Raw genomic sequence first — 1,153,433 nt, 5'->3', positions numbered from 1 at the left:
TCCACCGTTGATTATCTCTCTTTCTCTGACTCCTTCCTGACATTTCAGCCGGTCACGAAGGAGGAGGAGGAGAAGGATGATATCTCTTTCCACCTCCTCAGAGACTGACAATATAAGGGAGACATAGCATGAAAAAAAGAAGAAAGGAGGAAAAAAAACAACAGTAGCAGCAGGAACAGGAAATATACTGGCATGGTACATATATGTGCCGATCATCTCGCATTTCATACATATATTTATATTTATAAAGTGCCACATTGATGTATGAGTGATAATGAATCAACTGCATTATTGAAAATATGTAAAACAGTGCAGACGCCTTCCTTACACATACACGTCCATACACAAGGCATGATGCATTGTTTTTTGTTTTTTTTCCAGCAGCTTATCTCTAACTATCAAACTCTTCTCTGAATAAGAATTTGCTGATGGCATGCTGCTGCATCTGAACACTATACAGTAGCAACGGCAGTAAAAAGAGTGGTGGTGGCAGGAGCTACATTCTGATTTTATCTGTGTGTGTCTGTGTGTGTGTGTCTGTGTGTGTGTGTCTGTGCGTGTGTGCGCGCGCGTGCCTCATCAGGAAGCAGTGAAGGAGAACCACAAGAAGAGGGAGATGGAGGAGAAGATCAAGAGAGCCAAGCTGGCGAAGGAGAAAGCAGAGCGCGAGAAGCAGGAGCGCCAGCAGAAGAAGAAGCAGCTGATTGACATGAACAAAGGTATGCCACTTCTCCCCGCGCCACCACAGAGGCAGAGACGCGCAGGCAGGTGGGGAGTTGGGAGGAGGAGAACAGGAGGGTGGAGAAGGGGGTTTCAGGGAATTGTGTTTCACACAGATTTGAACTCTGAAGGAAAGAGGATAATGTGTAGGAGTGGGGGGAGTCATCTTTTCTTTTTTTCGTTCGGCTGTGAAGGAATCTTATACTTACTCCCATAGCCGGTGCTCTGCTACCAAACAACAGGCAGATTATGCTACTTTTAGCTTGTTTTTTTTTTTTTTTTTTAGTCCACGGTATATTTTGCTCACATAGACAGAAACACTCTCTCCTATAGTAACATGCACATATATTTCTAAACAGGTAGCACATTTAAAGCTTGTATTTTATACTTTTGGGTGTCTACCAGTAAATGTGTACATGCTTTAACAATCAAAAAAGCAAAAGCATTTTTGTCACACTGCTCATTCCTGCAGCTATATTTCTCTGTTCGTCCTCCGTCTGAATTTGGAATCTTTTTTTCAGAGCCAATACAGATACCGAATATTAGTAATCGAGGAGAATGATAACCAATACTGGCTTCCAATATACATTTGCAGTTAAAGTAAAAATCTTGGTCTCAAAATTTAGAATATCCAGTGAGGGAATGTAAGTTAATACAATTTACCTGAGTGCCATCCTTGAGAACAGTTTAGAGGTTTACATTTTCTACTTTTGTACTCTACATTCATCTCATATATTTAGTTACTTTAAAGAATTAGATTGATTAGTGTTGATAGGATGTCACATGGGACCTATAACCAATAACCAATCAGATAGAGCTATAGCAATATCCAATATGGGACCTTTAAAGTCATAAATATCTATGTTGAGACATTGAGCGATACCACAGAGTGACAGATGAACGATGGTCCATCAGATTAATTAATTTTATTGGCAATCAGACACAAAAATACAGAGACCAATGCCTGGAAAATGCTGAACATCAGCCACCGACAATCGGTCTATCCCAAGTCTGAATGCTCTGTTTAAGCTCCTGTCGCTTTAAGACCGCCCTACTGGAAAAGCCTGCTCTGACTGGTCAGGCTTCACAAGCCTGAGCAGGCCACACCCACTGCATTTCTGATATGCACTGCCTGTGTTTTTGTAACCACAGCCGTGCTTGAGGACATTGCTGAAGGCAGAAACTGTAGAGTCGTGCCATCAGTTTCTGAACACGGACTGTGAGCATGTTGTGATTCTTCACAGTATTTATGGCAAATAGCAATTACAGCTGCTTTATAATCAAAAATAGAAATGGAAATTTGACTTTCTACAAATGGGATTCTTAAAGTCATAAATATCTATGTTATAATTTGGCAGTGGAACCAGTTATTGAACAGCATTAATCAGTAAACACAAATAGTTTATTTGCTCCCTCATAGACTCAGCAGTGGCACAAAAAATAGGTCATATCTGATAGGTGGCTGAGGTTGACTTATGAAAGAGGCTGAAAGTTGCTCTGTAGGTTCCAGCTCTAACACGATCCTGCTGCTGTTATTCGTTCATCACTGATCATGTGCAAGCAATGCAACAGAAAACGATTACTCCTCCAGTCTGAGACTGTTTACAGGCAGCCTGCTATATTTATTGTCGTGAATCATTGGAATCACTCTATTGTCCCCCAGCGATGCCAGTAAACCGTGTATTGATTAGTGTGAGTTGCAGTTGTTCAGACATGAAAAATTAGAGCGCCAGAGCCGTATTCCTGCATCTAGTTATGCCAATGACATTGTGAAGGAATTTCAAGGCTGAAGGGGCTTTTGCGAGCAGTCACTGCGGCCTTTTGTCCATTTTTCTGACAAACAGACTGGGATTTCCACAATTCACCAGCTTCTAAATGTCAGCGCCAGCCAAGGACCTCTCTGTAGCTCAGCCACGTTGGGAAATGTGACAAGACAGTCTTCAGTATGCCACAAGCTCTCCAAGATAATTGATGCATGCTTCAATTTTTTTTCTTTTTTTTTTTTTTTCATGAGAAGTGACCTCTTTGAAAGCTTCACTTTTAATAATCCAACATGGCTGCGCTGAAGGAGGCTGTCTACCCCTCTCTCTCAGTCTGGCTAACCAGATGGAGAAGGGGTTGAGAAAGTAGGTATGATATTAAATATTTCTGCCAGAGCAGATTTTGATCTCGGTTTCTGAATGCCGTAATATGACTCGCATAAATAAAACATGAGGATGACATGGGCAGCGTCGCCTGCAGCCTTGGAGATAGCGGGGATTGTCCTCCACACCAACACCTAGCTCATCGGACTGTCGCGATCACACTGACCTTGGCAGTTATGAAATACACACTTTTAAATTCATACGGTATGGAAGCTAGTCTGCTTTTCCGCCTGTCAAGGTTCTTACCTGCATTGACTACACATTTTCATTAAACCTTGAATAGCTCCTTTTTGTGTACTAACTTTTCTCTCTATGTGAAATGAAATCAGAGAAAGGACAATCCAGCGCGGAGCTATTTAAATGGATCCTGTGAATGGGAACGAATCTGAGCCAGAAGCAGGTTGGAGGTTACAGCAGCTCGCTGTACTCCTTGTGTTCTCTCACAGTTTCTCTCTTTAAGCTGTTTGGTTGGAACACACATAGCAGGAGAGTCAGTGTTTTCTCGTCGCACATCTTCCTCTTTCTCTGCCTCTACTCCTCTCCGGTTTGACAGCCTTGGCTTGAGAGTCTTGGCTTCCATTCTGCTCTAAAATTCTATGTGTGCTTCAGATATTTTCGAGGAGTTAGTTATTTGAGGAGACTTTGCGCATCAATTTTTCATGTCAAGCATCCGCCGTGTTCTCTGTGAAGGTTGATGAAACTAAAGGTAGTGTACCACGCAAATTCCTCTTACCATTAATTAATCACGGCCAAAACAGTTTTCACATTAATCTAGGTTTTAGAAGGTCAGAGGCTAATTGGAGCGCTGCAATGAAGTTGATTTGCCTGTTCTTGTCCTCATTATTTTTTTCATCACAATCGTGACTAGATAGATAGATAGATAGATAGATAGATAGATAGATAGATAGATAGACAAATGGATAGATAGATTGACGGACAGAACTGTTCACTTAAATATTGTACGTTTTAGAAATCCATTAGTGTGAACAGATGGGGTAAACATATGGCCATTGTATTATGAGAATTAATATACAGGTCAATAATTTATGTTTTATGGATTTACTGATTTACTCATTATCTTGCTTAAAAAACCATTTGATGGATCATACTATTGTGTTTAATGCAATTTCAAGAGGCTATTTTTGAGAAAGGATAGATTTTCTGTCATTCCACAAATTGCGACCTAATCCTCTCCGCTTGCAAATGATTAACAATGAAATGCATATTTAATGAGAGTTTAATTCATTTAGCTTTTGCCAGGATGGCACCAGGGTGGGTGGGCAGGGGCGGGGGGAGGGGGAGGGGAAACAGAAAAAATGCTTTTAGGAAACTGGTGTGAGAGAAAGAGATAGAGAAAGAGAGAGAGAGACAGAGAGAGAAATGATTTTCCTCCCATTTCCCAGTTGATAAAACTTGAGATTAAACTGAAAGTGCACTGGCGTGTGGACTTCTTCAACAAGCATGATTGATAGATGAGACAAGTGCGGAGCTAAACGTGTTTTCCGTGTGAAGTATTAGAAATCCTAATGTAGGAAATTGCTTATGAAATCATTACCCGGTCACCCCATTTGTTTTAATTTGCTCTAAGTGGATTTCCATATTCTCTTGAACTGACCAGATGTTCAACATTTACTAAATCACTTTACTTCCCTGGAAATAACTGTTGAACACTGTCGAATAAAGCCAAACTAATGCCTCCGTCTGAAGCAGAGGAAGATGGCTCATCACAGCAGGATATTTTTTATTGCCGCGTATGAAACAATGTCACGAGCAGCATGCCGAGTGTGTCAAGAGCCGGAGCATGGTAGAGCATCTGGACTTTGTTTCTCTAAGGCATTTGTGAAGAGTAGCGGGCCCCTCTGGCCGCCTGCTCGGCTGGCACCGCCGGGGTCAGTGCCCCCGTCTGGGGAAAGTGTCTGCACCCACATGTCAACCGAGTACCCCAGTCATATCCACTAAGCTTTGAACAGAGCCGGAGAGGGCACATGCCGCTTTGAGCACAATGCAGCTTGGCATAAGGCACATAGGAATAAACAAACAACCAGGAAAAATACAAGTTATTTGAACATTTTATTTAGTCCAGGCATTTTCTCCCAGGTACCACAGAGAAACTGTGAAGAACTTTGAGTTTAACATGTTTGCCGTCAACTTTTCTCCAGCCTACTTTATATGATACAGTTTTCACTGTGTGAAAAAGTAGTCGTAAGGTTGTGTAACAGCCTCCTTCACCACACGAACCTCTGAGAAACATTTTTTTATCCCCAACCCGAGGAATATCAAGTTCAGAAGCATATTGGTTGTAGCCGGGAGTTTTACAGCACCTTTTTATAGCTGTACCAACTGCCTGCTACCTGACAACACACATCAAATGTGATCCAACTGGACTCATTTTCTTAACTAACCTGAGGTCCCCAAAATAAAATGATCTGAGTAGAAAACAAACTTTCTGTGTTATCACTTTACTTAAACCGTAAAAACAAATTCAGAGGCTCCACAGATGCTGTTTTTATGATTAAGTTTTACCTGCGAAACGATCATTTTTTAACTACGTGAATTAGAGCCCACTCAGCCGCTTCAATCCAGCCTCGCAGCAGCTTGCAGACACCAGCAGAATGCAGACCTATGCACTGTGTTGCTCTGTGGGAATATTATAGTGGAGCAATAGGTTTCATCAAAGTGTTTGTGTTAATAAAAACCAGGCACACATTATTATCACCTTGAATGAAGCTGTCTTTGCTTTCTGAAAGTTGCATCCACCTCATGGTCATTATGTCTAAAAAACGACTACGCCGATTAGCAGTAAAAACAGAGGTCTTATTATGGTAAACCTGCTTTTAGTATGTATATTGTTCAGTGGAAATTAATCCTTCACACATCGTGTGCCCTCCTTTTCCTCTCCAAACGCATATTTTTGTGCTGGTGATCGTCGTCTAGGCACATTTCCCTTTCAGCGAGGCCTGCTAGAATGAGGTCTCCGTGTGTCTGTGATTCTCTGCAGAGAGCAGTTGGCATGTTGACAATGATGGGCCTGCAGCTTCTATTTATGCATCCTTCTTGTCAACCTTTCACACTTTGACGATGAACTAGTGCATGTTTACATAAATAAAAGTGGGCTCCGCTCAAAAAAAAACACACATTCGATTGACTAAACTCAAGCAAAGTAGTTAGATTTTAGTGCTTTTTGATCTTTTTTTTTTGCACACGTCAGTATTTTCTATATGCCTGAGCCTTACTCTGACATAGAGTGACTTCTAGATATCGACATAAGATGAACCACATCTACTCAAATTAACATTCATTCTTCGAGACTGACATTGTTATCGATTCTATAAAGCTATCTCTGGCTTAAATATTTAATATGATACGTGTCCAGGGTATGATATTTACCTTTGTTTCTTTCCTGTTTGTGCATTTTGTTTTTCTTTTGTTTACTGAAGCACATTGTCCAAATTCAAGTATCTATTAGTGTGGCATGCTAAACTAAATTGACATATTTCTATGCAGCCGGCTGACTGGTTGTGGCTGGCAGAGTCCTGTCAGGATTGACAGTGGCAGAGATGTGGATTGATGGCTTTGTGTGACACTGACAGCTGCCGGTAGGGCAGCGCATACCTGCGTCGCAGCCATGCCAGCTAGGTGATCTTAGACAAGCGCTGACAGGTGGCGGCGGGGCGGACAGGTTAGCTCTCTAAGTTTGCATAGTGTCTGTACAGCACAGTCGACATGGCAAACAATATTACCAGGGGAGATAGCTTGTAGAGGCGTGAAGGTCAGAAACCCGAGTAGATAAAAGAAATGTTTCTGAGAGAGATTCTCACCATTCCTCAGCTTAGATTGGGAAATGAAGGCGGTATTAGGGAATATAACGGACAAGGACAGACCTTTACAGAATGTAATGATGATATATGGTGCAATACCTCTGAATCTGCTGCCTGTTTATTCCCTGAAGTGTCATTTCTTTGTCACGCCACTGATGGCTGCCATGTCTGGTGATGTATTTTTAGTTTCTGATGAGTTATAAAAATGAAGGATCTTTCACTACATCTGCATACGGATGTCACAGCAGCATGATGCCAAACTCAAAGCAAATTGCTTTTTTCCCGCCACCCTTGCCTTTGAGCTGTGTCGATTCCGATTGCAGGAAGTGCCTGGCGTGCTCTGAAACTCCTCGGGTATGGATTGGTGGATTCCATCATTACCTTGAAAGACAGGAACAAGGGCACCGGGATTATCTGCTGTCATACATCCATTCTAATAAATAACAGCATATTAGATTGTGCCGTATCTCAAGTCGAAATCGGAATTCTGCCTTAGGTGATGATGACTCGCAGAATATGGCTGACTGCTTCGGCTCAGGTCTGTATGAGCAGACAGCATGAATAGAAACCTGTAGAGAAAGAGATTTATTCATACACAAACGACAGGCGAGGATTAAATATGTGTGATAGGCTGCAAAATGACATTTTTGTAATTGAAGATGATACAATGAAATACTCCAATACTCACGCTAACAGATTATAACATTTCCAATACATTTCCATAAATAAATGTCAGCAGGAGGAAAATGAGCCTTGCTTCATAGGAGGCCTCTTAATATTCTATGATAAATACCATAGTTCATTAGCAATTAAAGGCAACACCAGGGAATATTCCTGTATTTTTTGTCTGTCTGCCTTATGAATTAAATTGTCAAGATGAATATTTGTTGTTACTTTATTTTGTGGCACACCTTTTGTATCAAGAGAAAGACAAAGAACACGTGTCAGAGGGCACCTTGAGGCTTTTAATCACTTTTTATCTTTACCTTAATTCCTCTAAGGTCACAATCAAGGAAGTGAGACACGCATCAGATATCTGTCTTTCCTGTTTCCTCTCTTTTGTTCCCTCTTTGTCTCGCTCTTTCTCTCTGTGTGTCTCTGTCTCTCTTTCACACACACACAAACACTCGCCACACTCACCCCTCCATGTTCTTTTTCTCCCTCCCAGTGCTTTCGTTAATGTTCTTCTTCTCCTTGGTGAAATCAGCTCAGGCTCAGTTGAATCTCATTAATTTGTGGGTGGTTCAAGTGTCTGATCATTTCCCCTCCCAGATCTGGACCTCACTAGTCACTTTACAGTCAATCAAACCTAATTACCCTCACTACAAAGACCATCAAATCCCATTGTCAAATCCATTTAGCTTCCCCAGACAACACCGCCTTTCACTGATGCAAACAGCCCATGTGTGGGTTGGTTCAGATGTTATCTTGATCTGGATTCCAAAACTCGGTATCCGCCGTCCAAATGGGCCACCCGTGTAAAATGAGCAGTCTACACTTCCCCGGATGGATGAAACCCAAAATATTTACAGCATCTCAGTACAACTGCACATGCCAAAGCCTCCTGACATCCCTCTTTTTGTCTCAGCTGATTCATTCAAGTGGCCCGAGAATGAACTTATATGCATGGTAAACAAAGGCAAGCATGATCAGAGCCAGTGCAGTTGGCATGGCACTAATAGATTGGGGCTGTTCTTTTCCATGTGCCAGAACAGCGCGGTAAAGGACTGGTGTTAGCTTGTTAAATGTGTTGGAGGTTTGAGGTTTAGCCGAACTGCAGTAAAATTGGCTGTTTCCTGCTCACCTCCTCATCTAACCAGCTCCCGCTGACTGCATCCTCTTTGACGCTTCCTACCCTGCAATATTTAAAACCAATCTCCTGTTAAAAAAAAATTTCCTTGAAGTGGATGAGTCACAAACAGTCCAGCACTATCCTTGAGAATAAATGCTGTAAGGGGCAGCCTTTCATCAGAGTTACAGCTTATTGTTGCCAACTGCTATTAGCTAGTTGCAGCTAGCAGCCCTCTTGGTTGACTCGAGCCTGCCCGGAGTCGGAGCTTGGGGCACCACGGAACTGTCGGTGAATGCTGGCAGGGAGTGACGCTGGAATGGACACAAGAACCAAGCAAGCAGGCAACAGAACCAGTTTCAGTAGCAACATACCCCGACTGAAATCACACGACGGGGGAACACTATCACTACTTCATTTTTTTCTTTTTGATTGGTGGAAATGGGCTTCCATGTAGACGTCTTTGATACAGTGTCAAAACTGTTCTTTACTCACATTTTGTTGAGAATTTAGGTCACAATTCAATTCCAGTTCTTTTATATTGCACTTTAAAAACATTTCAATGTGAATTAAGACCTGAAATGGTTCAGATTCCATTAAAGCCTCCATGTTTGCTTTGTAAATGTCTGACTTTAGCGACTCTCTGTGGTAGTATTAAAAAAACATCGCTAAGGTAGACAGCAGTGCACAACAATGTCACCACTCCCTTCTGAGGATCCAGCCTGAGCAAACTAGAACTGAAGTGAAAATCATCAACAAAGACTGCACCAATTTTCACAGGGATTATTTTGTCATTTCTATTTTTCTTTTTTCTTTTTTTTTTTAACACATGGCAACAGAAGCATTTGAAAGAATCTATAAATGCCTCAAAAATTGCTCACTGGAGCTTTTTTTTTTTATATAGTAGAAGATTTTACCACTGCTCTGATTTCATCGAGGGCAGATCAGAAAACACTGACACTGGATTAAAACGAGGTTGAAAAAACGAGACGGGTAGAGACACGGACGTGATTGAAGCTCAACACCAAACCAGAACAACTCTTATATTACACAGGTGCTGCAGTACCACTCACAGTGGAACCATTATTGAGCCTTATAAAAAAATTTAAAAAAAACCTCTAGTTTCTATCTAGTAGGCTGTAAGACCACACGTTGGATCAGTCCGACCCTGACATGGGTGCCAGCAGGGCCACAGAAGCCGTGACCCCATGTGGCTCAGAGAAAGTGTGTCAACTCAACATCTGTCAGTGCTGAGTTTGAGCTCTCCCTGGTGTGTTGGTGGTGTTACTGGGCAAACTAGCCAGAAGCAGTGGATAGATGGTGATAGCAATATGGTAACCTGGGGGGGGGGCCGCAGGCGGTAGAAGTGAATTATAGCAGAGGAAGCAGAGTGTGGTGACTGCTACGATACAAGCACACAACCCGCCCCCCCTTACCCCTTCCCATCTCCCAACCTCCCCTCCCTACTGTTTCTCACTTGGGGCCTGGCAGCATCCATCCAGATGGAGGGTTTATTTTTGTTTTTGTTTGTTTACTTATTCATGCATCCAGCTATTCGGGGCATCGCAGGGGCTTTCGTTCCACCACAGAATGCAAATCGCCACGGCGGCTAATCCACTTTCATCTCTCCCTTGTCGACATCCAACTTCTTTCCATGTTTCCCCCAGTCTCTTGCAGTCAGGACATCTCTCTTTCTTTCAGGGTAGGGGGATCAGGCCCGCAGTGACCAGGGCAGCACTGGCTGCTACACTTGTCTCTTCTTCATGCATGTCAGACACGATACACCTCCAGCCCCCCCGCCCCCATCTTCGAGACATTCTGCCCCCTTCACCACATTTTCCCTTCCTTCCCTGACCCTGGCGCCACACAGGGGCTCGTAGCGAGAGGAAAGTAGTATCTACACTGCCATTCCCCCTGGAATGGAGGGTTGCGGGAGCATCCCTAATTGAGTTAGGAAGGACATGAGTGGGTTTGCTCCATCAAGTTGTTACAGTAAAACAATCCAGTTTAATCAGCAGGCAAATCTGTCTTTTTTATGAGCCATCTTGCCCTTCCGTTCCCCTTCTTCCTCCTCTCTTTTTCCACTCACTAGTAAACACATGCACACGCACACACACACACACACACACACACACACACACACACACACACACACACCCCTACAAATTAAAGACCGGAGCCTGTCTGAAAAGTTTCTTGGGTCATTGTGTCAAAGCTTTTGTCAGGGTTGGGTGGTTGGACTGCGGGGAGACGGAGAAAGAGGAGAAAGAGTGAAAAACAAAGGGAAGACATCTAACAGGTGCATGACTGCTGTCCTTCGGGCACTTGTGTTCTCTGTGCTCTCTGTGGCAGTAATGGTCTCTGTCTGCACGGGTCTTAGGAGCTGCTGGGACTGCAGGTAAAGGGGGGGCCGAGGGGTGGGGGGGGGTGGGGGGTGGCCGCCACTCAACGCCAGACAGTAAGAGAGTAGACAGCAGAGCGGTAAGAGGAGGAGGAGGGGGGGTGGAGGTGGAGTAATGCAGGTGCTTGTGTATGTCTAGGTGGCTGAGCCTGAATTCAGATGTGAAAGTAGCACAAAACCAGGTGCATGCCAGCGAAAGTAGAGAGCAGACGAGATTAAAAGAAAAGTGCGGTTGTTGCTTCTCCACCTGGCCATAAAGCAGCACCCGCCCCTCCCTCCACCGAGGCCTTTGTTTCACGGCTAATGGTCCAGGTTAATTGCACAGGTGACTCTCTGTGGGGGAACAGATGGGCTCAAATGTGTTCAAAAACAATCCGCAGCAAGCTGAAAAAAAACAAAACAACCCAGGAAAGACTTGTTCCTCTCCTCTTTATTCTTCCTTTTCTTTCTCATCTTCTCTTAGGGTGACTCGGGTGAGGTTAAACTCTCGCTGTGTTTCTCTCACGCGGTGATTTCAATTCATCAAGCACAAGGCCTGTAAGCTCTCATTAGATCTCATTACAGTGCAAATTAGACTCAGGGACTGGCTACTGGAAGGATAGTGGATAGTAGCGGGTACTAGACATCTCTCCCATGCCCAATGTTCCTCATGTCGAACACTTTAATTTGGTTAGGGAGGAGAGTGCTGTGCTTTTATAAATTCAGAGGATATGTAGCTGTGATTTATTAAAATGTGTGACTATGATAAATGTCATTATTGTGTGCGCTTACGCTGTTATTTATCTTTTCAATTAACATGCCACTGTGGCGACCAATTTCACTTGTAGCATATAGGATGTCATAATTTGCCATTATACCAGAGGCCCGCACATACCAGACAGAAGCTTTTTAAAATTCGAAGAAATATTTGTCTCTCTTTTCCCCCATGAATCACGAAGGCTGCATGTGAGCCATCAGAAATTGAGTTCTCAATCGACCCACTCTGTTTTTTTTTTCCCCAGCACAACATGCAGGAGATGACAGATAGCAAATTGAATTTACGAACAGGCTTTGTTGGCACTGCTGCATAATTATAGGAATGCCATGCCTTTGGTGTTTAAAAAGAGAGTCCCAGCATTCCGTTCAGATACATGCGAGGTTTTCTGCTCGGATGATTGAGTGAAAAGCTTTGTCATGCTCTGGAGGCAACAGCTGCGCTTTCACTTTGCAGTTATATACATATTTTGAGTGTCGGCGATGACTGATTTTAATTGGCAGGAATAAACAAATTAGATGTCATTTTTTGCATAATGCAAGCTTAATTGTTGGATTCTTAATTGGTCTTTAAGATAAGGGATGAGAGTTTGTATTGATGCATCTATGACGCATCGTTTTTTTTTTTTGTTTTTTTTTAAACTCCTGGCTGGATTCCTGCGTGTCCTCTAACTGATCTTGCCAGGAGCAGCCATGAGTATAGGTCATCCTGCTGACATACGTTGGAGTACGCTCTCTGTCTGCCTCCCTTCAACTATCCATCCTTCGCTGTCTCGGTCTGTCAGGCTTACACTCACTTGTCAGCCAAGAAATCTTCACCATAAATTTAGATTAGTTAAGTGCAAAATATCCAACACACATTCCTATCTCTAAAAAAAAAAAAAAAAAAAAAAATGTGCAGGCAAGTTTCTTCCGTGCATGTGAGGGGTCTGAATGCCTGCGCTTGCATACCGCAGTGTATGTTTTAGAAATAATTAAATGTCACAGGGCTCAGGCCGTCAAGTAGCCAGGAAGGTGTTTTACGACCTCGTGTCTCGCCTCGCTCCGCTAGTCCCTCTCAATAACCCACTCCACCACACGCACTGCTGCACCCACAGAAACCCTCTTCACTTTTTCTCCCTAGCTGCCTCCTGTGCTCGTTCCCTTCTCTTTCTCCTTGTGTTCCACCACCTCCCTCACTCTTTGCTTCACATCTTCCTCCCCCAGCAGTGACACTTTTAGTACCTGTGCTTATTCTCTCCCCTCACTTTCCTCCGATGCAACTGTTGAAACTCGAGTTTGTGCTCTGCTGCTTGTATTCTTGAACAGCACATCCCTGCTGCTTTCTGCTTTCTTCGACTTTTTTATCTCAGTACTTTTTTTCCCTTCCTTTACATTTTTTTTTGGGTGGGGGGAAACTAATCAGGTGTGTGAAGTCTTTTATGCCAGTCCTGCTGAGAGCACATTAGTCTTGTTACCCCCCCCTCCTCCTAATTAGAAAATGTGATAGTGCTGCTTGTAAATATATTGCAGACTGAGCCAATCCCCAGGGCTCGCTGTTACATTTGGCACAGCCTGTGGGTGCAGCTACCACCTGATACTCAGGTAAAGGAGGGGAAGGAAGGCAGGAGGGATCAAAGGGAGAGATATGGAACAGGTACACCATTTCTCTCTAGGAGGTAGAGTTTCACAGAGCTTTATTTCTGCACTTAAAGGTTTAACTGTTTAAGAAAGTACCTAAAAGTGCAAAAGCCAAAACCATGTTCCACACCTCCACACGCTTTAATAAGATCATTAAAGGACCCCGGGGCTGTCTTTTGAGGTGGCCACCAAGGTGTTTCATCACTGGAAGGGTTTGTCAATGTCTTGGGTCTTAGCCCATCTTAACCCATTTAGAAAGCAATTTCCTGTGAGCAGAGGGGATCTTTCCTCTTGAGAAAGATCTTTGGGCATAAAAGGTTAGCTTTTCTGTAATTCCCCAGCATGCAATCTACCACTGCTGCTAATGAGAAGCGGATGAATATTTGCCCTAGGTTTAACAGCTCAAAATAAGACAAGAGTGAATTGCAGGAACGTGGCAGAAATGTCTGCTAAAGTGGGCAATGTTATTATAAGTAATGAAGAAAGTTTGCTCTGAGGATTACTGGAATAAGTGTAGTCAAATAGTATTCCGTTCTCTTTTTTTCTCTCTAAAGGCTTACCTTGTCTTTGCAGTTTTGTCAAATATATTCACATATAAACACTTATATATGTTAATAAGTTCATCGTCTGAAGGCTCATTTGTGCTCATTTCTTGCTGAGGGTAAGGCCTGCTCAGGTTTCAGCCGTGGCCCAATAGGACATAGTTAATTGAGCGCTCTGGGGTGACTGGGGAGTGTGTTTCCCATTTTAGTCATTTTGGTTCTTTGTGTCTGCAGTCCTCCCCCTGAACCCAAGTCAGACTACAGCTCCCAAGTTCTGGCCATTACAAATGATGAATTGTGCTACAGTTAAGCTAGAAGTAGGACAAATTGATCAAAGTGTCAGGTGCCCCCTGTGATGTCTAGGTCTCCATGAAGAAGGCAGTGAAGAAGGAGCTGTCAAAAAGTTTCTTGTGCCAAGGTGGTTGTAGATAAATGTTTACCTGCCACTTAACACGCTCTGCCTTCTGTCAGACTCACAATGTGTCCTTGCTAGCCTACATACGAAGAAGGAGTAGCTAAAGATCTTGGGAGTTGATACAGTTATAGCAGCTGCAAGTTGTTCACCATATTGTTCTTTGGGTCCACTGCAGACAAAACCCATGCCCCCCCCTTTTAAACCAATGAGCTTGCTATCTGAGGTGTAGTGCTGCAATTTGAGATAAGCACTACTTGGCTCGGCTTTGGTTTTGTTCTGATAAAGCTGGTCTAATTAAGCTTGATTTAATCGGGATTGCTTTTAAGCACAGCACACAGCCAGAACAGATACTTTGATTTCAAAGTAGCCCTTGGGAAGGACTTGAGGAAGAAAGAGAAGGAATGAGATAGAGAGCAAAATTAGTGAGTACGAGTGAAGAGTTGCTTTTTTGAAAATTTGCATGAGACATGTTTCTATTCTTGGTCTTCTTTTACTTGCATGAATGATTGCAGGTCGGGTGGTTTGTTGCTGGAGGAGAAGGGGAAAAAACATACGCGGCCCTGACTTTTTCTCTGGTAATGGCGGAATATCTGCCATTCTCTCAAATTAATAGTGTAGCATTCGGTGTCAACGTGTTTTGTTCATAAATTCAATTTGCTCGACTGTCGTGTCTCTTTGAGATCGCGCAAGACCAAAAGATTGATCACCCCGGTGTCGGGAAAAGTGCAGCACGATGAAAGTAGCAGTTGTCGCCACTTATTTTCTGAATGTTTCCCTTCAGCTCTGGCTGTAAGCACAGCAGAGAAAACAAGATGCCTGGACCCAGATGGTAAACATCGGGGAAGAGCTAGTTCACTCATGTACGCCAAAGAATTGATGGCCAAGTTTCCAGCTCTACAATAAGTCACTCTAATGATCCTATTTTAAAATAATGTCTGTTCTGGACCAGCATGATAAAAAGGGTGCCCCTCTGACTCATTAGTATCGGGGCGCAGAGATAGATGACCCAGATATAGAACCTAAGCTTATTTTTGAACCCCCGCTTCCATTGAGCAGTAAGCTGCATGTGCACAGTGTGGGCACAACTTGTCATGCTGTTGGCCTCGTAGCACTTTAAGTGTCTCCTACCTGTCTCCTCAGCCACGCCGACTGCCTCGAGTTCTCTAGTTTCATGGATCCACACGACAGCAAGAACGGTGGGCAGGGGGAATGTTTTTCGAAGGCCGGTCCTGGTGTCATTGACTGAACAATGATAGAGCACCCGGGTATTGAGCGGCTCCACACTAAATCTTTGTAAAGAGCACTTAGCTCCCCTGCGTTAGCCACAGAAAGAATATCTGTCAATGACCATCAGTGGATGCTTTCATCCTGAGGCTCCTCTGCCTGTATTAGTTGCTAAGCTCTAAGTGTATTTTTCCTCCTCGCAGCTTTTTAGTGGAAGAAAACAGACAGGCCTGAGTGACAGGCCTCTGTCTCCACACTGATGTAAAAGACTTGTTTATATCTCAATCAGAATCACGGCTCTTTCGCTGTGGTGTAAGGTGATTGTTCAAGCACCTGCAAATGGAGGGCATTTGCTTTTTCCACACCTGAATGCCGATAAATTAGACCTTGAAGTAACCATGAACATGTGCGTGTATCTGTTTGTGTGTACTTATTCGCATGTGTAGAGATGCGTTGATTAATCAATTAGTTGTACGATTTTAATAAAGGATTAATCGCTCCTTCAGTTTTAAAGAAATAATGCTAAACATTTGTCGGTTCCATCTTCTTACCTGACTTTGGGTTCTGGGAAGTTGTGATGAGCGTTTTCACAATTTTCTGACATTTTATTGACTGAGCAATCGTTCAGTTTATCATAAAATATCGGCAGCCCAGCATGTGTTATTATGTTCTTCATCCTGCCATTGTATGTAAACCTGCCTGTATGGTGTGCTTTCTTACAGAGGGTGATGAGACCGGAGTGATGGATAGCCTCATGGAAGCTCTACAGTCCGGAGCGGCCTTCCGCGATCGGCGAAAACGGACACCACGCAACGGTAATGCAGCAACAAGGATTCCATGTTCCACTTTATAATTGTTGTTGTTTCTGTCTTCCCGCTCAGTATCTGGCCACTTTCTCCTGTCTATCACACAGAAGCAGCTTTGCTCTCTGGTTGGTCTTTCATTAGTGTGTACTCCTGTTGTTTTGACCTTTTGACTCGATTCATTTCAAAGATTCATGACTGATGCCCACATAAAACATGTACAATACATACAGGAACATATGTGTATACAGACCAGGTGTCTTAGAAAACAAGCAGACGTGTGGCTTAGCGCAGGTCATTAGCGATTTATTGTCCCTTAGCCATTCATGAAGCACTTATTATAATGTAGCCACGCTGGCTGCGGTTGGACTGAGGCTGATTTAGTGTAATCCTGGTGTTAAAACATTCTGTTCTGCCATGATGAATGGCCGGTGCCCAGGGGAGTACCACCTAGTGGGGGTGCCAGGGTCAATTGATATGCAAGTCAGAGTTCTGCAGAAGAGCCACAGGTGCTGCCATCTCCACACTGGCAATCATGGTAGGGAAAAAAAAAAACAGAAGGGGGGTAAAAAAACAAAATCACACCAAAGCTTGATTGGATGATTCTGCCATAGACAGGCACACACTGCAAAGCAAGCAGTAAAACGCACAGGTTATTAAGACAGAGGAGATAAATTAATGTCGCAACCATATTTTTAGATTGCTGTTAAGCAATGAGAGGTTGTGGAGTTTGAGTAATTAACTTTAATATCAGCAAAAAGATTGCTATTTACTCTTACTCCTGCCTACAGATTAACTTGCTTTGATTCCACTATTGAGTGTTTAGGTTAAATATTAATAGAATGAATTTAGCGGAGGGTAATTGCTGTTGCTGATAACCGAGAATATTAGTAGTAACACATAAGTCATGTCCACCGCGGCTCTGCCTGTATCACACCCATTCTTACGCTCAGTAGAACAGAAAAACGTACATGCACAAATACTTTATTCTTGCTTCAACACCTATAAAGCTGCTCATCAACAAACATAACCAGCTCCAATCTTCTCCTGCACCTTGTTCATTCCATAGTTCTGTGTTTGGGTTTCCATACTCTGGGAGTGGTTCATTCCTGCCAAATATCTGAAACCTCTGATGCCTTTTTCTCTTTTCCTTTTATCTCCTCCCATCCCTTCTTTTCTTATCTCTCTCCATTTTTTTTCCTCTTCTTCCTTTATTGTTTTATCACCAACACTGTTACAGGTGATCAAAGTCCTTCCAGTCCAGGCTCTCGGTGGCCGGGTGCTAACTATGGTAACAGAACACTAGGTGTGTGTATTTAACTACCTTTTTTAACCCAGACCCAGCACCACCCTGCCCTCCTGCTGCACTTCCGCTGGCTGCATAACTCACATGACCTTCTTGTCAGAGCACTCAAACTGAGCTGGTCTACAACATGCAGAGTCCCGCGCTGAGTAATTGCATTTGAAGTCGTAGAGAATGAAATGCCAAAGGTAGAATATGTAAGATTTACTACAGTAGAAAAAAACTTCCTGATGACATAGCTCCTCGCTGCGTAAAGGAACTGCAGTTTATGAATAAATCAAAGCTAATTTTGCAAAATATGTAATGGGACATGATTTTTTACAATAATGTGTTTGAATAATTGAAACACACACAGAACTGAAGATCGCTGTTTCATGAGAACTCAGATTTCACAGTTGTCTGTGAATTGACTAATTACTCATGTGTACTAGCAAGATTTTGACAAACAACCAGGTTATAAGTTTCATAAGAAGATAATTCATAGTGCTGTTGTCTTTATTAAAGTATATTTAAAGCACAATACAAATCGAAAGCAATATGCCATTTAAAGTCTGCTCTCTATAAATGGTCATAAAGAGATAAATCCAGAGACAAAATGATGTGCTGCATTTATTAGAATAACAGCAGAAACTAATTCACACAGAATTATGGGAGGATGAGTAGATGTCAACGCCAGTGAAGGTCACATCAAATTGTTTCAATTGTAGGTGTCTGGAGTCTGTATTAACAAAAGCCTGCTTACAGAAAAAATACATTAATGGATGAGAACTTGCAGCAGATTTCATCACCTGGAATAGATTATTTTGGCCATGTTAAGACATCCTGCAGTAGAGGAAAAAAAAATGGACTGAGAGACTGTAATGGACATTAATGCCTGTACTGCTGACTGACAGGATGTAAATCTTACATTGAATACCTTTAATATTCAATGCAGTTAGATACACCAGTATTTAAGTCGCCCTGGTGTTGGCCAGTCATAATAATACAATCCCAATCGCGATCACGCTACTTGAGGGTTTTTGATTGGCTCAGTGTTATTTCTGACATGTAGAGCAGCTCCAGTTATCATCCGATTGTTGTGCTCTTAGTTACTGCTGTCACAGCATGATGTCACTTCCTGTTTTGTGGCGATGTTGCGGATGTGTTCTGAGTCTGTAGACCCTCATGCTTTGGCTTCTCACAATGGTTTTATGTGTCACATTCCTGTTTCCCCATATGTTCCCAAGTGTCACCTTGATTTGCACCAGCACCCCAGATGTCTCTTGCTGAACATTTCTTGCCTTTTATGGAATGTGTAAGAGCACTTTGGCTGAAAATGAATTGCCTGCGACTCTGGACTGATGTGTGTCTCCTACACTATGATATGTTTGATCTGTTTTTGTTGCATGTCCAAGTACCTTACATCATGCTGGTGTGTTCATAGATGAGAGCTTGTTAAGAGTATGTACAGTGTTTTTCCCCCCTGCAAGTCTTGTCCACCTCAGAAGTACTGGTCAGTTATTTTTGTACGTTGTGTAACTCTGAGAAAAAACAAAAGTTTACTTGTGAATATCTTTTAGTATATAATCAACAGAAGGCTCTTAAAGTATTTTAAAGTAAGCCAAGAGCAGGCCTTGGCAAGCTGACACCTGGCTATGAAAACTGTCTTTAAAGATGTGGAATGTTACCTCTTTGGTGGGAAGGAGCTGTTGCAAGAACTTGAGGTGTGAAAGTACCAGTTAAAAATAGTTTGGCTCACCTCTAAGCACAAAAACAGCTCTGAAATCAGAGTCCTCGACAGGAGTCCAGAGTGGGCATACGGAGTGACGATCGCTGGGTAGGTGTGACACTCATCTGTCTCCAGAATAGCATTGCTTTGTTCCATATTTCAGTGAATTTGAGGGATAAGAAATGTTCTGACTCACTGGGCTTTTGTGGTAAACAACAGTCTGAAGTGTCAGAAAACCACGGTTGTACAGAGGGAAGAACAATTAGGTTGATTGATGCCTGGACGGCTAGAGGATGCAAGGTTCTAACACTCAAGGAAGTCTTTTTCATTTTTATAAGCGTGGTCACTGAGGGAGTCAAAAAGCAACAGTGGGGTAAGGCACTCCTTTTTCAAGTTTGTGCCTTCTCTTTTATCCCATCTGTTGTTTTCTGAATGGAAGGGGCGGCTGAGAATTGGAGAATGTTGATTTTGTTGAACTCATTTCATCCCGTCTGTTTGCCTCCTGTTGGCTTCATCGGGCTGTGACCTTTAGTGTGAACTTGGTGGCTTGCAGCCAAATTTGAAATGGTTGGGATGAGAGTCAGCAACTCTCACACATTTTGGGCACACTGAGCCTAAAGGTAAAGCTCCCACTTTACCAGTCGAAGGTCCAACTCTCACCCTGCAAAACAGGTTTGGTAGGAATAGAGAGTTGCCCTTGCTTGCTGGGTTCCTCCTGATGGAAGCAGCCCTCAGTGGAAACACACATCTTTTGTGTTAACGCGGTTGTGGTGGGCTAGAAAGATCACCTTCCTGATATTTTGATGTATATTTGTCATGTCCAAGTGGCAGGAGATCCAGACGAGGAACGTGATGGCGGGTTGTGCCTTGTTTCCTTTCTTGCTGCCTGCGCCTGGGGTCCAATGCAACCTGGACCCTACTAAGAACCACTGAAAATGGTCTGCCACCTGCGCACTAAATGACGTGTCATGGGATCACTGTAAAATGAAATAGTGTTTGTCTCTGGTTATGAAAATGCTTGATATTAAATCAAATATTCTGTATGTCAGTGACCTATTTTATATTTTCTTGTGTTATTGCTTTGGTCTTATGATAGCTGTCTCTCCTGCATGGCATTGTGCATCAGACCTTTTCTCAGCATACTTTTTCCTCATGGGTTCCACTGCTATTCTACCAAGATGTATTATGCACTGACAACTCCGTGTTTGTTGATATGGAACCCGGACTGTGGTTTGATAAACAGCTGCATGGATTCATCACTCTGAGGTGATGAGAGGGGAAAATCCTTTTGACATGCTGGCTCCCAGGATTTTTTTTTTTCCAAATGGAATCTGGAAATGAGTTCAGCTGCTATAGAGCATAGGGGGGAATGTGCCTCATCTCATGGAAGAGGGCAAAATGAAATCTTTAGGCACAGTCTGAGGAAGAATTTTTAAAAGTACTTTCTGTACGGAAAAACAACTGAATTCCCACTGACGGAGGATTTGGTGACGAGAAGCGTGCCAGTCGCTTAAAGCTGTGTTTGGGTTGTTATTTCTTTGTGCGTGGTGGTAACTATCAACATTTTAAGCAGCATTTAAAGACGGATGGTGTAATTCTGGGTCAGTATAGCCACGTTAATGTTTATGTACTGTTGCTGTGTACATATTTGCTTTTCTCTCTGACTCGGGGACTGACAGCATTTCTGTCTCCGAATTTACTGCGAGGGAACGTTCTCCGAGCGGTTCTATCAGACAGTGTGCCAAATCTATTCATTCCTGCTTGTCATGTCTGTTGTAATCTCATGCTTTAAAGCTTGATTAACCTCCTGTCATCCTCAAACGAGCAGCGTGTACCAGAGAGAGTCTCTCAGAGTCACACAAGAATCTTCACTTGCGTCAAAGGAGTTCATTTAAACCCAGCGTGTAGTTTTTTTTTGTCGTCCCTCAGTCTACACTACACTCCAGCAGCCTACCTCAAGTGTCAGGGCTGAACACAATTCTAGGCGCCGCCAGTCACAATTACACCCAATTCCAGAAGCATTTCCTATTTCCTTGTCTCCACTTTGTGTAAGATGGAAAACCTAACCCGGGAGGCCATACTCATGTGTTATGCAATTACGGCAGCCAGTCCTAATTCAACACAGAGAAAGTGGATGAATTGATAGAGACCAGAAAAGCCACATTTCTGTAGTGGGCTCAGTCTCACTTCAGGGAGATAATATATGAAGTATGTTGTGGTGTTGAATCTGGTTGGTTTAAAACTAGATATATCAACTAATTTTTTGTTTTTTGTTTTGATCTTCACGAACTGTACTTCAAAATTAACTTGAACTTGAATAAAGATAAAAACAAGGTTTGAGTTGGCCCTACTCCTTTTCCATCTCCTATTCCCTCACTGGTGAGGCAGTTACCTGGGTATCTGGCAGGAGATTGGTGGGTAGAGAGCTGGAGCCTCTCATACATCCTGGCTCATTGATTTTCGGTCAGGGATGAAAGCCACAGACTCAGTAGGTCTTTCATACTGGGGGGCATCCCAAAAGACACATCAATCAGATTTCAAAGAGAACCAAGCCAATCTTATTTATTTACTGCCTTTTCAAAGTCATTACAATCCCAAACCAGGGCCTCTCTCCTCTCCTCACTCTGCCCCACTCCCCGACTTCACCTTCACAGGTCAGTCCATCAAAAGTTCCATCCTGTGTTCTCTGTAGTAAGCCTCTTAAGGACTTATTTGACATTGAACAGGGAGGGATCATCTCATGCCCATTAAAAAATACAGATGCGGTGATATAATGCTTGTCAGGGTTAAGGAATTTCAGCCCGACTATCTTATCCCCCGAAGCTTAGCAGTTAATTCAGTTGGTCAGGGCAGAGAGTGGGCCCCCTGTATGTTTAATGAAGATTAAATTACCTATTTTCTCTCATGAAATTTTAAAGGTAGAAAGGAGATGAATCTGCAAAGAGGCGAATGAAAAGACCAAAGGGGAGTGTCTTTACGAAGGAGATGCTGGCAGTGATTAAGAATGTCCTCTTCTTCTCCTATATCCCCCAACCTCATTCGTGACATAAATTATCCTTTTAATACTTATTACTTCTTTGTTTGTCATTCACATCAACCTGATGTAGACAACCGCAATATGTTCAGCCAGACAGCTATTTTGTCATCTTCCCCTCGATCTGCGGGGAAAGTCAGCCATTTGTTTCTTAAATTACATCACAGGAAGTGATAGTGATCGTAATTCCCTTAGCAATTAATTTGCTCACACATGTGTTGTACCCATCGCTTTATCTCTCTCTGGTTGTCTCTCAACCTCTATCGGTTGTTCTCCTGCACTGTTTCACCCACACACACACACACACGCATGCTTGTGACACATATCAGATAGGGACTGTTGCTGTAGGGTGTCTTCAAGTTGAGGGCAAAAGCCGTTTGCCTCCACAAGCTCCTGGCCTCCACTTCAGTTGATAGATGTTATTCATTGGGGCGGCCCTAGAGGCAAACCTACAGGAAGTGGATCTAACATGATTTGGGGACGAAGAGACCCAGAGGGTGTCGGTGCCTCTTGCTATAGCTCGGAAGGCTTAGTAGATGTGAGATATCAATAGAGTAGATGAGAGCAGAGCTCTGTAGAGACGTGCTGCTTGAAATCTATCACCTGCTTCCCATAGATAAGGATATTTATCAACAGCCAAAAGGAAAGGCAGATGGGAGGGAACTGAGGCATGGACAGCCACTCCATTTAAGATTTGACATCATAGGGCATAGACAAAGCCTTTGTCCCTCCCATTGACCCATAGAGCCTTTCTCTGGACCTGATCATTTTTCATCCACAGCAGAAACCCATCATGGAAATATAGATGAAGATTTTATGTACCATTTGAGTACCCTTGGCGCATAACTGATTCGTTGCTTGACTCTGCCAAGAGAGGACGTAAAGTAAGTGAGGTGTGACATGGAGCCATTTTGAGAGGATAAATCAAATCTTAATAAAAGGCAGTCTCTCCGAGTGGACACCAGGGGTCTCTCGCCCCTGCCCCAGCTGTTAAGTACCCCCTAAACCAGTCGCTGTTTAAATTATACTGAAGTTATCTACTTGAGTACAGGGTATCAACAGGGGACTGTCTGCGTGCCCTTTTGATGCAATTACGCCCTTTTACAACTCCCTGTCTGATAAAACTAGCTCCCAATGGCGATGCTTACTTTCTCTTTCCCTTTCTTTTTTTCTTTTTTTGAAATAAAGTCAATGACCTAGTGCTATAATGGACCCAGAGCTCTCAACACCTATGTCCAATATTGTCTCACTTTATTGGCACAGGGCCTCATTGATGTAAAAAGTACTCAGCCCTCCCGCCTAGTGGACCGTCAACGAATAACTGCACAGCAAAAACGTCTACTAACTTATCATATTCAATAATATCCTAGAGCGTTTGCAGTGGGCTGCTTTCTTTTTTCCTGCTCGCTCTCCAAACAATATTGGCTTTCAAGTATGTGGGCAGTTATGAAAGGTCACCCTAAGTGTAAATTGTCAATAGTGGATCAATTTTGGAGGGCAAATAAGCTTTGGAGGCCCCATAATGGAAGGTTTCATCTTATTTTTACCCAGGGCACATTCTCACAATAAGATTGATATCGTTCATTGTTTGATGAATTCCTAATAGACCTATAAACTTGCAGAGCTTAAAGCCAAAGGAATGCCTGTGGAAGCCAAATAAAGGGGAGGCAGTCGGACCATCCCACTATCTGAAAAATTGCCCTCATATAATTCCAATGGAATCTCGCCCAAGCCATCATGCTTAGTGTTGAAGGATGGGCAACTTGTGTCGGTTGAATTAAACCTTATTTATCGCTCATTAGGCATACAGCGGGGCCAACTGATGATCGGCTAGAGAACAAATAATGTGCTGTGGAATAGGATGCCATCCTGTATGGTTATGTGTTCCACTGACAATAAGAGGCACCGCTCCAATCAAATGCTTCTTCCTCTGCTGTCACGCTCATGCCTTTGTTTCTAACCTGCTTAATACGATGTGGCGATTACAAAAGTATAAGATATTATGTCCAGGCTGTTGTTTGCATTTGTGGTGTCAGCCACCATCTACAATCTGTCAGCCACAATGAGGTGAAATTAATATTTTACTTTCCCATTAGGAGGGCTTTATGTCAGTAATAGAGAGGTAACGGAAAGGAAAGGCAGACTGGGCGATGAGTGATAATAGCAATACCCAGTAATACAGATAAAGTGAAAATGTGTTGAAGAATGTTAAATGTTCTATTCAATAGGAAATGTGAATAAAGGTAATGCAAGGATAAAACACCATAAGGATATTAAAGAAATCACAATGTATATGATGCTCTGAGCTTGAACTGACTGACCAGATCTTGCGACATCGCTGATTTGTATCACACCTAACTTGGAAGTGTTACATGGTGAAATCAACATGTTTTCCGAAGGTGTTAATTAAGACATGCTTTCCTTTTCTGGAGTGCGAGGAAGTTCCATCTAAGAAGTAATTTGTGTATGCTGATCATGAGATTAACTGAAGACTGATAAAGAAAAAAAGCGTTTGTTTTTTTTGGGGGGGGGTTAAAATGAATAATGCAAAATTAGTGCAACTGCAATGAATGTGGCACCAAGAGAAAATAATATACATATATAATATGCAATATTTCATGTTATTTAAAACACTGAGCGACGATCTGCATGGCACCTTTTGTTCCTTGCTTAAAGGACAAACGATGTTGTTCATCGTACAAATTGAAACGCCCACTGAGGCAATGGGACTGTGATTTTAGGATATATGGTTCACATTTGTTAGTTCTTGAAGTCTGCAGTTCTTAAATTAGAACACAAAATGTTCAAACAAATTTGGACGTGACAGCAGGAAATTGCAGAGCAAAACAGACATTAAAGCTAAGTGATTAAAGGAAGTAACCTGACTGTGTCCTGCATGACTTCTTCACCACAATCTGGGTGACTACTAAATTCTGATTGGCTGGAGGGTGTCTATAATAAGTAATGGGCAGCTCATAAAAAGGTGAACAAATGCTATATTTCATTTAAAGAAAGCCGACTGTCCCTCTGAACAGGCCATACCAAGCAATCAGCTATTCAACAAACAACTTCAGGCTGCAGTTATTTGTTCTTAATGTGTTTTAATGATCCAGGGACAGTGACATAGCTGGTTAGCTAGCAAGTTCTGTTATTTAACATGCTGTCAAGTTATAATCACTGTTTGTCAACTGTAAGCAATGTTATTAACAAGAAATCTTGCTAGCATACCATTAGCTTTCTGGCTAGCAGCTGTGCCAAAGGGATAGATTACTGATATATGGTCACGATGTCAGGCTTTTACCCTCACATGATGTATATAATGTCATACAATCAATGTGCAAAACACAACTCAACTTCAGTTTTTAAGATTTCTTTACATTCAAGCCTGACTGCCTCTTTTGGTCGATGTGGGAATCAAAAGCAACAAAATCAAGCTAAAAAGGTTGATTATTTCTGACACTATGTTAGAAAACTGCACACCCTTCAATTAACACCAAGAAAAACAATTCCTCGCAAATCTGATAGCAGCAGTTAACCTCACACACCCTTAGAAGGATGTGCACAAATTTCACAGCCCAGGTGTTTCATTTACTTAATGTGAATATCTGCTGTTAGCAATCTTTGGGACTAACTGAACAACACAAATCAAAAGCTTAATAGAAGGCATGCATTGCTTTCCAGGCACTGACTTAAACGCTCATCTTTCAGGGTCGAAAATAAATCTGTGGTTTTCTTCCTGACGGTCATTATTGCAATCTGTGAAAATGTGCAGTCCAGATTTTCAAGACTTGTGTGCCGATACACGTTCACAGATAAATGTGATGAGAAATGTGATTTGACTCATATCGGAGAAAAAATATGTTTAGTGTGTTTGTCAGATTATTTGTAGGAGAGGGTGATGGATGACAAGTTGACATAATCAAGGACTGAAAAAAAAAAATGGAAGTCGTGCTGACATACATTGCGGTGAAAAGAGGTGCGTGCGTGACCGGGTGAAGGTAGAAGACAGAGGCATGGAGCTCAGTGAAATGGAACGTGTGGGCGTATGATTGACAGGCGTATTAATAGCGGTAGCGATAAAGAGTTAAAGAGGGCAGATAGACTGAGGGTTAAACGAAGGTAAAAAGCAGAATACCTCTCCACACACACACACACACACACACACACACTGGGCGTGCAATCAGCAAGAATGCTCCCTACGCTCAGGCACTCCCCCCTCCAGTCAAGCATGATTGTGCTTGACATGGTTCCATCACTAATGCTGACTGATGCCCATTTGCTAGGCTCTTCACATTTATTTATTTATCTGTTTATTTGCGTCAAGTTTTATTTATTGATGGGCCTCAAGGATATGATGGCAAATCTCCATTTGCTCACACGGGGAAGTAAGATGTGGCAGGCTATAAGGGTGTGCAACATTTACACGCGAGTGAACAAAAGACGGAGGGAGGACAGAGTTCACCTTTTTTATTTAGATTCCAGCAGTTGAAATAGCTGTTCCTCTCTGGTAATGGAAAAGTGATATGGCCCATTTAGTTACTTAGCACTAATCCCAATGGTTTAGCCGCTTCTCTATTTTTTCTTCCCTTTTATCTCTTTGTCTTTTCTCCACTCGTTCTTTTGACTTCTATTTGGTTAGAGCCTGATGGAAGGATTTGAACGGGGTCAAATTACTCCCTTGCCTGTATGAGTTTTCCCAGCTTCAGCTGCACTCTCTGCCACATTAAGTGCATGCAGCGTGTTGCCGTTCTAGTTGACCACCAAATACCCACGAGGGTTTTAAATGCGTGCTCTATTTAATGCCGTGTGTTCACATAACCTCGTATTCTGCCCAAACTTTTTTAAGATGTGGTCTCCTGTTTCGTCAGGCTGTTTTCGTTTTCTATTCGTAGTGTTTAATAAGATGTCCCCTTGCTTGTGATTGTTACATAGGATGATGCAATTAGAGCGTAATGAGTGTAAGTGTAATTGTTGTTTATTTTCACAATGACATATTTGCTGTTGTAAGCTACAGGGGGAACAGCGATGCTTAATTACCCACAAGTGTACAATTTGAGATCATTAGCTTTAGAAGCCAATATCTCTGGCCAGAGGTCTGCCAGAGGACCTCTGGTCTACTCTTGTAATGTGGTGGTGTAAGGAATGCCAAGTCGAAAACTGCTGAAGGGTCATTTTTTTTGAACATCCTAAATCTTAAGTTTCCCGTCCATGCTGTCCACGTCATTACATTTTCCGGACATCAGTTGACTCAATCTAAGATTTTGATTAACTTTTCAGTGGTAAGTCTTAGGTCAGCTCCGACAATATATACATGGAGATTTATCATCTTATCTTATAAGTTATAATGACATAAAAAAGTGGGTTAAAGGGAACTAAAAAGAGTTGGGTTTTCTTCAAAGTGTGGATCATTTGTCTGAGTTCAGACATTTGTCACTTTTGGGAAGTCTTGGTAGGTGAGGATAGGAAGGACGGGGAATCTGATGCCATTGTATCCCTGTCTTTGGGCTGAAGAGGAAAGAAATCACTTGCAACCCTACACTTTCTACCCCATGCCCAAAATAGTGTCTGGAGCTCGCAAAGCTCCGTCTCCAGCAGGAGCTGATTGACATCTGTGCTCTTATGGAGACAGGGCTCCCGCCCAACTGCATCTGCGTGTTTATTTGAATTCATCCAAAACAGTTAAACTCTTCTCTGCTGAGGAGGAGGGGAGGGGGAGAAAATAAACAAGAAGGGAACACAACAGCTTGGTATAATTCATGAATTCCATAAACGACAATGTTACTCCCCTTAGAGATGACTAATATGTCAAGTTTAAAAATAGGATGGTGTGCCACAGTTAAGACCCTGTGCCTCCAGTGAATGAGTATTAAGCAGATAGACGGTAAAGTGTTGAGATTTGTGATATGCTGATGCATAATTATGTCTGACTCAACTGTATGCTTATTTGGGAGTATATGTGTAAACTATATGTGAATTGTATGTGTTTTTCTATGTGTGCAGTTTTACTGTATGTAAACCAATCTGGATTTCCACGTGAAGTCCATAACCTTAAGTTAAATGCGGCAGGATGAGGGCCTGGGAAGTTGCCGAACAGTACGGGGGTCATGCATTAGTGGAAAGCCAGTGGAGGTTGCTGAGTTTGTAACATCTTCACCCTGCAGGCATTGCCAGCTAAGTAAAGGATGAGGCTGCACACTGCATTACCTCAACTATTATTTTTTTTTTTTTCCTTCTACTCTAGATGAGTTTCTTCCAGTAGCTCAGGTCACTGTTGCCCCGGGGCGGATTATGGCAGATGGGAGCTGTGATGTTTCTTAAGATTTCCGACAAGTGAGGATGGGAGTGTGTGTCTGGGTGTGTGTCCATACGTTTGATGTTGTTTTTTTTTTTGTGTGTGTGTGTGTGTGTGTGTGTGTTTTATTTGTGTGTGTGTGTGATTCTGCTTGCCGCCTATTTGTGGGAATGTTAACTGAAGCTTAGCGTTCCTTGGCAGGCCAGCGGTTGACCTGATTTCTGTGTCACAGCGTGACTCACGCAGGTTAGCTTTTTAAGGAGACAGTGAGGTCAGCGTGAATACTAAAGCCGCAGACATGTCGCCTGAATCTCATTCCATCCAGACGCGGACTCCGGCTGTGGCATAGCTGAATATGCACGCACAGTCACACATACAACATACATGTGGCTTCATATTTTGCGTCAGCTATGTATGCCATTCCATTGTAAATATTCAGCCACAATACACTGATCAGTGAGAGAGCATGTAAAATCGTTTATGATCTGCATTATTAAAGTCTCCTACATGGTAGGGCTCTTCCTTCCCCTCCAACTGATATCACCATTAATATGTTTACGGCAGTGGCAACAGTCTGTCTGAGAAATTGATTTTTCTTTTGCCAATTGTAAAACTTTTATGACAGTCAATATGGCTGAAGAAGCAGCCCCTCCATTATTTTACTGGATCTGCTGCTAGCTGAATAGATGGTTCCTGCTTATAAACCTTGAATAATTGAACAGGGAAATCAGTCAATGAGAGCGGGAGAGGCACAAGGTCTTGATGGCTTGATGGCCAAGATGACAGCTTGTGAAAGAAAAAGACAGCAGACTGATTAGCCAATGTGTCATGTTGCTTCATCGCTGTCTGTATACTGAGCTCTCTCATCTCATCTCCCCTCTTCCTCTCACCCATCCCCTTCTTAGTCTGTCCCTCTCCCTCGCTTCCTCCCTTTCTTCTCTTTCCTCTTGTGTTACTCAAATTTCTTCCTTATCAACCTTACTTTGCCCCATTCCTCACTTTCCCCCCTCTTCAGCCTAATGCCCTGTTTTCTTTTAATGCTTTATTTTTACTCACATCCTGTCTCCATCCATCCCAATGACCCTGTGTCACTCCAGGCAGAATTATTACTCTTGGATGGAACATCGGCTCAGTGGCGCCGTACTCTGCTCTCTCCGCATTATCCATTTATGGAGTATCCCCTTTTGTGGTGAGCCATCTTCCTATAGTCCAGTAATGATAGGAGTCTTGGCGACCCCGTGCATTTGCACTGTAATATAAGACATTCTCATTAGCCCGAGGATTGCGCGCTCTCTCATGTCCATTACATTAATTGCTACACATCACTGCCTGCCATGCCCGTCAGTGTTCGGTTACATCGCTGGCATCATTTGCCCTGCATCACCTTACTGGCCCAGAATTGCTTTGCCCAGAAAGGTGAGAAAGGTAATTGAAAAACGCTATGCAGAGAATTCGAGAAGATGTTTTTAGTCAAAAAATTCTCAAGGAGATAATCTTACCAGTTTGTTTGTGTTTTGTTACATGAGTGGATGCCAATGAAAAAGAAATGTTTTCAGATCAAATAAATTGAAGCCAAGTGCCCTTCCACCCCCGCACCATCCCTCTGTTGTCAGTCATCTCTTCCCATAATAGGGAAGCAGGCCGCTACCATAATTGCTTTGATGGTCCAGCCTGAACAAATCACTTCTGGGCATAAAGAGAAGCCTTGGAGATGGCAGCCAGAGAGAAAAGGTGCGAATGAATTAAAGCACTTTGCGTTCCTCTGGGGCATGTGGCCCAGATTTTTCTTCAGAAAAAAAAAAATATATAAAAATAAGGAGAGGAGGGAGTGTGGGGGTGGGGTGTGCCTCTCTTCCTTCAAGAATAAATGGCAGTAGAAGCAATAATACACATCGAGCCTCCATTATGCCAAAATGGAGAGCTTTTTCAGGGACGACACAATGGCACTGACATAGTTAACTGGCAGGTGGAGAAAGGAGGATTTCAGTGGAAATAATCTGATTTTGAACGGGGCTCCCATCTATGGGAGAACCTCTGGTCAAGCCTTTTGTGGAGGAACAAAAGTTTGGGCCTTTGGAAGCAAAGCTTTGAATGTTTTAGTAGAGCTGGGTGAATGGGCCGAGTGAATGGCCCCCAGTGCTGCCGACTGCACAGGCCGACGTCAGACAGAAGCTTGTGTAGCGCCACTCAGCTTCCTCTGGACCTGACAATGACAGAGTCAGGCCCTTTTTTTTTTCTTCTCTCTTCTTTTTCTTTTTTTTTTTAACCTTGAACCAAACAGAAGAGCTTTACTTAATAATCTTATCCGTCACTTCTACTGCTGGAATTGTATTCATAGTGAGTCTGCCAATCAGAATCATCTGCAGATAGTCTGTGAATGCAGCAGCATGATCTTAGGATATCATGTCACAACTATCCAGCTGTACTAATCTCTCTGTATAAAGAAACTGCAGCCTTATACATCCTGACTCATGGTTTGATCTGCAGAAAGGCAGAGGTGACAGAGGGTTGGAGATACAGCTGATATGGCTGGAAAGACAGATATTGAGTGAGCTTAGTGTAACATCACTGCTCCTATCTCAGAAAGCTGTGCAACGTTATTCTAAAATTGCATTTTGCTGTGAAACTGAAGTCTGGTGGCAGCTAGACAAAACTTTTAGTCCACTGTAAAGAACCAACGTGCACACGATCCAGATATGTTCATTATTCTATTCAGAAGCAGACGGGGTGTCTGAGGGGGAATCTGCCGTTCTCAGAAAAAGTTCAATTATGACTACAAGCTGCACAGGTTGAGTTGTCATGACTATGACACAAAAGCAGTGGGGCCATTTTACTAATCCTGCTGCAATCTCACAGAACCTTCAGGGGTCACAAGCCCCCAAATCAAGGCTCCATGGGTGTCTGGAACATCACTCTTTCCAAATAGCCTTGCCTTTTTTTTCCCATGCAGGCGAAGGCACGCCCCTTGTTAGTTCCACCCTGATCCATTTGCTTCTCTCAGTCACCCCACCAGCCCAGCCTGCACCCTCCAATTCCTCGCTATCAAAAAACAAATCTTTGACCCTCTTTTCAGCGGGTCTGGCTTTTGTTTGTGGTTGACAGCCGATTCAATCCATCAGAACTCCAGGTGCAGTTCTGTTGCAAAGGAGTCATTTGTCCGCATAAACGCAGACGGCTGATCGCATCAGACACTTGTATCTTTGGATATATGAAAAAGGACAAATATTAAACCTGTCAAATATTCGCATGTCATCTGCTTAAAGGGACATTTAGAAACAAAAATAATGAAAGTGGTGTATTTTCCCCCCAAAAGGAACATTTTGACAGAAGTCAACTTCAATGCCTTATTCTCTCCTTTCATGGATTTCTTTTATGTCTGTCTTGATGATCACCCTCCACATCACCCTATAAGGATGGAGCCGTGGTTATAATTACTTTTCATATAATCATTTTGCTGCTTTATTGTCGACAAGAGCGCAGTTTTCCTTGTCAACTTGAGTTAAGCACATTCATCTTATGCACTCATTTGAAGAGTGTTCTTTAACAGAAATGAGGTTGAATACATCCACACGCCACAAAGACCAACCGTTATCAGCGCCGACTAGCTAATTAAGGAGTCTCTACGACTTGTTACTTGCCAAGGAGTGTGCAGTGGGTCCGTCGCCATGTATCCGACCATGTGTTTCAGGGAAATGTCTAAGGCATTACATCTGCCCTCCCTCCATCCATAATTAACCTCCCCCCATTCATAATTCAGATGTGTTCTTCACACGTCTTCTGGTGATATGACATTATTTTGCAGTGGCTAAACAGACACCGTGGCGCCCCTGGTGCACGGGCATGTGTGCGTCTGCGTGACACACTTTTTCACTGTCGAGGCTCCGCCCCAGCCACAAGTGCAAGTTGGAAGCTGCCGCTGCTTTATTCTCTCTGTCATTATGCAGTTCAGGAGTGAGAATACAAGTTTGTCCTTTAAGTAGAATATTCACTTTTTTTGTTGTTTTTGTTTTCACAAGGACAGCACACCACCATGCTGTCAATTAAATTCCTCAGTGATAGCATTCATATTTGTAGCAACTCAATTCCATTGTGTAGTTTAAATTGTACAGCATGTGTTCCAAAGAAAATTAATGTGCATATTAGTATTTATAGCAAGACCTCATAACGCGGTTTTCATTGCGTATTATGAGTAATATGTTTGCCTTCTCAAGGACAGAAGTGTAGGACGGAGAGCCACAGAGAGTGAAAAAAGGAAAAGGTTGTGATAGGGAAAAGGAAGAAAAGAAATGCATGATGGCATCAGGAAGGACGTGGAAATGTCATGAGAGAGAGAGAGAGAAGAGCAGAGACTTAGAAAGGAGCGATGGGGAGAAGGGGAGTGGGCATCCCATTGCCAAAGCAGCACTCAATATTGTGTCCAGTCCTGAAGGATGTGACATATTTCTCCAGTCTTTGTTGGCTGTTTTAATCAGCTTACATATGTCCTGGATGAAAATTGAATTTGTCTGGAAGAGAGGAAGATACTATTGGCTCTACCACTGCCTCTTGATTATGTGTGCGTGTGTGCGTGTGTGTGTGTGTCTGTGACGGCTCGCGAGTGTCTGTCTGCGTGTATCTGAGCGTGCGTGCGAGCATTGTCCGCACCAGAGCCAACCAATTCATAACAGCATCGGATTGTGTTTCTCCCATATATCATTGTCAATGCAGCTCACCTCTGCAGTGCCAGCTTATTTAATGGCCAAGACCTAAACTCAGAGTGCACAAAAGACCCCCACATCCCTCCCTTTCCTGCCCATTTGCCCTCTAGCGTTTGGGAGTGTTTTTGTGTTTGTTACACCTGTGAAACAGACGTGTGTGTGTGTGTGTGTGTGTGTGTGTGTGTGTGTGTGTGTGTGTGTGTGTGTGTGTGTGTGCCGTTGTTTATTTTTCTTCTGTGTATTTTTTTTTTTACTGTATTGTTGAAGTATGTCAGTTTACAGAGCGAGAGCCACCTGTGATTCAACACATGACACATATCTCACCATATGCTTCCTTACTGTGCCGCTGAGACAGCTGGAGATAGCAACCCGCCTTCATACAGGCTTTAAGACGACTATCATATATGAAGGCACGCTCCATTAATGCGTCCGTCTACTCAGGGGTTTGAACAGTCTGTCTGGCACAGCAAGACTTTCCTCTGAGGAGTTCATCCCTCAACAGATCGCCACTTTATGGATAGCATCTTTTTTTTTTCTTTTTTTTTTTTTTTTATTATTTTGATCCAGTGCAATCTTTCTCTGCAGCCATGATTGATCACAAATATCACACAGTATGTTCCTGACGTGCAGCAGAGATTTTAAATAGGAAAGTGTTGCGCCTTTGAACTGCAGAGTGCACTGGAGTGAGTCAAGCATTCTGCGAGAAGCAAGGCCGAGATTATTCACTGTTTCCTATGATGCACTCTTGCCCTGTCTTTTGTTCATTGAAGTAGGCCATGTCAAGGAAATAAAAGGGGCAGCAGAAGAAACAGCGTGGATACAGACATCCTGCGGCGGAAAACTTCCTGCTTTGGTTGGAACGAAATATAGAAACCACTTTTATAAAAGAATATTTTCATATTCTCAAGCATTGAAGTATCCCGATGCTGCAGACGCAGTGTTGGCCGTACTGCGGGTTACTACAGCTTCCAATTCAACACAACCTCCAGAGTAGGTCACAGTTGCTCACAAATAACTAAATACAGTACCTGCTCTTTTTAGGTCACTTCATTTGCATGGGGAAGGGGTGGTGCTTTTAGGGAGGGGGGGGGGGGTGAGGTTATAAGGCATTCTTGATTCAGATGCAAATGGGACAGTTATCAGCAGCCAGGACCTGATGAATAATGGGATGTACAAAACGCACGGCCCTGCATAAGGAAATGAAAGAGCGCCTCTTTTCTGCCCCACTGATTTCATTATAGACACTATTATTGGCTTAGAATGGCAACATCTATTATCTAGAGTCAGAATGTGACCATTTTTTTTCTTCTTCCTTTTTTTTTTTTTTTTTTCCTGATGCGGACAGTCTTTTACTCCCGTCAAACCTCATCAAATATTGCTGCCCCAGATAGGGCAACAGGCACAATGTGCAGAGTGGGAGCCTCCAGGCGGTGGTCAGATATAGGAACTGTTAATGTGTCTTTAGCCTTGAGACGGAGCTCTGCCCTGATGACTGGAACTGGCAGTCTTTAGCAAGACCAGTAGCTAAATATACACTTTTAATGCCTCCTCAGTATCTGGTTATCATGCAGGAGTTAGATGAAGGATTTTTTGGTTTGTCTCTTTGGTCACTGGAAGCAGATTGTACCATGTAAGGCTGTAATATTTAAGAATTTGTCACCTGTCCAGTTTATACTCAAAACAAGTAGGTACCGGTGCTTTTCATTCAGTCGTCTGGCATTGAACCTCCAGGAAAACATTAGGTAGTGAGGGGAGGAACTGGGTAAACGTGACTTCACATCATCATTCCGGATGTTGTTTAACAATTGACAAACTCTGTGTTCAATCTCTAATTATTTTTAGCTGTTATCCATCTTATTATTGCTGTTATGCAGCTTGTATGGTAAAAACAAAAAGATATAGTAATATACTGAAACTGGACCACAAATGTTGAGCTGGGCCAGACAGTTTCCTGGAGACAATACCTTTAGAGGTGAATAAATGTTTTTAAGCTGCCTCGTTGATGGAGGACATTTCATTCTTTTAGACAGCTGAACAGCAATGACAAGACACAACATGACATTAAATGCATTGCTCAATAAATATATCCTGTCTGAAGCGCGGTGCTGTACCTGCCAAACTGAATTGCCCCCTGAATTGCCTGTAATATGGGGACACAAAAAAAAAAAAAAAGTGAAAAGTAGATCATTTGGAGTGGAGGATCTAAGAATAGAAGAGAGCCTGTGGCAGAGGGCAGAGGGAACGAGAAGGCAGACGGATCGGCTGTGAATAAGACTCACTGACAATGTGATAATACTTGAACTAACCTCCTGGGATGTGTAATGTGTTTCTTTACCTTAGCTAATGTTACCCTCTGACATTCTCGCCGAGTTCTCAAACATTTTCACCGCGTCCTCGTTTTAAACTGAATAAACACAAATTAGGTGTGGCTGTTCGCTGAATGCCAACTTGTGTATTTCGGTTGCACTTTAAGCCGTGTGTCACATCACAGAGGTTGTTAATAAGCACCGAGACGAGACTCGTATGTGTTCGTACCGCCGTAGTTCTTGCTATGAGAGAACATATTTCTGTTTATATACGAAACACTATAAGCGACGTAATTTCTTCCTGGTTTTCAGAGGAGTATTACCCACATGTATTCGAACATAAATGAGCAGAGCCTAAGAGGGAGGCTCTACAAATTTACATTCTGCCTTGCACTTCTTTTTGAAGATGCTCCCAATCTGCCTTTTCACATGCGCACAAATGGATGCCAGTACTATAAAAAAAAAAGAAAAAAAAGAATTCCATATTTGCGTGCTGGTCGGAGAATTTCTAAGAAACAGACAAAAGGCAGACCTTGGACAGTCTTTCCTTTCCCATATCCCAAGTGACTTCCCCAGAAGCATATGATTACAATACACCTCCAGTGTAATCCCTAAATTACCCAGCGCGATCGCTATCTGTCTTGCAAAAATTGAGTAAGCTGGCAAGGTGGCAGAGGAACAAAGTGGATAACAATATCTTTGCCAGCCGCGGCATAGGACAGACACTTTTATCGGAGAGCCCCTGCATGTTGTGAAGTTAAGCAAATTGGTTCTGCTTTCACTGAAGCACAGTGTAGTTTAGGTACCTTATAAAAGGGTTTACGACGCCTCTTGCCAGCCGAGTAGAAACATTCCATTCTTCACAGAAATATCTGGCTTTGGTTAGATTATGTCTGTTTCTATTCCTGTGCTTGGTGTGTTGGGGCTCAATTCGCCAGGCCCTTCACCTCTCAGAGCTTAGCCTTAATCTGCATTAAACGGAGGCCCGGAAAAAGACAGGAGTGATTATCACGACGTTATGTGCTCAGAAGCCTTTATTTAATAATTTGTTTTAATGTCTCCGACTGTGTTCAGTATGTCATCAGGATGGCAGAGTCAGAGGTTAGCTTTTTTTTAAAAATTATTTTAAGAGGATAAACAAATCATCTGTGAGAATGGAGGGAGACAACAGCTAAATTTCAAATCTCGAGAATTTCCCATTTAATTGTGTTTTATTCCTGTTCTTTACAGTCAAAATGCCAGCAGATTTGGCCGGCTTTGTAGGACAGCAGCTTGAGGTAAATGGGTTATAATTCAGCGGGAGGAAGAAAAAAAAGAGCTGTTAACAGGATCATCACAGGGGAGACACAAAGGGCTTCAATTAACTGATCACCTTTTATAATTTCACACAAACAGATGATGCATCATGAAGCATTTTCTTGCTCCCTGCGACGCTCACGCCTCTTCATTTGCTCAGAAGACATTGAGCTTTTAGCAGATTACTGCATTTCCTTGAAGTAGCCTTGTTCTCCTCACTTCCTCTCTCGTTTGCTTGTCACATTCGAGAAACCTTCAGGCACCTTCTCCTCAGCACACACACGTACAGACACACACACCTCCTCCTCCTCCTCCTCCTCCTCCTCCTCCTCCTCGTCCTCGTCCTCCTCTGGTCCTGTATGCGGTCCAAGTGATTGGATGAATAAGTTGTGCCATCCCATATGGTGGGCTGTCCTGCTGGATCTGATCACAGGAGTGAATGAAGGAGCCCATGAGTCACCACCGGTTTGTTCTGCCGCACTTGTCACGCTCTGCTGTCGCATAGTTCCCTCTCTCCCTCCGTCCATCCTGCCAGCCAACAGACGCCATGCCTTTTAAACTCTCTCGCCCTGTCGTTCACTGTCTTCCTCCCTCATGCACATCATAACTGCAATCTCTCGCGTGCACCCCCTCCTCCTCCCCTTCCCACCTCGTGCTCGCCCTCCTTTCTCTTCTTCTGTCTCTCTCCTTCCCTTTCTTCTCCGTCTCGCGACCTCCCCCGGATGAGGTAAAGCCCCACGCCCTGTTCCCTGACAGCCCTAAACGTCAGCGCCTTCCCCAAGCTCTGCACTTCCTTCACAGTCAGCGCCAACATCATTGTCATTTATAAACATTTTATGCCAGCTCTGTAGGGTAATGGCTAATTTCTCCCACCACACGGCTCTTCATTAAAAGTTTATTTTCTGTCAAAATGTATCCCAATCAAATTAGCTGCAGCTACTTGGACAACTTTGGTTTACCTCGGCATGTGTCTAACTTGCTCACTCTGATGTGTCTGTGGTTTTATTTTTAATCAGCGCAGATGTTCGTGTATTTGCTTGAAAAGCGCTAGTTTGATTCCAGTCAACATTATCTGGTTGAATAAGCGATAAAGCGCTCGGAGATGTCTTGATTTAAGAAGGTAATAGATGAGATTGAGGTGATGATTTTCAGGGACACGTATTGAAATTTCCCTCCAACAACTCCATTATTTCCCAGGATTAGGACACCTCACCGGTCATTACTGTGACTAATGTTACCCCACTGCCACTCATCAAAGACCACGAAAGAGTGGGCTGCGTTTAATTAACTGAAGACAAATAAAAAAAAAAATCAAAATGAGATATTTAATAAAGGACATGCTGGTCTTGATAATATCAGGCGTTAGATTTATTTAGCTAATGCTTTAATCCAAAGTGACTGAACCCAAAAACTTGCAAGAATCACACGCACAGATTTATCAAATAAGCACAAAGCTTAAAGTGATATCAGCCAACAAAGACAGAAACGAACAAGGACACGTTTGATAAGTTAGAAAAGGTGATTTAGACATGCTCAGGTGCAGCTTTACACACAAAATTATACCTATGCACACAAGCAAAATTTGAAATCCCAGACGGAAATGATTGACGGCAGGTGGATAAACGCGGGGCGGCCTGGTGAGTTTCATCGATATGAGTATAGGGTGTTGGTGATGTCAGCTACAGGAGGGCCAGTGCTCAAACTACCTGCACACCACTTGTGTTGTTCAATATTGGGGGAAATCGATGCATATCCAGCTCATCGCCCCGCGCATGTAAAAAGCAGCTCCCTCATCCAGACTCCCATTCAACACTGTTTCCCAATAACATTTTAAAGCCCTTTCATGTGTGGAGATTTCTTTTCTCTTCCTTGATGCCTTGCACCCTCCCCTCCCTCTTCTCCATAACACTCTCTAGTTTTCTTGCTTTTATTTATGTTCCTTTCTTCTTGAGTATTATTTTTCTGAAAAGGAAAATCAATACACTCCCTTTTTCAGCCGTGAGAAACAGCTGAGAAAGTAAATACTTACGATAAGTCTACAATGGTGTTTTCTGTTCAGTTTCCAAGTTTCTTTCTTCTTTTTTTTTCTTCATCTGAGTTAGTGAAAGTGTGCGTGCACTCCTGCTTTTCCTTTTTTTTTTTCTGATCATCTACTTTTGTCATGTCACCACAAATAAACCACCGGGTGCCGGAGTGGCTGATACCAGGAGCATATCATCGGCACGGAGCGACTGCACCGGAGATTGTGTTAGCGGTGTCTAAATTACTGCTCTCTGAGGTACTGGCTGCTTTACCATCATTAGCACGGCCATTACATAGATTGGTGAAGGAAGGGTGCTGAGGCTCTGGCAGGAGACCAGCTGAGTGTTCCTCAGGCTGGCAGGGTCATTCAGGAAGTGTAGTCTCACGCAGACACACACACACACACACACACACGCACACACAAAACCCCCTCCCACTCATTCTCTGGTGAGACCTGGCTGCAGCCTCCAGAAAAGCTGGAGATTAGGTGTGTGTGTTTGTGTCCGTGCACTTTTCCCGTAATTGTGAGGACCAGGTATCCTCATGACGATAGAAAGAGACGAGGAATAAAAAGATATTTGGCCATAACTTCCACCGAGTTACCGTGGGAGGCCAGGAGCTATGATAATTTTAGGTGGCAGGATTGTTTATGAAAGATTTGAATGCAAAATACAGTTGGTCCTCACAGACGTGGAACAATATGGGTCTGTGTGTGTGTGTGTGTGTGTGTGTGTGTGTGTGTGTGTGTGTGTGTGTGTGTGTGTGTGTGTGTGTGTGTGTGTGTGTGTGTGTGTGTGTGTGTGTGTGTGTGTGTGTGTGTGTGTGTGTGTGAGGAGGAGAAGGGGAAGGAGGGCAGTGAAGGGAGGTCGGAGTTATTAGTCCAAAATCTCGCCTAGGGCGCCAAATGCCAGGCCCGGAGGCAGTGAGCAATCATTCCAGTAAGACTGCTGCCACTTCTATCAAGTAACTCAACCTTTCATGAAAGAGACCCACTCTTCCTGTCGTCTTCTGTTACACAACCATACACTCAGCGGTAATGTGACCTCTGCCTATAACGTTACTTAGTTAAGGGAAGGTAAAGGAAGTGTTAATTGAGGCTGCGTTCCATCCAGAGCGCCGGGATGACATTTCACTTGAGCCAGGCCGGGTTATGAGCGATAGCTTCAAGAGTTTGTGTGCATAAATGTCGGAGAGAGGGAGATAAAATAAGGCACGGCTCTGTGTTTAGTCGATTACAGGGTGGATATGGGAGTGAGCCAGCTGAAATCCATGCAAAGCTGCATCAAGAACAAGGTTGGAGTGGAGAGGGTTCACCTTGCCAATAACATGACATTTTCCACCAGCAATAATGCAGGCTTAATTCGGCTCTGAAGAGCATCTGGTGCAAATTGGACATAGTTGCTCTTTAGCATCGCTCTATGAAGGATAGGCCCTCTATTTTTACCTCTCTCCAGTGTGATAATGGTGTCGAAGCCTGTTGGCATGATGGATCTGTATTTACATGACATTAACAGAATGTGGATTTACGTTAAAACGTATGCAACGAGAATTTCCGCAAAAGGAGACTGGAGCGCATTGTTGTGCACACGTGTACATATGTACATGCACCTGACTCTGTTGTTTGTGACCGTGTGTGTGTGTGTGTGCGGACCTGCGTGTATGTGGTACCTGGGTGTGTGTCGTCGGGGGCCACTGAGGAGGAGCATGTTAACCAGAGAAGCAGCCGGTCCACCAGATGTTCCAATTCCCACTAGGCTTGTCACAAGTGGACCTTTACTTCTCTCCCTGCAGTACACACACACACACACACACACACACACACAGGATTTCTTCAGCAGACTATACATAGTACATGCCCGGCAACACAGAAGGGAAAGCTACTTTATGCTGTTGCCACTGTAGATTTGCATACAATGAGGCTCTTGTTCAAAGGGTGCTACAGTGAAGAACATGTAAACCCACCTGCCCTGAACGATAAGCCTTTTTTCCTTCTCAGCGACAGTATTTTTGATGGTGTCCTTAGCAAATCGAAAGCGTTTCTTCACAGCGCTCGAGTGTGTATTGTAAATGTGTTGTGATTGAGTATTCTCAAAGCCAAAAGCATTCTTCACATACTCACATTATGGGCGGAATGCGGCGTATTTTCAGTGAGAAACTTTCTCTCATGAAGCTGCGCACACAGAGTAGCACTTCTGACAATCAATGTCAATCCCCTTGTGCTATTTCTCAATGCCACTGGTTTATTTGCTCCAATGCTATTGGCATAGTAGACTCATTCTTATCTTCATATACTATGGTTGGGTGCCTTTCATGGTGCCATGATCCTAGGTAGAGGATGTGGCCATTTGGAAATGTCATGAGAAAGGTCGAGACCATCATTGCGGCCCAGTTCAACAGGCTGATTTATGAGGTTCGAGCAAATGAAATATAGTAAGGGGCTAGTGGAACAAGCAGGCCCCTATAGGCACCCCAAAGGTCACCCAACTTAATTTCAATTAGGCCGAGGGGAGGCCAGGAAAATATGTCGCTGGTGGAAAGAGTGCTGAGGAAATGGATTTACTTGTAATGACATTGTGTTTATGGGGATTAAGATAAGGCTAATCAGTTGACGAAGGTGGCTACGCCAGTACAGTATTGATTGAAGAGTTTAGGAAAGAGATGCCAAATAAAATAATCATTCCACTGAATTCCACACAGCAGCACAAGTGACGTTGTTTATTATTTACGGAGGGAGAAAAGTGCAAGTCTCAGTGCTTCCTCCTCTCCCTATCAATCACTCTGAATTGTGGCTGCACTGAATCCCATCAATTACTGCTTTCTGTTTGACACATGCAACGCCAGTTCTGATTAGCCGACAATTCTCGGGAAATAGCAGCATTGTAAAGAACAAACGGCTTGACATTTTAAATATTTAAGTCAAAGTTTACCACCAAACCCAGATCCCTTCAACCCACCTCCCTATCACTGCATTTGTGTCACAGCAGCCCCCCCCCCCCTGCAAAAAGCTTCAAAATGAGTCACAAATTGTCAGCAAATGATTTCCTGCTCAGGGAGAATAACAGGGTCCCCACTCTGCCTTTGATTCAGGCTCTTTTTTCATCCCCTCTTTGTTTACCCATGCTGTCTAGCTGCCGCTCTTCTGGAATGCCTATTGATAGCTGTCAGACAGGGGGGCTAAGTAGCCCAGAGGGGGTAGTGCGGTGTGCGGTGTGCAGTTTGCGGTGGCACACAGTATGAATGTGTTAGAATCCATGTTGTTTTATCTTAATGGCTGATTTTATTTATTTATTTATTTTCGTCTCGTGCGCGGCACCACGTTTTCGCCTGAATCAGCGTTGTGCCCTCGTACACGCCGGAAAAAAAACCTCACCAGGTGTGTGCGTAGATCTGTCTGTCTGGGTTTTGGTGCATGTCGCTTTGTGTGTAGGCATTTGTGTGTGTGTCTTGTGAGGGTGATGTGGCATGGAGGTCACTTCTGTCAGATCCAACATCCAGGCCCATGCTGTGATGTGAAGGGCACTGTCAAGAGACAACCACAAGGCAGCACAGGTACAGCTGCCCCCAGTGCTCTTTTTCCCTCCGTGGCACACACACACACACACACACACACACAAGCGCATCGACGGGTGCACACAGACAAACACACCCAGCCCTCCTGTAAACTGACACACAGTGGTGGGAAAGCCCCCCTAGGGCGAAAAAGCCCTACTTGTTGACTGTTGCTGGTGAGTAGCCGCGTGATGCTTCATGTAACTGGGAAGACGGGAGCTTTGACACATTTGTGGCTTAACTGGGAGGATAGCGGCTCATGCAGATCATGTTTAGAGAAGAAAGGTTAGAAAAACAGCAACGACCTGTGGGTGGATGAGACGGAAATGCAAAGATATACGTACTCTGCAAGTGTGAACGGGTGACCTCTTTAGAATCCAGTTGTTTGTCGGACTTGAGAAGCTGCCAAAAAAAAAAAAAAAAAGATGATACAATGTAAAAAATAAAACAAAAAACGGCTGGAAAATAAAAGATGTTTTTCTTTACGTCTGTGAGTGGAATAACAAATCAGGAGGTCTGAGAGGTTCACTTATATAGAATAAAAGGCTTTGAATGTTGAGAACAGAACAGACTGTTTTGCTTTGTTTTGGGTTTTTTTTATATGTAGATGAACTAGAATCCAAGTTTACTTGAGGATAAAACAGACTGATCCCTTTCAACTGGCAGTAGGCAGGTTTTTTTGTTTTAATGTATCAATAAATGCTGATGGCACAATGTAATGGCCACGGGGCTAAAGTGACGCCATCGGTGTTTAGATTGATTCCCTTTAAACTTTGCTTTTGCTGTGCAGTTTTGTCTGCCAACAGGCACAAAGATGAAGGCTGACAGGCAATACAGTCAGGCTGGCAGCCTGGCACCATCTCCATTATAGACTAAATGAATGAATAAACTCACATTGTGCCCTGCGTCGTTTGTAGTCGATCCTCCGAGGAAGATTGAAACGATCAGTTTCATCTTTATGAAAGCGGCGCCAACTATAATACGGCTTGAAAGTGCCAGGGTGGGTGGGTGGTCGGGGATGAGGGGGTGGTCTGTGTCCACTTTAAGTTGAAAAAAAATAAAAAAAATAAACAACAAACATTACTTTGCGATCATGCATTTATTCAGCAGTTAATTATATAGTCAGAGTTCAACCGGCTTGTTGAAGTGTGTCAGAAGGAAGCATTAGCAAAATAGTGGTGGGCCAATCCAGAGGAACAATAGATGAAGAGTGATCAGTATAAGCAGCCACATCTGAGTATATATTTATATATAATACATGCTCATGTCCTTGGGGACGTGCTGGCGTTGGTTTGTGGAATGTGATGTGAGTGATATGTTTAGGAATGAGTCTTCTATTCCCCCGTAGGGCTGTGCCAATACAGATACCAGCATCAGAAAACACCTCCAGTACAGCCTAAAATGCCGGGTCGGTCTTTGCCCTGACAGGATACCAGCTGAGTTGTCCAGTGTCCAGAAATGGCGAGCAACGTGTGTAACTTCAAGCAAATATCAGAAAACCAACACACTGGTATTGGATCACTACTCAGTGTCGTTCAGGTTATTGGAATTGGTTTCAGGGAGGAAAGAATCTGAACATCTCTATCTCTTCACATATAAACCAGAGAAAGCTGGACCTGGACTGAGAAATGCAGCTAGCATAGGTTGAAGGGCAGAGGAATGGCTGTGTAGGTGTGTGTCTTTGTGCCTGCTGCGGTGTGTGTCGACAAATCTATCTCTCTCTCCGCATTTTCGTCACTCTCTGTCTGTGGCTGTTCTCAGGCTGTACCCCTCCAGTGTACACTATGTCCACACTGCGGGAGCGCAGCTCTGAAACTTTAATGCTAATTGATCCCAGCGAAGAAGTGTGGACACAGGTGTGTTGCCGCAGGCCCTGGCTCTGACATGGATGCCAAGGGATTCTGGGTAACCATGGGGCTTATAGGGCCAGAGCAGAAAGTGCCACAAACCAGGGCACAGGTGACCTAGTTCTATTCTAATCAGCACAGGTTTGATGTGCATAGTGTAGGTGTGTGTGTGTGTGTGTGTGTGTGTGTGTGTGTGTGCGTGTGTGTGTGTGTGTGTGTCTGTGTGTGTGTGTGTGTGTGTGTGTGTGTGTGTGTGTGTGTGTGTGTGTGTGTGTGTGTGTGCACCTTTCAGAGGCAAAAGTATAATGGGCCTTTTCAGCCAACTAGTACCAGACAGGAAGGGGCCCCAGGAAGTAAATCTGAAACTAAAAGTTAATTCAGTGTGTTTATGGCCGCGTTTAAACTTCACCTCGAGAACGATAAAGATTAGGAACATTAGCCCAGCAGAAACAAAAGCTGCCGAAACAACAGCAAGATTGTTCCTCCTCCCGAAACGTGCCTTTAAAAGCTCCCGTGGTGTAAAAGGCCCGCGAGATAAGATATGAGAGAGCTCACAGCGTAATGCTCCTGTGTGTGCGTGCTCACGTTTCAGTCATGTACTATATGTGTGTTAGCTCTTCAACAAGTATGGTAATGGTGAGCCTTTGAGCCCCAGGAAAACCCACATCTAAATCAGACTCAAGCTGCTGTGTAACTCCCAGATTTTCGCTCTAAGTTTGCAGTCCTGATTGTGTTGGTGCGGGTGGGCGGGCTGCATGTGTCTGTGAGCATGTGCGTTGGTCTGGATGGAAAAGAGACTTAGTGCTGCCAAGACGCAGGTGTGCGGATTAGGTGTGATCCCTTCTCATATTCTCAGTAGTATATCTTATTTGATGGCTTTCCTGCCATGTAAATCTTATCAAAAACTAGCTAACAATAGCACCACGTTGACAGACGCCCAAGCATCTGGCGAGCCAACGCTCTGAATGTTCAAACTGCTGTGAACAACCTGTCTTCAGAAAGAGAGAAAAGAACTAGTAAGGAAACTCGGGGGGTGTTGTGCGCTCATGTGTAGGTATTTGTGTTTTTTGTGTGTTCGTTCGTGAAAGAGGCGAGAGGGAAAGAAAGAGGGAGAGGGGGGAGGAAAGCGCATGTTGATAGCCTCATAAATCATGAAACAGATAGTGCTGTATCTTAACCAGTGTTGAGCCAGGTGATGGCATGATGATGATCTGAATGCGCCTCTGCGTCTCCTGTTTCAGCTACCTCCATTGCTCGCTCACTCTGCTCGAAGATAGAGAAAGATAGGAAGAAGGAGAGAGGGAGAGAAATAACTTTGGCCGGTACAGGGCCCCATTAAATTGTGATGAGTGGCCTCGGTGAGGGGCTCTGTGTACAGCACTTTATTCAGGAACGATCACTTATTTATAGGTGTTGGAATTGTGTTGTTTGCTTGTTTTATTGAAAACCTTGTGGGTAAAGTGGCGGCGGGGCCGCCTGGCATGTGAGCGCCACGTCTCTGGAGGGCATCCCTGCAGAAAAATCTTCCTCCTTGATGAATAAGTGAAGGGGACAGATGCATTTTTCATTCACACAGAATCCATTGTCGCTTGAGATGTCTGGTCGGTGGGTGTGTGTAGTCAACCTGCAGGCGGTTCAAAAAAAACACAAAAAAACCCACCTCATCGACACCGACTCAACGCAGGATGTATATTCACAAAAATCACACATGCATGCAAGAACACACCCACATGTGGTGTCGAAGTTGTGGCTACCATGGAGCTCTGATAGACGATGACTGTCAGATGGCGTTAAGAAAGATAGATTAATTAGTGTTTACTCTACCACAAGGCTCCAAGTGAGGTTATCAGTCACGGCACAGACACATCTTCCACCTGTTTACAGAGGTGAATTGAATTGAATCGTCTTTCTCTTGAAGTTTTTTTTTTTTTTCACCTTTCACAGTAAGGTTAATTTCCTGTGAGAAGAACAATAACAAAAAAAAAGAAAAACGAGGATTATAATGGTTTTCAATAAATCAGTGAATTTCAAAAGATGTTTACACTGATTTGATTTAAAAGTTACAGAAGTGTTTCACTTCTGCTGCTATTCTAGACCTTCTGTCTATATGTTCTGGTCTACCAACTCCACTTTAAGCCTTGTACACCAAAACTCACGTTGACAGTCGCACAGACGAGGCACAAGCAAAAACATGAAGGTAGCAAAGTGTAGCCCATCACAGGAAGGGGTTGTGGTGTTTTGTGTACATGAGGGAGCATCTCTCAGTATGAATGATTTATATTAAAAGAGAAAAGTGAAAAGTCTTTTCTGGATGCACACCCACCCTGTACACCCCACACACACACACACACACACACACACACACACACACACACACACACACATCACACACCCCTCCCCCATGCGAACAGAGGGGAGCATCTTCAGATGGCCAAATGGGTCTGATGGTGATGGCGTGGAGGAAAAGAGCGAGGCTGCTCGCTTGCGAAGCCTTCTATGATCTCCACCACCACTCTCAATGCGCGCTGGGACACATCAAAAAGGGAATTAATAAATAACACACAACACCATGTTTTATTAACGTGGGTAAGGCATCAGTGGCGAGGGGTCCTGAGATTCCTGAGATTCGATGGTGGCTCGGATTGTAGCTGGAAAATCTTGTAGCAGCCGTCTCACAAGTTGCAGTCTCTTATGTTTTTTATTTTCAGTTTTTTCGAGGAAGTCCTCATCAAGCTCGGTCATCAGAGACACAAAAAGTAAACTGCAGTCTAAACTGTATTCCTGACTTCTACTTCTGAATCACGTCGACTTGTGAATAGATTACATAATGATCACTGTGTGTGTTACAGCATGTTTGTGAGAATCAAATGAGGAAATGGTTATTTATTAATGCAGTGAGCACAACTTAAACTCCCAGCTGTACTATTGTATCTGTCAGTTTGTCTAACTCACTCTATATATATGTACAGTATGCATTTACGTATTGATTCATTACATGGTATGAAAACGTAGTCGTCAATACCTACCATCAATATGCACAGTGCCGGGTGATTATTTTACTGTTACTAAGACAGAAGGAAATTGACTACTAATATTATTAAGTAATCTTTTGTTTTTGTTTTTCATTAAAGCTGTAGGAAGCGTTTCAGCTGACTTCCTGTCCATTTTTGATCCCCTCCATCCTCTTGAAGTTAAGCACCTGCACGACTCCTGTTGTTTTTTTTCTCTTTGCCTCTTTCTTGTCTTTGGTTTTGTTGTATAAACCAAGAGTGTTGGAATTTGTAGTGTCCTGCCATTGTCGGTAAACAGGAGGATCATGATCTTCATTCTGAGCAGATAGAACCACCTCTGTATGGAGTTCTCTGTCCTGATTGGATAGAAGAAAAAAATATCTTTTCTCCTGTGTTTTCATGAACAGGAGGAAAGTCATGAGTTTCTGACCAAGCACTCTTACATCGTACATCTTATTATTATTGCTAATTTGGAGTAACACTCCACAAACAGTCTACATATTCAATTTGCAATTATGTCAGTAAACAGTGAGCAGCAGCAAATCTGCAAAATCGTGAAGCTGGAGCAATCAAATGTTGAGCAAATGACTCAGAGGATTTGATTCTCAAGATTTTCTATCGATCGTGTCGTCAATTTACCTACTAATTGTTTCAACACTACAGTGCAGTGTAATAGTAAGAGAACAGAGAGATTATGGACAGTGCTGCTCTTCGTTGTTTACACGGATTGACAAACATACCACGAATTCTTATAAAAAGAATCACCTCTGGGTGCTGATCTTCTTTACCAACTCTGTGGTTTTGACAGGAATCCAACACTATTCCTAGAGATGCTACTTTAGCTATATTTTTGTTTACAGCGAGGGAGTTGTACTGCTTCCTTAGCATGGCACAAACAGGTGTTTGTTTCTGTAACCCCGCTCTTGGAGTGAATGGAGGATGTTTTTATAGCCCGGCTTGTTTTATAAGTATTAATACTGTCAAGCAAGATGCCGAGATTCAGCTTGTCAGGTATTATATCCACATCGCAAATGGATTTAATGTATGTGTGCGTGTGTTTGTGTGACTGTAAGCGCGCGTGCGTTCGTGTGTGTCTTTGCGCGTCTTCTTGCGCGCATGTGCTGCCAAACTTATTTGTGTTTCTGAGTGTGTGTCTGAGCTTTATGCACCTGCGAGCGGGTGTTTGTGTGTCATCTCGAGCGCACTGTGAAGGTGTCATTGTGGAGCCGAGGCCCTGTAAGCTGTCAGACTGTGAGAGATGCTGCACCTCTAAAGGGCATGCTTTCTGGGCCTTTCCTGTCTATTATAAGCCCTGCAACACTCATCAAGGCTGTTGCAGTGCACCCCCATGTCCCTCAAGCAGCCACGGAGAAAAGCCACCTTTCTAACTAGGAGAGCCCTCGCCTCTAAAACTCACATACCCTTGTCTTCCCATTTTGACATGATAAACGCAAGCAGCAGTAATGAGGCGTCGGGTTGTCAGGGCATCCATTTTGTTTTTCTCAAATCTGAGTAGACGCTAAGAATCCTACCCGCTCTCCATCTTGAGACACCCAGCATCCTATTCAGTCCAAGCTCCAGCTCCATGCCAGTGTCAGGGGTTAACACCTCATGGCATCGTCGCATCATCTTGTTATTCACGCTCTTTAATTCAGACTCCAAGCCGATCTTAAATCCCTCATAGCGAGGGGCGGGATGTATAAGAAATGATTCATAACGCACAGGCTTTTGTGATAACACTCAGGAGTGCTAGAACTGAAGGTGGTGCTAGCACTGCAGCTAAGATAGACTGCACTGACGCTAGCCAAAGATTGAGACGTGTCGCTATCTCGCCATCTGTAACAGTCACGCCTGGCGTCGTCAGAAACAGATCGCCTTGATACCAGCCACATCAAATCTCCAGTTTGCCAAGCAAATAGAATAAAACAATCTATCGATCTTGCCCCACCTCCCCGTGTATCAACACAATCCATCTGTGTTTATCAGGCTATCTGGCTTCCTATCTTTTGTTGTCTGCAGGCAGGCATTCTTTTCTTTTCTTCCTTTTATTCTCTTCCTTCCTCCACCCACATTTGTTTGGTGATCCATCAGCCTATTTACCTTATCATGCTGCCAAACCATCCATTTACGCTCCCATCTGTCTGTCAAACTATATCTTAGCTTCCATTTGTCTAACTATCTCTCTGTTTACTCGTTCACCTGTCAATCATGTGGCTTGCCTTGGCTGCCGCAGGTACCGGCACTCATTTGGCTGATACTGTCTCTGACCCCGCTGGCAAAGATTATTGGATAATGTAATTAGATTCCCATCACTTCATCTAAAGTTTTTACATTGTGTTAACCACAGCGCTATGTAATTATAGTAATACAGTTATGCCTGATGACACAAGCCTATATATATCGATGAGGGTTGAAATATCCCGATAATAGAAGGGTGACCCAGTCTGATAGACAGTGCAGAGTGTTGTTCGCTAGTTAAGATGTCAAATATTCAAGTTTAGACTGTGTTCTGCACACAACATGTGATCTAGATAGCTCCCTGCACAGAATCCAAAAGGAAGCAGGTCACCGCTTTGGCTCGGTCCAGTTCAGATCCGGCCTCAGTGGAGCAAGCCAGGCACTGATGTCCATGTAGTCAGGGGGTCTGGCCTCCCACAGAGGCCCAATCAGTCTTATAGGGTCAGTGACTGGCCCCCCTAGGCAGCAGAGTGCCTTGGCCTGATGGATTACTCTCTCTCCTGGCTCAGGCCTGTGAATACGCGGGCCTCGACTACAGGCCCCATCTGTGCTCTCCATGGCTTCTGCATGCCTTGTGGTCATAGTCTCAGGCTGCTGGTGGAGCCCCAAATCAAAATCTTCAGTCTTATGTGTATATTCTGACAGCGCACAGAGCCCTCGAACAGGGCTCTCCTAGTGATGATCTTATCAACCTATCATACATATCTTATTGACTTATCAAAATATATAACACGATTATTCCTGCCGAGCTCAATACAGCCTGTTGTTAGAGACCATTTAATTTTTATTTTATTGCATTTATGTTTTATTCAGGATAATTTAATTTCTGTTTCTTATTCCGATTCCAATGTCTGAATATTCTTATTAAAGAGACATTATGAAAGTATTTTACCATAAAATGATGCTACAGTGTTTTGTGATGGGGTGAATGGTGTCTCTGTACCTTCTGCACTATGTACCTTCAAGAGACAAGTTTCCAACACAAAACATTGTTAATATGTAATAAGCTCTGTTTGTAGTTAGCACCAAGTTGTTACAGACCAGGGATTTAGATTTACAGTGCTGTTGTATTTAGAAGCTGTAGTGGCGCCAAATTGCACAAAAAAGCCAACATCTACATAATGATGCTTTAAACATTAAGTGCTCTTTTAGTGGCTTTTTTAGTGCTTTTCTCTTATCGTTACATTGTTAAAGTAGTATTAAAATAACCATACTATCACATATTGCAGTAATATCTCAGCGAGACCATTGCAGGCCGACCCTCCACATATGAAATGTACTTGAGTTAATTCAAGCAGTGGCTAGTCAATAACAAGAAAAGTATGCTACTTTTTTTTTATCTCATCGCTCAGGCATTTTCCAGGTTGCATTTGTTGCTTTTCTCTCTCTCATGATTTATTTATTTTTTTCCTGTCGATCACACAAAACTGGTGATGTGCAGATTCATTATGAGGTTTAAATGCAGTGGAAATGCTCCACTTGCTGTGCTGTGCACAATGTACTGCACATCCTAACACCCCTAGACTTCTGAGCTCCACTGTATGCTCCAGTGCTGTTCCAAAGTGGGGAGATAATATCAAAGTAAAGTAAACTCAAACTGCAGGCAAACAGGTGGGCAACGCTTAGCAGTTTTGGGGAGTTTACTCTCGAGGATATTTGTTTTCTTTTATGGTTATACTTAGGTTGAAGCCTGCCTCCTGAAACTTGACTACTGTGAGGACAATCATGAATGGGAGTTTTGCCTCAGGCACTGATCGATCGCAAAAGTGTTTTCATATAACTGTTCATTTGGGCTGTGTGTGCCTCTGCTGCATCCCAGAATGCCAAGAGGCATTGTTCCGTGACTGAGGAATCAAGTCCAGCGGAGATATTTAAAGGAGATTTCTGAACCTGAGGGGCCCAATGAGCGAGCGGTGCTGACAGTAGCGTGTCGGGCTTGTTGTTTTCTATCGGAAATGTAACATATGTTAGCCAAGCTTTGAAAAGAGCAGTGTTTTATTGTTTTGAATTACCACATAGAGCTCGAAGTGCATACGGGAGACCTCGGGTTTGCAGCCAAAAACGACGCACAAACTTTCCCTCTCTCCTGCAGTTTTGTCCCTGATAGAAACCTGTCAAAGCTCACCCACTGAGGAGATGAACTGGTACTTTTCATCCCTCCTAAGAGAAGCATTTCCATATGAAACTCTGCAGTGATTTCCTTCCTCTCCTGAAACATATTTTGTGCCAAGCAGTCAGGAGCCATTACTCTCAGGCCGAGCTCCTTTTCAGCGTGGTTGTTGAGCGGTAGTGAATGTGCGCACATTATGTGCAGAGTGTATGTGGAAGCATGATAGAGAAATAGGCTGCATTTAGGCACAGTATGTCTGACAATAAAAGCACTACAAGGAGAGATGGGGGAGGGAAAAAAAGGGGGGGTAATCACGGCTGTAGCAAGAAAATCGTCCTTAACTCCAGTTTTTTGAGTGACGGTGTACGGCCCACTTTTTTGTCAAAGGGACTTTTTGGAAAGTAAATGGAATCCGTTGATAGAAAGTCGTGAGAGGCTGTTGGGGGAAAGAATGGCTGCATTCACTATCAGGGTCAGTCGCCAGCACTGCCGAGCGTGCACACCACCGTACCCGCTGAGATAGAGTGGTGATAGACGCACGGGAAGATTAACCACATCCCCGCGCTGTCAAACCTGATTGCATGTGTTATGACCACCGTGCTCTCTGCGAACCTCTCCTCGTTACCGTTTATCTCAACAGACTGTCAGTTAAACTCACTCTGCCTCCGAACACTGTACACAGACTGTCAAGCAGGAACGTCACCTTTGTATATGCGCAGACCTAATCTGAAAACTATGAGATTCAGTGTCCATTTCGAGTCGGAGTTTTCGCTACTTGTGTTTAGATTGCTTTCTGTGCTTCCTGGGTGTTTAGAAATCACAAGTGGTGGGCCTTGTTGTAGTAAACATTGAGGTAATGTCTGTAATAAGAGGGGATTAGAATGGGAACGGTAGGAGAGGGCAAGAGAAGGAAATTGAAAAAGAGAAAAAAGGCGAGACAGAAGGGGAAGATGGCGTGTATTAGTGTGTGTGAGTGGGAGAATTTCAGTATCTTGCCTCAGCATGTTTATCCGGGCCTGTCTAAGGCATTTCCCTCTCTCATGCCAGTCCGATCGCCTCTGCCTGCTCCGGCATGCTGAGAAAACACACCAAAACACATCAAGCACCAGATTGCAGCCCCCTCGCTCTCAGATCCCCTGACATTTGTACACTCCTCTCATTCAGGTGCCCACAGGTAACACACAATGCTGCGTTTTGACTCTGAGGATCAAAGATGTGTCCTCTGTCTGTCATGTTCAGTGTACTTTCTGATTGAAAGTAACATGTTTACCACCCATGGAGTTTTAGGACACATATGTAATCAATGAATGAAAATGCTGGTGATGGAGAAACTGAATATAGCAACATGGTTAATTACATTAAAAAGATGCTTTGAAGAAAATAAAGTGGTTTTTCAATGACAGAGTGAACTAATCTGCTCAGATTTAAAATTTCCTATGAAGTTCTATATGCTCTATATCTCACCTATATGTTAGTATCAGGCCCAATAGTGGCAAAAAAAAGCCATTCTGTATGTCATTTTAATGGCATTATAGGGTTTTTAACTTCCAGGAAAAGCTTTGTTGTTTTATAATGATGCTGTGGTTGTATGAAGAGAGGAACGCCACTGGAGTAAAGCTCAGGCCCGGACCACGCGGCTTACTGTACAAAAGCATAACTTTTCTATAAACACCCCTTTTTATAACTTTATTCAGTGATTCAGGTGAAACTGGGTCATGTTTTATGGAGAAAACATTTTGCTGGTTTCCAGTCTGCTGGCCTCGGGCTGGACTGCCTCGAGCCACTCTGAAAAGATAACCTGACTTGTTGCAAAAGTAACTGCTAACAACTGTTCTGATAACCAGTTGCTTTTTAATGCACACCTCCTGATGGGGGTTGTAAGCGGCCTCCAAGAACGATGATGGACGGTAGTTACAGTTCTGAGGTGATTAATGGAGTTTCCTGGTTGACGGCTGCTGATAGCTTTGTTGTTAGTGCCGCTAAATGTAACGTTAGCTGTCGTTAGCTACGGTTAGCTTGGTTACAAAACTTGCACTGTGTGTCTGTACAATGTTATCATCTTTTGTTCCCTTTTGTGAGTGAAAATGCACTCCTTAATGCCTCAAAATAATTAAAACAGATGAAAATTAGATTGAAAAAGTGACTGATTGATGATTAATTGATTTTGAAAATACCTTTTGCGATGCAACCGCTACGTAGTGCAACAACACCTGCTTGTTTTCTTATGTTCATTTAGATTTTAACCCACTCAGACCTGCGTGTTTTTGTCACCTGATGGAAGATGACATTTTGTTTTGTTCGCTTTTTTTTTTATTAGATTGTCAGTGAAAGAGAAAGACACCAAACAATAAGCCAAGCATGTGGAGTGCAGCAGCTGAAAGACAATGTGTTTTGCCTGTAGCCCTTTAATCTCCCACCATGCCTCAGTGTGTATACCATTCAGCTAGTTGTTATAAATCAATGACTGACTTGTAGCATCAGATAAAAAGGGGTCACTGACGCTCTTTTCTTCTCTGACCCGCCATCCCGTCGCCCTTCCCCCGTTCTTTTCTCCAGTTCTCCACGACTGAACTCATCTTTTCTTCCCCCCTTGCACTATTCCCCCCCTCTCCTCCCCTCTCCTCCCCTGCTCCACGTTTGGGGTGATTACTCTTACCGGTGAACGAGGGGCTGTGTTTGCCGCGACTGTAGTTTTGCGATACCCAGCCCATAACTTTCAGCAGGAAGAAATAGCTTCTCTCCCTCTGCATCCCATTTATACACCATATCTTGTTCCTGTGTAGGGAGTTCCATTACTCTGTAGCTTGGAGGCTGGCAGAGGGTAAAGCGGAAAGGGGGGGGAAAGGGAGGCGGAGGAGATGAAAAGAGGTGATAGAAGGTTGCGGCTGTTGCTGTTGCTGTTGATGTAGACGCTCTCCCCCTCCGACACAGAAGCAAACACAACGTGCGGATGTGCAGCGAGCAGAGATCTAATCACCTTTATTATGTTTTATCTCATCAAAATATGAAGTGCGGAGCGACGCTGGCGAGAGAATTAGACAAAGGCGGTGACATGTCAGAGAAATCTATGCTCACTTGTTTAGCAGAAAGGAGACAGCGAACGCTTGAGAGTAGCTGCAGCTCCAGTCCTGCCTCGTGATGCATCCTGTTTCTGGAGCTATTTACACACATGATTGGTGATTATGTGAACCTGACCTCGTTATCGTGGCCTTGATGAATATGCCCACTGTGTTTAGATGTAGGCCTCGAGTCTGATTATACCCAGACGATCTTCAACTAACGTGGCATAATCCCTCAAAAAAAAAAAAAAAAAAAAAACGCTTCCTGTTTATACTGGCCACCGAGAGGTAATTCCTCAAAGTATCCCACGCTTAAAGTGTTTGATAGATGACTGGCAGCTTTTTCCTTTTTCTTGCGGATCACAGAGCCTTATCATGATGTAATTCCACGTAATTAGCCGAAGATGACAGTAACACAAAAGTCATTACGATATTTAATCTCTTTTGGGGGGGAAATCCACCGGGGAAAGTGCGGCTCCGTCGTCTATCATAACGCAAAGCGACATCTCACTGGAGGCCCTCCAAACAAGTCGGGAGAAGGTTGGAGTTTACTGCGCCGGCTTAAGGCCTCTGCTTTAGCTGTTTAGTAATCTTGGCGTCCTCCCCTCCTCCCATTACCCTTGTCTTATTCAGAGCCTCTCCCTTGTGGCAGGGATCATCATGATATACACGCAAGGATACGCTTGTGTGTGTTAGAAACAGAGGGGGTGTGTGTGCGCGCAATTTCCTCAAAGCGGTGCACTGTGCCGTTTCCCCGTGGCCCCGCTTGAACACTTAAGCAACAATGTATTTCCTCCTGTGTGTGTGTGTGTTTGTGGAAGACATAGTGTGTGAATTTGTGCGTGTGTGTCAGTGACTTCCCTCCTCGCCATCCGCGCACCCTCATCGAAATCCTCGGTGCATTTAGTAACAATTTTAGAGAAACGTTGCCAGCCAGCATTTAATTAAGTTCTGGTGTGCCAGCATCTCCCTGCTGTAACGTGGAATACCTGCTTTTCTTTTGTCAAATTTCTTCTCCCTGTTCCTCGTGCTCCTCTGTGTCGCGCCTACTGTAACTTGGAAAGACGCCGCCTCTGGGAGAAGCAGGTAAAGAAGCCATCAAAAAAACAAATGCAAGTAGAAAAGAGTCGCAATCAGTGCTCTGAAAAAAACCCGTAGAGTTTGTCTTTTGTGTGGATCTCTCCTCCTATCCCCCCGGTCTCACTTTGTTTCCCCTCTCTGTCTGAATGTGAGTGTGTGTGTGCTTGAAGAATTCAATTCAGTAGAGGCTAGTAGTAATGTTTCTCTCCCAGTAGAAATGGCTGCTGTTTGTTCAATTGTTGTGATAGATTGATGTGGGGTGGGAAAGGATGGGCTTTTATGCACCTGAAGATAGGAACAGAAAAGTCTTTATGAGAAGCCAATAGCTCTCCGCTCAAGGATCTTCTGATGGGAGATGCATTTTGCTGGAAATTTCTCCCGTTTTTCAGCAAAGTCTTTGACGAAAGCTTTCCCATGTAAACAGGCAATTGGGGCAAGACGCAATTACACCCGAAGGGACACTTTCTTTTTCTTGTTATTCCGTAAAAAAAGGCAGCCTACTGTTTGACATTGTTCCTGTAGGGATTCACACCAGGGATCTGCATTGTTTTCACTTTACACAACATATAAAATGTCTCTTCAGACAACAAAGCCAACAAGTGTGTGCTGTTGTTAAGTGCACAGTGCTCGTGTTAGTACCAATACACCTGTACTCTGAATCTATACCAAGGTCCACCATAAGTATGTGTATTGGTGAGGAGAGCTGCTAGAAGAGTGAAGGCTGGAGCTCTGTTTGCTAGGAACACAACAGACCGATTTGCTACAAACCACAGATGCAGAAAGACATACCTGACAAATGAAGGTTACTTGCTCATCAGATTAATTTTCTCCTTTTAAAAGAGAAGGTTAAGAGGTTAGTGGTTTTGGAGTTACTTGTGGTGAGCAGTCTGTGGCATAATCTGACGTGTAAGCTACAGTTTTCTGGTCCACGTCCGCGCAACATGTTAAAAAAAAAACTGTCAAAGTCACATGTCGGTCAGTGGATTTAAGATTCAAACTGTGAAACTTTACCTCCCCCTTGATTTCAGTTTTGCACATGAAGTTCTCTCTGGTCAGGTTTAATAATACGTAATATGCAACAACAGTTCAGACTTTCAAAATAAAGGCTACATGGTCAAGTTTTCAATAAGACATGATACACGTCTAATTAGACTTTCAAAATAAAGGCCTTATGGTACTTTGTTAGGTTTAGGAGAAGATCATACTCAGGGTTAAAATAACTACTTTTATCCTCTAAATCAAAGTAAATCCACTCAGGTAACTTAAATGACCTAATTTAAGTCACTTTCTTAGGTAACATAAATTATAAACAGATCATTCTTTACTCTTGGTCACAAAACGGGACATGAACTCTGGATAAGTCCTGTGAATAACCCTCCCAACCACCCACTGACTTAACTACTGCAGTAGAGTGGCGCTTAAAGGAGTGACACTGGAGAGGCAACTACAGCGTCCAGCTTAGAAGCACAGGTCCAGTGACCAGGCTGCTGTATTTGACTCGTTGGGAATGAGACCAGACTGGTCCATGCAACCGAAGAAGTAATAGAAGAATCTTTACAGTGTGAAAAAATGCAAAAGAGTGAAGAGTGGGAGTTGTGACAGAAAGATACAGTTTTTTTTTTTATTGTCACACAATATATATTTATGTTCTTATCACAGTTTTTAAAGGTTGGTTTTAATGGTGGTTAGTCTGTATATCATGTGTGTAGTGTGACTGAATTTTACACGTTGTTGTGCTTGACTAGAAGAAATAGTGCAGTCCTCATTCACTCCCCCCAGCAGTTGTGATCTTTATAGGTCTGTTTGTGGATTGCTCCCATTTGTCTTCTGTGATTTAACTTGTTTTTTCCAATTTATGTATTTTTTTTTGTTTTGTTTCGTCTTCCCTTTGATCCTTCCCCACCGTCTCTTTCCCATCCTATTTACAGTAATAGATGTAACCCAAGATGACCCCACATTAGAGACAAAGCGCCTCTATTCTCCCAGCTCGGATTTTAATGCTCCTCTGATAGACTGAGGGGTAAAGGGGACTGCTTGCAGAGAAATGAGGTCGCAGCAATTGGGCTTGCAAATGACTGACAAGGACGGATTTTGTATGAGCTACTTTTTCTTTTCTTTTTTTTTTTGGAATTCTGTCCTCGTTTTTTTGTGTACTATTGATGTAAGTTTGAAAGGAGCGAGGTTGTGTAAGTTCTGTTTATAGACTGAAGCACCTGTGGACGTAGAAATGAGTGCACGGATAAGCAGTGATGATGGTTTTTTTTGGACACGCTGGCCGAACATGTTAGTTTTTAACAATCACCTAATGCATATGGATGTATGTTAAACTGAAAGAAGAAGAGGATGCAGAGCCTTTTCCTTCCTCTCTCCATTCCCTCCTTGCCTCTTTCTCCATATCTCCTCCTGTGCACCATCTGCATTGTGCTTTGTATCCAATCTGAAGGAGTGCTCTCTGTTCTCCACTGTGAGGCTGGGAAACTGTGTCTGTCTGTGTGTGTGTGTGTGTGTGTGTGTGTGTGTGTGTGTGTGTGTGTCACATTTTTGTGTATGTGTTACTAGCCATCACAGTCACTCTCAGCTCATTACCTGACATGATGGATGGAGAGGGTGCCATTAAACAACGCCCAGCCCGGGACGCCTGGCACCCTACAGCTGGCACTGAGTAATGGGCATAGTGGTGGCGGCACGCTTGGAAACACCGGGGAGTCCTGTGTGGGTGTGCCTGCAGTCATCTCCATGGCTATGCTTCCTGGTTCTGTCCGGCCTCCACCTGCCACCTGGCTGCCCGGTGGATGCCATGGGCATTTCTGGGCAGGCATGGTTGGATAGCATGGGAGTCAGTGTTTGTATGACTCTGTCACAGTACTGGCAACTGAGAGGAAAAAAAAAACTCAAAAGCGATACTGGCTCTGCTTTCTGACATCAAACGCCACAGTAAAGCGCTGAGTGCCACCGATCCCCAGGTGTTTGAGCCACTTTAAACTTAGGATTTTGTCTTTATCTGCATTTCTATTAAAAGGTTTGCAATCCTGAATGACTGTATAACGCAAACAAGTTGTTCTCTGTCCCTCTGTGACCTGGATGTAATGTACATGCCGTCTTATCACTCTCCTGCCTCCCCCTTGTTTTCCTGTTTGTGTGTGTGCACCCGCATGTGTGCATTTACTTTGTCTCCTGTGCAATGCCGCATCTGATGTGAGAGTAGTCGAGGGGCTCTTGAGTGGAAGCCTGGATCAGGAGCTGAATGGAGTTACTATGACACCAGACACAAGCACCTCAACTCCAGCAGCTTCTTCTGTTTCTCCGTCCTCCCCTGCTGCTCGACTCTCAATCAGCCTGGATTTGCTTCATGTTGTTTCTTCTCCCCTCTCTCCGTCTCCTTTCTCTGCCTCACTATGTTTCTCTATACAGCCTTTCATTTAGTCGAGCTCTTTCGTGCCAGTATGGATCAATGTAACAACACATTTTTCTTGTTCTTTCTCAGTCTCACTCTATGTTTTTTTTTTTCTCTGCTTCTTTGTCGTCTCTTTCTCATCCGAACAGACAACCGCCGTGCAGTCCTGGAAAGGTCTCGTTCGCGCCACAACGCAAATCACCAACCTCGATGATCAGCCGCGCCTACCACAAGACGCTAGATAAGTGCCAAAGAGGCCTGCGAGGTGGAGACCAGGAAGACAACTGACGGAGGGGTGGACCACCCCTAACACACACGAGAAATTACCCACACACACACATGTACACACACACACACACACACACACACAACATCATGCAAGGAACACAAAAAAAGCCTAAAGGATCCACACGGAGCTGGAGAGTCTACAGAACACCATACACAGACATTTGATTTTCAAATTGTTGGTTCGACGCCTTACATATTTATTCAATACTTCTCTGTCAACGTTCATGTCCTGTCTAGATGGTTCATAAAAAGCAAAAATAATAATAATAATAATAATAGTAATCACATGTTTAAGGCTGCTGCAGTTTGAAATGAAAAGCTGTTTTTTTTTTCCTGACTTGATTTGAAGCCTTCTACTAATCAACATACCACAGTTCACACGCAGGTCTGATTTTTACATGAAACAACATGCAGTGTGTTGAAAAACCGACACTCTGCCGAGATGGACTGTACCATAGTGAGTGTTCGTCAACCCGGCAAACACACCACACACAGTGTATTCAACAAGAGGGAAGCAGGGCCAGCTCTCCCGTAAACGGAAGACAGGGCGAGGCTTACAACACCACCCGTGTTGGCGAGCCCACGACCTGCTGAACGGTGAACTCTTAACGAAAGAGGGAGCGGTTGCTTAAAGAATGTTTGGCTTTTTGTTTCCCTCCCTCCTTCGGTCAACATCAAGAGTCCACATGGATCATTTTTAATTTCATTTCATATCCCACAAGAGCCACGAGAGCCGAGGCCGTCACAGCATGTGACTCATGGATCTTAAAACTGTAATCTCCATTTTGACAGGATGCTTTTTTTTTTTCTCTTCTTGGTTGTGTAATATCTAACCAACGCCTCGGGGGTGCTGATCTCTGTCCCAAGGTCGCTTCTGCTGTTAACATGAGAGACTGACACATTTCTAAATGCATATAACTGCCTAGAGGAGCGAACATGACCCGCTGACCTTTCCTGCGGTCACACAGGTTTTCAGTGGGGGAGGCTTGATTATACAAGGGTATTAGAATGTTTCTTTTTTAATATTAATCTGTTTCATTGTTTGTGTTTTGTTCTATATGAATGCGCCCCTGAAAAAAAGTCGAGAAAATCACATCTGTTTTGGAGAAAAGCGGAAAAAGTTTGCTTCATATTCCCACAGCAGGTTTTCGATTGATTTTTTCAAATAACAAGTAAATAAAAAAAAAATAAATAAAAATAAAAATACAAGGTCTGCAGGATAACCAAGACATTCAGTTTTGCCGGAGCACATTTTGTTCCAACAGACATGTAATAAATATAAACAGGGCTAAGCAGCTTAAAAAATCCACAGCTGAGATTCCAATGGATCCGTTAATATTGCAGAACAAAATGTGAAATGTTTTAAGGCTCATCTGAACCACAGGAGATATTTTATTCATTCATTTAAAAAAAAAAAAAAACCTTTGGGAGAGAAGCAATCTGCTGAGGAAATCCAGTGAATCAAACACTAAAACCTATTAAAAGCCTGTTTCCTGGTGGGGATCTGCCAAAATACTTAACATCTTTTTCCCAATAACATCTCTGATGAAGCATTCTGCATCCAAACAAACACCTGATCGCTTGGTGGTCCTGTACAAAATAGCTGAAGCTCCTCTGTTATTCTTGGCTCCTCATGTGGGTCCCACCGTGGCACAGCTTCTCCACGTGAACAATTTATTCATATATTCATGCCCGGGGTGGCCCTGTCCCCTCACTGCCCCTTAACTGTAAGCAGATGCCACAAAAAAAACAAAAAAAACCCAACAGTTGAATCCACAAAGAGAGCAGGCACGGCTGGAATAATCGACTGAGGGGGCACAGAAGACAAGATGATGCTTGTCTTAGCGAGTGAGTCTCGCAACGCCCTCAAATTCCCCAGCACTAATGTCGTAAGCGACTCTCCCACCAAAACACAAGTCACCTTCGTAATACCATAACTCTGCTTTAGGCCTTTGTGTGTCTGTGTGTTTGTGTTTGGGGCGAGTGTGTGCTTGTGTGTGTGTGTGTGTGTGTGTGTGTGTGTGTGTGTGTGTGTGTGTGTGTGTGTGCGTGTGCCAGCTCAGTAATCGGAACAGGAACCCGGGCAAAATAGGATTCCGTGTGCTTGACTCCTGGGCTGAATAGATGGAGATTTTTCATTTAAACAATCTGCCAGTGCAGCTTGTGATGTGTCTGTTTCATGATGCCTCCCTCTCCCAGCTTGCATGCTTCCGAAAAATGCAATTTTACACATCATCTCGGCTCAAGGTGCATCCACAATGCTCCGAGAAGTCTGAATATTTAAGAAGACAATAATTCTCCTCTGAATATAAGGTTTTCGAGCAGTCGCACAGAGAGAGCGCAGAGAATGAGGTTTCCGCATAAGGGATTCTGCACAGATAGGAGTTTTTGAGGATGCGTTGTGTACAGCAGATATAGACGTGCCATCAAAGGCTGTGATTTCCTCTTTCTAATCACGACTTATCCTTTTGTCCTCGGCGCCACCACGCCTGTGCAGTTCAAAGTACTTAACAGGACCCTTTTTTAAAATATAAGTTCTCCATCAACGCCGACGTCTCACGTGACGCTCAGTGTTTGTTCACCTGCTGATTGGATACTGTACGCCGATGATAATTCCAATGTATATTAGTCTTTATGACTAATTTGACTTAATTCATTATTTAATCAATACTTTGTTTTTGTTCACATGTGCCAACAGAACACACAGTTCTCAGCATACAATGACAGAAAGTTCCTGTTTCTTTTTTTTTTTGTTTGTTTTGTATATCAAAGGGAGTACAGGTCTCTTTTTGTCAAAGTATAGAAAAGATTGTACAGACATAATAACTTCTTTTTTTGTAATTTTAGCCATCGTTTAATGAACAATGATCCCGTTAAGAACTGTCATTCAAAGTAGGAGATTTTGATGTGATTACAAAATGATAGTCGTGTGGTATTTGTTCTCTGAAACACTCAAACATCTTTTGTGAGATGTCATTTATTTGACGTTTTAAAGAAAAAAACTTAAAAAATAATAATAATAAAAAAAAATTACCTTTGTCATGATGCCATCATAGAACGTGATGAGCTAAAAGCTACAGTGTTCGCCATTGTAGAAGTTCCAGATCGCGCATCTTTTCCAGGCAACACTGATCCGTCATGGTTCCTGAGGGTTTTGTTTAGTTATTTCCTGTTTTATTTTGAAGTGCTCTTCTCACGCGCCATGTTTCACTCTAGATCCATGTTAGCCTCTGTACTGTTTCCCCAACGTCAGCCCTGTGGCTCCTGTGTCCCTCATGTTTCTCATGTTCCTTGTGCTTCTTTGTTTGGTACTTTATTTACTTTTTGTATTTTTTATGTTCTTTGTTTCTCAGCTTCACCCCTGCCTGCCCCTTTTGTTTTTGTTTCTTGGACTTTGTATTTTGGTATTTTGGATGGATTTCATTTTTCTATGTGGACATCAGCTTTTTGTTTTCACCTGCCTCCCTTTGTGTGTCTTGTGTTTGGATCCCTTTTAACCCTGGACAGTATGAACTGACCAATACCAACCCAGCAAACAAAAAAAAAATCTCTGGTGGAGGAGTTCAAGGAGTTCTGCTACACTTGTGTAGTGTTTGCAGTCAGCCGTCAAAAGCTCTTTGGAATTAGAGCGCAGGTTGAAAAAAGGGCGGGAAAAGGACGGCGGGAAGAAGTGAAAAACAAAACCTGACACGTGAGGAGAGATAAAACAGGAACTAACTAGACCAAAAAACTCAAACCATGACGTGATCACCTCGGACACTATGAATAGAATAAATGCACCGTAAAACTTTAAATGGCTGAAAACGTTAAAAGTTCAAATATTTTTTTCTCAATGTGAGCAACTACAGCAACGACTACTTTCAGTTGTAAGGGGAAACTTCTACAATGACAACATTCCTCATCGTCCCTGTAAAAGTGATTGTCGTGTCTCTCCCTCATTCCATCGTTTAGGATAATCAGACTGATGTGTTTTTTATAGGGAATAGCCGGAGAGTCTCAGGTCGAAGCGCCTGAACTGTTCCATCATCTTAGTGTGAGAATAAAAATAAAAAAACGGCCCTCTGTGTGCTCGGGCCCATCATCCCATCTGTCTTTTAGGTTGTGACTAACAAACCCCCGAAACCCTATGATATGACTTGTGCTCATGGTAATTGTGAGAAGAACGAGGAGGCAGGGGTATGAAGGATTTATCAGAAATCGTTTAAGGTGCCATTATGGTGGTGATTGGTGGTAATTAAAAAAGGAAAAAAAAAGTTTGTAACTCACACTCACTGACTGTGCACTTTACCTCACACGATCTACTGCTCAGGCGGAGAGAAAGAGAAAAAGAAAAAAAAAAGTTGTTTGAAATGTTTGATTACGACTTCGCCACTAACAGAGTGAACTATTTGCAAAGTATTTCTCTCGGCAAACAGTTCCAGCTGCCACATATCCACTTCTTTTCCCGCTTCGTTAGCGCTTGCTATTGATTTTTCCAGGAAGGCCGATCGCGGCTGAATCAACAAGCGGGCGCTCATAGCTGTTGACAAACCCTGTCCGACCGTGATGTGTAAGCTGCCATATCCCTGCCTACCTTCCCTCGTTGTCATCGAGTATGTTTTATTGTCTTAAGAAACATTTATATTTGTAACATTTTAAGTTTATTTGTATCTTTAAGAACATGAAAAAAACAAAACAACGAACTGGTTATGCACACTGTCCTTCCATAGGCTATGTAATGGAATATGATACTAAATAATAACCACTTTGTTATATAAACTGATTTCTGAAAGATACCGTTTGTCTCTGTGTCCTTTTTTATTCACACGTCAGAAGTATTGAAACGTTTTCCTTATTCAACTTTATTCTTAAGGTCTATTTCACCTTTTTGGGGTTTTTTTGTCACCGCTCGGGGTCTTAAACATTACATCCTCGGTGTACTTTGTGGCGGCGCAGAAGATACCTGCCCCGCGCTGACTTATGGACAGGGATTACAGAGAGCTCTAGGTGTTAGCGCATGATGAATGGGACAGCTCCTACCTATAAAAGCAACATATTTGGACCTTGGTGTCCCCGCTGCTTTATCTTCCGCAGTGTCAAAGGCAAAGTGATAATGCTGTCATGTCCAACGGCAGCTTAGGGAAATTACAACAGAGTTAGAGAATACATACACAGAAGAAATTGCCCTTTTTAATCATTTTTTTTTTCCCCCCAGACCTTCAAATCTCCCCAGTGCCCGCATGTTTCAGAGGACAAGGTGAGAAGAAATCCAATAATTTTGTCGTGATTTGATCGCGAAGGATTTGACGCGATAACCAGTGAAACGTTTTTGGGTTTTTTTCCAAGGTTTTCAGCTGGTGTCAAAAGAAACAATCATGCCTGATTCTATTACAGGCGACCTGAGTCTAAAATTAATAATACATGTGAGACCAGATTTTATTTTAGTGAACGTGGGAAAAGTCAACCGTGTGTTCATGTGTGCGAGCACTCATCGACGCTCGCCTCTCCTCGCTCGTGTGTTCCTCCCCTGTCTGGCTCTCTCGGTCCCAGGAGTGAGTGTCAAATGGCATCGTGGAGCTGTTCCTGTCCCAGCCCCTTAGCATTAACCCTCCCCTCCCAAACACACTCAGATCCAACCTCGTGTTCTTTCCTGCATGTGCCATGTCCCGATTCCATGCTGCAGCGTGACATCATAAAATAAAGGTTGATGTGTGTGTGTGTGTGTGTGTGTGTGTGTGTGGGGGGAGGGTGGGATTAAACCCGCGACCACGATGGCCTCTGTCCCTCGTATGTGTGTGTGTGCAAACGACATGTTCAGAAACACACAAAGCTCTCCTTCGCGGGAAAAAAAAAAAAAAAAATCTTGGGACTGATCTTCTCCGAGTCTCTCCTCCTCCCAGTGTGCAGCCAGACAGATGGAGATTCATCTCTCAACAAGCTGTGATCTGTGTTTAGAGATGTGTGCTGCAGAACACAAGTCTAATTAGGTTTATTGTTGATCTTGGGAGGTTAATTTGTACTTGGCTGCAAGTAAACATGCTGAAAGAGGCCAACCCTAGCTTCCCTTACGAGGCGGCAGCTAAAAAAGAAGAAGGCGGCTCTTTTTTTTTTTTCCCTTCCCTTCTTGACTTTCCAGGTGATTCAGAAAGATTACACCCCCGCGCTATATTTGTCTGGTCTGGTTTAATTGCGCTCCGTCGCGAGGGGGTGAGAGATCCGTCTTGGTTGGGATGGTGGAGCTAGAACTGAGATACGGACAGTGTGTTTGTCTAATGAGCTGAGGGTTACAGTGTGTGTGTGTGTGTGCGGCAGGTATTCTTCATTTACTTCACCCTCCCTTCTTCTTTATGTTTACGACCTCCAGGTAAGTTAGCCTTGTCGAGAGTCTGAGAAATGAGCGAGGCCCACACAAGTTCTCTTTTCCACTCCCCACCCTCCTTCTTCACACACAGCGGTGTTTCTAACGCGCTTGGTGACAGAGCAGTTGTCAGCGGGGAGTACAACATAATTATGTTTCATTTTGCATTTCCACCTACTTGAGAGTACGCAAACACGGAGGATGAGACAAAGCAGACAGTCGCGGTTCCCTCCTTACCTGAGCTAATTCTGTCGGAGGAGAGATCTTACTCGCTCTTGCTCGCTTGATAAATGTGCGCACGTGTTCGTCGGCGGAGGGATTTTCTCGTCCTAACGTTCTGCAGGTGTTCTCGGGCCCAGTGTCGTCTGTGTTTAAGTGTGTCAAACAGTCTGACCGTCTGTTGCAGGGGTCCTCAAACTCACCACACAAATAACAAAATAGCATTTGGTCAGTTTATTTCCAACCACATCTCTCACATCTCATGTCTGTAATAACTAACTATGAAAATGTAGAAGAACACTGAGGTGTCTGCACAGTTACACATTCAACGAGGCCTCTACGGAGCACTAAAACTGAATTTATCTGTCATGTCAGGTTCACAGCTGATTTAATGTACACATTTCCATACAAGCATGAAGAGACAATCCGGTCAACTTTAGGCTGTAAGTTCTGTAAATCTCTCATCAACAGAGTCAGGTAATGTCCAGAAGATGAGCTATTCCAGATGAAGTGGAGAAAGGTCACTCCTCTTTCTCCTACTGGATCAAGAGACCCTCAATACACCTAAGTGATCAATCAGGTAGGTGCGGGCAAAGGGAAAAAAGCCCCACACAGGCAGAGAAAATGGGGTGGTAAATGGTAGATTTCCTAAGGTCGAAGTTTCGAGAGGATTCCTGATGGAGCAGAGGGCAAAGCATTGGGCATTACTTTGTCATAGATTTGAGAATACCAGAGGGCGGCCGCCCTGGTTCGGACGCAGGCTTGAGATCTTTTTGAATAAAGATTGCTCTATCATTCCACCCAGCCTTGCCTCCGCAGATTCTTTTGTTAACACACGACACACCGACACCTTTGATGAAGACAGCCTGGAAACTACAATACAACAAGGAAATTATTGGAGAAAGACTACTGACTACCTGTTGATGCAATCTTTTCTTTATTAGAATTTTCAGAGAAATAAATGGAATATTGTCAATATTTCAGTAACAAATGAATGAAAGTGCTGTAATGAAAGAACACGAACAGAAGTAGCTGTCTGAAGAAAAGAAAATTGTCTGAAAATGATAAAAAGAATGAAAAATTAAATCTAAACTTTCCCATAAAAACAACCCATGTGGCCGTTCAGGTGTTGATGTCTGAGTTAACTGTGTGTACCTGAATGCACCATGCAGGTCAAACTTAGACACAGACAGACAGCAGAGGAGCGAATCACAGATAAATGTATTAATGAATAATATGTTTTTAATTTGGTTGCAGACATTGTAAGAAAACGTGGAGACATGGAGACTTTTTCTTTAAGCGATTTACTTGACAAATAGAAAACAGCGTAAAGAGAAACAAAATGTGGAGACTCTGCAGCAGCGAGAACGAGGCACTTTTAAGAGCTGACATTCTCTCAGCGCTAATGCATGAAGCGACAACACACGCCGCTCTCAGCGGTTAACATCACCACAGTGTCAACAACAGGAACATGAGCCACGCTGACATCGCATTCATCCATGGAAATGATCTCAAGCACCAAATCAAAAGAAAGGACACAAGCTGGATCGTTACAATGCTGCTAGTTTGTTCACCAGTGGCCAAATCTGGTACTGCAGCAAAATAAATCCAGTAAGCAAGCTGGTTTTCAACTAAGAACACACCAATATGGAGATCCTGGGTTGATACGATACTTAAAATAGCCATTTGGCCAATATTGATAAAGACCTTTTTAGATTTTTTTTAATTGTTATTTTTTCTCTCTTTTGTGTGTCGAAGGTGCAAAAACATTCATCCCCCCATTATGTATTACACGGTCTGTGCATATAACATTCATATAACAACCTTTAGATGAGCCTTCTTTCCCATGAGAAATGTTCTTCTTTCAACAAAATAAAAAATAGCCTCAAAAGCCTTTTAGCATGCTGTTCCACCACCTACTCAAGGAGGGGAATTTTTCAAATAAATTACTGTAATTCGGTTTGAATGTGGAAGAGCCATGAGTAGCCTCTCCATCCGCTGTGCGTCGAGTGCTGCTCATGCTCTTTGTTTAAGATGCTCATCAAAGCAGCGTCCTTTATATCTGAGATCCAGTGAAGTCGAGATGCACGATCAGACTCCCTCTGACAAAAGGATGGAATCTTGTGTCTTTATATCTTGCAAACTGCGAGTCGTCCAGCTTTGTACCGTACTGATACTCCGACACGGACGACATTTTCTTCCCCGTTGAATTGAAAGCGGTGTGTCTAATATCACTTTGTTGCTGTTGTTCCTGGAACATCATATTTAATGACAGCTTCAATGCCGACAGTTAAAGTCCAAACAGCAAGTAACAAAAGGGCAGACAACCAAAAAAAACAAAAAAAACTGGCAACACAAAGGCAGGCAAAGGAATATAACAAAGTAACACAGAAGTGAAAGACAAACCAGAAAACCACATGGAACAAATGGGGAGCACAGGGAGCACACGGGGACTGGAGAACAGGCACAGACGAGGGGTGGACGAAAACAGATGAACCAACGAGACGCAGACTGAAATGCAATCTAAACTACCGAGGGGATGAGATGCAGCTGGAGAGAAGGTGCTAACTAGACAGATGTGAGACAGGTGTGTGTGTGTGGGGGAGGGGTCAGCCTGGGGTGGAGCACAGGAGGGAAACAGCACACTGGGAACACGGGTGAGCAGGAAGTAGAAAGTTAGAGGATACGCAAGACCAACTGAATCAGAAAAGGGGCCCAAATTAGATCATCGTCACCTGCTGCAGACAAAGATGGGGCAATTATTGCTTGTGTTGTTGGATGTTGGAAATTACTTTAATTTAGAAATTAAAGAGGAGGGAAACCAGCAGATGTTTGCGCTGTTTGATTAATTTGATTAGTTGTCTCCGCACTAATCTCACGCCTGCCATCTTCACTCCTCTGCGCCCAGACTCAGTGTCATCTGACCACAACACGTTGGTTTTTACTCCTCTCTTGTCGGACACTCAAACCGATGATCTTGACTCTCTATCATGTTTTATATATATTTTTTTTTTCCTCTCTACCCTGGAGTCAGTGGGAGTCACTTGTCACCACGTTGGTCCAGTCGGCCCTGTCGGAGTGTAACTTCTTACAAATCAATATGTTGTTTTTTCTTTTTTTTTTCACTACATGAAATTTTAAAATGACCCCGACAGCAGATGTGTCTTCTTTGTCGCTGTACTTGAAATGATGGCTAGTCACACCGTGTCCAATAATGTTATTTGACACTGACTGATGGCGGTATTAACCTAACTCGGGAAATTGAATGCTGCCAGATTTTCTGCAGGAGCCTGTGCTTCAGTGTTGGTCGAATTAAAAATCCTGCATGCTTGCTATTGATCACTGGTACTGCTGCATTCAATACTGCTTCACCCCCTCACACTTCCAGGAGACATTGCTCCCAGCAGGGAGAGGGTCAGCTCAGAGGAGACTTCAACCTGTCAGAAAAAATTCACATCTCGCCCCTCATGCCTCCCTTCACCATCCAACCCCCTCTCTGTCTCCCACGTCTCCCATGCTCCCTCCCTGACACCCATCACTCCTCTTTTCCTCTGCTACCCTCCTCCTCTTGCCATTTGATTCAGATCACTGAGTTAGCCCCCGTCTCCTTTGTCTGAGGCTCCATTTTGCCTGGCAGATGGACAGGAGGAGATGGACTCACATCGAAGGGGAGAGAGTATGTGTGTGTGTGTGTGTGTGTGTGTGTTTTCATGAGATGGAAGGAGAGAAATGAAAGGGGAGCAAAAAAAATGCTGAAACTTTTCTGGGAGGTAAAAAATGTCAAACAGCAATGAAGTGAGGAGACTTTTATCTGTCAGACCTGCGTGAGGTCCTGCCTCTCAGACTGCTGAGTGACAAGACTGCAGTTTAAAGACAGCCGAGATGCGAAAGCGAGGGCGACAGAATGAGTTTACCTCTCGTTCGCTTAGCTTGTCATACAGTATCCGCCTCATCTGTATATGCCCTAATTTTACCTCAGCCAAATGTGTGATATCAAAGGAGGCCTTTTTTAAAAAAAAAAAAAAAAAAATTTCAAAATCAAATATTAACCCCCTGGGACGATAACGAGGCCGACAAAACTTTTACTTCAAAAGTAGTTAATGTTAGGAAGATTAGTAATCAAGTGTGTTGGCTTTTTCTGGTTGCATGATCTTTTTTTTTCCAAGTCTCACAATATGGCCCAAAAGTGGTTACAAATGGCTGACTCACTGTATACTCACTGACATGCCCTACATTACTCTACTACTAAGCTCATGCTCTTAGCCCGTGGCAGTGCCTCCACACACAGCGCAGATGCAGGGCCTAAGAATAGAGGAGGGATTGATGGATGTAGAAAGAGAGGAAGGGAGCTTGGTAATTGGGTAAGTGCCCTTCTGGATGTGGAAGCCTGAATAAAAAGTTTTTTTTTCTTTTTTTTTTTTTTCATAAAAAGCCCTCTTAGGATCATTTCACTCAAAAGTACATAAAAGCTCTTTCAAAGTTTCTCTGTGTTCTTTGCCCTCAACTGAAATAGTCCCTGCGGAGAATGCAGAAACACACAAACACTCACGCACTCTCTCCTGAAAGACGAGGATAAAAGGGTTGACCCCGCCAATACAAACTTACATGCAAGCACACGAGTACACACACAAACACACACACACATACACACACGAAAAACAGAAACACTCATAAAAAATAGAGGGCATTCCATTCAGGCCTCCGAACAGATTTTTTTTCCTCTCTCCAGTTCTGCGTCTTAACTCCAGATTATTAATAATGCTCTAGTTGAAACATAACAAGTCATTTTGCACTGAAAGGTTTTAAAGTGTGCCAGCAGGAAAAAAAAAAAAAAAGAATGGAAAAAAATGGAGACTTTTCATCTTTTCGTCGCCGCGCCCCAGCAGCAAATAATGACTGGGCGAGCTTCTGGAATGGCCATCAGAGATAACGGCGAAAGAGGGAAACGCATGATTTCACTCAGGAGAGACTTTTTGTCACTCGGCTGTGGAGGAGCGCGAGCGGAGAGAGACGGGATGAACTGAGCTGCTGTAACCTGGAGACATGATGTCAAACACAACAGTGCAGTGTCAGCGTTGAGCTAGCTTAACAAGCTGACAGACAGCTCACAAGTGAATTATTCTGCCGTTTCTTGTAACGATGCAGATAATGACTTTCCTCATATAAATTAATCTAGTGATTTCTTTTAAAAGGTCCCATATTATACAGTTTTTCATCAATTTCACACAGCTGTCAGAGATTCAACAACACTGTATTCGATATGCATTGTCCCAAACCCATCTGTGGTCCTGAATTTTAGCTGTCTAAAAGTTGCTGAAGTGAGCTGACAGCAGTCTGTTTGTGTGCCTGCACCTTTAAATGCTAATAAGCTCTGTCTGTCAACGCCTACTTGCCTGCTACACGCCCCTCTCAGGAAGAGGATGCCTCTTGTGCTAGCGGTAGCATGCGCTAATGTTTTAAGGTGGATGTATCGCTATGGTTTTCTGAGATGCTGTTGTTCAACCGAACCAGTTTGACCCAGAATTGGACCCAGATGGAGAGGCTCCCGAAGAAGTACAGACTGGCTGCAGCAGGACTTTTCAGAATGGTCAGTGTGTCTGTATAATGTTAGTTTGTTTGTATGTGTTGTTACAGTTACTACCATGAAGCTAATGGCTAAGCTAGCGAAAGCTGTGTTTGTCTCCAACACAGTCTCCAAACTCTTGGACACTGTTCACATCGTCTCTGTCTCCAGTCTGCACATGTTTACAGACTTTTTACTGTGACAACCAAGCTCTATTGTAATATCATCAACATTAAACTCTCTTTAAACGCCATTGCATAAGCGGACCGAAGTGGAGCTAACTAGTTAGTCAATGTCCAGCTGACTTCACCAGACTCATAGGCAACTGTAAATATAATCAAAGTGCGGCGACACTTACCTGTGGCTCAGGTGCAGTTGCTGGGTCCAGTATGGTTTGGACTGATCCTTTCAGTGTCAGTGTCGAGGCAAAGCCAGCTTTGTACTGACCCTCGTTACTGAAGCAGTCAGATGTGAAGTGGTTAGCACACACACACACACATACAAGCTAACACGAACCACAGCCGGCACGTTGTTGCTAAAAAATAAAACGCAACCACTGTCTCTTCTGTTGTTCTGTAGCTGGGACAGAATAAAGGCACTGATGACTTTTGTGCAAACCAAAGCTGATGTAAAGTGGCATTTTACTTACATTTACATTTTAGGGAATTTATCAAGTCCTTTTGACCAGATTGACAGTTATTCATACATATAATCATACACTGATGGTGGCGGCTGTCATGCAAGGTGCTAAACAACAGCAGGAGCAGTTTTGAGGTTCAGCATCTTGCCCAAGGACACTCTGACATGCAGACTGGGGGAATCGAACAAGCGACCCTCCCGTTGTACCCCTCAGCCTCCACTGCCCACCTGATATCAAGACACAGCCGTGGTTTCACATTCACATGTTCATCCGGCTGTAACACATCGAGTTAGTTTCTCTGATGAACCTTCATGTCTCGGTTGACGCGCTCACTCATGCTGCCGAGTGACAAATGAATCTGAGTCATGTACACACTTCTTCTGACCCCCACTGTGACCAAATATGCGCACAGCATGTCAGCACTCAGGTGACGCTGCCAACACCCCCCACACTGAGACGATGTATGACAACACGTCTTCCCCTCTCGCCCGTCGTCCTCTGCGCCCGGCCCACTGCGGTGGCACGCTCCCTGCATGTGTCCCGTCACCTACCCGCGCCTGCATCCCAACGCCGGGACTGTCAGTGTCACGGCATTGTGCTGTGTGTTCAAACTCTCTGCGACGTGTCCTTCTAGGGAGTGGAGGGAGTAACACAAGGTGACTGTTGATATTAGGATGTAGCATTTGCTACGCTGTGGCGCCTCCCTCATTGGTATTTCATGTAGAGCGCCGTCGCATTCGTCACGTTTCATAAACTTCCTTATTATTCACTGGCGGGGAGTAATTTTGCTCCGCCGCTCGCAGTTGTGAAAGTGAGATAGCGGGAGAGAGGGAGGCATGACACTCTGAAATCCTTCTAATAATCATTTCCCTCTCCCTCATACATGAACTTGTTTATCAGAAGAGCAGGTGGTTGAGTGCCACTCATGTCTCTCCGCAGCCCAAACAAGCGTTCACCTCCGCGACTCCGAGAGGTCGATCATCTGTGAATCCCCAGTACGTCCATCCGGGGGTCTGGGGATAATCAGCTGGCTTTCTGGAGCTTTGGCAAACAGAGTTGTCAGAGGAGTGACACATACTGTCACGCCTAAGGGGAGCGTGGACATGCCGAGGAGAGTAATTCATCAGTGGGTTCATGAACCAAGCAGTATCCCTCAGGTCCCATTGTTGCTCCGGAAGACACAAGGATCCGAGGATTTGCTCCCTCCGATGCTGATGGCACCGATGAATTGCTTAAGTGCACACCATATGCAGCAGGCAGCTCTCCACGTACACGTCCTTGTATATCTTTGTTTAGTTGCAGAACGTGCCCATAAAGACCAGCATAGCAGTGAGGGTTTTACGCCAAGCAGGTGGCCATGTTGTACTCGGCCAGAAAGCATAAAAAACAGGCTGCCCCCGGCAGCTGCCTGGCCGTAAAACACATTTATACCATGATGTCCGTGGCCGTCCCTAAAGTGTGCTTCAGGCTACGGGGCTAGAAAAAGTGGAACCTGGTGTATCAGATAAACTCGAGGCAACTCCAGAGTAAAAAAAAAAAAAAGAAAACAACAAACTTTGACCTTTGTAACAGAAGAGTTATTTTCCTGTTCTTGCTGAAGCTGTCAAAGTTCACTCCATATACCGTCTGTACAGTAAAGAAAGTCTACAGTAAGAAAAAGTCGTCTTCAAACTTTCTGTGTGGCTTTTCTCCCCCCCCTTCTGCTTTCAGAGGGTTTCTTTGTTCCTGGACCCCGGGCCTCCTCCCTTTCTTACTGTGTTCTAGAGTAAAGTGCCAGTGAAGCTGTCCCTAAGGCGGCGGACGCGCTGGAGCATTAAGTGTGCCACAAGGTAGACTGGCGTATTAATGGAGTCCGGTTAGAGCGGCTGACCTGTGAAGCAGTACGGTCAGCTGCTAGGTGAGCATGCCGCCGTTGTAAATCCCAAACAGGCGTCCCCTGTCTCTCTTTCTTTCTCTTCTCCGTCACGCCTATCAGCCACCACTTCCCCTCCATGCTGCAGCACCCGCACCGCCGCTAACAGAATGTCAAGTCAAGCTTTGTTACCGAGGCCTGACAGAGTGGTCAATAGGTTTTTGGATGTTCCGGGTTAAGGCTGTAATTGCCGCGTTTTTCACCTTCCGCTCAGCCCCGTAATGACAAATAATTGATAATTTCAGTTTTAAGGATTACGTTCATGTTCCCAGCCGGAGACGAGATGCTGCTGAAGTAGGTACATGACTAATGTTATCCCCCTGCTGGGATGCTATGATCTCGTCATACCTTGAGTTTGTGGCCCTGTGACACTTTTTAACCCTTAAATAACTGATGTATGTGTTGAGTTTATTAAGAATCTTAATGCTGAAGACATACACTTTGACATTAAACTCCATTAATTGATGTACTTTAAATTAAATTTGTCACAGCTAATAAAAAGTCCTAATAAAAAAAGTCCTTCTGTACTTTTTGCATATTTAGCATAGATAGTAAAATACTTTACTTGGGTAAAGATACATGACTTTTAACTTCAACTCCACTGACTCCATGACATTTGACTGACATCTTTATCTCAGGGATGTAACTTTTGATAATTTATTTATTTCTTTGGTCTATATGTGATGACAGAAAATGGTGAAAAAGGGGGCAATGAGCGTCTCTCAAGGCCCAAGATGACGTCCTCAAATGTTATTTTCTCAACAACCCAAAGATATTCAGTTTGCTGTCACAGATGAGTAAAGGAACACGAAAATATTCACTTTCAAGAAGCTGGAATGAGAGAATTTGTGAACGACCAATCAATTGATTATCAAAATAGCTGGTGATTAATTAAACAGTAGACAATCGAGTAATTGTTGTGACATTTCCAGATATTCAGAGCCGTCCTTTCCCAGTCGAGGACGCTGCATATAATCAGTCAAAACAAAATTAGTACCAAATACTTTGATATTGATTGATTGGCTTGATCGGATTCCAGCCTTTACAAGTGAGAGTTTTCGGGTTCCTTTACTCTTCTATGACAGTAAACAGAATTTATTTGGGTTGTTGACAAAACAAGACATTTAAGGACATCATGTTTAGCTTTGGGAGAGTGAGACAGTGCGACGTCTGTAGTGGAGGAGAAAGAACAATATCTTAGAGTTTAGATGAATTTTGTCAGGCGCTTTTAAAGACAACACATCTTTAAGATAGTAAATGACGAGTTTGTCGGTCAAAAAGAAGAGATCTGAGGCCTCACCTCGTGGTTCAGGGAGCTGTGATGTGCATTTGTGTGATGTATCATTTCCTTTGACACCTTAGACTAAACAATTAATCGTGAAAATCATCAGATGCTTGATTGATAATGAACATCATCATTAACTGCGGCCCAGATGTGGGTCTCTCTTCAGTCGAAGCACTTTGCTTCTACGGAGGCGAGATGATCACACAGAATTGTGGGTGTAAATACGTCTTTGTAGTTTTGTCACGGCATCTTCTTGACGGACAGTCTCAGGTCACCTCTATACATGTTATGTATCAGTCCCCGTGCCCATGTCTAAACCCACCTTGCAGAATTTGCTTTCAATAATGTATAAAAGAGGGCACAGACTTTGCATGTATTGTCAGGCGGAGGACATGATCCCTGACATCTGGAGCCCACACGGGGCTCACACTGAATGATAATGGCCTCTCCCCCTTTTGATAAATTATTAAATCCAAATTGTTTTGCAAACAAAACATATTTGTTAACACAATGAAATCTGGGGTGAAAGCTGGAGCTTTATCAATATTTAATGTTCACTGTAGACAACAATATAGCCTTTGGCCAGTTTGTGGTACATAATTAATGAAAGGGCAGCATAACTAACAATACATATAAAACCAACCTCTGCTGTCATATCACTGCAGGTTTTAACACTGCAAACAAGCGTCGCTGCTTTGATTTCGGCACTCGAGCGTTTATGTTCGACGCATGCTGATGAGGTGAGATTTCACCCCCCTCCCCCCCAAAAAACCATACACTTTAAAAATGACAGAAATGTGGAACGATTTATTAGCGCTCCACCGAGGCATTAATATTCATGTCCTGGTTGTCATCATTCATTCTAAACCATCTATTGTTCTATTGTTGATCTCATGATAATCGCTCCATATTTAGGCATTTTGATTGATTGGATATCAATGTCAGACTGCAGTTATGGAGATATGCCTGTGATTGGGCTGATTAATATTTGATTTCCTGTTGAAAGGTTGCCCCCCCCCCCCCTCACCCACCACCTCCCCTGCTCTCTTTTCCTCTCTTTCCTTCTGTCTGTGGCATCGAAGTGAGAGGATGGGAAGCCGGCACATTGAATATCAAGTGGCTGATTGGGGCTGTCACAGTGGACCCCAGTGGAGCCCGGTTGCCAGATGTGCTTGTCCATTGGTGTCAACAGCAGGATTTGTCTCTCGGGTTTGCGAGGGTTTGTCGGGGCGGACAGGCGGCGTGGAGGAGGTTGCCGAGCAGAGTGCTGTCCCCTCACTAGGGCCTGCCACTCATGCTGTCTTTTTCTCTATTCATCACTGTCAGTGGACTGCTGAGGCCGGTGTCTGATGACTATACCTAGCCTATGATGGCATCTCTCATGCCACATGTTCCACCTGAAATAAATCCCCCATAACACATGCCTTTGACTGACGTTCTCCAACGAGTTATTGTGTAACGATACCGCAAACATTGGCTCAGTTTTCCGTGGAGAGCGTGGTCCGTCCCACATGTGCGTATCCCAGAGGAGCACCCGGGTCGATAAACGCATATAGCTCAGGAATTAAAGGAAGGACGTTTTTTGTGCTATTGATTGTGTTTGTTGCAGAATGCTACTCAAATGTAGCTCAGTGTGAGAGACATACATAATAAGATGTAGCACTGAGAGGGGTGAAGGTGAGAGCCTTGAGCTTTTTTTTTTCTTTCTCTCCTCTTTTCCTTGTCCTATAACTCCGCTTTACCTGTGGGTAATGAATAGAAGCTGTTATGAAGCGAGGAGGAGCAGTTTGCTGCCGCATTTGAGGGGCACCTTCCTACATTTGGTTGTGTGTTTCAGACCTTGGAGAGCTCATTTAAACCCTACTTTATTGTTTCCAGCAGCAGCAGCAGCAGCACCTCAGCACTCCTGAGTGGTGCTTGTTGCTATGGAGGACGCAAGAAAGTGACGTGGCCACGCAGTCAGGATACGGAGAGGGAGGTATGTGTTTGCAGTGTGTGTGTGTGTGTGTGTGTGTGTGTGTGTGTGTGTTTATGTATACGTTTTGTGAAGGTGTGTTAAGTGTTTGCACTGTGTGTTAAATCATCCCTGCGCCAAGGTTTCTGCATTGTGCGTGTGTGTGTTTGTGTGTGTTTCGAGGCAGCCAGCAGAGCGAGGGGAGGGGGGAACATCTGCACACAGTGGCACAGGCCTTCTGCCTTTACACACGGCTCCTGCCGAGCAACGCTTCACGGCCTAGCAGGCTGTGACCTCCCAGAGGCTCCAGGGGAGCTCTTCCTCTTAAAAGCCAGCTGTGCCTCATACTTTATGCCCGCCAAATATTCCACAGTCCAGCTGTTCACCTGAGAAGCATGGAGCACAGACCTCTCACTTCCTCCATTTTATATTTTCGGAGAGGCATTGTGCAGGTTTAAGAGAGCATGGAGTACGGCACCTGTGATACCTTTGTTGTCGCTGCCAAAGCAACAAAGTTGGCCTCCCAATTTGCGTTCAAAGCTTCAATCCAGATTTCTAAGAAACATGTATTATTATATTGAACGCAGCTCGACCTGCTCATTTCGTTTTGAAACAGGTACAAGATGTAGAATAGTTTCTTATTTCCCATGGGCTCTTACTCTTTTTAGCAGTGCATGACCTCAGTCTAATATGTGAATGGGTAATCAACTCTCTCTATGTTCTTTTAAAAAAAAAAAAAACCTTTCCACACTCCCGATGTGATGGATGTGGTTGTGCGTGTGATGGAGAGAGTCGGCGGGTACAAGGAACAGTGTGGTGTTAAAGCGTGTCAGGTAACACCTCAGATCTACTTCAGAGGCAGATTTGAGGATGCACTTGGAGCAATCTCATTTAGCCTCTGATAACAAGACAAAGCTCGAGAACAGCAGAAGTGTCGTTTACTGAAGGTCTGCTTGTTATTGTAGAGATTATCTTCACAGAATCATCTTATTCATGTCCTTCAGTTAGAGTTGTGCTGGTGTCTGACTCCAGTGGAACAACAACAACAACAACAATCATTGTAAAACTGTACTTTTTCTGTTTAAGTGCCTCTCAAGTCACCCAAGGACACTTTACAGATCCAGGAAAGATGACTCAGACGTAATCAATACACGATAAAGTTTATAAAACTGTGGAAGGAAAGGGTTCATACTAAGGTAAAGAAATTGCAGCTATTCCTTATTCTGGCTTATTATAAATGAATGAAGACATTATTATAAATTATCTGTCATTGAAGCCCTCTAAATCCCACACACTGAACCTTTAAAGTAAGCAACAAAGGCGCACCGGCTCAGACCCCGAGGGAGAGCGTTCAATTCATGATCGACTTTTTTGTTTTCCAGCCACACGAGGATCGCATGATACGGTCATTTGTGGACATGTGCCGGCGTCTCCTGAATAATCCATCAAGGCTTTTAATGATGCCAATCATTCTTATTATGTGAATCAATGTGATAAATAAGACATATTTGCAGTCAAAAAATATTTGAAATGCTGTGTTGACTGACAGCTTTATATTGATGTGGAGGGTTTTTGCGTGGGTGTTGGGCTGATTTTTTTTTTTTTTTTTTTTTTAAACAACTGTAAGAGCCCCATGACTTGAAATGAATAAAGCATCTGGCTCCCTGTTGTATGCAAGTGAAGGAGGTAACGTAAAACTTAATTCCACAATCAGATATCCGCCTATAAGAAAATGACACTCACTGATGTTTGCACATGAGGGAGAAGGACTGACATGAGTTCCCCTGAAGTCAAAATGTTTTTGTGTTTATATGTTTTTGTCACACGCATCTCGTTACCATGTCCGACCCAAACACATGGGTATTTTTAAATGATATTTTAGAGTTTGCAACTTGGAAGAAATCATTTAAAATGTTAATGATTCAGCACTCGGGGACGTGAATTAAGTATTTATCCAGTAAACGCTTTTATTTATTTTGTGATGCTGCCATGGAACATCGCCAGAGGAGTGTGCTGCTCTGGACCGGACTTCACGGATCACCGTGCGAGAACACACTGTAGCTTTATTCAGTGATTTGTGGCTAAAACTGGGTCATGTTATATGTAGAATATATTATATGTAGCTTCTCAACGAACACATCCGAGAGCAACGGTGGAGGACAGTCACAGTGCCGAAGTGATTTCAGAATACTGACAGCTTTGTTGCTTAAGTAAGCACTAATTAGTGCTAAATGTTAGCTGCTGTTAGCTCTTTGGAGAAGCAGGGTCGGCAAATCAGCAGTCTGAGGTGGCATAACGTACGTTCCACACTATTGGCTGCTGCCTGTTTTTACAGGAAGCACGTAACTGTGCTGAAGCAAATAGCACTCCATTGGCATAGTTTCCGACAGTGTTCAAAGTCAGATGGATATTCATCAGCAGTGGTGGTTGTTGAATGTAGGCGACAACTACCATGAACCCACGCTACTTCACGACATCGTCAAACGCATTTAGTTGTTTTCGCTGTTTTGATTGAGCCCTGCAGCGAGCAGAAATTACACGCTGTGCATTTAGGACACTCGTGTATGAATAGTTCCCGGGTTTGAAGGCAGAACCGTTTGTGCTGAAATGTGTTTCACTCACATCAAGGAGCAGAGTATCGCCGGTGTATGAATATACTGTACAGGAGAGAAACACTTTACATGCAGCTGTAGAATTTCAACACTTGAAGAGCCCGTGTCAAGTGTCTCCTTCAAAAAATGCCTATGGGGCACAAAGCACTGTATGTCAGTCATGAACAGAGTCGGGACTGCGGGACACGGTGAAAAATTTGTTATAACAAGCTGCTGCCGGCTCTGACTGTGAAGTGAAGCGAATAAGAAGTGAGGAATAAGCAAACACATACGCCCGGTACATGTCTACTGCTGAGCAATTACAGGCCCAATGGGCAAAAGATGGGCGACATACTTTCGAGACCAGCAGCGTAGGTGTACTTCTTGGATCTGCTGCAAACAACTCGGCAACAAAAGGTGTATTCACTTCAGTGAATGCAGAGCTCACCTGTTGTATGCCTGCAAAGCCAAGTAGAAAGGTGACATTGAATCAGTTGATAAAAACACAGTATGGGTAAAGAAATAAACTGACCTTGAAAGAGGAAAATATGGGCTTGTTGCAACCTAAGAAAAACACATGTACATTATGATAAACCAAGAAGCATGCAGAAATACATGCACACAGTATTTGCCCTTTTTCCTGGCCTGTATGATCAAACTATGTCACCCTTTGGTCCTTTTAAGACTTCTTATTACTTACTCTGATTAGCTAATTAGGATGGAACAATGTGCTCAAACGCTCAATCAGAAATTAAGCAGCGTAATGAAGCAAGACAGAGGTTAGTAAGACGGCGAGGTTAGCAGTCAGCGAGAGTGCGACGCCTCACTTTCATCTGAGGGCGACAAAAGAGTAAGACGAGGAAAGAAAAACCCTCACAGTCATCCAGTTATCTGTGAGATGGGAAGTTAAGAGCTCCAACCTCACAGTGATTGATGACTCACATGGCAATGATATATAGGGTGCCCCCCATCCCTGTCCTATAATTTATGAGCAAGCTCGTTTAATTTGTCTGTGGCTTAATTTGGCCCATATATACCGTATATATATATATGACGTATGAACGTGTTCAGCGCTTGATGGCATATACTGTCTCGCAGCGGTGGCTTACTGAGACTAACATGTCCTTTGGCATAGACACCTTCGCCATCATCTGTCCAATCTACATGACCTGACAATTAAGCTAATAAGTGAAAATGGCACCTTCCCAATGCAATTTTAATGAGCACCATGTTGAGTGGTGTGCATGAGGAATCGTTAATGGGGGCCGCTTCTGATTCCCTAGCCGAGGGGGGAAATGGAAAATGCTCTTGAACTACAAGCCCACAGTAATTGGTCCGTGGTCTTACTGTGGTCCTTCTGTGTCAGTCAAAGTGCTGTTGTGAATTTGTAACGTTTACATGCTTTTACAGGTTTAACGCCAATATAACCGCCACTGAGGAACAAACACTTCGGTTGTTTTCTTTTTCTGATCTCTGTCACCAAACATGCAAATTCAAGTGTCCACGTGCCCTCCACTTCCACGCCATCCCCCATCCACCCCACCCCTGTGCCCCCGTGATCCATCAAAGCGCAGACCTCTTGGATGTCCCTGCGGTACGTAAAACACAATAAACAGAATAATTACCCTTTCAGTTCATTGTAAAATGCATCACTACTTTCTGCATGCTGATGCCCCACCACATACAGCTGGTGCCCCCTCTTTTTTCTTGCCCCTGGCCCTCAGACATCCTGTTGTCCGCCACTGGTGCCATCTCATATCGCATGTACATAATTTGAAACGTGATTAAAACTTTTGTCTCATCTGGATGTTAGAGCTGCTGTAGGAGTTGTTGTCGTCTTAGCTCACTTCCCGTCAGTTTTTGCAGTTAGCGGTCACCTTCCTCAGATAGATAGATAGATAGATAGATAGATACTTTATTGATCCCGGAGGAAATTCGCCGTCTGTAGTATAAAAGCCGTCACTGGGAGTGCCGGAATGGAGGAGGGATCACCTGTTCCACCATGGCCAGTGGAGGTTCCAGAAAAGGAGGACCCTTCTCTCTGCATGTTCATGAGCAGTGTTGGGTTAAATAAGATTACTGAATTAAAAGTAACTTCTTACATAACTGCCTTATCTACTGAGAAAAGTAATGCGTTAGAGTACTTTAGAGATACCAAAAATTACGGTAAGTCCCCTTTGCGACTTGCTGTGCATGTCAGTTTTGTTGTCCAGACGGCGCGTAGCCAACTGCACATGTGCCTTTGAATGCATTCAGTAGCTGTACCGTCATTTCGTAGCCTTCTTTACGGCCCACACTCTGCAGCCTGATAATAGACTCGGTCTCAGGCTCTTTATTTTGCTAACAGTCTGACAGCAAACTGGGCAGAGGCACACAGGCACAGCTGTTTCAGTGGGAACAATACACCACAGGCTCTTGTAGCCAAGGATAATGTTTAAAAATGCAACTAATGAACCCATAAACGTAAACTCTCACAATGTTAAAACAGCCGTTATCGAAGGAAAGAAGAGAAACATCAATATAACAGGTCATATAGCAAGCCGGGTCATATCGTCACTGGTATCGTTATTGCAAAAATAAACCTGCAGTATTTCAGTATTTCGAGGCATTACAGGCCACCTCGATCTGTGAGCATCTCCACTTGATATTATGAGAGGTGTGTTTTCCTCAACAGCCTTAATCTCCCTGCCACAGTAAGCTGGGAGGGCTTCGCGTTGTTGCCACACTTGGAAGTTTGTGAGGCTGCCATTGTATGTAAAGGCTCACTAATAGACCCCAGTGGGGCGTCATTCCTATTCCGCTCATGATGAAGACATTCTCCCTCTCTTTCACTTTTTTTGCATCTCTCTCTCTCTCTCTCTCTCTCTCTCTCTCTCTCTCTCTCTCTCTCTCTCTCTCTCCCTCCCTCGCTCTCAGACTTGATATTTTTCTCTTGGCGATTCTCTGCTCTGCCTGTGGGCCTGTGAAATGTCTCTGTCTGAGGAGAAGGCCTCCTCGTCCCTCTGGAAGCCATTAGAGAACCTTTATGAATATGTGCTGAAAGGGCGCTTTTTTTTTCCAGGGGTGGGGGACTCAGTGGGTGGTTAGTTGAGGGGGATTTATGTGCAATGTTATCATTTGCCTTAGATGCTCTTGTGAACCACCTACGAAACGTTGGGTTTCTGTTTGTCTTTTTCTAAGCACCGGTCCTTTTTCAATGCCACTCCTGTTCCCTTTTTTTTTTCGAGGTGCTGGTGCTGCTGAGTGACACTTGTGTTCAAGTGAAGTGCCTCTGTGGATGTTTTTTTACTGTACTGTACAAGCTGCATTGCCAGGTAGTATTGTTAAAAATGGCTGTCCTTCACAGGTAATGGCTTTCCTTTTCAGACTTTTACTGATATCTTCCTTTCTTATCTACTTTACCAGCTCTTTTTTTTTTTATTTGGAGATGGTAGTACAGAAAGTGTAACTTGGGGCACAAACAGAGAGAGTGCATTGTGTTTGGTAAGTGCAGCTCAATATAAGTGCATTTTTGAAGAAGGGAAAAGATGCAACAGGGCTCAGTTTTCACTGCTTTTATGCATTCTGTCCCCATGAAATAAATATCACACATGTTAAAAGCTTGTTCGTAAAATTGAGCCATGGTTAAATATTCAAGATGCTCTTGGAGAGATAGTAGCCAGGATGTACTAAGTGCACCACTTTACTTGTGGCATCTAGTTTTAAATCCGATTGGTTTGACTCTGTAGGCCTGTGGCTGTTTGTGTCTTTATTTGTATAGTGTGGCTTTTTAGCGAGATAAGCCTACGGCGCGATTCCCCTTCCTCCCTTCCTCTTGTTGATCTGTGCTCTTTGTAACAGGATCTCATCCTCGACGCTTGTGAATGCAGGCCTTTAAAATGAAGAGAGAATGAGAGAGGAGGCTGATGGTGGCGCGGCAGTGGTGGTGGTGGTGCTTGCCCTCTGCTTCTTTAGCTCATTAATTGTGGAGAGGGCAACTGTTTTGAGTCCTACCTGATGGTTTGGGCTGCAGGCCTGCCCGGGTCAGAAGAGAGCTCCAGCGCTCATGAATCATGCTGCCGGGGAATAGGAGCCAAGCTGAGCTGGGCGTGAGGGGGGGGTAAGCATTTCCACAAAGGCCTCTTTTGCAGCGCAGAGGTGCTTTGGAGGACCTGCAGGCTCAAACAATCAATCAGAGACCATTCTATCATAATTACACCCAGGGAGTCATGGTGCCGCGCTGCCCACACCTTGCAGCACGTACACCGTCTCCTACATCCCTCCCTCCGCCTTTTTTTTTTTTTTTCGTGAAGCAGTTGGTCTGATGCTCCTTTCCACTCCCTCAAGCAACCTCCATTATCGTCTTTTTCTCCTTTTCTGTATTTTTCCCAGCTCTTCCCCCATTATTCCCCGGTCATCCATTGCCCTCTGATTTGATCTCACGGGGGCAGTGTTCTGTTGTCACCGGGTGCAGCTTATGCACACAAACACACTCGGAGCATGCATATGCGCCCACACCATGTTGGCGACTGGTAGGTGGAGTGACGGCATCTGTGGGGGAGAAAGAGGTATGTAGGGCACAGTGTGTGGATAAAGTAATGATTTCTCCTTCACACCTCCCTTGCTAATTAGTGAGGGCTGCCTGCTGCCTTGAAGGGGGGGTGGTGTCTAGGGAGCCCTGCTATTTGTCTTGAAGAATTACCGACAAGGAATTCACGTCAGTCCTTAATCCCACAGATACTGGATGGAATTCAGCGTTTACCCGACCGCAGCCACCTGTCAATTCGATTTAATGATTATAATGATCTTTCTTTTCTTTTTAGCCTCCCCCCCAACTCCTCTCTGCAGCCACGCAACAGGGATGTGGTATAAGCTGCAGCCCACTTCACCTTCCCCTCAGAGTGGCTCCATGCTGCAGCATCCTCCAAACAGATGCGTCCACCATATTCCCCCATCATTTCGCATTTGTACCCTCGGCGTCTCTCCACTCTCGCTCGCAACTGTTGTTTCCTCCCGCCCCATACATTTGGAGAGCTGTCAGCACAGCGGCGACATCACTTAGCCCTGTGTCAAACCGTGAGAACAGATAGCAACTGTGTGTAAATATGACATACATTTCACACGAACGAGAGCTTTTAAATTTATGGCCCCCCCTTTTTTTTTTTTTTTTGGTTTTATCATTTTGTTGATGTAACTTGCCAAGGAGGAAAAAATGTAGAAGAGCTCTGGGATGGAGAGATACTTTAGATTTGTAATGGACAAAAAAAAAAAAAAAAAAAAAAAAAAAGGCGAGGTGGGTGTGTAGCATCTTAAAGATATACGTGATAGGTATTTGTGTGGGAATCCCATTAACATTATTTAGCCTGAGGTGGATCTCATCTCCATAGCAGCTGCATCTGACAAGCCCTGCCATGGCTGGAGAAAGAAGCCAATCATTAATGTCAGCCAGAAGAAAAAAGAAGTATTATGTTTCCCTGGAAGTGGCGCTCAGTAATGATGTCCATTTCCCTGCATTCTGTACTTTCCCCTACTGGGCTGATAAAGATGAAACTTTAATGGTCTCACTGGGTATATTGTTCTCATGTATTCCCAGATAGTAATGTGACACAGCAAAGGAAAAAAAATGTAATTCAGACAGGACGGGGGTCAGTGTGGGGTTCGACCGAAATACAAAACTGCAGCGATGTCTGAATGGGGATTTGCAGAAAGTATGAAAAACAACGCACGGTGAGAAAGAATATGTGTGACAACATCAGCCTCCAGAAGTCAAGAAGTTCATACAGTGTTACTTTGCTCTGGGAGGCCTTTTGGAGTACGTGTCGAAGTATCCTGGTCTCAATGAGGTCGTAGATTTCACATGTTTTCTGTCATCAGTCCAGGCTCCCCCCTTTCATTACATTCTTTAGGGTACTATAAGATGTGTATGCGTGTCTGTTTTGTACGTTGTAAGAATGCGAACCCTTTTGTGTCGTTCTCGCCTCTCATCGTTCCGTGGCTTCATTAAGTTGAATTCCTCTCACCTGGTGTGTCATTATCTGGGTCGTGTGAATGCCTCCGATCGACTGTGGCCACCATATGGTTGCTGTTTGTTTGGAGGCCTGATGATGACCTAATTCAGTTCAATTCAATTCTGTTCGGGATGGGGGGGGGGTGCAATTAAAAGGCACGTGGAGTAGTTAGTACACAGACACAAACAAGTTCGAATGTTGGTCAGTGGTCAAAAACATGTTGGCTTTCTTTTCTGCTGTGAAGGATTTTTAATGCTTTCTCCTTCATTTATTGACATTTCCTTTTTTGTAGTGCCTGGATTTCTTTGGTATCGCCCTTTAATCCCATTTTCCAAGAGCACCCGACACAAGTTTTGACTATACTGTGTTTTACTAAACAGCGCAACCAGTTGTTTTTCTTTACCTGTGATTTGACAGTAACCCTTTAAGACATTGACGGTGTTGCTTGTGATTCGGTGTTGTGCTCCTCCTTCTGCTGTATCAAACACACAATGTTTCGTAGCCACGTCACAGTGACAAAATAATGTAATCCGCTGTGTTTATACACTTGGTAAGAAGTTTACAATGGCTGTCGATAAAAACTAATTCACTCTGGATACAACCGTGAGTAAATCTCCAGCTTTGTGAAAGTTGTAATCTTGTTGAAACTGTTTTCGAGAGTGTTTAAAAAAAAAAAAAAAAAAGCTTCACGGTCATTTAAGAGGCTGCATCTTGTGGTGCTGGTAATTACTAATTATATAAGATTCTTCTTGGAGGTGTTTCTATTAGTTTGTCTACCTCATTTAAATCAGTAGAGGTACACTCAACACCACTCAGCAGTACAATTCACCGGTGAGAGGATGCACACACTCAGTGAATTCAAACCTTTCTGAAAAACAGTGTCATGAAAAAAACCTTGGTGAAGGATGCAGAGTTTTAAGTACCCAACCAGATTAGTTTTAACTGGATTTTGCTAATAAATGCAACCAAGTGGATCGTGTTAAATGTGTAATTTGTAAGGAAGTTGGCTTTTAAGTCTCATGCTGTGTCTCGATTCAGGGTCTGCATCCATCGGAGAGACCTTGTTAACCTCGTCAGCCGCTGTTAAATGGGACGGTCTAGTCTTTGGAGCACTTCCTGGTTGCGACTCCAGATGTTTTTCTCCTTACGTCACAATTTCTGCCACCCAGGCCCGTGAAAGTGACGATCTACATCACGCGATGTTCCATTTTCTCTCATTCTTTCTTCTTTTTCGGGCGTGCATAGAATCTTGGAATATGTGCGGCCACAAAGGATAGCAGCGGTGCATCCTCCGAAAAGAGGGAAAAGAAGGAGCATTTGTGGGCTGCATCTGGAGGAGCCTTCGAGCGGCGTTCTGATGTTAATTGGCCTCCAAATGCTCCTCTGAAGAATGCAGACCCTGAATTGAGACACAGCGTCATTCACATCTCTACAAACACTGACACCTTGGAATTGTGGGTACAAAGGCAGCAGCTTTGTCAGCTGATTGCATTGGGTCGCCTTCGACAAACTGGCAGCGCGAGTCTTTTCTCTTATTCGTAGCCTCCTTCTAGATGGCCTCAAAGCACAAGTTTGTTTTGTCTTGGATTGGATTCAAATGTCCATTACGTTTTTATTTATTGTCATTTAATGTTTGAGCTGAGTTTCAGGTCCCTCTGGATTGATTGCTGTGGATTCAGATCACCTGAGCGAAGTCTGTAGCGACCGGCTCCTAATTGTGAAATGAACGCAGCTTGGCCAATCAGACTGTGGTGAAGGCTTCAGAGAGGCGGGGTTAATGGCACCCAGCTCAGCCTGCAGACCTCATCCGAACAGTCAGTCACTCTGGTCTGCTCAGGCCCTGTTGAGATATCTTTGCTGCCCCTGTTCTTTCGAGTTGAGGGAAGTTTTGAGCCGTCTGCAGCTCAGTTGAGTCATCAGCAAAGGTCAATGTTCAACTAGGTTACCTGCATCAGGGCCGTTTGTGCAAGAGTTTTGCTGGACCTCTCAGCAGGTCCTGGCGCCTGCAGGGTTTCCTGTGTGTTTTGTCTTGTGGCTGAATCCCTGGATATCCAAGCCCCCGCCGTACACCTCATTTCATTGGGGACTGAGGAGGTGCTAAAAGAAGTGTATTTCAGTTTCATTATCCCCCAAAGAGGCATTGTTTCGTTTCCCCTGAAGATATTTTATTTTTACTATTATCCAAGTATGGTAGTGACCGTCGGTTTTCCCCATAGATATATATTTCTTTTGTTTATCCTTCTATGTGGCTTGGGGCTGGGTTGCAGGCATTTTGCTGTCAGTACCACCATGAAATAAGATAAGTTGTGTTTCTGTTACTGTTTAGAATGAGACGTGGAGCAAGTCCTCTTCCACAGAGTCCGCCATGTTTCGTAGCAGTCCACAACGCTGACTTGTGTTTCTGAGGAAAAAACTCACGTTTCAGGTTGTGGAAAAGACAACACTTCTCCTTTTTTATGTGATGATCCCACAGCACATTTTAAAGGGATAGCTCAGGGTTTTCTTTTCAGTGGGATGCTATAAGGGATTTATCCATAGTCATAGTTTCTGTTTCAAGTGTTGCGTTTCCTAAAATGTCACTGACTGCAACGATCATGACTTGTAAACGCGGTCACATACAGAACTTCTGCAGTGCCTCTCTCCCAGTTGCTAAAAAGTTTCCCTCTGTGTTTGTGAAAGTCACACTTAAAGTCCGCGCTGTGCCAAGATAACGGAGCAAAGTTCCACACGGGGCGTGTTGTCACGCACATACCCCCTCCCCGTAATGCAGCAGTGAGGCAACGATGTTTAAATGCCCCTGTGCCAGTGCCACATAAAATGGATGACACAGGCCTGGGCTAAGAGGCTTTGCCAAAGCTGTGGCTTACCAGTCTCACAGGTGTTAATGTGCACTCTGTCTGCCACCCGCACTGAGAAGATTGGGCATCGCACTCACTTTCTACAGCCACAGTGTCTGGCACCAAAGTTACCACCTCCCGCCCATCCTACTTTTTCCAAAAAACCCTGTTTTTTTTGGGGTTTTTTTTCTTTCTTTCTTTTAGGTTATGCGAGAGACACACGCATCTCAATGACAGACATTGCATTAGCGGCTGGTGGCAATCATCTCTGTGCCACGCTGAGTGAGTCTGACGAGTTAGTCTGGTGCTATGCAATGAGTGAGCAGAGCGATTCATTGGGTTTGTTTTGTTTTTTTTGTTTTTGTTTCATTTGTTTTTGTCTGACTATGGAAAAAAAGGGAAATGGAGAGGAGGAAGGAGATTTATTCCTGTGCCCATGGTAACAGTACAATGAATAATTCCTTTGAGATCATGTCTGAAAAAAATAAAATAAAAAAAGCATCGAAGGACCGAGGGGACTTATGGGCACTCTGAGTCTCTGATTGAGGGTTTGAAAAGAATCCACACATGAACTACAATCTTCAGTTTCTCTCTGACCATATAAAACACCTCCTTCACACAGAGTGGAGCTGAACCCAGGGGGAAAGCCTGTGATTATTAGTATCTCTCTTAATAAACTCTGAAATTACTTAATCAAACAACTGCACAGCTTCGACTGTGTCTTCTTCAGGTACCACCATCATCTGCTTTCAATCGTGCTCTCTCTCTCTGTCTCTCTCTCTTTCTCTTCCAGAGTGTAAATTGCTTGTGGGCTCTTTCTTCATTCTGAGAAGATGCTTGTAAACACAATTCACAATGTTAGCATCCTCTGGGCCGTGGCTTGTCTTGTGTGCATAATGTGAGGCTTTGAAGGAAAGTGAAAAGCCCTGGTCTAATGTAGAAGCAGCGGATGATAACAGGCTTTTTTTTTCTTTTTTTCTATTTTTTTTATTTTTCTTGGTATGACACGGCAACCAAAGATCCAGCTTTTTATTTTAATTCAAAAATGATCCTCTTTTCTGTCAGAGTGAAAAGAAGAAAAAAACGCTTTCCTTCTCCTGAAAACATGGACCGAGGGACTTGCATCACACTTGCATCATACCAAGCTATGAACAGACTGTCCAGTGTTGTCTAATTTATTTGTATTGATTGCAGTACTGTTGGAAAACAAAACCGAAAAGAGGCGGTAATTTTCACGTCATGGTCTATCCAACATTAATTATCTTATTAGCACTTTGAGATTATGTAAATGTAAAGGCAATCTAAAATTAAACAAGATTTAAATTGACTTTAATGGAATGAAATTCATAAGTTCACTTCTTGTGTTTCCGCCTTTACCGACACATCTCAGCACATGTTAGGATGCTTATTCAAATGCTGCTAAGTCTCTCAGTGCCGCCTATGGAAAGTGAGCTTTAAGTGGGTGAAGAGTGAAATCCCCCCTGTGTCTTAGTGGAATGGTGGGTCTGAGCAGACTGGATTTCAGCTCAATAGAAGCTGTAATTAGTTGTAATTTACGGGGCAACTCCTCCCCAGCGACCCCGCTGTGCAGAATCCCCTGGCCACTTGGAAAGATCATGTTTTCTTGCACAGTGCACGGCACTCAAATGAACCACAACACCGCCATAATGGCTTGCTCCCCACTGATTTGCCCACCTTGTGTAAGGTAGCTGAAAGTCACTTCCTGTGATGCTCAGTGGAGCGTACACGCTGCTATTTCCATCTATTAAGATGTGAAGGAGCAAAGGGTGCCCAAAAGCCGCCGCGAACACATCAATGACAAAAAGCGGTGGGAGCGCCTGGTAAAGTTGGCGGTAATGTGAAGACGTCGCTGCTTGATGTGTTTGGCTGCAGCTGACGATGTGTTTTTTAGATCTAATGATGCATTTGCATGTAATTCTCTGCGCTTGTTATTGTTCTGAAATCAGTCCAGATGCAATTCGAGCGCATCAATTTGGAGTCCAATGTTACTCAAGCAACTAATGGACTCTCAGGCAAAATGAAAATTGCTTCCTAATGATCTGACTAAGCTTGATGGGTGAATCTAAATTGATTAGTGTGCTAACATGAATGTGATATGGAATTAGCCTTTTGAGAAGTGTGATCATATTTTTCTGGTACTTGCTGACCCTATTACATTTTAGCATTGTAGCGTCTTACTAATAGCTTTTATTCTGAACTGTATGCAATCCAGACCCCTTTTTTTCCCTCCCTCCACCTCCTCCTCCTCTCATTGTGTTGATCAGAAAATATATGATGCTTTCATAGATACATGTTGTCACAGCCGTAATGGAGTAAAAGTGTTATGAATAGGCACATGAGTGTTTTCTGTGGCTAATGTAGCTCAGTGTGCCGTTCTCTCGCTGCGTGGTCTTCAGGATTTGAAAGGAACAATTCACAAGTTCGAGGGAATCAACAATCATAATGGGGACATAAAATGAAAAGACAATATACTGGTGTGTTTCATGCAACTCAGTGTTTTTTTTTTTTCTTCTTCATATCAGAATATTTGAAAGTGATTTACGTGACACTTCTCACTGCAATGTCAGTATGTTGCTTAATAAAGCTCAGTAATGACTTTAATCTTACGTATTTGGTTGAGATATATAAAACCACTGAATAAGTTCATAAACATTATTATTATTATTATTATTATTATTATTATTATTATTATTATTGTCATTGAAAGCCTACTTCCATTATTTGAGGTCTTTTTTTAGTTATTCAATCATGTTAATAAATTGTGCAGAGCTTTCAGAAGGTTTTTGTTTCAGCTGTTTTTGTTTTATTGCACTCTCGTGGATGAATCTGGATATGCGCTCAACATACGGCCTCTGTTGCGAGTTAACCCTCAAAAATTGGGTTGAAGCTTTTATGTTATTGCTATTTTTCCTACAGAAATTGTCTTGGATTGGGCCAAGGACCACGTAGTTCATAGATGCTGTGCTGCTTTTGTTTGTTTTTTTTCCATTTTTTATTTGCATGACTTTAACAACCATATAAAGAACTTGAGCGAATTGGAAATCTTATCAAGTGGTTGTGGGCCTGCAGAGCAACATAAAAGTTTATTTCAAGCAGCCACTGTACTTCAGTTCATATTAGTATGATATTAAATGAGACATGTTATGCTTTTTGCTTACTTCAGTGTGCTGTGTAGGTTCCTGTGCATGTAAAAGGTCTTGACAGTTAAAAGGCCTGAAGTCTGTGCTGACCGAAGCTCTTCTCTCCCACAGAAAACACTGCTCCTGAAGTGCTCATCAGTAGTTCCGCCTTTTAATTCTGTGACTTCTTGACATCACCATGTTACACATGTTGCACAACCTGTGCCTATATTAAATGTAGAAGTAAAGCTAACTTGAAGCTGAAAACGTGACAGAGCTCGCTCAGGCGTGTGTGTGCTGACCAATCAGAGCAGACTTTGTATTCAAACCTGAAAATGAGCAAAAAAATGTCTCCTATTTAAAGTAAACCTGCATAGATGTGATGTGATCTCACTGAAGCTTGGTCGTCTATTACAGCCAGTGTTTTTTTCCATGGTCACTCTGTGGTCGGAGGAGACTTCACTGAAAACTCCCTTGTTGCTGCATGCATGGACAAACAGCTGACGCCGATTTGAATATTTGTACTGAATCAAACTAAAACATATGTATTGTGCCTTCACCTGGCCTGCAAAAACTATGTTCCATAAGGTTTTTTATTCTGATAAGGTATGCAAAGATTCAAACATGTCAAGGACACATCTCAGAAATTAGCTCTTTTAAAATCAGCTTTTTGTCAGAGAGCAGACAATCAGTGACGGGAGACCAAGTGTCATGTATGCCTGGAATTTCCATTTAGGAGAAGTTGAAGCTTTGCGAAAAGAAGATATTTTTTCTTTCTCTTTTCTTACTCAATCAAAAAATAGTTGTAACTGCTGCTAACTGTGTAACATACAATAGAGTTTAGTTATTTAAGAGAGAAATTACAGCTACGACACATTTTGATATCACAGATATCTTCCTTCTGACCTTTAAACAACCCCAGGATCCCCCTGCTGGAGTCCTGTCTCCTCCAACTCGGCCCTTCTGCTGATGATCCTGTCCAGATGGTTTGTCCCTCGTTGTCACCAGAAAGGAAGGGACATGAAGGAGGTAGGGAGAGTGTGAGTAAAGCCAAGAAAAGCACTACACGGACCACCACAATGGGTTTGACCTAGATGTTACATGAGGGCCTCCTTCTTGGTATGAAGGACTGAGGGAACACTTGAATGCTGGCGTGAGCTGGCAGCTGGAGCAGAGCACGACAAGCGCCCATCACCCCGACTCGCATCCTCTTCCCCTTCGCCCGCTCATCCTCCGCTCCGCTCTCGACCCTTTACAGCGGCTCACCTCGCTGAGGATGAATAATGAATGTGACTAGACACATGGGTCAGAGGTGACGTGTCTGCGAGGGAGCAAATTCCTCCTTGATTAGTACATAAAAAGCCAGGCCCATCTGCCTCTTCTCCGGGATTTGACAGAGGTCTGGGCAGGAATGCCAGGAGCCGAGGGACGGCGGGGCAGAGACGGAGCCTGGGCGTCAGCGGGGGGGCGGGAGGGGTGGAAGTCCTCTACACCGAGCAAGGAGAGACCCACAGCGGGAGGGGGGCTTACTTTATCATCACCTCACATCACGCAGACTCGGCAGCATTGTAATGTGCAAAGCTTGAACTTGCCTTTAGGCATGTTAGTCTTAGTGCAGTGTATACAAATCAGGCTATCAAGCTTTAACTGGCAAGAGCGGCAGTATAACTGTTTTGTATGAACTCGTAAAACTTGAAAGTAATGGGAATTGTTTGAGGCTATCAATGCACAGGAATACATCTCTTTTTATAATCTACTCATTAATATTTGATCGCAGATGTATAATATTTCCATTCTTCAAGGATGGATTTGAAAAATGCTCACCCTTGTTCTATTGTTGCATTGCAGTAAGCAATGACTCATGCAGCACCTTCACATAAGTTTCACCTCGCTGTCCTGAGTACAGGCGTGGACGTTTCCTTCATTCAGCCAGCGGCCCTTCACCCATTCGCTTTATAACAGGCCAAAAAAAACAAGCTGACCGCACACTACCTGTGTAGAGGCTGCTAAATTACCCACACAAGGGTCTTTTAGAAAGTTCAAGGCCATGTACAACACCACCAAGAAGCTCTTGAAACTCCTGACCTCCCATGGGAGGCATCATTGATCTTATTAGTCTTTTATAGAAGGATTAACACTGCGAGCTCCTCTGTAGAGCTGTCCACTCATTTACGCCGATGGTTCAGGGCGCTGGGAAGTAAATTACCATACTGCATCCCATAGTAACAATGCAATATATATACACATGCCCTAAACGAGGCCAGAGATAAGCAAACATGTGGAGAGAGGAAAACACGGAGCAGGTTCACCTCGTGCAGAGGGAAGGAACATACCCTTCGGCGGTGGTTATAATTAATATGCTAAATTGAATTGCAATAATCGACTAGGGGACTAGCCTTGTGCTCTAGAGGTAGGATGATTAAAATGTTAGGCTTCAGTGAAGGGGTGATTGGGACCCTGGTGAATTAAGGATTGGATTTGATGGGAGACAATGCACCTTCTATTTTTCATTAATTAGCCTCAGATCCATAAAACCCGTGAAAGACTTCAATTGTGTATTACTCCAGCCTCTCAATTACATCCATTCATTAGCTCTGAATGGCCTCCTCCAAAGCATTATAGCACATGCATATGAGAATAAAAGAGTGAATGAAAGATTGAGTAGACTACCCTAATGCCACTGGGTCTCATTATTATATGGGGGGGAGTTTATGAAAAATGTTAAGATCCTTTGTCAAATGTCAAAAGGATGAATGTGCCATGGCCAACATCCAAAACAATACGTATTTGTGTGGAATGTCAAGTCATAAGTTTCTATTTATAACCTCTGCTGTCACATCTACACACAGACATCAGTCCATGTCAGCTAACCAAGCTGCAGGACCACCAATGTCTTTCCCAACTCAATCAGTGTTGGTTAGGTATGTGTCTGCAAAACCACAGATAAGTTAAAGTTTTTGTTTGTTTTAGGCGCAAGTTTCTATTCTTCATTTGTCCAGTGCCATGCTCATGCTCTGATAAGGTTTAGACACAAAAAACACTTGGGTATTGTTGGGAAAGCATCATGATTTTGCTTAAAACACCTGGTTTGGTCACCACAGTCATGGCTGGCCCAACTTCTGTGAATAATATCCGCTTTGGGTCGCCACTAACACGGCTGGAAAGGTCTCCTTGAAAACATCTGGTCTTGTAGCCACAAACACAGCTGGATGTGGCCCGACTTCCATTAACGAACATCCAGTTTTGGTCAATATAACCACAGCTGGATGTGGCCCACCTTCAAGTGAAAATGATCCAGTTTTGGTCACCAGACACGGCTTGAAATGTCCTGAATTCTCCTTGAAAACGCCAGGTTTTGTCGCCACGGCATCCATTTTCACGAGGCACTGGATCTTTCAACGAGCGGCTTCTCTAAGCACACATTCAGAGCGGCCTTTTTTTTATGCCATGTAATCATCTAAGACAAAGACCTCATCATGGTTGTAGATGAAGATATCCTTTTTATAATTACAAGCCTGCGAAAACAAGTTTTTACCGCAACCGCACAAGTGGATATTCGGAAATCAGCGGGATGCTCCTGAGATTTCAAACGCTGTTCGTGCAGGCTGCATATGCAAGGAGCTTTTAAATGAATAAAAAGTCTGAGTGCACTGAGTCCTGTTGTAGCTGTCTGTGGATGCAACTCTCTATTGGCATCCAACAATCTGTGATTAAAATCTCCTTTGACATTTCTTTGTTGCTGTGTCTTTGCCTTGCTCCGACTCAAGAATGGTTTTGTTTTTCCCCCACAGCCTGAAAAAAAAAAAAAAACAACAACAACAAAAAAAAAGCAGCCAAGCCAGAGGATTTACTACATTTTGTTTTGATGCGTACATTTCCTTAAGAAGATTACAAAAAAAAAACAAAAAAACAAGTGTTGTCATATATCCTGTTTGCAGCTCGTCTCCCTCTCTGTGCGTCTCACTCGGTGTGCTGTGCGACTGCCTGTGGGTGCATATATACACAGAGATAGGGAGAGGTGTAGTGACAGCATGAGAGAGGTGCACGGTTGTGTAATGAAACCCATAATTACAGGGTGAGAGACGGGTATTGTTCGTGCGATTGACAAGTCCCTTTCAGTCACAAGTGCAGTTTTCTGTCAGAGGCCTGTTTTTCTGTCTTTTATTTTTTCCTCCCAGAAGGCCACGGCACCTTCTGCTGCCGCACGAGGAACACAAAGGCATCACTCTCTCCTGGATGGGGAGTGTGCTCAGAGATAATGCATGATTTGCATTTAATTCTTGGATATGACAGGCTCCCTTATAGTACAGAGCAGCTCCGGGCCTAATTTACATTGTGTCCTTATCAGGTGCCATAAAGCTTTGTTAAGGGACAAACATTGGGAGAGTATGACATTTATCTGCGTGATGTGGTAGTGATATGGTTAGCCAGCGTACATGTGTATAGTGACAATAAAAACAGGCTGTTGGGGATATTGTAGTAAAGGTGCACCTGTGTACACCTTGTTTGAATGCAGCCAGTGCCTGTGTGGATGCTTTCCCTCTTTATGTTTACATCTGTGCTGACTGAGCTATAAAAGTGAGGAGCTACTTCCTCTTTCTGCCAGCAAAGATGAAAATGTTTTTCCAAATGTCAGATCTATTTCCCCATTCATTCTTTTTTTTTTCTTTTTTTTTTTTCTCTTTTCTCAAGAACAGTCTGCATGTAAAGCATCATTCATGTAATGATATCTCGGAGTATCTGCTTTCACACCTGCTTCTTCACACACTCCTCACCTCCTTCCAATATTTGTAAAAAGGAAAAAAAAAAAAAAGAATCATGTACTGCGAGCGCAATATTGTTCAAACTGCCTTCTGGTCCTTCAGCCCCTCCTGACAGTGTAAGCAATTCTATCGAACATGCTTTTTTTTTTCTTCTTCTTCTTTCTTTCTTCTTTTTTTTCATCCGACTAGTCTTCCAGAACAAAAGTTCATGACGGAAGCGCCTACAATGTCACATATCAGGTCAGTGCGTCTGGATGTGTGATTCCTCGGATATTACACATTTTTTAATTCCTCCTTACATGCCACTAGAGAACGGTGGGAGCAATGGCTGCCCATAATTGAGCCATATTGTTGCTGAGCTGAGGATTCTTATGGGAGCTGGGCGGACGACGGAGGAAAACACAAGCCTGACCCTGGAGACAGACAGGCGCAATCTGCTGTACATACCCTCAAGCTCGTACCCTCCGTTCTCCCATATCAATGAACTCCCTCCATTCTCCCAGCTTGCTGCAGTCGCCTCTTGCTCTCCTCCACCTGATTGCGGTACACGCAGACATTATTAACCCATTGCAGGTGTCACGCCTGGGCTGGTATCATCCTCCCCGATGAGTGATTAAACACATATGGAGCATATCGGCATTCCCAACGAGACCCCGGCAGCCAGCCCTGGGATATGTGCTCCTACTCGATTGCCAGGGCTCACCTGCCACCTGCACCTTTTTAAAAATTAATTTGTCACAAATCGGAGGCCAGGAAACTGCCCGGCTGTGTGCCACCTCCACTCGAGCCCAATGGCTTGAACACTATCAGGAGGGACGTGTCAGAAATGACACCATTGGGATTACACGTGATATATGTCGCTGTCTTATTGTGACACGAAGACGATCCCTGAAGCAATGGTGTGGTGTTTGGTGTTATCTTCCCGATTGCTCCTTCACACCAGAGCTGACTGAGCGTGTTAACCATGTTTCCTTTGTATGACATGTTACTGCAAATTAATTCCATCAGGACCCGCAAGCTATTTTCCCCATGAATTCCCCTTTTCCCCTTCTCTAAAGTTCAAGCACAGGAATACCTAAGGTCTGAAATGACCTTGTCCATTAGTACTGAAACTCACTGGCGCAGACAAGGCTGGAAATGTGCAAAGGTCACCCTAAAACCATCTGGTTTTGTCGCCAAAAACACAGCAGGAAATGTCCCATGGTGTCCTTCAAAACATTTGGGTTTGTTACCACAAACGCAACAGGAAATGTCCCGACTTCCATGAAATACATCTGGTTTTGGTTGCCACAGGATCAAGTGTTGTCACATTTGACAAATTATGATATAATGTGGTCCCTCATCATAATGCAGACTCAAAATGCGCCCACCTGCTAACCATGTTAAGCATGTTTCCTTTGCATGACATGTCCATTTGTTAAGTCCTCCTGTCAGTGGAGCGTTGGAGTAAATTAATTCCCTCTGGACCTGAACTTTGCTCTCCCTTGCATTCACTTTTCACTTTTTCTCCTTTACTAGAGTTAAAGCGCAGTCATGTCCGAGGTCAGAAGAGAAATGGCTCGTCTATTAGGACTGAAACTCTGTGCAGGAGTTAGATGGAGGACAGTTTGGTGGTGGCGAAAGCTTTGGTGCAACAAGAATTCCCACAGGAATCACAATTTGCAGGCAGCATTCCCCGACCCCTTCACAGTTTAATAACTCAATAGATTACCTGCCGCACTTTCCAAGGACATTAAACTAAGTCCTCCTCGGGATCGATGGGAAAGGGCTTTTTGGATATCAACGCTCAATACTGCACACTTCATTTCCCACACCACAGAGGCCCCCACATTTAATTATACCTCCTGAAAATGGTTTTAATTCCAACTTTGTACAGTTACGTAAAGTAGATGTCAATAAGAGGAGACAGAAACACGTCACTGTAAAGACAAAACGTCTATTCGCCCAAATCAGCAGCTGAGAAATGCAAGAGAGAGGATTAGAAAAACTCGGTAACACAATCCAAGCTGACATTTAAAACCTATATTAGGTAAATGGTTCAAACATTTCTTTATAGGCGATGTATTTCATTAGAAACAGACTGGCTTAAGTAGAGAATGTGAGAAATGGGCACTTATATTTCAGACAGGTGGCAGGTAGGGAGGAGTTATGGGCGGCCACTTGCTTTGTCAAAGGCAAAAAGGTCTTTGGAAGGTCTTTTTCAAGTGTGACACTCATTGCTGCAGACTATTTACTCACGCCTGTGCTTTTATTTATCGCGCGGTTCCACACCATGAATTATCTAATGTCTTATGGACTGTAAATTTCCCTAATGCAGTTCTGCGCCCTTCCTCTACACTTACCTACAAACATACGTGCGTGTGCACACAAGCACACACCACAATCATAATACCCCTGAAGTCACCCTTTTGTAGGACTACTCCCTCAGCTTTATTGAGTATTGAGGCGACAAAGTGCCCACATTTGCCTGCGTGTGAGGGGGGGCGTGATGAAAGCATCTGCCATAAGAACCCCTCGTGTCCTTTTGAGGCCCTTGTGAAAGCTGTAAAGCCGCTGTCACCGATCAATCAGGGAGAGTACCACAATATTGTTTACTAGTGCAGCTCATTAAGCAATGTAGCAGAACATGCTAACTTAATTTAAAGTGAGATTTATTGTGGCCTGGGCAGGAGGGGAACCATTGTCCCGCAGCTCAACCCTGTACCACTGTGGATCCGGGCTAAATTACAACTAAGAGCCGCTGATAAATTGCGCTGTCCTCATCTAACCTGCTTACCGGTTTCCAGATAGACAATAATGAAGAATCATTTGACACTGGAATGGAGCACGCTAAAGTTATTTGCCGTCGCGCTATCAAGGCTGGCTGTTAAAACACAGTAGCTAAGTTTATAAGTGGAAGTCAATTGGTAGCGCGTAGGGACGCGGACGAGACCGACTGCACTCGAAACTTCATTTCACTGTGCAGCGAGGAGGGGGAGGTAAAAGCAGTAACGTTTAGAACTGATTGCTTTTTGATTTTCGACTGCTTCTTTAAAATTAGAGTTTATGAAATTGGTACTTTCTCAAGATCAAAATAGACAATAAAGAGCAGATTTGTTTTCGCAGAACAATATAAAAGCCTCTGTGCTGCATAATTAGCTTGAGGATTATGAAGATGTTTAAAAATAAAAGAAGTACGGGCAGGCTGGCAACTCAAACACACACACACACACACACACACACACACACACACAGGCAGAGCACCACATCTGCGGAAGTGACACCGACACACTGACAGGCCTCCCACTGAGGACGAGGTCACACTGAAGCCCAGCGATCAGGACTCTCACTGGGGCGCTTTGGGCTGCTTCCCAGGCACTGGTTCCAGGGGCATCTCTCTAGCAGAGTGCCTCCGGGGAGTAGTCACACTTTTAAAAGACGGAAATTAAGTGGAAAAATGTCTGCTCACTCACTGATGTAATTATCTGTCCTGGATTAACATCTGTTCGCAAGCCTGAGTGCCAAGTCCACTTCAGCATGTGCCAGTGCCGCGTGGCAGTGGCGGGGTATGTGTACCTGTGTCTATTTCCAAACGCTGTGTATCTTGGCACCAGCTGCGGCAACTTTTCACTCTGACATCCTCCACCCATTCAACATCTGCGTATTTATGTGAACATCTTGGCTGCGGTCATTGAGAATACCAACGTTGTGACACAACCTAATCAGTTTTTCCAGTTTAACCATGACACTGGAGCGCAGGTTTTCTTTAGATGCAAATTATTGTACAAATTGCTTTTAAATTGCAACTTTTCCCCCTTTTTTTTATATGAAGTAGAACAAGAAATTAAATATAAAGTAGAATCATATTCGCATTCAGCAGTCAGCCATATTTACTGCTTTGGTATTTTCTGCCTACTCTCCTTTTATTATAGAATTAATCCAAGCAGGGACGAGTCCTCACAGATTATCCCTTCCTGTTGGTGGGAAGCCTCTGGAAAGCTCATTAGCATGCTTCATTTATCTATATCATGTGTGTCAAAGTGAGTGTCAGGGTGGGCGTTCACCTGGTGGCTTATTCCCACCTAAACAGCTCTGTTGCAGCAGAGCTCAGGTGGCCTGTGTGTACTACAGAACCTGCTTGATATTCAGCCTGCAAACCTGGGCTAATCCATTATGCATTGGCATTGTTATACTCCTTTTTACCCCCCCACCCCACCCCCTCTTTATTAGAAAGGACCAACTTTCCCCAGCGCTGCTCTAAGTGTGAGCTAAATGAAAGATTCCATCTGAGCTGTGGTTATTGACATGCAATAACCAAAGGATTACACCTGTCTAGCTGTGGAAATGTCATCCAATATAAGAGGGGGACGGTATGTATTTGGGTGACCCCCTCGGGTATACATGGCGAGTATTCCCGAGAATGCTCAGCCCACGGGGGAGCAAATTATAATTGAACTATACCATGGAAAAGAGAATTTGCATCTCATCTTGTTAACTGGGGCCTAATTATCTTTACTCTTTAGTTATTGGAGCAGAGGGGATAGAGCACAGTGTCCTCTCTATTAGATCAACTGTCTGGGGAGTTTTTTAGCTATAGGTTAATGAACTGCAGAATATCAGGCAGAATGCAATCACAGCTCAGCCAGTATCACCGAGGATATGATGTTTCTGAGCATGTGCATCGCGGCCGGGGGAGAGCGAGCTCTCGGGGGAGTGTACCCCTGTAGTTTGCAGAGATTGCATAATTGGCAACAATGCCATGGTGGTTCTCTCATATTCAATGCTCGATATGTCAAATCATCTGCCCTTGTTGCCACACAAACGGCTTTGGCTGGGGGATATCATCAAGTACGCTCATTACGATGCATGACATGTTTTACAGAGCTCAGTTAGTATAAGATTTGCGTAGCCTTTGGCTTGTCAAATGATTCTGTAATTGATTAGATTAATACTGATCAGTGCTAACATGGAGCACAGGGTGGACTGATGTCAGCATGGAGCAGATAATTGGATATAGTGAGCTGGCGTGAATGCATTATCAGTGATTAAATGGTTTGAAAACTGCTATTAAAGTAATTGAACAGTCACACATAGTGAGGAAGCAATCACTGATTTGATTTTTTGGGGGGGAATTGTGATGGATAATTATATAAATATATCATTAAAAGAAGGCCTTGCCTAACTTGCTACAATGCCCTTTGTTCTTGATTATGCCTTTGTGTCTATGGGGAGATATTTTTTATCCTGTTTTGAAATGTACTGTGAATCAATGACAGTTTTGCAAGACAAGAAAGTAGCATTTTGTTATAAAGATAATATGATATCATCAGGTATTTGGGTGAAAGTCATCTGTGAACCTTTTTGTCTTGTCCAATATGTCACCACCACCAAAATGGCCGCCAACTCTGCACAGAAAAAGTCTTGAAAAAAGGTGGAAATCACAGAGAAATCCAGTGAAGAGTGTTTGTCACATCTGTCGGCTACAAGGTTTTAATTATGAGATCTGGTGAATGTCAAACAGATGACGTCACCAACAGGAATGTTGGGGGCGAAGTCTTTGTAATCATGTTCACAGTCTTGTATTTGTTTAGTTTTGAGACAAACTGCAGCTTTCTCAAGTTTGACCAAGTATTTTTTTTTTTTTTTAAATACACAGGCATCATGTGTGTTTATGGCACAATTCAAACAGTGAAAGGAGAAAGACAAATGATTTATTTACTTTTCATTGGTGTATTTTCCATTTGAGGTTTGATTTTGTTTCCACAAAACGCCTTTTTAAACCCCACAAAGGTACAAAATCATGGATGAGACTTCATGCTCCTGCTATAGAAGCACATATTTGCTTTGGACAGCGGACCGTGGTGATGCTGCGGTTGACATCTTTTATAGACATGGTCATTCATCAAGGAGAGCAGAGGACGGAAACTTTAGCACACATGTCCAGCTAGGCCCGGTTAGCTTCAGTTAGGCTGAAACGTTTCAGGCTCAGGCTGACTGAACCCGTTCACTTTGTGTCAGCAGCAGCAGTGACAACATAGCCGAGGATGGATTTTAGCAAAAAAAAAAAAATACCACTGTCAAAACTCTCTTTTTCCCTGCCTGGCTTAATTACCACAGCTGACTTGCACTGGCCTTAAGTATGCTTGTTGGCGGGTGTTAGTCTTATTTCAACAATCTCTCCAAACCCAGCTTTACCGTGATGACAACTAGAAGGTGTGTGGCCACAGCTCAATTTCATGCCCCCTCTTCTCGGGTTTATTATCCAGAAGGTGATTAGCACCTATGCCACGAGGAGCTGAGTCCATTGAAATAAGCTGATTGTCCATCCTTAGCCAATGTTCTGACTGAATATGGATGGATTTATCACTCACAGCACTGTGGTCCTAAGCTTTAGTGGTTGGAGTGGACGGACTAAAATGGCTGCCGCTTGAAGGCCTCCCGCTGCGTCGTCTTTTGCTGGCAGGCTGAAGCCTTGGGCATGATAGCAAACCACCCCTTGTTGTTCTACGGGCTCAGTCAGCACTGGCAACATGAGGCCATGTGTGTAGAAAGAAGTAAAAAGAGACACCTTTCAGTTTCAACACACTGAGGTATCTTATCCTCCCTTCCAAAGCACAGTATTTGGGATTCTTTCCCTGACATCAGTTATTTGCACATGGGGCTCAAATAGCAGCAGGGAGCAATTGTGGATTTATCACAAAAGACTATTAAAGTGTGTGATTCATGTATCATATTGTAACACTGCCACTGGTATATTTGTGGTCAGTAAGCTAGGGTGCTAGCTTTAGCTCTACTTTGAAAACACTGCAGTTTGAACAGTTTAAAACTGAAAATGTGTATAATATATTACCTTCATACTTTTATTTTGGGTATCTGCTAGACAAGTCTTTCTCAAGACTCCCTTATCTGACCTTAAGGTTTAAACCCACATTATTTTTCTTATTATACTGTCTTTTGTTGCGGCACCTTCATTCGCACTTTGTCCAAAAGGGACTGCTCTGATAGGTCGGTGCTCACAGGTCTGAGCAGGCACCACCCACCGTGCTTTACACGGATAAGCAAGTTTACTTGTTGACTTTACGGTCATTTCATAACTGTGACTTCACAATCTTACAGGACTCCTGACAGCTAGTTTGAAAGCCTAGTTTCTGATACACATCTAATTTTCTGAGAACTGAGCATTTTGAAATGTCACTTTCGACAGCGTGAGACCTTTTTATATAATTTTTGTTGTGCTCATATTTGTTTTGTTATATATTTATACTTGGTATTCCTTCAATTCATGGTGCTGCAGTGATTATTAGTTTCATAATGAAACAAAGCCTCGAGGCAGACATTTTGAATGTGAGTATTTTTTTTTTATTACTGAAGTTTTTGAAGTTGTCATTTCAGCCCCAGATTGATTGTTGATTAGTTAAGTCGAGGTACATGCTTTCTCTGCAGAATCGTTCATCCACTCTACTTAACAGTTTGCGAATTTGCAGCTGAGGACCCGAGGAAGTACAATTTGGACACAGGACAAATTTAATGAGGCTTTTTTTTCGTATTAAACGGTGAACGTCACTCAGCGTGGTTTCAGCACAAACAACAAAAAAGTAGCAGTGCAAGGGTTTAGAATGTACTCAGAGAAAAACAAAATGGAGCCAGATTAAAAAAGGTATTATTAAATGAGATTGAATAGAATGAAAGATCTGTATGCAATGTGCATTTCCCGACATATACATACAGTGTATAGACCAACACAGACAAGTACCAATGTAATCATCCAGATTATGAATCGTAAATCTCGAAACATGTTTGGTATCAGGCCGGCCCAGATGAGCGCGTAAACAGTTCACGAGGCTTAAGAGTGGATCTGTAAACCCCTCACATTACCAGATAATCTGCGCCGATAAGCAAGTTCTGAAAAGACGCAGCGCTGGTACATGAGAGCAGGGCAAAATGAATAAATGAGCTTAAGCAAGAAGGTTAATAAGTATTGAAGCAACAGATTTATCTCCACGGGTGAGATACAGTGCCACAGTTATGCCTGCAAGTGACGGAGGATAATTGTCCAAGAAAGTCAGAACGCACGATCTGTCAAGTCACAGATGCCTTGAAGTTCTGTGACAGAACCATTCATTAGTATTTCTGATCGAGGCTCTGTATAATTTTCTGTGTAGCAGCAGGTCCAGCGCTTCTGTTGTTTTCATTTATTTTGCTCATCAGACTGAATCTCTGAGGACTCGATGCCATCTTATGGCCGTCTCCTCTCCAGCTGGTCCACAGGTGGCTAAGTACACTTTGCTCTTATTTGTCTGGCCTGCCTGTTCAATATTAGCCCGCTCTCCATCCGCGGAACGGCCCCTGATATTGTTATGAGAGGGGAGCATGGAATCAAGAAGAGCAAAAAGGCATTTGGCTGGCATTTCCCACCTTGGCTAAATCCAGCTCCTGGTGCCTGAGCCAGACTGTTTGGTTTCTGTGTGAGCATTGATGATGACACTGTTCCAGGTCTCCACCTGTGTCCTCCTCCTCTGATCAGTGCGGTGGCCATGCTGGGAAGGGATAAGCAACAGCAGGACGCTCTCATCTTTCCCTAGTCTTTCCGCGCTGATAAGCATGCAGAGATTATCAGGATTGTAAGGTGTTAGAATCTCAATCTTTCATGCTTGACCTAAGATTGATGTACATATGTCTCTTTGACTCTAGTGTTTCTGTTCTGGAACCTTTTATTTATGCAAAAAAACCAAAGTGATTTTCAGCAAATTATCTCGGAAATTCACGGCATATCAACAAAGACATCCTTGTTTATGTTCCTCCAATGGATTCCTGTTCAATGAATTATACAATTCTGGCATTGTCCATCAGTGTAGTGCCATGAGAAGGTGAACTATGTTATTAACGATAATTTTTAGTTGATGTTTTATTTTTTAGGATGCTCACCTAACCTTCATCCATTTTTTCTTTTATATTTCTTAATAAAAAGGCACTGTACAGTTTTGGAGAAGAAATTCAAACTTGGGTATCTAATATTTACAATGTTTTTGTAATAATACAAAGCAGCAAAACAAAACAAACAAGTAAAATTACATTTTCTGTCTGTTAATGTCTCCACAGCGTACCTCGACTTTATCCATGCACAGTTATTTGGTTAAGGAGATTTTGCAGAACGTAAATAGACGCAGCCATGTGAAAATAAGTAGTTGGGGTGAATATGCATCTAATTTTTAAGATTACTGATATGAAAAGAGCTGTGCATTTCTTCCAAACAGTGGTTACCTGTCATTAAGAAGGGCTGCCCTGTCATCGGGACTTAAAATCGCCTCCTCCTCCCTCTGAGCCTCAGACACAGACACAGCCTCAGACTCTCCCTCCCCTCCCGGCTGTCTACACATGATAAGGGTCGGCTGCTTTTGAGCTCAGTTCAACACCTATATACCAACATGTAATTTATATATCTATATATGGGAACTGTTAATTGATGTCGGGGAAAAGCTAAGGCATAATTATTTTCAAAATAAGACGAACAGCACACACCACTGGAAAGTGTTTCTCTTCGTGAGGGTTCTCAGGAAGCGGTGATTTAATTGGACACGTTGTGAAAGGGGAGCTGCAAATGAGGCTTAAGTTGCTGTTACTTGAACTTTGTGCACGGTGACAAGATGTGACGTGTTCAGTGCGCAACTGAATAGTCCTCCAAAGTAAATATAGTCCTGAATGCAAACATTTCCAGAGGAGTTCCATGATTAATACGCCGTATGTAGTTCCCTGTTTACCCTCATACCCAAACATAGAATAAGAAAAAGGAAAATAGAATAATGAGTTGTGGTAATCAAAAACAAGATATTTAATGACTACTTGGAAAATTAAATGATGATGATCTGATTTCAAAAGATAAAGCAAAGAAACTCTTGGCTTTGCATGAAACACAAGTGAGAAACATGTTGTATAGTTCCTGCCATAAAATGTCTGTAAATGTCCACAATGATTGTTACCATAGAAAGTAAAGCAAAAATAATACAAAAGTAAATATAAGTGAATTTCTTCCTTTCTGAGGCCATGCATTTCACTCCAACATATACAGCACAGTGGAACAGTTTTCATACATTTCCTGTTCATGTTCAAGCATTTTCTCAAATCTGCTTCATTTGCAACTTGCGTGGGCCCTCCGGCTGTGTTAGCAGCTCCTAGCTAGCTTGCTTGCAGCTTTGCCATCTAAGCGCAGTCACCTACAAAACACAAACGTGCAGGGTTTTTTTTTTTTTTCTCTAAGCGTTCAATCAGCACATGATGACGCTGCGAGAAGCAAAATGCACAACGCTCGTGACCTTGGTCGCATGACATGAGCACAGCGAGTGAAGCCACATTTACTGGAGGAGCAGGGTGGCCGTCCGATGGTCCATCCGTCTGTCTGTCTGTCTGTCTGTCTGTCTTATCAGAATGCCAATTACAAGTTTTTCTGCAGCGATATCAAGCACTGATAAACATAATTGTCAGGCCCGCGGCTTGGCACAACACTAAGAAGGAGACACAGCGAGGAGTCCGTGTTTGTAGATGAGCACGGGCGGATGGATGGACGGATGAAAGGATACAGAAAAAGATGGAGGCATGGCGTGCTCTAGGGGGGTGGGGGGACTCTGCAGTACCTGGTCCAAATAATGGGAAAGGCCAGCTGGGGCTTTTGGCAAACATATTTAGGACCTAGTGGCAGACCCTGAGCCCCCGAACTAATCCTGTTGCAGGTGATTATATGGAGAGAATTTGAGAAATAGGAGGACTACACCCCCTGATCCCTCTCCCCTATACTTCCTGTTTACTGCCGTGAAGGAGCTTTGAAGGGCGACATATGTTTAAACACACAATTTTACAAAATGGTTTATGAATCCATTTGTGTATAACGAATATGAATAATCTAACATCCTTTTTTATGTCATGATGCTACATTTGTGAGATTTCAGAGAAAACGCTCTAAAATCCTGATTAGAATTTTTCGCTTGAATGCGGCTGAGGAGGATGTTAAGTTTCATGGCCAGTGTCGAAGCACAAACACAAATGTTATTTCTCAGCGGTTCTTCTGTTGTCATGGCCAAATCATTATGTCGCATAAAAGAATCGGGGAAAGCGTTGCAACAGCTATTTACCATCCAGCACCTCACCTTGATGCTGAAAAGGACTGGCAGCATTAGACGCACGTGTTTTCAAACCTGCTGTTTTTTTTGTTTTTTTTCCAAGCGCCCACGCGCTGAAATCATCACCTGCCGTCTCAATCCATGTCTGTTCAAATTAGGCAATCAGGAGAGGACTGAAAGAGTCACATTTTTCCCCCTGGTTTTGTCAGGAACGATTGACCTACTTTGGGTCAAAAGGACTTCAAATTGCAATGTGAGCACTTGGGATGTTTAATTTAGATTTATTTAGATGCAGGTGTGCAGATGCATGGGGAAAATATAAGCTCTTCATTTTCACGCCTGCCTTCTTAGCCGTGTCTTCAATTATACAATCCAAACAGTGATGTAGACCCCCGAGAAAACATGGCAGAGTCACCCGTCACAAAGGGGGGAAAGCAGGTGCCTGTACTCGTTCTCCAAAATTCACACCTGACATCTCTTTCAAATGTTTGCATAAAAAAACACACCACACAGATGATAAACAGTTCGATTATGAGACAATGTGACGCAGCTCCTTCAAACAGGATACATCCATCACTGAGATTTCAGCGTGGAACTATATAAAGTTTGGCCCGGCAATTACGAGTAATTAAACTTAGCACATCTTTTTTTTTGTGGGTTGCAGTACTTTTCAACAAAATCAAGGCATGCCATTTAAGCCCCAGGGGGCCCTAAAATTACTTCTTTTCAGGTTACCTAAAGATATTCAAAAGGCAAATGACAAAATGGTCTCCTTTTTTTTTTTTTTTTTTTTTTGCTTGCTGCTATTCTCTTTCTCTCTGTTGCAAGTTGAGTGGCAGGTACGGCTTGTGACAAACAGGGCTTGTAACATGCTCTAAATCTGTCAGGGCTGATTGCACTGGCCTCATTTGACTAACGGCTACATTGAGGGAAAGAGAGGGAGAGATAGAGGGAAAAAAAAACAACAACATTCAGACACCATGCCCAGTTGATGATGAGATTATGAGCCAAAAATGTGTGATTAAATCTCGTTGGCCTCCCACAGCCATATGGGCTTTCACTGGATTGTACAGTAGCCTTTTATACATAGGGTCCCTAATCCTGCAGTGGATTACATACAGTATATGTGCAGTGTGGAGGTTTCAGTGCACAGAGCTGCAGCGATGGTATCTGAAGGTAGAGATATGATGGATTTGTCATTACCGATAACATAATGTCCCGCAAAAGCTTATTTTTCGGTCCCTGGCAGCTGAAAAAAGTGATGCATTGCATTTTATTGATTATATAACTTTTTGTCTAACCAGCAGCCATGTGTTAAAATCGAGGCACTACAGCATCTTCCATTATGCTCCACTCCTTTTCAGCCTTCATCCTTTCCGATTTTCTACTTTTGCTCAGCTGTGCTGTAGTTTATGTTTTGTGTAATAATACAATGGCACATCATCACGATCCAGAAACTTTTAAGATGGTTAAGTTGCTATGAGGAGCTGTTGACACAAGGTGAGTTAAACTAGCATTAGCAACTTAGACTTCTTCTAACTATACATGCTTTTTTTTTTATTTACAAGGACATGGAGCAATACACTATAATGGAAATGCCATATTCAGCAGGATGGCACTGACCTTGAATCTGACCTTAACATTACACAGTAAAAAATGTCCTTTTTAAGTGCCAGAATATCCATAATAACAAATACATTTATAGTAAATGTATTTATCTTCTTAATCCCTGAATCAATTTCTATGAAATAGCATTGGCATGATTTGAATCCATCTCAGTATTATGGTAGATAAGACATGATAAGTTGTCCTCTTGCACAGTGGTGTCCAATCACCGGGCCACAGACCGGTACCAGTCCGTGGGTCGTTTGGTACCGGGCCGCAGAGAAAGAATAAATACGTTATTTTATTTCCATTACATTGACGATCACACTCTGTCTGAACATCCGTCTGTTCCTCTTGACACGTACCCTGTTTCAGTCACGTTATACCCAAAAAAATAAGCCCTCAAGCTAGCTAAAATGAGTGGGAAACAAACGTCTTCGGAGAGCTACTTTGTGAAGGAAAAAGGAAAAGGCCCACTGATGAGATGAGAAACAGGAAGCTACATGTAGGCAGATGGACAACTGTCTTCAAGTTGGCTGATAAAGTGGCTGAACTGCAGCTGCTGCGGGAGACTGCAAATGATGGTGGCCTTATAGTATGTTACCTTAGTTACAGAGTAGACTGGACATAAGGAAGGCAACTCGGATGGCAATTATCTGTTGTATAATTGTATTTTACTACAGAGTAATCCAGCTTTTTCAGCTTTATCTCAGCTTTTACTGGAAATTTCATTTAAAAAATCTTTATTTAGAGACATCAAATTAAGAGAGAGAGGGAAATACAATCCCCACCAAAATAAATTGTGGGGTTTACCCGGCAGGTTCGCCCCCTGCCACTTTATAGACACAGTGCCACATATCATCCTGGAAGTAGCTTAAACAGCTATACTTGCTCAAAAGCTAGCTGTCACTCCGCTCAGCAAAAATAATCTCCTCCGGACCTCAGCCGACCAAAAACTCCCTGCTGAAGCATTTTACCCTCTGTGCTGTTAGAGGATTTAGTTATGTGACTGTTTGACTAAAATCTTTTGGCTCTTCTTCTTTTTATTTTATCTCCCTTTTTGTCTCATCTGCCAAACCCCCTCTCAAGTCGTGTTTTACGGTAATTCAGTTAAACATGGGCAGTCTGAAGAAACATAATGAGATTTACAAATATCCCACGATCAGATCTGACCAGGAATGCAGCGTGGGTCGCCTGTCGTCCGCCCTGGAGGGGTGAATGACATAAGCTTTAAAAGGTTTGGGGCGCGCGCCGTCCGTGACATGCGCTGTCTGTTTTGTTGATGTTTATTGTTTTATGCGGCTTTCCAATTCACTTTTATATCCACTCATGTCGAGGCTGTGTTTTGCCCTCATTTTCTGCCTCGCTGGGAACTGCGAGACGGGTGAGTAGATTTCTTGCTATCCGATGATGTGATGGCCACATGAAGAGATTGATAATGATGGATGAGATTGCGTCCCACTCGACCCCGGCGGTATTTGATGCTTTTTAGGGAAGGAGAGAGAGAGAGTAAGAAGCATACAGTAGACACATAGGGCCTCTCGTAACAAGACAAAGTGGGAAAATGTGGGGGATTTATATAAAAAGGATTAGTCTTGGCTGGTAATACATTTGGTCATTTTGCTTCATGAGGATTCTAAAATTAAAGCTTCATATGACATCTCATGGATTCAGAATTCATTTTGAGGCATTTATTTCAGTCTCGGCCTTTTCTCTCCAGCCCCTCTGTCCCCTCCCTCTCTTTCTCCCTCAGAGCCAAAGGGTCAGTGATTAAATGGTGTATTCTGCAGGGCGCTGCAGCCAGGTGGTGTGCGACACATCTGTTGTGTTAGCAACAGACACGGTTGTACCCAATGAGAACCATCCGATGGAGGAGGGGGGCTGGGACGGTCTCGGCCGCCGTGTTCCCATTTATTTATTGTCATCTGTTGGACACGGAGTCGTACAGTTCTTTACGAAACACAAACTGGTCTAATTGCTACAACCTCCACCGGCTTCCCGCACCTTCCACTCTTTGACATCCATCCATGATGTTACTGCCTGTAAAGACTTTACAAGACATCTATCCGATCCATCATATATATATATTGAAGCCAGTCTATCCACACCATGAGCTGATTAATAAACCGAAAATATCCCTTTTTATTTAAATTTAGTATATTGTGCTTTTGACTCCACCGTGTTTACTTTGTAGATTTCAGATGTTTCATAGAAGACAGAGTTGGTTGACAGAAAAGGTTTGTTAAAATTACCGTAAAGCGGCTCAACGGAACAATTTGTAGCAGTTTACACGTTACATAACATGAACCAAATGAAAAATTAAACCTTGTCCGTCACTTCACAGGATGTGACTTCATGCAGGTCACATGAACGTAAAAACGTAAACGGCAACTACATTCAAGGCACAGGTCAGCACTTTTTAAACTCCTTTTGAAAACACTCTTCACTGAGCTCAGTATTTTTCCGCCGTCTTCCAGGTCTCACCATAACCGAATGATTCACTTGAACCCTCACAGACTGACGCTGCCCTGACAGCTCTGTATGAAGACCTTTGATTTACCGTGGAGCATGCATCCTCTCAAGATGTATTTATGGTTAAGGTGCATGTATGTCAGCAGGCGTTTTTATTCATCATGTATTTTGTGTATTATTATTATTTTTTTTTTTTTTTTTCTTGCCACACGAGATGGAGACATTACCTGATATCACATGCCCCTCTGCGTTCATGGAGACGTTATAGGGTGGAACGTGTGAATGATTTATGTCGCGGTCTATTCCTCAGACAAACATTTCCATTACTGCAACGCTGATGCATGTTGATTGAAGGAAATATAGAGCATGATAGCCCACATCACCTGCTTTTATCTAAAAGCCTTGTTTGAGATGACATATTGTCTCTCTCCTCCGCAGAAAGGTGCTCAAGATATTTTTCTTTAACATTATTTCATGCCTCAGTCAAACATCTTTAGATATCCACCAATGAGTGGTGACATATAATTAGTTGAGTGTGATAAAAAGGCCGTTAACTCTTGAAGACATTCCTCTATACCATTGTCAAATGAATTGTGATAATGATATCTGATTTTTATTGGCATATATTTAATACTTCTTCCTCCCACTGCGTTTGATCTGCAACTCACCAGGCTGAAGAAAGAAGAAAAACAGTCTCTCTCTCTCTCTCTCTCCCTTTTTTTTTTTTTTTTTTTTAGATTTAATGGGAAATTGAGCTGGAGAAGTCCCAAATTGGGCCACATGAAAGCACAAAGCAGATCTTTTGTAGCTACTGTACCTTGTGTAGAAGTTATTTTTTAATGCCCTGGAGTGTGTCATTATGGATAATTTTGCAGCCATATTTTAATGAGAAATTCCTACAAACACTGTTGCTTTTTTTTTTTCATAGCATGAAGCTGTTGCACGTCTAAATACTATATGTGCTAAGGTGCCAAACGGCATTTCCTTTCGCCTGTAGGTATAACCTACAATTTTCCTTCTTGTCTCCATAACTGGCAACATAATGGTAGAGATGCTCCCTGCTTCAGCTCTGTGTATCTCTAAGCGTGCAGCTGCCGCCACCCTGCAAGCTCCAAATAATCCTGCATCCTGGCACAGCACTATAGCCTAAAATAATGGGTAGCACATTATCTTAGCTAACAACATATTTCCTTGTCAAGGGCAATTTGGCAATAGGCTTGATGTTTAAGGACTCATAATCATTGGAATAGCATCAGCTAAACACCCCTTCACGACTGTGCGAGCACGCACAGGCACACACACACACACACACACACACACACACACGCACGCTACAGCACACAGCGTGGTCTGTGATTGATTAGCACAGTGGCACTGGTACAATAGCTCGGAGGGGGTGCAATCCTTAAATAGAAGGTTTGAAGGAAGAGCAAGGCAAGCCAAGAATTCTGATCAGCTGCAAGAAAACTGTTCTGGCTGGTGTTCAAGTGCTAACACACAATCCGCAGAAGTAAAAGAAAAAACATATTTTTTTTTTCCTGCACAAAAGCTCGTATCTTACCTGACGATGTCTGTATGGACAGCAGTTGTGTTAAATGGGGGGGTTATCAGTCAATACCATGCTGCTTACTGATTTATCAATACTCTTTGATCAATACTTTTCCGTAACTTTAGAAAGGAAAGAGGGTGAATAATGTGTATCAAGCCATTTGTGCTTCAAATAATAAAAAGCAGGTTTATGTCAAAACAGATATTGTACTTTTTTTTTTAAATATACAAATACAGAGCGAGTCTTCTTCAATATTAAAAACATGTACAAACAGTATTTGGATTTAGTAGCTTGTCTACATCGTTTTATAACAAATTCAAGAGAGAGACGAGATATTCAGTGTAAGAAATAGACATGTACTCCTGCTCTGGAGAATCCACAGGATTAGGCAGACAGAAGAGAAATCACAAGTGTGATGTCGACAGTATAAGAAGTTAATAACGACGGGTTTAGAACATTGGATAACCGGTGTTACCTTGGCTCGAGGTTGATTCTGTCACATTATTAGTGGGATAAGAGGGGGCATTCAGATGAAAAAGAGTAATTCCCACACAAACATTTCATCTCTGCGTTGATTGCTTGATTAAGAAAAGGGTCTGTGTTTCGTTCACGGAAGGGGTTCTCCCAAGACACAACGCTGTGCCGGAGGTGCGTCTGCATGCAACAGCTCACCAAATCAGGATCACCGTGAGCGAGCAAAGTCATACAATATCTATTTATAATGACACAAAGGAAGACATTTTTCAAGTGGGGCCGTCACCGTGTCAGTGATGGAGGAGCAGCAGCAGTTTTGCTCAGGTGGTCCAAAAAAAATGCAAGACAATTTACTAATCTGTACCAATCCCTTAGAGCAGTCGGTCAAACAGTATGGATTCAAGGCGAGTTGTCAGAGAATAACAAGAAAAACTCACTTCTCAATGTGACGTTTACTGTGGTAGTTAACCTGTCGATAGCTCATAAGGCTGTGTGATAACAGGCAGGATTTAAAGAGTTTCTGGACACTTTTAGAACAATGCTTTTACATGTTGTTTATATTATGTACGAGCACAAAGATTCACATGGACGTGCGTGAGCATATTTGCAGCATGACTGACATCGTGCCAGTTATTTTGGTACTTACACTACCGGAAATATCACCCATGATTGTTTCCCCGGTAACCTCTGCAAGAGACTCGTGGACGGCGTAAGACTTGATGTTATGTAGCACTGCACCAACCAAAGCAGTGGAGAAGAAGACTGCTAGCAAGTAAAAAAACATGTGAGAAATGCACAATATGAAATATACACATACTCATAATGTAAACATAACTTTTGTTTCCTTACAAGAAAACTCCACAGGGCAATTTTTAGATGGCTTCCATTCCCTCTACGCTTACTTTCATAAATCTAAAGAAAGGAGCAGAAAATATTACCTGTCCGAATCTGGCCGACATAATTTTGTTTCTCCAAGATTCACCAAATGTTTTTACCAACGCATCGACCTTCCTCCAAAGCCTGTTAAACGTGAAAGATAATGCATATTTCTAAATCCAATGCGTGTGGATACATTTCCTGGAACAGAAGTACACGGCAACTCAGTACACGGTGATTTTACAGAAAACTGCTTGGACAAGTGGAAAATCACATATCTTCTCCCGGCGACTCCCTCTCCTCCCCTCAGTCATCCACCATTAGGCCGGCACAGTAGCAAAACCTGTTGGCAGCCGGAGCCGCGTTGCTACCTGCTGAAATGTAACTAAGACAAAGCTCCTTTATCTGCCCTGCTAGTCTGCTGTCCTCAGCACACAATTTACCATTCAGTCATTTAGCAGATGCTCTTATCCAGACCGAGACATAATGAGCACATTCAAATACGGAGGTGGCTGAGACGGCCTCGTATTTCCAGCGTGTCCTCCCAACTTTGTCAGATGTGAAGGACGCAGGTCACCGGCGGTGGAGGTCACAGGAGACCTGTCTGGATGGCAGCAGACTGGAGAGATTACTTACTTTATGACTCCCACTTTGGATTCCTCCCCCCCCCTCGTCCCGTCTTCCCTGCTTCTCCCTCGCTCCCGTTCTCACTGGATTTCTCATTTCCTATGTTTTTTCTACCGGCATGCCACATTACATTTTGAAGGTGAATCCCATAAATACTGAAATTACTTTGGAGGATAAATTACTCAGGAGGGGCAGTTTTTGTGTGTGTGTGTGTGTGTGGGGCCTGATTACCATTGCATGGAGCCCCCCTTGCTTCATTCTGCATCGACAGTGTCTACCACCGGAGATTCTCACAGCAACTTCATACATTCTGACGAGGCTAGCGCTCTATCTTCTTTAAAGAAATATTGGCTTAAACAAAGGACAAATGAAGGAACAGAGAAATGTGCTGATTTATCTAATCCTTTTTGAAATGTATATCATTTTCAGGTTTCTTCCCCGCTTCCCACATTTGTAATTCCGTCTCGATTTTTTTTTTTTTTTTTTTTATCTATGAAAACAGGCCCGCGAAATTAATCTCCTGAAGACTCTTGACAGGGTCACGTCCAGACCCGCAGACATCCCCAGCAGGTGCTCGCTCTGCGCCTCTCTATGCAACTGTGTGTGCAGAGTGTGTCTGTGTGCATGTACAGTTCGTGTGTGTGTCTTTAAATATGTATGAAAGTGTTAACCACCGTTAGTTTCCAGCACTGCATTTCACAGTCACTTCACTTTGCTTTCACCTTAACCTTGTTATTTTTTTTCCTGCACGTGGAAATTGGCTGGTTTAAATTTTATTAATGCGGCGAAGCAGTCAATGTAATTTTAAGTTAATCACAGGATATAATCAATATGTTAACCAGTAAACTCACAGGTTTTTTTTTTTTTCTAACATGCTCTGGAGGCTTTCCACCGACAACAAGCTTTGCACTGACAACATGAGCCATATTTTCTGTCTTAAATCCAAAAATATCTTAACTATCTGAACAATGATTCCGACATAATGTTACACAATAAGCTTGCGCAGCCTACTGGCATTAATTGAAGCAGTTGCCAAGCCGAACAATTACCAAGGCTGTCCTCTGAATAAAGCTCAGACACACTTAACGCAATCTGTGCCTGGTGGCCAAAAAAGAAAAAAGAAAAAAAGAAACGACCTGAGTAAGATTTGATATTGTCTAACATTTTATGTATTCTCCGCCTTCCTTCACATCCATGATGACATGTCAACAAGCGCCCACGTATGACAAGCACTCCATCTTGTGTGGGCGCGCTGAGAGTGTCAGAAGAATATCAAGCTACACCACCAACCCCCCCCCCACCCGTTCCCCACTCGCCATCCATCCCCTTGAGTGACGGTGTCCCTGCGATTCAAGCAGACAATAAAGTTCCAGTTTTATAATAGAGCTGGAGCAGAAAGATTTGAGGAGGGTGGGGGGGGGGGGGACCTAGCGAAAAGGTGAGATATCACAGTGTTACCGTACTGTAACAGCGGTGTGCAGTGTCATGTCCTATTTTAGTTTGAGAGCGAGGCTTCAGAAGCTCCGGTAGCTGAGATGTCTAGCAATACTCGCTGGTGCTCATTATGCCGTCCTCCGCTGTTGAGTCAAAAAATGTGAGTGGGTGTGGCATATTGGGAGCACTTTAAAATTCAGCTGACTGCTCTGAACAGTCAACAAACAAACAAACAAAAAAATACAAAATCTGAATCCAGGTTTCTTTTGCAAACATCTGTCATGGATCAACAGCCTCACTAATCCCTGATAAATGATGGTTATTCATCGTGCTGTGAACGGCATATTTGACCTATTTGGACATCAGAATGTCACCTGAGCATCGAGACAGGTTTTTACAGTGATGAGTGAAATGAATCTGGCTGGAGATTCATTCAGTTAAGCATAATTAAAATGGTTGACTTTGAAACACAGATGGAGTCAGCGCAGTGTAAACATTCCTATCCCCCCGCGCCCGTCATTAGTCAATCAGGACTTCTAACCGGAGAGTCTTTATGATTTATTTAAAGGAATTTGCTTGAGCCAGTGCGAGTCGCAAGGTTTTTTTCAGCCAACACACACACACACACACACACACATACACACAACACACACATATCCACCAACACCACCCCACACCCCCTACACACAGCCTCTCCACAGGCATGCCAGTACTGAGCGGTGCTTTCACCATACAGAGCAAAGGAGGGCCAAGCGGCAACTAGGGCAGCGGGGGCACAACCTGTTAGGGAACTCTGCTGCCAAGCTTCGAATAACATTTGGAGGTAGCCTTGACTGAAAGTGACTTTCAAAGTTTATCTCGCTGTTTTGCAAAAAAAAAAAAAAAAAAAAAAGCCCGTGTCCAGATGAAGAGTGCATGAAAAGCTCTTCAAGGTTCTTCTTTTGCAGATTTTTCTTTTATCCGCGCAGTCTAATACAGGTTTCAATTCAAAAGTAAAACTCAGATGATATCATCTGTGGAAATGTATCAGTCTAGTTTAATATTTGTTAAGATGTTCTTATAAGAATTCAATTTAGCAGCTCAATGCATCTCAAACAATGGGCTGTACTGATCTAAGCTAAGAGGTCTGTGTAGGTGTCTAATAGCCAGTGGCGGAAAAAACTACTCAGATCTTTTACTGAAGTAAAAGTGTCAATACCTCCAGTGTCAAAGTGAAAGTCCTGCATTCAGAATATATTAATGTAAAAGTACAAAAATAAAAAATCTGTATTAATTCTGCATTGCAATGTCTGAAAACAGCTAGACTGCAGCAGTCAGGCTGATAAACAGTAATCTCTTAGCTGTTAATCGCTCTGGGCCAGAGCAGAATCAGAAGTGATGCTAGGTGTTCATTCTCCAGAGGGTCCGGCTCTGATCCAGACTCTCTTGCCGGCTCTCATCAGCTGAGCCGTGGTTCCAGCCAGAATTACTTCATGTACCTCATCATTTATTATTTGGTTGAGTGTCACATCTGCAATCTGTAAATGTAGTGGAGTACAAGTACAAAGAAGAAAGGCGAATATAAAATGCATCCAAAGTGTTCTTAGGTACAGGTACTTTAGTAAATGTACAATGTTTACTGTCTTAGTTTAGCATATAAGCAGGCTAACATTAGCTAGCACCAACCCAGTCTGTTAGCTAAGTATGTTTCTGCAACATCACAGATAAATTCAAACTGAATCTTTCTTTATAGCGCAACTTTGTGTTTTGTTTAGGTTGGGTTTTCTGGTTCTCTTGTTATATTGCTATTTTTATGTTCTGGTTAGATTTATGCCCAAAACCAGACAGAAATGTCCTGCGGCGTCCTCACGTGATATGCCATGTTTGTTATAAATGTCATCCTCAGATGCACCTGTTGTTTGCAGAAAAGTAAACTGCCAACATTATTTCCTGGTGACCGGGCTGCCAATACTGTGGTACATGGGAGGATTTTGAAAATTGTATTATTGCAGATAGCTATAAATCGAAGTAATGCACAAATCTTTTTGGATGAGTTAAGGTGTGATGGTACATGAAAGTTCAAGGGAATCGCCAAAGTCAATTAGGATCCATCCAAACAAATTCATGGTCCTCAGAGGATGAAAACTAAGCAGGGAAAACGGGAACATTGTGGCTTAAACAATAAAAGGAATAATGAAAGACTGAATCATAATTTCATGGTGTATTCAATTCAATTTGTCCCCATATGGCTTTCTCCATCTCCACCATTCCTGCATGGATGTCCCATATTAACTCTACAGTTCATCAAGTGTACAAATTACTGCATTTGTAGGGTTTTTTTTCCCCCCCTCCCTGTGGGCTCACCCGGAGAACGTGTGTTGAGTCTATCTGATTTCACTTGGAATTGCATTGGCCAGAAAACCGCCGCCAAGTCATCAATCAACCTCAATTCGCTGGAAGTTTGATTGAATTTCATCATTTCCTTCAGTCTGAGAGGTCCTGGAGGTCGATAAGCCTGATATTTGTGCGAGAGCGTTAGTCAAATGAGTGCTACAAGAACAATCTGAGGGAGGAGAATGAACTCAAATCTTTGATTTCCTGCAATTGTCTCGGGATCTGAATCACGTGGAGCGACGCACACCTGTCTTGTTTCTTAATGTTGTGGAAGAATGATACACGAGAAAAACAATAAACGCAGAGCAGACACATCATTTGGACAATACAGAAGAAAACAACTGCTCCAAATGCTCTGTAACTGGGAAATAAACACGTCCACAATTACATAGGGCATCACAAATGTATTCTGAGTGTCAATTTTTCAACATGCCATGAAGTCTACATGGCAGAACATATTTTCATTTTATAGCGGAGCTCGCAATACGGCATTAGATAAACACAGGTGGTGTTTCATTTAAACATAATTTGTTTTTCTGATGATTTCGCCACAAATGTTCACGCCCTCCACTCGCACACCACGGAGGTGTTGGTAGATATATTGTCATAATATCTCAAAGTCACCCTCATCTTCCTGTGTACGACAACAGTAACTGTATTGTGTGAAATTACATTGGAAATAGTAGTTTTTACATTCTATTGTTTAATTTTGCTACGACGAATGATTCTGATGCCCCTCCCCCCGTCTTCCTTCTAATGATCTTTGATTGTGCACCACAAGGCTGAGGGTGTGGAAAGAGCAAACCAAAACCTATATTAATAGAAACATAATCTCCTCTTTCATCTTTAATTTTTCTCCGTCACATCAGAGCAATGTAGCACTCATCATCCTCTTAATTAGCTGTCAAAGTATGGCCGAGAGGAGTTCCAGAAAAGATGCTTCCCTTGACGCAGGACAATAGAGAAAATGGGGGACGGCTGGTTTTCTAGGATATTTCACCAGTGTTTTCCTTTATACTCTCTTTTTTTAAGGCCACAGATCTCCTGGGTGCTAGCTGTATCTATCCTGACTGGAAATGGAAAGGGTGAGAGGAAAAAGGTGAGGACACGAAAATTCATCATATGTGACAGACGTCTGGTCATGTCCCAGTGCCAACAGTCTCTTCTCCAGATATTACTTGTTCCTGCGGCCATGCTCAAGCAGACAAAAGACCTACATATCACTGAACGTTATGCTAAGATTAATTTAAAACGGTTGCAGATGAAATGTAACTAAATGTCAAGGTGCCCCCTGCAAGCAGCCGACACAAACGTAAGTGAACATATTCCGTCTCATGGATAAAGTTGCCTGTGTGTGTGCGTGTGTGTGTGTGTGTGTGTGTGTGTGTGTGTGTGTGTGTTAACATGGAGCGAGTGCCCTGGTTTGCACACAAACGCCTGTATCTCTAATTCTGATTGATTTTGTCTGGTTTCAGATGATATGAAGGATCCAAATTAATCTCCCATCTGGATCACATTGCAAAAACAACAGGGTCATAGACTACAATCGGGACAGATTCGTATATATATTTATATAGAAGTGCTACAAAGGGTCCTAATTTTAGTCCTCAGCCGGTATTTGTGAGATTTTAAATGATGACTCCTTCAGTTTGGATTAAGACACAGAATCAGCTTATGCTTTTATGGCATAACAAACAGACGGTGACACAGGACTAGATTTTTACTCCTCTCCCGTCACATTTGCATAAAAATACTCTCTTCTCGAGGTAAAGCAATGACTTTGATTTTGATGTGATGAGATGGGAAAAGTAGTTTACATTTTAAAGAAATCACAGTTTTACTTGAGAATAGTATTTACATAAAGGTAAGTTGGTGAAAATGTCCTGTAAGTTTAGGTTTCTGTGTCACATTTTATGTCAGGTGATAAATAATGCTGTTGTTACATTAAAGAACAACTGAAGGCTACAGATGCGTTCAATGTCAATCCGACAACGCCCGTTGATCATTCCACTGAGCCCTGATGCCCTAAACTAACTTTTGTCCATGCAAACAGACATTGCCGCCTGTGTGTACCACTGATAATCTATTCTAAATACACATTTATAAATAAGGCATTTTGTCTCAGTAGCTCCATTACAGTTAACTCAACATGAGACCAAAACTCAATCAAACACAGAAGACCACCGATAATCTAAATGAGCTGCAGTATGGACACTGTGGCAGAAATAACTGCCACTTAAACATCAGAATAAAACGCCAGAAACAACGGACAACACACAGAGATGGATCAAAAAATATAAACTTCTACAGCGTTTTAGCATTTACTTTATTTCCGTCTCTCGGCATCCTCACCAGGTGGTGCATTAAATCCCTTTTAGCTGTGCCGAGGCTCAATAATGACTGACAGAATGACAAGCACATGTTTTTTTTTTTTTTCAAAATAAAGAAAACGGCATTTATTCATATTAGAGCTGCATACTAATATATAACAACTGACTCCCATCCCGCGGGAACCCGACAGGATTCCTGGAAAAAGAAAAAAGTCAGCCTCTAATAACAAAGGATAAATGAAAAGTCTAAGAATGTCCATTAAAAACACGCTGTTAGCTCCACTGTAATAATGCAACTGAGAAATATCTTACACTTCAGTCAATTGTGTGTTTCTTTCCTGTAGTGTCTGTCTTTTATAGTGTGTGCTTGAACATCTCTGTGGGTGCTTTGTTAAATAGTCAAATAAGCAAATCAGATTGAACATTTTACAGCATCTTGGATTCATATGAATATTTTTGTGCTTTTTGATGTACTTCAGTCAAATGCTCTTATTTCCTCAAGCAGCTTTTCTTAACATCCTTACCCAAAGGTTATCTTTTAAGGGTTATTCTTAACTGAAAAGTTGCTAGACTAGAAAAAAACTATTTGGACGTGTTGAACCGACTGTGCGTTTATATCTGCGTTTCTTTTAAAACATGAACAAATATAATCCAATATTTTTTTTCAGTTATAATTTGAGACCACTGACAAGTGAGATTTCAAATTCAAGTTCATGAAACATAATAAGTAGAAAATACACCAAAACTCAGACAGTGTATAGCATGAGATCACTCAAAATAACAGTGTCACAAACATCATTAGTATTCAATAAGTGTGTGTATGTGTGATGAGGGTGCACATTTTCATCCACGCATGCACAATGATATGTACATATATAGGGGTCTCAGCTGTGTCTTTCCTGATGTGCAGGTGTTGGAATTCACATGTCTGAAGAGTCTCTCCATTACCAGGTTCAGCTCCGCTTTTTTTCTGCCTCATTTACAGCCTGATTGGAGTTTGGGCGCAGAGGCCAGGCTCTAATTCTCTCTCATAATGAATTAGTGTCATAATTAGTAACAGGGCTAACCTTCTTATTTCACAGAGCAGGAGTATCTGTCCCTCTACTTTTTTTTTGAGGTGTTTGTATAGTTTGTGTGTTCGGTGTGTTCGCGTGCGTGCGAGTTGAAAGGGTTTCCGCGCTGAGTGCCTGTGCATAATTTTCTGTTTCATCAGTAATTGTTGCTAATGAGATGTCTAGTGCTTCATGTGCCAGTGGATTGGGCACTTCTGTATATTCAATCCTGAAGTTCTTCTTTTCAGAGCATTTGGCTCTGTTTTTATATCCAGGTATAGACACCCTCGCAGTGCCAGGGCCCTCCTGCATTCTGAATATAATAGCAGCCTGAATGCCAAATGTCGGGGTTAATACAGCAGCTATGTCCCACCTGTAGCTGATGGGGAATTGCTAAGAGAGAAAAGGCATAACACTTAACAAAATAGCTACTGCTGCACAGCGGAGTTCCTTTATAGTGGAACTATTGGCTTTCAGCAGCGAGCTGCCACACCTCAAACTGAAGCTAAAGTACCGCTGTTGAGTTTATGACTCATTAGTGCCGGAGCTAAGGGAAAAGTTTTTCTCGTTAGAACAATTGTTAAGTGGGTAAAAGGCAAATAGCTAACTAGGCCTTTTGATTGACATGGAGGCAATTTTCACTGTGTTCCCAATTAGCATTCAGCTGTAAAACAAATACTGTAAGTAATCTGTGTGATCTCCAACTGGAGAGGCTCCTGATTGGGGAGAGAATGCGATCTCTGTTATCTCCCTGCAGTCTGATCTGAAATGATGGTGCACAATGCTCATTATTACTACCAGTGTGTACATTCGCATCAGAACTGAGCAATGCATGCTTTGCATGAGTTAGTACTGTTCACTGAGACGCTATATTGACACTCAAGACTCATGATAGAGGAAGAAAACACTAATGATACTGTTTCTAAATAGGTGGAATATGGTTGACAGGGAGGACACAGTTTGAATTCAGAGTTGTGAGGATGAAGCTCATCGCCATCACGGGCTTGTGGGAGCTTTACGTACATATAATAACCTACTCAGGTCATAACCTTACTCCTCATGTGAGGTGCTTGGAAATGACATATATATTGCAGTATGTTGTTGTCCAGAATTAAAGGTGCAATACATAAGAAATGGCCTTGTTCTGTTTGAAGGACGTGTGCTTTATGATGAGCTGCAGCCAAACTCGTCTTGAATTCAGAAGCTGAGCGGTTGTATTTTTTATCTGTGCAATGAGACAAATAGCTATAAAATGGTTTATTTTCTTGACATTTTGTGAGTTTAGCTTGTTTATAGCTGAGAAACATCTCCAAGCTGAAACTACACAAGGCTTGAGCTGATATCTTCTTCTGAGGTACAACGTGATATTTCAGACAAGCTGGGGCTAGCTGGTTAGCATGCTAACATCAATCAATATCGCTCCATCATAGTTAATAGATGTTTTATAACTTCAAAACTCGTAATTCTTCACATTCTATTGATTGATGTAGTAGTTTTTGAATGATACATATTGCAACTTTGAATAAAGATAGAACACCTTAAACAACCTCTAGTGCACCAAAGTAGACTGGCAATTGATAGAGTGCATACCTCAGCCAAGGCCCAACAGTCCCTTTACGTAGCCTAATTTGTATAAAGATGTTGAAAAATAAGGCTGTGTCTGGCAGTGTTATAGGAAGTTAGGAAAAACTCCTGGACGTGTCCCTTTCTCTGGACCCGCACCAACAGTTAAAGTGGGTCTATTCTGGGATGTGAACCGGCCTCGATCCAAGTTCACTGGAAATCCGTTCAGGACTTTTTGTCTGATTCTGCTCATAAACCAACCAACCAACCAGTGGAGAGAGGTCAAAGGAACATGAACTTGATGGTGCAGGTAAAAAAAAAAAGGCTAAATGTGTCCGTGAGACGACCTGCGATTAGCAATGTTAGCAGTATAATAAAGTCAACCCTCCTGAAGCCTGTTGGTTTGTGTAAGTCAGCAACACGTAATACTTAATCAGATCTGTTCATTAAACCCATCTGAATGCCTTACCATATCGTCTTGCCTTTAAATACAGCCATTAACAAAACTGCAGTTTTTCCAGATATATTACTTATTTCCTTTTTATTTAAACGGCACAGAAGCTCTATTTAAAAATTTCACTGATTTTGCCTCCCCAAAAAAAGAGTAGACAAATTAATTAAGAAATCTGTTTATACTGGGAATTTAATGAATCTGGGAATTTTACCAACATGGAAGGAAATCCATATTGAAACTGGCATTATCATGTTTATTATATCCAAACCTCAAACTACTGCACAGGGCTTTGTGCAGAAGCTGTTCTGTAGCTCCAGTACATACGGGCTGACATGGGAGTGGTGTATTATTTGCTGTTGTATGATGGATCAATCCCCAATATGTGAGAGGAAAAATGTGCAAATATCAATATTTTTTGGTCGATTTTGTCTGGTTTGAAGCTAAAAGGGGAAGTCGTGCCACACACCAGCAGCAGCAGCAGCAGCAGCAGCAGCAGCAGCAGCAGCAGCAGCAGCAGAGTTTTTAGGCTGTAAGTTGAGGGTAGAGTTTGAATCTTAACGTGACATCTCATCTAACTAAAGTTTAGAATAACTTTCTGCAGAAACGTACGCAACCTCTCATTACGTTGTGAAAAGGACTGAATATGCGAATCAGCAACATTCAAATCCCCTCATCCCCGTCGTTGGATTTCCATTAGATTAATCTTTAGAGAGATATGTAACTCGTATCAGCTTGCTTTGCGTCGGAGCGTATTGACACTATATCCAGCCAATGACACGAGGGCAGAAACTGTAGGTAATTCTACGCCGTGCAATTACTCCTCACCAGCTTGTGGGCAGGCAGTCAATTCAATCACATCCTTGTTATGTTCATATGAATATATATTCTTCCTAACTTGGAAAAAAAAACCTACTTCATTCACTGAATATAGATATGGGAAAGGCATGTCCAAATGGAAATGTTATTGAATGATTGATATAGCCCCACTGGAATATTCAATCACATATTTCGGTTAATGAAAATGGACAGAGTAGAATTGGGGGGGGCGGGGGGTGTAAGAGGAAGTAGTGACAGCTTATTTCTTTATATGAAATAGCTGAGGGTTTTTTAATATTCAGGGCTGAAGTCACTACACAGGTGAGGACATCGGCTCCGTGTGCCGAAGCTACACGACTTCCTCCAGCTCTGGAAATTTAAATTTCACCGCTCATTAGAGTTTTCACCGTGCTAGCTTCAAACTATTATGCTGTACTGAGTAAAAAAGTACATTTGACACAGGAATTAAGTTCCAAATTGGTGGGAGGATTAGTAAATAAAACCCACAAAATACTGGCGCTGATACAATTATACGGGCGCCGGTACCAGAAAATGAAACACTAAAGCTCTGTAATACATAAATCAGGACTTTGAGAAGCTTGGGATGTTCAGTTTCTATTGGGTCATGGCAGTGTTGGATCAAGATGTATTATATAAAGAAATAAAGGAATAGTTTATGTTTTTTTGAAGTGGGTTTATATGATGTGCACCCACCAGTTTGGAGAAGCAGTAGTGTTGCTGTGGAAAAGAGCGGCCGCACAAAGTATTTAATCCACATAAAGGTGCTATTGATAACATTCAGCCAGTCAGTGTGGTGCTCCATTTCAAGGTAAAACAACATACTTGATAACCCAGTAGCTAACAAAATTACTTTCACCATCCATCGTCTTTCCAGTTGCTGATCAATGGAAAAAGTGGTTAAATGAAAACTGCTGGTCTGATTCCTCACACAGAGATAAACAAAACAAATCATTTTGGACCCGACGAACATTTAAAAATGATTGATTCACACTCACAATAATGTTTTTTTTTAAGGAAAAGAGATACTTTTATTCTGCACCTCTCTCCAAGCTCTGCAGATATATTCTTTAAAATAAAAATGTTTGTCTATATAAAAATGTTATCGATATGACCTTTAAGGCAGCTGGTCAGTTCGTTGTTGTTGTTGTGTGACTTCAATCATCCAAACTATCCTTTTAAAACGCTGAAGGGCCCGACCGCCTTATCCATCAACTGTGGATAAGTACCTCATTCAACCGCACTTTAAAAAAAACCTACCCTTTTAACACCAATTTCTTTAAAAATGGATTGTTCTATAACACACGATTTACAGTATGTGATTCTTCACTACACTTGTGGGAATAATTAGTGAGCAGCGATGTAAAAAAAAAAAAAAAAAAGAAGGCGCAGGTGTCTTGTCTGTAATGACGGGGTGCAGACTGAGTCAATCAATAATCCATATAATGGCAGCGAGTCGCTCGGATGAGAACGTGATCGTTATTGGTCCGTCTATATCTGAGATATTCCCTCCACCGTCGCTGAAGTACACTCTGAGTGCACACCCGGAGTGACGTGATTAACATAACTGACAGTATCACATAAGACTCGCTAAGAACAAATGTCTCCTTTGTTATCATATAATAATTCTACAAGAGAATGAGGCGGGCTGCCAGTTGGCGACAGCAGCAGCTCTAAAGTCAGGGTGTGCATGTATCTGGCACAGATAGCGTTGTGTTTTGTGTATGTGTGTGTGTGTGTGTGTGTGTCTTTTGTGTGTGTGTGCAGCTGCGTACTGACTTCTACTGTATAGCCCCAATGTGTGTGATTGAATCCAGCGCTTTATTGTCTCAGTTCCAAATATGGTAATGTTTCTGACGGAGGAGTGCATCATCTGTTGGCTTTGTGTTTGACCTCCTTCCTCCAGAGCCGCTAACAGCCGACACAATTCATTTGCCGTTCTCTCTCTTGCATGTTTTTACTGACTTTCTCTACACGGCTGAGAGGGTTTAACGTACCTTTGCTGCGGAATGGTGCACGAGTGTTAACCTGCAGTTTAAAAGTTTTACGATCACAGCTAAAGTTTGGCTCCAGACACATATTTTCACGATACGATGTGGTTGGCTGACAGAGCAATGCTCCTGCGTAGCTGGTCAGCCTTTCTCTGAACTCTGAACCTCCCCTCCGGTCAAGTTCTTTCTGTCAGAGACCTATATAAATATAACAGTTGGTACAAATGGGAAACATGATGTCTCCCCACAGGGTGGCCTGCCTCAGTCTGCATAATAAAGTGAGGACTCAATCATATCTGGAGGGCCTCGGCATTGAACTCCTCCAAAGAAACAGGACCCAGAATGAGAAGTGTCTCGGGCACCTGCTAACATTCCCCTCAATGCCTCCCTTTGGAGGAGCTCCAGGCGCAGCACACTTGGGTTGCCACTGTTAGAATTGGAGGAATTTACTGTGAAAGAGGACGCCCAGCTGCTCCGCTTGCAGTGCTGCCACTGTGACCCTGGCACTGATGGGCAGCTCGAAACTGAATGGAGGAACATGCTAATACTTTCCTGATTCTCCAAATCTAAACTAAAAATTGGTCGCACATAAGGTATTTGCATTTGACCTTAATTATTAGTTAGTAAGCCACTTATTAGACCTTATAAGATGAATTAATATGAATTTCTTCTACATGTTAATTGAGCTTAACTTACCAATAATGTCATTTCTAAGTCTTCATTAGCTTTTTTAGTGTCTTATTAATTGTAATAACACTCTGTTTTGCAATCATTAACTTTTAGTAATCAATTTTAATAATTAACTAGCAGCAGCTGGATCTTCAGCGGGAACGATGCCTTATCAAAGTAAAAAAAATCCTTTTTTAATGCACTTATTAGAAGTGAATAATGCATTTTTGCTGGTATCGGATCTGAAGCCTGAACATCCTTATGCTGTTATTAACCCTCATACAGTCTTAGTAATGTTATTAGGCATTTTATTAACATTTAAATGCTGTCCATAAATACTTAATGAGTCATAAGTGTCTTACAAGACAATGATAACTGCATTATTACGTTAAAAAGCTAATGAATGGCTTATTAAGTGTTAATTAATGCTTTTTAGGACCTTAATATGAAGTGTTATCTCAGTCTGTGCTTTGATGCAGTTGAACTGTGTCTTGGACTTTTTCTTTTAATGAGCCGCAGCACATTTATCATCACTACCGCGTGGTTGTTTTCCCACTCGACAAGTTGTCCTACCTTTTGAGGACATTTTGGTCTCGTGCCCGTCACATCTATCCAACAGATAATCTCAAATTCCAAGCAACAATGGGATGGATTTTACACTTCAGTGAACCCCAGTAGTGCTGGTGTGTCACAGGATGCCATTTGTTTTAATTCTGGAGGGGCAGGCCTAATTGAAATAAACTAATTGGGGCTACAGTGCAAGGCCAGATATTAGTGAGAGCCTTTGCCTTTAAATACAATAAATGCTGACTCACATCAAAAGCAGAAACTCAAATTAATTCCACATTATCCAAACAACAAAACAAAAAAGATATTATAAGCATTAAACCGGTGAAATCTTTGTAATGTTTATACTAAGCGGAAGTGTTCTTGATTCACGCGGTGCAGACTTAAATGTGCCCAAATTGTGTTTAATGGAAAACGTCACACCAGTCATGTAAATCATGAACACATCTTTAACAACTTCAGTGAGGCCAAGGTAAACTGAACGTGCCTCCTGTCCAAAAGCCTGTCCGTCTTTTGCATGGCTGAGATGTTTTATTATCGCATGATTTGTGTCTTTGCCACTACACACAGTTCATCATCAGGGTAATAAAGATATCACTGTTAAGACTACAGTCAGAGGTAGTTAGTTATTACATGAGATAATGGCTTCACAGGAAGGAAACTTTGCCAAGGCCTGTACCAGAGAATGCAACCCTTCAGACCTGCAACCACTGTGGATGATATTATACAAAGATGGAGATGATGAAAACCAGCTGTGCTAACAGATGTTCATGTGGAATCCTGTTTCTCATGAAGGGGGTGTACAGCATGGGAGACCAGAGGGAGTCTGTTTGTATGTGAAGATAATTGCTGCATCCTCCTGTCCTGCTCCTCTAAGTCTGAGTTGTTTTCAACACTCAACTGCATTAGGGTTAATTATTAACGGATTCATTATTAATTATAATTAGCTCCTAGATTACACTGACATTTAGCCAGCACATGCGCTGTTATACAAGGGATTGCTCATGATTTAACTTGAATGTTGTTTTGTTGTTTCACTGAGACTTTGGCAGATTTTAAGCATTGTGCCAGTGAAGGCCCTTCGAACCCAGGAGAATAAACTGAACAAGAAAAACAGCTAAAAATAAGTTGAAAATGTCAAACGGGCTTTTTTAAACTGAATTTCTGGAAAGCTGACATTTTGGAAACACGGCTTTCTTGACAGATTAAAATAGCTTCCCAATTGTGTGCTGCGCTGGCTTCCTGGATGAGTTAAACGTTGACGTTCAGTGTTAGTTTGGAATAAATGGTTTGATTCTGATCAAAATGAACTAAGAATTACTTGAAAACCATGTCTATAATATGATTTCCTATTATATAATGTTGTTGATATAAATACATTGACATGGTTTGATCATAAATGGGCTGTTCACCATAAAATTGAAAATACAAATCAGCCATATTGAACTAGATGGTGTCTGGTTCGTGGAGCTATAAGTACCAAAAAACAAGCTAGCTAACGCTACAGCTCAGGCGAGGAGGACGCCATTAATATTTACATCCCGTGATGTCACGAGCACAAGCATGTACGCAGTGACACTGTGTTAAACTGCTCACAACACGGCCTGTGGAGTAACCGGGTCGTGATTTCTGGACAAAGACACTGCTGTCGAGTTTTTCAAGGAACTATGTTTCCCACCTGCCGAGTGCCGTCTACGTCTCTACCAGCCAATATCTCCAAAATTAGCAACTCGGACCAAAACAATCTATATGAAAAAATAAAATGTAAAATGTATATTTGATTTTGGGGTGAACTGTCCCCTGAACCATGAGACAAAAATTGCATGGCTTATGATATCAAATGCACAGATATGCTGGTGGTAGATGGGCGGATCAGAGGGAATCAAAATAGCTCCATCTAAAAGGGTTCGGCCTTTTTCCTTTATGGAAGTCAAAAAACGTGCGTCCAGACATGAATCTACAGACACAGGACGGCTGAACAGAGGCTATTCCCAAGGTGTGTTGTTTACTTGAGGTTGAGCTGCAGCAGCTGAGCTTTGTTCAGAAAAAAAGAAAAAGAAAAAAATTACTCAAAATAACCAATTATCCATCTTTGGCGGCGTATAGAACCATCCCCGAGCCCCAGAGGATGCCTGCAGTCCTGACACTGACAGAAACAACTCATGTCACACAGTCTAAATCTAGCTCTTTCTTTTTTTCATCCCTGCTCTCCTTTTTCTTCTCACTTTCTCTGTTCTGTTTGATTTGGTCTGTGTCCTTACGTCTGTCTGCTTTTACATCTGTCAGTCCGCTTTTATGTCTGCACGTCGACTCAAAGGCAAACAAGTGTTGTGTTGCCATCGGATCTAATAGATGGGAGAGTGTAAGCTTAGAGAAAACAGTTATACAGTAGTACAATAACATGATACGACTACTGAGGTGTGACACAGTGAATCACAGTTGGGGGAAAAAAAAAAATCAGATCTGTGCTTGAATGAACCCTTGGGTGTAATTATTGTACCGACGCTCTGTTTAATGTTTTTAATTTTACATGCGACTAGCTGAGATAGTAATTCATCATGTACAGTTGAAGGATGGCTGGGCCTTAAGCATGGGGGCGGATCAAACATTGATCAAGATACGCACATGCAGGTGCTCGGCTGCTTGTGTGTGACGGGATGGGAGGGCGGCTGTTCACAGTGTGTTGCTTGGCATAAAGTCATTCCAATGAGAAGGAAAGAAAGAGAGAGAGAGGAGGTGTAACAAAACTAGGCTGGAATGTGAAACGTATAAATAATGTATTCGTATTGATATTCATGATTTTTAACCCTGTACGCTACGTACCATGATGACATCACAGTACAACATTTCACATCACGTTAACATGTTTGATGCTGACTCTTCTGCTGTCAACCAGACCGTTTTCTATCCAAAGTATGTGAGATGTTTAATTTGACTGATCGTGCCTTAGTTTAACCTTAACAACAAAACCAAAATGTCTGCAATATAACCTTTTATTGATTTAAAGCATGATGATATTATCTGCTGCTTCACTGCATGTTAACAACAGATATTACCGAGACGACAACAACAACAACAATAACATGCACATGAGAACTTTATATCCAGAAATTCAAATCCTAAATTCTACCAGTACACCCCAGTCTAACGAATTGGCCACAGCTTTGCACCACAACTAGACAAGGTCCTGCTATACAATAGGTTTTTGACTGAGTGCTGTTGAAGAGACCTTGGGAGAATTTCCATTTCCAGTTTTGTGGCGACAAATACAAGATGTTGTCGACCAAAAGGTTGTAATATATCAGTGGTTTGCAGAAACATACAAATTCATTCTGGAGATCAGGGCCACAGACAACTATTTAACAAACAAACACCTGATATGTAGAAAGTTTATAGTTTCTCTCAAGGTAATTAAACTTGCAGGTACTGTATGTGGTTACATACAGAAAGCCCTGGTGTACATAACTGACATAACAGTGCTAATATTCTTTATAGCAAATTTCTGTCTTGTTTAAATTACTTAAGTAACGGACAGACTCCACTGTCTCAGGGTGTGTTCTCCCCAGGACAAAACTCTTAATACATTTTCTAATTAATAATCTCATCCTCATAAAAAAGTGTGACTGAAGTCATACTGTGGTGCAGACTGAGGTAATATATTAACATATCTCCAAGCCCTTCATTTTATCATTTATTGAATTTCATTGACTTAGACAATGGGTTTTCTTCCGAACCTTTGGTCTCGAGGTTTGCATTTCTGACAGCTCCTGTTGGTTTAGATGGTCTGATAGTGTAATAGGGACGGGGGATTAAAAAAAAAAAAAAAAAAAAAAGTGAAATCAGAGCTGAAAAGATGAGTTATTCAATTTCTCAGCCAATATAAAATTAAAAGCCAGCCGGGTTCGTCTGGGTCAAACGGATCGCTGCAAGTGACTGATCATTATAAACATGTTCTCCTTTTTTCATTAACATCTAATTGACAATAGTATATTTACATCTATCTGAATGACTGTACTGTGTATAATTCAGATCAACCAATAATACACTGCAGTACTGTACATGTAATTCAGAATCCTGAAGTTCTTCCTCATGCACATTTTTTTGGTTGTTATGTCTCCAGCGCTGGCAGCCGTGACTGTCTCATTATTTGAGTGGACGACATGAGTTAGCTTGAGGAACATCAGGTTTCATCGGCTCATTTTTTGGCAGTTTGTCATAATCTTCAAGGAGACTGCGTTTCCATTGAACGATAAGGCCTTTTGTGCCTGCAGCTCCAGACTCAGGTAGCCAAGTTGGAAGCAGATGGATTAAGTGTCATGGGAGTAAAGTTTTTTTTTTTTTTGGTTTTTAAATCATTTTTCCTTTTTGATCCATGGAGGCAGTTTATCACTGTAAAAACTGATCATAAAAGTGGCATATTTTGGACATCAAATAATAGTTTCAGCCATTCATCAAGCAGCAATGTCACAGATATACTGGTATCTGCTGTGTACTGATATCAAATGTGATATTAATACTGTCTTTTAATACAACATAATGCAGAAACAGATGCTCGGGGTAATTCATAATTATTGTCACGCTGAGATCAAAGATGGTGCACCCAATTGCAGGAGACAGCAGGCAGGAATTTCAGTGGATGAAGTTTATTCAGGATCAATGGCAGAAACAAGCAAACACGGCAGAAACAAGGCAACACAACGGCAGGAACGGGGAACCTCGACAGATGACTCGGCTAAGGCCTAACCAAAGAGTGGCTTAAATATCAGATAAACAGGAGAGGGAGGCGAGGACATGCAGTGCAGGTGTGGAGCACGAGAACACAGGAGGGAGACAAATGATGCCACAAGAATCAAGAAAAACCATAAAACACAGACCAAATTGCACTGAAAATGGTCTCCAACCAAAAATCACGGTTCCTCTGGATACTTCAGAGACCTTGTTGTGAGTGGTTCCATGTAGGGACTATTGTCTCTCTGTATCACTGCACAAAGGTAAACATGATCTACTGTTACAGCTCACTCGAGGAGGACGCCATTAATGTTTACATCCTGCGCTGTTTCGAGCACAGGCTACATGTCCGTGGGTAGACGCGGTGATACTATGTGATACCGCTCTGTACTACTGCTGGCCTGTAGGGGGCGCCCTTTAAAATCAGTTGGTAGAGCGGGGGTCCCATGTACAGAGGCTTTGTCCTCGCTACAGCGGCCCTGGGCTCGAGTCCCGGCCTGGGGCCCTGTGGAGTAACCAAGTCTACCACACTGAGCTGACAATGACAAATATTAAATTCACCAAAGTTCACTGATGCTATTTTAGACAGCTTATTGTGAAACTGCCTCAATTAGATATTCGATAAACGTTAACTTGAGGAATTATTGCAAAAATCATTATTGGAACTTTTTACCCTGTAATATCACCATTAGCATTGGAGTGTAACACGTAATCGCTAATAACACTCAACACATTAACTGATCGTGAAAATAATGGTAACTATAATCTTTCCAGTGGAAATACATAAGTAGAAATTAGCTTTTTTTTCCCCCCTGAGGACGTGTCCTCTGAAGCGGGAAGGTCACAGTTTGCAGACGATATTTCCCCCCTTCTGAAAAGTGATTTATTCATTCAGGGTAAAACGCCCAAAAGGAGTTTTCTAAAGGCAGCGGGGACATTTTAAAGCGAGGAGAATTCCACATACGAGGTCGGGAATGAATCATTTTTTTTGCCATTTTCCAGCGAACCATGTGAGAATAGTATGAATTCCCAAAAAAACTTCCACTTCTAATGTTCCCTGTTAAGCAGTGAGGTGGCATCAGATTTTTTTTTTTTTTTTTTTCAAGTCATATCAAGTGAATGTGACGGATGGCCCCGGAGAGCCGCGGCGGGGGAATTAAGAGAAACAGAGACATACAGCGTGTTGAAAATTAAGATGAAAATTGGGACGAATAGGCAGAAACGGGCTGCGGTTGGATTGGACATGGTGGTGATAGAATTCCACTGGGCAACCTTCTAATTAGTTCTGCTAGCCTGAGGCGCTGCATTGCCACTGGCCTCGCAGCATACAGAGTTTTTTTTTTTTTTTTTTTTCCAGCAAGGCCTCTAATAGAATGATTGACCGCCCGGGCAACGAAACTGATGGTTGCTATCATAAGCATAGAACTTGCATTTAATTACCTTGGGGTTTACAATGCATGATAAATACCCACATGCATAAAGATCGATAATTGGCATTCAAAGTTCCCCTTGTGAGGTTTTTTTTTTTTTTCCCCCCTCACAGACCTCATGCATTTGGTTCCATCACGAACCGATCTGTCCTGTTCAGCTAAGCATCTCTATCATCTCTTCCTGCTACCTGGCATGCAAAGTTTTTTTTTTTTTTTTTCAACGCCGGTGGATTCACGATGTCACAGAAACGGACAGTTATTTTGTCTCGCAGGCTCGTGAGTGATCCTTTCATTTTCCACTACCGGGAAACAAAAAAAAAAAGAAAAAACAGACTTCCTTTGTGCTGCTTCCTTAATTGGCCAGCCAGGGAAATCAGGCATTGGAATGGTGTCACGGAGAATGTGTGCTATCCCAATGAGCGAGCGGTGAAAGGGGGAACTTATCAGTGGCCGGCATCTTTGAAAAGCCTTTATGCTACTGGAGAGTCTATGCGGTTAAATGGATGGCGATGAAAGAGCGCCACGCCTTACTAACTAACACCTAATTATCACAGAATAAACATCAGGGATAATGATATATATATATACTGAACATAGCAGTTTGATGGGTGGTGCACATTTTATCCACCTGTCACTGGTTTCCCTTCCTCTTTAGTTAAAAACAGAATTACAGTATTGGAAAACATATCCGGGACAATCACTTGATCATAAACAGAGTCAGAGAGGCCATCTTTAGTGTCAGTTATCATTAATGTAAACCTCACAAACGTGTGGTAAACGTCAAAGTACGTTGCTTTAATTATCCAAATGATGTGAATTCACCCGCAGTCACTCCAGACTGTTCCTCTCATACGATATGGCCTCATTAATTCAGATTATATTCACACCTCTCAGGGTTGTTTTCACACATTTTCTTTTTTCTCTCTTTTTTTTTTTTCCCTAACAGGTCACACAAATGGACAAAGAGAACTCAGAAGGAAATGGGTAATTGTGCAGGCATTGAACACGGTTCCCTTTTTGAATACATCGCTCGCGGTGTTGATTGTTCTTCGCCGGTCATGTCGGATTCTTGCTTGAAATGAAGTGTCAACAGCCGGTTACAGTGTGCTCCTGCAATTCAAGACATAGATTCTCTATAGCACCCTTGAAGTTCCATCGCACACAATCCCTTTTTTGTTGGCCGTTGCTCATTGTTGTGCACTGGTGATGATTAATTGATATCCTTCAGCCAATATTCACTCACACGCAGCCTCACTATTTAATACAAATGTAGCTTTAAAGCTTGTTCCACCTCAGCACTCAAACCAGTAAGGAACAAAAAAAAAGATTAGCCTGCCTCTAATAACGTTACCTTAAGCTGCCTCATGTCAATGTTGACCTGTGGAAAAACCTACAGTACCTGAATCTGATTTAGATCTGAGGATTAAAAGGCCCGATCCGAAAACAGACTCAAACAGAGAGAGAACATCATCAGCACCCGCAGCAGCCTGATGTTCTATTAATTAACAAGCAACTACAGAGAAGAGCAATGGAAATAATAATAGCAATGTCCTAAAAAAAACAAATGTGAAGTCGACTAATTCAATAAATAATGTGTTCATTTTCTCAAAGACACCTCCTGCTTCAACAGTGAGGCGTTCTGTTGCCAGCTGAATGTTAGACGGTGTTAGCCTCAGCAGCAATTTCAGATTTAGTCGAAGTTTCAGTCTCTTAGATGAAAATGTTCATTAGTTTCAGTCACAGTTGAAACTTTTTCATCCTTCATAATTTTAGTATAGTTACAGTCGATGAAAAGTCACATTTGAATGCTCCAATGGTTGTTTTGCTCTTTAAGGGGCACTGTGTAGTTTTGGTGAAGAAATTCTAACTCAGGGTTTTAATATTTACAATATTAATGAGGTTATAATAAAAGCTGTTGTTTAAGGGAAAATAAGCTCCCCAGAACACTGCTAGAGAGTGGCAGGGTCCGCCACATATAAGCCAAGTAAAACAGTATGAAATGTTGTTGTCCTAAATAAACAAACTGATCTTTGTTTGTTTAGTTTGTGTAGGCATAAAAAAATCAGTCAATGAAGATATTTCTCCTCCTTCTCGAAACAACATACTGCACCTTTAAACAAATTAAATTGAGCTCATCAGAGCCTTTGTTGCATCATCTTCATGTTGGCAGATTTCTTTTTCAAACATACCAGAGAGTTTCATCTGGCTGTTGCACAGACTACATATGAAAATATGACCATAATCCAAAATAATTTTTTTCCACTTCGTTCTCATCTCATGGAGACAACACAAGGTCATAACCTAGTACAGACCTGGACTGCGTCTGGTCAAGATGTGAGTATGTTGCCAATTCAGCACTGGGTGGTGGAGTTTAGGATTATGATCTATCTTATGATCTATCTATGATCTGGGTTACTCACGTGCAAAAAAAACAGCAGAATATGCCTTTATTGGTGAGTGATAATGTAAGAATGAGCGCTGACTGAGGACATAAGAGGAAACAGTTTGGCGTAAAGAAACGTGCTGGAAACATTCGGGTGGATTCATTCGCCTACACTCCTCTGCCTGGACCGAAGCTTTAACAGAATCACTCAGTCCGTCATGGACAAGCGACTGTGAAGGGCTGACCTCGCTTTTGCAGTCCAGCCAAAAAAGGATGTCGATTAACATTTTCGTTCACAAAATTGTCACTGGTGACAGATGGACAGGAGCCCGTATGTATTTTTTTTTTTCTATTTAAAATCAATGAATCAAACAAAAAAAAAATAATCATTTCATAGCATATTTAATGGCATATTGACCTGCAGGCTCGAGACCCCTGACAGTAAAACGACACCCAACCTGAGTGATTGGACCTGAGAGCAATAATGAGTTGCAGTTTGGTGCCGAAGTTTCTCCTCAAGCGCAGGTCACTGTGGTAAAATGTTGACATGAATTCACTTTTTAGATTTTAACGTCATTTTAAAGCTCCTGCTAGTAAGATATTAATACTGTGCATCGGGTTTGAGTTCGATGAGTTGGGAATAAGACTCCAAAATCAACCGTCTTTAATGAACGCTCCAAAGACAAGGGGGGGGGAAGTCATGCGCAACACACACATACACACACAGATTCTCGCACACTGCTTTTAATGGCATACCCCATTGGCACACAAATGGCATTTCAAATCACTTATGGTGAGTTTGAAGATCGGCGGCCGTCTTTGTCCTCATCGAGAGTAATTAAGTCGTGGTTATAGCCGTGGTCGGAGCGGGGAGGTCTGGACCTGGATTGTCCGATAGTCTCTCAGCAGTGAAGTGTTGATGATTTCTTAAGGACGCCGCGTTGGACAAGGAGTTGAAGCCACTCTAATCAGCTCTGGCCACACTCCCTAACTTTACTCTCATTAAAGTTGGCAAGTGACATTTAACTACCACACCAGGGACTCCGCAATGCAAATAAATGGCACATTCAGTGTAAGAATTATAATGGCCTTCTTATTCCACTTTTAATGACCCAATCTAGTTTTTCAAAGTCACCCCCTGTGGAAGAGGGTAGGCTCGCCGCGCTCCTACAAGCCTTCTTATTGGCTAATAGGGAGCAAACGATGTCAACTCAACAGCGGAGGGATTCTCGGCAGCGAGGAGACGGAGAGGCTAAAAGCTCAATCACTTGCTTTAACTCCTCCGCTTCTTCCCATTTTTTTTTTCAAACCGGCTCTACGCGGTGCCCATTTGGATATTTTCATGCTACATTTCATACAGAGGGGTCCCTCTAATCCCCAGGCCCACCTAATGAGGAGGTAATGAAAAGTTAATCCACATAGCTCAACTCCACCTAGCCTTTAGCTAATGCTGCTTTTAACTCCAGCTCTCATTAACTTTTAAAACATGAGCCATTAACAGGTTGGTAGACTACCCATCGGCTGGCCTCCCAAGCACTCAGCCATCCAGCCGCTCACTGTGTCTGAACTTTAAAGCACAATTAAGGTGAGCGAGAGAATTTCTTGGTACACACTGACCCCCCTAATTAGGATACAGTCCGGATTTTCTGGAGCTCAGCTGTCACTGTATTGATTCCTCCTCGGGATTCTCTCGCTCACGGAGTGGTCAGGTTGGGCACGGAAACCCTGGTGGTGAAGTCTCTGACATCCTTTTAATTGGTGTTTAGGAAGCACATAAGCACAGTTTAACTTAACTGTCTGTGGATTTTTTATTTATTTATTCATTTATTTATTTTTTGTGCTGTAAATTACACCAACTTCTCCGCAAGTGGAATCTCAGATATTTGTCTTATTGCCTTCAGGTTTATTTTTTCAAGTTTTTCACCGCGGTGAGACGTATTGATTTGTTGTGAGCGGCACTCCATTTTCATTAAGGAAATGATTAATAATTGAAGAGGACGATTAAAAATGAATCACAGCCCACACACATCAGAAGCTTCACGGGGGGGAGGAAGGTCCGGTTGTGTGAAAAGAGACGCTGCCGCCTCCCACCTCTACCTAGAATTCAATGTTGCCTCCAATCAGGACCGCCACTGTTGTCTCCCCCGCCTATATATGACAACATCGGGCCGTAAAACATGTCCGCCCGAACCAACAATAAATAGTGATTTGATTACAAATGGTTAATGCAAGGGCAAACAAGTGTGTAAATTCTGCATTCCTGGGGCTTTCTTGACAGCTCTCAACTGATTACCAATTCATCATTTTTGTGCTGTGGTGACAGATACTTCTACAGCACTGTTGCTCTGGAGAATGAGAATGAGGTTAATGAATGTGGATCAGGCTAATTCCTCTGTCCTTGCCAGACCGCAGGCCTATAAAATACCCATATATACAGACCTGCACGGATGAGATGGTTTGTAGCAAAATGGAAACGCTCATGGCCCTCGTGGGACAGCCGAGCCGGAATAAAAGCACACGCCGCTGTCTTCTTCTGCCGTAATTGAGATAATGTCTTTCAGATGTTAAAAGAGTTGAAAAGGCAGCACCGTGAACGTCACATCCAAATGGTTTTCACGAGGGAAGTTGCGTAACCTCTAGATACCTTTTATACTTTCTACCAGAGGTAATAACTTAGGGTAAGCAGGAACAGAGCTCTTATGGCATGCCTGCACTAAACACTCCCAGTTTGATGGGGGGGACGGCACACGTTTATGTAAGAGAGGAGGCATGAGAGTGATCAGAACAGCTTCAAGTGAAGTCAACAGGCTGTGAACACATTTATGGGGATGTTAAGATCCTGTCCTGATTGGGCTTTGGCACGTCCGGCACCTCTGCACGACTTAAAATTAATCACACAACCCGGCCTCTGGATCCAAACACGCTCTCTCTTCAGATTGTTACAGGGTTCAAGTTATGTGGGACCCACGAAAGCGGTAAAATAATACATCTGTGGAGGTCGTTAATACATACATACAAACACTATTGTAATCACAAATAATGCATTTAATGTAATGAGTTGTATTGATTGTTAGTGGAGGCTGAAAGCAGAACTAAACCACCACACACGTTGATGAAAATATATGTGTATGTGTATGTGTATATATAAGGCATAATTATGAGATCAATTGATTTAGATTAATCTCAGAATTTTTAGTTTTTATCTCATAATCTTGATTTTTTCATCCAATAATTTTTACTTTTTAACTCAAAATTTTGACTTCCTATCACATAATTATGACTATAATCTCAAAATTACGAATAACAATGTAAATATTTTTTCCATCTATCTTTGTTCTTAGCCATTCCTTTTCTTTAACTGTGTTCGATAGGGTCTGAGTAGGGCTTCCATAAGTCCTTCTCCCTACTTCCCCCTTGCTTGTTATCGATTCATTAATCTCTGCCCCTGACTCTAGTTATTTTGGAGACCTTTAGAAAGTTAAGATTATAACTTGAACTCTGAATTGTTACAACACTATACTTCATGAAGAAGCGGGTATGGAAAAATACGGACTTGAATCTATGTGGTAAAATATTGCGGGTGTAAGGTGTCAGAAACACGGCTTTTAATTCAGATATCTCCAGGCTGCTACAGAGAGAGAAAAATCACTTACTGAAACACTGAAGTTCACTTCCCTCCCACTCCCAAAGAATCATCTTCCTTTCTCCTCGGGGGGCTGCCGATTATCTGTTGTCACACTCACAACGACAGTATTCCAGTTCCTATTACAATGTAGACACCCGTCTGGATGGGGAGAGATAGTATTTGATGCATTCCCTCATGATTTAAGACAGATTCAGTGACTAATTTATGGGCTGACTTTGTAATTGCAGAGGCACGCTTGCGCATACGAAATCTACCAATGAGTAATAGCCAGTGTGCACTGCCACGCTGCTACTGCCAGACAGTCAATTTTACATAGTTAGAAATCAATTTATGGATCTTTACCTTGGCTGTGTACGTGACGATGACTTGTGCGCCTGGAGGATCATTTTAATCTCAGCATATCAACCTTTTCTAATGAGAACAAAATAACAAATCCTGGCATTTATGTATTTTTGAAAAGAAAGTTTTCATTTTTGACTGTCTCATCTCTACATTTAAACTTTTAGATTAAGTTGTTAATTACACTGATTAATTGGAATCATCAATCATTAATTGGAACCATTAATCATCAGGAAATGAAAGTCAATACTTATCTCGTGTCGAACAGACACTAATGTGTTGTGCGTCGGAGTAATGATTATGGGCTGGGGACTGTTTGATATAATCAAGCAATTAGATATTACTTGTACTACTCAAACATAATCAGAACTGTGATCTTATCTCATATTTAGCATTAATTCATCTTTATCCAATGATAATATGATCTCCCCGAGAAAACAAATAGTGGTGGCAGAGCAGCAAATAGCAGTTTCATATACAGTAGCAGAAAACTTTCTTTTAATTAATATCACAGTGTGCGGTAATAACTGAAGAGCTCCCTCACACTCAGCTCAAACTCTAGAGAGAAGGAGCAACCAGTCGGCCCATGAATCAAGATCTGCTGAATCTCAATTTCACACTTATGAAATTAGCAGAGTCTTGAGAGACGAAGGAGGCATGATTCAGCACAATCCGGTTTCGACGATTGGGGAAAAGGGGTTGGAACGCGACCAGCAGCATGACAGCAGCTCTCAATATGTGAACCACATTTGAACCGAGTCATGAAGCAGAACAATAAATAGAACAATATATCTCCAGGCAGCATGTGAAAACTGCAAGTTTATATTAATCTGTGAGGATAAGGTGGTGTAGGCAGAATAAGAAAGACAGAACACAGGATGGAATGTAAACCACCGAGGACTGTGAAGGGTCTGGATCATCCTTAAAGCAAATTCTCTATCATTGTTTTGGGGGGTTTTTTTGGGAGGGAGAAAGAGGGAGGAAGCAATTCATCCGTGTTGTGTTGCAAGACAAAAAACAGTTGCTGTGTATACAAGCAACAGGCAAATCTTCAGATTGTTTAGTTTTCTTGCTTAATAATGTAAATATAAGAGGTCATGAACATTTTTCCAACCAGCTGCACTGATTGCAGAGAGTAAACAGGCCCTTCTTTTTTTTTTTTCAGAGAGGCATGATCTTTTCCACAGCGAGTGTGGAGGCCGAGGGGTAGGAATTACCAACGGGCTAATAGAGCAGAGTTTGCCTCACACTCCATGATTAATTAATTATCATTTTCTGCTTGATGGCTCTCTGAGGGCCATGGTGCTTTGCTGATGATGCACTGTCAGCATTTGAGGCTTATTACTGTGCCAGCCCATGTAAACCATATAGGACACTCTCCCCGTTACTTCAAATTACAGAGTCATAATTTCATAGTGAAAATGTAATTGGCACGTTCATTACGCTCTATATTAAAACAATCACGGAACATATGCAATTACAACAACCGCGGACACGTTGCGGTGAGTTGGTTATTTAAAGGGAATAGGTGTGTGCGGTACTCGTGCGCCGTTTAATAGTGAGACAGGACGAAGAATGTCCTTCCGTATATGGATTTCATCATTTATTGTTCGAGTCGTGACAGCGTCTCTCCAACGGCAAGGCTTAAGAGTATTCCCCTAACTGTGCTTTGAGTGGAGCAATTAATTTAGTCAAAAAATAATTTTGAGTCAGAATAGATAAAACATCGACTGGGATTCAACTTTCAGAAGTCTAATTACGAGAAGAAGGAAAAAAAAAAAAAAACAATGGAGATTAAAAATGTTTTTTGCGCTTTGACTCCTCGGTCGGTCTTGCATGGGCCGACTCGGGGCCCAGACACCGGTGAACATTTGGTAATGAATAAATTATGTCACATTTTGGTGGACATGTTCAATAAACGAGACTTTAAGACACCGACTGTGCTCGTGTCATAGCAACTGTTAATCCTTTTGATATTTTCCAAAAGACATATCAGATACAGGACATGGTTGTTTGGCTGAATGGAAGCTGTTTATAGCATTATGGGATATTTGTCTGCACACATTTGGTGGTTGCAGAGCAGTGAAATGAAGCCCTCATGGAGCCCTTGGCAAATCTAACACACCAGATGAAATATTGGAAAACTTTCTACTATCCAGATTGAATGCTGAGCATGCATTCGTTCATGCATCCCCACTGGGGCCACTTTGGCACATAAAAGCTATTCTTCTAACAACCTAATTTGGGTCATTTCACTGGACCAGTCATCTAAACAAGCTAACAGGCCCGCTGAGGTCTGGACAGAACAGCTTCAGTATTGCACATGGTATTAAAACCTTCCTCTAACTGAATATCAGATCACCGTACATTCTGCATCCACACAGCTCCCTGTTGTTACAGCCTCTATTTGTTTTCACACTGGTCGTGTTTGGTCATGATGAGAAGTGTGAATATGTTGGGAAATGTGTTTTTAAAAACACAAAGCTTTTATATTATCAAGCAAAACAAAGCAAAACAAAGCAAAATGTCAACACAGCAATTAAGAAAACTAATGGATTTTTAATAGCATGTATCAACTGATGTTGGAAAATACAACATCTTTGTTACTTTTCAATATTTGTAGAAGTGCGCGCTGGACACTGATGTGATGTCTGGGAGTGTCATGACATTTCAATAATAACAATAATCATTCATATTTCTAAATGAAATAGAGATATTGTGTTAATATCAGGTTGTGCGGATGCATCTTAAATCATTTAGATTTGCCTCTACTCATGTATTGTCATAATAAGTGGCAGTAAGTGTTATTGTCATTATTGTATCATGTAGTTAAATAAAAAACAAACCTGACATTGCAAAAGCCAGAAACATTAGCCAGCGAGCTCATGTGGCTAATATTGACTGCATTCAGAAACGAGCAATGTAGCTGAAATTTTCTCAACACAATTATTCAAGGAAACAACAATTCACCAACAACAGCACTATTATTATTATCAGTAGCCACACACTGTGGTAGTAGCTAGCTTGTTAGTGGCAGCCTGTGGTAAGTTATTCCCGCCACCGTCCTCGACAAAGTGTATATCACGACACCCCTAAATAGCATCAACTTGAAGTCAGTATTGACATTGAAAAGGCATATTTTTCTACTGAATAGTAATTATATGCCTAATTCATGTAATGTGTTCACAGTCACAAAATAGCTGCATGTTTCATTGTCACACAATCTAGACACATCCTGTGCACATGCCTGGAGCCTCCTTGCCACTAGGGGACCCAGAGAGACGGAAGAAGAACATCGCCGTCCTACGTTACTTAATGTTAAACATATATTTTAAAATGTTTTTAGAAATGTAAAATAATTTGAGATCTAAAACCAATTTCAATATTATATTTATATTTATGTATTCCTTTTTTAAAACATACACAATGTTAACTTTACTTTTCCTATAAATATGTCATGAACCAATTGTAAATATACAGAACTAAGCTAAATTGTTGAGGATAAAAACAATCATGTGGCAGTTGAGTCATTTTGTTTGTTGTCTGTATAATGTAATGTATGTGTATGGTACTGCCCAGTGTCATCACCCCGTTCACTCCCCTGATTTCATCTGACAACATTTAAAAAGTTCACTAAAAATATCATCAAATCACTCTCAGACTCCGCTGACGGTCGATAAAAAGATAATGTTGAATTATCGCCAAGTCCTAGCTACATCAACAACAAACATTTGCTCCCTAGATTATCTGGCTAATGTAAGCTCCTTCACAAGCTGCTTACCAGCCCTACAAATTAAATGCCTACATGCAGCTACAGCATTAGTGAGTTTTTGCACAGTGTAAAATCTCAGACTAGCTTTCAAGAGCCGCACATATGGAAGCTAAACAAAGCATGAAGTGCAATGTTGGTAGTTGAATGGGCCTAGGATTGTGGATGGAAGTGGTCAAAATGAATTATTATTCAGTATTAACAACAATACAGTCACAGAGGAGCGACTGGCATTGATCAATACGTGCACAATCCCTTAGGAAATGTTATGGGTACTTTGGCCAAAGAGCTGCTAAATTACTCATTTGCAGCTTTTAAATAACAAAGGAACAAAGGAAGATTAATTTAAAATATGCATGCAAGAAGACATGCTAACAGTGCAAAAGGCATGATGAGAGGAAGGTAACGCTAAAGGCTGGTGTATAGCTCCCACTTCAGAGAATCAAGGCAGCAGGTGAGGCTCTTCTAATTGACTGCTGAATGGAAAAAAAAAAAAAAAGGCGCCGTAATGAGTGCAATATAATCACCTGCTGACATAAGCAAAGAGTGGTGGAAATGCAGTTGGGTTGTATTAAGAACTCCAATCTCATAGGATGCAAAACATATGAAGAGGTAGGCATTTTGCACTGCTGGAGGACCATTGAAGCAGCATGAGTTCCTGTGCCAGATGAGATTTACTCGGCTATATATGCTTACATCATGAACAATTTCTCAACGTGGTGAAATCTCAATGTGGATCTCAATGATGAAACCACTTAATGCCGGATCTAATTGTGAAACGAAGTACAGAAACATTCCAGTGTAAGTCTCACACTAAGTCAGTTTTAAGGAGTCCTTGTTGGAAGGTTATCCTGACAGATTACTATGCGTCTGCACTCATCCAAGTCACGAGCAGGGCCGGATTACATGGACGCATTGCTTTAGGGCCGAGGCAGAACTTTGGACCCCCCATATGCACATTTTGATGCTAAGCAAACAAAGAAAATTCTGGAGTGACGCATTAATATTATTCTAAGGTATATAATTCATCTTAGCTATTTACATGTGGGAATTCACATGCAATTGGTTAACGATGCACTTACTAGAAAAGTAAAGCTAACATTTGTGATAAAAAATAAATAAATAAACTAAAAGTCCTCTTTGAAATTAGATATATCATATTAGACCCCTTAGAGTTCCTGATATCTTAAATGTAATTTAAAGCAACATTAGGTAACTTTTTTTACTTTAAAATAACAGCTTCAAAGTATAGTTGGAAGTTATTTGGGCCTCTGTCTGAGCCCCCTGGTGGCAATAAGGCCACACATGTGCCTGGATCCTGCCCAGGGCACGAGTCAGCAGTGTGTAAAAGACTTAAACATGTTCAGATGTGTAAAGAAGTTGATGTAATTCTCTGATCATTAGTCTGATGTTTTGACTAATGCTGGAAATAATCCAGAAATCAGCTCAGTAAATATGAAAATTAGTAACAAATATTCAAACAGGGTGAAGCCAACTACATTACTGAGATAATTCCAAAGTAGAATAAAAAATTCAAGCTCTTAATATTTTAGTGCCGAGCTTCAGCACAGATAAGTGATTATTGACGGGATGGGTGTTGTATTCTGCATAAGACTAATGTGATGTCAATTAGGCATTAATACAAATGTCTTGCCCTTTTCTGTAAATGTCTGATTTGACTCAGCAGTTAATATGCAGCCACTATGTGCTTGCACACAGGGAGAGTGTCGGGGTCCGCGGCTGGTTCTGCATGAAATTAACAGCGAGCTAATGGCCAAGCTGGGGAGGAACCGCTGAAGATGCTCGAATCTGCTTATTTTCCCTGAGTTTATCTGCTGCGAGTTGCAGATTTCCTATGCAACAGATATGCTAAATATAACAGCACCTGCCTGCCACCCATGTGATACATAAGCTGAGCTCTATTTTTTTAAAAGTTGTTGGTGTGTTGTGGGCGTTGTGTCGTCCGATAGCTTGTCAAAAGCTTGTCATTTGTTGCTCTAACGGCGTAAAAGTGCCATTCCCATGCCGGATAACACTGTATGGAGGACAGGTGGCAGCTGGGCCCATTAAGAGCTGCACAATGGCATGGAACAATGATGAAGCAGAGTCATTGACCATCGGGGAGTGCCGTGAAATGGCTACCATGTCATTGCACAAAGCCACTGGTCCATTCAGCCTTTTATGACACCTGGAAGGGCAGTCAGACTTCAGTCACACACAAGCTGGAGCTCAAGAAACACGGCTTCATAAAAAAAAAAAAAAAAAAAGCGCCGATCGTTTCTTTGGATGTTCTGCGAGCTCATCAGGCTTTGTGGGATTTTTTTGGGGGGGTAATTGCTGCAATTTCCTCTCATCTTAAACCAGTGACTTTCAAAACAATCTCCACTTTCATAGCAAATATTTATCAACATAAGGTCATGTTTGGGATGGTTGCTATCAGCACATGGTAATGTGCCAATTCGTGTAAAGGTCAAGATTTTGAATGAATGAATGAATTAGCACCTCCATTATCTCCCTCCTGCAAGCTGTGTGGAAGTAAACCCTGAAGGTTTTTTATTTTTCAGTCCGAACACATTCTGCAGGATACCAGTAAATGTGCAGCATCGACTCCCAATGAGTTAACCTTCATTTAGGTGGATTAACCTTCATTATACATGTAATCATTCTCGAGCACATTCTTATTTGCAGCATCAAGCTGTCAACGTCTGCACAGTGATTAGGATCCAGACAACACTCAAGAAACAAACCCGTTTCCTTGACATCACGCTGGACGTTAGATGACCATCGGGCTGACTCGAGGTTCACGGTGCTTGTCCGGCTGAAATTGCTATAAAGTGTTGGAACTGGCAGAAAACACAGCCTGTGTGAGCTGAACTTAGATCCCAGTGGGCTCGGCTCATGTCATGCAGTGAACTGTTTACATCCACAAAACTCGAGAAGCCTGTATCGTCTTTCGCAGCCCTATCAGGGACGAAGCTCAGCAAACCACAGTTTGACAATAATCAGAAGCACGAACTGTTGGACCAGCCGGTGGAAACAATGTGCCGTGTTCATCACCACCCAGTCCAGTCGGAGTAAAACGGATGTGTTCTGCCGTTTCAATAATTCTATTTATATCCAATTATGTATAACAAAACATGATGTTTGTTCCGTGATAAATTATTTCATATGCGCTAACAAAACCCAGTCACAGGAAAAGACCATGTGAGGGCACGGCTCCTCATCCATCCTCATTACTCATGCTCTCTTTCTGTAGAGGCTGAGGTATGATGAAGGCCTATCTTCAGGGAAAATGCTGTTTTACATCAATGCATCAGTAACTCCAAATTGCAAGTGAATTGGTCATATCCCCCTTTGGAAGTCTCCTTGGAGGGTGCGGAGGACCAGATCACATGAGTCATTCTGACTGTAGGACAAATGCAGCGTTATGAGCCACATATCACATGTTTCTCAAATTTTGCCCCTTTAAAAATTGTCATAATGTTGCACTGTTGTTTCTCTACTACTTTAGTTTCTCTATCTTATCATTGTATCTATAAAACTGATGCCATGTCGCGCCCCTGTATGATTGTGACCATTGATTTTTTTTTTTTCTCCCTCGGTTGCTTCCTGGAGGCATTCGGTTGCTCGAGCAGCTTGCAGAATGCCTAAAATAAGTCCTTACATTAGTTCTTTTTTTCTGTTGGTCAGCGTGCAGCCGCGACACTATCAAACATCTGGCAGGAGCAGTGCTTTCTGGATTTATAGTTCTGTGATCCCAACAATTCAGTAAATGCTTCTTGGTATTAGGGATGAATAATGGTAAGAGCGGCTGGGTTTGGGGTTGGCAAAGTTTTTACAGCATGATGTCATTGAGTGTGGCAAAATGTTCAGATATTTTCAGAAGGTCTAACTGTTTATTTACAGTTTGAGGGATTTAGACGACTTCTTTTATTTTTCGAGGGAACTATTGAGTTTTTAACTTAGTTTACATGTCTTTAAACCCGTCTGTCTTTTAATGTTTCCTCTCACTCGTGACCTTGTGAACTTTTGAAAATATTTTCTTTTTTTTTTTTTTTTTTTGGTAAAATCCCAGTACTGCTTGTAGTTGAACTTTTCCAGCAGTAAACTGAGCTGTTAGACCACAGACAACATTAAAACAAGGATCACAAATTACAGTTTTTATCTTTGTTTCACATTCCCAGGGGACAGGAACAGTCACACACAAGCAAAAATCACATTTTCACAGCACTGTTGATATCAATACTGAATGTAAACCGTATTTTTGAATGAATTCACACAAATAAAGAACTGATTTTTTCTAAATATATGGATCAAGGCTAATTTTTTGTATCTTTGGAACACAGGTGATAAAATATTCTACACTTTTTTTTTTTTTGTCTTTTCCATCTTTCCTGAACTGTCATCGATCATCGACGGCCATTTTCCTCAGTGTGGGAGGCTTGAATGCTGGGATAATGTCATTCTGCTGTTTTGCTAGGTTTGCAAGTCGTATAAGTGAAGGAAATCAGACACATTATCGATTCACTGCTTCATGATTGATCACTAACTGGAGAGATGATGGATATTTACATCAGCGTGCATCCACTTCCTTGCTGATATTACAATTGGGTGTATTTCACTCGGGGCTTGAATGTGCCAGATGTGCATTGCAGTGCGTTCATATTTTAGAATTAATTTCAGCATCTCCTGTCGTGTTGATTTACGCTATCAAACAGTAACATTAGCCTGGATGTTGTAAAATGCAAACGTTAGATGTTGTCCTCAGTCGCTAATCAATCAGGATGCAGTGAATGATAACCATTTGTCACGTTCTCTATGTTTATACTGGGAATACTTCTCTACAACAGTTGAGCTTCCCACCCTGAGTGTAATCACAGAAGAAAAAGGCCGCCATGTGAATAAGATCTATGAAAAAAAAAAACATTCTCAGTCCCAACTTAGTCAGATTCACCAGCTTGGCCTTAAGCTTCGAACTGTGATGCTCTTCATAACCTTCTAACATCAGTTTTGCACTTGAAGGTTTCCCCAGATATTCAGCAATAACACACCCGGTAAAATGCGAGATAGGTTTGTTTCTTCTCCACTTGAACTCCGACTATGCTGCTTTCCCTTTTTTTCTTGGTGGTACTGGTACTTGCATTCCACACATGGATTTTAAGTACTGCTTCCAATGCAGGCTATTTTTGTACCCTGAATGTCCTCAGTGCTGAACACATACTAATCTTCTTGCTCACTATGATATTAATGAATCGCGCTGTTTTAGTCACTTGTGTTTTTCGGTGAAGTCGTTGCAGCACTTGGTGAAGCAGACCATCGCTCGTGTTTAAGCAATCTGTGCTGAGACTTTGAGGGTATTGTTGGCACGGTGTTGTGTGTTTTGTCCCCGATGCCACTTTGTGATGCGATCACTCTTCAAGCGGATTCTTTAAGCTCGAGTTGAGAAAGTTTTCTGTGTTCATTGTCCCTTTATCACTTTAATAATTAATTTGGGCACCAACCTGAGAAACTGTTTGTTTTTTTGTTCTCTATTTTTCATGAGGTCCCTCTCTTTCACTGGCTCATCTCTCATGCTCTCCCAGGTCCTGGGCTTGATACTGATTTTCAGTCTTTCTTACAGTACAAGACAACTTTTGGTGGAATTTTTATAAAATATTTTCATTACATGGTTTTTTAAGTGTAATGTAATTTCTGACAACTAACACTGAGCCTTAGCACTCTTGTCGGTTTTACCAAGTGTGAAATTAATGACTATAAGTTTTCCTTCAGTGCAACAGGCTGCCTCAGACCCTCTGATATTTAACACAAATACCCTTTTCAAGCTGTCAGGCTCCTGTGCAGAAAGTGCAGAAACACAGGGCACACTTGTTTGAGGGCACGTGGATGAGTTGATGCAGCAGCTGTGCAGGATTTTGGCTTAGGCTCTCCGACCTACACACTCTGAATCTGGAGTGATCACTGGCGAACAGCAAAACTCACACACAGTAAGTAGCAGAGGACGTACCGATCACACTGTGTAAAGTGATGAGTAGGTCGTTCTGTGGCCAAAGATATCAAAGGAAAGTCTGTTAGGAATGTCTGTGAGAATAATTAGGTGGCAGTGTGGCTTGTCCATGTGTGCAGTTTGAACAATGGCCAATTTAATCCCACTTTTCGCGTTCTGTTTTCCGCCCACATTGCATGTGTTTTAATCACACAAAGATATAGATCAAAAAGTACATTTTGTTTAATCTGTTCATGCACCAGGTAACTCAGAACACAAATAGCTTGGAGTGGCAGCCAGAAGGTAACTTTGAGATATTTAGCAATCTTGCAGATTCTCCAACCAGCCAATGTTTACTATGATAAATAATAGGCAAAAATTTGGTTAGTTTTCTGTGATGGTTCTTTTTTTTTTCTCAGTCCCTGTGGAAGGAGAAAGTTAACAAGCCTGGCCACTTGTTCTTGTAGCTGTTGCCTGGTGGAGCTTTAAATAGCTGACGTGGTTATAAGTAACAGATTGTTGAAATCAAATCTCGCTCGTCACTTGCGTTCTGAAACGCAGGATCCGGGCCCACCAGTGCCTCCCTGAGTGATGGGAGCCTGGTCTCCCAAAAAATTGTGTGAAATCAGCAAGCTTTCTCAAAATGCAAATGTATGCATGAAAAAAAAAGAGTGGCTCACTACAAACAGCTAGCAGGTTGACATTGCGCCGCAGAGAAGTAAGGGTGATAGGAGAAGTGAATGGGTGGTGAACGTAGGCGAGGGAGAGATATTATCAAAAACTATACTGTTGAAAAAATCCAGGGCTGAATTGACACCTCTGTGACTCAGATTTAACACGAATCGAACATTATAAGCTTCACAAAAAGGTAGCTCTTATTTTAGGGCTGTTGCATTAGATAACGTTACAATATGCTGAGGGTGCTTTTATTCATCCGCCCCCAATATTTTTGCATAACATGAACTCTGGTGAGAGGTTCATTCCTACCTCATGCAAAAAAGATATTTGACTTTAACCAAGGTTAATTTTTAGCTATTTGTCTTTTGTTCAACATTGACAAAAAAATCTTGTTTAAAGGTTCAGTGCGTAGGATTTAGGCACTTCACCAGGTGATCATATTATTGTCTGTAGACAGATTTTTGTCAGCACAAAGCATCATAACAGTCACAGAATTTGTGTGTGTACAATTGAGATTAAAATGAAGATGGGTGTGGTCAGGTGTGACAGTCAAAATCACGAATTGTTTTTTTTTAAAAATGTATTTCCACCTGTAAAGCTAAACATGCACCCACAGACTGTTCTGTTCTTATATAATATCATCATCATGCATCGTTGAAAGTGACAAAGTTATGTTCACTCTCTCATCCGCGGAGGGGGAAGTTCGCTGAAGTCTCAGTCGTAGTTTGGGTTACTTGTTGTTTGTTACTGCGGACGTGTGGGTGTCTTTCACCACCGTGATGCACCGCCATGTTTTTTACGGTAGCCCTGAACAGACAAACTAAACACAGGTAATGGAGATGGACTTTCTTCCTGTTTTTAGTGGCCATCGAAGGGGAGGATGAGGCGAAGGGGTGTTTTGTTTGTTGCAATGTGCAACCTCATCGCTAGATGCCATTAAATCCTACACACATTTAATCCAAAATAAATCGGTAACCTTAAATCACAGCTCCCAACCTCATGTAGCTCAGTTGTGCCACTCTCTCGAATTAAAAAATGTTATAGATAGGGGACAGGAACATGTTGATAGTATAGCACATAGGATAAAGTGAATGTAGTGTGAAGTTACTCTTTAACAGAAACTTTGGTTACCTGAACCCTTCCCAAACCATGACCAGATCTGTTTGATTAGCTTACTCTATTCATTAGAAATGAACATTAAATGTATAATGACTGTATGTAGATGCCACAGAGGTCCACTTTGTGTTGTCGTCTCACAATTTGTTTATGCTAGTGGAACTCCTAACCTTTACATTTTTTGCAGAGCTTTCACTCATCCGGACAAATTGTATGTGACTGTGTTGAGATAAAGCATCGGTCAGACTATATGTTAACAATAGAAGGTGATGTCATTCCTGTCAGGTCCGGCGTGTAATTGCATTCTTTTTAGTGATCTGAATTTGACACCCAATTTTCAACAATGACAGTATAGTAATTGCTTTGAGAAGTCATGGCTGGGCTTTTGAATGGTATCAGAATACCAGCCGGCCTCCCCACCCACCTCACTCTACTCAGCATCCTGTCTATCTACATTGAAGTGCTATTACCGACGCCTTTCGTTCACTCAACCATGAGCCCCATTTGGAATTGCTCCACCGCTGTCAGACCCACCACAGGGTTTTTTTTTGCAGCATGGCTCCACATGAACAAGGTCTACTGTTTTGTGTAATCAAAGAGACACATATTGAGTGTGCTGAGATGCACATCAATTTTCAAATAATATTATTTCGTGTCTGATTCGATGCATATAAATACCGTGCCCCATCTGGAGAAAGCCAGGATAATTTCAGCTTTTTACAAATCTAAAACTGATAGCTGGAAAATGAAAACAATAGAGGGCACACTAAGAAAAAGTAAACATCCCACATATTCTTTCACCTACTCCCTACATGCCTGCTCATACACAGAGCAGAACCAACTGATCAGATTATCATTTGATTGGTCAAATGAATGATAAATAGCAATTTTGATAATCAATTAAATCAGAAATTGCTTCTCCATTGTGATACATTTGTTGCTCTCTTGCCATCATGTGAGGTTAAGTATAATAGTGAATAGTGTGGCTAAGCTAATGCCTGCCTTGTTTGCATGTAGCACAGCTGAAACTTCTCACCAGTCTTTGAGCACTGTTGTGTCAGACAGCAGCTGTTTGTTCCTCATATGGTGAGCAGACACCAACCAATGTCTCCTGACTGTCAAATACTTTGTTTCTGTATTTTTTGTTTTTTTGGTGGTCTTAAATTATATGTGGTGAGGTCCCTGACGTGGACTAATGGAGTCCATGAAGTCAGTAGTCACACAGTAGCTTGAAGTTCTCAACTGTGGTCAGACAAAACAAGCAATCTGGACACCATCACCTTTGGCTTTACAGTTGTGACGGGCATCATTACTATAATGTGACATTTTTCGTTGAATGTGAAAAGAAACATGGACATCACCCACAGGTGTCTGAGGAGCCATGATTCTCAGTTTGGCAGTTCAGGCTGTCTCCATGTTGGCAGTCCATGACTATGCATAACTCCAAGCTAACCAAAAACTCTGGAAGCCGTAGGGTGACCAGATGAGAATGAGGGACACATGAGAGTCATAACTCAACACTAAATTTATTTTCATTCATGATAAATTCAGTCATGTTTTTGTTTTTTTGGGCTGGGTCAGCGATGGATGGTTTAATGTCCCTGTTTTTTTTTTTCTCTTTTATTCAATGACGTTGTCGTGTAGCTGTGTAATTTAATTTGGCACTACTGTAGACAGCTAAAAAACAAAAACAAAAAAAGCCAAGATCAATTTAAGAAACAAAGTGCACCAAAGCTTCACTTTTATCTGTATTTAATGTTTAATTAATCAATAACTAAACAAAACAGGTTTGTTTTCGTGAGGATTCAGGACAACTGCTTTTAATCCAGGACTGTCAGAACTGCTTCATTGGGCCCTTTGGTCACCTGAGCAAGAGGTGAAGCGCAGATGGAACTGAATGATTATTGACAGCTAGCCAGACAGCTAGCAGCTAGCTGCTACTCAAAGCACCCACATACCTCATTTTTGGTAGTCTTAATATGATTAACACGAGTTATAAAGTTATGTTAAAAAATCATCCTTGTACAGATGTCATGAAATTAGCATGAAATTAGCCTTCGAGGCCAAAACTGTTTTATTTTGGTAACAGCGCTCTTGCTACTTGAGCCTCAAGTGACCACGTGTGTTTGGACATTGTCTTTATTTGACGCCCCTTGCATTCTGGTGGACATTGTCATCAATGGAAATCATGCATGTGGCTCCGAATTGCACAAAATAACAATTCCTACATAATGATGCTGTCACTATCCATGCTATTTTTACTTTGTGCGTGTCATGTCTGCCAAAGATCCTGTCTGTTATCACTACCAAATGATCTAAATGCTGTGCCTTGGCCTACAATTTATCATGTGATAATTAAAAATGAACTTAACTTGACACCGCTCACTTTTTTTTTTCCTGAAACATCACTATGGGGAGCGGGCCCTGTTTTCACTGAAGGGCTGGCAGTGGCAAATGTAATTAGATGGGGAGAATTCCTCCAGGTGTTTAATGGCTGCTCGCAAGGTCAGCACAGCCATGTTTAGGATGCCGTTCAGGCGTGAAGAGGAGGAGTCGGGCCTGGCTGACTGGTGGTGAGAGCGCCGCCGCCGTCCCCCCCCAGGTGACTCACATGAGTCCCACCCGCACCTCTCTCCATTGTTGTAAAATCTGACAGCAAATGGCAGGGGACTGTTGTCTGTCCAAACGCATTATAAGTCCACTGTCTGGGTTATTGAGAGAGGCTGCGCTCCTGCTTTCCCTAACAATCTCGGCGTGATATACGGACAATTCCATGAGATTACAGATGCACCCTGGCATATACAAGCAACCAGACTGATTAACCTTGAAGACCTGGGGCTCAGTGCAGCAAGGGGAGCGTGAAGAACACCAGTGTCAAAACGTAAATGAAAAAGACCTGTTGGAGGAGCCAGAAGAGGGGCCGTGCCTGTAGAACGGTGAGGGAGGGGAATCTAAAGTGAATCCTTAAGCAGTTTGTTTGGTTCTGCTGTGTGGCAGAGACTCTGGAGAGAGCCTTCCCATCTGTCCTGCTCTCACCTTGGCCAGTGTCTGCCAGCTTGGTCCGCTTGTCACATTTGAGTAGTTGCTGTGGGACTAGTCCACTGAGGCCCTGTCATAGACCACAGAGAGCAAGGCCCTATCATCAATCACACAGATGAGCAACATGCACCACAGGAACGTCTCTCCAATGATGGCCAGAGATGTAAATTCTTCTGACATGCGAAAATCTCATCAGCCAAAGACACTTTGTGGACAGAGCGAGACTAAATAAGAGACATAATATTGTAGTCGCCAATCTTGTATCCCGATCGACTTCACATGAATGCCAGTCACACCCACTTATTGGACTTATGCTGTGGTTTACTGGAACTAGGTATGTTTCCAAAAACAATTTTTGTTCAGTTATTATTTTTCGCTGAGAAGCCAATGAGCAAAACATCGCTGTAGTCCAAGGACATTTCAGGCCCAAAGTATTTTTTATTTATTTAGCATTTTTAGCTTTAAAGGTGCACTGTGTAGGGGGAAGACATTTTAATCCAAAGAGATCTTCATTGACTGATTTTTTTTCTTTTCTATTCGTTTTCTGAATAAACTAAATAAACAAACTGACCGTAAAGGACCACTCAATTTCATACTGTTGTACTTTGTATATATATGGCAGACCCTGCCACCTTTCTGGAGAACTTATTTTCCTCTTAGAATGGCTTGTTTATTCAGTTACACATATTTTTCAGTTTTTATTGTTACCTTATTACTATTGTAAATATTACAAATCTTAGTTCTGAATTTCCCCTCCAAAACTACATAGTGCCCTTTTATTATTTATGAACATTTTCAAATGAAAAGGATGAAAAGGATCATGTATATTTGATAGACAGCTCAACAATGGCGCTGCGAAGCAGCCAACTGTTATTTCAGTCTTCATTATTGCACTAGGTAATGTAGAGCCATGGCTATTATTCAAGAGTGTCTCGATAATAGTGTCAATGACACTAACCACATGCAGACGAACAACAAAACAAAACAAACGATACAGATTAGATTTGTCTCGACAAGTATATTAATGAATGCAAAGCATGAAATCTGCTGAAACATTCATAATAGAGACGAAATCTGTATTCCTCCATAGCTGGGGATGCAGACAGTACAAGAAACGCCTGATTGGATGGTCAACAGCTCTACTAATGATCCCAGCCCAGCATTCAACAAGCATACAAAAGACGGCGTTCGGGTTGAAAAATTGACCGACACTCTAGAAGCTGTCATTAACAGAGATAAATCTTTGTTTGTGACGTGATGTTAAGTTTTATATTTAGACCACATCACCTTGTCTTCCGAGGACAGTTCTGACATCGGTCATTTACGTCACAATGTCCAATTTATGGCATTTGAAATCCAGGCCCACCATTCTTGCTGATTAGGAGGTATTGTGCTCTGACAATGCACTAGACCTTGAATGAACCTATTCTTTATGACCCCATGATGTTTCTTTTGTTATTTCAAATTTGATTCGGAGTCTGGTCCAATTTGTCAGTACTGTGGCCTGGAAACTAACAAGAGACCAGAGGAACTAATGCAACTGCATTCTACCAAGAGACTAATGGAACTCATGCTGAATCACCTGTGAACATGGTGAGATAATTGCCATTTGGGAGACCCGAAGAGCATGTGGTGTTAATAAAGTCTGGGGAGCTGGAGGTTTGCCGCTGTCTGGTAATTGAAGAGTGAAATGCCATGTGACTTGGCCACGCATCAGGTAAAGAACCTAAAGGTTTATTCACAGGCACCATTATGAAAAAATGTGATCTTGCTTGGTTTAACAGGAGGTCAATTATAATGGAGTCGTGCTTAGGTTGTCACCACAAAGTGCATAATCAAGGGGTACCGCCGGGCTAACCGCTAATCCATAGCTGTGCACTTAAGCGTGCCAGGCTTGTAGCCATGGAGTGCAGTTCAATGTGTGCCCACGGTCTGGGTCTAAACCCTGGCCCTCTTGGTCTTAACACTGTGTGTGTGTGTGGGTGTGTGTGTGTGCGTGCATGGGTTTAAGCATGATCCTCCATCGAGGACGACACAGCTGTCAGTCAGGTAGCATATGAACACAGCATTAGCCTCCGAAACAGGTGAATGTCAGCATAAGATTGTCTTAAAAGCCACCTTTAATCAGCGAAGCCATCCTCTCGGCGATAAGTCGGCTTTGACAAGATTAACTTCACTCAGTCAGCACATCACAAACAGGTCTGGCCTTTTGAATGAGGACTTGGACATTTATGACTTTAATTATAGGGGAAGAGAAGCTGTGATGTAGAGGATCCTCTCGCGCTCCAGAGGATATATAGAATAAATAATGAGAGGGTGAAAAGAGCACATCAGTGGAAGGTCTGGAGTCATTCTGAACAGGCTCATCAGATGTCTGACTTTATGAGATGCTATACATTCTTTAAAAAATACAATCAGCAATTTCCTTATTAAATTAAGTTAAGTGATAAAACCAAACACTTAAATTTGATTGTTTTTTTTTAAAAAAAGGGTCTGGAAGTTAAAGCTGCTGTTGGATAACTTCCTGTCCCTCCCTCCTCTCTACGTCACCACACTTCAAGTGTTTTCTTTGCTCAACAAGATTGGTAGTATGAGCCGTTACTGGAATTAGTAGATCACTCTGTTCCTCCATCAGCAGACAGGATCGCCTGTTTATGGAGTTCTTCGTCCTGATTGGATAACGCTGATACCAGCACACTTCTACTGCATGAGCAGGAGGAGGAGAGACATGAGTTACTGTCTAAACACTCTGGAACAGTAGTTAAAATGTACAGTAAATGAACACATTACTATTTCTGTATCAGTCACACATTTTAGAAATTGTCAATTGTTGTCATCATAAAACATTTCCTAATGTGTATAGAATGTAAATAAAGTCAAGTTCCAATCTGATATATCAACAAAGACTATTCTCCGAAGCAAGTTTTATCCGAACAGTTTTTTGTTTTTTTTTTTTCAGAATGGCTTATCATTCCACCGTGCTCTCACATTTTATATGTTCCTCCCAAGTATCTGCATGAGAGATCTCTGATCTGTTTCCATGTTCAATCTCCACCCTGCAGACTGCATTGCCACTGTGAGCCTACAGCCAAATCAGAGCAGCACATCTGCCCACACAGGTCCGCGGCAAGGTCTAGTACCCAGTAGCACAGTGCCAAATTGCCAACTGTGATACACAACTTTCTGCTTCTTACAGCCTGGGACATAACTTAAATCAGCTCCAGCTGAAAAGCTAGATGTTTTTACTCGTCGTCCTATTTCGGGGAGAAATTCGGCCCATCAGCCTCGGCTCAACATCCTACTGATGTGCATCATGCTTCCCCTCAAATTCGCCTTACATAAAAGCTATCTAAATGGGTCAGAACCCTGCTGGAGATGAGCTTTGAACAGCTTGAGCAGGGCAAGGAAAAGAAAAATCACTGACAGAACTAACAACCTGATAGTCCCAGGGAATATAAAAACAAATGAGAAGACAAAGAAGACACTTTGGAGACTTTTAATGTGTCGAAAAAACAAATGAAATTGAGCAACCGCTACATGATGTACTGAACAGTTACGCAACAACAGCTGCAGACCAGCTTTCCAAGGTCGTCTTCCCACCACTGTGTGTGTGTGCCTGTGTGTGTGTGTGTGTGTGTGCATATTCAGATGTGTGTGCATGTCTGCAGACACTTACAAGTGTGTGTGTGTGTGTGTGTGTGTGTGTGTGTGTGTGTGTGCTTGCGTGTGGTGAATTGCCTTCGGTGATGCCTGAAAAAATATTAACCGGATACAGGCGATGTGGGTTACCAAACATTACTAACACTAGCCAGACATATTGCATTATCCAGGGTTGTGTAGCTAGAGGTTTTGTGCCTGTCAACATTTTATTAGTCACTGTTTTGTGCTTGGGTTTTGTCCAAACGCACCACTTTGAGGCATTTCCTCGCAAAGCTGGAGAGCCTCACAAGACAGCAGCACACTGGATATGTTGATTCCCTGTGCTGCTTTGACTCAGACACATCCTGACCTATTTCCTACCATGTCAACAGTATTGATCTTACTGTTCACCCCAATGAGGAGGATTTTAGTCTGTTATGAGATGGAATTAGATTCTTGTCACACAGACATACAATTACCGTGCCTTTCCATAAATACCCAAGGCTATCTCACTGGAATAATAAAAAGAAAAGAAAAGAAAAGAAAATCCATGATTTTTGTATTATCACGAACAGGCACAAAGAAAAGAACAAGAACATAATCAGAGTGACATGAAATGCAGACAGAAGTCGCCGTCGGTGCGAGAATAAAAGCTGTGTGTTTGTGTGAGTATATTCGTGTATATTTGTGGTCATTTACAAACAGTTTTTCTGTCCCCAGGGCCTCGGTCACATTAGCTGTGGGAACGTCTGTGCTAGCTTCAGCAAAAGTACAATATGTAAAAATGTAAAGTTTGTTTTAGGCCTCCTTCTTACATACTGTGTCATGATTTGGGTTTTTGTTTTTACTTATTTCCTGTTTTATTTTGTATGTATATTCTTGTGTGTCTTGTTTTGACTTTCTACTTCCTGTCTTTGTCTCTTTCCCGCCCTTGTTCTGTTTACACCTGTGTTTCATCTGTTAATTATTTGTGTATTTGTGTACTTAAGCCTTTTGTTTTCCCCTTATTCTTTGTCAGTTTGTCTGTTTCTGTTTCCCCATGTGTCTCCTGGGTTCTCTGTTTTGTTCCTCTGTTCCTGGTCCAGTCTTCATCTTGTCTTTAACATGCATTTGCTGCCTGTGTCCTTGTTGTGTAATCCTGGTTTGTACTTTTTTTTTTTTACTTAGATTACTCGTGTTTTGTTGCCAGCCTCTTTTGTCAAGTTACTTCCCTTTTTATTCCCTTTATTTTTGGATTCATGAACTGCAGCTCACTTTTTGTTTTCAACCCAGCGTGCCTCTGTTGTGTCTGCTTTTTGGTCCTAACCTTTCTTTACAAACCTTAACATACTGTACTTTTTCTTTTAGTTTGTCAGTTCAACTTTTCCAAAAAAACAAAAAAACAAAAAAAAAACCACAGAACTTCCAAAATATTTGAGGCACGTTTCTTAGCTGGCAAAACAAAAAAAAAAACAATGAGTAAAGGTTAGCTTCACCATGCTTGCCCTTCGCCCTCTGCCTTCCCTCTTGAGCTTTCACCACCTGCTCTGCGCTGTTAATATCCCTAACCCATGGATTCAGGATCATTGGTTTGTACAGGCCTTACCACAGAATCCCCATCAGATTAGCTGAACTATCTCTTGACCAATATGGGGTCTCAGTATCTCCAAAACCTGTAATGAGAAAACCAAGATTGAATTTGAAACTCAGTATGACCGGAAGGATTAGTGTGCAGCCCGAGACTTCTCTTACCTCAAAGATGTCTGCTGGATTCGAGCTGGAGGGGGGTTTGGAGGTGGGCTTTCTGTGATGACCTACATTTCTCCTAAACCGGTTGCAATACAGGGACTTAGGACATGGGCGATGTCTTATAATGTTGCTCCCTCCAGAAATGGAACCGGCGCGCAAGGAGGATTCAGTCAGCACTAATTTACCAGCGCTGAAGGAGGAGAAACTGTAAATGTCTGTTTCCAACTTGTTCGGCTCGACGGCACCGACACTTTGATTATTGAACTAAAGCCAGTATTTGCCAAGAAGACAACCAATCTAGCGCTGCACCGGATTACATTCCAACCTGCAGCGGAGGTTTTTTCGAATTACGCTTTGAAATTTCAGTCGCCACGTTTTATACGATCGCCCAGAAAGTAGGCGCATAAATAAATAAAGCCCTTGAACAAAATCCTAATTTTGAATAAAGTGATTCATCATCAGCAATTTTAAAACGCTTCCACCATATCTTCTTCGCCGGTATGAAAGTGATACAACTTGATCAAACGAATGCAGATGATCTCTTTTTTTGTATTGAAGTAGTTTAATATAACAGAGTTAGAGCCAGAGTGTTTTTGTTATTGTCTTGATTTAAATTTAATTTGTGGTGCCGTTAGTTTGCCGCTAGACCGCCCTGTTAGAGCAACATGATGTGGAAATTGGCGTTTTTGTGCGATTTGATGCCTCCCACAGCTTCTGAGTGCAACACCACAGTTGTAAATGAAAAATCTCAGGTATGTGACAATTTGCAAAACTCATTACATCGTAACAATTTCAATGTGTTTAAAACTTGTGTCTTGAAGTAAATATGTGTGTGATGCTGTGATCCGACCCCCTCAGTGCAGAAACATGTGATAGGGAGGCACAGTGGCTGAGACAGAGACACCATTCACCTTATTACGAGACACCGTGCAATCAAAATGATTCTGAAGCTGTTTGAAGCTTAATTCAAGGCAACATTAAAGTGACATAATGTTGCTTTAATGCAGGTTTGTGTCCATCTGTGTGCAGCCAGCAGGAGATTAAACACTTTTTTAGACTGGAGTGAAAAAATGCTGGCAAAACTCTAACAAATATGGTTTGGAGCAGAATATGTTGTGAAATAAAACATGTTGTGAATTTTGAAAAATAATTGCCTCTATTTATTTTTTATTCTTTTTCAATGATTTCTGACTTCACAACGCTTTGGAGTTACCGACAACGTCTGGATCACCATAGTTCAAAAATAGAAAAACAAATCCTATGCAGCGCCCACTGCAATGTGACTCTACAAACAGTATAACATAATAGCAGTGTGGTCTGTATCTTTATCAGCCACTGAGTTGAAAAAAGACTGAGTTGAAAAAGAATGAAAAGACAACCCCCCCAAAGAAAAAAAAAAGAAAAGCTGAACAACATTCGAATTTCAAATGTTGATTTAGAGCGCAAATGTCACGTTATGAATAAAGCGTCGAAAGGTTTCGGACTGTTCGACGCAGCCCTGAACTGCACATACATAAAACACACAAACACATCCGTTCAGGCACATTCAGACACTCGCAAACTCATTCACCAGTCCTCAATCTGGCCTTGAGCTCCGTCGGCCCTGCAGCGCGTCACATCGATAAGAAGAGTGAGCGTTGCTATCACATGGCCTCTCTCTCCCCCAGGGAGAAAGAATATCCAAAGTATGAAAAATAACAGTCATTTCCATGAATAATAAACTATGTCGTCACCCCCCCCAACACACATACGCGCACACACACACTGCATACCTCCTTTTATTCAATAAATAATCAAGTAGTTAGTGTTGCCTAGCAACCACATCATCAGTACCTGCATTGTTTTAACACACTGAATGATAGACTACTGGGCTCAAGTCCCACAGCACATTGTGGAATGTGAAGGTTCATGTTCAAGTGGTTTTTCGACAGTCTTTACTAGGTACCACTGCCTGCAGCCAAGTGAATGCTCCAAGAAAAAAGAAACGCAGCAAAGCGCATGTTGTGTTCTATTCTTACCTCAAAATTCCATACCACCCAGTGCACACAGGTGACCACAACAACATGGCGTTTGATAAAAATAGATCATTTCGGGAGTTTATATTTAAAATCATCCTTTGAGCAGCTGTGATCACTAAAAGCAGTAATTCTGCTTTGATACTGAGCCTTGTTGTCATCCTGCGCTCGAGTGTTATTGATGAATAAAAGTGCTGCAAGATTAAGATGCATTAATCTGGTGATAGGTGTTTAATTTGATGAGCAGGCCTAATTTAATGCCTGATTTTAGCCTCCTTTGTGCAGTACTCATTAGTATTAGACAACATGATTGAAAGAGTTCCTTTTACAGTGTGTTCTCTGTGCTCAAGAAGCCCACGGTATCACTCTCCCATTGGTTGTTTTCAGTGTGTACGGCAGCACGAAGGCGGACCCCTGGCAGCCTCTCAAATGCATCCTGTGCCCTTGAAAAATCAAGAATGGCCTGTTCACACGGCAAGTTATCTCCCAAAGTGAAGCTGACGTCTAATCAACACCTGCAACCCCTTTCCTTTGCCGCGTGTCCAAGTGAGACTTCAAAAGTTGTGCCAAGCCACATGCTCCCCGCTGTGTGCGAGACAGTAGTGGTGGAGAGGAGAGCGGAGCGGGAGAGAGATTTCTTATCAAAGCCCCCCAGAAGCTGAAGTTATTTTTTTCGCCATATGCATCGGATAGTAGCTGGGATGTGTTGCTGAAGCCTCACCTCCCTTTAATTATGAGGCGGCTCATCTCGCAGCCTATTCTCCTCCAGTGATTGTGTGTAACCCCGACAGACTGTGTTTACACACACAAAATATTCTGTTTTTTGGGAAAAACACAGCATCACTGCTGAGCTATTTAAACAGCTAAATATAATATAAAGAATATTCTGCGACTTGTCTGTTTACATGCAGCCAGGCAAACTCTGATGTAAGTGCCGTCACATGTCATTTCTCCTGTCAAAATATGGGGAAGTGGAATTTGCTGGAGATGATTGCGCCGTTTTGCTTCTTTGCATCAAAATACATCAGCGACTAATTTGTTCAACCCTTCTTTAATTGTTTCAACCACCTCTTTGAAGAGACTGGTGCTTTGGGATTCGCATGAACCATATATTTTGTAATTTATTTTAATCCGGGAGTAATGTTGAGATTCAGATCTAATTAATGAGTGAGACCAGAGTACAGAATAAAATCAAATCAAACTAAATTAAGTCAAAATAATAATGAAAACAGGTAATGGTAATGGCTATGACCAAGCAAAATAAGAGTCAAATGGGAGAAGATTTTAAAATACAGCCATGTAGTCGGTCATGCACACTCTCCTGTTGTGTTTGGATCTTAACTCTCACCTTGCAAACTGTTGGATTGTTGGTTCATGTGCCACACATTCATAGCAATACACAGAGCGGACTGTGAGTAGCAGCCAAACTGCAGTAAAAATCCCACCTGTGATGCACATTCTGCTTACTTGTCCACAGAATCCCTGACACCTGAGTAATATCAATACATCCACACATAAGGGCTGATTCAGAATATGCTGTTTACATGACTTTTGTCAAATTTAAAATAGTTTCATGTTTGGAAAAAAAATGAAATACCAGTGTGCATGTCAACATAGTGGGTGAAGTTATACGTGCTGTTCTCCGGCACCTGATTCACTCTCCTAGCCTGCAAAATGCACATGTGCTTTGTGTCATGCGACGCTCTATTGACCATTTTGAACTGAGCTGTTGATGTGTAATACATTGTTGTCTTAGGGGCAAAGATGTCTCTGCAGTCATATCACAGTGTTCCATTATCTGTGAGCCGAGATCATATTGTAGATGTCGGTCAGCGTATTGCCCGGGACCTATGCTATTAATGGGCTCCACCTCCATTGTCGACAGTCAACAGCGGAGATGAATACCGTCTTTGTCGAATAGGCTCAGCGTTAAGATGGTGAAAGGAGCTTATCAGTCGGGTGCTGCTTGCTTGTAATAATCAATTACAGGTGACTATGACTGACCTTGAAATGTATTGAATCTGCAGAAATACAATGAGAGGATTTGAATTGCACACGCTTGTGTAATGCTGCCGAGGATTCTCGACACACTGTGCTTGAACAAACCGACTGAATACGGCTGTGTGTGGATATATTCTTCTCTTGCCCAAACCTAATATCTTCCTGAAATGCATCGTCTCCCCTGGCCTTATCTCCCTCTCTCTCTCTCTGCTCTCGCCGCTGTAATTGTCGATGAGAAGCTTTTGGTGTTGCTGTTCCACCGGCAATAGCATGCAGAACGTGTATCCATCAATCTGTTCAGTTCTCCCTGAGCAGTTCCCTCACAGAAATCCGTTTAGGGCTTTTCTTATTGAGTGGAGTGTAGTGGAGTCCTTCTGGGGCTTCGGCTCTCTAACCTAGTTCCCCCCTCTGTGTCTTTTCAATGAACCCGCTCCCACTTGTGAATACATGCGCTCGCTGCGTAGGAATGGCAGACAGACCGGTGATTGATGCGACTGAGATTAATTAAGTGTGAACATCAGTGTCAATATCATAATTATTTGATGCAGGAGGTTTTTACAAGTCCTACCTCGCGTAGCGTCTGTGCACTGGCTGGAAATCGCTCCTGCTTTTGGGGACTTCAACACCTGCTTTTCACCCGTTTGAATGGCTCATCCATGTGAATATATATATATATATATATATATATATATATATATATATATATATATATATATATATATATATATATATATACACATATACATATACATATATAGGGTTTTGGTGTGCCTAATTAATCAAGCAGTCCTCGCCATACACGCCGGCGAGTAATGAGCTGTTCGTCGCAGAAAATGCATTTCAAAACAGAGGAATCTGTTTACTTCAACGCTCTCATACCACTCTTGAAAGAGTTGTTTACTGGCTTTCGTGTACCTCCCACGGATGAAGGTAGCTGTAATTGGGAAGCGCTGTTTGTTGTCATAGTTGTAGTCATAATACATTTTACATAACAAATGCATTTTGAAACAGAAGGAGACGTAGCTGGCTGTTAAGTCCTGTTCTTAGTGTGTTGCCGTAATTGGCGTGTCAGTGACTATCATAGCTTTGAACATGTAGCGCGCCGAGAGCACTGTCGAATACGACGTGCAGAAGACAGTCGAATGCAGGGGTTTGATGCTGCATTACCATCCAAATGTGCAGCCTGTACTCATGCTCGCCTCATGAGTATTGATGAAATGCACAGGAAACATACCTTACACTGCTGCTCACACTTGAAAAACCTACTCGCAGCCCTTCATGTAACCAGCTTGCTGTAATCTCGTTGTGCAGTAATAGCACCTGTGTTTCAATTATTCATTTCAATTGTTCCCAAGATTTTAGATGTATGTGAGGGGGGTATGCGTGCTGGGCCTTTCTGAGCTTTCAGGACTGATGAACTGAATTTAACGCAGCAGAGAGTGTACAGTGGGAGGCGTGTGTTCGCGTTTGATTTTCAAGAATCAAGCACAATTGACTAATGCTCAACTTTTTGTAAAACCAAATTATCTCAATTATATGAAGCTCTGCTTTTCGTTTTTTTTTTTTTTTTTTTTTTTTTCCCAGGCTTTCTCCATGTACAGGAAAACAGCAATGATACAGATTAGTTGCTAGCAAGGTAAGAATGTTTGAAAGAGGAACTCATTAAAATAGCTCCACCGCTGAGGAAGAATAATTGTAAGTCTCGTTGCGGCGGAAGACTTTGATCCAATTACGCGCGATATCAGCAGTCCAAGGTAGGAGTTGCGTGCTGTATCTTGAAAATCCAGTCTCCCTGTTAAATTGAAGGAAATGAAAAAAAGGGGTACCACCATCTGTATTTGTCCAAGAAATCTATACGTATGCAGCCATAGTGTCTGAATAAAGTCCTTTTCTCCATCTCAGAGGATAAACATTTTAGTAAAGCTAATGCATGTTTTTTTTTCTTATTTGCAATGAAACGCAAAAAGTGATCCAGGAACACCAACAAATCCTCCAAAAAACACATTTACCTGGGTATAACACAGTTCTTACTAAATTCAAATGGACATCAAATGGGCAATTTGGATATATGAACACATTCTGGTGTGACTGCTCATCGTTAGTGATGCTGATGCTTGAACATCAGCATTGACATTAACTGAGACTATAATTCCTGTAAATCAAAGATACCCTCCCACAACGTCCCCCCCCCCAGAAAAAAAAAAGACTGCGCAACAAAAAGCAGTGACCTGAAAGACAAAAAAGTAAGAAGCAGGGTGCAGAATTGGGTTAAAGGATAGTCCAGTCGTTATCTACTCGGATGAAGTCGCGTAGTCCACAGAACTATCCTGGAGCTTCGCAGCAAAACAAAAATGGAGCGTTCTCCTAAATAAACAGAGATAGACTCTCATACAGCTCGACAGCCATAATCCACGTCTCCCAAAAGCCCTGCAATCCCAAAGTGATTTGAAAAGACATTATTTTACACCCATTTTCAGGCTGAAGTCGTAACTGCAGCTGCTCAGCTAAAAGTGTCAGTGCTTACCCCACCCGAAGTGGGTACACAGGAACTGTGCTTCAAGGGTGTACATAACGTCTTTCTTCAAATCAATTTTGGATGTCATGGCTTCCAGAGACTGAAACCTGGACGAGCTTTATGGAGTCATTTTATTTTTTTTTTACAGCTGTTTTTTTTTTTATATATATATATTTCATTTTTTGTTTTGTTTTGTCTCTATCTCAGTTGTTTGGGAGAATTTTGCACGGCCTTCTTGCTTTTTGCTTTTTGCTTTTTGCTGTGAAGCTTCAGAAATCGGCTCCGGGAGTATATAATGGCAGAATTACATTTTTTTTTTTAGCAATCTCGCAAAACCATAAAGCCCTCTTTTGTCACAAATCGCCGCCTCGCACACACAGAGATTGATTGCGACGTCTATGAGGCAGAACTTACAGAAACACTTCTCTCATGTTGCGGATTGTTAGACGTGTGCTCGTCCTGCAGCGTGTCTTTAAAACATGTGTCCAGGCTGCAGGGGATCTCCAGTGACAGGAGGCATACGAGCTAATGTCTACATATCGACGCCGCTACGGGTGAGTGGTCCTCACGTCCTCCAGCTAAAAAGAAAATTCAGCTCTCCTGTCCAGTAATTTGACTTTTAAATAGCCGCTCACACGTACTAAAGGGAATCGTTCTGTCATTGTCATTGATCAACACATCAGTCAGCCCCCCCCCCCCCCCAACATTGTGCAGTGCCATGTCCTAAAGAACTACTGTAACATTTGGCTGAAGTATTTTGTCAATCAGAAATGCACCAGTCTTGCAGCAACCCCCACACCGCTTGACTTTTCTTCCCTGTCTGTGAGTTTGTGTTCCTCCTCTGTGAGCAGTGGGCCCTATAGTGCTTGCTGCTTCCTTGCTGTCTCTCCATTAGGCGCCTAACAGAGCGGTGGGCTGCGGCTGCTCTCTCCCTCAATGCTTCCATCTCCCTGTCGCCCTTCAGGTCTCATCGCCCTCGCAATGGAGGATCCATTCGCCATGATCCCAGGACACACACTGTCCTCCATTACCCATCCTCACAGCCCAGTGCATTCGGATCCCACTCCCAGGACCCGTACGGTCCGTGTGTGAGGGCCCATGTTTGCATGCGTGCAGGAGTCATGCATGTTCGTGCGTACGGTTGTGAGCTATTCCTGAGCAAGGACAGTATCTAGTTTCACTACCCCGACACACAAACACTGAGAGAGAGAGAGAGAGAGAGAAAGAGAGAGCGCTGAGTGAAAGATCAATAGGCCATTTCAGAGAGTTTTGTTTTTAGCCTGGATGAAGTCCATCTGTAGATTCCTTACACATTAACTGAATAAAAGACCTTCAGCAGCGACAAGTCATACCCCCCCGAGCCATCACGTAAACATTGAACATCTGCCATAAGCACTCCCAAGTCAACTATTAGCATCGCTGAATAGTTTGTAACGAGCGCGTTTTCCGAGAAGAAACTATGGCTGAAAGGCAACATTTGTGATTTACTTGCACAAAAAACTTTTTTTCCTGATGTTTTTTTAAAAAAAACTTTTTTCACCACTCAGAGTACTTGTTGCTGTTTGCCTGAAGGAGGGGAAGGAATAATACATCAGAAGTCTTACCGAGCAAACAAAATGTAGTCAGAAGTTTAAAAGTGTTTTGCTCTTTTTCAGTTATCCCATGCAACACGGACAAACTTTTAGTTTCACAGCATTTTCACATTTTTGATCAGTTGGAGATGTTATTGCTTTTAGGTTTTGTTCAACGTTTTCCAAGTGCTCCTTCTATAATATCACTGTATATCAGCATTATAAAAGTAATCAAGTCCGCTTTCTATGTTTGCATGTATGCACTGTATATATTAAAACATCAGTCTTACATCTGCAAACAGCTGGAGAACGTGCCAAAGCTGTAATGCTCCTCTCATTTAAATCACACTGCTGTGTCTTCGCCCAGAGTCACAAACACCCCCAAAAGTGAGATAACAAATTGTTTTATCCATAGGATCCAATTAAAAACTGTGAAATCACTGAAAGTCATTTGGTGTTTTGGATGCTTATCGCCACCGACTGCACAAGTGATTACACTTGCCAGTGAACTCGAGGAAGCCGGAGTGATGACAGAAGCCGGAATTTTAACATACATCCAGTTAAAGAGCGTCACGAGGAACGGCACGTTCTGATACAATCAAAGTCGGAAGCAGTAACTCAATATTCAGCTGGTCCTGTTCTCTGTTGTGTGGATTTTGTTGCTGTCACGCGTAGAAATACTGTACCATGAGTACAGTATTGAGTTTTTTTAAAACAGCATTCAGGGAATTAGGACTTGATTTATTTTGCGGCATGGCTCAAGGGATGGCAATGTTGGTTGGTTGGTTGGTTGGTTACATTTGCCCAGATTGAAATATCTCAACCTTTGCATGGATTGCCATGACATTCATGATCCCCTGAGGATGAACCCAACTGACCTTGGTGATCTGCTGGTTTTTCTTCTCGCACTAGCGTGTCAACATTTTTTTTTCCATCTCCTGTGAAATATCTCAACCTTCTACAAGCAGGATCAGCACAATATCTGACTTTGTGCCAAGAATATGAATTGTAAAGACTTGTTTTATTGACTTTTTTTCTGTAGCGCCTGAGGCTGCATGAGGCTGATGCTTTCAGTTCAAAGTTCATCTTCAACACTATTCAATGGATTGCGATAGCATTTGGTACAGACATTAATGCCCCCCGTCAGAAGTCTAATGAATCTGTCTACTCTACAGATTTTCATCTGCAGACATCATCAGTTCAAATGTTCTATGTTTCTGGTTTATGCCAGACCACCTTGAAAGCTGACGACCCTCCCATCAGCCTCTGCTGTATTTGGTGCTCAGCACTAATGAGCAAATGCTAGCATGCTAACAAACAAAATTTACTTGTAAAATATTCACCGTGAGTTCCTGTTACTCCTGCTCAACATCAACATGTTAGTATTGTCAGGACGTTAGCCCAAGATACAAGCGCATCCCCTCAGACAGACCAAGAAAAATACTAATGACGAAATGTATAAAACAATTATTAAAATAATAATATTCAACTAACTTATTATCGCCATCATAACACTGTTACCGTTATATTATTACATGCAGCTCATATTTTCAGCCCTGTTCAGCCCATTAGCCAGTTCAGTATCTCAAAAACTTGTAAAATGTTCCTCTGAGTCTTCTCAAACTTCTCCTTACCAATATCAATATCTGTGCGCAACTTTATTAGACAATTTCTCATTTCATGATTGTGTTGCAGACACGGTAAAAGATTTATTTGGGAAGGATCTATTTTGGTGCACGCTGCAGGTCACCAGAGACGACATTAGACTTGAATTGATTGACTCTCCCAGATTTCCAGTGTTTGCCCCTACACAGGGCCATCTGTGGCACACCACCACAGCCTTACCACGCCACAGAGTCATAAATAATAAACATGCATAGAGAAACAACACTGCATATTAGAGCAGTTGGACAAGGCTGAATTGTACAATCTCTCTCATCTATGTATTACCACGAATAAGGCAGAATTATTTAGGAAAGGCAGATAATCAAGAGGACAAGCCTGGTTATCAACAGCCGCAAGAGCAGCGCTCCTCAATACCATCCTGGTTGGATGGATTAGTGTTTCTTCAAACAGCAGAATTATCGTAATTTAGTGTAATAATTTCTCTTTTTTTATCTTGATGTACAGTGTTCAAAATACTATCTACCTTTAAGTACAAAGTGACTCTTCAGGAGTGTCTATAAATAGCAGTCGACAAACCACACAGATATTAGGGGATTTGATAATATCGAGGGAGAAAAAATTGCACATGTGAGCCAATTAGAACAGAAAATACTGAGTTGCTTAACCAGTGGCGCCATGGTGGAGAAATGTTCTTTTTTCTGTTTTTATAAGCTCATGTCAACACCAGTGCTACCAATTACACCAGACATGTTACATGAAATGATGCTTCTGGATAACATTTGACATCTCTGGAAAGTTAACTTTGGTCTGTAATGTTAGACATCCACCCCCGAATGACCCCAACAACTGTAGCTGATGTCCATAAATAAGATGAAAAGTGATGCTAACGCTAACCAGCTAGTAAGCGCCAGCTAAGGCCTTCAGGGAAATTAACTGAACAACAGAACACTGAAGATTATGTAATATTTGATTCCTTCAGTATATAACTGTAGCACCCATCCTCAGACTACATATGCATGAGTAGCATGTTTGGTATTTTACACACTGACTCCAAAACTGCAGCTTATGTCCACAGCTGAGTTGTAAAGTGATAGCTTGTTGTGCTGTTAGCTCCTTGTCAAGGCTCAAGGCTCCCTGTTGAATGAGTATTTTTCTCTTTTTTTGAATGTGGGCACTGATATGCAAAAATTAACCAACTTGGTTGCGTTTCTTTTATTTTTCTTTTGTGCGGTCACTTGGTATTCAGCATAATTGGTGCACGCCTGAGCACCATGCAACAACGGTAACACCAGCTACTGAAGAAAGCCTGCTCTTCATTCTGAAGAAACTGAAATCTTTTAATTATGAACTACCCTCAAAGCTCAGGACAAAAAAACACTGATATTCAGACTCAAACAGGGACGATTATTACGGTACAACTTTAGAGAAGAAAACTGAGTTGACATCTAAAGAGAGGTGATAGGGTTTCAAACTGAATTACATCCCTTTGAAAATTACAAGGTTATTAATTGAATTATGTACCTGATAAATCAGGTTGTGCACAGTGTTTGTCAGAGAAATGTCAGAGAGCAGCAAAAACATCAAGTGAATCGACAGGAATTCTTTCAGGCACACTGACTCCAGGTTAATAGTCTGGTTTGCAAGGCAGTACAGAAGGTCAGTGACATTTGTCTGTCTTTGTGGTGAATGAACAGGCTAACAATAGCACCTTTTGGGACACCACAGTGGTTCCTGCTGGGCTTAGGTCCTGCCAAGTACACATGATGCCATAGCTTCAGATTTAGCACATTACCTTTGTCATGTCACTGTTTTGCCCGTCCTCACTCTACTTTTCTGTTTTACCACCTTTAAAGGTACATTTCACTAACCTGGGCATACATTTAAACAGGGGAAGCTGGTTTAAACCTGACATCACCACGAGCATCCTGCACGCTTATGTATTCTTAAAGGAGACCTATTTTGCTTTGTCATTTTTTCCATTCCCTTCTAGCTTCTTGTGCATGTAAAAGATCTTAAGTTTTAAAGGCCCCGCCCACAGAAGCTCCTCTCTCCCACAGTAAACACAGCTCCTGAAATGCCTCGTCAGTATTCCAGCCTTTTACTTCCGCAACTTTGTGACATCATGCTACATCAAAATGTCACACATTATGATGTTATGCATAGCAACGCCTAAGAATTGATTTAGCACAGCAGCTCTGTAGTTGTTAGCAGTGCTGGCTCAGGCATGTGTGGGCTGACCAATCAGAGCAGACTTGGTATTCAGGACAGGAGCCTTAAAGAGACAGGAGCTAAAACGGAAAATTTCAGACAGGAGGGGGAATGCAGCAGCACTGGACACTCGGTTGTGTATTTGAGCACTAAAGCCTGTAAACCCAAAGTACACAAAAAATGACATATCTCCTTTAAGCAGGACAATAAATATGTGTTCATTTATTTATTTGAAGTGACATAATAACAATAATAATAATGACGATTGCAAAATATGTCAGCTCATTTGTTTTTATTACGGTGCAGTGCCAGAAGGACTGTATGAAATATTAATTCCATTTAAGCCAAATGAAATTTTTTGAGAAAAATAACCACTTCATTAATTAAATGGTTTTCTGAAAATGTGACCTCACTACATCACATCTGTTGTCTCATAACTGCGATGTTTTTCATGTTGATGAATGAAACACACATTTGAGAAACCTAGTACGTTTCTATCATTTCCCCCGGCAGGCAGCCGCATTTGTAGTTATTCGACGCCTAGCAATGATGCATACATAACCTTAATGTATTGGTGAGAAGCTCATATCACCCTGTTAACATCACTTAGTGCAAAAAAATAGATCATTCAAATGCGGCGCACAGCTAATTTGGTGGCGAAACATAAAAATCAGAATCTGGCAGCTCTGTTACTGTAAACATCCATCCTATTGCTCAGACGCCGAGACCAAATGGAGACATTAAATGAAAAGTAAGAGTAGCTGTGGGGGGGGGGGTGGAGAGGAGGAGGAGGAGGAGGCGGTGATAGATGAAAATGTGACTGGCAGATAGGAGGGGAGTTCGCCTGGCAGACAGGTGGGTGTGGAGAAGAGTCACACAACCATGAGGATTGCATAATGGCTGGGGAAGAGGAGGAGAAGGCCTCAGCGGGTGGTGGTGGTGGTGGTGGTGGGGAGGGACGGGACGCTTCCTGTGAATTACCAGCTACATTTATGAAGCGCTCCAGCAGCGGCATGCTAATGAAAGACTTGATAAGACAGCAGAGCAGGAGTCAAGTGCAAGTCCTCTGCTAAGGCATCATTTCTGCAAACCTATCCCTTTTTCTCTCCATTTCACAGCGATGACAGAGGACCTCTATCAGGACTCCGTAAAGCCTTTCACTCCCATGCGGTGGAATTTCATATTAAATGAGCACAGTTTAATAAAGTCTGTTCAAACAGCGCAAGATAGCGTGGGGTACGGGTTTAAAGGGTTCACCGTGGAAGGAGCAGGTCGTCCATCCTTGTGTCCCTTTTCCTTTTTTTCTTTTTCCGCTACATGCATAGTGCCTATAAGTGCCGCTCGCCTTAATGTGTGAGCGGCTACAGCATCGGTGGACGATCATGGACATAAAACATAGACAGAGGCCCGGGAAAAAAATCAATACCAGTGATGGCGGCCGTTTACTGTTTCATTATTCCAGATTCATGACCTACCACCGCCCCATGCTGTTGTTGCCCCCGGGCTAAGGCTCATTGTCACTCACATTTGCTCATTAAGTGCCAATCACACAGTACTCCAGGCTATAATTTTGCCAGCACTTGGTGGCACTGCAGATGTCACATAATGATCCCCTGCCTACTTCCTGCATAATTCAATGTAGGTGCAGTTGACAGAGTTTACCCTTGACAATGAACTCTGCCTTTGTGTAAACTGCGGGTGAATTGTGCCGACCAATTTTTTTTTTAATGTTTTTTTTTTTTTTTTAATATTTGGTTTCCTTTGTGGGCTGAATGAACATGTTGAATGATACACCTGCTACACATCATTTTCTAAGTTTTGTCAATATGTTTTAGCCTGCAAGGAAATGAATGTGTTCCCAGTGTGCTAGTTACATTTCATTTGCACTGATGAACAGCTACGCGTGCCCTGGAAAAAAACACCACCGTGAACCTTCCGCTTTGATGATATACAATCTTGTTAGAAGCCTGCATCTCATTGTAGATCACATTAAATACTCAGGTCTAGTACGCATTTATTATCCCCTTATGTGCATGGAGTAGGGGCAAACATATTCTTAGCTCTGATACCGCTGGAAGAGGACAGTGAGTAGTCATTAAGTGGATGGCATTGCTTCCTCTTAATGCAGAACTTACTGTATAAAGACCTTTCAACAGTCGGATGTAATAAAATACAGATAAAGGTTGATCCCGTGTGGGGGGGGCGATCTGAGTTCAGGTCCTATGGCCTCGCCAAATGAAGGCTTCAAAGAGGACATCTATACGAACGAGGCAAAATGGGACACTTTGTAATACAGAACAATTAAAAAAACATTTCAAGGTTCCCGTGGACGGCTGTGATTAAATTTGAAGAGGTGCCCCGGCGTGGCAGTGAGTGAAATGAAAAGTGTCATGTGTCAGCAGCCATGATCCTGACTTTAATTGACAAGTTGTCACAGTTCAGGCATTTGGGAGGCAAATAAATCATTCACAGCCCAGAGAGACAGAGACCTGAGACAATTCATGCTTCTGTTCTGACAAGTTAAAAAACACAGGGGTTGCAGAGTGAAGGCCAATGCGAATATGTGGAAAAGCCAAATGAGAATTGTACTATTTTGATGAATCTAAAAAGCCTTACACTCGTGCACACGGCCCCTGAAGGCTGCAGTGTTTAGGCTCCACTTGCAAATTGCAGTGTTGTAGCAGTCCCATAGTTTAAGACTTGCTAACTTTCTTTGTTTTGGGCTGATTTTCCAAAAATCCCTTCGGACTAAGTGCAGGGGATTCACATTACCTGTGCACTGTGCGGGGAGACTGACTCCTGATTGAGAAGTGGAAGTAAATTGGAGCATTTCCCGTCCCAGCCAATCAGGGTGTGACAACAGCCTTTTTGTGAAGGCTTAAAACAGGCGGGGAATCTCACACTCATTCTGTGTGTGTCTGTATATCTGTTTTGTAAAGTGCACTTCCTTGGAGCAAAACTCTGGCCAAAATGCACCTTAGGGTCTTTTTGTGAATGTCAAACCTTCATGTAAAAGCATAATTACAATGAAAGAGCCACTTTTAAGATTTACTGTATTTTCGTTTTTCGGGTCAAACTCATTTTCAGTGGGAGTGCTAGGGTCAAATACTATGTTAGTATCAAAATTGCTATTTTTTAAACACTAAGAAGGCTCGACACAACATGAAACTTTGCTCTTAGTATCACCAGGGTCTCTACACATGAACACCAGCATTGAGAACATTGTTTGTATACACGGAGTTTACTAAAATGAAAGCTTTTGAACAACTCATGTTATCAGTAGCTTGTGAGAAGTATCGATCTCTGAATGCAACGTAACATGGAGGACAGTTAAGGTGGAAAGGTCCTAAAGCTTAGTTCCATTTAAATGCACTGATAATTTGTCGTTTTGTCGTTAGCGAAAAACAATGTTGACCTTGAAGTTGAAAAAGGAGCCTCATATGGCGTCCTTTCATTTGGAGATCAACACTTCTCGACTGACAAGATGGTGGCGAGCGGAAAAAACAACTGCTAATGTGAGTAGATCAAAAACTTTCTCTTTAGTAAACTCTGTGTACACAAACTATGTTCTCAATGCTGGTGTTCATGTGTAGAGACCCTTGTGATACCACGAGCAAAGTTTCACCTTGTGTCGAGCCTTCTGAGTGATTTAAAAAGAGAGATTTTGACACTATTATAAAAGTGCCGTAGCACTCCCATTGAAAATGAGTTTGACCCGAAAACAAAAATACCGTCAATCTCAAAAGTGGCGCTTTCATTGTAATTATGCTTTTGCGTGAAAGTTTGACTCAGGTACAATCACAAAAAGACCCTAGGTTACATTTTGGCGATAAATTTGCTTTAAGCTTCCAGTGCCAGCTCTACAGTATATGTCCACAGTCTGGCTAACGTCGCTAATGGTATCTATCTATCTTAAACATCAAAATGCTAAAAAAAAAAAATTAATTAAATTAAATTCAAAAAAGGTATACAAAAACCAAAAGTAAACATTAACAAATTTTACACAAATCAAACTGGTCATGTACTTTCGGTGAATAATTTCAAACTCAGAATTTTAACATTAATATTTATTTCTTCCATGACTGAATAAACAAGCTGTTCTCAGAGGACAAATATGAGCCCAGAACACTGTGTGAAACTAGAGAGGTGGCAGGGTCCGCCAAATATATTAACTAAGTAAAAACAGTATTAAACTGTGTTGTCCTTTAAGGTCAGTATGATTATTCAAATTATTCAGTCATGCAAACAAAGAAAGTTTGTTTATTAGGTTGTTTTTATTATTATTATTTTATTTAAAAAATCAGAAAAAAATCAGTCAGGGGAGATTTTTCTCTTCTGATTAAAATTTCTTCTCCAAAACCTCAGTGCACTGGTAAAAGTTAAGTATTTTCTCTACGTTATGGGTGAAAAAAGCACTGAGACAACTATAGACTCACAGCCTAATGTAGAGCTGGCACTGGATAGCAGATGCTGGTAAGTTTAAGTATATTATGCACGTCGTTCCATCGTGAACAAGAGTGTGTGCTGCAGATTTAAACGTGTCTGCCTTTTAGAATCTCTAGTCTGAGAGCAAGTTTACATTATTTAGCATGTTCCTGGAGTGTCTGTGCATTCCCCCAACAGATCATAACACTTAATCACCGACCGAGTGAAAGTGTTGACTCTCAGTGCAATGTCGATGACAAACTCTCATCAGAACACCAATATGTCTTGTGCTAATTTATCTGCCTTGATCTCCCATATCGTTGCACCTCTCCTCCCACTTCTGCGGCTCAGAGCGCAAGAGCTCGAGCAAAATGGTGAGCTGATCTCAGATTCATTGCGCCGCTGCAAATATCAAACCCCTGCTAGATAAATCTTGTACTTGTATATGTGACTTTCATTGGTTATAGTTGCTCGTATGTGTATTGGGTTTGGGCTGGGAAACAACCAAACAGAAAAAAAATATATATATATTAATTTGAAGAAGTCACTTCAGCTCTGGGAAATGATCACCTATTTTTTCTTTCTTTTGTTTGACTTTGAAAGAACAAATCACGCTATCAAGAAAATAATCTGCAGAACAATCAGTCGTGACAATGATCCCAACTGAAATCACACTGTTAAAAGTCTCCACCGTCCTTGAAATGAACCTGTCTTCTCCACCAATTCAACCGAACGTAACTTCACCTCTTTTTCATGTTAATATTGCAAAAGAAATTGCAAAGAAAAAGTCAATGTGGCTTCGTATGAGTGCGGTTTAATTTTCAGTGTGTACGTAGTTGATGATTTGAGCTCGGACCGGCACGAAATTGAAGATCATGAAGAGGCTAATAGTCTCACGAAGTGTTTTACAGAAAAAAGCCAGTTGTGAGGCTTCACTCCTTCTGCCAAAACAAGCCCATTAAAGGGCAAAGCTTGTGTGAAATAGAGCAACCATCATCTCTTATAACTCCAGTCCTGCGTCCACATCAGAGAGCCCTTTAACTAGCTTTTTTCAGCTTTTCCATCACTGGCTGCATACATAATGGGTACGTAACGTAGAATCACAGATTTTACATCACAGGAGATGAAATACAACTCTGCTCGATCGGAAACTTTCAGTGTTTTTTTTCTTTGTTTTATTTTTTCATTGTGCCAATTAGAAAATAGAGTTTGAGAGAGCACGGCCTGTTTTTCATTAAGCTGTGGTTTTAATTTCTCACTACTAAACCTTCGGATTGCTTCGATTCCATAATTGACGCTGTCAGATACCAATCATTATGCATACTGCATGTGTAATTCTTCAGTAGAGTTTCTGAGAGATTAGGGCTGGGAAAACATCTGCCCTGACGAGTCAATAGCCTGCAGCTTTGCAGCCCAACCAACAGCTTAGCCTTGTTTATTGCTTGCACCATTTTGCAATTGTGTGAGGAAAAAAAAAAAACCTTTTAGTAAAACTTCAAACCTCCTCCAAGCATTTAACACATACAAGCATGAAAGAGCTGGAGCTACAAAAAAAAAGCGTCCAAGGTGATTTCACTGATTCATCATCCTCCATCAGTTTGTCTACGAGCAGAGAAGTATTTAACTAGCTCACAGTTTGTCCAGGAGGTAATTACGCTGAATAGAATCATTTTGTCAGCAGCATTTACTTGAACCACAAAATAAGCTTTGACATTTAACGATCTCGCTTTAGCTAAATAGGGTGGGCAGCTAATCAGAAAATTCATTATATTCAAATATTTGCCTGAAACTGAGATAGTTCTGCATTGATAAATGAAACACAATGCTGCTCAGTTTGTGGAAACACTTGGGAAATGATTTCATAATTCAATGCTGCCTCACTTGACAAAGGGAAATGTGTGATTTATTTCAGTAAACTTTGACAGTCAGCGACTAAACTTTACATTAAATATTCAGCTGAGTCTGTAATATATGATGCATTAGTATAGCTTAAGCAAACAGTATATCAGTGAAGAGAACAGATGTTCTTCAGTCTCACCGTTGTGATCAGAAAACACTCGCCAGCTTGAATAACATTTCTCTACATGTGTCTATCATCTGTTTCCTTTTTCCTGTAGCCCTAAACTTTAAAATATCCTTTTGACTTTTAATCACAACTTTTAATCATAGATAGACGAAAAGAACCCAAAGAAGTATTTCCGAAAGACTTGGATTTACCTTTCTCCTCCAGAAGCAGAGCAAGGTAAATGTTTCCCGGTGCCGACCTATTCTGGGGCATAGGAATAATACATGAAGGCTAAAATACAATGGTAAGCTCCTGCTAGCTACAGAGGCGCTGTGAACAAAAAAATAAAAAAATAAATAAAAAAACGTTTTTCCAGGTTGCTGCTTGAGAAGCAGTCAAATGTGAAGAGTTAAAGCTGCTCAGAGTGGCTAACAGCACTGAAGGGGCCAAAAAAAATCCCATTTCCATCTGGATTTGATTTAAAATGTAAACACACTTTGTTTCACCACCCAAATCACAGCAATGTCGCAACTCATGACGTGTCCACAGGCATTTTTCTAATCCCCACCACGTTCAAACAGTTACTCAAGTCTCTTTTTCTCTTTTCCTCTCTCGGCCCCTCAACTCTCCCTTTGAATTTCGAACCTTAATTGAATTCGATTCTAATATCTTTTGACACAAGTCATGCCGACAAATAAATAAATAAATAAGAGCCATTAATGAGGGGGGGTTACAAAAATCCCTTCTATCTCCCCCATTCTTCACTCCTCTGGGATCTGGCTCAATCTCAAGGCTGTTTTTGGCGATTAGGTCCTTGGTGTTCTCAGCTGAATGGCTCTTTTATCAGCCACTATGGCTTTTTTCTCCTTCTCGCCTCCCAGCTCAGTGTGAGAGGGGCTTAGATGCACCCCTCTCTCCATCCCCCCCGCTTTTCCCATGCTCCATTTCTCCCCCCTTCCCTCTCCTCTGCTCTCCTCTCCTGGAGGGACTGCCATCCAGCCTGTGTGTACAGATGACCCGCGTTATCATCAGCACCACAGCAAATGAATTTACTCCCCTCCAAGTCTCCGGAGATGGCCACCAACTCCTTCTTGTCTTTTACGGTGACACATAGCTATCTAAGTTCTCCTCACTTACACAGATGCACGCCACGGGTGCCGCTGATAAATGGAGAGACATGACTTATTATGTATGTGGACGGGGAGTGTGACACGAGATCCAGCAAAGGTTGTTACGGCTTCAGAGACCAGTGAAGGCAATAACTACACGTGTTACAGACACGAAGGAAGACCGATTTGAGGTAAATGCATTTGCCATAGGTGAATCATAATGTACTAAAAGTGCTGCAAAGGCTGGTAATTGTATGTCTTTGTGTATTTCCGCCCAGTTAGATGAGAGCACCACACGCAGCCCAATCACCGGAGGAAATGTCTGCAAAGTACGTTACATTAGTTAGATTGTTGTGTTTCTTCATTTTGCAACTTTACATTTCTTTAGCTTCAATTTGCAGTTTCTCTCTCGTCACAACACTTTGGCAAACATAATGGTTTGGCTTGAAATACCTGTTTTGGTCACCATAAACATGGCTGGAAATGTCCCAAGGTCAGCAACCAGTTTTGGTGCCATGAACACGACTGGATTGGCTTCCCCATAAAATATTTGGTTTTCGTCACCACTAACACGGCTGGAAATTGTCCTGAGGTCTCCTGAAATATATCCTGCAGTGTCACGCTTACGAAATGTTGAACAAATCCTGGAGCACAGGCTCTGATTGCGGTCACCGGCTTGGTAGCCTCGTCACCGTCGCCTCCTGATACGAAAGTCAGGTAAGAAACTGAACAGACAAACAAAATGTGACACGTTTTGCACAAACGTCAGTGTGGTACATCGCCTACGACACGTACGTATAGACAAACATTCAGTCCTAGTAAGTCAGCTGAAGCACACAGACCAAAATGCAGGCTCACACATCCAGGAACATGTTACCTGGTAATATGCATTCACAATAATGTGATGTGTGAGAAGAGGGCTGTGCTTCTTCGATGCCAATTATCACTGTAGTCTCATCTGTATACTAACACGCAGTTTTTTGCGAAACCTGTAAACACTGGGGATGGTAATTTTCAACCAATAAGTAGCTCAGCGTCTCTGTGAGAATCTACCACTTTTTAATGAGTACTTTGAATTATTGATTAAACAGAGGTTTCATTTGATGATGGAGCCAGGGAGGGAGCGCAGCAGAGACTGATGTTTACCACATCGACAATGCACGGCTCGACATGATGTTCTATACCTCGCGCTCCGTAAACTCCTTTTGTTTGGCAGCTGAGAGTAGATTGCCGATAAAAGGTATTCCAAAAAATGCCGGCTATGTTAAAGGACCGGCCAATTAGCATTGCATTTTTTTTCCTTCTGGGGTTGAAAACAGCTTGAAGAGAAAGATAATGAAGTGTTCTATTTTGCTCCACTATTTGTAGCTCCTTCCAGGCTTAATTGTGGCTAATTAGGCAGTGATGTGAGTATTGATAGGCAGTGAGGTGACACACCTTTTCAGGCAGCCACAAGAGCCATCAAAACAGCAGCTCGTCACAACTTCTGAATGTGTAAGAAGTTTCCTCAGTGCAATGCACTTAACGATTTGCTTTTGGAGTCATTATGCATAAAATAGCAGTTATATGAGTGTAATATCCAGGAGGGGGGGTTAAATGGGGCCAGAAGGCATTTTCTAGGCGGTCAGTGCTCCATCTAAAGGGGGCAATAAACACAACTGTATACACTGAGAGCAAATAATAATATTAAAAAGCAAGAGAGTGAACTTTACTTTGAATACACAATTATATTCTGCTTTTATAACACTCCACAAAAGATCTTAAGGAATTTGAATTTGCGTGGGTCAGAACATGGTTGGGTCGAGTTTAAACGTGCTGCTGACAAATATTTAGTAGATTTAATTGATACTGTGACAACAAATATTTAATGATGAGACTCATCGACTAATCGTGGTGATAAAGACAAATTCCTGGATTTGAATATTTACCATGTGATAGCATTAACTGGCGGCCAGGACGGTCACTTCTCAACTCCGATAAAGAAAGTGATCGAACATATATCTGACACGTTAATCTAACTGCTGAAGAAAAAAAATGGGCCGCACTTTGTGTAGTCTTGATCTAGAGAGATGTTTCACTGTGTTGTACGGTGTTGTCACAGAGTGGAGGTTCTTCACTCACAAATAATCTTTGAGCACAGACACTAGCTGTAGCGAGCACTTTAACCTGACAACTGCAAACTTATTCTGGTCCCGCAATCAAGTTACTCACAGACTTGACGTGAATTAGCAACAGCTGATATGATCTGCCACAGGCATCCTGTGTTATTTTAACCGGTGAGAGCGACAGCCAGTGCCAGCTAAAAATGACAAGCTGCTACCTGAGTGTTTGTAATGATAATTAGTGAATCCATGTATTTTGCCAGCCGCGGTGTCTGAACTTAGAGCAGCCCACTGCTGCGTCCAAATATTTATTCACATTCACGCTCTAATTTTCACTTGCATATGCAAACGGCATGCTCACAATGTGGAGCCAAGCTGTGGGAATATTAAAAAAAAAAAAAAAAAAAGCCAAGCTGCAATATTAGCAGGTGGAGGTGGGCAAAACAGCACAATTCCAACAAAGTTTAATAAAGAAAATATCAGAGTTTGATTGGCTTCATTTTTTGGTGACACTAACGCCTGAATCAGCCGCCACACAGATCCGCAATTGTAAACTCAGTATATGGCAACGATTAAGACTTAAGGGCTGACAGATAATCTAATGTTGAGTGCTCACCACCAAATGTAGCTCAAAGTAATTAAGTTTAGAAGATTTTGTGCTAAAAAGAAAATAGACTGAAAATGTCTGCTGACCTCCAGTGGTGTCATTTCTGAGTTTGCTGCAGTGATGTGTATGTGTAACGCAGGGTGTGTCAGTATTTGCTGGTGACTACAGGTTCAGCAGAGGACAGTGCTGATGCACACGGCTGAGGTCTGCTGCTCCTTAATAGTTTCTCATCTGTCAAAGGACGGCGGTTTCATCTGCGACAAACAAATAAAAACGACGTCCCTCATTGAAAAGTAGGACGAGGTGTGCAACCGACGTTATGTTTTTGCATCCGGCTCAATTCTTCTGTTTACTTGTTTATAATTGCTAACCGCGCCGGCAGCCTGTTGACTTCTCTGCGCTTGAAGTGCCACAAGCACATTTCATGCAATTTACCTCCTGAATAATTTCTAATTGATTGGGAATGAGGGACAACACCCGCTGATGTATTGTCGGAGTATGGGATCCTTTTAGGCAGCGAATTTATGGGGAGTAAATGTCCTCCATATTTCATGTTGTCAATTCAGTGCATGCCAGTAGCACTGCGTTTGTGCACATTCCCCCAGTCAGAAGGTTAGCATAATGCTGGTGCTATCTGCCACTTAAGTCCCTGGCTGAAAATGGGAGGATAGAGGAGCAAGGGATCAGTGTTTACCCACCTGGCCAATTAGAAGACAGAGAAACCTACAAGATGGAGTCTGCCTCCAGGAGCAGGTACTAGTCGCTGTTATGGCACTCAGCAGTTGCTAGGCAACACCATCTATCTGTTATTGAGCAAACTTGTTGTGGGTATGGCTATTATATGTATAAATCACTGGTAATCTCTACACTTCAGATAAGGTGTTGCTCACACACACACCCGCACACACACACACACACACACAGGCACACAAATAAAAAATAGAATGTGAGGTTTGATTTATTGTTGCAGGAACGTGTGAAATTGATCACCTCAGACTGAGTAAGATCAAGTAATGTAAATACATTCCCAATCAGAAGAAACATTATAATATGAGGGTCTCCGTATAAAAGTGAAAGCTCTGGGAAAAACATCACATTTTAAGGGAGCGCAGATTTATCAGCGGCGTCTAAATTGTCTGACGCTTCCGATTCGAGAGATTAATCTTATGTGAAATTCCAGGTAACAGTGCATAGTGTGTTGTAGTTTGCTAAAGGAAAGATGAGCTATGGGCTTCTGTAAGGGTTTGATATATGCACCGCTTGGCAGGGGGATGCGGCGTAAGCAGAAATGATGAGAGCGTTGACACGTTGGCATACATCACATGGAAAGCTGTAACAGCCCCGTAGAATCTATTCCGAATTAAACACCTACTTCAGTCTATTAGAACAAATATTCTAGGTGTTATAAAGACAAACTCCTAAATGCTATTTAGTAAATTAGCATTCGCTTTAATCATTTTCTGAGTGTATTCAAATGTTCTCAGAATCACACTTTGGGTAGCAGCACTTCATTTCCCAATTATGAATATTTCTGTACACTTAAACACTATTATCCAAATATTACCATGGAAACAAAACCTACACAGAAGATGAAGCAGTTAATACATCAACATCTCCGCTTTAGTTGGCTGGCAAAACCCAGCATTCAAATAAACACAGTGCGATTTTATCGTGTTTATTTTGGACCTGATGTGGTACCAACTTTTAAATTGAGGAGATGAGATCTTCCGTAATATAGATGTGAACGCAAACGCGCTGGATTTAATGATGTCCCCGTAATGCTGCTGACAATGAGACTTTGCCTGGAGAAATAAATATATTTATTGCAGGCATATATTACAAACAGTAAAAAAAAAATTCTGGATTAATGCACAAATTTTAATATCAGAGTTGGTCTGCATGATGCATTATACAGAGCGAGAGAGAGAGGGAGAGAGAGAGAGGGAGAGGGAGAGAGAAGAGGGCAACTGGCCAAATCATGTCTATTAGTCTATTTTCCCAGATCCCCTGCATGAAAGGTACACTCCCTAACCAGTGCATTTTTCCCCCGTATATGTAATTATTTTATTAAATATCATATCTGTCCTGCAGCCCACAGCTGCTCGGTTCAAAGGAAGTTTGGTATCACGGCCTAGAGCCCCGAATCACATACACACAGCAACATCCCTCTCCTCTCTCCTTCCCTTTTTTCTCACTCCGTCTTGCTCTCTCGTTCTCTCTCACTCACTCAGGCACAGTCCAGCAGTGCCAGTTTCGCCCCGGGCTGACTGATCACAGGAAGGAGCAACATTTTTGAATTCAGGGGAGGATTGAGTCACACAGTCCCAGCATCAGGCTCTATGTGTTACCCAGCTTTGCTGTTTCTTTTTTTTCTTCCCCCCCCTATTGCAGACCGCTATGATTCAAATGGAATTTTAATGGCCTACTCTGCTAACCCCGTATCATTGTCTCCTTCTATTTGTCTCTGGATTTGTCTCCTGCCTGATAATGCTCTTTGGGTTTCATTTTGGCATTTGCTTAGTCGTTTCATGCCAGGTATGTTGGTGGTCCGCTTGCAGAATGTACACGAAAGATCCTTGTGGTTCGTCCCAGAAATCTTATTGTGCTTTTTAAGCTTTTGACCCATTAAAATGGCAAGCGGTACCTGCTGAATACGCAAACTCCTCATGGCAGACTGCATATTTCCTTATTCTGTTCTCCATTTGATTGATTTTCATGAGCACGTCCCTCAGACTGAGAAGAATCCTGCAATTCCCTTGAAAATAATCATTTAAAAAAATTGCATAATAATGCAGGTGGATGGGAACCACATACACAACAACCTGTGGAAATATCTTGCATCTCCATGACAGGAATTAGATAATATTGAGAACATCACAGCGGTAATTTCTCCTCTCAGTAATGTAAAATACCAGGTTTGTTATATTAAGAATGGATTACTATATAGTTTAGTCATAATCTTTTACCCTAACAGTGGCATATCATGGCGCCAATATACATTAAATTGCAGGTGAAAACTTGCAGCCATTATAACCTTTAGAAACTATGGGGGAAATTACAATTCCTGTATTATGCAGGTATTGACATTCTCAACCAGCTGCCAAGCGTGGATGAGTTGTAATACCTCGAGGAGCTCACCTATTTATATTCATAGTCGTTCCCATACAGGAGGGGGCAGTGCAGTGAACCTCTCTGACTTCTGCCAGCGGAGGGATTCAGAGAGAGAACGATGTATAAAGTGAAAGTTTAAACCCCGGGCTTATTCACACAGAGACCGTAATCCTGACAAAATCTCCCTCTACCATCCTTCACAATCAACTTAAGGAGATGACCTTTGGTTATAGTTTCGGTCACACACTCCATACTCAAGGATGTGTTAAACAAGCAACCTAATCAATAGGTAGAGGTCATTCCCAAAGGTTTAAAAAAAAAAAAATGCTGAGAAAAGTTTCAACATGTGACGGCAAAAACTCCCTGAAGTGAAGTGAATTTCACACTGCTGCCAGTTGATGCAGTGTGAGACTGACTCCCAACTCCGTCTGCTTGCTTTCCATATTGTTTAAATGCAAAGTTTGGGGGTAGCGTTTCGAATGAGTTTCACACATGTTATGCAAATAATGTAATTTTGCATAAAAATAAATGCTGCTTTTCTTCTCCCCTTTCCCACCAGCACAGACACATGACACCCGTAGATGAAAAAAAATGGGGTTTGGTTCCACGCAGTGTTCCTCCTCCGAGCTGTGCAGGGCGGGTCATGTGTCTATAAATGAAGTGTTTTTGGGATATACCCGCTCCTAGACTCTGTCTGTCTTCCCTCCCCCTCCCACTCAATAAGCCTAGACCAAGACCAGACACAATCAACACAGCCTTGATAGGATTCAGCATTAGCCGACTTATCAAACATTTTCTCAGCAGCTGACTGACACGCGGAGTTAATGGGGATCCATTTAATCACAGAAACAAACAAATTAACCTTTAAATACCAGTAGGGACATTTAAGTGCTGGTTGCCCTCATTTTACATCTATTAGAAAAACTCTGGTCTCTTCGCTGTCTAACTCACAATCAACCCCCCCACACACACATATCGCTTTCGCTGCTGGCTGCAGCTGGGAAGCGAGGTGAGCCTGTATGTGGGACATCACAGAGCTCATTAATGTGACTGTGCAATCAAATCAGGTCAGATGGATGCATTGGTGCCTAGAGGAGGGATTTGATAGCCAGCTCAGAAATGCCTTATAATAAGTTAATTAGACATTCACTTACTGGTCCTGCAGCTATCCTATCACTTGATAGTTCCTTGATAGGGTTTGGGTCTTGAAAATTGAGTGTCACAGACTAGTGCCTTATCAGTCCCGCGAAGTAATAGGAGAGTCCTCATTAGGATTAGACACAGCCTGCTTCCTGACTTGGAATTTAACCATCTGAGGTCGTAAATACAACCATCACAAATAAATCAATTTGCAGCCCGATCCGGTAAAGACTGAGACATTAATTAAGGTTTCATCGGACTCTTGCAATATGTGACCCATATGTTTGCGATTCAGAAAGCAAAATACATGGCTGCCAAGCACTTGAGATGTGTGTGTGTGCGTGTGTGTGTGTGTGTGTGTGTGTGTGTGTGTGTGTGTGTGTGTGTGTTTATATATATATATATATATATATATATATATATATATATATATATAATCTTTTTTTTTTAAAGTCTGTTTTTGTTTGTTTGTTTGTGTTTTATCTAGGGGGATGACTGGATGTAAAGTCGAGTTCAAGGGATTATATTTCCCGCCCACACATTTGTACCGTTTGGCTTATATGTTATTCATGTCTGAATGTGATCAGAAAATCAAAACAACAAACAAAACAAACAGGGGGACAAACTGCATCGCTGTAATTTAGGATTGGAAACTGTCATCACTCTCACAATTGGCTGGCAGGTCCCTTTAAAACAGGAACTTGTACGGGACAACAGCTGCGTCTATTTTTGTCTGATTCTCGAGTGTAAATACTCGTACAAAGACAGCGCCATAATCAAAATCAAACTATACGTGTGAATATACTTGTAATTTACATCTAAGTCTAAGCTTTCTGTGTTGGTGGATTTTCATGTACAACACACACAAAAAAGGAGAAACACTGTACGCAACTGTTACTGTTAACTACACAATATGGTTACATTCAATAGAAGAAGAAAATGTAGGTTACTACATATAAATAAAATAATATTTTCCATGTATTGGAGCAATCACTGGTGGTATGTAGTACCTCCCACTAAAATCCACTAACATCTGGCTTTTGTCTTAAATGTGAACGTGTACAATCGTCATTCACTCCCACGTCACATGACTCGGCGGCTGTGATGGAAACGCAACACACGCCGTGACACGTGTTCAAATTAAGCTGTTAATACTTCTGCCTCTGTCTTTGTTTAAGTAGGGTTTAAATATCATTAAATCTGCACTGAGTTTGAAAGAGACTGATATAAACGATATTAAATAAGTAACTGACAGCTGTTCGTGGCTTCTGTGTTGCCTGACTGTGCCTCGTCAGCTGTCTGATCGCTACTGCGCTTGTGCAACTCACAACGGAGAGGAAAAAGAAGCTTAATGTGCGACTCCTCAGCAACATCTGTTTACTTGATTTTGACGGACTTTGCTTTGCAAAGTGTTGAGTGCCAGCTCCAAGAAAAAAACCATGTGCCTAATTCGAATGTTACAAGACTTTTTTTAAAACAAGTTTAGCGTCTTCCGGCTGTAGCCTGATGACGCGCTGCTTTCTGTGTCCCTGCTTTGCTCTTGTGATGACAAACGTGATGCACAAAGAAAAGAAAAAAGAAAAGGCAAACTCGTCCCCTGGCGATAGGAAATGAGTCAATTGCCTCTTTTAGCGGTTTACACACAAAGAAACAGCAGAAGGTTGGTTCAAAGAGAGACAGACATACAGTACCTGAGGGGTAAGTGAACTGGAAACTCTATACTGTGTTTGTCTAAGTGCGTTTGCTTTGTGAAACCCTGAGAACTTGTCAAGGTTGCACGCCACCTGTCGCCATACGCATGGCTGGGATAGGCTCCAGCCCTTCTTGACATTGAGCAGAATAAATGGATACAGAGAATGGATGGATGGATATAGTCCTTATAACAATAACATCTGTCTGTCCCCGGCTCTTTCCTTCTCTCCATTGATGGTTCTCCAGTGTTATCATTCTCGCAGAGCTGCAGGACTGTCACAAGGGTCCTAAACTCTGATACACCGTCAGTTCACAGGGGACCCAGTCCTTTTCCCTGAGCTTTAGTTTCAGTCATCTAGGCCCTATCCCTCATGGCTGCCGTCTCCGGGGAAAAGCCCAGACAAAGTGGCATCTGTGGAATTACAGGAAATCAAGGGTAACAAGATAACTTTGAAGAAATAAGAGCTGCTGGCTCAGTCGATGCAATGGTAATTATGTAATTCATTACACAGCACACACTGCATTGCAAAGGGCTATATGCACACTAAATACTAAATGACACTTAATGTGACCAGTGAATAATCAATATATCAGCTGAGTAAATAAGGAAATTGAGTCTAGCGTTCATCGCCTAGCCGAGGCTTTGTACTGCTGTTTACGCTGTCTTTTCTCCAAGGTAGTATCATGATATCTACAGTGAATTTCTAGTAATATATATCAGGCTGCGATCCTTCTGGGTATAGTAAGTCTATAATAAACAGGAAATCATGGAAATATGTTTGCACGACAACTAAATGGCCGGGTAGTCAATGTCAGGATCAGTGCATCTTGCTGCTGTTGTGATCGACTCGTCTGGACACCTCGCAGGCAGCTGGATTTGCGAGATCACAAATTAATCTTGTCAGGTTTCAGACGTCGTGCTTGTAACCAAACCACAGTGGTTCAGACCAGTCAGCGCCCCACGAGGACCAACCAGCAGCCAGTATAGTTGCTATGCGCTATAGCAGTGTAGTTCAGGTGTTAACGACCAGCTAGCGAATCATCTGTTCCCTTGAGACTGACAATGCCACCTCAGGAGGCTGATGTGTGCTGCTACAGCATTTGCTATATCAGAACTCGAGAGGATATTTCATCGAAAGAAGAGCAAAGAGGGGAACTTCAGGATTGTCTTGATGGGGAAAGTCTCTCAGTGGCTTCAGCGCGAGTTTAATACACCAGCCGACTCTCTTACAGCAGATCTGATTGGTTGAAGCACAGAAACATACAGATGGTTCATCCAATCACCTGCCAAGTTTGTGAAAGCTCCTGCCCTTTTCCCAACAGTTTTCCTCTCCGAGACGGCGCCTTTCCAGATGGCTCTATGTGACAAACCATATGGCACGTCAAGTTTGTTGTTTGAAACCACACCAATAATACTGATGCTTTACATAAAAGTTAAACATTGTCTCTGTTGCTTTTGGTCACTAGCCATGGATGCTTTCAAAGTTGTACAGATACAGTAAGTATGGAGGCTGGGTGTCATTGTGGTTGACCCACACAGTGTAGAGGGTCCAGGCAATGTTTCCCTGTACTGGACCAACTTGTTATACTGCTTAAATTACTTCTTTTTTTCATTTTTTTTTGCATTATTTTTGCATTAGTGCTGTTGTATCTATAGCCAGTTACTGACAGGTCTTTTTTTTAATCTGCTCTCCTCATCTTAGGCCTGCAGCTCACTCATTGGCAAAAATGTCAGCTCACCTGAGACCGCTGGCGAGGTCACTGGAGATCAAGAACCCACCTGCTCCACTTTTTTTTTTCCAAGGTGGAGTGGGGTTATGCCTCTGGCTGGCAAATGGCTGAGAACCACTTTAGTTAGAACAGTCAATTGTAGAGAAATGTATGAAATTGTATGCTCTACCATTTTCGCAGATACTCCGAAAAATTTGTCACTGTCAGCTTTTAAGAAATACACTCACCAAGAAGGTCTAAGAAGTTATTAAATCTAGTGATGCAGTTGCCAATTTAGGAGCCCTGCTGTAAGCAGCTCTGTTTTTCAGCTTTTGCACCGTTTCTGTGTTCAGACTGCGAGCAATCACTTTGCTGTGCTGCAGTCAGTGGGTGATTTGAGTTCACTGATTGATGGCTGTAGTGTCAGTGGTGTTGCAGCAGTAGGTGGAACACAGTGTACAGCAAGTCTACAGCATGTGATTAGCAGATGACGCATAATATTGCAGTTACACTCACAGTAATTTTTTTCTTTCCTGACATGTAATGAAATCATTTTGGCACCGGCCAATATTTCTTTAATCACTTAGTGTCGACCAAAAACCAAATTAAGCGCTGACTGTCTGAAAAGTCATTTATCGCCTATTTTACATACAAAATGCTCTTTATGAATTGGGCAACATTTCGTGTGGAAAGCGCTGCATTTTGGGCTTTTTGACTAAATTATCATAAACTAACTTTATTGTTTGTTTAGTGTGCACATTCAGGGAATTAATTTCAAAGATCAATTAAGGGAGTACAACAAAACATTTTCCTTTCTTGTTGGCAATCAACCAATGTAAATTGAGGCACTCATTAAGACCGGCATTGTAATTGTTTGGTGGTGTCATAGTTTGATTTACTCTCATCAATAAATAAAATACAATCACTGCTGTTTGATTATATCGTGTTTGTTATTCTCAAGTGATGAGATGGGGCTGCTAAGGAGGTAATGCGTGATTTACTCAAAAATGTAATTCAGGATAGATGAGAGTGTTCTTCACTGTCTGCGTCGTATAGTTACGGCTTATTATTCTTTTGCTGTGTGCCACACTGTATGGCGAGCTGGAAGAATTGGCATGGCTCTGCAGATTTGATGGCTTCACAATAGTAGAGGTGAAATAATTCTAGAAATGTTTTGCCCAGTGGTGTTTTGAAAAGGGCCATTTGAAGAACATAAAGAGCCAGAGGGAACATTTCTTGGAGGCAGAGTTTCCTTTGTGTTGTATCAATTTCTTATGGCGTGCCGTTGTATCCCTCCTCTAGTGGTGCATAAAGCCCCCCGAAAGGATTCCTTTAGGAGCCAACCTCCAGGGTTTTTAACTCTGAGTTTGTAAGTCATCTGCTGTGGGATTGTACAGTTCATGCAATTCCTTTATGTTAAAAGGGCTTCAGCAAACTCTGTTCATAATAAATTACTTGGGACATAATTGTTGCAAAGCAGCATATTCTCACAGTGTCACACAGACACAGATGAAAGTAAAAAGAAAAAAAAAAGTCAGAGCGCTATCTGATTATTCCGATCCAAGAGAATGCATGATTAGAATCCCGCTACGAACCGAATTCAGTTTGTGTTTATGAAAACACAGAGTCAAATATACATGTGTCATCGCTGTTTCACAAATAAATGAGCTTCTCCGGGGAGAAAAGACGGGGTCTAGATTTGCTTTTTAATCATCTTCGAGAGTCAAACCTCTCAAGCACATCTGTCATATACTAATTAGCGGAGGTAACAACTGAATGGATTGCTGTGTCGCTCTGTACAGAATAATACTGTATGTAATTAAAGGGTGACATCACTGACAAGGAAACATCCACAAGACCAGGACTCATGTTAGGTTCATGAGACCTTACAAGTCAATATATTCATGGGTGGATGACTTGAAGGTCCCATAGTGTCGAGATATCAGTAGCTTCGTTTTCCGAAACGGTCCCTTTAAACGATCCGTCAGGACTTCCGCAAGGTTGTGATGTCACAGATTTACAGTCACCTCCTTCAGTCACGCAAAACGCCGGCAGGGCCGATGAAGAAACATCAAGAGGCTGCTGACTCAGGCCTGTAAAAGCTGACCAATCAGAGAAGAGTGGGCTTTTGGGGAGGAAGGGCCGTAAAAGAAACAGGCACTGATATGGAGCATTAAGACAGAGAGTGAATGGAGGTGTATTGATGGAATGAGAAATATATATATATATATATTTATAATTAGAACCAACTTTAAAGTTCCCATATTGTGTCCATTTTCAGGTTCATGGTTTGTTTGGTTTTTTTTTTGGATTCCGAATCAACAACATTCAGATACTTTAAACTTAAAAGGAATCATCATTCATATATCAGGATTACCCAAACATCTTCATCACCTGGAGCTATTTTTTTTTTTTTTAATTTTATTTCAGTTCAGTTATTAAAAAGGGATGTAAGGTGTTTCCCAATGGTTCCGCACTAACTCGAGGCATTGCCGGTTGCATTTAACTGATTATATCAAGCTTTGGCTAACTTAGTAATGTAATATTAATGAGGGACAATTACCCGTAATGCGAACAACACTTTCCTGTCTTTGTCACCTATTAGCTTTTTTAAGAGGCGAGCCTGGACTGCAGGGGAGAACCACTGCTGGTGGCAGATACAGCCGCAGATTTATTCAGTCGGGTACAAGATTAATAATCTATTTTAAATTCTTCTCATGGTGAAGTATTGATAACGCACTATCCTTGAAGCAGGAGCTGGTGATTTTTAGCTGAACTGCTGGAGTTCAGGTGGCACCATTCAGCCGACCAGCGTGTCTGTTTTTCATTTTTCTAACAAGTTTTTCTTCACAGAGACTGAAGTGCCACGAGGTCAAGGAAAGATGTAAAGCAGAATTCATAAGGAGGTGGTAAAAAATGACACCTATAGTTCAGAGAGGAGTTTAACCAATGGGCAGTGTCATGATTTGCTGCCTGTCAGAAGTATTTTTAAATAAATCTTATTCCTAAGAAGAAATACCAAGAAACACCCAACAGAAAAATTACAGGAGACAATAAGACACAAAATTATCTACATATGGGAAGTTGACATGCCCAAATAACATTAATTTTTAGTATTTATAAAATATTGCACTCCAGTAAAATGAGATTAAACAAAGTAATACAGATACAGAAAAGTCAGCATAACGCTTTCAGGTTTTGTAACATAATGGATCTTTTTTCATATTTTGTGCTGCACAAATGTTGCCAAGCAAATATTTAATTGCATTAAATATTAATACATTTAAATGTGTCCCCATTCAACAGAGTGTTTTTCCAAACAAAGCAATAATTGGAATTAATTCCAAAAGAAGACCTAATCCATGAGCGCACGTATTAAATATACCTTTCCTTTGTTTTCACTCTCACATCAAAGCACTTCTGCTGCTCAGGCAAGTCACAGTCGACTGTCATTGATATAAATTGGGTTGACGGTTGAAGTATTAGAAACACCCCTCGCTACGATGCAGTACACTTGAACAGCAAAATAAAAATGATCACACATTTGGATCGACGCCTCTCTAACATTATAATCTCCATGAGGTAATATTTTAATGCAGGGTTGTGTGTATCAGACTGCATCTGTTGTAACTTTAAGAAATAAACTGGAAACTGAGCGTACATTTCCCCCTTTTAAAAAAAAGAAAGATTTGTCCTTGAAATTCTGCCAACAGGCAAATACAGAGATAATAATAATAATAATGGGGATGTAATGATAGTTATAACAGCAGCTGATCCTGACAGGTTTTGATCGCGCATAGCACTGATGCAGCGGTACACAACACATCGAGTCAGGACAGACTTTTATTTTGTGGATGTGTTAGTCTTTGGTCATGTGGTGTAATGGTGGAGTGGTGCAGCGTAAAGCAAATCAGTACAGCGAGATGTTACCAGATGAGTGATTATTGTCTTTCAAGGATGCACCTGCAGGTTGAATCAGTCATTTGTACGCAGTATTGTTTCGTCACGTGGATTCTTTCAGAGTGTATTTGCAGTGGGAGTTTAGTGCGAGGCGTTTAAGGCGTTTGGGACACACAGTACTGTGAATCTCTGAGGTTTCTCACAACATCAGACCAGAATTTTCGGATAAGTGCGCTGCGCCAGAGGGGACGCAAGCAATCTTCTGTTGAGGTGGGACCTATGACTCTGCTTGAGCTGGCGCAAATACGTTATGGCTGTGATGAATAGCTGTGCCAGCCTTGCTGAGTGACATTGAACCTGACTCAATAAGTATAAAGAGGGAGACTCTATCATTAGCACATTCAGTTCCATTCCATTGAAATATGCCGTCTCTTAATCACTCAATTATCCCCGCTTATTAGTTTCCGGCAGATATGGCCTTCCAAGGCCTGGATTTCACAGAAATACTTCGATGTCTTTCAATATAGTTTACCAACTGCCAAAGTGCTTCTTTACAAGTTTTTAATGGAGAGTGAGTTTACGGTTTTTGACAGGCCGTTAAAAAGATGAGTTCACCCAAAAATGAAAATTCGGTCATTATCTGGGAATTGACAGCAAAACAACACTCCAGCGTTCTTCTCAGCGACAGCGAGGTAGCCTTGGACGTGTAGACAACAACTGAAAACACACATAAAATGGCTCCATACAGCTTGTACAGCTTAAATCCAAGTCTCTGGATGCCCTCGAAGATCCCAACTTGGTTGGAGAATATGTTGTGTGCACCTTTGATGTGCGGTTGCATGAATATCTTCTTCAGTTGCTTACAATTGAAATAAGTCAACAAATGAATAGATGTCTTATAGGTGAAAGTCCTGTGTCTGACCCGTCCATCCACCAAAGCTAATTACCAATTATTTTTTCGATGTGGATGTACTTGCGTCTGATTTCAAGAACATAATTAAAATGCGTTTTTACAGACAAACATATCTAACATCAGATGGAACTGAAAAACAGCAAAAAATGCTGGAAAAAAAAAAAAATTCTGGTAACCTTGGAAAATATGGGAACGAGATCTCAATTCAAAAATAATGGTTTTATGGTTGAAGCTGGGCAGTCAGGCAGAGATGCATGGGGGCAAATGCACAATGTGGAGTAACAGTAATCATAATAACTATTAAAGGTGTCGTGTACAAGCAGGTGTTTATTTTAATTTACTACGATATTGTTCTTTTTCTTACGCTTTCTTGAAAAAACAGTTTTGCAGAGTGGATGCATGAACCACTGCCAGGATGTCCCAAAACTGTGCATCAGGAAAACATGTCTCCCACCGGCAGGTATATCTAAAACAACAACACAGGCTCTGACAGGCTTTAAAAGATTGGTCTTCTTCACCTATTCATCGATAGCTGCGTCCAGATACATCCAGTTATTGCAATTTGCATTTGTCTCAGCAGTCCAGCTCCTTTTAGCCAGTTGTCATGAAACATGAACACACACCGTCACACACACTCTTGACCTTCATGCCAAATTCCAAACTAAGGCTGTCAAAGTAGTTGGGGCATTTTTTTTTTTTGCAGACCAAACAGAGTGTCCGGCATTACAAAAATTAAGAAAAAAACATGTAACGTGTCTGTGAGGTAATCAAGCTGAGGCAACATTAAATGAATCACTTTCTGGGACTTTCTCAACCAGCATGCTTAGGGGAAATTCTGATTGCACCAACATGCATCATCTGAAGATAATGAATCCCATTCCTGCTGGTAGGGACCCTTCTCTGTTTGTGCAAACACACACCCGCCCATGTTACAGTGATCTGTTTACCAGGGCAGCCCTTACATCCGTTTGCCTTGGGTGCTCAAAGGCCCAAAGAAAAATATTTACATGTGTATTTATTAATTTCAAAGACTTTCATAAGGCCAGGGGACAAGTTCAAGAAAGTCAAGAAGAGAAGTCAAAAGTGCAGCTTTGTGGGGAGAACTGCGCTGCGTAGTGTTCAGTTGTTATGTAGCAAAACATCTATTTAAAATTGCTGCTTCAGAGTCTAATGGATCGTTGTTGAAATGCACAGTGCACATGCAAAGGGCCGGAAACTGTCTCAGCAGTCAACAGGGAACGAAGGCTAACCCAGAGGTTCTTGACCTTTTTTGTAGCCCAAGACCCACTTGACTGTTAGAAAATATCTGAAGATCACCTTTTCAAATACAAAACGGAAAAAACAAACACTTGTAAAGCGTTGTGCTTTCATCTCATGAATGCAAATAAATGCATTCATCGCTTTTTTTCCTCCCTGTTTTCGTTTCAAAGACCTGATCTATTTTGTGTCACTATACATCCAAGGCCACGACACCTGACTGTAGCGGCGATGCACAGTGAATAGATGGTTCGGCCATTAAGTATCTCTGACTTCTAACCATCTGAGCAGCAGTGATGCGGTTATATTATAATTGAGATTACTGGAATCCTGTCAAGAAACAACAGTTATTTGATGGCCGCAAAATAAATCCCCAACGAATGCTCTTGCCTTACATAGGGTGAAACTAAAACCACCCCAAAATAACAGAACTAAATCTGCATTTCTGTTTGTGGTAGACATTCTTATTATCTCCTGGTGAGAGAATAAACTCAATTGACAAAGCATTGAATATTTTAATGTAAGGCAATCACAGATTATCACATTACAAATTATACTAAGCAATAGACGAAGTAATACAGCAAGTGAGAGTGACGTCAACCATCCAGCTGAATAGGAACAGAGCTCTCGCCGCCTGAGTTGGTTAGAGAAGTCTGACATTTTCTCTGTGTTAAATCACAGGTTTTATGCATCAGGTTTACATAAGCTGGAGGTCTCTAGCCCCGCAGTTTTCTTGTTCGTTGTCTGCCAGGCGTCGGACTTCTTACTTCGTATCCAGAGGGCACGAGTTTGTTAAGACAGTTCATCCGGGGCCATTCTCCTCTCCTGAACCAAGAAACATGTTCTATAAACAGACATCAGCATTTGTACAAGAAGGAATCACTTTAGCTTATTCAGTTCAGGTCATCCTGTTCAGATTTCCCTTGCACTATTCACCTACATCATACAAGTGGAGCAGCGCAGCGAGTGTGCGAGGCAGAGGTCAGCTTGACACGTTTGGTTTCACTCCACATAAAGTAAACAGGTGTTGCAGGTGATTTTTTTTTTTCGTGACCAAAGCTTTGAGTGGCACAATGAAGTGTTCTCATGGAGTCCTCACAAGAGTGCCATTCGTTGTGACGTCAGACATCACATGCACTGAGGGAAAAAAACCCTCAATTTTCTACTGGAGTTGAAGTTAAAAGTTAGAAACAGCTAAATGTGAAGACAGTGACTAAGTAACCTTCAGTGTTAAAGTGGCTGGAAAGTCAGTTATGGTAGAACACTGCGGTGTAGCAAAAGATCTGTAAGTGGCAGCCGACCATTTTCTGGAAGGATGGTCAAGAAGCAATAACCAAGAAGACGTGATCCCTCCCACCAGTGATTAAAATCCATCGATTCATGACCGCGGCTTTTAGCGACTTCAGATGGAAATTGCCAGAGAAATTGATCCATCAGCCTGCAGTTTGCTGCATACTGAGCATCAGTACAATTGAGAACAACTGAGATGTGTATAAATACAGCTTTCACCCGTAGCGCCCTGTCATCCCAATACTATCACTCATGATTGTTTGTGTGTCTACATACATTTAAGTACACAAGCGGTCTCTGTGAACATTTCTGTGTCTGACAACCTTACATCATGAAATACTGATATTTTTATGGATTACAGCCTTTTATTTTGATCAACCGAAATCAATATGCATGTCTTCAGAAACACATTAAATAAAAAATCGAATCCTATCAATAATTGTGAAAGGCGCTGTTGTAATTGTTGATGCACAAACAACTGGAGCTAAATTGATAAGTCAATCAACAAATTGATGAATTCATCTGTGAAAATGACGATTGATTCGCTGCTTAAGTAATCACTGTATCTTCAGGGTTATTCTGACCTTTATAAGCTCAGACGCAGCAGTCTTCTGAGGACGAGCAAACTATGTCATCAAGCTTTATGTTCTAGCTTTTTGGATTTTTATAGACATTATACATACATAAAATAATGGTCTAAAAATGCGTCAATTTTCTTAATCGTCAGCCAAGTGTATGCAACTCAGTCTTTCACAATCATAGGGAAAAGCGCTGATCATACACGTGTGTTCATGTGCTGTTGGAATTATCTAACATTTTCTGTCCAGGAAAATTAAAATCGGAACAACAGTCTTGAGTACATTTTGGTGCACAAGTCACATGACGCTGAAACACAGCTGATGAAAGTAAACATCCGGTTGATGGTAAGAAGCTTTTGCCCAGGTCATGGATTAAATAGTCATCGTGTCGTTTCATTTGCTCTTCCTTGTTTCTCAAATACTGGAAACAGCAGTCAGCCCATTGTTGAAAATGCTAAACACCTTCACGTTGCTGTCACATTACAACGTGGCCACATGAAAACACTGAATTCGGGAGACGACTTCCTCCAAGATGGGAAAATAGACCATCAGAGGAGCGTGTGAATGCAGCATACTAATCAAGTACAAACGCTGAATATCACTTGTAGTTCTGTCTCTCAACTGTGCTTGTCTCTGTTTTTAAATAACTGTAAATGGACGGACAGATGGTGGAACGAAATGAAATCTACACGTGATGCTTCTCACATTTGACGGACCACCATAAATTTAGAAATAATCCAAAAACGATCGAGAGATTTATCAATACGAATATAACTGTTAGTTGCAGCAAGTCTACTTTTGCAAAGAAACAAAACAGACGATAACCACTTCTGAAACTGTCCAGGCCTGGATAATAGCATCATGTCAGTTACATCAGCAGGTCTGTCAGAAAAACACACAAAACCAGCAACCACATGCACGCACACTTAGCCCACATAATTTGATATGTGGACACCAAATGGATGTACAGAAAGGCGGTGTAAGATGGGAACCTGGCTGCAGACACTGACACAGCCCTGACAGGAAGCTTCCTGCATTTTGAAAAAAACAAAAAACAAAAAAAAACAAAAAACGAAACAATTCCCTCCCGCAGGCACACCGCTGCCAGCCGGTTCTGAGTGGGTTTCTGTGTAGCAGACAGCGCAAACACACAGTGATGTATTTGTGCGGGGGTACGTCAGTAGATTTGCGAGTGTGTGTACTACTTGTCGATTTGTGTTTGCGTGGCACGGGTTATCAAAGTTATGAGGAGGAGAGAAACAGGGAGAGAAAGAGATTAGGGCAGCAAGTCGGGGTCCAGGGGAGAGAGTGTGATTAGTGTATTAAGCATGCATCAGAGCCCCTCAGAGCTGTCTCGGAGAAGGCAGGGTGCCGAGATGAATAGCTTTAATATCCCTGTATTGCGATAGTGGAGCAACAGTTGTTTCCCATTGATGGCTTAGGGGTATGACCGACGTAGGCACTGACCTTTGGAAGGCAGTATGACAACCCCCTGTCCTTTCTACCCCAGAGCCGGTGACCCGTTGAGACCCTGGGGACAATGAACCCGCAGCGCCAGTGGGAAAAGTCCATGTATGTTAGAGGAACAAAAGCTGGCTAATGCACTGTTTTCTCTTTTCACATCCTGGTGGGGGTAATCTGACCTTCTGCCTCTTGTTTCAACATGGTGAAAGCAGCAGCAGTAAGACGCTGACCTCTTGGAGGCTTGTCCTCACTGCCAACCTCCCCCATGGACACAGGCACTTTATGTGTTGTCCCAGCCAAAAGGCGAAAAAAAAGAAAAAAGAGGATGATATTCAAATACAGCGAGGAATAAAAGGCAAGTTGAACAGAGGTATGATAAATGTTTGAATGCCCTCCCATTTTGAAACGCAGACGATGCAATCTTTTTTGTTGTCTGTTGCCAAACCTGCCTAATTCAGCCGAGGAAATGCTGACACGGCGGTATCAGTTTGCTGATGTGCTTTATGAAAACAGACCATTACTCTTCAAAGTAACCACGACGAGGCCCATCATAATGTTTCCTTTGAGCACAAAGACGCCAACATGTGTAAAGGAAATGGAATGCATTGATTCCACGAGCCGCCGCTTGTTTGTTTTTTTGTTTTTTTTTTCGCGGAGCCTTTTGTATGTAGACATAATCAACCTGAATAAGAACCGCTGGCACTTTGATTTTAAAAATAAACCTCCCCCTTTGAAGCCCAATTTACATCGCTGCTGGGTAACTGCCATGTTGCTCGCACCATCAAATGATTAATGGACGAACTAGCCAAGAAAGACCCGATCAATTAAAAATAGACACATTTGAAGCAAGCAAAAAATAACATTTAACACCGTGTCAAAGGCAGTTTTCTTCATATCCTCAAAATAGGCCCTATTTATTCTAATTAGCTGAAGCGAAACCTTTGAAATTATGTGCAAAGGTGTGTTTTAAATAAATAATAATTATTCACTTATTCTTTTCCCAATATCTCACAGTGATATCTTCAAGAAATGAACTGTCCTGTCCACTGAAAACAGAAAGTTCCAGTCTTTATTTTTCCAACTTCTGTCTCCCGATATTGACACGTGAAAAAAAAAAAGAAAAAAAGGCACAAAGTAATCTCAGTCATCTTCCACTTTCTATATACCCTCTATCTTCCCCCCCTCCTTTTCCTTCACAAAAGACAGATTTGAGTTGTTCAAGTGATAGCTTGAGTGATGGCCATCTTGGGAAATGAAATATTTGCTGAAACTCTGTGCCCTTGAAAGTTAATTCACAAGAACACGGGAGGTATAGTAGAAGCCGTGAAGGAGGACAGTAATGGGTTTTCTATCTTACTTTGTCAACTTTCCTCTTGTTTCTTTCACTTTGTGGTTCTATTCATTTGACGGTCAGAATGCATTTTTTTTTTCTTTTCCTAAAAAAAAAAGTTACTTAAAATAAATGTGCTCGTGACAGTACACGGTTGAAGGTTTGACCGTGAAACAACTGAAGATTTCAGCTGTATTTGAAATGTGGCCACAACTCCGGGCACAATGGAGCTCTGGTATTTAGAAATAAATACATTTAAGCACATTTTGGTCAGCGGATCAAATGACTCAATACACACAAAAAAGGCAATAGTCAAGTAGTACAATAGTCAAAGGTTAGTGATAGAGAGGTGGTAGTTTTTTCAAGGTCCAGTTACATTCCCATAACTCTGTCTTGTTCGTGGTGGAAGAGATTTGTTCATACGATACGATGCCAGTCTTTGTGAACCCTTGCTGGGACGGGATCTGACCTGAGTTCCTCCAGTTCCTCATTATTATAGTTTGTTTCCGGCCATTACACCGGTCTGAATAAAGTGCTTGGCGCCATGTTGGGATGTCATCAGAATGAGTCTTGATCAACTTGAATGACCAGCCATTCAAGAGTAGAGCTGCAGCGATTAGTATCGATATGTTGATTTGTGGGTTGGAAATCATTTAATCGCCAACTATTTTGAAAATCAGTTGAACGTTTTAGTCATTTTTCGTGCAAAAACTGCCAAACATTTAACTGCTCCAGCTTCCTAAATGTAAGGATCTGCTGTTTTTCTTTGACATTCATGACAGTGAATTAAGAGTGTTTGGGATGTCGATTATTAGTCGGACAAATGTTGCTATCTGAAGAAGTGAGTTTGGGCTCTAGAAAACTGTGATGAGCATATTTCACATTTTCTTAGGTATTTTATTTCAATAGTCAGGACAAAAATCAGCAGATTAATCAAATGTGAAAATATTAGTGTGTACTTTCATGGGTCGGGATCAATGAAAGAAAATGGTTTTTAATGCATCAAGACCTGTACTTTTTCTTTTTCTTTCACAATTTTTTGACTTTATGTGATGATTCATCGATAAAAAAAGTGGTTATAATTCAGTGTTGTATTGTATCTCCACAACCATGTGTGACTCAAACTCATATTAGGAGCTCGCTGAAGTGGACATTCATCTTCATATAATGGAAGCGATGTGAGGTATTCTGCCAAGCCTGAATGTTTTTGGTGGCTGCCTCCAGAATTTATGCCAATGTAAGAGAAGTGGTTCAGTATCAGCGACTGAGCTGTTTTCTACCCAATGGCCACAATAAATGTTGACAGTGTACGTTTCAGCAAAACCACAGGTAAGCTAGAACTTTTCTTTATGTTGTGACTTATCACAATCCTAGGCTTCTGCTCTGGTAAGGTTTAGGAAAACATGTTTTGGTTTTGGTCATCACAAACACTTCTGTGGAGCGCCGGGATTCCTGTCAAAAAGTTTTTAAAAAATGTTGTTAGTGTAAACACGGCTGTAAGTTGTCTGCAGGTCTCAGGCGATGTCGGGCCTACAGATGCTGCAACACGGCGCTCCCTCGTCAAACATATCCAGTGTTTTCACACTTGGAAATGTTAAAACGCAGACTCAAACTGTGGTCATTGGCTTGGGGAGCCTTCTCACGGTAACTCCATCAGCGTCCCCTCCACCTCCAGGTGTGACAGTCAGGTAGGTAGGTAAACATGTAAGACGAACGTGATATGGCATGTTTTGGGAAAATGTCAACACTGATTTATCCAAAGACACGTACACATCTGAGGGTTTCTGTGGTTTGCAGACACATTGACTGCTAACATTTTCATCCTGGGCGACTGGGCTTTTTGGAAGTGATGCGATCTGTTGCCCCAGACTTGAATGTTCAGAAATCATGTTTACTTTCTGACTTGCTCTCATGCATTTGGTATTTTGGTGACGGCCCACAGAATTGACTCAAATGTCTGATGAAAGACACGGTATCAGTGATCAGGCTGCACAGAGCTATTTTTTGAGGAGGGTGATGAAGATTTTTGCACTTGCACTGCCCCTCATGCTCAGGCTAGGTCAAAAGCTTAAGGTGCCAGATGCAGTCACATCTTCCCTTTGTGTCTGGCTTTACCAAGCAAATGCTAAAAACCAACTAAGCATTTGTGGATATGTCGGCTGTTTGATCTTTGATACAACCTCCCTCGGGCAGGATAAAGAGGCGGTATTTTTCCTTGTAGACACATTTTTTGACACCGAAGTGTCACAATGTGCCGAGTGCTGTGCTTTTTGAAGAGCCTCTGACTGCTTTTGAAGGGAAGGGGAGAGCTGACTATGACCGGTCATCACTGACACCGCACCGCATGGCGCTGGTTTACCTCGATAACAACAAAATTCTGTGGAGGACCATCGACAAGCTCAGCATCATAAGTGCAACGGCCTCTCCATCCTGAGGACCTGTACAGAAACCAGCCGCCATCACTGACTCTATTCCATCTCTTGCTGTAAACTGACTATTTTGCGGCAGCCATCCGCCATGAGAGCACCAGACTGTGGTCCATCATCCAATCAGCTGAGAAAGTGACCGTATGCGTCTCGCCCTGCTTTCAGGCCCGTGCGACACCGGGATCAAGAAGTGCACTTAAATACGCGTCTCTTCCCTGACCCCTCTCACGACAGCCAGGGCATTTTTCCGAGCTCTCTCGGCAGGTTTTATGCTTTAGAGCCGCCAGCGCTGCCGAGAAAAAGCAGCTATATTTCCAGAGAGCCATCTCCCAGTAGAGCAAAGATCTGAACCCTGGGACTCACCTACGACCGGCGGATGTTGCGGTACATGAGTACACTGGTGTTGATCTGCACATACGTCTCGACAATATATAGTAGCAGAGGAGCGCAGCTGTGGAGGCTCATCATGCCAGTTCTCTCCTCTGAATGTATTCACGCTTCTCATTTTTAGGTTTGCAAGCTTTTTTATAATTTTGTATTTTTGTGCATGGAGCTAACGCAGAGTGAGTTGTATCAGTGTATATATTGTGAGGTTAGGGTTACGCACTCATTCACGCCTAATGTAATTGGCAACCCTTCAGTATGTAATAACTGCATGTGCACAGGCACATAGGTTTGATTTTTGGTAAATGGAGTTTTTTTTTTTTTCCAAGTGGACAGCAAACCAAACAGAATCGATGTGGAAGTTTGTGTGTAAGTCTGCTATTTACTATAAAGACCCCATGCTAAACTTGGAAAATAATGAGAAAAAGAAAATGCAGTTCATACAAACTGCCAAAAAAAAAAAAAAAAAGGATACTTCCCAGTTCACCACAGTTATTTTGAAGAGACCTCTCTGGCTCTCCTAACCACTGCAAACACATACTCATCTACATTTCAGTAGAGAGAACACGTCCTTTACAACGGTGCAAGTGCCTCTTTTAAGTGTTTCATCATATTCCACAGATGGATATATCAACCATTTATCTGCTAGCTATAAAATTGGGTGCCAGATTTCAACCCCTTAAAATCCTGGACAAATCTTTGTTTGCAATGAACAAATAGAGGAAAAACATACCAAAGTTAGATTTACTGTAGTTGGACCTCAATGATGTTTCACTTCAGACCCATTTTCTCCCTTCCAGACAGCCAATTGCAGACCACAGACATGAGTAATTGGCCAAAAGTGTCAGTGGTTCATCTAAACCACCTCTTTGTTTACACTTCTGTGCTGTCTTTATGGCTCCTGCAGACGCAACAGCAGTGTGGTGTTCGAGGCAGTAATTGCAAGAGGTGAGAGGGCCAAGGCTCTCTGTGAGGCACCTGGGTGGCTCAGAGGTGACTGCAGTCCCTGCAGTTTGAAGTGCTGTCTGCTTGAGAGGAAAGTTGACCTTGACAAGACAGGAGCCTCTCTTTGCCTTGTGGGAAGAAACAGGAAGCGCAAAGGGTGTCTCCGCATGCCCACAGCGCATTGCTTAAACCTAATGGCAAATTGTCACTACAGAACACACCTCGGCCACAAAGAGATGTTTCGGGGGATCGAGGCAAAACTCGACCTCTCCTTGGTTGGACAGTCATTGCCACCGGGGGGGTTTTGAGTTTGATTCCAACAGTACCGTAGTTTATGGTCTCCAGGCACAACGATCTCGGCTGATTTGGTATTTCTCTTTTTTCCTGCCCTGTAAAATAAATAAATAAAGGTATAAAGAAAATGCATGGAGTGGTGCCCTGCTTCTGTTTATGTTGTGCTGCGTATTTCTTCAGGTGATGTCAAGTATAATGAAGCCAAAGCTTCACTGAACCAGGCCGACTGGTGGAAATACAGCTTTTATTTTGTTAAATTTATATGTATTCTACATTTTATTCACAGTAGTCAGTGTAATTAAATCCTGGAAACATTTGATACATTTATTTTTTTTACGATTCAGTTTCATCACTCCACACAATCAAGTCTCCTTCCCGTTCCAATTTGATGCCTCCACAGTTTTATTTATGTCTGTTTGATTCCCCTTAACCGTGTTACACTAAAACGTCCACTGCACCTATAAATTTCATAATTTATAGTTTAATTACACACTGTTTTTGACGTGCACGAATCATCAAAATCGTCAAATACAAATGTAGCCATGCCGTATATCACGTGTACAATATGCATATATGGCATCTACATCCGCCACCCGAAAGTAATATATCTTGTCATTCATTCACTTGTTATTTCAGCACTCTGCACATTTTCACTTTTGTATTCTTTTTTGTAATCAGCGGAAATAGTTTGACCTCTATACTCACATCGTACATTGTTGCACAATGTTTCTTTTTTTTATAAATGTTAACACGTGCACCAATTCTCTCCGCCTACACGTTGACATGGTAGTTAAATGTTTATGTTCACCTGTCTTCTCTCAGCTATGTCGTCCTTGGTTTCTTTTAGCTGCGTGTCGTCAGTATTTCTATCTAACTGAAAACTCTGTGTGTTATTAGACTGTGAGCAACAAAGAAAGAGTCAGATTCATTGTATACACAAGCGGATTCTAATGATGTTTCTGGTTGTTGCATTTATCTCGTTTTGTTCCTCATCCGTGGAAAAAAACACGTTTCATGAAACAGTATAGCCTGGATGAGGATCCAAAATGAAATTGCAGCTGGGCTTCCAAACAGGTACGGTACCCCTGTGTAGCCATTTTAAAGTGCCTCCTTTTTTTTTTTTGCAATCACACCATAATGTTTCATTCAGGAGCCATTTAGTACTGTTTATGTTTGCTGTCTTTCTCAGATTAAATTTCAAACAGGCTGTTAGCTGCTGTCATCACTCATCATTCAAGTGATATTATCTATGCATGTCACACCGCCAGCATTTTTCAGGTTTTAATTTGCCTCCCATAAATGTGACTGTTAATTTGTGGCTGAAGTAAAAAACGCACCGTAGCCGGTGAGGGATGATGAGATCTGTGATGTGAGTGAGTTCGTTGGGGAGGGAGGGGCGGCTTGTGTCTAAGAAAATTTAAATCAGACATCTTCTCAAAAGTATTAATTGTCTGTTACTGTTTTCTGGAGTATACAGTATTTTTGCAGGCGTGCGACACAATTAGAGGAATATGCAGATCTGCGACCACCCGGGGCTCTCCTGATCACTCCGTGCCAAATTTCTCATCTCTCTCCACTGTACAGTTTGCTAAAGCAAATTAAGTTCTTGTGGAGGGTAATTCACACTCCCTCTCTGTAATAAAAAGCACATTCCCAAAATCTCCCAATTTTGAATCACAATTCTTCTGCAGTCTGACTCTCAACCATCCAAACGCCGGCAGACTAACGCAAGCCGGACGTGCTAACTCCCTGCTACAACATCACGCTGCTGTTTATTGTGTAATTAAGGGCCCTTACATGTATATTGTGTTTGATTTAACTGCGGTGCGACCCCTGCTGATGTGAGTAAGATCCCGCCTTTGTTTGTAGTATAACTACTGTGACAAGATACTTTGCAATCAACCTTCCAATGAGGAGCTTTTCTAATAAGGCTCAATTTACTGTGCTCCAGTTAGATTACAAAATTGTTCTGGAAGCATTTCATTAATACAAATAAAGGGAAATTAGTATACAGCCCTGCTGTGGTATGATATGTTTACCACTCCCATTTAGTGAATTCATCAGCCTTTTGTGCTGATTATGTTCTGAGACTTGACTCGTGCAGCTGTCTTCACCTTCCAGCAAAACTTGACACAGCGTTACCAGTTTCAACCCTGCGAGATGTCAAGAAAAGCTGTTTTTTTTTTCTTTGTCTAATGTGAAAGTAAACTGAATCTCTTTAGGTTTGGCGCCGTCGGTCAGACCTAACAAGCGATCATAATCAACATTTCTTTTTTTCTATTTCCAGATTTTATGAATCAAACACTGAACTCATCGTGGACACGGGGAGCAGAGGTGCTGATGAGGCTGCAGTAGACCTTCAAACAGGGTAATATAAAACCTGTCAATTGATTGTCCACATGATATAACAAAGAAAAAAGGAAGCCTGGTTTGTCAGTCAAGTCTTTGAACCATACTGCAGATTCTGGAATCTCTGTTTAAAAAGACAAAAAGCCAGATCCGTGTTATGCATGCTCCTCTCCTCTATGACACGTCTTTACTGGACACAGCCAAGAAATAACTTCATGTGTAACATTTTCTTAGTTTAGAAGAAGGGCCAAATACTTCAGAATGTATCATAGATGTGGTTGAAAATGTTAAGATTGTCCTGACTCAACAACTCACAAAATCATTGGGTTTTATTTGGGAGTCTGGGGAATTTCTCTCCGTCTTTATCTCCTTGTTGTTGTTGTTGACTGCAGTTGCTGTTGCTGCTTTGACCTATAGTGCATACATATACTTATACTAGATATTAGTCATCTTGGCCATTCAAAGTAATACAAAAAACACATAATTTGCTACAACATCATTATAAACGGTGACCTCTCAGCACACTCAGCTCTGACTGACTTCCAGCCTCCCTGCAACTCACTGAGGAAAATAATTAGTGGAGAAGTTTCTGCAATGCGAGTAGTATTTAAAAAGTGCACACTGAATATGAATAGAATACTGTGATTCACAGCACAGGCTTTGTTTAATGTAAATTGCAAGAATGGTACAGTCATTTACTCCATAGATTTCCTGTTCTTGTACATATAGATTTTGCCAGAGTACACGCTGAACGAGGGCGTCACGCCTGAATCGTCCCTGTGGCAAGAATAAACTCAGCAAGTACTAACTGATAACTGATGCTAAGTTAACTGATGGCAGCACCTGTTGCTGATGTCGCTGTCCCGCACTGTTTTCACCAACACAAAGTTGACATTTTGGGTACATTTTACATGCGACCTCACCCCGATGCAGGATTGTCGAGCCATTCGTCACTTTCTGGAGGCTCACAAAACGAGTGTTCGGTGCTAATTAAGAAGCTAATTGGATGCACGTCGGAAGTATGAACCCGCCCGCTGACAGGTGAACTTCTCAGTGACAGTTTTATTTACACAGAGGCAAACTCAGACACAAATGTTGGTCATACTTGTCTGATACTTACTTTTCCGATTAGAAATGAACTTTTCTAATTAACTGGTTTGGGGAAATTCTTCTACTTGAGCTAAATCACACAGTTTAAATGCCAGTTTGAGCCAGTGGCTGCCAGCTTGATGGCAGCGCTGTCCTTTATTTTTCTTATTTCTATTCACTACGAGAGGGATTCAGAACTGCATCCTGCAGCTTCATTTGTGAGTTGAGCATGTTGTCTTTTCTCTATATGAGTTTAAATCAAAAGCCTGCTGTTTGTAACTACTTCGCTTTAGTTTGTACCGCAGATCTACCCGCATCCATGCCAACATAAGCTGCCACACTGTACTCTAAAATATACACTACCATGTCCTCACGTTTGAAATCACACCATTAAACACTATTAGGCCTAATGTCAAGAAGAGCATGGAAATCAAACTTGCGTTAAGTTGCATAATTGCAGCTTGATCTGAACGACTGCTGCAGCCCACCTCCACTTCAGCACTAACAAGTGCTACTCCACTCGCCGCAACAAAGGTAAAAGACTGTCAAAGAGCAATAACACCGACCGCTGAGCACAACAACCGGCTGATGTGACAGTGTATACTGCAGCTTCTGCAACCAGTGTCACATAGAGATGAATCCATAACAGAGCTGATGTTCATTATTAAGCATCACAAACAGCGCAACCAAGCCACGCAGACACCAGCCATGATGAACATCGGCGCTCTGAACGCAGCACGATAAACAAGCATCTAACCACCAAAGTGAAACACACTGCAGTGAGCCGTGGATGGTCTCACCTTCAGGGGGGTTGCGTTCCCTGACCTTGTGGGTGCAAACTGATCCAATCCTCAAAGGAACATCGATCACACCAGGATGGACTCCATAGCCAGCAATGACAGCACAGAGTCAGTCGGTTCTGAGCCATTGACAGCTTCACAGTCAATGCCAAACATGCTGATGGTGATTAAATCAGCAATTCTCTTGGTACAGTTTGTTTGGAAGGCAGCAATGCAACAGGTCACTGGTAAGGGAAGATATCTTCCCTGAAGGTCAGTGAACCACACGTCGGTCAGCCCCTTCTCAAAGGCTGCAGCAGCTTGAAGAGCAGCCGCCTCCTTGACAAGCTCCATTATAGATCTGCTTTAATTTGGGATCTGAATCAATATTGAAATCCTCCCGCTGATTCCCTGGCTGATCCAGTTGTCCTCATCGCCATTTTCAACGTGCCATCTCTGTGTGCGTGGAGCTGCTTCTGGCGGCATTCTTCTTCCGGCTTGTTCCGTCCCCTCTCATCTTTGCTTTATCTGCCCCACAGGAGCTGTCGTTCACGGGCCTTGCCAAGCAAACAGCACTTCCGTTTGCCGATGACAGCCACGATGCTGGCGGTGGGACTAATGTGTCTGCCCCAAACATTACCGCTATCTTTGCCACTGATGTCTGATTGTTGCAGCTCTTGGCGGTCAAGTTAACTGATGACAGCACCTGTTGCGGATGTCGCTGTCCCGCACTGTTTTCACCGACACAAAGTTGACATTTTGCATCCAACCTCACCCCGTTGCAGGGATTGTCGAGCCATTCGTCACTTTCTGGAGGCTCACAAAACGAGTATTTGGTGCTAATTAAGAAGCTAATTGGATGCATGTCAGAAGAATGAACTCCCCCGATGACAGGTGAACTTCTCAGCAACAGTTTTATTTACGCAGAGGCAAACTCAGACACCAGTGTTTGTCATACTTGTCTGATACTTAATAATACTGATTTACTTATCCACATCAAACTGGTTTGGTAAAATTCTTCTTCTTGAGCTAAATCACATTGTTTAAGCCCTCAGCCTGCGCTCCAGCTCACCGTCTCATCCTATCAGCAAAATCATTCTCACGATCAGTAAATTCACTTTTCAAGTCACGACCTGTTTGGCATCACTTTTGGGTCCACCTGTTCCTTGCTGCAACCGTTACAATCAATCCACTAAATCCAGATGTTAACCAAAATATAAAAAAGGGACACGAGGTGAAAACGTAACGTTCTTGGCAGCAGTAAGAAATCGCACTGACTGGGACCATTTTTCTGCATAATGAGAACTTTTATTTTTGATTTCTTTAAGCATTTTGTTAATACTGTAATTTACAGCAGTACTGTTTTGAGTGCAGGACTTATATTCCATAAGTTAAGGATCTGAATACCTATAGCTAGAGCTATAAAGTTAGATAGGAGAATAGATGTACAGAGCGAGAGAGAGAGAAAGAGAGAAGGAGAGAGTACACAACAATTACTTTGTTTGCAATCAGTAAATACAGCTCTCACAAGGCCCTGACAGCGTCCCAATGGATGAGACTCGTGGGATCTGTTCACAGATGACTGAGGGTTTAAAGTTTGTTTACACGAGCTTCAAAATCTGATTTACGTTCGGCTGATATGACTTGTGTTGCCTGGTTTCTGTTTATGATTATCACACTCAATTCCTCTGCTCCTTACAAACCTAGAGCGAGGTCTAATTACCCGCGGTTACAGTGCGATGCTGATGCATCACGGAGAGCAGAATTTTTAATTTAGCCGAACACGTGCACACAAGGTGCGTCCCACATTTTTTGCAAACGGTGACCTTGTTTGAATTCTCGGCTCCTGAAATGTTTTGATACGTGTACATGTCTGGCTTCCTCTCGCTTATGTCTTTATTCGCTGCGCCTATAGGACCGAAAATTATTAAATACTTGAGAGGGCTGAGCTGAATACGTCTCCTTTGAAAACAAGACTCTGATGGTTCTCACCTAAGAAAGAGGTTTTGCCTCGTGGGAAAAGCTTTTTGCGAGTTTTTCAAAGCGATACAAGATGAAGCTATCATTAGCATCTCCTTGGTATGAGCTGTGACCAAGGATACTATGCCTCTGGAAACAACACTTCCTGTGACATTCCACTGTTTGATTCTCTGCAGTAACCTTGGCAATTGCCTCAATCACAGGGAATTAATTCCAGTCATGCCACTCCCTCCCCCCTCCCCTGAGCTGTATCGGGCCCATGCATCGTACCACTGGCCCTGATTCACCCTGAACACCAGCCAAGCCCAACGATTTTCAGGTCCCCAGGCCCCTATTGGTATCTGTCTGCCTCCACTCTGGGCCAGTCTTTTGTCTGCACACACTTTTTCGCTGCCAGATTGTGGAAGTCCTTTTTTTTTTTTGTTATTTCTCACCAGATTCACAGTTGTTGTTTTCAGCTCCTATACGTGGCACTTATGGCACATATAGGATCTTTGCTTTTCAACCTAATGTTTTGCCAGGTGTTTCACAGAAAAGACTGGATAGTGATAAAACGCACAAATAACGCAATCTCTGTGCACATGGTCTTTTTAGACGAGATGAAAGCTGTGTTTACAAAGTAACAAACGCATTGAAGCAGAAATATGTGGCATGCGAGCTGATTTTAAAACTCGGACGCTGAAGCATTTGAAGCTATTATATCACATAATTAAATAATTCCTGTCACATCGATTACATTTTTGTCTGCGTGACGCACGAGTCAACATCGACATTGTTTTAGGAACAACGAGGCAAATCTGTGTCGTTTTAAAGAAACTTCTGAGAGCCTTCATCAACTTTAAAGAAACTTCCTTGAACGGGAGGTTTCCCTGTAAATACTGGTACTCGTTTAACAGCAGCTGTGCATCGGTAAATGTACATTCCATCAGGCCATGAAGCTCTTTTCTAAGGGCTTTTGGCAGTGATTAGTGCTCTCGGTCTCCATTTAGTGTTCAGTGGGCAAACAGCTGCTGCTTACTCCCATTGTGCTGAGCAGAGACATACAACTAAGCCTTCCCATTCAAAGGGACCATGTAGTTCTGCCATCAAATACAAGAGCTGCTGCAGTGCCAGGCAAGGTAGCCTTATTTCCACCACCTCAGCTTTGTAATGCACAATTAATGAGCCATCTCACATTGGTTAGACAAGGCCTTTTAAATACTGAGGTACTTTCAAGAGCACTTTTATTCTGGGGTCTTTTGTCACGCTAGACTGACCACCCAGAGGATGATTGTTTTTTTGTTTTTTTTGTCTGGGGCTGCTGTCTAATGGCATCCTCACCGGAAGCCATGATCCAAGCTCTTATAATACTCTGTTGGGAAGGATTTGATTAATCATAATTGACTATTGAGGGAGGTCACGTCACAGCTCGAAGGTCACACTTTCAAAAGCAGCTCGACCGGCTGGAGCCTTTTAGAGTTCGAGCGCTCTCTCCGTGTCTGCGTGGGTTTGCAGCAGAACGTAGTTAAGGTGAATATGAGACTATGAAGTTGTGGGCAGATGTGAATGTAAGGGTATGTTTGTGTTTTTGTACATCATAGCCCCGTGATATATGGATGACCTCTCTGGCTCCAGGCCCCCACCCGCCCCCTTCTCCTCCTCAATAGCTCTGAAAGGAGCAGTTCTGAGAATTAATGGATGGATGGATAATTGTCAAGTGAATCAAATGATACATGCTTTTAGCATGTAAGACCCAGTTACGGCTTAATGGGACAGTGTTTATGTCTCGTCTTGACCAGAGTTGTTTATGTCTTTTAGCCCCAGCCGGTTGTTGGTGGCTATTTTATCAAGACATAAAGAACATGCATAATGAAAATCGTGTTTGGATTTTTGTCAGGTCGCCATGATATATGTATGCTCATGTAAAGGAATGGTGACTGGGGGTTGAGTCTATAGTGGGAGGTTGTCTTGGACCAAAGGCATCTGTCTGATAGTGGCTGTAATTGGCTGCAGTGTGGCGTTATCTCATTAATATGGAGCCCAGGGGAAGGAGACAGCCAACTTCCCCCTCTGTGTTTGGTTGTTTGACTGTATCTCCATTGATGCTAAACGCAGTGCTCCCGGGGCACCCCATGCCTGTTGCCTGCTTCGTTAAAAACCAAGAAAATGAATATTAATGTCATACAGACTGGAAGCCGCAAGAGCAGAAGGGGGTCGTCAAGTCTGAAGGCTGTTACTGCCGATTTTCTGGGTTTACTTAATAGGGTCTATTCGGGAGGGTCTGATCCTGCAGGAGGGCACGCTCTATCAACGCCCAAAGTGCTGTTGACACCTTATTTCCCCCATCCAGAGGGGGATCAGGCCACACGGTGCCCCTAATCAAACACACCGGATGCATATGGCAGAAATGGCCAACTTGGAAATATATTACATACTATGGTATAGTTTTCGTGCAGTAATTCCGAGTGGCTACATACACACTGCGAGCAGTTGTGAGGGTGCTAATATATATTTATGGAACCCATCGGTGCAGAGTGGAGTTAATTGAGAAAACTGTGTGTGCATGGGTGACCGGAGCAGCTCCACTCTTCCAGCCTTGATCTGTGGAAGGCAGTAAATAGTGTCTGTAACCACCACTGTAACATTTATGACAGCTCCCACCGCCTGTTTGAGATTTACTTGACACCAGTAGCACCAGCAGGAAGACGTGTCAATTCATCCATAGATTTTAGTAAATAGCCACGGACAGCGGCATCACACTCTCATTCACCACCTGATGAACTTGCTAGAACTGCATAATATCGGATCAGAAATCTGAGAATCTTGTGAGCCTTTCTTCTGATTTTATTTGCAGATATTTGGAGAGGACACACAGATCCGAGAATAACTGCTGGAAAAAAAGAAACCCCCTGACAGGAACAGTCGGTGTAATACACTCATTTTTGCTTTCTTAAGTTAGCTGTGAAACAGATGATAGCACTCTTATCTTTGCATTAATTATGAATTTTTGGGCCTATTATCATAGCTTAGCATAAAGCAGGGGGGAAACAGCTCCTGGCTCTGTCCACATGTAAGATAATCTGCCTGCTAGCAAAACATCAGTGTGACAATTCAGGGTTTTGTATGGATTAAACAAATGAGATGTAACCTGTTAATTAGTAGTTTAGAGGTAGTGCTGGTTGGGTTTTTTTTTTGTTAGCTTTGGGCAGAGGCTAACTGATGGCAGGCTTTTGCTCTGAGCTAAACCGTCTCCTGGACTGTAGCTTCATATTTAAAGACATGAGAGTGCTGTTGGCCTTCTCCACTCACTCTCAGCAAATGAGCATTTTTTTTTTTCCTTAAATGGAAATATCTCTCTATGTTAGTGTGTAAATGATTTATACTTCAAGTCGGTCCGGTAGATGACATCAGCTGCGACAGGACTGTAAGCCTGTGAGTCAACTCAGACCGTCAAAGTTGCGTCCACAATAAATGTCACGTACAAGCTGAGGTTGTTTTTCCATCCGACAGCATGAAGGAGACAACTGATGGACATGGACCTTTTTGTTGAATGAGGAGATCCCTGTTCCCAGAAACACAGGACCAGGTGTCTCGTTCTGAATTTGGGATTTTGAGTTTACCTAAAAAGAAGTGCCAGCAGTAAATTATGTCTGAAATCATGGCTGACTATTTTACTGATCTGGATGAGACCTCGTGAGATGAAACTTAGAATAACAACCTCAGGCTGTCAGTGGCAAAAACAAGCACTTTTAGGGGACGTAACTCTGATGGTCGGAGTTGCCCCCGCAGGTTAGATCACTGCCACTGCAGCCACGTTGTGACTGCCAGTTTAAACAGTATGTTGGACTGAGTAGTATGAATCATTTACACTGAAACATGTAGATAGAGGGGCACAGCTTTAAAGATGCCTGAACGCCACTTTAACTATCCCTTAAACATCCTTTTGTCTGGTGTGATTCTGTTACACAATGTGCAGACAAACCATCATCCGCCGAATCATCCGCCACTGCAAGTGGTGCGTAACCAACACTGGGCATTTTCTATTTTTTTTTTTCCCCACAAACTGGCAACCATAAAGGTTATTGATCGGTTGACTGACCTTGGTAGATGCTGGAACCAACCTTCAGAATTTTTACAAAACAATACTATTGGACCTGACAAACATTGTAAAATTATTGATTTGCAGTCAGAGTATTGTGTTTTTAAGGAAAAGAGATACAACAAGCTCCCTAGATGTAAATCAACTAGACCTGAAAATAGATTACTGTATACCTACAGAGTAAGCTTTCTGAGAAGAATCATTCTGACATTGTCGGAAATGAAATAATACAGAAAATCAATGCTGGGTATAGTATTGTTACATAATCAACTATAAACACCTCATTAAGGGGTTGGCTGAAGAGACTGCCCCAAACTACTGATGTGTCAGTCCCTCCACCAGACGGCTATCTGTTAGCAACGAGCTGATGAATTATTAATTATAGAATACATAGAACTCTCACTCGGGAGCTGCTCTGTATCCTCACAGCAGACAACCGCAAAGGGACGCTCAAGGTCAAATTAAATAGGTTTCTTTGCCAACAATGTGCGGATGAAGACAGTGGAAAAATACCTATAATTGGTTTAAAACACTGCAGCGCATGGAAGGCTCCCTACTCGCCCCGCGGTCATATCTGCTCTTTTTCCAGTCGAATTTCAGCAGCATTAATAAAACTTCAATTAACCATCAGGGGTCCGTCTTCCGGCTCACCTTCCTAATCTAGTTTGATGGAAGCAGTTAAAGAATCAGCAGAGCCAATTTATGCTGCTTCCTTAAGCAGTGAGTGCCAGCATCAGATACTTGTAGTCAGAACAGAGATACCTTTTCTCTGTCAGACAAAGAGCTGCATCATGTAGCGTCTCACTTTCTTAACCCGTTTTTTTCTTTTTTTTCCCTTTAGCTTCCCCCATAATTTGTAGCTTTATAGACGCCGCCACGAGGTAGACCTGATGTCACACTGCTTAATAGGATCTGACCCCCGATGGTTAAATTATTTAGGTGCTTTGAAGAGAGAAACCCAACAAGCCTCCCTAATTGATACACCCACACACAAACACACACACACACTGCTGTGAAAGGGTATGTGGATCCCCAGCCTTGCAGAGGCCTTTTGGGCCCATTGCCATTCTTCTCCCAGCAAATTGGAGGTTTTTAATGAGCGACCACCTTGTTTCGCCAGCATTGTCTGTGGCACAGCCATCCACAGCTGGACTTTAGGGGTCTGAAAACCCTCTATTATGTCTCCTCAGTAAATTAAAATGAACTGCGGTAATAGATTTTATTTCTGTTCCAGATAAGTTCTCTATTATAAGTTTACTTATAGTTATATGTTAATGTGCGTGTGTAAGTATCCTAAATAAATGTCAATCTGGAAAAGGGTCCATTATCAGTTTAACTTCTTTTGTGATCGTTTTAAACGCATTTCTGTTCTGTTCTTCTTGTTGCTGCCTGTGTGTGTTTGTCGTAACATACGTCACATACGTTACTTGAATGATGTAGTTGCGCCATTCACATGATGTGAAATAAGTCACGTCATTTTATTCCCAGTAAAATCGACGTGGCGCCAGTCAGTCGCGTTCATTCGGCCCATTTTCCAAGTACAGTACAGCCAAGTATTAATTGTACCCAAACAGAAACAAACCGCGCGTGTTTGACGACATAAGTCCAAAAGTAACATGTCATAATATGTGAACTGTTTGCCAGCATGTTTTATTTTTATTTATCTATTCTAGAAAGAGCAACTACATTACCACATAATTTCCCCTTGGGGATCAATCAGTATTTCTGATTCTGATTCTGATCATAGCGCAAATACAAAACTTTTCTCAAAATAAAAATGAGGGTAATGCAGTAGGTCAGGGTTTGTGCAAAAACCAGCATAACGTATAGTTCAGTGCAAAAAAAAAAAAAAAATCTCAGTATGACACTTGGCTCAAATGTGAGATTACTAATCAACACATGCAACATTCTGCAGAGCGTTACACCACTTAAGATCTGCACTTTTATTATTAGATTTGATTTCATATTTTTACCGCAATAAGGAATTGCAGGTTTGTAAAGCAGCCCCCTTTCGTCCAAGTTGGCACCCTCGCAGAAGCCTAAATGTGCTGAGCGAAATAATCATCCCATCAATAACAAATCAATTTTGTTTGCCTCAGACATCACACTGTAATTCCACTCCACCTCTCTCCTCTCGGGGTATCTTCAGAACATTTGAAGGACTTGAAGGACTAGTGACCAGAGAGCAACAATGAACAGAACGCCATTTGTGAGCTTCATGGTGCGTAGGTAATAACATAACAGCATAATTGCTACACTTTCTTGAAAATAATCTTTAAGTCTTTAGCGGGACAATTGCTCACAAATATCACACCTCAGCCAAAATATAGAGTGCGCGCTGTTGTGTGGGTGTTGTGATGGCTGTCATGGTTTTTCTCATCTCTTGTCTGCAGTCAGGTGCATTTTTTAAAGGGCATTTGATGGTGCAGGGATTTGTTGTCTCCTTTAGAGCAGAAGATTTTGGTGAAGACAATATTGCACACAAGCAAAATGTAAGTATAGATAAAAATAAATAAACCTCAGATGTGTCAGTGCGCCACTGTTGTAGCCGTCAATCTCGACTTCAGTCACTTAAAACCAAACCTTTGAACGAAATGTTACAGATGTATGTTCTATTTCTCTCTTGTCACAACGCTGTGCTTATGTTACAGTTAGGTTTATGGACAAAAAAAAACACTTGGTCAGGGTTAGGAAAAATATCATGGATGTGTTAAAATACCTGTTTTGGTCACCAGGATCACAGATGGAGATGGTCCACCTTCCCATGAAAAATTGCTTGTTTTGGTCACCACAAAAATGGCTGGAAATGTCACCAGGTATTCTTAAAAAGCACCCATTTTGTTGCCGCAGAAACGTCTGGAAATATACCCAGCTGTTTAAAAATCTGGTGGTCTGACTGGACTTTGGCAGCCTTGTTGCCTTGTAGTAACGCCACCACCATTCCCTCCACCTCCTGGTGAGAAAGGTGGCCAACAGTATAAGCATATGATATGACTCTGATCGGCCACCTTTGATCTAAATGTCAACCGTGGACGTATCCGTGCTTTAGAGAAAGTTACCTGCTGACGTTTTATCCTGGTGACTGGGCTGGTGTACTTCATACAAGCTGTCGCACCACTTGAGATGGTTTAGTGGAGTTTATTTAGCGCTTGAACAGTTACATGAAAATGATAACAACTTCTGATCTCGGTCATTTTTTCGGACTCATCTCCCGCCGTAATCTATTTTGACCCGAATCTCATCAACAGCCTCACTACGGCGACTTGTGCCTCACTCGCCGGTTCATGCAGCTCCCCAGCGGAGTGTGCTGTACGCTCCAACAAGGGCCAATTGCTTTAACATTTCTACGCTTACTCCTCAGCGGCCATCTGCTGCTGCCTTCTTATGCGTGCCACTGTGTGAGTTAGCACAAGATAAACAGAAGAAATCCATCTCCTTAAAAGAAAGTGTATCAGCGCGTGTCGGCATGATCGATGTCACACAACTTCGACAGAGCTCTTCGCGGGACTGTAACAACGTGCAATAGCTCACCTGTGAGCCGTTCGTCTATTAACCGAGAGGAGCAGCTGCACCACTGTAGGTGTAAAAATCAATTTACGATCATGAGAAAACAATAATGAAGCATTTCACAATGATGCATGGTTTGTGTAATGCTAAGAGCTGTGTATGCTAATAATTCATTTGATTATGTTAACTACCAAGTCAAAGCTTATTGCACAGAGAAAATACGGCCAATCAACTCGGCATTAAGAGGCCTGAGAGTTCACTAAAAAGATGCTGTTAATTCATTATCACGGGTAATGGTCTTGTCTGTGTTTTAGACAATTAATCTTAATTTTTTCAAACGGAAATGCTTCCTGTCAATACGTGCGCGGAGAAGTGAAGTAGGTCTTGCGGCTGTCAGTTTGTCAAGCAAGGTAAGGGTGATTTAATGCACCGTCCATATGCTTAATCATGTAAAACACACAAACACGGCGGTGATTTGTTGGCTGCCAGTCTCTCCCCCCCCCAATATCCAGGGTGAGCCAGCGGATAGATCAAGCCAGCTGGATGTTCCAGGTCCACTTTTGCTTTAAAGCCATTAATCCAGGCCTCTCCTTGTGCTTTCGCATTGTTTTTTATTTCATGGACAGAAAAAAAGAATAAAAAAATAAATCCAATCTGATTCATTTGTTAGCACCACTTCTGCCAGTCAGTTACACTGAAAGTTGGATTCTGCAGGGTCAAATTAAAACCCAAACATGCTCAGTCGTCAACAGTAAACATTTTAATGAGGCGTATACATTATTGTTATAGATGTTCATTTAGTGTCTTATGTAGTAAACAAGGGAAGAGAAACTTGCTTGACTGGAATTCAAGAAAATAATAAATGGAGGTCAAACTCACGGGTTAAGTTCCATTGAAAAACAATATAATGACAATAATGTAATTCTTCTTTGTCCACTGGCCTGACGTGCAATTAATTTGTGTTTTTATCTATCAGTCCGCAGGTACAGCGATGTGTAAGTTTGCATGCCTTTTCTTTCTTCTCCCAGAAAACCAAATCGCACTTGAAAAAAAGAAGTCACGCTGAATTAAACTACACAGATCTGGTTTTATATTCTAGGTGCCATGCCAGGCGTGAATATGTATGAGTTATGCTCTCAAACTCTATTGTTGTCCATTTATGTAAAGTACTGTGAAGAGCCGGGTTCAAGAGCCAGGTATATTCCAAACATATTTAGCGTCGAATAGTTGGAGCTCCCTTTTTCCTCTCTCTTTCCGTCTACCTTTCATACATACATTTATATGTGCAGAGAATATAAACCGTGACACAGGTGACAAGTGATGAGGCAGGTGTAAAGTTAATTAACAAAGATGTCATTTTTCCCGGGGAAAAATGCATTGTTGAGAAAGTTCATGTGAATGTGTGCGTGATCGAGCAGCTCTCAAGGAGAACTTGTAACAATTAATATTAAACCAGCTGCCCTCTAACCTGAAGAATCTGTTCTACAGTATATTTTCTTCATATAGGGGATCACTCATGCTGCCACAATCAGTTGTTAACACCTTCCAATTCCAGTTCTAATTTATTAATCATTATTGGAAAGGACGTATATTTATGTATGTTTAATCCGGGACTCTAAAAGGTTAAACTTCACTGGTGTGTGGGTGGAACAAATATCAAACAAAGTTAGCAGCCCTGAACAAATGAAATGTCAGGGACACTACCTCGGCTCAAGCTCCCCTTCACCCGCTCATCATCTCCAGGCAGTCATATTTGTAGTCAGACATAAAGAGGGCAGACCAAATAGGCTTTCCTTCCCTGAGCTGACCTATTAGGACCCTATTATTTGAACTGCTGAATGAAAAAGTGCTAGGGTCCCTTCAACCCACCGTGAGAAGTTAAGGTCACAAAGTAAAATCCTCGGGTACTTTTCTCCGTCCTTTGGCTCCTGACTGTGCTTTCTCCTGTTTCCTCTGGCTGGCACGGTGCCTCGATTCCTCCCAGTGTGGACATTCTCTCCCATGCACCAACTCTGACTATCAAAACAACAGTCATTAGGCAAATTTGCTTTGGTGCAGGATTACGTTAATTATCATGGAATTATCACTTCATTAAAGCAGGCAGAGATAAATTATCTCTGATGAAACGAATGCAAAATGAGGAAATAATGATGAGCCCCCCCAAAAAAAAGAAGGGAAAAAAATTAAGAGACGAGTAGTTGAAGGAAATCAAGTCGTTGTGTTCCAGAGAGTTGGTCCCTGAGAGGCATTGCAGCACAACGCAACATGACAGTGCAAGTGGGTTTCCACCGAGAGGAGCGTGGACCACCCACCCCTTTATCCAATGTACTCCAATTTTCCTCCCCAAGCCTCAACACAGCCTGTACTTTTCGCCACAAATTGCAAGTATCATTAATCATGCCAAATACCAATTTTAATGAATGCCTGCATCAGCCCAGAAATGCTCTTTGTTTCCAGGCAAAAAAAAAAAAAAAAAAAGGGAGCTGCAGCAGGGCCGGAGCGTGATTTGTGAACAGCAATCACTCAATTGTAATTTCATGGTCACATGATTTGCACTGTTGACCTCACTGCAAACTCTGGTAAAATGATGAGTATTCAGATGACACCGTCCAACTGGGTTCATGTTGTGTGTTTGCTCGGAACAAAATTGATTAAAATCTGAGAAGCCTCGGCTGTAATCTTTGCTCATCGGTGAGGGCAGGGGCAAAAACAAATCTGGCAAATTTGCACTGATAGTTATTTATAAGACAGTGTCCACCATCTTAATATCGAATTAATCATGGAGCCGCCCTTGTTTTCATACGTTTTGGTATGTTCGTAGCATTATAGAGCAATTTTAACAACCGACTTGCTTGATTTAATGAAAGGACTGGCATGGTACAACTTGTTTTGACACACCATTAGCTCGTTCTTCCACAATCTTTTTAAGGCACTGTGGGAGGAAAACAAAACCCTTGGGGTGATCAGATTTTCTTTTCCCCAGTCTGTTTTTTTTGACTGCAGCACAAGGACACTGGTCTCTGCTTGATTTATAATCATTAGAATAATGATATTTCTATGGCAACATGTGCTGTAGCTGGGGTCCTGTCTTACCATTGCTGAGCAGTCTCTGCTGATGTGCTGTTAGAAACAAACAGAGTTCCTTCCAAGCTTCATACGCTACATGGGAGAGAATGACGGGAGAGAATCATTAGGATACATATATGCCTGTAGCTGAAACAAATTGTGTTTTTCACTTCTTGATGCAGCAGGTTTGATTATACATTTGTTGCTTATTCTTGAGGGCTGGGCTGTAATCTGTGATGTCAAGCTGACTGACAGATTGTTGTTCTGCTGACTGAAAAAAAAAAAAAAAGCTTTTGTCTAAATGGAGCAGAACAGTTTGTTGATTTGAGGGGGCAAGAACAATTCTTGTCTTTCAGTGCCTCAATTACTGACTCCAAATGCACTGGGAGAAAAAAAAAGTAGCATCTCCGTGTCACGCAAAAGGCAGAAAAATCTATCTCTGACAAAGGACGTAAGACCTCGTGTGAGAATAAGTTACAAATCAGCGTTTATGTAAGTGGCCTGATTATGAATCAGAAACAGCTAAGTGACTGTTCTCACTCCCAACACACCAAATACTGCAGTCTTGTCAGTGGCAGTATGCCATAAGTTTGACATGATACTTCTAGATGCATCTAGAGCCCAATCTTGACCTGCAGTAGTATGTTACATCACTAACACCAGTTATGTTAGGAGTCTATTGATTTTAAACCAAAGCATGACGTTTTCCGTAACCTTACCACGTATGTTTTGATGCCTAAACCTAACCAAGTTGTTTTGGTGCCTAAATCATGACCACTCGATCATCGACAAAAGTCAAAAAGTCAAAATTCAACATGATATGTGAACTGTATTTCAGCAAGTCTAACCAAGGGTTGCATATAGAAGTAGGTAAAGTCTCATTGTTTCAAATTTGACTAGCTGTGAGTGAGAATGTGTTTGATTGTTCGCTTAACTGAAGAAAGACTGTTGACAATCCAACATTTAGGTCTCTCTTTGTTGCTGTTACCAGTAACCTCCCCTCTTCCATTGCAGTAGCACTCTATACTGTGCTGTTCTAGGGACTTGATGAGCCGCACCACTGAAGCTGTAATACAGATTCAATGAAATCCCTTAAGGACCTTCTCCTAATGGTGGCACAGTGGTCCATAAAAATGCTAGTTTGCTTTGAAAATTGAGGTGCAGGTTCATTAGAATTTCATCCTGTTGAATTTGAGAATAAGCTCCCAAGTGAGTCATGGAGAGAGGCCAAGAGACTCACCAGAGACGGGGGAGGGAAGTTTATAATGCGCGCAGTTTCTCTTTGCCAATCCACACTAGGTTTTACCCTCTCTCCCTCTCCTGCAGTGTTGGTGGTATCACCCTGGGCTTCCATTGTTCTAGCGTTTCGTGGGGGGAAAACCTCACACCGGGCTACTTATTCTTCATGAGGTCACGTTAAACAGACACTTACTCCCCGGGGTCTTTCTGTGGCTTCCAAAAGCATTACATTGCTGGACTGGGCTGCATTGGCTATGCGAGTCAGGATGCCACATTCCAAAGAAGAATAAAGACTTTTGCACACCAATTTGAATTCAGTCATCAGCACTAAAGCGAGCACATCTGATTAAAACTAGAAGGAACCTTAAGAATGATCGGTCCAAAACGCACATGAGGACATCTGGCATTGTAAATGAATAGCATGGCTTCAAGCTTTGATAAACCTTCAGCTATTGTACGCTGAACCTGGGGATTTTACAGAGACGAATACTCACAGCATGGAGATATACAGTATACTCTACTGTGCCGACTATCCCAGTGTCGAGTAACATATTACATAAAACACCCACAAGAAATCTGTGAAGATGTATTTTTGATGATGCAGCTACTCGCCACCGTGGCCAGAGCACCGTGTTTCTATTCAGAAAGCGCTTTATTCCAGACACCGTTTCATGTTCCCCCTTCTGTGTTGCGGAGAAAATATGTCTCGAACAATTTCTATGACTTAGGCGCAACAAAAAAGAAACATGTCCAATTTCTTCCACCAGCTGCACTAGAAGCTACACACACCTGTAGTCAAAGCTCCCGGCGAGCCATTCACTTTTGTTCCGAGATTTAAATAACATAGAGAACAATAACCAGTGTGCGCTATACACACCGTTCCAATTCCACCTCTGTAATCTCTTATTCTTCTTGGCAGACTAGTGAAATCTATTCAGCAATTTTTTTTTTGTCACTGCCTCCTGAGAGGAGTACAATAGCATTTATTTACAGCTGTCTTTTGTATTCAGTATTTATACGTATATTTGTTACCATTCTATTTAAATTTAATTCGGTTGATAATTTGATTCATATTTGTGTCTCCGTATACTGACACATCTACACCTTTTGTAAAGTAACGTGTGATTGGTGGGAAAATGAGGATAGTCAGATCAAACTCACAAGTCGGAAGCCGATGCACAGGTAACGGGCTTCGAGGACTCGGAGTGTAAAAGTAACTCAGTGATGCAACAAAAAACAAGTTTCAAAAGTAACTAGCATTATCAGAAAATGTTCTTAATGGACATAATACATGTTGATACTGAAAATGTTTGCAAAACGGTATGATGATTTGGTATAATTATATCAAGTAAAGCTCAAAGCAAAAGGCAGGGTGAGATACTAATATGTTAAACGCTGTTAAAGTAAGAGGAGATGGTAACTGTATTAACACTTAAACTAAAACTTTCCCCAGCAGAAAAAGGGCTGCGTTGGTAGTTGTTTAAAGCGGCAATAGTTTAATACGTTTTCTCTTTAACACCATTATAACGGAAATGTTGATTGCACAATGTAATGGCTATAGAATAATGACACCATCAGCGTTTAGATTGGTTCCCTATACCTCGCTTTCGCTTTGCAATTTTGTCTGCCACTGGGCACAAAATCTCACAGGAATATGAGGGTTGACTGGCGAGCCGGCCTGGCCCCTCTGCTATCTGCTTTCACATCCCCATTATAGACTAAAGGGATGAACGCACTCCTGTCTTTTACTCAGTGAAGTACAATACAGGAGGTCCAGTTTGGGCACAACTCAATTACCAAAATAAATGTTAAGTTTCTTTGTGTTTCAAGTTTCTGTCTCTTTACATTCAATTTTCAATTTTTCTTATCCAACACTGTGTTTATGCTCCTTGTAGGTTTAGACACAAAAACACTTGCATGGAGTTCAGAAAATATCATGTTTTGGCCGCCGACAACACGGCTTCAGATGGCCAGACTTCCGTGATCATGGCTGGAATTTGTCCCCAGGTCTCCTTAGAAATATCCAGTAGTGTCACGCTTACAAATGTTGAAGTGCAGACTCGAATTGTGGCTTGGCAGCCATGTCGCCTGTAACGCCACTACAGTCCTCTTCACCTTCGGACAAGAAAGTCGGGCGATGAACATGTAATGAAACTTTGTGTAGAACTGCCAATATAGTACGTCTCAGTCTGAGGGCTTGTGCAGTAGTTTGTGATACTCCCTGATATGATTTTACACATTTGGAACGTTGTCGCAGCGGCAACTATTTCATATTTGGTTACCCATAATCAAGGGGTAGACGGTAGAAGTATGCTGCTCACATTACAACGCACAGGAATGTGTGCTTATTTGACAGGTGACGTGTCTTCGCCTCGCAGCGGAAAGTTTTACCTGGTTCAACTCGAGGGCAAGAACACAGCTGTGTGAGAAAAGCTTCGCTGTCATCGCAGACCGAGACACCGTGTACTCTGCTGAGATTGTAAAGAGCAGTTTAGCATAAATCTCTATTGCAGCTGTTGGTCACAGGGATACAGCTGAACCACGAAAAGGCCACTATCACTATCTCCAAAACATTTCATATTAATAATGAAAACAATCATGAATAATTTATGATCGTTAATAACCATTTTTTTTTTGTATCAGATGTTACTCATTTCTGTTCTCTGGTGCAGCTCAGGAAAAAGAAAAAGCCGCCTTGTTCTGTCACAATGGGACATCAGAGGGAAATTAATTAGGTGACATGCAGGACAAAACAAGTGGTTTTCATATTCCAGCTGCCAGCCTTTTATCTTCCCTCAGTTTAAATCACTTTGTTTGCTGTGCCAGCAGAGACATACACTATATCTTTCTTTAAGCACAATATGCTTTTTGTACAAACTGTCTTTTTTCCCTCTTGGAGCCAAATAACAGATCACAATAGGTAACCTGGTATATAAAGGGCTGTAGTGGCAATGGCAACCTCAACACTTTTGCTGTCTCTAGCAGCGGTCGAGTCGGAGCATTGAAGTTGAAAAGAAAAGCTTTCTTTTCTTAACAGGTGACATTTTTTTATGACGTATTTTTTCTAACAACTGAGAGACGGCGGCAGACTTTTCGTTGCCTCGTGGTCAGCTCAGTTCTTCTGTAAAAAAAAGATCAATCCTCAGAGAAAAAAAAAACGTTAACCAGCTGAAAACTGAAGTGCACGAGCTCTGGTCAACAGTCTCCACTGATGATTTGAACCTCGTAGTGTGAAGTAAAACAACAAATTAACCTACCGCTCCGCTTTGAACATGTCTAATCCAAGAAATCATTGTCAACTGAGCTGTCAGCTTAATAGTCGCAACTGCCCTCGTCAGCCAGTGATCTGTTGCTTCTAGAATAAGAAAAGAAAAAGGCGCAAAATAAAATACAGAGAAAAAGCACCGAATGGCTGTACGCCCGGCAGACAGGTCTCGCTCACTGACTGCTGATGTGGGCCAACAGGAGCCAAGCGGTGCCGGTCGCACAACAAACGCCGGTGTGCGACGGCTCTAAAGTGCTCATCTTCATTCACCATTAGCTCACCGCCTGCAGAGTATTGAGCTTTACAAGCCTGCCTACCAAGAAGTTTTTCTTTTTTTTTCCACTGTTGCATTCTTCCCTTACCTGCACATAATGGAGGCATTATTTCCCCTGAGCGCCCCCCGTTTGAAAACGGAGGGGAGAGAAACGAGCGGCGAGGCGTGTAAACTGTACAGCTTGCTTAAAAACATTATGTTATCTAGTCGCTGGGAAAAAAAATAAAAAAATAAAAAAATAAAAATCAATATGTCATCAAATGCATAGAGTTATGATCAATAAAGTAGGGTGAGTCAGAAGGTTGAAATGAAGGGAAAGATAAAAGGCTTGAAAACAATTTGGCTCGATTTGTGTTTCTTCTGAAAATCTTCAATCTGAACATACAGTGTTTTTTGTGTGTGTCTGCGTGTTTTTGTTTTTTTTTTTTTTTGTTAAAAGAAGACAAAGACCTCGCGCCCCCTGTGAAGGCTTTTGGAGATATTACATATTTCAGAAAAACTACTCGTCTTGTCTGAAAGGATACCTCAATAACCATGAGAACTGACATTTGAAGTGACATACTCCTTTGGTTTTAGCTTTTCACAGCACATTCTGGTCTCACTGTGGGCTGCAATCCATCTTTCTGAATAACTGTAGCAGTGGAACAACTCATCCAATCTTTTTAGTCCCCTGTACGTTCCTGGAAAAGGCTTAATTCCACTGAGACAGAGAAAAACATATTTGAGGGGACTCGGAAAGTGAATAAAAATGGCTCCTAAAGATTCTTGAAACATTTTGTAACATTTATTACCCAGTGTTTTCTGTCAATATGTTTCTCTCCGAAAGGGCAAAGAGGTCAGGGGACGTACCTGTGCCAGGGCAAAATAAATCATTGGCAAGCAGAGAGTTTGGGTCAAAAAATCACCCCCTCGATAATGCGTGTCCGTGGAGAAGGCCCGTGAGATTCATTGCTGTGCTCCCGCTGACAATAATGGAGGCTTTCAAAGGCCACAGTCTTTAATTTCTTGTCCCCGCTATCAGCGTTTTTATCCTCTGGAGAGGGGGAGGTCAACTGCCCCTGTTCCACAGCCCCACAGCCAGCATCCTGGGCATTAAGGGCTGAGAGAGGTGGCCGAGGTCAGGATGTGATTGCTGCTGGAGATGGCAGACTGAAGGGTTCCTGGGGCTCTTTGGACCCGTCTTCAACAAAGAGGCTTTACAAAGCAGCTCCCAGGTCAGTTTTATCAGGGCATCAGTAATGGTTATGATATGATCTGTCTAGCATCACGTCCAATTAAAGCTTGCTGGGGGAATGTGGCAGCCGCAGCTCCTGATCTCACTTGAGGGCTCAGCAGTGGTCAGTGAATGTAGACTATTGTTTGAGAGACTCATTTCAGTGGCGATCAAAGGTCCTTTGTGACTACCACAAAGGGAAGTGGCCACTGGCCAGGCCTATTAGATATGTAGTTGTGGTGGGGCGGCGGAGAGAGTAATCAGTCTTCCTACTGATAGCAATGACCAGCCCACTTCTCCCCGTGACAAAGACTAACCTCTTCAATACAATATAAAGCTATGAGAAAGGGTTATTCCTCTTGTTTGGATTGCCTTGTCTTTAGGCCAGAAAAAAGTGCATCCCTGAGAGTCTTCATAATTTTCTACTTTCTCTGGTCTCTGAGCTAATATCTCATTCATGGAGCTCGCTGCTTTCAAATGGCTGCAACTGTGGCAAAGCCTGGACTCTGAATTGTAATCCACAGCACAGCGCAAGTCAGCGTCCACTAAAGACCTCAAATCTCCGCCCAGGCCCAGAGCGAGAGCTGTGCAGATGTGGTGTGAGGACACACGCGGGGAGAGGTGAACCCAGCTCTGGGCTGATTTGACTTCCCTCCAGCAGGGATGATAATCGTCCTGCTTAAAGGTGTGGATCTGTGGCGCAAAAACCATTATCTGTTTAGCAGCTCATCCGGAGAGAATGTAGAAAAGTTGGGGAAATCGCTCGGGACTTAAGAGTAGTAACAGCTTTCTTTGAGGATACTTAGTAGTTTGTTTGTTTTTTAAAAATATGGGAAGTTCGAGCCAGAGTTTCAATGAATAACTGTCGGAGTGAAAAGGACCTCTGCACCTCGTGACTCCAAAGCCTCGACCACTTCACCTGCTCCTCGGCGGAGGAAAATTAGAGAAGAGATGTGAGCTTAAAACGCCCTAAGTCAGGATCTCATTTGCATGCCTGAAATAAAATGAGGCTGGCAAACTGCAGTGGGTGAGGGAGAGGAAATCATTATCTGTAGATACTGTACTTCAGGGCGCATTCATTGAAACACACAATCTCGTGAGGTGCTGCTGGACTTTTCGCGGCCACATCGAATTACAGATAAAACTGAATCAGCTACTTTCTCTGCAGCGACGGACACAAAGTTCTCACGCCGACGCCCCTAAAGTTAACAATCTACATCGGCTGACTCTTTTATTTCATGATCCCTGACGTGAAATAGCAAGACATCAATGTTACTTAACGTTGTCAGACATTTTGCTAGCTGTCCCCTAATCCCATGGTGAGCCGCCACCTCCAGCGGTTAGTGAAAAGGAGTAGTTTTGGTCATAATGAGGCAGGAGCAGCTGCAAGCCCTTCTGATAGAATGAGGTCACTGGAGCGACAGAGATCAGTGTGCCTGATAGGGGGGTTGGTTGAACGGGGGGGGGGTCTCATTGAAAAGAACGGGCGACAAACTATTTTGTATTGAAGGAATGCGCGGCTGCAGGCCCTCCTCCCGCTCCCTTTCTAACGCATGTCTGTGTCAGAAATAAATCATTCTAATTGTTCTCTGATTCCCCCTCTCACCGTTTTGCAAAATGATAATTTAAACATTAATAGGATGTTAATAGGATGTGTGTCCCGGTAACCTTTGATATAAATCTCGCCGTAATGGAGAATATTCTCCATGACCACCATGAATCAGGAGTAATTAAATATGCGTGGACAAGCACCATTTTGGGGATTTACAAATACGGCTCCTGCATTACAAATAAGGTTTGACCCGGGGGGATACTGTTGATATGGGAGACAAAGTTTTTTCTCTTCACGAGAGTTACTGCAGTATTGTGCAACCAGGCCAGTTTTTTTCTTGTTAATGAGACCGGCTTCTTCCTTTAAAATGCATGCTTTGCCCTTTAGTTTGAGGCAGGACTGTACCTTTAGCTGGGGCGCGTTTGTTATGGAGACCCAGGGGTCTAAACACGACTGAAAGGGCATGAGTAACTCATGCGAGCGGGGCAGGGCTCGAACAGTGGTATTGCCCATGAGAAGAGAACTTAGCTGGAAGAAACAAGATCCTCCTTATAGACTAATGGATGTGTTAGCAAGAGCGCTTTCAGACCAGCTTTCATGTTGGCTCCACCAGAGGGTACAGAGGGAATGGCAAATTAATTATAGAAATGAAGCCAACCTCCTTTTCTTATCATAGAGGGCAGCTGTGTGTTTCCCCCCTCGCCCGTTTCTCCTTCCTCTTCAGTCTCCAGCGCTGGAATGTGTCCTGTTCTACATCTTCTCTCAGCTTCTCCTCATCAATCCATACAAACTTACTCAAGAGAGAGGTCTGCTGTGTCCAGGGGAGGTGAAAAGTGGAGTCTTTATTGAGTGAAAATGTCATAGAGATGGTTGCAGCGTAGACCGGCAGAGAAAAAATAAAATAAAAAAAAAAGAATCAGGCTCTGTCTGCCTTTCAACTTATTTCATAGCTTTTAGTCCCTTCCTCTCAACGTCGACGAGCAAATCAATATTTCAAGTGGGATCTGGTGTTGTAATGACATCATACCGCCGGCTGTGAAAGCACAATAACCACCGGGCAGAATGCGAGGCTCAATGACAGGCTGCACGGTCCTGATCAGTGTCTGTGTTGTTGTGGTGTTTTTGAGAGAGATTTTTTCGAGATGTTAAATGTCTCAAAGTGGCACGCGTGACCCACTCTGGCAAATGAAAGGAGCGGTAGCGTCAAGAGATACATACGAGCGCACCCTCACCTCACTTGTTGGACCATTCCCAAAGGTCTGCTTCTGGAAATAATGGGAAAGAGCAACAGCCAACACATGGAATATTAATGTGGAGTGGGGAGCCAGCCTCAAACTCAAACCGTTAATTTCCGTTTTAACATGACAAATAGAATAGACATCACTCTTGAGTGTTATCATGCTGTTTCTCAGGCTTACACATCACATTATAGCCGACACAAATCCTGTTAGAAACAGAGAACTTGTTGCATGCTGCTTTGTTTTTTGATGGTTCGGGTGACTTCATGGTAACTTTGCTGCATGCACTCTTTTTTTATTTTGTCCTGTGGACTTATTTGATATAAAAACTATAATTACCCAAAAGAAGGAATTTCAGTTTTTTGTAGGTTTTCTGCTGACAGTACAAACACTGGTGTCAGTGCTGGCGATCCGATTGGTGCCTTATCTGTGTCGGTGGGCACAAAGTTAAATCACTTAGTTTCCAACAGCCTCAGTGCTCATATACGGAGCAGCAGCAGCAGCCACACAAGCAGTCGACCAGCTCACCGACACTGTTAGCCATCGCTTTGTCCCATCTGTTATTAGATGACTCTGTGCGGTGGCTTCTCCAGGTTGTGATTTAAATCATGTCATTTACAGAGTGCTGAGGTTACAGGAGGAGTGGTGCTCTGCGGTTCTGACAGTCTGGTCATTTACCGTTTACCACCTGGACCCATGGAATACAGAAAGTTAACGCTAGCAAGTCCCATCCTCGTGTATAATTAGGCACTGTTGCATCCTAAGAAGGACTCGGCCTTTTCGGTCTTCGAGGGCGAGTCCTTTGGAGAGACCTTGTTAACCGTGTCAGCCGTTGTTAAATGGGACGGTCTAGCCTTTGGAGCATTTCCTGGTTGCGTCACCAGATGTTTTACCCTTACGTCATGATTTCTGCCGCCCAGGCCCGTGATGTTGCCATTTTCTCTCTGTCTTTATTCTTTTTCTGGCGCACAAAGAATCTTGGGATATGTGAGGCCACGAAGGATAGTAGCGCTGCATCCTCCAAAAAGAGACAGCATTCACGCGGCATTGTGACATAATTGGCATTCAAACGCGGCCGACCCTGAATTGAGACACAGCATGTGAGTGAGTGTGAGCTGCTACTCACCCGCAAAAACATCACAATAGAGAGAGTCACTGTTAACCTCTTCTTCAGTTTGTGGCGTCCTGTCAACAGTTTTACAGACATCTCTTTTATCATGGCGGTCTGTGGGTTAAAATGCTTTTTGGGTTTCGGGGGGATTTTTCTCTGCAATACCGCGAGTGGCCACTGGGGAAGAATGGGGGCAGGGCTGAGGTTACAAAGGTTACTGCCAACGTGCCTGTTCAAAATAACTTAGGAGGTGAATAAGTGATGATAAAACATTTCTACTCTATTGAATGAAATGTTTTCTTATATTGCAAATGTAATATTTTAGTATTTGTAACAGGGAATTCACTGATGTTATAAAAGATCTTATTGGACACTCCTGGAATGAAAGCATTCAGAATTTACTGTTCTATTGATCAAGAAGTCATCCAAAAAGAAAAGATTAAAATAAAGAATTCAATAAAACTAAAATTTAATTAGATAGAATTCAACAGGCATTGGGTTTTTCTGAGAGACACCCGAAGGTGCTCTTACCATCCACAATTAAATACGGTGAGAAGAACAGAAGGTATTGTTTTAATAAAGGGAAAGCAAACATGGAGAGAGGCTTGATATCAAAATTAGAAATTGAGAACTCGAGAAGCAAGATGATTTTTCAAGGTTTTTTAAAAAAATATATGATTTTGTTCTCTGATGGTTATTAACAGCAACAAAACTGTCTCAAACATGTAATTCTCATATATTAAATAAGATTTTTGAGAGAGCAAAGAAACTTAAAATTAATAAACATGTTAATTACTGAATGTATATTTCTTTAAGACCATAACAATCCTAACACAGATGGTACACAGATGGTGAAAACATTTGCTGCCAAACTTTCCTCATCTTATAATCCTAGAATAAAATTGAATGGGCATATTTACAGTAACCTTCCTTGACTGGCGGGACCGCTTCAGGCACGGATCGGCAGCCCGTATGGATCAGGTACCGACAACTCCAAATGTTGAATGTTTCACTGTGATGGTATAAGTCACAAACCGACATAATATCAGCTTCTTTGGCCGAAGGCGAAACATGTTTTTAACTACACGGAGGCTATGAGGTGCTCCAGTCGGTAGCTCACCACGGAAGTTGACGGCTCGCCTCCCAGCGATGTAGGAAAAAAAAATAATAATAATAATAATAATCCAAGGGTCAGTCCAGTTTTGTGAAGTAAACAAACTCATCTTTAGACGCCCGATGCTCAGAGACCACCTCCACAAATAAGTCCAAAACTTGTTTTATCCTCACTCGCTCCAGAGTCATTACAATCTATAGTTCCAAACAGTGAGGAGAAGTCAAACCTCAGCCCAACTTTTAAAAATCGATTCGTGTTGAGTAAAGACAAGGACACAATGCAGGGAACATTTAATAGTTTAATTATAAGCTGCTGTATACATTCAGTGATTATTCCGATTTTCATGTTGCCAGAAGCCATGGGTGAGACCAGCAAAACATTCAGCTACAAGATCTAGTTTTGTTGTATGCAATTTGTCCATTTTTCATTCATATTTTTCCACATTGTACATAGTTTACTGCAAAGCAACATAAAACCACATTGCTGATGTGCAACACGGTTCTTTCAAGACCTTAGTTCGATCAAACACGATTCCACCCAGTCTGTTGTGCGGTGCTCGCAGGAGGGGGGGGGGCCTGTTCATACCACTCTGGTCTCAACACTATCTTTGAGATCAACTGAACACAGATGGCACATGGTGACAGCAGCGCGGAGCAAAGCTAGTCTGCACGTCCAAATGCCCTCAGTTGAAGCTGACAAAGTCTCGTTTAAACTCGACCGGGGCCAACAACAGGGAAGTCGACTCATTAGACAGATAAAATAGGTGGAACCCTGTTACCAGCTTGAAGAACACTGGGAGCCTTTTTGTTTCTCCTCCTTAGATACTAAGATTTAAGCAACATCCTGCAATCGTTAAGGTTTTGTTTGCATCTTTTTTTGGTTTTCTTTTTGCTATCTCACTCTAAGCTCATTGAACTGACACACTAATGTTGGTGCTGATAACGCTGTTTTTCTTTTTTTTTTTGTTGTTTCTTTTTCTTTTTTTTGTCTTTTTTGTACATTTTCTAGTAGCCCACACAGAAACTTGATGGCACAAGAACTGACCAATAAGAAACTCTTTACAACAAGGTAGACTGCAACAGTTGCCAGGAGGGGGGGAGCGGGGGGGGGGGTCACACAGTAAACAAAAAAATAATAATCCAAGTTCCATTTTTGAAAATAAAAAAAAAAAAAAACAAAATCAGGTTTTCAATATAAAAGCAAAAGACAAATGAACAAAAGCAAGTTAATTTCAAGTATAACTTACTCATAAAATAACTACACAGCATTAAATATTCTCATTATACATTTTTAAATTATTTATAAAATATATTTTGGCATATATGTTTTTTTTATTTTTGTGTTTGTGTAACAAACGCTACTGTAGCTTCAGTTGAACACCAATGTTTATTTGTTTTTTTTCTCTTGAAACAAAACATTAAAGGGATTGTCACATAACAACGGGTTATTAAAAATGATAATAGTAAACCCTATAGAGAGTTTCACATAGCAAGACATGAGTGACGATCCCTTCTATCCTAGCCCCATAGTCAAAAGTCAAAAAAAGTACAAGACCAGAGCACAAGTTTCTAATTTGTGCTCCACTGGCTACAATCAAGGTTGGGCACAGGAGATTTCAAAAGCAGGAAGTCTTTTTTCATACAACTCAATTCGAACACATGGATCTGTCTGTCCCACTTCCAGCGTTCAGGGGCGGCTGGGCAGATAGCGAGAGTTCATTTAGCTCCATCCTTGATAAAATATAAATACTGTAAAGACCTCACAGTCTGATGACACTAGGATGTCCTCAGGGAATACGCGGAGAAAGCTTCTCTTATTAGTCAGAGAAAAAAAATGGCAAATGAGACTGAGAGGCCTCCCTTCCCTTCTCCCGAAAGCACTGAAAACTGTTGAAGGAGTAAATTGAGGATATTTTAAGATGAATCCTGTGTACGTCTGTGGTTTGTTACATTGATGAAGCTCACTATACAAAGGAACAAAGAGCGATTTTGACAGCTAGAACAAACTGCAAAACCAAAGAAGGCAAATATCAGTTTGTGATACAAAAGTAGTTCAAAAGGCATAACTGTACTTAAGAAGTGGCACCTCGGGTGTCCAAACACGCAGTGTCCTGCTTTGGCGCAAAGGGCTGGAGAGCTCCGTCGGCCATGTCCATGCAGTCAACAGTAACCTGCCTGTCCACTGATTGCAGACTGATAGAAAGAAAACTGAACAAAAAGCAAACAAGGAAAAAGTACTGCGACTACAACAAAGCCACATCCACTACCTCGGCTTGAGCACACAACTAGCTGCAGCATACTACAGTTCATCATCCTCAGCCCGGGCTGGTTCGTGAATATTGTATACTGCAAAATGGGTGTGTCTCTCTACTTCCACAGCCTGACTTTCTTCAGTGTACACACAGCTATTGCGGGGTACATATATGTGAGTTTACACTGTATGTGTGTATGCATGTCGGTGTGTGTCGTAGAGAAGCTCGCTAAAGCACAATGTCCTTCAGGCGCTTGCTGCTGGGGGACTCCTTGTCTCGGCCATCGTGGAGAAGCGTGTTGATCTCCCTGACAGCTGGCTCACTGTCCTTCCCCTCCGGCTGCCGCAGCAGGCTGTGGTTGGCGATTCGCTCTGCGTCGCGGCATTTCAGCGTGTTGTAGGCAGATGACGGCTTGGACACCGGGCTCTTCAGGTGCACGGGGGAAGTGATGGGGCTGGCTGCCTCGCGACCGTTGCCAGCTTCACGGACAGCCCCTCCATTGGCCTTGGGGCTACACACCTGAGACTCCTGAGTCCGCTTCCCCTTTATCTCTCCCCGCTCCACGTCCTCAGGCCCATCCTTGCCGAAGGTGGCAAAAGTCCTCTTGATGGTGCCATCCTCGTAGTGGGGCACATCCACTGTGGTGGCCTCGATAGACAAAGCGATGACATTACGGGCGTGCTCAGGCGACTTGGCACGTGCCGGGATCGGGACGCGGGGCATCCAGCAGCGGTCAGAGTGGCCTAGGATGCGACACTCGTCCTGGCAGTGGAAGCCTTCACTGGGATCTGTGAGGGGACAGAGAAGAAAACACCACCGTTAGATTTCTCCAGCTTACATTTTCGACATTCCACTCAGACACTCATATTCACACACAGGTTCCATCGGATATTCTTTCTCCCACGTTTTCTCATTGATTTTTAACGACGCCAAGCCCGTCATGACAGAATAAATAAATGACAAACAATGCTGCGTTTTGTCTTTAATTAAAAACAGCCCAAGTCAAACATTTCTGAACGATTCGCTTTCCCTCGCAACGCACTCCTGCATCTGCTCGAGACCGCCGTCCTGTTAGCACTGCTCACTGATGACTAGAGCTGGATGTTTGGGGAACTTCTAATATGCCAATTAAATTATGTATTGTTAAATCAAAAGTCCATTTGCAGCTCTCGTATAATTAGGTTTTCTGTAGCAACACTGGATGAAAGGCAGGTTTAAACAGTGCAATCAGATATCTCGCTGAGAGACACCAGACGAGTTGCGGTGTTGTTGCCTAGTTCATCTCTCTCTCCCTCTCTGTCTCTGTCATCTGGCGCCGAGTTATAAATATGTAATGATGTTTAACGCCAGAGTGAAAAAAAAAAAGAAAGAGATTTGCCTGAGTCTGTATAACTGCACTCGTTTATACTTTGTTGTGTTGGAGGGGAAAGGACTTTCAAGACAATGTCTGCATCGCAACGACAACAACAAAGCGAAAAGTTTCTCAAAATGAAAAGTTTGTTTCGGGTCACACATCCGTCCACTCTCACCAGCTTGGAGGTGGTTTTGTCTAATGAAGATCTGATTTAAAAAAAAAAAAATGTTGATCAGGATAAAACAATCTTTATAGTCCTCGCTTTCAAAACGATTCAGCTCAGGAAAAAAAAAACAAAACACTGCAGCGCCTTTGTGTTTCCCACCTGCTCCGGTCTTTGAGAAAGAAACCTGCCACACAGACGCACGGTGACACATTTCTGCGCTCCCCTACTGCTTGTTTCACTCCGAGCGAGATCCATCCTCCGTTTCCAGAGGCCCAAGGTGACAAGAGGGGATTGTGAGAGGGATTGCCATCGACCCAAATGCATATGCTTACATCTGGCAATCGCAGCTTGACAGATCACCTAATTAAAATCACTAATGATCTGTTTTTCTCCCTTCTTTCCTGCGCTCATGAGAGGCACCTCTGCTTAGGCCCTGGGGATCGATATTTAAAGATCGGAGATGGGCTTTTCAGGGGCAGATATGCCAGGGGTGTCTCTCATAAAGTATAATCTGATGAGACTGACAGATAACGTGGTGACTAAATGACTGGATGAACGAGTAGAGGGTATCATGGGCCGTTTGAACCCGCCGTGCAGTCATCGTGCTCGAAGGGTGAAAACACCAGCGAGATGACGAGTGACCAGCACAAATGCCTCGGAGTGAGTCAGACGCGACGGAATTAGCTTCTATTCTTCACATAATGAACACACACTCACACACACACTGACAGACGTGGCATTCTCTGCCATAAATGCAGACTGAAACATCCACTTCCTTACAAGGGGCGCCATTGTAATAAGCATCTCCAATTCAGCCGCTCACACGCCATCTTACAGGATTTCTCGCCGTCCAAATCTTGAAATATTACTACACGCAATTATCCACATCCATACTGCAGCATAAATAAGCAGGGCTATAAAAAATAATCTCCATACAGTCACAATGATTTCATGAAAAAAAGAGCAAATTGAATATATTTTTCGGCGAGTTGCATTCTCATATGTATGGAGATTTGCATGAAGGCTGCCACTGGTCGGCAATCAAGCGGACAAAAGGGCAAGAAGCCGGCGGTTTTGTTTAAAGAGAAGGGATCCAATCAGAATGTAATAATGTAATCACAACAGAAAGTCTTTTCCCAGGTACCGGGAACATAATGGGAGGCCGATGAGTAATAATAATCATAAAAAAAAAGCAAAAACATGCCCACACGCTGGATTAGATTGTCCACTGCGACGGTATTTTTTAAAGCCCCTTTAAATCCCATGTTCTCTTCCTAATCCTCCATAACTGCTTTGTCATTAATGCATTTTGAACTTCGCCCTTTTTTTGCTGCCTTTTTTTTGTGAATAACAATTTTGAAAAAAAAAAAAAAAAGCTCGAGACCAGTCATATGTCAACGTAGAAATATATTTTTGCACCTGCTGCCATCGGGGGGGAACTCCATGTGTGATATGTACTTAAAAGTTGTTTGATGAATTTCAAACTCGTACACAAACGCTTCACGTCAGCTCTACATTTATTAACTCGCATTTATCCCCAAATCTTGGTTGACATGTTTGACAAAGTAGATTTTTTTTTCCCCCCTACTGATTAAAGATTTACAAGCATATTGGTAATGAATGCAATTTCCTCTAAATGCTTTGGCTTTTTTTTTTTTTTCCTGTAGCCCGGAGCACTTTCAAAAGCATGAAAAGCCTCGAGGCACAAAGAAATATACACAAGTTGTATGCTCTCTACTTAGCAGTGCATGCATATGCAGTGAATACCGTTTTTCTCCCCTCTTTTTCTTCAGAGGTCTATGGGAGAGCAACTGGGTTGTAAATGACATTGTTATGAAAGCCAAGTGCCATTAACGCTCACACATCCTGCCTCTGCTCAGAGCTTCATGAAGCGCAGATGTTGCTCCAAAAGAGCCACGCACAAAAAAAAAAAGGAAGAGACAAGATTTTAATAAGAAAGTGACAGGCCATCGACCTCTTAACAAAAACACAATCTCCTCCTATTTCTTAAAAAAAAAAAAAAAAAAAAAAACGAGCCGTGATAGAGAGTGATGAGTTAATGGCTTTTGCAGCGGCACTTGATTTTTTTTTGGAGTCAACACGTACAGAATAGAAGACGGGAGAAGGCGCCTCCCGCTGCGAAGCTATCGGGAAAATAAGCTTGCCAATCAGTTCCAGAAACCGATTTATAGTACAGTACGGTGCAGGATGTCACTGGGAACATTTCCTGTCTACGATTTAGCACCTATTAATTACAGCGGGAGCTCCATCAGGAGGGCGGAGGCTGCCTGCGTTTTTTTTAATTTTTTTTTATAAGCATTTCGCATTTAAAAACACAAACAAGTCTTAATGGCTCTGGAGGCGACGAAATCCACGAATCAAGTCGCACGGAGCTGCCATCACATCAGACGTTCTGCATTTTAATGCTGAATTAAGGTCCCCACCAAAAAAAAACAGGCGAGGAAGCACTTTAAATATGTATACTGATGAAAATGTCGCCACTTCGAAAGGTAAAAAAGCCACATTCCTCCTGATATAACTGGCCGTGTTTGTCTGTTTACCTGGAATAGCATCACTTTGCATCAGCGCGGCGAGAAAACCCACATGTTCCCTGCCATTTCGTCTCGCATCTGCAGCCTGCCAGCAGCCGATTCAATCCTGTCTCTTCCCCTCAATCAGATGAGGGCGTCTTAACTTCAAGCTGCAGCAGACAGATCCTTCAGCTCCAGCATGGGGCTCCCACAACCTGACAAGCTTATTGCTCGATTTACCCCGGTGCACCGCGTGTAATGATCCCTTCATGTCACACGGCTATTTGTTTGCCGCTAATGTAGGGAAGAAGAGGAATCAGCAAAAAATAAAAAGGACACATAAAAGGGAAGGGAAGTGTTCACTGAGAGAAGCAACACCCCCGGAAAAAACTCCCTGAGCCTTCGCCAGCTATTTTGCGTTGTGTTTGGCTAACGCGTGGCGCCTGGCTCGGGAAAAAAAAACAATAAAAAACGCTTCTCCCTCCAAGCCTCAGGGCTGAAAACAATGATGTAATCTGATAAAATGAGTGTAAGCAGCCGCAAGAAACAGAAGGCCGGACTGCAGGGCCAGAGACAGAGTCTGATGTGAACCCAGATTCAGGTGACAAAGTCTTCATTCTGTCTTTCTCAGTTTAACTGGAGCCACGAGGCGACGGGGACACGCAGCGTGACACAATTCAGTCAGTTTTGGTTTTGCAGCGTGATGAACCCTAAAAAGAAATTGGAACAGCAGCGTGGCATGATAAATCTTTTTTTTTTTTTTTTTTTACAAAGAATGTCTGCCACTTTTGGCTTGAACAACTTTTTTTTGTGTGTGTGTGTGTGTGTGTGTGTGTTTTCTCTGTATGCTGACATTTTGTTGCAGCCTAAACAATAAATATCCTGATTCTGTTTGTCATACTAAAGTAGATACTCTCCTGACCAGACGGCGTGATGAAGATGTCACTGTGATGTCACCAACGCAAATCATTTAGAGCGATTTTAACCCAGACACGAAAAGACAATCATTCATCTACAACAGCAACTCTTGATATCACCCTATGCGTCTCTACCCATCGCTGAGGGGGACTTGTATAAAAATCCAAAAGAATTCAAGCCACAGAAAATGAAATAAACGCGGCCCGGCTGCTCTTGACCCTTTCTGAGGACAGCCCGGGAAGACAACACTCCGGCGCTGCCGCGTCTGACTCGTGTACAGAAGGATTTTCGTCCACTCCTCTGCTCTCATCTCGGTGTATCTCTGACAGTGAGATGGCTGTTTTCTAATTGCTCTCCATATTAATTTTCCATCCTGGCAGTCACATGGCAAAGATTGATTAAATCTAAATTGTTACTACGGAGTCTTGATGGAGCCTGTGATGCAGAAGCTGAGGCTGAGGGAAGCATCACATGGGAGGGAAATTTTCATAAAATATGGCACCAGCAGAATAGAGGATGACTGTCAGCAGTCGGTTGGTGCCCCGAGTCCAAAGTGTGCTCGAGACCTAACAGGCTTGGCCCCCGCCTGATCCTAACACTGGGGACGGAGCTTAAAATCTAGTCTGCTCTAACTACAGTGGAGGGCAGTTCTCCGGCCAGCTGAGGCCGAGGCTTGGCCAGGCAGCCTCCTACACTACTCACCAGGGAGAGTCCAAGCACTGCTGTCATCCCAGCCAGCCAATTCAGTCTGTGGGCCATAAATCAGCCTGGAGGCCTGGCTCCTGCGGGAGCAGCAAGATGGAGTGTGATGGTCTTGTTTTTACAAACAGTAGAGGGGCACCCTTACTGCGCCACGCAAGCCATCATTCTCTACACAGCGCCGAGTCCTCTCCTTCTCCCCACAGCATCTGGTTCAGTCACATCAAGCTATCCCCCCCCGACACCCTCAGATTCATCTCTCGCAGCTCTCCACACAGGCCCATCCTTTATGCTTCTCCTCCTTCTGTCCTCCTCTTTCATCTCATCAGTGCTGCCGTCTCACGTACATCGGTGTAATTAAATAAATCCTTCACCCAAAAATCTCTTCCTCTCATTTCTGCCTATCCGACCAGATTTCCTTCAACCCTCTCAGTCAAATATTAATTGTCGAGGAAATTGGACTCACTGGGCAGCCTTGTTAGCACTGTCGTACTGCCGCTGCTGAAGCCAGGGGTTCGTGTGGCCCTGGTTCTATTTCTGAGCATTAGTACCAGTCAATTTGTCAAGAACGAATTCACTGTCTAATCCATCCAGCACTGCAGGGAGCGTCTGACAGCTTGTCACTTCCAGCGGGCCGGGTCCCCTGTCCTCCCCAAAAGCTCATGCAAAATGGCAAGTGAGACTTAATTTTGAGCCAATCTTACAGTGGCTACACTTTTGTCGATTATTGTTTATAAAGCTCAAAAAATGGTTCAAACCAAAATCTGCACATGGTTGCTCCCACTGTCTGTATCCCCTCCTCACTGCTGCTGCTGCCGCCAGCCCATCAGGCCCGGCCGCTCTGCTCTGCAGCAGGTCCTGCTATAAAGAATGAATTTCCAAACCGGTGTTGACAAACAATGCACTAGCTTCTAAATTGGTACAAACAGCATCTGTTTAACAGCTGTGTAACAGCAGCGGGGGAAAAAAAAAAGCAATCGCTATACTGTTTTATAAATCACTATGTCACCGCAGAGCACTGTTTTGCTCAAAAGCAGGACCACTAGCTCTGGACTGCTTGATGCAGTGGAAACCACGCGAGCTGGTTGTCATGATGACACACATGAGTGGGCTGGTTTCAAGGCCCCGGCAACAAAATACCGTTTCGCCGGGAGGATTCTCGCGCCTCATTGTGCCCCGCTCCCGCCATCACTGCCTCCCAGAGGATGGAGCGTCTCGGTAACAGCTCCGTGAGGCTCCAGAAGCATCACCTCTGGCTCCTATGATGGCGGACGTTACACCGCGGTCAGAGCTCGTGTCACGTTTTAGACAGTTTTCATACATCACATGAGTTAGTAACTGTTTAAATGTCTCAGTGTGAACTCTGGACTGGATTTAACCCAGGCAGAAGAGCATGACAAACTAAGTCGTCTGACTGCATAGGGCTCAGCTTGGCAGAACAGAAAAGAAAAGAGGTTGCATTGAGGCTCCAAAACAAGACACTTATGTGTCCACAAAACATCAGAAAAGCCTCTGGGAGGCAACACGGAGAGACTCGGTAAAGAAATCATGGCTGTTCTTGTGTGTGTGTGTGTGTGTAACCCCAGAATGAAAAGATCAACAAATCACCGCCCCAAGAGCGAAAAACTGTATCGCTGCCTCTGAATGATTTGTACCCTTAAAGCCAGAGGCAGAAAAAATGTCATGACTTTTTTTGGGGGGGGGGATGGAGCAAAAACTGCAACTAGAATCATTATGTTTTAGACCGATCATTTATTTTTTTCACAAAGGTGTCAACTCACATGAACAAAAATAGGCGGATTAAAAACTGCAAATTGTAAAAGAACTTGTAACACATCTGTGCTTCTCCTCTGCTGCGACATGACGACGCTCACCACACTCCAACAAGATATCCACTTAACAACTTCGTGGCAGTAAATTCGATAAATATATATATATTTTTTTGTGGACGTGTATAAGATTTCCAAGAAAAACTAATCAAGGATGTAATTCAGTGATGAATTTCATCAGAGAAAATTCATTTTTGGGTTATAAGTATTTTAAAAAAAGGGATAATTATTTTAAAATATGAAAGATATGTGATGGGGGGGGGAAAAAACGAATCCAATTAAAGTCAAAATGAAACTGCAACTTGAGCTCATCTCGCTCGCATAATTTGATACGTTCACCAGTTAAAGTGGGATATTGTGGGGAAGAGTCACGCAGGGAGGAATCGTTTAGAAGTGAGACAATTGTCGTTTTATTTGATTGAAGGCCCATTTCTTGTTAAAAGATTTGCTGTGATGTCGCGTTTATTGGTCGTTACCGGTTTCCAGACTAATTGTTAGTAAATTATGGCTCATGCTTGGTTGCTTGCTTGTCAACTGGGGTCAATCTTGACCTTCTATAAAGAATAAAAGATAATGTGATCTACAAAACCTGAGCTCTGATATTAGGTGTTCCATTAATATAATACAGGATATATTGGAGTTTTTCAGGTATTTCGATGCTTTCGTGGCACAACACACTGTCCGTAAAAACGAGAGGTGATTGTCACAATTATTAAACAACAATATTAACAATACAATCATTCAGACTGATTATGCTTTGTATTCATTCTGGAGCGAGGCAGAAGTTCAGCGGCTGTGTTGTGCTGTGATGTGATGTACTTCACCATAATGACACAGCAAATGTCACCCTTGTCAATTCGCGGCGTCCAAATTGCCCCTTCTAATGATGGGCTTCAAATTAACCTGTGTTCTGGTGCCCCAGACCCACAGCGGCAGCACAATGCACTCCCAAAACTCAGCACAGCAGGCCGCTGGCGTCCCAGATGCAGACCTGCCCACTCTGCCATGCCAGCCAGCCAGCCAGCCAGCCAGACCGCCTGCCTGCCTGCCTGCCTGCCTGCCTGCCTCTGTCTGCTTGGCTCGTTTCCTCTACAATGCATCGGCAGAGGACATCTTTAAATACACTGGAACAAATGCAGCATTTCTGTGTTTAAGCTTGACCGAGCTAGCAAGCTAATTTGCTCCTAAACCCCTGAGTCTGGGAGAAACAAGGGGGACAGAAACAGACTCCTAAATTACATTTGTGAATGGGGTAGGGGGGTGACGGAGGGTAGATGTACGGGGTGGAGAGAGCCAGGGATGGAGAAGGGAGGACATGTTGGTTTGGAGGACGGCAGAGCTGTGGACTGTGATCAGTGCTGTCGAAACATGGAGGAAATAACAGGTCACTGTGTCTTCAATCCCAAACCAGGAGAGACGATCAAAAAAGCAAAACACTTAACTCGATCTGTTATCAACTGGAATCACGGGAATATTAATCGGCAGAGGAGAAATGGCAGATCTCAAGGAAATAAAACACTGAATGATGGAAAACTACTTTTCCACATTTTCCACATTAAAGAGAGTTTACAGGTCATGTTTTTTTTCCACATATGCAGTAGTACTCCCCAAGATCCGTCAGCTCACTTTAAAGTGGAAAATTGGTGGCGTTACTCTTTAACAAAAGAGTCCAGTGACAAATTCAAGACGTCTCACCAACACCAAGACTTTCTATTGGTGAATCCACGTTTTCATCAGCGGAAAAAAAAACCCCACACAGCTCATCAAACGTGGGGGGGAATAGATTTATGATTTAACGGCTCTGACCGATCTATAACTCATAACCATCCTACAGAGAGAACCCATTACATTCTCACATTTGCCATAAAAAGATATTCCTCATGGTTTTCCACCCTTTTTTTTGATTATTTCTTGTTCCCTTTTCTCAAGTGCTATTTCTATTAGCCATCTGGAATAAACACAATACTTCAGCGCCTGTCAGCATGTCCAGCTCCAAACAAGTGGGGACGGCACACCGGGCGGCATACCAATATCTGAGGATTTCGTCTCCCTCTCGGTGAGATTCAGCTTCGCCTCAAAAGACTTGGCCTTACATAATTAATATAACGTGGCTTCTCATTCAGTCATGTTCACTTTGTGTCATCCAGGACTATGTGTTTTATATTCCATTTTATCTTGTCAGAGAGGCACCAGCACCGTCCCCCCCCACTCTCCCTCGTTTTCTCCACTTTTTCCCCTTCCTTCAGAAAAAGAAAGAAGAAAAAAAAATGTCTCTTTTCCCTACAATTTTAACAACCTCTGGAAGTAGGACACTGTAACGTGGTGGTGGTGGTGAGTGTGGTGGTTTGTAGTGTGGTGGGCAGGTTTAGCTCAGCAAGGCAGAAACACACACTGTACGAGGGGGCTGGGCCGCATTGAGACACAGATCATGATTTGAAAAGGCAGTCCCCCTGTTTCCCACTGAACCAGATTGACAGTGTCACTCAGGGTTGAGCGGCTCATGAAAGAAAATAAAGGAAACACAGCGAGGTCCTGGCTGCATTAGATTTACTCCTGCTGGGCAGCAGAAAAGCGAGAGGGAGGCCGCTCTAACACGTCCTATTTCCTCGTCACAGGGCCCATTCAGTTTGGCATCTGGGAGGCATGCTGCTTCACTCCCAGGTTCTCCATTATTCACCACAGTGGAGCCTGCACCATGATACCACTTAATATCAGACAGTCAGAACCAATGTCCGTAGCATTAGCCACCCACCAACCAGTGCTGCTCTATACAGAGGATTGTCAGCAGTGAGGCAGCCCATGAGCAGAGCTGCAGCTCGTACTGTAGATTGAAACGGAGGTGGGAGACTGAGTCTGAAGAAAAGAGAGGGAACTAATAGGCACATCTTTTCTGATTTGAGGAACACGACTATAGCATACATAAGAATGATGGCAGGGGTCTGACACAGTGGTAGTAATTGGATTTCTCAGGCCCTGTGCCCACTCATGATAACATGCTGAGCTGTGACATGAAAAGTCCTTATGTGTGGCGAGGGAGCAAGGTGCAGCCGAGTGGAAGTGGCAGGTGTCAAAGATCCAATTCCCTCGCTCCCGCTCGAATCCTCGAGCCCCCTTTCTCTGGAGACAGTGGAGGAACAACCTGCCCTGTGGTAAAGCCAAACACCAAGCTTGACATTCAGTTGCAAATCCAGGCTAGTTTAACCTACGTGGAGTGCAGTGGAGGAGGAGGAGGAGGAGGAGGAGGAGGAGGAGGAGGAGGAGGGAGGGTGAGCGAGCGGGGGGTGCTGGCAGCACTGTGGATATAAGAGGTCACGGCCTGATTGCTTGCTTTATTTATTTCCTGATGCTAATGTGAGCTGAATACAGAAGGAGCGCAGGATGTCTACGATGTGCCGGAGAACACACAAAGGACCCCGGGACCCCCCACTGCAGATCTCACAGAGGATGCAGGGTAGCGCAGTGTCTGGCCACGATTCCCTCCCCCCGTCCTCTGAATGCATCCCGGGCCCCGTCTTTAACAAGGACCGCATGAGAACAGGCACATCATTAAAAAGAGCCACTCTGAGACTTTCCTGTCTGCCATTAAACTTAACAACCGACCTCTCCCATTACCTTTTATCCTGCCTTTTAAGGAGGTGGGGGACAGCAGGGTTTGAAAAGTCACATTCGGCCGGCAGGAGACATCCAATGAATGGAGTCTGTCCTTTTTAGCCAAAAGCACATCAGAGGAACAAAAAAAGCCTCCCGGGGTGTATTGAAAGTTTTTTGTTGTTGTTGTTGTAACCTTACTACTGTACATATCAAGCAAATGAATGTACCAGTGAATTAGTTAACACATTAACATAGTTCACACTGACCTAATTTTACATAATATACTAATGTGATATGATAATGTGAAGTTATGCCAAGAAAGATGTGTGGTAGCCTTCAGGGAACGTCTCACTAGAATCACAATACAAAAACAGAGGACCTTTGTGAGTAGTGTTTTTTTTTTGTTTTTTTTTAATGCTGATGAATTTTCTTTAATTTGATTATCTACCACCGCTGGCTACGCCGCGCTGAATCCTGCTCGGCTCGTGACCTCTCTAACACATGAACATGATGTAAATACAGTTACAGAGAGAACATTTCAAGTAACAATCTTTAAAAAAAAAACTGACAGAAATCTAACGATAGCGTGTCGATAACAAGGTCACTGAGATTCTCGTGTGAACTCATTCACTGTGTTTGCACGCGCAAAAATATCCAGTTGGTTTTGGCCGTACTCTGAAACAAAGAGAATATTCCTACTAATGAAAATCAAACTAACATTCCTGTTTCCACAATTCGATTAACATGCACAGACTCCTTCTTGTGTTTCATAGCCACGCTTTTTTCATTTTTAACCCAGTTTAATATCTGTTATTCTGCATGTAAAAGATCTTGAAAGAAAACACTGCTCCTGAAACGCCTCATCAGCTGTCCCTTTAATACCTGTGACTTTGTGACATCACAGGGTCACACATCAGCATAATTAATGCCTGGTGGCTAGTTTTGCATGTGAGAACTGATTTTGCACAGCTGGGTCAGGCGTGTGCGTGCTGACCAATCAGAGCAGACTGGGTGCTGACTGGTCCCTGGACAGTTTGACACTAAAACATGTGTAAACCTACTTAAGAGAGTAACCCAAAATAAAATTCCGAAGCTGAAAACGAGTGTAATACATCTCCTTTGTGTTTCACCTTCCAAACATAAATGTGAATTTTTCTCTCGCAGAGCTGTTCATAAACAGACGAGAGGCCAAGTGTCACAAATTGCAGTGAAAAACACAATTTAGATGTATTTTTTCTGAAGACGCTGTCCAAAGAATGCTCCTAACATTTGTAAATGCGGCATTAGGAATAATGCAACAGTTGGAGTGAGGTCTAATTTAGGATATCAAAACGGAAAAATGCTGTTTAAGTGACCCGCATCAAATTCTGAACTCAGGTTGTGCACCGATCTTCAACCCGCTCAGACAACCATGTTCAGCTCAGTGGCGATGCACGTTTGCTTGTTCATTCATCGAATAAGAGTCACACAGAGCACAGGGAAGTGGGAGGTTCTTCAGTATGAAGACGTGTTGAAAGACAAAGCCCAGGCAGGGTCTAACAGAGACGGTTTGCCAAGACCAGGTCCTGGGGTGTAGCTCCCCAGGTCCCTGTTCTCTGTTTCTGTGCCTTCTCTCTCTCATCAATAGTTTATAATCTGGGTCACCAGCAGCCACAGTGTGCCTCCAACTACTGAGACCGAAACTCAAAATGTTGAATTACAACGTAGTGAGCTCATCCCAGCAAGGTCATCTCGGGGACAGCGTGGGGAACGCTGACACTAATTGGCGAATGAAGGATAGTAATGATGGAGGTGATTTGGACGACTTCTCCTTAACCTCTGTTTAACTTCTGCTGAGAGCGAATCCAAAAGAGCACATTTCTGCCATGCTGTGCTTCGCAGTGCATTCAGTGGTCTGTGCGAGAGGAATCTCTGCATTTCGACGGCTATAAAATGCTAGAGAATAAATTATTCTGACTGAATATACATGAGGGGAGCAGAATATGGAAATATTATAGCAGTATGCCTGAGGTAGTAACCTTTTGTTGCCACAACTGAGGAGGACGACATAACTTTACATATTCCTGCTACATATTCCGTCTGAGTTACAGTGTTGTCAGTAGAAACAAGGTGATGCCGACCAAGATAAGAAAAAAAAAGAAGAAAAAAAAAACTGGGGTGGAGATGACAAAGGCATTGGAGGAGACGCTGCAATGAAAGAAAAATAGGAAGTGGGAAATCTCAGTAGATTAAAGAGGATGGAGGTATCGTGTTTTTCACACAGAGAGGAAGTAATAGGGGTTAAAAAAAGAAATGCACATTGCTGCGGCACAGGAGACCCCCCCCCCTCCTCCCCCTCCTCCCCCTCCACCCCCACCCACATACTCCCTCACCCCAGCTGCAGTGATAAATGTCTCTTTGTATTCTGGACAGAAAACTGCGGGCTACAATGTACTTGTCAAAAGACAGCTGATTTTCCTCTTAAACAGAGCAGAGTATATTCCTAATCTTTCCCCTTCGTCACAGAGGGGAGAAGATAAAACAAATGCCTCGTGCCAAGACACATAATGCCCGCAAAAAAAATCTCTCTCCCCGTTCGCCGATGCGTTTCTGTCGGCGTGTGGCCGCGAAGGCGCTCGTGAGCCCCGTACGTGTCCGCGGCAGGTGAAGCCGCGGCACGTACAGCGTCTCTGTGCCGTTTGTGCTTTCCTTAAAAAAAAAAACAAAAACAAATTCCCAGCATCCTTAAATCCCCGCAGTATAGCCGGTATGGTTCCACTATGAGGGCTCATAAATGGGAGTCAGTGCTACAGGTAATGGAGCTGATTATAGCTATCTGGGCTACGGGCCAGCTGCCAGACTCTGCCCTGCCTGGAGGGAGCACAGGCCGCCTGGTGTCTGATATCCTGGGATCCCTGTAATACAAGCCTTGCTTTGGCAGTCACTCGGTGACTATTCTGCCCACTTCCAGCCACACACTGAGGCTCCTTTGAGTTAGTCTATGTGTATAATATGTCCTCATCAGGTTGTTTACTCCACATGGTATCGCGTCTAATAGTCATACCATTTCAGCAACAAGGCTGTGGTAAGTCATGCTTTTGTGAAGGTGTATTAAGGACTCTTGAGAGGAACTCAAGCTGTCACTGGAGGATCAGGGGCAGGTCTGGAGTTATCTGTTGTACGACTTTACTGTCGCGCACACAAGTTGCATTCCTGATGCAACAGACAACAATAGCAAATCAGTCGGAGACACATTCCCCTGGCGGCGCCACAAACATCTTCTTCTCAGCTGTTTCCTCAACCCCAGTAAATCTGGGAGACTAAAGATGTTAAGCGATACCACATTGGCGTCATCAAATCATCATTTCCAGCGCAGACGGTAATGAAATGTGTACTTTTCCGCACATAACAGGTACTGGCCTGGTTCAACTCCAACAACAACAACAAGTCTTTTAATTTTTAATAACAAATTCAAAGACAGCCTCAGTGATACCACAGGCAAAATTCCGCGCGTGCAGTCCGAGTCAAAAGAAAAGTAGAAAGCCTGCAGCTCCACTCGCAGACACATTTCCTGTGTGAGTGAAAGCAAACAACTGACATGTGCAAAGGTAACTCTGAGCGAAGATTGAGAGATTTATGAGAAGAGAGTTTTGAGAAACTGAACCTCAGAACACAAACTGAATTTTCTATTTTTTGGGGGTTTGGTGTTGAATCACTGTACTTAAGAATTCTACTGATATGGTGAAGAAGACTTGAAAATGTAAATGACAGTTATCAGGGCACAGAACCAATGACCTGGTGATCACGATAGTCTAAAACTTGCACACTTGCTGCTGCGTGCTGACCTGACTGTCCTCTTTGTTTTTGTCATATTTAACCAGCTGCTTGCGGTCTTTGTTACTTCAGAGTAAACAGATGTCATCTGGGAGCATTAACGGTGTGGACTGGCGCTGTCACACTCCTTGGACGGTCTCTTTAACCGCGTAACTTCATAAAAATTCAACAGGCAGGCAGGAAAAAAAAAATAAAAAACACTGATTACTGACATCAATTTCACCGCCAGGATATGGCTGCCTCTGCACTCGCACCGTTTGTGGGTGGGAGAGACATAAAGCACACCACGGCAGAGGAGGCTTTGTTAACCTCTCATTATGTTGAATTTACATCTTATCTCGGTAGATAAGATTATCACTGTAAAATGTAAATTCAGCTCGGATTACAATCCACGGCGGCGGGCCCACATCAGACTCCTGGAGGTACGAGATCCTCGTCCCACTGACGGCGGGGCACGGGTGAGAATGTCTAAAGCGCAGATCGCTGAGAGGTGATGACTTGATGGCTTCGGGAGAGTGACTGTTAAGAAACATAATGAGTACAACGATCTCATTTAGAGGAACGATCCTGTTCAGATCACTGTGTAATTATCCCGAGTAACGCACGTCCATTATGTTTCGTGCGCTTGAGGTAGAAGTGGTGCCGCAGCCACGAAGCCCTGTCTTCACCCTCCGTCTTATTACTGCTCGGCCTGTATGGCGGTGGAGAGGAGGTCGTGCCCACGCAGTGACCTCGAAGAATTAAACCGCAACAGTGCAGTTAGGGAAAAAATGGCCGCTGTCTCGACTCCTCCGACAAGAAACAGGATCAATCGGAGCCACAAAAGGCGAGTCGACTGGAGGCGATGCTACAGCTCTGCTGCTCCAATTTCACTCTATTTCCCCCTTTTAGCCACAGTATTTCTCCCCCTCGTGCCGTCTCTTTATCTGTCTCCCCCTCTCTCCCTCTCCCTCTCTCTCTTTTCTCTCTCTCCCCCTCCTCCGTCTCTGATTAACCTTTAAAGACACACACTCGCAGCCACACCTACACACTCCATACGCTGTGTACACACTCTCAGACGAGATTTAAAATTCAGGTACTCTCTCCTCCTCGCTTTAATACACACTCGGCCCCCATCAACTTCAGCACATTACCTGTTCTTAATCTCCTTCCCTCTGTCTGGGATCACCCTGATCCCCCTGTTTTCCCATCTGCTGTCGATTGGGGCCCCAGCTTGGCTAGGTGTTCAACAAACAACTGTGATTCGCTTGGTTTCTGCGGAGATTATTAACACACCTAGCATGCCACAGCATCATGAATAAGCAATGGAGATCCGGAGCCCTATTTTCTCTCCCTCTCCGTGTTTCCTCCCTCCGTCTCTCCCTCTCTCTCTCTCTCTCTCTCTCGCCCTGCCGCGTTGTGAACTGAATGCCAGGATTGTCTCGAAAATGAGCTGTCAGTGGAGGGCCTGCAATGAGATACATCAGGCTCATTGTGAGCCCTAGAAAATAATGAACTATTCCCATTTCTCTCTCTGATATGTTCAATACGCTATCCATGACAAGTGCAGAGAGATAAGCAGTCCCCTCTTGAGCTGATTAAATACACTGGGTACATTCAGGAGAGCTTTGGCAGAATGAGGGTTCGGGGGGGGGCGGGGGGGAAGATGCCATTAGAGTTTTACAACATTACTATATGTTTTCAGACCGCGGAAGGAGGAGAAGACCTTCTGCGAGTATTTTATTTGTTTGTTGTCTGTGTTGGCGTGAAAGAGCAGCTGGAGGCAGCGCTCGTAAAAACTTAGCGGAGAATCAAAACATGTCAAGTTTGTTTAGGTGCTTCTTCACATCTCTTAACTTATTCCCTCTCGGAGCTAACTAGAGAACTAAAGGGATGCGTTTGCACATGATTTTTTCAAGTAATTTGTTGTTTTACTCATGCAAGTGCCGCAAACAAACACTACCAAGAGGCCACGGCCGTGTTTTTAATTCAGAACAGGCGTTTAGAAAAAAAAAAAAGAGAAGCTGAGATATTTTTTTTGCGCAGAAAAATCCAGAGGGAGAACCAAAGCGATAGAGGGTCTCTGGTGTTTGGAAAATCAATATTGGCCCGCTCTGTTTTATTGCATTAGGTGTAATTTCAATAAGACAGAGACCTCGCAGAGTCACGCAATTTTATTCGGCGCTGCGAGCGAGATAAACCAGACGAGCACAGATGGACACAGCTTGAAAACGGCATTTTATTTCCTTATACTTCCTCAAGTCGCTTCCTCTCAGAGGCAGAATCTGCATCTTGGTGGTTCATTACAGACTTCACCACACCTGCCTGCGAGCATCCTCTCGTGGTGTTGATCGCACAACGTGTGTGTGTGTGTGTGTGTGTGTGTGTGTGTGTGTGTTTGCACTCCATCTTCCTTAATGCTCGCGTTGCACCGAGCTCTTTGTCACTGTCAGCCATTTTACCTCCACCATGGGTTACACATTAGATTAGGCAAATCCAAATCAAAATGGATGGTCCCAGTATAGAGTTTGTATGTTAACCTAATCACGAGACATCATAACGCAACACGTGTCGTCGCCAGGCCCCCCACCGCCACCACCACCCCCCCGAATCACGCCAAGACTTTCCAAGCTTAATCCAATCAAATGTTGTTTGAGAATCAGTCAAATCCCCTCCACACATTCACAGTCTTGGAGCGAGAGAATGAAAGCCAAAAAAAAAAAAAACGCTCCTACCTGTCAGAGAGATTGTTTCCCTCTTTTGCTCTTTTTATTTTCCCCCTCGCTCAGACTGCTTACTACACTCTCAGCTCATCTCTCCATCTCTGTCTCGCACACTCGCACACTCCCTCTCTCCCTCCCTCTCTCTCTCTCCTCCACCTCTCTCTCGTGTTGTCAGCAGAGCCCTGTTCCTGTTGCCTTTCCTGATTCTGACACCTGTCAGCATTTTCGTTAGTAGATCAGAGAACTGCAAACTAGAAATGTTCCCCGTGTTGAATTTAGGGCAAGTTTTGCAGCAGGAACATGTGAGGTGCTTTTTTACTCTTTCTTTAATTCAACAGGGGAGGAGGAGGAGGAGGAGGAGGAGGAGGAGGAGGAGGAGGAGGAGGAGGAGGAGGAATTGCTTGACTGGCACAAAGTTGGGAGATGTGGGTTGGAGATGTTTGCAGTCAGAGGCAGAAAGACGGAGAGACGTATGGAGGGAGAGGGAAGGAAAGAGAGAGGGAGGAAAGGAAAGGTGTGGAGGGGGGTGGGTGGGATGAAATCAATTAGGAACAGCGAAACCCTGCGGATCTACTGATGGAAGGAGGGAATACGGAGGAATCTGCGGCCCACGGAGGGGGCTTCCATTCCTGGGCTCCAGCTTCAGGCACACACCCATAGGGAGGCTAACAGATAGATGAGAGATATTCTCCAGAGGTGGAGGCCATGCGATGTGTCAGAACTAAAAGAGGCCCTTTCCCTGCTCCACCTAATTGAGCAGTCTCGGATCCCTTTGAGTCCAATAAGCTGCGAGGAGGGGGCGCTTTTTTTTTCTTTTTTCACTCCTGAAGAACACTTCGATATTGATCCGGTAATGATTCCGATACTAAGACCGCTAAAAAAGAAAAAACCTCTAAACCCGCAAATCGGACACTCGTGCTCTCACCCCCCCCGCCCCCTCCTGCCGAGATAACACGAGCGATTTAACAATACATGAATCTTAATCCTTAAAAAACCATGGCTCATCCATATCCGGGGGGAATTAAAGTGTGAGCTATGACAATCAAAGCAAGTCGGGGAAAAAAAATAGATTCAGCTCTCTTTGTCACCAGCCCCCTCGGAGTCTGTTCCCTCGCTTCTCCCTTGACACTAATGGTTCTACAGAGCCAAAGCTAGCATGTCGCACATTTCAACCAAATCCCCCCTCTCTAACTTCACAGACATGCCTATAAAGATAAAGAAGAATTCATTTTATATAGCTTCTCCTCAGTTTTTAGTTACAGCGATAGCGCCCATTTATATTCCACTGGCAGATATGAGTGAACCATTACATGTTAAAGATAGCCCCTTCCTTTATAGATTTTAGAGAGATTTAATGTAATTTGCTCTTCAGATACTTCCCCCTAAGCTAATCCGCCGGGTGAGGATATTTTAGGTCAGGTTTTCAAAAAAAAAAAAGAGCGCACACGCCGTCTGTAGATTCTTGGCAGGGATCCAGCGGAGAGGCATCAGATTTAAGTCAAAATCTCTTCACAAGCACTTCCATGAAAGTTACCTTGGTAGTGGCCGGGGCAATGGGGTAATGAGTAGCTTTGTTGAAACCACAGAAGAAGAAGAAGAAGAAGAAGAAGAAAAAAAAACAACAAAAAAATGCAGAACTCTGATGGACAAAAGCCAAAATATCAAATACAGAAAAGGGACAAGAACAAAAAAGATGCCCCCTGTGGTTCAGGGCCGGGGCTAGTTAGCAGCTGAGTCTTGTCACACAAATGCATTCCCACATGAAAAGCCCACCAGATGATGTGGACGCAGCGTCTTTGTGTAAAGGTAATGGCTCCTCTCCTGGGCAAACAGCACCTTTACATGACACTGGGAACAGTAAACATTTGCACTGTAAAAGCCCGAGAGTTTAACCCTTCCTCCTCCTCCCCCCTTTTTCAAGTTCCCTTTTTTTATTTTTGTTCTCGCCACTTATCAGCACATGAAAACAGAACAATAAAAGCACGGGGGGGAAAAAAAACCAAAAAAACAACAAGGCGCTTCTATCCTCGGCTCGTGTGTGTTGTTGTCCTTTGGCAATTGCAGTCTCTCAACTTGTTTTCTGCTTTAGCTGGCAGGAGAGGCGCACTGTACCACAGAGCTACTCCCAGAAGACTTCTTAGCAGCGGGGTGTTGAGAGAACATGCCTATTTGTTTTCTGACAATTCCCTCTATTCGCTCAATAGAACCAAGCAGATAGTGTCCATTTTTTTGTCAATTAAGACAGATGAGCTCAAAGTGGGAAACAAACAAAAAACCCGCACCGTCACACGAGTGTAACCGCCGCGCTCACTCTCACATTGTACAAACCTCCACTGTTCTATTTCTGCCTTTGCACTCGAGTCACTTTTGCACAGAGGAAAATGAAAGCAGGGAGGAGAGGAAGCTAGTGCTCTCCGGAGGAGGCCCACAAAATAAAAAAAATCTGATGATGAAAAATCCTCATACAACGGGAGAGACAGACTCAACTGCACGTCATGCTGAATCTGCCCATCGCTGTCAGCCCACCATGCCCTCTAACTATGTAATTAGACCGTCGAGATGGTAATAGAGGGACGATTTCATTTGCTCTGTCATTACATTTCTGCACGTGTAAGGATCTTTGGTCAATTCATTTAATAATTATGAACAGCCCTCTCATTACTCTCTGGTGTGACCACTGCTGCTGACTGACTCGCAAAAAAACAAAAGGGAGGAAAGACTCCAGTGGAGCCATTCTGTTGAGTCCTTACTGAGGGGAAATCGCCGGCCAACAGTGAGTCTGCAGCCGAGCGCGATGAAGAAGAAGAAGAAGAAGAAGAAGAAGGAGGAGGAGCAGGAGGAGGAAAAAAAAAAGAAAAGGGAAAACGCCAATAACAAACCGCCTAATTGTAATTCCAAACAGATACTTTGTTATCATCTATTTGTTCTGGTCAAAAGAACGGACGGCACTGTGAAATAGCCTCTTGTGCTGTTTACCAGCAGTGTGTTGCTGCATTACACATTCAGGAGGCATGCATCCGTTTTGCTGAAACAGATACAATCATCGCCGGTGTTAATGAAAAAAGAACTGCCTCAGAGAGCTTTCCCCACTTGTAATATTCTTCGTGTACATCATTTCTAATTGTCTCCGCTAATGAGATCCCACCACTTCAAGACCTGTCAGCATGCGGATGATGTTTTAAGACCTTTTTGCAGGGTTGCAGAGTAATTTCGGCCCCAGCAAACCGAAGGTCAACGAATCTGCTTTTTCATTGTTTTTTGGTCCCTGCTGGTCATGACGCTTCCCGTCCCCGCGCGTTTCCATCTGTATCTCCGAGTCGTTGCGATCCACCAAGGCGGATTCCATTTGTTTGACTCTGTTCTTGATTAACAGAAAGTGTAGGTTGCTGATGTCGTTACAGCGCAGTCAAACGACATCAGCAGCCAAATTGCTCCGAGTGAAGCATCTGGTGAGTTAAACATGCCAGGCTGCAGACAAGGAAGAGCCGACACTCGTCTATTACTGCTCCTTCAGCCACACCTACACACTTCACAGTCCACTGATGGATACAAAAAATGTTCGGAAAAAAAAAATAGTCGGATAAATAATTTAAATAAAAATCACATAATCTTCCTCCCTTTATGCATTTTTATCAAGCAGGGCTCCCTTTTTCGTTATCTCTCTTGCTCATTAAAATTTCTTCCCGATACGAGCTGAGGAGGAAGAAACGTAGAGCAGCGAGAGCGTCGACAGCCTCGCTAGGGCAGCGCTGGTAAAAAATAAAAAGGGAAGCCGAAATTATGTCGACGTTAGCTGCAAAGCAGAAGAAGAGAAGAAACTAAATTTGGCACAAGTCTCCCCCCCAAAATGGAGCATGGTGCAAGTTCAGATCCTGCGAGTGGCGTCTGCGAGAGCCGCCCTCCAGAGTGCGCTTTTAAAATAAAATGTCCGGTCTTCCCCTCCTCGCTCAGGATGAAATTGCTAATGTGAGTCATCTTTAAAATGTCTGCAATTTTCACACACGCCTGACTCCGGTGCTCCGCTGAGCTGTTGCACCTGTGCATGTGGTGTTTTTCCTTTTTTTGGCTCAGTAAATACCCTCAGGTGCATATCGTAACATCCTGGCCCGCTCCAGACAGCTTCATCCTGCCTTTTTTTTTCCCCTCCCGCACGAGCTCCCTCGCTCCCTCTCGCTGACCCGCTCTCCTCCCCCAGTCTGACTGGCAGTGGTTAAGAACGAACATGACCCTGTGTGCTGACTTCTGCCAACCAAGTGGATGTCTTTTTAAACGGTGAGTCAGAAAACGAAACATCAACATTAATTCCCTGCTAAATGATCCAGCTGAATAATGGATGAGGGCACGTGGAGATATGTAGATTTTTCCACCTTCTACCTTTGTGAGCCCTAATTGCTGCCATTCAGGCACATCAGAAGTCGGGCCCCACTTCAAGAGCAGACATGGCTACTATCAGTCAATAATGTTGCCTAAGCCTGTATCAAAGGCTAGCCTGAGCTGTCAGAGATCCCCCACATTAGCTGCTCCGGCAGGACATCAAAGACAAAAAAAAAAAAAAAAAACTGTGCTGTTATTCATACTTGCACATCTGAAGCCTGCGATGGGCTTAATGCACCTTAAAAGATGCTCCGGTGGCATGAGAAAAAAAAAAAAACAGACTCTCAGAATCTTTATCTTGAAACAGGCAAAACACACTCCAAAGGACAGCGAAGTCCTCTCAACACACACACACACACACACACACGCACATATATGAGGCCAGGTTTCCTTACCTTGGTCTGGCAGCTGGCAAACATTGGGGGGGACGGTCATGTTCAGCACATCATTGACAGCCGTGTCAACATAGTGTCCTCTCTGGACATCGTGTTCGCTGTCGGTCTGGTCGCTCTCCTCGTGGCCGCTGTCCTTCAGACTGTTCCCCTCCAGGTCCTTGAACGTCGACGTGCTACATGGGGGCCAGGAGGGAGGAGAAGAGGAAATGTTGATTAACTGTCACATCTCCTTCTCTCAGACGCCCTCCTTCCGTCCCCGTGTCTCTGATGGTTTGTGACGGGCTGTCTGTCTTTTTTCTAACCTCCCCCCCTCCACCCACCCGCCCACCACCACCGTCCCCTTTCCTGTGCGAATCCTTTGCCCTTTTACGTCGCCTGTTTCCATGAATTCAAAACAGACGATGAGGGTTTGTTTTTTGTTGTTGTTGTCGCTGTAAGTCTTAGCTAAATACTAGACTACAGCGAAGAAACAAAGCCTCGCTCCAGCCTCTACGCCTGCAGCCACCATGAAATAAGACGGAAGTTTAAATCTGCTGAGAGCCTTTTTCCTCGGATTAAGTGGACATTTTTCAACTTCACAGGCAGCAAGGCGGCGACGCGGGGTTGGCGTTTGAGACAGGGACATTTCGGATGGATGTGCCCAACTTCAAGGACATCGCGTTGAACAAACAGGAGGCGCTCGCTCACTACAATCAAACAAATACTGCAGTAATCAGGAATTCCTGGAAGGAAGATGGATGCAGGAAACGCTGGAAGCATACAAACTGAGCATCTGTCTTGTTTGGGGCTCACAGTCAATAAAGAGGGGCGGTGTGGTGGTGGTGGTGGTGGGAAAGAGGAGGGGGGGGCACAATCAACAGCTGCACAGTAACAGCGTGATTTCCCTTCATTTGATTTCCATCCCACTGGAACAAATTCCGCTTTTACAAACAACACTAAATAGGGGTGAATATATGAACATGTGCTTTTGCGGGAGGGAAAAGAAAACTATATATACGAATGAGTTCATATAAGGGGAGAGAAGAATAGATGGGAGAGGGGGGGTGACAAAAAAAAAGGTGGAGAAAGTGAAGGACAGTGCAAGGTAGCTGCATTCCCCAGCACCGGCCTCGCATTCTCCAAGCCTGGGAGGAGAGGACTGCAGGTAATGCTGGCTCTCTGATGTTATCACTGTAATTGCACCTGTCCCAGACCACAAGCTCACCGGCTCCTGAGGGGATTTCTTTGTAGTGTGCTGCAGAGGCCCACACTTGAATGCTCCTTGTTTACATTAATGCAGGGAATCTTTTGGGGGGGGGAAATTGCCATAATGGGTTTAAAAAAAAAAAAGAAAAGGGCCTCAAACAAAAGAAAGGAAGGAATGCCTCATGGCTGCGGGTAAAAGAAAAAGAAAAGGGAGGATTGTAGTTTTTCGAAAAGTGAGGCTTGTTCAAGAAACCTCAGCGGCTGGAGGGAACTACTATGTGACCCCCCCCCACACACACACACACACACACACACACCTGCATTCCTGCAAACCCTATCTAATGCTCAGGTGAAGCACAATGAAAACAGTTATCATTCTCTTTTCCTCACAGAGAAAAAAAAAAAAAGGAGAGAGAACGTAATTACCGGCTATTCATGATTCTGCTGTCTCCAAAAAAAACAGTAGAAGAAAAAGCAACTCCTGAATGTCACTTAATCGCCGAGTTGTTCCGAGCCGAAACCCGATGTGATTCAAGCCACGTGTGTTTACTAATGAACCTAATGAGGTTATCTGTGAATGTGAAAATCATTACTCGCCGATTTCTGCTGCTCTCTGTGATCTAATATTCTCGAAAGTACGAGGTTTGTGGCCGCTAAACGCATTACGGAGCAAATTCTATTTACCTCCTCCCTCCAATAAAAAAAAAAAAAATCTGATCCTCCCGTCGCGATTACACTGATTTGGAGAAAGAAAAAAAAAAAACATGCAGGAAACACTTGCAAACGGTAGCTGTGCACTCATTAGATAAAACAATTACTGATAACAGTGGTAACGAGGTGCTGGTAACAATTCCTAATCAAGACATACCTTTTAATGAGGTGGGCTCGGCTGTTCACGTAACTGGAGTCGATGGAATAATTCTCCGTCTGCAACAGAGCAATGCAGGGGGCGGGGGTGTGGATGAGATGGCGGGGTGGGGGGGGTCGTGGTTGAGGGATGATGGGGGGCAACAGAGAGAGGTACTTTTAATAATGGAAGCAACCAAAATAATGTTACCAGTAATTGGCTTTCAGTAGAAATGTTATTTTACACAAAGGCCCCGGTGAGCAGCCTCGGCTTTCAAAGGGCTGAATCCTATTCTCTTTCAAAGCACACACACAGAGAGGCTGACTGGGAGCTGAGAGCCGAGGAGAGTGCTGCAGTGAGCGCAGCCTCTCTTCTCCTCTTCACCCTCCCTGCTCTCTCCTTCCCTCGCTCCCTCTCCCTTCCTCCCTCCACTGGCGGTCAGCCCACTGTCTTTTAAAATGGAGTCATTAGGGCGGACAGACTCACACGCAGACAGAGGGAGAGGAAAAGTTTCCTTTTTTTTTCTTCTTCTTCTTCTTCTTCTTCTTCTTCTTCTCTGAACTCTTCACTTTGACCATGCTTGAGGAGATATTAATGTAGAAATATTTAATAAATAACCGGAGAAGTAGATGAAATTAAGAGCGTATCAGGGGAATCTTAACTCCGCAATTGCAGATGAAAAGGCTTTCAGAATATGCATACGATAGATCTCTGACCCACATTAGAGAACACAGTTCAAAGGCATCCTACATTCATTCCCCCCCCCCAACATTTATTTAGCAGAGGAGAACGCCTGACAAGTAAGAGAGCGCGGACAGAGGAGTTAGAGTACACTGAGCAGGTAGCCCCTCCTGCGTCTGCCAAGCGTCTCCTCACACTAGGTGAGATGTCAAGAGGGCCAAAGGGTATCGAAGCCTCTCAAAGGACTTTCCCAGTCCCGCGGAAAAGAGCCAGGATACGGACCTTTCGACAAACTTTGATAAGATGCAGGTGTTTTTCGACGAGACAGAAAGCAGAGCCTTCACTTAAAATTCCACGGCGCAGATACTGTATCCCGATAAAAGCTGCGAGTCAATGGCTGACTTCCGAGGGGAAGTCTACAGTACCCGTATCAAAGAACCAAAAAAAAAAGAGAGTCACCCCTATGATAAGAAAGGTTAATGCAGGCACTGGAGCACAATTGCTGATTATCAAGCGAGCTCTTGCGTTTGACACATGCCTGCTGGTGGGGCAGCGGCGGCCCCGCGCAGCTGTCATACGTGGTGACCAAACAGATTTGGATTAAAACTGGGCGTGCGACTGTGCGGACGCTCTCCCCTACCAGATGTTAATTGGGTTGAACGTTTTGAACTTTTACGCGGGCATCTCTGCGTGGAAGTGAAAGCACAACGCGGCAGAGGAGTGCGAGCAGCGAGGAGGACAGGTTAGGGTGGTGGGGGGGGGGAGCAGAGGAATTGTCAAACATTAGACCCAGTCTTCTTGGATCTCTTCTGAAATATACACAGGAATAAATAAAAATGATGCTGGCAGATCACAGCAGCCAATGTGTGGTGTTTACCTCTGGCAAAGCGCTCCCATGACCTGTTTGCAAAATGGAAAAGCTTAATGCTACCAAATACATGTCTTTGTTTGTTTAGATTCCTGGTACTGAAGACATTTTTTCTCATGGCTTCAAAGACAACAAAACTGCTGTGCGGCATTATTATCTGACTCACGCTGGCGCTGTTCGTGTCTCTTTAGTTGCTGTAAACTCTAAAAAGAAAAGAAAAAAAAAAGGGCTTGTATCTTTGCAGTGTTCTCCAAAGCGCAGAGGTCTACCTTCAATCATCAGAAGATAAGCTGTTGTTTGCCATCTCTCACCTCACAGAAGCCTAATTATTGTTTTGCAGAACGGAAAAAAAAAAAAAAAAAAACGATAAGCAACAAAGCGAGGGCAGGCCTCTGATTGGGGTTGGCTAAATTACGATGCAACGTGTTTTTTTTTTTCTCCGCTGAAGGTTAGCATCAGTCCGACTCCCTTTTTACCATTTACCCCTAATTAAACTTTAACTCATTACTATAGAGGAGATAATTCATAAAAAGGAATTTAATTATCATGTTATTATTAGCCCTTAATTTGGAGCGCGCCATGTTTGTTCTCTCGTATTACCCCTGACTCCTTTTGTTCCCGTTCAGCTCGACTCCATTAAATATCAAAGGTAACGACGGTGGCAACATCGTGCAACTCGGATTAAATTATTCATCAGACATTAACACATATTATTGAATTAACTCAGAAACAATGCCACATTTCAGATACGTGATACGGCGTTTAATTGCAGAAGAAAAAAAAAAGCCCAAAAAGATCCATGGCGGTTCAGATCGGTGACGTTTTCCAGCCGACGTATCGCGAAAGTGAACGTTTTGTGTTTCACCTGCGCTGCACTTTGGTCCCAGGAAACACAAATTAAACCGCCTCATCTTCTACAGTGGCTGCGCACATCCAGCTAGAGACTAATGAAATTGCAAGGCATGAGTAACAAGGGGAAAACTTTATTTAAAAAAAAAAAGACAAGATAGAAAATTTCTCGCGAATGTCACTCCGGCTGCAGCCTGTAATTGGTTTGGATGGCAGGTTTTTCTGTGCGAAGCGTGGCCTGAAGAGGAAAGGCGGTATGTCCCTGCTCTCAAGCTGTTCCAGTCCAGAAATGGAACTGTACTTTCCTTAATGCAATTCTCTCGCAAGGTTTTTTTTTTTTCCTTTTCTACATGGAGCTCTTTTAAGTGTGCGGTAGGTACAACCGAATGGGAACACTTCGCAGCATTCAACCATCTCTTTTCCCTGTAGCTCATCTAGAGCACAGCAGCTGCTCGTTAATCAGAGGATTCAAGCGGCTGATAACAACATTTCCTCTATTCATCAAATTGTCAGTGGAAATAAACAAACAACCAACATGCGAGGGCATAACCTTGGCCATCGAAGAGTCACTCAAAAGCGCCTATTCTAGGGGGGAAACAATTGGATGCATCAGCCCCGGCTTCCTGTAAAGAAATGTAACGTCTGCCCAAACATTTCTGAGCGACCTCAAATTGGAGGACATGTCAATAGATCTTGCTGGGAGGTCAAGTTTCAGGCAAGAGGATGAGGACTGCTTAACTACAGCGAGGACGCCACAAATGGCTCCTTAATCAGGTTGGACAATGTGTTGTTGTGATCTGAGCGGCCCCAGTTTGGCGGCCAGAGCCACTCTATCCCCATAATTATTGTTCCGTTTCATCTGGAGGACTGGAGGGAGGAATGCAGTCCCCGATGTCGCCGGGTGACTGATAGGTAGTGTCAGGATGAGTGTGGAGGGAAGTGGAAAGAGAGTGGCGAGAGAGAGACAGAGAGAGAGGGTGAAAATGGGGAGGAAATGGGTGAGACTTGACCTGCGGGAGGCTCGAGGTCCAGCTGCTGCAGCCCAGTAGCTTTTCCCCTTTTCACCCTCTCCAGTAAAACCTGAGGCGAGTGGGGACGACGGGCTCGCTCCTCTGCCACTGAGAGGAAAAGCAATCTCCTCGCCTAGTTGCTGCCGTAAGATTTGATTTGCCTTCCTCCCAGCGTGACAATTGGTTCTGTAGTCTGGATGCAAGTGTATTCATTGTGTGGGGGCATGGGGAGCAGCAGAGAGGACGGGGAGGGGTGAGGGGGGAGCGAAGACACCAGTTGTTACACCAGTAAACACCCGACAAGTTCAGCAGATGTCACAGAGATAGGGGAGAAAAAGAGAGAAAAAAAAATGTCACACAGCTGCCTTACTGTATGCATTATTGAGGCTGATACAGCATTTAAACAGGGAAGCAGCAACATGCACGAGCAACATGTTTTTGTGGAAAAGGGATGTGAAAGATAACTGCAACAACAATTTGTTTTTTGTTTTTGTTTTTTTAAATCACAGACGTTGCTTCCTCTTACGTCCATTTTACACATTTAAAAAAAAAAACAAAAAAAACAACAAGGGCTGTCGCAGATACAGAATGCTGCAGTTGTTATAAGAAATCTTCGCCCGCCTGTAACTCTGTCTGGATTAATTACCAGATCGACTGTATCTGGTATGAAACATAACTTAAACCTGCTTAAAAATAAACAAATAAATAAAAAACACAAACAGAAGGCATAATATAAAGCAGGGTGGGGCTGGATGTACGAGGCTGTGTCTAAAAAAAGACGACAAAAAAACATCTTAAAAAGAGGAGAAATTGATTACAGAAGCGACTGTTTTATGTCTGTCATGCGATGCGACTCTTGAACATCGTCAATTTAGCTGACAGACGACATCCAGGCACGCTTCCTTGTGGACACAAAATGCTCTTACTGCCACACTGAGAAGCACAGTTTAAACATAAAGAACAACAGGCCAGACGGAATCAATTAAAACTGTCAGATCGAATTTTTGCTGCTCGGTTCCATGTTTGAACAGTCTGGAGGTTTTTTTTGCGCCTCAGTATTCGCTTATTGTTGCTGCAGCTCATTCACGGACTCCCCACGGTCCCGGAAGGAAATGTTACACATTATGTGCCTTGTTATTGATATCCCACTGCTAAAGGAAGAGATGAGGGGAGAGAGAGATCCAGGGGGTTTACAGGACGAGTCGACTGCAATTAGGAAATAAAAAGGATTCATTACCCAGCTAGGTTCGGCAGTGGGAAAGTTAAAAGTGTGGTGATGGGTAAAATAAAAAAATGTTTTAAAAAATTAAGAGAGAGGAGGAAATTAGAGCAAAAACCTCACCGGATGAAGGATGGTCAGTGTCGCACGGCGCCTGTTTACAGATGCATGTATTCCCCCTCGTGTAATTTTGCAGGGAGGATGCGGAGGAGTGTGCGCCGTGTTCATTCGGGTGACTTTCTCATCCTATACGCTGCGACTATGAAAGGGAATGCTTCTCTTTGAGCCTCTTGCACATCCACATTCTTGCACACACAGAGACTCTCTCTCTCTCTCTCTTTCCCCGCTTCCCCACAAAAAAAAAAAAATGCACAGCTCCAACAATCCCCGACTCGCAGGGCTGAGCTGGCGCGCGACCACGACGCCTCTGGGTGCAGCACCTCTAAGCGGCTCACACTCGGTCTGTGTGACACCCACGACGAAGACACCGGGCCACCGAGGCACACCTGCGCAGACGGGGTTTATATATTTTGTCCGACATCCGAGGAGGGAGAAATGCACTTTGGCCTGCTGTGCTGCTGTAACCCTCCACCACCACCTCTGCCCTCTACCCCCCAACCATCATCACCACCATCTTCCCGATTATAGAATTTCCCATAGATCCTCTGCCATCTGCTAGATTATAGATTTCCCTCTTCCTTTATAGAGGGCAGGGCCCCTCAGGGAGGATCAGCGGTAAAAAGGGTGAAAGAGTGCCTGAGGCACAGCCATGGTTGTGGATGAGATTACATTTTCTATTTCTGCCTGCTAAAGGGGGGCTGCTGTGATGAATACAGAGAGTTGTTACCATTTAATATCAACTGGCTCCCCTGCAAACTCAAATTATACACAATCAATTGTGACAGAAGGGTACACGTGTGACAAATAACCTGCCACATTCTCTGCATCATTTCACTTCATCACCCATCAATTCACCCCAAACCCAGCAGCCCATTTGGGAATCAATCATGTTATGAAAGTGAGCGATTCTACTGAGAAAAAAAGGTTTTTAAAAGCTTCCTGGCTCCGCCGCTGCAGCGTGTACGGTTCTGCGGTCGTTTCTGCTGGGACCGAAAAAAAAAAAAAGAACACGTGAATTAAATGCTATTCTGAGGTCACTTGCGCCCTTGACCACACGCGCTAAGTGTCGAGCATTGTTTGAGCGAACTAAATAACAGCTCCTCGGGAACACAATGAAACAGATACGTAAACACAACACCAACTTCCTGCCTGCCTTTCTCCCTCATTTCTCTTGCCCGTCCTTGTAAAATTGAACAAATATTTGCTCATTCCAACCTAAACAATCGCCCCCCCACCCCCCCACCCCCCACCCCGCTCTCGTAAAGGGAGAAAACAAAACAAAAAAAAGGGCCAAGGCTCCACCTGTGTAGCGCCCACCGCATAGGAAACTGCAGATCGTGTGGCTGTCTTCTTTTCTGAAACAGAGACAACAGTTCAGACCAGTCTCCATGTCACTCAGGCCTACAGGCTCCACCGAGCCACAGAGTCCAGTTAGTAGAGATGTGATTAATTATACATACATTGATAGAAACAACATTCATTATTCATGAGCTTCTCAACGTCAAAGCTATTTCCCTCCCTTTCAGCATGATGAAAAGATTTTAAATAATAGGCCCCCTCTGCAGACGTCTGCATTCCAGCGGAGTCGGCTGACGCTAAAGAGGCTTAAGTCAGAGCTGTTGTCTTACCGAGGAATCACTGCTCAGGACCAACGTGTTTCGAACTGTCGGTGGCTGTGCGGGTTCCGGGGGCCGGTGTTTTCTGTTTTGTCTTTGTTCTTCAGAGACATGCCCGGTGCTTTTTAAGCCTTTCAGCCGGAGCCACGGCGTCCATTCAGAATGAATAGGCGTCTACAGTGTCACCAGGCGCACAAGGCCGGATAGAGTTTCAGCTTAACACCTGTTCAGCCGCTCATGTCTTCCTGCGCTTTTTTTCAGACTTATTCTATCTTCAAGTCAGGGGAGAAGAAAAAAAAAAAAAAAAAAAAACAAAAACAGAGTATCTCCACGAGATTACGATTCATGGTTTTTACATAGTAAAAAGGAAAAAGACTCGACTATCTGCGCCGTTTCCTTAAAGAAATCGGCTTAGTTTTTCTTAAAGCCCATGGAGCCTAATCAAACTCAAATAGCAGGAACTTCCCCTTCAGGCAAGTCTTGAGGGATTTTCTTTAATTTGGATGTCAGACTGAAAAGTTTGCACACTCCTCTCATCCAGAAATCCGTTAATGTGCGTATGGCGCCACATGAGAGGGGTAGGCGGTGGCTCCGGAAACGTTAAAGGGGGTTGAGCGTCTAATCCAGGTACACTTTGTGGTTCCTGCGCCGCCTGGGAATCGGCACTACAAACATATGGTTTAATGTTTTGTGGGAGAATTACTAGATAGCATTTTTCCCTCTCCTCAGTTGTGCCCTATATTAGCCAGTGTTGAGAGGGAGGGGAGGGGAGAGAGGACGCTAAATGAGAGCACAAGGAATTCCCAAAGGTTTCCCCCCACCTCCCCCTGGGCCGGGCCTTAAAAATAAACACTCAGAAACACTGCGTGATTATGTAAACACGTTCCCCACTTAAACGCTTACATGAGAGCCGCGACTGAATAAACAGCGCAACTCTGAGTCACTTTTGAAAAATCAGTAAACTTAGAATTAATTTTTGATCAACTCTAATACGCGCGAGGAGAGCCGGTCGACTCTCGACTCGCGCCTCGACAACACGGTGGAGAGCGGTGCGTTTTTTTTTGTTTTTTTTTCTCTTAGCGGCTTAACGGCGGCTGCCAGTCACATCGGTGTTTGCTGTAGTCTCTCTGTCTGTCTCTCTCTCTCTCCTTCTCTCCCTCTCTCTTTTTCTCTCGCTCACTGTGACAAGGCATCTTTCCAGACATTTTAGTTGGATGGAGATTTGCAGCAGCTCATTACAGACTGGGAGGCTCTGTGAGCGGATGCAGTCACTCGGAGATGGATTGAGTGGGTCTGTTTATTGACATGCCTTAATCTGACACTGGGTAAAGGGAATGAGTCACCGCCTCCAGACACACTACCACATCACAGCCACTCCAGCAAATAGGAGAGCCAGCGCCCAGGATACAAGTGGAACTTCATCAGCGCTCATTAATCCAACTACCTCAGGCCACTCGCTCAAACAAACCGTGTTTACACTGCGCGTTGGCTGGATGGAGGGGTGATGGAGCTTTTCAAAGGGCATGTGTGCAGGTGCTCGGATCCGCAACGCACACACACACACACAAACATGTACTCCAGACTCCAGCTCATCATCAAAAAAAGAAGAAGAAAAAAAAAAAAAAGCCAGCCGCCCTCCTAACCCACAACCTCCCAAAACATAATATCAGTGTGCACCAGCTGCTGAATCTCAGTCGACGCACTTTGTCTCGCAAATAAGAGCCGGTGCTCAAAAAATCAGGGGTAGACAATCGGGCTCAGTGCCAAAGTGCGTATCATAGAAAAAGGGGCTTTTTATTAAACAGATGGGCATACGAGATCTTTTTAGGTTGCATCACAACAAAGCTACTCCTATCAGTGAAGCCTAGTTAGCTTTTTGATCCTGTTTGCCGGTGCTTCAATGTGAAGCACATCTGCTGGTAATATTTAGGACGGTCTTTCTAGGCAGCTGTCAGCACCGGGATTGACAGCAGAGTATTAGCTGCTCGCACATCACCAACGCATCTGTAAATCCAGCTTGTTAGCAAGGACAGTGACAGGCTGCCATCAGGGCACAGGCGGAACAAAACAACAACCAACATTATGTGGTCCGATGCTGCCGCTTGGCTCCCATTACGGCGCCGTTTAGTGAGAGACGCCAACATGCGAGGCCCCTGTATTTTACAATCGACTGTAAATTTGCCCCCCACACACCCAAAAAAAGTTGCGAGTTGAGAAACGCGTGAAACGTGTAAGCCGGTCACAAACAACACTAAATCTATCTTGAGGGAAATGCACACATGCAGACACGAGCGAAGCAAAAAGGGGGACAAACAGCGAGCGAGTCGGGAGAGGAGACGAACACGACACAAATTTACAGTAAAACACACAAGTTCCTGCGCAAACACGCACACAGGCGGTCGCAGTGGGATAGGGGAGTCGGAGAGGGGGGGCCCTGCTGTCGCCGCCGTCAGGGACTGGGAGCCTGGCAGCTTGAGAGCAGGGCGAGCAGAGAAGGGGGCCAGATGCAGCGGGCTTGACCCACTCATTCGTGAGGGAGGGGCGGGGGGGGGGGGGGTTTGTTTCGCCAGCTGAAACACACAGGGATTAGCCGCTCTGACTTCATTTAATTTAATTTGTATTAGCGCCGTCTTTGGGGGCAAACATCGTTTTTCACTGCGGGGGGATACGCGGGGTCATGGAAAACAGCAACAGACGGTGGATCTCTGCCTCCCTACCCCTGCAGTGGATCCACAGGGGACTGCGAGGCACTGTATATTCCCAGACCACAGTCACACACACACACACACACACAGACACACACAGACACACACACACGTGCACACTCGACTCGAGCAGATATCTTGTTTCCCCCTAATTATGTCTATATTATGAAGTCAAGTCTGTCCCCATTGAAATGCATCGTAGACGCCCGCATCCACCTTTCCACAGCTTGATTTCTTGAAATGAACACCTTGAATCCTTTTGTTCTGCCACCATAAACAACATGTAGTAATTTTCTGTGCTTATCAAAGCTCGGCTCTGTTCACTTGTGTGTGTTTGTGTGTGTGTGTGTGTGTGTGTGAGTGTGTCTGCGTGTTGCGTTACGCTAAGCTGTTATCTAGCATGAACATATCTTAGGGGTGGATGTTTATCTCTGCTGATGCAGATTGGAGTTCTCTTTGTCTCAGTGCACTGGTACATAATATTATTTGTCTTTTGTTTTTTATTTTTCCCCCCCTGTCGTTTATTTCTCCGAGGCTGATATAGTTTGATATCCTATAGCAGAGAAATCATTTTAGTTACCGCCGGGCATCTAATGTGCTTTTACTTGTAATCTGGGAATTTAATAAATGAAAAGGAGAAGGGGGGGGAAAAAAATATCTGCACAATCGAATAATTCAACTCCCAGTTGTATCCTGCTGGAACATGACTTACACTTTTAAGCAGAGGAGGAAAAAACCAGCTGCAGTGAGCGAGCGAGCACCGAACATGCCTCCTCACGATCTACAATAGCTTTGTGAGAAGAAATATGGCAGCGATCAGCCTGCTGTAGCCAAAAGCCCGCGGTCATACCAAAGCGTCCTTTCTGTCTTGTGCAGGTGACACAGCCTGAGAGAAAGCTAATGTACCGTACACCGGGATAAGCACTTTTATTACAAAAACATCCAAAACATAAAGAAAAGAATGTGGGAGCTGACAAAAAAAAAATAATAATAAAAAACACGTTGCTTTGTCTCCGGCAGACAGAGAGGACTGTACTGCCGGAGCCTGCACAGACTCTCCGGCGCTCACTAGCAATCGTTTTCTTTTTTTTTTTTTTTCTTTCTCCCTCTCTCCCTCAGCCCCTATCAAAAGATGTTACTGTGTAAAATGTCAAAGAAAAAAGAGGCAAGAGAAGTAATCTCCTTCTCCTTTTTGATCGCAAGTGGAATAATTGGAACCCTCTTAGGCTCATTACATGAGTTGCCCGCCAGCCAAAAGACGGCTCCAACTGCCCCTCTCCATTCATGTTGGAGCTTTGAAAAATATCGCTTCCTCTGGTAACAACTCTTTATGAGATGCGATGACTAGAGGTCCTGGTACCTACACTAACGGGTAATCCTAGAATGCCTTTGAAAATACATCTTTCAGCTACCACTGTCAAACATCGATTCAGAGCGCTGGGGAGGAAACAGCAACAATCTGCCTCTGTAATAATGTCATTACGCATATTGCTCAGCGCCCCTCACTCTTTTTTTTTTTTTTTTTTTTCTGGCAATTCCTCTCAATTACGTAAGCTATTGCATACATGCAGCGGGTTCATTTGGGTCCCTATTACCAAAAAACCTGGTGTTCATTGTTATTACAACTGTGCTTGTAATTATTGTGACTCTAATTACTATTACTGTATTACCCAAATTAACCTTATTCTGGGTCTAGATCACGCGAGCCGATGGTAGCCAAGACATGTCTATGAAGAATGGCACCAATGTCCCTTCAGATAAATCCAGTATAATTAGCTGTGTGCCTTACAGGGCCTGTGTGATGGTAATAATTAGAGCTACTGTAGCAAAGGTCATGCAAAACAATTTAGAGAGGATGCCGGCTGCATGGGTAATAGGAAGCGAGGGGGGGGGCGACAAGAGGGAGGAGAGAGCCGGGATGACGGGTGGAGCCTCCTCTCTCTTTCCTCCCCCCCGTCTTTCAGAGATGGAAGACGTATGGCTGCTACTTTCACTCTGCGCTCGCTTCGTTTTTTAAGCAATGCTCTCAAAAATAATAGAAATTGAAAACCCATTTTAATGGCAGGTAGACTGCCAGCTAACGCAGTTTGAATGGATCCGTGATTAGATTTGAGGAAAGTGCTACAGGGTGTATCTGTGAACTGGTATCAGCTGCAATCGATTTGCTGCCTTTGAGGTGTGATAGCTGCCCCCGCTGTTGCATCTGTTCATTAGCTGGAGTTTAATGTGTTTATGCTTTCCCCCCTTAGTTATCGTTATTAATCGTGCGTTGTGTGTGTGTGTGTGTGTGTGTGAGAGCGACGGAGTCGAGAGAGGGAGCAAGATGTGACGCCTCACCCAAGTGCACAGGTTAATGAGCAGGGTCCAAAAATGTCGACGCCGAGGTAAACAAGTACTCACAGTGCGCTACTTCTATTTCTACGTGCCCCCCTGTGGCTTTGCAACTCCCAGGCTGCTCCTAAGCTGAGAGCTCAAGGTTCGCAGCCCGGCTCCGCCAGGGATTCGCTCTGCTCCCTCACCTCGCTTCCATCGCACCCTGATGAGATAAGTAACAGCCTCACCCTCAAATATAGCATCTCAAACAACACGTACGCCTATGTGTGCTAGATTGGTCCATATTCCCCCGCTGCAATGCCGACACCCACCCCAACCCCTCCCAGCTCCCCAACAACACGTCATTAGCAGTGGCTGATACAAACAGCCCTGACCTGGTAGCACGAACCCTTTTCTCCAGCTCCTGCCTCGGCTCGCCCATCGTCGTCTCGGCCATGTAAACAGCTGCTCGGCGCATCACTGTTCTGCCATGTTTAGCTCATTTATTAGAAATGAAATGTTTTGCATTGATCAACGAATCCATTGTTTATGTTCTTGGTTTCTCGGTGGGTTTTCCCGCCCTCCAGGCAGGAGCTGTTTGCGTTCATTTCACTGCAGCATTATAGACACAGTTGGACACTCTGGGAATTAGATGAGAAGATTGATGCCACTTATACCTTTGGCCAGCAGACAGTTAGCTCTGCTTAGCATCAAAGTGGGGAACAGCCAGGCAGAAAGCCATCAGCAACGAGCTATTAATAAACATGTTTCAGCTTATTTGTTTTAAAGGATAAGTTCACCGAAAAATTTGGTCATTATCTCCTCACCACCGTGCCGATGGAAGTCATGTGAAGATCCGTAGCCCACAAAACATTTCCAGAGCTTCACAGCATTCTCCTAAACAACTGACCTGGACTGTGCCGGACGAGCTGGACGGATGCACATTTCACATTTGAATTTGTTTGATTCTTTTTTTTCACATTTCAGAACAATTCTCCATCTATCTGAGTTGTTGAGCAGAACCCGCGACGCTGTCTCGCTGTGAAGTTCGAGAAACTTCACCCGACTTTTCCAGCAGCACGGGGGTGAGCAGATAATGACTGAATTTTCATGTTTGGGTGAACTTATCCTTTAATCTGTGCAAAACCCGAAGTCAAAAAAACAACAAGCTGAGGTTTTAATGAGAGTTATGTGCAGCTCTGTCTTGGCCGGGGAGACTCCAAGTTTGGAGACTCATGGTGACAACAACACAACAAAAACAATGTCAGACCGTTCCTTTGAATACATAAAAGGGGGATTAAAACAATTTCTTGTTGCTTTAATGGTCAGGTGTTACAGTGATCATTAGAGTAATGCTCGCCTCATCATTCAGATTTCCTGCTCTCCACAGAAAAAGAAGCACAGAATCCGTCGCAGCGTCCACTCTGTGTCCTCAGCACCACTGGCACTGACTGAGGATGAGATATCTTTACGACCATCTTTATGTTGTGAACATTTACGAACAAAGTAAATAATATTAAATGTAACCATACGGCAAAGTTTACTGTCATCAGCTTATTTCTGATTTCTTTCAATGGTCCAAATCCAACACAGCGACAAACAAACAAACAGGCCGGAGGTGCCAACAGCTGATGGTTATTTGGAAATGATTACAGGCAACCAGTGCTGCACCCAAAAAGCCACTGCTGGACTTTCGCTGCTTTATTCAGCGTGACTCTGTAAACTTGCGGATGAGAGTCACTGCGGTGGGAGCTGAGGCATGTGCTTTGATCCATATGCCTTTGTGACTGCGCGGGTTTAAAAACTGCAAATTGTGATTATCATTGATCTCAGTCATCAGATGCCTAATCTCTTTGACTCATATCTACACCGGCCACATTGGGTGACGACGCGCTGTCCTCCCCCACATCTAAAGTCCCAAACAAGTGTTGAGGGAAGCAGTGATAAGCAGGTCCTTATCCTTTTAAAGACACTCCCATAATCCAACAGTGGTGGGGGGAGGGAGGGGGCCTTCAGCTTTAAGGGATTTAGTCTGGATTATAGCTAGTCCTCCAAATTAAACCAAAAGTCAGCTTTCTGCAGTTGCTCATGCAAGCTGGCGACTGGCTTGTTACCAGCGCGACTAACAAGGAAAACAGCGGAGGTGTATAATTAGAAACCGCTCTCATTCAGCCACCAGGCGAACAAACGTAGATAATGCAGCAGCGACACTCGACCTGCACCGAGTACTCTGCCTTTTCTCTCCCCTTCCACATCACGTCCGACCTCATGTGAACACACTCAAAATGTCTTCCGTGCTGTGTACCTGACTCTCGCTGCCAACCAGCTTAGCCACAGACAAGCTCCTCAGCCAGGGCAAGGCTGCTCTGTCCCCACTGATGCTGCTTCCCACAGCAAAACAAGGCCAAATCTGGGGCTTAGAGGCTAAAATAATCATTACTGGGTAGCGAACAAATGAAAAGTCAGAACACTACTCCCATGTCTGTACTCCCCTACCACCCTTGGTATTTTGTCCGCTGTCCTATCGCACACAAACAAAAAGAGGGCAGCCACACATTAGCATTTAGGATGGAAAGCATTTTGGCCTGATGATGCTTACTGAGAGAAAAAACAAAGCTCAGACTGGAAATTGGAATAAACTATTTATTCTAGCCTAATATACATTTTTGCACCAACAGTTTCAGCGGGAAAATTTACTTATTATTCAGATTTAGAAGAGAATATAGACGCAACTCTCCTATCTTTGCATTAAATATGAGGCTAGAGCGGTTATCTTAGCTTAGCATAAGAAGGAGGAAACAGCTACAGTAGCTTGGCTCTGTCCAAAGGTAAACGAAAAATACAAATCTGCATACCAGCACAGTTTAAAAGTATAATATGTAAGAATTGTAGTTAAATGCATTTAAAGATGAACTCAGAATGTGAAGAAATGACAGTTTTGATGTTATGATGTTAGTATATTGTGTTGTAGTCCCAGTGCTAGCACTGCAAACACCAACATTCCTCTGGTGCCCCACGCTCCCAGTCCAGACCACTACATGCACGGCTAAAAGCTAAAGGAACAGTTATTTATCAGCAGTTAGCTGTAACTCCTGTGAGCTTGCTTAAGTTTGCTAATTGACACAATGACTCTTGTTTCTGGCAACACATACAGAAAATGGAGACAACAAGGATCATACGGACGATCAATCTCCTCATGTAACCCACAGCAAGCATTCACAAAAAGATCTTTATATTTCTTCAGAACTTGTTGTCGTTCTGGATTAAGATCAAGTTTTCTGTTTCTTTGATTTTAGAGAGCTAACTTTTGTAAGCTAGGCTTTAAACATACCAACCCCCTACAATCGAAAGCGCCTGCGTTTGCACCAACATACCCTTCTTTCTCCAAACTCACAAAGCAAGCTGCTAGCTGCATGGCTAAAAGAGCTAATGAGCAACAGATAAGTTCACTAATTAAAAGCTGAGCAGTTTATTGCTAGAGATAGCGGTTACTCTTGTGATAAACTGCCCCTATTTGTTTTGAATTTAACAGGTGGCGGATTCTTGCATATTGCACCTTTAATTTCCCAACTATTATATTTCATGATTGTACTTTGAGTCAATTTGATTCATTTCCAGTTAATGTTTCACAGATAAAGATTTGAATTAAAGCGTGTTCATCTTCCGTCGTCTGTCTTTATGCAGATGCATACAGTACATCATATACGATGTCGTCGCATTAAGAGTCCTTTCAACCCGCTTTGATTTAACAATCCTCGAGTTAGATAAGGGCACTCAAACTGCGCTCCACAGTGGCCTTCCCGCAGCGCTCAAACCTCTGTTGTTGAAGGACACAGATTGAAGCAGTCTTCCGTTTAACAAGTAAAGATATGTGGCCTTCCCTCCTCACTCCCCACAAGACTGAACCTGGAACAGCTCTCAAACAGACAGCAGGTACAGGAGAGTAATCTTGAACTAAGGAGGTTACTGGGGAAAGCTCTGAACTCAGAGCTCTGACAGAGGGCCAAGTGCTTTTCATTCATTAACGTGGCCACCTATGCTGTGGTATGTCAAATGGTGGACGTGAGGAGAAAGACAAAACTGACGTCCCATTGTGCTCCACAGCCAGACGCCGACCGAACCCCCGAATATTGTTTTCTGATGCCATAAGAGAGCACAAAGAGGCGGGCGAAGTCGTTATCAATTCCCTTGCAAGGCAATCACAACTATTATCATTAGTGGTGTTTTCATCCTCCGAGCTCAGCCCAGAGCAGATATCTAATCTTTTCCCTGACACACATTCTTGTCTTTCCAACTTGACCTGGTATCACTCGAGCAAAGAAAATGGTTTCCCGCCTCCCTGGAAACCAGATATGGGCGTAAATAACAGGCCCTCTCTGAAAAAAGCCCTAATCCCAGGAAAACAAACCTGAGCGAAACAGGGCCCACCTGAATTGCTTTCAGGAAAACTAGATAATCAAAATGCAAAACAGCCTTTGATAGAAAAATGAGTCGACTTCCAACAACAAATCCCCCTTCACCTAACATCAGCACATTCTCCACCTGAACTTTTATTTGTACGCCGTGTTTGGGCTTTTTAATGTAATCACACTGCATACGGCGCTCCATCAATGAGCCGGTCTGATTTATGTCAGCCCGAATCAGACTGACTGCCTGGAGCTTTACAGACATCATGAATGAGAAAAGGAGCCACACATTGAACACATTAGGGGTCCCACCGTCTCCTCAGACAGGGGGACAATGGGCAGGGGGGAGCGGAGATAAAGGAGGGGGATAACAGGAGTGAAGAAATGGTTGACGCTGATCGGGGGAAGAGAAAAGGGGGGAGAATGGGGGGAAAGAAAAGAAGAGGCCCGAGACACTGGCCACACAGGGCAGAAGGGAGCGCGAGGGCTCCGAGAGGCCTATACTCGGTCATAGCCCATTAGGCTGGCTTGGTGAAAATGCTACAGCTCATTACATGCTCTGCCTCTGTTCTGTGGATGAACAATGCACAATTACGCTACCCTGCTGCTCCTCCAGCCATACCGCTGCATGCCTCTGAGGCGGCCGATACTGCTGCTATAGCGGCTCGCCTGCCAACAGCCTCTGTTGCTCATCAAACATCCCATACATGCGCTCCCTAATGCGCATCCAGGTTTATGTCTAGAAACAAAAGGCGTCGTATGAAATTTGCAGAAAATGAAAAGGAGGGGAGAGAGAGAAGAGAGAGAGAGAGAAAACAGGAAAGGCTGCTCTGCCACCGGAGCAAACAAAACAAAGGTATAATGCAGCATTTGTGTGTGCAATACAATGACGGTCGCTGCCTTTTGTCTGCTCCGCCTTCTTCAAATTCTATAAAAAAAAAAAAGGTAGACATGTGACAAAAAGGGATAATACTTTTGTTCACAGCTGAATTAAGTTTCTCAGTGTCACGATTACGTGAACACCTCGCCAAAGTAAAAGAGCGTAAAGTGCCAGCAGACTACCTCGGAAAAGAGCCGTGACAACATCTGCAATGCAGCGAATAACTGAACTCAGGATTCATCTATCCACCAGCAAATTGGTTCACTTCAAGTCTTCCTCCCCCCCTTTTTTTTATGCAATTATGCATGCAGTAGCTGACATTTAATCTGATGGGGGGAAATGCTAACTAACATCCTCCTGCTCCCTCTTTGTTTTAGGCAAAAAACAGGACACTTGGAAAGGTCATTCTTCCCTGGTGTCAGAGCTGGAAAAGTTTCCGTTCTCAGTGAGTATTGTTATTACGTTTCACAGGCGCCCTTCCCCCGGCCCCCCTCTTCATTTCCCCATCGTTCAAAAAAAAAAAAAAAAAAAAGCCCCGGCATCAGCACTGAGGAGAAAGCCCTGGGAAATCTCCTAACAATGTGGCAACAAGTCTGGTAACCTGCAGTTCAGCTCAGACAGGACAGCCACCAGAAAGCGACTGATATCCATGAATTTTAATGAATGCCTTTTTTCCCCCCCTCTCTCTGCACATTTGGATGAAATTAGCTTTTTGGCCCACTCAAATCGTGACGGTCATTACCGGAGAATCATAATTATTTTTTTCTCGCTTTGTTTACTTTGTGGGAAACATTCTTGGTTTTGTTGTTGCACAACAGATCCGAAAAGGAAGAAAAAAAAAACAAGGAAATAATTTCCCCGAAGACTGATTGCACGTCTCTCGCTGTTTCTTATCTGCGAGGAGGGACACAAATATTAAAGCGTGTCAATGTTTTTTCTTTTCTGTGTACAAGCTTCTGTTTAAATAATATTCTTAAGCCAGAGGAACGGAGATGGGCACATTCCTCGACATGTGCTGGAAATGACAGAGCAAAAAAGTATTGTGAGCCTCCACAGCAAAGAGATTTCACTCTTGGCCATAAAAAGCCTTCGGTTATGTATTTTTAAAATATATAAGCTGACCTTTTCCGCTCCTATATTAATGCAACTACAGGCGTTTTCAACACAGCCAGCAAAATCAGCATTAATAAGAGATCCTGGAGCTCCTGTCATAAGTTTTCCCCGAGACTTTATTAGTCTCCCTTCAAACCCCAACTTAAAACTGCAACACAGAAACTTTGGTAGGAAATGTGTGAAAAAAGTCTCTCACGAAAACATCTGATGAATCCTTTTTCTCTTGATGGTAGATTTCCACACGTTTAACTGCCTCCGTGTTTGGAGACTCGGGAGTCCAAGGATTTCCACGAAAGGAAAACAGAACGCGATGTATTGGTGTCAGAGAGTTTCATTTGACGAATAATAAAAAAAAAAAACAACGCCGCAGGAAACTCATTTAAATGGGTAATTACGCGCACGCAGCATTGCTTGCAGGGCTTAACAAGGTGCGTAATGATGTCCCCCTTCCCCTGCGATAAACATCATCACAATGTCCATTTCCCTTCACTCCATTTAGCCGTCTCTCATTTACGTGAGCACCCATCAACCTATGAGCCCGGCGCCATTACAGCCCTTTTTTGCATTTGGATACGTGTCCAGTGGAAATCTTACGACATAAATTCTTGGACAGCCGAGGCCGTTGTGTCTTTGGCGCCTTTCATTTGATGCTTAATAGGCTTACAAGGAAAGTTAATTCTTTCCACATGACGGAGCTTTTAGAGTAAATTAAAATATATTTTCCTTTTTTTGGAGATGTTGTCTCAAACCGGGCGAAATTATCTCAAAACGATTGATGACTGATTAAGCTGATTAGCGCCGTATGTTCTCTCTTCTTTGTTTTGATGTAACCGGGTGCTTGTTTGTGTCTACTGATGTAGAAAGCAGCTTAAAAAAAATAATAAATGTCTGTCGTGGCGTATTTGGCCCACTGATGTTATCAACACATTTGATGATTTCATCTGGCATATCTCAAGGAAATAAAGTTTTTGGCAAAAACTCTAAAGTTATTCTAAAAACACACTATTGTTCGTCAATACTACTTTAAAATGTTTAGGGTGTTTTTTTCAGGAGGAAAGAAGACATCTTGTGCTAACAATAGAAACCTGACATTATTACATTCTGTAGAGGCTGAAAATGGTTTGTGCAATAAAACATCCTCCTCATCCCGATACCACATTTTTCGGAGAAAAATAACATGTTTCAGGCAGAAGCAATACAGGTTGAGTAAAATCATTGGCGCTCTATAAATAGACCTCGCTCCCCTCCCCTGTTCCTTCTCTGTCTCTCCTCGTTTTTCTAAGCCTCGGCGTTCCTCTACGCTGTTACTCCCTCTGTATGCTCCCCACCAGTCACATGTGGTTAAGGACACATACAGTGAAATGTGTACGTCAGACGCCACCGCGCGTGTTTTGACTCTTAAGCTGTTTGGCTGGATGCTCCGATCCTGACGAGAGGGTGGCAACCCGGCGGGCCCGGCTGCTTCTGACTGGCTGCCCGGGGTCGTTATGTCATTTCAAATCGTACCTCTGCACTATCGAGGGTGACATGCAGTGATGGGGCGTTGCGGGTTGGGGGGGGTCAAGGCTATAAAAACCCAACCGAGTGTAAATCTGGCACTGGTTTGTGCATGAAGTGAAAACCATCTTGTTGAGTAATGTCACCAAAATCACCCTCCAGCTTCGGCAGCTTCGCGTGTTAAACACGATGGGAGGAGCCGAGCGCCTCACTGTCACGCTGCTAATTCAATTCTGACAGACGAGACTTCATTTCACCTTATAAACACTGACACTTGAAAAGCTGAGCGTTTCTGAAGTCTCTGCCTTACAAATAACCTCTCTAAATAATTAACAGGTTCATCTGCCACTCAATCAGCGTGTTTCTGAAGCGTTGGGAGATGAAACGCTTCCTCCTCGAATCCTTTGAAAGGAAGATGACTTTAAAGAATGCTCCGTACACCTCCCACTCTTCCCACACATCAAAAATTAATTAAAGAAAAAGAAAACACTGACTCTAAAGATCAAGCAGTTATGTATCCCTCCTCCTATTGCACAATATCTGTAGATCTGTTGTTGTTTCGCTTCCACCGTGATTGACAAACTGTTCAGAGTCGAACATGTTCTGTATCACCAGAGAATCTGCCTGATGGTTTTTTTTCTCCTCTTAAAGCATTTTTGACAACACACTGGCTCCCCGCCCATCAGCTTCTCTCATTGTATAATGAATTACGAATAATTCAGTATCGCTTAATCATTAAATGTAAAAAAAGAGATATTTTTCATCAGATCGTTAATCTTTGTTTCCCGGGAGTGAGAAGAGATCATTTTGTACGTTTTAAAATCGTATTATGATGTTCATTTTAACGTCTACAGGGAACTAGTTTGCCGAACATGCCAAGTCTGGTCGACTTCTTTTCACTTCCAAGATGGCATTGAAGTCTGAATAGTGAAACTGACAGTCAGACAAAAATGAAATCAGGCACTGAACTTCTCCGATTTTGAAAGAAGTTCCAGCCGGCGTCAACAACGTGACAGCTGAGACGAGACGAGAGACGCCCTCGTGCTTCTCTGCTCTCCATGTTGTCCACTCCCAATTACACTTTCAACCAGCAAGTTGGCGTTCTCTACTTTCTGCCAATCAAAGCGCGTTCCAGGCACCAAACAAAACCTTGATTCTGCCTGATGAAGTCTGTCAAGGTGATCGTAAAAACTGAAGCTTGAGTTCTGCGGTTCAGCCGACAGAGCCGTTCAAACAAAGCAAAACTGTGAATCCGTCCACGCTGAGGAAATACAGCTGCGAGCTGCGGCACGTATGTATCATCCCCATTAACACTCGAGTCTTCTAATAAAAACCCAACACTAAAACCGAAAAGAACTATAAAGGAAATCTTATTAGCAACATTTATAGCAGAGCGTGTCTTAAACACCAGGGAATGGTGACAATATCCAAACAACATTATGAAGAGCACTTTAGACGCAGAATCACAACAATGTTTGATTATCGAAAAATGCCGGATTATGCCTCTCATCTCTCCGTCTCCGAGGCGGTCGTAACGCTGTAAACGATAATGTCACGGCCCATATTTCAAATAAATGTGTCACTCCTTAAGAAATACTGTGTGTGCGTGTGTATTCATGAGTGTGTTTGTGTGTGTGTGTATTCATGAGTGTGTTTGTGTTTGTGTGTGTATTCATGAGTGTGTGTGTGTGGGTGTGTGGGAGGAGATTGGCAGTTCTCAACAGATGTGTAGCATGCGCTGACAGCATGACGTCTACTTTGCATGCTCGATATGACACGTTTGAGTGCTGCCATGCATATTGTCCCGATGTGAAGTGATGGCGAGGGATGCGCGGCCTCCCCGGATCCGCTCCCTGGTTGTCTCCGCTGCGTCAACATCCCAACGTCTTCCTCGCCAACTAAGGGAGAAACGAGCAGCGGCCGCCGCGCTGAGACGCCCTTGTCAGTTGTTTTGTTTTTCCGACTCTTATTTTTTCTCATTTAGGTTCCTTTGAGCGACCGAGCAAACAAAGACAAACTGTACTATCCAGATCCCTCTCGTCTCAGAACCTGACACCGAGGTGCTCGATACAATACGGTTTCACTACAGCACCTGTAAAGGGAACATCGTCTGGAGGATGATCGCATCGATTATCAATTAACTCAACGTGTGAAGCGGAACCTCCAACCCAACATTGGACGATTTACACCACGTAGTCCCACCCCTCGTTTTTTTTGCTTGTTTAATTCCAATTCATTTATCGCCTTTTTTTCTGATCCATTCATCATCAGAGTAAAAAAAAAAATTTAAATCTGCAATCCCTTACCCGAATAAGGATAATCAATAGAGTAAGATAACTTATTTTTCCCCGCTATGCTCATTATCTGGAATCACAGGTGTGCGAAGCCTTAGTGCACATTACAAATTCAAAAACACATTCTAGCCAAAGGCCATTCCTTTACTGTATAATTGTCTCCCCCACCAAGTGATTCACTATAATTAAGCCATGGAAGACAGCTCTATTCTCCTGTGAGCGTTCATATTAGTGCTACCACCGGCAGGTCTAACAAACATCTCACAGCTGATGCTTTTCAAAACAATGGACAGCCATGTTCAGGGGGGTATATACCGGTACACGTTCTCACAAGGGAGAATACAATATACACAATGCAATTGCAGGTATGAGGCCTTTGGGGAGACCTGTCACTATTATCTTGGCCAAGGCTGCTCCGTGTGTGTGTGTGTGTGTGTGTGTGTGTGTGTGTGTGTGTGTGTGTGCCAGCGTGCTTTGTCTGATGCAGGAAGAGCTCGACTCCAGCTGCTCTGATGCAGGCAGGATGTGCGCTGCCCCACATAAACTAACAATGGAGGAGAACTTTCGCATCGATCAAGAAACAGAATTTGCAAACAGGCTCACATCCTCCTCACGTCCGTCGGCTGAGGCCTAATCTGACCTCGTGTTCTGCACGTCGGTGCCAGTGGTCGTTCTAATCTGCACGTTTTTTCGGAGGATAAACAAACAGGGAGACATCATCACGCCCCGGTGCAAAAACAGAAAAAAAAAAGAAAAAAAAAGCTCTTCCGCCGAGGATAAATGAATCATGGGTAATTATGAGGTTGCCCTCAGGATGAAAACAATTTTTTGGGGACAAAGCAGCCTGAGTAATCACAACAGTGCAGCCACTCATGTGTCCTAGCCAGTCAATGGGATACGGGTTGAGGACTTGTAGAGTCAAGTGGTTTCAAGCCCAAGCCTGCTCATTGTAACGAAGCAATTATCAGTCATTTCACCGCTGTTTGTTTGTGCTATAAATGGCATCGTAATTATACCGAAAACATTTTTTATTTAAGAGCAACATTTGTGCCCACTGTAGAGCTTCTGTCTCTCGCAAATGTCACAATGGGGAGGAAGGACAACAATGACAAGTGTCGAGGCGCTGGCCTGTCGGAGAGGGCGAGGCGCGCTCTCGCCTGCCGTTAAACTTTCTCAGTCACACGCACAGACACACGTTCCTCTTTTCTCAGTCCAGGGGGAAAATATGCAAAGGCCGGGTCAAAGAGATGTTTGTCGACATCATGTGCAAGGCGGACAGCAATGGAAGCTGCATGCTAAACAGGCCCAGCCTCTATCAAGCCGATCAACTGCCTCTAAGAAAATGAGAAAACGTGGTCGGGGCTCGGACACCTGGCACTGAGAAGTCTCTCAGCCTCATCCACTTCTCCCCGCGTCTCTATCTGCCCTCCTTTGCATATGGAATCATCAGAATCAATCTCCGGCCCCATTTGTCTCCCCTCTCCACTTCTTCACGAGGAGAAACAAATAAAGGCTCTACTAATCCTGCGGCAAATGTGCTTTCATTGGATGGTTAAGCCGCAGAGACAGGATGCTGCTGGACCCTTTTTACAACATTGGTCGATTTCTCTGTGTAGCCGGGCACACATTCATTTTTTTTTTTTCCTTCTTCTCTTTATTGGCTGGGAAACGGGCGGCGTTGACCTGCATTGCACTTCCTACCAGCAAATACAATCCCAGCATACGGATCACTGCATGTACCTGCTGAATCCCCCCCCACCTCTGCCTCCACTGACCAGATAACACCACAGGACAGCCCACTACAACATTCCTTCCACCTGTGTTACTCACACACACACACACACACACACACACTCGGTCGGAACCAGCTCAGACAGGCCCAGTAAATCAGCATGCCTGTAAGTAGGTCTCATTGACCCCTCAGGATCCATCGGTGCCTGGATCTCTCTGGATCATCCAGTCAATACATCAATATCCATCTTGTGTTTCTTGTTTTAAGACCCCCACTCCCAACCGCCTCCTTCTCACTGAATGTCAAGCAGAGATTGGAGTCATCAATTACAAGTGTGCCTGCCTGTGTGTGTGTGTGTGTGTGTGTGTGTGTGTGTGTGTGTACGAGGACCTGGAGCTTATTTGCTGCTGTCTATAGGAGTGAGCGGGACACACATTCTTATACAAACACACAAACACACACACAAACACGGACACGGATGCACAGTTTCTCTGTCAGGCACACACACAAACATGAAATGCCCCCCCCCCCTTTTGCTCCCGTGGGATCAAGGAGAAGTGGGTCATGAGGAGAAAGAGAGAGGCTGCCCCGAAAGAATCCAATAGACCAGTTCATACATACCAAAAATCTATAAACTAAAGATCAGCTGGTCGGCGTTCACTCTGTCAGCCTCGATAGTCTTTCAAGTCAAGACCTTTCGCCGCTCTGCAAGAGCCACGCATGGTACGTCAGGGGTAATTCGGTGGCTGGCTGGCTGTGCAGGAGCGGCCATGCGGGTAACACTGCAGCCAAATGGTCAGCACGCGGATGAAGCATTTAAGCAATGATTATTCTTTCTGCTAGCACCTGAAATGACGTGCAGCGGGGGCTGATTAGTCGGGTCAATACATCTGGCAGGTGCTCAAACTCCTGCTCCTGTTTTTTTGTGTGTGTGTTTTTTTTTGTTTTTTTTTGCAATAGCTCAGCACACACAAATAGGAAAGAGAAAAGAAAACAAGTGGTGTAGGAGAGGCCAAATAATCCACTTTGTCAGGCCTCCAAATTCTGCTTGGCAAAGCGCTCTCAGTCACAGGTCAGGCTCAGTGTCTCGGCCCTTTGAAATGCCTCGAAGGATTCCGCTCGGATCGACTGACATAACGTCACACATGCCATTTCAAATAGCTCAGCTTTCCATCAATAAACAGACAGACGTTTCACTGACACTACAGTCTGTGCTGAGATAGAATGCTAAATATCACTAGACCTTGAGATGTGTTGAAGGGTGCTGCATTAAATGTCTACATCTCAGCACCTCGGGCCTGCTGATAACAATTAATGGAAAAGAAGTCTGACAGAGCTGACTGGTGTTTTGTGAGTGATTTGAATCACTTTTTTTTTTTTTTCTTTTAAAAGCGAAGCCTCCCCTTTTCTTCTAAGAACCAGCCAAGGATTTTAGGAGAGAGCACAGCGGATTGTATCTCACCTCTGGCAGCGGCATGCCGTTGATGATGAGGTCTGGCTGCTGGTGGCTCTGCCCAGTGAACGGGTGCTGATAACCATGGTTGGGGGCCGCATTGCGCGAGTTCTGGTTCTCCACGTTGAGGAAGGTGCTCTCGGAGCGCCTGCAGCCCAGCGGCAGGCTCTGCTGGTGGTAGTCGAAGTAGTTGAGCGAGGAGGTGAGAGATGAGCAACTCACCACATTCATCTTGTCCGTCTCCTCGACGTCACGCGGCACCAGGCGGATGTCGTTCTTGCTCAGCTTCTTCTTCTTGCTGGACTTCTTCTGGTTGCCATATGAGTACTCCGCCACCCTGCGCAAGTAGAAGAAACTGAACAGACTCAATAAAGCAGTGTTCTGCCTTCCCCTCCCCCGTCCACACGGTCAAACAGCTCGCCATGCCATGCCAGCTAGGGCACTGTTCGACCATGGGTGCCAGACAAAGGCTCATTGCCCGTGTCCAGGGGTGGAACAGCACACTTAAGTGACTCCCCACTCCCCGGCTTGCAATGGAGCTGTCATCCCTTGTTTGTTTGCATTTGCATGCTCCACAATCGACATGTCACAAACAGGCAGACGATATGCAAACATGCCAAATACCACAGAAGCAAAGCACATAAAAAGGAACACACTGGTACTGAGCAGCACCACTACCGGTATATGCGATCATATTCAAAGCACACAGCCCACACTAATGCCATTTCTTTTCTTTTTTTTCGTTCATCATCAAGCGAGCCCACTAGCAACACGGAGTGCAGGAGAACTGCAGATTCAAATTCATTTAGCTGCTCTCTGTGGCTGCTGCAAAAACTTGAACCGAGCATTTTGACTTTAATAAGAGCAAATGAGCAACACGGCCATGTTTTATCAAAGGATCCTCAGACCGGGGCAAATATCCATTCTTCGCTCAGCTTTGCAGTTTTTTTTTTTCCACAAGAGAACAGATGCTATGCACTCTATAGTGATGACTAAAAGACTTCACTCGGCATATTCTATTTAATATGTGATGTCTTCTGCCATCTGCATTACTTCCAGCCCTGGGAGCTGGGAGCATGAGGTTTATTTTCCCGCTTAAAGCTCAGAAAATGAACCTGCAAATATCTGGAATGTGTCTCGCCTGTTCCTGAATGTCTCTGCTCCGCTGGCCCCCACTGGCCTTTGTTCCCCGCTAAAATGCAGCCCCTAATCCTCTGTCGCCTCTGAAATCACACTGGTTTAGAAGCAGCGCTGTAGTTTGTCTTTTTCATTTTTCTTTTTCGATTGCATCTTGAAAACAGCTCCCCCTCCCTCCCTCCACCCCCACTCTGCTCCCCCTCGATTCAGAGGAAAAGAAAATGGGCGGCTGTGAAAGGGTAGAAAATGCTCCTCATCTCTTTTTCATTTATCGTTTTATCTTTTTTTTTTTTTTTTTTAACATGTTGTCTGTCTGCTCTGGGCCCAACCGAAGCCGAAATCTGGGGAGGGGAAAATCTTCAGAGCTAGGCAAGACCGGCAGAGGACAAGCAATAAATTGGAGATAACTGCTCCTCATATTCGAGGTGGCGACTGAGAAGCAGAGCACATCAGTGCTGATTAAAGCTCCCAGCAGGGAGAGTGGCTCGCACGAACAGAGTAAAGCGCTCAGAGCAGCTCTGAAGCTTGGATTGGTTGTTGTCCATCACTGTTTGCAGATCAGATGTATAAGTTTGAGACGTGATGCTGCAGGAGGAACCTGTTGTGATCGTCAGCTCACTGTGAGGGCCGAGCAACACACACCGAGAGCAGTGTGTGTGGCTGCTTCCTGTTAACAGTCTGAAAGGTCAATAGTTTCTTTTTTTTCTCCCTGGTTTTTACAAAAATCATAATCCCTGATCTGTTTCGAGAAAATGACCAGAGCAACGCTGGCAAGTCGAGATTTTTTTGTTTTTTTTGTGTGTGTGTTTTTTTTCTCGACTGCACACTTGAAAATAGCCCGAGTTCACTTGAAAATTAACAAAATTATGTTTGGAGCAAAATATGATGATAGCTTCAGGTTATATTCTCAAATCCAATCTATATGTAAATTGATGGCAGTAATGTGGCACAGGGAAATCAAAGCCAGGGCTGATGATCAGATTGATGAAGAAAAAAAAAACAAACTGAATGCTCAAGATGCAAAAGTCTGGAAAATAATAATCTGCTCCTTCCTTCACAGGAAGCCAGGTAAACAGTTAATGACTGAGATTGTTATCTATCACCTAAACTGCATTTTATCTATTTATTTTTTTTAACATAGTTGGTCTGAATAGTCCTCTGTGCAGGAGCAGAAGAAGAAGCAGAAGAAGAAATGTGACTGATCCTGGAGGACTGTCCATAATCACACTAGATTAAAGCTGGTAACAGCCAATCAGCCATGGTGGACGTTAAATAATAAATGTCTGGGACTGCTATTGAGCCAGTGGGACGTTAATTGTCCGGCAACACGCCCGCAAATTGAACATGACAGTTGAACCGTCATATTTATGAGTCAATTGGTTACAATGGACGGATTAAATCAATCAATCACGTTTTTCCTGAGCGGAGAGCAGCGGGGGGCCTCAGCAGAGCTGAAAAGAAATCTGCAGTCCTCACAGTCCGGGGCCTCGACATGCTGCATGACAAAAGGCAAGGCACGAGCACGCACGGGCGCACGCTCTTTCTCTCTCTCACACACACACACACACACGCACACGAGATTGTCGTCAGTACCTGCAGTTGTACGTCCGGATCTCCTTGTTATCCCTCTTGCACTTGACCGCCACAAAGATCATGGTGACGAAGAGGATGGCGGCGATAGAGCCCAGAGCGATGATGAAGATGAGGGACAGGTTGACGGGTCCGATAGGCTCCTGCGCGTTCAGGTCCGGGGACAGGTAGACCACGATGTAGGCCGAGGCGGACAGGGAGGGCTTGCCGTGGTCCCTCGCCACCACCGTGATCTCGTAGGTGGACTTGGCGTTCTCGCCGAACATCCGGGTGGAGCGCACCTCTCCGTTCACCTGGTCGATCTCGAAGAAGGCCCTGTCCCCCTCCGAGATGGTGTAGGTCAGCCGGCCGTTCTCCCCCTCGTCGTAGTCGTCCGCTTTCACCTGGGTCACCATGTAGCCCACCAGAGCGTTTCTCGGGATGGAGACCTCCGCCGTGCCGTTCACCAGCGGAGGGTTCGTCATGACGGGCGTGTTGTCGTTCACGTCCAGGACAACGATGCGCACCGTGGCGTTGCTGGACAGGGAGGGGTTGCCATTGTCTCTGGCCAAAACTTTGAAGTCAAAAGTCCTGGTGTACTCATGGTCGAAGGATCTCATGGAGTAAATGCGGCCTGATGGGTTTATGCTGACGTATGTGTTTACATCCATGTGCTTAATCTCACCGGGGACGATGGAGTAGGAAACTGTGCCGTTCATCCCCAGGTCCGGGTCTTCTGCTGACACCGCGAGCAGACACGACCCGGGGAGGTTGTTCTCCATCACCATCTCTTGATAGTGTGGCTTGAGGAAGTGGGGAGGGTTGTCATTCTCATCTGTGACTTTGACTACCAGGGATTTGGTGGCGCGTAAAGGCGGGGTGCCGCTGTCCTCCGCCTGGATGGTCAGGTTGTATGTGTCCTTCTGCTCTCGGTCCAGCCGGCCGTCCACCAGGATGGTGGAGAAGCTCTCGTACTCTTGCAGCCTGAAGGGAACGTTGCCCTGCAGCCTGCACTGCACTTTGCCGTTCGCCCCAGAATCCTTATCTGACACCCTCACCAGCGCGATCACGTACCCGCGCTGCGCGTTCTCGCTAACTTCCACCATCTCCGTGTTGAGCGAGAGCAGACTGATGACAGGTGGGTTATCGTTCGTGTCCATCACGTTCACCGTGACTTTGCAGTGAGCCGGGATGGAGTTGGGACCTAAATCTTTGGCCTGCACGTCGATCTCGTATATCTGCGTCGTTTCGTAATCCAAAACCCCGTTGACGGTGATGATCCCGGTTCTGGGGTCAATCTTAAACGCGTCCCTCGTTTTCTCGGTGACGTAACTGTGAAACGAGTACACAACCTCCCCGTTGGTGCCCTCGTCGGGGTCCGTCGCGTTCAGGTCTATGACTAATGTGTTGATGGGGGAATTCTCCATCACGTTCACTGTGTACACCGTCTCGTCAAAAACAGGGTTGTTGTCATTAGAATCAATTACCTTGATGTTTAACTGGACCGCGCCTATCTTAGGAGGGTCTCCTCCATCCTCTGCGCTGATTTCATACGTGTAGTGGGACTGGGTCTCCCTGTCTAACGATTTCTGCACGACGAGCTCAGCAATTTTGGACCCGTCCCCTCTGGTCTTGATTTCTAGTCCGAAAAGCTCATTCGGGGTGATGGAGTACGACTGCACTCCAAAGATCCCCGAGTCCGGATCGCTTGCCCCCTCTAGGGGAAACCTGGTACCAGGGGAAGCGTTCTCAGAAATCTCAATGTCAATGTGGCTTGTCGGGAATCTGGGTGCGTTATCGTTCAAATCCTCAATTTCAACTTTGATGACACAGATCTCCATCGAGTTTGACATCACTTCGAGGGAAATGATGCACTTTGGGTTCTGTCGACAAACTACATCCCGATCTATTTTCATCTGGGTTGTAAGGATTCCGGCTGGACTGAGTTCCACCCATCGTGGCTCTGAATTGGAAATAACCCTCAAGTACGGGGGCTGCGGTGCGATCTGAAATCCTTGCTTTAGCGCGTCCTTTGTCACATTTCCAATCACCGACCCGGGCTTCATCTCCTCGTTTATTCCATACTTCAGGTTGATCACAGCCTCAGCCCCGACCCAAAACAAGAGCAACACAGCAATGAGTTGTATTAATTCCATCTCCTTGGTTTGCATTGTACCTGTTGAGTTTTTTTTTCTTCTCTCTCTCTCTCTTTTTTTCTTCCTCTGCCTAATAACAGACCTTGATTTTTACGCACAAAGATTTGCGCGTCGGAGAAAAACAGGAAAACGGCTCCAAATGAATCATCTCATTTAAAGTGTCCGGGGGGGGCGAAAAAAAAGAAGAAGTGTATGGGCGACGAATAGCTCGTGCGTGAGTGTGTGTGTTTGTGCGTAAATTATATCATGGTGCGAGAGAGCTGTAATTTGTAACAAGTGCCTTCGCCTATTTTACTCTTCTCAGGCAGAGCACATCCTCCGGTCTACTGCAGCGGGCGAAACATTGGGGACGACAGAGATGTGAAAACATGCTGAACCTTCCTCACAACACTGGGTTTAGCCCTGTAAATCCCTGCAGCTCGTATCAAGCGGCAAACTGCTCTTACACATGACTCACGATGAACTGTCCATTATTTTATATATATATATTTTTTGCTCAAGTCAAGGTGGAGAAAAGCTCAGACTGCGTAAAAGAGAATTCCAGTGAGTCACACACGCACAACAATAAAAAAAAAAAGATAATAATGAAGTCCAGAAAAATTTTAAGCAAAATCTTCCGAGCAGATGAAGTGATGAAGAAGTCCTGCGTTAAATTCTCCGCCTCGGTGCCAGCGGACACTCAGGACGCATTTTGGATAAACATCTTCATCTTTGGGTGATTTTTTTCTTTTCTTTTCTTTTTTTTTTACAGAGCAGTGGTGAAATGTCCTCTTCGGTCGGCAGCTTTGGGCTTTCAAACTGCTCTCTCTCTCTCACACACACACACACACAGAGAAAAAGGCTCTGCAGTGACAAAATAATTCAACAGCTTCAAGTCCGGATATCTGTGCCTAAAGAACGAGGGTGCAGTTGCAGGAATGTCTCATCACATCACTGAAGTCCCGATTACCTCTTTCTTTTTATTTCCAGCAGATTGGCTCTCCGGTCCCCTCCGCAAGTCTTTTTACTTACTAATTAATTTCCTCCGGAGGGGGAAGAAAAAGGGGAGATAGAAGGTGGGCTGCAACGTATCCCGATAATTAGTCCATGCAACGCTCACGCAAACAAAAATCCGATGAAAATGTAGCCGGTGAGGAGAAAAAAAGAAAGAAAAAACCCGATGCAGGAGCCTCTAGTGTATGTACAAAACGCATCTCATGTTGAGGCTGCAGCAGAGAAGTAGGAGCACTGGGCGCTTGTATCCAGCCCGGCTGAAGGCGAGGGAGAGAGAAGAGAAAGAGAGAGGAGAGGAGGAGAGAGAAGAGAGAGGGGGGAAAAAAAGAAATCACCACTCGTTGCCAGTAGGCTGTCTAGTTGACTCCGACGAGCGCTCCTCTCGCTTCACTGGTGCACACTGGCGGACGCGCAGCTCCGAGCCGAGCGCTCAGTCTCAGGACCCGCAATCCCCTCAGCCAATCAGGGGTTACACGGGAGGGCTGGGAGCTGCTGGTGGGTGGGGCAAAGTACAGCAATGAAACACGGGCCAACTACCTGTTCTCCTGCAGATGGACGACTCAACGGGCAATTACAAGCGTACAAGTTGAGACACTGGGCCGTGTGTTAGATGATCGTTAGAGGCGGTGGATCCAAAATAAAATAAAATAAAATAAAAAGCTAGGGGGGCCCGTGGGGGTCTTTGAGAGGAGGGGGTGCCAAAGAAGGGGAGGGAGGTGGTATGAGTATTTCTCTCAGCAGAGGAGATGCTGTGGATAACTTTTCCTCTGGTTTGTCCTTGTTGCTGCAGGAGTCTCGACGAGTCCACAAGTCGTACCTGAAGAATCAGAATCGATCGGTTTGTCCGTGAGCGCGCGTGTTGGGAAAGTTTGGTCGCCACCTGTGCGTCGGTGCCAACGCGTTAACGCGCGGCGGCTGCTCCCGCACGCCGCGCAGCCCCGGAGATGATCTATAGTGGCTCCTGCAACCGTGCGCATTTTATTACATCACTCGCACCCCAACGTGGCTCCTTCTCTCTCTCTTGTGCAGGAGGAGTTTGTTTTTTTTTCACTATGATGGACTAACATAACAGCTTAAAGAGGGAAATCTTGCCAATACGCAATAAGCCTCTTTCTTAGATGTCACGGGGAGAAAACAAACAAAAAAACAATAGCAATTACACACAGAAACACTGTGACACACATGGAGTCACATATTTATAATTCTCTTTTAAAAATCTGTAAAACAGAAAAAAAATAATAATAATGGCTAATGATTGCCTTCAGTTCGTTTAAGGTTAACAGATCGACTTTTATATTCAACGCCTTCTGGATGAACGCGTCACCAGCAGCCTGCTGGGTGATAAAGATTCCAACCCCATGAAAATAACAAGCGGCCTTCAGTGTAATTAAATCGTTTGTGTTCTTCAGCTGCGTGTTCCTGAAGGTTAATAACGAGGTGGGTGGACTCTGACCTCCAGTCTGTCGCCGCTCCTCCTCATCTTCATCATCATCATAATAAAAGCAACAACGAATCAATTATTAGCCATTATTTCTGGGAGTCCCACCTCTCTCTCTCTCTCTCTCTCTCTCTCTCTCTCTCTCTCTCTCTCTCTCAGGTTGACATCATATCGAGGCGCCTCGTCCTGACGTGACGTGAGCGCTTCATGCCCTGTCACGGATCAGCCAATAGAAAGTGAGGAAACTGCTGGCAAAAAAAAAAAAAAAAAAAAAAAAGATGTGGCGAGGTGGAGGGTGAATATAAAGTTCCACCAGTGTCCCCACTCCAGTCATTCAGATAGAAGTGTGACACAGCCGCACCCCCGACACACACACACACACACACACACACACACACACACTCCTCCCATGCAGCCTCTCTCTCAGCCTCCATCACATCCTTGTCGAGGTTCAGGCCGGTTTCAAAGTCACAAGGGTGACACCTAGCGTCCGCAGCTCCGCTCGGATCTGTCGCTGCAGCTCAGTCTCAGTCTCACAGCCCCAGACTGTCTGACCCCCCAGACTGGCTCCCCCCCCAATAATAATAAGTAAATATATATTTATATATATTTATATAAACCAACAACATGAAGACAGCGCGCCAGGAGGATAACAATGAAACACTGGCAAATCAATTCCCTCTTTTTATACCAGAAGAGAAGTCGGCAGTTTGACCACAATTAATATGCTGTTCAAGAGCTGAATCAGTTCGGAGCCATATCCAATCACTGCTGATCAATAATGACTGATTGAGCTGTTTAAGGGGGGGAAGGAGCAGAAGGTCAGTGTTGCGCAATAAGGACTTTTTTTCCCCAAATGTTTTTATTTATGATAAAGGTTTTTTTTCTTCTTCTTCTGGATAATAAACACATGGAGATCACCAGCAGCCTCACTGGGCCAATCACAGAGCAGAGCTGCTCAGATCGTTCAGAGTCCAGACATGTGAGACATGTAAATGTTTAGAATCACTCAGCACTCATCTGAGTTATGATCAGTGTTGTTAGGAAGTGAGTCAAAGTCACACTCAGGTGTGTAATCAGGATACACACACAGAAAGGTAACTGTATTCTGTTAAAGCTAGAGAGAAAATATGTAATTAGATTACAGTTACATTCATGATACTGGGGATTACCAACAGGATTACAGATTTAAAGTATATGTACATTTGTATTCTGTATTCGTCACTGAGATTTAATTAAGTTTTATGATTCATATTTTTTTTTACTGGTTAAAGTGATGTCACTAACTCACAGTCTTCAAGTATCAGAAGTGAGAGTGAACTGTAAACTTTGGGTCATCAAAGTATTTTCCTGGATGATTATCAGATCAGATCACACATTTTTCTGATTATTGGAATTATTATTTAATTTTAACCCTTGCTGTTCTAAAACAACAAAAAAGAAAACATAAATAACATTGTTAAAGGACACTGTTGCTGTCTCACTTCAGGGTCTGCATCCTTCGAAGGACCCGGCCTTTGCGGTCTTCAAAGGCGAGTCCGTCCAAATGCTCCTCCGATAGATGAGGATCCTGAATTGAGAAACAGCATGCGTCACTTTGGAGAAGAAATTCAAAATCAGAATTTTAACATTTACAATAGTCATGAGATCATAAAACAAACTCAGAAATATATTTTTTTTTATTCTCTGAGGAAGATAAGGTCCCCAGCACACTGAGCTGGGAAAGGTGGCAGGGTCCGCCACATATCAACAAAGTAAAACAGTATCGTCAGTTTGTTTATTCAGTTTGTTTAGACATGAAAATGAATACTGATCGTCTGATTCAAACGTCTTCCCCAAAACTGCATACTGCTCCTTTAATCTGCAAAGTAACTAGTAACTTAAATGATCTCATAGATGTAGTGGAGAAAAGAAGACCATTGTTTTCTCTCAAGTGGAAGAATGAATATCGGAAATATCACGGTACTTTGGGTAAGTGGACTTCCATTACTGATACTACTGCAGTAAAACAACAAGATGAGGTCAAACCATCTCCTGTAAGAGTCACTGCTAAACTGCTCAGATTGGATTTTGCTGGAGTGAAAACATTCTCACTTCTTCTTTGCATAATGTGCTATCATCTTTGACAAACAAGCAAAGTATCAACAAACAACTTGTTTGCTCTCCCGTAACACTTTTTTTCAAGACATGCTGCAGGAAAAAAAAAAAAAAAAAAAAGGCGGCAGAAGAATCCTAAAGCTCATAAATTCTTAATGCTGGCGAGTTAAACAACCGTAGGCGGCGGCGGGGGACTTTCTCCTCCTCGGGGCTTTCTGATGGCTGCGTACACAGTCGGATGGTGCGCTTGGTGTCTCCATCAGCCTGAGATGGTGTTACAGAGACCTGCTCGTGTGTTGCGATGTCAATTAGAGCACTTGTACTTATTGTTACGTGATGTCTGCGAGCGTTCAGGAGACGAGACGTCGAACGTTCAGTTAACAGGCGCGGGGACCTTTTCTTTATTGCACCTGGCGTTTGTCATGTATCCATGAGCCTTTTCCGGTATTATATTGTTCAACGGTGTCGAGCTTTTGAGTCGGTTCATGTCAGATGGGGGTTGAGTTGAGATTTCCACCATTAACCCTTCAACGTTAGGGGTTTTTGGGTCCAGTTCAGAGCCCTGAAGTGTCCGAAGAGGGTTAAAAATGTTCCTGCCGCTGCAGTTGAGGTGTCGCGGTGTGAGAAAGAGGCAACAGCACTGCCTGGAGCAGCAGCAGCAGGGCGGATCATAAACTACAGCGCAGTAATTTAGCCACAATCTATTTCTTTCTCTCAGAGAGCGGTGGCATATTTCATTTATGAGCTACAATCTACCTCCATATACTTCCTGCTGTTGACGTTCCTTTGTGTCCTGTATTGATTTTTTTGCCTCTATGTTAAAATCCTTAAACTTTCTGATGTGAGCGGCGGCGCGCTGACTGTTCAGCTTCTGGGTTTTTGGGGTTTTTTTGGAGATAAAGACGAAGAAATGACTGCGAGGAGGTGAATTATTCACTTGTCTAGTCGTCGTCCTTTTAATCTCAGTGTCTGACTGACTAGAGTTCACGTTCTGGTCTGATTTCTGGCACCTACATAGCGACCCTCGATAGTATTTACCCCAAAAATTAAATATGTCATACATAAATTGGTGTTTGAAACACAAAAACTGACTCTACCTGAGGTGCGATGAGTTTATCTCAGTGTTTATTGTATTTCAAGCTACCGCCAGTTGTTGTTGATGGAAAACAGGCAGAAAATAGATCCTGGTGTGCACTGCTTATGGTCTAATAACATTTGTTTATATGTAATGATATTTCTTCATTTAGCGTGAAGGCGTTGATCTCTAAATGCATCTCTTGAAACATGCACGTGGCGCTGTGAGCCGCTGTGCAGAGGTTCATTTGTAAACTGGAAGTCGGCAGGCAGAGCTCGGCTACTTAAGTCCATGGGAATTTCACAACCTCACACTGGTTTGGAGCATATTTGAAGCGTTTGTGGCGGAAAGCTTGAACCAGCGCAGTTGAAAGTACACAGAGAATGACTGATTTTATTTCATATCATTTTTTTTTTTTTTTTCCCCTCTGCTGCCAAGGAATGGCACGCGTCTGTAGTCTGTCCCTGCTGCTTGCTTGGAAAGGAATATCTAAGCTCCTCTGACAGATGCTGGCATTATAACCCCTGTGTCCTGTCTGGAGCTGGAACGCGGCCCCCTCTGCAGACACAGCCTTACAGGAGCTATAAGACAGCAGAGACAGACAGCGGCGCATTGATTCCGAATGGGCAGAGAGTGGCCACGCTTATTTTGGCCGGGGCTGGGGATGACGTTATTATTATGGTCCTCATCCATACAGCTTCTCAAAAAAATTGATTCCTCCTGAGCGCCCCTTGCCAGAGGCATAAAAAGGAAGGGGAACCGACAGGCTTAATCTATGGGCCTCTCGTCAATGACGATACGCCCTCCACTCCATTCCGCGCTGTGCCTGTCCATGATACATCAATTAGTATCAATGCTCTCCATCCATCGGAGGGTCCACAGAGTCCCCCAGGCTCGCCATCATGGCTGCTACAGAAAAATTGACTTTTTTTTAAAATTTTTATTTCTGCTCTTCTATTTTTTGTTGTTGATGTTGTTGTGCTCTTGGTTGTTGTTGCACCACTTTTAATTTAATCCTGTTTTTTAATCCTAATTTCCCCCAAAGCACTGGCCTGAGACGCCCATCAGAGTCGAGTTGAGCAAGAAAGATTACAAGTGGGTACAGCTTGGCCTGGTGTCATTCAGTCGGTGCTAATACCACTCAGTGCCATTTCTTTCCCTCCGTATCAGTGAGTGGAAAATAAAATGGAATGATTTGGTGTTTGTGCCTCTGCTGGGGCACCGCGCTTCCCCTCTATTATCTGCTGGAGAGAAAAACTTTAACTTCTCCCACGGCTGCTGCTGGTTACGCACTCGTTGGGCACAAGAGCTGGTTTCGATTTTCACATATTTGAGCTGATGTGTTCTGGTGAATTGTCAAAGGTTCTTTGCCTGAACAGACTCCTTCTTCTTCAGGTCTAATGGAACCAGCCGCTGTCGACTCGCCGTGCCGCGCTTTGCCTGACACGGCAGGAAATGGATTCAGATGGTCCGCCCTATTAGAATGGACGTGGCCCTTGATGCATGCAGATGCAAATGAATGGAGCGATTGTTGAGAGCGGCTGTTTGAAGTCGCGTGGTTGGTGGGAGCTCCTGATCATCAAGAGCCGCGTCGATTAAATATGCGGTTTGTTGATGTTTAAACAATTAATAATTAGTAACCCAATGACCCATTTGCTTCTGAAGTGAAACATGTTTAAGAGAAGCTTGTTCTATTCCTGCATAATTGGCGTAGCTGTTTATGCTGTTAGATGGCAATTAACAGACTTTGTGTACAGTGCTCACGTGTTTCAGAGCCAAATGTGCTCTCGCTGGCTCTCTTTGACTGTCTGTACAATAAAAAAAAGAAGAAGAAGAAGCAGTTTAAACTCTAAACGGCTTTATGTCAAAGGGCTCTCTTCAACAGCAATTTGGTTTATTGTATATTATTTAGAATATCACTTGTGTAAATTGCCATACGGTGACATTCAGTTCAAGCCGAGCGTGAGAGGAATATAGCCTCAACTTTTCTCGTTTTAGTTTCTTTAATTTTCCTGGAGAATAAATGCATTAATGCAGGAAGCCGAGCCGGATGTCAGATAATGTGATATTATGTGCGAAAAACAGCCCAATAGAAAAAAAAAAAACATTATCACAATCGATGAGACCATCGTGCGTCAGAAAAACTCCATGGTAAAGGGACATACTAAGAACATTTTGGTCCACTCATTGATTTTCTCCCTCCTCTGCCTGCGGGGGCTTGGTTTTAAAGGGAGAAACATGCTTTACAGATTGTCTGGGCGCCTCGCTTCATTGTTGATATTTTCCATTTACAAGTAGTTTTTCATTTTCCCCGCGAAAAAAAAAAAAAAAAAGTGGTTGACCTCTGAACAACAGCCATTTAGGCATCCCAGAATTGGGAAATCGAACATTTTTAAAAGGAGCTATGAAAGCTTCAGGCAACCCAAACTGGTAAAAAGATATTCATCCAGTCGGGCTGCTCGCTCTGGACTGAGACATTCATTACAGATTTTTGGGAGCTGCATGTTGTTGAACGCTTGGCTGCCTGAATGGAGATATTTAACAGTCCTTCCCTCCGGTTCCATAGCATGAGGCACAATGGGTGTAATCACAGCCACAATGCCAATGCCGGGGATTTACTTATGATCTAATTACCCCGATGTGCAAAAATCAGTTGTCTTTGTTAGGAGGCCCGTGTCATCAGGGAATAAAATACTACACACAAAAAAATAATAATAAAACCAAAATAGTCGCATCAACCCACGGCACCGGATAGACAATAGCCAGGGTCTGTGCCTGTTCACCTGGCGTACGGTCAATTAGCTTTATGCTGCTGTGTTTATTCAATGTCAGCTCTGATTAATCGGCACAACATGGTGGATAGGACACCTGAAAATGTAGTACGGTGCCTGGGTGGGACATCGCTGCCATCTGATACCATCTCCATGACACCGCGCTTATCTCGCCGCCCCCCTCGGGGGTGTTTACAGCTGTTTTCTCGTCAAGACAAATTAGCGTGGCTGTGTACCTGTTTCACCCCCCTCAGACTGAGCCGGTCACTACCTCTCGCCCGCGCCTTTCAGATCTGTGCACGCTCGGCCATTCTTAGTGGTATTTTGAAGTTGATGACACGTGTCAGTTTTAAAATAAATGTGTTTGTTGATCTTTGTATTCATAACCTGCGGATCCAAGAAGAGGGAAAACATATTGCTGGGATTTTTTATTCCCTCTCTAATCTGTCTATCTAATCTAATATGCCTTTTTTTTTCCCTCTCTGAGCGGCTGTGGCTGATTTAGCCGTGGTAATACTCTAAATCCTGACAAGCCTGACCGGGCCATGGTCTCTGAAATGAGGGAAAGAGTTCATATTCACAGGGGATAACTGGCCTACACACAACACGACGCTGCGCCCATCCATTCTGCCTGCCACTGGCTCCTTCTATCTCCCAAACACACCTAGCAGAGCAGTTGGACACATCTTATATTGAGATAAAACATTTCTGCATATTACTGTTTAAAAAAATGACACGACCAGGGTTCATCTGGTCCACATCCAGCTGAAGTGCGTCTATTACTACTTTCTTCTTCTTTCACCGCACTTTTAATAATTAGATGCTGGAATAATAGCTCTGAATTCTGTTGACTAAATCTGAGTTCTCACCAAAGCTCAACCAGAAGAATTTAGCAGAAAATATCTTGTTGATAATTAAATATTAGAGACTTCAGAAGCGAGAGATGTGATGTTAATAGGAAAACATGAAACATGAACCCCTGGACTTGACCTTTGTCGTGTATTTTGTTGAGCTGGCGCTTACGTTTACCAAAATGTTTGCAACAATTCAAATCCACAGAAATCCACAACAAAAACGGGGTGTTTCATTTGGTCGCCTGTCGCTATAACCTCCGGGAGAAAGTGACTCGTCGTAAGGTAAATAAAACTGAACCGTGTCATCTCATCTCTGAACATTTCTGCCTGCGTCAGATAGATTTTCACCAGCAAAGTTGGTGATCCAACACAGTTATGTCTCTTTTTTTCTTTTTTTTTCCTGAGACCACTAGAGGCAGAAATTACACACCGTGCATTTGGGACAGAAACCTTGGCAATACTGCTAAAAAGGTCATTGTCTACCAAATGTTGACCTCCTGCTGGTGAAAAATGAGGTTTCGTTAAGAAAATGACATTTTCCTTTTACACTGACCATGACGGTGTTGTTAGCAAACCCCAGGAGGGAAAGCACGGCCCCTCCTGCGGGCACCCATATGTTGTCTGCGTGATAGATGCGCCAGCGCGACGGAGAGGGGGAGCAATGTTTATTGCTTTTCATAATGTGCCACCAGTGCCATCATGGTAATGAGGACTTTGCCCTATGATTGTGCCGATTTAAAATGTTACACTTCATCACCTTAATACTGGGCTCCGGCAACATTTGATGGCACAGGCTCCATAAGGCTGGCCGCAAATTAGTAGGTCTTGTTATTTCAACATTAGCTTGTCGACACCTCATCTTAATTTCGCCGCCGAACAACATCTGAACCATATAAATGGAGACCTCGAACGCTTTGGCTGCCTGTGTCGAGCGGAGATAGGAGGTGAGAGCGTGTGTGTGGGTGTAGGCACACAGGCGTATTTGTGTCTATGCCACTATGTATGGATGCGAGTGTGTGTGCGTGTCAGCGTGTGTCGAAAAAAGGCATTCTGCTCCTCAGAGAGATGTGGATTCAAAATAACAGACACAGACATAGAAATAGAGGGAGAGAGGCAGCCAGAGTGAGCGGAAAGAGAGAGAGAAAAAAAATAATCTCATGCTATGTTATCCCTGCAAAACCTGACAAACCACCCCCGAGACTGATCTGGCTTAGCATTCAGTGTGGTTAGGGGCTTGTTTGTGCTCCTATGATTGGAACAGGCTGGCTAAGTTGGCCTCATAACAGTCCAGTCACAGTGGAGCCCCGGTGGAGTCACGCTGCCTAGGGATGGCAGGCCTGTCTCTATCTGGCCACAGATATCAATAAAGGCAGCAGTGCGGTCTTGTGGGAGACTGGACAGTCCAAATTTTCTCCCCCTGAAGGAGGGTTATTAATTGTCCCGATGTTGTATGTGTCCTGCTTGCACAACATGCTTTTTTTTTTTTTGTTGTTGTTGAACATTCAGAATTCCAGGCATGTATCCCAGAATGCAATTAGTCCTCTGCCATTAGATCAAGCGACACATGTCTTCTCGCCTCGTGCCTGGCCTGGAATTAGGGTGAGGGGAGGGAGAAAAGAAAGAAATTAGTATGGAAATTAGCTGTCTTCAAAGCCTTTGGCGGTAAAGGTGCTGTAAGGTGCTACAGGAAGGTGGCAGTTCCCTTTCGCAGATATCGCCCTGCGAAAGGGAAAAACGTGGGGATACAGGAGGATTGATTTCCTTGGGAGGCTCGTATCCCTCTGTGCAGTGTGGGATTAAGGAAATGGCACATGAAAGGCATATCATGCTGTTTGGTATACTCTAATTGTGCATGTGGTACGGAGTGGTCTGGGGTAAGCAGATTGTATTTTAACATCACACACTGATTTGTGATCCGTGGAGAGTAGGAACTCCTTAACATTTTTGAAATAAAACACATTAGAGTTTGTAATCTTTTATGAGCCCAATGGAACCGAGCCCGGGCCCAGGAGATGAGTCTGGATCGCCTTCTGATGTTTCTCTTCGCTTCCTCTGGGCATGAGGAAGGGTGGCGAGCTGACACGTGTTGACACTCCGCTGCAGTGAAACATCACGTCCTTAAAGGTACAGTAGGTTCATCTGAATCCAGAGCATTTCGACTGTGAATTCAACAGAGTAACATATCGTGTGTAGGTTTACTTCCTGTTTGATAAAAACCTTTTTGTACAATTTTAAGTGTTGCCCATGTAGTAATATCTTTTATACAATCACGTGTTTCACACAGTGGTGAACCTTGCCCGTTTCAGACCCGACCATGATGCTATCACCTGTAACCAGCTGACCTGTTCACTTGTGGAATGTTCCAACAGGCGTTTCCGGAGCATTTCACAACCTTTTCCTTTTCTTTTTTGTTGCCCTTTTTTCTTAGCTTGTTTGAAACATTTTGCTGGCATTAAATTTAAAATAAGCATATTTGCAAAAGTCAATGATGTTGATAGGCTCATACATTAGATATGGTGTCTTTGTGCTGTTTCCAAAAAGGATTATCTAATAGTCACATTCTGCTTTATTTCTGTTTCTGTTAAAAAGACGTGGCGTGCTAAAACCCGAAAGTCTTTTAATTGCAACGCCGATACAAAATAACAAATGAAGTTGTCAGCGCTTGTTATAATTCGTTCAACAATGCACAGCAGCAGACAGAAACGGATGCGTTTCAGCCCCGGGCCTTCTTCAGCGTTACCTTGGTGGCGCGCCAAACGAGGCCCCGGGCTAGAACGCGTCCGAAGTGTTATATACTTAATTGCGAACGCCAACAACTTCATTTGTTATTTTGTGATTATTGTTTCACACAGCGTCCCAGTTTTTTCATTTATCTATTTTTTTTTTCTTTGGGAAACATGGTTGTATTTTACTGTTTATTGAGTCCGTCATCCTTTCAGCACCAACGACAGTGTTCAGGGCGGATGATGAAGATTGTAGCGTGCAGAACCTGAGCTCCGGGTTAAAACACATTCCCACCCACGATAACGTGACTGACACTGAAGTGGAAAAAAGGGGAGAAATCACACCAAACTGCGCCTCCTACAGATCGAAAGAAGATGCTGGAATTTGAACTCAAAACAGCGTCATGAATGCATAATGGACGCCGGGGCTACTGTTGCCATTTATATACCGGGATTCTGTTGAGATGTGACATCAGCTGCAGTGAACAAGGAGCTACACGATGCTAATGTGAGAACAGTGTCAGACCTGAGGAGTAATAATGCCTCGGCCCGTCAGCTGTAGTGTGGCACAGTGTTATTCCTGTTTACAGTACGTTTTGATAACCTTTGAGCTCCTTTGCATGAGCACACACAGCTCGAGCGTGAGTTCATATGGTTATTCATACGGACTGGCTGCCGTCTGAATAGAATTTTCCTGTATAACACATGTAAATATTTCGTGGATTTGTATTTTTTATTTTTTTTATTTGTGCAATAAAGGGTTGAGTCTGCACAGGAAGGTCACGAGGATATAATGTTGAACCACAAATACGTGTTAGAACGACCGCAGTTCGAGGCTGCGTGTCGGCATTTTTGTAAACATCACACGACTGGAGAACATTTCCAAGCTTGTTTGTGTTCAACCAAAACCGGGATTTTTAGCCAAACCAGTGACGTTTTTTCAGACCATGAGCCTAAAGATGCTACATATGTAAAGGAATGTAATTAAACTTAAACTTTTACAGAAAGGTACTGAGCTAACATTTATTCTGGCCATTAGGTCGATCTGCACATATCTTTTAGCAGTGAACAGCTTCACAGCTTCAGGACCCGCCTCACACTGGACAACAAGCCCCACTAACACCAACTGACTTTTGGCCTAAGTGGGAAAGGGTATAGTTGGCATTCACTCCCAGGCCATATGACTCTGCAGTGGTAATGCATATTTATCTCTTCCGGCTCTGATCAGCTGCGATGAAACAAAGCACCAGAGGGAACTCACTAATTTCCGACCCTTTTCCAGCACAATGCTTTGGGTCACGTTGGTGTGTGGCACTGATCTCCATGCTGCAGTCTTCTGGCTTGTTTGCCATGTAAAGAAAAAAGAAAAAGAAAAAAAAAAACATGACACAAAAGAAAAAAGGCAGTCTTGTTCTTTAAAGGAAAGGTGTTTCAGAGATGTCCCATGGTCACAAATTTTCTTACATGTCAAGGCTACGTTCTCCATCTCTTTTCTACTTCTGCCAGATGTCCCCTCACTTCCTCTTTTATTTCATGCAACCTTAAGGCATGCTAAGGTCCTTAATACCTGAATATTTGAGATAGCTTCTCTTTCTGGCACCTCCTGGCTTCATTATCTCTCTTATTATGTAGTGTAGGGGTGGTGCTGCTCATTTTGGCAGGAGGCAATCTGGCCCCGAGGCTGTGGGGATTCCTTTCCCCCATGTGTCAGCTAATGTTTACCGAGGCCTGAGGACTGAGGATGGATCACAGGATTTCATAATCCACTGCCCATACAGTCGCGCAAGGGCAAAAAAATAATTCTCTTTGTGTCAACAGTTGTTTCATTCATGGGTAATTTCCCCATCGCTAGCCTCACGCTGCAGCCAGAGATAGAGACAGAGAGATAGAGACAGAGAGAGAGAAAGGAAAGAGATAGCGAGAGAGATGTCCACACTCAAGTGCTCTGCTTCCCTGGAAACCGCTTCATGATTTGGTTGTACAGCCAGGCTATTTGTATTCCACCTGAGTTGTTCCATCTCATTCATGTGTTTTAACCAACCATGTATTTGAATTTATGAGCGCCATATAAGTCAAGAGATGCATATTATGTCAGCAGTTCTTTTAAGGGAGGGGTAACATCTCTGAAATTGCTACTCGACAGTTTTCTTCTTGCTCCTTGGGCACTGGCCATTTTCCAAGACGTAGTTCAGGATCAATGCACTCTGAATGGCAGCACTGGAGGTAAAACTCCCTCAGACCCGAGCACAGACTGTGTAAATCTGAATTGCAGAAACGTATTATTTCATATGGGATAGAGCAGCGGTGCTCCCTCTGTGATACTTTCTCTTTTCTCTAATGGGTTTTTTTACCGCACATTAGAAAAAGTCCTGCGAAGGGACAGTTTCTGAGTAATGACAGATTAAAATGGTGCTCAGTTCGTCAAGGAAAAAAAAAAAAAAAGGCAACGAACAATATATCCAGCTCATCTGTTTCCAAACATACGCGAGTCTCAAACAAAATCAAATGTGACCTTTAAAAACAAGAACCTTGAAAAACTGTGCGATGGACAAATCGACAAATCATTGTCCTCATGCACAATCGTATCAAACCGCCGTGCGTGCATCCGCTCCCGATTAGTTCAACATCAGCCTCCATCGCCAGAAACATCTCTTGTTCAGGAGCTGATTAAGCTGGTCTGACCTTGTGAACTGCTGTAAATAAGATGTTCACTTATGTTCTGTCCGTGACAGTAACGTGATCTGATGTTTCAGTTTTTTGGAAATAAACAGATTTAGAGATGATTCTGAATTCAGCTGGATAAGAAGCAGCAACAAAACACTGGAACGCTGAAAACATACAGGCATCGTGCCAACACTTATAGAGAAGTTAGGCTGACGTAACATTGTCAGGTGAGTCGGCCATATCTGGTGTTGACGACTCTGGAGAGAAAGTTGATTGATGAGTCTACCTCCGCCGGGTAGTCAAATACCGACACTTTGTGTTTTTTCAATGACTAAAGATTGAAGTCTGCACTAAAACTAAAAAAATCTGATGATTACAGTTGACTAAAACTAATAGGTGTCACTGTCAATAAGACTAAGAACCAAATTAAAATGAACACCGGTTAAAGGATCTCTGTAAACGTAAGTGTCAGTTAGGGTTAAAACAAAGTGCGTATCTTGCTATTTTACTCATAAAAAAACTTGAATTTTTAAACATTTGATTAAATCAGGCATCGTTTCCATTGAGTAAACAACAATGGATTTGCATTTCTACAGCACTTTTCTAGTTTACTGACCGCTCAAAGCACTTTACAACACTTACAACTGCTCATCAGGAGCATTTCAGAGTTTCAGGATCTTGCTCAAGGACACTTCAACATGCAGCTAAGGGAGCTGGGTGTTTGGGCTGGCGACCTTCCGATTACCTGACGACCTGCTCTACCGCCTCAACTCTACTGGATTTTTTTTTTTTAATATCCCTTACCATGTTGCTTTGTAATGTGCAGTAGATACCTGCCAATAAGCAGAGTAGCATAAGACGGCGTATTAGCTGTACGTTGCATCCATCCTCCTGCACGTATGCGACTCAAACAACAGATCGTGAAAACATCGCTCCCTCACGCAGCGATCACCTGCACAAACACATGGACCACTTTTCTTACCCACCTTATTAAGTGCAGTCACACAACAGAGAAGGTAGAAACATCGTCTTCCAGCCTGTGCTGCAGCTGCACTGTTCCACTTTCCCATCAATATGTGTTTGTACTGCTGTCAGTGATACAACTTGTGTTCTCCTCTGCTGTTCCCCTCGGTGATCACAAAGGAGGAACAGCCCCACGCTGCCTGTGGGCCGGCCATCATGGCCCTTTGTAGACCTCGGGATGTACATTCTGCGCATACTTTGTGTACTTTTTCCTCTCCTCCGCTCTTGACTGATATCTGGGCTGCACAGGACTGCAAAAGCAGGATCATCTTAAGGTGGATAAAGGAGGACTTCCACTATCATAACCCTGTGGATTAACTGGTGCCTTCTCTATGCTGATATGAAAGTGCACTGCATTGCGGGCAGAGTATGCGAGCACTGCAGGCAGAGTGTATAAGTCAAAGGTGCATTGTTTGGCGTTGTATCAATGTGAACGGGTGACTCAGAGTGCTTTGCTGGTTGACTGGTCAGGTGGCAGAGGTACGCGCTTAATGACAAGCTGAAATAACTATACTTTATGGAAAAAGGGACGAAGTGAGAGAAGACACGGAAATGAAGCTGTGAAATTACCACTTAGATTCCATAAATAGCAGCTACATCACAGAAAAATGAAGCGGCACAATAAAAGGAAAAAGCAAAGACATTAGAAATATACTGCACCATTAGTGACCACCACTCTCAGCTACAACTCCTATAAACCACCGAGTACTGTAAGCTGCATTCGTGCCATTTTGTACCGACTGTCCGTGTGAGCGGGAGGGGGAAGGGTCACATCCGCCTCCCAGGTGTTGTTATGACTCTGGAAAATGTGACATTTCCGTGATATCTCCCAGGTGCCAGACAGAAATGCGCGGCCTCAACAAACCGCCGCCAACATTCTTGCAAAGCAACATTGTTGGTGGTTCGGTGTGAACAGAGCGAAATGTTAACACACATCACAGCCGATTCGGTTCCACTTAAAGCCACAGTCCAGCTAGTTTCGCTTTCCGTTTGAGGGTTTCACAAGCACAAAACATGAGTGTGGTTAAGAGCTGCCATTCTAGCCAGATCAGTGTCATCAGCATTGACAGCAACAGCATGGATATTAGCAGAGGTTACTCACGGGCCAACTGTGAATCATAGTGTACATTTAATGCCACCAGACAACTTCACCGCTTAACTTAACCCTCCGGTCTGATCGCCAACATCTGTCCGCTGCCACCAGAGCCCTTGAGAAGAGCGAGTCGCATGCCGGCCGTCACGTGACTCACAGAGACTTAAGATAACCTCCAGGAACTACTGAGAGGCTCCATGATCTGTCACTTGCTTTTAAAAAATTAAACAATGGAGTCAACGGAGATGACGCAGCTCTCTGTTCAAGGGCTCTGAGCGCGGCCTCCTCCGCTCTCACAGTCACGCTGCTCTTATAACCCACACAAGCCGAGCATGGAGTGACGCATGACTCTCAGGTTCTAGTCAGTTGTAGTCACATGTCCATTTTAGGTAAGATTTTGTAACTTTGAGCACACAATTAGGTAATTTGTCCAAAAATATTTGGCGAACAGTGTGGTTCATCAAAATCTGAAAAACATGAAATATCATAAAAATGGCCAAAATACGCAAAAGGGGTTTCAGGTCATAAATGCCCCGGAAACAGTCGTGACAGAAGAGAAAGCAACAATAGACCGCATCCCAAAATGGCTTCCTGATTTATGTCCCAACTACGGATGTTGATAACGCGTCGTCACTTTGCACAGCAGGAAATCCGTCAAAGCGTAATGTGTTCACTCAAGTCTTACGTTTAGATCAAAGCCGAGTCGAGGTGATAAAAACCCGCCTCCATTGCAGAGTCAATTATGCACCAGGTGTACACACTCCCACTGCACACAGAAGCCTGATTTTAGCGGGTTTAAGTGGGATTTTCAGGGAAGTGGAAAAGGGGTAAAATTGTACTCGCTCATAGATACCAGCAACCTAAACGCACCTGATACTTTTCATTAAGAGCTGTGTGTTATTCCCTCAGAGATGAATAAAACATTTTCAAACACACCATCTCGCAATGCTAAAGATTCCTGGATCCGTCCCTTCATCCAGATCCACAGCAAACGTTAACAGGGTCTGTTCTCATCCGAGTCTCATCCAAGTTTTGTGGAAATCCGTTTGGCGGTTTTTCCTTCATCCTGCTGACAAACCGACCAACCAACGAATGGGTGAAAACAAAACCTCCTCACCAAACGTGTCATGAATGTAGCAGGAGAACGTTCCACCATGCCTCTTTTGTTTTCCACGCAGAAGATCCTGATGTCGTTGCAGATCACTGGGAGGGAAAAGGATCACGTCTACTACCTGGCATATCCTGTAAAGTACTACAGAGCAAAGGGGGAAAGTGACTCAGCACAGTTTCTCTTTTGCTTACATGCTTTGCAGTTTTTTGTCAAGGTGACCCGATTAGGCCTCGTTCCAGCTGGACCAGGCTGGGTTAGAGTGCGCCTAATAACCTTTGGTGTGAATGACAAGCTGCGACACTTCACTGCACAGGCCGTATAACCGGCCACGGTGCTTAGAAAACTAATTGACAACTTATACTTATTAAGTTTACAGCCTATAGCTCATCATTCAGGAAAGTCAAGTTTCCATCTGTGAAGTGCAACAGCATGTCTGGGCCCCATCTACACGAGATGAGGTGAGAGATATCAGCAGTTTTATTTTTTTTTTTTTTTACACACACTCATTGATTTAACTGCTGTGTTCTCATATGTTTCATTAACTTTTGCAAGAAAATGATTGATTTTAGCAGTATGGGATCTCATCCGGCTCGGGGCAGTTTATAAATTGAATTGCAGTCTCAGGTTGACAGGCTGTTTGTTTACAGTATTTACACCAGATATGCATTATGACCTGGGTTGTGTGTGTGTGTGTGTGTGCGTGTGTGTGCACAAATGGGTTTCAATAGACATCATGTCTGCCCCTGATGGGTACTCAGAGCACTTTTTTTTTTTTTTTTTTTTTCCAAAGTGGGCTCCACATTCACTTCCTCGACCACACGCAACATCAGATTTCAAACTGCACAGCATCACCGGCGAGAGGAAGCCATTTCTGACATTACATCGTAAACAAGAGGTCATATAAGTGTGATACATCAACAAGCTGAAGGATGGTGGACCAATCGTGATGAGCATGACGAGACAAAAACAGAAAGAGAAACAGTAATTTAACATTTTCTAAAGAAAAGGCAGTGAGTCCGGAGCTCAGCACACTGACTGGAGGCTCACAAGCCCTCAGTGTTAGATAAGGTTGTAATAAGATATAGTCAAAGCCTGGCCACTAATCTGATATTTCACCTCAGCGAGAGATAGGAAAGATATAAAAACGTATGAGGAGTGGGCACTAAGAGGATTAGAGTATGGAAACGGATGTGTGCCGGCGTTTTTAATCCACTCATGCTTAACCCTTTTCAAGCTGCCCAATCTGCAACACGCAAACAATGATTATTTAGTCTTGCTTTCAATGGAGGATGGAGCCGTTGCTCTTGTTTGAGACTGCTAACTCCCTCCGAACACACACATACCCACACACTCACACGTGCACACACCACAGACACCTCCCTCCCTCCCTCCCTCCCTCCCTCATTTAATTTGATTTTGAGGTGAGCAGCGGACTGACAGGGCTCAGGTTTGATTAAGATTCTCTGTCCTGTAACAACGGAGCACAGGTCTGTGTCTCTGGTGAATCACTCTGGATTGAAGAGTGACATTTGGTGGTTGGTTTAGCAGATGTGTGTGTGTGTGTGTGTGTGTGTGTGTGTGTGTGTGTGTGTGTGTGTGTGTGTGTGTGTGTGTGTCTGTCTTTGTGTCACATTACTTTACATTTGCTCAGGTTGAACCTATGTATGTTCATGCAACCAACCGCAAAGCTTTGTGTGTGTGTTTTTTTTTTTTTTTATGTTTTGCATATGTGTGCATGCACTTGAACATGTCCCTGTCTGTGTGTATGCCAAGCGCTTAGTGGCTTAGTGCAACCTAATCTCACATAGCCACACTTGGAGGACGTGAGATTAAGTACATCCAGGCTGTCGAGGGCAATTAATCTTCCTTCCACATCCAGGCGGCGGCTTTAATTTCGGGGTGGGCTGATCATAGCTGGAGTGTGCTGTGTGAAAGGTGCAAACACACGTATTTGACCTTTTGACATATGTTAACGCTGATATTAGTTTCAAGGGAGCAATACCATGGAGGAGCCTTCTAGGAGGGATCGTTGCCGTCAAAATGAAGTCATCACTCTGGGAGAGACAGCTGTTACACGGGATATGAGCAGGCGAGCCCGAGAAAGCGGTCTCGTTCTGTCACGCGGGTTTCGCCCTGAGGGGTGGCGCCCAGCAGCCCACCAATCGTCGCTGTCTATCCAGACACGACCCTCGTGGCTGCACAGAGAGCTCTGAGGAAGAAGCGTGTATGTAACCTTACAGAAGGGCACGGCCATTAATAAATCGTGGTCCGTGGTGGGTGGCGGAGACAGGGAGAAATAACAGGTGTCAATCTTCATTACACGTGATCTGCCGCCTCTCCAAATTCCAAATTATTCCCCAATTAAGAAGAAAAATGAAGGCAAGGATGCTCTCTAAATCTGACATCCTAATTAATTACTTCCCTCACATGAAGAATTGACTCATACTTCATGTCACCTTGGGGCCCTCTTGTGCGCTTTGCATTGCAAAATTAGTCGAGAGACTCGCCGCAGAATAAAAGTTTCCAAAGTGGAAGCTGCTTTTGACAAGTTCCAATACTGCAAGGTATGATAATTACAGTTTGCTGCTTGATCATGTGCGATATCTGCATAGCTGTGTGCGCCAAGGTGTTTTCAAAATGCTTCAGTCAGTAACAGACAACACTCTGCTATTTAATATAACACGCCGATGATCGTGACGCCTGAAACTCAGACAGCCGCGAAGGCAGAACTCACTGAAGACATAATTGGCTATACTGTGAAACGGGCTCCAGTTTTTATTATCAAATCAGTTGTGGTGAATTAAAGCAGTGTCTTTCATCCTGTCCTCTCATTTGTTATTTAGTTCCCTCGTGCCTTCCCCTCCATCAATTCTATCCCAGATTGTAACAAGCAATTTCATTCGTACAATCAATTACAGGTTGATTGTAAACGGTTTTACTGTGAGAGGGAAGAAAAAAAATGGGGAAAAGATTAGAAATATGATTTTTACTTCCATTGGTAATGACAGAACAAAAAAAGAAAAAAAAAAACTGTCTCTCGCTGTCCTTCTCTTACCCTCACTTGTAAAGACATAAACACACACACACACACACACACACACACACACACACACACACACCACCAGAAAAATCCAGATCTTTACAGGCAACACAACAGATTTTCGCATAAATTTAACAATTCAGCGTAACTAGTGTCCTTGTGAACAGTGCAGTCATAGTTTTGCAGTGTTACAGATGGCCTGATAAAAAACACCCCTAAAAACCCTCATAATCATGTGTGCGACATGACGAGAGGACGGGAACATCGGGCGGCATTACAGGGCTTGGCTGCCTCCTCGCACAGGCCTACATCAGCCTGAGCATCTCATGCGTGCTGAATGTATGTCATTTGAGCTTAGAGCCAACGCCCTCCTTTGGTGCAATTTTTACACTTGGCAGGGTGATTAACGCATGTGATGCACTAAATCTGGGTTGCCCAGAAAGCACCACTGCTCGACAGAGCGGGACTCAAAATCCTCTCTGTCTCTCTTTTTTTTTTTTGCCTTCTGGCTCCTGAGGCTCAGACTGTGTACTATCTGTTGGACTTTTTTTTTTTTTTTTTTGCTTTTCTTTTGATGATCACCACTCAACAAATATTTGCCCCCCTTGAAAGACAGCCATGTTGTGTTATTTGAATTCATAAACTTCCTGTGTGTATTTGCATGTCTGTGCACCGCTGGGTGCCTCTCTTAGCTGTGAATGAGGATCCAGTATTTCCTTTTATTCTCTGATATATACGAAATTTGAAAGTAAAATGGTTCACATAACCTTTCAGAACCTCTTGTTCAGTGAATACTCTGAGCTGCAGCACTTCTCAGTCTTCCGGTGTGTGACTCAACTGCTTAGCAAATTGTCAGACATCCTACAAAGAGAATTATGGGCCCTGAGGGGTCTTGTGGAAATTGCACCACTGGCAGTTTTATCTGGGGGAGCTGCAGGGCCTAGACAATGCTCCACTTAAGTATGATGACAGACTAGAGGGGATGTACCCTGGCCCTTTCCATAAACTTCACAAAACCCTCACAGCTGAAAAAAAAAAAAAAAAAAACTCCTGGCATCCCCTGCTGAAGTTGTCGCCGAAGGGCAAAAGTCAACTCCGATAAATTTAGCTCATCAGCCAACTTGATGACAGAACGCTTATAACGTCTCTGAATGTGTTCCATTAGCAAAGTAAATCTAAATGTTGCCAGCCTTTAGTTTCGTGGCATTATACAAACAGTCTGTTCCATTCATTTGAACGGTGACAAGTCGCCGAGACAACAGCCGTGATGAATTCCGCGCGTGGAAATCATCCATCACAAATATGGGCTCCCGCTTGAAAACAAATCAAACTAAAAACGCGGACAGTTGACGCAGACGGACCACAGCCTGCAGGTCGGGGTGCATTCGCCTTTCGGTATGTTTGCATGTAGCCTGCTGCCGGGGATCATAACAGAGGCAGATAGCCCTCTAAAAGCCGGCACAACACACTCAGGCGGGCGTACGTGCTTTGAAGTGGTTTTAATACGCAGACAGAAAAATTCCTGCGGGGATCAAGACGAGACGCCAGAAAGACACAGCGGCACAGCGCGACTGCATCCAGGGAAGCTCCTTTCTTCTTCTTCATTCGCTAGGTTAACATGTTGTTTTGATGTTTTCCGCTGCCTCTGTGTAATATGAATTAAACGCCGCGCATTACAGCAGGAGAGAGAGACTATAGATATGTATGAGATACTGATGAGGTGCTTTTGTGTGTTGGCCCGTTTCTGAGGGTGTTTTATTACATATCACATCGCCTGGTCAAGTCATCAGGGCACGACCCAGGTGATAACAGACTGAGAATGTGTCTCAGAAAGGGGGTGTTCACTTTAAAATGTTAACTAATGCAATCGACCCAAAGAATAGGAAAGCATAATTTGTCTCTACACGATGAGCACTAAGAAAATGCAGGCAGCAATCACAGTATGTATCAGCAACAAACAGGTCTCGATGGTCTATTACATTTATATTTCACATTAACTCACAACAACTTCAGCATCAAAGCTTAAGCACGTGAAAAAGACCCGCTGTAGCTCTGGCCGCTGTCCAGACACTGTGCCTGCTGAAAACTGAACACGTCTCTGCAAAACCACAGATACATTCAGAACTTACATTTAAAGATGTTGCAACACTTTCATACACTTAGGTTTAGTTTTCAATTCTTCTCTTGTCACATCGTTAGGTTTAGGCACAAAAAAACTTAGGGTTATAGTTAGGAAAATGTCACATTTCGGCTTAAGATGTCTTTCGACAAAAACACCTGGAGACGATCACAGTACCGTGAAAAATAGCTGGTTTTCATTTCCAAAACACACGTCTAAATATATATTCTGCCATCCTGTGAAAAACACCTGGTTTTGTGTCCATAAAAACATCCCTGCAGATATCCCGAAATGTTCGTTTCCTATCAGTGTGTTGACAGCAGGCTGGTCCTCAGTGCAGAAGCAACGAAAAGAGCAAAGTTTTGAATTGTTTGGAAAAAAAAAAAAAACTAAACAGGGTTCAGAGGTCATCCCTTTACGCTTGTCTTCACTTCCGCAGGTCGGCTGAGTTGTGCAGCCGCCTGCTCTGGATTCAAATGTGTTCAACAAACACAAAAGAGCTTGTTGCTCATCTAGCAAGTTATGGTTAAGGTTTAAATGTTTGACTGAACATGGGTTTTCTCTTTAGCATCGAGCCGAGCCCTCCCTGGAGCGGAGTGTGGCAGGTGTTGCACTTTTGTTGACGTCATGGCCGAGTCCTCGGGGATCACCTGGCGAGTGTCAGCCAACGGGACGTACATAGATTTATGGATCAGACGAGCCTCACATCTAGTTGAGATCTACTAGCTTGACGGAGCTTTGGTCACTCTTGCATCACTCTCAGGCTTCACTGGTGCACAGAGACCCAAAGTTAGGCTTTTAGGTAACATGTCGGACTCTCCAGCGTTTGAGCAGTGAGCAAGGTGTTTTATCAATACCAGCTGCAGGGAAGTGAACCGAGCTACACAGCCTAACTTCTGACATTCAGAGAGCAGAGAGCTATGGAAGTGGAAGTGTTTCCTTTATTTCAATAGCATGAGAGATAAACAGTGGAAATGAGGCTGGCTGCATATGTGGTTCTAGTGGAGCCTCTTGCTGCCTGACCCGTCCATGGTGATGAATAATGAATGAGCAGGACAGAAGCAGTTACCATTTGGAGACAGTTTCCTGATGAATGATTACTGGCTCCATTGGGTCTGTATTTGCATAGGAGATGAAAATGTCGAGAGGAAGACACATGGCTGATACAGTCGTGGAGGCTGTAATACTTTTGACTGCTGAGCAGGCAACTCTTCTAATGTTATAATCAACTAGCATGGCTGGTCATAAGAGACCACACATAAAACAGAATAACGGAAGACGGGTGAGGGGTGCATGAAGTGACATTTCAAATGAGATGTATTTATCTGTTACGCTATTAAATGGGTTTGTCTGCTCCAGCAGAAATTCCGATTTATGTTTGTACCATTCTGTACAGCTGTTCCTTTAATAACCACATTCATTACCGGGCGACAGTTATTAACAGAGCAAAAAAAGGAAGGGAGAAAAAAAAAAAAAAAAACTCTGCACCCGAGGTGAAATCTCTCTGGAAACACACATCTAGACCCACCAGAATAATGAGGTAAAGATAATGATCACTTTTGCAGAAAAGGAAACAGAACCAGTTGATTCATCTCTCCGTAGGCATATAAAACCCGACTGTCACTGGAGTTTACTACAGCAGCCGCGCCACTGCGTGCCAAAATCTGCTAGTTGTGAAGTGAGGGAGATAAGGATTTCATGGTCATCGCGTCTCCTCACAAGGTGGTTGTGGTGCTGCGACGGTGTGTGTGTGTGTGTGTGTGTGTGTGAGAGACGGGATGGGCTGCAGCCTCTGTCTGGCCCTGCAGGGTGAGATGAAGTGTTCCTGTCAATGTCAGAACTCTGTTTACACCTCAGAGCAGCCACCTATGCCACCACTTCGCGCCTCGCCACGCAGAATCTCGCCCAGTTTGATCAGCTTTTTGAGTCGGCTTAATCTTGTCAGGCCTGACAATGAAGGCTGATCTCCTCTTTTCTTCTTAGCGGCGGAATCAGCCTACAGCTCGCCCTATTCAAACAGGGACCAAGATTCCCCCCCAGAATCCATAATCATTTCTACGAGGGATTTTTGGATGTATCAAACATTCTCAAGTAAAAAGCACTGATCTGCATTCATCCCTGCCATAAGCCGGCCTGGCTGAATGCAAAACGGTCCTGCTAAATTCTGACGGCCCCCCTCCCTCCACCCCTTTATAAGTGCCAAAGATATGCATACGGAGTAGAGAGATAAGTCATTTTCTTTTCTGTGTCGTTGAAAAGAGATGAGGAGACAAGTGTGTTTTAGTGCTCTCAGGGTCAGTTGGAGCTAAGAAAAAGACAGAAAGCAAAGGAAAGGAAAGCGCAAGAGAGCAGGTGGGAGCCATCATTACCACAAGGCTACTTAAAAATCCTCCGTTGAGGGCACTTAATAGAAGCATTTGTAATAGAGGCTTCCTTTCACTGCACACAGCGTTGGCAGAGTAAGAAGGAGATGCTCTTCATGTGGGTGGATGTGTATAGAGAGCACAGAGTAGATGTTCTGCCCCCCAGATGTTTGGCTCCTGTGATTGAAAAGAAAGTCAAATGAATGCCACACCGTATGCTTTTTCGTCTCTTAAGAAGGTAATGAGTGTTCCTGGTCTGGGCCACAATCTGGCCCCGCTCTGCGTTTAGCTGCACCGGTGAGTAACAAGGACAAGCTGCCACTTCCACACTCATTTAGGACGCTCTCTGAATTAGAATGCTAACATGAAGCCACCCTGACTCATACACGAAATGTCAGATTTGCGATGTGTATTTTGTACTACATCCTGTTTTCTGTGTGTTGTAAATTTCTTAATGTTCATAATGATACTTGAAGCCCTGACTGTGTATGTAGGATGATATAAAGGACCCCTTGTTTGTTCATAGGTAACATTATGATGCAGAGTCGTTATACTGATGCCAAGATCTTCATGTCACATCTCAGTGTAGTCAATGTTAGCGCGATGCTAACACAATGTCATTTTCGGCCTCAACATAAAGTATGTGTCGCTTCTCTTGTTGTCCTCCAGACCCAGAATGACTTAGCCTCAATGTGCATCGTTTGTCACTGTTCATAAAATGTGACATTGTGAATATATCCTTCCATTGCGTATTTAAAGTCCTTTTTTTGCCATCTGAAAGCTATATTGCCAGCCATGTATAGCCAGCTAAACAGGACCGGCATCGCCATGTTTTATTGTCATACTCGTCCAACCTAGCAACAGTAACTAAGGGGAGCGAGACCTGAAGGATCGGTCAATCGTCCCGATGTCTCATCAATAATATATGCCGTGTCACATGTTCCTAAAAGTCTGGCGAACGTATCCAGTATTTTAGCTCATCACAATGTTGGAACAAGGTCTTGAACAGTGGTCCCTGGCTTGGAAGGCGTCTCAGGTTGCCGTCCCGACACCACAATCCCCTCCGACATCTCATATTGATGTAACTGACCGTGACATGACATGTATTGTAGAAATGTTGATATGAGATGCATGAAATGTACATATTTTACATATCCTTGGTTTGCAGAAATGTACAATACCAACATTTTTATCCTGTCGACTGGGCTGATTATAGGATAGGATATTCAATGCCACTCTTAATGTGAGACATAAGTTTTGATGTATAACACTGTATTTCTCAATTAATATTAGTTATTATCACACTAGTGTCATTTACTAAGTGATTATTCTATTTAAAGACAGAAAAAATGACAATATTGACCTGCTCCAGCCTCTAAAATGTGAGTATTTACTGGTTTTCTATGGTTAATTGTTTAGACAACATAAAGTTATTTAAACAGATGTCAACTCGGGTACTAGAAAATAGTGAAGGTTATTTTTCTTCTATTGTCTTAAATTAAATAGACAGAAATAACTGATTAATTAAGAAAATAACAGGCAGACAAATCGATAACGAAAACAATCTTAAGTTGAAAAGCTAGTTGACGTAAAATGTATTAAACGCTTTAAGTGAACTCACTGAGTCTTCCTTAACAATAAAACTGTGGCCGTTTGATTCCAGTTCCACCCCCGAAATTTACAGCATCAATTTAAGCAAAGACTTTCTCAAAGCGGTGGCATGTAACTTCATTTGAAAGTACATGGATTCAAGCTTAAACTGATTCACGAGCGGAGATTTGCCAACCGTCAGCAGTAACTCAGCCGCGGCAACTAAAACATTTGCTAAGGCTGTTCTCTTAAAGACCACATTAAGTGAGAGATGGTGCACCTATAGAGCAAATAGAGCTCGGGCCAAAACATTCGGAAGAATTATGCTCGGCGTACACCGGAGCTGAATCAGGTCCCATCTCATATCCAGTCTTCCTTTGAAAAGCATTCATCATTTCGGTGAGTCATGTTGCACTCAGGAGCACGACATTTCCAACTGACAACCTCTTAGATTCCTCCGCTCGGAGGGCTTTACTTCCATTTCCCAAGGAAACATGCACACAAAGTCAACCCACCATTAACAATAATAAGTCTGTACTGCACAATCATTATGTCACAGCAGTTCTATTATAATTACATCAATGGATTCCTTTCCTGAGTAGTGAAGACAAACAGGGAAGGGATGAAAAGAAGCCTCTGTGGCAACAGGTAAGATTCAACCAGGTGCGAGCTGGTCACCAGAATACATACTGGCTTTATTGACAGAACAGCTGAAGACATGACAGGAAACAGGTTGAGAGAGAGGGGGAGTGACACAAGGGCCCCAGGCCGGGACTCGAACTCGAACCTGGGGCCGCTGCTGCTGAGACCACAGCCTCTGTACCCACTGAGCTAAACAGTTCCCCATACACGTATATTCTGTGCAGAGATAAGTTCAAACTAAACTTTATTTTTCTGTTTCTCTCTCGTCCCAAAGTTGTGCTTGTGCTATTTTCAATATTTGACACAAGAACACCTGGTAAGCTTTCAGGAAACGTTGTGGTTCGGTCACCAGAAAACACGGCTGGAGGTGATCTGACTTCCTGCAGAAAACAACTCGCTTAGGTCGCCACAAAACTGTCAGGAAAATGTCCTCACAGACTTGAACTGCAGCTGCAGTAGATATGACCGCTGCATGTCAGCGATAAGCGCGTCTGTATCTGTTCTGCCAACTACATTATCCGAGTCCGAAACCAGCGCTCTGACTGGGCCGGGCTGAAAACCAGAAGTGGGCTGTGCTTAAACCTCGACAAACCAGAAGCTGTTGATTTCAGCCTGAAACTGACTCAGCTTCTCATCACTGGGTTGACGAGAAGTTGCTATATTTATTATTCATTATAATGCTATTTAGAGAACCGTCTCAGAACTGAGCTTCAGATCAATGTTTTTGATCACGAGAGTTTGAAAGCTATTTACAGAACAAGTTTTTTGTTTTTTTATAAACTTGAATGAATAAACTTCAGTCAGCAGCCCGATGAGGATTGTCCTTCATCATGACGACGGATGTGCACACGTTTTACTTGGATGACTTGTGAAACAAACTGTATTCTCTATACCTTTACTCGTTTCAGTCGAGAACTCGCTCAGCCCTGTTTTAAACCATTTAAACAGAGATGGCAAGAGAAGAATGTGGCAGCAACATCGAGCAAAATTCAACCTTTAAAACAAACTTTAACGAGACTGGAAACTTATGAAAAAAGGTTGAATTGTGTCAGTCTCAAAATGAGTTCGACTGTGTTTTGTGCCCAGCTTTGAGATTTTTTAAGAGGCATTTCAGGGCACCGGTGGGAGTTTGGTCAGTGAAGCCTTCGTCAAAAAAAATATCAGTCTGACAACCTTTTTGTCCATGAAAGCAAACAAGAACAAAAAACGGCCGAGTACAAACCTTTAAAAACAAAACCTATGATGAAATGTATCACAACTTTCAGAAGCTGATTTAGCTGCTTGACTTGTTGCAATAAAAAGCATCATTTCACACACTGACATTCATACCTCAGCTGGTAACCTTAGCTCATTTTGACATTAGACAAGTGAGACTCTGAGGCAGCATTTATAGATTTATAGCATTTACTGTAGTAAACGTGATATCATCAAGAAAGTGAGTGAAACATTAGAAATACTTGCTGTCTTACTCTGGAATTCCACTGGATACATATGTGTTGCAGATCGGTGGACTTTAGGGGTTTAGCCTTCTGTAAATAATGGAATTACTGCTGAATTAGAGTCTGATGTAAACAGATAAACAGCGTCTTTCTGTCTAACTTTGTAATAGATAAGAAAGGCTGCAATCATAGTGACTGCAAATCAAAGTCACATCCAAAGTCAGAAGACAAAAAATACAAAAAATAACAATTTAACTTGACGTTAATACATTTTCCTTTCTGCTGCCTGAAGACAGTGTCTTGGCAGCAAACCAGAACGAGGACAAAAGGCATTCGGGGTGAACACTGTCCTCAGATCTGAAGAAGTGCCTCAGCCGAGGAATAAATGACTTCCTCTTAAACAGGCAGCGTTTCATTCAGCAGCGGAGCAGCGTTAGACCTACCAGGAGGACGACTCCTTTCTTGTTCACTCCCAACTGCTCCAATTTGAGAGCCAGCTCTGGGAAACGCCACCTCCACGATTTCCTCCTCACTCCTCTCTTGTGGGATTCATCCGTGAAGGCAAGAAGAAGAAGAAGAAGAAGGAGACGGCAGAGGTCTAATGGAGAGCTTCGTCAGGTGGTGCAGGGATCTGCTGCTCAGCGTCTGAGGCAGGAGCTAATGGGGTTGACTGTCACGGAGAGTCAGGTTATGTGCTGCTGTTTAACCATATTTCAGTGGAACAAGACATCTTTTGACACATGGATGAAGTAAATATTGATTGAAAGCACAAAGGAAGAGCGTCTGCCATCGCACGACCAAAACAGGAAGAGGGTTTATTTTTCTCCGGTCCTTAGTTGTAGCTATTCCGGGGAACAACTGCAGTAACAACTGGAGTTACTGTGAAGACTCTACACTGCACAAGAAAAATAACCCCTCAGGAAAAGAAAAGAGAAGAAGGCGAAGAGGGAGAGTGGGCTGTTGGGTCGCAGCCTTTTCCCCCCTCATACCTATTTCCCCTTACGACCAGGATTTAAGATGATTCAACACCAACATTTAATCTATTAGATCAGTAACAAAAACCTGCCCAGTCATTCATACAACTGGGCGTTTTGCTCGTCCTTTTATCAGAGCACTGAGATCAGGATTTATAGGTCAAGCTGGGAATCTGTTTTGCTGGTTGTTTTGGACATTAGCCAGGTTACTAGCGGTAATCGTGTGAGTATGGAGGTCAGGGCAGAAGACGTGTACCGCAGCACATATTCATCCCATCACAGTCCTGCTCTAAATGTTTGTGTTTTTATTTCGCATCATCTTTTCTCGGCATTAATCAAAAATTGTTAGTTGCGGAGGGAGGACAGACGTGTGTTACTACCCAAACACTCTCTCAACAGCCATTACTGTTGGAATGTAGAGAATTAAATAATGTTTGCAGCAGATTTAACTCTAAAAGATAACTGCAGTGTTGCAGCAGCTATTTCACACGAGTCACAGACACAACTGAGGGAGGTGAGAAACAAGAAATGGTATATAAATATGAACTGGAGACTTGATATGAGGGACAGGACCACGACTGTAAAGTGCACTGAACTCACTGCATACTGATCAACAATAGTACTGATTAATAATCACAGTAAACTGAGCAGCACATGGAAATAATACAAAAGGCCGTCAACTATTTAATGACTATAAATTCACAAAACGGAAATCAGGCACATGGTGGAGATCATTTACAGGAAGGGGAGATTAATTATTAGAGGAAAGTATTTCAAGTATGTTTATTTTTTCTGATTTGTGGCACCTTTCATGAGCACAAAAGGAATCAGCCAAATGTTGACATACATTATCGTGCTCATAACATCTGAGATAACGGCTGGCTCGGCTTCAGTGTTACCACTCGCTGTGCCTTCCCACTTGCGATTCTACACGTTTCGACCAAATGTGCTTTGCTGCGCTTCACTGTTGTAAAAGAAAAACCTGCATCTCTTCAGGCTAAAACTGTTTCACACAGGCAGCGGAGAAAAAGCAGCATATGCCACAGGTGGTTACTGGAGCTGAGGGGTGTGCCGACTTCTCTCCTTCAACTCTGGCCCTCGTTCTGAAGCGGGCGGTCGAGGCGGCGAGCGGGAGTCGGCTCCACAGGTTGAGCGCGGGGGTTAGATGTCGGAAGCGCTGGGCTCTTCTGGCTTAGAGGCGTAGGTCTGCGCGAGCATGCAAAATTGGCTGCGAGTTCAAAGAGAATCAGTGAGAGCAGGGAGTTGAGTTGAAACCTGTTATTTCTATCTCTCCTGCTCCCTGTTTGATTCCGACTCTCTCCCTCTCTCTCTCGCACTCTCAAGCCTTTTCTAATGATGACTTTATCTGCCTCCCACTGGAAGGCAGAGGAGCAGCGGCCTCTGGGCCCCGCAGCAACTAAGGTATCGGCATCGCAACTCATGCTTTCCTCTATCTCCGCTTTTCATGTCGGCCCTCATTTAGCTATTTAGCCTTGAATACGAACAAGTGGAATAATTTAAGGATGTCCAGAATCCAAAAAATTGCTGTCTTATACTCACCCCTGATTAACATCAAAAAAGTTTTTTCCTCCTCCTTCGAACTTGTCAAATGGAAAAGGATATGGATGTCAGACATCTGGGGAATAGCTGATGGACTAAATCTAAGCGCAGCGATGAGAAGGAATGAGATTAAATCTGTGTGCATACCTGTGATGGAAGCTTTTATAAAAGGAATTAACAGACAAATGACAAAACTCTTTGATCCTCTGCACATTTTTTCGATGACAAGACGGAAAAATCCTCCTCTTCATGTGCAAGGTGACGTTTGCTATAGGGCATATGCCAGCACACTGAATGGCAATGCACTTTAATGTGCGTGGAAACACAACTTGTGTCTCCAAAAGCTTCACAGATTAAGAAGGGTTTATAACACAAAGGTAAACCAGGGTGACTGTGCCGTGCAAAGTAGGACATTTTTCACACTTTCTTTCCCCCCTCACAGACGTGTTCTACCTTCATGGCGCTTCGGTTCACCAGCCGCTTCTTTCCACCTGCCAGCAATTAGCTTCACCAGGATGGTGCAACACACAGATCCAGAGCCCACTCTGTGCAGGAGCCCCCAACAACCGGTACAAGTCACGAGCGCAGCAACAAAGGTTGGGACCCTTGCCAGCGAAAAGAAAGTCTTTTTTTTTTCTTTTTGTTTGAAAATGACACAGCCAAAATTTCTCTCCTGTATCGACCGTGTGCTCGGAAAACAGTGATAACAATGTAGACAAAAAGTCTTTGTTTTCGGTCAAAGAATTTGAACGTGTCATATTTTGGAGTTATTTTCTTTATCGAGAACATTGTGGGGTTTTTTTTTTCTCTTTTTGAACAATCATCTTAGGGAGCTGGTGCACTATAACACTAGTAAATTATTCAACAAATGTGCAAAAGAATAACTGATACCATCTGTGATCACACAGTGTGAAAATCAAATTTAATCTCCACCAAAAACGTTACTGTATTATTTAAACAGAGTACAAACACGAATGCAGAGCGATCAGACGAGAGCAGCATTAACACGGGACGCACAAAGGTGCCAGAGCTGCTAAATGTATCGGAGGCGTTCATTAGAAAAAGGTAAAATGGAGAAAGGGAAGATAACTAACAGAGAATATTGTACGCACTAACATTCCTCTGCCCTCACTTTGCATGTACAGTAGGTGACAGCTGGCGGCGGGGAAAACACACTTCCAATAAAGGTTGAAGGCAGCAGTTGGCCTTTGAGGTTTTTACAGAAAACAGCGATGAGGACTGTGAAAATAACGCTGGATTAAACACAACACGTTAAATAATGATTGCCAGAAAAAAAAAAAAAAAAGATGAGGAGCCAGAAAGACGAGTTACCAAGAAGTACAAAGAATTCATTTGTACGGTGACAAGAAAACACAAAAACATAGATTTGTTGTCTACAAAATATCACCAAAGACTGACATTTTTAGGTACAAGACGATAAATAATCTTGTAAATGATGTAAAGACACCGTCAGTAAAATAAGTAAGCTAACAGTTAGCAACATGTTAGCCTCAGACAGCTTGTACAGCACTGAACCAACGAAGAAAAAAATACATTTAACATCCAAAATGAAGGACAGTTGTTATAAAACTGCGACGACAAATAGACAACCTGACAGATAAGAGACAGCTGTAATCATTTAAAGCAACATTATGCAGAAATGGCCCTTTTTGTGGGATTTGGTGCCCTGCAGTTACTTAAATACAAGTCAGCTCTGTAACAATTTGTCAGTGTGTAACGCTGTGATCCGATTTTCTCACTGAAGTCACAGACAGAGACACCGTTCACCCTAACATGAGACACTGTACCACCAAAATGATTTTGAAGGGGTTATTTTAAGGTCAAGAAGTGACATAATGTCGCTTTAATGGGCAGCAGACACCAGCTTCTGCTCGCTGGATCAGTCTCACAGACGGTTGCATGTAATGTGCCTGTATTCTAACTGCAGCCACAACTTACTCATAACATACTTCCAGCATTTCAAAGCGGTTCATCTCACCACAGCAGAAGCTGCGTTCATTATGCAACTATGATGTGTCCAAAAACACATTTTGCAAACAAGTACGGATCAAACTCTGTCGTCTTTATCCGACTCCTCCTGACTGTCAATCTCTCATTAAAAATGTCTCTTGAAAGTCGCGGTTAGCTTAATTATTCAATATCCTAATCCTGCGGCGTTGTGTAATCATCGCTGTGAAAAACATTTTCAAACCATTAAAACGGGCATGTGTTTGTATTTGTCGTCCTTGCTCCTTTCTTAGCCAAGGACTGATTTAGGCTATTCCAAACTTTACTTCTTTTTTTTTTTTTTTGCAAAATGCTTGTGGGTCTGAATTTAATTGAAACCCAATTAAAATCACAGCATGAAACCTCAAATAATAGTCAAGGGTTCGTCTTTAACCAGTGGAGTTTATAGAAATTGCCTCGTTCCCTTCACCTTTTTCTATTTCCTCTACATTTTTTTGATTTAACAGCTGCCACTTAGTAAAAAAAAAAAAAGCGCAGATGAGGGAAAGCTTTTGTAATGGCGCAGTGACAAACAGAACACACCGTGTGTGGCTGAGAACATCTCAAAATGCCAGACCGAAGATGTCTGATTCTTCTGCGAGCTTTTGTCAAATGACCTTGCTGGGCTAACAGGCAGAATCAGCAGCAGGTTCTCTTGGTTGTGATATCTCCAAGCTTACAGAAAAGTCCATTTGTTCTCTTTTCTACTGTGACCAGAGCTTTTTTTTTTTTTTTTTTTTTGGTTCAGCAAAAAAAAAAAAAAACAACATGTCTTTCAAAGGTTGTGCTCATTTAAGGGCTCCCAGTTGGGCAATGACCTGCCGGTTGGGAGAAGTGTGTGTACTCATTTTACTCTATGCTCCTGACCTGCCCGCCCGATCAATGGAAAAAAAAAACAGCCGACAACAAAACCAGAAAGCTGCATGTCAGAGGAAAATCTGGAGCACGAGGTCTCCCTGATTCAGTGGCCTGACGTATTAAAAATGTATGAAAAACCATTCAAACTCCATGTACTTGACCAGATCTCTTTTGCTGGTATATCAGGTGTTGCTATAAACTGGATACTTAAAAGAATTAAATTCTGTTTGAAATGAGTTTGCCCTTGTGCGCGCTGAAACAGCTGCATTCATTCCTAGCAGTGAAGAGATTCCTCAAGAAGTAAAAAGATACAGAGCATTAAATCCACAAAACTTTAGCAGGTGTCAGGCTTCAGAGGATAACTTCCTAAAGTACCACAACAAGCTACATTTTAGACAATTCAAATCAGTGTGAGGTGAATATGCCCTTATCTTCATTAAAACAGTTTGCTGTAATGAGTAGACGTGACGAGATCCCTTCCCAACACAATTAAAAAGTTAAGAGATAACGAGTAGAAACTCGACGCTAACGTGAAGCCTCAGCAGTCTGAGTTGGGTCAAATCAAGACGATCTTCCTCAAGTAAAACCAGGTATCACAGAATACAGATCTGTCTAAATTAGAGCGCTCTAATTACCAGCAGTGAAGAGAGACCTTCCCAATGCAGTGGGCTGTAGAAAAACTCAACTTCAGCCGAAGGTAACGCGAGGAGGCTTCAGCAGTGCGAGTTGGTCAAAACAAAAGGATATCTTCCAAAGTCTCGGTCTGAGCTGAAGAGACCGCGAAGCGTCCAGACAGGTTTCTCTGGTTGAGGATGAATTTTTGAGGGAAGAACGAGGATTGTGTGTTTCTCTGTCTTATCTGACATTGGAACAAAAGGCCTTGAATTTTAACTTAAAAGCTAAAATTACAACCACTGGACTGTTGTTCATTCGTGGTTAAATTGAATTAAAACTATTAAATACTTTTTGTTGGTTCTGGCGGCCCCTGTGGACACAAGCGGTACGACCACCACCACCTCGCTTCTAAAAACAGATCTTGAGAGTGAAAGAAAAGATGCGTACTTGTTTTCGAGACTGTATGATGAAAGGCGATGAGGTAATCTATCTATCTGTATTTACGTAAGATCAGTAACGGTGAAACAAAGTAAACCGTGAATCAGAGCTGCTTCTTTGTGATGAATCCCACCCAGGTAAGTCAGAATCAAACCTGGTGACAGACAATAAGAATAAATATAATAACGAAATGGATCTGCAGGCCGACTGATCGTGGCTTTGTTTGCTTACGTATACAGACATCAGTATTAAATTGTTTCAAAACCAGTATAAATTGTTTTTAAATAAAACCTCCTTGTACGTTTTGTTTTATTATCAGGCATCTAAAACGTGTCTTGTTGTATATTCTGTTTTACTGGATGTAAACTTTATTGGGTATTTGCAAGAAGTATTATTATTAGTCCCACAGTTGCTCAGCATTGTCTCTACTGTTAACATATTTTAGATTTGTCAGCAGCAGACAAACTGTCCGACCCCGAGCAATTACAGAATTGTACAGTTTGCTGGGGACTGCTGTAGTCTCAGACCTTGTGCTCTCAGTTCGGTGGGGTTTTTTTTTTCTTTTTTCATTGAGCAGGACATAGATTTTACCCTCTCACTAAAAAAGAAAGAAAGAAAGAAAACCTCACTGAGGCAGGATTTTCTCCTCTGCAACCGTGTAACAAGTTATGTGACTGCAGGTGAGCTATGGCCTAACCAAGCAAATTGACTGCGGGTGAGGCGTGAGGTGAGAGAACAACACTAATGTCTGCAGGTGAGAATACTCAGCCCTGTTCCACACACTGGTTAGAGAAAAGGGTTTTTTTGACATTTAGGCTGAGCTGTTGCAGGTCCCCGAACAGAGAAACATTATCCCTGTCAGTATTCTGCTTGTCTTGACAACATACTGCAGGTATTTTTTTTCTTTGCTTTCTCTGGTTTTCACAGACACAAAAACATTGGATGATGCAAGTGATGAATTGTGCATTTTTTTTGTTTGTTTGTTTGTTTGTGCTACTGAATCCAATTCAGACGGAGGAAGCTCCGTCACAATACCGCGACCGTCTAATTTTGTGACTTCACTCAAATTAATTTCATGACCTGAACAGATAAAGGTCAATATGATACCTATTATTAGTAAACAAGGACACAGATAACAGATAGTCGGTGCCACATTTGCAACGACAATCAAATAAAATTAAAATCAAAGTGTCAAAATGTGCAATACTTAGTGAAAGAATCTAACTACATACAATTCACTTGACTTCTGTGCTTGAAGTTGCACTTGAGTGTTTATATCTTCTGCTACTTTATACTTTTGATCCACTTCATTGAGGCAAAAATTGTATCTCTACTTTTATTTGATAACTCAGATTTGTGTGTGCTGAGAGGCTCTTACTTGTGACATGTGACCAGTCAGATGGCGTTGTAGGTGGGACAGATAGTGGGGAGGGATGCAGCTGCACCTGAACTGAAATGGCCCATTTTGAAATGAAAGGAAACACGTTGTGCTCATTTTCAGGTTCATAATTTTATATTGGGTTACTGATATAATAGGTTTGAATGCTTTAATGCTCAAAAAACACATCAGTTCTGTCGTTCTGTCCTGTGCAGCTGTACTGTATTAAAGAGACAAAAAAAAGAGAGTTTCAGATGGTCAAATACTTTTAATCCGCTGCATTGTGGAGGCAAAAATTGTACCTCTACTTGAATTTGATAACTCTAGTTACCAGATACTTTGCAGATTTCGATTTTTGAGTGCTGAGAAGCTCTTACTTGTGAAATGTGACCAGTCAGATGGTGTGGCACAAAGACTGGCCCATTCTTAAGTCAAAGGAAACATACTGTGCCCATTTTTAGGTGCATCATTTTGTTTTGGGTCACTAACAGAGTAAGTTTGAGTGCTTTATTGCTTAAAAAAATGTCAGTTTTCTTCTCCCGTCCTGTGCAGCAGCATCGTATTAACCTTCTGAAACTCCTTCTGAAACCAGTCAACTTCACTTCGACCACGAGTATTGGCATCAGTTTCTTTAAATGTGTGACATGGTGACATAGTGTGATGTCAAGAAGTCACGGAAATTAAAGGCGGGACTACTGACGAAGCGTTTCAGGAGCTGCAGGAGCAGCATGTTCAGTGGGACAGGGGAGCTCCTATTGGTTTGATTTTGATTTATGTTTGATTCATTTGATTGGAATCACACAAAAAAAATGATTGCGATCATTGAAAAAAAAAAAAAAAAAGAGTTACTGAGAGCCAGTTTTTGTTGTTTTGTGGTCGGTCAGCTGCACACCAGCTACTGACTACATCTCCAGAGCCGCTGAGGTTTTCATTACCTTTATTCTAATCATTAGAGGCAAAGAGTAATTTAGAATATACAATATTTTTACCCCTGAATAATACATTATCACTATTAGGCTCTTTTGCATTATTTGCAGCAGTCAGCAGTTAGTCCTCAGAGGCAATAATAATTATTCCGAGGTTTCACACGTGATCATGTGAGGACGAGTTACAGCTTTCTTTTGTATAATAAATACAGAGGTATTTATAGTTCGCACCAGCTACACAGACATCTTTCTAACGTGGCCTGCTGAGGCTGAAACCAAGTCGGTATGCATCACCATAACAGTGTGGACAACAGCACAATGCAATGGATGATCTTTCTTCGCAGCGGACAACTCAAAAGCACCGCGATCCCTTTTGGCAATATATAGCACATCGGTGTACAGTACAGTACTTTATATGCGGCTGTTTGATAGCGAAGGCGAGCCACTAACATATCTCACTTGTACCAGCGCCTGGAGACGCTGACTGTATTTCAAGCTGCACTTCAAGTTGCTTCCAGCGGTGTACCAAGCAGAGCATGTGTGGTTTATGAACAACATGTCCGCGCGTTTGATTTCTTGCCGCTCCGCGCCGGCCTCTCGCCCGCATCAACCTCGCTGCCCTCTCCCACATGCACAAAAGAAGGCGCTCTACCCGAGCTAGCAGAGGTTACATGCTGCATTCAGTACCATAGCTCTTCAGACAGATTCAGCAATTACCATGTGAGGGTAACACCCAGCGTTAACAGACAAACGGTGTTACTACAGCGCCGTACCGGGGAAAGTGGGTGGGTGTCGTGGTCGGTTTGGAGGTTGGAGATGGCTGCCGTCCATGTCGGTGTTCATTTTTTTCAGAGGCGGTCGGCGAAAATGAGGCGCACGAGCGAGGCGAGTGGATGTGCTGCTTTGAAGCTGAAGCAGCACGGCTGTCAGAGTCAGTCATGGATGGGATGTTCCTATCCACAGCCTATTAGAGAGCTGTTTATCAATGCAGCTGCCAATCAGGCCGACTCCTGGTTTGCCCATTCTAATCTGGACTTCATAGCTGCTACATATGGTGCAAGTTCTGTTCATTATGTGTGGCATGTGCTCCCCCTCATCCCGCTCCTAATGTGATTCCAGTGGAGCTGCAGGTAATCTGTGAAAGCCACAAGATTGCAATGCTCTTGTCTGCGCAGATGGTGGCAGGTGTGTGTGTGTGTGTGTGTTGGTGCCGGTGGGGGGAAGCAGAGGGAGGACAGAGTGGCATGAAAATAAAAGAGAGCTCCCACCTCAGTTACAACATAAAGAATTAATCTGGCTGAAAGTAGGTTTTGGTGTTGTGTCTCAACTCACTACAGTGTCACCGCACACCTAAACCAGCAGGGAATTTGTCACTACCCCCCCCGAACACTGAGCGTCCAATCCTAGCTTAGCATCATTACGAGGTATGGCAAGCCTCGACAAGCTCTGGCTTTCTTTCCCTGCAGCCCAGAAGGCTTTTCATTAGATGTAATGATTTGATAGGGAAAGAGACATTACACATAGAGAAAAGCACAATCATCCAATGCAGTGGATCCTACAGTTTAAGGCTGCAGACTGCCATCATCCCATGTTTGTGTCTAAAAAAAAAAATGAACAAAACAAAAACAACGTTATGACTCAAAGGTCCACGTCTGACTTTTATTTAAGGTCAGGGGTCCGGAGCGGATCAAGACAACAAAATATCAATTTGATCAAGTGTTTAATGTCACACCCTTCGCATTTCATGTGTTTGGTAACTAATAATAGAAAATATTAAACCTCACAGCGTCTTTTAGTCTTCATAACACCAGTTGTTGGCTGGGACTGGATGTGACCTGTAATCATCAGAGTTATTTAAGAACACACTCTCTCTACTTTCACACAATTTTCACTTGGTTTCCGGCATTTTCATTTGTTCCAGTGGCAGATTTAGTTTTTTTTACTTGATACAAGCAAGAGCCACCTTGTCCTCGTTGTTCATTAACATATTTATGAAATGTCTTTTCTTCCAGTGTGGAGTGAATTACAAAAACAACGCTGCGTCTTCTACACGGATCATCAAATGATGAGGATGCCGACTTCTTGTCTGAAACATGCAGCTTCATCTTAAGTCCGTTAACATGGTATGACACATGCAGCCATCAAGTGCTCGTGTAAAACCATTTTCTGTGAGGTAATTATCAGCAGGAGACATTAAAAGGTCAGACGGAGACAGGACTTTACACCCAGCGTTAGCTCAATCAACCAAGTAGTTTCAACTGCAGAAAGCTGCTCACGACGGTTGTATTTTCACACGGCAACGCTGTCTGTCACCAGCTACGAATGAGAAGCTGCTTGTGTCTGCGTCTGTCTGATTAAAGGACGCCTCGTTTTAAGAGTTATAAGTAAATCCGCCCAACGCTACAAGCAGTTTGTGTTGTGTGACAGTAGCTAAAGGTGGTGGGATCATTTGTGCCTCCTGTTAGTTGTTGGCATTGCTGAAAAACCACGCAGAAGTTGCTTACAAATATAAATATGCATTAATATAGGCTGCATTTACATTAGGTGACATTATTCTGCATGTTCTTTGCTAAAATATTCATCAGAAAGTAGCAACACCTTCTAAGAGAGCTCTCTGTGACCCCCGTATACCTCCCTCCATGATTTATTCCCGTTACTGATGTCTCTGTAAATAAGCAGGGACACATTGTAATCTTCGGGGGGTGAGCAGTCGGCTACAACGAGCTTTTCTTACATTTTTGACATTGATAGGCACGGCGTGATGGGAACCAAAGTCAAAAGAAGTTCTCCCGCTGGAACAAAAGGTGAGCGCGTGTGCCCTTCGATTTTTTTTTCTTCCCATTTGCATAAAGTTGAATTCAACTCAACTTCCTCCCGTCGCCGAGTCACCGCGATGTCTCCGCCCGGTGTCTGCCACTGCTGCACTCTCTGCCGCGCCCCGTCTTCTAGCACTCATTTAAAATGAATGAGAAGCACCATCTTTGCCTCCTGTTGTCTCTCCAGGTGTAAGCACAAAGCGAGCCACACTTAACCTATAAATATGAAATGTTGTTTGACTTGAACAGCACATATTTGCCTACTTACTGTAATCAACCATGATGCCACAAACAGTGGGTGAAATCAGCCCCGTTGCACTCGGCGTGTTTCTGCTCCGTTGCCGTTCCTTGCACCAGCATCTCTTACTGGGGCTGTAATTACACCACAGATCTCTTGAGTTGAAACTTGTGTTGTTTCTCAACACTTTGCTGAGTGTGGACCAATAAATGTAATCTCAGTAGGAATTTGGACCAGGCTTGCAGTGGTTAATAATTCAGTTCAGAGCTGGAGGCTTTCATTGAGGTGAACTATGCAGCAGTCTTGTTAAACATTCATGTTCCCAGCTATGCCTCGCCCCTGGAAGGCATTTGACCGCTAGAGCGATAACTCAAAAGGTAAAGGCTTCTCATAGATATTAATATCAATTTGATGTCTGTGGTGTCAGATCTGCCCCGACTCAACAGTAGCTGTGCTTCTCTGGGGGGGTGGGGTAGAGTATTTTCTTTCCCGTCCCCTGTTGCAAAGACGCTGTCTGTCTGTTTGCAGGCAATAACAACATTTGCATTTGTTTGTGTTATATGTTGTTAGTGTGCAACAATGCCCATGTGTCCTTTTAATTTTCTTGGAATGTAGAGAAAGGTTTAAGAGCTGAGAGGGGGGGCATCTGCCAAATAACTACAAAGCGCACACACACACACACACACACACACACACACAAAAGATCACAGCCCAGAAAATAATAACAAGGTGTGACACCACGAGCTCGGCTCACACACACCACGCACAGCATCATTAGTGCATGATCTCAGCTGGTGGGGCTTTTTTGGCAGGTATTATATTAAAAAAAAAGCAGCTGCCCCTCACTCATGTGTGAAGAAATATGAATGGGGAATAGAGAAGTTTAGCTTTCATTGTAGTCAACAACAATGAAGAATCAGCAGGGTGGCGATACAGACACCGCTTGACTGGAATAAATAAACTGCACAGTCACAAGTGACAGCTGCTGCACATGATTTCAAGGTGGAGCGTTTGTCAAATGTTTGTTTCTGCGGCGCCGAACAAAAACAACAACAACAAACACACAAACAAAAAAAAATATATATTATTTTGGCTTTTTGCTCGGGAGAAACTCTGTTCATATGTTAAAGCACAGGTACATCAATATCAGTAATGGATGCCAGTGAAGAGATTAAAGACAGGAATTTTGATCTTCCTGGTTTTTTTTTTCTCACACTGTTAAAGATATAGTGCGGCGCTGTCGAGCTGTGTCTCCGTTACCGCGACCCAGAGCGTGCTCATCAATCATGCTCACAGTACAACAACACAAATTAGTTCTTTTTGGGTGGCAGTGATTTATTAGAACGGCAGCTGGATATGCAAGACTAAATTGTTTTTCTGCACTTTCATAATTCATTTAATTCTCCAAACAACAATTTTCTGGCAGGTCAGTGTTGTGCTCAGGGTTTGAATTTTTCAAAGTAGTAGCTGATGTAATTGTTTTTTTTGGTTTTTTTTGTACTCGCCGACTAAGAAACTGAGCCCGTGGCTCCTGGTAACAGCGTGCATGCGATGGAGTAAATTCGACACAGTCCTCTTTAAATCTGAGGTACCTTTGCAGCCATCTTGCAGTATGTTTACCTCTAAACAAACAGCGCGCAGGTGACTAATTACATCCCAGAACCACAGCTCTGTCTGCACACCAGCAGGTACTGACCCAGTTTGTTCTTTTGTCACATGCAGATCAGATGCGTTCATGACACACACACACACACACACACACACACACACACACACACACACACACACACACACACACACACACACACACACACACAGTGTCTGCTCCCAGATCAGGCTTGTATTAACAATGTATGAACAAGATAAAAAGCAGCTGCCTGTTTCCACATTTACATTTCCCAAAAGAAGTGACGGAATGTGCCAAAATCATAGTCACTCATTAAAGAAAAAAAAATAAAAAATCATTAGCAACTTTGCCTCCCTGAATAGCCTGCTGTTTATACACTTCTTATTCTTATATTTGTATTGCTTGATATTTTCAAGAGGCAAACGTATTTGTCCAGATCTGTATGTTATCATTGAGTGAAATAAGGGCTGCACCTGCACAGAGGTGTGTGGAGTGGATGGTGGGTGTTCGGAGCGCAGGACCGTGACACCGGACAGGAAAGCAATAAAAACACTTTGGTTAATTTTAGGGGAAAATAGTGGTTTGAATATAAAGTAAACACTCTGTGTTGAAGTCATTTATGATTTTACAATATTTTATAAACCGCTAACCTTGAGAAATACAGTATTATCTTTGTTTTTCAATTAAATCATGTTCTGTATCTCTCAGTCGTCGACTCATTTCTTTTTCTTGTGGAAGCTCTTTTGGCTTTTCTTTTCTTTTAGTGGTCTTTCATCACTCGGCATGTTTGGTAGTATAAAACGCCAACGAGAGTGCTGGAATTGGGAGCCTTCGCGTGCTACCCTGCAGCCGATGTAGGTACCAGAACGGGAGGATCCGGCTCTGTCCTGATTGGATACAGTGGGCAGGGACACCAGAACATGTCTCTTCTCTTTCACTGCATGAGTGGGAGTTAGGAGAGGCACAGGTTACTGACAAAAAACACTCTACAACAGTGATTACTGTTGGAATATAGAGCTATTATTTTAGTAAGAAAATAACACCACACAGCAGCTTTTAACCAAGTGCTTTAAATGTGTAAACATAACCTTTCACAAGTTTAATCATGCTGTAGTTGTTATGGTACAAAATTGTATTGCAAGAGTGGATAACGCAGCAAAAATAAATGAAACACGTTGTTAGTCATCATTTAGCAGACGTGTTCTGTATAAATATTCTAGCTCAGGGGTTAAGACAGCATTTAAAAATAACGCCCAGAAGATAACAACAAAGAAAATAATGTTTCCTTATTAGGGTTGATAATTAACATTATATAACATTACATTCCTCGCAAAATGTATCTGTCGAGACATGGCTGTGGTCTCCAGTGTTTTCCAAACAACATGGAGGAACAGAAGCTCTTAGAGCCTGGCCATGAATAACACGGCCCTGCTACTCCTTCAGATGACCCTCCAAATTCAGACCCCGTCTGTCCTTCCCCCAACCCCAGCTGACCCTCCAGCTTGAATTGTTGTTTCCATCTTGTTTGCTTCTGCTACAGATGGCAATTTTGGCTTTGCAGCTTAAATCTGTAATGTATTCATCAGCAGGTTGTTTTGAGTGTAAACACCGGAATCAGATACAACATATAACAGTATTTAAACTAAACTAACTAAACTAATATCGTCTGAAGTCTGTAATGGCTCAGTTCTGTGTGTGATAAACCTCCGGCGTTGTTCAGAAGTTATTTTAAAACATATTAATAAGTCACACCGCTGCACTGGATGACACGTTCGTTCATTATGATGAACATGTTCCTGATGCCATACTTGCGAGCGTTCCGGTCAGTGCCTGAAAATAGCTCTCAACAACAAGCACTTTGTCCTCCTGTTTGAGTAATACTTGCTAAATTACAATGCCAAGGTGTTATTTACCTTTATATGAAACACTGTTAAATTGTGTACATTTTTGACCAGTAGAAACAAACACATTTGGGTCTGAGAGCTTCAGATAGAGTTTTGAAGTCGTAAAGAATTGAGGAGATGAACTAATGATGCTTTTGGTCTCGTTATTAGACTTGTATAGAATATCACCTTCATTACCCATTAAACTGACAGTGCGTAATTTCTGGAGGTCTCTGAATTGATACAATGACAAACAAAAGACAACGAATGATGTTGCGAAGTAGCACAGGATCGTGTAAAAACTGTGCCACGCTCGATGGCCCTCTTCCCCGCTCTCTGACCTGCTGTCAGAAGTTCTGGTGAAAGGCACAACATGAAGTGTGCCATTAACTTGAGCAAAATTACAGATTTCCAAGGGTTTGAGTGGATTGAACTGAATGGATTCAAGGTATATTATAATAGACATGTGAAGCCATTATACTTTATAACGGCACATAGCTACTCATTCATACATTCACAATCCTTTTAAAGCTTTTAACTATTATGCAGCATAAATGACTTCAAATTTAGACACGTTCGCTCTTTCATCTTGAGGGTGTTATTGATAACATCCAGCCACTCAACATGGCGCTCGACCGCCCCCCACTGCATTAGCGTTGCAACACTGCTGCCGTTCGAATCATCTGCTCCCTCCAGTGGTCGCCAATTTGTGCATTAGCTAAAGTTGCTAACGCTAGCTAGGAAATGTTAAAATTGCTAATACTAACTAGCATACATTGTGGCAGTATGGGCGCAGACTGTAGAACGCAGTCATTCTTGCATTTCTTTTCCACAAACTACGGTACGTGACTCTTGATTGCTGACGAAACACAGATATCACGTGATGCTGACGACATTATACTATTAGCTCGCAAACCTTGTTAGAACCTTGAACCAACAGAATTAATATTGCTATTAAAAATGATTAATTCACAATCATAATAAAGTTTTTAAACCTTTAAACCCCAAGCCAATTTTCTAGGGTTAGGGTTAGGGTTAAAAACCCGAAGGTCCCCCAGTTGGGGCTTAAAGGGTCAAGGAAAAGCAACCTTCCAACAAGCTCTGTAGAACAAAAATGTTATTAATATTACCTTCAGATGTACAACAACAACAGTCACTTGCAGGTAGAAAACTGGCGAGTGATTTGTTTTGTAGAAATCTGCGAACTTGGTTTGTTTCTGATGTCATTTTGAGCGTTACACCATAAAACGTTTAAAGATATTAACTTAAACATGGTGGTTCAACTCATGTGATGTTTCTACCGTGCTTTTTGCATGCACTGTGTTGCTTTGCTAGCATCTTTGATATCTACCCACCAGAAACATCTCAGAGTAACTGTGCGTTTGGGCTAAACTCGAGCTGTGGTTCTCTTTAATCTGCAGGTCAACCGGTAAATAATGTCTCCAGCCTAACATTAGTCAAAGTGATGTTATTAATGAGATATTAAAGCATCATTCATTTATTTTAGCAATGTAAACAAAGAAATCATAAAGACAGTTGAATTGTATGTACATCAGTGCATCTTGCAGAGCGTTACTATCTATAAGTTACAGATGTTACACAGGCTCACTGCAGAATTAGAACATTTCATACATTAACTCGCAATCAATCTAAACATGTCTTAAAATACATGCGGTATTAGTAAGATGTATGTTTGTGATAAAAGCTGTATGGATTATTATTAGTATCACAGATGTTTGGACATCTACAGCAGAACCTTACTCATAATATTCAAAGGCATGTATGTTTAGTACTGTGAGGTGTGGGCGGGACCCATTTGATGGAAATGACTAGAAGGCTGCATTTCAACAGAGGCTGTCAAATCTAGATATGTAAACATATGAGACTTCACGCAGCGACAAGGGCACAGGCGGAGAGATCTATCACATAGATGACACCCCAGGATTGTCTTTAAGCTTTCCTGGTGTTGCACACATAAATTAGCCCAAGCCGAGCTTGGATCAGTCAATTATGCTGGGGGCGGTGATTAGTGTTTGAACACAAACGTTTTGGAGGTGGGGATTATCCCTGTCAGCCCAGAGACCCCAACCTTCACCTCTACAAGGTGAAAATCTTGATGACTGCAAAAGGTTGGAATGAGGCTTTCTTCGTGTTTTAAGATCCATAAATTTAAACTGGAGCTCTTATAAATTTACCCTCCTGTTGTTAAATAAAAAATCACATTTCATATAATGATCACATCTCGAGGGGAGTTCAGAGTTTTAAAATGTTTAGTGCCAATAACGTTTATTAAAACCAGTACATTTTGCACACTCTGTTCCACTGGCTGTACAGACATATTATGCTGGTTAAAGGAGTGATTATAGCAGAAACAATTAATTGATTAATCAAAATTGATTAGCCTTTAGATACAAAAATCAATTAGCAACAATTCCAAATATCAAACGAAGCTGTTTATCAAGTGAGAGGAAAACAGCAATGAAATGTATTGTTTGTTTTGTTTTTTTCCCTGTTTTATATTATTGTAAACTTACTTTACAGGTGATGGTTGCACAAAACAAATCATTTGGATTTCTTCTCACAGATTTCTGGTGTATGATAGAAAGGCTGGGTAGGTCTTTTGCTTTTGTGTTGTCCTGTATTGTTGTTGTACATAAATAAAAAACGTGTCACAGTTGACATGATGGACTGTAGTGCTCAAACAGGTCTCAACATGTTTTAATCAACCCAACTCTATATTGTGGGCCTGTAAATGAATTGATTACTCGAAAAATGATCAGCAGACAACCAACAGTGGAAAAACTTAGCATCTGCAGCCCTAGTGGAGATAGCAGCAGGGTCCATACTTGATATGTCTTGTAAAATAACTCACATATAGGACATTTTAGTATGTTTATCTTTGCTGATTTCTTTTGTTGCTTTTAATGTGTCCTTGTTGATAATCTTGATTCTTTACGACATGTCTGTGTTTAAGTTCTTGTGCAGTCTATTCTGAGTCTGTCTGTGCTCACATGTCATCATTTAATTGGAAAGCTAGGAATGTTTTTATTAGATCCGCTGTTGTGAAATTGAGGGACTACTGAGTTTACACATCCTCTGCATGGTGTCAGTTTTGCCATTTGGTGAATGTGGGCAGTGTAAATTTCACGCCCTCCCTCATTTCTTTGCTTTCCTTTATAGAACTGGCTATACTGTAGCGAGGCTGTCCACATGCAGCACTCTAATGATTTTCTTTGTTTCGCTCATTCAAGTCGTAGATTACCATTGATTATGATAAAGGCAGTTTTAGTGGCAGGTGGTGCAATAAGACAAATTTATTCACCAATACGGCACATTATCATAACCTCTCTCTCCATCTCTCTTTCATTTATGTGCTCCCTCTCCTCCATCTCACCCCGCTCTTCCCCTCTTACAGTCATCTAATGCTGTTTATCTTTCTTAATCTACTGTATCTGTTCTTCGATCGTCCTGCTCATTCACCCTCACCCACTAACTGATGCAAGGCGCAGTAACTCACGAGGGAATTAACAGGTGAAATGTATGCTCTTCATCTCAACCGCTGCTGTGCTGCATTACACAAACCCGCCCAATGTCTTTCTCACAGTGCGCAAACAAGAAGTTTATATAATTAACTTTCAAAGACATTGTTGAACCGACCCGACATTATGGAGGAGGAGCTTTTCCCCCCCTTAACTCCAGGGGATTAAGGTAATGACACAGAAAGAAAGGAGTAGACAGGTGGCCCGCAAGACGTCTCCTCCTATTTCATACAGTAATGAAATTGAATTATAAACCTCTACTAATCTCCCTCACATAGGTTTGGAAGATATTCCCTCAGCTGCAGGTGTGCTGGAGCCCACCTGCCGGCACAAGTTATAAAGTCTGATTTACATTTCTTACTCAGGACTCAAGACTTACTCCTGACACCACTTCAGCTCTTACAGTCTTCAATTTAAATTGCTGGATGCACTACCAATGAGCCCCGGGGCTATATCAGCTATATGCATAAGTTGTGTCTGAACTCAGAGTATAAAGTCCACACTAAACGATACGTTGAAACTAAGTGGTTTGATACTCGGATAGTCATTTGGTTGCAACACTGAGGTGCAATGTTTATCTTAACTACTCTGGCGTGACGTCCAAACCACAGAAGCACTATTCTTTATGTAACGTTATTACCGTGTTGTCGCAGAATAATCTTTGAATGGGCTTGCAGCTGAAAATATCTTTCGTTAACTACCGTTAATCAACAAACATCCTCGTCTGTGAGGAGGGACCAGCACTGGTTTTAATTAATCTATAGTGCTTCAATATGGACGCTCCCAGCTAACATGTCATGTAAGTCACATAATATTGGTACTTTCTTGCAGAATAGGATGTCGCTTCACAATTCAAGAACTAGAGCTGGATAAGAAAAATCATGGAGTAACCAGCAAAATGCCTCAAACTTAAGCTGTTCAAAGCCCTGATTTCAGATCTTCTGACTGACTGGGAATGTTTTTAACTGCACTAAATATAATTGTGATACATTTTCTTCTGAGGTAAAGGTTATTAAAAAGAGATGTATCTTTGATTTTGTGCATTTGACAGTAGCCTATATGATTCGTCTATTTGTCCACATGAAATTGTCAAATGTTTTCAACAAAATCCTTGGACAAGATTTTGTACATTCAATTGCAGCTTGACTCTTTTCTACATGTATTTGAATCATATGCTGTAACCCTCTGGCCTCTCTTGACGTAAACCTGCATTTTTAGAGCACGTCACAAAAGCCTGACATTGCATTGGCAGCATGATGATATCCCTTTCACAACAGGTGATGGGGCTGTGCTCACACTTCACACAATAGCCTTTTCTCCACACAATGCTAACAATTACACTCACATACAGGAGGCTGCATTCCGTGCAGTGTACTTTTGCCACAATATGAATCTACAGGAGGGTGAGTGTCAAGCTGCATGATTCTCTAAATATAGATCAAGGCCACGCCAGTCAAGGAGGTGAGCTCATAACTGTCAAAGCCTGTGAAAGAGCGGTGGAAAGAGACAGGAGAGCACACACAAGCCTGCGGATGCTGGCTGCATTATTCTGTATGGAGGAGCCCCTCAGCATGTTTATACTCATTCAGCGAGACAGCTGTGGGCATCTCGAGCCTGCCTATGCCTATGTTTCTCCTAGGCTCTCTAAGCCAGCCCCATTCATCATCCTCCAACAGCCCTGCTCTAATTGGGCTGCATCCCCACCTGCTGTCACTCACCACCTCCTCCACATTGAGCCGGAAGAGATACAGATGTACCTGGTCCGGCACAGCCCTGTCGCAGCACACCAGCTTCTGCATTTGAATTGCATATGTGGACAGCTGAGCCCCGGCATGTACACTGAGCTGATCCCAGGCACTGCTCTCTCCTTTTCTCCCTGTTGGTACCTGCCTGTTCCTCTATCCACAGTGCTGTGGAAGCCTGGTAATGATGTGGCCTATCAGTTTAACTGGAGACGGGGCTACAACGCTCCAAGGCTGGAGACCTCTGTTCCCCGACATGGCATGGACATTAGACAATCCTCTCCCTTGGTTAGCATGTCTCTTAAAGTTTTGCAAGGCCTACTTTCATAATAGCTCTTGTCTTATTTGAGTGGAGCCTGGCACTTCAGATAAGAATTGCAGATACCCTTTAGCTGCCGAGCAGAGCTAGAAGACATCTAATGAGCCTTTGAGATTTCCCTGCTAAACCTACCATAAAATGCCCGACGTGCATGGAGACGTGGCTTCAATTTGTCTGAAAGGAATTCTGTGGTTTCAAGTTTCAGCATAATAGACAAGACAGCGACCAAAAGTCTCATTTGCTCAATTTGATTTTATTAATAAATAAAGGATTACCACTTTTGTTCAATGGAAGATTGGCTGAAGATATCTAAGGGCTTGGCTTTGTCTAGTTGGGCTAACCAAGAAGGAGATTTGCATTTGTTCAGTCTGTTCGTTTTCTAGATTCTGCGTCCTGTATGCTTAAATTCCCTGTCAAACATGGAAAATATCCTTGTCTAACCCCATTAATGGCTGACAGCAGCGAGAGCAGTGAGTCTTATATGAGTAAAGCCCATTTAGTCCGTTGTGAAACTGGCTGATACCAAATGCGTGGGCTTCCTCAACGTAATTTTATGATGCATGTTGTGGTTTCCCTCAAACTGTGAACTCATCAGATGCGCACCATATCGCGGTCAGGGTTTACAGGAAAACTTTTGACACGCACAACTGGTTTAGCGTTTCCCTCCAATTCTAACTCTGAAACTAGTATAATACTAATTTGTTTGCCCGGTTGTGTTGGAATGCGAACTGTAATCATTTGCGGCCGGATGGACGGGCAAATGGACGGATTAAGGGTTTCTTGGTCAACAGAAGTTGAGTTTCCATCCCACTGTTTTTTTCAAATGTTGCAAACAATTTTCTGCTTGGGTGATGTGGAAAAGTTGGTGTCTTGATAAAGGCAAAGTATAGACTGTACATACAAACATGTAGAGGCATCTGAAGCTCTATTAAGCAGAAACTCTCAAAGATCTTTGTTTTTAGCCGAATGACAAAGTAAACAAATCTTGTGCTTTATGTGCTATTCTTCCATATCCTCCAAAACAGCCATTTTTACTAAGTATGTACCCACTCTGACTTCAATCATTGGTTTGTTGGTAACTAGTTTAGCCTCAACTTTGGCATTACAGCATCATCTCGATTTTTGTGAGCCAGAAGTGACCACATTTGAACAAGAGGCTGGTATTTGGAATAGTGATGGGACCTTTCCAAGCTACTATTGATATCCACAACTCTTTACGGCTAGATTGAAATTGAGTCTCAGCATCAACTTCGTCTAACCTTAAACATAATGCTAACAACAGCAATAAAACCACCAAAGAAAAAGAAGATAACAGTTCTGGTATCCGCTCTAGTATCAACATCAGCAGATATCCAAATTCAGGTACTGTAATTGGATTGGAACGAGAAAAAAGTGTATCGGCACATCTCTTGCTGGGAAGGATTTCCTATTTGGATTTGACTGAGAACCCAAGGACATGTCAACTTGTCAGTCCAAAGGAAGCCACGCTCAAAAGGACACCTTGGATCATCATCTATGTTATTCTCAATGGAACCATAGTTTATTAGATGATGTATTATGATCATGCTGTATTGAAGAAGATGTGAAACTAGTGATTGAGAACATAAACTCCTTGGAAAACTGTTTACCGAGCTAATCAATCAAGTGAGAATTAACAATATTTCCTCATGAGCTTACGTTCAATCAGAAACCAGTTCAATGTTTTGTGATTTCTAATTCAATGTTTACTCCTTCTAATAACAAACCATTTCTATGATAACATATTTGCTTTTGGAAATGTTTTGGACATAGACTCAGGGTTTATATGATCACTTCTGGCAGCAAAACAACAAGGCATGACACACTACCAGTGGAGTGAATAGAGGGCTTGAGTGGATGAAACCAGAAGCTGTATTTCTCTCTCTGTTTCTCTCTCAGCTTCAATAGTCTATGCTAATGTGTCTTTTGTTCATCACAAACAGCAAACAACGGATATGAGATTATATGACGATGATCAACAAAACAGCAAACAGAAATCATGAGAAACCTTTTATCTTAATATCTATCCAGGATTTTTTTTAAAAATACATACAAAGCAAACTGACGGAGCTCAAACATCCCTCCTATATTTATTCAATTACACACTTACTCAGGCAGACCAGATGCTGCTGCCATATCCTGTCTTGTAACTTTTGAGACAAGAAAGTTTGAAATGTCAATTTTTATGTTTCAGGCATCAGAAGCATGAATACTGTTCTTCTTCCTGGAGACAACATTATGGTTTAAGTGATCTAACCATAATGAGGCGTCCGCTGTTCAGACAAAACACAGGATGTTGACTTTGATTGTGAAAACAGGGAGCAGTCATTTGAAGTTGCTTTGCATTGATGCAGAGCGCTCTGCAGGCAGCGGGTACATGATGAATCATGCAGTGAAATTCAGAGTCTCGAGGTCTGTCCCAATACCCAACTAGTCAAGTGCCCACTTTAGTGACGCATTTACGCTAATTGGATATAGTGTACACATACCTGTTAAGATCATAAGTAAGTGGAAAAAGGTTTTTCAGAACACACATTAATGACTTCGCCCATCACTAATGCAAATATATGGTCACGGAAGCAAACACAGTAAGTAATTACGAACTACTAATTAACCAACAAAACAGGAAAAGATTATGGAGGCTGCAGGATAGAAAAATAAAGTCATTACATTTAGAGATATCTAAAAGTTGCTCTGTAAGAGACAAACAATTTTTTGACGGACTGTTTCTTTGAGATAAAATGTGTTTGGTAAGGCAAGTATTTCTCAAATTTTGTGAACGCTAAAGGAAGAGAGCATGTTTAACCAACATGGTAATTATGTTGATACACTCGTGTGAATAACTTAACTTGAATCAGTTCAACGAGGAAAGATTTTCCATTTAACAGTAAGTGACAACCATCTGTTGAGGTCCTGTGAAAACTGCTGAGTGTTTGTTCACAGATGTTTAAATGGTTCTGTCTCTCCAGAGAAGAGAGAAAAAACACAACGTTTGACCCCAAATTAAAAACTGTATTTTTCATGTCACATTTCTTCAGCACTGGTGAACAATTTCAAGCTTTATTTGTCATCCAGTCCCATCAACATGTCCACATTCCCACTCATGACTACTTAGTATACGTTACTACATTATTACCTGGTTACTCAGCAGTACTGTTACATCAGTACTCATAGGTCGGACCACGGCCATCTTTCAATTCAGCCTTCATTCTGATCTCAAATACACACCTGTAAAGATTCCTAACTGAACCCTGCACGGTTGCAACACTGACCAATTCTGTCCACAGACAGACAAACAGACATCCTCATCAGAATAAATGAGCCGTACTGTTCAAGAAGGCAAGCAGCCTAATACGACCCATCTTGTCGTTAGGTGATGACCTCCAGTGGCATCAGAGGTGCAGTTCTATAAGAGTCTGTATAGGGGGGAGGTCAGGAGTGGATGGTCAGGTAAAACCAGAACAGGACTCTTATTCAAGAGACTGCTGTCCATGTCCAGTGTGAAACCTGAAGTCAACAATGGGTTATTTAACAAACCAAAGTCTGTCAGATACATAATGTACGGGAAGTAACCCACTGATTTTAAACCCAAACCACAATGTTTTACTGAACCTAACCAGACTCCAACCATGCAATGAAAGGCCGGTACGCCTGTCACTGTAAATCTAGGTCGGGCATGTCAAAACTATTCAACAAAGGGCCAATGTGGCTGCAGGTTTTCTTTTCAACCAAGCAGCAGCACACCAGACCTAACTCGTTTAATCAACTGATTTCAGACTTAAGAAAGTTGATTGGTCAAACTGTGTGCTCTTGACTGGTTGGAACAAAAACCTGCAGCCACACGGCCCTCTGTGGAATAGTATGGACACGTCTGCTTTAAGTGCTGTATCGCAGGCATCTAGATGTGTTTTAGTTTCCTGAAGACGCGTCACCTGTGGCAGGCTTTTAAAGTCTGTGTGGGGGTGTCCTTACAGAGTCGTTAAGGACACATGAGCTCTGAGTTTCTGAGTCTTTAGGGCCACTTGTGGGCCTTTGATGCAACCAGCCTTCATGTGGGTTTGTAGGGCTAGGTGAGCACAGGTGTGAACAGTTCTTAAGCTGTCCGGGGTGAGAACTCTGTACGGCATTGCAGGTGGGTGATAAGTAATGTCGTAGGCCACCTCCTCTGTTCAGAGATGGTCATTCCAGTTTGACATTAACTGTTTTACTCCTCTATCAAACCGCCCTGCTACCTAGTAGGTGGTTGTTGTTGTTTCTTATAGAGAACAGACAGAAAACAGAAGAGGAGGTCTACATCAGGGGAGTCATACTACTGTAAATATAATTATCATTGCAGTTTTCATAACTATGGCATATGAAATCCATTAATTACAGGGTCTGGTTCTTAGCTCCTCTCGTCTAACTCTAATGTTGGAGGCATATGACTGTTTTCAGCCTGAAACAGACACATTATGAACTCAATAACTGCTTTTACCTTCAAGTTAATTGATTATTGTTGGCAAACCAGCTTGAGAGTGCTTTACCACCAGCAGCTGGACTGTGTACTGGATACTTACAGCATTTAGATGGCATTACAGTAAATAACCAAGGTTTTTATTAGAGATGTCACATCACCCATTTCATTCTTCTACTATTTTTCCCCTGTGATTGTTAGCATATAGTCAGATATACAGTAAACAACATGAATCATAATTGAACACTATTATTTTTTACTGTGTGTGTGTGTGTGTGTGTGTGTGTGTGTGTGTGTGTGTGTGTGTGTGTGTGTGTGTGTGTGTGTGTATAATGAGTGCAGATGGTATATAATCACATCACGCATGTATGAAATTCATCTGGTCGCTGATGTAAATATAAACAAAAACAATGCATCATCCGGAGGTGATGCGTCCTCATCATCCGCCTCTACCCCTCCCAAACACTCACATCTTACACACACCACAGATATGAAGCAGTAATGCAAAGCAAAGCCATAATCATATGAATAGATTAATGCATGACGGTAAAACACATGGGACAGTCCCACCCAGTGCCAGCATCACACACGGTGCAGATTTAGTGCCAGATGTTAAACGCGTTAATGGGAACAAAGGATTACTCTAACCTTGTTGTTTTTGATTTTGCACTGCAGTGTTCTGCCCCTCCGACGCAGCTCTCTCTCCTGATGTAGGGGATGAGTGGGTCACCAGAGCAGATGTATGAGACCAAAACTCTTCCAGCCTCCCACTGCAGTGAATAAGTAAAAATCTTGTGGCGGCGTGTCATAAACATCTGCTTTAATATTCTCTTTAAGAAGCTGCAATTCAGCGTCTCTTATTTAATAAAGTCAGTTCTTGTTTGTTTTTCTCCCTCTTCTTTTTTTTTTTCCTGTTGCGTTAATTATGATGTCCCTTCGTTTGAATGGCTTTAGGAGTAAAATATGTTGCCGTGTCAGCTGTTATGTAACTGAAAAAATGGGTAGGGGTCAGACATCACTGGGAAATTGGACTCTAGAAGAAACTCTTGTGTTTGAAGTGCCGGCCACTCTGAGGGATAGTGCTGCATGTGCGGAGATATGCTAATGAGGACATGCTTTGATTGGGCCACCCACGTCAGTGACTCCGGCTGACAAAGGTGCACAAGGCTGCATCCGCCAGCCTCATTAAAGCCCTGTCCAATTATAGAATAGTAATTGATCGCCTGCTTTGTGTGTTTCTGCCCTCTCTCCTTGTCTCCAAAGTATGCTCGAGGTCAATTTAAAATGCATCAAAGCTGTAACATGGTTAAATCCCCACAGACAGTTGCTGGCCTTCCTTGGCTTTTTGTTAAGCGCATACAAGCACCTGCGTACTAAGTGTTGTCCCTGTTTTCCAGTTTATCACTGCCTCTGCTCGCATCCTGAACACGAATCGTGATGCTCTGGGGATTGTCAGGGCGAAATATGAAGGGCTTCTATTTGACTGCATGTAATGTAGAGTGGGTTAACCATTACAGCTCTGCTTTTTGTAAATAAAAGCTGGAGAATAAATAGGGTTCCCCTGGTGCGTGAAAAAAATGCGAATGAATCTGCAGATAACGCGAAGTCAACATAAGCAATTACAATGATCGTCGTATGCCGCACGTGGCTTTGCCTGTGTGTGTTGAAACACGGGTACCTGTAGGAGTGACTCTGTCAGTCAACCATGCTGAAATCATACTTTGAGCAAATATTCCCCACTCCACCCACTCCTCTGCTGGGCTGTTGTTTCAAACTGGGAGAAATGATTTGTTGTTTTCTTTTAGATGAGACAGGGTGGCATGGGATCCTGAACTCTCCCGCGCAAATAGAGAGAAATAAACATCGAAGCGAGCTTGTCACAGCCACCGACAACCATCAGGATGTCGAAACAACGCCGGCACAGACACAGCACTGCCTTCAGATCTCCATATTTAGATACGTGTGTGTGTGTGTGTGTGTACACACTCAGGAGGCTGCATCCTCCAACAAACTCGCACAGCCCAGGCTCTCGTATTGACAGGGACCAAGTTCAACTGATTCCGGAGTCAGTCAGTAGCAGAGGTCTAATTTATCTCTCAATTAGATCTCTGCTGCTGTATTGCCTCGGCCCGTCATGACTTGTATGCCGACCAAGATGGCTCCTCCGCTGCCCCATTATGAATAGAGACACTGCCTTGTGTGGTCTCATTATTAAATAAGTAAGGGGGATGGAGGAGGCAGACAAACGTTTTTAAGCCTTGTCGGAGAAGACGCCATGGCCATTAGAGGCTGAGCATTAACAACAGCAAGAAACAACACAAACCGGAGGAGGGGAGGGGTGTAGAGGCAGAGAGAGAGAATGAGCTGGACAAGAAAGAAGAGCTGTAATTATGGTAATATTGCCACCTTGTTATTATAGCCTGTATTGCATGAGGGCTGACAGGGAGAGAGTCAATGATACAGTCATATCATTTTTGTTAAGGTCTTACCTGTGTGTTTGTTTGTTTGTTTTTAGAATTCTGCAGCATTTGTGCATCAGGGATTATTACTGCTGCATCAAATGAAAGAATGATAAATGTGAGTTAAAAGAAAACCATCTCTGGACTTCATAGCAGCCCGAGCATCCTCAGTGGCAGGATTGAATACATTAAATGCAATATGAATTGTCCCTTTATTGATGCCATTCATTACAATGATGAAAGCTCTTGGTAATTATCAATTTTGTTTAAGCACATCCGAGAGCTTTGTGTGGCACGCTAATGGACGCCACCGGTGAAGCCAGTCATTCAGATTTGTGTCAACGAGTCATTAAGCTGCCTTTGAGGGAAGTCAGCAATCTGATCCATCATGGCAATAATGAGTCGAAGATGAACTCATCAATTTCACTCTCCCGAGCGCTGTGCACGGCTTATGGATAGCAGTCGCTGCCTATTCCTCTGTGACTCACTCTGCTCGCCACCTTACTCTCACCCTCTCTGTGACATCCTCACCTCTCCCCATGGGTCTTTTCTGTCGCGCCTGAACCATCTTTCCTGTCACCTTTTTTTTTTTTTTTCCTTGTTTAAGTCAAACTTCATCATCCAAACCACTTTGTTTCCATTTCTCGAATCTCATCAGCCCCCCGCCGCCCCCTCCCTCACAGATCAAACAAATGGATACGTCTCCAGCCAACGTGGCACCGAAGCTTATCCCCTCCTAACAGCAGCACACAAGTCATGTCGGCCCCAGACTTCCTTCACTGCGCTTCACGAAAAAACAATGCATCAAAAGAAATAAAACGAGCGAGGAAACAAATGTGTGTGTCAATAAGTATATTTTTATTGTCTTTGGTGTTTTCTTGAAGCAATTTTTGTTGAATAAATAAAGGTTGGAAACTTGACACTGTGCCTCTCTCTCTCCCCGGCATCAGCGGTAGGAGAAGGAGTGAGGGCATGACAACAGAGGGAAGAGAGTGGTTTGACAAAGTTAATTTGTTTTTCTGTGTTCATCTCTATCTCAGGGGATTTCCTGCATCTGAAATGAAATAAGCTGCCTTAAATTGCTTTGTTTTGATATGAAATTTGTTTGTACGGTCGAATGGTTTTTGATTCTGCACACTCCAAACACTACCTGACCTCAGAGTCTACCTTAATATGCAATTGTTCATTTAGCCTTTAAGAATATTGTTCCCACCTGTGACCCCGCACAGCTCCTGCAGTTTCCATTTCCTCAATCTGCAGTTCATCATGAAGCTGGCTGATCATAACCAGCACTTAATGATTCATGAACAGAGAAACTAATGGAGTACTTTACACGTCGTAATCGAATGAGGCCATTATGGGGGAAACTGGCTGCTTACTGGGGGACTTTGATCAAAGAGGGACTCTGGATATGATCATGAGATGCATCAGATGTGGAGAGATGGCACGGACTGACAGCCAGCTTTTTTGGACTGGAGGTCCGCATTAGCATGTCTTTGAAAGAGAGGGAGCACGCTGGTGCACATTTACTCCCAGGACCCAAGGTCAAAAAAAAACTGATGAGGTCTTCTGAAAGCAGACTCTTCAACTTGTCAACAGCCTTTCAAAAAGAGAGTAAGAAAAATGTTGTGAGGCCCTGATCGCAATGCCAAAAATAAGAGAAGAGAGGAAAGAAGCGACAAGCAGGACTCAGATTCCTAATGCCTAGTAATGCTCTTTGTCACTATCATCTTTTACAAGATAGAGCTCCAAATTAAGCACTCGCTAACCGTTGCTATGGTTATGGTATGGCTACATTTAAAAATAGTTAAGAGCGGCAGCTTAAAGGAAATAGAAAATTAACAATGGCTGTTGATCACAGACTGCTCGCAAACCAATATCTTCATTGTCATTTTGTCCACTAAACCCCGACCTACTATACCATGCTGTACTATATGTTCTATAATAACATCACAGCACTTCTGCCTTTGCATTGAAAGAACAGAATCTGATTATTTCAAACCCCAATGCTGTCAGTTTTCTTTGGGGTGGACAAACATTATTTGCAAAACCACATTGCGGTTACGTGTCAAAAAGAAAAATGGCCCATTCTGCATTTAAGAGGTATTGCATACACTTGTCAAGAGTTAGAGGAAGAAGGTCATTGCCAGTCTGTTTTCTGTAGAGTAGATATGACTCTGAAACTAGCAGGCGGTATGCTTAGCTTAGCATAAAGACTACAAACAGGCTTTTTCTAGTGACTAAAACATGCTCACAAGAACTAACTAACTTACTTTGTTTATTAATATCCCATAAAATGAACAAGACATAACCTGCTATTTATCGAGCTGTAAGGGTGCCTGTATTAAATAGAGACATGCTAACTTGTTGTTTCCAGACTTTATGCTAGGCTACTGGTTGGCTCTAGCTTCACATTTAGCATGCTAACATGCTAAATGATTAGCACCACCTAACTACCATGCAATACCATGTAGGGGAAGGGGTGGTATTAATCTTAGCTATTACATTTAGATTTTCAGATGAATTAAATAAGAATTTAATTTGATTCAAACTCTGAATAAAAGTGTAGTATAAAAAACTGAGTCATGTGTTTATACTGTGGGAGGAAGCATGTGAATCAATGTAAACATCACAAGGTTGACATATGTATTTTTCATATATTTATTTTACAGGGACATGCTCACACACACACACACACACACACACACACACACACACACTCATACACATCAATTATTACCAAAAGGGCACTAAATGTCTCCACTGCCTAAGAGGGGACCTCTGTTTCTGGTCATTTTGAAAAAAACTAAAATAAAATAGAAAAGCCTCTTATGATGTCATTTACAATAATATTACTTCAAATGTGTTATTTTAATCGTTTTCAAAGAAACTGCCAAGCGGGGACTTGCATCATTCTGTGACGTCTACCTATCAAAGAGGGGACTTCCATATGCACTGCACTCAGAGCTGTCCACACCCATTCTTTTACCTAAAGATAGTTTGTTTACTAAAGGGATTTATTTTCCTTGTTTCTTTCTTTAGTCGATAATTAAAACTTTGATGTCATTAACATTTAAACATTTCTCTGTAATACCGATATTGCAAAAACAATCAGTCACTTTAATGAAAAACAAGTTTTACCTGCAAATCAGAAGTAATTTGACTGCTTGCTCGAATATTAGTATAAGCATCTGTATTTACTTAGAGTTACGTTTAAGAGACCAATTACACCAGGAAACTAATTTTAAGGGGAATGCACGTTCAGCTATAAAACAATCCAATGAATACTCTTTAAACCTGATTTGTCATTCACACACACACACACACACACACACACACACACACACACACACGGACACTGAACCACCTCTCCCTCTCCCCCCTCTCTCGCTCTAGCTGTCTCCTGCTCTGCTGTATCTCTTAGCTCTGCACTCACTTCTTGGGTGCCAGCACTTGTTGGAAGGAGAGAAGTGTTGACAATTGTCTTCTCCTGCCTTGTCACCAAACAACTTTGTCACACTTCACTGCCAGCTTAATTCTCAGACATCCCTGTCAAGAAATGACATTTAATTTTCACACCTCTTCTCTCTGCTATTCTTTCTTTCATGAATTTTATTTTCGAGCACACACACACACACACACCCCCGGTGCATTCGCTGTCTGGCAGTATCGATATCTCTGACAGTATGGGAGTCTTTAACTCGAATGAACACCGCTGCTATCTTCGAGCTTGCTTCCATTTGTGTTGTATTATGACAAAGGTAAGACATATGTAACATAAAATGTCACCTCTATACCACATAGCCGTAGCATATCATATCTGTACATATAGCTACATCCATTTGCCCTCTTCTTCTCCTTCAATATATTATTATATTGAGTGAGTCAGTTGTACACAAATCCATTGTCCTGTTGGTTTAAGTGACTTTAAATATAAAAAAAGGTAGCTAAATAGATGTTCTCGTGCTATAAAGGCCCGTTTTTGATGCTGCTTTCTGTGTTTTTTGCTTCATTTCTTTCTTTCCCCATTTCTTCCTTAGCCCAGTAAATTAAAATGCTGCTCCACTTCTTAGTTTTTTCATAAGATTAGAGAGAGTGCATGTCCTAGTCTGTCGTTTTATCCTCCCCATTACATGTAGGATGAGAGCTTAACTTCCTAAGGGTTTCCATTTTAGCCAGGATCAATAGCCAAGTGCTCGTTGGCCCAAGTGACTCTGGTCCTCGGCGCTCGGTCTTCAGGAGTAAGCTGCGGTTTGACAGTGCAGCCCACATGAGCATGAAAATAGAGCTTAGAAGAACTGTGCGCGTCCACCTCGATTCCATTTCCTCTCCACAAGTTTTTGGGCCGTTATGACAGGTCCTTTTCATGGTTTAAGTAGGTGACTGGAGGGAGCTGATCCAAATGGCCAAAACAGCCCCTGGTTCATTATCAAGAGGCCTAGAATTTGAGATTATAGGTGATTACACTCATCCATCCCCTTTTCTGAAAAAAAAAAAAAAAAAAAAAGAAATCTGTTTAATCCCCCTCTCTGGTGCAGCTACGGAGGGCGCCCAGGGACGGCTGGCATCCATCACAAGCCTAAAAAAAGCACAGAACATACGGAACCAGGAGGAGCCCTGGCCCCGGCTTGCAGGGAAGAAGGCCAGTTGGCCGGCGAACAAGAGGTGCTGGGTCTGATCGGGCAGAGGGAGACGCCACTTGGCCGTAGATCACAGCGGTCAGTGGGGACATCGTTGGCCCGCCGGCTTGCGTGTGGAGCTCTCATGGAAAATGGGAGGGGGGAGCCGGGAGTTCAGTGTTGACCTTAGACTCTGAGCTGCAGCCGAACGCAGCAGGACTCTCCTTCCAACCACGTCCTCGCCGTCTCTGACAGCCTTGACTGACGGCTCTCAGAGCTGCATATTTGACACAATCTCACTCTCCTTCACTTTTCTCATGGATTCCGAGTCTGTTAAGTTCAGGTCATTCACAGATAATTTAACACCAATTATTTATTTTTTTTTTTTTATGTAAATAAGGTTTTCCACAGATTTTACAGCACAAGTGTTTGCACAATTCCCTGACCTGTTACAGAGACTAATAGAGGAAATCCACCCACATTACAAGTTTCTGAGCACATTGTTTTCTTGTTTGAAACCAGTCCTTTGAATCCTTGTGTGGATCCATGCAACAGGAGCCTGGTGAGCAGCCTCCATTTAAAGTTTGAATTGATAGACCATATTGATCACCTAGAGAGTTTTGCTCTCATTAAATGCTGCCGGTTAGGTCAAGTTCACACAGAGCCCTTGTCTGCAGTGTAATTCCATTTCAACAGGCCGTTGAGCTATTCACAAGGCATTTTGTGAGCTGCGAGATACAAATAACAAGACTTCTTTTCACCCCAGCTTTGGATATTTAGCATTTATTTCTTCCTTCTCTGTTTGCGAATTCATAGATGTCTGTAAGGAACAGAAATAACAAGCATATGAACAAACACTTGAAAGCGGTTTTAAAAAATCGTTGCAAGCTGTGCAGGGCTCCATGAATGAGGATTTGATTTGTTTTCATGCCATTTAAAAGGAATAAATAAGGGTATAGACTTGGAAAATGCTCGAGTTTTTTATCATCCCCATCTTGTCTCATACTAACAGAATATATTTGGGCTTGCCTTTCGCCCTGCGTGTGAACTTATCACATCATCATACTTTTGTTCTCCTTCTCTGTCATGTTCTGTCAAAAACAAATCAAAAAGGACCGATAAATAAAGCCAGAGGTTCTCAACCTTTTTGGTCCATGGCACCTTAAAAACACCTTAAAAGGCAGCAGTGTCTATATGCTACTCATGCTGAGGATTATTCAACTGGTATTTGAATGTAATGAATTTGTTTGTTTGTTTGATGGTCTGAATCAACATTTTCACCCAACATGACCTGCTGAAAATGAACAAATCACCTACTGGGTATCTATTCTGATAAGCAATAGCAATAAAGCTGCACTTGTTGTTGGGTTGAGTTTTGAGTTTTTCTTTATTTAATATTTGTTAGAGGCCTATCGGGCAAAACCATTCTATATTTCACGAGAAAAAACTAAACATTAGAAGAAACTTGCAGCTATGCTTTAGGATTAGGCAATCAGATAACATCACATTATGAACATGCACCAATGTATTGAATAGTAGAATAATCAACTGTGTAGGGGTCACAGATGGAAAGCATTTCTATTCACGAGCCACACTGGAAAACCATGGAAATAGGCTGTGTTGCTTTCATGATGCATCGGCATGAGGCAGACAGAAAACCTGACACTCATCGTTTCAATAGCAGAGCAACAGTAAATCTATAAAGCACCACCATCCGCTCTGCAGACAGAACTTGAGGCTGAATCCTTCCAGCCTTCACCTTTTTACAGGAGGCAGGATAAACAAGACAAAACAAATCTGACAAAATGGATGCAGCCAGATATTTCTGTGCTACAGCTCTTCTCATCGTGTCTTCCTGTGAAGATAAAGCAGTGAATCTGCAGACGCTCTCTTCTTTCTGTTTCAATTTTAAAAGGTTTTGAGGAAAAGATTTAAGGACAGATTTTAGTTGCGCTTAGCTTATAATATCATAATTACACCCTAATCAGGAGGAGTCTGCATCAGTGGCTCTCGCTTCTCTTTATGCCGCTCTTGTTCGCACTACAGACAGAAATCGTCTCTGAGTTCAGCAGTGTTTTTAATGAAATGATTAGGTGGATGACCCTATTTTGATGTTTTATCTCCATGGCATGCTTTCTGCCCCAGTTTCCAAGATACAGGCAGTCCACTGACCACGACGAGCTCTGCAGAATTACTTAAAGATAACGAGGGACTTAATGATCCTCGCTGATCTGCAGCACTGAAAACACAGATTAACATGCTGCTTGTCCTTCTTCTAAATTGTCTTGTTATTCCGGCACGACAGCAGAGGATCAAGAGACAGAGGTGACCGACCAAAGTCCCTTTGTACCTCAGCCTCTCGAAAACAACCTCTCTCTCCACCCCCTCCCTCACTTCTCACTCCTCTCCCCCACCTGTCAGGGCGACGCAGAGTGAAAGTCAGGTAAGGACTCTTAGTGCAGGGTGTCACAAACACGACGCGGATGAGGGCCAGACCACACTGCTGGGAGGAGGAACAGCCCTCTGACCAAAAGCGGTGCTCATGATTCATTCATTACATCGTTAACAGTTTCCAGAGTGTCAACAGCTTGTCTTTGAAGTGATAATCTTAACATTGAGGGTGTCCTTGAATTTCTTCTCTCTATTAAAATGGTTAATGGGAAATGATTTCTATAATTCAGCAAGGAGGAGTTCCCCGAGCCTCCTGTTAGTTAAACCATGTCTAATAAATCTGTGGGGAAAAGACAGAAAATATGGGAAGCTCCTAGAAAGCTTTGGGCATTTCCCTCTCAGTTTGCATTTCATTTTACTATACGTTGGCTCACACTATATCCAAGGAACATGCTTTTTTGGCAGCTCGCTAATAATCTTCTGCAGAAGCACTGCATAATGGTGGGGCTATTTTATCATTATGAAATGCAGTATATACAGCACGTTATGAATTCATTCTACAGTCTAAATAAAATGAAGGGGCAGCCACTTCATCCTGGCTTTTATGTTTAAAAATTCTAACTCAATATTTTGTTTTATCCTCTTTTTATTTACAATGTCGTTGTGAAGAATCCTTATTTTTTCCTTTGTTGCACCCACAAGCTGTGGAAGCTACAGCTGCATGACGGAGTGAAGAGAACTGATCCGCTGGCAAACATAAGATAGACGCAAACTGTAATTCCAAGAATAACAACAGAATCAGTCTCAGCAAAGGCCCAATGAGGACGTATTGTCACATTCAAGTGACAAAGCCCCCTGACAGAAGTAGGAGTTACTGTCTGTTGGGAGCAAAGCTGTGAATAAAATGATATAAAGTGACAAAGTCTACAGACAGAAGAGATCGGTGGGGTTGGATGAGCCAACAAAACAATTAGTCCTTGTTTCCTACTTGTACTGTAACCTTAAAGCAGTATTTAACTTTAGAGGAAGTCTTGGTTCTGTGGATTGTCTTTCAAGCTTAAAAACAAACTTTATGCAAAATAAGCCCCCCCCCGTAGTCATATTGGTAGAGATGCATTCAAAAGGTTTGGATTGCTGCCAGTACATCTTAGAGTGGAGCTGCTTAAGTTAAATCATTATGTATAATGATAATAATGTTGTAAATGACCATGCTCCCGATTATTTATGCTCCAATATGAAAATGGTTCACACACAACACAATCATAATGCGAGGGCCAGCGTTCGTTCATGTAAAGTACCCAGAGTCCAAAATGCAGCTTCAAGTACATTTATTTACACTGGTATGTTGTTATGGAGCAGTTTGCCACCTGTCATTATTAAACTTTTAAATTGTTGATGGTCTTTTAGAAATGAGGCCTTTTTAAGAAACAAGGTGACAAATGTATGATGAGTCATGTCTACACTTGCCATTTATTTATTTATGTTTTTACTAGATATGTATTTTATTTTCTCGTAACTTTTAGTAATTATTTTTTTCTTTGGATTTTGTCTGATAATATGTCAGTGTTCTTGTTTTTGTGTCGTATGTGTTGACACCGAGGATCATGCTGGAAATAAGTGTTATCACTTTAACATGTTATCCTTTGGATTTTTGTTTTCTGTCTTCAAATCCAAAAATCAATCAATCAAATTTTATGTTTAAATTTAAACAGCTGTTTCGATCACAAAATGTTTTTATTTGTGAAATGGTAAATTCAAATGAAGTTGGACATCAACACATGACGTCAACAACAACAGCGATGACGAACAACGCGTTTTGCCGCTTAATTTATAAAACTTGTTGAACAGAAGACAGAACGCCCTAAACTGCGAGCCAACCTCGGATCAATTGAGATTTACTTTTCCTCAGAAAAAGATTTAGTTCAAAAAAACAAATTAGCCAATCAAGTGAGGTGTCGGTGCAGCGAAGAAGAAGAATCTCCCAGCGGCTGTGAATCTCTCTCTCTCTCTCTCTCTCTAATTAAAGTCTAAGTTAAAGTTGACCTGAGTAATTTATGACTTATATCGACTTCTGTCTGCAAGCAAGGAATTGCATCATCATCCGTAAGTCTCCTCAAAATCCAACAGTTGCTCGTACTGGAGAGAGATGAATAAAAGTCACTTTTTTATTATAGACAGGTAGCTCATACCAAAAAAAAAAAATATTGTGATGAGGCAATACATCGCATTACAGTCAAAACATTTTATCGTAAATTATTCTCAAGAGACATCTTAAGCGTAAATTTCAAGTTATTTCAACACCAGTTCCAAAAACTCTTTTCTAAATTCTTGTTAATGTGAAAATAATGATCTTGTAAAAGTTGTAAATTAGCTTTCGGCAGATTATGCTTTATGTTGGAGTATTAAGCCGTACACTTTCCCCACAGCATGAATGTATGAATACTCATTCTGCTGTAGGCTACTTGCATATGTAACGGCGTCGGCTCACCATGAGCCTCAAGTGTGTCGTGCAGTTTGGAGCTCACGCTGGTCTTGGTCGTGACCTGATCTCAGTTTCAAGTGGCTACAACTGTGCTAGTTCTCTGAAATCTTTATAAAAACTCAATCTGAAGATCAATTTAGATTGATAGTTCTTTTGAAATATGATTTAATTTCCCATAAAGTACAAATTATCCTATCAAGTGTGGCGTCAGTGCAGTGAAGAGAAAGAATAACTCCAGAGGTTGTAAGTGTCTCTCTAATTAATGTGTTTCAGTAAAGCAAAAGTATGACATTCTGTTCTGCGTGCAAAAAAGACTAACTTTTAACGGTTTCAGAGGAACACGATTACAATTTGTAATATATGCTCTTAAGGTTTCTAAAAGGAGGGGAAACGTGTTCGAGCTCTAACTAAACAAATCTTATTAGAGCTATGGAGTATTAAATCATCCGTCAGCCATAAGCAGCAGATAATAAGCTGAACAAAAACAAAAAAAACAAAAAAACAACCAAACATATTGTGCATCCCTAGAAATTACTTTATAAAAGAATAAAAGCATCAAAGACAAGTCTGGAGAAGAAATCTAAAGGAGAACTACAGCACTACTAATGTTCAGACGACCGATAATCATGTTTTAAACAAAGCAGCGATGAAACGAGTCATGGTACCAAACATCACTGTTAATTTAAAAAAAAACCAAACATGTTAGTAGAGTCAAAAAGGAGATGAATATAATGGGGAACATCCGGCTTAAAAACCTGCCACATCAAGGAAATCTTTTAATACCAGCACAATTTATTTCCACCCTTCACCCTAAAAACACTGATATATTTCACTGTGTTATTCATTGTATGATTAAAGGCAGCTGAGAGCAGTGGTAACGATTCCCCCCGCAGTAAGCATAATCCAAGCTCATTTCAAGCTTATGTTCTAAGAGGGGACTTTAAACACAGGCATATGGTGATGGCTTTATATCATACTTAGTGATCCCAGCGGGGGGGTCTAATCAATAAAGGACATGATCTTTAGATGTACAAGTCTGCTTTTTGCCCAAAATCCCAAAAAATGGAGCCTCATGCCAGTGGCAGAACTGTCCCTGCCTCCGATCACTGGAAACTGAGCAAAAGTTAAGCAACTGTCAAACTGCAGCTTTTAATCATTTTGTTGTACAACGATGAAACAATTTATTGAGGGGCTTCAGCTCGGATCAGCGAGGAGAAACTGCACCCGTATGAAATAAACAATACAGTACAAAATGCATTTTTCGAGTATATATACGATGAAGGGGAAGACAGATAGTGATCTTTTATTGTCCCCAGTTTTCTTAGAGATACGCTCCCCCGCAGGACATGGTGTATGTTTAGTTTAGCTGGAGGTTGATTCAGAGAGGGAGATAAGCTCTGCTCTTCATAACTGGGCCATTTAGTCCCTTGTGACCCAGCCTCTCTGCCTTTGGCAAGCACATCACTTTATTGTGACCCCAGCCGGCAGCCAAACAGTCAGCCCATAAGCCATCAGTAATGAAAAGCACTAATTCCAGCCTAGTGAACACAAACAGAGAGGCCCCGCTTCATATTCACGCGCCGAGCTCCTTCCTTCGCACTCCTTGTCAACCCATTCATCCATTCATCGCGGTCGGACCACCTCCTGGCATATAGCATCCTCAATTTTCCTCGACAAGCAGCAGCACCCTCAAGGATCGTCTCAGCTGAAACAATTAAGTGGCCACGACCGTCGTGTTTGAAGTCATCAAGACATTTTTCCCTCTCGACAGAATGACTTAATTAGTAAACATTCACAGAACTTTATTTCCATTCTTTTTTTCTTTTTTTTTCTTTTTCTTTTTTTATCTTTTGATGATAGCGTTTAACGCTCGGGTGGTTCTTACACACCGAACACGTCATTCACATACAGCGGCTGACATTTCGAAGCGGTTTGATAAATTACTCCGCGTCTCATCCAACTGAGGCACTGTTTCCAGCCCAAAGCCAGAGATTAGGAAATGAATCTACAATTCCCCTGTTTAGCGATCACACATGTTTAAAGGTATTATGCACCCCCGGGAGACTTTGCATGTAATAAAGAGTGTATTCTCAGCCGGGTGCATTTGCCGAGGCTAGACATGCCAGCAGGGCTGCGCAGCCCACGTCTGGGTGATTCCAACAGCTGTTTCTGTGAGCCTGGGGAGCGAGCGTGTCAAGTAGGATGCCTTCTGCTGTCACAAGCTCCTCAAGGTGTTTATTAAAAAAATGTTAATGCCACCGGCGCAACACACACGTCGCGACTTGGCCCTCGTGACAAGGATCTGGCGGTGCCCAACTGTTTCCACTTGTGGGATGGAAGTGTGTGCTGGATTTTTCACGCCCACGCAGCAGGAGACGTTAGTGGGCAACATACTTCAGAGGTCCCCGAGGCCACGAGAGATTTACTTTAGATGTCTGAGTATCTCCAGCGTTGGGAAATATTGATTAGGCATTCTAAATTAAAGAGAGGGCGAATCGAATATTCACTTTGACACAAGTGGACAAACACACACACACACACACACACACACACACACACACACACACACACACACACACGCTGCCAGCAAACACAGACTCCCACTCCCCTTCCCTCCATCTTCCAGCTGAATATTGTTTTTAGTTATCTCTAAACTTTATTGTTTAATTCACGCCGACTGCAAGAGTGAAAAGCCGGCAATGATATCTTAGCCAGCCGAGCCAACGGGCCAGCGCTGATTTAGCCATGTCAAATGGAAGGCCGAGTTCAAGCTGACTTCAGTAATTTATGAATTTTATTGACCTCTGCCTGCAACCAAGGGATTGCATCAACATCCACCGGTCTCTCCCAAATCTGATCGCTGCTTGTGCTGGAGAGAAATACATGAAAGTCACATTTTTATTATAGAAAGCAAAAACCTGAATTGAGAGGAGGTAATATATCACATTATGATCAATATTTTTTCATTTCAAAGAATTCTTTAGCTGTAACTCCACTAAAATTCCCACTTTTACCAAAACTATCTGCAATTTCTAAATTGTTTTATGAGACGCTCGTGAACGTGAAGTTGTAAATGACCTTTCTAGTGACCGATAATGCCGGACGTTTAAGAACTGCTCCACTGAAATGTGATGTTTCTGAATATCTTTCATGTAACTGTGCTGCTTCTCTGTAAGCCATGTGAATTTCTCCCTTTTCATGCAGTTGATTGGGGTGAATGTTCAGCACTCATGATAGCGAGAGGAGAATTTGTGCTTTGAATCAGGCTGAAGGCGACTGGTGAATATCACTGTGTTTTAAAGCGTTTCACTCGGTATTTACTTGGTATTATTTTTCCCAGATGTCGTTAAGAGGAGGCCCGTTGAAATCCAGAATTTTTAGAAAACTCGGTGACAATAAACGACGATGAAGTTGTAATTAAGAACGCACCAGTTGTGAGATTACAAGCAGATGCAGATGTTTAAGACAACGATTTGGCCGACAGCTCCGAGCAGATACCAACGTCCCTTTTCTTTTTTTGAAATTATTGTTTATTTTGTTTTGGCTGTCATCTATTCTACCGTTTGTGCGAAAACAAAAAGAAAAATCTCAACTGTTTGAAAGTCAGTCACTCTTTCATTACACTGCAGGTGAAAGAGCACAAATTCAATCATACAAATTCATGAAACAACCTTTAATATAACCTTCTTTCAGAATGAAAAAAAAGGATTCTTTTCACTTGAGAAGTAAGAGCTTTAAAAGCTTTCTAAGCCTGCTATTCAATTACCGACTCAATGATAAGAAGTTTTCAGCACTCACATGGAATTACAAACCGTTGGCAGGGACGAGGGGAAACCAGCGGCTCATCAATGTGCCGGCATTAAATACGGATAAACATCGGCACCTACACGCCAGTAACAGTCAACGACGTGAATATCGATACTGTTCAATCAGTCCATCAGTGCAGCCGTTGTTGTAATGCATTCAATGATATTCGGCCGTCAAATGTCACATTCAACGCGGCTGAAATCGCCAGACAGCTCACGTAAAACCGTTTAAAGTCGGCAGTCGTTTTAATTGTGTTGACCTGCTTAATGAATTAATTTGTGTTTATCTTAACCAGCAGAGGTCACTGAGGTTAGCTGAAAGAAGAGAGTCAGAGTGAACTGGAGGAAAACAAGGGTAAGGAAAAAACAAAACAAATATCTGAATTGATAGAAAGCCTGTTGCTCACAGCAGATTTCTTTCTTTTTTTTTTTCTTTTTTTTCAAATGAGGGAAAAAACAAGACGATGAAACTTGGTGCTCTTGTTTTTGTTTCGGTGAAATATGAACTGCTTATGTGAGGTAAAAAAAAAAAGAGGAGGTAACTAACAGCGTACACCTTTTCGGTCAGTAAAATATTTTGCTCCCATCTGGGTTTTTTTGTTATGTATTTGTGTGTAATATAATAAACATATATAATATAAATATTGATGTGAACTGAAATGAACCGGTGGAAAACACACGCTTGATGAAGTCCTAAATGTATCTTCCTGCTCGCTGTTAAAATGTGCCTCTTACTTGACTGAAAAATGAAATAACTAAATGAACCTACTACTCCTCTAACGTCTTGTGCACAAGATTTTTTTTTTTTTTTTTTTTTTTAGCTGGAATCAGAATGAAATCTTATGTTGATGAAGAGGAAACATAGCCACGAGCAAAGTCATATCATCTAAATTTAAGGGGTTGGGTGACAAGGTACTTGACATGATCTTGTCCCCGTAGGCTCCCAAACAGCTAACCTGAGGGCAAGAAAACCAGTTGCCGGCAGACTAAATTAAACAATTTTCTCTCCGCCTTGTGTTTCTGTGGAGCAGGAGTACTGCTCTCAGTTTTTTTATGAGCTGGTACAGGTTTCTGTTTGTTGAGCTGCTGACAGACAGCAGACACAGAGCCCTGTGGTGGCAATTATAAATGCTTACAGCTTTGTTTCAACCTCTCGCCTTCAAACAAGATCTTTAATGAAATTAAACGAAGTGTTGTGAATGGGAGGTTTCCATAGGTCTATATATGAATGCTATCATTATACGAGCAGCAGTGACTCATTTGCAGACGAACAAAGAATCATATGCCCTCTTCAGAAACAGCGAGGTCTTATATGAACAATGGGCTGCACCCACGGAACACACACAAGCTATAGAGACCCTCGGCAGCAGTGTGTGTCTGCAAACCCACAGCCGTCACCTGCTTTAAGGCTGTCATTACTGTGACATGTGTAAATACACAGCATTACCACTAATGAGAAACAGAGAAGAGGCTGCCGCGCTGTCAGTCTCATCATGGCCGCCCCGATCGGCTCAATACCGCGCGGCGTGTTCACAAAGGAGCAGACACTATGTCACAGGTAACATGGACGGTTCATTCAACACTGTCTGACTATCAGCGCCCGGGTTGAGAGCTATATTCATCAGCCTGGCGTTAATTAATGCCCGCATGATTGAATGCGAGAGGATGGGGGGGTGGGTGGGGGGGTGGCAGGAGAGATAATGCACACCTACAGGTACAACACCGGCTCCACTCAAAGATATGATGATTAATTCAGTCTTGTCTTCCGCTTTAGAAATTAAAAATCAGACACGCTGTATTTTTGGTGTCAAATGCCTTGCTGAATAAAGCGAGAGTCATTTTGATAGTAATTAGAAGCCTGTTGGCGTCGGCAGCCGCATTTTACGACTTCTCAGACAGCTCCGAGACGCAGCCTTCCTCCGCTCCCCCCCCAACAACCTGTCAGTGGATCGGAGATAGACAAAAATGTACGCATGTTGTCGCAGACTTGGGGCTCTTTGATTGTAACAGATTGGCAAGGAAGTTGGCTATTTGAAAGTGGGTCTCTGGAACACCAGCTTTGAGGTTAGGGTTAAATGGGATTGCTCCCTTTGAATCATTTTGATGACCCACCACAGCTGAGTCTGCAGGTTGTCCTGCTTTCTTTGAAGCGTATTATGTGCCAGAGATTGAGCAGAACTCAGGGCTTATCACGCACGCAAGCACGCACACACGCACACACACACACAAGCTAATACACATGCACACACACACACACACACAGCCTCTCAGACTGTGGCTGGATGTGAGGTGACAGTTGAGGCAAATCTCCAGAGGAAGGAGGTAGAACTGCAACCAAATGAAAGGAGGTTACAAGGGAACGAGTCTGACATTGTTATTTAAAGAATAGACAAAAAGAAAAGATAAGAGTCAGTGACGAGGAATAATCTGTTATATTCCCAGACATTCTGGAGCGTACAAACAATAGCCTGTGAATATCAAATCAACCAATCAATCAATGTATCGGGAAAAAAAAACAGTTAATGCGGTGTGAAACGTAATTTAACAGAGCGTGATCATCCTTTCTGGTGATCAATAAAAACACAGTATATATTTAATGTTGTACCTCATCAACTTCAGTGATTTTTCTGAATATATACTCTACAGGTTTTATCAACTCTGTGTTGACTAAGCCTGAGATGGGAAACTGAGTTCAGCCTCAATTAGGGGCGTTCGTCAAGAATGAAAAAAAAAAAAAAAGCTGTCGTCAATGGAGCACCTATACCTTGACTCACCATGGCAACAGGTAAATGAAGCGCACCTGCCCCCATTTTCATTCAGCAGTCTTATAAATGTGATTGCACGCCGCCGCTGACCATGAAACACATCAGGAGTGAAGACAGGAGTGGAGGAAGAAGTCGATGAGTAGGTCCAGCACTAACAGACCCACGTTACAACACACACAGTGAATCCTCGTCCTTTTTTTATCTTCTTAATCTGTTTATTCTTCTATTTATTCATCTTGTTTTAGCTTGTTCTTGTTTTCTTATCTCTCTTATCCCCGTTCTGTATCGCTGCTGGTCTCCAAAGCTACCAAACAAGATTTCACTGTATGACTACAATGACAAATCAAGTGTTTTGTGCCTTATGTCTTTATCCAGCATAATCCACTTTTGTCATTCACCAGACTTGAATTTGCCTTAATGGATTATAAAGTGAATCTCTCAGTTTTTCTTTCTTTTTTTTTATTTTTCAATTGTCTATTTATTTATTCACTTGTAAGCCAACAACAACAAAATGCAAGTGGTGGCAGCCGAGGATGAAAATATGTATCAGACATCATTAGATTTATTTCCACCTGTGACTGTAAAGTCAACGTCCAATCGAATAATAATGATGTGGGTGATTTGTCGTTGAGAGGGCGGACTGCAAATATTTAGACGTCTGTTTTGCATTAAAAAAAAAAAAGATCTCACGGAAATAAATGACTATTGGTGTGAATTTCAACATAGTCGCTTGAATGCCGTCAAAACACGTTAAAACTACATCACAGACTATGATATAAAACGTTCCATCTGTGCCACAAATCACAACATGTTCAGTTGTTTCGCTGATCGTTGTCTAATGTGTCCGTGGCTTCATAGATACGTTTTAACAGCTACTTATTTTAACACTGACTGCGTTACTAATGTACAGTGGATGTGTCAGCGGAGGGGGGGCTGGTTGTCAACCTGACAGCTGCCTTAATGTTCGCACTTTTATAAAGAAGCAGAACAGATGTTATTGCCAGCGGAGGATGAATCGTTGACCGCATACTGACGACGAACGGGATGAATCCACAATGCCCACAGACTGCCGTCTCTGTCGTTCCTGATGACGGAATAATCACAGAAGCACTCGTTTTGAAGATTTTTAAGCTAACTAACATCGAGCAGGCATTTTGAGGACTCTGAAGAAGTGAACTTCTGCTGGCGTGCCCTTCGATATCGACTGTGTGAATGAGGAAACGAGACGGCATGTCAGGCCGCTGCTTCAGGCTCACCGTGAGGGGAGAAGTCGGACAGAAATTCAGGGTTTTGTTGAAGAAAAAGCTGCCAGCGAGCAGGTTAGGTGCAGCGGATCTCTCATGTCCATCGAGGTCAAACATCCGTAAACATCTTTCAAAAATCATTATCATCCGATTCTTTTTCTTCCAGTTCGACGCCGGGCAGAGGAAGTGCTATAAGCCAAAACAGCATGACTTCGATGGGAGATTCGCCAGAATGTAAACAACTCGGCTACAGCCTATGAACACAGAGGAAAGATGAATCCAAGTTCAGATTTCAAACATTCGCCAAGGTTCTTTATAATTAATTTTTCATCAGTTTACACCAGATTTCACACTGGTAATAAAGCTTGACTGGCTGGTGGCACCTTGGAAACCTGACAGGAGACAGAAACTAATGAGCGTGAGGTAAGAACCATAAAAAAACGAAGATCTGTCCGTCTGTCTGTTTATCTGTCTGTTAAGCACAACGACTTCACACTAGCAGCCCACGACACACACACACACACACACACACACACACACACACACACACACACACACACACAAAGCAGCACCAGCCCTGTTTTTAGCTGTTTAGCTCCACATGAGCTCCATCTGCACTCAAAGCCTTCATCGGTGACATGTGGCCTGTCCATTATTGCTCTATTAAAAGCTGCGCGCATGTCAATGGGTCTCACGCTGTTCCATAGCAAATATGCATCTTGTATTCTGGCAGAGAGATTAACAACATCAAGCGCAGTGATTTCTTTTAATGCCAGCCTGCCTTTGATACTTGGCGCTTGTATTCGGGCTCGACTGAGATCAGATCTTGCACAAAGTAAGTGTAAGATCACACTGTATGATGAGGGTGGTTCCCTCCAACATTTGAAAGAGCTTCGCTGGCATGATTATTATTCATTCAAGAAGTTTTGAGTTTGCACTTCCTGCATGCTCTTATTTTTTCTTTGTACTCAGGTAACGATGTATACAACTTCACCAAAATCTTTTCAAACGTAATTGGTTTTCCCCACTCGGCCGTGGCTTTCGTGTTCTCAGCTGCTCACCTGGATTCACTTGTGGATTAAAAAAAAAAAAACACAAATACAGGCACCAAGCCTGACACGTACTGGCACACTCTCACATGCACTGCCACATGGGCAAACAGACATGCAACACCTTTGTTTTTCTCTCTGTTTTCTTCCCCCCATCCCCCCACCCCCGGGGTCGTCCGTCAGCCTATTTTTGCCCTAGCCTGCTGTTACCTGAGGGGCAGCTGAAAGGTGGTAATGGAGGGCTGACTGAGGCCTGTCACTTCATGCTCTTTCACCCCGGGGACTCTGAGTGGGAAAGTAATGGCCAGGCCTGCCAGATGTAGCAGTCACTTTTAATCAAGTATACGGCTGTCACTCTGCCCGTATTGATCCCTGTGAAGTCCCCAGGCAGCCTGCAATCGGACCAGTTTCTACACCACTACAACTTTCCTCTCGCCTTTCAAACAACTCCCCATGTGGTGGCATCTCGGCCAAGTTAATCATAATCCAGCTCTGCCGTGAGAAAACAGCAGCCACAGAAAACAAGATCAGACGGGGTCATCGCCCCTGCCATTTACGATATTTGTCACTCACACACTCGTCCTAGCGCGTGTCATGATTTCATGTGAGGCACATATTTGCATGTAATTCAGGCTGCTGTGGCACCGGTGCATTCATGCACGAGTGTGAGTATTCAAAGACAGCACGCCCATTAGTGTTACAAGCTTAACGCATTAGGGAGCCAGAGCGAATCCTTCGATCTTCATTTTGTTTTGATGCGAGGTTCACATAAAATATCTCCAAGGTTAAGTAGCCACCGTGACGCCATATTTGTCTTGTCTTCACCTCCCTCAGCGAGAACACACACTGTTGTGACAGTGGGTGAAAGTCAGGATTTGGCACCTGGCTCCCCCCGCCAACCCCGTCTTTTTCCAGAGATCTGTTGCAAGGCTCTGGTTTTATTGTTCATTTGCTGAGGCCACAGGGGCTGACTATTACTGGGTCATAACTCGGCAGGATGATGAGGGATGAATTCTAATGTGGATCCATCACCAATAGGGACGGGAGGGAGGTGGCAGGAATGAGAGCTGGAGTCCTGGGGGAGATGGGAATAAAGTATGTCATGAGCACACACACGAGCACACACTTAAATGCAAACAGAGAAACACACACATAAACACAGGCGTATGCAGGCGCATGCACTGTCCTCTCTACTGGAAATATAAGATATGTTTATGCATAATATCCGCTCAGATGTGTGCTTCAGTCACATTTTTCTCAGGTTTCTGTTTGCAGCTGTTTTCCTGCTTTCATTGAATCCAAACTTCTTCTTTAACTATAAGAGAGAGAGAGAGAGAGAGAGAGAGAGAGAGAGAGAGAGAGAGAGAGAGAGAGAGAGAGAGAGAGAGAGAGAGAGAGAGAGAGAGAGAGTCACTGTTGTACGGAGGTCACTTTCCTTTCCTGCGCAACACCTTGCCGTTTTTTCCATTTGTGTACCAGTATCATGGTCGGCTGGAAAGAGGAGAGGGGTGAGAGTCTGCAGAATAATCTGCTCCACCATCCAGACACATGGTTGACTCCATGTGGTAAACCTCAGTGACAGATGCTTAGAGTAAGAGTAAAAGGAAAGGTGTTAGGCAATGACATGTGAAATAGAGGGCAGACTGTCGAGCCCCCTGCATTGCAGATGTACTCCACTGCGCCAGAGTGGACAGACAACACTGAGCAAGGCAGTGTGGAGACACACTGTTTGAGAGAATTTGGTGAAGGGGGATTTTTGTGACCCTGCATTTAAAAAAAAAAAAATAACTTGGGAATTCAAATCTTGGAGCATGAAGACGGAATATGTACAGAAGAAGCTGAATAACACAAAGGACAGAGAGGAATGTGAAATGATTCCACAGCCACATAAATCCGGCAGCCAGCAGCTGTAAAGCATATCTCATACGGAAAGTAAATTTTCTGTGCTGCTGCCAACAAAGTTATGGCAACAAAATGACGATTATTTTATTTCCGTCATAATATCGGTTGCTGCGGCAGTAAGTTGCAGTTATTCTCAGCCTTGTGTAGGCACAGAATAATTTGAAGTTGTAGGTTTTTAGTTCCATTTAGATTAAACTTTAATGATCCCTGTGGGGAAACTGGATTGTTGCAGCCGAGGAGAATAAGATGGAGCTAATAATAATAATACAACGGAGAGTACTGGAGGATAATTCAACAAGTCGCCACCAGCGAAACATGCTGAACATAATGCAGCAAATGAATAAAAATTATGGATCGTCTGCACTGAAGGGTTTATAGGTTTAAGAGGACTTTAAAGCTACTTATTCTCATCGCAGGAGAAGAAATGCGTGGAGGTACAGAATGTCCAGGGGAACAGAAATGCATATGCAAATATTCTTTAAGTCACTGTGATCACATCGGAGACAACATTGTAAAGAGCGAGACAGATAAGACATTTTATTTTTCATCTCAAAAGTTTCTTCTCAACGCTGTCGGCCGTCCGATTTTATTTTTTTTCTCTCTGGCTTTATCAGAACATCTTGTTATGTAAAGCACATCACAGGAAATTTCTATCGTCTGCACAGCTCCGCCATAATGCGAGCCATCACGGGTGACTTGGGGAGAATGCAGGATGAGTGGGGTCTGTCTTTGGGATTTGCAAGTGAAGTATCAGCCCTTGCTTCCTTACAACACACTGTTGCAGAATCCCTCTCAATCCCCTTCATGGTGGAACAAAGATTTTGCACTGTAGCTCTCATGGAAGAAAAAAATAAAAAAACACAACAAAAAAGAGACGTGGCTCCTCCAGTGCCTTCTGTCTTTTTCTGCAGGAAACAGACCGATGGCTCTATTAAAGCAGCAGCACCATACACCCTGGGTAAAATAGCTGTCAGATTTGTCACTTTCAAATGACATACCTATTAGGAGCTAATAAAACCCCTGAGCTAAGTTGAGCCAGCCGGCATACATCAAGGCTACGATTCAGCCGAGGGATGAGATGTTGAGGTGAAAGAGAGAAGGATATTTCTTCGCTTTTGTGTAAGCTTTTGTTTGCCTGTTCGGCCCCTGTCAAGTTAGACAATGCAGTTCCCTGAGAGTCTAATCGATGCTGCAAATGTCAAAGACTGGCTACGGTTGCATCGGGCTAAAACATGACTCTCAGTATGGCGTTGTTATCTGCTGGACAAAGACCTCGACAGCTGATGCCCAGGCCCCGGGGTAAGAGCCAACATCTGCAGAGGCTTTATCTTATAAAGTCTTCTCATCCACTCGATACCAATGATCCGCCCTAATCTGAGAGGTGTTGTTAATCAGGGAAATCTCTCGGTGCTAGCTGCCCCTCTGTGTGAACTGCATGTATGATAAGAGGCGAGAGTGGAAGGTGTGTTCGCTTGTCGTTTGGTAACTGTCAGATTTATAGTTTTAGAGCTCGTGATTACAGCTCAGAAAGAATCGCTTTTATTTGAGCGGTAATTATGTTTGCTCTTTGAAAGCTTCATCATATTGGATTTGTTAAACATGTGCTGGAATGCAGACGCGCGCACGGACACACACACACACACGCACGCACAAACACACACACCAAGAAAAGCAATTGTGATTCAGAGAGCATCTACAGTGAAGATTGCAGCGTCGCGTCATTAAGACAACTCCCCACCCAAGGGGATCGTAATTGTACAGATGCACAGTAAAATACCGAGCAACACACACACACACAACACATACAGGTAGCGTACCTTAATTGGCCTCACTCTCACAAGAGACTTGTATTTTTAAAATGCATTGTTATTGAAGACCAAAATTGTACTCAAAGCCTTCACTGTTGTGACGTAGTTTTCAATATATCACAGCAGATTTTTATCGCTGCAATAAAACTAGATTGGTCACAGAACACCGTCCTTCCCAAAGCAAATAAAAATTTCAGTAGTCTTGAAATTATAATGGGACTAAATAAATTTAATCAATCAATACATTGATTAGCAATTATACAGTGACGGCATTTTCTTACCAGAGTATAAAATGTTTAATGTGCTAAAAGATGACGACATGACTGGACCGACCATGGGAAGAGTATACAATCCACACTCAGCGTCTGGTTTTATGGATGATTATTATCTTCCATGACGGAAGTTTGAATCACACCGATTCTTTGAATTAGAACTAATTTCCATCACCTCCCTTTACAATCACGCCGTTGGTATGAGGAGGCTGCAGGGGCGGACGCTCGACACCTGCTTTTCACCTGTCAGCACTGAGTCTCACTGGGAGGGCATAGCACCCACCCTGCACCCCACTGTGCAGTCAATCAACCAATATAGGTCATAAGCGTAGTAACAAGGACAGAACTCTTCGCTGCTATTAACCCACACACAGCCAGTCGAATGTGTTGAAAAGCACAACAAAAACGTCGGTATCGCCAGTTTTTCCTCACGCTTTTTCAGTGCAACCTTGGCCAAGACAAATTATTGGTCTTGTGCAAAGTTAATTACAATTTTGTCTCAAACAAACAACAATCAACACCTCCTATCCTTAAACTTGTGGCTATCCTTAGAGTTTACTAGTTGCCATGCAACAGCTCACAGTAAAAAAAAACACAGCGAGTAAGTAACAACAGTCGAGTAGCTAGTCTCATTAAAAGTGACTAATCATATGTTGAAAAACACGCACGTCCACGCTTCATGCTTTCAGGGTCGACTTGCTCGAGTTACCACCGTCCCCACTGGACTCAGCAGGAATACAGAAGAACTTAAAAGGTGTTACTGACAACAATCCAACATTTATGTCACGATGCTGCTGTTGTTTGAATCATCTGCCCCTTCAAGTGGTGGCCAGTGATGCACAAACTCACACTGCTAACGCTAGCTAGCTATTGGCCACATTGCTACAATAGCTAAAGTTGATGTCACTAATGCTACTTAGCTAATGTTAGGGCAGTACAGTTGGACACATGATGTACTTTCCACAAACTGGCAACTACCAAGACTGTTGATGCTGATGAAACGTGGATACCACATGATACCAGTGATGTTATACTATTACAAAACCCTGTTAGCTACAACCAAAAGTCACAATTCTTACACAGAGGTGAAACAATCATTCTGGACCTGACAAGACTGACAGTCTTTCATTCATCCATGTATCTATTTTTATTCTGAACATCTCTACAATCTCAGCAGATTTATTTCCAAAATGATTTTGAAGCTATAAAAATGAAGATGTAAAATAGTTCCAATCCTTTAATACGTCTAAATGTCATGAGTACATGTTTGACAGGTGGCATATTTGCATATTTACCGTGTATTTTTACAAATACAAATAGTTCTTACTGAAAGTCAGAATAAGCTCCGATCTCAAACTTTTTCCCTGCTCTACAATGGCTCATTTAAACAACTTATATTTTGCTATTTTATATGTTATCAACATTATTTACGTTTGTGAACGGGACACTAATGGATGACCTTATTTCACCTCTTATGTTCCTGTATCTGTTGTTTTGTAAATTCTACTTTCAAGCAGCATTCAGCAGCCATGCCTCAGGATTACCAAATACAAGGAAACAACATCCATTCTCTTCTATCTATCCCAGACTTTCAGTGCCGAGGAGAGAAACAACCGGCCTCTTGCTATCCATCTCTTCCGGTACTGGAGGGGCTCTAGGTGATAAATTCAACTCTTACCAAAGCCCACTGGCAAGACACCAAGCACATGTTGTCCCAGGACAAATGCTTTTAAAGTGTATATTGTTCAGATTTTAGTGCTGTGTTCAGTTTTTGATACCTACTTCAATCACTAGAGAGTCGCATTATCATCTGTCAATGCATCCTCCAGACTTCAGGCTGGCTGATTACCCCATCATCCTGCCAGACATTGTACACACACTGAAACTTATCCAAGATTCCGACTACAAGACCACACAGATTCCACGGATCCCATTTGTCCCTTTAAGAAGTCTCACCTAGTCATCAACTAGGGATGGTGGGGGTGGAATCAATTTTTAGATGCGATTCGCTCTTGAAAGATTATGTCTCGATGTAGACAAGCCAGTAATCGGACATTTAAACGTAATTCTATACATCATGATTGCCTGTTTTTTGTCAGACCCGACCGTCTGTTCCTTTCCTTTCCGATGAACCAACTGGATGGTGAAACGTAGCAGTCATAAAACATGCGGTGCATTCACGTTCTTATTCACACTGCATCTTGAGTTTTGGTGAGGATGCATTGATAATGATTTTATTATCACAGCATAGCCTCCGAATAGAAATCAAATCGAAATATGAGGTGCCTGGAGCATTGGTTCTCCACCTAGGAGTAACGACCCCCCAGGGGATCGCAAGTTAATTTCCAGGGGTTTCCAGATGGTTGCGAAGAAAAAAATGAAAGAACATATTTTAGACTTGGGAACAGTTTTCACATTAGATTGCCTGTGCGACGGATACATTTGCCTTGAAATAGATTTTATTGATGGTGTTTATGAGAATCCTGTGCACAGGAGTTCTTCTTTGTGTTTCATTGTGGGACTGTCAGTATGGTGTGAGTCCATGTCCCAGTATTGGGGCGGGGGGGGGCTCGTAGACATCAACCTGATTTTTCTGAAGAGTCCAGCTTGAAAAGGTTGAGAACGACTGGCTGACAGATTCCAACCCCTATATCTCAGCGACATGCATACTGTACCTTTATCATACGCTCATAAAACTGCAAGGCTTAGGAAAACATTGAGGTTTGGGTTTTACTCGCTGTATTACGTCTATAACGTATAACAAATGCATCTTTGTTAAGTGATGTTACATTATGGTCATGATGTATCTTAACCACGTTGGAGTTTCAAGAGCACACATGAATGAAATGAATGAAATTTATGTGGTTGTTTCACTCAACCCTCCATCCCAGACTCTTTCTGCTACTTCTCTTCACATCCGCCTTTGCAGCCGAGGTTATCACTGCAGCCACTAGAGGTCGCCTGCCCACAACAAAACGTCCATATGGATTGTGATGAGCTGTTTTCATTTTCAGTCGATATGTTTTTTCATTCGTCTGATGAGGACAAGCTGTCGCAACATAACATTACATTACATTTGGGCTTTGTAAAGATTCAATCTTATATTCATGTCAACCAGAAAAATCTGAGAGTGCTGCTGCGCCTCTTGTCTAATCCTTGGAAAGAGATGAGATACATTTATTTCCCAAAATGCCACAAACTGTTCTGTTTAATGAGGAAGAAATCCAGACTTGTACAGGTAACAGCTTAATGAAGAAAAAAAAAATGCTCACTAAAGTGAAATTATCAATTTTTGTAAAAGATGAGGCTGGATAACTCGGACGTGCCATGTGTTAAAATACTAACAGCTCAATTTTCAGATTTTCTATGTATGCATCAAATTGACTCACACAAAGTGAATTCATGAATAGGACTTTAAGCAGTAGCCTCAGGTTTAGTATGCCCAGCCAGCCTTAAGCTTTTACACACAAGCGTGTCTAGCTGTGGATGCTCTAAATCCACCCAACATCTGCCTGATGTCTTGGTGAACAGACCATCGTCTCCCTTGTTCATCCTGCATCAACCTCTCAGGAGACCCTTGGCCACCTGTGACACACACACACACACACACACACACACACACACACACACACACACACACACACACACACACACACACACACACACTCTTCCTGCCCCACCCTTCCACCACATGAATAATGCATCATCAGACAGTCGGCAGTGAGCTAATGAGTCAATTGCTTAGAGAGCCTGTAGAGACGCCTGTTCCCTGTGATGGTTATACCAAGCCGTCCCCTCGCTCAGGTTGTACTCGCCACCAGATGTCCAAGGTGCGGGGTGATGAATTATGGGTCATCCCTCTCGCCACCCTTCTGCAGTGTCACCACATTAGGAGGCAAGAGCATGTGGTTTCCTATGTGGTTATGTGTCTGTGTGTGTGTATGTGTCCGTCCTTGCTCGAGGATAGACAACCGTTTATATGCACTTTCTATGAAAAGGTTTGGATCATTTAACTTTGATGATTTCTGTCTACTGAGGGCTGCTGCGGGTATTTAACTCTGCAACCAGATTATGTTCTCTAAGCATACGTACTGCCAGGCATGTGAGGAAACAGTTGTTATGATATAATAAGGTCTAAAACACAATCTGCCCGTGAGCGCGCACGGGAGGGGGATATACTATATGTATGAAAAATGCTTATGAGAGCAGATTTAAATGATTGTTTACGCATGCATGTGCGAACAAACGCTGGCCTGTGAATATGTGATCATCTTAACATCGAGCGTTGGTGCAATGCAGTTTTCTCTTTCACGGCGCGCATTCGCTGTATTTCAGATTATCATGCACATATTTGACCTTTTAATTCGTTGGCATGTGTTGCTAACTGCAACACAGTGACTCACTCTCTCTCTCTCTATCTCTCTCTTCAACCACAATTTGAAAAGCAATATCAACCATCTAAAACCTCACGATGAGCATGCCGGAAAAAAAAAAAAAAAAAAAAAGTGCGGTGCAGTGTGCAGCGAGGGGATTTAAAGTGTGACCGAAGCTCTTCCAAGGCGACTCTATTGAAGTCACAAGCGCTTGTGACAATTACAGCCAATTCCCCTCCCCAAGTCCACTCAGCCACTCTAACAGTCTCTCAGAGCAGAGAGAAGTTCTCCCAACGTCGGAGTGAAACTCTGTGTAAAGAGCAAGATTTCATTAATAATCCCTTTCAAAGTGAAACGTCTGCCTCCGCAGTTTTAGCATGATCCCACTGACAGTCGGGGCAAACTGCGAGGCCAAGTTGTAATTGGGGTGCTTGAGCCAGCATATAATGCCACAGAAAACTGTTTAACATGTTTAAACTTGGTCAAGTATTGCTAGCATTCTGTTGAGAGATTTCATAACCGTACAGTACACGGTTCACCGGCCAGCTACAGTGGGTTTCCATCAAAATCCAGTGTGTTGATTTTGTCCACGATTACTGCAGCTGTGCAACAACCAGGAAGCAGAAAACTGGGCTGGAATATAAAAAGGAAAAGAGCCTGAAGTCCAGCATGTGCAGGACTTTTGATTCATCGTTATATAAATGTTTTTCCTGATTTGTTATACTTGTGTTTACATTGTTCAGAAAGCACAGGCAATAAATCCAATTACATTGTAAAAGCATCAGTGAATTGCATTGACGTGGCTTTCAGACCAACCGCGAACAGTATGTCTAATGGGTATACCACACTCTAACAATTAGTGGAGAATCTCGCCTGTAAATATTCTCTGCGCCAAACTGTCTGGCTCCCGCTGACAGATCTTTATTAGCTTTAGGTGCCAGGAAGATGTGCATGTTTATTACCAACTGCTTCATCTATCTCACTGCAAACATCTACATTCTCTGATTCATAATTCAGAGCAGCCACTCACATTAAGATGAGCTCCTGACAAATGGTAAATATTTCATGACGGATAGCTCGACCAAAATAATCATCGCAACCAAAATAATCGAGCCCCGGCTTTCCAAAAGTGAAAAAAAAAAAAAAGAAAAAACTTAGATAGAGCTCAACCCAATCTCCTTCTTAACTCAGCCAAAGTGGCTCAAATTAATTTGAGAAAATTGTAAGGGTTTTTTCTACATCCCACATAATGAGTCGCTATTTCAAGCGATAGTTCTTACTCAGTAGAGATTTACTATTGGCCATGATTTCATTATGCATGCAACGTAGTCAAAACTCACACAATCAACATGGCCTTTATCTATTTACTTTGATTTCTGTAAATGGAGTTCTTGATGCTCCACCACCCTTCACTCTGAGCCAAATCAATGGTCGTTAACATCATGTGATTCATAGCCCGACAGTAGAACTTTATCACTGAGGTACTTAATTAATCTGGGCTTTCCGTTTGTACTAAAAGAACAAACCAGCACAGAAGATCCGCCAGCTCTCTCGCAGTCAGTCTATGAAATGTATTGGGAATAATTTCGCAGTTATTTGTAATTTCCAGTTGCAGGTTTTCAGGTGATTCTTCAAAACATGAATCAGGTCTGTAATCAGATAAATACGGGATAGTATTACTGCAAAATGCATGTAATGTATAATGAAAGTAGCTCTCAATATTTCATTTTATGCTTTTTCATTTTTTGTCCTGTTTAATAGGCTCTTGTGCATTTAAAAGATCTTGCAAGTTAAAAAGATCAAAAAGGTGCCGACCAACAGAAGTTCTTCTCTCCGACAGGAAACACTGCTCCTGAAACGCCTCATCAGTAGCTTAATTCTGTGACTTTTTGACATCACGTCGTCACCATGTCGCACACTTTCATCAATTATTGCCTGATGGCTAGTTTGGCACGTAAGAATTGGTTTAGAACAGCTGCTCTGTTGTTGTTACTGGTGCTGGCTCAGGCTTGTGTTATTTAACAAATCAGAGCAGACCTGATATTTAGATGGTGGGGCCTTAAAGAGACAGGAGCTAAAACGGAGCGTTTCAGACAGAGGGGGGAAAACAGCTGCAGCCCGGACAGAATGAGGAAACAGATGTGTTTTGAGCACTAAAGCATGTAAATCTATTCTAGTAATAACCCAAAATAAAATTATGAACCTGATAATGAGCATTAAATGTCTCCTTGAATAATTATATGTCCATGGTATATCTACCTGACTTGAATAAGACTTATTTGTTTTTGACTGTCAGTTTGAATTCAGCTGAACTGAACACTTTCATGGGTACATCTGTGTCTGTATTGCATGTTTGTCTTTGGATACTGAGGAAGAGTTTTACCAAAGTTTGCGAAGCCAGTGAAATAAAAGTTCATAAGAGTGTGTTGTCTCTTGGTATATGCTCAATATATGTGGGAAAAAAAAACATCATTGTTCATCAAACTCTCTTCCTTCAAACCAATATTTCTAAGTATAATTTTCTAAGGGCAACCAGTTTAACGTTCACATCGTGTAAAACTGCCCTTGGATGGATCAGGGTTGCTTGCGAAACTCACTTTCTTGGCCCACTTTTGAGCGATTCCAAACAAATCTTTGAAAAGTTTTGCTGAAGTCTTTAAAAAACTATAATATATATATAATTGAAGCTCAAGATCCTCAAGCTGCTGTTTTACTGGGCCTTTAAAGAGGCTCCCACACTGATGCCAATTCAGTGCAGATTCAGTTGGTGGGGTTGTTTTGGTTTCTTCTCACTATACGAGCAGGTATGAAGGGTTCACAAAGCACGTGTGAAGCCAATTATAAGAATGACACTATGGTACAAACATTAAGACCTTCGTGTCAGACGTAAGAACTAACTTGATTTTATATTGACAAAGAGTCTAAAAGCAGTTGCAGTGAATTTGTCAGATAATGTGTTATGCTGCCAAATAAATCAAAAGATAAACCAGGTTATTGTCAACAGATGCCACATATAGACCGAAACCATCAACGATCACTATGAATCACTCGAAAGATAACAATTTGATCTTCCACACTGATGAACAATAATGTTCTGTAAACAGTGGCGCCAAACACGCGCCGCACGCTCCAGCTGTGTCGGCAGCTTAAGAAAATGGATATTAATGGGCTGTTATTTCTGTATGTCTGCAGAGAAATAAAAAGAAAACCAGAAGAATTCAGTTTGATGAAAAGTTAGAAAAATACTCTGTTAGAGATGTTGTAGTTGTTGAGTGAAAATAAATTACGCTGGCAATTGTCAAAGAGGACGTCAGTAAAGACAAAACAAAATTCAGACGCCCCGTCAGAGCCGAGGTCATATCGCAGGTAAATTCATATCTTTTCACATGTAATTTGCAGCCTAACAAAGGTTAGGTAAGTGTTTCATTAGTTGTTTGAATCACCAAGACTGAATTTTTGGAGTAGACATTGAAAAAAGTGTTTCCTACATGCTATCTAGTGCCTATAAAACAGATATCCTTCAGTTACAGACCGATATCATGAACACTCCTATAACATTATTTTGAAGAGAAATGACCCCTAAAATTCTGCTAATTAGCGGTCCTGTCTGTGTTTCTGTTGTTCATTAAAGCGCTCTGAAAGTGACCCCAATGATGTAGTTTGTCATTGTTGTTGTCATTATAGTTGTGGTTTGGACTCTGGCTTCTACTTAATTTAAAATTATTTTTATATATTGATAAAATAACGGCAGGTTGAAGGTCGTGGGTTCAAGACCCAGCTGGGGAAGCGTCCTTCTGTGCAGAGTTTGCACGTTCTCTCTGGGTACTCCAGGTTCCTCCCACAGCCTAAAGACATCCAAGTGAGGTTAATTTGTCACTCCTGTGAATATGTAAGGCTTAAGTATTTAGTTGGAATGGTTGTGAAAAAGGAAAATATATGATATCACCAGACTTGTCCTTAAATTGAAAAGTCATGCAAGTCGCGCAGGGATCATCCTGTACTGTATCCGACTTTCCCTCTGCTCTTTTGGACCTTGTCACTTGTTGGAATATTACCTTTGCTCCAGTGCTGACAAGCGTCGTACTGGGATTCAACAGTCATCCTACCACGCTGAAACTTTTCTGATTTAAGTGCCACCGGAGGATGAATCACTGCCTTACTGTGCGGTGTGTCGTTCACCTTTTCCATGTTGGTCGCTCTCTATTATGCTACCGTTGTCTTTTATTTACAGCTGATATTTTCAGCCACACTTGTTACATACTTATGGAGCTTTTATAGAAGCTTCTTTCAAGTACCAGTAGTCATTTCCTGTTTGTCTGATATTGTGGTTCGAGTGTTGAATGTTTTTTTTTTTCTTTTTAAAGCAGTGCAGCAGATGTGTTTTGTTTTACTTTGTTTCAATTACGACCAAATTTGAGATTAAAGCCAGAAAAATGTTGCATTTTTAAAACTGGGACTGATTTGCATATTCAATTATCACTGAAAACACTTTATTTTTTTTGCACACAAACATCATCCAATTTAACCATTAATATCCACATTAGCAAACATCAGTCAACACGACAAAGACGCTACAGCCAATGCTAATTGCTCTGTGCAGGTGTAACAGGTGGACTAATTTCCCTAGTAAGGTATTACAATTTCCAAATCAGTGATTATATTACAGTTACTTTATCAAGTAACGCTGCACTGTTGCGTTGAAGAAAAAAAACAATGGAGGATGAGTATTTCACTTGAAGGCCACGCCTGGTGAGGTTCACTTCTGTTTCCACCCCTCAGCTGACATCCGGACAGGTAACAACAACAGCATCAGGTTGAGAGACTGGAGTGTTTCCTCCTGCAACGTTAGCCCGATTATTATTGTTCCAATACAGTGGATTCAGTTCTACAAAGAGCTGAATAAACAGGTTGTATATCACTTTGGGGTGGTAAAGTAATAACTTACAAACAAATTACTTTTGTGCCATGTAATAAGTAAACCTCTATTTGTGCTTCTTAATGGAGAAATAAGTCAAAAGACTTGTTTTGTGTCTGTGTGCAACTACTCCACTGCTTAAATTGGCCCCCAGGGACACATAAAGTATTTTGAATTGAACTGAATTGATTTGGTTAGATCCAAATTTGGACCTAATAGCAGAGCCAGATGAAAAGTCAAGGGATGACCTGAGTGATTACAGCTCTTTCTGAGGGGTCATTAATGCCAGTGCAGAAATTCATGACAATGCTGCCTCAACAGTTGTTGAGACGTTTTACTCAGGAGCACAGATGTAAACCTCAAGGTGGCGCTGCAGGAGAGGTCAGAGGATCACCAAAGTTTGAGTCATATTTCTCTGGGGCTATCAGTGTGTCTGCATACCGTGACGGCTCCACAGCAGTCCAGACGATGTGTTCATAAACGAGCCGCTGAGAGACTGTCTGTCATGTTCTTTGCAACATAAGCCTGTGATAGTCATTCAGTGTGAATCTTCAGAGAGGATTACCAAGTGCTTTGTGTTAAATGTGCACACTAATACAAAGAAAGCGAGCTAAAAGTGGTTGTTGCAGTTACACCATCACGATGCCACTGGCACCATCAGCGACATACTAAAAGGCAATTTAAATGAGGGACTCATAAATGTTAAAATGTAAAAATAAAAAATAAAAAACTATCCTTCAAGTCAGTAAATGTTTAATTCAAGTTCCTGAAGTGCTTTTTTCTTTAAGGATTCAGAGTCATCAGATGATTCTGGGTCAATACTCGCCTCTAGCTGTAGAATTTTTGTCATATTTAATGAAATGGGGAAAAAAAAATGCTTTAACCAGAAAAAAAAGGGGCCTTAACGTTCCAAAAAAAGGCCCCACAAATGTTTCTTTAATACGGCCACATGCTGCGAGATCCAGCTGAATCATTCATGATCAAATATATGTACACAAACACACACACCACTTCTATGTGTCAATTCATCTCTTCATCTCATCAATCACCATCTATTCATCACGTCCGCCGCGATGAGCGGTCGGTGGCGATAAGCGGTGATTGTTGCAGTGTTTTGTACGGGGCTTCAAAGCGGTCGCTTCACTGCAGCGTTGCCAGCACTTTGATGTGACTCGCCACGTTCCCCGAACAAAACCAACAGCGTCGTCTTGCCTGAGACCAGCGAGAGGCGACCGAAAAATAATAAGACGACAGAATTCAAGCCAGCAGCAGAGAGACACCACGTCTCTGGAGGTGATAATATCTACATCATAATTACATATCAAAACATGTTTATTGAAATCCTGTGATAACTGCTCAGTGACATTATCTATTACTGTGTCAAGGCCGCAAGCAAATACATGAAAACACGGAACGTACCCATTCGTATATCTGCCAAAAAAAAAAAAAAATCCAGGTTAATATGACAGTAATTATAAAAAATATGGTATTTATACTAAAAGACACGCTTGTTAGATTGAAACAGTTTATCTTGGATGTTCTTTATTTCATATTCAAAATAGCCTGATGTCTTCTTTTTTTTTCCTCTGACAACATGTAATTTTTCTGTCAAACGTCCAAACAGAAAAATCCTTGAATCAGTGGTGACCTGCTAAAAAAACAAAACAGAACGCACGCTACATGATGTTTTCTCATTAAACACATCTCTACTCAGAGCAGCCCCTTAATTTATTCATCTTACAGGTTAACTCTCCTTTTGGTTCTGAGTCCGTGTCTGTTTGATTGAAGTTGCCATTATGCTCGCACGGTTAGTGATGATGGAGACGGAGGGTTGAGTGGTTTCAGGCAACTTGGCAAGTAAGTTGAATAATGTTGTGTTTTAAGTTTCCCCTGAGATCTGAATATTTCCTTAGTGCTCTCCCTGAAAACGAACAATGAAATTTGGTTATAATTACAGGGAAATAAGGTCAGTGTTCAAAGATATTACATACTGTAAGAACTGTTTTTGAGTTTTTAAGAGGGTTGCATACTGTACAGAGTGTCTTAGCAGTTGCTGGTTCCAAGAGGAATTTTGTCGAAACCGCTGCTTAAATATTAATAACTCAAAAAAGTTGCAGTCTTTCCAATGTGGAGGCTTTTGCTATACTTGGTATGCAGGAAACAATGTTTTCTTGACCTTAAGTGGCAACAGCAGTATTTGAAACTTGAGACTTTTTTCATATTTTTATATATTTCTTTTTTTCAACCATGGACCAAAATAATTGTTAAACAGACAAACAAACCACTTTTGTTTACAGAAACCGAAAACTTTATAAACAGAAATTCAAGAAATGATCAAACCAAAAACTAACAGTGTTTAATTAGGACTCTATCTCTGCAATGTGCAAGAAAAAAAATAAATTGGTAATGTAATACAGACATTTGAAGGAAAACAAGAGGACGAGCGTTTTCATCCTGTATCAGTTATGTTTGAGTAATTTAGTTTCTCATTTATTCAAAAGCAATTATTCCAGGCCATGGAAATGATTTGTTCCCCCAAAAAACGTATTGTTTTATTGGCAGAAAATTATTAACATACAATTACAAAACAAACAGTACGCTGTGCTAATAACTCATTTATTTGCAAATATCGCCAGCAGTCCCCACTTGTATCTTACACTCGTAAAATGTCTGGTGAAGGAGGACAATATGAATCATCATCATTAAAATCTGGATCTGCTCCAGAAAGGTTCGGTGATGCTGCAGTTCCTTCCTCACCTGCTGAAGTTGTTTTATCTCTGCCTGAAACTTTTCTGCATTTACGTGATTAACATTTCACACTTTTAACTTGCAACATCTTGTTTCTTGAAAATACGTCAAAGAGACACAGAGCAGTTTATAAACCCTAAGCCAAACCTGTAAATCAAATTAGTTTTCATCCTACCTGATATCAGAGGCAGTGATTATCAGCAGGGATTAACAGAAATCACGACATAAGGTTTGAATATAAGCTGAGGTTTGCACATTGGATGCTGCCATGTTAATGGCGAGCACCATCGACACTGTGAACTCTAAGTTTTACAGCAGGTGGAGGAAAAACTGTACATCTGGAGCTGGTTAAGAGTAAAAAGTTGTGTTATCTTAGACACTTTCACACTCTTCTTCCTGTATTACTGGCAGAGCTGCCTCCACCCATCAGCGTAGCTCAGGACGTGGAGACATGACACAGAATGACCCTAAACAAAGCACGAGTAGCGTTTCAGACCTGTACTGTTTACCTCAGCAGTCTATGCCTCATCGGACCAGTCAATTTGCAGAGCCTCTATATGAACAGGGGCACGATCCATGAACCACACAAACAGAGTCTCAGACTGGCAGGACCCAGTCTTTTCCTCCACTGATGGAGCCAGGCAACACTGGGTTAAGCTGTTTTGATATCTCATCCTCCTCACATTGTTGGTGAGCAAGGTCATATGCTGCCAGCTCACTGGCCTGATTGGCATGGAAGGCAGACGGTCTTCTGGGGAGGAATGAGGAGTTCCTGCACATGCACACTTGGCTCATGAACAAGGTGTGGAGCTTAACCACATTCTTTGCTGAGGCTTTAGCAAGAAGAAAGGCCGTTTTGGCAGACGGCCCCTTTGACTAAGGCTTCCCCTCGGGTTCAAAAGGGAGCAGACAAAGCGCTTCTAGCACTCAAAACTTGGCTTCAATACAAATCCCACAGAGGAGCTCATAAGGCTTCTACCACCAAGTCCCCCTTAGAAAACAGATAGGAAGTCTGTGAAACCTTACAGTTTGGTTTCACACTCAACCATGTGGGCCACGATGGTGGCCACATGTACCTTCGAGGGAGAGGCTGATCTATTGCCATCCAGCAGAGAGTGCAGAGACTGCAATACGATTATCAAACTCTCAGGAGCAGATCCAGCCATTTGGAGGCCAAAGGCACAACTAGAGAAAGACTGTGCGTAGACGAAAGGAGGTCGACTTCATATGAGAGCAGGTTCTGGCTCATGGGGATGTACAACTGATCTGAGGCAACAAGCACTTGTAATAAAGAACATCAGGCCAGCAACAGTCTGTCACTCTGTCAGGCTCTAATGCAATCAGAGAGCACTATGGTCTCCTATAGCTCATTGGTAGCATAACCCCATTCAGCTGGTTAGCTAGAAATACAACCACACCTCCACAGTGTGTCACTCTCAATCAGATTTGTAAAAAACATGACTGAATAGCTGAGTGGTTGTTAATTGTTGCTGAGTGAGTGATCATGTTCTTATAAAGCATTAACAAATCATGAAATCTCATTCAGGGTTCTGATGCAAAGGGCCTAGTGTGGGCTCAACCAACAGATGTCGCTTGAGAGATTTCCAGCTATCATTTGTATGTTCCTGTCTGAGCTGGTCTGTTGTAATTGTAACTGTTAATCAGGCTGATATTTGGGATGCCGGCTTGTTTTAGTTCAAACTGATTCTGGATTAAATATATAGAAAAGTGTTCACAGGTCTTGGGGACAACCACAACACCTGTGAAAAAAAGGAGTATAAAGCCTTGTGTGGCTCCAGAGGAAGCTGCGTGCAGTCTGATAAACTGCCTCCTGTGATTTCACTTACTGGCAATATTGCATTGTGGGTAATGTAGTCCACTGGTCTAAAACATTGTTGGACTCATTGTGGATAGTTTAAAAACAATTAACCTAACCGATGAAACAGAATCAGGGACACTGTGCTAAAGTGCTCTCTTGGGAGCCAAAACGTGCATTAAAGTGCCCTCTTTGGTGGCAAAAACGCACACTAAAGTGCCCTCTTGGGAGCCAAAATGTGCGCTAAAGTGCCCTCTTTGGTGGCAAAAACGCACACTAAAGTGCCCTCTTGGGAGCCAAAATGTGCACTAAAGTGCCCTCTTCGGTGGCAAGAACACGCTGTATTTTCGCCCCTGCCCTTCAAAAATTCTGTGCACACCACTGGAGTTGGTTTAAGTTCTGCAGTATGTGTTGGTTAGTCTAGTTTGTGATTAATGGGGTCCGCCGCTCAATTCAGTATCTGATTGACAGTGTAGATTATTAGTAATTATTGATGCGTTAAATCAAAACATGCAGCAACTGTTTGCCTTTTTGAAGACAAATTGTAACTAATTTGCGATAGGCTGTTCAGGTTTTCCATTTCCTCACAGTTGAGGTTCACTTTCTCTGTTCTGTCTTCATCAGGTTATTAACCGGCATTTAAAAAAAATGTCTTAAATAAAGATTTTCCAGAATTTTTCATTGTTTAAGACCAGCTGGCAGCCAGGCTTGCAATACACTGGTGGACACCCTGTCATATTTTGCTCCCAGTGTTTTCAAGACTGCCTGGACTAATAAATGAGACAGTTCAGGCGGCTCACATATTCATAAGATGCACGAAGGCATCCACAACCTAGGAATCAGTTTTGTCCTTGAGACCCGTAACTGCAGCTGCAAACAAAGGCCACAGCACACAGTCTGCATACAAAAAAAATAAAAAATTCAGCTCACTCCACCGGACTTGATGTCATCAGATCATGTTCAAAGTGACGGTGGCAGCACAGACGAAAGGGAGCTTGCATACCCTCGAGGGTTTTATTGCATGTCGTCATCTTTGGTCACACACGATCTTATAAACTCTTGACCTGAATGAGGACAGAGGCGTGATGGATGGTCCCTAGAGGTGAGGAAGAAATAGTCCCGATGTAAAAAATGACTGGGTTACAGCGTGCATACATATGAATCACTCGGATTTCGAGACTGACACTGTGCCTGTGACCACCAACTAGTAATAAATCTACTAATTATTAGTCAAGAACGATTTTCCACAAACCAAGCTTATCATCCATTAAAGATCTTTGTGCGAATGTTTGCACTTGCAGAGACTTAAGTTGCTCTCTTCTGATCATTTGATGATTTATGAAAGCCAAAGGTAAAAAAAAAAATGTCTGGTTTGTTTGTGATGAACTGGTGTCATTATGTTGTCTGATAATGTTCAGCACAGATCACGGGTAATATGCAGTTTTTGGAGCCGATGCCGCAACAATATTAGGTAGTACAAGACTCCAATATTGATATGTCTGCAGGTGTATACACAGTTTTTGTAGCGATCCCTTATATGTTTATCAAACACTTCAATAAGCAAAACATTAGTGATGGAGACAGGATATTTTACAGTTTAACAATAAACTTTATTGTATAAAATGGCATCTATGAAATGAAACTGTAAAGTTTGTCAATCAAAATATAAAAAATCATCGTTGTTCTGCCTTGTGTTCTTTAAAAACAAAACATTTTCACTGTACACACTGATGCTGATATAACTAGATATATAATATGTAATGTTTATGTAACAAATCTCAGATATTTTTTAATGAAAATATTGACTTTATAGAACTACTTAGATATACATTTGTATTCTACGCAGTGTGGATCTACATGTATTTTGAAGTTCACCTCTTGTTGATTTTTTGTGCATTCAGTTAAATGTCAGGTGAGCAGAGGTTACTTCATCTTTCAGCAGGTTGACATAATGTGTCCGCGCCTTCCGAAACCATAATGACGCACAGTTAAAAATGTGTTTTATGATGTGACGTCTCAATGGTTATTAAAGGGCAACTTCACCAATTTTACACATTAAAGTGTGTATACAGCTCTTTTTGATAACTTCTACATACGTGAAAATGTGGAATAAAACCTTTTGTGGATCCAGAGGAAGCTGTATGTGTTCTGATAAATGTCCTCCAGTTATGTCACTCAGTGGCTAAGTTGCATTATGGGTAATGTAGGTGCCAGGTTCTGAAAAGAAAGAAGAATGCGTGGAATAAAAAAAGGCTATATCTGTCCAACAGTGTGATAGGAGTGCAATACCAGACCAGTGGACTGCTGCTCAAAAACCTGCTGCCAAAATTATCCACAATGCAACTTCAATGGAGGCAGTTTATCAGATGACACGTAGCTTCCTCTGGAGCCACACAGGGATATATATATATATATATATATATATATATATATATATATACACACATATATATATATATATATATATATATATATATATATACATATATATATATATATATATATATATATATATATATATATATAAATACGTACGTACGTACGTACCTACGTACATACATACATACATACATACACACACACACACATATATATAGATATATACACATATACACACACACACACACACACACATATATATATAGATATATATATAGTGGAGGGACTTTCATCATCACAGATATAATAACTGACATGTCGTTGACATTGTCACGCTTTAAAAAATGAAAAGTGTTGGTTGCAAACAGGAAACGAGTGGTCTCCTGTGTTAAGAGTCTTATGTCTGTTGATACAGCCAGCGACCCTGACCTTCCTCAGCAGACCTCATCGCTCTATAATAACAGCCTCTGACTTCCTTCTTTGCTTCCATCATTATCATTACAGCCAAGAGAAGGCTTTGACACTTGAACGTAAACATATATCATTTAGGGGGCACTTGTTATAACGACCAACGCTGCTGTTGTTGGTCTCCTTCTTGAGAGGGCAGTCTTTCGATGACAGTGAATGGTGGAGACGCACATCAGCCGTACAATGTTACGTCAGTATGTTGTGGAAATGTGTTGCGCTGTCATTAGCTTATATTTCTCACTTGCACAGTCAAACTGTATTGTCTTTCCTAATGTCTTACGGAACATAGCAGCTCTGCACCTACAGACAATGAGTGATCCCCCAGTAAAGTGGGATTACATCAACATGGAAAAGCTATTACACTAAGTAATAAAATACTCATAATTAGCTGGTTGCCACCTCGGCTGAACCAGCTAGACCCCAAGATACTGTGCCAAGTGTCACAGCAGCGTATAAAATATACATGATATTATACATACAGTATCAACCGATGTGTAGAAAGAAGCAGTAAATGTGCATTCAGGCTTCTACAGCATATGCATATTGCAGTCAGAGATGGGAGTGCGGAAATGTCATTGAATAATATTCCATTAAAAAGTAATGCTGAGTATTGTAATGGAAATGCTTGCAGGCTTTACGTGCCATAGTATAAAGGTTTGAGCAAACCCTGAAGTAGTGTAGGAATGTGTAACAACCCTCAGAAATAATAAATCAAGTAGAATGCTGAAGAAAGGACACCTTCTCATCACACTTCCTTTTCTCTGTTTAAAAGGATGATTCTTCTTCTTTTAAACCTCAGCCTTATTTTCATAGTTTTCACCGCCATGATTGTTTTCATTTCACTGTACAACAGCACACGAAGCCGCGGGGGGGCCCGCTCTCCAGTACACACCCGCAGGGTCAGTGCACACGCTCTGGACGAGACAACCCCCCCAAAAGGCTATTAAAACAAACCCTTTACAGCAGATTCAAGGCTGATCTGACTGCAGTGAGTGAGACTGCGAGAGCATCTCCAACACATCAGGGAAGACACTTCCTTTACTTTTGTTAAACTAAGGTTGCTGTGTGTTTTTACCGTCGAACACTGAGGATGCCAACCCTTAATTCCTGAAATGTTCTTGTTTACATCCTGCCACTTCAGCACAGCTACGTAGATGTTTCCTCGTGTGTTGTTTTTCTAGTCTCTGTCATCTTTGAGACTGATTCGATTAAGCGAAATTACAGACTTCTTCTGAGTGTCGGTAGTGTGTAAAGCACGGTGTAGGTGCTGTCATTAACTTAGCTGTATCTTTTTTTTGTTTGCGCTGTCAGACGACCGCCACAGCCGGCTGATGGAGGACCCATTGTCGGATAATCTAATTTACGGCGGAGGGAGGTGATGTTCACATTGTCTGCAAATGAAAGTTTGTGCTCATTTTGTGAACCGTTTCCATTACAGTAAAGTCTGACTGCTTTTCATTTCCAAACAGCAGAGGAAAACACTCAAGAGACGTCTTTCCGCCTATTAGACTGTCTCCGTTACACCGAGAGATTGAAGAGTAATGACAATTTAGGAAACGAAAGTGAGGATGCCTCCGTCATAATCTTTTATCGTTTGTGGTACTGGATGGCTTCACTTTGGCCAAATGAGAATATTTAAGCACTCTTTGGTTGCTAATACTTTAGTCTGAACCTCATTGAAATGTGTTATTTTCCCACAGTGAGTCAACACGAGACATTTCTAAAAAAAAGTATCAAATACATCACAGGAATTTGTTCATAGTGTGAGACAGAATAATGCCATGGAATATTACTTCATGTATTTATTGGACACCAAAGTGCACTTTTCTTTTTTAAGTCACAGTTGACTGTTTTTGACTGGAACATTCTTCAAAACTGTACTTTTGTCTGTAAAAGGACAAATGTACCTTATACTTTTAGATATTTTTGTTAACGATTCAGAATTCTGTTATTACCAAAGTGGACAGACCATAAATATTTATCTTCCTTTCAATGAAACATTTTAAAGGTCAAAAGTGTGTAGTCTTGTGGCATGAAAAGGTATATTTAAAAGATTCTTCTGTATCACGTTCTAGACAAAGCGAGGCTTAAAAATGTGCTGCTGTCAATCACTTTATTCACAACAGTTTTGGTCACTTATAGAAACTGTTGTTCAGTCTGTATAATTTGCCCAATATGGGCCTATAAAATACATAAAACTTTGTACAAAGGGCAGTGCAGGTTCACATCAGACAGGCTTCGCACTTTCACAAACTGAATCTCGTCTCAAAATGATCTCACTACAGAACCAGCTGTGATGGAAACAGAGGGTAAAGAACTCGTTTCTGTTGGCTGCTCTGGCGCTCTCAGCTCCGGCGCTGAGAAGTTGGCTAAACTACTTTCGAACCAGCTGCTGGTTCAACCTTCTTCTGCCGCCGTCCACTGTGATTGACTCTTCGGCTGACAGCCCTGTCAGCAGCCAGGCAGGGGAGATGCTCTGCGGTGCGTTAACTGAACTATGACGAGGAGGTCTACTTTTGATTTCTCTGACTGTGCGGACGAGTGATGTTTTCACATCACAGATGATGATGAAAGACTCTAAAACACGAGTCTCAGGGTAGAACATGAGACTCGCGGTGGTTGTTACAGGAGTTTAGTGCAGGGCGGCTGATCTGATCTGTGCTGAACTTTACTGTAACTAGAAAATGTTTCTCCTAATCATGCGTGTGGTGTATTGAAGAAAAAACATCAGTAACAAGAAAGGCACTCAGTAGAGCGTATACCTCTGCTAAGGCCCGATAGTCCCCCGTAATTCAATCACACTAACCGCTACAGGTGCAGCCGCTGCTCAAACTCCTTGAAAACCTTGTCTTGGGCAAAACTGCCCATGCACATGCACAACAGACTTCTGTATGCCTCGCGCTGAAAAAGTTGAAATCATTTCAACCTCTAAAAAAAGCACTTTAAAGACAAAAAATGAAGCAGGGCACAAGACAGAATGCACACAGCCGTCTGGTTGCTGTTTTTAGCTGTTGCGTTAAATAATGTGCAGAACATTTTTTGCAGAATATCATGATGTTACCGTGCACTGTTATGATCCCAGTTTTTCATTTTATTTTGAAAATCTGTTCCTTTTCCTCACCTGTCCTCTTCCTGCGTCACTCCACCTGTAGCTGATGTCTGTATATCGTCTTTGTTCTCCCTCATGTCTTCCCCCATGATGGCAGCCTGTGTCTCCTCCTGTATCTCCCCTGTTGAAATGTTTCTGATTTTTGATCCTTCAGTTTTCATTGATTTTGGACTTTGCTTTTGTTGCTGAGTGGACTCACTCTTGGTTTGTTCTGGAGCTCTTGGTGTATGTATCTTTCAGCTTTGTTTAAATAAAGCTTGCCTTGTGTTGCCCTATCCTGCCTCCTGTGTGCTGCCTGCATTTGGGTCTGAACCTTGTTTGCCAATTTATTACAGTAACAACATTTCATCCATCCTACTCGAGATGTTATTATTTCTTCTTCTTATTTTTGTCGTTTGGCTTTTACTGACAGAACAGCTGAAGACATGACAGGAAACAGGTTGAGAGAGAGGGGGAGTGACTCGAACCCGGGGCGGCTGCAGCGACGACACAGCCTCTGTACATTAGACGCCCACTCTACTCATTGAGCTAAACGGTGCTGCGATCCTATTTGACATTTGTGTAGAATTCTTAAATTATGGCTTAAAATGTGTTCAAGGTCACGATGACCTTGACCTCTGACATTGGCCACCAAACTCTGGTTGGTTCACCTTTGAGTTGTAGACATTTTTTGTAATGAATTTGAAGAAATTCCCTTAACATGTTCCTGAGATATCTTTTTTACAACACTGGGGCGCCACCAGCATCTGTGTCAACTTGTACTCGCTCAGAGACACCAGGGTCAGGGCAACTAAATAACTCAATAAGCTTGATATCTTAAATCAACATCTGCGCATCACTCCCCGAGAAAATGAACGAAACGGACAGAGAGACATCAGACTTCATCGGCAGAAGGTCATGATGTCAAGTATTTATAAAAACTAAAAATATCCACAGATCAGAAAAAGCGAGCACCTGCCGACACCAAAGTGCCAACTCTGACTCCACTCTGAACATCCTGATTTAGCTGCAGCCTTACCTAATGAATAATAATCAACCTCTGATCAATTGTTTAACAATTATTCATAGCAGGGCCTGTGCACCCTCGCACATGCAGTATGTGTATAAACAGAGCTGTCGTAGCTCACACTCAATCTTAAGTGGCATCTAATGAATTGGTCCCAGAGCCTGTCACAAGATGGTTAGGTGAATATATCTGAGTGCACGGGTGATACACAGTCATGAAATTAACCATGTATTCCACACGTTACATTTCCCTGCTTGTCTTTGGGAATAAGAAGGTATAACTTTTTTTTTTTTTTTTTTGACGAAATGAGTTGACATGGATAGAAAAGCAAAGTAAGTCCACAAAGTGCGGCTCATTTTTTTAATATATGTATAACTAACAAGAGAAAACATGCTGGGTGAATTTTCCCTCTGCTGCTTCACTGAGTCATGTACCATGAAGCTGCATACGTTTAAAAAAAACTACTGCAACTACTCGGGTAGAAGGGTCGTCACAAGATATTAGTTCTCGTGCCTGACTCCTCTGCTTCTCTTAACATTTCTCTCCAAGGACTAAATCCTTTTGGCTTGGTCTAATTTATTACTGTACTAACTCTGTCCCGGTACATCACAGAGACGAGGGTTTTATTTTTTATTTTCCCTGCATTTTTTTTTAAAAAAAAGGAGCCGTGAAGCGGCGTGGCAGAGCCCTTTATGAAACCGGCAGAGGTGACATGTTCTTCCTGGAGCAGAGAGGGAGATTTCTCAAGTTGGCTGTGAGCGTTCGCCACATTATAACTCTATAATGTATGCTAAGCTGTGTCTTTATGAAGGCGGTATTAATGGGTGGGGTCGGTGTAACTGCCTTAAACAAGGGATTAGCCTGTCGCTGATGAGTCGGGCTCTATGATGGGATTATTTACATTGCTCTGGTGGCAGGGCGCAGGTGTCATTAGAAATACAAATCCCCTAATAAATTTCTGAAATGGGGAGGGGGGGTTTCTGAAGTAAAGGGGAGTGGATCGCGGAGAGCAGTGCCTGGAACAATGCTGGTGTCATCTGCAGTCGCACAGAATTTGTAATGTTAATCTGGCCGTGTTATGAAGTTGAGAGTTAAAAAGTTTTGCTTCACTTTGTCAGCAGAGTGTTTCTTGATTGGTTCGAAGAGTGAAGTAACAATGTTCTAATCAGAGGGAATAATAGCCTCGGCTTCAGACGCTGCGAGTGTCTGAGGCACCTGAGTTACAAACACTCGCTGGGTAAATACGGTAATCCGATCACAGGACCCCGAGTTCTTTCCCTGCTCTCATAATTCCCTGCTTTTAGCCAGGCGCTGGCTTAGCATCACCTCCCTTGGTAAATGCATATATTAGCATTGCTTTAATCCTTAACAGAGGGGTGATGATAACACATGGACACTTTACAGTGAGTGCACTCATCCCTTTCTGAAGATTAAGCATCATTGCTTTGACTAATTATTTCCTGTCCATCCAGTAATTAGATATAATTGGGCAACCTTTATGAGATAAGCATATTTATTGGTTGCATTATCGGCTCATATTGCAACAATTAATTCATCTGTTGCCACTGTTCTCAGCTGAAGGCGCCGGATGTTTCATTACGCTGTTTTAACGTCACACTTGAAACAGTTTAAAGGGTTTTTTTTTTTATTATTATTATTTGTTATGTACATAATAAACACTGAACTGAGGAATAAATGTCCCGCTTTACTCGGAGTTAAATCAGCTGTGATCAGTATTTGCTCACACAAATAGGGCTGCACAGCGTACCGTCATCGCAATGTGAGCGTTAGCAGCACAAGACGTGCAATGTCAAGCAAGGCAAATCAACCTGAGCTCGTCCTGGATGGTTCTTGGATACATCAACCACCAATCACCATCATTCATGATCAATTTACCAAAATGGGCCTACTCGTGAAATGCTCTCCTTTACATAATCACCCCAATCATGCTAAAATGATTATGTCTAAAAACCCAGAGCTGTTAGAGTTGTCTGGTGAAAATCCCTGTAGTTTTTCATGGAAAAACCGAAAAGTGCCAAGAAGAAAATGCCAATCACAATTTTCTAGAATCCAAAGACATGTCAGGTTAAACGACTCTCTGGGGCTGTAATTTCTTTGTTGATTAATCAATTAGTCGACAGAAAGAAAAATGAATTCCCTACAATTGTGATGATCAATTCATTTATTTCAGTCAATTTTCAAGGAGAAATGCAAAATATTTTCTGGCTCCAGCCTCATAAATGTGAGGATTTGCTGTTTTTCTTTGTTATTTACGGGTTTTTGAGATGAAAGAAGCAGTTTGAAGACGTGATTTGAGGCTCTGAGGAATTTAACAATAAAAAACAAAAATGAAAAAAACAAATGAATCAATAATTGTCGGTTGCAGCTTTGTCTTGTCAGACCAAACAGACCAAAGCACAAAGCAACACAATGTCACACTGCAGCATCTCGATTTAGCAAATCTCTGCTGATTAATCAATGTCAAAACAGTTGCAGGTTAATTTTCTGTCAAACTAATCATTTCAGTTCAACATATGTGTAACATATATTCTGTTAATCTCTACAGACCATGACTGTATTATCTAAGGGCTGATTACAGGCCCGGGTCTTCAGGCATTCAGTGGAGTGTTTCTTTACTTGTAAATTTATAGTTACAGAAAAATAACAAAAAAGGTTTTTAGCAAAATTCTGCAGAGAAATCAGCTTCCGTCAGATTCCTTGTGGGCCTGTTATCAGGGTATTAAATGCACACTTTGTTATTTTCTCTGCCAGATATCTCTCTATCATTTTTTAAATTTTTATGTACATACAGTGTGACCAGCTTTCATTACAGCTGCTTACAGTCACCACAGGATTGCATGGTGAAGGCTTAGGGACAAGATGGTGCCTTTGCCTCACGTATCCAATGTAGCAGTTTCACGCTGACATTAAGTGTTCTTAGTTTGCTCTCAAGGAAAGCACAGCTTATTAAAACTGCGAGTAAGTAAACGGTTATGGCATGCAGAAAATCATCAAGGAGAGAAAAAAGTTTATTTGGAGAAAAAGGAAAAGATGCCGGATTCAACGGGAGTCAAGATTTCCACTAGCAGCTCAGGGCTCTTGTTGTCTTTCTGCTCGAGGTTATGCTGCGTTTCTTCACTGCTCGCAGACGGAATGGGGCTCATAACTCAGAAAGACACAGTGGGAAAATAAATACTCTTCACAAGGGTGAATGGTACCTCATGTACTGTGGAAAATAGAAGGTGGGGATCAGGGTGTTTGGCAGGTAATTTAGCACTTTGTATACAGTGTCAAACTTCACTGCGAGAATAGCTCAGATGTCAGTGTTGTGAGGGTTTTTCCCCCCTCGCAGTTCATGTTTTATTAACTTCAACACTGCGGATTTGGGACATTTTTTGTCTTTTTTTTTTTTCTCACAAGCTGATTCAGATCAAGCCCTCACTGATCACAGCGACTAAGTCACCCGTTTGAGTCCCGATGATCCGACTGTGCTGGGGAATCCTGCCGACTCAGCTCAAAGGTCGTTCAGAATTTCAGACCCGCGCTTCAGAGTACAGATGTAATTTCTCCTTTTTTTCATGGTTTTAACCAAATTAGCCTCAAAAGCTTGTATTAATCAAATGTCCACTGACTGCTTATGCAAATGGGGAGTTTAATTAAGCTCTACTGTGATAAGTGGGACAACCGTCTAATTAATCAAAACTGACAGAGGCTCTTACATGTTCCATGCAAATAATGGGTGGTACAAGTTGACGTGTCTCACAGAGTTCTCAATTAATGCGTAATGTTTGCTGTTTGACTGTGAATGACCAGGAAACATTTGTGGCAAAAAATATGATGAAACCTGCATTGACATTTTTATGGATCATAAAATTGCAGAGATAACAGTAATATGATACTATTCATATCATAGTAATTATCGCAAAATATCTGCAGACTAATCAGCATTAAATCTCATTTCAAAAATGAAAACGGCAGTGAAATCATAAAGAACCGAGAAATCTGTGCACGGCCATGTAACCGTATGCCAGACAGTCAAACCGGGAGATGTTTACCTTACATACGCTCACCCGACACATACATGAAATCCCTAATGGTGTATTTTTGCACAAAGTGGGCTGGAGGCGAGGATCAGACAGGAATAGCTACTTTTCACACACAAATAGTCTCATGGAGATCATTTTCAAATCTCTGTAGTCATCTATTCGCCCATTACAATAAGAGAAGCGGAGGGGAATCGTTCTGTGCAGTGAGACTATGAAAGAGATGGTTCCTGTTATTTATGTGAATGAAATCACACCTGCGAAGAGATAAAATGCCAGAACTGGAAAATCAGCCATGCAGCACTCTGGTCAAATCGACAAAGTGTGTATTCAGCAGACGCAACAAACGTGTTGCGGCTTCACAGCCTTTTTCCGCAGCTCAGCAGCGGCTGGAGGAGCGAGCTCGCTGTGGATGGTCGCTGTTATTGTGTTTTCGTTCGCAGGCGTTTTAATTCTTGTTCATCATCATACGTTTCTGATTTGTGTTCAGAATATCTGTAAAATGTTCTTGTATGAATGGATATTGTGTGACAGGCTGTTGTCTCAGCTCGAGCCAGTCTTCTGATATTACAGCTTTAATAGCATTTAGATTTGTTTTAAAACAGGTGGGCTGGTTATTGTAACGCGTGCACCTGCAGGCAAATCTTGGAGTTAAACCGAGCACGTCTTATCATGCAACACAGATTTATTCATTTGTTGGGGAAGTTGTATTTTTTATTATCACAGTGATAAAATGTAATAAATTGTTTGTTTCAATATAATGGCGGCACAATGACATAATAAAAGAAACACAAAGGAAATCTATATTTGTTTGCTTCAGATGGCAAAAAAAATATAGCATATAAAAAGAATAAATTAGAAATATCACTTTGTTGTCGCACGACGCCTCCGCCAAGCAGTCAAGGAAAAGATCACATCCAGGTGTTTCCAGACTCATAATATATGTAGTCAAGACTTTGACTTCATAAAAAGATATTAAATAAAATGGTAAATGGACTTGCATTTATATAGCCCATTTCTAGCCTACCAATTACCCAAAGTGCTTTACAACACTTCATGTAATTCATGCCCAGATGGCAGAGGCCGCCATGCAAGGTGCCAACTGCTCATCAGGAGCGATACAGCGCTTCCTGTCCCGAGCGCCCAAACAATGTTTCTCTGCTCGGCCACACACGCTGGAAGAAGTGGGAAGTAACAGAGTACCAAATCTTTGTTACTGTTAAAGTTTGGCAAACAAGGTCGAGGACCCAGTTGCAGACAACACACAGCAGAACAAAAGCCAAATGATACAACAAAGCAAGAAATCGAGAAAAAAACAAAAAAGAGTAGCAGAAAGACAAAGTTGCAGTGGAAGAGCTTGAAGTGCAAACAAAAGCAAAGTTCAAATAAATGAAGACGCAAGGAACAAAAATCTGAAACATACCAATGGGCAGACACTAGGAGGAGACACTGGAAAGGACACGCCTGGGAAACAAAAGGTGGAATCACGGGGGAGGATGGACAAACTGACAAAGACACGAAAAGACATTACACACGCACACACACACTAATGAGGGGATCAGGTACAGGTGGAGTGAGGTGGGAAAAGGACAGGTGTGGGAAGAAACTGAAAAACAGATTTCAACCCATCAGTATCTGCAGCCTTCTGCTTGTATTTTCTTACCTTCTCTATTTTTTTGCCGTGCTCCGGACACTCTACAAACTCCACCATTTTACTTTCTGGTCCATTTAATCCTCCTCCTCCAACCTTTAAGTTTAATAGTCTTTGAATTACATTAATATGATGCTTCAGTTAGCTTTGCACAGAAGTGGCCTGTAGAAAAGTCCTTCAGAGGGAAACCTTTTACAAATCTTCACAGCCTTTACTTTCTTACTTTTACTTCTTCTTCTACATGTTTTTGTACACAAGTATTTGTACTTCTACTCAAGCAAAGAATGTGTGTACTTTTGCCGCCTCTGTACATCCAGCATGGGACAATATGGAAAACTGATGTTACATATGAAACTTAACAATATTGATACAACAATATTATACATGCAAAGTGAATTCATGTTGTCCGTGTGTTTCCAACATGAGTTCTGTCTTGTGATATTATGAGTTTGCAGAATATGAATGGATCTATTCCTGCACTGAATATAGCATCATGTAGAAGAAATACTGTGTCAGAGCTTGGTGTTTAACTCATTCTCATCTGCACTAGACAAGTGACTGATTTACAGTTGCTACATCGACGTCATAAACATATGTGTATGGCCTTGAAGAAGGAAATTCAACACAATCAACTTAATGAACAGTAGCGTTGTAACTTCATCCTGTTACACGTTTGTGTGAATTGTTGTCATAATTAACTTGTATATGAACTTTATGGCCGAAATGTGTTTTGAGACGTCACAGTGGACTCGACCTTTGACCTGTGTTTGCCAAAGTCCAGGTAGATATATGATCAATCCCTTTCTTGAGAATGGGATGAACAGACTGATGCATGGACAACCTGAAAACACAATGCTTCTGTAAGAGAGGCCTAATAACAAACTACAGTATCTCCCGATTCACCTCGATCAAGCAAGCCAGGTCATTTTTAGATGAGAGTCACACAAGACAAGCCTGTGACGGACCACAAGAGAACCGCTGAACTGTGGTCCTGTCAAGTTCTATAAAAGCTGCGGCGTGAGAAAAGATGAGGGCGGGATGGGTTCAAACAGAGCACAGAGGGAGCCAGCACCACAGTCCCAATATATCTGATTAGACTACATTTCAACCATACGAGTTAATTGTGTCACTGCACCAATTCACTGAACACAAAACAGTCCAACTAAGTACATGACTACACGTGTGATGTGAAATTCAACCTCTCTGTGGGCTGACGAGTGTGAGGGTCAGTTTGTAAATAGCACTCAAGATCAGTTAACATCTGCTAATGTGTGGAGGCACCTAATGGATGAAAAACAACAGAAACAACACCAGTGCTGCTCCGCGGGTTCACAGTTATTTTGAAAACCTGCTCACGGCTGCAATTCCAGTTTCATACTTCCTGCAGTTGATTCAGACATATAGAGCATTGGTAAGACTACAGGTCAATCCAGAAACACTGAGGCCACGCCCCCAAATACAATATTTCCTGTATAAAATGGAAAACATTGAAGTCAAGTACCTCAAAATTTGTGAGGATCTGATCTGTGTGACTGATTTAGCTGTGTTGTGCTTTCCATGTGCAAAATATTAAAAAGGTAACAACACATGATTTTAAATCTCAAGTTTACAGTAATACACGAGATGTTTGGTGGAGGCGTTCCTCATTGAGCCTTCGGATAACGTCATTTAACTAAAGTTGGCAGATTGCTCACGTGTCTGCAAATCTGTATGTCGGGCCAATGACCGTGAGTTTAGTGTTGGGAGGCAGATGCTCTCACAAGGTGATACTCTGCGTCTGCAAACCCTTTGGCAGTCCGCCCGATGTGTTGCTGTGTATAATCAAGGTACAAGGGCCCAGACAAGGATTTGTGTTATATCTTATGATCTGTTTTCAATATGACCATTAAAAAAGTGTTCAAATGCATGTGTGTGTGTGTGGGTGTGTGTGTGTGGGTGTGGGTGTGTCTGTGTCTGTAGACTGTAGACCACCAATTACCCTTCAAACAAGAATTAAAGGAAGAGAATTCAGTGCAGTTTATTTGAAAGAGCTTTTGACTGCAGCTTCAGCTCTTGATGAGGATCGGCAAGAAAAGATGGATCTCTTCAAAATGCGGCAACTGGAGATAATGTTGCACTGATAAAACGAGCAAACACAATTTGAGAGCCAGGAAAGTGCAAAGACTGAGTACAAAAAAGGAAACTTTTTTTGGCCTTGTAATAAGAATTTTTTTTTTTTTTTTGTATGTACAATAGCAATAACCAGCTGAATTCAAACCACTTAAAGGAAAACCAGTTTCCATGTCTCAGGCTGAAAAGGTGGCTCTTAAAGTTTTCAACTGTTTTGAAGGACGGCGGCAAAACAATATTTACTTACAATAGAAACTTCTCAATCCAGTCCTGCAGCAGCAAATGACTGTGCCAGAATATGACAAAATAAATACACAGCTTTTACTTTTCAAAAAGTATCTCATCAGTCTATAACCTGCAACTACTTCGAATAAAAATTATTCTCTTTAGCCGTTTCTTTAAGCAAAAACCAGTACACAAAAACAAACCGTCTAACATTATCTGACTCCAGCTCCTCTGATGTGAAGATTTTTATTTTTCGGTTTCATATCGTCGTAAACTGATTATCTTTGGCACAGCAACCTACACCGATTAATAACCCGATGAATCGATTAATAATAACAACAAGATCATAAGTCCTGATTCCATGCACAATAATACTGTATTTACACTTTCGCTTTTCTTACATAACTTCTTGACACTTTCTTATCAAAACTTGGAATTTAACTCTGTGCTCCTTCTTATGTAACTATGCTGAATATTTTTAGTATACGTCCTGCAGAGGCCTGTCTGGCGACTCATCAATCGACAGCCTGTACAGTAAGAGACCTGCACAGCCCGTCTGTAAAAATCTATGAGTGGACTCACCCGGTCACATGTCTGGTCCATAAACAGCGACTGTGGCAGAAGACGCTACGATATTATCCAAAGTTATTTAGCTTATGTAAAGCTTCATGTAGTCAGATAGATAGATAGATAGATAGATAGATAGATAGATAGATAGATAGATAGATAGATAGATAGATAGATAGATAGATAGATAGATAGATAGATAGATAGATAGATAGGTAGACAGAGTAGCACATGTGCTCAGCAGACCTTTCATTCTGTGATAAGTCGGTGTGCAGTTGTACATAACAACCGTCTTTTCTTGCGAGGGGAGACGGGCACACTCAAAGTCTCATGAATTTGTCTTTCCCCTCCTCTGCTCTTCACTCTTCCTTGATATTGTATCTGTGCAGGCAGTTGCCATAGAAACATAACTTTATTATCCAACTATCCTTTACTACCATGTGGGAAATATCTTCGTCCACTTACATTCCAATTATGTTTGTGTGAATACTAAGATGGCTCTTGAATAACTACAAGGTGTCAGGGAGCAATATCACGACTTCTCATAACACCACAAAATAAAAAAATAAAGGCGCGTAATGTGTCCGTGTTTAGCTTATGGAGAGACGTCTGGATCGCCTTCTCATTTTCCCAGGTAAGTTTGTCATTTGGACCTCACTGTACTTGTCTTACTTTGTAATTTGATCAAGCTCCCCCGCCCCTTTTTTTTTTTTTCCAATGCACATGAGAGACTAGGTGGTTCAGCTGGCTGCTCGCTGCAACACCTGTAGTAACAAATGGGCAAGTGTGAATAAACAACCTTAAGGTAACACCACGAAACGCACTGGTGAAAATTTGACGGTCTGAATCAACAGCTATGAGAGCATAAACAGAGAGACTGCTATCTACTGAGTATGGTGGCCCCTAAGGACAAAACACTTGCCGTGTTGAAAAAAGCACAAACAGCAACAGGAATGTGGTCCAAAATCGAGAAATGCTGTAAAAATATCCAAAACACAAACATGCAGAAAAACTCAGAAAGAAAGCGTGCAGGAGAGGGAGTGATGGACCGAGTTTGACCTAGAGCAGAAAAAAAAAGTTTTCCGGTATGAAGAAACAAGACCAGAACCAAGAGAGAGAAGCCAGAGGTACACGGACGTCCCGAGAGGGTAGCAGAAAGAAATACTTCTGAAAATTCAACATCTGCTGCCATGTTCTCTCCAGGCAGCGCTGCTCGACTGTTTCACCATCGAATTACTACCACGATGTGAATGTGATGATAACATTTCATTCCTACAGACTACAGAAGAAATCTCCCCAAAAAAGAAAAGGTGCACCGTCTCAGAGCGCCGAGGAATGTGGGGGAAGATCTCTGTGCCACATTCGCGGCAGGTGTGTGTCGAAGTCCAAACACTTTCATTGGAAATTGATGGCTCAGCGAGAGACAGGCTAGCTTTTGATCAAAGCGCGGCAGCTGACATCTCAACATATGCCGGATGAATTATTGAAAATACAAGTGACCCCTTGTGAGGAAATAAATTGCTGCTCCTCCTGCATCCGCATATGCAATATGTCAGCTCTGGAGGCAAAGTGGAGGTTATTTTTTATTAGCTTAAATCAGAATGGCAGCCTGTCACTCCGAACGGATGGGCCATGGAAGGCTGAGGCTTGGCTATACATCTGTGGAAGCTGGCTACCGTTCACTTACTGAGGGCAGGGAAGCATTTCAGCAGAGATCATTAATGTTGCATAGGGTGATCAAACACATTTGTATTAGAGATGGAACTGGAGAAATTTAAATTATTTAAAACAGAGTTGATTCAATTAGGATTTTAATTGGTAAACTTCCTCGATGAAACTATAACTGAGATTGCAATTTGTGTTATAAAATGCTTTTTTAAATCGCAGAGTTTTTAATAAAGACACAGAACGAACTGATTCGAGCTGACGTTAATTAATAAAGAATAGACGGCCTTGGTTTGATAAACATTTTCATCATTCATGAAGACCCACTCATTTCTCAATCACGTTTTTCCACTGAGATTGTATATCATTTCACATGTGCAGCGGCAAATATATCAATCACAAGCTACACACGGTGACGCTCATTACAGTTTTCTTGATGTCACGCCTGATGCAAACTGGTAAAATGCTCTGAGTGGTCCAGCCTCTCAGCTCGCTATTCATGTTCAGGGGCCACCCTGAAGCAAAATCAGTCAGTATTAATAATGAATCCATCACTTGCATTATGTTTCCAGTTCAGTGTCACATCCTAAACCGGCGTTTAAAGAAGAAAATGAATAGAAGCAGAGGTTACAGAAGGCAACCGACTGTGCATGATTCAATAATTTGGAAAGCTAAAGCTGAAGTTGGGCTGTAAGAAGAGCTGCAAGATGAATTACTGACAAGTTGTTGCCATGGACGATGGATAGGTTTATCAAATCCTTCCTGGTTATTAAATCAAGCACAAGCAAATTTAATTTTCAACACACTTTTAGCAATTTTTTTTTAATTTAGCAGAACATGTATCAAATAAACGGTGGACTTTACAAAATGTGCCCTAACTTTGTTAGATTTTTGAGAGAAGTTTGTTTAATCTTCTCACAAAACGTATGCAGTATCCTTGCTTATTATCATCACACAACTCAGTTTCAAAACATCTTTAGAGCGAAGGCATCGACTCACAGGTATCCTCTGAGGAGTTTTTAGTATGCATCAATCAGGGTCCATGTTGTTTTTGTGTTAAGCACGACTAGGACAGCAAAGAAAAGTGGGTATCAGGATGCACATTCACACAACCACGCTGATCGACGGTGGCAATTAAGTGCCAGCAGAAAGCCAGAAAGAAGACGGCAGGTTTCAAACTTTAAAGAAAAAAAAAAAAAAACAGCTTCACAGATAAATAAGACAGAAAGTAAATGTTTGCCTTCAGACCTCGAGGATACACACGATGCATTTCGTGGAGAAACACTGAATGCAAACACAACTCCCACTTGTTTACAGGAGAACTCCACGAGGTAAAGGCTTGTTGCGAGAAAGAAGTTAAACGGATCACTGCGGGTTGTGATAATGGTCTGAGTTTTACATACTGAGCAGTTTAGATGTTCAGTGATAAATGTTGCACACAGGTGTCATAGATAGCTTGTTGGGTTTTTTTTAACAACTCATTCCTTATTTTTATAAATGACCTTAATAGCTTGTTTACTTTGTTCATGTAAAATTTATGAGCACATTTATCAATTTAATTATAGTTTTATAAAACTTTTGTTATCACTTAATGAGTTACACGTCCGTTGCATTCAGGGCACCAAGTGTCCTGAGCTACATGAGACACCTGCCCAATAAATCTGTGTAACTGCTGCTCAGTCTGTTGTTTTAAAATAAAAAGAAACATCTATCCAAAAAATTTTAATTAAACACCACAAAGAGAAATAGCAGATCAGGTTGAAACAGCAATTATAAATAAATACCCTTTAAAGCCACTTTGTGCAGTTTAAAATATTAAATTGCACCATAAAAAATGCACAATGCCGTGGTGAGCGTTGAGTGAGCTTTGGTTTAAAAAAGCAGGGCTGCTTCAAACCTGCTGGGGTTCATGCGCCTCGCCGAATTGTGCACAATGAAGGTGGAAATTAGCAAACATTTTTCCCATCCTAATTATTCAGGAGCAGTGGGCAGCCACAGCTCAACCACCGGGGGCACATCTCCAGTTCTCAGGTCAGTATCAGGTCAGGATCATTCCCACTTCTGAGCGTGCATGTCATTTGTGGTGGGAGGACAAAAGCTCCACACACACACACACACACACACACACACAGCACACAGTGAGGCGACAGTGAGCCACCGCGCTGCCCAAACGGTGTCTGTTTATTTATACCCCTCGCCTTGTGAGTGTGACTTCATGCGGGGTGACACTCTGAAGTGAAGTCGGACTGGTTTTGGAAAAGGGCCAGAGAAAGCAACAGACACAGAGGAGAGGAGGCGGAGAGTTGGAGTTGGCAATTTCACAGCGATCACTTAAATGTTCAGACAATCAGAGCTTTAATTCGGGAGCCGAGGAGGTGTGTGTGTGCCGCTGATTACCATTCACACCTGAGAGTATCCACACACTCAGCTGCATTCTTGCGCAATTAACCAGAGGGATGGTCCGCTGGAGTAGTTAGAACACCACCTGACAGCAGCTCCCGTGGGAGGGTTGAGTATCACTGTTGACTTTCCCCACTCATATACCTTTTTTCTCATCTTGTGTGAAAATACAGATTCACAACCTTGTAGTTACAAGTCCCCTTCAACTGAATGCTCGACTCAGCGCTCAGATGAAACATGATTCCTTCTGCAAGCAGCAAACACGGACCTGTGATTGTCTTCAGCTTGGTTTTAACCTGCAGGTTAACTGTGATCAACACTAAAATGGTGGCTCAGTAAATAAATGTCTAAAATCTGATGTTGAGCGCCGATGCGGCGTGACAACACTAGAAGGAGACCTCCAGCGCAGGCACAGAAGTGTACTAGACTATAATTTATGCTAAGTGAAAGAATTACCATATGTCTGCCATAAGAGCAGTGGTGAATCCTGAGCTCACTCACAGAGGGAATTGATTGGCCTTCTGTTGTTAATCAGCAGTTGTTTTAGGGGTTGTGTCAGATGGCACAGATTCTGGCCTCCTGCTGGATAAAATATGTGAGCGTGCATATGAAGACGGCTTCGTAATCCAAACCAAGTGAACGTAGCAAGCAGATCAAAGGAAGCAGCTGGTTCAGGGGATGCAGGATCACCCACTCGCTGTCTTCTCTCACTGCTTTTGATAGGGGCGGCACTGCTGAAAGACGCCTGACGGTACTTCAGAGAGAGCTGCCAGTAACACGCGTCTCGGTGGTCAGGCAGACTCTCAGACAGTCGGCCTACCAAGATATGGGCGTAAGTATGTGCAATTTGTAGCCTCGACTGCCATTAGTCTGGAATGCATCCGAGGCCTCCATCACAAACGACCCGGCTCGACTCATCAAATCAGCTTCACAGGTTGTGAAACCGGTGTGAGAATTGTTCACTTCTGCAGTTTCTCTCGGGGCCCTCGGTGGGAGGGAAGGCACTTCAACAAATAGACGTGCCATAAATTGTTAGGAGAAAAGGTCTGACAGATGAACAGATGGGTTCAGTATATTACTCTCTCTCTGCCCGTCCACCTTCGGCTGATGAAGTGAGGTGAGGAGCGAGAGAAGAGGTGGAGGGAAATGATCTGTGTCAATGCATTAGACCAAATTGCTCCTTCACCTGAACATACAAATGAGGCCCAATGGCGTGAGCAATGTCAGAGCAATTAGAAGATTCCGTGTTTAGAGGTTAGATCTCTTCCTGCATTTGATCCCTCCTGAGTGCAAAACCCCCCCTCAGCAGCACAGACACAAAGCAATCTTTAGTATAATTGATATTAGCAGCCTTATTAAACCTAAGGACGGAAAACAAACAAACAGGTTACCTCTGCATGGTCCAGAATACAGGCCGATTTTGCAAACTGCAAATTGGTTGGAGGAAAATGGCAGCTGTTTGCAATTAAATTCATCTTCACCTCGTTTTCTAGCCTGCTCTTCAAAACAACAACTATTTAATCATGCGAGCAGTACTGTTATCAGTTTATTTATATAAGATTAGATGGCACATTTAATATCTTTGTTTGTCTGTACGTGTAACTATGTAACTGCCAAAGAATGTAAATATAATTACACTGTAAACAAACAGAACCGCTATCATGCTTTAGTTCATGGTAGAGTCACCTTCAACGAGCATTCAAAACAAATGACAACAAATCTGTTTGTATATTCATAACATACAAAAAAAAAAACGCCAAGCAATCAATAAAACCGCGAGTCAGCAAAAGAGAGAAGACAACACACAAAGGCCACTTACTGATAACATACAGTAGAACTAGTTCAACAGTTTACCCTTTAAAAGCAGCAATACTGAGTAAAACACTGTGTAGAAAATGAGATGTCGTGTGATTTTCGCCATTGTTGTGTGTTGAAAACTTGTATCCTAACCTCTCAGCGGTGTAAACAAGTGACAGCAGTGGCTGAGACAGAGACACCATTCACCCTGCTACTAGACACTAGCATCGAAATGATTTTGAAGCTGTTGTTTACATACTGTTGGTGAAAATGTGCAGTGACATATACTTATTAAACACATCGGCCACTACCAAAATACTGTACAGTATTTGACGGCGAAAAATGGAGCACGAACGAGTGCAACAGCTTTTGTAGCTTTTGAGTGATGCTACTATTTATTCATAATTGCGTTGGTAGCACTTAAAATACCCTCTGGGGCTGCTGGTTAATAAGAAGCAGCACATCCTGAGGAGGCTTCCATTATTGCTTGTGATTTTAATCAGGCAATACTCTAAACACCTGTCCGACAAATATCATCAATACGTCGCCTGTCCCATAACAGGAAGTAACATGCCGGACCATGTTTTGTTTTGTTTTGTTTTTTTTTGCAGTACACCTCAGGCCTGGCACCATCTGACCGTATCTCTCTGTTTATGCTGCTGGCGTACAGACAGCTACTAAAACCTGTGAAACCTACAGTGAAAGCTGTGAAGCTGCGGTGTGAAGGGGCAGGATCAATGCTGTAGGGCGCAAGGTGTCGACCCAGCGGATAACGTCTCATCAGTCACTGGCTGACCGTTAAACTTTTGTACTTTTTTACACAGAGGGGTGTCACTACAGGGGAGAGTCGGGAACAAATGAAGTCTTTAAATTGCAAAAAAAGAACAAGTAAATAAGTAAAAGCAGAAGCCCCTCCCTTTCCAGATTTCTTAGTATCAGACAGTTTATATTCCGTACCTTCCACCAGGCGAGGGCATCTTCCTCCCCACTGATGTTCGGAGTAATCAGCTCAGCTTGCATGACATCCCCCAACTGCACAGCGGATGACGCCGGCGACACAGTCTTGCTCCTCAAGAAGCTGCCCGATGACCAATTTCACTTCTTTAAATTGGATGTCTTTTTTTTCCTCCGCTGCACTGTGAACCACGGCGTCTGTGGTGCTCGCACAAGGCTTCATCGCCTGGAAAACACAGAGATGAGATTAACATATGCGTATGTAGCGACATTTGGATCAATTAGGCATTGTATTTAATGTTTTAAAAAGTCCAGGTAATCCAAATGCAAAAGCTTAAATTGCGTTTCATGACATCATGAAAAGGTGACAAGTTACATTTAATGTCACTTATTACACTTCAATCTTCACTTTCTGATGCCAGCGACAGTCTTCAGTCTTGCATCATCTCCTGTGGGGCTGTGTTGCTGTGTTTACCCTCCATGTAGCTGAGGGCTCTCGACTTTATTGCCTCAGTAAGGTCTGTGTCCTTTCAGCCAGCGCTGGTGTTCTCTGGAGATCCTGAACTGACTTCAGGTACGACATGCTCACATACAATTCACCGGAGAGGGCATTTGTAAATTCCTAGAGAGGGCGCGGCGTGCTGTTGCTTGATTCAATGAACTCTGTGTCCTGCAGAGTGAGGACCAGGTGACGCGTATTCCTGTCTTCAGGTAGGACGTGAGACGAGACACCCTGCCAGTCATCCTCTGCCTTGAGCCCCATCTTGTTGGACACTGTGATCAGGGAGTGTTCTGGCAGATTTAACCGTCACTCTTCACTTCTTGCAACTGTGCGAGAAATGCTCAACAAAAAAAAAGTTCTGTGGCACAATTATCTCTTGTATTATCTTTCAAAAAACGAAGCAAAACATAAATCGTGTCGGGTGCAATACTGCATTATTCGGACTGAAAATGTCTTAATGATGACACCAATATGCATCAATATACTTGTCGAAAAATCAGATGCTGTGTTTCTATCTGTGTGGTAGCTCTGATTTCAAACTAACTGCATTTAATCAGGAGTTAGAGGAGCTCAGCTTGTCGAGAACTGAGCTTTTTGAGGCCCCTGACGTCTCCCATAGCACTGCAGCAGAGGCTGCTGGTCTTAACGTACACACAATTATTAAAATAAACATAGCCGTTTGGATTTAAATGGGTATTCTGCCGTTTGGCCAGTAGCCAGCAGCCCTTATGGAAAGCTCTGATGCATCAATCTCAATACAATTTACATAAATTGCTATTTTAACATACAGAGGCAACGGTCAGTGTCATCTCAAATTGAGAAGCTGCTCCATCAGAGTTGCACTTGTCTTTTTCCAGATTTCCAGATTAGTTGGCTCTTGTCACATCTGTGTATTTTTTCCCAATCCAGGAGTCGCTCATGCCGGTGCTCCCTTCATTTTCAACTGCAGCAACATTAGTGGGCCGAGTACAGTTAGAGTACAATTAAGAAAGGTTCAGCATTCTGTCAAGATCACTTTAGCTCATACCGATCCATTTACATATGTCCTAATCAGGTCAGATATAGTTTCTTGGCTCCTCTCTGCCCGTTACATTCAGTATTCCCACTTGATGAACATAGTCAAGTCTTTTTTTAGGGCGAAAATTTCTTGCTGAACACACACAATCTTCACAGTCATGTAAGGACACACATTCACAACTGGGAGCTGCCACGCACAAAGACAGCCTCCTGATATCAGGCACAGAGTCATTTCACTTGAGCACATAGTGGTTAATTGCCTTGCTCAAGGGCACCTCAACATTAGAAAGTGAAAAGAGGAGAGCACTACTTGTTCATTCTCCCCTTCAAGGTGTTGGGGGGTGTCAGGGGTTTAAACCAATAACCTTCCAATCACGGACCTATTTCTATATGCTTTAGGCTACAACTGGCACCAGAGATCTCAGTGCAATTATCAGGTTATGAAGATGTGTCTCACTGAATTTTGAACAGGAACAAAATATGCTTAATTTCTCTATTTTGTCAGATCATTCGTGGAGGCTATCATGCAGTGAAATTAATCTGCTTGTTACAGAGAGCAGGTCGGCTGATGCCTTCTGACAAAGGGAATATCTCTCCTGTAGCTGATGAAAAGGGTCATCATCAGTCGTAATGGATTGTAACAAACAGGATGTGGTAGAAGGACGGGGGGGGGTCGGCAACAGGTTGAAGATATTCTTCCTGTTTTAGCTGACTAAATTCCTTCTGGGAGGTACTAAGGTCAAACACAAACAACGTGGAGTACAGAGTTTGCCTGTGGGTTGAGATCATGTAGTTTCTATTGCAGGAACAGTAATCTAATCTCTTTCTTATAGACGTCTTCCTTACACCTTCATCACGGTTACAGTTCTTATAAAAAGAACCGAAGAATGCGGCTGAACCTTAAGTTCAAGGTAAATTGTCCAATCTTCTGAACATCACGTAAAGAAAAATAAAAAATGAGGAGAGTCACGATTCATACTCACTCAGTAATAGGAGCATGCGGTCCATTCTCCACTCCGCTCCATCTATTCAGTCATGAAACTGTGTCTCTGACTGATGTAGGTGGTTAAGCAAAAATAAAACAGCAAGTGTAAATGTCAAGTGTAAACAAAGAAGGGTAAATTAATGAAGGTGTCCAGAACAACGTTGTCTGTCATAGCTCAGCAGGTTGGTTATGACTGATTTATAGCTGAGTGATAAGAGGAATCAGAAGCGGCAGTGCAGAATCCCACTTACAGCACGCTTTCTGTTTTTCCACTCTATCGGCAAACATGTCAGTGTCTCCTCGGCACTTATCAGAGCACGCTGACAGTGAATTAGAAGCTTGTTTGCAGAAATTCACCTCTCAATTTCAAGAAAGAGGAGATTTCCATAGCATTTTTTTTTTTTATATAATTTCTTCCAGCAGACTGTCACCTGCACTAACAAGGTCAACAACTGCGATAAGGCTCAGCATTCAGTGAAGTGACAATGAGAAAATCCGTTGGCTGGCGTTTCAGCAGCAGAGTGGATCACTGTTACAGCTGAAGGCCCTATTCTCATATTGAATATTTAATTTCAATAATCTTCGCCCCTTGTATAATCATACCACAAGATTCCTTCCAAACACTGAGTCGACACGTGATCCTCCCGCGGAGCTGAATTATTTCTCTCTCATTACCATAGCAGATTGATATAATCACATGCTCTTCTTAATATTCAGTTTACTGCTGTATATATCTGCATGTCTTTGGGTAATGTAATAAGAGTCCTTGGGATTCACTTAGCTGTGAGGATAACTCAATTTTGTAACTTAATATTGTCTCTGTGCACACGCACAACGGGGTCTCATAAAAACCCTTCTTCTTCTGTATTAAAGGCTACGCTTTTCTCAAGCACATGCATAATGAGCACGTTATCAAATCTGGCTGTTTAAAGGAGCCATATGTAAGATTTTTTGTTTAAAACATTTAAAAGAAATGTACTGAAATTATCAGCAGAACGTAAAGTAGTAAGAGTTTTGATGTCATGTTATGTTATGTCATGTAACCTGCCTCCCACATACCATTTAGGAGCAGGTAGTTGATGACTGCAATGGTTAACACAACGATGGCTGAGGCCCACTGCATGCAGCCATTATCACCACCAGGAGCGTATTGACGCAACGCTGATGTTAATAGTACATGATTTGCCGTTACTGTCTTTTCATGCAGCCGAGGGTTATGAATCAGGCTTACACCTAATTTCTTATTAAACTCAAACGTTAGCAGTAGCTCATCATGTTAATTCTGTATTTTTTACCAAATAATTGACCAGTAATAGAGTTAAGACGTAAGAATACAACTGTTTTGCATTATGATATTCACAAGGTGCGTCCAAATTCTGCACCAGCGTTTCTGAAATGTTCAGTTTGACGCACCAGTGCTACCAGAGGAGAAAGTTATTCTGGTCCCTCGTTGTAGTGTCGTTACGGTCTGACGTTAACAGTTCTCTTATTGAGTGCTTAACGCTTTGCTGTAATTTGTTAACACGCCGTCGACGCTTCTCTGCTGAGCTCCTCAACGTACACACATCAAAGTCGGTCGAGCGGAGAGGCAGCGGTGGAGACAGCCAAGTGAAACTGGTGAGGATCACTCACAGCTACTGGAGCTGGAGACACACATGCTCATTACTGCATGTGCAATAAAACTTGAGTAAAAAGCCAATACTTAATCAATATACCAGTTCAGCATGCATGAACATGTAGAAAGGGAATATTTTAACCAGCTCTGTATATCTCTATATGTTTATAACACCTGCAGATATGTAATGACGTCAGCGGACGAAGGGCGGCTGAGTGACATCTGAACTCTTCAAGCTTCTTAAACTTCACTCAATATTTTGATGTCAGCAAATTATTACATGGACATTTTACATTCGTTACCAGTGAGACATCATTACATGTTTGTGTGATTTTACCATTTCAAAAACTTTGCTGTTGCTGCACAGTAACAATATGGATATATTTAAATGTATTCTTGTCCTGAATTAATTTCTTTTCACAACAACATATTCTGGGAATAGCACATTTTTTTTGTAACACAAAAGACCCCCCCCCAAAAAAAAACAAAAAAAAAACATTAAGGGGTGGTAGTATCAATAAAACCCTAACAATATCCACCCCTGATCATGAAAACTCTAAAAATAGTCCTTGTTGCCAGTTGAAAGAAGAGTACACATGCACATATGTGCACACAGTCAGGATTACAGCACCTACGCCTCATTATGAGCCAAGAAATATCCTTGGTAAGTCTTGGTGAGGATGAAATGTGAAGCTCAACTTGTGACTCTAAATAATAGGTAAACAGATGCTAATGCTAATGCTAATGCTAGATGGGATCCCTGTATTCTTGCAAATGTCGTTTACAGACTGTGTGTTCACTTGTTTGTTCTGAGCAGGATGGACAGCACAACTTTTCTACTGATATGCTGCCACCAATCTTTTCAAGTGTGAATTCGACTGGTGGTAGTTTTTTTTTTTCTTTTTTTAATTGGCATGTAGCATGTGTAATGGTTATTGCTTAATTATATCTCATATTGCAATCATTTAATACAAGATTCCCAGCGCCAAAAGATCATTTATTGGCATTCATTTGTGGCTTTGTTAGGATTAAATATATTATTATTCAATCTAATTGCAGTGTATGTCAGTCAGCACTAATGAGCGGCAGTCTGTGAATGTGAAATGAAACCCTGACATTGTTTATTCCTTTGGGTGACATTTACCTAAATGCCACATATCTGCGCCGCTTCTCCTATGAGACGTGCGGTATGTAAATGTATTTCTGTATCACTGTACGTGTCTGAAGTCCGGCAAATATCACTAAACAGGACACTCTCTCAATTATGAGGCTTCGCAATTGCCAATTGTGGACATGACCAAAAGCAGGCACTGTGTTTATAGCTGTTCTTTTTTTAACAACGTTTATTATTTTAAAACCACATCAGTGGTTCCAACTTTTGTGTTTGTGATTTTGAGCAGTTTAATCAGTAACACTTTACATTAATCCTCATTATTTAGCATTTATAAGCACTAGGGCTGCAAAAAATGCAATATCCAATTTTACCTTTATTTCATAAAATGTTTCACATACATCAAAAAATACAAAACGACATCTAATAATACTTAAACAAAACATTATCTTATGTTGTGTTTGTGTTTGATATAGTTTGTCATTCAAGTATCTCGGGGGTTCACACAGTTTTCAAATGGAAATGGAATAAAGGATGGAACTGCATCCCTAGTAGGTGCATTGTAGTTGCTGGAAAACATATTAATAAGCATTTATATCTGTTTAAATGTATATTGCTATAAGTGTCTTATAAACCATTTATTAAATGTTAACACCCTGCTTAAAACACCACAGGGGAAGCAGAGAGGGTTCAAGGGGTTAAGAGGGATTTTTAGGTGAATAATTCGAAGCTCATATTAAAAAATCTTTGCAGTATTTCACAAGGAGAAAAAGGCAGAAAACAGATTTTTCAGCTTTTTGTTTTTCCTTATCTCCTGTCCCAGTAATCACCTGCCAGCCCCTGAGATCGATCTCATAACCGCCCCTACCCCAGGTTGAAAACCGCTGGACTCATTCTCCTTTTTCTCACACCAAACATTAGAAATCATCAATAAAAAGACACTTAAATTACAAAAACTCATAGACAAAACAAATGGCTGTGTGTCACACATTCCTTTAAGGATTGATCACCTTCAACATTTCATTAACTGATCTATTTTAACAAAATAAGTCACATTTGAGGCAATCACACGGACACTCCAAAGGCTCAGCTGGCATGCTGTGCTTTACCACCCTATGGCCTAATAAATTTTTATTTTGCTCCAGCCCATAGCCAACCGAATAATGCGTGGTTAAATGAAGTAATCATTTTTACTGGAGACATCACTCACGGGAAGATAGCAGGTAGGTATATCACTTCCCACCATATGGTCATGGCTGTCAAGCGCGGGCCAATCAGAAAGCAACAATTTGCCACAGAGTTCCATGTTGTGATTAAATAGTTCCAAGGACGGCTCCGGCACACAGGAAGGCTCTTTGACCAGACTGATACTCATCTCCGGCTACAGATTGGACGAGGTGTTGGCGCAGCTATGTGGCTCTGTCTGTCTGGGTTTGTTATGTTATTCTTTCCCATTTTCCCCCACAGGTTCACTGTGCAATAGACGGTTATTTTGGTCTCATGAATATAGAAAATTTCAACTTGACTCTCAACTCTGTTCAAATCATAAAAAGTACAGAAAGGAGCGAGGTATGAATATATTTCCAAGATGGTAAATCACGGAGAAGTGGGCTGTGAATAATGAAGTCCCTGAAAAATACAGGCTGTTACACAAGCACTAGTTACAGGTCTTTGATGTCATAAAAATAGATCAAATAAGTGATCAGGCCTTACATTTTTCAAAACGTCTTACATTCCCAACATGTTTGGTGAATAGCTCCAGCTTTGTTTATCTGTATTACATGTTGAGATAACACGCAATGCCATAAATGCAATTAACTGTCTCTTTTCTCTGTCTGTGCAAATATTAGATTCGAAGAAAGAGTTATCCCCATGAATGAAAACACATTTTGCAGAACAATTTCACTACTTTGATAAAGAAAAGAATAGGAATTAATTCTAAAGGCAGTGACATTGAAAAGGCTCCTTTTGAAAAGAGAATGCCGCTGGATGTTTACCCCTATAACCTTGCATCCTGATGCTTGAATAAGAAATAAAGTTTAGTCGGCTCTCTGTGATTTCTGCTTTTTTTTCAGTTAATTCCTCTCCACACACACACACACACACACACACACACACACACACACACACACACACACACACACACACACACACACACCTGTCTTGATTATATTCCTGCGTGCTTGATTCATTTCAGTTTATAAATAAATGAAGGTTAAAACTCCTTAAAAGTGAGTGATAATTGCACGATGTAACAGATATAGAAATGAAGAAACCAACTTGATTGGTCCTCGATAAACCTCGTTATCACCTCACGATTTTGTCTGTCAGCGGGCATGAAAAATCTCTCAGGAAAAAAAGGGGAAGGTTAACGGGGGTCCAGTCAGGTTAAAGGTTTGACAACATTCCTGTCTTCTTAAACATCTCTATACGCACTACATGTTTGGAAAAACTCCTGATTTGTTCTGTGTTGTTTTGTTCTAATCACATAACTTTCACACCTACAGCAGTTACATCCTTATTACACTTCAGACACTTCAAGATAAGTTATGGATATGGGGATGTTTTACTGTTTCACCTGTTTATTCTGTGAACAGAAGTGACTCTCAGTTTTTATTTTGTGTTCTTTGAATACTTTTGGTCCCTGAAAAATAATGCAACACATTTAATTTGACTGTTAATGCACATCCATTCATATCAACTCAAGTCCTTTTAGTTTATATATCCCAGAACCACAATCACATTAACTCAGTGGGCTTTACAATCTGGACAGTGAACAACATCCTCTGTCCTCAGTATTTACCACCACATGCACCCATATCCTGATATCGCTAAGAAATTTAGAGTAGTGTAATTCTCATGACTAGTCCTACGCAACAAAACTTTTTAAGAACAAACAGGCTCAACCAACTGATGAGTGAATCACCAAGACCAAGAACAACCAAACTGAGGAGACTGAAATTGATGATTTAAAGCCAGGCAGGTGATCAGACAAGCAAAGCACAGCACATACTGTACAGCCACGTTGGCAAAGCCTCTGTAGCATCAACAACCACACAGCAGGGGGTTAAATAAATACAGAGAAATGTAACCATAAAAGAAAGAAACACCTGGCACAGAAACAAACAGTGAGAGGGCGTTTTGTCTCTCTTCCTCCTCTCTTTCATGAAGGTGAAGTCGTCAATATCACACTAAATCCCACGGCACTTGTTGCTTTTTGTCAGAGCTCATCTTTTACTAACCAACTTTAGCTTATTAGTCCTCCAGAAGCACATTAGCAACAGCGTAAAACTGTGCAAAGCCATAATCATTTGTTGGCAGCCATGTTGGTGATGTAGATTGAGCGAGACGATGTGGTTCGTCGAGCAGTTTAACACAAAACTAGATTATATTTTACTTGATTCACAACAAACTGACTTTGACTTTGTTGACCTGGAAAATGATGTTTCAAATCATACGTGTGATTTATGACACAATTCAAACAGGTCCAAAAATGATTGGTCTCTCTCTGTTCACTACCATACAGTACAGTATACGTTCCTCTGAAATAAGCTCTCATGAAGGAAACCGGAGGGGGCGTGACTTCAGCTCTCTAATGTCCGTAATTTGACAATCGTATTTAGAAAGGCAGCAGTTGTTATTTAGTTCAGTGACTGAATCCTGACTTACTTTTTTTTTTCCTGAGAGAAAACTCAACTGCATTTAAGGGGGTCAGTCTTGTTGCCAAGGAGACACATGGATACCTTCAGGGACGGAAGAAATAGTCTTACTCAGAAGTAAAAATAGTACTCCTGCAGTGTAATAATACTCTGTTTCCATAAGTAAAGGGATACAGTATTAGCACCAAAATATAGCTTAATAATTGGATGTTAAATGTTGACAAAGAGATGCTGCAATTGGCAAAAGTAAGTCAGTTTTTAACTACTTTTAATAGACCTGCTGCTGGGAGGCTTAATAGATAATAGCACATCATAATTTATTTGTTATTCATTATATTTTGTATAAAGAATCTGTATATATTTTGGCTATACACACACACACACACACACACACACACACACACACACACACACACACACACACACACACACACACACGTACAGTATGTACAATATTATCCTCTGGAATTAAGTCAGTATAATGTAGCAGAATATGTCAATAGTCAATGTACCTATTTAATAAAATGCACTTAAGTACAGAGCTTACTAATCATAATCATAGTAATAATAGTCTGTACCTTCACCAAGGTCCAATAGTCCCCTTTATTCACATCCAATCATACCCACTCATAGATACCAGCCAGCAAAATACGCCTGATTTTTTTAAGCAGCATCCACCCATGATTCCCTGAGTAATTAACAAAAATGTTGAAGACACCAGAACGGCCACAGAGTTTTATGTATTTGTCTGCGGTTTTCTTATAACCTCACGTATGTTTTTCCTTGTGCTGAGTGCTAGATAATGATTGGTTGCTATATGCAAATGTTTTCTTATTTGCAAGGTGCGATGCCCATTATTTCAAATGGATGCACTTGTGTGCTACTGTGTTATTTAAGTGGCATCAGCATGGCACGGTTGTGACGCTGATGAATGCTGGACAGCCAACAACATTTTGTCTTCATGCAAATAAAATGCGTTCCTGCCACCTCTCCTGTCATTACTCTCTTTTACCACCCACAGTTAATAATCCTGTGCATGTATGCGTTCGTGTTTTAACATTTTTATAGTCCACAAGGAAATGTCAGAGTTATGAGGCACACGTTGAGTACACTTGTCACTGGAGTCGCAATATTAGCCTTTAAAATATCTCTATGCATGAATATAGCATTAATAGATAGGAGCAAAGGTTTTTATATTGTGTTTGTTTTGTTTTTTTTAATGTGAATTAATACTAATAAATACTAAAAATTCTGAGTTACATAAAGCTTTAATAGTGCTGTGAGAAACATCAGAAATGTCCAATACATCAGCTTGGATTATCTTAATGATCTCGTTGTCTGAGACTATTCAATGTTTGGAATTTGATCTCATGCTTAAACTCCGACAACAAAGAACTTCGGAGCAGCATACTGTGCATTGTGGCCTCGTAGCTGCCTCGTTTTGAAAGGCAGCCCAGGTACCTCATTTGAAATGATTTTTTCCAGCAGCTGGTATCTTTATGTCAACACATAAATGATGTGAGGTCAGTCACAAGAAGGATTTAGTATGCACAGTAAATGGTAATCATTGAGTTGGTGGCAGCTTTACAGTATAATAGCGCATAAAATATGACAGAATGAAAAACACTGGCTTGGTACAGTATTATCATTCGGTGAAATCCAGCGATGAGATAAGTGGTGCACACTATATTGAACCCACAATGTGATGTGCTTTTGTCCCCCCCTCAAATCCATCTACTGGATTTTGCAGATAAATGGGGAAAGCGCCGCCGACGCAAAGTGAAATGATTAAAGCTTTCATTTTGGTAGTCGGTGTGTATTAAAACCTATGAAAAGACCTTGCTTAATGTTTCAGACCAGATAAGTAGCATTAGGCCGAGGCAGCTTAAGAGTTCAGACCCATGCATGTTATTGGAAATCAGTTTCAAGATGATAGTGGCTGAGAGGGAATATAGGGATACTGTATATCTTATCTGTGGACCTCGGGTGTTTAATGGGCTGCCTATAGGATTATCGCTAGCCTCAGCAGATGTTCATTTCCAAAACATATGTCAAGGCTTAAGCCTGGTGTAAACACTACCAGTGGACAGAGTTTATCAGTTTTGGACCAGGCTCCATATTTACAGCCCCTCAGCGGTTAAGCTGAATATGTCAGTTGTGCAGGCCTCTCCTACAGCTGCCCCATCACCTTGGCATGGCTGGACATTGAGGGCATCTTATATGGACACTGACTTTTGTATTTTAAGGCACAAACCTGGTTCATACTGTACTTTTGATTTTGTTGATATTACCGGCAATGACAGCACTCACTTTGTGAGTCTGTTTGTGTGTGATCATGCTGAATTGTGCTCCTGGAGGCCCTACATTTATTCGGCTAGAAATAACCTTAGAGGCATTTTTGAGATTTTTACCAAGCGTTCCAGTGTCTGACTGTCTGTCTGTCTGTCTGTCTGTCTGTCTGTTTGCTCAGCTTGACAACATCACAACTGAGTAAGCTGCAGTGAACAAGCTTGGAGAGTAACATAATACATTTAACAGGGTTATGTTATCAGGTCAAAAACTGGTGAAAAAAGTCTGGTGAAGTTACAGAAATTTAGATGTAATTAGATTACAGATACATTCAGTGAAAATGAGATTATGAATAGTAATACAATTTTAAATTATAGAATTATATACCAGTCTATAACAATTTGAACCTGAGTGAAACCGAATACAGAAGTTCTTAAAGAATACACACCATAAAGTCATTGCATTGATATTCTTTGTTCTGGTCTTTATTTGTTTATTTCTGGTTGAAGTGATCCAAAGGTAATGGAAAGCAATCAAGTTACATTACTTTAACATTGTGACACTTGGACTTTGTTACTGACTCCCTTCTTTTTAACTTGGCCCTCCTGACCCTGGTCATGAAGTTCTGCAGCTGGCTGTTCAGGTAAGGAGATCAGTACCAAAAGAGGATAAATGCAAACAGAAAGGGAGAGCCCCTGAAGCCTGTCGCTGAAGAATCAATGTTTGCACCCATCTACTGTAGCAATGTTTCTCCTTATATTTCTAGTCTCCCTCTTCGCCTGTGCCATTTGCAACTTCTTATAAGACCTGCTCTCAAATAGAAGCACAATCACTTATTATATGTGATTCATGAAGACTCCTCCTCCCTTCCACTGAGCACAAACATGCCACTTTGACATGTAAAAGCAACATTTTAAAAGGAACATTTAGATTCATTTGCCATCTCTTCAAAGCCACACTGGCAGCTCTCAGCTAACCGAACATGTTTGCATAATGATTCTAACCAGATATAGAAATAATAGCCCCTTATCCCCATATGTTCAGTATGAGCCATACAAAGGGGTCAGCATCTAAACAGTGGTAGCAAGCAAAATCTGGCTTTTAAGTACGACATCAAAAATCATCCATGACCAGTGATGGAAGTAGAATATGCTGTGACGGCGTTCAGGCTAAAGCTCATGAAAACACATTCAAGTGGGGTCTAATGGGTCTAATGGGATGCCTCTATGTGGAAAATGAATGGGTTTTTCATCTATATATCCCTCTCACCGTCTGCTTTCAACACAGGCTTTCCCCACACGGGAGATAATTTTATCTCCCCAGTGGCAGCAGGTTCATTGACTTCGCTAACAGTGCGAGTTTAAGCAACAATGGCTAACAACAAGCTACAGGGACACTGGAAACAAGCTGCAGTTACACCCACTCCAGAGTTAATCTTGAAGATACATATTAGAACAAAGTTAGCTTATTTTTCACCTTTGCTACCTCTGCAAGTCTCTTCCACTACTGTATTCCAACTTGCAATTTAACTTCCTCTATCACGTGTTTTCATCCCATCTCTGAAACTGCGACCCTAAGACTGGTGCAAGGACGTGTTATCTTTTAGGTGCATAGCTTTGATTTAAAAACGTTATCAGCATAGTGTTCATTAATGCAGTGACTACAGGATTAATAAGTACGTACGCACATTCATACATCAAGGCCACTGCTTCTATCAATAGTATGAGTCACATGTGCCTAGATTAGAATCTGTATGGTTTATGACGACAGCACAGATTCTTTAATTGCCCCGTAAGGGCATCGTTTCAACGATTGGGAGGCTAAGATGAGCTGAAACTTTATCTTGTGCTTCAACTAAAAAGGAACTTGTGTCACCAAGAACCTTCTCAATATTTGTTTTGTGTCAAAATCCCCCAAAGTTTGGATGTTTTGCTAATTATCTTGCAATGGCACATCCTCTTCCAGGTCATCATGAAGAAGAAGATTATAGCTAATATGTATATGAGCTGTCTTTCATGTTAGAAAATGGATGGGATGGCGCGAGTCAAGCAAGTAGGCTTTTTTAATATTTCTAAGCAAGAAACCACTGGATATATTTAATGAGAGGCTGGAAAATTTTCTGCTAGTCGCAGCAAAACTGGATATTTTTGACAAGATGTAAGGACAATTTTCAGTTGAAAACCAGGTATTTCCAACCAGACTACCTGATAATTTCAAGTTAAATTAATTGCCCAAAGAACCAGGTATTTTAAGCCAAAACATATTTTCCTAACCCTAATCAAGTGGCTTTTTTTTTAATATCCTCGGTTTGCAGAAATAAACAGTGCCAACACTTCTTCTGCCAATTAGTTTATCTAAGAGCTGTGATATATTCTACTTAACCAACGATGATTTGATTCTTCGAACATGTAGCGTCTGTGTAACCGAAGTCTGATACCTCTTAATACTTTGTGCCATAGAGCTCCATATTTGCCCACAAACTTGTAAAAATACCACAGCGAGCCTCCCTGCCACACAGTCCTTCATTATGATGATCAGGGCTGCTGTATTCATTTTGGTTAAGCAACTAACTAGCTAACTAACTAACTGTTAAAGATTCATATCTTCAGTAGGAACCAGTGAGACACACTGACAGGCTAGAGTTATTGAAAGATGAACAAATGCATTGCTGTCTTCCATCTTTACATGGGATTTGTTTACAAAAAAATATATATATATATATATATATATATATATATATATATATATATATATATATATATATATATATATATATATATATATATATATATATATATATATCCAAATGTATCCTTTCATATTAACTCAAACCCACTAATTAAACAGAAATGCAAAAATATGATTGCTTCAAGCACATCGTCTCCAAGTACATCCAAAAATTGACAGCTTGACTGTCAGACCCAAAAATGATATGGACAGTAACAAAGTCTTTGGAGAGTGATTCAGGTGCCCTTTGGGAGGTTATAAGTCAGGTCAATTTCAATTCAGAGATTCTGGGAGGGAACTGAAGTTGTCAGGAACAATGCAAAATGATCCATGCAGACATTAAGAGGATTAAAAAATGTAATAAGGCCACTGTGTCATGTAAGAGATCTTTTGTCAAATAAGGATGACGACATCCCATCACTGCTCTCCAATGTAAAGCACAGTGGACATCATTCAGTTATTTGTCTTCTTGATGGTGTTAACAAACAGTTCTTCTTGTTTCAATCTGTCTCACCAACACAAATCATACAATTATTTATTAACAACACTTTAAATGATTCACTATTGATTTTGTCCAGTTGCCATTAGGGGGTCATGGAGTCCCATGAAAGGCTACCCCACCTGACTTGAACTAGCAACCCCTTTTCTGACTCAAGTGTCTTGGGTCTGAAAGAAAATCTGCATACATGCCCAATGGTTCTAACTTTGGACAGAGGACCTGTGGTGGAAGAAGTACTTCTATCTTTTGCTTGAACAAATGTAGTAAAATGTGCATCCAAGTTTCAGAAATATTTGGCTACAAGTCAAGATCAGGACGAAGGACAAATGTATTACTGTGAAAATAATACCAAACATGAAGGTATTCACCATATCATACTGTCAATTTCATATTTATTTTATTATTGCTATTAAATATTGATGAATTCATGTAAGAATCTGTTTCATGTTGCAGCTGGTAAAGATGAGCCTTATCATTATTACATAATATACTGCCTGGTAGCTAAATCATTGATAATACATAATGTATTTGGTAATTATAGTTTATATTAGAGCATGTGAGTCTCAGTTCTGTTACAAACTTGGCTGAAGATCTGCCATGAGTTAATCTTCTCAAAGGGGGCATTTCAATGGGCTGAAGCCAAAATAAACTAGTTACTCAAATAATTTAATATGCCTTTCAAAGCATCACATAGCCCTAGCTATTTTATGCATTATTTAACATTGTGCTAAAATTTGAATATTATATCATACAAATATTTAGGTTTAATAATTTAAGACAAACCATTTGATGTGTACAACAAATACATTGTGTACCACAAATACCACACACACCTTCTCATTTGATGTTTTTTTCTTTATTTTAATGACTATCTACATTGTAGATTATCACTGAAGACATCAAAACTATGAATGAACACATTATCTAGTAAACAAAAAGTGTGAAATAACTCAAAACATGTTTTACATTTTAGATTCTTCAAAATAGCCACACTTTGCTTTGATTACTGCTTTGCACACTGTTGGCTTTCACTCGATGAGCTTCATGAGGTCGTCATCTGAAATGGTTTTTCAACAGTCTTAAAGGAGTTCCTAGAGATGCTGAGAACTTGTTGGCCCTTTTGCCTTCACTCTGCGGTCTCATCCCAAAGCACTCGATAGGGTTTAGGTCAGGTGACTGTGGAGGTCAGGTCATCTGGCGCAGCACTCCATCACTCTCCTTCTTGGTCAAATAGCCCTTACACAGCCTGGAGTGTGTGTTTGGGGGTCATTGTCCTGTTGAAAAATAAATGATGGTCCAACTAAACGCAAACCGAATGGGATGGCACGTTTGCTGCAGGATGCTGTGGTAGCCATGCTGGTACAGTGTGCCTTCGATTTTGAAAAAATCCCCAACAGTGTCACCAGCAAAGCACCATCACACCATCACACCTCCGCCTCCATGCTTCACGGTGGGAACCATGCGTGTAGAGACCATCCGTTCACCTTTTTTGCGTTGCACAAAGACACGGCAGGTGGAGTCAAAGATCAAATTTGGACTCATCAGACCAAAGCACAGATTTCCAGTGGTCTAAAGTCCATTACTTGTGTTCCTTGGCCCAAACAAATCTCCTCTGCTTGTTGCTTTTCCTTAGTAGTGTTTTTTTTTTTAGCAGCTATTTGACCATACAGGCCTGATTCGCGCAGCCTCCTCTGAACAGTTGATGTAGAGATGTGTCTGCTACTAGAACTCTGTGTGGCATTCATCTGAGCTCTAATCTGAGGTGCTGTTAACTTGTGATTTCTGAGGCTGGTGACTCAGATGAACTTATGCTCAGCAGCAGAGGTGACTCTTGGTCTTCGTTTCCTGAGGCGGTCCTCATATGAACCAGTTTCGTCACAGTGTTTTCTGCGACTGCACTTGGGGACACATTCAAAGTTTTTGCAATTTTCCGGACTGACTGACCTTCAGTTCTTAAAGTAATGATGGATGCAAAGGGTGGCTACTTTGAGGAATCTAAAATATGAAACATATTTAGAGTTATTTCACACTTTTTTGTTTACTACATCATGAAAATAAAGAAAAAAACAGTGGTACGTGGTGAGTGGTACTAAAGCTAGTTGGCTTATTTGGTAGAGGTCTTGTAGAGGTTACAAAGTTGGAGCAGGAGTAAAGATTTGTCCCTCAGCTTTGTTTAGTTAACTATGCCAGAAGTCATGAAGACCATCAAAGGTAAAGGATTGTCATTTCCGTTGTGTTTATGGGTGTCGATGAAATATTCAAAATGATCCACCGTCCTCATTCAAAGAGTTTTAAACGCTCTATTTAAATACTTTGAAAAACAAAACAAAATAAAAGAACAGCAGGTATCAGTTCAATGTATTTCATAATGACATCTAGTCTATAATTCAGGAGCTTCCTCTTTCATCCGGCCATATTTTCTAACCCAGTGTTCGTAGCAGAAGGACATGTAGTAGCATTAATGATATCAAATCATTAGACATTTTAGTCAGGATGTGATGCACCTGCTGGTATCCTGATCAACAATTTTAATGCAAACCAAGCGTCTGTTATCAGCTACACCTAAAATATTCTCTAGCTTTTTTTTCAAACTGCAACCATGGATTTTATTTAAGTGATTTGTCTCTCATACCATTGACCATAATTATTGAGAACCACTATAAAATAACATAGCATACCTCTTTGTCAGAACATTTTCTTTGTTCTTTAATGGATTCTGCCTGCAGAGTCCTCTGTACATAAGCCTCTTCTGCCTGTGGCTCCTAATGACCCACACCACCTAGTTTGCATGGGAACAGGGTTTGAATATTACCCTTGGGTCTGAGTAGTGAAATCAGAAATTCAGCAGTAATTTCCTCTAAATGTATTTAGACATTTGGATGGTGGCATGGTTGTGGCAATAGTGACTTCTTATTACAGGTATCATGGGAGTGCCTAAAGGTTGGAGCTTTTGGGTGTGAGATAATTTCAATAATCTCACACCAAATCTCAGCGTTTTACCCTGGGCTTCCCTTCAGCCAGAAGAGTGATACTGATGAACTGGAAGAAGCTTGGAACCGTCCTGCTTTGCAATAAACTGATGTCTACATTTTCATTTGAGAGCAGTTAGTCTTCTTTAAAACTTTAACAGAAGCTCAGGCCACCAGTGAAACAACATGTGTGAAATTTTGATCATTTGCATTTAATGAGCTATTTATACTATCAGCTTTGCATAATGTAAATTATTCTGTATGCATTCCCCTGTACTCCACATATGGCCATATTTCAACCTTTATAAGTGTGACACCACTGGATAAAGTAAAGAGATCTCGAGACATTTTACAGCTATGTTTGTGGAAACAAAAAAACAAACATTTTTCCCTTTTACATTTTTAACCTGAACCTGAAGTATTCTAAGCCAAAAAAAAAGGTTATTTTCCTAACCCTAACCAAGAGGTTTTCATTCCTAAACCTAACTAAATTTATAAGCACAGCATTGTCACAGTAAACAATGTTAAATCTACAGAAAAGTTGCAACATTATGAAATGTAAAGTAACATTATAGCCAGGGTTTGCCAAAACTTAACTACCAACACTTACACAGTGTGTGTTCAGGACATACGAAGGATAAGATCCCCTTTTAATGTGATTTCAGTGTAAGCGATGGAGGACAAAATACACAGTCCTCATTCTGTGAACACGTACTCTTAAGTATATCCGAAGCAGTTTAAATAAAGTGAAAATCTTCCAGCATCTTAATACAAATTTCCCTCTTTTTCTTTCACCGCAGCTCGTCAGGGAAACACTGTCCAGGGAGACATCAGGAGCGCATTTAGTGCTAACAAGGCTGTAACTTTGTGAGATACCAGATGGGTTTGACTGCTTGATACACTTTGCATTATGTTTCTGCAGGGAAGAGGACTCTGTGGGCATCTGTAAATGGTCAGTGGAGGAAAGACTACAGCAAGGAAATCCTGTTTCAGTGTTCATATTGGATGTGAGTATGACTGCACGTTGTGGTAAATGATTTGCAATTACTCAGAGAGACTGTAATTGCAATATATTTCACAACTATTATGGGTAAGAACAGGCGTTACAATCTACAACTTACAAAATATTCGAAAGATTATAAGATTTGTTGGAGACTGCACAAAACAAGCGTGTTTTCTTACAGAACACATTTGTAGCTGTAGGATCTCTGCAGCATTACAGTGCTTCATTATAAAGCTGTTTTCCCACACATTTTGCCTCTACCATTATAAAACTTGGCAATTTTGATCATGTTTAGAGCCGCCCTAGCTGTGACTATTGTTTTTGTTTTGTTTTACTGTCACTGAAATTGCAAATTTCTTCTTTAAAGGCTGAACTGTCCTCACCTTCAGAACTGAATTATGAGCATTAGCCTCTTCTGTTTTCATAAATGAAGCAAGCATTGGTTATGTCCAAGTTTTCAAGATGCAATAAAGATGTCAAAAATGGTAAGAAAAAAATATTCTTTACTTCCTCTCTGGGTTACAGTGGAATTCTTGGTGTTTTATTAAGGCAGGTGACATTCGTTTAAACTAATTATTTATCGAGGGATTGGGGGGATATAAATCATTTTGGACCATCAAGGGAGTTCCTCTGAACGCCCTGAAGTAAATCCCTTAAATGTGATTTTTTTCTCTAGCTTGGCTCGTTCTGCAGGAGAAATACAGTATTAATATAATTGAATTTAAGTGCATGACACTGTACTTGTCAGTGATTAAGATTCGCTTTGCTCTCATAGAGTATTGCTAACTCAGGATGGTCATTTCAGTAGTTAAACAGGATTCCTATTTTTTTATTGTTTAATGATGTACACCTTGTGTATTAAACTGGACTCCATATCTTTATATATAGGTCGTGTTCTCGTACAAATGTGGCTTTTAATGTAAAAGACATAAAAATGGAATATCCTCTGCCTGGTGTAGCTGTTCGATACCAGCCACTGTTCAGAGCCAATCAGCAAGTATAGCTGGATGATTACTGAAATCCACAGAAGTGTGGAATTGGACAAATTGGAGTGTCTTTTCACCCGGCTCAGTGCTTCTTATAGTGTCAGGCTAAAATTGAACTACTCCAAGGCTAATTGTGTAACAACTTAAGAGTGCCTGCACCCACGAGTTATGCAGAGAATTGAATGTTACTAAGGACAAAGACACATAATGACAATCAATTCCTGAGCGGAAAAGTAACATGGAGCTGCTTTCAAATTCAAATCAGATTGAGCTCTTGAGAAAGCCAAGGCTGAGGACATTCATATGAGCCCTTTAACTATGTTCCATTACAGAAGTGCATTCGGAAATGGAAATCCTTCATCAAGATCTATTGTTTGTAAAATGTGACCTTTTAAACTAATTCCACAATTGTCGGCTTATACCTAGGAGAGGTAAATGCAAACCGAAGTTTAAATTATAGCTTTTCATATTTAGGTGCCGATGATTACTTCACAACTTAGCTCTCAATAAAATGCCACTTGGGGAACAAAGTAGAGAAAAGTAGTTGGCTTATTTGACATGAGTGCTCAAAACTACCAATGAGTATTCATGCAGAAAAAAGATTAGAACTTCAGAGAGCTCATGTTGCCAAATTATTAGCAGACTCCAATATAGTGAACTGAGAAATACTGCAGTATACAGAATAAAAATATAATCCCTTTTTGTCTTTTTAACACAACATTTTCTTACTTGCTAACCTTCAAATATTAGCACCTACATTACGTCGGACTGACTGTTACAGACATGGGATTTGTAGTTGTGACAGTTGTGTTGCACTGAACTGCAGGGGGTGCCAGATCGCACAAAATGCCAATTTCTACATAATGTTGCTTTAAACTACAATTTAACAACAACATTTACAAAGTAATATGTTTAAAACCTAGTATCATATCATATTACTACAGACAATATAACAAAACTAATGCTTATTTTCAGGTACATAATTCTATTTTGGGTTGCTACTAGATGCCATAGCGCTCAAATAACAAATTAATGTTCTAATCTTGTCCAGTGATGCAGCACTGTATTCCCCCACTGTCTGAAAAACTCTGTCTTTAAGGCCCCCTCCATCTCCAATACACAAGTCTGTTCTGATTGGTCCACTAACACATGCCTGAACCAGCGTCACAATCAACAACAAAGCAGTTGTACTAAAAACACTTCTGAGTGCCAACCAAGCTGCTGGGCAAGAATTATGCAAAAAAACTCAAAAAAAACCTGTGACTCTGTGACATAGTTTGATTTCACAGAGTCACTGAATCAAAGGCAGGACTACTGATTCAGGAGCAGCATTCTCTGTGGGAGAGAGGAGCTTCTGTCCACTTCTTGATCAGCTGGGTCTATGGGTGTTTACACTTTCAGTTAAACCATTTAAATTGTGAGTCAATCATAAATTTGCACTCAAACTTCAAACGTGTTCTCGCCTCTGCTGTTGGCAGCTGTCATTTCAGTGCAGAATCTTTGCAAACCTGCCTCAAATCCATTCAACCTCCAGTTCATCATGTCAAGTGCCCAGGTCGAGCTCATCAGAGTCCACTCCTCATCACATCCAGATCTCCAGCCCTTCGTCTTCATCCCATCACCGCAGGCAGCATCTAGGCTCCAACGAGGGGCGTTTCTGCTGCAAGACACTGCTTCACCTTCCCTCTTAAAATCTAATGGACATCACGATGGGGCCTTTTTGCCAAAGTATTACATTTCTCATCTGATTTTGCACATGGCAATAAAAAAAATATAATCTATTCAGCCAGAATGAAGTCTCTCTTGATTAAAATCATATACGTAGGAAAGAACCCCTGCACACACACCGAGAGCTTCAAATCAGGCTAATAACTTGCGGTGAAATATCTCAGAGGATCAAGGTATGTAGATATGGTTCACTAAAACTTGAAGCTCATCTCTCCATTTATGTGTCAATTGCCCTGCGGTGTAAACGCCTGAGAATCTGTTGAATCTGAACCCCGCTGCATGTGTTTGATAAATAATTCAGATTTAAAAGAGTCTGTACGTGGCGAGATACTGTATGCGTGCAGAAAGATATGAAAAAACTAAACATATACTGCTGTTCGCTAGGAAATACTCAAGTGCTGCAGCTACTTTGTGTTTCTCGTCATAGTGATGAGAATAGGACTTCATGCTATTCCCAATTCTAATTTCAATTTCTAATTTCCTGAACAGACTGGTTGTACGACATATTTGCATCACCTTAAAGCTAATATACTACAGGTAATATGACACTGCCGCTCACCTGTGCTTATTTTCCTTCAACACCCCAGTGGTCAATACAATTTTACCAGCATATGTGCCCCTAAAAACGAGTGCAGTTATATCCAATCACTGACTGGCATTTCTATAAAGTGATATTATATTTGCCTTCCTGCTTGGCCAGTTTATTATTAAAGCACATCTCCCAGGACATCACACCGGCCACGAGATTTCTATGGTTACCACCACTGGACCAATACATTTTATGAGTTCCGCGGACATCGCCTCCTAATTACTTCCGCAGAAAAAAATCCAATATAACTACATCCAGCGTTGTTTCTGTTCATTATAGGGGATGGAGAAGGTGTGAGCCGTCAAAGGTGGACTGTAAGTACCACAAAAAGGACTATGTGAGATCAGGAGTGGTGCCATTAGAATCTCCAAAGTATATTCGCAGCGACAAGAGAGGTAGGCTGGCATGACCCTACCCAGATTTTAGGTTTTATTATTGTCAGGCCAATTTCCGCATACTTCAGTATTCGTTGGCGTGCAGATAGCTTGCGTAAGGTCCCAGCTAAAACATTTTTATCAAGACCACCCCTCAAAATGGAATTAATTTGGAGGCCTATTTGGATGAAAACCTTCTCACTAAAGGCTCCTAAACTGTATCGAAAACTCACACTTTCCATCCCTCTCTAGCAGATGAAGCTTTTGCTATGTGGCCTAGTCTTGACATTAAATAATTTGTTTATTGATTGCATTCGCACCTCTGCCTCTGGGTTGGCTTGCTAGGTACCACGACAAAAATCCCACACAGAAACTGAGAAACGCTCAGAAACAAGATGAACGGGAGAGACGACCAATTGGGAGCACAGCAAGAGACAAGGTAAAAGAAAAGATACCCCAGTTGCCAACATACAATATTATAAGTTAAAGTTTCTGCAGACCACAGATACAGTATGTCAAAGATTAGCATTTCTAGCAAATGTAGCATATCACATTCATATTATACTTATCAGCTTACTGTCAAATCAGGATGTGGAGGGGACGGAGGTGGGGGACACAGTTCGTCTCACACCAATGGATATTTGTAAGAACTCCTGGGGATTTTCCCAGTTTGTTTTGTGTTTTCTGAGGACCAAAACTGGCCCTCTGCAATCCATGATCGTGCTTTTGTGCCAAAACTGAGAATATGCACAGCATTGTAGCAAGAGAGACAAACAGAGAGAAAAGCCTCTGAGCAGAATCCAGACGTAGAAATTAACTATGACCTATGCAATGATATTTTTCTGTGGTACCACTCTATCCAGTGTATAGTTCTGCACTCACCGGACAAAACTCAGACCTTCTCAAAGTTATCCTGACATTAACTCTGTTTGTGAGAGGTGTCAACAAGCTCCTGTCTCTCTGCCCTTTGATCCAGCGGCACTCTTTGGTATTTGTTTATTCCAAAAACAGAGGTCCTGCCAAAGAATTAAAGCTGACCTTATTGCCTTTTTGACCCTGTTGACTAGACAACTGACGTTATTTTGTTTGAGGTCGTCCTCTCCTCCGTCCCACGAGGCTTGAATCAGATAGGCTGGCCTTGGATTAGTGTCATCAATGTTTCTTTTTAATCTTACTCCTTTGATTACCCAATTTGAATCTATAACATTCCTTTTTAAACATACACTATATATTTGTCTTGTTTGTAACCACTGTTTTTTCATATACATAAATTTCTATGAGCCATTATGTTCATGTTTGTTTATACCTATTGAATACATTTGAGAAACTATTGTTTGCGATGGAAAAAAAATAATAAAATACAGATATGAGGAGTTTGGGGGAGAAGAAAAAGTGATGCAACTGGCCAGAAACTTCTCCGGATAACAAGTGTTGAGCTTTATATTAGCCCTCAGATAGTCAATATTACATGAAGGATTATAGCAATGATGCAGCAGAGGTGATATGAGTCCTGAGCCACAAGATTATGAAGAGGCCGGAGTCTGCTCCCCGTTCACTTTATGGAGCTTCTCCCTCCTATAAAAACGCAGCTGCACTCTGGGGAAAGTATTTCCTCATCCTCGTCACACCCAGCATGACCCAGAAAAAGCAAACGGACAGCTGGGATTGATTCCACCTGCACCTGTTCCATATTCAAACATAACCGTTTACATACAAGCCACAGTACTCTGACACCTGAACTGATAATTGGGACGATGCATTTACAGTCAACATTTGTCATAGTAATGGTAGCATTTACATTTTTTACTCATTAAGAAACTTCTTTAAGTGTGGGCTGGTTATTAAAGGCTACATATTCTGTTATTGTTTATAAAAGCCACATATAGCTAATTATTCTGTGCCATATTATTTTTCTTCAGGGACAACATCACACACACCATCCTAATGTTTTAAATATTCACTACAGTATCTTAAATCTGCGGCTGAAAGTAGCCTCCAGCAACAAACGTTTGATCAACCGGCTGCTTTAGAAAATGATTTTGCCTTTTTTTTTTTTTTTTTTTTTTTTAAATGCAAGTATTTACTTTTGACCTGGATTGGATTTCCTGGGCTTTTCATGACAGTAATTATCACCAGTTTATCATCATTCATTATTAAAGATACCAACAACTATGCACTCCAAATTCATCAAATAGGGCATCTTGAGCAGTGACTCTAAACTTCAAAGACATACCATATAATTTTTGCATGTGCACGGCCCTCAACAAGTTATCGATAATAAATATGCAACATCCAGTAAGACTGTCTGAAGACTAAGGAAAAAATATTGGTAAAAGAACTACAAAAGTACCTATGTTGCCTATAAAATTCCACTACGGTGTGATTGACATTTAACTTTACTGTGTTAGTTCTCACAACTGACTTCTACATTCACGCTGAACAGCGGCCTCCTCAACACCATCCCTGTCCTCCTCCTCCCTATACAGAGTTGTTGCCCTTTAAACTTCTTCTCCCCACATCCTCCTTTGTCGCAATAGCAATTACTACAGCCACTAGAGGTCACCACCTAACAAAAAACATTAATATGGATCATAATAAACTGATTTTCTGATGAGGATGGGCTGTTTGTTTCATGTCATCCCCTCTATCTATCTTCCCATAACCCCTGCCTGTTTATATCTACTGCTACTATGCAATAAAAGCAAAATGTTAAATCAAAATAGAACAAAAACATGAAGATATGAAAACTATAAATATTGGGGGAGTGATCTATAGTTTTTCATAATGGTGACTTAAATAACAATAAGGAAAACACAGATTTCTTTAATCAAAATCTCCCCTAAAGTCAGATTATAATGAGCTTTTCAGCTGAGTGTTTCAAGAGCCTGAGCTGTGGCTGGGTCAATCTGTATTGCAAGTAATTTCCCATATAAGATGTTGCATGTTATATCCAGGACAGCAGAGGTCACAGCTTTCCACATTTTGATGTCGGCAAGGGAAGCCAACGGTTAACCTCCTCTAAGTATCAAGTTGGCTGCCAACACCGAGCTACAAAGTTCTGCTGAAATGTGCTGACAATGCTGAACTCTGTAATGACTACTTTGTAGGGCTTCTGAGTGAGAGGGTCTTATGCCGTCCCGTCCCCACTGGAAGATGTCTCTCAGCTGGATCTCAGCTCAGAGACAAAAATTGCCTCACGGACCTGCAGTCTGCTCTGCTGTGATACTGGTGTCATGACACGTACAGAGAGCTGCCAATCACACCACCAGAGCCATTTTCAATTAAGATTTTCACCGCAGTGTAGCAGTTGTTCCTCATGGTGTTAAACCACACGTTCTTTAGTCATCAATTTCGTGCAGGATGTGAGAAAATCAACAATCAACATCCTCTAATTAACAGACTCCGAACTGGTCTGAACTGTTGAAATGTGCAGGTGTTTACATGTTAATTTATCATGATCGTCGTATGTTATCAACATAAAGTTTGGGTGGGAGCTGGGATAGAGCTGAGATCGACAATGGAGTGATATATCCTGTCCCTCCTCTGGCAGGTGTTGACGTACGCTGCAGCTGTCTCTGCAGCTGGGCCTCGCTGGCTGTTATGAGCAAAGACAACGCTCTCGCCGCGTCCTCCAATGTTCTTATCACATAGAAAATCATCATAGCTGCTTATACTTTCTAAATACATCTGTGGCATGTAAAGTATCCCCTCAACACAGGAGAATAGAGAAGGTGGCACTGTGCATAGCATGGAAACACGAGGGAGGAAATGTAAAAAATAGCCGTGGTAGGTGGATTATTTTGCAGAGATTTCTCGGATTTATTAGACGATGTGTTTTCCTGCTCTTCTGTCAGCATTCAAGGCTGACGCTCGCAGATAGCAGGCACCCTCTCAGCCCCTTACAATATGCTGCCTGTGGACATGAAAAAAAGCAGCTAAAGAAGAGGTATGACAAACACACTTTAATCATCCCGTCTCAAATCCTCAGAGCATGTGCAGCGCTGCCTTCCTTTTCGAATGGTTGATTCAATAATACAAATATGTATATTCATAGCCGACATTAGAGCTGTCAATAAATACTTTGCAGTACAGGTTAATCATGTGTCATACATTACAAATGGGAAGCATTTTTGCCTCAGATGAAATGGGCAGTAATGAGCTACAATCAGAACTGAATGCAATCAGTCAGCCTATTGAAGGATCATTTGCTTTGATTTTTTTTTTTTTTTTTTTTTTTTTTAAAACAAGTGCCTGTGTTTTTCGATTGTATAAGACAGTGAACGAAGTATGAAATCTTTTGTGATTTTGGGATCAGCAGCACGACTCCTTATGTAAAGTCTGTTCTGAGTATTTACAGAAAATGCAAAAATAAGTTGTGAGTAATGTTGCGAGCCTGTCTGTTCGAGTCTTTTTTATAATAAGCTGAATGTAAACCAGTGAAATGTGACTGTCTTTTTTTTGTCTGACTGTCTGTTTATGTAAGGTTGCCAACACAAAAATGATTTGTTGGAAACAAATAATAGGATTAATTAATACAGAATCAACAACACAGGACACAGTAAATACATTTTAAAAGTTGTCATTATTTACAGGTTTGCTCTCCACGGTGTGGCAGGTGGGAGCTGAGAACAAAAACTAATGAGGAATATATAAAAATTATTATTATGATGTGAGGGCTCCCCCCTCAGGGAATGATAAATAGTCTTGCTAGATAGGTTCGACCTGCTACCTGGATTTTATAAGAGCCCAGCCCATCTGCATGCGCAAGTGGACACTTATAACTGGCATATAATTATGGACCAAGGATATGGCAACCTTGCCTGGGAGTGTGTATGCTTGGATGATGCGAGACTTGTGAAAGTCAAACAGCTACTTATGAGTTGAAGGTGCATGCCAGCTGACATGAAAAATCTGGTTTGTTGGCCTAAGGGCAGCGAAGAATGTTGATGGGGGAAGCTGGAGGCTTGTGATTACTCCCTGAAGCATGCAGCGCTCCGCATGACGAGCTACCTCCACACGACTCGGACATCCACAGTGACCTCTAGACAATGGTCATAGATTAGGACGGCCTCTGTGAAGCCGAGAGACAGTAAACGCGCAGAGAGAGAGATGGAGGAGGGAGAGGCGCTATAACAAGGAGATCAGTCAGAAATGTGAACAGCTCAGTGCTCGGTCCACCTCTGTGCATCCAATCAATTACTGTAATTCATTCCAGCTGTGCCCAAGAGAGTAAACACTGAGCGAAGAGTATGGCGGCTAATGATGGTACCCCTAGGATTACGAGTATTTTTGCACTGCTCGATACTTGTCTACATTTTCATCATTATTTTGTTGGCCTGGGCATTAACACACGACTCAAGCGGAAAATTATACGTAAGATGTAAGAAAATGCAGCCTTGTGTTGAGATATAAGCTGCACTGTGAATTCAGTTGTGCAAAGTAAACCTCCAGCCTGTTGATGCGCTGCAAGGTTTTACTTCCCTCATTTACCGTTATTCAGTTTTCTTAACCTTGCTCAAATTTTCTGCAAAATCTCTGTCAACTAACATATTTCTTTTTTTTGTTTTTAAGAAACTGGGAAGTTTTTCACATCTCTTGGCTTACAAATGCCAAAAAGTGTATCGAACACGCCCTCAAGACTCTTTGGTTTGTGTCTGTGTGGGTGTTTCATCGTTGTGAGAACTTTTGTCTTCAGTATTGCCTGGCATGATGGCTTACTTGTGCTCACAGAGGAAATAACTCAAACGAGAAGGTGCAGGGATACAGGTGGAAAATTGGGTCCCGGGAGAGTATTTTAGATGTATAGTGGTAGGAATGGGGGTCACTAGATAAGTCAGTCTCAATTCAAAGTTTCTGACAAGGTAATGGATGGAGGCAGTTGGAATAAACCCTTGAAGATAACGTTCGCAGGAACAGCTTAATTAACAAGTCATCCTTAAAAGATGTCCCCGTTCCTTAAAAACTTTTCACATCAGATGCACGACATAACAAAAAGTACTTCATTCCTGAGGAAACACACAATCCAACTAACAGCTGTTGAGTATTGACAGGACTAACGGGAGGGAAACAGGAAACAGGCTGAGCTTTAATTAGCATCAGTTGTGATGACTCTCTGGACATGCCGCTATGTTTGCCTTACAAGGTGAAAAAAGAAAAAAAAAATATTAGAGAAAATGGTGGAAGGAAAAACTAAGAGCTCAAATAAATATTGCCAATGTCTTGCTAATCATGCTCTAATTATATCACAAAGCAATTACACAGCAATTATAGCTCCTATTATTTCTAAATGAGCACATTTAAAAGAGAGAATACATATGAGTTGATTAAAATTATACATTAGGTGATTCAATGAGGAAATGTTTTAAAGTAAATGACTTTGTCCCTTCGCATGAAATATAGTTTAATCATTTTAGTTCCATTTGATTAAATTCACTGATAAATTGGAGGCATGTAGCTTTTCCCATGTTCCCACTCTGTCTCTGAAACGGTGTAAGAAATGAACTGCCTTGACAGCAGCGTACTACCTGCTACTGTGGCATGTGAAAAAAGCCTTGAGGTTTTTTTTAAAAGCATTATATACTATACATTATCATTCTGTGCATGCAAGCAAAACTGCCTTGGCCTGAAATGGGCTTTTCAGTGAGTTCCTCTATGTTTATTGGTCTATACAATCAGGCTGCAGGCATGGCGAGCAGTCAGCTGGCTATCAGGGAAGTCATAGCAACGACTACAATGAGGTGGAGCAGCCAGAAACAAATTAACATCAGAGCTCCACATACAGTACAGCATGGCGCTCACAAGCACAGTGAAGTTCAGCGTTAGTGTGTTCTCGTGCTTCACGGCTGCAGTGTGCAGCCGCCTGGGGCCAGGCTAGCTGGGAAACTTGACCAACTCCGAGGAAGGGAAATGGACGTGACTAACAATACACCTGCTGCTTCCAGGCAAAAAAAAAAAAATCTGCCTATTTAGACATTCAACATGCCGAAACAGAGGAATTATACACAGAACCATTACTTTGTTGTTATCTGTGTTAAATTAATGCCTAGCAATAAATACTGCAATTAATAAATGGCTTAGGGATACAACTTGTTATTGTTTTCACTTCTGATAAATCTGCAGATTTTGGTAACACTTCATTCACAGGTCCAGAGATGTCATGTAGGGAGTGATTACTGAGCAACTGTAATTTCTATGAGGTAATACCTAAATTAACACAATATTGATTAACTGATTGACATAATATAGATATCATTAGTCAGGAGGTTTCAGGGTAAAAGGTTTTGAAATTACTTAATAAATGTATTAAATTTTTATGTGATTTACCAAATTTTGTGATTTCAGTGGTGAGTTAAGTTCTATTGATTGATTGATCGATCACAAAGGACATCACAAAAGAAAACGTGAGTCATTCAACTTCTCCTAATTTGCATAATTCACATAAAAAGATGGATTCCTGTTCTCAGCTGTCTGACTAAAGACCTTTGACTCATTCACTAGTTTGTTGTTACATACTGTTTCTATATATTATTTTGTGGTAAAATTCTGTTCTTTTCCAACAAGCTTCTAATAGCTATTCAACAGCATCCCAGGAAACTTCCAAATGGTTTCTGCTTAACTTCTGCTGATCGTGCCAGCTATACTTCTAACCGGTTCTTGTCTAACTTCCCATCAGCAGGCCACTGAATAGAAGCGATTTGTTGCAGCCTAATTTCCAACAACTTTTCTTGCCAACTTCTGCTGGTCAGCAAATTGAAACCAATTCAACAATCAACAATCAGGTTCTCTCTGTTCTCTCTCTTTGTCTGCACACATACAGAAGTACAGTATGCAGGTACTAAATTGATTGTAAAATATTACTTTTTTACTTTTTTTCAACTTATTCATTTACTAGCTTGTCATCTCAAAACATAAAAATAGCAGGATTCAGACTTGATTCTTGATTGAAGTTGCATTGTTTTCAGTAATCAGCAATGTATGGTGGATGACTATTTTAAAAAGTTGGTCTGATCTGACGAAGAAGCTAGCAAGAAAGTTACGCTGGCATGATCAGCAGAATATTATTTTATAAATCATGTTGAGGTAATTTTCAATTCAAATAAGTTGAATGGTTACTGCCACCTGCTTACCATGACACTTATAAAATTAAAATAAAAGTGCATTTTAAACAGATTTTTATTTCTATCTATCATCGATCATCTTATGCAAAAGATGTTGTTTTTTTAAAAAAAAAAAGCCTGTGTGATGTCTTCAAATCAGGTCATTTACTGCTTGAAAAAATGTTAAAATGATGGAAGTCTCAAATATTGATATTCATATATTAATTTTCTTTTTCATTTTCTTTAATAAACGTCGTGATGTTTTTTCATTAACTATAAATCCTGCTGTGACCCACAACTGGTGTATAAACAGAAAATGAATGACAATATAAAAAGCTGTAAACAAATATAGTATGAATGAGAATACAAATTTTTGACAAATTAAATCAAATTACTGTATTAATTCAAGACTGAAAATGAACTTGTCCTTCATGCCTTCATTCTTTTGATGAGTTCCCAACTCATTTATTATTAATATGAAAAGATTAAACCTGGAAACAGTTTTAACATGCTGTAAGACCATATAGCATTTAATATTATCACTGCTAATATATCCCTATATATGCTCACAACTGCAGTATCATGTGTTACAAACAAGAAATGTTTAAAGTCTGATTATAACTGCCATGAAGAATATTTGAACCGCTTGATGCAGTGGTATCAATATCCTCAGTGAGATCTAGTTTTCAGTGGACATGCAGCATGCAACAATGAATTTTTTTTACTCTGCTTCTATGATAATGATGTTTTATATCAATGTTAGCAGTGTTTTTGAGCTCATTTTTCCCTCTGAGTGTTGCATCAGATAAGCTACTTTAGAAACTTAGAGGTTTCTGTTGCTGTTTCATCACTAAAGTCCACTATTACTGCACTGCTGCCGTTACAGACCCTTCTGAACTTTATTATCTTCTTGTAATAGCTCTATAAAGGTCATTTGTGATCAAATATTTATAGCCATAGCGTGCTTTAAAAGTTCAGGTAATACTTGGGTAGTCTAATATGGACATTCAATAATCAGGTGACAAAAACTATTACAGACTATGTGAGTGTCTTAAGTTCACCTCTCAAAACGTCAAGGTTGTTTTAGACCTGTACACAAATAATATAGGAAAGGACGGATATTTCTCTTTATTGTTGGGGGGGACAAAAGCAACCGCAGTCTCAAGGGCAAAACCTGAAGCGGACATCAAAGGTAGTGTTGTACCAGGAAACGCTGATTGCTATGCCTACTATTAAACTATACTGGATAATGAAAGATAAATACCTCCAGGGCTGTACCAGCCTGTTAAAGGACCGGCTGCTAATTACTATTAATATTTTGGCTGCAGGATAAATTTCAACCATGAGGTAATAAGCAGAACAAACGCAGTCATGTTCTGTAGATGTAGAAAAAACCTTTGATATATATTTTGTTGACAATATCCCCAAATGATTCCAACACTGTTCAAACTCAGAGAAATCCACAGATTCATTCAAGGCCGAAGTGTGTTCCTGTCACTACTTCCGTGAGAGGAAATTCAGCAAACTAAACTAAAATTAAGGTGAATAAAACATTAAAACATAAACCCATATGTAAAAAATTTGTACCTCAGTCACATCTTATTGATGATCATTAGCAGCAGTGGTTGTTTCATGGTGTATATCAGAATCAGATTTCTTTCATTGTCCCACAAACAGGGAAATGTGTTTGCCACAGCAGCAAAACAGGACAGAATATTACAAAAAAAATGTTGATATAAACATGACATATATGTGAGGATACAGCGACAGTGCGGTGAGTTTGACAGCAACAACATCCTACTTATTTGCATTACACATGCAGTGTTTGTCCATCTCAAACTGCAACTTTACTACACTGCCCTGTAGCTGTAAGCTAACGTTAGCAAGCAAGGTCTTACACTGACAGTGTTTGAATCTATGAATTCAGTGGCCCACTCACCAGAGACGATGCTTCTCTCTCTTCTTTCCCATCTCCTCTCGGTAAACGTTACGTCCATGAATTAAGCACAAATCCCATCCAGCTCTGGTCGGCATTACAGCACAGAAAAAAAATGGAGGTCAGATCAAAAATGGAGGCGACTGTTGCAGTCAGGCTGATAAACAGGAGTGAATAGAAATCCACCTGTCCGAAAAAAAGTGTAAAACTAATCTCCGCGCTCTCCTTCGTTGATAAACGACTCCGGGTCGAAGCAGAACCTGATGTGGCTCCAGGTGTTTATTCTCCACTGGGTCAGGCTTTAATCCAGAACTCTACCTGGCTCTACTGCGCAGTTGAGCACCACTCCACCAGGCCCTTCACTCACCACTCCGCAAAAAAATGTTTTGTTTTGATGGAGCCCCCGTGTGGCGGGAGTTACACACGATTACGTTTGATTGACATTAATGTCGGGAGGTGGAAAAGACGGTGGATCGATTTGACGAGAGGCTGCGGCGTTTCAACATTCATTAACATGATGTAACACACGTTATTTTCTGCGGTTTGCAGAGTTACGAATGTACATTAAATGCATCACTCGAAATTTTAACGGCTACACAGCACAATCTCCCATGGCAACCGCGGAGTTTCCAGCCAAGACAGGTGAATGGTGTCGGCTGAAGTTAGACCTCAGAGGAAGCAAAACAACTACATGATTACATTTGGAAAGTTGGGCTGAAGATGAGAGGAGCTGGTCGTGTTGCCAAGAGAAGGGAAACTACCGAGTTGCCGAGCTACTGCGTGAGTGGAATCGACGAGAGAAACTCCAGCGGGCGTCTCCTCCAATTAGCCTGGATACCCTGGTGAGTTAGCTTCACAAGATGGCTGACTAGCATTACAGTTTCGTTGTGAAACTGTTCAGTAGTGTGTTATTTTTACTCCCGAGATTCGTAGAGCAAACACAGTCGGGATATTGCGTGTAAGTGAGGTATTGAGTATGCCGTGGTTGATGTTGTTGAGCTGTTTAGACGCCAACGCTGTCGGCTTAATTGCAGCCTAGAAGCTGAAGTGCTACTGTCATAGCTGCTGCGGTAGCGCAGGTAAAGCTGGTGAGGTTATTTGTGTGTATTTGCAATGTTTAAGCTGGTATGTAAGCAGAGAAATATGTGAATTTGCCTGAGAGGATTTCTAAAACTGAGATTACGGACTGATGCCCGTTTTAAAGGAACACATATCCAATGCTGTGAAGAGACTTGAAGGGGAACAATTAAGTTGAAGAAGTTTTTGATACTAATGGAACTCAACTGGAAAATGGCAAGCTTTAAAGGGGCTAAGACTGTAAACTGAAATGTCTGAGTAGTACATTTAATTTTGTTGTATGGACAATTTAATTGAGTCAGTAATTTTCCATTGCCTTGTTTGAGTTGAATTTGTCCTATTTTGAACAGAGGTATTCAAGTATTAGTGTTACATGCTTTAAGGATTATGTATCCAAGGAATCAAAACTGAACACAACCTCTTGACAATATTTGTTTGTTTATTTATTCATTATCTTCCATAAGCTGGTGTTTTGTGTGGGCTGGAGGTCTTATTGCTCTTCATAGAGTCTGCTACAGCCAATCTCCTTGACAACCTAGTATATGAAAGAAACCCATAGCCAAATCAGTTCCTAAGTTTTTAGTCAAATGTATTTTCCAAAACCCTAAATACTGATACCTAGAGTATTAGGGCCAGGATTGGTGCTATAGGCTTTCTGTGGATAGATTAACCCCTCTCTCGGGTTACAGGAGTTACAGTGACACCGCTGAATATTACTCAGGACCCTAACTTTGGAGACTTTCAGAGCTGTATATGCCAACAAAGAAAGAAAAGTATTTTGGAGGGGAAGCCGTGTTTGTGCCCTTGGGACATATACAGTCATGTTTGTAGCCTCACCAAGTGGTTTTTGTGCTTAAACCTACCCAGACGCTAAGCACAGCTTTGTGACGAGAGAAACAATGCTGACTGTAGCCAGCATTATGAGGTTTCTTCTTTGTCCTCTTTGTACTAATGTCAACTTTTTAAGTGCACTCCCGAACCTCAGGTCGTAGCCGATCATAAATACAAGAAGAGCCATTATTTAATTTAAGGTGATGAATTTAAAGTGATGAGTTGAATTACCCCTCTCCTTCTAATTAAAATATAGTTGTGTCCTGACCATGGCTTCCTCTGGTGAAAGAAGGAGACAAATGACTGCATTAAAATAATTTAGAGCCCTTCTTTGAATTAGAGTTCTCAGAAAATAAAGGCTCATTTGAATTGTCTGTGGCCTCCAAAATACCTTGTCTGTAGATGCAAATCATGATAATTAATATGTGATGAATAGGTCTGCTTTTTTCAACAGCTCATACGCACAAAGATAATAACAGTCTGACGTCTATTTGTCTTGCTTAACTTCAATATATTTCCGCAGGTTTTAAAAGAACCATGGCCCACATCAGACTAATTCACAAAACAGCATTATGGATGTTTGTTTATAATATGTCTCTATATTGACAGCATTGTGGCAATTACTGTAAATAGGTCCAGCCATTGTCAAGCATTTCCATTTCCATTACTATGACTGCTTTATTAAATCAAACAAGGATTTACGATGAAGCAGTGCGCCAGTGAAGTACAACCTGTTGTTTTGATCATGTGGAGATGAAGCTGACATCTTTAAGACTGTTTTGTGCGTAAGATCTTTGCTGGACAGATCAGAGTTTCAGCAGATGTTTTTAATAACAGTGGCAGTGTATTTCATGTGCTCTCATAAACCATTGCAGGAAAACCAGAGTTTGCTGCCAAGAGCACTGACACAGTAGGCAGCACAGAATCCAAACCTTCAGAAGACAGTAAGTTGTAAAGCAACCAAAATATTTTACAAATTTTAAAGTTCATTCTCGTCAGTATTTCACCACCTGATAGGAGTTTAAAACTGGGTCACACTTAATGCTAAAAGATTCTGGTTGTAGCAGTGGAATATGATAAATCAAGTTTGAACACTTGCACTTCACTTGAGTATTTTCCATTTCATGCTAACTTTCAAAGGGAACTATTGCACTTTCCTCCAACATGTGGATTAGAGCTATATGTAGTATTTAATGGACTAAACACATGATGATAATGTTTAGATCATACAATATATTTTTTACAGATGAAACTACTCGGTATACAGCATGCAAGGTAAATGGACTACAACACTAAAGTGCAGCATACATTTATGAACACTTTATAACTAAAATGGCACTTAGTAGAGTGCATACCTCCGCCAAGTCTCAACAGTCCCCTTTATTTCAATCAAGCCTAATCTAATATTAAATAAACTTATTTAAGTCTGTGAAAATCCATTCAGCAGGGGTTTTTGTAATCCTGCTGACAAACCAGCCAACAAACAGAAAAAAGTGAAAACATACCCCTCTGGCGAAGGTCATAATCAGCTTCCAGTAGCATTGCGTTACATTACAAGATTACTGCCATTAAAAAGTAGTTTGTTATGTTACACTATCAAAGTAACTTGTTGGAGAACTTTTGTGTTACTAAAAATAAAAACCTCTGCGCATCCCTCTCTAAATGTTTCGACTCTATCAACATTAAACTGCATGCTCTAACAAGAACAGGAATGACAGAGGGAGTAACCCTTTCACAGCTCTTTAGTCATCTGTTATGTTTGACTGAAACATAAAATCGAGAGGGTACAGGGGCGCATATAGCTTTAAATGTTCACACAACATGTAGCATTGGCTAATTCTTAAAGATTTCTAAACTATAAAGTCTGAATTATTTGAAGCCCATAAGAAATAAACCAAAACTGATGGGAGCTAACAAATAGCTGCTGCACCAGGATAGTGAAACTTACTGTCCCACACAGTATGAATGAAAACACAGGCTTGTACATACTACAGTAAATGCTGCCCTCTTTGCCATGCCAGCTGAGTTACACCAGCACGCTGACAACAATCCAAAGTTGGTTGAAATTCAGAACAAACAAACCACAATGGTGAAATTCTGTGTACAGAAATGGATTACTCATTTGAAAACATAACTCAGAAACAGATCACTTGAGATGCACAACTAGTGCATTGCATTTCTTAGAAAGACCTTATCCTGTGGAGGTTTTTGTGGTTCTTTTGTCAAGAAACAAAGTAAAGTTTGCATTCACTGTCTCACGAAAGCACATTGTGTGAGTCCTTGAGGCTTCCCTCCATAAACTTCAGGCGAGACAATTTTGCGACATGTTGGGTAATTAGCAGACCTCATCCTCTTTGCCTTGGCAAGTGTTCCAGCCTGAATCCTCAATGTTTTACAGGTCAACTCAATGAAATATGACCCGGATCAATAGAAAGTGTAATAAAGGAGGGTTGTCACTGTGCTGTTTTACTCACCAGCAGCAGTTGTAGTGAATAGACCAAATGAAAGGTCAAATAAGACCCTCTAATTGCAGTTGTTTGCTCCCCTCATGTGTTTACCCTTGAATTCTGCAGTGGCAGAAGACACAGCTTCATCAACAGAGCCAGCATTGTTAATCCATCTCTGCCGCTGTTGTTTACCGTTCTGCCTTGTCTCACTTGCATCACTCTGCCCCAAGAGACCTGATTCAACATTCAACTTTTACTTTACTTGCTAAAGAGGAACCCATTAAGAGCGCTTGTCACTTCTACAGTAATGTCCATCTCATTTCCTTTCTACTGGTTTGAAAGCTGTAGTTGAACAAGGAAGCAGTAATTCTAGGTGCACATTCTGCAGCGGCTTCAGCCACTTGGTACACGACATGATGCCTTTAAGGTCGGTTCTGTCAAAATTCCAGTTTCCAATAGGACCTCTGCAGTTCCTTACTGCGAATCAGCAGTTAATATGACTTGAATGAAACTATTAAGTTTTATTGAATTATGAACTCAATAAAATGTAATAGTTTCATCTGCTACCCTCTTCTCATGGAGCCCATTGACCAACTCCAGTAATTATGCTTTTTTAAACCCTGGAGCGTTCAATGCTGTGTGTGCTGTTCACCTCGCACTATTTTAACTTTTATTTCCGGGAGGTTATTAGCACCATTTAGCTAACAGTTGTTTACTTTCATCACTGGAGATCCAGATGGCTCCTCTGCAGGGGATTGGGATTACAGGTAGTGATAGCATGCATGTTATAATCCAATTTAAGTCGTAAGATCATTTGTGCACAATCCCCCACCTGTGTTATTTTTTATTTTTATTTTTTTTTAAAAAGAACTGAATGATAGAAGATTGTCAACAGATTGCTCTCAGTCACTTCATTGTTTGTAATATCATATTAGATATCTCAGATAAATCACATTATTCAGTTATCTCTGCATTGCCTGAGTACTTTAAGATCACAGTTTGAGAGCTGCTGAGCGTGCCTGCTGTCACAGCCCAACAGGTGTAATGGTGATATCACAGCAGATGTTTTCACACATCATTTAATCCTCATCCACGTAAGTGGCTCAGAGTACACTTTCACACATTGTGCCAGCTGTGTCACATTGGTTTATGCTTCAAAAATATACTTCCGACCAAATGTCACATAACAACGTGCCAGAATTTAAATGGATAAATTTATGTGAATTTATGTGGTCAAAGGCTTGTTTTGTTCACTGGCCATCGAAGTAATGTTAAGAGCATCAGAGTATTTCAACTTTTCAGAAACGTCAGAGGAGGGAGTGTACCAACTGCAAGATGGCACCTCAGATTGTTTAAAGCTGGGCAGAGAAAACAAGCTGTCATGTTCGCACAATTTCTTTTTTTACCCTATCTAGCAGTTACAGAGCAACATTATCATTCATTCGGTGCTGTGCTTGTCCACCTGGTGGACGTAAGTATTCACTCTCTCTTTATCTCTGTTTTTGGTTGCACCAACTGCTGAGAAAAATATCCAGAGCTTAGGTGCAAAATGTTTCCTCTAGCTGCTAACTGTGCTTGTCAGCCAGTCTGTGTTTAGCAGGTAACGTGCGGTGGTTATTTTAGAGCTATTTTGTGCTGAACAGCAGCTGTCTGCTTTGACCATGAACAACACAATGAAGGTACGAAAGAGTGAAACATGACAGTGAAGTTGCAGTCAAATTCAGAATATCAGCTGAAAGATGTTTTTTAAGCTCTGTAAAGCTAAGAGGAACTGTAGAAGCCTTTCCACATAACACATAGCAATTTTGATCCAATGACGTTATACTGTATGTTATCTGCTTTTATTAAAATATGGTTTAAAGATCCTGTACTGAAAATGTTACATCAGTAAACGTATGTAATGTACTTAAAGTCCTCTAAAAGTTTACTTTAAAGTACCCCGAACTTGATCGTAAAGTGGCAACATTTAACTTCTCCATTCTCAGTGTTTCCAAGTGGTATTATTGTTGTTGCAACGACAAATGGATTGTTTGTTTTCCTCAAATAACAAAAATGTGAGCTTATTCAGTCATTTAGTCTGTAATAGAAATTGATCACCAGTTAACCTTCAGTTTCCCTGCGGCAGACAACATTATATAGTGATTGCGAGGGTTTATAGGGAACCAGTGTAAAGGCAGATGGTTTCATTATTCTATATCCATTACATTGTGCAATCAGCATTTACTACATAATGATACGTTCAAGCAGAAAACTTGTTTATTGCCAGGTTAAGTGCAGTACTTGGGTAAAGGTACTTAATTACATTTGACCCTTGCACTGAACGGGAGAATACATCAAAGCTTATAACGGATTATAATTGCTGTTTTCTATTAGATTCTTTTTTTTAATCAAAGAGCAGAACTTTGTACATTTAGATATTTACCACATTATCTTGACAACATGCCACCACACACATGTATCATAAGACATGAACCCAATGGCATGTTGTGTGCTGTTTCATACTAAATATTAAATAACATTTACAAAGATTCATGAATAGTTCAGTTCAAATAATTTCATATTGATTGTTGCTGAAGGGATTCATTCTGTTCCTTTATTTTACCAGATGGATGCAGTTAAATCAGCATAATTCATAATTAATGCATGCGTGAATGAATGAATCATTACGCCCCTATTGATAGTAATTAATTGTATTAATATTTGATGACTGACAAGAAAAAGGTGTCATGCAGGATTAAGCAGAAAAAGGGTGGAAATCTGAAATCAAGTTTAAAGGGTTCAACTTGTTTTCTATGTAAAGCAGAGCTCTACGAGGAAAACAGGGTCACATTTATAACAGTGTAGATTAATTACTTCGTTATTTCGATAACACATGAGGTGCAAACAATTAACTGCTGATTTATTAATGAAAGTATGATCAATATTTCTAAATTTAATGAGTTTAGGTAGCATTTCATTACACGGACGCCGATCATTTAATCATTTTTTGACTTTTTTTTTTTTATTACCAAGGTATTTGAAATTAGGCTGCTGTCTCTCACAAGTTCATCAAGCAGAAGTGAAAGAGTGTGTTCGGTTTTTACATTTGAAAGGTCAGTTTTGAAATGAATTAATATTGTCTGGGAAGAATTTTAACTTTTAGTTTTGGACTTTGCCAGAGCTGAATGCTCTTGCAAAATAATATCATTCACTGGTTGTTTATCATGTCACCGTGCACAGGCAGACTGTCCTCAATCTTTTCTTTTATTTCAACTGCTGTCTAACCATCGTTAACTGTGACTGACTACCTAAATTACAAATGACAAACTATGAGCCCAGAAAATAGAAATTATAGTAAGTAATTCAATGTTAATCAATTATAGGTATTCTCAATCAGCAATAAATCGTGGGGGTAATTGGTCACAACGCTACGACTGTGACAACACAAACAATCTGATATGTGGATGTGCCAGACTGCATGTGCTCGACCAGCCGAGCGTGACAAGCAAAGTTTCCAGTACTGAGCAGAATTGAGCCCATTATAAGTCGACAGAATAATAAGAGTGTAATAAGTGAAGCATATCTTCTGCCCTATATAGAGAATTTCCTCTCCCTCTGCGCCAAACAAAGCTTCTGAGGCCTGCGGCTAATCACTGCCCTTTACCTGTTGTCATTCATCTCGAGGAGTCAATTGGTCTGCTTCTGCAGGGTGCAGAGGTAATTACGATTTGGCTATGACTTGCGTTTGGCTCTATTGTTTGACTCTGCGGCACACACGCTGGGATACCGGGGACTCGAAGCTCAGAGCTCATTCAGGAGAGTTCCACTTTGACTACACCACTCAATGTTCCCCCAGAGAGCTCTGCTGCTAACTAAACAAAGCTCAGCCAAGACGAGTCAAGATCATCGCGGTGGAAAAAAAAAAAATCCTGCACCTTTTTTTTTTTTTTTTTTTTTTTATCTTCTACTCAGGGCGCTTTATTTGTTGAAGTACCATTTTCAATGCACCCTAAGACGCTGAATATTTTCTCTTTCACTGCCTCTGTTCCATTTATGGGTGATTGAAATAGTTGCAAAGCAAGAAGAACAATTTCACAATATTGCTGTCTAGATATTTTTCACAGATCTGCCTCCTCTTCAAACTCAGAATTGTATTAATATTTAATCGCATTATAAATTGGATGAGGAATACAATTATGTAAGTAAATACACCTGTCCCATCAAGCAAGAAATTGAGAAAATCCCCCAGCAAGTAGCTTTCACTCTCAAGGTGAGATTTGGGAAATGAATGTATAAACTTGGGGAAGATTTGCAGCTCGGTAATCCACATTTCTATTCATCTAGTTCCTCAGTATGTGAAAAGAACTCCTCAGAGATGGTGCAAAGTTATCTCTCAAAGTCCTGTTTATAGACCTCTCCTTTTTCATCACTTATGGACAGAGCTAATGTTTGAGTGATCGTGAATTGATATGTACGGTGAAGTATCACACTTTTTCGCAGTTTATTTAATATTTATACAAATATGAGATGAATATCTAAATATATTGATCAGTGAACTGTTAGAAATGCTTCCAATTTCCTCTTTTCTCTCTATAAGAAGGAACTCACAGCTGGGTTTGGCAGGAAGGCATGAGATGTTATCACGGATTGTGATTAAAAAAAAAAAAAACACTCATCATGTATTAAGCATGGTGGATTTCCAATATCGGTTTAAACATGAATATCCCCACAGGAGTGACCAGAAAAAGCTGTCTAGCTTGATAACATACAGTTCTATTTTGATTTTCTGATTTGTTTTGTAATGCCACAAGGGGAGGCAGGCATCTTTCCAGTCCATCCAAAATCCTGACGTCATGGCGGAAGGCTTGGCTTGCTCATCGTAGTTCAGGGAAACCTTACCTTATTGAAGATTGTTTGATAGTCTTTCACTGAAAAGGATGCATGTCCTATCTGTGATACAAAATAAATATTTGTTTCTTAAAGTGAAACGCTCACCAAAATGCTACCTCGGCTTTTTTTGTGAATGTACCAGAGCCGAACCTTCGTGTAAAAGCATAATCACACTGAAAGAGGCACTTTTAAGATTTGGAGGTGCTACAGGCACTTTAGCGATGGCATCAAAATCGCTATTTTTAAAACACTAAGAAGGCTCGACACAACATGAAACTTTGCTCGTAGTATCACCAGGATCTCTACACATGAACATGGCATTAAGAACATTGTGTACACAGAGTTTACTAAAACGAAAGTTTTTGAACTACTCACATCAGCAGTTGCTTGTTCCACTTGCCGCTCGCTGCCAGTGGAGAAGTTTCGATCTCAGAATGCAAAGTAACTTGGAAGAGAGTTATGGTGGAACTACTGTCTTCCATAGCTCACATGAGTTTTCCAGCTTTTTATTTAGTATTGTTTCTTGTATAATATCCGTATATAGTATCCGTGCATTTATATGGAACTAAGCTTTAGGAGTGGTCCATCATCACTCACCTCCACGTTAAGTCACATTTGGAGATCGATACTTCTTGGCTGGCAGGACGGCGGCGAGCGGAATAAGCATCTGCTAGCTGAGACTTTAATTTTAGTAAACGCTGTGTACACAAACAATGTTTCATGTTTTGTCGAGCCTTCTTAATGTTTTAAAAATAGTGATTTTGATGCCATTGTAAAAGTGCCCATAGCACTCCCATTGAAAATGAGTTTGACCCAAAAACAAAAACACAGTAAATCTTAGAAGTGCCCCTTTTGTCGTAATTTTGCTTTTACATGAAGGTTTGACTCATATGCATTTGCAAAAAAAGGCTAGGTTGCATTTTGGTGAAAGTTTCACTTAACAAAACATAATGTTAAGTGAGTTCAGTTTGTCTTCAGTGCAGTTTTGATCATCATCGGTCTGATATTCATTCACATAAACGTTTTATTTAAGCCTTAAAAATCGTTGAGGTTTGCCTCATTTGCAGTGATGCTGACATGCACAAAAATAAACAGTTTTAGACATTAAACATTTGGAGTCAGTGAAAACAATTGAGCAACAAGGTGAAGTGTTTTGAGATAATCGCCTTGAATTGGCCAGGGGTAATAACAGTGTCAATCTTAAGATGGTTGGGAGATCATTTCCATGTATTCGGTGCACAAAAACTAAATGCAGATTTTTCAAGTTCAGAATAAATCTGTGTGATAAGATGGTTGATAGTGGAGTGAGTTTGATATGGTCCTGTGGTCCCGTCCAGCATACATGTAGTTTAGTAAATGTCCAATAAGGGGATTGTAGATTAAATTAATGTTGTGAATCTCAATTATTTCAGGATAAGCTTGACATTAGATATTCAGATTGTCTCATGCCTACTCAAAGCAAGGTGCAGACCAGAGAAAATAAGACTCAAGAAGGAGTCTTTGTCAAAGAGAGGAGCAGGATTTAAAGTGAATTTTTGTGGAGTCCGCTGGATTGTATTTGTTCTATGAGAACAGTGGGTACTTTAGTTAAAATACGACTCTTTAAATATCAGCCATAAATTTACTTTGAAGTCAGTTTGGGTTCTCTATAAATATTAAAGGATGAAATAGATGAAAGTATACTGTGTCTTGGAAATCGTTTTACCCATTGATACTGATACGACTACTACTGCTACTACTATTACCATGAATATTAATCATAGTAATAATTGTCATGATGAGAAGAACGTCGTTTGTTGCACCTTTCAAAACAAAGTTACCAAGTGCTTTTCAATAACAAAATATTAAAGTAAATAAAATTCAAAACAAAAGATATATAATACAATAGAATTATTCAAACTAATTAATATGTTGAGCTCAAATATTGTATTTGCAAAAGAATTTTCTTAAAAGTTGTTTGTAATATTGTGTGTTTTGTATTGATTTCAGAAAGGTGATGAGTTTTAGTTTGTTAAGTTAGTAATGATGATTTTTATGACTCAATGACGGGTCAACTGCACAACCATAAAAAAAACTCAGATACCACCCCAATTAGCAAATTAGAAATAATTGAACCTGAACTAAGGAGTATATTTTGACAGACGTTAAGAGCATGAAGCATTAGGATTTCACCTGTGAATGTCACTACTTTGCTGGGCCTCACAGAGTATTTTTCTCTTAGGAATTTGTTGTAGTAAATCAACAGAATGTCAGGCCATCGCCATAGTCTGCTGAGGAGCCAAGCGGCTCCTGGGAAACAGAGCACTGTGTAAACTTCCTGTGCAGAGGTGCACTTCCTTCCTACCGTCACTGAACCATGAGGACGGTCCTGGAAGATGACGGATGGAGGCTATCTGATCTTTCGTCTAGACAAAGTCAGGATCCGTGACTGCCTCTTCATGATGAGCCCATTCTGGCCCACCTCTCAGTTCCCCTGTAATGAAAGACTGAGGTGGTGTAGCTGTGTCGAGTCAGGAGGCGGATAATCAAATCACACAGGATTATGTGTCACATCTGACCTGTGTGGACCCAGTTTCTGTACTCAATAGTGTGAGTTATTTGTCTTTCTATGTGTGAGGGGGAGTGAAAAACAACAAATTCTTAGTCCCGGTCTATGTATTCTATTTTTCGTATTCCTATCTCTCTTACACATATTTCATTTTGCATCTTCTTCTCTTTCTTCAGCTGTGACAGTCTCCCTTCATGTGGGAAGGGGCTGTTAATGAATGTGGATGAGCACGTGGGAAATGTGTGGGTTTCCACCACAGCTTTCTGTCTGAGTGACAGAAGCCCGACAAGGCTTTGGAGGCTGGCTTAAGAGTACAAAAAAGGGAGAAAAAAAAGAAAACAAGGAACAGCTTTTTTCCAGATGGCCACTGCAAAACAGAGCAGAATATGCTCTGCGAGTTTGTGGAGGCAGCGCCTGCCTGAATTACTAGAAGTCATTTTGAGGAGAACTACACTTGTCTGATGGAAAACGGTCTATTTATATGTAACAAAAAAAACCTCACTGGATCCAGCTTGGTCTGTTGGGTTTGTAATGGTCCTCGCTGTTGGTCATAGTCCTCAATCTGTGTTTGCACAAGTGACAAATACAAAAGAGAAAAATTTCTATCAAAGCCATCAGGCCTGAAGCATGAAGAGGAGAGAGTAAATGTTTATTTTGTGATTCTTTCTGGTTTGCTAAGGCTGCTCCCATCAACCTCTGCTCTAATCTGTGAGTATCTGGTATGCACTCCAGACTAAATTGCTGTTTATTCTATTCTGCGGGTGTCAAAGCCCCAGCCTGCCGCTGAATGCTATCGGGGGAATGAGGGTCCCAGGATGCTCAACTCTGCTGCTGACACAACACTATTCCTGAAAGACCCGCCACTTGATTTACCCAAGCAAAATGTCACAGTAATTGTGAAGATTTATATCAATGGGAAAGAGCTGACGAGGTCGCACAGCTATCAGATCTGACAGACTTAATATGTGCTCAAATGTTGCCTGCCACACTAAAGGCGCTCGGGTTGACCAATTTCACCTGGAATGTTCCACCTCAGACTGTATTGACCGAGCCGTCGTTTTTCACTTCTGTAAATCGAGTGTGAAGTGGAACTTCTGGCTTGTGAAATCGCGTTTCTGATAAACTGGAATCTCTTCAAAACATTTTATCACACCATTCAAGCTTTTGCTTTGTGCAGATGATATGAAAAAAAAAATGACTGACACGTGGTTTGTGTAAATAGGCTGAACACAGGTGTGCTCTGATACCGTACCCTTCGCTCCCTGTCACAAAGTATGTTATGATAAAATCTGATGTGCATTGTGTGTTATGTATCAGGTCTTAAAACAGGTGGCATGCTGTAAAGATGCTGTCAGCTATGCCATGCTAGAACTCTGTGTTAGAGGAGTGCTGTGGTTAATAGTGATGCTTAAGTAATAATGAAGCTGGTACAATGGGTGAAACAGTAAGGAAATGGTGGCAGTATTCAGATCCTTTTAATCTAGTAAAAACACCAGTACAACAATGTAAAACTGCTTCCTTGCAAGTCCTGAATTCAAAGTCACCTGGGATTGTGTGTTTTATATGAGTTATAGACTGATGCATGTGACACATTTCAAAAAAGAATCCAAAAACAGAGCGAGCTTTAATGAAATCAAAATCCAGAAATCCTAATTACTCAGGCATCAAAACAGATATCAACAAGCATAAAACAAAACAAACCAGGTAGAACACAGGATCATGGGACAGATGAGACACAGGCTTAAAAACAAAGGGAGTGATTAACTAATGAGACGCAGGTGAGGAACAACGGGGAGTGAAAACAGACCCATGAGGAAGTGATTACTCAGTTTTCCTTCCTTCGTAGAGATCTGATATGACATGGGGCTGATGTTTTTTGAGTAAAAGGTCCAAAAAAAAAAAAAAAAAAAGGATTTAGCCAACATGAAAATATAAGAAGCTGCAGTGCCTCGAGTGGCTGCTTTAGGCTGGCTCCAAAATCAAGTCAATCCCCATAATAAATTAAGTTAAAAAAAAGTTAAAATGCTGTAAAACTGCTAAAACTGTATGGGGGGTAATTTGTATGTTGGCCTTACTTTCTCATTAACATTATATTTGAGTGACAGCTAGCTACAAGCTCGGCTTTGTTTGTGACCTCGGCATCTTCTTGATTATTTGTAATGCAAATATCAGACAAATACAATTGGCTTGCTGTTAAGTTAATTATTGCGACAGATCCTGTTTTTGTTGTTGTTGATTTTTTTTTATTAACAAGTGACCCTGACATGAACCTTAACTCGGAGACAGCTGCTGTAGCTGGCGAGCTCTGGAGGTTATAGCTGTGTGCAGAGCCTGGAGCTTCTGGAGGAATAAACAGCCAGAGGTGACGGGAGAGGGCAGAGTTTGTATTTTAAACTTTTGGGATTAAAAAGTGGTTTATCCTCACTTTGGCTGCTAACCCTGTTGTGACAGTAGCATCTGACTTGCATTGGACGACGTCCTCCTGGGTTTTTGCTGAATTGCCTGACTGCTGTGATTTGTTGTTGGCATTAACACCTGAGGAGGTAATTTACAGAAAACAGCCATGCCAGCACTACATCTTGTTCATTATATGCAAGTATCATAATCTCTTTCTCCTAGCTGTTGTTATCTGACTTTATTTACTTCCACGACAGATTAATCTTAATACAGACAACAGATTAGTGTTTCATGATCTGCTGTTTGTAGCAGAATGGCAGGTCTCTAAAAACAATAAAAGCATTTCCAATTGTTGTACACAAGTCATGGCTGACTTGAAGCTGAATAAACAAGCCACATTTCTGACCAGACAGGAAGAGTAACTGCAGTCAGAATATCATACCTTCCAGAAGTCACAGTGACATTTTCAGAAACAATGTATGGTGCACTGTATGGAAGAGAGAAATACCTGGGTACCAATCGGATGGCATTATATTAAGCTTGCCAAGTGCTGTATAAAATTTTGAGTTTGCCAATATTTGCTTCAGTTACCGCATGTGTTATTTAACCCATCCCTTGTACAACTGATTGCATTTAAGAACTGAGATGTTTCTCCCAACTGAAAATAAAATCATACAGAGAAAAATATATTGCTGAGTTTGAACGTTGGATTTTTTTTATCATCAGCTTCTGTTTTTACCTTCCCCAAGTAATACAGTTTCATAGAAGTTTTCGATGGGCAACAGATCCTCAGACGGCCTTTTGATGCTTGCTATAGCAGCCCACAAATCAAAAATGTGTTTGGATGTAAGTTGCAGAGTTTTGGAGATATCAGCCATAGAGATGTCAGCTTTTTATCAAATAGAATGGAACAAGATGGTACTCTGCACTTGGTTTCTTAAAGCACCAAAGAAAAAATGATATTTTAACCACAAAGTAGTCATAACAGCAGAATTATACCAGTACTCAATCGGTCAGACCACACCCATCTATGAATTTTACCTTTATTTTGATCTCAACTGCTCACCTGTTAAGATTCATGATCGTGTCATGCGCAGTTGTGGTGATATGGTGCTGAATAATAATAATAATAATTGAAAACTGCTTCTGTGGCAGTCCCTGTTATTATAGTAGTCTCCAGGACCACATGTGTGGGCCAGGGACCTCAGCAGTGTCTCTTTCTAGAAATCATGAGCTGCTTACTAAAGCTAACAGACCATGTTGTAATTAGTCATGTAGGAGCTATTCTCTTTCTGTATCATTGTGAAGAAGGAAACCTGCACCCACTCATGGACTACTCTACTTAACTTTTCTTTATCTTTTTGTTTCTTTTTGCTTTATTGAACAAGGTGATTACCAAACACAAGGTGCTTTAACAATGGTATAAAACAAGAACACAAATGAACATGTGCTGAGCAGGAGGAAACAAAGTAAAGAGATATAAATGAAACATACAAAAGCATATAATCAAACTAATACAGCTATGCATGTAAATTGGAATATACGTTGACAAATGATTGAAAAAATATATAAAATGGAAAAATTGATGAATAAATCATAACTTAAATACATGGTTGATGGCATTCAATATATGAATTAAATGTTATACATTCAGGGTCTATTAATTTGTAGAACAGTGCACATTTCAGCAGTCCTTTGTCAGATTTTCAGGTTTTTTGTTTCCGGTTGCCTTGCAACTGCATGACTGACCGCGGCCGCCAAGCTAGCCCAAAACAACTAGCGGTATGCCATAAATGCTAAATTGTTTTTAAAATTAGCTCTCGTACAACATGTGCCGTTGCTGGTTGCCACAACAATTCAAGAAAATTTTAAGTTTTTTTTTTTTCCTTTTTTTTCAGAAACTTCTTGTGTAGCACATCAACAACTTCAACAAACACGTCCGTGCCCTGCGCCCTATGCCCTGCACGCCATGCTAAGGAAGGAGGAACAGAGACTAGCGTGGCTCGCGGATTGGAGACTAAAATAAACATTTGGGTTTATGAATACCTTCCACAGAATAGCTACTGCATGACTACATAACTTCCCTAACCTGGCAATGCACGAGCAGCCGTCTGTCTCAACGACTCCACTTTCCTTCAGCATTATCCACGCTGTCTGTTTGTCTCTGGCTGGGCTCTACTGCTAGGTGTAATTCTTAACCATCAACACCTTCAGAAAAATACAAGATAATTAACTATGTCAATGTAGCAAACGTCGGGCCATTGCTGTCATCTACCCACTCCATGAGAGCTGATGGGTGAGGCACTGTTACAGAACTGTCCTCACGACTTTTTAAAACATCCGTACGGTGTATCCACCTCTGATTTTTGTCCATTTTGTCACTTTCTTTGGGCTTAAAGGCTTTTTAGAGCAAGCTTGACAGCTACACTAGTGTGAGCACTAGCATGAGCACTAGAGTTCAACCAGATCCACCGGAAGAGCAAAACCAACTATCGCTATGAGCCATGTGTAAACTCGCGAACTCAGGAATAAGGTGGTTAAAGAACATTAAAAATGGGTCGGGTTGCTAACCGAGCTAGCACAATTTGTAGTTCCATTGTGTTTGTGAGGCGGCATCATGTCATGTATCCAAATGTCTGCAACTCACAATGAAACGTTCTGGATAGATAAACAGCACTACAGGTGAGAGACAAAATACATATGTTTTTTTATTTTGGGTTGAATTTCCCCTTTTAAAGTTGTAATGAATGAAGTAATCAAGTAATCCTTACATGTCATCTGTTACTCCCCAACTCTTGAAACTTGAAACCTCCAGTACTCACACTGAGAAAGAACTTTTCAGTGAAGCAGGAAACATCAGCCAGTTAAACTTGAGAAATAAACAACATTTGGACAGATACTGGCTGTTTAAATGAGAGGGAGGCTGAAGATGAAATTTTAGGCATTTTTAATAATATAATTGAACTTTATGTGGAAAAACCATTTCAGGCTCAAATTATGATTTCAAAGAGAGTATCATCTCTGGAGGGGCTCTTTAAACTTCTGTCCTCAGATTACAGTCTTCACTTCACTCCCCTTTTACATCTTTATGTGCACAAGTGCAAATTCCTTTCATTTTATAAGGTTGACTCTTTCATTATGCTGCTATTCAGTCATCTCAGTTCTTGTTTAGTGCACCTGTTTGTATTTGAGTGTGCCGACTGAGCGACAGGGGTAAACAAAGTAGAAAGATGGTACTTGAACTCTTTTTGATACTTCAGACAATATAACTGAAAAGATCAGAATCTGCATCATGAAGATGCCTGTTTTTTTCACATGCAAACTTTGTGTCCTCCAAGCAGGAATCTTTTGAATAGCGATGAGTCATTACAGTATTTTCATTCAAGTATAGTATTAAATTTATTCAACAGAGGGCATGTATTTCAGTCTGAATCCATTTGTGGCTCCCCACCTTTTGAAATGAAAGCAGACAGGAGACATCTGCCTTGCTTTTAATGGGTATCACAAATGTTTGAGTAATTCCACTCTATCTGAAACTTCCCTCCCCTTAGCACACTCCCAAATTACAGCAGCGGTATGAAGCTGGGGCTCCTTGCCTTGCAGAGCGTTAGTTTTTTCCCCAGCTAGGACGATCGGAAAGATTCCTCCTGTGGGCTTGCATCATGGAGGCTAGCAGTCAATCCAGCAGTCAACAGATTCTGTGGAAAGATGTGAGTCCAGTTTGATTTGTTAATTGCACAAAATAGATTCTTACATCTTTGTAAAGATTTTTGGAGAATTTTAGGTCACACAGTGTCAAGAAAATGGGAGCAACCTTAAACTTTTACAGCTCCATAAATTAAGTACAGGTGTCTGCTGTGGTGGTTTAAAAGTGGGGGGAGAAAATCCTGTGATATTTAAGTGTAAGCTTTAAGTGAAATATATCAAAAGTATGTCTTTTTTTTAAATCTAAAAGGGAGAGCTGCTTGATCTCTTGCTGAGTGATCTGACTTTCCACAGAATAGTAATTTTTCCATCTAATTCCTTTTGGCTTTTCCCCTTGGCTTTCTGTCTTTATTTCCACCCTTATATTCAGCCTCACCTGAACCACTTTATTTGCTTAATATCTAAAAAATTCCCTTTTTCTCCCATACAAGCAGCATTCAAATATGCACCCAGAATTATCTTTATTTGAGTTTTATTATTAAGGAAGAGGGGCACAGAAATCCTTTTTCCTTCTCCCTCCTCTCATACTTCACTTGTTGCAGAACTTGTGAACTAGAGCAGAAGTCGAAGGTACCTTTACGGTATAATTATCTTTCTTTATATGTATATGGAAAAGTAAACTCTTTTATCGCCCATCAAAGACTGTTTCAGCAGACACACTTTTACCCTGAACACCCTGTAGGTGATGGATGGATAATGATTATGATTAATACATCACCTGTGGTACAGAAATTCAAGTGCTTATATGAGAGTGTCCCAATGTGGTAAACCACTGACTCTGCTTGCTGATTATGTAGGCTATGCTTGTTTTTTTTTTTATGGATTTTTGTGTGTGTGTGTGTGTGTGTGTGTGTGTGTGTGTGTGTGTGTGTGTGTGTGTGTGTGTGTGTGTGTGTGGTTTTTTTTGTTTTCCCTCCTGTTGTTTTCTTGAGCAAGTGCTCCTTTTTTGCACGATAACAGCAGGGGGCTCCGGGCACTCTTCCTCACAAAGCTCAAGAGGAATTGCCTGGCTGATTCTGAACTCCTAAACCTTTAAACACTAGTTGGCGGGTGCTGCTCTCTCAGGCTGCTCGCACTGTCTCCATCCCTCCCTGCTTTTATTTCTGTCTGTCGGTCTGTCTGTCTTTCAATCCCACCTCCTTCCTGTGCGTATTTCGATATTCAAGGCACAGGCAGATAGGTTTGTCCTCTATTTAAGTTTCCACTGCTTATGCAACCTCCCACTGGAGAACGGAGGATTTCAGCCACTGTTTTCTTTTTTCTTCTTTTTTTTCTTTTTTCACTGGCAGAAATTCGCATTGTAAGGAATTTCTGGCTCTATATCCTTCTGCTTTTCATCATGCCTTCGGAATGTACAATACTTTGATGTGTCTCGTGTTTTGTTTTTTTTGTTTTTTTTTTGTGGCTACTGTCCCTAATATGTCAAATAAAGAAGGGCAACAGTCTAGATTTTATTAATGGTAAAGTTTTGGGGGGCTTTTTGAATAATGTGTCCTCTGTCCTTCCCCAAAGTCATGCTGCTGATGTATTTACCAGAAATCAGAAATTCAATCTATATTCAACAAGCGCATAGTGGAAGTGTTTGCCATTATTACTAAATCTTATTTCCTCCTGTACTTCATCCCAGATACATACTGTATTTTTTTCAAATTGTAATTTTAAAAAAGGCCATATGAATTATATATCAGGATTTTGGATAGTTATTTTAACAGAACACAGGTTCCCAGAAGTCCGACCACTGTTATTCAGAAAATAATTACTCCAAATTATTTAAAGTCTGTCCACTGTCCAATCTGCTGCAGCTTAACTACTGGAACAACCTCAGCCACAATAGAAAACCAAAAGCTGCATTATCATCATTTTTAAAGACGGGAAGATAAGCAACACCAATTTCGCTAATTGAAGTTGGTTCTGTTTTTTTTTTTTTTTTTTTACATATCTGCTCTCCTGTTGTCCTCTGAGACCTTCAAAAGTGGTCCGGTGTGAATGAGAAGCTTTCACTTGCTTCCCGCTGGAGCTGCGGTGGAACAAAAGCCTGTCTTTATTAATTTGTGGCCGTAAGCTTGGGGAATTGACTAAAGCGGGCAGAGTTTTCATTTGAGGAAAAAAGTTTAATGAACGTAACCTTTCTGTGGCACTTGTCGTAGTCCGCTATCACAGCACTCGGGATAAAGAGGTCATATTTTTGTCATCAGTGGTAGTCATCAGTAGTAGAAGAGATAATGAAAAAATGAGAAGTAAATTTCCACATGAAATAAGCAATAATTAGACATTTTGGGCAATGTGCTTAAAGGGTTTTTTTTTATTATTTTTACTGACAGATGAGAGGACTGAACCACTCTCATCTACTATATCTCTGTTACAAAGAGGTACAAAATTACCCAGGTCTTCCACGTTGTGGAGCCCATTGAGCAAGCTGGCTAACATCCAGTTTAGGCCCTCCCTAGCTTGGATCGGGATGAAATGATTTGGCTTGAGACACAAAATGTTATTAAAGACATTTTTGAGTGTTTCAGACTAAAGCTCTTACAAATTACTCCTCTAACTAACCCTTACCTTAGCATAAACACTGTAAACTGTAGGAGAACACCTAACTTAGCTCTGTCCAAAGGTAACAAATTACAGCCATCACCCCCTCTAAAGTCCACTCATTCACATGTACAGTAATGTCTCATTTTGTATGTAAAACAAAAATATTGGTTTTTTTTTTTTACAAAGGCTTATTTTGTTACCTTCATACGCAGCCAGACGAGCTGTTTACAGTTTTTTAGGCTAAGCTAGCACAAAATGTTACCCAGTATGAGAGCTAACTCTTGACAAGAAAGCAAAAGATGTATTTTTCAACTGTAACTGTACGGCTGTGAGGTATTTTGTTGGTATTTGGTCTATATATATATATATCACCATATGTTTGCAGGTTGAGGTGGGAAAAGAGAAGAAGAGCAAATACCACACCTACCAGCGACTGGCTCTGGTTCTGGCGCTGATCTTCCTCATTTTGGCTCTCTCTGTTTTCAGCCTGAGATACCTGTGGAGCCCCAGTCTGGGGAAGGTAAGACAAAGTATCAGCTCACTGTTTGCCAATCATCAGCCTTATTGCCATTGTCTGTGGAGACAGATGAAAGACTCACTGAGTCACCACATCAGCAAATCATACAGGTTACATCAAAGAAAAAAATACTCGAGTAAGGAAAATGGACGGCCACACAAAGAGCCAAAGGCAGCCTCTGCAGTCTGTATTGTGCTCTGCTAGATTAAAAGATGTGTGGGTTATGGAAAAGACAGCTGTGTTTTGCTCGGCTTCATGTTTTGGCTGTCAGATCTGTAATTTCATGAGTTCTTGGACTGAACCACAAACCTCTTTTTTTTCTTTTTTTTTTTTTTTAACTGCCCTAAATGTTGCCCTGTTGCATTTATCTGCTTTCTGCTCACATTGTAAACATCTTCTCACAATGACGGCTCCTGATAACTCAAAGCTGACCCTAATTGCTGTTGACCAGAGTGGCTGCAGCGGGACTGAAACCTCTTGCCAATGTAATTGGGATAAACTCTTGTCCTGGCAATTCATCTTGTAAAATCCAATTCAATCACACTTGATGGAGAACATTTTCGCTCTGCCTCTTTCCCTCTGGTTTTCCCAAGAGGCCAAAAAAGCTAATTTACCCGAGCTGGAGGGAGAAATACATCAATAATTTCACATCCACAGATTGGAGGCTCTATACGTTCTGAGCGCGGCTGCAAATGAGAGAATATGATTATAATGAAATGATGGTTAAAAATGAGCACATTTATTTTGGACTGCTTTGTGTGTACTGTAAATGCCACGAGTTGAACGGGGGGAAATGTACCATGCAGGAGGTGCTTGCAGTTACACCAACAATAAACATTAATTCAGCCGGCCAGTATTCCTCTATCTGCTCCCATTTAGATACAAGATTCAACTGCAGACAGTCTCTCCTAAGCTCAGGTTAACCAAGGTTCATCTCCACTTCCTGCGTAGACGGTATTGTCCACGTTCTTTCCTTTCAACATAGATATGAATCACCTTTGAGCCATCTCCTTTGTCCTTGTTAAATATTTCATGCCGGAGGTAGTGCAGTCATTATTTCCACTTTAATAAGCTGTGATCATTCTCACGTGGCACAAAATGTGTTGATGGCAGAGGTTGCCCAGGCGATGAATATCAAACCCGCGGACCCTGGGTTTTGCTTTAATGGGGTCTTGAGGGGGAGGCTCGTTCTCTGGCCTCCACATCAGCAAGTGAGATGGAGCCACTTCAAAGGAGGATCACCTGTCTGTCAGATGGGAAGGAAGCTCCCTCCGACACAGAAGGATGGTATAAAGAAAGGTATGTATCCTCAGACTACCGAGGAACTGCTTTGAAGGTAAAGAGTCGGATTGATGGATGGATGGATCAGTTCCTCTGCATCAGTGTGGCAGCCAAGACCTTATTTGGAGAATGGTTTTTGGGAGCAACGCAGTGGGACATTTCTTGACTCACCAGCTAATCCCGAGAAGCGTCTGGCACGTACATGTATAGACTCTGGGCAGCGGAGCACTGTTTTTGCAGCCAAAGGGAGAGTACATAATTTATTTTAGAAAACAGCAGTGAGAGGAGTTGTTTATTATTTGAGCACAAAGATGAGCATTCAGGTGACAATTTAAATTTAACTAAAGTAGAGTGCTTCTGTCGGAGTCCTCAAACATCAGAGACCAGAGCTGGGGAATGGCACAGCATTCAGTAAACCATATTTACAGATTGGACCTTTAAATACATGTGTCCAAGATGTGTTTTTTCTTGTTCTAAAGTAAACTAACAGGATATCAAATGTGTCCCTTTAGATTTTCACAATCCATCATCTTTAAAGTTGCTAATGGATCAGAAAGCGTTACAGTTACAACAATTTGCTGTTTATAAGACAATTGACCTTCCCAACCAGAGCATATTGTCAGAGGAAAAAGGCCGAGCATGGTCTATAGATGAGATCAGTCACACATCACAGTCCTGTCTCCCGAACTACCACGCATCCATTTGGGTGAAGAAGAAGACAAAAAAAGCTCTCAAAGTGCTTCTGCCAGATTGAAAACTGCTAGTAGTGACATGCCTTGAAGTTGTTGTGTTGCATGTTTCCTGTCAAACAATAAAAAAAAAAAAAAAAAAAAGGTCATGATTTGATTAACTTCCCCAAAGAGCAAAGGGTAGGTAAAGAAGAGATCTGTGGCTTCAGGTCATCTACAGAGAAGATGAAAATTGTAAACTGTGAGACCCGGAGAGTCAGTACATGTCTGTTTGTGTCAAACAATTCATCTCAGGTTAGTTGATGATGTTACTGAGTGAAGGCCATGTGCGCCTATTGTGTCTGTAGTCTGAAGCGAATCAAAAAAGTGCCTCCCTATAGTTGACACTACAGTTTTTACTGTGAAAAATTAAGGGCCAGCCATAAAACACCTTCTTTTATAATGGAGTTTGGTCAAGTGGACAGACCACCAGGAGCAGAGGGTGTTTTAATGTTGATAATTCACATAAATTGAACTGACCCACCTTCTAATAATGAACCTTGTAAACAGCTTAAAGTAAAGTTGGAAGTGGAGCTAAACCGGCCTCCTCTCAGCTCAGAGTCAACGGTCACGCAATTAAGCACAAACGGCCATCAGAGCAGAGACAGCAGTTCTGCTTCACCACAGCGATGTGATTAGTTTGCAATAAAGTCACATTGGACAGATTATAAAAGGGCAACATAAAATGTTCTAACGACAAAAAAGATGATAGATGACAGAAAAATGACCAGGACATTTAATAAGACAGTTGTGAGTGTCAGGTTAGTCCACTTTGATGGAGACTGAGACTGTAATGACGCTCATCATCCGCCGTTTTTTTTTCTTTCTATGTAACGACGCCGATCGTTGATCAGCAGCGACGTAATTTCTGTAGTATTTTGAACTAATACCTACCTAAGACATATGGTTTCCTTATTTTATGCTATTAAATTTAGCAGACCTGCTAGAATTTGTATGGACCACGATTCAGATTCGAAATATTGTTTTAAACCAGAAGGGGGTGGTGACGTGATGCAAGGGCAGAGTACACTGATGGATTGATCTCATCTTTTAAAAAAAGTAGTAGTAACTTCATTTGTATTTGCATAGAGGTTAAAGTTGTTAAATTACTTTCTTTTTTTTTAATGGTTTTAGGTAGTTTACAATTGAAGAATCTGTTTTATTTTACCATTCATTCTGTACTGCAGGCTAATTAAATTATTTTGTGTCACTTATCGCAGCCCTGAAATGTGTGAATCATAGTTCAACCTTGTAACTATGTTTTGAAAAAAGCTGTCAATTAAGGTTATTATTCATCTCACTGTTGTCATACAAAAGGAATTTGAAGCTTGAATTCTTGTATTTCTAAGCTTCCAGTACAAAAACAAAATACATCTGATGAAGTGCATTCACAAGTGAAATACAAGTTTATAGAGAAAGTTCTAGATGTGATTCCTTTTCAGGTCGAGACGTGTTTTTTTCCAGCTGTTTTGACAGACTCTGAAAACTGATAAGTTATGTGAGAGGTGCAGACTAACTGTTGGAGTCGCATCTTTTTATTGCAGATAAAATCGAATTAAATGAAAGAGGATGCAGCCTGACATCACTCAGATGGCATGTTGAACATCATGCCTTTTCACTTCACAGGTTTAATACTGTGGATGCTCTGCTCTCATTTGGGCTTTTTCAAGTGAAGGATCAAAAACTGACAAATCTGAGAATCCACAGCTTTCGAGATAACATGCAAAAGGACACACTAATACTGCCTGAGATCTAATTACTAAAAACATTGATTTCAAAATGAGTTCTGCACGCTCTTAAAATGCAACTTGCAAATTGACTACTGCCTAAATGTGTTTTGTACTCAGTCAATACTTTAACTTACGATGCATTAAAAAACAATTACTAATGGCTATCACAAACACACACACACAAAATTCATATAATACACCACACATTACATAGCTCTTTGACCTTAGCATCCTAATTAGAAGTCAAAACCGCAGCGTGACTACAGCCACGAACAGCTTCTGGTCTCTCCTCACAGTTCACCAAAGCAACGCGACCTCACGCACCCGGCTTTGTATAAATAACCACAGAATGGTAATTTGCTCGAGGCATTGTATTTCAATATGACATGGTAACCGCTTGGGATCATCTTTTAATTACCTGAAAACATATGTTGTTACAGAGGCCCAGGGAAGATACTTTGCCATCTTTTTCTCTGCCTCTGTGTTTGTTTGTCTGTGTGTGTGTGTGTGTGTGTGTGTGTGTGTGTTTATATGAGGGTGTGGCCATGCTTTTATGCGATTGTGTATGCATCAGTGTGCATTGTGTGTTTCAGCGTGTAGATTAGGTGCGTCTACATTCTCTTTTGGCTTACGGCATGTTTCTGTTTACTATGTGCTCATTATTGTTCTGGGCCACAAGTCTCACTGGGGGATTTTGCCTCCTTGTAAATTAATCCTCTGTTATTACCAGTTTACATCAGCAACTCTGTGAAAATGGAATCTGGCTGGTGAATCCAACAGAAAAGTGAGAATAATTCGCCTTGACGAAATTATTTTCAAAAAGAAGAGGGGTGTAGAATAAAATCTAGATGGTGTCTGTAGTGCAGAACATCCATGATCTAAATTTTCTTATCATTAGATTTGATATTTTTGGTGCTATTTTTAATTCATGAACCACTTTGAAGGAGATTATCTGCAGACCAGCAGCCAGGCACAGAGTAATTGTGAACCTGTAGACATTGTAAACCAGTTTTTCCTGGGGAGCATTGAATAGCTCACAGGTGCTGTTGGGCTGTATGGCAAAACTGCCTGAGAAATACATGAATGTCAGACCTGGGGAAAGTGCTCCATTATTCAAGCTGAAATTGCATTGCTCACCTTGATGCCTTCCCCTCTCCGGTCCCAAGGTAGCTGCTGAGTTGTCGCTCCTGATGGCCTCTTAAATGCCTCACTGTCAGGACCGGCTTCTTTAATGAACACTGCTGCGCCTGCTGCTTTTCCACTGGTCACAGGTGTACGGCTTCTCAAGGCCAGGCCCCCCTTTGTTTATTTATTGCTCAGAGGCTGTGTACATCCAACAGTCCCCTCAGTGTCCAGATGTCAACATGCAACAGGGGAGGGGAGACACAAGATTTGATTGTGAAATGATCCTATCTTCCTGACACTTTTATTTTCTTAGTTTGTCTCCAGGAATAAAACAAGACAGTGCTAACTTCTTCTCACACTCCCTTTGTTTACTCAGTCTCATGCAGACAAATTATTATTCTGGGGAGGTAACAGGGCTTATCTGAACAGCTGGTTTGCCAAGACCTTTTGGGAGGCCTGCCCCTCAGTCTGTAATCTTTTCTGATTTTACACGTCAGGCTCATTCATTCATTAGCAGGCCAGTGTCCACCAGTGTGTCTCCCTGGCTGTTAAATTAGGCCGCTACGGGCTCCCTCCTAAGATGATGCATTATGCCTTCTACTCAGGGAACAGTGAGGAGGAGGGAGGGGATGCAAGCCGGGAAAAAACAAAAGAGAGTTGTTTTAAATTGTTGCCAGTGGAGTGCCTGAGGTAGGAAGGCTTCATGGCGGTTGTGGCACATTGCCTTCTTCTGGGACGGTGAGTGCTACAGAGAGCGTGACAGCACTGCAGAGCCCGCCGGGAGTTATTGATTGTGCCATACAGCATTTTAGTGTGTCTGCGATTCTCTTTTTAGAAACTAGAATAATATGGGGGGGAATCACCATCTTAATTGCCAGTTTTTCCTTTTTGCCAATCTACCAGCAGCCCATGCAGCATGTTGTATGTAGCTACAGTGTGGTGGGTAAACAGACACAATGCTCGCCTTTTTTTTTTTCCGGTCTCTGCCCCCCCCCCCCCCCTTCCCATCTCACCAGTGTGACTGCCAAGTAGACTCCTCTGCTCTGTTGTACAATTTAGAACGTGATTGAGCTTTCACATCCACTTTCAGTCTCCCAGTAAGTCTGCACCGCTTATAGCCTCGATGTGCATTCACAGCCACAACGCTGAAGCAGAGAAGTGAACAGCAAACCAGAGAAACCCTGTTCATCTGCCGTTTCGCGACATATTTGAGGTTTGCAGATCAGGGGAAAAAAAGTGCTATATTCTCTGATGGATCATAATTTTTGAGGAATTAGTAAGTCTCTGTTCTGAAAACTTGCCATGTCACTGTGCTGAGCTATATGTCTGTCAGCAGTTAAAGGTTGCATTGACTTTTTGTGAGTTTGCCACATTAGTCACTTTGCTCAATATGTGAGGAGCAATGCAGCATCTAAATGCATCCCTGGGGGTCTCTGTCTGGTGCAAAGTCTGACACTTCTATTTGAATAACCTCAGCTGATTAGCCTCTCTTTAAATGTGTGAAAAAATGAGAACTTGTAGCAACTGTAAAGCTGGAATGTTTGCTAATTTTAATGACATGTATCCAGACCCACCAAGCTTGTTTGGGTTTTTCTTTTTTTTTTTTTTTTCCTTTGGTGAAATAAACATGAAAAAATCAGCAAAAAAACACACTTTCACTGCGACATCTTTCATCCAGTGAAACTTCAAGTGTTTACACATGAAATGAGCAAAGTAAGCCAGACAGTTTAAAGTTCAGAGCTGTAATGAACCTCATTAATGATGAGATATTCATTCCAGATGTTGTGAATCCATAAGTCACCAAATTAAAAAAAAAAATCTATGCTGACATATTGGATGATGCAGCTACTGTGACTTAATTCTGGTGTCAGTAATTCTTTAGTTTTAAATGTGACAGGTTGAAAAAGAAGAAGCACTTGGCAGGAGCAACAAAAGAGGGACCCGCTCATTAAATAATGGCTCCATACCACCAGAGTGGTCATAAAATTCATATAGTCCTCAAGTAAAATAATTCACCAGTTCAAAGCTACACATCCTCATATCAGAAGGACTGAAGTTCAGTTGCTATTGTCAGCAACTCCCAAAACAACATATACCAAAGTTCAACCCAGTCACCAGGATAAATGTTAGCTAAGGATGTTTCTGCAAAACCACAGTTGTTTCAAATTGGACGCTTCTTTATGTTGCAAGTTTCAATTTGTTGAGGTTTACATGCAAACACTTGGTTAGGGTTAGGGAAAAAAAAATCATGATTTAGGTAATGGACAGATATAGTTGGAAATATCCCCAGGTGTCCTTAAAAGTATCCACTATCCACTCAAAATGCAGTTGACTGTTTGCTAGCTTGTAATCACCATCCCCTCTACCACCTGATGTGAAAGGCACACCTCTGAGATTTGCAGAAACATTACCTGCCAACATTATATCTCAGCGAGTGGGCCGCTGTTCCAAAAACACCAATTGCATTGCACCGGCAACATGTTTGCTGGGCCTTTGTCGCAAAGGAAAACAGGAAAACATTGTATACGACATCTCCTGGCATCCTTCTTTGCAAACACATTAACTACTAAAGCCACTAGAGGTCGCCACTGTAGTGCTAAATAATGCACATGGGGCATCCTTTAATCGACCGACTGCTTATAACACTGATCAAGCCAGGAATGTTGTTTTGGACATAATCCTGGTGCTAATATTGACAGTGATAGGTAGTTCTTGTTTTCATGTTTCTTACCTACCCCTTTCTCTCATCTCTGTCTTTGAGTCCCAAAAGCTAATAACTGTCGAGTGTGGTGATGTACATACTCCAGATGTGGGTGTAAGCTGGGTTGTTTGCATGTGTATAAGAAAACCAACAAGAGGATGTTTTTTTTTTTCTCCTTTAGCCAGAAGAATTACATGTTGATGGTTGAAGTGTCCACTTGTAAGTGTTGAATAAAGGAGCAACATCTCTCTCCTGTGTTTGGTTCTCCATTCACAAGAAATTGCCATGACAGCCACCTAACAAGAAATGTAGTTATGGGTCACAATAAGAAGCTGTCATTGATGCTGATGAGGAGATGCTGGTTTAAAGGAGACATAATCTGATCATTTTCTGGTCCATGATTATATTTTGGGTTACTAACAGAATAGTCCTTTTAGGAGTCCTTTTAAAGCTCAAAAAACACATTAATTTTCTCAAACTGTCCGTTGCTGCGGCTCTGTATTCTCCCTCTGTCTGAAACGCTCTGTTTTAGCTTCTGTCTGTTTACGGCCCCTCCCTCCTGAATACCTAGTCTGCTCTGGTTGGTCCGCTAACACATGTCTGAGCCACCACCGCTCACTGTGTCTCTACTCATCAGTGTTGTGTTATCACCTTTCAGTTAGCGTCACTTCTGCTGTGAATATAGACATTAATTGGGCAAATCTGTGACATGGTGGCGTAGTTGATGTCACAGAGTCACAGAATTGAAGGCTGGACTACTGATGAGGCGAAGAACAGTGTTTTCTTTGGGAGAGAAGCTCCTGTTGATGCAGACTCTGAGCTTATTACCATCCAAGACTTAATGCATGCAAGAACCCAATTAACACACTGAAGGGAAGGAAAAAATGGAAAGTAACAGGTCTCCTTTAAAGGTGCACATAACCGAGAGGTGACATGTTGAGACAAAGTGATGTGTAAAAGGCTTTTTTCAAAGTGGACAGTGTAATTAATAACATATTATTTGCAATAATGAAACATCTGTCAATCTGGTTCACTGACAACATTAAAAAAAAAACAATAGCGGTATGATGCTAGTGAGGATATCAAGGTTCACTAAATTATTCAGATAGCAAAATGACATGTAAAGCACAACATGGAGAGAACGGAAAAAACAATGAAGCTCCTTAAGCAAACATGTCAGTCAAATCCAGACAATGAGAAAGCCTTTCTTGCTCTCAGGTTCAGTGTCAATATAGCGGAACAATCTTTTTTCTTTTCTGTCTAAAAACGCTGGTATTTGGGCAAAATTTGATATATAATTTCTATGTATATGGAAAGCCATTAAAAATGTGCATAAAAACTAAAAAGTTCATGATCTAAAAAACTGTTATTCAAAATAAGTCAACCTGGGCCTTATTGTGAGCCAATTACTTTCCTTATTGTTCAAATTCAGTTGACATCAGGGGGCAGAATATCTGCTTCTGAGTGATTTGACAGAAACCGTTTAATAACTATGTGCACTATAGGGTCAGTAATACTGATGCAGCTTGCTAATTAGCAGTAATGATCCGCCCCCTACAATACGTTCATGCTGTCTGTTTCTCTGTGTTTGACAAGTGTGGTCATGATTTTCAGTGATCTAGTTGCCCAAAGAACCATTTAATATTTAAAATGCTTCTTTGAAGCATCTGAATGCTCTGAAATATTTGCGATTTCTTTTCCTTTATACTGGATGTGTAGTTATCCAGCACTCATCACCACAAGTATGATTGATGACAGCTGCTGCTCTGCTGCTGTGTCTCATTTGCCCAGAAAATGTACTTCACTTTGTCAGCTGATGGTGATAAAGCTTGTCGAGATCCTTCTCCTTGTATTCCTGGTGGCGACAGGACTGACCCCTTGACCTGCACGAGCAGCTACGACATGAATGGATGAAATGAAAGGTTCGGTTCACGTTAAATGTTGGAGGAGGATGATGGTTGTTTTGATTTTTCTGTTCATCTCCCCAGTGTGAGCGCAGACCCGTCATTTTTGAAAGTCTGCTTTCTTCTGAGCTGTTCCACCCGGGGTCCCAGACTCCTTAAAGTACAGCGTGTCCTCTGGGCTTTGTCTCTCGCTGAGATAATGTGGGGCTCATTAGTTGTCTGGCAGGAACAAATAATAGCCTGGGCAAAATGTTGCAGGGTTTAATTAACAGCAGTGCTGTCATAAACTACATATTAACATCAAAATGAATTCCTGCTGAGAAACAGATTTTTACACTATCTATCATGGCTGCAGTTTGAACATTAGGTATAATGCTATAATGCTGTATGACCCGTTTACAGTACAGTCAGTTTGATGTAGAGAAAATGCACTGTAATTCATATATTAGTTGCTGTGCTGATTAAATGTAACATATTCACATTTATTAGATTGGGTGCAGAGCTGAAGATGATAATTGTGACAGTTTTATTATTGAACCTGTAACAAGCATTTGTAGTTTTCTTTACGCTTTTTGCACAGAGAAAACAAATCTGAACTCTCTTGAGATTCATGTGACACATTAATAATCACTTTAACAACCCTCACTTAATCTTGACATTGTGCAAATGAAGCCTTTCATATTATATTATCATGTTCATGTTGTATTTATGGATTTAAGATGTTTATTTTTACTCCAAGGATGTAAAGAATTCAGGCCCCTTGCCCATTTTGTGACTTGAGTACTTCATACGCTACTATAAAACATTCCCTGCCTTTACTTGTTATCGAGCAGGATGAATCTTCATAGATACCCATGATGTTACCGATGCTTTCAAAATAAACTAAGCTACTATTCCAGCACTCCCAGTGACGGCCTATGTGACCTTGAATAAAAGAAAGAGGCAAAGAGAGCCTCAAGAGCTGCCTTAAAAATAAGAAAGGAGTCGCGCAAGAGTGGTGATGTAGAAAGGAGGGAGGGGATTTCAAGATGGACAGGAAGTTAGCCTGTGAACCAGCTTCAACTATGCTGCACAGGCTGTGAAAATGTTGGATCTAAACATTGATGTTGCCCCAAACAGGTCCACTGAGTCCACTGCTGGCAATTGTATTGGAAATTTTAGAGAAAGAAACACTGTGTGAACAAACCATGGAGTGAAAGGAGCTAACGTCACACATTCAGCTAACCTGGGTGTCTGTGTTCCGATCTAACTTTTGAAATGTTGCAAAAAAGAAAAGCAGAAAAAAAATGTGAATAAGTTGCATTTTCAACCAACTGTTTAAGAAAGGTTGTTGTGGCCATGTATAAGAACAAAATGGTGAGGTCTTCAACTTCTCCAAACAGCTTCCTCTCCTTCTCTCAGAGCTGAGACAGCTCTTTCAAAAGTTTGTTTTTCAAATATTACTTTGTCCCCCTTTTCACAATGCGTACACAATGTTACATTGATGGAAACACAGCTGATGGATTCCTTCATCTTCCAACACTTGACTTAAACTTGACACAAACAGGTTGTTGATGGAAGTGACACTTGTTAATAGTCGAGGATAGGAGGACACTTCACAATCACCGCAACCTTTTTATTTCACATGACTCTTAGAGAAAACCTGCTCAGTCACCTCTAAAAAAAAAATAAAGGAGAATCCCTCTACACTTTCTGGGCCGATCCATTTTTAAAATTGCTGAAAAGCGTTACTCTAATTTGCTCCTTTCAAAGTGCCACATTTGCATGTCTTCCATCAGCAGCTGACCATAATCAACCATGTGAGGTTTAATAATAAATTGTGCTGAAAAAAAAACAAAAAACAAGTCAAGCAATGACGTTCTAGCTAGAGCAGTTTTTGTTTGTTTGTTTGGGTTTTTTTTTAATAGCATGAAACAATGTTAAGCTGAAGAATCACAGATCCAGACCACTGGGAGCATAATGTGTTGTGTTTCCCCAGTCGGTCTTCAAAGTATTTTTCAGTGTTATTAAAAGAAGAGCAGACCAGCACTGACATGCAACCCACACAGGGGCCATGGCAACAGACCAAGAGCTTCTCATCAGTTCCCACAGTCCCAGCGTGTTCGTCCAGTGTCTCTGCATAGCACTATCACTCCCCCTTTTATTGTGTCTTCAAGGCAGTCGCATGATGTAAACAATGTTTGAACAATTACGAAGCTGTGTGTCTCTGAGCAGCACTGTTAAGAATTGTTCTAACAGTCTACCTCGTTTCAGGCAACGCTGGCTTGTTCTATATGTTATGCGAGGAGGTGGTGGTGGGAATTTGCTGTTCTGGGGACGTCAGCTGTGTTGTGATACAGAAGAGGAAAGGTGGTCGCGCTATTGTTGTAGCGATTCCAGCTTTGATCATCCTGACTGTCTGTTGAAGCTGCTACTGTTGGTATTTGTAGCAGAAACGGCATCCAGGCGTTTCTGCTGCAAGCTGAATTAAGACTGGCTTTTATTGCTTTCGATGCACAATTTGTTTATGCATAAGTTGGCACACAGATAGATGCTGTACGCGCACTGCTGATAAATAGCAAGGCAACTATCTATTGTCATCTGTTGGTAAATTGCCAGTGAATTTAAATGTGTCACATCCCCAATACTGGATGAACCTGAGCAAATGGTAAAGCAAATTTGCCCTTCTGAACCTCTGGAAGTTCAGCCTTCATTGACTTTTAATAAAATGCTACTATGACTTTTATTGTTTTTTTTCCTTAGTGGCTTTAGTGGCTTAAAAACTTTCCGGTGGCTTTAAATGCCGTTCATCTGGCCAAATTATTGCCTTGCGTCTAAATGATCCAAATTGCAGCCTTACAGCTCTCACAAGCTGTTTCTTAAATGCCACTTAGCTGCTGGAGCCCAGAGTGTGCTCTTGTTGATTTATTAGGAGATGAAATGGCTGAAAACCAGCAGAGCGACAAGGAGACGTATCCACTATAGAGGTCACCCACCTTGTGCCTGTCTGCCTCATAGTTCAGAGGCTCGCAGTCGCTGCCTGCAATCTTTTGTCTGTTGAAGTCTGTTTTGGATTCTGAGATGCGCATCTGAATGCATGCGAGTCTCCAGGGGATACCTTTGATGAATATTTCATAAACCGCAACGGGCCTTTTATTACAGGAGATTGGTCATATTCAAATAACGTGTTCACCTCAACAATAAGCAACAGGATTCATTCAGCGGCGGTGACAAGGAGCAGATTGTTCTTCTTGGTTTCTGGGCAGGGAGAGGCACAAAGGCAAGATGCAACAAGGAACAATACAATGTCAGGGAAGAGGAAGAGAAATGGCACCGTCAGAGCCAGAGCCTCTTTGTGCTTTGAATTCATTTCATTTTTACTCCTTTTTACCGGCTGTTGATAGAGGAAGACATATCTATCTTGTGTTAGCTTGTGGAATTTGGGGTATGTTGCATCATTTGTCATGTCCCCAAAAGGCAGCTTAACAGCATCTTTAAAGGCCTTGTGAGGTCCCTCTGTTCTCTCTTACAGTTGGCAGGTGAAGATAAAGAAGTATACTCTCGGCCATGTTGGAAGGCCTTTTTTCTTCGTGTTATTGAGGTTAAGATAAAAAGCCACAGTTTCCTCTTTCTAGTTTATCTGGGGTTTGGCTAGAAAACTTGAAAATAAAGTGTTGAAAGCAGATCAAACGTTGGTTAAATGTAAGTTAGCAACATTTCATTTTTCAGCCTGGGTAGGGTCGGTGTCACATTTTGTTTGAACACACAACTTTATGTCTTGGAAAACCTCTATGGTATGTTTACAGCGCCAAGATTGTGTGTTATGGATTTTGTAAAAGTTGCACCTGAGGAAAAAAAAGATGAAAAAGAAAAGAAAATATGTACTTTTTAAGCAAAAAGTCCAGGGAAACATCATATTCCCTGAGCTGCTGTACAAAGAAAGTAATACCCTTTGTTGTTTTCACTTTGATTTTTATTGAGATCATAGAAACAAACAACACATCGAACAACAATATGTCCCAGTCCCCGAGTTTCTTTCACAATGGTGTGTTGACCAAAAGTACTGAATAGCTCCCAAAGTTCCCCCTGCTCTCCTCCCTCCTGAGTGCGGCTCTATTATGGGCACAGTAGCACGTATCAAGGTGATTTATTGCCAGAGAGGGCTCAAGTTGTTTAAAATGACTGGTGTGATTAGTCATATATGCTTCAGAGCTGTAAAGGCGCGGTGCACAGTGCTCCTGTAAATTAACAGCAGCTGCAGACTGTAGTCGACCACGGCGAGGTGGTCAAACGTGATAAGCGGCAGAGTCGCTCGGGGACAAGAAGAGAAACTGGGTCGTTACACCCCTTTCAGGTATGAGTAGGTTGACAGAAGAGAAAAGGTAGGCTACGTTCAAGATTCAGAGGCTCCACAAAGAATAGATTTCAGCAATGAAAATAAAACGGGAGAGGCATGATAGTCTGTGAACTCTGCCAAAATTCCACACTGCACAAATATGCTCCATTTATTCCACCAGCCCTCAGATATCTCCACACTCCATTATCCCTGACAAAAAGGTACTCCTGTAGGAACCCTTATATTTGTTAACTGGATTGTGTTTGTAAAGAAAAAGTGTTATTTCCTTTTTTCCTCCACTTTTTTAGACTAAAGTGCTTTTACCGGTATTTGAGTTGAAGGCTGAACCAATAGACAGCAGCCGTGCAATGAATTTGGACAAAGTGTTGTCACACCTGAACAACAGAATCGGTTGGTTGACAGTAACTCCCCAGTTGACATTGTGAGCAATCGCAGTTTTTTTTGGTTCAGGCATCCATTTAAAATGTTGTTAGGTAACAGTAAAACTAATTACTAAATATAAAATAACATGGGTTTTATTAAACTCCTTGCACAGAGAACCATTCTGGTTACTTTTCAGCTGAGAGTTAAGATTCATGCCATTTTTATGTCTGTGCCTTAAGTACAGAGCTAAAGCTACAAGGTGAAAGAAACACCTACAAGCACTTATAGAGCTCACTGGTTGATGTGTTGTAGCTAAAGAGATGTAAAATAGAAAAAAAGATTTGCTTGCTTTAACTTTGTCTTGATGTTGAAGAAATGCATCCTGCCAGTTATCCATAAAATATGTTTGTTACAGCTCAGATGTAAGATTTCTATTTCTGTATTCTATTTGTCATCTTTTCCTTTTTTTTTACCTTTGGAGAGAGCAAAGCTAGCTGTTTACCCACTGTTTCCAGTCTTTATGCTAAGCTAAGCTACTTGCCTCCTAGCTTCATATTTAGAGTCAATAGGTTCTCACTCCCAACTCCTCAAATAAAATATGTCAGCGGCCTGAAGTGTGAAACTATGACATCTATCTACTTTAATTCTCAAGAGACCCAAGCCCATTATTTTGTGAAACTCAAGCATTTTCACTACAACTCAATCTATATCAACACCTTTTTTTCTTTCTTTTTTTTTGGACTTATAATAATGTTTTTTCAGTTTGCTGCACATAAAAGGAGAAATTGGACAGCAGACACTCTCACTCTGTTGAGTATCTTCACTTCATGATGATTGCACTTCAGGAGTGTTTTTTTCTCTTGTAACTGGTTGCTGCATTTCGTCCTGGCCTCTTCTGACTTCAGGTCATTTTATACCTTTACTTCTGCTGTGGATCTGTGTGATCGTTAAACACCTTTTCTCAAATTGGTCTGACTAGTAAGAAGCTTTTTCTCTTTGCTCCTGTGAAACTAACTAAAGAATCTGACCTTCCTCGTTGACGTTTTAGGATGTTATACATGTTACTGTGATCATACTACTCTGGTGGAAATATCTGGGAGTAGAATCACACTTTTATGTGTTTGGGAGTGATCTGCTAAAATGAGAAAAACGGCTGTAGAAACTGGCGGCTCAGGAGGGCCGTACATGCCAGTAGCTGTTTGCTTTAACAGTGTTAATGTGCTTCAGGAAGATGGCTCCATTAAGCTTTTTGAATCTTGACACATTCTAGCTTTTCGTTGAAAGGCTAATGACCTTAGCATTTTCCTTAACTGGCCTTTGGCATTGGCAGCTGTAAAACATTTTAACATCAAATTGATGCTTAAAGTAATTGCTTGGGTGAATTCCCAAAAGCACTTTAACCTCACGCCAACCTAGTTTTAGCTTCTCATTTAATGCTACATACACCACATACTCAGATTGTGATTTTTGTATGGCTTCCAAGTACATATTAAAATGCCACAAAAATGCTAGAGTTCGAGCCCAAGTATACAACTTCATACATTTCAGCAAGATCAAAGAAAGTTATTATTTGTGTCCGTCTGGTGAGTAAATATCCCAGCTTCAGCAGATTTTTAAATGAAGTTACTCGTTGGTGTTTGTTGGTGCTATTGATAGAATTTCCTGGAGATAAAAAGAGGGCAAACTCGGGCACAGTTTCATAATTGCTTGCATGCAGTTATTTACCTCCACATATAACAAAACCACAGAAAAAGATTGTTGCTAATTACAATGCAGAAATGTTTCAGTGCCTACAAATGTTTATATTTAGAGCCAGGGCCTGATTTTGCATCCTTTCATTACACACTGACTGGGCACCGGCATACAGCTTCCAGACATAAGTCGAGACGACATGCATTGGCTTTGTATTTTGGAAGATTCCTCTGAAACGCTTCCAGGAAAGCTTCGAGTGGTTGTTGATCTGAATGTTAAGCATATTTCAGTAAGAACAATAAAAGCTGACGGAGAATTATGTTAAATAAAGACTTGTTCTAGTCTTAAATTGTGGATAACTTCCAGCACAGGTTCTTCTGTGACTCAGGTACCTGCTGTGGGTTTCAGGTGAACATTTTGTTCCCAGCAGTGGAAAAACAGTTTTTGTGGGAAAATCTTTTTTTTTTTTTTTTTTTTTTTTTTTTTTTTAATAATACATCTACAGAGGTTGTTGAAAGGTTTATAATAACAGTATCTCCTTCCCTTAAAAGCATTATTAAGATTATTAATCAATATTTGTTGGGTCCAAAATGAATGTTTTGTTTACCTGTTTTCAATTGGTTCCTTTGGTTAGGTTTTGGCACCAAAATATCTTTGTTAGGTTTAGAAAAATATCATGGTTTGAGTTCAAATAAGTATGCTCATTTAAATACCAGTGGTGTGGAAATCACCACCTGGCGTCTGTGTTTTATACGGCACATTTGCACTGGTTAAGATATTTACTGACATTAGTCCCCAGATATAATAGCAGGACTCAACATATCAAAAGAGGAGCATCTGTTCTCCAGTGGCTACATTAAAAAAAAAAAAAAAATGTCCTCGTCCATTTTACCCATTTTGTGAATGTGTTACATGCATGAATACACACATGCAGCCCATTTAGATCAAGAACCGAATGCATTGTGGCTGTATTTGAAAATGAAGACCATTTGTTGCTCCTAACCTCCTTTGTTATCACTTTTAAGCATCAATACAGCGGATCTCAGCACAGCTGTTGACTGCTGTTCACCAGTATGAGACGCAATTAAATTACATACTTTTAACAGATGTTAAAGGTAGCTAGTTTGCAGTGGAACTTGCATGGGTGACTCTCAAAGGAATAAAATGACAGACAACCTCTGCAATTATTGCCCGTTATTAGAGTTTCCCAGGTAATATGAGTCCTTTGAATAGAGCTCAAGTCAACATTGACTTTGGGTTTCAAACAGCAGACCTGTTTGTGTTTGACCCACCCCTTCAGTCCAGCTGCCCTTCATACTCAACGTTTGACATTTTTATCTCTATGAGGAAATGCAAACATGTAGCACACTTTTTAATTTTAAAAAATAAGTGGGATGCAGTGTCTATTTTTTGTTTGTTTTTTCTTTTTTTACTCAGGATTGGCTCTGGATAGATTTACATATTTGAAAATGTACGGTACTCATCAACAAGGACGTAAAAATTCACAAAAACAAAAGACAGATGCCGTGTCATCATAAAATGGGGTCATGTAGAGCCTCACACTGTATTTTCACTGTTTGCAACATATCGCACCGAGCTGTATTCTGCTCGCTGTCAGTTTGTCTTCAGTGAGATTGATGTCATGCACTGCCGATGGGCTCATTTTACCCTGTACCAACTAAGTTGATGGCACATTAGTAACTGACCAGTATTTCCTAAATTGAATTTTCCGAGCTGGCGCCTGTCCAGAACTAGCTGCTTGTATTCAGCAGGTGTCACCAAACAGCCGCCTGCATGTGTTTGGCAGCCGCAGAGCATTCCTACTTCATTTATCCAAATTCTCCAGACCTTGGGAGTTGACAGGCTTGGTAATCAGTGTCCACAAGCATAATCCCCCGTGGTCTCAAGACACCACAAAATCAGATCTCTCTCCATCGCTGTCTGTTTCTCCCTACTTCTCCCTCGCTCCCCTCTCAAATTTTATATATAAAATCTATTATATTCACCTTGCAAGAGAAAACAAAATCACAAATATGCTTCCACACAGTGTTTGACAGTGAATATACAGGTGCTCACATGTTCAGGGGGCCTTCTGCATTACTGTTCCTGGGTGGGAAATCTATACCTGGCGGTAATTATATCCCTTGTGGATCCTCATTTTCAAGTAATATCTCCATAGGAACCTGCTCCTACTCTGCTCTCAGCTTAATGTATTATGTTGCCAAGAATTCTCCTCCCAGGTTTGTTTTCATTACCTGTAATTTTCTTGTTTTTCTGTTCAAACTTCAGCGTGTATGTGTGTGTTGTGTGTGTGTGCGTGCGTGCATGCTCCTTTAATTGTCATTATTCCAGGGGAGGATTAATTATTCTGGCAGTAATGGTGTTCGCTTTTATTTGTAAAGGTTACACCTCTGCAGTGGCAATTTCCAGTGTGTCTGACAGAGAGGTTCAGTTTCTACTCGGGAGAAAATGAGAAACTCTAATAAAAACAACATCGCAGACCAGAGTGCAACCAGAGTACCTGGGAGACATTAGTAGACATTAGATATGTGACTGCCCATGTGAAGAGACTTGAGCTTTTGAAAAATAAGTCTGGTGCAGGCTGCTTGAAGACGAGGAGCCAGCAGTAGAGACAGGGGAAACAGAGGAGGAAATAAAACCTCCTGCATCACTGGAAAGAAAGCTGAAGTGATCATCTGCCCAGCTGTTTTCAGTTTAAATCAGATGCCAATAGTAATACTTCACAGATGTAAATCCAGGACAATAAGGCACAGATAAAAGCTGTATAAATGAGAATGAAAGCTGAAGTGTCTGAAGCCTTCACTAGTCTGGTGTTACACAAGCATTGACACTGCTGGCACGCTACAATCGAGAGGATCTGGGGACATCAAACTCTGTATGACTCAGCACCCAGACAGCATGACTGTCAGTGCAACTCAGGAATCTCTTTAAGAAAAAAAAAAACTAAAAGAAAAAAAAAAAAACACTTTAAAAATGTCCTCCAATCAAATACAGGGAAGTGATCCATTCACTGTCTATTTTAAGCAGCTCTCAAGCAGGAAAGCCTCACTGTCACTTTTACCCAGCTGAAGGCACAATCTGTGATTCAAATGTGAACAAATGCCAGTTCAGGTTTTAAGCACGCTCTCATCCAAAAACTGACAGACCGGTCTATCCATCAGCAAACTACCAGTAACTAAATGAGTGATGAATGTTTTAAGATGCTGATTAAGGTTTATTCAGATAATATTCATAAGCGCAGGTTACATATAATTACCAGCCACAACAGCAAGTTGCCGTGAGTCTATTGAGGCTCTTCCACTTGTACTTTTGGCCACGCCAATTTGCATTTCCATTTCCAGTTTTATCGAGCAAAGTTGAGCTATGCTAACCAGAATGGACCTTCTCTGGAGTAGGTCCGAAGAGGGCCACACCATGACAACCCCCTGCCTCGCAAAAGAGCCTGTGTTGCAAGACTGAACTCATGTCTTTGCAGAAAACCTGAGAGATCTTCAGTGTGCCTGTTTTTTACTTTCAGAAATCTGCTGTATTTAACTTATGTCATCACGTTCACTCTCAGCTGTTTCAGGGATCATGTTTAGTTACTGCTGAACAATTCCTGGTTGTTCTGCTTCACAATAAAAGCTTTTTAATAAATTAATAAGAGAGTTCTATTGTCAAGAATTTATAGGAAATTAAACTTGTCGCTGCCATATTAAGTGTTTTTTATATAGTGCTGCGGGGAGGAAGAGAGTTTACAGCCACTCCTCTGACCTCTACACTAGACACTCACATCATCATCTTAAAACATGCCTTCAAGCAGGTAGCTCTGATGTGATGGAAATGCAATCCTTGCCGCACTGGGCTGATGTGCCGAGTCAAACGCCATATGTGTGCCGGTGTCTTCATGGGAAAATGGGACCCTGGCAACAAACTACTTTAGAACCACAGAAGCTTTGACTGTCTGTTCGTCTATCTGTCTGTCTGTCTGTGGACGGATCTTGCCACCGCGATAACGTCACAGCCGTGCAAGATGCAGCCACAGAATTTCAGGCCGCGTCCAAAAGTGGGTGTGGTCCCACCCATACAGTGTGATCCCATTGTAAGATGGTCTCCAGTTTCAATTACTGTCAGTTGAGACACATGATGATTGATACGAGAACACACACAGACTCACAAGCACAGTCCTAGCCACGCTGTCGGGTGGTAGGTGTACTCATCTTGTTTCAGAAGGATCTCCGTTTTAGTCACCAAATAACACCATGGAATCTGTTAGTTGTTCTAAAACTACCTATTTTTTTACATTTTCTTCATGAGAAAGTTCGTGCAGACGTGCAGTTAATAGCTCTCAACTGCAGAAAACCTAAATGGCAGGTACTGAAAAATAATGTTTCAGCGCCATGTGGGTCTTCATCAGAGTCTGCAGTGAAAACACACACCGCGTTCAAACGTTTGCCATTGAATTAAAGTTTGTTGTCATAATCCGTCGGCTCCATCAGATCCATGTGAAGCAGTTGAGGCGTGTTGAACCCCGTCATTCAGAACATAATGTATGTTTAATGTTTAATGGTTAATGTTGCTCCAGGACCATCATTACGACTGACCAATCATGTTTTTGTATTGTCACAGCTTTGCAACTCAAGGGAAAGACGACAAAATCCGCACATGAGGGAAGTTATCCTATGTAACACGTGCTAAACATCCATCCATCCATCATCTGTACACATTATATGTACGCCGCATAATCCTCTGCAGGGTCGCGGGGGGGCTGGAGCCTATCCCAGCTGACTTAGAGCGAAGGCAGGGGACACCCTGGACAGGTCGCCAGTCTATCGCAGGGCGTGCTAAACATTGTAAGAGGAAATATTTTCTGTCTGTTTAGTTTTTCCCTCATGTTCCTCTGTCTTCCTGTTCCTTTGTACTTTGCTTTTGGTTTGTACTTTGTTTTGCTTTTGTCTCTTGGATTTCTCCCGTTTTGACATCTGCCTTTGTTGCTACAGATTTCTGTTTTGTATTTACGTTATTAAAGCTAGCTCTTCGTTCTAATTACTTGCCTGCCTGTGTGTCTGCGTTTGGGTCCTCTTTGTCTAACCGCGACAGGAGGTTTGTTGGATCGTTTGGTCTCAAGTGATTCACATTCTTGTTCTCATTCTACTGGCAGTGAACAGTGTTTTCTACTATAATAACAAAGATGATCTTTTTCTGACCCTTATGACTTTCTACTTGAAAATGACTCAAACACGTGAATAGTTTTTGCTAGAAATTACATTTGAACCACATACTACTAATTTGTTTTGGCAATCATGATTTGCAAAGAAATGTAATCGCTGCTTTTATTGCATTTTAATGTAATAAGTTGAAGTTTGTGTCCTGACTCGTGCCTGCGGTCAGGTTTCAGTCATGTGTTCGGGAGAGATGGTGGTGTCAGCTATGTTAATGAAGGGTTTCAAGACAAGCTGACCTTAATTCTATATTTAACCAAGACCATGATCTCGACTAAGTACTGTGGATGCTGAACAATTAAAGGTCCCATATTATGAAAAACAGGTTTTCTCTGGTCTCTACATATATAAGCTGGTCCTCCCTGAACCTGCCAACTCCCAGAATGAGGAAAGCAAACGTTTCCTGCATGGTCTCTGCAGCCCACCCACTGGTGAACCGGCGCTCCTACGGGGTGTTCAGATTCGTTACGTAACGAAAGGAGCCATTTACATAGACAGGCCTCCTCTGTGCTGTGATAGGAGATACCTGAGAGGGGGGTGTTCATCCCTGAGGTGAAGTTCAATGTGTCCAGCATAACCTCCAGCAGTGTTTTATAATGTCGTCGCTCAGAGTTAGACACGCAAATTACTCTGTTGTTGGTTGTAAAAATCAACATAAGTGCCTATAATCTGTCCTAGCTACGGAACAACAGAAGAGACAGTAGTTTCATTTTTAATGACAATGTGCCGGCTGTGGTTCGTGTTAGCTTGTGTGTGTGTGCTAACCACTTCACATCTGACTGCTTCAGTAACGAGGGTCAGTACAAAGCTGGCTTTGCCTCAACACTGACCCTCGTAAAAGGATCAGTCCCAACCATACCGGACTCAGCAACTGCACCCGAGCCATCGAAAAGTGTCGCCACGGTGTGATAGTATTTACAGTTGCCTACAAGTATGGCGAAGTCAGATGGGAATCAGCTAACTAGTTAGCTCCACTTCGGTCTGCTATGCATTGGCGTTTGAAGTAGGTTTAATGTTAATAATATTACGATGGAGCTCGGTTGTCACAGTACAAAATCTGTAAACATGTGCAGACTGGAGACAGAGACGATGTGAACAGTGTCCAAGAATTTGGAGACTCTGTTGGAGACAAACACAACTTTCGCTAGCTGTTAGCCATTAGATTCATGGTAGTAACTGTAACAACACATATGAACAAACTAACATTATGCAGACACAATAACTGTTCTGAAACGTCCTGCTGCAGCCGCAGAGTCTGTATTTCTTCAGGAGCCTCTCCTTCTGGGTCCGATCCTGGGTCAGACTTGTTCGTTTGAGCGACAGCGTCTCAGCAAGCCATAGCAATACAGCCACAGTAAAACATTAGCGCATGCTAGCGCTAGCGCATGCAGCATCGTCTCCCTGAGAGGGACATGGAGCAGGCAAGTAGGCTTTGACAGACGGAGCTCATTAGCATTTAAAGGTGCAGGCACAGAAACAGACTGCTGTCAGTAGAGCAACTTTCAGACAGCTGAAATTCAGGACCACAGATGGGTCTGGGGCAATGCATATCGAATACAGTGTTGTTGGACCTCTGACAGCTGTGTGAGATTGATGAAACTTTAAAAAAAGTTTTAATGCATGATATTTGTTATGAGTGGATATTTATTTGCAGTAGAAGATATTATAGGAAAGACAAATGAAGTTTTTAGTTTTACAAAATTTGAATGAGCGAATGTTGAGGCTGTGTTGTCTAGAATGAATGTTTGCTGATACAGTTCAAACATACTGAAATATATCACATAAATAGGCCATAATATCCGGCTTGTTTTGACACATGTTGTCAAACGGAATTTGAAGCCACAAGTCTACATGTGTTAAAAACATGCAAGGACTTTATAAGGACTCAAAGCAAAAGGACACAATGTTCGCCGGTGTGACTGTCTAAGCTGCTGCCCACCTCGATCTATCACAGGGCTGCCTATGGCTCCCAGGAGGCCAGTGCACTGTGCAGCCCCCGCGCCACCTTGTCCCCCACACCTCCCACCTCCCTCGCCTCCACCGCCATCACCACCCCGCCATGAGTGACAGGCATCCAGTTCCGCCTGACTGGAGCCTCTATCTCCTAACCCTCAAGGACAACCAAGAGGACATATTGTCATCAACTCATCTCTCTTATTCCCACGGCCGCCTCCTCCATAGATGCACATATAAACACGCTCTCTCTCTCTCTCTGCCCCCCCCCCCCCCACACACACACACACACACACACACACACACACACACACACACACACATTACAGACTGCGACCCACTCACCTGTAACAACATCTACGTGACCTTTGCTTAATGCCTTCGGGTGCCACACCAGAACCCATTCGCACAAACAACCCGCAGGTCTGGCTGTGCCTGCCGCTTCTCATTCGCTCCGTTCACTGTGAGTCTGTGTTTGAAACAAGGGAGATTGTTAAGAACCGCTTCTGAAAGAAACCTTGAACAGAGGAAATAAACAAGCCATTGTTTGTGAGGGCTTCCACACAGATCGCCTCACACTCCCGAGCTTGAACGGTTTCCTTGCGGTGGAGATCTGATTCTTCATCACATTCTGTACAGCAGTCTGAGGCATCTTGTGATGTGAGAAAAGACCAACTCCTCTGGATGGATATCGGACATGGCAGAAGGAAGTTTCTCAGTATATAACAAGGCTTTGTTTGCAGTAATGTTCCATCGGCAATCGATGTGCATTTCAGTACAGTGCCAGGTTCTCATGTAACCTTTTGTTAGGATCAGTGAGTACGCAGAACAAAGACAAACAGAGTTCGGTTAACAGAAATTAATGCAGCAGGAGTTTGCAGCGTTAGAAGATGGAGATGTGGGAATGATGGTTCAGGAGGGTAGGAAAGGTTCAGGAGGAGGCCGGAGCGAGGCGAGGGTGAGAGGGGAAGGCTGGAGTGAAGCAGAGGCGAAGAGGCAGTTTGACAAGCAGGCAGGTTAGACAGGTGAGAAAGCAGTGCACTGTGAGTGTCAGTATGAGAACACACAGAAACAACAAGTTCTCAAAATGACTAGGCATCCAGGGGCTTGAGAATCTGAGGCTACAACAAGTAGCTAAGATGACGATCTGGCAAGAGATGGATGGAGAACTGAGGTTGATATATAACAGTTGAACGAGCCGATCGAAGGGAGCCAGAAGAGTAAAGGCTCAGCAGTGCTCAACATTAGATCCAGATACAAACGGAGCCTTCTGCCTGTACTCTGCGCTCGTTTCGTCCTCACATTTTTATTTTGAATGCTTACAGATACGGACCAACAAAGCAGTACCTTTAGTAGTCATGGGGGGCAGTGTAGCTAATGGTTCAAGTTAGACATGACCGCAAGACTTTTTGAGGAGAGGTTATGCGAGTTGGTGAGAAGTTTTAAACATCTGTATGATGTTAGTTCACCTGGACAAACGGCTGTGATGGTGGAGCAAAAACTGCAAGACGGATGTTACTTGGAGTGGCGCCCTCTAGTGGTGATATTGCTTAACATCCAAGCCAAAGTGTGGGACACGTGAAAGTATGTGGGCGCTGATGGTTTTATCATGCGGAACGGAAACATCTATGTTGAAACGTGAAAGGGGGCATAAATTAGCCTCAAAGGGGAAACCAGACCCAGTTAGGGAGAAACTGAGAGGACTGGAAACACAGGGGAGTGAGGGACACGAGAGACAGCTGGAAAAAGATTCTGGGCCACAAGTACAGCGTTGACAGTTTTAAGTGTTCAAATCCACTGCTCAGTGTTGAAAACAAAAAACAGAAACATCCAAAGACTTCTCTACATTGTTGGCTCTTCTTCACCATCTAATAAACTAACTCCTCTCATTCCTGCGAGCTGTTTGTGCACTTCAACATGCTGTTAGAAGTTGTTACGCCGCTGAGGCTACAGGGAGTGGACGCCGAACTTCAGATCAGAGTCTGCCGCAGCAGGAAACTTCACATGATGACAGGAAACGCCTTTGAATTTTAAGAGTCAAATCCCAGAAATCATGAAATGAGATTCCAGAGAGCAGCGCAGTCTCTCGAAGAATGGCCTGATTCCTTAACAAAGACCGTTTCATCTGAAATGGGGGTTATTGGAAGACAGACTGAGAGTGAAGATGTTACACTATGTGCTGGTGAACGTGGTGGAGCATTTAGCTGCTAAAGAGCTCCAGAACTGAGCGAAAAGAAGGAACGTTTGCTTTTGCTGACAGATTTACCACAAAGACTTTGTAAGATGATAACAAGTCATGTTTGAAGCTACCACCAAAACACAGGAAAAAAGTATCCATTAATTTAAGCTATAATTGAGACAGGAAAGCAGATAGAAACAGTGTCAGGCTTCATTGTTAGTCAGCCTTTATCTGACCGGTAGCAGACAAAATTGGTGCCATTATTGAAGCCTGTTGTTGATTGTTGTGGATTCACATTGTTCTTACAACCCTAATAAAATATGGAACAAATGAAATTCAGTGCATCTGATCTTTCTAATCCAGAGGTTCCTAAACGTTTCAGATCACTTTCCCAAACTAAATTTCCAGACTACCACCAAATGTAAATTCCAAAAAAAAGAAACAATGACAGAGCTACCTGGTGTGTAACAATAAAAGCCAACCGGGTAACATCCTTTTTCTTTCTTATTAGAAGAAGCTCGACTGCCAACGCAAACGTCTCCTTGGCGTTTTGTTTATCAGACTCATCAGGTCCAGCGCTGTCACTCGCCTCTCAGCTCTTATTTAGACTTTCAGGTTTCCACTTTTTTAGTTCATTAGTAAACTAGTTCGTGTCAGTCATCCCGTCACTTCCATCGACATGCTGTTTGGGTCACATCGTGTCCCTACGTGACTAATTTTTTTATAGGAAGTGTACGTTAAATTAAATGACGGTTTATGGTCTTTGGGCCAGTTTGCAGTGTGATTTCAGCAAGGCTCTTGCGTACCACCAGGTGAAGCTTGTGTACAACTGCTTGGGAATGGCTGAAATAATGCATCTACGAAAAAATGCCGTGTTTATTTATTCATTCAGTTTATAATGGAGACATGAAAGAAGATAGAAAAGGTGTCAGGCTGTCATCCAGGGAGATTTTATGCCCGGTGGCAAACAAAATTGCTCAGTGAGAGCAAGGTTTATAGAAGATGGTGTTTGTTATTCTACAGCTACAGTATTTTATTGTGCTATAACATCACAGTGAAACATTCAAAAAAAAAACATACATAAAACCATCTTGTTAGAACATCTGATCTATCTGAAAAATAATGAGCAAAATCTCAGCTGATGTTCTTTGTTGTAAATCTGAATGACTGATCAGACCTGAGGTTTTGGTAGATTTACGGAAAAAATCAAATCTGAACTCAAAGTTCACTCACTTTCCCTTTTTTGTTGCCTTCCACGACAGGTCAAGGCCGTCCTCCGTGAATGGAGTTTGCTCTGTTGTCATGGAAATTAATAAGACCACGGGATGCTGTGGTAAGCTTGGGAAAGTGTTGGTTCAGACAGAGAGCCGACGGTGCGCTCGCATCAGCCCACTGACATTAATTTGTTCCAGCATGCGTCACAATCAGAGCTGAATCTGAGCCATGTGGTCATTTAAGTAACCGCGTTAATGCAGGTGTTCTCTGCCGACACTTACAAAGTTGATACTTGGTACTGGATTATATTCAATAGAAGAGGTCTCTTGACATTTCCCTCAAAGAGCAGAGAGTTTAAAACTACATAACTATTTGATGGTCAAACTGTGACATAAGTGTCTCTGAGTGAGCTTGTAAGATAATGCCTGGTGTATTTTTAAAATAAATCTTGCTTGTTGCAGCTTTAATGTCAGAGCGGTTTCAACTGTATGAAAAGTCTTCGTGACCAAAGTGGTCACGTGGCAGCCTTTGTACAGACAGAGAGCGTAACACAAATTGCAGCTTTTTTCTGCATTGCCTGCTCGGTGTCATATGGGAAGCTAATTAACTTTCATAGTCTTTTTTTTTTCTGTCTTCTGAAAGGTTTTTGCAGCCAAGTGACAGCTTCTGTGAGCTGCTGTTTAGAAATGGTACAAGATAAGCAAATTGTGGGAAACGAGCTCTCTCTCTCTCTTTTTTTTTTTTTTTTAAATCTCCCATTGCATATTTTCAAACATAAATATACAACGAGAAATAACGAGAGTCAGCAGAAAAACAAATTACGGCGATCATCGGCATCACAGTGAGGCAAAATATTGTGTTGTGTTGTGAAATCTCTCCCCTCATTGCAGCATAAATCACACTGCAAGTTTCCCGATGTACTGAAGCATCTATAAGTACCCGAGGAGGGCCATACAGAGGCGATTCATTTCTATTTTCAGAATGCCAATTATGGTGCACAGCAGCAGCTTTGGATATTGAACCAGTTGAAGTCAAACTGTTGTAATACATTATTATCTATTTCAACCTGGTACGGTGGGGAGATTCTCACTGCTGGGTGTTCATCAGAAGTGATAGCCTGCTGAAAATGTAATTCACTGTTTTAGTATAAATCAATAAGCCTCCAGAATCTATTCCCCCTATTCCACCTTTATGTTAATATAAAAGAAATGCTCAAATAGAACTTTAATTCACCACACAGACTTTCAGACTGTTTAATAGCCCCAATTTTATCCATAACTGCTCAATTGACACTTAAATTTCAAACCCATCTTAATTTGGCTTCTCCTGACGATTTTAAGTTCTACTTCTCTTTCGGAGCCAAGGCTACTGTGACCCATGTTAATGGAGATTTATAGGCGAGTGCCATTCTAACAGTGATCTTCTATCAAGAATTATACCCCATTTGATCATTATCACTCTGTTCTCGCAGCGAGAGAGAAGGGGGGGAAAAGAAAAAAAAAAAAAAAAGAAGGAGAAAAGTCATCGTTAAGTGTGATGCAGTGTATGTAAATGTCCCGGAAACTGCGCAAAAGCAAGCGGCCACAAAACATGTGAAAGAGTGTAAAGTGAAAAAGCTAATTTTGTGTTAGAGCCTTAGAGGACACTCAGATGTTTCTGATGAGGGATATAAACCCGAGTGTATTCATTAATCATGCGTCTCATTGGCGAGGCTCTGATTTGCCACTGAGACAGATGAAGATGAACTCAGCAATATATTTCTCATCATAACACAACCCTCACATAAATATTAATAGCATCTTTTCAGCTGGTGGGCATGAATCATTTCTCAGACAGGGAATTTTAAGAGCCATCCATGCATGTCCGAGAACAGTACATAAGCAAGCAGGTGTGATGAACAACACCGCTTTAAGGCAACAGTGAAGAGAAGGCTGTAACTGTACGGGAGAATCAAAAAGGTCTTTATTTTTACTCACCTTAGGCGCCTCTATTAATATATAATAATATTAATATTATAAATTTGAAATGAATCTCACATTAGTGAAGGAATATAACAAAGTACATCTGCTCTAGTTGTTGAGTAACTTATGATCTTAACTTTAGTGTTTCTGCACCTTCATACTTCCACTCCGCCACATTTTGGAGGTCACCACTGTACTTTTTACTCCACTACATTTTCTTAGTTACCAGTTACTTTGTAGACTACATTATTTAATCGATCAGACAAAAACGACAACACAGATTCTGAATATTGGAGGCAGACCGATCAGGATGCAGCCTATAGATACATGTCAATATATGTAGAATTTATTTTTATTTGTACTTTTTAAGGTTAATTTATTGCAAGAAAATGGTTCTATTAATAATTAGGACCATTTAATAACAGATCCTTTTTCCACCATCACCTTTTACAACACTGGGAGGTGTTTAAAGCTCCTTCAGCTTTGTAATGAAACTTACTTCATTATTCCATCTGACGTCATGTTCTTGTCAGCTGTTTTCTGTTTGATTGATTATTTCCTCTCAGCGTGTGACACATCGGTCCGGTCGTCATCATTTTCAGTCAAGCGGCGGGAGTGGTTGTTAGGAGCAATTAACTTTCTGATTTTTTTTTTTTTTTTTTTTACAACGTCTGGAAATATATGTTGATTTAAGGGTTGTTGTTCTGTAAGCTGATTTGTACCAACCTCTACAGATGCATCAATCTCATTTTCACTTGTTGCTGTTTTTCTGGGTATGTTTTTTGTTGTTATGTTTCTGGATCCAGGCTCAGAAAGATGACATCCAAAATTTACAAAGCTCCAGTTGGCATGACCATCTTCGAACTCAGTAAACAGCCTTCAATATCAGACATATATTTTTAAAGAAAATCTCCGAGATGTGGGCCGAAGGCTTGACAGGCTGTTCTTATATTCAGCGCAGAGCTGTTAAATGATGAACAATTGTGACTGTCACTCTCTGCTTTTACTGACCTTTTACTATTCTTTGGCACAAAATGGTGATATAGCCGATGATAAATACAGACTGCCACACTGAGCTATTGTATTCTATTAGTGGTGTAAGGTTGTTCGTGTCATTGCAGGTGTATGATCATCAGTACAAAGCTGTGCTGGATGGTGTGGAGACGGAAAGTGTGATGGAGATTGACCCGGGTCAACGCATTGAGATCTTCAGAATGGGAAACGGGAGCGAGGAGGTTCTTGAAGTGCACGACTTCAAACATGTGAGTAAAAGGCTGAACAAGGCCACGTATTCTTATTTTCACACAGCTAATAACCTTTATTCCACAGCATTTTTTTTTCTCCTCTTTTTTGTTTCTCTCAGTGAAACAAACCTTTGCGACATCCAAGAAACAAAACCAAAGAAGTTCTACTTAGTGAGGTGAACACACAAATCAGAGGATGTCTATTGAGTGGAGGCAGCAGGAGTACACAGATTCTTTACTGGAGTCAAAGTGCAAAAGACTTAACTAGAAGTACTGATTCAACTTCTGCACTCAAGTAAACAAAATCAAATTTAATTTAAATTTAAATTTGATGGTCATTTGTGTTTGGCGCTAACTGAACCTCACATCATATTGATATAATTCAAAGACTGTTAAAGGTGGAATCAGAAGGACTTAACCAAGCTGTGTGTAAACTGACATGTTGGGTTTGTTAATCATCTCTGCAGATCTGAGACACTAACACGCCTTTTCTCCCCATTCTAGTCTTCACCTCTGTTTGTTTCTGACGTGTGTGATGTGCACTGACGCATGATAGAATAATCGGTAATTCCCCTCAAATGCATTCAAACTAAAGCAAGGAGCCTGTTTTGATAATAAAAGCAGCAGAACGTACAAATGTGTTGTAAACTAAATACTCAAGTAAAGCAAAGTTAGTTCTTACTTTGTACATTGGCTTCTAAGTTTGGTCTGTTACTAAAACGCTGCTTTCTTCCTGCTAATTCTCTACAGTCACTTCTTTGCCCTACCGAGGCAAACACCATTAAGAAGCCCATCTATCTGCATATATTTGTTTTGCGCACCTTCTTTCAACTACAATTTGGTCTCCGGCAGATCTCATTATCTACCTTTCATTCCTAAATCCTACTCGAGTGTGCGGGCGGTTACATGTGCTGCTGCACCTCCGAGGAAGGGAGCGCGCTGCTTGACCGGGTAATGAATGATCTTACTCTCACGCGCTTATTTACTGTGAAAGGTTGGGCAGTATGGCTGAACGTTACAGGATGCACCTCATCCCAAACACACACACACAAAAAACCCTGCATTTAGTTGTTATTGTTTTTGTTTTCCGACGGTGTCTGTGAATCTAAAATGGCAATACGATGGAAACCAAGCACAGCGCCGGAAAACTTTAACCTCTACAATCAATCTCTCCGTATCTTCCTCCCTCCCTCTTCAAGTCCTGCATGTCGGTGTGTGTGCGTGTGTGTGTGTGTGTGTGTGTGTGTGTGTGTGTGTGGGTGGGTGTGTGTGTGGTAGGGTGTGTGTCCCACATACCCACACACACATACACATGCATAAACACATGCGCCTGTTGCTTGTTCCACTTCCTGTTGGTGAAGCACATCCCCTGAGGAGATTTCTTTGATTCAGTGCTCCGCCATGGAAAACTAAGAAACAAGCAAGCGAGCAGAGTAATTCAGACCTTATTGTGAGCCAGAAAAGGGAAGAAGAACCACACAGAACGCACAATAGGTTATACTAAGTGGTACCTTGTGCACGGACGTTGGAATAGATTTTTCTATCACAGAAAAGGGGGATGTTGCATGTTATTACACAGAGCGAAGCCACCTCTAAAACAGTCTACATCAAGCCTGAGGGGCTGTGTGAGGAATGGAAAACGAGGGGATTATGCCACCAGGACCGTGGACCACAGGCAGATCCATTCACGATTGTTTCAAGACCAATGCTCCACTCATTTTAACTGGAGAGAGAAGAAAAACACTGGAGGACGGAAAATCCTGAGGGAGAACCACCAGGGTCATTTCTATGTTGATCTAAGCTGATAATAAATATTCTTGACAAGTGAACAAAAGCACATTTCGGAAAAATTGACCCTGAAAGTTGTTTTGACATTTTTGCTCAATAAAATGACAAACTGCCTTGATGTCACGGCACAAAGTAAAGAACACACTGCAACCGCACACTTCAAGAGGAGACGCCATGGTCAGACAATGTTTTGCTAAAGGTTTAGCTAAACCAAACTCTAGGTTTCAAGGAAAAAAAAAAAGGTTCCATCTCTGGACTCCATGCTTGCTAATATTTCCGTACAAATTTGTTATGACCAACTTTACTGATTAATGGGGAAATTAACTTCAAGCAAGCAAGTTACAAACATCAGCTAGCAAAGAAAAAAAACAGCAAGCTTACAAAATCTAGCACAAATTACAAACTATTCTAAAGAAACACAAGCAAGCTAACTACAAGCTAGCAAATTAACTATGCGCTAGTAAGCTAACAAAACATTAGCTAGCAAACAAAAAATTGCCAAATAGGCTAAAGAAATACTATCACACTAACTTGACGCTAGCAGGCTAACTAGAAGCTAGTAAGCTAACAAAACATGAGCTAGCAAACAAAAAATAGCAAGAACACTAGCAAGCGAACTATAAGCTAGCAGGCAACTAAAGACATCGGGGAAGCTGACGAGAAACTGTCAAACCAACAATGAGCAAGCAAGCTGGCAAAAACAAGAAAGCTATAAAAACACTATACAGCTCACAAAACAACAGTAAACTAACAATTATTTCACACTGGATAAAAGTAGTAAGCTAACAAAATCATAGTCTTTAGTGATTGAGATAGGCTATAACATAGATTCAAGACTAAATGTATTATTAACCTGTAGATTAAATAATTTAGCAGAGGTTTATCCAACCAGCTAAACAGCATGAAAATGTCAGTTAGTTGTATAAATGTGCAAAGCTTTTTCTGTATATGAAATAGACCTACTTTTCTGTGGAGGTTATACCAGAGACATAATATTATAAGAAGAGGTCTTATTAGCCCAAAATAAATGCCCACAGGCGTTGAAAAGATAGCAAGACTTGCCTACAAGGACTTAAGTTGTACTTTTTGGTGTCTCATGTAGTCAGTGTTGTCTCCTTTTCAGATTGCCTTTAGCAATAAGTTTGACAATCAGAGGGGAATTTAGAAAAACCTTTCACCTTACTTTCTTCAGCTGCTCACTGTGCTGCATCCATTTCTAATAGCAGACAGTATGGAAGCAACAAAAATCCCCTCCAATATTCATCTGCCCAAAAGGAAAATGGGAAAACTACTGACGATGTTGAGGATAGCCTGCATCCAGCTTGGACCTTGGTGATCCAGTGCAATATTTTGGAAATTCTGAGTGTATATGTTGAATTTACTGTGATTTTTTTTTTTTTTAATGCAAACTTTACTCATCAAATCATTTGTATTCTGGGGCTTAAAGCACAAAGATTCTGATTGTAAATTACATATTTAACGAATGAGAAATGTCCCTTTGCATAAAATCATGTTGATCATTTCAAGGCGTCAACCGAACTAATACCCACTGACACTGCTTTAGCTCTGTATTCACAGGAGCTGAATGATGCATGCAGTTTCATGTTCTCCATTCTCTTGAATAGACTCAGATGAGCATCTTGCAAATGGATACGGCGAATGAATATCTTAACATTGTCTGTTAAAATGACATTGCTTTTCCATTTCTCATCCCTGTGTTAGTGTCTTTCTTCATTTTCTGATTGACCAACCCCAGTAATCATTGTATCTCATCACAGCGTTGCCCTCTCCTCCTCTGCGGCGGCTCACCAATTCAGTACACCCAAATTAAACAGAGACTCATCACAATAAAGCCTGGCACAAACATTATGCTGTTGTGCTTGAGACTATTATTGCCCCATCCTTTTTCCGCACAGATGAAATTACATGCGGTAGATTATGACAGGCATCACTTTGTATCACGTCGCGTGCGGCTGGTCTGCGGTTTCTCGGAGTGACAGCTCCAGAGAGAACGTGGAAACGGCACCCACATGGTCAAGTTACCCGATTCAAAGGAGATGTCATTGTAATCGCCGTGTTACTGTAATTAAATTTAGATTGAATCAAGTCCATTTTCATGGTACAGCTCATACAATTTTCAGTTGATACAATTTTAAAGCAGCCGTGGCAGATGTAGATCCTGACGCCTGCTCTAATACAGCCTGCTGAATGAGCAGCTCTACTCCGCGGAAAATAAATTGGATACAATCTGATCTACGGAAAAAAAAAAGTCTTTCAGACTTATTCCGGCTGAATATCTTAGATTAACATAGAATGGCAGCGAGAGAGAATTAACAGATCTTTCTTGCCTATTGAGGCTCTATGTGTCAGACTGAATAGAGCGACAGTCCACACGGTGGAGGATCATCAGTGGAGCTGAAGAGAGTGACTCCACACTTGACTGCGCAGATTAAGAGAGTGACAGGGACCTATGACTGCCTAATTCAATGGAGGCACTCTCTGTAGAAAACACTTCATTCTCAACAATGTCACTTGGCTCTCCTGTGCAATATATCCTGCTATAAAGTATTATAGAGCCACAGCAGAACACCCCCAGCCTTTTTACCTCTATTCAGCTTGAAATCAAGACCGTGTTGCAAGGGGCCAAGCAGTCATCGGTTTCTTTCCGGGCTAAAAGAAAAGAGAAGAGATCAGAACACACCTCTTCTCACTCATTAGGTTTTAACTTCTTTGACTTTTTTAAGAGCTTTGATTATCAGCAAAAAGCTGAGCGTTTTAAATCCATCGCCTCAGTGCTTATGGGATATCCACATCACAGACAGCTAATGAATGATACATACGTCTGAATTTCTGATTATCCCTTCATGCCTTGTTCTGTTTTCAAAGGGAATCACTGGGATCCGGTTTGCCGAACATCAGAGGTGCTACATCAGGACCCAAACTAGGAAACTACCCACGGTGGCAGAGGTGGAGGCTGAGGACGCGGAGTTACTGGTACGCCTCCTCCCTCGTCTGTCTGCACCTCAGACTCTCAGTAGTCCGACAGAGGCTGTCATGCATATTGTAGGGAGATAACCAGAGTAGTGTGAGCACCACACAAATCCTCAGCCTGTCCATCTTATCCTATCTTCCCCACGCCTCTCACTGAAGAATAAACTGAGGTTTGTGGTGCCTGTGAAACCGTCAGAAAGCTGCCCACAAACCCACAGCCTCTTTGTGGCTCACATCAAATGGTGTTTGCTGTCAATCTTGAGCCAATATTAATTTTTAATCATCTCCTCCAAAGGCTCTACCCAAATAGCCTAAAGGGGGAAGGGTGCAATAGAGGTCTGAGTGAGAGGTAAGCCATTAAAATGGTATTTTTAAAAAGAAGATTTCTTTGTAAAATTCACAAGGCTCCCTCTCTAAGTTTAGAGTGATTCATATTTTTTTTTCTCTCTCTGTTATAGTTGCATGTGAACTTCAGCAAAAGGAATGGGAGAGATTCAATCAATCAAAATCCCAATTTTTCTGTGTCACAGTGCAATTCACTGAGTGGGCTGTATGTTCAAAGAGAAAATCCCTCGCTGAAATATCTCTTCTGCTTGCATGCTCTCATTTACATTTCACATTGTAGCCGGGAAGAATTACAGTAGCTGGCAAATATCTGACGTTCACCGCTCACGGATTCATTTTAAAAACAGAATATGCCAATTGTCAGTCCAAGCAAAGAGCCCAGTCTCAGTTTTAACTTTAAGAACACAAGCTGTTACCCCCAGAAACCAAATGCTGTTTTGGTTTTTGTCCCCCTCTCATCTTCATTATGTCTGATCCACGTTTACAGATACTAATTGCCCAGGCAGCACCATATGTCCGTGCCTTTTCTGTCTTCTTTTGTGCTCTGTGAAGCCTAATTGGCTTAATGCACAGCTACGAAGTGAATTCATCTACGGCCAGGATAGTGGCAAGGGCTTATACCAGTAGTTATGGAAGCCCCTTATTTCACTCTGAGTGAAACAGATTCTACACCTTATTAAATATAATCTAAATTTAGAAGGTGTTTTTAAGCAGTGGTTCACATGTAGTTGTTGTGATCAATCACTTGGATCGGTTATATGCTGCTACAGTTCACCTTCCAAGCAGCCCTGAATCAGCTGTCAGGCTAAGTAGAGCTAACCAGGCAGCCACAAACATGCAACTGGGTCTCCTCAAATTCACATTTAGATGCTACTTATTTGTTGTGTCGGCATACAAAGGGCAGGATTTGCATGGCAGGTGAAGAATGCACCATGGCAATGATCCTTTAGCTGCGACGAGCCGAGTTTGTATCACAAATAACAGATGTTTAAGGAAAACAAATGAGATGCTGTATCTGAATTGGAAGACAAACAGTTTTCTGTTGTAAAAGTAAAATATCAACATAAGTTCTGGCAAGGTGTAGTTCATTATCTCTAAAATGGAATTTGGAGGAATAAATGTTTATACCATTAAGAGTCAAACAAGGAGACTGAAACCACTCTTAATTCTTTATATTACACAACAGCCAAAGCTTAGCCTAGCCTGGCATAACACTTGCTCATTACACGCTGCAGGTAACAAAATCAGCACCTCTGGAGCTCACACACGAATATATTATATTGATTTTTTTCCATTTTAATCCACACAGAACCCAAGGTGTGTTTTTACTGGGCGATTACTGGACAACTGGCCGTTAGCTTCCTGGTGTTTCTGGTGATCGCCCAGCTACTTGCGGTGACAGGAAGTCACGATGCAAAACATGTTTTTCACTCACAATTTTGTAATGGTGTTTGACTGAAACAGTAAATGAAGAAGATCTAGACATATCTGGTGTGCACTGGAATTTCTTTGCTTCACCTGGACTGTGAATGAACTCCCCAGACGTTGCATTAATTATGTGACTCATGTCCGCGACTGCCCTTTATGTTATTGTCTCTCCAATGTCATCTGAAAAGAAGTTTTGTTGTTACTTTTTCCGCTGGAGTTCTACCACCAGATGCTGCTGCTGTTTATGCAGAGGATGATTTTTTTTTTGCCACAAAAACACTGAACTTCTGAAGAGACACGCTGTGAATATCAGGCGGGGCATATTTAGGTGATAAACAGTGACCTTGACCTGACCTCATCAAGGTCTGTCTTCAGCCAGCAGCCCCCGATCTGTCCTCTGTGAGAATCCACCCACATGTGACCCTGGTGCAGATCAGCACAAGTTTCTCTTCCTGTGGTGAAACACATAAAGCTCACAGGGGTTAAAGCCAAGCACTAATGGTTCCTAGCTTAACCCAGCCACAGGCTTTTAGGAAAGAGGGCTCAGAGCAGCCGCGGCAGGCTTTACAGCCGAGGTGAAAAACAATGGCAAAAACTGCGGAAAAACTGCAAGCGGCTGATAAGGAAATGCAGCCCCTGCGAGGGAAAACCAGGTGACAAACATGAATTGTTTGCCAGGATTTTTTCCTCCCTTTTCAATTTGCCTCCTCTATAAAATGTCTGAGGAGTAATCCCTGAGCTTCATTCCAGTTCCCCCAGTCTGACACAGAAACCACCATCTGCCTCCCTCACACCCCTTAACATTGTCAACGGGTGCTGCTTGCTCCATTAAACAGCCACTTAATATGGATGACCAAAGCTCACCCAGCAGCCCAAAACCTCCCACACAGACAACGACTGCAAACAGAGAAACAGTGCGCTGAGGAACAACACCACAGCAGAGGATGTGACTATACACTAAAGTCCTGTAAGCACACAGTGTGTTCGGTCTGCATGAAGGTATGAGCTCAGTTATTGACAGGACGACCAGAAGGTCAGAGGGCCCGTTCACACCTGGATGTGGTGCAGCAAAATAGTACTAGTCAGGGCTTGCTGGTAAATAAGTGAGGCTGAGAGATAACTGTGTGTTATGTCAGCATGTTAGCCTCACAGATCCATCGTGATGGACTTCTAAGCATGAGATGATCTATAAATACTTACAACTAGATTATTAATAAACATACAGCCGTGTGACACTTGGTTAGATCCATCCACTTCCTGTCTTTGTCTGTTTTCACACCCTTTATTGTGTAAACCTGCGTTTCATATGTTCATCAGCCCGTGTGTGTTTTGTGCTGCATTCACGTGCTCGTCAGATGGTCCCATCTTCTGAGTTGGTAGCAGTTGTAGTTTAGGAAGTAATGCAGCATTTTTTTATCACTCGGAGTGCTTGAACAGCACGTTGACTGCAGTTTCCAGTATTTGAGTGACAAGGAATCACAAAGGAAAAGCTACAATGACTGTTCATTACTTTGGTTTATACCATCAATCCAATATTTACTTTTGTTTACGTCTACTCGATAACTCGTGTATAGAATTTCCTCAGACTTTCCGAGTTGTGAGGGCATTCATGTGAATTATACTAATTGGAAAAAATGTTTTTCTGATAATTCGGACAACACATGAACAGACAATAAGTTTTAATAATAAGTTTTTTTCTTAACACATTGTTGGTTCAACTGTTTTCGGCTTGTGTCCTCTACATCCCTTGTCCTCCTGCATCTGTTCCCCTTGTGTGTCCTCTGTGTTTCCTCTGTGTGTCCTCTGTGTTTCCTCTGTGTTTCCTCTGTGTGTCCTCTGTGTTTCCTCTGTGTTTCCTCTGTGTTTCCTCTGTGTGTCCTCTGTGTTTCCTCTGTTTGTCCTCTGTTTGTCCTCTGTGTGTCCTCTGTGTTTCCTCTGTGTGTCCTCTGCGTGTCCTGTGTGTTTCCTCTGTGTGTCCTCTGTGTGTCCTCTGTTTCCTCTGTGTTTCCTCTGTGTGTCCTCTGTGTTTCCTCTGTTTGTCCTCTGTGTTTCCTCTGTGTCCTCTGTGTGTCCTCTGTGTGTCCTCTGTGTTTCATCTGTGTGTCCTCTGTGTGTCCTCTGTGTTTCCTCTGTGTGTCCTGTGTTTCCTCTGTGTTTCCTCTGTGTTTCTTCTGTGTGTCCTCTGTGTGTCCTCTGTGTTTCCTCTGTTTGTCCTCTGTGTTTCCTCTGTGTCCTCTGTGTGTCCTCTGTGTGTCCTCTGTGTTTCCTCTGTTTGTCCTCTGTGTGTCCTCTGTGTGTCCTCTGTATTTCCTCTGTGTGTCCTCTGTGTTTCCTCTGTTTGTCCTCTGTGTTTCCTCTGTTTGTCCTCTGTGTGTCCTCTGTGTGTCCTCTGAGTGTCCTCTGTGTGTCCTCTGTGTGTCCTCTGTGTGTCCTCTGTGTTTCCTCTGTTTGTCCTCTGTGTTTCCTCTGTGTGTCCTCTGTGTGTCCTCTGTGTTTCCTCTGTGTGTCCTCTGTATTTCCTCTGTGTGTCCTCTGTGTTTCCTCTGTTTGTCCTCTGTGTGTCCTCTGTGTTTCCTCTGTTTGTCCTCTGTTTGTCCTCTGTGTTTCCTCTGTGTTTCCTCTGTGTGTCCTCTGTGTTTCCTCTGTGTTTCCTCTGGGTGTCCTCTGTGTTTCCTCTGTTTGTCCTCTGTTTGTCCTCTGTGTGTCCTCTGTTTGTCCTCTGTGTTTCCTCTGTGTTTCCTCTGTGTGTCCTCTGTGTTTCCTCTGTGTTTCCTCTGGGTGTCCTCTGTGTTTCCTCTGTTTGTCCTCTGTGTGTCCTCTGTTTGTCCTCTGTGTTTCCTCTGTGTTTCCTCTGTGTGTCCTCTGTGTTTCCTCTGTGTGTCCTCTGTGTGTCCTCTGTGTTTCCTCTGTGTTTCCTCTGTTTGTCCTCTGTGTGTCCTCTGTTTGTCCTCTGTGTTTCCTCTGTGTGTCTTCTGTGTTTCTGCTTTATTATCTGCAGTTTCTTGTTTTTCTTCCATTGAGTATTTCTTTTTACTTTTTTTTCTGTGGACTTTCCTTTGCATATTATTTTCTGGTTTGCATTTAGGATTTTGGATGTCAGATTTTTGGATATCAGCTCATCCTTTTTGCTGTCCAACCCGCCTGCCTCTGTGTCTGCGTTTGGGTCCTTTTTCGATGAACTGTGACGCCACCACCTGCCGTATAATTGTCTGTTAACTATCTCTCCTTTCGTGGAGCAGTTTATACTTCCAGCTTCGTCTGGTTTGGATTCCTCGTCTGTCTGTTCCCTCAAAGGTCAGCACCATCATGACAGTTTGCTATTTGTCTGTGGTGCTAATTTGCATGTCAAAGTTCACCAAACTTGAGCTCAATCCCCAAAAAAATGGGCTCGGATTTGCTTTGCCCCCACGAGCAAATCCACAGGAGACGATTTAGATTTTTGTTGTGAAATCTCACTGCTTTAAATGCAGGTGTGACCAGGCCTTTAGTGCCCTTAAGCAAGTGCCAGCACTCTTATTGTAAGTTGCCTGAATATAGGTGTCAACTAAAGTTCACCACCTGGTAGTGCTGCATAATAACACCCGCTCCCCTGCCTGCGTTATGTGCGGTGTGTGAAAAGCTCTAGGGTATCATGAGAAAATCTTTGTTGATCCCTGGCAAACATAGCAGCACTTTAAACATCGTGTCATGTAGACAGTGTTTCCACCCCTGGGACAGAGTGGCAGGAGAGGGTAAATTCATTAACTACAGTACAACTGGTGTATAATTAAGTTGTGCACTGTAGGCGGAAAGACTACATACACCAGGAGCAGGCTGCACAAAACAAATTACCATCATTCCCAAGGTCCAACACTTGATAAAAAAAAAAGTTGCTTGTGTTGTAATAATATATCATTTGTCAATACCAAAATGGAAAAGCCTTTCAAAAGAGAGTATAAACTGGTGGACTGTAATCATGTTGTCTTTGTGCTTGTCAGCTGGCATTTAGAAATCCTTGCCCCATGCTAAAATGCTGACCTTTACCACTTCCCCCCCAGGCCCTCTCCTGCAAGTTATTGGAGTCGTTTCTCAACTGTGAAGTCAAAGTCATGTTGTGAGCCCCCTGTCGTGACCTCCATTTACTTCCCAGAGAAGACTCACTTGGCTTCAGTGGCTAAGAGGTCCAATTAGAGAGTGCTGTTTGTGTTCCTCCAGTTTGATTTTAATTTCTGCAGCCACGGGAATGGTGGGCGCACTTGCTCAATGCCAGAGCAACTCCCCCACCACCCCACCCCCACCCCTCTCGGCTCAGACCACCATAAACCGCGCCGCACCAGTCCTCCGAGTCATTATAAGTCTGCTGGCCGGAGCTTAAAAGTGGGGGAAAGTGTGTCAGAAGCTCGGGTGAAGCACCTCATGTGCTGCAACCCAATCTTTGATGTGACAGAATGTGGCTTTTTTTATTTATTTTTTTTTTTCTCCGCCCGTCTCTGCAGGTCACAACTGTGTCGCTGGATGACAAACAAGAAGCGGCACGGAAAGCAAAATTCTAATTCAAGCGAGAGTGACGGGGTTGAACGTGAGGGAGGGGGCACGACCCAATATAAATGATTCCTGCTCCGACTATAGCCCCAGGAATCTACGTCAAGCTTAACTAATGTGCAATTAAGCTTTAGACTGGGAGAAAATCACCTTGTAAAAACATTTGTCAAGTGAACTGTTTTTCTGTTCTGGGCTGCTAATTAACAAGGGGATGGGAAGAGGGGGTTTGTTTGTGTGTGTATTTACATATACATGAAGAAAATAAATATCTCCACTGTTAGGGGAGAGCATTACCAAATCCCCTTCATATGTCTCTATTAGACAACACTGACATGTAGTCCCTATCATTAAGCAATAATAGTTTACTTTACAGCTCATGAACTACAGTATCAACAAATTAAGCCCACTGATAGTGTTGGGTGCCAAGCGAAGCATTGTGGTGGAGGGGGGGAGGGAAGCAGGGAGGGAGGAGAGGAGAGGAGGAGGGTGGAGGCGAATGCAAGGCTTTATTGTGTCTGTCACATTAAACGATACTGCAGCCACACTCAGAGTAATGAAGACCACTTCTAAAGTCATTTAAAAGTCAAATCATCACTGTCTGTGAATTTCAATGATGTATAATAGAAAGAGCATGCCGGAGGCTCGAGAACAGGGTGAGGGAGAGGGAGAGGAGCGAGTCGGGGCAGTTGGAGTCAGGAAGTTGCCGCCCTCCCGGCGGACAAAAAGGTGATAGATAAAACGATGAGGCTGCACGGCTCAGGGGAAGAGAGTGCAAATGCAGGACAGTACTTTGTGTCGGGCCTGGACGTTTTTACAGGCTCTGACATGCCATGTTATATATGAGTGTGCGTGTGGTGTTTCCAGCAGGTGGATGCATCCGAGGCCGTGGATACGAAGGTGGATGACTCCCAAGTGTGGGTTCCTGCCGAGGAGCCCATCGTTAACTCGGCCTTCCTCTTTGACTCCAAGATCTGGGAGATTTGCCAGGAGCTGCCCATCCACTGGATCCATCCCTCCCCTCTGAGCGGTGAGAGCAGGGGGCACCTCTGCCTGTAAACGAAGGCTATTAACACCCACTGGAGGGCATTCCCACAGGTTATATGTACGTCTGCAGAGACCAAATAAGCCCCCAGCTGGCCAGTGTGTGGAAGAGGCATTCAGATCTTTTATTTAGGTTTAAGTATCAACGTGGAAGTTATTCTACATTATTACAAGTCCTGCATTCAGAGCTGTATTTAAGTAAGAGGGGTAAAGAGCTAAATGTCGGCCCAGTTCTCTGCAGGATAATAACAATCGCCAGAATAAATGTTGGCTGAGTACGTTTCTCCAAAACCACACATGAGTTCAAGCTGTATGTTTCTTTATGTTGCAAATGTTTGATTTGGAAGAATTTTCCATTTCTCTCGTGCTTACACTCTGGTGAGGTTTAGGCACCAAACATCTTGTTCAGCGTCAGGTAAGCATCATGAATATATACTACTGAATATATTCAGGTGTGTCACAGCTGTCGCGATGCAGATGCTCACTGTAGTCGGCCATTTTGCAGCTTTGTCAGCGCGAACATATTTTGAATTATTATCACCTTTATTACCACATGAACATCATGTTGTAGCTTTCTGAGGTGGAGCTGATTTCAACCCTGTTTTATTATGATCGTTTATGTTTTTGTGTTGCAAAAAGTCCCTCAGGTACATTTTTCTTAAAATTAGTGAAGAAAATCTGCCCATCAATCTGCTCTGCATTGTAGAAATAAGTACAGAAGACTTGTTTTGGTTTTTTTTATAATCAAATTCAAGGTGCTCGGATATTGAAAAAGGAGGAAGTCACAAAATGTTAATATTGAAAGATTATTCAAAATCAAATTCGTGGGTTGTTATTGCTCAGAAAAAGAAAAATGTAGCCGAATAAAACTTTTTCAGTTGTGTTTAGATTCCAAAACAGAATAATTCTGCAGAACTTTTCACAGAAGGATTTTTCATTTCACAATGATGATGTGTGAATATTCTGGTTTGGAAACAGTAAATAATCTATTAAACAGAATGCAGATGATTTAAAAATTAGTAAGTCAGTAAAGTATGAGTAACTCAAATTAAATCTGGTATTCCATTACTGCTGTTGATTATCTGGAGATTGTCTTTAAAGAGTTTTGTCTCAGAAGGATGTGTGGGCTTTATTCTTCAGGATTAGTGGAAAATCACTGTGTTGGTATTACAACCACACAATTTGACAGAAGCATTAAAAAACCTTGGAAAGTATTTCTCCTGAATGTTAGTAATTAACATCAAGCCACTGAGAAAATAGAGTGCACGAGCCGCAGCTTTCTCATTTTGCTTCAAACAAAAGAAAATCTGTTGCGGGCGTACGAACATCCCGTCTCTTTATTTGCTCCCTCTGTGTATTCAGATGCCGAGGTGGAAAATGTGGAGAACGTGGATGCGCCCGACGCCGAGGTCGCAGGTCAGCGTTTCGCCCGCGACGTCATGGACCACGTCGCCGTGAACGACTATGTAAGTTCACCACGTCAATCAGGGACCACACCACGAGATACAGTAACGTCTTCAATCAGCTCCGGCTCTGCCTCGACTCTTTCTGCATATAAATCGCTCACTAATTGATGTTAAAACTGACTTTGTGCACCAGAGGGCACAGCAATTGCTCTATATATCTGTTTAAGTAAGGCCAGTTCATTGAAGACTCCCTTAATGTCTCTCCATTAATTGAGAGGAATATCCAGCCGTTCAAAGGCAGCAACTTGTGCCTTACAGCACCCGATAGCTCCTCTTTTCACTTCCTCTTTTCCAAGGCGGTGGAGAGCGCCGCACAAAGCAGCACTCTCAAGGTCACTCACTGCTGCACAGATAAGTTGCATTTATTAATAATGCTTTAATTATCAAAGCGTATAAAATGAATGGGAAGGCCAAGTAGCATATTTTGGTGTTCTGCGAGTAAACCACTCACCGCTGTACGGCTAATTATCCCTGACTGCAAGGGAGAATCATATAGAGCAGTTTATTACGCAGCAGTCATACTGGCACACTTTACACAGCAGTTGCACAGTAACGCCTTGATTCCAAACCGTGACCTTGCATTTGCAACGCAGTTTTGTTCCGGCTCCCATCAGATAGCAGAGCGTCATGTCTGCTTTATATCGTGGCTCTGGTTGCTCTGATTGTGTTTATCTCATTTTTTTTTTCCTTGATCTTTGTGCTCATACCATCGATGAGTAGCCTTCTTAGTCACATGGTTTCTTTTTTGTGCTGTTCATCCGCAGCTTGAAGCAGCTACAGTCCCCCTCTGTCGCATGTATCCTTGAAGAGAGCAGCGTCTGTACACTTCTGTAACCTGGTGGAACCACAAGCATCGTCTAAAATGGCTGCTCCGGCTGCAGACATGCACTGTGGAATCTGGCCGACCGTCTACCGCCAGCCATCAGTGAGCGTCTGTGGCCCGAGTGTTTGGGGTGTTTCCCGCACGGTTGGCGCAAGTCGCCGTTGTCGGCAGCTCTTCGATAGACTGAGCTGGTAGAATCGGCAGCTGAGCCCGTTGGTGAGAGGAATCAGAAAAGGAGAGCGCCTCGAGCCCGTCGCTGTAGTATTAATGATTTCACTCATGTGGTGCAGTTTCTCCTCAGTCTTCTCCAGCGATGCTGCAGCTTTTTATCAGACATATTCTCGATTAGAAGTGGTTATATTAGCGAGATAGAGGTGTGAAAATGATAACATCATTAATCAAAACAACAGTTTGTGTATCTAAGTTTCCCTTTTGCAATGACTGATACAGACTACTACCACTTAATTACCTCTTCATGTCCCTCTTTTCGACTAAGGCAGCTCAGGTGCTGGTTCAGAGCCAGTGTCCGCTCTGGAACCAGTTCTTTGCATTTCTTTGGCCAAAGAACTGACACCTTGCTGGTCTAGAACAAAGAACCGCTCAGGTCAGGGGCTTGGAGCGGGTTGATCATGACTGAGGACAAAATAAAACCACTTACGACAGCCATTTTTAACAACCAGAGCTAGTGTAGCTTCTTCTGACCACGTGAGAATAAACAAAAGATTTCCCCTGTCATGTTTGGATGACACTGCAGCAGTACAAACCCAGGAACAGGTGTAGGAATATTTGGTCCGAGTTCCATAATTGTCCCTAACAATGCTGGGACGTTGGAGAGGTATGCAGTGACTGAATGATGCGAGTCTACGGTGGCTCTCATGCTGGTGGACGAGCAGATTAGTTATTAAAAGGCTCACAGGTTGATCCAAATTTAAACCAGAACCAGCGCTTGGTTCACTTTGGGTGAAAAGCGGTAATACAGGTGCTGAACACAAAAGGCAGTTGACCGATTTGCGATGTGCTACGTGTGTCTTGGTCCTGAAGATCGCAGGAACATGTGCGGGTGGAAAGATATCCGACACACATGCACACACACACACACACACACACATTCAGCACTTACAGGTGAATAGACACTAAAGCTAAATCCAAGGATAATGAGGCGGGTTCCATCTCCTCCTCAGAGCGGTGAGAAACGGTGAGGAGAAATGAGACGTCCTGTAATGTTGACATTTATCAGGCCTGTCCCAGAAACACCTCCCGCTCATCTCCTCAATTTCCCCCCAGCTTCTGTGTCTTCTCCCTCATCGTCTGTGGCAGGAGATGCAGTGCTATGCAATTAAAACATACCAGGGGATGAAAAACTCGGCTCGTCTTTTGAAACGTTCTGCCTCTATCAGCTGAGTTATGCATACCACTGCAATCCATTCCAGCAGCACATCCAGGCTCTGTTTGTGGGTCCGGCGATAACAAAGGCCTTTGTGGCCAAGCAGAGGGCAGGCGGCAGTCTGTAATTGGGAGTCTGAACTCTCTCGCTCATTCCAGTGGGATGCCACATGTGTTAGCCAAAACCTCTTTCTGCTTCATTCAGAACTCATGTAAATGTGCACACAGTCAGCAAACCACCAAGCACACACACAGTCTGCCGCTCGCTGTGCTTCCCTTTCTACCTGCAGCCTTTTATCTATCACACTCACACACATATACACACACACACACACAAACCGAGCCTGGCACATTAAAAAACAAGCACTCACTTCATCTGCGTTCCTGAATTTCTGCGCCGCGTCTTCCCACGTCTGAGCAGAATAATTGTTGGAGTCCTTGTGACAGAGGCTGACAGATATATGGAAGTGACCTTTGCCACGGCTGCCATTTCAGAGAGCAGTGTGTATCAGAGGTGGCCCTGGACATTTCAAACTGAATAACTACCATCTGACAAGGCTGAAGGGATGCTACCACTGCCCTTGACCCACATAGCAAGGATGGACCTCCAATATGAAATGACCTCATACACATACACGTGTAAACATGTTGGATGTGTGTTTCTGACTGCGTTGAGTGTTTCCATCGTGAATGAAGCTTGGACCAGGCTTACAAACCGCTGGGAGCCTCATTCAGGGTCAAGCTGCACGACCATTCATGCATAACAGAGAGAAGAGTGCAGAAAGCTGAAGGAATTTAAATCCATGAATGCAGGAGCTGTTTGTGCCTCTGGAGAAATCTTTACACCGAAGCTAAAGCTCCTTATCACTCCTGGTAAACCGGCAGAGTTTACTGAAATACAGGACTATCGCCTTATTCAATTACACCCAATTTCATTGTCATTCCACCTGACTGTAGAGCGCCGCGAGATGAGAATCTGAGATCAGGACAAGCAGCGAGGCGTTGTGGTGTGCTGCACTGTCCTGTGCCTCTACATAAAAATAAAATAAAAAAACAGTGTTATTGAATACAAAGCAGGCCATGAAACAGAAATGTTATCTCCGCTGTTTTGATCCCAGAATGAATGTGACGAGCTCTGCTATGAGATTTAATAACACATCCAGGCATGTGCTTCAAGCTCATGAAGAGCGGTGATCAGCGCGTGTGAAATAACACCAACAAGTGTGGAGATTAGAGGAGTCGTGCTTTGATTCATTACATCTTATTGAATGACTGACGCAGTTTTCTACTCTGCAGACTCATTCATATCCAGTGCCTCATATTATGCACAGAGTGTGTGCGTGCGTGTGTGTGTGTTTGCGCGTGTATACGTGAGTGTGTGATGAAATCAGATGCAGCAAGGGGGTAATGGCTTTTACTCTTCATTAATGCTGCTTGTTTTTGAGTGACTGCCTCAGATTTCCCAAGGTGAACCATTCTTATCACGGCGGCATCCCACTAGAGATGGCAACTCAAAGCCGCGGTGATTAATATGTACCCTCCGTTTTAAAAGGATAGCTCTGATTAATTGTCTTTAAGGTACAATGCCGCCTATTGGCTGTTTGTTTTGATAAACGCGGCGTCATTTGAATAAAATATTTTCTTCATTTTCCGAGCCGGAGCGCCACGTTTCGTAACAAACCCAGTTCGGGCTGCGAGGAGCAGATAAGATTATCATTGGTCCATTGACAGCTTTCGTGTTGTTTCCATAACAGATTGTTGCCTGGAAGCTGATGACCTGAAACTTGACTGAAACAATAAATCATTAAAAGCCTACCTGCGCTTGTCATAGTAATAAATCAAACCCAGCGACGGTAGATATCATCTGTCGCAGCCTTTCTGTGTGTTTTAAGTGTGTCTCACGAGGGTGTAATTTTACTCAATTTATCATCGCTCGCATCAAACGCGGGCTTCGCTCTTTTGTGAGTCATGCTTATGGTGAATTTATTGTTATGTGATCGTAGTCTGCCAGCTGCCACGGCGAAGAAAGCAAATACAATGAGCGTGAATCCTCCGTGATTGACTACCCTCTGACTTATAGATGCAAGAAAACCCCCTAATTCCCAAACTTAATGCGGCGAGGGACCAGAAGGACTCAGCCGTGTGTTCCTGCCGGTCCTGTCCTCTTAAACAATCCCCACACACTCTCTGGTCCCAGCAGCGGATGTGTTTTGTTCTGCACTGTTGCATGTAGCTGAGTCACTGCGAGCGCGTTGTAAGAATTATGTCGGTCGGTTCTGAATGTGAAGTCATCGACTCCTGGATCTGAGCAGTTTAACGAGACAGCGCCGGATTGTCTCTGGGGATTCATTTACTAAAAGAGATTGAAATGTGGTCAAATGCATACTGAGGGCAGTTGCTGCCTCAACTTGCGCGGTGAGTTAAGTGGCACTTCTCCGAACCCCATTTGGAGTCGCTCTTGATCAAAGGCATGGCACTCAGCCCCCGCGAGTCTACGAGGGCATGAACCAACCAGCACAATGGAAAAATCCAAGGGCCATTAATTCTACCCAATTTACCTTTCGTTTGGGTTTCATTTGGCCCCTCTATAAATTCAGAGGCAGCCAGCAAGAGCAAATGAAAGAATCCTTGTTAGGCGATCATTACTCTGCTAATTGCTTTAGGAATGTGCCATGCACTTAAAGTCAAGGTCAGGGGGAGGGCGCCAAGACGTGGGGAGCTCTAATTTGAATGCTCTATTGGAGGAGGGGCTGCCATTTTGGTGCAGAGTGTGGGCTCCGGTCGAGGGAGTTAAGAGGTCAGAGATGAAAGAAATAGTGTAATTATGCTGGTAACTACCAATGTTAGAGTCCCTTTGATTGAGGATAGCACTGGAGGAGAGGCTGTGAATGCTGGATCCACAGACGGAGGGGGATTGTGGCGTGCTACCTCCGGTATAATAGAAAGGTCAAGGGTATTATATCATGTTTTATGCTCCAGGAGCTTAAATGAAGCTCGCTCACTCCCACCGCTATCTTGATCTCGTTGTCACAGTCATCAAGCATGGCACAACTTTGCATTTCCACAGACATCAATTCTGATCTTTTCACTCTTGTTTGGGTTTTACATATATTCTGCTGACCTACAAGCAAAGCAGGCTCATCAATTCACGCCACCCCCCTCCTCCTCCTCCTCCTCCTCCTCCTCCTCCTCCTCCTCGTCTTCCTCTCCTGTCCTTGCCTTCGGGAGGACTGGCATTTGTCATGTGTGTGATTGTAACCCCGTCCGCTCCTGTGTGTGTCCTTCTGCAGAGAGACGTCGGAATCGAGCTGGATAACCGTCTGGACGACCGCGGCTACTGCTGCCAGCACTGCCGCCGCGGCTACCGCTACTGCCGCCGCTACCACGAGCCTCTGGGGGGCTTCAACCCGTGGCCGTACTACTACCAAGGTGGCCGGGTCATCTGTCAGATCGTAATGCCGTGCAACTGGTGGATCGCCCGCATGCTGGGGAGGATCTGAGGAGGCATGGTGCCGTCTGGGATCTAAACTTGTTTCTGTTGGTGAAGGTGCAAAAAAATTCTCCCTTTGATAAATAATCCAGATCTCTTGTGAGACCAAAGCAGACAATTATTAACCAATCTGAAAGTTGGCCCGTTGCGATTCAGTCAGTCTTAATGGCATTTGAAGTGTTTTGATTGTTTCTTTTAAAAAAAAAAAACAGTGGTCGTCTACAGCTGTCTGACTTTCTCTGCTTATCCACTCATGTAGCATCCTCTCTGTTTGATGGGAGCAATTTAGTCTGGAAGATGTCGCCAGAAACTAATCTACTGTGTGTCCTTAACTTTGTCATGCATTCATTTATTATTTTTTTTTCACTTAATGGATTCTTACTCATACTGTAATGTATGTAAATGTACGAACAGTACAACCACGTTTGTAAGAATCAGAATGGTGCTATAACGTTACACATTTAACGAAGTATATAATCTGTATATTGTCTCAGTTGTTTGTGATTAGGTCCTTTGTCATTTCTTGTATAACTAGCATATAAAAACCTTCCCTGTACTCAATAATGTCGCTTGCTTAAGTCATACAGCACTTCTTAATATTCTCTCTCACACACAACACATGGTAGAAATGATGTAAAGACACCAGATATATAATGTTACATGCGCATACAGTTATAATGCTACATGCAAGATATTCAAGTTAGGAAGAGAAATTAAACAAGCGATGATGATAATATTTTGGTAACACTTTAGATAAGAGAACACATATTGAGTAGTTGCTTATGAGCTTGCATACTAGCAGCATATCAGCTATTTATCAGTCTTCTTAGAGCATTATATCATCCCAAAAAACACCCTTAAAGGTCGGCTTTGACCCATATTTATGTTTCTTGTTAGGTGGCGACCTCTAGTGGCCACAGTAATCATTTCAGCAGCAAAGGAGGAAAATCAGGTGAAGTCGAACAAAGAGTGAAAAGTCTGAACGGGGAGGAGGTCGGGTTGTAAACACACCCAGGAGGCTGCAGTTAGTGTTCAGTGTGGAAATAAAAATCAACAGCGACACATTCTCACTTATAAACATAGTGAACTTACATCCCATCTTCCTAAATCTAACCAAACTGAGTGTACGACTCAAGAAGTGTGTTCTCAGTAACCTCCTGATATCTGATAACTGAGTTACGCCTCTCTGTCTCAGCCGTACGTTGGTGTAGTTGCAAGTTTCTGTCACTATTTGTTACAGTAAAGTGACTAAAAGAAGACTAAACCTTCAGTGAACACCTATTTAAATGTGCTACATCCGGCCCCTTTGTGCTGATTCACATCAATAGTTAATGGGGTCTTTCCTGGGCAGAGACCGTTCGTCCATTCAGGTTTTGTGGAAATCCGCCCAGTAGTTTTTTCACAAACCAACCAACCAACCAACCAACAAACAAACAAACAAACGGGCTCGGAGGCGATTAAAAACAACCATTGTGAGAGCCTGAAAGCCTGTTTAGTTAAGTTTAAGAGGAGAGGGGGGTTGAGCCCTCTTCAATCACAACAACAGTCACTCTCGCTTAACAACACTTCATACATTTCTGTGACAAAACACAAAACTCAAATCTTTCTCACAAATCTTTCACCAGTGGAGCCCTGTGTGTCAAACTGCTGGTGTCCACACGCAGAAGAGGTCATTGATAAGTGCTTTATAGTGACTGATAAAAAGCCAATATGCTGCTCATGTGTGCGCTAATAAGCCACTCGCTAACGGTTAAACTGCGTTCCCTCGTCTGAAGTGTTACCAAATAATATTAATAATGCCAACATGGCAGAGAAGAATTAACACAAAGCTGCCTAAAGCCTGGCGACGTCTCATAACACGTCTTTTTATCTGTTTTTGGTATCGTGTTACACTAAGGAGGTATAATTAAAGATGCACAGATCTCAGCTGTCCTTTGTGATGTAGCTACTGTTGTGTTAGCCTCCATTGTTTTTCCCTGTTGTTTCCAGACACGGAATGCTTTAAATAGTGCTACTGTTCAAACACTCAATGCTTTGCCAAGGCAACTTTTTTTTTTTTTTTTAATCTGTAACACCACATCTCAATCTGTCGAGCTGAAATAACTCTCATCTGCAGCTAACGGATCAGCAAGCGAGACAGGCATTTGTAATTGATGTTCCATCATCGGAATAACAAGTTGCACAAAATGCCCAAGAGTATTCGAAGCTAAGCGAGATACTCAAACGCTGAACAGAGAGACGGAAAATGGAGCACGGTTGTTGTCACACTTTTCACTTTGAAGCCTTCTGTATGTTTCCATCTCTTCCCCCTTATTTTTTTTCCAATTAAAATCTCATTGTATGAATAATCTCAGTTGTCCTATCGTATGAAAACAACAGGATTTCCTTGAAAGAAACTTTGCACTCCGGGGTGTTTGTGTGAAAGCTGATGCGGTGTGGGTTTGAATCTGTCTGTCGCAGCCCGCCGAACAGGCAGAACCCGCTCCCCGCGTCTCCGCCGAGTCCCATCGCTCATTAGCAAAAACACTTAGCGTCAAATTAAACGTGCCTCGACAGGAAAAAGACGCTGGACATGTATGCTTTTATTGTTTCTGTTTTATAGCCTGACACTCTCTCTCGTGTATCGGGTGCATAATAATGTTTGTTTCCGCATGCTTAGTGAATCTTGATGTTGACTCGTGTTGGCTCAGCGTGATAATAATGTCAGTGATATCAATAATATTTGGCAGTGAAATGGCTTTCCACTGAAAAAGAGGCGAAACGTATTACTGTATGTAAATGTTTTATGGATACGCTCATAAATGGGAGTTCAGACGGCAACCATATTGTTATTTTTAAATCAATAATGCCAATGGCCCAAAGCAACGTGTCAAGTAAAAAAAAATATAGTGGCACGAGTTAACAAATGCAATAATTGCAAACATACTTCAAATAAACTGACAAGTGCACCGCAGAGCCCCCCGAGGCGTTTCACAAAAGTTCATATAATCATCGTATATGTAATTCATTTCTCACTATTTCCTGTTTATCACATCAAATAGTCGAGTGTTTAGTAAAACGGATGCATTGAGCATGCTTGTGTTACTGCTGCTGGTGCCGAGGAAATACTGTAAAGTATTTTTTATTTTTTTTCCATAAGATGCTGTTAGTTGTCTATCTGGCGAGGTCTCGGAGGACTCTGAGGACTCTTTTGTGTAGTCGTGAGCGTAAATTGCCATGGAAGCCCTGAGAGCCGGTCTGAATGGGACGGCTCACCCTGACTGGAGAGGCTGATACAGATATTACAGCTCGGCTCCCCGAGAGCTCCTCACGCCTGTTGGGACAAAAAGTCCAATATTAACCATGAAAGTCAAACTTCGCACAATTAAAAAAAAAAAAAAAAAAAAGAAAATCCTTATAGAGGAGACCCAGAAAGACACACACACACACACGATGGTGGTGATAAAGAACTTGAGAAGAAAAAAAATGGAGACGGTCCAAATGCAGAAAAGTGAACCCACGTCTTGGTATCTACAACACAAATCTCCAGAGGTCATTGAAAGCATCTTGAGCAAACCAGTTGACTCCAGTCATCAGCAGCCTTTGAAGCCGTTTCATGGTTTTCCCGTTCAAAGATACAGTTTCTCATGATGTAAGTGATGTGAAGTAAATTACTCTAATATTTAGTGAGTGCGTTTAAACGCCGCAGCAGACAGAACAGAAAAACAAGACAGAGTCGGTGGAATTTCACCTTGAAACGGTATGTTTTCCTGCTCACAAAATGAAAACATCTTTGGTTAGTAGTCTCGGGTTGTTGTGTATTTTTTTTTAAATGCCAGGATATATTTTCTGCCTTTTTAGACATGTTGCAATCGAAACGAAACAAAAGACGTCAGTGTGGGATCGTGGGAGCTGTTGTCTTCCTCGTTTAACAACCAGCATCCAGATCCATCAACACGACTCAGAAATGATCACTGAGGAGTTTAAAGTTCGATTCACGTTACGACTTCCTCCCTCATCCCCCGACGCAAGATCGATGGAGGCGACTGTAAATGTTGGAATTTTTAATGTTTTGGAATACGTACATTTTTTTATTTCTAACATGATGGGGATACACACTGGGTGGAATGGGCCCCTGGGATTGTTTTGATTTGGCCCACGCTGTCTCTAGATTCGCCTCAGGTGATACTGAGAGGTTACCTTGAGGAAAATGACCGATTTCTGTGGGTTTGAACTTCATTGGAAGCATTTAGGACAAAAACTCGATCCCTTCCGAAGACCCAGATTGAATCTTTACGTCAGGAAACGGCCAAAAGAGGACAGCGTTGTGTTTTATTTTATTGTCAAGATGCAACGATTCTAGGATCCCGAGTTCCTTAAATGGACCGACTTCCTGCACGGTGTCACCGTACTCAGATTATGATCCAACATTGATTTTCTGTTGTTTTTTTATTTAATTATTTTCGAGAAACATCTGACGGGCCAAACTGAACCTTATGGCAGCCAACTTTTGGCAGCCGTGGTAGGATAATATATGTACAAAGGTCTAATCATGTTTCCTCAGATATTTATAGCAGCTGTCCTGCATATTATATCTTTAACACCCCGACCAATTCATTTGCATTCCTGCAGTCCATCATGTGGTTCAGTGCTGTCAGATGTGTGACGGTGAACTTTTCTCTTGAGCACCAGAGTGAAAGAATCCACCATTCCATCAGAAGCCCCACACGCACTTTATACTCTGTCTAGGAAAAAAAAAAAAAATCCCCTTCGAGCGTTTGTTTATCACTGTTTTGATGAGGGGTGAGGAAACGAGATCGACGACTCCTCAGGATAAACCAGAGATACCGAGCGGCGACCAGGTAAGCGCGGTTCAAAGGATTCTGCCTACCTGGCCTGAGGAACGGCCACTATCACCGAGGCTCACCTGTGAATTAATTCCCTTTGTTACTCATCAGAAATGCAGGGAAACTTCACTCCCAGCTGCTTATTTTCATTTCAAATAAGCGCTTGTTCATTTAGATCCATGAGTTGCTATTCTGGGGCGGTTGGGGGGGGGGGACGAAAAAAAAAAACCCAATGTATGAGGAGCGTCTGTATTTAGATGAGTAACCTGGAGGAATACTTCTCTCTCTCCTCTCCAATCCAGGCTGAGGCTCAGCGGAGGACACGTGTATTACCAGTGCCATCTTGTGTGGAGGGAGCTGAACTGCTGCAAGATCCAACCACAATTGTTTGTTTTTGTTTGTTTGTTTGTTTTTCTCCACAATTTTGATTTCCACACACCTTAAATCCTCGATGCACCTCTTCAACCTTAAACACATTTACCTGTAAGAGAAAAAGCCTTGAATTTTAAATCTAACCTCGGGCGCATGTTGTCAAGTTAACCGCAGCAGCCGTGAAGAAGCAGTCATCAAGCCCCCCCCCCTGTAATGTTGCAGTCAGTCTGGTGACCTGATGGTTAAATAAGCTCTCCCTGTACTGTTCCTGCTACAGGCTGGAGGCACAATAATGTCAGCCGTCATCCTTCAACTGCTCCCACTGTGAGAGGCAGCGTGGCACAGCAGTAAACACTCGCGCTGTGTCAGTGGCTGCAGGCGACACAGAAATAGTCCTGCTGTCTCCCAGGACCCGACTCCCCGCTCCATCTTCAGGGTCTCTGACTCACTAACCAAAGGAATAGCACAGACGCGGCGGCTGCTAGTAGCCTTTCATTATTTTAGTAATCCATAACAACCTCCGCTTACCATATGGCAGGCGATCGATGAACCACTGAGTGGAAAAGCAAAGTGTCTGTTTGGATGTAATGGAGGGTGTTTCTGCTGCTGAATGTGGCGCCGCTGCAATAATCCAAGATTTCATTTTGAAACTGTTTTCCCGTCTGCAAACGGCTCAGGAAGATGTTTTGTGGTGCGAGGAAAGTTGTAGCAGTGGCTGAACCTCTGGCCTTGTTTTCCTGTGTGTGTGTGTGTGTGTGTGTGTGTGTGTGTGTGTGTTAACCCTATGGCAAGATTGGATTGTGTGGTACACAGCTGTGCATGTGGGTGTAGACGGAGCTAGGCACAGTAGGCAAGTCCTGCTGCCAGACAGCTTCCTCAACACCACCACCACCCCTCCCACCCCCGACCCTGACACACACACACACACACACACACACACACACACACACACACACACACCCCTCAACAGAACACATGCTCTAACAGAATCAATCCAATTCAGTCTAACCCTGCCACTCGCCAGCCACAGCCTAAACACACACACACACACACACACACACTCCTCACTCTGCAAGCTGTGGTGACAGACTCGCCTGTCTTCAGCTCTGGGCATGTCACATGCTAATGTATTCATCCACCCACAGCAACTGGAGAAGCGGTGCTCTTAAGTACAGTCCAATCAGTCTCTGGCCTGCTAATGGCTCCAATCCAGTTTTCCTACAGGAGCTTTTTCTTGTGGTGGTCGCACGTCCCTCGGAGCCGCAGCAGCCCGACAACGCCACTCTTCAAGGAGGAAAAAAATGCTTGGTTTCATTATCTCGAAGAAATTAATTGACTTGGTAACCCCTTGCGAGCTATTTGTTTCCAAGTTTAATTTTTTTCTCAAATAAAATGAAAAAAAAAAGAGAAAAATACTGTGACATTTTATCTGTGGCTCGCCAGGAATTTGAAAAAAAACAAAAAAACAACTCGTCTGATAAACAAAAGAAAGACAAATAAAAGGATATTCAGTGAAGACAATTTTCTTTTTTTAATTAGTACATTGACTTTTTTTCTTAAAAATCTATTCTATATTCAGCATAAAGAAGGCAATTTACAACCCAAAGATAAGAGGAGCAACAAAACATGAGCAGTGGACATACCTCAACATCTCGCAGACAACAGTGCTTTAAGGAGAAACGCAGCGCAGATACGGGAATATATACAACGCAACAACAACAAAAAAAAGGGAAAAAGCAGCAAATCCCCCCTCAAAGACCGACTAATTCTGACGCAAATGTAACCCAGTGTAATTACTGATTGTCGAAACTTTGCATGAACAGAAAGCATACATTCAGAGTGTCTTTGCAGACCCAGGGCCCTTTGGCTGATGTAGGGGTTGTAAAGCAGCATTTCACTCCTGTCCTCAGGTGCCGGTGTGGATGGAGGTCAGTGTGTCTGACTGTCCTCACTCTGCAGCCTCAGTCCGGGTGGAAAATACAACCAATTTAGCTGTGAGACCACTCAGGATCAATATGGCTTCATCCCAGGCAGGAGCGAGGGGGCCAATCGCACGGCTGGCCTGAGAGGTCCTTAACAAAGTGGGACAGACAATAAAGAAGGCACAGACTGGACTGACCCGAGAGGAGGAGGAGGAGGAGGAGGAGGAGGAAGGAGGCGACATGGTGAGAGGAAAAGATGGAGACGGAGGAGAGGAGCATCGAAAACAGCACAGGTACGTCCGCGTACCCAACAACTAAAGAAAACTTGAGATATGATTTCAAAGACATACTGATTGATGCATCTGACACTTTATGCAGAACACAGACCGTAATATTTTGGAACGCGGCGTCCCGGCTGCTTAACTGTTGAACAAAAGGTAAAGAGGTATGTCTGCCGAAAAAAGGAACTAAAGCACATTCAGTACATGTTTAAATCAGACACACGACAGCGCCTATCTACAGTAAGAGAATATAACAGTGGAGTAATGATGCTGCTCGAGTCCAAAACTCAAGGAAGGAATTACCAAAGCTGATTATATGGAAGGATATACAAATGAAAAGCGTTGGTTTGTAAAAAAAAAAAAAAAGAGAGAGAGAGAGAGAGAAAGCTTCCTGGTATTAACGTCCATAATCTTTGTATTTTCCCTCATGTTTACACATGTAAATAGAAGACAAATGTGCCTTTTTTTTATACAGAATTTAGAAATTCACAAAATAAATAAATTCGCTATGGCCTTAAAATTGAATCTCAATTGTATATTATATGTATATATATATAATTCCATTTCATATAAACAGGATTTAAACCCCGGAGCCTCTGAAGCAGAAGCTGATAGAATCTGTTTTTATCCTGCGTATTCTTTCTCTCCGTCTGAGCCTCCCTATCTCGCCGTGCCTCCGGTCTGCAGCTCTATACAAACAGTTTTGATGTTGGTGCGTCCTTGGTGGACAAAAAAAATAAAAAATGCCCATTTCCATAGTAACACAGTGTTTTTAAGGCCGGGAGTAATAGAGAGTGAATGCATAACTTTTTTGTCTTGTTTTGTTTATATGAAAATAAATGAGTAATAAGTTCTTAGATGTCTGAAAGTCTGCAAAAAGTCATTTAGTCCGTTTTTCATCTTTTTCCCAGACGTTTCATAGAAGGAGTCTCGAGCTGTTTGAACTTCCTGTAAGGCACTCTTCAATTTAACTCTGAGGTGTGTGTTTTTTTTTTCTTTTTCTTCACCTGGACGCTGCGACACGGCGCCCATCCCTCGTCCGCGGGAACAGAAACGTGTGTGTGTGCTTCAGAAGAAGACACGCGCGCTCTGCGGGCTCTCAGAGGTCTGATTTCATTGCACCATTTGGCATCCGAGTCCCCCAGTTTTGGTTTTGTTGCATTTGCCTCTTTAAACACAGTCCAGTGAGATGGAAGGTAAGAAAAATGACTAACTGGCACATTTGGTAGACAGGGATCCCTGGTTCATCCAATGGCTGTTCTCCTAGAGGGGGGAGCTTGTTTCATCTGTGTGTGTGTGTGTGTGTGTGGTTTCCTGTGTGTGTCGGGGGTTAATGTCTGCGGGGAAAAAAAGATCCCAAAATCTGAGTCTTCTTAGAAAAACTAAACACTCCCTTGAATTTTTAAAATTAGGCACGTGGTCACAAAATCTGTGAGTAAACAATAAATCCTGAGGTTGAACTGACCAACCTTTAAGAGCAACTCGGTGCAAGATCCCTCACTCTGATCCCTGACGGATCGCTGTGGTAGGAAAAAGAAACAAAATGGATTCAATGGTGTTTGTTTGTTTTTTTTTTCTTTTTTGGTTCAGATTGTGTGGAGGAGTCCTGCAGCACTAAGCCTCTGCAGGTTCTGTCTTTATCTGGATAAAGTTTGCAGGCAATTGGACAGACAGCGGCAGCTCCTGCAGGCCTTTTATTCCCTGCTCAGGCTGCAGGGACATCTCCCCACGCACTTCCAGCTCCTCCACAGGGGTCAGGCCCTCACTGGGGCTGCTGCTCTGAGAGGGATGTCCATTAATTATAGTTTCACTCACAGCCTCCTGGCCCTGGCTTTGACTGGTATCAATGATCACAGTCCTATACTGCAGCTCTGCCTCCCCTACCTCGATCTCTTCTTTCGCAAACGTATTTGCCGCCAGTGATGGATCACCGTTCACCATAGACTGGAAGTAGCTGGGATCCAGCAGCTCCTCTTTGACCTGCAGCCCCGACAGGTCGCTGGATTTGAGCACGGTGGCAATTACGGTGCCGGGCTGCTGTGCCACCATGGTCTGCCCGCAGGTTGTGTTGATGGTGACCAGACGTGGGAGACCATTGAGGTTGGAAGCTGTGGAACTAATGACTCCTGGAGGTGAAGTGCAGGAGGAGGAGGTGGAGACGGTGGGGGAGCCCAGACTGGTGACCAGGAGCTGCTGCGGGAGGCCGTCCTGCAGGCTGCTGGCTCCACCTGCTAAAGAGGCCGTCTGGATGGTGAGCACATCTTTACCACCTGCTGTGGTTGAGGGCACGGTGTGGAGGATAACCCGAGGAGGGGAGCAGTGGCTGGAGTCCCCGTTGGCCAGGACAGTGGTGAGAGGAACGGACTGAAGGGAGCCAGAAGACGTCAGGACCATGGGAACTGACGCAGGAGCAGTGATGGTCCTGAAAAGACAAAATGAAACTCAGTGTGCACCCGTGTTTCTTCATGTGCTCTGACAGAGCTGCTGTAATTGAAGCTTGTATCTTTGCAAATACACACAAGGATTATTCTTTAATGGAACCCTATTGAGAAAAGTTACCCAGCGCTCAGCGACGATCCAAAACAGGAGCGCTAATGCACTTATTAATATAACAAACAGCGTTGTCAGCCGTGCTGCAGCAGTGATTATTCTCCTTGATATCTATCTGCACACGATGTTTAACAGCCGAGGAGAAAAAGCCAGATGACTGATAATCTATTGATTATACAGGCAGTGAACACAATAACCTGAGCAGTACACTGCAGAATAAAGAGCACCAGAGAGTTGAGTCATCATCTCTCTGACATCAACAAAAACTGATTACGAGCTTTACAAAAGGAAGAATAAACTGCAGCACCGGCTCAGATTATATGATACAGGTGGTTGTATCTTGGATACAAGGTTGAGCTCCCTGACAAGACTCGCCCAGCAATAAAAGATTTGACACGACCGCAATGTGTCCTACTAGTCCCCATTCAAGTAATTATGTGTAAGTAAAAAAAGCTCTTTAACTCTTTTTACGATCGAAGCATCATGTGTCCAAACTCGTTTCTGTGTGGCAGGAGCCCAAAAACAAATCCAGGAACAAAATATCTGATGATGTGATTTTTTTTTTAGCTTCTTGTCAGAACACTTTTGGGAAAAATGTTTATTTGCTTTCTTTCAGAGATTTAGATAAGAACATTGTGCCCCATTGAATTTCTTCCCGTTTAATCTACATAAGACTTCAGCCAGTTAGCTTAACTTAGCAGATGGAAACAACAAGCAAAGCTCTGCTTCAAGGTAACGATATCAGCCTACCAGCAGCTCTTAAGCTGTCTAATTAATACCTGATATTATATTGTTTACTAGGAGACAAACTAGATGGTTTATATGTGAGTAAATTAATGTTCTGTTCTGATTTGGAAGATAAGAACGACAAACTGTTTTATCTTAAACAGTTGGTTAGAAGAGTGTGTAGAGTTAACACGGGATGAAACTAAACCTGTCAGTGTTTTCTGGTGGTTAAATATGTAACATGGAGCTTGTTTCCAAATGATCTCAATCATGTTCTTGATGTTTCTGTGATGTTACTTATTCACTGAGATGTGCACCAATATAGAGATGTCTGGAATAAGCTAATATCCCCCCGACTGATTCATCAAGTCTAGCTCTAGTTTGAAAGATCATAAAATCTTTGATCAGAGATGAATGTTTTTTTTTTGAGCACCCACTGCGCTATATCCAAATAAAAATTAAATTAAATCATTCTTCTTTAGCTGACAGTCCTTCTCTAAAGCCCTCTGGATGACTCACAGCGTGGAGAACTTTAAAAGTGCTTGTGATTTAAACTCTTGCTAATTTCCTACCTCATAGCTTGTGCCTGTTCTTGGCTGGCCTGCAACATATGGACGGACTGAAGGAGCTCCGTCTGTCCTTCGTGGTCGTCGCTGTACAGGAATTCGTCATTAGGTTCCTTTTTCATCTGCTTCACTGAGACTTGGTGTTGACCGTGAGCCCTCCCGTGCCCTTTGGACCCTCCACGGACCATTGACCGCCCGTTGGTAGATCTCTGATTCCCGTAGCCGCCGTTGCCATCAGAGCCTGCGTCTTCGTCCTCGATCACCACCAGATCTGCCGGCATCTCTTTAAACTGATAAACAAGCCGCTGCCCCTCCACTTTAGCCAGGATGCCTCTCTGATAGTAGTACCTGGAGGAGAAAGTTAATCAGGAGACAGACATCATCATCATCATGCAAATTAAACCCAGCCTCGTAACATTTTACACCGTCCTTACAGCGCGCTATCATGAACACATCATGTCTGCAGGGCTCACAGCTAAACGGGAGCTAATGTGCCTGACGATGAAGCTCATTTACATGTTCCCCTCACCTGAGAGCTCTTCCCATGGTCTCATAGTTCATGTCAGGCTTGTTCTTGTGTTTGCCCCACAGCTTCGAAACGGCCTTCGAGTCCACCAGCTTAAAGATGCCTTTCTCGCGCTGCGTCCACTTGATGTATTTGGGACAGGTGTTTTTATCCTGCAGTAAAGCCAGGAGGAACTCCCACAGGTAGATCGTGTTGCCTGCAAATTTAGGAGCGGAAAATAAATTATGTTTTTTAACATTCAAGCATGTCAGACATTCACGGTGGTGCCTTGGAGCTAAAGACATCTATAATTCATGTAGTAATTTAAAGTTTCTCTTATAAATGTTATACAGCAGCTATGGGCGTACAGGAGAAACTACTCTTTTCTTCTAACCAGTGTTGTGTCAGTTTTGTGCATGGATAGGGAATTAATTATACCAAGCCACAGAGTAGACTACTCTAATTTGTGAGAAGCTCTGGCCAGAAGTGGTTAAAAACAGCAACGCTCCCAGTAGTCGCCTGAATCCCAGACACCGTGACAGGGTGATGTATATGTGTGCAGCTGAACCTGCCGTCCCCAGCCCCCCCGCTCATTGTGTCACACTGTATGGTGCAATGAGGTTTCACATCGAGCAGCGCTGGTCTGCTTCTATCGGTAGAGCATCAATGTGCCCTCCAGCCTGCAATCACTTCTGTTTCCCTGTGAAACACAGCACTCTGAGATCCCCTCATCCATTAACTCGCCCAGATTCAACCCCGCCAGGCTGCAGGGGTTGAGGACTGCTGTTTGCACACTCCACAGGAGGAAACAGAGCGTACACAAGAGGAGGAGAGACCTTGATTTTTATTGGCTCATTACAGAGAAGCGCACTAGTTAGTGAGACTTACCTTTGCCCTCTTTGCTCTTCTTCCTGAGTGGCAGGTTAGGGGTGGTGATAGGGGAGCAGGGACGCACCGCCCGCGGCTTCCGCACTATGATTCAAATTGAGGGGTAGTGTGTTATAAGGCGAGAGGTCGCAGTGAAATCATCCAATTACCCACAACACTGAAATTTCAGCACAAGAGATAATTCCTATGCTCTAACAAGGAGGAGGCGGACAAGAGCTTTACCTTTGGTTTTTTTCTGCGGCTTTAAGGGACACTTTTGGGGTATCTCATCCATGGATGAAGTGTCCTCATCTAGCGACATGTCAAGGGCACCATTATCCATCTGGTCAGGCCTCAGAGGGGCGTACGTCAAGTCTGACTCCAGCAGAGTGCCGTAGCTGTGAACTACACATAAATAAGAGGAACAGAAACAGTAGACGAGCCGTTAATAGACCATTAAGAAGTGTTTCGTGCTCAAAGTAAGAACAATGTCGGATCACACCAGTGGTGTAAAAATGTTTTTTAAAAAAATAACTTACTCATGCGCTTCTCGTCCAGAATGTTGTTTGGAGACTCCATGTTCAGAAGAGCTTCTGCTGCTTCGTTGGTCTCCATGTTGTCCTCAGCGCCCGAGACTGTCGTTTCTGTCCACCAGACGACAACACATACATCAGCCTGAAATCCTTGTTAGTAGCTACCTCGCATATTTGTGGTGTTTTGATGCTTTAATGTCTAGCTACCCGACCTGGCCCATTTTTATGTCTAGTTTTATGTTTGCAATGGCAATTTTTGTTGAGATATAAATAATGGATAAATAAAGGAAATAGAGCTCTTTAGCAGGATGTGTACGAGCTGTTTCACTGAAACACTCATCTCTCAATTCACGATAATTTGTATCAAATTCTCAAAGTCCTGTCTGAGAAACTTATTAAAAAAGTATGGATCTGTAGAGTAAATTAATACATCAATGAGATGAAATTCATCTTTTGTTTCATCAACAATGTGTGTGTGTAGTTTTAGGTGCACCAAACTGAGCACAGTTCTCTTTAAATAAGAGATGCACAATATGGATTTCTATTACAGCTGACGTGAAAATCGTTAATTACGTGGGTCTCCTGGCTTGTACCGATAATTTCACATTTTTATATTTTGAAAAAAAAGTTCCTAAGCTGTAGTTTATTCACACCTGAGGGTAAGAAATACTAATGTGTGGTGAGAAAAGATGGATGACTTAATATAATACTTTAATAACTAATAAAAGATTTGTTGTGTTAAGGCAAATTGTGAACACGTTGCCTCTGAAACTGTAAAAAAAAAAAACATCAACAGTGTAACGGCAGATATATATATCTCATACATCCCTACTTTAATGATAGGGGAGTAAACAGTCTTTACCTGAGAGGTCCACCCCTCCCACCAGGATGGATGGCTCCTCCACGACGTGCAGAGTCGTGTCCACCATGATGCCGTTCGTCACCTCGTCCGACTCCAGGCCGGAGTAGACCTGCAGCAGATCGGCTGCAGGCACCTGCTCAACGATCACTGCTGGGAATACTGACGGGTCGTCCAGCTGAACAGAGAGAAAGGACACACACACACACACATGCAGAGAGAGGTAAGAGATGCTGTAACGCGGGAGCTATTACCGGGAGGCAGGGGACTGACGGTCTTTGCACATGTGTATATGCAATAAAAACACAATTAATTCCTCCACTACACATCATAAACGCAATATAAAAACCCCAGGTGACATCAGATTAATGCTATAACTGGATTTGGTGTCTTATTTTTATTCCCTTGTAAAATATTGAAGATTCATACTCAATTTCAGCTAATGTGGAGGCAGATAGCATGGAGGAGAGCTCATTTCTGCCGTGTTGCAGCGGCCTGCAGGGACCCGCTGAAGAAGACAGGAACCAGCTGTTTGATTTGGCCTACTTCTCCCAAGAAGTTAATCTTATGCTCAGAAATTATATAAGCCCAAATGAATGTTAATGGATCAATCATGAATTGCAGGCAAGCACCCCCTTCATCATGTCCTGAACGTGCTCTGGGAGTTTTTCTAACCCTGCCGTCTCATTTCAGGGCCGATGCAGGAAGGAGCGAAGGGACTGAGGGAATTACTGGAGTCTGAGCCAAAGGATTGAGGACCGTCTGAGGAGTCCAACATACCTGAGAGCTCCTCAAACACAGACACCGTCAAGGGCGCTCACTGGGTGCTGGGTTCGTGTCAATGGGAGGGAAATTGAGACTAAATCAGTCTTTTGAATTTGTCCTCTAAAGCTCTTGTTATGATGTTTCTTCTGTTCTAGTGGCCTTTAAGTGACGGCTGTCAATTTGTTTACTTCAGTGTGAAAAGAACATACAACACAAGAGGCCGAGGCAAGTTTAGACTTTTAGTTTTATGCCATAATCACAGCTTTTGTTGCAGATAAATAAAAAAGGTCACTTCAGGTGCTTCGATGACGTACAGCTCAGGGTCAGCTGACCACCAGCAGATGGCAGCAGATTACACTTCAAAACTGCAGCGAGATCTTTTCTTTTAACATGTCAGAGCCAACCTGCTAATGCAACTCACTTTGGATGTCTTAGGAATAGCTTTTAATCGTATTACACTAAAACAAAGACATTCTGATTACATGTTCATGTTAATTGCAAAACGACAAAACAACGGAGTTATCCATCTACGACATGCGTTAAAAGATTAGTCAAACTGAATGTAACTGGACAAACACGTTCTTGATACCATGCTGCCTGTAATCAGAGCGCATCGTGCGATAATGCTGGCCTGGAAACACTGAGCTGTACATTTGCACTGTCATCTGGACCAGGAGAGACTAAGACACATCACGAAACTCTGGTGTTAAAAACGCACAACGGAAACTCTTGGTGGTCTCTTTTCTCCTTAAATACACTTGTGAGTATTATGTGGTGCTTTTTAAAAGATCAATTAAGTCGTGACCTGATTAAAGGAGGGACAGGGCTGAGGAAAAGGTGCAGCGGGAGGAACATGAATAAAGGCGTATCTGTCTCTTTACACAAGTGTCCATTGTTGCTCTGGACCTCTGGGGCATACCAGGTGTCTGGGCTGTGAGCCGTGGGGGTGGGAAGAGGGGGCCCGTGGAGCCAACACTCCCATTTCAGCTACACTTTAACCAGGAAACTAACAGACCGACTCGTTATTTGGACACGGTATTAAACAGTTTGGTAAAGAAAACCCATTTCTGCCAGCTAGAGGAAAAGTGTCAAGGAAAATTTAGCCCTGTAACAAAAACAATACAAATATTCCCGCGGTAAATCATAAAAATAGAAGATACAAAGTCTAAACTATGAAACAAATGTTGACTTTTGTATCTGATAATTTTGACTTTTTATTCTCATGAGTATAACTTCTTATCCCACAATGATGAATCTAATAACGTCTAACTTGTTATCCAACAGTGTCTTCCTGTAACAAATTATAATCTCATAATTCTGATTCGTATCTCGCTTTTTTCAGCAAGCTTACGTTTTTCTTTCAACTAGCTTCTAACTTCTAACTATAAGAGGGACTGTGGAGCTGCACCCATGGATTGTTTATGACGCTGTGCATAATGTCCGTGTCTGTGACTGCTGAAGATGGCTCCACAAGATGTCTATCATAACTTTGAAGCTCAACAACAAACAGCTTCTGTCATCTGAGCTCGTCTCAGCTGCAAAACCTCGAGGGGCTAATAAAAACCCTGACTTTAGCTTTGACTACAGACACTATCAATGTCTTGCTGACATACGCTGAATGTTTCCCATTAATCGGAGCCTTTGGTAGACATATTATCGGTCAGCTAGACGGCGAGGCTACTGCGTCTCCTCGTCTGGGCTTCAATGATGTTTGCTGTCCTTGAGTGAGAGTCGAGCATGTGTGAATAGACGACAAAGGCATTGTATCTGTTGGTCTGATGAGCTCCTGAGACAGCAGCACCTCCCCCTCCCACAGAAAGTCTTGAATCCCACGCAATCTGCTGACAGAGCATGAGACGTCTTAAGCTATTGTCTCTGCTATTGTTTCTGCAGGGAACACCTTCAAACTAGTATTCTCATGTAAACCAGGTGGTGATTTGACATTTTAAAAAGCGTGTTTCGATGTGCAGGGTAATGACTGCGGAGGAGAGATTTACACCTGTGAGGAGGCGGGGCTGTCGGGAGAGCCGGCGCCCGACATTTAACTGAAAAATAATATCGAACACCATAAAGGTTTTAACAGCTTCTTCCTCTTTGTTGACTCGAACAGTGCTTCTAGTAGGGAAACAAGAGCGATAAGAATCAGGCCCATTTGCATTTCTGAGTTCCCCATTCTGCCTCTGAAAGCAACAGCATCTGTGCAAGCTGTTCCCCCTCAACACCCAGCTCTCTTCTGCTTTACCTGCCCAGCCACAATGGAGTCCAACTGTCTGTACACTTCCAATATCCTCATAATCACGATATTTGAGAGTGTAGCAGCCCATAGCATGATACTGTCAGGCTTAAGAGTGAGTTGTTTACCTAAAAGCAATATGCCTTTTTTTGTTTCCTGCAGCTTGAAACGTTAGAGACTTTTATATTTATGTGAAAAGAAAAGAATCTCGAGCCTTTGTCGGATCAGAACTCGATAGCCCTGCAGTCATTACATGATACGATTTAGGGAGCTACTTATTGACCTAAAAACCAATACAGCATGGCTAATCATTACAGAACTTACCCTATGATTTCACCCAGCTCTAACAGCTTTATTGTGGCCAAAATAAATCTTTACAATCTTATCTAACAGCAGCAGCAGAAACAAGATGGCCACGGCAGTAGTGTTGGTGTGCTGTTCCTTTTTGGGGGGGTATTTCCAGGCTGTGGTAAAAAGGGGCATACTGCTTGCTCAACAGGCTGAGTGGGTGCAGCAAGGAACAAAACTGTAGCACTGGAACAATACAAAGACCTTTGAGTGCTATTATCCAATCCCTTTCCAAGCAGCCTTGTAACTGGTCGGTCAGGTTAGGCCTGAACCGGTGCTATTCAGGGATCTGATGACAACTTGTCGCTCTTGGTGCGCACACACACAGATACCAGTACACGTAAACACACATACAACCACACTTACAATCAAGCCTGCTCCACAGGATTCAGTAGCGGGTGTGGGGATGAAATAACTGCACACCTGACCAGGCAATGAAAAGACACATAGGCACAGGTTCACATAACATACACACACAGTTAACTCTGTGCCATAAAAGCTCCACCCTTTCCCTCCCACGCACCCTGACCCCACTGCAGGTTTCTCAATCTTTCCACTTCTGTGCTACTGGCAGCCCGTACTCCTTCTCTCTCTTCCCAGAGCTCCATCCTCCCCTCCTGCCCGCCTCTTTCCCTGACATGTAGTGGGAGTTAAAGATCACAGGCTCTGAGTCTCGGCTAATCCTCATCCCCTAGTGACCATGCTTTTTGACACAAGTCTTGTTTACACGCCAATGAAAAGTCTTACATTTATCAACAAGATCGCTTCTGCTTTAAAATAGTGGATCATCAAACGCTTCAGTTCAGGAATTAAAAAAAAAAAAAAAGTAAATCCTCTCTACAAGCCCTGTCGTGCATAAAAGCAACAAATAACTGGATTAAAAGAAAAGTTTGAAATGTGCTTCTCCGGTGTGATACTCACCTGGTTGATTTCGTCCATCCCGTTGCTGGCAAATTCGAACACCAGTTCAGTGGGCTGCACTGCAGTCGTCATGGCCGCAGAGTTCAGAGGGCAAGGAGCCGCCTTAAAATATCCTGGCTATGACTACTTCGGGCTCCTTGTCAGCTTCCACCTCGCAAAATGGCTTCCCCTCTTGTCCTCCCGTTTCTCTGATCTAGGTCGGTTGTGGCGCTCCAAGAGAGAGAGAGACCTCGAGCCGAGTTTCAGAGGAGTGCTGTGGCCCAGGTGGGAGCAGCCTCGTCCCTCTCTGACACGGAGGCTGGGTCCCGCTGCGCCTGGAGCATCTACACCTGGAGGAGAGGCAGACAGAGAGATGGGGGGCTAAGGTTAGGAGGTATATTAGATCACTTTAATTTCACTGAGAGACAAGAGAGGCAGGGAGGAGCAGAGGTAGCTCAGAGGAAGAGTGCTTGTGCAAGGGGGGGATAGAAACCCCGACCAAACCGTTCAAATAACAGATCTGTGAAGTTTAAGTAGGACAACATATCTGGTTGTTCGAGGCTGAAAAAAGCCACAAGTTTCAGCAGAAAAATCAGAGCACTGGCTGATTCCCACCACCCAGACCGACAAACCCAAGTCCAAGAAAACATCACAACGTCAACGTCTTCTTTGCTCGCCATAAAATAAAAAGTCTGCAGCAGGTTTCAGGCTTAACGACAATGCAAATGTACTCTTGCAAGCATTACAAAGCTACATATCTTAAGCTTAACATCAGAGATATGACACTTTCAGTCGGGCTCATTCGTCAACTCTGAGACTTAAAGGTTTAAACTAAGACTGTTACGATACAAGACTTTAAAACTTTGTTATAATACTTGTATTTAAAAAAAAACAAAAAAAAAAAACAGAAAAACTTACTGAACACTTACAAAGACATATGAAATAATGTCAGTATCTGAGCATCCAAATCTGATCTGTTTTATAGCTTTCTGGACTTTTGATTCTATTGAATGCAGATATTGTCCCGTTAAATCAGGGTATCAAACAAAGTATCAATACCTCCGACAATCGTAGTTTAATCTGTGTATGTATTGTTAATTTCAAAAGTTGACTTTACTTTAAAAAGGTCAGGAAACCAATTAACTCTAATTCAAGTTGTGTGAGCTTAAAAGTGTACTTTGCATTATTTTGATAAGTCTCCTAAATAATTAACTATTTAGCACTATTAATTATTTACTCCATGATTTCCTCGATTAATCATGTAGTTTATAAAACATGAGAATGTTGATGATCATAATGACAAGCTGACATCCTTAAATAGCTTAAGACTCCAAAAATATTCAATGTACTATAACGCAATACTGAGAAAAGTAGCAACTCCTCACTTTTGCATACCTGGAACCATCAAAGCTTTGACTTTTCTGCTTGAAAAAAAATTGCTCAAAGTTCATCACAACTGTGTTTGCATCTGTGAAATAAGCACATCAGTATCTCAGCGTACAGTCAGCAGGATCTCTCAGGAAATCATTGTGGTTTGATCACTCACGCCTCTCATCTCATAGCTGTCCCCTTCCCTGAAATGAAATCACCCCTTTTAGCACGACACCCTAGATCACAAGACTCAGCGGGCCGATCACATGAGCAGTGGTGCTGAGGTTCTGAGGGAACCCCTCCCTCTGCACAGAGACACACAGGCAGGCGAGAGATCACTCGTGTGATGATGCTCTGGAAGCCCCTCACTGCTGAACCCCCCGGGGAGTAACTGTGATCACAGGCAGCGGGGGGGGCTGGTGGTCTTGTGCTTGTTAGTGCGTGTGTGTGTTAGTGCGTGTGTGTGTTGAGGTGTGTCCCACCAACCCCATAGCCACAGGCAGGTTTCAGTGCTGGAGGACAGGGAGGGGCTGATGCTGGGTTGAAGAATAAATAAATGGACACCCCAAGGCCACAGCCCCCCACCACCACCACCACCACCACCCTCCTCTTTCCCAGAGACCAAAGAGCTGGCAGCAGTAAAGAAGCAAGAGATGGCGCACGCACACACACACACACACACACACACACACACACACCATCCCTGCTTTTTCCACTGCTGCAGGGTGGAGCTTATTGCTTGCTTTGAAATGCCTGTGTGACTGACGAAGTTGCATACCAGCCCCAATTGTATTTTAAAGAGGAGGTGGTGTGGTGGTGTGGTGGTGTGGGGGGTGGGTGAGGGGGGGTAACAGCGGAGGAGGTGATAGAGAATGTCTGAACTGCTGCAGCTTGCAGGTCACAGGCGCTAAACAAATTTAGCAATTTAGTTCAGCATCCAGACAGAATAGGAACATGTGGTCGTGATGTCTGGAAAGCATCGTTCTGGGAGAGAGAAGAGAGACGGAGGAAATGGGCTACTGTTTCACTCCAGTCAGTCCTTCCTGCTGTCTGTGTCGGGCAATGTCCATGCCCACCTCTGCCAGAGCTGGTCGCTGCTGCCATCTGTCTGAAGCTCTTCAGTGCCCGGGTCTTCCTGGCACGGTTTTTTTTCTGTTTTTTTTTTTGCGCTTGGAACAGCGTCAGTCTATTGCCAGACTTGAGCAGAAAAGAGAGAGGGGGTATATTTTATCCAAGTGACTGAAGTTCTATAAATTGTGTAAAAGACGAATAGAAGACGGCGGACATGTGCCTGCCCGCTAAAGTGACCACACGCACCCACACATTTACACCAGATGCCCCCGTCTGCACTCTGCGATGCCACACCAGGACACACCATGTGGGATGAGGTGGAAGTGCAGTGGTTTGTGTCGAATGGGATCACTCTAAAGTTTCCCTGCCAAGCCTCGCTGCTTTCTCCCCAGACAGTTAAAGCTAAAAACGCCCAAGTTTCGACTCCTCTTTTTGCAGCCTGTGTTATATTTATGGAGCAGTTAGCGTGTGCATTTCAGCTCAATAGCCTGCAGGCAGGACTGAGGGTGTGTGATTCACAAATAATCAGCATCATCATAATCAGATGACAGGAAACACACTGCAGGAGATCAGCGAGAGTCAAGATAGGAGTAAAACTCTTTCATTCTCCTTTCTCTTCCTTTTGTATCCGTGCTGTCTGCTGTATTCATAATGCATTAGACTGTGTCAGTGTTCGTCTGTGTGTATTTTCTATATCCCTCCTGTCAGTGCATCATTGATCTGAATGGCCCAGTTGGCATAGTGCTAACAGCAGACAGGGACACAAGAGAGCCAGCCATTAGTCAGACGCAGCGTGCACATTATCCCCGAGCACATGACAACAGCTGCCTTGTCCCAGCACAGGGGCCGGGTTGTAAACTGCACCTACTACGTCATGAAGAGCAGAAGAGGAGGAGAAGCAGCGAAGGGAGGGATTTTTACTGGGGATGTTAGTCAATGCATAATAGCCCACAGAGCAAATAGACTGCTTGTGACTCGCTCTGGGTGGGGCCTTGAGCATTTTTAGTGTGGTTACCAGGCGGGGCATCCTGGTGACCCAGAGGTGTTCGGTACAAAGTGTTAGTGCAGCGTCCCGAGCTTGGATCCAATCACAAACACATTACAAGTAATTACAAGCGTGTCATTTACCGCCTCTCTCTGATGTAACTGTAATTGCAGCTAAAAACATTAGAAAGCCAATTTACATAACTCTACACGACATGTGTAAAAGCAGCATTAAGTGACTACTTAGGAGCAGAAGGAGAGGCAGCACTGAGGTGTTATCACCTTAAGAAGTTGTTACTACAAACATGATAGTGCACAGTTACCCATTTCCACATCCAGCAGACATGGAGAAACATTAGCAGTTATTTTGTAAGTCAAGTTTTTGTCCGCCCAATGAAATCATGGAATTCTACCTCTGATTTAGCCGATGGTCTCCACCGACCCCCCAAGAAAGATATCTGACTCTTTAGCTGCTAAAGTTCAACTGTGTTCACCAGCTAGTAGGCACTAACTTTGTCTGTCCGCTTTATGTTGCTGAGCAGCTTGTGTAGAGTCTTTTTTAATGGGGATTTTTGCCGAAAAAAGCTGCCTGCTGGGAAAAACTAATGACAGCGGTGAGAGTGAACCAAAACAGTAATGCTGGGGGCCGTAAAGAAACAAAACAATGTGCTGAAAAATGCTAAAACGCTCCATATAGCGGAGGGGAACTGCAGAGTTGGTGATAATTCTATGTGGTTTCCACTCCAGATCTCTGATGGAGCAACAACTACTGATTGAGTTCATTAATCTTTAATTTGCTATCCAATATAATCAATCATTTCATCAATACAATGTGTAATAATTGTGAAAAACAAGTCCCACAAACCCATAGTGATATCTTCATATTGCTGCTTTTGTCCAACCAACCCAAAACCCAAAGAACTCTTAATTTATCATCATATATTACAAAGCAAAGCAGCAAATCCTCATATTTCAGAAGCGGGAACGCTAAATGTTTGACATTTACAGACGTACAGAAAACGGCAGTTAACTTTCTTTCAATCAGCTAATTGTTTCAGCTGCAATTTTATGTCAATTGGCAAGTTTTTGATAATGAATACAGTCATGAGCAGCAGCCCTAAAGATGGTCGCCACATGTACAGCTAATAGTACACCTCCATCACGGCTCTCACCATGGTGAGGATGTGATTCTGTATCGGTCTCCTCTTCTGTGACGACTGCGACTGTTAAATATGGCAGCCTGGTGAGCAGCAGGCCGAGGAGGAGTATGAAGCAAACACCGGCCTACTCCACCCCTACAGCATGGTGACTGCCAGTCGCAATAACAACCAATTAGAGTCAGGATTCATGAACAAATGGAGCATTCCCAGAAGGCCCTACTTCCCCCGCTTTAGTCTCTTCAGCTGAGCTCATTGTTGACCATGAAAGGAGGTAATTTAAGCCAATTGAATGACTATGCAATGACTCACCCTGCATGTGGTGAGTGCAAACATTGTGAGATGCAAGAGAAGGACCAAGGCAAACTTTGCTTATCAGCCATTTTCAGCTCAGGTTACAAATATGCTGATTTCTCCAGGTGACATGATTGTTCAGCAGAGCCCGGGGCTGGTTACGATACGACAGTCACAGGACTTACAGATGGCTGCTGCTGGTGTCAGAGAGCAAGTGGTATTCCTGGTATTTGAAATCTTTTTCCCCACACAGGTACAGACGATACAGAAATGAGAGGCAAAAACTGAAACAGACATAAATCAAGAGTCGTGTCTGCACTCATTGAACACCTGGAAGGGTTTTGAAAACTGACAGAAACAGTGATTTTACCCTCCATCATTTCAGCACAGACAGAATGACACTTTAACCTCAAATGAGTCCTGCAAATGGTTTAGTTTTCTCAGTTCAGCAGAGAAACACCAAAGTACAAGATGGCAGAAACTGCGTGGGCTCACCACTGCCATAGTATTGAATGGTTGTCAGCACAGACATGCTGTTTTTGCAGGATCCTCTGGGTTCCTGTAAAGGAAATGACTCAGTGATACGAGGCTTGAGCTCATTCCTGGAGCCCTGTGATAGGCCATGTGGGCATCAGAGGATCCTGGTCATCATTTCTGGACAGCAGTTCCCTTTTGGGTATTTTTTTTCAAGATGTCATTAAATTACACACCAATGTCTAACAATAGTACTTTCACTGCCAAGGGAAAAACAACCACTTTGGCAATGCAAAAACAGGCCTCGATTCAGTGAGAGAAAGTAAGTAATGACGACGAATGTTAGGACTGTACAATATAAATCATTATCGGGATTTAAGACTATACATCATCCGAGGTTTTATATGTTGGTACAACAAGATATGGATAAGAGTTTTCTTTTTCTAGTTTTAAAGGCTGCACAGTAAAGTGATTTTCTGAACTCACCAGATTGTTCCACTTGTTCCAATTTGTTTTCACCCATTTAGTCATTTTATTCACATTAATGAATGTATGTTATTATATATCAAAAATCTCCTTGTGTTCATACTGCTTGGCATCACATTAATATAATCAAGGTATCTCACAGTATGGTGGTATTTGATTTTGTCACCCAGTCCGGGCATTCAGCTTCAAAACATAGAATATTGAAATGTTCATATCGATTCTGAATTCTTGAAACAGTTTGAACACTAATTGTTGATTTTTCACGGACTTGACACTCCATAACTAACTGTGTGTTGGCACACGTACCACAGTGCTTCTCACGTAGTGTCACCTCATCAGATGTAAATTTCAGGCTGTTTATCTCAACATCCTCTACACAAGCCATGTTGTGTTTATAATTTCATAAATATCGAGACTATTATCCCCAATGTTGTGTCGTTTTCCCCCCCGGTATTGAACACAGTATCGAATATAGGGAACAAACTTTGACCGAACTGCCTCAATACTAACGAGTATCAAAAAATGTCTCGTCAATCAAATACAACATTTCAATACCTAAAGAGTTCATCTCGTCAGTGTCAGCGAGCCAATAACTGTGCAACATGTGTATGGCTACTCTAATCTTTTCTTAAAACTGATTTCATAAAATGATTTCAAAAAATTAAAATCGTTAAAGATCCTGGATCGAACTGTATCGGTGCCTGTATCAAAATGTTCTTAACGATATCAAGCCGTAATCAAATATCAATACTTTTACAGCTATTGTATCAAAGTATGAATTCCAGTATCATGACGAATTAATCACAATTAATCACAATATATCCTGCCAATATTGCGATATCATTCTCAAGCCGTGATGTATGCTGATCTTCGTCTATCCCACATTTCAAGGTAACAAACAAGCAGGCAAAGTGTTGATTGAGTTACAGCAGCGGAGGAGGGCAGAGTGCTGGTAAAGTGTTTGAGTAAGAAGACAGTAATTAAGGAGTTGCATCAACACCAGACAAAAAACACACAGCGGTGGTTTTCACCACTGCTGCAGCCCTGTCAGCACCATAAAAACTGTTTTGTGTACAGTATTTTCTGTACATTCTACGTTTTACTCACCCACCACCACCCAGCCTTGCACAATACAGCATGTCTCACCATGTTTCAAACTCCAACTCCACTTTATTGAGCTGAAGAAAGGAGTGCTTTCACTGCGATCCTCAGGCCACACCATGCGTGTGGTGATAAAATGGCAGAAACAGGGCACAGAGGCAGGCATAGACACTGGCTAATAGCATGCAGCTGCAGAACACAAGGCATCAGAAAACGCAGACACCGAGCTGGGCTCTGTGTTCGAGCCAGCATTCACTCCGTCTGTCTCAAAGAAGAAGGCATTTGGGATCTGCCGTGCCAGGGCCAAATGAAGACTGAGAGGAAAACGTCACCTCGAGCACAGGCTTTCAGAAGGAGAATGGAATTTAATCTCATCTCCTACGAACCTTGTACTTTTCCACTCAGGCTCAAGGCTTCGGGAGAAGGACCCATGCCTTCCTGTGACAATAGTTGTTTGTGCCAACTAGCACACCGTTAAGTATAAGATGGCATTTCTTTTGGAAGATTAGACATTATCTTTAGTGGGATAACAAAGGATTAAGGCTAATAATATCCAAAAGGTCAGAAACTTCTCTTGTGACCAGACTCCACTTCTTTTTTGGTCGATTTTCATTCAAATACTTAAAGAGGCAAGTTTCCAGCTGAGACGTTCGAGACTGTTCGCTGGCCTATATATACTCATCTAACATGCCCTTTTGTCGTAGTGCAGAGTACTTGACTTTCTTGTTTAGGGGCACGGTAGGGAAATAAAGCTTAGCCAGAAATATCAGTGACATATTTCAAAACTGGGTAGAGAAAAAAACACACAAAAAAAACACCCACAAACTGACCTGTGAATCTTGCACTCACAGGAACAGCATCACTGAGAAGTGGCTGTCTGCTGCTTCCTGTCTGTTAAACCACACTCACAAGAAAATGTCTTCCTCTGTGTAAGAGCGGAAAGTTCTGAACTCCCCCTCCTTCCTTCTCAAACAACACGCAGTTACTCGTAGAATGAATAAAAAAAAAACAGCTACTAGAAATATCTTTGCGTAACAGTGACGTAAAAGACAGAAACGACAAACTCTCAACTGGACTGTTTTCAGATAAGGACGAAAGCTTGTTGCATTGTGTTTGAGTTTGTAAAACTCAACCGAAAACATGTTTTAAGCACATGAATAACATTTTTTATTCATTAGAACACCACGCTTTCTAAAATACGATCTACGAATGAGATGCTATCAGATGCTCCCTCAGCTTCTTATGTTTTCAAGCCTGCATCACTCGAGCTTGTTTAATGACAGTGACGGTGAATTAAAGGATCACAATAGGGCTCTCGAAGCCACACCTGCCTTTTGCAGACATCTCTCCCCCACAATGCTGACACAAGGCGTGCAAACACAGACATTACTAACCCCCCACCCCTCCACAGACTCACACACTCACACACACACATTCACACATCCCTTGCTAGGCCCCATGAGTCGGTTTTACTGAAATTCTCAGAACAAACTACATGGTTCCTGTCACATAGCTTTCACTTGTAGGTCAGAACACGAGTGCATCACTGAACATATGTACTGTGTGTGCGCAACTAGAGCACCCCGCAAACTTTTTTCTATCTTTTTAATGAGCAACTGAGAATAACTGCCCCGAAGCACAGACGAGCCAGTCATTAACACTTTAACATCTGCTGAATTATCTTCTGTGTCTGAGCAAACAATAAGTCATGACGTGAATCCACACAAATCCAAATCACAATAAATCATCCAGGAGTGCACAAATGTCTCGGTAATATCGCTGCTGTCTTACCAGATGGATCCAAAACTAGAGAGGCACGTTTTAACCTGACAGATGCAGCCCATTTGTCGAAAACTACCCCGGCGGCCTGTTTCTATTATGTGGCAACAGGCCACATGTCACAGATAGGAAGGACCGAGTTGTGAAAACATGACAGGAAATTGCAGCAAATCTTTAGAAAAGACATCTGCGCCCTCAAACGTTGTAGTTTGATGAGCTGCCATGATGTCCACAAGGCTGTGAGATTTTACTTAAGCATCTGGATGCTGTCAGTAAGACCGGACCAACAAGGAGCTGGGAAAGTGGCATCTTTTGTAAATTACCCCTCAAGAAATCACCATTTGAAAAAAAAAAACTGAGTTGATTGTGGCAATTAAACCAAAGCCTGATCTTACAGCTAAGACTCTAAAAAACAAAGCCGTGTTAATATATATTTTGAACATCTAATATGTGTTGAGGTTATGTTTTAACCCGTTTGTTTGTTGGTTGGTTGGCTGGTTTGTCATCAGGATTACACCAAAACCACTACACGGATTTTACACAAAGAAACAAAAATAAAGTGATAGATTCAGGAATTTATTCTCACTTTCTTTAACATTGTGAGATCGTGTGTTTTCCTGACATTTTCTACATTTTCTCTGGTATCTATGAGAAAAAATCAGGTGTATTTATGTGGCTGGTATCTCTGTACAGTGAGTACATATGGGGATTTTTGTTGGGGCCTTGGCAGAGGTTTTCTCTCTACTGAGTGCCACTACAGTTAGACACTGATTTCGATCACATAGAAACTTGTCTTTGAACGGACACTTTTGTTTATTTGAAAAGGGAAAGTGTAAAGAGTAAGAAAGTAGATTGTGGAGTCTCATTCCCAGGTCACCAAATACAGACCTGTTGACTCAACAATCTACTTTCTTACTCCAGAATGGCCTTCCTACCTACCTTTAATCAACACTCAAAGCTACAGTAGTTCTTGTCATACAACATGATGCAGCAACACTATCATGATACTGTTCAGGTGTCGAGTGCTGCAGGACATGTTCTCTACTTTCAATAACCCGACATGATCATGTACACTTAATTATTTTACTGTTATCATTTGATTTATTCTCTCAAGAACAAAGAAAAATGTGTCTCTTTGTTAATACTGGACAAATTAAGTAATATCTGAAACAGTATGAACCAGCTGGGTACAACGAGTCTTGTCTCTGCTCAATCATGAAGCTAATTTTCTCAGTTTCAAAATCCAAATGATTCACAGAGAAAAACACAAAAGAAGGGGATAAAAAAAGATGCAAGTCTGTGCGTGTGTGTCAGCTGTCTCACACTGCCCTGCTGGTTCCTTTCTTGCAGACATATTTGAAATGCTTCATCCCTACTCTTGTTTTGGCTGCTGTGTAGGAGCAATTTGATGCATGACTAGACTGTAAAGGCTAAATTCGTATTCTTTTAAGACAGAAAGTGAGCCTTAAACGGGCATTAGACATGCATTGGAGGCTAGTGCATGAATCACCCCTCTGTAAAAGAAGAAAAGAGTTGATCGTTTTAAAATGAACTCTCCTAAAAACATTATGAGCATGGCCGGATTCAAATCCCAAATCCAAACTGTGCTGCATACTGTATCCGCCTCTGAAATAGCTTCTTCACACACCCCTCTCTGATGTGTTTACATTCATACCAATACTGACATGTCACAGCACAGGTATACTGGCAGACACAAGAGAGGATATCAGAAAAATACCAGCAGCTCATAAAAACAAGGTGCAGGATGACATTCCAGATTCTTTCTTAGACTTAAAACCGGAGCGCCAATTTTACCACCGATAGCAACCATCACATCATGCGACTTCCCCTTAACAGATAATTTTCTGTATGAATGTTGCCAACATACTTTGCACATCCCCGTTGCATTAAACTATTAGGTAACATGTTCAGATGAAGCCCTTGAAATCTCAGGGCTTCATGTCTGAGTCAGGGCTGGGAACAGGGGACCCGGCTGTTGCAGAGGAGGCTGCATACCAAACAGGTCTGGACACAAGCAGGCTGATGTGTCCACCCATCGTCAGGCATGCAACACACAACACGCCTAGAGAGGGAATAAAATCAAACAGATGAAATAATCTCATTTTTCTCTGCCTCGTAATGCACTCTGGGGTCATGACTTTCTTTGTTTAAAGGTGTAGTGCAACATTTTAGATTACATTTGATTCCACTTTTTTTTTTTACCCAACAGTTAGATGGGAAAATCTATTCAGTCTCACTTCTGTACAGCAAATATGTTGCTAGAGCCAACAGCCACTTAGCAAACGGTCAACAGCTGGATTGTTTGACATAATCTGCCGAACAGCAAACAACTGAATCCAACAACTTCACTCTTTTTTTCTGAAGTAAACAAACAAGATTAAGGGTGTCAAGATTCTCCAAACCTACATCTTGTTTTTACTTTCACTTTGATGATCATTATTAGACTGCTGCAAACTGTTTCAGCTGTCACCACTATTTTCTGGTTCTACTTCTCTGTCATTTCCAACTTCAGCTGTTCAAAGTGCAGCAGCAGAATACCAGTAAGCCACGCTGTGTCATCTTGGAAGAGGGTACATGTAGCCTCATACGTCACACATCAATCCTCTCGTGTCTCTTGTCACACTGTTTATTTATTCACTTCATGTTCTCTACATCACCACACGTCCATGACTCCTTTCTTTTCTGAAAGAGTTTTTCATCACTTGGCCTGTTTGGTGGGAATTGGTAGCTTTTCCTCTTCTGCTATTACCAATGTAGGTACCAGAACATGCTCTCTTTATGAAGTTATCAGTCCTTACTGGATAAAGTGAACAAGAATACCAAATAATGTTGTTACGTTTTTACTGCACGAGCGGAGGAGGAGAGATATATCACTCACAAGCGGCTTAAAACATTGATTGTTTTTTTTTTTTGTTTTTTTTTAATAAGGACACACAGAAATGCTGATTCTGTCTGTGCACTGTGTGTCATGCTGCTGTGTATTTATACCCAATATGTATGATAATGCTTCCTCTGTTGGAAAGGTTGAAACACTGTGAAACATGCTAATGTGCCGCTTTAGCAAAGTCGTTTTTAAGACTCCTGCAGATCAAGTCTCGGTTTAACAGCTAATAAGGACTAAATCAGCTCTTCTCATCTGATCCGCCAGTAAAGCCCCTCAGATAGGACCACTCACACTCAGACAGCTTAGCCCCCTTCATGAGAGCTTATCTGATTTCACACAATTGGATACTGGGTCAGTGTGGAATTAGGTATCACCGGCCAGTGTTTTCTATCTAATCTTAAAGCCAGCAAACATTTGCCCTTTTCCTGGATCTCAAGACAGAGGTGCTGAGTCGTTGCATTTCATGATGTCAGGGTGAATACTTTAAACTGGGATGTAAACTGTTAAGCTGTAAGACTTAACCACACTTCTTGAAGTCATGACAAACATTTGGACTGCATGCTTTCGGAGTTACATAACTACATTTACCTCTCAGTCACCTGATCTTGTCATCGTGACATGTGTTCTGCAACCATGTCTGTGCTTCTGCACGACTACCAACCGTTTTCATTTAGATCATTTATTTCAGCTGCTGCACCAACATTTCACCTGATTGGAGATGTGTTTGAACGAGTGCGGGAAGCAAACGGACATTCTGTCCAGTATGGTCAATATTTGAGAAGGCTTTATGAAATACACTCATTTATGATAGTCAGGTGATGAGGAAGGTGCAGCCAGGGTGCAGGAGATGAGGGCAATAAAGTACCTGACTAAAAGTACAGCCGTTTTTAATCTGGTTATATAGAAAAATATTTACATGTTGTTACTGGTTAACCACATTACTGATGTGTAATAGTTATATGTGGAAAGTATGAGAAGATAATATGAAAGTCTACAGGACGATACATTAATGGTGGGCTCCTGCACATGGTGGTTTTCATGACTGCTTTGAATAAAGAGGCCTGACAGTCAGTCCCCAGAGGGTCTGGGGTTCTGTCGTTCTGACGAGAATCACAATGCAAAAACGCAAAGGTAAACAAGGAGTGGCTGTTGCTTAGGAACAAGCAGAGAGAGAGGGCTTGTAAAGTCGGCTCTGTGGTACGAGAAAGCGAAGGTGGGCCTCATTCAGCTCGGCAAGGACACACGTCGATGACCGGGCTGAATGGATTCTCAAACCACTTCTGCTTGTTTGGTAAACAGCTCTGAATGAGAGAAATGAACGGTGAAGACTGTTTAGCATTTCTGTACAAGCAGTTACATGGTGACTCATTGAGACGCTGGAGGATGATGTTCTTATACCACCACAAGTGCAAAGTTAAAGATAAAATAAATATGAGGTTGCCACTAGTCCAAGAAACATGATGTCAGATACTTCTAATAATAGTGACGTGATGTGAGTGTGGCTGCACTGATGAAACCCTCGACGGCCATGAAAGAGCAGAGTCTGTTTCCTGTCATGAAGCAAGAGCCAGGAGACAGAGTTAGCATAGCTTAGCATAAAGACTGAAAAGTGGGTAACAAAGCCTGGCACATCTAAATCTTTATTTCTAATTATCAACACATATCGTGTTCATTTGACCTGAATTTTGCCTTTAATGTGATTGTCAATGATGCATATGGGCACACTCATTTTCTCCCCTTTTTCAGGAGTCATGAAGTTAAGGTCGCTGGCATGTTGTAATACTTTTAACACAGGTCTCTTTTCAAGCAGCGCTTAAATGTCATTCAGTCTGCACTGAGTTCAAAAGAGAAGTTAAATATATTACAACAGAGAGCAATTCAACGCACGCACACGTAACAGCCGTGAGAGAGAAGTGACATGTCCAGTCAGAATGTTCTCGATTGAGACTTTTTAAAACAAGTTTGACGTCTTCTGGATGTGGTCTGATGAGTTATCCGTTACAGTACCAGGCTAGTCGTTTCCAGCCTTTACACTCACCTAAGCTATCTGTCTGTAGCTTCATATTGACAGATAGATATGAAAGTTGTATCAATCCTCCTGTGTAACTCATGGCAAGAAAAATAAAGTATATCACCTAATATGTCAGAAAAACTGCAGTGAGCGACAGTAAAGTGTTGTTTTGATGTGAACGGGGCAGCAGTGATGAGTAAAGTATTTGCAAAGTGGTTTCAGTTTCAAATGTGTCTTGCTTGATTCATATTGGCATGAAAATGTTATTATCTACCAAATCAGTCCTTTCTGCATGCAAATCAAAGTATGTGAACTGATGTCCAGGATATGAACGAAAGCTTAAAGTCGAAGGTAGAAGAAAAGAGTTCATGTAAAAAACAGTTTTGTGGTGTTCATCTGTCAAATCTATGGTTCATCCTCTGTTTTCTGCACAGCGTGTCCACCACACCAGCCGCATGTCATGACACATTTTCACAGAATTTCACGAGGGGCCCTGACGTGCTAGTGAATGTGGCTCTTTGAGGCTCAATTTCAGCTAAATTAAATGTGTGAGTGTTTGCCACAGTCGTTTCACTTCTGCTCACCGAGCATTTGACGAAACACACAGCAGGAGGTGATGAGGGGGGAAAGTAGTAACATTTGAATAAAATGAAAGCAAAGCATTGAGGAAAAAATAATTTAATGAAGAAATAAATAAACTCTGGGTCCCAGTATGACTTTTTCCACTCAGACAAGAGTTCAGCAGATCATTTGAGTGCTGGAGTCATTATGGGCAGGGCCAGTTTTCCATATGACAGCTTGCTGCTGAGGCTTCCAGACACAGACACCACTGCAGCTGGGTGTCTGGGACCAAGACCTCCGAAAACCATGTGGGAAATCAATTTCCCTGTGTGCCTGGGTCAGAATGCCTCTTTGTACCAAGTGATAGTGCAGTGAGGCCTACATGATGTTTAGATTAGCACGAGGGAGTGTGAGGGAGGTGGCAACGCTCGGACACCAGCTGAAATTCACTTCACCGAGGATGTCGGCGTTATGCTCACGTGCATCTCGCAGTCTGTCTTCTGAGCTACGTTACCTCATGCAGGGTGGAACTCATAAATTCGGAAGAGGGAATCATTGCAGTGTGAGTGTGTTTTCTTAACGCCGCTGCATTATAATGCTGCGTCATACTCCTATATTTGCGAATGGGTTACAAATGAGTGCGCTTCAAAGGGAACGACGGAGCCAACAGAAAGCAGTCATGGAAACTTTTATGAAGTCCTGTTTGCTGCTTTTATCTGGCACAGAATAAACTTCACACCTCAAACCTGCCTCCACCCACACAATCTCTACGACAGATAAACTTTTATCAATGTTCATGCATTACCACGGTTTTTCACAGTAAAGCAGAAGGTATACCAACATCAAAGTTATTTACACTGCAGGCTAAAAGGCAAGTCACTTCCAAAAATACAATCTCAACTGCATTGCATTGCTGACGGCTATGACATAATTTATAATCATTAAATTGCCAGTGAAGTTATATTGTTTCAGAGCGCTCTTTGTCATAAGTGTTTGAAAGACACATTTGAGGGAACATTACAAAAGATGTGTGCATATCAGCTTATATATTCATCATTATTGTCATTAAATTATTACTTTTAGCAGCTTTCAGGTGTGGATGTGATCAGCATATTGCTCCCCTGAATAAATACAGGTGAAAGAAAAGGTTACTGATGCATCACTTTGTAGGCAGCGTTTCACTTTGTGGGTGGTTCTGTTTTACTGTTTGATAGTTTATTGAACATATCTTATAACACAGGGCAGATTTTGTCACCTTTGGACAGCGCCAAGCTGTTTCCCCCCTGTTTACAGCCCTTCACGCTAACCTAAGCTACCTGGCTGTAGCCTCATAGTGAACGGACAGATCTGAGAGTATCAAGCTTCTCACGTAACTCACAGCGAGAGAGTGAGTAAGTAGTAAATGACCCCTCACCATTACTGATATTGCTTTAAACTCTTAATCTGCAACAAAACAAGTACCTGCAGAAAATATAAACAGTATGTCAACTTTAAATGTAAAAGCCCCTCAAATTATATACTTAAATAGAGTCGTTGAGTTCATGTATTAAGACACTTTCAACCACTATAGTGTGGTTTGACTCTGCAGCCATGTTGCGAAGAGACTCTTGGTTTTACTGGAACAGAATCTGTGCTCTGACCGGCATGGTACGTTGCATAACCAGGAGCCTTATCAAAAGGTGTGACCTGATATTCCACATATCATCTCTCCGTCTCTCTCTCTCTCCGTCTCTCTCTCTCTCTCTCTCTCTCTCTGTTTCTCACACACATACACACGTTTTCTTTCTTTCTGTGTCTGAGAACCTGATGCTCTTGTCTTTCACCGGGTCCTGCCAGGTGAGTGATGCGAGCTCTGTGACCCCAAACTGAGTAACAAGAAGAGGGTCGAAGCTCAAGTCTTTAACAGTTTCTGTCGGGTTTCTAATGCTTTGTTAATGTGGTTACATTTTGAATTTATCAAAAGATGCAATATATGAGACCTTGTAGTTATGTAGCAGAGAGTCCTTTCAAACTTGTCCTAAAGCGAAACAAAAAAAAAATGTCTCAAAGACTGAAGCCAATCATGAATGTTTATGAAAATAATCACAGAAAAAAAGTTCAGAATTACGTCATCCTTCTCAGTTCCCAAGAAATTCGTTTCAAGAGAAAAAGACATAAGAAAGGGGGAAAAATAGCATCATCACTGCTTCCTAGATACAAATCCAGGTACGTTTATGAGGGCTGAAAGGAAAATCTGTCTGGATAGAGAAAAGACTCTGTAATGATCACAGCTCTGGTTTGACGTGTACTGCAGAGGAGCAGGGCTGCCGGTCCCAGCACGCTCCGGGTATGAGACAGTTGCACCACGAGCAGTCAGTTGCTCAATAAATTTTTACTTTATTCAACAAGAGATGGTATCTTGAGCGTACCAGCAGCACTTTCATACCTAAACACAAGTAACTCTGACCTGCTGCTGCCTTGCTCAGCGGCATCTTGACAGTAGCCGTTAGGGCAGAAGAGCGTGTTACACATTAACTTTCCCCACCCGAGGTTTTCCCATTCACAAGCATAACTTCTCTCAACCCTTAGGCCTCCATCCTCTCCAGAGTGAAAAAAGGAGAGAGAGCCATGGAAATTGAAAATGGCGAAGAAGAAATGGAGAAACTGACATGGAAACATGATGCAAATCCATCGCTGAGCAATATGAAACAGCCGAGCTCCAACTCTCTGAAATGAACATTTTCCATCTGGGTTAGTTAAGAGATAATGTCTTTTGGTAAACAAGATGCGAGTCTACTAGTTTCACAATGAGTTCACTGGTTTCCTGTATTTCCCCTCAATAAATGACACATATAATCAGAGCTGGTGGGAAAAGTGACTGTCAGCTGCAGGGCTGTAACTAAGGATTAGCTTCATTGTCAATTGTTTTTTCAATTAAGTGATTAGTTGTTTTCCCAAAGATGATCAGATTACTGTCACAGCGGAGTAAAGAAAGCAGAAAATCCAGACAAATAAGCTCACTGGGACTAAATTTTTTCAGACTGATTAATCTATCACTAAAATTGTTGCCGATTCATTTAATAGTTGAAAACTAATCAATTAACTGCTGCAGCTTGAGTCAGCTGACACACAGAAGCAAATGAACAACATTTAAAAAACAAAATTGGAATCATTAATCTCCATATTTAAATTATATGAAAATATCAACAGAATGTGAAAAAATTTGACGTAACATGTTTTATTATTACTGAAGTTAGGATGCTAACCAGCTGCTCCCCCCTCAGGAGCTGTGAGCTCCTGGTTCCAGACCGCTAGATGCACAGCTAACTGAGCTAACTAGCTAACAGTTGCTACAGCAGTTAGCAGTTACTGTGTATGAATTATACAGCGGGGAAATGTTTACATTTTTCACACCTCACACATAGTTTGTTAAAGCTAATGACTTTTAATCAGTATAATATGTAGCCTGTACAAATGCATTATATTTGTATTATTGCTGAATACAGATATCATATGTAAAAAGAGGGAGAAATACTTTTGGCCTGTTTTGTGATAGAAAACAGTTTGTTCTCGGTCATATGAAACTGTCCATACAAAGCTTTCTCTGTGTTTATTCTACTTGAAGCATGTACCTGTAACATGAAACTGAATACATTCTCCATTATTTCATATCTCGGCATGCTGGGACTGTAGTAACATACTCCACTCCATCCTCCTCCCTCTCTCATTATGCCTGCCTCTCGAAACGCCTCCTTCACTTTGCCCAAGCCTAATTATCTAATTACAGACCCAAGACTTGTTGACTTTGTATTGAAATAGCAGCCAACCTGACACTTCTGCCACCCCCTGTTTTCTTAATCAGCCTCTATGTCGTCTGAATGAGACACAAACAAAGCTTCACTAAACAGCACCTCCACTATGCCTTCATCCTCTGAGACACGAGGGCCTCATTTACAATCCAAATCAGGGTGGGCACAGAGTATGATGTAAAAGTTCAAATGCAAACTCGTGCTTGCTCAGACACAACAGATCTATTCACTCACTGGGTCATGTGCTGAAGCTGCCGCAAGTGTTAAATACACATACAGAAAAGAAAAAAAACAAACATTTTTCCCTCTTTCCCTCTCTTCCAGTGTGAGAGCAGTTCATCAAGACCTAATTATAGCTCAGTAACTGAGCCTTCTGAGATATTTATTTGGTATCTCTCAGTGATCTGTTCTCAGTCGCCTGTCTTGGGCCCCAACCGCGAGTTACGTCAGACATTACCTCAACAAAATCAATTCTGAATGCCAAACTGATGAAACAAGCTTAGGTATTTTGCACATAACTACATAAAAAAGTCTGACCAAAGTTGGATGAAAATGTCTGTACTTTTTCAGGGGCTTTTCGAGGATAACTACAGTGAACTGCAGCAGCATTTGAAGACAGCTTTAATAAAAGTTGGATGTGAAATCTGTAGCTGTGTTCATGAAGTAATACAGTGTGTGCACATTTGTGCGGTATAGAAAAAAAAGTGCAGAGTAGATTTCTGGTGAAACAGGAAGTGCGCTTTTATCTCTGCTGCACTGAGCAACTTTTAGAAACAGGCTCTCAACAGCATTTAGCAGAATAATTTAACTGGCTGATGGGAAGAAAAAAAGACTTAAGCGAAGGTCAACGAATATGGGCATAAAAGAGGAAGCAGAATACTGTGGGTTCAAACTTCCCTGTGAATTTAAAATGAAGATCTTGTGGGACTGTACTTCACAAGATGAGCTACATTCTGTTCTGACACACTGATGATTCTGATGCACTGCATGACTGAATGTGTGTGCACGAGACTGTGGAGAGCAACACCAGAACAAAGACCACAGCAGGGTTTATTTTTTTCTCCTGTCAACCAATGGAGCATTTAAATAATAACTGTATCAACTGTGGAAAGCAATCATGGATCAAAAATCAACACGATGTGTAATTACTGATTACCACACCATGAAAAATACATGTGGGCTTGGTCCAGGGGCTTGCAAAACACTGTTCCCGCCCTTGCCTCAGCATACCATATAAGGCAACAATTCATAAAAGAAAAGCAACTATCAGAAAAGATCGTTCACATCAGTTCTGAACATGACAAACACAAAACCTCAAACCTGTTGCTTGATCTCAAACATTGTCAAGTGCTAAGAAGTGTCAAGAGAGTTAGAGAAACATGATTTGAGATGCGCAACCCAACACAGAAACACAGTGTATAGTATTAAGTATTCTTTTCTTTGTTTCCCTGAACTAAATTTGATATAGAAGTGGGCGTAAAAGATGTTAGATGAAGACGAAACAAACGTGTAACCAAAAACCTTTACATGTCAAGTACGCTAATGGTGCACATGATGGCGACTTAACTGGCTACATGTAACACCTACGAATACAACTAATAGAAAATACAGAAATATTAATCTAAACTTTGACCATTTGTTACTACTGACAAGAACCATCAATATAAGAGTGAAGAGGAGGAGGAGAACGGTTCATCACTAACCTCAAAGAAACAGGATTCGGGTGACAAGGTCCATGATAGCAACCGAACAAGTGTCGATCTCAGTAACCAATGAAAATCAAGAGAAAAACAGACAACAAGAGTGGAAACGGGGGTTAATCCAAGGTGCATTCAGATGGGGGGACAAAGCTGTCTGAAGGTGCGGACCAATGGCCAGCCCCACACTTCGTTCTCACAGCGACAAAAACAAAACTGAAGAGGAGGAGGAGAAAAGAAAAAGACAATGCAATGGCTGCTGTATGAAGCAGAAAAAGGAGAAGTGTTGTGGAGCAACTTGTCCTCTCCCTATGAGTCACGCAGCACTGTCGCCATTGGTAGGGGAGCCCTGCGGCAGAGTGCTTTCACCTGGCCAATCAGCGACAAGTATCTGCCCTAAAATGCAAATGCATTCAGGTGAGTTCCTCATATGGCAGCGATTGGACAAGGCCATAGCGGGGGAGGGGAGAGAAGAGAGATCCAACCAGAGGGCCACACCTCAAACAGCATGAAAGACGATAGACGAGTTTCGCCTGCAGAGGCGGAGGAGTGAAGAGATGTAGGTAAACAGTTGAACAGGTATGTGCTTACTTTAGACTTTGGCCACACAATATGGGCCAGGCCTGGTGATTAAGATCTGTGTGGCAGCTCAGGAGTAAGTTCACATCCCTTTGTGTCCCATTAAAACATTTACCATGAATTGTGAGTCTATTAGCAGTGAGGGAGAGCCTGTCGGGCTGCTGACTTGTGGGGGAGTCGTTCTCCCTGCAGAAAGCCCTATAAAACAACTTCATACCAGTGGGAGGTAAAAAGAAATGAAACTGTAAAGTCGATAGCTATGAGCAAGTGCTTCACCACAGAGGCCCTAAAAGTCTCTCTTCCTCCCCCACCTCCTCCTCCTCTTCAAGATTCAGTGATCATGATCACAGAGAAGCTCCCGTTGAGAACATTTTCATCATCAGTTAAACTCCAGCAGCTAGGTATTCATGTCTCACATTCTACATTCAAAGTGTTATAATCTGCAAAAAGTGTCTGAGTGCAGCTGCAGTAGGTGTGTGTGTGTGTGTGTGTGTGTGTGTGTGTGTGTGTGTGGGGAGGGGGGTGATTTAACTGACACATATCTAGTGTCGGCGTCAAAGTGAAAGTCGACGATACAAACAGCACTTAAAGGAGTTCATCCAAAATGAAAGCGCAGTCAATATCTACTAGTCTCAACCAGATTTAAAGTCAAGTGACGTTTCAGGAGATGTTACAGTGTTTCCTCTCCATTCATTCAGGAGTGGGGAATCTTCACGGTAGAAGAAATGGGAAATAGAATATTATAATCTGTGTGTCTTTAAAAAAAAGCAATAACCAAAAAACACAAACCAATGTAAGGTCCCCTGCACAGAAATACCCCTTTAACCTTTATCAAATCAATGAATATAAACAATATACCGATACTGCTACAACACAATTACAGAGGAGACGATGTATTATTTTTAACCCTTTAAAAGCCTAAAACTTCACTGTAGCTAAAAGCGTTAACGTGCCACGCGTCTGAAGCGGGTGCATGAGCTCGACGGATGTAAATAACTTTATTTGTTTTAAAACGTAAACAACAACTGAAATGAATAAATCACTAAATGGCTCCATACTGCTCAACCAGCATAATCCAAGTTTCCAGAAGCCTTTTACCTTAGAAGGGTAAATCTTCATTTAGGTCACATATCTTACACTATACAACAAAGTGAAACCGGTACCCTGCATTTAACCATCTCAGGGGGAGCCGTTACCATTCATAGTCTGGCGCTGACTGACATCTCATCAGTCAGTAACCTATTGTGTTTTGATGGTAGGGGAAACCTAAGCATGGGGAGAACATGCAGCCTCCTCACAGAAAGCCCCTGACCCAGCAGGATTTGTTCCCAGGACCTTTTTGCTGGGAGGCAAGAGTGCTAACCACTGCGCCACCATGCAGCTACAGGGAAGACTTCAGCCTAAAAAAGCTTGTTAAAAAAAACGTTCTTTCAAGTCAGTTTCAGATCTCAAGGCTTCTGGAAACTTGGATTATGCCCAGACAAACTGTATGGAGCCATTCTGTGGGTTTCTCTCAGTTCTTCTTTTACATCTCAAAAAAAGTCCCCACCTACTTCAGTTGTTAAAGAGAATACTGTTTTGCTGTGTAGCACCAGAAATGTTTCATGGATGAAGAAACTTCAGCTGACTTCTCATTGGCATGACGGTGAGTAAATACTGACTGAGTTTTCATGTTTTGGTGAACTTTTCCTTTAAGTAAAAGTCTTAAAGTATCAACTACACTTCAGTAACAAAAGTTGTTTTCCTGCAATAAATGTTCTTGATTATCAGAAGTACAAGTAAAAGTAATCAACGCACATATTTACATGTATGTATATCAACCAGTTATTTTCCTGGACAATTTTCAGATCTGATGTTCAGCATGTTTCTGATCATGTCATCTAATTGTAGATTGAAGAATTGTAAACACTCATGTACAAATGACTCAAAACTGTACTGACTTGAGAAAATGACTAAATGTCATCACTGCACTTATTTTGTTTGGTTCAGTGTACACACATATAAGCTGAGGCTTGATATGTATCTTTATCAAAAATGACACTCGAGCAAACAGGAAGTGGTGGTCTGTGGTGAGGGTTGAACATGCAGCCTTCACACTCTTGTCTGCACATTTATGTTTTCCACCGAAAAGCCCCTGAGCTATATTTAACCAAGCAAAAGTAAAATATTTGAAAAAAAAAAAAAACCTGGCTTGGATTGGGATTGTTGGGAAAGAACGTAAACATAAACCAACACAGGATTTGATGATTGTTATTTTTTCAAATGAATCCATTAAACTCAATTGCAACTGAATTGAGTCTGTTTGTCACGGACCCCCAAATCACCCTCTCAGTCTCCGTCGAGTGCTCTCATCATCACATTAATTCTTCCTGGCCTCCGTTCAGTGCAGCTCAGAGTAGAAAGCAGCTGTTTGCTTCAGAGCAAATTGATAGCCTCGCTGTGAGGGAAAGTTACACCAAACAAGCTCCATTTATCAACCCCTTTTGGAAATGGTGTCCACACAAACCCCGAAGCCTCTTGGAAGAAAACTTCACATTTTCTGATACAAACTCTGAAGGCTGATGCACTGCAGCGCTGCTAAAGTCCAGGACAAGTATGTAAACATACGGAAACACACATTTGAATCTCTGTGCAAACGTCAAACAGTATGTGAGGTCTGTAGGAGAGCTGCATACAATCAACAAATTCCTGTCAGTTTTAGAGATGTTATCAATCAGTTTTTGCAGTGAGAACAAGAGGTGCTACAATGTCACCGCTATCAGCTATCAAAGGAAACACTTGCAATAAGCTGAGGAGTTGTTCGAGAGCTGCAGCACTCTGCTCTGTAAGCACAAATTCAGCATATTCTTTACTAATTTGTTAAGAAACCCTGCAATGAAACTGTGCTGCATTATAGCGACCGCTAATTGTAGGTAATCAGCGGTGTCCAAAAAACATTTCCCTCTCTTAAAAAAGGAGCAAACACATGTATGAGAGGGTTCAGCTGCCATTGAAAACACTCCATGACTCTCCTTCAGTGAATACTAAGGAGCACATTTATTCCTCGAAGTGCCAGTATCTTCAGAGCCAGATGGAGAATTGTTCTTGTTGTTATTGTTGAGAGGAACTACAGTAACATGAATTAACTGAGAGTCCTTCTTGTTAAGGTCTTTCTGCGGGAGGCAGAGGGAAAAGCTTAACCTGCACAAGCTATAATTTAGTCTACATACAAGTGCTAGTTCGATATCCAGACTCATAAATGTAAAACAAATTCAAGTCAACATTATGACGGCGAGTCAAACAAGCCTGGAATCAATCCAACATATCTGCCAATGTTAATTTGTGCCTAATGTATTGATTGCAAAGAAAACAACGCAAACAAATAAACAACGATACAAACAATAGATTAGTCTGCCTCTGAAGGATGCCCTAAATTGTACCACTTACTTCAAATTACCAATTATTTGATCAACAGAAAATACATTCTGTTGACAACAGGTGAGTAGTTTCCATCTGTTAGCACGTAAATATAAAAATCCTGAAAACACAAGAGGATTTGTTTGCTTTATCAGAATCATGTGATAAAATGATTGTGCTGGCCTGTCTCATAGTCAGTGCATTGTGTTTGTGCTTTATTCCTACAATGGTGGTTGTATAAAAAAAATATGCCTTGATGTGTGATCAGTGCAAAGTCAAACTGCAAAGACACACCTTTCCTTTGCAGTCTAAAAATGGAAAAAGAGTCACTGGTTACATCATTTGTTTTTTGGTTTTTTTGCTACTTCTGCTTAACCACAACGGTTGAAGGCCTTATTTTCTGTGGAAACACTAGCTCTAGCAACTTGTGACTAGCATTTGTCAATATTTGGAACAATTCATAAACTGAATTATTATTTGATTAAGAAAATGATTAACGATGGCTGGAAAAAGCAGGAAAAATCATAATATCTTGTTATTGTTTATGGTCTGAAATTGGGACTGTCTGATTAACAGCCTGGCCAATAATCAGATTTGATATTCGGCATTTTTCCGATCATCGTAATTAGTTCTGTATGGAATACTACTTTTTGAGGTACAGAGCTTTGGCAGTAATAAATAGTAAATATATAAAAGCTTCTGTTTGAAGAGGAGCGAGTGCAGATCATTGGTCTCAACCAAGATGGATGGATGAGTCTGCTATCCTACACTAATGTTGTTTATATTGTTATGTGTTACTGAATAAAAGACATTTCCCAAAGATTTTGTGTGTTTCATGCATGTTTGTGATCTTGGGGGGGTTTTGGCTAAACAAAGGTACAAAACAGTTATGATGCAGTTCATCTTTATCTTTAACATCTATACCCAAAAATCTAAACCTGAATTCTGACCCCAACGAAGTAGTCGAATATTTGGGTCCAGCCCGAATCGGAATCTGTGCTGTTTTGTTTTTTAATCCTATAACAGATAAAACAAGTCAACAATCTGAATCTGCTGTGAAACTTGTATCAAATAAATGTAGTGGAGAAAAAGTTAGCAAAGGTTATTGGTGCTTTTGACTATTAATAGTTTGCCGGGAAAATACCTACTTGATCTCTAGACTGAAACCGGTCAAGTTAAGTGAAGACAGACACTCTATCATTGAGTCCAGTAGGGAAGAAATCTACACAGAGTAACCTCAGGTGGAGTGAGAGAGGAGGGATGTTTCTTTCAGGGTAGATAAACATGCTAAACATGCTGTACATACAGACTCAACTTACATGTCTGGGCAAATACGACACAAGGTTGTTAGAATGTCAGTTTCAAAATTTGGACTTGATTGAACAGAAATGGAAAATCTGCAGAAATGTAACACCAGACACTAGTGGTCTTTGGTTCACCATGTTTTCAGAGACACATTTGTGGCCTCAAATCTAGACTAAACTGTGAATCCTCGTGAGTGGCATGTGAATAATGTGTTATTGTATATTTTACCCCCCCAAAAAAACAGTTTGCAATCATTCTCTCCCAAGACTTTACAATCCTTCCAATTATCTCCAGTAATACTAAGTGCAAACTCACCCAGATTTGTACAACAAATCACGTCCACGCTCTGGGGAAAAGCAATAACAGTGAAGATGTTTAAATTGCTGGTGCTTCATGACATGTCAGTGGGATACAATTAAATTCAGCCCACAGCGTAATATACACAAAAAGCCCCGTCTCGCACAGTCATTGCATTGTGCTATTGCTTTATTCCGACATTGTTGTTGTATTAAAAATATGCCTTGATGTGTGATCAGTGCAGAGAAAAGACACACCTTTTCCTTTCAAAGAATGGAAAAAAAGGGTCACTGGTTACTCCTTTGTGCTAGTTCTGGATAACAGAAGCGAAACCACAACAGACGCTGGCCTCAAAGCCCCCATTTTCTGTGGTAAGTCCCCATTATAGGGCAGAGCACTCAGAAGCTGCTGTGGTTAAGGTCTGTGTCAGTGATCTCCCTCTACCCAAAAGAGGGACACTAGATCATTGATCGCCTGCTTGTTTATAGAAATGTTTGTCATTTTCAATTGATAGGATCACATTAGAACGCTGTCATAGTCTAATGACAGGGTCGCAGTGTGGTATGTGGAGCCCTCAGACAGAACTTGTTTGTATATATTTTCCTGCCACTTGAAATTGATTTATATGCCACATTTTATCTGAGCATTCCCAACAAATTTGCACGAGGCAAACCACTCTACTGAGAACTGCACTCACAATTCATATCACTCAGTAAAGAGTTATGTTGGAGGACTGGCGACTCACACAACCTCACAAACATTTTGAAAACAGTCCTTGACAGGATGAGATATGGGAGCCTTTGGAGGACATGCAGAATTATTTGTGTACCTCGGAGGTCATCTGATGGCTTCTCTAGTCGCTGAAATACTGAGCAGGCAAGCTTTCAGCTGAGGCTGTCAGAGGCCAGCTAACAGGACAGAAGTGCAACCCACCAGAGACGCAGGATGAGGTAAACAAAAGGGCAGCAAGGCAGCATAATTAACCCCACTGAGATGGAGAAAGAATTATTGGAGGAGAAAATACACAGAAAACATCTGTCGGATCTGGATGGTCGTGAAAGATTGAAGGTAACCAAGGTGATATGTAAATAACCGAGTTATTTTGGTTTAAAAACAGGCCAGCTGGTTGGGGTCAGACTTTGTTTTTGTAATAATCTAGCTTGCTCAATAAGCTGACAGCTCATGGCGCTACGAAAACGTTGTCGGACAGTGACCATCCTGTGCTGACCCAGCAGATGATTCACTGTGGTGTCTGAATCTGACTGCAGACTTACAGGCCTAACAAAGAGCTGTGTAGGTGTTCAGCTATGAAGACAACACATCCAGCATGCAACAGCTCATACAAACCTATGTGAGTGATTCATCAGCGCCTCTGAGCAGACTTTGATGCACAGACCACAGGCCGTTAGCAGATATAGTATTCAGTTTACCCGTCTGCGCTCAGACTAATGCGTAACATGAACCATTGCAGACTTGCAAATGGCTTTTTGAAAAGATACTATTGACTCAGGGTCCTGGTCAGACCTGGTCTCCTCGGGGTACCGCTTGACACTCCGTGGAAAAACTGACAAGGAAACTGAAGATATACTGAAGCTGAGCAACTCTTCTACATCATACCTGTCATACTACTCCACATGATGTTTGAGTAATGCGGCTATAAAGGTGTACAGTATAAATATGTGTTCATACTGCTAACTGCTGGTAACTGTAGGTGCCGTGATAATAGTTAGCTCTGTTAGCTGTGTAGCCTGCAGTCTAGCATAAGTAGTATATGTTGTAGTAAAGAAGCAGTGGATGTAATGCTACAGCATAAGTTTAACTTCTACTAGATCCACATTACATTACATACTCATTAATCATTAAATACAGACAATACATTAATTAATCACATATGGAGAGCAGGCCAGCGATCCAGATCCTCCACATGTGACCTCTATGAGCTGTAACTGCTACCTTCAGTCAGATACCAGCAGAGAGCATCACTGCTACGACACGTCACTCACCACATAACTGATGTTTATCATACACGATCACTGAGGTTTTGACAAGTCTCTATGTTTCACACTAGCTAATTCAGGGCTAAGAACATGCTTGTTCAGGGGTGCGGCAACAACCAGCAGTTTCTAACCCGAGCGCTCGAGTTTATCTTAAGCTCATTATTAATAAAATGCCATGAGGCCCTAAGAGCATATTGCTCTGTCACTCAGAGCCTAGATTATAATACCCATTGGCTGCATGCAGCTAAATAATTCAACAAGCCTGCGGACTGCCTGTCACTCTGAAGTAAACCCAAAACAAAATAAAAAAGACTAAATTTACTGATGTGAACACAGACAACTGCCCCTCAGCAGACGTGATGAGCTGCCAGAGCTGCCTGTGAATTGTGTCAACTCTGTCATCATTTATATTAGTCACACTAGTTGAAAGAGTTTGCCGAAAGTAGAATGAGGAAAGATCATTTGGCTTCTTTGGGCAAAGCTTAGTTTGAATCCAGGCACCACTGGCTGAGCTGACTCATGAAAGGCCTCCCTGAACCTCTCGCTGCTACCTCGTTAGAGACATGAGAAATGACAGGGTGAAATATCATTACGCAGCAAAGTTGCAGACAAAGCGCGTTTCTATTTTTGTGAGGGACTACTTTGTGTGGTCGAACTACAGAAGCGTATGGAACATTACAGAGCAAGACATCAGTCTTTAATGTAATTACACATACATCAGTGATGCAGCTTAATACACCAGTGTGCTTACATGACCATAAAAGTATCAAAGTAATATGGTTAACTAATGTCATGATGTCAACACGAGGCCAAAGAGTGGACACTGTATCCTCTGATTCATCTGAGAGTCCCTGGACACACAAAGCCACATGTTGAGGCTAAAAACACCACATCATAACATTTTTCTTACTTTCCCGAGTATATGAAGGATCTCAGCTTTTCTAATGCACTGTCTTAATTGAAATCCTTCATTTTAAAAGGTGCAGTATGTAAGGATCTGCCAATTCATACTCGAAACAAATATGGAGTCATATAACACCTGAGTAACTGCTAACAGCAGCTTGAGTTAGCAGTTGTCACTCAGGTGACTCTGTTTTTGTCGTTGTTTAATGATTAATGCAGATTTTGCTACCTCTGGACAGGCTAGCTTTCTTTATGCTTAGTTTTGCTATCTGGCAGCTAGGCTTTAGCTTCTTAAAATCTAAATCTATATCAGTTCGCTAAGCATAGCATAAAGGCTGGAAACAGATGGAAACAGCTAGCATGGCTCTGTCCAGAGGTAAAATATAAATCATTTAACTAGTACCTATAAAGCTCACTAACTAACACGTTATATATGTCCCTGTTTAATGTTTGTGGATTTACAGGCAGATTTTGTTACCTTTGGACGGGTTAGTTGTCTTTATGCTTAGTTTCGCGAACTGGCTGCTGCGCTTATTCAGTGTACAGATATAATAGGGGTGTGAATCTACTCATCTATCTCTCTGCAAAAGTGTTACATAGGGTTATTTCCTTTAAGTAGAACTGTTTGTCTTCAAATTTTAGTTATTGATTATCACTACAAAGTCTTGCCTTGATTTGCAATTGTATCATTATTAAAATATAAAATGAATATATCCAGCATTATAATCCATCAGAATTGCTCCTTCTGTGAATGTATTGTCCACCTCCTTTACTTATTTCACCTCCTCTGACACACTGATAACACTAATGACTTCAAACACAAAGTTCACTTGTCCTCTTTTACATGCTAAAAATAGCTCAACTGCGATCCTGTTATTACATCATGACAATGTGCAGATTCATGGAGAAACTAAGGCACGGTGACTCGTCCAAGTCACATGCTTGTGAGCGAGGCAGAATGAGGTTACAGGTGGAATTTCCCTCGACTCTAATTACTCTCTGACGTCATGTCCAGTGGCAGCCATTAACTCCTGCTGCCGCTGCCTAGCAATCAAACATGTCTGACAAGGTGATATTCAGGTATCACAAGCCTGCGGTGGTGGTGAAAGAGCAGCATACAATTAGGGAACTTTGCACACAGCAGTTCCCCTGCAAACCCTCAACAGAACACAAGCCAACACGGGGTATTTTTCTACATGTAAAAAAGGGAAGTCCAACAGTTGTATTTCTCTTTTCACAAGTCAGTTCCTGCATTTGTGCATGTCAGTTGAGGTTTCAGCTATCGCTCATGATTGTTTGTTTAGTCAAAGCATATGAACATTGCCATCTTGTGGTTATTTGTAAGGCACCAAATTAATTTACACCTCAGAGAGGGTAATTACGTAAACATGGTGGCCTTGGAGAGTTCATCACACTCTTTTTAAGGTTGCACAAGTCAGTAACCAGTTAGTCTCCTGGTAAAACAACATCATTTGTGTTTCTGCATGCTGAAATATTTATAGGAGGTAAACCCTTTTTTCACATATTACCACATAAGCCAACTTAGAAAAGGAAAAAGCTGCTGGATTCCCGTCTCTTGCAAGGCCACTCTGAGAGCTTTAGTGAAACTGGAGTGCTGCTTTCTAAATAGGATAAAAGCTCAGATCTTCTTTTTGTGTAGCCAAATCAATATCGAGCAGCCCATTAATGCAGGCGAGCACATCTTGGGCAAGAATAAGTGTCTGATGTCTGAGGCGCTCCTCGTTACTAAAGGGAGAGCAGCACAGGACAGCTCCCCATTGTTGTCCTTGGTCATCATCATCACACTCCTCAGCTGCGAAGACTGCTGACGGTGACATCACTGTCGAGAAGATATCTGGAGCGGCTTAAGCCTCGCAGTCATCCATCTGCAGTGTGCACAAACACACACAACTGACCGTATCAGTCAAAGCCTGTGCAGCATTAAGGCTATCAAAGCAGAGAGGAAACAGGCAACGAGAGGCTGAATGTGTGGGCAGAAGCATGGCAGGATGTTTCTAAAACAAGGGCACATGCTTGAAACAAACAAGACGACTCCACACTGGAGTATATTTGGAAAGTCGTGTTCTGGATAATTGCTTTCAGTGGATAGAAGTTTCCAATTATCCATGAGGCTCTGCCAGCGCTCCCACCATAGGGAGACTGTCGGGGAGGGGAGACAGGGTGGGCGAAGGGTGGGTGGGTCCAGCTGGCCTTGTCTCTAGTGGGACTGACGAACTAAAAAACTCGTAACTCTCCCCTTCTCCCTGCGTCACAGCCGCCTCCTCTAAAAGAAGCAACCGCAGTCGACCAATCAGGCCGTGTTTGGCCGTCCCATGATACAAGCATCTTAGCCCAAAAATGTAAACATCTGGCAAACATTTAGACTTGCCACAGAGAAGGGTTGATCAACTATTCTGAAAAAATCTAGTCGTAGAGCACTGCAGACATGTTCTTATAGAAATCGCAAAGCAGGAGGAGAGAGAAACTGTCTGATTTCAGATTCTACTATTTATGACAAAAAAGCACATAAAGAGGCCCGTAAAGTTTCAATACAACTTCCAAGAGCCCAGGCTGACACATCTTAAATGCTTATATTGCGTAGCCAAAGACAAATCAAAGACAAAGCCATATATTGAGGCTAAGCTTGTGTGATACAGACAACACATATCCTGCTTTTTTCCTTACGTTCCCTGGTATCTGAAAGATGTCAGCTTTTTCAGTACAGCATAAACAAATGCGTGTCTGATTCAAATCTTTCAATTAACATAAAAGATGTCCATCTTTTACTCACTGTGAAGCAAAGATATTGCTGAGAAGATTGACACAACTCATGTACCTTCCCATTCAATATGAAGCCAGTTAGCTTAGTTTACTATCACTAAAGTTTAAAGAAAACAGGAAAGAAAACACATTTTAAAAGCTACATGTGGTCTTTTAGCCCTCTAGTTTAAGAAAATTACCTTAAACTGTTGGTCATTATTGGAATTGCTGCCATTAATTGTCAATTGTCAGTGGATTAATTGGCTAATTATTTCTGCTGGAACATCAATTACTTTTAGTCTGAGGCAGTCTAACACCCATTTTCAAATACAGGAATATCACTTTATCCATGTTTACCAGACAAGGCCACACCTGGCACCACTGATTTAGGGATCAAGAGTTAATTCTGACTAAATGAGTGCTACAACTATTAGTACTGACGCTCAAATCACTGTCCTGAAACACAGCTAATACTAATAACAGCCCTGGGGTTCCTCTTTTTTAATTATGACTGCAATAAGATCAGTTGAAATGGGTCATTACAGCAGTTGTAGCTATGACAATGTCAAAGGGGGCATCTCTGAAACACACACACACACACACACACACACACACACACACACACACACACACCATCAGTGCAGTCACATGCCGGCTGACTGACACAATGGGGAGTCACAGGCAAAGTCATAGTGATAGGCAAAGCAGAGCTGCATCATATGAGTTCAGTCTTCCCTTTATTCAATTTCAAAGAGAGGACATAATTCAATATAAAATGTCTGCTCAGCTTTAATATCCTACAACAGGATGTATCATGCCAGTATGTTTTTTTATATATAAAAGTCCTGTGTATTTCACGTTAAAAGCACCAAAAGAAAAAGAGGAAAAATGTGATCATGACTCAACCGAGCACTCACATTATAAAGGCTGCAGACACTTTACAGGAAAGCACATGTTTTGTTAAAAGACTCACCCTCAGCAGAGCATGTTCCCTGGGCTGTACAACAGGCAGTTCAGTGGATGTCCTCCTGAAAACACGGCGACGTTCAGTGGAGCATTATTATCCCAGACAAACGGCTCCACAGCTCAGCTACATCATCGCACAGTCACCGGTCAGTCAGTTTACCCTCCCGCTGCTTTCGTGTTGCTGCTTCCTGACACAAGGTTGCAGTTTTCTCCGACAGGGGCTGATGGCGTGGGGAATTCCTAGCAGTCACATTTTCCTGGGAAATGATTGGCCCGGCTCCAGGGGCTGTGTGCTGCGAGCCTGGTAGTGGTAGTGGTGGTGGTGCGAGCAAAACAGGGCAGGTTTTTTAAAAAGTTGAGCAGTTAGCATCTCCGGCTAAAAGTTGAGAGGTGTCCTCTCCGCCATGAGTGAAGAAGACACCGGTATCCAAGCAACGACGAATGACAGGCTAACGTAAATAAACCGTTACGCGCTCACAGGTGTGGTTCAACGTTTCAGATTAAAGTTCCGGCCGAGAAGAAGAAAGTGAGTGTCGTCGAGTGTTGTTTTTTGTTGTTGTTGTTGTTGTTGTTGTTTTTGTCTCGTTTACTACGTCAGACTACGATGAGTGCGAGCACGGGGAGATGTAAGTGGTAAATATGCATCTTCCGGGAATGTCCAAGCCCCTTGAGAGATGAGAGCAAGTGAGGATAACTCCTCCACGGGCGGGGTTTACAAGTAGATTCTCTGGAAATGATGAGCGTATACTGAGGGAGAGCTGTATCAAATAACGCACAGCTAAAGTACTGAGCATTAGTAAGAGATTACTTGCTCCCAATAGAGAGAGTTGGCTTTATATGTATAGAAATTGTTATGTTAAGGATACATCTGTACTTTTATAAAAGCAAAACAGTCGTTCCCATACCGGGAGTCGAACCCGGGCCGCCTGGGTGAAAACCAGGAATCCTAACCGCTAGACCATATGGGACTGGTGCTTTATCGAAGGGAGGAAGCCATTTTATTCATCATTGATATACTATACTTGTTTTATCATCTACTCTCGTCCTCAAACTGGGAACTGTTCTTCATCTGTTCTGGAACTGTATACATGTTCTCGTAAACTGTGGCGAGATACTTATATACATATAAACAATAATCTGTATAACTTTGAACTTCTACTTGAAGAATGTGCATATATACAGTATATATATATGTATGAATGTTTTCTAATCATCTCATCGTATTTTCATATTTTTGGCAAAGTTTTACATACAAAAATAAAATGTCAGTTTGCTCAGACAAAACCTCACGTCCAGGCTCTCGAGGGAGATTTTTTATTGACATAAAAATTTTTATTCTTTAAAAAAAGAAGAAGAAGAAGAAGAAGAAATAAAAAAAAAAAAAACAAAGTCAGCAAAATTCATTTACATTAACCTGCATGTTTAATTGTTTTATTTTCATTGCCGTCCTATTTTGCTTTAATTGTACCTTTTTTTTATTATCTGTCACTGTTTAATTAGCCTTTGTTTGGGTGTACAGTTTATTTGCTTTGATTGTACTTAATTTTTTTGTTTTCTGCTGCAAGAGACGAAATACAGAAATGTTTACTCAAACATTTCATGAGTGTTTTAGTGATAGTATTTTTACGTGAGTCATTAGCCCATCAAATGTAGTTGTCATGGTGGTCACAAGTAACATTTTACTACAATTCGTTCTGGCATATATTTCAACGCTACATAAGAAATGTTACCATCTGGTGGTCTTTCAGCGTTACTGTAAATTTAAAAACAAGATGTCAGCCATCAATTCCCTGTTTTAGTGTCACTCACTGGTTATACCTGAAGTAATTAATTGAGTATATATTGCGTATATAATCGACAAACTGAATAAAAATGTATTTATATTCGCAACAGAATTAGGAAAATCCTCTAAATATGATCTATGGCTACTGTTCCGAAACAACTAAATATGGGTGCTAAACATATGACGTAATCGTCGGTGGAATGATACAAGTGTGAGGACGGGGAACGATTAATTATATTAAAATACTAAATCTATATTTACAACGAGCCAAAACTAATTTACATAAACATACAGGAATAATCGTAAGAAATACGGTCATTGAAGCTGTAAATGCGTGTTTATGTGGCTACATGGCTCACCAAATTACAGCCAGTCGACGTTAATGCCCTCTTCAATGTGGAAGTGGTAGCGCCCTGAGACTAGCAGAGGCAGCCAAATATTTGACAAACTAGCAATCGTTGGCTAGCCAGCTTGGAGTTTAAATAATACATCGATACAAAAAAAAAACTATATTTACTTACACTTGGGCCGCTAACGTTTATGCTAAGGACTTAGGTTTCCGTTTAAAGAGGATGTCAACTCCAGCAAGACGACGTTTAATGAGAGATTTTAAACGGTAAGCGAAAAGAAAACAACAGAGAAGTAGCTCTAAGCTAAGATTAGCAACCTCCGGCTAGCTTGTAAGCGTTAGCATAAACGGCGATCTGAACTACAAACGCCACCGTCAAAGAACATCACAAATTGACATATTAACACCAGGTGGATTACAATCGTGTATTTATCTTAGATTGTGGAAGCTGCCGTTAATTTGGGGTAGTGTTAAACCGATTAATAGATTCTCAGGTGACGTTAACGATACTGGTAGGTGGCGGGGATACCAGCGTTAGCAAGGTAGCCAGGAGTAGTATCGTTCATGTTGTGTAACTTACTGCCTACTTTCTTAGATGTAGTGATAATCAGGTGTCCTTGTACTTTATTATCGTAGGTCAACATTAATCATTTTCCTCGAGCCGTCCCCGAAACAGTTAATGGCTCTGTTCATATGTGATTTCTTGGGGTTTCGTTTGTAACTGGTTCTTTGAGACCAGTTGAAGTCATTGACCAGATGGCCCTTCACAGCCAGATGAAACATTTGGGTGGATCTACACTGGCCAAACACGCTTATCAAAGGGAGCTTCTATCCCCGGGCCTCGATAGATCACTATCTAAGCCTGGGGATAAGCAACCATCTGCCATGCAGTCACCAAAAAAACCTGTAGACAATCAGCTCAGTCGGCTATGACACATGGTTAATTATCCCTGATCTTTAGTATGTTCTCAAAAAACAGTTCTAATCATAACGTGGTCCAAGACCTGATCCTGGTTGTTCCATTGTCAACATCAGTCATCACAGTATTTTTGGACCATGTTAACTTGAATAAACAGTCATTATGAATGTGATTCTGAAGTACTGTTTATTTTAACTAGGGTAGAACAGTTGTCTGTTGACAATATCCAAATATTTTACCACCTTATTACATTGTTATAGTATGATAGATACCATTGAATTATTTAAACAAATCCAGATTAATAAAAGCCACCCGGCTCTAAATATAGGTGAAGTTTTCTTCACTGGAGTATCTGCAAACTGTGATACAACTTTGACCTGGTTTCATACTCAGCAGACCCTTCTGTCTGTGTGGCGTAAAATATGCCATTGATGGTGTAATACAGTAGGTCTAGTAGTAATATTACCCATATTTTTTACATTTGCTCCGAGGTTTCTGCCAGTTTTTTTTTTTTTTTTTCCCTCTTCTCACCACTGTCCCCAAGTGCTCTGTAAATGAATTAATCAATCAGTCTAGTCTATACCTGCTCAATTTGTAAAGTGTCATGAGGTGACTTTTGTTGAGAACTGGCTCTATACAAATAAAGATTTATTGATTGATTTTGTGATACCACTTTTCTTTTGCTGTTAGGCTGCAAGAGGATCCTCCAGCTGGAGTTAGCGGGGCCCCATCAGAAAACAATATCATGGTATGGAACGCAGTCATTTTTGGGTAAGTCAACTTGATTTGTTTAAAATGATAACTGACCAGTTTTGGACATTTTTTAGTAATGATTTATTGACTGCTTGTTTTTTTTTCTTTAACACAATGATAGAGCTGTAGATTTGGTCAGCAGTTTTTGTGGCTATTTCAAATGAGTGACATCATGTGTTTCCTCTCTTTTAGCCCAGAGGGAACACCTTTTGAAGATGGTAAGCCCTTTCTTATGCTTTCTACATTTAAGTAATTTACTTCTACAACATTAATCCAGTAAATATTCGCAATGAATCTAACCATTGGATTTTGAAAGTAAGACTACATCAATCGGGAAGGATTTAGATTTAGATAACACATGGGCCAGAAATCTGATTATAGTTTTGTGTGGGGTTTTTATAGTTATGTTACAGTCAGTGCTACCACATGGGAATGTTGTATTGTCTTAAACATGTGGTATCATAAATGTATCTGACCAACCTTAGTGTGGTTAGGATGAGTGGAATTTAGATGGTGCTTTGAGAGTAAATCAAGGTAGACGGTGTACTCAGGAAACTACAACTATAGATCGGTTCTCCTTCATGGGTCAAATGCAGTCTGTGTTTTTTTTTAAGTCTTGCTGTTTAAACCCATAACTTACCACACTGGATTGCCCAAGAAGGCAGACGTTTGACATGGAGGTGACTCACTGACTGTCTTCCTCAGTGTCTGTGCACTGTCTAAACAACTGTTCTGAATATAGTACTTTGGATATTATAGATTAAAGACTATAGGAATTATTTACTTCTCACTAGATGACTTACAATAATAAATGGAGTAGTAACATAACTTCAAAGCTCTTGTATTTTCCAACAGACATTTAACCCAGGGCTAGTAGAAGTGCGGTTTGAATAGAATAGCCAGCAACACAAACTGATAAATGTTCTCATGGGCTTGATCACTATAATAGACTGTGTTTGGTAAATGTATTCTAATCCTTACTATGCCATCACTTTTTCATTTCAGGAACCTTCAAACTTACCATTGAATTCACAGAGGAATATCCAAATAAACCTCCAACAGTGCGATTTGTCTCCAAAATGTTTCATCCGAATGGTATGTACACCCGCTGCCAGGGTCAGATAATCACTGTTGTTGCATTTATCCTTCATTGATCTGAGAGCTGACTTTTCTTGATCATCCATCTAAAAAACGTTATATTCTGCATGATTTCTTGCAGTGTACGCAGATGGCAGCATATGCTTAGATATACTTCAGAATCGTTGGAGTCCAACCTATGATGTGTCTTCAATCTTAACTTCAATACAGGTGAGCTAACACAATATTTTAAGGTCATTTCTACATGTGATGTCTTCGCTAGAAACCTAACCCGCTGACATTCTCTGTTGTATATTTAAAGTCTTTACTGGATGAGCCAAACCCAAACAGTCCAGCCAACAGCCAAGCAGCCCAGCTGTACCAGGAAAACAAGCGGGAGTACGAGAAGAGGGTTTCTGCTATTGTTGAACAGAGTTGGCGCGACTGTTGACCCCTGTTATTGTTCGAGTAAGGACAGTGTCCAGCCCAGAATCAAGAAACCACTGATCAAGAAAAACAACTGATCTCACAGAAATAAAACAACACTTCTTTAAAAATCCTTCTCAGTATATTTGTCCCATAACTGTTGCTAAGTTTGTATGCTGTTGTGTTGTGGCATTCACTCCTGCCGAATGCTATTGTCGGGCAATAGCGTGTTTGTTAAAAGTTAATGTACCTTGTTATATCCGGGTTACTTGCTACATGTCCCAACTCTTTTCTTTAAAAAAACAAAAAAAAACAAAAAAAGGCAATAGCCAGTCTCTCAGTTGTCACCTTTCTACCTGTTTATTTACACCTGAAGTAAACTGGTCAGATGATACAGTGACAGTTAATTAGATGTGCTTGCTGTGTGGTTTGCTGTGTAGAGATTCCGACAGTTCATATCTACAAAAAAAACAAAACAAAGCTGTTTGTGGGTGTTCCTCCTCCTGTTTCAGTGGCCTCTCTCTCCTTTTGGTTTTGTTTCTTTCTGCCTTTTGAAAGCCTTTCAGAGGGATTGAAATATTAAACCTGGCATGGACATTTATCCCTCTAAGAAGTTCTGAGCTCAACAGATGCCTCTGGGGGTCATTTCTCCCTCAAATGTACTTCTTAAAGCCATGCCTCTTTTTTTTATTTTAAGATGTTCTAGATATTGGTGAGTATATTACATGTCAACACAGAAACGAGACATCAAGTTCCCTTTTTGGGCACTTCACTTCGTTTCACAATGCTGACATTAAAAAGGCTGTCCAACATTTCTATGCTATTTTACAATCTTAAAAGTCAGCTGTCATAATAGGCTGATGATACTGTTAAAAAACAAACAAAAAAAACATGGTGTCTGTTTTCAGATTATACAGCTCTGCACTGGTAACCCATGTAACAAACTGTACATTTTCTTGTAAATAAAATAAATATACATCAGTCGTCTTTGTCGCTTTTGTGCAAAAATATCCATGTTAATCAGCCCGTTGATGGTTATCAGCTTTAATTTATTCAGTTATTACAGCTGTGAAAACAAGCAGACAAGTTAACTGTACTCACATAAAACCAACACATCTGACATTTAACAAACATCACAGCTTTGATTTTCTGAACATGGATGCAGCTTGTACTTGTAGAATGATCTCCAGGTGTTAAACGAGCCAACAACATTGCAGGTATTGCTGAATAGAGATGTGTCACTACAGTGAGACAGGTACATCGAGCTACAGATTGTTGTTAATGCCTCTTTAATCCTTCGTCAGCTGTCTACAATGTTCAAGCAGTTAAAAGCTGCATATTCTGCCAGGTTCCTTAAATAGCCACAAAACAAAAAAAAATGTGAATTTTGCTGACAAAAACCTCATAAAGCCATTTTTTTTGTTTTTCAAATAATGAAATAAGTTTAGCATCATTAGGAAATGATACCATTAAGCACTGAACACAGGCTTGTGCAAAAGTGAAACATCATATAGGACATGTGGAATGGCAGGAGACGAAGAAGACAAATTATTTATCCTGAAGCTCCTGCTAAAGCTAAAGTACATGGCAAAGGAATGCAGAAACCACAGGTGATATCTGAAGGATTCCCCTTTAATAATGCCTGTTGTAAATCTGTTACACACAAGTATAAACACGCTTGAGTGTGATTTGTTCTGATGTCCAAACCGATGAAGATTTTTGTCTTTTTTTTTGTCATTTTGCTCTGCATGCAAATTAGTGAGAGGCCTGAGGTTTCACGAGCTCGTATCGTCCCACCTGTCCTTCCTGTAGAAGCTGACCAATCAGCTGGTCTTTGTGCACTTTGCGACTGACAACGAGGAAGCGCTGCCGCCCCTGTCCGTACGACTTGCTCCGGAGGCCGTATTTCTGAGATATCTGGTGGATCTGCTTGCGCTCATCGTTGGTGAGGTCAGTGGAGAAGCGGAGATCATCCTGGCGGTCTGAACTGGCGTAGTTACGTATGATGTCCTCGATGTCACGCTTGCTGAGCTGGTTTCCTGTTTTGTCCATGTCCATACCCAACCCCTCTCTGGAGAACTGCTCCTTCACTCTGATTGGTTCTGCGATGCCTTCCCCGTCTCGGCCCAGACCACCTCCTTTCCAGCCCATCTTGCGGAGCAGCTGGTTTCCTATGTTGTCTTCCTTGATCTCCTGCCTTGTTGCCTCCTCACCGGAGCGAGCCAGGATCTGGGATCGGGATATGGCATCGTTGTGACCCTCCTTCCTTAGGTTGGATTTGACCACGGCCTGCGTTTGTCTCAAGGTGGCTAGCGCTTCCTCTGCTGCAATGTGCTTCACTATTTTTTTAGGCCCAATTCCTGCTGCCACATACTGTCCTTCTAAGTAAACTTCACACCTCCAGCGATGATCGGGCAGGACCGTGAACTTGTAATCAGCAGTCACTTTGTTGAACTGAGCGGTGTCATTGATGATGCAGATTGCATTGTCAGAGTTTTCCAGGATGACCAGCTCGCTCAGATGCTTCTTTTTTACGACCTGTTGCCCAAAGCGTCCACCGTAATCTGACTGATTGTTTCCTCTGGAGTACTGTGATTGTTGCTGCTGCTGCTGGTGTTGTTCTTGTTCTTGCTGCTGCTGTTGTTGCTGCTGCTGCTGTTGTCGCTGCGCCTGGTTCATGCGAAGTTTCCTCACCGCCTCTTCCGCCGCTGCATGCTTCGAGCTCTTTTTAGTGCCGGTCGCTTGTGCCACCAGCTCATCCTGCAGGAAAACACTGCACAGCCAAGCGCTGCTGTTGGGGAGCATGTCAAACTTATAGTCTATCTTCATGCGATTAAACGCTGCAGAGTTGTTGAGTATGCAGATGGCATCGTGAGCATTGTCCATGACCACAAACTCTGTCCAGTGCTTCCGTCTGTCCGGCTCGTATTGGCCCTTAGAGCTGGGTGTTGGTTTATCCTCTGGGTTGCGAAGTGCAGGTAAAAAGGGCGGGGTCGGGCTGTGCATCTGGCACACGACTATGTCATTGACAATTGAGTGTCTGTATTTACGCTGCACCACACGAACCTCGACTGGTTTCAGGAAGAGTTTTACAGCTTGCTCAGAGGCCCGGTCCCTCGCCCCATTTTTACTACCAGAGTATCCTGTGGCGAGATACACTCCCTGACATCTCAGTTCACAGGCGTAACCATCTGTTGGAACTTTCCTGTTCTTCGGTAGGTCAGCCTGAGGTATATCCTTCAGGTTGACATATATATACTCAGGATTAGTCTTGCAGGCCTGAATGCTGCGGCTCAACATGAAATTATAGTTTGGTGACTCACTTCCTGTCATGAACATAGGGTCCCTGAAAGCAACAGCCAACGCAGACGCTACACTGGCAATCAGCCTTTGCTTCTCATCCAGCGTTGACTGAGCAACAGGAACAGGCTGTGACGATGAGCCCAGCTGTGAAGTGGTGGGGCTGCTCCTGCCCGGGCTGTTGTAGACTCTGCAGAATGGCCTGCTTGATGACGGCCGGTCCTGATGACTGTACCCCAAACCCTGACGTCCCGAATCCCGGCCTGCTGGTCTGCTCCCTCCCCCATATCCATTATATCTCTGCTGCTGAGAATAGGAATCTGAATTTCGAGTGCCGTGGGCTTCATACTTGGCTGAGTAGTCCTGCTGTGTTTTTGCCATGAAGTTTGCGGTGGACCCACGTCCTCCATAACCCAGCCCACTTGTACTACCTGAAAAAGTGTCTCGGTCTCTATCTCTGTGGGAACCCCAAGAGTCAGAACTGTACGACGGGACTCTGTCAAAAGCCGGCCTCAGGGAGGAGGTACCGCCCTGCGGTCTGCTGGCGCTGCTGTAGGAGGAGTGTTCAGAGTCCCTCTGTCTCATACCGAACGACTCACTCCTCCTGCGCTCCTTATCGTTCTCCTTCTCATCAGCACCACTTCCTCCACTGCTTCCACCACTGACAAAGTGTACAGGCTCAAACCGAGGTCTTGAACCAAATTTTGACACAGGCATTTTTCTCATGGGCTCGTCTCCTGCAATAAGATGATACAGGCAAACAGTTTAGCAAAATGGATGTCTCGTTTGACTTGGGGCACTTATAAGTAATTATCATTTCACATGGGCACAACAGTTTTAATGTGATTAAAGTTTGTATTTGTCTAAGTTTCAAGAAACCCCATAAAAAAAGCCAACAATGTACTGATCCTCCTAAGTATTGACTGTGAGGCTGAAGCCGGACACAGCTGATTTCTCCGAGCCACAAAGCTGCACTGTTGTACTAAACCTGCTCCAAACACATAAATGAGCCACACTGGTGACACATTCCTTCATGACGATAAACACACTGTAGTTTATTTTGAGGCAATGCCACATACACCGTCCTTCTGCCATAAATACTCAGTAGTGCACGAAAAATGCAGCTGAAAGATCCAAAAATGCAGAAAATGTATCCTGATCTTTAAACAAAAATGGTGAGTATACATTTGTGGCCAGTTTTTTTTACAATATTACTTCTCCAGTATTAATTAATAACCTTGGGCTTAAAACCACAAACAGACTGGAGATATCTGGAAGTACTGAGTCAGAAAAGCACAGACGAGTTTTGGTCTCTTCATTGGAAAAGCCCAAATATAGAATTTTGCCAGCCTCGTGTTTTAACGCTGGATATGAATGATGAATTGATCAGGAATTTAACAGACTGAAAATGTATCAACTGACAGTCAGAGATGGGAACAAATACATCATTTTGTTATTAAATTTAAGGTTATTTGTAATTTAAAATGAAATACTAAACTGTAGTTTAGTTGCCTTGACGTAGGATCATAAAGGTATTCGGTCAGTTGTTGAAAACTGACAGATTGGTATTTAGTGTCATTTAGTTTATAAGACTTGGTGTTTACAAAAACTGTTCGATAAACTCATGATGTAGCCCACTCCTACTTAGCACTGAAAATGATTAAAACAAGTCTATGATAGAAAAAAGGGCAGCTGACTATCAATGAAAGAATCCTTTGCCGCAGCCTGAAATCCCAAAACACACGTCTGACTCACAATACTGCTGCTCATGAGCCTGGTGAACATTTTAATGTTTGGATCGGCTCCAAATTTAGAAAAATGAACCTTTCACCTCAATCACCTACACTTCACATAAGAAAAATATGATATGTAATATGTTGTGACATGTTTCGATTTGAGGATGCAGTGGTGAAACACAAACAGCACAGAACCCAGATGAAGACTCACTGCCATCAGAAGAATTAGGTCTCTTTTTTGCTTCAAAACTAGGACTGAGGTCAAAGGAGGGCATTTCGCCAGTGCAAGTCCCTTCTGCCATCACCAGCACCGTCCAAATCAAATCCGGGCCATACCTGTCATTGAGGCCAGAGATGCGAGTTAGACATCACGTGAATGGATGAAATACACAAACACAACACCTAACGTGTTGATACACCACGCTGCCTGCAGAGGCTCAGAGAATTCAAAAGGAAAACAAACAGCATCTGCCTGCAGCATTCATCCAGAGACTGAAATACAAATAATGTCACTGGACGTAACATTGTTTTACACTACTGAACATTTAATGGATGAACAGGAGAGATGATCAGCCTCATATTGTCATTAAACACAAGGCCCTGACAGAGTGACGCAGTAGGCCAACACAGTCCATCCCTTACATGTTAGCAAACATGTCTAAGAGGCTAAACATTACATTTAGCAACATTTAAATGTGTGATTACTTAAATGTATCATGATCATCTCACCTTAAGGTGTAGCCTTTGGTCCGATTTATATCTCTGTCCTGAGCAAGACACAGTGCATTTATTTATATGATCAGCCGGCTGTTATTATCGTGCTAGCCTCTTTTTTTTTTAGCTAGCTAACGTTAGCAGCTCGTTGGTGGCTGCTAGCATTAGCCAGCTAGCTAACCCAGCTCCACTTCAACAGCAGCAGCCTGCTCGTTTACTTTTTTCTACCAGATTCAGTTCGCGCTCTGAGGAAACCGACATGTGGGTTTGTGTCCGTTCAGTGAATATTTCCGAGCCGAGGTGCTAAAAAACGCAGCGCGAAACCTCCTGGGAGTTACAGATAACCTCTCTAACTAACTAGCTAGCTGGAAGCATCCATTTTCTGGTACAGCTACAGTAAAATCATGGCGTCTGACACCGCACTGGCCCATAATGCTTTGCGGCCGGACAGTTCAACACCGTCGTCTGCCACCAGGCGCACGAGACAGAACTCACCTGCACCTGTTTACAGACAGGACAAGTGATCACACTGTGGAAGCTCGTTAAACACAATGAAGAACTTCGCCTTGATTTAAAATAAATAAATGAATAATTTTAAAAATCAAACAATCATGACTAAACATTATGTTAGTCATGATTGTTTGATTTTAAAAACTATTTATTTTTAAAATGTGTTTCTTTTCATGACTCCTAATGTTTAGTCATGATTTTGAGCTAAAAGGTCTGATTTGTGCTCAAAATCATGAGTTAAATGGAGGATACTATGAGATAAAAAGCCAGAATCATGAGATAAAAATGAGTGAGATTTAAAAATTTAAAAGTCATAATTATGCTAAAAACACACATTTCTGAGTTAAAAAGTCAAAATTCTAGGCTATAAAGTCATACTCACGAGAAACAAAGTCATAATTGTGATTTAAAAAGCCACAACTATTCAAGGAATTTGAAATTATGAGATAAAAAGCCATCACTATGCTTTAGAAAGACAGAATTGAGTTAAAAAAAATCGATTCCATGAGACAGAATTACTAATTATGAGATAAAAAGTTGAAATCATGAGATGAAAAGTCATAAATATAAGATAAATAGCCATAATTATGCTTAAAATAATATGACATTGTGTTAAAAAGTTGAAATCATGAGATAAAAGGTCATAATTAAAAATACATCTTGAAGCAGAAACACGCAAAAATATCATCCACACTAATAGGATTTAATCTCAAATTCACTGAAACTGATTTTACCTGATCTTACCTTAGATTTCAACAATAAACTTATTATCGCCCTTTTTACTGTAAATGGTTCCACTTCATTTAAACGTCTGCTTGTAATGTTCTGCTCAGTTTGTTCTGGTATCACTTCTAAAGGTGTCTGCAAAAGTACCACACGGTAAAAATTGTCTGTAAAAGTTCTGCTTCAACAATGTCACTCAAGTAAAAGTACATAAGTACACACACATATTATAGTATTAGCTAAAGACTTATACACAGTTAATAAACAGACGGAAGCTTAAAATGTACAGATCATATTTTTTATTGAAAATGTACATCAATGGAATCAAACTAAAGGAAGATATTGAATAATTTGTCGTGTGGGAGAGATTCTGACTACAAGAGGTGATGACTGATACTAGAAAAATGTATGGCATTATCTGACACCAAAATGTTACTTTACACTCAGAGTCACATCCAAAGATCATAGGTAATAAACAACAAGTCTCCACTTCAATACACAAAATATATCCTTATAAATTATATAAATGCATGAGTATCTTTTAAATACTCCTATCTGGGATTCAGTTCAACTCCACCTTATACGAATATTTGGCAAAAAAAAAGGGAGCTGAAATCAAAAGGACAGAGCAAATATACATTAATAATAATATGCACCATTTTAAGATAAACAGCAATGAAGTTGAAACAGACTGCAAAACTGAGTTATTAGGGGGATAAAAAACAAGCAGGTCAAAAAGGTCAAAGATCACAGCGGCAATTAAATAAAAAGATGCATGCAAAATATATAGAATAGGCTGGTGAATATTAAAGCACAATGTGTAATAATTAAAGGCCGTTACATGTGACCTCCATGGTATTCAACAGTGACATGTAAACATGGGCACCATCGAATGAAGTGCTAAGTATGAAGTATTGCTTTGGCTTTTGGATGATTGTGACTGAATTTAAAATTTAGATAGAAGCGGCAGATATTTTTTTTTTGTTTTATTACAAACTGAACTAGATTGAAATAAAAGAACACGTTCACTCTTTCTTCTGAATGACACGACACATTACAGAGAGCGGTTTAAGTGCCTCCTTCCTTAAAAAGGTGCAATATGTAAGAAATGGCCGACTGCTGCTTACTGTAGCTGCCGTTAGCTAGTTAGCTCAGTTAGGCGTGCAGCTAGTGATCTGGATTAGCATGCTAACTTCAGTGGTTATATCCGCAAAACAACACCTACTTCAACATAACGTCAGAACTCCTGTTTCTCACATTCTGTCACTTATCTGAGTTCAGTTTTTTTTAATCTTGGATATTGCACCTTTAAAGCATTTTGTTTTGATCAGCATGCCTCGATGTTTCTGTCGTTTAAACTTTCATTTTGAGAATCCTATCTTTAAAAAAAAATGAGTGCATAGTGCAGGCCATTGCTTTTCTGTTTCAAGTAAAAAGATCAAAATGATGATTTCACCTACAAGTCCTGTAAAAGTGTGAACCCTAAGTGATGACGTATATTAACGACTAGAGTCTCCTTATATACATTAAGACATAGCAGATTCAAACTGTACCCCGGGTTCCCAACCTGCCTGGGTTTAGAGCTTCATTAGGTGGTCAGAAAATACCATGCGAGTCCACATAAGGCCATATTCAACAAAAAAAAGGAGATGCAATGAGGAGAATTTTAAAAAATAAAAAAAGGTTCATACAGCGAGAAAAAACAGGAAGAGGTAAAAGGGTGCTTAGTTCTTGCTGAAGCTGCAATCCCCTCTCCAGGTGGTCAAGACAGATTAAAAGAAGCTAAAGAGACAAAAGAGAAGAGAAAGCAGGCAGTTAGCGAGGTGGCAAAGCAGAAAAGCCGACACAAACACGAGTCAAGCACCGGATTTGGAAGTTTGCATCAGATTGTCATGGAAAACACAAGACTGGTGGTAAAATCCCTGCGATCGTAACAATACAAGTATAAAAGATTAAATTGTGCCCGTTGATGATGCTGCAGTGAATGAAGTGTTAGAATTCCACACGGTTGTCTTGTGAACGCGAGACAGTGTCCAGATACGACAGAACAAAATGTGCACGTAATCTCAAAATCACAGCGGAAGTGGGGGAAAAAGGTGAAAGCCACGGCAAAACAGTAACACGTGTAAACATGAGCAGGAGGCAACAGAGCGAGAAAATTAGATTAGCGGGACGGTGATGTTAGAGCTGCAGTGAAACACAGATACACATTAATCAATATTATAGCAGAGCAGGTAATGATTAAGAAACCCTGAAGGATGGGGTCCACAAAGCCTCTGGTCAGATTTGAGGTACTCAGTACCCACAAAGGCTGGTCCCTTAGCAAAGCTTGAGGGCTGAGGACCTACTCAGTGCAGAGCCAGGGATTACTGCAAAGGAAAGTGAAAACCACACAGACCAGTGAGCCGAGGATTAGAAGGAGGGAACAGCTCTTCTCTTCATGTTTCTGGTATCATGTGGAATCAAAGTGTTGTTGATGTTTTTTTTAAATGCAGCAATGTGATCAATTCCAAGTCATTTCCTCTAATGAAACCCTCGATGCAGTGACACAACGAGGAATGACTGAGGACAACAGATGTCTTGTGAAAAAACATACCTGAAGAGTTTAAATAAAGAGGACAGAGGAGCAACAGCAATTTTGGATGTCGAAAGAAAACACTTCACAGACCGACAATTAACCACAATCAACTCAAACGCTTCATCGTGTAATTCAAGCACATTCCACATTTGAGCTCATTAAACTTTCATCAAATCCCGATTTAAAGCTATATTTGTAATACACAATGATCATGGCCACAGTTGTTATATTTGGTGAAAAATTGGCCTTTATTTTCTTTTGATATAATATTTATTTTATGCGTAACACTGATACAAACAAACACGGGTCCCCTGCAGGACGAAGTGGGACATCCTGATGATTGACTTTAGAATGTGCCTTCATATAAAACAAAATGTAAAAAAAAAAAAAAAGAAAGAAAGTTACAATTGCACTGACAACATTAATATATACTTTTTTTAAAGAAAAAACATCACATTTGTGTATAAAAAAAAAGTGCAAATGTGAAAAGCTAAGACAAGTATGCACATAACACATGACAATGAATGAGGTATGGGAGAAGTGGCAAAGAGATTAGGCTCACAACTACTCATGCATCAGGCTAAAGTGAAACAGCATCAGCAGAGGGACGTCAACACAGAAACAAATTCAGTCTACAATTCAGTTCTTCTTAATAATCTAACATACACAGTACACAGTGTGGCTGTAGGTGGGAGCGTTAAAGTTATATTCCTTATAATTCCATGAAAAAAAAAATACTCTTTTTTTTAATAATACTCTCCTACAGCTGTACGCAGTTACAGCTACTTCTACTTTTCTGCTCCTGCTGCTTCACAGTGAAAGTGTTTCTTCTGGCAAAACACGGGCTGGCTTTTTGAAACTCACCACGCGTAACGTCACTATGATTTGTGCCAATAGTGATGACTGATCAAACATGCCGTCGTTGTCATCTGTTGGTTGGTTTGTCAGCAGGATTTATCCATTCACACTGGTTCGGTTCGCTAATGCTGCACCTCTGACACTACCTCCAGAGGCGGATCAGCGCCGGAGTGAAATTTTTACCACTCGCCGCCTCCGAGACATTCAGACAGAGGAGGAGGCGGAGAACTGGCGCAGGATCCCCGCATGCAGTCATTACCTCTGACTGCGTGTCATCTATATGTCTATATGTTAGTTGGTTTGTCAACAGGATGACAAAAAAAAACCCCCACTTGACGGATTATCAGGAAGCTTGGCTGGTGGACGGGTCTTGGCCCAGAATAGACCCCTTTACCTTTGGATGTGTATCGAGATAAATGGACGGATCCCAGCAATTTCTCTGCAACACTGCAAGAGAGGATGGTTTCTTTTGTTTGTTTTGCATTTTCATTATTATCTCAGAGAATAATTAATGGATCTTTAATGAGAAATCTATCGTATCTAGATGGCCAGTTTGAGCGAGTGAGTATAATAGGGGTCTCTTGGGCCTCGGTCGAGATATGTCCTCTACTGAGTGCAGAGAAACAGGCCAATGTGAGCTTGTTTGGCTTGGCAGGACCACAGTTACTCTTTACTCACAAAGTAGCAGCTCAACGAGTGTTTGCTGTAGTAATCCACTGCACGCCATCACTGAAATCTTTAGGATTATAACTTTAAACTAATAACAAACCAGCTGGACCCCAGCCAGTGACTTTCAGATAACAAGTTATGTTGGTAATTGTTGTTTTCAAGAGTTATTAAGTTATTTAAGAGACTGCTGTTGCATGTAAAATGAAGGCTCACTAATCTGATTGCATCCCTTTAATCTGAAGATAGATCAGTTTTATACATTAACAACGTCTTAACATTCTTGCATTAATCCTCATCCGTCTTAATTCTGTCTCGGCTGTAATCTACTGCAGATCCTCTCCACACGTACACACTCAGGTCCCACCGTCTGATGCATGTTTCACTTTATGCTTCAGTACATTTCTGCCCATCACAACAGTAGTCATGTAAGTTAATATTAAAAAAAGCTCACTCCATCATGCAAAGAATCACTGAATATAAAAACAAACATGGAATGCAAATTTTTTTTTTTGTAAATACTTATTTGTAAAAAAAAAAAAAAAAAAAAAACAAGCTGAATAATTGCTTGTAACAAACCATATAACAGACAAGCATCATTCAGCAAAATAAGTGATGTCAAACTGCTAGCAATGCCCAGCGTCTTCCAGAGAGCGGGGGAGGGGGGAAGGGAGGGTTGAATTATGGGGTGAGGGTGAGGGTGGGAAGGGGGACTGTAAAGGATGATGGGGTGGGAACTCATTCACAGCAGGATCGCCACAAGGGAGCACTTTTTCTACAGGAATCCTATGCTGGAAATGAGAGAGAAGGGCTGTTATTGCCTTTTTTTGTTGTTAAAACACCATCAGGACACACACAAGACTGTTTCACATCGGTGACATTACAACATTAGTGAGCAGCACTTGGTTGCACCAGCCATGATTAAGTCCTCTCCTAAATTGGGTGTGATGTCGACAGTAGGGGAAGTGGTAACTACTAGTTAGTTCATCACTAAACCAGCTTCTAAAATTGGTACTTGGTGCATAACTAAACTAGTTTGGATGTACAGTCAAAACTCAAACAATCGCAGATAGAGTTCCATCACCATGGTTACCTTGTACATTACAAAAATAGAGACAAAGTCCTGATTTTCAAAGACAATTTGCAAAATATTTTGTACTGTGGTCAACAGCGAAAAAAACAAAAACATTTATGATCCCATCTGAGTCGTGCCAAGAATTTAATATATTGTGTTTGTCAATTCAAAAGTTAATTTTTCAACTTCAGAAAGTTGCAGTTAATTGGCGAAATGAGAACTGGTCACTTTTGTGAACGAGTTAATATGTGGGACCGGCCCAATGAGGTTTCAGTTGTGGGCGACCTCACATACTGTTACTGACTGTTGGGTACTTTCACAGATTTATACTTAAACACTGAAACTGTGACTTTTCTTTTAAATTGACAAACACTCTCTATTCACTCCCACATATATATATCCATATTTCTGACATAAGGTCCCATGGCGGTTCACTAGAAGGGGTGTGACTTCACCTCTTTATAACATTTCACTCAGTCGGGGCCCACATGATTACTGTGTTGCAAACTGATTTTAAAATCAATGAGAACACTAACGGTTAAACTGCAGTTTTTCTGCCACACAAAATCAGTGAGTATAATTCTGTGACATTTTAAGTTCTTGTGTAACTAATTACTTATTTCTGTGGTGCAACTGCTTTTGTTTTAGTAATGCATAAATCACAACTTATAATTTATATTGTAACCACACTGAGCTTGAACTTGAACACAGCTGGTGCAACAGGCTGCAGGTGTCATTTAGAGGAGGTCATGCTCTCAAGGCAACTTGAAAGGTTTGAGTGTACAAAGATTAGGGTGCAGGTACAGTCTTCTTCTTGGAAACATAAAAGAAAGCTGTTTTTATTCTTTTTCAAGTTTTTTTTAACAGCCCCTGGGCTTTAAACAATGTGTCTGATTGTTACTCGTATTGCTCAGTATCTTGATCGTTAAAACAGCAGCTTGTTTTCATCGACTGTAACAGTCTTGAGCTGCTTGAGGAGTTTACAGATTGAGAGACAGATGTCTTCGTTCATTTCCACCCTCCCCAGCGGTTTGGTCTCAACAACATCTCCCTCTCTGTGGCTTTGGCTTTTGTATCAACTGAAGAGGGAGGGGTGGCAGAGGGGGTCGTCATATGGCAGCGAGATCAACAAAACATGTCATCACTCTGAACAGAGATGGGCCCTGAGGCTGTTTGCTGCTCCGGCGTGACCCGTTAGTCCCAGTTCAGCCTTGAATGGCTCTTTGTGCTACTGAAGAACCATGTGGGGAAGGACTTGGGAGAACCACAATAAAGGAGACTGTTGTGGATTTAGGGAGGCAGATGGGGCAGTACATCAAATGGGTGTGCGGGGATCTAATAAACTGGTTGATTTAGTGGCTGGCACAAGGACGGTAAACACTGCCAGCTCAAGGATCCGATCGACGCAGATGTTAGAAATGATACACTTGAGGCCTGCAGCACTAAAGTATCTGAATTATTGCATCACATTCAGCTAACTTTAAAAAGCAAATTAAAACTTATTTTAATTTAGATCATAGTTTTAAAACAGCTTTAAAATATTCATTCAATTATACTTAAATTCTAATGCAGAAGCGTAGTTGTGTGCACAGCCTTTTTTATGGTTAGCCCATGTGCAGGATGTCAGATTCAATGCAGGAACAAATTGAGAGAATCTGCAGAACGGATTAAATCTCCAAACATTTGATTATGTTGAAATATTGCCTTTTCAGTACTATCAAGTAATCTCAATCTTTTCCTAGAAGTCTAATTTGGGTAACCATTTCTTCCTAACTGTTTTTAATGGTTCTTTTTCACATAATAAATATAAAGTTTTTGTCTAGTAAATCAATGACACCTTCTTCATATTTTTCTTATTATTTTATTTCTGGTGTAAACCAAGAAGGGAATCTTACCAGAAAAGGTGCCTCATGCAGCATGCAGCAAGTGTGGGAGGAGTTAACTGGAAAACATTATGGATGCAACATAGGTGACACATGCACTCACAGGACAGATTCACATCTACACAACAGGCAGTAATCGATAACTGTGTCTCCTGGGAACCGAAGAAAACACTGGCTTAATCTGGAAGGTTATATACAAACACAAATAATTATCATCCATCTCTGTAGTCGGTTTTAATCAGTGACCCACAGACAAAGCTTAAGTGGCACAGCTGCCCCCTTTTGGGAAGAGGAATTTTCCAGGCAGAGCTCATAAAGAGAAGAAGTGGCTGTGAAGAGCAGAAATTAACAGGGAAGAAAATAAAGCGACAAGAACCTTCTCAGTGCAAGTGTCTTCTTCCTTTTTTAACAGGCACGGCGTCACATCAGCTTCAACACAAAACCAGCAGTGGATTACCATCATGGAGGGACCAACAGTGTCAACAGCAAACTACAACCATACTTGGAACAAATCTGGCTTCAAACAATCTTGAAGCCTGAGACATGCTGTGATTCAATGAAACTGCTGGAGGGAGCAGCAGAATGAATGTCAGATATGTCAAGAAAAACAAATTTGGAAAATTGAGAGAGTTCGTACTGTAGATTCATTAAAACCAGATGAGTGTCTACCAGAGAGCCAAATGAAACTGTCCATTAATTGTTAGCTGCAGAGTCCTGATCTGTTTTGCCTGAGCCATACAGTATGATGGTTTCACACATCAAATTAAGCTGACATTTGGCAACTTTTCAACAATTTAAATGAGGACAGTTACTCCCCCCTCTCTGATCATCTTATTTTTCCACATTGTTCATAAAATATGAGCTCTGGTCAGCTTTCAACATTTACTGTAAGGAGGCAAAGTGGAGCATCTGCCTCTTAGGAATAAAGAGCAGAGTGAGAGATTTTCAGCTTAGCCGGAGCCTTTAACTACTGTACGTAAATATCAGGTGGCTTATTAATAAGTGTTGACAGATAAACCGCTAAGCCTTTGATGACAATAGTGGGACAGATCATAATAAGGTTCTGTCTGCAGACTGAAATCAAAGCATGCAGAGTGTGCATTTTTGTCAGGATACAGCAACATATTTTAGTGTAATGCACAACAAAAGGAGCCCAAGAGCTTTAACACAAACAACTTCTCACATATTGGCAGTGGTATTCATGTACTGGGACCTCATTACAGAAAGTTCCTAAGCCTGAAATCCTATCTTAACTCAGTTTTGGATGACTTTCAGATTTTTGGTATAACAGAAACATGGTTCTTGGAAAACGTCCTATCATAATTTAGGATAAGATAGTAACCATTACAGAACCGCCCTAACTTAAGAATTTGCTGACTTTGGAATCATAATTTAGGATGACATAGACCCTGTCATAAATTCAATATAAATAAAAATGGTGGTGGCACTGTTGTTAGGTCTGTATGGCAATGACAATAAAGATGGGGACAACATGAAAGGGGACTCAAATTGTAACTGTTGGAGAAGCCAACGCCAACATTAGTCCGTTGGAGAGGCTAGCACCATTGTTAGCCTGTTGGAGAAGCTAACACTGATGTTAGCCCGTTGGAGCAGCTAACGCCTACATCTGCCTTTCACAGACCATGTATTAATGTGAATATAACCTCCCCTTCATGGACACGGTTAATACATCTGACTCACTGAAGCTCAAATTTACCCCGCTTCTTTTCTCGTCCATTGTAGCATGCCAACTAGCCTGTGAAAAGTTGGCTGCTGTCATGGGTACAGCGGTCTTGTGCACATTCTAAACAGGACGAGTGCCGATTGGAGAATCAATTTTACAGTTGTAGTTAGGATTTCTTAAGGTAAGACATGAGGTCTGAGATGGAAACAGCCGTGAATTTAGCAATTCTTTGTGTCCTGAGGACAGGATTTTTCCAATCTTTGAAACTTAATTAAAGATATGACAAGCGGTTTGGAAATTTTTCTGCAATGAGGCCCCTCTTGTGTAACATTAATGTTGAAGGCAATTCACCGAACAAAGCCCATAAACGAATCTGGCAAATGATCAACATCCTGGAATGTCAGTTTAGTAAAATGTGGCCGGGTTCCTCCCAGCTTCATAGTCTCCAGACTCTTCCTATCCTTACACAACTTGAAGTGATCTCCCTCACCTAAACTGTAAGGATAGATGAAAGGAAGGCACAGGAGGAAGAGAACAACACTTACTTTTTCCTCTCTTTGTCCCTCTTGAGTGTGGTGGAGCCTCCTGCTTGCTGGGCTTGGTTCTGCAAGAGCTCTGCAGCAGTCTTTTTCTGTTTGAACATGTTGAGCTCGTCATCGAGGGACTTCTTCTTCTCCTCCAGTTTCTTCTTCTCGTCCTGGTGGAGCTTCTTCAAACGGTCAAACTTCTCGTGCAGCTACAGATGGTGATGAAACGAAACAATACTTTGTTATTTCAGACAAGAGTAGACATGTCCTTAAATAAGAGTGTCACATCACATTCAAGTTCATTACCTCTTTCTCTGCTTCTTTGAGCTCAGCCTCCTTCTCTTTGACTCTCTGGACGAACATTTGTCTCATTTCCTCTTCTTTTTTCTGGAGCTCTCCCATGAACTCGTTCCTCTTGGCTTCATACGTCTCCTGAAGACTGACAGAGGAATAAAAGACAGTTGGGTGGAAAATTAACAGCAGAAAACATCACACCAGATGCAGACAAGAGTGGAGAGCAAAAAAAAAAAAAAGTCCAGTCTTAAGTCCACTACCTGAAGGGCTTGCTGTCAGGGTCTGTGTCCTTGAAACCCATCTCCTCTAGTTTGCAGCGGCGGTAGAGCTCATAATGACGTGTGTGAGTCTGCTCTCGCAGGTCCTCCATGTTCACTCTGATCAGCATTTCTCGCAACTTGACGAAGTCACAGTGATTCTCATTCTCCACTACGAGAGATACACATCATAGTGACGCATGAATGTTTGTAAGTGTATGGTAGCACCATATAACATCTATTCAGCAAGTAAACTGGTTTATTGTAATCTGAGAGAGTTTGATTTTACAGACTCAACAGCACAAGTTCAAAACAGAATAGTGTTCATGTCCTGTGGCTTTCAATTGATTTTTTTGCTGGACTGAGCCAAGCAGCACAGAGCATGTGACATCATGTGAGTACACATGCTGTCTGTGCTGAACAGACAGACCCAATGTCAGGTAAAGCCTCGGGCAAGAAATATTATGCAGTGCAGTCCGTAAGGATTAGAACAGTGATATGCTTTTCATTGTTTTGGCTGCAATCCAGCACACTGAATTTCGAATGAAACAATGACTGGGGTTAAAGTGCTGACTTTAAGCTTTCAGGATTTGTGAGGGTTTTCATATCCATGTTGGGTAAATAGAGCAGAAATAGTAATCGTATTTTCCCTGGGGGGTTGTGTCTGTATTTCCACACAGGTCAGATCATTGGATGTGGATAGAAACAGCCTCAGATGAATGTTAACAGTGTAAAGTAGGAAAACTATTCTGTGGTTCAAGCTTCTAATGTGAAGATTATCTGCTTTTTTTCTGTTTTACTTTGCTGGACTGGAGGTTAGACAAAACGAGATAAGTGAAGATGTCCCTTTGTGCTCTCCTAAATTTTGATGAGCATTTTTCACTACTTTCTGACCTTTTAAAGACCAAGCAATTTCTTGATTAATCAATCAATTATAATAATATAAATGATAAATCAAGTGATATTCACAGTAATTGCAAATTGTAGACCTATACATGTCCTGTCCATGTCCTTATCAATTGCACTGAATTAATGTGTGCTGGATCGGTCTGGTCCTGGCAAACCAACCAACCTAACACCCACACACACACATTTCATGATAACACCATTCAGTTTAAAACTGCACAGTGTGAGGCTGGAAAAACATTAAGTACCATCTTTGCCACACACATTTCAGACGCTCATAGTTAATAAATAAATATATTGTGACTGTTATCCATTTGTTATACATTACGCACACTCCATTATGCATTGATCAAGTGGGTCAATAATCAACATGGTCAGCGACATAAAATCTCTCTCTGACATACAGCAGAATGGCACAGAGGATGCTGTAGCTTAATGAGGTTATATAACTGGCTATCAGTTAGTGTGCAGCAGCTGTTGGAACCAAGGAGGAATACGAGGGGAGGGAGTCACTGCAGCAGCTCTGACGAGAGGGAGCGCGCTCTCATTTCCTGTGCAGGATGTGACCTAGGCTTACCCTGCACCGTCCCCCAGGGGTACTGTCGGGCCTTCACCATCTTGTTCCCAATCTTAACTTCCTCCGTGCTGCCAACCACGGCAAATGGCAAATGGCTCTGTGGGGCAGAGAGAGAAGAGACATTGGTGTATGGCCAAACACATCTCAGAGCTTTGAGGATTATACTCAAATTCTTACCTAAAAACAACCATGAATTATATTTCATTACTGAAAAATCCAAGAGTATTACTGCAATATTTCCTGCATACATGGAGGTATCAGGATAGAACTTTCCACGTGTATAAAACCAGGTGTTAACATCACACAGAAAACAGAGAATACGGTGTTATTTCTATTCATGTAACGTGTCAAATAACAGCCACTTTACACGACACAGTGTCACAGCTCTGAAAGGGGGATGTATGACCTTTTACTAGACTTTGCAACAACAGCCGTGAGGCAACGGTCTAACACAATCAGTTAAGGCGAGTTGAAGCATTTCAACAGATCAGACCTCGTACACAACTAAGTGAGCTTTGGCTCATCTCTCAGTGAACGCAGGCCCTTTCCCACACTGCAGGCTTCCTGCAGAGTGAGCTGGCTGATTGTGCTACTCTGAACACACTCCTCCCTGCATGAGGCAGCTTCCTGACTGCCTGAGCAGACACAGACGATGCCTGTCCTGCTTCTGCATCACATGTTGTTTATGCTGAGAACGTATAACAGAAACTGTACAAAGGTGTTAAAACCACCATTTCCTTAACACAAAAATGAGGACTCAGTCAGACTAACATGACCCTACACATCATGAATATATTCTATGAAATAATGTGACGTAGACATAATACTAATTGTGAGTTGTGAGCCTTACATTCATGGTGGAGTTGATCTCTGCCACAGACTCGTCATCAGTGGGGAACTGGTATATCTGAACACCGTTGCTGACCAGCTCACTGGTGATCTTGATTTTGAACTTGGCCAGCTCGCTCTTGGAGATGGCATCCGACTTGGCAATGATTGGAATAATATTGACCTACAGTTAAGAAAAGAGAAAATTTCATAGTGACAGGGAGCAGACAATCCTTTTTGATATGCAGATAAATATAGAGCAGAATCATTTCCAGAGCACCATTTGTGAAAGAGTTTGTATTTTTAAAAAAGGACTAGAAGGTTCAAAATCAGTCGTAGTAGTTACTTCAAAAGAGCTTTATTGAAAGGAAACTGCCACTTCAAACTTTGCGGTCAGCGGGTTCACTTGTGTAAAGTTGAAAAATCAAATATTTTTTGGTCCATCATAATGTTGAGCTCGAACTAAACATCAGGTTAAGTAACAGAATAAATACACCTATAGACTCTTATTTTAAACCATTTACAGTCACTGGTTGCCCCAGATTGTACTGGCAATTTAAAATGCAATTTCATGAAGGAAAAGGTACTCAATAACCTCTGCTCTCTCCATCATTTCAACACTTCACAGTACCTCCCTCTAGGTACAGGATCTCAGCAGATCAGGCCTTTGTGTATTGCAGACAATTACACATTCCTAAGCACAGAGATATAAATAGTAAATGCAGCAAAGGGAGCAGCAGGCTTCCATCTCCTGCTTCAGATCACTTAAAAGCTCTCCAAACATGGTGTTAACAGTAAGACTCAACTGATTTCAACCACATTTATGCTACACAGAGACATAGGGAGGAAGCGGGAAACCGACAGGGTCATTCTCATGTGCTCTTACAGCTAGCTGATGAAAAATGAGGCTTTCACTCCCACACAACGGTTTTTATGTGCCCCGTCGACGACACAATACCAAATTATTTGCTCAGTGGGGGCCCCTTCATCGCAAAGCAAGATATGCGCCAGGTCATGTGAACAAAAACACTATACAGCACACATGAGTCTGGTGAGGGCTCAGCGTCTTGCTCAAAGACACTCCAGCAGAGAACTGTTTGAATGCAGCCCCCCCAGGGTGAATGTGTAAACAGAGTAGGCTCTGCTCTGGATGACGTGGTTGTGAGCTCTTGCCAGGGGGCTCAGCTGCTCTGGCAAACACTGAGCCGACTCTTTGTACAAAAGCCAGGAGGTCCATGCAAATAAGCCACTGTGGAGAGGACCTCACAAAGCCAACTGCATTTCACAGCTGACCTACACCGATGCAGTAAGCAGACAACAGACAATCTGCATGTAAGAAGATTGCCTGGAATAAGGTTTATGACCCATGACTGGAGTAGATAGATAAAAGCTACAAACAGCAACACAGCGCCAAAGGATTTACCTACAGTATATCTGTGACGTGCTACAGTAAATCTATCACTGCTCATAGGCATTATGTAAGAGCGATTCTTTAACATCATGCAACAGCCACTGTACTTCTTATCCAAGAAATACAGACAATATGGCTTTTAAAGTAACAAGCAAACTGTACAACACGAACTGGAACTGATCTGGATCTGATTAAAAAACTGATAATAATTCTCCCCAGCTCATCAAATTAACAATTATTTCTAGTGGAAACACTGAGATAGAAGAAATAGCTCCTGGCTGATTGTAATGGTTTGCTGAACTGAGGTGAAACTCACCTTGCTATCCAGTTTCTTCATGGTCACCAAGTCCAGGGATTTAAGTGAGTGTCCTGTGGGAGCGATGAAGTACAGGCATGCGTGGATGCGGGTGTCGTGGTAGCTGTGTAGCGTGCGCTTGATTTTCAGCTCCTCCTGTAGATATGCTTCAAACTGGGCGTCAATGAACTCCACAATAGACTTGTAGCTGTCAAGAAAATAGAGAAACATGTTAGAAATGTGAGCCTCTCTTTATTGATACACTGTCCTGATCTTCTATTTAACAGTTGTTTAGAGTTTGATAGAAATGCAGACTTCTTTTCTGCCCTAATTTGGAATTTGGGGTTATACATTAACTCAGGGGTCAAGAGCCTCCCTGTGGTATTTAGGCTTTGTCAGTCATTTAAGGGCAACTTCCTGGTTATCACTTAATCTTAAACTTAACAAGTTGATGTAATCCATCATCAGTTTTGGTCTGTGAGGATAAATAGTCTCATTAGGGGAGAAGGTGCACTCTGGCCTGGTCTTTAGCTCTCTTTAGCTTTCACAGTCACACACATTTGAGAAGGCCTAACTTCCAATGTTTACTGAATAAAAGACAAGAATGATGTATAGATTTTTTTTTCAAAACTGGCAGTAGACTACCACAATAATTATTTCAACATTAGCTGCAAACCTGAAAATGAGATATGCTACAGAAAATGGACATAAGAAAAAGATGTTTGACCACAAGCATTGAGGACTACAGGAAGCATCCAAAGGTCTCCACCCTTCCAAACAAACACACAGCTTGTGTACATATTGTAGGACACTCTGCATGTGGCTGTTCACATGACTATGATTATGTCCTTGTGTAAAATGCAGAAAGTGCATGTCATTTCCCCTATGATCAGTAATTTCATACTGACCAAAGTGTAAAACCTGGAAACAATCCCAGCTTTCTCTGTAAAGAGAGAGAGCTGACACCCGTCTAGACTTCACTTGGGAGCAGAGTCAGCAATTACACTGTGGATGTCGAGCTTGGTAACAATATTTTATGTTTGATGAAATACTTCCAGACATTGGTCTGCAGTGACTATCATCTTGTTTTACAGAAAAGCAGCATATATGTCTGATTTTTGTTTAAAATCTGATACTAAGAAACTAACTGAGAAGGGGACTTGACTCCACATCCTCAGGGTATGTTCGCAGAATCAAGACTAACTGAATGAAACCTGAGCACTGAAACGGCTCAGAGCTCTCACAGAATCACTGCATGTCAGAAATTTTGTGTTTACAATCAAGTGGGGATTTTTGCTAATGTTCACAAAGACAGAGAGTGTCAGTATCAAGAAACCGGTTTGGTCAGATCAAACCTTTTATCACAGCTTTACCTGTCTTCCTTGTTTATTTGGTCCCCAAAGCCCACGGTGTTGACGACAGTAAGTTTGAGGCGCACGTTACTCTCCTGGAGCTCATAGGTGTTGGACTTGAGCGTAACTCCCGGCTGGTTGTGCTGGGTGGGCTCGCCCTCAAACTTGGTGTTGAACAACGTGTCCATCAGGGTGGACTTCCCCAGGCCTGTCTCACCTGTGGACACAGAGAAGACGCATTACTTTACTGAGCTGCTACAACTTGTGAACTTGTGTTCAATCAGTAGTTGCTTCAATGATGCTGTTTCCTTCACACTAAACTGTCCTCTTCACCTTCACTTACAGGGCATTTAGAGCTCAATTGATCTTTGGGGCCATGGCAGAAACCAAAAGTAGGACCTAAAGAATTTCAACAGGGCAGCATACACACATTTTTTCTATTTGTCCGTAAAATGTTGCAATGAAACTCTTAAAACATTTAGGTAACAATTTCACAGGGAAACAAATATCATGGTAAGTCGGTGATAATTCTTTGAAATTACCAATTAGCTCAAAATAAATGGAAAATTACCCAAATATTTGTTGATGATAATAACATTCTTCCATATTCCAAAAAACAATTAATAAAAGAGTTGGTAATTTCTGTCATGTATTTCCAAGAAATTTCTGACTGGTTTCTGCTGAACATCTGCTGGTACTGCCATTCTAACTGCCAACTCAAACAGCAACTTCACTAGGAATTATTAATACTTCTATTAATTCTTAAAGATCATCCCAAATCATCTTTATTTTGTATTGGGTTCTGTTGGCCAGTAATATCTGACAACAGTATTATCGGTTGGGCTCTCATGGCCTATCATCATTTCACCCTGCATGCAACCAAGCCAGCAAAAATTCAATGACATATTTTTAATTTTATTTTGTTGGTCAAGATTCAATTTAATTATCCTTATACAAAAAAAATGAAGCATTAAAGCATTAAACAAGTGAGTCATTAAAAAGACAGTCTAAAAAAGTGTCTAATAAATAAATACATCATTTTCAAATGCTTCCAGCCACAAAAACAGCAGCAGTAGCTGCTTATTTGCTGATGTATTCCGACGTCCATTTACTGTGAGAGGCTGTCAGATGACTCAGATACAGAGCTCCCTCTGTAAGAAATTCTATTTTTAATCATCACAGCCTGACCTACAGTCTAAGAATGTTAGCCCACTTTGTAGGATATCTCACCATGTTCAAAATTTCTAATCTTTGTCTCAGAGTCCAAAGTAACTGATGCATTAAGGGTCCTCTTGCCTGATTCTGAGCTCCGTTTAAGTCACTATAGAGAAGTCTCTCAAGCAGAAAACAATTTGGCATCTTGGTTAAAGAAACAAAGAGCCAAACTGAAGAGGACTGCAATCAAACTGCCTGAGATAATCCTAACATAATAAAAACCCTGTGCAGAAATGTAAGTCATCATTAAACCCAATGGAACCACTCATCTCCATATTTTGGATTCCCCCTTTGGAATTTTAGACCACAAAACATGATCACATGCCTTTGCCTCGAGTAATGCTTAGACTACTGTGAAATGTAGTACTTCACAACTACACAGTACTACACAACAGGATTTACAGTTTGGAACAAAAGCTGTTGTTCCCCTTTTTTTGCATCATCTTTGCTTCCATATTCTTGAATGCATATGCTTAAGTTTGTGTTCCTAAATTGTGGCTGCAATAAAATTTTGAAAATCAAATAAAGTCATTGTTGGGTTTTTTCTCCCCACAGAAATATAAATGGACTTAGTATCTCCACAAATAGCATAGAAGGGAGGAAGGCTACATCATGCCACTAAAAATGGCCACTAGGCTTCACCAAAATCTATAAAAAAAGAAAACATCCATAAACAGGCTGTAGTAATGTAACTAGACATCTAAATTACAACTGTAGACAGCATACAACCTCTTATAGAAACAAAAACTGCAAACATTCACTAATCCTCTCTAACCAGTAGTTATCTACTAAAAAATGAAAAAAATGAAAAAGCATCCCAATCAGAAACATAATCTACAGAATCTCAGAGATGTAGAATTCAGTGCGAATTCAAGTGTTTGCATACCAGTGTGCAAAACACATTTGTATGTGTCATGTCTTCACCCCAACATATACTAACATTAGGAAATGTAGAGGGGGAAAAAAAACTACATAAGGCAAAGGAAGACAACACTGCCATCCATTTGATTAAACATTTCCACATCAGCCTGTGGATTTCGTGGATTGGATGTGCCCCTGAAGCAAGATGACTCCTTATACCAAAAATCGTCCGACTGTGTCAGATGGCAGTATTCAAATGTAGCCAAAAATACAACAAAGGGACTGGAAAAACATTAGTAAACACTTCTCAGTATAACACAAGACAAAGAACAGCACCAACTGATGACCATAAAGTCAAATCACTGTCTCTCTAAAAGAGCCTCAACGAAAAATGAACTTCATCTCCACCATAAAGCTTGGGTTTATTACATGACTGTGGCATTAGATGTCATTAGTGTTAGCTGGGCGCACTTAATAAATTGCAAACTGTGGTTGTGTGTCTGTGCGTGAGTAATTGCAGCACTTAATGAAGCTGAAAACACTTGTGTCAATTTAACATTGAATGCAAAAGTCATACTCAATAGACATTATTCAGCAGTGGTGCTATTGAATAATGTCATAATAAAATCAAGTAACAACCTCAAATTATGTTGAAACATTCTACTTGAACACAACGCATCTTACTCATCATGTCGACCTATGCTGACTGCCCCGGAGGAATCAAGGTGGGTAAAATATGGAGCAATATGCTTTGAACCTTGTGGAAAAGCCTGGCATTCAATGAAGCAAACAAATCATCTTTCAGCCTAAGGAGAGAAGGTTAAAAGCATGCATGACACACTCACCAACACAGAGGATGTTGAAGCAGAAACCGTGGTTGACAGACTTGTTGACCAGCTGGTCAGGCATGCTGTCGAAACCGACATGGCCTGCCAGAGGGACAGCACGAGCACCTTCACCCTAAAAATGAAAGAAACCAATATTAAACATCAGGAGAGGTGACCATGGTGTGTCTACATCCTAACAATTGTTATCGGCTGGAGAAATAACATTACCAGACTTTCAACCATTTCGAGCACATTCATCTTTAAGACTGAAATCAGGTGCAATGCAGCTCACTTCCTGTTTCCTGAGCTGTAACTTTCTATCCACAGACGAGACAGTCGCAAACCACAATGTGCATATATGGAAAGGATGTCGTTATTCACGTCAAAATCACCACAAAAACAACTTGAGCTTTGACAAATATGTAATCTACAACCTGATCGTTCTGACATTAAAAATGACTAAACAAGATCTGTCCATTTAATAATAATTTATAAGCATTTCATAACATGTGGTGTCACTTTGACTTGAACCCTACAACTTCCTATTTCTGGCTGGTTGCACTTCCATTTACTCGGCTGTATACGTACTCTACCTCTGGGCCAGCAGAGTGACACAGAAAGTGTAAAAAGCACTGTTTTTATTACGTATGTGTGTGTGGGGGCGTGTGGCTGCTGCTGAGCATCTCTATTTCTGCGGATCTCATTTCTGCAGCCTACATCGACATGATGAGGTGCAGGAAAGCAAAGAATTTAGATTATATGGCAAAGCAAGAGCTCTAAACCTCAGCTAACCAGCCATTATGTGGCTTAACATAACACAACGCTGCTGTCCAATGTGGTGTGGGCTTTTGAGGGGAAAACATTCCGTTTAAGGGTCAATTTAAAATAACTTGACAAGCTGATGGTAGTGGACAGTTGTGGATTATTTGGATAGTTGAAATTGGGTTTAAACAGCTGAGGGAGTATTTGTCAAACTGGGGGGTAATGTGACTGGACAAACAGCCTTTCCTCCTCAGCTGCAAGTGCAACATTCCTGAAACCAATCCTGCTTTTCACAACAGTCACAGCCAAGTTATACACAGCGGGTTTTCATTCATTGAGCCGCAAAGGGATATCAAACTGCAAAAGCCTGCTATTCTGAGCACTCTCTCTGGGTGTAGTGGTTTCCTTTCCACCCCCAAAAAACAAAAACCAGGCAAACTTTACACACGCTTTTCAAATTGCAGGCTTAAAAGTCTCGTCTATAAACGGCCAGAATCGGTTTTGTCCATATTTTCTATGAACATCAGACAACGCCCGACTCAAAGTTAACGGGACTTAACATGAAACAACATAACGGAAATGAGCAGCGTAGCTGAAATGGGGGCGTATAGAATGAATGGCCTAACGATGGCTCTATTATAGGTAATCGTTTTTCATAAGCCAATACAGACTAGCACACAGTACATAGGATACATGAAGGATTATATCGTTTGAAAGGTGTTTTTTAGCTAACCAGCACAGGAAATCTCAAGGCGTTAGCTTACGAAACCGAGCACAGGAATGAACACATTTTACTAGAAAGGTACGACTGAGCAGCCTTGGGCCTTACTTTAATATCCCCAATTCTTGAAGATTTAGAAAGGCACACTTATATTTCTAATAGCACCTGTATGGTCTTTTGTTCGGCGACGCTGCTCTGAATTTTGGATGGAATATCAGCACGATTAAACGGAACGTTGACTCGCTAGCTAACGTTAACCTGAATCTACACCAAATCGCATTCTCTTACGTAACGCTAAAAATGTATTTTTTTAAACCGCCGTTTCTGGCAAGCATATTACGAGATGTACGTGTTTATATTGACAATGGCATCCCATGAAAAAAAGGCTACTCACCGCTTGCCTCGCTATCTCGGTTGACGCCATGGTAGTAGCTGTTAGCTGGAGGACGAAACCTCTGCTGCTCACTGTGCTTAGCAAGAGGAGCTGCACCGTTCAAGTTACGCCGAAAGATGGCCTAGTAGGAATGTACCACTGTTCAACAGGCTATTCTGGGGAAGCTACCGTGATAACCGTACTCATATTGAACGTTGTTGAAGTAAATGGCATTAAAATAACACACCCCGGCTCGTGTTTTTGACATTTTTCTTTAAAATTATGATGATTCAAAATTTGAAATTACACACTTAGCTCCCCCACAGGATGCCGTAATGGTTGCGTCCAGTGAAGTAAAACGGCAATCAATGAACGTTACAAACTGAAAAAATAATTAAATAATCAAATAAATAGCTAAAAAACGAATATATTTATGATTACTGCTACATGCTGGCTGAACTCGTAAATGATGAGATGATGAGATGACCGAACCGAAGTAGGGCTTATTTGGGTCACTAACGGTTATATATGGAAGGTATTTTATCCTAACGTTAGATTAAAAAAAAAAAAATCAGGGAATAATTTTTTAAAAATGTGTAGGATTTTATTTGAACTTGTATTTTTAATATGTATTGTAATTTTATATCCAACGTTAAACAAACATTTTTTAAAAATAATTATATTTAGGGAAACGCCCATTCCAGGCTTCTGCCGTACGGCGACCAATCAGATGAAGGCAGTGAATTTAAAAAGGAGCCGCGACCCCACGGAAACAAATTTCAGACCATAACAACTTTCTGGACTGACAGCAGGAGAACAACCAGCAGCGTTTATCACAGCTGACCGAGGCAACATTAGCGGTAATACATCTTTATCAAAGTGACTGTCAGTAATGTAAGCTATTTGTACTAACGTTAGTGGGTTTAAACTAACGCTAAACGAAGACGTGTCACGGCTACAGCGACGTTAACAGTATACACCAATAGCTAATTAGCTAGCTAATATGTCTCAATTAGCTTAACTGAAAGATAACGTAAAGTCAGCAGTTTATGGGGTTTTATTTCAGTTTTGCTTGCACTACTTAGATCAAAACTCGGATGAAGTATGGCGCTAGCAAGCTAACTAAGTAAACACTGAGACAAGTGTGAAAGTGCAGGAAGATGAGATGTAGCTGGTCAGTAGAGGACCGGCTGCATGCGGTAATGGCTGCTACTGTAAAAGTGCTGTAGCTCTGCCAGACTGGCTGTTAGTTGCAGTGCGTTTTACTGTGTCATAATGTTAAGTGTCACAGGCTGGCTATCGGTCATAGTGGCTGTTAGAAGTTGTTTTGATTTAACATGGCCTGATCTGCTGGGGGAAACGTTTTTTTAAGAGGAAGAAACGCTTGTATTGTGTTAAACTATTTTCAAGATCCAAAAATTAACTTTCCCTCTATATTTGAGGATGTAACTTAGGTTTATTTGAATGATTTTAACATTCTTAGTAAAAAAAAAAATCTTTTTTAAATAAAATGTTAGGAAAAAGTGAAAATGCCCAACCATGTCCAGAGCCCAAAGTCTTTCATCCAGCACAAATCCATAGTTGTCCAAACCACTATCACATGACAGAAAAGAGATGACATGGAGGGAGAATATTTGACTAGACTGACGAGTCTAAAATGAATGCATCAGTTACCCCTGTAATTGTAATGTGTGTCAACTGCTAATGTCGGCTTGTGTTTTCAGATACAATGGCCAACATAATCTTTGCAGAGCGAGAAAACGCACGCCTTCATCCACCCACTCTGAAGATGCGACAGCGCCTTCAGTCTGCTCCAGGTATGGAAATACCAACGCTATTCTCCGGTGTTTTGTTTTTTGTTCCTGATCTATGTTGAAATATGCATAAACTTGTTCTCTTGTTTTTTTTGGGTTTTTTTTCCCCTACCAGAGAAACTATTGAAATCTCCCATGATTGCCAAATCTTTTAACACTCCTCTGCCATCTGGTCGTAAGGCTTTTGGTACCGTCAACAAACAAATCGCAACCCCAGATGTTGGTGCACAAGAGAAGAAACTCCTGAAGCCACAGGTTTGAATAAACCTCACTTGAATCTGAAACTAATATCTGGCTGTATCTAGACCTATTTGATTTGTGCCTCACACTATACATGTACTAATGTGACCTTTGTTCCCCACAGGAAACCAAAGTCAAGCTTGCTACTCAGACCAAAGTGGAGGAATATCCAGACATTGAGAAGCTCATCCCTTATGACCCACTAGGTAACTATGGTATCAGCTGTATGACGATATTTTGTGTATAGAATTTGGAGGTTAAATTTTGCTTAATTAGAAAATTACGTTTTCTTTGTAAATCCCACTGCAGCATTACATCTGTGAACTTCCTTTGAGCCCTTTTAGGCTCCCCTGAGTATGCCACATAGGAGAAATACATTAATAACTCAACCTGTATAAGCCTCCTTCACCTATGATGTCTTATTTTTCCCCCCACAGTTTGAGGAAGAAAACATTTAAAACATGATTGTGGTGTATATTCTTCCAGAGTTTGAGAAATACAGTGTTCCTGAAGATCTGATTCCTCTCAGTGGCTTTGCTCTGCCTGGACTGGCCTCTTTCCCACAAGTTCCACATCTTTTTAAAGATGACCTGGAAACACTGGACCCTCTCCCAAATCTGTCACCTGTAAAGATGCCAAAGCATACAGGTATGTTATGAACACTTAAGTACTGGACAGTGTTTTTAATGCAGTAAAGTGCAGACTAGATTAAGTGTGTGTGTGTGTGTGGAACTTCTGTCAGGACATCCTCAGTTTACATTTTGGAAATATATTTGTTTTTGGATATATTAATCAGATGGCGTTATAAATACTTGACAAGTTCACTTACTAAGACATAAAGAAATTTGTAAAATGTATATTTCATTAAGTACACTTAATACAGATATTTGTACTCAATTACTATGTGACTGGGTGACTTTTACCAAAGTAATTTAATACAATATCTCCACCTTTACTGTCACCCTAGCTGTGTTTCACATTAATGGTGCTGCAACGCTTGATGACTTTTCTTTGCTGTGATCACAAACACTGAATTCCTGTGACTCACATCATATCTTAGACAAAATGACCACCACTGTTATGTAGACTGATGGTTTCAGTGAATCAAATGTTTATCTGACATGAATGATGGTCAGATTTAACAGCCCAGCCCTCCATAAGCAGTGAGGAACGTCTGGCAGCTGTAGCCACTAAGTACAGGGCACAGATTCAAATCTACGAGTATCATTAACTACAGGTGTCATTAACCTGCTGCATCATTAACTCTTCTGTATTACCTTCTCCAGATTATTGCTCAGAGCTGGATGCCTTTCTTCAAACCATTGATGAACTGACCATTGAACTTCCCCCAGAGTCTGTTACTGACTTTTAATGTTTTTTTTTTAATATTTTTTTTATCACTGTTTTTACTGAAATAAAGTTTTTATCTGTTACTGCTGTTATTTGCTCTGTCAGTTTGCATTAAGTTGGGATTTGTATCTATATATTTCTATTTTCTACAACATAATACTTCTTTCCTGTTACATTTCGGAAGGAAATGCTGAGCTTTTATTACATTTATCTGATAACTGGTCTGATATTTGTCACTTGTTCATGTTTAAGGTTAAATGCTAATGTATCATGACTTATTATAGGTTTAATTGTTTTGAGGTAAATGTTGACTGCATGGTGTGATGTTGGATAATTGTTTTAGATTGTACAGTCAAAGCAAGGTACCAATCTGTGAACTCTTCAGGTGAAAGGAAGGTTAATTGAGGATTCAGCCAGGTTGGCAGCCTGGCATCATATCAGTCTGCTGTCATCTCTATGAAGACCAAATTAATCAACTTGCATGTTCTGTTTTGTTGTTTTGTTTTGTTTTTTTTCCCTGTTCATATCTGAGGAAAACAAACGGTCCAGTTCTCTGTGCAACGCCAACAATAAAACCACTCAGAACACCAGGGGGTGGAAAGGTTGTTGGCTGCTACTACAAGATGGATTTTATTGAGCCCAGACTGGATATTCACAAGCTATCCAGTAGGGATGAACAGATTACCAAGGCCAGTACTGAGCATCATGAACAGATCAGTGTTTTTGTGCCCAATTCCAGATTTTTTTTTTTTTAATCTCTCTGTATCCACCACTCTTCTGCCCCACAACACCACCTGATTGGTTATATGTCAAAAGGCAAATAAAATGACAGCGCTCCCTTCAAACTGTTTATTGCCCCACAGACACTTGGGGCAAAACATGCTTCTTCAGCACGTTCTGGCAAATTCAGCATTGGAAGAAGGAAACGTCCATTTTTATTTTTTTTTTTTATTTATTTATTTTTTTTTTTTCAAACCTCTTCCCAATGAGGATTCAGCAACCTGCATGCATAGTTGTTTCATCAGTCAAGCGTGTTGTGCTTCATTATGTCAAAGGCAAATAGCCAATCAACACTGAATAATCTGAATATGCACAGTTGACAAAATAAATACAGCATCAGAGTGCAAGTATAAAGTAGCAGAAAGAAAAGCTTCAAAATTGTATTTTATGCACAGCACTTGAGAAAATTGTGCAAAGTTTCATTCCACTAGTTATTCTACATTTGATGTATGTGTATCAGTTCTGAATATTCATTATCAGTCCCCTTGATTACTAATAATCAGTATCGGCTCTGAAAAATAAAAACTTCAGTCAATCCAGAGTGGTGGAAACAGGCACCATCTTCAAGTGACACATATTAATGCAACATTACTTATAATCCTGTATAATGGAGCCGTCCTTATTCTGCATAATCAGTACATTTCCTTTATGTTGACACATGAAGGATTCACTCCTGTCATGCAGTGTTTCTTCACTGCTGTCTGAGCACTTCTTCCTCAGGCTGTGGAGACATCAGGAGAGAAGTGTTACTTCCTGCTTTTGAAGTCCATCAGTGGTCACATGTGAAGGATTCCCGTCACTGGTTTTGCCTGAGATTAGAGTGAACTTTGTCTCATTTCCTCTTGTAAAGGAAAGGAAGAGTCTCGACTTGTCTCTGTGGCTCAGTTGCTTTAAAACTGAAAGTAACGAGCCGTGTGTTGCTGGTTTGCCTTTTTAAACATCTAACAGGGAGTGAAGCGGTTAACGAGTCGGCACCGTGGGAGAGTCATCGTGCGGCGGGTGCGTGAGGCGGTGTGCGCTCCGGACACAGGACAGGTGAGTAACATCGGCGTGGCGATGAAACAAACATTAACAGTTCGTCTTTATGGGAGGACGGGTTGAACTGTGCTGATTTCAGCATGCTGTCAAATAAGAGGAACTTATCCTCTTCACATTAAGACGCCTTAAATTGAACGTTTACGCATTTCCGAGATGTTTCCAGACGTGGATGTGTTTTTATAAAAAATATACTTTTCCCTCCCGTGACACAGGGAATGAGTCCAGAGGAGTGCAGGGGAAACCGTTCCCAGTTGATAATCTGACACTGGTATCTGCGGGGTGTTGTCTAAATAAAGGGGAAGTAGCCGAGCAGAATGTATGAGAGCAGATCGGATGATGTTGGATCCGAACCAGCTGTCAGCGATACCGACGCCCACGGCAGCGGGACGTCCAGACAGGGCACCGTTGTGGAGCGACTCTCCAGATATGGCATGCAGGTCGTGCCCACTGCGCTCCAGCGTAGGTCGCGGCTGCAGAGGCAGCTGGAGGTCAGTGACAGCTCCGGGCTCCAGAGAGAGGCTCCGGAGAGGAGCTCCCTCACACCTGCTATGCGTAAAAAGTACCTGAAGGAGCTGCTTCTGAGCGACCCGTCGCACAGCGGCTTCAGCAGCGTGCTGTCCTCTCACACACACAGCGTGTCCTCGGAGCAGGACGCGGGCTGGGCGCTGTACCCCATGGAGCACGCCTGGATGTTGTCAGCGGTGGAGGGAAGCTACGAGACCCTGCTGGAGTTCATCTCCGTGGACCCGAACCTGCTCACCAGGAAGGATTTCATCAGCGGGTACTCGGTCCTGCACTGGCTGGCCAAGAGGGGCCGGGACGAGACTCTGCTCAAAGTTCTGCGCTATGCGGAAAGTGCGGGGATCCCGGTGAACGTGAACGTGCGGGGCAGCGGCGGGCTCACCCCGCTGCACGTCGCCAGCATGCACCGGCAGTACATGGTCATCAAGCTGCTGGTCGGAGCCTTCGGGGCCAACACCGATGCCATGGACTACAACGGGAGGCGGCCGTGGCAGTATCTGCAGGGAGACGCCCCGCTGGAGATGAAGGAGCTGCTGGGGACGTGGGACGACGAGCACAGCTGCGGCTGTGCGCGAAACGTCAACAGGAACGCGAACAACAACAGCAGCGCAGAGGCCGAGAGCGCACCTGGAGACGAGCTGGACGGAGCAGAGACAGGTGAGGTGAGCTCCTTCGGCCGGACTAAGAGGGCCGGCAGCTGGAGGTTCAGCTCTTTGAGGAAGATGCTGCCGACGTTTCCACTTCTTGGACACAAAAGCTGAAAGATCCCTTCAGAACTCACACTGAGGTCAACATGTTAGTGAGAGAATAATTCTGCTTTTTCCAGTTTTATTGTCCACATGAAGCTCAGTTTTATTCCAGAGCACGGCAGCCCACTTTGCTCTTATTTAAAGGAAAAGTTCACCCAACTATGAAAATGCAGTCATCATCCAGTCCAGTGCTCTGACAGACCAGAACCCGGAGCTCTCCAGAACTGATTTGTGGACTATGAAACCTTCACCAGACTTTCCATCAGCACCGGAGATGATACGATGATGACTGGAGTTTCATCTGTGGGTGAACTTCTTGACAACATGTTGATTTATAATGGAAACAGACCAAAATTCTCAGAGTATTTGCAGTTTGTTTTGTTTTTTTAACATAAAGGTGCAATTCAGAAACTCTGAAATGTTAATTACAATATGACAAGGAAACATATACAAACTCTATTTATTATTCCTATAACTGAATAAACAAGTTGTTCTTAGAGGAAATTAAGGTCCCAGGACACTGAAACAGGTAAAACAGTATAAATTGTGTTTTTCTTGAGGCTTAGTTTGTTTGTTCAGTTTATTCAGTCATTAAAAGCAAAGACAGTTTGATTATTTGGGTTTTACAGCGTAAAATAAAATCCTGCAATGAAAATTTCTCTCTTCTGGCTAAAATGTCTTCCCAAAAACTACATCCTGCACCTTTACGTTAAAGGCAGAAATCATTCATAAAGCTGGGCATTAACTGATAATCAGAGGGAGATGGTAAACAATATATTTGCCTTACTTGATACTTGACACTTTCATTGTAAAATCCTCAAGGCCGAATGATACCAGAAGGGAAAGTGCTGATGACTCACGTCCACACTGAGGCCGTATGAAGGGTCACCATGAATCTAAATCAGGCCCAAAGGTTTGGAGCGACTGCGCCGTCTCACCAGGATCACACTGTCCTGATGGAGTGAATACAAGTACTGTCACTTGAATAAATCCTTTATTTTACATCAGCTTTACTGTAATAATAAACATGTACGCACATGACTAATCTGTAAACGTTTGTTGCTGCTGACCCACTTCCTGAGTGAGAATATTTCTACTTTGTATGTAAATCGTTCTTTTAAGTGTTTTTTTTTTTAAGTTTATTTTCTAAAGGAGCATTTAACTTGCAGACACTAGAGGCACCACCTCTGTGCAGCTGCTGTTCCTGAGCTTTAACCTTTATTACCGGCCAGAAAATCTTTTTGCAGAACGTTATGTCATTGTGAAGCTGACCTGTGATCTTTTAAATATAAAATGTTCCCACGTCATCTTTGTGTAAAATGTAGTTATCATGTAAATTGTTTACAGATACCCTGACTGTGTTTCAAGCAGTCACAGTGATGCGCTCTGATGAGGTCAGCCTCCAGTCCAAGCGGATATTTGTGCCAAATTTTAGGCGTTCTTCAGATATTGCGTTGAGAATGAGAACAACAACCTGAAACATTCGTGCAGCTCACAGCCACTGATGTCGAGGAGGCATAATGAATGAGATGAAGATTAAAAGTGATAATCAAAAAAGGGAAAAGCCAGAAGAAATCTTTGCTTTCCTTCCAAAAACTACTTTCCAATCAGCTCATAACTGAGGCTGTAAATTGTACTTAAGAGTCAAAAGAACACACTGCTGCATTTTAAAAAGGGTCTCATGAACACACACGTCTGTATGATGAACTTTCTGTAAACATTTTTTGCTGCTGACCCACTTCTGCTTGTGTCAACAGCTGAAACATTAGCCACTGCTGACACGACAAACTTTTCCAAGGTTTTTGCACTTTGAGTCAATATTTCTTAGGTTTGTCTCACTGCTGGTTTTTGCCTTCTTGAATAGCACTGCTGTCTCTGGCACAAGCAACAAAACCAAACTCAAATCCTTGAAAAACTAGAAATAACCATAATCTTTCATGAAGTGTTTGCCGTGCGGTCAAGAGATGGAAACCTCCCCCCCACCTCCCTCCGGAGCAGAGTCAGCGCTGCCCCGCCCCTTCAGAAAACACTGCGCCTGTAAATGGATATCACTCCGCTATACTTTGTGGGAAAATAAAAATGCCACACGGCTTCACTTCAAGTTTGATCACAGATCTTTTATTGTCAAACATGAGCATAACCAGAGTATCTGTACAAAACGACTGCTGCTCCAGATAACATGGCTCCCTCCCCGCGGTCGGGCCCAGCAGCTGGACTTCCTGGCAGATGTTGTGATGGAGGGACGCTGGGATCCACAGATCCTCACGTTTACAGGCCAAGCTTAGTCCTCCTCCAGTGTCTCCTCTTGGAGTTGTACCTGAAATTTAAACAAAATAAAAAGTGTCAGGAGTGAACATTCAATTTGTTTTAGGTGATTAACAGCAGCTCTCTATCTTGAGCTGCAGTATTTACAAGCTGGGGTTTCCATGTTCATTAAGTGACCGAACTGTTCATCTGAAAAGAACTTCAGTGATGAGGGGATAAATGTCAGAGGAAAAAAGCCCCAGCTTGTGCTACTGTTATTAGCTTGCTTCACCTACAACACAGATTACTTTCTCCTCATTCAAATATATAGTCAAATTGGAGAAGGTCAGGTTCAAGGGTTCAGTTGGAAAAATGCAAATTCTCATGATAATGTTCTGATTTTGAAAGCCACAAACTGACCCATCACTAAAGTCACTGCAGTAATCAGACTCTAGTGAACGTAAAAATGTTTAGAAACCTAATAAAGTCCTTCTCTGGTGAAACTATTCCAGCCATAATACTTTTTCCACTGGCTCCAAATCATTGACAGTTATGGGAATTGCTTCAGGTCATGGTTATTTCAGAAAAGACCACCACCGGGGAAATCCTCCAGGAAAGCAATGTAGCGGGCAGATCAGCATTTTGGACGGTGCAATGTTCAGCTACAGAGCCTCCTCGTCACCACAGCGGCGAGCAGGAGAACGAGCTCCGCAGCAGAAAGATGCTCTCAGCAGGGTTAATGACAGCACTCTACTGCAATGAAGTGCTGCAATTGCAGACCTGCTTTACATGACATGGAGTTTCTGCTTCTGCCCTGCATTAGTCAGCCAGTCATGCAACCCTGCACTTAATGATAGACAGCTCAACATGAAACGCACGGCTGAAGTGCAATTTAAAAAACCATTACAAACAGACATTAAACTCTGAGTCAAAGATTTAACCATCGTCTACATCTTTCAGCACATTTTATTTGCTTATTCAAATTAAGCTGGCCAAAACTGCCTGTGTGTTTCACCTACCCAGTAACCCTGCAGCAAGTAAGTTTTACAGGATTTATTGCAAGACTGTTTCATTAGCAACACTAGTTGTAGTTTAGACTTGCACCCGTGTAGACATAAGGTGCAGTATATTTACTTCGCGCCAATTTGCGCAGCCTTAACAAACTGGTTGCAAATAAATGCTCATCACCGCTCTGCTGATGTATAACGATCTTGGGCAGTTGTGTCTGTGAGCCATGTATACAACTAATTCAGCATTGAACATTTTTACACGGTGCATTTGATTTGATGTCAATTTAACTTCCACATAAAGACCAGGATGCACCAGGATTTAAGATTCTGGTTTTTACAAGAAATTTGGGAATGTGCTTTTTTTTAGGCTCCAAAATAAAATGCTCTTAATATTAAATGATCCTGCAACATCAAATGTAACTGCTGGGTCTTATTTACATCTACCAGCCTTGTAGTGGACAGACAACCAATCTACTGAAACACAGCGGCTATGTAAACTTCTATTTTGTGGTAAACGTTTTAAGTGCTTCAACTTGTGCACTTCAACTCCCCAAGGCCTGGATCCAGTAATTAAAGCTGGGACACTGCATGTTCGCTACTCAGAATAAGTCAGAGATATGGGTGCATGTTTAAGCTCTACATGTGAAAGATAAAAGTTGATGCCAAAAAAAGTGAAACGCCAAGATATCCCCAACTCATTTAGAGTAGTGTACGAGCACGTGCACTTTAAAAGCAGTGAGCATAATGTTTTATTTAACAGTAATGTAAAACACTGCTTCCATTAAAATGTCCTGGAAGCTTTTGGTTGGCAGCACACAGGGTTTGGACTTAAGAGAAATAGCATCACACTAATCAATATGGTCTCTCTTACTAATTAATAATACATCAAAGGGAAAGTTTAACTTTTTGATGCTGCAACAAACTTTTTACAGGTTGAAAAGAAGGTGAATAATCTTATAACACTCAGTTTAACTTTTAATCTACACTGAAACGCTGCCTGATGCTAACTAGGACTAGCAGCACAAGCTAGCATCTGTGTGTCAACAGAAGCACGTTGCAAAGACTCAGTGCTGACTTTCTATCCAAGTCTCATGTATAGACAGCATGCTTTCTGTACACAGCAGCCTCAGCCTTTAATAATGCACAGTATATTAAATCCACAAACTATAAAAACTGACCTGATCTTGTTGCCAGTCTTCATTCTGATCCACTGAGGGATGGGCCTGTTCTGCTTCTGCTTCTTGGCGAGGAAGCGCTTGATCCTGAAAGTCTTGTGGGACGACTGGAAACAACAAAAAGCACCATTAACAACGTGTCAACACACATTTACACACCAACATGGTGTGTGTGTATCTTCTAACGAGTATAATTCAAGCTTCTACACAGTTAATCTGAGTCAGCTAGCTGTTAGCATCGATGTAGGAAGTTGCCGCTAACATGCGCAGCGCCACAGAGCTGATACCGGCTAGCATCGATTAGCAGCTTTAACCCGCTCATATTCCCTTTTTTAATTCAACATTCACATTTGTGAGGCACAGCAGACATATTTATTAATCACTCCATGTGTCGGAGCTGGTGTAGAGGGGCTACAAACACGGATGTTTAAAGATTTTGTATTTACCATTGTGTCCACAGTCCTTTCCCCACTATGGCGGTGGTCGAAGAGAAAGAAGGAAGTGACGTCGCTGTTTTATCCAATGAGCGTCCAGCAAACAGCGACACCACGCGGAGGGTTGAGTTCACATCCATCCCAGTTATATAGGGAGGAAATACACAATTTAACATACTGTGGAGTATTTACAGACAATTCTGAGTTGTTTGTACTTTATTTGAGTATTTTTTTTTTTTAGAAAAATTCTACTGTAACTGTAACACTGCTGAAGCCACACAACAATACTTAAATTCAAAATTGTCCCTCAGCGACAATATTAAACATCTGCGTATTTGTTAAAGAATAAAACAATTTAACACAGTCAAGTTGTATGTGGGCTTCAACTTCTGACAATTATTCAGTTCTACTATTTTTGTAGCTTTGAATGTAAGGTGTTTATTTGTGACAGATAATTTTTTTTTTCATGACATTTTATTTCTTAAAGGTCGAATTCACCCAAAAAGGAAAGTTCAACCCAACAAAGGGTTAAAATAGTGTCTATTCAAACCACTGTGGGATCTTGGCACTTTTTACATTTCAAAACAAGTCCCATACACTTCAGATGTTTAGGTGAATAATGCAACTCTGTTTTGCTCCACATTTAGCAGACATTAAAACTGAATTTCACTAAACATGGTTATTGACTGAAATTTCATTTGTGTACGAACTTATCCCCAGGATATAAGTCCCTTTCTGACTCAGTCCTTTTACCCGATGATATTATCATCTAGATAATAAACTAAAAAACTCATGAATCTTCTGTAGGGCCCCAAAAGCCCAGGTTTACTTTGTGTCAATTACTTTCGGTAAATTGTATTAATAGCAGATTAGCTAGGGAATATGCACCACTTATGTACACAACATTATGTAATTTTGTGGACATGTCTAATACTCAGATGATACATTTACTAATAAAGTTAATAAAGTCAGCAGGGCCCCAGGAGTAAGTTCCATTCTCAGTCTCAGCCGTTCTGGGATAAAAATTAAAGTCTAGTTTCAATAGTTTATTTGGTTTATCCAGCTGTAAAACTGCAGACAAAACCAAATTACTGCAGTGTTATGAAATTACTCAAAAGCCGTGAAGTCAGGAAAAAGAAAACACAAAATAAAAACAATGAAGACCTTATCTAAGAGAAAAGAGACACTTTCACAAACACCTCATTTATTTCCATCAAAAGCTGCTTCTGTATGTCAGTGTGACCAGCAGTGATGTGTTCTCATGCTTTATTCAGTTTTGTATATCACACATTAACAAATTATGGGAGAGATTTTTTTTGTTTTATTAGAAAAGGAGGAAGGCCACAGGTCGATCACTGATCCGATTGAAGGCTGCATGCAGGCAGAGCTGTCACATGGCAGTCTGGTCAGAAAATGGCTATTTTTCCTCAGTCAGAACAAGAACTGACTACGTCCTTCAACACACGTTGTGCCTGTGAGACTACGACTGTTCTGCAGTTACAGACCTTGAAAAGTTTTAATTACATACATTTGGATTGTCTAGCTCCCCAGGCAGAGTCAGAGGTGATTTCCATACGAACACTTTCAACTGAAAATGGCATTCAACAGCAGAAATGTCATTCAGGACAGAAACAACACGAATGAGCTTGGCAGCGTTGACATATTGAGTAACTGGGAGGTTGAACACCTGTGAATAGACTTTATGCCTCAAGTGTGTGATATGTATGAACATGTTCAAAGCCGATGTTTGCCGTGTGAACAACAGAGAAACAATACTGAAATAAGGTCACTTTAAGTTCACGTGGTCCTGGAAAGCTTTGGCTTCACCTAATGTGCCTGACAGCCAAACTCTTTCCAAAGGTCACTCTCACCTTTCCTAACAAATAAAACTAAAGAGGGTCACATTCAGGCGCTAAGAGGCTCCACAATCACATCTCTGCCTCTGAGACTGGGAGAGCTGGATGCAGCCCTGCTTGAGCTGCGGTGAACGTCGCCCTGAGGCGCCACATCGCCGCTCTGAGCCTCGCAGGCCTGTCTCCCCTCGCCTCACCAAACTTAAAATGCCATAAAGTAGAAATCTGCTCAATCTTCTCCTTTGTCTGCCACTTTCTCCTGCTCAGTGTCTGGCTTCCCATCGGCAGAGTTGCACTCGCCTCCACCTCGATTGCGGCTTCTGGCTCCTGGCTGGTACAGCTGAATAGCAGGCCGGTCCTGATGCAAAGAAGTAACAGTCTTAGAAATTATCTTAAAAAGGCTTCAGAGAGTAACTGGAGGATTCGAAAGGATAGAATCATTACCTTATTTCTCAGGCGCTCTCTTTTAGCACTCTCCTCTTTCTTGTGGTCTTTGGCAGTCTTCTCCGGCCTCTCCGAGTGAGAGGATTCTCCAACATGGTCGCCCTTTTTCTGCTCCATGGCACGCTCCTTTTCTTTTTTACCTTCCACCTCTCGCTTCCTGTACGAGTTCTCTCCATCCTGCCTTTCTCGCCTTCTCCGTCGTTCTTCGTCCTGTCTCCTGAGACGCTCCTTCTCTCTCTGCCGCCGCTCCTTCTCCCGCTCTCGGTCACGGTCAGAGTCACGCTCCCGGAACTCCTTCCGGCCATGATCGTCCGTTCTGTGTTGAAAGCACACATCTTGTTGAAGTATTCAGTTCAGATTGAGCAACGTTTTTTCCAAAAACAAGTACAAAAGTAACTCACTTCCTTCCTCGATCTTCCTTATTTTCAATGTTTGGACGCCTCTTATGATCAGAACTGCTCATGGATCGATCATCTTTGATTGGCCGCTCTGGTTTCTTGGCTTTTTCTTTGGGCTTCTCAGAATCAGCATCTTCACCTCTGTCTGGTTTCTTCAGGAGCTACACAGTCAAAAAATAAAATAAAATCAAGACATAAGCGTAACGAGATATTTTAAATGTCACACTGTTTGACACTGCTTTAAATCACTGCAGCACAAACCTTAATTTTTGGTTCTTCTTTAACTTGGTCCTTGTCTTTCTCCAGTGGCTTCTCGAGTCTCTTCATCTTGTCGGCCTCTTTACGCTTCCTCCTCTCCTCCTCCCTCCACTTACGACGCTCCTCGTCACGCAGACGCTTGCGCTCCAGCTCCCTCCTTCTTCTCTCTTCTTTCTTTTCCTCCCTGATTCTCTGCAGAGCATTAAAACAAGACATGAGGCCAGTCTTCACCACAAGGCATAATATCATTAAATACCACACTGTTGTACCAAAGAACTTATTTACCTGTTTGTTCTTCAGGAAGTCCAATAGAGGAGTTGTTTTCTTAGCTTGGAGGGAGAAAAGAATACGTTTGATATATAACTCCAGCATTGTCATGTTTAAAATGTACACAATGACGTTTCAGGGGGAAAATTTTGATTGAAAATGGGCTGTTTACCTACCTACAAGTTCCTTTGATTTGGCCTCAAGCTCTTCCAACAGAGTCTCGGGTGTTGATGTCAACTTCTCTTCATCCCCATTGTAATTTTCAAGGAACTTCTTGTATTCAGGATCTGACAGAAATTATGTAAACATACAAATAAATACATGTTGCGGCTTATAGTAATACTGGCAAAACTGCTTCTCTATGGCTTCTTACTAGACTAAACCATATTCCTATGGTAAATTGAGTCCTGAGACAACCACATGCATTAATCCAGGAGACTGGATTTTACCAGACTGTTTTAAGAAGCAAAATGCAGGTATATTCACTCTCATACACACACATCAAACTGCAATACCAGTAAATATCTTTACCTTCCACAATGGTTCCACATTTTGCATCCTTCTTCTTGCTTCTTTTCTTGGCAGTCTTTTGAAAAGGTGCAAACTCCACCACAGCTGGATACTCCTGTCCTGTTTAACAAAACAAACGGACAAGTGTGAAGCCTCAATCTGAGCAATCCTCAACTCTGTGGTGTATTAACTGTGCACTGATGCCCTTCATACCTCTGTTGTCAATGAACACATATCCATCAAATCGATCCCTGAAGAGAACTATATCCTCCTGGTTTCTGAAGTTTATGTAAGCCCTCGCGAAGAGGTGAGGATAGAGGCTGAATGGAGAGAAAACTCATGTCAGGTTAAAAATGAGGGTCAGTGGTAGATCTTTTTTTAAAATGATCAGACGTCTTTATATAAATTCACCTGGTGTCGTTGGAGAAAAACTCCAGGTAGTCCACCTCTGGGAGAGGCTGTAACTGCTCCTCCAGCTCCTCCTTGGTCAGACTTGGTGGTAATCGTCTGATCACAATCTAAAACAAGATCATCGACAGTTTAAGATATTTTAGCTGGGAGGCAGCAACAACTGGCTGATTTTAACTTCAAGTCGGCGTTAATGAAGCGATGCCTGACTTCAGTTTATACTTATTTTTAAACTAAAATACGTATTTTATAACTGACTGAACACACCGTGTTACACTGTGCAAGTGCTAATATCTGTAAGTGACAACTATTAGCAGCCTAAGCTAACGTAGCTAGCAAGTTTTACCTTTGTCATGGCCTCTTTCTTCTCTTTCGGCCTCTCCATTTTATCTGCATCTTCACATTTTATTTCCACCTTCCTCTCCTTGGGCCGAGTGTTTTCCTTGTCTTCCTTCATTGTTGTAACGCTACTTGGTCCCTGGCTTCGATTTCATCTCATCCCGCGGACTTGTTTACTTTTTAGCAAGTTAGCTAGCTACAGGCTCACGCTAACCGTAACTTCCTCTCTGACGGTTGGACCTGCAGTTCTTCGTTACAACCGGAGGGGGGCGCTGTGGGTGACAACAGCTCCTGCGCCATGATAATAATCAATAATAATGTTTTTTGTTTTGTCTATTTGTTATTGTCTTCAGTTTGCCTATTTGACTGAAACTTTTATTTTCCCCTTTTCTTTGTGAAAAAATATGACCTTTGGATCATCTAAACTTCCTTTTTTTTATGTTTGCCCATCAAAATAAAAGCTTGTAAGTTCAAGTTAATATTTTTAAGTAGTTTATTTCTTAAGTGACTGTACTTGTCACACCACTTAGTTGGTGTTCAAATCAGTAACTCGTGTTATGGTAAGAATTTCATCTAAAGTAGCAATTACAAGTCATATTTGCCGCCGAGCACGCTTTCATTGTTAAAACATCAATGTGTTGTATAAAATATTCTGTTTAACGGTTGCCGTAAAACAAAATAATGAATGGTACATATAGAATAATATATAAAGTACGTATAGTAAAGTTTGACAGAACGGTAGTCAAGTTTTTGTAAAACAGTGTGGGGCTTTTTATCAGACGGCGCTGTCCTCGCAGAGCTGACGCTTTTCTTTTGAAAGAATCTGACCGGAAGCATAATTCCTCTTCCGCTGACTGATCGTAGGTCGTCAGGAGCGTCGACATTTTGTTAGCTTCTTAGCAAAATAAACTGTCGCGGGCAGTTCTCAGGGCATCTTTGTTGTTATCAGAGTTGCCCTCTGTCGCTGTCATCATGTGGTACGAAATTCTGCCCAGCTTCGCCATCATGACCGTGTGTTTGATCATTCCCGGCGTCGCCACCGCACAGATCCACAAGTTCACCAACGGAGGAAAGGTGAGGAGGAAGATGCTGTTTGCTGACCGTGCTAACATGTTACTGCTAATCCCTGAAACATGGTTGTGAGTGTAAAGTACTCTGTTAAATACTCTTCATTTGTCCCGTAGGAAAAGAGAATCGCTCGGGTTCCCTGGCAGTGGTACCTGATGGAGAGAGACAGGCGAGTGTCAGGAACAGGAAAGTACTTTGACTCCAAGGTGAGTGTCCGTGTTTCAATGTGCGAGAAAACTCGCCTGCTTTGAATTGTGCAGATGTTACCAAGAAAACACAGTTTAATGATAAAACTTAGTGGAGTTATAGGTTGGATATTCATCAGACACTCACGCCAGAGACACCCAACGGCGTCATGTGGCATATTTCTTTTGAATGCTGATGTTTTCTGTATTTATTTAGGAAAACAAATATGATAATGCTTCCATGGCATGTGACCCAATGACTCTAAACTAATGCCGAATAGTATAACTAAATGCGACAATTAAGACACATCTGCATTATCTTCATTTTACTGCTTCTTTCATTATATGAATATTTATTATGAAAATGTAGCTTTTGTCTATAGATTCCAAGTCATGTGACCAAGTGACTAAATTTTAATGCCGAATTGTATTATTCGGTGGGACAAATAAGTCAGACCTCTTTTTATTACGTTTTACTTGTATTTTATTATATATTTTGATATAAGAATGTAGGCATCGGGTTGGCAGCCGGCCTGACCTACGATCCCAATGCTTAAGCTGTTGTGGAGCTGGAAATCCCACTTTAAAATAAACTTTTCTTGATGACAAATAGCACCTTTAACAGTAATTTTAATTGATGATAAATAAAACAATAGTATTTACACTGGGGTTAAAGTGATTGCAATATGTTTAACCGTTATCATTTATGCATCACAGTTTTTATTCTCACTGAAGAAGACTATGAAGGTCATGATGATGTGGCAGATAGAGGGGACTGTATCAATCAAACATGGTTTCTGACCTCTTAAGAACAAGATCAGTTCATCTCTGCTGTGCTAGTTATTCTTTATAATCCTGTTTAATCACACGTTTGAACATTTATTAAACTGCAGTTTCTGTGGTTTGGATATTGCACATGACCCTGCTGCAATTTCAATAACCTTAGACTATTGCCCTAATGTGTGTAATGATGTGTAAAACTTTGCCATCTTGAGACTTGAGTCATGATTATCTTTTATTTCTTCCCAACAGGGACTGGAGAACATCCACTGATGACGAGGAGTATGAAGACCAGGATGAGGAAAATGTTCTTTGTTGTACAGCAAAAGATTTTATTTAACACTCAGTTTTTTTCAGTCTTTCGAGGCAAATGTCCCCGTTCAGTTCAATTAAACTGTTCCACACTGGAGATCTGTGGAGGTTTCTTGGCTCATATATTGAATTTCAAAAGCAGCAGACGAGACACTCTAATGCTGCTCTGATCAAATAAAGGCTTTACACCTGTTTATGTTGTGCGTCTCATACTGTTTGTCACTTCTGCAGCTGATAATACAGTGTTGTACCTAATGAATATATCAACATCTGTAATATGACTCTATATTACCAGTAGTTGTTATATTAGAGAGAGACGTTTTCAAGTAGTTTCAATACATCTTTATGTCCTCCTGGGCTGCACAATATATTGTTTCAGCATCAACATTTTAATGTCTGCATGTGCAACAGTCACATTACAGGATGTGCAAAGTCAAATAAGGGAACTTAACTCAGCTCTTTCACAGTTTTGTGGCCAAATGTTTAGACTGTAGCACTTGATAAATATGAGTGTTTCCTGTCAGCGGTCGTTGTAACCATGGTGACTTCCACCTGATGTGATGTCACAGGCGTAGCATTTTGTTATCTGGAGGAAACTGAAAAAGACTTCAACTGCTAATAAAGTTCAAATGATAGGTTGATTAATCAGTTGGTTGAACTACAGAAAACTGACTGCAGATTGATTATCAAATATCACTAAGGTAACAAAAACACAAGAGGTTGATTCCAGCCTCTGAAATATGATTTCTTTTTTGTATATCATCATCTATGGAATGATTTTGGAGGTTTTGGACTGTTCAGACACCACGATAGGGGTTTTCTTTAGCTTTGGGAAGTTGTGATGGGCATTTTAATAATTTCTGACATTTAATAGACATTATGAGCACTATGAAACTATGAGCAGTGTTTGAACAAGAGGGATACTTTGAAACATACTTCCATTCATCTACCCATCTTATTCCACTTATTCATCCCTCTCCTGAGCAACACTCTCCAGCTCCTCCTGGGGCATCCAAAGGCATTCCCAGGCCAGATGAGATATATAATCCCTCCAGTGAGTTCTGGGTCTCCTCCCAGTTGGTTGTGCCCAGAACACTTCCGAAGGGAGGCACCCAGGAGGCTTCCTCAGCTGTTTCTTTTAACATAAAGGAGCGCCAGCTCTCTAATGCTGAGCCAAGCCACCACCCAGAGGAAACTTTGTACATTTGTGTGCTTAATTTTAGCAATAACTGCCAGCTCCATTAAACTATTAGTTGATACATACTGACCATTAACATGCAAAAATGTTTACATTATAAGCTACAGGGAATATGCCCAATCACATGACGTCATATAATTTAAAAAGAATTGCCCTGAAACTGAGGGTTGAGGAAACAAAACATTAAGGAGAGACAAAATTAAGTTTTTCAGACATTTCTTCTGTTTGTTTTTTCACTCATGAATGACTGGACATGTTTATCTCTTCGGGCAACACATGTAAAAACTACAAGACGAGTTTGGAATGAAAATTTATTTACCGTTCTACTCAGAATTAAAAATTTACAGGAGCGAATTATAACTGAACATTTGAAAAGGAAACAGGATGGAGAATATAATACAGCAGAGTATTTTGCAGACTCTCATTTACACACATTTCTTTACAGTCAACGTCCTCCCTCTGAAGGTTACATAGCTTTAGAAAACAGAACGTCGTTATCCTCTAAAAAATAAAACATTAAACACCTCAGGTCACAAGACAAAATGTAAATTTGTCCAGTAAAGGGTAAATCTGACTGAATCCAGTACACACACGTGACGTTCATTTCTCCTCCTTGCCTTTGGTTTTCCTGTACACCATCTCCCTGAAGCTCGACAGGATCTTGCTCTCTCTCTTCCTCCTCTCCTCCTGGTTGAAGGATGCCAGAGCTCTCTTTTCGTCTGCACTGTAGATCTGGTTTTCCTTTCTCAGACGCACGGCCTCCATACGACGATGTCTGCAGGGTTACATTTGAAACTGGTTACAGTTAACTGTCACATCTCGAAAAATGTTCATGGAGCTTATAGTTCCGCTTGTGAACATCACATACCTGCTGCCGCTCATCACGTAGCCAGACTTCTCAAAGTTTGCGATCTCGTCGCTGGTGAGACCGATTTCACCTCTTCTGGGGATACGTTTGCCGGCTTTCACGTACTCCGCCATCGCAGCACCTTCACCTGGCAGCAGGGCATGACCGAAACTGGAGGAAAGAAAAGATGCACTTTTTAAATATATGCGGTAAAGAAAAGTTCTGAAAATCTTTTTGCTCCTTTCAGCAGAATAAAATACAACCAAATGTTTCAGGAGACAAATAATGATTATTCACCACTGAATTTCTACACCTTGCCTGCATTTCTTACTGCTAACATGCTATCAGTGATGATGCTAAACTCACTCCAGAGGTCTGTCGTCCTGGGACATGTGGGTGAGCGGAGCTTCGGGGCCGACCACGTGTTCATCCATGCAGGTTTTCTCCACCCACATCACGCTGCTGGGATCCTCCTCTTCCTCCTCCTCTGACTCCTCACTGTTGCTGGAGTTGCTGGACTCTTTACGACTCTTCTTCGCCTTCTTCTTCTTGGACTTCTTGGACCTGTTGGGAAACAGTTTGTGAAGTCTAAGTGTTCCTGCCTGTGTGAATGACGCTGCCTTTTACAGCCGTTTGTGAACACTTACTTTTTGCTCTTCTTTTTCTTTTTCTTCTTCTTTATTTCTTCTTCTGAAAGATAAAAACACAAGATCAGCTGATGAATACAAAAACACTTTGTTGAGCTTTCTTAAAATAATGTGACGATGGACTCACCATCTGAATCTGATTCCAGGTCGCTGTCCTCAGAGTGCTTTTTGTTCTTTTTCTTCTTGGATTTCTTCTTTTTCTTTTTCTTCTTCTTCTCTTCTGTGAATGACAGACAACATTTTATTGCTAACTCAAACAACAGAATTTTGTTGATATTTTAAGGTTTTTGTTGCTTTGTGGTTTATTTGGTATCTTTTCTCTTTCTTGACGACGCCATTAAAGCATCAGTGTATTTATCCATGTTCACACACACTGTACCTTCTGAGCTCGAATCTGAGCTGCTGTTCTTCTCGTCTTCCTCCACTGGTGTGAATTCATCAGAGCTGGTGGAGACAGAAGAGAAAGATTTCTACCAGTCTTACATACAGTGAGGTGAGCTGCCTTGCATCTTCTCCATATGTAATACTTAAGAACAAATATTACACAATCCATGTGTCTGTGAAAGAGAGATTGCTAACTTACTCTGGCTCTTTGACTCTTGGTGAATATCCCCAGACTTCAGGACAGCCTAACTCACCGATCCTCTCCCTCTCTTGCAGGCGTCTGGAGAAAGACAGTTAAACACTGATGCTGAAACATAAAGTAACTAAAGGCTGAAACATAATGTCCATTCCAACAATAACACTCTTCATTAGAAGATGCACAGTTACAGCTTCACACAGAGTTGATTAATATTCTCAGTTGTATAAATGATCTCTATCTCTGATTAATTGATGTTTTGACTATCACTTTGGGTTGTGGACACTCAGCAGCACTGACATGCTCCCAAAGATCACCTTTACAATGTTATAGTCCAACGTCCTCGGCACTCCTGGCAGGATGTTGTTGTTAGACAGTAACATCTACTTGTGTGTAAAGCAAATAATCTCCAAACCATTTCAACCCAGTGCCTTTTAAACTGTTCTGATACCTTAACAAGTAAAATGTCATGGATAACTGTATTAAAAGCTTTTGAAACATTGACGAATATCCAAGAAGCATATAATTCTGATTACTTAAGGTTGTCGATATTGTATAGATGACTTGCACGGTTGACATTTAGCTGTAACACTTGTGTTTTTATGTGTTACCTGGAGATAAACGCCTCCTGTCTCTGTCTCTGAGCATCGTCTCTCTGCTGCTCGTAGTAATAATCATCTTTGAAGCTTCCGTGTTTTCCAGGAGCGTCCCGCTGCTCGGACCAGGAGTTGTGGTTGTGGTTGTGACTGTGACTGTGGCTGCTGCTGCTGTTGGTGTTGTTGTGACGCTCCCTGGACCGGGACCGGGACCGGGACCTGGATCGGCTCCGGCGGGGGCTTCCTATGCGGATCCGTCTGAGGTTTTTCGCCTCTCGGAACCGGCGCTCCCGTTCCTCACGTTCCCGCTCCTTGTTCCGCGGCTTCGGAAGTTTGGGCCCAAAGCTGTCCGGAGACAGGCTCCGTTCGTGGCTGTAGCTGCGGTTGCGGCTGCGGGAACGTGTGCGCGGTCTCCGGGCCCGAGGGCTCCGGGGCTCCCCGCCGTCGGAGCTGGAACGGTCCGACATCGGCATGACGTTACAGGAAGACGGCTTTAGACTGACCCGTAAGCTCCTGGAAGTACTAGAGATAAAATAATGCTGTTTTAATGTAGATTAAAAGAGAAATTAAGATGTTTACACGCTCATGTTCTCTCTTTTCTGCAATACGCCATTATCGCGTCCAACAACAGGAAGTATTGATACGTCCGTCCACAAACACACTCCGCTCCCCCAGACTGCCTGCTGCACATAGTTCCGCTTATAGTTGTTATACAATTATTGATTGCAAATTTAAAATAAAAAAAGAAATACAGAAAACTGATAAGAGCAATCAGATGCTTCAGAATCTTTGGTGTCCTGCAAACACGTAGACACATTTTGTAGTTTGTATTAAAGAGGCACTATGTAGTTTTGGAGAAGAATATTCAATCTCAGAATTTTTAAACTTACAATATTATTGAGGTAATAATATAAACTCAGAAATATTTATTTTTTTAATGACTGAATAAACAAGCTGCTTTCAAAGGGAAAATACGGTTGAAAGCTAGAAGGGTGGCAGGGTCTGCCAAATAGGCATTTCAACAGGTAAAAATGACTGGCTTGGTTATAATCTGTCAAATATAACCACCAAGAGGGAAATCAAGTCAATTTGATGCAGAAACAACCTGTCAGTCACAAGGTAGGAGCTGTTATCACTTTTTGGCAGGTGAAATACAAACTTTTTATGATTTGTATTGGCTCTTTAAAGGTATTTCAACTGTTAAAGAGGATATATAATCTGTCAAATATAACCATCAAGAGTGAAATCAAGTGAATATGATGCAGAAACAACCTTTCAGTCAGTGAGCCACTGTTTGCAAGAGTGTTGTGTAGAGTGAATCTGATTTTCGTTGCGCGTGAACTAGAGTAAATATGGTCCTTGCTTGCCGTATTTACTCTAGTTCAGGCGCAAAGACAATCAGCGGCTCACTTTAGTGTCTAATGGGGGAAACCGGAAGGGGCGTGGCTCTGGCGTTCTATATCGTAAATAAAAACAAGAAAACACTATCAAGATGTGCAGCCTAAATATCTACAAATACCAAGACACACATATGCGTTTACATTATATGTGTTGGAAGCTGTGCATTTTTAAAGTGTTTAATTGTAAAATTTTAAAAAGTCAACTTCCGGTTTCACTTCAGCGCGCACACCCGACCGGAAGTTGTGAACCATGCGGACTGTGGACTTTTAAACGATCAACAAGACGGAATTAAATAGTTGGAGATTGTGAACAGCAGACCTGGTACTCGCTGTAAATTGTCCCGTATGTTTTTATAACAACGGCAGGCAAGATGTCTTTTAATTCAGTTAGAAAAAGAGATTTGTACCCGGTGAACAAGTTAATGGAGAAGACACTGGCAATGGATCTTTTCTTCACGGACCTGAACTCGTACGCGACGTGCCTCATCTGCAGGCATAAAGTGTTGTTCAGGGAGTTTAATATGAGGCGGCATTATAAGGCTAGACACTCGGAGGAATATGATAAATACCAGGGAGCGGAGAGGAAGAAAGTGTCCGATAAGCTTAATGCTGCATTCAACCTCATCGGAGAGGATCCAGCCGACCCTGATGTGAGAAGCGAGTCGAAACTGGAGCAGAAATCACCAGGTAATTCTTTTTTTTATTACACTTAACGTTGAGGTGGCAGCAGTCTGGTCTCTCATACTTTCTTATTTTGAAGGCGAAGCTTATGAACCGGTAGTAATCTCGACGCTAAACCCGGTGGGCTCGGAAAGAAATTGTCACCAATTGTCACCTGAAATTGCACCCCGGTACTATTTTAACTGTAGTTTTTCAGCTAACATAAACCCAACATGTTCTTTATAGCATGTTTGTTTTAATGCCGTGTAGTTTTACGTGTGTGGTTTTTAATCGTATCCAACGCGACGGCGACTCCTTGTGGCTGCTCAATCAATGAGGCTGTGTGAGCGCCCAGTGCAGTTGGCAGGAGAAGCTCTCTGTTGTTAGCCATTGTCTGTAGCCAGCTAGCTTAAAGTTACTGCTGTCGGCGGTAGCGGCCGTGCTTTAGTCCTGGCAGAAAACACCGGTGTGCAGGTAAATATAACCACGTTGATGTGCAGCGGTTTAATAGTAGTAAAGTTTGACTGTATGGTTGAACCTCCTGTGGTGCTGTGGCCGAAGCTAGCATGCTAACAAGCTGCTGGATGTTAGGCCGCACTGTCCGCTTCTCAATAAAGAGGAGGAGGCGGAAACACAGCTAGCGTTTTGTTAGCTAGCTAACAGCAGCACATGAATATTGCTTTAAACACACCAGGAGCGATAATAAAAGATCAGAGAAGCACCTTAAAGTTTTGTTTGTTTGTTTGTTTTTTTAAAAAAAAGCGTTGTTCTGCAAATGTGCAACACCATGCTAATGTTAAATTTCAGCCATGTTCAACTTTAACGTTATCCACACTGACGTTAGCTAGCTTAAACGTTATTGTTATCTCCAAATACTGAATACATCCTTTAAATAATAGCCGGTTTATAAGCATTATCCTGGTATGAATGACGCCTCCATGATGGTCTGAATGTTAAAAAAATGTAATATTTTGTCCAGCATTTTTATATAAAGGACGTTGGACAGAGTCTTAGGGACAATTGAAAATATTGATGTTTGATACCATGTTCAGTACAGCAGGGAAATACTGACACAACATTGAGGGCATTAATTATGGATTTTAAGCACAACAGAATCTCAGATAGCTTTATCTCTGATCTTAAAGTGGGAGGAGGCAGGTATATGTGGACACGCAGCAAAGAGTGTCACCTGTTGCCTGCAGGAGTCTTAGTGAGAACTCGACAAGCAGGAAATGTTTGTTGAAGCACCTTGTTGTAATCTGCAGGTCTGCATAATATGATCTAAGCTGTCTCTTATTGTGTATTTGGAAGAATAACTAATTTGATATCTTTTTTTTCCTCTCTCTACAGACATGCCGAGTCTAAAGCTGATATCTGCGACCGACACACAATACTCAGAAGCTGTGCTGAAGTCCATGAACGAGCAGCGAAACCATGGATTATTTTGCGATGTCACCATTATCATACAGGACAAGAAATTCCGAGCCCACAAAACAATCCTGTCTGCCTCCAGTACGTACTTCCACCAGCTCTTCAGCGTTGCCGGACAAGTGATTGAGTTAAACTTCATCAAAGCTGAAATCTTTGAGGAGATTCTCAATTATATTTACACCTCCAAGATTATACGTGTCCGCTCTGACATGCTTGAGGAGCTCATAAACGCCGGACAGATACTGGGAGTCAAGTTCATTGCAAACTTGGGGTCGCCATTATCACAAGTGAAGGGCTTGCCTGGTTTGTCTAAGGACACTGGGAGCAAAAGTGACGCATCTACAGAGATGATGCCGATAATCACAGAGTCATTCTCGATATCTGCGGAGGAATTTAATCAGACGAGCAAACCGGCAGGTAATGACGAGGACTCAGACAGTGATGTTATGTTTGTCTCACAAACAGACGCTCAGACCAGTGCAACCAATCAGAAAGCCAGCTCTGGTGAGGTAATTGATGTGGATTCAGTTGATTCAGAAGTTGAAGCGTCAAAGCAAAATAAAGAATCAAATCAAGCCGTTGCAAAAACGGTAGAGAAAACTGGAGAGAAAGCCCGAACCCCAGTGAGAACAAATGCTACAAAGCCTCCCAGCGCCAGTTGTCCAACCCCCAGTTTGCCCAACAACAGCCCTCTGCGCAGTCCAGACAGCAGCTCCAACAACTCGTCTTCACCCGCCAGAGTTTCCTCAGGAAGTACTCCCGCTGCTCCAGCCAAGGCAAGCAGTGTGACCCCCGAGCCCTCGAGTGCATCTCAGCCCTCTGAGAACAGCGATATAATGGGTGTCCACAAGAAGCAGGTTTCCACTTCATCTCAGCAGGGGGATTTTAAAATAATGCTCTTGGACGTGTCTGCCAATCAAAAAAACATTCCCAAATCAACCGTGGCAGCAAAAAAGACAGTGACACTCAACACAGCCACGGAGATCGACTCTATTTCATCAGGCTGTAAAGTTTATGCCAACATTGGAGAAGATACTTATGACATTGTCCCAGTGAAGGAAGATCCAGGCGAAGGAGGCTCTAAAGCCACTAAAGGGAAGCGGTCACTAATGGCAACGCCTTTAAAGCCCCTGGATAAATCACCCCCGTCCCAGAAAGGCAGCCCAAACAAGAAAAGGACCAAAACAGAGCTGGAGGATCACTACGAGCTCATCATGGACGGGAAAACTTTCTACGTTTGCATCGTCTGCAAGCGGCCCTACGTCTGCCTGACGAGCCTCCGCCGCCACTTCAACACCCACTCGTGGGAAAAGAAATACCCTTGTCGCTACTGTAACAAGGTCTTTGCTCTGGCCGAGTACAGAACTAAACACGAGATCCACCACACGGGAGAGAGGAGGTACCAGTGCTTGGTGTGCAATCAGATGTTCATGAACTACCAGGTGCTGTCCACCCACTGCAAGCAAGCCCACAACCAGGATCCCAGCGGGAGGAAGGAGAAGGATGACACCGACAACAACCTGTACCGACTTCTGCCGTGCAAAACGGTGCAGATGAAGTCGTACTCGTGGACTAGTGACGGGCCAGGGGTCCCCGTCATATCCGAGGACGGCAGCGTGCATCACATAACCACCACCGCTGGCGAAGACGTCCACTCCTCCACCCAGACCAGGATGTTGAACTGGGACGACATCTTTGTCGAGCCCGATGCCCACATGACGCCCGAGGCTCACCCCAGACCAGAAACAGCCGTGAACACTCCTCCACAGGGAGCCACAGAGTTTGACTTCGTTATACCAGAGACATACTGAGCAAACGCTTGCTGCTCCATTACCTGTGCCTTTTCAGGTGCCCCCAACTTTTTTTTCTTCTTTTCGGTTCCATGTCAATAATATTCTTCTGTAACTCTTGATAGTGTCAGCAGGAGGTTCAGTCACATTATACTTGCAGGTAAACAAGATTTTTGGTGTAATTACGTGCTAAGGATTGTGTTGATGCATGCTAGAATAATATCAGAGCCACGTGGTTAAAGTTGATCAAGGGGGAACCGATATTGTACCAAAACAGGAAACGAACGCTTGAATTTGTCAGCCGCGCCGACTTCAATTGAAGTGAAGCGAGGACAGAGCGAATAGTTTAATGTGGCCGTACCTTCACTCATGTAACTCTGCTTGATCAATAGCCTTGATCTTTAGTATCATTAGAATAAATGATAAATTACAGAATTAGTTCACATGCCGTAAAATCATAAAGAAAACATCAATTTATATGGATGATTTAGTTCCATACAAGAAACATCAGCTGCCCCACAATAAGAAGCAGAGGACGGGATGTCAAGGTAATAAATCAAGAGCTGTAACAAAAGGGCGAAAATAAATCATGTATGTTCAGCATCATGTCCGAACTTAATGACAGCGTCAGGACAGAATCAATAAAATTGTTTTCTACTGCGATTTCCTAACTGGTCTGAAGAGACTCTGCAGCGCGGCGTGGTGCGTCACTCTGAGCTCACTCAGGCGCCCGGTTTCTATTTACACCGTTCACTTAGGTTAAAAGTCACATAAGCAAAAAACACACACACCACATCCTGACTGGTGGCAACGTTAACACACTCACATCAGATGGTTGAGTGAACATGATCTACAACATACATGATCACTGTAAACCTGTGTGACATCAAAAACATAAGTAGAAGAGGGCGATGACTGGGTGCTGAGTGTAATACAATGTAGAGAAAACGTATAGAAAACCATCGGAAGTCCAGGCACTCCAAGTAACAAGAATCCTATCAAGCATTGTAGGAAATATTAAAATGTATTTCCAATATATTCTATTTGTTTCCTTCCTCATTTGGTACCTTCTCTTTTTATCTGGAGTGCCAGGATGGAATAAAAAAAAGTTTGTCAATCCAGCTGCCGAAACAGTTAAAACGTAAGTAAATTACATTGCTGGTTATGAATTAATAGATAACTTGGACCTTCATCTGCAGCGGGAAGAATCACAAGTGCCACCAGAAAGAAACCGCGAGACGTCAGCTGTAGTTTATCTAACTCAGCCCATCAAGGAAGACGACCGTTCAGTTCTCGCTCGTCTTTTACTCACTTGGTTCTGTGTCCGTTCAGCTCTCGACTGCAGCTCGACTACAGCTGACAGGTGCTTGTTTTGTTTTGTTTACATGACACAAGTGCATTTTTTAAAAAGCATTCAGTGCGGACAGACGTGTCGGATGTTAAGCGTTAGTCGGATGCTCGCTTGCTGTCAGGACGCGGTTCCTTTTGGGTTTTCAGACAAATGATCAGAGACCCAAAGTATTTACATGAGTCATGAGAAGGATGTCTTTGTTGTTTCAGCTGTGTTTTTTAACCTTTAGACCATGTTGTCTAAATCTATTGATGACATCATGATGCCCACTGAATTCAGTTCATAAAAATGGAAACAGGGTTACCTGTTTCAGAGCCAGGATGGTGTCCCATATCCACATAAAACAAGGTCGCCCTTATTTTTAACTCCTTCCATCAACGGATGCGTCGCTCATGAATCTCACGTCTGTTTTTAAGGATCAGACATTTTAACTCCAGTAAAAATCTGGACTGATTATTCCACTCATTCCATTTGAGACGATTTTAAAAACCCACTTCTGTAAATGCTCATGCTGATCTGAGATATATATATTTTAATGTGATTGTTGGTGATTCCCACATGTGGGCGTTGTGGCAGGGAAGACACAGAAAGGTTATTTAATTTGTCTGCTTGGAGAAACAGCTGTGTTTCTATGTGTTTGGTCCCACTGAACACTTTCTGTTTTATTTCAATGCACCTGTATATTTTTTATTTCCTTTGGTTGCCATTTGTGATATTAAAATTCTATTTTTAATGCAAAATCCGCTGGCGTCATCAGCAAGAGGTCCTGAATACAAATGAGATGATAAGATTGATATGAACAGAGGATTATTTCAGTCACAAAGCACTTAGTGTTGCATCTTTTTTTTTTTTTTTTTACTGGTTTTCATTTTGTCAGAACTGTAGTAATTGGTCAGTATGAGTGAAAAAGGTAGTGCTAACATGGAAACCTATTGTCATTCAATAAAATCATGCAGGTTTTTGTTTTTAATTAACAGATTAACATCGGTGTGTGATGTACAGTGTATATTTGTCTTAATTCCCCCTTTTTTGTACTGTATCAGATGTATTTATTAGGTTTATAGCAGTAGACAAAAATGAAATAGTTATTAAATCCTGTCAGCATTGTACAAAATGTCCCTTTTCTGTCAGTTAGCAATGAGGGTTCCCAGATTGTAAATAAATTATTCTTTTACAATTTTAATGTAATTGTCTTGTACTACCAGCATGTAAACATCTGATTTTTCCAGCATCTAAAAGCGAGCAAATCATAGAAACATCATTTGTTCAAATTATTTATTTATAGTAAAATAAACTGAAGTTTGGGAAGTTAAAAGTTTGACCACATGATGGCGCCCTGTGGAGAGTTAAAGGATATGTTCACCCAAAAATGAAATTCACTCTGTCTTCTCGTCCTCCTGCTGTGGAGTGCAGTTCACAAAACATTTCTGGAGCTTCACAGCAAAACAGTGTTCTCCTAAACAGCTGAAGTGGACAGAAGGTTGTTTTAAAACGTCTAAAACATAAAATGCCTCCTTACAGCTCGTCTGGCATGACAAAGTCTCCAGAAAGCCCGGAGATCCCAAATGGATTTGAACACCTCAGATAACGCTTTTAGTTTGAAAGCTACCGCAAAGAGTTGAGCTTCCAAAACGATGTAAATAACGTCTTTTAAATCAATTTGGGATCCAGGGACTTGCTGAGACTTGGATTACGCTGGACAGACTTTACGGAGTCATTTAATATTGCTTTCGGTGGTTTGGTTTAATACTGCAACACTGTTTTACTGTGAAGCAGAAGTGTTTTCAGTCGGCATGTGGGTGAGTTAATAGTAATCGGTCATTTAAGGGATGGCCAAAGTTATTAACAGTTTAATCTCGTCTGTGGAAACGAGCACTACACCAAATTTCAAGCAAATCCATCAGAGACGACCAAAGAACTGAATCTCATGTTGGTGTTACAGGAAAACTCAGGTGAATCTCTGAATCATTAGTTGAGATATTTCAGTCTGACTGACCGTCGCTGCCCTCCACAGAGACACGCTGCCAGCCTGGCTAAAAAGAAACACACTGTTTGAATTACACAAAACACATTTTTAATGGCAAGACAAAAAGGAACTGACAATCAGCCCCTGAGAATGTGTTGTTTAACTTATAAAAAGCAGTGGTTAAAGCTGACAGTGACCAGTTTACCCTCCTCCTCAGTGAACAACAAGTCTTATTCTTTTTTTTTCTTCAGTTTTTGTCATCTTCCATCTCTTGTCAGTGAATCCAGCACTGACTGTTCACACTCAGTGTTTATTCCTGACAAAGACAACACGATCCAACTTATAGATGTGATTTTACTACTACTTACAAAGAGAAAGAGAGAGAGAGAGAGACAATATATGCATACCTGCCTTTGCAGCTTTCAGTGAAAATACAATAAATAGGGTTTGGAGTGTAATTGTTAAACTGCCCTGACTCAACAACTACTGCAGAATAGCTTACTTCTTCATTAACACTGCTCTGCAAAGTTCACCACACACTGATCGAGATAAACTGAAGAGTTGATAAGTAGATACCATGATCTATACCTTAGGCTTAACTGTTAACTGTATATCATACTGCTGTACATACATTATAAGCATGTAACACCTCCAGTACTACTAACTTTGCCTTTAATAACGTACGGTGAAACTACTGCCTGCTAAACAAACGACTGCTTGGGCTGACGACGCTACCGATTTGAATTTTCTAGCTTATTGGGATCTGGGATATACACCAAAGCTTTCATCTAACTCTGCATTGATCTCACGGGAGGCTGGCAGCTCACCTGTACCGCTCGAGGCGGGAAGCGTTTACAGTTTGTACTAAAGAGAGGTGAACACGGAGCATGAGCCGGAGGAGAGGAGAAGTCCAGGTGCTGCGGCACTGGGAGTCCGTTTGCTTTAAGGCAGATCGATGTGTAAACAGTCCTGGCTTTGAATCGGTTGTCTCTCTCTTGATGTGACACACACACTGCAGGCATGAGTGTGAGCGGTGCCCGGGGAGACAAAACATTCGCTCCTCTTGTGACGGGCTGAACTCAAAGTTAGCATGCTCTGTGGCCATCCTTCTCCTCCTCCTCCTCTTCCTCACCACCTCTCCTTCGTCACAGTTCTCAACGGTCGTGAGGAAGAGCCCAGAGGAGCCGTGCATTCAAACCACTCGATCGGCATCCAACAGCACCCGCTAACGTTTCAGGCGCCCTCTGTGCTGAAGAAGGCGTGTTACGGGCTGTAGGGTGGGGGCTTCTCGTCGGGGTGGTTGTGAGGAGGAGAGTAGCGTGGAGGGATCATCGTGGGCCACAGGTGGCTGGCTCCAGACTGAGAGTCATCCGACAGGCCTGCAGGGTCGGGGAACATGTAGGAGCCCTGCAGGAAAGACAACACGTGGTGTCAGAATAACTCCTGGCTGCTACTAAATATTCTCACTTGTTCACAAAGGACAAAGCACATCAACACATATTAATACAACAGGAAATAAAGCAATGTGAGCAGGTCTAAAAATCTAAAGGTAATATTCAGAATTTGGAAAAGCGCGCTTTCCAGGCTTGCCTGAAGTGAACACAGGGGACGGAGGCAGACTCTGCCTCTGCCTCTCTGTGCCGTGTGAAATGAACGCAAACGGTTTAGGAGGTTTGCGCATGCGTAGTCTGTTCTCACACTGTCTCTAATGGGCATCCCTGAGGCACAGTGCTTCTCTGCTTCTGTGGGTTTCGTGGGTTTCGCGGGTCACCCCCCTCCTCCCCCCCAAGGTTTCGCGCTGCTGTTGTGGCGCGCAGTGATTTGATTTCTGCTGCTAGCTATGGAGATTACTTCGCTAAAAAAAATGTCTAGTCTGACATTTGTGGAAAAAAAAAATATATATTAACCGGGAGACCAACACCTGACCTGGAGAATTTAACGCAAAGGAAGGGACAGAAAATTGTGAGGACTTTTCAGACAGAATGGTACAAAAAGAAAGAGTGGTTGTGTGGATGCAGCCAAGCTAGCAGGCTGTTCTGCTTTCCCTGTCTACTGTTCTCGGTGGGAAGTGAGAGCGTGTGGGTGAAGGAGGGTTATGGTGACCTGCTAATTTTGACACTGAGAAACTCAATAGCTTGTCAAAATACGCAAGATTCTTTGATCAAGTTCGATTACAGTCTGATTTGGTGGGATTATATTGCTCACAACTGGTCCAGGGAATGTCACCTGCACAGCTGCTCTCATTCTTGAAAGACAATGACCTCCAGGAGACTGTACCAGAGGCCACAAAGTTATTAAAGCTGGTCTTAACGATACCTGCTACAACGGCATCCGTGGAGAGGACGTTTTCAGCTTTAAAGCGCATCAAGACGTATAACCGTAATAGGATGCACCAGCATAGACTTTCAGCATTGGCGCTGATTTCCATTGAAAAGGAGAGACTCATGACATTACAGAACGCTGCAAACAAGGATGACTTCTACAACAAAGTCATCAACAAGTTCGTGCAGAGGGACAGGCGCATGGACTTCATCTACAAATAAAGTAAGCCCCCCCCCCCCTCACACAGACACACACGCTGTATGGTGCGCCGACACCAAACTCTCTTTTTCTCAGTCCGTACCACGGACAGCGCCGCAGTCTCTCTCTCTCTCTCTCTCTCTCTCTCTCTCTCTCTCTCTCTCTCTCTCTGTGGTAATAATAATATTAACGTTGTGAGTGACGTTTTGATTTTTAGTTGTAATGTTATGTGACCAAGAGCGGACGGTGATGTTGTTGCTTTGTTAATATAGTGTATCGGAGCTGTAAGTCCTGTATTGAGATACAGGTGTTTTTGTGCGTTTGTCTTTGGATGATGTAAATCCTGTAGAAATACAGGTGAATGTATGTCTCTGAAATTAATTGGCAGTAATTGTGTGCGTGCTATAATCCGCCGACGTAAATAACTACAGTTTTGACAGCGGCAACTTAATTGGCTTTGCAGTTTTAATACTGAGCTCTACCTAGTATATATTTTTGTATGCACTATGCGATTTAAGGTCTTGCTGCCTACCCAGCCGTGGACCTCACCGCACGTTACTGAATACAGAGGAGCATTTGTAGAGTCCTGCTCCTCTGACAAGCCTCCTCTGTCCTCGAGGAGCATTTTATGAATTTAGACATCCTTCGCTGCAGCGATCAATTTCCAGGTTTTACAGGCAGGAGGACGGAGGAGAGAGAAGAGGAGGCATAAAAAGCTGTATGTCGGAGAGGGAGAGCTTTCAGACTGAATGGACTCTGATTTCCTTATAAGCTTTTTGTAAAGTGATTGGATTTTGGATCAAGTGCTTGAAACTGCTTAAAATAGTAACCACATCACTTTCATGATGAATTGTTTTCGATTGGATGCCCAGTCTACTTACAGACCCTTTTTTCATATCAGTCTTACTTTTGTTTTCCTTTAACTTGTCACCCTTCTGTGGACAGCTGCCATAAAAACATTATTCTGGTTGTTTATAGGACAATAACATCTGATTTAACGTGAGGAAGTGAAGTCGTCATTATGAATGCATACATCGATGCTCTCGTGTCTGTACCTGCAGGTCGTAGGCAGTGTACGGCGGCAGGCAGGGGGCAGTGTTGTAATACGAGTTGACTGACGTGGTGGGTGGAGGCGGCTCTGAGGGGGCCGGAGCTGTGAGGGCCTCTGGTTCAGACGAGCTCTCTGAGGCAGTCGAGGGAGTCTGACAAGGACAAGAAGAAGAACGAAACCTTGAGCTCGTACTGACAAATCCACACCGATAGACCGACACGTAGTCTCGCACTCAGCTCTTCAGTCACTTCACTCACCATGTCCTTGAAGCCTCCCAGCACTGCAGCAGTGATGATGCCCAGAAAGAGGGCCACGATGTTGAGGATGGTGGCGGACCACAGCAGGTGGTAGAGGTGCACCACGTCCTGGCAGCTCTTCACATCCGTGTACTCATGGTAGCCTCCAATCACCTCGACACGGCTAGCCCAGTGGGTGGGACAGAGAGGGAAACAGCCTACAGTCAAGCCACAAAAGTCACTAATACAGTTTTTTCAAATGCTTCAATCAGGCTCAGTGTATTTGTATTCATGGCACAATGAAGGACAAACAACAGGGTTTAATTTGTAGAGATAAATGAGTCTATGCCTGTAAAAGTTCTGATGGTTTTGGTTCAAATCTGACAGACACACAGAGGACATGGATGGTTATTAAGACACAAAAAGGACATGCAGAGGAAAATGGCACATTTCTATGGAGGATTAATTCTACATATTTACTTTGGTTCAATCATCACTGATTGAAAAAAAGGAGAAAAATGTCATGAATTGATCATCAATGGCCGATACGGTTTTAGAAAAAAAGGGACCTACTTCCAAATCATGGATGATTTCCTAAACTTTTTCAAAACATCTTTATTCTGAAGTCCCATAAGAGGATGTTCTCTGAAACAAAGGTTAACAGAAAAGAAACATTCTTGTTCTAATACAATCAACAGCAGTTGCAGAGCAAAGAAATCTCCCACAAAAATGTCACAACGGTACACATGACAGATCCAAACAATCAAAGCAACACAGCAAAGCGAGTAGCCACTGATTCAGAAGGTTTCGCTCGGCGGCTCAGCGTACTCACTTCCCACAGTTGTAGAGTTCGCAGCAGTAACAGGTGTTGCTCTTCACACGAAGGTTACAGGACGAGCGCGATGACGTCTGACAGGGCACCTGAGAGTCAGAAAGTATTTCACAGTCTTTTCACTTTGGGTCGACTTCTGGCAACAGTTAATCACATGCAAACACATGCAGGATGAATTAATCTGTGAAGTGAAGTGAAGTGAGTGTTTCTTACATCGCGGTCAGACGCAGTCTCACTCGAGTGATACGCACAACGACCAGCGTACAGAGGCCTGAGGTCCTGCAGCACAATAAACAACAGGTATATATATTTTACTTCACTGGAATACCTAGGAAGGCAAAATAAATTAGAAGAGGAGGTAAGAATTGAGAAAGCTGGTGACCAATTTAATTTGAAAACCACAGGGGCCCCAAAACAAACAAGATTCATTATGTCAGTGAGATTATGAGAACTTGATTTATTGCATAATATCTGCTGACCGACTGAAACGCAACATAAATGAACTCTACTGGGAAGCATTTTCATCTTGAGGTCCCTGTCTTTGAGAGGGAGCTCAGTGTCAAACACCCTCACTTTATATTTTGCTTACATTGTGGATCCTCGTAAACAAAATTGTGTAACCACAAACTAGCTGACAGAACGAGCCTGGGGCGCAGCAGTGATGCCGTTTGGGATGATCAGTTTGATCAGTCCTTCGGCTAAAAAAATTTGATTTGTGAAATACTTACAAGCTTCAAAAATGTAGATAAATGTAAAAAATAGTCTGTAAAATAACAAAGTGTAACACTGATAGCTTCTTCACAACCTCCTCCTAAACCTCCTTCATTCAACAGTGTGTTTCCCTTTTCCATTTCACTGACACGACACGCAAAACAAAAAACCTGCTAATGGCGCTCATCTCCCTTTCCACCCAGCCATAACTTATTTTGGCATAATTGTTTTAAGAGTGCATTAGTGGTTATTTATTGTTTTATGTACTTTGCGTAATGGAGAACAATGAGAACATGAGAACAATCTCCCTCCATCACAAAATATATCTGTCTCAGTGAGGAGGAGGAGGGAGCAGCGGTTGCTTGATTCTTCGATATGAGGGGAATGCCTGTGCAGACTGGCACATGTTTTATTATAAGCCTGATGCAGACAGAGTGTATTAAGCTTTAATGAGGGTGGCATTGATTAATAAGCTTGTTATAAGTCTGGACATAAGTGTTATCCATATTCATCATTTATCAGTTCAAATAAAGATGCAGACGATTGGGTGTTAACTCACGATGTGCCTCGCAGCGAAGACTCCATCGACGATGGCGCAGCAGAAGGCCGCCACCACTCCGAAACTGATGAAGACGATCGACGCCACCAGCTGAAAGGACAGCAGAGGAGCATCAGATTCATCAGCCTGTAAAGATTTTCTATAAGACACCCTAAACGTGCACTATTCTGACTTTTAATGGCTTCCTCTCACCGCTTCAGTATTGGGTTACATTGGCAACATTAATGTGCACATGTGCTTCCCTCCGATTGAGGACGAGGGTGGCGGCGTGTTGTGGACTGAATGGAGGACGTGGTCGTCACCCACCTCCAGTGGCGTCGGTGTCTGGCACCGCGCCCAGCTTTTTTATGAGCAGCCTTAATTCCCCCCTCAGTCCGCCTAACTCTCCTCCTCTCACTCTTCAATGAACGGCAACACGTATTCAGTTACACATCACCCCATCCTGTCTGCAGCCACCCCGGCTCGCAGGAGGGAGGCAGAGCAAGTGATGCAACAGCTTCCACATCTCGAGGTAACAGATTCATGGCTGCACCCACATTTTCTACGGCGTCAACAATCACGTCCAGCAGCAACATGACATGTTGATAACACATGTTAGTAGTTCTTAAGGTCCAAAGAATATATTTTCTTGATTAGGTCTTACTTAGAATGAAGAGGTCCTTCATCAACACACTATTTTCTGCTTTAGTTTTATTTGTTGTTTGATTTCTGTGTTTATGTTTTTTCTCTCTAGCTGGTTTGAAGAACTCACAACAATGAAGCAGTTTAATGCAAAAATCAGGATTTGTCTGATTTCTGATGAAAGGCCTCATGTTGAAAGGCCTCTGTCAATCAAATCTGATCAAACCACACCCGTACAGTCCTCACTAAGCTGATTGGCTGACGTTTGGTGTGTTAAACACATCATAACAATATCAAAGGATATTTTCCAAACTTGTGAAGTTATACAGAAATACTTAAAGATTTCATTTTATGCTTGTTTTGTGCATTTTCAGTATCTATAGTTATATAAATATATGACATTCATTATATAGAATGAGAATTAAAAAATCGTTTCATAGATCTGATGGTTATTCTTTTAATGAATCAATCAAAATATCAGAAAGAAGTTTAAAATGTTCATCACAATTTCCCAATCAGTTTCCAAAACAGTCCAAAATAAAAACACGTTTAATTTACTGTGTGATGATGTGTCAAAACCAACCAACCTCCAAATAAAACCGCTCTCTAAAATCTGAATCTTGAGTCTAAACTTTTAGTAAAGTAAATGTAAGATAACCAGAGATTGAACTGAGGACATGAAATTTTGCTCCAGATTGCTCGAGCTACACAACAGGATGTCAGTAAGCTTCTCACCTAAAACGCTCGAGCTGTTGTGTTTTAACGTATTTTGCTCGCCGTGCATGCTTTGTGGTTTTAACACCTATGCAAAACATATTTTATCTGCATCATGAAAAGTGAACTTGCAACCTTTTCTGTGACATAAAGAGTGACAGACAGGAGTGAAGGGTCGGTCTCTGCCTCTGGCTCTGACTTGGGTCTTCGTAGTGTCTTTGATTGAGTTTACGACTCACTTGGTTTTGATGTGGTTGTGTTATACCGATGATGTCACTCTGGTAGTGGTCGATAGGGTTAATGTTGGTGAAGGGATTTCATGAACTGTGGTTCAGAAGAGTTTTCACAGTAAGTACATTAATCTAATCAGAGTGTAATGACACCATTAGAGCTGTCATGGAGGACTTCAATTTGAGAGGTTAGAAGCTGTGAATTAGTGTTTTTCCTTGAAATATGAATGAAACCATCAATCGATTACCAAGACAGTTGGCAATAAATTGTATGCTAATGAACCTGAATCATAAATATATCAACATGTTTTTAACATTTTATGGCAAACAACAAATCAGAGGCGGTGTGCTGTAACATGTCACAGCTCAGTTAGTCCTGCTACACACACACACTCTTGACTGGGACTCCAGACATCCAGACTCTGTTGCATTATGGGAAAAGGTGTCATGGTACAAACTCATTCTTCATGTCAGTCCTGCCAGTCCCTGCATGGCACGTCCCACCTGCTCCCCTCATCTGCAGTTTCCTTCCCCACATTCCAGTGTGGACATCTGTCCTCCTCCACTTACACCCTATTTCTATTTCTGGCCTCATCTCCCTTGAAGCCCAGGATACTTGCTCTTGGTCTGATACACAAACCCTCCTCGGGCCAAGTGGGACTTGCAGTCTGGGTTAGGTCTGTTGTGTCTATTGTCGCATTAACGACATAATCAAGCTGTCGTAAGGTAATTGGGACTGATACACAGCTTAATGACAGCACTCTGTGTGACTGTGGAGACAAGGAGACATCAAGCCCTGAATGAGATCCCAAAGCACAGAGGTAATATAAATCCTCTTACCATCTGCCTCTTGTTCTCTATCAAGTGAGCGCCGATAATTCCCAGAAAAGAGCCAAAGCCCAGCTGAAAAAGAGGAGAAAATAACCGTTAGGACGTTTCATCTAATTAAACTATGAAGCTTTGATTTCACGGAGCAGTGGGATGAATCAAGTGTTGAGTGTTTTGGTGATGCGAGGCGAAGCGTTTCAGCACATTTACGCTGATATCAACTATCTACTTTTATAGATAAGCAAAATATATTGTTGGATTAATAAACTCTAATTTGAGGAAAAGTGAGATCAAAGTTTCCCTCAAAGTTTCTCTCATCTTTGTAAATCTATGTAAACTACATTTGTCTGGATCTAAAATCTTAGATGTGGATTGGGAGTAGATTAACTATCTTGTTTAATTTTGTAAAAATGAAATTTCAGTCATTATCTATTCATCCTCATGCTGATGTTAACTGTGTGAAGGTTCTTAGGCCACAAAACATTTCTGGAGCTTCACAGCAGAACAACTGAAGTAGACGGGGACTTGTTTTAAAAGAACAACATGCATGTCTGGAGTAATCAAAGACTTTGGAAGCCTCAAGATCCCAGTTTAACGTTAAAGGATTTCATTTACAGCAGGAATCTTCACTGTAGCTGCCAAGCTAAAACCGTTAGCGTCCACCCTGCCTGAAGTGGCTGCACGACCTCGACTGCACATCACGTGTGTAAATAACAAATCAATTCAGGGCTTCTGGAGACTTGGATTACACCAGACGAGCCGTATGGAGCTGTATTTAAAACAAGTCCCCATCTACTTGAGTTGTTTATGAGAATGCTGCAGTGCAGTTTCTGTTTTTGCTGTTAAGCTCCAGAAGTGTTTTCTTTCATCTGCATGGGGGTGAGTCGAAAATGACTCAATTTTTTTATTTTTGGGGTGAATTTATTTCCCCTTAAAATGAATTTTAGTTTCTCGTAGAGTAGCTCCTTCTTTTTTCACAGCGTATGTTTATCTGTAGTACGAATCTGAGGTTAACGTTAGAAGAAGCATGTTTATGAAATGTCACAGACACAGCGGCTTCCTCTTAATAGCTCTTTAAGTTAGAAGTTATAATGCTGAAAGCCGTTTGCAGAGAAGAAAACACATTTATGGGCTGAACACTTTACTTCACTCAGCCTCTAATGACACTGATCCTGAATAATGAATGTGGGGAAAATTCACCCCTCAAGAGGCCTTCAGTAATTATTTTCATCAGAGTCCAGGAGCGGGAAGAGCTCAGTCCAAACACTCTCTCCTCAGCCACACCTCGCCTCTGATGAGCTCTAACGGTGAGCAGACCTGCTGTGTTGTGCCTGCTGCTGCGGCGGCGGCGGCACGCAGGTGTGAACATGCACTCACAATGACTCCTGGGTAGTAGCCGCCCACTGTGATGTTCTGCGTCCTGGTTGTCGCCGCCAGGCCGAAGATGAGGATGAGCACAGAGACGATGAGCAGCAACACTGTCACTATTATGGATTTCCTCTTCCTCCTCTTGAAGGAGCCTACAAGACAATAAATGAAAGAACATTACTGCCGAGTGTCATAAGTGAAGATTCACCTCAGGCAGTGATGTAATGGGATGTGATTAAAGAGACTTGTGACAAGACTGAGAGTCTCCCCGTCTCTGACGTACATTAAAGTCATTGCACAAGGGTCTTAATTGCACTGTACAGCAATCTGTTCTGGAAATACGCAAATAAAATCAACTTTATCTAAAACACTCGGCACCCAAAAAGAGGCTGAACTCCCAGCAACAAAACTTATTACTGACTTTGACGAAGCTCAGTTCAAATTTTAATGCAGTATTCTGAGAAGCTGTAATACTAGTTGACTCTAAAAATAATTTCTTATGTTCCTCATGATGAGAAAAAAAGAAACCCTGGCTTGTGAACAAACACCGGCTGTAAACAAGAAATTGTCTTGCGATGGGGGTCACACCAGCCGTGGGCGCCACGGCTGGTGTGACCCCCATCGCAAGACGCATCCACCCAGAAAGAAGGAAGAAAGGGGAATAGGCCCTTTCCTACTTCCTACCCCTCGACTTCCAGCGCCCTTAAACACCTGGCAAATCACTGCGGAGGTAGCCCCCACCACAATAGGTGTCTCCTGGACCACATTTTGCCACACTGGCACACAGTGTGTAAAATAACCAGCCATGCTGTAACAAAAAACCCCCATTTGACATCTTCATAGTTTGTGCTCTTTTTTAAAGGTGCACTATTAGAGTCTATAATCTAATATCTTGAACTGTTGGATGTCTGGATGGGCAATGTGCTCTTTTTGTTTTGCAATAATGGATACAAAAAACGTAAGTATACATATTGCTTTTAATATCATCTTAAGCAAATGTTAGCTTTTGCAAACTGCTATTCCTTGTATTTAGAGCTCTGTTTGTTTATAGGCTCGTACAAAAATGTCCATTGTGCACCTTTGAGTGAAAAACTTCCTGATACGCTCCAAAGAATCTGTTTGTTTCTACGTGTCGCCGCCATTTTCAAAATAAATGTTTGAATTTGAATAGAGTTGTGTTCAATGTCTCTGATACTGCCGAAAATACTGGCATCGGTGTCAGCGAGTACTGTGAGTCCAGGCACTGATCCGATACCACGTAATTTATTAGAAATAGGAATACATTTACCGAATTAGCTCCGTTAGCTCCAACACAAGTCTTCTTCTTCTCTTAAAACAGTTGCGCTGTGCTGCTATCTATTTAATTCCAATTTAATTTTTCTTTAAATAATTATTCCTAGATGTATTTAGTTAAGTTGGTGTTGCACTACTGTTTTACACTGTTCTATTTAAAAACAAATGGCTTTGATTTGCTGTATTCATTCATGTTTTACAAAAGGTTTAACCTGAGTCAGGCCTTACCACAATGATAATCATATCACAGTAATGCAGCATAGTATGATATATATATATATTTTTTTTTATACCACACAAGTATCGGAATCGGTATCGGGAGGGAAAAGGTGGTATCGGAACATCTCTAGTTCTGAATCTCAAAGTACATAAAGGAATTTCTTTTACCAGTAACACAATGTAATTAAATCTAAATTGAATTCTATCATATATGTCAAAACGTTGATGTCACCTCCTTTATTCTCTTCACCTTCTTCCTCTGCCTTCATACCAACTGAGCTCTCTGTATACTGTCTAATAAAGGCAATAAATGGGTGTGGATGCCTTTCTTGCACTTTGCTTTATATATGATACATGCATGCATCCTGTGTGTGATCTTCAGCATCAGACTTTTCACCCTGTACTTAAATTAAGTGAGCTGACTTCAAACATTGTCGTGACCTTGTCTTGATGCGCTCACAGTGCAACAAAACAGTCTCAATGTTCACTGAAAATACACTGAAAATGAGGCACCTTAAAGAGTGAGAGGTAGTGCAGGAATAACACCTTTAAACTTGAGACAGAATGTACCTTGAGGTTTACCTTTCAAGAGTCATAGACCTTCTGGTAATGTACATCTTTAAAACCACTTGAATTTAAAGGAGCGTTATCTGAACCTCCTCCCAGAGGGGCCACGCTTCAAACAGGCGAGCTGCTCGACGAGACTCATCACTGACATCATTCAGGGCCTTCAGCTGAAGATACAAAATGAGGATAGAGGCCAGAGGGAGTGGCTGGTCATTTTAGATTTGTCAGGGTAATTCTTATAATGAATTCTTCATTACAGCAGTGGTCCGACTACCAAACCACAACACTGCTAATATAGAGGAAGAGCCCAGCTGCTTCTGGTTCTAATCTACTCCATTTATCGGACCTCCTCCTGTTCGAGTTGTTGTGCAGTGTTCACAGCTTGTATCGCGGCTCATAGATCATCTGCGCCATCTCTGTGCTCTGTTTTGATCAATTTGGAGAAACACAAGAGTTGGCAAACCACAGACACACGTCACCGCTACTGCATGCTGACGCACCAGCCTGGAGATCAATAAGGAGCACATCAGCACTCATCGCTACACTGAGCAGGGAATTGATGGTTTCGGCCAAATTCTTTATCACCCTGTTGTCTGCATAGGAAGGACGCAGCCTCTGAGATTTATTTTATAATTCAAGACCATGTTTACTGCAGATTGTTCCCTTCTCCTGCTCTCAAAGATTTGAATCACAGTGAACTAAAACAACCGATGTGACTGTTTCCTCCGACTCGCTTCAGTGAAGTTATTGATGATTGTGTTTAATTGCATTCCTTCGGTGTAAATCTCAGAGACCACTGCACGAGTCAAATGCGATTTTCACTTTTACTTAAGTAATATTTTACTACAATGTCTGTATTTTACTCAAGTATGACTTTAGTTTACTTTTGTACAACACTGAATGCGTTACTGTCGTTTAGTTGAACGTGTTCGTCTAGTTTACCTGAATGATTGATCCTTTATCTGACTGAGATTTGTGCCACTTACGATCTACATAGCCAAAATAATCTAAAAGAATCAAAAGAGTCAGTTTGTTAGTATAAGGAAGGTTAATGAAATGAACTGGATCCACTCCCCATGTTAAACTGACGGATCTTCTACAGATTACACTTCAATGTTTTATTCCCTTGTGTCGAAATATCGATATTTCTCAAGATTTTGTATCTAAGGTATAAAATCCAGAACGCACCCCTACAAACATGTTGTCACCGCTGTGGATCTTTTTTAGTTTCAGAGGATGACAACACTGATGACGACTGCAAATCTTCAATACATGTGTGCAATGATTCCAAGAGGCGGATTAAAGTCCACCTGTTCTAACACAATACATCTTACTAGAGCTGAAACTGTCCATGTTTGCTCACTGCATCATAAGCTTTTACCACCCTGAGGTGTAAATAAACAAGAGCTTATGAGCTAAAAATGTCAAATTCTCGACCAAGGAGAAGCAGGTAATTATCGGTTATTGGAATCAGCTGGCAGAAATCCAGATGCATCCCTAATCGATTCACAAGGATAAAGAAGTCTAAAGTCTAAACTTGCATGGATGATCAGTGTGTGCAAGGACAGCAGAACTGTACAACCAGCAACAATCTACTGCCGTCTACTGAGAATTACTTGTTTAAGCCTGCATTAAATTGTACATAATATACCCTGACTCTACCTCACACGGTTAGACTATTTTATTCCATTGATTTTCCTGGTAGCAGCCGAGCATCCTGCCAAAAATCCGTGTCAGGCAGTCACAACCATCCAGGCTGCTGTGGTTACTCAACGTCGCCGCACCTGCAGTGACGCGCTGCGGCCTGGACCAGGAAAAAAAAAAAAAAAAAAAAAACACTGTCTGGTGATGCAACGAGTGTTTTTGTCCGCCTTTGTGAGCAAAATGAGGATATCTGACCGACAGAAAATACACATTTGAATGCTCGAAATATCAACTGTGGTGTGAGCGAACAATTAAAACACGCTTTTTCAGAAGAAATCCAAGCACTCTGCTCAAACGAGTATATTATTTCAATGATGAAATAATAAAAAACAAAACAGGCTGCTGCAGACACGTTGACCTTGCACACACACCTACCCATGCTTGTCTCAGAGAGAGTCAGCCCGCTGGATTGAAGGCTCTGAGGAGGAGGAGGCATGCTGCCCGGCCGGAGGATGTTTAACGCAGTCCGCCGGTCGATCCTCTTGCAAATAAGCAAAAAAAAAAACAATAATCACGACTCGGTTGTAATCGCTATATATTCATGAGCTAGCTGCATACAATCGTAAGCTAACGCAAACGGTTTCCTCGCTTGCTGTTGCATTCTCTGACGAACCGTCCACCTCCGTCCCCGCTGAGACCGAGTCTGTCTCATTTACATCCCCGCGGCTGCTCGCTCGTCTGTCGGTCTGTGTTCTCACGGTGTGTCGGTGTCGGGACAGCGGGTCGCTCGCTGCTGCTGCTGCTGCTGCTGGCTGTGTGTGCGCATGTCACACACCTACTCAAAAACAAGTACAGTTACAGTCGTTAACGTTACTTGTAGTTGTTTCTAAGCAGTGTAACGATACTTTCACAGAGGTTAGCTAAAGTACGTGGCCGTTACATCGCCACCGTCGTTACTCACCTGTCAGTGGGTGTAGACTCACTCGCACACGTAATTTTGAATCAAAAGACAACTTAATACACTTGATTTTATGATAATACTTTCATGATAGATTTTAAAAAATCAAATGCATACATTAACGGAAAGATATACCATCCGCCATTTTGGAGATAATTAGCTAGTTAGTTAGCTAGTAATGTTGGAAGCTAACTTTAACGGTTAACGTTCCGAGATGACGTCAGTGAAATCATCGGAAAATGTCGTTTTGAAATTTAAACACAGAGTTAAGCACATATAAGTAGTAATGATAACAGCAGTAATAATAAATATTTTTTTAGATAAATTAAAAAAATTAAAGTAAGTAATAGTGACATGTGTGGGGTTCCGTGCACCCACCTGACGGTTTGTCACTGAGAGCCTGCTGTGAGTCAAGTCAAGTGTGTGAATGAGTGAGTGAGACTGCAATTACAAAATTAACAATTACAATATAACAATAGCAAATAGCAAAACAACGTATCCAAACAGTCACACAACAGTAATATACAAAGTGTGTATGAGAGGAAGGGATTGAGATGGGGATAAAGTGAGGGTTTGCAAAAAATAATTATGTTTTAGTGTGTCTATTTGTGTGTTTGTGTGTCTGTGTGAGAGTGTGATTGAGAGAAAAAGAGAGAGAGTGATTGGGATTGCAATTATGAAATTACAACATAACAATAACTACAAATTACTGGGCAATGTATTACAAAAAACAAACAAACACATTGTATGCTTAACTACAGTCATAGTATGGTGTGTGAGAGGAAGAGATTGGGAGAGTGTGTGTGTGTGTGTGTGTGTGTGTGTGTGTGTGTGTGTGTGTGTGTGTGTGTGTGTGTGAGTTTCACCTGCATCAGCCAGTAATGGTATATCTGGATGATATGTATGTAGTGAAGGAGACCGCTTGCAAAGTTTCTTTGACAGAGACAATGATAGTTGCCAAGCAACCAAGATAATATGACAATAGAACAATGGATGCCGGCAACCGAAATTGTTATATTAAAGTTCATTATTCTAACATCTGCAAGAAATAGCGTAACAGGCTTCATAGTCTCTATAGGTGGCCCACTGTGGTTCGTGATTTATTTTCATAAATAAAATCATTTTAGACAGGTGTGTTTGTGTGTGATTGACCTGGATATGAAGCGTCCATAGCGCAAAATGATATAACTGAGACTGAGCCCATTCTCCACCTCTCCTCTCTCCTCGTAAAAATAAATTATGAGGTATCATCATTTGTGACTTTCTAAGATCAGCAACAGTAATATGACGATGATGAACAAAGTCAAGTTTAAATTTTTGTAACGTACCAACAGATTACAGAGCATCTTTTTTCCTCGGGATGGATCATATTTGATGACTTATCCAACCCGGAGTCTGAATCTGCAACATAACTCTAAAAAACATTTGAAAACCAGCCAGTGTTCTTGCTGATGGTCTTGTTTGCTTATGTAGGTCCTATAGAGGCATCAGTGCCAATTCACAACCAGTTACAAGTTCCTTTAAGTTCACTTAAAGTAAGACTAAGTAACTGCTGAAAGAAGAAGTAATACATCTTCTGCCCTACAAATGAAAGAATTCACAATCTTAACATTTTACCCTTTAAGATGTTATCCTGTTTTAAATACATGTGGTGATGCCTTGTATACAGATTATAGCTCATCACCTCCAACATGCTGCTTCCTCTCCATAACTCAACATGAGCTCCACCTCCTGGTCCAACCTGAGAATTCACCAGAATGTAGTAAAGCACAGTAACAGCACCATCTACCTGTGAAACACGGAGATCCAACAGTCCTCCACAAGCTTTCCAAGGATTATTGGTCCATGTAATGTACCTGTATCTTGGTGTCTCTTTTGAGTGTGTGTGTGTGTTGTCATGTGGCCCCCATATTAATCTACTGCATCAATATTTATCTTTGAATGTATGAAACTACAATAAATATGTTTGTCAGACACCAGGGTCAGGACTAAATGTCCGGAAGGCAGCTACAACTAATGTGACACTTTAAATATCCCTGTTCTTTTTATAGGGAGTATCAGAGTGCCTATAATAGTTATGAGTATCGAAGAGCAACAGTATGTCTTATTCATGTTGGTTAAACATCTGTGGATCTCATTCAGGTTAACATCTGACACGGAGGTGAGAGTAAACCTTGAGCCAAACGTGGAAAAGAAAGATAAAGACTGACTCAGGCGGCCTTCGTGCACTTCTCTTAAGGTTTTTGTGCTTTACACATAACATCGCATCAAATCCACAACAGTAAGAATGACATACGTTTTGTTTTAGTACATTTTATTTCATGTTCAAGGTATGAAGGTGGACTATAGCACACCAACAGCAGGAGAAAGAGAAAACACAAGTCAGATATGAGAACAGAGCAATCACACACATTTCATCATGATAATTTAGACATGAAATAACATAAGATGTACAGTCATTCTCTCCTTTTATACATTTCTTTTTTTCACCTTGGTTCAAGGGTTTTACTCACAAACTAACTCAATAAATAATAAGATGTGTTTCCCATCGGGAACTTTAATCTTTGCCCCCTTTTTTTCTTTTGTAACAAAGAATGTTATTTTATTTAATTAATAAAAACACATTGATTTAATCAACTGAATAAATAAAATGCCAGTTTATATTTGACATATTTTGCAGACTTTTTGAGGAGGGTTGCAGATGACGTACAGTATGTGTTTTAAAATCTTGTCTACAGCTCTCTGCACACAGTAAACATCTTAAAATCTCATTCTGCTATCGCTGGGCACACAGTTGTTTGATTTTAAAATGAAAGCACAACCCAATTACTATTATTTTTTAATTCTAATATGATATCACTGGCTTAATTTGCGTCACTCCCCCCAAAATCCCGAGCATGTTATCAGGATCATTTTGGAGGCTGTTCACATTTCTTCAGAAACTGTCTGCAGGACAGAATACATCCACTCTGAAACTCACACACACACACACACACACACACACACACACACACACACACACACACACACACACACACACACACACACACAGAGAAGAGGATTGCGGGGGTTAACAGAGGCGCTTTGGAGCTTTGCTTTGCACAAATTCCCATCCGACCTCTTGCAGGCAGAATCCAGCGAACATGTATGCTGATATTAAGCAGTGGAGATACTTTTAGATGGCATGCACACTTAGAGATAAAGTTGGCATCGCTCTGCAGTGACTTTCCCTGCAGGATGTTCTGTAAAATGTCCTTAGGTGGTGAGAAGCCTCGTTGGCCTTCAGTCACGTAAACGCACACACACACACACACACACACACACACACACACACACACACACACACACACACACACACACACACACACACACACACACGAACACGTGCACGTTTTTGCCGCGCGAATCTCAAAGAACAGATTTTTTTCCATGACGCAACTTCTCTTTTCATGTCAAAGAAGAAGAAAAAGGGGGTCTCTCCAGAGCTCCCCCCCCCTCCTCAGTTTTACACGGGGGTAACTGCGATACGTGACCGGAGTGCAGATGAGGTCAGACGACTGGAACCTCAGCAGAGGGAAACTTCTGGTGGGCAGTTGTTGCAGGAGCCTTTAGTGGAGGTTGGCAACTGGATTAGTATGCATGCATGTGCAGGGGCAACGCCTCAAGACGGACATCACATTCATGATGCACTTGATTCATGTTCAACACCCTTCAGATTAAAAATAATAATCATAATAATATTAAACGATCAGAGGAAATAATCGGCCGTGCGTCTTTACGCGCGTAGATTACGCAGCCCGACAGTGATTGACAACAGTGTCTTGTGTCGGGGTTAAGCTGTAAATATTGCATTCAGGCAGGTTTTGCTTCAGTCTTAGCCCAGCTTAGCAGACAATGGATGATGGTGTGCGTGTACAGAATGCAGTTCTGTGGTCCAGGTCGCTGCCAAAACGTCTCCGGGACCAATAAAAAAAAGCACTTTGCATCCCACCCCCAGTTTTTCTCTGTCCAGCGTTCATTCACTATGATGCGCGCCTAGTTGAAGGAGGTTCTCCAACCCGGTCCCCTTTACATGCCTTAAACTTTCTAATGAAATCCCCAAACACTTTTTGACAAACACTATTTTTTTTTCCTCTGGGGGTCAAAGAGGGCTCTTCGACACAATAACCCGCGTTTTTATTGAAAAGAAAACTTCAGGTATGTCAGAACTTTTATTGATATTCTATTTGCTGCAGCTGAAGATAATTGTGTCTGAAATGTGTCTGATTCTGGATGAAAGTCGTTCATTACAGCTTGTGATAAAGTTTTGAAAATGTCTGTCGCTTGACTTCGATGGCACTGGTAGATGTGGTCGGTATAACAAGTACCTTTTTTTTCTCTCTCTCTGTGAAGAATATGGAGCCCAGTTCCACAGAGGGAGGAGCTGAAGAGACGCTCCTTAAAAACCATCCACCAAGTGTTGTAAGTGCTGAAATTAAATAGAAAACATGTAACTTTCCACCACTTTATTCACACAAGTGCACATTAAGACACTTGCCTTCTAACACTTGTGGACATTTGGAAAAAAAGAAAAGCACAGCTGAAATTAAGTCAGTTATCCAAAAAGGTTTTCTATGCACAAACTCAAAAGCTCACAACAGCATTTTAAACATTTAACAGCAGATTATTTTAAAGGCCAATCTCTCACAAAATGAAGTGACTCGTAGTTCCTCTGGGATCTGTGTGTCCTGTCCCGTGGATGCTGGGAGACAGTGAGTAACATCTGGCTGTCAGAGTGACCCTCCAGCTCTGCTGTCTGCAGCTGCTGCTCCAAGCAGGAGGGTCCACTCAGAGGAGGTCAGCTCTCCCAACGAGTGCCAGAAAGGTCACCAGCGGGTTTATAATTTGCAGAAACAGGGGACAGGACCAGCAGTGCGATGTTCATTAATATGCAGAGCACTCTCTGGCAGTTTATATCATCGGTCATACTCGGAGCAGAAGGCATGCCATTTTTTTTCCCGCAGTGATTTGAAAAGAAAAAATAGGTCGACTGCAGAGCTTAGCAGTTGAGAATATGTGTGGTGAGGGCTTTTTCTCTTCTCCTTCTTTCCACCAGCCTCACAAAGTGATTCTCAAACATGGCCAAGAGCTGGAGGAAGAGCAGGAGGAGTTGGCCGAGCACCAGCCTCTAGAGCAGGAAGACCTGAACTTTGAGAGATGGAAGCGCAGGCCGTTACCCAAGAGGACGCTCCACCAGAAGATAGACGACCTGAAGACGTACCTGTGGAATGCAGAGACCAACGAATTCATGGGTCGCTCCGGGAAGAGCTGGAGTGAGTTGACGGGGGAAAGACAGGTTTTATGTTGTGTTTTGTTTGGATTGATGCAAAAGTACTTTGTCTTTAATGCATGTGTGCAACAATTACAGATGTGATATTGTGTGTGTGTTGAATCATCTTAAACGAGCTCCGACTTCGTGTTTGTGTGTCTTTAAAAGATGCACTCGGGGACCGTTTGGAGGGTGAGAAATGTTTCTGCAGTCCAGTGACTCTGCTCACTGTGCTGCGAGTGTGTGTGTGTCCTTATGCTCAATGTTTACATAGGTGCATGGACGATTCAGAGTGTCCCGACAAAAACAGACTGCCTGGGGACGTATCCCCAGCGGGAGAGCACTGTTCCGGGCCTCACATTGGCCAGGAATCACATTCCTCTACATCTTACCATGCTCTCCACAGCCTCTTTCCCAAAGCCCTGGCGACCTCATCGCTGAACTTAACATGCTCATGGCCCCTCAGTTGCAGTTAAACACGTAGAGATGCTCTCATCTTTTCTTCCATAGAGCCGTCTGCCAAATGGTGGTGGTGCAGGCGAGCTGGGGTTTTTTTTGTTTTGTTTTGTTTTTTTGGCAGAAGTGACAGACTGGACGAGATTGTTGAGTCAATGATGATGGAGCAGCCTCTTGGTATTCCAGGGTAGTTGCTGTGTGACGCTGCTGCGCCCCCCACCCCCCACCGCCTCCTCCTCTTCCTCGCAGCTCCACTGCCACACAATGGCAAACATGATCCAACAGAGTTTAGAAGAGAGCATATCCGAGCAAAGTGTGTATTAACTTGCATAAGCTGAAATGCTGGATCCCATGCAGGGCTGAGAGGAGCTCGTTTCAGCGACATAACCAGTGTGTGCACACTTGTGGAGGAGTGGGGCCCATGTGTCTGAGGGAGAAAGGCCCTGAGTTGAAGTCTGTGCTGTGTGTGCTGTGAGACGAGTGTGTAAGAGAGGACACAATACCAGAGTGGGGTGATTGGGGCTCCTTGGAGCTGGCCGGGCCTCTATGGCTGCAAAAAGACCTTCACTACGATGGCAACCGGAGGTTCACTGTGTTCCTGAGTGAAAGGACAGCTGGGAGAATTCTCACTGAGCTCAAACAGAAAGGCCTTTGTGGCTCCGGGGACGCAAGGCTGGCTGCAGCTAGTCCCCTGTGAAATTGCCTGCACAGCAAAAGCCATTTAATTTAGGCCACGTTTGGCTTGATTAGTTGCTAATGGACTGTTAATTGTAAAATTGCAGCACATTGATATTTCTAGAGGTTTCTTTATTACGGGGTTCCCACATAAGCTCAGCACAGTGCATTTAGTACAGAAACTGTTGGGGTTATTTGCAAGTTCCAGACATAAAGGGACAGCAGTGCTTTTGTGTCAGTAAACAAATTAGTGAGTGTCCTGATCAGGGACAGTAGCTGAGTTCAGACAGACCACACAGTCTGTGGAAAAAAAAGTGGAAAGTCTTTGTGGTTCTTTGTTTCTCTCCACTCAGATCTGATTTACTGGGAGATGTCTGTCATGTAACCGACTTCATGCGTTAATAACTCCCCTTTTTTTATCTCCTCTTTCAGGCCTCATCCTCCTCTTCTATGCTGCACTTTATACATTTCTTGCAGCCATGTTTGGCGGCTGTTTGTTTTGCCTCATGTGGTCTATTAGTCCCTACCATCCAACCTTCAACGATAGAGTGATGCCACCAGGTAAATATAAGCCCAAACTCCAGTCGGTCTCGTCTCTTTGCTCCAGTTAGGCTCGGGCAGATATTAGATGTTATCAAATATCGAGATGTTGGCTGTCGTATATGTTGATTTTATCGAATACTGAACAGCTGTTATGGCATCTTCAGGCTTTTATTTGGAGAGGGCTGGGCTGTCGTTGCAGCTGAAGCGGCCATGATGTATCGTCTATCGCGATATAGTAGCAGGACAGAAATATCGTGATATAAAGTGTTGGATATCGCCCCAGCCTAGCTCCAGTGTCCGTCTTTCTGTTGCTTCTACTTGAGTCTCAGCACAGTTGACTGTCTCTGCGTCTCCACTGGCAGGTATGACGATGGCCCCACACCTAGAAGGCCACGAGATCGCCTTCAACGCCTCTGATCGCAAATCCTGGAAGAAGTACGCGAGGTCAATGGATGAATATCTAAAATGTGAGTCATTAGTGGTTTCTGATTGTGGGCGATAATTTCAAAGTCACTCTGATGAGGTTTAAAACGAAGCCGGCGTGCAATGAGTTAATCCTCATCTTCACCACCTTTGTCCTCTTTTTCCATTTAGTTCTTGCAGGGCATGCTGGGAAGGGAAGCCTCTTTGTGGGCAAAGTGCAGCAATTCAAAGCGTTTTTTTTTTTTCACGGCCCGCTTTTGTCAAGCTTCCTTAATCAGAGGCCTGAGTCTGGCAGGGGATTGCTGTAGCAGGGGTTTATTTATGCCCTCCTCTCTTCATTCTGCCTCCCTCCCTCTCTGCTCTCCTCTTTCTCCCTGCTCTCTGGTTTGCAGCGTATAACGATGGCGCTCAGGAGAGGAAGAATATCCACTGCACACAGGACAGATACTTCATGCAGGACGACCTGGAGGAGAGCGCGGAGCGCAAAGCGTGTCAGTTTAAGAGGTCCTGGCTGGGGGACTGTTCGGGGCTGCAGGACCCCCACTATGGCTACTCTCAGGGAAGGCCATGCGTCCTCCTTCGAATGAACCGGGTAAGATTAGAGTCAGCCACCAAACCCTGTAAAACCCTGCACAACGACGTGCAATCACGTATATCAGCACAAGAAACAAAAGAGGGAACATGAAACAGCCGGGACAGAGTGGACCAGCTCTCAGGTTTTCATAGTGAGTGACATCTTGTGGCCGTGAAGTGCACTACCTCAGGTCTCACGCTGAATGGAAACACGTGCAGAGCTGGGCACTCCGTAGAGAGTATACCTCTTCCAAGGCCCAACAGTCCCCTTTAATTTAATCAGTTATTCCTTATCACACAACATTTTAAACCAGCCATAACAGCTGAACCTTAATTTGAGATCACCAGATCCACAGAAAACTGTTCTCATAGATACCAGCCACCTTAATACACCACCAGTTATTCCCTGGGCAATTAACTAAATGTCAATAAAAGCCCTAAATGTTAGAGAAAATGAGAAACATTTCCTGGATCCTCACCAGAAGTTGATGGATGTCTGTTCTTGGCCAAGATCCATCCTCCATTCAAGTTCTGTGGAAATCCGTTCAGTAGTTTTTGTGTCATCCGCATTACAAACCAACAAACACTGGGGAGAGTTTCAGGCACTTCTTATATATTTAATGGCAGTTACAAGTTAACATGATCTTTGTATTATTTATATGTAAAGACATTATCGTGCTGGAGTTCACCTGGAGGCAGAGAACAGCACAACAACATTCAAGGAGAAATGAGAGATTTTCTGCTCACTGAATCATTTCAACCAACATCTGTTAGTGTTTAGTGAACCAGAACATGGCTGGAGAGAGTTTTCTGTTTGCATGATGACGCTTTTTTTCTCACTATTCTTACTTTTCAATAGATTCTTGGTTACTTACCCGGCAAGGGCAAACCAATAAATGTGACTTGTGGAGTGAAGGTACAGTATCGTAACGATGTCATGGTTATAATTTTATCTCATCGATGCGTCAATAAAATAATGTCAAGCGTAACTTCTTCGTCTTTCAGAAAGGACCTCCAGAGGCTTTGGGAGAAATCCAGTTTTTTCCTAAAAGCATTTTTGACCTGAAGTACTATCCATACTACGGGAAAGCCAGACATGTGAGTGAGAGTTTCATCAGTGAGGGAAAAAAAAAAAAAAACTGCTGTGGCACGCAGACACTGAAGTAACACCTGTCATGTCTCGACCCCTCAGGTAAACTACTCCGCGCCGGTGGTGGCTGTGCGTTTTACAAGACTGCAGTACGACACTCACATCCAGGTACAATGCAAACTGAACGGGAAGGGCATCATCAACGATTCACCCACCGACCGCTACCTGGGCAGCGTGACCTTCTCCTTGGAAGTCGGAGCGTAAGGGCGAAGACGCCGCTGCCAGCAGGATGCTCCCGTGACAGTGAGGCAGGAAAATGTACAAGAAAATGTACAAAAAAAAACAAAAAAACAAAAAAAAATGATGTTGAAATATTATTTCCCATGAAATATGTAATTTCCCTCTCCTCATCTTTCACCTAAATATCCGTGTCTTCTGCTGTGAATTCCTCAAGAAGTAGATATTTACTCTTGTGTTTCTGTTGTATCTTTGTACCTTGAGCGTGCTTCGGCACCTGCACCCACAACAAACAGTGCTGAGCACAGGACAAGTGTGTAGAGTCAGTTACAGTTCAATTCCTGATATTTTGTAACGCTTAGCGAAGATTAATCAAACTAAATCACACTCTGCCCAATAATAGTTAGCATTTCTGGCTATGCAAATCCAATTAAGACTTAAACCATTAATAGGCGATTAGAAGTGTTGTTTTATCGGGTTAGATTATGGTTACGTGTGCACATTTTTGTGTGATAAAGTGTACTAATTTGTTTTGCATTATATTTTTCAAACATGTATATTGTAAGAATTCAAAGAACTATCATGCAAACACTGAAAGCAGGACTTGTACTGTACTTACACAGCAAAAAAAAAAAAAGATAATAAATGACTGCAAATACACTATTACTATATTTTTGTTGAATAGAGCAGAATTATACATTTATGATAAAGCATCACAAGCCACTTCTTGCCTTCTTTTGTAAAAACATTTTGCTTTTGAAAATGAAATACTACACAAGACTGATCAATAAAGAGACATACTGTACTGTGAAGTAGTTTGGAAAGGTTTGTACCATTTAAAAAAAAAGTGTAACTATGTTGTGATAGTATTAATCCTGCCTGAACTGTGCTACTAAACTTGGCATCAATGTTGTATTTATTCCTATCATAGTTCTTATAATAAATACAATGTTCTGTATGTACTGCAAGTTTTCTTCCATCGAGACTGAAGACTCGACATCAGCTTTATGTTTACATGTTTCAAGACGAGCGTTAACGGGTCTAAAGTGTCACGTTCAGAAGATCTTTGCAAATAGTAAAGTTCCTGTGAAAACTTGAATTTTATTCGGTGGTAAACACATTTAAACAGCCACCGTCTAAAATGTGATTTACAGTCTTTTCACACGTCTTCTGCTCATTTTGAACTGATGATACATTTCAGGCGTCTGCTGCAGAAAATGATGCACACTGACCAGAGATCCCAGCTGTAAAACACGTTAAATACGCTCACTAGGACTCCCAATTTTGATTTCTTTTACAGTTTTATAAGTTTTTGTTGATTTGAAGTGTAACTGGGCTAACAAAGGGAATGTTTATATTGTTAACATGTTGTTCGTGTAACAAAGTATATCCTTATTAATTTTTTCATTATAACCCATATAATTATGTTAGAGGCTCTGGGCGTCTGTCGAGGAAGATGGCCGCCCAGCACTGTGTCCGGGTCTGCTGGAGGTTTCTGCCTGTTCAGCAGCACGCAGACCTACTGATGAGGTGAAATGTTGGATCTATTTAAATTAATTAATTAAAGAGTAAGATACAGACCTGCTCCAACTGTCATAACCTTTGCTGTGAATTGTCAAATATAAATGAAACTCACTTTAGCTGATTTTGAGCTAAATGCTAACAAATGTCAGTTTAATTTGCGACCATGCTGATCAGCAGGCAACACAAACAACATCAGCTGAACTTCATTAGTTTTGCACACATTTGGATGTGAAAGCACTGGTGATCGTGGCACGAGACGCAAAGTAAAGGCATCAGATTTTATCTTGACATTTATCGCCAACCGTCCTGCAGCCGCTGAGATTTACCACAGACTCACCGATGTGACCTCATGCACGAGAAGAAAAGTCAGGAGATCACAAAATGTCACTGGGGTTCGTCCCCTGGTTCATCCTGTCAGCAGTTTCTGAGGTATTTCAGTCTGGACAGAACGTGTTAATAACAGACCCACTAACAAAGCTTTAATGTCATGTCTTTACTTTGTCGCCTTCATCACGTATGAAGTGCAGGTGCCCAGTTTATGGCAAAAAAAGTAGAGTTGAGTCAATAATTTAAGTAAAATAATGGGTTATTTTGCAATTATTGTCATGCAACACAGAGGTTAACCTTCTCTCCAAACGACTCTCAGTAATAAGATAAGCTGAAACCGACCAGCGTGACCTCTGGGTAAACCTGCCCACCTGCCAATAATATCTGGAGTCGTGCCTCTGTGTGACATTACAGGTTATAAAAAGCACATCGCAGATCAAAGTCGAACGAACAGTTTGAGCAATCACAGCAGCGCGAATGTTCAGTTTGCTGCCATCAACCTTAAGGTCCAGTTTCTCCGCCGGGACACAAACCGCTAAAAGAACGACAGTGATACAAAACAAGAACGAAACTTTATTTAATTTTGTTCCCCACTTGTGTTAAACAAGCTCATCATATCACATTCTTCATCAAATGGAGACAAGCTTCAAGCAAGCAACTCAGAGGTGCACAACAGAAAGGCACGAAACTGTCGAGGGGGAGTGGACGAACGTACGGAACCGAGTGTCAGTTTAAATAAAATGTTGAATTTAGACGTATCTCTCGTGGTCTTCATCGGGGTCTCACTCTGAACAATTTAATAAATCAAGAGCAAATTCAAAATCGAAAGTTTGATTCTGGTTTTGTTGGTTAAATTTAAACCATGCTAAAGAGATTCAGCCACGAGATCCATTTGTTTGGCTTGTGAAGTCACATGGGATTATAAAAAGGAACGACATTAAAATCAATTTACCAAAATACTCAAAAGTGAATGTTTTTTTTTAGAAGAATTGTACATTTAAAGAAAGTAAGTCCTAAATCTTCCTGACAGGAGGGACGGAAACAAACAGCTAACATCAAACAAAAACAATAAAAGTGGTCCCAAGTAAAGTGTCGTGATGAGTTAGTGTCCCTTTCCTCAAGCAAAAAATGAAGTGATACATGTGCAACAGTAGGTTCATTTAGCTGTTAATTTATGTCACATGATGGTTAAAGAAAACATGAAAACAGTGGCGTCTGGGATGTGAACGACAATAGTGTATCCTATTAGCTTGCTCGTACATTCACGTCATCAAAAATCAATGTCATTCATTCTATACAAGAGAGTAATTTACACATATACTATTGTACAGCACAGAAACCGAGAGGGAAAAGCCTCTCTGGGGTTTGGAGGGAGGAGGGAGGGCTCTCTGAGGAGGAGGAGGAGGAGGAGGAGGAGGTGGAGGAGGTGGAGGAGGAGGTGGACGGCTACTCACAGCCAGAAGTTTTTAATTTTTCAAAACATGCAATCTACAATCAAACGATGCAATATTGATCATAAATGTTTTGGTACTTGCTTCAGTCATTGGCATCAAAGCAAAAAAAACAAAAAAAGAAAAGAAAAAGAAAAAGAAAAAAAGAAAACTGAGGAAAACAATCGGGGTGGCTTGCTGGGATAAATTTCAAACTGTTTTACGAGAAATAAGCTAAAGGTTATTTTGAGGGAGACAGAAAGAAGCAGGAATCTGGGAAGCTTCTGATGCACTGAAGTGGTCGGGAAGGTGTTTTTTTTTGTTTTTTTTTTAAAGAGCTGTGAGGGCTGAGAGGAGGAAGAAGAAGAAGCAGCAGGGGGGGTTAGATTATACAGACTGGTAGCCAGTGCGACTCTTCCTCCGGCCAATCAGGTAAGAGATAAGCACAAGGATGATTAGGAAGCTCAGTGCCACGCCCACTGCAATTGGCACCAAAAAGCTCAAATCAGAGTCCAGGAAGCATTCCTCAGCTGACAGACAGAGAGACAGACAGACAGACAGCAGGTTAGTGTTTTAGTCAGCAGAAAACCAGATTTAGGAATTATAAACTCCATAAAGAGGAAAAAGAAGCAGAGCAGCAAGAAAACGAGATCAGAGCCTGGAAAAAAAGTGGAACGATCCGGTGAATGTAGTGTAAATTAGACGTAAAGTGTTAAGGCACAAACAGGAAGTCACACACCTGGTTATTGCTTATTATTTCAGATGAACATTAAAGGTCCCGTATTATCAGCACTTTCAGGCTCATGCTTTTATTTTGGCATGACTGCAGGATCTTTATTCATCCACTGTCTGAGCGCTCCTGTCTCTTTAAGAGCTCCCTAGTCTGCTCTGATTGGTCAGTTCTCACAGGCCTGAGCAGGCACCGCCCACTGCATTTACTGGTGATTCCTGGCAGCTCGTTTCAAGGCGTATTTAATGAATATTTTCTCCGCTGAGTGTTTTGATACTTTCACAGTATTTAAATATCAACGATCTGCTTTTAAAATCAAACGAGTCATGGACGTATTACTTTGTACAATATGGGACCTTTAATTTCAGGCAGCATGAACAGAAGACATTCTTAAAGGAGTAGTCTGACATGTTGGGAAACATGAGAACTTTGGCACTCTGTTAGCCTAGCTTAGCTTAGCATAAAGACAGGAAACGGTTCACTAATCATCAAGTTAAATGTGCACTAACTATGTAAGAAGGCAAATTTGCATTTTTCCCCAAAGTGTCAAACTTCTCCTTCATGAATACAGTCAGGCAGACGTGGCAACATTAATAAAACACAATTATTCAAAGGCAGCGTGGCGAAACACTTATTATCCCTTGTAAAGCCTTAAGATCGATAGGAGGGAAGTTTAACTAGAAGGACTCGTAGCCAGCGGCCATGTTTCTCTTTCTCCCGATGAAATAGGCCAGCAGAACGATAACAATGAGAACAAGCAGGGCAACTCCGACAGCTATGGGAACAAGGAAGCTGTCTGCATCAGCCTGGCATTCCTCAGCTAGACGAGAGTGAAGAGAGTGAAGAGAGCAGAGAGGTGAATGTCTCAGGCTGAATGGAAGACTTTAAAACAAAAACAACAGTCATGGTTAATGCATGAACACCTGACAGGAAGAAACTCCCAAGTCATTTTGAAAAAAGGAATAAACATTAACTCAGAGTTTCCAGGGCAGCACTGCAATTTTATTTCCATAAATCCTAAAATACTAAACAAAAAAAAAAAAAAAAGAAGAAGAAGAAGAAAAAAGCTCCACATCAGTCTGACACACAATTTGAATTCCACTTCATCAGCGCAAACAGCGTGAGAGAATGGAGACGAGATCAGCGGTCATTTGTATCCACATAAAACACATAACTGATCTTTAACATGACGGTCTTGCAGCACAAATTCCCTTTGCTGAAACACGTGTTGTGCAATGTTATCAACTACTGAAGGGAAACTGAATCATGAGCCAAATTCAAGTTACCAAAAGCAGGTATCTTAACAGTATAGCTGAGTCTACGTAATGTACAGAACTTAAAGTTTCCATTAAGTAAGGCACAGTTGTCGTGATGATGAACATGTTAGATGATTTATTGAGAACACGGAGGATTAACCTTGAGAAAACATTTATAGCAGTGCTGCAAAACCATCTCGATACTTGAGGCAACTGAGTTCGTACAAAGCTGAAATACACACGACAGCAACAATCACAAGCACAAAAAAAAGAGAAAAAAAAAAATCAAAATCAAAAGCCAATATTTGATTCATAGCTATTATTCAAAAACACTTGTACAACATCCCGCCAAAGCAACTTAAAAAAAAGCATCATTTCTAATCATTCTAGTCGTATTCAGTGAAGCTGACTGCCTGCGTTGTTCCAGTCCAGAGGAGGTGGAGCAAAGCTAGCAGGAACCAACACTCTGCTCGGTTTAAGCAACGACACACAGCTACCAGCACGTCACACTGGCTTTCTACCCTACAAACACACTTTCTGAGGCCGGCCTTCGTCCCTGACACTGCATCTCTGCAACGTGCACTGATTCCCTGACTAACGCGCTCCTGAAAACTTCCGTCTGACATGAAAATACAATTCTCTCGCTACAATTCTGCTGATTTCGCGCAAGATTATTTTGCAGATTTTAGGTGGATTTAGCAGGTTTTTTTTTTTTTTAAATCAATCTGATGACGAGTGTGGCGTTAGTTTGCTTTTGTGATCACTGTTGAAAGATATTAATCCAATTCCACCTACAACCAGTTTTGTAATCATAAAGACTGAAAACAGGGAAAAACACCCAGTCAGATTGGTTTCTATTGAACAGCGCCAGGCTAACATTTCCACGCTTTGTGCTAAGCTAAGCTAACCTGGCTGTAGCTTCATATTCAAAACAGACATGAGAGATGTTAATCCTCTAATCCAACTACAAAAATGTCTTAATTAGTAACATAATGAAACTGTACTTGAATAAATATGGCCATATTTTCATCCAATTTTCAAAGATTTCAGGAGCTTTAACGTCCCCTGATGCAGCTGCAGTCCTCAGAGCTCAGACCAAACTGAGGCCCAAACACAGGAGAGATAACGTGACGACAGTCTCAACATAATGCATACATGTAAAGAGCGCCTTAGTGCATTTATATGTGTATATCCCCGTTTCAGAATTATCTGTGCTGAAAGTGAACATCTACACAAAGTCTCCCTTTTCTAAACCTAATGCCGTAACGTATTATACAAGAATTAACACAGTCGACGTTTCTGTTCAGATTTATTCTCTGACTGAAAATGTAAGAGACCTTTTAGACGGCAGACATTTTGACGTGGTGGAGCGGGAGAGGCACGGGTGTAGTTCATGACACCACTGTTGACTTCATCTTTAAAGTCATGGTTGATGTCATTATCTCCACTTGGACTTCAACTGCTTGTGTCGAACTGTCTGCCACTAAAAAGGTCTTTTAATGCTTCAACAACAAACGCTTTGATGCCACATACTTTAAACGATTGGCGCCACATAATCAAGACGAGTAATTCCGATGTTTCTCCTGCTCTACAGGGCAAAAGCATATTTCTTTTGAGAATTTTCTGGCTGGAACAGACCTTCATCCTCGTTAATGAGTATGTGGGATCAGAGAGAGAAGGGTGACTGATACATCTTCCTTTGATTTGTGAGCGACATCATTGTTCTGTAACGTCCTGATATAAATGAAATAATTACGGGGATGAAATGCCAAAACCATAAAAAGAAAATAAAAAAACTAAAATGTGCACAAAGATTAAGTAATGACAAGAGAAAAAAAATAAAAGGGAATGTCAGGGGAGAAAGTGCAGGATCCAACTGTGACACGTGTTGTGCTTAAAATGTTCATGTCAAGAGTTTTTTTTTTTTTTTTTAATAAATGTCCAACTGCAAGAACTGTATTGTTTACTGAGTGTCACTTTTCATCTGATTGTAATGACTTCTTCAGTTTTTTTTTTGTTTTTTTTTTTAAAAAGGTTGTGTGGATCTTGCACTTGCTTATTAACAACAAAAAAACACAACAAAAAGGAAATGACAACACATCCAGAAAACAACAAAAGAGAAACAGACATTGGGGGCAGACAAGTTTGGTCCTTGAGAGAAACACCAAACTTTCCAGTTAAACATGGATTTTCACTCTTCTTTGTTCTCATTAAAGACCTTTTAGGCTTCTTCAATACAAACAAAAAGTAAAATCCATTTTTCTGACAGCAGCCAATTTCTTTCTTTTAAAAAAAAAAAAACTGCATCTCATGTTTTCCCAGCAGGCACTTTAGTTCAGATTTTGACTCTTGAATCTTTAAGTTATTTGCCAATTAAACATGGACATGAAACCCAAGGACCAGGCTCGGGAACCCCGTGATATTTTGAAGATCGATTGCAAAGTGGATTTAAAGGGTCTGATATCCAACATAAGTCTTTCTTCGACCAATCACGTAAGCAATCACTACAATGAGAATCAAGCCAGCCAGAGCAGCGCCAACAATGATTGGGATTAAGATGCTGGTGTCATCCATTGAACATTCATGGGCTGCAGATAAAAAGAGAGTCAGTCAACAAATGGAACAGAGATTTTTTTTGATTAACAAGAATCAAGATTGAAGCAGCCGGACAGAAGTTAAGATTATGTGCAACAGTTGGGCTGCCAACAAATTCTCAAAATGTTTTTTTTTTCCCATTTAAATCTTTCACATAACACTGTGCTGATCTGAATCAACATCTCAGGCATGACAGATGATGCCCATTATTCAAATGAAGAGACTCTGCAGAAGGTCATTAAGAAGTGATCAGGAAAATGGACATTAACTGGACTTCCAAAGGAGATGATCTTGGGATTGGGCCAGATTAGAAATGGTACTTTCGCTTTCTTTTATGTCTATTTTTCTCGTCTCTGCGTTTGTTCTCGTGAAACAACAGAGACCTTCACCTCTTTAAAATAGACTTGTGATGTGGGGTCATGAGGAGGCAAGCCCTCAGTTTAGAGTGACACAGGCGAAAAGGGTTGGGCGGTGCTGATTTAAAGTACGTATCATCAAATGTTTTCATGTGGTTGAGGTAAACAGCACTAGTTATGACTCAAAATGGGTGTCAGAAGTCTGCAATTACTTTTTTTTTAGCACCAAATGAATCCTGTCAGTGTTGCATTGTGATGTGCAGTGCAAAGTTTCATATCAAACTGTTAATCACACATCTAAATCAGGTATTTTACTAAAGGTCAGCTGATTGTCTTACAAGCCAGCAGATGACATAAACTGTGTCATGTTTGGCTGCACTCCAGCTCTTACTTAATAAATACAATGTAGTGTTTGATGTTTCCTGAAGCAAGAGAGCTCCAACGGCATTTGACACAAATGTAAATTCACCTGACAACACATTTAATAACTTATCAATTGTATTTATACTTTTACTAGTCTCTACAAATGGTAAAATACTAAATTGGACTTTTGATTAAACCAAAATGTGTTTGTCAATGGTGCAAAACTACAGTTCAAAACACAACATGAAAATCATCTTCCTCATCACGTCTCCAGTCATCGGCTAGAACAACGAGATCCTGCAGACTCTACGTTTGAAACTGTTTGTTCAGCGCCGGGTCAGTGGACTGTGTTTGAAGAGACATGAAAGAAGAACCTACCTGTACTGAAACTATCCTTCTTCACTCCAAAGGGCTGAACGTGAAGGTCGAAGGTGTAGATGCTGAGCAGGCCTGTGATGGTGTTGTTCTGCTCCTTGTTGCACATGTAGGAGCTGCCGACACTCGCCTCCCACAGACTCAGGCTGCTGTTGGCCTCAGTGAACGGCACACCTGAAGAAAAACACACACACACACACACACACATATATATAGAATAAAGAGACAACATTCACTTGTTTCTCAGCGTGTGTGTGTGTGTGTGTGTGTGTGTGCGCGTGCGTGTGTGGTGCCTGGTGTTTGTGGGTAGTTAAGATTCTTCTGATTACCAGAGCTCGTCTTTCCGGTGACATTCAGAGCATGCAGGCGGAATTTCTTTGCGTCCTGTTGGAAGGAAAAAAACACATTATCTTCATAGAAGTTCTCTGAATTAGGTTTAACAAAAACATCTAGGATATAAGCATTTCCTCTCCCTCTTTTTTTGTCATGTGTGATACTGTCCACGAATGTTTCACATGTTGTTGCATCAGGTCTAGTTTTGTGAAGTCACATAATGATAATAACCATGTTTACAGTGCTATTAAACATCCTCTAATTCCGTCACCACCCAGGGGTAGGAAACAAGAGCAAAGATTGAAAGATTGTGTTGAAAGTAATTATGATTTCATTTCCGCAATTCGTGACATGAGGGAAAAACATAAAACAAGTCAGGACAAACCCATCCTGAAACTGGTTTACACACACTGGACTATATATTAAAGAGTCTGAAGTGAAGGTGAGATCACAGAGTGCTGCTCTGTTGGGAAAAAAGCCAAACAGTCACAAGACAGGCCGCACTCATGGGACAGTTGATCTTTCAAGTTTGGCTGAGCTGATGTTGAAAAGTTGATTAGAAAAGTTTAAAACTGCAAAGTAATATTATGTGTATAGAGCTTGGTAAGAATGATTAATATCTTGTGCAGACACACAGAACAGGAAGTCATTATCTTACTTGCAACAACCCCAAGCCTTCACCAGCTGTCATTTGCAAATGATCTGAACCCGATAAAAGCAGTTTTAACAGGGGTCACACACTGTGACGCTATGACACTATGAAACAGAACCACCGACTGTAGCTGGAGAATGAAAAATGTGTTTGTTTGTTTTAAGATATCTGCAATAAATATTCAGTTTCTGACTTAAAAAAAGAGGTTAGAACAAGCCTTCTTTGGCAAATCTACAGTCAAAACAACTTCATTTCTACCTTCACAATACCAAATAACTTCTGGATGTGAGAGAATGATACTGATAGGACACAGAATTGAAATGCTGTTGCACAAGAGAGAAAACTGGTGGAGACAAACGATTCTTCTTTTTTTATCTTTACTTAATTGATTAATTTAAAACATCCATCAACAACTATCTACATAAATACTCTACATGTTGCAAATCATCCTCAGGCTCTCCTGGATGTTCAGTTTTGTTTTCAGTTTTGCAGTAGATCAACACGATTCTGCACGGTATCATTCATTTGTTTTTACATTAATTCTTGGGAGAAAATCCATGAAATGAACAGGGAAAAGAGGAAAACATAAAACATTATATTGCTGAGGACTTACATTGAGGAAAGTGAAGGAGAAGTTCATTGTGCTCGACAGCAACACCAGCTCACTGCTGTTGACTCCACATGATCCAGAGACGGTGGTGCCATTAGGCTCAAAGTTCATCTCCTCATATTTCTGTGGCCGAGAGAAGAGAAAGTGAATCAAATCAGCGAAAGACTACAGGAGACGATCTGTACATCAAGATTTTAGATTATAATTCTGTTTACGGTTTACATACATCTCCTTGCTTCAAGCTGATCCGCAGGCCAAAATATGCAAGCAGACACACTGTGCTGCCATTGTCATTCTTGAGGCTGTAGTTCCCAGTGGCGGGTGGAGGCAGGGTGGGGGTTGGTGTAGTAGTCGGTGTGGTGGTCGGTTTGGTGGTCGTGGCGGGCGCTGCAGTGGTAGGACTGGCGGTGGGTACATCAGCAGCACAAGAGGTAACTGTGAGGAGAAAAACAGATGATAAGTAAGAACAGGAGAGACATCAACAGGCAGGATGAGATGTGACGCTGCATCTTTACTCACTCTGCTCACTCTTGCTGCCATTATTGACGAAAGCCTGAATGAGCACGTCGAACAGTGTCTGATTGACCGAAACGTCCTCGAGCATGTCGTTGCTTTTGCAGGAGTAGCAGGTGTCCAAGCCAATGTCTGTGATGTGAGGCTTCACAGTAGAAGTCTTGGTGTCTGGAAGAAATTCAAAAACACATCAGCATCAGTACGAGCCCTTCAGTCTGTGTGTGTACGTTTGGTTTGTGCTGTGAGGTGCAGAAGTTACCATTGTTCAAAGAATTAGGGAAGAGAGTTGTGTCGCTGAGGTTGTAGGTGAAGGCGATGGAGTCCACTTGGTACATTTTATCCGTGACGGTGAAGTTCATGCTCCAGGAGTGTCCCTCTCCGAAATTAAGTTTCAGCAATGAGCTTTTGTCATTGCACTCACTTCCAACTGTTGTGACATTAGCAGGAAGTTCGAACTCAGCCGTTGCACTCTAAGAAAGAGCAAAATGTGACTTTATTGAACACGATCATACAAGTTTGATGCTAAAGTGTCAAAAGGAGCCAAGCTGATTTCAAGCATCTGATAGAACAAAGCTGCAATGTGATATTTTTAGGCTAGATGGTTAAACACACACAATGTATATCCAGTTATTTCACCTTAAAAGCACTAAATACATGCTAGTCAGAAGTAAATAAGTGAAAAATCACAATATTTTTGACAAAATACAAAGATATTAAGGGGGTCAAGCAAGTATAAGAACAAGGAGAACAGGTTCAGAAGATTACATCACTTTACTGGAATGCAGCCTTTAAAGGCATGAAAAGACAACAGTGATGCCATGTGACAACATCCAACATCAGACAATATGTGGTCTCAGATCACGAGAATGACACAAACTTGCCCAGTCACATGTCAAACTAGCCGTTTCTCATCGGTTAAAACATCTCACCTGTAGACATTAGTATAACTCTAGCAATATCGGGTATGATAGACAGCTAATATGATAAATACAATACAAGTTATAACATTTCTCAAAACTATTATAAACACATTTCTGTGAGCTGCACAACAACTCACAAGTGAAAAGACAGGACAATCGCAGGATGTGCACCAGGAAAACTCTCTAACTGAAATGCTGAGTAAGAAGAATCTCATTGCTTTGTAGTGACTTCTCTCATTTCCCTTTTCCATGATGACATTTACTTCCACAAGAGTGTGACAGTCATGCTGTTGAGTTGGCCTGATAACGCAGGAGCTGCTCTCCTGAAGAGGCAAAGTAATTTAAGAGGATATTGTGCAGCCTGACGTACGTTCTTCTTTTGTTATGCATTGACTGTTTTAATCTGCATTGTAAAATGTCATGGGGTGAGCTGAAAAGCACATTTATTACTATGTACTAAACACAGTTGTTCCTGGTTGAACGTTTTATAGTCAGAGACGAAGGTCAGTCGCTCACCTTATTACCAGCGATGTCATATGAGACCGAGAAGTTGACCATTAAATTAGCATAGAGGCATAACTTGTCTTGATCTTTGACCTCCACCTCAACACCATGAGACAGCTGGAAGACTGGAAAGATAAAGAAAAGAAACACATGAACCCAAGTTGACTGAAGTGGACAACATGAAAACATTTACAATCTTGTTTTCAGCCAAAGCCTCCGACTCCGAGACACTGTATAGAATTTAACGGAAGAGAGGTTGAAGTCCATTCAGATCTACTACGTGGTTTTGACATTATGCGTTGTCATCACCTAAACAGCAGCTGACCATAAGTAACATTACCTGAATATAGTGTTGTGAATAAAAGTAAAGACATCTAGTTAAGATATCGCTTTGGGAGAAGTGAAAGGAACCAACACGAACAGTACGGTACTTGAGTTCAAGATATTTAATTGTCATTGTACTATTCTGCAAAACAGCAACACTACAAAAATACCAGGCCGTTAAGAAAAGAATATTTGAAAAAGGGCAATATTAAAAAATATCTAATAATAATGAAAGCAGCATATGTCTAAAAGTATCTCAGAATATCAAAAGTACAATTAGAAGAAAATGATACACATCAATGTGTATATATATACCGTATACATACAAGTATAGATGGATATATACACACACATGCGCTCCTTATAGCTGCTATCCTTATTTTTATTCTGCATTCTCGGTTTTACTTTTATTACTGTATAATAAAAGTGAAATCGTCGAACAAACGTAGTGCATTAAAAAAATCACTATGTCCGTCCAAGGTGAAGTGGGAAGGAAGAATAAAGCAGCAGAAAATGGGAACACTCAATTAAATACAAGCACTTTAAACTAAAATGTACTTAATTACATTATATCACTGCCTTAAAAAAGCACCTGGTATGAACTCAGACGGAGACATTATGTGATAATGTGTGATAAAGACATTTGCATTGAGACACAGCTGACATTCCCTGATGGGTTCATGAAACCTGACACCCCGTCTGAGCGCATCCGAGTTCAACTTTCCAAAAAATCTGCCTTTTGTTGCTTGACCAATAAAATACAAACAGAACCGGGCCTGATATAAGAGAAACTGTTAGCTGTCACACTCAAAACAATGATTTACCGTCGAGTGACTTGTTATTTTTGAAAGCTAATCTCCAGCAGCTAGTCAACAACAGAGGACTTTTACAGTTAATTCCTCGTTTTAAAACGCTCCTCTGAATTCACTGGCGATAATGTTTCTAGCAAATGGCCGTGTGGCTTTTCAAAGTCTGTCGCTTTGGAGTCACAATCGCTTCATCTTTGGGTGTTTTGACGCCTGTTAGCTTGTTTGCTAAACCACATAGCGTTAGCTTTACGGTAATTCGTCCTACTTCTTATGTCACGTGCCGTTTTACTGTAAACTGAAAGCCTTAGCTAAGATGATGCTAACGCTAGCTTTTACCAATTGCTACCCCAATGTTAGCGCTTAATGTTGTGCCAATGCATCAATTTTAATCTCACAACCTTAATGTGTGTGTGGTTACTGTTATATAACATGCATCAGCGAGGCAATCTTCAGATTTTAGCATCAACTTAAACTTTAGCTTCACAACAAGCATTATCCAACCGCCAAGCTAACGGCTAAGTTAGCTAACTAGTAACGTTAACTGGCCAACTCATGACCAATTGGAAATATAACGCTGAAGAAAGCTTGACAGCTCCTTCCAGTGCACAGTGTGGGTGTTATATGTTGCCATGAACAGATAAATAGCACTTGTGCGGGGAAATATAATTTCTGAAGCCGCATACAGAGACTTAGCGGTGACCAAGTGTGATGTTGTTGACGTAGGTAACAATTAGCAATCGAGCTAGCTGCCGCTAGCAAAACATCACGACTACACGAACCCGCTCCTCGATTGAACGCCGGGCGGTGGTTCAGTAAATCCCCCCCACAAAACCCCCTATTGTCTATAAATTTCAGTCAGTTTGCAAGTAAGATCTATTGTTAAAGTCTATTTTGCAGAGCAGCAATTTAGCTACCTGGAGCACAAAAGCACCAGGCCCGGGGGTGTTCAATAAGTTTAATCGCGTCACTTTCCAGAAAAAAAAACAGCTCGCATTTTTTTTCTCTCACCGTTAGCGAATGAATTCAAGACAAACAGAGGTTATGATACATACCGATTCCACAGGCGAGGAATAAAACAAATGCAGCACGTCGGTACATGATCGCACACCAGTTCGGAGTGTCAAGCTAGCGAGGAGAAGACGAAAGAAAACCCGGACAGGAGCGCTCACTCAGCGGTGTTTGTGATGAAGCTGTGCCGCCGCCGCCGACTGTACCAGGAAATGAAAGTCATATGACTGAGCGGTGTGTCAGACCCCAGAGGAGGTGTGGACACAGGCTGCCTGTACACCTCTCTACCATTTTATAGAGGTAATTATTGTACTGCAAAGCATTTTCAAACCTCCTGAGAATCACTGCTCACCTCACTTGTGGGGCAGATTTCATACAAGGCAGTGAAATGTGTGTTTCAGTGGTTAATAAAAGAAAAAAAAACCCGATTGAAACAGTTATTTTAATCTGTAGCAATAAATCTAACAGACTCATACAAACAAGGGCATGTCTAATCAATCATATTGTTCCTCATGTTGAGGCAATCCACTCCCATTCCCATCCCACCTTCCCCCCCGACTTTTCAGCAAGGCCCCCCACAGGGAGACATACAAAAAAAATATATATATATAGTGTATGTGTGTGGTGTGACACCAAGGAAGATGTGGAAATGGGCTCTGATGTCGTTGTGCTTTTAGGATCACTTTTCTAAAGGGTTAACAAAAGCCTAAAAAGCAGTTGACGGTCAGATGAGAGCAGTTGAAATGTCACTTTTTGTGTGTTAAGTATGTACAAAAACATACAAAGACAGAGTAAACGAGAAACTTAAATGCATATACTTGTACAACTGATTTTTTTTTTTCTTAGCAGCTTGAATATATCCTATAACAAAAGAAGTGCTCCACTTTTTTTTTTTTTTTTGGCACAAACTCTGCTTTGAACGCTATGTGTGTTCATAATCACAGCTTTATCAGACGGCTACAAGGCCTTTAAAAGTTGTAAAACTTTGCTGCAGGATCTCACACATTTGACACAGGTATTCCCCCCCACAAATAGTCAATTCCCCGCCATGAATGTAAGTCCAATAGTCCCACATTTGACACCGACTGAAGAAAAACAAGCATCAGTTTAATTTTTTTCGATTCCTTTTCTTTCCAACGTTGTGGTACATTTAGAGCATTAAGTGTGTGTCAGCATTTGCTTGGGATACCGAGTGAACAAAAAGAAAAAAAAAAAAAAAAGTCACTTGATAACAAAGAGCATATTGATTCAAACTGGACAAAAAAAAAAATCTAAGTTTGAAAATAAATATTTTTCCTCTCCATTTAAAAGAAAAAAAAAAAAAAAAAAAAGAGCAAACGGAGCAATATCTGTGTGTCTTCTTTGTTTGTCCACCGTCGCCCAACTCTCTCAGAGGCACTGAGAAACATGGACAATATTCTCTTTTTAAATGAACATGCAGTCCACAGGATCACAAGACCCCTGACATAAAAATCCTGTGGAGCAGTATCCATTCACTTGTCGGTCGCTGGGTTGAAGATGATAATGGTTAACGTCCACTGGAGCAAAAGATTTAGAGACCGATCCCCCCTCAGCCTGTCTGGACCATCCGTATCTCTTCGTCCTTTGTCACTTTTTTCTTTTTCTAAGCCACGTAGTTGTACTGGTTGGAGTTCTCCTTGTCACGCTCCATATAGTCCCTGTCAATAAGAGACTCTATCCTCTTCTTCAAGTCAGCAGGCTGAAAGAGAAGAGTGCAGAGAGGAGGTGGAGGTCAACACGTGAGGCATGCCGGTTATTTTTACACTCTGAGGTGTGATGAGGAAATCACAGTGAAGAGCTGATTCATGTGAGCCGTGTTACTTCCCCAAGGTAACAAATGTCAGTTCAGATATTATCCTGGTACATTTGTTTCAAATCCACCTTTATTTTAACTCTCCAACAGCACTGTCAGCTAATGGAGTGAGTAACGTGTTAGTAGTGACAGTGCTTCTATAAAATAAGACCAAAAACATTTCACTTAACTGAGACTGTTTACCAAAACAACAGCTAATTTAATTAAAATGATAGAAAAACAAGAATATGTTGTTCGATATGAGCTTGTTGCACATACCAATGTATTTATCAGTCAATGAGCAACAAAAAGCAGAAAAGAAATTTATAGAAAAGTCACAGGATCAAAAAAAATATGAGAATTGTTAAATTATTATTATTATTTGCATTTGTTTTGAACATAATAAATGTTTTTAACTCATTAAATTAATTAATAGTTATATCAGTTAAACCATTTCGAAATAGTTCAGTTAAACAGTTTAATGAATTTAGAAGGAATTTTAAGCTAACATGGAGTTTTTCTGCTGACTCATGTTATGCCAGCATGATTCAGCAAAGCTTCTTGTTATGTCACAGAATGCTTATACAAACTTGAGGAGTCCACAACAGCCCAAGTGCACAATGTCATCAAAGCAAAGGGGGAAAAGTAACGAGTAACTAAAATATTCATGACATTTTTCAAAGATTTCACTTTTCATGCTGATGTCATCATTAATGATTTGAATTAAAACACTATTAAATTCTAAACAAATGTAAAATAGACATATTTTAACGACTGGTTTCTACTGTGTGTCTGAGTGCATTTATAAACAGTCTCCTTCCTTTTGTTTTATCCACAACAAACTACATATTGTGAAAGATAATTTGATTTGATCTTAATTTCTGTATCTGTTGGCCTATAATCTTATAATGTTTCTATTATTCATACAGTCTAAATGTTATATAACTGCTGTGACCCTGCACAGGATAAAGCACACACAGAAAACAGGTGGATTGTAACACAACAACAGATTTTGAGGGTGAAACTATTGATAATTTAAAATACAAAAATTGATCCCAAAAAAGTGGGTACACTGCATAAAACATGAATAAAACAAATTGTGGTAACTTGCCAAGTCTGTCTAGAGTATACCAAGCAGAATATATTTAATGTTTTGCCTCATCAAGTTCCCTGGTTATATAAATACTTAAACAAGTTGGGACAGGAGCAACAAAAGTTGAGGAGGGATAAAAAACCCCAAACACCTGTTTGGAACATTACACATGTTAACTGGAGATATGTGATAGTATCACGGGTAAGAAAGGGGCATCATCCTTTCACCACTTTGTGAAACAAATGACTGTATAAAAAGATATTACTACATGGGCTCAGGAACACTCTGTAAACCCATTTTGTTTGTTTGCTTTTATTTACATTTTAAAAAGCGTCCCAACTTCTGTGGAATCAGGGTTGTAATGTCAATGCAACATAAAGTGATTCAGTGTTATGTGATAATCACCTTGACGGGGAACTTGAGCTGGTTGTACACTTCAGACATCAAGAGATTATGGCTCAGAGTCTTCCTCATCTTCATGATTCGCACAATGGCAGCATCAATCTGATACTGGCGATCCTGAAAGACCCTTTCTGTGGTGCTGGCTTGCTCCTCCACCTGAGAGAAAATCAGTCAAAATAAATCCCCAATACCTCAAAAGAGCTGGAAGTGAGGAATCTACTACAACATAATGCTTTTACCGTTTCTTTCATCTGGATCTGGTTTATTTTGATCCTAAAGAGCTTGTGTTTGAAGTCGTCATTGCAAGAAAACTTGTCTCCGTCCTCCACATCTTTGCTTTTTGGGATTTTGGTGAGGACACGTGCTTTTCCACAAGCGAGTGACTGCAGTGTCCGGCGAAGTTCACTGTCCTCTGTGAACAGACACACAGACAGCGTGTTACATCAGTGGTACTGCATCATGAGTACCTGACCAACCTGATTTCTTCCTAACCTACTTCAAGTGATCATACAGACCTATTCCTGTCGCCAGCTTGATCTCCTCCAGGGTGAACTCCTCTCCTTCGTTAAACATCAGTAGCACAAGTGTTTGGAAAAGTGACACCTGCAGCTCCTTCTTGCCCTTTTGTAAGAAAAATAATCAAAGTAAACAATTAAAATTAAGCGTCATGAGAGAGCAAAACACACCTGAGCACTCTTTTGGTCATCTACCTCTTTAAATTCAGCTTTTAACACACAATGGCCGAGCGTTGATTGCCACTGCAGCTTCCTGCCACTGTGTTTGCCCAGGTAGAAAGTCTTGAAGATCTCTTGCAGTCGCACCATCTGGACAAAGATAACAGCGTCATTACAAAGCAACACTCAACAGATTTATAGCACCGCAGGTTAGAAAAAGAACGCGCTCTGAAATTTCAATATTTGCTCAGCACTAACCTCCGGAGGAAGGTGCACTTCCATCGGGACGTACGTTGGCCAGTAACCCATCGTGAGGATGTTCACCGTCAGCTCAATGTTGCCAGGAATGTTTTGGCACTGCATATACTATAAAAACACAAAACAAGAAAACACGTGATATCCACCTGCCACCTCCTGCACTAATTTATGGACTTAAGGGGCTGTGTGGGAGATTATATTACAGGTGCCAGTGAACTGAAGAAATACGATCCTGGAGGCCCAGTCTGAAGAATATGGATGAAAACTAAGCTTGATTAGCAAAATCCCATGGTGGTCATAATCAGGAGATAAAATATCATAATAAGGATGAAAAAAGTCATAGTTATGTCTCAAAAAGCCAAAATGTATCTCGTAATTTTGCTCTACAATAATTATGAGTTACTACAGTTCTTTTCTTTTCTTTTTCTTTTTTTTTTAATTTAACTGGGACACAACTGCCATAATAAGACAAAAAATGAAAAATTCACCTCCTTGGCAAAATCTAAAAATGTAAAGCTGTACTAACAGAGTAAGCACTCATAATGAAGTAAACCTGACTTCTGTTGTTTCCTCTCTCCTCACATCTAACAAAGTCATTAAAAATCAGAGGTAAACACTGGAATAATATAAGAATATAATCCCCCCAAAACTCATGTTTTTCATTACACTTACCACCGTGGCAATCAATTTATATTTAGTTGTGACAACTTCAAGTTATTCTAAAATTATTAATAGTTAATAGACAGTTTTCATTTTATTTTGACGTAGTATAAAACTCATGTCACATGGATATTCTTATAGCTGAACACATTACTGCTGTTCTTACCTGTTTGAACTGCACCATGATGTCTTTCGAAAGCTCCATATCCTTGAACATCCCCTCCAGCTTGCTTGTGAACGCTGCTCCACATTCTGAAATAACACCAAAAAGGTCACGAGTCAGTGTGCGTTCAGGGTCAAGATTTCCTCCCTGTCGCTGTGTGTGAAGAAGTGACACTGTGATGGATTAAACTGACCGTGTTTCAGCTTCGACAGCATTGATTTTTCAGCATCCACAGAGGCGCTTTTTCCAACCAGCAACCTCTTGGCCAGATCCTTCTTGTAAAAGGCCTCAAAAACATCTTTTCCTACAAGGACAAGACATCAATACATGAAGAACAACCACACAGGAGAGAACATCTATAACTGAAACAGGTGTGATCGTAAATATTACCATAGATGAATCTAAAGATAATCATGATCTTATCCAGCATCTTCTCCAGCTCTTCATCTGTCGCCTCTTTGTTTCCGGCTCTTAGCTTCGAATCCACGTGTTTTGCTGTAAAAGATGTATTTATAGAAAATGTTATTTCATGATTATGATTAGATAACTTTTTATGCTTATTAACAGACAGTGCAACTGCAGCTATGAATGGGAAAAATGCTACAGACCTATGAGCTCTGCTGGTTTATTTGGCCGTTTGTTGATGAACGTTTCGAAAGCCTCCTTCATGGCGTTGACAAACTTCTCGTTTTTCATGAAGCAGATGTCGATGATGTGATCTACCTTGTCCTTAAAGTCCAGCAACTCTTGCACCATTGTTTTGTCTTTTTCTGGATTGATAACGATTGTACTTCCAAAAGCCTGGACATCGATTTTTTTAGACAATGAAAAACAGTTAGTAACAGAATACGTAGAGCAAATCATCGTGGATCATCTTCAAACTTTCTATAACTGTTATCATACCTTTATGTACTCTATCCAGTGTTGCAGGAGGACCTGAACGCCACCTCGCACTCGACTGAAGAGCTGATAGAGAAGAGACAGATCCTGAATTCTGTTCTCATCCAGCAGGTGAGTCAACCCTGGAAGATAGGACAACAGGAACACAGACGTCACAACTCTGGCTGCGTCATATTTACAAGACACAGACGTTTAAGTCAATCATTATTGTTATGTACCTTTCTGCAGAGTAGCTGTCAGATGTTCACCCAGCAGCTGCTTCTCCACAGTAGCGATGAGAGGTTTTCTGAGCGGGAGAAAACAGCTCAGGTTACAAAATCAGTCTTTGAGAGTGCTGAGTTACAAACTGGACACTGCAGTTTTAACACTCACTGTGTGCTCTGGTCTAGATATGTGATGACTCTGTCTGCCTCCTCCTCCAAGCGTTTGTTGACATGATGTAGATATTCTGGTACCTACAGAATAAAAGAGGGGAAATCAGTGATCATAAACTTTATACCATATTGTGATCTTTTATTATAAACTGCCTGAAAAGATACATGGGTCAGCTTTAATATGTTAAAGAAAAGTACATATGTGCCTTAAGAGACTGCTTTTCTCCAATACAGCTGAATCCTGAATAGAGCTTATTTTTTTAAACCTAGAATACAAAGCTCCTCACATTAAGCAGTAAATAAAGATAGAAAATATTTAGATAAAGTGAAGTACTTATAGATAGCAAAAGACATTAATGGGACCAGAATAAAATAGATAAAACAAATTGTAATAAAAAATGCATAAAAGAGACAGTTCAGGGTTAACAATCCTACAATACTCAAGGTCATAGTACACGGTATACACTCAGTTTATTAGGTACCTCTAGCTGAAAACATTGCCGTCTAACACAACTAGTGTTTATTCAAGTGTATGGTCACTTCAGAGGATGGAGGTCAGTGCTGTTGTGCTCTATTACATGGTACAGGAGGGTGTTTCTGTTATGTAACCTACTGTCACTGCTATGAATGAGGTTAAAAGGAACAGACACTTGTCAAAAAAAGTTTAAATGAAAATTTCACATTGCAACCCCCCTGAAGGTCAGATTTATTGCAGGCCCTTTGTATTAGAATGTATTATTTTAAGCGAGGTGCGCTTAATTAACTGGCAACTGAGTGTAAAAGCCTGGAGAGGAACTGGAGTTTATGCAACCTTTACAATGACAAGAGCCTGGGAGATACAGTGTCACATTTCATTTCAGTCTAAGAATTGAAGCGCAGAATGTAACAAGGAAAAGCAGTTGCCAATATATAAATGAAGCTGTTGTTATAACCGTCTGATAAATGTAAATGAGCTGCTTTCTTTGTAGAATGTTTCTGACTTTAATTCAAGGTGCAGTACGGAAGAATTGGCCACTCCAAACAGAAAGGAGGTAGCATATCACCACAGTAACTGCTAAGTGCTGCCAGCTGTAGCTTCCATTAGCTATTTAGCTCAGTGAGCTGTGCAGTTAGTGGTCCGGACTGGGAGCTTGCAGTTGTATGATGAGACAGGACAGGATGGGGATATCTGATATCTCATTACCATTGAGATAACATTACCATTCTGATTCATGGAGCCATTTACTTGAAAAGCTAAACCTTGATAATGTTTATAATACAGTGTTGTCGTGTGAACATCTATATGCAAAGTTAGCTTTTACTGGTAGTGTTCAGAAATTCTTTTTTAAGCCACGGTTTCTCATAAAGAAACACCAATTTCACTTTTACAGACACAGCACACACACATTTTGACAACCTCAAACAAAGCTGAGACAATAAATCATGTCTGAATCCAACGTGTCAACAAGTGAACAAAGCTGATATACTTGTTGTCAGGCTTTTACTTTTGAGACAAGGAAAAAAACCTTCTCTCACAAAACACCTTTTATTGTTGCTGTACTGCGTTCCAATCACATGAAATGATGGATATGTTGGTGTTTTTGAGCTTCTCTGATGGATGTTGTTTAGTTTGGACTGCTGTGTTTGATTGCTGTTCAAACAGAGAGGCTGTGTCATTCTGAGATCCTAAAAATCAGGACCTGATGTTGCAATTCATGTTTTAGATGTGTTAATATTTGCGCCAAGACATTCCAGTACAGACACTGGACGTAGACGCCGTGTAATTGTTGGCCAGCTATTCAGTGAAATAAGAAAAATACAACAACAAAATTGGCCTTTAGTATGAAGGTCATATAAATCACCTCTCTCTCTTGCATCAGCCTCTGTCCCTCAGCTGCATACAGGCGATTAGTTTCCTCCAGAAAGCGATGCTCAAAGGAGTCTTGATAAATCTGTCAATGACGGAGAGAACACAAGTTTCATTAAAGTAATTTGTCAACAGGAGACTGACAACTCATCACATCGCACCCCTGAGCAGGCCACAGTCTCAGACAACACCGCTGCCAAAACCACAATTCTCATGAAGTGATGAAGAGATCCAGACATTCAAATACAGATTTATGTGTGGATCATAATTCAGATATTAATGGTGTGTTACCTGCAGGTCGGAGAGCATGCTCAGCAGGCTCCTCAGCAGACTGCGGTCTATCGCCTCCCCGTTCCGCTCCCTCTCGACGAGCAGAAGGATCCCGTCGATGGTTTTACTCTGAACCTTCAGATCACTGATGATGTAGAACCTGAACAGCTCCAGACCCATGTCCCTGCAGACAAGAGCAGCTCCCTCAACACCCACTTTCAACAGAAATCAGCCTCACACCACATGTAGAACCTTTGACAACAGTGATCACTCACCAGATTGATGGCAGCATTGAATTTTGTAAAACGTAGGTGCGGTCCAAAAACAAAAATATACTTCTAATCATGATCTGTGAAACAATGACAAACATCCATGGTTAGAAATAAGCACTAAAGACACTTTGTTTTACCATTTCCTTGTTGGACTAAAATCAAAGAGGCACTGAGGCCATGAAACGTCTTTGTGATGTTGAGGGAAATAATCACGATCTTGCATTGGTTCTGAGACTTTAAACTTCTTTCTATCCCAAATATCACCGTCATCTCTGTTGGTCCCAGGTGACAAGCTGACAGATTGGAACTACGATCCAAATTTCCACACAGACAGTGACCTTTTCTGTTGAAACTGACATTTGTTTTGATGTTTGATGTTCTTCTTTGTGGTGTTTACAGATGGGGAGCTCTTGCATATGCATAAGATAGTGATATTTGGAAAACTGTCTTTTAACCAGAGAGTATGAGACCAACGCAGACGCTAACTGAGCTGCATTATGACATGCATAGGAGCCAACATGCCTGAACCATACAAAGAGGTTAAAATTCAGAAAAAGGCTTAATTTTTAGTTGAGTGCTCAATATTTTGATGAATGTGGCTCAACAGGAAGTCACACAGTTACATACAAAATATGATGGTATCCATAACATAACAAAACACTCTTGGAGCGTGCTACTTTTTTCTACAGCCCGACCAATACTTGATTTTGCCTAAATTAGGGGGTTTCCCACACAGACTTTAGTATATTTGCTTTTACTTTATTTTTTATCCATCTCCGAGAGCGAAGCCTCGATGTTCTGATGTTATTCACTGCCACACTAGTTTTGATCCACTACATAATTAACAACAAGCTTTATCCACATATGGCTCATCTGCAGTTGTAAAAACAGAATAAAGGGTGAAAACATCCTAAACGTGAGGTGTGCTTTTTGTACAACTTCATAAAACGTAGTGCCATTAAAGAAATTCAACAAAGCGGACGCTTACAGGGAGAGGGAAACAGAAAGAGGCGAGTGCCCTGCCATGAATCAGGCTGAAATACGCATTTTTTAAAAACATGTCTCAAATAAATCCAACAACGCATCAGTGAACCTCCCCTTTAAACTTTAAACTTTGATTACAAACCAGGATGCATGGAAGTGAGGTTATGTTAGCAGGCTTTCATCAGACAACACAATAACTATATGAGGTAATAAAGTTATAAAACATACCATTTGTCTGCAGTGATCTTGCCAGCACTTGTCAATTTTCTTTAGGAAAAGCACACTGTCCAGGGCATCCGTAGGGACAATGTTAAGGCAAATGGTTGGCATTCATTCAAGCTACTTACTGTAATATGACAACATGTCAAACAGAGATGAAAGATAAAACAGAGTCTGTAAAAGGATATTCTCTGAATTGATCGATCTGTGCCTTGATGTGGTCTTCACACACGGCCCTCAGCTGTTTGTAAAGCTTGGCAGATATCTTATGGGAGCACAGGTTCTCAACAGCCTGAGGGGACAGAAACAACCAAAGCGTCAGAGAGGGAATCCTTTAATGCATCAGCGAAGAGAAGTCAACAGGCCGGCAGTGATACCTGGTAGAGCTCCTCTAGATTGTACTTGATTGAAGTGCTGTTCTGAATGGCCTCCACCGCCTCCTTCAGCTTCTGCCAGGTCTCCTGCGTGTAATTCTCAGGCAATTTGGGCTTTTCTGCATTCAAAACAAAACACAAACGGCTCTGATAACACTGAACGACAAACAGTGGACCTAAACATTATGCTGTGTCACCAGAGCTATTTTAAAACTGCTGTGTCTGTTCCTTCTTAAAAGTAGAGGGATAAAGATTTTGGTTACTTTAGTAGAAAGATATGATCTATTCGTGGGTGGTATTATGCACCTTTTAATGACTGAAAACTACAAACTACATTCTTATTGCTGGCTCTTTTACCTTAAATATTTTTTTGCTTGGCTGCAATTTTTTTTCTTGTTCTCATGTGTTTCTTGATAAGGAGATAAGTTCTCAATAAATCTAGGTAAATATAGCTGAACTCAGCATCACAACAATAACAATCTGGATATCATCCAAAACTGCTGAATTACCTATCAAATATCCAAACTACTTTTCAAAGCAAGTTAAACCAGTCTCAGTTAAATTACTTTTGGAAAACATGAATTTGAGGGCGACAATATCAAGACATCAAACCTATAACAGCAACAATTCATCAACTAGCTGTCAACTATTAAATGAATCCACAACTATTTTTAAACAAATTATCATGCAAGTATTTTTTTAAGAAAAAAAGGGTAAAAAAGTCCCAATTGCAACTTCTTAAATGTGATTTTCTTCATACGACTTCACAAAAACATGACAAACTGCATTCATTAGTCTTATTCGCAGAATTTATGTGCCAGTTTTAGCTACGTTAAAGGAGCAAAGAGTGCCTCTGCTTTACTAACTGAACAAGTCTCACTAATATTGATGCTAAAAATTTCCTCCGACTGACCTAAAACTCATCCTTATTTCAGCACATCACTGTTACCAAGGCGACTAACCAAAGAAATGTGTAATTTTATCAGGATTTATGACATCTTTAAACACATTTCTGATATCAATTATTGGTCCTTTTTATTATCGGGGCAGATACTTAGTATTTTTTCAGATTATGAGTATCAGTGTTTTGGGGTTTTTTTTGCATCTCAGCAGATCATCACTGAATAATCTGAATTTGCAAACCAGTAGCTAAAGTGATCAACACATGTAGTGGAGTGAAAGTATTAAAATTTAAAGTATGACATGACTTGTACATAAGTACAGTAATTGAGTAGATTGGTTACTTTCTCAACTTTGCTTCCTGTAAATGTATATCGATTCCAATTACTGGTCTCTTGGATTATCAATAATCAGTATGAGCAAAAAACATATGGGTCTCCCCTCTAATAATCAGTGTCACTGATAGAATTACCCATAGTTCACTGTCTCATCCCAGTTTATAATAGTTAAGCTTTTAAGCAGTAATACAGCCTTTAGGAGCAAGTTAATACTATTCAAAACAATCAAGTGCCCACTAAAGACACAGTCACAGCAGAGCATGAGGACTTGTTAGCAGTTGAGTCTAAGTTGTCTATCGCTGTCAATGGATGCTCTGCAGCTCTAATGACTTTCGTCCCACCGGCGGATCTGCTACCTTTGAAGTTCTTGATGACTAGTTTCTTGGCAGCACCGGGTTTACTGTTGGAAAAGGTTCCGGAGCCTGCGGTTTTCGTCAGTCCGTTCGCATGGTGTCCCACGCCACCGGCCAGGAACACGGCTTTGCTTTTGTTATTGGAGCACGAAGCAGCAGCAGCAGCAGCCTCCTCAGCCATTTTCACATCCAGCCCAATGAAATCCACCGAGTCCTCGAACCTCAACTTCTTCTGGATGTGCAGCGGAGTGGGAGAGCAGGAGGAGGAGGAGGAAGAAGAAGAGGAGGAGGAGGAGGAGGAGGAATTCAGGGTCTTGGGAGGCGAAGAGGAGATCGTGTCAGTAGTGTCTTCCCTCTCTGAGCCGTTTATTTTCCTCTTCTTCGGAGATGTGATGTTGCCGCTCTCGTTTTTGACATCAGTAGCCGCTGGTCTAGCCTCCTGGGTTGGCGGTGGTGGGGGATTAGGGGAAGATAAACCTGTTGGAAACATGAAAAAACGGGAATACTAATTCTTAACAGCCAGTCTTCTGATCCGAAACTTCCAGGCTTGCCGTGGAGGAGGTTGAGCTCAGTGTCCCCGAGAGCTGTTAGCTATCTTAACACGGACGGGTTTCCCACAAGTCCTTTATCCGGTACTAAAAAAAAATATACACACACACTATAAAATAAAACTACTGAGCTCCACTTGAGAATCTAGCCGTGTCTCTTTCTTGTTATTGCTGGCAGGAGAAGAAAGATGGTCGGCTATTGCTTCCTCTTTTTGCCTCGCTTGTCTAACCCGCGTTGTGTTGGTCGTCCAGTGAGGGCGGTTACGTGAAGCGGCCGTTGAAGAAAATTATTTACAGGAGAAATGTTTCTATGGCGGCAGAAACGAGGCTCACATGATATTAACACGGACGCTGGTTAACACGGGAGAAATTCCGCTCATAAAAGCTAGTCGGTGACCCCACCGGAAGTACTTTGTACAAAAGTACTTTTTGCACAAGCGTGTTTTTTTTTTTTTTTTTTTCATGTGCCGACTGTTATGTTGTAACCGTCCTGGGCACAAGATGGCGCCACGTCAACGTCATGGACACAAGAGAGGGATGACTTTACCACACTTAACTTGACAATCTCACTTCTGTTTTTTTGTTTTTTGTTTTTTTCTTAAATATTATTGTTTGTTTGTTTTTTATGTATTTTATTTTATTTTTTATTTACTTGTAGATGTAGATAAGATGTATTTTTATTTTTTTAATTTTATTTGTTTGCTTTATTAGATTAAAAAAAAAACTTTATAGCTTTTTTCTTTTGCTAGCTTTTAAAAAATATTTTGTTTGTTTGCTTTATTTAGATAAGAGTTTGATAGCTTTTTCTTTTTCTTTTTTTCTCTGTGCCGTTCCTGAAGGCAGCAGGTTTGAATGAGTCTGTTGCTGAAGCTGCTCTTAAGCTTCATAGGTAGGAGGAGGATATGGGTGCAGGATCGGGATGCACCTGGGTGGGTGCAGGAAAGACTTGTAGGATTAATTTGTTCTTTGTTTGCTCATTTTTTATAGAAAAATAAACCATGATATTGTGAGTTGGGCTGTTGTGTAATTTTTGGAGATGTACTATCTAAGTCACTTTTTCCCCCAGACACTTTCAGTGGTGTATTTCTTCATTGTTTTGCCCTCATAAGTAATTCTTCATCATATGTTCATCTCAAGTTATAGTTAAGTTAAGTTTATTGTCTTGTGCTGTCTTGTCTTGTGTTGAATTGTTGGTTTTCTTTAAATATAATTATGGCTTGAACGTGATACAGTTTAACAATGTGAATGACTAACAGTTGTCTAGATATGAATGGATATTAACTCTACTTAACCCCATAAAACAAAAATGTAATAACAATAATAAGATAAACTCAGAAGAGTTCTGTTTTTCATCAGCCAAGCTTTATTGGTGTATCCTTTAGTGAAAAAGCCTACATAACATTTCTTGCAATCCCTACAATTGCAAACTGGTCTACTTTTTTCTCGATTTTTTAAATTTTATTGTCTAATTTGTTATTTCATTGTATTGTCTACTTTACTTTTTTATCTATATCTTTATCTTTATCTCTTGTTTCCATTCATGCTATATTTCTATTTTTAATTTGCACGCAGCATCTGGAACAAAAACATGCCTTTGCCTTTATTTATTATTTTTTATCCGAACAGAGTTTAACTGTGAGCTGTGTGAGCGCAGTTAAAGAAGTTGCCGAGGTAACAGTAGAGGAGGGAAGCTCCTATCGTAATCGAAATTCGACCTGACCTGCCGTGTAACGTAACCAACTGTCGTAAAGTGACGCAACCCTAACACCACTGCCCGTCCACTGCGAAACAGGCGTGGAACTGACAGAGAAATACTAGATAAATGAATTGCATTTTGATAATTTCTTTTGTTTACCATACCCAACTTGGTGCAGTAAAGCCCGGACAAGATTTGACACAACTGAGGAACGCGACCAACGAGGATGTTTAAAAAGTACGTAACTGATTGTTTCCATGTTGCAACGTTAGCTTAAGCAGAACTAGCTAGTTACAGCTAACTGATTAGCCATCGCGTCCAACGAGTTTGTTGTAGGCTCATGTTCAATTCACGAGACATGGTTTATGATATATTGTGAGATGGTGTGTTATTATATTAGATCAGGTCTCGGTCCGGACGGGAAGATACATTAGTCAGTACTTTGAGTGCTAAAGTTATCAAGTGATTCTGAAAGAAGCCACGACGTAAACTGCACAGAAATCAAGTCGTGTCATCATCAGACAATTAATAACATCAAAGCTAAACTTATTTTCTCTGTGAAAGTGTTTAAAAACTAAACCGATGATGATACGGTTGGTTGTTGTATTAATGTATTTAGTTATGACTGAAATTGGACTCTTCCCAGTATATCAGCTAATATAATGGGTATCTGGTGATACTGAACCAAACCAGCATTGTTTACCACCAGTGTCAGTGAGCTTCATTGTGGAATATGAGCTGTCTGCTTCTGAGACCAAAGCTTGTTGATGTCTAGCTCCCTTTGTATGCCACAAAAAACTTTTCTTTTGTCCTGTTTCAGATTTGATGAGAAGGAGAATGTGTCCAACTGCATCCAGCTGAAAACATCAGTGATCAAGGGCATCAAAAATCAGCTGTTGGAACAGTTTCCTGATATCGAGTCATGGCTCAATCATATCATGCCAAAAAAGGACCCTGTCAAAATAGTCAAGTGGTACGACTTATCTTTTTTCTTCTTCTCAGTTTCCCAGTATAGCAGAGTTTCTTCACCAGTTTACATTTCTACTGCTCTCCCCACAGCCATGAACACATTGAAATCCTGACAGTGAATGGAGAACTGCTCTTCTTCAGACAGAGAGAAGGACCATTCTACCCAACTCTCAGACTGCTGCATAAATGTAAGATCTTCTGATGCCAGCTGTGATGGTTGTTTCTGAATGATGTCAGCCTGACATGATGTTTCTTTTTCTTTATGTAGATCCTTTCATTCTTCCACACCAGCAAGTAGACAAAGGGGCCATTAAATTTGTCTTAAGTGGAGCCAACATCATGTGCCCGGGGCTGACGTCACCAGGCGCTAAACTCTACCCAGCTGATGCCGACACAGTAGTTGTATCCTTTTATACATGATGCTGCACATGCACATTGTTCAGACTATAGAATGCATTTATGAAATTGTCCTCTGCTGTAGATGTAAATATTTTTCCAACTTTAAAATGAAAACGTCACCTTTCCTCCTGCATTGTAAATCATCACAATCGAGTTCACCTTTAACAACTGAATGCAGGCCATCATGGCAGAGGGGAAACAACATGCACTTTGTGTTGGTGTTATGAAGATGTCTGCAGACAGCATGTAAGATGTTATTTACACTTTTACAGAAGTGAACATTTTTCTGTTCTCTTGCTGCTTTTCTAAAGCCTGATCTGAATCTGTCTTTTTGCCAACAGAGAAAAAGTCAACAAGGGAATTGGCATTGAAAACGTTCACTATCTGAACGATGGACTGTGGCACATGAAGACGTATAAATGATGACATCATCATTCACCTGCGACACCTGCCCCCGCACCTGCCCCCGCCAATACCCCCCTCTGAAAGTGTGGAGCTCTTGACAGTCAGGCATGAGCTGCTAGTCAACTGTTTACACCTACGGATGTATCTGTGTAACCTGCTGGAGGCTTTGAATCAATCGCCATTATGCACAAATAAAAGAATGATCTTGCTTTGAACCCTAATCTCAGTTGACTGTGATTTTAAATTCACGGTAAACATGACAATATTGTCAGATTAATCACCCCACAGTTAACCTTGATTGCCTAGTTTTGTGTTGTTGTTGGAGTAATAATCTCGCCTGTTTGTCGTCAGTACAGGATGTGACAATATTTAGACAGTGGCTGAAGGAGTGGCAGGGTCACAGCTGTAAAACTGTTAATATATTGCTTGACAAGGTGTTGCTTTCAGTAAAAATCAGATGATACTCTTTATAGGTATACTTGGCTACAAACAATGTGGTGTTGATTTTAGTTGTAGTTTATGGTGTTATTGGACTGTGTTTTTATACTTGTTCTCGGCATCTTTCTAATAATTAGTCCATACTATTTATATCAATGAGTGATGCAGTTGGTCCCTCTTGTTCCGTTTCAGTAATAACCTTTGTTATAATCTGACCTCTGCAAATTTCAACAGTACCAGGGCTTCAATTGGAACTGCAATTTTATTATTTTCGTACCCAGCACATTTATATACATTATGTGTTAAGATGCACCAACATAGTGGTTGTCAGTGTTACCAATAATCAAGGCAGAGTAGAAAATGGTGGCCATAGTTTGCTTGCAAAATTATACATTTACAGTTGTGTATAAAAGTTTTTTGTTAAACTGTACAAATACCTCCCTTTACCAGAAATAATTCACAGTTTGCTTGATAAAAAGGTACACACCACCGACACCTGGAAGCTAGCAGCTCTCTTCTGTGTGTATGATTTCACACTTTAAAACCACATTAAATTTAAAGGGAATGTACTTTATTTTTATTCAAGTCACTTTTAATTTTTTTAAAGGAATTGTGGTCAGTGTGATGCCTGGGTGATCTGGAGATACTGGTGGAAAAAGTTTTATTTTTTTAAATGGGTGAAAGAGAAAATATATTTAACACACAAGTAAACATTCTGGTATATTCTTTTCCATTTTAGCTGCGAAGGCCAATTCTTCATAACTGAAGCATAACCAAGATTAATGCAAGAAATGCACTTTATTACGAGCTGTGCAAGCCATGATTTTTCTGGCAATATTGATTGACTGATATTGGCTGATTACTCTTTAAATCAGTCAGGTGAATTATCTAAAAAAAAAAAAAGTTGTTGTTCATGTCGTGTCTAAGATGGTCACACACTTTACAGTTAAATAATATCAGTAAACTTTCACTTTCAGGAAACAGTATCACCTAATAACTCTGATGCAGATTTAAGAACACAAAGACAAACATTTAAGATACATAAGAATATTACAATAACCAAAAAATCCATATAATCTAGTCTCATGTCATAGTCACATTTGACCTCCCCACTCTTTGTCCTTTAAAAGAATGGCACACCCATCGACTGTGTTCACCTACACCACAGGAATGGGGTGCTGATTGTGCCAAGTGCAAAAGGTACAAATTACATAAAAGTGTTATTCCAACTCAGGATCCAGTTTTACAAACAGCATAAGAAACCAGCTCCCCACAGTTAGATTTGCCATCACAGAAGCAAAACAATGTAAAATGTCCCATCCAGCTTAAAGGAATGAGTCTTCAGTCATTGTCTGAACCTGGCGGAGGGAGCAACACTAACGAGTCATGAAAATCGTGGCCGTACGGACGAAGTCTGTAAACTCCAAACATCATAACCTGCATCTGAGTCGGGGACAACCCATTAAATGTAACTGCCATGTCGGAGCAGCAGCCCTCCACTACATTATTGGGGTTTTCTTTCATGCTTTCCGAAATCAGGCTGTCCACGTTCTTGCTGTTGAACAGGCCCTTTCCATGTGCATCTTCTCCGTTCTCTGCGAACACGCCTGTGTATTTGAGGCACACAGCCAGCTGCTTGTCCTCACTCAGCTTCCACAGGGCACGTCCTCTCTCCGGACATTTCTCTTGATCCTGGAAAACATGCACTAACCTTTTCAGAGCTTCATAGCTCAGAACAATGCCGCTATCATACGCCACATACTCAAGCTCCCCTGACTTCATGACGTTGCCCATGTAGAAGGGCTCACTGGGATCCTTTGTGAGCACCAGGTATTTTAAGTTCTCGATGATGGCAAATGTGGTGCCTTGTGCCACAAAGAACCAGTGCATGTCTCCAGCGTTGTCATAAGCATGCTTCAGAGCTTTACGTAGCCTTGCCCAGTCATCTTTTTCATTCAGGTCTACTGCCTCAAGCGCCTTGGAGGACTCTGAGGTGTAAAACTCAGCCTTATCACAGTGTTTGCTCCAGGTGGCGACAGCAGCAGCCCAGTATATGAGCATCTTGGGCTGGACCATGATGACGCAAGAGACCCGGACGTGATTGCTCAACTCATGCATTTGACTCTCGGAGAGGCGTGTCAGCTCGTCTTTACTCGGGGCCTTGACGTGATGATGATGATGATCGTCTGTCCCAGGCTCTGTGTATGGGCTGAAACTACCCATGAGCGACAGCACCAAGCAGAAGAGGCCTCCCATGATCATCCCCTTCAGGAAAGAGCCTCCTTCGGACAACATTTTGGCAGCTGGATGGGAGAGAAAACGCATTCATGTAGCTGTGAAGAAATACGACTCAGTTTCATTCTATTAAGAGCTTAAATTATCACTGAATCAATTAGACGGGTGTTTTGACATTTAATTTGTTGTTCATTTGATTTTTCAAGCAAAAATGCCAAATATCATCTATTTCCAGCTTATAGAATGTGAGAATTTGCTACTTTACTTTGTCATAAGTGACACTGTGTTAAATATCTTTATGTTTTGGACCGACAGTTGGACAAAATGGGGAATGTGATAAAGCTTTAGGAAAACAATGGTCATTCAATGTAGCCCTTATACTATTTGTGGGTATGTGACAAGGCACAGGTAAATTCAACTAAAAACAAACACTCACAGATGAGTTCAACTTTCATGCAACAATACACACATCCATCACTTTGAGCTCATTGTACAACTAAGAATATTAGTATTTTATCATGTAGCTTTACAGACATTTGATAATGTTTTCATTTCCTTGGAGACTGTAATGGTCTCCTAACAGGAATAAATCAGTGACAATGATTAACAAACAGTAATAAAAATATATCGCTCTCTTTTCAATATCTTTCCACTTTGTTACATGATTCATTTTAATTTATTTAAAATACTCCAGACAGACTCTGATTACTCTCCCTTTACCAGCATCATCACAATTCAATTCAAACAACTTTATTTGTCCCTGGGGGGCAATTGAAGGCACATGAAGTAGTTGTACACAGTCACAAACACAATCTGCGGCTGCTGGTTGTAGCCATGTTAAACTGGATTGAATTTTTGCTGTTTAGGCATCTCAACCACTGAATAACCCTCTGTGATGAGCCAAACCTCAGAAGTCTTTTTGACTTGACCTAATCTGGGTGACACGTGTTGCTGGGATCAGAAAACTGTCTTTTGTTAATGACCAGGTTTTTGACTATCTTAGAGGTCCAAATATGTACCAGTACCTGAACTACTGTCAACTCCCCGTGATCTGTAAATAGAGGCACACAAGCGTTTCAAAAACTGGTTGTGCAGCGTCTGACTGTTAATTTCCTTGTTATCCTTCTATGTGATCTCCACAGGATGACTCTATGTTTGCCTTGGCTGGAAGCTCAGTAGTATCTTCCCTATTTAATAAGAACACGTGTAGTCTTATTAACTGTTGAGCCACACACAAACTGTTTTTTGAATCTAATCAAAAGTAAAAAGGATTACATTTTAAGAAATGACAGCTGGAACAAGAGAGCTGTGGCTCAAAGTTGCAGCAACGAGTCTCATTTCTAGATATTTGGCCATTTGAGAACAAGACTCAAACTATCTTTCTTGTCATGTTAGCAGTTTAGCCAAAGAGACATTTGCCCTTCAAACTTTTCAGATGATTTTCATTTATGTGAACTACGAAATTCTCCAATCAGTCCAAAGTCTAAGAAACTGAAGCACATTTTGTGTAGCAGAACTTATTTTCTACCAGATTCATCATCTAAATCTATCAACCATCTTTCAAGAGGTGATTCAAGGACACATTCTCAAATATGTGCATTTTGAGCCAGGTTAACCCATGTACTCTGAGTGAGACGTGTTCAAGTCCCCTTCACGTTCATCACTATTTTTCGCAGTTAAACGACCGATCGAAAACTGGCTGGCAGATTAATCGATCACGAGTATAATCGTTGGCTGTCGCCATATCTAAAACCACATCAAAACGTGTTAATCTTTGTCTGCGTAGCTAAACCTTCGACAAATACCGTGTTACATCTGGAGCTGGAGATATTACACAGAGACTTGGACTAAAAACTGTAACTGTTGAGCGTTTTCATGAAACATGACAGACAGCAGTCTGTTCGAGCCGACTTTTAACATCGGCTTTTCGCTAAACTAGCTTTTCTGACCAGCTAGCATCAACGTTATCTTACGTCCTCTCATTAAACCACGGATTTAAAGCTTAATACAGCAACTGCCAACTGTTAAGGTTAGCCGTTAGCTTCCAGTCACCGTAACGTTACACTACACGGCTAACTCGAAGGGGACTTGTTAGCGACATAAACACAACGAATAAAATCAATTTACTGTACCGCCGGGTTAATGCTGCCGCGTCAGGTGGTGCTCCTCTTTTTTTCACCTGAATGTCAACTGCCACTTTTCCTGTTTAGTCAGATTACCAGCGGCAGCCAGTGAAGTTAATGAGCAACCACATATGTCAATAGTACAGTAATGTTAACACTGCGCCCTCACTTCCGCTGTCCAAATGTCACGTGACGCAGTGACGTCGTGTCGTAGTTTTCTTTTTTATTAGGGCCCGAGCAGGGAACCTGCGATTCTTTTTTTTTTTTTTTTTTTCTTTTTCTTTCTCGGTGGGTGGGGCTGCAGTTCTGTACAGTAATGACATCACATGTTGGGAACAAAAACAACGTTTAGAGGTAAAATAAGACTTGAAGACTTTAACATGTGGCCCACACTTAAGTCAGACCCACACAAGTGAAACTGTCACAGGCAGAGGGAAGCAGTTGATGAGGCTTGTCAGCAGCACATCGACTCTGTAACATCAGACAGGATCTGATGATGACTAAAGTCCAGAGGAAGTCGACACTCGTCCAGAATGTCAAAGATGAACACAACCTGCACATTCCTGCTTAAGTTTCAATAAAAGAAGTGATGAACAAGTTCCAACAAGCTGTACTGTTTCCCTTTCAGCACATTCAGCTCTCTGAAAGTGAATGGAAATGTGAACTGTATGTTCTGGTTCACTTTGTCTGCAGTTATTCTGCAACACTTTCTCCATGGGCGAGGATGCGATTCTGTATACAATAACATAACACAGTTGGAATAAAAACAAAGTTGAGAGGTGAAATAAGACTTTAAACAACATTTAGATGTGAAAGTGTGAACATGTGGCCTACATTTAAGACATGTCCCACACAAGAGCTAAACGGTGTTGACAAGAAGCACCAGTCACGTAAGTCCTTTCAGTCACACAGTTACAAAGAAAATGTCTTTATTTTGATTCCATTTGGTTACAAAGAAAAAAATATCGAAAATATTCTTCATTACATATTTTTAAATGTTTTCTCATTTGATTTTTTTTTCAAATTAGTACATTTCTGCTCACCAGGTCTCATCTTCTATTTGTTATTAGTAAGTACTCAGTTTAAAAAACCAAGCTTCTCGTACAGGATGAGTAGGTCGGTAGCTGCCTAATTGTTTCCATCTTCTCTGCTTTAATAAAAGCAAAATGCCAATAAAAAACAGGGGAGTTTGTAGAAAGATGATGTGAATTAAGTGAACAAACTGAACCAGGTCTGTTTCACAAGAGACTCATTTGATGCTTCATCACAGACGGACAGAAACCAAAGAGTCTATTTTGATGAGGATGTTCGGGAGTCTCACAGTCTGAGAACAACATGTCAGTCCAAAAAACTTGATTTACAGGAAATCAGGATTCATTTCAGGAAACCGTCGTCCAACTCGTCCTCAGCAGCCTGTTCCTCTGCCCACAACTTTCAGCTCCTGGCTGCTCTCGTTCTGGAGAAACGAGCAGTGAACTGCAGATATATCAGCCATGTTTGATCCCCCTCGTGAAGTACAGGTTCAGGCTCCTGTGGCGGCTCGTCTCCATTGATTGGCTCATCTTGGTGATTCGTCCTTTCAACTGTCCATCACCTGCAAGATGAGAAAGAAGAGCAGTGGTAGTTTCACGTCTCTTGTGCAGGTTTTGTGTCTATTTGTGGAAGTTTTTAGTGAATTTGTGGAGGTTTGAGTATATTTGTGAAGGTTTGTGTATTTGCGGAGGTTTTGTGTCGATTTGTGGAAGTTTTTAGTGAATTAATGGAAATTTTTAATGAATTTGTATAAGTTTTTTGTGGATTTGTGGAGGTTTGAGTGTATTTGTGGAAGTTTTTAGTGAATTAATGGAAATTTTTAATGAATTTGTATAAGTTTTTTGTGGATTTGTGGAGGTTTGAGTGTATTTGTGGAGGTTTTGTGTATATTTGTGGAAGTTTTTAGTGAATTTATGGAAATTTTTAGTGAATTTGTTAAAGTTTTTCTGGATTTGTGGAGGTTTGAGTGTATTTGTGGAGGTTTTGTGTATGTTTGTGGAAGTTTTAGTGAATTTATGGACTTTTTGTGTATTTGTGGAGGTTTTGTGTATATTTGTGGAAGTTTTAGTGAATTTATGGAAATTTTTTGTGAATTTGTTTAAGTTTTTTCTGGATTTGTGGAGGTTTGAGTGTATTTGTGGAGGTTTTGTGTATATTTGTGGAAGTTTTAGTGAATTTATGGACTTTTTGTGTATTTGTGGAGGTTTGAGTGTATTTGTGGAGGTTTTGTGTCTATTTGTAGAAGTTTTTTGTGAATTTATGGAAATTTTTAGTGAATTTGTTTAAGTTTTTTCTGGATTTGTGGAGGTTTGAGTGTATTTGTGGAGGTTTTGTGTATATTGGTGGAAGTTTTAGTGAATTTATGGACGTTTTGTGGATTTGTGGAGGTTTGACTGTATTTGTGGAGGTATTGTGTATATTTGTGGAAGTTTTTAGTGAATTTATGGAAATTTTTAGTGAATTTGTTGAAGTTTTTTGTGGAGGTTTGAGTATATTTGAGAATGTTTTGTGTATTTGTGGAGGTTTTGTTTGTATTTGTGGAAGTTTTTAGCCTTTTTTGGGAGGTTTTGAGTGTGTCTGTAAAAAGCAGTTAACATGTGTAAACACTGAGAGCCACAACATTAGAACCAGTGACAGGTGAAATAAATAACATGGATCATTGTGTTCCAATGTCATGTTCGGCTGTGAAACTATGGGTCCCAGCATTCGTGTGGATGTCTCTTTGACAAACACCAGTCGCCCAAACACAGCTGCAGACCAAGTGCACCCTCTCATTGCAGCAGCACTCCTTGGTGGCAGTGCGCCCCCTGCAGGACAACGCGCCTGCAACGCTGCAAAAACTGCTCAGGAACGACCCGAGGAACGTGGGAAAGAGCTCAAGGTGTCAACATGACCTCCAGATTCCCCAGATCTCAATCCAGCTGAGCTTCCACTGGATGCAGTCAGAGCCAAGAACAATCCATGGGGGCCCCAACATGGATGGCAGTTGGTTCTGGCGCATCCAGCAGATGCTCAGCTGAAGTGGGATCTGGACAATGAGGAGACCAGTTTGAGGCCTTGGGTTCTTTGCCATGAGGGGGTGCAGTTGGTTTGAACGGTGTTTGGGTGGCTGTGTTTGTCAAAGAGGATCCACAGAAATGACAGAACTCAAAGTTTCCCAGCAGAACATTTGATTGTAACAAGATGATCAATGCTCACTTCACTTGTCAGTTGTTTTAATGTTTCAACTGAACAGTGTATATATATATATATATATATATATGTTAAATAATTTTCATATTTTGCATAAATTTAGTTTTAACTATATTATTCATACTTTCACAGTACTTTGTCTGACAGCTTTAGTTACTAGTTACTTTGTCGATTCATATCAATATTAAACATTTGCTGATGAAACATGATATATTATTATAGATTAAGTTAATCAGCATTAAAAGCAGAAAGTTGAGATCTTAGAGAGGCCATGTGAGACAAGCCAGTGTCCTGCATTATGGAGGACAATTATTAATTAACTGATATATTGCATGATGCCGGCATACTTATCAAGCAATTCTGTACAAAGACAGCTGCTTTTTGAGTCTCATTCTCAGGTCGTCAAATAACGCACTTTGTGAGCTATTAACAGGACTCATAGAGAGTCAAGTTGTTAACAGTGAGAAGACATGTATTTTCAATTACATTTTATTTCAAGATACATTTTTTATATACATTTTTTGTGATTATCCAGTGGCTGTAAAAACTCTCCTTGAATCCTATGGGTTTTGAGGTGGGACTTAAGTCTGGTCTGGTTGGTCAGTTCACACAAGCCTGACCACAAACAACTGGATTGCTATTACTGAACTTTGGTGCCTGGAACTCTACAGTGGCGAACTGGCTATTGTAGCTTACGGCACTCAACATTGTTTAGCTAACAATGTTAGCCTGAAAAGCTTCATACCACGATGTTTTCGCCAGCAGAACAACAACTTCCGAGGGTTCATAAGGCTCATCAAGCACTCTCTGAGCACACAGTTGCGCACTCAAGTGCAGATGTACAAGAACTAAAAACAAACCTTCAATACACTCCGAAGGGTGCAAAATAACTAACAACCGCTCAAGCTGTTCCTAGCTATCAGTTCACAAGACAACAACTCCAAAGGCTTCATGAAGCTTATCAAGCACTCTCTGAGCACACAGTTGCGCGCTCAAGTGCACATGTACAAGAAGTAAAAACAAACCTTCAATACACTCCGAAGGGTGCAAAATAACTAACAACCGCTCAAGCTGTTCCTAGCTATCAGTTCACAAGACAACAACTCCAAAGGCTTCATAAAGCTTATCAAGCACTTTCTGAGCACACAGTTGCGTGCTCAAGTGCACATGTACAAGAACTAAAAACAAACCTTCAATACACTCCGAAGGGTGCAAAATAACTAACAACCGCTCAAGCTGTTTGTAGCTATCAGTTCACAAGACAACAACTCCAAAGACTTCATAAAGCTTATCAAGCACTTTCTGAGCACACAGTTGCGCGCTCAAGTGCACATGTACAAGAACTAAAAACAAACCTTCAATACACTCCGAAGGGTGCAAAATAACTAACAACCGCTCAAGCTGTTCCTAGCTATCAGTTCACAAGACAACAACTCCAAAGGCTTCATAAAGCTTATCAAGCACTCTCTGAGCACACAGTTGCGCGCTCAAGTGCACATGTACAAGAACTAAAAACAAACCTTCAATACACTCAGAAGTACTCAGACAAATTAACAACCACTCAAAGTATCTGTAGCTATCATTTCACTACATCTCTACCATTAACATGACAACAACAACAACAACTGCTTCCAAAGAAAAAATGTCACCACAACACATTCAGATCGTTATCAGTGGTCTGCTGGGCATTAAGGCCGAGGGCCCTGTAACAGCTTTGTAATGATCTCTGCTTGGTGTTATCAAGCAGGATGCTGTTGCACACAGTTGCAAAGAAAATTAATTCCTGCAATTGTTTTCATTTAGTTTTATCACAGAGGTTCAACATTATCTTCAAGCAAAGGCATCGCGCCCATACACACTGAACTCGCGAGGGAAATCGTCATGGACAGTTGAGGGCAGAGATCCAAGCCGCTTTAGTGGCGTCAGGCTAGCTTCTACCGTGGCCCTGAGCATGTCCCTAGCCAGGCCGAAGCCCAAGCTAAACACGCACACTATGTGCACGCTTCTACCAACCATAGGTTTCTGGACATGAGGGACCTGTAAGTTGGCGGGATCGCACGAGGGCTCGTAAGATACGCTATTACCAATACCAGCAACTGATCAAAGGCCTGACTACTGCCATTCATGGAAAACACTGCTTACAGCTCCGATGGACTGCACTCGGGCATTTGCCATTGAAGATAGCTGAAGTCTGGCCAAGTTAAACTATAAATTACAATAACACCAGGTAAGCCTGGCAGACCACTAACAACGGGACTGCTCTTACTGAACTTTTGTCCCCAGAAAGCTCTACACCACAAGGCCTCCAAAACAACACGTCTCAGCTCAGTTCTGCTGGTGTCGTAGCTCTCAATCCGCTGCACTTCTACCATGAATAAGAATGCTACTGCTAACAAACCTTACACAAGCCACCAAAAATTAACATGTCTCCGGTCATTCTGCTGGTGTTTACAGCTCAGTTTGCTGCACCTCTACCATGAATGTGACCACAAGATCCGCTTCTAAACCAAAAACTTCACCACCACACAGCTGCACGTCAGAAACTGAAAAGGATCCTTATTAGTGGCCTGCTAGGGGAATACGCCGAGGCTAATGTTAGTGTTGAATCTACATAAATGAAGCTGTCCATTTAAATGTAAAAGTCCCAGCTCAAAACCAACAGGGTTCAAAGGAAGTACAAGTATTTCAAACAGGTTTTGCTTTATCAAATCAAATCAGGTCAATCAGATTTTGATTTACTGAGAGGAAATATAGACATATAGATATTTTAGACATATATAGAGTATTTAACATGTGTATACACTGAGAGTCATATCATTATAACAGTGACAGGTGAAATAAATAACATGGATGATTTTATTCCAATGCCATGTTCGGCTGTGAAGCCATGGGTCCCAGCATTCGTGTGGATGTCTCTTTGACAAACACCAGTCACCCAAACACAGCTGCAGACCAAGTACACGCCCTCATGGCAGCAGCACTCCTTGGTGGCAGTGCGCCCCCTGCAGGACAACGCGCCTGCAACGCTGCAAAAACTGCTCAGGAACGACCCGAGGAACGTGGGAAAGAGCTCAAGGTGTCAACATGACCTCCAGATTCCCCAGATCTCAATCCAGCTGAGCTTCCACTGGATGCAGTCAGAGCCAAGACCGATCCATGGGGGCCCCAACATGGATTGGAGTTGGTTCTGGCGCATCCAGCAGATGCTCAGCTGAAGTGGGATCTGGACAATGAGAAGACCAGTTTGAGGCCTTGGGTTCTTTGCCATGAGGGAATGCAGTTGGTTTGAACGGTGTTTGGGTGGCTGTGTTTGTCAAAGAGGATCCACAGAAATGACAGAACTCAAAGTTTCCCAGCAGAACATTTGATTGTAACAAGATGATCAATGCTCACTTCACTTGTCAGTTGTTTTAATGTTGTGGCTGAACAGTGGAGATATACATGTTAAATAAAATATAATTATATAATTCATAATATATATAAATGCAGGTGTTCGTTAAACTGAAACAATGCCAGCTGGCTACAATATCGCACTTAGTAAATATTAAAATACTATGACTTCCTTCTTTTATTCCCCATTGAACTAACCTGTACATTGCTTGCTTGCAAATTTGTTTGCCTTTTTAATTAGCTTTTTCAAAGACAAACAGAAAAAGAGGGAGAGAGACTAGTGTCCCAACAGTGACACTGTCATGGCTTCTGCCAACCCAAACTGTCGGTATTCAACGACCTGTGAATGAGACTCGACTATCCTCTAAAATCATTTACTGATCATAGAGTATTAATGAGCAGAAATTGACAAAACTCACACTTTCTGCCTCTAATTTTTGCACCTATATTGCACTGACCTGGTTGGACCAGGTGTGTCTCCTCTCCGGGTCTGATCACCATACAGGTCAGAGCTGTTCCACCTGAAGCTGAAGACAAGTCCCACTGTTCACCTGGAGAGAGGAGGAGGCACTTTAGTATAACATGATGACTACATGCATATATGTCTGTGTGTATACACATATTCTGATTGTAAGCAGAAAAAAGATGTATGGACAGAGTATAGACACATCTGGCAAAATGGGATTTCTTACAGGATTATCATTTCATAATAAAGAATGATATAGCGGTCTGTGACCACGTGCATGACATCACCTCAGGAGTCTCACATCACTCTGCACTATAAAATCTACTTTCATCTGATTTAATAAATGTGTTTTTTAAAGGTAAAACAAATGTAAACCAAATGTAATAAGTTCTGAGAACATTAAGAGCTTTATACACGAGTAATTTGATTTCAAAGTCTATCTTTTGACACACAGTGCAGTGATTGCAGTAACACATTAAACCAAAACTGAGACAAACACACTGAATACATGCTGTGCAGCTACAATGAGGCTGCTTATTTTGTGTATAAACTACTTTAGCTGCTCAAAATGACCTTCTAGATGCTGACATACTAACATACTGAGACATTATTGAGCACCTGGAGCCTGTTAGCTAACTGTGCTGTACTCAGATATTCAGCTGTAAAGATGATAGTATTAACAAGCTAACATTACACAGCACGATAATGGCGTCATGCTAACACTCTCCAACAGACACACACCTTAGCTAACATGCAAACCCGTCTGTAAAAACACAACGATGAAATGACCCAGACGTCTTTATAAGCTCATTATAGTGTCAGTAGCCCGTTAATAAAGCAGCTGAGCCGCTGGTAACATGTTTCCAAACCTTGCATTGCATCTCCAACAAATTTAAACTCAGCTAGCTAACATAACCACTGACTTAAACTGACCAGTAAACGTTAGCTAACCAGCTTTCATGCCGTTTAAAATAATAAATAAATAAATAATACTTCAAGCCGAATTTAACGAAACTAGCGACTTGTTCTGAGACAGTGACCCAAATTTACTTAACTGTGCAGTGTTCATGTAATAAACACCGCAGATATAAAACGGCCAAAATCACAATGGAGTTTGGTGCATTGGGCAAAACATACAGTCCGCGGCGCGTTTAAATGGATGTAATTACAGAATTATGTTCCAGCCGAATTTATCTCAACACTAAACAGTTACACGAGACGTCTACAGTTTCGTGTTCAGAGTTATTTCAGAAACATTTGAGGCAAAAACAAATCTGACCGACATGAGAGGGAGGCTGGCTCCATTTTAACCGGCACTAGGCTGAGACAACATGGAGGTTACTTTGCAATGTGGAGCTCTTTGATATAAAGGAACATCACCTGGGCTAATCACCTGAGATCTATACAACTCCCACACAGACATGAACACACCTGAACTGAGCAGGTAAGCACACACATAAAGCAGATTCGTACAGAAGAGTTTACTGACCGTATTCGTGTCCTCAGAGTAGAGCCGCTGGAACCAGAGTGACGATCCAACAGCTATTTAAATACCCATCTACAGTTTTGGAGGGAAATCCACTAATTTCACGCGGGAAACGAGCGAGACCGCCCCTTTTCGGCGCGCTCCACCTGCATTGGTCAGAAAGTCTGTGGGCGGGACTCATTGTGTTTATTCTTCCAGTGTGAACTCATAATGGTGTTTAGCTCAGGTGGTAGAGCAGGATGTGAATGGAGGGTTTGCTTCTGCTCTGGGTTTGAGTCCCGCCATGGATCCTTAATTAGGGCCCGAGCAGGGAACCTGCAACAAAATTCCTGCATATTGTGTTGAAAGCAGACAATCTTGCACATCTAAACAAAATACGGTCTGATTATCACGTAAATGTTCATAATTGTGTTCCATGGACTGATGAGGCTCTGTGTAAAATTTGGTGCAAATCGGCCTATAGATGGCGATCTGGTTGCAGTCTAATTGGTTTGAATGGAAAGTAAATGGGAAAATCTTAAAATCCTCTTCAAAACTCATCGCCTTTCAACCTCTTGTTGTGCTTCATGCTTTGAGCTACAGATACCACTCCACCTTTTAAAGAGTCAGAAGACCTTGAACTGTTGGGCATGTATTCAGTTTCTAAAAATCTTTTACGGTTTCCAAATCATCACAGTTTTAGTTTTAAGGATTTTTAGGCCTTCTTCTGATTTTGTAATGGGTGTGTATTGCGTGAGCTAGAGGGCGTGACATCATCGCTGGTGTGTAGAGCAGCTGGAAGAACTGGAGAAAAAATTCTCTTCAGCTACTGGACGATGATACTTTCAGCTTCTTCCTTAAACTATTTCATTGCATTATGCCTCATGTGGACATTTTCATCAGTCAGCTCCAGAAGCGGACCATCAACTCAGTCTTTGTCTGGGGAATCATGCAGCAGTACACACACTGTTTTTTTAATTCAGCGTACATTACTTAATACCAGCGGGAGCAGGCCACCAAATTATTAAGAAACAGCTTCTTCAAGGCGTTGCATGCGGAAGCCCTGACGGCAGCATGCCCCGAGGTGCGTGGACTGCGAGGGCCCGTCCAACGCTGCTCGCAGCTTTAATTATTATTATTTTTTAAATATTGTATTATATTATTATTTTAAATTGATAATCATACGAATAGAGTATTTAAATAAATGATAAAATAAAACATGTTCTTTTTCACCTTTTTTTATTTGTGTCCCTGCTAATTTTCCACCTTCCAGTTCAAAGTATAGACTTTAATAACTAACTGTTAATTAACTTTTAATATTATTTGAATGGTTATTAAAGTTCAGTTTAATAACTTTCTACTTGTGTGCATAGTTTGTTGAGTTTTGGGGTTCAGGCCGTCAAACGTACCGATAATGCTCGGGCCCTGATTAGCTACAGATTTTTTTAAAAATGGCATTAAATGAATTTCCTTATTTGAAACTCACAGTGAACAGTTGTGTTTTATTCCCTGATTTAGATCAGCCGACAATTTTACCTCAATTATGTTACAGACGACTTTTTTTGCATAAGTAACTATATCAGAACAAATAACCCGTCCAATCTCCCATTCAAGTAAACCTAATGTGTTCAGTCCTGAGAACATGTAGTTCTTTATAGACCAATAATAGGATTTTAAAGTCTATCTTTTGACACAGAGGGAGACAGTGCAGCAACTTAAAAAACACATTAAATGAGAACTGAGGTTCTTTATAGGGGTGGGCTTTTATTTTATTTCATTATTTGTTGGCTTGTTGTCGTGGTTGGTAACTCTAAATATCATCTGCTATCATGCTTGAAATCTGGAAATACTGTACTTGAATTTTTTGAATTTTGACTTTATGGTCAAAACCAACCAAGTCCTTCATCGGTTAGTTCTTTATTGTCTTTGCATCTTCTTCCTGATGACTTTATCTATCACAGATGCACATTTGGTTACATTTCACTGCAGAAATGTGGAGAGATCTCGCCTCAAAATCACCTCTAAAGCAAATAATCTTGTTGTATTGGTGCTGCTTCCTGCTTTCACATGCAACTGTTTCACCGACCCTTTGTTCTGGGACGTGGCCCAGACCTGCCGAACTGGACTTGAATCATGCATTGCAATATCATTTGAGAAGTGAGAGGAAACACTGGTATTATTGACCTACTTCTGTGTCAACCTGACACATGATACTGCGATAAATGTAGTCTTCTTGCCCTCGCCTCAAAAGTTAACATTACAATATTTATTGTTGACAGAAGCAGCAATGAAATGACTGTTGACTGATCACACAGACAGTGGACGTGTGTTTCAGGTTACTCGATTTTTATCTTAGATGATGTTTCAGGAGACAATTGGTTGATTTTGGTCTGTAAGTAAATTAAAACTGCTTTTTAAAGAATTCCAGTGTTCATCCAGTGGTGCAAATTACTTAAGTACATTTACTGTATAATTTTGAAGTACCTGTACCTTCACCTGTACTGAAGCATAATAACACAGACAGACAAACTCTTACTAAATCAGGCCTGCAACAGTAAAAAGCTCATTTCTGTACACAGTGTGGCATCATTGTTATATTTTATTGATGTAATAATGTTATTCACAGCCAGGGGTCATTTTCCTGCAGAACTTTTCCCTTTGATACACTTTGAATTTGAACTAACTTCACCTACATCAACATTATTCTGCATGAAAGTTTAACTTTGGTAGTCGTTGATTGTTATCAGACAGTAATTGTTTCTTTCCACAAGTCACTGCTCGATCCTGAAAAACTCTCCCGTCCTCGCTGACTGCTCAGCAGCCAAATGTATCAAACTTTGTTGTTTTCAACAGCGATGTCAGCGACGTGGAGACAAGCTTATAAATCACCCGACACCACGTACACTCGTCTGAGGAGCATTAGTGACCTTTCAGTTTGACAAAAAGCCCCGTGGCTCAACTTGTTCTCTGAGACAATTACTCTTTGAGTTTCCTTTTTTTTTCATTTCAAGCCTTTATGAAACAAGTTGTCAAATTATTTTTAATTTCTCCCAGATCACTCTCAGTGCAGTTATTTACATGTTCTTCTCATTATGTTTGGAAACATGTAATTTTTTTTTCAGCTCAGCATCTTATTTCAATATATATTTACAAATATTCAACATTTAAAGCCACTGCAGCACAAGTCATCTGCTGTAGAACTGCACCATCATCAGGTCAAAATATGAATCCGTCCAACATTTTGGTTAATTATTAATGTTTATTTCAGTCTCAACTGTAGTTTGAGTTTCGTGCCAATTAGCAAATGTAGACACATTAAACTGCGATGTGTGAGCATCCAATCCAGTCCTGTTTCTTTTTTGGAGATTTTATTTCACATTAATCTTTAAGAAAAGCCTTAAAACTACTGTATTACCCTCAAACACCTCTCCTCTAACTCACACTCCCAGCATCTGGACATTAGAGTCAAATAGAGCAGGAATAATAGAAAATATGAGTATGAAGATCTGAACCTGACAAATCAGAAATTAATAAAGAAACAGATAAATGGCTCGATAATTAAGTTAATATGCCGCCATAAATAAAATTCACAATGAGTGTAATGATTCACTGATACATAGAAATGTTAAATAAATTGATATTTCTGCTTTAATTTGCCTCTATTTATCTATTAAAAGGAATAAAATACATTCAAAAATGAATAAATGAGTAACGTACATGGACATGTAATGAGATGGTAAATAAATAATTAGATTAATCTGAGAGTAAATACACAGGTACATTAAAGTAGATATAGATCACATATCACATATTAACTATATTTACTTTAATATCATTTTGGTGCATTTTAATGGCATATTATCTTACCTATTGAGCTATTAATTAATCTATTTTAATTTATTTCAGATTTGGTAGTTTTGATCCTCCATAAAGTAGAAGTATAAAGTAGCATAAAATTATTATTCTAAAGAACAAATACCTCAAAGTAGTAAATGTACTTCACTGTCTTCCACGTCTTTCAACAAAAAATTAAAAAATAAATAAACATCAACATGTGGAAATGCAAACTGTGCAGAAATAAACCATGAAAATAAGCATTTGTACCTTCAACTCACGATAAACTAAATTTGCAGCACGTCCACCACGATGTGAGCTATTCGTCCTGATCGACAGTCACGATTAATCGCCTCAGGAGTGACGTAAACACCCCGAGGTGACACAGTTCCAGCAGCTGTGTACCTGTGATCTCTGACATGAGCGATGACACAATGAACAGCCCATCACACAGAAAACGGTGTCAGACATAAACCATCAGAGCGGCGCTGGACAGGCGCTGATTACTGCTGCAGAGCAAACATTTGTTAGGCCCCTCTGAACAAGCACAGATAGGCTGCGGCTCAATTGACAGGGTCCCCTAAATTGTGTCTATGACGCCTGATCCATCCCGTCAAAACCATTAAGGAGGAGACTGGGTGTGATGATAATGTATTGATCAGATTGTGATGGATGACCCCGGAGGATATATAAGTGAAGCTCTGGGCCGTGCAGAGGTATAGTCCAGATCTGACCCTCTGAAGATAAAGGCACCATGATCTCTGCAGCCCTCTTTTACCTCCTCGCTGTGATTTGTTCTGCAAGATGGACGCATGCTCTGCCCCTCTACCCCGACACCAACCTGGAGCCACAGGCAGGTGAGAATCCTTAAATCATAACTCCTCAATTTTACAGATTTTTCACTGAATTTGACCTTTTCTCGGGATCAACTTGGATATTTCCTTTGCAACTCCACCAAACTCTGTTCACATCATTCATACATTTCCTCTGAGATGAATGTAGTCGTCTCTAATATCCTCTCATGATAACACTTGTATTATCTGTCTGTACTCTTAAAGCCATCATGACACGATGTTGAGACGAAAGTTGTTGTTTCATCTCGACAGATTTCATTCAGAAGTTAGTGTCAGAGGTGGAGGAGGGAGCGAACACTGCTGAGGGGGAGCAGAGGGAGGTGAACAATCTGTATCCTCTTCTGATGCAGCACAATGGAGGAAGAGACTCCTGGAATAAAGGTGCAAACAAGACAGACGTCATGCAGATATTTACAGAAATCTGTCAAATATGGGAAACATAATGATTATTTTCAATTCTTCTTCTTTTGTTTAAGGGGCTAAAGAGTCGGCGCAGCAAGAGAAGTTTACAAATATGGTAAATCTGATAATCTGTGTCTTTGATAATCTGTGTTTTGATAATCTGTGTCTTTGAACAAAGTGACAACATCAAAGTCACCCATGGTCTTAAACGAAGCCTGTTAATCATACTTAAATAGCATAAATACAAATAAGCATCATCCTGCTGACACCACGGTCACTTGAAAGACAATTTTCATGTATTTTTATGTGTTTTGCAATCATGATATTAAGTTTTGTCCAAGGGAACTACCTCCGTTTCCCTGGCAACACCTGATAGTGACCTAATAGCTGAAACAATCATTCAGTCCCATAATGTTGTTCACTACTCCAGTAAACAGGACGGACCCGGATACGGCTGAGCAACGGGCGATAAACCAGTCCGCTCAGCTCATTCAACCCTTCGTCACAGCTGTTAGCCACACAGCTAACGCTATGCCCGCAAAATTCAAAATAAATAACATGGTGTACGGGCGACAAACAGTAATTATACAATTTCACAGCGTGTCAAACAACAAGACAAGCTAGCTAACAAACGTGAAGTGGGTTGGGCCTGTCAGAAGTTTAATTTAAGCCTGGAATTGATACAGGTTGTTCAGGAGTTGGTTTTTTATTTGCAGAATGAGATTTTTACAAACTTCACAGATACTGATGACTAAAAACTTCATCATCTGTACTTGGTACTCACTCAAAACTAATTTACATGTATGTTAAGACTGTGGCTCTTTTTGTGTTGATGTCGAAGTGTGTATCAAATATTGTAAGATCCAAATAAAATACTATGAAAAACCAGCTCTAAATCAACTGGAAGCCACCGTAAATGTCTAACATGGGAGTTTACAGCCTCATCATCTTCATGTTTTTTTTTTTGTTTTCTTGTTTTTAGGTCGACAACCTAAAAGAAGCCGTGATGACGCTGGCGGCGGCTGACAAGCTCCGCTCTCAGGGTTTTCTCAGATCAGAGCAGAACTTGCCAAAAACAAACAAAAGAGGTGAGCGACTCTGTTTGTCTGCTGTCACTCACACACCACACCTGCTCTTTGTTCACTGTTTAATGAGGCCAGCTCAAGCTTTTAGTCCCGAGACTGAAATCACACGTCAAAACCAGGTGTGATAATCAGAACTGAAGTTATTAAAACTCAATAATTTAATCAAGCGGATGTTTAACGAAGGCTTTAGCTATTTAAAGTCACACCTGAACAGGTAGAGATGGGACGACAATGTGAAAACTACACAACACGGATATTTAACTTATGTAGATACACAACCGTTTGCTGAGTAACTCCACCCAGGTGATAGTAAACAGAAGTAAACAGCAGCCTGCTTCATGTTGAGGTCACACTTACATCAGTTCTGCCATCTTGAGCTAATTTGCCTCCGTGACATTTCCTCTTTCAGATTAGTGCAAATGAAAATGGCCTCATTTCGTTTGGGTTTCTCTTCAAACTGTATTTAAATGTCTCATGTTAATTACACAAAACTTCATCTGCATAATAAACCTAAAAATCCTCTAAAACTTTTAATACAAATAATAATTTTCTTCATAAAGGTCATCAGGAAGTTTTATGATGCAATTTACTTGTTAAAGCATTTTACCCTGTTCACCTGCCTGGTGTTATTACTTATGTAAATATGTAAATTATTACATATTCTGAGCAAATCTTTCAAGTTTTATTCCTATTTGATAAAAGGTTTTTGTTCATATTGTGAAACATGGTGATAATTTAATCTTGAGATGACATCCAGAATTTCATATCTGGCTCTTAATGTGTAAAAAGAAAAGAAACAATATGTTTTATTAGCATGCAAACAGCTAAAGTGTCTTTTCTTAAGTGCTCAGTGAAAACTACAGTTACTTTGTTGAAGAAATAAATTGTTTTCGTGTTTTCTAAACAGTAAAAACAGAAAAACAAATCCCCTAATTTAGCATTTAGAGACAAAATCTTACCGTACAATCTATAACATAGTTGTAGCAGATATAATCATATTTTCATCGTGTTTATTCATATTCTGTGTTTGTCAACAATCATAATTTTGGAGTTTACACCTTAAATTAGCAGTATGTTGTTATAAACCATGTATTAAATGTTTATTCTGGTTATAAATGCTAAATAATGGGACTGAAATAAACTACTGCTGATAGTACAAGACAAGTAAAGTACAAGAATATCAAAAATAGTATTATTATGTACTTTTTTAATGTACATCTTCATTCATCTTGACAAAAAACACATATTTCCTTTAAAAGAAGGAAACAAAACTGAAGAGCGACGTGTTTCTGTTCCTAATGTTTCTCTCTGGTGTCCTGACAGCGTGTTTCTGGAAATACTGCGTCACCAACTAGAGCTGAGCGGCCGGCCGGATGTTTGGTGTGATTTCAGCTCGGCGTCTCGCTGCCCATCGTCACTCTTGACTCCCATCGAACGGCATAATCATCGTCTGAACTGAATCAACAGAAGATATATTTTTGAAGCTGTAAGATTATTGTTTTCTTTTGTGGCTGAAAATAAAGTTGAATATCAGAAATGCCATCGAGGTGACCTGCTCTCAGGCGTGACGCTTGTAAAAATGTTTATGATATTCAGTGAATGAGACCTAAAGAAGGATTATAGAACAGTTATCAGCACACACATGAACCACATAAGACTCAAGATTATGACAAACTAATTTGATGTTTTTTTATTAGTGTGACAGTGAGACAATAATCATCTCAAAATGTGTTTGTACAGGATGAGATACAGGAGTGTAATTCCACGTATTATTTCATGTTTTACATTAGAACAAACTGTTATTGAAGGTTTCTGTGTTTTCTGCTGCTCACACTAACACAATCACATTTACATCGACGAGGGTGTTTTGATCATAAAAAGCATGAAAAAAAATATATTTACACTATAAACAAAAACACAAACAGTCAATTGCACATTTGGCCTTTTCAGCGTGGCATCAACACACCATTCGTCTGTGAGCGACGACGGATAAAACAGTCGATAACATACAACCAGTAAAACATTTTGCTTTTGCGTGTCGAAGTCTTACTGCAGGTTCAGGATTTAGACGTTTGAATAGTGTCTGATTCATCGCCACGGTTTATTCTTGGAGGTTGTAGCGCCCCCTAACTGAGCACCAGCTTTACTTTATATGGATACAACTGGGTGAAAAACAGGATTTAAAATACAGAGAGTCGGGTCTTCATTTCCTCTGGTTGGCCACGGTGAAGTAGGCCTTCTCGATCTCGATGTCGGCCGGACACGTCTGTCTGAACTCGTCTCTCTCGTAGGCGTTGTTGAGGTATCGCCACACGCCCGTGAACTGAGCGGGGATGTCGAAGTTGCAGTACTTCTTGGCAGCAATCTGAAATAAACGGAAGAAGACAAACGTGAAGATTCGTGAGTGCAACAAGGGCACAGCTCGGGTCATTCACTGAAGCAGACCACCTGTACGTCTTTACATCAGAACAACACGACCCGTTACTACGCTGGTGATGACATCATCACACTGCCTCACCCTGATGACGTGCAGTTTGGGCAGCAGGTTGCAGTCGGCTAAGGTGAGGCGGTCTCCGTCCAGGAACTTCCTCTTGGAGACGGTGACGTCCTCTCTGGAGTTGTGGTCGATCTCCTCGGGCAGAGGGCTGATCAGGTACTTGTCCAGGCGGTGGAACTCCCGCATCAGGTTCTTCTCATGGTCTGTGACGGGTCGGAACCACAGAGACATGATGTATTTCCACTGGTGTATTGTAACTACAGCATGTAACTGTGAGAACATTTACTCAAGCGTTCTTTCTTTCAGTGCATTTTTGAGGTACTTTATACATTTTCTTGACTGCGTTTCAGAGTGAAATGCTGTTTGTTTTACTCCACTGCAGCCGTAGATGCTAGTAGATGAACTTATTATTAACAAAAACAATCACACATTTATTAAATGGATCAAAACAACAGGTTTCAATTGATTAATCACAATAAACAAAGTAGAAAAACAGCTTTTATCTGAACTAACTTCAGCGTAACGTGCACAGCTGTAGGCATCAATATGTAACTTATAGAAACACAATATGAGGATATAAGGAGGAAGGTTTCTGCACCGTGAGTACTTTTAATCTAAGTATTCACATCTTTCCATTCCTAAACTGTTTTTTCTTCACATGCTGTCATTTTGTCAGTTTCTGAGTGTATTATGTTCTTTTTCAAAAGTTGACTTTACTTCAAAAGAGTCACAAAACATATTATCTCAAATTTACCGAAGACAGTGGACCGATCAATTTAAAGTAAACTTTAACTGTACTTTTTTAATTTTGAGGTAGACGGTCACTTCAGTTTTAATCAGATTTTATCAACTTTTACAGTGTGAGCATTTTGATACACAACTTCAAATACTTTTGGTCAGTTTGGACTAAAAAAAAAACAAAAAAAACATCATATTTTAGATGTTGATCCGATACTTTGTAGATAAAATTGTCCTGACAGATTTGAATAATAACTACAGCTGTCTAATAAATGTGGTGGAGTGTGACGTACGATATTTCTCTCATATTGAGGAGCATAAAACAGAAAATACTCAAATTAAGTACCTCAAACTGTGATTAAAGGTTCAGTGTGTAGGATTTAGCGACACCTCTTGTTTCACCCTTTACAACAATATGAATGTCTCTCTGCAGAATCAGTGATTGGTTTGTATGTTCTGGGCTACCGTAGAAACACGGCAAACACAAGGATTCTTAGTTTAAGTTGATTATACACCCATGAAAACATAATCGTACACACTGAACCTTTAAGTTAAGCTCTTGAGTAAAAGTACTTTCTGAGATAAAACAATTAAACGTGTGTTTTTATCTCAGATCCATGTGAGAATGAGTGAAAACACGACGAGCGGTTGCGTGTTTAATAAATGACACAACTCACAGGCGTTGTTCGGACTGTTCTTGATGTAAGCGGAAAACTTCGCGAAAATGTCGGCGCCCACGTCAAAGGACTCTTTGTTCAGCGGGCTGAGATGAGGATACCTGCGGGGGGGAGAGGAGGGAGGAGAAGCCAGTGGAGTGAACCAAAGCCAATCACCAGGATCGCTCTTCATTAACCTTTGTTTGTTTTGATACCTGGGAGGAGCCAGTGTTTGCTCAAGAAACTCCTCGATTTTGATGAAGTCTGTCTTGAGGGTGCCGTTGTAGAGGAGGAACGGAGGGTTGGTCCCGGGGGCCAGGTCTTTGAGCTCGGCCGGCTTCCTGGAGAAAGATGGCGGCGTTAGACACCTTGGGTTCTTTGGCTCCATTCAATACAATCAGACTGTTATCGAGCGCGTCAAATCTTCGAGAGAATCATGCGGCGCTGTGGATTAATGACTTCAACACTGGCTGTTGGTTTAGCTATAAAAACACACAGCGCAGGGAGTGGTTCTGCTTGAAAGGCTCGCTGTGTGTGTGTGTGTGTGCTCTGAATCATTCAATTATCAGCATCCTTTCAAAGTTTCCTGATCTTATTTGCCTCCACGGCAATGACCCTGAGAAATTCACACAATAAAGCCTCAATTAAAGAAGGTGTTTGTCTGAAGGCGACACAGAGCTCTTTGTGCCCTTTGACGGGCTCCTCCCTCCAAACCTGCCAGCAACACACCTATTGATTAAGTGAGAAACGGTTTTGGATTACTCAAAGGAAAACGCTCTCTTTCTCTCTTGTGTCGCTTCTTAATAAGAGTTCTGTGTGAAAGTCCCCACGACCAGATGCTCAGGAAGTGTTTCTTATGCCAGAGCAGAGGGGGGGTTTGCTTACTTCCTCATGTCAACGGTGGTCACTGTAAACTTCACTCCTTTCAGCCACAGAACCATGAACAGCCTCTGGCAGAAGGGGCAGTTCCCCACGTTCTCGCCATCATGTCCAGCCTGAAACACACAGCAGAGTCAGAAAAAAACAGGTTCAAATGTCTCCGTTTGGACAGCGATCACGGTATCTGCTCTCCCTCCACTCTGCTGGTAAACAAGGGATTTTGGAGGTGAAAAGCACGTCCGAGGTATTTAAAGACATTTTTTTTTCTCCGCGCAGGCATTGTGTTGTAGCGGAAAACAAAGGACGCTAACGTCACCCAGCTCGCAGCATGTTTAAAGCCCAGCATGTGTTTTCTGAGCTCACGCTTTCAGCTGATATGTGTTGGTCTGAGATACGAACTGGAGTCATTGTGACTTCGACTTGAGACTTGGAAGTTAAAGACTCTGGACTCGACTGGAGTTTTAGTCCGGCTGTCGGTATTTCACCGCTTAAAAGCAACAGGGAGAGAATTATCTTTTAATTGAAGAGAATATGCTGAAATAAATAGTTTGTTTATGTGTTTGATTTTGTGTTTTTTTTCTGACTTGACATGCCAAGAAAAAAAAATAATTTGGGTTGGATGAGAAGAAACGTGCCATTATGTGTTTGTAACATATAAATATGAGGCGACAGTCAGAAGCTGATTAGGTGAGTTTAGCGTGAAGACTGAAAACAGCGAGCTTGCCTGTCTGCTCACTTAATAACACATCAAATCTAGTACAGGAATCAAATTGTGATGGGAGTGTGATGGAGTCGTATCAGCCCAGTCACCAGAATATAATGTTTGATATGTCCAAGGTTGATATTTGCATTATTAGCAAACAAGGAAAACAAGGGGACATCTCACAAAACCAGCTATTTTTCACGGGAAGTCGAAGAATCTCTTTCTGTGACCGCTGCAACTGAAGCAGGTCTTTAAAGTCAAAACATGATGTTCTCCAAACCCTGATCAAGTTGTTTTTGAGCATAAACATAAAGATATGCAACTAAGACAAAAGAAACGCAATGTTGAGCCCTAAAGAAACATTCAGTTTGAACTCTTTTTTTGCAGAACTGCTCTTAGCTTACATTTATTCTAGTGAACTGGTTCGTCTCGTGAAAGCCTGACCAAGAAAAACCTGCACATAAACCCCACTTGTTGTTTTTACACTCCTGTTTTAGTACAGATTGAACACACAAGACATAAAATGATAATTAGTTAGCTTTGGAGGTGCTAGTTGGACAGAGCCGAGCTACCTGGTTCCACCTATTTCCAGTCTTTATGCAAACGTTACGCTAACCTGAGCTAACAGCCTGCTGTCATGATATCGATACGGCAATATAATGTGAGACATAATTATTGATAAACTGGTGCCAAATATCAGTATTCTTATTAGTCCTAACCATCTTCACAGGCAGATATCATGATGTATTATCAGATAATTGTAGAATCACTGTATCGTGATCGTGGGAGATGTTTTGTGAATCATGTCATGAGTTACTCTGTGATTCTGGCTGTGTAGCTTCATACTGACTGTGGGAGTGGTTTAAATCTTCTCATCTAACTGTCAGCTGCAAAACAAAAAGTCACACTTCCCTAAATGTTAAACGACTCCGTTAAAGATGCACCATGTAGTTTTAGGGAAGCAGCTTTAATCAGAAGAGAAAGATTTTTCTCTTCTTTTCTTTTTATGCCTGAACAAACTAAATAAACAAACAGCCTCTCCTCATTTTCATGACTGAATAAACAAACTGAGTTTAAAGGACAACACAGTTTCATACTGTTTCACTTTGTTTATATGTGGCGGACCCTGCCACCTTTCTAGCTTCAAACTGAGTTCCTGGATCTTATTTTCCTCTGAGGGCAGCTTGTTTATTCAGTTGTGGGAAAAAAAATACTGCTGAGTTTGAATTTCATCTCCACATCCACGAAGTGCCCATTTAATGTTTAAAGTTTCATTCACAAATAGACATAATACGTCTAGAAGTCCCGTCGGCCGCTCACTGTGCCTGTCTCGTGATGTTTTTTGAGCTTGGTTCGACCTCGTGTTATCTCAGAAGACACCGTGTCTCCGTACAGATGACACAGACACAAACAGATTGCTGTTGAACATCCCAATGTGTTTTTTTTTTTTTTTATGTTCGAGCTCAGAAAAGTGAATATTTTGTTCCTGATAAAGACGAGTGTATCTGAGCGTGTGCGTATGTGAAGTGGGTGTGCCTGCTTCGGTCCTGGGGCCAGTCAGCCTGCACGCTCTCAGCTCCGTCTGGGTGCGCGATGATAAGGTGGACCGACCGTCTGCCCGTGGCCAGAGTTCACTGATAACATTTTTTGCCGTGACCCTCAGCAGGGATACAAACACCTCAGCATCTGGATCGACACGGTATCTGCAAGAGGCACCGCTCAAAAAGAGAGAGAGTTGTCCTCTGATTGATGCTCATAGATCTCTGAACTCTCACAGGACTGAGAAGTGAGCATATATCAAATGCTTACACATTTCCTGATATAAAACAGGCACATCAGGAGAAAGTCTGCGTGTTGTTTTAAAAGGTGAATTCAGGTGTTTTTCAGGGGCTTTTTCCCCACATGTTACAATCTACTTCCTCTTTCGTGCAATCAGTGAAAAAGAAAAGAAAAGACTGACCTTGATGAACAGCTCGATGCTCGGCTCCTTGTCAGAGTTCTGCCGAAGTGCCATGTCGTCCCAAAAAAAGTTTAATTCACTTCTTTTTTTTTTTTTCTTTTTGAATTCCAAGGCTCTTCCCCCTCGGACAAAGCTCAGTGGCTCCTCACACACACACACCCAAACAAATCAGCAGATCTGAAGAGAGAGAAAGCTGATTTAAAGTGCTGCTCTGGATGTCAGCAGAGAGAGAAAGAGAGAGAGAGGCTGCCTGGGTTCTGTCAGAGGGCTCCTGGGAGTCTATCGCTCTGAGCACACTTTTACAAGTCAGGGTAGAGAGGGAGGGTCCGGAGACGATGGGCGGGGTGCTCGCTCTTATATACCCGGAGCCAGACTCAATGAGGAGAGAGCTTAAAATAGGATCTGTGCATTTTGCAATACACAGGAACTGATAACGTCCATGTGACTCACACTAATTCAGACAATTCACTTGGAGCCACTCACATTCCAGCTCTGATAGATTAAGAGCACTTTAAAAAAAAAAAAAACAAAACAGGCTGTAGTTGCTATACAAAGCACACACTGTGTAATGTGAGACGCTGGGGAGCAGGAGAGACACCTAATGTGATTTTAATGCAGACTTGGTTGGACTGCTCAGTGTGCATCGTGTTTGTTTGGGGAAATACCTGAACATAGTGTTTAAAAGTCACGCTGACATCTCTTTGTGAGTGTCTTTAATGTGATGATGATCAGTATGTATATTTTTCGCTCTCACCTCTTTTAAATCACGGCTGAAGATCTTTTCTGTTTGTCACACTAAAGCAATTTCAAGGCTTTGTGAAAAAAAGGCACTGTGACTTTTATTTTCTAGTCTCATCTCTTTTAATCATATTGATATTTTAGCTTGCTTTCCTATTTCTTAACTTCTTTGAATGTTTTGTTTCTTGACGCCTTCCCACTTGTTTTTAATGTTAATATTTCCCTTTATATTTCCTGTGATGTAATTAGCGCCCCTGTGAAGACCTCTGAGTTGCCCTGTGTCTGAACATGTCTTGCTATGATGAAATAAAAATGTGAAAATGATTTGCTCAAGAGCTTTTTGACATAAGAAAAAATCCACCCAGTGTTCTTTTGAAATGTCAGTTTCCCTTAAAATACGTCTGAATAGAGAAAATAGAAGGCAGAGTGTCGTCAGTGGTAGAGAGTAATTAAAGTATATTTACTCATTCACTTGTTTACAGATCTCTTACAGTAACTTGGTGCTGCAGACACAAAATAAATGTGCTAAACTAAATTACTTTTAATTTCACTGATAATATGTAAATATTTGTACCTAGTGAACACGCAGGGACTTCTCCTTTCTGATGGAGTCGTTTCACATTGTGATATTTTCTACTTTCACTTCAGTAAAAGATCAGAAGATTCCTCCCATCGCTGATTATATTGTACATTTAGCTGGTTTTATAATGTTTTCTGCTCTTCTGTACCGTTATAAAGGCACGTTGAGTCACCGTTCTTAGAGACAAAGGTGGGATTGAAGGGGTATTTTGGGTGATGAATCACGGTGGGAATCCCCCCCAACTCAGTGCTGTGGGCACAACAATGAAAGGAGAAGGTTACTTTTGCTTTCTGACCTGTTTATCATTAGTTTATTTCAAAGAAAGTATCAAACATTCTTGGTGCATTACACTTAGAGGTATTTGGCATCACTCCCATCAAATACAATGTTTTGGCATTTAGCGATTTTAGGTGAATAAGTAAATGAAAGTGAATGTTGACTTTGTATCTTGTATCTCACGTTCTCTGGGACCGAGGGGTTTCACGTAAGCATTTCTTGTAATATGTCATCATTTACAGAAAATAGGGGAAGGGAATTTTTATGACAGAGGCCTCATGCTGCGGCACCGACTTCACTCCACTTATGAAATAAAACCAGCACCATGTGCAGGATTGTGCAATGCTTCACAGGGAATTTAAAAGGAATCGACTCGAGGCTCCGAGCCATGAAATCTCGCTTACGTGGCTGCTGGCCATGAAAAACAAACCCATCACACTGAAATTCCAAACAAATCCTGGAAATTGGCTGGACAACACTCGACCATCACAGGAAGTGTAACAGAGACAGAGAAAGTTGGAGGAAAGAAAAATAGAACCTCCTCTTCTTCTTTCCTTTTAAAAAAGTCAGGGAGGTTATCGCTGGAGATTTTTGTCTGAAACATTATTTCCCCTTCCAGATTTTTTTTTTTTTTTTTTGGTGGGGGGGGGGATGATTAGTCACTTTACCGACGCTTCCAATGGGAGGTGACTGGAATTTTACTGGAGTTTAAAGGTGGGAGGATCACTCTGACCCACGCACATGGCTGAAAACCTTCTAGATTATCAGCCTACGTTATTACGTTCCGCTGCTGAAGGAGGGAGTGTTTATTGGAGCTTGGGTGATAAACGGCCGAGGTGCCACTCACTTCACTTCACCGCTACGAGTCGACTGATAACATCCTCGCCACTGCTGAATCACTTCTCCGGTATTTTGGTGTCAGTGTTTGGTTGGCATGGCAACAGTGACCACACAGGATTGAGAAAGAAAGGATGTGATGGGAATAAAGAGATTTAAGGCTGAAATCACAGCTTTTATAGTGAACTGAAACCAACTGATGACTGCAACAAGGACGGGAGAGATTTCCTGAGTATTTCGGGAAAAAAAAAAAAAAAAAAAAAAAAGGGCAGATGTGGAAATGAGTAACTCGCTGATGACCTCACACACTTCCTCCTTTACAGACACAAAAGATAGGAAAGCCCGATCTCCTGGAGGGAGATACACATATCTGCAGAGGAACACACACACACACACACACACACACACACACACACACACACACACACACACACACACACACACACACACACACACACAGCGGCTGGAAGTGACCTCCTGGAAAAAAAGAGTCTTATCTCCACAAACAGGACCCTCGCTATTGACAACCACACACACACACACACACTCTCTCTCTCTCTCTCTCTCTCTCTCTCTCACACACACACACACACACACACACACACACACACACACATAAGGACAAAATCTTATCCCGCACGCAAAATACACACATGCTAGTGAGCCTCTGCAGGTCTGCCATGGATTAAATGTGACATTTCTTTATAGTTAGAGTAACGTTTTAGTGATAAATAAATAAAATGAATCATTTTTGGGAAATACAAGGCAAGAGTTAGAGCTGAGAGATCAATACCTCTCACGTGTCTGATACTTAAAGGTGCAATATGCGAGAATAAAAGTTCAAAACATTCAAAAATTTACTAAATTTATCAACAGAATGTGAAGAAACGACAGTGCTGACGTCATGGAATAAGACGAGATATCCAGTGAAATTAGCAACACTTCTTGGTTTCAGGGTTACGAGTTACGCGCTCACTGTTTTGAACGCAGCCACTTCCTGTCTTGTTGCCATGGCGAGGCTGCTGGTTGTTGTGGCGTCTTTGTGCCTTCACAGACAGGAGAGTGTCAGACATGTTGGAAACACTTGGTGTGGTTTGGACGAGGGTGGTGGAGCTTCGGTCATAAGGCCGATATCAGTAGATATCATAGCTACGTGTGTTTGGACGTATGAGCAACATTAATGAAAGTTATTTACAAGCAAGCTGAGAAGAGTTTGAAGCAGCTATACAAGATCCCACCATGTCCACAGACTGAAACCTCTTCTTACCAAACCAAATCTGATGATCCAGACTAACAACACATCCAACAGCTCTGAATAACTCAACCTAAAACTGCAGACACGCTCCGATCCTCAGCACGGCCTTCACACCTGTGCTCCAGTTCGGGGGCTGTCAGTAAATAGTCAATCGTTTCAGGGGGAGACTCAGTTTACGAAGTGAAAACATATTATATTAGTCATAACAAGGAGACCGCAGGGAAGAACCTGGATGTGTGTGATCTGGTTGAGGAGATACTGTATTTTGATGATAAGCCGACAGTTTGGGGGATTTTTTTCCCCTTTTTCTCTGCTTTCCCAGAGCCAGAAACTGATAACGTCTTAGGACAGATGTTTTTTGTTTATGTATTAGATTTCATCAGAAGTTAAACAGAGATATTAGTCACTTTATCTTGGCTCAGTTGTTGCATGTCTAAAGCCTTAAATGAAATAATCACGGTCCCTTAACATCCGGGAATTGAGCAAAGCTAACTAAGTAAACTCAGATATGTGAGGAGGGCGACAGGAGGAACACGGTGTCAGGCTTTGAAAACCCTCCGGACGATAAACACTTTATTGATTCTATAAATTGCCGGAAATTAAGCAAATAAGCTTATTTTGCAAAACGAACTCAAACTCATGTGACGCAAATTCTGTACTTTTACTGATCCCATGAATTCAGGTTGTTGCTGTTGTTGTTGTTGTTGTTGTACATTGATGATGTGTTATCTTGTCACTGTTTTTTAGACCGTAATGTTTATTTTCATAGATATGCTGTCTCTATCTCCTGCCCAGGGACTGCAGATGTAAAGTAGCCTTTATCTAACTCTGGTACAAGAAGCTGTGCACTGTCCAGTGTCAAACAAACAAACAAACAAACAAACAAACAAACAAGCCTCAAGCTGCAACAACCGATCACTAGAGGAGTCACGTCACAGGTTTTTGCAGGGTGTGGCCCGTATAAACATGTTTCATCGAGTTAATCCCGATCAAAGTCTGGCTGTAATATTGTCTTTTTATTTAACTCAGTGCTCACAGTTCAGGGATGTTGCTTGTTTTTGTTTCATCTGTCCGTCAGGTGAGGGTCAGACATTAAGAAAACACGTTAAACGTACGTGCATCCTCACACACACACATCGTCCCAAACTCAAGACAAAGCAGCAGTGGAGCTCATCCATCAGCTCTGTCAGCAGTCAGCTGTGACTTGTTTTTTTAATATCTGAAGGAGGGCTGGCTGTTTGTTGTAAACACAATGGCATCATTGACCTACTGACCGCTCTCTCCCAGGCAGTCAGCAGCACATCAGCTCATTACAAGTCATCTCCAGGGTCTGCTGTGTGGGGTTTGCACACAATGACAGCGCCATGGAGCTCCTTCACCTCCTCCTTCCTCTTCTTCTGGCTCTGAAGATCCGCACGACACGTTCGGCTCCTGACTTCTCTCGTAAGTGTTTTTTTTTTTTTGGCACCATTTTTTGCTTTTTCAGGGAGAAAGTCCAAATGCTGACTGGTACATTTTTGTTCAGATATGAAAGGTTTTGCAAAGGAAGCTTCTTCAGCGTCCCCTCATATTTAACGCACATCCTGCTTTCCAAACAGCTGGCGCGACTCGTGCTGAGAGACCAGAATCAGGGTCCTGAACTTAGATCCTCACAGAATGGGACCAGATACTCCCGAAGCATTTAATCATCTACAGTGGAATTGTTTTGGAAACTCCTGCCGATAAAATATTGTTATGGTGACGAACTGTCAGCATCGCAGCCTTTCTCTCTATCTGACCTCGGCAGATATTTCCATTTTTTGTGCGGCTGCAGACCTAATAATAGTTCATTGTGAGCGAGTGCCTGGTACTGCCTCCCTCTCTGCTTCACACTGCCTCTGTGGTGCACACACACACACACACACACACACACACACACACACACACACACACACACAAACACACACACTCACACACAAACACAAACATGTTGGTGGATTAAATTTGGCATTTTAAAGATATTTTGACATTTCTTTTTTTAGAAAAAGCTAAATATTTTGTGATAAACAGCGACACAAGACTCAAGAGATGGATGGAAAGATTAAGACCACACACACACACACACACACACGCACACACACACACACAACGGGAAGCACACTTGGGAGGGGAGGCTTCACTTCTGTGTCTGTGCTCTGTCGTCTTGTATATTTGTGCATGCAGTCATGGTCCAAATATTGTCTGGGAGAGCTACACCCAGCGACCGGGACACCACCCAGCCATCAGCCATGGCTGAGCAGCTACTAAAAAAAAGAATCTATTAAGTCACGCTATTGACTTGCAAATTATGGACAATGAAGCATTTTTAAATGATGTATTATTAGGTAAAAATGACCCGATCGGTGAGTCATTTCTGCTTTATTAACGAGGGAAAACAGCTGTCTTGTTACTAATGAATTAAATCTGAAACCTGAGAGTCAAACAGGAGTTATAAGTATTCAAATGAGACGAAAGTGACACCACTGAGTTTGAGATTAGATATCAGCCTGTTTTTAACAAACACATGATCGCACTGTTGATATTCACTTTATTTGCATGATGATTCACTTCGAGGTTGTTCCAGCTGCGCGAGAACTCTCCCTCAGTTTTGAGACAAAAGAAATGATATGATGTGTGATATATAATCATGTAGCTCATTTCATTCTTCCTCACATGATTACTGTGTAATATTGTGGTGGTTTACCTTTAAAACAACCTTAAATTCATTAGTTGTAACCACACAAAAGGACCAAATGTAGACTGATTATTATACTCACACAAGTCCTCGGTTTCTGATACAGGAGAAGAAGATTTGATCTGAGAGGTGTTTGTAAGTTTACTGCACAAAAAGCTACAAAAAACAGATTAAAAAGAGAATTATTTGGGTTAAACTGATGGAATTATGGACTGATGCAAATATAGATTCGAAAATGTGTAATTCGCCTTTGCAAAGCTTTTTTTGAGGTGTGAACGAGTGTCTGTTGTTGGTCTGCCTGTTCAGTCGCCACCTCACACACACAGACTGTTGGCTTTGTTTGTGTTTCATGTACGATGACTGACTGAAAATGCTGCAACAACAACTAAATCAAGTTAAATCAGCATCATCTTGTGTTCCCTGTCAGTGTATCTTCACACCATCCTGAAGAACCACACGGCTCACGCTTGTGAAGGAGAGACGCTGGTCATCGAGTGTCCCTCCAGGACGTCTGTCAGCGTCCTGTCAGCTTTCTACGGACGACGTGTTCCTAATCAGCATTTGTGTCCCTCTGCAAACTCAAACACGACCGGCGAGGAGGACACAGAGTGCACTTCTGCAGTCGCTGTCGAGGTACACAAAGGGACGAGTGTCAAGTCTGTGAATGTTTTTATGAGCCACGCGGCAGATTAAAGCAGTGAAAACATGTTTTCTGGCCCTCACAGAAGGTGGTGTCAGAGTGTCAGGATCGCCGGTCCTGTCACATCCCCGTCTACAGTCCAGTGTTCGGTCAGGACCCCTGTCCCCTCACCACCAAGTACCTTCTAGTGGCCTACAAGTGCAGACCAGGTGAACTGCTGATTTTTTTTAACATTTACTGTGATGTTAAAATACTTTGGTACAAGTGAGTCCTGCATTCAAAATACTTACTTAAGTAGAAGTGTCATTAATATGTATAATTCAAGCACCAGAAGTGAAAGTGCTCCATCAGAATGGTCCATTTCAGACTGCATTATGATTATTGATGCATTAATGTGTTTGTGACTTTAATGTTGCAGCTGGTAAAAGTGGAGCTACTATTATTACTTTATATACTGCTGACTCACCCTATAGTTGTATATTATAATCTACTAGTTTATAGTGTGTATTTACCATTAAAAGTCTACAAATTAACAAGTAAAGCTGCCGAATAAACGTAGAGGAGCAAAGAGAGCAGGCGGCTGATTCAGGGGTAGAGCCAGCATCTTGTTACTGGTTTGATTCCCCTGGTCTGCCTGTTGAAGTGTCCTTGAGCAAGATACTGAACGCCCAGACTGCTCCTGATGTGCTGGTCAGCACGTTGCATGGCAGCCGACACCATGAGTGTATGAATGTCTCTTTGGACAAAAGCATCTGCTGATTGTAACGAGAACAATGTTTTTTAATTCATGGAGTCAAATTTCAAATTAGCATTAACAATATAATGGAAATAAAACTCAAATGGTTTGAAGTAAACTCAGCAGTAGATTTAAATCTGTTACCATTCATAGAAAAAAAACAGCAACAATAATAGTAAATTATGCTAATTTAGTTTCTCCACTAGAGATTCACAGGAATACTTCTGTCTGTGCTTGTGTATTTATGTGTCCGGTGTGTTTTTCAGAGCACCACCGCACCCGGCTGGTGTGTGAAAATGAGCGTCTGAGGCTGATGTGTAAGAACGAGACCGTCCTCGCCATCTACTCGGCCTCGTTCGGACACCTGCTGCACGGCAGTCCCTACTGTCCTCAGGAACCGGGATCACATGTGGACATGGGTCTGAAACAGAACATTTACTGTCATATATAGTGGAACAAACACAGATCTATAGACACAGAGGAGACTAGTTGGTGTTTATTAAACAATGAATCATACATAGAAATGTTCACTGGTGCATTTTCTGTAAGGGTATTTACTATTTGATCCAAGTGTTTCTAATCAGAGCATATGGTTCAATATTAAACTGTTCAAGTTAGTAATCTAAATAATCTTATTTACTGCAGAGTGTTTGTCGCCCTCGGCTCTGAGGAAGGTGTCCCGCAGGTGTCATGGCAGAGCGAACTGCTCAGTCCTGGCTGATACTCAGACCTTCGGGGACCCCTGCTTCCCCGGCACCAGGAAACACCTGCGGGTGTCCTTCACTTGTGGTGCGCGACGGACCAGATGTTACAGATTCTGATTGACATGGTTTGCTGCATCATGTAAAAAAAAAAAAAACAAAACAAAACAAAAAAACTTTCATTTTCTCCTCAGTGCCGCGGTATCTTCTGGAAGATGTGGGTCGAGGGTCAACAGACCCTTTCCTGATCTCAGACTTCACTCACGGTGAGAGCAAGGCTGAGGAAGGCCTGCAGGTTTTTGTTGCATGCTGCAGACTTTGACTGGCGTCTGAGCTCAGACCCCTCTCGCCTGCAGGTGGATGGTACACTGGCCCCACCTACAGGCCTCAAAACGTGCTCTTAACCAACTCTCTGGAGATCATTGAAAAAATATTGGGTATGTGCACTGACGCCTGTAGAGCTCAGGGTGGCATGTGCCGTTCTTATCACTGGTGATCATATTTAAAGGGCCATTCAGGTGTTTTTATATGTAAGAGAAGTTACATGTTAAAGCAGGTTTGTGTTGCTTTTGCATCTTTCTGCACAAACTGAGCAGATTAAAGATAATATAATGGCTCTGCTACATTTTATATGTAGTAAAACTGAATTTGCAGGAACACTTTGCATTACTGCTGACTGTTTTCAAATCATACCAGAGATTTTATTTCTCGATGGGCACTGTTTTCCCCTTGATTTCAGATTTTTGTTCCCCTTCAGTTCATCAGTGGTGGACAGAGTTCTGACAATCTGTGTTCAACTGCAAGTTACGTCACTGAAACATTACTCAATTACATTACGAAAACTACTGGTACTCAAATATTACTTGAGTAAAAGTATTATTCCCAGACACTTAGAGTATTAGTTATTTTTAACCATTGATGTTTAATGCAGTATCACTTGTAAGTATTCAGAATCATTTCTCCAAATCTTCAGTCTTAATTACTCCCTCACTAGTTTTGTGTCTTTTGTACGTATGTCAGGTATTTCATTGACACGTTTAGGATCAGATAGACTTCTTACCTGCACACATGCAGATGAAACGCTTAGATTGTACTTGAAATTGTACTCAGTACTCAATTATAACTTGTAAAGTAACTACGTAGGTTACACTGTGTAGTGTACAAATATGTGGAGTAAAATTACAGACAAAAAAATGAATATTGCAGTTATTTGAGTGGTTGTAATTAGTTACTTCCATCCCTGCAGGTTATAACAGCATATGAGGCCCAAATATTTTGGATAATTGAGGGACTGAAAAGCACATTGTGCCAGTCATTTCCCTATTTTTATTATTATAAAAAGTAGTTATTTCAATTATAGGATTTTTAATCAAAACGTTCACCCGTACATATTTATTTTTTTGTGTATAGTTTGGGCACTAGGGGCACCAAGCAGCAGGTCACAGGTTCAAGATGGAGGTACAGAATGTGTTAATGTCTTATGATGCACCAGGATGGAACATGTTTTTATACCAGAGCAGGAGAGAAATGATGGACGGATGAATCTTGCCGGGACAATGGACACTTTCTCTGAACAACCCGACTAAACTGGTGCACATGAAGCCACTGCACACGTCTGTAAATGTCAGCAGTGATGCAGAGTGTAAGACATTGTTTGACACACATAAAAACACCAGTACAGTCAGTTCAGGGGTAATTTGGTGCAGAGGGGCAGGATGAGTCTCACACCAGCACATGTTACAGTCAGTCTGATTTCCTGCAGGTCTCCCGGAGAGAGTGGCTCTGTACTTCGTCTCTGGGATCTGTGCTGGTCTGGTTTTCCTGCTCTGCCTGTTCGGTCTGCGCTCCACCATCGTGAGGGACGTCAAAGAGCTGGTGTCCGAGCTGAACGAGGAGCTGAAAGCGTCTCGCAGGCGGCGCAAGGAGCTCATGGAGGATCTCTTTGACGACGACATCTCAGACACCTCGTCCTTCCGTCGGCTCACACAGTCTTACAGGACTAACGACATCCTCAGTCCCTCCACTCTGACGGTGGAGATGGTCGATCGAGAGGTGGAGCGTCCCAACAGAGACCTGCCCAACGGAGACATCTGGCCACACCGAGACTCCAGCCCTTACGCCATTCACAAGATTAAAACCTACAACAACTGAGAGACGTCACGTGTACAAGTGAAACTACAGCTGAAGAATCCTTCTGTCATGAAGTTTGAGATGTGGACTGTCATCACACATTTATTTTACTTTTAAAAGAACTTAACTGTGCCTCCTCTTCCATGTGACTCTCAATAAGAATAAAATACACGAAGTTTTGATGTACTAGTCTAATCACAATCATTAATCAAGTCAGAGATTAACTTCAGCAGATTTGCTCTTCAAATTTGTTTCAAAATTGTAGTTTTTTTCTGAAATCACACTGTTAATTTAACTACTTATCTGCCTACATTTGTTGTGTTTTAGGATGTTAAAGTGTTGAAACCAGTATGTACTGTACACTACAATTCAAGTTATTCTATATAATAAATATGATATGTTTCCTGTGACGTCTCTGTTGAAAGTAATTCACAGTGAACCGAGAACAACAGGAGACAAAGTCCAGAGCAACAACTTGGTTGGAACTTGGTTATTAATTCACATCTTTGTTTTAAATTGGGATGATAAACATTCATGGTAGATTGTTAGAGTTGGAATACTCAGATCCTTTAATAACTTATATTTTGATCCCCAGAAGACAAATTCAGAGTACAAAAGTTATTAGAGACAAAATGAGAGAAAGTAAAAAATAAAAGCTATGTCATATATAAACGTAGAATAAGAACAAAAGTAAACAGAAATTAAACAAGCACAACTGAGGACAATATCAAGAGGTAAAAGTGACAGTGATGTGTCGTGATTAATAAGCAATATTACACCATTTGTACATCAGATTAATATGAAATGATATTTGTGTTTTTTAGTATCAATAAAGAAATGTGATGTAGTTTATAATGTAATTAAACTGTATAATATATTAACATATTGACATAATATGGTGCATAATAATAAAGTATGGGATATAAGACACAAGGAAAAATATTAGCAACATGCAACATAACATAGAATGTAAATAAAGTATGATTATAGTATAGTATATAATAAATAATAAATATAGTTTGATATATGACAGAATATCTAAATCATTCTCACATATTAGAACAAAAAGGAACATTATCATAAATTATATTCTATGTTCATATAATTATATATATGACATTATATTCATCTGGTTAAACTAACAATTGCTATTTTTTATTTAAGGTTTTCAAAAGATAATATATATTTTTTATATCTAAAGCAAAGAGTTAATACTCACAGATTATTGTGTGAAACCAGGTAATACAAATGAGGGTTTGTGTGGCTTTAAATTAGAACATTGCATCATATTCATTAACTTCAACATATATTTTGCATGTAAAAACAAAGAAACTGTAGCTGTTTAATAAATGTAGAGAAGTAAAAGTAACACATTTCCCTCTGAAATGTAGTAGAATACTTTTATAGAATAGTCTATAACCTGTTTTTAATATGCGCACGTAAATTACAAGCAAAATAAATATACATATGTACTTTCCACCACTGGTTTTAAATGCAGCACTGTAACACAAATATATTTATTTATCATGACAGTCTGTGTGCTGACCAGCTGCAGGCAGGCTGTGGTTCACACTCAGAGGCAGCAGGTGGCGCTGTGAGCTGCACACATGACGTCAGCTACGGTTAAAACCCCAGACGAAGAAGAAGAAGCCGGATCGAAGAATAAGTGGGCAGGGAGGAGGCGAGGAGAGGAGCAGCAGGAGAAGAAGAAGAAGAAGGAGGAGGAGGGAGAGTCCACATAGCAAAAACTCTGCTGGAGCACAACTAGCTAAATCTGACACTAACTGCCAGCCATGTAGTCCGACCGGCCGGCCTGCTCCACGAACCGAACCAAACACGAACCGGATATTTCAAGACGTTTTTTTTGTTTTGTTTTGTTTTCCACACAATGGCGCTCACTGACCGGGATATTTCCACTCGTCGGCTCTGTTGAACGTTTGTGACCCCATCCAGCAGCAGCAGCAGCAGCAACAACAAACATCTGGCTAACAAGCTAAGAAGCGGTTAGCATTAGCAACTGGGCAACTGTCACCCCGGAAGGCCGCCGCAGCTGCAGCTGCCGGACCGGGTGGGGATTTAACTTTCTCCGTCCGTGTCTGGACCGAACCAACACAAAGTCCACACTCAATGATAAAACGCTGTTTATCCTACATCGGTAAGAATGTCCTCCTTGGGGATATGCGACGAGGAGTGCTTGGCAATATCCTTTTTTAAGTTACAACCTTTTTTTTTATATATATATATATATTTTTTTTAGCTTGTTGGCTAACGTTAGCTTAACTGAATCATTTTGTCAGTTAGCACGTCGGTTAGCTGAACTTATTAAAGACCGTTTGACAACTAGAAGGTTAATTACATTTTAGTTTCTAGCAGTGAGTTTATACACCTTGTTCTTTTAATAGATACGGTTGACTTTCAGCTCAGCTCACTCCTAATCATAACAGTATGACCAGTTTATTATCGTTAGCAAGGGAATTAGCTAATTAAACCCATCTAGTCTTGGTTAGAGGAATGTTAGCCAGCACGTTTCTTTAAGTTATAATGGCTGCCACTAACCACCTCAGCCACTCAGCTGCTTTCTCCTCTGTCAGTGCCTCATGACTTGTCATTCTTCACGTTAATTTGTCTCCTAATTTTCACTAAGCATGGCTTCTTCTCACAGAGATTGTAACTTCTGTTTGCCTAATGCCTCATGCCTAATTGGACACACTGCTAAAAAAAATCAAAGCCCAGGTTGTGATTAGTAATAACAACAGCTCAGTGTCTCTCATCATCATCATCATCATCATCCTAAATCAGAATAATTCCTTGATTGTGATGCTCACACTGTAAGAGCTCAGGAGCTGAGGGCTGGCCAGAAGGAGCCCAGACTACTGTCACTAATTGAGCGAGGTGGAGAGTTTGTGTAAGTATGAGAACCTGATGGCTGAAAATGTACATATTTTCTGTCAGGCTTTAGGTACGTTTAGTGAGATGTCACGGGTCATGTTTGAAGTTTGAAGCAGCTCGTGTAGATGTTCGTAAGTAGCTTGTGCTTAATTCTGATCATCAGGCAACACGAGCACCACTTGCTTTTTGCCTTTTACATGGTGCAGAAATGAAATCCCAGCAAAAAAGAATAACTTCCCACACACACTTTTCACCTCTGCATTGATAGATTGATTAAAAAAAGGTCAACGCCTCAGCCACGAGACCCAGAGACAGGTCTGTGTCAAGTGTGTGTGTGTGAATTCACTCATTTTTGCTGGGATCAAATTCAAAGTTTTTGCCAGCTTTTTTTCCATGTTTGAAGGTAGATACTAGCTGTTGAATATCTGAAATTACCGGTCTACTTTGTATTTTCTGCTGCCTTTGATCCACCTGCACTAAATAGCTTTTTATGCCTTCTAACCTGTAAATTATTTTATATCACAGCGGTTCAGTATACAGTCTCTTTTATCAAAAGGGTGTGTGCCACGATAGCCTCACAATGAGCAATAAACTAGATGATTTACAGTTTGATTGTTGTGTTTAAGGGTCAGCCATCTTGTCTTATCTAATAGATTTATATTGGGAATAACATTACATGAGCATATTGCTGGAGGAACTTAGTTTTGCTAAATCAAACAGGTCAGGTGAAGTATCTGAACCACGTGCATGTTTAGCATTTTTCAGGTGAAAACGGAAGTTTTTTCACACCTTAGGATCATAAACAATCGTTGATTGTTGTAGCCACAGATGTTGTCAGTCTCAGGTGTCTTGCAGTTGATTGCTGAACAGATGAGTGACTCTTGAGGTCAGAAAGTCAGCTACACGACAGAGCTGCCTTTGGAGCTGTAATGATGTGGTTCAGTGTTTATTAGCAGGATTTTTAAACTGCGTCTCAGCAGCTTCAGCATTGTCGTATTGTGAAAGGGGATGTTGTGGTTGTGTTAAATCATCAGTGTTGTTTGTAGCAGGTTGTGGCGTAAGTTAGAGTGAGGGAGAAGGCAATTACACCTACCAGCAGCCAGCTCACTTCGCATTATCCAGAATTCCTCCACTTAGTCCTGAACTGTAATGAGACTCACATGGGCACACAAGCTCCGTCCTCAGCTGACTGCGTTAAAACCACACAGACTGAATTCCACTCCCGATACGGAGAAATGGTGCAGAGTCATGACCATCAGGTGCTGTCAGGGTTTTCATTTTCATAACGTATTGTCAACATTATTTAAATCAGATAGTTTTGTTTAGTTGTAGGAAAATATCAATGTCAATCTGAACTTTAAAGTGTGTTTTTCTTAATTCAGTGTTTATTTTGAGGCTGTCGTGTTAATCAAAGATCTCATTAAGCGTCCTCTGGTTAGCGTTTGCAAGGATCTAGTCATGACTACCTGTCGTCTCTGTCAGCACAGTCTTCTGGAAAGCTGTAGTGATTAATTGATTTGCTGTCAACTATTCAATTAATCCCCAGCTATTTTGATAATAGATTAATTCATTTGAGTAAAAAAAAACACTGTGATTCCAGCTTCTCAAATGTGAGTATTTTCTGGTTTCTTTCTCCTCTTGGACAAAAACAAAACATTCAGGACATTCTCTTGGGCTTGACAGACATTTTTCACAATTTTCTGAGATTTTGCTCAGACCAAACAATGATGGACAGTTCATTGATTAGTTGCAGCTCTAGACCTATGATTCTGCTTGCCACTTTTAAGTTATTTTTAAAGATGACATAAGGCAACCTACTGAGAGTAAAAGGGAACAGATAACCTTAAAAGAAAATAAACATCTTACAGGCTGATTGAAAACCAGACATCATGAGCTTCACCACAACATCTATGCTGCGTTCAGGTCCGCTGTTTGTAACATGTTTCTAATTTTTCATCTACACCCTTGAGGCCCAAGGCGGGTTAGTTCTCGGTTGTTGTTTGTCATGTAGCTTACAACATGAGGGGCCTCTGCTGATTCAGGAGAACTGCCAGTCCTTCTGACATGTTCAGTTGAGCAGTGCTGAATCACTTTCCTCTCCTCACCAGTAATCAGTTATTATGAAGTGGACGGGAAGTGTGGGCGGTGCCCCGCGTGCTGCTTTGACCCTGGTTCTTAGTCAGCCATTGTCAGAGAGTGAAGTATTACCCCACCTACATTTACCCACATCACAGATTTGAAGCTGCTGTTATAGACTATCTAATGAATCAAGGCGTAGCTCCCCTTAATGTGCTACTGTTTGCTATACAGCAGACAACAAAATTTGACGGAGGCAGAAGGTTTATGAGCTAATGTTGTGTCATGGTGTGTTTGTTCCATTAAGCATCTCAGCAGATTTTTGCATGTTTGCATGTGCATGTCACATTTTTAATAACCTTTGTAATTATGATCTAATCCTAACAGTATGTCTACCCATATTACATCTTGATTGTTCAGTTATTCTAATGTTTTCACCCTGATTTCTTTGCATGAAACACTATTTTGATTGCAAGATAATGGCTGAAGCAGATTGTCTGTAAATGCTTTATGTTTTTGTTAATTGTACTGATAATCTTGAATGATATGGAAACCTCACAGAGCTGATGTTCAGAAGGTCTCTGTGCTGTTCTCACACAGACTGGGTGTTTTGGCCACGCCTGATGTAGTTGTGGCTCGTCCAGTGGCTCAGCTGTCCATACCTATCAACGGAAATTTTGAAGTTGTGCGAGGTATGTGTTTTTTTTGTTGTTGTTGTCCTATTTCAGATTCACAATATTAAGGGGACTCTGTGTTGTGCTGGAAGCCAGTTGTTAGTTCATGTTGGCGGACTCTATTTCTAAACTATTGTTAGCTACTGTTGCGCTCTGCTAGCTGAATGTGCTTGAAAGTCACATCCTTTTTGCTGTCGTGGAAAATTGAACCAGAGTCCTTCAGAGAGAAATCCACAGCCAGCAGCATTAAACAAGGCTTGTATTGGCAACCGAGAGAGACGGGGAAGGTCTCATTTGTCATGTCATTTTAAAATCCCCTCACATATAGTGAAAAAGATAAATAAATATAATTTTGAATAATGTTGTTGCACAGAGCTCCTTTTAACTTTTTTGGGGGTTTGCTAACTTTAGTCAAAATATGGGATATTTGATATTTTTTCCAGCGGCTGCATGTTGATAAATGCAGAGTACATTTAAAGTAGTGTTATGTTTACTCAGGTAACATCACAGTGGTGTAAAAGTGAAAGTCCAGGGGTCTCTTCCTCTGTGCATGACAGAATTTGAAAATCAACAATCAGCAGCTCGAGTCTGTTGATATAATTTACAACACCTCTGGTTTACTCTCACAACAGACCTTTGGACTGCACGCTCACCGACAAACTCTTTCCTCTTTCATTTCAGAGGCCGAAGAGGCTCTTCTTATCAACTTTTCAGTAGATTGTAAGTACATTTTTTTTAACCTCAAATTCTATTGTGCTATTGTTAAGCTTTGTTTTCAAACAGACATTATGTAGAAATATATGTTGTTTTGGTCTTTCAAGCAAGCTGGGAAGAATAATTTACTGTGGGAACAAACGAGAGCTAGACCTTGGCATTTATTGCACACAGCCCTTATCCAGGCATACTACATTTTTAGAGCATGCCTTTAGCCAAGCTGTGTCCTTTATTTAGCAGCAGATGCTGGTCATGAGTTACCAGGGCTCTCTGAAAGAATGCTCAATTGTCTCCCTATTAAATCACTTTGCTTTGTTTTCTTGGCAGTCTGCATTTCTGATGTGTTTGCAGAGTCTAAACATGTGTGTAAATGTGTGTGTTTTTTCTTCGCCCCTCGTCAGCTCGTGTTAGATTACGAATCAAAGGAGATAAATCCCCTGAGCTGCTGTTGGAACTCCAGGATGATGACCGGACTCAGACTTTCCTCACTCAGGTGAAGAGTGCTCAGCAACAAGGTAAGACTCCACTGTCTGTCAGCAGTCTACAGCAGTCGGATGATTAATTATTTAATCTCTCATCTAAGATTTATTCAGTGAGGGTGGATTACACCGCTCGCTGATTTCCTGTGTATTCTTACCTCACACACACACACACACACACACTGGTGGAGAGACTCACTTGGCAGTTTTTGAAATCAGATCCACCTTTAAAGGTGCCAGCCCACCTCTGTGAGTGCAGCCAGAGAGGAGTAAAGCTGACGCGAGTATGCTTTCATTCTTAAATTGATGTTTTAGCTATGTGCAGGATTGTTTTTTGCCAGTAAATGCATCTATCACTGTGTAGTGTCAATGTTTTTAAAGTACTGGCACTTTGTTTTTTCGCATTTTGAGGCATATGATACATTTAGCTCGGCCTTTGTATGTAGTATCTATTGTTTTTTTTGTATTCAAGATATTCAGTAGACTTAACAGACTGGAATATGTGATGAGTCATCTGCAGTCTGAAAGATGCCACAATTCAAAGTTTCCCATATGAGGAACATATATTGTCTCATGAAGAGGAGCGCTGTGTTTTCATTCTGTTTGTTTTATTTTATTTCACTTGGTCCTTAACTGTGAGTGTGTGTGTGTTGGTTGATCATGACAATAGGAAAAGCTTGATTGGGCTTAAAATGATGTTAAGGCACTATTTTTTGGAAAATCTTTTCACAGAGAACACTGATTGTGTAACTCTCAAGGCAAAGTTGTGTCTTCATCTTTGCTCAGTTTACCAGAAGAATGAAAATAAAAATGACACTTAGTAAACTTTGAGCTGTGCAGACGACTTGTTAGAGTCAACCAGCTCATTTACTTTCTGTCTCCACACCCTGTGAAATAATAGATTTTGAAGCCGGGTCAATAAGCAGGCAGGGAGTTGTAAATACAGTATGTCTACACTGGCTACCTGTTTGTCCAGTTCCTACTTGTACTACAGTTACTACGATGCAGCCGCTATCATTTTCTTTCGTTTTCTATTTAATCATCATGACATAGTGAACAGTAGTGCTGCAGAGGAACTGTGCCGTCTTCCGCCTCGTCATCAACAGGCCACTTTTTAACTGCTGTCCTCTACTTCCTGTTGCGACAGCATTGCTCTTCTGGGTGTTGGCTCATTTTTATCTTTTTTGATATTTACAATTAGAAAGGTCAGTTGAACCAGGATGTGAAATGATTTAAGGTAAATGCATTTATGCGGCAAATTAGCTTCCGTTTGGATCAAGATGCAGCACCATTATTGTTATTGCTCCTCTCAGTCTGAGTGAGGTTGTGTTGAATCTGGATTGTCTAATGCTTCTTTGTGCTGTTTAATGTTCGCAGCTCAATCCAGACACACGACACAAAAAGCGATGGAGCCCATTACACCGACAGCCCTGAGAGGACCAGTCCCCATCCCGCCGCAAAGAGCAAACAAGACTGCTAACTCTGTGGGCTCTGGAGGCAACCCACCCAAATCTGCCAGTGCACTGCCTCTCAACCTCAACAATAGCATGTCATCAAATCAGACTAACAGAGGTAATGTGCAGATACACTGTGCTGCTATATGTGTCAGTTATCATCTGAAGTCTTTTTCTTCCATATTAGTTTCTGTTGGTTTTTAAATGAATCCTCTGCTTTTGAACATCTTGTTTCTGAAGATCCAGCTCAGTCACTTGTCTCAGACTTTGGCTTTGAAGACAACTTCAACCATGCTCTCAAAGTGGAGGAAAAGAAGAACCATCAGAATCGGATCGTGGCCTCTAGGGAGCCTCCTCCTGTTCCTCCTCTACCTCCTCGCAAAGCCTCCTACACTCCATCAAACCCTCTGCCTCCTCCACCAGTCCCTAAAGACAGAGCTCTCTCCCTACAGGCCAAAGACGGCTCCAAACCAGAGTAAGTTAACCTTTCGTGACATCTAAACATTGGAAACTTGGTACTTTTTGGCTGATGGCACAGTATCCCATTTTGGAAACTGTCTAAAATATCACTAATGTTTGAATAATGTCTACTTTTTCCATTATAGTAGTTACAGGTCAGGTTTTGACCGTGTGGACAGACAGATGTCTTGGAGCGACAGTCCCACCAGCAACAGCATGAGGCAGGCTATGTTCTCCAGCCAGGCAAGTCAGAGAGAATACCTGATCAAACACCGCCTGGGTAAGAAGGAGAGCGAGTATGTGGACATCCAAACCTTCAAGTAAGAAGAGCCTCTCTATGCTGTATATGTTTGGTTTTGTCCTGCACACTTTAACCCTCCACTGTGCAATAACTTTGCTTTCTGTTTCTTTAGGATTTTCACAGGAACATGGAACGTGAATGGCCAGTCTCCAGACAGCACCCTCGAGCCGTGGCTCTGCTGTGACGCAGAACCTCCTGACATGTACGCTCTGGGGTCAGTGAGAGCTTATCATACAGAACTTTTCTAAACATGAGCAAGAGATATCATCCTCTTCTTACTTCAGTAATACCTAATACGTCGATTTGTTTTTGGACTGTAGTTTTCAAGAACTGGACCTGAGCACTGAAGCTTTCTTCTACATGGACTCGTCTAAGGAGCAGCTGTGGGTGGAAGCTGTCGAGAGGAGCCTGCACCCAAAAGCCAAGTACAAGAGGGTGAGTGGTCATCGTGCAGCCATTTGCCGTGAATGAATACTGTGTATGGAAATTCGGCCCTGTTGATGCATTGTTAAAGGTACTAACTTGCCTTTTCTCTTTTTTTTGTGTGTGTGTTTGTCTCCAGATTCGGATCATACGACTAGTTGGGATGATGCTCGTGGTCTTTGTCAAAAAGACACTCAAGAGTCACATAAAAGAAATAGCCGCAGAGCATGTGGGGACGGGAATCATGGGAAAAATGGTTTGTTTCATACTGAACTCGGACCACATTATTCAAAATACAAAAATGAATATACAACCATGACGTAAATATAACATGATTCTGTTCCCTCAGGTGCAGTAGGTTGGTCTTTCAATGTTTTAAATGTTTTTGTTTCCAGGGGAACAAAGGAGGCGTGGCAGTGAGGTTTGTTTTCCACAACACTAGTTTCTGCATCGTCAACTCCCATCTAGCAGCACACGTGGAAGACTTTGAGCGCCGCAACCAGGACTATAAAGACATCTGCGCCCGGATGACCTTCCACTTACTGGACTACCCCCCTCTCAGTATCGTCAAGCACGAGTGAGTTCCTCGTTCATGTCCAGAGTTCGAATGTGGTTCTGAGCTGATGAGTAAAGTCTGATTTTACACCCATTAGTTGTGTTTTCTTCACTTGCTGGAACACAATCCTTGTTTTTTTTCCCAGTTTTTTTAAAATTTTATTTTACTTTTGTATTCTTATTTATCATTTCTCTTTCACATTCCCATCTGATTGCTTGAAAAACGTAAAAAAAATGTTTTTTAAAGGATAACCATGATCACCACAAAGTTTTAAGATTTATCCGTCTCTTCTTGTGTTTCAGTGTCGTTATCTGGCTCGGAGATTTAAACTATCGTCTGTTCATGTACGATGCTTCTGAGGTCAAACATCTCATTGCTAAGAGCGAGCTTAAAAAGCTTCAGGAGGTTGATCAGGTAAAAGACTGTTGCCTGGCACTGTTTCTTTTTCTTCTAAATGCTGTGGTTCTGCACTGATGACAAACGGAGAAAACAAATCTTACTTACTTTTAACTTAAGGAACTGAAACAAGATGACAACTTCTTTTTCTATAGTTGACCACAGTTTTCCTCTTTTAGTAGTTCTGAAAGTATTTATTGAATAATCTGTTGTGTGTTTAGTCATTTTGACATGAAATAAGATAATTTTAAGATATAAGATGATACTGTAGTGTTTCTGCTCAGCCTCCTTTTTAAAATACTCCTGCTTGTATATTAAACTGTTTCTGTCCTTGTGTAAATGCATGATAGTGTTACATAACTGAAAATAGTAAATCCTTCCTGATAATTTGAGGTTAGACAAATATGTAGTAATGGCAAAACGACTTCTGTTATACAAGTTTGTTTGTAATCTGTCATAATAGTTGTGCTCACACGTTGCCTCTTTCATGTGTAGCTGAACATTCAGAGACAGACGAAGAGAGCCTTCACAGACTTCATGGAGGGAGACATCAACTTCATTCCCACTTATAAGTACGACCCCAAAACTGATCGATGGGACTCAAGGTAAAAACATATCCCTGTATCTTCTTTTAGAAATGATTAAATACAGAAAATCTCTCCAGGACTTGGCGTTTCATTATTGCCAATTCATTCTCCGTTTCAGTTTCTCTTCTTTTCAATCCTGGTAACATTTTTCTTGTGAGGAAACATTTCCCGGCGTTATCGTTACACTAATACCGAGTCAGCAGTACTGCCTGCGTGTCTGATGTCTGACCCTTAGTTTTGGCTCTGAAACTGTGACTGTTTCCTGCAGTGGGAAGTGTCGTGTCCCGGCCTGGTGTGACAGAATCTTGTGGAGAGGCAACAATGTCAAGCAGCTCAAATACCGAAGTCACATGGAGCTGCAAACTAGTGACCACAAGCCTGTCAGCTCCCTCTTCAGCATCGGGGTAAGAAGCTATGTTATCCAACAAGAATCCCTAAACTGACCCATGCACGACCCTGATATTAGTTTTGACAAAGTGTGTAATGCGGATGTAATAAATACTTTACTCTGTGTGTTTCTGTAACAGGTTAAGGTGGTGAATGAGGAGCGCCACAAAAAGGTGTTTGAGGAGATTGTGCGAGCGATGGACAGAATGGAGAACGATTTCCTTCCATCCGTATCTCTGAGCAGAAGAGAGGTAAAAATAAAAACCTCAGATACAGATCCGCTGATCTCTAATAACCTTTTAAAAAAGAGCCGCATGTTGAAATGTTCTCACACAATTCGTAGGTTAAAGTCAAGAGGAGTCTGTGATTAATGTCGCCTCTCTTTCTCTGTCCTGCAGTTCACATTTGAGAATGTGAAATTCCGGCAGCTTCAGAAGGAGCGTTTCCAAATAACAAACGACGGGCAGGTCCCCTGTCACTTCGCCTTCATCCCCAAACTCAATGACTCGCAGTATTGCAAAGCTTGGCTCCGTGCCGAGCCAAGCGATGGATTCTTAGAGCCAAGTAAGTCCTTTTAATCCTGATAACTCCCTTTTCTTTTTTGATTATCCGTAAGCTCGTCACCTTGAATTCTACACCTGTGATCATGTAGTATTTATATTATTGATGATGAAATGTAAAAGGGAGATTATAGATGCAGTTTAAAACACTTCAAAAAGTCCACGTACTGATCCAGATCCCAAAGTCAGATTGATATGAGAAAAGGAAATAAAGGAGTGTGTTATCAGTGTTGGTATCAGCAGATGTCCAAATTCAGGTTTTGGTTCTGGACCTCTGACAATGTTCTCATCGGAAAGTCGGGTTGGGATTGGGGTTGAACCTCTTTCTTTTCTTCCTGTACAGATGAGACGCTGGAGATCTATCTGGAGGTGTACGTCAGTAAAGACTCCGTCACGCTGCTGAACTCCGGAGAGGACGCCATAGAGGACATTCTGGTGCTCCATCTGGACCGTGGCAAAGACTACTTCATCACCATCTCTGGCAACTACCTGCCTAGTTGCTTTGGTACCTCGCTGGAGACTCTGTGCCGCATGAAGAAGCCCATCAGAGAGATCCCCATCACCAAGCTCATTGACCTGGTGAGGGGCAGGGAGAGCGAAATCCAGTCAGACCAAAGTGAAACGATTAGCGAGACATATTTTCCTCAGATTAGTCGGAACTCTGATTGTGTAAACCTTTTCTGTACGCAAAGCAGTTTAGCTGAGATTGTAATCCGATGGCTGCTCCTCACTCTGCAGCTATTCACTACCTGAAACCTGAGCGGGGAACGTGTGAGGGCTTGTTCACTCCCTCAGGGGAAACTCAGTCACACAGAGCGCCTATATTTGGAGTGCTTAAAATGTCTCAACCTGTATATTTCTGGCCAAGTGGGGCCAAGGGAACGAGGAAGTGGCAGAAACATGGGGAGGGAGCTCCTAAAAACAGGGAGAACTGACTCAGGTTAGGCCCATATTAGTGCTTTTTATAAATAGCCTCCTCTGGTCTCAACACATTCACCTCTGTCTGTTTCCATTTAGCTGTTTTTGACTTTATCTGATTTGGCTTTTGGATTATAGTGCTACTATCACAAGACCTCCTTTATCTCTGTTCATTTTCCTACTTGCCTGGTGTACTTGATCAATGATTTATGCAACAACGATCAGTAATCTATCTTCTCTTTTGATTCTGTGTTTATGCATACCACTTCGTTCTACTTCTCTGCTTGTGTTTCCCTTCATCGCCTCTGCTTGCCTTGATCATTCCTTTCCAACTCTTCACTGTGGGTGTGGTCTGACTTCCTGCTCAGGGAGAGGACAGCTTCATGGAAAAGGTAAAATATTAACACTGATCCTGATCAGCTATCTGGCAAATCGGGGTCAATAAAGGCAAACCCCTGAGTTACAAACCTTTATGACACTTAATTGACCTTCCTCAATTTCCATGTCATAAAGGGAAACTGGTCAAGGATCTGACATCAGCAACATATAGTATATTTAGTACCACTATAATCTACACCCTGTTAATGTGTAACCTCAAAGGTCCAGTGTGTAGGATTAAGTGGCGTCTGGCAGTAAGATTGTACGCTTCAAACAACTGAATACACCTCACATCATCCTTTCCTACATTGTCCACTAAAAACAAGTGTGAAAAGCCTTCTCTAGAGCCAGTGTTAGTTTTATCTGTGGCGCTGCAACGTGGTAGACATGGTAACAAAAATGGAACAATTTCTACTTTCAGTATCAAAGCATGAATGACATAATTATCATGAAAACTTAATTATGAATATTATATCACATCTCTGCCCCTAAATCTCACACATAGAAATATTTTACAGATCTTCCCTAAATTTAGTTAGTAACTTAGGCCCATTGAGGTAATAATTCTGTTTTTGTTATAAAAAGTTCTTATGTACTTCTTATTGAGAATTAGATTATAAATGCAATACTAATTTCATGTCTGTACAGTGAGTATGGAGGCTAGAGATGGCAGTCTAACAGCCCAGCCTACAGAGTATAGACTGTCGGAAGGGTTAGCCTAAACTCATAGTGGCCAACCACACCGAGACTCGTTGCTACAGGTACTTCTGTCTCACAGGTGCTCTCAGAAAGTAAGGAACAAAGTGTTCTTCCTGTGATGCTGGACTATTCCTTTAGTGTACAGTTAAAATATATTGTCAAGTTTGATTCAAATTGGCTTTACTAACCAATCAGAAAGTAGAATCGGAGCAGTTCCACTCTTCAGAAAGCCGACAAGGGCAACAGCGGGTAGCCCTCAGGCCCTCGCAGACCAGACCAGCTTAGTTATAATCTGTGTGCTGATCAGTCATCCATTAAATCTCCCCTGGCCCACTGAGGACAGGGAACACCAGTTCAATGAAAGTTAGGCACACACTAACGCACTAAATCTCATTTCACAGCAGGTCACCCTCACACACGTGATTAAAGCTAATGAGAAGACATATTAGGGTCTGTCCAGCTGAGTTCAAACGACAACTCTTGTCTTCCATTTCATAACTTCTTAGTGATCAGTGAAGCTGCATAGCTGCATGAGTAAACCGATATCCCCTTAGAATTTAAATTGGGCAACGTTTCAGTGTCAGTTACACATTTCATGTGAGAGCTTTCTTGGTCTTGAATGCCCTCTACAAGATTCACCACGCTGTAAATACTGTGAGGGTTCACAGTCAAAGCTCTGGGTGTTGAAACGTTTCACAGAATATCACATTAGTTCTGCATGTTAGCTTAGCATCGCTCCTCATTAAAGGCCCACTCCAGTTTCCTTCTGCGTTTTATGTGCAGCCTCACTAGCTGAGGTTATTTTTGGACGTCTCTTGTGAGTCTCTGGGATCCATTTGCAGAGACAAAAAGAATTTGATATCCAGCGCTTTCTAAAATGACCCTCCTTCAAGTTTCCAGACCTCAGAGATAATCTAGCTCTCATTGCTGCTCCCGCTCCATCACTAATTGATCAGACGTGTCACTTACGGTCATTTATTGTAATCTCTGAATCACATAGTAACAGAATGATGTCATGATGTTCGTGTAATGAGTCGGCATGTTATTCTTGTCTCTGCTACAGTTTGTCAGTGTGAAACTTGACTGTGTCATCTTTCATCAGGAAAAGTCAAAGGTGAGCTTCCTGATGGACGGTGCAGGGACGGAGGACAAACCTCTAAAGATCCCCAAAGAAGTGTGGATTCTTGTCAACCATCTCTTCACCAAGTCCTGTGATCAGGTGAGATGCCAAGACTTCTGCAACAAAGGATGATTATCACTGATGAGACTGCTGAAATGTGAGTTAAGGATGCAGTTCAGTCAGTTCTGTCATTGTGAAGCAAGAGTTCAGATATTTATGTATGAGCTTTATTGAACATCATTCAGAGGATTGATACATACAAAGCTTTGGATAAAAGATGGCTGTTAACTAATAAGTGTGTCACTGATATTGACAAAATTGTATTTTTGAAGAAAATACCTTGATATGAAGGATGATACAAACAAACACTTCTCACTTCACTAAACTGTCTAACTTTCATGTAATCTACCGTTAAAGACCAAGACAAGATAAATGGACTGAAACAGGATGTAACAGCTTTATTCTCACATCATATTATCCATTTTATTGAGCATTTCCTGTGAAGCCATTTATCTATAACACATCAAGTTTTCACGAGCTGAGAAACTTCCCTGTTCTCAGTTTTACTGATGATAAATGTTTCAGATATGTTGAAGGGTTTTTACATTGTTGAATAATTTTAGGTACTAAGGCAGTTTATTCAGCTCATAAAAAGCAACTCAGTCCTGCTAATTGCCACATTTTTAGACACATGGTTTTAACTGGACATTTACTGTTTATTGCACATATGAAATGTCCACTTGGTGAAATCTCTATCATGTCAGGTCGATTTAGGCAGTGAAATATTCATGAAAGTCAGTGCAAATTATCCCTAATCTACAAGAAGGATGGTCCGTTAATGTTCAGAACAAACCTAAATAATGAGCACGATGAAAAAACGTTAACTCATTATCAGTAGAAACAGAAACAGGCAGGCTTTCTGGTCTCCCTTAAGAGAAAATATGTTTGTTTGCTGGAGGTGAGACTGAATACAAAATCAATTTCATGTTGTGTTCCAACAAGTTTCAATAATCATCCTTCATTTCTGATTAGTTTTTAAAGATGAAGGATTATATGAAACTTAACTCTGTGTTGCAGAAGAAGGATGATTTTATTTTTAGTTTCTGACGGGAGAATAAGTCCTTTGTTTGCAAAATAATGCATCAGTCATGTTAATGTCTGACAAATGAATCCCAGGTGCAACAGTATTACTTGTGGTGTCTCTTAAGTCCATGTCTGCATACTTGTGTGTATGACACAATAACAAACAAAGCTGCAGTGATACTCAGAGTGGACTCGGGGGTTTTGGGGAACTGTTTTTTTTTTTTTTTTTAAATATTCCATATTTGTCTGTGAATGTCTCCCAGGAGGATTTGTTCCAGACACCGGGCCTGCAGGAGGAGCTGCAGAGCATCATCGACTGTCTGGACACCAGCATCCCCGACTCCGTCTGTATCCTTGTTCATGAAGCCGGTCACACAGACATGAGCAGCATTAAGATGCGTGTTAGCATACTGACTCAGTTAACACACAGACCAGGGGCACATGGTCACTGTTATGTTAGTATTATCATGATAAAGATACCAGTGGGTTGTCAAGAGTGAGGAGAGTTAATTTCTTAATTAACTGTTAACATCTAAGTGAACTTTCTGAATGTTTACAGATGACAGGAACAGGCAGAGACGGATCTGAAAGTCGATCCACCTGAGTCACACCTGTCTGTTATATTAAGATCCATATTAAATCAACAGAGCTCTGGTTTGCTTGTTCTTCCTTGACTGTTGCTGTAGCTGGTTGTAACCACTCTGTAGCCGAGGCTCTGTTGATCTTCTTGGAGGCCTTGCCGGAACCAGTGGTGTGTTATGAACTCTACCAGCGGTGCCTAGACTGCGCCCACGACAGCCGCCTCTGCAAACAGGTGCAGTGACGACACTGAAAGTACCACGTGGTTATCTGCTCAATCTGTGATTGACTGCGTGATGTTTAACTCGGCAGTGTGACCTGTTTTTCTTGGAGGAGTTTTGAAGTGTGAACCGTGAAGACGCACGGGGCTGTCAGACTAATCTTTACTTCTGACGTTTGACAGTTGATCTCCCAGCTGCCCCGGGCTCATCGCAACGTGTTTCGCTACTTAATGGCCTTTCTGAAGGAACTTCTCAAGCACTCACACAACAACAACCTAACAGCCAGCCTCATAGGTATGAAATGAACATCCAGTATTAATATTCACTGTGCTTTGTAGCTCATTGAAGAGCAAGTTTGATATTATTCCCAGTTTATCAATCCCGTTTTAATTGGACAGCATAGCAACCACCACAGTCTGGCCCCATAGTGAGATTTTAGTGACTTGATGTCTCTTCCTGACCTCAGGTGTCAATCATGGCATCACACCCTCATTTTGTAGCATCAAATAACTAATTAAAACCAAAGATCAGACTGTTTGTCAAATGAAAAATGTATTTTGTCGTGTTCAGGTTGAGTTTTTATGGAGAGGGAGGTGCTTATCATGTCACCGCAGCTGACCACCAGGGGGCAGTGGAGATGTTTCGGTTTTACATTTTGGGGAGCTGTCATGTTATACATCTCTATAAACAGTCAATAGTTTCAGTTTTTATACATTGTCTTGGCACTGCTGATCATATAGTACATGTAAAGTAAAATAAGAGAGTCTCACTGTAGTAAATTTTTACCTCTCTGTCCCGTTCTTGTGTTTCAGCAACGCTCTTTGCGAGCCTCCTCATCCGACCGCCTCCCAACATGGTGGGCAGGCAGACACCAAACGACCGGCAGAAAACCATCGACTTCGTTCTGGGTTTCCTCATGGCAGGAGACGAGGAGTAACCGATGTCAACAGTTTTTCGTGACGTCAGTCGGGTTTGGAGTCGATTCCCGACCTGACGTCCTGCTGGCAGCGAGCCTGGACCTGCAGGAGACTGTTCAGCATGATCCACTTGGTATTTTTGTCATCTGTCTGGAGACCAGTGCAGCAGTTTTGCACCCCACCATTCACAAACTCTCACGTTAGAGGAAGACTTATACTAGAACTGTGACGATGTTACCAAGTGTCAAATCTTAGTTCATTCACAGAACGACCGCTCGCTGCACCTGGAAGCACCTGGGAGAGGTTTGAACTGATGCCTACGCACTTTCTGATGACATGAAGGCCCCGAGCCTCCGGACTACAGTCGTCCTCAGCTGGGCCTTCTTATTGTAGGTGCTCATGCCAAAATAACCGTGAGTGGTATGAATGTGAAAACACTATGTATCCTGTAGATGCTAAGAGAGAGACTCGATTACACTAAAGAAAAGGAAGAATTCCTTAAGTTTTAAGAAGTAGACTGAATACTAGTACAAGGTTTAAAGAATTAAATCGATCAGAATGGGATAATTGTGGGAGTGTATATATTAAGAATGTTTAAGCTTAAGATAAATCACGACAATCATCCATTCTGCAGCATTTTAACTGAGGGGGGAATATTAAAAACAAACATTACTCATTTTACCTGTTATTTATATTGTTTTTCATCTAAGTTTGCACCAATTTTTCGTTCCTACTACAATTTTTATTTTCCGCTCTGCAATGGTTGTAAAATATGTCAATGGAAGTATTCATAGCTCGTTTTTACCGTGTTGTTTAAAAAAAAAAAAACACACAACAAAAAACACGTGAATGTTTGCCGTGTCTTTGTGTAACTTCAGCCGTGAACCTTACATCTGCCAGTTCCTCTTGAGTTATAAAACAAGTCTGTTAACACACACTAACTTCCTGGTCCACCAGTATTGAGTGAAGAGTCGCCCTCTGAGGTTCTCGATGTCTTAAATCGTGTAAATACTTACTGTTTCGGTTGTGGGTATGGTGGTGCATATCTGTGCTGGTGTCTGCTGTTCGTCATGACGGTGGTACTGTTGATGTCTGTGTTTGTTTACATGTCCCTCTCCTCACTTCTGCCTCATTGTCTGATGTTGAAGGCCACGTTGTTCCTCCTGGTGAATGCAGATGAGTAATTTTCCTGTTTTTAAGTGATGCAGCATTTTCTGGGGTGCAAGTTTAGTAAGATTTAAAGGCTCACTACTCTGCAGGCTACAGTCCGTCTTTGTCTTTGTGCCACAGAGGAGGTTTTTTTTTTGTTTTTTTTTGTTTTTTTTTGTTCTGCAGTCACTGTTGCATAACATGTCATGGTTATTGAAATAAGGAACTGCTCTGCTGTGTATAATGAACAGTGTTTCCTCTTTTAACAGTTGTACCCAAGAGATGTCAGCGATAGCTCTCCCACCAGACAAAAACACACTCACATTTATGACATACATTTTTTTCCTTATTCAGTATCTCCTGCGATGCCGGAGACTTCAGAAAATTTCCTGTTAGGAGACAATGTGACAACACCGACAATCATGGCTCTATTCTCGTGTAGTTTCTTCTGCCTTATTGCCATCAAAGCACCAGATTCTTCTCAATCCAGCCGAGCTTTGCCAAAAATGTGGCTTGGGCCTAAAAAGAGTATTCCCTGGTGATTCAGATTTGGGGATTTATTAGCCGTTTGGCACCACCTTCACCATGTCAGACACAGAATCAATATAATCAAAGACCCTGTTCTGATACTCTGTGTCGTCTTTATGCCACTGTACTAGCTGATGTATTTGTATGGATTCGTTGTGCTTTTCGTCTTCGGTTCTGTCACAATCTGTCCATGAAACTTAAGGTACGTTTAAAGGTACGCAAGGAAACACTTGCACCTGTTTTCAACTTTTCAGATTTTTGGTGCTTTTAATTTATTTAACAGAAATAAAACTGTATAAAGCTGGTTTGTTTTTCCATTGTCTTGTTCAAAACAACATTTCTGCTCTGGGTTTTGGGGCTCGCTCTCCACGTTCATGTGAAATCATTACTGGCTGATGCGCACGCTATACTTAGCCGACTCCGTGAGCGATGAGAGTTCCTTCACCTCGCTGCCACATTCTCGTTCCCCGTGAAGAATAAAACCCCCAGTTGGGACTCGCAGCCACCTTTTGGTCTGTTGTGTTGTCTCCCAGTATCGGATCCAGCCTCAGCCATGGCCGTGCTCAGAGTGTCTTCTTACCGCAAGCTGTTCGAGGAGGAAAGCTGGAGTCGAAATGGAGGGTTGAGTTCCTCCATCAGGTCAGTGTGAGTCTCTGGGACACAGTTCACCATTTTAGGATGTAAGTGACACGCTTGTGTGTTGTTCAGTTTAAGAATATGTATAGTTTTAAAAAGGCAAATGCTTTGGGGTGAAGTTGATGTATCCAGATGTGGTGAGTCTTTGGGTTTTTCCTCAATGGTGATGAGAAATGTGGGGCTGTATAACAACCCCACAACACAGATCCAGATGTTTTTGTTAAAGCAAAGTGAATTATTTGAAAGGAGCTCAAAAACTGTTTTAAGCAGCAATGCAAATAAGACAAACTACAAAGCAAAAAGTGTGTATCAGTGACGTTTAAATCCAATCAAGGACTCTGAAAAGAGCTAATGATTATTTTCCTTGTCAGTTTATCTGTCAGTTATTTTCTTGATTAATCTTACCCCGATGTTTAGTTGAAAACATGTCAGTGTTTTCTAAAGGCCAAGACGACGTCCTCGAATGTCTTTTTCAGCTCGCGACCCAAAGACATTCAGTTTACTGTTACTGTTCCAGTTTAAACAGACAACTGAACGTCCAATACAGATAACTAATGACACCACGATGTGTTGAGATGAGAGAATAAATCTGTCACAAATCAGTACAGTAAACTGAATATCTTTGGTCTATCTTTGATTTCTTCTGAATATCAAGCTTCCTCTACGCTGTAGCCAGTGGGATGTGAAATAGTTCTGGACTGTATGTGTGTAAAAACCTGCAGGAGGTTGAGAAGAGCAGATTGTACAGTTTATATGACTTACATCAGAGGCTACTGGAGTTGTTGTATGAATTCATTAGTAAAATAAGTTCTCATGTAAAATTGTTTCCACACTGAGGGGTAAAGAAACCATAAAGATTCACGCTAAAGAAGCTTGAATTAGAGAACTCTGACCCGACCCAATTTACTGATGATCAAAGTTGTTGTCAACAAATAGATCTTAACGGCTCGGAGACAAATGTTTGTGAGCTAAGTTCATGGATCCGGATGTTGTGATTCTTTTTGGATTGTTCTGAACGCTGGTGAAAAATGTGACCATGGAAGAAATGACATCATACTGGGCTCAAGTACTGGGACGGGTCGGGCTAAAATACACGCTGACGTATTCAAAGGAAGCTGCTGGTCTGTGTAGTTAAACTTGTTTGTGTTTCTTTTCTCACCGTACACAAAACAAATCATCTGCCTACAACAATGACTACTAAGTATTTTATTACATACAAGTGTTCCTTCTTATTTTATTATAAAAGTTCAATATCAAAGTGTCATGTTGTCAATCACATTGAGTCAATTTGGATAAATCAAATAACCTGATCTGGTTAAATTAAATGATTGTAGATTTATACACAAACTGTATGTTTTTATTAAATCATTACATAAAACAATTACATTCCAAATTGGTTGCAGGTAATTACAATAATTAAAGTGTCTGTTTTAGGCAAGTTATTTCTCTCAGTCACCAACTATCCCTGAAGTCAGTCCGATGAGCTCCTGTCGGATCATTCGGAGTTCAGTCCGGTCTCTGGTTCTGTGTGTCCTCCTCTCAGGGGTGCGGCTGTTGACAAGTGCGACTGTGACAAGTTGGACTTCGTCGCTGCCAAGGAGCTGAACAAGGAGGGTCTGACCCGGTTTGTCCAGGACCGCAACGTCATCGCTGCCCTCAACGACCGCCTGGTCCGGCTGATTGAACTGGTGAGGCCCTTCATTTTCCCTCTGCTGTGTTGTGGTCCTGCCTTTTGCTCCTGGTAAATGAAGCAGTGGATTTGTGTCCACACACAGCACAGACCTGTTCCGACTTTATGCCCTTTAGGCTCATTGTTTCGAGGAGGAGAACGAGTCTCTGGAATGGCAGATTGCCGAACTGGAGGAGAAGCTGAAGGGTCGTCAGGCCTCCTCCTCCTCCGGCATCACCTCCGCCGTGCTGGTGCCCGACTACAGCCTGGACGCGGTGGTGGAAAGACTGCGCAGGGAGAAGGTAGGGTGTGTCTGCAGCATGCTTCTCTCTGTGTGCCACATTCCTGAACTTTCTCACTGACGCTCCATCGCACGTCTCCTGCCATCCCACATCAATTTCACTTCAGTTTGTACAGTGACAGCAGGCCCGATCTCTAACCTTGTCAACATCCATCACTGTCTTCGCTGCGTCTCCCTCTGCAGGATGAGATTCTGTGCCACACCGAGGAGCTGCAGAAGGAGCTGGAGCGTCTGATGCAGGAGTACGAGGCGGCGGCGCAGCAGAGGATCTTCTTACAGCAGGAGCGACACGACGTTGCAGAGGTAATGTTTGTCAGCACAGCAGCACCTGTGAGTTAGTGGAGACTGACAATGAGACTCAAAAATGAAGGATCCTCTTGCAGGATCGCTTACGACACCTTATGTGTTTAAAAAAAAACAACTGACAAATCTTGCATAGTGTGTCTTTAACTTTTTAAGAGTTAAGTTAGGAGTGCTTATATTTAGGTTAAAGAAGAACTCCAGGAATGTCTCACTGCACTTCAGTGAGCTTGAGAGGAAACTAAAAGCCAAAATTGAAGCAACAGACGCTGAAATACCATCAAAAACACACAATCCTACATTTCCCATAATGCAACGGTTGACACCTTTCCTTAGATGGAAAAATTCCCATTTCAAATCCAAATTCTCAGAAGGTAAATGCAGACTTTGTTTTGCAGATTTGAAGCTGAGACGATTACGTCAGCTTATAATGATAATAATGATGATAGAAAACAATTAATCAATGTTAGATCGTGGGATTTGTGACCGCTGTCATACTCTTTAATACATCAGGCCTTCGTTGTGATGATGCTCCTTCAGCACTAGATGGCAGTGTTGTCAAGCGTCTCCCTGCCTCTCCTCCTCCTCTCCTCCCTCCTGGTGAATCAGCTGAAACCCTCCACAGCTGCTCCTCTGCCCGACGGGTGTTGATCACCAGCAGTCACACAATCTGGGCCGGTGGCCCACTGCAACCCGAGCCACCAACTTTTCCTCCGCCACCCCCTCCCTCACACATGCCAGAGCCCCGTCTCCTCCCAGCCGGGCCAGATGCGAGGGAGGCTTTAATTTCTCCCTTACAGATGTAACGCAGGCTGTAATACGGTGCTGTAATGTTCCTGCTGGCTTCGTTCTCTGGTTCTGAATTGGAAGCAGCTGCAGGGCGACAAGACTTTGGTGGGAAATCGGCAGCGAGGAAGAAGAAGAAGAGCAGGGATGCGGAGGAGAGGAGCGAATACTACACAGCTCAACCCACAACGGGCTGCAGCTCTCTCAACATAATGGTGGACTGACAGTGATGCAACAAGACGCGTTTGGCTTGTTTTAAAGTAATACTACTGGCTATTGTGTTGCCTCTCCCCTGACAATTCTGCTCCATTTTCACGGCCCACAATTCCCCCCTCTTCATTGTCTCACAGTTATTTTTACACGGGACTCTTTGTTTCAGTAATGTCTCGAGTCACCAGACATCGTGGGCAGCGGTAAAACACAGTCGCACAAGTGAAACAAGTTCAACAATATTCCCTTAACATACAAACACAAGATGGTGGATGAACGTGGAGGCCAAACGCTCTGTTTCAGAGGTAATAAGTGCAAAGGAACATGAAGGACACGTGTCACATCAGGATCGTTACTGTGTGTGATCGAGTCCTTCACAAAAACACAATCTTCTGCTGAAGTCAGAACAGTTTTGGTTATTTTGCACGACAGATTTCTATTTTTCTGTTCATCTCTGCGCTCTTCTACATTTGTTGGAAAGAGGTGACGTCACGTACATCTAAACGCCAATCAGGATATTTATGTCTCTCCAGTGTTTAACAAAGTGAGAGAAAATTCTTGGATCTGTCCGTTTTTTGCAGAGTACACCAAAAGATAATGAGGTCAATTCTGGGCGAAACCGATCCTCCATCCAAGTTTTCATGGAAACTCATTCAGCCATATTTTTTTTTAATCCTGCTGCCAAAGAAACCAGCTGACCGAAATGGCAAACGAAATGACTAATGAAGCAATGCAACCAAACAACCAACCAACCTACCAACAACATGATAGACTGAATGATACACAGACCAACCAACCTGGCAACAAAATGACAGGCCCAACCAACTAACTAACCAACCAATCAACCAACCAAATGATCGATCAACCAAACAAACAACCAACCAAATGATCGATCAACTAACCAACCAACCGACCAACGACCAACTTGAATGACAGACAAACAGACAAGCTAGCCAGATCAAGATATTCATGATAGTAGGCGGAGGCTTTATTCCTCGGGGCTCATTGAATCAACAAAAACATAAAGTTCCTTGTAAGTACTTTAAAGTTGCACCGAATGTGATAAACAAGTTTCCCTCCAGCTACTGTCTGATATCTGAACACAGGCAGCAGCAGCAACAGGGACCAGACTTCCTCTGCTCGCTGCTGTCCATCATGGACGCCGCCGCCCTCCCAGCGAGGCTCCAGAACTTCACCGCCAAACCCTCTCAGCATGTGTCCCGATGTAAACGCAGGCACCCACAGTAATTGCATCCCACACAAATTAATCTTGCTCTTTAAAAAGAGTAGATGAGCTCGGAGCCCCTGCTGGTGAATGGATTGGTGGACGAGGCTTTTGTGTCTAGTTAGCCTCCTTCTGATCTTCCTCCTCCTCTTCCTCCTCCTCCTCCTCCTCCTCCTCCTCCCCTTCTTTTCCTCTGCATTGCGGTGTCGACTTGCTGTTCAGTGAAACAGGTGGATGTGCTGATGGGTCTTTAAATGGTTGTTCGGGGTGGAAACAAATAGGAAACACTTTTTCTACTTTTCTCCAACCTGCGGTGTGATTAACTTCCCAGACTGCAGTGTTTCTCTCAGACACCTCCAGAAATTAAACTTCTGTACTTCCAGCCTCGTTGTTTCTTTGTTAACGTGATTCATTATTTTTTGTCTCTGCAGGAAGTGGACGCCGTGACAGCAGGATGTTTGGCACTGAGGGAGCAAGTGGCTATCTACGAGGAGCAGCTGGCCAACATGGAGGCCCAGCACAAGACGGTGAGGAAGGGACGGACAGGAGGTGTGGCTGCAGCGCGATGAAGCATGGAGGGTTTTATGGCCGTGAAAATGACTCAAAATGGAGCACTTAGGTCGGACAGGCGTGTTGGAGAAACGCCCGGACCCGTGGTGACAAACACAGCTGTGATGACCCGGCTCACCTTGCTGACGAGGCCAGAACAGCCGAGTCGACAGAAACATATCAGGAGAGGATCAGACGCACAAAACATGTAATCAACAAGTTTAACTTAGGGCCACCGTTTAATTCTTACTCATTTTTAGTCTTTATTCTAATGTGTTAAAGGAGTAGTCTGGGGAAATATGCTTACTCGCTTTTTGCCTGAGAGTTAGAGTAAAAACACCATCATCTCAGGTCGGTCTGTCGAATATATGACTCTGCAACCAGCAGACATTTAGCTTAGTTCAGCACAAAGACTGCAAAAAGCAAAAGGTTAAACAAACAAAAATAAATAAATCTGCATGCAAGCATCTTTAACTCTCACAAATAAAATCTTGTTTGTTTAATCTTGACAAAAATTAGCAGTTTTATGGGGGGGATACGTGCTGGATTAGGTCAAGAATTACCCTGCTGGGAAAAAACCAGCATAGACCAGCACCAAAACACAACACATGCTGGTAACCAACAAGACCAGCATGTGTTTTGATGCTGGTCTATGCTGATTCTTCCCAGCAGGGTAGTCCAGCGCACAACCTGACATATAACCACAACTTGTTTTTCAGACATTGGTTTTCTCTGCAATAAACTGTTTGGATATAACATGTTAAGAAGTGCTAGTTGGTAGATTTTGTTTTCTTTGGACAGAGCCAGGCTAGCTGTCTTTTTGCTAAGCTAATAAGCTGATAATAGACCGCAAATTTGAGACATAGCACGACTGCACACAAAGGCAAATCAACGGAAAGATGCTAACTGACTTGAAGATGCATCTGTGCAAATTAAAAAATGTTTCAACCTGAGCAAAAAACGTCTTAAACACACACAGACTAGAGGAAAAAGTGTAAATAACAAGCTGTAGCAACCGAATGTTTGCTGAGCTCTGAAACATCAATGCTGCACAATGAGACTAGCTAACATCGCTAGTGGTTATCTTAGACACTGAGGTGATTAACAACCGTAAAATGTATATCGTACAGAAATGGACGGTACATACTATTAACAATACGAAGCCTACAAAGCTGAATGTGAAAAGAAAAAATAACCAACTTAATGTACATTCATCCACTTTTACAGCTAGCTTGGTGCTTATTGTTAGCAGTAAGCTATTTACCATTCGTTTGTGTTAATAGTGTTTTCAGTGTTTTACTACTATGATTACACCCCACTAGCGAGACTAGCCAGTTAGCTAGCTGAGATAACGACAACTGTAAAGAAAAATACTGTCAAATTTAAGAGCAATGACATCGGAGCTTTGCTGCTGACTTTTTCAAGACGGTGTACGTCAGTTAATTTAACTTTTGACAGCAACCTGACGTTAGCTAAGCTCTGAGAATAAGGCTAACGTTGGTGCCACACTGAATGGCTAACTAACGTCTCTAATGTTAATCCAAGACACTGAGGCGATTAAAAACACTATATATTGTACAAAAAAGAGCGGTAAATACTATTAACAATATGTAGCTACAAAGCTAACTGTAGAAATATGAAGTAAACAACTTAAATTGGTGAAGATAACAGACTGTTGAGTTGACGGGTAGTAACAGAAATGTAGTTTGTAAAACAGATTTATACGAATGCTGTCAGCACACTGGCTGTTTGGATGAATAAACACGGTTTCGCCGTCAAATTTAAATGATTGACACCAGGTGAAAATTCTCCTTGTTTCCTCTCTGAACACCTTAGTAATCAACAGAAAGATATCAGTCTTCTTATGCAACTCTTGGCATGAAAGCAAATGAGCAAATCTCCAAAGAAAATGTCCAAACTCTTGCTTTAACACAGGCAGATGTTTCACGTATCACATCCACACACCCTGCTGCCTCCACCTTCCACAATATTCTCCACCTCGCCAGGAGATGACAGACGCGGCCCAGTATCAGATGGAGGGGCTGTAGGCAGGGAGGAGAGGGAGGCAGCTGAGGCAGGAGCAACTCCATCACACTGTGTTTTTCTCTGCAAAGCCGGGCTGCCCGGCGTTTAACACACTCCCTCAGGGACACGCTCGATAACTCACAGTCGGGGAAATGCGGCTGAATACCAAATGAAAACAGAAGTTCCCTTTGTTTTATTAACTGTTGTTGTTATCAGCACTTCCAGATACCCCATATTCCCCTGACGAATCGGCGGCCATGTCGTTATTTAGGTGGAGGGGAACGCGAGAGAAACGTTCGACTGCCACTGCGGCTCTGTAACAGTTCATTTTCTCTGTAATGGATCTGGGCTTTTTATACTGAAGGGGGGCTGAGTGTCGGAGGCTGGAGACAAACACACTGAGGTCTTTGATGTGTGTGTGTGGATGTTTTTAATTCACAGAGGGTTTATTTAGTCAGCATTGTGTTTTAGTGCGCATTCGAGGTGTATATGTACATGAGTATTTGAATTTCATGCCACTTCACAGGAGGTGGAGACTCTGCTGGATCCAGCTGAAGGGGCTGCAGGGGCGGTGGCAGCCATTAGATTTGGCAGCCCCGACATCACTCCGGCCTTGGATGTAAAGGAGTACTACTGCCAGCTGGCCGAGAGCCTCCAGGTAACACACACACACACACACACACACACACTGTAACATAAAACACATCAACATGTCATGACGCCATCTTGTGCCAAAGGTTTTACAGAAGCATTCCTGTGAAGGCATGATAAGCTTACAAAACACATTTTGTAGATTAAAGCAGTGTCTTGTTGGAACAGTTTACACAATTCAGACGTCGGTAGTTTGGGTTCCATCATAACGAAGCACAGACATTAACAGAGTCTCCTGAAAATGAGCACAAAACAAAAGCAAAATACGAGGAGATGAGTGCATCGAGATAATCAGCTGGTGGCAGTGATCCTCCAGTCAGGTGCCGTCAGACACTGCAGAAGAAGAAGAAAGGCGATGTGAATGTGAGCAGAACATGATGCAGATACGACATTTATGTTTGTGTTCGTTTGAAGATCATCGCAGTTTCATCGGCCCGCATACATCTGACTCGCTTCCCTTTAGATGACGCTGAAGTGAAATGATTCACGTTTTAATTCACTAAGTCTGTTTCTTTTGCATCAATTTTTCCACCTGAGCAAAGTAGCTTTGTTGCACTTCAAGATTAGAGATAGTCTCTTCTTGGAATCGACTGAATGTGTGCTCGTCTGGGAAGAAGAGGGCTCTGGAATTTATTTCAAGACCACGACTGCGGGGATAACGCTGCACTGAATGACTGCTCGACGCAGTAAAGACATGATGATCGTGACAAGAGTCACCCAGAATCCCTGACGCTTGTACAGAAACATTGTGTTGTGTGAGGTTGATGCTAAAACATAAAAGAGGTGAATGAAGAGGAATTTTCATTAGTCTTCTGTGGGTGTTTTCATGTGAATGTGGATCCTTTTCGAGTCCTGGTCTGATCTCAGTCTTGACTCTGGTCTTGGTCACGATGAGTCAGGTTTTTTTTAATGTGAAAATTGACAGCGCATATAAAAACTGGTGAATGGAAACACTCTTTATGAGTCTTTAGTTGCACCAGAGAAAGAAAATCACTCTTAACTCTTCACATGGATACATCACTGTTAAATCATCCAATATTTATAAAGAACCGAAGCCCAAGAAACTCTATATAAACTCGTGTGTACAGACTTTTTTCTTCCTTCTTCTCCGATTAATCATCTCACAACCCCTCACATTTATCTCGTGACCCGACCCCGCGGTTAGGAACCCACCGGACTGAGCTGCTCCTCAACTGTATTTGAAGAAACTCTATAGCTCCACCTCGACTCACTACAACCGTAAACTAGCACTTAAGTATAAATATATATAGAAGCGACGGTGTTATGAACCTGATTCTCAGGCTCTTCCCTGGTGATGTGTTACGAGGGGAAAGAAAACAAGTGGAAGTGTTGTTGTGTGACATGTGAGAGTTGAGATTTACATCTGGAGCTGACGGGGTCGTTACAGGAGCAGAACAAAGAAGTCACATCGAACATGATGGGATGTCGGTCCTGCAGAACCAGAACTTTTAAATTTGACGCTATTAGGTTAATTTTGCTCCTAATAACTCTTTAATTCTCAAGTGAAATTTTGAATGCAGCACGACTCTCTGCAACTCCGGAACCTCCGACCAGCTGCCATCCTCATCCTCCTACTGACCACTTGAACCCTCCTTTTTTTTTTTTTTTTTTGTCTCCACCACTTCACCTCCTCTCTCCCTCTGAAGCGGTCAGCTCCGGATGTAAATCTCAGCTTTCACAAATCACACGACGATACTCCCACTTGTTTTCTTTCCCTCTTAACACAACACCAGGGAAGAACTTGAGAATCAGAGGTGCAGTTCTGGACCCGAACAGAATGCCTTTGTCCACCTATGCATATATATGTGTGTGTGTGTGTGTGTGTGTGTGTGTGTAGGCCAAGTGAAGAGGTGCTGCATTGGGGTCAGACTATAGCTCCGGTGGGGCTGACCCCCTCTGGGGCGAGGATGTCTGCCTGGTTCAGAGGTCAGGGCTGTAATCAGACTGCTGGCCGCCTTCCCAGGCTCCTCTGCGGCATTGGAGTGGACGCCGGTGTGTGTTTGTGTGTGTGTGTGTGTTTGTGTGTGTGTGTGTGTGTCCTTTATTTGGAGTCAAGGCTGACGGCTATCTGCTGTATTTATATATTTGTGTGTCTGTCTAGATGCGTAGGTGTGTGTGTGTGTGTGTCTCTCGTTCCCCCTAAATCCTGTCGTCTATTCACTCCCTCTCCCTCCCACTCGGTCTCGTCTCTCGCCAGCTGGACACCGTCCTGTCTGTGCCTGGCCTCGATTACCAGACGCAATTGTCTCGATGTTGAAATGATTGCTATTGGGTTTGAACAGTAATGGTGATTGCTGGCTGACTCCCACACACCTGTGCACCCTCATGTTGCTCGTTTTGTCGGCCGCGTTTGTTCCATCTAATCAGGAATGTGGCGTACACAAGGAGGAGAGGTTTAACCATCAGCCGGTAAAAGAGGCTCTGATTGCTCTTTGCTCCCCCGTCAGAGTGCTCTTAACTGACCCGAAGGAAAGCTCTATCCTCTGTGGTGTTGTGCATTTCAAACCTAAAGGTCAGATGGTTTCTTCTTTTTGTTTTTGGTTTCTCACAACGTCCCGTATTCCTCATCTTCCGTCTCATCTTCTGTCTCTGCAGTACGATCGCGGTGCAGCGTCGTCTGCTCAGGTTCGCAGCGGTGATGGAAAACAACTGGAAGTGGGCGGAGCTGCAGGGTCGACAGTCAGAGACCTGTCAGAGATGAAGGACCCCAGTGAGATGAAGGCGCTGGTGAGTGGACTCTCAGTTTTTTTTAAAGGGTCAGTTCACTCAAATCACCCCCCCCCCACCAAAAAAAAGAGACAAAAGAAAAAGTAGCTGCGTGCACGAGCATGAAAGAAACAGCCGTGCAGACACCTCCACATGAACATGTGAACATTTAGTTTTAATTATTTTAGTTTATTTATTTGACATTAACATTGTACAAGCCCCAGATGCACCACGCTCAGTGTTTATATCAAGATGTTAATTTACAACACCTGTCCACGGGAGGATTTTAAAAGCTAGAGATGAAAAGCAAAACTAAGAGAAGAATAGAAATAGAATACGATTACAAAAACAATACAACAAAATAAAAGTACAGCCTGCAGAGGCTCGTTTCAGCTGTAAAGGAATATTTCAATGTCTTTTGTTTGTCTCTTATCAGCCTCCTCGCCGAGGGTTGGATTAAAAGATTTATACCAGTCTAATGTTTACATCCTAAATATGAAGCTAGCTTAGCACAAAGACTGGAATTAGTTGAAACTTTTAAATTCCAGTATCTAAGCTTTCCAGGTGTACGACGCCAACACTCGCTGACCACGACAGTCTGATGGGTTTTTGCTAAATGTTCATATAATTAAACCCTCAGCAGTGCAGCCTTCTTCCATATATAAAAACTACTGCTACACAATCATACAGATTCTTTTACTGCATATAAATACTTGGAAATGTTTCTAAATACTCCACATTCAGTAATACAAACACTGTCATCTACAAATCCATCGTACCCCTTCACTATCGGTGCTGCTCCCCCACTAAATCAGCATGGACGGATTTGTCCAAGAGTATAAGTAGGAACTTCAACTCTGATTATTCTTCCACTGTATTTTTTCTGGTAAGACATTTTCAGGACTGCAGCGTCATGGTGAAAAGATTATCCTGGCTCTGTCTAAAGCACGGACCGGGGGACTAGAGGTGCTTCAGGGGGCTGCGGCACTGAGACATCAAGCATCTCGATGTGCATCTCGTGTTCCCAGTTGTGATATTTCACAAACAGACGCAATGTTTTTTATGTGCCGAATTTACAAGAAGGTCCAAATGATTAAGAATTTATTATAGACAGCGTTTCACAAAGTTTGTAAATCTTCTCCTTCCTCAACGACTCACAAAACTCATTATTTTATAAGGGAGTCTGGAGATTTTCTCTCCCCGTTTATTTCCGTGCTTTTGTGCACTGTAGTTGATGCTGATGCTCCAGTTTGCTCTCTGCTGCAGAGCAAAACGTTCTCAATCTGTTAATACCTATTAGATTTAAGGTATTCTGGTCATTCAAATGAAAACAGAAATCATTAGTGTTGCACAACATTTACAAGGACGTCATTATACAGACTGACCCTTCAGTGCCCTGGAAAATTGTTAAAAAATTGAAAAATTGTTTTTTAATCCATACAAAACCGAAGAGTAAAAATCATTTGTGTGGTTTTGTGCCTGACTGTTTCCTGTCTGGATTCAGGATGAGGAGGATCCCAGACTAGTTTTTTTTCCCTGTTTGCAGCCTTTATGTTAAGCTAAGTTAGCCGACTGCTGCTGATGGTGTTACAGTAGCTTCATATTTACCGTACAGACACGAGAGTGGTATTGATCTCCTCATCTAGTCCTCGGCAAGAAGCTAATGAACTGTGACGAACTGCTGCTTCAAGAAATAGTCAAAAACTCGCCTGCATGTTCTGAGGATCATCCAGAGTATTAATTGACATTGTTTCTGGAAAGAAAATGTTGCGGTTGAATCATTTAGACATAATTTCTCGATGCTACGTGCACCGTTCTTCCTCCACATCTGCTGGAAGTATAAACGTCAGAAATTGATATTCATAAACATCTTCTGCGCGGCTTCTCTCCAAGAACATATGTATATTTTGGAGGTGACCCCATCCTGTGAGTCTCACGTTTAGAGGCCATTTAAATCCTCCAGCTGCTACCTACTGATTCAAATCTTACCATAACACATTTCCCACCTCTTTTTACTGACAAAGGAAAAAAAAGAGAAGCCGTACAAGCCGCAACTGGCTCTGCGTCGGCCATCAGCTCCTAAATCAGACGTAATGGTGAAAATGAATGGTTTCCCACAGCGGGCGAGGGGAGTGCGGAGCGGCTGAGTGACAGCAGAGCAACAGTGTGGGAGATCCTGCTGACCAGAGTGTTTACTCTGCGGACACTTTCAGCAGGAGATGTGAAGGGCTTGGCTTCAGCTCAGACAGGATTTATTGCCCTCCGTGTCCTCGGTTATTAAGTACAGTCTTTCAGAGCGCCTGCAGTGTCATAAACGTCTTAAAACTTCACACACACACACTGACCAGAGACTGGCTCTGGAAATGGAAGGGAGGAAATAAACCTCTGTCGGATGTTTCTCGTCTCAGACGGTGGAAAAAATGCCAGAGAAGGCAAAAAGGAGGTTTTGAATGAGTGCGGACGAGACGCACCAGGAAACTGACTGAGTGACTCAGGTGAAATCACCAGGTGACTCCAGGAAGCGAGAAACCACCTTCTTCCTCTTGGTTCACATCCATCCGCGGTCGGAGCCCAGAGCCGACACCCGACCACATCTGTAACAAACACGGTGGTTTGGTTCTCATTACTGCCGCTCTACCTCCAGCTCTTTAAATAAACAGCGGGCCTCTGTGAACCACACCGCAGACGTCGCCCGACATCATCTCCTCCTCTCTAATATGCAGCACACACTCCCCAGGTCTGCTCGGTGCAGCCTGACGGATGGACAGCTCGGCCTGATCTGCTCTGTTTCCTCTCTCGCCTCCTGATGGACGCCTCGGGTCTGATTTCTCACTGAGACACAACATGGCCAAACAAACAGATTGCAGTGAAATCAGCCCTGACGCAGGAAAAAAAAAAAAAAAAAAGTATATAAAAGAGTCGGCTCTTGATGGCGGTTTGTACGGCAGGCCTCACTTATCATGCCAGGGAGAACGGAGGAGAGTGTGAGTAAGCGGCTCGACCAGGTTGGGGGAGTCGTCATCAGCCTGTGAGTTGTAACCGAGGTCTTCCTCTGCTCACATGATCTCACTGAAAGACGAGCAGGATCCCCATCTGGCTGTGACAGCTAATTGTTGAACTTGTGTGATTGGTGTAATCACTCGTGGCAGGACACCACCATCAGGCGCGGGGGAGGACTGTGGTGGAAGTAAACCAACCTGTTTTATCTGTGCAGGTCCGGTCGATTGATGTGCTTGAGTTTCAGTTCGTTAGAGCCCAATTTCTACATCATGCGTGATGTGAAATCCAGAGAGAATGAGCCCCTCTCTCTTTTTTTTAGCTCATTGTTTTGGTTGTCCTGTCCATAAATCCTGCCCTCATCCCTGTTTCCTGCAACGGTACGGCGCTCAAAGCCAACAAGCCACATGCTGACATCTTGTGCTAAACCTCAGCATGCTCTCAATGAAATTATTAGCTAGTGTAATGTTTAGCCTACACATTCATGGTTAACATGCCAACATTTGCTATTAAGCAAAAAATAAGATGTGGTTGTGTCTGTGTTCCAGGGCCAGAACATGTACAAAAGATCGCTTTAGTGTCGGCAGATACATTTTGTTTCCTTTTTCCTTCCTGAGAGTTGTTAGATATTTAAGATGGATGGAAAAGAGACGGACATCTTGGTTTTGGTCGACTCAGTAGCTCACTTCATCGAGCACTCGACCGATGTACAGAAGTCGTGTTGTCGCCGCAGCGGCTCGAGGTTCGAGTCCGACCTGCCAGCTGAAACCAACAGTCTGAATTCTCACACAGAGATGAACATAACAACATTTTTAAATTCATGCATTCATAATCGTAATAATGTTTTTAAGGAAAAATAGAGTTTGATATAGTAGTAGAGTTTTTTTATTCTGCACCATTCTGCTGTTCTCCTGTTTTTTAATGGTTTACCGACATGAAGACGATCTCAATATGACTGTTATCAGTTGTTCTGAGGACCTCCACAAAACACATAGTACAGCTGAAGTTGGTGTGATTGTCATTAGTTTAGCCGTAAGACATTTAGAAATAAATGTTCCTATGTTATTTTTGGTAGCAGTAATAATGTTTGTGGATTGTGACCAATGTGGAGAGACTGATACTATTTTACTTTTAAAGTGGTGGAATCCTCTTTGTTAATGACTCAATGAGTCAGAGCGCAACTCTGAGTTTGATTTTCACTAAAGTATGTGTTGAAGATGAACCTATGAAATTTAATTTGATGTCACTGGTGTACACGCTTCTTCCTTCAGAGACTAGAAACAGGCATAACTACAGGTTTTGCTGTCTGCTGTACACTATGGCTGCCAATAAAAACTTAAATTAACCAAATTCCAGCTGTTCTGTCTGGACCAAAAATATGGCATTACCGACACATCCACTCGGCGAGCTGAGCTGAAAGCTCTAATAAACCGACGACCTGCCGAGCATCAAAACGCAGACAGACGCGGTTAATGACTCCCTGGTGAAGAGCAGATAAAAACCCAGACAGATTTATATTTCTGAGATGAGATTTAGTTGTCAGGTGACCAGAACCAGCAGCTAATGTTGCTCTGTGACTGCTGCATGTGTAAAAGCAGGCGCCTGTTTACTCACTCTTAGCTAACACCATAAGAAGTTTAATGTTGTCAGCCCAGATTTAGGTTCAGGCAGAAATCTGGGCTCTCGTTAAAACCAGAGCACCTCGGTCAAAGTCCTCCGTTGACAATCGTCTACTGTGCTCAAGTGTTTTCTGAACGCCTGCCAACTCCAGGGCCGCTGCCCTCGAACAGAAAACGACCATGAAGGGGACACAAAAAGATGTGGTTCTGCATCAAAACACTATCACTAACAAGATGATTTTATAAACATACACTGAATGAATAACCGTTGCTTGTAGATTTCAGAGCTGCGGAAGGAGCTCGCTGAGCTGGAGAAGTGTAACGAGGAGCTGGAGGACGAGGTCGACGTGAAGACGGCTGCGTACATGGACGAGATCGCTGAGCTGGAGGTCTGAGAGTGAACTGATTAATGTAATCACAGGCTGTGAAGGACCAGCGGTTTGGACCAATTCTGTCATTTAATCCCACCCTCTAATCCCAGCAACATTTGTGTATTTGTGTGTGTGTGTGTGTGTGTGTGTGTGTGTGTTTGTTATCCAGTGTACCATAGATGAAATGCGGCACCAGGACGCCGACTTCCAAGTGCAGATGCAGGAGCAGGTTGAAGACTACAAGCAGCTGCTGAGTGAGAAGATGGCCAGAGACATGGAGATCACTGCCTACAGGTCAGGACGGTCCGGCGTCACAAATCTGTTTGTGTGAATAAAAGATACGTAGGTAGAAACGCAAACAAAGAAAACAGCTTTAAACATTTTCTCGGGTTAGTTTTTTTTAAATGTTCCTGTCCTCAGTTAGCTCGTCTCGGAGTTCAGTAATAGACAAATAACACTGACAGCTACGAATGACACATCTGTATGAAGGATGTGGGAAGTCTCGACTTTATAGCGATAATTACAGTTTAACTTAACGACCTGACGTGCTGTAACGCACCATAATGTACTCGTGCTGACCCATTCTGTAATGATGAGCTGCCATAAATACAGCAATCACATCGGACATCCACACCTACACAAATCTCAATTCCCCTCCTCGACAAAGCTGCGGGTTGTTATTCTTAAACGAGACCCCCTACGTTTACAGATGTCATGTGCAGCACGAGGGAGGACGAGGAGACGCTGGGACAACGTGGTCCGACTGAACCAGCGGTCCGGGACAGGGATGGACAGCCACGTCTGCTGGAGGACGTGTTTTCATTCCAACAAAAACACTGCACCCGCCGGTTCCACTGATTAGTTTGTCTTCTCCTGTTTAAGGTGTTTGAGTCGTAAAAAAAAAAAAAAAATTTAAAAAAATCAACCGCCTTAGTTTCTGATTGCAATTAAAATGTGCAGCCTTCCCCCGACATGTCTCGTAGACTCCCATCCCTGCGGCGGGGGGTCAAATGAAAACAGACGTCCCCCCGCGGCGCTCGATAGGCATTATTCAAACCTGTCGAGGAGAGTGAACCGCACATAATGATCCGGAGATGATTTCATTTGATTTTAAATTAACTCGATTCTCTGTTTGCCGTTGACATTCTTTACATTATGTATGAGCAAAAGCAAAGCAGGCGAGAGAAACACAGGTGGAAACGTGACGTGTCCACTGTCGCAGTTTTTTCCTCAACAACAACAATGAGAAGTTTCTGTTTATGCATCAGGGTGAATAATACGAGGAGTATTTCCAGTTTTGTCCAAGCATGTCGTACGGTGTCACCCGGACATCCGCTTTGTCAGTGATAAGTTATTTCTTGACATGTCGGGCCGGCTGAGGTCACAGGAAGCAGCTCCTGACGATGACGCAGCTTCCTGTGTGTGACCTTGAAGATGTTTGGTGTCGTCCCGTCCGTCCGCTGAGGTTGTTTAACCATCTGCCGTCCTGCTACGTGGACCGACGCACTTCAGTCCATCTCATCCTGCTTGCCACGGACTTCCTCCCCCGTTCCTCCATCGCACCGCTCCGGCTGCATCTGACCCCCAGGGGGCCCTGCTGCAGACCTGAGCTCAGACCCTCACAATGCCTCATTAGAATGGGCAAAGAGGACCTCACACTGTCAGCGCTGTGTGCTGGGCCTCTGCCAGCTCTCGTCCATGCCAGCCTGTTAATGTCAGCCCTCCCCTCACACACATTTGCAAATTCGCCACAGTTTTACCTCCCCCTCGTTACCCAACAGACTCTCACAAAGACATTTGAGGCGAACACTTAATGCCAACTCCCCCCCGCCCCCTCTTTCTTTTTTTTTTTTTTTTATATATTTCCTGGATGTTTTGTCATCCGTGATTAAAACCATGAATAAGAAATGAAAATGGCGGTTGTTTATTCTCTCTCTGCCGTGGCAAACTGTCTGCACAACAGACCCTAATGACCCCAGGCTGCCATTACCGGGTGGCTTATCGCCTGTGAAAGCATCTCAGAGCGGTCGAGGCAGATGCTCGCTGCTAATGTGAACCATATTAGACTGTACTTCATTCTGCTGCTCGCTGTGGGCTGCTCGCACTCCTCCACGACACAGCAACAAGTGGCTCGACTAGGACGAGATCTTACTTAGTTAACTGAGCATTTTGCAGTGGATGACGGGATCTTAAAGCTGCTATAATCTCTTTTTCCAGATGCGGCAGGTAGCAGTGATCAATCTATCACCAGCTGTCCAGCATCATACAGCAGACAGACACAGATATTTACCTCAGAACACAAAGACTCAAAGAGACTGAAGCTGTTTGCTAGGTGGTGCTGATGTGTCATCGTCGTAGCACAAAAAAAAAAAATCAGTAATTGCAGGTTTGAATTCACTTATGAAACAGCAGTTCACTAAAATATCATGATGAACATGCTCATGATCATATCAACTCATGTTTTGGATTGAGACACTGTTTGCAATGAACAACAGGTCAATGAATTAGCTGCTCTGAAGCTTTCCATAGTCTGCCAGTTATCATGTCTACTGTTTTTTTCAAACCACTTTGACAACTTCATGTTGATGTTGGCTTAGAAGTTTTGAAGTTCTTTCTTGGTCCTGGAAACTTGAGATCAAGAGATCTCACCTTGACGTCCAGCAGCTGCTAAATGAAATGGGGAGACGTTAGTACATCGACCCGTTCTTGAGGAATTGTGACCAGCATTTGTTGAATCAACTTTGAAAATCAGTAAATTACAATTTTCCGGCAACAGCTCAAGCAAATTAGCAGTGCTACCTGCAAGTTTTTCCAGTTGGTCACCTGCACTTTGTGTGTTTGTGTGTTTCTGTGATTCAGGAGTCTGGTGGAGGAGGAGGAGGAGAGGCTGTGCAGCCTGTGAACTGAGGCCGGAGAGTCCGACCGGCTGGCTGAAGTGTGTCCCCCCCCAACCGCCCCACACACACGTATGGATTAGAAAACAGACAAAGAGAAACAAGAAAAACACTTAAATCTGCACTAGGATGAAGCTTTAGGTAACCGACGCAGCAATTCAAGCAGATGTAAACTTATCATGACAGATGAACGCCGTCTGGAGGCCTAAGCCGGGTCGTTGATAACAGGCCACTGGCAGATGACCCCGAGACTCCAAGAAAGATGGAGCTGTCTAAAAGTGGTGGGAGGACATCAGTGTGTATCCATTCAGTGTCTGGCGGGGAAATTTCCTTAAGTGGGTTTTATCTCCACTGGCGCACTGATACGATTCATAAATGTTTTGCTCACGCTTTGTCGAACCACAGACACACACACACTGCGCACCTCGTCCGTCACTCAAACCTCGTCTGATTACCAGCTCTTAACCTTCGACCCCCCGTCACTGTCGGCAAACATAGTGACAGCCCTCCCTTTGGAAACTAAAAGCATCTCACCCTCCACTTTTGCTTTTACAGTCGTGCCTTTGCGTCGGCTCTACGTACGACACTGACCGTCGAGTGTGCAGCGCGGTTGTTTGCTTTTCAAATGGCTCATGAAGTTTCCTGCAGCTCGAGCACCTGGACCTCTCCACAAGAAAAAAGCCTCGGTGATCCATTATCTTTTTTTTTTTTCCTCCTTTGAAAAGGAAATGTCGTTTCAGAAATAAGCATTCGGTAATACATTCCTCCGTAATCTTTTCCTTATTTCCTACACGACTTCGGAGCTGCGTGTGATAAATCATTTTTGGGTTCCTGCTTCTGCACGAGAATGTTCCTCAGATTGAATTAAATAAAACTAGTTGCTTGAGAGATCGCCTCATACTGTGTGATGTCTTTTGTGAAAATCTGTTTCATGAGAACTGCTTGTGAATCCTTCGGCTTAAGACTCCCCCCCCGCACTGTAAAACTATGCGGAGTGATTTATGTTCTGTGATCCTTCTTTCATTCATCTTCACGCTTAACATGAGATTTGAACATTCCCAGCTTGTTAGGCTCTGCCATAAAGATGAAAAATGCAGCTAATAACGGATCAGATAAGATTAGCCACACTCGGTTCACTTGCGGTGATGAGGAGTTAGCCTCTGTAATAATTGAGTTCAGTGTTTGGAGAAAGGCCGGCCGCGGCGACTTGTTTAATTGTCCTGATGTGACACATGGCCGGCTCAGGACGAGGCCGCTGTGTCTGTTTTTCTCAGAACCGCAGAGCTCAATCAAGACGTTGCTTTTATTTCTATATCTCTCAAAGAAAAAAAAAACAGCAACAAACCACAAAATAAGTTCCTGATCTCATGGGGCCACTCTGTCTTTGCCTTGTGGTTAAATTTCAAAATATCTAAGAAAGTCATCTTCCTCTAAGAGTTTGGCTCTCCTGCTTTTATCTTCTGCTGCTGTGCCTCTCGGGAAAAAGACGGTTCACTGTATGGAAATCAAGGAAATACATCCAAAAAAAAAAAAAAAAAAAGACTGGACAAGAAAAGTAAAGTTTAGACTTCCAGGAAATTCATCATCCATCCTGCTTTTGTATACGTGTTTCTGCACAGGAAGAGTGATCTTCAGACAGCTGTGCAAGGGAACAGAGGATTAGTTTAAAAGATTAATTTGACAGCAACCAATCCTTGTGACTAAGCAATCAAATATCCGGTGAAGTAAATTCTAACAATACCTGGGAACAGGCGCAGGTGAGGACGTAGTCGGGCACATGTCTTGTGCTGAATGCTAATGTTAGCATGTTTAGAAGGTGTGTTGTTTGTCATGCAAACAATCTTCCTTTAGCATCTTAGCTAACATTTATTAGAACTGAACACAAAGTAAAGCTGATGTTGATGGGACTGTCGTTAGTTTGTCACATATTCAGTCATCAAAGTATTCCACAAAAAGATCATTTTGACCTGATGATGGCGCTAGATTAGAAGTAAAAGGATGGAAGTTAATGCAACCCTGATTCTTACACATGCTATCTCACTAGAAACACACTTTTGTTTACATTTACAACATTTCACCAAAACACACACATTACAGATCCATGGTGGCACCGGATCAACAGACAGTGGATCACCAAGCTGTCAGGATTCATCCTCTGGGGAGCATGAAAGTCAGTCTGATATATTTATATTTATAAGGACTTATGTTGTAGACCAGTTAATGGCACCCACAGAACAATGCTGCCAACACAGCATCTAAGAAAACAACTTCTAACAACAACAAAATAAAGCTCAATAATCGATTAAACATTTACAACACGATATAAGAAACTCTTACAACAGTGGGAAAATGTTCTCTTGGTAAAACGAAGCAGTGAGCTTTATATAAACTCTCTACAAAAACAAAATAAGTAGTAAAATTATAAGACAAATCAACAAACTGTTCAAGAGAGTTTCTACAAGAGCAGAGACTGAAATGTTAATGACGTGTTTGGATTTGTTGCTTCGCTCGTTCCAGCCTCGGCGGCTTCTTTTATAACCCAATTAAGTGCTGCACAGCCCGGTGATATTTGTGAGTGTGGTGACCTCTGTTCGCCTCTGTTTTCCTTTGCCCCCATCACACGTCCTTGACAACTGAGAAAAATGCGCGTTAACCCCTCAAAGCTGGCCGGTGACATTGAGTGGCCCGGGGCAGGACTGTGGCACCTCTTGCTCCTTGAAGCCGGACAATTTGATTTGAAGGCAGAGAATTTCAAAGCTGAGTCATGGATCAGTGGTCAGCCAGTGGATTGGCCTTTTCATCCCCTTTGCTTTTTTTTCTTTTTCTTTTTCTTTTCTTTTTTGCCTTGATGGTTTCTGAGGATGGAGGGGGGGGTCGAGAAAGCAGCCAAACCGAAACCAACACCAACAAACAAAGAAAGCCGCTGCTGGGAATGAATGAGAGTGTGGAAAAAGGAAAACCATTTCGTGCAACATATGCTGTGGACATAACATCCAATTAACTTCACGTGGTGCAGGAATGTCTTTACATTAAGAGTGGCAGGACCGGGGCTGATAAATTATGACATGTGAGCTCGTTGTGTCGTTCTACATATCTTCAATCTGCAGCAGAGGAATCTGATTAAGGCCTGAGGTAATGGTGGTCGAGGTCAGCTCGTACGACTCGGCTCAGCTGTCACCTACGCATAGGTATCCCCAAAACTCCCCTCGGGTTCACCCGGACAAATAAACACTGTCCTGAGTGAGGACAAGAGTGATTTTTAAAAAAAAAAAAAAAAGTCTCTTCGTGGCAGCTCGGAGGTAATGAGCCAAGCTGGTGTTTAGAAAGCAAATAAATAAGAGGGGACGGGGTTGGATCAAGGAAGAAAATAAGAACAGTAAAAATATACAAAGGCGAGAGAGCTATTGAGAAAGTATTTCCTTAACAAGAGGGGAACAAATAATAAATTATGGGGCCCCCTTCTCCCCCGGGTGCAGGACTGGCACGCCTGAGGCGTAGCAGGAAGTGGGCATCCCTCTTTTTTTTTTTTTATTGGGGTCGTGGACAGGCTTCCACTGTGGGAGCATCTCGGAGTCCTGAGAGAAAAACTCCTTAAAGGAATGTTTACACACACGCACACAGTTTATATGCCAGGCTGTGCTGAATGAAGATGGCGGTGGTGTGACAGAATAACCCCTGGGTCCCTCATCATGTCATCGCCGAGGTTGCTGCCCTCCTCATATCTGCAGTCCCACTCGGCCTGTATAACTGAGCGACTGCTGACAGGCCTGACCCCACGTTTACCCCAACACACTCCCCCATCGCAGCCTGTCCCGAAGCAGGTGGCAAACACTCCCCCCACCCCCGACAACTTCACATTTTTGATACCTTTATTTCTTGGCAAACACTTCAGCGCCTTGTCTCGCGCTGAGGAGATAAAGCAAAGCAGCTTTTTTTTTTTTTTTTTTTTTTTTTAATTTCCCCAAACTCCACACAAGAGGGTTAGTCACAGCCAAAGTTGATAAAAGTTTCTCTTTTGTCCCAGACTGTTCAATTAATCAACTTCACAAGGCGTGCTGGAGGGGAAGCAGATAAAAAGTCTGGGCCACAGGGAACACCAGAGAAAACAGCCTGGATTTGTATTCTGCTGCAGTGGCTTTCATACCCATTAAAGGATGTTCGCATCTTTTTAAGCATAGTGACTTCATTGTCAGCTTAGGGCTTACACGGATCCGACCATTTGCTGTATTGGATTCTTGGCAGATGGCCTGCGTGGATCTTGGCCACCCTTGAATTCAGTTCTCATGTTAAGCTTCGGCCTGTCAGTAAATGCGCTGCCCCCTGCACTTATCCTACATACTGGAACTTATTTGCTGGTTGTAATGGTCTCTTATCAGCTCCAGGTCCTCCCACCCACCGCAGCACTTACAATGATTATTCTTCGGGCCTTTCTGTTCTGATAAATAGCAGCGAGTGCATATAAATACAGTATAAGAATGAATTTCATTGAATTACAGAGTGCTGTATACACTAATCTCTCTTATAGAGTTTAAGAAAGTGAAGGACACATAAGTGCTTCTGCAGACCACCAGAAGGGCCTCCAGCCTCACTTAATGCACTACAATCAACTAAATGGGTCCAACAATGTGTCTTATTTATGATTTATCAAACACGTATTTAATTAGTTTTTTTGGGGGGGCTGTAAACACAACACTGACATGTTATCAACTCAAGGTGTCTTCAGACAGGAAGCAGTTGCTTCCACTGTTTTAAATGTAAACAGGGCGGCAGGGAGAGAGCGGCGGCTTGTGTTCATGATGCTGCATCGCTAGTTTAACTCCTTCAGTTTGGCTGCCACCATCACACTATACCGCTAACCATATGTTTGTAGCTACAACACACTCTATTTAGCTTCTTGATGAGACTGCAGTGATATTTCACCTTTTTACTGGTGCTGATTCAAAACACAGAAAACTGTTGCAGCAGAGACCTCTCAGTGTCTAACGGCATCTTTGTTACGGTGAACTTCTCTGCAAACAACAACGTTATAATTAATTTGGAGATATTTATCTGTCCATCTGAGGCATATAAGATCAATATTCACTCATCTTTTTACCTCTGTTTTGGTCTCCACCAGCTCCTGAGGAAAATATCTCTAAATTCTCAACTTTGTTCAAATGCTAGATTCTAACTTCATCCATCAACTGTTTGAATTGATCTGTTATCTGGGGATTACATCCAAGACGGTGGCTCATGTAGCCAAAAAGGATTTGACTTCCTGGATCTAAATTAAGCCAGATCCTCCAAACCCGTATAATTTCGTAGAGCGTAGAACACGCAACCTGCTAATCCACCATCTTGCACAGATAAGTAAGTCAACACTGTTTGTCTAAACCACACAGAGAACTGCATTATAACAAGCAATTTATTAAGTGAGTTTATCACTTTTCTCAATTAAACTAACTTAAATTCGAAACTCTACTACTGCTATTGGCATGAAATTGGTGGTTTTGAAGTGCTACTTGTGACTTGTCGTACCCAGCTGTCCAAGATGGTGGGCGCGCTCCTGCATGTGCCACTCTGATATTGACGCCCTGATTGTACTTCGTGCAGCCCATACAATGAGCTCACTAGAGACTTCCCCCGGCCAAGCGACTACCTTCTGGTTCAGCCCTCTGCTAACTTGTAAAACGATTTAATCCCACGGGTCTTCTGGACTTTCCAAAGGTTCTGGGGTCAAATGGATCAAATTCTGATAGTGAAACGATTTCATCCTTTCACAGGGTTGTGGTGCTCCATAAAATGTATCCACCATTTTACAGACGGTGCTTTTGCAATGTAAGCTCATGAGAAAAACACTATTTGGGCCATCGTGCATCACATTTGAAGCCCGGCGCTGTTCCAGGGGGTTTGGACTGTTTGGTGCCGAGCCGGGTAGCGTACACCGGGTTCATCAAAGCTGAAAACAATGAGCTGAAAGACTCTAAAGTGTTGAATAGAGCTGAGGGTGACGGCAGAGTCCGTTGGTAACTAAGAACAACTTTACATGTTATTTGATCCATTGTTTGTATAAAAATATTGATTAGTAGAGCGTTAAATCAATAAGAAGGTCATGTGCTTAGTTCTGCCTGTGAAATTGTGAGTCCTGTTACCGCTCATTGACTTATTTGGGCCCATAACCAATTCCTCTTCCTGTGCCTCCGAGGACTCGGAGCCAGAGCACCAGTAGTCCAAACTATCATAATTTGGGCTGGGAGTAAGAAATCACATGTGTCACAGTTTATGTCGGCAGTCGTAGCCCGGAGCGATGGCTGGTTTAGAATTTGGAACAAACTACGAAATCATTTTCTTTGCGCAGCAGTCATTCATCTTTTTTCCCAGACACCCAAGACATCTCAGGCCTGCTTCCTCTCAAACTGACACGACCTGCAGGTAAGCAACATTTTCCACTCTTGGGTCACATGCATGTAGTTTAAATTATATTTTAGCATACATTAAAATGTAATCTGCTTGTTCGTTGACATGATTCCCACATCTTGAACTTGAATCTGTCTCGTTTGACAAAAAGCATTCAGTGTCATGTAAAGTAGAACAACATGTGAACCACGCTGAGATTATATTTTGACGTTAAGAAGGTTTTCCAACAGTTAAATCTGGGAATCTTCCACCACGTGATTTACAGTGAGAAGAACGGCTCACATACTTCTAATCTTTGTCGTACTCCGACTCTGAAGTAGGCTCTTTGTTCAGCTTGTCTCCTGAAGACTTTCTTCATAAGTGTCCATTTAATGGATGGTTGAGTGTTCAACCACCGGTGAGCCTCGGTAGAGCTGCTTCAGAGCTGTGTTGCCCCAGTGCCATTTCACCGTAGAGGCTCACCGGAGGACACGTCAGGCCTGCGATGTTTTACGGCTCGGCTTGCAGACAAAACACCTCACAACCAAAATCCCTTCAACAACATCTGCTGCCAATTTAGCTGAGGCATTCCTGCAGTCTGTGCTGTTTAATATTCACAGGGGTTAGGATCTGCCGGGACAGGGGTGGACGGGTGGGGGGGGGGGACCAGCTCCTACAACCCTTTGGTCCGCGGTCCAGACACGGTGAAAAATGAGGGGTTAACAAAGAGTGAGCTGGAGCAGGGCTGGGTTAACTGGGCTAATTTGCAAGGGATAATAATGGTGTTCATGCAAGGCCTTTGGGGAGCGGCGGTGTGGAACACAGACCTGACGGTGCAACCACACAGGAAGTTTACAACATGGCTAAAAATGTATTTAATCATCAAACGACCGGCGAGGAGCTGGCGGCACGGCCAGAGCCAGCAGCCATCCTGAAGATGAAGACAAATGTCGGGTGAACGGGCCCGACAGAGCGCCAGATCTACGCCTCAAAGATCTCACAGCGAAGAAACCTATGATTTTATTGGCCCACTCTGAGAACAACATGTCAAAGGTTCATGTTTTCTTCTACTTTTGACAGTAGCCTCCAGCGTGATATTAACAATATAAGGTACATTATGTGTCTTTAATTAGCCCTGTGTACGTATCTAACAATCTGTGTACCATGAAATGAACAATAAACTATGCATTGCAACTTTTATAGGAAATTACTTGTGAATGGTAGAGCTCAAAAGTCTTTTATTAGCAGCAATCAATGTATCCTGCATACGTAACAACACATATGTGCTGCCTGGCTGAGTTAAGAGAGAGTAATAACCCAGTTAATTGTTAATTAAGCCCACAGCCTCCTTAAATATGGCCACACAACGTCCTTGTGAATTTTTATGGATGTATTCCAGGCGCTGCTAACTTTAGAAACAAAGGAAATTCATACCAGCTTCCTTCTTTAGGTCCAAGTTTATGCTTATTTCTGTGAGAAAATATATCTGGGTGGATGTTATGTTTTTAGGACAAATAATACCTCCAAGAGAAAGGAAACCTTAACATGCAAGCAATAATACACAGGATTTAAAATACTGAAGTTCAACTGTAGTTCTCGTGTGTGGGAATATTTACTTTCCCTCATGTGCCGCAGATATCAGTATCTCCCTTCAGTCATTCAGGGGTGAAATGGCATTTTATATCAAAATAAATTCCATCTATATTTTGCAGTACGTGTTCTCATTCCCAACAGAACATGCCCACCCTGGTGAGAGGATGGTGTTTCAGCGGCTGACACGACCGGGGCGCTGTCTGTCTAATGACTCTCTGAAAGGGTGATGTGGATCGTGCGACACCTCCGCTGCTCTCTCGCTAAAGGACGCCCCTCGCCATGGTAACTGCATAAACATCTGTCTCCCCATTCAAGAGACGGTCCAGAGGGAATATATGAGGCTTCAATTTATTATATATAAGAAGAAATCCAGCCTGTGTGAGAGGCTGTGGTGCTGCTTCGAGGATCAAGAGAGCTGCATGTGATAATTTAGATTTCATATTTGTGTTGATGTGGAATCAATGAAATCTGGGCATGTGGGAACTGTATATATATAATGTGCTTTTAAGGTAAAGTTAAATATTTTGGTAAATATGGTTATTAGTTGTCTGGTTGAGAGTTCATACTGTCATCATCAGGAAAACAACTACATAGGTCGACTTTGAAAGCAGCTTATTACAATCATTATTTAGGTACTTTTGTCAGGTGGAGACCTCTAGTGGTTGTACCAATTATTACAGCAGCAAAGGAGGAAGTCAGGTGTAGTATGAACTGTGATAAAGGCTGTATAACGTGGATGGCATGAACAAGCAGTCCAGTATGAAACCAAGCAACAGTGAGGACATTTAATGTCACATATATAATGATATAATAAACCCAAACCACAATGTTTTCCTAAACCTAACCAAACTGCAACCGTATGATGACGGTCCGGTCAGCCTGTCGCTGGTACGCTGCAACAGTCGTTTAGGTATGAAGAAGTGTTGGAGAGTTAAATGTGAACTTCAATATGTGTCATGTTTGTACGTTAAATCTAATACTATAGCCAGCAACTGGTTAGCTTAGCTTAGCATAAATTATGGGAACTGGGGAAACTAAAATGGAAAATATAATCTTTTTTTCTCTATAATTAACAGTATATGATAAGGAACCCATTATAAGGGTTTATAAGTTGTAACTAATGGCTTTATTAATGGTCAATAAATGACTGACTAATGATTTATGGGTTCACTTTTGAAGAATTCTGCTGCTGCCAGGTTGTTGCTGGAGTTTATCCTCCTCTAGTGTCACCTTGTGTTTTCAGGGGTCCAGCCAACAGCTTGAGACTGTGAAGAATGTTCTCCTGGAAAAATGCTGTTACATTTAGGCGACTATAGTAGAGTAAATTATTAACAGGTTATTATAACAGCCCCAGAGATTTTTCACAACCTGGTAACCAAATAGTTAGTCTATAACTGATCTATAACTGATTCATTAATAAAGCTATAAACCCTTTATAGAGAGCGACTTATAAGATCAAACTAAGCAGATGTTTATTGCTTTATATCAGAATTGTTGTCCATATTCTGTCATGTTTGTATTCAATGATCTGGAATCAAGACTATACAACCATTTATCATTTCCAACATCATGTAACACCCAGGATCCCGTCCTTCTCTCATCTTGTAGTTGTGTCAAAACAAATTTCAGGAATGTGTTGATACATGGCATCCAAGAGCCGTCCGCACTCTGTAACGTGTTTTACATTCCCAGCTCACGCCTCCTGACTCGACGCTGACAAGAGTCCGTAAACATTCATCATACAAGGAGGAGTTCGCTCAGGCTGAAAATGAAATGACCTCAGGGGTCGTGGAAATGTACGCAGTGGCCTCATTCAAAAAAGTTTAGAAATAATTTATGACAATGTGATTTATGGCCAAAAACCATTAGGTATGTAAGTGGTGCAAATGACAGGGAGGACGTTAAAATGTAGACTAATACAGAAGAATCTGACTTTGTTCTGAGAAATGTGCTTTAGATGGTTGTACAAACACCATTAAAGCAGTTTTAGCTGGCCGGAGTTCATTTAAAGGTCAAACTGAACCTTTCAAATATATATCTATGCCATTGAATCCCATCATTAAAGACACAACAGTCTGATAAACACATTAAGTATTTTTCTAACCTCAAATGTCCATTGCCGTACAAAATATCCCACATGTTACAGGCTGAAAAACAAACCCTGGTTGGTTGAAACTACAGCCAGCAGCAGCTGATCTCCACCTCTGAGCCTCAGTTGTTGACGTGTACGTTCATATATTGTCTAGACTGTAAGTGAAGCATACCTAACAGGATAATAGCATGTCAGATATCCAGTTTGAGCAACAGAGCTGCTCTGTTTTTCAGGAGATGCTGACTGTGTCGAAGAGCCGGCGGTTTGTTTCGGGTTTCCCTTTTGTTGCCTTTTGAGTTGAGCTGTTGGCATGCGGTGAAAGGTGGAGCGCTGCCAGTGGCTGAGGTCATTATAGTGTGAATTTCTAGTAAGCGGAGACCAAAAAGTTAGTTTCACAGAATCGGACACAGCAGACAGACAATGTGAGGACCTCTGCTGTGGTTTGGACTGGAGATGTGACTGCAGCTGAAACATTGTGTGTATGTGAATATATTTTAACTCAACAGCAGAGAATAATCTAACTTTTAACCTCAGTCTTGGTTCAAACCTCTGCAGACATGTGACAGCAGACACAACCATGAGAAATGGCCTTTATATATATATATATATATATATATATATATATATATATATATATATATATATATATATATATATATATATGCTACTTTATATATGCTACTAATTTACCAAGCAAACAGAGATCGAGAGGAATGTAATTCAATTTGAGTCACATTTTTTTGACCCTGCTGCATTTCTAGCTTCAAACAGTTTGAGGTGAACAGCTTTTTTTATTCAGTTGTAGAAAAGATATATACTTCTGAGTTTGCATTATTACTTAATTAATATTGTAACATCAAAATTATGAGTTGGAACTAAGTCCATAGTGCTGCTTTAACAAGAGGCTGTTTTTAGGTTCCGTATAATCCTTGTTTTTACTATGTGACTCCATTTCCTCCTCATAACGTCAGTCCTACAAGATATTTCATATTTTACCAAAACTGTGGCAGCTTGAAATTAACTAACAGTACTCTGCTGTAGAACATTAATTCCCCGAATGAGGAGACATCAACGTGACAATGTTCGTAAACTGACATGTTTTTGAGGGATTATTTCCTGGAGGCGACTTCCATTTCTTCAGGTGACTGACAGCACAATGCTCACATTGACACAAAGACACTCGACTCATTCACGGGGGAATGAAATTAAACACAGACTTTGACAAAAATTATGTTTTTTTCTTCCTGTGATGAATTTCTCAGCTTGAGGTATTTTGTCAGCGTCACGCCGCTGAGGTTTTTCCGTGCGGCACCTGAAATGAATGATGGCGGATCTGTTCCTGTTACGGTGCTACACACGGCAGCAGCAGAAGGAATAATGTAAAGAGAAACATCAGTATCATCCACTCAGGGAACCTCCGCTTCGCTAGATAGCACTCAGTGGAACATGACAGGAAATTCGGTGGAGGAAACAGATGATGTCTAGAAGAGGTCGTGAGCTGGTTTTGAACCCGTGATGACAGGAACACATGGTGTCCACCTCCAGCCCGCTGATCCACACGGACCAATGATTTATCTTTAAGCCGGGAATGTGCCACTGAATTTTCTCTATCTCTGCTAAGCCGTGTGTTTGGCGCTCACATACTTGGGGATTTTCAAAGTGGCTGCCTGGTCTGGTTTTATAGCGAGTCCTCTTGGAATGAGATTACTTTTACATTTTTTTTCTCAGGCTGCTGTTAGTCTAACAGAGGTCATGTTTACATGAGTGGAGTAGCTGTTGAAGGGACGGCCCTGTGTGAGCTGCAAGTCTGGAGCGTCACCGGCCCGAATCAAATACATTACTTTTCATCAGCCTCCCCAGAGCTCCTTCATTGTAAATAACACTGAACAATAACTGTGGAATGACCTGATTGTGATATATAGGGTTGTATCAGGAGGGAATATCATTAGTAAAAGAGACTCCTGAAATATTCTCGAGTAATTTTTTTGTGGATTGTGCGTTCGCTAATGTGTGTTCACGCCCACACATCTAACCTTTGGAGATCTGACTCATGTCAAATCATCCCTAATCCAGCGTCGTCCTTATCAGTGGATGTGTACTCTGGATATCCCTCTGCCGTCCCACCCTGTGATTGGTTGGCTGCAGGTTGATCTATGCGGTGTGTAATGTTTACCTGCTGCAGGCAAAGCAGGAACACGTCCTGGCTGGATGTCAGTGCTCTGTTCGCTCTCGTAGTGGAGACATGGAGTTTAAATTTACATGTTTCATTATTATGTAGGATGGAGGATTTATAATGTGATCTGATCCCAGTTTGTTCAAGGCAGGAATCACACACTACAAGCGTCTCTTCCCTTCTGAGTTAGTTGTTGCCGGGCGGATTTCAACTACACAATGTTTACAGTAATTTAGTGTTGCAGGATTCATTTAACACGTCATAGTTTCTTTTTCCTTAGTGGAGTGATACAGAGTTGATTTGGTTCCAGTCAGATTAATAATTGTACCGCCCGGCAACAACTAACTCAGAAGGGAAGAGACGCTTGTAGTGTGTGATTCCTGCCTTGAACAAACTGGGATCAGATCACATTATAAATCCTCCATTAAAGGTGTCAATAAAGCATTTCAAAAATCTGATCCTGGATCTGTCCAATCACAGAACCTCTTATAAACATCTCTGCAATAATTTACATTTAGTTTCCTATGTCAAACATTTCAGTTGGTACAGTTATCATGTTTGGTTGCTATGGTTATGTACAAAACATGTTTATTGTTAAGTGTTTCTTAAAATGCAATGATTGTTATCCTTCAGTATTGTCAGTCATCAGCTAAAATAATACAGTGTGACTACAGGAGTGTCTTTTCAACTCTGGTCCCATTCTGTGTCTGTAATATTTATATACGATGATAATGTGGTGTGCTGTTTTTCAATTTATATTAACTTATGCTGATACAGAACAAAGACAAAGAGTTGGCCAACCTGTTTATTATCTAAATTAAAAAAAAAAAAAAAACTCTTTCAGAAAAATAAAATACATTCTTCAATTTATTTAATTTTTTTCGCTGCCTTATTATTAATATAAGATAGGTATTTTAAATCTCACTGTTGACAATGTAGATCCGGTAACCCAGTTGTAAAGAAGCTAACATAACGGATAAGCTAGCTTGAAAATTGCCCACATCTCCTCTGTGTCTGAAGCTCACCTGAACACCTCTCTCTGCTCTGTACAAGATGTCTTCAGCTATCCAGGATGGATCCTGCTTGAATTACAGTCTTTTATTCCAGAGTTTTAGTAGGTTACTTATTTTAAATCAGTCAGCCTCTGAGGGAGAACAGAAATATTTACTTTCAGACAGCAAGAATAACGGACACCATTTTGCGCGCTTGCTAACCGTTAAAGCTAACGTTAGCTAACAGTTAAAGCTAACGTTAGCAAACAGTTAAAGCTAACGTTAGCAAACAGTTAAAGCTAACGTTAGCAAACAGTTAAAGCTAACGTTAGCTAACAGTTAAAGCTAACGTTAGCAAACAGTTAAAGCTAATGTTAGCAAAGATGAAGGGCATACAGACAAGAAGGAATAACTTACTGAGGAACACCTGGACACTTTACACCTGAGTGAGTATTTCAGTAACAGTATTGTCTCTGTATTAGCAATGTCTGACACTTGCAGTAGCGGTTAAAAATAGTTATAAACATTAGCTAATACAAACATTTTTTCACTAACACCTGATGCTAACGGATAAGTACACGTTACCTAGTAAGAGTCTTTGGTGTTTTTGAAGTAAACTTTTCAAACTCAAGAAAAAACGTTTGGTTGATTTGAATGATGACACATTTATCTGTCATGTAAGTAGAAATGGTTTATTATACAGTCCAACACAACTGAAATGTAAATGTCTAGGTTAGCAAGCTGACTAAGACATTAGCCATGCAGAATGAGATTGTGACTGTAGCTGAGTGTCACTGTGGCAAGAAAATTTATTTTATCAGATTTTATTAAGTGTATCTGTAAAGTGTTCTCTGGTCATTAGCTGAGTCAAGCAGCAGGTTGTTATGTATTACTGCCAATGTGCTACAGTCAAAGAGCTAATGTTGAGCATTTTCTTTTCCAAGACATAGCTTCTTAATCCAAACCAACAATGGTGACTGAGAATTAAATTACATTATCTTGCTAATTTTGCATGTCATGTATAAAAATGTATTTAGTTGAATTCTTGTAAGGGAAATTAGTGTATCTTGACATGGAAATGGGTCAGAGATTTACACATTTTTTAAACTGCTGTGATCATTGATGGATGGATAATTATTTTTTCTCAGATTATTTTAAGGGTCATTGAGTATGTTTATGTTGCCATAAAGGGGAATTACCTTCTAGTTTTATCAAAGTCTTTTGATCTATTCATTCTGTCTATTTGTGTTGCTGAAGAATGGATTTCTAGAGCTCTAGGTAATGTAAACGTAAGTTTATTTATTCATTCAGCCTATGATGGAGGAGTAGAAGTAGACAGAAATCCAGGGCAGCCAAGGTGACAGTCTGACTGGATCAGTCAGCCTTAATTTTACCGGGTGATTTCATACCCGGAAGCTGATGATATTGCATTGTGAAGGTGATGTATATTTACTTCATAATAAGACGTTAAAGCTAATGACTTTTCTCTCACCAGTTTAATCTAAAGGTAAAGGAACAATGCCCCCCTTCTTTTTGGGTAAAAACAACACAAAGCTACAGTGGGGTATAAAATGACATGGCGTTACCTTCATTTAGCAACCAGAACCAGAACAAGAAGTGTATTTATCCACCACTGAAAAATGTAATTGCATGTCATATAAAAGCAATGTGTGCTCTTTTTCAGCATTAACCCACCTGGCCCTTCATCATTTTCTCCACCCTCCGGCCCTCCTGACTCATCTCCACTGTGTCTCCTGGTGGCATCTGCGGTCAGTGTGCTTTGTATATTGCTGATGTCTGTGTTTACGAGCCTTACACACAATGTTAGCCAGAGATGTCACCTCCCGACACACACATACATAAAGTACCCTGGGTGCACACATTGCACATAGGAGTAACACGGAGATTCACACAGAAAGGGGAGCAAAGACTTTAGGCTTTGTGTTTGATAAACAATTCAGGGGAGATAATTAGTTGATAAGACATCACTTTGATTTACTGTGGGGACTCGACTGCATCTATTGCCTGCAAGCGGAGCCTCACTCACAAGCTTTGTATTACCATATGTTGAATTTTTAATCAATTAACGTCCTGAAGGAGAAATGAGAAAGTGCAGATTCGCTCCAGCGGGAATGTAAGGGCAAGGACAATTCTCTGATATTTGCATATGGCTCATGCTTGCACTCTTTTGTGTTTTAATGTTTGCTCCTGTATGGCTCGAGCAACTGTCGGAAAAACTGCTGTCTGCCGCTTCTGAGGTAATTAGTGACTCTGACCACTCAGACAGCTGGCCAATTAAATGTGCTCCTGGCTGCTGCTGCTGCTGCTGCTGCTGCTTGATGTGTGCTGGGCTTCACACAGAGGTGTAGATGGGAGGACAAACTCATCTCTCCGTTAGTGGGGGGAGAGATGCCAGGAAAGCTTGGCTGTGTCTGACAGCGCTGTGTCTGTGTGCTTCTCAACTGGCTGTGCGAGTAGATAAGAAAGGAGGCAGAGGCAGAGCTGCTGATTCTGGGTTTATTCCACGAACCCCCTCCCGTCTTCTCCTGGTCCGTCTTTTCTCTGTGCAGCTGCAGGTCTGGGAGCTGACCTGCATTAAGACATCAGAAACTGCCTGACGGGCTAATAGGAACAGTTTTCTCGAAACATCTTCAAAAGCTTGTTAAACTGTGGAGTTTTTGGCAGTGATTTAAGGAAATCTGCCATTATGGTTTAAATAGAGTTCACCTCATCTATTTTGGCAGATTAGAAATGCCTGGATGTCGCCCAAATGCTTCCTCGCTGACTGATGTCTCTGTGTCCACACTAATGTATTTATTAGCCATGAACAAACATAGACTTTTTTCTGCTACTTAATGAATGACACTCACGAGCCAACATTTCTTAAGTCCTGTTACTTTTCATGTATTGTATTACTTTTCAATGCGTGACTCAAGGCTGACGTTGTTGCAGAGTATAGTATCGTCAAAGATGAATCATATAAGTTCTTTTGACTTCTGTACTTCTTGTTGAAACATGCCTGAAGGCTTGTTTTCTCGTTTATTGTGACCATTTTGCTTTTATTGTTTTCCATAAACCCTCTGATGCTGATGGGAAAATAGCTTTGGTTTGGAGTGGTCTGGCCGGTGGGCATCTGACAGTGATTTGCTGATCCTGTGCAATTGCATGATGGCTCTCATCCTCTAAGGCCACAGGGCCCTATACGAGCCAGCCAATCACTGCCCCTCGGCACTCTGCTGTTGGCAATTATAGGTCAGTGTGTGTCACGACATCATTGTCTTCCCCTTTGAATGGCTCGGCACCAGCTCCTGCAGCAATCAGTTCTGTTTTTCTCTTTGCTATTTCAAGTGGAATAGAAATCCAGTAACAACACGACCGCTGTTTTCTGACTCATGTTGTTTTGAGTTTGTTTTTGCCAAAATTCCAGGCAAATTAGCGCAGAAGGCTGCCGAAACTTTACTCATCCGTTCAGTCAGAATTATACATTCTTCCAGTATGAACTTATTCAACTTTTGAATTGTGATGGGTCCTGATACACAAGCTGAAAATAGGTTGTACTGCTAAGTTAACTGCTATGTTTTATCTACTTAAGCTCCTTTTACCACAGCCTGTTCAACACGGGAATGTTGCAGCGTAATTCCGGCTCGGCGTTCTGTAGAAAATGTATGAACACTGAATGGATGGGCGGTGTTGTTTCACCTTTAAGCTGGCTAACCCAATCAACATATTAAATGTTGGCAATGTACGTTTCTGCAAACCAAAGATATACATTTATTTATGTTCAACTTTCTTTAGGTTTTGTATCACACATGATGGTGGTCACCAACACAAATATCTGGCAAACATTAATCTCAGGGAAATTCCCTACTGCTGTCAGCAACTAAACAGTTCAAGGTTTCTGTTATAAGCGAATGCGTGTTAACAGCATCAAATCCCAGTATATGCAGCATAAAATGACAATGTGCCCTCATCTAATGTGGATACAACTGTACAGCAAAATAATAAGCGAGCCGCGGATGAGGTCTGTCACAGGCACTTTAATCCTGGTTTAATCATCAAAGACATCAAAGTTTTTCTCCGGCTCTGAGTCTCTTTTATCCTTCCGCGATTACAACTGTTATTAAAGGAAAGAGTCTTTGCTAAGGGCTGCTGAGGGAGGTGTATTTTAAGTAATAATTTGTATGGTGCAGACCTTTATTATTACTAAGTTGAAGACTAACTTCTGCATTAATTTAACTATTTATGAACTTACACATAGCTGGTGCAAAAGCCTCCATGTCCTCACAACTGCATTGTCTAATTTTGGATTGTAAATTGTTATATAAACATTGACTTAGTGACAATAGATTTAGTAAGTGAATAATAGCTTTCTAAATATTGTCAGAAGGCTCAGACAAAAACAGTCAGGCTCTTGACAGATCAGGGAAATACCTTGAGGGTAGTGAAGTGACGCATGTTGTTGTCTGTCATTGAGTGTCCGTGTGGCCAAGAGGTTTGAACCGTTAACGCCTTTGTGGTCGCATGGCAGCCCACAGAGCGAAGTGACGCCTTCCTGACAGGATCAGATCAGCCCTCAGAGACACGGCCTCTTAACTGGCTCTAACAAGATAATAACACTGCACGGCTCCCCAGATCAGCAGCAAATTGTTTCTTTAAGTGCTTTGGGTCAGGGGAGGAGAGGAGTGGGCCTTACTGACGTGACCTTGACTGAATTTCATCAACGATCTTTGCAAAGTCCAGGATGTGTTATCAGATAATCTTTTCCATGCTCACAGCTGATAAACATGTCGTTGTGGGCGACACCTGTTTGATTGGCTCGCTCACTTCCTGGCCCCCGAGCGTGCCACGTGTACATGTGTATGTGGCGTGGTTAAAGATAGGGCTATGGGAGAAAAACCTCAAGGACAACTGGATGCTTTAGATTTTAGTTTGAAGCTGTTTACATCATTTGTTGTTAAAAAAAAACAAACTAAAGGAAGGCATGAGGACGTTTTGCTTTTTTTTACGTTACAGGCATCCAAACAAGAGAAAACATTCCTGCAGAGTCATTGCTCAATAAAAAGTTTTAGCACCTTAAAACATGACAGCACAACACAATGGCTGGCTTTAAAATGTCACATAAAATCCTCAGAGGGTTCCTTGTTTACCACCTCATACGTGACTTTAAAGATTCAATTTACCGAGTGTTCCCAAACCTCTGCACAGACAACACACCTCCATGCTCGTGTAACCACGATTAAGAAAGAATGGCAGTGAGACGGGTGCCAACATTTCTCTGTCTAATAGGAAAGGAAGTGTCCTCTTGGCCCCCAAAGACGACACTTAAGTAAGGGCTTAAGGAAGTTAACAGTTTATATTCTAAGTCTATCCGTCATCAATGTGTAACGTTCTAATGATGGGAAAGTTATGACCCTGATGATATTAGGCTACGGGCCAGTGCACTCACTTTGTTCCCGGCCTGTGAGCTAAAGCTAATGTGGCTAAGCTGCACAGTGTATAGAATAATCCTCAAGGAAGTCTTGGCTCATTGACAAGGCACTTAAGTTCAGAGAAAGGTGCAGATTCACTGCACACCATTGTCATTTCCTTTCAATGTTTTTAAAGAAAAATACAGTAAACACTTGTACAGCAGAGGTGAATCTTGGCAAATCATGCAGCTACTTGTTCCTTTTTCTAAATGTCACCTCGTTTTGCATATCACCCCCCGCCTCCCATCCTGTGTTTGTGCTGGCTTTGTTTTTACGACCACTCCAGTGATCCGTCGCCGCTGCAGAGCTGCTGGTGTTAACACAGCTGAGGTGCATTATAGACTGTTGTTGCTGCCTCTTACCTGGCTCCAGGCTCTGTTTGCATTCAGGAGTTTTTGTGCTCACTTCAGAAGCAGATGCAGAATTGTGCATGCAGTCTCCTTCACACAAACACAATCTTTGAGCCAGTCTTTCACAGTGACGATGACCTCTTTAAAACTTGAACATCTCCCTGCAGCCGGTTGTCCACCATAGAGTTAATGGCAGGATCATTAGAGAGTGAAATGCCACTCTGTGCCATCTGATATGTAAAGAGTAATCTTGCTTCTTTTTTGCTGTTGAAACGGACCAACGAAGGGATGAGTCTGCTGCTGAATTGAGGATTTAGTGTTAGTTGTTTCAGCATTGTATGTTGTTGCTACTACTGTTAGCTGTGGTAAATACAAACTGAAACAACTGTTGATGATTTGCGCTACCGGCCAGGTAAGATGAGTGAGGAGTCGGTACAGTAGTCAGTGGCAGCATAAAGAGAGAAGCAAATACAAAAGTTGTTTTAATATCGGCAACCATGAGAGTTCCTCAAGCATACAGTACAAAATGTGCACAACAACATGTGAAGCTGTGTCAACTCAAGTAGCATGCGACATTAGTTGATAGACAGACTCAACCAAACGAATGATCCCCTCCAGGTTTACGCCTTGAAGGGATAATAATTCCAATCTTGAATCCAATGATAAGAATAATGAAGTGAAGCTCGCTGCCCTGGTGGTCTCGGGGTTAAGGCAACAGCCATGAACCACAACATCCTCGGTTTGTTTCCGGCTGGGGATCTTGGCTGCAGATCATTCTCCCATCTCTCTCTCTCCACTCATTTCCTGTCATGTCTGTACCGTTGGCGATCTAATAAAACCATTACTGCTCAGAAAATAACTAAATCTGAAAATCAGGAACAAAAAGTACTTTTAAACGTCACGGTAAAAAAGAGTGAGCTACACTAAATACGTCTGGCTTTGAAGTTTAAAATTGACCTCAGATTAAAATGAATTGATTAACTGAAAGTAAATCTTCAACTTTTCACCAGCACTAAAAATTATTAGTTGGTGTTAGACCTAACCTGTGGTGGACATATTTAAAAGATATTTGCTGACACTATTTAGGCCAAAAGAACAACTGATTCATTAGGGAAATAACTGGTATAATAGTTAATATAAAAAGTAAACATAAGATGCAGACCATAGCAAAATACTAAATATACAAACTGTTTGGAAAGAGTGAGTCAGTCTTGGCTCAAACTCTCACTCTCACACACCCTTTTGAATCATCTTGTTGCTATAAACTGAAGATAAACACTGATAAAAAAATAATAAAAAATGTAATCAAAACTTTTGCACCACCTGCTCGTTGCATGTGTGCTTAATTTGCAATCACAGTTTGCACGTTCTGTATAATTGGAGTCCGTGGAGTCCAGGTGGTTGAGCGACAGCAGTGCGCTGGGTAATATCCATCATTGTGGGTTTGTCAGCGGTTCTGTTGGCTTTGTTGGTGGTATTGTGGGAGAGCCAAATGCAGTTAAGGCTTTTATGATGTGGCAGAAGTTGATTCTTGGACTCTGTGCCAAGAGTGATCCAGATGTTACTCCTGCGGTCTGTTTCTGTTCCATACATACATACATATATACGTACGTCGAATTAGGCGCAGAGCATGTATGCTTCCGATCTTTTAAATGAGCTGCTTTTTCTCTCGCTGAAGGGATGCTGTCAATAATTTAAAGAACCTCATGAGAGTATCTGCCTCTTATTATCCGCACTACCTCGCTCATCATCCTAGATTTCTTAGTCTCACAACAAACCCAACATACCCAGCGTCTCCCTCACCCACCCCCACTCTACCAGCAGCCTACTGGTGGCTGGCAGGCAGTGACACACATTCCAGCAGTGACAGTGAACAGGACTGGAGCCGCTCTCACAGATGGACCTTGAACTCTTTAAAGGGACGTCTGGCTTTGCAGCAATGCCCCACCGGCGGTACTCACTGCCCGGCTACAAACTGTAACTCTATAGCCTCATTGTCACGCTCCATATCCTCCCGGTGACCCCCGGCCCAATTATACAGCTGACCCAGGCTTGATGATCTAACCTTGGGCGTCTTTTGGGGTCTGCTGGGGCTCAGGGGTGCACCTCTTGTCCATCACGACATGTCAGCTCTGTGCGTTAACCAGACACTTCCCTGAGTGGTCCCAGTGGGGGTTTGGGAGGAAGAATGGCTCCCATGCAAAGCCTAGAACGTTTCAACACATTGACTCACTGAGGCTGTTATTTAGATAAACAGTCTAATGAGAGCGTAGCATGTGTGATGTTGTCAAACTGTGAAAATGCCAATTCTAAAATGAGTAAACAATAATTTGAATATGTATCTTGCTGGGAAAAAGTGAAAATCTGCCAATGGGATGTGACAATAAAAACTAGTCACTATATCTCAGTGAAATGTCACTTTCCATGTGTTAAGTGTAATTAACTGATTTGATAAACATAGTTGGTAAGAGTTTAAGTTTTTTGCGATGACATTTTACAGGCCTGGATGTTTCACGGCAAGTAGGTGGTATTTACCAAGCAATATATATGAAATTCTTTTTTTAAATTACCCCCCAAGTTACCACAATAATTATCTCAGCATGACTTGATAACAATAATCTGCTGTTTTTCAATAAGCAATTAGTAAATAGCTGCTGACCTGCAGAAGTTAGACAGAAACTTGCTGAAACTTGCGATGCATCAACTCACTTTAATTTAGTGGTCTGCTGACATAAGCTACAAGTTCGACAGGAGTGAGATGGAAATTTAAATGGCATGATCAGGAGAAGTTGAGCAGAAACCAGCTGAACTATATATGAATATATTAAAGACATTACCAGCTATTCATGAACTGCTTATTGGAAAATTGCAGAATACTATCATTAAATCATGTTGGGGTTATTTCCAATAAATAGTGAGGTAACTATTGTGGTTTCTGGAGGGTAATTTCAAAATATACCACCTACTCACCATTTGTGTAAATCATGTATAATAGCTAAAGGTAAAGACACAGTAATCTACACTATTTTTGTGTCCCCCCCCAAAAAAAAAAACCAAATCAGAAATGTTGACACTCTGCGTCTACCTCGACTGAACATTTTCTGATAACTTAGCAGTGTGGACTGAAGCCTCCATTACATGTAAACACTACATGTACTGTATGCATATCTGGATCTCAGTGCATCTAGACATATCCATAGTCTCCATGCATGCTCAGCAGCCGTGGTGCATTAATGTGCAGCATGCTTAGTATGCACTATAAGCTCTGGAAAGGCTACCTGCCACTGGTGAAGTGTTCCTTAATGGATGAGGAGTTGATTTACATTTCCAGAGGCATGTTCTCGCACTGCAGCGAATGAATTTCTACACGAGATGCAACTGAAGGTAAAGGTTAATGGCCGTGGCTGTCAGGTAAACATGTTGATGTTTTTTGACCAGCTTTTGTAGACTTTCAGTCCACAAAGGTAAAAGACACAAACAACTGCTGACCTGAGCATTTCTGTTGAGTAATGAGGAGGCTGATGTTTTCTGATTAGAGTATCCTGTTAGAATTGATCAGTTGTGAGCGGGCTTGTTGATTTCACTCGGTTGTGTCACTACCTGCACTGAACAGAGATGATGACAAATGTTTCTACCTAATGCAGTTTTACTTAATGTCAACTTTACACACAAAAACTGACTGTTATTTTGAGCTTTTAACTTCTGTCTGGTGTTTTGCGGCTCCAGGGATAATGACAGTTGATCCATCACCTTGATCTAGACTGAAATATCTCAACTATCAGATAGATTGATGTGAAATCCCTCTGAGGATGAAACCATGTGAATTTTGTGATTCCCTCACTTTACCTCTAACAACAGCAGCAGATAGATGTTAGTGAAATTTCTCCACAACGCTTAGAAGGATTTCTATGAAATGCGGTACACATATTAATCATGCACAGAGCAACTTTCCGTCTATCATCGAGTTAATGTATGTTTATAGTTTTAATTAGCAAGTACTAGCATGCTAAGACGCTAAACTGAGATGGCAACCGTGATATTACAGTAAAGCCTCAGAGAATAGCTAACATGGCTGCAGACTCCTTTTGCTACAGCAAGGAAGGATTTTTGGTTGATTCTGGTGACTCAGTGAACAAAAGATGATAATGGTGAAATTAAGTAAACTTAGTTTTAGAACTGTACAAGTACAAGTCTACAAAGCAGCTTCTGTCACCTGGCAGTGACACTCAACAGTTCATCCTCAGATCTCAGCTATAAAAAGGTTTGGATTTTATGACTCGACCCATTACAGGCATCTAGAACAACAAAAATGATAGTGAAATAGTGAAAACAGCCAATCCTGATTGTCTCGTTTGCTTAAGTATATTGATTGGTTTTGATATGAAACTGCTTCATACCAAATTGAAAGTCCTCTGTACACTTATTTGTCATTCATGTACACATTTTCATTTTCCAAAGAAGAGACACGACGCAGTGCTTTCTTAAAATAAGATTTTTAATATTACTTATTATCATAAAGATATATTTACACACTTTACAGAAATAGAAAATAAAAACACAAAGCTACGCATGAAAGGAAAAAATAAAATAAGTACTCCAAGAGCTAAAGCTTATCTTTTATAAATTAGAAACCAAAAGTTCAAATATGTACACAGTATTTCAACCATTTCTGATACACTTGTTTTATTTATTTATTTATGTCATTTATTTTTGCCCAGTTCAACATCAAAACAGAGACAGGGACTGTACATTTGGCCTGGTGAGTAATATGAGCACACACCATAAACAGAATATAAGTTTCAGGAGTAATACATTGTCTTTTTAAATGGTATCTGCTTGAGACCTAGTAACACTGTCGCGATGGCGTGTAAACCTACAGACTGCATCTCTCCTCAGATTGTTCTGAATGTAGCTGATCTCGGACACAGTGGTTACATAGATGGAGAATGTGTCGCAATCAAGGCAGGAGGGGCCTGTGCTATTCTGGGGGGAGGAAGTCTCATTTTGAGGCTCCAAGATAATGACAGATCTTAGTCATTTCCCATGGGAGATAAAATCTAGTTATCCTTTGGATTGCCCAGCCGGTGGAAATGTGTGAATGCATTGGATTGAATATCAGCCACTTGATCTTGCAGACACCCACTCTGAAGGCCAACATGATACAGTTTGACGGGCTCGGAGATTCACAAGGTAAATTCATGGAATGTGTTGCGTGCCAGCTCTGTTTCCATTTCCACAATGGGTGAAGTGTTTGGTTCGGTTTAATTCTGAAGGAATTTTATCTGGTAGAGAACTGAGTATAGAATGACAAGAGGATAAAAATACAACAACATAAAAAAAAAACCTTGTGTTTTTCTGTCATCTTTTTATGACTAGAACTATCGGGAAACAGAGATCAGTGGCTAAGCTAATATTTTAAAACCTGCTGCTAGCTTATTCTCGTCTCCAACCAGTAACACAAATCTGTCTCTCTGCTCATCCCCACTCCTTACACACTCCCAGCCAAATGTATTTGGACAAAAAGAACTAAACACAAAGGGGCAAGTTCTCAGAACAAACATTTTTCTACCAGGAAAACATGCTAACAAGTGCATAGGAACATTACTCAGGCCTTGTGATGGTCACAGAGAAGAGGAACTGGAGAGGAAACATTGAGAGGATAGGAATCGTTTCTCTTGTGTAAGCCTTGCTGGAAAAGACCATTAAGGAAAATGGTTTTGCTCCCCGAGCATAATGTATTGGTTTACCATTTCAGTTTGAGCCTGGACGTGCTTGTCCTTCCACACCACAAGGCCCATTAACCTGATGTGCAGGGGAGGACTGTGGGCTATCATCTACAAGAAAAGAACGCCTGAAAGCTTTCACGTGTCCACGACATATTGTGCTGCAGACTACTTTTCTATTTTGTTACATCCACAAAAGATACAGCTTTTCACACTGTATTCAAAAAGTAAGCTTTGGACAACCAGCTAGACAAGAATCAGACAAAAAAATTGTCACAATACACTGGAAAACCATTCCATACCAAGAGACTCTTGTTTTCAGGGTGTATTTTTCCAGCAGCATAATGGAATTGCAAAAGTGCAGCCTTGCAAACCCATACAGAGAAGTCTTGGAGCAAAGCCACGTCTATTCGTTGGGACTAGTTGACACCGGAGGCTTTGGATCAGTGGGATATTTGGCTTTTGATTTTTGGATTCAACTGATAACCAGACCAAGATTAAAAAGAGAACTTCACATAAACATTGGTTTGCTCTGGTCTCTGAAAGGGCAGCATGGCTGGTGCAGATGGTGAGGATACATTCATGAAGAACAGTGCGGATACAGACGTTGCTCGGCTCCGTAACAATAACTTCTGAGATGGGGGAAATATTGATTTGAACCCCTTTGTCATGACCCAGTCTACTTCCAGCATCCCAACTCCTGCGGCTTTGAACTTCCATCCCCAGCTCATATCTCCCTACTATCTTCCCCAATAATACATGAGACATCCTGAGCAAAGCAGTCTCACTCCCGAGGAGCATTAATGAAATCTACATCTCTGTCTGAGAGGGTATGAAAAAATAATGGTGGAACTGAAATTATTACTCTTCACAGTGCCCTAGGATTTAATACATTTTTAATCAAGGTGATCTTGGCTGGGTGGATTACCACTGTGATTTTAGATGCTCTCTTAATAAAAGCCTCTCATGCTGGGACTGAGAAGCCTCTGCGTTTCATTATAATATTTGCATGAGACATGGCGAGAGGGAAAAGGTGTCGAGAATCTAGGTTAACCTGCTGGTTGCTTATGTGGTCAAAGCTGAGTTGAAATATGAGTGTTTGCTGATTGAATCGCGTCAGATTTTCACTACTAGGAAGTTTCTCCACACTCCTAATACACAATGAATGATTGCAAAGGTGTCTGCTCTACAGGTTACAGTCCTAATATGTTACATGGTTACACACTGAATCAGCAGGGGGTGGAGGATTGGAAAGGGGGAAGGGTGTGGTTTCAGTCTAAGCCAATTTAACAATGAGCTCAGACTAAGTGGCCCCGGCCAGCCTTGGGGAGATCCATCTGAGAAAGCTTAACTCGAGGATTTAATGAGCGTAATGATCAAAGCCACGACCACCTGTGCTGTGGAGGGGCAGACTAGAAAGGCAACTGTACCCAACATAATGTAGGGAAAGGATCACGACTAGGATACATGGCTATACTGCTGAATACATAGAGGGAGAGAGTAACGATACAGTATACGAAAATATGCTCATATAAGCTTTAAATGTACTGAATGTTTGTGTTCTGTTAAATAAATGCACAAAATAGACTGCTCTAGTACAAGCCTCTATCACAGCACCCTGAGAAAAAAGAAAACTACGTAATTAAACACAGAAAAATAAACATAAACAGAAATATATTCCAGTATGATGGAAAGGCATAGCATTTCGTCAGTGAAAGATATCGGTCAAAGGGTCAAAACCAGCCTTATGCTGAATGTTAAAACAGCCAGAGCACTAGTGGTAGGCTGATCATGGTGACATATTAACTGAGCTGATATTTACTTTGAACTGCTTCTTTTTTTTTTTTTTTGGTCTAATTTAGCTGTCCTCCTCGTGGGATTTCCGTTTGCAGAAATTTAAAAATGCATAATGTGTCAGTGTATCAAGACTTCAAACAAGAGGTAATGTGTTTCTCCCTAACCTTTCATTCCTTCGTTCCTGGCAGCATTGCGGAGAAGGTTATTATTTGGCACTTCATTAAAAGGCAAGGCAGCCTGTCGGTGGAGCAGACTGCCCCTGCCAGTTAACAGTCGTGTAGAGCAGCTGCATGGGGCAGCAGTGTGGTGAGAAGGCTGGGGGGATTGGGGACAGGATTGGGATTGGGATTTGGGGTCAAAGGACTCATCCAAGGTGGGACATGTTACAGTAACCTTGAGCATGTCAGTAATACCCCTCCCGGAGGTGCTAATGAGTTCAGAAACACCAAAATAGCTTTGGATTAAAGAATCACCTCAATGAAGGAATTATTCTGTCACTCAGATAGATTGTTTTGACAATATGTGCTCTCTTTTCAGTCCAACTTTACTTTGCATGTGGACGTACTGTCATTAGGAGGTACAAAGCACCATTGATAATGATAATTAAGTGATGTTATAATGTCATTTAAATGTGACGCTCTTGCTCTTCCGTTATAAACCTTTAATTCCTGTTTGCAGCAGGCATCCAGAGTGAACTTGATATTTGCTATTGTCAACTATTAAAACTGACACTGCCCTTCCTCATAATCAGCGCCCTCACCCATTAGCAAAGCCGTTAAGTTAGCTACACAGCAATGAAATCAGCGGCTGCAGTAACCTTGGATTTGAGAGATGGGAATACCACACCGTGGAGAAGTGACAGATGCTTTAAGACTCAGATTGTTTTGACCGGGCTCCCTCTCCACCACATGTCATGCAAAGTGTGTGAGACACTCAGGGAGATCGCTATGTTTGGGCTCTATTAAGCAAATGATAGAAAAATTGAAAAGAAAAAAAAAACACTTGGGAGAAGACAGAGATAGATAAGTAGTGAGGGAGTGAGAGAAAGAGAAAGAGAGAGACAGAGAAACAGAGTCTGATAGCTCGGGCTCCATAACCCCCACCCCCCACCCCCCTTCCCTGCCCCCAATTCCTCCTAGAGCTGAGGGTGAGCGGCTTGTCCTGATTTTTTTGTGGACAGAGTTGCTTGAAGAACCAGCAGGTGCTATGGACATCACTCTTCAGGCTGGGCAAGCGTAGGCCCTTTGTTGCAAGGCCCCCCAAGGCAAAGGAAGAGCATAGAAATCAGAACCTGGGGGAGGGCGCTCAAAGCAGTGCCTGCAAAACAGGAAGACAAGAAAAAGGTGCCATCAGCTTTAGGGTCACCACAGTGACGCACAGTTCATGAAAACATCGGTAAAACCTCGGTACGTTGGCTTCTTACAAGAGACAAAACACGCGTACTATCTGTAGACTGTTGTGTTAAAATGCAAATATCTTACAACTGCAGTTTGACATTAAACATGAGGTGACTTTTATTGTCAAGTATAATATTCACAGGGCCTGTTCCCTGTGCTGTGACTCTGCGTTACTGAGCCTGTGGCAGATGCAATTGTAGCGTCCGTCATCCAACAAAGTAAAAACCCAAATGATGGTGCGAGTGGTGGGCAGGTAATGTAATCAGTGTATGCCGGGACCACTGTGTAACACCGGGAACACCGACAACCGTGGCAAACTTAATCATCAAATGTTTTTTTTTGTTTCGTGAGTCCTGCAGACATTTCAATTTCCTCTCCAATATGGACACCCCTCAGGGAGTTCCTGCTACATCTCTCTCTGTGTTGTACCTTATGTTACCTTGCTCTTGAACAACTGAAGAAAAGGCTATCCCAGACATGATCCAACCAGATTTCATGGTCTTTGATAGAAAAGCACGTCAGGGAGTGAGAAACACAATTGTACATCTGTCTATAGTGCGCTCGGGGCACCAGAAGACTGCGTAACAATGAGGAAATCTTTTATCTTCCCTCGTCTTTTATCTTCTCCAGTTCTCTGATTATTTCCCAAGATTTCAGATGAGTACTGAAGTAAGCTTTGTTGCATGACAACAAGGTTTATGTAATGATAAGAGCCTGCGTTTGTTTCAAGATGGCATATTTCTGTGGTCATGTAATGCCAGGAGAACTGATGTACAGTATATCTAATCTACATTGTAGTTGTATTGTTGTTTGTTGCCGTCCTTTGTGTCCACAGGGTGATCTCAGTGCTGCAGCTACTTGAAGTCATACTACATCGCAGAGTGAGTGTATGGGAGGAGTTGCAGATCTGCTCTACATTGTTTTGATGAAAAAAACAAAAAACCCTTTGGAAGACTCATTCACTGAGCTTACTCACACTCATGGTCTCAAGGGGTTTTTATAAATTGCCTGCGGCTTTAAATCTGTAATATCCTGTCCTCTTTTAGACTGTCACTGGCATGGCTTAGATCCAAGAGTTGTAATAGCACGTTCGGATCTGAGTCTTCTCAGAAGCTCAAAGAGGATGACCCAGGTCGCCATCTTTCTTCTCAGAGTCGCTCACATCTGGAAAGTATAAGGGTGAAAAGTCAAACTCTGCCTCAGGTGTCTTAAGAAATAAAAGATGAGGTGCGTACGGCGCTGAATTGGGCAGATGTCGCCAAATAGCAGGGAGTTGGTGGATGGACACTGTCAAGACATTCGTAGCTCTTAATCTCTGCGTTAGCAGCGCAGTAATTAAGTTTAGCCAAATAACGACATATCCACATACAGTCTGTCTGCCAGTCCTCAGCTGGATGCCTCCATTGAACTCTAGCTTTGATCAAACAAAGTGCATCTCCAGCTGCTTCCGGAGGTGTTTTTCCCATCATCAGCTCAAACTGGAGAAGAAAGCAGGACACATGAGGAAGAACAGAGGCTTTCATGGCTGCTGGACGGCTGTAGGATGGATTGATGTAGATATCGGGTCTTGTGAAGACTTAATTCCTCCAGTCAGAATACATCACGCTGAGGCAGAAAGAAGTTCAGACTCCATGGATCACTCTCTCGGCAAAGGTTGGAAGCTAATGTACATTCCCACTGCAGTCGGGTTGGGGTAGACTGGTGCGGTATGTGAAGAAACCCCTTGAATTAGATGAACTATGAACTTAGCAAGCATGAGAGTAGAGGCAGTGGGAAGTGAACAACAAAAAGGAAATCTTCAGCGTGTTGTGGTTTAAGTGGTGTTTGCAGAGACAGCATTGTGACTCACTGAGCCGTTCACTTTTACAGAGCTTCACAACTTCCTGAAGCTCCCCGTATTGTGTGGCCGGCATTCTGGCACCGAGCACAAATGCTGACCGCTCGACTCGCGGAGAGGATTCTCACATTTTATTGGCAGAGCGAGGAAAGTTGGAGGACCCATGTTGCCCTTCAAGTGCAGACTGCCCCGGCTTGGTGTTTTGCTCATTGTTTTCACCTTTGTGCTCAGCCCCTAGAGCTCCGTATTGAAAGCAGAAGGGAGTTCAAAAGAGGTCTTACCCATTCAAAAATATATTATCAATAATTCGCTATAGATTGTAAAACCTGTGGAGAAAAGAGCTTCCAATCTTCTATAGCTTTGATCCCTTTTCTTTAAAACTGATTAACCATGCCTTGACGCTCTCTGGCTGCAGCCTCCTCTCACTATGGCTTTAATTTACAGCGGCCCTCTGCAGGTCAGTGTTGTGTAGTCGACACCTCCTGCAGGGATATTGTGTCTTGTCGAGTTTCCCTGTCTCTCACAGAGTCTGGGAGAGACATGTGAATGGGTCCTGTGCTTCTAAGTGCAGGGACAAAACTGCACTGCTCCTGCCTTCCTCTCACAGAGATTAGCAAGTGCAAAGAGAGTTTTGATCTGTATATACTGTAAAATTGATAATGTTGTTTAATTAGCTGTTGTATGTTTTAGTTTCTCAATGAAGTTTGATCTGTTTTTCTATTGAACGACAGTTTGTTTTGGTTCAGAATAGAAAACCAAACTGTGAAAAGGTGATAAGTAAAATATTATCTCTGATTTTCGATGAAAGAGTTTTCAAACAAAGCCGTGTTTTACTCGACAGCAAGTTAAACATTCCCTCACGAGAAAAGTGGTGCCGCCAAGAAACCCAACCCTACAAAGTGTTATCTTTAGAAAAGAAGGTTTTAATTGACTTTATCTGGCAGAGAGAAGAGATGTATGCAAGCTGAATTTACTCAAAGGTTGGGTTTCTAAGGATAACTGTCTTCCATATGAGGAAATAAATGACGTATCCTTAAAAACAACCTCTACTATGGAGGCATGTAAGCTGGTAGGCTAAGGTCCAGTAATCTGTTAAGACATGCACTCTTTTTCAGTGCCAACAATAACATCCTTGTGTTGAAGTTGAGTGTGGCTGTGGTGGACATTAACAGAGTTTCTAGTGTTCCTGTAAGAGTTTCCCATTCGTCATCGAAAAACATCCGAACTGATTCTGCCAACAAAGTATTTCAGATTCCTCTATGAAATTGTTTCCTCACTAGTCAGCAGTTATAATTGAATATATTGGGAAGTGCTTTTGCTCAAATTCTCTCGAGGAACACGGAGCTCTGACTTGACACAAAGTTGGACACAAAGTTGGTACGATAATCAGATACACCTTTTATTGTGAGTCACTGGCTGTTTTATTATGATGGCACGCTTTGCCAAACAAAACCTAACAAGCATCTTTTCAACCCTGAATGCTACAAACTCACCTTGCTCTAGAACGGCATGGGCCCCTTGTGGGAAAGACGTGGCCGTGGGCGTCTCCTCTTCCAGCCGGCCGGTCTGTGGGTCTGACCGCCCCTCGCAGGGTTTTGCTGGACCATTTTTCTCACCGTAGCCGCCTCTTCCAGCTCTCTGCCATGCTCCGTGGAGGCCATGGGACCTGGAGGACACACATGGAGGAGAGACCAATTAGATCCCAGTAAATGGTATTTCACAACCTCTTCTCACTCAGAGTATCACATTTTGATTATGAGCCACGTCCTTCAGTGCCTATGGAAAATGTGTAGCAAGATCCGAAGAGAGATCACACTGATAATGGATGAGGAAACAAGAGACATGTATAGATAAGTGTGTGTGTGGGCCTCTTTAAGCCCACCCAGCATCATAGCTCGTCAAGTCAGTGTGGTAAAACCAAAGCACAGCAGTTAGAAGTGAGAAACCCAAACCCTCGTGTCTCATGTCTCCGTCACTCTCCAACAGAGATTACAAACACCACGCAGCACCAGACCTCGCGGAGGTGAATCCTGTCGCAGCGTTTCATCCGAGATTAGGGATGAGTTTAATAGCGGTGTGTCTTAAAGAGGATGTGTGTGAATGTTTTGGGTGTGTGTGACTACATGTGTGTTTGAGAGCGATCCCAGATGTTCGCAGTCATCTTTCAATAAGTGTGGCCTGATCCCCTTAAGCCCCTCTTTTCTAAATGGTTTGGTCCACCTCAAGTGTCTCTATGACCTTTTAACCAGTCGCAAACTGAAAGACCTCCTTTTGGAGATTTCTTTCAGAGAGTTTTTGCAGTAATATCTTTACTTGTAATAGGATATTTAATGTGGATGATTTTTTGCACAACAGCCAGGTATATGTTCCAAAAAGATTTGAGTAAGAGCAAAGCAGGACCTTTTATTTGGGCTTGTCAAAGCAAGGAAATATCTTAGCGGGGAGTTGTTGTATGTATGACTTATACTCTGATGCATTTTTAATTTTAATGAACAATTCATTGAACATAAACTTTCATTACACTCATAAAAAATGTATTACGTTACCGAAATGGAGCTGTGTCAATGTGATTAAAGATCATTTATTGGTTGCCTTCAAGAGAAACAAGAGACAGATTTAGAATATCTAAATTGAAGCGGCAGAGACACTCCAAAGACACTGGCACCTACATTTCCAATATTACAACACAGTAACATCTTTCATTAGACCCCCTGCCTCCTTAATTACCACTCCCTCCAAACAACACATCTCTAGATTGTAATGTTGGCTTTTTGTTAGATATATGAAGCGTCAAAACCGAACCAGAGACTGAGCTCACGTCAGCGCCATTAAAGAAAGAAATACAACTGATTTCACAAGTCGGGTAAACCTCCCTAAGAGGGCACCTTTTCATTTTTAAGAATTAACAAGTTTGTGTGATCCTTTCTGCATTTCTAAGACTTATTCAAAGCTGCACCCCCTTTCTCAAAAGAAATTACAAATCCCCGTTGGGCAATTCCCCTCAAAAAGCTGATTGACATCACTCACACGGGGTCATGACATTCCTGTCTCCTCTCCTCAGAGACACTGGCACCATTTTTAGAATTCCCAAGAGAATGACCTTCCTTCAGTTTACGGGGGCTCGGGTGAGGACACAGCTTTAGATAAGTCAGACAGTCGACTGCAGAGGTCTGGAAAAGCAGCAAGTAAACTGAGGACAGCAGATGGGCAGCTTTCGAAAGCCAACATGATGCTAGGTTCCCGCTTCCTTTAAGATTCCTTTCATTGGTTTGTGTGTTTAGTTGTGGCAGAGTGGTGATACCACAGGCTGTTATATGAACAAGACACAGCTGTGCCCCCAAGGATGTCGTCTGATTGAACGTTAAAAACTGTCTCTAAAACCTGCGTTCAAAACACTCAAGCTTCTCTCATAGCCAAGATCAATTTGCTGAATGGAGGGCAGCTTTCTTCAAGAGCAGAATTCAAAACACCATTAGGAGGAAGGCTAAGTCTCGCGGCAGCCTTTTATAATTGTTGACCTTCAGCTGTGGCATATTGAAGACATTTTAAAAGAACAACTCTCCATAGAAAAAAAGGAAAAATATAAAGGTTTCTGCCCTTCAGGTTTAAATGAAGTGATAAAGTGAACTGCACCACGGAGCTAGACAGCTTTTTAAATGTTTTCGATGTATATCCCTGAAATGCCAGACGTCTCAAGTTCCATTTCCACACTAATCTTCATCCGCAAGCACATTACACACTATATTTGTGGGTGAACAGTGGGCTAATTCATTTGCAGCAGGGAAAGTCTGTGTTGCATATTTCCACATCTAAAGCCCATCTTTGCCCCTAGGAGCACTAATCTGCACATTATCCTTTTGTTATTGTTCCAGATACACAGTGAAAGAGGGACACTGATGCTCTGAAGGCTTTCAGCTCATTTCTTTTAAATCCAGAGGGTTGAATGTAAAAACACTCTGTGTTTGAGGAGATTTTGTGGGGGGCCCTGCTTCCTTTGGCACCTGAAAAACCATTTTAGTTGGGGAACACACAGAAGTTGAAGGCTGCAGTCTTTGCCATTTAAGGTATCGGTATGCTCGAAATTGACTAGTGCGCACGATGTTCGGTCGGATGTGGGATGAAAAGCCCAGCATCGTAGATTGGGGCAAAATGAAATAATTGTTCGTCTTTTATTGGATACCCCTTCCTAGTGTTTTATTCTGTGGTGCTATACCGAAGTCAAATGTACCAACTGCTGAATACCCAAAGGTATAAAGGTTGCACACACATAATCTTCAGTTTATCCTGGCTAACATGCTAATGTTTTAGCCAAGTGGCCTTCATCAGAGCATTAGTATGATACAATACATTCAAGGCTACAGTTTTAGGCTTTTTTAAGGTGTCAATATTCTTGAAAATGACTAGTTTATATTATTTTAGACAAAGCCCTCACCAAGTCGCCAAGGCAAGTAGATGAGTGAATGTATCTCAGTCATATAAATGGTAAATGGCATTGTGATGATACCAGATTTCGACCACAGCCTCTTGCAACTGTGTTCTGAGGAGCAAGAGGGCATGAGGGGTATGGGTCAAAACTGGAAATGGGATTTGGCCAAAGTACGCCCAATATTCGGTTTCAAAAAAGTTATATAAATTGTCAGATGGAAACTACATTGAAAAGGCATGGGGAAGGAGAGTTTTAGACACTAAATTTGGCCATTCGACAAGCACTGCGGTTAAATCATACTGACACCTTAAACTCCTGACAGTGATACCTGAAGTAACTAGAGTGCTACACAACGGCCAACCGCAGCCTCTACAGTTTAAGTAATGGGCTACTTTAACAGGTGCTGCAACCACTTGCACGGAGTCGCACTCAGTCGCTATATGTACACACACACATACTGCAGTGCAACATGGTAAAGTAATTGTACCTCAGCTCACACAACTCATCTGCTGTTCCTCTCTGGGTGGCTCAGGCTGTCATAACGCAGGTCCATAATGAGACAATTTAGATGTCTCCTGCCATAGCAAGCTGTCAGCCACTGCTCGGCACTGGGGTTTGAAGGGAGAACATCTCGTGATTCTCTTGACAAATCTCAACCCATCCAATCTGGCTACAGGATAGAAAAGTGTAATGAAAGCTGCTAAAAATAAGCCGGGCCCCAGTGATAACACTGGCAGTATAGATTAACTCTTGCAGCCCATGGGGAAAGCTTCTGTGTGACAGATATGACATACAGCAACAGCTAGCTTTGTGTCTCCAGTTGAACCCATACAGATTGAATGTGGCAACATCTGTTGCATCTGGATAAGATTTGATTGTTTCCCCGACAGGTTTATCGTTGGATAATGCATAGTTCATCTCCATAAACAATAAGATATCTCAACTATCTTATTGCTCTGAAATTGGATCCAGCGTCTGTAGTATCCCATTGATCTTTTCCCAGGAGAGATTCCCATGTTTACGTTCAGCTGGTAGAACAGCAAAATAGCAGGAACATATGTCTCACAATAACAAGGGTCTTATCTCAGTTTCTGATGACCTTGGAGCCTTGGTTTTACCCTCTTTCTACCAAATCTCTACACGTGTTCCCCCACTTGGTAATTCCCTAATTAAAGTTTAATAAAGAGGGAATTTCAGGAATGCCTGGTTATTGCTGCTACTGCTGCATACATCGCTAGCGCCTCCTTGTAAAGGAGAAGCGTAGGAGAAGTAGAAGTGGTCCGGCAGAGAAGAGAGTAGTTGACAGTGTCACAAACTGGCCAGCCTCCAGACTAATGATGAATAGCTGGTCGGCTGCACCCTAATTCCCCGCCCTAGTTTCACCACCACCTCCTATGGTGATATCTGTTATGTTGTCTTTTCCAAATGGCTGGCTCTCCATCTTATTATGGCCCAGTGGAAAGTGTAACACTGACAGCTTATTCCTGTTGATTCTGCAACAGTCCATCAGTGGTGCCCCGAGAGATATACATCTTCTAGCACTTGTCCATCCAGTCAGGGAAGAGAAATGGCTGTCCTCTGGTTTAATGCCAACCGTGAGGACACCTGATGAACTTGGCAAGAGCAAACTGTATATCACAGCGCTGTGTATCAATGCAGGAACGCAGACAGCATGGCAAATGGGCCAGAGCTGCTTATTAATAGTTGTAAAGCTGATTTGTGTGTATCGCCTGCCAAAACGACCACATAACAAATGTCTGCACTTGTAAATGCATAATGATCATGGTTTTTTCTGCCACTTCGACATAAAAGATTAAACTATACCAGCCCGTGGGTCTAACTATAGCAACAAGTAAGAACAGGGCTCTGTTCACGGTTAAGACATTGTTGCATCAAATGTAAACATGCTCAGTCAAGCATGGCCTCCAAAATGTAATCCTTGCTGTGTTTAATTTTCTCTGTGTCACTGCAAAATGATTTGCGGCCCTCTTGAATCTTATCTGTTTGTTTACTCGTCTTGCTCATCACTCACAGTCACACTGATTATGAATCAATTGCGCGCAATCTCATTGATCCATTTTCTCGGCTGGCTGAGCGTTCCAAAACATTTAATCTCTCCTCTGTTTCTTTACTGTCTCCACATCACTTGTCTGACACCTCTGTGCCATAAAGATGGCCACCGCAATTTATAAAGATGTATCCTGATAAGTAAACAACAAACAGCTGGGAAAATGGGATCGGTCAGTCCTGAAATTAGAGGACTTAACTCTGTGTGCCTGTGGTGTGAATGTACTTAATATTTGAATGTCGCACAATCAGATGGATTGAAATGTTGTACAGAGATGTGTGGTACCCACGGGATGGATTCTATTGACTTTGGTGAGCCTTTGATTTTACGGCAAGCACAGTCTCAACAGCTATTGAATGGATTACCATGATATGCAGCGGAAATATTAATGTCCTCCTCAGGATGAATTGTAGAAACGTAATTTTTCATCTAGCATGATCACTTAACCTGATTTGTCCAGTTCTTTGCTTTTTGTACAGATACCTACATCCTCAGTTGCACATGTACAGTCTAATCAGCAAGCTTACAAGAGTACAGCCTGACTGTAAACCCACCATAACATTAGACATTGCTTTTTCTGGACATTTCTGATTTGAAGTCTGGCATTGCAAATGTTGTCATCTTGTTTTATTTTAACCAAAAGTGACCATATTTGGTCAAGAAAGTCCAGACTTATAAGTGAAATCAAAGTATTTTTGTGCATAGAAACAAATATCACTAATGACTGGATATTCATTAAAGGGATTTCATTAAACTGGCAGAATGAGGTTGTTAAAAGGCAGCATTCTGCCCACGGGCTGCGAGTTAAATAGGTCTACTGAACATACCCTAGTTAATCATCTTTTTCTTTTTACTGCAAATCAGATGATAATGTTCAAAGTGAACAACATACTGTATTGAAGAAGATTTGAAACTGGCAATTGAGACTATCAAAAATTGTATAGTTTTTTTCATAAGCTTACATACAATCAAGCATATTAATGAAACCAGTCAAGAGGTAGCTGGCTGATTAGACAAAATGGAGGCACTTCTGCTTTGGTGTCACTTTTCAGACCCAAGTTTTAAACAGTCTCTTTTATACAGCCTCACAGAGCTGTTAGCATACCTGTTTACTCTCAGTGTTGTTTCTGTCTGAACTGATATTCTCTCTGTTTACCACTTTGATTGGACTGAATCAGAGATTTAGTTAACGCTTGCCTTCTTTTCACAATCGCATGTCATATTCACATACGAAGCATTCCTTCACAGTGTAATGGTGGATGGTGTTTCTATTGCAAAAAATAACCTGCCACATTATAGTATTTGCTAGACAGCCATATTATAAAAAGATAACATTGCCATTTGTTTCTGCGTGTGAGGTAATGTTATGTTGTGTATATGTGTGTAATCCTTATGGGCAACAGAGCAATATTTGTGTTAGTAGGAGATAGGAAGAATAAATACCCTGGTGTGTGTAGCCATGGTTATTACCATGACGTTGGAGGAGCAGGCCTGCTGTCTCCATCGTGTGCCTCCCTCCTTCATTCACTAAAAGTAGCTTTAGCTAATGAATCCCTCTATAGCATGCCATTACCACAGACATACTAACCCACACAGCCAGACAGAGACATGTCATGGGCAGAGATGCTTCCCACTGCATAAGCACATTAGGGGATCAGGATTATTTGGCCAGGGATGAGAAGTGTTAATTGCACCAGATACGAGCCAAACATTCTTTTAACCTAGAATAAGCTCCTGCTCTGCTACAGCATCACACTGGAGATTTGCTAGCAGCCTGATGGCCTCCCCACACATTCATCCTGCACATATGGAATGGTGCCTAACTAAAGAGGCAGTCCCTTGTTGTTCAGCTTTCACAATCCAACATTTAGTGTCGGAAATGCTGCTTATCGCATGCCTACCAGTAAGTCTGGGCCTTGGCAGAAACTGGTACCAATTGCTTGCCGACTTTCAGACCACGTTACCATGGCAGCCACCATGAAAGGCGCTCAGTTTAGAGCAAAAAGAATGACATTGTCAGCTGAAATCCACCAGGTTTCTCAATTTACAAATTTCACTGCACACAGTGTGAATGCACGATCAGCCCTCTGACTGTGTGTGCGATGTTTTTAACCTCAGTGGGCCACAGCACTTGGCCTCCGAGTGTTCCTCTCAGGAGGGGTTTGTTTTGGTCGTGAGCACTCGCCTTTATTTCTGTCGGTGACTGTTTGATATGCAGCATTGTTGTACTGTGATAATGCTAGGCTTGTGGCTTAGTTGAAGGCTGGCTTTGTCTATACAAACTCCAATGAGGAAACCAAAGTACATGAAAAGTTGTTGCAGCTTTTAAACTTAACCCCTTGCCCGCCCTGCTCTCAAAGCGACCCCCCCCCCACCAAGTACAAATTAAAAACAAACTGTGCAGCCTGCTAGTTTCAGGCTCTCTGCAGATGCCCCTTTGAGTCAGTGAGCTGCCTGTGAAGTGCGGAGCTATATATGCTCCTGAATTAGAGAGTGTATGAAATGATGAGGTGTGAGACTGCATGCTCTGCTATGATCAGAGCGCTGTGAGTTCAAAGGGCCGGCAGCAGCATTGAGCCAGCTAATGAAGCCACTGACTCCCCTCACCTCTTGACTGCCTGTTGGTTTACTCAAAATCCCACTCCGGTTGAAGGGGTGAATTTGTGGCTAGAAGGTTACTGCAGGTTGGAGCCTACTCATCATGAGCAGAGAAACAAACATATAATAACTCAGGGGGGGAGGATTTCTCCTCACAACTTCCATCGAGGAGAGCAGGGGCGGGAGAGATGCTTCTCTTAACAACAGCAGGGAAAATCTTTTGCGCATGGCAGGTACAAAAGGTAGGTAAGGCTACCAACCGTTGCCCTAATCTCCAGAGATTGCATGTCAAGGGCAAAGGGATCCTCCAACCATCCGTTTCCATGGGCACGCTAATCAGATGTGAAACACAGCCCCTCCCTTCCTGTGTCATCACTCCCCCCCATGCTGTGAACCTGCGTGCCTTCTCCCATTTGAGATGTGGGAGAAAGAGAGAGACAGAAAGAGGGAGAGAAACGTCACTGCGCAGGGTTCACTGCAGCTTTTAAAGCCTGAGGGGACCATCGCCTCTCCCCATAGCACATACAGTACTATTAAAGGGAAATAGCAGCAACATTGCATCAGACTGTAGTACGTCTCAGCCACACTAAAGGAAACAAAACAATGGCCCTGACGCCTAAAGCTTCACTGGATAGATCAACCCAAAACAAGCTGTTATCATTATATTTGAGATGTATAGCAAATGTATGCTAAATCACGTGTGAAATACCAAAATGTATGTTTAATGCAATAGGCTGTGGTCCATCATGTTGCATTGCTTCACACAAAACTCAAAATCTTGGTTTGTATTGACATCTTCCTTAGGATTTTTAACTTTGACAGTGGGATGATGTAAACCATAACATAAAATGACCACATCAGCGTCTCACTAGTTTGAGTATGGCCCATTTTTTTTCTGTAAGGTAAAAGTAATGCTAGACAGGTTAAATGCTTGGTAGCAACGATAATAATAAACAAAAACTGTGACATGGGCATAAAAACATCTAAAATAAACAAAATAATACATAGAAACATATTGAATTTGGTCTGAGATGCATTTTCTTGTTACATATAAAAGTGTGATTTGATTTAAATTGCCAGTAGTTGTTGATATTTGGATGGGTCATTTGTTTAACTTTAACTTGTAGCACATTTAACTGATGTCTAATGAAAACGGTTTTATTAGGAAGGGGAAAAAAGCACCTTTGGCAAAAGGTTATGGAATGAAACATAGTAAGCAATTCCGTGTCAAATATTTAGCGAAGAAATAAAATTCATGGGGAGTTTTTACGGACAGGTTCAGCTGCTCTGTGCTGCCGGTGAGCCAAAATGTAATGTTTATCAGCCCTCTGTGTTTACGAGGTTTTCATGAGCTGGGAGGATAAACTGTTTGCCTCATGTGGAAGCATGTTTATGAAATCCATATATTGTTTTGCACTTGTATTTTTACAAACATCTGTTCATGTTCAGGGACCTTAAGAGCAGGGAGGCCTCTCCTGAAGAGTGTGTGAGACATGGGGACACAGCGAGGGGCCCTGTCCTGTGTATTAGTCGGTGGCAGATCATTTCATTGACCAACGTTTAGACGTTTAGACCCGTATGTGTGAAATAGTCTCCCAGGGAAAATAACATTTGTGATCAAAGACAGAGCGACTGCGATGAATAATGCATGATTTCATAAATGAATGATTTCTGTGTTGTCACAGAAGGGCCCCACTTCTGTGAAAAGATGGAAGCGGTCTTACAATTACCCTTTTCAAGCATTTAATTTAAGGCAGGATCATAAGGTGCATGACAGTTTGAAACCCACATGAGGTGCACCACAACATCCTTTAAATCTCTCAGAATAAAGTGACATCCTTTAGCCCCAGGCTTTGAGTTTAGGCAGATCCCAGAGGGGGCTCAATAAATGAACCCAAAATCTCTCCTACAGTCCCACTGCACCATTCACAGCCCCAATCCACACTGCTATCTTCACAGCAATGAAATCCTGAGCAGCCTAACAACAGCCAGCTGTGCAGTGCTTTTAGCCACACAGTGTAAGAAACCTCACTGATCCACGATGGCGCCTATAGAGGTTTGACGTTAATGGTGACAATACCCTAAACCATATTTATTTGATTCACTTCTACTCCGACGCACCATTTTAGCTGCTGAAGTATGACTTTCTACCACAAATGACATCTCTAAAGCAATACACAGGAGTCATATTTTCTCATTCTGGGTTCCTACAAATTGAGCATGAAAGTAATTAAAGCACCTGCGTTCCTACAGACCGCAGTATTTATTCTGCGGTCTGGCAGCCCGTTAATAAAAATGTCCACTCAGATCTTGATCAGGAATCTGATCTGCCTGGACTACTGCTATAAATGTAACACTTAATGTTCAAAAAGAGAGTCATAAATCACTTTAATATTGGACACTAGTGGAACACAGAGCGTTTAAAAAAAACACATATCTGGCTCTAATTAAGTTGTAAGGAGCGCCCCGGGCCTGAGGATAGGGTCTGGTGATCACATGAGGTCTGGTTAACACAGGACCCCGTCTGCACACCCCCACCACCCCTCGCCAAAACCTCTAGGTTGTGCCCCCAGAACTCAAAGGGGGGTCTGGACCGCAACATACATAAGGGATCAGAATGGAGTCAGAATTTACAAGTGATTTAACATATTTAGCAGAGCAGCCAAGAAATGGCATTATCTCACATATGACATGAGTTAAGATGGACTAGATCGCCAGCTGTGAGTTTTCAGATGGAGCTGTGACTTCCTTCACCGCGGAGAGCTTGCACAACCTCTCAGCTCCCAGATAGCCTCTCTTCCTGTCCGCCCCTTTATTTTTCTGTCCCTTGGCCCGACTTTTGTACTCCCCCTTTGCCTTTTTTCTTCCCCTTCGCTGCATTTGCTCTCAAGGGAAGATCTAAGTGAGTAGATTTATTCATTCAAAGAGTTCTGAATTGCATTACAGCAGCCCAGCAGTCACATATGCCAAAGTCTTCAACAGCTCAGCTCTCTGGGGAGTGCTAGCCCAAAGGTTAGCCTTATATCCCTACCAAATGAGTTATGATTTCTCACTAAATCTCTTCCTCAGCTACCACCCACTCCAGAGCAATTGAGAGTGCCATTCACCGAGCTCATGTTGGGTGATATTATACAGATGCAGAGTGGTTTATCACAGAAAGCATTATTCTTTTCGAAATCTCCTCATTGCTACTCTGACTTGCGTACTGTGAACCCTATGGCAGTAAAGGTTGGACTGGCCTAAGATAACATTGCAATATTTTAAGGCTTTATTGGAATGCCCGATATTGTCAAATCAAATCAAAAGCACTCCATAAATGCTAGGACTGGGCAACAAAATCTACTGGTCAAACGTCTGGATACGTTGCTGTTTTAGTGTTAATATCTCGATGTATTGCCTCTTAAACCCATTTCCAATCAGTTTGCAAGAGCGACCTGGCCAAAACTAGCAGCTGTGCAAAATCACAATATAGTAAATAATAGGTTGAGTACACGGGTCAGAACCGTCTAGTGACAGGAAAGGTTTTTAACAAATAACCTCTACATCACCGCTGACAGAAATTCCAGATATAATTCCCACTTGGCTGAATATGGGACAACACATCCAGAAATATCAAATGGTAAGCTACCACAATATAAATAATATTGCAACATGACAAATGTATATCATCTCATATTATATACTGTCAAACACCCACTGCTAACCGAGCTACATGGACATAAAGTATAATGTCTGGATCACAACAATATTGTTCTGATGCTACTATTTAAGCCCACAGAAACAAAACAAATGACAAATCAACAAGAGGATAACAAATCACACTTCAGTCACATCCCAAACACAACTCATGGAGTGTGTAGTGTGTGTGTGTGTGTGTGTGTGTGTGTGTGTGTGTGTGTGTGTGTGTGTGTGTGTGTGTGTGTGTGTGTGTGTGTGTGTGTGTGTATGTGTGTGTGTGTTGTCTGCAGCAGATAAACTCCACTGATGCTGCAGGCTTCTGGCTCTATTTCCTGGTAATGCTGCATGAAGAGGAAATCCAGGTTCTTTATGAAATGGATTTCATCTGACCCTGTGTGTCTGTGTGTCTGCGTGTGTGTGTGTGTGTGTGTGTGAGACATAAATCCAGGTGGTGCTTGCAAGCTCCTGTGCCTCACAATTTAAAAAAAGGAAAAGGCCCTGTGATTCCCCATAATCCTGTAATAACCTTTCCACCGCTCCCCCTTTGACACCAGTGTTTGCCCACTGTTAGCATGTTATGCCAGGACATCTGGAAAAGTTTAGCTGCTTTTGTTCTCGTAATCACGTCTGCAGGCACAAACACCTTCTTCACATTAAAAAACAGGGGATTATGATTTAAAGCTTCCTGGTTACGGTTGGTTTAGATCTTTAGAAGTTGTTAACAAAATAATAAGACCTAGCTAGGAGGTGTTTTAGGTGCTTAAATGACTGGCTGCATGTGCTGGAGCCCTCCTCTTTTCCTGTACTTTGACCCGTAACCCTTGGTTGAGCATCTGAGCGAGGCGGGCCACAGTACAGTATGTAAGCATGATGGTGGTGGAGCAGCCAGCCCCAACAATACATCAAAGTTTAATATGGAATAATAGCACTGCTGACAGCTCTCATAAAATCCCAAGCAGATGATTCCTCTGCCAGATAATGGCTCTGATCTGGGCCTTGTGCCCTGCTCACACACAGACACACACACACACACACACAGACAACTGGCTCACCTGTTCAACCCCGGCCTCACAATTACACCTCATGTGTATGTGCGTGTGGGCAGATGTGTGTGCGTGTCTGAGCCAGCTGCTATTGTTTTTATGCTGTGCGTCCCTAGGTGAAGATTGGCAGGGTGTCTCCATGGCAGAGAGAGATGAAGCTTTGATGTGACGGACGTGAGAATGTTTTGAGAATAAAGAGTGTTTATGTGCCAGTCTTAAGAGTTACACAGGGAGGAAGAGTGATCGGCCTCGGGATGAATTATGGATACTACATGTCTAAAGCTGGAGCCCACTCTTGAGCCAGAGTGCTTTTCAAGGATGGGTAATTGAAGTGCACTGCTAAAGGATGCTAATATTACATAGAGACAGACACAGTAGCTCTTTTAGTCTACTGAATGAATATTGTAAGTAGCATTGAGGTTGATTGCCTGTTGCACTAGGAGTTCTTGCTAATATGCAAATACATCCATAAATACAATCAGGATTCATGCACACTTCCACACCCTCCTCCTGTATCTCAGTCAGATCCAGGTCTATATTCACACACACACACACACACGCTTTCTCTGTCTCACTCTCTGTGTTATCTCTCTCCTCTTTCTCAGACACACATGTACACACACAGATGCCTGAGAGAGAGAGAAAGCCCACTGAACTGGAAAAGCGTTTGTCTCAAGATGAAAGGCTTCACACCCACTGCCTACATGCAGAGCCTCTTCCGACACCTTCCCGCGACAGCGCATACTGTAGCAGAGGCTTGTGCTACGCAGACACACTCCAGCTAGCATCCCTCCCCACACCCATCAACGCCGCAACACACTTGCATCCCCTCCTCTCTTTCACTCCCTTTCTGTCTCTCTGCCTCTCTGTCAATGGAGCTCTGATACTACAGTAGCAGCAGCAGCCGGGGGGACAGAGAGAGCTACATAAGCGGCATGACTCGAACAACGTTGAGAAGGATAAGCTCCCATGAAAGCCCGAGGCACGGCAGCCTTGTTTTTCCCCGTCGCTGGCGTAGCACGGTGGGCTCTCAGGCGTGGAACATGCTTAGCCACACGCAGGGCGTGAAAAACGACACTGACCATGATGCTAGATAATTGCTTCCCATTTACTCATGTGCTGAGAGGCTCAGACAAAAATAGCATGTCGCTGTAACGAATGTGCTGGGAAGCATGGGAACTGTGAGTGCTGTGGCCGCAGATCGATACACAGAGTGGACAGCATAAAGTCTACACAGCATCTCTATACAGCACCTAGCAACATATACAGCGTCTTTACTATATATGTTCCTGGGCCTGTCTTCTTCCAGGATGTGCTGTATGGAATATAATCATTATGCTACATCTTTTCTATCATTTCTTTACAGCTTTCTATTAAATATAAACACAGCTTCTGTCAGTGTGGCTTCCAAGCTGCTGTAGTTGGTGGGTAGGTGATAATCCCAAGAATGCCCCAGACATTTACACAGGCCTAACTGTTGTTTTTTCACACCATAATGTTACCTGCATCACATCTGCAGACTGCCCATCGCTCTCCAAACTAACCCCCCGAAGCCACATTTCTCACAACCCATTTACTCCCATGAGCCATCAGAGGGAATATGCCCTGCCCCTGTGTAATTGTCCAAAGTCAATGTTTTTGTTCTAAATTTTAGACATTTTAAATCCACGCTGGAATTGTTATCTAGTCCAACAATGGCTACAGAGACACGGCAGCACTTTACGGAAATTTACTGTGACAAGGCATCAAGAAAAAGCCCCACGGGAGACAATCAATGCATCTGGGATCTGTGTTCCCCTCATCGATGCGTACAACAATTACAGTCCTCATTATCATCACCACGGGAGGCACGCACGCATATATAGGTGCTGTGTTGCCCTGCTGCACAATCACAGTCATGTAATAATCATATAGCACTCGGGTCAGATGGAATACATCAAGCCGTAAATGAATCAGATTCACTCCACCTCACAGAACATGTGCCATGCATATCTTACATTTCATAACAGCCACAACAGTCGCCCATACATCCAGCACAGCTAACAGCTCCACACATGAATTGTCCATCAACAAAAAAAAGAAACCTCTTCATATTTCATCTCCAAGTCTGACAAGCTTACATCAAGGTGAGGCAGGGAGGAAAAAAGGATCGATCTAAGCTAGAAAACCACATTCAAGTTTACCATAAAAGCCATGGCAGTACAATAGCAGACAGTATAACCACTGCAGTGCAGTACTGTATACAGCCAGGTGCTGATATTCCTGCCTTTTAGAGCCCACACAAGGCTAACCATGCTGGGTAACTGATCAACTACAGCTGCCTGCACGAGCCAAAGGCAAACAGAGAGAGAAATAGAAAGCGGAGGGAGACGACCGGCGACGAGGCTGGCCGCTCCTGTACTCACCAGCACTGGCAGAACACAGCAGAGACACCAAGAGCACAATCACCAGCGTCAGGATCTTCACATTCATTTCTGCACTCCCCTCTGGCTCTCCGCTAGTCACTCGCTGATATACTGTAGTGGTGTGTGTGTGTGTATGTGTGTGTGTGTGTGTGTGTGTGTGTGTGTGTGTGTGAGTGTGTGTGTGTGTGTGTGAGTGAGTGTGTGTGTATGTGTGTGTGGATGGGAGGGAGGGAGAGGGGGAGAGAGAGAGAGAGAGAGAGAGAGAGAGCAGCTGAGCGAGCAAGAAAGAGAGAGAGACTGTTTGCTCCCCTGTGTGTGTGTGTGAGAGTGAGAGAGAAGTGAGTGTGTCAATTTGTGGGAATGTGTGTGTATGTGTGTGTGTGGTGGCTCCCTGACTGTGCCTGTGTGTTTGTCTAAATGCGTATTTGTATATCAGTGTGTGACAGCGCCACTCCAAGACTGAAGGCACGTCTTTATCTGAGCTCTCCCACGGAGGTGTGTGTGCCGGTGTGTCTTCTCGTCTTCTGTCAGAGAAACGGCAGCGTGAGCCAAGTTCAGTGGAGCTGTGAATGTGCTGGAAGTCCGCTTGCAGGTCCGCCTGTCGGTGTGTGTCTGTGTGTGTGTGTGCGTTAGAGTCTAGTTGGTCATGTGGCTTATGTATCATTGACTCTGTGGGTCACGGAAAAGCCCCCTCCCGCCCCACCATCACCCATCCTCTCCACCCCTTTTCCACAAACATGCAAGTGCACATGCACCGAGGAAAGAGCAGGAGAGAGGCAGCAGAGGGAGGGAGGGAGGGAGGAAAGAGAGGGGGGAGGTGAAGGGTGGGGGTGCATGCAGGTTTATGATAATACCCAAACAGATGCTCGTGTTGAAAACTCTTTGAATTGCAAACAGGGCTGCTTGCCAGGAATCCAGGAATCAAAATACCAGCTTATTGGGGGAAGTAGATGAAAGAAGGGAAGGTGTGAGATGAGGTTCATGCTTTCCTGCTTTTGTATCCACGCCAGCTGTATGGACCCTTTTCTTCCTCACACTATTCTTTACCAACAGTGGCGCTGGCAGCCACATCTCGAAGGAAGGTATGACTTAAATCATTTGCACCGTTTGAAGTTAGTGTCCGTGACAGTGGGAGTAACCGCAGGAAAAAACTTATCAGACTCTGCCTGATCCCATCGCTCGCACTATTTGTGCCAACGCCCCGTGAAGTCATTTGTTTTATTTTTTATTTTTTTTACACAGATTATATTCTTCCTGCGAACAAAAGCCACAAGAAAACCACCACCCTGCTTGGCTATAAAATAAATCAACTTGTTTTTTTTTTTTCATTTGTTTAACACACAATAAACAGGAAAGGTTGCATTTCTCGCTGTGAATTGTGAGAACTGTAAGCAGGCACTGGAAGTACAACAAGTTTTCTTATCGCGTTTAGCCACAGAGCAACATCAATGCTACAAGTTTCTACAGAGCCACTTGAGAAGAAAATCGTTCTGGAAGAGGTCATAAATTTTGTATGTATTAAACTATGCATCAAGAAACATTGAACTCCACCCTATTACAGCATTTTATACTCCTACGCCCCGTCATAAGGAGTCCGAGGATCCGGTCCAAGCGCCCTTAGCAGAAGTAATAAATATAAAGAAAACTGAACAGCTCACTATGTAAGTGACCCTATAAATTAAATCACAGCTGTAAAAAGTAAATATATCAAAACATTACTTTGGTAAAAATATAAGTCAACCATATAAATAATGGTTAATAAAGCACAGAGGTTGCAAAATTACACAGATTCTTTAGTCAAGTAGAAGTAACAGACTCTTAAATGTTCTCCAAATGCACAAGGGAAGGTAGATTATTGATATATTAACATGTATCTACATGCTGTTTACTATGGGTCGACCGATAATCAGCTCGGCTGACTATTGGATGTTATTTTCAGGTTTTTGTGATTATTGTAATTGCTGTTATTTATTTATTTTTTTATCCAGTTGCCACCAAAATAGATTAATTTCTAAATGTGCTACTTCGGCTCTGATTCAACCGCAAAGTAAATAGTGATTTAAGTAATCAAAAACACATAGTGGGGTAAATAGTACAGTGTTAGCCTCGGAAAAGTAGAGCGGAAGTGGAAAATAGCAGAAAATGGAAATACGCAAGTACAAGTACCTCAAAATTAAAAATTCAGTTCACTTCGGCCCCACAGATCTGCGTTGCTTAAGGGCTGAAGTGACACATGATGGATGGACCGCCCCCCCCCCACCGTAAAGTCTTCCACACAACCCCTTTTCTATGTGTTGTCACTAAACAGTCACTTTAGTAGTGCAGACCTGAGAAGAGGGGCCCTGTGACCCTCGACACTGCAGCTCCGGCTTCACACAACCCGCCCATTGTCTCCCTAAGGCCCTCGGTCCCAGAGGGCAACATGTCTGTGCCACCCACTTGAGATCCAACAACAAGAGCACCTTCCATTTTTACATGCAGCACTTGAAGCCTTCACTTCATGTGAAGCAATCCTCTCACCTCAGGGGTGGCCAAGCCCCTGAGGGCTAAAGATGCTTATCCGAGCCTGTCCTTTTTTTAGCTGAAAGATAATTCTCCCAAGAGCCTTTAAAAGAATCTGTTCACAGCGTTTTCTCGAAGGTGCTCACTGATCACCGACAGAAAGCATGACCAATTCTTTCCAATTGTACATAATGAGAGATAGAGGGGATTATGGCGCCATTACCGGCCCACTTTGTAGTTAGGGGTAGTTAGGAGTAATTCAAAATTCAGTTTAATTCAACATTCTAGGGAATCATTTCAGAGCGATGTGGGATAACTGCCTGCAGAGTTATTTCAAATTAACAGTTAATGTGGGTATCAAGACTGACTGAGGCAAACATCCAGAGTGTGCTGAGTCCAGGTGCTGCTCATGATAATTTATGACTGTGGATTTACCAGTCATTAAATGTCCTATGGATATGGATACGAATGTGTGAGACGTTGTAAAGTTGGCAGTAAGGGCTCAAACATTTGCACTCTATTAGCTTTAATTGTCTTAGCTTGAAGCAAAGCCTGCAATGAAAATGTAACAGATGGTGTTTCCTCAGAGTGTATCAGTGGACCGTGTGCCATGACGTGAGCGTAAGCTAGTGGAGGATTGCCTTTTTTTTTTTTTCTTTCACCTCTGAGACCTGGAAACAACAGTCAGAGGGCAGCAATACAGCCACATGTGCTTCAACACAGGAAACACTTGGCTGTTTACAGGAAGTGTTTGATGAAGGAATGCGGTGTATGTCAGGATTTGGTCACCGTTGACGACTTTTCCTGATTCCTGAGTTTTTAATAACAGGCCAGCATTCCACAGATAAGTGTAACGCAGATGATGGAATGAGGTATCTTCGCATTTCCTCTGAGCAAAATCTTCCTTGAAAATATCAGTCATGCCACAGAAAATGTCAACAGGTGGCCTCTCAGCTGTGGTTAAATTAGTCCCCTGATCCCAGGACAGATTTGCCGCATTATTTACTGTATTCACAATTAATGTGCTTCCTGTTTATCATCCGCCTCTATATAAAGCTCCTGATTTCTGAAATGCTAATGAAGTGTGCGGATGTTTGTTTGTATTGTTGTTTTGATGACTGGATGAACAGTGGCAGGCCGCTCGTGTCGTTGTTATCGTTGTGCACAAGTGAACTCTGCACGTCCGCTTCCATCTCCAGAGCTTCCATCAAATGCCGCGCACCTTTATTAAAATGGAAAACGAATCAAACCTCCATCAAGATAAGCGTCAACAGCTTGACTGAATGCAGAATGTGAGATCAGGTCGTGGTTGCTAATTAGCTTCTCCGGAGAGATCAGCAGTGAGAGAAGAAAGTGTGACATCTTCATTAGGACGTTTCAAAGTCTGTTTTGTTTTTTTTGTTTTTTCTGGATATATGAGAAAATCCGAGCCGTGTTTTTGCTCGTCTGAGGCTTTAAACAAGTGTGATTCTCCCCTCAGGCGGCCTGTGCTTCGTATCATGAAATGTCAAGAATCAGAGGCTCGGTGGATTAACTTATCTGCTTTTAATCGTGACATTATCAGCAGCGCTGCAAATTCAGCAGAGAAATGTTTCTGGGCTCGCCAAAACCCCCTGAAAGATAGGGCAGCGATTTTCTGCCAGTCTGTGCTTCTCATTCTGTCATGTTGCCTCAGAGCAACCGCACACATACACACATTTTCGGTAATTTCGTTCTTGCATGAATTCCTAGTAATCATTAAAACACTATAAAGAACTGCTGTTGCCCTGAACTGCAGCGGTTAACAATTATCTTAAACAGTTTCTGCAAAACGCGCGTTTTGTTTTTTTTTCCCACAGATAACACTGTGAGTTATTAAGTTGCTGTTGTTATGAGGAGAAATTATGACAGACAGGAGGTCTGTTTATCTCTACATTTGAACACCAGCTGGAGTTTATCTCTATCTCTAATGTTGGACAGGCTCCGAACTCAGTCATGAACTGAAAATAATCACAAACCCTTGACATCAGAGCGCTGCCAGTCCGGAGAGGAAAGCAATTTACACAACAGTAATCGTATAAATACAAATTAACTTCTCATCCTCCCCCTTTTTTTTCTTTCTACTCTGACAGATTTACCCTCTGTTGTGTGATTTTAAATCAAAATAACCAAATAAGAAATTATTACATTTTTCATCATGAGCTTCCAAATCGTTTTCACTGCTGCTCCTCTCCCGAATCAACCAGACGAAATTGTCCCGCGGGACATTATGCTGTGGTGTTGCGTGACTCTCATACAGTTGTTTCTATAATCAGTCCAACATGGCTCATCAGTCCTCGGAGACAAAGGGGCCCACAGCTCTGAGAAAGATGCGTTGTGAGATGACAATTCACTGTAACCGCCGAGATAAAAAGGCAACTTTTTATTTCCAGGGAGCTCTTTTCACCAGGAGTTTTATTAATCATAATATTCCTGTCAGGTGACTTCTATCTCAGCGGATTTACAGGCGCAGAGGGCAGATTTTTATCCTGTGATGTTGCACCTGCAAGACGGGAATTTTCAAAAAATCTATTCACATCAGAGAGAAGGTCTCGGAATCATGAAATGCTCTCGTATCTTACTGTACATTTGTCAGTAAGGTTTTGCAGCGGGGGCAGAATCAAACTCAAAGAGCATGTAGAAAACACGCTCTGAACCCTCATGAGCCTGTCAAACCCAGATTCTCCACAGATACTGTGCAACAACAAATAAGGGAAGTCTTTTGAATCCGTCTGCGCTCTCCGCCGTCTAATCAGCCATAAAAATCTACTGAGGGTTTTCTCCAGGTGGCAGGTGATACCAGCCTGGCTTCTGACATCACCCTCACAGCTCTATGTTTCACTGCTAGTGTTGAATGCTTCTTCAGTACTCAGAAACTTTCTTGAGTTTGACTCCTCACCTTTTAACTTCGCCGTACTCGTTGATGTGTATTGGTATGTGCTGCAGAGAGGGGAATTGATGGCGGCATGCCAGCTTTTTACATGCTCCCGTGCACTTAAAAATACCAATCTTCTGCTCTCTGAGTGCTCTATTCTTCAGGGGTTGGTGTTTTCTCAGTTTGCAGAAGATACGATGATCATCCACCCTGTCTTTATTGTAACAGAGGATCAAACGGAGTCAAAACAAGCTTAAAGGAGGAGGTGTTGTATCCGAAGTGGCTAACTGCTCTCTTCCCCTCTAATATTGTTGCAGTTATCAGGCGTTTAATCTGTCTGAACAGTGGCATGTAGTTTGGTAATGGCTGATTTGTCTCTTATACAGTAGACGGTGGTTTTTTTTTTAAGTGCTCTGGACCGAGCATGCTGTGGCTTGGTCTCGCTGACATACAGTCAGAGAGAGAGACGGAGAAATGCGACTTGACAGATGAGCGATAAGGAAATGTTTTTCTCAGGGAGAAGACAGACTCTGAAAACAGACATGAGGTGTCTTTGAAAACTCACAAAGCTGGAGTCTGTACTGCGAAGTGAAGGAGCTGAAGATCAATGTCTGCCGGAACCCCGGCTCACTGAACCTTTCACTAAATTCACTAATTTCTTCCGCCTTCATACAAGTTGTGGGATGTTTTAAGGAGCAGAAGTGCTCCTTTGAAAACATGTTCACAGTTGTTATAGAAACACATTTTTTTTTTTTTACCTGAAGAAGTACCTGAACTCTTAAACCCCTTTGAATTAAAGCATGTTGTCATTTATGTACCTTTATGTTCAAGTTTTCATCTTGATTATGCTCCGTACGTACGTCAACACTTTCCTTACATAATAACTCCAAAATAAAACCACACCTACACAAGAACTTCCTCCTATAGAGAGCACGATCTGATAACGTTTTGGAGCACAATGTTGGAAGAAAATCTATATTTTTGTTATTGCCAAAAAGTCTCGTGATAAGACTCAAAACGAGCAGTACATTAGTTTGCAGGCTTTCCAACTTCACCAGCTTATCTACGGCACTCAGCCCCAAGCGTATTTGTTTCTACTGAACAAGTAAATCTTTGGAAACAGGTCACAAATATTCTATGTATAACATAAAATACAGTGCATTAACTTTGTTTTATTAAGTATGAGTAAAGGGACTGTTTTCACTGGCATTAGGAATAATCGGTGGGAGCTATTCCACAAGAGTGGCGGTATATATCAGGCTTTTGCTACACAGGAAGTAGTCTTTGCAGTGGTTGTAATCAATAGGAAAACATATAGTATCACCAAGCCCAACACGTTTAAACACACAGTATGTAAAATCTGCCACTCGGAGGCTCTGAGACGATTAAAAATACTAGATTCAGCTTGAGGATGTTGTGAGGTGGCGTGGGATGATGGGAGTTGTTGTCCTCTTTGTTAAACAACCATCATTTCTGATGAAAGAAATGTATCGGATGTGACTCAGACAAGGTCACATATTAATGTTTCAATTTACATTTAGTCACATTCGCCAACTTCATTTCCTCACTCTCTGATGTATCATCTGAGGTTTTCCCTGGAAGAATATTGTGACAGACGATCAAATGAAACACTCCATTACTGGGAAGCTTAGAAATTCTCTGGGTTAGAATATTGTCGGGAATATTTGCAATAATGAAAGTACACAAGTCATAAAACTGTATAACAAAAGGTTGTGTCATGTGCCGAATTCTGCTGTAAAACAGAATCCAGTGGAATCCGCAAATGTTTTACCTTCAGTTGAACTTTTGCAAATTGGACCAAAAGCAAGACTTCTTGGCAGCGTTGATCTCAGAACTTCCTCTGTCAGATTATAGAAAAGAAAAATGGTTTTAAAGACGGTTATGTTATTAAATTTGGAATAAATTGTGTGAACTTATTGCCCCATCAGTTATTTTCTCCCCTTTAGTAAGTCAAAGGTGAAAAGGTAAAGAATCCTGAGAACAAAATATCAGGCGGCGTAAACAGGCCAGGACAAAGACAACAGAGAGAGGCTCCGCAGAACGTTTGCTTGGCTGGCTAGCATGTTAGCAGTTAGCTCACCAGCTACACTAACTGACCTTCTAATATCGCGTATGTTGTAAAGACACATGAATGACTTTCACGTTGCCTCCTGAGTCCATCATACAAGAAACAGAATTAATCATAATACCAACCATATGCTCAGAGAAGACGACGAAGGCACGTTGGCATGGGAATATCTGATTAATGCATGAAACGGCTTAATTATTGGTATCATTAGTATAATGGCTTAATATATTATGGTGATTACAGTGAGACATTAAGCATCTCAAACGCCTCTTGTTCCTTCTCTGATTGATTTCTATTCTCGCTTGTAGACAGTGTAACGGTGTAACTGCTTCTTAAGGCTGGAAGACTTTGAAACGCCACTTTGAATAAACGGAGGAAAAATAACTTCTTTTTTTTTACGACTGACTCCTTCAGTTGAGCGCGAGCGAGTGAAGAAAAGTGAGGGTTACTTAAAGAACAAAGTGGAGAGAAGTCTGGCAATGTTTTGAAGTCACTGTTCTTTTGTGTCTTATCTATCTGTAAAATTTCCCTTTGATGTCTTGTCACCTTCCCCCCATTATGAATTCTCTTTGCTCTTTCTCCACAATCTTTCATTTCAAAATGTTCCCCCTTTTTTTCCCCCTTATTTTTCCGATACGTGCAATCATAGTAAATTATTCATGCTTGCACAGACTATAAAGTTTAAGCAGATCTGGTGACTATTTCCCCAGCTGCTATTGTTATGAACAAAAAAGAGGAAAAGGGCAAGTAAAGGCAACTTCATTAATGACACATTATGTTTTATGGCGCACTTGGAACTTCAAGTATCCTGCGCATAATTTGTTTCTGTTTTATGTGAGCCACCCCGGTCCCCACCTGCCTCGGTTGGGGTAGATGAAGGGCATTTCTCGACATGAGCTTTGAGAGCCATTAAACTGGCTTCTTTCTATACGTACCTCAATGAAACGCAGACGGAGAGCACCTGACAGTTGAATGAAAGCTCATATTCCTTCACTTCTTTTCTCCTCTGTTGGTTTTATAACTTGACAAATGGTAGGATGTAGTATTTTCAAAAAATAGATTGGAAAAAGTAAAAGAGTTAGTGATGCTTCACAGCCAACAAAGTCTAAGAAATATGGTCGGTTTCTTTGTGCTGTGACCATTTTAAAGAAGTTAAAGACGACTGTGAAAAGAGTTTGAAAGAAGAAAAGAGACAACAAAAAAGGGAAACAGAGCCGGCGAAGGATATGCGTCCTTTGTACTTCTGGCGTGTTGGCAGCACTTGATGAATGGACGTCTCTGAAGGAACCGCGTCTCCTCGCAGGGAACGCCTGACCTCTCTCAGTTACGTGGCAACTAGACGTTTGGCGTTAGGAATTGTATTTCACATCATTTTTATCTATGAATGCACACAGCCATAAATCTAAAGCGAACATACGCTCCATTAAAGAAGAGGGATAACGTTTTCTTAACTCTTTCTCTCTTAACTCTCTGGCTTATGTTTGGGGTCAATTGAACAGTTCCTGCTATTTGGTTTCACTAGCTGCCAGACATTGTTTCTCTGGCATTAGATCTGAAGCAGACAAACAAATGGCGAATGCCTCAGTATAAACTCTCCCCACCAACCCACAAAACACATGTACACACACAGCCACTCTAGCATATCAACACTTGGAGGCTGGAGTCTTTCACACCAGAGCCAAGTCTTCCAGTGCTGTGATGTCAACACGTAGCTACATACAATTTCCACAACACATTTTCACTCTAACAAGTCACTGCAGCATTTGTCAATGCTTTATTCTGAGACGGCGTCGAAAAAGTCTGCAAACGCCTGGAGACAGATTTCACATTTTTTTCAAATCACTGACTCTGATTTAGTTGCTTCAGGGGACCTTTGAAAGTAATTATGAGAAAATGTTTCGTGGTTGTTGTGCAGCACATTACTGCCTCCCCACAGATTCGACCGGCTTTAGACTCCCTGTGTTCAGCTATTTAATCAAACTCTTCGCTCCAAACAAGGAAAAGTTTGATAAGAAAAAGTACATGTAAAAAAGGCAGGAGGCACATTCAAGCTGTTTAGTCACATTTGATGAAAGAAAGAGGAGGATGAAAAGAAATGAGCACACTCAACCTAAAACCACACCACGTCTAAGTTGGTCATTCGGCTCTTTGATGCTATAAAGTTAAGAGTGTGACACTGATGACCAGGCTGGTATTTGTACTTCTCCAAGACGTGTTATGGATCCGGCTGTACTGTATGACGCCGCCTGTTTCTCCTGCTTCAGGTTTCAGCTGTTTGAGACATTTAACATTCCTATCAAACCATTAAAGTTCACTACGAACTCCACAGATGAACCCAAAGACACCCACCTCAGCACCATGATCACAGTCATTTGACTCTGCAAGTCTGGTCGGGCAACCACGTACCTACGAATTACCTCTATATATAATGTTCCTGCACTCCACAATTTACGTCGAATGCCAACGTTCAGTGCCAATGCAGGAGACGCTGTACCCGTATATAGTAAGATAGAAAGTAATGGTGTGGAGGTTGTAGTGGTGGATTGGCTGTATGGCACGTCTGACTAAAGTCTGCGTGATGTTACAGACCTGCAATAATGTCTTCTTCCCTCCTGTTCATACTAACCGTGTTAGTCATCTTGAGAGTGTACCGTCTAGTTCAACCCTCTTCTGCTATCTGTTGTTATCTACCAGGGCTCATCAAAGAATCACTAGGGGAAGCACACAAAGACAGACACTTTGTCAGACTTGCACTTGATTAGTCTAAAACACATCACTGACGCATCATGTTAGCTTAAGATGTTTGTAGTGGATTCTGTCCTTCATTTCTTCTATTCAAAGGGACGGGATATCATGTTACAAATCATGCTCGATTAAATACTGATGCCTCTATATGACCTACAGAAGCAAACAAGCCCATCAGCTAGAACACTGGCTATTGCTGAATAGTTATGTAACCATTTTTTTGTGCTGAGGATGAATTGATGAGCTTCATAGTCTGAGGAAAGTAGCTGCTGTGTAGTCTGTTGGTCAGGCCTCTATGTTGCCTGACAGCAGTAGAGCAACTAGCTTATTAGCCTGGCCGGCTGCTATTTCACCGTTTAGCTCACCAGCTACAGTAGCTGACCAACTAGCCCTCTGAATAGTTATCACATCAAAACACTATTAAAACTATGCTGTGTCATTCTTTCTCTCACTTCTGAGCACGCGAACCAGATCAAGATTTGTGCATCAGGAGACATTGATGCTCATTCCACTTTAGTCCACAGGAGCTGCCAGAATCACCATGAAGTGAAAAATACCTTGTAGCAGCAAGTAACTATGAACTGGAAGCAAAAACTGTTTCTGGGTATCTGAGCTCCACTTTAGCTGCCATGTGCAGAAAGCAAGGTGTTCAATAACACTGTGAGGATAGATGGAGTTGTGTTTTTGTCTGGCCATACGGTTGACGTTTTCTTAATTTTCTGTGTGTTTACAAAAAAAAAACTGTTTAGGGTTTGGGTTGAATGTTATGTTGAGGTAACAGAAGCAGTTTGTCTGTTTTCTTTTAAATACTGAGCTCACTCCAGAAGAAACTGCCACAAATGCAACACCAGATCATGCTTTTGAAATGTGTCATACATCAAGTAAACAGCCAGATTTGCAGGCAAACAAACCAGCCAGAAATATTGAAATGTTTAAGTTAATTGCAATATGATCGTCCTGTGCTCGCCCTCATTCTGTAACTTATTTCTTCTTGGAGTGGTTCAGTATCTTCATGTCTGGATTTCAGCACCGGCACCGGAGCTTTCTGACAGCTCCGCCTGAGCAATCACAGCTCTTGATGGTGAGGCGACCCTGGGAAAACAGGCGATGATGCTGCAGTGTGGCAGCAGCACATTCCCCCTCTCTGATCACCCCTCCAACTGGTTTCAATGAGAGCAGGCGGCTGAAACATTTTGCCCCGCTTGTCCTGATGTGTTTGTGATCAAATGAGTGGTCAGGCCCCTCAGTACCCGTTCATTATCTGGACACTGAGCCTGTTCCGCGCTGTGGGAGGCTCTTCAGTTCAGATAAGACTGGTATGCTTCATGTTTGGAGTCACTTTCGAGCATGCAGTGCAGTGAAAGCGATGCTGCTGTTGTTTGAAAACCTCCCAATTCCCATATCTTTGAGTTATTTCTAATCGGTAAAGATTAATAACAAAGAGAAACAGCTTTGTGAGCAAAACAACAAAAAAAAAGATTTCTAGGAATATGCCCCTATCCAATATCATTCAAGTGTGTGAAATAAGCTCTATTTTCTGGTTTTGTGACGCGTTTTCTACCGATATAAAGTCGTTTTCACACTCTGCCTCCCTTGGCAGCATTTGCAGTGTGCCTCTGTGGGTTGCTGGAATGGTTTGTTTGTTGCACATGAAAGAAATTGGTTTGAGCTGTTTTCTGCAGATGTTTATTCACCATGGCTCTGCCTCAGAAAAAGTCCAAAAGAGACCGCTCTCTCTTTGTGGTCGGCAGTGTGTAGATTAATTGATTTATTTGGTTTGGGAACATTGCACGCGACACATATTTGGAGCAATCAAATCAGCAATTATGTGGCTCCAAATTTCATGTTTGCATCCAGCTGTGACAAGCTCAACTGTCCTCCAGAGAAGTCTGGCTGGATTTTAAATGTCTGTTAAAAAAAAAGACTGATTGCCTGGCATGTTGACTAAAGACAACGCAGAGCAAATCATCTGTTGACAGAAAAACATGCTGTCTTTATCAAAATATAGTATAATCATGAAAGAATTCACATCTTTGATCACTTAATGTCATAGAAATGTCATTACTGAAGGTCTTTGGCAGTTTCGTAGAGAATGTCTCATACATAATATTTGAAGCTGTTCAACTGGAGTAAAGAATGTGCACTTTTGGGAAAACATTGAAGCACCAGAGAGGAGCGAATCAACGAAGTAGCAGGAGATGTAATATATTCTATATTAGATTTAATGGCGGACAGGTACTGTATATTTTTTTTACGTCCAATTTTTGCTTAAAGACGTTCAGAAAGACGAAAGCTTGCTGAGAAAAGAAATGATGAAACAGAGTCCCTTTTTCCTGGTGTCTATTTTTACTGGTGGGAAGACAGGAAGTTTAATATCCAACCTAATGTTAAGAATTTTTGACTACTTGTGGTGCACTTTCTGTTTCACGTGCTACAGTAGCATGGACAAGAGGATGCACATGTACTCTGAAGGCAGAAACAGAAATGTTCAAGGTTCAGTGTGATATTTTTCATCTCTGTACATCACAGGATTGCATTACAAAAGTAGTTTGTGCACATATACATGGACACAAATGACCAGTTTTTAAGTATACGTCTGGGTTATGTAAACATCGAGAACAATATGTTGTTGACAGTAAAATATCAACTATTTCATCTGTGTTTGAGCTCCCAGCATCACTGATGTAAACACAGGGTCCGCCACTCCTCATCAAGATGCAGCTTGATCCAAGATGTTGTGGTGAAGCAGGTCTCTGTTAAGATGCGGACACAACTGTCTCTGATTTCCTGTACCCTGGCCAGCTGAGTCCCACTGTATCCATTAGATTTCCTTAAAGCCATAAATCCAAGCTTTCTTCTCCAATGCTGATGGCTGATACGTGTTTCAGCGACAAAGCCAAAAAAATTTGAAGGAGAAACCGGCCACTGCAGCTGTATGTGCTGTCTATGTACAGAGTGCAACAATGAAACAAGAGAATAAACAAGAATAAACAAGAGCATTTATATACACGAGAGGTGAATGTGGCAGGTCAGCCTTGCAGCCGGTGGCCCACCAGGGTAAAGAAAAGATTCTCTGGACAAAAAACTTTTCCCAAAGGCCAACATTATAAAAGAAACATCTGTGCCTCCAGTTCTTTTAATAGATCCATGAACATGACCCAGAGTAGAGTTAGTTAGTAGTTTTTTTAGCTCTAGACTTTGGTTTGCGATGGAGCAAAGTTTGATAATTGGGTACCTGTTGTGTTGCATGCATGGCAGTTCTGAGGCAATGTGACATATTTTGAACATTTTCACGCTTTTATCAGTTGACATTGATATTAGCAATAGGTGAGGAAAGGCGGCAAGAGAAAAATATTGCTTTGGAACTAAACATGATATAAACAATGCTTCACACATGTTTGTTAGGCCTCAAGAATTCATTGTGTGTTTGGTGAGAAACTCTCTGCGTAAACATAATTGTTTGTTTACAGTGAATCTCCACAGGTTACCTTCAATGGAAAATAATACCAGAGGTTGTTTATGTGCACATTCGCAGTGCTAAGTATGATGATCATAGAAAAATCTCCCTAGAATTATCCATCCTACTCAGCTCACATCTCTTACTGTTGATCAAAGCTAAGTAGAGGTTCCTGTTGTCAAAATTGTCTGCTGCTTTAATTCTCATGCAGGTTCGGCGTCACATGCAACAGCCAAAGGGCAAACAACGATGGGGGTGGGTGGACAGAACTTTGGTGTGGGCCATCTGTGTGCTATTTAGTCCAGTCCCAGCAGTCATGGCTGCTTAATTCAAAAACTGTCAAGGAGTGTCATTAGGTGCAGCCATTTAAAAGCTTCAGATTTCATTAGCCACAGGAAGGGCCACATTACCCTCAGGATTAATGTCAGGTTTCGCGGTTCAATGCTACCAGCAGTGGACTGCATTAATGTGACTGGGCTGACCCTCTTGTTTAAATACACCCCAACTCATTAAGCATTATGTAGACCCAGGGCAGCCCTTACATAGCCTGTGAATTATGGACATCTTGTACAAGCAGCATTCTTTTTACACCTCAAAAATCTCAAAAATCGCCCACCACTTCCTGGCTAAGACACAATCACAGAGCTCTAAATCTTCAGCTGATCTGCCAGTCCTCAGCCAAATCTTTTGTTTATACTCTTTAAGGCAGCATTGCTCCCAGTGTTGCATCATCATGGCTGTTTCATAACAAGTTGTGCTCCACAGTGTCTTGATGATGTGGGGTGGGCGGCGAGCGTTGTAGAGGTGGCAGGAACTGTCCTGTCAGGAAGCCGGAGCCACGAGCTCACTATCTCGAGGAAGACACAGAGAGCTGAGTCACAGCGTAGTGAGACGTCCAGAAAACGATAATTCAGCTGAGGATGAGCCGAGTCATCACTCTTCCTGTTTTAATTAGGCAACATGGGCCCTTCGGCAGCCAATCATCTGCTTCCTTCCCTCCGATGACTACACACAGGGAGTTGTGTTAGTTGGACGGTGAAAGCGTCTCGAATTTCAGCAGATCAATTGCATTTTCTTGCAGGAGGTTTCAGTATCATATTTAACCTCCGCTGCTTAATAATGAACATGAAGCTGTCAGCACTGGTGAAGCAAACAAGACTTAATCGAACAACGTGCAGCGCTCTCTGCAGTTTTTGCTACATCATGTCGACATTTTTCCAAGGCTGGAGGCGGTGAATGTAATACATTCTGTCTCCCTTGAGGGGCGGCGGCACTGTTTGTTGGAGGGGGGGTCACGGAGCCTCTGTGTTTCATCACTTACCCATTCATCACAATGTCACCCAAGAGCCTGCGTGTCAGGACTCTCAGCGTGCTTTACCAGGTGTGAGCGAGGTCTGAATTTTTAGGGCTCTTAATCAGGAAATGATCGCAAGCAGCCTTGATTCATGGTGTGGTCTGGTTGTCATACTATATATGTTGCGCTCCAGAAGCAGCATCTTAAGGATGAAATTTATACCACCACTCCTGAGAGCTGTACCTGCACTGATGGGATCTGTTTCCTCTGCAGAGCGGAGGCCTGAGCTCACTTTCCAGAGTTTTGACAGATCTCAGGAGGCAGAACAATATAAATGTTTGAAAGGCAGTTTGGACTCAATTCTCTTTCATCTTTTTTTCCCCTCACATGAAATCTGCAGAGTGTTTTCTGTGTCAGCCAGAGGGGGTTAGACCTTTGTGGAGGAGCAGCAGTATTGCCATACCGCTGACTTGGCACTGAATCCATTTTTTTGCAATTAACACTTGTTTATGCTCTCACTTTGGTGCCCAGTGGGCTCTGAGGTAAGCACATAATCTTTAAAGTGGGAGGGGGCGTGACTGTTTAATGCCTTTTATTACTCAAGTGCAGCTCAGTCAATATCTCAGTCAAAGCAGAAGATGTCAGACAGATATGCAGTCGCTGTGTTCAAGTTTTAAATAGACTCCAGGCTTAACTTAATGCCAAACATAGACTGTTACCGCTTAAACCAACTGGATTTTTAGCTCATTTGTTCTGTCATGTTTGATGTAGTGTTGGTTCATAATGCGGAGCTTTATTTGCTGTTAACAACATCCTCATATAAAACCACAGATTGTGTGATTTGTGGATGGTAATGATCACTGAAGGGAGGTTTTCTGGCATGTGTCTTTAGGGTTAGCCTATATGAAGTGGTCTGCGCTCTCACTGATTTTGGTGTCTTTAATAACACCGTTTTGTAGCATAATCATTGTACACAAAACAGCACATGGCTTCAGTAACCAGAACCAGTTATAAGTAGCATCAGCTGCTGGCATTACTTGTCTTGTGTTGACTGCTACTCTTGGATAACTGTCAGAGCACACTTCCAACTTTGCCGTTGGCTTATATTATCACATAATTTTGTGTTGTGAAGACTGCAAAAGCAATGTTAAGATTCCAGAAAGCATCGCACGTGTTAGTCCAACATGTCTTTCAATGAGAGCATGTTTCAATTGGCTAAAAGCAACATAACAAGGAACCTAGTGAGTTAGCATGAAAGTGATAAGCACGCTTCAGCACATGCACACACACTGACGGACAGGCCTGCAGAAAGAGAGCGATAGCATTTTTACACCAAGTTGGCGACTGAAAACAGGTTTTTGAAATGCTTGTAAACCCACTAAAAATAGGCAATTGACTCCTTTCCCACTGCCAGAACACAAGTTTGCCTTACTGATTTTTTTTCTGGTGTATCATGTTTGTCATGAATGCTTTGGAAAACAGGAAACAGTAGGAAGCAGCATGTAGCCACAACCTGCTGGAAAGTAGGTGAAGATGTCCACCATGTTACCTGTAACTACTGTAAAGTAATTTGATATGGGAATAAATGCCAACTGTACCCTTTCCCACTGATGAAGAGAAACATCTATAAGTTGACATTGGAGTTTTTTTCTCTGGTGTGAAAGGGGTAGTAGAATGACACGGAGGGATCAAACTTTCATGCAGTTTTTGGTTAGGGTTAGAGTTGTGTATCAGTGCTTGAATCCCTGATTCTTTAATCAGTTTTCCAACACTTATTGGCTGATCTTTACACCCCTGCTCCCCTGCTGCTGTAATTGATTAAAGCAAAGTGGACCTAAGATGTGATCGATCAATCAGTCACTTGCTGGAGCTAAATAAGACACATCCTTGTCCACAACTTCTTATCACGAATGTACTGTAGTAACTAGTAACACTCTTATTTTAAAGGTCCTTTTTTTGAGAAAAGTAGATGTTTAAGTGTCAATTTCTCTTGACCTTTAATGGTGTAGCAAGTAAAAATAGATTATCATGTTTTAAAAAATGCTTCAGACTATAATAATCTCCTCTAAGATGCTCTTCAGTTCAGTCTTAGGATATGTTCATAAGATATTCACCAAATCAAGTGCTCATTAAAAAACAACTACAAATTGTCTTCCTTCTAGGCAAGATCATCACTACCTTGTTATTGCCAGAGAAGTGGAATTAGAAGAACAGCAGGAGTAATGTCTTAGTTGTTGGAGGTTAGTGTGTCCTATGCTGTGATGTAGTTTGAATGTGTAACTGCTGGTAGACCGTGAAAAGACAATGTTGTGAAAGGACCTTGACCCACTTTGAACAACAAAGCCGTTCCGTGGGAAATGAATGACTGATGATTTTAAAATGGAGGTGAGATGACAGAAATACACCCAAAACCAAACAATGCTTGTATTTACTTACTTTTTGCCTATTTGAAGCTGCTGCCAACAAGTAGTGTACTGTTCACCACAGTGGAAAAAAAACCTAATGATGACTACACTTAAGTGTGAAGAGCTTATTGAGTTTTCCCTGGGAAGCCTCCCCAGTGCATCGTTTGGAGCTGTGCTGTAGGCAGTCACTGCAGAGACTCCAATTACTGACCAAGTCCCACTTGACTGGCTTCTAACTGTGACCAGCAAATTAGAAAGTGAGAGAGAGACGGTGGAGAGCGAGAGAAGGGGGCAGAAAAAGCATTTAAAATCCGAGACGAGAAGTTTTGGTTGCAGTGCGATACTGGCACACAGGAAGCCAAAATAGACAAACGTCCTGCAGAGTTTAACAAGTGCATTGCAAGAGCAGAGAGAGAGAGAGATAGGCAGCTCTTTGTTCATGAGTTGGACACGCTCCAAACGCCTGCTTCATAGGATGTTCTTCAATAATCCAGCAGTGAGCAGCTGATTTATGACCTGCATTAATGTTCTGACGGAACTTCCTGAGCAGAATCTTTAACTATCACCAGACCACATGGAGAGAGGGGAAAGTACCATACACCGAAGATAGATGCCATTTTCTAGAAAGGACACGAACGGGGAGTATAGAGTGTGTTTCGCTAACGTTATGCCTGCACTCAGTATTTATTCTGTATGACATGCTGCTAGAATGCTACCATTGTTAGCTAAATATGCCACTTTCAAAAAAATTATGTATAAATAGAGCTGCATATGGTCTGCTGCAAAAGCCAACATTTTCCTACATACTCATGGCATATGCAGGACTGAAAAACAAAAACAAAATGGACGTTTTCATCAGAGATCACAGAGGTTCCCATAAACTCCTTTGACACTGGAAAAAAAACCCTGACCAACAACCACAAACATCTGGCATTTGTCCTTCCTGTGAAAGGGTGTAACTAGTATTCGAACGTGCGTCTAACCCCGCGTGGACGTGCTATTTTTCTCCCCTTTGCTTTGACATTTGTTGATGTTAAGGATGCTTGCTTGTTAATACTTTTCCATCTTTCTCTGTTCAAGGAGAGCTTGAACATCCCTCAGTAGTAGAGACTTCTTAGCAGCTTCCATCATCAGCTCCAGTCGAAACGGCTAATTCTGAATGTTATTGAAACTGCTTTGTAGTGTGTCCTGTTTGTGTTGATGAACATGACACACAACTGGTCGTCTGACAATTGGAAGGAAGTCAATTGCCTTTCTTTTTAGTGGTTTAAAAAATGAATGAATAATCATAAGCTAATGTTGGTGTGAAAATGGTAATAGGGATGAATGGACTCTGTGTTGAGTCACATACAAACAGAGAGCTGTGTGGAAACATGGTGTTAGGAAGATTAAAATGACTGCTAGTGCCTGAAGTAGTAATAACAGCAGGAGGTCAGTCTAAGATTTCACTCATAGAGTACGTGCAGATACGTGCATGGCTGTGGTGTTGGGCCAAAAGTGAGTAGCTGGGGAGATAATACTTCCCGTCTGTGACACACTTCATACGTTTGCAACACGTAGGAGTCACAGCAGCGTTGTAGTAAGGCATTAAACCACAGCTCTGAGGAAAAAATGAGATGAAAAAATGATTCAGCGCTTCCAAACAAAACCAATTATCTCGGGGGTCACGGGCCAAGAGCAGCTGCCTGTTGTAAAAGAAAGCAGAGGACCGTCATCTTTTTTTTTCGTGTCACAGGGCTCTTTCAAGGGATCTCAGCCACTTTCAGCCCATAACTTATTTCTGTTCCTCCATTGTTTTGACGTGATATCGTGTTTCCCAAGCCGGGAGCTCGTACACTCGGGAGGGGAGATGGATAAGAATGGATGTGCCACGTTTTGACATTGACGCAAGATTACTGTGTTCCCTCCAAGCAGACACACATTAAACAAGTGGGAGATCAGAGAAGCAGAAAGGCAGATGAGAGGTAGCTGTGCGTGTGTGCACTTCCACATGGGGCTTAAGAAGCAGAAAGGACAGCTGGTTCACTCATCACTACTTTGCAGTGTCCTGGGGTTTCTACGTCCCCAGAGACAGATTGTTTCTGCTGGAGAAGTGATGTGTGCTGTACAGTAACTGGTTAAAAATGGATGTTAGACATTTTTTTCATTTGGCTCAAGGTGTTTTCTATTCTTGTACCACGATGGCGTAACTAACAATAAGGAATTAGCCTGTAAAAGCAAAGGTTAACAGTTGCTTTGTTGACCTCAGCTGGCGATGGCCATTCGAGATTCAAGATTCAAGATGTTTATTGTCATATACACAGTGGAGACATAGTTTGCACCAGGCAATTAAATTCTTAATTTGCTAGTTTCCCTTCACACAAAATATACTTAAAAGAAAATAGATAAATAAAAAGCGTGTTAGCATGTGCAATGTTGGGAGGCCACTGTAATACACTGGGCCAAGTTGGGATTTTTGGGATGTTTCTGTTTGTCTCTAATGTTAATTTGTTCTCCAAACTCTAGTTCCATTTCTCACACAGTACACTACATGTGAAGCTAGCAACTATTCATTTTGCTGTCTAAAACTGCAACCGTTGCATTAAGCATATTTTGTCAGTGGGAGCAAGCTAGCCACTTAAGCTAACATTAGCTCCATGACTTGGCTCCAGCAGCCACTCCTGTCACTGAACTGGAATCAGTGTTTTCTTTGGTTTTGATATTGTATCCTCTTTCTTTGAGTGATTGGTACGCTCATTACTCATTCATGAAGATCTAATTTGGCAACCTTATCACGTGAATAGTACTGTTGCTTAGCACTTAGCTCATGCTCCAAAAGTGTTGCTGCTGCTGCTGCTGCTGCTGCTGCATCAGTTGTTGTGGCACTTTGTAACATATCCTGGTTTCCCCTAGCAACAGAAATATCACCCAAAATTATTTCCCCAGTTACCTCCCCTGGAAACTTGTGAATAGACTAAAAATAAGGCACTCGTCGTACCTTTAACAGGCTTCTTAGAATAATGTATCAACACTATCATTTCTATTTTGTCCACTGAGTATGAATTTGGCACAAAAGCTTTGAAAGTTACATTCAAATTTAAGCTTTTTTTCTTCCGTCATTGGCATTTACGTCTGATTAATCAGCAGGTAAAGTTTCATGTAAGCAATGCTATCTCAAAAATGCAGTAAGTGTGAGCTGTTTGTGGGAAGGATGACACACTTTCTCCTTTTCCTCACTGGATTCTTGCTCGCTTATCTTTGCTTCGTCCACATCTGCACTTTGCACAATACAAGAGCTGCAGTGTTTCACTCCCACACAATATGGTGACACTTTGATGAATCTTTTGTCATCTCGCCATATATGTTTCGCTCCTCTTAAAAGGTTCAGACTGGTGTTTACCTTTTCTGTTGCTGAGAAGGATACAATTCCCATGTTGTTTTTTGGTGGGAATGATAAGTTATGTAGGGCATCTTTGCTTTTATGAGGTTAAAGGAGTGAGGTAATGTGAGATGTTTTTCTGGATGACTGCAAGTTGGAAATGTCAGGTATGTCTTGAGAATATACTGTAGACATTTTGAAAAAATTCTCTCCATGGTTTGTAACATATTCAGAGTCTTATTTGAGGAGACACTGCAGGTATAGCAGGAGAGTTGACTGACCTGTTGAGGTTACCACTCTGTCTGTTGTCAGTGCACCTCTCCTAGAGATGAAAACATCCCATTGGCTCCTCACGCATGGATAACTCAGACCCATCACAACAAATCTGTCTCTCTGGGCCTGCCAGACACTGTGTGTGTGTGTGTGTGTGTTGTGTGTGTGTTGGTGTGTGTGAAATGGTGTGGCAGACGAGGGAGTGATGGACTAGAAGTGACATACGACCCCTGAAGCAGCCAAGGATTAATGGCCTCAATAGGCGAGCTCCTCTAGAAGGATGTGGACGGGGTAATAAGGACTTCCACCAGCCACAGTGCATCCATCCATCTGCCCTTCCGGATCCACGCTCTCCTGCAGCTGGAGCCTCCAGATGTGGAGCCACCTGTGAAAAAAAAGGGACACTGGTTTCCTGCAGCAGACATAGTGAAGACGCCTCCAGAAAGAAAAATCAATCTTGACTTGATACTCCCCCTGATGTTCTGTGTACAGGGAACAACATTTTTGAGTCAAGGGCACCCTTGGTGGTCTGAGATGGAGATGGTTTTCAGGTGAGGACGGCGTCACCGGTGGCGTGACAGTTTACAAACTATGGCAGGGGAGGCGAGAGATATAAGACACTGCAGGGACTCCAGTCAAGGTCCAGAGGAAAATGAAACATGGAAAATGTCACTGGGGTATTCTGACATTTTGCACTTTGAGCGGGCCTGAAAAGGTTCAAACACCAACTGAGAAGTGAAAGCGGCAGCTATGAATATGAGTCACCCGCATGAGAAGACACGCTGCACTCCTTTTACTCTGTCAAATTCAGAGGTGTTGATATATACAAGGAAGCTAATTTAAGAGGCATTTGGCATTTATGTGTTGTTTATTATTGTGAGTACTACGTGCTTTGTCTGAATATGACTAAATGTGAAGTGAGCAACTTTTGGAAAATTCCGTATTTCATAATGTGGGTGATGGTGCCCACATTATGTGTTCAGAAACTACTCATTAAACTTCTGAGCAATACTTAAATATTGTTCATTTGAAAGGTCACTTCAGACAAATCACCTTCTTACTCATAGTGGTGTGTACTCATGCTGACAGGTTTTGTTTCTGAGACTTAAAGTAGAATTTTGTATAGAACTGCTGCTTCAAAACTTAATAATAAAGATATTTGAAATAAATCAGAGCAGTGAACAACGTTTTTGACCTCAGGAATAGTTTGTTAAAACAATCTCTACTCTAAGTCTCTAAGACCACTTACTGCCTTTGTTCAGGGGTTTCTACCTCCATTGTTGTCTTAAGGTGGCAAGCTTTCTTTGCTTTAATCGTGAATTAAATATTGCCTGCACAGTGTAATTGATATAGAATGATAAAAAATGGATTGCAATGCAATTCTGTTTGACACCAGGCACTAAATCTCCGAGGAAAAGTAAAGGTTAACTAACAACCCAGCTAATTTGGCAGCCTGGCTCCATTTCTTACTGCTTTCACATCTCTATTATTGACTTCATGAATTTAAAATTATACTCCTCTCCTGTCTTGTTATTTGGGACTTCTAAGTTGTCTGTTGCCACTTGAACTGTTATGACGTCGTATCAGCAGCTCAGCTTTAACTTCAACAGATTAATGTCGATGACAACTGTGCAGATTCTGTCCACTGATGAAGACCATGTGGTATGATCATGTAAGAGGACCTTGGGTTGAATCAAGGAAATATTAACTCGGTTGATCCAGAGATTGTGAGACGTTTTAATAATTTCCGAGTTATTACAACTTTTGACTTATATTCATAGTTTTTACAGTGATATGATAATTTGTAATACATTTAAATGTGCTGAGATCTGAGACTGCAGCACAGTTAAGACTATAGACATCCTTCACAGTTTACAGACGGAGCTCCTGGTTCAACTTTGACCTCCTGTACCTGCTGCAGTTCTGTGCGCACACAGTTTTCCTTTGTAATGACAGATTACTACCAACAATTCAGATGGGATTACTCTCAGTTTTACCTCCTAAAGTCATTTAAGCTACATGCAGACTGATGGGAAACTTTTTCAGAATCTGCATTTTTAAAAATTTATTTAGTTTGTCTTCAAACAAAATCACTAATTCGTATAATCACAGAAATGTTGAATATCTGATCCGATAATTGGCCAGGTGGCTGATGGGTCCACCACTAGTTTACAGGATATGAGTTCATACATAGTTTAAGATAGATTATTCTCTTCAAGTCCTATTCAGATGGGTGACTTTCACTTTTACCAGTATTTTAGTACAATATCTTTACTCAAGCGTAAATATTGGGCACTTTCTATAACACTGCTCTAAATAGGCATTCATCATAATTCTGCACTAGCGGGAATCACTTAGTGAATGCGAACATAGACGACAGCTGCGATTAAGTCTTTGATAAACATATTACATGCTCACAAATTCATAGGCTTCTACTGGATATCTACTGGACCCTGAAACGCTGATTTCAGGGGCCTCCATGTTTATTTCAGTGCGACAGTGTGGTATCTTTGTTATTGTCCTGTTTGCTTGTGCACGTCGGTTCAAGATTGTGTCCAGATCACATTGGAATCTTGCTGTGTCAAACAAGAAAAGTATGAGTTAGTTGTGATAAAGTGGAGCTACCCCTTAATGAACCTGCTATAGCTTCAGGCTTTCCTGCATATAAACCTGACTTCCACGATAACACTTCCTTCTTCAAACTTCTCTGTTTGCCTCAGTGGCCTCAGACAGAAATCACTGATGAAAGTGCTGCCGTAGGACATCAACAGGGACAGGAGGCGACACACCTGCTGTCACAGTCTCCCACTCTCAAAACCAGCATCAACACACAAGGTCAAATAGTGGCACTTCACACCCCAATCTATTAGATTTTCAGATGCTTTGCTTTCACCAAGATCAAATCACTTCCTGCCAGCCAGATTAGAAGTGCCGCTGGGGGGGGGCAAGGAGAGGTTCAGCAGGCTGATATTAAAAAGGACCCATGCTGCTGACAAGTCTTTGAACAGGAGAAAGCAACACATCCAGGAGAGATTGTTCCTGAAAACCCAGCTCTGAAGGAAATCTGACAGAGAAATTGTCCTCGTGACTTCAGCTGAAGTCTGGGTTGCTTCTCCTTGTTATCTGACTGGTGTGCGCATGAGGTCATTTTAACACTCATGGCCAAAGTTTGCAGTTACATTAGGGAAAGTTGCAATACTGCATACAGCTAGCCAAACAATGTTTAACCCTAAATATACATAAGGGGTTTTTGTATCACCTCCAGCTTCCAGAAAAACGACCATATAGCCAGACTGTGAACGCAGCTTGTTAGGACCCATCTTTGTGTTTCTTATTAGACAGACCCCTAGTGGCTGTATTAAAACTTATGGCAGCAAAGGAGGAAGTCAGGGTTCATTTAGGGCATTTAGCAGATGCTTTTGTCCAAAGCGACTTGCAGTAAGTCATACATACCTTTGTACACTGATGGCAGTGGCTGCCATGCAAGGTGCCAACCAGCACATCAGGAGCAGTTTGGGGTTCAGTATCTTGCCTAAGGACACTTGGAGATGCAGACCAGGGGAATACGACCAGTGTACTTCCAATAGCAAGATGCTGGTTCTACCGCTGAGCCACAGCCAGCCTAGTAGTATAAGTAATGACACAATCTGACAAAGTCCGTATAGCAAGGTGGGGCTGGGATAGATGGTTGGGTTTACAAAGCACAAGGAGACAGCTTCTTGTGCCCCATGTGAAACCAAAAGTCAATGTAGAGTTATTTTGAATTTATAACTTTGTAAAGTTACGTAACAGAAGATACTTAAGTAACACAGTTATTTTAACCCAAACCACAGTCCTTTTTTCAAACTACCAAGAAGTTTAACGACAAAGGTTTGGTACGCGTCATGGGTTTGCTGCAATGTCATGTTGTTCGGGGAATGGTGATCGGTGAGTCGTTAGCAATCAACCTTTTCAGTCATTTAGTCACGGGGTTGTCAGACATCTACTGCAGTCACGTGAGCTAGATAAAACCACACCATGGTCAAACAGAGTGCAGATGTTTCTCTGATTGTTTGCCTATGAAGGGATCTGAAAGGTAAAAGGATGTCCACCTGGTGTGTCTATGATAATCCCGTCTGTATTGGAGGCAGATTGCTGTAAAAATGGAACTGAGAAAAGTATCCGTGGTGCCTCGAGTTGAGCTGAGCTGTGTCATGCAGCGGAAACACGGCATAAAGCTGAGAGCCAGGTGATAATTCTCTGTGGGTTCATCAGTAACATTCATTTCACATTACACATAATCATCTGATCCATTGATAATTTGGAAGAACCTTGATTAGTCCAGCAGTATAAAACACAAAATGTGATGCCAGTGGAGCATTTCAAGTCTAATCACTTGAAAAAATCCAACGTATTAAGTCAATGTAATGTAGATAATATTATAGAATATATAAAAATGTATTTTAGTATCTTATACATACTAAACTTCCTTTGCTGTTGTTTTGAACTGTAGCTTCAACTCCGAACGTCAGCTTTGCGTTAGTGTAAGGAGGATTATTTTGCTTCCAATCAGTATTAGTACATTATGTTGTCTTTGTAATCTTTTTCTAATCTAAAGTGTTTCAGCATTTCCAATTGGTCTTAATCCTCGGACCAATTGATCCCTCTTAACTAGTTAATTGTCTAATTGTTTAAATCCAGACACCGAATGAGGGGACCTGTCTTCCTGTTCCAGTTCACGTAGGGTCTGGCTCACCGGTCATCTGTCCTGTTGTCCTAAAACCCAAAACAACGCCCACCAATCAGAGCCGCCGGGGCCGCTTAAACAACCTCGAGCAAATGGACTCATCGTAAAATGGAAGCGTATGTTTGGCTAATGGGGCTCAGCTGTCCAGTCAGTTTCACTCATGTATATCTCCTAATCTGCTGGTGGCTCTGGGAGGATAAGGGGGGGGATTTCGGAGGCGATACAAACAGACAGATAGCAAAGTGCGTGGCAGAGGCCTGGCCCAGGATGTCAGTGTTCAGGGTGGGTGACAGTGTTATTCCCTGCCATCTGTTTCCCAGGCGGCGGTCCAGCAGAGCTATGTTGAATGCACCGGCATGAGGGAGTAAGGAGCAGCCCACCATGCAGCACTATTGGCATTGCAGCATTTCAGATTAACATAGCAGCGTGGCCGGCCTCCCAGGCCTTTTTGTAGGGGCGATGTGGGTTCGGTTCAGGCTACACACAGATAGCTACATAAAAAAAGCTCTATTACACTCAGACTGCCCATCTGTCCATCGTCTGTCTGTTTTTCATGTCTGTGGCACTCTCTCAACTCAAAGCAAAAGCGCTGGCTCAGTCGCAGTTTCCTCCACATTGCTGAGCTATAAAGTTACTAAATGCAGACAGAGAATGCGGAAAAATGGAGATTATTGAATTAGTGCGAGTGCAACTGTTTGTTTTCTCCCTGCATTTCATCTTAAAGCTGTCGCTCCGTGTGAATTTCCCATGAAAAGCCACTTCTACTCTACTTTATGGAGGCGAGCGGGACGGTAAGTGGCGTCACTGTTTGGTGACACGACAAATGCCGTAAAACGGCATATCATTTTCTGTTTGGGTATGTTACCCAAACAACAAAGGAATGTTATGAGAGCAGTGGGGTCTCATCGCTCAACCTTTTATGAGAAGAACTCACAAAGGCCTGAATCACTCTTTCTCTCTGTCTCCGCTGTCACCCTCAGGAAAAGTGAGCACGCCGTAAATCACCTTGTCAGCTCTGTGTTTTGAAGCGGCAGACTGCCCGTAGCCAGTGTCATTTTATAGGTTGTTATTTCACTCCATGCTGCAGAGAGGAGGGCTTTGACATCATGTTGTTTTAAATGCTGATGTGTTTGCTGGTGAAGTGGTGAATCGAGACAGGGATGAATGGAGCGACGTCCACCGAGAGACGGCCCAAAGTTCGCAGGGGAACTTCAATCCAACCTTTGTCCAGAATCTGAACCTCAAGGAATTCAGCTAATTCTTTTAGTATGGAAAGTGGAGGCTTTATTGCATTCTTTGAGGACGTGAACCTGAACGTACAAGTGTTAACTTGCATTAACATGTGCGCTTTATATACAATGAATTACTTTGTGTGAGGGCTCATGGGAGAGGTTTAGAGAGAAAACTAAAGAGGGTTTTGGTTTGGACCATTCCTGCAGAGATCTGGACCATGTTCAGCGTGTCAGAGTGCAATGATAAAGAAAATGAAAATGATTACCTCACTTTGACTTAAACAAGCTTTCCAACTCCAGAGACTTATATTGATTTTTCTCTATTTCTTTCACATGTGCACGTTAAGCTTTATCTTTGATTTTGTCCCAAAACATTTAGACACCAAGGTGATGTGTCATGACTGCGTTCATGCTTGCATGCATAAGGCTGCACAAATCCCAAAACAGGCTGCTCATAAGCTCCTGAGAGAGAGAGCTGGATTATTTCTCCCTGATGCCCTTTGTTTGAAGGAAAAGGTGTTGACTGACAGCTGAGCTCCTGGACCCTACTCAGCCAGGGTTCAATGCGGATGCCTGGCTAATGAGGTCGACTACTGGGATTATAATCAGACAGGGAATATTAGCGTTCTCATGTGTCAGTCAAGCTGGGAAAACCTCCCAGTGTTGCAGTGTCAAAGAGGGCTTTTTCTGCTTCCGATTGGTTCATGTTTACCATGCAGCAACATGGAGCCATGTCACAGCGTCCCCAGGGCAGCTTTAAGACGTCTCAAGCCCCAGACAGTTAATGGGAGAAGGAGTTATGGTGGGAAACCTCACCATGGGTCCAATTCCAAGGCTCTGGTGGACACCGAGGGCACTCCAAAACGTACAAATTATCTCCTGTCGGCTTTTTGGCAGTAAAATGTGGCTGTTTTAACCTTGCAGTGTTTAACCTCCCAATAATCATTCAGTGAAAATGTAGAACTCAAGCTGGGCCTGAATCCGTGCTTTGCGCTGAAATGTATTAATGGGCATCACGTTTGACCCTCTCCAACCTCGACGGCACTCACCTCTCCCTCCCTGCTCAGGCCATTTTAAAGAGCCAAGAGATGAGAGATGGAAAGAAAAACATGAAAAAAGAAAAAAAAAAAAAAAGAAGCACAGACTTGCAGGAGCGATGTGACATATGGAAGCCATCACAGGCCTGGACTCCCATCTGTGTCGGCAGTCGTGGCCTGCTGGCACCCACTAGTCACTGCGCAGGATGGGAATAATCCAGGACAGAAGAATTGTGATAAGACGACTCTGAAACCCTTGAGGACAAGATTTTTAGCGTTGGGGGAGGGGAGGGATGGTGAGTGGAGGGTGCAGAATCTTCCGCTGGGGTTTGCAGAAAACAGGTGCCCGACAGCTCTGTGGGGTTCAGCTGGGTTTAGTCGGGCTCAGTTTCTCAAGTTTCTTGCAACAAATACACGACTGCGACCCACTTCCTTGTTTCACATCAGCCTGTAACAGACTGTTAATGTAAGCGACACATTCCTTCACTGTGGAATTTAAACAGTTTGTAGTCTGAAGCAAACGTGCGCTTCCTGTTCCGCCGCCGTCCGAGATACATTTGATTTATTTCTGTTTGATTTCTGTTTGGAATACAGCGGCAGTTTTTTGGCAAACCAGAGTAAAACTAAATGAAAGGCGTAATTGGAAAAGGAAATTGGCTTCTCATCTCAATTTACATGTTTGCATTGTCGAATTCGCCTAAAGGAACAAATTTAAAGTGTGTTATTGTAAGCCTCAGAGTTGAGCAGAGAGGTAATTTAGGAGTCTCCTGACCAGATTCATCCAAGCTTCATATCCTGGTTCGCTGCAGATCTAATCAGCAGGTTGAATGATATTCTCTCCCTCCAGTCATGTTCTATTTTGTTCTCGCTCTAAAAATGGTAACACGTGCGAACAATAGGAGCTCTTTAATCAATCAAGGTAAAATGAAACAATTAAGTGAGCAGATGATTTTCAATCAAAGCATCAACAAATGTTGTTTTGGAGGGTTTAGAAGTCCTCTCGACCCGACCGCCTCCTCCTTTGCTAGCCCTTACTAACCGGCACAGTCCAAGTTTTTTGTCAGTGAAAAATTTATTGTAAAGCGGTAAATTTTTTATCACCTCTTTTCACAAGACCCCTGATGGTAGGCTGAGGAGCTATATCAATCTGAGAGTGAATGCCCCTCAGCCTTTTCACAGACATCACATGCACACACAAACACACTCACATCTTCAAGGATCTGCAGAGACGAGCGTCTTGTGCACCAGCGAAACTTTTAGTAAAACAAATGAGCTTTTGAATTTCAAGCTACAGAATAAATGCAACATCTGATCTTGTGTGACAGTTTGGTCAGGTCTCTCGGGTCCTCCACCCTGTGCAGCTTGGTGCTACCCCGAGGCCACAGAGGGCAGGACCCTTCAGATTTAACACCTCACAGACACGAACACCTGGGATTTATTAGTGATCGTGCCCATGTGGCTGCATGCAGTCAAGAAGTCTTGGCCTTTGTCTCGCACAGAGCAGAAAAGTCCTACCTTTCTGTCTGCTCCCTTTTTTCTGCTTTACCTGCATTTCATCTGCCTCCCTGCTGCTCGTCCATCTTCAGTGGTCTTGTGGTGAGCAGGGGGAGGCTTTTCAAGCTTGACTAATGTGGTTCAGATAGCGTGCAGGATGATGATGGGGGAGCACCTCGATCTGGGCCATACCTTGTTTGTTGTGGCGGCTTCACTTCAGACGATTCTACTCTCCGTCTTTCACTCCTCGCCATCGCTGCTCTGCTTCAGCGGTTCAGTCAAATGAAAGAGCAGCTGCCTGACCTCTTTTCAGCCTGGGTGCTGTGGTCTGGATCCTCAGGACAGAGCGCCGAGGCCATCTCAGACAGGATGTCGGCCTCGTCGTCACTGCGGTCAACAACGCTTTTCTCATCTCCCGGCCGCTCGCTGCTATCAAGCGCTTCTCTTATCAAAAGGAAGTATTTCTGCAGGAGATATATTTGTTTGTTTGTTGTTTTTAAACACATTAATTTCCTTCCGTGCAAACAATACAACAACATCCTGGGATGGGGAAGGGAGCGTGCCAGTGCTGCGTGCAGCTGGAGGTGACACAGCATGCTGTGGTACAGTAATGGAGTCATCCATCAACAGGCCCCATTAAAACACCTTGACAAGCCAGCTGAGGCAACTCCAGTGGCCATGGTGACCAGTCTGAAGGTTGATGTTTGCTCTGCAACAGTGGCTGCAGAAAGTGCTCAGTGTAAAGACAACACAGCTGACATGGATCTGGTCATTTGTTGCAGTGTGTTTATTATTGTGTTTTAATAATAACCTGCTCATTTAGCTACAGTATAAACAAGTGAAAAGTTTAAGGAAATGATCATGAGCTTGCAGACTAAATCATTTTGTGTGTTTACCTCCACAGAAATGACCTTATTTTTAAGCTAATAATTCGCTCTCACTGATGTTGCAAGATCAGCTACACGGCTTCGCTTTTTGTTTTTCCAACTCCACTTTGCAAAACCAAAAACAAAACAATTTAGCTGGACTTTCTTATGCTATTGTTATAAACACTGACAGTAATTTTTAGATCAAATATAAATAATGCCAATGAATGGAAGGCCCGGATAACGCAAGATTTATGGATTTATGGGCGCTCAGCACTGTCGATGAATGCTGCTCGACAGATTTTAAAGAGCTGCACCACATTTTCATTTTATGCTTCATGCAATAGGTTTCAGTTGTCTCCATAGTAACCAGACGCTATCTGCCAGCTGCTAAAATGAGCACCCAATCACAAAGATAAACAAAATCTGTCGGTGCCCACAACATTAAAAGATCCTCCAGGAAAGGTAAGCGTTGTTGAAGACACATGATTTCTGTCAAAAGTGACAAGCGTCCTCCAGACTCAAAAGTTCTTAAGAGAGTTTATTTTAAATGCAAGTCTAACTGTGTTTGTCTTGATTGCCAGTTTGCAGTGACAGATGTTCTGTATGTAGTGTGTTGATTGTGTTTCATAGGCAATCTGGCAACATGGATGATATCAGATAAAGCTTATGAATCTGTCAATGATGATTACTCAAAAAAAAGATTGAGGGCCAGTGCATATTACAGGAGTTTCCCAGAAAAAACACCAAAACAAAACAGTGCTTGTGAGTCAAACCTGAGGAAAAAACAGGTATGTTGCACACAATATGTTAAACCTTTCCCTCCCTCTTCAAATAAGGCCTCCTTTTCGCCTAATATTAGTGGATTCTTATCTACACAATAAATAAATTATTAATTTTCTAGCATTTGTTTGGTCAATTCCAGACAAAATGTTCAGTTTTCTGTGCCAGCTACTTCTTTACTTTGTCTCTCTGCCAGTTTGCACTGAGCAGGTCGTATGTTGTACAGTAATCAGCTTGTATTAACTTGTGCATTGGGAGAAGCTCTATATGAACTAACATTGTTTAGGTTTGAGGCTCTAGTATTTAAAACAAAACCATCTATCCAAAATAAATACTGAGAATCATTCCATATGTTTGTCTAAAGTTTGGACAATTTTCCTTTGTTAAACAATCATCCATGCTGTTAATAAATGCATCTGCTAATAAAAGATATATTTGTTTTGTCTTCAGTTACAGCCGAGCAGCTCAACCATGCTCTCTCTGACGAAGAAAAATAAAATCATAAAACAACTGATTATATTCTAAGACCTCACATATGCCGTTGGCCGAAAGGGCCTTTTTTCTGTCCTTGTTTTGCTGTTGAAGAGCTGCGTTGTTTGTTCCCTGCACTTTAAGTCCTTTTGAAAATTCACTCAAGCTGAGATAGAGCAATTATGTGCAATTTCAGCTCTTAAGCCCATCTCCAGCAATCACCATGGAGATATTTAAAATGTGGTTAGAGTCAGACGGCAGATGCAAGAAAGTGGTAATATGTTCCCCTTTCTGCTGACTGCTCTTTGTTCTCTTGATGTTTAACCAATTTATAAACAAATACGTCCTTCCTCAAATCCGCTTTACAAAGTTAAACTTTTCGCCACAAAGACAAATTGAGAAACAGTTACGACCGGATGGCTTTAAATTATTGTATTGTCTGCTCGGGGCAAACACTGAATCCCTGAAGCCCTGTAGAGGGCTGTTATTCCTGCGGGTTTAAGTTTTTATTTGTATTAGGGCCCAGCTGAAAAAGTCCCAGCAAGCCCCCAGTGTGTAAACTATCTTTGACCAGTGATCAGGATCCTATTCAGAGGACCGTATCTGCTCCATCTGCGGCATGTCGACAGGCATCCTCCTGCATTCCTGTCCTTTTGTTTGCAGAGGTAGGGGAAGGACATTAATGAGTCTTCCATTGACTTAACATCCTTGGAAAGTCCGTCTTGGCCTCACACCTGCTGCCTATAAGCCGCTGGAATCTCTGCTCCATCACTGTTGAGGATGTGCAGTCTGGAAAATATGCGGGCTCCTCAAGGCCCTCAAGGTAGCGCAGCATGCGTCGAGGAAGCGGTGAAGAATGTCAACCTGGACATCGCCTCCACGTCCACCAGGACGGCCAAGAATGCAGCCATTGTTTCAATGAAAACAGGCTCTTCATCATTGATATTAAGCACCTGTAGACTTAATATACTTTTAAGCACCATTGTTTTCTCGTCATCCTTGTTTTGACTGGTCTGCGGAGGCGAAGGTGAAGAGGTTATTGTGTGATGACAGAGGTGTCACTGATGATGGTTGTTTATTAACACAATGAAATATTATGTGTTGGTAAAGTATGCCAACAGAAGCGTTGAATCCACAACTAGGACAAGCAGACAGGAGATTCAGATCGGCACACTGGCTAAAAAACAAGTGCACAAAAGTTTGTTTATTATCCTTTCGGAAATTCCCTTTGTGTTTGTGGCAGCTCAGACAAAAACAACTTCGATTAAAGAGAATACAGATGAAAACAGACTCTTGACATCGGAGTTCAACCGAGACAAACAATAACATAACAGCACGCACGACAACAACTTCAGCACTTCAGTTTTGTACAGATTAAACAAACATGATATACTGTATTAATTTGCTGGTAGATGGCTTTTGTTACTGATGTTTTTGCCGTTTCCAGTCTTTATGCTAAACTAAGTTAACTGGCGGGTGGCTGTAGTTTAATACAGGCATGATAGTGATGTGGATGTTTCATCTAACTCTTGGCAACAAAATACATTTTTTCAAATTGGCAAACAATTCCTTTAAAGGTTTAATGTTTAATTTTATTCCCCGGTCGTCTGACATTGACTGACATTTTGGGCAGAAAATTTGGAAGAAACCAAACTAAAAGGGGGGAAACACGGACAGTACATCAACAGGCTCAAGGGACTTTTCCGTTCTTTATGCTTTTCTCTTCTTGTGCACTGATTTGCTTAACTCTCTCTCACAGGCCCAATCTACCAAAAAGCAGCAGACAAGGGCCGTCTAGCGCCAACGATGCGCGACGCACCGCAACAACTGGAGCCACAAAGCTAACTGCCGGCCCCGATATTAGCCGACCGTCGACCTGCTGTTTAAGGGCCCCAATACATGAAAAGCTACGAGGTGAGTAACACAGACTAATAATGCAGTGGAACATGAGGAGATGTCATCCAAACCTTAAACCTTAATGTCAGTTGCCGGACTGCCACCTGAGAGCCTGAGTTTTTAATGATCGGGAGCTCAGCGAGTCAGATCTCTCATTAAACACCTGAGCCCAGTTCAGCTGCTGAATGAAGACTGTGAGAGGCAATTGAAGCTCATGTGACAAGTTTATATCCTCCTCACTGCTCAGTATATTATTCCCCAAAGCCAGCTTTGAAAATTTAAGTTTGTTTTACATGTTTGAAGGAGTCGTACAAAAATGTTGTACTGCACGTTCATAGTTAGTTGTATCACAAGAGAAGGATTTTTAAAGAATCAGCTGAGTTATTATGATAATGCGTAGTTTCCCATAGGTTGCTACATTTGATGGATAGTGTGCAACCAGAGGAAAGAGGAAAAGTCACAGAAGATTTCTGAATGACTGTCAAAGCAACTGGCTGTATCAGATGGCTCATCCTTTTCCTCCGACGGTACTCTACAGCTTTGGTCCTGTCAATATGCGTTTGATGATCTGTGACATTGAAGCCAGAAGATATTTTGACTTTGATCTTTCTGATGGCACCTTTCCTGATCACCACACCACAGCTAGTATCTCATCCTCGCCGTAAAAAGCTCCAACTGCACATCTGATCATCACTGTAACTGATCTACTTTGTCTCAGTGGAACCAGCTTAGAAAGAAAAACATGAAAGAGTCTCTGTTGAAGTTAAGTCATCAAATACAGAGCTATCAGCAGTTAAATCTGTCAAAAGAGTTTTCTTTAATATGACAAATGTACAGGACTGACTACCTGTTTAACTGCACGTCCCCACGCTGGTGTAAAAAATTGCAGCAGGGTTTAAATGGCTGTACGAGCTTGACAGACACCTTTGTGTTCTGTGTATCTGGATCCGTTTTACGTTACGAGTCCTAACAGACACATAAGCTTTTCTTTGACAGCTCAGGACGAAGCTGTTCCCTGAAAACAGAAATATGTATTTTTACCACGTACATCAGACAGACATAGTTGATTTGCTAAGGTCATGGGTTATTCAAAATAAAACGGTGTCCCTTTCTATGAGAACATCTTTCCTTCACTTTGAACTGCGCTGTCTGTAACATGGCAGACATGCCTCCCCAGGCAAAACGCATGTTACGCACTGCATGCTGTCGCCAAAATTGCTGAAAGGTTAGACATACAATCAGGAAATACTCCATGATGGGTTGCAGCAGCTCAGCGGGAGTTCAGATTCCCCGTCGTTACAATGTGTCATGCCTTTCCCTTTCCTCTATGACCCCCCTAACCCAGTGGGTATCACACTGCTGCGCTGCAGTGATGACCTGGAGGATCTCAGAGGGGCCTCTGGGAGATTTATGAGCACCATGCTTTTGTTTTGCCACGGAGTCTTACTTATTTTTCTTCACTGTTCGAGACTACAGGTTGAGATAATGAATCCACAGAGAGCTGCTCCTCACTGGTTACCCGGTTTGACCATTTTGTTCAGTTCTGGTTGTTGTCGTCCTTTTATGTTAATTTACAAAGACTATAGCAATAATAATGTAAACTTAACTACTGGTCTGCAAACTAGGAGTGACCTTTTGATGGCTGTTATAAAGAAAATGACTATAATACATTGAAACAACAGATATCTTACAACCCTTTATGACAACACTTCACCCTACCCGTCTAGAACTTGAACCCGACTGGAGGCTAAAACTTTATGTGACACAATGGCCCGTCAATTAACAGAACCACTCCCCGTCACTTATTAAATACGGAACACGGTCCTTTGTGTACTTGGACACGAAATCACACTTTGCCAAACTAAGTGTTAACACACACACACATACGTTATATCCTGTGAGGGATTTGTTTAATTGACCGCTTATGTCTAGCATGCAAAGTCAGTTATGTTTAATCAAAAGCACATTGACCCTTAAATCACAGTGCTATTACAGCCTGTACGAAAAATGCACCACTATATCTGCATATGTTTCACCTCAACCGCTGAAATCCTGTAGCTGCAGCGGCGCTGATCCTGACGACAATGCTTCCCCTGTTCTGTCTTTGTCGATGATATGTCCAGTGACATGCTTCGTTTGTCAGACTGTCAGGGGCTGGCAGTTTTTAAAAGGCTAGAATAACTTTTGTGCACAGCGATCGAGCCTGCAGATGAGGGCCGGTTTAATCACTTCAGATCGTAGATAAGGGTACACTGAAAGGTATAGCTCGGTAATAACAGCTAAAATGTGCTATAAATAGCATTTGTCATCAGAGCCGGGAGGAGAAGGTGTGTGAGCGGACAGGCTGACTGGATGATATGTCGACTGAGGTCAGCGTGTGCGTGCCGACTGCAGCGGCTCCATTTTTCCATTGGTCACTGCTGACACCAATAAAAGTCCTGCACATGACAGGGTTGCAGCAGCAGGGTCTCATCGCCCAGAGGTTGCTTTTTATTCTCCTTCCAAGAGAGGCTGTAAAGTCAGTGCCTGCAGCTGAATTTCACATAAACTGTATTGTTTTCTCGGACTGAAGTGACGAGTTTAGCTAAACTTAAAGTGTTTCTATTTGATCGTAGTTTTTAGGAGCATGCAATATACGCCATTTAGTATCAGATTTTAGGATGGTTGAATGATTTATAGCGTTCACTTTGATATTAAATATCCAACACATGAATATTTTGCTCTCTTCTGTCTCCATTTTATCCATGAATAAATCATAGAGGTGCTTTCCTTCCTCGCAAAACAATGACTCATCTCTGATATCAAGATTTCATCCTCATGGCTTTTAGTCTCTAAGTTTTCTAATAACTTTTTCTCGTCATTTTGAGCATGTTAGCACACTGCGGTTTGCATTTAGCTCAAAGCACAACTGGGCGTACCATTCAGCCTCACTGAGTTGTGAGCATGGCTGTTGACTCTTCCCATTTGATCCCATTTCCAATTTGTATCCCTCCTCCTGGTTTTCGATTACTTCCTTGGCGCTCAGAGAAGAGCTGCAAGGGTTAGTGGTTAAAATCTCCCCTCATGAAGTGGGACAACCCTACAAGACCCTCATACATCATCAGGTATCACTGCTGGTGTTTATGTAAACAGATGCGACCAGACATTTGCAGCTGAATTTCACATCAGCTTTATTGTTTTTTTTCTCCGACTGAAGTGACAAGTTTAGGGAAGTGTTTCTCTTTGATCGTAGTTTTTAATAGCAAACAGCAAACGCCATTTAGTATCAGATTTTTTTAGGATGGTGGGATGATTTATAGCACTCACATTCATATTATAACAGGCAACACATGAATATTTTGTTCTCCTCTGTCTCCATTTTATCTATAAATAAGTCATGGAGGTGCTTTCTTTCCTCACAAAACAATGACTCATCTCTAATATTAAGTTTTCATCCTCATACTCTGGCTTCCTCACCAAGTTTGTCTCCAAGTTTCCTCATTATCCTTTTTTTTTTCTTGTTGCATGGCAGTTTCAGGGTAATGATGAGATTTTTTACACCCTAACAAGCAAAAAAATAAGGATTTACAGTGTTTTCCTCTCAAGTCGTTCCCTGCTTTCCAAATATCTGCATCCAAAAAAAAAGAAAAAAAGCAGCTCATGGGCTTAAAGCTCCCTGTGACAGCAGCCTCAGCTCTGTTTCAGACTTAGCCTGAGCACAGCTTAACCCCCAACCAGTGCGTATAATGGACCAACTTGACTGGCCGAGTTTGACATGCAGTCGTCCCTTTGTAAAGGGGCTCAGAGCCTGCTATGGTGGAGCAGTTTACAAGGGGAAAGGGGGAAAGAGGAATTTGCGGGGACAAGACAAAAGCTGCAGCAACTGAGAGGTGGATGCCTTTTTTCTTCAGCTGCTGTCCGTCCGCAGTAGAGTCTTTAGTCTGAGGGGTCAGGAGGTCAAGTTAGGCACAGTGCTAATCCCCTCACAAGCTTATTATGAGCTCCTGAATGTGCGGACACGAGCGGTGCAATACTCACACAGTCCTAAGTCGAGTCAAAGCTGCTGATATTCTCTCCTTGTTTCAGCAGCTATATGTGAAACTGGAAGAACACTTCTGTTTCTGTTTAGTTAATCCAAGCGCTTTGTGCATTAGTTAATGCCCTAGATTCTCTTGTCAGGCCAACATTTACATTCTGGATGGCAGCGTCAGTCAGTCACGGTCCCCAGAGAGGAATTATTATAACTTGGGTGAGCCTCTTTTTAATCTAGTGCCCAATACTGCAAAACTTGACAAATTGTTACCTCTGCAAAGGCATTCATGTTTTCACCTGTGTCCATTTGTTTGTTGGTTGGTTTGTCAGCAGAATATCACCAAAAAACCTACCAATTAGATTTCTGCAAAACCCTGTTAACTTATGGTTTGGATCTAGAAAATGTTTTCTCACTTTTTTTAAAAATAATTTCTAAGGGAATAATTGATGAATGTTGATGAAAAAACAGCCATATTTAGTTGTTGGGTATCTATGAATGAGCACAAAAGAGTCATGTGCCATTCTAGTTAAATACCACAACCTAAAGGACCCATTGTTTGATATTTGAGTCACATTTTTAATTCATCAAATAGAGACGCTTTGGGATTGTGGGTCAGGACAGTCGGCATCCCAAAGCGTCTGTCTTTGATGAGTTGGGAATTGACGAGTTGAGGTTCAAAAATCCACTTTGTCACAGATTGGACCTTTTATTGCTTTGAGCAAATGTTATGTAAATGTAAATGTAATGTCAACTAAGATGAACTTGGTAAACAAATGTGCTGCAAAACAAGGAACAGTAGAAAGCAGCATGGGAGCAAGTAAAAACGTAACGGTGGTACGTAACAGTACTTTATGTTTCTTTTACTTCAGTCTCTCTTGAACAATGTTTGAGCACGTCTTAAATGGCGATGGATCTAAAACAATTCATGCACCGGCGTGCATCAGTGCACTGTGCCGCAAATGGGTGAAAGGTGGTGTGTCCACCCAAGTGTCACGTTGCCGTCACAGCCGGGACAAATACCCGTGGCTACCGCAGAGTCATTCTACCCAGGAATGAATGCCAGTGGTATCGTCTCTTAATAAAGATAAAAGCCAGATGTTAAGGGTTTATTTTCCAACTCCAATGCTCGACATTGTCCACCAGGTAGTCATTGATTTTTTTTCTGCCTGCTGTTTGATGCTGGATACAGAACAGAACAGCAGGTTTTTTAGAGCTTTTTTGAAAGAAAGCTACTGAAAAGAGAATCTATGATGTTGGTTGAAAACTCAGTCAGCTCTTCGCTATGAGCAACGCCTTTAACACTGCACACAGTCATTTAATCCATTGTTATTATAGTAATATTGATTAAAGCCACATTAAGCAGGACTGTGGCTCATTAACCTTGCACTTAGCAAATGCTTCGAGTGATTTATCATTAGATTTTTCCTCGTTTGCTTCCAACCTGCTGTCCCTAAGTGTCTTAAAACTTATCCATGATTAGGGATTAGTGGAAAAGCAGAATATCCACTTTTAATCAAGCTGCAGGAATCGAGGCACGTAATGTCTGCGTGGGCTCCACAAGCGCATGTGATGACGTGTGATCAATCGGTCATCTGTGGAGATTAGCGAACACAATGGCATTCCTGCACATACAGTAACATCCTATATAATTAAAATGGAGAAAATTCCAAAGTGCAATTAATGATACCAATTATAGATATTGTTTAAACAAACAACCTGACATAATGACAGATACACTTACACACACACACACACACACACACACACACACACACACACACACACACACACACACACACACAGGATGTCCGAAAGTAAGGAAGCACTGTGTGTCAATAGGAAACAACACAGCATGAGCCGGAGTGTGTCCCGTGTCCCTGAAGGCACCGTGCACTTGAACCAGGTGCCTTCCTTTGTGTATTTTCCTGTTTACTGACTCGCCTGCCTGCTTGTTTGGGTGTTTTCTTTTGGTCCCCCAAGTCAATACCTTCCTGTGGACCGTGTAGCTCTTGCCTGACTTCATTGCTTTTTTCTGGCCACCGGAGGTCATTAAAAAGGCTCAGAATATCAGCCAAGGGAAGTCTGATGGGGTCCAGTGTGCGGTGCATTGTTTTGAAACCATGCTGGTTTTGGCTTCAGCTATTTCTGGAGCCGCAGAGCTGCCTCCTGCACATCAACTGTATTCAACTGTAAGAAGTAGTTATTTTCCACCTACACCTTTGTCGCCAAATAAAACAATGCCATTTCCAAGGACTTCCTTCAAGTATAGATTTATTTCCTCTCTCCGGAGTCATAACTTTAACAGAGGCTCAAACACTGGAATGTGTTTTAATTTAATTATGGGAAATATTTTGATTTAGTTCTCATATTTTATTCATACATTTAATGTATTCAATAAATTCTATTCTGACAAATTAATTAATTTTTCAGTGCAAGAAGGGCTAAATAAATATCTCAACAACTGTTGGGTGGATAGCCATGAAATGTTGTCCAATGACTTTTTCCACTTGTGTCAGTGTGAGGATTACATTTTTGTTTTTTAATGAAATATTGGAAGTCATTCGTAACGCCCACTTGTTTGAATGACTTTGCAGGTCCCTTCACCTTTCGTCAAGCACCATTAACAGCTTAAAATTGTTCAATATTATGAGACTAACAAATACAGGGTCATTACTACTTCTATACTACAGTAAAGCAGTGACATCAGTGTTTGAGTTCGGTGCTACTTTTCGACTGAGATGGTGAACATAAATATGATAACTGCTTAACATCACCATCATTGTGGGCATGTTAGCAAAGTAAACTATCCTTTGCACAGCCATTTTCGGCAGTGCTGCGCCACGGCACATTTCAGCAGCGGCTCTCCGCTCTGCTCCACGGAGAATACCTGGCGAGCTTATTTTTGACAGAAGCAAACTGCAGCAGCATCAAGCGGCACAAAGATCGAGCCAGGCAGGAAGTCAGGCACGAAACAGCATAGTGCATACAGTCAATTTTCAAAATAAAAAAACCCTGGATCTATAGCACAGCACAATAATTAATAATCAAAAATAACCACTTTTCTGAATGTCAGGTTCAATAATGTAGCTTTCTTAACCACAGTAGAAGCTCTGCATTGCTTCTGAAATGCTTCCTGGTAAGATATGAAACCACGCGAACAAAGGATTAGACCGCCTGAAGCCCTGGATGAAACAACACAACCTCCTCATTCGTAAAAAAAGCGCCTGGACAGAAGTGTTCTTGGTTGGATCACTTTGTAATGACAATTGATATTCTTGCACCAGCTATTCTTTAACCAGCTATCCTTGCATCCAAAGGTAAAATATGTCCCACCCAGAAGTCAACCTCCTGCATCATCCGCCTTTTGTTTTTTGTTTATCGTTTGGAGTTTGGCAAGTGACGGTAAATTGGTGGAAGTGTGGACAGTGCTGATTAGATTCGACCGAGGTTTAAGGTTTAAGGCACTCCTGCATTGGCTTCACTTTTCCAACCCTAAAGCTCCGTCCATATTTTATCACGTCAGAGTTCCCACTGTGATAACTTTCCAGAGTTGTAAAACCCTGTAGAGTTTTATAATCCGTTGTGCGTCTGTGTTTGGCGTCTGCTCAGTCTTCACATTCGTGGATCTATGACACAAACGGGACTTCCTGGATCAGGTTCCATATCTCACTGTTACCTGAGGCAACATACTCCCACTGATTTTAGGTGCATTGTTTTAACGCAGCGCTGAATGCCTGTTTAGTCTTTTCAGATTGGAGAGTAAACTCAACTTTCTTGACCTTAGCCTGTGATATCGTTCAGATTTGTCTCTCTCACACTCAGTATCTGGGTCGCAGATCAGGGCTCTCCACTGTGACCTTTGTTTTCGTTATCAGGCGCACCGTGGACCCCAGACTGCAGAAATCACATGCCCACACGCAGATACACATAACTGGGCCTGTGTTTGCTTACACACCCCAAAGCTCCCCTGCTTTCATCACAACCCAAGACAAACACTGTGATAACAAGGGATTAGTCTGACTTTTTTCAGAATTGCTTGCCTCGACTCTTAACATATCACACACTCACTCCAACCTCTATCAGGCCTTTGTCAAATCCAACCTGCTACTCTAACACTCATCTACTGTACTCTCTGCTGATATGATTCCTTCCCTCGCCTGCAACAAGTCGGGTTGTTCCCTCAGCGGTTTGGAATTTGTCACTCTGAGAGACAAATGGAAGCGTAACAAGTCTCCCTGGTGAGGGTCCAGAGCCCCAGAGGACTGGAACAAGACTCTGTCACCTCACACCGAGCACACACAGTTATCATCCAGCACTCTGCCAAACATGCCACCACCTCACCAGCTGCACTTGGATCTGCCAGGAATGGCAGCAGCCTGCGCCCTTGACAGAACCACTGAATGAGCCATTTCTTGCCCTCACTCTTTAGTCAAATCATCACCATCATTTCCCAAAATCAGGCTTTGAATGTGGGCACGATTACTGTTAAACAAACCTAAAATATTGTCTTTTCAACCTCATTTAACCATGAGATGTACCACAGAAAAAGCCTTGAGCTGAGTAGTGTCTGTGGTCAGTATTTCTTTGTATCTTACCACTGAAAATGAGCTGTTAGTGGGCAGCAATTTAGGGTTTTTCCAGGCTTGTGTTAGCTTTTCAAGGTTATCTCCGGCTTCAGTGGTTTCACTAAATGTCCCACTTTTAAGTTATTAACTTCTTTCACAAAAAACCTCTTAAAGGATAATGCATTCTTCCTCTGAATACGACCTGACATATTACACCGACATGCTTTTTCTCAGCTGTACAGTATTTACACAGTAGGTATTCATGAGGGTCTACGGTCTGCGGGACGTAGCAGATTGCATGTGATGGTCTCGTTAAGGAACATAACTCAACCGTGCCACAAAGTTCTGCAAATTGCCTTAACCATGCTATCTCATAACCTAAAAGTCGATTACATTATTGAAGACAGACTTGAGGAACTGCAGACTCCGGCCATTTGTTCCCCAGAGCCCCACACGCTGCTTTACTGTAAAACGCGATACCTCTTCATTAATCCTGCTGATTGGAGCGCAGCCCAGTAGGATGTGTACGGTTCGAGAGCCGACCGCATGGCTGAAGTTTGTGTGTGTTTGCATGCATGTATGCACGTGCTTTTACATCTAAAAGCGCGCGTGTGTGTCTGTGCATTGTAAGTGAGGCATCGGCGCCTCGGGACTCAAACCCCTCCACCTCTGAGTGTGTGTGATTGGAGCGCCGAAGGAGAAGTCTTGCATCCATCTCATCTGACAGCCCCCGACCTTCCAGTAATCCCAGTATTTCTCACTATCTCACTCCCCATTACCTCACACATACATACACACACACAGGGACAGCAGGCATGTGACCTGCCAGAGCATCAAAGCCAGCCAGCTCATTCATCTGCAGCTGAATCGACAAGCAATCGCACTCAGGACTCCATCATCAGCTACTGCCTAAAATCTGCTGTTATTCTATCTGCATTCCTGCTTTTAAGTTCAGAGTCCTCCAGTCCGTGTTATATCATCTCTGCAGCCTGATTCGGTGAAGTCTGCCATTCCTCTCCCGCGGCTGGAGGAATGAGAGGTTGGACTGTGATCGCAATTTGTCGGGTGAAATTGCTACAGTGATTTTACTTTTACTCAGCTCTACGGATGGTACTGTTTGTCCGTCTGTTAGCAGGTCCACCGCTTAGTTCCAGCCTGAATATGTCAACAAACAGCCGTCTAAACTATGCTCATATAAAACTACATCAGCAACAGCAAACCATATTCTGTTCTCTGTTAGCATAATGAGGAAATGTTGCAAATGAAAATACTTGGCAAGATGCAAAAATGTTGATACTGAACGTAAAGTAAAATGTCGACTGACGACGTGGTTAATTTGTTTCCCATCAGCATCACAATCCTGTTATATACTTTTCTCTCATTGCATTACTCAGCGTATTGATACAGAAAAAGCCAGTTGTGTCTTGAGAAATAAGATTTTTTATTAACGTTTGACAGAAATCATGATCTTTCCCTAAAACCTTAAAGGGCTAGTGCAGGTTTTTTGATGTGGGATTGTATGAACCAACCGCACATCGTCTGTATTCCTACGCACAAGCGGAATGTAGTGCCAGACGAAAACACTGTTTGACAGCGACGTAAAGCACCAAATGTTCAAACACACACTTAAACAAAAATACATATTTTAGGCTTGAATTATTTTAGGTTGCACATTTGTACAGATACTCATGGTTTCCAGATGATGTAACCTAATTACTTTGGTTATTACTTGACTTTTGTTTCAGCACCACCACGAGGTTGGCCTTTGTGCATTTAAGAGAAATGTCTTATCTTCTTTTGGATGAATCACCATGAAATTACAGACATGTCAGCCTAGTAATGACTTTGGTGACCGATTTTCTCTTGTGCTGTTATCAGGTAGATAGTTCAGTTTATCCACTGTTTAACCAAACACCTGGAAAACTGATGACACAAACACGTTTAGTGTGTTGTAAACCATCTATTAAATGTTTAAATAACCCGTATAAATGCTAAACAGGACTGTTATATTAAAGGTTACCAACATAACCAATATGCCAACCCTTTATTTTAGAAAATGTCAGCATACCAACATGTCAAACTAGTGAAAATGGTAATCATGAAATGCACAGGATGTAATTTCTGCTGCTTGGGATCTCTCAGGCAAAACAGTCAACACATAATATGTAGTTTTGTGACATTGTGAGGCAGCGTGGGATCATCTGAAGTGACTCAGACAAAAAATGTTGAGAGAGGAAGAAATGTGTCAAATATTTATTCACATTAGATTTAGTCACGTTCGCTGACTTCCTTCCTCACACACGTTTCACACTCACACTTTTCCCACGTTTCCCCAGAAGTTAAAGTGACGGGCGACCAAATGAAATGCACCTCGAACGACATATTACATTTCTCCGGGTTTGTTCGAAACTTTTGAGATAATTTAGACAAAATATCTTATATAGTTCTGGTCATATTAAGACATTTTAGTGCAGAAATGTTACATAGTACATCTTTAACCCTTCTCAACATCAGCATGTTAGCATGCTGACGTTAGCATTTAGCTCAAAGCACCACTGTTCCTCAGTGCAGGGCGGCTGCAGACTCATAGTCTTGTTCATCTGCTGTGAATGTCACGATCACTGTAGCTTACATCGAGAGTCTTATGCTGAAAATGGTATGTGGCGGTGCAATGAAAACGTCAGCACAACATTATACTGAGCAGGTTTTTTACAGAAGCTATAACTCTCCTGGTTGTTGCTACTGCAGGAAGGTGTTACTCCTGCTCTGTATGTGAATCTCGGCTGCAAACCTTTGTCTCCCAACTGCGTCTGATTTACCGCCTGTTATCTTCTGCTTCCTCTATCTGGCTGAACAATCTGGTTTCACTTGGGCTCCCAGCTCTATTTAAGAGCACTTTGTCATCACAATGAGAGGAGGAGATATTCCTCCCTGCCAAAGCACCCCAAATTATTGTGTCGTAAAGACAAAAAGGGGAAGACATTTTTTATACAGCCGGTGCTGAAATCTCCTAATTTCTTCAAGATGTTGGGATTCTTTATGGGGAAAGATGAAAAGAGGTTACATTTTCTCCAAATGTAGCTTTTATTTCTGATTACTGCTTATTTCAGATGAAATCTATTGAAAACAAGGTATCATGCAGTGTGTTTAACTTGGAAATTGTACAACAATGTTAAACATCAGTCGAAAAGGATTTGTAGTGTTGCACATTTTGGGTTGTGATATGATCAATCCAGAATACGTTCACCATTTGTGAAATAACTAAAGTATAAGGCTGATTTGTTCTTGGCAAAATATTTTTGTCTTGCGTTGCTCGTGAACTGATCTTTAACTTTAGGTGTTCTGAGTTAAAATCTGCCAATAACGAACCTGTGTAGCGTTTGTTTGGCAGGAGATGAAGGAGTTTAGTGTCCTTGTTTATTACTTTGTCCTTGCTTTGATAGTGAGTGAAACAAATTAGTTAAAGAGGCTATGATCAACTTGTAATCATCAAATTAGTCCTTTTATGTAAATGAGTCTCACAATTACTATCCGATTAAACTCTAAGAAACCCTTTTGATGTCTTTCAGCCCTTTTTTTTTGCTCTCTTTTTTCTGGCCTGTAAAATTTATGTCCAAATTGCTCTCATGAGTCTCAGTTACAGTCGCAGCAGGCAGCTGTTTTCAGCTAAAACTCTTTGATAACCGTCTGTACATCAGCTACACTGTGCACCACAGCAAACAGGCACAGTTGGTGAATATGTGGTGAGCACTGCTGATTATTTAGCAGCAACTGAACACCGTAACACTTTGTTCAGGAGTTGGAGGTGACCAGAACAGAGCTAATAGGAGAGAGAGTACTTGGCCACAAACACGACTCCAAATGTAGCCAAAGGAAGTTGAAGCCACGTAAAGTTTTAAAGGTCACAATATATCAGTGTTGTATTATTGCAAGTTTAAACAACACTGTAAGATAAAACAGTCACACAATGTCAATGATATCAGTCAAGTTCATTGTATGTGTACAAACACGTGACCAAAATAGTTGATTTTTTGTTAAAATAATATTGATAATTGTTATTTTAAACTTGTCTGTGGTTTTGCAGAGTAATAGTCAAATACAGTGTAATAAAGAACTAAAACATAAATAATCAGATGACCAAAAAGCAGAATTTCGGGAATCATTAAATAATAAGTTAAAGCTTTACATGTCTTTATATTGCAACTTACATTTAACAAATTTCCATCACTCCCTTGTCACAGCACTACGTCCATGCTCTGGTTATGTTTGTGCACAGAACCCACTTGGTTAGGTTGGGAAGGTTCAGTGGTTTAGCTTGAAATAGCTGTTTCGGTCGCCACAAAGATGGCTGGAAATGTCACCAAGTCTCCTTAAAAACAACCAGTTTTCTCGTCACGAACAGCTGGAATATGACTTGAAATATCCAATATAATATAAGTAATACCCAGTGGTGCTGCACTTGCAAATGTTGGATCTCTGTGGTCCCTCGTCCCTCCAAAACTATTGACTGAAACATTGACTTTGCGCTGCGGTTCGGCATCTTCGTCACCTGTAACTCATACACTATCAAATATGTGTATTAGAGATGTAACAGGAAGATGAAATAGTTTGTGTTGTACAAAATACATCGTTACAACATCCCTGGTTTGCAGAAAACATTAACTTCCTTAATTTAACATCACATCCTGCCAACTTGGTCGTCCTCCTCCAGGGGACAATGTGTAAGAAAAAGTCTAAATCTAACCCTCGTGTTTATTTGTTATAAAAAAAAATAAATAACAAACACTTTCCTCCTTTTGAGCAAATATGAAGTTAGAAAATCAGCCTCGAGCAGTGAACACTTTTTTTTCTGTGTTATGGAGCTGTAATCTCAGGGAAGTGGCAAGATTTGTAATCAGCTTCCCCCGGCCTCTGCAGTGGCACAGCAAACAAAGGCAGCTCGAAGATTGGAAGTGAGTGACCCCAACAGGGCCGGTTGTTGTTTACTTTATACAGAGACTGACGGTCGCATACAGGACTGCACTGTGTATACGTGACTGAAGTCAACAACGCTCGATGGCAATGCGTAAGAGGACGGGACTGCAACGACTCAACAGTTATTTCTTCTCCTGTGGCCTTTCTCTTTCTTAAATAGTGGAAGTTTTCTCAGAGTCTCTCACTTTCTGTTCCTCTGTAGACCAAATTAAAAGGACTAGTAGGGCTCTGGAGGCTGGCACCCACCGTTTAACTGATTTATAACAACGCTGCAAATCCACAACAACCGTTATGGTCACTTTAGAAATATCATCCACTCCTCAGAGATACAGGAGAATGTGCATCACAGCCACAGTTCATCCCAAACCATCCCAGCAGGGCAGCAGGAGGAACACCCATGCTGTACTCCCCTCAACTGTTTACTGGACTGTAATCCTTCATGTTGTTCTAACACAAGCCATTAAATGTAATTGCTTTGATTTGCAGTGCTGTGTGTGTTTTGAGACGTGTTGACACAAGTGACACAAGGCAAATAAATCTCCAAATCCCTCAGTGCCGAAACAAAAAAAAAAAAAAAACGAGTCCTCGCCTGATGCAATTATTTCATGTTGATTTGATTATAATTCGGTTCCATCCTGCAACTCTCGCTCGGAGCAGATGTGACACCGGTTCACAGCCAGACAGGTTTTTCAGAGAGCATCCATGTTCGGCCACGGTGCCCTGCCTTCCCCTCTGCCTGAGCTCCTCTGACTCACACACTGAACACTGTTGCCAGGGCTACCATTTATTAATATTGGTCCATAACTTTCAGTCTCGTCTGCAGGCTGCAGCGTGGCCGATGGTTCACGCAGCCACCGAATCCCCTGACACGCACAAACACACTAACAAACATTCACGCAGACACACACACACACACACACATGGCTTTGTGTCCGGTGGATGTATATTGTGAATGAGAGCACCTATAATGGAGCATGGTGTCTGAGGAACAGGGTGTTCACTGAGCCTGAGGAGAGAACCTGAATGTGTTGGACACTACTGACCCCTGGTGGTCGTGTTTGGAGAAGCGCTTCAGTTTTCTCCCGTTCACGAGTAACCCATCTTAAATCCACACCACGTTTACTCTGATCAGGTTTTGTGACTAAGTGACATAAATAAAGAAAACTTTAAGATAATACAAATAACAGGGTTGTTAAAAGTACCTCAAAGTCAATCTTCAGTAAAGATATTGTGTGAAAATATCTCTTTGATAAAACTGAATCATCCATACGGATAGTACCCGAGTAAAAGTGATTAAAAGTATCTGAAATTAATTTAACTTGATTATCAAAAATACAAGTAAAAGTAAATTATACATATCTTTATATGTGTGTACTGTATATTATTTAAACACTTAGCTTTGATGCAGCATTTAATCTTCAACTAGTAACTAAAGCTATAACAAAAATGTAGTCGAGTACAAAATACAATATTTGCATCCAAAGTGTAGCATAGTGGAAGTAAAAATACCTCAACTACCTGAGTAGGTACTGAGGAATGAGTGAGGAACAAATCAGGAATTATTTGATAGTGACAATTTTGTTTACATCTTAAAGAATCACTGAGAGCGTGCCTTAAAGGGAAATTCCGGTTTAAGTTTAATCCATGGTCTGACACACCTTGACACCGAGTACGACCCTCCCTCAAGAGATAAAGTTTGCGGAATGCTAGCTTACGTAGTTTTAGCATCCTCAGAAATGACCACACAACAGCAATACACTGCAGTAAATGGGTCCAAGTATAAATCGCCATCAAAAAGCCACAAATAATGCTCAGAACAGCACCAAACTTCAGCAACATTAGAAACAGGGTCCCAGCACGTATATCAAGGCATCAAACATTTGATCTTTGATATCGATGCAAATAACATCAATAAAGAACAACAAGAAGAAGACATCATGTCAGTGGAATTAAGAGCAGTAAAGCAAGTAAAGTCTAATAAATAGATTAATGAAAATAAACAAATAAAAGCAGTAAAGGACATCACGAGGAATTTAAAATAGACTAGGAGCAAAAAGGAATGACAAGACAGAAAGAAATCAGTTTAAAAATTGTGATTTTAAAGAAGTTACTGCATCTGCGAGCCTCAATCTCCTCAGGTAGGTCAGTCCAAAGTCGAGGGGCCCTGACGGCAAAAGTGGGACCAAAATCACGAATTGCAAAGCTTCAGTGGCTTAACATCTGTACAGTGTACGATTCCCTCATGAGACCCTCAATTCAAGCACGGCAGGACTCACCATATAAACTCTTTTAGCAGGGAAAGAAATGGAAAAATCCTCCAAGAGCAGCAGAGGAAGAATCTCTCTCCTGGGATGGACAGACGTGCAAAAGATGTCTCGTGAACAGAAACAGACCAACAAAAGTTTACAGATTACAATGACAGAATATCTGATGCATCTTACTTCAGTCACTCTGCTTCAGATGTTTCCTAACAAATTTAAAACAAATGGTTCTTTATCAGGCTGCAGCTCAACGACCAGCTGATCGTTTCAATCACATGTTGCAGGCAAACCTCTACAACATGCAGGGCAGCGGACCAGCAGAGTGTCAGGACTGAAAATCACTTCATGCTGAAAACAACCAAGCTGTTAAAAGCAGAACGAGTTCCTTCATAACAAACTGAGACAGAAGGATTCTCCAAAAGATAAGACAGGAAATTAACTTCTGTCGGACCACATGTCTTATTCTGTGGCATCAAAATACTCAACAAACAAACCAAAAAGTAAAAAGTAAATCAAAGCTGCATGTGATCGACCCACGCAGGTGATTTCACGTATTTTGGTTGATTAGACCTTTTTATCAGGACTGTGTAGGTGTGTGCAGACTGTGTTTGACTGACGCCGCCCTCGCTCAAATTACAACTTTATCATTCTCATTAGTGTAATGACTTCCCATAATTCACAGCGTAGCTCAGCCTACCTTCAACTCAGCAGACGTCTAATCAGCCCGTGGAGGCCTTCAATCGGATGAAAACAAAACAATTTGCATCTGTGTGACATCTGTGAGAGTGAGTTTCATTTTGTGGGTGCAAACTGGAGAAGTTTATTAAATCCTCGTGAACTAACTGCAGACAGATTTCACTATGAAAATTACACATGTACCAAGAAAGAAGAATGTGTGTTTAGTTATTATACATTTATTATTTCTTTTTTTGCACTCTGAGATATAACTTAACTGTGTTTGAGACTAGAGACTTAACGTTAATCTGTCTTCAGGGACGTCTTCTGCTGAATATAGGTGCTGCAGCTGTCTGACACACAGTCGTGTCACGTTTCCTAACAACGTTATTTTCTCTGTGGAAGCAGGAAATAAACATGGAGCACTTCCACCCCCAACTGGCCACCCGGTGTTACTAAATGTTCAGAAACACTTTGTTGTTCTTATAAAGTGTTTCTTCACTTTTTACAGTAACAGTCCTGTTAAATATGCAGTGTAAACCACAGAGCATGTTTATTATTACAAGACTGACTACTTGTGGAACCTGATCTGACCTGCAGCCTGATGTAAAGTACACAATGACCCTGATGTGCCTGAAATTCTGTGTCAATATTTAACCTCCCTTTAGATTAATGATAACGGCACATCTGCTCGTGAGTGATGTCCTACTCACATCTTATTTACAATACAACGTGTGAGCAAGAGAAAAATGAACAATATGAGTGTTAACACAACCAAACACTAATCACAGGTGTAAATCAAACAATGATGAATTAATTTGTTTTAATGACTCCCTGACTTGTCGAAGAAACTCATCAGCTTGTTCATAAGATCTGACGTGAACATGCCGTGACAATAAAGGCGTCATATTAGTTAAAAAGAGATTGCTGGTTTATGACCAATCTTTTAATTATTTATACATTTTATGGTGCCAATGTTGTGCTTATGGTCTGATTAGGGTTTCGGCACAAGAACCGCTTGGTTAAGTTTTTGAAAAGATCACGTGTTGGCGACAGGTCTCGGTCACCACAATCATGGCTGCGGATTTCCCACTTTGTCGTCAGCTGGAAATTGGTCTCCAGGATCTCCTTAAAAACATTTAGTGCTTTCACACTTTCCATTGTTGAAACTTAGTCTCGAACTGTGGTCAGTGGCTTGGCAGCGTTCTCGCCTGTAGCTCCACCACTGTCCCCTCCACCTCCGAGCATGAAATTCACGGTCATAAACATGTAACGTGAACGTGACATGACAAGTGTTGTAGAAATGTCAATAATGTACGTAGTACGGGTCGACTGATGTGGCTTTTTTACGGCTAATAGCAATTTTCGGAATTCAAGGAGACTGAAAATCGATATTTGGGACCAATATTAATTGTTATTATTATTGTGTTCTTAAGTATAATTTTGAGGTACTTTTCTTTAGTATTTCCATTTTCTGCAACTTCGTACTTCCTCTCCACAACATTTATTTGATGAATTTAGTTACTAGTTACTTTGCAGAATCAGATTATTCACTTTTGATAGGCTACTCATTGTAACATGTTACCAGTCAGATAGTGTTGTAGAGGATGTAGCATCAGAGCCAAAGTACCATATTTTTGAATACCTTTATTTTATTGACAATCTGACAGAAGAATCACTGATACCAATAATCGGTCATCAACCAGGGCCGATAATCAGGACAGCCCTAATAAACAGCCTATGACATGTACAGTGGTTTGCTGCTGACATTTTGTCCTGGCGACTGGGCCGAGCACTTAACAGATCATCGTGAGAACAATAATCTGAGTGTTCACAACGTAATAAACTTGACGGACGACTGAGTGGATTGAGCTGCAGAGACACTCTATGAGTCCCCTCTGTGATCCATAATGACGGCCATGAATTCAAGTTGACTACAGCCACAACTACCACCTGTCAAGATTCATCAAAACGCTCTGATGGAGCATTGAACACATCACATTGTGCAGAGGATGCATTGAGTACATGTAGCAGTGAGTATAGCAGCAGTCAGACTCTGCCTGAAGACGCTTACAGACTTAAATCCATTTAATTAAACAGAGCTGTGATTATTTTTTATGTCTGAAGACTCAGTTTACCGAGGAAGCCTCGGGGGTCAACAACCATTTCCCATCATCAGTTTACAACCTTTGTGTTAAAGTTGCATAATCACTTTTACTGCCTGTCCATCTGCCTCACTTTGTTCTCTGTGTTATCAAGAAATTATGCAAACTAAACAAGTTTTATGAGCAATACTGGCGCTTTATTGACCCATGTGCAGTTTCCAGCGTCAGTGCACAATAACAGCTGGTGGCCAAACATTAACAGCTGTACATTGTACTTCTCTGTCTCCTCTGTAATGTGAGTTTTGATCCAAGGTCAGAGCAATGGAGAGGATTTAGTGAGCTCATGTTAAGTTGAGTGTGGTTGCACAACAAGTGTTGTAATGCAGCAAGTGAGGCTTAATTTAGCAGTGGGTTGGGTGCGAGCTGGCTCGAACTCCATGATAAGGATGGAAGACGAGCCAAGTTGAAGAGCCAATGAAAACCATAAATTCTGAAATCCTGGCTGTGACCTTAAATTACCCAAACCGCAGAGAACCAGACTTCTATTTCAGAAAGGTTTATATACGTGACAAGCCTTTATTTTGGGGTTTACCCTGTCGTATTTTCCTGTTGAAGCAAACTCAAAATACATTTGTATTATAATAATTTCATCAGTACAACAGTCCTTTCAAATGCACCACTTCACTTGTTTTTGATAATCAAGTAATCAATACATGGCCAGAATTCAAAGTTAGCTCCAAAAATACATGAAATCTGCCAGAGCAACAGACAACTGCTGCTCTTTGCTAGCTATCTCTGGCTGTAGCTGGCTACCGTGCTAATTAGCTGATGGCTCGGTTAGCCGCGGTGCCAGCAGCCCGTTAGTTTGCCTGGACCGAGACTTCGGATCATAAGTGGATTCACTGAAGGGCGGGAAGTGAGAAAGAGAACAATAATATCAGCAGCAGGTGAAAACGTTGTGTAGAGCTGGAACATTTTCACATCTTACTCTGTGAAGTGAGGATTTATTTTCGACCAAACCTGATGTGAATGTGGAAAGACAAACCAAGAATGTGTTGGTGAGTTTCATTTCAGCGTTGAGTTTGAATGAGGTGTTGTCAATGATGAGTTAATGAGGCAATAATGCTCGTCTTGATCGGTGAAACAGAGAAACTTGAATTTAAATGGTGTGTGGTTGTATTTTTCTGTTTATTATGGAAGGAGTATTTAATTTCTTGATATTTTTGTGAGTTTATTTTATGTATTTATTACACTACCCCCATAAGGCTTCAATCCCCCAGCTGAAACTATGGAGGCTATCAGACTGTCGCCTCCTGCCAGTACAAAGTGGTATTACAGGACATGACAGCTGTTTTTTTTAATTCATTTTTCTAATGTTTAAACCTATTAAAACAAGTCCCCATCTCCCTCAGGACTTGGATATTTGGGTTACACCAGATGAGCTGTATGAAGCCATTTTACGGTTGTTTCTTTTGCTGTGAAGCACCAGAAATGCTTTGCGGGCGCCACAACATCACCTGACTCTCAATCTGATGAAAGACCTGCTGTTGGACTGAGTTGAAGAGTGGTTGCGACAAAAGGGCTTGAATATAAAAGACATCAGGACATGAGATTTTATGGCAGTGTAATGGGGGGATGGGTTGAAGCTCAGTCCAGATAATTACAACAGGGAAAAATCTTGCATATCAGCACCTCAGTAAAGCAAAGTGAAGGAGGTGTCTGAGTGTCTTCAGTGTAAATAACCCCTATAGCAGAGTTGAGTAACGTGGCTGGGGTAAGTTTAAAGTGTCTGACTGCACCTTGAAGAGACATGACATGATTATGCTTCAGTCTCAAACCATCGCTGGTCACAGTGTTTGTCTCAGACAGACGGACGTCCAGCAGCAGATTATTCTTACGGTCGTCTCGTGTCAGTCAGGCTCGTGTCAAACAGTAAAACTCAGGAAGGTGAACATGGAGAATATCTGTCAGCTCCCCTATCTCATGTAAGCAGCTCAGTCCGTCAGTCACAAGGCTGCACATTAGGAGCTTATAGAAATTCTCTACAGCAGACTACAGGTGCTTTTAAATGTGTCATGGAAGAAGGAAACTCTTCTTCCTTCTTCCTTCTTCCTCCTGTCTTCCTCTGTCCCTCAGTGGAAACACTCTGTGATTCCTCCTTGTCAAAGGAGATGTTCACGCCCGTGAGGCAAATCTCACTTAGGTCACCGTCAAAGTCAGTCAGGCTTGTGTCAAAATGTGAAATGCAGTTAACGCCGGGTCGGAATTATTTTCCTCTAGCTTCTTAAAATGGATAAACTAAATCCTTTGAGTTTTTTGTTATTATACTGTTTAAGTTTCTTATATGAGCCACACTGAGCCGTGTTTAGTTCGTTTTCACAGGTTTATGTGTGCAGAACTCATCAGATGGTTTGCAGAGTGTATCCAAGGCCTTTTTTCTGAGTGTGATAATAAAAAGGTCCAACCTGAGATCTGGGTCACTTAACATCTAAAAATATTGCTGTGAGCAGTAACAAAGCAGGTTCTACATCGTAGAACTGTGTCGATTTGTGGCAGACTTACTCATGCAGAATTATCTTGCTATAAAAATCAAAATCAAATCTACTACAAATGATTTTATATAAAACATAAGGAGTATTATATGGTGATGACATATTGTGTCTGTCTGTCAGTCGGTCCTGGACTGAAAGACCTCAGTAAACGACAGATTACAGGTAAATTACAGGGCTGTCTGAGCTCACAGTTCATCTGGTCCACACGGGCCTCCAAGCCGGCATTCTGCAGAGTTGATTACCCACAATTCATTGCAATACTGATGTGATGTTGTAGAAGTTATTATGAATGTGTAACACAGTTACTTTATTTTAATTGCCTTGGCCAGATATAATATTTAACCACATCACGGTATGAGAAGTAGAGATAGAATAGAATAGAATAGAATAGAATAGAACAGAATGGTCAGACAGCCCATGAAAACACAGCTCTCCTGCAGTTGTTGGTTCCTCCTCATCCCAAACCTTTTTCTCCTGGAAATGTAGACATTGGAAATGTGCCTGTGACAGTAAAATCAACTGAGAAGTCGTTTGCTGCGAGGCCATAAAGATCTGTTTTAGTCTATTTAGTGCAAAACCACCAGCAATTCAGCACTGTGGCGAAGAGTGGCAGTTATTGAACCAACAACCGCAGGCAGAGTGTGTATTTTCTGAGAAATCGACCTTCAGAGCTGAGGGCATTTTCTTCAGGATAACAGCCGTTTGGACAAATTGGCTTTCGTTCCAGTGAGACATTTTTCAGACATTCAGGGTTTTGGAAAAATGCCCCATCAGAACAATGAGCAGTCCCCAAAGCAAGATGGAGAATCTGCTGATATTAGCATTTAGCTTGGCTGGGGACTCTAATCAAAAATACAAGGGCCTTATAATCATCTAATTCTTTATAAAACAAAGGACTCCTTGTTTTGAATCAAAAATGTGCCAACAGTCTCTGAGGCTGAATGAAAGGACAATTTTAAATTAAGGGTATGAAATTGGAATGAAGTATGAAACATCACAGATTTCCTTTCATATTCTCCACGATTACAACCAAGATTGCAATTAGATGAAGATCACATTACATTTCAGTCGACCTCTAATGAAAAAAGACATTTAGGAGACGTGGCTCTGTACCGCTGTATGTCTTAATTCAGCACTACAGCACTGTAGTCTGCAAGTGTGCCAGGTTTTGAAGTCATGATCAAAGCCGGCGGGTCCCAGTGCACCACGGAGGTGTTACCTAATAGAAATGTATTCACATCAGGTAGCTGCGATGTCTGTAAATCACAAGCTGCATGTGCATAAATCTGCTGCTCCGGATTAATAAACCAGCAATAGCACACCGCTCTGAGAGTCCACAGAGGTTTTGCAGTTGCTGTGTGAATCGACTGATTGGCCTGAGTCCTGCCTGTTTATATAATGTCCCTTTATATAATAATGATAATAATATTGTTCATTAGTAGGACACTTCACAAACCTTCTCAAAATGCAGCAAATGTAAGCCCTTAACCCTAATGAAAAATTTGAGTGAAGGAAAGGAATAATTTAGAAGAAGATTGATAACACACGTGTGTCTGCAAAAATGAATATGTTGAAATGTTCCTCTTTTTTTAAGTTGCACCTTTATTTGTCTTGATGTTACATTTTCTATTTCTCTCTTGTCGCAGTGCTCTGGTGAGGTTTCAGCTCAAAAAGCACTTGGTTATGGTTTGGAAAACATCACGGTTTGGCTGAAATTACCTGTTTCGTTCACCACGATCACAGATGAGATCATCCAACTTCCCATAAAAAGTTTTGGTCACTCAATTAAAAGCTGGAATTGTCCCCAGGTGTCCTTACAGATATCCAGTCCACTCTGTACTTAGGTTTAGGTACAAAAACCTCTCTGTTCATAGTTTGGAAAATAAATGTTTTGGCCTGTTTCTGTTGCCACAAACACAGCCTGATATTGTCCCGATGAACAAATAAAAATTTCTGGTGGTTTTAGCACTTGTTAGCAAATGTTTAAATGCTGTCTAGAACTGTGGTGTCTTCTCACCGAGCTGTCACACCTCCACCATCAATGACACATAAACGTATCTGTATAACGTTTTTTCTAGTAAAAGGCGACGGTTGATATGAAGCTACAGCTAGCGGTTGGTTAGCTTACCGTCACAGTTACACAGAGAGAACCCAACCCAGAAACACACAGGCAGATAGTTCAACAAAAAGAAAGCTGATTGTTTGAAATCTAAAAATAAAAAGGCAGGTGACAAAAAACTGGCAACAAAAATGCAAGCACAAACACTGAGGACCAACCAGAAAACCACAGGGAACAAATCATGAACACAGAAAACACACAAATATAAACCAAACTAACGAGGGTAATGAGGTGCAGGTGGAGCGACGCCAGGAACAGGGCAGTGCTGACGAGGCAGCTGTGAGACAGGTGTGGAGCACAGGAACACAGGTGAGCAGGAGGTGGAGAGTAACAACAAGAAACAAGAGGATAAAACAACAATATTAAACATGGAATCAAATAAACTAAAAGACCCAGACCATGAGACTTAGCTTAGCATTAAGACTGGAAACGAGTGGAAACAGTACGTGTGGCTCTTGACAAACTGACAAGGAGATTAACCACAATTCCCAAAACATCCATCTAAAACAGCATGAAATTACGTCAAACAAATTCCAGTAAAATAAGATAAGATATGCATAATGAAGACAAACTAATGCCTCTTTGCTGTAATGAATCTGCTGGCCACACGGCCTCCGCCCACGTTTAGCTTCCTCTCTCTTTTAGCCAAGCGGCATTATGCATTTGGCTTCAATTCAAGGATTTAAAAATACAGCGAGCACAAATGTTTACTTTGGAAAAAAAATCTCAATACAAGGACGTGACTGTAATCTGTGGATCTGGAGACGCACATACATGCAAGTCCACATTCATGACAAATACTGTGCTGCAGCGCTGGTATCTCACCAGTTATTGGACCAAAACAATTAAGATAAAAAAAACAAAACAAAAAACAGGCTGTTCGTCTTGATCAGAACCAGATTTGTGAGATGACCGTGTAGCTTGGTGGGAATTCCTAAACCCTCAGCCGCAGAAGTTGCATCAGGACAAAACATTGAGCAACTTGGCGAGATGTGTGCAGGGTGGTGGGAGAAACAGCTGAGATGTCATCGTGGCTTGCCACCACGTGTTTTAGGTCAAGAAGCAAAAGAAACGTTTCTGAGAAGTAAGAGCCACTGCACAAGATTCGTATCAGAGGTCTGCAGGGAGAGGAGATAGTGAGTGGTGGCTGAGAAGGAGGAGGAGGAGGAGGAGAGAGAGAGAGATAGGAAGAGAGAGAGAAAGAGAGAGAGAGGACAACACTTGCAAGCAGACACCCACACACAATTTCTTCACCAGACACCCACACGCACTTTCTCACATACGCTGCGTTCACATCGGAGCACCTGCTTTGCTGCCACTCCACGACGATCTGCTCGTGCCGAAGATGCCGTCCTGTGGCTGGCTGTTGGCTCTGTCTCTGGCTGCACTGACAGGTAAAAAAGTTCTTCTTTCTTTGTCCTCACCGATCCAAGTGTCAACTCTCTGCGTGTGAAGGCTGTCACTGAGCGGCTGTGACGATCAATGTTTCTACTGACAGACAGTCTGGACAGAAGCTGTGGAGTGGTGTAAAATGTAAAAACAGATGATATGTTATGAGTTTGTTATTAGACGTTTCTTGCAAAGCTGGCAGAAGACATTCCATCTCCTCTCTCTGTTAGGTTTTCTTTGCATAAAATTAGGAGATAACAGTTCGGTCTCTTGCCTTTCTTTTAATGTTCAACATATAATATCCAAGCATGAAAATGACGGACACTGTCTTGATTGCTTGCGTTGCTTTCAGTGGACAAGTTGTGGTTAATGTGATTGATATCTTTGGCTTCTTTGCTCACTTTGCCTCGTTTGATCCACTGTCCTAAACTCTGATTGAGTTTTTGTCCTCTTAAATCCCGAGCCTTGAGTTGCACTGACTCACCAGATTTCTCTGACAGTCACTGCGTCTGAAAAGATTCAGTATGATAAGTTCCCAGAGAAAAAAAAAAAGCTGCACTTCTGAAAATGTGCTTGCCTCGCTCAGCCCGGTCACAGCTGAGTGTCACTTTCCAAGGTCCCTCGTCACCGTTCGCCTCTCATTTCAGGAATCGCCGTCGGTGCTGAGGGAACAGAGAGGAACTGCTCTCTGTCCCCACCGGTAAGATAATTCACATTTTTTTTTATTTTGTTGCAAACATTAAGTCATAAACATTGAACTCAGAGAAGTCATGAAACTGTATTTTTCCTACCATGGAACTTGTTGCGTGAGTTATAACAGTTACAGTTAATGATTACTGCTCATGTTCTACAGTTAATGATTACAGTGGAAAATACAGGAAGGGATGAATCAGCAGTTCTTCAGGTTTTGATTAAATCTAAAGACTTCTCACATTCTCTGTCCATCTCCCTTTGTGTGTGTGTGTGTGTGTGTGTGTGTGTGTGTGTGTTACAGTACCTCCCCAGCACGGCAGTAAATACCACTCTCCGGCTGCAGGAGTTACGAGAGCGAATGCGTCCCCTGAATATCTCTGCCTACATTATCCCTGGCACCGACGCTCACCTGGTACATCTGCTGTCATAATTCATTCATCTGGATCTAAATCTTATGTGTGCGTGTGTGTGTGTGTACGGTGGCGTGAGATGCTAACCTATTCTGTTTCTCTGTCAGAGCGAGTATATTGCACCACGTGACAACAGGGTGGCCTTCATGACCGGCTTTACAGGCTCTGCAGGTACAGTCCTGCCTCCTCCTCCTCCTCCTCCTCCTCCTCTTCTTCTTCTTCATCCCCCTCCTCCTCGCCGTGACTCAACTCCCCACGTCTGAGCGCCGCGGCGGTGCAGCTCCTCTACTTTCATCCCACATCCTCACCGTATACAAGCCTGCTCCTCGTTCGTTTAGTTTCATCCCTTTCTCTCTCGCTGCATCATTGCACCCTCTCATCCGTCGTTGTTCTCCGTCATGGAGCAACTTGACCGTTAAATCGTGAGATCTATTTTCACGCAACGATGATAAACAGAATTAATGACCAGACATATTTATGTACACAGCTGTTGTGCAGATGAGATGATAAGAAGACAGATGACATTTCAGTAAATTGTTGTTTACAGCAGGTCAAACCTGCGCCAAACTCCATCAGGCAATGTCACAATCTCCGTGTCTCCACTAAGAATCATAATTATGGATCTTCTTGCCAAACTTCATAAAGAAAAGTCAAATTTTCCTGGGTCTCTATTGAGAATCAGATTCATGGATCTTCTCAGCTGTTGCTGCTTTAGCACACAACAGTGGAATGATAATATCATCCCTGATTATACATCCACCTCACATCGCCGGGTTACTTTGGTCTTAACCCTCCTGGTTCTCCCTACATGCGTACATACATATTTCCATATTAGCTGGCCCATCACGATTTGTTCTGGGGCACCTCTGACATTTATAGTTGTTTGTAATTCACTGCCCTCTCCCTAACACAGCTGCTGTCCCGCCTCTCCCCAGGCACCGCCGTGGTTACTCAGACCAAGGCCACTCTGTGGACGGACAGCCGCTACTGGGTTCAAGCTGAGAGACAGATGGATTGCAACTGGGAGCTGGAAAAAGACGGTAGGGGCGATCATATTGTGATTATTTGTCATGACAACGCAGGACACATGGATTCTGATCAGATGCGCGGTGGTTTTCATGATCCGGGCTATAAATATCCTGACATAGCAGCACTTATTATTAAAGGATTTACATGATAAGTATAGCTCACGCACAAACTGAACACTCTGCACTATTTTTTTATGAACTTGTTTGACACCTGTCATCATGATAAAAGGAGCTCAACCTGCAGCAGCTAGCACCGCCAATTAGACAACATTAGACAACCTGCAATAGAGAGATGATGATAAATTAGGGGTGAGATAAATATAACATGCGTCCTGATGTAAAGTGATGATGCTGCAGTTTAAAGTTGGTCCTCTAACCCCCGAGGACACCACAATTATGATAAAGTTTTTATTCAATGAGCCAACGGTGTTCATTTTAGAAGAAAAATGAAAGGGTAGTAGCACTTTCTGGACCCAAATTCAGTTTGTCAGAGGTGCTGTTTGGATTTGTGTAGACTGCGTGAAGTCTCAACGAAGTCTTGATGCTGAAACGTGTCTGAGTTTCTTTTTAAGGTTTAAATTGATTGTGATGTATGATTCAGACATTATAGTTCTGGCTAAACCTTTCACCTTTCATGAGTTACTTGCAAGTACAACAGCTTTAAATCGTTATTGTCATAAAAGCTACAACATTTGCATATTTATTTGTGTTTTCCATATTTTTTGTACGTAAAACGTTAATTAAACTTTTTCTTGTAGCAACAAAACAAAACACATTTCATATTTTTATTAGTGTGAGGAAATCCCATGAAAAGACCAAAACTAGCAAAGAACTGAAGTATTGTCAGTGTAGACGAAGCCTGTTGTTTCTCACACCTCTGTGCCACCGCTGTTGGTGATCGGAAATTAATAAAAACAGAAAAAACGATCTACACTGTTACGCACAGTGACACAGTCTGTCATTACGATGAACACCGCCACTGTACATTAATTTGGCTGAACATTTTCCTGAGGTCTCTTCAGAAATATCCAGTAATGTCTGCCTGAACTCCTCTGAACTGTGGTCATTGGTTTAGCAGCCTGCTCAGCTGTAACTCCATCGTTCTCTCCACCTCCTGATAAGACAGTGAAGTCATGATGATGTGAACGTGATCTGACACGTTTTGTAGAAATGTTAATATGTTAATGTGTACAAATGTAAACGTATCATTTTAATAATATTTGTGAAAAAGCACAGAACTCTGCTGTTCGAGGAAATTATTGTATTGTTTAATATGAAACAGTTTATACAGCTATTGCTATATATATATATATATATATATATATATATATATATATATATATAGATTATTACAGCTAAGATGATATAACAGGTTGTCTGCTGCTTTAAACCTTCACATTTTCCATCAAACAGTATTTACAGCATTTTCTCTGAAACATATTAAGTACACTGACAGAACATTTTCACAGCAGATGAATGAAACTGACAAACTGTTTAGTTATTTGTGCTGATTTGATTCAACACCAGGTAATTGGAAGGAAAAACACACATTTGGAAAATACTGAGTCAAACGAGAGTATTCCCCTCAGACTGGATTTATTCTGTCACATCCTCTAAAGTCAGTAATGATAACTTGACTACAGTCTGTCGTGTGTGATGTTCTCCAGTGTCCATCAGCAGCGTGGCGGAGTGGCTCATCACTGAGGTTCCACCAGGCGGCGAGATCGGTTTTGATCCCTTCCTCTTCTCCCTCCGTAAGTGTGTGTTCTGCCTCCATCCCGACTGTCAGTCCTGGTTAACATCAATAAAACCGCTCGCCCAAGTAGATGGAAAATTATTGATGGAGCCTCCAGACGCCACGCGGACTGTTTACTTGGTGATTGATTCGCTCCAGTGTGTCGAATCATCTGCAATTTCCTCCATTAGAAACGCAGGAGAACTACAACATCAATCTGGACTCAAGCAACCGCAGCCTCAAGTCCATCCCCGCCAACCTGGTCGACCAGGTGTGGACGGAGAGACCGCCCATCCCGCCGGATCACCTCACGCGCCTGCCCGACAGAGTCATACGTGAGTTTCATTCCATGTGTCTGTGCTGCAGACACGCTGCAGTCTGCTCGTCTACCTTTGTGATGCCCTTTATGTATGCACTGATAAATACCTGCAAACAGGCAGCGATAAGCGGCTCCACAAACACGGCCATAAACAGCCTGTTCATGTTTTTTATGGCCGGCTGAAGGATCAAACTTTGAGAGTGGAAAAGCCTCCAGAAGAGGAAGTCGTCTCGATGCCCCGAGGCCTCATTAGTCTTTATGGTCGGAGAACAGACAAATGGAACCAATGGAGAGCATCATAATCCTAATGGGCTGTGTGCTTAGCGTGTGTGTGTGTGTTTATACATTTGAGTACAATCAGGAAAAAAAGGCATCACACACTGCATTTTAAGTCTAAATGCATAAATGCTGTGTCATACAGTGGTTTGGCTTTGAAAGCTTATTATTACATTTGGCAGTCTGAGTTCATAAAGTGATGAGCGATTTGCAGAGGACAGTAATGACATAGACTTACTGGAAAAGCCCTGATGTGTGCCAGAACCACGATTAAAGTATATTTTTATATTTACATCTTTTCTATAACATATGCATGAAAAGATCTCTGAAAAGATGACAGGAAAACAAACAAAATGAAGGAACAAAACAGATAATAGACAAGAAAAGTGGACACAGCCCATCCTCAGAATACCAATGTTGCCATTTGGCCGACATCTTGTCAACACTTGTATGATGCGTATGTTTGCAGAAAGGACGTGGCAGATGAAAGTGGACCACATACGGAATCAGATGAGGGACAATCCATACGAACCAACAGCTCTCCTGCTATCAGCGCTGGATGAAACAGCCTGTAAGTAACTCAGACTTCGTTCATAACGCTGTTCAAACAAGTTCCAATAAATCATTTCTCTGATATAGAAAAACTAATATTGAACCACTGAATTAAAGTCCTGGATTCACTGAAAAGTGCAGTCGAGTATGAGCGTCATAAAAATGCATTACAGCTGCGTTCATTCAGTTCAGTTTCCAGCTGAAGATCCCGATTATTGTAGCTCGTAACAACTAAATGGATTAAAAGTTTTTTAAATTAACTCAGATGTGCAGAACTACATCGTATGATTGCAAAAAGACAAACATGTCAGATGATTTTAAACAAGATATGAACAGTTTTGCTTGTTGAGAAGATGCAAATGCAAAAATATACAAAGCATAATTCAACTAAAATGCTTCAATCATCAGTAGTTATAAACAGAAAAACCTCAACTATCCAACACCACAAACAGCCAGACTGATAATGGTATAAAATAATATGGATTAGATGGATTATGCTACGTAAAGAGGGTGTGCAAAATAAAGATGTGGGATGCATAACTTAGCTAAAAGTGAATTAATCTGCAGGGGCAGAACTGGCTGCTCACAGCTCGATATATCTGGAAAAACAACCAAAACAAACATACAACAAATACAACCGTGGATTTTAGGATAAAGCTGCAGGCGGAGGAGCTGCAGTTTGATGTGAAGGATTACAACGGGATTATGGCAGAAATTCAGAAATCTGATTTTTGCATAACAATTATTTATGAAACAGACGACAGATGTTACTCTGACACATGAAGAGTTCGATGTCTAAATAGACGGATATAAACAGTCTATATTTACCTAAACGTTGATGGTTATTATCAGTCCAGAGGAGTTTATGATCCTTTATTATCAGCAGTAATCAAACTATTCATCTGATTTGATTTCTGGATGTTCTGTTGAGCTCTATGCAAATGAGCAGAGAATTATTCAGAGCTTCTCTCTCGTAATCCAAACACAAGGACTGCTGGGCTGCAGACCTTTCCTGACTCCTGATTTCAGAATTAGCCGGTCTGCTTTCAATAACAGGAACACAGAAAAAGTCACGTACGGCTGATACAAATATTAGATTTCTTGGCTCAGGTGTATCTTGCAGACAATGTAAATGAATGTGTGAGCCGTGTGTTGCTGACAGTCGGAGGGGGGATGGTGTGTGTTTTTTTTATTTTTTTATTTCCAGGGCTGTTCAATCTGCGAGGCAATGACATCCCATACAATCCCTTCTTCTACTCCTACACGCTGCTCACAATGGACGACATCTGGTGAGTCCATCGGGGAATAAATATGTGAACATGCATACAGGATTCCTTTCAAATATTCCCTCTCATGTCTCCCATCCCATCACACATACCAGGACATGGAACATTATTCTTATATAAACCACTTCTGTTATGTATCACTTCTTGTTCTTCAGGCTGTTTGTCCACACGGACAGAGTGACAGACGAGCTGAAGGAGTACCTGAACGCCTCCTGTGTCGGGTCTCTCTGCGTGCAGCTGAAAAGCTACGACACGGTCCGAGATCATCTGCAGAAGTACGTGGCCCAGCCTGGTGTTAAAGTGTGGATCGGCACAGAGTACACCAACTACGCCCTTTATGAGCTCATTACACCAGAGGTATATAATAATATTATTTATTTAATTATATTTACAGTATGATTTCTCCCGTGTTAGTCTCTGAATTTGATTTCGTAACCTTTAATGAAATGCAGAAGCAGCTGTAGTGAGTCACCACTTGTTGGCTGCGTCTGAGATGAATATTCTTGATGCGATTTGTGGGCAAAATCCAAGTTTTTAGAGACGCCGTAATCAATACTTTTACATAAACAACGGATCAAAGGGCCGAACATAAAGTGGAAGAGGTCACTTGTGGTGAAGCACTCACAGAGAGTTATCACTACTTCCCCTCAGTGCTGCAGAGCATCTCAGTGTCTTTAAAGACGAAATGAAACGAAAAATACTGTTTCTCCATGTTTCTGTGCCAATTGTTCATCTATTGCTTGATAAATGATGCGTCAAATTCATCATTGGTGAGTATTTTTATACCAAAATGTTTCTGTTTTCTCATGACTCATCTTGAACATGGGGGCGGTTACGTAACGCGTAATGTAATCAAGGTCTAATTGGTTAATTTCTCCCATACCCTCCTCCGCGGGGGTCGAACAGTACAGGTTAAGGAGGTTTGTGTGGAGGTCTTTCACCAAGCTACGCCCACGCTGAGTGATCCATCACATCCACAGGATTTGATTTAATCCCTCCACATATTCCCTCTTACATGGAAATAGATCCCACCCAATTCCATTTTGTAACCTGCACCACTGTTTTCATGAATTTCTGCTCTCATCAACAGTGTCTCCAGATGCAGCAGGCAGCTGGTTTCAGTAGAGCCTCACCGTGATGTGATTCTTGGGGCCAATTCTAGTAAAGAAATATTTCAACATCGATATAACAGCCTGAGTTGCGACAAAGATAAAACTTTTATTGTCCTTGTAACAGTAAACTTCACTGGGAGTTTATTCATTTTAAATTGAGCCTCTTTTTCTGTTTGATATCGACCCATACTGTACAAAATACGTCAACACTGATTTATCTGTGATTGGCCAGTACCGACACATAAATCGGTTGTGTTCTCGTTTTAACCTCTTATAAACTTTCTGTCCTCTACCTGTATAACAACCACCAGCTCACAGACACAGTGAGCAACTAGCTGGTGAAGATCATGAAGCATTTAGCTGCTGAAGAAACACAGAATTCCTTCAGGAGTTGGTGGAGACCAAAACCAGAGAGTGAATATTTAGTCACAACGACGCTGCAAATGTATGCTAATGTTGCTCTGTGTCTGCAGGACCTGTAAACTGTTTGCTGACACATTCACTGTAACAACTTTATAACTTGATCATATCACTGCTGCAGTATTTGCAGATCATCAAGCTACATGTGCGTGTAATTGTTGTAAAAGGTTCCAGTAACTAAATAACAATTTATTTATTTTCGAGAGTGAGAGAAACCTTTTTGTGTTTCTAAGTGAATGCATGCAAATAAATCACAGAAATAAAGTCTTTTGTTTCAGGTAAATGAGATGAGAAAACGTCCCTCGGGATTAAATAGTATTAAAGGATTTATTTTTTGCTTCATGTATGATCATTGTGTTGCAGGAGAAACTGATGACGAGCTCTTACTCTCCTGTGTTGACGACTAAAGCGGTGAAAGACGAGACTGAGCAGCGGATCTTGAGGGATGCTCACGTACGTCACCTGCACTCAGACAGGCAAACACGAGCACAAACTTCTACAGAAGCACTTGTTATAATATATGATGCTGAACTGGTTCAGATGTAATATCATTCTGTGAATTCATTAATCAGTTTTCACTTTCCGACTGACGGATGGGACATTTATAAAATGTTTTCAAGGAGAGCTTGAACGCTTGAGTGAACACAAACCCTGATGCATTTATTACCTTGTCAGAAGATGCCGCAGCAGCATCGTAACATGCGGTGTAAATTGTCAGCCCGTGTGTTTGGTGCTGTTAAGGTCAGCATGTCTCTGTGGCTCTGTCTAGGTGAGGGATGCAGTCGCAGTAATCCAGCTGCTGATGTGGCTGGAGAAAGCAGTGCCAGAGGGGAAGGAGACGGAGCTGACGGCTGCAGAGTACGTCAATAACTGTCGAAGGTGAGTGCACGCTTAAAAACACGAGATGGAGGAGAAGTGAGATACCAAGTCAGAAAATGAGTTCTCTGGAGACGGGAGAATGTAACAGGAAAGCATGCCGAAGGTCAAACTCAGGAATGTTCAGAAGTTTGATGGCTTATTTTGACATTGTTGCAGCAAACAGAAAGACAGCAGAGGACCGAGCTTCGAGACGATCTCTGCAAGTGGACCCAACGCTGCTCTCGCCCACTACAGGTGAGATTTACTCAGATTCCGCTTTCTTTTTAATTTAAATCAGTTTCTTTACAAATTCTTGCGATTGTATATATATTCACTTTACATGACGACATCACAAGTACATCAAAACAGCACAAACACTGAGAACACTAATGTGACTCAACCACAGGCAAACAGTTCAACTAACAAAACAAAACACAGCTTCTTTCTTAAAGGAAAAATAACTTGAGGGTTTTTAGCTTAAGGTTCCAAATATTCTGAGCCCTTTTCAAGTACAACATATATTTCAAGCTTATTTTTCGATCTCTTCTTGTCTGCATGTTCCAGGACACTCAGACATCTGAGATTTGACATCATCATTGTGTTCATGTTGACAAACAAAAAGTGTAGCATGGTCACTGCAAAAAAAGACCTTTTAACAGATCAGGCTATTTCTCTTATTGTCAGTAAATCTGATGAAAAGACAAAAATCACCAATTTTGGTCTGTGGATGTGGTTTTAATTTAACCACAAACTTCTTGTTAGATCTACACTAAAAACTGCATAAAAGCAACAACAAAAAAGCCTCAAAAAGTACATGAGACATGTTTCAGAGACAGGTCAGCATGAAGTATCAGCACATCTGTATAAAAACACAGGTGATGTCTTTTAACTGCACCACACCTGCAGTGCTGCCATTGTTTCCTGTTGTTCTGCTTTGCAGCCCGACAGAAGAGTCGAGCCGGAGGTTGACAGTTGACGAGATGTACCTGGTGGACTCTGGTGGCCAGTATCTGTGAGTAAGAACACAACCTGCTCACTCACTCTCCAGTTTCACTTCACGTCTCACGCGTACTGAAATGACTTATCGTGTCTCTCACTTACTATCAGAGACGGGACCACTGACATCACTCGGACTGTTCACTGGGGAACCCCAACAGACATGCAACGGGTAACACTCGAGATATTATCCTGAAAGTGTGAATGTTTGAAGGGATATTTACATTTTCTCTGTCAAAACACAAGAGGTTGCTAATCACGCACATTTTCGTTATCTCATCTCGGCCTCTGTTCGTCTCACGGCTGAAAACTCTTTACAGAAATGTTTGATTATGTCACATAATCCAAATTACCCCATTAAATTTCCCTGTTGTTATGTCTCGCTTCACAGGAGGCCTTCACTCGAGTGCTCATGGGAAACATTGAGATATCTCGAACCATCTTTCCCTCGGGGACGAGAGGTGAGGATGAAAAACTTCAAGCATGTAGAGTCACTAAATCTAACACATCCTTTTCGGATTTGAAAACACTAAAACTAGATAAAGTTATGCCAAGCAGCTGTCGAGGGCCGACATGTGGATTCTCCTAACAATGCTTTTATTTATTGGATTAATTAGTGACTCCTTGATTTGTTCTTAGTGTTGTTCCTGGGAAAACAAAGTTTGAATTACATTTTTTTTAAATGTTAAAGTTGAGATTTAAATGATTTTACCCTAAAACATTTCTTAGTTTCACCACTAGAGACCCCTGTTTCTCCTCTCACCAGCGTTTTGAGCATTTTGTGTGGATGAACCACAGTTATGTATCTGCGGCAGGATGTTTGTTTCAGGCTCTCTGTCTGGCTTTTTTTTTTATCTTCAGGTGCAAACATGGAGATGCTGGGTCGCCGGGCGCTGTGGCAGGTGGGCCTGAACTACGGCCACGGCACAGGACACGGTGTTGGAAACTACTTTGGAGTTCACGAGTGTATGTTCTCGCTTTATTTTCTGTTTTTCAAAGTTTACAGCCCCAGTATGAAAATAATAATCATCCTCCACGAGGAGCAGATTGTAAATGAACAAACCATCCTGTGAAAAATTAATTCAAAGACAAGTTTTAACGACCCGTGGTGTCTGAAAACATCATGATTACGATGCACTAGGAGCAGTTTCACATCAAATTGAACTTCATTACACCGTGCTGATAATACAGCGAGTGGGAGTGATGAAATTAATAAGCTGGCAAGTACTTTGCATGTTTGAGCCCACAGTTCATTTTGCACTTGTTATGCGACCAAACACCCTCGAACAAAAGGAGCTCACTTTGGGAGAACGAGCCAGAGGGAGATTAAGTTGATTTAATCTTGAATTAGCAAAATTGGTTTGTTACACTCTGACTAACCCTATATTGCAACCAATGAGTATTTCCACTGTAGATTCTGCTGATTATTTTCTCGCCTGTAAAACTTCAAAAAATAGAGAATAATGTCCATCGTAGTTTATAGGAAGTCAAACTGGCATCTGTAAATGTCTGATCAACAAAAAGATTCAGTTCACAATGATTCAAAAATAGAGTGAAGCGTCAAATCATCACGAACAGAGAATGTTGACCAAATATGAAAATAGCTGCTGATTAATCAACATATTGATCAAACTGACAGTTTCAGCTCTAACTGATTGTGTGTTTGTCAAAGGCAACAAGTCGATACACAATCCAGATAAAATACATCGTAATCACACAATATATATCCAAAATTTATCTTAATAATTTTGTTTTTCTAAATAGATTTCTGACAAAGAGAGGTACAGTGCAGTATACGGAGCAGTTCTTTATACAATTTGTATAGAAAAAATGGGATGTGTTCATAACTACTTCTCTGTTTTTCAAACAAATCTTTTTGTAGTTAATGAAAAACCTGAGTCACAACAAAACAAATACTGGACCTTTTGTCAGTGACCTCACAGCTCCAGTATGAGTGAATATAAACAGTATAAAAGACAGTTGCATGTAAAATGTAAAGTGTGAATAACTTCCTCCAGTATGTAACTTAAATGTTACAACAATGGATGTTTAAAAAGTGTTTGGTTGTGTTTTATAATCTGTATTTTTAATTATGTAATATTTTGATATGTTTTCAGGGCCAGTTGGCTTTCAGACCAACAACATTCCCTTCAGATCAGGCATGTTCACATCTATAGGTGAGAATCTTTCTTATTCAATATAAATCCAGGAAAGATAAAACATGATCATGATCAGTTTTAAAGAAATAAAATGAACCTTTCGGTAAAATGTGGAAAAACTCCAGACTGACTCTGTTTTTTCTCGAAGAACCTGGATATTACAAGGATAATGACTTTGGGATCCGGATCGAGGACATTGCCGTGATTGTACCTGTACAAACAAAGGTAACAGAGCAGCTGATCAAAGAAAAGATTTATTGACCATCTAGAATCATGTCAGTGATTTCCTGTTTTTGATTCTATGAAATAATAAAAAGGAACTTCTTTGTAAATGCGTTTTCTCACCCTCAGTACGGCCACAACTACCTGACCTTTGACACTGTGTCGCTGGTTCCATATGACAGAAAACTGATCGACACGTCTCTCCTCAGCTCAGAACAGGTAAGAAATACTATTTGCATAATTCTTGTAAAGAAAACTGTATGAATCCTGTATGTTTAGAAGTTACTGGGAAGTCATCATCGTTTTTCATTAAAAGGGAGGCACTAAAGTCTGCCCGGTAACAAGTTGAGGTCCCCAAAGATGTGTTCAGTTTTCTGATTTAATTTGTAAATACCTTTCCATTTGAGAGCGTGTGTTATCAACCGAGTCATCTGTTTTCCTGCTTTAAGAGCTGGTTTCCTCCTAAAAACCCCCTCAACACGTCAGGCCAACACTCCTCTGCTGCTCAGACAGCAAAACATTGTTCAAGAAAACAAAACCACGTGTGAAGTCAACTTCTCTGTTTCTTTAATCTAACGGGAAAAGGAAAGATATCTCCGTACCATTGATGCATAAAAAAGACCCCTGTGTTTACAAATCATTACATTTTGCTAAAAAATATTATGTTTCCCTGATAAGTAAGAACATTGTCTCAAGTACTGTATTGTACTGTACTTTTACTGAGTAGTTTTCATTTTATGCTACTTTACTTTTTCTACTCCACAACATTGTAGATCATGTATGTGACATCTGTAGTTAATTTGTTTCTCAAAGTTAATTTGAGACTTTAGATTTAAAATGTGTTAAAATACATAATGCATATAACAGATCTGCAGGTAGTTTCATATAAATAACCATCAAATTCTCCATCATTTTCACAAAAACACAAGATTAAAGAAAAAGTCAAAAAAAAAGTCCAATTCTTTAGTCTACTTTGCTGCCCCGCTTATCATCTCAAGCAGTTGGGAAAAAAATCACTTCAACAAGCTGCAATAAAAAACACTGAGTGGCTAAGTTGCATTGTGGGTAATGTAGGCACCCACTTTTGAAAAGCAGCCCACTGGTCTGACATTGTACTCTTAGAACACTGTTGGACTCATCACAGTTTAAAAACATATATTAACTTTTTTTATTACATGCATTCTTCCTCCTTATCAAAAATCTGGAGCCTACATTACCCACAATGCAACTTAGCCCCAGGGTGACGTCACTTGTGGTAATTTATCAGAATACATGCAGCTTCATCTGGAGCCACAGAAGGCTTTATATTTATTTTTAACTTACAGCAGTGGTACTTCCCAAGACCCATAAACACACTTTAATGTGTAAAATTGGTGGGGTTTCCCTTTAAGAATGAGTTTGGATGCAGGACTTTTTATTTAATGGAGTGTTTTTACATTTATGTGTTGATGCTTTTACTTAGACTTGCAGTAGACGACCTTTTTATTTTAGTGTAACATCATAAAGTTAACGTTGACTGCATGATGTAATGGTTCAGTAATAATGAAACCATCAGCGTTTGGACTGGTTCCCTTTCAATCTCAGTTTTACTACGTTCTTTTGGGTTAGGTTGTCAGGTTTGATGCCTGGCTCCGTTTTTATCTGCTTTCACTTCTTCATTATAGACTAAATTAATGAATACACCTACATTTTGTTTTTGGGAGTTGTGTCTCAGCGGAGAAGAGGAAACAATCCAGATGTCTTTGCAACAGCAGTGCCAACAATAATAACTTGGAAACACTGTTATTTGTTTAAAAATGCTATTTGTAAGAAAACTCCCAGCTCCTCTATATAATCACACTTTGGGAAGGAGGCCTACAACCCAGAGTGTCAAGTTGGAAAAGAGACTCAAAAATTAACTTATCTTATAAATAGAAATTATCATTCTAAGATTTCCTGAAGATGTGACCAAGTGGCAGCGTGTACACACAGAACAAAACAAACAAAACAAAATATTTGTGGTCCGAGTACCGATGCCTGTGGAACACCATAATTGATCTCAATTTATCCCTTTGCTCCTAATTTGGAATAAAGTTGATCCACTTTATCTGGAATATTAAACATACTTGCCGAGACAATTGTTTACTACATGTCATCAGTGCACGTCTTCACACTTGTGTATTACATCATTTGATGTTGGTCTTTTCTCGTCCAGCTCAAGTGGCTGGATAATTACTACGCGACCATCCGGAGGCTGATGGGTCCTGAGCTGGACAGACAGGGGCTACACGAGGAGAAGGCCTGGATGCTCAAACACACAGAGCCCTTCTTGGAGTCTGGATCGTCTGCGTCTGTCTGTTCCTCCTCCATGACTCTCATCGCTCTGGCCATCGCTCTCCTCCAAAACATCATCTGAGCGTCTCCGTCTCTTTTGCACTCCATTCACAGCAGACTTGCACACTGACGTTACTCCTATGCAGTCCCTACTGAGCAGCTAAACCACGTTGATGGATGCACTGCAGATTTAGCATTTTTTTAATTAAAGGATATATTTGTTAATGATTTAATGGGTGAAATATTGTAGTGTTTAAAGTTTAAAAATGATCTCCTGTGTGATTTTTGATGTTTTAGGTAGTTTTTTTTTTTTTTTTTTTTAAATCTGGACATTTGTATGACCAGCTAATATAATTTTTATTTTATTAAAGTAAGACTCTTTCAAACAGAGGTGTGGACACAAGTCATTCAGCAGACGATTTCTCAACTTGAAGATAGATAGATTGATAGATTTATTAATATTTGAAATCCTTGTTGTTCACATTCGTAAAAGTGAATATGCATTTTATAAATAAAACAGGGACCCACACCTAAAAACAATCATTGTCTTTGCACTGGTATTGGTAGAAGACTCCAGAGAGTGGTGTAGAGATGATATTTTTTGCAGGCCAACCTGTAAATTAGCATCGTCCTGGTTCCCCCGACAAAAAGTTTAGTGAATTGGATTTGGATTATTGTGATAGTTGCACCTTTTCTTCAGTAACATGATCTTCACAGATGAACACCACTTCTGTGATTTTCAAAGAAAATTAAATTGCTATAAGTAAAAAGCCTTAATCGTCACGGTCACTATGTGACTGTTACTATACACATTTTCTATAAATTGATCAGTCTACGGTTTTAAAGTGAGTCGATCTCTGTCTCTGTGTTAAGTGTGATGATATTTAAAGTCTGTGACAACTTCGGGAACCTCATTTAGTCACTTGCTGACAACCACTGTTTAAAGACACATACACGCTTTATAATTACATTGCAGGACATTTAGCGATGTATTTTATCATAGCAGAACGTGTAAATATTGTAAGCCCGTGGTAACTACATCCCTAATTTCAGGCATACAACTGAAAAACTATTTTAATAAAAACATTGACTCTGAGACAAGAGAACAAGAAGTGCAAATAGGGCCAGGTCTAAGAGCGTGCTGCTCAGCTTTGCTTCCAATCTGCAGTGAAAAATTCCTTTCTAGCCCAAGAAACATCTGTAAAACTGCTGACAGGACGATTAGAACTGCAAGAAAAAAAAAACCAAAACATCGATTATGAGTCTCTTTATGATTACTTGTTGATCCATGGAGGTTTTATATTTGTAAAACATTTAAATAAGCTGAGAAAAGAGGTTTTATAAATCTGTGACATCATCAAAATGTGAAGGCTTTTGGGCGGGGCCAGTCGGAGGAAACTCTACTGCGCATGTTCAAATGCGGAACAATCGGCCGTTAACTTGGGCGCCATCTTTGTGCCAGTTATATAGTTCTATGTAAATCTATGAATAATGCTGACTGATTTCTGGGTTTTAGAGTTCATTACGACAATAAACTACGGAACATCTTTAATAACTGCACCTGAATACAACTTAAGGGGACTTTTTCGTACTAATTCATGTCAGAGGGAAATATTTAACTTAACTACAACAATGTGACAGCAACAGTTACTTTGCACATACATATCTGATTTGATTTCAAACATCACCAGTTTTTAATATTATATCTTTCAGCTAGCAAAATGCTCAAAAAGTTCAAAGTTCAAAAATTATGTTATGAAAAAACGGTGCAACGAATCAACTCTTCATTTTTCCGACAAAGCTTCCTGCACTTGAATCAGTCTGAAAGCAGCCAGTGTCGGGAGGGAGGGACAGGTGCGTTTGGTGTCCTCATCGGCAAACAGACTAAATTAATTCCCGCAGTATCGTGTTTGGCTCAGACTGCGCTCTGTCACCTCATGAACTGGGAGTCATAAGTAAAACATGCGGCTCAAAGATCCTGGATCCAAATCCAACAACTTCATCTTCGTCTGACGCTTGAGGCTGAATGAAGAGCGGTGAGTTGAGGTCAATGTTAATGTTCTTCAGTCAGTTAGCTTATGACGCTAGCTAAGAGCTAACGTTAGCGAGACACTAATAGGGCTACTTATTCTTGACTTTTTAGAGATACGAATGGTTTTAAAGCTGTGGTAGCACTAACTTTAATTCTCTATGAAGCACTAACATCTCATTTGACAATATTTGAGAGACACTAATCCATTTAACTTCACCGATAGTTAGCTAGGTGCTCCTGTAGAGCAGTGCTAACATTAATGTTAGCCAAACAGCAACCTCTTGGTCCACCTGACAGTTGGCATTGATGACAATGTAAATGCAAATCACATGAAAATACCAATTAATATGACCTTTTTACAGCTAATTTATTGTTAGCACCATCTCTTATTAATGAGTTATGACTATGACCTTTACACATAAGATCCTAAGAGTTAAAGTTATTATTGAGTGACAGTAATTGACAGACAGCATGTAGAAAACATATAATATAATCTGATGAGTTACTTATTACGTTGTTCAGAGACCTGAAGTCATGCACCTTCCGACTTGCAATGGAGGACACCATTATTTCAGAATGAATTTAAGCTACTAAAATAGATGAAAATGATAATAAATCTTCATATTGACGACTGCAGTTATGTGAAAGAAGAGCTGGTCAGTTCTGTGAGCTGCTAATATGTAGCACCAGCTTCCACAAGGTTTAAGTAGGGGTTTTGGTGACCGTTCAACAAGACAAAGTCACTAACTCAACTGGTGGCTGTGTATAGTGTCATTGGTTTCTATAACAAATTGCAACTTTCTCAAGATGAAAAATTACCCTTTGAATTAACAAAGGTGTAGTTCATGGCAGAATTCATGCGGGGTTAAAAAAAAAAAAAAAAAAGATCACCATCATAAAAAGTTTCTCTGGAGTAAGATCCCATGGGGTCGACTGGACAAGGGGTGACTTCTGCTCTCCATTAAGTTAAATTAGCCAGTTGGCAGTATTAGCTTGATATTTGCTGTACCTGCGTGTCGTCAAAGTTAGCTTTCTTGCACTAATGGATGGCCGTTAGAGGAGGCCTAAATTCTCCTAAAGCCACTGGCTCTCTTTGCCTCCGGACTTTTTGTAAAATAGTTTCACAAAGACCACATCAAACAGCTAGCGTCAGGCCAACAGACAGCTGTTTGCTTGGCGGCCTATCTGTCAGCACTTTTTGGAGGTGTGAATGCGTTGCCATCACACCACACCCTGCAGTCTGCATGAGCCCAGCAAACTCGTGCATCGCAGACATGCTGAAACATTCAGATAGCTGAGCAGCTCTTAAAAACAGGCAGATCATCCACATGCACATGGTGTTAAAGAGGAACATGAAGGATGAGATCATTGTTCTGTGTTGAGAAAGGTCACTTGTGGTTCTGTGTTTACTGTTAGATTTCAACATCTGAGCATGTGGTCATCTCTGGTGGTTAGTGCCCTCCTAGCAGTGGTGGAAAGTAACCAAGTGAATTTACTTAAAGATTGCCCTTTGGAGTTGTCTTGTAAACAAACAGGATTTGTGTCTACAATTTTTGGTAATTTATTTGTTTTACTTTTGTGTTTGCTAGCTAGTCGTCATCTTCTCCTCCTTTGTTGGCACATCGCTGCACCTTGTTGCTTATGAACGATGAAGCAGTTGCCTTGACGTGAATCAGTTGCTCCACAGCAAAAGTAGTGGTCAAAAACTGAACTGTACTTGGAAGTGTTTCACCGCTGAAAAGATGTCCCCCACCCACCCTCGCAGTACGTCAGCCACCCTGACAGATGACAGACTGTAAGTTTGATGGTCCAGAGTCCATTTTCATACAGGAAACAGGAAGGGGGCCGTCTGGTAACAAACGGTATTACACCAAAAGTACACTAAAAAGTACGCTAAATTACACTGAAAATGTTTTAGGTGAGAAATGTGAAGTGTAGTAACAGAATATGGACCTTTCAGCATGATGAGTACTTAAACCTTTGATATTTGTATGTATATTTGTCTGATACATTTACCTATTTACCTATCCACCTAATGCTTTACTTTTACTTGTAATTGGGCATTTTATTGGGTGCTCTTGCTACTTTTACTTTCATAAAGGATCCCAACACTTCGATCTCAGTTGTAATCAGAATATGGTTCAGCTGTTTCTTATTGTTTTTGTCTGTGTTAGATCTGCGGATGATATGCAAGTCTGCTGCCAACCTGTAGTCGGCTGACAGGAAGCTAAAATAGGGCATCCTCTTGTATCATGTGGTTTTGTGCTCCACCAAAATAACAAGCTAAACTTGACTTACATTCTACTTCCCTTACTGCCAGTGTTTGCGTTGTCCTGCAGGCTGATTGTACAATCATCAGCACGCACATCTCTGTGACTCACTCAAGTTGTTTTTGTCTTGACCGTCTGTTTTACATGTGTTTCTTAACAGTGTCAGCCTGTGTCTGGTCTTGCAGTTTATTTTTTCTTAGTCTTCTAACAACGTTATGTATAAATATCCTTTAGTTAGATGCACTAGACTGTCTCTGTAACAGGCGTCTGTTGCAGCTGCAGAGCTGAGACTGAGTTTCTAAATATGTCATCATTAGGTTTCTTTCACTTCCACACTGCAGTGATGAATATGTGCTCATTTGAAAATGATAGCTGAAAACTCTAATGACATTGTTTTGTCCTCCAGAGCTGCTGTGTTGCATGATAAAGGTCTTTGTTGCCAAATCCTACTGAAGTTGAAAATTGACGTCTGTAGGAGTAAAAATGTTGTAATCCAGCTGCTGCAGGATGTGTTCTTGCTACTCGCTACAGAGAGAGATGACATACTTTAAAAAAACTGCCCCTCGTTGATGATCAGTGACACGAAAAATATGAAGAGCCGAAGTTTGAACACATTATTTAAACACAACATTAAAAAAAAATCCTGTTATAAACAAGAATTACAGAAAGAAAAACTTTCTTTTCAAGTTTTCTCAGCCTTTCTCATCTGTAGTATGTCAAAACTGAGTTGTGATGACACTTTTATGAACTGTTTTGTTAGTGTCCTTTCACTTTAGAACCACAGGGAGCTTGTAGCACGCAAGCCTGAGAAAGTCATGTACCGAACCCAGCAGGCAGCGCGTAAACCGAGCACCAAAAACAGGGTTTGCCTCTTCGGTTTCTGTGTGGCCACGTGACTTCCTCTCTGCCTCTGCATCTCATTCGATTGCAGTTGAGAGTGCAGCTCTACCTTCCTCTGTCTGCGTGTGTGTGTGTGTGTTTTTATCTGACATCTTCAGCAGTGACAGCGCAGTGACAGGAACCCTCGCTGTTTTAGAACCGGTGTCGCGCTCACACGGCTTTTAGTCCGGAGAGATCTCAGGACCAGCGAAGAGGAAGATGTTGAGGCGAAGGCCTTCCAATGCCTCGGAGAAGGAGCAGGTGCAGAAGAAGAAGGTGAGCTGAGGTTGTTGGTGTGTTTTGGAAGGTTCAAAGTTAATGTTCTCGAATTGAGATTTTGTAAGCGTAAATATTCTAGACTAAATGATTGTGAAGGTGGTGGACATTTGCGCCTCAACTTTTCGAACAGCTGTCTTTGTGTGCACATCTTCTCAAACAGGATGTCTGCTCAAGTTAGTGCAAACATCTGTGGTGACGCTGAACAAACCCAGAAACACGCTAAACTTAAAACTCTATGTTTAAAACACTCTTTAAGAGTCTTGTCTAACTTCACTTTGGCCTTTGCACTTTTAGAGTTCCTCTATTCTGTCAGGGTGAATCATTGCTGCAGATGTAGCTTGAGTCATCGCGGGCTTTGTGGGTGCCACCATGAGAGCGAGCCTCCCACGCCTCAACACCAGTGCCCTTTATTTTCCATCCATGTCTCCTGTGGTGTAATTCACGCCTCGTTGTTACACATCTCATTGTCTTTGTTCTCGGCAATCAGCTCGCAGCTCATAATCACTGTCGTCGTCTGGAGAACATCATTGTTCCGCGACACGAGTCAGTGCGCTGTGATGATCAGCCGTAATGGAGGATTGATTTATTGGAGAGCTTTGTGGCGAGAACTGCGGCAGCAGAAACAGACATTTACCAGCAAAACTCTTAATAGCCTCATGATGACAAAAATCATTTGTTCCCTCGACTGCGCTGGTGGTTTAAATCTTCAGGGTCGACGCAGACAGAAGCCATCCAGCACTGACTGGATGTCTGCAACGATTGGCTGCCAGCAGTTGCTCAAGCTTTGCCCATTTCCTGTGGTTTCAACAAAGACTTGAGAAGGATGAGCTGCGATTAGACTGCACAGCAACATGTGGCTGTATGGAAAGTTAGACAAAGAATTTCCATCAGAGATAGAGAAAACTCTGAAGATGTGAAAATGGTGCAACACGTCACAAGTTTGGGGGGTTTTTTTTTGGTTAAAATGTTCTAATTTTAAGCATCTGCAAGTTGAGCTGCAGGATTAACCGACTTGATTAGATTAATCAGTCAGTCGCCAACTACACTGTCAGTGCACTGATCAATTTCTTCAAGCAAATATCTCAAAAGTTTGTCACTTGTCTTTGTTAGTTATGACAGAACAAACAGATTGATTGTTAGCAGTTACTGATTAATCATCATAGTTATTTTCCAGGTTTTGTAAATCACAAACTCCCACACACTGTCTAAATTTCTCAAATGCATTTATTAGCAACGTTTCAGTTCTCGAACTTCATGTTTTTGCCTCATGAATGTCTAGAACTGAAACTTTGACAATAAATGTGTTATTTCAAGTTAGACAGTGTGCGGGAGTTTGTTTACAACTTCTAATCTTTCGCCCCTCTCCTACGCTACTGTCTGATGAAATAGACGTGCGAAGTGTTTTTCTGTTTAGATTAAAACATTAAGAATTAAAATTGTCAGCAGAAGGTGAAGAAGAAATAGTTTTGATGTTATGTGAGGGACGTCTGTGTTGTGTTGCAGAGTTGTTCTTCATCACAACTCTACTCTGAGATGCCAGTCTGGACCGCTAGCTGCAAGGCTAACTGAGCTAACTAGCTAACAGAAGCTACAGTTAGCAGCTGTTAGCAGTTATTGAATATTGCACCATTAATTGGTTATTGATTAACTGACCATTGGTCTCAGAGCTGTAGCAGACTTTATAATCAGAACAGAGAATTTAACAGCAAATTAATTTTTTTGTCTCCTTCAAGTTAAGACTGAAACATGGATCTGCTGACTGATGCTGAGTTAAAGCGATGTTGTCGTCAACTTTAAACTTTTTGATTCTCTTGATCTGATGTGTCTGTAGCGAGTTAAAAAGTCAGTCTATTAATACAAACTGTTTATTACAGACTGTCATTAATTATCACACATCGTTTCCTTTGTGTTTCCTGCTGAACTGCTGAACTACATTTATAACCTGTTTCAGAAGCAGCCGTGGCAGCACCTGCAACATGCAAACATTTAATGACCCAGATTCACAACTTTTATCTTAGATGACTGAGGACGAATGTCTGCAGTTGTTTTTCCTGACAGATCGTCTGCACACTCATTGTGTCCACGTCTCCGGAAGAGATAAAAACATGTTGTGGGTTATCAGTGTTGCATAAAAACCACCAGACAAACAGACTGGCATGTTTACATCCCACTGACCTGTTTGCTCTTGGTCTTGCCATGTTTTTGTCTCATTATGGTAAATCAAAATAAATATTATTCCCTGTGTTTACAGCTCACCCTGCAGAGGTCCAGCAGCTTCAAGGATTTTATGAAGCACAAGCCGACCTCTCCTGTTGTGGCGGACAAGGAGTTTACCTTGGACGAGAATGTAAGTTGGACTTGTTCCTCTCAAACATGCATCTCATCAGACATGTGTCACTATTTCAAAAAGTAGAAGCAGATCTTTGATAAACCGTTTGTGATAAAATATCTGTAGGAACTGCCATTTAGGAACTTAAAGCACGTTGTTCCTCGTCCGAGCATTTCAAACAGCCTCTGAATGACACGCGGCCTCCAGAAGAGCCCGAGCTGTTATCAGTTTCTGCTGTTACAGAAGTGCACCGTTTGAGCTTCCTGATTTAATATGCTGCTGCACGTGTGGGCAGATGTTCACACTTTTTAAAATTCACAGAACGACTTCCCGTTAAGATACTCTGTACCGTGAGTGGAAGTTGGAGGACAAGTTGAGTGTAGAAGTGCAGAAGAAGAGAGGAAGTAAGAAGGAGAAGCGTTGCACGGCGCTGCGATGACAGCAGCAAGCAGACAGGATGTCCTCCAGTGTGAGCCAGTCAAGCAGAGAGCCTCTGTGTCAGACAAGTGTTTGAACAGGAGTCTGACAGCCCCCCCACCCCCCTCCAGAGGATTTAGGGATTTTACTCTAGACTCAACTGTTCACACTGTAGCTGAACACGTATCTGTCTTTCCTGTGGTGCTTCATCAGGAAACACGGCTTCTGCAGATCCTTAAAAAGTCTGAAAATGACTTAAATTAGATTTAAAAGCTGTGACTGTCCAGTTAACTATTAATGGAACTTGATGTTGTAGGAAGGCGGTCAGAACAAAAGATCTCAGGCACTGATTAAAGTCAAAGCTACAACAAGGAGTTTTTAACAGGTTATGAAACAGCCCCAATTTGCGTCTACATGACCCACATAAACAAACGAGACCATAAACCAGAAGCTGAACTATTTATATTTCATGTTTCTGAACGTCTGCCACCAGGATCTCGTGCAGGCTGGAAGAGCCTGAGTACATTAGTCAGTGAAAGAGAAGCAGGAGGAGATTTTTTCTTGAGAAAATGTTATTTTTGACATTATGTTTGGTGGTTTTGATGGTGGAAACATTTCCACTTTTTTTCAGCAGTGGTCTCAGAATTCAACATAATAATCAAAGTTCCCAGCAGGAGTTTTGAATTATGGACTGCCTTCTTTGACTAGTTAGCTGGAAAGTCTCTGATTTCTATTTTTACTTGACCAGTCCGACTCACCTTTTCTCTTTCTGCATCAGTTTTTATAAATGAGGCCTTAAAAGTCTTAAACAGACTCACATTTTAGCTTGTGGGGTCTGAACATTTCTTTTGCCAAAATAAATTCAGCATGAAAGTCCACATTTCTATTGTTAGACAGTTTTAAACCTACCACTGAACTTGGTACTCTGGCTTTTTACTTTAGATGAATCTGAGTCTCACTCTGACAACCACATTCCTGCATAAAACCTAAAAGTCTTTGCACAAGACCACAAATGTATTACTTACCTTTAAACTTGCATGCAATGCTTGAATAAGAAAAAGATCAGTAAAAAAGTCTTAAACTTGGATTGAGATTAACTTGAAAAGTTTTTTAAAACATCAAATTTAATTGTGTGATACCTGTGGAAGTCTAAACGCAGCAGAAAGAGAAGCTATGGTCACAATATTCTATAAAATCTTTGTAAATGTAGCCAAACAAGAAAACTGCTGTTATAAACTCTGATTCACTTTATTGTTTGAAGTTCATGAAATAAACCACTCTCTGCCCGTTTGTAGTGACCACAGAATGATGTTTTTAAAAGTCTAACAGCCTCGACTGTCCTCCAGAATTAATTTCTCTATTTCCTCTAAATCTAACAGCGCTTCACGGCACTTGTAATTTATTTTTCCTCTGCAAATGAGAGTGGACTCGAGCAGCGCAGAGTCTCTAACAGCACATTTGTTATAATGAAGAGCCTCATAAAAATACTGAAAACATCATTAGCTTTTATTACTGAGCCCACAGCCGCACAGAGTCAGGCTGCAGACTGAGTTATGTTTTGTAACGCTCTCTGAAACTGTGGAGCACCTGGCCACATCACAGCGCAGGTGTGTGTGTGTGTGTGTGTGTGTGTGTGTGTGTGTGTGTGTGTGTGTGTGTGTGTGTGTGACTTTGTGGGTTTCAGCAGAAGAGTGCATGCAAACCCCATCACCGCAAAGTTTGCTGGTTTTCTAGATTGTGAGAAATTATTTCTTGCGTCGATGCCACTGTGAACCACTGAGAGTCTGTGGAACTCTGTGGCTCAGCACACTCAAACGTCACTTCATTTGAATAACAAATTACTAAGGTAAGTACCTGATGACTTCTTATTTTCTATCTTAGGTGGCTGAGGGTGTAACAGCAGAGGAAGCGGTGAAAAGTGGCAGCAAACTGGGAAAGAAATGGCGCAACGTCATCTCACGCACCATGACCCGCAAAACATCCAAGATGGTGCAGAAGGCTCTGGCTGAAGAGGGGGTAAATCCTGTTTACACTCACACTGACCCGACTCACGTGTGAAGATCACAGAAGTGAAGCAATAACAATCGATACAGGGTTTAAAATATCATCTATGACACACAAGTTAACAGTAGAGCATCTGTGATCCAGACAAGAGCTGCTGTTGTTACAAAAAGATTGAGTTTGTCTCCATCTAGTGGACAAATCTGTGAACTGTGTTTCCTGGTCAAAAACTTTCATTAAGTGTAAATTGTACTGGTACTTATTTCGGAGGGAATGATTGTAGTATTGTTACAGTTATAGTTTCCTACTAACTTCCAGTTTCAGGGCTCTACATTAAATTTGTCTTCACTATTATTTTTAATCATAATAACTTCTTGAGGAAGCTGCATCATTCCTGTGAACTTCAGTTTCAGTACAGCATCATTAACGGAGGTAGCTGAAGGTAAACTGACCTCTGACCTATGCTGTCGTCGTCTGTCTGCAGGGTGAGAGCGGCGAGGAGCTGTCGCCGGTCTCAGCTGATTGGCTTCCAGATCTGAGTGCAGGACAGAGGACGTCCGTGTGCTCCACCGGCTCAGAGGACACCACGCCCAGCCCCATCACCCGCCAGCTCTCCGGCAGTAAGTGTAGACCTGTAGAGTCCTTGTAGAGTAAATCTACATATTTAAGCCTCAGAATGTCCCATCAACTCTCGATCCTGTCAGACGTGGACATTTCAGTGTGTGAAAACCGTAAATGTCTGAAGGCTCAGGATGAATCTGACCCTTCGTCTTCCTCGTGCTCTCCAGGCAGCGACAGACAGAGTCTGGACAGCGGGTACTGCCAGAGAGACAGCATGAGACTGGAGGAGAACTCCTACAGCGGACCTTTCTGCGGCCGAGCTCTCGTCCACACCGACTTCACTCCCAGCCCCTACGACGTGGAGTCGCTCAAACTGCAAGTGAGTCTCGCGGGGGATCGTCTGTGGCCCTCGGCCTCCTCTGCCGTCTCGTCAAGTCGTCCTCCGGGGAGCTTGTTAACCGAGTGAAACAAGACGGGACGCTTTGATTATTATTCTGTAAGGCAGGGTTTAAACTACATGACCCATTACTGACAGAGTACCGTGATCTCAGACAGGATTGTGTCACTGCACTGCAAATTATAAGATCAAGAACAAGGAGAAAATCTGTTAAAGGGGACGGAAACGTCTTCAGCTCGGAGATCATTTCGAGTCATCTGAGGGATGTTTGTTCATCGAGCAGTCAGCTCAGAGGAACTTAGACGTATAAAATAAACAGACTTTTGCTGTGATAGTCGTTCTTTTGTTCATTCTTTGATGACATCATCATGATATCATTATCCCAGCACTGATGCATCGTCTCTCTTACAGAAAGGTGACATCATCTACATCATTGAGAAGCCCCCTGTGGGGACCTGGACCGGGAAGCTCAACAACAAAGTGGGCTCCTTCAAGTTCATCTACGTCAACCTGCTGCCTGACGAGAGCCCCCCCATCAGGAGGAGACACCGCGACAGCAAGACCCGCCGGGACAAATCCAAACCCAAAACCCTGGAGGAGGTGCTGGACAGCATCGGCCTTCATGTAAGACAAACTCTGAAAAACACAGTCTGTGTTTACATCACGATCGTGTTTCCATCTAACAGTCGGTGTGTTTGTCCTTCTGTGTTTCAGGAGCTGAGTTCGCTGCTCTCCATGCACGGTTTCCAGAGCCTGGAGGACTTCGCAGGACTGAAGGAGTCTCACCTCAACGAGTTGAACATCACCGACCCAGAGCAGCGCTCCAAGATCCTGAACGCCTCGGACCTGCTGAGGGACTGTGAGTTCACACACCGATCAGCTGCAGTAATCTGTCCTGATGAGAGCAAGAAGAAAATAAGAAATCTGAGAAAAATGTCCCAATAAAGGCTCTGCGGCTGCCACTCAGACGTCAGGCTCAGACAGTGTGAATGTGAAAAACATGTCTTTGGGGAATATTTAATGCTGCCATCAAATTTTCTGCCTCAGCTGCATAATTAGGTACATTTTATGGCTCAGTTTCACAGCGTTACACTCGCGGTTTGCAGTCAGGATCAGTCGCTCGTACAAAATCTTTCTCCTGACAAATCATTACACATCACAACAACAGGAACCACAGATACACACTTTATAGACTTCCATTAGCTCTCTGTACTGTACACATTTATTTCCTGTCATATCACTATATATCTGCATTATTGAGATTAATACTGGGATCAAGAAAAAGTTTATCAACATCTCCCCCGATTGTTGGAAAGTTGGAGCCCTCCGGTTTGTTTTTATTAGATGTGTATTTTTTCATTTTAGCTACACTGAAAGCCTTAATTGCAGCCTCCCACTCTGGCTGCCTTTTCTACGAGACTTTACTTGAGCAACACAAACACAAAATAAAAAGTTTTTTGATCGATTCTGTTTTTTAAGCTGTCCCTGAAGTTTCTCTCTGAAGCTGAAGAAGATGAAAGAACCTCTCAGAGTTCAGGATTAATAACGGGGGGGATTGTATTGGGTTTTTCTGTATTTAACTATAATCTTCTTCCTCCCGGGTGTAGCTGAAGACGAGTCCGAGCCGGAGGAGGAGGAGGACAGATCTGAGGAGAAGGCCAAAGAGCCGAGGGACTCTGGCTGTTTTGAGAGCTCTGAGAATCTGGAGAGCGGTCGCGAGGAGGCAAAGACGGAGGAAGACATCGCGCCGGAGGAGCAGACGAACCAGGTGGCCGTGAAACAGGAACAGCAGCAGCAGCAGCAGGAGGAGGAGGAGGAGCAGCAGGAGGAGGAGGTGGTGGAGGAGGAGAAGCAAACAGAACAGCTGGAAGCTGTGCAGGAGCAGCTGCAGGAGCTGACGGTGGACGAAGGATCTTGAGAGGAGGTGGGAAAAATACTCAAACTGCAGGACAGTGATGGTGGTTTAAAGAGTGGACTGGTGACACGGTGTCGGGTACAAATACTGCTGTTCTTCACTTTCCTCTGAAGCAGCAGCTTCGCTTGTAACATATGAATCATGTTTGCTGTCGTTTCTTTCCGTGATGTAATGAAGCTTTCTTCTTTCTCTTCGTCCAGTCAGAACTGTTTAATGTCCTGCACTCTGATACAAATATGAATGTAAAATACTTTGGGATCTTTTTCATGTAACTTGAATTCAAATGTAACTTTTTTTTTTCAGTAGTTTTACTTTTTTTCCTGTGTTAGGAGGTACATCACACTGATTTATGTCACATTATCATGAAGAGGAAGTTGACAGTGCTGTAAATAGTTTTAAATAAAACATCATTCAGTCAGACGTCGTTGATGTAACTTATTATTTTAAATTCTTCATCTTCAGCAAGTTGATGAAAACACAAACTAATTGAATAAATCATAAATCTGTGATTCCTGCATAAATAAAAGTAAGATATTTTTCCTCTTGCCTGTAGTGTTGGAGATGTAAACATTAATGTCGGTCATCTCTCTTGAGCTCTAACATGAGCTACCTTAGTTAGCTTATCATCTCTGAGTAGATGTTTTCTTCTGCACGTTGATGCGGGAGAGAAAATAGTTCCTACATGAAGCTGCTCACAACAAAGTCTGTGGATTATCTTTAGTAACTCGGACGTGATTTCTGGAAAAAAGACTAAAACTCTGCAGCGAGCTCTTAAACATCTGGATGATGAGAAGAAAAATGTGTATTTTGATTTTTGGGGTGAAGAGTCACTTTTTAAGTCGAGATCCATTTTAATAGTTCCTTCCAGAAGTATGTTTACCATGTTCACCATTTTGATTTAGCTAATCAGCATGCTAACATTTACTAATCAGCACCAAAGACAAATTACAGTGGAGTTAGTTTTGCAGGTGCATGTTCATAAACCAAAATAAGGTTTTGATATGATGGTGCCGCTATACGAAAAGTGAAGAGAAACAAAGTAATCACAGTTTATCCTGAAAGAGGCAACAGATCCGACCAGTCATTGATGAGATATTTCAGGCTGGAACGAAGTAGTTTGGCTAAACAGGAGCAACATTTAACAGTCCCACACTGAGCTCAGTTTCAGGTTCAGACTTTTGTAGGCGTCTATTAGAAAACGTTTACATGCTTAATGTCATGAAACACGTTGGTTTTCTCAGACTGTCCTGTGCTGCAACACTTTACTTCCCCTCTGCCTGAGTGATGTTTCAGCTCCTGTCTCTTTAAGACCCGCCTCCAGAAAAGCCCCGTCTGCTCTGATTGGTCGGCTCACACAGGCATGAGACAGCAGAGGTTCGGTTTAAAAGCCACAATTTCGGAAATGGGCTGTTGACAGATTTCTCTGGATTGAGAGTTTTGATACTTTCAAAGTATTTACACGGCACGTTGACCTGCTTCACCATCAAAAAAAAGGCATGAATCTCACTTTTTTACTCTCTTGTAAAAACCGTTACCTCCCTCCCTGAATTACATCCTGCAGAAAGCTGTTTGATATAATTTGATTGTTTTGGAAGATGACCTCTGGGCACAAATGTACCTTTTTATACAGAACAAGTCGTCTGTTAAATATTTAATGACAGCAGACACATCGAGCGCAGAGCCTCAGTGAAAGAAAATCTCTTTTTAAAAGTCAAAGTAATAATAAGACAATATTGTTTATTTACCGACACATTGATCATGTAAAAAGAAGTGAAGTAAATTGAATGAAATACATTGAGTCACAGTGTTGATACTAAACAAAGTGAACATAAATAAAGAGTTCCATCAATGGTATATTACTGTATCTGTATACATAATGCAATAGATTGATCAGAGCATTCAGATCTGACCACGTCACGGGATCGCACACACAAGAGCTCGGCTTGTCTGCAAACCTTCAAATTAAAAATCCAACACGTCCCCTTTTTAAAATCTGTTACTTCAACACAATCGTCCCTTCATTTATCGAATATCAGTCACGTACATTCTGGCTTCTCGGTGACAGCGAAAATACACCAAACTGTCTTCAAACACTTTCCACAAAGAAAGTTCATTTGTCTTCATTTCGTGCTTCAACAAATAATTTTGCAGTTTTACTTTTTTCTTTTTTTACTTCACAGAAATGATAATGTAGCTCAGTGTGCAGTTATCTCCTCTTTTCTTATCAGAGTGTAGCGAAAAGCAAACACGGATAAAAGTTCATCTGGAGTTGAAGCTTTCAGTCGATTGTCAAACATGTCAAATATTTGCTAATTCCATCTTTTCATATCTAAAATATTTCCTGATTCTAAAGTGATTATTTTGGAGTTTTGCACTGTTTGACAAACAAACCAAACAAAACATGATTTAATTACGAAAATCATCCAAAGATGAATCAATTAAATAGATTTCAGTTTATCTTTTATCATCTCTAAGTGTCTCGTATCAGTCCTGAGCTTCAAACTGCTCCAAGGTACAAAGAAAACAATCCCGGCATCCTAAAACTAATTTTCCACCCGGCGTTTGCAAAAAAAAAAAACATGTTTGGACTTAAAAGGAGAAAATCTCGAGTCTCTGTCAGATTTCAGAGTCTGCCACAACGCTGTTGACACACTAGAATTGTTTCTACACGAGTATATTTCACGAACACTAACTCTGTCTTGCATACAAACACAATCACTATTACAAACTCTCGCTATCAGCTAACATCATTTATATACTGAGAATAAGCTTTTGCTCTCTCTCATGTTTCTCTTTGTGTAGACGCCGTCCCCTCGAGCGATCTGTGACCAAAACTAAATAAACTCTCCGTGCTCCGTCTGAAACACACAGATGTGTTGAAAAAAAACAAACAAAAAAAACACAAAGGTTCAAGCGTCTTTTTCTCTCTGCATCTCTGCGATAACGAGCCAGCTGCATTTGCAGCGGCCTCGGGCGTGCTGGAGAAAAAACTGTCACAGCGAAGAAGAAGAGGAGGAGGAAGAGGAAGAAGAGGAGTTAAATATTGGAGCTGTTTTGTTATAGGGGGAGGAGGCAGGAGGTCAGAGGAAGATCAGCTGTGGTGTGATTCGCAGGAGGAGGTGCTCAAGCTCACGGGAAGCATAATTAACACTGGCCGCTCTTATTCTTAGAAAAACAAGAAGCCAAGAAAACGTAAAAGTTGCTGCGGTCGTTCCCCCCACGCCGATCAGCTGAGAGGGTTTCAGGACGTCCTCACCTGCTGAAGACTATTTACAGTTCAACGATGGCTTCGCTTCGTTCCCGCCTCACGAGGTCGGTTCAGTGGTTCCCAACTCCTCCAGACACAAACATCTACCAGCTGTGGTCTTTAGTTTCCCTCTCAGATTAGATTTTTGTAATAATATCTTCGCAGTATTTCATACAATTTATAAGAAATGTGTGTTTTTCTACTTTCTCGTGCATTTAAAACAATTTTTGGACATTTTGTCTTCTTTTGACTTCTTGCTGAGAATTAGACGAGACGTTAGATATGAAGCTAAAAACTGAATCTGTGGTCGGCTGGTTTAACAGGAGACAGGACTGAGACCAACCCGACTTCTTCAAACATCTCTAAAGCTCAGGAAACTTTGGGGTGAAACTTCCAGAAATCAACTCAACCTTTAACTTTGTTTACTTTGTGTTTTCTCTCTTTTAGAGCAGTAAGATATTAACGAGTGTATTATTTACACAATATCAGTATTTTTAATTATTGTAAATATCTTGATGTTGCGACGTCCCTAATTTATAGTTAATTAAACTCAAATTGATAGTTAATTTACTGTTACAGTTAAATGCTCTATGAACTATTAAGCAATAAAGTTTTATGAGCATCAGTTGCAACTCAACAATAATTGCTTGATAAATTGATTATAAAGCATTTAAATGTTAATAGTGATATAACTATGAACACTAAATTTACAAATTTATCAACGATGGTTTCTATGTGTCACCAAACGCTTCATTTTTGTATATCGAATAAGATAAAACATTAATAAGTTAGTTTTATGGTACTGGCAGGCTGATTTTGTCAGAAGGCTAACTTTCCCCTCTGTTTCCAGTCTTTATGCTAAGCTAAGCTAACTATTTCCTGGCTGCAGCTTCATATTTACCACACAGACGTGTCTGAAAGACACCTGATGAGCTGTTTCCCAAAATGTCAGGCTGGTCCTTTAATCACCTCACGACTCTTTAGCTTGATTTCAGACGTCAGGTTGGGAACCACTGGGACTCGTCAGTGTTTCTCACTGGTTAACACTGCAGCGGTGGTTGGAACAGATCTGACGGGCTTCTCTGTCGGCTGCGTTTGATGGAGCGACTGTTGTGATAAGGCACTGTTACTACGAGTGTCTGCTATCATCAGAAGTCAGGCCTTTTCTCTCACACACACACACACACAGAGGCAGGCACGCACACACACACACACACACACACACACACTGGGACTCTGGCAAAGCGTCTCCTGGTTACTGTGCGTTACAGAAATGTCTATTTTCGAGCACCAACGTCACACTACATCCTTGATTATATAAAAATGGAAGGACAGGCGTTGGTCTGGATCAGATCACTTTAAAAAAAAAAAAAAAAAAAAAAAAAGAAGATGCACGTATTGAACAACAGTACTGAATGCAGCAATATCAGAATACAAGGTAGATTTCGACTTGGTCTGGAAGGAGCCTTCAGGATCTCTCAGCTGAGGATTTGCATGTCCTCCCCCTGCCTGGACATCATGTGTACTCACAGCTGTAACCATTCTGTCCACACTCGATAAAAAGATGCTCGTACAGCCTCCTCTCGGTTTGCATAGGGCATGTAATGTGCACACAAGAGAAAACTGACTGTATGTATGAAGGTTTATACACGTCCAGAAGTAGGACCGTCTTTGCCAGACACTTGCAAGGAGTATATTTCAACTGGCTTCTCACAATAAATGTCTTGATGCAGTTTTAAATGGAGAACAAAATGTAGTACTGACGATCAGAACGGCCCACAGGTGACCTGCGGGGAAGTCTCGGAGAGGGTTTAGTCTCTGCAGCTCGTCTTTTCCATGCAGTGTTCAGAAGTGGGAGGAAGCTGCTGACTTTCCATTAAATCTCTCCCCGTCCTGCAGGAGTAAGTGTCAATCAAACAGCTCTGCAGCTACCGGAGAGGAGAGGAGAGGAGGGGAGAGGAGGAGCTGCCGCAGAAACTCCGCTCTTCTGGTGGAATGTAGGGCAGGAGAAGAACTGAGTCACCTGCACAGTAATCAGACGTCGACCGTTAATATTTCAGTTCCTGACCAGGCAGAGTTGTTGTGGGAGTGGCTACGACACGAGCCGACCCCCTCATGCAGCTAATGGGTCTTGTCCTTGGCGATGGATGTTTCTACATCGGTCTCGGGTGAAGCCAGAGGCGGGACCTTTGCAGGAGGGTGCTCCTCTTTAGGGGAGGGGCTCTTCTCTGCTGAGGCAGCGATGCTCGGCTTGGCGTCGTCAGGTGTGTGCTCGTTGGGGATGAGCGGGGCCGTGGTTTTCTGCAGGCAGAGGACAGCATGCTAAAAAAGACGTAGATGCAGTGAGAGCCACTGAGGACAGACTGAGCTGCAGCAAAGCATCACAGAAATAATTCAGCTGTGGCTTCAACTGAACGTCAAAAAAATGTCAAACGCAAAGATTCACACTTATTAGACGTGACTATTTTCTGTTTTCTTTCCTCCTTACAAGACATTTGAGGACATGATCTTGAAATTATCGCCTTTTTTCACCATTTTCTCACTCGCACAGAAAGAGATTGTGTGTTTGAACAACAATGAAAATAATCATTACTTGCAGGCCTAATCAATAGCAGCTCTTGTGAGATCTTTTGTGGGTTTGGAGGTTAACATCTACACACCTGTGACAAGGACTGAAAGTAACACCTTCACACACACTGCTGGAAATAGACTTTCACTTCTTCAGCGTGTTTTTCAGATAAAAAGATTCATTAACAGCTTATATTCTTCTAAACGGACACTAAAATAGAACAAAGTTAATGTAGTCTGTAGAAGATGCAGACAGAACTTTATTATTTATATGAAAAAAAAAAACTTCATGATAATAAGAAACGTTATTGTGTTAAGAAAACACATCAGAGCAGCGACAGGCTGTGAAGACGTCATTCATAATAAATAAATTAAACGTTTTGAAGATTCAATTTCATTACTATGTTTACACTGACCATAAAATGTAAATATCTAATCAGAACAAATTAAACAAAGGAGTCAAATGAATGTTATTCTTCATTTATCTGACCTGTTTTTTTATCCGGTGTTTTGTTGAAGTTGAATTTGAACTGAAGGGCAAAAGTTACTTGACTGGTGCACGGACGTTAACACGACACTGAAACGCACCTGGTATCGCCTCAGTGAAGAGGAACTGTCACTGCATGTGTTGAAAGTGATGCAAGGTTACTAATTGCTGTGTGTATGTGGATGAATTGTTAATGTGCACTGTATTGCCTGAGGCCAACCTGCACATTAGAATTATTGTTGTCGTTTATGAAATGAAAAATCCCGCAGGAAACACTTCATCTTACTCTCGTGTGTTGATCAGAGTTGTAGTTAAAAGTTTTCCAGTTTCGAAGTGGGCTGCGTTATTGTAAAGTTTGGAAATGACTGCATTTAATTTAACACATTATATTCTATGTATACAGATTGTGTATTAATTGTCAACGTCAATAATCGTTAGTTGCAGCTCGAATTTTTGTATTTTTAAGTACGATGCAGAGCACAAACCTGGCTCACGATCCGGGTATTAGCAGAAAATAAACGGTTGGGCTGTTTTAAATGGATAAACAATGTGTGTGAGCACAAAGAGACACAAAATGGCTCCACGTGTAGCAGAACAGCTTATCAGGGAGAAACAGTGCTCTCCACTTAACGCTCACGACTCCTTTCTTCTCTCCAACACTCTCTGTAATTGGTTTGGACTCTGTTTTATGTCGGCTCTCGATTCACTATTCTGCAGCCTGGATCCACTTCAGTAGGGCGCTGTGTGTGTGTGTGTGTGTGTGTGTGTGTGTGTGTGTGTGTGTGTGTGTGTGTGCTCACCGTGGTTTGTGGCACTGGGTTGCTGCTGCTGCTGGTGGTGGTGGAGGAAGAGGAGGAGGGGGCAACAGGAGTTGCAGAAATAGACGCGTCCTCCTCCATCAGTCCTCTTCTGTCCAAGACGCTGGAGGGCGAGACGAGACAGTCAGTCAGTCGCCACATCTGGCTCGTTAATCTCTGACAAATCTGAAAAGTCTTAACTCAAAGATAACAGCAGGAAGTTACCTCGGGTACGTCGGTCCACAGAGCACCTCGCAGCAGTTTTTGATGATGTTCTTGTGGCTGTACGGGTTCTGGACTCGGTTCTTTCCTGACCAGGATCCCTTAATCTGTACAAAAACAAAACGAAACACAACACTCATAACTAGAGCAGAAAACCTCCCTCCCAAAAAAAACACATCGACCAACATCCCAAACACATCCTGACTTTTCTGGCTGCTCTCCTTCAGGAACATTTTCCCTGCGCTTTATACCTTATTCAAAAGCAGAGCTCCATTTTTAGATGTTATTCCCACAGGCTCGGCTTTGACCTACTAAAAAAGATCTTGTCAGGGATTTAATGATTTCTGGTTTAATGGGAAGTCTGTGTGCCGACGGGTGCCAACGAGCACAGCAACTACATGTTACAACCACTTGAATAATTCATTGAAAAATCTGAAAATTCATACAAAGGAATCCCCCAGCAAATACCGAAGTCCTTCCACACCGTACTGTACATAAACTCTGTGATATGCATTATTCAGGAGCTAACAGGAGGCACATTTTAACTCCTAAACATCCAGTTTCCCTCTTTTGTTTTTCTTCAGGGGTGGAAACATCTTATTCCTCACTGTGTGTCTTCATGTATTCTGTATTGTCTTGTGTAATTGTCATATGAGATTTACACTGACTGAAATACTCATACCAACATTCGTACAGCTGCACAAATACATCAAACAAAAAATATTCTAGTAGTCTTTCATGCATTATTTAAAATGCACTCCCACAAGCCTCGGCCCGACAGATCTGGTAGCTTTGGAAACTTTGTGATCTCCATTTGAAGGATGTCATTTCCACCGGGGACGGGGAGAGACACTTTTGTCCCGCAAAGTTTCATGTTGATGTTCTGACTTCAGTCTCTCTGAACATCGTCCTCCTACTGTGCAGCCTTCATAATCAGTTAATAAAAGCCTCCGAGCGCCTTCAATGAGCTTAATGAGCAACAGTGAGCAGCATGTAGTCGGTCAATGCATCTTAAAAGTAAAGCTGCACCAATTACTTGATTAATCCATTAGTCGTATTTTGATAACCAATAAATAGGTTTAAGTAATAATTTAAATGATTCTACTCCAGCTTCTGAAATGTGAATATATTCTACTTTCTCTGCTCGTCTTTGACGGTATACTGAGTATTTTTGGGGTTGTGGATAAAACGACATTTGAGGACGACATCTTGTGTTTTCAGCATTTCATATGACATAATCTAATATATAGGTCTATACAATAACCTGCCTTTAATTAACAGATTAATCAAGATTAATCAATATTATGTTAGTTGTACCTACTTGAAAGGAATTACAGCCCGACTGATATACTGGCCTATCACAGATACAGTATGTCAGTATGCCCCGATATGATATGAGGACTTTTTTTGGAGATTACAATGCAGAAAAAAATGCTTAAGATGATTTCTAATGAATAATGTCCAAGTCAGTTTAGTGTTTTGGAGCACTGGTGTCATTTTAGATGATACGTTTATTTCTAAACTGTAAAATATCTTCTGTTACAGATCTTTTGATAACCAAAATTGATAGATCGTTGCAAAAAATGCGTGTATATCTGCAAATGTATATTAATATCAGAATTTTGTATTAAAATCAGTTAGGACTGAAATTATAGTTTGTTTTTACAGGTTTTGTTCTTTTGTTTTGTTTTTCAGATTAAGAGATGGAGAAATGTCAACATGTTTATTCAGAGACACGTGATTTTAAGAGTCAACAACACATTAGAGGTTAACACAGGTTATATTTTCCAACTACAAATGAATGAATTAATACTATTAGTGTCGGATTATTTATGCGCAATTGTAACTCCACATAAAGTTTGGACAGTATTTTTATTGACCTGAAAAACATGCAGAGGAAGACAAAGAATATTGATAGACTGATGTATATAACTTAAACTAATAAAAGTTTGCACTGACACACATCAGCTTTGTTTTGTTTTAGCTGCAGTCGATATAGGTCAGCAGTCTGCAACTGAGGCACTCCAGTACTGCAATCGTGTGTGTGTGTGTATAGGAGACACAGTTGACAGAGCATGTGTCATCCTGTGGGAGACCAGAGCAGCTACAACATTCAAGGTGCCTTCTCTTGTTCGCCCTTCTTCCACCATTTCTATCTCCTCCTCTCTCCTCCCCTCCCCCAGCAGTATCTCTGGCAGCGTGCCCGGCCCCTGCAGGTATCGATGCATCTATTATTAGGCCAATCACAGATATTGAAACGGCCGGGCTGACAGCCATTGTTTCATCTCCTGCTTGAGCAACATTACACTGAAGGTGCACGTTGCAGAGCTTCATTACTGATTAAATGAAAAAAATGAGGCCAGCTTTCCCACAGGAAGGAAAAAGGGGAATTATAAATTAATCATTACAACAAAGTACGAGTGCACTTTCTTGCTTTCAGCCATCTAGAACCTCCCACCACCTCCATCGCTGCTGCTGCTGCTGCTCTCTGCTTCCCGTCAGAGCCTCTGCAGTCCGATCTGGGCCAACAAAGCCTCCAATAAAGTATACACACTGTAAACACTAGTATACACAGACGCTACATAAATTACTCCCTCTGTGGATTCAGTCACCTGCATCACCATCGCTCATCATCTGCCTTAGATCAGCCTGAACGTGTGTGTGTGTGTGTGTGTGTCTGCGATGACTGTAAAATGACTCGGTGGTAATGAAAAGAAGCAATCAATACTTTTTTTTTTCCCCTCATTTAGCCTCATGAGCTTCTTCTAAATGTGGCTGATGAGTTGGGAGTCTGAAAGCAGCTGGTCTGTTTTGTTCCTATTTCAGCTCCTGTTCCGTTCTGTCATTGGTTTTATTAAGAATAGCAGCTTTTCATGCATATTTTTAGATCATTAGACTGTCGCCTTGGTGAGCATTGAGGAGTCCAACTGCAGCTTTTAGCATTCAAAGCATTTAATAGCCAATTTGTCATATGGCTCACACCGAGCAAAATAAAACTGCTGCTGCTGTGCCGGCCACGTTTTTTTTGGGGGAGGGGATTTTTGATCTCAGTGTGGCTCAGCTGTACTTAAAAAGAGGTCATATTAAAATTTAAAATACAGGCGGAGAGATCGGTCATTTCTTTTTTGCCTCGAGTGAAGTCAAAGACGCAACACGCTGTGACATGCTGGATGTTTCAGCTACAGTTACAAAAACAGACTTTGTAGCTTCGGTTGGGATCTCGTTTTCTACATTTGCTTTTATTTCATTTGTTTTTTTCTTCGCTTTACTTTACGATATAATGGTCTCGTTTAACAAGCTGCAGTTTTCCAGCCCTCCCTCTGTTCCTCAGGGCTGAACGAAGCGGCGCGATTGTCAAGGAAACCGCTCTGTAGTTTACACCTCCGTGATGTATGTTTATCTTTACAGTCATGTGACGCCAGGCTGCCTGATCACAACATGTACAGATGTAGTCTTCAAACTATACTTTGTCTACCTTGTGTGCCGAACGTTGACAATAACATTAAACACACGTCTCACCCTTCATCTAAACTCGAACAGTTCAGTTCATTGAATCCTCTCCCTCGCTTCACATTTCAAACAAAACTCCTGAGAAGCATTTTGATCCACATAACAAATCTGTTATTTTCTGACAAAACAACTGTATCATCTGTGAAAGATCAGAGTGGACGTCTCCAACGTGATGTTTATGGTACTTTTACGAGATGCCTAAGCTCAATTAAGGCTGAGACATTTTCTGTCGGGGGTTTGGTTTGTTTTGGTAAAAATAATGGTAGAAACTCAGGTGAGCATCAGCAGTGCCAGAAGTGCCTTGGGTCACATCTCTCCCTTATTTACACTTAACCACTCAGTGTGTTTAATCACAGAGCAATCAGTCAACACAAAGTAAAGAAGCTCTTTGGTGCTGGGTCCCATACATCCCATACTGACTCCAACTTCATGAAATGGATTTTCTTGAAAAAATGATGTGAAAACCTCTATTAAATTCATCACTCCTTGCAAAGTCCTATAGCTACACTCCAAACACTCTTTCAGCTAAGGAAGATTGGCCCCTCTGAGCTAAATTCAATCATTTTTTTGCAATTCTTTGTGTGTGCAGTCTGGGCCTCACCAGTTGTTTATTTTTCATTGGACTGGGTTGAAATTTGTACTGAGCATCCAAGAAAGTCTTGCAAAATTATCCTCAGGGTTTTTTGGATGCTCAGTACAAATTTCAACCCCATCGAGTGGAAAAATAAGCGTTGCAGAGGCTTAAAGATACACGAAGACGAAAAAAAAATAAAATGATGAAATTGAGCTGCAAGGGCCAAACTTGCAAAAATCTAGGTGGGTTTCTTCGAGCCAGATGTTGAAAAGGTGTCTCTCTCCGAGCAATAGTGCACAAGTCATTCTTCTCCTGGAGTTTTTGACAGTTACTAGACGGCTTCAAATGCATTATCACAACCCTATAACCTTTTACATGCATCTACCTTAATTACTTTCATTGTAATGTCACAGAAAACTAACCAAAGACAGAGTTAATCCCATAAGCCTGTGTGGCCATGAGTCATGGTTGATTTGCTTGCAGATGGTAGGAAACCTAAAACAAACTAGATGCAAAGTAGAGCACTGTGCCTCACAGCACGATTCGGACGCCATAAAACAAACTGTAGACATGAAAGCAGCATTAGTCTGGAGTCGTGTGCAGCCAGAATGGACAAAATGCACGTGAACATGCAGTAAGATGCACTTACGTCCTCATTGGTGGTCTGGTTGAGAGAGATCAGGTAGGTGTGGAAGCCGGTCAGTCCCACCACTGACCACAGGGTGAAGAAGCACACCAGCACCTCCAGCACAGTGAACAAGAGTCAAAGAAAACAGCAACAGATGTTTTCTGCCTCACACGTGGTCACTGATTAAACAGCGGACAGCAGGTGACAGCACAATGGCAGACCATTATGTAACATGATTAAAACCAGTGACCGTCAGAGAGTGGAACCTTTAAATTGATGTGGGGTCAAAGGCAGGAGGATGTTTTTTTTTTGCCTTTTACTGTGCAAAATGCAAGAGATAAACAGCTGGATTTACTGATGTGGGTTTGTTGCTTTGACCGTCATGTTTCCCCTTTATACCGCATAGATATTATTACGGTCATAGTTGGGGAGTTGGTTTGTTTTTCACTTCGTATTTCAGTTTCTGTGGTGTATAAACTGTGTCCGAGCTTAAAAGGATATGTTCCAGGTGTTTCCTTCAAAGTGTTCAGAAAGCCTTTATCCACTGAACCTGTGAACAAAACATCACAGAGAGAAGTCAAGTTATTCATTTTCCCTCTACTGAAAAGGCACAATTCTTACATTATACAGCAGCACTAAGATAACAAGCCCAGAGCTAATTATCCTGACTAGAAACACTTCAGCTTCCTGTGTCGTTCTGTCGTCCTGCTGCCTCTGTTTGATAGAACAAGGAAGCAGAAGGATTAGGATGAAAGAGGAATCATGTTTAGCTGTCAGTTGCGGTTGCGCGTCATGTCACGCTCTGGGAAAAGCCTGGTCTCAATTGGGTCACAGTTTCCACACATGAGCATGAGTCTACAGTAGACGTTGGCAGTGAGCTTCTGGTACAGGTCATCCTTCCTGTGTTGCAACATTCCTTCAGCTGTACATGTGTCCTGTCTGCCCCTTCTGATTGGACGAATGACTGACTGGATACTCACGCATCACCACGTGCACGATGTCGAAGGTGAAGATGTAGATGGTGAGCAGGGAGAGGGACATGGTGAACAGGTAGAAGTATCTGTAGTTCCTCTTTCCCACGCAGTTTCCGACCCACGGACAGTGGTGATCGAAACGATCTGTGAAAAAGAGAAGAAGGTCGGCGTATAAATATGTAAATTGAACCACGTTTATTAGATAAGAAATACTTTTGGGAATCAAACTAAAAATACACCGTTATCATCTGCAGTCTTTTGGTCAAAGACAGCTTTGTGCATCAGCTTCTGTAAACCTGCAGTCTAAATATAGTGATCACTTCCTCTTCTATAATTTGGAGATAAAAAAAAAATGGGGCAGGGTCAAACTGACTGTAGAGGTAAAGATCTCACTTTACACTTCTCTCTGCAGCAGACGAACCACTCCTCTCTGTGGATGGAGTTTCACAACAATATACAGTAAACATTAAAGCAGAAATGTGAGATGTGAAGCAGACAGGGCTTTAAAAAATACCCCAAAATAATCTTTGAGTAAAAGTAAAAATATCATGTAAAAAAAAGAATTTCGTTGAGTATGTGAAAAAGTAAGTCTTGAAAGTTTATTTGATATCAAATGTACTTAAGTATCCAAAGTTTCTTCTGCCAATAAATGTGCCTAAGTATAAAAGTAACTGTATATATTTACAGAGTAGAGAAGGAACCTTTTAATATAAAGTCCTCCCAACATTAGCAACATGGCTCGATGGACGGCAGTGTCTGACTGTGGGACGATTTGTTAACACTTCTGTTCACATCAGGTCTGTCACAATAACTACTTTAGTTGGATAAAGTGTTGTCACAGAAATAACTGTGATAAATGTCATTTAAAGTCTATTTGATAAATTTAAATAATATGACAGCATCACAGTGCAAGTTCATCCTTTCAAGGAGCAATGACACTGTAACTGATGTTGAACATGGTAAATATGACACACAGGAAACACAAACATTGTTGCTGTGAGCGCATGCTCAATCTTCTGCCATCTGGCTCAAAGCACCACAAATACATCCTGACAGAGCTGCTCGCATGGCTGTAGACGCTTTGTCTTGTTATACGTTCTCTCCACAGTTCTTATATTGCACATAAAGTGCCGCAGGACAATAATCCTCTGCTCTGTTCACTTAATATGGACGTAAAAATCCTAAAATCAAGGCTAAAGGAACTTCAGTAATGAAACTAAATTTCCCATGTTACCCATTTAATTCACTAAAACAAGATGTGTGCATTTGTTCAGAGGTCTGGAACCAGAACAGCACTTTACCCCCATAAATATTGTTTTATTTCAACTCCCATATGTCACAAACAAAGCTAAAACAACTATCCAAATACTCACAGACTGAATCGTACATCAGACGTCTCATAATGTATTAACCAGAGAGGCTCCGGGTATAAACAAACGTAATTTGTGAAATGGTTTGGCTCTTTGTGTTTTTATTATGCTGCACATTCTGTGAGAGACTTTAACCGCTATAAACAACGTCAGTGTGAGGAGGGAGAGAAATTACTGCAGCAAAAGAAGGACTGGGGCACGCTGCTGTGTCATGCTTGGACTGTGTGTGTGTGTGTCAGTGTGTGTGTTTCTACAGCAGGTGGACACAGATGAAGCAGTGTTCACAATGACTGAGCACTTATTCCCTCACTGAGCCTCCACTGTCTCCTCTCATATCGCCTATGAGTCTGCGCTCCCCTCAGATGCATTCCTCAATCATCAGAAGCCAAATCACTGTTATTCTGCAGGGCTGAGAGATGACAAAGCTACACACACACACACACACACACACACACTTCAAACAGCCTTCAAAATTCAAAGCACATTCCTAAAAAACATTACCTGTGAAGCTTTGGGCCCATTTGTTTCAGTTTTCTCAAACTCTTGCCCCCTTATCTTCTCAGTCCAACATTTATTTATAAAGCTATGTCTTTTACAATCATTTCATCATTGTGACAAATGAACGCAGAGAGGTAATTAAGATCGAGGCTTCAGTAACAATCATTATGTCAGCGAGCTATTTTTCCCACGAAAAACACTGCTCACCTTTCTATTTCTGAAAAACGGAAATAAACCAACTCCAAAGAGCTGTCGTCTCTCTTTGCGAAGCCTTTGTTGGGACTTTATGAGAACTGAAGGCGGATCGGGGGAGATTTCTTACCGACGCAGTTGTCACAGATGCTGCAGTGAGATGCTCGAGGTGGTCGGAAGATCTTGCAGGTGTAGCAGTACTTGAGCTTGACGATCTGGTTGTTGATCTGAACGTTGCGAATTCGAGGCGGAGGTCGCTGCCCTGCGGGGACGTTCCCATTGGCGGCCTCTGTGGAGACAAAACACACCACAGTCATTAGTAGGTGCTGACAACTCAGTCACACAATGAATTACTCTCAAAGGTGAAATCTAATCACAATCCAATACAACACCTCAAACCATGTCTGGAAAAAATGAACACCACTGAAAGAGTTTTCACAAAAAGATACAACATCTTGTCAAGCCTTATCACTGGATTGTATAAATAGTTTGCTTTTTGTTCTTCTCCTATATTTAAGTGTATTATAAATTTTTAATGTGCATGTTAAACATTAATACAAGCAACAGAAAACTGGTACAGCCACTAAACTGCCTGAAACACTGTATGTGTAGTCTAGCCTTTACTTCAATAATGTATCTACATCACTACATAACACTGCACCACCTTTGGGACCATACTGCAGCTGAACATACTCCTGTAATGATGTGAAAGGTACAAACAAAGACGGACAGCTTTCAAGGGACCTCAGCGGTTCACCAGCTGTACGCGTCTAACCACCGGGGAATTTCTAACGTGACGTTGGCGGCCTGTTGGGCGGTAAGGCCGAGGCTAAAAGGGATCACATTCCTTCTCAAAAACATGTACGTTAGGTTTATTTTTCAGTCACTGCCCTTGACCACGGCACTGGCTAAAAACTGGAGTTGGTCCCCAGGTGCTGCTGTCGGCTGACCACTGCTCCCCCCAGGCTGGGTTTAATGCAGAGAACCAGAGACCAGAGTGATGATGAGCGGTTTGAACAGGCAGAAGCTAAAACAAAGAGTCTCAGAGAGAGGGGGAATATGTTGCAGCAGAACGGGACCTTATGAGAAAAACTGTCAAATAAATCATGTAAAACCTATCCTAGTGGACACTGAAAATAAAAATATGAACTTGAAAATTAGTATAATAGGTTTCCTTTAACTGTAGAGGTGCTCACAGTATTGTGTTCACCTGCTGTATATTTCTTAACCAGGCACTGAGAAATGGGAGATTCACTGACAAGGACAAGAAAGAAATAAGACATAAATCTCAACAGCTGAACCTTGAAGTTGTCAGTGAATGACGACATTGGCTCGCTACTTTATTAATGATGGTGGATTTATGTGTAATCACTGTTGAGCTGTTAATATTATTTATTAGCAACACTAAACCACAGTGTCCTGCTCTATTGGGGCATCAACTCACCTTCCTCACACAGAGAAGGTTGTATTTTTAAAGTCGTATCCTTTGTTTCCGCAGTCGCAGACCCTGAAAAATTCTTATGCATTTACTTTCTTGGCAATCCAGATCTTTCTGATTATGTTGCACTGCAGGAGCAGAGAGGTTTGACTCGACGCTTGCTAATGACCAGAGAGCTGCTGGCTGGAATGTCTCAGGAGAGAATCTGTTAGGGAGAAGTCTACCATTAACGTGCTGCACCGAGAAGACGGGAGTGTGGAGTTAATGGAAAAAAAGTGGACATGCTCATTTGACTTCCTGGGGATAAATTAAGATAAAAAATGGTGGTATTTGTTGGAAATTAAATTATCTCTCCTGGAGACAGTGCTCAGAGATGAATAACAGAAAAAAATCTACGTAACCTAAGCTGCATACTTATCATTTGTATATAGTTCTCAATGGCCATTCTTGTAATGTTAAATAAACGGTTCCTGCACAAATAAATTTGTGAAACTGGCAAACATACAAGCTCGTGTCAAAGCCATCCAATAAACATCTACACACTCGAGGACTGTGAAATGTCTTTAATCTCGCAGCACAAACAGCTCTGCATTATGAATCTACAGGATGTAGGATTAGTAGCTTTCAGGATAAACCAGCGGAGAATAAATTAATGAGTCATCACTCAGGGGGAATGATGCCACTCCCTCGGGCAACAAACTCTGTCTGCCAGCAGCATTATATATTCCAAGAGGATGCCTCCCATCGAATTAGCATTCCCCCTCGGGAATACTTGCTAACAGGCAGAGGGGACAGAGCATCGAGGCAGCGGTGGCTTCATCAACATGCCTGCCTCAGCCTCAGAATGAGATCAAGCATCCATACCTGCCTCCTCCAACGAGTGTTATCGGTTAGAGCGCCCACACTCAGAAAACAGCTACTCTAGCACATTAAAAAACATACTGTACAAGAGCTAGAAGTGTTGGATGGAGGATGTGAGCTAAGTGCTGTATTTAAGCAGTTGGAGTGCATATTCTTCACGTGGTCATGTGGCCATGGTAAGTGATGAAAAAACAGAAACAAAAGGGAGGTGCAAGACTGAAAATAGACAATCTGTCAGTGGAGAGTTCAAAAGGTTACAAGCCAAACAAGGTCAAGGAAAACATAAAACCAAAGTGCTGCTGGAGGTTTGTTTCTGTATGTTTGTGGGTGGATCCAGAACCTGCAAACTCCTGATAAACTCAAAGTACATGTAGCGTGAAAGGAATAAAAAGAATCATTTTGTGACATTTTGTGAGGAAAGTACACTTATTTGTTTTTTTTTCCCCCAACGATCGGTTGATTAGAGGAAACTAGTTGCCAGCTATTTTCATAACTCATTTATGAAAGTAAATGAAGACTCTTTGGATTTTGGACTGTGTGTTCGACAAAAGAAGCAATGTGATGACGTTACTTTGGGCTCCTGGGAGACTGTGATAAGAAGTTTTCACAATTTTATTCATCCATGTTTTAATGTTATAATCTATACGATTAATCAATGTATCATGAAAATAATTGGCCAAGTAGTACAAAATGAAAATCACCGTAGGTTGCAGCCCTTGTATGAACCTACCACTAGCAGCCAGTTAGCTTAGCTTCACATTAAGCCTGGAAACAAGGAGAAACAGCTAGCCTGGCTCTGTCTAGAGTAGAAACATCTACGAAACGAGCCTGTTCTGCTTACGTAGATGATGCAACAAAACCAAACAGCATCTGAAGTTAGATTTACCAGTTGTTTAGTGTTGGTCCATGTTTTATGCATCCTGTAAATAAATCTGAGAGTCGTAATGATCTTAAATCCTGCATTTTAAATTTAGTTGGTGTGGGATCTTCATCACAGATTGTATGAATATCTAGAAACCTCTGTACTATAAGGTTTGCAAAACATTTAGCGTAATAATTCACTTCACTTTTCTGCATTTTACAGCTCCACTCCCATTTTCTAGTTTGTAGACCACTGGTAAGACATCAGCATGAGCTCTGGGAACATGTTATGGACACTTTTCATAGATTTCTCCAGGGACAATTCCTCATATGAAAACATGCAGGATCCTTACATTGTCCGTCTGGGTCATCACGACTGGAGCAAGTCAGACCACAGAGCCATTGTCATCTAATGAGCCGTATGAGTCACAGCCATGATAAGAGAAGAAGTGGCTGCCAGCTAACCCGTTCTCAGAGGATCGAGTGCCTCATCTTTACTATCACAGCCCTCCTCTGTCATGACCAGTTTTCACCCACGTCTCTTGACGGGAGTGAGAGAGAGTACGAGTGATAGCTGAAGGACACCGTGAATCTTTTGGAGAGACAAAGAGCGAGCGTCGAGCAGCCACACAGCCAGACAAGGAGGGGGGGACGGGGTAAATGATGCAGGGAGGGCTGGTGCAGAATTATTGCAAAAGATTATTCCAAGAGAGTCTGGACAGCCTGGGGAGAGGACGTAAAAACACAGAGATGCATTGCTCTGTGCTTGTTTGTTTTTGGTGGCAAACTCTCTGTTGTCATCATCATCATTATACGGCGACTAGCTTGTTCTGTGTAATGAGACAACAGGATCCCTTGTAATGAATGTGTGCTAGACTGAGCTCTACATCCACACACGAGCACACTCAACCTTTATTAACATAAAGCCCAACAAACACTAATAAACCAACAGAACCGAGACTGTTTGCTCACTGCTTAACCAGCACGTACATACACTGAAGCATTTATGCATCCAAAATGCTAAACCTCCACATCTCTGGACATCAAACAGCCCAGATGATGATGATGATGATGTAACAGCACATGAACTGTAATAACATTTGTCCTATTGCTGACTTAACATTTGAATGTAGATTGGGGATTTGAGCCTGGTGGCATTATCAGTGCTGATTGAGCATAATAGCTCTGCACACTTCCAGGTGAAGAGCTGGACAGCAATCACGCCAGAAGAGGTGAGATTACCTCAGACTTCAAACCCCTACAGTGGATTTGAGGATTAACACTGATGTCACGACTGCCTCGTCTTTACTACTATCATCAGCAATAAACTGACATTTTGGCTGATTTATCTTCACAAAGCTCAGCAAGCATTCTGCAGATTCACAGTATATTTCTAATTCCAGTTGAATCCAATATTCACTCTCCTTTAACGCTGTCATCTGGTACATCGTGATAATAAAAACATTGATTATAGCAGCTTAAAGATGCGTCTTCACCTAAGCATTGACACTATCACAAAACACAATACAGTGTGGAAAAATGTGTGAAGAACTTCTTAAGGGAAAACACTTATTTTCTCATTCCTCTCACTATGTGTGAAGAGATTCGATATGTTCACATTATTTTCTGCCAAATTGTGAACTTGTTTTCTTATCTGAAATAAGACATTTTTGTGTTGTCCTCTGTTTTCTTCTGGTTTGTGTGCGAAGCTCAGTAACCGAAAGCTGATGTCACATAACATTTGTACCCCAATCAGGATTTACAGAGAATTTGAATCAGATGACAGGTGGCTGGTTTTCTGGCTGCTGTCAATGAAATTTTTGTTTGATTTTGTCTATTCAGTCGTGAAAACTTAAGTATAGAACCAAGTTGGTTCAGAAAGTACACAGTTTTAAGTCAAGATTATGTAATTTTTTACCCTGAAACAACCTTCAAACAGCTTCAGAATCATTTTTGATGCTACAGTATGTTGTAACAGGTGTCTGGTGTCTCTGTCTCAGCCACTCTGTCCCCCCATCACAAATCTCAAATCACACAAAACCTCTAACAGACCAAATATAATGTCTGTAAATCAATCCTGTAACCCACCGATCTCCATCTCGATGAACGTGGCCTCCTCTGGGAGGGCGCGTGGCAGCACCCCGGGGTCACTGAAGCTGGTCCTCAGTAACATGGCAATGACAAAGAGGAAGAGCAGGACAGCGAAAACTGGGATGGCGGGAGACAGATGGAGAGCCAGGTACGGACATCTGTAATAAAACAAACACATTAAATATAGAAGATTAAAGATTTAATCTAAAATCAGGTACAGCTTCTTGGAAAGGAAGAAAACGAAAGACATTTTTCAATCCATTTAATGATAAGCTGTCAAGTCACAGTTTTTGTTGGTTGATTATTTGATAACTTGATTAGGCAGCCACCAGAAAATGAATCTGATCTTACTCTGGTAACATTTTCTTGCTCCAGCTTTGCATCACAGCTGCACATGACAACTGCAGACAACAACCTGAACAGACACAGGAGAGAGCCTTCTCCAAAAAAGCAAGTGCAGAGAGGGCATGACATGACACCATACATATTCTGAACTTGTGTTCTGAGCATAAGGTCGTGAACCGTGAGAGCTGCCCTTTCTCTGGACCATGCCGAAGTCATGGCCGTGAATAAAAAACACCTTGCCACACTCCCCTCACCTTCTGGAGGAGTGGAGACACATTAGCATAACTTCTTGTTGCCAAGACATTGAGATTAGATTCAGAGGAGCTCCTCCACCAAAACGGCCTGCTGCTCGGTGCGATAACAGATGTGAGCTGCAGTGCAAAGTGCTGCGACAGAAACCAGCAGCAGCAGCAGCAGCAGCAGCAGCAGCAGCAGCGGCCTCCACATGCAGTTATTAATAGTTAATTTCCTCTTCATCTTCCTCCTATTTGGCAGGGATCTTATATTCATAACGCAGCACTGATGTTACTCTACAGGACTGCAAGGTATTGTGCATTGTACTGTACAGGAATAACTTCTGTACTACAGGTCATGCAAAAAGTCTGCCCACACAGATGACACACTCTCTGCGTTACTATATGGAAGAAGGAGATTCGGACGATCGAAACAGAAAACATTTCAAAACTGTCCTCTAAAGCAAAATCACCAGGCTACATTACATATACATATTATATTTCTCTGTTGTTGTGAAATATAGTAAGCTGAGCTTTTCACTCCTTCATATATGCACCAATTGATAAGTCATATACTTAAAAAAAAAAAAACTCATTAGGGCCTAGGTTTGAGTAATAGAGAGTGTTTTTCTTCACTAAATCATTGGCACATTTGTGTGCAACATAATGACCTCTTCAGGAGAGTAGCTATTTATCTGTATCACATATCCGACAAAACCCTGCATATTCAGTTACATAACTGAGTGCGACCCATAAATTATTTTGGGCGGCCAGAACTGCTGGAAAGCAGCTCTAATGCGTGATGATGTTTTCACTACTGTGCAATTCCTTTTGGTTTAGTTGGGATTTGTTTGATATTGTGCTTTTTTATTTCAATACCAATGTGCTGGAGGACAGAACAATGTATTCAATGAGTTATTACCAAGATTTCAGAGTTATAAAACATGTTTTCATAAAGTTAAGATTGTATTTACACATGGAATATTGTGAATATGATGTATATGTGTTTCTTCTTTTCCCATTTTTGAAGATATGATATGGGTGTTCATCCCAAACATATATGTGATATAGTGGTTGAGGTTTAAGTGCTTTCTTTTTTTTTTTTTTATCTATCTAAGAGATTAAATATCACATAGAGCTGCTGTAATTGTTAGATAGGTTGTGAGACTTTGATTGTTGTCTGTCAGTTTGTGTAGTGTCTTGAGAAAGTTATGGAAGTGTGGCCAAAACATGAGTTTACTCATTCATTTAGTCTAAAATGGAGGCGTGAAAGCAGACAGAAATTGCACCAGTCTGCCAACCCAGACTGGCATCCTTCAAATTTGTGAGATTTTGTGCCCGGTGGCAGACAGAAATTGCAGCTTGAAAGCAACATTTGTAAAGAAACAGTCTAAATATTAATAGTGTTTTTATTCTATAGCTATTTCACTGTGCAGTCAAAGCAAAAAACTAGTCCATTGCCAGTTAAATATCTTTTAAATTATTCAACTGATAACATTAAGTTCATAAAAGCCATAAGATTGTATTCTCTTCTCTGGGTGCAGTTTAATACACTCTCAGCACAGACAGACACAGCTGACAGGAAGTTTAAAGGAAAGGGGTGTAGCTGTGTTTACAACAGCCAATCAGTACAAGACTGCAGAGAACAAAGTCCACCTGTTCAGTCACAGTATGTAGATTAACCAGGTATGTCAGCATACCTGAGCACTGACGTATCAACAACTCACACACAACACCTGCTCGACTGGCCTGAGCAGTTTCCCTGCCAAGCCTTTTTTTTCCAACACTAATGGAAACCAGGAGCAGAGATCAAATCAATAGAAGTTTCCACTGGCCCAGGACTCTGAAGTATGTTTGGCCCATTTGTTAGTGCAGAGACAGCAGAGAGCAGCCGGTGCATTCAGACTGAGGGGAGGAGGTCTGTCGATGAAATGTAATTCCCGTAATGATGACTGGTAGGTATTCGAGGCCCACTCTATCATCGCTTCCCATCAAGCCTCCACGTCCTTCCTGGACGTGACCATTTCCTCTGCTGTTGAGGAGCAGGGTGGTGCTGGCACGCTGACACTTGTGCATTCATCCGTCACCACACGGACAGCAGAAAAAAAACTGGACTTAATCAGGCCCGGTGTCCATGTGGGGAGAACGTTTTCATCAGTGAGGCGATCAATCAGACCGCCAAGTGACACTCACACACCACTTACACGTTCCCTCCCTTTCTTAATCAACAATCTGCCTCCTCGTCGAGGCTCAAGACTCACTACAGTGGTGAAAACTATTTTTTCTCAAGTACTTAACCTCAGCTGAGTGTTTTAACTCTATCGTGCTTGAGACGACATTTCAATTTATTCATTTCATCTGATAACCATGCACCTAAATCCAAGCATGCATTAACCGTAACGCAACTTAAGTTGACCAGACTTTAAATATCCGTTGCAAGTACGGTGGTGTCATGCTAACCGGTGGAGTGAAATTAGCATTATGGGAAATACACTTATTCACTGTCTTGCCATGAGTTAGATGAGAACATCGATACCAGTCTCAAGTTTGTTGTACCATACCACATAAATGTACTGTTAGATTAGCACTCAGACTGAAAACATGAGGAAACAGCAAGCCTGTGTCTGTATAAAGGTGACAAAATCTGACTCCCGTCATCTCAGAAGCTCACTGACCAAGACATTTTATCTTGTTTATGTAATCAGTAGAAAAACCGACAACAGTTTGAGGTTTGATGGCAAACTATTTGCTGTGGGGACTGTGACGATCAGGGTTAGGGCAGGACTTTTGCTTGTAGTGGTGTGTTTTTAAATTGTCTTACTGCTACTTTAACTTAAGTCAAGGATCTGATTTTTTCTTTCATCACTGACTGGGAAGAGCTACAGATCAACACCCTTACATCCACGATTCTGGAGCAAAACTTATTGATTGGATTGAGGTGAAATCCTGGATGCTTGTGTATCTCACATTTGCCTAAATCAGACCAAACAAGACAACTGCAGGTCAAAATCAGAGCAGGCTGACTGTAGCCTTTTTAAGAATATGAATTCAAATCCACCACACAAGAATATATTATTTATTACACTTCAGTCTACTGCAGACTGGGGATGCAGAATAAGTGTTTTTGCCATATGCTATACTTGATGTTGTTGACTTAATGGGCGCCTATAAAACTGTCATAAAAGCACCAGTGACCATTAGACCATGATTTCTTGGAATATGGAAAAGAGACAGTTTATTGGTTTTAAATGGGATCCCATAATCTGAAAAACCTGCAATCAGGTGGTCATAAAGGACAATAATCACATTTACCATAAAGAATAATGACGCAGCCTTATATAAGAGAGATAAGATACCTTGTGTAAGTTCACTGTGTGTATGGGTTGAGTGGGCATTAAATGTATCATCGTGTGTCGACTGCAGACTTTGATCCAAAGGATTTCCCTCTCAGGATGACTTGAGCTCAAAGATGAGAAGCTCGTAAAGTCGGGATATCGCTGGCTTAAAATCACTTCAACTTCTCACCAACAAAAACCACCAAAGCCAGGATTTAGATGTCACCGTGTCGCGTATGGGTGAGTCATGACGTTTCACCTTTGCTGAACATTTAAAGCCCTTCCTTTATTAATACTTAATGGTTGTAAGCTGTTGCAAATCTGCATGAATCATACTGCAAATAAATTATGCACTCACTGTGCAGGTTCATCCACAGTGGGCCTCCGTCACACAAACATTTGCAGACTGTGACTCTGCCTGTTTCTAGGGCACTGCTGTAAAAACACTCTCTCTTCTTTTTCACCTACAGACAGAACAACCACTTTATTACTGGACTTAGTAAATACTCGAGGAGGATTTTGTTCTTCTGCAGAAGAACAACCCAGCAATCTTTGAAAAATCCAGAAGGTCTTTAAACAGCACTTAGCATCGGGATGAAAAATATTCAGTCTGCTGCACATTAAAAAATATTTCCATCGTGTTTCCCAAGTTGTGACTGTCTTTTCAAGAAACAGAAGGCTTGACCTGACAAATGCCCTTTTGAGCAAGGAGAGGGGTCAACCACACGTGACTTTGCATGATGCCAAGATATAGATTGTTGACTTCACAAGCTGAGTACCATCTAGTTCCATTATATTGAAGAGAAAGCAGACATCTCTGCAGCCAATAGCTCCAAAACCCAGCAATTGACCCAAAAACCATTGAGCTAGATAAATAGCACTACAGGAAAGAGGAAAAGTATGACTATGCTTTTTTCAATCTAGAAATCCTCAGAGAAGTGAACAAAGAGGTTTTTTTTTTCAAAGATTGAAACCTATTTTTTCATTTCAGAAAACTGAATGCCTCGCGCTGTGAATGGTTTAAAAGACAGGCACTAACTAGAATTAAACATGTCCTTTAAAAGTCTTTGGTATCTAATGTATGAGTTTAAAAGTGGTTTCACTAAAGCTCCAGACGGTGCAATCTGTTGTCTGGTTTAAATCAGTCTTCCTTGTTATGCAACAGTTAAATACCATATGAGAGAAATGTTACAGGACATCGTTTTTATTACGGATTAAAGCCAGGATTAAAGATGTTGCGTCATAGAATGATCACTAAGTGAAATTGAGAGTAATGATGACTCTGATGGTTTCATGTCAGCCACATGAAAAATAATACCATTGTGGCAAAAGAGGTGGCCATTTCTTCCGCGAGAGAATCTTTTTCAAACCAAACAGATGAAGACAAAGTGCAAAAACATGTGAAACATGCCTCCCTATATGGTGTGCAAAAAAATATCCCTTCACCCTCCAGCCCTCTCCTCCTGCCGGGGAAGCATCCAGGGAACAAAGCCTGTAGATCACTGTTACTGTAAATGGAGCATTGACTCTGAATAGGACATAAATCATGTTATTGCACATCTAGCCAGTCCAGGCAGCTGCTTTCTGATTGGCAAACAGGGAGACAGGGTGGGGTCAGATGCTGAGGGAGGCTCAGGGGTCGGTTACAAGATCTCCTCTGACTGCAGCTGCTCGCTCTGCAGGATCAGTCCACTACAGCTTTACGTTTTATGAGGCCGACTAAAGGACCGGACGGTCAGCCGGACACAGTGAAAGCCTCTACCTTGCAGCAAGTGTAGGGATGTAGATACAAATGGACAAGCACAGGCAAAGACCAAGGCTCAGTCGCACTACAAGCACATATGCTTCTCTGGCCTTGTAGCTCAGTGTCCTGGGGTGGACAGACAGATGACACACTGTCCTTCTGTTCCAGTTTTCTTGCTCCTTCATCCAAGCTCCACTGGTGGCTATCTACATGCATGCACGCACACCACACACACACATGAACACATACATAAAATTGGGAAGCAAACCAGTGAAAATCCAACTGTGAGGAAGCCTTTTTGCGGATATTTAACCTACACATTTGGCAAAGGACTACCAAAGCCTTTCAAACATCATAAGCAAATGTTATTATGTAAAATCCTATTAAAAATGAGATCAGTGGATATTAAACGGGCACAAAACCAACAGGGCAATGACATACAGTCCTAAAATGTATTCCAACAGTAAACCAGAACAGCCCGGCCCACCTCCACAGTAAATAATTTGTTTAGATGTTCGTAATGGGTCTTTCCATCTGAATGTTCGACTGCTCGCTTCCGCAATTTAGCACAAATTAAAGCCCAGAGAGGTCTCCCTGCACGGGCTGCCGGCGGCTGGTGATAAACGTGAGATGTCTGCTCAGCAAGTGTTGGAAATGAGCCAGCCCACGCCAGGACACTGCCCTCTCTGTTCTCCCCTCAATGCCACAGTGCAGCTAAGAGCTCAACCTCCAGACAATATGTGAAGACTGAACCATCCAGGACAAGAAAACTACACGACAAAGACAAGTACGATAACAGAAATATGATCTATAACCAAATGCACTAGAATTATCCCACACAGAATCTTTGCTACTTTAATATTAGATTATCATAATGCAGTGTTGTGCATATTCTGTGTCCAGCAGAATATAGTACAGTGTTTAAATCAATCACAAGCCTTTTTCAAATTGAGTTTCAGAACAATGTTGGTATTATAAATCATATTAGCTAAAGCTGATACAATCAGTTGATTTATTATTACTTGATTGACAGAAAATTTTGTCTTGAAGATGAGTGAAACAATCCACTCAGTGTTGTTAGCTGACACAAGCAGCCATCTCACAACATGTCTCAAATTGTGAATTTTCACCATAAATAGAATAATAAATGCATCAGACTGAGTGTTCAAAGTTTCTGTGCATTACATTTATCATTCAGATGACAGATTTTAGAAAAACAGACTTAATGTGCGAAGACCTCACGACTCTACTGCCATTCTAGCGGCACTGTGGGACCGTGAGCTAAATACCACAGTAACATACTGACAAAGACTATGATGTATGATGTTTACAGTGTCCAACATCGTAGTGTAGTAAGCATGCTAATGTTGGCTAATTAGCACAAAAAGCAACCCTACACTTGACCTGATAATCTGATGGTGGTGGTGACAAATTTCTTGGTAATCCATTTCATAGTTAAACACAGAGTGTGTAGGATTTCCTAAAAACATTGTAGGTAATCCCTCTAAATCATGACTAGCAACCCACGCGAAGTGTGTGATGGTGTCTGCATCTGCAGAGACTTGGCCCACTGACTCCATTTTCTTCTGTTGCCGTGTTCAGGATGTTTCTGGGCATCAACCACTGGGCAGTGGGGGGGTTGCCCACAGCTAATGAAACACACATAGCACTAGCGCAGGACTCTATAAAACCATGGTGACCAGGAGCCACAACCTTGGCAATAGGGGTCAACATGGCTTCTTCAGTCTTATAGTGATTATAAGAAAATAGGAAGACTGAAAATCATATTTGGGACCGATATTCATTTGAAGTAAAAAAATCAAAATCTTTGTGTCAAAATTTTGGACAACCAGTGAAGAAGTACAATTTGCTCAAGTACTGTTCTTAAGTACAATTTTCATGTACTTAACTTGAGCACGTTGATTTTCTCCAAACTTCCTCTCAAACTGCAACCAAAGAATTCTACTCAATGTGGCTTCAAGATATCAACTTCATGACAAAAGAGGTAGACTGACCAGCATACCAATAATCTTTTGATTAAGTGCATTAATACTTGTTAAAAAACAAATGTGAATGCAGCCCCAATCCTAGTTGAGGATGTTAAATTCTAAAATATTCATACCAAGAAAAAGACTGGATTTAAACGTAGTCTCACATGGGCAGTGTGTGAATGCATTAGACCTCCGAGCCGTTTTGCAGAAGGCAATTACTCTGTCAGAGGTTTAAATCAGATATGTATCAACATGCCGTGTAATGGCGAGTTTGAAAATTACCCCCCTGTTGTCTGGGTCCAATCTCCACGTTAATATCCATCCCCCCATGAGAGATAATTATGTTCCGCTGTAATATGAACATAGTATGCTAACAACCCTCCAGCCATTAGTCACCGCAGTGCCTCCTCTGGGCTCTGGACGTTCAGCGTGAGCAGTATCATCTCTCCCTCTTTGCTCTGAGCTGGACATCAGCTCCTTCTGTCCGGACTCTAAGGAAAGCTGGAGGCCATTAAAGTGCAAAGCAGACAGAGATGGGAAGGGCCTGGCACTATGTGAGAGCAGCTACTTCTCTTCTCTGCTATGCTCCAAATCCATTTGGCCTGTTAGCCGCATACACGCCCACAGTCAAGAGAGGTTACTGTGTTACAGAGCAGCATTTTATGCTAAATCATCGTGCCTGATTTGTCTGGGAAGAAAAGGGAAGAGAAGGAGGAAACAGGTGGAGCAACAACAGAAAATTTGTGCTTTCTAAATGAGAGGCAACCCTGCTTTATGAGTATCATTTAGCCTCATGTTCTTAGTTTTAAAAACAATCCTGTAACCTTAACTGAAAGGATTATATGCTGCATCCGAGCCGAGTGGCTGTGAGTGCAGAGTTAATGAGTCCATTGGGTTGTCTGAGGGTTGAGACTGAACTGCTGAGACAACAGAAATCTGCAGCTCTCCTTTCTTAAAACAGAGCAGAAGCTGGACAGTGAGGGGTATTAAATATTTAACACCCCAGTATGTGGTCAATCATAAACCTTCTTTTCTCTGACCAGGGACTGAATTCTAAGCAACAAAACATAGATCAACAGCATGGCTGGGAGGTCATCAAAACAGATATCCTTACAAATAAATGCAACATAGGAGGTCACAGATAAGCTTGACAAGAGGAGACTGATTAAAAAAAAAAAAAAAATCACTCTACCTTACACACATGCACAATAGCACACATCAGCAAGATCAACATACAACAGAAATGGATGAGATGAGACTAAACAAATCGACGTGACAAACCATATCAAGTCCTAGCAACTATTTGTATAGTTGATCAGTTACTTCATTCATTTTTCATGAAAACTGCCCAAATGTTAGCTGATTTACCAGTCAGATGAGAACGCTTTACTAATTTATTTGTCATACATGAGAGTAACCTGAATATATTTGGGTTTTGGATGGTTAATATTTCACTGACAAGACGATCACTAATATATGAAAAACTGAGGTAGCCCTTTAACATACTGTAGGGCTGCAATGGTTATTTTCACTATCGATTGATTTGCAACCCCTTGATTAATTGATCAATCCCTTTCATCTATAACATGTCATAAAAAGGTAGAAAACATTAATCAGAGGTCGGGGTTACATCTTAAAAACAGTCTAAAACCCAAAGATGTTTGTTTTAGTGTCAGAAAAGACGAAGGAAACCCGAAAAGATTCATATTTCGAAAGCTGGTAAGTATTTAACATTCTTTATCCAAAAACAGCGTGACCCCATGATTTATGATTATTTAAAGCAGCTGTAAGTTAGATATTCTTATCGAAATAAGGATTTAATAGCTTCACATCGTCAATGAGTGTTTGGTCAGTCACATAAGTCTCCTCTCCCCCGGCTCATGCAGTAAAAGAGAAAAGAAATGTTCTGGTATCCCTGCTCACTTTATCCAATCAAGACAGAGAGTTCAATAACGAGGTGGCACTGTCTGCTCATGAACACACAAAGATCAGGATGCTCCCGTTAGCTGCTCTGTCCTGCGATAAAAACTGTGCGGTTATGTTGTGACGTACAGAGGTGGAGGGACAGGAAGTTAGCTACAGTAACGACAACACAAAAGAAATGTCTGCCAATAAAAATAAAAAATTAGGTAAAGTGATTACAGCAATTTTGGTTTTAAACATATTCCGATGTTTATCTGGATAATATCGTGAATCACAATTACTTTGGCCACGATAATCGTGACATTAAATGCTCATACTGTCCCATCGTGGGCCATGGTTACTCACAAGTCAACATTATGTCAAATGTACATGATAGAAGCCATAACTGTGAGATTAAAAAGTCCAAATCTATCTCCTACTTTTTATCTCAGAGTTATGATGTCTTACCTTTTAATAATCTCCTGATTTCAATGTTTTATCACATAATAATTTCAGAATTATGACTTTCGATCACACAACATTCACATTCTAACCCATAAACCTGACTTTTAAGCCCCTAATTATGACTTTTCACCCGGGAATTCTGTTTTATTTCTCATAATTTCAACTTTTTTAAAAATCTCATTACTATAAAATTTGATCTTACTGTGATAAAAAATTAACTGATTACTATGACTCAAACAGATGTTTCTTTTAACTGGCTTCCATACTTAAGTGAGCACAAATCATGGCTTTGACTCTCGTGGCTCATGAGGGGTCAGAGGATGGAGGGATTGACTTACTCGAAAGCGAAGAAGAGCGAGCAGGTCCCGACGATGAGGAACAGGGTCAGGTAGAAGACTCCTTTCTGCCGGGCCATCATCACCCGTCCGTCGCAGCAGAAAGTGTTCTTCCCCGGGAGCTTCTCCCATTTTCGCACCTTCCGTGTTATCATCACCGCCGACATGGTGCCTGTCCAGTGCTCAGGCTGAGATCAGCCCTCGGTGCTTCTTCGGGGTTAATGTCACTTGTTATACTGTAAAACGAGGCGGACAATATAGTCTCACAGATCCTGTTCAGTCAGTGTTACACACAGCCCTCTGGCAAAAACAACAAACGGCTCACTTGGAAATATTAAAGATTTCTGCACAAGGGGACGACTGGGAAGCATTTTTTCTTTCCGCTGAATGGTGTCGCAGTCACATCATCAATGTTTCCTGATCCATTTCTATTTTCCAGTTTGTCTCGCCTGTACTGCAGCATGTCATTCCCACGGTGAGGCTCCCACGCTTGCTCCAAACAATCTCGATCCTCTCTCCGTCCGCTCGATATCGGGCGAAATTAGCAGGAATTCATCCGAATGCTTGAGGCAGATGTTTCCCAGCAGAGCAATCCAGTCGTGGCTGTTGCATCGGGGTAGCGGACCTTGACCGATTGACATTCATATCATCTCGATAAATCATAAATGATCGTCCAGGCGAGCTGCTCCGTGTTTGTGGACACTAGACTGTGACCAGGTCCGTGTGCCTGAAATAAAAAAAGAAATACAAAAAAAAAAAATCCTTTAAAAACAATCAGAGATGGTCTGCTGTATGGACGCGGACATGTAAAGCTGTTTGATGTGCTTTTTTTCCCCGCAGGATGCCAGCTCTCGGTTTTAGTCAATGGAGGCAGGAAACACGCCTAGATTGAAATGTCTAATCTTAAAGGGGCAGGGCAGGTAGAAGGAGAAGAGGGAACAAAGGACACAGATAAAGGTCCTGCTGAGATCACATTAATATGCTCAGTATTGCCCAAGGGAGGAGATTGTGAATTAAAGTGTATCAACGAAGATAATTGGTTACAGACCTCAGATGCATTAATCCCTCCAGTGTTGCTCTCCAGAGAGCAGAAGGTAAACATTGCAGAGGTCCTCAGAGCCAATCAGGTCTTACTGGGACCAGTATGGAAATATGTTCACTTTTAAGACTTTGAATCTTTAGCAACCTTCAACTTCATGTCACACACAACACTACTCAAAATGAATAAGGGATGTTGTTTGTTTTTTTAGTGTTTGGTGTTGCAGTCATCCATGCACATGGATATTTGCATCCATATTCCAATATCTTGAATGGTTTTAAGTAGTGTTTGTCTCATGGTTCATGCTATTTAAATGTTATTTACATCTTATTAATTTAATATAGGCCTCTTTAACTCTGTATCCGATATCCTACTTTCCAACTCAAATCTGCACTCTCTGTTTTAGTTTATTGTTTGATGTGTTGATATTTATTTTATGCTGATCCATGTCAGAATTAAAAACACATGTGTGTAGTTTTTCCCCTGAACGTTCCCCATATTTTACTGTAAAATAATATTTAAAAAGGTGAGGATTTGATTCTAATCCATGGGAGACACATGCTGATTTTCACACATGTTCAGACATGTTCACATCTGAATTATTTAACCCAGTTTTTTTTCTTTCTTATACATGGGAGACAGATGTTATCTACCACATGCCAGGCGACAATGTAACAAATAATTCAAAAGGTGAAAATAAACACCAGCGCTGATTCAGATTCTCATATCTGAAGTTAATCCATCAAGTGTAATTACTTTTATTTAAATGCAAAATGCAGATTATCTTATACAAAGGTGTTTTGTTGCTGGTCACTGTCAATAGAGGCAATAAATGTGCAGTAGGATAAAAGATTTCATTTATTGCAACATAATATATTTGACCTACACTGGGGGAAATGCCACTAAAAAAATATGTAGAAACAAACAAACATAACAATAATACAATGTGAACAAGGGAAAATGTTCAAGGTTCGTTTTATCTCACTGTAATGCTACTCTTGAGGTGATCGTGTCACGTGAAATGAAATATTTTTGACTAGAATTTACACAAATATACTTGGTAAGATGAGTTTTCATGGTGTAAAACTTACGAAAAGCCCTTTAATAAAAGTAGTCAGGGAACTGTCTTCCAGTCACGTTGAGATAATTGTTTAACAGAATATTATCATTATTGATCTTGTACTAAAAATATCTACATTTAAACAGTTAATCCCCTGTGCTGTGTCCTTTCACTTAAGTTTAACATTAAAGTCTTTGTGGTTATGTGTCTGTGGCTAGTAATAACAATGATATTTTCACCAGCCATGCAAGCTATCAGCCCCCGCTAAGTCTCTTTGGGTAAAGACATCAAAAGTGATTATGATGGTTCAATATTGGCCAAGCCCAGTCATACAGCCATTATAGCCTCCTTGTTGCTACACAGAGGCAACGAGATGGTGCTTTATGAGACACACAGGGGAGGGCCAAACCATAAACGACCCTGAGAGTGAACCAGACATCACTTACTCTCAGTCTGCCCTGAAATCAGAGACCATTGGTGGAAAAGCTACTGTACGACTCCATCAGTCAGGATCCCCTCTGCTTTATATGTACCCCAGTGGAGGACATTATTAAAACATGACCTGTCAGATGTTGCTTTGACCAACCTGACATGTCAGGTTCAAATGACAGCAGAAAGCCTGAATTTTAAAATCTGATGCCACTCTTTATTACATAAGGAGAGATCAGGGTGTTCAGGTGGTTTTATACTGCCAGATGAAAGCTTATGACTGATCTAATGAGAAGCAGACAGATAGATACTTTTATCCCCTAAAAGGAAAATGGTTTGACGTAGGAAAAGACTTACAGATACCAGCTACACTGGACTAACACAAACAATAACACAAAAATGGCATAATTCCAAAAGAGCATTAGCACAGCTCTGGAGCCAATCAATCAATAAAGAAAACAGGCCATGGTGCACCTTTTTTTTTTTTTAAAGGATGTGAAAATATCATAAAGAGAATGTCAACAAGACCACTTGCATTAGTTTGTGACGTGAAATCTCATGCCATTGAACGATATATGATAGTTTCAGAACATGGCAGAACAGTGATTTGGGTTTTGAAACAGGCAAACCCTAAAATACATAGAAAACAAATACAAGAAACACCATTCTCATGCAGTTACATGCCTTTCCTGTTATGGCTTCAGTCTTTTTTACTTTACTTTTCCAATTAGAAACTAACTCAAATGGTTTTATTGTACTTTTGTTTGGATTTGTGAAAATATGTGACGCCCTGTAAAACATGATATCTTTCAAATGCGCCATTTTAAACACAGTGATATGACATTAGCTGACTATACTGTCACAGATTTATTACTTTAGTTGTATTTAGTAGTTCAACTAATACAAACATATGGCCAAGAATGACATTTTCCTCACTGTACGATAACATTCGTTTGGTAACAGTCGCTCACCTTCATGAGTTTTGAACAGTTTGTCTCCATCTACCGACATTGGCGGGAAACGTCTTCAAATTGATTTATCGCTTCTTGTAAACTAGCGACAGCAGTTCTCTAACGCACATAAAATATGAAACACAAATATAACTAAACCTGCTGACATTTCGATGATAAATTGCTAGTTTTCTCCGTCGAAAAAGCTTAAACAGTGGCTGTTTATATTAGTACGTAGCCAGACCGTTTTTACAATAAAGTTTTGTATTTTGAAACGTCCGTCTGCTTAATCGTCCGATTAGAAACACGTGTCGTATGTTGTTGTGGGGCAGCTACGGGTAGTTCGTTATTTTCGTTGTAGGCTAAATGTTCATTTTTGAAGCGTGAAACATAAATAGAGTGGATTTGTTCGTTTGCTCGTAGATGGACAGTGTGCCTTGTCTTCGTGTGTCTCAATGTCATGCACAGCAGTTCAGGTAAGCAGCCATATAGTGAGCGAACAGCTAAGCTAAGCTAGGTAGTCGTTAGCATAGGAACCTTAGACATTTTGGCAGTGTCCACAGAGATGTTTTGATAATCCCACTAATCATAACTTTATTTTATTCATTGAACTGTTTGAGCATATGGTTTGTCCTTTTTTAATTTCTTTAGCATAATTACAATTTATTGTTTCGTTTCTCTTTTGCTAATGTACTCCTTGCAGTATAGTACAAAGATCGAGCCCCTTTGAGGGGTTTTTTGTTCCTCACATTGCGAGTGTGTATCTTAGTCTGCATTATTTGTATATGTGTAAACTGAACTAAACAAAATAAGCACAATATCAACAAGTTTAATACGTCTTCTGTGACTTAGTATCTCTATTTTCGAACGTCTCATCTTACAGGAGATGTCTACAGTCCAAAGGAGCTCTTGACCTGAGTTTGTGTTTACAGAATGAGTCAGCTGGGACAGTCCTTTTGCCAATTTTACCTTCCTGTCTGTCACAACTTGATCTCCAAACTCTCAGAACAGTGGTTGCTTCAGACAGTGCTTGTGAGATAGTTTGGTGTCAGGTAGTTGAAGCGAGAGTTTCACTTAAATACACTGATATAAACAGTACTATACTGCAGCTTATAAAAAGCTTAGTTTTATGTACCTACTGTAACATGTCCTGTTTTCACCACAGTATCCTCTACAGTCAAAGAAAGAGAGAGGACGGACACATGGTAATAAACTAGAGCATATCCTCCAGGAGCTGTTGGAGTCTCAGGGTGAAAGATGGACGGAGGAGCTGAGGGGGGACCTCCCCCGCAGCTACCAAAGACACGGAGACCTAGTTCTGCTGGCAGACAGCTGTTTGTCTCTGCCAACATGGAGGAAAATGGGTACTCTTTGCAAAATGAACCACACTTTTGCTTAAGTTCTAGATGTACACAATAATTAATTAGGACATTATTGATTTCTTTTTACCGGCTTAGGTCAGCAGCTATGGAGTGCAGTGGCCAAAGGACTGGGGGCAAAGCGCCTGGCAAAGATGAGTCGAATATCCAGTGATGGATTCAGGTCTCCCGTAGTGACGATGCTGTTGGGAGAGCACAGCTGGGTCAAACATGTGGACAACAGGATTAGGTAAGTCTCAGTCAATCAGCGTCATTTATTTGCTCACTAAATAGGTCCTGTGAACATGATTTGAATACATTTGACTAAAACATGCCTTGTTTTCATCTTTTGTTTCAGCTATGAGTTCGATGTGACCAAATGCATGTTCTCAACTGGAAACATAACAGAGAAACTCCGTGTGGCTGGTTTTGACTGCAGAGGGGAGACTGTAGTGGATTTGTATGCAGGTGGGGGATGTTTGAGTGGATCTCGCTAATGAATTTGTGTTTAGTCCAGGTTTTAAAACTTTTATAGTGTTTAACACTCATACTTTCAGTAGTAATTAAACATAATTTGAGTCGTGACAATGTTGGTGTGTAACTATTTCAACTACTTCTTGTTTTAGGTATTGGATACTTCACTCTTCCATATCTGGTGCACGCAGGGGCCAGTCATGTTCATGCCTGTGAGTGGAACCCTGATGCAGTTGAAGCTTTACAGAAAAATATTGTGGCAAATGGAGTGTCTGACCGCTGCACTGTTCACCAAGGAGACAACCGACTAGTAAGGGTGTTCCTGTGTGTTCAATAATGTCGATGTTACGTGTATTGTTGTCATATTTATTACTAGCTCTGTCTTTGTTGAATTCTCTACCACAGTGAGAATGTTTTGACTTATGCCCCCTGGTGGTTGTTTTAGTTCCCATCTCCACAGGAGATCACTGAGGCAAATACTGGTCATTTAAACATTATCACTCAGCTATAATTTCTAACAAGAATCAGCATTTTAACACTTCATGTCATGAAACTTAAACTAAATTTACAAAAAGAAAAAAAAAAAAACAACTAATCAGATTATGGTCTAATTGCAAGATTATTACTGGCATTGCAGCAGGGGAAAAAAATGATTATTATTCTCTAAAATGCATTTTAATCATCAATCATCATCCAATTTTGCACAATACTAGTCACTTGGTTTTAAAAGTCTATTGCCCATCTTTTATTCTGCATCAACAGTCATACAATAATTTGGCATCAAAGAGCTTTTTCTCTATTTTCAGCTGCAGCTGTGTGACGTTGCCGACCGAGTGAACCTGGGTCTCATACCGAGCTCCGAGGACGGTTGGCCTGTTGCCTGTCGACTGCTGAAAAGAACAACCGGTGGCATTTTGCACATTCACCAGAACGTTACCTCACCGTTACTGAACGTGGCAGCCATTCCAGCAATCGATGATGCCACCCACAGGGTTTCTGGGAAGACAGGCGACAGAGAGGTGTGGCAGGCCTGGGCTGATGACACAGCAAACCGCATCAGCTTTCTTTTAAAGGACATCACTGGTGCACTGTGGATAACAAAAATCCAGCACATTGAACATGTAAAGTCATATGCACCTCATGTTCACCATATTGTGTTGGACTTAGAGTGCAGACCATCCTGAGGATATGAACACAGATACTGAGCGGACAGCATTCATCAATTAATGTGTCACTTTAAAGAAATAGGAAGCTATACAGTCCTGAAGTTTCAATGTAACCAAACTCTACATCAGCTGGTTTCTGTGGTTATTTCACCTGTCAGCTGCTGCAGTGTTTTTATAAACCTTTATTTATCCAGGGCAGGTTTTCTTCTGGGCACAGATGCTGTGTTTTAGTAAACGCCCTGCCTCATACACATGCAATTCTAATCACACGTGGAGGCTGCCAAACCATATCACAACCACAGCCTTATCTTCTGGCCACTGGGCGGCTGTGGTTTAGGTGACTTGCTCAAGGACGCCCTTTGGTTGTGTTTTACACACCTTTGTTGTTGGATGGAATGAAAAGCTGAAGGCTGAGACATCTGAGAGCTGAGTCACAATCCACTGGGTCCTGACTCTAACAAAAGTGTGTTGTAATTACAGAACTTCAGAGTCAATATTTATGAGCACAGCACTACAAGGAACTTTTACCTGTTTATCAAACAATCTTAATTTAATACCGGTGCCTCTATTATGTACATAAGCAAACAAGACCATCTACAAGAAGAATGCCTATTTACATGTAATTGTTTTAATGTCTGCTAGTGGGAAATTAAAAACTTTTTTTTATTTTTTAAGAAGCTATATCTTGCTTTGCTTATTAAACTGAACGCATAAGATCACTATGTAATGTTGCTAACTTCATCTTTAGCTCAATATAATTACTATTACCGTGCCACCAAATCTCTTATTCAACATGTAACTGGGTGTATATTACAGCTGTTATCTTACATAGCCACAAATAGCAGTTTGGAAAAGCTTACATTTAGTTTTAACGTACCTTAAAATATAAGTTTGTATTTGTTAACATCAGAGCAAAACAGGCTTGCATTTTGAATTATGAAATAAAACAGCACAGTGCACATCTAGAAGTCATACAGTTCAATAATATAGGACTATGTAACTAAAACTCTAGGTTTTAGTTGCATAGTCCTATTTTGTTTTTTGATTTACTGATTGTAACCTCATTAATTATTAAAGATGCACTACACTATGACTATAACAATAAAAGTTCAATAATACAGTTTTAGTTAAATAGTCATATATTATTTAACTATTATTGTTATTATTGCACATAAATAGTCCTATATTATTGAACTGTTATTGTTATACTGTTATTACTGTTATTGTTATTATTGAACAAGTTACATAGTGCATCTTTAATAATTAGTGAGGTTACAATCAGTAAATGTAAAAAGTGCAGCATCCCCAGTGTAAATTGTAAAAGTGTAAATTTCTACAAGAAATTTGAATAGTTTTTTTTTTGTTCTGGTTTTACTTTATCATGAATGTCAGGAGGCAACCGCTGATCTTTGCAAAAAGGCAAATACTTCATGAAAGTTTCACTTCTAACTGATAACTAACTGGAAAAGTGAGTGGAAAAACATAATGCGGATTCTTCCATACAAGGGGCTGACTTCATGTTTTCGTGAGTATGGACGGTATGTGAATCATATGATATGGCCTTCACAGTCATCAGGTCTGAACCCAGCTGAACAGCTATGCTGAGATTTCTGATCCAAATAAGGGAGTATCTTCTGGATGAATGGTGTTTATCCAACCAGAAGAAATCTGCCAAGGAGCACTGAAGCTGTTCTTGCACCTCATTGTGCACCAACATGTTACTAAGACGGTTAATGTGTTTGTTTTTTTCCCTTTGTCGCCCATCTATATCTGCTCTGGAGGTGCTGAAAGCACAGAATACGTCTTTGCACTACTTGCCAAAAGAGCCATTTTCAACGGACACGATTGGATTTTAGTGATTGATGGCCCATATGAGTTCCCTCGTAAGTGTAGTATTAATCATCTGAAATACAAAGTCAGCACGAATATCCAGAACCACCTCTGTCCATTTCCAGTGAAGCTTGACACTTCAGATTCATAAAGGCATCTGGTTGTAGCCTTTGGCCACATGGACACTGAATTCATAGTTAATTTCATAGTTAATCTTCCCATTATATAAATGGTTAATTGATTGTTCATTCAGTCTCTAAAATGTACCAAAAGGTGTGAAAAATGCTCATTATACTGTCCCAGAACCCAAAGTGACTTCCTCAAATTGCTTCTTTTGTCCAACCAACAGTGCAAAACCCCAAATCGCTTCATTTTCTACCATACGTGACACATAAAAGCAACAAATTCTTACATTTAAGAAGCTAAAACCTGCAAAATGCTTACTTTTTTGCATTCAAATTTGGAATTCTCAAAGCAGTTTGCAACTAATTTTCATCTGATTGATTATAGGTGTGAAATGAGACAACTGGCCACCTGTCGTATTCACAAACAAACAGGGCAGCATCTCACCAGAGAAACCACTAACTGCTGGTTAGCTTGTTGAGCAGTGCATCTAGCGGTTCAGACTGGGAGCTCCGAGCACCAGATAGCACTGGAGCTTTGGAGCGTGACACGCCCCGGCTAGCTTGTTAGCATGCTAACTTCAGTAGATATCTCTGAAATACAGTACATAAAAGTCTTTAACATAACATTAACACTTTTATTTGTTCTCCCTGTTGAAAATGTGGGTTAATTTTAGATTTTTTTCCCCCCAACTAAACTTGTTACATATCCACAGCTTGTGTCAATCAGGTGTTTCAGGCATCAACATGGGGACAACAGACCTTGAGATAATTTATCTTCTTTGGAAGGATCATATATAAATCATTAACTGTAACTGTAAATTAGCATCATTTTGTGAGACTTACAGTCGCATTTTTATTGTCCTAGTGATCATCTGTTTTACAATCCATCACTTTGCATACGCCCTGACAGTAAATAACAGCATCAGGAAGCCGCAGAGGACACACCACTGCCTTTTCTTTCAATATTTGTTTTGACTTTCTCACTTTCTGATAGTTGTTTTTCTTTTAAGTAAAAGCCCCTCTCTCCCCCGTTGTTCCAAGATCTTTGCTCCCACCATTCTGTCACGCACCGTTAGTGTGGAAACAGGGGAAAATGGCTAATTATTGGACTGTTCCAAATGTTCCACATCCAGCCCTCCTGAGGTAAACAGAGCCCTGAAGGAAATGCACCTGTCATGGAAAATGCTGAGAGGCGCTCCTGCGCTGCCTGTATGTGTGTGTGTGTGTGTCTGTCTGTCTGTCTGTCTGTCCGCTGCAAACTTTCCTTATCTTCCGGTACTCGAGTCGGGACTCCTCCAACACAGCGCTCAACACAAAGTCAACAGGTTTGGAGACGGGAGGAGGAGGAGGAAGGAGCAGGGATAAAGACAGCGAGTAAAGAAGCAACGTCCATGTCAGTTTGATTAACTTAAACGCGCCGCTAGCTTGTGTGCTACTTTGTCGAGCTTTCTGCCGGGGAATATCGCGCTGTTGCCCGTAGTGACGCGCCAGTCGAGCAGCGGGCGAGAAGACGACTTTTTAACTCAACAGGTGCGTGTGGTTTTCTTTAATTAGCTTTATTTTGTGCGCTCATCACACGGTTTCAAAAAATTTAATCTTCCGCTTTTTCCAGTCCGCATTTTAAAGCATACTGGTGTCGTGTAAAGCTGGTGATTGTTGGGTAACGTCAGCTTTAATTTAATTCACAGTTAGAATGTTGACGCCAGTTACGTCAGTTAACATTCAAACGGTCGGGTCGCGTCCATCTTTGAATATTTGACAGTTTCAGCAAACTGTGTCTCAGATTTTTGTGTGTCCGTCATCGTGAAGTTGAAGGCTTGTTAAATTATTTATGTAAATGTCATTCGTAGTTTACAAAGCCTCCATGTCTGAGCTATGCTGTAAATGGTATTTTTTTTAAAAAAGTTTTTAATACGAATTCCTTCTTTAATAATCTATTTTTGGTGTCTTGTGAAGGATTTTATAAGGCATGTGTCATCTGCCTCTGACGCATGCGCCATTTCCTTAAAGATTGAGTTTTAGGTAAGTTGATTTACAGGTATTGTCTTATTCCTTGCAGAGATAACGTTAGTTTGCCCCAGGCATTTAAACAATGAGGAAAAAAGGAAGGGTGACAGGTTTAGAATTGCAGCTTTCCCACTGATAAGCTTATAGCTACTTGACAGGGAACATTTCCCCTCAATTTAATTTCCTTTGTGGCAATTCAAAGGGAGCTTAACATTTCAGATGGGAACAAGACACATGACAAGCCTGATGTTGTGCTCAAACAAATGGTTAAGTTTCCAATCTCCACCCAGTTCTCTGTATCCTTAGAGGGTGGGAACCCTGCAAGATAGCCAAGTTAGTGTTGTTTTTGCCTGTCCCATTTAAAACAACCTTTCACCCGGGCACAGGCTTTCTGTGGGATTTTTAAAACCCTCCAGCATCCTGGTTCCTATTAGTCACTTATGATTTCTGCGGATTGGATTCCTGTCCTCTCATGACATGAAAAACACGAGGGTCAGTTTCTGTTGGCTTTGCGGTGATCTGGATTCCCACGAGAGATCGTTTAATGACAGATTGACATGCAACAAGGCGGCTACGACTCCTGAACTCAAAACTATCCTTTGACAGAAGCTAACTTTCGCGGAGGCCTGCTGGAGGAGAGACACGTCACTCAGCCAGCAATAATTAATTTGATTAGGATCACACAACTGTTTGTATCTTTAGATCACCACGAGGCAACCAGACAACCAAGTTCCTCTTTCTACTCAGGTTGCTTTACATGATATTATAGAAAAACTGGCTCATGCTGTTTACCTCGTTTTTTCATGTTAAATGTGCTTCTTTTGCAGTATTTATTCAAACACTTATTCCCACTTTAGTGAATTTCCTGATGTCCTCTTTCGTCAGATCTTCTCCATGTGACTGCAACTGAGCCGAGCCAGTCGACCTGCACTCAGGGTTTTTGGTTAAAGGCACCATGCCCCAAGCTGCAGACATGATCAACCTGGGTTTCCTGTCTGAGGCTGAGCAGGAGCTGATCCTGGAGGTGCTGCGACGGGACGAGGAGCTGAGACAGAATGAGGAGCACCGTGTGAGGTGAGACCAGAGCACTTCTTGTCAATTGTACTGAATGGTTATCTTGCTTTATTTAGTTTTCCCCATCAGTTAAAATACACTTCTGCACATTTTAAACACGAATTTTCAACGTGAGTATTTGTTTATGTAGGTATTTGATATCCGTGTTGTGCAATATGCACTTGTTGTTGCTTGCAGGGTTGGATCAGAAAGCTGAAGTGATAAAAGTTGGTCACATTTTGACTCTTGTTTAGTTACAGTTTGATCATTTTATCTAAATTATAAACACAATTTTATAGAATAGAAAAATACTTACAGGGGTTATTGATAACTTTCAGTCACTGCTGCAGCATTCTCTCTCCCTCAGTCTATTGCCTTCATGTCAAAACACCACTCTGCTCTCTCATGTAGTTGCCAGTTTGTTGCACTAGCTTTTCTTTTCTCCACAAACTGACAACTGCTGAGGAAGCACAGACACCAGGTGATACCAAAGACATGATACCATTGGCTGACAAACCTTGTTAGGAGCTGACACAGAAAAACAACAAAAAAAAAAGTCTAATTTTGTTATCAGTGCAGATATCCAGGTACCTTAATTGGATTCCTATAAAATATCCAGCCCTGGTTGCTGGGTGCCAAAGATAAATTTACACTAGACGCCATGCTGTGAATCTTATCTTATCTTGATATGTAGATTTTTGTCTTGCAATGAGCAACTCTTTGATTTAAGGCTTGAAGGAAATTGAGGATTATTATTTGCAATTCTGAATAAGATTTCTGTTGTAAGACTTCACAATGTCGATTTCTTTATTTTATGTGTTTTTTTTAAAAAAACAGGTATCTTAAAGTGATGAATATTAGATCTGCAACTAACGACTGACTCAACTTGTCTTAAATGTATTTGAATATTTTGCGCTTGAATTGATAAATTGTTATATAAAATGTCTGAAAATAGTGTAAAATGTCCATCACAGTGTTTCAGGGCTGAAAGTAACATACTAATTGACCACCAGTCCAGAATCCCATGATTCAAAATCCAGTACTTCATTCATTATGAAAGGAGACTGAAAGCAGCACTAATCACATTTGGGACCGGAAGCAGTGAATGAGGGAATTTTTGACATTTTGTATTAAAATGCAATTAACAATATGTTAATTGATTCATAAAATAATTGTATCAGCTATAAAACGTACATATCAGAGGACAAAAGCTAAAATATTTAAAAGAAACTGATCAGCATGTTAAAACTGAAGTAGGGTTTCAAAGGATAATCTCTCATTTTTCATTTCGTTTTGTCTCAGGAAGTTGAAGACGGAGTTGCTGGAAGTGAAGAGGAAAGGAGCCAAACGTGGCAGTGGAAGATACAGTCAGCGTAGTTGTGGCAGATGCCTGGAGCCTCTGAGTCGACTGAGTATGTTCAACAGCCAGTGTAAGATGTGCAATCACAATGTGTGCCGCAAGTGCAAAACAATCCTCCCACAAGGATCCTGGCTGTGCAGTGTGTGCGCCAAAGAGACGTAAGAGACGTTTTCTCTATACTTTATTTTGAGCTAGTAATTACGTTTTATCAAAAATTATGTCTCTCACAATCCTGTGTCTTCAGTTTATATTTGGGGATTTCCAACACATCCCATAACCCTAACCCATAACATGTTAGCATTTTATTAGAGCCTGACAGATAAATCAGTTGGCTAATATTATCTGCTGATAATGCAAATATATTGGAATTGCTGATAACCTAATAATCTAATATTTGCAGATATTTCCTGATTCAGTGCAATTATGTCATTTTACTCAATAACATTTTTTCTTCAACTTTCACAAATCTTTGTCACAAATGTTTGATAACCACAAAATAAATTTGTTTAAATCGCCCGATATGTTAATATCAGAATGTTTTTACTGGCTAATATCAGCATCAGCCCCAGAAATTGCAGATCATCAGGTTCTATATTTTAGAGGCATCTGCCTTTTTAAGTGAATTTAAAAAATATGAAATTTACAACAATCATCATAGATCAACAAATATCAAATATTTAAAATCTGCAAGATAAAATAAAAACAGTCAGTTTATGTAGGTGGAGACCAAATTGAAGTTCAAATTGTAATAAGTTGACAGTCCAACACACATCTTTCAGTACATTTAGCGTCCCTCACAGTTGCCAGTGGTAGCATGTTTTGATGACTGTAATTGGTAATAGATGTATATCTGAAATTCAGAATGTTGTTGGGTTGTGATACTGACATTTACCTTTTTCAAATTGTTATTTTAAGTGATTAATGAGTATAAATGAGATGTATTTTAAGAAGTATTTTTATTTGATCCCAGGGATCTAAAGAAAATGGCAGGTGACTGGTTCTTTGATCAAAGGATCAACCGTTACTCTACGATGCCTGGACACGACTTAGTGAGAGTCTCCCTGAAAAAGAAGCCTCTGAGTGAGTACAGGAAGAGGAAGTGGGTATGAACTGTTCAACCAGGAATGTAAACAGCCACCAGCTCGGCCTTAAAGAAATAACCACAATCACAGGAATGTTGTCCCAGTTCAGCAGTAGACAGAGAGCAATTTTAAGAGTTGCTGTAACATGGTAGAGTTTTCTTTTAACTGGTGCTGAAGTGTCATGTAACTTTTGTTCTGTGTTACAGCGAATAAGCGCGAAACAACAGGAGAAATTCTGTTGAGAAGTACTGAAATACACCCAGATCCTCCCGTTCCTCGAGCCAGGCAGAAAAATCTGCCAAATAATAAAAAAGGGTGCGTTGTCATTCTTCAGTTTTAGAAATGTACCGATTTAAAAAACACAGATTATCTCAACCGTTTGTCATGTTTTCTTTGGCAGTCCTTCAAGTGAGAATTTAGGATCGATTGCTTCAAGAGAATCATTTGAATCAAAGGAGGACGTTATATCAAAGCCAACACGCAGCGACACAGAATCTGCAGAAAACACCAGCATAACTAGCGGTAAAACTGGAACCGAGTCTGGCCATGTGACCCCTGAGCAACCAAGGTAAACTCACCTGTAGTTATTCTAAAAGCTGCACTACATGATAACATCAGAGCAACAAACAAAGCAGGTAGTGTTGTGTGTGGCCCTCCTCCCCCACAGCTGGGTGGGGTTCTGGACCGGTCTTTTCCTGCTAATAGTTGAAGCTACTGTTAGCTAGTTAGCTCAGTCAATTGTGCATTTAGTGGTTGTATTAGCTGACCTTCTCCACAGCCCCATGCCAACACTCCTACATTGCTCTTTAGCAAAAAAGTAAAGCTATGGAATTCAGTGCTGTAGATATCATAAGTGAGTGCAGAATAGGTTGGAAAAACAATGGATGCATACAGAGAATAATGAGCTGATGTGTAACTTCTTTTTGATAAAACTTGCTTTGTGATTGCACTGTTAAAAATACAGAATAATGATGATACATCAGTGCTGCTGATTTCAATATAGGAGCAAAAATTCCCAAATCAAGATCAGGGCAGCACTTCTGTAAAGTTATGTACTCGGGCGTGGACATTTTCGGGCTTGGTTGTGACACTAACGCAGCGATGGAAGATCATCGACCTGAAACATCCATGCATAAATAAATAATGTCTTTAAAGTGCTGTCCTGCTCATGGTATCGGCCACTAAAAGTAAAATGCACTGACTGTTTCTTCAGGCTAATGGGAATGAGGGAGACGGCGTGTCACACAGATCATTTGAAAGAATATTAGCAGTATGTATTTGAATGCAAAACGTTCAAACACATGCAAACATCGCTGTGATTGATAATATTTTGTGCCATCACACAGGAAAGGGAATCGCTCAGCTCTGTCCAGCCCAGCAGGATCCAGTGTTTCCAGTGTGACCATCCCAGTCAAAGCAGATATTGAAAGCATTGACAGCGGCAACCCAGACGCTAATATTGTAAGATGCTTTCACAAGACACAGTCATGTTCCTGTATAAAGCCATTTTAACTTCTCTTCTCTGACCATGACTCTTCGTTTCTGCCTCTCTAGACTGCAGATGTGAAACCGGTCAATCCGAGCCCAGATATAGACGTTGAAAGACTCTTCAAGAAGAGCATCAAACGAGACCCCAGGCCTACTGGTTAGTATTTGTATACTACACTGTTAGTACTCTCTTTGTACCATAGCTTAGTTGCTGGTCTGGTCTGTAATTTTTATAACTAGCACACTCACATGCTTCCGTAATTTTTATGACAGAGTGTGTATCAACTCTGGATCTGCGTGATGGACCCGACACATCAGTGGGCTCAATGGGCAACCGGAGCAAATCTGTTCCAGGCTTGGACGTACAGGTAAGAAGTTTGCTGAGAGAAATCTGATAATTTGTTATGTCCTTCTGTCATGATTCTGTTCTGTTTAGTAAATCGACTGAAATGTGTGGAAGTGAATTTTTCCTGATATATTAGTTAAACATTTGCCTCAGGCGTTTGGACACGAAGACAATACTTAATCCATTTCTTTTATTTGGGATGTTAGAATTTTTCAGCTTCCCCAATAACAGTATATAATTTAGGTAGAGTTTTTCCAAATATGGAAAAAAGACTGGCCTCCGAGCAGTAGTGATAGCAAGGGCAAAACAACAGAAGGTTTCCGGCAGATAAAAACTGAGCAACTCAAAACAAAATCAACAAACAATGAAACATGTTTGGTGGCTACATTAAATTACTTTAGTATTGAGGCTATTTGTCGACTGTTTTAGCCTCTTCCGTGGTTGGTTATTTCCTGTCTTATTTGTTGAACATCACTGCCGAATGAAGCAAGGAAGATGCATTTCCTTTGAGATAAGAAGCTAATACTAAAACTTTAATTTTATAGTTAATGTTTCGGAAAGGATAAGAAATGTTTGGTTGCCTCCATGTTGTACAGCAAAGCTAAAAATTGTGTCTGGCGCTCTTGGAAGAACAGGAAACAGGGTACTCCAAAAGGCAACATGTTTGTACAACTAGGTCTACATCAGGCCTCACCTATATAGTAGCAACAGCCAATCGGAGGTGATGACACAACCTAGATCATAACATACCAGGCGAAACAAATTTTACATTTTACATACATTAATACATTTTAAAAATGTGAGGGTAGAAGCCTGGACTCAAACTAAGCTGTTGTGCAAAAGACACAAGAGACTCAGACACACTCTCTTGTTAAAGCATTGACTCATTATCAGCATTGATCACATTATCAATTCATTACATATAGAGATCCATCTCAGGGAAACCAGACAGTATTTCTACAATCAACCATCTCAATATTTATTTTGATGCAGCTGGAAGACAGAGAGGAGGATGAAGATATCGACAGCTTGGTTAGCCTTCACAAAAGGACAATGGCTTCAAGCTCCTCCAGCCTGCGTAGCTCAAAGGTAAAGTATTGACCTGTAGTAAAGTCTTGTAGTTCGTATTAGTCCTCTAGAAGCTGTCAGAAAAGCAGCTCATTATTGTCTCTCAGAACGGAATTGATGGTAAATTATCTCAACGACCATCTATAACCTCAGGATATCCTCCAGCGAGTTAGGAAGTGTGAGACTGACGTGTGACATCTGAGTCAGATGTTTCTATAGTTACCAGAACCTCAGGGGAGAACACATTGACTTTTCATGCTGTCACTTTGGATAAAGACACAAAGATCCTGATCTGTTCCAATTTATTTTGTCCCTGAAGCACTTTTATTTAAGGGAACATCCGTCCACATGTTGTCTAAATGTCAATATCTCTGTTACTGAAACAAATAGTTAATGATCGGGTGTGTCTATGTTTCTCCAGAGCACACTGGGCAGCCTGATGAGCATCTACAGTGAAGCAGGAGACTTTGACAGCGTGGAGGTGAGCGGAGAAGTCGTCTTCTCTATGAGCTACGACGAACATACCCAGAGCCTCCAGGTCTTCATCAAGGAGTGCCACGGGCTGGCCTGCGGCGACACTTCACGGCAGCTTTCCAACCCGTAAATATCAAAAACTAGCAGAGCTGTGATGTGAAGTTCCACTAGACAAAACTCTTAATTTGAAACCCAGTTAGCTCAAATGTGGGTTCAAATCTTGGCCTTTGAATAGACACGTTTTTGTCCTGCACACACACACAGAGCCCTCAGTGCTGCTCACACAGCTTTGATCGGTGCCGATAAGAGGTTGCTGTGTTTACAAAGTTTTCGTAATCACATCCCAGAGGTTATGACTTGAGCTTCACAGGAAACCGAATGTCAACACACATTTTTTTTCAAAGCAGGAAACACAGCCAAAGACCAGTAGCCTCGCTTGGGTGGGAGGAACATCTTCTGACAAAATCTTTCTGTTCTTATGTTTCAGTTACGTCAAATGTTATCTACTCCCTGACAAGTCCCGCCAGAGCAAAAGGAAGACCAGCATCAAGAGGAACACAGTCAACCCCGTCTACAAGGAAACACTGAAGGTGATGGTTTATAACTGGCACTTTCTCAGCTGCAGACCTTATCCTGTTGACTTAATGACACTCCCTGATTAGTGACCTTGTGCCATGCCTGCTGTAAATAATGACCGCACCTACGGAGACCTTAAGATTGGTATTGACACTGCAGATTAGAATAGCTGTTGTCAAATATTGATTTTGCTCCTGGCCACCAATGTAGCTTAAATACAGTGACACACCAAAACTCTGCAAAGGAAATTAGCCTGACGAATCAATTAATAACAGATGAATGCTCTGTGGGTTTGTATTTACTCTTTAAAGGTTAGGAAGAAGGTAATTATTTAGAAGGTTTTAGACGCAACTTGCAATAAAATCTGAATCCATCTTCTGCTTTGATGATTTTTTTTTTGTAAACCTCCCTCAGCACCAGAGCATTAACATTAATATAAGACTTCTCCATCGCCGTGTCAGCGTTAAGACAGGCCTTTGATCCTGCCCTCTCCTCCTCATCTTCCACTAACAGTACTCTATCAGCCACTCCCAGCTGTTCACCCGCTCCATGTTGATATCAGTATGGCACCACGGTCGCCTCAGCCGCAACGCCTTCCTGGGAGAGGTGGAGATCCCCCTGGACTGCCGAGACCTCGACACCGCATACGAGGACACGGTGGCTCTCATGCCAAAGGTAGACAGACATTTAAATTTATCTCTCTTTAATTGTTACGCAGTGTAAATGAATGTGTAAATGAATCTCTGTGGATCTTTCTTATAAACACCCAAAAGTCGTGTTTTCATTGTTTTACTCACCAAAATACATGATGTGATGGAAAAAGTAATAAATGAACAATTAATAAATAACCTGGATATTTTAGAGTACGTTCTGAATTGGTGCACAATGCCAAATTAAGTGAATACATTTTATATTACAGGACACTGTTATGAATAGAAGGTATTTTTGCCATCACCCCTGAATCTGTCTCGATTGTCTGGATTTTAAGGGATGCATCAGATGCATTCTAAGTCTAATAACCAAATTCATATGAACTTTTGTTACATGCAGTAGTGTATATGTGTGTGTATATGTTTATTGTCTGATATATCAACATCCAGGTTTCAGTGTAGAGGCCTGAATGTCAGTGGGGATGACGTGTTTGCTGTTCTTTGTTGTGTTTCCTGTCTCTGATGTACTTTTCCTCAACAGGCAGCCTCTTCTCTGCCGGCTTCAGCTTTCGCTCAGTACAAAGGAGAGTTGGTGATCTCCTTGAAGTATATCACACCTAAAAATCCAACAACTGAGAAAATCAAAGGCAAGACTCTCACTCTGTTTTAATCTCTGGCTGTGTTTTTTTTAATACTTTGGCTTAATTTTCTAAATGTGTCTCGTCTTGTCCTCATCAGGGAAAAAGGCAGTGAGTCAGGAGGGAGGAGAACTGCACGTCCTCGTTAAAGAGGCAAAGAATTTAATGGCAATGAAATCAGGAGGAACCTCAGACAGCTTTGTAAAAGGGTCAGTGATAATCTGTTGACTCCCTCTGATTTCTTACAACTGTTTGTCTTCATTCTAACTCTGCGTTTGTGCTTCTGCAGGTACTTGTTCCCCACTAAGGCAAAGAACACAAAGAGGAAGACTCCAGTGGTGAAGAAGAACCTGAATCCCCACTACGACCACACGTTTGTGTACAAGGATCTGGTTCTGGAGCAGCTGAAGGGGATGTGTCTGGAGCTGACCGTGTGGGACAGAGAGGCCATGGTGAGCAACGAGTTCCTGGGAGGAATCCGTCTCAGCTCTGGAAAAGGTAAAATAAGTCAATAAACCCAGATATTCTCTTTTTTTTTCATCTGGGTTTCACTTCCTAGATGTGAGATGTAGTTTTGCACGAGTTGCTTTGTTGGTTACTGAGACAACTGCTTCCTCGTGAGACCTTATTAGGCCTAATGCCCCGGTTTATTAAGGTTACCTGGGAGGTTACTGGAAACCTTTTTATGAGTGATACTTCCAGTGCTCATCAGAACAAGCACAAGTTACATAATGACAATAACTGAAGCACTGGTGTCCCTTTCAAGGCCTTTTAAGTGTCAGCTGAGTGGGCTGAGTTATATTAATAGTGTGAATAGTATCCAGTCGATTAAGTTGCTAACCTAGATCTTCATGAATGAACGATGTACTGTACCAGTCGCTCTAAAATTGAGGATTAGCGTCCCGTTACCATGGAAAACGCTGGTTCAGGTTGAGCGAATAATTTGCACAAGGTATCATGGGGGACATTTCGTTTCATCTTGCAGAGTTGGTCTAAATCTATTTGTGGTTTGTTTTCCCTCGGTAAGTCAGCATTTGTGAGGAGGTAGATAATTTTGTTTTTGTTTTGGCCTTGGTTCTCCCTCAATTATCCTGCTTAAGTTTATTGTCGAAATTACCCCCTTTTTTTATTGAGGTTATGCTTTCAATTTAACTGGTAACTCAGAAGCAGGGATGGGAACTGGTGCTGAAGGTAAAAATAAAAAAACAATCATATTGTGATTATTTTGAGTGATACTCAAATTGTTATTTGATTCATGACATAGGAAAACGTACAACTTAACAATAAAATCATGATAATTAGACATTAGGTTCTGTACCGACTAAAAATGTTTTATTACAACATGAACATGATTTGTAGGTCAGCACCAACATATTTCATTATAATATTTTGTCACCATTTTACCTTTATCGGCTTTGCGATTTGGATCTAGCACTTAACATTTTCGATAACATTTCAATTGATTGTGCAGACTTAGCAGAGAAAAGTCTTGTACATTTTAATGGAAGGTGAAGAAAATTAATCTTTGTGAAAAAGAGGAAGTATTACTGTATCTAGACATTCCTAGTTTGAACAGTTTCATTGTCAAAGCATAACTGACTTTGTGTGAAAGACATGCACAGTTTAGGAAAATTTGCTCAATAATCTACAAGGCTTCGATGGTCTTAACCTGCTCTGTGTAAAAGGAAGTGGCAACTGAAAGTAAAAGACTCGGCACTAATTTTTCATTTATTGTATCACCCTCACACCTGCAGGGATGGTGAAAATAGGGAAAGGGGAAGTTGAAATGGACTCAGTCGGAGAGGAAGTTAGTCTGTGGGAGAAGATGATGAAGTACCCTGACTCGTGGGCAGAGGGCACTCTTCCACTGCGGTCCACCATGGAGAAACCTAAGGGCAAATGAGGACAGCAGCACGGGCCTGAAACTGAGCTGGGGGAGGCTGTGGAGGTCTGAGATAAATGTGAGATTATGGATTCATTTTACTCTTGGAAGCTTATCAGACCGCAAGCTGGTCTACTGCAGTGAACTTACACAAAGATGATTGGCTGTGAGCAGACGCACAGTTCATCGACCTGCCGAACACTTAACATCTGCTCACACCTGCACACCTGCCTCCCTACATGAGGTTCATCTTCAGCACACCTGACTACAGACTGGTGTAGAAAATGTGCCAAAGCATCACAACACTAAACACTGGATTTGTTTTAAGAGCGTTGACACAGTTGTTTTTATGTTTTTAAAGTGAGGCGGTATATATTACTGCAGCTTAAAATCATGCACAGCTCTGAGCACAGACATGTTTGTCACAATCTGTTACCTTTTCCTTTATAATTGTGTACAGATGGACACTGATGTGGGCAAACAATCCATTATAAGCTGGTATTACACAAGCTTTTTGGCGTTGGATTCAACAAATTGAGCTTAGTTAAATCTATACACACACTATATAATATATATTTTACTATAATGCATAATGTCACGTAAAATATATATTTATACAAGTTGCATAAAAAGTCTTATTTCAAATTATTAAATGTGTCTATTTTCAGATATAAATGTAAATTTTGAACTTTCAACACTTTCATCCGAGTGTGTTCAGAGTCAATGTTCACCTCAAGGTTGCCTTGAATTTTCTGTTCACTCAATAAAAGTTGACAAAACCAAAGACGTGTGTTAATGCTTCAGCTCTGTGTTACATTCAAATACCAGCTGGATTAGAAAATGATCGCTCAGTTTGAGTTCCCATTAAAGATTAGATTAACAGGCTTTTTTAAAAAAATATCTATGGTTTAAAAAAAGAATGAAAATCTGGTTCCCACTCCCAATGTCTGGCCTCCATGGTGATGATCTGATATAAAAACAGTGCCGGCACTTCAGTGTTGTAAATCACATTTGAACATGATGAGAACTGCCGAGTTCTCCTTTTTTTTCCCCTCCCTGTTGTCCCTCTGGACCTGCTTTCTGGTTGTTTGTCCTTCCTCATCTTGTGTAAGTAATACTGATGAGTTTATCGCTGTAGCAACCGGAGCGGTTTATTAAATTAGTCACAGAAGTCTCTGTGGAGCTCCAGCCTCTCTCGCTCCTCTTCGTCCAGCAGGAAGCTATCGATGTAGGAGAACAGCTCTTCCGACGCCAGCGGGGTAATGAAGCGCTCTCGATCCATTCCGAGCTTGTCCAGCAGCACCATGCTGAAGTAGGACCTGGAGATTCTGAACACTTGTCTGCAGAGAGACACAAATCAGCAGTTAGTTTATTAAAGGGACACTTCACCATCTCATCCTTTCATGTCATTACAGCAGCCATTATCAATATCTCCATAATACTGTATGAGGATGGATTTAGACTCTATTCATTAATATTTAAATATTCATCAGAGCAGCTTTAATAAGTCATTCCTTTGTTCAAACTGACCTCAGTCACAGTTATATACTGTATGTCCTCTGTCAGGATCCTGTGTTCCCAGGATTGGGGTTAGGTGTTGGACCCGAACACAAAGGAGGGGTTCATTTGTCTTCACAGTAATTCAACTGGTGACTTTAGCACCCTTGGTACATGTGAACTTGGGAACATAAAACCCTGGGAACATAGACCTCGGGAACATGCAGCCCAAGGAACGTAGGCCTCGGGTTTAATCTATTACATAGTAAACTCATGTTTACATTTGTTGAAGTCCTTTTGATAAAAATCCCCAAAGAATGTCCCTTTTCTGATTTCGGATACACTTCCCTCGTCCACTTCGACCTCATCCGACCTACATTTCCCAGAATGCTTTGTACCACTCTCAAAGAATGTGTCCACATAAGACTGCCCTCACTCAGCTGTGGGCTTTTCTGTGTCAGTGGAGAGAAGAAGGAAAAGATTTTCCAGTCTGGAAAAAGTGAGCAGTGCCCCCTTCCTCAAATTCCACAGTCAGTGGAAAAATCTATATCTTTGCCTCTTCTGAGATGAATCACTCCCTATATGTGTGAGTGTTTGTGTGTGTGTGTCTGGTGCAGAATTGATCTTTTAAGAACTTCTTACTAATTGATTCTCATAAGATCCAAAGCCAGATGTTTACTATCGATGTCCTGTCCGTCCGGTCAGAATCCCATTACCACTGCCCTCGAATTATGTTGCTATTTTTAACAGCGTTAATCTTTTGAGTGCCTTTTTTTTTTTTTTTTCCTTTTTAAAAGTCAAACTCGCAGAGGCTCCTCTTTCATTGGGGGGGGGGGCTCCTGACATTTAAACAGAGCGAGGACAAACAACTACTTACTGTTAATGAGAATGGGAGTTATATAAAACCATTTCAGGGTGGAATTTTTGAACAAAATGAACTTATTTTTTCCCCAGGATGAAACACAAAACTGCTGAATAACTGAGTGATGAAGTATCTCACTATTACCTCAGACCCTCGATGACTTCAGAGTTCAGCAGACTTTCTTTAATGCGACCCGTCTCACGAGGCGGGGAGCCCAGGAGCTCGATCAGGGTCACATGTCGCAGGTCTAATCCGCAGTCTGCTTTCTGGTTGGAACAAGGAAGACGCATTTTAGGGTTCATGTTGTTTATTAAAGGAACATTTCACCTAAAATTCAGCCATCATGTACTCATCCCCATGGGCATGACGGTGGGTATATGATGATATATGATGACTGAATTTTCATTTTGGGATGAATATATTTGCCGCGTGAGGTTAACGGCAGCAAAAGAAAGTCTCCTCACTTGTATCATGATGTTCTGCAGTTGGTAGTCCGAGTCAGATATGTTGGGCGCCGACATGATCAGCAGCCTCCTCTTTTCATAGAACTGATCCAGGAGAGCGGAGACCGTCTTCACGTCCGATTTAATCTCCATCGCTACCAAAACACAAAATCACAGTCCTGCATTCATGCCCACGCACAGAACATTTGCCAGTTTACATGCGCGGCACATCCTGAGCCGCTTCCTTGATGACTTACGAACGCACTCAGCAGGCATCCCTTCCCAGTTGCGGCTGAACGTGCAGACGCGGCTAGATACGCCTTTCAGTTCATACCCTCCATCACAGTGGTAGTCGCACGTTGCACCGTAGTTGTTCCCCTCAGAGGAGCAGGTCAGGTAGCCGTACAGAGGTGCAGGTAGAACTGGACATCTTCTCACTGGAGGGCAGAACACAGACATAAGAAATCCAATCTCCAATCAAAAAAAAAAAAGAAAATGCAGTAATTATCTACTCACCCTCATGCTGGTGGAAAGTCAGGGGAAGTTTTTTTAAGTCCACAAAACATTTCTAGAGGCTCAAAGCAAAGCAGCTTTTCAGCATTCTCCAAAACAACTGAAGTAGATGGGGACTTGTTTTAAAACGTAGAAAAACAACTGAACGAACATATCGGATTCTTTTACAGGTTCCCAAATTGGTTTGGAAAGACTCTATTAACACACTTTTATGAGATGATATCTTATTAACTTAATGCTGTCAGAAGCTTGACGTCGCTTTGAATATATAAGAAAACATCTTTAAGAATCAATTTGGGGTCTCTCGGCACTCAGAGACGAGCTAATCGAAGCCATTTTACATTCTTCTTTTGGTTGTTTTTAAACCATGCTGCAACTTTGCTGTGAAGCTCCAGAAAAGTACCGTGGACGACCAAACTTCACCCGACTTCCCCCTCGTCACCGGGTACGTTATAACTGAGTTTTCATTTCTGCGTGAACTGTTCCTTTAAACTTAATTAGCAAGTCGGGATAATGAAGGGTTGGCAGCTTACCCTCAACACGTACAATGAACTTGCAGGCAGCTCTGTTCCTGGCCAGATCGTACACTTTGTATCTGATGATGTTGGCTCCCTCTTTGAATTCGGTGCCAGGCTCCTGGCCGACTAATATCACACTGCAGACAGACCATTGAGGCCAAGAGTTTAATTCAGTTTTTTTTTTTTTTTTTTTTTTTAAGTGAACAGGAAAAGGAAGCAAAGGAAACAAGCGACATACTCGAGCGATTTATCAGCCGTGTCTTTCACTGCGGGAGGGTCCCAGGTGACCACAGCGGTGAGTTTTCCAGGCTCGGCGACCTTCAGTCTGGACGGAGGGCATTTGATCTTCGGAGGATCAGTATCTAAAACAAACAGTTGGAAAATTACAAGGAGGAGAATGGAGGAAGGAAATTCATTGTTTTTTGGACGGTCTGTCACTTTGCAGAATATGGACACTGAAAGACAGCAGTTCTGGATTAAGCAGCAGGAAATATGCTTCCTCCAGCGTGACTGTGAGAGCCGGCACAGAGGGAAGGGCTTATGAAAGAATAATGAAAGATGGGGCTGCAGCACAGATGGCCTGAATTTAGCTCCATGTCACGGCAGCAAGTTAAACCTGGAGCTGACAGATCAACAAATCACGCACACAATACTAACTGCTTCTGGGGTTAAACATCTGATCAGCTTTTACAGAGAAGCAGATAAGACGTTTTGATTGATACCTGCACAAACCGGCTGTGCTCCGCTCCACGACCCCCCGTGCTGACAGGTGCGCGAGTGCTCCCCTTCGATGCGATAGCCGGGGTTGCAGGTGAAGTCACATCTGGAGTCCACGACGAAGCCTTGAGTGCAGGTGTATCTGCCGTGTGGAATGAGGTTCAGCACATGGCAACGCATCCCTGAAGGACAGAGGACAAAAAAAACACAAAATCAATACTTATCTCAAAGGACAAGGCTGCTCATGTGCTATAGTTTGTTTTACTGAGGATTTAACTCTTTAAAAGCAGAAAAAGTACATGAATTATATATATTTTTCTTAAAACAGCTGAGCACTTGTAGGTTTTCACAAATGGTACTACTTTCATCAGCGGATGAATACACGTTTTGTGTTCTTTTGAGACTGTATGTTGAGATCACAGTGCTCATGTTCATGTCTGCAACCGCGTGGCTCATTGGTGTGATAATGAGATTATGAGGTATTAAAGAGCAGGGGAAGGAGGAACATCAGGTTTGGCTACACAGCAGTTACTTGTTAGTAGTCTTAATTAATGGTTTCAGTCTTTTAATGGGATTCGTTGAATGTCACCAGATGTGAATTTAAGAGCTGAACTTCTACGTACTGCGGCAGAAAGCCGTCCCGGACCAGCGTCGGCTGGCGAGGCATTGGATCGAACTCCTGCCCAGCAGTCGGTATCCTCGATCACAGCTCATCTCACAGCGGGTGCCCAGGGTGCTCCTGTAGGCGCCGCCTCGAGGCGAGTGACAGGTCACCTCCCCGTTGGTCAGACTCGGAGAGTGACACCAGTGTGGGTCTGAAGGACAACATTAATTAAAATCCCATCCTGTTGTATATGTCATTTAATATCACAACATGTGTTCACATCTTGATATAATAAATGTTTTGTTGGCTCATCCAGCAAAAACAGTGTTGCAGCTTTCTCCTAAACACCTGAAGTAGATAGGGACTTGTTCTAAAACATAGAAAAACAGCTTAAAGTGAACATAAAATGGCTCCATACAGCTCATCCGGCATAATCTGAGTCCCGTATTAATTTGAAAAGACTTAATTCACTCTCATTTTAACCTTCGCTGTAGCGTTAGAGCCCGACCTGTCTGTGGCTGCAAGAGGTCAACGATGCATCAAGGGAGTTAATATCATCTTTTCAAATCAATTTGGCTTCCAGAGACTTGGATTAGGTGTTTGAAACCATTTTATGTGTATTTTTATTGATTTTTAATATTTTTAAACAAGTCCCCATCTGCTTCAGTTGTTTATGAGAACACTGTTTTATGAGCTTTTGGGTGAACTAACTCTTTAAGTCATTAAAGATAAAAACATCATTGTAAAGCTTCTTGGATACCAGAGCCACCGCTGCATAAATTGAAACAGCAACGTATCTGACAGTAGACATTGGTGCTGTGTAATGTCTGATTACTACCCATCTGTACTGAGAGTGTTTTTCCATACGTACTTTTATAGTCCAGCTGAGGAGTGTTGTCTTCTTCTGTGTAGTCGTTGTAGGTGTCGTACACTGTGGTACCAGAACCAGCTGAAACAACAAAAAACAGTCAGTCGTTTGGAAAACAGCAAGCTGTCCTCTGCCAAACGTGGTCCTCTGGTCGTTACGATTCAGTAAAGTTTCATATCAGCAGTGTTACAGTAAATATAGGTCACACAGAGGCAGCCTGGCATGGAAACGGTCCTTCTCACAATCTCTTTTCCTTAACTTCCTTTAACAGAAGCTCAGAAAGATTCCAGTCCAAAGACACCTGGATTTGCCATCAGTGATGATCCTGATGGAAAACTCCTCCCGAGTCTGAGAGAACATGGAAATCTTGCAAATAGAATAAAGATTATGTCGTATTATAACTCGATATTAAGTAAGAAGTGAGAACAGAGAACGTGTGCCATCTTTGCGCCGTGAGACTTTTAAATAGCTTCACCACAAATTAGGACAAACAGCCGGTTCTCATTACTCACTTGGAGATGGTCCCACTTACTCATCTCTTTTCATGTAATGATCAGGAGGGTTTGTTTTTGCTTCACTGTGGCCTTCAAGTCTGACTTATTTGTGAATAATCTCTCTGCACAATGAATCCTTTCACTGTGATCCTCCTTTCTCAGCAGTTGCGGCAAATTATCCTTTTTTAAAAAAACCCTGAATATGACTCCTTGTTTAGTACCGAGTGCCAAACTTTCCAGTGTGTGTGTGTGTCAGCCTCCACCCCCCCATCTCCAGTCCTGTTCCTGCTTCCTCTCTGTTTTCTGGCACGGTTGCCAGAGTTCACTTTAACAAAGTTTTTTAATAATACTGATGCATTCAAACATCTCCACGCTGGAAGCTGCTTCGGGTCGTTGCAGCGATGTGTGAATTAAAACCTGTCGTCAGCGTTTTTCCTCATAATGAGCCAGATGTTCCGCTCAGTAACACCTCCCCAGACTAATATTACCCCCAACAGAGAATTAGTCACGGAGGAAATAAACGAGCTGAGATCATCAGTCTGATGGTCTTTCACTGCAGGGCTCAAATACAGACAGACATTACTAATGGAGACAAGCAGAAACATACATACAGCGATTATAAATATGTAATTTAAACCCTGATTCCCAAAAAGTTGAGACACTGTTTAAAACGTGAACAAGAGCAGAATGCACTCATTTTCAGATCCTTTTTGACCCTGTTTTCAACTCAATACTGTATGAAGACAAGATATTCAACGTTCAAACTGAAAAACTTTAATTGTTTTTTGTAAATATACACTCATTGTGAGACTGTTTGTTTCAGATGTTTCTGAGCTGGTACACCAATGAGACAATTCCTTTTACTTTAACATGATTTAATTTAAAGGAGATCCTAACATGCTTTTTAATTGTTCCCTTGTTTCAGTGTGTTATAAAGGTTCCTGTACACGTAAAAGGTCTTGAAAGTTTGAAAAAGCCCAAACGGGCGCTCCTCTCTCCAACAGAAAACGCCGCTCCTGAAACGCCTCGTCAGTAGTCCCGCCTTTAATCCTGTCCACATTAATCCACATCAGGCTGTGTCACCATGTCACAGATCTGCATAATTAATGCTTATATTCACGGTAGAAGTGAAGCTCACTGGAAGCTGAAAACACAACAGAGCTCATCAGATTCACAGAGAGCGGTGCTTTGCTCAGACATGTGAGAGCTGACCAATCAGAGAAGACTGGGTATTCAAGAGACAGAAGCTAAACACAAGTAAACCTGAACCTGTGAACCTGAAAATGACGATATGTCTCCTGTTCAAGACCCAAAGTGGTTACATGTCACAAAAACAGCAAAAGAAGGAAAATCCATAAAAATAACCACGTTCCGTTTTGCGGAACTTCATTTTTTCTTCTTTCCAACTCAAGTCACGGCTCCTCACATTCGCCTTGTGCCCTCCAGGCTGAAAACCAAAATACCAAACTCCATAAAAACTATTTGTACACTTAGCAGGTTAATACCTGCCAGGACTTTAACCTTTAATGTAGTATCTTTACATTGTTGCACTGGTACTTTTAGCCTCAGTAAACAACCTGCACAATGCTTCTGCCTCTTGACCACTGTGGCTGCAAAATACCAAGACACTGACACACACACACACACACACACACACCTCTGACTTCACCACAGAGACGTGCACTGTGTTTCAGCGATGACTCACAGCCAGAGGAAGGTGTGCAGCCTGTTAAGAGTCACCATGTTAAAGGCTCTCATGTATCTCTAATGACAAAGGTGACACAATGAGCAGCGTCCTTTTAATCACTCCACATCATCATCAGAGCTCCTGGGGGCCTCTGGGTGGATCTCTGGTCTTGTGATTATCTTGCAGTAGGATTAAATGAAGGCTTTGGCACGCTTGGTCCCTGAGGGGGTCTCCTCAGTAATTAACTGGCAGTGATTGGAGCCCAGCTGTAATTAAACTGACTGGTCAGCAGGCGGAGGAGCAACGGAAGAGGAAAAGCTTATTTTATCATAATTCTGACTGGAGTCTGGTTCTGTGTTGTGGAGGAGCTGCATCTTCAGCTCTTCATCCCCGCAGGGAGGAGCCGGCTCCATCTGTATTCACAGCCTCAAAAATTCAGCACATCTGCATCTAATACAGATGTTGTTACTACTGAGAGGAGGTCTTTCACAACTACAGGGAGGGGGTGTGGATGTTCTAGTGATTTCTCTTTATCTCTTTTATATATTTTACAACTTTTTGGAAAAAAAAAGTCCTAACAAAAATTCAGTAGTATTCTGAATACATGGAATCTTTGACTGCCGACAGGTTTTAAGGAGGTTTCCTACCTTTACTGTTCATCTCGTGGACTCACCTGAGAAGTACAAGATTAACACAGCGACAAAGCAGCTGAGAGGCATGATAGAAACTCAGAGATGAAACTCCTGGATGGGAAAAAATTACGTTTTATGAGCAGGTTGCTTCAGATCTTACAATCCAACAACGAAAAAACAAAGTTATAGTCCAGATAAACTTCACATCCGGTTTGACAAACTATTTTCAAAACTTTCTGATCCCTGCTGAGGACAAGAGGCGCTGCCGTGCTGTCAGAGCCTCCGCAGTTTTTGCGAAGTGAGGATCCCTAAAGAGCCTCACCAGAGTTAAACACCACTTGGTGGCGCTGTCGGACAGCTGCTGTGTCCTCCCACCGCTGCATTAAACATGATGATTGAGCCATTTTATGTCCGCCCTCTCCAACAGCTCGTAAACCTAGAAAGTGATGCGCAGACAGGCTGCGAATGGAAACATTTAAACCCATCCAGAAGAACCGGTCTCTGATGTGAGATCTCTGGTGACTTAGGCCTACAGCCATTATACACTTATAAGATCTCTTTTATTAGATTGTCCTCATAATCCTATAGTGACTGATTATGCCCTCGTGATGCGACTACCAAGTAATAGCTTAACAATAATGTATGATAACCTTTATTTATAGGGAACTTGTCAAACACATGATTTAAAAGTGCTTCAAGAACAGAAAATACTGTGCAATTAATCATTTGTTATGATATTTGTACTGTCCACTCACATGATGACATATAAAGCCTTCTGTTTTGGATATTGTCATCAAATGTAGGTTAATTTACTTATAACGTGTCTCACAGTGAGCAAAAGAATATTATCATTCTTGTAAAGAAGAGAAGAAAATAAATGTTTATGTTGATCTTATGTGCTCCATACTTGGATTCAGGCTGCCTGGCTGATGTAATGTAGTGCACTGCCCACAAAGTGTCACATCACCAAAAGCACATTAATCATAAAGTGAGACAGCAGCAAACCGGAAGTGTAGATACTACCCTCAAAATAAAAGCGTACAGTTTATCGAGTTAAAATAAAATAAAAGTGTAACGGTGGTAAAATTGATGGCAGTGACTCTTAAGACATTAACAGGAAATTTAGAGAGGAAATTAAAACTCAGATATATAATTTTTTTTCCATAATTGAATAAACAAGCTGTTCTCAGAGCCAGTGGCGGTTCTACACCAGTTTTAACACGGGGGCCAGGTTGGGGCCAGCTTTTTTGTGAGAGGGGCAGATGCAGCCTGGGAAAAAAAAAGACGAATCCCTCAGACAGACAAGCGATAAATGGGACCTAAAACAGTGTTTACAATTTCAACAATTTTAATTGGGTAGTAAACTGATGAGACACTTTATTTCTGCCTTTCCCTTCAGTACAAAATCATTGCAAGAAATCTGTCATTGTATTATTGATGCAGACTCCTTTGGGGGGGGGGGGCACTGGCCCCTGTTGGCCCCCCTCAGAACTGCCACTGCCCATAACACTGACTGAAGCTAGAGAGGCTTATTGATTGTCCACAGACAGGCACATGCACTCATATCCCATTTTCACTAACTAATTTTGAGTTGGATACATGTAGGAGGGTAAAAAAATGTTTTTAAAATATATGTAAAAACAACTACTCAAGTACAAGTAGCTAAAAAATGTAATCAAAGACCATTAATGGAGTAAATGTACTTAGTTACAATCCTTCATAATTGCCTCTGTTTAACATGTCGCAGGTGGTCTTTTATTTTGAAGGCAGTGTGAGCGGTGACGTGTGTGTAAAATGGCCGCTGACTTGACGCCGCTGTGGATGGTGGAAATCTGTTGATCCTGCAGGAGAGTGAATCTGGGCTGGTGACGACACTTCCCCTTCTCTCTCTCTCTGGATCTATCCCAGAAGTTTTCTCTGTCCTCTTGCCTTCAGGGCGCTGTTTTCTCAACTTCTCCCCTATCTTTGTCCAGATTTAACTTTAAAAAAAAAACAAAAAAACAAAACAAGAAACAAACATAACGACGGCACCATGTCGCCGCCATCTCGAAGGCTTCAGACGAAGCCGGTGATTACCTGCCTGAAGACTTTCCTCATCTCCTACAGCCTCATTTTCTGGGTGAGTTTGCTGACATGTAATGGGGGACGTCGGAGCTAAAGGAGCAACAATGGGCTAAGAGCAGGCGGCGATGCCAACAAGGCTAAAAAAAAAATTAAAAAAAAAAAATCACGACGGGGGGAGTTGAGTGTGTTGAGTTAATGTCGGCGGTGAAGAAGAAGAAGAAGAAGAAGAAGAAGAAGAGCCGTTAGTGTTGACGTGAAGAGCCACTTGTTGAAGCGGACCGACCGTTAGAGAGCAGATGTCCGCGAGCCACATTAATAACGTCTGAACCACCGCTAGCTATTTATATCCCTTACTGAGAAATTAACACGTTTTAACATATATGATTATAAATTAGTTATAATAAATGTTGTGTTATCATGTTAACGTCTGATTTTAATCGATCGTAGCTGTCGTTCTGCAGCCAAACATAAATATACGTTAAACTGCTAAGTGTGCTCGATTAATCGATAGTGGATTCATTCGTCAAGTCAGAAATGCTGTGTCACCTCTTAATAATTCCCCGAAAGAAGCTATACTGGGGCAAATTACTATCACTTTTTAATCTGTTGATTCTGTTTATTGGTCGATCTTCAGTTAAAGGTGCATTCTGGGTTCTGGATTTTGGGAATACATTTTAATCCTAAGAGAAACAAAGTAAATGCCTAAACAAACTCTTTGTTTTCATGACCGAAGTGATTGTTTTACTTTGTTTGTAAGTGGCGGACCCTGCCACCTCTCTTCACACAGTGTTCAAGGGACCTTGTTTTTCTCCTAGAACAGCCTTTGTGAAAAATGAATATTTATGAGTTTGGATTATGTTTAGGAAATTCATTAATTTAAAGCAGTCCCTAAAATAATTGGATGTTGATTCATTGATAAGCTTTCATTATAAGACACTTTATTCTCCATACATATTGATTTTATGTGTGAGTATAGCCAAATGTCACATTTTACTTGCTTGTCTCACTGTGACAAAAGATCTAAACTTTGCAGTGCGCCAGTTATTTATATTTTGCATCCAGAACACTTGTTTTGTGTTAATGTGAGGTGGTTTTACAAACTGACTAAAAGTTCTCAATGTTAGACTATTTTTGACCTTCAGGGTAAATAATAGAGCATTCGTTTTCCTAATTTGAGGGTTTGATGCAGTTAGACTCACAATCCATCAGTTGTTGATCTTAAAAAGTCAAAATGCAATTACGATTCCCTGAAATGCAAGTGGACATCTTGTTTGTGTAACTTGTGTAACTGTCCAAAAACTGAACAATATTCATGTTAACTGTCACAGGAGACAAAACATAGATGCAAATCTCATCTCTGATAAAGCGCGAAAGAATGTTTGGTATTTGAACTTAGAAAACAGCTTTTAGTTTATCTTTCTGTGGAGCGACTTGACTTTAGTCTTCGTCGCGGCTTTAATTTGATGCCTTTCTTTGTCTAACTAATAAACAATATGAAAACATGACCTGAGGCTGTGCGATATTATAATAAGCTTTAACACAGTTTTTTTGAGTGACAGCCCTGTTAACATGGAATGAAAATATAAACACAAGCTTGTCTTCAGAATAGAAAGAGCTGTTATCGTTTCTTCCCACTTTTAATCTTTGTACCGAGCAAACAGCGATCTCAGCTTTCTGCTGTTAACACAAAGTTCACGTCAGTGCTTTTATCTGACAATTTATTGCTCTCGGCTGGTTGAGCTGATGCCTCCCCTCAGGCTAATGACTTGTGCGGTGGGCCGTCTTAAAGCGAAAGGTGCTGCGATGATTAAACCTCAGGCCGAGGCTCGAGGGGGTATCCCAGGTGTGTTTTTACTAACATGTTGCCAGGTAGATGAATCATCTGCAGTGTGTGAATCATATCTCTTCCGACTGACACAAGAAGGAGAGGCGGCTGTATCCTCTTTCAGTCAGTGCGTGTTGTGTGTCAGACCTCTTTCCTCGCCTGAGAACAGTGACGATTTGATAAAGTAAAATTGATGAGGGTTTTAATTAAAGTAACCCTGGTATTTGCCTGATTCGGTGCAGATCACTGGTCTGTCTGTTTAGCCTGATATGAATGACAGTAGCTTGGTACATGAAAAATGTTGTAGACATTACTGTATACATAATTTGAGAGCTGTGTGAGGAGACCTGACACAAAGAGCGTTTCTTTCCACCTGACGAGATATGAGAGGTCATCTGGTGTGACAGGTTGGGTTTTAATTATGGCAGCAACTAATTATTATTGTCATTATCACTAGTGTGTCATTTATTTATTTCAGAGCTGCAGTAATTAGCTGTCAGCTATTTAATTAATCACCAAGTATTGAAGGAAGCAATTCTTTGGTGTGAGTAGTTTCGCTTTAATTCAGGCGTCTTACATGAGAATATTGTCTGGTGTCTTTACTCCTCCATGACAGTCAACTGGATTTCTTTAGGTTGTTGAATAAATATGACACTGGAAGAAGTCTTGGGCTTTCTTGAAACACTGATTGACATTTTTCACCATTTTCTGACATTTTAAAGACCAAACAACGGTTGATCAAGACAATGATCAACAGTGAAAATCCTGGTTAGTTGCAGCCCTAGTCTGTTTCATTTGTTTGGTCAGAAAATAGTGAAAAATGTCTGTCACAGGTTCCAAAAGCCCAATATTACACATTCAAAATGCTTGTTCCCAGTCCAAAAACCCAAAGAAAATATAAAATGCACCATCACATACGACAAAGACAAGTTAGTTAGAGAATAGTTTCTGGCTAATTTGATGTTAAATCATACAGATCATTAAATTCTTTCCTTTATTAACTGGGGCTTCTAAGTTATTTTTAATGAACCATCTTTGCTTTTGACCAAAGATGCAATTTGAAGACTTTTGTTTTTGTACTGAGCATTTTTCAATATTTAACTTCAATTAAATTCCATTTCAAAGACTCAGAATCAATATGTATTGACATATGTGTATTTTTTGACAACACTACATGAAAATAATCGGCGTTTCAATCGTTAAATAAAAATAGTCATTAGTTGTTGCATTGATATGAATTTATCTGCCCTCGTTTCTCTCACTTTCCTTTTTCATTTATAATAAAATCAGACAATACTGAAAAATGTCCAATGCGAGTTAGTTGCCAGAAACCTCAAAATCCTGTTCAGATATCACATGTGACAAAGAAAAAACACACAAAATCCTCATGATTAAGAAGCTGAGAGCAGGAAGTTATCTGGAATTTGTGCTTGAGATGATAATGTTTTCAGTTTGGAACCAGCTCCAAGTCTGTAAAAATATCCGTATTTGTTGAAGCCCAAACCTACAAATCTGAACAAAGCTTTTGTTATTTTCTTCCTGGATTTTTAAAAATTTTTTTTATTTGACTTCTTAAACATGAGGTTACTTTTTTTTTTTTAAATTGTTGAAAGCAAACTCGGATTCAAAAGGCTTCTGATTCGACACAATGCTCCTGAACTCTAGCCGTGGCAGTGTGTAATTGACCCGGTGGGTTCGGGCCTTTAATCTTGGGTCTTGTGTCAGAGAGACAACCCTAACAAAACCTGCCCGTCTCTCTCTGAGGCTCTTTGATGCTCGCCCCCTGACTCTCCCCGCTGTCTTCTTCAGTTCACAGGCGTGATCCTGCTGGCGGTCGGGGTGTGGGGGAAGGTGAGCCTGGAGGCCTATTTCTCTCTGGCGTCTGAGGAGAGCACCAATGCACCATATGTCCTCATCGGGACCGGAGCCATCATCGTTATTTTCGGACTGTTCGGCTGCTTCGCTACGTGCCGCGGCAACCCGTGGATGCTCAAACTGGTCGGTGAAGTGTGCAGTAAGTCTCCATGAAGTATTCCTCTCACATGTGACCCTGTGTGATTGTTTGTCTTTGTATGTTTCCTGCAGTACGCCATGTTTTTGACCTTGGTGTTCCTGGCTGAGCTTGTGGCCGGTGTTTCAGGCTTTATCTTCAGACATGAGGTGAGTTTCTCACCACCCCCCCCCCCCAAAAAAATACAGATATATTTAAAAAATGAACCACATCAACTCATTAACATTTATAATCTTCTTTGTTTTTAATTCATCAGATCAAGGCCAAGTTAGGTGTTGCCTATAAAAACGCTGTGAAGAACTACAACAGCACAGACACCAGCAGCACTGCAGTCGACGCCATCCAGAGGACTGTGAGTGGGCGGTTTTCCATTACACTGATGGTGTTGCTCTTATCTGACTTTGTTTGTGTCGCACTGTAGAAACCAAAGAACTCTTGTTGATATAAGGACATTTTAAAAGGGCAACTGAAGCACAGAGAGCAGAGAAGCGCTGCTGCTCTCTCATGCTGCTCTGGTCACTGCAGGTGTTTCCCCCAGAGGTCAGAGGTCTCAAACATCTGCAGTGATGTCACGTCATTGCATCGTGGCTCGAAAACAGCTATCTCCCCTTTTTATGATCTTTAATCAAAACACTTGTAATGCATTTCCTACAACACTGTATTCATTTTCATTTCCATGTAGTTGCATTGCTGCGGGGTGCATAATTTCACCGACTGGGGCAACACAGAGTACTTTAAACAGAAGGGCATCCCTGCCAGCTGCTGCAGAGACAACGCCAAATGCACGCCGGAAACCCTGAGCGACCTCGAGAAGGCTGCGACAGAGGTGTACACGAAGGTGAGCTCACTTGTCTTCACGACTACAAGATATTCGTGTGGTTTGTAGTTTGAATGAAGTTTTGATTTTAGGAACAAGTGGGTCATCAGTCGGCTCTCCAGCTGTGTTTGTAGGAAGCTTCAGGGTCACTCTGTAAACGTTGTGTTTCTCTGCTGCGTAGGGCTGCTTCACTCTGGTGACCGATGTGATGGAGTCCAACCTGGGAATCATCGCCGGGATCTCTTTTGGGATCGCGTTCTTTCAGGTACAGCACATGTTGTTCTTTCAGATACTTTGTCACAGAGTGAGAGGTGCACTTCAGGTGGCTTGAGGCACAATTGTTCCGATGATGTGTCGTGTTTTCGTAACTTTGAGTTTTGAGCTTTAGTGATTCAGTGACACGAGTCAGGCGACATTTAGATAGATGCATTTGTAAACATCTGAAAATGTATCTTTATTCAGCAGTGTTTATTGATTTGCATTGTCCACCTGTTTAAAAAATAAACCAAAAAATAAATTCACTGAAAAAACAGATATATAATAATGGGATCAGTCAGACAGCTGGACATATTTTGTCCCTGTTTTAGGGGCGCTTAGGGATTTACGACACTGTCACTGAGCACTGTTGGAGTTCTGCAGGGGCGCCGTCACTGCGTGTCATCTCCCTGCACTCTCTCTTTCTCTACTTCATTACTTTTCTGCAGAAATGGGTTGAAAACAGATTAGCTCAATAAGAAGAGAGCAGAATAATAATAATTGAGAAATGTTGCGATGTACTTTGGAAAGACATCATTGTAATTAACATTTCCTCAAGATATCAAGTAGAGCTGTGATTTACTAAAAGTAAGATAAATTTTTTGAGTATCACTCTCGCTTTAATGAATATTACTGTCCGATCACATGTGACTCGTGAAGTGTAACATTAATATGAACCTTTAAGACTAAAACAAACAGCGGCACTTGGACTAAATTACCTCAAAACTTCTAATAATTTCTTGTCAGCACAAATATTTTGTATGTTGGCTTTTTGGAAATCACATATTTATTTCACTGTCACACATTGCACATTACATCTGTATTCAATGGGACGCTAATGAACAATTTAATAACACAAAGGTTTCCAGAACTTGGATCGCACAAATGAGACTGTAAAACTAAAAGGTGTGATGCTCTTCCTTCAGCTCCAGTCCTGAAGAGCTGTGATACATTTTGTAAGCCACAAGATGTTGCTGTGTTTACCCAAGTGTGTTTTGCTTCAAATCTTTTTTTGGACAAAAATATCTCCAAGAATAGAAGACAAATAAGTCAACATCTAGTTTAAAACAGTTCCAGACTGAAGTTATTGTTTACGTTCTCTGTTCGATTCCACTGAATTCCCCGGCGTCTCCTAAACCGAGATGTAATAGGCGAGACGTTTTATGTGCTGACGCTCCCACACACAGCTACACACACTCACCTGAGAGCTGCAACACACAGCACATCAACATCTCTGAGAGAGACATAAATGGGCTTCTAGAGACGGTCAGAGCGCCAGCACACTCCCTGACTTTCCAGCAGAGACAAAGAGAGATATGACAGTAGCTGATCATGGCTCATTAGCTCTGACCAACAGCTCTGTGTCACTGTCCACGCTACACTGAGCAGTGGTCAGTCAGCGTCACCTGCGTCCACTGACCCGGCACATGAGACTGGCTGCTGCAGCCGATGCGTCCTCACTCCTCTGTTGCTTGAGAGAGAGTTGTTGCAGGATTTGATGGTGTAGTTAACCTTTTGTTTTAAATCTTGGCTTGTTTACATCCAGGTTTACTTTCTTGCACTCATCTTCTTCTTTTTCTTCCTCCTGCCTTTACTGGCACATTCGTCTTATTTATCCTCCTTTTTTCTTCCTCATTGGCAGGAATTTGTGTCATGTCGCTCACGTCCTGCTGCACGAGCATGAGCAGAACTGGAACACTCTCATTAAAGCGCTGCTTCAAAGCACAACCACCGGCCAGAAAGCTCCACAGCAGACCTTTAACGAAGCTGTTGTACAGTACTTACGGCCCACCGCAGCGTGAAATTTATACTAATGCCTCAAAGTGTCCAAAGTCTCCGTTTACTGCTCACTCCTGATTATTAAGTGTCAGTAATGAACATAGCTGTTTCCACAGCCAAGATAACATGACTATAAAAACAAACGTGACCACACAAACATGTTGGTTATTATCAACAATCATATTGTAAAACTGAGTGCAGCAGGTCCACGTTGAACATGTTTCTCTCAAACTGTTTCACACTAAGGACCACTTGACCAATTAAAGAATAAAACTCACAGACCACCAGGCACTAACTCCCCCAACAGCATCCCCAAAAACAGCATATTACAAATTATACCCTAATTAGATGCCGGTCTTGCAGAATAGCCTCGCCTTCCCACTCATCATCGTCTCTGTTGCCATCCTAATGCGATGGAGACATCAGCGCAGCAAGCGGCTGATCGTTTTTGACATAAATCGTAACACTGGCGCAAATATGTTTCACAGGCAGTGTTGCAAAACAGTCACAAAACGTTTTATTACATTATGGAAGCCTGACATCATAGCGAAACATCTAATTAAAGTAATGAGGTTTGAATTTACATACATGTTGATTTCATATTAAAAAAATGACACATCTGTCTTACTACGAAGATTTGGAGTCGTCCAGTGTTGCACACAGTTTTAGAAACACTAAATTTAAACAATGATATTTTACCAAATCCACTTGCAGACCACTAGATGGCACTTTGAGAAGAGCTAACGTGCAGTAGTTTATGGGAATGAGATTTGGCAGATTTGAACAATAGATCTAAGTGTTTACATCGTTCTTGGTGCACTTACACAGAACAGACATAAAGCTTTGAACGAGGACAACAAACACTGGTTAAATAAGATAAAGAGTGATAAAAAAACAAAGGTAGCAGAACTGCACAGAAACATGCAAAGATAAATCACCTGTGTGGACAGTTTTATGTCATCACCATAACAGTCTGTGTACATGTCAACTGTTCAGTGTGTTGTAAACAGTGTAAGTAGTGCAGAGCAATAAATACTGATTCAGTATGTGAACACGCTGTGGATGAGTTATGTAAATGATCTCCATCTCAGCTCGGTATGCAAATTTGAAGCAATTTATTTGATTGATGGTTCGCAGCCTTAACAATCCATCATCTGTTTATCGTTAATAATGTGTTTAAATATGTTTAAACACCAACATGATCTAGGTTCGATCTGAATCAGAGTAAGCGTCTTTAGAAATTAAAAGATGAAGTTAAAACTAAGCAACTTGAACGACAACACTAAAACTAAATAAAACACAGTGATTACTTCATTTTAATTGGAAAGCTCCCGTCTGTCAACGTTCAACAGCCGGCTGAACAAAATCCCACACTGAGTCTGGCTAGAATGTGAGAGATCAGTTTGTATAGAGTCTTTCTGTGCTTTTTAAATGACAAAGTACTTGTATTTTAATTAAATAGATTTCCTCAGTATTACTTTATATTATATATCAGTATTTTGTAGCTGATTCTTATATATTTGATAAGCCAGTTGATGTGTTTGTGCCCTTGTTCATTATAAATTCTTTTAAACGATTAATCATTAACATCCCTGCTGTGGGCAGTTATTTATAGCTGGTCTGAGCACAGATGTGCCTGGTCTATACACTCCTCTGCTTCCTTACCTATTAAGAACTAAGGGCTTGTGTCCACATGGGGTTTGTTCTGAGCGCCAGTGTCTTTTTTTCATTGTTCTCAATGAGCAGCGAGCATCTGTGGCTGCAGTGTTGCTCCGAGTGATTTGGGATAAAAAATCGTGTTGGTGGCCTCTGTGATAATAATCAATGTATTTCTGTCTCCTATTGATCATGTCATGCACCCGCGTCCTCTTTGCTCTGCTGTCCTTTCAAAGAAACAAAACACAAATGGACAGTAAAGCGTAAAGTTACAGCGACAGTGGTCAAGATATTGTTGTCATAGAGACGAGACGCATGTGCAGTGATTTTCCTCTCTGCGCTTTTCTGCCCGAGAAAAACGCCGTGTGGATACGAGCTCTGAGATGAATCTGTTGTTATGATTTTAATTGTGTCTCTGTTTTTGTCTTCTGCGTCTCAGCTCATCGGGATCTTCCTGTCCTGCTGCTTGTCTCGATACATCACCAACAACCAGTATGAGATGGTCTAACAGCGACTTTCCACAGGTCAGACTTTTCTTTTATTGTTATTTTTTTATTGCCGTTAAATTATTGAATAATGAGGAAGTGAACGCTGCAGCTTCTCGCTTGGGACACGTAGTCACGTTTCACACAAATTAGTACAGATTGTACTCTGCACAGATTGTGTTCTCGCTGCAGTGATTTAATCATCCAATGTTCAAATGCAAATGAACAATAACGACGCGTTCTCTGTGTCTCTCTGCAGGTCACCGATGGGCAGCTCCTGACGCGGACGAGTGGAAGAACCTCCTGTGATTTTAAACGTTGTGTTTGTGTTAGTTGATGTTATTTTAGAGGGAAAAACACCCACTGCTTCTCCTTTTTTTTTTTTATTCAGTCTCACCCACGACGGGCAAAAGGGAATAAAGTGAAAGGGACGTTAGCGGCAGTGTAGTCTGACCAAAAAATGAAAAGGGACCTGGACATTTTGGGGAACGTTTGTTACTCCTGGGATTTATTTAGGGATTTCTGTTAAGCCTAGATGTTGTTTTGTAGCTGTCGTCACTGTCATTTGAGTTCCAGTTGTCAACATTTCCGTGTGTCTCGTGTCTTTATATAAACGCAGCTGCCTTATTTTTGTAATTTTTTTGCTAAAATTAGTCTGTAGCCGAGCAGTCGAAAATCTAGACAATAAGCTGATAAATGTTAAACTTCTCTGCAACACTAAGTGAATTTCTGCGCGTCAAACCCGTGTGAAGCCTGAGAGCTGGACAGAAGGACTCGATCATGTGGACCAGTATCGGTTAGTTAAAGCCTGCGTTCAAGTGTGCCAACTACACTCATCCAGCCGTCTTCAGTATCACAGTTTTCAGTGTTTAAGTTGTTATTCTTTTGTGGATGCATGTGAAAGACTTGAGTTGAAAAGAAAAATAAAGATGATGTGTCTTTAATGGTGCCTCTCCCACAGCTGTCTGCTTCTGCGTCCATCGGATAATACGCAAAACAAAATGTTCTGGCAGAAGCGGACGTGAGTTATTTGGGGCCTTGTGAGGGATTCATACAGAATACAACATGCGAGAGGCGTTTAGTTTTAAATATGCATGAAGAGCTTTTTCATTTAAGAGCTAAATATTTAAGGATCAAATAGTTTTTTATTGAAGTTTTGGTGCCTTAGTGCAGTCTGTTGGTACGTGTGGATGTTAATTCATTTTGATTGTAAAGTTTTTTCAGACACACACACACACACACACACACACACACACACACACACACACACACACACACACACATAGTCTATCAGAATATTTATGTTTTAACATGTAACACTTGTTTTCTTGGTCTGGTATTGTTCTCCAGTCTCCACAACTTGTCTTTGTTTACTGTCCTTAAATCTTTTGATCGACACCAAACAGCAGGACAGCTTTACTCTGCTCTGTTACACTCGTACCTGCCCTCCTGAAACACGAGCAGGTCGGAACCAATGTTCACTATTAAGCCAGGGGACTTAAAATCCAATTTAATGTTGCACATGTAAATACACAAATTAAATAGTAGCGTTATAAATGATGATTGTGTTAAAAGTTAATTCCACAAGTCCAAAATGATGCTGTGGAATCGTTTCTACTGAAATAATATAATTTACCAGTAAATTGTTCAACAGGTCGACCACTCAGTGATATTGATTTACACATTACCTTAAATAAGTCTCTGATATCTTAAGGCCCAAGAAAGGATTGATTTTCATCTTCAAACTATCGATCACACCTGTGTTCTTTTTTAACCAATATCTTTTTTTTTTTGTTTTTCAAAATCTGCACTAACAAAATGTTTTAATCTTTTCATGTTTCTTCCTACTTTTGTCTAAGCATTTTTTCTAAGTATTAATTTTAATATTTATAACACAAGCAGGAAAAACAAACAAACAAAAAAAATACACATCCCGAATTAAATAAATAAATACAAGGACCACAAAAAGCCAGGCTAGACGGAGATTAATACAACAAATGGTACTGAATATTACTGATAAGAATTTTACTTTAGTAACTTCTTTAAAAGATAAGTGTCACCAGGTGATTAAATCCCTACTCCAGCCAGTTTTAATTCCTTTTTTAACTCTCACATTTTCTTTTTCGGACAGACCAAAAAATAAATATAAAGTTCCAGAATACACTGGAGTGGGAAAACAAAAGGACAGGACAAAATTATGTTTGTCTCATTATTTATTTTATTATTTAATCTAATTATATACATTTTCCACAAGCTTCATACTGAAACTGTGAAGTTGAGTTTCAAAAGCTTTTGGTCACAGGTGTGATCAATAACATCAGTGATAAGCCTGCAGGCGCAGAGTCACGCCGCACCATTTATTACCTTCATCAAACACACCTGAGCCGCCCCTCTGAGCACTGCTGACTGTTAGTACCTGCAGATTTACCTGAAGGGTCCAAACCTCCGTGTGAAGGCTCTGTGGCCAGTGAAGCACTTTCTGGTGAGTAAAATGTTGCATTATATACGTCCTGTTATTGATTATTTGATTGATAGATTAAAGGGGCACTATGTGGTATTTTACGATATTATGCTGATGATACAAACTTGGAAACATTTACCTTTTCCATAACAGAATGAACGAGCTGTTCTCAGAGGAAAATAAGTTCCCAGAATACAGTTTGAAGCTAGAAAGGTGGCAGGGTCCGCCACAGAAACACAGTAAAACGGCATCAAATTGTGTTGTTCTTTTTTAAGATCAGTTTGTTCAGTGGTGAAAATCACATTAGTTTGTTAATCAGAAGCGAAATAAATAAATAACTTGATTATTTCTCTATTCAGAGCTACTCGGTGCATCTTTTTTATTTTAATAAAGCATTGATTAGTGTCTGTACAGAGGGTGACCCACCAGGGGGCAGTGTTGTGTAACATAATAAACAGGCAGCTGTGGACTCGGTGTCCCTGGAGGTAAATGCGGAAGAACAAAAGCACAAACTATACTTTCACATTTACTTAAAACTAAGACTCTTGAATATTCCCTCTTTTTTTTGTTTTTAAATGCAAAGTTAGTTACTGCAGGTAAACTGCACACCTACATATCTGAGACGTGACGCACATCAACTGTAACTGTGCAAACTTGCATCAGCCTTCAGGCCACAACCGGCCTGGAAACCGTGAAGTAAACAGGGTGCAGCTAATTGTTGACCAGCCTTTGACAAATACATTTGCGTGGCAGCTGTGATCTGCCCTCCGATTGGCCCGTCCGGGATCAGATGCTATGAGGGTCCGCCCACATCCTCCGTGCTGGCCAATCAGCTCGGTGGAGGAATACGAGGTGGGCGGGGCCTTGTGTTCCCTTCCACCCCTGCCCGGCTCGCGCCGTATAAAACCCGGGTTCAGCTAACAGTCAGTTGAGGAAATTCTGAGTTTCCTTCCCGGCGGGTGGCGAACAGATCCCGACACGATCTGATCCAGCAAACCGGCAACAAACAAGACTATCATTTTTCCCCTCAGGTCACCTCGCGGTTCAGGTCAGTTTACTACATCCTCTTTGTTTCTGTGTCCTGTGAGCGAATACAATGTGCTGTACTTCTTTTTAATATGAGGAAGTCCAAGGTCATATCAACGTGCTTCGACGCTCAAAATGCAGTAAAGTGATTTACTGGGGTTGAAGTCGAAATGTATTGTGGGTTAGTTTTGGGTGGTAGAAGTGAAGGTGTGCTCTGTGGATGAGATGAGGAAGCTGCTGCGGTTTCACAACATTTCCTGCAGCCATGATGTACTCTAGTGTGTGTGTGTGTGTGTGTTGCTGGTTGCCTTTGTGTGTGTGTGTGCTGAATGTGCAAACCTGTTTGTTTCAAAGTGCTCTCGTCCTTGATGTCGTTGCACCCTTCCTGCCATCCTCCTCACGTTTCCTCCCTTCTCGCTGCAGATCACCCACCACCAAGCGAAGCTCTGCCTCAGCTAACCCCACCCGCCAGCTCCACGCCGCAACAAAAGCCTTCAAAGATGATGCAGATCAGCAGCGACCCCGCCAGCAACAAGCACTCCCTCATCAACGTCATGCACCGCTTCATCGCAGCCGCCAACAACATGGACGAGACCATCATGGTGCCGAGCCTGCTGCGAGACGTGCCGCTGGAGGAGCAGGCGGCCAGCGAGGCGGTGGAGAGCAACAACAACAACGAGCCGCCGTGCCCCAACAAGCAGAGGGACATGTACGAGCACTACCTGCTGCTCAAGTCCATCAAGAACGACATGGAGTGGGGCCTGCTGAAGAGGGAGATGAGCAGCGGGGCCAGCTTCCTGGAGATGGCGGTGAAGCAGGAGGAGCAGCAGCAGCGGGTCACCGGGGAGCTGCTCCTGGACGACAACTCGGACCTGGAGCACCAGTTTCACTATCACCTCAGGGGACTGTTCGGAGTTCTGTCCAAGCTCACGCTGCAAGCCGACCACCTCACCAACAGATACAAGAGGGAAATCGGAGGTGGAAACTTCATGAGATAGAAGTCACCACGTTTGGTTCCTCCACACACACACACACACACACACACCCCCTCCTCCCTCGGACTGCTTGACTTGCACAGTGGGATGTGTTGAGAAGGGCTCCACCTCTTCCTAATAGATCTCAGTGGACAGCGAACTGACCAGGGTAACCACTTCGTGACTTCTCTCACTCCCTCGAGTAGCGACACTCCAGCTTCCCAGCACCACCAAATGTACCTGAGAACCGGTGATGCCTGCACGTTGTCCCTCCGGCGCAGAGGTCGACACTCTGAGTGCTCGGTGGAGGTTTTATTGAATCCAGAAGTCCAAATGAAGCACAGCTCTGGTTTAAAGCAGAAACTTGCCCTGCTTTCTTTTTTTTGTTTGTTTTTTTTGTTAATTTTATTTTCATTTAAGCATAAGTTTGTCACCAGATTGTGAATAAAAGAAGGTCTCTGACTGTAGGAGAAGTTGAATGCTGGTTATTCTGTCCCTCCTGTTTTAAAAAAAGAAAAAAAACGCATTTTAAAATGGATTTTTAGTGCTGAGCTGAAGGGCTCTGACCTGCAGAGCTTTTAAATCTTTCCACTTGGGTTTTACTGTAACATGGCGTGCCTTGACTTTTTGTATACCCCCCCCCATCATGCCCTGTTCGGTTACCTCTCCATTGTCTGACTGCTTAAATGATTCATCAAGATGTTCATGATGAGAAAATGCATTTGTTTGTCCTTGGATATTTCAAAACCAATTTTATATTAAAGCAGAAATGCAGTAAAAGTGAAATAAATAATTGGAAACTTGATATCCGCTTCCTTGTTCTTTGTCAGTGCGATCATGAGGGATGCCCCCTTTTTTATTTATTTATTTTTTTAAATGCAAGTTGTGTAAAGTGCTTAAGGCTTTGCTGGAAGGTGCAGCAGCTAATTGACTCACAGCTTTTATATAATGTTGAGGGATTTAAAGGTGCCTTACTGCAAAGTGGGTTTGCAAAAGAGTTCATGGCTCTGAAGCACATTCTGTTGACTCCACACCTTTTTACATCTCATTGGTGTCTATGCAAATACACAGCTGTGCTCACAGGGAAATCACCTGCCATGTGTTTATTGCAAGTTAATACAATATCCTGCACCTTGTTTGTCCTTTTTCAGGATGGAGTACAGACTTTTTTTTTTTGTTAGCGCCACGAATAAAAACACCTGAAGCATTGCATTATAATTAAAGTTTTCATTTTTAAATTCAGTTTCTTTTAGGTTAAATCCACAATTTGCAGCCTGTAACCTGTTTTTGTTCCCGTTTTCCATCTTGCCCATAAATGTAGCTGATATTTACAGTTTGCTAATTATCGCAAACGATGGGAATAAAAGCTGTATTCTCTCATCTTAAAGGGGCACTGTGTAGTTCTGGTGAAGAAATTCAAACTCAAAATATCAATATTTGTTATAATACAAACTCAAACATGTATTTTGTTCCCCCCCCCATAACTGTATTAACAAGCTGTTCTCAGAGGAAAATAAGGTCCCAGAACACTGCTTGAAGCTAGAAAGGTGGCAGGGTCCGCCACATGTCAACAAAGTAAAACGGTGTGAAATTGTGTCGTCCTTTACGATCACTTTGTTTATTCAGTCATGAAAACAAAATCAGTCAAGGAAGATCTTCTGATTCAAACATCCTCTCTGAAAATTACAAAGTGCACCTTCAAGTGATAAGATTTCATCTGGTCACAATGAACTTGTTAAAACAAATATATTTATATATAAATATATAAATGGCCGCCCGGAGTTCTCAGAGAACATGATCTTTAAAACCTGAGAGGATTTAGAGGACGTCAATCTGCAGCGTTGTCACGTTAAACACAATGGCAGCAGCGTATAGATGAGACATTAAATTGATATATACGTCGCTCAAACCGGTTGCCCTCTCCAGCTGCCACATCCATCCATCACCGAGCGAAACCCTCCCCTTAGCAACAGAGCTCCACCGAGCGCAGCCAATCAGAAGGCACAGAGCTTTTCCCCTCTCTCTCTCTCTCTCTCTCTCTCTCTTTCTCTCTCTGTCTCTCTCTCTTTCTCTCAAAGGCACAGCGGTGATTAAGAGATTGTAGTGTGATGAAGGGCGTCCAGGAAGCGAGTGGAGGGCAGACATGGTCAAACAAACCGGTGCTCCTCTGACCAGCAGCGGTGAGGATGCAGGGGGACGAGAGTTTGCATAAAAAAGAAGAAGAAAAAAAAGAAAAAGTGCTGTGTGAGCCCGGTGGTGCGAGGCTGCAGGCCTGTCTGTTTTTACGCTCACAATGGGCCATACAAATGGCTGCAAATCAAAATGGCTGTGCTGGTCAAGTGCGCCTGAGCCCACTCAGACTAACTGGGTCAACCAAACTGGTGACAGCTGGCCAGACAGAGAAAGTGAAGAGAAATGAGGTTTCTGTGCTTTCAAGATTTTTAACTGAGCGGATTGAAAATCTACAAAATACAGCCATCAAATCTGTGTATGCACAAGTTCATTATCGGCCTAAATTAAAGCAAAAGCTCAATATTTTTGGGAATTCATCTTATTCGCTTTGGTGCCAAAACTTAGCTGCAAAGATACACCCACTGTCTGTTAAACCTTAGGCAACAATGACCAGCCGCTTAGCTTAGCTTAGCATGAACACTGCAAATAAGCAAATAAGGGAGGACAGCTAGCCTAGAGCTCACTTTCTGACAGTTTAAATCTTGTTTATTTAGTCCAAAAACCTTGCTATTTAATGAGCAGCGAGGCCATATGTCACATTGGCTCAGAGCAGCTAAAAGGTTGTAAAATTTTGGCCTGTATTCATCAGTTTTAAGTTCGGATTCAACAAGTGACATAAAAGAGGTTAATCTGTGAGATTTAGAAGATACCAGACAAAGACAGGCTAACACTTACCACCTGTTCCCATTTTAAATGCTAACTAAGCAAACTGACTGCTGGCTAGTTAGCTTAGCTTAACTCCAGTGAAGAATCAGATGTGAAAAGAGGAAACTGAACGAATTTGGTGAGTCTTAAGCTCATGTTAGTACGGTAAAAGAGAAAAACGTGAAGTAAAAAGGTGTGTGATTGTATGAGACAAAGAAATGAGCAGGAACAAAATGTAATCTCTTGATATTTTGTTTGAGTTTATTTTGTTTTATTTTAAGTACGCCTCATTTCCACATATGTTTGTGTACAGAGGCAACTGAAAGTCCATTTATTCCTGTGGGAATCTCTGACATCCGATGTGCCGACAGCATTCGTCCCTTTTCTGTCCAGAACAGGATATTTCCTTGAATTCAGCTGCTGATGTTGACTGTTAATTGAGTTTGTATAATTAAAAAGAACCGCACATTGTGATTCTGTGTAATGTTATTCTGCTAAAATATGTTTATACATGACTTACAGTTGGATCGTCTTTATCTGTCTGATATAAAATACAGTCAGACAGTCTTTATCAGTTTGATAAGAAATAAAGTCAGACAGTCTTAATCAGTTCGATAAGAAATACAGTCTTTATTATTTTGATATCTCCCTCCAGTTCTCCTGCTGTTTTCTCCTTTTAAAAGTTCACCCGTGGTTAAACACGTATCCACCCATACAGAAGTGCATTTCTTTGCGTTGGCCACTCTGTTCATTAACCATATATTTACAGAAAATAGGGAAAATAGGCGTAAGCGAGCTTGTGAAATCTAGCAAACTCTTGCAAACATTTCTAGCTGAAACTACGGTCGACTACACCGTCAGAGCTTCTCCTCCTGGGGTACAAAGTGGCATTACGCGTTTAGCTTGTTAGCTTGTTAGCATACTAACTTCAGTAGACATCGCCGCAACTTAATACAAAGACATATTTTACTTAAAACTGTAATTTCTTCACGTTCTGTCTTTGTATTTGTAATTTTTTGATTTTGGCCTTCTCGTCCATGTTGATCTTTAAGAAACAAGTGTGATACCAAAATCTTCTCACCACACTTTCTACCAGGATGTGATTGACAGGATAACTACAGGCGATGCGGGCTGCAAACCCACATGTACACACTTCCCTTAGACATGAGGAACTGCTGCCTCAGGACAAACACGTTATGTAAGCTTCTTGTATGTGACAGTAACTTTCTTTGCTCTGAGATCCGCGTCTCGCAGTAAATGTGTGATATCAAAATAAATCCATTGCAGACTCACATCCAGACGACTCTCGAAGGACTTGAACCGGGACTTTAGTATTCTGTACCGCAGCTCAGACTGCACGAGTCTCCCAGGTCACGTTAACATCTTGAGAAACCCGAGAGCGAAAGGGTTTGCAAACAACTCGGTGTGCTGCAGATCTGAACCGTCTCCAGCGCTGTGAGGACGCTGTGCTGTTTCCTCATGCGCTGCAGTTATAGTGTTTCAAAGTCCACATTTTAAAATGGCAAATTAAACATTTTATGTGCAGTAAGGAAATCTGCTTATGCGACAAGGTCACGGCTTCGTAAAAAAAAAAAAAACCCTTGATGTCGACAGCTGTTTATACGTCTGATATTTTTGTCGGGGTGTTGCAAGGGGTTTTGGGTTCAGTGCAATGCGGCAGACAGATCTTGGGGCATGGGAGACATCTGGTGTTGAAAGGCCTCTTGAAACTGTGGTTGGCAGGTCATTGCCCCACGCGGCCTGCCAGCATGAGGCTGCGTGATCACAGACTTGGCAGATAATGGCGGTGTCTGCTCGGCCTCGTATGGCATCGCCAGAGCGGTATCTGTTTCTCAACAGCTGTAAAACTCTTACCTGGCAGCCAGACGGAGCAGAGATTACTTCTTCACGAGGCAGCGAGTGTCAGACTGACACAGGTGTGATGTCTGATAGGGTCAGTAATGTGATAAATAAAGATTTATATCTTCTTAATCGTGCCAGTGTGCTTATACCCTTCACGTGTACCTGCCTGTCACGCTTACAACGGGCTCGCTCTTATCACATCTCATTCTGCACTTCTCTGTGGTTTCAGCGCTGCTCCCTGAGTAAACGCCCGGCTGCATTCACTGAGCTGTTTGCTGTAATAACCAGACATGCTTCAGTTCACCTTTGAGCCAGTTGTGAAATCAAATAAAAAGACAAATACGTGACTGTAAGTGAGTTTGGAAACTTTCTTTTCCTCCCTCCAGACGGCTTTTTTGGGGGGTGACTCAATAAATTTTTATACATTAAAGTGTGTCTACGGGGTCTCTGGGAGTAAAACTACAGATGTGAGAAGAAGTGTTTAAAAAACCTTTTGTGGCTGAAGAGGACGATGGAAGTAATCTGATAAATTATCTCCGGTATTGTCACTCAGTGGCAAGGCTGCATTGTGGGTAATGTCGAGGCCAGGTTATTAAAAAAGCTCCTGTAAAAACTGTTGGACTCACTGTGGACAAAAACAAATGATCAAAATCCATCCAGCAAAACCAGAGATATCACCTCTAACCCGCAAATCTTAGTGGTAACTTTGTGTCTCTTTGTGGATGTTTTTCATGTCTGTGGTAGTTTTGTGTCTCTTTGTGGTCATTTGTTGTGTCTTTGTGGTTGTTCGTTGTCTCTTTGTTGTAGTTTGTCATTTATTTGTAGTCATTTGTTGTCTCTTTGGTTGTTTGTTGTGTCTTTGTGGTCGTTTGTGTGTCTTTGTGGTCATTTGTCGTCTGTTTGTGGTCGTTGGTTGTCTCTTTGTGGTCGTTTGTGTGTCTTTGTGGTCGTTTGTCATCTCTTCGTGGTACTTTGTTGTCTCTTTGTTCTAGTTTGCCCTCGCTTAGCAGTAACTTTGTGTCTCTTTGTTGTTGTTTGTTGTCTCTTTGTGGTAGTTTGCCATCTCTTAGCAGTAACTTTGTGTCTCTTTGTTGTTGTTTGTTGTCTCTTTGTGGTAGTTTGCCATCTCTTAGCAGGCACTTTGTGTCTCTTTGTGTAACTTTTTGTAGTAACCTTGTAATTGCTTTTCTCGTCTATGTGGTAATTTGTCGACGATGTCTCTCTGCCATAACTGTCTGTCTGATGCAGTTCATCATGTCTTTGAGTCTCTTTGTGGTCTTTCCTTTTTTGTGTCTTTGTAGTAGCCTTGTTATTCCTTTTCACACCTTTGTGGTACATTTGAAATAAACACTTTCTGTGCCATCCTTTGCTCTTCTATTAATGAAGAAATGCCGATGCTCTGACACAACTGATGCTACAGCAGCTATGCTAACATCTCGAGGAGACGCCAGTAGTTCCTCATAGGACGACCCCGCTGCAAGACGGTGAATGCAGCTGCTGTGCGAGTTAGGTAAAAAGTAACATACAATATAAGTACTAAAACAAAAAAGTAGCAGAAAATGTTACCATAAAACTCTCATGTACACACTTGAGTAAACGCTGCTGTTACATCCCACCAACTGAACTTGAAGGATCCCTCCAGTAATCTTCTAACTTGCTTCCATGGAAACTGTTGCTTGAGATTAAAAACAGGTTTGTTGTTGTGTAATGTGACGCATGTTGCCCACATAGGGTTGCCGGGCTTCACTGTTGTGTAAAATATTCTCATGTGAACGAGGGTGAAGCCCACATCATCGTGCGAGGCTCGGAGTTACAATACGATGCCTTGTGCTGCAGATGTAATGAGAGCCAGCACGCTCACTGATGTCGTTAACATTTCTGTGTTTGTCGTCTCTAACGGCTCCAGAGCAACGTGGTCGCAGACGACATCCGAGGAGGAGACAGACTTCTTTGGAAAGTCGTAATTATATCATATCTCATGAAGTCTGTCCTCCTGCTGTGAGCGATTTAATGTAATAAAAAAAACAAAAAGTGATATAGTCAACAAGGTTTGCTGAATGAACCTGATTCAGTCAGAAACAGATCAAACACAAGGCGGTGACAAACAGCTGCATGTTCAACTGCATGTGATCGTTGTACTTTCATCAATTAGGACAATTGCGTGTCACGTAATGATTCATTGCTTCGGCCTTAATAAGTAGACGGTACCGTTTTGATTACGGTCTGAAGGTCAGAAGAAGAGGAAGTGACTTTGTTTGTTTGCAGCACTTGAAATCAGGAACTGAGATGTTCTGGGACCAAACACGAGTTCAGACCGTTTTAGAGACGCGGAGCAGATTTGCAAGATGACTAACAAATGTGTCAAGACTCGAGTTTAAACTGTACGTTTTCAACAGCTTAAATAGTCTGAGACATGAAACTGAATCAATAAAGCTGCTATTTGTAACACCGAACAGCCCGAAGACGTGGACGGACTGTGGGAAAATAAACTGCTGGACACAAAAGGTCTCATACAGCAGAGAAACACCACGACTGAGAAACATTTTGCCTCACTGACGTCTTTTTGTTTCGCTGGATGATTTTGCATAGTCAGTTTTTTTGTCTCTGTTGTCATTATGCAGTTTTTTGTACTAAACTTGCGTCTGGTAATGTTATGTCTTTGTGGTAACGTTGTGTTTTTGTGGTAGTTTGTTGTCTCTTTGCAGTAATCGTATGTCTCTTTCTGGTAGCCTTTTGTCTCTTTCTTGTAACTTCATGTCTTTATGTGGTTGTTTTCTGTATCTTTGTGGTTGTTTTTTTGTGTCTTTGTGGTAGTTGTTCATCTCTCTAGTGGTGCTGTTACATCTTGTTATAGTATTTTTTTGTCTTTGAGATCATTTTGTGTCCTTTTTTTGGTAGCATTTCATTTTTTTGGTATGTTTTTGCATCAGTGTTGCATCAATAGTAGTAATCCAATAAGAGAGGATTATAGACCCTTGAAGTACATGTTGCATATAATACTTTTACTCGTGGAGGTTTCTTTTTATGAAATATCAGTACATTGTTTGTTGCTTTAAATGAAGTAAAGTATAGATTTATAAGCTGATGTTGTTCTGGGTGACTATTCCCTGATTATACTTGTAACATTTAACAAAACCTCTGTATTAAACTACCTGAAACCATCGACATTAAACCCTCAGTCTGAAGTCTAAGTGTCTGCTTTTTGTCCAGCCTCACATCGCCGTGTGCTCTTTTGTCTCTTCAGCACGGAGACGCAGATGTAAAGACGGGAACATCATGTTCTCTTCTTGGTGGAGGTTTTCCCACCGACCCCTCACCACTCAGATGCAACACCCCCACCCCCCGTCTGCTTCTCCCCTCCACTTTATAACAAGAACCTGGACCCGTCTGACAGCTTTGTTCTCTGTTTTGGGGAAAATAATCAGTCAAGAGTCGTTCAGGATTTCCTTGCTAGTGAAACTTAACCAACCAACCTCTGAGACGGAAGAAGAAAATATTGATTTTTAAAGCACAATAAAGCTTTTTCTTTATTTTACCTAAAAAAAAAAGGAGGGGAAAAGCTGTAATCTACCCACAGTGCTACATTTGGAAAATCCCGGTTAATATGCCACTCTGCCATCGCTGATGAACGCCACACCGCGATCAGTATGTGAGCGCCTCGTACAGAACATAGGGAGGAATGTATGAGGTTATGTAAGAGATGAGTGGGTGTGGAGTCCAGCTGGAGCAGCTTACAGCCTGACACAGAGTGTCTCTGAGAGCGAACAATCCCCTCCGCCCGCCCCGTTCTCCCTGCTGCTCGCACACTTGCTGATCCCTTTACGTGCTGCTTATATAGGTCAATACGACCTCCTGTCGAGCACAATGTACAGACGCATGTACGCTCAGCATCGGGTGAGTTCAAGGCTGAGTGTCGTCATGTGAGCTCTGGCTCGTACGCTTCATGCGACTGGAGTTGAAATAAGTAAAAATGGCCGCTCTGCAGAGTTATTTCTGCAGAATTTTACTTTACTTCGCCCCGTTCAGAGTGCTTATTCTTTACTTGAGTTGTTTAATTTTTTGCTGCTTTATACTTCCACTGCATTACATTCTGGAGGCAAAACATTAACTTTTTACACACCACATTTATTTGATAGATTTAGTCACTATTACTTTGTAGATTGAATGCTGCGTCGGGGCCAAAGTAGAGCATTTTTAATCTTCCTTAAGTACGACTTTTAAGTACATTGAATGAAAGTAATGGTTGCTCTACAGTGGAAAAATGCTCTGTTACTTGTAAAAGTCATGTACATGCATTAAATACATATCAGGATTAGAAATACTTTAAGCAACAAAAGTGAAAGTACTTATTATGCAGAATATCCAATTTCGGAATAATTTACATAATATTTTGGGATTATATTGCACATTTCGGGCTTTTATTTTGAAACACAAATGCATGCAGATCTGTTGTGGCAGCAGAGGCGACTTGGATCGATATTTAGGAGGTCACTACAGGTTAACTGGCCTGATGAAACAGCATGCACGCAGCTTTAACATACAGACACGGAGGACTCAAGTTTCTAAGTACACCAGCTCCCAACGTGTCAATATTTCGAGTATAAAGCGGGAGAAAATGATGAGGCAAGAAATGTGATCAAGGATACATGTTGTCTTTGCCATAAGTGGGTCTTCACGCACAATGACTCGAATTCCCAGCTATGAAATACTTTCCCGTTCAGCGCCTGGCTAACTCGAATGGCGATTTCTAAAATGTAATTGGACTGAAGGGCCCAACTTAAGATGTGACGCCACAGAAAAAATTACCCACTGATTTACAGCCACCTCGAGCTCACAGAGGAAAAGTCTTAGCTGTAATGATGAAAAACGTCGCCATGTTTGGTCTGGACAGTATCTTGATATCACATTTTGGATGTCGCCCAAGTCTACTTTTGACATCAGTTATGGTAATAGTTCTTATCTTCGCCTCGTACATTGTGGTCTATTTGTTGATAACGCTCTGCTTTATCTATCTGAATATAATCACTTCAGGACAGCTGAAAGTTATGAGCTTCGTGTCTCTGCAGCAGCGTGTTCCTAACTCTAATCATCACACAGGTAGCTGATAAGAATCAGGGTGATCCCTCGCAGCAGAAATCCTCTGCTCTCCGTGACACAGTGAGATAAAGAGCTGAGTTCAGTCGGGTCAGAGCTCGTGTCCCACTCAGGCCCGCTGCTGTATCTAATCTGCAAGACAAGAAGTGAGACAATGGCCGGGCTGTGTGTGCGAGTGTGCTCTCTAACACGAAGCCCTCTGTTGTCAGTGCAGCTACTGGAAACCCGCTGAACCCACCGAAAAAAAAAAAAACCCACCGTGATCAGATTTCAAACATCAGAGTTTGTTTGTAGCACGAAACTCGAGATTTATCTTTCACCGAGAGAAGTGATCTTTTTGTTTCCCTCTTTAACGAACCGACGCGACCTCAAAAAGACAAAGAACAGAGAAGTTCCTCGCGATTTGAGAAGATTATCAAGTCCTTTTATCGATGTCAGCCTTTTTGTTTTGTTTTTTTTTTGGCGGTTTTGCAATTTCAAAACAATGACGTCAAACTCATGTCTGCGCTGCGACTTGAAGGAGTCGTGGCTGTGAGGAAGAAACGGACCAAGCTGTGGATTCATTTCAAACTCATTTTTCAAGTGTTTACTATTAGATTTATCTTTGTCTGTTCTCCCACCTTTGTTGGTTCTTCTGTGGCTTCTGGTTTGTCTTCACTTCAGTTTTCCTCTTTTCTTGGACTTTCTGTCACCTGACTTTTGCTGTGTTTGCATTTTGGATATCAGCTCATCATTGAAGCTCCATTTTTATTGTTCAATCTGTTCGCTTCCGTGACCGCTCATCAAAAAAAAAAGGGAAATCAGCAGAAACTCAACCCGAGGACCGCGACGAGCTATAACGTCTGTAAAATACAATTTCAAGTCAGGAGGGAAACAGCAGCGACACGTTGAGACACCTCAGACCGAAACGTGGGCCTGAATTCCACGAATTCCATCTATTTGACACTCGACACTCAAGAACCTCTGCTTGACAACGGAGCGGTCAATCAGTAACGGAGGGTAAATATCCCGTGTTATGTAAGTTAGTTGGATGTTATGCCACCACAGCAAGCTCAGCAGATTTTTTTTTTTACACAGAGAATATTGGTTAGAAATCGGTAAGAGAATTATTGTAGATACTACCTTTATATTTAGTTTACTTATTTATATTTGTATTTTTATCCTATCAGGCACTGATGTCAGCATTTACTACACTGACTAATGATTTTTATTAAGCTGTTGTGTCTTTGTATTTTATTCTGATGTTTCTGTATTTTGTGAGTATTTTTCTCTGGCACAGGAGTTTCCCTCTGGATTGATTTATCTCCTTAAATAATTTGACCGATAAGCAGAATGGATCATGGTATTGGCATCGCTCGCATCTTATCAATTCCTGTCCGCTCCTGGTAATGTTGTGTTGAGTATTTGTTGTTAACCTCAGTTAACTTCCATCCTCTACCAGCGACACATCGCTGCTGACATCCAGTAAACTGAGGTGAAGTCTGTCAGCATGGCGTGAGGACGTTTCCTCTGAATCTCCTGTCGCATAATGTTTTTGTATATTAACCCCAGACAAGTGAGTACATGCAAAAAGCTGGAAACATTTGAATAACTATATTTTTTAGAAGAAAACAGTGCTGATGTTCTTCACATTAAGAGCTTTTTTATAATTTCTTCATCGTTCGGAAAGGAGTTTCTCAACTCTGATGACGTTTCATGTGTGGGCGATGGAGCTTTATAAAGGCATGTGCAGGCTGGACGAGATGTTGGCACACCAGCAAAACAAACTCTTAAACGTTAACAGGAGAGTCAACATGTTTCAGCTTCAGTCTCTGCTGACAAACCGCAAAGAGACTCACAACGTGTTCTGGTGAATGTAAACACAAGTTTTGTTTGTGTACAAGGAAACCTCACAGGTCACCTTCAACTGCTTTCATTTCTTTCGCTTCAGCTCACAACTGCACACAGCTCTTGACTCATCGACTTAAAATTCAACTTTTGACTCCCACTTCAGCTACGACAGCGCTTCAACTTCTGTAAGCGATTTCACTTAAATGCCAATTATCATCTTCAGTTGACACTTCAGCTCCTTTTGGGCCTTCAGCTCCAGCTGCAACGCCCCTACAATATTTATAGTTTATGATTCAGCTGCTTTTGGAGCTTTTATGTCAACTAACACTTCATTTACTTTCACTTGCTAGACATCAGCAGAATGTCTGATTGCTTTCAGCTGTAACTATTCAGTCTGGTTAAATACTAATCTGCAAACTAGAAACATTTTTAAAAAACTAGACAACCTGTCAGCTCTGACATTTCAACTGCTGCTGCAACTCCTTTCAGTACTTTAAACTATCACTTCATCTCCCGTAAGCACTCCAATTGAAATGCACATATTCGTATGCAAAGAATAAACATTTTGAAACATTTTAACAACTTACGGATTGTATTTACTCAAACACCTTCACTTACGCTTCAACTGCCTTCAGGTGTCAGATATATTTGCTTTCCTGGCTGAGATATAAACTGACATTTCAGTTGCTTTCATCTCTCACTCCTCAGCTGACAGTTTAACTGCTTCCAGTTATTTTTCCTCAGTGTGTTTCTAAACTTAACACATTTTTCTTTAATTACACTTCAACTGATTTCAGCTACTTTCAGCTTTAACATTTTATTGACACATCAGCTCCTTTCAATGCCTGAATACCAACCGACACTTCCAGGCTTCAACTTCAAATAAAAATCACAACTGCAACACTCAATACTACGATATTTATCAAGCAACTGGGGCTTCAACTGCTTTCAGTGCTTTAATGTCAGCTGATATGTCCCTTGCATTAATTTCTGAGATAATCTCATACATGTAAACTGACAGTATAATTGTAACATGCTTCACATTCACATGCTTTTAGTGAATACATTTGATACAACTGACTGCGAGTGCTATTAGCTCTAACTTGTCACTGACACCTCAGCTCCTTTCAGTGCTTCAACGTAAACTAGTAATTCAACTTGTGTCAGTACTCCAACTCTAGCTGCAACTCCCAGTTATGCAGCTAACAATTCAAGTGCTTTCAGTGCTTTTGTGTCTGCTGACATTTTGTTTGCTTTCACTTCTTGAACTTCAGCAGACAGTTTAACTGCTTTCAGCCCTTACTGTTCAGTCCATACAGGCCAACATGAAAAAAAGAAGGCAAACTATCAGATCTGACACTGCAACTCCTTTCAGTTCTTCAACTTTAAACTAACGCTTCATCTCCTGCAAGAGCTCCGAATTAAACTAACTTAAACTAACTTATGAATCATTTTGCATTATTTTTGAGTACACTTCAACTGACTTCATGTCCAGCATGTCATTGCTCCTTTCAGTGCTTAAACTGCTGCTTTGTTGCTTTCAGCTCTATTAATTATCCAGCCTGTTTTAGTGCTCGCCTTACAGACTGGCTAAATTTCAGTTACTCAACTTCAAACCAACACTTCAACTCCTACAAGGTCTCCAGATTAAACTCACTCTGAAGTTATTTCACATGCAAAGAATCATGCGCCTGCAGTTTTCAGCCCTTTTCTGATTACATTAACCTTCATGTAGCTCAGAATACAAATCGCAGATGTCACTAAGTTTCAGCCAGAGTTCACGACCGTGTCTGGGCGACCGGTTACATGCAGGCTGTCTGAAATGTTGGCTGCATAGATGCTAACTCTTGCGACATAGCGAGTGGCCAGTACATGACAGTGTTATGCGCCCGCCCCGGGTTATATTTAGATCTGCAGGGGCGAAGCCAACAAGCCTCAGATAACACTGGATTTAACACAGTTAGATGTCCTAATATTAGCATGAGCAAAGTATGTTTAACAGAAATACTCGAGAGTGTTATTTGAAAATCTGTCCCGCAGCTTCTGTGATTTACTGACATGTTTTAAAGTCTGCAGACGTGCAGAGAGAACGATGAAGGGGTGCTGTGCAGTCTCAGGAGACGACAGCTCAGGAGTTTGTTCTGTCCTGAGCGATTCAGCGCTCCTCAGACGTCCAAAGAACGTCTCAGACAGATTACAACTTTTATTCTCACATGTTTTAAGATTCTGGTGAGCGGGCGACGGAGCAGTATGTCAAGTTGTTTTCAATGGGGACCGAGTGAAAGGGAAGTATCCGGGCTGAGCTTCAGATGCAAGCTAAGCAGGCAGGACTTTCTTTTGGTGGCTTTTAGTTTTTTTTTTTTTTTTTTCTTTTTCAAAGAGCTCTGTTACATAACCTGAGCCGTTAACAGAGACAACAGATGCCCTCAGTGAACTCCGAGGCGAGAGGAACTCATCTTCATAACAAAAAAAAAATAATACACAGATGGACATAAAACGATCATTTACAACCTGAAAAAAGACTTTAGAAGCCTGACTGCATGTGAGATTTAGTGAAAAGAAAGAGTTTATGTTGTTTGTGAAAGTTTATTTTAAAACATTAGAAGTTCTCGTTAAATGAAATACAGCTCATTCACACACACACACACACACACACACACACACACACACACACACACACACACTTAATTTGACGTATACTAGACTCTCCCTTTGTGTCTCTATGTAAGGACAATACACGGCTCCAGCAGGCAATCCTCCCTTCCTCTTTCCATGTCAGTCTGTCAGTAGGTCTTGTGCAGACTTGCCCTCATTTTCGTCCAATCAGAGGCCACTGGCCCGCGACGGGAGGCCAATGAGCGTCGAGGCATGACAGGGGCTCGGTGAACGGGGCGGCCCTCAGAGCTCGGCTCCATGTATGATGTAATAGGGCCTGATTTACAGGAGAGTAAAAGTTTCCCTCCCAGAATCCTCCTCTGAAATATGATCACTTGGAACGTCTTGAACCCTCTGGATAAGCATGACACTAAAATAAAATACAACAAAAACTGTAAATCTTTTACACCAAACTCCAGAGGATTTGTGATGGATTTAAAGAATCTATCTTTGTTCTTCAGCTATAAGTGGGTTGAAAACAGATATATATATTATATATATATATATATATATATATATATATATATATATATATATATATATATATATATATATAAAGAGTGCCGTGCTGGGAACTGACGCCCAGCAGCTGAACTCGAGTAACCTCGTGGGGACTGCACAGGTTACACTGTGGTCGGGACCATCTGTACCATGAGGCCCCGCCAGGGGCTGCGACTGGTATGTTACGCCTCGGCAACAATGAAACATCTCTGCGTCTCGCAATCACACTGAGACATCAAACAGAGGCCCATATGCTCCCGGGCAACCAGTGAAATACTGGGTTTTAATAACGGCTCAAATATAAGCAGCGGCGGCACGAGGAGGAAAATGTTTCTGTCTGGCTGAGTTTTGTCTTTTTGTTCTTAGGAAATTGAAGCTTCTGTCAGTTTGTTTCGTAGCACTAAAAGTCAAATATAATCTGATGAGTACGTGTGATTTAAAGGCCCGTTTGTAAGAAGAGCTGATTTTTGAATCTCATTCCCAACTCGTTTATGTGACTCTCTGGGACGGAGGCCAAACGGATCTACAATCCCAAAAGCGTCAGTATTTGAGGAGCTGATGGTGACGCCCGAAAATCTACTTTTCTCTCCAACAAGTTGAACCTTTAAAGGAACCTTTCAGTCACATCTCTGCTTTTTTCAGTGCAGTTATTGTAGATAATGGATCATCTCACTTACACGGACGTATGTGTGCTTCATTTTCACAGGTTAAATTCAGAGAAATTAGTGAGAGAAACTTGAAGCGGGTATGACATTTTTGTGTGTTGAGTCTGAGAGAAGACTTTCCCAACATGAGCCGCTGCTCTGCAGGCTGGGAGTCACAACATGCCTCACATGACGACCTCCTCCTCCTCCTCCCTCTCCTCCTCCTTCACCTCCTCCTGTTTTGCTCTGTAACTTTAGATAACATGGCTCCATCGTGTCTTGAAGATTTTGTCGAGGTTGTTTGCTTCTCAGATCCTCACAAACATTCTTGTTGGACTCTTCAGGTTTCTCTTACGTCGGCTCACACCTGAGCTAAAGGCTTTCTGTCAGATAATGAATAATATGATGTGAAATCCCCCGGTGAGTCATGAACTGAAGCTCACTGAGATCAGACAGCAGATTGCTCCTCTCCTCAGTTTAAACATCAACTAAGTCGTTGTCATTGGTTCCCTCTAGTGGATAAAACACAGCCAGACCACCCTGAGTGTCAAGAGTTTCCACAGAAATCACAGAAACATTTTCAGTCCTGAGTGTCGCAGCACAGCGTCCACACACTCTTCAGCCCCACACTGTTTTGTTTTTTTATCAGCGGGTTGAGTTTGCTCACTTGGACGCTCCGTGATTCTGAGCACGTCTCGCTCGTCTTATCTCCGCCGGCTTAAAGTGAAACCAAGTCTTAGTGAGATTTGTCTGTGACGTCATTCTGTAAATGCAGGAATGACAATTAAACGGCAACTTTTATCTCGAGGTTTGACTTCAGACATCTTAAAGGGGCACTGTGTCGCTTTGGAGAAGAAATTAAAACTCAGATATTTCTTATTTTTTTCCCTCATAAATGACTAAACGAGCTGTTATTAGAGGAAAATGTGAAAGGTGGCAGGGTCCGCCACACATAGAGAAAGTAAACAGTGTGAAAGTGTGTCGTCCTTTAAACCCGGTTTTGTTTATTTTGTTTGTTGAGGTGTAAAAAATAATCAGTCACTGAAGATCTTTATTTTAGGATTAAAATTTCTTCTCCAAAACTACGTAACGCACCTTTAAGTCTGCAGTGTAAAGCTTCAACAGTGAAAACCAAACTGGGTGCACTGAAGCGAGCGAAGGCTCGTGTTCTATTTGTGAATTCAACTCTTCATCGTGAGGACAAAATAATCTCGAAGGTCAAATCTGCTGACTGTGTGAGATTGTCGAACGCGCTGCAGCGGGCGAGTACTTGGACCTTGAAATGAGATTGTTAAGTCAACATTTTTAATCTTCCTTTTTGTTTCTGGGAAGGATTGTAGAAGCAACAAAAAAAAAAAAAAACACAATCGAAAAAAAACAAGGACACGTGCGATAATTCACAAACAAAAATCTGGTTTTAGGCCCCAGTGTTTCCTCTGTGGTCTGATAGTTCCATCCATAAGTAACACGGTGACATAATGTCCGGATGTTTCAGTCCACGGCTTTATTCACTGTTGGGAAACAAAACGATCTGCACATGGGACACAATCTTGGGACAAAGACTGAGGAGATGTGAAAAACTGAGGGACATGACAAACAGTTCAGGGTGTTGACTTGGCCTCCTAAGATCTCAGTCGATCAGCATCTGTAGGATGTGTTGAAACAAAGTCCGATTTAAAAGACTTAAAAGTAAATTCCCAACATCACCAAACTTAATGCTGGGAATTTACATTTCTGCGAGATGTTTCTCCGTGTTGAAACTGTTTCTTTGGGTTGAATTTTCAGTTTCCTCTCGTACTTAACGGACTGTGTCACTGACAGATGACGGACACCACAATGACCGTTAAAAGCACATTTAAGTAGTTTTACGTTCTCTGTGCTCCGACATTTCATGCTAAGGCTGCAACAGATAACAGGAGGAAGAGGCTCAGCGGTCACTGTCATGAAGAAGTAGTGTCTGAAGGAACGCGGCCCATGTTTTGGCCTAAAATACCAGTTTTGGTCGCCATAAATGTAGAGGAACTTCCTGTTAAAAATGTCTAGTTTTTGTTGACAGTCGCAGCTGGAAGTTGTAAGACCTTTGGCAAGACGTTTTTAAAAATATCCCGTGGTTTCACAGTTACAAATATCAAAACTCGGTCTCAAACGGCAGTCGCTCAACAACCATCACCTCAGAGTCAGATAATAAACATATAATGGTGTTTAAACATGATGGGACACATTTTGTTGGAATGTCAATGAGCTACGTCGGCCATGACGCGCACAAATGTGAACAAATCAGTGGCAGAAATGTCGACCGCCAACATTTTCACCTTTAATCAACATCCTGACGGTGGAGACGGACGGGGAACCCCTCCAGGAATCGAACCTGTGACACTGTGATCCTGTAGCATGTTCGCTGGATCGATACTCGAGGCAGACACACAAGTAGAAATTATCTACGATGTAAAAGACTGTCGGGAGTCGAACGAGATCATCTGAGACACCTCAGGGAGGATTCTGCCCCGAACATCCAACTCAATAGAATAATCAACTCGATCATAACAACCCAACTGACGAAACAAAGAGATGAACTATGATTCACAATCATGCTTTATTCTTGTTGATTTCTTATAAAAGAATCAAATAAAAGGCTCTTCACACGCCGCTCAGTCTTTCAGTCTTGCTGTATCCCGTTAACTCTCCGTTAACTAAACTATACTTCTCTTTACACCTTAAGTCTCTTCATCTTAAATATCTTTTATTAGTTTGTGACTTCAAACCAAAACATCATTGATTGTCAACACAAAAATCTGTCGTAGCACCAGTACAATAAAACTGTACTTTAGCTTTGTTTGAAATACTGTTGTTGTTGAACGAGGGAGGAAAATCTCAGAATAAAGGGATCCTAATAAGTACATTTCAAAATGAAGCACCAACCATACAAAGCATTTTTTTTTTCAATAGATAGGCTTGTCAGATACACAAGAGGTCAAATATATTAATGACTATTAAATTAAGCACAACAAACAGTGTAAATAAAACACTGCAACACAAAGCACTCTGGGGTCTGAAACACCATATCGGGACGTCAGGGGTCGGGTCGGGTCGGGTCGGGTCAGGTCGGGTCGGGGGGGGACAGTCGTGGCTGCAGTAGGAGGGCGTCTCAGGAGTGACCTCTGGACTCCAGAGATGGAACGAGTTTTTCCTCTGAGTGAGATCCACAGGATTCTGTATCAGTTTCAGGAGGAGTGGAGACACTATTATCTGTCCAGCTCTGTAAACAAACTCTCAATCTCAAGGTCCAGAACGACATGATTTTTTTTTTTCAAACTGTGAAACTGTGGAGGAGAAATAAACATCTATTAGGTCCGTCTGGTGGCGAATCTCTGGAGGAAAGTGGACATGAAATGAAGCTCTGAATGCGAGCCGGTGATTATGTTTGAATAATATGTGCCGCGGTCTTCTCCTCAGCGGGTCTCCGGGTCTCCCAGGTTGTGACAGAGAAACCATCCGGGCCAGTGGCCTCCCTGACTTAAGCGTCTTAGCTGTACGCTAGAGTTCACCAAGATAAAAGCCTTGGATTATCTCCCGCCGAAAAAATTTCCCTCAGGAACAAACAAAAAAGTCCTAACGTAATCCCATCCTTTGCCACAAGAATACATTTATAGAATCAAATGTGTTAACCCTGATGGCAAGATATACATATACACTACCATGTACATACATAATCAATAAAAAAAGGTTTGTTCAATAGTTCTCATTTATTCAAATATACCTATAGATAGGAACCTGAAAGCTGCTTTTTCCGGCGCCGACTGCTCCCGTGTGCAGGTCCTTGTGATCACTTAATCACCTTCTGTCTGAGGTCAAAGGTTATCGGTGGAGTGTCAAGTCTTTACAGGCGCTCACGACCCTTGTTACTCTGGACGGAGAGGTTTTCCTTTGAGCTGCTCGAGCTGGGTAAAGGAGTGCTGTGAAAGAGAGGCTATCGGCAGCGAGGCTTCCCTGTGCTCCTCGGCGTCTCCTCCTCCTCCTCCTCCTCTTCCTCCTCCTCGTCCTCCTGTAGGATGTGAATGGAGGAGCCCAGTAGTCTCTGGAGCTCTGGTACACATCGCACCAGATCCACAAGTCCTTCCTCCTCCTCTTCCTTGCTGTCCTCCTCCTTGCGTTTGCCTCTGTAGGGTGACACCAGAGCCGAGCTCACCTGGCTCACCGACACCTGCTTCCAGAGCTCAGCGGGCGGCAGGCTCACCACCTCCAGGTGCGGGTAACGAGCCCGGAAGATCCGCGCCGACATCTTGAGGCGCTTCAGGACGTCTGTCAGGAGGAACCAGTTGCAAAAGCTGCAAGAGAGGAAGATGTCTGATGTCAGTCATCGCAAAACCTGCATCTCATACACAGTAGATCAGGAGAACGTAATATTATCTGAGCTTATAAATCCTCCTCTGAGGTTCTCCTGATGTTTGGGGGAGTATTCTCTTTTCAGATGGCGGGTCAGCGGGCAGAGCGTACTGCACAGTACTGCACTTAGGCATTGTTATTTGTGAATTTGTTTCCAATTGTTATTACGGTTGGTGCTGCTGCTGCAAAGACATCCAGATCATTTCCTGTTTTCCTCAGAGCAACAACTACAGCAACAACACAGGAAAAAAACCACGAGATTATTCATTCATTTAGTTCATAATGGAGACGTGAGAGCAGACGGGATCGGTGCCAGACTGACTGGCTCGGCAGTCAGTCTTCATTATCCCAGGTGATGTGTGAAAGGTGAGAATTGAAGATCGACACAAAGCAGTCATCACGGACACGGACACATTAACACTTAATGGGAATGATCCATCTCACACTCTGGGGCCCGACACTTAAGATATTTCACACGTTTTAACCCATTAAAAAACAGTCAACCAAGTTTTTAGATTGATTTTCAAGACAATATAATTGTAAAGAGACACGAAACTTCCTTCAGATTGGTAATCTGAGCATGTAGCCGGTTAATTTTTTTAAGTTTTGTGGTTGAGCGTTTCAAAAGAGACTCTCCTTCCTCGAACACGGCAGCCAAGAGCTTTAATGTCGCCACGTGAAACTGAGACACACAATAAGTAAATATAGACAAAGAAAAAAGCAAACAGGCTTTGGAAGCACGTCTGTTTGTCAGGTGGAACACAATTAAGTTTACCACACCAGCTAAAATAACAAATGATACACATTTTTTTAGGAGCGGCCCAAGATGGTGTAATTAATCATCAACAGCTTAAAAAAAACACACCGATGAGGCCTTAAAAAGTGAAACTCCACAGATTTTTCTCATTGGATCAACGAGGAAAAGGTTTACAAGACACAGGTGGTACAACTGTGAACACTGAAGGGAGTTTTCTTTAAATTTAATCAGGTGGAGAATCAAAATATGTAACAAACTTTGGACATGGACTTTGAAAGATGTGGATGGTCCAGTCGCACTCAGATAAAACCAATATGAGGAATCACAGAATCTTTTGAGCTTGACCCGCACCAGGCATCATCATCATCATCATCATCATCATCATCATGACATCTCTGCCTTGAACTCAAAAGTCGAACTTTACAAAAGCACCTTGCTGAGTCACCGGAGCACCTTTTAAATCTGGGTCACACCAGGTGCATGTTTGAAGTTACAGGCAGCAGAATGAGTGGAGCCGTCACACTGTGTTAACATCAACACAGGACAAACCAAGCAGACTTCTGCCACCATGTATCTCCCTCTGTCTCTAGTAATCACTAAAAACAGTGGAAGGTCTGTTTCCATCTTAATCTGAGGATGTGTCTATAATATCCTTATCCATCATCGTCACCATAAATACTGGAAGTAGAGACAGAGAAGTCGACCACTTTCTAAAAATGCTCTCCAACATCACTGACGGTGGTGAACTCACCCCTGGGTCAACGACACCTGGACGTGGTAGCAGGGTAGCAGCGGCTCGGAGGAGAACTCAAACAGAAGACTGTCTTTTTCCAGGTCCGGGTCCGTCTTCCCCGCCGTGTTCTCCTCCAGCTCCTGGTTCTCCTCAGACAGCAGGAAGTCCCAGCAGGGCTCCTGGTCGGTCTCTGTGGAGAAGAGTTCACCGAGGTGAGGAGGCGACCAGCAGAGGACTCATCTGACAGACGGGGGTCGGACGCCCTCTAGTGGACGGTTTATCCACGGCAGCCGTAGCGTGAGGGACTGCTGGTGACGCCGCGATCAGTTAAAGGAACACAAACTTTACGATGTCAGTCGCAGCTTGACGTTAATTACAGCCTACACAGAGACACATGGCCACATGCTCTGAAGGATTAATTACCGGTGAATGGCGTGGAGTGTAATTCAGTGCACCGACTAATATGAAAACTTTCACATAGTGAAACAGATACTTCTTCTTCATGTTTCTGCGTCGGTAAGAGAGATACAGTATAAAGGAGAGAGATTAAAATATGTGAGATTTAGTGGTTATTCAAAGAAATATCTGCAACTTTAACAGACGAAAAAATGCCAAACAAAACAAATCTGGCTCGTTAATTTGGTAATAAAAGACGTTGGGGAGGAAAGGCTGTAATACAAAAGGCAGAACTGGACATGCAGGCCCTGTTACTGGTGATTTAAAATGTTATTGAGCGTGATCATCCTCCTTGAAAAGATTTTTAACATAAACATGGAGAATATTTTACAAGTTAAATGATTTAAACTTTAAACATCTTTTGGTCCAAGTCATTTTTTTTTTCCTCGGTCAAGTCGAGTCCAAAGTCAACTCAGTTTCTCCCTACGCAAGAAACATTTGTCCTCCCTGCAGTATCTGGTCCTGATGAAGGGAAAGGACGAGCTATTGTTTATTACCTGTCAGATAATCATGTTATTGATTAAATTCTCTAACCTGTTCAAAAAGCATGACAGTTGACTGAAATGTTGTTTACTGAGATTCATGGAAATTCTGTTTTAATTTCTTTTTGAATCAAAAAAAATATTCCCTCTCTTTAAATAATGACAGCCGGACACAAAAAAACTGAAAACATGACATGAACATGGACAAGTAATTAGAGTCGACATGTCTCGAGTCAGGCCAGAAGTCTTTAACTTGTCCACATTGTGTCTTGAGTAGGTTTGGGGATGATATTAAATATTAACGATTATCAAGATTAGCAGAGTGATGAATACATTTAAATCGCAGCCGTAAGTGACTGTACTTTGATTAGTTTAATTATTCAGGTGTATCTTTATGATGAGTAGTTAGAGGAGGAAAATAAAAACAACAAAAATGTCAAAGAATAATAAAGATATTTGTTTCTGGAGTCGTCTTTTTGTCTCCAGAAAGCAGTAGTCCACGTTCTCTTCAGCTCCTCCATGCAACTCTAATCCTGTTCTCCCTCCACTGGGTAACTGGCTCCCTGTGGCTGTTTACAACACAACACTGACGCTGGTACACGAGGCGAACATCCCTCCACGTCTCCACGGCCGAGCCTGAACCCGGCCTAAAAACTAGAATAATTTCCCTGCGGCGACCCGGTCACTGCTCCAGCAGGCCTTGGCTCGTCTTCCTCACAGCCAGAGGAGTAACGAGCTTTCAGCCACATTTCCACCGCCACGATGTTTACAAACTGGCATGGAAGATATAATGATTAATGAGCAGACTGACAGGCAGCTTCTTACCAAACAGGGAGCTGCTGTAGAAATCCCAGTGTAAAGTGGGATCCTGTTCCTTCCGTCCTTCCAGGTCTGTGAAATATTCTGTGGAAAAAAACAGTGTCTTAGCAGTGATGTAGTTTGCATGTCATGACTGTGTTTTTACATTACGTGTTTCAAAATATGAAGACAGGAGTTCAAATTTAGGTTTTTCCCCTTTTAGGACGAAATAACAACGTACAACAGCTCTTGCAGTTGTCTGAACAAAACAACAGGCAGCAAAAAAATCGGCTCTCAGAACCAGAAAATTAACCAAAGCAGCAGTTTGTCTTTGTCAAACAATCTGTTTTTCAGCTGTCTGTAGCTGCCAGTGCAAGAAGAAAACTGGGCATCGAGGCTGTGTGTGTTAGTGTGTGGCTGTATTAGCTACTGAGCCCTCATCTCTTTATTTACCTGAGAAGCAACATGTGAGACAAACACACTCCAGTAAATACTAATAGAGCAGCCGAGTTAACAGGGGAAAGAAACTCCAGGAGCAGCGTCGTGTTAGCAGCTGGCTGATGTTTCCTCGCTCTCCACAAACTGGCTGAGGTTTGGAGACGGACCCTTAAACCTGGAAATTAACTACAGAGCTAAAAACACATGGTGTCTGTAAAAGAGGCTGGCTGGAGGATTTCCCTCTGGTCCACTGAGGCTATGATTAGACAGCAAGCCCAAATCCATTTGTTTGACTTGTCCAGATTGTATCCAGCAAAAATCTGATCCAAACCACATTTGGAGTTGGTTTGAAATGCGATCAAATCAGATTTCTATAAATGCGCCTCAGCCCCGACGCTCTGAGCGCTCATATCGGATTTCAAAGCATCTTTTGTGTCGCTCACAGCTGACGCACAACGACAACTGTCAGCGCAACTAAGAGCAGAACCACGCAGAGAACATCAGTCCGTGGACAGTCACGCTGAAATATACTGTCTGCTCTGCCAGCTGACGGCGTGGTAGTTCAGAGGGGCGAGACGACGGATCTATATTTCTCAAGCATACTGAGCTCCTGACACCTCCATCTTTACTAAAGCTACCTGTGCAGATAGGTTGAAGTGGGTTACATGTAGACTTACAAATCACAGGAAAAACTCCAATGTACTCTCTTTAGATGATTAAAATGCCTTTATTGTTATGGGAAAAAAAAAAAACGCATAAGAGTTTGATATGCCCTGACATTAAAAGGCATTTCAAAAGTTCCTTGGAGTTTTCTTGTGATTATATATTATTTATGATAGATGCTCTGCCAACCCTGTTCTGTAATACTGTAGTTAATTGTGTGTCACTGTGCTGCTCTTATTGCATAGAGACCAACTCGAAGGCATTCAGACTTCAGACAGTAAACCAATCTGAGTCACACGTCTGAAAGCAAGTGGCTCAAACAGTCAAAGTGGATAAAAGAGTTTGCAGTTTTATTTCTTAAATTTGCTTCATGCCACCTGCGTTGCTAATTGTGCACTGTGCCAAATGTAAGGTAGGGAAAGTGGACACAGAGTGTATTAAAGTGTTGACAAATTGCTTGAGAGACGGTGAGGTGCAAAAATAAAAGTTGTATTATTTATTTTCTTCCCTCATTTCAATTAACTTAATTAGAGCCTCTGTAGCGTGTTGTTTATTGTGTCTGAGGTGTTTGATGATGATATGAGAAATGAATTCAGCGCCGAGTAAAACATCACTTTGACACTCCGGAAACGCTTCTGTTAATCTGAAAAACTGAGTTCTGCTGGTGGAAGAGGAGGCTGATAAAAAGGGATGAGCTCACCTGTGAGGAAGGTCTTCATGCTCGGGCTGTGAGCCAGTTTCACCGGTGTGTGTCCAGAGTAGGTAGCCAGGGTCGGGTCCGCACCGTGGTTCAGGAGCAACCAGACGATCGGAAGGTTATCGCTCGCTACTGCGTCATGAAGGGGCCTGAAGAAAGAATGAATGAAATATAGATGTGTTTCAGGGATGGTGCAACAACAACAGACTGCATCTCAATCTGTTTGCAAACATGTTGCAACTTTCAAATACTTTCCTCTGATTCCTACTGATTTACTTTGACGGGTACTTTGAAGACAAAATAATTAAACTCTTATTAAGTCAGTTAAATTATGCATCCTGATGTCTCACCGTGTTCCGTCCTGGGCGCTACAGTTGACATCGGCCCCGTGTTTCAGCAGCATCTGGACAATCTGAGTCCAGCCTCGAGAGGACGCCTCGTGGAGAGCAGTGTACCCGGCATTATCCCGCCGATTGACCTCCCTGATGTCCTTCTCGAGACAGTACTGAACGACATCCTGCAGAGACAGATGACGCGGTTCAGAGGTTTGCAGGAGTTGACTCGTGTTAGCAGAACGACACGTGTAAACAGGTGGATTTTCTTTTAACCTGATAGCCCAAACGTGCGGCACGCTGCAGCAACGTCTCCCCGGCATTCTTATTAACAATCAGGCGCCGGACCTCTGGGGGGACAGGCCTCTTGGATGGAGACTCTGACCCGCTGCTTTTTCCAGACGTGCCTTTCTTATTCGGAGGTGACGACGGCAAAGTTTTTGGAGCCGGTGGAGGGCTTGCTGTTCTCTTTGCATCAGCACCGTCATCATCCGGAGCAACTGAGGCACCACGCTTGCCCAGGCTGCTGCGTTTGGTCTTAATCTAAAATACAGTTTTATTGATTAGAGCGCTGTGTGAAATTGAATCTCCTGTAATACACTGCCAAGTTAAAGGAATAGGTTCCACTGATCAAGGACCTGTGCAGTATAACACCAGCTGCCGTCATAAAGGTGACAAACAAGGCATTTATCTAGCCACAGGGGGGCACTGCAAGCTAATATATTCATGGTGCATTGTGCCTCCAAGACTGGAAGTGCTTTGAAATGGACTGTAACTCTACAAGCAGCATCGGCAGGCGCCTTACCTTCTGATCGTCGTTGTCACTTAAGTGTTTGCTTTTGAACTTCCTCTTCCCGGACGGCTTGTCGTTGCCCTCTGGCGAGACCTCCTCGCTCTCCTGGTAGCGGACCGTCCCCGAGCGGGTGAACGAGGACCTCCGAGGAGGCGGCTCGGGACTGGAGGCAGCGGGACTCGGACACTGATCCGCCCGTGGATCTGTAATGACAAAATGGACTGTAAGTGATGCTGTGAAGGAAAACCTCTCACAATACTAATATTTCAACATCTCCCATTTTCTCTATGATGTACTGAGGCCGCTGTAGGCATCACGGAGCACGGAACATTATAGAAGCCGTATTGTGCCGACATCAGACAGCACGGTACTTCCTGAACCAATGGCCCTTGGCTCAGCCATCTTATCTGCTCTAACAGGGTAACTGCTGTCTGAGACACTCTGCTCTGCTCTCTGCGACCCTGTACTCAGGAGATTCTGTAAATTCTCCACATACGCTTTAAACCTTATGATATGTCTTTATCTATGTTAGCACCGTACCAGCTGGCACCTCGGGAAACACGGAAAAATCAGATGTTGAATTTATCTCTATAGTTTGTATTTGTCACTCATTATATACCGTATATATATTGTAGTTGTTGAATAATTTAAATCTGTCTCTCAATATTATATCAATGTTTTCAGAATGTACCTTTTATGAAGATGAACATCCTCATAAATGTACTTGCCCATGTCTATTTAATACAGTCTAACTACAGAGGCCCCTGGCTCAGCTTCCCTGTGGTCAATTCTGACTTATGTATCCTCCTAAACATAATTATATGAACACACTCAGGTCTCACAGACATTTAAGCTACAAAAAGAGAAAAAAAACAAATTATATTTAGGTAAAATATATTGTGTATAAACAAAAGAAATTAAAATTAAGCGTTTTTTCATGTATTTTATCATGTTCAACCATTCTTAAAAACCTAGTTACTACAGTCAGCACAGGTTCATTCATCACATTTTTTTTGTCAACGAAATGTCAGAAAACACTGACAATCACAGCCAGCATATCCAAATGTTTTGTCACTTTGTCTGGTTAGCAGCCAACAAAAAAAAAAAAAAAAGGATTAATGTGTAATGGAATTAAAACGGGGCACATTTGTGAAGCCGTTACCAACTATTGTTTGGTGTCGTTCAAGGACTACAACAATTATTTGATGATAAAAGACTAACAACACAGTCATGTTCATTATCATTTCATCTGTCAATTACCTTCACAATTCAATGATTAATGGTTTGGACTATAAAATGTCAGAAAATTAGTTCAAAATTTCTATCACCATTTACAAAAGGCCCCACTTGATATCTTTTCAGGACAAAAGGAACAAAAAGAATTTACAGCTTGCATTTTAGTTTTGGTTCTGGTTCCTGTTCACAGAGCCCGACTCATACTTGGTTTTTGGGGCTGATTCTGCTGCTGATATTACCGATATATCAGCCGATATACGCAGGTTATTAATCACCCTGAGAGTCAATGAAAGTTTCCGTATGTCCACATATCGGGCTACGTATAAGCCAACAGCGATACATCTGTGATCAGCAAATATCAGCCAACCAACACGTCGACAGCTGAGAGTTTTTGGCGGTTGTCATCCTGCATCATTAGGTTTTAAGCTTCTGATGTGTATATCCATGTTCTTACTATAAGCGTCAGAAAGAGCTCATGAAGAAATAACTGATCAGGAGCTTTATTAGTGTTATCGACCTTACGTTATGAATAATGACAGATGTGTGGAGACAGGACAACCAGGAGGCCTCCAGCACGGTAATGACTCAGGGCTGATCGCTGCGCGGAGCGGTCCGGGATACAGCGCGGCAGTTTTAACAGCTTTTGACCTAATAATCAGCAGGAGGTGCATGGTGTTGCCGTGGTTACGATTTTTTTTTTTTTTATCACTTATACAGATCGACTGATTGTTTCCTGGACAGATTTAATGATCAGCTGATGGATTTAGTAATTAAACCTTTGAAATTACGCTACGATCTCTTATCATGAAAAATCTCGAGGTTGGTCCGCTTGTTTTCACGCCACAATTGAACCGCGACAAGAGTCCAGGTGTAAGAGGACGAGGAACACCTTTTCATCAGTCTCTGTCAGGTTGTCTGGGGTTTGACTGACAGCTTTCACACCAGCCCAAACGACCTGCACTACCCAGGGTGCACTTCACTGATGGAAGGTAACAAAGTACAATTTCTCAAGTACCATACTTAAGAACTTCATTCTTTATACTTCCACTGCTTGGCATTTTGAAGGCTAAATGTATATTTAATGCCACATATTTTACTCCCATACCACTGGCAGTGACATTCACTTTCATAAAAGTAACATTTTAACGTGATATCTTCACTTTTACTCGTGTATGCCATCTGTTAACTTTTACAACACGGGCCTGTTTAACTGAACCAAGACAAGTTGGGTAGGAACTGACTCTCATTTTGTCCAAAAACAGCCCAAAACCCAAAGATATTCATTTCTATAACAATATCAAATACAGCGAAAATCAGCATCTCATATTGGAGAAGCTGAAATGTAACATTTGGCAAACTAGTCAACGATTATCAATTAGGAAAATACTTACAAAGTAATTTGCTGGCATTCAAATGATTGATTATTTAATCATTGCAGCTATTCGACAAGCTACTTATTTCAGCCCTGGATTTTGGAAGAACAGTCATAAGCAGTTATGAATGATGACAGATATGAGTCTCCTGCATGCCAAAAGATCGACTGCAAATTAACCTTCCAGACCAGGTGTTACATATAAGATCAGGCAAATGCTTCTTACTTTTCCTTTAAAACAAGTTAGATATATATGAAAAGGGAAACAAGATATGTTCAAGAAAGTTTTGAAGACCATTTACTGATTTTGTGAAATGTGTGGATCCATCAGATGACAAAGAGGAAGAATGAGTTTAACCTGATGAGATCTTGTAATATGGTTAATTTGAAAGACTTCATTCAATTTTGCTTTTAGGATCAATGTTTGTACAAAAGATGGCTTTAAATCTGGTAAGTTTATAGTGATGTTTGTTCAGCTGTGCCTCAGCGTGTTGTTTGGGTGACGAAGCAGCGAACTGTCTGTTTTTGGTTGCATACGAGTATATATGACAAAAACTCTAATAAATATATTGTTATGAAGCAGCTGCCACGGTCACATTTTAAGATTTCATACTATAACTTTGTAAAATGTTTTTGGAAACAGTTAATTGAAAACTTGACTGGTCTCTGGAGAGAAACAGCGTACCTGCTGGGACACCACCGTCCTGTCTCTGGGAGTCCGACCCTTGGAGGTGCTCTCCATCTTCCAGCTTGTCTTTCTCAGTGATGTACTCCCCAGTCTGATACTTTTTGCTGCGACATCGCCGGCGTTTCTTATTGGCGGGCGATTCACCGTCGGCGCGGGCTGCCTTGCCCTTGCCCTGAAACCCGCGCTGTGGCAGGGGGTTTGAGCGGGGCCTCCCTCTCGGACGGCGGGTGGGTTGGCTGGGAGTCGGAGAGGGTGGAAGAGAAGCTGCAGGGGGAGGAGGCATCGGTGGGGGTGGAGGGGAAGGGGTTGCAAAGCCCCAGAGGTCGAGTCGAGCCTCATCAGCTCGCCGCCGTCCTCTCCTCAGTCTTGGGAAAGAGCTCTCTGTCGCTTCGGTCTCCTTATTGGGAACAGCAGCGCTATCAAGAGACGCTGGAGTCTCTTCACGGCGAGGACCGCTGCCGCTATCTGTAACTGATTAAATCACAGTTGATTGTTATAGTCACACCAGCATCTATGCATAGAAATGACTGAGACATCCAAAATTGCCATTCAGACAATACATGTGACATTTTATGCCTGCTTAACACACAAACTACCCGAGGCTGACTGCAGGCTATTTATCTCCAGAGCTAAAGCTATGAGATGCCAGAGTAACCGAACTGTAAGCTCGATAAAAGGCTACAGGTCTGACACAACTAAGGCGTCATTAAATTTGTGATAGATATCAGACAGAGCCACACACTGTGAGAACTTTACAGGGCCAGTAAATGACACAGGATTATCAGAACAAAGACGTACCCGGTTTGTTGCGGGTTGGTTGATCAACCTTGCCGTAACTGATCTTGTCCCTTGGAGTCGTCTCTTTAGTGTGCGGAGGAAGTTTTCCCGCTGTTAGGCTCGGCTCCGGCACAGGTGCACATTGTCTCTTCTGCTGGAATACACAGGGGACAGAGGGAGCACGCTGTATTGGATGCTATTGATCACAAAGCTTTCATGGTGATGGAAAGCATGGAGCAGACTCACAATAAGCCCTTGGAAGTTAAATCACCAGTCATAGATTCATATTATTAGACGGAGCTCTATTTGGCCGATTTAGTTGTAAAAAAAAAAAAAAAAAAAAAGTGATTCCTACATTAAATATTTCCATAAAGTTCAACAAGATGGAGATTATAAATGAACAAAGATATTTTAGACATTAAAAAGGACATAACCATTCACACACATAATTTACCTTATTCTGACAAGACACTTTGGTTGGAGTCTTTTTTTCTGTGTCTTTCTTCTTCTTTCCTGCAGCCTTCTTCGACGGGCCCGTTGGCGACTTCTCCTTCGGGGGCTTCTTGGGGCTGGTTTTCTTTTCTTTTTTGATGGCAGCAGCTTTCGCTTTGGTCGGCGACTCCTCTTTGGTTCCATTTGTTTTTTTCTCGAACTTGTCGCCTCCCCCGGCACACTGGCCTGTTAGAATAGCCGCAACCATGCCCTCCAATTTGTCACTGGGAGGACTGTCTGATGCCCCACTTTCTTTCTTCGATACCCCCCCCTCTAACACCTGGGCTAGTTTGCTCTCCATCCTGTTACCGTTTGTTGATGCATTGCTAACTAAGATATTAGACTGGCCAGCAGGTTTTGAGGAGCCCTGCTTCACTTGTAGTCCCAAATCTTCTCCCTGACTGGTGTTTAACTCTGATTTATTCTCCAAAGGCTCGGTGGCGTTCGTCCTCTCGTGTCTCTTCGTTGCTTGAGTTGAATCCCCTTGAGATGGCACACCAGGCCATTTTTCCACAGACCAGTACGGTGGGTATTCAAAGGTGGATGCATGTTTAGATTGGGGGTCTTGGCTCCCAGTCAGAGCATCAACTTTTCTCGGTGCCACAGGCGAAGCTTGAGTATTACCCTCGCCTGTCAGTGCTGTTGTTTCGAGAGCTTGCTGCTTTACGATGGACGCAAGGTTCGACAGGGGAGACTTGATTCTCTCCCACTTATCATCCTCAGGTTTGGACGGGCTGTGATGGGCACTCTGGAACTTAGATCCATCCGTCACTGCGGTGCCTTTGGTCTTTGGAGATCCTTGTGTGATTTTTCTCTGAACGGACGAGGCTTGGTTCGCCAGATGAGGCGGCTGTTGCCAAGCTGGGTTGACAACAGTGGTCGAGTATGGCACTGCCGTTTTGCCAGGTCCAGATTTCGGATGAATCTGAGCGTTGGGAGAGCTCGTCAGGGCAGTCGTTAGGGCTCCTTTAGAGGGACAATTCTTAGTAATGGCTGTGCTGGTGTTTTTAACATGCTTGACACTGTGAGCATGATGGTTGCCCTTCATCAGACAGGATGGCTTCTTTCCCCCTGAGGCCAGATGTTCTCCTTGGTCGATTATAGATATAAACTCCTGCTTTGCAAAACTCTGAAATTCATCCGCAAAAGTCCCTTTTCCATCTTTGCCCCGTAGAGTAGAAGCCAGTATGGGGCTAGCAACACCAACGTAAGTTCCAGGGATGTTTTTGATGGGGTCCTGTGGAGATCCCTTACCCCAGCTTGGTTTGGGCTCTGGGACCTGGTGGTTCTGAGGCCTGTTTATTTGCTTTTGATGAGAACCATTTCTGTGGGTGTTGGGTAAGACAGGGTATTGCACAGCTGAACTATAAGTTGTAGAGTGAGTCCTCTTTGAGTTCACAAAATCTCGCTGATTCAGTTCTTTATTATGAGGATCAATAGTTGTAACTGGAGGGTCACTTAAGCATTTTGGACGTTTTGATTTGGCGGACAAATCAAGAGGTACATCTCTCAGCTCAGCTGAGCAAGCCGTGTGGTCCTCTGATGCCGAGGGAGGTGTTGTTTTAAGAGAGCCTGCGTTTGTCTTGTCTATGCTGTTGCCTTTCTCCACATGGTTCAGCAGTCTGCTCTGAGAAGTGAGGCTGGCCAGCGCCGAGCCACAGCAAATGGCAGCAGTGGGAGACAGCGTGTAGCAGGTGGGTGCTGCAGAAGTTAATGACGGGTGCTGCAATGGTAGGGCAATAGCTGGTGAGGCTACCACAGAGGCTAAAGACTTATGCTCTCCCACAGATTTGGTGTTCTTATTAGACGAATGGTTTGATTTGAGTTTCGACGTGCCTGCTTTTTTCTCGGCCGCTGGAGTCCGGCCCACAGAGAACGGGTAGGGATAGGTCCGCATGTGAGGTGTCCCTCCGACACCTGAGCTTTGAGGCTGGATTTCCTTCTGAAACTGACTGGCTGTGGCTTCTCTCAGCGCTGCAATCTGACCCAATGCTGGTGGAAGAGTGATTTTACAAAGAGGGGAAGAAAAATTAGTGGAGGGAAGGAAGGCAACGGGCTGGACTGGTTTAAACATGGTGGAGCACTGAAACCCAGGTGGAACACTTTGCACGGACTGTGTTTGCGGGTGGGATTTCTTACTGGTTGTCACATTGCTGTGACAGGGGCTGAGCGAGTCCTCGTGGCTGACTTTTACGCCACTTGACCACTGAGGAGCGGGGAAGACCCCAGCACCATCGGCTTTGTGTTTAGGGGCCTCTGCCCTTTTGTCTGCTCTCTTCTCTGAGCTGCTGAGGGCCGAGCCGGACATCGGTGCATTGTTGGGCTGTTGAGGTGGAGAAAGCTCAGGGCTGTGGTTGTAATTGCTAGTGTCCAGGCAGGCTTTTGCTGTCTTACAGTCTGTTGTTGGAGTGGTCTTGTTTTGCTGACTGAGCGTAACATCTCCTCTAAACTCAGGGGGTAGCGTCTGGGGGGGATTTCCCACCATGCTAGCAGACGCTTTATTTGGAGCACTGATCTCTCTGCTCACCGTGCCTCCATCCCCTACATTCATTAGTGTAGGATCCACCTGAGTAATAAGAGAAGTTCATAAGACCTGTGTTAATTAGATAAGAGGAAATAAATGATGTAATCTGGTAATCTAATCGTAATAATAATGATAATACCAAAAAAAAAAAAAAATTACCTGCATAGGTGTTTCTTTAACACAACATGCCTCAGGGGTAGCTGAGTCCGTCAGGTGTGTGTTTTCCTTATAATACAGTGATATGCTGCAAAACAAACACACACAAAAAATCCTTTGTGAAATAATAAGACTCAATCTATGGAACAGCAAGTGATTCAAAGTAACCAACACTGGGAAATTAAAGACTTCCTTTCTTTCAGACGAGCTTGGAGGACAGATGTGCAACAATTTCCTCAGAGCAGGGAGACAATTCAAGGTAGCAGACAAAAGTGCAGTAAATGGAAGGGCATGGTGTTTGTTTGCACACAGGGAATACTAATAGTTTGTCAGTACCGATTGATCCAGAGAGTGATTTATCTTTACTAACATCGGGATATTTGGTGAAGGAAATGAGACTTAATGCATCAGTTGCAACATGGACGGATTATGAGCCAGCGAAGCCTCTGGCAGAGGCACGTAAACATGTAAACACCACGCCGTCACTTTGTTTCAGCTGTTTTGCTTGTGTTTTTTTGTGGTATTTTGAAGGTTAACAGAAACAAAATCAGCAGCTACTCAATATTAGAAGCTCAGAATACCTCTCTCTCTCTCTTTTTTTTTAAACATCTCTGAGCCGTACGACTTTTTAATGACAAATGCTCATAACAGAGAGTCTTTCTTGCGTCCTGTGACCCTTTGGGCCCCTGGGCCGTAGGCCCGCTCAGTAATCCATTCATGAGCCAATCGGCTGCGACTGCTCAATGATCTTTTATTAGTGAGCGGCAGCCTCAGTGTGTTATGTGCAGCTGGAGCCATGTGAACCGGTGAGAAGTGGATGACTGGAAGTGAGCAAAAGTTTTGATTCTTGCCACCACTGGACAGTTAATCGTTTGGGATTCACAGCAACACAGCACTGCAGCCTTGTCTTAAACAACTCAAGAAGATGGGAAGAAAAAAGCAACCAAAGAAAAACATAGAATGGCTTCAAACAGCTTGTACGGTGTAATCCAAGAGTCTGCAAGACCTGAGATCCCAAATTGATTTAAAAAGATGTTATTCACAACCTTTCTTAAAGCGGGTATCTCGACTGTAGCTGCTAAACTAAGTGCCAGCATAGTGGAGTGGGTGCAGGAGCTTGACTGAGCATCAAGGGTGTAAACAGAAGTCTTTTCGAATCAATTTGAGATCTGGAGGCTTCTGGAGACTTGGATTAAGCTGAACGAGCGGTATGGAGCCATTTGAGGGTTTTTTTGTTCTTTTTTTGTTTGATACATTATCGTATACACCCTTGACGAGCGGTTGAGCTCGTCGACCCACTTCAGACGGGGTGTGCGCTGACGCTTGCAGCTCAGCGGCTACAGAGAAAAAAATTCTGCTTTAAAAACACTGTAAATAACATCTGTTCAAATCAATTTGGGATCTTAGAGCTTCCGGAGACTTGGATGACGGTGGACAAGCTGTGTGGAGCCATTTTATGCTTTTGTTTGGGGTTTTTTTTTTTTTTAATGTTTTGAAAAAAGTCCCCATCTACTTCAGGAGAATGCTGCAACGCTGTTTGGCTGTGAATCCCCAGAAATGCTTTGTGGAGGATGAAACGTCACCCCTTTCAACCAGCACGAGAGTAAAAGGATTTCATTTTTGGATGAACTGTTAAACGTAGTTGTTAAAGGAAGAAGAGACATACAGGATCGTGAACACTGGGTGCCAACATCCAGACTTCACTGCTCTTACACTCTCTGAATTATGATGATGGCATTTTCTTCTTATGGGTGAATTTAAAGGTGCTTCTTTTAAGAAAAGGTGATTTTTGAGTCTCATTCCCAACTGAGGTATCAGGATTGTAGGTCAGGCCGGCCGCCATTCCAACAAGTCAGAATCTGATGAGCTGGGAATGAGTCTCAAAAATCAACTTTTCTCACAAATAGGACCTTTAACTCTAATCATATTTTATTCATAAAGCCCAAATCATGATCATGTTGCCTCAGTGGGTTATACAATCTGTACACAGAACAACATCCTCTGTCTGTAGGAAAAACAAGCCATATATTGCCACTTTTTACAAGGAGAGAAAGATGGAAGAAACCTCAGGAAGAGCCACAGAGGAGAGCTCCCTCTGCCATGACAGCAGACGTCATGTACAGGACAGAACAACATCAACGTATCCTTTAAGTCCTCACCAGGTTGATGTAAAATTAGACAAGAAATTCCATTTTATTGCTCCTCTCAAACGTAAGACATTACACTGCCATCACAACACAATGCTTTACGTACGCATGCTGTTATTTTCAAAGGGGCACTTTGACAGTTTAGAGAAGAAATTCAAACTGAGAATTTGAATATTCAATCAAATGTATTAATTTTCCCACAACTGACTAAACAAGCTGCTCTCAAAAGAAAACAAGAACATTGTTTGAAGCTGGAACCGTGGCAGGGTCCGCCACATATAAAGAAAGTAAAAACTGTGTTGTCCTTTAAGACAAAGACTTTGATTATTTAGATTGTTTAGGCATTTTTTTTGTAAAAAAGAGAACATCAGCCAATTAAGATCTTTCCCTTCTGATTGAAATGTCTTCCCCAAACACACAGTTCACCTTTATCGGCAATCTACCTTGATGTCATGTGAAAACACACACACATGCACGCACACACACACGAACAGCCCTGTGGTTTTGCAGGTAGAGGTGAGCGCAGGCGAGCGCATCTGCAAGTAAATGAGACAGGACTCGTCATTAAAAAAAACGAAGAGAAAGAAAGAAAAATCTCCGTCAAAGCTGTTTTTGGGGGGGCTGGAGAAGGAAAAACGTTTCACCCTGGAGTCAGTGAAACAGAACGGATACGACGCACATAATGACAGACACACCGATCTGTGCAGGAATCTGCGAGCACGGACTGAAAAGGAGAATCCAGCGATGCAGATACGGCTCGGTGCAAAGGAGGGTCTGCATTCATTACCGTACAACAGTTGCTCACAGCTAGTTTGTCTTTGTGCCGCGATCGCACGCACACACACACACACACACACACGCACGCACGCACACACACAGAACATTTTGAATTCATCCGCTCTGATGTAGGCCAATAACACACACACATATACACGCACGCACACACACACACACGCCGTGGGCAGCAGCGCAGACACAACAAAGTCAAACCTCTGAGAAAACCAGATGATTTGTGTGTCACTGTCCGGCTCGTGCAACACAACACTCCCCCGGTGTCATGTGTGACAGTCCGCATGCTTTAAATATCAGCACGGACAAACTCTGGAGAGCTCCGGGTCCCTCTCTCTCTCTCTCTCTCTCTCTCTGTCTCTCTCTCTCTCTCAGGTGATCCCTCTCCATCCAGGTCATCCTCTCTTCTCCGAGGCTTACATTATACACGCATATATATCTAAATTAAAAGAAAAACAAAACCAAAAAAAAGGGATGAAGGGCAAATGTTTGTGGTGTGTTACGGCGGCTGTTGTCGACACAATGTGGCAGTGTGTCACATCTCAGCCCGATAAGGTAAGTCAACAGAGAACACAGGGGAGAGAAGGCGAACAAACAAAAGTCCTCACAGTCGCACAAATAATCAACACAACGCGTAAAGTATCCGGCTGACACAACTTCTCCCTCCGCTGGCTTTGAGAAAACAATGTATTTAAACTCCACTGACCACCGACACCGACACCAGCAGCAGCACCGACACCAACAGCACCAGCAGCAGTAGCAGCACCGCCGCGGAGCCCCCCGTCTCCTCTCACACGTTGAGGCGGGCTCCTTGTTATCTATCCCCGGCCGACCTGACGTGAAGTGCCGCCGTCGTATCGGACTGAACCACTCCGCTGTTGAAAGGCAGTCACCGAGCCTCTCCTCTCCTCTCCGTCCTTCCACCCCCCTCCTTTTTTTTTTTTTTTTTTTTTTTTTTTTTAAAGACTCTCCTCTCTCTGTCTCTCTGAGATATCCAATAATTTCCCCCACAGCTAATCAGCAGGCCGGATAAAAGATGTCTAATGGCACAAACAGTTTACGAACCAGCTCGTCCGGGCGGCATGTGAACGACGAACGGGCACGACTCGGGTACGGTCGTGTCCAGCTCCGGCTCCAGCTCCAGCCTTTCGCCTCTGCCGTCCGCGGCTGCTCACTAATCTCGACGGTTTTCGGTTCTAAAAAGTCCGGGCGGGGGGCGGGAGGGGGGGAGAGGAGGAGGAGGAGGAAGAGGAGGGGAGGGTGAGGGAGGAGGAGGGGGGGGGGGGTCGCTAAGACAGTCCGTTTCGTATCGCCAGTCTCCAGTCTGGTGGGAGCGAGAGAGAGAGAGAGGGAGAGAGGGGCAGAAGGGTGCTCGGTGACGGCATGGGAGATGTAGTGCTCGGCTATCCACGCCCAGGATTAGATGCTGGAGAGGCTGGGAGGGGTGAGGACTGCAGGTACCGGCATGCAACGCGAGCTCCAGCCGCTCAAGGGGAATGGAGGTGGCGGTGGGGGAGAGAGAGAGAGAGAGAGAGAGAGAGAGAGGGAGATCGCGACCAGAGAGTAACGGTGCGCTAAACTGAAAAGCCTTATCGGAGGGCAGCGGAGTCACAAACTGTGTTGTTCCTCCAGTGAGTCTCACTCTGTGGGTGTTTGCGTTTCCCCGGCAGTCAGGTCAATTAACAGAGTCAGGCCCGGCGGCTGATGGCTGCGAGACGCGATTGCCAAAATATGAAAGAGAGAACAGCGAGAAGAGAAGAGAGTGTGAGAGAGGAAGGGTTTGGGTCTGATGCAGGGGAGGTAACTCCAGGGAGTCTGGGGTGCTGCAGGCTGGAGAAGATGGAGGGAGACGCACTGAAGCCTCCTCTGTCTAGGGTTTTATATATAAAAAAAAGACATCTTTTACTAAGTTTTGCTGCCATGAATCCAACCTGCTTAACTGAGGAACACCTGAAGAAGAAGAAGAAGAAGAAGAAGAAGAAGAAGAAGAAGAAGAAGAAGAAGAAGAAGAAGAAGAAGAAGGTGGTTTGGTTCTGTGAGATGCTCTGGAAACACTGAACATGTTCTCAGGAGGTGACAATGTGCTGTTCTTTAAAAGTCTCACTTCTGGATTATGCGATAGAAGCTGCACAACCATTTCAACAGTCCTCCGCAAAACAGAAGTGATATTAGTAGCAGCGCATGATGTTTATTATCGGCCCTTTGCTAGGACATTTATATCATCAAGGATTAAATTCTGGACCTGCCAGAGAGTGCTGAGAGGACTTCTGTGGGAACTGGCGCTTTATGAATAAAGATTGATGAGCTATTTATCGGGGTTGTGAAGTGAGATTTTGATAATATGAGGCCAAAACTGATCTCATTAACTTTAAGGGGTCACTGTGCAGTTTTGGGGAAGAAATTCAAAACCTAGAATTTTAATATTTACAAACTTAACGAGGGAATAACACAAACTCATTTACTCGACACCATGATTCTTTTTAACGTAAGTGAATAAACGAGCTGAAATAAAGATCCACAGAACACTGTCTGATGGTAGAAAAGTGGCAGGGTCCGCCACTTATAAACAAAGTAAAACAGCATGAAACGGTGTCCTTTAAGCTCAGTTTGTTCAAAACAATTAGTCAGTGAAGATAACAATTAAAATGTCTTCCCCAGAACTACATGACTGAACCGGGTCGGCAAACTCCAGCACACCACACTGTGTATCCATCCGCCATCTGATACACACATCCTGCCTTCTCCCAGTTTCACATTTGTCCCCATGTTTCTTCCAATTTATGAACATTTTTCACACTTTCCCCCCTTTTTTTGTCACAACCTGTTTCTGGCTCTGTACAGGGTGGAGTCATGAGTGATTGATACACAGACAAACAGAGGAGAAAGGATATATAAACACATTTCAGACGCCCTGGAGAGAAGAATTCCTGTTTCTTATGTAAAGTTTGAAAGGAAAAAGGTGCTGTTTAATCTGCCATGATGGGTTTTTTCTGTCAGTCGTGGGGGGTCACACCACCTCGATCCACATCGAGAGGCTGACAAACACGGGGAGGTGGTGTGCAAAGACTCTCTGAGGGGAATCAATTAATTAAAAGTGATACATTTTACTTCATGCCGAAGACGTTTGCACTAGTAGGGAAATTATTCAGCGTTGTTTCTCTGAGAATTTAAAGTAAAACGATTTGACATAAAAATGCTTTTACATTTTAATTGTCGCCCTTCAACAGTCACCAGAATGCAGGAAACACTGTCCCCCAATCTCACATTTTTGGGGGGTTAGTACCCCAGAAACCTGCTCTGTTTTTGAAATCCTTCCTATCTTTTAAAGGTCTGAAGTTTACACTAGCCATCTGCTTACCACTTGGAAGTTGGTTTGCAAACCCTCAACAAACACAGAGAAGACAAGAGAGTCCAACATGTTTTTAACAGTGTCAGAGAACGTGACCGCAACACACGATCCACAAGGGTAGAAGGTTTGACATATTCCACCATATTCTCACACTCAGGTGTGTGTGAACGACAGGTTAGGAACTTGAAATGTGAACTTACTGGTCATCTTGTCGATATCAGCCATGAAAAGCAGGTTATAATCAGTGCATCCCAAGATATTAAGAATCTGCAGAGCCAATATTACGATCACGTGTCATTCACAGAAGAGACTAAAACAAACAATAACTCCAACCTCAGGCTTCATGCTGAACACCTTCCTCTCACTCCTTCCTGTCTGTAATGTGGGCCGAACCAAACCGTCCTTCACGATTCTATCCCTTTCTTCCGGGCCACAGTTCTGACAGCATGATATCATTTCTGTCTACAAGGCCACTGATAACCACCGATTATGTATAGGAACAAAAGAGTGCCGCTCACACTGCAGTCGCTCACATCTTGCAGTGCTGCGTGTGTCAAAATCACATTTCCTGTTATCACCAGGTCAGGTTTTAACTGGGTTCTCACACAGGGCTTCCCCACAGAGACTTCAGCCGAGTTTGGGTGAAGCTTTTCAATTTTTTTTCTTTTTAGCAGAGTTCACACAAAATCAAGACGAGCTGTGCCGGGCTCATAAAGACCTGCACGGCTGAGACGATCCAAACTCCACACAGACGGGTCGTCTCATGACTACGAGCCTCTGTGGAGATGAAACAGCTCTAATGTGACCTCCCTCTGGAGGTTAGATCGGATTCACATCATCTGTGATAAAATAAGAAACTGACTCTCTAACTCACAGCCCTTTTTCTCTACTTTCACCTTGAAAAAAAAAAAAAAAAAAGAAAAGAAAAAGAAAGTGCACACCCTTCCTTATAATCTAAGTGCTGGGAAACAAAGACAAGACAGCTGAGGAGAATACATGAGGACAAGACAGCTCATAATTGCAATCCTGAGCTGAATGACAACACATCTGCAACTTCCAGAAAGAAGTTTGGATTGTGAAACCAGTCTGTTGAAGCGGAGGGAGGTTTGCACTTATCCCCCCCCCACACACAAACATATAAAACACCCGACAGGATATTTAGCTCTACCTGTTCCATAAGCACATTTTGGCGCAGGAGTTAAGCAGCACAGGTTACCCTGCCGGCTGTAATTAGGCCACTTGTCTTACCTGATTCCTGAACACAACCGGTGCAGGCCTGCGGTTTACGACGCTGTCCGCTCCTGTAGGCCAACAAAATTTCCTACTTTTCTCAACACTTGTGGTGGTGAGGAAATAACCGTGCACACACTCACAGCCACACACAGCACGGCGCGGCACGGCACAGCACGGCGAAGCTGGCTGACATCGAAAGAGTTTGTTTACTACCATGCACGATCCGTGCCGTCCCTGACCGGGCGGTGCTGGGCGAGCGATCCCGTCCGCCGAGAGCAGAGCAGAGCAGAGCGGAGAGCGGAGGAGCACTGAGGGCTCAAACTATTTGTCCGCCTCGTATCGCGGACCGGATCGCTGTTGTGAGAGCCTCTAACATGCCCTTCGCCATTCGCTCAGTAATGGCTGCGTGCAGGCAGCCAAATCGTTGACAGATGGCCAAAACGTGAAATTGGGAAACCAAAAGAAAAAAACAAAACAAAACAAAACAAAAAAACGCGGATGAGTAGAGGAAAAAAAAAGAGGAACACCGGAGAGAAACCGCGTCGGCGTGAAGCGGGAGTATCACAAAGTGGGCAGCTGACACATCGCATTGTGTCTGAGCCGGGGGTAACCCGGAGACCTCAACGACCGCGCAGCGCTATCCCGGTAGTGACCGGCTGCTCGCGGCTTCACCAATTATAGACGAGTTGGGCTCGCGAGCTCCACATCGGATGTCTGAAGCCGCGCGGGGTTAAAAGAGAACTTGTTCTGCGTGCGACGGTGACCGTGTCGAGCCGGAGACGAGCGGTTCCGCACATGCACTATGACAACTGCGATAGCACGGATGAAGGAAGGCACGTTGTTTATTTCGAAGGCCTGATTTTTTTTTTTTTTTTTGGGGGGGGGGGGAATGTCGTCTTCAAAGTGGGCACACACACACGGTCATCTATCTGTGAGTCACATCGGAGATTATCGACCCTATCTAGGCCGCCATGCTTTACAGCGACGAGGATGTCCCGTCTAAGTTCGTGGTTCACCTGGTCAGTACTGAACGTCGAGGCTGGGAAGGCGGCGGAGGAGGAGGAGGAGGTGGAGGAAGAGGAGGAGGAGGAGGAGGAGGGGGGGGTGAGGGCTGAGTGAGAGGAAGAAAAAAAAAATCAAGCGCATTATTCTTCCATCTTGGTGTAAGTAATGAATTATTCTACAAGAAGGAGAAGCGGAGGCAGGATGGCAGCTGATCACAGGGAGAACAGCGGAGGGTGATGGGCTCGCTCGCCGGGTTCACGGATGGCCCGATGCGCCGTCCGGCTGCTGCTCAAACACGAAGTCTGGGGGAATTGAAACGCATCACTTCGTGTAATAGTTACTGTGTCAAAGCCCCTGCTGCATCCACCGACACCGACACGCATGGACAGCGGCGGCGGCGGCGGCGGACCCCAAGTGTGTCATCTCGACACACAACTTGGCTGTCCATACATGTGACACGATCCGACATAACAGCGAGACATCACCGCAACTACCGGGGCTCCCGCAACTAGAAAAATACAGATATCCAGGTCAAAGTTTGGCAGAGTTTTAACTCGCCCTCGATAGCGTTGTGCAATGCCCCCTTTAATGCCCCCTGCTCGCCCGTAACGCCTTTGTTATTAGTAATCGCATGGTATTGCACCGTCTTACCTTGCGCTCCGAGCTGCCTACAGCCACAAAGCCCTGCACACAGCGCAACAAGCTATTGTTGTCTGCACAGGGGCGTCCGTGCGGGGCCAGGGATGTGATTTTCAAGTAGATTGAATACAGTATGCAATTTTGGCTTGTCCTCGCGATCTTCCCTTATTGCCAGTTTTCGGTCTGCAGCAGCTGGAGATGAAAATCGCGCACCCTGGGTCCTAGCGCCGGGTAAAGCCCTACAGGTGAATAACAAACAGACTGCTGCTCGGTGGGTTTGAATCTTTAATTGCAGGGGGACTTTCTGCTGGAGTCACATAAATAGTCCTTCCAGGGCCAGACTGTCTCGCCTTTCTTTTCTTTTCTTTTCTTTCTTTTTTTCTCTTTCTTCTAACCAACAAACATTTAAATATTCTGTGGATGGATGACATTTAGAAGAAGAAGGTGCCACGTCTAATTACTTTAAAGGTGTACTGAAGGTCTGCTGTCACACGGAGAGGGATCACCTGTAAACTGCTTAAATGCCACATTATCAAAAGGATTTATTTTGCCACTTAGTCTTTCACTAAATATTGTACATGGTGGCACACACAGACTCTGGTTTAATCTCCAACGGGGCCATCCATGATTTAAAAAAAGGAGATAAGTGTTTTAAAATAGTGGTTCCAACAATTGGCAGGTGCACTCACTAGTTTATTGAAGTCATACTTAGGCAGCAGTTACATTAAGCGTTTAATATCTGATTACGATGGCTGACTGGACCCACTGGGCACCGTTTCAGAGGATCTGTTGGAAGCGATGGTTACTTCGCTTTTTCATGACACTCGAGCATCGACCACAGTAAAAATACTGTACTTTAAAACTGTCATTCAGCTTTAAAGGTGCGCTGTGTAGTTTTCAATCAGGAGAGAAAGATCTTCATTAACTGAGGGCAATAAAATCCAGGAGTCCCCCGGTCACAGCGGTAGGGTTGGCAGGTGTGGTGTGTCGGAGTTTGCCGCCACGATTCAGTTATGTAGTTTTTTTGGGGGAGAAAATTTAAATCCGAAGAGAAATAAACAAACTCTCTTTGTTTTCATGACTGAATAAACTAAATAAACAAGCTGAGCTTCAAGGACAACACAATTTCACACTGTTTTACTTTGTTTATATTGGCGGACCCTGCCACCGTTCTAGCTTTCCTCTGAGAACAGCTTGTTTATTCAGTTTTGGGGAACAAAAACCCAACTTATATCTGTGTTTGTACTATTTCCTCATTAATATCGTAAATATTACAGTTCTGAGTTTGAATTTCTTCTCTGAAGACATGGTGCCCCTTTAAGACGATGAGCAAGTCCAACGTGCACCACACCACAGGTTCCTCTTGCTGACTTTCTATGACAGCTGAACAGATACATCAGCCAGGACAATGTCTGCTGATGGCAGATTAAATGGATTCTGTGTTTGTATGAACCAATGGAAGAGACTGAAGTACAGAAATGTGTTTTCAAACAGTGTCGATTCTTTAGTTTTTCAGAGAGTGTAGCCATAAGATCACTTTTAAGGCCCTGACACACCGAGCTGACATCAGAGAGCTGTTGTGATGCAGGCCGACTGTTGCGTCGCCTCACATTACGAACACATCACATGGACTACAGCCGACAGCCAACACGCTCGTACGTTCTGCGCCTGCATGAAAGGAAATACCTCTCTGTGGATATACAAAACCATCATCATGGTTAGGCAGCATTTTTTTTTTTTACACTGCTCTCGCTAATATGATAGCTTCTAATCGAGAATTTGTCTGATATGAAGTTGCAAATGTCACTGGTGACGAGGCTAAAGGAGCGAAATGAGGAGACGCTGCGCTAAATGAGTGAAATTACAGCGACAGACTCAACAGGCTTTTCCTTTTCAATCTCTCACTATAAAAAGCCGGTCATGGTTTGCTCCATATAACCTGATTTCGGAAAAAAAGGTTGTTTGGCAGTGAATGCAAAAGGACAAATAATTTACTCATATTAAACTTGAGAAAGTTTGTCATTAAACAAAGGAAACATAAGAAGCTAAAATGTGTAATTAGAAAGACTAAACAGCCAACAGCCGCATTAACGATGTCGTCTTGTTGAACGCTCACCAAAAACCTCCTGTAGAGCTGCTCCTGTATATCAGCAGCTGACAAAACCGACAAACTCTCCTTTCACATTGTCAATTTGACCACATTTATTGTGATTTTCATCTTTTCTAGCACCTTTTCTGTGTAACGCAAGATGATGTAGTTCACTGAGCGGTTTAACACAAAGGTAGATGGTATTTCTTGACTTTAAAATTAACATTGTGTGTGTGATTCATGTCACGATTCAAGCCATTCAAAAAAACAACTATTCGTCTCTCTCCTTTTTTTTCCTATCATGCAGATTTTTTTACTGAAATAAGGTCCGATGGGACAAACCGCAGGAGGCGTGATCTCGGCTCTCTATGTGCACTCATCAGCTCACCTGAGCGGCCAATCAGAGTGATTTCTCACACTGACGCGCCACCGCTGATTTTACATGCTCAATTGGCCAAAAAGCTGCCATAAAGCCATTAGAGCGACAGATTCACTGAGCCGGTGTGTCAGGGCCTCTAAACTGTATAATGTTTTGCCTTGTATATTTCTCCGCTGCAGTTGTTGACAACATTATAAAAAATTTGGGGTGCGTGATAATAACACACCACCTGCACCACAACCACAGCTTACCAGTTTGACAAAGCTACAGCTGGATACGTCCGCGCGCGTCGATATATTTATGACACTTTGTCAGTTTTCTCTTCTCGTCCGTTTCTTTTTTTTCTTTCTGTCCTTTGTGTGTTTGTTGGGCTACAGTTTCTATGGTATTTGGTGAAGTGTCGTTAAGTGTCTGTGTAATATGTTTGGAGAGGGCTGGCAGTGTGGCTTTGATGCCGCTCTACTGAAGTCTGACTGATATATCAGTAGGCCGATATATAAGCCGGTATCGGCCTGTCACATATACATATTGCTCTTGGCATATATGTTGTCAGATATAGAAACAGATATATTTATATTCTGTTTTTATAATAATCGTTATAATAAGTGTTTGACAACCACATTTGAAGGATCATGGCATTGATCGTGTGTATCTCGGTTGATATATCCATATTGTAATGATTTACTCCCCAGTATCATTAGCGGCATCGGTCAATTTACACTTTCTGTAATATTCGGTGGGGTTGTTTGGTATTTTTTATTATATTTTTGGGGGGTGTCAGTGTTGATTTGATGTAGCGGGAAGCTTTGAACATTATGACTTAAGTACGATAATTTCCCCCCAAAATATGATAGATAAACATCTACTATGACAGTCAAACATTTCCCATCTGGCAGCGCTGATTGTCTCATAATCAGTCTATGTTTATTACCACCTCATGTAATTGAATCACATACACAGTGTCTAACCACCACCTGTAGATGTGACATCCAGAACATGCAGTTACTTTAATAGCAGAACTTTCAGCCTCTAAATGCCAGCAACAGTATCTTGTTATTCCACTAATGAATCCTGGATTGTAAATGTGTTTGAAGGGAGCTCATATATGGTAAACAGATCAGAAACAGCTCGTCCTTGTTCTCTTGGCGATATGACACAGACAGACAAGACGAGACTAATGAGATGTTCTAAAAGTACAAATATAGATGTTGGAGCACAAAATGTAATAACGATCGACACAAAGTTTTCTCGTCTTTCTTTGTTTAACTCTTTTTGCTGTGATTACACACACAGCTCGTACAGATACCCGGGCACTTGAGGTCTGTACATCCTGTCAACATATTAGAGTAAAAGTAGCTTAAGTCAGTGAGCAAATCAGGCGCTGCTGTTAGTTAGTTAGAAGGGTCAAGACCTAAGAGGTGGATAGAGAGAATACACTGAGAGGTCGGGTAAGCCGTGTCTCAGTGCAACAAGTTTATGATACAGCGCTCATGGTTTCACTAGCTTCACCGTTTACCGTCGCCTCTAAAGACAACACCAGAGCAGTGCTGTCACAGACACCACAGCAAACTAAAAGCATCTGCAGATAACAGCCACAGATACAGGACATTATTTAGAACAGCTTCCTCTGCCATAGTGACTTTGCCTTCATCGAGGGGAAGCCATCACCCACTGAGGAGTGTGTACAACTGGATAATCATTACCCGAAACAATACACCGATTGCTCTTGATAATCTACAAACTGTCACCTCTCTGTGAGCAATATTCATTGGCAATACTGTATTTCCACTGAAGCAGCCGACCCTATGGAAACTGTTGACAGTGAGGTCTGTGGATTATCCTGAGTAACTGGGACACTGCAGCATTCTTCACATCTAATTCACAGAAGTTTTTAAGCGGCACAAATGAAACTGTATTCATCCTGACTCTCACAGGGTGGTGTCAGAAGGTACAGAGGTGGTGGTTTGAAAACAACAGCACAGAAAAACTGATATTACCAGACAGCCAGACACCAAGAGGACTTACTGATAAAATGAGGTGTAATCATAGTACAGTGACTCTTTACCCCAGATGTTATGCCACTGTCTGAAACAGAGAGCCAGGTGATTGTTCTTAAAGGATAAGTTCAACCAAAAATTTAAAATCAGTCATTATCTACACACCCTCATGCTGATAGAAAGTCCACAAGACATACTGTTTGTCCAGCTTCTGGAGACTCGAAGTTGGATTAAGCCAGAAGAGCTGTAAGAACCATTTATTTAGCAAAATCTTGCAAAACAACAACAACAAAAAACATATTTATGTTTTAAAAGAAGTCCCTATCTACTTCAGTTGTTTAGAAAAATTCTGCCGCACTGTTTTGCCTTTAAGGCTCCAGGAATGTTTTGCAGATGGGTTGGGTGAAAAACCTCACCTGATTTTCCATCAGCATGTGGGGTGAGTAGATAATGTCTGAATTTTTCCTTTTAGGATGAACTGTTCTATAGAAGAGACATATGGGACAATGAACGCTGCATCCAAATGTGTCGACTCCATCGTTCTTAGAGCCTCATGGAACTTTTGGGGATGATCACGGGAAGTCCCAGAGTGCCTCCAAACCCACAGTCCGTCCAGTCCATAGGGGGCCTCAAGTAGAATTTCTGCCGACTTAACTGACTGAATTACCCTGCGTCTATTGCAGTATGGGCGTGACGTTGTAGAACTAATTATGAATGTGCAAAACAAATACTTCGTAAAAACAGGACTTGAATAATGATGGCTAGAAAAGTACAAGCTGAAGATGTAATCAGAATGCATTTAGGCCTGTGTGTCAGTGGCCTTGCAGTCTCTCACAGTACGTACGACTGAAGCCTGCGAGAGTTCAGTCCGCAAGTCCAGAGGGTGAACATTTGGATTCAGCCCGAGAGTCAGATGGACACTCAGGGGGCAGATACTCCTTATAGAGACGACATGTGCTGTCTGTGTCGACTGAGACTGTCTACAAATGCTCTGCACGGTCGACTGAATCATGGAATCACAAGTATCAGAGGAGGGCCGTCATCATAACGGCTGCCACGCTGTAGCAGGAAATGGCGTTCCCTGTTAAACTAGGAACATAATGCACAGTCCCACTGTAGAGCTAATTTAGTCACAATGACTGATTGTAGAGAGTCTGCACTACACAAGGCAGGTTACCACTGACAGTGGGCTCACCTTATCTTGTAGTGTGGGGAAGACAATGAGTAAAACATTTTCGCCTTCCGATTTAAGCGCAGATTATTCTGAGCAGCCGTGATTAATTCAAACACATTAGATGTCACATGGACAAAAAGACAAATCCAAATATGATCTTCGTTTCAGGTGGGTTACCACAAAAATCTGAATTCACTGTTCACTTGTCTCTAATCTGCAAGACAGGCCTTTCCACATGTGCTCACCTGCACGAGACGGACAAAATGGAGTTGGTCAAGGCCAACACACCGAGCTACGAGTTAACAAAGGCAAAAAAGATGGCGAGCAGATATACAGTAGACGCAAAACAACCACATAATGCAAACATGTTTTTAGACCTCAAGGTCATGAACAATGTGTTTTGTACTGAGTGAAAGCAGTAACAGATTTACAAGAAAAATCCACAGGGCTCCTGGAAGGTCATCTGATTGAGTTCTAATGGAAGATTTCTATCAAGATTCACTACAAAAATATTTTTACACGACAAATAGAGTTATACAATCATAAAAAATAACTGAAACAGGCCCTCAGCAAATTGCAGCTGAATATATACCAGGTGGATTACGTCCATGGACGAGGTTATGTTTTCATCAGTTTGTTTGTTGGTTGGTCGGTTTGTCAACACGAAAACACAAAAACTTTTCAACTTGGACGGAGGATGGATCTCAGCCCAGAATAGACCACATCTGGATAAAGAGACAGATCCAGGAATTAGTTCTCACATCTAGAGATAGAGCTTTTCCAGTGATTTCTGAGGGAATGATGTGTGGATCTTGACAACAAAATCAGGTGTATTGAGGGAGCTGGTGTCTATGATCACATCTATTGTCTAATGTGAGCCAAGTGCTGGTTCTTGGCTGGTGCTAATTCAACGTAGCTTGAGAATATGAACCAGTTTGCTTTTCCACGGACATGAGATCCACTTCATTCAGTCACTGTATACATTTCCACATTTCCAATTCAACGTCTCCAAGTGTTGCTCCTGGCTTTGCGTCCCTACAGTGGCATCCAAACATGACCGGTCCTCAGACCACAATATCTTTGAATAGTGAAATAGTGAATGTTTTTGGTTTATTCTCCAATGGACAGCCCCCATCCTCCCAGCCCCTAACGTATGTGGTTCTTTGTTCTCGACCAGCAAAGTGTTGGTGCCACTCTGGAACCAGTTTTCCTGGCTGTGAGCTGTTTCTTTGTCTGTTGAAACACAAAGAACTCTTTCCAGAGCAGGCAGTGGCCCCAAACCAGCACCTGAACCACCTTGTTTTAAAAGAGTTATAAAGTGAGTACAAAAGGGGACTGTTGGGCCTCAGTGGAGGTGTGCACCCTACTGTGAGATATTTGGGTTTCACTGAGGCACCAAAAATAAAATAATAATTAACTATTCAGACACTGCCTAAACAGATGCAGAGGCTAATGTTTTTGGTAGTACATTCTGCTGAAAAGATTATGAACGTAGATTTAAAGCTTCAAAAGTTAAGTCAATTAATTTATTAGTTAATTGACAATCCAAAAGCAACACAATCTGAATCTGAATCTTCAAGTCATTTATAAAGTTAAAATGTCAACAATTCTCTGGTTGCACTTTCTCAAATATGAGTATTTGCTACATTCCTCTTTCTTAGTTTGTTTTTGAAAAATGATATTTTTAGGATTTGGTCTTTTGGTTTGACAAAAGGAAACCATCTGAAGAAGTCAAATTTGACTTGGAAGACAAAAGATGAATCACTAATGAAAATAATACTTATAAGCCCTTAACGGATGTTTACTCTTTTTTGTTCTACAGTAAATATGACATTAGACATTGGTACATAACTATAATTGCTTTCTAGTATCACATGCACAAACCATATTGCGTGTCAGTCAGACTGAGCTTGTGGAAATGATCTAGCAAATCTTGAATTGTGATCCTGCCCACATATGAATCTGTCTTGTCTATTAATTCTGGCCCGCTGTGTTGGAGCCAGGATCAGAGAGAATACAAGCCCTGGCTGCCTCTCAAGGTGTGCTATTGTACCCCACATGATAAACAGATGCAGCTGTCATCCCCACATTCCCCCGTGCAGCCAATCTGCCCTTCTCTCACTGGCACCTATAAGGAAGCCGAAGAGCTTCAACAGTCAAAATGGACGAACAATGCGGAGGAAAGACAATTTGAAATAAGGAAGGAGGGTTCAGACCTCACACCAGTAAACGATGGAGAGAAGGACCTTTAGAGAAACTTTTGGTTAGAATCTATCTTGCTTTACTGATGCTCATGTTAAAGGTCCAGTGTGTAGGATTTGGTGGCATGTAATCATGAGCTTACAGACTGCAACCAACTGAATAACCCTCATCCCCCCCATCCTACAGTGGCCACTCCAGAGGGCCACTGTTTGGTTTGTATGTTCAGGATGTATTGTGTTAATTGTGGTTGCACTTTGTACCCTACGTTTTGAAAGGCGCTATATAAATAAAATCTTACTTACTCACTTACTTACAGCTGTAGAAACATGGCGAGGCAAAATGGCGGACTCCATAGCAGAGGAGCCGCTCCATCTGTAGACAATAAAGGCTCAGTTTAGGTCAATGGTTCTTAAAGTCAAAATCTCAAAGTTTGGAAACAATTTGTGTGTGTATCTTTGTTTTAGTTTTTTTTTAACGTATTTCTTTATTTTTATTAGATCATTGTCTATTGATTGAGTTTTTCTGATATTTGGCACTTGTATTTTAATCATCTGATTTGATCTAATCTTACATGTGTGCAAAGTCTGAAAAACAAAAGACAAAAGAAAAGATTCTGCTTTGTGATTGTTTAAAGAATATTATGGGCTCAAGTACACTTTGTAAAGCTGCTGTTGATAAACACAGATTGTTTGCAAAAGTTTTAATTCTGTTTTAATGATACATTAACACAGGGTTGTAGTTGCAGGTGATTATACACCCTCTAAATCCTAAACACTGGACATTCGAGGCCCCTTAACGAGTAAGAAACTCACTCACAACCCACAACTTTAGGGAAATGGGGATATGCACAGCCTGAATATCTTAAAGCAGAAGTTAGCGAGAGAATAGCAGCTGTAAGGTTTAGAAATTCCGTTCTGAACTCTTAACAGATCCATTTGCATTTGATGCAGAGACCACAGCAGAAACACTCGCAGATATAACTGATAGCATCGCGGTGCAGGAGCTTTCAGAAAACGAGTGAGATGAGTGAATGTGCTCCTTTTCATGAATACAAGATACAGCAGCCTGAAAACAAAAATCTGTATGGTGCTCAGGCTGCAGATCTATGAATAGGTAAAATACTTTTCAGTTTCTGTCCCTTAGTAAGTGGACCTTAATCATGACCTTGCGATTAAAAGGTAACAAGTGAATGATGCAGCGCCTGAAGGTCAGAACGCTATTTTAACTTCAGAAAACCTCAGAAATGGGTTTAAGAAACTTTAAACTAGCCATGCTGTCAGGTGGGCAGTGCATATTAGAGATCAATGAGACTGAAAACTGATATATGGGAACAATATTCATTAATTCATTTTGAACAACCAATGACAAAATAAACCAAAGTACAATTTACTCAAGCACTGATCTTAAGTATAAATCTGATATCTATACTTCCTCTTCACTATATTTATTTGATACATTTAGTTATTTATTACTTTGCAGATTCAGAATATTCAGCGTTTACGGGTTATTAATTATGACTTTCGACCGATCAGACAGTGTCATCAGAGCCAAAGTAATCACCGATAATTGGAAAATGCTGAATATCGGGCCCAATAATCGACCAGGGCAAAAATAAACAAAATTGCAGAGTGTATTGGGGTGATACGAGAGATAAATAATAAAACAATAATACATTATTCCAGCACTGACATTGCAGTTCACGTATGTGCAATAGTCTCGCTGCCAGATGTATGATGTCTCTGGTTACAATGTTTTTGCTGGCTTCTTGTTTTCCATGACGAATGTACAAGAGACATCTGTTTAATTTAGTCCAATTTGATATTTCTTTCATGTTTGTTGCTTGAAAGTGACATACAGGCTCTGCAAAAACAGAACCAACGACAGGTTTAATACCAATCCATAGGGGGACAGACTTTGTTTGTTGTGTGAGTGTGTGGTGAAACTGAGAATTAGGTCAATTTTCTGTCTCGCTGCCTCGTCTACAAGGACGTAAGGGATGTACTTTTTTACTGAAATGACCTCAATGCATGCCGATTTCTTTCGGCTGAGTGATTATGAAAAACTTGAGTTTTGCTTCAGAAAGGTAACCTTTGAAGGAGCAGATTTTGTTTGCCAAGGAGAGAAGGAATAATACATTGTTTAAGACCGAGCAGCAGAATAATCCGTCACAATGTTTGACCGCTGCAGCTGTACTGTTGGTATCTTTGTATGAGTAGGAGGGTTTGTGTGCACGACAATGTACAGCAAAACCACCGATCACAATCATTATTGATCAATTTATAAAAAACAAAGCAGGGTCTACTTTTGGTTTTCATCCCAATAATTGCATAATGATTAATCATTTTCAAATAGAGCAATTCAAGTCATCTTTGTAAAATGCATATAGTTTCTCAGACAAACAAGATATTACAATGTAAAAAAGGAAAACGTTTTCTAATATCATGCAGCACTTTGCGATGTCTCTATTTGTTAAGTATAATAGGTATACACAGGGGTGGTAGTAACTAATTACATCTACTCAAATTACTGTAATTAAGTCATCTCTTGGGTACTTTTCAAATCTTTAATTTTACTTGTATTTAAGTATGCATTGCACCTTTTAATCTACTTGGTAACTCATAAACTCATTATAGAGTGCAGTAGTCTGTAGTCCTAAAACACGGAAATCAGTTAACTTAAGTTTTTTCAATTGATTTTCAAATTAAATGCCTGAAACAAGGTCTGTGGTCACCTCAGGCTCAAGATATTTAAACATTTTGTTATACGACATAAAATACATCATTGATGGCTCACAACTGAACTTAAGAACAAACAAGTGGCTAACAACACTCGGGACAACGCTCACTTCCTGGTTGGCCTACAAAAATACATCATCGATTCACCACTATGTGGAGTTAAAGTATGAATAACTATCCAAACTATTCACCTGCATTTTTGGAGCCAATAAGTCTATCTCGCAGAAACAGGCCAATGAAAACCTGCTCTGGAGAGGTGATCACTGAACTGAAGTCGGAAGTAATTTTGACTGAAGATTTGGGGAAACTAAAACCCCTTTGAGGGAATGCTTCTTACTAATAATGCATTAAAATTCAATGGATAAAAAGTAACTAACACTCTTCTAGGATATATCTGAATTAAGTTTTGTGTTCTGTGAATATTAACCCCCCAAATAATGTGACACATGTCATTTTAATATCATATTAGTCATACCCATAACTGATTTTGAGTAGTGTGTTTACAGTCGGTGATCTCAGCTGGTAAGATTCATCAGTATCCTGATTTAATCAAGGGGACCAATTACAGCGTGATACCACAAATTATTACGGTAAAAAGACTGATTTTAAAAATTCACGCACTTGGTCCATGTCAGGTGGATAACTCCAGCTTTTACAAACACCCCTCCTCCTCCTCCATGTATTGGCTGCAGCTCATGCAGGCGGTGGGCCGGACAGACGGACACAGGTAGGCGGCTCGTCCGCTCGGGTGCAGCTGTGACCGGCCACAAAAGCGAGACGTCCCGGGAGGTCTCGACACCGGCAGCTAACTGCCGCTAACGCTACGGGAGGCGAGCAGCTGCGGCTGAGGAGCCTGAAGCTGAGACGTGTTTGCTTTAAACCGCAGCAGAGAGCTGAGTTAAGTCACGTGAAGGTCAGCGGACTATGGAGGATGTGATTATCGCGTACTGAATATAAATATCAATCCCTCAAATCTGTATGAGAATACATTTATATAGTCCCTAGATGTGGACATAGCAAGAATCAGCTGGTTCCATAGTGTAGCGGTTATCACGTCTGCTTTACACGCAGAAGGTCCTGGGTTCGAGCCCCAGTGGAACCATGTGTTTTTCTACATTGTCAATTATACATAATTTATTGATAAGATAAGACTATTAAAATTGATCTTGACGACACTAATAAACATGAATGGCATACATCTGACAGCTGGAAAAGCCTCTCAGTGATCATTAGGCCTGCAGCTGATTATTATTACCTTCAGCAAAGAGGTTATGTTTTCACCATGTCTGATAGATAGATAGATAGATAGATAGATAGATAGATAGATAGATAGATAGATAGATAGATAGATAGATAGTAATTATTAAACAAAGAGATGTGCGCGGCTAATTATCACACATTGGCTGGTTGGTTTGTCAGCAGGTTTACATAAAAACTTCTCAGCCCATTTCCATGAAACTTGGATGGAGGATTAGTCTCGGCCCAGAATAGACCCAAACAAACACACACAAAAATTGTTTACCAAATAATGTCAAAACAGGGCACGGAAACATCAATAAAATGCCTCTGGGATTAAGTTAGTTTGGAGATGAGACTTTAAAAACTCAACAGAGGAAAATTTCAAGCAGAAATGGCAAACATTCGCTGGTTCCTGCAACACTAATATGAGGATTGGACAAATTAAACAAAACATTCAAGTACACCCCTCGACATTTATCACAATGCTATGACATTTTATGTCCATTAATTCAGAAAACTGTCATTGGATTAATTGTTGCAGCACTAATAATTAGCCTTGTCACATCAAATTCATAAATGTGGATTACAGAGAAAAATCTGACAACTTTGGCTCTCTCCATGTGACTGGTGTTTTAACAACAAATGGATCCATAAAATATTAAGTAGTTTTCATATTCTATGTGACTGGTGATTTAAGAAAATTTCATTTCAAGTCATACAGTAGCTGCACTAGTTGGGGTTAAAATAAGTATGTGGTATAGTGTAAAACATCACACTTCTCCAACAAATTAATCATTTATGTCAATCAAATATTCAGGTATATTGACTTTGTGATACGGCAAAAATACCCCATGCATTCAGACCACTATCTCTCTAATGTTCATGCCACCAAAGTGTGGTCAATTGTTTAATGGCCCGAGTCCTACAATGCCTCAGTTAATTTAATAAACACATCTGGTCATGAAGACAAAGTACAAAACAATGACCTTGGCAGAAGAAACTAGTGTTGACACTGAGCTCAGAGATGGCTCCCACACAGCTACACAGCAAAAGCAGATGTTTGTTGTTTATAAGTGTGCCAAAAGAGAAAATGCAGTAAGACTTGACCAAACCATAAAACTAAGCAATTAAAAACCTGACACAAAGTGTTCAGTATAAGAGCTTATGTTATTTCTCTGGGGGTTGCACCTTGATTGTTTATTCATGCAAAACAATGAGATAAATATTTAAAATGAAGGAGTTGTGTCATCCTATCAAAAGAGAGTGTCTGTATAAGTGTGGATAAGGGCTGGGCAATATATTGATGTTATACCGTGATACAAGACTACTTAAAATTATTGTTTTAAAGGCTGCATTACAGTGAAATAATGTGATTTTCTGACCTTACCAAAATATTCAACTTGTTCTAATACTTGTCTTTACCCACCAAGTGATTTTATCCACATTACAGATAATAATTAATCAAAAATCTCATTCTGTTAATATGTTGTTCTGTTCTGTTAACAGTACGGATAGTCAACCCTTGTAGAGAATTGTAGGAACTCATCAATATAAAGGAACAATATTGTTGCAATATCGATATCAACAGTGTTATTAAAATGACCCCAAATCATACTTGAGTAAAAGTAAAGCTATTCTATTAACATTATTCTCTTGTAAAAGTGAAAGTCAGGCACACAAAAATTACTTAAGTGAAAGTCATAATTAGAAGTAATTCATACACATACATGGTTGTATTTTCTATATTCTATAGTTCGATTGATTATAGGCCTGCGTGAAAATCTGATCTGATATTCATCATTTTCCTGTGTATAAATCATATGTTCTTAATTGCTAGTTGTTCAAAATTTTGAGACAGAGTTTCATTTTGACTGTCAATAAATATCGACCCTGATTATCGGTTTCCAGCCTCCTTGATCTCTGATAATCGTTATCCGTAGCCCCTAGCAACGGCTAACGGAATTCTGACTTCAGAGCATTAACGTTAGCTAATAACCAATTCAAAGATGAGTTAGCTTCCTAACAACAAATTACTCACCAAATCTTCTTCTGTTCTGTAGAAAAACTTGATCTTGACTTGGCGTGTATACTCACTTATTTTACTTCTCCTTGAAAAATTAACAGTTAATGGCTTTTATTTTCTTTTTGCGTCACAGCGCTAACTGATCCAAACAGTTAACTAGCTAACGTTAACTTAACAGTGAACAACAGCGCCATCTAGTCCTCCTACCAATTTGTGCCAACCACTTTGTTGTCCGTGTTTCAGCCGCTTTCAAGTAATTATTATTCATAGTTGTTAATTATTAAAAGGCACAAAAAACAGAGCTAAGCAGCTGATTCAGTCAGTTATCGAGAGGTTTGTAAACGGTTCGTATTTGAATGTGGCCCTTTTCCTACAAACGGATATCTCGTTCTGATTTCCGGTTTGGTGTCCCAGTAATTTGTGTCCCCAAAATGGCGAACGTTGCTGCTGCTGCCGCTGCAGCCGCCGCTGCCGCCGCCGCCGCGAACAGAGACCCGGCCGTCGACCGTTCATTACGCTCGGTGTTTGGTAAGTTTGTTGTCGGTACTCGCCCGGTTACCGGCAGCTTTATCCATTATACACACAGTGAGTAAATAAATAAACCGCTAGCTAATGAATTAAAGCTTGCTAACAGAGATAGCCGGCTAATGTTTAGCTAGGCAACGAGGGAACAAAGTTAACGGTAGCTGCCTGAAGAACTAGAAAGCTAATTTATAAATGTATATTTATTTTGACGTTAATGTTTCTCATGTCTCATTATCATTCCAGTGGGGAACATTCCGTATGAAGCCACAGAGGAGCAGCTGAAAGACATCTTCTCTGAAGTCGGACTTGTTGTCAGCTTCAGGTGAGTGTAAGAAGGTGCCACTCAGTTTCTCACAGCGACAAGTTAGCCATCGTATTGTGCTGCAAAAATCCCCCCACAACATACTAAAGTAAGTTTTTGAACCATTAAACAAACTGCACTTGGTCAAATGAACAATCCTCGTCTGTTCTCCACACGTTATTGTGTTATGCACGTATAAGTTTGAGAAGGCTTGTAAACACGTGGATTCTGAGATGTGGTGATTGGTGTTTTGTCGTGTTCAGGTTAGTATATGACAGGGAGACAGGGAAGCCAAAGGGATATGGCTTCTGTGAGTATCAGGACCAGGAGACGGCCCTCAGTGCCATGCGGAACCTGAACGGGAGAGAGTTCAGTGGTCGGGCTCTACGTGTTGACAACGCAGCCAGCGAGAAAAACAAAGAAGAGCTCAAAAGTAAGCGATTATTCCGAACTAACGTGCTTTATTTCGTGTGATTTGTTTTTGCAAAGCTACAGATCTGTTTCTTCTGTCTGCTCTGGTACAGGTTTGGGAACAGGAGCCCCCATCATCGAGTCTCCTTATGGAGACAGCATCCAGCCACAGGAAGCCCCAGAGTCCATCAGCAGAGCTGTGGCCAGTCTGCCGCCTGAGCAGATGTTTGAACTGATGAAACAGATGAAGGTAGGCTGGAAGAAAGCCTCTGATGTTCAAGCGTGATTCTTGTTTTTTTTAATTGACATAATAAATCAGTTAATGTAGCATTTCCAAAGACAAGTGGATTAATCTGATTGGGTTATTCTTCCTCTACACTAGCATCACTATTTAGATGGCCTTCAAGCAGGATGTACAGTAATATAATATAAATATCAATAGTCCTGCTCCTCATAAACAAAATGACCTATCATGCTTACTTACAACCTTTCCAGTATGTTGTAATTGCAATCCAATCAACACTTGAGCAGCTAAATCAGGTTGTTTCCCATCGTTCTTAATGGTGGTAAACACTGATGCAGGGACTAAAATGAGGCTATAACATGAGCTGAATCTACTAGAAATAAGAAATGATTAAGAATTTCTTAGAAACAATGTCCCATAAGGTTTATGAAGTTCCCCCTAATCCAACAACTCACCAAATAGAGTGATTTCATAAGGGAGTCTGGGGAATTTCTGTAGTTGATGAGGCTGCTTTGGCCTATAATAAGTTTGCTCTGCTGTGTTGCAAAATGGTAACTTATTGTTAATAAAGATCAGATGCATGTCATCCTTGAAATGAATACCACAAACATGAATGTTGTGCACCATTGACCATGACCTCGTTATAAAAACTGACCCCAACTGTGACCGACTTCCCACGTTCCTTGTGTGAGATGCTGCAAAGGGCACGCTTGTTTCACAGTGGTCGCCTCTGTTTGTGATTAGTTAACACTTTCTGTAAATAATTCACATTCTATTCATTGACCCTTTAACTCCTACAATGCCAAAAAGTGCTGTCATTTGATTTGAGAAAAAAACCTCAGTAAATGTGACACTGACTAAATCTTTGTTTCATACATACTTTTTTACATCAATTTTTTGAGAAAGAAATCATCATGTGTGCAGTACATCCATATTGGAAGCTAAAGAAGCTTCAGCTTTAACAGGCTGATGAATGTAAGTTTGACAGTTTTTGCCCTGGCACTGAATGGGTTAATGGGCAGTTATGATGCCTAGTTTTATAAATCAGTCTCTTGTCGTCAAAAGTGTAAAACCAAAATGTGATGGAACATTCTGACAGTTGCAGAGTTTTTCAAATATTATAAACAAAAAGGTATCTAACAAGAAATCTAAAATCATTAAAAAAATAAGTTTTTCTTAAAAGTGTTTAAAGCAGTTTACTCTCTTCAGTTTTGAAGGATATGATGACAAATGTTGCTCTCAACTTAAATCACCTCCAGGATGACAACTACATGCAGTTGCTCTTCCTTCCCGTTCATTAAAGGAATCTGCGCTCTACAGTCGTTCTCTCTCAGCTCTGCCAGAAAAGAAGCCTTATCCTTGCACATCTGGCAGTTTGCTTCATTAGGCTCAAAGAAACACCACACTGCAGACACTCTTTTCCCCTGACTGGAAAAGTGTTTTGTTGCACTAAAGCTTGTGTCAGTAGGACAGCTCCATATGCTGATCAGCGCAAGCGTGCGGGCTCAGATCCCAATACCACAGATATTGTTGTGCATCCTTGTTTCATGTTTTTGCGCTGATGCAGCCACTTTGGTTTGTTATGAGCGGTAGCAGAAACTACGGTGATGTGTCTAACAGTGTCGGGAAGTAAGACACACACAACTTTTTTTCATAAATGAGGATCTCTATTTATGTAAAGGGGATGGATCTAAAGTGTTTGTTTTTTTTTTTTTAATCTGCTCAATTATGATTTTTCACGCGGTCCTTTTTTAATGTCATATTTCTGATTTCTCTCTCCAGCTGTGTGTGCAGAACAGCCCCCAGGAGGCGAGGAGCATGCTGCTGCAGAACCCTCAGCTGGCCTACGCTCTGCTACAGGCCCAAGTAGTCATGCGGATTGTCGACCCTGAGATCGCCTTGGTGAGAAAACCGAGAATGAATTGATGTAGTCCGATCTTGTATGAGCTTACGTTTATTTGAATATGTTGTTATCATCATACTGGAATTTCAAATTTGGATACAATGCCTTGAAAAATATCAATATTTGACACCAAAGGTTGGCGAAAACTTTTTTTTATTTATATAGTCTTGCTTTTCTTGGCCAGTAGCAGAGAAGCCCAAAGATTATCTAAAAAATGTATTACTTGTAGAGATACTCATTTTTTTCCCCTAAGATTAGCTCCTAAAAAACAGTATATGTGAGAAGTTGCAGCTGGTACATGTATTTTGATACTGCGGTAAAATGAGCATTGAAACAGTTTCAAGTTTTCAGAGTCCATATGTGTCGATATATATCAAGGTCAAAATAATGCGTTAATCTCGCCATGCTGTACACATTTCTGAGAGATGCCTCTCCACCCACTCCGTTTACAGAAGATGCTCCACCGTCAAACTCCAGTTCAGCCTCTGATTCCCAGCGGACAGGGTGGAGGAGCACCGCCGGTGAATCCACCTCCTGTACAGCCCAACGTACCGGTGTCTCAGCCGCAGCCCGTGGTAAGTACAATGCTCATTTATAGCTGCATTACACATCTCTTCTACAACAAAGGTCCCGCGCTTCACCCTGAAAACGGAAGTGATGTCACAGCTCCGATGCAGGTATTAATAGATTTTGATGAGAGCGATCTGTCCGGAGAATCTCAGTGAAACAGGAAACAGAAGCTCGAATTAGTCTGTTTCAATCAAAGAGAGTTGGAGACGGAGTTGACAAAAGTATTATGTGACAGTACCTGAACATGTGTTTATATTGTACAATCAATGTAGGAACAAAATGAAGAACAATAACCATCGTTGACAGTCCATTTCCTGTCTTAATGCTACTTTTTTCTAATTGTGCACTTAGCAGATATAATCACTGAAATCAGTAAGTGATGAAAGATTACAGCTTCATTAGAGTAAAACATTAGTATGAAGTTTTATCCAAACATCTTCTGGAGACAGGATTGCAAAAGGATGTTTTATTATAATCTGTCAAATATGTCTCAAGATGAAGGTTTAGGTTAAATTACTAATGTGTTTTTTATTTCTTTTATATTCTGTACGATCAGCCTGGTATGCACGTCAATGGAGCCCCGCAAATGATGCAGCCTCCTGCCATGGGTGTTGCCCCTGGACCGATGCCCGTCTCAGGACCCGGACCAGTACAGGGGCCAGGACCGGTACCAGTGGGGCCTCCAGGTAATCGTCAAACTGCATGAAAACCTGCTTCAACCACTGTGAACTAGTTGTGGTATCATCACCCTTACATTCCATCCAGATATTGATGACTGAGGTTGACTGATGGTCCATGTGTGAGGTGTGACTGTTTCGTGGCACCCGTCCCTCATGCAGAACGAGCCCCTGAAATGATTGATTACTAAATCTCTACTCTGTTCTTAAGTCAGCCAAAAAGAAAGAAAACTCTCCTTTTGGCAGCAGCTTCTGTAACCAGAGTCGTCTGTAATTCTGGAGGCTTGCTGCAGTTGTTTCTAGAATATTTTTAAATGCTCAGTATTTTAGTGCTGTAGCTGCATCTGGTTTGTGATGCTGTTGTATTTTATCCCAATAAGATGTGAAAACGTTTTAAGGATAATAGTTTTCGGGTTCTTTAATGATGATAGCGAAACAAAGCCGTTAATTTTGTGTGTTTAAAACTAATTTGAGAACTTTTCAAAATGAAGTTAAACAGCAAATTTGTAAATGTCAAATTAAGATTATTTGATAATGTGTTAATGCTAAATATTTACTAATCTTTAACTAATTTGTCGCCCATTTGTAAGATACGAGCTTCTGATATCCCTGCAGCCAGTTTGTAAGAGCTAAAAATATTCTTATTAATGAGTGGGTGGTTGTATAGCAGGATAGAAAATAGGCTTTCGAAGCTGTTACTTTACATTTCATTGTCAAATGTGTGCCGTTTTACAGACAATGTAATGAAAGTCTGGATGAGTTTAAATAATTTCAGTAATTTTTAAAAATAATTATAATGTTTTGGTTTCCCTGGCGATAGAGGAGGAAAACAAAAATTAATAACAACAAAAAAAACATCTGTATCGGCCCTGAATCTCAAAATTGATACATTCTTTGGATTTGAAAAAGCCAAACTGTTTCTTTAACTTATTATTCCCAAAAGTGAAAAGTGACATTAAACTACATTCTTCATTTGGACGATCTAATGCAGTGATCTTACATGTTCATGTGTAAAAGTGCCCAAAACCGTCACTGTGGCGCCCTCATTACCAGTGACCTTGGTAAAAGTAAACACCAACAACGGAATGACAGTTTTACACATGTCATGTCTTAATGTGATCACTAGGTGTCACCAGAGCCTTTTAATTAGTCGAGGTGCTTTATGAGCAGCGAGTGTGTAATCAACTCGACTCTTTACGATCATATGTTATTCTCCCTGATTGATTGGCTTTCTGTTGTCTCAGTGTGAATCTGTCAATCCCCCATGTCACATATTGACTCATGTTGCAATTCTGAAAGTTCCCTCTTCCTGTGTGTGTGTGTGTGTGTGTGTGTGTGTGTGTGTGTGTGTGTGTGTGTTGAGCATGCTTCAAAATGCTCTTAAAGTGCTGCTTTGCTCTCTTGAGTCTTGTGTCTCCTGTTCTTTTTTTTTTGTGCTTTTAATGCTGGCTCAGGAAACCTTCAGCATTCTCCCACAGGATCATCTGGGCAAGCTGCTATCGAGCGGCCTCAAGGTATCACCGCACTCCTTCAGTTCTCCAGTCAGATCATTGGACTGTTGTGGAGAGGCCTCTGGCCAAACACACAGCACATCTGGGATTAAGAGCTACAGCTTGTTAGACTGCATGTCCACCCTTTTTGCCTATTACACACTCAGCCCTTTAGATAGTTATTAAGGTTGATTGTTAAAAGACAATGATGTCTGTGCATTATGGTTACTGAAGCAGAGTGTGTCATGTCATGAGGGCGGGGGGGGGGGGTAGACGGTGACAATTCATGTTAACAGATGAAGGTGTGCCGGGAGTAAACGTGTTGACGTGCCTCGACGCAGATGTTGTTGCATGATTACTTTGTCAGTGTTAAATCCAAGCCAAGACTTATTGAATGGATACCACATTGAGCAGGTGGTGCATTGTCTTTTGTTTTTAAAATTCACACGACCTTCAGTTCAACATGAGTTCAGCTGATTTATCGGTGCAGAGATGTTGCATGTGATGAGGCAGAGACGGTAATAGAGACCTCACAGAAGAATATTTAGATAAAAACTACCTGCCACACAGTTGATGCAGAATATGCCGTACATACAAACACCAAAATAAAAATCATAGGAGCAGCATGTAGGAGAGCTGTCAAATGAAGAGACGTGTACACAAATACAAAAATCTGCCCAGGGTTTTGATCAGAGGCTTCTCTGCATGAATAATAAATATAGTTGTCACTCTGCACGTGCAGCCAGACAAAGAAGATGTAGAAATAAGGAAACTCTGAACATGTGAACTCCTCCATGTGCACAGACGAACATGAACAAAAAGCACGTTATTGTGTAATACTGACAGAACAATCGTCTGAAACATTTTGCTTCTGTGGAATGACGCAGCATACATGGAGACACCAGTGACATGTGGACTAGTATGTTAGTCAGCTCCAGACAATAGCTAGAATGGCACTTAGCAGAGTGCATACCTCCGCCAAGGCCCAACAGTCCTCTTTAATTCAAGGTAACCTGGTTTCACACTGGATAGCGCTATATCACACCCATGCATGTCTCAATTCAGGGTCTGCATCCTTTGAAAGACCCGGCCTTTGCGGTCTTCGATGGCGAGTCCTTCAGAAAGACTTTGTTAACCGCGTCAGCTGTTGTTAAATAGGACAGTCTAGCCTTTGGAGCACTTCCTGGTTGCATCACCAGATATTTTACTCTTTCGTCACGATCTACGCCAAGCGATGTCGCCATTTTCTCTTTCTTTTTCAATGCACAAAGAATTTTGGGATATGTGAGGCCATGAAGGATAGTAGCAGTGCATCCTCCAAGAAGAGGGAAAAGAAGGCCACATTTGTGGGGCGCATTTGGAGGAGCCTTCAGATTGGGACAGCCTTTCGCATGGCGTTGTGAAATAATTGGCATTCAGATGCTCCTCCAAAGGATGCAGACCCTGAACAGAGACACAGCATAAATTTGACCCCCCCCCCACTGGGCCGAGACCGTCCTCCATACAAGGTTTGTGGAAATCTGTTCAGGAGTTTTTGTGTAATCCTGATCACAAACCAACCAACAAACGGACACAAGCAAAAACTGGGCCTGCTTCTTGTGGACAGTGCAGACTCTCTGCCCTCAGGACTCTTCTAGTTAGACGGCATTTCACAGCCTGATGAATATCAATACAAAAGAGTACTTAAAATACTCCGTGGTTCACCTTAAGATGCTGCTAAGGAAGTTAGAAAAAGCTTTAATGGCCTCATCAGCTCAACACAGCAGGTAGTCCACTCAGGCCGGCTGTGTCACGCTGCACACCGTGACCTGCAGGAAATGTTCAGGTGTGGTCCGACCTCCAAACAAGCTGCCCGAGTCCTGTAGTAAACAAACAAGACTGTATTGTAGTTTTTTAATCTGGATTAATGGCAACATCAAAACATCCTCTGAGGTGTTCTTGCTTGTAGATGTTCTGCCTCTGCAGTCTGTGTTTGTTGTTGGGAAGAGACTAGAGTTTTCTAGAAATAAAAAGCAGGACTCCAGATTTCCTTTTTTTTTTTTAATACAAGCAGCTCCCAAAGAGGCACTGTGTAGGTTTGGAGACAAATTCAAAACCAGAATATTAATATTTATAGTATTTATGAGGGAATAAGACAAACTCAGGAATATTTACTTTTTCGTAACTGAGTAAACAAGCTGTTCTCAGAGGAAACTAAGGTCCCAAAAACACTGTTTGAAGCCAGAAAGGTGGTAAAGTAAATCAGTATGAAAGTGTGTCGTCCTTTAAGGTCAGTTTATTATTATTTTTTTATGGTTTAGGCATAAAAAATGATATACTGCTCTATTTAAAACTCGTTCTTGTTGGGAGTGGATCAGACGATTGATGGAGTATTTTTTGTTTTTTTCCTTTTACTTGGCGGACGCGGCAAAGCGCTACCTACAGAAACGATGTTTCACGTGATAAACGATGATGATGTCGAGAAGCAAACTCGTGGGGGGCGTACGGCCGAAGACGCGCAGGTGGTCCAAATTATAGAATTTAGCCAGCCGGTCTCCAGAAATGGTCTCCTGGTCTGGAGCCAGGAAAAAGCCCATTTATTCCCACATCTGTGTGTCGTGCCAGTTAGCCATGGGTGCCTCGCTCCTCCTCCTCCTCCTCCTTTTGTGTCTTTTAGACATCTTGTTTTCTGCTCCTGACAAAATGAACGAGGCATTTTGTTTAGCGACTTATTAAAAAAAACGAGATGTGCTATTTAGGAAACGTATCTGGCAGTTAGTCATAAACCTCCCACTCCTTCGTATGAAGGCATTCAGCTCAACGTGGGATGTTTTTATTTCAGCAAGCAGATTTTGATTGTAATGAGGTTGCGTCGGTTTGATCTACGGCTGTTTTGCCGGAGTGAAGATGCACCACTTCCTCTTTTAATTGTGGTGGCAGGGTGGAAACATTTTGGCATCCGTCCCTGTTGGTTTCAGTTTGGTTCTTGTTCTGTAAGTAATTGCAGCACTATTGTTTTATTTATTTGATCATGGGTAAAGGACTGCAGAACTTCTCTGCACTGGGCCTCGGGCTTGTTTGTGTCTTTTTTTTGTTAGTTATCTGGATTATAAGATACAATTTCCTGCTTTATCCAGCTGTGGTGGTCCGCCACTCCGGAATGAATGTAGACAAAATATTGAGGCTGAAAATAATCCGTCAGTTTATGATGTGAAAGTGCTGAGAATGCTTTCAAGCAGCATGTTACTTTAAAGGACTGAGAGAAATCGAGTTTCTTGTCTTTTTGTTGTCGTCTTGTTCGTGTTTGTCGGCGTCAGTTGTCAGAAACTTGTCCAATTTCATGCCATTTTTTTTTCCCACGCTGTCATTCCACTAACAACAGCCCACATGCCCTTTTAGCCGCTACATTTTTTTTCCCCTCTATAAACCAGCTCTTCTCTCTGTAATTAAATCCATATTTAAGTGCTGTTTTTAATGCACATTTGTATCACACTGCCTACCTTTCACCTCGAATCTGTTCAGCCTAAAATCAACCAAACAAAGAGGACAGTTTCTTCCCAGCCGTAAACAAACATCACACTGACACTCAAAATGAACCAGATTCCACCACGTGTGTTTTGATTAAAGTAAAACTATGTCAGGGGGTCACTATTCCAGCTGTCATTTTAATTTGGTGTCGCGCAATCAATCAATCATGACGACGAGCTTCCTTGTTGATCAAGTGGCTTCTTTCAGCTGATTTCATGATGACATAAAGACGAATGATCACAAGTGACAGGAGGTTTGAGGAAACGGACGTGTTCCCGTCACTGATGTGTGTAAATCTAAGTGTGCCTTTTTGTATTTTATTAAATATTGTGCTCTACTGTCAACACTGCGTAGTATTACTGTAGATAATCACCTGGTTTATGTACTTTAGCTGTGCAGTGAACAGAATTGAACCCGTTTGTTGAATTTTTCTCTGCATGTCTCCCGCCGTGATGTTCTCATGACCAGAGTTACAAGACACAAGTAGGAGAATATTCTCAAATCAGGCCGTCTGTGTTTGAGTAGATGTGTTTTGAACCCTTAATCTTGAACCTCCAACGTTGATGGAGAACCAGATTCTTGTGTTCCTGCTCGTGCCATTCTCCCCGTGAGCTAACACTTCGATGTTATCACTGTGAACTTTCCTTGTCTGTTATCAACCCCAAGCAGCTCTGTTTGTTACCTGAGATATCTATCACGAGCAGACATTCATCTTTTTATGAGTGTGTGTGCGTGTTCGTGTGAGAGTGTGTGTTTGTGCCGTGGTTTCCTTTACCTGGAATTTCAGCCCTCTTCACAGTTGCACCCTATTTTGACAGGATTAGTCATGAAGCATTTCCTGGTTAATGAATAGATACAAAATGTTTGAGGATGTTTTTTTTTTTTCCCCCCATGTGGTTGAATGTGTGATTTCTCCCCTCAGGACCAGGAGGGATCCCCCCCAGAGGGCTGCTGGGAGACGGTCCTAATGATCCCAGAGGAGGAACTCTGCTGTCTGTCACTGGAGAGGTCATAGACCCCAAGTAAGATGATTACCCGAACCTCCTCACCTTGACGAAAGAAAAGCTTGGGTGGATTTTACAGGAGTGTCGATCAAAGTTCTAATCTGCAAGTTTTCACATGTAGTTAAATATCACAGACTCTCATGGGGGAAAAGCAAAAATTGACTATTGTGTTGTTTTGTATGTGCACTTTTTAACAAAACAAATGAAACTGTGTTCTTGATACTGCATTGATTTAATACAGCATTAGGAGGGTGAATTGGATGGATTATAACGTTCCACCTTTAAAGCTAAAATGAACAAGTTGTGATTTGTATTTATTTATTTTATCAAGATTTAAAGGGGCAATATGTCAACTCATACGCAAAACAGACAGCATGTCACCAGACTAACCGCTAAAGGCTGCTAACTGTAGATGCCATTAGCTAGTTAGCTCAGTTAGCCGTGCAGCTAACGGTCCAGACTTGGAGCTCGTTGACCAGGTGTTGGTGATTTAGCGGCAGCTCAGGAGCGTTGACGAGGCCAGGCGGGGGCTAGCTGTTAGCATGCTAAGTTCAGTACTGTTAATATTTTTAGCTGATTTATTGTTTTTTTTAACACATTTCACATTTTGATTGATCTCATTTTGTGTTCTTTAAGCCGGGGTTACATGGCAGCTCCGCCCCCCCACCAAGCCCCACCTGTACACATGGGCCCGATGGCCACAGGACCCCCTCCGGATATGAGAGGACCTCCGATGGACATGAGAGGCCCACCCATGGGTGAACCACGAAACATGATGGGCGACCCCAGAGGGCCTCCGATGATGGAGCAGCGGGGACCCCCGATGGAAACCAGAGGTAGCTCCTGCACTCCGACACCCTGAACATAGTTTTAATCAATATATTCTTTCCTGCACGTAGGCAGCGTTTTGTTTGGAACAGATCTGAGCTCAGTTTCACTTGCAGCTGGCAGACAATTCAAAACGCCTCAAAACCGAACAGAGGTCTTTTGTCCTACAACAGGTTTTAAGAAAATGAGCAGTTGTTTGACATTTTTGCTGCTAAGATACAATTACACTTGGTCAACATTTTATATTTCCTTGTATTTAATACCCGTCATCCATGTTTGTAGAAGCCAATAAAAAAAAAAACACACCTTTTTTTTACATTTTATGCTTTTTACTGTCAGTGTTTCTTGTAATCTTTTAACTTTGAACAGCGTGAGTCATATTCAAACAGAAGTGACCTCCAGCGAATCACTCGGTCATCAGATGTGAATGGTGACTGTGGCTTTGTTTCCTTCTGCAGGTCGTGACCCGAGAGGGATGGACGCTCGTGGTCCAGTGGCGGGACAGAGGGTTCCCATGGCAGCAGGAATGCCCGGCCCCGTTCCTCATAACATGGGGCCCAACGCTCCTCCACCCGCCAGACCGGTAAAAACTACTTCCATTGTGTTTGTCTGTGTGAGCTGTTTGCTTGTTTCATGTCATCTTTGACAGTTAATCACCTCGATGTTTCCGTCTTCTCTGTTGTTCTTTCTTTTCGTTACTGTTGACAAGGTAACATAATGCCTGGTTAAAACAAAGTGTAAAGGGTTGAAAATATCCTCAAAAATAGAAGCAGAACAAGCAGCAAGCAAATAAAGGGAAAATATAATAGAGGACTTTTTCGAGTAACGCTCAGTTTTCTGCTTCTTCTATATCCTGAATAATAAACAACAACGAAAAACTAGCAGCGGCATCAACAGTGATTCCAAAGATATCTGAGTTTTGCAGACCATAAATAACATCTTGTCACATCCCGTCAAGCACATGAAGTGTACGTGTCGGTTCACTTCTGCTGGGTTGTCGACTATTTTTAAACAAAAAAACCCAAACAAACAAAACAGTACGAAGAACACAAAACTGAAGACACATTGTGTTGGTGAGTTGATGCACAGAGGCCATTATTCCTGAAAAAACTACTTTCAAGACTTCTTTTTCCCGTGTTGTTGTAGAAAACTTAGTATCTAAATTTATTGTCTCAAGGAATTTGAAAACCTCCTCTGACTCATAAGATATCTTTATTATTACTTGCATTACAGTGAGCTGTGTGACTGTGACACAAAAGAAATCAGTGCCAAGTGCTCAGACTGGATAATCATTACCTCTGTGATAAAAACAGTGAGAGCTAACGTATGTTTGTCCTGCAGGGTCCTGGTATTTCTGGTGTTCCTCCATCAGGAGGAGGCTTCAGTCCCGGGCAGAGTCAGGTCTCCACACAGGACCAGGAGAAGGTGGGTGACACTTTATCCATCGCAAATAAAATAACCCACTGTGATTCTCGGGGTTGGACACCGCAGGTCTATTATCCTCACTCACAAGTCATCCTGAGTATGTTTCACCTGAGGGGCCAAAACGGGTCGTAAATGAAATGCAGCTGCGATTGTTTTTACTTGAACGATGGCAACAAAAGCTTTTAAGGAAGGATTCAGATTTCCTTTGAGCTGAACGATACATGTGGAGATTATGAGACGCTAAGATGCACTCATCAGTTTAGCTGAAAATCCAAAAGCTTTTCTAACTTTCTTAACCACCTTTGTGAACACTGAGTATTCACAATTCACCATTGTTTGTCCCTCCAGGCCGCCCTGATCATGCAGGTACTGCAGCTGACCCCAGAACAGATCGCCATGTTGCCCCCAGAGCAGCGGCAGAGCATCCTCATCCTCAAAGAGCAGATTCAGAAGACTGCAGGAGGGGCACCTTAAAAAAACAAAACAAAAAAAAAAGACAACACCCCAAAGGTTTTCAGGTAAATGTGAAGTTTCTGCATTTCCTCGACATCACTAAAGAACCAATCACAATGTTTGTTTACAAAAACGTGCGTGCAGAAAACCTCAGCATCTCACATGAGCTTACACACAGTGTTACATCTCATTTATATGCACGTTTGATGTTTTCATATCTCGTTAATAACCGATTCAGCTGAAGATTTGACAGCTGAGATGTTGCTGTCGTGGAGATATCAAAGCAACACGGTGCTAAAAATAAGCTCCGCAGAAACTTCAGATACGTGGGGTGGATTATTGTCATACTCGCCAACCCTCCCCCGGTTTTCGCGGGAGACTTCCCGGCGTCACAATTCTCCTGAATTTTTCTCGATAAATGGCAAGTTTTCACACCTTGTTCGTCACAGCAACAGTTCCTGGCGCTGAACAGCGTCTCGTCTACTGTTGCGTCCCAACTCATCCTCCTCGGAGAGTGAGAGACGGACAGAGAGTAGAGAAGAGACAGAAACACTCAAAGGCCAGAGAGGCTAATTATTCTGTCTTGTTGTCTGGGTGAACGATTTGCAAATTGTTATTTTCATTCCATAAAGTCACGCCGACGCACGAAACAAAGTGTCGGAAACTAGAACTTGATGATTACTGTCAGACTCCGGCTCTGGGTTGAAATGCTCCCTGTTGTTCAGGCGTCGGTGTCGGCAAGTAAGACGGTTGTAATTTACCATTTTTATCTGTAAACAGTTATGGCTGAAGACGGCAGCAGACGTAAAACTAGTTCACAAATGTGAGCAATGCAAGTGAACCAGCTTTCTACCCAGAGGTCACAGTGATGTCACAGTGATGTCACAGTGATGCCATCATGGAGTAACTCTGCATTTTCTGACGTGTGCTTCTATTCTCCTTCATTCTTCAGGACTCAACCTGCTCCCCATCGTCACCTTCAGCTCCAACAGACCCGAAGACTCATTAGTTTGGAATATTGTATAGTTTGTTTTTTTAATCATATTGTCTGTTAGGAAGTTTAAGCTGTATGAAAGAGTGAGATCGTGCTTGTGGGTTTGACAAGAAGATAATGGTGAATGCTGAACAGATTAAAAAAAAACAGAGCAGAAAAGTGGAGCGTCACAAGGTTTTCATCCTTTTTCCTCCAAAGCTGACTCTTTTTTTAATGTCATCGGCTGCGGAGAACGTTTGTCTGTATGTTGTTTTGTCAATAAAACAAACACAAAAAGATGTTGACTCCCTTTTTATTCATTTATTCAAACAGTTTGGAAATGAATTACAAGAAATAGTGATGAAAGTCCTTCATTGTGTCTGGAGGATGTTTCACGCGGTAACATGACCGGCAGCCTTCCTCCTGGCCGATGCCGTCTTATCGCTCTGATAAGGAAATACCAGCGATGTGACGGGCGGTAATAATTGTTTCCAAGAAATCTGTTGCCATAACCACTCAAGCTTTAAGAATAGGTACCAATTGTTTACTTTACACTCTATTAACGTCTTTCTACCTTCCATTTAAGCTCCGTCTTGTATTTAAGAACACAACATGGTTATTTACAGTATTTACAGTGGATTTGATCAAAGGTTGTTTCTGTGTTCAGAATCCTTGAAGATTAAAGGAGCAGTATGTACTTTTGCGAGATGAGAAAGAGTTTCATTGACTGATTCATTTTTTTTTTCCATGCCTAAACAAACTAAATGAGCAAACGCTGACCTTAAAAGACAACACAGTTTCATACTTTGTTTACAAGTGGCGGACCCTGCCACCTTTCTAGCTTCAAACAGTGATCTGGGAGCTTATTTCCCTCTGAGAACGGAGAAGTTATAGGAATTTGATTATTGCCTCATTAATGCGGAAATTATAAAGATTCTGAGTTGGAATTTCTTCTCCAAAACTACGTAGTGCTCCTTTTAAAATGTTCTGAACAGCTCGAAGAATTGTTTGATTGGATGAAATAATCAACTTGTACAGTTTCATTCATAGAAAAAAAAAAAGCCAGTAAACAGAATCATGTAAACAACTAACTGTTGTGTCTCCATCTGAACTGCTGCAGTAGTTAAATGTATCTGAGGGACAAACATCAAATCACAAATTGTCTTGATTCAAATGTTAACCTGCTAATTTTTTTTTTTTTTAAATAACTGTATTATAGAGACAAACGCGTCTCTGTAACAGTCAAAAATGTCCCTAAAATCTAGCTGAAGTACAAACATGTGAGTGTAATCGGCCGTACAGAGACCATGAGTCACGGAGGATTATGAGTCCGACTGATTCATGGTCTCATCACAAAGACGGAGAGTGGAACTCTGAGCGGAGCTGAATAACGAGCCCTGCTTCTTTATCTCTGAGCAGCACAGTTGGACAAAACACACCCAGCTGGTATCGCAGGTTGTCGCCACTGTTTTTCAAATATTCCACGCTGAGAAATTCCTAGAAAATAGTCTCTCAATAGCCCGAAGGCTGCTTTCCTGTCGGTCTGCCTCGTTCTGCTTGCTCAGAAGTTTTCCTTGTTGAAGTAGAATTTGGTTTTTCGAGGATCCACGTCTGAGTATTTGGCGCATTTCTTCAGCAAGACTTCTGCCAGAGCTTCGGGGCCGCACAAGAAGGTTCCCACCACCGACCTGAGGACGAGAACAAGACGAGATGTTGAGATTTCATGACAATTTAAAAAAAAAAAAGAAAAAGCGCTTTACAGAGATATTCAGGAAGTAAAATCATTTTGTCCGACTTCAGTCTCTGTGTGTACAGACATGCAAACACCTCCTGTGGTCTGTACTTGTGCACAGTGTACGTTGAGCTAAATGCTAATGTGAGCATGATAAGAAAGCGGCAAAATAAGAGGATTAAAAATTCGAGCCGTCAAATCGAAAGCTGCAGCTTCTCCAGTGACCGCTAGAGGCGATCTACAAAAGCGAGTAAATCCCGATTAGAGACAAAACTTTACAGCAGACGTCTACGTCTACAGCAAAAAAAAAACATTCTTTGTCTCATGATAACTACACAAGTTGATTGTCTCTCTTTTTGTTTGTATAACTCGCTTATATTAAGGCCTACAGTTATGCATAATTAAGGGTGAGGGCGCTTCGAGCGACAGCTGGAAACTTGGGTGACTTCGCTAAAATTCAAGTCACAGAACATATTTGTAGTTTTGTTGCTTCTTAAGAGTATTTTTCATGCAAATTTTGGACAAATAATGTTGCTTTATGTGCTCCACCTGTTAGTTCTTGACATTACTGGCTGTTGAAGCTGACGAACACACAGATCATATTTTATTATACTTGGTCGGATATTGATAAATTTTTTTGGTACATATTTTAATACAGGCTCCTGATAAAAAGGTGGAATGATGCATAATTAAAGGTGTGGCTGCTCTGAGTGACCGACAGGTGCTAACAGTCGAGCACGAACATCAAGGTTGCAGGATTTGTTCTTACGTGGGGTTCTCTTTGCGGACTTGTTCGAACTCCTTGTCCCAGGCGGGTCTGCCGTAGTAGGTTTTCTGTCTGAGCCCGGTGACCATGTCCGTGTCCTTGTCAGAGTGGACCTTCGCGTGATCGGCCTGTTACAAAATACAGGACGACACAGCTGAGTTTATAAGCTGATCTGACATCGCACTCTGATCGAAGCAAGGCCCGACTCGCACACCTACCATGCTCTGATCCCATCTGGTCAGGTAGAGTTTGTAGGTGAGGAAATCGCCCATCCCCCTCTCCTCCATCTCGCTCTCCAGCACCTGCAGGAGGTCGGCGAACCACTCGAAGGCGTGCGTTTCCCGGCAGAGCCAGTAGAAGTAGATCTGGAAGCAGACGCAGGCACGTTAAAACAATGATCCTGTTTCGTAAGAGGAGGCCACGCTGCAGCAGTGTGACGTCGGAATGACAGAACCAGACTGATCGGAAGGTGGTGCTGTTACCTTTCTGGTGCGCAGTTTAGGGTTTGACTCTTTGAACTTGTACCAGATGGACTTGAGGATGGAGGCGAAGGGAGTGACTCCGATGCCGGCACCGACCAGCATCGCGACCTCGTAGTCGAACACGTCCTCGCTGGCTGTGCCAAAGGGTCCGTCGACGCCCATTCTGAGGAAAAACAAAGCGAAAACAGTGTTATTGGGGCAACTTAACTACGGGTGACGACGTCCACACACATCTTTAAACACACCACACTGACATCTGTTTGTAGATTGTTGTGACTGGAGACATAATGCTAATTTTCAGTTTCATTATTTTATTCTGGGTTACTATTAGTATAGATTTACATGCTTTCATGCTCAAAAAACATCAGTTTTCTCAGGCTGTCCAGTTTATTTCACCGTCTGTCTGAAACGCTCTGTGTTAGCTCCTGTCTCTTTGAGGCCCCTCCTCCCAAATATCAGTCTGCTCTGATTGGTCAGCTCACACACGCCTGAGCCAGCACCGCTAACAACAGAACAGCTGTGCCAAACTAGTCGCTGGGCTGGAATTATGCAAAGGCATGACATGGTGACATAGTGTGATGTCACAAAGTCACACAGTTAAAGGCGGGACTTGTGACGAGGCGTTTCAGGCGCTGTGTTTTCTGTGGGAGATTGGAGCTTCTGTTGGTGTGAACTTAACTTTCAAGATCTTTTACATGTTTTACAATATTGAAAAGCATGGTTCACCTAAAGTTAGCACGATGTAGCACTCACTCGTGAGATACGCTGCCTTCAATTTGCAGTATGTCCGACTTTATACACACAAACAGACTTTGTATAACTGACTTCTGACAGTTGACCTTCTCTCTCTGAAGCTCTGGGATGTGGGTTTGGCCGCTCAACGTGTTTTCAAGGGAACAAAGTGTAGATAAAACGTTGTGGGCACAAATTACTTGTAGTTCTACAACTCGGCTAATTTGTGGTTTCAAACTTCATTGTTAACTCTGGAAACGAGCCACAGTGGAAAGAAGGAAGAAAAAAAAAAAGCTGTTTGTGTTGTAATGTTTCTTTTCATAGTAATGAGTTTACGGCGTGGCTCGACGCCACATACCGCAACATACTATTAATAGACTGTGAGTGAAGCTGCAATGCCCGTCCTTGAACATACAATACTCAATGCTTCCTGAGTTTCCTGCTTTTGCTGTATACAACGAAAACGGAAAGCCCACAGTCAAGAGGCCGTGATGCAGACGCACTGTCACCTCTGAGTTTTAAGTTTAGATAAAGTAAAAAGATGAAGCTGAGGTCTGTCATATATGATGGGGACCTGTTGTGGAAAAAAAGTCAATATGTTTGTGATGTTGGAGCAATAATTATGTCATGAAAATCTCCCTGAAGACGTTATTTAAATAGAATTGCTCACTTGGGTCCCTGCGCTCCCTCCGGAAGCTTCTGCATGATGTCGATGAGTTTGTCCGTCCAGTCCCCGGCCGAGCGGATGTGGACGCTGAAGAAGTCCTCCTCGGGGGCGGAGGTCATGGTGAACGGGTGCCACTCCAGCTGCGAGATGACTGGGCAGTTGAGGAAGACGTACTGACCCACCTCCATCTTGAAGCCGTTCTTCTGCAGCTGCAGCTCCAGCACCTTCGACGGACGCATCACGATCTGGATTTTAAAGCGAACGGATTAAAGTCAGCGTGAGGGGGAAAAAAAAACCTGCAGGACAACTGAGAGGGGGAAAGAGGAGTGATGAATCAAACGTACCCTCCTGTATCGGACGGTCTGCACGTAGCGAATGAAGCGCAGCAGACGCTCGCAAAGATACAGAACCATCGGACCGATCACCCACATCCAGGTCTGAACAAGGGAAGCACGCAGGGAGACTTTTTAATTTAACTGTTGAGAAAGCTCGACTGGTTTCAGCTGCTGAAAATGAAAGAAAAGAAAAGTCGTACCTGTGGGAACCCTCCAGCGAACTGAGGGACGGGACACTGAGGGATCCGTCCCCAGTCCTCAACACGATCTTTGCAGAAGGTGAAGTTGTGCGGTGGATCTGTCGTCGTCTGACTCCTCACGATGCGTCTGCAGAGGAGACAGATGAGTGAGACTTTCACAACAACAACAACAACAACAACAACAACAACAACAACAACAGCGTTCCGTTAAAAGAAAAAAAGAGAGCCGGAACATTTCCTCTTACCCGGCGCCGTGAAAGACGAGCCCTGCGAAGAAGATGATGAAGAGGTGGTGGGTGTACCAGAAGACCTCGAAGTAGCTGCGTCGGATGACCTCCATGGAGGAGGTGATGATGAGGATGAGGGCCAGAGTGATGATGACCCCGGTGAGGCCGGCGATGGTGGTGAAGGCGAAGTAGGTGGGAATCTGTTGCGGATCCTGAGACGGAAGAAGGAAGTGATGATGGAGAAGACAGAGTGGAGGAGGCGACAGTCCCATCAGCCTCTTGTCTTCGGTGCTAATTAGCATGCTAACACGTTAAACTATGATGGTGGAGCAGGTGTTTCCTCCTCCTGTCCAACTTAAAGGTCCTTCACAGGTCTTTTCTTCTTGTGCCAAAACCAATCAGCCTTTCATCAGCAGCTGCTTTGATGCACTCGAGTGTGGAGGCACGTGTTTATGATCAAAGATAATTTAGCTTGAAGCAGCATTATGTCCCTTTTTAACCTTAAATAATAACGGCTTCATAATCGCCCTGATGGTCCGGTGTTGTCGTGGTGCATCATGTCCCCCGTCAGTCCTAGTCTTTGCCCTGATTTACGTAACTTGAACTTGTTTTGTGTCACTGCATTTTCTCCTGTTTCATTAATCACGTTCTTAAATTATCAGTCGCGACAAACTTACGAGGTCTGTGATGCGGATGGGGTTCAGGTAGGTGGTGTTTCCCGTGTCCTCCAGGTTGGACAGCGCCGTGCTGAGCGCGTCGTAAACGCCCTGCCGGCTGTTGTTGTACCACTCCACGTTCAGCAGGTGGGCGATCATGTGAACGGCTGTGGAGACACGGAGAGGAGACTCGTCACGCTGCTGCTTTCAGCTTCACACGTGTTGGATCTTAAAATGTTTGAAGCGGCGAAAAGATTTCATCTGATCTTTGTGGAGAGAAAAAAAACCACCTTCAGTTAATATTTATCTTGGGCTCAGTTTGCTCTCAGTGCCCCCGCCCCGTATGTAACCATGACCCCTTTTTAACATCTTGACCTGTGTGTGTGTATGCGTGTGTGTGGTGAGGGGGAAGTACGTACAGGGAAAACAATCACAGTTTGTGTTTTAGCCCGAAGTAAAAAATGTTTTCCCTCCCATTTGCACCCATTTCAGTTTCGCTGCAGCACCAGGAGGAATTCTCTTTTCTTTTTTTTCCCTCTTCTGTGTCATTCTTGAGGGAAGCTGATAAACACTGATAAGCTTCAGGTCAGACAACCTGACAGACATTCTGCTGACATTCTTACAAAAAAAAGGGCGTTTTTATTTGTTTCTGCGTTCAACAATGAATCATTTTCATCCTGGAAACAAAAGACGGAGCCGGTTGTGTAAGCTCACCTGTCATCAGAGCGATCATGTACGCCACCAGCTTGTGGAAACTCAGGTTATTGTCCAGTTGTTTCCTCATCGTTCTGCCGCAACACTGAAAAGATAAAGAGACAAAGACAGAAGGAAATGAAATATTTTTTAAAAAAAGGGGGAAGAGCGTCAGTTAATGAAGCCCTGAGGGAGGCGAGGACGAGGCGGTGCGATGAAGAAGAAGTTTGTTTTCCTAATAAATGTGTTTAAACATCACCCCAAAATGTTTTATTAAGATTAATATTAATATTTTCGCTGAATATTGAAACTTTATTTGTGCACCTTTAACACAGAGATGAAGCCCAAAGTTAACCTGAGCAAAAATACATATCAATAATAATATGTTTAATAAAATTAGACACAAATTAAAACTATTGAACACTGTTTGTAGTCTTTAGTTATCGTTTGTATAACTCTTTGTTTGTCAAGATTATAGATTTTTATTTTGCTTGTTGTTTGTGTAGTTGAATTCTTTTCCTGCTTTCTTTGGTTAGTTTTTTGTTTTGTTTGGAGGTTGGGTGACTTCGGGCAGGTCGAAGGGCAGAAGGACCACGGAGCACCTGTGCTGTGTTCAACCTGATCAGGATGCAGGAAGTCTGATTTATTTGTTCTTTACGTGCTTTTTTTTTGGTTCTTGGAAAATAAATTAGAACAAAAACTCTGAACAACGACAACAAACTTCTCCCCCCTGCGTACATCACAATCCTCTGGTGCAGCAGCGGCTCTTTGATTCAAATTATAAAGATTGTATTCAATTCTTTTTAACACATGGTCACTACAAATGAAATATAACTTGTATTTGAACGTTTGTTACTATCGAACACAAGAGAATGAGTCAGACCAGTTTCCATGACATCCATTAAAGACCTGTGGCCTTTAAACACAGATGCATTCAGGGAGCATCGCCCCGTTACATCACAACGTCATGGTCTTACCACGAAGGAGCCTCGGATCAGGGACAGCAGGTTCCTGCAGACCGGCAGGAGGATCAGCAGGCAGTTGAAGTTGAGGACGGCGGCCGGAGCTCTGGCCCAGGCCAACGCCGACTGGGATCAATACAAAACAACACGGATTTATTCATGTGAGTGTGTCTGGAAGCTCATTTCTGCCAGTTAATGAAAAGAAATGATGAAAACTAAGACTTGATTTAAGAAAATATTCCCATAATAGATCATAATTAAGAGGTAGATGAATAAATATCTCATTGTTTTGACTTTTATCTCATGATTTCAACTATTTTTTATTGTAATTTCAAACTTAAATCTCAGATTGTCAATTCCTATCTCATAGTTTTTACTATTTATCTTATAATTTCCACCTTTTATCTCACCGGTTTTTACTTTTATCTCATATTTACAATAATTTAGATTTTTAATGTCATCATTTCATCCTCTGTGACTTTCCATGGTAATAATCCTTTCATCAAGCTCGTTGTTCACGTCATTTCACAAGTCTGACTGTAATTACAATAATTAACAGTAACGACTTTCTCCTCTGTACTCACCCCAAGAAGATGGCGCGTGTAGAAAAACCGAGGCCCCAAATCGTAGAACAAGTAAAACCAGACGAAGAGGAAAGTGTTGATTCCCATCCACACCACCTGCCAACACACCCACCATCATTCTCCGTCACATAAATCACATTTCACTTCAAAACAAACTCATTTTTTGTTTAGAAGATCTTTTTTTGGGGGGTGCGCTTTTACGCACAAACCTCGTGCGTAAAGTCGCACCTTTTCTCAGCTTGAATCCTGTTTTCCGATGTGACGGATGAACTCACCAGTATGAAGGCTGTGAGCCCGTTGTTGATAATCCAGTTCCCCATGTTGAGCGACTCCTCACGACCCGCAGCAGCTTCCCTGCATCCTCAGCCTGACAGCGCGGTTAATCTTATATACACTCCTGTCCCGTCCGGACTCCTCCTCCTCCTCCAGGTGTGCAGGTGATGCGACGCACGGAAACAAAGGTTGGCGCGGGTTAGATTGCGTTATTACGGAGGTTTGGAGTTGAGGTTTGTCTTCCAGGAGCTGACGGACCACATTCCTGCCTGCAAGAGGAGCAAGTGCGGCGTGCAGGAACGAGGAAGCGACTCCGACCAGGAAGCTTCACTGGCTGCTGGACTTTAATAAAAACAGTTTTATGGGAAGAATAAAGTTAAATTGCGCTCCTGACGGGAATGAATGAGCAGCGGGGTGACTGGATTTCTAGTTGGGCATCATAAAAATATAAACTGTCTCATCTGTTAGGGGAAAAAGGTAATAATTCAGGTTTCGTGTGTGTTTTTAACACGATAACTGTAATTAATAAACCAGGTGTACACGTCCTTTAAAGGAGATGTTGTGCTCATTATCAGGTTAATAACTAAAGTCTGTGTCACTGCTAGAATAGTTTAACAGACTTTAATACTCAAAGAACACGTCAGTTGTCTCCGACGTGTCTCTTTAAGGCCCCTCCTCCTGAATCTCCCGGTCTGCTCTGATTGGTCGGTGCACACACGTCTGAACCAGCTCCCGCCACAATGTCTCCCATCGCGCTCTGTCGTGTTTTCAGCTTCCAGTCAGCTTCACTTCCGCTGTGAATACAGGCCCGAATTAGGCAAACCTGCGACATGGTGATGCAACTGTGATGTCATAACGTCACGGAGTTAGACGCAGGGCGACTGACGAGGTGTTTCGGGAGCAGCGTTTTCTGTGGGAGAGATGAGCTCCTGTTGGTGCAGATTTATCTGTTTTTTTTTTAACTTATAAACACTGAAGGAGAAAAACAAACAAGAAAGCTTTTCAGGTCTCCTTTAAACTACTTTATAAACTATCAGTAGTTCAATCTGCTATAAATTACATCCTGTAAGATCATCATGTTTGTAGTGTCCCTCTCCTGTTAGTCCCACGTATTTCTAAAAAACCCTTTTTATTGTGTCAGAAAAATAACCGTTTGTAGTTTTGTGACATTTTCTTGCTGATCCAGGAGTTTATGTCTCTTAAGAAATCTGTCAACTCATAAAGGAAAGTAACTATTTACTTAAACTGTCAGACAAATGCAGTGGAGTAAAAGTATAAGAGTGTTTTGCCTGTGGGATACAGTTTGTTTAGCAGATTACATTAACTTTTCCCCCATTTTTGCATTTTTAATTTTAAAGGAGACATATTCTGCTTTTTCCATTCCTTCCTTGTTTTATAGTCTGAAGGTTCTTGAGTATGTAAAAGGTCCGGCAGGTTAAAAAGGTCAAAGTCCGCACCAAACAGAAGCTCCTCTCTCCGGCAGAAAACAGAAATTCATCCTTCATTTTATCACAAACATTCAACATCAGCACAGTTGCAGAAGCTCAAGCTGTCAGACAAATGTAGAGGAGAAAAAATACAACAGTTTGCCTCCTGATAGTAAATCATCAAGCTCTGTGCTCACATCAGGGTTTTATCTGAAACTAGAACAAGCAGGGAGTTAGTAGAGAAAAGAAGAAGAAGAAGAAGAAGAAGAAGAAGAAGAAGAACAAGAAGAAGAAGAAGAAGGCGTGAAGCGGTTCAATACATTAAAAAACAAGCACGACGCGATCGAGCCGTTTGACCAGAACGCTCCACCGCTCTGCAGGAAAAACGGGAACTTCTGATCAGCACTTCAGATCAGTACTTTTGGGACAAATAAAAGGTGAGAATGAAGAATGTGTGCAGAGATTATTTTTTATTTAACTTTCAAGTAAAACAGTAGTCAAGGCACTGAACGAACAAACATAAAGTAAAAATAACACACCAGCTGAAAGCACTGTAGTGAAGTAGAAGCTAAGTTCCATGTCAGTGTTGTTAAGGTTTAGCTCTGAGACACACACACACACACGATATTCACCAGCTCCTCACACACTCCCACGTGTCCTCTGCCAAACTAAAACCTGTTTTTTTTTTTGTTTTTTTTCTTCTTCTCATCAAGGCAACCTGACTGGACAATGAACAACAGGAGGCATTCATCGCAGCAGGTTTATGCAGTATGAGGAAGATGAATTCTTGTTGGATTTGATTTTTTTTGTTGTTTTTTTTTTAAACTCTGTTTTAGTGCAGACGCTAACATGTGCAAAGGGAGGCATTCAACCCTGAGAGGAAGTCAAGCCGGTGGACTTCGTTCTCTCTCCCCATCAGTCTTTTTTTCTCGGGCACTTCGGACACACTTGGCACCTTTCCAGCACACCTGGCTCGGTCCTGAACGCGACCTGCCGCTGCTCCCTCAACGCGGCCTTTGTGCATATCTCCACATGCTACATTCTTTGGTGGACTGGGGTGTTGTGGTGCCCTAAGTGTTCGTGATCGTGCACCTGAGAGAAGTTTCCGTGCACTGCGGGGGGGGAAAGAGGCACAAGTTTGTTCTCTAACTCAGAAAAACACAAAAACATTCTGGTTTTTGTCTGAGAGAACTCGAGATCTTGTTCAGCCGCTCCAGCTTCGATCCAAGTCCACATCAGAGAGCTTCATTCAGTTTGTTAATTTACAGCCCACCTCAGGCTGCTTCCATGATGTCTTCAACGATAGCTGTCTCCCGCCCTCCCAGCTGACTGGTGAGGTCGGGTTGTTCCGAGTTTTGAGGGTCCAGCAGCTCCAGTGGCTCCTCGGGCACCAGCACCATGGTGGCCGCGTTGGAGTAAGAAGGCGCCGGCTTCCGTCTCGCCTCCCTCGCTCTTCTACGGCAGCAGATGCAGTGCAGGCAGTCGTGCACGTTGTACTTGAAGAGGCGTCTGCAGGGGTGGCAGAACTGGTAGAAGAGCAGCATGAAGAGCACGGCCAGGCTGTAGCAGATCAGCAGCTGGACGGCCAGCAGCGGCGCGCACACGTACTCGTAGAAGTCTGATTTGTGGAAGTACCAGAGCGCGATGAGGATGAAGTTCTCGACGAAGCGTCCGCAGTAGTACATGGCCAGGCGGCCCCAGCGCTGCTTCCTCTCGATGAGCTCTCGGTGGGTGAGGTCCAGCTGCACCGCCGACCAGCAGAAGATGTTGATGCAGGCGTAGAGCAGCGTGAACATGCTCAGCACCACCGTGGTGCCCAGCTTGGAGAAGTTCTTCTCCACGTCCTGAGTCAGCGAGCCTTTCCGGGCCCAGAACTCAGCCCAGGGGAGGAAGAAGAAGAAGAGCAGGTTCACCATCCCGACGAGGATCACCCAGTGTGTGAGCGCCGTGCTGAAGAGGACCAGAGCGGTGATCCGGGTGGCGATCTCCAGCCCTCTCCACACGATCATGCACATGTAGGCCGCGGGGCGCAACCGCACCTTGTAGTCGTCGTACCTGATCTGGATGGCGAGGACGCTGCACACCAGGGCCCCGTATATGACGGAGATCAGGGTGATGATCATCAGAGCGCCTGAGAAACAAACAGAAGGCATCTGTTGGCATCAGACAGTATGAACATTTCACGATTTCACGATTATTCTGACCAAAATAATTATAATTCATAACATCATTTAATATTTTATTCTGCCAATAATCATCAAAATATCCAAACAATTCTTTAAAATGGCACTGAAACATACTAGAATCACTTTAATTTACATTTTTAAATTGAAAAATTGAGTAAAAATAAATCATCAGGCCTTCCTGCATTAATAAATGGTGGAAGACTACAAGTTATCGAGCTTGTCAACTTTTTAAAGTCACTCATGTGAGATTATTCAGGATTATCTTGATAATTAAAATTCAGATGAGCCTCAAACGTGATATTTTCTTACATGTAACCAGGTGCTGTTTGGCCACACTGTGATCACAGCAGTGTCACGACATCACACTGAACAGAAACATACATCGGAGACATTTATTCTGCCGACCGGTCTGAGCTCTGAGCGCAGCTGTGCCTTTCAGAGCTGCTAGTCGGCAGCAGACTCTTGTTCTTGTCTTAATGAAGGCCTGACTGTTCAACACTGCATCCACTGACATTTAATAGTGTCGTCAGTTTGCTTAGAAACATCCCTCTTGCTACAAGTCCCCATTTAAAAACAACAATGTGATATTTTCGAAAAAAACAAAGACGTTAAATCCCGACCTCACACAGATCAGTAGACATGTTAACAGAATAAAAGCAGGGCGGATCTCTCACATCTATAATATTTTTAATAGAATAAGGAGATAACTGTCTCCCATCACCAGCAAAGAGTCAACAGTAAGAAGCAGCGCTGCCACCAGCGACACTGAGCTTCTTGGGAAGGTTTACTGAGAAAAATAACAAATGAACTCAGTGGAGATGTAACATTAGTGTGTTGTTATATAAGAGGTTATAACACAGAAAAGGTGCTTGAGGTTAGTTTGCCGTGTCAAAGCACTGATGTTGTTTAAGCCATTGTGCTCTAACATCCATTACAATTATGATAACCATGTTTGAGGAGATGACTGCAGGATGGTGTGTAACGGCTGATAGATCAGAATTGGAACTGAGGCATCGGTCACGCTCTGAGAGACATCTCCTTATCCTACAGCCTCTTAATAACTGTGGAGAGAAATGAGAGCGCACAAGTGAAAGGACTTATTGGGTTGTATCCATTATTTAAATCTACCATCCTTATTAACTGCACTGAGGCTGGCAGTGGCATTTAATTTGTACTGTAGACTTGGAGGTGATGAGTCTCGTAGACCTGCCGACCTCAAAGAATGTCATGATTTGGGATTTCAGGCTCGCCGAGAACACAAATAAAGTAGTGATTTTTGGATAAACCCACATAATGGCTCTCACCTCTCACAGGGAGGAAGTATTTCTCCTGGATGGTGGCGTACAGCTGGAGCGTCAGCTGAGGCGTGGAGCCCAGAAACGCCTGGATGACCGCGGTGCGCTTGAAGGCGTTCCTGTGAGTGGCCAGCGTGCGCTCCGATTGGCCGATCTCCCACTCCATGGGCGTCCCCTGCCCCTTCTTCAGGCTGATCTTCCTGGAGATGGTCACGTACGGCTCCTCCCTCTTACCTGCCTTGAAGTAAACCACCAGAGCCTCGAAACACCTGAGGAGGCGGTGAGGGAGAGAGAGAGATGGTGAGTGGAGGAATATTTCACACCAGCAGAGGGCGGTGGAGCGTTTCGTTTGAGTTACAGGACACCACATCTGACGCTGTGATGCCTTGTGTCCATATATCAACAGTTAATCACAGTGTGAATACGCATGATAAAAATAGGACAGTATCAGTTGCAGCGGCTTGTTTTCAGTCAAAGGATTAAAATGACAGATATATTTTTTCTTTACAGACACAACACTGATCTGATAGACGTCTTAATAAATCACAGCCAGACAAACACCAGCACTAGCAGTGAGTATCCACCAGAGGGCAGCCAGAAGACAGAAAACACATCCTGCCCGGGGCCTGAGTGTAGACGCTGAAAGGAAAGTCTGGGTGTGGTGCTCTTAATGTTTGCAAGGTAAATGCTCCTTGTGTTCGCTCACAGGGTGGGAAATCGACACCGTTCGTGACGAGGGAAACATGTTTTTCCACTAAAAGAGGTTTCAGGGCAGAAAGTGCAGACTGCTACTTTAAAAAGGAATTCAACAAATATTGTCAAAGTCAAATTTGACTGTTGAGAGACCTAATTCAAGCACTTCCCAACTGTTTATTCAAGGCCCTCATGACACAAAAGTTGTTAATTTAATTACAGTACAAAGTTTAAAACTGCCTGGACTGGAAAGGCAAGGTTTCCTCTCCGACAAACAAATGTGAGCGCTGTAATCCTCGACTAACTCTGTAAAATGACCGTGAACACACATCGCTGCACATCTGCTCGCAGCAGACAAACCCGGTCCTCCGAGGATTCCCACTGCTGCACCGAATCTCACATCACTGTGCAGGAATGTGATCTTTAGCCCCAGAAATCTCCAACGTTGGACATCAGACGTTAAGAATCCCAAGAAGGCAAAAGTACATTCTTTACTGGAGGAGAAGCACAGATGCTTCTGTACAAAAAGAGTGATTCAAGTTCTATACTCGAGTGAAAGTGAGAACGTACAGGCTCTGAAATGTACTAACTGAACCTCCTGTTATATTAACAAAGCTAGAATCAAAAGGATTCGTCCCCGCTGATCGTTAAAGCATCACAAAGACAGTTGCAGGGCTCCGGACTAACTTGTCCTCCTGAAAATGATCTTTTTTTTCAATCTTAACGGCATTACTGCTGAATCTTTCTGCCTTGATTGTTGAGTCTCATTCCCAGGACGTCAAACACCGACATTTTGGACTGGTGAAGCGGCAAAAAAATTGAGAAAACAAGAAAATCCAGACGGAGGGCTGCAGGACTGTTCTCTCCATCCGAGTCTCCCTCTCTGTCTACGTCTTGTTACATCTGATTGATTGAAATCCTGCAAAATAATAGTCTTTTATAATTATCATACTCATATATAATTTCTCCAGGTTTTTATATTTTTGTGCAGTGGAATCGTGGCTGGTTTTTTTTGCGTACTTGTGTTTGTATTGAGGAATGTGGATTCTCTGCTGATTAAGCAGGGAGGGAATCTGCATCATGCCACGTGTTGTTTTTAATGTATCTTTTAATTAAACAGTGTTAATTGTATCCTGGTGTGCGCTGGAATAATGATTTTTTTCCTCTTTTTGTCCACTGTGGTTCGGCCCTGTATCACCTGCGACCAGAAGAGAAGCACTGGTGTTCACCAGGTATCTAACATTTCATGCCAAATAAAAATAATCGATAATCCCCCTCAAATGTATAAAACTAGAGTAACGAGTACAGATATATGTTAAAATTATTATTATTAAAATTAAAAGTCGTCGGATATATAAAAACTCAAATAACGTACAGATACATGAAACATCTGTGTAAGTACAGTGTTTGTTCTTCTCACATGAATCTCCGTCTTCATGGTTCAGCTGTGTGCTGCGCCGACACTCCCGACTCAGCAGTCGGACATTTTCAGACGCTGTTGCTTCAGCTGCTACGAGAATGGAAAGTTTACTTACACACAGAACTCCCTGAACTGTGCCTGACCCAAATGTTGGAGGCCGGCAGAGGAAATCTGCACACTCTTATCTCTCAACCAGCCCATACGAATAACGCTTACAGTGCTTCCTCTCCCAGACTGATGAGAGTCAGTCGGCTTCAGTGCACGGTGTCTGTGATCGGGGAACAGCACAGGCACCAAAACCTGCTTTACTGACATATTTTCCCCTGGAAATCTGGCAGCACAATGAGCTGAGGGTATGAGGGCTTCTGAACTCCAGCCAGCGTGCACTTAGGATTCTGTAAAGCGACCGAGAGACAGCGAGGCGGACTGAATTTCACTTAGGGGAAGGGAAAAAAAAAAAACAGCATTACTGATGAATGCATTAGCAGAGAGAATCAATATGCTGACTTCCAGGGTAGCTCTGTGCGGATTTATAAGAGGAAATACAGGCCGCTGCTCTGCATCTGCAGTCTAAACATGCAATCTGTTCCCTCACAAGCACTGTGGTGTAACAAATACCACATGAAAGAAGAGGAACTGCCTTTTTAACAGAAGTCCAGGGGCTGCTGTGACATCTGAAATACTGTTGTTCTCTGACTAAAGGGTGCGCAGGACATTCAGGAAATTCTTTCAGCAGCTCTTTAGCAAGATTTGGCCGCTCGGGATTACCACACAAGGCTCGTCAGACTGTGGAGAGCGTCGAACACAAAACAAGAGGCTCTGCATGCCGAGACTGGTCCGAGCTGACGGAGTAATTGAGGAGTTTCTGTCCCTACATTGGGAGCAGGATCCTCTTCTCAAGACAAGTCGGGACAAGGTGCCAGATTACCTGACACCCCCTCTTCCTTTACTGACTGTCAGGATACTGTGTCACATTTTCTCCTGGTGGACTCCAAAACAACTAATACAAAGAGGTTTTAGATGCAGTTATCTGTTAAAAAGAAATTTAAAATGTGAGTCGAAATTCCACTTCCGATAACCGACGTGTTGTGTGTGACAGCGCGGCCACAAGATCAGAAATTACACCATCACTGGGACACACAAGAAACCTCCCATCTGAGCCGAGAGGAGCCTGTTTACAGCAGCTCAGTGTGGATACAAGAAGAGCTGGAAACAAAACAGAAGAAGAGAGCGCAGAGCGAACCAGAATGAAACGTTCTGTGATTTGTTTTCTGGCTCTAAGAAGGCATCAGAGACGTGACGGATGATAATTTCACATTAGAGATGCAGCCGGCGCGGTGACACAAACTCTCTGATACCGAAAGCCGTTTCATCGGTCACGGCTGTTTTAAATCACTTTGCACGAGCAAAGTGTTCTGAGGTGGAGGAGAGACGTGAACAGGGTCATAAACTAGCGAGCGTAGCTCAGAGATAACAGCTGCTTTTGGTTTTAGCAGCGAGAACAAAAATCCTGGATAAATTCTAGTCGTGCTACTGAAGCAGCGCGTCTCTGTGGACGGCAGGGTCAGTCCGACAATAACGTGGTCCAGACTGAATTATTTAAACAACTATAGACGGACTGGGATAGAAATGTGTACAGATATTGCACAGTCATAGTCGCTGTAAGCATGTTAGCATTTAGCTTGAAGCTTCACAGCAGCCTAGAAGCGACTTTCCATTCTGTTTATTTGTAGTTGTTGTTGGCTTGTCCAGGCTTCTATACCAAACTGATTATGAGGCTCTAACAAGAGAACTCCACCCATTACTATCGCACTCTATGACACTGTTGGACTCTTATCAAAATCGAGGCAGTAAAAGTGGAGATGTCGCAGTTTTTCCTCCACACATTCTCCTTTCCTTTTAAAAAAACCAGGTGCCCACATTGCGATTCAAATGCCAACACTTGTGTTGCTGACGTAGCCCGGAGCTGTTGTGTTGCAGAGGTCTTCTTCTCACCGCCACACCTCCGGATATTTTTGATTTCCTAACTTGGAGTCTTCAAGCCGAATGCTGACTCAAAAATGTGTCTGACTTCACATCACAGCTCCTCCGCAGACCTCTGAACAGACTCTGATCTGTAAATGTAATTACAGCCAAACCAAATCCTAAACACATAAAATGAAGAAACAATCTCGACGGCGATCCCTCAGATTTATCTTTAAAGAATTGTGACCCACACGTGTCATTTTGCATTTGGAAAGTAAATCTGTCAGTGCGAACTGGTGGCCAAACCATGTGATGGTGACACAGTTTCTAAATAACCTCGAGGAATTATTTCGCAATTTGGCGGCACGAACAGGATCTTAAAAAAACAATGACTGATATGCACAGAATTTATTCTGTCTTGCCTCGTCAACGTCGTTGCTTGAAGTGATCACAGAGAAAATACTCCAATACTGACACACCTACGATAAACTAACATGACTGATTTATCTCTACTATCAGTCCAGATAATCATGGAACGTCTCCAGGCCCGTGTATCACACACGAGACCTCTTTATCTTCAAAATAAAAGTCTTTTCTGTCTGAACTAATAAGTCCCACTCGGGGGTGAGCAGTCTGACCATGATAGATCGTGACGGATCTTATAGATGTTCACATTCTTCTTTTCAGGTAGAAATCGCTGTATTAAAGTCTGATTACAAACGTCACATAACCTCAGTGACTTGTGGATGTGTTTTATTGGTGCCAACTGAGAAACTGTCTGGCTGTATTCTTCAGCACATTATTGATTTTTTTTTTTTTTTTTAATCGTGTAAAGCTAATGTGATTAAATAAATTGCGTTTATATCTTCTGGCCAGATCGTCCACAAAGCCTCTCCTCTGCTACTTCCTCATAACCAAAAAAGTGACATATTCAAATTCCAAACAACACGTCCAAGCTACAGATAATATCACTGACATGTAAAACTACGTGCAGACTGAATGTTTAGCTGGCTTTCTGTTGACTGACTAAAAGAAGAAACAATCGCGAACACGCTCGCTTCAGATTGAAACAGACTGTGAAGCTGCAGGTGGTGTCCTTCAGTCACTATCTCCCGTGTGTTAATAGATAATCATAGATCTGGGCCTGACCTTGATCCAGTTAGGTGTGGGAACAGAAAAAAGAACTTGTGATTCGTGAAGATTCGTGAAGCGCTTTTGGCTCAAATGTCATTAAATCAGGAACAGAAAAGACGCCTGTGTTGCTGCATACACTACAATATAATACTGAAGATAAAATCACTTCCTGTCTTCTGAAAGGGATTACAAAGAGCTGATCTTCATTTTGATCTGCATACTTCTTCCCATATCTGCAAACTGTTTTGAAATACGTCCCGAATACACCAGGCAGCACTGACAGCTGAACCACATATCAAGTCATTTTTGTGCCTTTTAGCAACATTTTCTTCCTGTGGCATAATATCCTGCACGCAGCTGAAGAACAAGGTGGAAATTCTTGCCCTTTGAAAAGCGACACGCCCTTCGTTTCATTTATAGCGGCTCCTCGGGGCTCAGTGCTGACAAATCAAAGTTCAGAGAGGGAAGACAGATCGAGGATCAGGTAGATTGGATTCAAGAGAACTCGACAACAGAGTCTCCGCCTCTACCTCCTCGCATGAGTCACGCTTCGTCAAACAGGTCTCTCAGCCGAGACCAACCGACTCTATTTAACTAAGAACACCTCCCCCAACGGAAACAACATCTCTCTCCATTTAAAAACACAAACAACATGTATTTGCTGCTTTTCATAAATCTACCAGCCTGTCACACTCATTGTGGCTTTTAAGAATTAAGAAAAAAAAAATATCAAGCTGTGTTATTTCCGGCAACATCTTTAACCTCCTCTGACCTCCCGTCTCCTCCGGAGGTCTGACGGGTCGGCAGCACTGAGGCCAGTCGTGCCATAATCCTGACATGAGGTCATAAACTGGGCGGTACAACCGATAAATATGTGTTACTAGGGCAGCAACCAGCTCTGCAGAGTCGTTCGACTGGCTGACTGTTTTTTTTTTTTTTACAGTCTCGACTGCAGGCAGGGGTTCACCAGAGGACGTGACCACACCGTGAGGGAAGATTTCAAATTAAAAGAAGCTCGGGGCTCCTCATAGTCTACGTCTGTCCTTATTTAACTGTCTGGGTGATGTGGGAGGTTGTTATGTTCACGTCGTCCCTCCTGTTCGTCACACCGGACAGGCCTTCCATCTGGACTGTGATTCAGTCAACAGCCTGTTATAACAAAATTAACGCGGCTCATTATGTTTTAGTTGATGATCTGCAACAGAGCGATGCCAACTGTCAGTCAACATTAGGGCTGCAAAAAAACGGAGTATTTAGTCTGTAAATATGATGATCAAAACACCACAAATGTCTTCAAATGTCTTGTTTTGTTTGACCAAATGTCCAAAGCTCCAAAAATGTTGAGTGAACAATGAAATATAATGATGAGAAGCTTCAGATCCTCACATTTGAGAGGCTGGGTCACTAGTTTTGCTTGGAAAAAAAACAAAAACTATTAATCCACAGCAAAAAAAAAATGATGATTATTCTCTGATCACCTAATCGATGAAGTATTTTCAGCTCTATCCAGGATCCGACATTTTGGAAACAACTCTCGGATCCATAATGATTAATGTCTGCTGCATCACGCCGCTCTCAGAGATCCTTGGGCTGCTTTCATGTACTCAACAAAGATTGTGAACTCCATTAACTCCACCGCGCTGGAAAAGAGAGCTGCAGGTCCAGTTAGATGAACCGCCGACACCAATACTGATAACAAAGTATCAATTCTGCCAATACTGATGGTTTTGTTGTTGTTTTTTTATGCCCCCCGTGTGACAAAATCGACAAAGAAATCTTGATCATCAAAAACAAAAAATAAAAACCACTGTTAGCTGACAGCTGTTTGAAAGTGATTCAATCAATCATTACACCATCTCTGATAAGAACTTCACAGCACACACAAACTGATCACAGGGAGGTCACCAATCAGTAGCTGGTTAATGTGAAAGCTCAAACGTGATGCGACACATCAGATAAACATCTGCTGCCGCAACCCGTGAATGATATCTTACTTGCTAATTGGAGTCAACAAGTTAAATCTGCTCATCTTCAACTTTGTTGGACCAACAATCAAAAAAAGCCATTTACATGAGAGAAAATCATGAAATCTTCAGATCAAACAAGCTCGGGTGATTGATTGTTTTCCACTTTTGTTCTGACCGAAACCAAAATCTCGTATCACAACAGCTGCTGATCTCAACTGACACATCGCTGAAGGTCACAGTGAACAATTCCAGACCTTCTATAATAAAAGTTCTAGTTTAGGAACTTTCTAGTTTGTTTAGTTTAGTTGTTTTAATTGTTTACTTCAAGTAGAGCTAAACATTATGCAAAGAACATCATACTGATACTGAGATATGAGTCAGAACTTCACTGGAAGAGACAGAAATGATGATGAACGTGCATTTTCCTTGACAGTGACTCTGGACACCTCTCCTGTGATCTGTGAGCTGGTGTGACAGACAGGGAGCGCTCTCCATCTAATGTTCCTTAATCAATCAATTTATAACCCCGATGCCTTTTTAATTACAGCGTATTATTCATGGTTACCTGAACGCCACACCAGTAACTGAGGGACACGTTCATCAAGAGTGCCGGTAAACATGCAAAGGACAAAAATAAGATGAGTCACTTAAAAACAAACAACTCACTGGTTTCCTTTCAAGAAAAATATGTATTTGTATTGTAGTACTGTACAGTATACGACTAATACCCATACTGTATTGTGTAGTTTCTGGGGAGTTTGAATAATGTTCCAGGATATTCTGCTTTTTCCCTGTTTTGCCATGAGAAAATGGAAAACTGGTCGACTGTTTTCCAGGAGCCCTGTTCATTTATACTGGTCTGTTGTGACACATTTGGGTTTTGCACTTGGCCTTAAAGTGATTTCTATAATATTTCGATAAACAGTTCACCTACAAAAAAAAAACTGCTCATTGGCTGAAGAGGTGGACAAACATGGAAACATTATTTGGAGTGTAGCAAACTATCACGATTCACACTGAATAGCCATTTATCATGCCAGCCACACCCATCACCGTGGCCCCACCTGACCCACCTGATGACCGGGCCCATCAGCAGCAGGTGCAGGAAGAGGACCAGGGGCCGGTCCCGACCCAGGTCCCTGTGGATGAACGTCAGCGCCAGCTGAATGAGCACGGCGGGCACCAGCATGAAGGTGATGGTGAAGCCCAGCCAGATGTTGTCCTCGGACTTGTGGTACCTGCTGCAAAGCATGGCGGCGGTGATGAACTCCGCCAGGTAGAGTACGGTGGCCAGCACGACACTGAAGGGAGCGTGGACGTAGCTGTGATTCACCACCAGCATGACCCCGTTCTCCACCACCACCGAGGGGCACTCCTGCGGGTCCAGGTCCGAGATGTCCCTCTCGTGCTCCTCCATGGCCACCTCGCTCATGATGTTGTCTGCGTGTCACCGAACCGCGCTAGAAAAACATCACTTTTAATATTTGCGTCCCTTGTTGCGTCGTCTCTCCCAACTTTCCACCAAGTTAATCATCGCTAGTTTCACATTTGCCCTCGTTCAACAACTCGGCTGCACGGCCAAACACTTGACGAGCCAAATCTTTTTTGTTTGAACCGTCGTACGTGGCGCCACCACCCTTGTTTAATCCAAACGACAGCAGCTCACAGTCGGCAGCGGTATCAGCGCTGACACCGGCGGAGTTCAGCCGCGTCATCGGCCGGTTCATAACAGACAGTCATCGTCACAACTCGCGGAGGGTTTTTCTTTCTTTCTTTTTTTTCTGTCGCTCAAAGTTTGATTCAGTTTGTTGTTCCTGGTTCAACACACGCCGACGTCTCCTCCAGAGTCTGACTGCAGACTGTAGGAGGTTTTTTGCGGACTCGTGCGGCTGCTGTCAGCTCGTGTTTCCAGACCGTTGACGCGCTGCGCTGTCACTAACGGCCGCGGCAAGTGAGCCAGAAACACAGGGGCGAGACCGGAAGTGAGGGGCGGCCGCCTTCAAAGTAAGAGAGATTAGAGATAAGATAAAACTTGAACGTGGCTCATCACTGAAAACATGTGTATATATATGTATATTTATATATATATAATAAACAGACATGCAACAATGACTGGCTACAGCTACTCTGGAAATAAATATGTAGGCATACTACATAATAATATACATATGCCTACTAAAATACTTACCTTTTATTGTAGTTATTTCAGATGAATTTATTTGTGTATTTCTGTGTTTATACAATGAATAGAAAAAAAAATGAGGAAAAATGGTGATTATCAGATCTGATAATCAGTTGACCCATTATATACAGTTTATACATACATTTAATTATGTTTATAATTTACTTTAACTCGTACTTTTGATACTTAAGTACATTTAATATCAGATTCTTCAGGACATTTACTCAAGTACTGTTTGTATGGTTGAGTTTCACTTTTATCAAAGTCATATTTTAATAGGATATCCTCCCATGTATGACTTAACACTGGCTACGGGCCCAATACTACTACTACTACTACTACTACTACTACTACTGTCAAAGGTCACAGTCATACAGTGTCAGAGACTTTGAACTCTATCTATTATAACTGCAAGTATCAGCAGATAAAGAGAAGGATTTAGTGTTAATTGAGAGAAACACCAGGGTTTATTTTTACATTTCTAACTAACTGACACTGATACAGTGAGAATGCACTGTAGTTTTCTTACTTACAATAATTGGGCCGTCCAAATGGAAGCACTTCAGAGGGCGAGCACACAGAGATCAGTTTCTCTGCACTTCCATTTTTAGTTTCCACCAACAGGGCGGACTTGGCCTTGTTACGGCGACCTGCGGGCCTGTGAGTGAACAGGTGCAGCACACACACACACACACACACACACACACACACACACACACACACACACACACAGACTGAATCAGCTACTGAAATGTCACTCCATCTTTTCATTCACGTATTAAACACAGACATTTCCTCATTATATTACTGTTTGTTAAAGCTAATGCAAACAAGGATTTCTTCTATGAGAAAGGTGCATGATGTGTAGCGGCACACCCACACTCTCCGTCCGCAAAACATGTCTGTGTTGGTGTCCTGTTTTATTTTACTGAAGAGATCAGAAATCGAGATACATCCAGGACGTTGGATGTTACTCTGCTGCCATTTCCCCAACAACAACAGAAAACAAAACCAACAATGGGAGCTGCTCTGTACAGTTTTAATAACACTCCTGATCCCAAACATGCCGACCTCTTCCTCCATTCAGATCTCATCTAAATCAGTGACATCACCCTGGTACTGTGAAGGGGGGTCGACACAGCTTGCGAAAGGCTCGTCATTACTAATGCATGTGATTGGTGAAGCGTTGGTGTGGGTCAGTGACTTCAGACTGCAGAGGCTGTGTGCTCCGTGGAGCCTGGGGGGGAAGTGGGAGACGGAAACCTCATTACTGAACAGCAGACATGTTGTATACAGTGTTACCGGCCAATCAGGTCAGTGAAAGGCTACACTGCCGGTCTCTGTTTGAAATTCTTTGCAAGCGACCAAAATAAACAATTCCCCCTGCCTGATGGTTTGAGCGACTTTAAAGGGATAGTTTGACATTTTGGAAAGCATGTCTGTGCCTTTGTGCAGAGAGATAAATGAGCAGATTGACACCACTCACATGTCTGTGCGTTTTATTATGAAGCTACAGCCAGGCGATAGTTAGCTTAACTTAGCTTAGCTTAGCTTAGCATGAAGACTGGAAAGCGAGGGAAACAGCTAGCCTAGGACAGTCAGATGAAGAAAGAGACAGAGCTCTTGATACCTGGACTGGCAAAAACAAAAGTCAACAAAGGAGATATTCTTCCACTAAACTGACAAACACATGATTTGAATTTTTTCTCTTTTACCAAACTAAGACAAGCGACAGGTACATAGTGATATCAGAGAGTATCAAGCTCAATATGAGCAGTAGTGAGTGGCTGTGCTGCCCCCTATACTTTAGGAAGAACCTTTTGAATTCTGGCCCTTTCCTGCAAATGACATCTTTTATAGCCACATGATTACATTTTTATGTGTGGACATTCGAGCAAAACAGACTGGTAGTTTGAGTCTATGGTCCAAGTTTATTGGACTAAATAATCAACATTTGTACTAAAAACAATTTACATTGTGCACCTTGAAACCAAAATGGAGAACTAATTGTAAAATCAGCGATGCGTCATGTTGCGTGGGTCGTGTCTGTGATGTCTTGATGATCTAGTCACTTCCTCTCAGCTGGCACATGAACATTCAGAAAATCACAACATGTCTTTTATTTATCTACTTTTTTGTACACATTAAACAGACCAGGTATAAAGTCTATGTCAGTGAACTTTAGAGGCTGATCAGTTGGCTAGTCCTTTCCCTCTGTTGCAAGTCTTTATGCTAAGCTAGGCTAACTGACCTGCCAGCTTTAAATACAATAATTATACAGTGTAATATTTATCGTATAGACCTAACAGTAGTTTCGATCATCAGAGCAAACGGTACGCTGTGCCGAAGTATTCCTTCAGTGTTAATATGGTACAGCAGAAACTGTGATGTAATCTGACTGTAACTCAGATTGCAAAATCAGCAGTCTGGGGTCTTTGAAGCATGTTTGCAATGTGGTGAACAGGAGCAGAGAGGGGTGTGGTCCCCAGCTGCTGCTGTTTTTTTTGCACTGTGTGTGTGTGTGTGTGTGTGTGTGTGTGTGTGTGTGTGTGTGTCAGCTGACACAGGGCTGTGGTCAGAGTCCGGGATGCGTCTACTCAGCACAGCCTGACTGGACGTAGGTTTAATGACATAATAAGATAAAGCCTCCACACACGACATCTGCTGCAGGTCTCTGGAAGCTGCCGTCAACATTTATTCAATTAAAGTATAATTTGGTTACAGCTGCAGAAGCTCTGCTCCTCAGTCCACTGTCCTTTTTTTAATTTTTGATTGACCTGCAAATTACATTATTATGTAAGCAGAATCAGCTGTGGACTGATACGTAGAGGCTGCGGATGGAAACATGTACGTTCAGCTGTGAGTGGGTTGAGATTTAGCTGCAGTGGTAACTCAGCTCAGCTTGTCAAGGACAACAAAACAGAGCCACGGTTTTATTTCGAGAGATGTTAAGATGCACAGCTGCCGTCAGTGAGAACAGAACTTGTGAGTGTGACGCCATCTAGTGGCTCGTTCTGCAGTGCATCATGTGCTTAACTGGCTTAATTACTGTATTAATGTCATTATGTAACATGATGATCCTCTGAGTGTCAGCATGTGGCACCCTCAAAGACATGGAACAGTTTTTGTTGTGCCCGACTCTCCTGTACTCTCCGGTTTAATAAGCAAAAGTTATTAAACATTTTAAAACAATAGCTATTTTTTTTTGTTTTTTGATTTTCTTTGAGGGTTAAAATGACAGTCTGATAATTGTTTTGATCTCTTCTGAACAACATTTTTATCTATTTATGGATAAAATGAGCTATTATAAATAAACCTTACCTGAAATTTACTGTTTATACACTATTTTATCTTCTTTATTATTCGCACTGCATGATATTTTGCTTTTTGACATTTTTATTTTGTTCTAAAGAAACAACACTCACTGATCAACAAGAAAACACCTCTAACCAAATTGAATTTCCATATGTTGTTGCTTGCCGGATGTTATAAAGGCAACATAACAGTAGACTAACACAACGTATCTTCACACAATAGATAATAAGATGTGCACATAATTTCCCACCACACACCCACCAGTAACTATTAGTGTACACACACTTACATGCTGGATACAATAAACATTAACATCCACGTGTTATTTGTGAAATGATCGCGTCACATCTAATCCAAACCAAGAATAAACAGATCCTCTATTGTGGGCTTTATTTCCAGTTAAAGCTGTCTATACTCTTGTCACATACATCGTAGAGTGACATCAACACGGTTAGGATGTCATTATCTCCTAGAGAGTGTTTAAAGTTCAGTGCAGCCTAAATGTGTCCCGTCGCTCTGTGTGCTCCCTCAGGAACAGGAGATCACAGATCACACCACCAGGCACATTTAGTTCTCTAGGAAGTGAATATGCAGCTTCATTAGGTGTATTTAGAGACGAACCACGCCATCCAATGGGATTGGTGATTGACTCAGGTGACTCTTGGATTGGCTGAAGCACCATAACAGTGTCTGGCTGCTTGTACCTCCCACATGGGGTGACCAGGGGCTTAGTGTGAGCCTGATTAGTTCTGTAGGTGCTAAAGATGTCAGTACAGAGGAACACCCAAACAAATGCATGGACGTAGACTTACTTCTGTGAGTATTCTTTACTTTTGTAGTAATTTATTAAACTTTCACGTCTATTAAATGTGATTTATTCATTCTCTGCCATCAGATACAGAAGGCTTAGTGCTTGTTGATTTGCTGCATTTGTCAACCACGTGCACTGCTATGCATCGTGTTTCTTTAGATGCTGATGCAGAAATATTAACAAAAATACAACATCACTATCAATGAGAAACACAAAGTAATCTACTGTAGTTTAAAACTTTTTACAATTTCACTTGGTAATTTTTCTGCTTAATGTTCTAGTTTCTCATGTTTTTTTATGCTTTCTGATGTCACTAAAATCAATCTATATATTAGCATATATACATATATATTTGTATGGCAGTATGGACCCAAATCAAACATGCATTTGGAAGAAAAAGCATCTTGCTAACAATTTTCTCTTTAACTTCAACAAAATAAACAAAATGCTTAAAATGGTGACATTTTAAATGAGGTTTTGCACTGTGTATGTTAAATGGAAAAACTGTTCTAATTCCTTCTAAATGTCTCTATGCCGGCACAGCAAATGCTCCTCTCACACATGTAAAACTTTAACTCAGGTGTAATTGGTGGTCGATCACCTCACTGTCTACTTCAGCCAAAACAGATATGGGTCAGCTTGTTGACAACACTGTAAAAGCAGGCCGCTGTAAACTGGCTTGAGCAGATTACGGAGCCTCAGCAGATACTCTGGACAAAGGACTGAAAGATCTGCCAGTGTGTTTTTTTTAGCACATGGCCTCATCCACACCTGCTGCCTGTGTATTACACAGCTAGAGAAGACTAGTCATAGTTTCCTATACATGGAGGAGATCTCACTGGACTCATGCATCATAATCAGCACCGTTCAAGATGAAATCAAGACTAGTTAACAAAGAAAAAACAAGGGGAATAATTTTGTTTGTAATAAGATTGACAGCAGAGAAACACTTTGTTTATCGATTATGATTGTTATTATCAGTGCAAGAAACTAAAACAAAATGAGCTTTGACATTAAAGTGGGTTTAAATGCTAAATTACAGCTAGATTTAAATCCTGGAGATTTGAGAGACAGACTTGGCAGTAAAGTGCTTGTCTGGATGTCTGACCATCTGTAGACCTGACTGTGACCCCCCCAGTGACTCAACCAACTGGGCCTATTTGTGTGTGTGTGTGTGTGTGTGTGTGTGTGTGTGTGTGTGTGTGTGTGTGTGTGTGTGTGTGAGTCACACTAAAGCCTACCATCTGTTTGCAGGTACCAGTTCCAGAGAAGATGGTGGCCATTGTGCACACCTTTCTCACCTCAAGTAAGCATGTTCAACCTGATGAGCAACTGCTGCACCTGGGTCTCCAAAATACAGGAGCCAATCAGGTACGGATGACACGCGTCAAGTGTTAAAGATGCAATATGTAAGGATCGACCGAGTGTCGAATTCATGCTCAAAACAAACAGTCGGCAGCAAAACACCAGAATAGACGCTAACTGCTGCTAACTGTAGCTGCAGTTTGATGGTTAGTGTATGTATTCAACTAAAATTCTGAGAGACTGCACCTTTAAATATATGATGAATATAGAAAAATATATAATTTCTGCATGAGCCTCATATTGAAAAACTTCTGAGTAAAAAAAAACCCCAGAAAAAAAACAGGTTTAGGTCAACATGATACATTTTTTAATCTCATTCCCAACTTGTTAAATAATGACACTTTGGGACTGTAGGTCATATTGCTCCCTCATCCCAGCTGAGCATGAGACTAAAAAAAAACTGATCAAACTCATCAATCAAATTATCCTGATGGTTGGTGATTAATATAATATTTTGCAATTATATTTTTCAGCTCAGTTGTTTTTAGAGAAAACTACACAAATCACACTTACAGCTTTCCTTTTTTCCCCATTTGTAGTCATGTGTAATTAGATTTTGTATGTCATGCACAGTTCACTGATTCCACCTGGTTTCCTGATTTCAACTTTCATTTAAAAAGCTCATTCGTGTGAAATTCATTACTGTGCATACTTCTCTGCAGGAAAACGACCATTCTGGTGGTTGGTCTTGACAAAGCAGGAAAAACCTCCTCCATCAGAGGGATGTTGAGAGGTAATTCAACGGCGACTGTAAAACAGGTTTAGAATTTAAAGTTCTCAGAGTTGAGGCACAATAAATGATCCACCTGTGTTTCGATTCAGTCCCTCATGGTGTGGAATCAGGACCCACTCAGGGCTGCATCCGCAGTGAGCTGAGAGTGGAGAACTACCTGGTCACCTTGCTGGACGTGGGAGGATCGGCAGAGTCCAGAGGAGCCTGGAGGGAGCTCTCCGGAGAGGCCCACGGGATCATCTTCGTGGTGGACTCCAGTGACAGAGGGAGGATAAAGGAGGTCAAGGAAGTTCTCGCTGACCTGCTGAAACAACCAAGAGTGGCTGGAAAACCAATATTAGTGTGAGTGTGTTCAACTAAAAGTGTTAAGAAACAGAGTAAACAGAGCCGCCTGGTGGCCAATGAGAGGAAATGCTGTGACAACTCATCTGCAGAGTCACTGAAAGCCTGCTGTGGTGAATGGTTTTGTTTTCAGGTTGGCGAACAAACAGGACAAAATGAACGCTTTGCTTGGAAGCGAGCTGATTGAGATTCTGTCACTGGAGACGCTGGTCAACCAGAGCCGCTCTCTGTGCCATATTGTAAGTCATAAATCATAAATCCCCTGAAACAGACCACAGACGCACAGAACTGTAAAGACACTGACCCTTTTCCCCTTCTTTCTCTCAGGAGCCTTGTTCAGCCTTAATGGACCTGCGGCGCTGGTCGGACAAGAAGACTCTGCGAGGCCTTCGCTGGCTGCTGCGTGCTGTTTGTCTGGATTATCCTGAGCTGTGTACTCGCGTGGCCCAGGACAGCAAGAGGCCTCTGGAGCCAAGAGAGAGAGAGAGGACGTGGAAATCAGAGAAAGTACGCAGAAAAACCAAAGGGGAACGGTAAGAAAAACTGTACGGATCAACATGAAACTAAACACGACAGATAACTTGATCTGAGCTTTAATGTAAATGTTTTCCTCCTTTCAGAACGAGATCTAGCAAGTCCGATCTTCGCCAGGTTCATCGGCCAAAAGACAAGGAGAAGAAACCCAAGAGTGAAGGAAAGCTGCAACCCATCCGAAACATGCTGCAAAAGGTTTGGCGACCATCTTGTTACAGCTGTAAAAACTGGATGCAATCAAACACAAAAGCTTGGCCATGAATTCTCGCCTCACTTAGTCGTGATGAACTCCATCAAAGAGGTCATCATTCAAAGAAAATGTCATTGTATTATCAAGGTTGTGGTTTGCAGCAGTGTCCGAACGGAACTGTGTTTCTCGTGCAAACGTCACAAACGACGAAAAAAGCAGAAAGTCTTCACATTTAGGAAGATGGAAACAGAAAATGTTACCTGAAATTGACTGAAACGATGAATAGAAGATCAAAATAGTTGGCAACTATTGCAGCTCTACACCTATTAAAAGTAGTAAATGTGAAGTATATTTCTACAGACACAGTCTTTGTTGTCTTTATTGGTTGAAATCAGCTTTTTCACCTGCGGGCTGTAAATGGCTATTATATTCTTTATAGATTCATCTGATTAGCTTCTCGATTTATTGACAGTCCTGATGGGTTTATGAATGTCATCCCTGTTGCCATGAGCCCAAAGTGGCATCTGAAAATGTCTTATTTTGTCAAACAACTGGAGATAAATGTTTGAACTGATCAGCTCATCTGCACAGTAAAATGAATGCTGCAATAAATAAATGTTGAATTTAAGGCCGGCTGTTGTTCACAGGAAGCTACTCTGAAAAAGAAGCTGAAGACGAAGAAGAAAAAGAAGCCAGTTGAGGTCAAGGAAGCTGAAAAGAATCGAGAAGAAGCAAATGATCAGGAGGAGGACGAGGAGGGCGACGGTAATGAAGGAGAGCAAGAAAACTCCGGTCACAGAGAGAAAGCCAGCAGTGCCCTGATCCCCCCCAAGAAGGACAAACCGAAAAAACGTAAAACAAAAGTGAAAGAAGAGACGCTGGACGCTCCAGAGACACCTGAGGATGACGAGAAGCCGCTCAAAGGTAGAAATCAGTCATTAATGTTCTATATATTTTGTTTGTTTGCTGTTTTAACAATGAAAATCTAATGTTTATTTTGTCCTCCATCTAGTTAAAGGAGAAAAGAAGAAGAAGAAAAAGATTGTCAAAGTGAAAAGGAAGAACAAGATCAACACGGAGGAGATGCCTGCAGCGTACTCTCAGCCTGTCGACCTGTCTGCAACCTTTGGTGAGCCTCATCCACTTCTTCCATCTGCAAATGAAATAAAATAACTGTTTGGGCTCTGAAATGGTGAAAAATCGGCTTCGATTTTTTTTAAAAAAAAAGATGACCCTGTCTCCCGATAGATCTTTACCGAAAAGCAATACTGGCTCTGAAGGAACGGCAGGATCAGGGACAGTGAATCGTGGGACCTGAGTGAAGGATGTGGTGCACGTTCAAACTACATCGCTTCACAGAATCTCACACCTTTACTGTTGACTGCTGCGTCTTTATGACTCTGTGTAGACGGTCACTTGAGACCTGATGCCCTGAACCTTTGGAGCAAAAACTGGGAGGTCCACTGTGTAGTGAAGGGCAGGTCATACACACATTGTCAAATAAAACATGAAATACAAATATAAAGATATACATAGATATAGATTTGAAAAACATATTTTGTGTATCTGGCCAAATTATTGAAGGAGGTTTTGTTTGTATGATTCTATGCAATTTTGACGTAAGGGAAAATGAACTAAAATTTAACTGTATGCTTTTTTTTTTTATTTTTACGATTACTTGCACATTTTCCTGTAACGAACAGACAAAGTATGGGACAATGTTGTCGCTGTGAAATTGTTTAATAAACTTTTTTTTTTGCCACTACTTGGGATTCTTCCGTGTTTACTGCACGTCACAGCAGCAAAGTATGTGTGCTACAAGTTTTTAGATTTAAATCAAATCAAACAGAGCGAACAGAGAACAAGATTGTTTAGCTGGATGTAAAACTTAAGATCTCCGTCAGATCCGAGCTCCGACGTGTACTCGTTCAGAGACATTCATCTATGGCGGCCTTCCAGTCGCCTCGACTATCTTCCACAATCCACGATTCCATTTAGTATAAAGTCTGGAGGAACTTCTGTATTTACCAGATGGCACCACAGATATGAGTCTTAGTGCTGCAGCTTCTGGCTTTGGCAGCTGTTCAGTTTCATCGATACTGACTGTTCTGTCCTTGACTTCGCTAACGACAAAAGTTGTTAAATTGACATAAGATTAGCGCCACTTCTGTGCCGACCATAAGTTTTCCTTTCAAGTCGAGCACAGCAGAAAAAAAGCTCTGCTGAAGCTTCAGAGTGTCTCATTTGGTTTTATTCTAGCTGTGGCTTTACATGCTTTTTGTGAAGCATCCCCGTTTTAAGTGGATCATAGGAAAACTATGGGATTGGGGATAAAACATGTTGTTCAGAAAAAATGAATCAAATATTTAGCCGACTTGTTCAGATGAAGGAGGGTTGAACAAAGCTGGTCCTTGACTGTGAAACCCTCAATTCAGCACTCCTCTTATTTAGAGCCACGGTTGCTAGGATACTGGCTAAATACTCTGACAAATAAAGAATAAATTGGGAACACAATCAAATTCCAGTGCACTTAATGAGAGAAATTTCTTTTTAAAGCCTTTTTGATTTGTGCCATTAATTTACACATATGATGTTCAAATCGAGAAAGTTGCAGTTTTTTAAGTAACTCAAAAGTAATGTAATAAGCAATATATTACTCTACGCAGACTATGATACTGTAACATAATGTATTACTTTAGAATGAAGGTACCGTGTACTATTTAATACACTGCATTTTGTAAGTGAGTCTGCAATTAACTTGATCAATATACATTTTTTGGGTCATTGGTTCTAATACAATAAAATACAAATTTTTAGGGTATATATAGTATACACCAATTTTAGTTTTCACTTCTTTTATGTTTTTGTATTATTATGTCTACTCCTGTCTCAATACATTGACAGCGATGTAAAAACCGAAGACACATTACTTGTCAGTGAAAACATACTTGGCTGTAAATTGTACATCTGTGTTTCTTGTCTCCTGCTCTTGGATGCAGCACAGAGAAGGGAACCATGGAACCATGACTTTTTGATTTTTTAAAATTTTTCATTCAAGAACTTCGAAGACATAAAAACACTGTGTACATGTTTAAAATTTCAGTCCACCCTCAGCACAACCAAACGTCAATGAACGAAACAAAACAAGACAAAACACAAAAAACGCAGTTTAGATGTTGTTGCTCCTTTATTCACCACTTGCAAGTGGGCGCTTCAACCATCAACATGTAATGGTTTCAGCTAAAGGCGCAAAAACCCAGCGTACACCCACATCTGGAGTCTATACATCACCACACTCAACAGTTAATACCTTTCAGAACTCAAAGCCAAAGATTAGACAAAAACAAGACATAACTGCAGTCAGTCCATTAAATGATGTTCCACTACTTTTTCATTGATTGATTTATTTTTGGATTTGAAGACAGAAAACTTCATCCAAAGGATAAAATGTTAAAGTGATAACACAGAAAACAAGAACACTGACATACTATCAGACAAAATCCACAAAAGAAAAGAACAGATTGCTAAAAGTTATGAGAAAAATAAAATACATATCCAGTAAAAACATAAATGATGCAAGCATAGACATTCGTTACCTTGTTCCATGAAAAAGGCCTGATTTCTAAAAGACTGTCGACAGTTTAAAGGTTTGGTGACAGGTGGCAAACTGTTCCATAACAATATAACAGTGTAAATTAATGTATTTGTGGCTGCACTACGGATGTTCAGTGGAAGTCAATATATTATATTATATTATATTTATATTATTATTATATATTTCAAATCTGTAACTTGAAATCTGTGCAAGCTTTCAAGCAATTTCATTTTAGAAATAATAAACAATACGTTTAATTATAAACATATAATCTGGGCAGACGTTTGATATAAAACATCAGTGTTTTTTGAGAGTGACATCTTTCTTAAAAATTTCAAGCCAAAATGCAACAAAATGAAACAAAAGTGTCTCCTAACATGCACATAAGAGCATCTGTTGATTACATCAGCGAAAATGTGACAGATATAGTGTTTAACAGGACTTTACATATAAAATTGTGAAACTGGACCTGTGGACCAGGAGGGGACCAGCGCGTCGCCATCTTTGAAGCTCCTCCTGAAGCCCCGCCCCCTCCTGGTGCATCTCCACCGGGAGAGAGGTTGGAAAAAAAAAACCGCCCAACTCTCATTCATTTCGGTGGGGAAGCGGTTGCTGCACGCACGGTGGCGAAAGATGGCCTCACCAAGGACAGTAACCATCGTGGCTCTATCTTTCGCTCTGGGGTTATTCTTCGTGTTCATGGGGACCATCAAGCTCACTCCGAGGCTCAGCAAAGACGCGTACAGTGAAATGGTGAGTAAACCGTCGCGATGCTGTGCCCACATCTGTGTGTGTGTGTGTGTGTAGGGGGGGTAAAAGGCCATTGTTCTGGGCTCTCAGGCTCGAGTAATGAGAGGAGATGCTGACCTAAATAATCAAAGACGATGCAGGGAAATTAATTCTGTCGATATATAGCGTTACATTAACCTGCCCCATGTGAAGCGTTACTTAGATTCCTGTGTATGAATTCCCGTGTTACCGCCTGTAACTACACAGCTAGCACACATGCTAGTCATGTATGTTCTAATGTAACACATCTCCGAACTGGTTCGGTCACAAAACACCAACCGTAAATGTTCCAGCCGTTGGCGAGCAAACGGAAAAAAAAACAAACAAAAAACAGGGATGATAGTGGAGGCTGCAAATCCACCATTCCTTCTTAATACGTTCTGCGACGTTAGTTCGTATAAACACCCCTAAAATCGTCATATTTTCTAGGTTGTATCTTCCTCGGTTGTGGCCTCATACATGTGTAGCAACATTAGCCGCTGAGCTGTTTGTTTAATATGAAGAGCAACATTAACGGCTGAGGAGCAATGGCGGCGCATTCGAGCAAATTCTGCGAGGTGCACCTGTCGTTGCTGATGTTGTGGAGGATGATAGCGGCTGTGACTAAATGCTTCATGCTAGAAATACAGAGCAGATATCCTCAGAGGATACTGTTATCATATTTTTATTCGTTTATAGGTTGAGTAATAGCCCGTAGATGAGTCGTGCCACCATGAGATGAAGGCATTCTGTATGAGTGTTCAACACTTGAGCATAGTGACCTCACGCAGTCCCTCAGTGACCTCATTAAGAGACACCCTGTGGATGTTTGTGTGACTTTACATCAATGTGAGATATCTTAAAAACAGATCTCTGTGTTTCTTCCTCCCAGAAAAGAGCGTACAAGAGCTACGCCAAGGCCCTGCCCGGACTGAAAAAGATTGGGATCAGCTCGGTCCTGCTTCGTAAGATCATCGGCTCTCTGGAGGTCGGCTGCGGCGTGGTGCTCACCCTCGTCCCCGGCCGGCCGAAGGATGTGGCCAACTTCTTGCTGCTGCTGGTCATGCTGGCCGTCCTGTTCTTCCACCAGCTTGTAGGAGACCCACTGAAACGCTACGCCCACGCTCTAGTCTTCGGTATTCTCCTGACCTGCCGACTGCTCATTGCCCGCCAGAGCGAAGACCGGCCGGAGAGAGAGGACAGCAGAGAGGAACAGCACATCAATGACCAGGAAAAGAACAAGGTCAAGCAGTCATAAGATCCTCTTCTACTTCTTTTCCAAGCTACAACGAAGGGAACCTGGTGCGCCTCCATGGATTGTAGTAATTAAAATTTTGAAGGAGTCACTCCCAGATATAACACCCCTCATCACACATCTCGTGTCCCGTCCAGCCGGCAGACTGATTTACTCTCACCTGCTCCTCTCTCTGCACTCTTAATGTGAAACTGAGAACTCCTGACCCGTCCATCCTCTACATTACCTTGGGACAATCATACCTGTGGAAACTGTGATGAGCTCGGCTCATTGTCACAATAGTCGACCCATTTCTTCCCCAACTTCAGTCCAACACTGTGTTTTAATGTGTTTGTGTTCTTTGTTTTCAATCAAATGTGAATTTCATTTGTTTCAAGTTGATTTGAGAATGCTGTTTTTTTTTTCCTGAAAGAATCTTTATAGCTTGTTTTTCTAATTTGTTTTTATACTGAAGATGGGAGAGACTGGTAATGTATGAACTTCAATAGTCCAAGCATGTTTCATTTGGTCTAGAGTACTGAACATAAACCAAAATGAGCACTTTGAAAGGCATTTTGTACTAATTATCAACAATTATTACATATCCGTGTCTTATTTTGGTGCAGTCTTACCAGCAGGCTATTTTAGAAAGAAAGAAACTGATAAATTGTGATACATTTTTGCAGAAGTATGCATGAAATCCCTCCTCCCTGGTAAAATAAGCTGTATATCCCCTGTTTCCTTTCAGTTCAGTCACCACAGTGAATTCGTTTAGCTGGAAAGGACAGCAGTTGCTGCCTCAGGTGTCTGCTGCAGACTTTGTGCAGCAGAACATAACAAAATCCAAAAAGTCTTTTTTGTCTGTTTAAAATTTAGAATTTTACCTTTTGTAAATCACAGCTGAAGTCTTAAACCTATTCACTGTCTCTTAAAGGTTTTGCTCATCTGTTTGGTTTTAATTTAAATAAAATATGAAAAGCATTCCTATTACGTTTTTTTGTTCAGGGATGAAAATTCAGTTGAAATTTCTGTCAGTTTTGAGATTCACAGTATTTCTGTAAATGATATACTTGAAATAAAGAATCGGAGGTGAGACTGACCCAGTGTTATTTGTTTTATTAGCACACTTGTCTCATGGAGACAAAGTTAATAATTAAACCCCCCTTTGATTTGCATTGGGTGCTCTTGCGTGATAATTCTGTTGTCAGCTCTTTATATAACTTCTGTCAGTCCATGTCAAGGGGCACAGTGCAGAAACTGAACTTTTATCAGATTTGGCATTAAATTAATGGCGTTATGAGGCAACTGTATCACAGAATACCCTAAGTTAATTGTTTCATTATATTTTAGATATACTTTTTCTAAGGATGCACCATCCTCCAGTTCACATCTGTCAGTTTCTGTTTGGGATCAGCACTGTTTTCCTTGTATGGGCTAAAACTTATACTTAATGTTTGACTATGGGCCAAAGCAGAAATAATTATTTGTATTGTAGAAATGATTGTATTGTGTTTTTAAAATGCAAAATGTTACTAGGACCCCTGTTCCCTCAACTGACTGACATCCCACACGAAATGTCACTGCTGACTGCAGAATGTGCCTGATTCTCTTGTCATGTTTGTCACAGCAAACCCTTCACTAATTCTATCCCTGCATGGGCAGAAAAGGACCAGGCACATGGTCACCCGAACACTTGAGAGTGAGGGGACAAGCAGTGTAACTCAGACACAAGGGTCTTTCTGTTCTGCCCTCAAAACAAAATGGAGTGATTTTGCCCCTGTGTCCCCCCCCGAAGCATGAAAACTGGACTGTAGGTCAGTTAGAGTTTGAGGGGACGCTTGAGAGGTAGGAGCCTTCTTTTGAAATTATGTATTCTCCTCCCCTGAAGAGGTAATTGTTACTGTGGTGTAGAGCAGTGTGACCAACATAAAAACATGTGATTGAATATGGCAATGAGTACATTTTTATATTTTCTGAGTCTGCACCATCCTCCAGTTCCCATGTCTGTCCGTGAGTTGTCACCAGACGTTCACCCTCTTACCTCTTCATATGGTAATTTTAAACCGATATCTGAGGCTCTTAGAGGTAAAACTCTGAAATATTCCATACAAAAAATCTCTAGAAAAATAATACAAATTTGTACAGCAGAACTTTTTTTCACCCTATTTTCTACCCCATAAATAATCTCAGCACCATTCCTGTTTTTCTTGTGACCCTTTGGGACATTTGATGAAACTACCTAGTAGTTCAGAAAGTAAATACTGTTACAACAGAATTGATGCAATATTAATAATCTAATGATATACTATATAATAATTCATCAGTCACAGGGCCAATTTTCTACATAAGTTTTTTTTAGATTAATTTTAATGCAGGACTTTCAGCTGATGTAAAGTATGTTGACATTGTTGTATTAATACTTGATTAAAAGACTTTAATACTTCTTCCATCACTGGGTGTTTGTGAAGGAGTTCCGACGCAGTTTGACTCTGCTGAAGCTGACCTATAAATAATTTCAGTTTTTAGTTTTAATCAGTTGGTCAAACGCTGGTTTCTAATGGTTTAATAATCCTTGAATTTGGGTTAATCACCCAGTGCACTCTCTTATGCTTTGTTCCCAGACAGCCTATATGAATTATGTTGTATTGATGAGGAGTTAAACTAAGACTGTTCAGTTGTGTCTTACAATCAATATAAAACAAATGTAAGGGCTTTACTGTAACAGATTATAACTCAGTTTGGCTATGAGGTCTTAAAATGTGTCGAAAGGGTCTTAAAATGTCTTAAATTTAACTTCAGGATTCCTGCACATGCCCTGATTCAGTGTCTCCTCTAACGAACACTAATTTTACACATTTATTCACACAAACAGCGGCATGAATCACATCCTCTCCTCTTGTAGTCCCTGTAGTTGGACTCGACGGCGGATGACGGCAAACGGACTACAACTCCCGAGAAGCCACCCAAGCAGGAAGGACCGTAGTGCGCAGGCGCAGAGCAAACGGTCGCGCGAAGGATTTGAGTTCGGTTTGAATGGCCGAGGACGGAGCAGGGCGCTGTGTTTTGAAACTTGGAGCAATGTAGAAGATGGCGACACAGCTAAACCTGTCGGAGCCGTCGGATTCAGACCAGTCGTCTGCGAGCGACCAGTCCGTGTCGAGCCGGAGCAGCAGCAGAGTGGCGGAGAAGAAGAAGGGGAAGAGCGAAGCCGAGGACCCGTTTGTTCTGAGCATAAAGTACTTCTCCAGAGGTAGGACCCGGCCCAGACACACACAGACAGATGGTGGCGTTACTGTTACTCCCACCAACGGAACCATCAGTGAGGTGTTGTGTCATTCAGAAAGGTGTATTGGAGACAGAGGTTTGTCTCTTTAACCCTCATTTGTAAGCTAGCAAACACCGGAGATATTGGAAACAGTTTTTTTTTTTCTGTCTCAGCACGCTCGATATAACTCGCTGTTTTCTTTGTGATGGAGCTCTCAAAACAGAAACTGCCCTTATCATTCTGCTTTGGTGAGCGATTTTTTAAAACGACTAAGTTACAACTGTGTCATATAATTCATCAAGTGATATCTAATGCAAGGAGTTTCTTCGTAACAACCAGGCTAAAGTTGTAACACTTCCTGCGGGTAAACTCAACTCAATTCAAATTAACTCAACTTTATTTATATATCACTTAACACAGAACACAGTCGATCCAGCGTGCTGTACAGAGGCACACAGGGAGACAAACATAAAGAAACTAGTGCTGATGAAATTATGATAAAATTCAGAAACAACATTGCTGTTATTATAGCAGCAATGACAATAACAACAATGGTACATGTGTAGTCATTGATGATATATTGCCTCCATATTGTAACAGCAGCAACAGCAGTAATAACAGTAGTCAGGGTAGAGCTATCTATCTATCTATCTATCTATCTATCTATCTATCTATCTATCTATCTGGTAACATGTCACAATTAATAGCCTATGAACTGAATAGTCTGAATCTGCAGAGTAACTAGTAACTAAAGTTATTAAATGAATGTTGTTATCAGAAAATCAAATACTCCAGTAGAGCTTTATTTATTTCATCACTGGTTGCTCAAAATTTTAGTTCTAAACAATGAATATTGTTCGCAAATATCAGTTTTCAGTCTCCCTTGATTTGATTAATCGGTATCACACTTGAAATGACATATTTTTACAATGGGACAATAATGTTAATAATACATTAGGCGTATGAATTGCTTTTCTAGATGCTCAAAGATGCTTTAGGAGGAAACGACAAAACAAAAAGGAACAATAAGCAATAAAAAAAACATAAAAATAATCCCTGCCCAAATAACTGCTGTTCACAATATTATCTAATAAATCATCAAAATATGCTCTATATGCTCTTAAAATGACACTAAAATACCCTTCACGCATCACAGATAGGACTCATATTTTATTTAAGTGGACATCTTTTCTCATGTTTAATGAAAAAAACTGGCTGACGGTCACAGAGATGGGAGTGCATGTTTCATGTGTTGGACTGTGAGTCAGACATCTTCCTCAGGCAGCGTCTCATCTGCCTGTCGTTCTTTAGTTTGGATTCCATTTTATTTCAACACACTCCATTTAACTTTCTTTTTTCTGGGTGGATACTATGTGCAAGCCGAGCCTTCAGCCATGGTGACAGGCTTAGGAATTTGGAATGACTGATAAAAAGTGGGCTAACATTTGTGACACTTCAAAACAAGTCTGGGGATCAATAAAAGATGTCAGAGAGCTGTACTGCTTTTTGAAGTCACTCACAAGAGGATATTCACGATTATCTTCATTATGGAAATCCGCCACGATTAACTTATCCTGAGTGTTTTGTTCTTTTTTTTTTCCTTCATGATCCGCACTAAAGTCTTTTATTGTCCCGTCCCTAATTGCCATATAAAGCCAGTAGTGAAAAACGCAGCCCTGTCGAGACTTCAGGGGGAATTACCTGGGCTGATAAAGAATCAGGCACTGTTAAAGCCTAATGAGCAAAAGAGTTTTTAGGTGACTCTTGAAAATCTTAACAGTGTGGGAGAATTATACGGTGGGAGGAAGAGAATTCTGGGCAGCGATAGAGAAAACACTATCCACATAATGCTAATTAGTCTTGGATCTGGGGACAGACAGAAGTCTTTGATCAGATCAGCTCTCTCGCAGTTTGATATGGGAACAGGATTCTGCAATATGAGAGGGGGGAGACTGTTTAACATTTGTGTGTCTCTTCTAGCCTTGTTAAAAGTCCTGCTGTTGCATTTTGGAACATTTGAAGACGAGATAAGCAAGTCTGAGTGATACAAAATAAAGTGAGTTGGATAGAGAGGATATGGAGGCACGGATGACGTTCTAGATGCCTAAATAACCAAACGATATTTCAAAACATTTTTGGATTTGCCTCTAGATGACATTAGTGTCTTTCTGATGCTCCACGAGGAGACAAATACTAAATATTTTATGGTGGATTCTACACTTAGTTTAACTGTAAAAGCTTGCAGTTTTGTTGTGCCAGTGAGTCAAGTGCAGTTAATGGATTTTCTGGAGAAAATACTGGTGTTTTTGTTCCAGCAGACAGTTTGTAGAGTAACAGATCATCTGCTGTCATGTCGCGCAGCATCAACATAAGAGTAAAACTTCCTGTTGTGAGTACTTGAACATTTTTAAAAAAACAAATACACACTGTGATGTCTGCCTTCCCTCCTGTAGTTGAAGCAGGTACTCCTGTGCACGGGAACGATGAGGTGGAGAGACACCTGGTGCTGGTGGAGACGGTGGCCTACAGCAAAGGACTCCCACCGGAGGCCATCTCTGTTCTGCTGGAGTTTGCCATGAGCCTCCGTATGGGTAAGACAGTCACTTAACAGCAGCTGTGTAGGTGTTATTTAATAGCATTAATTTATCGTTCTTAGCAGAAGGAATCAGCCTGTTTGTGCTGTCCATCTATCCACACCTACATAGATCCTTCCCCCTCTTCAGCGCTTAACCTGTGCAGGGTCATAGTGGGCTGGAGTCTGTCCCATCACATACCAAACAAGTGTACACCTTGGACAGGTTTCCAGTTTATCACAGGGCTGAACCAGTCACGGTCTTGTTCACGCCTCAGTCAGTTTAAATATGCCAGTCGTAATCTCTGAGCCACTGGACCTGCAACACCATCTGGTAGTTTTAGTGCCATTTAAATGACGAGAATGCTGCAGCAAAGTATCACTCCTGTAGTAGAACTCATGTAAACTGATAAGAGCACACAGTCTGAATGCATTTCATAAACATTGTCTGGCTTCTATACAAACATGTAGATACTTACATGCAAAGAAAAGTGAGTTAATGTCGAGGACAGCTGGAATTTTTCCTGTCAGTCTTAATGTTTGCTTCCTATAGCTGATTTTTTTTTTTTTTCAATGAATTTCTGTCTGTAGGGACGACTCTATGTGCCCGCGTGCTGAAATGTCTGATTCCTGCCACTGTGGTGCCTCAGGAGGCTGTTGTTCGAGCAGTGGTCTGGCTGGGTGTTGGCAAAATACCTATGAGCACACAAGTAAGTGCAAGTCATTTTTATTTGCAATTAGAAATGTTAAGGATTAAACTCAATGGGTTGTTACTGTGTTACTCAGTTTTGTTGAGCAGTGGTAGTAGTGCTGGACGTTGGTGGTTAGTTTATTTAAGTGGACTCAATTTCTAAACTTGCTTATAGTCATAAAATTTGGGTCTTTTGGACTGGTGTGGAAAAACTGGCCTGGTTCCTTCACAAAGAAATCCACAGTCCAGCAACACCAAACAACTTCATCAAATCGTCCACAGGCTTTTAAAGGCAGAGGAAGATGGGGAAGCTCTTATTTTGACATCATGTTACAATGGAAAAGTGATTAATGTATGTAGTTTGCGACAGATTGTGATATTGACCCTTTAAAAACAATTTTTTAAACCCAGTAGCTAAATTTAGCTCATTAAATTAAATAATGCTAAACAGAATCATAATTCAAAACTACCTTTGCTCCCTTATCTTTTTCATGAATAGATTAATTCATTCAGTGAGTGCCTTTTAGTCTTGTAGCTTGAATTACATAATATTTCAGATATTTAGTTGACCTGCTTTTTTAAAAAGCTTTTAGTAGCTCAATGTTTGTGCTGACCTGTGTGTCCAATTCTCAGATTCTTTTCATAAAGTGGGTGTTGACCATGTTTGACATGATTGATGGAAAGGACCAACTTCGAGCCATCTACGGCTTTATCTTCAGTTTCGTCACAGAAGAAAATCTGGTATGTATGCTGATGATCATTACCTTGTTGTAGAAGTGGCTCTATATGAAGCCAACAGACACCTGAATTAATTCATTTCCAGTGAAAAGGAATAGGATCGTGTTTGAGCTGAGTATCCCTTTTTTATTTTTGTAATACTGTGACACAATATCTTCACCGCAACAAACAGACACAAAAATAAGTACCACGGTATAAATATTAGATCATATTTCCCACCAATTTGATGTAACAAGATGTTAAGCAACATCTGACAGCATTGTTTCTTAAATATTATTCATGCCGTTGAGCAATAAATGAATACTTGCCATTTAAATATTGATTGGAATGAAAACAAATCTCACCGTTAATTAATGCTGTGCTGGTTTTTGCTACTGTGTTGTCACCTGAAATCCCCTCGTCTCTGGGAAAGTGAACACTAACAGATATTTTTTTGGGTTTTCTTCAACAAAGTCATTCAGATGAATCAGTAGAATTGTTAACTGGAACAGGTCTCGTTCCCTCTCAGTTGTTGTTTGTTCACATGTGAAGGATTGCCTTCTTACAAGTGAAATGAAATGAGTGCAACACTTAAGATGTGATATTGGATCTAGTGAGAATTGCTGAGAGATGCGAAGTAATTATGTTTTGTCGCATTTTTCAGTGTCCTTTTATCTGCCATCTGTTATACCTTTTGACCATAAAGGAAAGTGGTAAGTCATTTTCACACCTGAAATATGATCCATTTATTTAGCGTTTTCCTCAATTTTCTAGTTATTTCCTCTTTCTTTTAGTGTTCTCATCACTTCTGAAAGCATTATTAACTGTTTCATTTTTTTCCCTCATTGTAGTTCGAGTCTTCAGAGTCAGGAAGCTTCTGGAGCTGCAGTCTAAACTGGTAAACATCCTGCTGATTTGAAGTTCTGTGGAATCATTTATCAAAGATACCAAGCTATTTCCTTACTCAGGATCTGTTTAGTGCTAAATTGCTGAATATGTTTTCTACACTCTGTTCATTATACTCACAAACGTTTACCCTCAGTAAGTGATTGGTTGTTGTCATATTTTGCATTATTAAGAAAAAACATCCATCGTAAATGGGAGATTTGGAGTACAAAGCTGTCTCATTAAACATGCTGACGTTTGCTCTTGTCTCCTCAGGGACGGCAGCCGTTCCTCATGCACCTTCTGTCACTTTACAAAGTCTTATGTCCAGAACTGGTGACTCTCTCCATTCCATCACGGATGAGGGTTTGTTCCGTTAATGCTCATTCTACTGTAACAATACTGTATGACTTTCATCTCTACAGCACCAAAGGAATTATATGTTTTGTTTTTTTACAGAGTGGGTTCAGGAACCACAATTCCACATGGAAGTCGACATTGATGGGTGTCCAGAAGAGGAACGGTTCCCAGGCTGCCTCGAGCATCGGTCTGGCTTTCACGATTAAAGATAAGGCCAGCTCGAGGAAAAGGGTATGGAAGTCTATTTAAAGAGACAGTTCACACCCCTGAATCATAATTGGATGTTTTTCCTCAAAGCTGTAGTGCTATTTATCCATCCAGATTATACCGATGTGAGCTGTGGCGCTTTGGACGGATCTGCCGCAGGGATTTCTGCCTCCCTGTGAATATAATGGAACTAGACGGCACCCAGCTTGTGGTGCCAAAAAGTACCTCTGAAAAACTCTGCAGGAATGTCTCTCTTTATAAATCATGACCCGGTTACTCAAGTTTAATCCACAGAGCTTGTTCACCGCACAGAAGAAGCGTGCATCTACTTTTGGGAAGCTTCTATGTTTACTAAGCTTAAGCCAAGATAGCACTACAGTAGCTGTGGGCTCAATTTATTTTCGATTCGCCGATCCTGGAGAAATTTGATCTGGGACCTCAGTTGGTACCAATGTTTCACCAAGATTATCTAGTAATGTGAGGGGTGTACAGATCCAGTCGTAAACCTCCCCAAACTGCTTAGAGACTCCTCTGGACTGTATCGGCTGACTGAGTTCGATTGTCATTACATCAGTACTTCCAGAATGGCCAAAGAGAGAGATATCCCGGAGCAACCGTAAAGATTCAAGCCCCTGAGGCTAATGTTAGCTACCATACTACTTCTGACAAATGAAAACTGACATTTTAGTCTCACCTCCAGTTGTTGCTGAAGAGTAGAAAACCCATATTGACGTATCTCCCGAAATATTTTCTCCTCCAGACCTGTTTTTCTTCTGCTTTTTTCTCACTACAAAGTACCAACGCTCCTCCAGGAAGTTGTTGTTGCCCCAGTCTCCATTTTGTCTAATTCTGTGTTCCAATAAGATCACAGAAGAGGGATCATGTGAAGTGGTGCATCACTCCCCCGGCACCATAATCTTATTAACATCCTTTAGTGTGTGATGCACCTTTTTTCTAAGTCTTGTATTGTGTGCAGGTTGAAATAACAACCTCTGTGAAGATGCTCCTTATGTGCTTGATGCAACCCGATTAAAAAATGGTTAAGATCTTGAAACATCGATAGTGTAAGCCTGACCTTAGTTAGCAAGCTTCTCGTCCATGAGTATGTGCGCACTCTGTACTTTGGTGCTAATGGCAGGTGTAGTTCAGTTGAAATTAAATATTTCCTACATGAAACTCACAACAAGGTTTGTGGATTATCTTGAGTAACCAGTTCAAGGCTTCTGGAAAGAGACATTGAGTGTTTCAAATGTAATGTTTTGTCAAGTGCCATCTAGTTGCATTGTTTCTAGAGAAGGCAGACATCTCTAATGGCGATATCTCCAAAAGTTGGCAACTCACTCCAAAACTATTAAGATTTATAAAGAGCACTACAGGTTTGAGGATTAATTGCCCCTTTTTGAAATGATTGCAGGGAGTGACAAGTCCAGAAGAAAAGACCAAGCACCGTATCTATTACATGGAAAACATATAAAAGTTTGTACATATAAAAGTTGCTAGCCAAGGCCTTTGATTTCTTCAATATTTATTGTTGTTTTTTCTTCATCCTTCGCAGAAACACGGCCACCTGCAACTGCCGGCGCTGAGTTCTGTAGTCAATAAACAGCCTCAGTCTGAGCCTTCCTCAAGCAGAAAGCTGGTCCCACTGGTGCAGCTGCGCTCCTTCGCTCAGCTGCTGGAAAATATGCACCATATAGAGGTAATTTCTCCCAGGACGAATCTCTGAGTTCTGCATCTGTGGGGTGCCACCCCCTGCCTCTTTACTGACTCTCCCCTCAGTCAGCTTCCACAGTTCAGCTGATATGGTTAGTCTCATGGCCCCAACACAGCTGGACTGGGAACAGATGGAATATCGTTTAAGCGTTAAGTGTAAAAAATCATTAATCATGTAAGCAGCTAGATTCTCTGTGTAATTCGAAGTCTGCTACATGGTGATGTGTCCTCACTGCCACATGGTGGTGCTGTGTCACTGTGACAATATTTTCTGTAAATTGTTCTTGGCTCCAAACAGCTTTTGTCCAAGAGAAGCCACAGCAGAAATGGCCCGGGGCTGTAATTTGTTTATCAGATTAGAGCATAAACGAGCATCTTGTGCACAATGCTTGTTTTTAACAGGCCTTTTTACAGATATCATCAGTAATCTATCCCGTATGAGTAATGAAAGCAAAAGACCTGAGATGTGATGTATCAGAGTTGGTCATTTAGAGAGCCCTCTCCATAAATGTCTATTTGCCCTGCAGATTCAGTGTCTTGATAAACTAATATAAGTCATTTTAAATGGCTCGCGGACTTTTATGCGTCATGGTGCATAAATCCACCTCTTTCAGTGCCCACAAAGCCAAACATGGGCAGTAAGACTTTTACTCTAGTTTGCTGCGTCCCAGGAAAAGATAGACGAGAAAATCCAATCACACTCGTAAAATTATTCAGCAGAGGCATTGACAAAGGATCATTGATTATTTCCTTCATTGCCTGCGCTGCTGTTTTCAAAAGGCGAATAGAGCTTTCTCAGTTTAATGATACAGTAGCTCCATAATTATCGAAGAACTGAGCTGTGTCCATTCACAGTCGGTCTTATCCTCATTCTAATTTATTTATTATACTGACAAAGTCACCATATTGGGAGGCAGCTGTTCACACACAATAAGGGACTGTATAAACTATCCAGAGTGATGGAAGAAATGTCCCAGTGCTGGCATTAGGAGGATTACTGGGTACTGAAGAATTAGCCCAGTAGCGGATTGCTGGCGCGCTCGATGAAAACAAGGACATGAGCATCAGTTTATTCTTGAGACAGATTTGAAACAGACTTTTTTTTTTTTTTAATGCGATATTTGACCTTATTGTTTATTGTACCTCTTCTTTGCTTTAATGCCCGTGTAATGATTTTCTCCATCACAGTTTCTTGAATGTTTTTCCTTTTTCTTATTTTTACCTCCACCAGCTGCCCGCTCAGATGGGCTCACTGCTGGGCTCCAGTCTGGCACTGCAGTACCTGGACTTCGTGCAGGATGAGTCTGCCCTCCTACGCCTCAACTTCTGGCTAGGCTACGCTCTTTACGAAGGTAAGGGAGGGGGCGGGAAGGAACTACCGAACTGCTGTGACATCCTCTGTCAGGAATGCTCATGCAAAGCAAAGACCTTGGGTTGAACCCTAACACATTACCTAGTTGGCATATCAAAGAGATTCTCTCTGAGAGGCTTTAAAGGGGCTGGATGAGGCCGAATATGAAATCATATGTTGTTTTTACACTTTGGCTTCTTCACTCGATAAATACTTGTTTTTTCCTTCTTCTTCTTTAGAATTTCTGTTCTGCGGCGATGGAGGAGGCTTCCAGAATTCAGATGAAGCGCTGCAGTTTTTGAACAAGTTGCTGTCCACAGAGAACTTTCTCCAGGTGAGTCTTACTTTTCAGCCATCCCACACCTGTCATTCACTCTTGTCATGTGTTCATCAACCTGCACCTTTCTTACTTCCTGTGGTGTGTTCACTGTCATCATGTCAAATCTGCAAGGCTAATGAAAGCCGCTGACAGACAGGCTGAAAGATTCAATAATAAAAGACATCTGATTACCTCTATAGCCTATAATTCTGCATCATGATGTGGGAGATTAAAATAAAGTGTTTATCAGTAATTATTTTACTCATTCATAATTTAAATAGCGCTTTCATTAAGTTCACTGTCTTTTCAGTGGGTAATTGCAAAAACTACATCATCAATCTTATATTTCACTGAATTGTGTTTATTGTGGACTGAATAAATTGGGATTTCATGATGATTTGTCACATTGCTCCATCAGGGCGGGTTCACCAGTTCAGAGGCGTTTCTCTACAAGTTCCTCACAGTTTGGGACGGCTCCCTCCTCCGCCCACAGATCCTCGCCCTGCTGAGCAACATTCCCGTTGTTCCCAGTTCCCGTGAGTTTTGCTTTCAGACTGCGTGTTTCTCTCCATGTTTTTTGTTATCACCATCTCAGATAAACATACAGTATATAAGTGTTTCCCTGACCTCGCTCTCTTTCCTCTGTCAACATCAGTTATGCGGTGCTGTATCTTAGAAATTTGCATCGTGTTACGTTGATCACAACCTTAACCTTCTGTCTCTCCTGCTGCAGAAATTGGACGGCTTCTTTTTGAGCCCCTCATGCAGCTCTTCTTCACGTCCTCCGTGTTTTTCAAGGTAAGCTTTCCGCTCTGAGGCACGAGCAGAATGAATTGTGCCTCTGCTACTGTACAAGAATTACAAAACCTTATGGTTGAAGTTAATAGAAATGAAGCGGTGGTGTTTGTTTTGTAATTATAAAACACTCATGAGTCCCGTATTGGCTCAGTGTTTAAATGACTGCATGCTTTGTGATTCTCCTCTTTGACTTGTGTGTGTGTGTGTTTCTGCAGTGTGGACTGGTGGAGTGTCTAAACAGTATGCTCCTAAAGTGGCTGACCTGGCACTCGGTGTACGCGCTGGAGGACGACTTGGACATCAGCCTCAAGAGCTACACCTCCATGTGAGTCTCAGAGGCTGTTTACATGTAATATTACCATCAAAACACACAGGAATTTCACATGTGCAAACAATACATACAGCTGCACGAGTCGACATTTACATGTGGTTTCACATGTAATCCAAGAAGTTTCACGTCTTTTTCACGTGATATATGTGATCACATATGTTACCACATGTTGAGGTTCACACTAATGTAAACTGCAGGTGTACTGGATGTTAGCAGTACACTGTTTCAACTAACCATTGAACATGTAACTGCATCATCCCCCAGACTCTCTTGTAGAGTGCGTTGTCAAATAGTTGTTGCATGAGAAAAGAAACGTAACAAACTTTTGTGAAATGGTCACAACAAATTCAAAAGCATTTGTGGGGTCTAAATTCAGCATTTAATGTAATGCAGCAAGTTGTTTCTTTCCTTGTCAGAACTGTCCGTATGTTGAGGCTTCTGCTTTCATTTCTGAAGTGCGTCTTGCCTCCAAACTGCTGTTTGAACACACCCCTTGTGACCGATTTCACCATTTTCACTGAATCTATAAACATTTCATCAACAGTAAATATGTCAAACTTGTAGACAGGAACTGATATAAACTACGTCTGTGTCTCCTGTGGAGAAAGTCCCCAGAGTCCCTTAAGAATTACTCAATTTTCGAGAGTTGTTGCATTAGAAAAAAACTGTATGAACTTTGTGAAACGCTGTCTACAACACATTCTTAACTATTTCACCCGTTTTGTTAATTTGGCAAATGTTATACATGAAGACGTTTCTGTCTTGTGTGACTGCTTGTTCTAGCTATTTATGTCAACAGATCAGAGATCCAATCATAAGCGGTCACTTAAGTCACATGTCCAGATCCGTGTTAAAGCCAAGTCTAACCTGCTCAACACTGTCTACTTGTGATCAGATCACTCATGGTGGGAGTTAATACCAGGTCTGAGTTCCCTCTTATATCTACTTCCTGCTACTTGTTTGTGCCCTGAGCGCAAACAAGCAATAGACCTGAAACACTTTGTGTATTTACTTCAGAGCATAAGGGTTATAGCTTGTTTTTGGAGCCAAGAAATGCTAAGATGCCTGCCTTCTCACACCTAATCAGTTCCTACAGATGTAATAAAAGTATTGAGGTGTTGCTTCAGTTTTATTTACTGTGGCTTAGTGTAATAAAAACAGCACTCCCTGTTATAGGCGTCCCAGATGACTTGCCCACTGTTGTTCCAAATACGAGGCTTGATGGTGCTATTAATTTATTACAAACATTGTCACAACATTTTTTTCTTATTCTATAAGATGAAATGTGGACTGGAGCCCCACACTGGTTTATATAGTAACATTTTAGCTTTAATTTAAGCGATCTATGATCCCCAAATAAACCCAGCTAAGGCAGAATTGTGTATTGACGCGTTTTCTCTTTTGGTTTTTAGCTCAGTTAACTAACAGATCCCTTGATTAAAACTGGTTTGGAGACAGAAACAACGCCAATATCCAGTTAAATTATTTTCCATCTTCCAAATGAAGGGGTGGAGCGGGTGTCAATTATGTTTTTAATACCTGAGCTTCATCAGTATTGAGCTCTCGCACATGAAACTCTACAACAAATGATCCTATTAGTGCTGAGATCCATTTAAATTCACTCTGGTATTTAGCCAGAGGAAGCTATAACTCAGCCTCATTCCTAGCTGTGATTAAAGTTTCTGTGTGACTCTCTGCTCTGCCCTCTGTCCTAGAAACATGACTTTGTCGGGGTTCAAGGATTCAGTGATGGATCTGGTTCACTTTGTGGGTCAGCTGGCCTCGGTGGGCCTTCAGCTTGAAGGCTGCCACTCTCTCCTCCTCAGCTTTACCCTGGACTTCTACGAGACGGTAAATGAGCTGATGATGAATGTGCTTCGTCAGGCGAGACCCAACCTGTGCATGGGCTTTACTGGTGCTTCTAACTGGCATCACTTCATTTAAAAATGTGTTTTGCTTATTGTTGTTGTTTTCTTGGGTTTCACATTGATCTGATGACTGAATCTTTAACTGATTCTTGAATTGTATCAATAAGCTGCACAGTAGATGTATTCTGAAAACTATAAGTAATGTTTTTGGTTCAAAAGAACACATTTGGCACAAATTACTATTCCATCTTGATAATTTTTTATATCTTGAAAGGTGTCTGGAGGGGACCTTTAACATGACTAAGATTAAAATCTCCTTGTCAGAGGTTTCCTATTCAAGTCGCAGCAGCAGCACAGAGACAGAAAAAAAATAAAAGCTACTAATCCTACAAGACAGAAAAGAATTAGAAAACATGGAAAGAATTATTTATGATCATACTGTAGATGAGATTAAAAGGATGATATAAACACACCTGCTGCTGACCTGTTGTGCTTTGGTCATAATCACAATACTCTTAACTCAACAGGACAGACACTGAAGGTTTGGATTGATTTCAGGTGACAAAGGAAAGTTTCAAGAGTGCGATGAGATGAAGTTATGTCTGATTGAAGCATTTTGCAATCAAGAGCTGCAGATCATATGAACATTTTTCTTCTCTTGCTCAGAACTAAATTTTGGAAACAGAGACGGGCTCCATGTTTCAGCAGTTCTCATCTTTATTTGGAACAACAAAATGCATAAATACGAAGATAAGATGCCAAGAACAGAATTATAGAATATAAAGTCACCAGTTTCTCTCCTCCCTCAGGTGTGCGACATGTTTCTGAAGTATGGCCTCCCCCTGGTGGTGATGCCTCCACCTGGAGTTTTTTACCCAACCCTGTTCGCCACGGACCCCATTAGTGTAGACAGACTGGCCTACATCATGTACAGGTGGGGACTCTTCATCTCCTTCGTATAACCTGCTGTAAGCCCATCACGATGCGTACGTTAACCACTGCCTTAATGTGGCGAGTGGCATGTTGATGCATATTTGATGGCAGAACAGGACGGGAATCGAATGACGTGACTGTACTCAAATGTTAATGTGTGATTTACGATAATGAGAGGCTAAGAGGCAATACACTTAAGCCCTCTCCCCTTTTATGTCGGATTCAGGCCTCACTTTAATAACACAAATCCGCACAGTGTCGGCTGATTGACGACACCCCAGGGTGGTGAAGTAATTCTACCAAAGCTGAGCGTAGAAATTCCACGGAAAAAGAAAATTGGAACGTAATTGCATTATATTTTTTGACGGAGCAGAAAGAACAAGCAGTTTTGTGGTGATCACATAACTCACCAACCTTTTCCCTGATTCTTTGTTTTTTTTGTTCAGGTACAAGGTGAACCTGGCTTCAGCCAAGAGTCAAGAAAAGCTCACAGAGGTAAAAACAAACTGCTTTTTGATTTGCATTGCAAGAATTCATTCTGGTCCTGCGCACTAAGCACTCGACATACGATGACGTGGAGGAAATTATGTTTTATTAGCACTGATTTGATTAGAAGGGCTCATTTAAACCATTTCTTGTGATTGCATTTATATTTCAGGCATTTATCCGTAGCTCTCTTCCATAATGACCTGCTGTACGTTGAGATTTATTTTTAATAGATTTTTACATCTCTCAGTCCGGCCCTTTAGGTTTTCACAAGCATCCGCCCACAGCTGATAACCTTTAATACCCTCAGAGAAAAGTTGTTGATATTTTAATATATCTGGCACTGCGAGATGTGAATTTACAAGTGCATGTCAGGTCGCCAGTAGACTCGCCTGGAAATGTCAGTGGCACTCTTTATTAAGAAAAGTGGAGTTGGTAAATGGCATGCAAATGAATTTGCACAACAAACATCAGATGTGAAGATCTTCAGAACTGGAGAGAGGTTTAGTTTGTTCTTTTTATCACCAGGCCTTTCACATCAGCAGTCAGACGTTCCACGAGTTCAACCGCTACGTAATCGTCATGGTCAACAGCCTGTGGAACTCCAGGATGTTTAAACCAGACATGGATTTAAAGCTGAGAGAGGAGCTGCTGCTCAAGAGCAGCGTACCACAATACTGGGCGAGCTTCGACCTCATCCACCACCCCGCCTTCATGAGCTACGCTGTCGACTTTCACCAGAAGGTGAGTGTGGACCGTTTTGGATGATTTAAAGATATTTGAGTTGCATCGAACCTGTTTCAGCCCAAAACAGACATAGGAAATAGACCATTTTTCAGCGTACCTCCCCTCCAGGCATTTTCATGTTGGTGCCAAGGAACCTTTAAACAAAGAAAAGTCATTATGTCACTGACTCTTTCCTTGGTGCCAGACTGAGGTGTCAGCTTTATTGAAGTTAATGGGAGATGCATGAAGGAACACACTAGACCCAACTACACTGTACGACTGCTGGTGAAGAAATGCCTCCATAAAATGAAAGAAGTGAACTCAAAATGTGTATTTTAATGTTCTGGAGGCATTTCTTAATCAGAAGTCGTACGATGCAGATATGTTGACTTCAATACAGCTATGCCATGGACCAATTATACAAACTAATGTCAGATACCCCAAATCACAATAGCCATTTACAGACTGTAAGGGCCCAAATTCTTCTTGTTTTGATTAATGCTGGTAAACCAAAAACAAGAATTAAAATCAGTTTATATGATGGAATTGGGACATTAAAATGTGGCAAAGGCAACCAACAGTTTTCTGCTTTTAGTGTGAAGGTGTTTCTCCGAGCCCCCCCCCCAGATGGCTACTTTACCCCTCTGGCTGCTTTCTCCATATCTTTTAGGAAAACCCTGCAATTTGAGGTATTTCATTTCCCGCTGGTAAGGGAAACATATCAACCGGGGAACAGACACCGGCAGTCTCCACTGAGAAAATGCTCGTCCGTTCACTCTTGTCTTACCTCGATTTCAGTCAGTCTCTCTCTTCCTGCCTCCTCCATCAGCAGGAGTTGAGTTTCCACAGTTATTCCAGTTGTTCCACCGTTAACAGAGGATATCAACCTTTGGAAAACACAATGCCTCTGCCTGGTCTGGTTGTGTAATCGAAGATGTGCTTCTATTGTGCCATAATTCAGTGTTCATTTTTGCGGCAAAAGTTGAGCTGGTGGGAGGCCGAAGAAACACAGTGAAATCGAGGCAATCTGAACACGGATGGCGTCATTTTTCTGCAGCCATCACACTCATGCAGTCAGTATTTACTCCAGGATGATAAGTAGGAGCTAAAAAGTTGTCTGTCAGTTTAAAAAAAAAAAGAAACTCCTTGAAAGCTCTGCTTATTTTCATGGGCTGTGATGGATGCAGTGTGCAGCCAGTCGGTACAGTTTGGTTAATAGACTTGCAGGCAAGACAAGGAGACAAATGTGGAATTAATGCATCTTTCATAGAAGATACATTAATACAGAAGGACATTTTATTATTAATGGGCGCCGCATGAGACGTTGTCTTCATCATGTTTAATAATACACGTGCCTTTTTTTGGTTCGATCCCGCTCTAACATCCAGCAGTGATCTTATGAAATATAACTGGGTGGGCTGACGATGAATATTAATGATCTCTCTCTCTCTCTTTACACCAGTGTTGGCCGGAGAGAAAGGACATGGACCTCAATTCCATAAAGGTACGAAGGGTCTCCTTTGCTTGTTCTAACGGAGTTCACATGTAGTTTGATGTGCGTCAGTCATATTTTCAGATCGAGACAGATTGCTTTGATCGTAGAAATCTTTGGATGTCGGTGATGAAACTGTCTCCGTCTGTGTGCGTTGCAGGATTCAAAGCCGTGGATCTGGTACCTGGAGTATTTGTTCACTCAGGGCTACGACGGCTTCAAACTGTTTTTTCAGAGCAACATCAGCCAGAAGTCGGCAGCAGACGACGAGCAGGACGAAAGCCTGTCTTAGACTCCTCCTCGCGAGACACTTGCAAACGACCCAGGTGTCTTTTTTTTGAACACATCTCCAAGTTGAACTTTTTTTTTTATTGTCAGTTCAGCCACAATAGACAATAATGCCCTGGTGGCCGGTTGCCTGAAACAGCATCAGTAGTCTGTTTAAGTTCAGTGAACACGAGGAACGATGTTGTGTTTATTGCAAAGTTAAAAAAACTCATTCTAACTCACGTTCATCTTACAGTTGGTAAGACTTTTATATCACAAAAATAAATTACTTTATGGCTTATAATGCAAATGACTGCAGACAAACATAAATTATTCTTTGTAGATTTGTTTTTTGGTTGTTGCAATAAACACACTCTCATTCTTTGTGTGATGGCAACACACTGACATTGAACCAGCTACTACATTGGAAAAACATTTTTCTTTAGCTTACTGTTTGTTTTTGTGTAATATATTCTTGTACAGCTTTGCCACCTGCAAAATCTGACTTTTGTACATTGTTGAAAATATAAGTGTTGGACTAACCTTACTTTAGAAGCAAATACAATTAACCTAGTGTCTTAAAAGCTGGCTCATGGTCTTGATTTCTTTTACCGCTGACAGTATTCTTATTTGAGGCACTCACTCAATTTTGCCAGCTGGAAAACAGCATTTTGATTTAATGGAAGAACCCGTCCGGGTGGTTATTAGACCTCTGGATCCTCGGCTACTTTCGAAGATGCGAGCTGAATTTATTCACTGCCGGGTACATGCGGCAATCAGAGAACATGTCAAATACTTGGATTTCTGTTTTCGTAAAATTTCTTTTGGAAGTTACACAAAAAGAAAGGGTTCAGGAAACCTCTCCAGGCAAAAACAATGAAAACAAAAGTACATTGTCACTGTTTTAGGTCTGAAACTAACGATGACGAGTCCGTCAGTCATGTGCAGGGCCGCCCACAGTTAAGTTCGATACGGCCCGCCAGATCTTAACAGTAGAAATGACGTGCAAAACTCACTGAGGGACCCAGCGGCCATTTTATCCAGAGGTTTTTATTAAATAATGGCTACTTTAGGTCTCATAACTGCAGCATATCGCGACATTTAAGCAGCAATAACGAAAGCCGTAGATGTAAAGCAGACAGGACAGAGGAAACTCTCTGAGGGAAACGGATCTAAAATGGATATTTCTAGACAGCTCAGTGTTCAGGATTCATCAAGAGGGGCCTATTTTCTGAACCTTAACCACCTGTTTGCCTCTGTGGACCTGCAGAAGAACATTAATTAACATCAGATGCTGACCGAACCTGTCGGCCGGTCAACTTTTCATGTTCAGTCTAGTTAAGATGCTGCGAATCGCGTGTCAGGAAATGCACATCTCGTTCCTGCTGCTGGAGGATCGCTGCAGGCAATGTAGCTAATATTTCCCTCATCAAATATGTATTATTTCACCCACCAGCATCCCATCAGCTATTAATCAGAATGTAAATTTCTATGACCAGGGGACCTGATCTGCGATTATCCTACAGATATAACTGTGATCTCTATATATGAAGACTAAAGCAGTAAATTTAGGGAGGGCTTCGCCGTCGTTATACACCGCTACTTGTTTTCCTGGCTGCCGAGTAAAAGTATAGTTTACAAAAGTAGTGGAATAATAAAGCAGCAAACAACTGCTGCTGTGTTCCGGTTTGGATCAGAACAGAACTTATTATAAATATCTCTGTTTTGACCTTTAATAAAAAAATATGAGCTTTTCAAAAGGCAGAAAAACATCAGCAGAGTGGGCATGGAGCGAGTTGGCGTCTGAAATAAATGAAAATGAAAAATGCATCCTGACCTTGGGTTTTTTTCGAACATTTTTAAAATATTTTCATGACTCAGTGTTTGGCTTGTTGTGATTATATACTACAGAAGTTCGAGGATACCCTGAAAGTTATTCTTTCCAGAGTCACGAGGTGTTTTCCTGGACTGCACAAGAAAAGCGTCAGCGAAGCAAGAGAGGAGAAGTAGTTCCAGTAGTGGGAACGGCTCTTTTTAGTTGCAGGATCTTCAGCTAATATAACATATAATTTAAGATGTAATATATAATATACCAACTCTACACGTTAAACTGTGTTTACAGGTCACGTGGAGTAAAACTGCATCTGTGAAAAAGAAAGTTTAACAGATTTTGTAGCTCCAGAAGAAGCTGCCTGTAATCTGATAAACTGCTTCCAGTGATGTCACTCAGGGGCTCCGTTGCTTTGTGGGTAATGTAGGCGCCACAGGGTTTGACAAGCAGCCCACTGGTCTAGACTTATGCACTCCCATAACACTGTTGGGCTCATTAAGGAAAGTTTTAAAGGATAAGTTCACCTGAAAAAAAAAAAAAAAATGTTAATTCAATCATTGTCTACTGAGCCAATGGAAAGTTGGGTAAAGTTCTGTAGTCCGCAAAACATTTCTGGAGCTTCCCTGATATCACGAACTGATTTATATAGTTGTTATCGACACACTTTTTTAAACGCTATAGCTGCTAAGGTAGTTTTTTCATTTTTGGGTGAACTTGCAACCAAATTGCATCCTCCTCCTTCCATTTTCTTTTCTTTTTTTTCCAGAAACATGGAGCCTACATTACCCACAATGCACCGTAGCCACTGAGTGACATCACAGGAGGCAATTAATCAGATTGCATGCAGCTTGACACCCTACTCTTTATTCATCCCAAACACCTGTTAACACTTTAGAGTGCTGACGCCGCCATCCCAAAAGGAAGGAGACGCAAAGATCAACTTTTCTTACAATCCCAGAGAGAAATCAACTTTTTCCAACAAACACCACCTTTTAATATGTAAAACTGGTGGAGCTGCCCTTTAAATAACACGCGTCCTTCTACAGGACAAAGTCTTCCAGGTCCTGATTTATTTCTCCAGGCTGAAATCCTCTTTCAGTAAAGTTTTTACCCCCGCTGTCAGACATGATGAAAGGTTGCAGATGATTTTCCCTCCCTGACCAGCTCTTTCTTTCTTTCTTTCTTTCTTTCTTTCTTTCTTTCTTTCTTTCTTTCTTTCTTTCTTTCTTTCTTTCGGACGCTTCCTCCCTCCCTCAGCTGTGTCACCCCAGAGCCTCTCGTCTCTCTCCCGCAACAACAACAGCAGCAGCAGCAGCTCTCCCCCCTCACCTCCGCTCCCGCAACGCCAAAAAAAATAAAAATCACGCACGCACGGAGAACTTGATTCCATTCCAACTCTTTGAGACTGAGGTATATCACGCTGTTGAGACGCGATCGGAGGAAAATCCCTCCCCACGCAGATGAAGCCGCGTGTGTGCGTGCGGTGCGTGATGCGAGCGCGCGCGGAGCCACCTTAAAGACACGCGGCCCCCGCTGATGTCAGAGACTCCGCCGCCGCCGCCGCCGGTGCCGCGCTGCGCCGCTCCGCCGTTTCAAATCTTCATCCGCGCCGCTGCTGCTGCTCTCCTCACTTTTCTCCAGCTCATGTCTCGGCTGCATTCACGGGAGTAGCTCAATCCAACCTGCACATCCAAGAAAACAAAACAAACAAAAAAACCCCTCCACCAGTCCTACCCGAGCCTTTAGAGGAGGGAGAGAGAAAAAGGTAAGACTGTTTTCTTTTTTTATTCTTTTTTTTTTTGGGTTATATTTCGCTCACATCCAGGGGCGCACACGCACCGGGACGCGGTGTGACAGTGCGCCAGGCTGTTTTCTTAACACCGCCTTTGGGTCACTCGTGTGCCTGCTGCTGAGTGCTGACTGACTGAGGAAGAGGAGGAAGAGGATGTGGTCTTGGTTGTGCTGCAGTTCGGATACAGGGAGGAATCGTCCCGGTCACAGTCCAGGCTGCTGGATCTCTCTCTCTCTCTCTCTTTTTCTTGAAATCAGCTGATGTCCGTGCGGTGCTGATGGATGGATGGATGGATGGATGGATGGATGAGGGGCTGTGGAGCAGCTGGAGCCGCTCTGTGCTGAACATTTCTGGACAAACATGCAAAGACGCGCACACCGGTTGTTTCAGCCGACACTGATTGAGTGCGCGTTGTTTTGTGCAGCCCAGAGGAATTAAAATGAAATGACATGAAATATATATATAAAAAAAAAATAAGGCAGGACAGAGTCTGACACACATTTCTGTGTGAAGTTTCCTCCTCCTGCAGAATGAAGGAGCCTCATCACCAGTTTGTATGGGTGGAGGCTGACACAGTGTGTGTGTGTGTGTGTGTGTGTGTGTGTGTGTGTGTGTGTGTGTGTGTGTGTGTGTGTGTGTGTGTGTGTGTGTGATGGACACGCTGTTGGTGTTGAGCCGGATTTGAACTCTTCGGATGTCTCGAGTAATTATGATGACAATTACACGGTGTGCGTCTCCAGTGAGGGGCCCCCAGGACGAGACCCGCTGCGGGATGATGTGCGGAGGGAGGCGGGGAGGAGTGATCCCGCATGTGTGGAGCTCAGCTCAGCGTAGTCTGATGTTTAAAACCCAACACGTGAAGGAAAACACACAAAGTGACGCTGCACTCTCTGCCAGTGTGAAGACCCACAGGAACAACTGAATTAAAGGGGCAGTGTGTCTTTTAAAAGAAGAATTTCAAACTTGTAATTTTAAATATTTACGATATCAGTGAGGTAATAATACAAACTCGGAAGATTTTATCGTCTCCCATAACCGGATAAACAAGCTGCTCTCAAGAGGGAAGTACTGCATGAGGCTGGAGAGGTGGCGGGGTCCGCCAAACATAAGCAAAGCAGGATGAAAGTGTGTTGTCCTTTTTAAAGTCAGTTTGTGTATTCAGTCATGAAAACAAAGCGTTTGCTTATTAGAAGTGCACCTTTAACTTCGGGAAAAACAACAGAATTAAAGGGGCACTGCGTAGTTTTAGAAATTCAACCTCAAAATTTTTATTTCTGACAACATTAACGAGGAAATAACACAAACTAATCTATTTTATTTTGCCATAAGTGAATAAACAAGGTGTACTCCGTGGAAAACAAGGTCCCATAAGTTTGAAGCTAGAGAGGTGGCAGGGTCCGCCACGCAGAAACAAAATAAAACGGTATGAAATTGTGGCATTACATAGTGCACCTTTTAAAGTTTGTTTTGCGAACGTATTGATACATATTTTAAGCAAATGTGCCGTTTTTATCTCACACATCCAACATGTGGATATCCTTGATTTTGATGTCTAGAATAAATGACTGATTGCTCCTTTAATGTCTCCACTGGAGGAGCTGAAATATTTGAGCTGTGACAAATTGTTACAACAATGCGTCCATCTTTATGTGTCAGACTCGTGTTTGTCAGCGTTCTGTAGGTTCATTCTTTTTAGGGGATCAACTGAACACAAAAACAATAATTTCCTTTTTTATATGAATCTAATCGTCTCGGGTTTTAAAAGCAATCCTGTCGCTCCTTCTTTCGTCTTTGATCATAGGAAAAAAAAAAAAAAGGCTGGTAATTCTTGGCGTTCATGGATCGGTCCAGGATGAAATTGAAGATCTCTGGAAAGCTTTAAACGGTTTATTTTGGGTTTTAAATAAAAAAAAAAGAAAAAAAAGATGAATGTTGAATAATGCTTCCTAGCTGGAGGGGACATCCCGCCTCAAAGAGAAATTCCTCTGTAGAATGACATTTGTGTGTTTCCATTCTGCAGGACCGCTCATTGTTATCAATCTGTATTCATTTAAAACCGCTCCAAGTGATTTTCATGGACAGTAATCTTTCTGTACCTCCACTGAAAGACCCACCCGGAGCGCTCGTTTCTTTCTTTCTTTTTTTTTTTTTTTCATGCAAATCCAATTTGATGTGATGATGATAGGATGGCACATCCTTTTTGATCTCAGAGACTTGCTGCAAAAAAACATCTGCGAATAAGTGGAACAACTCTGCAGATTGTGGCTTTTTAAATTTTTTTTTATAACTCTTGATAATAAGCAGCGTATGTTGTAGATGACCACGTCATGTGTCGCTCTGTTGGTCAGATCTGGCAGAGTGTGTTTGTGTGTTTGTTTTTCTTAAAGCTTCACTGAAGAAGTGACGTATAATTGTGAAAGATGCTAAAAGGATTACGAGGACGCTCGACTGTCGCTGCCTCTCTGCGTCTACATGCCTCCTGGTCATGTTTTATGTTGCGCTTCCTACAACGCTCTCCCTCCAGCTGTGTTTTGGAGAATGTAGATTAAACTCTACAGTGTCATCCCATTTTAATGCCCTTTGTTTACCCTAAGGATGGCAGTGCCACTGTCACTTGTATCAGATAATGTTAAATCAGCGGCTCCCAACCTTTTTTTTTTTTAATAATCTTATACACCTCCGGACCCTTCAAAAGAAAGTGGATTCACCTCCTCATTGATCTCAGCTGTCACGGTCCTCGTGTGCTCAGCTGAACTGATTCCAAACTGGACGTCGTTGAGCACTTTTTATCACATGAAGTGGATGTTATCGTTCTTTCTCACAACTGAATTTCAGTGGCTTGGTCGAGTTTGCTATCGTAGGCTCCTGTCGTGGAGCGGCATGGTGGATATTTCAACCATCCTAAACCACGTTTGGCTAAACTTATATCACCATTTACCCTGAGCGAAGTAATTCAACCTCATCATCCATTATGCAAAATTTAATTCCAAACATCAGGTTACATTTAGCTCTAACTCAGCCGTGTCGGCTATCTATTACTTTCAGCTAACTGCCTCAGCTTCTTATCCATCGGTTTTTGCTTGCAACATCAACCATTTCTCCATCGCTTTTAACTAACAGATATTAATCCATTGGTCCTGGCTAACTACCTCAAATGTCTCCTCATTACTTTTAGCTAACAGCTGTTTGTCCAACAGTTTTAGCTAACGACACCAATTGTTTATCCATAACTTTTAGCTAACATCTGTTAATCCATCCGTTCAAGCTAACTCCCTCAAATGTTTCTTCATTACTTTGAGCTAACAGTTGTTCATCCAACGGTTTTTGGCTAACTGCGCTAACTATTTAGCTAACATCTGTTCATCCAGCGGTTTTAGCTAACTACGTCAACTGTTTAGTCCATTAGTTTTCGCTAACAGCTGTTCGTCCACTGGCTTTTTGCCAGGCTATTTCAAACATTTGTCATGTGGATAAGCGATATTTCAACTGGTTGTCCAATTAAATTATTATTTTCATAGTTTATCCATTATTTTCATCTCTCTACTTCCACCATGTAGCCAGTTTACCTGACTATTTGAATTGTTTATTTATCACTTTTAGCCATTCATCAGTCAGTCTTCGCTAACTTTAGGCCGCAGATGTATAACAACACCTGGATACGGCGCCATCGCTCAGCCGTGCTCGCTTGACAGGACAATTCTAATTCAACAGGCGCCATGTTTGGGTCCGATATCCAGATCTTATAACACATCCTCGCGTCTCTGCCTCCTTGCTTATTAGTTCTCACACTCTGCACTGCAGAAGCAAACTAACCCTGGTCGTGAATCATCATGTTCAGGCGTTTGTGTTGTTTTCTGGATTCTTTTTCACAGTTTTCGGAGCGCCAAAGGTTAATCCTAAAGACGCCAGTCCTTCAAGGCGGGGGAGCTGGTTTCTTTCATGATTTGTTTTCATCACCTCTGATGAATTCTAAACATGTATTTTTGGGACTGCATTATTTATGCTGTTATGTGGGGAGCAAGCTGTGTTAAAGATTGTCTCGGGCATGTTTTTCTTTTCCCTCCTTTTTTTAATTCAGGAGAGTGATCTGAAAATGTCATCCTCTGTTAAAGTCTGCCTCGGGTCCTGAGTAACTCTAGCCGAGCGTTAAGAATTAGCAACCTACCAACTGCTGTAGTGACATTACATATTCTTACTGAGAGGATTTTTTTTCTTGATTCACACTGAAAGGGTGACTTCAGGTCGGATGCTGTGTGTTCATGTAGGCCTAAGCACCGTGATCGTGAATAATTAGTCGGGTCTGATATTTTCTTGCTCGGGGAACGCCGCGATGAGTTTTTTTTTTTTTCAGGTTGCGACCTCCTGGAGTTAAACTACCGCGGTGATTTAATTACTGCTGATCCCGTCTTCGACCTTATTGATGTCACCTCGCCCTCAGAGGGCCCAGCTGCAGGCCCGATGTGTGTCTCCGTATTGCCTCGTGTTGCTGGACTGAATATTTGCAGTTAAACTGATTTTCTGACTCAAATTTTAGGTGTATTCGTAGGGATAATTTCTGTTTGTGAACTGTATCTAGTCTACACATCTTTCTTTACAAAAAAATCTAATTAGCAATAAGGTAACCTAATTCGTCATGGAGTCTGCACACAGTCAACAGAGCCGGAGACGTCTGGGCTCATTCTCATCTCCTCAGACAAAGACAGTTGTTGCTTCTCGCTTTAAACACAGTTTGAAGAACAACTTCCACTAAACTATGGAATTTTCTGATAATCCACTGAGCGCGTCTCCCCCCGCGAAGCGTTAATTAGGTTTAGTGAAAGGTTCTCTGTCGTGTTATTTCATCTCGCCTCGGTTTGATGTTTCAGTTTCTAACCGCGCCCGCAGAGAGCAGAGAATCTGTGAGGCCGTCTGATTGGATCAATATGACAATGTCATTGTTTGTGCCTGCTGGTAATCACCTCGAGAAGTCTGTCTGGAAGTAATCTCTAAAACAACAAAACCCATTACAAACTTGTTTTTCACGTCCATGTTTTGTTGTTGGCTGGCAGCTCGGCTCGTTTCTCCTCTCCGCCTCTTAACCTTCATTGTTGTCCAAAATTATTAACAAGACATGCGAGCCTCGGCTGCATCAAACGTGGGCCCTGCGGTTCATGTTGTGCTGTCCTGGTGCCATAAACACCTACTGGAGCTCCAAATCCACAGCTGGAAGTCGTCCACAAACAAGCGCACGAATCCAAAAAAGAACATTAAGGCATCGCTTTGTTGTGAGTGTGAATACAGAGCCGGCACAATGGGATCGGGTGGGTTTCTTGGAAGGTTTGGTTAGAATTGACGCCCTCTGCTCCGCCTTCACGACTCTCCTGAACCTGACGTGTTTTCGACGTCCTCCGAGTATCAGCCACTGTAAAATCACTTGAGTGCCGTCGTCCCCGTCTGTAAACTGACCTCCGTCGCTCTCGGAGGTTGTCTTCGGTCCCATTCCAACTGTGTTTCCCATCGCGGCTGCCGAGCTCGGTTCCAGTTCCTGGTGGTTTCGTATCTGCTTTGATAAACTGTAAACTCATTAAATTCTGCGCCTCATATCGCTTGTTTCCGAGCTTCTGTAGCGTTCATATGCCGCTTTGGTTTGGACGTGGTTTCATCTTGAATCGGCTGTTTTACTAATGCTCTGTGTCTACACTTACCTACATGTGAACCAGCACCAAATGTTGGAAAATGTGGGCTCAAAGTATATATTTTTCTCTCTACGGCCACTCAGGGGCTTCTAACATTTCCTGTTAGAGTGATATTTGCAGGTAATTAAAGTGCCCAGCTGTTCGAGGGAATTCTCGAGCTCTTGTACAAACTGAAAGAGTAAATCACTTCCTTCTCCGATGTAACGTTTCTGTTTCCTTCCCTCCTATTTCCAATAAGTTAAATTCATTTAAAAGCACTGATGGTGCATGATATATACAATATTCGTCTCCTCTACAAACACTTCACAAATATTCCCGTTACAGCGTTCACAGTTTAACCCTCTAACCTGTGAAACATTTTGTGTCCTGCTGTGGCCTGTTGTGTAAACGAAGCGATCGATCGTCTGGTTCCTCCTCCGTTAAAAGAGTTCTCAACACTGCGACGCTTCGGATAATAGGAGGACAACCGGGACGACCAGCAGAGGTGACCGAGTAATACATCACAGATCCCTCTCCGGTAGAGCGACACATTTTGGGACCGAGCTCCAAGTAATAAAAGAGAGTGCTGCAGCTTTTAAGTTTCAAATTAAATCACGTCGTCATCACACATTACAAAAACACTTCGTCTGGGGAAAAATCAGGCCGCTGTTGTCGCGTTTTAACGCTATGAAATCATGTTGTTTTTTTATTCTGTAGTGTTGTTCTTCCTAACGACTGGATAAATACAGAAATACATCCAAAATGAGCTGGAGTGGAAGTATAAAGCAGCAGAAAATGGCAAGTTAAATACAAATACTGCCAGATTGTACTTAAGTACAGTAACTGAGTAAATGTACTCGGTTACGTTCCACCCTCGAGTGCCACAGACGGGGCGGAGAGGTCATGAAGTATTAATAAGAGACCGTCTTAGTCTGAGACTTTCTTGGTTTTGGTCTTTTGTTGACATCAGCAAGCCGACGCCGTTAAGTAAAGTATTAGATATGGATTTACAGAGTGACGACACTATTCTTCTTCACTAGCAATCAGTCAGGACTAAACACCTTCAGTCAACAGAGCTGTTGGCTGTCGTCCTGCATAAAACCTCTTTTAACATCCCCGACCACAGACCAGCTGTGTTTGCTCCATCCCCTGTTCCTGTCCAACAACAACAACAACAAAAAAAAAAGCCACTGGCCACAGTCGTACACCTCGGGGCCCTGCTGGAATAAAAATATCTCCGTGCCCTGTCAAGTGGCCGTCCCTCCTGAGACCCAGATGGACGGATAGTTGTTGTACACCTCAGAGCATCATCCTCCCGAGCTCTGTGGCCGCGGGACAGCTGTGCTCAGTCAGGCAGGCTGCAACAGTCCCATCATCTCCCTGCACCTCTCCATCATCCCCAGCCTCAGCTGAGAGATGGAAAAATGGACAAATGGGGGAAGAATGGGGATAGAAAAGCAATTTGCTAACTCCATAAATTCCTGGGCCTGTGGTACCTATCCTTGGCCGTGGTGACTGCGAGCTATTATTTAGAATCTGGTAACCGATGCTTTCCTATTAACATTAAATGGGTTGGTGTCTGCGGGTTGTCTCCCACGACACGTTTATGCTGGTTATTTACTGCCAGGCACTGCAGGCCTTGCTCTCCGAGCTGCTCCGAGGGCCGGCTCACAGTGTGGCCCCCTGTGGCAACTCATCCTTAATATAGCAGGAGGGTGGAGGAAGGGGGAGGAGGAGGAGGAGCGACCAGTTGCTTGATTCACAGTCGGTGACTAAGAGGGAAAGTCGCCGGTGTTAAAGAGGAGATCTGTAAATGAGACAGGAAGAGGAATGTGAGGGTGTGATGGATTCTGTGTATGTGTGCCGCCACTTTTCTCTTAATCTTTGCTCGTGTCTGTTCGTCTGTTTTTTTTGGTTTTTTTTGGCGACGTTGGCAGACGGGACGGTGATGTCGGCCAATCTGTCGCTCCGTCACTTTGGTCCAGACTGAAATATCTCAGAAGCTGTTGTGAGGGTCTGAACGATGGCAGCACGAATGGCTGTCAGTCACTGACCACTCAGCCCCAGTCCAAAATCTCATTACTGAAAACATAGGTTACTGGGAGTAACTCCAGTTCTGTGAGTTTATGCCCTGTCATCGTCCAGTCTCCACCCAAAGATACAGTTACATCTGCTGGATGGGCTGCTGTGAAATGTTGAATGAATATCACTGATTTAGATGATCACCAGACTTCTCATCTGGCATGTTAGCTTGTCTTGCATAGCCACATCCATCTTCATAGTCCATCTCTCTACGAATTTCGAAATGACACAGGCCGAATTTAAAGGAGCCTTCGACATGAGATGGTTTCGTCGCATCTTCGTCATGCAGTTGTTGAAGGATGGATTGAGACACAGCTACACATGGTGGAAGGGAGGAGACACCGACTAAAACACTCGCCCAGTCGCACGTCTCAATGACGGGCCACATCCAGGATTTAGCTAAACGCACAGCCCTCACAGGGCTGCTAACACGGCTGGGGAGTCTTTCAAGTCATTTCAACCTTTACCGGGTGAAGAGAAGAAAAGTTCACGCTGTTAAAAGAGATCATACATCTTCCTCAGGATGACAATCAGGCAGCGGTGCGGCGAGCAGAAGATGTGAAGGCGGTGTTATTTCTTAATCCTGTCATCCTCGGGCCCAGAGCGGCTCGCTGCGGTTATATTTCCTTTCTATCTGAATATGTCGGCATGTGGGACAGATGTTTGACTGAATATTCACTGCCTGGACATCTCACAACAGATGAATGATTGAACATGTGACAGAGACAAACGTCCTTCGGTTCGTCCTTTTTTACAAAGTTGAAATCCATCGTTGACAAAAAAAAGTTTTCCTGTTTTTGCCGGTCCACTTTAACGGTCGATTCTAGCTCACGATTAAACTGTATCGTTTAAATGCAAAGCTACATCTAATCTGATCAGTGGAGTCTCATAGATGGACAACGCTGTGGTCAATAACATTACATCGGCGGTCCTCCACTCTGATTGGAGTTAATGGCTCCTGCATTGAGTTCAGCGTACTTCTTGTGGCGGCTGCTGAGTTTGTCTCCCTGGTTGCAGCTTCTTCTCCGAACCGAGCCGCTCGTGCACCGTTTCTGGTAAATCTTACAAGAAAGCCGATCGCTGCGGCGCGTCAGGTCGCGTTAGGGCAACGCGGCGCCGGCTCTCCACTCGTCACACTTCATCTTCTGCACACGTGCTAACGCGCTCCAATTAAAGCTGACATGTTCTGATCACCGCGGCGTCACGTCTGGCAGCTCGACCTCGGGTGGGCTCGGCGCGTCCTCCACTGCTCCGTTTCTCGACTCCGTCTTCGTTTCATATCGTCCCGCTTGTCAAAATTCACGGAGCACGTTGCTGATATTCTGCGTGGCGGCTCTGACCCCTCAGATGTGTTTGTCTTTTCTTTTCCCTCTCATTTTAGGATTCAGGGAACGGGACGGGCTTATTTGGATAATTGCTGTGAGTCTCCTGGCTTGGTGTCATTTTGGAGACATAATGGAGTGTTAGACGCAGGGTGATGAACTCATTAGAAATGAATCCCACATTTCCCCCCCCCCCCTCCCTGGTCCAACCTTCAGGCTGCAAAAGAAAAAGGCTATTCAGAGACTATTTTCTAGGAGGCCTTTAAAGCAGGTATTACAACTGTCTTTGAATTAAATCATTTTCTATGTAGAGTAAAATATGTATATATAAATAAATAAATATTTGCTATTTGTTTTCTTTCTTTTGCCCTTTTTTGAGTGAATCTGACCCGAGTTAACGTCCGACACTGCCCGTGGGCGGATGCTTGTAAAGTCTACCTCGGCTTGTGTCCTCTCCCGTGTGTCAAGCTGGCTGTTATTTTCACAGCTTCGCACATTATTCCTGTTGGTTTTAATAACATTTTAGTCACCTGCACCACGGCACACGCTGCAGAGAGGGAAAATCCACTAATTACAAGTTTAAACCAGCATCCAGTTCTGCAAGCAGCACAAGCGCTAACCTTGTCGTCCCAACAGCAAAATGTATTTCCTGGTGGTATAATTGCCCGAGTCTGTAATGTTTTATATGGCTCCTCCATCGAGCCGGCCGGGCGATGTTTGTCCTTCCTCACACGCCCCTTTTCCACCAAATTAGCTCCGGAGCAGAGAGTTTAGCGAGACGGTCAGCTGTGTTGAATACCTGCTCTTTTTTGTTTTTTTTTAAGCAAATCCATCTGCCTTGCAAGGTCGCGTCAGAAGTGAAGCTGTGATGTCATAGCTTGCTGGAGTACAACGTCTGCTGCTTTTCCATTCAGCCACTGAGCTGGATCTACTTGGTTTAACTCTGGGATTTTTTAAATTTACATTTACATTTGGGATTGCTTTTTTTGGGGGGGGGCGGTCATGCTAAGCGGGGTTGAGGTGAAGTCTGAACAAATGAGTCTTTTGCGGAAGATGGAGAGTGATTCTGGTTTGGAGATCGTTCCACCACTGAGGTGCCAAAACAGAACAGTGGCGCTGAGCGGGCTCTGGTTGCTCTCAGCGATGGCGGTACCAGCCGGCCCGCTGATGTAGAAGAATGAAGTGCTCTTGCTGGGGCGTGTGGTCTGAAGCAGTGCAGACGGGTGCAGTTCTGTTGATGGCCTTGAGGGCCGGCACCATCGTCTTGAATCGGATGCGGGCCGCAGCAGGAAGCCAGTGGAGGTCATGGCAGAATTTGGGAAGATTGTAAACGAGGAGCGCTGCAGCGTTCTGGATACGCTGTAGTTTCAGAGGCTGGGAGTCCAGCCTTGGACCTGGAGTTGCACTGCCTCTTTTGTGAGGAAAGACCAGATCCTGCGTATTTCCACCACAACTGAGATACCTGCTTAAAGGTATGTCTTTTAAGTAATGATCAGAGCTGGTACATATGGTTCCTTTTAAGGATTCAAGTCATTATGAGTCACTAAATTGAACCGGGATGTGCGAGTCACTTGAGTCAGTATTGCCTAATAACCATGGAAACTCAGTCCTGGCCCATTGTCTCTTAACCACTAACGTAGCAGGAAGTTCTGTGGATTCACTTGTTGCAGACATGAGCTTGCTATGTGTACGGCTCTGCGTGACGCTATTCATCATTTTAGATTTGATTATAGTAGGACTCAAGTGACTCGAGTTAATGATACCAGAGATTTGTGACTTATGGGTTATTTTAACAACTCGGGTAAAAGATCCGGATGAGTCACGGCAGCACCACTGCGACCGAAGTGGCTTCGCTAATTCAGTTTCAAACACGGTTAATTTCCTTTAACTTTGTCACAATAGGAGCCTTCTGTTATTAAGTCATTTAAAAGTTGTTGTTTTTTTTTGTCATGAAGCGTCATTACAGGAGAAGTTGGGCTTGAACTAAACATGACTCCTGAAACACCTCAAAGCAAACACGATGAAAGAGTAAAACGCAGCAGATGTCTGAAAGTACAGACAGGACGAGAGAAACTGAAGAGATTTGGTTAGAAGCTACGAAGGTGCTGAAGGCTCGGGACCTAACGAGCACAGGACAGCGTGTCGCACACTTTTACCAATCAGAGCTCACTGCATGCAGCTTTCTTTGAGCTCACAGTTGAAGTGACACAAACCAAAAAATAAATTAAGTTGCACTCAGCCTCATTCCTTGTGACTTTTTTGTCAAGTGTACTAGAAAAATGACACGTTGGTAAAAAATAATGCTCGTTTTGATTTTGGAAAAAAAAGAAACTATGTGTAAAATGTATGTATTGTTTATCATCCTTGGTATAATTAGGTTATATATTCTCAGTCGTTTAGTGAAAACTAAACTGTGTCACTTCGACAGTCTTTAGAGTTTGGGTTTCAACAGTTTGAGGTTTAGAGCGGCATTTTAATTGGTTTTACTTATTTACTTACAATTTAACTATGGACCTGCTTATCCTGAGCAAATGATACACAGCAAAACAGAAGTTATTTCCAACTGGTACGATTATATAAATGGTTCTCACAAACAGAACTGTAAGGCAATTCTCTGAAATCACTGCAGCAGAAAATAACAGATTACAATATTTATAATAAGAGTAAAGGTCAAAACTAACTAAATCCATCGTAGCTGAACTAATGCTGTGATTTACATTCTGAGACACAGCGTGATGCGTTGAAAAGTCGTTCGCACATCTCGTCCGACAGAATCAAACTTTTAGCGATGGCTGTTTTCTCCTTTGTAGTCCCGTCAGCTTCGCACCACCAGCAGACAATGAAACACTGAGTCTCTCTGAGCTCGGCTCTGTCTTTGCTTATTAATAAAAATAACAGGATTATTTGAACACGTAGCACAAATATTTCATCATGTCTCAGACAACAAAGAACGATGTGGATCAACTCGGCTGTAACGTAATGCTCGTTCGTTGTAGATAATCGTGCGCGTGTTTCTAAAAGAAGATTTGTGCCTTTTGTGTAAGAAGTGTTGCATTTAGAATAATATTGATATTTATATTTTATTTATATTCAGTTATGTGAGTGACAGAAAACCCTTGTAGCATTCAAACACAACACACAGTCATTCAGAGTTTACGACCTCCCGCTGAACAGCTTTTTAATAGATAATAAAGCCGTTTTATCATGATGAAATCACTTGAAAATCTCAGTTGACTCTCTCACCTTGTGTTTCACCTTGAAAATAATTACTCCCCTCCAAATCTGTGATTGCCTGATTCATTTAACGTGTTGTCTCGCTCCTCCAGTTAAAATAATTTAATGTGCTCAGTCTGCAGAGTTCAGAAGTCTCTCGCCCCGACAGTGTCTCACAAAGACAATGAATTGTAGTTTCCTCTTTAAAATGAACCAGAAAAAGCACCTAATGACTGTCTACATAATTCACCGTCCAGATACTTGTGTGGCTCCTCCTGTTGAAGCCTAATTGAGCACCGCGGGAATGCCTCTCTTTACTGAGTGATGAAATAGGAATTTGACTTCTCCTCAGACGATAAAGCTCTGGGTGTCTCGGTCCCATTTCAAGCGGAAAAGGGGCAGAATAATACAAATTTCGCATGCATGCATGGATTTGTGTGTGTGTGTGTGTGTGTGCTGCGAGCACAAAGTGGCCGGGTCGATACAGCTCTGAGATCGTGAGATCCGAGGTCATTTCTCAAGGCGGCGTATTTCCCATCTACGAAGCTAACGGCAGTCTCTCAGGGTTTATGATTTATCAAACAGAAAGGTCACCACGGCAGGCTGCAATTAATTCTGTCTGCTTTTATTTGGTGCTGCTCAGGATGCTCGCTCCATTAGTGACAGATGTCATTAAATGGGTTGTCTCCAGGATGGGAGCGCAGGGAGCCGGCAGTATTTATGTGAAATAACGCAGTTGAAAATCAGCCACTTATTCCAGGCGGTGTTGAGTCGTGATTCATATCTGCTCAGACTTTATTGTGGAAGGTTTTGTTATTAAATACAGAAGAAGGAAAAGCGTCTCTGCGGTACTTAAAGGAGCAGTTTGCGAGATGTGGCCACGAGAAATGATCTCAGTAGCCTGCACGAGACGCGCTCTTTACCTGGTGAGCGAGTCATCTGCTTCGTCTTTTCGAGGTTCGATGTCCAAGTGACGTCCGTACAGGGTTCAGTGTTTTGTAGCCATGTTTTGGTCATCCAGCCTTCATCGGTTGGCTCGTCTTTCAAGGTTCGATAACAAAACAAGATCACTGAACATTGAAACCTGTCAGGATGTCACTTGTACATCAGTTGTGAACTTCAAAAAACTTTCATTCTGGCTCCACTGAATGTTGGAAGGGATGTCTTTTGAATATATTTCTGCTCAGAGGGGAACAAACATGATCAACAGAACAATAGTTACGTCAAAAACATCTACGTGTGTTGTTGAAATGTCTGCTGAAATTAAGGGACAGCCCCTGTAGTTTCAGCTGGTAGACAACATGCAGGCTGGTAGATTGAAGAAAAAAAAAAATGAAACAGTTTTACTTCTATTTTTCTGACTCAACAGAGAAATGCAACCTTACAACATTTGGAGTGAAGTTTCCCTCTTGTGTCTGTCTAGGATGAGCAAAAAAACAAGAACATGAACTAAATAAAACTCAGTCTGGTTTGTTTCTCCACAGTCACCTCCGGTTTGGTCAACTAAAACCTCAGTTTACCAAATGAAAGGTGTAAATATTGCAGCTCTCCCTCTCCCATCCCCACCTGCCTGCCTTGTCTCGTCTTGTCATTGCTGAAGTCAAAGTGTTGGTCAGAGGTCTTGTACTACGCACTGTATCCCCTGTTGAGCTCACTTCAGTCTGCCTTGGAGGCTGCGTTCAATCCCAGTTTGTTTTCCAGCCGCTTTCCCTCTCATGTGAGGCCACCGAACCCAGCAGACCTGATCCCTGTCGCTACTCCCCCGTGATTCGTAAGCCATGTCCACACGTACCAAAACGATCTCTTTGCTCCCCGTCTTCCTCGGTATCGTCCAAACGGATCCATTGTAAACGACTCAACATGCTGTAGTTCATATTCCAGGCCTACAGGTGGCACTTCACCAAATTCACCAAAAAAAGAGGAGAAGAGACTTGTACGCTGTATACAAACAGACAGTAGAAGAAGAAACTGATCGCAAGAAGATGACGAAAACGGCTAGTCGGTTGTCCATAATCCTTTTTTGCTCAGTGTAGAGGCAGAGGAGCAGAATTTTGCCCGAGTAACCCTGATAGGCTCAATATCTTCTGCGGCACGAACGTAAGCATGTAGTCCACCATTGTTGTTGCTGTTGTTATGAGACGTCGTGGGGTTAAGAGGTCGAAGGCCAGAGGTCGAGGTGTGGGGCGATGGCGTCATCGATGCGCAAAAGTGTGCAGATTCGCTGTCCACATGAGAACACGCGCGGGCGGCATTTTCAAATGTTTTCACCCTGAGATCAGGTTTCAAAAAAGTGCGTTTACAGGATCCTCTTGGACAATCGGCCAAAACATGTGCGTCAGACAAAGAAGCGTTTCCATGTGGCCCCATAGCCCGAACCAGACAAACTTGAGGGGTCGCTAGCTAACGGTAATTAGCCACATCCAAGGACAGAAAGCATCCTTGTGTGGCTGAACACACAGGCGTCGAACCTGTTAGTGTCCTCTGAGGAACCACTGCCAGCTATGGACGTGGATGTGGTGACCAGCGAGATGAGCGAGCGAAATGTGGCTCCTTGAGAGTTTTGCACTGAAGCTGCTAGCATCATTTATATCACAGCTGGAGAGTTTATATTTTGTTGAAAGAAGAACAAAGAACGTCACTGGAGGCTGTTTCACGATGGGAAAGATGTTTTCACTCTGGTTGTGGCTGTCTGCTGCACTTTTCCAGACGGTTTTGCGTAACAAACCATCTGCCGGTCGGGATAAAGTAGTGGACCAACCAACTGACGGACCAACATGGCTGTCCTGAGCCAAAATATGTCTAAGTCTGTACATACATTTTAAACAAAAAACAACGATAATCGACAAACGCGAACACGTCAAATCAAACAACAGAATATGGTTGTTAGAAAGTTTCAGTCTGATGCATTTAAGCAGACCGTTTTTCCATTTAAGAAATCACTCGACTTAAATAAATGTTCAGGCACAGAAGTCAAGTAAATTAACTGCCTGTTGTGGATTTCCCCCCACAGCCAACACAACAGCTGTGTTCTGCTGCTGCTTTTCATTTTTCTGGTTCTGTTTCTCTGATGAAAAAGACTTTCCGTCGCAGATTAGGCACCTCGCCTCAGGCAGTGTTTATTTTTGTGATGTTTGTGTTGTAGAAATAGCGTCGCATGATGAAAAATCCCAAGTCGTTTCAGTGTGTTTCATGAAGCTGGGTTATAATCCCCCCCCCCTTAATTACGGCCCAAATCATCCTCTGTGCCTTGTGGCTGCGTTTTGAACATAAACAGTCTCGTTGCTTCTGCACTTAAAGCGTCTCATCAATCCGTCTTGTGAGCTGATAGCCACCTTACTTAGTTCCTATGGAAACTGCAGTGTTAAGAGTTCAAACTTATTGCTATGCAGACCAATCCAGTAGTCGGTGAAACGTTATGAGACTGCAGAACTCTTTGCCCTGGTAGACCGTGTTTCTTCATGTTAAATCCTGCTTTTTGACACAGGGCAGCAGGTCACCGAAGTGGAGGCAGCGAGTCTTAGCCAACGATTTCTGACTCTGGGCTTTTTTTTTTTTTTTTCTTTCTCCCGAAGATCTGAGAGCTTTGGAATAAACCTGGACTTAACTAGAATGATTCAAATGTTCGATTATTTCAGCGGCTTGACCTTTCACATTCTCTCCAATCGCGTTGACCTTTTCCGTGTGCCGGCAGATGCTGCTGTAAGCCCTTTCTTCTTAACATGTTGAACCCCGACGTAAACTCCAGAGATCCTCGTTCGCTTTCGCCAAATTTGCACCCAAAAAAAAAAAAAACCTTTCGTGAGCGAGTCAATGTGATCGTCCTCGCTCATACAAAGCTTTGACTTTGTATGAGATGGAGGGAATATTCTGACTGGTCCTTTCCGTGCACGACGCCTCGGCAAGATGTATAGTATGTGAGGAAATGCTGATGGTGCCTGCTCTTTATTTTTAGAGTCAATCTCCTGTTGGTGCTCTGTCTTAGCGAGGAGGCAGTGAGTCATGTTAAAACCAATGAATGTGAACTGCCAAGCCCCCATGGTGCGATAGGAGCCTCGCACATCGCGACTATATTGCTCTGCGGTATTAAAAAACAAAAAAACAACAACTCTCTTTTCCCTCGTAAGACACAATATGTTGTTTTGATCGGTAAACATCCAGCTGGCGGATTCAGCGGCAGCTTTGATTTATGGTGTTTGTGCCACGCCGTGACTCTGGGTAAGGACTAGATTATTTGGCTTCATTTGGCGTTCTGCATCACAAATTAGTCGAGTCAGTAGCATCGCATTTCCTACGGTGAGGCACATTTTGCTACTCACCAGCCGAGGAGCTGGAGATTGTGCTAATGTGGGAGTGCAGTCAACTTTTTTCCTGGAAGAGCGAATAATGTTGCTGTTCAGGTCTTTTTTTGTGGTTGGGCAGAAACTTTCAAAGTCTGATGCTGGATTCTGTCAGTGTAAACAGATATAGATGTATTTGCTTTCTCTGCCATGGAGGTTGTGTTTTCACCTGTGTCTGTTTGTTGGTTTGTAAGCAGGATTACACAAAAAACTGATAGATTTTCATGAAACTTGAATGGATGATGGGTCTCTGCCCAGAACAGAACCCTGATAACTTTTGGCTCCCATCTAGGAATTTGTTCTCACTTTTTTTGACGTTGTAAGATGGCTTTTTTTTCTCCCACGTTTTATGGTGATTAGAAAAATCAGGACTTCCGGGCCTTGGCGGAGGTGTGCACTCTACTCAGAGCCATTCGAATTCATACTTTGATAAATACGTGCCGTAAAGAGCTTGCCGAATTTGGTAGTTACGGTTCCATTTTGTATTGTAGCAGTAAATAATAAGACAGCTGTTTCTGGTTCACTTTGATACAGAATTAAACTTAAAAATAAGATGATTTTCAGGCAGGATCTGGATTTAATGACGGTACGTGTGGACATTAGAGATGATGATAACCAAAAGAAGTGTGTCGCAATGCAGTCAAACGGAAAAATACCATGGATCTAACCAGGGAAAATGCTTTCACTTCTAGAGTATAAAATTTAAGGTCCCCAGGAAGAGCGCCAGGCTTTGAAGCGATTTTTACGTAGTTGCTAAACCATGTAATGAGAACGTCGTCTTGGGCGAAACACAAAAACACATTTTTTGGAGCGTCACAGCCCCGCAGAATGACTCATTTCACGCTCATAATTTCATCCATTCTGTCCGATTACATTTGGTGGAAAGTCTACAAAAGCAGAGCAATAACGTTACATTATCCCCGTTCAATTTATCCGGAGGCTAAACCGGAGGTCAGCTGGCCCGACCGGGGGAAGCTGTGAAGGAAATTCATCTCGCTGAAGTTTGAGAGCCGTTGATTCTCTGAAGAATTACAGAGCCGGTGTGACGTATCGAATCTGTGAACTTCGTGTGGCATGCAGAGAGCCAAGCGTGGTGTCTTCTGATTGTCTTGGTTTATATATCAAGTGAACAACACAATCACAATGGACCTTTAATGTTACTGTAGAGGGTGACTCATCCGACTTCATCAGAACTCGACCAGAATCACCAAAATCTATACATTGATTTATAAATCTAAAATGTCAAACTCCCACTTTCCCCCCTTTAGAAACAAAGTGTCAACACAATATATAAGATCTAGGTGAAATGTTTTCATTGACTTGATGTAGAGCCGGGACACATGTTGAGGAGTCGAGATTTGTTGGCTTATTACGCCACTTCACTTCCGTTGCTGTGTCCTGATTTCCTTCGTTAGATTCATAGAAAGACGACGTGAATCTTCCACGAGTTGCAGCGCAGTAGAGACTCCGTCCTCCGACCGAGCGGCTAACATCTGTCCGTAAGCTTAAATGGAAATAAAACAACCATAAGGTGCGGCTCTTCTTCACTTTCCAAATGTTATTAGACCACAATTGACTTATCAGACGCTCAAAAACTATTTATCTGTCATTTTACATCCGCCACTTTCACCGTGTTCGTCATGTGACGTTGTAATTACACAGTTCGGCCACTATGTCAAGCTGGTCTCATCATGTGTTAATTCATGCAGATTGCAGCAATCAGGCATTAAGGGGTTTTAAAGTGCTTTAATTGCCTTCATTAGCAGTTTTTTTTTTTTCACAGCCTCAGCTGCTGATGCTCCTGCTGACTGTGGTGATTAGCAGGTCTGATCGGGGCTGAACGACGGCAGCTAACGTCCTGGTGTTTAGTTTAGACCATCCACCTGTTCAAATGTTGCTTGAGAGTTTGGTTTTGCAGACCGAACGACTCAGGAGTTACAAAAGAAAACTATACATTAAAAAAACATCAGCTGACAGTGAGTGTGAGGCGGCTGAAGTCGTCGGTGAAGACAGCGCTGCAACGCTGACGCAAAGTTTAAATATTCAGTCAAAAATCTGAGCTTCAGCTTCACAACGAACGCGTTTCTAGTCAAACTGGAGTGATTTTACTTATTAATCTGCGCTGGTTAAGCAATGATTTGTCATCGCTGATTAAAACTGAATGCAGCAGCTGGAAAACACGACACAGCGGCTCATTCTGTGGTGATTACACACCACACACTGAGAACAATCCTCCACTGACACAGATGGGTTAGTTTCGAGACTCTGCTTATTATAGGAAACATCTCGGCTAAACTACTAACAATAAACTATCATTCTAAACATCCCGCCAGGCTTTAAGTGACGGAGGCGTCACTGAACAGATGTGTAACTCTGAACGATGTCGTCAGGTTCATTAAGATTCACATGAGGCCTCACACCTTCAGGCCAGTGTACAGTTCACCTGACCTACATGTCTTTGAACGCTGAGAGCTTAAAACTCACAACAGAAGGTTTAAAGCTGAAAGAAACTTGTTTGGATTCTTCCAGAGAGTAATGGCCCCGACACACTGAGCCGACATCAAAGAGCAGGCCTCACTTCGCCTGTTTTGAGGTTAAAAAAAAAAAAAAAAAATCTAATAAAAATTGCACTTAAACGCACCTCAAAGACTGCAGCTAACGGCAAACTAGCACTTCAGTTCTGCACCTGGACGAGATGAAACAACTCTCCCTACCAGCAGGTGGCGGTAGCTGGAAAGACTGATACCGTGGACCATGAACTCATGCGTGTCTATTTAGTGTGAGACTAGAGCTGGGAGGCTATTAGCTTAGCATAAAAAAACCAGGGGGAAACAAATGATCCAGATATCTTCCTGTCAGCGTCTGTGAAGCTCAAGTTAGCATGTTTCCCCTTTGGTTTCACTCCTCATGCTAAGCTGAGAGACAACAGTTAAGTCCCAACATGTAGCATCTATTAGCAATATACTGACACTGAGGCACTATTTTGTAGTTGTAGGCACTTTAATAAACACCTGACGTGTCCAAAAAAATGCCCCTTGCATTATAAACCATGTTACATGTCTATGTGCGGTCTTGTGTGGAGGACTGAAGCTGCCAAATTCAGAAACAAATGAATTAAAATTAAAATGGCAGAGTAAATAAATTAATATGCCATTAAATGCACCAAAAATATAATTAAAAATCAGTTTAGGCATTAATTGATTGCCTTAATTTGCCAACTATTTACTAATTTTCTCATTTAATTTTAATAATTTGGTAATTTTTCATTTATTCTTATCCTTATTTATTCCTATATTTACTCATATATTTCTGCTTCATAATGCAAATAAGGGGGATGTCATTCAAAGCCAATCAGAGCACAAGAAGACGAGAACTTAGTTATTGAGCCATTTATTTATTTATTAATTTAGTCAGTCCTCCATTGTTTACACACTCTGACCTGATCTCGCCTCTCAGCACAAGAGCCTGGAAGTGCCCACAAACGTTGAGCTTTTCTTTACCGGCTCCATCAAAATGGATGCAAAGTCGACCCAATGGGGGAATTATTTTTCAAAACAAGATCCAAAAAGAACATTTCGTTTCATGGTCAGTATGTTGAACTAATGTGTAGGGTTAAAGCTCTCAAACTGCCTCTTCAGAATCAAAACACGAGCCCTTCACTCCGATTCTCAAAGCTGTGCACTTGATTCCAGTCTGTCAGAAACTCGTTTTTAAAAAAAAAAAAAAAACACTGCCGCTCATTTTTTAAGTCACTGATGCTTCGGGACAAATACGAGTCTGTGATCTTCTGCTGCAGCTTCTGCGTCCCACTGAGGCCGACCGACACTGGTGCGATAATTGTTCCTACAATTAGATACAGACACGGGGAAGCTGCTTTTAGCTAAAAACCCTCCACAAATCTGGAACAAACTTCAAGAAGATCTGATACTGGCTGCCGCTGTTATTACCCATCCTTTCGCTTTTAATCACACTTGAGTCTGTTGGTGCATCATCGGCACTGTAAATGTTGTTTTCTCTCTTTTATTTTTCCTTCTTTGCTTTGACTTTGCTCCTGCCGTTTAATTAATTTCACGTCATTTATTCAGTTGCTTCAGTCTCCAAATCTTGTCTGAAACACTGTAATGATGAAATGTGCCGTACGAGCCGCCTCGCGTCGCCTTGTGGGAGTGACTGGAGCGCCGGGGGGAGATTAAACCTCAGCAGAGCTCCACAGTGACGATCCAGAGGTGAAAATGTATTTTCTGAACCTGAATGCTGATTGTTAGCCGTAATGTCGCACCATCCAAGATAGTCTGTGAGGCTGTGAGACACTCGACGCGTCCTCATATCGAAATGACTGAATAGGTCGAGTGTCACCAGCAGGAGGTGAACTGGTACTTGTCGTTCACACTGGACCCGAGCAGTTGTCCCCTGAATGGAAATCCTGAGCTTGTTTAACTTGGCCGGTCCATCCCTGACGTCCTCCCTCTGCTCTTTATCATCAACCTATATCCTTCTTTTTTTTTTTTCTTTAGAAGGACAGATTTGATCATTTCTGATCTGCTGCCACGTTATATGAACCATCCAGACCTCTGAGATCTTCGGGTTCAGGTCCGCTTGGAGTGAGAAGTAAACACGGAGAAACAGCGTTCAGTTATTTTGCGCCACACGAAAACTGCAGGTCTGCTTCGACTCTCACGTCTTTTAAATCGAGACTGAATACGTTTCGGTTTGCCGCTGGTTTTCACTGAAGCAGTTTCAAAGCTTTTAACTGTGATTTTTATTTTCTAGTCTTGTATCTTTCGGACCTTTTCTATTTCAGCCTACTTCCCCTTCTCTCAACTTGTCTTAATGTTTTGTTTCTTGACTTATTCTAACTTGTTTTTAAATGTTTTTTAATGCTGTTTTTATGATCCTGTAAAGCACTTTGAGTTGTCTTGTGTCTGAAGTCACTCCTGTAGATGCCACCAATCTGAATGATATCAAGTTTTATTTCCAACACCATGGAGAGGCAGTGTAAAGGCCCCCACACACCTCCCAGACTCAAACCAACAGCCAGCTGCCTTAATCCGACCACTCGTTGCCTCTCGTCTGACCCGTTCGGCACAAAAGTTGCATTGGCGACGGCGGCCAGTTACACAGTAGTGTGTATGTTCTGCGTTTGCGTGAGATCGGGTGGCGCTAATCTCGTGCCAGTGATCCAAAACATGAAAACAGGAAGTGATGGAACGGCGTGCATAGAAAAACAAAGCGCACACAGTATTCCGCCCCTCCCACACACCTCGCTGATTCGCGAGCACACCGCCAATCAGAATGGTCATACAGCTAGCATGCAACCAATCAGAGAATCCGATGTCTCAGACGGACAACAGCCAACGCTCTCAGACTTCGCATGAACAGATTTGTCTCCCCAAACGCTTCAGACCTCCAACGGTTGGCCCGATGTGTTTCAGGCTCAACAGCGACGTCTCTGATTGGTTGAGCTCGATGTTAAGATGGAAGCGCAGTAGGCTAGCAAGTTGACAATACCACGAAGCATTATTTACATGTGATATTGATCTCCCTTCCTGACAGACAGTGATTTATTTAGATATGCTCAGAAGTGACAAACAGGTATGAAAGTGTCCTTGTTTCTGCAGTGAGCGCCACATGAGATCACTCCTCATGTGAGGGCTTAATTCTCACCATCTCTTACTGCTTTTATTCATCTATCTTTAATCATTTAACCGTCCTTAATTCTTGTTACTGCGCTTCAGTTTTTTATTTCTGGTCTTAATTCCTCCGATGAGATGTCGTCCTCGTATCGTGCTTAAATCATTTGATTCTTTAATTTCTTTTTCTGTGATTTTTGCCTGTTTTATCGCTTTTAGTCCTTTTAATTATAACTACTCATAATGACTTTCTGTGTTTTTGCATTTTCTGTTCTTCCTACATGTTTTAACTCACCTCAGACTTGACTTCTTTGTGTTTGGCTCGACTGTTGAGTGTCTATTCTGTAATCTTGTCCTCATGAGTTTCCTGCTTTTTGCTTGTTTCCAAAGCACTTCTAACTTTATCTACTGTAAACTCTATATAGATGAAGTGTTCTCTGTCCTGATTGGATGAACCGGGCGGGGATTTCTCCTCTCTTTGACTGTGTGAGTGAGGGGAGGAGGGACGTGGGTCACTGACCAAACACTCTTTAACAGCGATTACTGTTGGAATAAAGAGATATTTAACACTTATCTCAATATGAAAAATAACGCTCACAGCAGCTTTAAATATTTATGTGGACGGTCTCATTTAGTTTTCCTTTTTTTCCCACTTTCCAATTCATTTCGCTCTGAAGTGTCTGACGTCTTGTTTCGTCTTGTAATTGGTTGGCTTGGTTCAAAGCTTAAAAACTCGTTCTGGAGAGTCGACGCAGTGAATGAATGAATGAACTGGAGCCCTTCAAAAAAGTGGGCGGTCACTGCTGAGCACAGTCGGCAGCCTAATTGGGTCAAACAGGACCTTGTTGCTGCCAGGTGACGCTGCTAACCGGCACATGCAAGGTGCTTGTTAGTTGAAAGTATTCGAGGCGTCGCCTCTGCGTCTGATGGAGGAGAAGAAATAAGTGAATGCCTCAAAGAGCAAATTGTTCTCAGATCTCAGTCCATGCAAATCATCCTGACAAACAAAGGACGCGAGCTTCAGATGGCTGCGCAGATCAATCACTGGCGTTTAATCAGCTGAGTACTGTGCCGAGCCGCAGATAGATGGATGGATGACAGAGTGAAGCAGGTGCTGAGCTAGAAAGACACTGACCTCAATAGCAGCGGACTGTTTATCTGAAGCTGTCACGGCTTCCATTATTCTGAATGCCAGCCTTGTCTTTGCAGCGCACTCCAGAGTCTGATTGCGTCGTGCACAGACACCGCCTTAACGTCAAAACTTATCTCTGGAATTCAGAATGGCAGTCCTTATCCCAGCACTCTTTCATGCTCTTATTCCAAACCCCGGGAGATTTGGCGAGGTTTGCTCTTTTAATACGGTCCTGAGAGCGGATTCGAAGGAACAGGCTTGTGTCTCTTTTTTCATCTTTTGGAGTAAGAGTTAGTTTGCGCGCGAGTCTCGGGAAAGACAATCCTGAAAAACAAAAACCCAAAACGCTTCCCTCAGAGATGAGTTCAGTGTTGGTTTCTGCGTGTGGGACTGCTTGCATCATGTCTGGTTGGATTTAAATACCACCGTGGTGTGTACAGTAGGTGATGTGTGCGAGCGTTTTTCCTCTTGGCGTGAGGAAACAAACCTGCATGGTGTGGGAGCCTCGGGCTGTCCAGGTGAAAGATAACATTTTAGAAAGAGGGCGTCTAGGGGAGCTGAAGGGAAAATGATTTGCAGTGTTAAAGTTACCCTCGCCCTGCGCTCTCTCTCTCACACACACACACATTAACTTTTAATTACATTTGGATTACTTCTACACTCCAGAGAATGCATCTGAAAAACACAATTCCAATTTCCAGTCCATTATGTGGACATTTGGATCCATATTTCACAGTCTGGTGGATGGATGATGTTTTGGAGGGAGAGGCTGTTTATGCTGAGTTCGTCTACCAGGAGTTTGCTGAGCTCAATCTTTATGAAAAGTGTTGATTTCAACCTTAAACGCTCACAGTGACTTTTCTTTAGGATCATGATTCGGGAAAAAAAAAAATTATCTTCAACATCTGAACCTCCGGTTGCGAGTCATGTTTGATTTCTGTACCAGACACGTATTGATCAGGAAAGGTTAAGCAGAAGACGTTACCAGAGTTTTTGGACACGATCCATAATGCAGCTTGACAGATATGGAGCAGTTCAAATAACTATATAAAAGGTTTCATGCTGATACCGACCACCTACATCAACTCGAGGCTGTTAGTGTTGCCTCTATCAAATACTGACACAGTAAAGAGGATCAAAACTCATACAATCAATTATTTTCTGTCATATTTGCACATCGTTTCAGATACATTAGATGGATACGTTGGCATTTTCTTTTTGTTTATTAACGTAAAAATGGAATTAAGCTGCTCGGCGTCAATGTTGTTGAGCGACAGCAAGAAGTCAGGACTTTTTCCGCCTTGTTTTGTGCCAATAAAATCAGGGATTTTTAATCAGACCTCGAGACATCTCCAGCCATGTTTGTGGTGACAGAAGCTGGAGGTTTCAACCAGAACAAGATCTTTTCCTAACCTGAACCAAATGGGGGTTTTCAGCCTAAACCTAACCTAACCGGACCATAAGCAGAGCACTGTCACAACATAAAATTGGAAATTGTGAAGCAATCTGAGGTGATATAAAGAGAAATGTTAGGCGTCAACAGAACTGAGGTTTGTAGAAACGTACATTGCCAACATTTATTCTTGCAGTTGAGCTGTCAGACTGATTCTTTGGGTTGGACGCCAACCAAAAGCGTCAGTGTTGAAGTGAAACGCTGATCTCTTCCTAAACCTAGCGAACACGGAAGCGACCATGTTGTTTTCACGGCTAGCCAAGTACAAATGCGGCAGTGACACAGTGGCAGACGATATTTTCCTTCACGTTTCATTATACCATGACCTCTGCAGTGACAGTGAAGATCAGCACCACAGTGTCAGAAACTGTAATTCTTTCCTAGATAAGATTAGGTTTGTAACGGATATTCTATGGAGATTAGAGATGCAGGAAGTCTTGTGCTTTCTAATTAGGAGTGTTGAAGTGATTCCGGTCCTGATGCACTGTAGACGCCCCTGGCTGCCTCACTACTGCCGGTGTTTCAAGCATGCTGACTGGGAAAGACTCGGAGGCAGATGCTTGAGGGACTAACAGTAACCGCTCCAAGGTGTCCCAGCGATGGTGGAGCCAGGGGGTGGCCTGTGGTGACAACTCAGGCCCAACCCACCAACCATTTATCAACCGCCGCACGCTGGGATGCTTTTTTATCAGCACACCCATCTGGTTGAGCTGAACCTCCCACTACCTACTGTGCATTCAGCTCAGTCGCTCATGGACTCCTCCTGCTGCGCGCTGCAGAATTGGTTTTTCCATAAAACTAACAAACAGCCTCGCCGAGTCTGTTGCTCATCTTAACTTTCTCCTTGTCACCATTAGAACCGCAATATCTACAAGATGTGACTAAAAATATCCACGACTCATGACTGATTTCTTCCGCCAGACAAAAACAATCATTGTTGATGTCAGCGACTATCAAATTGCATTTCCTGTGGCTGCTTCACAATAAAAGAAACTTTTTTTTTTTTTTTTTTTCCAAATAGAATGCTGTTAATATGAAGAAGCAGCTGGTTTTAGCCATTAAGGCACCAGCACAAGTGTGTGTGTGTGTGTGTGTGTGTGCGCCACAGCCGTCTTTCCATTGATTTATAATACAGGAGATTCAAACTGTGAGGCGTCACGCTAGTTTTCATGTTCGAAAAAATCTAAGAGCAAAAATCATCAAGGGAACATGCAGGTCTGTGATATGGAAAGTAATTAGTGCTGAATTTTCGTAACATGGATGTGATTGCACAATGGGAGGGAGGTAAAAGATCACCTGGTTCAAAATACGTCAGCTCGCTCTGACTGCAGATTTGTTGTCGTGTCGCTGGCTGTGTTATCGATGCATCACATCCAACAGATCCTGTATAAGAGCGGTGTCCTAATTTTGATTCATAAATCAAAAATGGATGGAAGTGAGATTTCAGTTTCTGTCATCAGAATCAAAGGCGATAACACTGAACCAGCTAGCTTACCGTTAGCCTGCAGCTGTATGCATGAATACAGCGACTGACTGGGTTGGAGACGTTGCAGAGATCCCTTATTGATTTATTTGAGAAGGGATCACTCTTTTAGTCCAAGATAAATGACCCTGCAGGCAAAATAGTCTATCATTTACCATGTGATTATGTAGAGTAGAAATTAGATTAGCAAGAAATTTCCCTCTAATAAATGTTGTGAATCCTTAAAATGAACATAATGCATCTGGTATAACATACTAATTCACTTATACACGTCTTGAGTTTGGAGAAATGTTATTGAAATTAAAGATTAACCGTGTTTTCAAAGAAATGTTGGACCTTAATTGGAAAAAGGGAACAAAATAGCTGCCTCTGGTCGGGACTGATAATGCTGAAATGCTTTTGGATGAAAGCAAGACACAGGAACAGAGGAGCCCGGCTCCAAATAGCAGGGATTCAGGTACAAGCTGCAAAAGTACTGAATGTTTCTGTGTCGCTGGCTGCACATCCACAGGACTGTCAGGGGCTTATTATTTTAGATACACACTTTCTGGGCCTGGTTTCAGGTTGTTTGGGTTTCTCTCCTTCCCCTTCAGCGACTGCAGCCCTGACCACGATAAGTGACACAAAAATGTTTGTTTGGTGGGAAATCTTCTTCGCCTGCAGACATATTCCTGTTATCCAGTGCGGCATGAAATCCGCTATCTCGCCAGAGTAATCTTACATTTTAATACTGGTATTTACCAGGAATTTGTGATGGATCATTTTAGCAGCAGATGTCAACCTTCATCTTGTTTATGTGATCCGAGGCTGCTTAACACTTCTCCTGCACACACACTCGCTCGCCTGCATTCACACCTCCGTCTGACAGCCACAAATGGCGAGAGCAGCTTTACTGCCATCATGAAGTCTTATAAAATGTAAAAGGTCATCCTCAGTATAAAGGCTGCAAATTACATTTCATTTAGAAGGTGTCTGGAACATTTCTCATATCCTCCATGCCGCTGTGTGTTTATGCTTCATCGTGTCTTTGTATTCTGGCATTTGAACTTCAGAACCTCGTCGTTAGAAATGTGGGTTTTATTCAAAGTACAGTGACAAAAATAAGATGAGAGGGAGCAGCAAACTAAACCGAGCGCTGAAGTTCGACACTGGAGAGATTCAGTCTGCTTCCTTGATTGTCGCCGTCTGTGGTGGCAGCGGCTGAACACTTGAGATCGCTACAGGTCGCTCGCCGACCAACAGGACGTGCTCACATCTGGACATCAGGGTCATGCCTTTTTTCAAAAAGAGAGAGAAGCACAAGAGACAAAGGTCACTTTTGATTATATTCCTCCTCTGTGAGAAGCGGTTGGCAACCACACGCAATTCATTGATTATTTATATCAGTGCGTCGTTTGCCGCCAAGCCTAATCTGAAAATGCTGTCGCTCTGAAATAATCACAGCCGATGATAACATCATTATAATTTAGTTTGAATGATTATTGTGATTTTAACCCAACGTAGATTTGGATCAGATCACAGTAAATCTGAAGCCCAGTGCCAGGATCAAAAGGTTAGCAGTTAATGTTTCTGTTTCAGGGCAGCTACCACAGTGACATCTCTACAAAATGTGTCAGATTATGTTCACAACCCAGCGCCACACCTTCTCCAGGTGTAGACAACCAGCTCCTGCTCTTCAACTCACGAGGGAGACAGGACAAAAAGTTAGAGAGGTGTCACAACTATTGTTTCAGGGCATGGAGGTGGAGTTACAGACAAGAAGGCTATCAAGCCAGTGACCACAGTTCAAGACTGTGTCCCAACATTTGTTGCAGTCACACCTTGAAAATCACCTGGAGCAGAATGTGGGCAATGATTTCAGTCTGCGGTCAACCACACACACTCGTTTGCTGTCATGACTGCGACTTCTGTGACTGGTCAACGTTCACCAAAGTTGAACTCCACACGAAGCCAAGAAGTGCCTCTCCCCAACGGATGCAAACTTTTTTTTTTTGTTTGCCTGTTGGCATGACATAGAACAGAAGTGGAGTGGAGCCAAATGTTGATGCCATGTTTCTGTGACAGCGGCAGTAGTTTGAAACACCTGGATTTTTTTTTGAGGAGATCTCTGGACAATTTCCAGCCGTGTTTGTGGCGACAAAGAGCAGGAAGTCATGATCTCTCCCATCTGTTCTCGTCGTGACCTGAACTTGTATTTTTCAAGCCAAACTAAGTGTTTTTTTTTTTTTTTGTGCTTAAACCAACCCAGACCATGAGCACAGCGATGCCGCAACATAAAATATCAAATTAGGCCTAAGAAACTAACAAGATGTAAAACTGCAACACTCCTGTGGCACACTGGCAACATTTGTTCAGGAGATTTAACAGAAAACTAACCACCACCAGACACATCAGCTGTGTGAGAGAAGAAGAAAGGCTCATTAATACATGTTGTTCTCACATCGGTCCTAACAATTTTCTTTAGTGGAATGATTTATAAAATAGAAAGAAAAAGAATAGATAACTAAACCGTCCGTGAACCTCGTCTGGTTCGGAAAATCACAACAGAAATTTAAGTGAACACGAAGCTGCACAGCCAGTAAACTACCTTGAAATGAATTTGACTCTCGCGGTGATTGTTCTGTTTTCTGGCTCAACATTTTTCAGCTACACAATCCCTCTCACATCCACACAATTCTGTCATCCCTCCGCCATCAAATTCTGATCGGACAAAGTCACACCTGCCTGCTATCAAAGGTAATCTCTTTTGTCGTGAGGTCCTGCTAAGTGATACATTACAGTCTCCTCAACCTGGAACAAAGGATGGACGACTGGGTGACCCGCTGGACCCCAAAGGGCAACGCACGGGTCCGCAGATAAAATGAAAACTGTCTGAGGGAACGGTGTTATTTTTAGGTGCTTGTGTTCAGAGTGAATACAACAGCAGACAGTATTGACAAAGTCCTGGAGGTGAGATCGTGGAAGATTGAGGTCTGAGCGGCAGTAATTTAGGTTTCAACGCGCGAAAAACAAACATAAACACACACTTTTCGATTTTAAAGGAGCATTTCGTAAGATGTGGCCAGTTTAAAACAATCATAAAAGGAACTAACATGATCAACAGTGGGAACCAAACAAACAGGTTTATGTCAAAGACGTCTATGTGCTGTGTGGCAGAGATGTCTACCCTGGATGTAAAATGAATGCCTATCCCCATCTAACCCAAAGTCAATTCAACCACTTGGAGTACAGGCGTGGTTTTGAGCTCTTTTGAAAGGTCGCAGTCTGAACTTTTCCCCCAAGCAGTCATAAGCAAGTGCTTCTCTCATTGGTCAATAGCAGTTTGAGCACACTGAATTATTTATTTATCTCGCCTTCATTTTTTTTCCTCAAATGCCAAAACGAGCCTCTGAATGACCTGTAACTGCCCAGGTGCATAAAATCTTTTGTGGTCCAAGTTCAAATTTTATAACGTGTTTTTCTGATTAAATATCGAGGCACCTGTGGGGGGAAAAAAAATGCCATTTTGTAACCTCAAAATACCTCTGCCTGAGAATAACGGGGCGCAAAAACTCACCATAGTTCTTAATTTTCTTTATTCACACTAACTTAATGCATAGAAAATAGTCAAAAACAAACTGCTTAGGTTGAAACACAGCTTAGAACAAAGAACAAAACATATAAAACATCATAAACCTGCATACTTTCCAAGTTTAGGGCTTTAGAAATTGTAATAAACTATATATTACTGGATTTGAAATCTCATTGGCTTCATTACTCATCAGTCGTCTGGAGGCTGGTTTGTAAGTGGCTCAGGAGAGAGAAGAAAGAAAAGAGAATGGATCACTGGTTGGCTGACAAGACAAAGTCTTTTTAAACAGGAAAACTCAATTATTAAACAACTGTCAACAACAAATCTGAACTGAAGTTTCTCTTTTGCCAAACGCAGATGAGCCTACCTGCCTCTTTAACTCATCATCAATCATACTGGAAGTCTATCAAACTAAAAAACTAATATAAACAAATTAAAACTAATCTTAATAGTGTTGGTTTGTCTCCCGGTGTCGCCTCTGGTTTGGTGGGAATTAAACCAATAATTAACGTACGATGAAAATATGCTATATCTATCTCCTGCTCCCCGAGTTTCTTGCTAACAGAAGATCTGCCTTCGAATTCTGGACATTTTATACAAATTATTCCTTCAGCCTGTTGAATTATTTTGTGCTCACGTCTGGTTCGAACTGTGGCAGACTCAGACCGTCTGCTGCTTTAGTTTTTTTTGTTCACTGCTGCAAGAAGAGGCCTTGTTAAGCTGGTCATAATTGAATGAGCATAGAAGCTATTCAGTGTTTTGATTACTGGGCATAAACCATACATTCATCAGTTACAACCACCCTGATGAGGATTTTTAAAAAAATTTTTTTATCAAGGATGTTGGTGAATAACATGCGTGTTCAGTCCGAGGCCTTACAGCAAAGTATTTTAAAAACACGCAACACGCCTCATCTTTGAAATTCCTGGGATTGTGTCCTTGTTTCTAATCACCTTCCTTGTTGAAAACCACTTCATGGCTAAGGTGAGGTGCATCCAGTAGCCTAAAACTTTTTTTATTTATTTATTTTTTTCCAATCCTCAGATCACATCAATGTAATTTCAACCCACACTTCTTTTCCTCTAAGTGCTTCAAGAGGCAGCTTGTGTGTCGGCGGCGCTGTGTGGTGCGTCGGGAGGCATAAAGTACCAGGAGGAGGTTGATATGAGGTCTTGAGTGCTGTGCATGTGCCCTTATCAAAGTCGTGTCGCGTTCCCAGCGAGGAAGCGGTGAAGATGAAGCTGAAATGGTAGTGAGCGCTCCCCATGTGGCCTTTTCATTCCTCCCCCCCCTCCTCTTTCTCTTCTTCTTCTCCCTATTTCCTCCTCCCAGTGGTCTGTGAGTAATGAGCCTTAGGCAAAGCTGGCTAATTAGTCCTGACATCACACCATAGCACGCTCATCCCGGCTCCTCTGGACACTTTCTCGCCCGTGTAGATATTCATACAGACAACACACGCTCATGAGCACACAGGTAGTCCTCCTTGCATGATATGTCCACATGCACGCACCTAAAATATATTTTCCCTTCATCCCGTTAGGCCCCATGCGGCTCACATCCGAGTGTTTGAACCTTCGAATGTCCCCTCGCACGCACTGATCTGTCGTAATCTCAACATTCATACCAGACATCCAGAGGAGGCCACGGACGAGGGGATAAGGAGGGTTATTGTAAGAGGTCTTGGCTTATAAGCGGCACGACATGTCTTAAGACTTGGGTGTACTCAAAAGGAAATGCTGGACGCCAAAAGTGTGATAACTTCCTCTAATGGCCACACTGCAGGTGGGGTGAAAAGCTGACCTTTGCAAAGAGATGAGAGGTGAGATAATCATTTATATAAAAGGGGATAACGAGCAGACTTTCAGACAGGCTGTGCTGGGAGGCATTCGTGATGTTGCACTCATGGGAACAGAAAAAAGTAGTTGTGAAAATAATTTAAAAAATGCATCTTTCGAAGCCGTCTGACCGCCTCACCTGCAAAGTCCCTGTGAAAGGTGGTTGTCAGTGTCAAATTGTTGGTTTCAGAAAGTTACAGAAATGATCAGACGGCACCCCTGCAATTCTAGAGTAGGAGATAATCAATCAATCAATCAATCAATCAATCAATCAATCTAATCGCGGTCCTAATGTTTTAGTGTCTCCAACGGGGCATTCCAAGTCAAATGAAATTCATCTTCTCATGTTTCAAACGTGCCATCACATCCACAAACCCAGTGCCTGTGTGTGGGAGGGGTAGCTGATTTACAGTTAAATAAAATAAGGTTTCAAGCCAATAGCGATGACAAGCCTACAGCATCTCACCGGGCTGCTGGTACCGCCGTGGTGTCCAGGGTCGGTTTAGACGAGCTGTGGGGCCTGATGGCATCGGGAGTAAGTTGGATCCATGAGTCGATACGTCGCTGAAAGCTTGCTTCCAGAAATATCCTCTCAATTGAGGCAATCTGTTGTTTGATGCAAATAGAAGCTGTGTATTTCCTTAATTGCCAATCGCGTGCGAGGGAACACGCGCAATTATACCTGCTAAATGTCAGCGCGTTCGACTTGTTATTGTGAGTGAGTCGGCGTGATCAGATCGCAGCTGTGCGGCCTCGCGGAGTTGCTGTGGTGATGACTGCTGTATCGCTTCTTGTCTTTTTTGCAGTTTGGAATCAAGGATGATTTAAAAAGGTAATTTGTGGGCACAGTCGTCGTTAAGAATGAGATGTCAGTACAGTGCCTTTTCTGAATGCTCACGAAGTGTTTTAGTGCCGTACGGAGTGAGAGACCAGCTGGGTCAGAAGCAGAGACGTCACCTCTGTTCGGTCGCTGTGAGCAGCTGCGTGGAGTTTGTTTGAATCGGCCTTTTGTAGAACGGACAAGACGCGTGCGACACTGCTGCAGGGTCAGGTGATGTTCTTATAAACCACGAGGAGGATCTCTCATCTGTTTTCCCACTCACGGTAAAAGCTCCTGATTTATTCTCTTAATGAGGTGAATGAGCCAAAGCAGCTGTGCTTTGATGCTCAAAGCTCCCTGTTGTGATATTTACTTAGAGAATCCTAAAAGAAAGAAAAAAAGAAAAAGAAGTTTGCCAGTCATATTTTTTCTGCTCCATTATTAAGTCCACCAATTTTATCACTTAAAAACAAAAACGTGTACAGTTCAGCGTGCCAACCACTGCTGCGACTTAAAGTAAAAACCCTCTTTAACCTTGACAAGAACCTTATGAAACCTTAATTAAAGCATTTCCCCGTGGTACTGTTAGCGACATGGCTACCGTCCAAACAAAAAAAGAAACCATGAGAATCCCAGTTTGATCTCAGTGCTGTGAAAAAGGCGACTGAAGTCACCACGAAGCAGACGGTGGAAAGTTAATTGCCTCTGCGTGTTAACATGCTTCCTGTCAGAACAGTCAGGCAGAGACAGACTTGCAGAGGTTATTGATTTGTGTTAATTGTGGCCGATTCCAACCTGAATGTGACTGACGCCTCCTGCCATGCTGCTACATGTCGACTGAACCTCTGTTAAATCTGGACGCGGTGTTGGAGGCGTGACCCCGTTCATTCCTATGAAAGCGGCTCAGTGTTGTTTTTAAGCCAAAAAAAACCTTGCCTTCACGCGATGAACTCACCCAGATTGTGCGGCCTGCAGAGCTCACGAGAACCTCCTGCCGACCGAGCTGGCTAACTTCTGGTTTAGCGCCCGGCTAATCCTGCGCCTCTTTCTAGTCTCTCCAAATGATGCTGGACCAAATGGTTGAATATCTGACTGTGAAACGAGTAATTTCATAGGGGCTGTGACACTAAAAACAATTAAACAACCATTTTACAGCTGCTTCTTTTGTAATGTAAGCTTATGGGGGAAAAAAGTCTTTTTGGGCCATGGTGCATCAAGTGACGTTGTAATTGCACGATCTAACCCAGCATCCGACCGAACGCAGCACCAAGGTGGTTTTCCTGTTAGGTTTCACTTCCAGCAGCCTGCTCCTGAATGTTTACCAGCTATTAGGACCGCTTACATCAGATGCATGACCAAATGAGCAAGTGGTAACCATCTGACAGCTGACAGCAGCTAAAAATTCTGTAAACCACCTCAGATCTGGACTCCGAGTTGTCAAACTGCCAGCAGCGTGTCTCAAAGTTTGTGTTCGGTTCCCGACACCAATTGTGTTCACTCAGAGCCTCGGGCAAGAGTTCAGACGGAGCAGAGGACAGCAGAAAACTAAACTGGAAGAAACAGTGTCCATAAGATGTGATCCAGTTCCACCAGAATCACAGAATACAGTTTGTACTTTCGTGCAGTGGACACTCTGCTCCGGTGGTGTCAGTCTGCTGGATTGCATGATGGAAAAATCCTTTAAGCTTGACTTGATTTTCACAAACATAACCAACAATTTTCCAACCAGCAGCAGATCAGAACATCTCCAGATTGATTACTTTTAACATCTAATTGATTGAAACTGGTTTTCAGTAATATAATATCCTGTTTCGAAGGCAGCGACGTCGATGTTCAGGTATGAAACATGTCAGTTGAAGTGTCTGCACTCTTGTGCCATTGGTCATGACTCAGCAAGCCAAACCACCATTTTGAAGACGATACGGACGGAGTTGGTGGAATAAACCTGTCAGCCGTCGGTGCACTAACACACAGCCTGCACCACTTTCCACTGGGATTGTATAATGTTGATATAAATGAAAAGCTCGCTATCAGAAATAATTCAAAGAGTCGGAGAGAAATCATCACATACGTGGATTCAATAGCAGAGCGCTGAAAGCTTCTCTAATCGTGTTCGACTGGGCCTTTTTTTTTTTTTTTTTTTTTTTACCTAATCCACCATACAAATGGATATTCATCAGAAAACAAGAGGCACCAGCTTTATGATCGACACACGTCTGGTGGTTTGCAGCTTTTTACGTTATGCTTTTAAAGATTCGTTCTGTTCTCTCTTTATAAAAGCTTACGCTTGTTCTTTGATTCAGCCGGAAGATTCTGACTTTAAAAATCCTCGCTCATATGCTTTCTTTAATTACCGGGGATCAAGAGATCAAGTATGACGTTGTGCTTGAGTCTTCATACGAGTGGCTGTTCGGTGAGTTGCTTCTCGGCTCACCAAACGGCGTCTAAGTCGAGCGTTTATGAGATGCTGAAGCCTGACACTATACGCTCTGCATGACACGAAGCACCCGTCTCTGTTATATCTGCCAATGGCTGAGTATTATAACTATTGATTTGTTAAGCAGAGTGTGAATCGCAGGTGAGAATCTCTCCGTGGAAGTGGAGCATTCTGACCAGTGAATCTTACATGGGAAACTTATCTCGGGAAGAAAATACGGTCGCCCACTTCAGCTCCTCCGTGTGATGATAATGGAGGACGCTGGGTCGAAGGGGTCAGAAGAAAATGAGCGTGTGTGGAGAGGTATCCCGTTGACTTTGTTCTCGGGGCGGCTCGGGATAATTGATCTGTATCGAGGACCGAGGATGCGGTCCATTCTACCATCACAAAAGGGGTATCTAATGACCGTGACAGCGACCATCACGTAGCCATCGATTTCGGCTGTGCTGCCTTCAAAGCCCCCGATCGAGGGAAAAAAAGCGAGGGGGGAGAGCTGTGGAGGAGACACCTACGGCCGCATTTGCAGTCTCCAGGACGCCGAGAGGGAGGTTAGATGGGAGAGAGGGAGTTGGGGGGGAGGAGGAGGATTTGGCTCCCTGCTCCTGGTGATAAAGGTGCATCTCCTGTGGCCCTGTATCTGTGCACCTGGTTGAACAATGTGCATGTTCGCGTTGCCGCTCGTTGGCTCGGATTTAAGAACGTGGGAGTTTATACGTGTCTTTGCATATCTGCGTTTAACAACAGCACAAAAAACGATGGAGAGGCCGCGTCTTCCTCGTCTGCGTATCGCTGATTCTGTGTGCAGGCTCGCTCGCCACTCTGAAGGATTTCCAAGCGGGGCTCAGCTGTGGTCATCTCTATAGCAACTCTCTGTTCCTGTCAGGACTCCTCGATATGCTGAATATAATTAAACCGTGGCATGTAGGAGGGAAGAAATTCAAGTGTTTTTTAAATGAAACTAAATGTTCTAATTACATCTTACACTTTTAAAATACAACAGGGGGATTTAATTAGGGGGAGAGGCGTCCCAGTCAGAGCCGTCCAGAGGGAATGCTCCGCAGAACTTGAAAGCAATTTAGCTCCTGCTTCTCCCTTCATTCCTCAACCCTGAAACGGCTCTGATAGCGCAATGAAATTAATGTTTGGAATGAATGTTGGTGGAATTTAATAAAAGCAATCTGCCTCCGTTTCTTTTCACCCCGACCGTCCCCTCTCTGCTTATCCACACGCCTCTCCCCCCCCCCACGTTCTCCGGCGGTCAATACGTCAAACATTAGTGACATTAGGTTTTGTTGACGCCGGCTTCGCTTCGCAGATTACTCTCTACTCTCTTTGTGAAGATGACAAGCATTTGTCCAGCATTTCTGTTTTAGCTCGAGGGGAGGTGAAGACGAGTTTGGAGTTCAATTTTCATAAGCGCCAAACCCTGACATCTCACGGAGCCGTGAATGAGCAATAGCAGCCTATGGGGAGTTGCCAGGCGATGAGTGGCTGCAGTCTGCTCGGTGCAGTGCTGTATATTTACAGAAAAAAAAAATAAAAAAATCAAAAAAAGCTTGCAAGCTAGTTTATTGAGACCTTTGAAGTGAGATATAGTGGCTCATCAAATATGAATGTCACTCCCCTGCTGCAGTAGAACTGCATTTATCATTAGGAAATTAAAGGCAATTTTCAGCTTGCTCATTTGACGGGCCGGGACGTGACACCGGGATTCACTCGAGGAGAGCAGATCAATGTGCAAATACCTTTAAACTGTGGGGGGAGAAAAGAAACAAAAGATACTGCGCACATGGCTGCAGGGCTTAGCAGAAATACACAGCAAATAAAATGTTCATGTTATCTTAATGCAATTACTTGACTGAGCGTTCTGCAGGGCTGAGTTCATTCCAGTTACTCCACATTATGCATTCTCATCCTTTCACAAGAGGGGGGGAGATATTACAAAGCGCATCATTAATTTATAATAAAAGTGGTGGAATTAGGTGGAAGTGTTCATGTGACACCTCTTCTAGTGAAATTTAACCAAAGGGGGGAAAAAAAACACCATAAAAAAACAGAAACTGAGGAATTAAGAGTAAAGCAGCGCCGTTAGAAATGAGCCTGTTCGAGTTGCTTGGCCTCTGGTATTGAGCTGATTGCAGCTTCCTGGAGAACCGATCATCCAAACACTGATACTTCACACTGATTACACAGATTATCAACACGTGAACGCCGCGTGAGGTCCAACCAGCTTCACAGCGGCTGCTGGTATAAAGTAGCCCGGCGCTGAACCTTACCATTATTTTCCCTCTCAATAAATATAATGATTCCAGATTTCCGGATTTATCGAGTATTGTAAGGATAATTTTCTGCACTGTGTTATGATATTAGTAACAATACACGTGATGCGTCAGGCGTCTGATCAGACAAACACTTGACCTCAAATTCAAAAGGTCCAGATGGGACACATAAATGAATTTAATCTCACTTTATCACAGAAAACCTTCCCTGAAATTGCGAATCACTACTTGTGCACTATTAAGTCCTTGACTTAGAAATTAAAATGGTTATAACAAGGATTTGTTTTCACCGCTGGAGTAACACGCATTAAAGATAATCGCTGGCATCAGCGTGCGGCTGATGTACAGACGGCAGCAGCTGTCAGCAGCATTAGTGTGAGATGTTTTCTCAGTCGTACTCGGCTTATAAAGTCAGCAGAAAACACGAAACAGTCAGTTAACGATGTTAGATGACACAAGGTGTCACGTTAGCCTTATGTTGGCAACAGCAGCAGCGCCGAAATTACCCTAAAGGGGCGCTACGTAGTTCTGGAGGAGAATTTCAAACTCAGAATCCTAATATTTACAACATTAATGAGGCAATAATACAAACTTGGAATTTTTTTTTTTTTTGCTTAACTGAGTAAACAAGCTGTTCTCAGAGGGAAATAAGGTCCCCAGAACACAGTTTGAAGCTTGAAGGGTGGCAGGGTCCGCCACGTATAAACAAAGTAAAACAGATATTTTTCAAAACTACACAGTGCGCCTTCATTGTGGTGGTGAAAACAATGTGTGTCGCTGCAGCCGGCTCATCCAAATCCACCGATTAACCTGATCGCATGTGTTACCTTCGAGGCTAACGTTGACGGAAACTTCAGATCTCACCTTTAGTTCTCGTTGAAGGACAGAAAACACGTCTGACTCTTCTGCTTTTGTCGTTATCTCACGTCTGCGTCCTCGATCACGTGAGAGCTAGCTTCAGTCTGCAGAGCCGTGACGCCTCTGCACAGAGCGTTGGTCGCTGTTTATTCAACGCGTCCCGTGTCCACAATGCACTAAAAACTGACACTGCGCCTCCTCCGATCCTCAGCTAACAAACTGATGGACGGTTCTTGAGATATGATAACAACACAGACAGACACGTTTGATCTTTCATAACACAACACTGCAACTGAAATACATTTCCATTATAAAAAATTCAACCAACACTGAGATATTCTGCGCTATAAAAAGCTTTTTTTTTAAATTTTCCCCCCTCAGTTTGCTTCCAAAACTTTCAACACGTTGTTCAAAGTGTTTCTTTATAACAACCAGTGCTTACGTGCCTCTGTTTTATTCATTGCACAAATGCCAGATGATTATGCAACAGCGCCGTGTTGACATTAATATATTGCTGTGGAAATAAAAAAAGAGAGAAAAGAAAAAAGAGAGAGAGAGAGACGTGATAGCAAAAAACAAAGTAAACAAACTAAATTTGTTGTGACTGTTGCTGTGATGGTCGGGAGCCAAAAACATTCTGCTTCCTGTCACACGTTCCCTCTGGCAGATTAAATAACACATTAGCTGTAATAGGGGGGACAAGATCACGACCGGAGAGCTTGTCTGATATCTCTGAATGCTTTTTTTTTTGCTATGGGTCTGATCTTTTCATGCAGGTCTTTTTGTTTTGTTTTTTACAGGCTGTGCACAGGATGTTTGACACTATATTTCGTTTGTGCAGCGCCACAGACAGCTTTGACAAGCTGTGGTTTTCCCTTGAAAGTCTTGTTCCTGACCAAGTGAACCTTCCCTCCATCAGGAAATTTATGAACCTTGACTGCTCCGTCGGAGGACAAAGGAAAGACTCGCCCAATGGTCTGTCATCGGTTTGCCATTCAGCGTTATGTTGTGTATAAAGGAAGTGGTTTCAAATGACTTATCCTTGGCCTTTATCTCATCTTCCTGCCACAGGATCAAGATGTTCTCCACGGGGTTACACGGATCGCCTGTGGTGCTGGCTAATTCTGTTAGATGCTGTAAATGCGATGGCTAAAAAAACGCCGCCGTGAACGATCCGGCTTTCTCGTCCCACTCTCCCCTTTTACAGAACGTTATAGCACCAGGGCCCCAGCTAATGAGCAACTCACTGCCCCGTGTGCAGTGTGCTGCAAAAACAACAATAACGGAGGGGGGGAGAAAATGAAAAAAAAAAAGAAAGAGAAAAACAGTGCCGCCTCAAGCTGAGAAAATGTAAGTTAAGTGCTGACCTTGATGGCCTAATGGCTCTAAATAGCGTATGAATGTCAGTGTGGTCCAGAGAAGGGCAGCTCCTGCCCAAGGGTAATGGGTAAAGCAGTGCTTTGAAGTTGTGAAAAGGGGAGACGAGGTGGTGGGAGGGCGCCGTTAGATGGATTAGGAAAGATGGAGCTGATCGCGGTGGGTGTGGAGACGGACGGCAGGACGGTGGCGCGCCTCCGCTCTCCTTCCCCTCGAAGGGCAGTGAATCATAACATTCAGCGTCGGAGAAGAGCGGAAAGCCGACAGAGAGACAGAAATGAAGTGTTTGCGACTATATTTTCGAGTGGGCTAGAAAATCACTTGTTCCAATCCACCCTGCTATTGTGGGAAAGTGCCGGGGCTCAGCGACGGGGCGGGTTAGAGCCGGACCGCTTTCCTTTTCTCAGGCCGCATCTTCAATCCTTCAGGTTGCGGCTGACGATAAAAGGTGTCATCAGCTTGGACCGGAGAAGAGAATGGACTTGAGATTGTTTGTCGAACCTGCTGCTACACTGCTTCAGCTTTAATGTTAAGGAAGAAGTACCACTCAAAATGCATGGTAATCTTTGAAATGACGGGTCTTTGATTTCCAAAACAGCAGCTGGTGACTCATTTTTAACCAACTAACTGACTGCTGCTGTTACAAATGTAGCCGGTATGCTAGTTAGCCAGGCTTGCTAACGCTTGCAGCTGACATTAGAGCAGATAAACGCAGCGCTCGAGTTGTTCCTTACATTTCTGGTTCTGTGTTTATGTTCTGGGAAGACAACGGCATCCAGACTCTTTAAACTTTGGGTACTTATAAGAACTCAGTGCACGCAAGAATCCAAACCCATCACCAGACGATCATTGTTCAGGGAACAGATTGGGTGAATGCTGGGAGGTCAGTACAAAGAAAAGAAAAAGTTTTCACTCTCCACATTTCTTTGCTATTTTATCACTGAACTTGCCTGTTTTAATGAGCCACTGGATGCCGACACAGTGTATCAGGGAAGCACAAAGAGTCATCTCTGAGTCCCCAAAGTCCCTTTTTAATTGAGCCGCCTTTACTTTAGGTGCTCAGACGGGCTACCGAGGGAAAAAGGTCTCAGCAGCCGAGGGTTCGTGTGCTGATTCTGTGCTCCAGCGGCGTAGATGATGACACTGATCCGCTGAAAAGCTTCCAGATGTGAAATCTTCATCATGACGAAAATGGCCGTTCCTCGTCGGATCGGCAGAACCCGATGAAGTGAAGGCCTGATGTGACTTATGGGATCGCGGCTCGATAATCCATCTCATTTTACCTCGCGTGAGGAAATAAAACCAATCTTTTATTCACCAGCGATGTCTTTTTATTCATCGGTAAAGAGCTTGAGTGGGACTGAAGTGAGCCACATTCATTGAGAATAATTGAGTGGTGGGGTGTGGATGAGAGGACGACAGGTGCAGGGTTCTAGTGCCATTGTACCGGATCCCCCTCACATGCCTAATAGACCCACTTATAAACAGCATGTACTGCAGAACAGGTCTGTTTGGAGGACTGGTTCTGACGGGCGCATCAGGAGATTTGTTTGTAGTGTGAGTGGGTGTTTTTATCCCCAGATACATTTTTTTTTTTTGTTGTTGTATTTATAATACAACAATAAACAACACACAGATAAATATTAAAGGATTTAACACATTCAGAAACCTCAGTGACGACAAAACAACACAGCAGCCGGCTAGTTTCTTTGTGTCAGGATCAGGATCGGGCCGGAGAGTGTAGGATATCGATCAAAGTTCAAGGTGATCCGTCATCACACAACACAACAAAGAGGCGCCTTACACAGACAGCTATACAAACGTGGAACATACAGTCATTTAGGCTGAAAACATATAGGAAATCATTCTGTGGTGCATTTTTACATCACCGTCAAGGTTGTGTTTTCATCAGTGTCCGTTTAATTGGTTTGTCAGTCAACTGAACGTATTTCATCAAAATGTAGACGGAAGGTGTGTCTCCATTAACTGTGGGTGCAGATCCTGATAAAGGGACAGATTCATTAATACGTTCTCACTTTCTTTATCATTGCAACATATTGCATCTTTGAGTCAGAACAATCTGACGTGGATCCCAGAGCTGCTGATCTTGAACTACGGTGAAACAGGTGGCGACATTTTCAGAGTGACACAGGACTGTCGAGCTCGATACTGGATCAGGCTCTACTGAACTTAATGTGGTTGTTGAGCCTCGGCGGAGGTATGTGGTAGCTATCGTAGTTTGTGTTTAATGGGGATAATAACATGGACTGGCGTCATCCAACCCCGTCCATCAATCTTTGACTGCGTTTGAGCTCCAAGCATCAAACATGTAAAGAGTCCACTTTCTCGACGGATGCCGTGGGTGGTGAAAGTCAGCAGTTTTTTTCTGCTATTGGCACCAAGTATTTCAGCAAAGACAACAAAACATGTAAAGAAGGTAAATGTTTGAGGGAGCTACCTGCCGCTGCATCTGCATGAGCTGCTCTCTCCTCGATAATCTCCTGCGGCTGTTTAGGAGCATGTTTACGATAAAAGAACATGTTTGTATCTTTGGGGGTTGCAAGGAAACCAACACCATTGTGTTCTGATCATTGTTGGTCACCATCTTCGAAATAGGGATATCAAAGAATATATATAGTTAAACACAATTGTATTCAAGCTGGACAAAGGCCTATGTAATCGCCATCATGGCCTTTTGTATCAAGCTGACATGATGAGATTCACACCTCTGTTCGCCTGAAGTCTTTATTGATTGAACAGTGTAGTTTCCTCGCCGTCCAATTAATGAGCATTGTCCGTTTCACTGGTGGAGTGAAGTTGAATCCAGTCAGATGAAATTTCTCTCCCAGCTTTGATTCCCCGTAGACCCACTACAACAAAAATCCTTCGCGTTCATCCAAAATATTCCTGGCAGCGCCTCAAAGTGCTGGTCACCTCTCGCAGCGCATATCTGAAACGTGACGGCTCGTTTTCTCTGGTGTGTGTGTGTGTGTGTGTGTGTGTGGGAGTTTGATGCCTCAGTCAGTTTTTTTTTTTGTTGGATATTTCTGTCCCGCTGCTCAGTCAGGCCCGGTTGTATTTGGGACATTGATGAAAAGGGATGAGGACAAAAAAACGTGGCTTTTTCCTATCTGAAGGCATTGTCTGTGTCATTGGGCTTTCAAAGTGTTTTATCAGCAGACCGCAAAATGGTTGTGTGAAATTTGCTGTGCAGGCTTTACTGAATTGGCACTGGGAGAAGTCTATTCTTCTCAAGATGTCTGGCTCAGGGGCGTGGAGCTTCCACCATTCGCTGTGTATTTCTTATTTAAAATGAAAGAAGCCCATTGATGTGGATCTCATTGGGCCTTCAGTCATAGAGGGGTTATTTCATGCTTTACGTCTATCTCACTCTCACTGAAGCCAGTGGACTTTGAAGTGTGACATTAATATGTAAATCTGCTACCAGGGCTTATTTATAAGTCAGATCTTTTGTCATGGTAAAAAAAAAAGATAAATTATAGATGCATCACTCAGATAAACCGGGGTGCCACGCTGACATACAGTAAACAGAGTGTAGTTATAAATTAAAGCCTAAAGAATAACTCAAATACATTTAAGTCGCTTTCTTGCCGCGACTTGTCTTTTATCTGTCCAATAAATACGTAGCAGGAGATAAAATCCACCTGTCAGCACCTGGAAAGCTCATTAATTAACATGTGTTGTTGTGTTTTTTTCTCCTTGAGGTTATGTGCAAGACCACTTCCTGGTTGAGTTCAGTAACTTATAAAGGTTTCTGCTGGTTGGAGCTGATCCTCAAGAAAAAGTCCCATAAAATCCAGTTTTTGTAAAGGATCAATAAAACCAGATACAACGTTTTAACTAGAAAGCTGTAAGAGGATGTTTTTCACCCAGAATCGTCCAAGTTAATTCTTGGTGCAGATCCGGACAGAAGGATCCGGATCCAGGAGTTTTTTTTCCCCACTTTTGTTTTATGTTGTGAGATGGGAAGTTTTCATCCTCGGTAATTTCTCAGGAAATAAAGCTGGATCTTGAAGACAAATCCGGTGTATTGAGGTGGCTGGTATCTTTGTGTGAGAACAATGCTGCAGATCCTATAAATGATTAACCGTGTGTTTCTAAATTTGAAGTATTGTGTCCCTTCAGAGAGGATGTAGGACAAGAGCACACATCTGGTTTCCCTCGCATCAAAGACTGTGGATGTTTTTTATTTGTTTTCATGTAAAATGCCTGATTTAAAATGCCTGATTTAAGGCCTGTAGTTACCACAGGCTTAAGATACTTACACATTTTGTTCTACGACATAATTAAATGTACCAAATAAAAATTTTAAAGCACTAACTTGCCTGAATAATGTCGCTGACAAGTGTCTAAGGAGACCACAGAAGTTGTCGTGGACTTCAAACATTCGACTCACTAGTCCGTTTTTACAGGCCGACTTTACTTACAAACTATTCTAACTCTGACTTTACGACTTGTAGGTTGATTCATTTAGAGAAAATCTGTGTAGTAATTCTGCAAGCAAGATGCTTACAGGTGATGACGCTTGTCTGTTTATAGTCTCACATTAGCTTTTTTACTTCTAACAGTTCAATTTAAGTATCAGAAAAGCTTTTTCCCGTAAATTATCCAATAAAAAAAATCACACAGACTGTCAAGGGAACCAGGGCGATTCTAATTTCCTGGTCTGCCTACCGAAATATGTCATACCTACGTCACTCTAGAAGCTAAGAGGCTACGCTAAGAAGAACTGAAATAACAACAGCACGACTGAAAGAAACGGACACGGGGGAAAGAAACTCCACCGCTAACAATAACCAAGCGTCGTGCACTCTGAGCGGGTCTGACAAGAAAATGATAAAGGGGACACGGAGACGTAACGTTAACGCATTGAGCGGCAACAAACCCTCATTTTCACTGGTCGTCTATCGGCCCAGCCCTCGCAGAGACAACTTTCGAATCTCTTCGCTCTCATCGCGTTTATTCATGCGGGGTCTGGATACAAAAGCTGCTCTCGGTCTCCTCTCTCAGTTTTATTACGTAGGAGTGGAAACAGGCTGCAGTGGACGTAAAGACTGACAGGTAGTAATTTTCCGGTGGTTGGGCTCGTTCCTCACCAGGTGACAGTTGAAAAGTGTTTGCCTGCAGCTGAAATGATGACTTAAGCAACTGTCTGACTCGCCACAGGTATGAACTGTAGTCAACTGTGTGGAGAAATGTGTTTTTCTTTGTAAAGCAGATTCTCTTCAAGCAGCATTCACTCCATCTGATGGCTGCATTTATTAGCTAAAGAACTCAAAGGAGGATAATGCAGTATGGTTGTCGAGCAGTAATAACACTGCCCGAAGCCCGTAAGCTCCTTTATTTATGGTCTCTCTTTATTGCCACCGATCGATCCCCGCATAGACGTTTTCTATCTGAAAATCAATGCCCTGATTACATTTGCTTTTCTTTTTTAACCTCGGCTAATTTCATTCCTCAAAATAAAACCCCTAAATATCCTTCATCTTGAAATGTCACTGTGTTTGTGGGGGACGGGGCGGGTTTGTGCTGTAGGCTGCGGAGGGATTCTGCATGTATCTGTCAACATAACTCAGCCACATTTAGCTTTAGCTCCGCCGCGGCTCCCGCTGAACTCTGGCATTTCAAGGGGCCCGGGCGCACAAAAAGACGAAGTAGCGCTGGCAAAACATATGATGGATGTACCGGGGAGGTAGATAATCTGGTGACTTCCCCCAGGAAGTCTTCTAACATTAGTGCATTAGTGGCAGCTAGCGCAGTTAGCACAAGGACAAGGTTAGCTTGGCATCCGTTTGGTCCTCAGCCGGGCGCCTGACAGGTTCAGGTCGGAAGGTGGTGGAAGGGGCGGTGCGGCGCTCTGATAAGGTGCAGCTCATTTCAAATTCAACATGACAGCCATGATTGGATTTAGACATCAGTGAACATAAGAGAAGGACTGTAAATCCCACATTGCACGACATCTGTGTAACAATTTGAAGATGTCTGCTGGTGGATGTGTGTGTGTGTGTGTGTGTGTGTGTGTGTGTGTGTGTGTGTATGTGGGTGTCCCGAAATGAAATGTGCGCTAAGACCGCCGCTCTTTCATATAGGCTCGCCTTTGAAGGAGAGCAGTTGAGGTTGATGGAGGGAGGATTATTTTATTTTTGTTGGTAGTTTTTTTTTTTTTTTTTCCCTCCCAGAAATAGTCCACAGCTGTGTTCAGAATCACTCTGTGGGCGCTCTGTATTTACACACCATCATATTTACGACAGTGTGATTTATGAACTTCACAGTTTCCTAAAACTTCACAGTGAAAATTAATATATGCTATTTTGAAAGGAGTTATGTAAATGTGCACTGCATTGAATACCATTCATCAACGGGATTAAAAAGTGTTTCAGATTAAGTTATTTTATTTTCAGAAAGCAAGACGGGTAAAACTACTGAACTAAATACGAAATGTTAAAAATATCTTAAACCCGATTGGACACATCTGTCCATCCATTTGGACGTCATGCACTAAAGTGTATTTTCTGCTCGGTGAGCCTGTTTTTTCGACGGATTTAGAATTTAAAATAAAGACAATTTTTTCCTTTTTTCCATAAATGTTTAATTGAATTCACAAACATTTCACAAGGAAACGATTACGATGACCAAACGTAACACTAAAACAATATTCAGACATCATATTTTGTGTACTTCACATATTCAACAGAAGAAGATAAATAAAGGCCCAACGGAAAAAAAGCAGCACAGCAATTTCACAATGTTTGTTCACCTCGATGTCCAGAGGGAACGACGATAAACGTTTCCACAACATTTCAGATTTCTCCTGCACTTCCCCTCTCCTTCACCCGAACACGTATCAAAGTGAAGATGAGTATAAACTACGTCATCACCTTTAAGTGAAATATAAAAATATGTATATAAGAATATACCCTTTGTGCATCACACCCACTGGAGATGTATTCTTGATTTCTTAGTCACACAAAACAAGATGAACAAGAAAAAGAGAGAGACAGAATAATTTGTCTCCAGGTCCAACGGTCTCCTTTTGTACTCACTCTCAGATACGACTCACCTAAAAATGCCTGATTTTTCTTGCTGTGAAAAAACACCCTGGATACGTCCCCTTATCCTGATTCATACTGAAAGTTAATGGGGTCTATTCTGTCGCTGCGACCGATCCTCCGTCAGTGTTTGGTGGGAATCTCTTCAGTAGCTTTTGTGTAATCCTGCTGTAAATCTGACCAACCAGCAAACAAACGGACACGGGTGAAAACATAACCGCGTTGGCGGAGGCGATAACCAAATTGTGGAGGAAAAGAAAAAAAAAAAAAACAATCTCAAAATATCTATCCACAGCAGTGAACACCACACCATGGATGACAGAACCAGAGTAAACTAGCGGAATCAGAATCGTCATCCTGTGTTTTATGTATTTTGACACACGAGAAATGTTCCTTGGTGTGTCGGCGCAGAACAATCGACCCAACACTAGTACAAGATGAGAAGTAGTTCTTAAAGTGAAGGAGCTTTTAATAGAAAAGAGTGAAAATTCAGTATAAACACATATTTGAGGGTAAACAACAATGTGACTATTGAAATACGAGGGTGTAGGATTAGTACAGACGTGTACTCACTCGTGCTACGATCATGAGTGATCCCAGATGTTCACACGTTTCGCTCCGGGCGTTAATAGAAACCCAAACAAAGTCGTCAAGACATCAGAAAACATCTTTGTATATTTCACTTTGCTTTGAAAGATAAGTCTGATTTGTATTTACTTGTTTTTTTTTTTTCTTTACATCTCGTTCCTCAGAAGTGACTAAAAAGTAAAGGGTAAACATTAGATGCACGCGGTGGAAGTTGTTTACTGAAATCTGATTAAGTCAGATGATCAATCGGCGTGAAAAACTGATGAAGACTTGAAAGGATGGAGGAGGTTTTCTCTCTCTCTTATTTTTTTTTTTTGCTTGTTTTGAAGCGGCTTGATCACACTGCTTTGCATCCCTCTCTCTCTCTCTCTCGTCCTTGTCTGGTGAGGAGGAGGTTCGTCTCCGGCCTGCATTAATCCAACACATACTGTAACAACACTCCGCCTGGATCTTGTTCTGTCATTTTATTACATGCTGTGGAGGAGGACGATGACTGATATTCGGCAGCTAATTCCTGGAAGCCGGACAAGCTCTTCACACTTGCTTGTTTTCTCTGTCTGGGGCTGAGGGGGCTGTCTGTGCGCCGCATAAATCGAGCCCTGCTTCTTATTACGCTGTGACCATTAGAATAAATTAAGATGCCTCGCTGGTCTATAGCAAGAAAAACACGGACAATAGACACCGAGAGGAGGCTCTCTGTTCCATGCACATGGAAAAAAAACAAAAACTAATATTCACAATAAGTGGTTTACTGACATATTTTGGCTGCATATGTGGGTGATGTGGCTATTAGCTAATGTGGAGCGAGCGCTAAAGCCAAGTGTGAGAAAATAAGAACAGTGCAGATGGTTTGGCAGCGACACTGACTCAGTCCTACTTTACACTTGAGTGCCGAGTGTTTGCTGTTTTGTAGCTTATGATTCAGGTTGTAACACTTTGTGTCCCCGTCAAATAAATTATAATTATTTTTTAATAGTTTGCAATAACATCCATTCAAACACGGTGTATTTTATTTTATTTTTGTTGCCGTTTGATTCACCAGATAGGAGTCATGGAGGCAGGGAGGACGGGTCAGCGAGGCAGTGATGCAGATCCACAGCAGAGACGGAAAGAGTGTGAGAAGCTGCCACACAATGTAAAACCAGTCTGTGATCAGGAATCGTACGCCACAGTTCTGTGGTTTAATCGTAAAGTGGATGAACTACACTGCTGACTGGAGTCTCTGTTTGTACATTTGCCTCCTCTATGAAACGTCTGTAGCCTCACCGTTCACACCTTTCAGTTCACACTTGGTTCGACGAGTCTCACGGTTCTCGAGTTGCGATTGGATCTCACGACGAAGTACAACTCTGGGACAAACAAACACAGTGTCTTCTACACAAAGAAAGAAGTTGTGTTGTGTGTATCATTTGCAGAATTAACAAGAAGTCCAAAATAATTATGAATTTTGTAGTCAGTGTTTTCTAAAGTTGAGTGAGTTTGTCATAACTTAACATCTCACAAAATTGTATGATTTTACCATGGAGTCTGGTGGAGTTTCTGTCATTCATCCCCTTGCTGTGTGGTTGCTTTGACCTTTCATAAGTTGGTGATCATGTTCGCTACCTGCTGTAGAGCAAAACTTTCTCAAATTGTTGCAAATTGTCTTTAATTATTAGATATTAGTTTTCCAGGTCATTCAAAGATCGTGGCAGATAAAACTTGGACAGGCTAGGCAACAAAATCACTTGGGCTGGGGATAAAAAATCATAGTTTGTCTCTGATGTGAGGTCAACCTGCCTTTGTCCTCGCTGTATCATGCATAATGCTTATATTGTGGTTGTATTGTAAGGTGTAGAGTCGTTGGATACCATTCATCGTGATTTCAGGCTGAAGATTCCCTGTGGGCTCATCACAACAAGCGACACCTTTGACATTGTTGTGTGAGCCATCGCTAATATGAATAACAATAATCAGTGCATCTTTAATTCTTCTTAGCTCGAAGTAAAAGGAAAGAAACGTATGTCAGAGCTTCTACTTCACATGTGGGGAAAGAAATGTAACTTTTAATGCCCCTTTTCACACTCAGCTGATAAGCTGATTCATGCAGGACATGTTTTGTATTTTTTGCAGGGGACGACTTAATCCTCTTTAGCGCCGAAGCGAAAGTGTCTCTTGTGTTCTCCCTGCTTCCTACGCCCTTGGTCATGGATAGTAAACAGCTAGGATGTAGCCATGCTGTAAACTTCGTACTGCAGCGCTTTGGTTTGTTGTTCCAGAGGATCATAGTAAGGTCATTGTGGGTGATCATGATCCCAACGCATTAAATTATATGACTTTGGAGTGCAGCCTTCCCCCCCCCGTGTACGACTCTCACACAATGAGAATTGGTTTGTGTTTACTTTTCCTTCGTCCATCTGGCCCTCATGTAGAGAAATGAAATGAAATTCGGTATTAACCCCATCCACTCAGGTCGATATGGCCTCGAGATAGCGTATCATGTTGTAACCCATCAACCAGAGCCAGATAACAATCTACCAGAGTCAACAGAAAGCCCATTACAGCAGCACCGTGGCCGATTATAGGACCAGATAGGGGGTCTTAGGACTGCTTTTCTCTGAGTGTGATCATGAGGGTGTGACGTGATGCTGACCCGCGGGGTAATGGACCTCGATGACCCTTCAAGGAGGAATGTAAGACGACCTCACACAAAGCCGGCAACCTCTCCTAAAAAATGAAAGCCTTCCCATTGATTAAACACCGCGAGCTCCTACGGGAGCTTCATAAAAAATGCAATTACACATAATGGATTTTACGGGATAGCAATGAATAATGCTGACGCGGGAGGCTTGCCAGTGTCAAGGTTTGTGCGGTACGCCGTCAGAAATCACCGTTAAACCTTTTTTTTTTTTTTTAGCTTCATAACGGAGCGTGTTTGGGAAGTATGCAGAGCAGAGAGAAGACCGAGGATGAGACTTTAAAACGGTCCCGCTGACGGTTAATGGAAGGATGTGGGCGGGGTTGAGCTGATACTGGAACAGCGCCTTAGGGCAACACAGAAGCTTACAAGGAGATGAAGCCTGAACGTAGAAGCAGAGGTTCAGAAAAGTTGTGCAGAAGAAAAAAAAATAATCTTGAGAGAGTGAAAAGAAGAGGTGACAAGTGGAGTTTTTAAGCCGATGCACCAACAAGCTCGGCAGCCTTGATAAACCTCCGCTGCCCATTTAAATTGTTATTCAGTCGCTGTGCGTCAGGGGCGCCGTTTAATGTGGGGAAAACAGACTTAATGGTCATATTTATTGGCCACGGTATCAAAAGACGGGCGATCACTGAGTGCAATAACACAAGGTGTCATCATAATTATTCACAAGAAGCTGTAAAGTTTTGTGGTTGTGTCTCTCAAGTGGAAAAAAAAAAAAAAAAAAGACATTTAAGACGGGCAATCAGCAGGAGGACGCTTCCCCATACTGTGACCCTTCAGCTACATCTTGGTACCCAGACAGGCTTCATTACCAGAGAAGATGGCCTGCAAGTAATCTCGACACTTAACCCTCTGGAGAGCCCCAGTCGCCAGACACTCGGGGGCAAAGAAACTTCACGTCTGGCTGGATACATGGGCAGCGTATAATGTCCTCCCATTTGGAAACCGAAAAATGTTCAAAGTTCAGACAAAGTATTGCAGCAGAGCCGGCGCCCGGTCAACACACTCCCAGAGGTGTGTGGGACTCAGGCAGCAACTGAAGCAGCAACCGCTCGAATGAAATATTACGAGCTACACAGCAAAACTGAGCACCGAGATGCCACGTTCACGATCACATAACCCGCCGCAAGTACTTTCCTTCACAGTCCACGGTCAGCAGAGATGTGTTGTATTAGTTCATGATGTTACTTTACTGCTCGAGCTGGTTTACATGCTTTAACGCTCAAAAAACACGTCGGTTTTCTCATTCTGCCTTTATAAAACACTGAAGGAGAGGAAGAAACCAAAGAAAATAATAGGTCTCCTTTAAGGATCTGGGATCTTTGCCATTTCTAAAATAGGGAGAAATTAGCACCGTACCTGAAGCACAGACGTTATTTATTTTAGATGCAAATTATGTGACGATGGCACTGATCAGACACGGTGATTTACATGGTTGTCACATGAAACAGCGATGCGCACGTTAGAGTAAGATTGTGGATTTGTGGTAAAGTGAGTAGGAAACCTACAGAGGCATCAAAGCAGAGCGACATCACAGACTCACGGCGGCTGCAGGTGGGTGGAAACGCACATGTGACACTCCTGCCTCTGTATTCTTACCAGCAGTTTCCAGTCACATAATCCTATCATTGTGGAAAATCTCTCTCCTTTGCACGAAGCACGTTACTGCATGCTCAGGGACTCAGGGAAGTCCCTCTTCAGAGCCAGTGTTCGGTTTGTTTGTCTGTTCTGGGCTGCTGTAGAAACATGATGGTGCAACCTGCTCCCTCTGTAGCTCAACTATGATCATCTTAAGTTTTTGCCAATAAATTGTCCTTATAAATGTTAGGTAAGTACCGAGTACCCGTCAAACCACAGAGAAGTTCCAACTGAACAAAAACCACTTGGTCAGGTTTAGGAAAAGGCTTAAAGATCTGTTTTGGTTGCCACAGTTACGGATGGAGATGTTCTTACCTCCCATGGAAGAATGGCTGTTTTTGAAATCTTTGCAGTTCTCTTTTCATGCCATTAAAAACTGTTCAGAAATGTCCCCGGGTTCGTCTTAAAGGTGACTGAGAGGTCAGAACACGAGGACCTTTAAGGCACATCCGACAGAATACCAGGCTCGTGGTGCGCTGCAGTCACCAGATCACACGCTGGAATGGATTTTCTGCTGGTGATCCTGTAGCTTTATGCGCAAAGCACAGCACTGACACTTCAAGGGTTATGATTCTGATTCACACCGCAGCCATCCATGTTAAAGTGTGTGCATCATACTGAGGTTATTCATCAGCCTCAGGACCCAGAGGGCGAGCCCCCCCACCCCCCTGCTGCACCTACTGTATGTGGCCTCAGTGGCATCAAGAAACTGGGAGAATGTCTTGTTTTACCTTTGGCTCAGCCGTGGCCATGCTTGGGTATGAATAATGGAGGGACAGTGATGTGAGAGCAAGGTGGCAGCAAGGACACAGAAATGGAGAGGACACGCTCTGCAGAAACGGTCACTCCGAGTGGTTCGCGTCCTCTTCTGGGCACCGGGCTGATACACTCGGGTGGGCAGATATCTACTCAGCTGTGTGCAAACTCTCTGACTCTGGTTGACACGAGAGGTGCAAGAAAGGTAAAGCTCTTCATGGAAGTTCTTCAGAGACGTTCTGCTGCAGATGAGCTGCTACCGCCATGTTTCGTGTCTTCCAGTTTGTGCCTTGTTTCGGATGCAGTGTTTTTGCAGATGATTGTGTCGGTGGATTCTGACGCGTGTTACTTCATTTAGCTTGTTTCGCTGTGTCAGCATTTCTGCTGCACGACAAGATTGACAACTTGGCAACTGCAGAAACTGATCAAAACCGAATCTGGATAAGGTGATTTTCACACTTCAGTACCAAATGAAAACAAGACTAGAGACTGTGCTGCTGAATGAACTCACCTTGCTACTATGTGAATATGCTTTTCATCCTCGTGATCATCTTAGTTTTGCATGTTTGCATGCTTAAAGTGACTATTTAGCACTTAACATGAGGCTGATGAGAATAAGTTCAGGTATTCGGGCGAAAACCAAATTTTGCTCTGATGTTGGTCGACAAGTTAATTGTGCATGTAATCCTGAGGGGAGCACAGATGTCTGCACCAAATTTCAGTGGAATCGGTCCAAATGCTGTTGAGACATTTCATTAAAACACTAAAATGTCAAATTCACGGTGGCACGAGAAAAGTCCGGGGATCAGCAAAGTGTGTTGGCCATCCTCTTGGGGATGGAAGTCAGTTTCATTTGCAATTCGTCCAGTAGAAGTTGAGATGTTTCCGTCTGGACCAAAGTGGTCGACCAACCGACCGAATGACAGAATGACATTACTGTCCCAAGAACCTCACTGTTGGAGCCTGTAGTCCTTCATTTTAGTACCAATATGTGTGAAACTGGGCAAGTCACATGAAGTGAAGTGTTTATTGTCATATGCACATTACAAAACAATTTTCCTGGACAATGACATTCCTTCTTTGCCTTCCACTCCCAAAGGAAAATCCCCTAGATCTAGATTTTTAATTAGGAATCGCATCAAACTGATCTGACTCGTAGATACCAGCCACCTAAATACGGCTGATTTTCTTTCATCAAAACTCATTCATTATATGCTCCATCCCACAATGTTAAAAAAAAAGTGAGAGATAATTCCTGGCTCTGCACCTAAAGTTGATGAGGTCTATTCTTGGCCGAGAGTCATTAAACGTAAATCCGAGTTTCGTGGAAATCCATTTAGTACTGACTCAACAACCAATCAATCAAGGAATGGACACGTGTGAAAACATAATTTTCTTGGCGGCGGTAATAAAAAGACATACGGAGGAAGATGTACAAAATGCAAATATACAGTATCACATAGTAACTACTTCTTACTGATCATCAGAACCAGAGTCACTAACTGTTGCCAGCTGTAGCTGCCATTAGCTAGTTAGCTCAATTAGCCGTGCAGCTAGTAGTTCAGAGGGGGAGTGTCGACACAGATATCTCTGTTATCCAAAACAGACAGAAAGACGTCAAAACTGTTATTTCCTCTCATTCTGTTGATAATTTTTGTTATTTTAGTTAATTTAACAAAGGTATGGCACACACATTGCACCCACTATGCACCTCATATACTGTTTTTGTATGGCCAAAAGTACCGACAGCCAAATGTTACATTGCTTTGAGAATATTACATTTTTTTTTTTTTTCCCCAAAGCTCTGTGCATGAATGTGCTGCTGTAACAGCCTCCCGCCCAGCTGCAGGGAATTTCTCCTATTCAGACCCACGAGCATTAGTGGAGTTGAAGTCTTGATGTTGGGCGATAAGGCCACGCACACGGTCAGCGTTTCAATGAATCCCATCGACCTTGGATGGGGTTCAGGTCGCGGCTCCGCGCTGCCCGGACCACCGAGCTCCTCCACAATAAACTGGGGGGAAACCACATCGGTACTGACTTTGCTCTGTGCATCAGGAAATATTAAATGGTAAATACATTTCCATTTAAACTGTACTTTTATCGGAAAAGCTGTACAATTTCCTTCTCTTCCATCTATTCACACGCACTCACACTCACACACCGATGGCAGCGAGCGACCATGCGAGATGCTGACCGAGCCATTTGGAACTAAAACTCATAGAGGAGGAGTCGACGATCGAACTACTGAGCCCCGGATTATTAATGGCTCGCTCTCTAAAAGCTGTAAACACGCTATTGTCTCGACTATCATTGTATAGAACAGCAGTAAGAGCTTCCTTAATCTGAACAAAGGGAGCTATGTAGGAAAGTACACAAAAATATGTCTTGATGTTGTACTTTTATGCTTTTTATCTCCTCATTCTGTGTTTTACTGAGATTTGTGTATCTGCGCTCTGCCTCTGTGTACTTTTTTGTTTTTTTTTTGTTTTAATTGCCTCACTGGGGATGAACGCGGTTATTGAATCGTACTGAATTCGACTGAAAAGGTGCTTTAGGAAGACGATAATGTTTGCAAGCCAGCAGCTATAAGACAAACCTGCACCAGCGGCTCAGCAGAGCAGGAAAACCACACGGCTAAGTGACAATAATGTCCTCTTAACAACCAAATTACAGTGAAATAACCCACAATAGACTTAAAGGTCAGCTCTTTGTTTTTATTGGTTTTTATTGTTTGTGGCGGGTGAATCATATTGGCTCTGACCTGTAAGGTGTGTGTATAGCGAGGACTCTGGTTTCGGCGAGCTCTGGGACTCAGCTGCTGCTCTGTAAAGATGCTTCTTATTCCAGACGCCGACTGCAGGGACCGGCTGCAGGATCGCTGACATACTTTCGAAATAAGCGAGAATGACAGGAAGTCCTCCCAGCATTTCACTTCTCATACCACACACCTTGGTTTAATAGGGAGCGTTGGACCGAGACTGGCGCCATGTGTTCCTGGGATCTTTTGTTGGATGTGTTCAGCGTTTTTCTGTCCAGAATGTCCATCCAGCCTTATTCAGCTGTCTCGCTCTTTATCTCGGATTCTTCATTCCCTGTTTTCCACTTTCCATATTTTTCTCCTCCGGCCGTATCGCCAACTTTTCTTTCTCTACAGAATTCTTGCTCTTCACTCTTGATATAGATAAAGTTTTTCATTTTATGTGCACTATATATCTGAACAATTGACAAAAGTCTCCAACAGTTTTATTTTAGTCGCTGCATTGTAATGATTTTCATGACCGGGTCGTTCTGGTTTTGCAGGACTTTGGAATGCACACTTTGGCGACTTCAGTGAACAGCACTTGTTGTTTTTCATCAACTTGTGTATTTGATGTCACATCTGTGTGCGTGGAAAATGACATTCTGCCTTGTAAGACCGTGTCGGTGGTTAAACGGGAAGTTTTCTGCTGGAAAGTCTTTACGAAGTGATAAGAATTTACATCAGCATTCAGGAAGAGGATAAATTATATACTGATAATTAAATAGTAACTATGTTGGTATGTTTAATTTACATATGTATATGCTTTATGTGTGTTTCAGCTGTTGTATGATTAATTCAGCTGGATTACTGAGTAAGAAGCATCTGATTGTTCTGACCTAACTGACCTCATTCTGTAATTAAGATAACATTAACGGCAGAATGTTCTGCGAAGAATATTTTATTATTATTGTTAAAAACATTTAATGAACAAACATAATTCTGATAAAGTCAAAATAAGTTGATTGTCGTTATTTCCGCTGTTAGCTCAGGTAGCAGGACGACAGCTACACCTGGCACTTCTTGTGTTTACTAATCTGTACGTATGAACCAGTTTGAGGTGCATCCCAGTTTGATTTAGTGGTTTGTCAGTCATTATTTTGTCAATACTTCATGCTAACTAGGCTAATTTAAACCTACAGGCCTCTAATGCAGCCGGCTCATTGGCGTCTCCTGGTTCTTTTTTCCTCCCCTTCCACTGGAAACACAGTGTACTACTTTATATTCTGCTCTTTTCTCAGGGAATATGACCTTTTGAACTGTGTGTGTAAACACATCTTGATTACTGTGTGTGTGTGTGTGTGTGTCTGTGTGTGTGTGTATCGCCTGTGTTCGTAGCTACCCTTTGTCCATTTAAAAAGGTTGGAGGCTCTGTTTTTTTTTTTTTTGTGTGTGTGTGTTTTTCTCTTCTGGTTTTCACCAGCTGATTTTAATCGGTCTGTGTCAGTGATTAAATTAAGTTAATCCAGCCCATAACACACTGCTCCCATCAAAAGCTATTTCATGCCTCTGTAACATTACTGAGGTTTCTGAATGAGTACACGCTCATCCCCGATGACAAAATGCTTCATTATCCGGCCGGCATGAACGTGACGGAGGGGGGCGTGGGGGGTTAATGCTGTGGATGATGAGTTGTGTTGTGTGGTTGAAGTGCTCTTCCATGTGCTGTCCTATTTAAATTGACAGGCAGCCTCTGCAGCTATATGACTAAACTCTCCTACCACTTTCATGGTGGGGAAAAAACTGGCAGGAGGATGCGTGAGAATCGCTCGGGGCGGTGAGAGCCCCTTATCCACCGCGGAGGGAGATGCTCTGACAACCTGGTGTCCTCCGTGAAAGCCTGTGCAGATTGAATCCCTTTTGAAATGTTGTTGTTTGAGGCATTAAACTCTCAGGGTCAGCGGGTGGCCACGGGGGACGTGAGGAAGAAAAAAAGAAAGGCAACAGTAGTACTCAGTATGTTGTCTGTCTCTGAAAGAGTTACGGAGGGTACGACCATCACTCAGTCTAGCTTGTCCGTCCGTATATCTCTGTCAAGGACGTGGTATTTCACTTGAACACATTCCTGAAGGGATTGATTTGTTTTTTTTTTTTTTTAACACAGGAATGAGCTTTTCAAAGCATGCTCCAAGGATACAAATAATATCCCGGGTGATACAAGCAATCACACACTATCCACATCATATAGAGTATTAGAGGAAAGTAGCGGTAAATGTTTTGTTTGAGAGGTTGAAGAACATCGCCTAGAGAGTTTTTTTATTTTCAAAGTGAGCGACGTACATCGTAAAGCTCCGACCTCACACCCCGGATAAGGGATTGAAACCAAAACAAATCAGAGAGAAGTAGCAGAGCTTTTTAGGAAACCAGCGATGCTAGCTGACAGGCTGATGACACAAGTTACGGACACCGATGTGAATGTGGTACTTGTCAGATTCATGCACACATTCATGCACTGGCATTCAGTATCTTGCTTGAAGACACTTGGACATGCAGCCAAGAGGGGGCTGGGGTTTTAACTCTACCTCCTGAGCTACAGCAATGTACGTATATCTAAATGATCAAAAATGCTACAAACACAATAAACAAAAATGAAGCGTAAACTATAGATGTACTGGATATATGTCATACTGTATTGTGCAGGTGGTGAACTGGGTGTAAATATTCAGTAGCAAAGTATCAGAACTGGTTTATGAAGTGCGATCATAGCAGGAGGATCACGAATAACCCAGATGGGCGGCTCAGTTTCGGGGGTCATAACTGGGAGCTATCTAACAATATTCACCCGTGCCGTGGGCTGATGGAGCTGCTTGCTCACAGGCTGTCTGGCCGTCTCCCAGTGTCCACCCTCACAGACTTACACACTTGGTGAGAGCCTTCATAATAAGCCAAAAGGGGATTTTACTGCGACCCACAGTGAAACTGGCAGGTGCTGGAGGATCCTCTCCCAGCTTCTCTGAACTTTCCGAGACCTTCGTTCACACTGTCCAGCTCTGCCAGTGTCCCAGTTCCATACGACAGCATATAATAAATCTAACAGGGTTTTATTTGAATTATGTAGTGCATTCACACCAGGAGAGGCAACGCAATATTGCACAGTTCCTTAGAAAAGAAGGAGCTTTACATTAAAATGCATGTACACACGCCTACTCATAGATGGTAAATGAGGTGCACGTACTGTAGATATCGACCATAAACACAGACGTATACATTCAGATCCACACACATATTGATTTACTAATCAGAGGCCTTAGAAAATAGAAACGTTTTTGGCAAACACGAGGCAACAAAAACTACAGTATGCACAAAAAAAAGACTGTTCTCAAGTTAAAAATATGGATGACAGGAGACAGCTAAAAATAAATGAATTGAATTAATTAATAATACTGATACCGGTACAGTTTACTCTCCAGTGAGCTCCTTATTGAGGTTTGTAGGCTGCACATTTTATGAATGAGAAAAAGTAGTCAGCCACTTGGGGTTGATACCCACAACTGTAAATAGCTGTTTGAAGGATGCAGCACAGCTGAAAAAAGTTTTATGTAATAAATTCTTAACATCTATTGAGAGCTGAGCTCCTGAGTGAGTCTCTGTTCCTCCAGCTTTCATGTGTTTTTCCCCAGAAAACTGTTTCTTTCATTGTTCTGTCGAAAAAAGTTTAAGTGTTGTACTAGTGTTTTATTTCCATATTATAGGGTTATATCAATATCTGTCAATTAACTGGACGAGAAAAAAAGCCTCTCAACACTTCAAACAAGACATAAAACTTTAAGTAAATTAGCTTTTAACATTCATGAGTCTTCGCCAAGCTTACAAAACCTCAACATGCTGCAGCAGAAATAAACCTGAATAACTGAACATATACGCCGACGGTATATACAAATGTTTGACTGTCCAGCACAGATTTAAATATACGTTTAACTTACAGTGGGGACAAATAAAAACAATGATCTTGATTGACATATTAAATGACGTAACATGGAGGACAGTTAAGGTGCCACTTACATCGTAATTATGCGTTTACACGAAGGTTTGACTCGGGTACATTCACAAAAAAAAGCCTAGGTTGCATTTTGGTGAGAGTTTTGCTTTAAGGCCCCCCCTTTCCAGATATGTTGAGTCTGCTATGCTCTGATTGGTCAGCTCACACAAGCCTGAGCCAGCAGTAGTTATTGACCATTCAATTGTGAATATCACAACCACCATCACCCAGAAACTTCCCCATCGTGCTGACAAGAGAAGGAATATAATCCGTATGGGTGTTGGCATGCTAACTGCTGCGTGCTAATAGAAGTTGTACAAAGCTGCCAAGCAGATAAATTCCTGCAGTGTGATCGTTTATTTTTAACATGTAAGGTTTTTGTTATCTTCAGGGAATATCAAGTACGTTTCCCAACACACACTGGAAGGGATCCGGGAGGAAAAACAAACATCATTTAGCTGAAAGGCTAACGTTAGCTGAGCTAGCTAACAGTTACCAATATCACAACATTTGAAACATTTGCAGAGCGACATGCTGTTAACAACCCGATTCAACAGGCTAACCTAAAAATTGAATAGCAAGGGCGCATAAAACATGGCAGAACTTAACAAAGACACCAACACTGAACTTAGGTCATGGACAGCTGGTATCGATCAATTCTTCAGCCTGTACAGTTACTGGCCCCTCTTTAATAATACAGTCTGTAATAAAACCCACACATCCTTGAGCTTGTGCAGTCTGGAGAAGAACATCCACACATAACATTCAATGGTTTTTCCAGTCGTTGTGAGAACATTTATGACCAAAAATAAAGTTAATCCAGCGGGTCGTGACGTCCACAGATGGGAGTAAGATAACATAAGATCTTAGTCCCACAACGGGGACATTTTCAATATTACAGGGGAGTAAAATAGTACTTGAAAGAAGAATAATAAACAGTCTTTAAGTGGGAAAAAAAGCTCAAAAGTGAGCAGGAGCTGCTGCCATCAGAGCAGCTCCGATGGTTAGCTCTGAGCTTTGAACTGGCACTTGGAGAATGACCGAACACAGATCTGGTCTGAATTTGGAGGTTAGCTGTTGAGAGCCTGCTTTGCAGAGGAAGCTCTCAAGCTGTGGGTGGAGATACTCGGATTATGGGAGGTTTTATTCAGATGAGCCTCAATTTAAGTAAAACAGAGGCTGAAATCTGAATGGCTTGCTGAATCCCATGTTTTCTGACCTCGGCAGCCCACAAAAAATTGCCCTCAGTATCTTTTTTCATACTTTGTGGGTTGGCATGTTCTCCAAATGTAAGCGCACAAACACAAAGAAAGTAAGTACATTTCCAAGGTTTTTAGAAAGGTCAAGGAAGAAATTATTTTTTTTGATAACCGCTTTGAATGAAACGCTCAAAGAGGATAGACGGAATAAAAGACGCTTCATAAAACAAAGCCGGTTCTTTGACGAGGCTCTTAATCGCTGTTGTTTAGGAGACTCTTCACTTTGAAAAAAAAAAAAAAAAAAAAAGCTTTATTCACATTCTGGAGAGCACAGAGTATTGTGCAAAGGGATGAAAATAAGAAAAATTAATAATATGAGACAGTTTCTCTTAAATAAGACAGCTGGAGATGTATGTTTTGTACACAGTTGGCTGCAAAGTTTATCTTCCCCTGAATTTACATGAACATCTGCCTCGTGCGGTGTTGGTGTTGCTTCCTGTCTCCGGGGCAGATCAGTGATTTCTGCTGGTTTTAATGTCTAATTCACTCGAGTGGACATTTATTCTTTCTGAGCTTTGTTGCTGTTACTGCAATTCAGACTTAACGTTCTCATTTGTGCTTCAGTCTGAGTTCCAAGCTCATGTGAAGTGACACAGGTTTTGTTTTCAAGACTTTAATTCAGTGCATTGGCAGTAGAGCTGGGTATAGACCATAGTCACGTGGCGGCCATTTTTTTCTCTGACATCACGGTCAGGGTGAGAAGCTCAAACGTTGTTATTGTTATGATTGATCAGCAACTGTAAAGACAAATGATTGTATAATCCAGAGGGACATCGGACCGTATTTCAATGTGAAACAACCGATTAGCTTCCATTAGACAACAGTTAACGTTAGCGTTCAACCACATATGATACTGTCTTCATGTGATGTGATTAGGAGAGGCACAAATCAACACACATCTTTTAGGGATTTGTCTTAACCTGGATGAGAAACGCGTGCACACACACAGAAAGTGACAGTAACAGTAGCCTGGAAGTTAGTTAATGCTAAAAAAAATCATCTATATGATATAGTTAGTTATCAAATATGTTGTTTTACCCTGAAATGTGACTAAAAGTGCCTCCAGATTTTCACTGTTTATCATCTTTTTAGTTGCTGTTCAATTGGGAAGCTGTAAATTGTCAGATTATGTATGTTTCTACAACCGACATTCAGGTTTCCCACCCTGAGTGAGACGCTGGGGGAGAATGAATGGCTGGTCGGTGCCGTAGTATCGAGGTTGCTCTAACTGGCAGACGTCTTTGGAGCTTCTTGTTCTATAATATTTGTAAAACTGTGCGTACCTGCTGTTTGTTTTAGGAAAATAGAATAATTTATTGGTATTTCCACGTCTGAACGGCATCTCGTCTTTACATTTACTTAACGGGCACACACAGTTAATACTTTGTTCCACATTATGTCGTCTTTGCTCATCTTCTATCTCGCGTCCGCCCCGCTGTTTCCTCCCTCCGGGTGGTCCGTCTGTTCCTAAGTGAATATCTATGGCAACCTTTGATCATATTAATATCCTCGTATGATTATGTCTCATTATTAAGCCGCGAACAGGAAGATTTAATTTTCTGAGATTGAGAGTCTGAAATAGCTGTTGTGCTGGATCCCGGCTGTCTGATTTGAAGATGAGAACCGTCTCTCACGCTGTCTCTTGCAGTTTGTCGCTGATGTAACATCGGGGCTGGTTCTTTTTTTTTTTTTTTTTTTTTTTGGGCTTCGCTCCGACACCCCTGCGGGATGTCGCACGCAAAGTTTAGCATATTGAGTGAATTAAACCAATGAAATATTCTGTCATTCACGCAAATGTAAATAAGCACGCCCTCTAAGAAAACAGCTCAGCCGTCGACGGTGAAGGAGTGTTACAGGCAGGAAGTGGAAGACAATGAAGGAATCTTCTATTTCCTCGTATTAAACTATAACGTGAATTATGAATGCTGCTTACTACTCTGAAAATAGTTCAGCTCATCCCGCTTTCTGCCGGCTGCTTTGCTGCCAGCCTGGCATTAAACTTTCATATCTGTTTTGAACTGTTAGGGAGCGCTCTCCTTCCCCCCCCCACGCACCCTCGATAGATTTATTGGAAATGTGACACACCTCGAAGCCAACCTGTTTGCTGACAAACTTTCTCTGAATATTTCCTCTTATTTTTTAAGAGCTCTGCCCCGTTTGCGCTCTCGCTCCCCTCGCCTGTATCAAAACCGATTAACGCAGCTGTAAGTGTTGGTTAATGGTCAGGATGTGAGGCTTAGAATCAGAGAGAAAGACTTAACATTGCTATCAAACCCGGGGCCAGGATAGAGATGCTTTGCAGGGCAGCGTCGTGCCAGAGCAGCAGATGAAATCCCCGGGAGGAGAGGGGACCACTCATTGGCATTCCTCCCGCGTCGCCTCACTCCCTGTTTCTTCCCCCCGGCGGCCAGCACCCAGTGTCTCGGCAGTCCTATATTCCAGGCCCGAGTGTGCTGTCTGCTGATAATAAACAGCCCAACAAGCGAGCCAGAGTCACAGGGGTTTGTTGAGTTAGAGCCTGGCTGCCCTACTCTGTCTATCTCGCTCAAAGGTTCGGGCGAAACCTTTACTTTATGTTCAGTGTCACCGCGTTTTAAAGCCCCTGCTGTTACTGCTTTGCTCCCAGGTCTGAATGTCATTGAGCTTGTAGGAGAAAAGGGGGTGAGGAGGGAGGGTGGGGGTGCCGAGGAAAGACCGAGTCTTTGGCATTTAGCCCGGCGCCAATAAAGGATTAAACGCCAAAAGACAGCTGTTAAATGGTGCGCCTTTTCCAGCCTCTTATCAAATCTCCTTCAGTCCACCGGGGAGGAGTTTCTGACCCTGTTTCCTGTGTTGTAGGTTTCCCCTCCTGTGTGTGAGGAGATCTCTGCTGCTGCTGCTGCTGCTGCCTCTACTCCACACCCAGGCCTCCCCTCCTCCTCCTCCTCCTCCTCTTCCTCCACCCCCCCACCCTCCGCCAGCGCAGGGCAGCCACAGAAGCGTTGGCTCGATTCCAGAGAGGCTCCGATCCTGCAGCCACGTCAATCACGTCTTCACCGCTGGGTAACTATGGAGCATGCGGGCAGACTGCCCCTGCCTTTGGATTCTGTATTTTACTTTTAAAATGTATTTTCAGGGACATTTTCAGATTATGTAGTCTTGTTTTTGGCTATTGTTTACTTCTGTTGTTTCTTCTGGCGGTGCTCATGTGTGTGTTCTTCATGTAAAAGAGGCATTTTCTCCAGCCAAGCGTGCAGCGCACACACACACACACACACACACACACACACACACACACACACACACACACACACACACACACACACACACAAACCGAGATGCCAGAGGGCTCAGGAGGAGTCTCGTGGGGTTTGATCAGAGCCGTTGTGTCTTTGTTTTGTTGTTTTTCAAGCCCATTGACTAGTTTGATTCTGGCTCCAGGTGTCACCTACTGAACTGTGTCAAACTCAAGCAACTGCTTTTCAATGCACGGCCTCAGCGAAGCGGAGCGAAGATGAGCCCGTATTCTGTTTCGCTCTGTGGTCTTGATGAGTTAGGAACCCATGACCCGATGAGCCGACAGACGTGCGGTGTGTCAGAAACAAAACTCCTTGTTGTTATTTTGTATATCAGCAGTTCTGTGAGAAAATGTCACATGTGAAATTTAGACTTTCCACATGTTGAGATCACAATTTCACGCTTTTGAATGTTAACGCGTGAAATGCAAATAACTGATTAGATAAATCTATCTAATCTATACGCCGACGATGTCATTTCATACAGCTGTTACACTGTGTGGACAGGACTGACTTCAGATATATAAAAAACGTTAGAGGGTTGACTTCTGCCAGTTTAACCAAGGAGCCGACCTTACCTGACACAACTGCTTTGTCTCAATTGAGGGTCTGCATCCTTCGCAGGAGCGGTGCATCCTCCAAAAAGAGGCAAAAGAAGGAGCATTTGTGGGCTGCATTTGGAGGAGCCTTCGAAATGGGACAGGCTTTGCGTGGCGTTGTGACGTAATTGGCCTTTAAATGCTCCTCCGGAGGATGCAGACCCTGAATTGAGACACAGCAAATGTCTCATGTAACCTGGAGACTTTCACAACTGATGCAGTTTGGGAACATTTTCAGAGATGTAGCCAGTCGCAAAAACACCTCGTGGCGGCCACGGCAGCCATTCTACCTTTTGCCATTACTGAATTATGTAATGTTGCAGCATATCTCCTGACCCAAACACGACAAAACAGAAAAGTTGATGTCTAGAAATACAGTATGGAGAGTGGATCGTGTGATACTAACACAGGACTCCAAATGAAAGCTACATTTTTCCACAGCTGCTTTATTTTATGCATTCACAGCCTTTTCTACTGTCTGAAAGTAATGTTTGGATAAAAATCTCAAAGTCATGCTTGTGTGTTCTGACACTGAGCTGACCTGCTAACCCTGATATCCCGTCTCCTCGTCCGTATGTCGTAGGAAAACTAATTTTGCATAGAAAATGAAACAACATCCATTGTGTTAAGCTTGAGTCACATTACCAAATCCAAATTTATTGCACACATAAACAGATTTTCCAGAAAATTTGCAGTTGAAATTGTGACTTAATGCAATCCATTCACCACTGTTATTACTATTTTTAGGTTAGGAGCTGGATGCGAAAAGATAAGCAGCTGGTGGAGCTGATTCTCCAGGCGGGCTGCCATTAAAGCCTGCTAAACCACAAAAACCTCACAAGAATGAAAGGTTTGATGTGTTGACTCGACGAAGGTTAGAGTCCCCTTATCAGTCCGAACAGATCTGAAGTTTCATCTGTCTCTCCTCAGCGGACATTTAAGTCAAACGCTTCATGTGCGTTTCACATTTTGCTTGTATTGTGACAGCTGTTCCGCCTCGGCTAAGTCTGAAACATGTTCTTCAGACTTTTAGTTTCCGTCAAGGTTTTTGAATGTGCAAAATTGAAACGGCATACAAAAGCCAGTGAATGGAGATGTTCTTTATGACTCACTTAATACGTCCCTGTTCGCAGTCTTGTTTTCTCTCAGCTTGCTCTCCTCCTCCACCCACTCATTTTTCTCTGCTGTTATGTCTCCGCCTGCCTCCCGTCTCCAGGAAGCCCTGACATGACCTGACTGACGTGAAACGCCAGATCTACTTCCTGCACATAAATTAGGCGCGCATGATCACTAAAAGCGATGCCAAGCCATGGCGTCCCTTTGTCTTACTCCCTGCTCTCCCCTCCAGCTCTGCTACGGTGCATTTCATCATCGCGTCCGCCCACACTCAGCCACATTTGCGGGCTCTGTCGTTCGAGGCCTCTCCGAGTTAAATGAATGGGTTCTGGGTTTCTGACGAGTTGTCATTTAGGTGTGTTTGACCCACTGGAGCCAATTCAATCACTGTCTACCCACAAGTAATATCCTCCGGCCTGCCCTTATCTCTGACACCAAATTACTGAGCTTCAGCCCTGTCTTCACATCAGAGTACCACAGAGGGAAGCGAGGGAACAAGGATAGAGCTCAGAGAAGGTCATAAAAGGTAGCTATTGGACAGAAAAAAAAGGCAGAAGTCTGTGTGTGTATATCCACAATCAGGCTGCAGCGATTCTGAGGACGTGGACCCAGCTCCATGCCCAGGGCCGGCAGGGAAATTAGCACTGCGCGGTGCTCACTCAGTCATCCGACCGGTGCGGCACGAGGGAACATCGCCTCGCCTCCACTGCTGCACAGGAGAGATCTGGTTTTGAAGTTGCAGCCTGTTAAAACGTTATCTCGCTCCAAGACATTTTAGAAAGGTTTGGTGTACTTGGTCAGTGAGGGAATTTACTTTCTCCTTTTCTGCTCTCTCCTTATCTGTGGGCCGCCGCATCAGAGTCGGAAACCGATGACTGACAGTAGACAAGCGTGGATACAGCAGGAAACACTGTGCAGCAGCAGGACCAGCAGCAGAGTCGCAGCGACAAGCACAACAAAGAGAAACAGATGTGTAATTTCACTTACCAAGTGAGGAGAGCTGACCGACAGGGCAATGACGGAGGATTTGTTGTCAAAGCGATAAAAGGAAACGCACCTGTTTGGTGAAATTTGGATTTAAATCCAATGCTAACAGGCTGATTTTTCTTTGTATGCATCCCTTTGTCTGCAGCTCTGTCTTGTTCCATCACTTCCACACTGTATTAAACTTCTCCCTGACATGTTTCAAACTGATCCGCCATCAGCAAACGGCAACAAAAATTACAGCTGTTTCTCTCTGTAGATGCAATTCCAGTGAACGGCAGCGTGACGAACCTACTTAAAATTAAAAAGTCAATGCGTGTTTCACCAGTTAAATGTAGGAAAAATGTCGGGTTTGCATTAGCAGCAACTAAACACGGCGCTCTGAAGATCAGGAGCAACAGTGCATTGGGTATTACCGTGGTTTAACACAAACTTATTAGTCCATGGGAAAATATAATCTAACCAGTAATACAACAAACTTCCTCACCACCACATGTAGTCGGTCCCAAC

At 42.0% G+C, this 1,153,433-nt stretch overlaps 41 protein-coding genes, 5 long non-coding RNA genes and 3 other non-coding genes across 124 annotated transcripts in view; 26 read left to right on the top strand and 23 right to left on the bottom strand.

Moving 5' to 3' along the window:
* The window catches only part of diaph2 (diaphanous-related formin 2), a 391,770-nt gene extending 327,532 nt beyond the window's left edge, over nt 1-64,238 (top strand). For 4 of the 5 annotated variants that reach the window (XM_037076294.1, XM_037076293.1, XM_037076295.1 and 1 more), the window contains 4 exons: nt 584-719; nt 16,149-16,241; nt 17,470-17,535; nt 59,325-64,238. In XM_037076294.1, coding sequence (XP_036932189.1) covers nt 584-719; nt 16,149-16,241; nt 17,470-17,535; nt 59,325-59,389 — 360 coding nt within the window. In that variant the 3' untranslated portion in view covers nt 59,390-64,238. The remainder of the gene's footprint in view (nt 1-583; nt 720-16,148; nt 16,242-17,469; nt 17,536-59,324) is intronic. The other variant, XM_037076298.1, reaches the window with a different exon arrangement.
* A 3,005-nt stretch (nt 64,239-67,243) lies between these two features.
* LOC119007659 lies at nt 67,244-68,574 on the bottom strand. The gene is made up of 2 exons (XR_005071188.1): nt 68,426-68,574; nt 67,244-68,270 (listed from the first exon to the last, which is right to left on the bottom strand). It is a non-coding gene; the product is annotated as an uncharacterized LOC119007659 (long non-coding RNA).
* Nucleotides 68,575-233,885: 165,311 nt separating this feature from the next.
* pcdh19 (protocadherin 19) lies at nt 233,886-291,359 on the bottom strand. 8 transcript variants are annotated; one of them, XM_037076104.1, is made up of 5 exons: nt 287,743-291,359; nt 285,235-285,367; nt 260,278-260,336; nt 258,225-258,409; nt 233,886-236,640 (listed from the first exon to the last, which is right to left on the bottom strand). In XM_037076104.1, the coding sequence occupies exons 1-5, from the start codon at nt 289,887-289,889 to the stop codon at nt 236,081-236,083; spliced, it is 3,084 nt and encodes a 1,027-aa protein (XP_036931999.1). In that variant the 5' UTR covers nt 289,890-291,359; the 3' UTR covers nt 233,886-236,080. The 8 variants fall into 8 exon arrangements, with proteins under 8 accessions (XP_036931999.1, XP_036932001.1, XP_036932000.1 ...); XM_037076106.1 differs by having other exon boundaries at nt 285,235-285,349; XM_037076105.1 differs by having other exon boundaries at nt 258,225-258,397; nt 287,743-291,358.
* Nucleotides 291,360-329,357: 37,998 nt separating this feature from the next.
* On the bottom strand, nt 329,358-437,818 carry LOC119006951. Of its 10 annotated transcripts, XR_005070953.1 has the most exons (6): nt 437,411-437,544; nt 405,326-405,548; nt 366,366-366,430; nt 365,326-366,190; nt 364,079-364,320; nt 361,675-363,906 (listed from the first exon to the last, which is right to left on the bottom strand). It is a non-coding gene; the product is annotated as an uncharacterized LOC119006951 (long non-coding RNA). The 10 variants fall into 10 exon arrangements; XR_005070952.1 differs by having other exon boundaries at nt 361,675-364,320; XR_005070954.1 differs by lacking the exon at nt 365,326-366,190 and having other exon boundaries at nt 361,675-364,320.
* Nucleotides 437,819-438,001: 183 nt separating this feature from the next.
* Nucleotides 438,002-509,587, top strand: tnmd (tenomodulin). 2 transcript variants are annotated; one of them, XM_037076109.1, is made up of 9 exons: nt 438,002-438,249; nt 440,191-440,259; nt 453,475-455,286; nt 458,199-458,333; nt 487,842-487,982; nt 492,639-492,746; nt 499,905-500,064; nt 501,441-501,544; nt 507,041-509,317. In XM_037076109.1, the coding sequence occupies exons 3-9, from the start codon at nt 455,239-455,241 to the stop codon at nt 507,248-507,250; spliced, it is 906 nt and encodes a 301-aa protein (XP_036932004.1). In that variant the 5' UTR covers nt 438,002-438,249; nt 440,191-440,259; nt 453,475-455,238; the 3' UTR covers nt 507,251-509,317. The 2 variants fall into 2 exon arrangements, with proteins under 2 accessions (XP_036932004.1, XP_036932003.1); XM_037076108.1 differs by lacking the exons at nt 438,002-438,249; nt 440,191-440,259 and having other exon boundaries at nt 454,420-455,286; nt 499,902-500,064; nt 507,041-509,587.
* A 4,358-nt stretch (nt 509,588-513,945) lies between these two features.
* On the bottom strand, nt 513,946-557,516 carry elf1 (E74-like ETS transcription factor 1). Of its 4 annotated transcripts, none has more exons than XM_037077886.1 (10): nt 557,383-557,516; nt 525,515-525,843; nt 524,960-525,016; nt 521,251-521,425; nt 520,395-520,499; nt 520,099-520,260; nt 519,877-519,960; nt 519,013-519,205; nt 518,490-518,831; nt 513,946-517,063 (listed from the first exon to the last, which is right to left on the bottom strand). In XM_037077886.1, the coding sequence occupies exons 2-10, from the start codon at nt 525,584-525,586 to the stop codon at nt 516,256-516,258; spliced, it is 1,998 nt and encodes a 665-aa protein (XP_036933781.1). In that variant the 5' UTR covers nt 525,587-525,843; nt 557,383-557,516; the 3' UTR covers nt 513,946-516,255. The 4 variants fall into 4 exon arrangements, with proteins under 4 accessions (XP_036933781.1, XP_036933783.1, XP_036933784.1 ...); XM_037077888.1 differs by lacking the exon at nt 557,383-557,516 and adding an exon at nt 545,179-545,493; XM_037077889.1 differs by lacking the exon at nt 557,383-557,516 and adding an exon at nt 534,223-534,242.
* Nucleotides 557,517-557,772: 256 nt separating this feature from the next.
* Nucleotides 557,773-562,815, top strand: ube2a (ubiquitin-conjugating enzyme E2A (RAD6 homolog)). Of its 2 annotated transcripts, none has more exons than XM_037077892.1 (6): nt 557,773-557,901; nt 561,117-561,197; nt 561,372-561,397; nt 562,185-562,274; nt 562,399-562,487; nt 562,579-562,815. In XM_037077892.1, the coding sequence occupies exons 2-6, from the start codon at nt 561,172-561,174 to the stop codon at nt 562,705-562,707; spliced, it is 360 nt and encodes a 119-aa protein (XP_036933787.1). In that variant the 5' UTR covers nt 557,773-557,901; nt 561,117-561,171; the 3' UTR covers nt 562,708-562,815. The 2 variants fall into 2 exon arrangements, with proteins under 2 accessions (XP_036933787.1, XP_036933786.1); XM_037077891.1 differs by lacking the exon at nt 557,773-557,901 and adding an exon at nt 559,566-559,774.
* trnae-uuc lies at nt 558,272-558,343 on the bottom strand. The gene has a single exon. It is a non-coding gene; the product is annotated as a tRNA-Glu (tRNA).
* A 1,478-nt stretch (nt 562,816-564,293) lies between the features above and the next one.
* nkrf (NFKB repressing factor) lies at nt 564,294-569,053 on the bottom strand. Of its 2 annotated transcripts, XM_037077884.1 has the most exons (4): nt 568,928-569,026; nt 568,448-568,485; nt 567,930-568,054; nt 564,294-566,719 (listed from the first exon to the last, which is right to left on the bottom strand). In XM_037077884.1, exons 3-4 carry the CDS (start codon nt 568,018-568,020, stop codon nt 564,438-564,440), a joined length of 2,373 nt encoding a protein of 790 aa, XP_036933779.1. In that variant the 5' UTR covers nt 568,021-568,054; nt 568,448-568,485; nt 568,928-569,026; the 3' UTR covers nt 564,294-564,437. The 2 variants fall into 2 exon arrangements, with proteins under 2 accessions (XP_036933779.1, XP_036933780.1); XM_037077885.1 differs by lacking the exon at nt 568,448-568,485 and having other exon boundaries at nt 568,928-569,053.
* Nucleotides 569,054-569,949: 896 nt separating this feature from the next.
* sept6 (septin 6) lies at nt 569,950-589,666 on the bottom strand. 6 transcript variants are annotated; one of them, XM_037076049.1, is made up of 11 exons: nt 589,637-589,666; nt 587,778-587,892; nt 584,878-585,073; nt 583,526-583,712; nt 581,821-581,982; nt 580,971-581,067; nt 579,491-579,659; nt 579,243-579,375; nt 578,955-579,145; nt 576,738-576,784; nt 569,950-571,447 (listed from the first exon to the last, which is right to left on the bottom strand). In XM_037076049.1, the coding sequence occupies exons 1-10, from the start codon at nt 589,664-589,666 to the stop codon at nt 576,781-576,783; spliced, it is 1,284 nt and encodes a 427-aa protein (XP_036931944.1). In that variant the 3' UTR covers nt 569,950-571,447; nt 576,738-576,780. The 6 variants fall into 6 exon arrangements, with proteins under 6 accessions (XP_036931944.1, XP_036931942.1, XP_036931941.1 ...); XM_037076048.1 differs by lacking the exon at nt 569,950-571,447 and adding an exon at nt 572,468-574,558; XM_037076047.1 differs by lacking the exon at nt 576,738-576,784.
* Nucleotides 589,667-590,320: 654 nt separating this feature from the next.
* pttg1 (PTTG1 regulator of sister chromatid separation, securin) lies at nt 590,321-593,111 on the top strand. Of its 2 annotated transcripts, none has more exons than XM_037076053.1 (6): nt 590,321-590,475; nt 591,340-591,432; nt 591,545-591,684; nt 591,794-591,875; nt 592,156-592,317; nt 592,956-593,111. In XM_037076053.1, the coding sequence occupies exons 2-6, from the start codon at nt 591,345-591,347 to the stop codon at nt 593,039-593,041; spliced, it is 558 nt and encodes a 185-aa protein (XP_036931948.1). In that variant the 5' UTR covers nt 590,321-590,475; nt 591,340-591,344; the 3' UTR covers nt 593,042-593,111. The 2 variants fall into 2 exon arrangements, with proteins under 2 accessions (XP_036931948.1, XP_036931949.1); XM_037076054.1 differs by having other exon boundaries at nt 590,467-590,509.
* Nucleotides 593,112-593,265: 154 nt separating this feature from the next.
* Nucleotides 593,266-598,392, top strand: sowahd (sosondowah ankyrin repeat domain family d). The gene is made up of 2 exons (XM_037076052.1): nt 593,266-594,834; nt 595,050-598,392. The coding sequence occupies exon 2, from the start codon at nt 595,152-595,154 to the stop codon at nt 596,118-596,120; it is 969 nt and encodes a 322-aa protein (XP_036931947.1). The 5' UTR covers nt 593,266-594,834; nt 595,050-595,151; the 3' UTR covers nt 596,121-598,392.
* On the bottom strand, nt 598,205-601,124 carry rpl39 (ribosomal protein L39). The gene is made up of 3 exons (XM_037076055.1): nt 600,984-601,124; nt 600,541-600,644; nt 598,205-598,425 (listed from the first exon to the last, which is right to left on the bottom strand). The coding sequence occupies exons 1-3, from the start codon at nt 600,984-600,986 to the stop codon at nt 598,377-598,379; spliced, it is 156 nt and encodes a 51-aa protein (XP_036931950.1). The 5' UTR covers nt 600,987-601,124; the 3' UTR covers nt 598,205-598,376.
* LOC119008175 lies at nt 599,006-599,139 on the bottom strand. Its single transcript, XR_005071355.1, has one exon. It is a non-coding gene; the product is annotated as a small nucleolar RNA SNORA69 (small nucleolar RNA).
* A 1,034-nt stretch (nt 601,125-602,158) lies between the features above and the next one.
* On the bottom strand, nt 602,159-605,844 carry upf3b (UPF3B regulator of nonsense mediated mRNA decay). The gene is made up of 10 exons (XM_037077715.1): nt 605,456-605,844; nt 605,113-605,219; nt 604,915-605,021; nt 604,723-604,821; nt 604,368-604,478; nt 604,210-604,253; nt 603,928-604,116; nt 603,670-603,827; nt 603,269-603,584; nt 602,159-603,182 (listed from the first exon to the last, which is right to left on the bottom strand). Exons 1-10 carry the CDS (start codon nt 605,564-605,566, stop codon nt 603,054-603,056), a joined length of 1,371 nt encoding a protein of 456 aa, XP_036933610.1. The 5' UTR covers nt 605,567-605,844; the 3' UTR covers nt 602,159-603,053.
* A 438-nt stretch (nt 605,845-606,282) lies between these two features.
* ndufa1 (NADH:ubiquinone oxidoreductase subunit A1) lies at nt 606,283-607,989 on the top strand. Its single transcript, XM_037077716.1, has 3 exons — nt 606,283-606,522; nt 606,633-606,722; nt 607,734-607,989. The coding sequence occupies exons 1-3, from the start codon at nt 606,421-606,423 to the stop codon at nt 607,752-607,754; spliced, it is 213 nt and encodes a 70-aa protein (XP_036933611.1). The 5' UTR covers nt 606,283-606,420; the 3' UTR covers nt 607,755-607,989.
* Nucleotides 607,990-609,284: 1,295 nt separating this feature from the next.
* On the bottom strand, nt 609,285-612,342 carry LOC119008088 (NFKB activating protein). Of its 2 annotated transcripts, none has more exons than XM_037078133.1 (8): nt 611,677-612,342; nt 611,069-611,149; nt 610,865-610,929; nt 610,613-610,705; nt 610,486-610,528; nt 610,205-610,402; nt 609,860-610,009; nt 609,285-609,766 (listed from the first exon to the last, which is right to left on the bottom strand). In XM_037078133.1, the coding sequence occupies exons 1-8, from the start codon at nt 612,132-612,134 to the stop codon at nt 609,592-609,594; spliced, it is 1,263 nt and encodes a 420-aa protein (XP_036934028.1). In that variant the 5' UTR covers nt 612,135-612,342; the 3' UTR covers nt 609,285-609,591. The 2 variants fall into 2 exon arrangements, with proteins under 2 accessions (XP_036934028.1, XP_036934029.1); XM_037078134.1 differs by having other exon boundaries at nt 610,486-610,525.
* Nucleotides 612,343-613,269: 927 nt separating this feature from the next.
* zbtb33 (zinc finger and BTB domain containing 33) lies at nt 613,270-619,573 on the top strand. 2 transcript variants are annotated; one of them, XM_037076880.1, is made up of 2 exons: nt 613,270-613,748; nt 615,072-619,573. In XM_037076880.1, exons 1-2 carry the CDS (start codon nt 613,433-613,435, stop codon nt 616,961-616,963), a joined length of 2,208 nt encoding a protein of 735 aa, XP_036932775.1. In that variant the 5' UTR covers nt 613,270-613,432; the 3' UTR covers nt 616,964-619,573. The 2 variants fall into 2 exon arrangements, with proteins under 2 accessions (XP_036932775.1, XP_036932776.1); XM_037076881.1 differs by lacking the exon at nt 613,270-613,748 and adding an exon at nt 613,846-614,195.
* Nucleotides 619,574-620,344: 771 nt separating this feature from the next.
* On the bottom strand, nt 620,345-635,578 carry tmem255a (transmembrane protein 255A). Of its 9 annotated transcripts, none has more exons than XM_037076883.1 (13): nt 635,477-635,562; nt 634,989-635,051; nt 634,326-634,487; nt 634,088-634,193; nt 629,939-630,081; nt 628,574-628,636; nt 626,169-626,258; nt 625,112-625,177; nt 624,899-624,987; nt 624,640-624,711; nt 624,088-624,256; nt 623,835-623,981; nt 620,345-621,666 (listed from the first exon to the last, which is right to left on the bottom strand). In XM_037076883.1, the coding sequence occupies exons 3-13, from the start codon at nt 634,362-634,364 to the stop codon at nt 621,523-621,525; spliced, it is 1,128 nt and encodes a 375-aa protein (XP_036932778.1). In that variant the 5' UTR covers nt 634,365-634,487; nt 634,989-635,051; nt 635,477-635,562; the 3' UTR covers nt 620,345-621,522. The 9 variants fall into 9 exon arrangements, with proteins under 9 accessions (XP_036932778.1, XP_036932781.1, XP_036932779.1 ...); XM_037076886.1 differs by having other exon boundaries at nt 634,965-635,051; nt 635,477-635,496; XM_037076884.1 differs by lacking the exons at nt 634,989-635,051; nt 635,477-635,562 and adding exons at nt 634,614-634,634; nt 634,728-634,789.
* A 3,033-nt stretch (nt 635,579-638,611) lies between these two features.
* atp1b4 (ATPase Na+/K+ transporting subunit beta 4) lies at nt 638,612-644,883 on the top strand. The gene is made up of 9 exons (XM_037076065.1): nt 638,612-638,807; nt 639,003-639,071; nt 639,706-639,922; nt 641,482-641,610; nt 641,955-642,059; nt 642,408-642,607; nt 643,448-643,504; nt 643,594-643,686; nt 643,781-644,883. Exons 2-9 carry the CDS (start codon nt 639,006-639,008, stop codon nt 643,940-643,942), a joined length of 1,029 nt encoding a protein of 342 aa, XP_036931960.1. The 5' UTR covers nt 638,612-638,807; nt 639,003-639,005; the 3' UTR covers nt 643,943-644,883.
* A 1,443-nt stretch (nt 644,884-646,326) lies between these two features.
* On the bottom strand, nt 646,327-658,790 carry lamp2 (lysosomal-associated membrane protein 2). Of its 3 annotated transcripts, none has more exons than XM_037076169.1 (9): nt 658,589-658,789; nt 656,416-656,528; nt 655,239-655,449; nt 654,986-655,147; nt 654,693-654,901; nt 654,470-654,589; nt 653,201-653,255; nt 652,875-653,045; nt 646,327-647,726 (listed from the first exon to the last, which is right to left on the bottom strand). In XM_037076169.1, the coding sequence occupies exons 1-9, from the start codon at nt 658,632-658,634 to the stop codon at nt 647,584-647,586; spliced, it is 1,230 nt and encodes a 409-aa protein (XP_036932064.1). In that variant the 5' UTR covers nt 658,635-658,789; the 3' UTR covers nt 646,327-647,583. The 3 variants fall into 3 exon arrangements, with proteins under 3 accessions (XP_036932064.1, XP_036932063.1, XP_036932065.1); XM_037076168.1 differs by lacking the exon at nt 646,327-647,726 and adding an exon at nt 647,912-648,746 and having other exon boundaries at nt 658,589-658,790; XM_037076170.1 differs by lacking the exon at nt 646,327-647,726 and adding an exon at nt 649,290-651,770 and having other exon boundaries at nt 658,589-658,790.
* Nucleotides 658,791-659,336: 546 nt separating this feature from the next.
* Nucleotides 659,337-671,490, bottom strand: cul4b (cullin 4B). Its single transcript, XM_037076167.1, has 20 exons — nt 670,441-671,490; nt 668,850-668,965; nt 668,661-668,764; nt 668,482-668,551; nt 667,273-667,346; nt 667,019-667,181; nt 666,723-666,812; nt 664,880-664,962; nt 664,726-664,793; nt 664,511-664,629; nt 664,216-664,408; nt 663,998-664,102; nt 663,801-663,911; nt 663,611-663,696; nt 662,785-662,892; nt 662,563-662,676; nt 662,368-662,473; nt 662,092-662,264; nt 661,856-662,008; nt 659,337-660,264 (listed from the first exon to the last, which is right to left on the bottom strand). The coding sequence occupies exons 1-20, from the start codon at nt 670,925-670,927 to the stop codon at nt 660,169-660,171; spliced, it is 2,619 nt and encodes an 872-aa protein (XP_036932062.1). The 5' UTR covers nt 670,928-671,490; the 3' UTR covers nt 659,337-660,168.
* A 1,209-nt stretch (nt 671,491-672,699) lies between these two features.
* On the top strand, nt 672,700-674,675 carry mcts1 (MCTS1 re-initiation and release factor). The gene is made up of 6 exons (XM_037077685.1): nt 672,700-672,918; nt 673,502-673,654; nt 673,741-673,838; nt 673,919-674,052; nt 674,228-674,295; nt 674,391-674,675. Exons 1-6 carry the CDS (start codon nt 672,908-672,910, stop codon nt 674,470-674,472), a joined length of 546 nt encoding a protein of 181 aa, XP_036933580.1. The 5' UTR covers nt 672,700-672,907; the 3' UTR covers nt 674,473-674,675.
* A 460-nt stretch (nt 674,676-675,135) lies between these two features.
* Nucleotides 675,136-679,441, bottom strand: c1galt1c1 (C1GALT1-specific chaperone 1). The gene is made up of 2 exons (XM_037077684.1): nt 679,260-679,441; nt 675,136-677,195 (listed from the first exon to the last, which is right to left on the bottom strand). The coding sequence occupies exon 2, from the start codon at nt 677,185-677,187 to the stop codon at nt 676,234-676,236; it is 954 nt and encodes a 317-aa protein (XP_036933579.1). The 5' UTR covers nt 677,188-677,195; nt 679,260-679,441; the 3' UTR covers nt 675,136-676,233.
* Nucleotides 679,442-680,671: 1,230 nt separating this feature from the next.
* LOC119007511 lies at nt 680,672-687,835 on the bottom strand. The gene is made up of 3 exons (XR_005071146.1): nt 687,821-687,835; nt 686,324-686,416; nt 680,672-680,844 (listed from the first exon to the last, which is right to left on the bottom strand). It is a non-coding gene; the product is annotated as an uncharacterized LOC119007511 (long non-coding RNA).
* A 4,363-nt stretch (nt 687,836-692,198) lies between these two features.
* urp1 (urotensin-related peptide 1) lies at nt 692,199-695,864 on the top strand. The gene is made up of 5 exons (XM_037077841.1): nt 692,199-692,487; nt 692,737-692,865; nt 692,961-693,001; nt 693,869-693,974; nt 695,295-695,864. Exons 1-5 carry the CDS (start codon nt 692,385-692,387, stop codon nt 695,324-695,326), a joined length of 411 nt encoding a protein of 136 aa, XP_036933736.1. The 5' UTR covers nt 692,199-692,384; the 3' UTR covers nt 695,327-695,864.
* Nucleotides 695,647-701,703, bottom strand: clic2 (chloride intracellular channel 2). Its single transcript, XM_037077840.1, has 6 exons — nt 701,405-701,703; nt 698,748-698,857; nt 698,078-698,203; nt 697,884-697,984; nt 696,490-696,671; nt 695,647-696,336 (listed from the first exon to the last, which is right to left on the bottom strand). Exons 1-6 carry the CDS (start codon nt 701,456-701,458, stop codon nt 696,175-696,177), a joined length of 735 nt encoding a protein of 244 aa, XP_036933735.1. The 5' UTR covers nt 701,459-701,703; the 3' UTR covers nt 695,647-696,174.
* Nucleotides 701,704-706,369: 4,666 nt separating this feature from the next.
* On the top strand, nt 706,370-712,417 carry si:ch73-335m24.2 (protein eva-1 homolog C). 2 transcript variants are annotated; one of them, XM_037077313.1, is made up of 7 exons: nt 706,370-706,533; nt 708,231-708,436; nt 708,529-708,652; nt 709,446-709,598; nt 709,825-709,968; nt 710,075-710,146; nt 711,643-712,417. In XM_037077313.1, the coding sequence occupies exons 1-7, from the start codon at nt 706,455-706,457 to the stop codon at nt 712,029-712,031; spliced, it is 1,167 nt and encodes a 388-aa protein (XP_036933208.1). In that variant the 5' UTR covers nt 706,370-706,454; the 3' UTR covers nt 712,032-712,417. The 2 variants fall into 2 exon arrangements, with proteins under 2 accessions (XP_036933208.1, XP_036933209.1); XM_037077314.1 differs by lacking the exon at nt 706,370-706,533 and adding an exon at nt 707,333-707,471.
* Nucleotides 712,418-713,657: 1,240 nt separating this feature from the next.
* ocrl (OCRL inositol polyphosphate-5-phosphatase) lies at nt 713,658-731,861 on the top strand. Of its 3 annotated transcripts, XM_037076791.1 has the most exons (24): nt 713,658-714,210; nt 714,836-714,915; nt 717,576-717,667; nt 718,331-718,369; nt 718,765-718,878; nt 720,220-720,414; nt 720,537-720,771; nt 720,902-721,075; nt 721,169-721,270; nt 721,377-721,491; nt 721,619-721,735; nt 721,875-722,056; nt 722,338-722,449; nt 722,927-723,036; nt 723,287-723,422; nt 723,546-723,656; nt 723,804-723,969; nt 724,309-724,544; nt 725,252-725,275; nt 727,063-727,179; nt 728,427-728,511; nt 728,850-728,977; nt 729,146-729,257; nt 729,776-731,861. In XM_037076791.1, exons 1-24 carry the CDS (start codon nt 714,172-714,174, stop codon nt 729,898-729,900), a joined length of 2,946 nt encoding a protein of 981 aa, XP_036932686.1. In that variant the 5' UTR covers nt 713,658-714,171; the 3' UTR covers nt 729,901-731,861. The 3 variants fall into 3 exon arrangements, with proteins under 3 accessions (XP_036932686.1, XP_036932687.1, XP_036932688.1); XM_037076792.1 differs by lacking the exon at nt 725,252-725,275; XM_037076793.1 differs by lacking the exon at nt 714,836-714,915 and having other exon boundaries at nt 714,014-714,165.
* Nucleotides 731,862-731,965: 104 nt separating this feature from the next.
* Nucleotides 731,966-751,405, top strand: vimr2 (vimentin-related 2). Of its 2 annotated transcripts, none has more exons than XM_037076794.1 (10): nt 731,966-732,196; nt 733,737-733,881; nt 734,000-734,164; nt 734,347-734,466; nt 737,116-737,211; nt 739,785-739,916; nt 742,526-742,657; nt 747,531-747,641; nt 747,793-747,917; nt 748,333-749,377. In XM_037076794.1, exons 1-10 carry the CDS (start codon nt 732,111-732,113, stop codon nt 748,388-748,390), a joined length of 1,170 nt encoding a protein of 389 aa, XP_036932689.1. In that variant the 5' UTR covers nt 731,966-732,110; the 3' UTR covers nt 748,391-749,377. The 2 variants fall into 2 exon arrangements, with proteins under 2 accessions (XP_036932689.1, XP_036932690.1); XM_037076795.1 differs by lacking the exon at nt 748,333-749,377 and adding an exon at nt 750,483-751,405 and having other exon boundaries at nt 731,989-732,196.
* Nucleotides 751,406-764,052: 12,647 nt separating this feature from the next.
* LOC119008001 lies at nt 764,053-844,089 on the top strand. Of its 4 annotated transcripts, XR_005071303.1 has the most exons (5): nt 764,053-764,188; nt 765,427-765,511; nt 813,675-813,752; nt 829,917-830,071; nt 830,592-831,165. It is a non-coding gene; the product is annotated as an uncharacterized LOC119008001 (long non-coding RNA). The 4 variants fall into 4 exon arrangements; XR_005071301.1 differs by lacking the exons at nt 813,675-813,752; nt 830,592-831,165 and adding an exon at nt 843,807-844,089; XR_005071300.1 differs by lacking the exon at nt 813,675-813,752 and having other exon boundaries at nt 830,464-830,606.
* apln (apelin) lies at nt 774,037-796,770 on the bottom strand. The gene is made up of 3 exons (XM_037078021.1): nt 796,533-796,770; nt 781,808-781,980; nt 774,037-778,397 (listed from the first exon to the last, which is right to left on the bottom strand). The coding sequence occupies exons 1-2, from the start codon at nt 796,597-796,599 to the stop codon at nt 781,814-781,816; spliced, it is 234 nt and encodes a 77-aa protein (XP_036933916.1). The 5' UTR covers nt 796,600-796,770; the 3' UTR covers nt 774,037-778,397; nt 781,808-781,813.
* An 8,701-nt stretch (nt 844,090-852,790) lies between the features above and the next one.
* On the top strand, nt 852,791-869,474 carry xpnpep2 (X-prolyl aminopeptidase (aminopeptidase P) 2, membrane-bound). The gene is made up of 21 exons (XM_037078004.1): nt 852,791-854,710; nt 855,353-855,405; nt 855,700-855,810; nt 855,916-855,979; nt 856,744-856,848; nt 858,504-858,590; nt 858,763-858,906; nt 859,636-859,737; nt 860,926-861,007; nt 861,160-861,361; nt 862,900-862,989; nt 863,306-863,415; nt 863,572-863,649; nt 864,335-864,406; nt 864,502-864,562; nt 864,782-864,851; nt 865,252-865,356; nt 866,508-866,567; nt 866,698-866,774; nt 866,901-866,990; nt 868,966-869,474. The coding sequence occupies exons 1-21, from the start codon at nt 854,662-854,664 to the stop codon at nt 869,164-869,166; spliced, it is 2,013 nt and encodes a 670-aa protein (XP_036933899.1). The 5' UTR covers nt 852,791-854,661; the 3' UTR covers nt 869,167-869,474.
* A 1,040-nt stretch (nt 869,475-870,514) lies between these two features.
* On the top strand, nt 870,515-882,584 carry sash3 (SAM and SH3 domain containing 3). 4 transcript variants are annotated; one of them, XM_037078008.1, is made up of 10 exons: nt 870,516-871,120; nt 872,706-872,911; nt 874,385-874,541; nt 876,796-876,891; nt 879,172-879,306; nt 879,776-879,911; nt 880,080-880,231; nt 880,661-880,873; nt 880,964-881,108; nt 881,857-882,584. In XM_037078008.1, the coding sequence occupies exons 3-10, from the start codon at nt 874,485-874,487 to the stop codon at nt 882,165-882,167; spliced, it is 1,245 nt and encodes a 414-aa protein (XP_036933903.1). In that variant the 5' UTR covers nt 870,516-871,120; nt 872,706-872,911; nt 874,385-874,484; the 3' UTR covers nt 882,168-882,584. The 4 variants fall into 4 exon arrangements, with proteins under 4 accessions (XP_036933904.1, XP_036933903.1, XP_036933902.1 ...); XM_037078007.1 differs by lacking the exon at nt 872,706-872,911 and having other exon boundaries at nt 874,423-874,541; XM_037078006.1 differs by lacking the exon at nt 872,706-872,911.
* Nucleotides 882,585-883,881: 1,297 nt separating this feature from the next.
* On the bottom strand, nt 883,882-919,111 carry zdhhc9 (zinc finger DHHC-type palmitoyltransferase 9). Of its 6 annotated transcripts, none has more exons than XM_037078015.1 (12): nt 919,085-919,111; nt 917,760-917,871; nt 913,158-913,559; nt 912,836-913,068; nt 902,480-902,640; nt 897,362-897,520; nt 895,178-895,315; nt 894,699-894,747; nt 894,219-894,321; nt 889,489-889,592; nt 889,267-889,387; nt 883,882-887,733 (listed from the first exon to the last, which is right to left on the bottom strand). In XM_037078015.1, the coding sequence occupies exons 4-12, from the start codon at nt 912,997-912,999 to the stop codon at nt 887,533-887,535; spliced, it is 1,200 nt and encodes a 399-aa protein (XP_036933910.1). In that variant the 5' UTR covers nt 913,000-913,068; nt 913,158-913,559; nt 917,760-917,871; nt 919,085-919,111; the 3' UTR covers nt 883,882-887,532. The 6 variants fall into 6 exon arrangements, with proteins under 6 accessions (XP_036933910.1, XP_036933911.1, XP_036933912.1 ...); XM_037078016.1 differs by having other exon boundaries at nt 913,282-913,559; XM_037078017.1 differs by having other exon boundaries at nt 883,882-887,712; nt 912,836-913,559.
* On the top strand, nt 916,583-920,080 carry trmt12 (tRNA methyltransferase 12 homolog). The gene is made up of 7 exons (XM_037078011.1): nt 916,583-916,786; nt 917,194-917,362; nt 917,476-917,674; nt 917,768-917,918; nt 918,027-918,136; nt 918,295-918,452; nt 918,949-920,080. Exons 1-7 carry the CDS (start codon nt 916,734-916,736, stop codon nt 919,324-919,326), a joined length of 1,218 nt encoding a protein of 405 aa, XP_036933906.1. The 5' UTR covers nt 916,583-916,733; the 3' UTR covers nt 919,327-920,080.
* A 2,373-nt stretch (nt 920,081-922,453) lies between these two features.
* Nucleotides 922,454-934,671, top strand: sytl4 (synaptotagmin-like 4). Of its 4 annotated transcripts, none has more exons than XM_037078000.1 (18): nt 922,639-922,793; nt 923,220-923,285; nt 924,156-924,344; nt 925,626-925,841; nt 926,654-926,763; nt 926,972-927,080; nt 927,166-927,333; nt 928,112-928,226; nt 928,320-928,410; nt 928,527-928,621; nt 929,593-929,688; nt 930,089-930,267; nt 930,629-930,731; nt 931,231-931,392; nt 931,909-932,014; nt 932,106-932,214; nt 932,295-932,503; nt 933,760-933,908. In XM_037078000.1, exons 3-18 carry the CDS (start codon nt 924,226-924,228, stop codon nt 933,906-933,908), a joined length of 2,136 nt encoding a protein of 711 aa, XP_036933895.1. In that variant the 5' UTR covers nt 922,639-922,793; nt 923,220-923,285; nt 924,156-924,225. The 4 variants fall into 4 exon arrangements, with proteins under 4 accessions (XP_036933897.1, XP_036933895.1, XP_036933896.1 ...); XM_037078003.1 differs by lacking the exon at nt 922,639-922,793 and adding an exon at nt 922,812-922,923 and having other exon boundaries at nt 933,760-934,671; XM_037078002.1 differs by lacking the exons at nt 922,639-922,793; nt 923,220-923,285 and adding an exon at nt 922,454-922,472.
* srpx2 (sushi-repeat containing protein X-linked 2) lies at nt 933,957-944,348 on the bottom strand. The gene is made up of 10 exons (XM_037078005.1): nt 942,764-944,348; nt 939,913-939,990; nt 939,061-939,252; nt 938,443-938,619; nt 937,959-938,082; nt 937,736-937,857; nt 936,947-937,126; nt 936,711-936,844; nt 936,391-936,512; nt 933,957-935,227 (listed from the first exon to the last, which is right to left on the bottom strand). The coding sequence occupies exons 1-10, from the start codon at nt 942,807-942,809 to the stop codon at nt 935,047-935,049; spliced, it is 1,356 nt and encodes a 451-aa protein (XP_036933900.1). The 5' UTR covers nt 942,810-944,348; the 3' UTR covers nt 933,957-935,046.
* Nucleotides 944,349-944,588: 240 nt separating this feature from the next.
* tspan7 (tetraspanin 7) lies at nt 944,589-954,558 on the top strand. Its single transcript, XM_037078018.1, has 8 exons — nt 944,589-944,841; nt 948,421-948,609; nt 948,697-948,771; nt 948,879-948,974; nt 949,305-949,460; nt 949,621-949,704; nt 953,569-953,653; nt 953,874-954,558. Exons 1-7 carry the CDS (start codon nt 944,755-944,757, stop codon nt 953,635-953,637), a joined length of 756 nt encoding a protein of 251 aa, XP_036933913.1. The 5' UTR covers nt 944,589-944,754; the 3' UTR covers nt 953,638-953,653; nt 953,874-954,558.
* A 1,379-nt stretch (nt 954,559-955,937) lies between these two features.
* mid1ip1l (MID1 interacting protein 1, like) lies at nt 955,938-958,880 on the top strand. Of its 2 annotated transcripts, none has more exons than XM_037078019.1 (2): nt 955,938-956,096; nt 957,525-958,880. In XM_037078019.1, the coding sequence occupies exon 2, from the start codon at nt 957,602-957,604 to the stop codon at nt 958,097-958,099; it is 498 nt and encodes a 165-aa protein (XP_036933914.1). In that variant the 5' UTR covers nt 955,938-956,096; nt 957,525-957,601; the 3' UTR covers nt 958,100-958,880. The 2 variants fall into 2 exon arrangements, with proteins under 2 accessions (XP_036933914.1, XP_036933915.1); XM_037078020.1 differs by lacking the exon at nt 955,938-956,096 and adding an exon at nt 956,974-957,123.
* Nucleotides 958,881-976,113: 17,233 nt separating this feature from the next.
* Nucleotides 976,114-1,014,471, bottom strand: bcorl1 (BCL6 corepressor-like 1). Of its 11 annotated transcripts, none has more exons than XM_037077233.1 (13): nt 1,014,332-1,014,471; nt 1,008,626-1,008,691; nt 991,320-991,404; nt 988,599-991,202; nt 988,166-988,298; nt 987,365-987,838; nt 984,084-984,274; nt 983,555-983,821; nt 983,297-983,463; nt 982,950-983,095; nt 981,176-981,253; nt 979,431-979,602; nt 976,114-977,864 (listed from the first exon to the last, which is right to left on the bottom strand). In XM_037077233.1, exons 2-13 carry the CDS (start codon nt 1,008,670-1,008,672, stop codon nt 977,507-977,509), a joined length of 4,722 nt encoding a protein of 1,573 aa, XP_036933128.1. In that variant the 5' UTR covers nt 1,008,673-1,008,691; nt 1,014,332-1,014,471; the 3' UTR covers nt 976,114-977,506. The 11 variants fall into 11 exon arrangements, with proteins under 11 accessions (XP_036933128.1, XP_036933124.1, XP_036933126.1 ...); XM_037077229.1 differs by having other exon boundaries at nt 1,008,630-1,008,691; XM_037077231.1 differs by having other exon boundaries at nt 987,365-987,832; nt 1,008,630-1,008,691.
* On the top strand, nt 1,012,084-1,012,156 carry trnav-uac. The gene has a single exon. It is a non-coding gene; the product is annotated as a tRNA-Val (tRNA).
* Nucleotides 1,014,472-1,014,638: 167 nt separating the features above from the next.
* Nucleotides 1,014,639-1,028,926, top strand: cstf2 (cleavage stimulation factor, 3' pre-RNA, subunit 2). Of its 2 annotated transcripts, XM_037077242.1 has the most exons (14): nt 1,014,639-1,014,844; nt 1,015,085-1,015,163; nt 1,015,406-1,015,575; nt 1,015,667-1,015,803; nt 1,017,580-1,017,699; nt 1,018,153-1,018,275; nt 1,018,827-1,018,956; nt 1,020,402-1,020,461; nt 1,024,867-1,024,966; nt 1,025,585-1,025,784; nt 1,026,235-1,026,359; nt 1,027,118-1,027,201; nt 1,027,550-1,027,719; nt 1,028,607-1,028,926. In XM_037077242.1, the coding sequence occupies exons 1-13, from the start codon at nt 1,014,673-1,014,675 to the stop codon at nt 1,027,673-1,027,675; spliced, it is 1,626 nt and encodes a 541-aa protein (XP_036933137.1). In that variant the 5' UTR covers nt 1,014,639-1,014,672; the 3' UTR covers nt 1,027,676-1,027,719; nt 1,028,607-1,028,926. The 2 variants fall into 2 exon arrangements, with proteins under 2 accessions (XP_036933137.1, XP_036933138.1); XM_037077243.1 differs by lacking the exon at nt 1,020,402-1,020,461.
* nox1 (NADPH oxidase 1) lies at nt 1,028,925-1,037,838 on the bottom strand. The gene is made up of 13 exons (XM_037077241.1): nt 1,036,939-1,037,838; nt 1,036,664-1,036,759; nt 1,036,095-1,036,205; nt 1,035,139-1,035,223; nt 1,034,446-1,034,591; nt 1,033,787-1,033,980; nt 1,033,542-1,033,668; nt 1,033,351-1,033,443; nt 1,033,010-1,033,251; nt 1,031,608-1,031,770; nt 1,031,344-1,031,490; nt 1,031,129-1,031,253; nt 1,028,925-1,030,315 (listed from the first exon to the last, which is right to left on the bottom strand). Exons 1-13 carry the CDS (start codon nt 1,036,981-1,036,983, stop codon nt 1,030,189-1,030,191), a joined length of 1,701 nt encoding a protein of 566 aa, XP_036933136.1. The 5' UTR covers nt 1,036,984-1,037,838; the 3' UTR covers nt 1,028,925-1,030,188.
* Nucleotides 1,037,839-1,038,811: 973 nt separating this feature from the next.
* On the bottom strand, nt 1,038,812-1,050,954 carry xkrx (XK related X-linked). Its single transcript, XM_037077244.1, has 3 exons — nt 1,050,097-1,050,954; nt 1,041,854-1,042,113; nt 1,038,812-1,040,494 (listed from the first exon to the last, which is right to left on the bottom strand). Exons 1-3 carry the CDS (start codon nt 1,050,453-1,050,455, stop codon nt 1,039,638-1,039,640), a joined length of 1,476 nt encoding a protein of 491 aa, XP_036933139.1. The 5' UTR covers nt 1,050,456-1,050,954; the 3' UTR covers nt 1,038,812-1,039,637.
* On the top strand, nt 1,050,892-1,060,178 carry arl13a (ADP-ribosylation factor-like 13A). Of its 2 annotated transcripts, none has more exons than XM_037077246.1 (10): nt 1,050,892-1,051,027; nt 1,056,586-1,056,702; nt 1,057,359-1,057,429; nt 1,057,519-1,057,771; nt 1,057,905-1,058,010; nt 1,058,099-1,058,304; nt 1,058,392-1,058,500; nt 1,059,143-1,059,419; nt 1,059,508-1,059,624; nt 1,059,744-1,060,178. In XM_037077246.1, exons 2-10 carry the CDS (start codon nt 1,056,644-1,056,646, stop codon nt 1,059,797-1,059,799), a joined length of 1,254 nt encoding a protein of 417 aa, XP_036933141.1. In that variant the 5' UTR covers nt 1,050,892-1,051,027; nt 1,056,586-1,056,643; the 3' UTR covers nt 1,059,800-1,060,178. The 2 variants fall into 2 exon arrangements, with proteins under 2 accessions (XP_036933141.1, XP_036933140.1); XM_037077245.1 differs by lacking the exon at nt 1,050,892-1,051,027 and adding an exon at nt 1,055,220-1,055,336.
* A 2,444-nt stretch (nt 1,060,179-1,062,622) lies between these two features.
* On the top strand, nt 1,062,623-1,065,191 carry tmem35 (transmembrane protein 35). The gene is made up of 2 exons (XM_037077247.1): nt 1,062,623-1,062,843; nt 1,063,751-1,065,191. The coding sequence occupies exons 1-2, from the start codon at nt 1,062,724-1,062,726 to the stop codon at nt 1,064,114-1,064,116; spliced, it is 486 nt and encodes a 161-aa protein (XP_036933142.1). The 5' UTR covers nt 1,062,623-1,062,723; the 3' UTR covers nt 1,064,117-1,065,191.
* Nucleotides 1,065,192-1,067,065: 1,874 nt separating this feature from the next.
* cenpi (centromere protein I) lies at nt 1,067,066-1,083,657 on the top strand. Its single transcript, XM_037078037.1, has 20 exons — nt 1,067,066-1,067,342; nt 1,069,811-1,069,948; nt 1,070,521-1,070,639; nt 1,071,254-1,071,361; nt 1,072,002-1,072,050; nt 1,072,189-1,072,235; nt 1,072,499-1,072,588; nt 1,072,682-1,072,813; nt 1,074,345-1,074,488; nt 1,075,734-1,075,854; nt 1,076,093-1,076,187; nt 1,076,591-1,076,708; nt 1,076,906-1,076,970; nt 1,077,186-1,077,295; nt 1,079,017-1,079,152; nt 1,079,979-1,080,103; nt 1,080,549-1,080,597; nt 1,081,117-1,081,332; nt 1,082,777-1,082,818; nt 1,082,967-1,083,657. Exons 1-20 carry the CDS (start codon nt 1,067,180-1,067,182, stop codon nt 1,083,096-1,083,098), a joined length of 2,199 nt encoding a protein of 732 aa, XP_036933932.1. The 5' UTR covers nt 1,067,066-1,067,179; the 3' UTR covers nt 1,083,099-1,083,657.
* A 2,114-nt stretch (nt 1,083,658-1,085,771) lies between these two features.
* LOC119007423 lies at nt 1,085,772-1,152,935 on the top strand. The gene is made up of 3 exons (XR_005071127.1): nt 1,085,772-1,086,669; nt 1,149,788-1,149,991; nt 1,152,799-1,152,935. It is a non-coding gene; the product is annotated as an uncharacterized LOC119007423 (long non-coding RNA).
* The last annotated feature ends 498 nt before the right edge of the window (nt 1,152,936-1,153,433 follow it).

The sequence above is a fragment of the Acanthopagrus latus genome, chromosome 18, assembly GCF_904848185.1.
Source record: "Acanthopagrus latus isolate v.2019 chromosome 18, fAcaLat1.1, whole genome shotgun sequence".
Classification (NCBI taxonomy): Eukaryota; Metazoa; Chordata; class Actinopteri; order Spariformes; family Sparidae; genus Acanthopagrus; species Acanthopagrus latus.
This window is presented reverse-complemented; position numbering and strand designations above follow the sequence as displayed.

Bases quoted from the DNA above. Each gene is read 5' to 3' on its own strand.
- lamp2 (XM_037076168.1), bottom strand. From the start codon at position 658,634: ATGTACCGACGTGCTGCATTTGTTTTATTCCTCGCCTGTGGAATCG. The intron at 656,529-658,588 runs GTATGTATCATA...TTATCTTTCCAG, and splicing joins ATTCCTCGCCTGTGGAATCG to TCTTCCAGCTGTCTCATGGT. The intron at 653,046-653,200 runs GTAATCAGAAGA...GTTTTTCTTCAG, and splicing joins CACCGGAAAGACGAGCTCTG to GTGTGCCGTTCACTGAGGCC.
- mid1ip1l (XM_037078019.1), top strand. From the start codon at position 957,602: ATGATGCAGATCAGCAGCGACCCCGCCAGCAACAAGCACTCCCTCATC.
- pcdh19 (XM_037076099.1), bottom strand. From the start codon at position 289,889: ATGCAAACCAAGGAGATGGAATTAATACAACTCATTGCTGTGTTGCTC. The intron at 285,368-287,742 runs GTACTGACGACA...GAGTCTGTTCAG, and splicing joins ATCCGGACGTACAACTGCAG to TTTCTTCTACTTGCGCAGGG. The intron at 260,337-285,021 runs GTGAGATACAAT...GCTCTGTTGCAG, and splicing joins ACGGCATGCCGCTGCCAGAG to ACGGAGAATTATTCCATCGA.
- xpnpep2 (XM_037078004.1), top strand. From the start codon at position 854,662: ATGCCGTCCTGTGGCTGGCTGTTGGCTCTGTCTCTGGCTGCACTGACA. The intron at 863,650-864,334 runs GTGAGATTTACT...TCTGCTTTGCAG, and splicing joins GCTGCTCTCGCCCACTACAG to CCCGACAGAAGAGTCGAGCC. The intron at 866,568-866,697 runs GTGAGAATCTTT...TTTTTCTCGAAG, and splicing joins AGGCATGTTCACATCTATAG to AACCTGGATATTACAAGGAT.
- cul4b (XM_037076167.1), bottom strand. From the start codon at position 670,927: ATGTTTCCAACAGGTTTATCTTCCCCTAATCCCCCACCACCGCCAACC. The intron at 668,966-670,440 runs GTAGCAGATCCG...TTTTGAATGCAG, and splicing joins AGTCATCAAGAACTTCAAAG to AAAAGCCCAAATTGCCTGAG. The intron at 663,697-663,800 runs GTCAGTTTAATC...GTGTTATTTCAG, and splicing joins GCTGTCGAAGCTGAAACACG to AATGTGGAGCAGCGTTCACA.
- sowahd (XM_037076052.1), top strand. From the start codon at position 595,152: ATGTATGAGAGCAGATCGGATGATGTTGGATCCGAACCAGCTGTCAGC.
- ocrl (XM_037076791.1), top strand. From the start codon at position 714,172: ATGTCCTCCTTGGGGATATGCGACGAGGAGTGCTTGGCA. The intron at 723,423-723,545 runs GTAAGAAGCTAT...TTTCTGTAACAG, and splicing joins GCTCCCTCTTCAGCATCGGG to GTTAAGGTGGTGAATGAGGA. The intron at 723,657-723,803 runs GTAAAAATAAAA...TCTGTCCTGCAG, and splicing joins TATCTCTGAGCAGAAGAGAG to TTCACATTTGAGAATGTGAA.
- xkrx (XM_037077244.1), bottom strand. From the start codon at position 1,050,455: ATGAGCGAGGTGGCCATGGAGGAGCACGAGAGGGACATCTCGGACCTG. The intron at 1,042,114-1,050,096 runs GTGGGTCAGGTG...CCGCCTCCTCAG, and splicing joins CTGATGGGCCCGGTCATCAG to GTGTTTCGAGGCTCTGGTGG. The intron at 1,040,495-1,041,853 runs GTGAGAGCCATT...TTTGTTTCTCAG, and splicing joins ATACTTCCTCCCTGTGAGAG to GCGCTCTGATGATCATCACC.
- cstf2 (XM_037077242.1), top strand. From the start codon at position 1,014,673: ATGTGGCCCTTTTCCTACAAACGGATATCTCGTTCTGATTTCCGGTTT. The intron at 1,015,576-1,015,666 runs GTAAGCGATTAT...GCTCTGGTACAG, and splicing joins AAACAAAGAAGAGCTCAAAA to GTTTGGGAACAGGAGCCCCC. The intron at 1,017,700-1,018,152 runs GTGAGAAAACCG...CTCCGTTTACAG, and splicing joins TCGACCCTGAGATCGCCTTG to AAGATGCTCCACCGTCAAAC.
- zbtb33 (XM_037076880.1), top strand. From the start codon at position 613,433: ATGTCTTTTAATTCAGTTAGAAAAAGAGATTTGTACCCGGTGAACAAG. The intron at 613,749-615,071 runs GTAATTCTTTTT...CTCTCTCTACAG, and splicing joins ACTGGAGCAGAAATCACCAG to ACATGCCGAGTCTAAAGCTG.
- upf3b (XM_037077715.1), bottom strand. From the start codon at position 605,566: ATGAAGGAAGACAAGGAAAACACTCGGCCCAAGGAGAGGAAGGTGGAA. The intron at 604,822-604,914 runs GTATGAAGGGCA...TTTGTTAAACAG, and splicing joins TGTGTTCATTGACAACAGAG to GACAGGAGTATCCAGCTGTG. The intron at 604,254-604,367 runs GTAGGTAAACAG...TCTCCCTCCAAG, and splicing joins CAAATCAAAGGAACTTGTAG to CTAAGAAAACAACTCCTCTA.
- clic2 (XM_037077840.1), bottom strand. From the start codon at position 701,458: ATGGCACTTCGGCAGAACTCTGACAAGGAGCCGAGCATCGAGCTGTTC. The intron at 698,858-701,404 runs GTCAGTCTTTTC...TGTGTGTTTCAG, and splicing joins GCATCGAGCTGTTCATCAAG to GCTGGACATGATGGCGAGAA. The intron at 696,672-697,883 runs GTGAGTTGTGTC...GACCCGTCACAG, and splicing joins GAACAGTCCGAACAACGCCT to ACCATGAGAAGAACCTGATG.
- bcorl1 (XM_037077229.1), bottom strand. From the start codon at position 1,008,691: ATGGAGCGGCTCCTCTGCTATGGAGTCCGCCATTTTGCCTCGCCATGT. The intron at 983,096-983,296 runs GTGAGACATCAG...TTCTTTCTTCAG, and splicing joins AGCGCCCAGGACGGAACACG to GCCCCTTCATGACGCAGTAG. The intron at 981,254-982,949 runs GTGAGCTCATCC...TTTTTTCCACAG, and splicing joins CATGAAGACCTTCCTCACAG to AATATTTCACAGACCTGGAA.
- tmem255a (XM_037076885.1), bottom strand. From the start codon at position 634,364: ATGAGACAGACTCGGTCTCAGCGGGGACGGAGGTGGACG. The intron at 628,637-629,938 runs GTGAGTGCATGT...CCTCTTTTTCAG, and splicing joins GCTACTACCCAGGAGTCATT to CTGGGCTTTGGCTCTTTTCT. The intron at 621,667-623,834 runs GTACAGACACGA...TCTTTCCTGCAG, and splicing joins ACACTGCCTACGACCTGCAG to GGCTCCTACATGTTCCCCGA.
- elf1 (XM_037077886.1), bottom strand. From the start codon at position 525,586: ATGACGACTGCAGTGCAGCCCACTGAACTGGTGTTCGAATTTGCCAGC. The intron at 525,017-525,514 runs GTGAGTATCACA...TTGCCTGGTCAG, and splicing joins GGATGGACGAAATCAACCAG to GTGTGCAGTTATTTCATCCC. The intron at 517,064-518,489 runs GTAGGAAATTAG...TTGTCTTTTCAG, and splicing joins GAACAGGCACAAGCTATGAG to GACCATCACTGCTCCTGCGT.
- tspan7 (XM_037078018.1), top strand. From the start codon at position 944,755: ATGTCGCCGCCATCTCGAAGGCTTCAGACGAAGCCGGTGATTACCTGC. The intron at 944,842-948,420 runs GTGAGTTTGCTG...TGTCTTCTTCAG, and splicing joins CCTACAGCCTCATTTTCTGG to TTCACAGGCGTGATCCTGCT. The intron at 948,610-948,696 runs GTCGGTGAAGTG...TGTTTCCTGCAG, and splicing joins ACCCGTGGATGCTCAAACTG to TACGCCATGTTTTTGACCTT.
- arl13a (XM_037077245.1), top strand. From the start codon at position 1,055,317: ATGGACGTAGACTTACTTCT. The intron at 1,055,337-1,056,585 runs GTGAGTATTCTT...ATCTGTTTGCAG, and splicing joins ATGGACGTAGACTTACTTCT to GTACCAGTTCCAGAGAAGAT. The intron at 1,058,305-1,058,391 runs GTAAGAAAAACT...TCCTCCTTTCAG, and splicing joins AGAAAAACCAAAGGGGAACG to AACGAGATCTAGCAAGTCCG.
- rpl39 (XM_037076055.1), bottom strand. The intron at 598,426-600,540 runs GTCAGTTTTTAT...TTTAAATTTCAG, and splicing joins AAGACTGGCAACAAGATCAG to GTACAACTCCAAGAGGAGAC.
- urp1 (XM_037077841.1), top strand. From the start codon at position 692,385: ATGATCTCTGCAGCCCTCTTTTACCTCCTCGCTGTGATTTGTTCTGCA. The intron at 692,488-692,736 runs GTGAGAATCCTT...TCATCTCGACAG, and splicing joins CAACCTGGAGCCACAGGCAG to ATTTCATTCAGAAGTTAGTG. The intron at 693,002-693,868 runs GTAAATCTGATA...TCTTGTTTTTAG, and splicing joins AAGAGAAGTTTACAAATATG to GTCGACAACCTAAAAGAAGC.
- nkrf (XM_037077885.1), bottom strand. From the start codon at position 568,020: ATGGCAGAAGGGACTTGCACTGGCGAAATGCCCTCCTTTGACCTCAGT. The intron at 566,720-567,929 runs GTGAGTCTTCAT...ATCTTATTGCAG, and splicing joins ACCTAATTCTTCTGATGGCA to GAGACGAGCCCATGAGAAAA.
- srpx2 (XM_037078005.1), bottom strand. From the start codon at position 942,809: ATGCCTCTCAGCTGCTTTGTCGCTGTGTTAATCTTGTACTTCTCAG. The intron at 939,253-939,912 runs GTACGTATGGAA...GTTGTCCTTCAG, and splicing joins TCCTCAGCTGGACTATAAAA to ACCCACACTGGTGTCACTCT. The intron at 937,127-937,735 runs GTAAGCTGCCAA...TCTGCCCTCCAG, and splicing joins GTTCATTGTACGTGTTGAGG to TGAGAAGATGTCCAGTTCTA.
- sash3 (XM_037078007.1), top strand. From the start codon at position 874,485: ATGTTGAGGCGAAGGCCTTCCAATGCCTCGGAGAAGGAGCAGGTGCAG. The intron at 874,542-876,795 runs GTGAGCTGAGGT...CTGTGTTTACAG, and splicing joins AGCAGGTGCAGAAGAAGAAG to CTCACCCTGCAGAGGTCCAG. The intron at 881,109-881,856 runs GTGAGTTCACAC...TCCCGGGTGTAG, and splicing joins CTCGGACCTGCTGAGGGACT to CTGAAGACGAGTCCGAGCCG.
- si:ch73-335m24.2 (XM_037077313.1), top strand. From the start codon at position 706,455: ATGGAGCTCCTTCACCTCCTCCTTCCTCTTCTTCTGGCTCTGAAGATC. The intron at 709,969-710,074 runs GTGCGCGACGGA...TTTTCTCCTCAG, and splicing joins GCGGGTGTCCTTCACTTGTG to TGCCGCGGTATCTTCTGGAA. The intron at 710,147-711,642 runs GTGAGAGCAAGG...GATTTCCTGCAG, and splicing joins GATCTCAGACTTCACTCACG to GTCTCCCGGAGAGAGTGGCT.
- apln (XM_037078021.1), bottom strand. From the start codon at position 796,599: ATGAATGTGAAGATCCTGACGCTGGTGATTGTGCTCTTGGTGTCTCTG. The intron at 781,981-796,532 runs GTGAGTACAGGA...TGTGTCCTCCAG, and splicing joins GCTGTGTTCTGCCAGTGCTG to GTCCCATGGCCTCCACGGAG.
- trmt12 (XM_037078011.1), top strand. From the start codon at position 916,734: ATGGACAGTGTGCCTTGTCTTCGTGTGTCTCAATGTCATGCACAGCAG. The intron at 916,787-917,193 runs GTAAGCAGCCAT...CTCATCTTACAG, and splicing joins TGTCATGCACAGCAGTTCAG to GAGATGTCTACAGTCCAAAG. The intron at 918,137-918,294 runs GTGGGGGATGTT...TTCTTGTTTTAG, and splicing joins TGTAGTGGATTTGTATGCAG to GTATTGGATACTTCACTCTT.
- nox1 (XM_037077241.1), bottom strand. From the start codon at position 1,036,983: ATGGGGAACTGGATTATCAACAACGGGCTCACAGCCTTCATACTG. The intron at 1,033,252-1,033,350 runs GTACGTTTGATT...TTTAAAATCCAG, and splicing joins AGACCGTCCGATACAGGAGG to ATCGTGATGCGTCCGTCGAA. The intron at 1,031,771-1,033,009 runs GTGAGCAATTCT...GTTTTTCCTCAG, and splicing joins GAGGGAGCGCAGGGACCCAA to AATGGGCGTCGACGGACCCT.
- vimr2 (XM_037076794.1), top strand. From the start codon at position 732,111: ATGGCCGTGCTCAGAGTGTCTTCTTACCGCAAGCTGTTCGAGGAGGAA. The intron at 734,165-734,346 runs GTAGGGTGTGTC...CTCCCTCTGCAG, and splicing joins AAAGACTGCGCAGGGAGAAG to GATGAGATTCTGTGCCACAC. The intron at 747,918-748,332 runs GTCAGGACGGTC...CTACGTTTACAG, and splicing joins ATGGAGATCACTGCCTACAG to ATGTCATGTGCAGCACGAGG.
- cenpi (XM_037078037.1), top strand. From the start codon at position 1,067,180: ATGGCGACACAGCTAAACCTGTCGGAGCCGTCGGATTCAGACCAGTCG. The intron at 1,071,362-1,072,001 runs GTATGTATGCTG...CGCATTTTTCAG, and splicing joins TCGTCACAGAAGAAAATCTG to TGTCCTTTTATCTGCCATCT. The intron at 1,080,104-1,080,548 runs GTGGGGACTCTT...TTTTTTGTTCAG, and splicing joins CTGGCCTACATCATGTACAG to GTACAAGGTGAACCTGGCTT.
- zdhhc9 (XM_037078015.1), bottom strand. From the start codon at position 912,999: ATGTCGGCGGTGATGATAACACGGAAGGTGCGAAAATGGGAGAAGCTC. The intron at 889,593-894,218 runs GTAAGTGCATCT...GTTTTTGTACAG, and splicing joins ACCAGACCACCAATGAGGAC to ATTAAGGGATCCTGGTCAGG. The intron at 887,734-889,266 runs GTGAGCACACAC...CGTCTTTTTTAG, and splicing joins ACCCAGTGCCACAAACCACG to CATGCTGTCCTCTGCCTGCA.
- LOC119008088 (XM_037078133.1), bottom strand. From the start codon at position 612,134: ATGCCGATGTCGGACCGTTCCAGCTCCGACGGCGGGGAGCCCCGGAGC. The intron at 610,529-610,612 runs GTGAGTCCATCG...TTTATCTTTCAG, and splicing joins CCTGGAATCAGATTCAGATG to AAGAAGAAATAAAGAAGAAG. The intron at 610,010-610,204 runs GTGAGTTTAGCA...TCTTTCCTCCAG, and splicing joins CAGGACGACAGACCTCTGGA to TTTCGGTCATGCCCTGCTGC.
- c1galt1c1 (XM_037077684.1), bottom strand. From the start codon at position 677,187: ATGTTGTCCGAAGGAGGCTCTTTCCTGAAGGGGATGATCATGGGAGGC.
- pttg1 (XM_037076053.1), top strand. From the start codon at position 591,345: ATGGCCAACATAATCTTTGCAGAGCGAGAAAACGCACGCCTTCATCCA. The intron at 591,433-591,544 runs GTATGGAAATAC...TTCCCCTACCAG, and splicing joins GCGCCTTCAGTCTGCTCCAG to AGAAACTATTGAAATCTCCC. The intron at 591,876-592,155 runs GTAACTATGGTA...ATATTCTTCCAG, and splicing joins CATCCCTTATGACCCACTAG to AGTTTGAGAAATACAGTGTT.
- ube2a (XM_037077891.1), top strand. From the start codon at position 559,731: ATGTCAACTCCAGCAAGACGACGTTTAATGAGAGATTTTAAACG. The intron at 559,775-561,116 runs GTAAGCGAAAAG...TTTTGCTGTTAG, and splicing joins TTAATGAGAGATTTTAAACG to GCTGCAAGAGGATCCTCCAG. The intron at 562,275-562,398 runs GTATGTACACCC...GATTTCTTGCAG, and splicing joins CAAAATGTTTCATCCGAATG to TGTACGCAGATGGCAGCATA.
- tmem35 (XM_037077247.1), top strand. From the start codon at position 1,062,724: ATGGCCTCACCAAGGACAGTAACCATCGTGGCTCTATCTTTCGCTCTG. The intron at 1,062,844-1,063,750 runs GTGAGTAAACCG...TCTTCCTCCCAG, and splicing joins AAGACGCGTACAGTGAAATG to AAAAGAGCGTACAAGAGCTA.
- atp1b4 (XM_037076065.1), top strand. From the start codon at position 639,006: ATGGAGCCCAGTTCCACAGAGGGAGGAGCTGAAGAGACGCTCCTTAAA. The intron at 639,923-641,481 runs GTGAGTTGACGG...CTCCTCTTTCAG, and splicing joins TCGCTCCGGGAAGAGCTGGA to GCCTCATCCTCCTCTTCTAT. The intron at 643,687-643,780 runs GTGAGTGAGAGT...TCGACCCCTCAG, and splicing joins ACTACGGGAAAGCCAGACAT to GTAAACTACTCCGCGCCGGT.
- sytl4 (XM_037078003.1), top strand. From the start codon at position 924,226: ATGCCCCAAGCTGCAGACATGATCAACCTGGGTTTCCTGTCTGAGGCT. The intron at 924,345-925,625 runs GTGAGACCAGAG...GTTTTGTCTCAG, and splicing joins AATGAGGAGCACCGTGTGAG to GAAGTTGAAGACGGAGTTGC. The intron at 925,842-926,653 runs GTAAGAGACGTT...ATTTGATCCCAG, and splicing joins AGTGTGTGCGCCAAAGAGAC to GGATCTAAAGAAAATGGCAG.
- mcts1 (XM_037077685.1), top strand. The intron at 674,053-674,227 runs GTATCCTTTTAT...AACTGAATGCAG, and splicing joins CTGATGCCGACACAGTAGTT to GCCATCATGGCAGAGGGGAA. The intron at 674,296-674,390 runs GTAAGATGTTAT...TTTTGCCAACAG, and splicing joins AAGATGTCTGCAGACAGCAT to AGAAAAAGTCAACAAGGGAA.
- tnmd (XM_037076108.1), top strand. From the start codon at position 455,239: ATGGAGGCTAGCAGTCAATCCAGCAGTCAACAGATTCTGTGGAAAGAT. The intron at 458,334-487,841 runs GTAAGACAAAGT...GTGTCATTGCAG, and splicing joins GGAGCCCCAGTCTGGGGAAG to GTGTATGATCATCAGTACAA. The intron at 500,065-501,440 runs GTGAGAGCAGGG...CTGTGTATTCAG, and splicing joins CCATCCCTCCCCTCTGAGCG to ATGCCGAGGTGGAAAATGTG.
- ndufa1 (XM_037077716.1), top strand. From the start codon at position 606,421: ATGTGGTACGAAATTCTGCCCAGCTTCGCCATCATGACCGTGTGTTTG. The intron at 606,523-606,632 runs GTGAGGAGGAAG...TTTGTCCCGTAG, and splicing joins AGTTCACCAACGGAGGAAAG to GAAAAGAGAATCGCTCGGGT. The intron at 606,723-607,733 runs GTGAGTGTCCGT...TCTTCCCAACAG, and splicing joins GAAAGTACTTTGACTCCAAG to GGACTGGAGAACATCCACTG.
- sept6 (XM_037076046.1), bottom strand. From the start codon at position 589,666: ATGGCGTCAACCGAGATAGCGAGGCAAGCG. The intron at 581,983-583,525 runs GTGAGTTTCACC...TCTTAACTGTAG, and splicing joins TGAAGAAACTGGATAGCAAG to GTCAATATTATTCCAATCAT. The intron at 581,068-581,820 runs GTAAGGCTCACA...TCTGCCCCACAG, and splicing joins AGATCAACTCCACCATGAAT to AGCCATTTGCCATTTGCCGT.